General features: G+C 39.7%; 4 protein-coding genes, 2 long non-coding RNA genes and 4 pseudogenes across 19 annotated transcripts; 6 read left to right on the top strand and 4 right to left on the bottom strand.

Moving 5' to 3' along the window:
• Positions 1–3,652: 3,652 nt before the first annotated feature.
• On the bottom strand, positions 3,653–193,895 carry CUNH9orf85 (chromosome unknown C9orf85 homolog). 4 transcript variants are annotated; one of them, XR_008956832.1, is made up of 8 exons: positions 193,669–193,895; positions 159,857–159,963; positions 102,108–102,239; positions 99,849–100,018; positions 72,759–72,842; positions 69,041–69,225; positions 66,745–66,915; positions 3,653–6,910 (listed from the first exon to the last, which is right to left on the bottom strand). XR_008956832.1 is itself a non-coding variant. In XM_026519372.4 (4 exons), the coding sequence occupies exons 1-4, from the start codon at positions 193,768–193,770 to the stop codon at positions 134,702–134,704; spliced, it is 471 nt and encodes a 156-aa protein (XP_026375157.1). In that variant the 5' UTR covers positions 193,771–193,888; the 3' UTR covers positions 133,152–134,701. The 4 variants fall into 4 exon arrangements, 2 of the variants coding, with proteins under 2 accessions (XP_026375157.1, XP_026375158.1); XR_008956833.1 differs by lacking the exon at positions 72,759–72,842; XM_026519372.4 differs by lacking the exons at positions 3,653–6,910; positions 66,745–66,915; positions 69,041–69,225; ... (1 more) ...; positions 99,849–100,018; positions 102,108–102,239 and adding exons at positions 133,152–134,849; positions 135,369–135,482 and having other exon boundaries at positions 193,669–193,888.
• Positions 62,215–72,788, top strand: CUNH9orf57 (chromosome unknown C9orf57 homolog). Its single transcript, XM_057305552.1, has 4 exons — positions 62,215–65,134; positions 65,986–66,046; positions 69,153–69,275; positions 72,664–72,788. Exons 1-4 carry the CDS (start codon positions 64,967–64,969, stop codon positions 72,786–72,788), a joined length of 477 nt encoding a protein of 158 aa, XP_057161535.1. The 5' UTR covers positions 62,215–64,966.
• Positions 127,328–127,427, bottom strand: LOC113270257 (U6 spliceosomal RNA; annotated as a pseudogene).
• Positions 193,896–194,760: 865 nt separating the features above from the next.
• ABHD17B (abhydrolase domain containing 17B, depalmitoylase) lies at positions 194,761–242,531 on the top strand. Of its 2 annotated transcripts, none has more exons than XM_026519370.4 (5): positions 194,761–194,858; positions 232,549–233,018; positions 236,345–236,524; positions 239,190–239,397; positions 242,111–242,531. In XM_026519370.4, the coding sequence occupies exons 2-5, from the start codon at positions 232,552–232,554 to the stop codon at positions 242,267–242,269; spliced, it is 1,014 nt and encodes a 337-aa protein (XP_026375155.1). In that variant the 5' UTR covers positions 194,761–194,858; positions 232,549–232,551; the 3' UTR covers positions 242,270–242,531. The 2 variants fall into 2 exon arrangements, with proteins under 2 accessions (XP_026375155.1, XP_048074312.1); XM_048218355.2 differs by lacking the exon at positions 194,761–194,858 and adding an exon at positions 195,055–195,077.
• LOC130542345 (40S ribosomal protein S2-like) lies at positions 212,131–213,088 on the bottom strand (annotated as a pseudogene).
• Positions 242,532–244,976: 2,445 nt separating the features above from the next.
• LOC123002137 (uncharacterized) lies at positions 244,977–287,238 on the top strand. The gene is made up of 5 exons (XR_006411704.3): positions 244,977–246,646; positions 268,657–268,832; positions 277,918–280,325; positions 284,910–285,113; positions 285,752–287,238. It is a non-coding gene; the product is annotated as an uncharacterized LOC123002137 (long non-coding RNA).
• Positions 264,115–264,214, top strand: LOC113270256 (U6 spliceosomal RNA; annotated as a pseudogene).
• Positions 287,239–287,608: 370 nt separating the features above from the next.
• On the bottom strand, positions 287,609–288,019 carry LOC123002122 (glucosamine-6-phosphate isomerase 2-like; annotated as a pseudogene).
• An 895-nt stretch (positions 288,020–288,914) lies between these two features.
• LOC113270220 (uncharacterized) lies at positions 288,915–311,830 on the top strand. The gene is made up of 6 exons (XR_003321751.4): positions 288,915–289,153; positions 301,497–301,548; positions 303,624–303,716; positions 304,202–304,437; positions 307,115–307,291; positions 311,615–311,830. It is a non-coding gene; the product is annotated as an uncharacterized LOC113270220 (long non-coding RNA).
• Positions 311,831–318,081: 6,251 nt separating this feature from the next.
• On the top strand, positions 318,082–509,482 carry CEMIP2 (cell migration inducing hyaluronidase 2). Of its 10 annotated transcripts, none has more exons than XM_057305542.1 (25): positions 318,756–319,293; positions 336,013–336,355; positions 340,562–340,702; positions 341,299–341,860; positions 345,898–346,067; positions 350,515–350,703; positions 352,348–352,517; positions 354,042–354,251; positions 354,543–354,748; positions 354,893–354,962; positions 357,683–357,811; positions 360,299–360,387; positions 364,785–364,916; positions 366,203–366,238; positions 367,412–367,567; positions 369,942–370,119; positions 372,560–372,775; positions 376,205–376,413; positions 380,081–380,263; positions 382,534–382,753; positions 385,757–385,855; positions 390,040–390,194; positions 392,770–392,873; positions 443,574–443,704; positions 508,690–509,482. In XM_057305542.1, exons 2-25 carry the CDS (start codon positions 336,025–336,027, stop codon positions 508,699–508,701), a joined length of 4,098 nt encoding a protein of 1,365 aa, XP_057161525.1. In that variant the 5' UTR covers positions 318,756–319,293; positions 336,013–336,024; the 3' UTR covers positions 508,702–509,482. The 10 variants fall into 10 exon arrangements, with proteins under 10 accessions (XP_026375149.3, XP_057161525.1, XP_057161524.1 ...); XM_057305541.1 differs by lacking the exon at positions 508,690–509,482 and adding an exon at positions 456,891–462,493; XM_057305540.1 differs by lacking the exons at positions 443,574–443,704; positions 508,690–509,482 and adding exons at positions 319,604–319,705; positions 393,229–395,280.
• Positions 509,483–975,175: the final 465,693 nt, after the last annotated feature.

The raw sequence follows: 975,175 nt of genomic DNA, 5'->3' as shown, positions 1-975,175 counted from the left end.
AGTGAGAGCACAAGCAGGGGGAGCTGCAGGCAGAGGGAGAAGCAGGCTCCCCAACAAGCAAGGAGCCTGATATGAGACTCGATCCCAGGACTCCAGGATCATAACCCAAGCCAAAGGCAGATGCTTAACTGACTGAGCCACCCAGGCATCCCTCAGCCATAGGATCTTAAATGTCTAGCGATCTTTAAGCTACTAGAAACATCATGGAGGCTTAGAGAATGATGGAGCTGAAAATGATCTTAAAGTTCTAAAGGATCTTAGAGTTGACTCCAATCCCCCAAATAAAATCATTTCTTTCATATCAATCTTGGAAGATGGTCAGCTATCAATTCTCATGGGCAAAGAACTCAATTTTTTGAGTGACAGCCGTTTCTATAGCTAGTTTTAATATTCATAGTGTATATCATAGGGAGTTGATAGTTGCATTTCAAAATGTCACACAATTTGTCCTACTGTGACTTTCTTGAGCAAAAAGGAAGAAATCAGTTCTATCTCCCACATGACAGCCCTCCAGGATCTGAAAATGGTGGTGATTGTCCTAAGCCTTTTCTCCCTACCACATTCATCATTCCACTATTCCTCAAGGCAATTAAGAATCGTAAAGAGTGTATTAAAAAATACTGGATATGAGCAACTGGTGGGACATAAGATGTCTTTAGATGACGGTTTGTGAGATGATTTTAGCTATCTCACAGACAGTGCATGAAACAGCCTTGAATTATATATAATTATGGTGAGAAAATTACTTCTACTTGAATTTTTCAATCCTTAAGTCAAGGAGACCTTCTCAGTAAAAGGTTTAGTAACCTCAAAAATGTCCCTTTTTTAACAAAGAGAGAGGAGACTGCAGAGTTAGAACCTTCCACAGGCAACAGTAGCTAGCTAGAATCCAGCATTATTTTGTTTATAATGTATTTACGTTTATGGTTTCTTCTTGTTTATGGCAAGGGGTGCTGGTTTCTCTTTTATAGAATTGGCTGGTTTCTTTACAGTTTCAAAAAGTGAGACTTTTTTAAAAAATTAACTAAATTACAATACAGATTTACAAATTGGGCAAAATCAATACAGGCACCACACAGAGTATCTGAAGTTGAGGAAATAATGGCCGACGATGGTCATCGAAATGAACCGGTGAGTAGCCTGATCTTGATTCCACCACTTAAGCATCAGATGACCTTAGGTGAATTATTTAGCCCTTTGAACCTCAGTTTCCTCATATTAAAATGGGGATGTGATAATACCTATTTCATTGAGTTATTGTATTAATAGAGGGAATGCATGTTAAATGACTAGTAGCAAATAGATGCCTAATAAACGTTAATTTACTTCTCTACTCTTACCCATACCAGTTCATTTCCACCCACACGTTGTTCCCTTAAGTGGTTAGTGTCCTCTAAGAGCCGGATGTAGTAGTGCGGATATGAGCTTTGGAATTATATCAATCTGAGATCAAATCTCAGCTTCACTGCAAACAACCTTTTAAGCCTCTGAGCTTCAATTAGTGCACTTTTCTTTAAAGGGCTCCACGGATATTGTTGGTTTTGATGACACCTAGCACATTATCTGGTGCATACTAGGTCCTCAATAAATGTTGTCCCTCCTGCCTCTTATTGCCTGGTTAATCTCTCATTAAAAAGAAGATACCTGGAACTGTTGCAATGTTTTTGAAAAGTAAACTGATGCTGAAGACACTGAAACTTATCTTCCTTGATCTGAACAGAACACTTCCATTAATGCAGTCTAAGGTTACACCTGCACCACTAGCAGCCATATCATTTGATTTAGGTACACTGTACATTTAAATCTTTTCTGGGCTTTAATTGGTATTAATTATAATTGACTTCCTGAACCTAAATCCAAGGCTTTACATTATCTCTAATGATGATCATCTTGTTGGTTTTAATCCAATGTGTCAGTAATTTCTCAGCATCTTATGCCATTCACAGGTTTGTTATGTGCTAAGCAAATCAATGATCTAAGGGATTGTTAAGAGAGATGAGTAGGTCAGGGCTATGACAGAGCCCAATGGCTCACCTCTAGGACCTCATGCCAGCTTGACCTTGACCATTAGTCAATACATTTCAACACGGGGGCTTGATCAGTTCTGAATTCTCTATATTATACTGTCATTTACAGGGTATTTCTACAACTCTCCTTCAAAGATTTTATGAAACACTGCCTGATACCTTATTGAAATCAAGATATACCACATATTCTGTTATCACTTTTACTGCTTAAAAATGGATATAATGCTAAGTGAAATAAGTCAGGCCAAGAAAGAGACAAATGTCATATGATTTCACTCATATGTGTCATTTAAGAAACAAATCAAATGACCAAAGGGGAAAAAAGAGAGGGTGGGGGAGAGAGCCAAACCAAGAAACAGACTTAAGCACAGAGAACAAACTGATGGTTACCAGAGGGAGGTGGATGGGGGGATGGATGAAATTGGAGAAGGGGATTAAGAGTACACTTATCATGATGAGCACTAAGAAATGTACAGAATTTCTGAATCACTCTATTGTACACCTGAAACTAATGTAACACTGTATGTTAACTCTACTGGAATTAAAATTAAAACTTAAAAAAAAAGAATAATTTACATTTCCCAAGGCAGGGGAAAGGAATATCTTCCCCTCAATTTGTAAAAGTACTTTATTTCTATGAAAAACTATGATGGTAATCATTTATTTCAGTCACGTGGGCCTCTCGATAATGGCTTTTTAAATGTTCATCCAAACGTTACATGGCTCTTGATGAGGACAGGGACACTCCTCTACTCATCTTTCCATCCCCAGTACACAGCACACCTTCCTCACCGTAGGTGCCGTGAGGTGAAGACAGGAGAGCGAACTGATGAAGTTCCTGGGATTCGGAATTGAAGATGGATCTGAATCCCAGATGGGCCACTATGGTGGTACCGTTTTGTGCATGTGGTTTCATCTTAAATTTCACTTTCTCATGACAGAGATACAAATACTCTCGGTTTCACTATTAGAATTTCATGAAATAATAGACATATAATTCTTATCATAGTAGTTGGAATGAAGAAGGTGCTCAAATATTACTGCTATTTTTGTTATTTGATCCTGTGATTACTTGTGTTGATTGACATTAAAAACACGCAGTAAAAAGGGTTGGTCATGATGTCCAGGACTATACCTAAATGCTTTCTTGGATAAATATTTATTCAAAAGAAGATGTAAAAATGTGTCAATCTTTCCAATGAATAGCGAATTGTGGATGATGATGTAGAAGAAACAAAAGGACTAGAACAGGAGCTCTGTATTTAGCTGACGATTTCCTGAAATTGTAGAATTTTGTGTTTCCAAAGAAGTATCGCTCAACAGGAAAGTAACCAACAAGAAACCCAACTTACTGCAAATTACAGACTCACGCAATCTAGACCAACCAGCCTCTGTGCCAATACCAGAGTTGCCGCAAAGGAGTCTGGTCGACTGGGATGTCCTTGTTTCTGTTGCGGCAGCACCAGGATTGCTCCCAGGCAGAACTGTCAAGCAGAAGCTGCTCCGTTTCCTGATATGCCTCACAAATACTCGGTTCCGTGTACTTTTTTGTACCCAACTTCTTTCCCCATCGCTTGTGAGGCACAACTTCCGCACGCTCATAAACCCATAACAACAATCAAATACCTTCCTAGAGCATCATCTGCTTTATTGAGAGTCTTCAAAAATATAAAATTGGGTCTCACAATCAGCCGGGGAGGTGGGCAGGGCACGCATAGTGCTGTTAACCTTAAAAATAAAACTTCAGTTATTTTAATGGCTGTATTTGGGAACAGCAGAAAATTGCCATTCAGGACATGCAAGGTATGGCAAAACCATAGGCGAGTCTGGAGAACAAAGGAGAGGAAAGCCCTTTTATGGAGGACAGTGGGGTGGGGCTATTAACAACAGAAGGTCCAACCAAGTGAACTTGGAGCTCCAAGTATAGTGGCTTTTTATCGGCCAAGTTGTGATAGTCTCTCATTGGCTGGTCTACTGCCCGGTGAGGAGAATTCCTTCTTCCTCCTGAGGTAATCAAGTGTAGGCTTCCTCCTGTTGAGAACTTGCAGGGTGGGTCTCTTCCTGTTGGGACCTGCAAAGGGCCTTAGGGAGTGATAGGGTAGGAACCTCTTCCTGCTGGCCTCCCAGCTCCATTTCAAGTGAGGCTTCCTTTATTCGGTTTCACACTACTTTGCTCTTCAGATTAATGAACTGAGATGAACAAACATTAAATGCCACGTCCAAGATCACAACAGTGGTTCTCTAAGATCCTCAGAGTTTGGCAATTAGTCCAAGGCTCTTTCTAGTACCCTATTTGGTCTTTCATTTTAGCGAACTGTTTCAGCAAAAACTGGTGTGTATCCCTATTTGCTGAGGCCTTTCCCTTTCCTCTTCACATATTTTCTTTTTCACGGTCTTCCTGCTCCCTGTTATACCAATGGTATCCACTCTTGACAAAGAGTAAAGACAGAATCTGGTAGGTTCCTATGTAATAAATAAGAAACACAGGGAGAGTTTGATGTGTGGCCCAAAGGACCAGATTGCTAAATGGTGAGCAAAACCTAGTAACACATTCCTGAATGGGATTGGGGATTGGCTTCAGTCCTCACAGTACGACCCCCAGGCTTACATCTTGAACCTTGAACTAACGTGGCACTGCATTATATGGGGTGACTATTTTGGGCCCCATTCATAAACTATGGCAGTGACTGACTGATTGATAGAGTGATTATAGTGGAATTTCTAGCACTGTTTGGAAGACTATTTCTAGGAAGCCAGCTAGTGTAAGAAGAAATGAGGGACCTTTCCTAATTCTCTCCTTACATTGTAACCACAGTCAATGTCTATCATACCCGCTGGAAATCAGAATGATAGAAGGTCATACAGTTTAAAAATAAATGACCAGGGAATAATTGCCAGGTGGCCTAAAGTCACTTGGCTAATCTAAAAGCAAGCATTTTCAGCTCCACATTCCTAAATACAATGCTCATATACATAAGGGATGTCCAACTAGTATCCAAACTATACACCACTGCAGATTTTTAAAATAGAACAGAATTTGTGTAAAACAGCTGATGTGGGGGAACCTGCAAATCAATAGGTAATATCGATTGAGGCCAGAAAAATGAAAGCTCAGAGATTGCTTCCTAAGCAAAAATTACTTCTTGTTATCAGAGAATAGTTCTCCTGAAATTGATTATGAGACTTTTCTTGCTCTTGTTACACATTATCCTTGGAAATGATGGGCCTCATCTCATAGGTACAAATATCCAGGGCTACGCTGCCTAATGGGATCTCGTAAGTCAGAGCCACAAATCTGGACCATGAGGTCAGGTACAGGGATGTTGTTCTGGCTGGGGAAGGGGTGATGGGAGGTGAGGGAACTCCAGGAGCTATAATTACTTGGGTCCAGCAGAACCATCAATGGCCTGGCAGTCTCTTGGTGTGTCTGGACTGCTGGGTCCCTATGGGACATTCTTGGAGTACTATTCCTGACACCAATTTGCATCTTCTTTATTGATCTGGACATCTCCAGAATGATACAGCAATAATAAAAATAGACTGAGATTGCTGTCCATGTCATTTACCGTCAAACTGGGCAAGGAAGAACAGATGCCAAATACCTTCTTTCCTTTCTTCATTGTGTAACACTGTCATGGCGATTCCATCATTTCTACCTCACTTAATAGGGGTCATTGGTTTCTCCATGCTTCTAGGAGTCACCCTGCAACATGCTTACATCCTCTCTCAGGTCCTTGCAAGGGTATATTTACAACCTGTATCGTGGAAGCATGCTCCCATATTGGTAAATTCTCTTGTATCCAAATTTATCGTCCATCCACCTTTGTCAGGCACTATTGGAGTCCAGTCCCAGGCATATTGTCCCAGTTGGATGGTGTTGAAATTGGACTCAAGGAGGAATAGTTGTTTTCCTTCCTTAGCCATCCCAGCAGGTCCTTTGCAGAGTTATTTCATGACTTAACCCCAGTAATTGATCTGGTGCTCAGGAGGGGATATGATGGAGATCCTGAATAAGATACATAATGTCTTGCAGAGGAGAGGCCTCTGCACTAAATTCAAGCATGGTGTGCGTGTGTGTGTGTGTGTGTGTGTGTGTCTAGCCCTTAACAGAGAGGATGAGTGGGCCATGTGTCCATTTGTTCATGCTCAGAGGACTCAGGGTAATCTGGAGATTTAAAATTCTTAGAGGGACAGTAGCTCCTGTGTGGCTCAGTGGCCAGCTCTTGATTTTGGCTCAGATCATGATCTCAGGGTCGTGGGATCACCCAATGTCAGGCTCCATGTTTGGCGTGCATGAAGTCTACTTGTCCCTCTTCCTCCCTCTCTGCCCCTCCCCCACTCACACACAGCCCCCCCCCCCTTCTCTCAAATGAATAAATGAAATCTTAGATAAATAAATAAAATTCTTGAAGGGACATCAACACAGATGTACACATCCCTTGTGTCAGGGGTCCACTTGCCCAACCTTGGCATTGCAAACCTGCCTCAACTGTTCTTACAATAAAAGCCTGTCCTTGCTCCTCCTTTTGAACCCTTTCCCTCCTACTTTAAGAGACGAGAGCCTCTTTGTGTGTTTCCGGGGGGAGGGGGGGGGCTGGCTTTCTCACTCAGCCTTTAACTGCTGATTTATATCAGCTTTTTGCTACCTTTTTCCAGGGCATCAGTAAAGCCAGATAATTCACTGTCCTTATGATTACTGTTGCCCTCTTATTTCCACCTACCAGGGACAGCATCCTCACTGGCAGCCAGGAGATGACGGTCAGCTCCAAAAGCTCATCTCAGTGTTGTGTTCGTGGACCCATCTTGGTACCTACTGTCACGGGTTGGGATCACTGGATGCAGGTCCTGAGGAGGAGCTTAATGAGTGCTCTTGGGATTAACACCTGTGGAAGAAAACAGGCTTAGGCACAGGAAAAGGCTGAATTTCTATTACCCATGGGAGGTTTTGGTGCTGAGATGGTCCCTCGGGTCCGAGTTAAAGGTTAAGAGACCAGTTCTTTATTCCTCCCAGAATAATAAATCATTAGATGAAGGCTGTCCCAGAAGAGCCATGACCTGAGGTGATTCTACTCCCGACACAGCACAAGGCTGCCAGCTAAGTGCTATCTTCTAGGAGGCACTAGGAGAAGAAATCCTCCTTCTGAAGAGGAATCGGTGTGGCCCATCACAGCGTCCACCAAATACCCCGCACCTGATTTAATCACTACAAAAACATGTTGCAGCTTTTATAATTACTGTCCTGTTACTCATAAGGAAATTGAAGTACAGAAAGGTTAAATAGCTATTATCTCAACTGAAAACAAAGTTTTGGAGGCCATTCTAAATTTGAAACAATTAGTTGATTCTGCTGTTGTTAAAGGCAGGCACAGATGATACTTGAACAAATGAACGTGGCTGTGTGCCAATAAAACTTTATTTACAAAAACAGGTGGTGGCCTGGATTTGGCTCACAGACTACAGCGTTCTGATCCCTGGCTTAGAGGGTGCAACTACAGGGAGGCCTTGAAGAACTAGTGAGGTTTTTTAGAGTAACAGAGGAAGGACATTGTAGCAAAGGGGAATTGCATGGCGTGGTTAGGCACGGTAAGTAGGTAGCAAAACTACAGCACAGAGCTCATGAAGCATGGATGTGGTGGGATGGGGTGAGAGCATTAGGGCCATGGTTACAAGTGAGGATGAGAGGTGAGGATGGCAAATGAAAAAACTGGAAACCTCTGGGTGTTTGCCCATATTAAAGAACAAAAATTCAACTGAGTATATTTAAAGATCTAATTGACTTTATTCAACAATTCATGAATTGAGTAGCACCCCACCTAACAAACAAAAGGGTACTCCAAGGAGTTGTACAAAATGGCAGGTTTTTAAAGGCCGAAACTGGATGGGACAAGGAAGTTACTAGCAAAGGAAAAGATTGTTTCAGGCAAGGTCACTTCCTAGAGGATGTTATCATGCAGGTTACCTCTCTAGTACTGATGAGGAAAATTCCAGGCTCATTGGCTTAAAATTCCACTCATGGAAGAGGCTGAGACTGCACTTAGGTATTAAGTCTTGGTAGGGCTTAACGTAAGTGATGTATTTGGGGCCTGTGTTTCTTTTCAACATCCAGCTACTTTCATCTGTCTGCAACATTTCCCCCAAGTCCTTTGCCTAAGTAAACTCTACTGACCCTTCACAACTCAATTTAAGCAAGAACTATTTTCACAAGAAAGACTTCAAGAACCCACGCCTCAGCCTGAGGCTGGATTGAGTGCCTGCTTTGTTATTCCTATAACCCGTTAGGACCTTTTGTCATATAAAACCATACCTAATCATCTGCTCACATATCGTCTGTCTCACTATACCAGTGGTTTTCAAGTTCAGCTGTATATTTGGAAGTAAAGCTTGGGTATTCATATATTTTAAAAGCGCTCCCATGATTCTAAACTGCAACCAGGATGGAGAATAACTGCGCTGTGCTGTGAGTTCCTCCAGGACAAATATCTCCCCTAATTTGTCTTTTATCTCTAGCAAGTAGCATGTAGTAGATGCTCGATAATGATGAGTTAGGGAATAAAAGGAAGCTCAGGAATAAACTAAACTCCACAATAAGGAGTTTAGACTCCATGTGTGGGGGCAATTTCAAGCCTTCCTTGACCACTCCCACTAGAATTATATTCTATTTCCATATTATCACAGTGCCTTATACACCCTTGGATCAATGGATATAATATGCTGTACTGTAATTGCTTCACAGAAGGTCTCCTCTATTGGACTATGGCTTCTTGAAGGCAGGGACCATGTGCTATTCGTCTGTGTCCTCTGGGTTAGGCTCAGTGCTTATCTCAGCACAGGTGCTCAGTAAATGTAGAGCAAAACAAAATGAGACTGTCCCACTGTCAAAAGTTATCTGTTAACCAGAATCCCCAGGTCTTAGTCTCATTATCGTCCCATGGCTCTGCTTTCCCTTCACGTACTTGGTGATGAGGGTTTGTCCTTTACAAAGCTGATGTAGTTGAAGAAGTAGAACAAAATCTAACAAAAGCCTAGCAGGAGAGCTGCCAACCAATTCTAGAAGAATTGCGGAAGTGGAGACGTTTGTCATCATCCTCCCTGTACCTTATGACCTACCATTGGGATTCCTTTTAGGTCCACTTGCTCCTATCAATGTCTCAAAAAATTACCCCTTTCCACCTCCCTCTCTCTCAAACCAGAATTCCCTTTCCTTATTTGGTGCATATCAACTGGGTAATAGGAGAAAAATAAGCTGTACTTAATTGTGTAAAAAACTTTGGCCAAAGGTTAAGAAAGCCAAGTGTAGATTTTGCTTTGGCCTCTAACCAATTTCGTGTCTTCAGCTCTTGTAGGTCAAAGCTTCTTCTTATGTAAAGTTCTTAATCATCATTTTCTATAAATCAAGCATTAAACCTCATCAAAAAATTACTCATTTAAGTGCACTAAGCTATGACTATTAGGTAGATTTAAACTTCCTGAGAGTATCTATTTTTTAAAACAGCTCTTACCTATATAAGTAAGCCATCAAAGCTATAGCACTGAAAGATAGCTATATGGGATCTGCACCCCCCCACCCCACCCACTCCGGGGTTTTTTTTGTTTTGTTTTGTTTTGTTTTTTACTTACTTTATCATACCACCTCTATTCTCTCACTAGATAAATAAAAGAAAATTACTTGGCATCTTATTTCAGAAAAATGATCAGTTCCTAATATGAATGTAGGATTCAAATTAGGGCAATTCTGGGTCTATGTGCTATAGGGGTTGGTGTTTAACTGTCTTTCTCTTAGTGCCTGCTCAGTGAAGTGGACTGGGGGAGTTGTAGGGAGGGGAAATATTTCTAGCGTCAGAGGCCAGGGGAAATATTTCTAGTGTCATCCAATGTCATCTCCAAGGCAAGAAATTTCCGGGGGGAGGAACACCCTGGCTCAGGAATTTGCCTTTTCCCATCTTGGTAGCAAAAGTCCTGGTCCCAGGCTGACATAACTAGAATAGTCAACTTGTTCTGCTAGCTCTCCTGCCCTGTTCTTATGCTTACCAAGTAATGCTCGGAGGAACATTTAGCTTCTCACATCGACTTCACTAGCAGAGATTGTTTTTGTCAGTTAGATTTCTCATTGTCACTATTTAACTCCAGCATTTTGGGTTTTCCATGGAGTCTGTTGTGAGCTAAGTGAGCATTACTCTGTCTCCCCATATCTGGAAAGTTCTGGGACTCTAGCAATAGTTGGAGCTGTAAGACTGAAGGCCAGAATATGAGATGTGAAAAGTAGATTACAGCAGATGCCATGAGCCCTGAGTGGGTCCCAACCAGTAATTTTTCTTCCGTGATTCCCTAACTTCATCCTATGTGCCAATGGGTCCTAACTTGGTCTAGAAGCAAGGGGGTGGTGATTCATGCAGCCTGATGACTGTGGACACAGCTAGAGAATACCCAAGGGTCCGGAGGGAAAGTGAGAAAGGCAAGCTCAGTATGTCATAGCCAAAATGACAGGAAGGAAACAATCAGTGGAGACTGCAGACTTGCCTGGCTTATTCTCGGGCTTACTCATGGAGACAGGCTGTTGGCCCATCCTTTTAAAAGCTTGAATAATTTTTTTAATCAAAAGAAAGCTAAAATTGGTGTCATTTTATTTCATCTCTCATTGCCAGTCAAGAACATACTTCAGACACCCTAAGAGAAACTCCAATGAGACCTCACTCAATCTGAGGAGTGACTTTATATTGCTCTGATTGTATTGTTGTTCACTATTTTATTTTTATTACCACGTACTGCATTCTAAAAATAAGTTAGGTGCTAGGCAAAAAACCGAATCAGGCTCAAACCCAGCTTAAATTAAGATGCTGGCTGCCAGCCTGTCTCACAGGAATCCTATGAGGGTTTAGAGCTGGCTTGAAAACTGGTAAAGAACTAACTCCTACAGAGAGTTGTCAAAATTCTAATGCAAATAACCAATCCACTTTAATCATATCAACATTGTGTGTGTGTGCCTGTGTGTGTGTGCGTATAATATATATATTTCTATCTTCCATGGTTGTTGAAGATAACGGATATAAAATGCCCATGGCATGTTACATCCATATCATGGCAAGTACTCAAAAATGTTAGTAATTATTTTTAAATTATTATCATTATTACTATTACAATTAGAAAAGAAATTGCCGACGTAAAGCAGATTTTTCAGAAGAACGGTGAGAAAGCCCTCTAACACACTTCCACCCTACCACATTCCACCACTTCAGTATTTGACGCCCTTATTGAAGAGAACATAAAATAGTGAATGAGCACATTGGCTATTTGCCATTCACTTAGCTATAGAAATAGCTTTGTAAATACATCAAAAATAATATGGCAGTAATAGGCAGGGACAGAAGTAGCTATAAACCCTCATTTATTGTACCTATTCATTTCTATGCCGATTACATTCATTTCCTGATAATGAAATTATTTTCCACTTATCAAAAGTCCCTTTTCTGTGGGGATGTGGATAACTAATGACAAAAATCCAGTAAACCACTAAATGGGTAAATCTGGAAGTCAGTTGAAACCACCAAGTAAAATACTTGATGGAATTGAGCTAGGATTCAAAGTCCTCTCTAATATGTGGTTCATAGTCCCACCGAGATAAGAAAAAGAACAGACAAGCCAGAAGCAGAAGATAAACAGATACATAAAAACTGAATGGGGAAAACCATCTAACCTCTTTGGAGGAAATGACTTCATAGGTCATGAAGAGTTGAGAGTGCTAAGAACAGTAGAGCATACAAGGCACAGTCTCATACATCATTTCATTCGACCCTCACAATGACAATGTAGGTAGATTACCTGAGAGAATGTCCGAATTTCCAAGCCCTAGCCTGAAAGGAAAGAACAACTAGATCTGCAGATCTATTGTAGATTCTCCCAGGAAAGATTTGCTTTCATATCTTTCCTCTATTTTTCATTTTAGAAGAGATTTCTTTTCCCATCAATTAATTTAAATTTAATAACTAGTTTTGATTCAGCCTGGTTCAAATGCTTATTTTTTTAAAGGATAAAATTTTATTACACTCCAAGTTAAGCAGCCCATTAAATATAACAAGTGTCATGCCATTCAAAAAAGATATCAGGCTAAGTCAAACATAAAGAAATGGAAATTAAGAATGTGACAGATTTCCTAATGATTTTGAACCATGCAGATGGCCAGTTTGAATCTTTTGCTCAAAGAGAGACAAATACTCTCAGAAAAGATCAGTTAGGACAAACTTGAAATAGGGATAGAAAAACTAACCAGTTCTTCAGTATCCCTCTACGGTTCCTTGTAAACCTAATTCTTATCTTACTCTAACTGCACAAGCAGATGTGGTCAGACTTAAGGTTGAGATGCCATTTGCCTATCACTATGGGTCATACCCACCACTCAACATCTGGCAAGTTTGTGAATCACCAACATTTATTAGATAGCTCAGCATAGTGACCGGAGTACAGCAGATGCTCAAAAATGTTTGTTTTGGATAGATTGATTAATGGATAAACAAACTAGGTACAGGTTTAAAAAATACATTACATATTTATATTAAATTATAAACTTATACTATATTATATATATATATATATATATATATATAATTTTCCTCTAAGTAACCATTGAGATAGCATAGGGACAAAGAAGTTTCTATGGTCTAGGAAACACGAGAAGAGTCCATTCATTCTTAGAAGCCAGAGAAAGTTAAGTGCTCTGAATCCAAGACATTACCCTACCTTGAAATATGTCTCCCACCTTCACCCCAAGCAACCCTAATGTTCATAATTCTGCCATAACGTCCTACTGAATCTTCTTGTTTAATGTGTTGATAAACATCACTATCACTGTATCACTAATTTATTCTTTCAATATTTTGATAACAGTATGTCATATAATTGGTCTCCTTTGTAATTCTAAGTATTTTATTCAATGCTATAAAAATATTATTTTAAGAAAGAGTCTTAAAAAAGAGACTTCTGTAGGCTACCAAAAGAGTCTAGAAACCACTGCTTAAAAGGCAAGACCCTAATTTGCACCCCTCATTTCCACTCTCACCCAATTGGCAGAACTTTGCCACATGGTCACACCTCCCTACAAAGAACATAGATAAATGTAATCATTCGTGATGAGTCCTTTGAATCCTCTCTCTCAAATTATCCAGGATTGAAACATAAAATATCAGATAGCACTAAAAATAGTTTTCATTTGTTCTAAGAAAGGTCATGACTCTTTTATTATATTGATTTTATTATATTGGTTATCAAATGATTAAAACCCTGCTCATCAGTGGTTTCCAAATAAGACTGATTATCAAAATCAGTTGAGAGCTTTAAAATATACATATTCCTGGCTTCCATCCCCAGAGATTCTAATACAGTAAGTCTGGGGAGAAACCCACATACATATATTTTAAATTTTCTGCATTGATTCTGATGATCACCAGATTTGAGAAACACTCCTCGATTACTGTTGCCTGAGTACTAATCTGTCTGAATGCACCCAGTCCCTGTTAGCAAATAATTCATAATCACTCTGAGTGATACCATTAATGAATAGTAGTATGTGTAAAATTTTGTGAAAATTCACATCTTCTTTGCTTTTTTTTTAATTTCAATCATTCTTCCTCCCCGCTTCCTATTTCTCTCTCTCTCCTTTATAGTTTTTGCTCCATAACAAATAGGATCCTGGAACATTAAAATAAAGAACATAATCTCATTTTCTCATTTGATGAAGCAGCAGCTGGCCTGCATAATAATTATGAAAACGTGCAACAGTATAATAGCGTCTTTATTTCTATACATTTTTCATATTTGTATAATTTCTCTTAAAAAGAGAAAAAATATGTATGTGTGTGTTTGTGTGTGTGGTCAGTTAAGTACAGGTAAGGAAATGAAGGCCCAGAGAAATGAAAGCCCAGAGGTACTTGGTTTCAGGTGGTGATGCCAGAATTCAAGCCTAGGGGTCTGAGTCTAGATAGGATGCTCTCAACACGTCACTACTCCACTTTTGGGCCTGTGGAACATGCAAAGTCAGATGCAAATAGACAGGAGACATTCAGGTCTGAAGGTCAGGATAGAGACCTGGACTCCAGATAGAAATACAGGATTTATCAGCATTTATAGGTAAAGCCATGGGAGTGGATGAAATCCCCAGGATGGTATTTGTAATGAAAGTATTTGTATTTGTAATAGAAAGAATACAGATCTGAGGAATTTCAACACATAAGGGATAGAGAAAAAAGAAGAACTCACAACCCCAAAGACTGATTCAACGGGAGAAAAACAAGCAACATGGTTGTTTTATGAAAGTCCATGGAAGAAGAATGTTACAAGCAGAGAGTTGTCAACAGAGTCCAAAGCTACTACAAGTTAAGTTCTGAAGGGGACTCAGAAGATTCTTTGGCTTTAGAAACAAGAAGGTAATTGATAATGTTGCTTGGAGTGGCATCAGTGACGTCAGGCACATGCCAAGCTGTGTGTGGGTTGAGGAGTGAGAGGTGGAATTAGGGAATATAAGTCTTCCAGGAAGTTTGTCTATGATGAGATAGAAATTATGAACAAGCACAGAATAACAAAATGGTTAAGATACAATCTTGCAATCAGACAGAATTTGGTTTGAATCCCTACTCTGCCACCTACTTGTTGCATAATCTTAGCTGGTGCCTCACCTTCCTCATCTACACAATGGAAAACAACACTGACCTTAAAAAGAGGTTGAAAGAAGTACGTTAATAGATTGAACAGCCTTTAGCTCTGTGCCCTGTACAGACTAAATGCTTAGTAGATGGGAAGTGCCATTTTATTAATGCTCTTCATACACCATTCAAGAGGATATTGAAATGCCCATGCTTGAAGTCAGATGCTGAAGACACAGGAAAGGGGTCTACTTTATAGAGTACAATTTATGGGAAGGCCAGGGAAGATGAGATCCAAAGCACAGGTAGAGGAATTAACCACGAAAAGGAGAGCGGATGGGCAGGTGCTAGGATAGGTAAGTTTGTAGATTAAGCAGTGCCAAGTAGAGTCATTTTCTGTCTTGTGCCTTCTGTTTTTCTGAATGATGCAAGTGTTGAGGTCATGTGTGAAGGGGCAAGTGGTAGAAGCACAGGCTTGATAAAAGCAGAAAAAATTTAAATATCCACCATGGAGAACCTGGAGGTTGCTGATAAACATGGTGGACCGTATAAAACCTGTTAGAGAATTTGAATCATATCTTAGGGACGATGACTTTATGCTCAATACTATGTGCCTCAAATGTGACATGTTAAAAATGCCACATTTTATGTTCTCTGAATCACTTATTTCTCACCAACAATGATATGGACTGATGGAAAGCAAGAAAAGACACCATTACTTCTGAACAGCTGCTAATATCATTCAGTTGCATAAAGATGCCATTTTGCTTAGAGTTTAAAAAAAAAACAATACTGCAAATCTTTAAGAAAAGTATTGCTGTTGCTCATAATTATTGACATGACTCATCCATACTATTGATAAGTATGCTTTGTACTGCTCTTTAAATGGTACTGGCAAAGAGAGAGAAGCAGGCGAGCAGCTTTTTAAAACATTAAGTTGATGTTCTTGCATATGAAATATACGAGGTTGAAGCTTAACTTCAAATACAATAGATTAAATTTTGAGGGTCAGAACTAAAGGATATGATTCCACAATTTACACAGAAATTTGTGACTCTTTTTGGTAATCTTTAAAATATCATTTAAAAACATGTATCTTTGCTGGAGGAATTATAATGAGAAAACATCCCACAGTCTGTCACAAAAATACCAGTAATTGGTTCTTTATACTTTGTTTGGTTGATAAAGTGTATATATTTATCACACCACCATTACCAAAATAAAATAATGACATTTGATAAGGAATAATCAAATGGAGATTGTTTTTTCAAGTCACTCACTTGAACAAAAGAACCTTTATTCTTCTATTCCTTATTACAAAAGCAATACATGTTAAGTATAAAAAAACATTAAAAAGAATCAGCTGTATTCCCATCATAATGAAAATCACTGTTCACATTTTCTTGTATGTATTTCAAGCATTTTTTTCTAAGCATTTGCATGTATCTGCATTTTTAACAAAAGAGATTAGGCTATTTTGAAATTTTGTTTGGTTTGATAATATACATTTATGAATGTATTCAATGTTCTTAAGTAATCTTCAGCAATTTTTATAAGGATTTTACTTATTTATTTGAGAAAGAGCAAGCAAGAGAGAGTATGAGCAGGGGGAGGGGCAGAGTGAGCAAGAGAGAAGCAGACTCCCCACCGACCAGGGAGCCTGATGTGGAGCTGATCCCAGGACTCTGGGATCATGACCTAAGGAGAAGGCAGACGCTTAATCGCCTGAGCCACCCAGGTGCCCCCAGCAATTTTTTTATTAGCTGTTGTCATCGGAATGTGCTAACATTTAGAATACTAATCCCTTAGTGCTAAGCATCATTTCTCCACTTAACTTTTTTTTCTTGTCAATGCTACCAACTACAATAAAATAAACATGTTTATAGATAACTCTTGGTATATAACTATTATTTCTTACATATATATTCCTAGAGACTTCAATGCCAGGCTAAAAGCTATGCTTACTTTTTAAAACATCTGTTTATTAATGCAACAGATGTTTAATGACCATCAATAAATATTAGATACATATTTATTGAATTATTAAGTAGTAGTCTAAACAACAGGAATACTCAGTAGAACAAATATAGTTTCTGCACTCAATGACCCTAGAGTTTGGCGAAGACAGAAAGTAAACAATCCTTTGTCACATATTGTTAAAATGACAATCATAAAAAATGCAGCAAGTTACAATCCCACCATCAGTCTACGAGAACACCTATTTCCTTACATACGCAGCAACTTTTAATACTAAGCCTAAGGGGAAAAAAATGTCACTTTGATGAGCGACAATGTTTGTCATGCTAATTTGCATTTCTTTGATTACTAGTGAAGCTGAACATTTTTTAACATATTTATACTGCTCTGACATATTTGGGGGGGAAATGCTGCTTTAAATATCTGTGGAATTGTTTGGCTTTTCTAAAGTCTTATTTTCATTTTATAAAATTTCTACAGCTCCTTAGAAATAGAGTTGAAATAATCAATATTGTGATAACAACTTATATTTATGGGGTATGACTTTATAGAGCTCATTTTCTTTCTAACACCATAAGGAAGAATGAAGGAGGAATTTTTATATTGCACATACAAGTGCACAATTATCATAAATCATAAAAGTATTTGACGGTTCTAAAGAAAGGAATGAGGAATCAATTTCCCTTTTGACGCCTGGATTTATATCCTTAATATCTTTCTCCCACATGTACATTTTTGCCTCTATTTATTCAACCAGTATTTTGTTCAGTAGGAAGACTCCTAAAAGCAGTCTGTAACAGTGGATCATAATGATTGTTTTATTGACAACTACCCTCCCCTCCCCCTTCTTCTGTGTTTACTGAACAATTTTGTTCCGTTTTCTACTCCTGGGGGAAGGTAACCCTTAAACCAGCTCAGTGGTATATCCTAACCAATCACGATTACTCCATTCTATTTATGCAGTGAATGGTTTGGGTCTCAGTATGTGATACATTTTTAGCCAATGAGTTGAAGGAGAAATCTGCCGATAACCTCCAAGAAAGATTGCCTCCCCTTTACAAAAGATAAACAGAGAGACCATCTCTTCCCATATTGTCTAACACTGTCATGTCTGCTTATGACTATGACTGCCACCTTGTAACCAAAGCTACCCAAATGAGAATGGCCAGGCAGGAAAAACAGAAAGAATCTGGATCCCTGATGACATCACTGAGCCAATGAATAAATCCAGCCCTACACAGGAGCCTTTCTTCAGGACTTCTTCATTCGTGTCTTCATTGTTTAAGACGTTTCGTTTGAGTTTCCTGTTACTTGTTGTGCACAATATCCTGACTGATATACTTTGTCTTGAATTTACAAGGTAAACTTAGGGCTGTTAATTCACCTCTTTGAGTTCAGGGTCTTCATAGAGAGAGAGACAGAGAGAGACAGAGAGGCAGGGAGAGAGGGAGAAAGAGTTGTCCCATGTATCTCAAACCATTATTTTATAAAAGCAAAGTCATTTTTTAATATTCAAAACAGAGAAAAGACATGATCTCAGAAAAAAATCTTGGAAGTTAAATTAATTAAACCTTTAAAAAAAGAGTATTCTATCTTTATTTTCCTCATTTCTTTGTGGAGTGAAAAATTCCTCTAGATTCTGGTTGGGAAGTCATTTGATAAGATAAGTCAATATTCATAAACTAAATAACAGTATGAATAAATTTTTGGTTCTATGTAAGATAAGAGTTCTAAAAAATCAGAAATCGTGGAAAACAAGAAGGCTGGGGAACTTTATTAATAGAGATGAGAGGCCATTAGCCATGTGGTCAGTAGTTTTCAATTTCTGAAAAGAAAGGAATAGAGCATTCTAGGCAGTAAGCTGCATAAACAAAAGCCCAAGGCCAGGAATAATTATGGTGAATGAAGAGGCATGGGGAGCACTCCAGCCTGACTAGGATGGAGATTTCATTTAGGAAGATGGATCCTAAAGTTAGGACTTAACGGACCTTCAGGATTGTGTATGTCTTCTCAGAGGTCTTTGAGTTTTCAAAGACAATTTTTATATTTAATGTTTTCAATTCAGGGAGCATCTAAAACAATTGTGTAAGTGTATGTAGCTCATAAGCATGGCCCCTGAAACCTAGTCATCATTACAGGACCTACATCATTACAGGACCTACTCTGGTATTCATATTTATGACCTGGTTCATGTAAGAACTTCTGGTTCACTAAATATCCTGACTTTTTTTTTTTCATAATGAGGACTATTCTGCTATATATTTATGACCTGGTTCATGTAAGAACTTCTGGTTCACTAAATATCCTGACTTTTTTTTTTTCATAATGAGGACTATTCTGCTATATATTTCTTGTTTCCTTTTCCTTTTTTAACACTAGATTACACTTAGTAGCCTCTCTTGATTTGTATGTGGTCAGGTGACTAATTCTGGCCACTAGAATGTAGGCAGAAGTTATGTGTGGTATTTACTAGGTCAGGCCCATAGAAGAACCCACCCCACATCCCCTCCAGCACATACAGTCTTTGCTCTCTTTCCCCATCTGTCAGCTGAACAGAAAGGCCACCAAGGATAAAAGGCAGGTAGAGTCACAAAACGGAAGGAGTCGTGAAATGTGGAAGGCTGTCTGATCAGACTTTGACATGAGTGAGAAGTGAATTTTATTGGGGTCAGCCACTGAAAACTCAAGGCTTACATGTCATAAGAGCTAACGCTATCTTTAACTAGTACCCAAAATTTGAAAAGAGAAAAGTAGATGGAGAATTGAACCATCATATAGTACAGTGATAGTTTAGACTTGCCCAACCCCAGCATAATCTGCTTTCTGGGGTATAGGTTTGTAAAGCAGTTAACATAATGAGAAATTTTTAGCTTCACATTCCAGTGATAATCCAATTAGGTACTCTTTAATGTGGATTTCCAAAAAGGCAGAATGCTAACCTTATCTTCAAGTAAATAAGATAATTTACAGAGTTATAAATGACTCCATTAAAAGTGGCATCTGAACATTTCTCACTGCCTTGAATTAATACCATTCTGAAAATTACATTTATATGAACACCCCATTACTGCAGACTGATTACCTACTGTACTTACTAGATTTTTCTGGTATTTTTAAAACTAATCTGGGCAATTTAGTTTCAGCAAAACAAGCATCTTCTATCATGTTAATGTTACTAATTAAAATTTTATTGGCTTTTTAATTTGCTTGGTATTTAATTTGTAATGTAGTTTGACTTTATGCTTATATAACAAATATGGACATAAAAGGAACGTTTTGTACCTACTTAAGATTCTTATAATACAAATAATTTTTTATGCCAACATTGTGAATCCATGTGAGTTGTTTTTTCATAAAAGAGAGAGCTTCTTCACTTCACTCAAGTTTGAGAAACACTGGAATAGATCAACCCTTAATTCCCTCTTAGCAGTATTAACTGGGCATTAGAAACAAAGGGTCTGCAACTAAGCCTTTCTCAGCTTGAGCCCAGGTTCTGTTACTTACTAGCTATGTGGTGTCAGGCCAGTTGTTTAACCTCCCCAAACACTATAACTTAACTGAAAAGTCAGGATAATAATTATTGCCTCTTAGGAGTATGCTGCTGGTAAAGTATGGGCACATGATAAATAGTAGCTATTACTGTCATCTATTGAACATTTTCAAGCAGTTCAGCCTGGTAGAGTTGTGATTTACATTTGTACGAATTTCTGATTTTGCCAAATTTATATCACATTCAAGATCAACAACGTAGGAAAATTGCCTATATTTTTAAAATTTGTAGTATTATCTATTTAAGTACAAATTAGTGATCCTAACACCCAATAATGCATAGCCTCTACATATAAAAGCAGATTTAGGTGAATCTCGACTTAGAAGTACTTTAGACTGAATTAACTCGATTTCTTAGGTGAAATTTTTAAAAAATGTTCTTTCTAGTACATTAGACTATAATTCTGAGTTTTTATTAATTCAGTTGACCTCCCTCACAAGCAGCCTAAGCTTGTAAATCATGCAGATTGAGAAGTCTACATTCAAAAAGTCCTGTGTTTTGTGGGATGCTTAAGTAAGTTCTGTTGAATTGATATTCTTTTTTTTAATTTAAATTCAATTAATTAACATATAATGTATTATTAGTTTCAGAGGTACAGGTCTGTGATTCATCAGTCTTATATAATACCCAGTGCTCATTATATCACATGCCTTCCTTAATATCCATCATCCAGTTACCCCATCCCTCCACCCCCTTCCCCTCCAGCAACCCTCAGTTTGTTTCCTATGATTAAGGGTCTCTTATGGGGGATGCCTGGATGGCTCAGCCGATTAGGCGTCTGCCTTAGGCTCAGGTCATCACCCTGGCATCAGATCACCCTGGGATCGTGTCCCACACTGGGCTCCTTGCTTAGTGGGAAGTCTGCTTCTCCCTCTGCTTGCTGCTCCCCATGCTTGTGCTCTCACTCACTCTCTCTCTGACAAATAAATGAATAAAATCTTTTTTTTTTTAAAGGGATGACTTATGGTTTGTCTCCCTCTCTGGTTTTGTTTTGTTTTATTTTTTCCTCTCCTCCCCTTATGACCCTGTGTTTTGTTTCTTAAATTCCACACATCAGTGAGATCATATGATAATTGCTTTTCTGATTGACTTATTTCACTTAGCTTAATACCCTCTAGTTCCATCCATGTCACTGCAAATGGCAAGATTTCGATTTTTGATGACTGCATAATATTCCATTGTATATGTATATACCACAGCTTCTTTATCCATTCATCTGTCGATGGACATTTGGGCTCTTTCCACAGTTTGACGATTGTGGACGTTGCTGCTATAAATATTGGGGTGCAGGTGCCCCTTCAGATCACTACATTTGTATCTTTGGGGCAAATACCCAGTAATGCAATTGCTGGGTCATGGGGTAGGCTCTATTTTCAACTTTTTGAGGACCCTCCATACTGTTTTCCAGAGTGGCTGCACCAGTTTGCATTCCCACCAACAGTGTAGGAAGGTTCCCCTTTCTCCACATCCTCGCCAACATCTGTCATTTCCTGACTTGTTAATTTTAGCCATTCTCACTGGTGTGAGGTGGTAGCTCATTGTGGTGTTGATTTGTATTTCCCTGATGCCAAGTGATGTTGAGCATTTTTTCATGTGTCCGCTGACCATTTAGATGTCTTCTTTGGAGAAATATCTGTTCATGTCTTTTGCATATTTCTTGATTGGATTGTTTGTTCTTTGGGTGTTGAGTTTGATAAGTTCTTTATCGATTTTGGATACTAGCCCTTTATCTGATAAGACATTTGCAAATATCTTCTCCCATTCTGTCGGGTGTCTTTTGGTTTTGTCAACTGTTTTCTTTGCTGTGTAAAACCTTTTTATCTTGATGAAGTCCCAATAGTTCGTTTTTGCCTGTTTCCCTTGCCTTTGGAGACATGTCTGGCAAGAAGTTTCTGCAGCTGAGGTCACAGAGGTTGCTGCCTATGTTGTCCTCTAGGATTTTAATGGATTCCTGTCTCACATTTAGGTCTTTCATCATTTCAAGTCTATTTTTGTGTATGGTGTAAGGAAATGGTCCAGTTTCATTCTTCTGCATGTGGCTGTCCAATTTTCCCAACACCATTTGTTGAAGAGACTGTCTTTTTTCCATTGGATATTCTTTCCTGCTTTGTTGAAGATTAGTTGACCACAGATTGAGGGTCCATTTCTGGGTTCTCTGTTCTGTTCCACTGGCCTATGTGTCTGTTTCTGTGCCAGCACCATGCCGTCTTGATGATTACAGCTCTGTAATAGAGCTTGAAGTCTGGAATTGTGATGCCACCAGTTTTGGTCTTCTTTTTCAACACTGAGTTGATATTCTATTAATATGTGTCAAATCAATCCTTCTTAATCTGGGTTCTACAGAAAATAAATCCTACCATTATTGGACTGAAACTAATCAGAGACTTTTAGACACAGAGAATTGTCTTAGCTGGAACAGGCAATCCTTTAAAGGAGTTTCTGTAGATGGAGAGACATCAGGAGGCATTGAAAATAAAGAAAGTGCAAAAGAAAGGAACAAACTCTCCCCTAGAGTGGTGTGAAACCCCACAAGCTCTTGTCCATCTGGAACATTCAGGGACACAAGGCACTCTTTCTCAGCTAGAGAAATAATCATATATAATTTCTCATGGGCAGCATGAGTGTCCTGATGCTTAGTCCTCTTAGGGGCTCACAATGAAAAACCACTGGTATTAGTAAAAGGCCTCGTATCAGAAAAAGGTTATTAAGGTGTAGCAGGGGAGCACTTTACTTTAGAAAAGGGTGTTCAGAGCCATTAGAACACACAGAACTGAGAGACAAATCATAAGAGACTCTTAACTCTAGGAAACAAACTGAGGGTGGCTGGAGGGGAGGTGGGTGGGGGATGGGGTAACTGGGTGATGGACATTAAGGAGGGCACATGATGTAATGAGCACTGGGTATTATACGCAACTGATGAATCAATAAACTCTACCTATGAAACTAATAATATACTATACGTTAATTAAATTGATTTTAAATTAAAAAAAAAAACAAACTTGTTAACTGACGGCATTGAACTTCTCACAGAGACAATAAAGTGGAAGTCATGCTCTGCCACAACACATTTGGCCACTGTGGAAACCAGCCCTCAGGATTTCCAGCTCCCTGCATTTCACTCCATGGTGACCCCAGGCCAGACAAGGAAGATTTTTTGTATTATTTTGTGAATTTGTCAAAAGCAGGCAGCTTCCACTAGGTCTCAAGGATCACCAAATTAGTCAGGAACATCTGGTAAAGGTGTGTAATTGACAGGACGCTGGAGTGAGAGATGTATTGGTCTAATCCCAGCTCAGCAGCTACGAAGCTCCATGATGTTAGGTAAATTACTTAACCTCTCACTCAGCTTCAGTTTCCTCTCCCATAAAATGCAGATAAAAATGCCTATGTGGTCATTTTGATGGGGCAGGGGGATTAATTGCAATTACAAGAAAGAGCCAAAACATGGTCGGTACTCAGTAATTATTCATTTCTCTCCCTCCCGCTTTTCCTCCTCCTCCAAACTCTGTCTCTACTCTGTTTCTTTCTCCTTCCCATTCTCCATCCCTTTCTTTCTCAGTATCAAACTGGTATATTCAGGCTGATTCATGGATCAACTTTGGGGTCCCTACTGCATGCCAGACACCCTGCTAAGTGTGTGAGCAAAACAAAGTAAGGTCTAGTCAGGGAGGTTTTTGTGTAAATAAATGTAACGTGATTTTTACACGTTTACAAAAAAATGTAAACATGATTTATTGATATCCTAGTGCTGTATTAGAACTTAATAGGCAAATTTAAACTGTGTAATGTCTTCTTGACTGAAGGCTCAAAACTTGGATGTGAGTTTCTACCCTCCCTTAAAGACTAAGCTTCTTCTTCCTTCTTTGCTTTTCAAAATCCTGGCCCAGTGATGCAAAAATCTCAATTGTCTGAGAAGGAAAGTGCTCCAAAGTTTGAAGGAGAAGGGAGTGACTCAACTTTGGGAAGAGCTGAACTCCCCAAGACTGTAAGGAGAGAGAGAATGGTTCTACCAGTGGTGAGGACCTGCTTTCTACTCTCAACCAAAAGTGAATGTCTCCTTACTGAGGACATCCTTGAAAGGATGTCGCATCCTTGAAAGGACATCCTTGAAAGGACATCGCATCCTTGAAAGCCACAGCCATGTCCCAGGTACTGAACAGGACAGAGAGAAAGAGCGTGCTTAGAGCAAAAGAACTGTCTGCGTCTGAATGGACCAGAGCATCACAGGAACCACCACCATGGCCTTGTCCCACACTACAGATTGGGCGAGTTTGGGGTGTTTTCCTCCACAAGGAAGAGAAGAGGATGAAAGGTGAAAAACTAAGATACTGTATGTCATACATACCAATGCTGGTTGGGGAAGACTCTGGGAAGGGAAAGCCAAAATTAATTTTATTTTAAAAATTTAAGAAGTCTGATATTCTGCACCCAATGTTTATGAAACTACTCAAGCCATTCTCAAATAATCATTCTCTAATGTTTTACATGCTGTACTGATAGGAAGATCAAAGTATCGAACTGAACCCTATGAAATTGCCATTCAGCAATTTCCTTTGGTTCAATCTAATACTATGTTGCTTCGAGAAGGGCATGACCAAGGCAGAGATTGAAAACCGGTAGTCCACTCTATCTGGCTTTTCTTTTTGGTTTGAGCCTACAATATCTTGAAATATCAAAACTCTAAATACATAAAATTGGGAGATTTCCCATAAAATACTGATTCCTGGCTTCTCGGGAATAGTCAGAATATTTGGAAATGAGGGGCCCATGTTCCATCATGACAACAATGTGCTGAAGCTGAGTAGTGAATGCCCTTCTTTAACACATGTTCTCCAGTCTGCCAGTCTCCACAACTTCCTATCCTCTCCAAGATACTGAGGTCAAGCATCAATATCACTTTTTTCCCTTATACCTACCCTACACCTCATTCATTTACCTGACAACTACAGATAATTGCCCCTGTGACTCCTGGAGCCATCAAGGAAAGCTCATAAAATGGAGAAAACAAGGCAGACAAAGCGGGGAAGATGCTCCAGAAAGAGGGAATAGCACTGTAAAGCCACAAATGTGTGAGAATGCCTGTCATGGCAATGTTAAGCTGGGGTGCGTAACAAACAGGACCTGAGGACGGATGATGCTGGAGAGATAGGAGTCAAGACTGAAGAGTGCTGTTTGTGATACTAACGGGTTTACCCATGACACTTGATGGGAACTAGCAGAAATTCTTAGGCAGAAAAATTAAACTATCGTTTCTGGAATCTGGATTATCACTCAGTTGGCGGTGAGGCAGATGGATTAGTGCAGGGAGAGGCTGGAGGCATGGAGGCCAACCTAGAGACACTTGCCAAATTCTAGTTCTAAGGATAATAAGGATCTGGACTGCTGGGATTTTTCTTCATTTAAATAATACAGAGACCAGATATTCTACCCACTTCTATCCAGTGGAAGACTCTTAAAAATGAGGACATGATCGATGACTTTATTCCAGTAACAAACATGTGCTACAAGTGAGGAAATGGAGCAAATATTAAAACCGGGCTTAGGAATGTTGGAAAGCGTGTGGCAGATATGTTGGTTAACCACCCAATAGACATTCTCTCCTTTCTGGCTACCAATTTTGCTTAGGTTGCAAAGTGCTCAGCCTCATCAGATGAATTAAGACAGGCTTAAGCCAATTATAAAAATCCTCTCTTACAGAGATTGGTCCAGGGGTGTGCTCAAAATCTACTTCTAGGCATTGAAATATATGAAGTCAGCTCAGGTCTTCCTCTGCCTAAGGTTTTTCTCCTGCTAGGAAAAGTACATGTGGATAGAGTCTTTCATTTTCCAAAACCCTTTATTCTTGCTTTTGGTCATTGCTATGTGACAACATGATGCTTAGAGCACGTCGGGCTCCACGCTCAGTGGAGAATCTGCTTCTCTCCCTCTCCCTCTCCCTCTGTCCCTCCCCCTGCTCATGCTTTCTCTCTCTGTCTCTATCTCTAAAATAAATCTTTAAAAAAAGGGGGCACCTAGCTGGCTTAGTTGGTAGAGCATGTGACTCTTGTTCTCAGGGTCATGAGTTCAAGCCCCGTGTTGGAGGCAAAGCCCACTTTTATAAATAAATAAACAAACAAACAAACAAAATTGTAAAAATGAATGAAATATCTAAGCTGAGCATAACTTCCCCAAGCCCCCAACCCCAGAGATTTATTTGCATGTGTCAGTTAATATGCAGGACTTATCCCCTACCTCACCCTCAAACATATACACAAAAAGAAGGCAGGGAGGGTTTTCATGCTCATCCGGAATAGAGAAAAGAGTGATATGGAACAGAAGGATAAAAAGTGTCTGCTATCCACCCCAACTCTCAGGGACTATCTATAGAGAAGCAGGGGTTATGAGTGAAAGCTAAAGCATTATGACGAAAGACTTCAAGACACACTGCATACTAAGGCTCTAAGCACTAGCTGTCAAATTGCTACTTAGGAGAGGAGCAGGTCCCCAGTCTCTGCACAGCACAGGGTGACACCTGGCAGGAATCTCACGGTGCCTGTGGAAGCAGAAATGCCAGGAAGCAACATTCCCACTGAAGAGCCTGGCCCCAGCGGCTATGCTGAAGAACTGAAATACAGTGGCTAGTAGCAACGGACTTGAGTAATGAAACAAAATTGGGACATGTGTGGACTTATTCCTGAGTACAAGTGAGAATCTCATGAAACTGCCAAAGAACTGGAAACGAGCTCAGGTCCTGACATACGGCAGAGAGGGCTGTGAGGAAGCTAAATTCAGGCCTTACTAATGTTCTTCATCCATGCCCACTGGCTGGTGAGCTGGGAACATTCAGGTTACATTGCGATATTAAAATTAAAAAAAAAATGACTGCAGTTTCTCGTTCCTTCATTATTTAATTTACAGATAGCTTTTTTTCTGTTCCTTAATTTAAAACTCCCTTTCCACCCCCCGAAAACATATATTAATTAACCAAATTTTAGATCCTGAGAATCTCAATAGAATTTAATCTTTTCTTAGGGAAGGGAAATAGAAGTTTTTCATTCAAAAATACAGGACAGAGCAAATTTATTTAAGGAGGATGCTATGAAACACTCGGCTTCTTTATAGTCCAAGACTTTTATAATTCGTTGAATTGGAGATCCCTTTGAGAATTTGAGGACATTCCAGGCTTCTCTGCAGATAAGTCCCACTGGCATGAGTATATCCGAAGCCTATCCTTTCCCTCCAATCTTGGATGCCAAGGGAACCTAAGTTAAAAGCCTGCATCAGGTCTCAGCTTCTAGCACTTCTGTAGTTCCTGAGGCGGGGGGGGGGGGGGGGGGGGTTAGAATGTAATGCTGCTGAAACAAAGTCCATGAATTTGGTCTACCTGCTAGCCAGTTAGCATTATGGGAATCCCCAGTGCATCCCTGAACCTTGTCAAAATCCATCAAGGGTAGATGATTCAGTGCTGATGAATCATCTTTCCAAGTAGGTGTTCTTCCTGACACAGGTAATAATTTCATGCTCCATTTTGTCCAATGGAGAGCCTCACCTTCCAACACAACCGATCACCACTGTACTGAAGGGTTATAAAGACTGACACTTTGCACTCATAAAGAGTCCTAATAATAACTACCTAAATTAAAGGCACTTCATCGAACACTCTAGAAACATTATCCCTTTCCATCCTTATAGGAGAATGAGACTATGAATGATTATTCCCATTTTACAGATAAGAAAACTAAAGTTAAGTGTCATGACCAAGGTTACACAGATAATAAGTGGCAAAACACATAAATATCCCAGTTTCATGATTCTACACATTTGTGTCCTCCCCAAATTCATATATTGAAGTCCTAATTCCCAATGTGATGGTATCAGGAGGTAGGCCTTTGCGGGGTTAGTAGGTTTGGATGAAGTCATGAGGGTATAGCCCCCATGACAGGACTAGTGCCCTTATTAGAGGAAGAAGACCCACCAGAGCTTCTTCTCTCCACTGAGCAAGCATGTAGCAAGAAGGTGGCCGCCTGCAAGCCAGAAAGAGGGCCCTCACCAAAACCCAACCATGCTGGCACCCTGATGTTGGACTTCCTGCCCTCCAGAACTATGAGAAATAAATGTTTGCTGTTTAGAGCCACCCAGTGTGTGGTACGTTGTTATAGCAGCCTGAGCTGACCAAGACACCCAGCATGGCTGAGCCCATGCCTTTCACCTCTATGCTTTTTGCATTCCAACCAATATGAACGGTATACTTTGTAATCTTAGTCTCAAGTGTCAACCCCAAATTAAATGAGTTAGTAAAAGCTCAACATAAGCACTCCTAAATCTCCTGAGATAATCCCAGTTGAATACGACTGGCTTTTGAAAGACAATAAAATGTACTGGCATTGAAAAAAGAAAAAAAAAAGTCTTTTCACTTAATTGTTAAAACCCCCCAATCTATATCCTGCCCACATAATTCTCAACTAATAATAGCCTATTTCACTCAATGTCAGCAAAGAATACAAAATGCTGTAATCCACATGTGTGTTATTTTGCTGTACATGCCTGCAAACTATAATTAGCAGATATCTTCTTCAAACATCAAGTCAAACATTTTTGAGAGTTTTTTCTTGCTTCCAGAAAAATCAGGAGCAAACAGCTTAGAAAAATATTTTTGTTAAAAATAAATAAATAAAAGGGCAAGAAAAACAAACCCTGTTCTCTCTTCTATCACGATTTGACTTTGAATCTATCATCACATTTGCTAATTCTTTTGAAATCATGTCTGAAGTCGGTGTGACTTGAAGCACAGAATATACCCTACTTGTAATACGAATGTCAAAGAAAACACATCAAAGAAAATGACAGCCAGGGAAGAGAACTAAAAAGAGATTTTGAAATTGGATTTTAAGGTATCTTATTAAAGATCCTGGTGGTCTTGGCAAGAGTCATTTTGTTACTGATTAATGTGGGAACACACCTGCAGTGGCTTAAAACAGTGATGGCATCTCCATCCAACGGACTGCTCTGCAGTGGTTACATGGGTCAAGGTGCTAAGTTAGCAACACGTTGATGAGAAAAGCAAGTCACCCAACAATAAGAATAGTATGATTTCATATTTATGATAGTACAAATAGCAGTGTATAGAAATGTATGTAGGTATAGGTAGGTATGGCCTTATTTGTACATTTGTAAATGCATGAGAGAATTGTCTGAAATGGCACATCCCTGTGCCAGAGACTGACTTCAACCCCAGCAGTGCTAGAAGATTCCACGCAAGCTCAGATGCATGCTGATAATGTCCCACAGGAAGGGCATGACTGCGATCTTTCCATACTCTGCCTTAGGGACTTCTCAAGGGAGCCCACTGAGCCTTGCAAACAAGAGTCACTCAGAGGGACAAGGGAGTGAACACCCTTAGGAGCAATACTCAACCAATGGGGAATAAGAGGTAATGGATAAATGCCCCAGCCTACCCACTGCAGCCTTTGAATGGACAAGTTTGGGAGTCATTCTGTGTATTTTGTGTGGGGTTGGGGATAAAACATACATAACATAAATTTACTATTTTAACTGTTATTCAGTGTACAACTCTGTGGCCTTAAGTACATTCAACCTGTCATGCAACCATCACCACTAACCATTTCCAGAATGTTTTCATCATTCCTAATATAAACTTTGTATTCATAACCCCCAAGTCCCTATTCACCCCTCCCCTCGGTCCCTGGGAAACCTGATTCTTTCTTCTCTATAAATTAGCCCACTCTAGGTACCTTGTATGAGCAGACTCATGTAATATTTGTTCTTTTCTATCTGGCTTATTTCACTTAGCATAATGTTTTCAAAGGTCACCCATGTCATAGAAGAATTTCATTCCTTTTTTACATTTTGAACTTGAATAACTTTTGCCTCTTTTTTGAGATATAATTAACACATAATAGTGTATAAGCTTAAGGTGCACAATGTGTTGGATTGATACATTTATATATCACAATGTGACTACTACCATCGCATTAACAAGCCTTTCCATGACGTCACATAATTTTCATTTCTTTTTCATGGTGAGAACATTTAAGATGTGGTCTCTAACAACTCCAAAGCATCATATTCTATTACAGGTATAAGCTGCACTTCATCTATCCATTCATCTGTTGACAGACATTTATGCGGTTTCCACTTTCCAGCTAGTGTGAATAATGCTGCTATGAACAGGGTGTACAAATGTCTGAGTCCTTGCTTTCAATTCTTTTGGGTACATACCTACCAGTGAAATGCTAGTCATATGGTAATTCTAAGTTTAACTTTTTGAGGAGCCTCAGGATTGTGATAATGTGCCCATATACTGGCTCCTTCTTCCCTGCCTCTCTCTCCTGCTCCGTATGACCTTCTATGTTGTCATAAGCATGGTATGAAAGTGCACACATGAGTTCTGTCTTCCACAATGTCAGTTTTATTCAATCATAAAGCAAAGTTAAGGGACGCCTGGGTGGCTCAGTCAGTTAAGCATCTGCCTTTGGCTCAGGTCATGATCCCAGGGTCCTGGGATCGAGCCCCACATCGGGCTCCTTGCTCAGCAGGAAGCCTGTGTCTCCCTCTGCCTACTGCTCCCCCTGCTTGTGCTAAATCTCTCTCTCTCTCTCTGACAAATAAATAAATAAATAAAACCTTTAAAAAAATAAATAAAGCAAAGTTAAATTACAATTATAAAGCAAGTTCAGGATTCCAAACTTAATGACAATTACCATGTGATTAAACTTGGCTTCTTACACAGGACACAAAGCAGGACAGAAGACAAACCTCACAACAAACAAGATAACAGAAGGATGCAGGAAGTGAATGAACTCAACACGAGGTCAGTCTGGGGGCGCACAGTTGAGATAAGGCCGTGGTCCAGTCCAGGTCAGCCCTTAGCACTGACTGCTCCTGATGTTCAAACAGTGAAGGATCTCAGTTCTGTTTGGAGGTCAATCAGGCAGAGCCTTTGGCAGCAGTTGCCTTTTTTAAGTGGTCAGACATAGAGGGATCATGTCTGTAGAGTCTGACAGTTTGCTGCCCAAATCCTCCCCTCTTTAAGGGTATTTAATTGGTCTCAGGCCCCTACAGACCTGCTCTGGTTCTACTCAATATTAGTTCTGGGGTGTCAGGTGACATCGGTCCCGACGATATCTCCTAGCCGCAGTACCTTTAACTACTTGCGTCATTGCTGGACACAGTTCCCTGCTTGACATGAGAGACTCCATTTTGCTCTCTACACATATGGACACCTGCACCAAAGTCCTCGTCTTAGGCTCCACTTTTGGGGGAACCCAAACCAGGATAATACCTTCTCTAAGAATGGTTACACCTGGAATTAGGAGTAGAGAAAGGGAGACATTCACTTTTTAAGCTTTTGTGTCTGTGTTACTTTCATCTTTTTGAGTGTTTCATATCATGAATATGAATTCAGAGCTCAGAATTGTTCTCTTCTTCTGGGACATATATAAATGACTCCTTCTAAACAAAGCAAACCAGACTGATCATTCTTATGGCTTTGTGCCTGTAGAGCAAATGATAGAGCTTTAAAGATTAATTTTTTAAAAGCTCTTGACTTTTTTTTATGCTTCTGTTGTAGGAATTCTCTGCCTTTAGTGCCTGTGGTTCTTGGTCACACCACTACAAAGAATGAAGAGGTAGACCAGATGAAGAGTGGTCATTACACTTGAGCAAAGCAAAGCTTATTGAGCAAGAGTATAAAGCTCCCAGAGAGGGAGGGGGGCCCGGAGAGGGCTGCCCTTGGAGCTTCTCAGTTGAGGGGTTTTTATGAACTCTTTTGCAGAGCAATCTTAAGCAGGGTGTGTTGAGTCGTGCCAATCAGGGCTTTGGTCACATATCTGTCTACTTATTAGGTTAATGTCAATGTGCTGATGGTCTTTTTTTTTGCTGACATCTGTGGGCTTATGTCTTAACTGCCCCTTGCTCGTGGTACTGACAAATGTTTTGTGGTTAATTGCCTTATTATAGGGTGTTTTGTAAAAGTCACTTCTGCAAAGGCTGCAAAGCAGAATGTTAGTGTGATCCTATCTAAACTGCAAAATAGGATATTAGTGCTGTTTTATTCTAGCCGTCCTGACTGCATACTTTCTTGTTGGGGACACTGGCCCTGACTACCTAACTTTCCAACTCATTCCTAACACTTCTACACATAAGTTTTCTCTTTTTCAAATTTTTATTTAAATTCCAGTTAATTAACATACAGTGTAATATTAGTTTCAGGTGTAGAATTTAGTGTTCATCACTTACATACAACGCCCAGTGCTCATCACAAGTGTAAAGCTCTTAAATTCTTGATCTGAGATGAAGGTTTTGTGCTCAAGACTGCATCCCTGAGGACTCTGCCCTAACTCATCTCAAGATTTTAGGTATCAGTGTTCTCCCCTCCATACTTCCACCAAGCCTACAGTTTTTCCTCTTGTCCATCTTGACCCCTGTATTGTGCCCTCCTGGCTTCACTTCCTTTCCCATTTAGTAAGACTCCATGGGACTTTGTGTTACAACCCTTATATTTTTGTCATCCTTTCTTATTCCCTTGCTTCTATATTTCATTCATCCTCCAATTTCTAAACTGAATTAGTCCAAACATTTGCCTCCAGGATGCTGAGGACTGCTGGAGAAAATGATTTAATTTTCTTAATGATACAGGAATGGAGCTGTTACTGGTTATGGCATCCAGTCTCAGCAGACCCTCACCACTATTTAACAATGCTATACTGCACTGACCTATATTGATTTCCCACTCCGCATAGCTCTCCCCAACACCCACACCCACACTTCCACCAGATGTCTTTGATCCAATTTCAAAGATGATGGAAATTATTACTTGTTACACCTGTTTTTTAAATAATCTATATCTGAACATGTCTTTAGAGAGCTAAAATGTATAATGTATTTGCCAAGTGCCAGGTACTGCTCTAAATAATATGGTAGCTAACATTTACTGAGCATTTATTATGATGATGTATCACAGTAACTGACATCTACCAAGCACTCAGTAAATGTTGGCTATGGAAAGATGGGCCCAAAAGGTGGATGTTTATAGATGTGGTGTCAGAAAGTAAAGTGATCAGTCCTACTCCAGAGCACATTCACTTAATTTCTACCTCTCCCCTTATGACCTTTTAATAAACATTTTGGCCTATAATCCTTACAACATTACCAACTCTGTAAGTTCTTTTTTGCACTATACAAACAGATTCCAGATTTGGTTGTTGGCGGGGGTGGGGGTGGGGGTGCAAACAGGTAAAATAACTAGGAAGATTCTGAAAAAGATAAATGATAAAGGCAAATTAATGCTTATATTGTATATGAAATGACAGTATAAATCTACAAGTACTTGAAACAGTTTGGTAACAGTGCCTGAATACACAGATCAACAGAACAGAATGAAGAATCCAGAAATAGGCTGAGATACATATGGGAATTTAGAATATGATAAAGGTGGCATTTAAATTCAGTGCAGAAAAGATGGGTTATTCAATAAATAACAATAATACAATACAACTGGTTAACCATCTGGCAAAAGTAAAACTGGATTCCTTCCTTATTTCTTATAAGGAAACAAATCCTAGACAAAAAAGAATTAAACCTCAAAATATGAAATTATAAATGTACTAGAAGAAAATATGGGAGAATGTTTTTATAAGAGTAGCTAGTAGGCGCGACCTTACTAAGCAAGAAATGACATCTAGAAGGTATTAAAAAGCCTACTGATATATTTAAAACATACAAATTAAAACATGAAAAAAATACGATAAAGGAAGCTGAAAGTAACAAATGAGGGAAAAATACTTGCAGCACATTAGATAGAAATGAGGCTAATTTTCTTAATACCTAAAGAGATCAAATCAATGAAAAATTCACAATCTGATGGAAAAATTATCGGACTACATGAAGACAGTTCACAGAACAAAAAATACAAATGGCTTTTAAAACTAATGAAAAGATGAAAATAGTACATAAAATGACATGGCAATATGTTTCAGTTATGGGTGTGGAGGGGGCAGATTTATAGTACACTGTACAGGAAAATGCTAGGAAGTAGGCACTATCGTTAGGAGTGAGTTGGACAGTTAGATAGTCAGGGCCAGGGTCCCCAACAAGAAAGTATGCAGTCAGGACAGCTAGAATAAAACAGCACTAATATCCTATTTTGCAGCTTAAATAGGATCACACTAACATTCTACTTTGCAGCCTTTGCAGAAGTGACTTCTGCAAAATGTCCTAAAATAAGGCAATTAACCACAAAACATTTGTCAATATCACAGGCAAGGAGTAGTTAAGACATAAGTCCCCAGATGTCAGCAAAAAAAAGACCATCAGCACACTGACATTAACCTAATAAGTAGACAGATATGTGACCAAAGCCCTGATTGGCACGACTCAGCACGCCCTGATTGCCTAAGATAGTCCCACAAAAGAGCTCATAAAAACCCTCAAAATCAGAAACTCTGAGGGCAGCCCTCTCCGGGCCCCCCTCCCTCTCTGGAAGCTTTATACTCTTGCTCAATAAACTTTGCTTTGCTGCCCACCACTTTTCATCTGGTCTACCTCTTCATTCTTTGAAGTGGTGTGATCAAGAAAAACTGGAACTAAAGGCAGAGAAATCCTGCAACATTAACACATATTTTTTGAGGAAGTATGAGGCAATTTGATAATAACCATCCAAATTTAGATCCGGCAGTTCTAGGAATATATCCTACTGGTTTGTTGACACAAACTTAGAACGGCAGCCACTGCAGCATATTTACAGAAGAAACAGACCAAGATATAACTAAATGCCACCAGTAGGATTTTCCTTAGTGTATCACTTTCATGGGAAACTCTCCAGTCATTTAAAAGGGATAAAATAAACCTATAATGACAGATATGGAATGATCTCCTAAAACTATTTTATACAGAAACAAAAAATCATAAAACAAACAAACCAACCAGAAACAATGACATGTAATTTGTAGGCTTCTAGTTGTTTGAAAAAAAAAGAAGCAGGAGTGCGTATGCATGCATGTATATATGCTTATATAATTATATACAATATCTCGTAAAGGTTATACAAGAAACTAATAACAATGGTTGCCTGTAAAGAGATGGGCTCAAAACAATGGTTTGTCCTCCCATTATCTACTCTCCAGTTATTCCTTAGTAATAGAACCCCAGACTTTAGCTAGCTTCATGGCCAACTAAAATACAGATGAGGTGTCCTAGCCTTCTCTGCAAACAGGTGTGGCTCGATTACGGCCAACGTTGTGGCCATAAAAAGGGTTGTACTCTTCTCGCACTTCTTGCCAGCTAGACTATGGACCTGCTTCCTGGAACCAAAGCCACTACTTGGAGCATGAGCAAAAAGTTCCATTTTTGACAAGAGCACAGCAACAGAAAGGAATCAGGGTCCGTGAAAACGGTGGCCTCATCACACCAGCCTTGAACTGCTCCCCTCTGGACTTCTGTTTTTGTGGGAGAGAAATAAGTTTCTATCATGTTTGAACCACTGGTCTGTGAGGTTTTGTGTCATTCATAGCTGAAGCTAACCCTAACTGATTCAGGAGGTGGGGGTCCAGGTGACTCAGGAGCAGGAATGGAGGACTGACTCCTATTACTGAGTCCATTACAGGTTAGAAACATACCAGAGTATGGACAGTACCATGAAAAGTCTTTGTAAAGGATTCTATTTTCTCTTTTCTTGATCTCCTCTACACTTTGAATGGCTGTGGGAGCATCTTCATTCCTTAAGATGATCACAGTTTCAGGATATTTTATTTATTCCAAAAGCCTAAAAGCCCACATGATAGACCAAACAATTTCTTACTGAGTATTCTGGCTGTGAGAATCTATGAAAACAAGAGGTGGGTGTGCACGTGCACGCAGTACGCAAAGAAAGGAGAGAAGAATATTGCTTTAGCACACTTCAGTCTCAGTTGGATTCTTCCTCATTATAGATATTCTGAGGCTGAGGCTTTTTATACCATCATAAATTAAGTTGTTCGTTACTAGATCAATTCTTAGCTGGAGTCATTCCAATGCCGTGCTAGAAGAAGTAGCTATTTTATTTAATTTAGGATGTGCTGGCAAGACTGCCAAACATCAACAAGAATCCAGAAACATTCTCAAGCAGATGGAATGATACATAGCAACGATGTCAATCATGTCTCTGCTTTCAATTTTGATTTATGGATCTTGTATTAGGAGAGTCAAAGGAAAGAAGGTAAATTTGGGAACACCAACCAGGATGCTGGGTGATGTGGGAAATAAAGGCAGAAGAAAATGCACATAAAATTAATAGGTCCTTATAACCTGCAGCCTATTGACAAATACTTGAGGCAGGCAGAGAATAGCATTCCTCCAGGAAGCTCCTGTCTTAATGTTAATGCCTTGCTAAAGGGAAAAACAACCTTGGTTTGACAACAGCAAGGCCTCTGGGATCCTGTAAGTCTTCTCTAGCAAATGAAAATCCTTTTGAAACTTCCCTTTTCTTTACTCTCCCCAATGCCAAGGTATATAATCAGTTGGTCCTCACAATCTGGGGTAGCAGCTCTTTCTGTCCATGGGTCCTGTTCCAGTGCTTTAATAAAACCACCATTTTGCACCAAAGACGTCTCAAGAATTCTTTTTGGCCATCGGCTCTAGACCCCACCAACATTCCAAAACTACATCACTGGGGAACAGGATGTCCTCCACTTTTCCTGTGGGTTAGAATGAATTCCCTTCATACTTCTCATTATATACTATTGGTGTCCAATCCTCACTGAGCATCAGAATCATCCTGAGGCACTTTTTTAACATACAGATTCTCTGGGTACCTGGGTGGCTCAGTCCATTAAGCATCTGCTTTTTGATCATGATCTTGGGGGTCCTGGGATTGGGCCGTTTGTCAAGGAGTCTGCTTCTCCCTCTTCCTCTGCCCCTCCCCTCACCTTGTGCTCGCTCACTCACTCTGTCTCAAATAAATAAATAAAATATTTTTAAAAATAAAATAAAATATAGATTCTCAGACTCTATATATTCAAAATTCTGGTTCAGTAGATCTGTTTAAGCCTAAATTTCAATATTTTTAAAAAGTTGCTCTGTTGATTATGGCAGCTGAATCCTGGTTCTACTTTTACAAAGACCTGCCATAGAGCAAGTCAATATTTTTTAATGTTCCTCAAGTGCAAATTATCTTGTTAGACCCAGGGAGGTACACTATTGGTCGCGTGGCTACAGGCTACTATACTCTATATATCACTACTATCGTCTTTTCCACCAACTCAGTAACACTGGGCTCACATCACCTTCTTGCTTTGCTTTTTTTTTTTTTTCTAATTAATTACTACATTTGTCATCTGTCTAGTACACCCTTGGGACTTCCTCTACCTGTATTGTCTAAGAAGGCTTATTCAAAGTAAATGGAGGTGGTGGAATGCAGACAATAAATAGAAAAAGAAAAAAAAAGGACTTCTCATCAATTCAATAGCGTTATGGCTTCTAGCATGGGGTCATTGTTTTATATCAGTCCAACAAAATTCAAGAGATAACACCTATCCAACGCCCTAGGGATACTCTTGCTGACCTAGATGAAGGGTAAAGCTGCTCTGGAGGGCACCCCCACACATCCTCCATTGAAGCCTAGAGCTATAGTACATTTTATTCCAGAGATTTGCAAGGGGCAGTGCTTTGCAAGGCGTCCACCTGGGGAACCCAGTGAGGGGGCGTGGTCTATAAAGAATTTAAAACAATAATACAAATGATTAGAAGGCAGTTTGTCTTTTATTATTACCACCAGCTGGTGATTCTAAACAAAGCTGGTGATAAAACACTCCTCCCTGAAAAAGTCTTTTTGGAATCTAAGTCCTACAAAAATAATGGTTCTCCAAATGTGGTCTTGGGTCACCTGCATCAGAATCATCTGGGAACTTCATAGGAAATTCCTGGGGCCCACATCAGACCAATGAAATCACTTGGAAGCAATATTTGCTCACCCACATTTTTAATGAAGCTGTGTATTTGCATAATTGAAAGATCACCTTGTGATTCTTCAGATGGCTTGGGGATTCTGCCCTAGACACAAGAGAGGCAAATGTTTTAGGTATTTCCACTTACCAGGTATCCCATTAATCTCAATCTACCAGGTACTATATTATATAAATAATACATGCATGATGTGGGTCGAATTGAATTTATGTTCTCTAAAAGGATATGTTCAAGTTCTAACCCCCAGTCTCTGTGAATGTGACCTTACTTGGAAATAGGGCCTTTGCACATGTTACCAAGTTAAGATGAGATCATACTGGATTAGGGTGGGTCCTAACCAATTACTGGTGTCCTTAGAAGAAGAAAAATTGAACACAGACACAGGGGAGAAGGTGAGGAAGAGCAGAATATGTCACCCAACAATGCCTCATTAGCATAGGGATTATCTTGAGCAGGTTACTTTTAAGAAACAGAGACACAGGAAAAGCTCTGAAACCCAAGTGGAAGTTACTCTTTTCCAGGGGAAATTTACATTTATGAGGGAAATCTCCATTTGCACATGTGTATGGGTGTCTTCCTCTCTGTACTAAGAAGAGGAGGATGACCAAATCTCTAGAAACTCTTGAGTGGATAAGGTAAGAACTTAAATCTGCACAAGCATGAGACGGGGAAACTGAAGGACTCCATAAAAATCTGCTTTTTGCTCCTTTTCTGGCTTCCATTCTTGCTAGGACCTGCATCCCCACCCCACTTCACACATGCCTTGTAATGGAAATAGCATATGCCCTCCTTGTAAGGGACAAGGAGTTAATGATTTCTCTAGAATAGAGAACATCTAAGGAAGGCCTGGGTGAGAATGACCTGGGGAAGCTATCATATGTGTATTCCAGACTAATGGCACTAGACATCTTGATGCCAAGGCCCACTGGCTCCAAGGAATAACACCTGGGCTCTCCTTTGTTCTAACCACTTCCTGAATGCCTGAGGGGATGTGTATAACAAACCACCATCCTCAATAAAAACCCCCAGGCCCCAAACAAAGATGAGACTCATGGCTCCTTTCCTTTCTGAGTCTCCCAGATGCTCCATCTGTATCTGTTCTCTACTATCTTCAATAAACCCTGCTTTCACCTCCTGCTGGCTCACATTTGATTTCCAGCCTGAATGAAGCCAAGGACCCTCTTGGCTGGTCCTGCGGGACCCCCTTCTGGGTCCTCAGACCCTGCTGCCTGCACCAAAACCATACCCTTGTTTACTGCGCTTTTCCTGGTAACCTCCCATAACTAGCCTCACTCCCACCCTAAACATTTTTTGTCTTTAGTTAGGTATAGTATTTAAGGAGGTGGCTTGGACTATTTCTGGGATTTACTCAGTTTTCCTGAGTCTCTCCCATGTATACATGTTATTAAACTTCTGTTTGTTCTTCTGTTAATTGTCTTTTATTACAGATGTGTTTCTAGCCAAGAACCTATAAGGGTAGACGGAAAATTATTTTTCCTCCCTGACAAAGGCCATGTGCAGATGGAAGCACAGTTTGAGGTGATGCAGCTGCAAGTCAAAAAATGCCATGGATTGCTGACAACAACCAGAAACAAAGAGAAAGGCAAGGAAGGATCCCCCTCTAGAGCCTTCAGAAAGAGGATGGCCCTGCCAACACCTTGATTTCAGACTTCAAACCTCCAGAATGGGAAAAGAATAAATCTGTATTGTTTTAAACCACCCAGTTTGTAGTAATTTGTTACAGCAGGCCTAGAAAATGAATACTCATGTTAAATAAGAACTTTCAAAAGCCAGCAATAAATAATCTGTACTAAATGAATGATAAGAACACTACTGTGTTATGATACCTTGGGGGGCGTCTAATCATGTTCCTGAGGTCATACATACCAATTTGCTTCTAAACCAAAGACTCCAGCAGTATCTCTATTAGGCCGTAAAACAAATCCAGTAAAAAGCAGCAGAATGTGCCACCCCCATATATACCTCTTTGGCATAGAGATTATTTTGAGCTGATTATTTTGAGAAATTGCAGGCATGGTAGCTCTGAAAACAGAGTAGAAGTCACCCTTTTGTAAGGGAATTTACATTTATAAAGGAAATCTCCATTTGTGTTTCCATGGGTGTCTCCTTCCCTGTAGCAGGAAGAAAAGAATGACTAAATCATAAGAAATTCATCAATGTAGAAGGTACTTAAAATCTGCAGGACAAACCTTACCCTTGTTTACTATGCTTTTCCTGTTAACCTCCTATTACTGGCCTCCTCAGCCCACACATACATCTTTCTTTTGTCTTTAGCTAAAGAACCTATTTAAGGTGGTAGTCTGGGCCATCTTGGGGAGTTACTCAGTTTCCCTGGATATCTCCAATGTACACATGAGATATACAAACTAATAAAGCCGTGTGTTTGTTTTCTCTTGTTAATCTGTCTTTTCTTACAGGAGTCTCTCATCCAAGGACTCAGAAGCATACAGGGAAAATTTTTTTCTTCCCCTACACCAAGAAATGGTATATTTCATGTCACTTCTCCATAGAGAGTAATTTTTTTTTTTTTAAGAGGGAAGGAGGCAGGGTAGGAGGAAGGGAGAGAGAGAGAGACAATCTTAAGCAGGCTCCACATTCAGCATGCAGCCTGATGTGGGACTTGATCTCAGAACTCTGAGATCATGACCTGAGCCAAAATTAAAAGTTGGAGGCTTAACCAACTGAGCCACCTAGGTCCCCCTCCATAAAGATTATCTTTGTGATGAAGTTGATTATGGGGCTAATCCCCCCCACAGCAGCCTAATGATGATAATTTTTCAGCCTAGCCATTACTCTCAAAAGAAAAATTTTAGAAATCTGTTAACTAGGATGCAATAGGAAGTTACTTAAATCAGAGGGCTGAAAGCTAATCAGTAGAAGGGAGGAGAGGGACAGGGCAAAAGAAGGGAAGGAATGTAGTTGTTTTTTACAGTTCCAGTGAAAGAGATGCCCAGTTTGGTGTTTCACCTAATAGCCCCTTACAGGAGCCAGTTTGAGGCACAGTGAAGCTGAGAACCTGTGTAAAAGTCCCCTGAGTTGTCCTGAAGTTACCTTTACCTCATTATAATATTAAGATCTCCTCCTACAGGTGGGGTTTTCCATTTTTTTGAATGTATGCATTAGCATGTTGACATGCGAGGTATGCACAACTGAACCAAGATGACTAAGTAATAGAATATGCATAAGTCCCTTAATATATATGCAAGCTCCCTGCGTCCACCCTGTAATACACTGAAGAAAAGCTTCCTGTACTAACCCCATGGAGAGACAGTGCCTTGAGAGCTATCTCCCCATCTCCTTACTTGCTTCAAGTAATAAAAACTATTTGCTCAACTAAAAGGACTTGGGCTGATTTATTGACTGATGCACCCCAAGAAGTGAACCCTTTGCATTTGGTGAAAAACCCATTTTCTGATATACATTAAAAGAACAAATATTCAGATCTCTATACACTATTATAATATTAACTCCAGGATATATGTTGTATAATCTACAACAACAACAACAAAACACAAAACAATTATTTATCATTTCTCATGACTCTGTGGGACAGGGATTTGGGCAGGGCTCAGCCTGCGTAGTTCTTCTGTTCTGTTAAAAGATAAACCAAGGCATATTAAAATTTTTACGAGTTTGAGCAAAAACTGATTCAAAGTATGCAGCATCCAATCTAGTGGATAGAAGGGAGCTCCAAGGAGCTATACAAAATAAAGGCTTTTATAGGTAGAAGAGAGGAGGAACAAGGAAGTCATAGTAGGCAATAAAGCAGATTGGTTACTGCAAGGCTATTTTCCTTTAGGGGATGGCAGGGGTCTACCAGGCAGATTACCTGACTAGTGCTGATCAGGTGATTCCTGAATGTCTGGCTTCAGATTCCATTTCTTTCTTTTTTATTGTTGCTGTTTCAAGTTTTTATTTAAATTCTTAAATTAGTTAGTTAATTAACATAAGATTCCATTTCTGAGAGAACCAAAAGCTAAGTCTTGATTTGGTAACATAAAGCCTAGAATAAGCAACTTGATTTGGGCCTATTATCTTGTTTTTAACAGTTCCATGTGGGTTCCTGACTCAACTATACTCATCTATAGTTGAGCTGGATCCAAAGGTCAATAAATAATTATTATTTAATATATATAATTATCATATATTATATATAATTACATGTTTTTTAAATGATGAGATAAAATGCTTTTTAAATGGCTAGTCATAGGAAGAGGGAGAGAACATGGTAGAGAGGACAGCAATAGAAGACTTCTACAAATATATCTTATTTTGTGTGTTTGGCTTAAGAACTACCTAAATATTTTACAACAAAATTAAAACAAAAGTAAATAATAAAAGCAACCTCTGAATTTAAAAGTAATAGTAAACAAATGAACCTACCTACATTGTAGGTATTATAGTTGGTAGAATAATCAGAGAGAGAAATTACAACAAAGGATTTTAACACACAATAATTATATATCCTTTTTTTAAAAGATTTATTTATTTATTTTAGAGGGAGGAGGGACAGAGGGAGAAAGAGAATTCTCAAGCAGACTCCCCATTGAGCACAGAGTCCAACACGGGGCTCAATCCCAGAACCCTGAGATCATGACCTGAGCCAAAATCAAGAGTGGGATGCACAACTGAGGCACCCAGGCACCCCAATAATTGTATATTCTTAAGAAGGTACATTAGAGATACATTCTAAGGACAAGAAGAGCTGAGGGGGGAAAAACCAACCATTTTCAGTAATCTTATTGGAGGTGATAAGCGTCAGAATTCCTTTCTGAGATGACTGTGTGCATTGCATGGTAAAAAATAAAACGTCTAATTAGGCTGGTGTCATGGAGAACTGAAATCTGTGTGTGTGCCATGACCAGGAGATACAGGTATACATCTGATGAAGTTACATAAAAACCAAATTATAACTTAGAATTGATAGTAAAAGTATAAATTCATGATGTATTTTATCTTAACAACAACAAAAAACAAACATATTCCCTAACTCTAGCCACTGAAAAGGTAAAGAACCAATGACCAACCTGGTAGCAATGAGCACCCTAGTGTCCAGATTGTTATCTCTAAATATCATTTTTCTCTTAAAGCAAGAGAAACTCTTGGAAAAATGATTAATCCTCAGTCTAGAGCAAGAAATGTTAAAACAAACAAACAAACAAACAATGGAACATAATTATTCAAAATAGGAAGGAAGCTATTGAACACCACCAGGGTTGTGTCAAAAGTACCCAGGCATTGGGATGCCTGGGTGGCTCAGTCGATTGAGCATCTGCCTTTGGCTCAGGTCATGATTCCAGGGCCCTGGGATCAAGCCCTGGGTTGGGCTTCTTGCTTAGCAGGCAGTCTGCTTCTCCCTCTCCCTCTGACCCTCCCTCTGCTCATGCTTTCGCACACTCTCTCTCCTAAATGAATAAACAAAAATCTTTTTAAAAAAGTACTCCGGCATCAACTTAAATAAACTCTGCTGGTCTGAAATAGATCTGAGCATCAATGAGCATAATGATTCAATGGCCTGAAGTACTTTAATATGCTTAAAACCATGAATTGATAATTATGCTAAAACTAAACTAATTGGTCACCTTTGGAAATACCAGGGAAACATCATTATTTTGAAATCTGATAAATAAAGGGAAAGAATCAAGCCTCTCCTGCTCCTCCTATCATCTGTATTACAGGATAACCAAATAAATAGTTGATGAAGGTAAGTTTCTTATTGCAGAAGTATTCCAAAAAGTAAATGAAAAAGTAATAATAGAATTAGAGTATCACCATTTTGTAACCCCCAATGAATGTCACAAAACGAGAGACAGACACTAAGACATTATTTGCCTCATGATGGAAAAACACGCTACCTATGAAGTAGTGTTGAAAAAATTTTTAACGTGAAATAAGCTTCTAAATCTAACTGCTAATTTATAGGAAATACAGCAAAAAAAGGAATATTTTAAACTTAATATAGGGATACAATCCACAAAATCCAAACTACGGAAGCTATAAAATAAGCAACAACAAAAAAAGAGACAGATGTAGGAGGAACCTTTAGTTGAAAAGAGACTTTGAAAACCTATCAACCAATGGCAAACTATGGACCTTACTTGGATTACAATTCAAAAAAAAAAAAAAACTATTAAATTTTTTAAAATAGAGTAATCAGTTTGATGTGATGATATTGGTGAATTTTTGTAAATTTGTTTATATGTAATGATAAGGTATTGTGGGTATGTTAAAAAGGAGAGAGTCCTTATTTTCTGGAGATACAAACTGAACTATTTACAGATGTTCCAGACTTTAAAATAATCTCAATGAGCAGAGAGTTGAAGGAATTTGGACAAAAAGAGCTTGCCCGTGTATTAATAATTTTTGAAGCTATGTAATGAATACATAGGGCTTATTATACTATTTGCTCTACTTTTATATATGTTTGAAATTTTCTACAATAAAAAATTTTAAAACATCAATATTTATTAAGGAGTTAGATGAAAACCAATTGGTAGAATGACAGAATTCTATAAGCTCCTCTTTTTACTATAATCTTTTCCCTAAAGGATTAGCTTTTTGGTGAGTAGGTCTCACGCATCTTGGTATACTTGGGTCTTAACACAGTGACTGGCATAGAGTAGTCACTCATAAATGTTTACTGAATGGTAATAATCATTTCTAGCACCAGCATCAACACTCTTATTACTCTGGTCAAATTTGTTTAGTCACCTACAAGTTTAGAACGCTGCTGATTGTATTCAGAAGTGTTAGCCATGTAACAGGCCCTAGCAATCTTCCTGTAAGACTGGGTACACTTCACATTACATGTCACACCATCTAGATATTCCTGTACCCAAGTCCCCATAGTAGCACTTGTACCAAATTGCAGCCATGAACAGCCTTTTCTGCTCAAGTGTCCTATCTTGCACGTACCTCCCAGAAACAACCAAAATCTTGGCATTCTTCTTTTTGCTGAAATTTTGAGCCTTTAGCCAAATGATAAGCTTCTGGAAGTTTTGCTCCTAACTCACTGAATTTGAGCACTTGCCTAGTATACAGTGGTTAGGGACAGGTAAGAGGAAATCCAGCCAGAACCTGAAGAAAAAACTATATGGACAATAGAACCTAAATATAAAATGATAAGCTATGTATGTGTTTTTAGAATTTTAAAAGGAAGCTTTGATGTCACTATTAAACTCAGGCACACTTGTCAAAATTCCTTAGTCTACTATGATGCGTGTGTGCACTGGGATGCTGACAATCTAAATTTAGAAAAAGAAAATTGGCATATGGGAGGAATGATCTGAATTTCCACCCATCTGAAGGTAAATCTTACAAACAATAAATGGTTTACAGGGGGTGAAATAGAGACATTATAAAGGTAGCCACCTGTGTTTCTGAAAGGCCTTGACAGCAGCAACAGATGGGACTGCAGAATGCAATTGGACATTTAACTGATCTGGTGACTTGGATATTAAAAATATTGGAAGGCCAACCACTATGAAAAATATCTTGGCTTCCTCTTTCCAAGATACTCTTGGCCACTGAATTGATGTTCCTGTGGAAGACATCTGCTTGTAGGTGATGACTTAGAAATGGAATCAATATATGGCATAAATCTTCTGCCCCCAATTCCCTACTCTGCCAGCCATTACTAGTACACGTGGGTGTTGATTTGGTAGCTGTCCCAGATTTTCAGAACAACAGAGATGGCTTCCAGCTAAAAATGGTGACTTCAGGATACATTTAACTACCCTTTATTCCATCCAAGCTTTCTTTTGAAATAGTCTATAGATATTATAAACAAGAAACATAGCAATGCCGGTAACTAGAAATGAAGGCATCTTTGTTAAATATCATAAAGATGAGACCATGAAGAAAAGGCCTATCACTCCATGTTTCTTTGAAGTCTGGAAATTAAATGAAAAGAGACCTCAGCAAAATCTGACCATAACCTTCATTGCAGTAGCAAGGGCTAGAGGTAATTGTAAGCCATTGGTGACTTTGTAAGGGGCACATTTAAGTCAGCCCCCACCTCAAGGGAATGCACTGCATGCCAGAGCCACAAAGAGTGGGAATCTTGGGGTCCTTCCAAGTATCTGATACTGAACATGGACTGCCATGTTAGAAAAAGCACAAAGAGATTGCCATTGGTCTCTCTATGTATAAAGGCAACTCTGCTAGCAAAAGAATGGGCTGCAGTCCCAGCTAAGCACAGGTTTACTTGGTCTGAAACTTCAAATACCCATGATCTCTAAAAGAACTGAAACACCAACACTGGACCAACTCAGATCTCCTTCTCCTTATTTAGTGAATAAGGGAAAACAGGAAAAGAGAACAAGTCAAAAAAGGCACCAATCTGAGTGATATTCTGAGTAATGAGATTAAATTTTCATATGAAACTTTGGAAATTCTCTGATTAGTTGCAAAGGATTTTGCCTACTGCAGACCAGAGTAAGCAGTGACTGAACAGGAAAAGCTGACATTGAAAAAGACTGGAAAAAATAGAAAACCTGACTGTCAAGTTTCAAGCAAATCAGTGAATTAGGACCCAGACCCCAAGCAATCTTTCCAGAAGTTGGAAAAAAAATGATAAAAGAAATAAAAAGGGTAAAAGAAAAGATAAGAATTGTGGAGAATAAATCCAGGAGATCTAATATGTATATAATAAAAGTGACAAACTCAGTTTAAAAGATAGAAATGTAACATTAATATACTGGAGAATCTGAAAATATTTGATAAATTAACCTGGGGCTAGGTTATAAAAAGACAGACTAACTACTACAAACTACTACAAAGACTAAAAAAGAAAATATTTTTAAAAAGTAAAATACACAAAATTACCAGATTTGCAAAATTTATATGCAAAATTTATCAGATTTGATATAGGTTGTAATTTGAAAACCCTTTGTTGAATTCTGGTGATATATCTGAAATTCACAGAGGAAAACATGATTATAAATATACATATAAAATAAATATAAATTATAAAAATTTACTTCAAAGATGGGATAAACTTGAGTATTTAATTTTTACAAAAGAAATGTAAAAACAGGGGTGCCTGGGTGGCTCAGTCGTTAAGCATCTGCCTTCGGCCCAGGTCATGATCCTGGCATTCTGGAATCAAGCCCCACATCGGGCTCCCTGCTCACTGGAAAGCCTGCTTCTCCCTCTCCCACTCCCCCTGCTTGTGTTCCCTCTCTCACTGCCTCTCTCTCTGTCAAATAAATACATAAAATCTTAAAAAAAAAAAAGAGCTTCAGGGCATCTGGGCTCAAAAAAAGAAAAGAAACCTAAAAACAAGTAAGGCAACTTGCCCAAAGTTATACATCTTGTAAGAGGCAGAGCATGAATTCGAAATTTCACAGCATCTTAAAAAAAACATGTAAAGCTTCCCAATTTATATTAAGAGCTCCCATAATGTTGCTAGCAAACCTGACTGAAATAGCAAACACACACACACATACCATGTAGATTATTTCCTTTAAATAGATGGAAAAAGCAAAAATAAAATACCAGAAAATCAAAAGCATACTAAAAATAAAATAATATGATTTAACAGTGTTTATTTCAGTAATGCAAGGATTATTCACTTAGAAAATATATAGTATTGTATTAATATATCAAAGAAAAAATCGTATGATAACTTTGATAGATTTGATATATCAATCAAAGGTATTTTATATAAATCAACCTCATTTTCTGATAAAAACTCTTAGCTTAGAGTTAGACTCTAAGACATTTTCTTAATACAATTAAGATTTTTTTTTTTTCTCAAAAAAGCAGCCAGGACCATAGTTAAGCAAAACATATATGTACTTCCATTGAAGTATGGAATATTTAATATTGTCCTCAATAAGCAGTAAGACAAAAAAAAAGAGAGAGAGAGAGAGAGAGAAAAGAAAAGAAATGTGTTCCGGGGCACCTGGGTGGCACAGCGGTTGAGCGTCTGCCTTTGGCTCAGGGCGTGATCCTGGATCCCTGGGATCGAGCCCCACATCAGGCTCCTCTGCTATGAGCCTGCTTCTTCCTCTCCCACTCCCCCTGCTTGTGTTCCCTCTCTTGCTGGCTGTCTCTAACTCTGTCAAATAAATAAATAAAATCTTAAAAAAAAAAAAAAAAAGAAAGAAAAGAAATGTGTTCCAAAGGGATCATATATTCACAACTATTAAACCTGTACATTTTAATCCTCCCCACCTCCCACCTTAGCTCATGTTTCTTAGAGTCTTTCACCCTTGTGAGACAAAATTCAGGGCAGAAGACAGCTGCTAAATGAGTTTTGCTAAATTCCTGGGGCTCCCAATAAACATGTCAAGAATTAATTCCCATGAATAAGAGCATAGAGTCCCTCCCATAGACTACAGAAGATACTAATGATACCATTATGGCTTAACAATGGATCTTAAATCGGGTTAAGGATAATTGACAAAAGGGAAGAAAAAGTCCACATACTTTTTTTCTTCCTGGGTTTAGGTTGGAAGATGTAGAAGAAAGAGAGAAGAGCAAGATGTGGTCAGGTGGTGCTCAGGAGTTCACCTCTCCACACTTTGTCCATTTAAAGGGATGGAGTGATGTGAACAGAGGCAACCATGAGGAGCAAGGAGCTTGTTTCCTATCACCCTACTTGGGATTCGAAGAAGCAGCTGTGCAGAAGGATGTATACCAACATCTGACTGTCAGGTAAAACGGATTGATACAGAGCTTCTACGGTGTTTTATCAAATCTAAGTCACTTTCAAACCTAAGTAAGATGCTATTCAACCACAAGATACTTGAAAGATATAATCCAATTTCACAGATAACAGAACGTGAAAAAAAATCACGCACAAATTAGAATCAACAAAATATGAGCCTACCCCTAGGCTGTCATGTCTGGACATGTCTTAATCTCAGCAGCCTCTGCGCCTAAACCAGCACTTGGCATATAGTAGGTACTCAATAAGTGTTGAAGAAAAGGGGAGGGAGGAAGAAAGGGAGGGGGGAAGGAGGGAGGGAGGGAGGGAGGAAGGAAGGAGGGGTGGAAAGGAAGGAGGGAGGGAGGGAGGGAGACTTGACTTGTCCAGCATCGGAATACAGTCCTCAGAAATATACATTACCACCTTTCCTCTCTTTTTTTTAAATTCCAAATACTGTTTCATAGTCTCAAACACTTCTGCTCTTACCAGTTCAGACATAACACAAGTTCTTCCTCCAGGGCATCTTGCCCCATTGTCTTAAGTCATCTGAGATCCCACATCTATTCTCCTTACTTCCAATTTGGCCCTTTCTCCTGTCCAAAGCATGCCTCAAAACTTTTTTTTGCCTACACTATTCTAGAGGCCAATTATGAAAAAACAGAAGAAAACCTGACCTCAGGGAAGTCGTCTAAGAATAGACTGCACTTGGGCTGAGGCTTGAAGCATAAGGAGAATATACCACGTAGGTGAAGGCATAGCAGTCCCGCACGTGAACTCAGCATGCTATGTCAAGGACTCAGAACGCTAAAAACCTTTGATTGTCCAAAATCTACCTTTGCATATTTTTACATTATAATTTATGTTTCATGTCCATGAATGCACAATGTGTTTTCTTCTGATGGTTGGCAATAATTAAGCAAGATTTCTGAAATCAAGGTCTAGGTGATTGAAAAGGGGTATTTTTGACAGGTGATTCTCAAGTTATTTATAGCGGCAGCTGACTTGACCAACAGACTTACAAATATTCCCACTCCTGGAAAATGCCACAGTCTGTTTTTCCTCCTACTTTGCTGGCTTCTCCTTGGTTCCTTTAACTTGCAACATGTCCTCTTCCAGATTACTGAAATTTGAAGAAACCTGAGAATTCTTTCCCTAGCTCTCTTTTTTTCTTTATGGTTGATTTTTTATTTAACTTAAAAATTTTGAAAAACTGGATAAATTCAGAAGAATACATATAACATGTTTGCACGTTATGAAGCATAATAGTAAAATCAACAAGGACCAGCACTATGGTGGGGCAAGTGAGGCATTCTTTTGGGTGCAAAATTTAAGGGGCACCAAAAAACCCCTAATACTCAGGATAAATAATATTTTGATGCAATATTTTAAAAATCAAAATTAATGTGAAAGAAATCCATGGCAACCCAAATATGACAATTTTAGATAAAGACATGATTTGACCCTGTACAACACTGCCTCAGTGGGCTCACCGTAATCCCAGCCTTGGTTCCAATACACTTTTATTTTTAAAAACAGGTGGCTAGCCTGAGGGCTGTGGTTTGCCACTTTTCCTTTTAATATAGCATTAAAATGTTATTTACATTGATTACTGAGTTTTGGGGTACCCCTTAGATTTGTGCCTTTCATGGTCCTGCCCATTGCCCAACTAATGAAATGGAAAATGTCCTTCAGTTTTGCTTGTTTGTAGACGTTGTAAAACTAAAATGTAAACTTTATAAAACTTGAATTCATTAACCTAAGCCATGCTTTTTTCTTCACTTAATATTATGTCTCAGAGAGCCCTCCATGCTTATAAATTAGTCATATTTATGGTTTTCCAGCATTCAATCCTTTGGTTACATCTTTATTTGTCCATGTTCCTACTAACAGATGTGTGGGTTGTTTCTACTTACTTGTTATTATAAACTTTGCTTCTGTGATCATTCCTGTACATGTCTGCTATCCACAGTCTGGGCCCCAGAGTCTACTCCTGGGAAGAGAATTGCTAAGTCACAATGCTGCAGGTTTGCAGAACTCTGCAAGTTCTGGTAGCAGAGTCGAAGAATGAATCTTGCAGACACAAAAGGGTGAAGTGATAGTTTATTAAGTGAAAGTAAGAACAGAAAGAAAGCTTTCTAGAATGAGAGAGGTCCCTGGTCACCAAATGATGTTGTTTTGGAATGTTGGTGAGGTCCGGGGTCAACGGCCGAGAAAGAATTCTTGCGACGTCTTTGGTGATTTTATTAAGGCACGGGGACAGGACCAACGGGCAGAAAGAGCTGCACTGAGGTCATGAGGGGTAGCCCATTATATACTTTGAAGTTGGGAGAGGGTTAGGGATAGTGTAAGTCTCTAAGGAATTTTGGAAGCAAGGTTTCCAGGACCTTGAGGGGGCTGGCTATTGTTAGGAAAAGTCCATATATTACTGTCTAGTAAAACCTTAGTCATGAGTCCCTTCAGATGTATATCAATGTATCATATGTTTGGGGACGAATCTCAACATGTGTCTTGGGGTTTAGAGATAAAGGAAGCTTCCAAAGGAATTTCTATATGTTAAAGTAGACTTATAGGATCCTGGGGGTCGGCCTAAGATTGCCTTTTGCCCTTAGCAAAGTGTCAACATCCGGGCAGCTGGGTCCCCAGAGGAATGTCACTCTGTTTCAAGGACTTGTCAATGGGCTGTATTAAGGAAACGTAATAATTTTTCTTCTGTCTTTGTTTCCCACATCAACAGGGCGTATGTCAGTTGATATTTACTAGATAATGCCATATTATGATCCAAAATGCTTGTACCAACATCCAACTCCACCAACAAGAGTTTCTATTATTCCTCAGACCCAACAGAATAGAAGAACTTTTTACAACTTTTTAATCTTTTGCTAATCTAGAAGGTGTAAGTGATACCCCATTGGTGTTTTAACTTGTATTTCCATGATCAACAATGAGATTGAGCATGTTTTCATATACTCATTAAAGATTCATAGTTCCTCTTTCAGAATGCCTGCTCAATTTTGCCCACCTCTATATTAGAATAGAATCTAGTAGATATAATAATATATAGCAATAGAATACAATATATATGTGTATATATATGTTTTCTTGGTCCTTTAATTTTTTCAGAAATTCTGTATATACTCCAGCCATCAATCTTTTGTTTCATGAGTTCCAATGTCTTCTCTAAGTTTTCAACTTGTCTTTTTACTCTCTTTATAATAGCTTTTCACTTGCAAAAATTCTTAATTTTAATGTAGTCAAATGCATCAGTTTTATCTTTTATTATTAGTATATTTTGTTTCTTGTTTAAGAAATCATTTTCTGGGGGCGCCTGGGTGGCTCAGTCCATTAAGCATCTGCCTTCAGCTCAGGTCATGATCTCGGGGTCCTGGGATCGAGCCCCACATCAGGCTCCCTGCTCAGTGGGGAGTCTGCTTCTCCATCTCCCTCTGCAGCTCCCCCTGCTTGTGCTCTCTCTCTGTCACTCTCTTTCTCTTAAATAAATAAAAAAAATAATCTCAAAAAAAAAAAGTCATTTCCTGCTCTGTCATAATTTTCTTTATTTTCTTCAAATAGTGTTACAGTTTTGGCTTTCACATGTAGGCCTGGAATTGATATTTTGGATATCATGTGAGGTAGGGATCCGATTTCAGTTTTTTCAACATGGGTAACTTATTGCTCCAGGAGCATTTCCTAAAAAGACATTCTTTCCCCACCAATCTACAATGCCACATCTTCCATATATCAGGTTTGATATATGTTATAGGTTAATTTCTGTTTCATTGGTTAGTTTAATCTTTGTGTCAATGCCACATAGTCTTATTTAAGATAGTTTTCAAATAAATCTTGATATCTGGTTGGTCATATCTCATCTTCTTACCTACTTCTTGTTAAAGAGTATGCTGGCTATTCGTCCCTTTTAGGACCAACTTGTCAGATTCCCCTGAAAAACTCTTTGGGGATATAATTAGTATATATTGAATCAATCTGGCAAGATCAATTCGACATTATAACATTTGTCTTCACTAGTATGAACATGGTACATCCCTCCATGTATTTAATTCTTTACTATAATGGGATGAATGATGGCCCCTAAAGGATATGTTCATAACCCCTGGAACCTATGAATATGCCCTTATTTGGAAAAAGGGGTTTTGCAGATGTAATTAAGGATCTCGAGATGCTTTCCCCCGGGGCCGTCAATCTAATGGCAAGTGTCATAAGACACCGAAGAGAAGGCCATGTGAAGGTAGGGGCAGAAATTGGTGTTACGCAGCCACAAGCCAAGGAACACCTAAAGCTATCAGAAGCTTGAAGAGATAAGGTAGGATCACCCTTTAGAAACTACAGAGGGAGTGAGGCCCTGCCAGCATCTTGGTTTTACATTTCTGCCCTACAGAACTGTGAGAGAATAAATTTCTGTTGTTCTGAGCCACCAACTTTGTGGGAATTCATTATGGCAGTCATGGGAAACTAATGTAATTTTAATAAAGTTATAATTTCTTCACAATGATCTTCCTTGTTGTATTTATTCCCAAATTTCTTATTTTTATTGCTATTATAAATGGCATCTCTTAGAATTTATGTTTGTTTGTGGCTTACTGATGGTATTCAGGAAGGCAATTAATTTTTGGATGTTGATTTTGTTTCCAAAAACTTTGTTAAAATCTTTCTTTTTAATAAACATGTGTCAACATTTTTTTGTAAACTTGTACGCAAGCAGGAAAAATTTGTTCTTTGTAGGTCAATTAAAATATTTATTCCTGGTAGGGAAATTTTCTAGGAAAAAAAAAAAGAAAGGATTCGACACAGAAAGAAAGAACAGTCTGGTTGGAGGTCACTGGCAGTCATCTGAGAGTCAACTGCATGAGTCACTAGTTACCCAGGGCAAGTCTTCATTCTATTAAAATTGATCAGAAATGGACATAAGAACTTATTAGAAATGTTAACTCTTCCAAGAAGGAGGGTGTGAATTACAGCCTGCAAAGCACTGTGGCCCAGATCATTTTTCTTTTATGATGGCATCACCAAGCAGATCTGCCAGCTTCTACTCTCCCTCATCTCCAACTTGTTCTTAACCTGTAGCCTTAATTTTAAAGCACAATTCTAAATCTAATCATGCTACTCCTAAGTGCGAGTAAAAACCTCAGTGTTTTAGAAAGAAGCCAGAATCCTTAAATGGCCCATAAGGCCCTGTAGGGCTTAGCCCCTCTCTGTAAGTCTCACCTCTCATCACTCTTGCCCTAGTGCTCTGGGCTGCAACCACACTGGCTTTCTCTTAGCTTTTGAGAATCCAAGTGCTCCTTTGCCTGTCAAGTACTCCTTTTTTTTTTTTTAAGAGTTTTTATTCATTTATTTGAGAGAGAGAGCGCGCGCGCCCGCACACACGCACATGAATGGGGGAGGGGCTGAGGGAGAGGGAGAGGGAGAAGCAGACTCCCCGCTGAGCAGGGAGCCCAATGTCGGACTCAATCCCAGAACCCTGGGTTCATGACCTGAGCCGAAGGCAGATGCTTAACCAACTGAGCCACCCAGGTGCCCAACTTGTCAAGTACTTCTATAAACGATTTCCTCGACCTGAAATCCTCTTTCACCCACCTCTCTCCTGGCCAGCTTCTCCCATCTCTCATAGCTCAGCTTAAAGTCATTTCCTCAGAGTCATCCCTGATCCTTCCATATAAATAATAAATTAGAATTCCCCCCACCCCTTCCTTATTGTTCCTGTTAACTCTCAGTATCTCTCCCCGTCAGCACTCATGGATTTTTTTTCTACTGATTTCTTAAACTCACTTTTAAATTTATATTCACTGAAATTCATAAATATACAGTCTTGTAATCACTACTACAAATAAGATACAGAACAATTCGATTACCACAAACATTTCCTCATGCTATCTCTTTGTACCTTCAGTCTTTCCCCTTCCACTGAAACCCCAGCAATCACTGTAGTTTTGCCTTTACCAGAATGTCATTTAAATGTCATTTAAAAACAGTATGGTACTGGAATAAAAACAGACACATAGATCAGTGGGACAGACTAGAAGGCCCAGAAATGAACCCACACATATATGGTCAATTAATTTACAATAAAGGAGTCAAGAGTATACAATGGGAGTGGATAGTCTCTTCAAAATTAGACAGTCACACACACACACAAATGAAACTAGACCACTATCTTATACTATACACAAAAATTACCTCAAACTGAACTAAGGACTTGAATGTAAGACCTAAAGCCGTAAAACTCCTAGAAAAAAAAACATAGATGATAAACTCCTTGACACAGATCTTGGTGATGATTTTTAAAATCTGACAGCAAAAGCAAAACCAACAACAGCAAAAATAAACAAGCAGGGCGAAATCAAACTAAAAAGCTTCTGCACAGCAAAGGAAACAACCAACAAAATAAAAAGCCAACCTACTGAATAGATAAAATATTTGTAAACCAGTTATCTGTTACAGGGTTAATTTTCAAAACATAAAGAACTCATACAACTCAATAACAAAAAAACAAACAATATGATTTAAAAAGTGGGCAGAGAATCTGAATAGACATTTGTCCAAAGAAGACATACACATGGCCAACAGGTATATGAAACGATACTGTACATCATTAATCAATCAGGAAAATGCAAATCAAAACCATAATGAGATATTATTTTGCCCCTATCAGAATGGCTAGAATCAAAAAGACAAGAAATAAGTTTTAGGGAGGATATGGAGAAAAAAGATCCCTTGTGCACTGTTCATGGGAATATAAATTGGTGAGCCACTAAGGAAAACAGTATGGAAGTTTCTCAAAAAAATTAAAAATAGAACTACCATATGAACCATGAATTCTGCACCCGGGTATTTATCCAAAGAAAATGAAAATAACAACTAGAAAAGATATATGCACCCCCGTGTTCACTGCGGCATTATTTACAATAACCAAGATATGGAAACAACCTATGTGTCCATCGATGGATAAACGGTTAAAGAAATACATACTCAGCCATAAAATAAAAAGAATGAAATCTTGCCATTTGCAACAACGTGGATGTACCTCAAGGGCATTATGCTAAGTGAGATAAGTCAGAGAGAGAAAAACAAATTCCATTTGATCACTCTTACATGTGGAATCTAAAAATAAACAAATTAGTAAATAAATTACCAAGCTCATAGACACAGAGAACAGATTGGTGGTTCTCAGAGGAGGGGGTGGGCATGGGAGAAAGAGGTGCATAGTTTGTTTCGTTTTGTTTTTAAGTTTAAATAAATTGATGGGGCACCTGGGTGGCTCAGTGGATTAAGTATCTGACTCTCGATTTGGGCTCAGGTCATGATCTCAGGGTCCTGAGATCTAGCCTTGAGTCAAGCTCTGCGCACAGTGAGGAATCTGCTTGAGATTCTTTCTCTCTTCCTCTCCCTTTGCCCTTCCTCCCGCTCACTCTCTCTCTCTCAAGTAAATAAATAAATCTTTAAATAAATAAATAAGTTGAATATTTCTTAAGAAAACACACATATATACCATTTTATGAATAAAGTGGGGGCCTATGTAACCATCACTTAGGGAGGAAAAATTTCCTCATGCTATTTTTTCATAGTCAGTCCCTCCCCTCCCCCTCAATCCGTCAACCACTATAATTTTTTACCTTTTCCACAGGGTCATTTAAATGGTACCAAAGAATATGTAGCGTTATAGATATGATTTCTTATCATTCGGCATTATGCAGCTGAAATCCATTTATGTTGGGGCGCCTGGGGGGCTTAGCTGGTGAAGCGTCTGCCTTCGGCTCTGGTCATAATCCCAGGGCCCTGGGATTGAGTCCCAAGTCAGGCTCCCTGCTCAGTGGAGAGCCTGCTTGTCCTTCTCCCTCTGTCCCTCCCCCTGGCTCCTGCTCTCTCTCTCTCTCACTCTCTCTATCTCAAATAAATAAATAAATAAAATCTTAAAAAAAGAAAAAGAAATTCATTTACGTTGTTTGTGCATCAATAGTACATTGTTTTTTAATGTTGAGTAGGATTCCATTGTCTGGACGTACTGCAGTTTGTTACCATTCACCAATTGAAGGACATCTGGATTGGTTCCAGTGTGAAGCAATTATGAATAAAGTTGCTATAAACACTCATGTACAGATTTTTGTGTAAACACACATTTTCGTTTCTCTTGGGTAAATACGTAGGAGTGAGATTGCTGCGTCATATGGCAAGTGTATGTTTACTTTTATAAGCAACTGCCAAACCATTTTCCCAAGACACTGCCACTTTGCATTCCCACCAGCAAAGAATGAGAATTCCAGGTGTTCTGCATCCTTGCCAGTACTTGGTATTGTCAGGTTTCTTTTCCTTTTATTTTAGCCATTTTAATAGTGTATGCTGATATCCAATTATGACAGCAGTTTGCATTTTCCTAAAGACTAATGATGGTGAACATCTTTTCATGTGCTGATTTTCCATCTGCATATTTCCTTTGGGGAAATAACTATTCAAATCCTTTGCTTCTTTCCTTTTTTTTTTTTTTAATTGGGCTGTTTGTTTTCTTATTGAGTTTTGAGAGTTCTTTGTGTTTTCTGAATACAAGTCCATGTTCCGATATGTGATTTACAAATATTTTCTCCTAGTCTATGACTTTTCATTTTACTCTTGTAACCATCCGTTGCAGAACAAAGGTTTTTAGTTTTGAATAGGAAGAAATCAGAGAGGGAGACAAACCATGAGAGACTCCGGACTCCAGGAAACAAACTGAGGGTTACAGAAGGGAGGCAGGTGGGGGGAATGGGTAGCCTGGTGATGAGTATTAAGGAGGGCACATATTGTGATGAGCGCTGGGCGTTACATGCAACTAATGAATCTTTAAACATTACATCAAAAACTAATTATGTACTAAAGTCCATTTAAATTTATTGTGATTACCAACCTATTTGGATTTATTTTTCCATCTTATTTCAAGCTTTCATTTTTTTTCTACCCTTGTTTCTCCCTCTCCCCTCCACCTCTCTTGTCTCTGCCTCTGTCTCTATCTCTATCTCTGTCTCTGTCTCTCTTCCTCCACCTTTCTCCTTACATTTAAACTAACTGTAGATATTTTTCTCATTCCATTTTTTCCTTTAACTGGTTTGGAAGACATATACCTTACTTCTATTCTTGTAGTCACTAGACTATAAATGGACACTTAGTTTAACTAAATACAGTCTTTACTCACCTCACATAAATATAAAGCTTTTGAAATGCTTTAACTGCAATTACCTTGCTTCTTCATATGCAATCGTGACCATATATTTGAGCTCTATCTTAATTTTAATTTCATAACTTAAGCTTTATTCGTGTTTTATAACATCAATATTTGTTTATATATTCCTATAGGGTTTACCATAATCTTTACTCACTATTTTCTCTTGTGTCTCAAATCATTTTGGGGACCATTTTCCTTCTTCTTGAAGTAAATCTTATAGAAATTCATTTGGGCAAATTTCTTGTTTGGGGTGGTAAACTCCATTTTTTCTTTTACTGCAAGTTCTTTAATCTTCATTCTTGGAACACAGTTTTTCTGCATATACATTTTCGGTTGCTGGTTATTTTATCTCCACACATGAAAGACACTCCTCCGCATCTTCTGGATTCTACTGTTCAGAAGTCAAGTGTCAGTGTCACTGCCGTCCTTTGTTTATGAAATGTGGTTTCTTTTGCGCTACTTTTAACATCTCACTTCTGTAATAGAAATCTGAAAAATCATGACTTTCATGAAACTTATCAACCATCAACTTTTGAAAGTTGCTCTTCCCACATTCTCTTATCTCCTCTTGTAACTTTTTTATATCCTTTCTATCACTTAATCTGTCACATTTTTCATATCTTTGCATTTCTATGCAGAATTCTGTTGCTTCTTTATTTCATTGTTGTTTTATTTCTTTGTTGTTCTTTGTGTTACTTTGGATTTATTTTCTACTTCACCAATTCTTACTTATGCTTGAATCGTATGCCCTTTACACTATGTTTTAAATTTTATTTATTTCCCCATTTGGACAATAAGTTCTACGAGGTCAAATATTTTTTATTATTTTGTTCAGTGCAGTAAACCCAACTGCTAGAGGAATGCCTGTTACATAACAGGTGCTCAATAAACATTTGTTGATAAACTATTACATGTTATATTATTCTTGGATATTCAGTTTGCTTTTTTTTTCCAATCTATTTGCTCAATTTGGTTGTCTTTTATTTCTTTTGTCAGGTTTTATTTCTTCCTTTTATTTTGTTAAGCAGGATTAAAAACTCCTTGTATTCTGTATCTAATAATTCCAAATTTAAATATCTTGCAATTCTAGTTCTGCATATTATTTCTGCTAGCCCTTGTTCAAAATAGCTTGTTTCCTTATGTATTTTAAGTTTGCTTTAACTCTGTGGCAATTTTTGGAGGCCTGAAATGAACTAAGTCTTCCAAGGAGTATTTGTGTTGCTTTTGCTCTGTGCCTGAGGACACCAGAGTCTTCTTTAAACTATAATCTCTAGACGTGCCTGGCTGGCTCAATCCACGGAGTGAGTGACTCTTGATCTCAGGGCTGTGAGTTCAAGCCCCATGTTGGGTATAGATATTACTTAAAAATAAAATCCTTTAAAAAAATAAATAAACTACAATTCTTAACGTGTAGGTTTTAGGACGACAGAGATAATATAAATTCAGCCAAATCTATGAAAGAGATTCTTAAGAGGAGGCATTTCTTTTCTTTTACCCACTTCCAGTAATACCATAGCCAACATGCAGTCTGCTTCTGAGAGGTGAGCTTTCTTTTTCTGGCTCACTCTTTATCCAAGGACATAGCTCTTCCTATACCCTGGATCTGCATAAGGTGTTACAATATAAGTGGTAAATCTACATCCTGCACTGACCCAAGGCTCTGCCTCCAATATCCCTTATGCTCCATAGCTCTAAGCCACCCACATCCAATGGTTTTAATATATGCAAAGGATTGAGGGTTCACTTACTGTCTTGGTCTGCTCAGGCTGCCAGGACAAAATATCACAGATTAGGTTACTTAAACAATCTATTTTCCCACAATTGTGGAGGCTGGAAGCCTAAGATTAATATTGTAGTAAATTTGGTTTCTGGTAAAAACCCTCTCCCCCTGGATGGCCTCATTCTCACTGTGTCTTCATGTGGACTTTCCTCCAATAACTGGGCGCTGGGGCAGGTAAGGGGGAATGTGAGGTCTGGCGTCTTCTTCTAAAGACACTAATCCTATCAGATCAGGGTGCCACCCTTATAACCTCATTTAACCTCAAAGTTACCAACCTTATAACCTCACAGTTCATCAAAGGTCCCATGTCCAAATACAGCCACGCTGGGGGTTAGAGCTTGAACATATGAATTTGGGGGTGGTGAGGGATACAAATATTCAGTTCATAACATTTACCTCCAGGTTCTCCTTACCTCTTTATTCCTAACCTCAGAGGATTTCCAAGAGTTTCTTAAAGGGCTCATCTGATTATTTCAAAAGGACTTTTTTTTTATTATTGCTGAGTATTTTTAGATGTCACGTAGCAGACATGAGTTTTAGAATTTCTAGCTTTTCGTATTGCCAGAAAAAGACATCTCTTCTCTATGTATAATCTTGCAGTAGGCAATTCTATCCTATCTTATGTACATGCTTCAAATAACACATCAAATTTATATTTCCAGCTCGGAATCCTCTCCTGAGATTGAGACTCGTAGCCAGCTGCTACTTGACATCATTACTTGGAAGTTTACGGAATATTTAAAACATAACATATCCCAATCAGAACTCACAGTTTTTCTTTCAAATTTGCTCTTCCCCTCATTTTCCCATCTCAGTAAATATCACGATAACCACTGAATCGCTCAAGCCAAAAATCCTAGACATCGACCTTGATTCCTCATTTTCCCCTTCTTCCCACATGCAAGGCAAGAACAAGTCCTGTCTTCCCTATTTTAAACACAGGCCCTCAATCTGTCCACTTCTTTCCACCTCCTTTTTTACCACCTTTGTGCAAGCCAGCATCATGTCTCATCTGGCCACCTCTATCGCCTCCTAGGCAGGGACCCTGCTTCTATGTTCACGCTCCTACAACGAGGCTCCACAGAGCAACTGCAGTGATCCTCACCTCACATCTCAATAACTTGAAATTCTCCATTTGCTTTCCATTGCACTTACAAGAAAAGTCTTACTACCACTTTGCAAAGCTGTAAATGCTCCAGAGATTGTCCACCTCTCTGACCTGATCATCTACATCTTCCCTGAGCTCCCCACACTACACACCCTCCACTGTCTTTCTGTTTCTCAAGTATGCTTAGTTCACTCCCACCTCAAGGGTTTTATTCTTGCTGTTCCCTCTGAAAGAACACACTTTCCTATGATTTCAGTGTCAGCTCAAATGTCATCTCCTCAGAAAGATCATCTCTAACCACTGCTGAATACTTCCTCTGAATACACCATCAACCCATCTCTACTCTACTCTGCTCCCTAGAAAGCTGACCTTCGTGGAATAGATCAACCGGGCTTCCTTGATCTCTCTTTCCACCGGGTTGTTTTGTTTTTTTTTTTAAGATTTTATTTACTTATTTGACAGAGAGAGAGAGAACTCACGCACAAGCAGGGGGAGCGGCAGGCAGATGGAGAGGGAGAGCAGGCTCCCTGCAGAGCAGGGAGCCTGATGTGGGGCTCAACCCCAGGATCATGATCTGAGCCGAAGGCAGATGCTTAATCGACTGAGCCACCCAGGCGCCCCCACCTTTCTTCTTTTTAAGATTTATTTATTTATTTATTTAGAGAGAGGGAGAATGGTGGGGAGGGGTAGAGGGAGATGGAGAGAGAGAATCTCAAACAGACATCCCCTGAGTATGGAACTCAATGCAGGGCTCGATCTCACAACTCTGAGATCATGACCTGAGCCAAAATCAAGAGTCAGATGCTTAACCGACTGAGCCACCCAAGCACCCTGGCCAGTCACCTTTCCTAGAACATCTCAGAAATTTCCATCCTCAAGCTCTAAGACTTGAGCAGCCACACTCAGGGCCCCACTCCCCAAACTGCTTTCTTTGCTTACGCCAAAACCTATTTCCTATAGATATCAATTAGAAAGAATCTCAAAAACAAATTCTCATTAAATGAAAGAAGATACAGATAATGTATATCAAGGAAAATATCCTCATGATTTATACCTGAGAGGTTATATCTGTAAAAATATGTTTGAGGATTGACTAATAATGTCACCTTGATTCAAGGAATTAATTGCCTAATAGTGGACCATCAGAGCCAAAGACAATTTTGTCATCAAGATATGTGAGCAAAAGGAAAATATCCAGAAGGAATGGAAGAAAAAGTAGCATTAACTGAGAGCTTATTATAGTCTAGGCAAAGTGTTAGCTAAGCACTGGGGATTTGAAAATGAGTATGCCATACTATTGCTCTAAACTGGTATTACTTTTTTTTTTTTAGGATTTTACTTATTTATTTGACAGAGAGAGTGACAGAGAAGGCACAAGCAGGGGGAGCGGCAGGCAGAGGGAAAGGGAGAAGCAGGCTCCACACTGAGCAGGGAACCCAACGTGGGGCTCGAATCCCAGGACCCTGGGATCATGACCTGAGCCAAAGTCAGACGCTTAACTGACTGAGGCACCCAGGTGCCCCTGGTATTACTTTTTTAAAAAAAAATATGTCTTTGTCCCAATAGCTCCACTTCTATAAAATTATCCTAAAGATATATTCAAACTTGAACAAATACATAATGAGAAATATCTAAATGTGTAGGAATTATTAAATAAATTATACTAAGTCCAAATGGTTGAGTAACACAGAACCTTTAAAAATATATTCTTAAGATATATTTAGTGAAAAAATAAATATTCAAAATATGAAGTTAAGTTTTCTTTTTTAAAGCAGGCTACAAATCCATAGCTATGGTATGATACAAATTATGTGTTTGTATATATGCATGAGTACATGTGCTGATAGGATATATGCATTAATAAACATACTCATTTACATTTCCCCACGCTGTGACTAAAAGTGCATATTTCGGAATAACCTTTGTCAGTAATAATCTACTTTTTCATCTTTGCCAACTAGATATGCCAAGATATAATGTTATTTTAATTTAGATTTTTAGATAGTAATAAATATTTTGCAAATCTTTGATTCAGAATTAATGAGAATATGACAGAAAAATTACTAATGCTCTGCTGGTGGTAGGAAAACTGATAGTTACTTTCAGGGCCAATTTGAAAGTATCTATTAAAATGTTACCTGAAGACACCCTATGAGAAGCAATTCCACTTTTCAGGATCTGTCTCGGAGAAACAACTTACATAAATACCCAAGGATATATATACACACTGCAACAGTGTTTGTCAGAAAAAAACAAAAATATCCTATGACCTCATCAACCAGAGAAGGGGTAGACTATGGTTTATCACATGTTAAAAATATTATACAGCAATGAAAAATAATGAAGTAATTATAAAGATTGACAGAGACAGATTTTCAAAATATTTTTAAGTAAAATACAAGGGGAAAAATAATATACAGAGTATGATACTGTTTTTGTAAAAATGAAGCAAAAAGCAATGTTACACATATTTCAAGTTACAAGTGTATTATGACGATGCACAAAATAAAAAGGATAGTCAATAGAAAATGTGGCATACACACACACACACACACACACACACACAGGAATATTACTCAGCCATAAAAAAGAATGAAATCTTGCCATTTGCAATAATATGGATGAAGTTAGAGAGTATTATGCTAAGCAAATTAGGTCAGTCAGAGAAAGACAAATACCACATAATTTCATGCATATGTGGAATTTGAGAAACAAAACAAATGAACAAAGGGGAAAAAGAGAGAGAGGTAAACCAGGAAAACAGACTTAACTACAGAGAACAAACAGATGGTTACCACATGGGAGGTGGTTGAGGGACGGGTGAAATCGGTGATTTCACAAGGAGAGCACCTGTGATGAGAACCAGGTGTTGTGCAGAAGTGTTAAATCACTATATTGTACACCTGAAACTAATATAACACTGTATGTTTACTAACTGGAATTTAAATAGAAACTAAAAAAAAAAAAAAAAAGATATCCAACATAGTGATGATGTGGTTACATTTGAGGAAGACACTGGGTTTGGTGGGAACATGGTCAAAGAAGATTTTAATATTCTCAGTATTTTTGTTTCAAGAAGAATGTGTTACTTTGGAACTACATATTCATTTAGAAATAAACATTATTTTTAAAAATCAAATTGCTTCCTGAATACACCAAATTCTGCTATAAAGATTATATGGTATTTTTTTAAATCAAAACCAACTAGTTTATATAATGAAGAGATATACGCCCACCTAGCCAGGTATATCTAAACTAATTCATATGTAGTATAGTAAACAGAAATCTTTAGCCAAAATTACAGTTAATGAGCTTAAGTGTTGACTTAGTCTCATTAATTTCATGAGTAAGGAGCTTAAGTTCCATATACATCAGAGTGCACAAGTGAAAAAGTGTTTACTTGGACAATTTTTACTGTTTAAACTGTTTGGAACCTAGTGGATTAGGAACTTGCCTTGCTGGTTTCAGTTACAACGGACTGTTCATTGCATCGGAAATTTTACTTGTTGTTAACCTTTAAAGAAATTCAGACCTAGGAAAATTTTCAAAAACCTTCAAGAAGGCAGGTAGGTCATAAATAACTAAATTTTAGCCAATCTGATTATTTCTTTCCCTTAATTTTAATAAGTATTAACTACCATTAACTAACATATAATGCTTTACCTTATAAATGTGATCATTTGCAACAAAAGCATTAGTTTATGAGAAAGCATACATAAATATTTTCCTTTAGGCTAATAGTTAAAAGGATTTTTAACAGGATATCATCCTAGAAATATAATCTATCTCATTTCATTTTTTGGTTTTAAACAATTATACTTCAAGAAAGAAAGTAAAGGAGGAAATGGTATTTGGTAATAAAAAGACAGCTAAACTTAAAATACTCTAAAGCTAGGAGAAGTTTTATGGTGAATTTTTTATAAAAACAGGTACTTTTTTTTTTCCTCTTTCACAAACTAAATTTATTTATACTTTTTTTAATGATGTAAAAGAAACTTAGCCAGTTATTTCCCTCTTTATAATAGCTACCATAAATGTGTAACTTTATAACTTCCTCCCCAGGAAAAATTTAATGGTGGGATGTTTCTTTAATACCATTTTTTTTTTTTTTGTTAGAAATAGAAGAATGAGAAGGATTGTCTTCAGTGGTGTTTTTATCTTACTCTGCCTCTTGAGTGGTAAGTCATTAAGAAAACAAACCAAAAAGAGGGAAAATTATCTAAGAGATAGCAGAATTGCAGTATCAGTGGAGAAGGACCTTAAATAAGGTAATTAAGGTGCTTAAAGCGAGGCCTAAGGAAGCACTTTTGAACAAGTAGTACAAGCTAACATTTATTGAGCATTTACTATATGCCGGGAACTGATCTAAACATTACATTTGTATTAAATCATTGAACCCTCATGATAACCCTATGAGTTAAATCCTGTTATTTCCCATTTTACAGATGAGAAAACTGAGCTTCTAGATGGTGGCCCACTTGTTGCTATTGTTATCACTAAGCTGGAGCTAACCAGAAGAGTCTGGAAGCTCTTATAAATATAGCAAAGAGGGGCACCTGGGTAGCTCAGTTGGTTAAGTGCCCGACTCTTGATTTGGACTCAGGTCATGATCTCAGGGTTGTAAGATTGAGCCCCATGTCAGGCTCCACGCTCAGCAGCACAGAGCCTGCTTGTCCCTCTCCCTCTGTTCCTCCCTCCACTCATGGGCTCGCTCTCTCTCTCAATCTCTCTCAAATAAATAAAACCTTTAAAAAATATATGGCAAAGAAAATGAATTAATTAAATCAAATAAGCATAGACACAGGCCTTCTAGCACTTTTCCTGTTAAATGTGCTCTTCTCCACCATCTCCAGCATTCCTTCATTTATAAAAGAACCAATAAAGGTAACAATAGGGCACTTGCAATTCCTTTTTACAGAATTCCTAAGGCCCTTCATACGCCTCCAAACAGGCACGTTCAAGCACCATTATGGGAATTCTCCCTCTCAATGAAGTGCTAAGATGGTAATGAAGACAGTTGCTCTATGCTGAACCCAGGATTCTCTTAGAGTCACAACATTTAATAAACAAATGCAGAATTTGACTCAACAGGCTGGTGTGGGGCCCGAGTCTGCATTTCCAACAAGCTTCCAGGTGATGGAAGATACTATCGGTCTGGACACCACATTTCAGTAGGAAGAATCTAGAATGTATCCCAGAGATAAATAAAATTCTAATATTAAGACTTGGACACTACGAGTAGCAAAGACTGGGGTCACTAACTGAAATGCCTCAAGCATTTGGTCAGCTCATATCCTGGGGGGAAGCTAACAAGCAATGAAACAGGACGGGGGACAGCCAGTGCCCAGCTATACATAGTTGCTACCATGGAGAAACGAGAGCCCAGCAATTACCAAACCTTCTGATTCTTCAAGAGAAACCAGAAATCAGGTTTGTAGGAAAACTCCCCATTTCCTAATATTCACAACTAATTTATGAAAGCTCCGTACACGTTAAACAAACCAATGTGGCCCCTGGACCACCCGTTTGTGGCCTTTGCCTCCCACACCACCCTTATCACTGAGTACAGCACGCGACAGAGAGGGCACAGCTTAGGTCTCGGCTGCATTGTACCTGTTTCCACCAGCTTCTTGGAAAAACTGCTGAGACTAGCATATGAATAGGGGGAAAATCACACAAGAACATCCTCAGTGTCTTGAATATCATGTAAAAATGATTCAGGGAGGGGACTGCATTAATTTTGCTGGATATACACGGAAGATGTGAGGGTAGAAGAAGAAAACTCAGCATAAAGAGAAACCCTGAAGTAAGACTGCCCACGAAGTAAGGAGTGGTTATTTAAAAACTCACCATCTGAGGAGCCTGGGTGGCTCAGTGAGTTAAGCGTCTGACTCTTGGTTTCAGCTCAGGTCATGAGCCCAGGGGCCTGGGATTGAGCCCCACATCACGTGGGAGTCTGCTGATATTGTCTCTCTCTTCATCTCCCTCTGCCCCTCACACTCGTGCCGTCTCTCTCTCCCTCTAAAATAAATAATTAAAGTCTTTTAAAAAATTAAAATGAAAAGCTCACCAACATCATGATTTTATAATACATATTTAAGTCACCAGATATGATTTAGAATATATCTTTAAATAATTATATATATATAATGTATTGGATGTTTCCTGTTAATAAAGTCATAGAATAGCATACTTCAGAATTAATCATGTAAGGAAACTATTCATTTTACATATAGCCCAAAGCTTTAAATTTAGTTGTCAAACTGGAATATATCATGTTATATTAATGTTAATAAAACCAACAATAAATTTTCAGATAAAAAGACACTAGAAGAAAGGAAATGGGATCTGAGAACATATTTATAAATATTCAGGCAAATGAGCAGCTAGAGTCAACAAAAAAGCCTAAAAATTAAGGTATCATCTTCAGCTGTAAAGAATATCAGAGCCAAGGTTTTAGGAAGAAGCTCACGGATACTGGGGGTGGGATCAGGAGGAGGAAGGACCCTCTGAGAGGGAGGGAAAGAAGCTAGAGCAGATCTCCCCCAGGAACACAGTCCATGGGCTTCACACAAGGCAGAGAAAGAGCCCGTCCTACGAGCTCTCCACCTTGGAGGGGCCACTGGCACGAAAGGTCTGAGCCATGCAGTGGATCTCTAAGGGCAAGTGGTGAGACTGAGAAGCCCTAAATGCAGGAGGAAAACTACCTTGGGCACGTCTTAAAGAACTAAGCAGCCCTAGTATTCTGGGCAGGCAACGGACCCAGAATCTAGTAAGAATCAAAACATGCAGAAAGAAGAGGGCAAGATCAGGAGATTTGGGATATGAAAAAGGTAGGCAGCTCTAGGGACACGGTGTGTTTGCTTACAACAAGGGCTTCAGATTGCAACAGACCTTTTTAAACTCCTGTCTCTGCCACTTGCACAAGCTACATAAAATCCTGAGACTTAGTTTTCTTTTATGTGAAATATGAGCAACTATAATGCCTGCCTGGAAGGTTTCTTGTGAGAAGTAACTGAGCTAATGCATGTAAATTGCCGAGCAGAGTCCTTGGCATAAGCTTAGCTCTTAAAAACAAATATTTGTTGATGGATTGTTGATTATGGATTGAAAGTCTGTCACGCTCAGAGAGAAAACCAACATGAAATTTCCAGTGTCTTGAGAGGAGGCTGAACTTGTAAAGAATAGTCAACAGAGGTTAATTAGCCTCATCAGCCAGACTATTTTCTCTTAAAAGTGGTATTTTCTAACCCTGAATATGGCAGAGGGAGATGGAAAATACAATGTACAAAATGTCTAGTAGACTATTCTTTCGGGTTATCCATGAACAGTAGTGACACGGCAATGGTCTTCCTATGTTAAAAGATGGAAACTGTGAACAATGACACAGATTTGGTCTAAGATTCAGAAGAATCTTTGAACAATCTGAGATGTTTTTAATGGGGATGAGTCACTAGCCAAGGCTCCCTGCAGAAGTAACTATAAAGGAGATTTCTGAATTCAGTGGAACTGGTGGTTCCTGAACACTGGGCCACACCACATGCCCTTGGCTGTTTCTGCATATCTAAAACACACATTTCCGAGCCCCACCTCCTCCAGATTCCAACTCAGGTCTGTAGGGGCCGTGGGAATCTGTGTTTATTTTAACTGCTTATATAAATGGGATGCACAGTCAAATCTGGAAACCGATCTTCTAGATAATGGCTTCCAATCTTACCTATGTTGACTAAGTTTAAGAATCTCTGGGCTATTTCTGTGTAACCAAAATGAATAACATTTTAAGCCACTGCATTTGAGTGTTGAAGATAACCAATATGTAAACATTAATCAAGCAATAAATAGCCACAGAGAACCTACTAGATATGAAGTACAGCCTTAGACACTGAAGTGAAGGCCTAAGAGTGAATCGCTGAAATTAAATTTTCTGCCTAAATAACAGGTTTGATTTAATTAGGCACTGAGGAACTCAGTAAATTTTTACCAACTAAATTGTTTAGACGACCTGGACTCGTATCTAATTAGTATCTGTTCTAGGGGCTTCCAGTTCATGAATGTCGCATATGCTTTGACATTTCCCCAATTTTCAAAATAAAAATAATTTTAATTTATATGAGTTCTTTGAATTAATTTTTAAAACATTGCTTACCTTCATAAGTTGAAAATCGCTATTACTACTATTTTTTTTCTCTCTCTCTCTTTCTCTCTTGCTGGTCTCACTTCTATTTTCCCCTTATTTTTTTTTCTCCTGTGCTTTGGAGATGTTGAAGGTACGATTTGTAGATTATGCAACCTCTCAATGCCCTTCCATGGATGTCTTTTGGATTTTGGAACCTGCAGAACAAAACCTGGTCAGTATTGTATGAAACAGACTTATGCAAGAGGTAAGTCTTGACACTTAAAAAAAAAATTATTGAAAATGAGAATAGGAAAAATCCCTATATAAAAGCAAACATTCACTGAACATTTACTACTCGCCAAATGCTGTACTAAGGGCTTTACCTGGGTGACATTATACCAACAAAGCAATGATATGAGCTGTCACTATCCCCATTTTATTTTATTTTTTTGAAGATTTTATTTATTTTTTATTTATTTGAGAGAGAGAGAGCATGAGCGGGGAGGAGCAAAGGGTGAGGGACAAGCAGACTCCACTCTACTGACCACAGAGCCCAACGCGGGGCTCGATCTCATGACCCTGAGATCAGGACCTGAGCCAAAACCAGGAGTCAGATGCTCAACTGACTGAGCCACCCACATGCCCCAAGGATCTTGTCACTATCTCCATTTTAAAGATGAGAAATCTGAGGCATAGGAAGATTAAGAAATGTGCATGATGTTACATAGCCGGTAAGTGTCGGAGTCGGTATTCAAATGCACGTATTTTGATTCCAGAGCGATGGCTCCTAGTGAATGTATGTACTGCCTCACTGACACCGTGTCCAGGAAGCCAGCCTTGTCTGCATGGGTTAAAGAGTAATGCAAACATCCGAATGATGAAAACATTAGAAGAAAATACTGAAGAAGATATGTGAAGTCTGAAAGAGAGGAGACCTCTTAAATATCCAAAAGGCATAGGTTGTAAAGGAAATGACAGATAAATTTGAATACTTCGATATTTTAAAATTTATAAAATGAATGACAACCCCAAAATTTAAAAGATAAAAAATAAACTGGATGAAAATAGTTGAAATATAAGTAACAGAAGAAAATATATATGATACCTAACCAGAGTAAAGAAATTCCAAAAACAATTTTTAAAAAGACCCAACAATCAGGGGGGACCAAAAGGTTTGTTAAAGGAAATGTAGGGACAATTTTCAGAAGAAGAAATATAAACATAACCTAAAAATATAAAAATATAAAAAGCTGCTCAACCCATCAGTAAATATCAAAGAAATGCCAAATTACAGAAATAATATATTTTTTGACCCATCAGATGATAAAATTTACAAAAGCTTTATAATATCATGGGTTAGTGACAGTATGGGGAAATGAGAACTCTCGTACATTTCCGGTGACAATTTAGATTAGTTTAGTATTTCTTTTAAAGATTTATTTATTTATTTGAGAGAGAGCATGCACATGCCAACAAGGAAAGGGACAGGAGAGGGAGAGAGAGAATCCTCAAGCACACCCTCTGCTGAGCAGAGCCCAAAGTGGGACTCCATCTATGACCCATGAGCTGAGTTGAAGCCAAGAGTCAGACGCTCAACCGCCTGAGCATTTTTTTAGACAATTTGGGAATTTCCACTAAACTTGAAATGAACACAGCCTTCTACAAAGCAATTCTATTTCTCGGCATCGACTGCAGAGAAATATTGTACACGTGACATGAAAAGGCATGTTATGAAGGTTATCCCCGGAGTGTTATATTTAATGATAAAGTAAAGGAAATGACCTAAATGATTGTCGGTAGGAGAGTGTTATTTATTTGTTTGTTTATTTATTTTAAAGATTATTTATTTATTTATTTATTTGACAGAGACAGCGAGAGAGAGAACACAAGCAGGGGAAGTGGGAGAGGGAGAAGCAGGATCCCTGTCAAGCAGGGAGCCAGACATGGGGCTCGATCCCAGGACCCTGGGATCATGACCTGAGCCAAAGCAGACAGACGCTTAATGACTGAGCCACCCAGGTGCCCCAGTAGGAGAGTGTTATTTAAACTATGATGCATGTTCAGGCCACGGAATGCTATGCAATGCTTAGAATGAACTAGATCGCTTTGCTAACATGGGAATAATCTCTAAAACATTGTTGAGCAGAAGAAAAGTGTGTTGCCAAACAGTAGGCATGGCACACCAGTTATGAATAAAAACTTCCATGAAGCAAAACTCTACATTCCTCTATGGAACTTGAAGGAGAGAACAAAAGTTGGAGGAGATCAAAGTTAGTTGGGAGAGAAGAAGAGAATTGGGGGTCCCATGGGATGGGTTTTGATATTAAGAGGGTTATCTGCGTTTGTTCAGCCTGTCTAGCCTGAGTCCTCTCTCTAAGCCCTGCGTTCCCTCTGGCTCACACCTCTGCCAGTCAGAGTCCCTTCTTTGTGGAAAGGGAAAGGGGCCAAGGCCCCCTGCAGCCATGAGATGCTGGCTCTCAGTGATTGCTCTTCTCTTCCTAAACATGGACAGATTGTTACCAAGGCCGTTCAACTTCAAAACAAGTCCTACAGGACTCTGCACAGGAGGAAGGTCAGGGAGCTGATGTGTCAGAATATTGACAACAGGTCTTGGTACCTCAAGGACCCAGTCTGACTACAGTGTTGTGGGCAGAGCCATTTCCTAACCTGAAAATTTTGTTGTGAAACAAACAGAAATGGAACTTAACCCTTTTGATGGCTTTATGAATAGGGTTTCTCATCTTTGACGCTACTGACACTTTGGCAGGCTAATTCTTTATTATGCAGGGCTGTTTTACGTATCGTGGTATGTTTATCACATCGCTGGCCTCTACCCACTACACGTCAGTAATATCTTCCGAGTTGTAACCACAAAAATGTTTCTGGGCGTTATCTAATGTCCTGGGGGTAGGAGGCAAAACTGCCCCCCAGTTGAGGGACTACTGTTCTCCCAAGTTTCCAACCATCATACGCTTTGCTGCCTTTGGGGAACTGCTCCCCTGTGTTCTCCCTCCAGACAAGTGAAGCTGGGGATGCCAGGATTACAGGACAAGACTGTCGCCTATTTTGCACATGTGTGCATTTTTCACATTTTCTGCAGTGAGCGTTCATTCCTTCTGTAATGAGGGTGAAAATTAAGTGAGGTCAAGGACATGCGTCCATTTCTGAGAAGCACTTACACATCTAAACGATCCCTTCTGTGGATTCCGCTCTTTGAATAACTCATGACCTGGGTTAAGCTGAGGGATGAGAATGGGAACTTCCAAACAGCTAACGCTTCAGAAAGTCTCCCACAGCCAGTGGCAATTGCGTGGCTTTTATCATCTGAGTTTGAAAGCTATTTTGTTTTGAAATTTCAAAGCTTTTGTATTGCAATGTACCCATCTAGAATACACTTAGGTGGGAGTTCTTAAAGACAAATTATATCCTGATAAACCTAGAATTTTTGCTTTGTCTTTTTTTTTTAACCTGTTAGTTACTTGAAGCATCTGAAGCCTAGTAGGCTGGACCTCTCACTCTCTTATTTATTTATTTATTTATTTTTTTGACTAAGCTCTACGCCCAGTGTGGGGCTCAAACTCATAACCCCGAGAGAGACTCACATGCTCTATTGACTGAGCAAGCCTAACCCCTATCTCTTTTGTTCCCTTCAGGTGGAATTCAGTGGTATTCCATTTTGGGCTGCACAGAGACCCATGATGACTGCTTCAAGAAAAAGTCAACGTCTTCTGGAATGCGTGCTACTTACTGTTGCCATCGTCCCCTGTGTAATTTTTGAGTTGGTGGCCCATGTCCAAGTTGCTTGACGGATCAGCCAATCTCCAAGTCTGACCTGGACAAGACAACAGGCTACCATGAAGGGGCCCTCTGCAAAACCTCAGACCTTTGCAGGTCATGTGAGCTGTGGTCTGAAACCAACTCTGGTTTTCAAGGTGCCTCACTTCTTCCCCACCACCCCAAACTCCTCCCAGAAACATCCTTTTCAACCCCATGTCTCTCCTCTCCTCTTTCTGCTTAATTCCTCTTCTGGTGATTTCAAAGCTACCAAGGAGTAAAAATGTAATTCCCTGAGTCAAATTATGCACAATGTCTCTAGTTTACTAGTTTTCTTAAAGATTTCCACATTTCAAAATACAGTTACATATGAATCCTATCAAAAGATGCCAGGAGACCTGAAAGTTTCCAAAGCAAATTGCCTTGCTCTTTGCGGGGGGGGGGGGGGGGGGGTATTTATGACACAGAGAATTTATGACATATGACATAGAAAGATATTACTCGCGTGTGGTGGGTAGACGCCAGCAATGTGTTAAACATTTATGACATACATTTATTATTTAACAAATGCCACAGGAAAAATAAGCCACAAATAAGCAAACCAGACCTGTGAGAATTATGAACCCAAATGGCAAAGAGCTCAGGCAAGTGCGAGGGTTGGTGCTTATGGTCTCCCATCTGCATTAGGATTTGCCCAAATTCTGGATTTCCATCCCTTAACCACACCTAAGTGCTTTGGCTCATCCAACTTTGGCAGATGAAGCAATTTACTTTAAGCAGGGGAACAGGTCCGCATCCAGAAGGAATTTTAGAGGGTTCCGAATATACTTTGACCTGTGTGTTCAATTATTCTCATTCAGTGTTCTACTTAAGCAGCTGCCAGATTATTGTTTCACATTTTAAAGTTGTTTTTCTCTGTGTCTTCAGGATTTTGAGAAATCCAAATGGTAAATAATAAATCTCAACATAATCTACTTTTATTGTCTTTTTCTCAGAACCTAAAACAACATCTCACATACAGTGGGCCCTCAATACATGTTTTTTCTATAAACTCTGAAGAAAAACAGCATTAAAAAAAAAAAAAAAAGCCCAAGGAAACAAAACATTTCTCTCCACACTCATTTCCAAACTCACTTCAGCTATATTTCTTAGACCATATTTATGAACTTCCTAAGGAGAAAGTTTCTTCATCTTAAGATTTAAATCCATTTGCCGTTATTGTGTCACTTTTTGCATTAGCCACATTGTTAAACAGATCACTGAACTTCAATGGAGATACTTTCAATTTTCTTGTTTTTTAAACATAACATAATTTACCCAACTTCATGGGGAAACATGACAAGATCAGACAATCAGTGACTAACTCCATAGGGCTTCCCAAACTTAATTGGAAATCCCAGTGATGTAATGACTAGAGAACAAGCAAGCAGGTGCTACTGTTGACCTTGGCAAGTCATTTTGGTGTCTCTGCACCGCATTTTCTTCACATATGAAATGACGAGGATTGGTCACATCATCTCTCAGATCCCTTCAAGTCCTAATATTTTATGGCTTGACATGGGCACCTCTTTGCTGTTGTTAGATTAAAAATAAGAACTGGTGCTGAATATCTAGAAGATAGACCCTGGTTATATGATCAATGCTCTCCTAGCTCTATGTAATCCAGGAAAATTAAAGGGAGAAATCCAAGCCATCACAAGCAGTGACCATCACTGAAGCAGTTTACCACCTGCATGCCAACTTGACCCAAAAGTCAGCACAGAACAAAAACAATTTTCACATCCTTGATGTGGTATCCCGAATAATGCCCCCCCCCGAAGATGTCCATATTCTAATCCCTGAAAGCTGCGAATATGTTACTTTACATGGCAAAAAGGATTTTGCAGATGTGCGTAAAGATTTTGAGGGTAGGAGCTTTTCCTGGATCTACCTGGGTAGACCCAATGTAATCACAACAGTCTTTATAAGAGAGGGAAGCAGGAAGGTCAGAGAGGGATTTGAAGATGCTGGCTTTGAAGACAGAGAAAAGGGGTCACAAGCCAAGGAAAGTGGACAACCTCTAGAAATTGAAAAAATCAAGAAAGCAGATTCACCCCTAGAGTCTCCAGAAGGAACGAAGGCCTGCAGACACATTTTTAGACTTCTACCACCCATAATGGTAAGATAAATTGGCTTTAAAAAAATTAGATATAATTGACATATATTAATTTCAGGTGTGGAACATAATTACTTGATATTTGTATGTATTACAAAATGGTCACCACTGTAAGTTTAGTTAACATCCATCACTACACATAATTACAAAATATTTTTTTAAATTTTATTTATTTACTTGAGAGAGACAGCAAGCACTAGTGGGAGGAGGAGGGGGAGAGGGAGCAGGGAGCCAGATGTGGGGGTGGGGGGCGCTCCACGCAGGGCTCCACACCCTGAGCTGAAGGCAGACGCTTAACTGACTAAGCCACCCAGGCGCCCCATATTTGCTTTCTTTTAACATGATTTGTTATAGCAGTCATGGGAAACAAATACACTTGATCACACAAGACATGGTGTAGCATTTCCCCTCCCTTCAAGGTCAACACACCCAACACTTGGTTTACATGAATCTGATTTCAAGAGAGACATTTCAGTGTCCTATTATCTTCCTTTCATTCTAACAAATTTCTCAGTCATGATTTCCCTTAAAACACACAGATGGCCTATAGACATGCAATCACATCTTTTCAGTCTGCACCTCCCACTCAAGCGCCTATCCATTCAAGATTTCTTCAGCTAACAAGTTTATTCTTTGCCTACCCCTCTTATCAGTTTATAAGACACCACACCGAAGGGCCAATGGATCTGAAGACCTCCCTTGATCGTCTGAATACCAGGTTAGTTTTCTTGTTAATAACATTTTTTTCCCACAACTGAAATAGAAGCTTCAGTGGTTAATGCCCCTTAATTCATTTAAAAGAAAAGTCTTTGCCGTAGTGAAGAGAAGGGCCATATGCACCCCAATGTTCATAGCAGCAATGTCCACAATAGCTAAATCGTGGAAGGAGCCGAGATGCCCTTCAACAGATGACTGGATTAAGAAGTTGTGGTCCAGGGGCGCCTGGGTGGCACAGCGGTTAAGCGTCTGCCTTCGGCTCAGGGCGTGATCCCGGCATTATGGGATCGAGCCCCACATCAGGCTCCTCCGCTATGAGCCTGCTTCTTCCTCTCCCACTCCCCCTACTTGTGTTCCCTCTCTCGCTGGCTGTCTCTATCTCTGTCAAATAAATAAATAAAATCTTTAAAAAAAAAATAAAATAAGTTGTGGTCCATATATACAATGGAATATTACTCAGCTATCAGAAAGAACAAGTTCTCAACATTTGCTACAACATGGACGGCACTGGAGGAGATAATGCTAAGTGAAATAAGTCAAGCAGAGAAAGACAACTATCATATGATTTCTCTCATCTATGGAACATAAGAACTAGGAAGATCGGTAGGGGAAGAAAGGGATAAAGAAAGGGGGGGTAATCAGAAGGGGGAATGAAGCATGAGAGACTATGGACTATGAGAAACAAACTGAGGACCTCAGAGGGGAGGGGGGTGGGGGAATGGGATAGACCAGTGATGGGTAGTAAGGAGGGCACATATTGCATGGTGCACTGAGTGTTATACACAACTAATGAATCATCGAGCCTTACATCGGAAACCGGGGATGTACTGTATGGTGACTAACATAATATAATAAAAAAATCATTAAAATAAATAAATAAATAAATAAATAAATAAATAAAAGTCTTTGCAGTCAATAAACTGGGGACATAGGACTGATATGTCAGGGAAGAGACCAATGATTCCATTAGCAGAGGAGGGATGGGACATTTTTCGTGCTGATACTCAGTTACAAGGTTTTTGGAAGCTCCAGAGAGAACGTTTTATAAGGGAGATGCCCATTGCTATCCTCCCTAGTGGACCGATGAGGAGTCTGAGCCTCCGTAGCTCATAGGTGGCAGAGGGGGAACTTATGGTGTGACGTACCATGGATCTTCGTTCCATCACAAGTGCCAGTCTCTCAGAGAACCACAGTGGTAGGCAAGAAGCCAAGCCGCCATGATGGTGTAACTAGCTCTCTGGCACAGCTTCGTGTCTCTAAGACATGAGACTTGGGGGTCTGTGAAAGAAGCACAAGAGCAAAGAAATCGAAGGAATGGGACGGTTGATGACTGACCTCTGAGTGTCATAAGCGACTCTGAGTCTGACTAAAGACTTGGGACAGAAAGAAAAATTTAGATGATAATGGAGAAGTCTGGAGTCCTGAATGTTGTAAGCTAGGTAAACAGGTAGAAAGAAAACATCTCTTGTTTTAATTTTCTGAAGTAAAGGACTTTGTGTGCTAATAGTTTTCCGGCTAAAACAGCAGGCTGATATACACCACTGGAGACATGGGAAACACCCACATCCTTGGGGAGATGTAGGGCTATTGCCGCTTTGATTGTCCAGAAGAGTATGCATTCTCTCTCCCAGGCACTGACCCGTACTTCTGCAAGTCCTGCAAGGGAAGGCACTAGAGGTGGCTGTACCTGCTGGTGGACACATTTTTCCCATCTTGCGTATTTCACGGATCTTTGCAGATCACCATTCATAAGTAATGCCATAACATCTTTTGGCTGAACCTCAAATCCTAACACTCCCACTTAAGAGGGCAGATACAGAAAGGCAGGTCCATAATCTATCTTTCCCATAACTTTGTGGTGTGTGTATATTCTCTACCTTCTCGTGCCCACATAGACTGAATGAAGTTAATAGATCCTGCCATCAGAAATTATTGTGTAGAATGGCACTTCCAGGCAGAGCTGTAACTAACAATGTTGGTGCCAGGGCAAGCACAAAATATACCCTCAAATTAACTTTGTAATTCATGTCTTGGCTCACATATGGGTGTTATTGATAATACTTACCATCTGGTAACTTCCTATTTTAACTATTACTCTTGCTAACTAGGTGTTAAGCGTAGTGATACTCTGTGCATATGCTGTTGAATCAATTGCACAATCATTTTAAAAATTGGCATGCTGTAAATTTCAGAGCCCTGGAGCATAGCGGCCAGGTAGAGTTACAGCTCTGATTATGGAGAGGGAAGAGAGAGGAAGAAGTAGCAGTCAATGACGGTAGAAATTTGAAGCACAGAAGACTCGTTAACCTGATAAATACTGAGCGATTCTCACACGTCAGGTACAATGGAGGTGATGAGGATACAACTGTGAATAATTTAGATGTTTATGCAGTTACTTCCAGTGTGAGGGAAGAAATCATAAAAACTGGCATTTGTACTATAATATAGTAGGTCTGCAGTATTAATAATTGCAGGATGATATATGGAGTTCAAAAGAGAGGTATCTATCCCAATGATGGTCACAAAGGACTCTCAAGGGAAGTATGACTAAGCCAAAATCTGAAAGAGAGGGAATCAACCAGAAGAGCTAGTAGGCTGGAGGTTTCTGATCCTTGAGATCCAGGGTCCAGACTAACAGAGAACCTCCCCTGAAAAGCTTAAGGGGTAGATGAACAGCTTTTCATTTTAGGAAAGTCACAGTGGCTTCAGTTTAGAAAATAACTGGAACTCGAGGCTAGGAGAGCATTTAGGCTTTTGTAGCAAGCCAGGTGAGAGATGATGGTGGGCCTATAATAAGAAAGTGGCAGTAGGTATCCAAGAAAAGAAATATTTCTTGCAGTTACTAAGTGCAGGAACTTTTCCAGGTTCCAGAGATGTAGCAGTGAACAAGTTCCTGCTCTTGGAGATCTTAACTTATAGTGGATCTTATGTTGTAGTGGAACAGGCATTAAATAACCTAATATCTGATAACCTAATGTCAAGCAAATACCATGGAAATAAAGTTAGATGGATTAAGGTGATGGTGTGTGCTCTATTTTAGATAGGATGGGCAGAGCAAGGCATCTCCAAGCAGAGATATGAAAGGGATAGAGGATAATTCCTCTACAACAGGGAAGGTGAGCATTTACAGGGAGCCGGGACTCCAATGTTCTCCTCCGGATATATTAAGGTTGAGACACTGATTAGACACCCTGATGGAGACTATTAATGTGTCGTCAAATATGCAAGTCTGAAGCTCAAGGGTCAGGTCTAGCTGGAGAGAGAGAGGAATTTGGGATTCACCAGCAGAAATAGGCCATTAAATATCTTTGACCTGAATGAGACCATCTAAGGATGGGTGTAGGACTGAGCCCTGGGGCCCTGCAAAATTTAGAGGTAGAAGATAGGAGAAAGAATGTTCCAGTTTCCGCATTCGAGAGTCCACTTAATGGAGGCTGGAAGAGATGTTAAAAGAGCCCTTTCACTGAATCTGCCACAGTAACTAACGTGGTCTGTAGAAAAAGATAGTGGGAAGTAAGGCCAAGAAAGAGTCCAGCTTACTGATTTCAGTTGAATTTATCTATGAAAACGGCACTAGGCATTGGGGCATATGTGTTTGAAGCTCAAGAGGGAAATATGGGCTGGAGATAGATCCGTGCATCCGGCATCTAGGTCAAAAAATAAGGTCAGTGTAAGTGTGAGAAAGGAGAAGAGATCAGAGCAGAACTTTTAGAAAGACATTCATCAAATGTGGTTCAGCAGGAAATGAGAAGAAATCTGTAAAGGCTCAAGGGTAAGTTCAGGTTATTGCAGAAAAGGAACATATATTAGGACTTAGCAAATGAAAAGTGGCTAAGCTTCAACCCCGAGGCTAAGTTGAATGAAGTCTATGACCAGAGAACAGCAGAGGCTCTGAAGCTAAAAAAACAAAAAACCCCACCAAGGCTGTAAGTTTAGTTCTACTATTTACTAACTGCATGACTCTCAACCAGTTACCCAACTTTCTGAGCTTCACCTTATTTATAAAACAAGGTCAATAGCACCCACTTTACTAGCAGAGTATCTGATACATAACAGATGCTCGCTACCTTCTCCTCTCTTTCTCTCTGCCCTGAAAGTTTGCATCAAGGAGACAAAGCAGGATAAATAGCAATACTAAAAACGGGAATGTCTGGAGTGGGGTGCAGCTGTGGTGGTCAGAAAAGGGCACATCCAGAAGGTGGAACTCGCATGGACCTTTGGTGAAGGTGAGGCTCAGACGTGGGGTTCTCAAACTATCAGAGCCATTGGATCACTCAGGGCAGCTTGTTACAATGCAAGTTTTCAAGACCTGCCCTCAGGTAGTCTAGGTTGGGCATCGGGCCAGGTGATACTACCTTTTTTTCTTTTTTCTTCTTTTTAATTTAAATTTTAGGTAGTTAACATACAGTGCAATATTGGTTTCAGAAGTAGAATTCAGTGATCCATCACTTACAAACAACACCCAGTGCTCATCACAACAACTGCCCTTTTCAATGCCCATCACCCATCTAGCCCATCTCCCACCCACCTCCCTCCATTTACCCTCAGTTTATTCTCTATTGCTAACAGTCTCTTATGACGGAGCACCTGGGTGGCTCAGTCGGTTAAGCGTCTGATTCTGGGTTTCAGCTTAGGTCCTGATCTCAGGGTCATGAGATTGACCCCCAAGTCAGGCTCTGCACTCAGCACTGAATCTGCTTAAGACTCTCTCTCCCTCTGCCCCTCCCCAAGCACTCTCTCTTTCTAAAGTAAATAAATAAAATCTATATAATATGTATAGATTTCATCCTTTTTGATGGCTGAGTAATATTCATGTATATATTCATATATATGGCTGAGTAATATTCGTATTTATACGAATTTATATTTTGATGGCTGAGTAACATTCATATATATATATAATATTCATTATATATATATATACATGCCACATCTTCTTGATATATATATCAATATTCATGTATATATTCATGTATATATTCATATATATGACTGAGTATATATATATATTCATGTATATATATATATATTCATGTATATATTCATATATATGGCTGAGTATATATATATATACATGCCACATCTTCTTGATCCATTCATCAGTCGATGGATATTTGGGCTCTCTCCATGGTTTGCCTATTGTTGATAATGCTGCTATAAATATCGGGGTGCATGTACCCCTTCAAATCTGTATTTTTGTATCCTTTGGGTAAATACCTAGTAGTACAATTGTTGGATCATAGAGTAGTTCTATTTTTAACTTTTACTGTTCTCCAGAGTAACTGCACCAGTTTGCATTCCCACCAACAGTGCAAGATGGTTCCCCTTTCTCTGCCTCCTTGCCAATACCTGTGGTTTTTTGAGTTGTTAATTTTAGCCATTCTGACAGGTGTGAGGTGGTGTCTCATCATGGTTTTGATTTGCATTTCCCTGATGATGAGTGATGTTGAGTATCTTTTCATGTGTCTGTTAGCTATCTGAATGTCTTCCCTGGAAAATTGTTTATTCATGTCTTCTGCCCATTTCTTAACTCGATTATTTGGTGGGGGGGGGATTGTTGAGTTTGATAAGTTCTTTATAGATTTTGGATACTAACCCTTTATCAGATGTTGTTTGCAAATATCTTCACCCATTCTGTAGGTTGTCTTTTAGTTTTGTTCATTGTTTCCTGTGCTGTGCAGAAGCATTTTATCTTGATGAAGTCCCAATAGTTCATTTTTGCTTTTGTTTCCCTTGCCTCTGTCAATGTGTCTAGCAAGAAGTTGTTGCAGCTGAGGTCACAGAGGTTGCTGCCTGTGTTCTCCTCTAGGATTTTGATGGATTCCTGTCTTAGGTCTTTAATCCATTTTGAAATTATTTTTGTGTTTGGTATAAGAAAGTGGTCCGGTTTCTGTCTTCTGCATGTTGCTGTCCAGTTTTTCCAACACTGTTGAATAGACTGTCTTTTTTCCATTGGATGTTCTCAGGTGACACTATCTTGGATAAATGGAAGAGGGTACAGAGCATTCTGGGCTAGGGCAAAGGGATATACCTAGATTCATGATCTGTTTAATTTAAGTAGAGGGCTCATGTGGAAAATCACAGTGTGTAAAGGAGAACATCGAGTGCCCAGTAAGTGGATCTTGGAATTATGGGCAAGAATGAGAAAGAAGTGAGTTCACACAGCTTTGGTTTTAAAGATCTCTATTTAATTCCATGATGAGGAGGGATCACAGAAGAAGAAAAGGCCGTGGAAAAAAAGAGAGAAGCAAACAGATCCATGAAAGGGGAAATGCAAGACAAACACTGTAGAGAAAGGGAGGAGAGCAGTGGCTTGGGAAAAACACACTGCTACCAAAGAGCCACATGATCTTGGGCAAGGATTTAATGTCACATCCCTGCCTTCCACCATCTAGAAAAGACAGGACTGTTTTATAATCCCTGAGATTCTTATGAGCACCCATTTCCGATGGTTCCCAATTGGGGGTGGGGGTGGAGGAAAGCTATCCATGAACTTGGATGGGAAAAAATTATACCTTTGTTCCTTTATTTTCACTCACTGTAACTGAAATTTAGCATTTCCTTCTATAATTAATAAAACCAGCATGTCACAATAGTATTAGAAGTACCTATGACTGTTACAAAAATATTTATTTTTTATATCATATTTTTGCTATACAGACAAAATTTTTGTTGTGCAGGTTATCTCCAGATATCATTTATGTAATTAAAATTACAATAGTCATTATATTCAGCACTAGATCTTATCTAATACATTGATAAAGAAGCACATGTATTATCATTTGGATTTTTAATACTTCAATATTCTTTTGTAATCCTATATATTCTACTTTAAGCATTTGGAAAGAGTATTCTAAAAAAGGGTCTATTTGTATTATCTGTTGCTATGTAACAAATCACTGAAAACCTTTGCAGCTTAAAACAGTGGTCATTTTGGAGCACCTGGGTGGCACAGTCAATTAAGTGTCCAACTCTCGGTTTTGTCTCAGGTTGTGACTTCAGGGTCCTGAGATCAAGACCCCTGTCAGGCTCTGTGCTCAACGCAGAGTTTGCTTGGAGTTTCTCCCTCTCCCTCTGCCCCTTCCCCAACTCACATACAGAAGCATGCTCTCTCTCTCTCAAATAAATAATAAATCTTTTAAAAAACCAACAGTGGTCATTTTACTATTATCTCTTATGGTTCTGTCGCTGACAGTTCCTCTAAGCAATTCTTGCTTGGGGTTTCTCATGGAAACACAGACAGCAGCTGGGACTGGAACAATCCATTTACATGTTTACACCTAGGCTGGTAAGACTTGAACAGCTGGGGGCTAGGACAGGTGGGGCTCATCCAGAATCTCTACCTTTTTTTTTTTAATTTACATCTTTAAATTATATTTTATTTATTTTCATCATGATAAGTGTACTCTTTAATCCCTCCAGAATCTCCATCTTTAAGTGATATTTCCACGTGGTCTAACATGGCAACTTCAGAGTAGCCTGATTTTTTATATGTAGCTCGGAGTCCCAAGAGAGAAAGCTAGGCAGAAGCTGTTCCACCTGTTAATACTTATTTTCAAAGTCACATGGCACTTCACCTTACTCTATTAGTTCAGGCAGTCACAAAGACCCACCCAGGTTCTTGGGGAAAGTACATAGACTCCATCATTTGGTGGAGAAGAACTAAGCTTCTGGAAAAAAATAAGACCCAAGATAAGGTTAAGACCACTTTCATAAAATATAGTCTATCAAAGGATACACAAATTTTAGCAGCCTGTCAAATGGGTCCGTGGCATTTAAAAAAAGTGTTGGGGCACCGGGGTGGCTTGGTCAGTTGAGCATCAGACTCATGCTTTCTGCTCAGGTCATGATCTCAGGGCTGTGAGATCAAGCCCCAGGTCAGGCTCCATGCTCAGTGCGGTCTGCTTGAGATTCTTTCCTCTCCTTCTCCCTCCCCCGCCTTGCCAAGCTCTCTCTCGCTCTCAAATTAAAAAAAAAAAAAAAAGTGTTAATAATCCCCTTCTAGGGGCACCTGCGTGGCTCAGTCAGTTAAGCGACTGACTCTTGATCTCAGCTCAAGTCTTCATCTCAGGATTGTGAGTTCAACCCCACACTGGGCTCCACGATAGTCATGGAGCCTACTTAAATATAAATAAATAAATAAATAAATAAATAAATAAATAAATAAATAAATAAAATTTTAAAAAGAATCCCCTTCTAAAACCTCCTTACAACTGAAGTTCACCCACATTACATAAATCACCCTAAGATACTAATCGCTTCTTCTGGGTCTTGTCTGCTGATCACATCTGGTGATTCTCTGGCTCATTTCTTCATTTTCTGTGTTGATTTTGTTTCTTTGAAACTATTCCTTCCAATGACCCCCACCTCCAAAGTACAACACAAGCATGTGTGTGCACACATGCGTGTACACACACACACACACACACACATGCACGCAAAGGCACACACTCCTAGATTTCATTTTCCTGGCATAAATCCTTCATCAGAACCAAAATGAGCCTGCTTGAAAGTCACCAGAGAATCCTATTCTCTATATTTCTGAATTATATTTGCCTAAGCAAATGAACCTCCTTGATGAGAATGCTGTTAACGAACCCTTCAACCTTTGGCTCTCAAACCTGGGGAGAGACTCACCTGTAGCCCAGCCTCCATGCACCGTTAGTTTCCTAGCTGTGCTGCCCTGAGCGCCTCTGCCATCTGGTGGCCAACAGTGGTATAACTGCACCCTGTGGTCCAGCCCAAAGGCTTCCTGCAATGCTCTTTCCCAGATCCATCAAGCCAGGATGCCCTACATGTTCTCTCTTTAGTTCCCAGTGTCCCGCAGCAAGTTATGCAGAGACAACAGCCTTGAGTTATCAAAACATATGTGATATGTGTGGCCAGTTAATGAGCCAAAATCTACAACAGTGCCTGCAGGGGTGATCTGAAGTCCAACAGAAGGGGCCTAGTATAAAAAATTTAGGATGAAAAAGAAGGGACGAAAGGTAATTCTTGGGGCACAGTGAATTCAATTGGTCCAGTGGATTATGTAGCTCTGAAGTTCCAAAGACAAGTGAGAATCCTGTATGCATTGCTGAAGATCTAGCTGCACAACTGACCAGCTGTGGGCAAGTTACTTAACTTCTCTGATTCCTGGTGTCCTCAACAACAATGTGGTGATTATAATATTTACCCTGTACAGTTATTCTGGAAAGTAAATAAAATACCTTATGAGAAACACCGAGTCTAGTGACTAGCAGGCAGAAAGTGACCAGTCACTGCTTTAATTAATGTTACCATAGAGATGGTTCCAAATGTCAGAATCTTTTGTTAAGATGAGGCAAACTCGCAGCACACCCATGTGCTTATGGTAAGAAAGTGATGCTAGAAATTTAGAGGGGGGGTTAGATATGCAGGAAAACCTGAGGGAGAAGTTGGGACTGGGACTTTTTACTTATGGAGAAGCCATTTACAATCTTTTTTTAAAATAAAGGCTCTCCCACGAGAGATGATAATGGGTCACTGTCCCGCCTCATGTCCACTCACGGAAGAACCAGAGGGGATGAGGCCAAATGGTTTGTTAGTAATTATGCTTAAACCAGAAATACCTCAAAGAATTCTATGGACACTTTTTGTTTCTACTCTCAAAATAACTGTATTTTGCCTTAAACAGAATAAAGTCCCAGCTATAGACTGGCTTGATATGGTCTGAAGTGTCACCTACAAGGTGGAAGACGCCTGATGTAATCAACCTGCCACCAAGCACCTGGCTGATGTCGTTCAGGTATCATACCGCACTGAAGGTGCCGCATCATTCCGATGCTAACATGCTGGAAATTCAGCACTGGCAGTAGCCGGCAGCCAGCAGGTCAGCCTTGATGAGAGGCAGCTCATTCTTTGGGAAAATGCAGAGCCTCCATTCCTACCAGTATAGCCACTCCATGTTCAAGCAATGGGTGGCCAGGGAGAGATACTGGCTGATATTCACCGAGTGAGTCATTCTCTCCATCTGGTTATCGAGCATCGCCCTGGAGCAGATGCCCTCGTGTCCAATTCAACTGGTCTACCTTCATGTCTCCAATCTTCCAATATTGCCAGTTTCGTGTCCCTGACTAACTAACCAAGCCATCTGCCCCTGCCCAGAAACCTGTATGTATCCCTATCTCTGGACACTTCTCCCATACAAAGCAAAGAACCAAGTGTACCATTTGTATCTCTGTCCATTGGAAGGATTCCCCTCACTCTGTCCTTGAAGGTCAATACTGAATAACTATAATGTGACAACTGTCCATTTTCTTCTTCCTCCAATATAATGATCCAACCCACCCATGAACCAGACACATGAATCTTCCCCTTCTACCATTGGATCATCTGGAAGCTACTGTTGAAACATGTGCATGAATTGAGGAAAAGGCACTGATGCCACAAGGGTGACACCCTCTAGACCTGCTTGGGCCTCATCTTTATGAACCATTTTCCATCATACAATGGATTGTGGCAGCTCCTTATGACTCAGTGGTTATGACGATGTCCAGCTGGTGAGCAACCCTACTGTCATCATCACTAGGTATCATATGGTCAGGTGCTCAGTCTCTACAATGTCATGGTTGCCGTCATGGAACCTCTTTTCCTATGGTGAGTGGTTGCCTGCAACAGGAGGCATGATTATCTCTAGAACCCTGTCAGTCTGGGCTGTGACTCTCCTATTGGAGCTTGTCAGAGACTAAACAGTATCCCTTCCACATAGATGCTTCTAGCACCACTGGGTCTGCTGGATCATTCAGCACAAGCTTTGGGGCAGATTGCAGTATAACCCTAACCTACAGTAAAGTCCTTTCTTGCTCTGGTCTTTACTTAAAACTGGCTGTGTCCAAAATCCAAAGAGGCCAACAAGTACTGAGCTTCCTTCTTAGTGGTTGAAGGTACAAGGTGCTACAATTCAGTTTTCTATTTAAAGATGTCCCAGCATACCCCAGACAATTGGACCTCTAATAACTTTACCAATATGGCAGCCCCCTGAATCTTTTTCATTTTATCTTTCATCCTTTAGCACATAACTCTGATGAAAGCATCCACAGTGTTTGCTACTTTCTGTTCACCAGGTCAAATTAACATTATATTAGTGACATAATGGGCCAACATGTTATGTTATGCTATAAAATATCAAGATGGTCAAGGTCCATGGAGATTATTTTGTGTCAGCAATCAGGAGGGCTAATATAACCTGAGTCCAAGTCCGTAAATGTGCATCACTGTTGGTTCCACACTGTGAACACCTTGGATAACCTTTACTGACAAAATTAAAAAAAAAAAAAAAAGCATTCCCCAAGACCAAAGGCCATATACAAAGTGGCAGAACTGTAACAAAAAAGATGCCATATATATCAGAGCAGCTATAACTGGGGCTACCTTTGTTTAAGTTTATATAGCCCACCTTTATTGCAACAATCCATCTGGTTTTTGCAAGGGTTATGCAACTGAATTGAATAGGAATATAATGGGGAGCTCTTAACATTCTGCGCTTAGACTCTGTACTATATGAACAGGGCTCATATAGAAATCTCCCCAGTGTATACTTTTAATTGGAAAAGAACTGAAGGAATGCGTACTGTATATACTTGCTGGGGGTTGCAGAAGCCACCCTCCCCTTCAAATGATGGGCTTCGGGTATGAGAACTACTGAAATATGAAAACTGGGAGAGAGATCATTGATAGTGGAAACTAACATCTCTTTTGCTCATCAAGTCTTACTTTCTTTCTGGTCAGACAAATCAAGCATTCCCCAGTTGGTCACCCATTTGTCTCACCCCTGAAAACACTGCATTCTATTAACCATCACTGCAGATCCCTGCCTATCAGGACGCTCTGCCTGACACTCCTCTTGCTGCCCATTGTAACACTTACGTCTCCCTTACATCTGCTGCTTCAATGCTGCCACTGGCATCTGTTATTCTTACTGCTCCCGCTGACACTGGGAGGATTAATTTTGCAATGGCTCCTACTATTGTTAGTCCCAGCTACAAAGGCAATCACCACTGAGGTTTCAACGATTCTGGTGCCCTTCACTAGTGCAGTCCTCATCACTTTGATAAAATGAGTACCTCCTGAGCCCTCCTTGAGAAGCTAGTCAGCAGGTAGCTTCTCTGATCTTATGTAATAAATCTATTCCAGCATGCTCACTCTCTGAGCATAGTGACCCCTTCCTCCATATGCTTCCATATCATGATTAAGCTTCAAGGAGCCACCCAACAGCATCTTGAAACGAGCTGCATGTTTTTATGCCAGGACATTTAATCCCGAGTCATGGGAGAGTGTTCCAGAATCATTGCACTGACGCTAACCAGTTTTAAATTCTGCTCCTCCACCTCTTCACCCAACCCAATACTCTGAAAATCCAATCCTGCACAGGCTCCCTTGGTTCTGCACAGTACATACTAACCATGCTGTGCAATTATTTGGGTGACTAGCTATTTCTACCACAGCAGGTATTAAACCTCCCCTCTTGGGATTTGCTGAGACTTGACCCCAGTCATTGGTCTGGAGGCAATGAGCTGGACGGTGGGGATGAGAGTGTCAAATCTTGAGAACAAACATCGCCTTGCAACACAGTCTGCCTGAGAGAAGGGCTTTGCATGGCCTCCTTGCAAGGGAGGCTCTTCTCTCTCCCCTAGCAAGGACTGTTGCTTCTGCCAGCGAGGTGGGTTCAGAGGAATACAAGGAGGGACCCAAGGTCCTCAGACACATCCTTGCCAATTTCTTTACCCTGGGGCCCTGACTTTAGCATAGGGAATTGGTGGAACCTGTGCATTCTGGTGTTCTTTGCAGCCCAGCCACCTTATTATTAAATGGAAGGCCTGATTGTTAGCACAAGCTGCCCTAAAGAGAGACAAAACTCTCTTCATATGCTGCCAAGCAAGCCTTCTGGCTTTTACAGCTTCCCTTGAGGTAACAGTTGGCTGACCTGCATCTCTTCTTCTTTTCCCTCCAAGATTCCAAGGCAGACATCCAGCCAACTCCATTATCTTTAGAACTGCCATTGCCCCATACCACTCAGGTGCTGGGCCTCTGACCAACTCAGTACTTCCCCTTTCACTTATACCTCATCCCAACCCATATACCGAGAGCCCTAGAGATTGTGACGCTATAGCGTGCAATGGATTAAGGCCACCCCACTTACCACCAGCTATGCTGTCCGTAGGTAAGACATGTCAGGAAGCCCATTGTGATGGTCTGTCTTCTCGGGCCAGTTCTGGTACCACATGTCTTAGTTTAGATTTTCCCTAAAGCAGAACTGGACACTAGGACTTGGACTTGAGTGCAGGTTATTTGTGAGGTGATTCTGGGAAACAGGAGTGGCGGAAAGTGAATCAGGGACAGAAGAGAAGCCAACCTTAAGTGTGCATTGTCAAGGTCACTCCTATCTTGACTCCTGGTACCTCCTGGAAAGCAGAATTGTCCACCTGAAGGATGGAGGGCTGGAACATTTATTCCCTGGCTTCCATCCCGCATTGGTCAAGGACTACTTCTGAAGCCATTAACTCCCCTCACTTCCAGGCTATACTTGGCAGGGTTACCCTTGAATATCAATCAAAGTAATAATCTATAGAAATAATATAACCTCATGAATTCTGAGCCCTGTGGACACGAGTCTTTTCTTTAACCCATAAGACCTTCATGAGCACAGCTTGATAGATAATGTTCGTACAGTTTTGGGTTTTCATTAAAATCGACTTGTGGCAACAGTTTTACTACATGGATTCATTGTAATAGACCATCTTAAAGCTCTGTTTCATTTCTTTTCATAAGATTGGAAATCTCTAGAAAAACAGGCAGTAGAAACCTTTAAAAAAATTTTAACAAGATTAAATATAGATGCCAATTTAACTAACATTTCAGTAGGTCGGTTATGCCTGAAACTCATTGTCTAAAATGTTAATTATCTTGGCACTGAACTTTAGATTTCAAAAGGCTGTTTCTGCACAAATTTCATGGTTATTAAATGCTATAGTAGAGCTCCAACATGAACACAGAATAGTCGTTATAAATGGTCCCTTCACTATCAAACACATACAAACACATATGCGCACACAATTACACTTTGTAATATGTGTGGGAGAACCTGTCAGGAAATAATCATAAGAAATACTTAAGACTAAGGAGGAATATGAAAAAATATTCAGGGCAATAAGAGCAGAAGAATTTGAATAGATGCATGACCATGGAATTCTCTGGGCCAAAAACCAAAGTCACCACATGCCTGTCTCTTGGGAGATATGAAAGGCAACGAGTCAGATCATTGAGGAAACATGAAAAAAAAGTAACACTGACTAGCAGGTTTGTTGCCCTGGGTACAGAATGAGGTTCCCCTGAAAGTCATTTTATGCACCTGCCTCGTTCCCTGCTGGTTATCACTCTATCTAGCTCTTCCTCGTGGGAGAAGTTGTGGCTTTTAGGCTTTAAAGCCACATTCTTGGTTATCACTTCTGAGAGGGGTCTGCCCCATAAGTCCTATAACCCTCCTCTCAGCAAGATTCCAGGCAACTTTTTTTCAATGTGAGCATCTCAGTGGATTAATAACAAGAACACCTGAAACGCGGTTGACCTCAGGTTTGAGCACTGCACTTTCGGTTGGGAAAGGCCTGCTATTCGGTCCAGTTTAAGAGAGGGGTCCTCCTTGGAGATCCTAAGAGGCAGCAGAATGTAAAGCAAAGAGCATGGATTGAAGCCCCAGGCACATCTGGATTTGAGTCCCAGCTCACTGAACAACACTGGGGAGATTACATATGGTCTCTGAACTTCATTAACTATCAAAGAAGGAAGCTAAGAACGGCCATCTTCCAGGGCTGGGTCGTAAGTAATTTGTGCAGAGCTCTTATAGGTATTGTTCACTCAGTAAAGAGCAGCATGCTATGGTTGGAAAGTGTGGGCTCTTGAGTTCTTGCCACTTACTCGCTGTGTGATCCTGGGCAAATTATTAACCTCTTTATGCCTCAGTTCCTCATCTGTGACATGGGGATAATGACAATACCTTCCTCACTGGCTCGCGGTAAAGAGAAAAAGCATTACTGCTCTTAGTACACTGACCTCTTTCGATTCCTCAAACGTACCAGGCTTATTAGTATCTCAGGAACTTTGTCCCTGCCTTTCTCCGTGCCTGTAACTGGTGTGTGTGTGTGTGCGTGTGTGTGTGTGTGTGTGTGTGTGTGTAAGCATTTGGAGCAGTACTTGGCACACACTGAGTGTTCCATAAAATTGAGCTACTGCAATCAATGTCACTACTATTCTTTAATCCTATAGAACTCTGAAAATCCTGAGGTGAGGCTCTTCTGGAACTAGTTCCTCCATCTTCCAGAAATCTTTAACCTCTTCCAAAGCTGGCTGAACTTCTGCTGCATACACTAGTCCATTAGGAAATACATTCCCAGGGGCGCCTGGGTGGCTCAGTCGGTTGAACAGCTGACTCTTGGGTTTGGCTCAGATCACGATCTCAGGGTCATGAGATAAGAGCCCTGAGTCAGGCTTCTCGCTCCGGGAGGAGCGAGGAGAGAGGCTTCTCCCTCTCTCTCTGCCCCTCCCCCCACTCTCAAATAAATAAATAAAATCTCAGGGGGAAAAAAAGAAAAAAAGAAAGAAATACATTCCCAGGGGTCCCTGGCTGGCTCAGTCAGAAGAGCATGAGACTCTTGATCTCAGAGTCATGGGTTTGAGTCCCACACTGAGTGCAGAGCTTACCAAAAACATAAATAAACTTAAAAAGAAATACATTGTTCCTCAAAAAAATAAAAACAGAATTATCATATGATCCAGTAATTCCACTACTGGGTATTTAACCAAAGAATATGAAAACACTAATTCAGAAAGATATATGCAGGCCTATGTTTACTGCAGCATTTTTTACAATAGTCAAATTATGGAAGCAGCCCACGTGTCCATGGATAGATGAATGAATAAAGATGTGATATATGTGGGGCGCCTGGGTGGCACAGCGGTTAAGCGTCTGCCTTCGGCTCAGGGCGTGATCCCGGCGTTATGGGATCGAGCCCCACATCAGGCTCCTCCGCTATGAGCCTGCTTCTTCCTCTCCCACTCCCCCTGCTTGTGTTCCCTCTCTCGCTGGCTGTCTCTCTCTGTCAAATAAATAAATAAAATCTTAAAAAAAAAAAAAAAAAGATGTGATATATGTGTGTGTACACACACACACACACACACACACACATACACACAATGGAACAGTACTCGGCCATAATAAGGAATGAAATCTTGCCATTTGCAACAACATGGATAGATCTAGAGGGTATAATGCTACGTGAAATGAGTCAGTCAGACTAAGAGAAATACAATGATTTCATTCATATGTGGAATTTAAGAAACAAAGCAAACAGATAAAAGAGACAAACAACAAAACAGACTCTTAAATAGAGAACAACCTGATGGTTACCAGCGGGGTGGGGGAGATAAGCGATGGGGAGGAACAGCACACTTACCATGATGAGCACTGAGTAATGTACAGAACTGTTGAATCACTATGTTGTACACCTAAAACTAACACAACACTGTGTGTTAACTCTACTGGAATTTAAAAATTTTTAAAAGAAAGAAAGAAATACAACCCTCTAGGACGTGCCATTTCCCAATTCCTCTGTCGTGTACCTAGAATGCGCACAAAGAAACACCATACCCATACTCTCGTCCTGGCCATTGCTCCTACTTTGTACTCAGCTGGGGCCCAGAGGACAATGTTGGACTTGGGAGTTTGAAGAGCTAGGTGTCAGGCTCTGCTCAGTCTTTGCTTGGTGACTTTTGGATCCAACCTATAACTTTTCAGTATCTTCCTTTCTTTGTTTTTAAGTACCAATGACCTCACTATCTATTGAGAGAATTAAATGAGATAATATAATTTGTATATATGTAATACTGGGTCACTCACCTGTTTAATGGCTCTCCTTCACCTTTAGAACAAATCTAAACTCCTTAACATGGCCTTTACCTTCAGACCTCACCCCAATACTTCCCTTCCCCTCCCCCTGTTCTATGTACATTGGCCTCTTTCTATTCATTAAACACCACGTTTACTCATAGCTCTGCAACTTTGCCCTTGGGTTTTCCCCTGCCTGTAATGCTCTTCCTCCAGCCCTTTCAAAACTATTTGGTCTGTTTGCCTGTCTCTCAAATATCCCTCTGGGAGGCTTCCCTGTCCCGGCACCACCTGCCTAGTCTGAGTGGTGCTGTCCCCCGTTGCTACCACACCCTCCTCTTTTCTTTCCCTCATGGTACTTATCATCACCTGAAATTATTTTGTTCATTTACTCACTTAACACTCTTCTCAGAGAGCAGGAGCCATGTCTATTTGGCCGACAGCCCTTTCCCCAATGTCTACAGACAGCACTTGCCTATGGGAGATGCTCCTTAGATCTTTCTCCATACGTGGACGTGCTCCACAAAGGTGTAAGGACGCAGGTGTCCTGGGGTGTATGCCGCAGTGACTGGCTAGTGCTGCGGCCACAAGAGCAGAACAGCTCTGCACATCCCGGAGGAAGAATCACTTTAGACAAAAGCAAGTGAGCAGCATGGTGTGGGGAAGTCCTTTTGTGAAGAGGAGTGCTGTGAGCCCCCAAACAAGGCAGAGAGATCCTCACAGCACCCATAAAAAGGCAACAGTCACTGAGACGGAAGCCAGACCCAGGAGAGACCACAAGAAGGATGCCAAAGAAGAAGCAAAAAGGGTATCATCGTGAACTGGATTTGGAACTAGAATGGCAAGATGCCAGGAGGGCTGCTGTGGGAATGGTCAGCCACCGCAAAACATGTATTTTAGCAATGACCTTGTTAGGGCATAGTGATAAGAGAAAGCAGACTAACTTTGAGATGCCTTCATCATTGCTTTTTAATTGTATGTCCTTACTGAAGGAGTCACTCTCATGTGAGCCTCACTCCTCACTCTTGATGTCAGTGCTACAGACTGTGGGAATGGGATCCTGCCACTGTACATGGAGCCTTAGTGAGAATGTGGCTTGGTTCCTGCAAAATTACTCTGAAAGGGGGACAAAGTAGGGAAATGTCTGGTGGCACGTAGAACCCAGTCTCCTGTGCTTACCTTCCGGGCCACTCACAGTCGGGGTTTGGCTCCTGCATTTACAGTACCCATGCCCTGAAAGCTCGATCAAAGGTCAATTCCACTTAGTGGTTTGTGGGTGCTGGTCCCTCTACCAGTTTTCCTAGCCTTGGGGCCTTTCCCCTTCCTTCTTTTACCTAAAACAGACTCTTCCCAAACCTTCCCATAGCCTCTCCTGGTTATCCAGGGCCTGCTTGAATGTTATCTCCTCCCAAGAGGTTCTCCTGCTGGAAAGCAACTTCCCTGAGAGCAGGAATCTTGTCTGTCTTATTCACCTGCTATATCCTCTCACTCCTAGAACAATACCCGCCCCATATTAGATGCTCAATAAATATCAGTTGGCTCACTGAATGGCATAGGAGTTCAGGCTTTTTGTTGGTCTGTTTAAATTCACAATTCTCCATTACCAAGATCTCTAATACCTATATATTTTGTCAGTGATCTGTTTAGCTTCAAGTTTAAAGCAATGACTTTGGCGTTGACCAGATCTAGATTTTAATCTTGGCTTTGACATTTCTAGCTCTATGACCATGGGCAAATTATTTAACCCCCCTAAAGCCTCCATTATTTTACAGATACCAACACTTCCCTCATAGGCTAATTTAAGAATTAAATAATATACGTAAAAGGCTCAGTATAAGGCTTAGCACATGATAAGAAATCAATATAACCCATTAATAATGCAGATTGATGTTACTGTTATTATTGGTGCTGTTTTTATCCCATATGCACTTTGCTCAAGAACAGAGTGACTTAGGGAACTTGCCAGCTGTCAGGTCCGCTGATCAAGCACACATTCTATACGCAACAGTCCGCTCCACGTGTTTATTGAACAGCCACCACGACTGAATCTGAAGGGACAGGTGGGATTTGGAGAGGCTACAGGTGGACACGGGAGGGCATTTCACACTGAAAAGGACCGCATGGGGGAACTGACAAATAGAAGTTCGAGGACCAGCAACTAGTTCTACCAACTAGACTCTGAATTACACTCATCCGTTTACTCCTCTGGAAACCATTGTCCACCTGTTGTTAACCAGGCGCTGTGCTAAATGCTGGGGATAAAAAGGATTCGAACGCCTTCCCTGCCCTCAAGGAGCTCAGTCTAGAGAGGGGACTCGGTTACAAACTGACGCCTAGCGAGGGGCTGCTGTAGAAAGAGCTACCTGAGCGCAGAAGAAAGGAAACAAGACCTTTCCGGGTGGGGAAAAAGAGGGGGAAAAGCCGAGAGTGGAATGGGACCCGTTGCAGAGGCATGGCAGACCAGGCCAGGAGGGCTGTTTGAGGAGAAGCACTGAAGCTTTTTCTTAAGGCAGTGATATGAACACCAGAACTGGAAAAAGGAACTAGAACAGTAAATACTCTTTAAAATTCACCCATATTCACCCATCTTGAGAGCCTGGACTATTATGAAGAGAACAGTAATATCCCTTAATTAAATCAATCCAAAGCCTCCCAGACTGACCGTGGTAGAAGTCTCTTTGTGTGGGAAGAGACAGATGGGCTTGGAAACCCTGACTTTCTCCTCCTTCCCCCTGTGAATAGGGAAAGGATGGGAGTTTTGGTAGGGAAAGCATAGGGGCCCCAACTAGGCCCTGAGGGTGTCTGAGGTATGCAGATGCTGAGATAGAATGAAGACAGAGATCAGGAAAACTTAGGCCACCCTATCTCAATTACTAGGTTTAAAATGTTTTTCTAGTAATTACCTTGTAACCACAGAAAATAAACATAACCACAAAAAGGAATCAGGCCCCAAAGGCAAAGTTCACTATAAAGATTAACCAGGCCCAGCAATACATATCTATAGATCACAGATGTCACAGTAACAAAAACTCACACAATGTATGTCATGTCTAGTTCTAGGCCACTGACCTGACTACTGGCAAGTTTTCTGGTAAAGTCCTAATGAAAGGCCAGAGATGAAGAGCCCACACTGGCAACCCAGTCGGGACCCCTCTCACTCCTGAGAGCTTTTTCTGTATCCTTGCTTAATAACACTCTATCGCTTTGCTCACTCTCCTTTGCAAGATTTATTCTTCCACTTGGTGAGACAAGAACATCGCTCTCCTGCTTCACCTGGGTAGAGCTCCTTCTTCATGGCTGCTGTGACCACAGGGCCTCCAGAGGGCACTGTTCTCCTTCAGTTCTCAAGCAGAGCAGTGGTGCTCAACAGAAACCCAGCCTCAGAAGGGCCTGGAAGGCTAGACACATCACTGGGCTCCACCCCAACTTCCAGATCCAGTATGTCTGGGTGGGATCTAAGAATGTGCATTACTAATGAGTTCCCAGGTAGAGGCTAATGCTGCTGGTCCAGAAACCAACTTTGAGAACCACTGCTTACAAGCTTCTAAGACCCTCCTTTCTATCTTCAGAAGTAGGTAAAACGAGGCCAGAACATTACAAGGAGACTTTACTTAAGGCTCAGGAGGAAAACCAACAGTTAAACAACAACCCTCCCCCCCAAAAAAACCCAAAAAAACAGCAAGACACAACCATATAATATGGCTTATACTGTGTGGATCTGAGTTTTGAGAGCCTTCTATGTCCTGGTTTTCTGATTGAGAGCTGGCCTCTCTCCCCCAGCTTTCTTGAGGGCAGATGAATATCCCCTATAAAGAGAGTAAGACATTTTACCCCAAGGCTTTAGCAGGAATAAGACCAATGAGAACATAGGGGGTGCCTGGTGGCGCAGTCGTTAAGCGTCTGCCTTCCGCTCAGGGCGTGATCCCAGCTAGGAGCCTGCTTCTTCCTCTCCCACCCCCCCTGCTTGTGTTCCCTCTCTCGCTAGCTGTCTCTGTCAAATAAATGAAAATAAAATCTTTAAAAAAAAAAAAAAAGACCAATGAGAACATAACACAGAGCACAACACAAGAACCATATAATCTGAACAAGTGAAATACATATAAAACAGGAAATCTTTTATTTCCTTAACAGTGTCTTATTTATTTTATAGCCCCTTCCACTTTCTAGAACAAAGCTTTGTCCCTGGTGTGTGCCTAACACATGGCTGAAGTGAATGGAATTACGGCTTACAACGTCTCTTCATGCACAGAAACACAATCTACTTTGCCGATGTTACTCATTTGTTCTTACCCGGCTATATTTACCCAAAGAACTTTGAATCATGTATTATTTTTATCATTTATTGCCACAGCTTTCCACACAGCACACAGGCTCAATAAATGCAGGTCTATTCTTCTTTATCTCTGCACTATGTCTTCCCTGGATCATTATCTTAGAAACCCGTACTCATCTCATATCTATTTGTGTCATGGCTTGTTGTGACTTTGGGTTGTTTTTGAAGAAAAATATGCATAACTTTTTTTTCTTACAGCTAATCAATCACTAGCTACTCTTTGATGTCCTCTATGATCCTCTTGGGAACTAAAATTAAACTTCCCCACTTATGTTTCCCTTCTTGACAGAAAGAACAAAAGGGAGTTATAAAGAGCGTGAGAGCCAGAGCAAATGAGTGAGAGGAAGATGGAGAGACCAGGAGGGAGAGACACAGAGAGACAGAGACAGGCAAAGCGACTCTTCCGGAAGGATGAATCGCTCCTCCCACCAAGCTACGCACACACTCCCCACAACACCTCACAAGTCCTCAACCTGGAAGTACAAACCTCACCAGGCTGAGTCACCACCCGAACCCTAAATAAACTGCTTGACCTGGTTCTGAAGGGGATTACTTTCTGCCTTAGTCACTTACGGATTATTCCCTTGTGCTTGCAGTGGTGACCTGTCTTATCTACCCAAGGTGATTAATGGACTAAAGTCACTTTTCTGACACCAACTTCACGCAACTACATTTGTTTTGAAAAGACCAATCGGAGGCTGAATAAAGTAGAATATGGCCTCAGGATTCTCATCCAGATTCCAACAAATGGAAACTAGACCAGGCTAGGAAACAAAAACAAACAAAAAAACCTTAATAAATTAAAATGTGGCAGCTGTTGGCCAACCTCAGCCAAAAATAACCTTTTCTGACAGAATAACATCTTGGGGAATAAGTGTCATGCTTGCAGGTCTTATTGGGATGGAGGGATGGAAGAACACTTAGACTGATGACTCATGACTGAAGACAATCGGTTTATCACATTTGATCCCCATTAATGGTGCAGTGAGGAAAATGGATTTCACTTTACACACAGGGAAACTGAGGTTCAGATTCACCGATGATCTCACGATAAGAACCAGGAAGTAGAACCCAGTCCTCCTAACTCATAGTCTTGTGCTCTAATAAGTATGTATGGGCAGAGTGTCGGCCCTCAAAACTTAAGACAAAGAAATATCTGTTCCTAGTCAATACTATTAAAAACCTCCCACAAGGAGGGTGCCTGGCTGGCTCAGTCGATAGAGCACGCGACTCTTGATATCAGGGTTGTGAGTTCAAGCCCCATGCTGGGTGTAGAGATGACTTAAGAAATAAAATCTTTCGGGGCACCTGGGTGGCACAGCAGTTTAAGCGTCTGCCTTCGGCTCAGGGCATGATCCCAGAGTTATGGGATCGAGCCCCGCATCAGGCTCCTCCGCTATGAGCCTGCTTCTTCCTCTCCCACTCCCCCTGCTTGTGTTCCCTCTCTCGCTGGCTGTCTCTATCTCTGTCGAATAAATAAATAAAATCTTTAAAAAAAAAATAAATAAATAAAATCTTTGGAGCACCTGGGTGGCACAGCGGTTAAGCGTCTGCCTTTGGCTCAGGGCGTGATCCCGGTGTTATGAGATCGAGCCCCACATCAGGCTCCTCCACTATGAGCCTGCTTCTTCCTCTCCCACTCCCCCTGCTTGTGTTCCCTCTCTCGCTGGCTGTCTCTATCTCTGTCAAATAAATAAATAAAATCTTTAAAAAAAAAAAAAAAGAAATAAAATCTTTTTAAAAAAAATCTCCCACAAGGTTATGCCTAAATTTACATTCACCCACAGAAAACATAGTCATATTACAAAAAAGTCAAGGTTGGTTGAAAGATAATATGTGAAGTTGAAAGAAGGACAATCAAGAATTAGGTGCTTAGTTCAAAATACCAAAGAAAATCTTTTTTATTCTTTAATTTCCTCTCAAACTCCCTTCACAGAATGTGCTATTTGTTATGAATCAAGGGTAGACCGACATTTGTTGAAAGCTTCAAGCAGGAAAAATAGAAGCCCAAAACAAAGATACAGAAAAGGAATCCACAGAAAACAGGTATAATGTACAAAGCAGAATAATATACTTTTTAGATATTATCATTATTTTCAGCAAGACAAGAGAATATATTTCATCCATAAAAACTAAACAGGGTGCTATGAAAAAGGAATCAAAAAATTTTAAAGTTCTTGAAAAATCAGAGTTCTTAAAAATTCAATAGAAGGGCTGGACTCAAAATTAAGTAAATCTCCTGGAGTGTAGAACTATAAAAGATAAAGAGACAGAATAAGGGAGAAAAGACAAAAGACCAAGAGAAAAAAATCAAAAATACCTATCAAGTAACTCACAGCAGTCACAGAAAAAGTGAACAGATAAAACAAAAGGAATAAAATAATCAAAAAACTGATATCCAAAAAAAAAAAAAATACAGAACATAGTTTTCAGGTTGAAAGGGCTCACCTGATTTAAATAAATGAAAAGACCTCCAGCATATCGTAGTAAAATTTTGGAGGAACAACGTTAATTAAAGATTCTAACCATATTCAGAGAGGAAAAACAAAGGACGGGGAATCAAAAGGACACTGATTTCTCAACAGCTATAGTGAAAGGTATTAGGACAATTACTTAAAATGTTCAAGGAACTATGACTGCCAAATTTTATATCAAGTTACAAATCACGTGAGAGGGTAAAATAAAGGCACTTATAGACATGCAAGGGCTCCAAAACTTTACCTCACATGCCCCTCATTTAAGATGCCACTGTGGAGTGCACTTCATGAAGCAGAGGAGTTATAACAAAAATAATCACAACAGAGAAAGCAGCATGGGACACACAAAAGAGGGACCCTACCGAAGGAAGTCACACAATGAGTGTCAGGCTGGATACCATAACTCTGGAATGCAATACTCAACCACAACCATATACTCCGTAAAACTCTTCCTCCTTAGAGAAATGAAGACTAAGATTGCTTACCACGAGGGGCGCCTGGGTGGCTTAGTCGTTAAGCATCTGCCTTCGGCTCAGGGCATGATCCGGGCATTCTGGGATCAAGCCCCACATCAGGCTCCTCCGCTGGGAGCCTGCTTCTTCCTCTCCCACTCCCCCTGCTTGTGTGCCTTCTCTCGCTGGCTGTCTCTCTCTCTCTGTCAAATAAATAAATAAAATCTTTAAAAAAAAAAAAGATTGCTTACCATCAGAAGACTCCCTCACTAGGGAAACGTTAAAAGACATAAAAGACATTCTTAAAGATGGAAGATAATCACAAGAGACAGAAGTTAATAGGGGGAGGGATAAAGAAATTGGCTAACATGCTGGGGGGGGCATGCAACTCAGTTGGGGGGGCATGCAACTCTTGATCTAGGCATCCTGAGTTCAAGCCCCACGATGGGTCTAGGGATTACTTAAAAATATATTCTATTTCTCTCTCTCTATAAACACACACACACACACACACACACAAACATATATAATATACATATAAACATATAGAGACTGACTATATAAATCAGTAATAATGAAGTCTAATTTGAAGGCAAAACAAAAAAAGATAGAATTAAAACCCTGATAAAAATAGTATGTCAGGCAAAGTCCAAGGTCTTTGAATTTGGGAGAAAAGAGTAGAGATTTTTTTTTTTAAGATTTTATTTATTTACTTGTCAGAGAGAGACAGAGAGCACAAGCAGGGGGAGCAGCAGGCAGAGGGAGAAGCAGGCTCCCCGCTGAGCAGGGAGCCCGATATGGGACTTGATTCCAGGACCCTGGGATCATGACCTGAGCCGAAGGCAGACACTTCACTGACTCTACCCAAGAGCAGAGATACTAACTTAGATTTTGTTAAGTATGCATATTAAGATTTTAAGGGTTAAAAGGAAATAATTAAACCTTCATACTATCTCGAAGAAAGAACTGCAATTAAGAGTAACCAAACAGCCCTAACCAGAAAGAATATTAACTGGGTACTAAGTGATATTAGCAAATAACAGTTAATGTTCTTAAGTATGATAATGGTTTGGGGCGCCGGAGTGGCTCAGTCAGTTAAGCGTCCAACTCTTGATTTTGGCTCAGGTCATGATCTCAGGGTCCTAAGATGGAGCCCCACACCAGATTCCACGCTCAACACAGAATCTGCTTGTCCCTCTCTCTTTGCTCCTCCCTGTGCTCACACGTGCACTCTATCTCATTCTCTAAAATAAATAAATAAATTTTTAAAAATCTTTAAAAAAGAAGTATGATGATGGTTTTATGAATATGTAGAAATGTCCTTATTTTAAGAGCTCTCTATTAAATTAAAGTATAAATGTCATACTTTCTGCAATTTACTTTAAAATACATAAGAAAATATAAATATATGAAGCAATTATGGCAAAATATTAATATATGTTAAAAATAGGAGATAGGTATTCATTAAACCAGTGCTTCTCACACTTAATGTACAAATGAATCAACCAGAGATCTTGTTCAAATGCAGATTCTGATTCAGTAGGTCAGGGGTAGGGCCCTGCATTTCTAACAAGCTCTCAAGGGATGCCTGATGCTACTGGCTCATGAACCATATTTTGAGTAGTAAGATATTACAAAATTTTCTCTGCATATCTGACTGTTTGAAAAAATAATTAAGTCTACTCATTAAAGAAAAAGAAATGAGGGGTGCCTGGCTAGCTCAGTTGGTAGAGCATGCAATTCTTGATCTGGGGGTTGTGAGTTCAAGCCCCCACATTGAATGTGGAGATTACTTACGAATAAAGTATTTTTTAAAAAAAGAAAAGAAACGAAAAAGAAATGAGTATGTAAATTGCAAAACAAAAGAAAGTAAGTTTTATTAAAAATTGTTTTAAACTATTTTTTTAAAAAGTAAAGTTATTTATTAAAAATAAATTCAGAAATGGGACACTGGGTGGCTCAGTTGGTTAAGCATCTAACTCTTGATTTTGGCTCAGGTCATGATCTCAGGGTCATGAGATCAAGCTCCGCATTGGGCTCCTTGCTGGGTGTGGAGCCTCCTTAAGATTCTCTCTCTTCTTCTTCCTCTGCCCCCCCCCCCCATGCACGTTCTCTCTTGCTCTCACTCTCCCAAAAAAAAAGTTCAAAAAATAAAATCAGTAAATTCGGAAGAAAGCAATAATGGAAAAAAGAGGGAATATAGAAAAATCAGGATGAGAAAGCAAAGGAAAAGTTAGAAATAAAGTCGAATATATCAGAAGTCACAAAAAGATATAAATGAATCCAATTTACCAGTTAAAAAACTGAGATTGGGGTGCCTGTGTGACTCAGTCAGTTAAGTATCCGATCTTGATCTCAGCTCAGGTCTTGATCTCAGGGTCATGAGTTCAAGCCCTGCACTGGGCGCCATGCTGGGTGTGGAGCCTACCAAATAAATAAATAAATAAATAAATAAATAAATAAATAAATAAATAAAACAAAACGAAAAACTGAGATTGTCAGACTGAAAAATTCAAAAATCCAATCCTATCCTTTACAGAAGAGAAAAACCTAAGACATAAGAACATAGAAAACTGATAGCAATAAAATTGAAAACTAGATATATGGATATATGGGCAAACACAAACAAAAATAAAACCTGTTGTAGCTACAGTAATATCCAAAAAATAGAATTTAAGGCAAAAAAAGTTATTAGGTTACAGAAGTTACTAGGTTGATAAAATTTTGAAGCATTGAATTGTGGTATTCTCATAAAATGGAATACCCTGAAAGCAGTGAAAAGGAATGAAACCAGGAAAAACAGTAAGTTACATAGAGACGTGTACAATATTATACCATTTTTATATAGTATAAAACCAGGCAAAATGATAATATATATGTTATTCATAATATAATAATGTAATATATAATATAATATATTTATACTTATGTATTATATTATACACACGCATGCATACTCTATATGCACACATGTGTGTGTGTGCATGTGTGTATAATTTAAGGATGTGTCGACATAGGAAACAATTATAAAGAAGCATGAGGATGACAGAACATGAATTCAGAAAGTGGCTCCTTCTGGATTGGGGTGTACCCAGCAACATCAACGGTACTAGAAGCATTTCATGTGTTAAACCACTTTGTGTATATTGCTGTTCATTATATTTTTAACATTTCATAATATTTTTTTCCAAAGATGACATCCTGTCTGAAATCCCGTTATAACTGTAGAAAGGAATATTTTTAAAAGAACCAATTTCTAACAGCTCCCAAGATAAAAGAAAAGGGGATACAGATAGTCAGACTAAAAACACTGGGGGGACCCAGAGTAATGAGAGGAGAGAAACCACAGCCCAAAACACAGCAGGCCAAGAAAAGAGCAGTCCTCTCTAAAGAAACTCGAAACTCACAATCATGACTTAAAGTACAGCGCAGTTACTAACACCCAGAAAATTCTCCTAAGGCAACTGTTGACCGGCTGATTTAATCAGTCAATTATGGGATCCAGTTGCTGTGATCATCACAGAATAACTGGACCAAACTGACCCTTCTCCCTTCCTCCCCCATTCCCTGAGCCCCTCCTCCCCACACTAAGCAGTGGCCAGCAATGGTTTTTAAGCCCAGCAGAAAAACCCACTGCTTTCTAACCCAAAGATATGCAAAATACTGGCTAAATCAAGCTTAGAGACATATTTTGTTTTTCGGGGTTTTGTTTTTTGTTCTGTTTAAGATTTCATTTCTTTATTTGAGAGAGTGTGTGTGAGAGAGAGAGCACAAGCAGGGGGAGCTGCAGAGGGAGAGGGAGAGGCAGACCCCCGCTGAGCAGGGAGCAAGGTGGGCTTGATTCCAGGACCCTAGGAACATGACCTGAGCCGAAGGTAGAGGCTTAACTGACTGAGCCACCCACGTGCCCCTAGAGACACATTTTGTTTGAACTCCAGAGCACTGAACTTACAGAAAACTTCTAAATAAAAATCAAGGTTTTCAGCTTTTTGTAAAAAACAAAGAACATTAAGGACCAGGCATGCTGCACTCCTCAGTCCTGTGACATCTGCTGGGCCTGAGTTTATGCTCTTCAGGGTCTGAGTTTCGAATAGTTTTGGTTCTTAGCCCACCTGGCTCCTGCTAGCATTTTCAGTGTTTTCTTTTGTCCTACGCCCACATTTCCCAGATTTTCCTGACTGCCGAACAGGTTTCCCAGGCCTTCCCTTGGAGATTTTGATTTGATGGGTGTTATGGGTTGAACTGTGTTCCCCAACACCTCCACAAATTCCTATGTTGGAGTCCTAACCCCTAGTCCCCCAGGATGTGACTTTATTTGGAGATAGGGTCCCTATAGAGGTAACCAAGTTAAAATGAAGTGATTAGGGTGGGCCCTAACCCAATAACTAGTATCCTTATGCAAAGGGAAATTTGGATACAGACACATGCATGGAGGGGAGATGATGTGAAGACTCAGAACACAATCATCTACAAGCAAAGGAGAAAGGCCTGAAACACATCCTCCCCCTACAGCTCTCGGAAGGAACCAATCCTGCCAACACCTTGACTTTGGACTTCTAGATGCCAGAACTATGAGACAATGCATTTCTGTTTAAGCCACCCAATCGTGGTACTTGTCCTGAGAGCCCTACAAATTAATACAGCGGGTTTGGTACTGAGTCTGGAAATTCATATATTAAATGAATACAACAAACACAGCCACACATTGCAATTACGGGTGAAGCTTAAAAAGAACACTGATTCCTGGATCCCAACTCCAGAGATTCTGACCTAATTACTCTGCATTGGGGCATCAGCATCAGGGTTTGCTAAGTTTCCCTAGGTGCCGCAGTTGAGAACCATTAGTTAGGGAACACTGCTCTGTGATACCTGACTTAATATGAATATACCAGTCACATTCTATTTAACTTTTGTTTTTCATTTCTTAGTTTTCTCATCTGTAAATAATGTTGATTAGCTGCCATTTACTGCGGCCCTCTGATGTGCTAAACACTTTATCATTTACCTCATTTAACCAATAAACAGTCTATAAATTTGATCCCTGTTTACAGTTGAGCTAAATGATCCTGAGATTAAATGATCTAAAGTGGGGGCGCCTGGATAGCTCAGTCAGTTAAGTGTCCAACTCTTGATTTCAGCTCAGGTCATGATCTCAGGGTCGTGAGATTGAGCTCATGTTGGGCTCACGCTCAGTGGAGAGTCTGCTTGAGATTCTCTCTCTCCCCCTTCCTCTATTCCTCCCCACCCCACTCTGTTTCTAAAACAAATAAATAAATCTTTAAAAAGAATGATCTAAAGTGAACCCTTGGGGCACCTGGCTGGCTCAGTTAGGACAGCATGTGACTCTCAATCTTGAGGTCAAGAGTTTAAGTCCCATATTGGGTGTAGAAAGAAGAAGAAGAAAGGAAGGAAAGAAGGAAGGAAGGAAGGAAGGAAGGAAGGAAGGAAGGAAGGAAGGAAGGAAGGAAGGAAGGGAGGGAGGAAGGAAGGAAAAAGTAAAAACACAACTTGAAAAAAATTTAAAAATAAACCGATCCATTAGATTAAATTATCTGCTGATGGTCACACGGGCTCCTGAGGGGCAGTCTATGACCCAGTGTCTCTTTCCACTCTACTATTTAGCCTCCCAATAAAAGAGTTAAACGAAATGATCTCTAAGAATGCATCCAGTTCAAAAACTCTTTAATTTTAAGATTCTCGAAATTGTTTTACTAATACCTTTGTCGAAAGTGCCTGCAAGCCCCAGAACCTTCTAACTATAAATTAGTGAATAAATTGGATTCTCTCTTTTTTAATTTTAATTTAAAAAAATTTTTTTTTAGGATTTTATTTTTTAAGTTATCCCTACACTCAACGTGGAGCTCAAACTCAGAATTCCCAGATCAAGAGTCACATGTTCTACTGATTAAGCCAGCCAGACACCCCTCACTTTTTTCTTTTTAAGGCAGGAAATCATTAACAATTCACTTAAATCTATTTCAAAGATCATGAAAGGTGGGGTGCCAGAGTGGTTCGTTCAGTTAAGCATCTGACTCTTGATTTCAGCTCAGGTCATGGTCTCAGGGTTGTTAGATCAAGCCCCGTGTTGGGCTCCAGGTTGCCTGTGGAGCCTGTTTAGGATTCTCTCTCTCCCTCTGCTCCTCCCCTCACACTCGCTCTCACCTGCTCATGCTCTCTCTCTCTTAAAAAAACAAAAATCATGAAAAGTAAAACAATATTATAATATATAAAAGAGAGCCCTGGTCAGGTGAGATGACTAAGTGGAATCTCATGATGAGTTCCTCTTTTCCACATGTTTCATGAGACTCCATTTCCCCCACTGGCCTGAGATAAATTGCTTCCTGCCTCGTACACTGGTATTACCAAACTAATCTGCTTAAAGATGTTTTAAATTAAAACACGAATCATATGCCCTATCTTCCTCATAATTGCTACCATTCAGTTTCCAAAAGGATCATAGTACATCTTTGCTGGTGAGTTCATCCATTCACTTTATTTCTCATTTATTGAGGGCCCACCACACGCCAGACACCATGCCAGGGACCTGCGGTACCATGGGGAACTGGACTCCTGCCCTCATGGAGCCTACAGTAAGTGGGAGACTATGGTCAACGATTAAGTCAGTAAATGAGTGAATTACAGATTTTGAAGAATGCTAGAAAAAGAAAGAAAACAGGATGATGAATGTAGGGTTTGTGGGGAAGGACATTTGATAAGGCGGTCAGGGAAGACCTCTCTGAGGAAGGGATATTTAAGCCGAAACCTGAAGATGAAGAGGGGGCTGGGTAGGCAAAGAGCTAGAGCACCACGTCCTGTGCTGTCCCACGGCACGAGAGTCGTTAATACAAAGTTCCTAAAGTGGGGATGAGTTTAATGTGTTTGAGGGACAGCAAAGGCTGGTGTGGCTGAAACACCAGGAGTAAAGAGAGGGACCCTATCAGATGAGGTTGGGTTAACAACAGTAAGTAGGTTAAGTAGACAAGTCTTTCTTTGTCCCTTGTCAGACATCTACCCCATTTTCTCAAGTAGCCATCTGCCAGGAGGGCCAGACTGGGAGTTGTAAGATCGAGGCATCTGGGCCTTTGAGCTACCGGTGATCCTGACAGCCCCCCAGTTACAACCCATGGCTCTAGGAGACCACAAGCTCACAGAGACAACACTTTCCAGTATTTGGTTCTCCTATGGCCACTGTTTCTGAGCTCAAAAATATAATAATCTAATAAATCATTATACTATTTACAATGGGGATAAGCAATGAATGTTATTAGCACACCAACTTCTAGAGAAGATGAACCAAAAAATGGATACAACTACCAGGGGTTGGTTGTAAAACCTGCTTCTAAATTCCTTCTGGTTAAGTAGGCAGCTAGAAAACACTTGGCTGAATCATCCCTCTGGCTCACCTTTAAAATGCCCATGAAGACACAATTACAAAAAGACAGAAAGTCCCGACAGGACCTCAAAATAAAAACATCCATCATCAGGTAGGGCAGATCCCAATTTTCAGTAAATATCATGTGATTGAGAAACCATCCCTGGCTGGTTCAAGTTATGACCTCTGAAACTAAACTCCAGAGCCAAGAGAAGTAGAACAAAGACTCTACTGGAGATGGAGGGGTTGGCGGATATTAAAAATATTTAACAACCGGTAGCAAATGGTCACAGATCAATCAGCACAGGGGCCAGCGGCAAACCCCTGCTTTGTGTACAGGGGTATGAGCAGGAAGGAGGTAAATGTCAGACCAGCTTCCTCTATTCACACTTTCCCATCCACCATGGAGAGTCAGAGACCAACCAAGAGGTCACCCAAAACTATGGAACCTCTTCTGAGGCAGTTAGGGCCACTGCCACACCCCTAAACCCAACTATGACTCTCTCAATCTACATTCTCAATCTACAAATCCTAGAAATGCTACATGGCCAGTGATGATATCTGATGCTGCTTGCAAGCTCAAGAGAGCTCAGGAAGCAAGTGTTGCTCCCTAGGCATTGTAATTTTTCATGCTTCTGGTCAAAACAAAATAAAACAAACAAACAAACAAAAAAAATCACAAGCTGATTCAGATTATCCGGGAAAAAAATTCTCCGTAAGTTAAGGGATGAGGTATTGGGTCCAAAAGAAGAGCCAGCCAGGGCGCCTGCCTGGCTCAGTTGGTAGATCCTGAGACTCTTGATCTGGGGATTGTAAATTTGGGCGTAGAGATTTCTTTTTTTTTTTTTTAAAGATTTTATTTATTTATTTGACAGAGAGACAGCAAGAGAGAGAACACAAGCAGGGGGAGTGGGAGAGGGAGCCTGATGAGGGGCTTGATCCCAGGAACCTGGGATCATGACTTGAGCCGAAGGCAGACCCTTAACGGCTGAGCCACCCAGGCACCCCTGGAGGTAGAGATTTCTTAAAAATAAAATCTTTCGAGGCACCTGGGTGGCTCAGTCACTAAGCGTCTGCCTTTGGCTCGGGTCATGATCCCACGGTCCTGGGATCAAGCCCTGCATCACGGTCCCCACTCAGCAGGGAGTCTGCTTCTCCCTCTGCCTGCTGCTCCCTCTGCCTGGTGCTCCCCCTACTTGAGTTCTCTCTCTGTCAAGTAAATAAATAAAATCTTCAAAAATAAAATAAAATCTTTCTTAAAAATAAGATCTTTTATTATAAAACAAGAACAAAAAATAAAAAAGAGCCAACCTTAATCTAAGAGGACTGAACTTGACCACCTGAGAAATACATCTAGCTAAAGCTGAAACCAGACCCTGATGATGATCAGAGAGAAGTTCAAAGGCCCCCAAGTGTGGAGGAAAGATTGGAATCTGGAAATTAAGTTGGAACCATATCTTACACCTTACTCTAAGAAATTTCAAGCGGATCAAAGATTTAAATGTAAAATAAGAAGTTCTAAAAAGAAAACACATGGGAACTTTTTTATACCTTTGAAGCGAAGAAAACCTTACTAGCTATATTTAGTAGTCATTAAAAAAAATTGGCTAATTGGTAAACTTCACTACATTAAAAAAGCAAAGAAAAGCTTCTGCATGTGTGTGTGGTGGGTAGGGAGAGATTATAAGTAAAGTCAAAAAAACAAATGACACCGTCAACCATATTAGAAATAGATAAATGATAAATTACATCCTGAAAAAATCTTTACAATTAATATCACAGAAACAGAGCTAATCTCCCTAATATTTACAGAGCTCCTAGAAATCAAAAAAAAAAAAAAAAAGCCCACTAACACACAGGTTTAAAAAAAAAAGGCAAAGAATACAAACAAACTATTCATAGAAAAGGAAGTACAAAAGACTGTAAATTAATGAAGAGTTGTGTAACCTCACTCATACTGAAAGAATTGCAAATTAAAACTATCCTGAGATACTATTTTTTTTCCTCTATTAGGTTGGCAAAAATGCAAAAAAGTAACAGTAAGGCTATAGGAAGATGAACACTTAGATTGCTGGTAAGAGTTTAAATGGACACAACCCCAGGGGAGAGCTGCTTGTCACTATCAAGATTACTAATGCCAATTCCTTTCATCTAGCAATTCCATTTCTGGGCATTTATCCTGCACCTACAAGTACATACCTTTAAAATGACGTATGTATACAGAGCTATTCATTGTATTATTGTGACAGCAAAAGACTGGACCCAAACATCAATCACAGGAGACTATTATGATACATACAACTGCATATAATAGAATACTATGCAATTGCAAAGATCAATGGGGAATTATTCTTGAAGCCATTTGAAAATATCTCTAAGATAAACTGAGTGGGGGAGAAAGCATGATGCAGAACAATGTGTATTATATAATAATATATGATTACATATATGTTATGTATAATAATAATACAGTATCTCTTGTATATAAAAGGGAAAGGAACAAGAATCTACTACCTTTGTGGGCAAATAAAAAAGTTCTAGAAGAATGCCATGCTGGATATTCTTGATTTTGTTCCCCCACCTCTAATCTTCAACCTTCCCCCCAACTCTTGCCCAGCAGGCTGAATGTTACGCTTTAGAGATGCCCTGGGCTGGATTTGGCAAAAGGGAGGTAAAGCAGGAGAACGGAGGGCAGAAGAGTATGATGGATGCTATCTATTTTCCAGCCAAAGATACTGGTGGGCAGCACTTTGCTAAAATCCTTTCTAGTTCCAGTAACTGTTCCCTACTTTTGCACCTTGAGCCCTAGCAATCACATGTTTCCCCCACAACCTGCTTCTGCTAGTCCTGGCATGCCTGATCATTACTGGTTGGTCTTCCTTAACCATGCACAAAACTCTATACATAGTCCCTCCATCAGAACTTTCTCGGCTATCCCACTTGAGCTTGCCATCTATTTCGTGATGGATCCAAGACTGACACACATAATAAGCTGATGGATTTTAGAGATAAAATGGAGATTTTTTTTTTCATTGTACATTGCTTTATACTTTTTGGTTTCTGAAACATACGAATCAATTGCATATTTAAAATTTTTAACATATGCCGTTTTAAACTTTTATTTTCAAATAATTATAGATTCACAGCAACTTGCAAAAATAGTAGAAACAACGGAGTCAAGGTCTCCTGTAGCCTTCATCCAGTCTTCCCTAATAATTACATCTTATGTAACTATAGTATAATATAAGCAATAACAAAGTCAGGAAACGGACATTGGTACTATATAATGGCATAGTTCTTTTTTTAAAAAAGATTTATTTATCTGAGAGAGAGAGAGAACGCATGCGAGTGGGAGGGCAGAGGGACAGAGGGAGAGAATCTTTCAAGTACACTCCACACTGAGCGCAGAGCCCAAAGCAGGGCTCAGTCCCACGCCCCTGAGATCCATGACCTAAGCCAAAATCAAGTCGGCCACTCAACTGACTGAGCAACCCAGGTACCCCTACACTATACAATGGCACAGTTTTATGCCATTTTATCACGTGTGGATTCATGTAACCCTACTGTAATCAGGATACAAAGAGCGGAAACAGAGCAAGGGCAAAGAGATCAGCATAGACAGAACAGAAAGAATAAAGAAGGGGGAGAAGCAAGAGGATACTGAAATCAGGATACGAAGCTCTCCCTTATGCTACTCCTTCATCATCTCACCCACCATCTCCCCCCACAACATCCCTAACCCCTGATAGTCACTACTCTGTTTTCCATCTCTATAATTTTGTCATTTTAAGAATGTCATATCAATGGAATTGTATAACATGTGGCCTTTTAAGATTCACTTTTTTTCATTTAGCACAATGCCCCTGAGATCCATTAAGTTGTTGTACAAACAGTATGTTCCTTTTTTACTGTGGAGTAGTGTTTCATGGTATCAATGTACCACATGTTTATTTAATCATTCCCTTATCAAGGGACGTTTTGATTGTTTGCAGTTTGAGGCTATGACAAATAAAACTTCTAGGGACGTTTGTGTACAGAGTTTTGTGTGGACATGAATTTTCATTTCTCTGGGATAAATGCCCAGGTATATGATTATAACTCATACACTAAGTGCGTGTTTAGTACTTTAAGAAACTATTTTCCAGAGTGGGTATCATTTACCTTCCCACCAGCAATGTGTGAAAGATCCAGTTTCTCCTAAGCATTGCCAGCATTTAGTATTGTCACTACGTTTTATTTTAGCTGTTATAACAGATGCACGGTGGTATCCTACTGGGGTTTTCATTTGCATTTCCCTAATGGCTAATGATGTTGAACGTCCTTTCCTGTGCTTATTTGCCATCCAAATATCCTCTTCAGTGAAATGTCTCTCCGTGTCCTTTGCCCATTTTTTAAAAGATTTTATTTTTAAGTAATCTCTCCACCCAATGTGGGGCTTGAACTAACAACCCAGAGATCAAGAGTCACAGGCTCTACCGACTGAGCCAGCCAGGCATCCCCCCCTTTGCCCATTGTTTGAACACATACTTGTAAAAAGTTTATGGATTTACACTGGACATGCAAGTTTATTTTGTAAGCATGAAAGAAGTATAGGAGGGCTGTTTCATGACGTTGTAGCTGTTAAAATGCAGATGCAGGAGACAGAATGATGATGAAGCTAAGACAAATACTGAAGAAGTAATGTCAAGGGTGAACACAAAAGGGAGGAAGGAAGAGGGGAAAGATGAGGGGAATGAGGGGCCATGGAGAGAGGAAGAAAGGAAGAGCGGAAACAGAGCAAGGGCAAAGAGATCAGGATAGACACAACAGAAAGAATCAAGAAGGGGGAGAAGCAAGAGATATAGTTGCTTCTAAGTACACTCTAGGGTAGACAGCAACTCCAAGACAAATGGGCAAGGTTGTCCAAAAAGAAATTTTTGGGGGGAGCCTGGCTGGCTCAGTCAGAACAGGATGCAACTCTTGATCTTGGGGTCATGAGGTTAAGCTCCACATTGGCTGTAGGGATTACCTAAATAAATAAATAAAAAGTTGTTGGTATACAATTGAATTGTAACCTACAAAGTGATGAAGACTTCAACTCCCTTTAAACTAAATCTAAGCTGACTGCTAGTGGTGGGGTTGAAAGAGAACTGAGAGTCAAGGGATATAATCTTTAAGATTTTATTTGTTTGTTTGTTTGTTTGTTTATTTATTTATTTATTTATTTATTTATTTATGAGAGAGCGAGCAAAGGGAGGAGCAGAGGGAGGGGGAGAGAAACTCAAGCAGACTCGGCACTGAGCATGGAGCTCGACACAGCCCTTGATCTCATGACCCCGAGATCATGACCCAAGCTGACAACAAGAGTTGGTCACTCAACTGACTGAGCCACCCAGGCACCCCGGGATATGATGTGACAAAGCTCTGACAAGCTCTTTCACCTGTGTATTGGGAAATCGTCTGCCTCTCCTATCTCTTGGGGGCTATATCCTATAAAACACTAACTAGAAAATACTTTTGCACCTGAAAGATCTTACAAATAAAAACTGTTATTGCTAACATTATTACGATTTTGTGTTCTTCACATTACAGTTAAATTCAAATACTCTATAAATGGAACTGTAACGTACATAAGGCTGTAGGACCCCAGAGAACGAGGTGGGTTGAGGGACACAAGAGAGGCTCGAGTTAATGACCTGGGAGTCCATGAGGCAGTACTCCCTTCAGTGAAAGCCACCTCTCAACCTCTTTCTTCCTGTCACGGCAATGAGAGGAAGCCTGGGCTCATTCAGCAGTTGCCAGGATGGGAAATTCCCAAGGTGGTTTCTCATATTCAACTCTCTCTTGTCAATCCCAGTTAGACCGAAATTCAAAGGAACTCTCCTCTTCCCGAAGCCACCACCCTGATCAAAATCCTTATCAGTACATTCCGGAATTTCTGCATCAGCCTCTAACTCAGCAGAACATCAGTATTTCCCCTCAACTGCTCTTCCTGATCGCGCCATCTCAGTCAAGGACAAGGTTATCCTTTCGGTGTAAACTTTTCAGTTTCCAAACTTTGAGGTCATTCCTGAATCCTCCTACTCATATCCAGGACCACACTGTGACATCATGGGCCCCCAGGCACTTGGCCTTCGTAGGTCTCTTTCTCCATCAGAAAAAATAGATATAACTGTATTAAATATATACATATACTTTAAAACTGCATGATTACAAAGATATGTATGTAGTCCAACCTGGATTCACTTTATATATTCTTTTCTTTTCATTTTGAGATAAATTAAAACTAAAACGTTTTCGTGGACTCCTGAATGTATCATGGGTCCCAGGCACTGTGCCTAATGCGTAATGGCTAAGTCAGTCCTGCTATTCGCTAAGATCCCCAGTCTATGGGACGAAACCCTAACTTTCTGTTCTGGAGTTCAGGGCCTTCAAAAATCTGACTGCTCACCAGTCAGAGTCTTTTTGACTCTGCTTTCCCACACGAATGCTTTTGCTTGGTCAAGCTGGCTTGCCCACTCTTTCTTGAACATAGCTGTTCCTTTCACCATTGTTGGAGTTGCTTCTCTCCTTTTGCAATCTCCTTCCCCAAATCTTTACTTTGATTTATATCTGTCATAGGAGGCCCATTTAACTCTGGCTTGAGAGAGACACCATGGTATAGGCAGAAGAACATGAAGCAGATTTGGATGGCCTTAGGCTCCTTTTCCTCTCTGAACTCCAGTTTCCTTTCTTCTAGGGGCGTCTGGCTGGCTCCCCTCCCCTGCTCATCAGGGAGCCTGCTTCTCCCTCTCTTCCCCGCTCATGCTCTCTGTAACTCTTTCTGTCTCTCTCTCTCTCAAATAGATGAATAAAATCTTTAAAAATTAAAAAATTTAAAAAAAAAGGATAATATCACCTCTCTTTTAGGACTGACATGAGGCTTACATGAGAGGAAGTAAAAAACAAAAAACAGAAATCCCTATAAAGATACCTGGCACACAGCACCCTTCCTTCCTTTCCCTTCTCACTTCTTCCTAACTGTGCAAGCTTTCAGTGATCTGAAAGTCCTCTACCAGATGCTTAATCAAACCCAGCCAATCTTTCTTCCCGGATTGGGTTATAAGCAGAAATATACAAAAACAAATAAACTTCATTGAGCTGTAATAGGCATACTACAAACTGCATATATTTAAAATGTACAATTTGGCAGGGGCGCCTGGGTGGCGCAGTCGTTAAGTGTCTGCCTTTGGCTCAGGGTGTGATCCCGGCGTTCTGGGATCGAGCCCCACATCAGGCTCCTCCGCTGGGAGCCTGCTTCTTCCTCTCCCACTCCCTCTGCTTGTGTTCCCTCTCTCGCTGGCTGTCTCTGTCAAATAAATAAATAAAATCTTTAAAAAAAAATGTACAATTTGGTGAGTGTAGATTTATATACAAACCCATGAAACAATCACCATGATCAAGATAACAGGCATAGCCATCACCACCAGAACTTTCCTTGTGCTGCTTTGTGACTAGTCCTCCCAAACCTCCCAGGTCCCCTCCTGTTCCAGGCAATCACTGACCTGCTTTCTGTCACTGTAGATTAGTTTGCATTTTCTAAAAACTATATAAATGAAATCATACAGCATGTACATTTTTATGCCACTCCTTCCATTTTGAGATTCATCTGTATCATTACATGTATCAATAGTTCCTTCCTTTTTAATGCTGAGTAGTATTCAATTGCATGGGAATACCAGTTTGTCCTTACGCCTGTTGACAGACATTTTGGTTTTTTTCCCAGTGTTAGGCTCTTATAAATAAGGTCACCATGAACAACTGCGTGTGGACATACGCTTTCATTTCTCTTGTAAAGACTAGGAATGAAAAGATTGAGCCATAGAGTAAGTATACATTTACCTTTTCAAGAAATTGCCAACGTGTTTTCCAAAGTGGTTGTCCCATTTTACATTCCCACCAACATGCGTGAGCATTCTAGTACTCCTCATCGTTGCCAACACTTGGTATGGTTAGTCTTTCTAATTTTAGCCGTGCTAGTGGATGTTTAATAAATACATTATTTTAAAAGTTTATGGGTCAGTCATTTAGAACACAAAGGCAAGTGGATAGACAAGCTGAATTAGTGCTCATATTAGCTCTATGCCCTGATTTTTTTTTTTTTTAATAGAAATCCTAAGCCTGAGTCTCCTAAACCCTGAGCATCAACTTTTAGACTTCTGAAGCTAAGTACTGAACCCTCTAAGCTGCGACTCCCTCTAAGCCCTGGTCTGATCAATAGAAGTGAAAGAGAAAATGAGAGAAGGCTAAGCCATTTAATTACTTATTTACTATTGGTTTTTGGGGGTTTTTTTTTAGTTCTTTATGCTTATTTTTTAAATTTTTTTAAAGTTTTAATTTAATTCCAGTTAGTTAACATACAGTGTTATATTAGCTTCAGGTGTACAATATAGTAATTCAACACTTCCATACATCACCCTGTGCTCACATTGTTTTAATTATTTTTTTTCTTGTTTCATACAAATGTCCATATCAGAGGCTCGTGTTGGCTTTTGCTGTGGGCAGGTGGGGGTCTTGGCAGTGATGGAGGCCAAATGAAGGCAAGTCCATCCTGTTCACTTTACACCCAGTTCTGTCCCTGCCACTCTGGCCACTTTGTATGTAGGTAGGCTCACTGAGAAAGCATCAGAGTAACTGAAGAAAGAAATCAACTGGTATCCACAGGACAGGTTATCTTGTCAACTCATCTATTAAGAGCATCCTCTATGTCTGTTCTGAAACATCCCTTAACATACTTCTTCATTGCCTTCATGATACCAGTTTTCCTATATTGTTTTCCCAAAGTCCCCAACAAGCTGGACAACCTGTTTACTACTGTTTATGAATTACCTGAGATCTGAAGTCTCTTCTTTCACACAAAGTGACAACCAGATGTACTGTTCAAAGTTCTGCCCCTGGGAGGATTTCCTTCCCCCATGATCTTTCAGGGCCACCCTCGAATGAAGCTGTAAGCCAGAGGCTACAGATGCTAGCATATTAGACAGTACACTAGGCCCATATCAAGTGGACATCGAAATCTTCCCCTGAGGCCATGTATATGCAGTGAGGAAGAGCAGTGAAACAGGGGACCAGGCAAGGTGGGAGGCTGAGTCATCCACTTGGCAGTCCACTTGGCCCTTGGATCTGCATGGGACTGACTGCATAGATCTTATTTCCACTTATAGTGGAATGCTGCTGCACATACACGGTTTTATGGTTAGTGGAGGCTCCCATCCATGTTGGGTAGTTGGGTCACACACATATATGATGGCCCATGGTAAGGCTTTCAGGCTCTACCAAGCCACAGGAGCAAGCCAGAGCTGCTTTCAAACAGTAATAATTGCAGGTCATGTGTTTCCTACTGGGGATTGCCAGAGGTTCCATAAGACATTCTATTGGTCACAGATATACTGGGTGTCATTGGGTCTGCTGGGCTAAGGCTCGAATGGCAGGCAACTTGCACCACAGCCTGCACCTGCTTCAGAATGCTTTCTTGCTCTGGATCCTACTCAAAAGTATCAGCTTCACAGCTTACTAGGTAAATGGGTTGGAACATCATGCTCAAGTGTGGCATACACTGCTTCCAAAATCCAGAGAGCCAACCTACATTGTGCTTTTTGTAGTGGTGAGTGCAATGCAGCACCTTGTCTCTCACTTTAAAGAGACATGCCTCAGACTATTGCACTCGTCAAACCATCACACACGCAGCAGGCCCCTGAACTTTCATAGACTTTATCACTGACCTACAGGCATAAATGTGACTTACTAAGGCATGTAGGATACTTGCTACTTCCTGTTCCCCAGTTCCATCAATGCAGTGGATCAGACTGATGCTATTGACTCTCAGGTTGATCAAAGTCCCTTTGGACTGTTTTACAACAGACAGCAGCAGAGTTCACAAGGCCTAGAGGCAAATCAGTAAAGGTATGTTGTTGCCTTGCCTTGCAAAGGCAAACAGCTTCAAAATGCTTCTCATTGTTATTAATGATGAGGATGGGAAAAAAGCATTTGCCAGGTCAATAGCTATCAATGGATACATAGGCCTATACTGATTTGTTTTAGTAATGATTCCGCAGCCATGGTTATGATTGGCATTACCATCTGTTTAACTTTGCAATAATATATAAGCATCTCCACGATCCATCTGACACTTATACTAGCCAAAGCAGCAAGGGGAATGGGGATGTAACAGAATCGTACCACTGCAGCTTTTAAGTGTTTGATGGTGGCAACAACCTCTAGAATTCCTCCAGGCACAGGGAATTGCTTTTGGTTTACCATCTTGAAGGGGAGAGTTTTCGCTTGACTTTTTCTATAATAGTAACCACAGTGTCATCTGCTCTGTGACTATAGGAGATGTGCTCTTTTCCTCCAAAAGCTTCACCCAGGCTTTCTGATTATCCACTTAAGTTGGAAGCTCACAGTTTCATTTCTCCTTTATCCTTTGTACACACTCTGGGATTGTCAAAAGAAGCCAGGCGGCTCCATGATCTATATAATCATTATTACCACCGTAATGACTGAATGCCACAACTCCTTTATCTGTCCTCCTCCTCGGCTTCATCTCATGCCCACATGGTGATAATCTGAATAATCATTATGCTGCGATATACCAGGGATTATGTGTCCCATTTTCCACTGGCAAATAAGTCTATGCTCTTCAACCAGATGGGCAAACCAAACTCAGAATCCCATTCTAAATGTCTATTTTTGGGGGCCACTTGCGATAGCAATTTTTATGTCAGTCAAGATCCCAGAAAGAAAAAGATGACATGCTAAAATTGGATAGTTTAGGGGTGCCTAGCTGGCTCAGTCCACAGAGCACGTGACTCTTGATCTCGGGGTCAGGAGTTCAAGCCCCACATTGGGTGTAAAGTTTACTTATAAATAAATAAATAAATAAATAAATAAATAAATAAATAAATAAATAAATTTGGATAGTTTAAGGAGTGTTTTAAAAAAAGACTATTTAAGGGGCAGTTGGGTGGCTGGTTCAGTTGATTGGGTGTCTGCCTTAGCTCAGGTCATGATCCCAGATCCCTGGGATCAAGCCTCACATCAGGCTCCCTGCTCTCTCTCAAATAAATAAATAAAATCTTAAAATAAATAAATAATAAATAAAATAAAAAGAGACTGTTTACAAGGAACTGAGCAGGGTATAGGGAATCCACAAAGCATGGTATCCTAAGGCTAGAAAGAGCATGACATCATTATTACCTCTAGACTTTGAAGGAGTGTTAACAATGTCCTTCTGGAACTGGAAGAAAGAAAGGTCTGTATGCACAGAATCATCAGACTATCTTCTACTTACCCTCAGCCTGCCCATGGTGACCCCACGGGAAGGGAGGAGCCAGGGGGATAATCTGGACTCGTTTCAGGGATTCCCATTACATGACTCCAACTGGAAGCCAAAAGGCAAGGACACCCATGGATGTAACCCACACAGTCAGCCTCCCACGGCACGGAACGGGGCAGCAGGACGGAGAGTGAATCTAGAGGAACAAGCGGAAGATGTCCTATGGTTTTAAAAAACTAACTTATTTGTGTTTATGTTTGGTCCCCCCATGTAGACTGTAAACCTCTTGGGGCAAAGACTGCCTTATCCTTCCATGGATCCTCCCATAGCACTTGGGACAGTTTGGCATGACTGAATCAATGAAAGTACTTCAGTGTTCATAGCCATGCCAGAATATGCCCATAAACCAAGTTACAAAGCATGATTTTTAAAAAATTATGTGAAGGAAAAATCTGCCCTATGTATAGTACCCAATTCCAAAGTGACTGGTACACTGGGGAACAGAGCACAGCATTACAAAATGACTGGATCAGGTGAAACTCTGACAGCATTTAATATGCTCCCAGCTGAACAAAGATTTCAGCTCTCCTTGAATGATTTCATAGGTAGGCGTCAGCCAGTCCAGCCCCTGCTTTTGATTAGCATGGCTTCAGATGAAATCAGATCACCCAGCTTGTGGTTTTAAAGTAATAGCTGAGAAACAGATGGTAATTTCCCATCTATTATGCTAAGGTTCCCTTTCAATGGGTTTTTGTGCATTCTGCTCAGTGACTCTGATTTTCATTTCCCCAACACATTTTTCTTCCCTGAATGCCCTTCCAATATGCCTTGTTTTGACAGTCAATGGCTTAGTACAATTTGCAAGGATTTGTTTTTCTCTGCTATAGATTGATTCTTTTTATCTCACTTTGATTTGTTAGGAAGCATTTGACCTCCTATCAGTGACAGGAGAGGTGTAGAGGTCTTTTTCTGCAGATAATAAAGAAGAGGGAATTTTATTACATTGTATTACAGAATTTGAAGAGTAAGAAAGAAAGAGCAGAGGGTTGCCATAAGAAAATCAATCACCCAAGTGTATTGCTACAGAATGTGTGCCTGGACACATACCAATAGTCAAAACAAAGAAAGGTTTAAATATAGAAAGCATGTCACTACCTTCTCAACTTGGGGCCATACAGATTGTTATACACATTTTAACTTAATATCAACATGAAATGAAAGTGCTATGTTCATCTCTCATGACCATACTGAGTGATACTGGGCTAGAATGACAATTATTCCCCTTGAGGATTACACTTCAATTTTGTTAAGTCGTTATTATTGAGGAATAATATATATAAAATGCAATCTTAAGAGTACAGCTCAATATACATATATGTGCATATATGTACATAACCGTTAACAGATCAAAAAGTAGAACACTTCCAGCACTCTAAAAGGTTCCCTTCTGCTCACTTTTAGTCCTAGGATATCCACTAGGACTCCAAGGATATCCACTATTCTAACCTCTATCAACACAGATTAATTTTGCCTGCTTTTTTTTTTTTTCATTCAAATTGAACCACACGGTATTTGCATTTTGTGTCCAGTTTATTTTTTGCTCACCGCTGTGAGATTCAGCAGTATCGCTGTGCACATCACTAGATTATTTGCTTTCACAGCTGAGGAATATTCTATTGTATGTACACACCACAATTTATTTATTCATTTTATCACTGATGGGCATTTCATTCCTTTGAACAAAACTCAACAAACTGCAAATAAATATTTAACAAATTGTACTCAGATATAAATCACAGAATCACCTCTTCCCAGAAACTAAGAGATACACTTTCCTCCTCTGTGCATATCCAGAGGCAGATTTGAAAATGCCTTTCGTTCTCTACGATAGCAACACCTAGTGGCCTAAGAAGGCTACAGTTCTGGAAGTGTGCATTTAGATTTGGAAGCAGTGCCTTTTAGTTGTAATAGTCCCCAGATAGCATCTAGATGTCCATTAAAACCACATAACAGTGTCTGGGCCCCACTAGAAATCATTTAAATCAGAATCTTTGGAGGTGAGAGCCCAGGACTGGTAAGTTACAAGGCTGTCTGGGCGATTTTAATGTGCAGCCAGGGCTGAGAACTACCAATCTAGAACAGTTTTTGCTGAACATCGTAATTCCCTGGAGGGCTTGTTCAAACACAGATTGCTGGACCCCACCCCGAGTGCTTTTCAGTGTATCTGGGTGGTGCCCCAAAATTTGCATCTCTAACAAGTTCCCAGGTGATGCTGATGCCGCTGGTCCTGGGACCACATGATGAGAACCAATAATCTAGACCAACTCTGTTATTTCACACAAGAAGAAACGTCAGGCCGGGCATTTGAAGTAATTTGCTGGAGTCGTAGAGTCAGTTAGGGACAAAGTTATAATTAGAATGGAGCCTCACAGTCACTTTTCCTCTCATCTGATAGAGGTATAATTGGGTATCTCTGAATGTTACATCATCTGAAGCTATGTTAAAAGACAGGCTACTTCCCTCCAACAAAAAACAAAATAAGGAGACGTTTAAGGGGTGCGTGAGAGTACCTCTTTTCCATACACCTATTTGCAAGAACTAAGGCATTCCGAGGAAGTGAGCAGATCACATACTACAGAACCAGGACTTGAGAAGACCAGCAGGGATGGCAGAGTCAGCTTGAACTCTGACCCCTGATCGGGAAAGGATGCTTCTGTCCTCTCACTCCTCCCCTCCTTTAACTGCCCCCTAAAGGCTGAGCTGCTTCAACCCAGATGGGCCATGTGGTCACAAGTCACCCGGTCAGGAGTCAGGAGACCTCTTGGCCAACAGTTTGTCTCTCCCACATCTCTCTCAGAGCACAAGATTAATCCGTCTTGCTGTATTTCCCTATGGCTCCTAAATCTCCCCCATATTTGCCCCTTACAAAAGAATGTTTCCAAATATGGCTGGCTTGTCCCTGCCACACCTCAGGTTTAGACAGCTGTGTGCCTAAGGATCCGTAGTACCAAGCTGTCGAGAGGGGTGAGCCCATCCTCCCAGCTGTGCTAAACACACTGTAATGACACCATGCACCCACAGCTTGGACATTGGCCTGCTGAGCCATTTTGGACCACTTTTCTGGCTCCCCGAACTATCTCAACATGGCAGGAGAGCTTTGTCTAAGGCGCTAGAAGATCAGTATTTTGAATATACATCACAGGTGATTCTAATGTGACCCAGGTCTTATTGAGGAAACATTAATCTCAGTTGCTGTTGTTTTGGGGGGTGAGATTTAATGGCATTATACAGCAAGCTTCATTGTCTACACTTTTGGGCAGTGGAAAAAGTATTTTCAGCTCAAGAGTCAAACAGGAATGGGGATGACTGGATGGTTCAGTCGGTAAAGCATGCGACTCTTGATCTCAGGGTTGTGAGTTCGAGCCCCACATTGGGCATAGAGGTTACTTAAAATATAAATAAAATCTTAGAAGATTCAAGCAGGAACGAATTCATGCTACCAAATGAGGAGAAAAGAAATACATCAGCTAGACCCTACAGGTATAAGGCATTTGCATATAAGATATTTAAAAATGTGTTCTATAAAAAATAACTGATGCACACTCATTTTTGAATAAAAGCATAAGTAAAGATGTAAAGACTCTGATGTGGAGCAAACAGCAGCCAGTCCAGTGGTGGAAGAGAGCAACCTTAAAAAAAAACAACAAAACCACAAAGAGGATCTAGACTGAACCAAAATGATTCCTGCAACTGCAATGTTTATATCAGCATTTTCTTAGGGAAGAACCAGAGGCTGATACGAGAATCCACACTGGCCTTTATGTTTTGCTGCATCTACAAGTTTTCACTGCTGAAGGTGGATCCACTTATTTTTTTCTTTCCTTTGTGAGGTCCTTCATTGAACCAACCCCTTCAACCATGTTTACTTACACACATGCACACACACATGCTTACACTCACTGAAATCCCACTTTCACGTAATGATCACAAAAGCCATTTCCTCACATTCTCAGGGGATGCCGCTCCCCACCTCTCCCCAGTTGTTCGGGACACACCCACAGTATACCCACCGAAGAAGAAGAAATTCCTAACATAAAATTTCATACTATGTTACCTATTGAGGCAATGTGCTGGACTACATGCTCTCCACATGTCTTCCAAATCTAAAATTTTACTCCAACAACACTGTGTGCACAAGGTGGCTCTAAGACTTTCACAAATGATGCAGCACATAGCTGGGAGGGACTGCAGACAGTTTGCCAGGCTTCAGGACTCCAAACCTCCAAGGCTACCAGAGGGATTATGTCTGCACACTATTAATTACTTAATGTGAAGGCTATTTTTTAATTGAGATATATTTATCATATTACATATATATATATCAATAAAACAAGCCACAGACTGACAATAATATTTCCAAGTTATATCTAATAAAGGATTTATATATAAAAGATATACAAAGAAATCTTACAACTGAATGAAAAATAAGAAAACAACCCAATTTTTTTTAAGTAGACTCCACACCCAATGTGGGGCTTGAACTCACGACCTTGAGATCAAGAGTCACATGCTCTACTGACTGAGCCAGCTACGTGCTCCAACCCAATTTTTAAAATAGGCAAAATAGGGGTGCTTGGCTAGTTCAGTCAGTGGGGCATACGTCTCTTGATCTTGGGATCTTTGGGTTCAAGTCCCACACTGGGTATAGAGATTACTTTAAAAATAATGAAAAGTTAAAAAATTTAAAAAACAGGCAAAATATATGAATAAACATTTCACCAAAGACAATATACAACTGGCAGATAAGCACATGAAAAGACACTGAATCAGTATCATTAGTCATTAGGAACACACAAATTAAAACCACAGTAAAACTCGACACCTACTAGAATGGCAACAATCAAATGGATTGACAATTACACACGTTGATGAGGATGTGGAACCTCCCCCATGTGGGACCCTCTGCATGGATGGTAGGATTGCACAATGGGGTAGCTGCTTTGGAAAACAGTTTGGTAGTTCCCCAAAAATTAAACATAAATTTACTGTATGATCCAGAAAGCTCTCTCCTAGGTATGCAGGTACCCAAGAGAAATGAAAATATATGTTCACGCGAAGACACACAAATGCTCACAACAGAATTATTCATAACAGCTGTAAAGTAGAATCGAATGAGTAAACAAAATTAGTATGTCCATACAATGGGGTGCTATTCAACAAAAAAAGAAGAGACAGAGAGAATGATGAACTCCTGATACATGTTACAACGTGGATATATGTAAAAAATGTTATGTTAAATGAAAGAAGCCAGACTTAACGACTACCTATTTTATGATTTCACTTATATGGAAGGTTCATAACAGGCAATTTTATAGACACAGAAAGGAGATTAGTTGCCTGAGGCTGGGGGCGGGAATGGGGAATGACTAAAACTGACCATGACAGATCTTTTTGAGGTGATGGTAATGTACTGAAACTGGATTGTGGTGATAATTGCACAACGCTGTAAATTTACCAAAGCATAAATCTGACACTTAAAATGGGTGAATTTTATGGTATGTAAATTATACCTCAAAAAAGCATTTAAAAAGTACGGAGACAAAATTATCACCACGTAGAAAAAACTTCCATAGAATTTTACAGAATTTACAGCACAATGAGGCTGATCGTTTTATCAGTGCTTCCCAACCATTCCGAGGCCACGAATCCCTTTTTAACAGCCAAAAACAGTGACAGCCTTATATATTCTAATTGAACCTTTAGTATAAATCAAGGAAATACAAATTTCAAGGATACTGTGAACTCAGTAATTTCAAGAATGCCGTGAGTTTGCATTAACTGATCACATCCACTATATATAAAACTAGTAGACAGACACGCAAGACACGTTGTTATTCAGTCTACTGACGTGCTAAGTATACGTGTGGATTCATGGGCTTCATACGTAACGGTGGGATCAGCGGCCCCAGAGTTGAAACTCCCTCAAAATCTTTTGCCACCCAATGCAGCATTGAACAAAAAAAGCAAAAATCCATGGTGTGTGTAGCCCTCCCTGCAGTTGGTTTACGGCTGGGAAGAACACGACTGACTTTTGCACTATAGGCTTGACCCATGTGTGGGCAAAATGTACTTGACAAGTGGCTCACAGGAAAAGAGGAAGGTCGTATGACTGGAAAAATACAGAAAAGTTGACTGGTTGGATGCTTGTCCAAACAAATAAGGGAGCCATTTTGTGGATTCCTGTTTTGTCTCCAATCTATAACCCCCAGGGCCCATTTCCGTTCATCCAATGTGTCCCAACAGTTCTACAGTGCAAGCCCTGTATTAAACGATCGTGACCATGCAGAGACAGCACACCCCCATGCAGCTTCTCCTCTGGGATTTTCATTTTCTGTAGGATAGCCTCTCAGCTTTACCGACAGTGGCATGGCGGCATTAAGTACTTCTGGAACTACTGACTGAGGACTTCCCGTGTATAAATCAATCACTTCATAGGATCTGAGACGTACTGTTTTCATTGCCAAGAAATGGGTTCCAAAACAGTTTCCAAGTTATTTATAAGAAACACTTGTTTGTTTCAGTAAGTCTTGTTTTTGTCAGTGTCCACTGGCAGCCACTCATGCTGCACCTGCCTTGTTCAGCTGGAAGTCACAAGGGTTGAAAAGGCAAGAAAAGGAGAAACTTCTTTTTGAACAGTGTATAACTGTTCAGTTGCACTTCCAAATAGTATGTTCGGTATGCTTTTGGGTGACACATAGTAAATACACTATTCTTCCTGTGTTACCAGATGTTCTAGACACTCTGTGGGGTATTAATTCTATTTTTTTTCCCCGAATAACAATTGGACCTCTTGCTTTAGAGTACTTCACCAGGACACATACTGAGTATACCGTGTGAAAGTGTAAATAACATGGTTTAAAGGTCAGTTTATCTTGTGTTTCCTGACTGCGGACATGCTGTAATATCCTCTACTAAGGGACGTCACTTTCGTCCTTTAGGGGACCGTCTTTCCTAACCTCACCTGGTCCTGGCAGTTCCCTCAGAGCCAATTCATTTCCTATATTGGTCATTTAGGTCATTGTTCCCCATGTCACCATGATTTTTCAAGGAAAAAACTTTGTTACAGATTAAGGAAAATATTTTCCACAAATAAATTTGTAACTAGATTAAAGTAAAACGTGGAATAAATAAGGTCACACTCAATTACACAAAAACTTGCATTTGTAATGTAAACATGCAAATTTATAATTTAAATAAAAGTTCAGTGTCATAGAATATGCTTTTCTAATTAACTTTCTCCTCTTAATTCATTATGTAATTTGAAAATGGAAATTTTTTGATCATTTGATTTACTGAAGTTTCTGAGTTTTTCTGTGTGTGGTATTAATTACAGTTAGCATTATGCCATTACTCAGTTTTAACAAAGGAATGAAAGGCAGTTTGTAAAGTTGTTACTGTCAGAAATATTGTTTTCTGGGACACCTGGGTGGCTCAGTTGGTTAACCGTCTGCCTTCAGCTCAGGTCATGATTCCAGGGTCCTGGGATCGAGTCCCACATCAGGCTCCTTGCTCAGTGGGAAGCCTGCTTCTCCCTCTCCCCCCCACCTGCCGCTCCCCCTTGTTCTCTCTCACTGTCAAATAACTAAATAAAACCTTAAAAAAAAAAGGAATATTGTTTCTAAAGGTTGTTTATTGCACTCACATTTGTATATGTTGCCACTGAAGGGTCTATTCCTAACAAGTACTAAAAATAGCCAATAGCAGTTCTGACATTTCTTGTATAAATGCTTTTATTGGAGGGGTCTGCTTCTCCTCTTTCAGTGTTAAGAGAATTCTGTATCAAGGTTTTTTTTTTTCTAACCCAAGAATTTCCAGTTTACCTACTGCTCACCCCAACAGAGCCTCTTAGGATAATTTGAAAGAAAATCTCAAAACCAAGATTTATAATATTTATAAACATCATGAATGGAGCACCTACTATAGCCAAGAGCTTCATAGGTACTATACGTAACACTTGCAGAAATCTTACACTGTAGAAGTCACTATCCTCATTTTACAAACAGGTAAGGTATACAGAAGGTAACTTCACAAAAGTAAGGAAACTGGTCCAGAGTCACACAATGAGTAAGAGGCAGGGTTAGGATTTAAACATCCTTCTGCCTGGAGGTCACTCTACCTCCTGCTCTCCTGAAGTGAAGATTTATGTTGCTTTATTTCAAGGCATGGTTTGACAACAGTATGCTGTTAAATGCATTTAATTCAGAGTTATAGTTATTTTCAAATTCAGGTAACATTTACGTACAATAAACTAAACAAATCCTAAGTGTTCAATTTATATTTCTTTTTTTTTTTTTTTAAGATTTTATTTACTTATTTGAAAGAGAGTGAGCACGAGCAGGAAAAGGGGCAGAGGGAGAGGGAGAAGCAGGCTCCCCACCGAGCAGAGAGCCCGATGCGGGGCTCTATCCATGGACCCTGAGATAATGACCTGAGCCGAAGGCAGACGCTTAACCAACTGAGCCACCCAGAAGTCCCTGAATTTTATTTCTCTATACCCTAGTGTAATCATCACCTAGATCAAGATCAGGAGACTACTGCATTCCAGAAGGTTCTCTCACGCCCCTTCCTTGTCAACATCACACCCCCAAAAATCACTATCTTGATGTCTATCACAATGAATTAGTTTTGATTATTTTTGAACTTGTAAACAGAATCCTAAAATATGTAATCTCATTGTGTTTGGATTCTTTTGCTCATCATATCTGTGAGGTTCATCAATGGACAATATATACCTTTTAAAATGTTAATTCCAACTTAATGCTAATGTTGAGTTCAAATACTTTTTTTTTAAAATACCAATGCTTCACAAATTTGCACGTCATCCTTGTGCAAGGGTCATGTTAATCTTGTCTGTATCACTCCAATTTTATGTGCTGCCAAAACGAGCATGAGTTCAAAGACATTTAATTTAAAACAATGAAAAAACTTGGGGTGCCTGGCTGGCCTAGTCAGTAGAACATGTCACATTGATTTCGGGGTTGTAAATTCAAGCCCCACATTGGGTTTAGAGATTACTTAACACTAAAAAACAACAACAACAACAACAACAACTTAAAAAAACCACAAAAAATTTAATTTTAAGTAGTATTTAATAATAATTAAACATTTAATAATAAAATTTAATTTATATACTTCAAATTAATATTTTTAGAGGTTACAGAAACTTCTAAGCCAAATTTTGATAAAATATTATATCGCTGGGGTGGCTCAGTCAGTTAAACATCTGCCTTCAGCTCAGTTCATGATCCCAGGATCCTGGGATCAAGCCCCACATTGGGCTCCCTCCTCCTTCTCCCTCTCCCATTGCCCGCCGCTCCCCCTGCTTGTGCTCTCTCTCTTTCTCTATCAAATAAATAAATAAACAAAATATTTTTAAAAAGTTTATCTTTAAAAAAAATTATTGTATCACTTAGTCAACTTCTGAGTCAACAAACTTTTTTGAGAGTGAGCGCACAAGTGGGGGGAGGGGCAGAGGGAAAGGGAGAGAGAATCTCAAGCTCTCCACCGAGCACGAAGCCAGACTTGGGGCTTAATCTCACAGGCCTGAGATCACGACCTGAGCCAAAACCAAGAGTCAGACGCTTAACCGACTGAGCCACCCAAGCACTCCTTAAATCTTCCGTATTAGTACAAGTACCAACTATATACTTTATCATAATGCACATTTTTCCTTTGAAAGGAACCATTTTTAAGATTATAAAAATTTTTCATTTTTAAGATTATATAAAAATAAAAGGTGCAACTTCATGTGTAATTTTATGTAGTAATATCTCTTGAAAGCCTGGTACTTTAATTCCTTAAAAAAGTCTTATGTAAGAGATTTGGGAATGCATAATTATTTCCATCTGTATAATTATTGATGGAATTGTGGGACTCATTAATATAGAGCTGAGTATGTAATCCCATCATAGTCCCATGACTCCAAAAGGGTTGCCAGTAAAAACTGTGGAAAATGGTCTTGCAACATTCAATATTACACACAAATCGGAACATCATGAGTGACAAAATTCTACACCACAAGTTATATGGAGGGTATCTACAAACTTTGTATAATAAAAAAAATATGTAGCTTTAGAACAGGGCAATCATTCAGTATACAACTAATGTTACAGGGAAGGAAAAGACCCAGAAAGAGGGAAACAGGAAGTGATAAAGTTGTGTTCAAGGTAATGTTGTTACAAACTTCACTTAAGGGAAGAAAACATTTAGGAACATGGAATATGGGTAATTTTGCATATATGTGATTGAAATAATGCAGGCTTTGGAGCCATATAGACTTGGTTTGAATCTTAGGTTTATTACTTTTTTTTTAAAGATTATTTATTTATTTGACAGAGAGAGGTGAGAGAGCGCACAAGCAGGCAAAGTGGCAGGCAGAGAGAGAGGGAGAAGCAGGCTCCCCGCTGAGCAGGGAACCTGACATGGGGGGATCCCAGGACCCTGAGATCATGAGCTGAGCCAACGGCAGACACATAACCGACTGAGCCACCCAGGCGTCCCAGGTCTACTACTTATTATCTTTCTGTCTCTGGCAAGTTACTTAACCTCTGAGCTTAGTGCAGTCACCTGAAAACTGAAAAACAGTTACTCAGAACACTGTTGTTTATCTTACGTGATAAAAGAAAAACATTCGTACCAAGTACATGTGACAACTTTCTTTTTCTTCTAATAATTATTACTGTATTAAAAGATAATCATTGCCATTTACCTTCCCAATACAACTTACTGGATATATTCGGAACTGCTTGCAAACACCTATCTTCTATCCATTATGCAAGTAGGGCTCACGATAAAGTGACACGACCCGCTTAGAAAGATTACAGGTATTACGACTCAAATGTGTAAATGAACAGTCATGGAAGACAGTATTAAAAAAGCGATTTGAATTCAAGGGCATCAGCAATGAGCACTCTCCCCTGATGCCTGAGACCCAACGGTTCTTCAGAAAAAAAGCTCTGAACTGTCTAAAATAACGGAAGATGAAAGAAAGCATGGCAGAGGACTGACAGGCAGCAGAGTCCCAGAACAGTAATAGTACGGAAAATAGTGTGAGTTACTCTGTCAGCAACTCACATACTATTCTCATGCATACTAACCCTAATATGCAGAACGGGTTCTGGGTTCAGATGATTGTACAGGTTCAAAACCTAGACCTACTACTTCTCTGTTGTATGTCAAATTACTTAGCTTCATTTCTCATATGTTAACATGGATAATGATCGTTATCACTACACAGAGTCATGATGAACATTTGATGAGCTTCTCATGGAGAGGGTGTAGTTTTGAACAGTATCAGGATATATTCAGCACTTAATCAAGTGCCCCTTGCCCCCCAACACACCCGTTCTTGGTTCTCCTTCTGCTTCTCTGGTCATTCCTTACTCTCCAAAGCCGCACAAGCCCAGGGCACAACTCAAGAAGTCCTAGCAGAGAACAGCTGCTGAGAGGCTTAGAGCCAGGCAGAGATGTCAGAGGTCACACAGTGCTGGAGTCTGGCCTTAAGACCACAGGAAATACATGCCCAGGAATAAAGACAATATCTGAGGAGTAAGAGACAGGAATAAGGAACTCTAGAAATAAATGTGAAACTGCAACAGACACCCCAGCAAAGCCTAAACCCAAGTTCTGATAGGATGAAGTTGATGTGCAGTAATTTGTTTTTTAGAGGAACCCTCTATAATGTACCATTTACAATTTATAGCATATAATAAAAATTATTAGATGTGCAAAACAGGAGAAAGTGTCCAATAATCACGATAAAATAAGCAATAAAAGCAAACAAAAGTGAAAAAGGACTTCAAAATAACTGTGATAAATATGTCAAAGAGAAAAAGATGCACGAGATAGATAACATGGAATATTTCAACAGTTATAATCAATAAAAAAAAGAATCAAATGGACATTGGAGAACTGCAAAATCCAGTATCTGAAATCAGCAATTTATTAGCTGAGTTTAAAAGCACACTCAACACCTAATCCTATTTATCTAGAAGACAGAATTAATGAAGGCAAAGAAAGACCAATAGAAAACATACAAACTGGGACACCTGGCTGGCTCAGTCAGGAGAGTATGTGAGTCTTGATCTTGGGGTCATGAGTTCAATCCCCACATTGGGCATAGAGCTTACGTTAAAAAAAGTAAAACAGGGGCGCCTGGGTGGCTTAATCAGTTAAGTGTCCAACTCTTGATTTCAGCTCAGGTCATGATCTCAAGTTAGTGAGATTGAGCCCTGCATAGGGCTCTGCACTGGACATGGAGCCTGCTTAAGATTCTCTCTCCCTCTCCCTCTCCCTCTGCTCTTCCCAACCTCTAAAATAAGTAAAACAAAATTTTTAAAATTTTTAAAAATTAAAAAAACACACAAACTGAAGCCCATAAAGGGAAAACAAATGGAAAAAAGAAAGCAGAGCATGAGAAAGACAAGGGACACAGTTAAAAAAAAAAAAAAAAAATCTAACAGTATGTATGAAGTGCTAGAAGGAGAGGAGAAAAGCAGTTGTTGAAGAAACAATGGCCAGCAATTCTCCAAGTCTGTTTAAGGACAGTGACCAACAGATTTGAAGCACTCAGAAAACCTTAAGTCACAAACAAGAATATCATAGTCAAAACGGCTGAAAACCAAAGATAAAGAAGAAACCTCCTAAAAGCAAGTTTCACACGATCTGGCCATCCATTACCTCCCCTGATGTCTTAGGACTCTCCAATTTAATCGTCCCTTTCCTTCCTTGCTGTTCCTTGAACACATACGGCAAAATTTTACAATGGTTCCTCTGCCTGGAACATTCTTCCCCAATGTGTCTCTCTGCGCCCCTCACTTAAAAAATTATAGCCCATTCCTCACCCACTTGAATACCCTCATCCCTATGCCATCCAAGCCCTTAGACACCCAATCACCCAAACATTCCTTATTTTTTCCTATAGCACTTTACCTTTAATATAATTTACTTCTTATGTTCAATGCTTATTATCTGCCTCTACCCACTAAAAAGTTATCTCTGAAAGGATAAGGATCTTTGTTTTGCTCATTGTTGTACCCCACGTATCTTGAACAGTGAGTGCCCTTGCACACATAGGTGCTCAATGATTATTTGTTGAATGAATGAATGAATATTATTATTATATTGTTGTCATTATTATTCCAAGCCTTTGTAGTCACCAAATAAGTTCATGCCGTGTCCTCTAATACAGTTTTCCCTATTTACTTCTGGAACTGCTTTTGATATGTGATAGAATGGTATTGTAGTACAGGAGTTAAACAGCAGACTCTGGCACCAGATAGCATGGATCTGCAAGTAACAGAACTCCATATGTATATATATATATATACGTTCTGCATTCCCTAAACACATATATGGAATTTATATACATAAATTAAGTTAGGGTTAGGGTATTTATATATATATATAAATTAGGTTAAGGTTAGGGTAACCTAAATATAAATTTATATATATAAATATATATTTTATATATATTTATATATATATTATATATAGTATGTATTTTTTAGTACATTATATATTTTACATACAACTTGTAGAATGTAGGGAAACAACTAAATTGCTGTCTTCATTACTAATTATTAATTCATTACCAATTAATATATAATCAAATAGTAACAGTAATATCAATTGTATAGTGTTCTTATAGGTTCTAAGCACTTCACATATTAATGCATTTAATCCTTCTATCAACGTCATGGAAACCAAGGCACACAAAGATTAATTTGTACCAAGACACAGTTTGTAAGTGACATAGCAGGATTTAGATTCATGTTGAGTTCCAATGAAAAGGAATTTTTAGATTAGACAAAATAATTTCTTTAAAAAAATGAACTAAACATAATTAAATTTATGTCTGCTTAAAAAAAAGTTTCTTAGCACTAAAGACAGAAATACAGATATTAGGGTATGTCACTAGGTGATGCTCTTTGTTAAATTTCTCTCCTGAGAAGGTAATCTGAGGAGTTATGATTCATTCAGTTGGGAAAGTACTTGTACTAGGACTAATGATTTAGTTGGCTCTTTAACCACAACAGTTAACCTTGTCCAGAAAATAAGTCTATATGCAAAAAGGTAAGCCAAATTTATGGGAAACTTTCTGTAAGATTATAAGCTTAGAATATTGAGACTTCCCCAGCATGAACACAGTATCTCTCTCCATGTATTTTATATTTCTCCATTTATGTGTCCATTTTCCTTAATGTCTTGATAAGATTCTATATTTTTAAACAAAAAAAAAACTGATTAAAACCGGATAGAGGGTTTGAATAGACATTTTTCCAAAGACAACATACGGATGGCCAAGAGACACACAAAAAGATGCTGGACTTCACTAATCATCAGGAAAATGCAAATCAAAACCACAATAAGAAATCATCTCATACCTTGTCAGAATGGCTACTCTCAAAAAGACAAAGAAATAGCAAGTACTGGTGAGGATGTGGAGAAAAGGGAACCTGTCTGCCCTGTTCATGGGAATGTCAGTTGGTGCAACCACTATGAGAAACAGTATGGAGGTTCTTCAAAAAGTTAAAAGTAGAAATACTATATGATTCAGTAATTCCACCACTGGGTATTACCCAAAGAAAATAAAAACGCTAATTCGAAAAGATATATGCAGCCCTATGTTTATTGCAGCATTACTTACAGTAGTCAAGATATGGAAGCAATCTAAGTGTCCATCCATAGATGAATGGATAAAAAGACGTGGTACATATATGTGTGTGTGTGTATATATATATACACACATACAATACATATCGATTACAAAATTAATAAGACAAAGACATACATTGCACACTTACCAAACTGACAGAAATTTAAAGATCAAGTGTTAGAGAGGATACAGACCACTGGAACTCTTAATATATTGCTGTGGGGAAAGGAAACAACAACTCCTCTGTAAAGACAGCTTGGCGTTATACAGGAATCCTGCAGATGCATATGCATATAACTGGATGGCCTGTACCACTACTAGCTATGTATCTAATAGCAATGTGCACCAAGAAACAAGACGTGTGTACCAAGAAACACATGTAACAGTGCTCACAGCAGTATTCTTTACATGAGGAAAATTTTAAAATAACTCACACATCCCTCAACATTAGAGAGGATAAATGAATCGTGATATAAAGACAATGGAATAAAACACAATAATGTAATGTGAACAAATCGGAGCTCTTACAACTAACCATGCATCAATCTCACAAATAATGAAATAAAGAAGAGATACAAAATAACATGCATAGTATAAGTCTGCTCACACAAAGCTCAAAACCAACGTCTGTCACTTATTTGCAAATGGTTCAGCAAATAAAATATGTATTTATATCAATCTATTGAGTATAATGAAAACATAACAAATCACCTGTGAATCTAGATGAAGAATATACAAAGTTTCATTGTACTATTTTGCTGTTTTGTTTAGGTTTGAGATATTTCAAGATAAAAAGAAAAAAAAGGATTAAAAATCAGGCAAAGCTAATTTATATTGTTTAAAAGTAGTTTCTTCATCTGGATGACAGATGTATGACTTTTCTTTATAATTATATATTAATGTATTTTATACATTTTTTCTGTATGTATATTTTGCAAAAGAAGAAATGTAAAAAATGTGATCAGGTATGTAAAAATACTTTCAAGAAAAACTGCTACACACTTGTTAAACATTACTATAAAAAATAAATAACAAGCTTTTTGTAACAAGCAAGCTTATAAGTAAGGAGGCTTTGTTATGTGGGCCATTTACTTGAGCTAGATCTATAAAAAAGTACTTAATGAGGACCAATTTTTGAGGCTAGCACTGATTTTTCCGTGCAATAGTTCTTACACAACCAACAATTCTGAATCTTGTTTAGTTTGATATTAGTTGGTATACTCTTCCAAATAATTCCCATGAACTGCACTATGATACCCTAATACTCATTCTGGCAGGTATTCTAGCATATGCTACTTAAAAATTTATTATAAGAAAACTCTGGATGAAAGTTTTATAATTTTCCAAGTATCGTGCATAATTTATATTGTCCATGTGTAAACTCTGCCTGTTTTCTATAGCTTTTTGCTATTTTGCTCATTAGGATTTCACAGTATTTTTGTGTAAAACTCTCAAAAGTCAAAAGTCGTCCAGAATTTCATGTTTTCAAGATGACTTTTAATATATTAATCCACTTGATTGTCTTTTGTGTCGTCTAAATCAATATCAAAATCTAAGTCATCATCACTTTCTTCTTCATTTCTTCTGCAGCTTCTATGGTTGGAACGTAGATTACTTTCAGGAATTTCTGTCTTTTCTGGTTCCTTATTAAACCTGAAAATGAAAAAAAAGAACTTCTACTTATTTCTCAGGCTTTCGTTATTTAACTGTAGATTGAAAAGAACTTTATACTGTATTTCCTGATTAATAGGAGTCTAATAAAATAAGTATAGAGAAAAAGATCCTTGAAGACTAACTTCAGTCAAAATCCAACCAATAATAATACTGTTGTTAATAAAGTAGGCTCAAAGAAATTAATACATGATGTCCATTCAAGAAAAGTAGTTGCATAATGAGTAAATTCTTCTCTGATGAGTGACGAATGTGAACTTCATGGATAAATATTTTAATTTCCTAAAAATATAAAGTTTTATTTTTACTATAATGATAGAAAAATATAATGAATAATTAAGACATTTTCTTGTTAGGTGGAAAAAAAAAAAAAGAAGTCTAAATCAGTGTGATACACTGCACCTTAAGACTCTCAGAGCTACTGGATGTTTCCTCAAAAGAAAATTCACATATCGATTACTAAAAGACTAAATCCCAAACATTTAAAAAAAAAATACTCACGGAATAACAATGTCTTCTTTCTTTCCACATTTTGCACAAACTTCAAGTTCACAGGCACATGGTCTACATATTATGTGATAAGAATCCTTCACTGACTTTTGTAAACATTTAACACTAAAAGTGGGGGGGAAAAATCAAGCATTATTTTTTACTAATTGCATAAGATTTATCTGATGAAATAAAATAAACATAGGGCTGCTCTACTGACTGAGCCAGGCAGGCACCCCAGATTTATCTACTTTCTTAAAGCTTTTAAAAATGTCATTTGCAAATAGTGACAGTTTTACTTCTGCCTTTTCTATTTGGATGCCTTTTATTTCTTTTTCTTGCCTAATTACTCTGACTACGATTTTTAGTACTATGCTGAATCAAAGTGGCAAGAATGGGCATCCTCATCGTGTTCTTGATCTTAGAGGAAACGCTTCTGGCTTTTCATTGCTGAGTTCAATGTTAGCTGTGGGTTTGTCATATATGGCCTTTATTATGTTGAGGTATATTTCCTCTATACTCTGTTTGTTGAGAGTTTTTATCATAAACAGATGTTGAATTTTTTTGTCTAATGCTTTTTCTGCTTCTACTGAGAGCTGAATTGGCTTGCTAATATTTTGTTAAGGAATTTGCATCTATGTGCCTCAGGGATACAGGCCAGCAATTTTCTTTTCTTCTGGCATCCTTGTCTGTTTCAGTATCTGGGTAATGTTGGCCTCATAAAATGAGTTTGGAAGTGTTCCCTTCTTTTCCTTATTTTGGAATAGTTTGAGAAGAATTGGTATTAATTCTTTAAATGTTGGCAGAATTCACCCATGAAACTGTCTGGTCCTGGACTTCTGTTTTGGGAGAAGTTTTTAATTATTAATTCAATCTTACTAGTAATTAGTCTGTTTAGATTTTCTATTTCTTTAAGTTTCAGTCTTGGTAGGTTGTATGTTTCTAGGAAATTCTCCATTTCTCTAATTTGCTGGCATACATTTGTTCATATAGTCTCTTAGGATCCTTTGTATTTCTGTGGTATCAGTTGTAACTTCTCTTTTACTTCCAATTTTATTTATTTGACTCTTCTTTTATACTTCGTGAGTCTAATGTAAGATTTGTCAATTCTGTTTATCTTTTCAAAGAACAAATTCTTAATTTCACTGATCTTTTCTACTGTCTTTTTAGTTTCTATTTCATTTTTTTCCCCTGCACTGATCTTTATTATTTCCTTCCTTCTACTAAGTTTAGGTTTCACTTGTTCTTTTTCTTGTTCCTTGAGATGTAAAATTAGATTAAGATTTTTCTTTTTCTTGATGTAAGAATTTATTGCTATGAACTTTCCTCATAACTACTTCTGCATCTTTTAAGTTATGGTGGGGTCTATTTCCATTTTCAGTTGTCCCAAGGTTTGTTTTTCTTTTTTAATTTCTCTTTTGATTTCTTCTTTCGCCCACTGGTTGTTCAGTAGCATGTTGTCTACTTTCCACAAATCAGTGAGTTTTCCACTTTTGTACTTGTAATTTATTTCTACCTTTATAGCACTATGGTTGAAAAGATGCTTGATATGATTTCAGTCTTCTTAAGTTTTTAAAATTTGTTTTGTGGCCTAACATATGAACTATCCTGAAGAGTATTCCATGTGTAATTGAGAAGAAAATGTATTCTGTTGTTTTTGGATGGAATATTCTGTACATATTTGTATAATATTGTTAAAATGTCCACACTATCCAGAGTAATCTACAGATTCAATGCAATGCCCATCAAAATTCCAGTGACATTTCTCACAAAAACAGAACAATCCTAAAATCTATATGGAACCACAAAAGACCCCAAAGAGTCAAAGCAATTCTGAGAAAGAACAAAGCTGGAGGTGTCACACATCTTGATTTCAAACTATATTACAAAGCTGTAGTAATCAAAACAGTATGATATGGACATAAAAACAAATATATAGATCAATAGAACAGAACTGGTAGCCCCAAAATAAAAGCACATATATATGGTCAATTAATTTACAACAAAGGAGCCAAGAACAAACAATAGGGAAAGAACAGTCTCTTCAATAAATAGTGTTGGGAAAACTGGACAGCCACATGCAAAAGAATGAAACTGGACCCCTATCTTATACCATATACAAAATGTCACTCAAAATGGATTAAAGATTTGAATGTAAGACCTGAAATTATAAAATTCCTAGAAGAAAACATGGGCAATAAGCTCCTTGACAGAGGTCTTACCAATAATTTTTTGGATTTAAGACTAAAAGTAAAGCAGAAAAATTGAGTAAGTGGCACTACATCAAACTAAAAAGCTTCTGTATAGCAAAGGAAACTATCAACAAAATGAAAAGGTAACAGGAGAATATATTTACAAATCATATACAGTATATGAGAAGGGGTTAATATCCAAAATATAATGAACTCACACAACTCAACAGCCAAAACACAATCTGATTACAAATGGTAAAAGAATCTCAATAGATACTTTTCCAAAGAAGACATACAGATGGCCAATAGATATAAGAAAAAAATACACAACATCATTAATTACCAGGGAAATGCAAATCAAAGCCACAATGAGATATCCCCCCATACATGTTAGAATAGCTGTTATTAAAAGAAATAAGTGTTAGTATGGATGTGGAGAAAAGGGAACCCTTATGCATTGCTGGTGGTAATGTAAATTAGCGTAGCCACTATATAAAACAATATGAAGGTTTCCTTAAAAAACCGAAACTAGAAATGTCATATGATCTACTAACTCCACTTCTGGATATTTATCTTCAGAAAATAAAAACACTAACTTGGAAAGATACATGCACCCCCATATTAACTGCAGCATTATTTTCAATAGCCAAGAAATGGAAACAACCTACAGGCACCCGGCTGGCTGTCAGTAGAGCATGCAACTCTTGATCTTAGGATCATGAGTTTGAACCCCACATTGGGCACAGAGATTACTAAAAAAAAAAAAAAAAAAGAAAGAAAGAAACGGAAATAACCTATGATTCTATTGATGGATGAATGAATGAAGAAAATGTGGTAAAATATACAGTGGAATATTATTCAGACATAAAAAAGAAGGAAATCAAAAGGTACAAACGTCCAGTTACAAAATAAAGTCATGGGGAAGTAAAGTACAGCATGACAACTATAGTTAATATTAACTGTACTGCATATGTGAAAGTTGCCAAGAGAGCAAATCTTAAAAGTTCTCATCACAAGAAAAAACAAATTTTGTAACTATGTACGGTGACAGATGTTAACTAGACTTATTGTGGTGATCATTTTGCAATGTATACAAATATTGAATCATTATATTGTACAACTACAACTAATAAAATGTTATATGTCAATTATACCTGAATTTTAAAAAAATTTTAAACTTTTGTGTATCAAAGGACATTACTAATATAGGGGAAAAAAAAAGAAAACCTCACTGAATGGCAGAAAATATTTGCAAATACAGTAATAGATTTGTACCTAGACTACACAAAGAACTCTTGTAACTCAATAAAAATTCAAATAACTCCAAAATAAGCAAAGGATTTGAACAGACATTTTACCCAAAAAAAAGACATATAAATGGCCCATAAGCACATGAAAAGATGCTCAACATCACTAGACACCAGGGAAATGCAAATCAAAACTGCAATGACATACCACCTCACAGCACTAGAATGAACATTATAAAGAAGGACAATAACAAGCGTCAGTAAGAAAGAATGTGGAGAAGTTGGAGCCCTCATATTGCTGGTGGTAAGTAAAAAAGTATGGTCACTTTTGAAAACAATTTGGCAGGTTCTCAAAAGATTAGATATAGAGTTATCAAAAAACCCAGGAACCCCAATTCTTTGTCTCTACACACACACACACACACACACACACACACACACACACACACGTACACGAGAACTGAAAACATATATGCATATAAAAACTTGTCCATGAATGTTGACAGCAGCATTATTTGTTAATAGCCAAAAGAGTAAGATAATAGCCAAATGTCCAGCAGGTAATGAATGGATAAGATGTACAGCTCTACAATGGAGTATTTAGTAATAAAAAAGAATTAAGTACTGATAAATGTTACAACACACTTGAAAAAATTATGCTAAGTGAAAGAAGCCAGTGACAAAACACTGCATGTTACATGATTCTGCTTATGTGAAATGTCCAAAATACGTAAATCAATAGAAACAGAAAGCACAAGCGGGGTTGTTCAGGGGGAAATGGAGATTGACTACTAATGGGCATAGGGTTTCTTTCTGAGATGATGAAAATGTTAAATTGATTGTTGTGACAGTCACACAACTCTATGATGTACTAAAAACCACTGAATTATACAAGTCAAATGGATGAACTGTATACTATGTGAACTAAATCTTCATAAAGGTTTTTTAAAAAGTCAAACATAAATGGTAGAAGTAAGAAAAACCTGGAACAAAAGACACAAGATACCAGAAATCCATTTTTTTTTTATAATGATTTTTTATTATATTATGTTAGTCACCATACAGTACATCCCCGGTTTCCGATGTAAGGCTCGATGATTCATTAGTTGTGTATAACACCCAGTGCACCATGCAATACGTGCCCTCCTTACTACCCATCACCGGTCTATCCCATTCCCCCACCCCCCTCCCCTCTGAAGCCCTCAGTTTGTTTCTCATAGTCCATAGTCTCTCATGTTTCATTCCCCCTTCTGATTACCCCCCCCTTTCTTTATCCCTTTCTTCCCCTACTGATCATCCTAGTTCTTATGTTCCATAGATGAGAGAAATCATATGATAGTTGTCTTTCTCTGCTTGACTTATTTCACTTAGCATTATCTCCTCCAGTGCTGTCCATGTTGTAGCAAATGTTGAGAACTCGTTCTTTCTGATAGCTGAGTAATATTCCATTGTATATATGGACCACAACTTCTTAATCCAGTCATCTGTTGAAGGGCATCTCGGCTCCTTCCACGATTTAGCTATTGTGGACATTGCTGCTATGAACATTGGGGTGCATATGGCCCTTCTCTTCACTACGTCTGTATCTTTGGGGTAAATACCCAGTAGTGCAATGGCTGGATCATAGGGTAGCTCAATTTTTAACTTTTTAAGGGACCTCCACACTGTTTTCCAGAGTGGCTGTACCAACTTGCATTCCCACCAACAATGTAGGAGGGATCCCCTTTCTCCACATCCTCTCCAGCAATTGTTGTTTCTTGCCTTGTCTATTTTTGCCATTCTAACTGGCGTAAGGTGGTATCTCAGTGTGGTTTTGATTTGAATTTCCTTGATGGCTAATGATTTTGAACATTTTTTCATGTGTCTGTTAGCCATTTGTATGTCTTCATTGGAAAAGTGTCTATTCATATCTTCTGCCCATTTTTTGATTTGTTTATTTGTTTCTCGTGTATTGAGTTTGAGAAGTTCTTTGTAGATCTTGGATACCAGTCCTTTATCTGTAGTGTCATTTGCAAATATATTCTCCCATTCCGTGGGCTGCCTCTTAGTTTTTCTGACTGTTTCCTTGGCTGTGCAGAAACTTTTAATCTTGATGAAGTCCCATAAATTCATTTTATCTTTTGTTTCTCTTGCCTTTGGGGATGTGTCATGAAAAAGGTTGCTTTGGCCGATGTCGTAGAGGTTGTTGCCTATGTTCTCCTCTAGAATTTTGATAGATTCCTGTCTCACATTGAGGTCTTTCATCCATTTGGAGTTTATTTTTGTGTATGGTGTGAGATAGTGGTCAAGTTTCATTCTTTTGCATGTAGCTGTCCAATTTTCCCAGCACCATTTATTGAAGAGACTGTCTTTTTCCCACCGGATGTTTTTTCCTGCTTTATCAAATATTAGTTGCCCAAAGAGCCGAGGGTCCACAGAAATCCATTTTAAACATAAACTTACAGATAGTTAAAAGTAGGACAAGGAGGGGGCGCCTGGGTGGCACAGTAGTTAAGCATCTGCCTTCGGCTCAGGGCCTGATCCCAGCGTTCTGGGATCGAGCCCCACATCAGGCTCCTCCGCTGGGAGCCTGCTTCTTTCCTCTCCCACTCCCCCTGCTTGTGTTCCCTCTCTCACTGGCTGTCTCTATCTCTGTCAAATAAATAAATAAAATCTTTAAAAAAAAAAAAAAGTAGGACAAGGAAAAAAAAAAAGTAGGACAAGGAAAAAAAACCATGCAAACACTAACCAACAGAAGCTGCAGTCACTGTATTATTATCAAAATACACTTCAAAGAAAATTTCCAGGTATAAAAGTGGTTATTACACAACAATAAAGGGATCAATCTTCTAAAAACACACAATAATCCTAAATGTTTATGCACCTAACAACAGGGTGTTAAAATAAATGAGGCAAAACTGTTGATAAAAAGAGAATTAGAAAAACCCACAAGTACAGTTAGGGACTTCAACACTTCTCTCTCCATAACTGATTGTACAAAAAAGTCAGTAAAGATACAGAACACCTGGTTGATAGAATGCTATCAAATTTATAGAACACTCCACCCAACAAGAGCAATATATTCTCTTCAAGTACACATGAAGCATTCTCCAAGATAGACCAAATCCTGAGCCATAAAACCAATCTCAACAAATTAAAAAAAATATTTAAACCTGAAATTTGTTATTTTACTGCAATGAAATTAATTAGAAATCCATAAAACAGAAAAATATCTAGAAAATGCCCTAATATCTAGAAAATAAACAAAACACTCCTAAATAACCTACAGGTCAAAGAGGAAATCACAAGGGAATTTAGTAAATATTTTGACTGGGGGCACCTAGGTGGTTCAGTGGGTTGGGCCTCCAACCCTTGATTTTGGCTCAGGTCATGATGGCAGGGTCCTGGGCCCGCAATGGGCTCCCCAATCAGTGAGCAGTCTGGGTTTCCCTCTCCCTTTGCTCCTCCCCCATCCTCATGAACATGCACTCTCTCTAAGAAATAAATAAATGAATCTTAAAAAAAAAAAAAAAAAGAAAGAAAAGAAAAGACTTAAAAAATATTTTGACTGACCAACAATGAAAACACAGCATCAAAATTTATAGAACGGAGCTAAAAATGTTCCTGGGATATTTATATAATTAAATATTTATATTAAACAAGAAGAACTATCTAAACTTCTATTTTAAGAAAGCAAGGGGGGGAAAAGGAGTAAATTAAACTCAAAGCAAACAAAAGGAAGGAAGCAATATCAAAACTAAAATCAATGAAATTGAGGGTGTCTGGCTGGCTCAGTTGGTAGAGCATGTGACTCTTGATCTTGGGGTCATGAGTTTGAGCCCCACACGGGGGACAGAGTTTACTTAAAAAAAAAAAAATTAACAAGAGGTGCCTGGGTGGCTCAGTCAGTTAAGCATCTGCCTTCGGCTCAGGTCATGATCCCAGGGTCCTGTGATCGAGTCCCATGTGGGGCTCCCTGCTCAGTGGGGAGTCTGCTTCTCCCTCTCCCTCCGCCTGCTGCTCTGCCTGCAGCTCTGCCTACTTGTGCCCTCTCTCTCTCTCTCTCTGTGTCAAATAAATAAATAAAATCTTTAAAAAAAAATCAATGAAATTGGAAACAGAAAAATAGAGAAAATCAATAAAACCAAAAGCAGATTCTTTTAAAAAATTAATATAATTCAAACACAAAGCCGGATTGATGAAGATAAAAAAGAAAGGAGACAACTTACCAATATCAAGAATAAAAGAAGAGACAGCACTAGACAAATCCAACAGATATTAAAAGAATAATAAGGGAATTTTAGTAACAACTCTATGCCCATAAATCCAACAACATCGTTGAAATAAACACATTTCGGGGCACCTGCGTGGCTCAGTCAGTTAAGATCCGCCTTCAGCTCAGGTCATGATCCCAGGGTCCTGGGATTGAGCCCCTCGTCAGGCTCCCTGTTCAGTAGGGAGTCTGCTTCTTCCTCTCCCTCTGCCCTTCCAATCTCCCCTGCTCACACTCTCTTTCTTTCTCTCAAATAAATAAATACAGTCTTAAAAAAAAAAAAATGCCTGAAAAGGTATACTATCAAAACTTGCTTAAGAAGAAATAGATAAACTAAAAATTCCTCTACACATTAAAGAAAAATTTAGTCATACTTGAAAACTCCAACCCCAAAATGGCTTCACTAGTGAATTCTACCAAATAAGAAACAGTACTAATTAAAAAGAAAAAAAGGAAGAACGCTAATTTTACACAAATCATTCCAGAAAACAGAAAATAAAATAGAAAGGAACAGTTCCCAACTCATTTGATAAGACCCTCATAGGACAAAACAAAGACAAAATTACAGACTGGTATTTCTAATGAACATAGATGTAAAAATCTAGGACAAAATGTTAGCAGATGAAATTTAACAATATATAAAAAGGATATACATCACAACCAAGAAGGCTTTATCCAAGGTCATGCAAGGCTAATTCAAAATTAAAATAAATGAGGGATGCTTGGGTGGTTCAGTCAGTTAAGCATCTGCCTTTGACTCAGGTCATGAGCCCAGCGTCCTAGGATCGAGCACCATATCAGTCTCCTTGCTCAGCAGGGAGCCTGTTTCTCCCTCTGCCTGCTCTGCCTGCTACTCCCCCTGCTTGTGCTCTCTCTCTGATAAATGTATAAATAAAATCTTAAAAAAAAGTTAATCAATTAAAATAATTCACCAAATTGATGTTTTAAGGAAGAAAAACCATTTATTGATTTCATCAGATGCAGAAAAAGCATTTAACAAAATTTAACACCTATTCACATGATAAAAACTCTCAGCAAACTATAAAGAAACTCCCTCAACCTGATAAAAAGCACCTACAGAGAAACTACAGCTAATATACTTACTGATGAAAGAATGAATACCTTCCCCATAAGATCAAGAACAGGGCAAGAATATAGGCCCTCATCATTCCTTTTCAAAAAACCTAACAGCGGTCCTAGGCAGTACAATAAAGGCAAAAAAGAAATACAATAGCATACAGATTGGAAAGCAAGAAATAAAACTGTCTTTATTTTTTTTTTTAAATCATTGTCTATGTAGAAAATCCCAACGAATTTACAAAAACAGTATTAGAAATAAAAACTGAGGGGTACCTGGCTGGCTCTGTTCATAGAGCACACGACTCTCGATCTCGGGGGTTGTGAGTTCAAGCCCCACACTGGGTATAGAGGTTACTTAAAAATAAAATTTTAAAATAAATAAATAGGGACGCCTGGGTGGCTCAGTCAGTTGACTGTCTGCCTTCAGCTCAGGTCATGATCCCAGGACTCTGGAATGGAGTCCTGCATCAGGGTCCCTGCTCAGTGGGGAGCTTGCTTCTCCCTCTGCCTGCTTCTCCCCCTCCTTGTGCTTGCTCTCTCTCTCTCTGACAAATAAATAAATAATTCAACATTTAATTAATTAATTAAAAAGTGAGTTTATTGAAGTCATAGTATACACAGTCAGTAAACAAAAGTAAACTATATCTATGGTCTAGCAATGACCAATGTCTTTTTCTATAGAAACTGACAAACCAATTCTGAAAGTTATAAGAAAAAGCAAAAAAAGCTATAATAGTCAAAACAATTTTGAAGGAGAAAACAAGGCTGGAAGACTCATGATTGGTCTTGGTGAAAAGACAGACACATAAATCAATGGGATCGAATAGATTTCAGAAATAGATACATACATATATATCAATTGATTTTCAGCACAATGCAAAGTGAATTCAGTGGAGAAAAAACAGTTCTTTCGACAAATGATGCTGAAACAACTAGATATCCATAAAATTAACAGGAAATGGATCATAAGTCCAAATATAAAACCAAGAATTAAACAACATCTAAAAGAAAACACAGGAGAAAATATTTGTGACCCTAGGCCAGGCAAAGATTTCTTAGCTACAACAACAAAATCAAGAACAAAAATTCCTGATAAATCCTGATCTTCACCAAAATAAAAAATTATTCCACTTTGAAAGTATAGGGGACAAGGGCAGGCTGCCCCAAGATCGGCCACTTTGGCATAAACATTATGCTTAGTTAAAAGCAATCAAAACCCAGCAGATTCAGGAAAAGCCCTTTACTTCCCACATAATTGCTTGGTTATACCAGAAGACAGCTATTAACAGAGATACCACTTTACCTAGACATTCACCTACATAAAAGGGCAACCTGTGTTTTCTAAACATCTCCTCTCACCTTCCTGCTAATCCTCAGACTCCTACCCTTCTCCTTAACTCATATAAATCATGTTACCTATCTTTGGAATTTCTATGTCTCTGTGAATTCCCTGTATGTATGCTATTAAATTTGATTTTCTCCTGTTAATCTGTCTCATGTCAATTGGATTCTTAGTCCAGCTAGAGGAAATTCTCCCTCCCCAACAAAAGTCACTATTAAAAGAAAAAAAAAATATGTCAGAGGTTCACAGAAAATATTTGCAAAACAGATATCTGATAAAAGATTTGTACCCACAATATATATGGAACTTTCAAAACTCAGTAATAAGTAAACAAAGCAATTCAATAGAAACATGAGCTAAAATATATAAGGAAGACTTCACTAAAGAAGAAACAGATGCAAAATGAGCACATGAAAAGATGTTTAGTATCCCTGGTCATCAAACAAATCCAAATTAAAATTACAATGAGATAGAGCTACTCACTTATAGCTAAAACAGGACAAAACAGGGGCCCCTGGGTGGCTCCCTTGGTTAAGCATCTGACTTTGGCTCAGATCATGATGCCAGGCTCTACATCAGGCTCTGTGCTGAGCGGGGAGTCTGCTTTGCCCTCTCCCTCTGTCTCTGCCCCCTCTCCAGTTCGTGCTCTCCCTCTCTCTCAAATAAATAAATAAAATCTTTAAAAATAAATTAGTAAATAATGCAATAAAATAAAACAGGACAAAACAAACAAAACAAAAAATCCTAGTGTTGAGGATGCAGAACATCTGGAACTCTCATACTGCTGGTAAGAATGCAAACGGTATAGCCATTTTAGAAAACAGTTCGATACTTTCTTATAAACATATCCCTAACATACAACCCAGCAATCTCAGTGCTACACACTTACTCAAGAGAAATAAAAACCCTGTACACGAATATATATGGAAGCACAGATAAAGGTGGTACCCAAGCACCTAACAAATAAATCTTAAAAAAAAAAAAAAAAAAAAAAAAAAGAATGGGTTGCCTGGTAGCTCAGTCAGTTTAAGCATCTGCCTTTGGCCCAGGTTATGATCCCAGGGTCCTGGGATCGAGCCCCGCATTGGGTTCCTTGCTCAGCCAGGAGCCCAATTCTCCCTCTCCCTCTCCCCCCCGCTCATGTTCTCTCTCACTCTCGCTCTCAATCTCGCTCTCTCTCAAATAGATACATAAAATCTTTAAAAAAAAAGATTGATCTGTTTAATTTAGAGGGGACAGGGGAGAGGGAGAAAGAGTCTCAAGCAGACTCCATGCTGAGCTGACAGGTGCTCGATCTCATAACCCTTAGATCACGACCTGAGCCAAAATCAAGAGTCAGCTGCTCAACCAACTGTGCCACTCAGGTGCCCTGGTTGCTACATTCTCAAAGGGTCTCATAACTGCTTGTATATCTCACCAATATTTAATATAAAACAAATGATAAACACCACAGAAATCTTGCAAAAGTAGTTTTACAAGTAGAAATTCAAAGAAGACATCTATGGTCTAATATTCCCTGCACATCCCCTCCCTCTTGAGCACTAAGTGTATAACCACCAGCTTCATATAGTAAAAGTGCAGCTCTTTCTGCCCATGGGTCCTATTCCCGTGCTACCTAAATAAACCTATTAAGCCGTACCATACAACGTCTCGAGAAGTCTTTCTTGGCCATTGCATTCGATAATCCTGCAACAGGTGGAGTGACTACAAAGTTTTGGGGTAATGGAACTGTCCTATATCTTAATTGTGGTATTAGTCTCACAACTGTATTAATTTCTCAAAACTTATAAAACTGTTGTTAAAAACATGAAAGCAGGCCCAAAATGGAGTTACTTATGCTAAGCACCAAGACGTAGTTAGTTCACTTTCAGCTCTGCCAGAAATGGAATCCTATACCAGTCAATCAGGCATCTCCTGGTCAGCACTAGTTAGTTGATCTGCCTAACAGACCCCTGTCAGTCCCTAGAGGAAAGCTGGCTGAAGTAACCAACCAGCTTTTTGTCTAGTATAATTTCCTTGTTCCCACTTCCTTTTGCCTTTCCTTTTGCATACCTCCTTGGAGCTCCTTTCTGTCTGCTAGACTGTATGGACTGGTTCACAAAGCAAAGAATAAAGCTAGTAAGATCATTAAGATTTACTCAGTTGAATTTTGTTTTTTAATACTGTACAGTAAAAAGGATGAATTTTACTGCACATAAATCATATCTTCAAGAGACCTGACTGACAAAAATCTTAGAATTAAAAAAAAAAACTCAAAAAACTTCTCTGATATACAATTTAAGTGAAAATAATAATTAAAAATTTCTTATTAAATTATTTGGTATGTTTATATATTGGATTTCTAAAAAGTTTTACTTAATTACTCAGCAATAAAAAAAGCATTTAAAAAATGTATACCATTAGAACACACACAGAGAAAGTTCTAACAATCCATATAGATTAGGGGAAGCTTCAGGTTTTCTTTTGGTGTCAAATTTTTAAAAGTTTTAAAATAATTTTAAAGAAAGTCTGTCTTTGTTAGGTTCATCAAAGGCTTCAAGGAAATTAGAATGTTTTCATTTCTGTGAATGTGTTGTTTCATACCAGGGAATCCTGGGGTAAACCAATCCTTAAGTATTCAAATTCCTAATTCAGGGATAAAACTGTATTTACAGAACTGTTAATGGTAAAATTTACATGTAAAATAGGCTTAAAAATGGGATATCCTGTTTTGGAATTTGGAGTTAAAAGATCCCAGAGTCTACATTCTCTAGCCCACTGAGTTCCCAAAACAATGACTCTTAACACTGACTCCAACACCTGAAGCTTATTAAGATGTAGATATCTGGGTTACAGCCATTATTTACATACTTGAAATCTTGGGGATGGGTCCCAAGAATCTGTTAAACTCTTCAAGAAATTCTTATGCACATTACCACTTGAAACTCTTGACCAGATCAAAGTAATACTTCCTAGTTATGGGGGTTTTCCAGTGTTCCTACTGCTGGTTGAGACTGTAATGGCCAATTCAAAGAAGAGAAGGAATTCTAGTGCTGAAAGCAATTATACTCTTTTCAAATTTAAGTTCACTCTGAAAAACAGCCAGGTTTATTAGGCTAGCAGTTCAGTGAATATAAATATACCTATCTTTTAAGGAGACACACAGATTTTTAAAATGTTTCCTTTTTATAAATGTGAAATATGTTTGTGAAAATGTAATATAAATTTATACACTTATACTTAACAAGCTTCCAGTTTCCCTCGCACATAAGTAGGACCTTTGTGTGCCTTCTCTTTCAAATCTCTTAATTCAGGCTTTATGTCTTCACTGGGAGTAGAATGAAAGAAGGTCTGAAAGTAATTGAATTTCTGCATTTTTTTTTCACCTCAAGGCTCAAAAAATCTTGATCTCAAGAATGGAATGATTTAGATATTATTTTAATGATAAGAACACACCTTCCAAGTTGTCATAAAATTTGTGAAATATCTTGAAACACCTTTTAAAGTGGCTGAAAAGTATTTAATCACTCTTGAGTGATTTTTTCTTATAAAATACACAGTAAAGAAAAACTTTAAATTCACCTCAATATAAATTTTACCTATTTTCCCTTGAAATGGCTATATTTTTAATATTTTGAGTCCAACACTCAATGAACTTCAGAGATGTTAAAATAATCATGGTTTTGCCTTCTTTTTATTTCTCCATGAAATGTAATTCCCAAAAACAATCAAACAATCTTGACCATGCATAAACCACAACTAATCATTTCAGGGGAAACCATGGCCAAATAAAAACACAGGTCACTCCTATAAACCATGTTTACTGACAAAGGAGACAGTAGCACACTTCTTTAAAAATGATACCATATTTACTTCTTTATAATGAAAAACACAATAGGAAGAAAAAACTAATTAAAAGCTAAAATATGCTCACTACATATTTAAGGGTGAAAGTCAGGACAAAACTTGAAGTTTTCCATGGACCACTGTAAATACTAGTAAAGACTATTATCAAAATAGCACTGACACAGCAGACTGAGATTCTAGCACAGCTTTGACATGTTCTTCTCATATAACCTTTGAAAGTCACTTTCTTCGAGTCTCATTCTTCATAATGAGTACTGAAAGTGCTGGCCACTTAGCATGAACAAGGACAGGGGCACCAAACTGTACTAGTAATCACTGTATTTGTCACCTCCCAAAACTCAGTTTAAAAACTAAAAGAAAAACTCACAGACTTTCTAATGACATTGCTGTGATATTAACATGACTTTTATATTGTATAATAAAACATATCAACATTTAGAAGATCAGTATAACTCAGTGAACTAATATTTTCCAAGTGAGCAAATGTATGTTACAAAATCATGCATGGGTATGGGACACCAGTCTGGCTCATTGGGTAGAGCATGAAACTCTGGATAGGATTTCTACAATTACCTGGGAAAAGCTATTAAAATTTACTTTTACTCCTTTTAAAACTTTTTCCTTTTTCTTCTACTAGCCAGACACTAAAGAAATTTGTAAAAATGTATAACAATGTCACTTGTCTCACCAGTATTTTTGTTTCAAAAGTTACTTTTCACAAAAAGTTATTAATACTTAATGGGCATATGTTGCTTATATTCGTATTATTTATTACATAATTATTTTTAAAATGTCTGAGTTTTCATATGTAATACAATAAATATCAATAGATATAACCCATATAAATCCATGTAAGCCAAGCTTTCTCAGGTGCTCAGTAATTTTTAAGAGTTACGAAGGGATCCTGAAACAAAAGGTTTCAGAACCACTGATCTAGGCAATAAATACCAAGGGAAAAAGAACTGATCTTATATTTCTAGTACTTGCTACAAGTAAAAGGCAACTTCGCTGGCACTGTCTTAATTTCCTGGTTAAATTATTACACTTTAACCTTTACCATAATTCAGCTCCACTTGTAATACTCGTAATAGGCGATGACTAGGTGCTTTCGTAAACAATGAGCTATGGTACTCCACCCTTGTTGTAGAAATAATAGAAACTCAACATCTCATCGACAGACTTCCATAAAGTCACACTTCCTGCAGTGACTCTAAGTAATCTGCTAACACCGAAAGATTCTGAAACCATACTAAGGAATTATATCACATGCTACTTAGAAATTGCTTTTAAGGAAACAGTATCTCTAAAGTCCAAGAATTTTGAGTAGAAAAAGCTACAATTCACTTCCTTGTGTCCCTAAACGACGCGTTTAAAAATAAGTGGAGAGATTGTACTACCTCTTCTCACCACAGATTTGATTAGAACAATTCTTAAAAGCGTACAAAATATTCACCTCTGACCAAGAGTAATTTAGAAAAAGAGAGAAAATGAAAATTACTGCACTTTAGGGCAGGCAATTTTAAATTAAAGCTTGTATATCAATCAATATTAATGTCAAAATGTAGGTTTCATGTACAGGTGAACAACGGATGACAGTAATGAAAACTTTCCACTTTTACATTTAAATATTAAGGACCAAGTTTCTGGGCAAGAATAAAGCCAGGGTTTACAGTCACCACATACTTCAATATGACATGAAGAGCAACCTGTGAGCAAAACTCCACTCTAGGACATTTTAATACTCCTGGAATAAGGTTACACAACTCTCCTCCTATCACTGATTAACCATCAGAGTCTCAACCTATTATAAGAAATGCTGGGGTTGAAGAATATAACCAAAGAGGCCAAACTATATAGTTTATTATCACACACTGATAACATGGAGGGACTGATAACACTGTAGTATATAACAATGTTTACTTTTTTAAAGATGCTTATTATTTTAAGTAAACTCTACCCCAAGGTAGGACTTAAACTCACGACCCTAAAATTAGAGTTGCATGCTCTAAAGACTGAGCCAGCCAGGCACCCTTACTTTTTGTTTTGTTTTGTTTTTTTGAGGTGTTTTTTTTGGGGGGAGGACTTTAAGTAATCTCTATGACCACTGTGGGGCTCGAACTCACAACCCTGAGATCAAGTCACATTGCTATACCGATTGAGCCAGCCAGGCACCCCCGAACAAATGACAATCTATGTGGAACCCAAAGACAATATATATAGAGACACCTTGAGACGAACCACATTATCTATCAAAGGGAACATAGGATTCTTGTTCATTTTCCCTCCATCCCCTGGTGATTCACTCACAGGGCATCCTGCAAACATTGTTTTTTGTTTGTTTGTTTGTTTTTTAAGATTTTATTTATTTGACAGAGAGAGGGACAGCCAGCGAGAGAGGGAACACAGGCAGCGGGAGTGGGAGAGAAAGAAGCAGGCTCATAGCGGAGAAGCATGATGTGGGGCTCGATCCCAGAACACCAGGATCACACCCTGAGCCGAAGGCAGATGCTTAACGACTGAGCCACCCAGGCGCCCCCCTGCAAACATTGTTTACAGCACTCTTTTACCTTTAATTTCTATCTTTTCTAGATCTCTCTCTCCTGTTTTCATTTTATTAGTTCTCTGCAGTCTCCCCTTGGACCCTATGGGTCTCTTTCATCTTTTACTTATACCTGGCACTCCTCACAGTCTGCCCAAGAATTATTTGTGGGCCTATCTCTCCTAATAGATTGTAAACTCCTTGGTGTTGGACATTGATTGTGGTATCTTCTATAATATATAGCACAGTGTCTTGCATGTTGAAGATGCTGTTTGAAATAACTGCAGGGGCGCCTGGGTGGCACAGCGGTTAAGCGTCTGCCTTCAGCTCAGAGCGTGATCCCGGCATTATGGGATCGAGCCCCACATCAGGCTCCTCCACTATGAGCCTGCTTCTTCCTCTCCCACTCCCCCTGCTTGTGTTCCCTCTCTCGCTGGCTGTCTCTATCTCTGTCGAATAAATAAATAAAATCTTTAAAAAAAAAAAAAAGAAATAACTGCAAACACAGAATTTGAATTTGGCACATCAAATTCAATGTGGCAAATTCTATGTGACAGATACTTTCTACCCATGACAAGTATAGTCTCTTATAAAAGAAAAATATTGGGACACCTGGGTGGTTCAGTTGCTTAAGCGCCTGCCTTCAGCTCACACCTTGATCCTGGAGTGCCAGGATCAAGTCTTGTATCGGTCATCCTGCTCAGCGGGGAGTCTGCTTCTCCCTCTGACCTTCCCTCCCTTGTGCTCTTTCTCTCTCTCAAATACATAAATAAAATCTTTAAAAAAGGGGGGGGGATATTATTGAGTGAATAAGGTAAAAATTAAGATTAGTTGAAATAATAAGTATCTTTAAAGTAAAATTCATTAACAAACTGACTATTCCTTTAATCTGTGAAGTGTTTATTCAGTAACAAAGTAGGAAAAGTGGATTATGATGTCACTTTTTGATTTTTCATTTGTGCTGATTTCATGACTTTTGAGAGTATTATTAGTACTGGGGTGCCTGGGTGGCTCAGTCGGTTAAGTGTCTGCCTTCAGCTCAGGTCATGATCCCAGTGTCCGGGGATCAAGCCCCACATGGGGCTCCCTGCTCAGCGGGGAGCCTACTTCTCCTTCTCCAGCTCCCTGTGACTATGTTCCCTCTCTTGCTATTTCTGTTAAATAAACAAAATTAAAAAAAAAAAAAAAAAGAAGATTAGTTCTTATTTTAGCTTTAAGTTTGTTAATGTCTTTACTGACAGGGTATAATAATAGTTTTTACTTAGAATTACCTTGTTTGTGATTTATAAAACCTAATATTCAGTTAATTATTAATATAATGTTAAACTTAATTTCCATTTTAAGAGAAACAGTTAAATTACTCATGACTTAATAGTTATTTTGGATAATGGTTTTACTATTTTTTGTTGATGGCAAAAGTTATTTGAAATGTTTTTGAAAATATAATAGCTGGGCACCTGGGTGGCTCCATTGGTTAAGCATCTGCCTTTGGCTCAGGTCATGATCCCGGAGTCCTGGCCATCTAGCCTCACATTGGGCTCCCCAATGTGGAGACTGCTTCTCCCCCTTCCCTACCTCGTTTGTGCTCTCCCTCTCTCTTGCTCGCTCTCAAAAATAAACTTACCAAAAAAAAAAAAAAAAAGAAAGAAAGAAAATATAATTATGTTTTAATTTCTTGGTGATTCTCAATAACATCATTATTAAAATATCATAAATATTTAAAAATAAAAATAACTGGGGCGCCTGGGTGGCACAGCGGTTAGGCGTCTGCCTTCGGCTCAGGGTGTGATCCGGCGTTATGGGATCGAGCCCCACATCAGGCTCCTCCGCTATGAGCCTGTTTCTTCCTCTCCCGCTCCCCCTGCTTGTGTTCCCTCTCTCGCTGGCTGTCGAATACATAAATAAAATCTTTAAAAAATAAATAAATAAAATAACTGCAAACAAATGTTGATAAAGATATTGAGAGAGTGGAACCCTTGTGTACTGTTGGTGTGACTGGCAAAATGGTGCAATCACTATTAAAAAAGGTATGAAGATTCCTAAAATAATTAAAAACAAAACTACCATATGAGCCAGCAATCCCACTTCTGGGTATATATGCCAAAAAATTGAAAGCAGAGTCTTGAAGAGATATTTGCACAGCAATGCTCATAGCAGTATTCACAACAGCCAAGAGGTAGAAGCAACCTAAGTGTCCATCCACAGATGAGTGAAAACCAAAATGTAGTGTATGTGTCTGAGTGTATATATATTCAATGGAATATTATTCAGTCTTAAAAGGGAAGAGAATTCTGTAATATGCTATAACAATGAGCCTTGAGAACATTACACTAAGTGAAATAAGCCAGTCACAAAAGGACAAACACTGTTATGATTCCATTTATATGAAGTATTTAAAGTAGTCAAATTCAGGGGTACCTGGGTGACTCAGTCAGTTAAGCTTCCAAGTCTTGATCTCAGGGTCACGAGTTCAAGCCCCACACTGGAGCCTAGTGTGGAGCCTACTTTAAAAAAATAAAAATAAAGTAGCCAAATTCATAGCAACAGAAAGTAGAATGGTAGCTACCAGGAGCTGACAGAGTAGGGGGAGGGGAGTCACTGTTTAAGAGGCACAGAATTCAAACTTGCAAGATGACAATGTTTTGGAGATCTGTGCACAACAATGTGAATACACTTAACACTACTGAACTGTACACTTACAAATGGCTAAAATGGTAAATTGTATATAATTTGTTTTACACCATCACAAAAATATATAGATAATTTTTAAAGACAGGTGGCTCTATAAAAGATCATCTCGAGGGTCTTAGTTTGGCTAATTCGGTTAGAACAAAGTTTTGTAGTAAAGAAGGAGCAAGCGGATGGTTAGAGAGTCAAGCCAAATAGGGTGGCATGACCTGCTCAGGACCATCTCATCCTCCTCTATCTCATTTGCTCCCAGTCTGACTTTCTGTGTTCTCCCACAGTTTGGAGAACCTCATCCCCACTCCCACTCTCTCACACACTGTTGCAGACATACAAAGCAGAACTTCCCAGGAACAAAATTCCACTTAGCCTCCTGCTGCTGGAGACCCAACTCTTCCTGATAGGAGTCCTGGAAACTTTTATGTGAAATAAGCCTTTTTCACAATACTAGTTTATTCAAACTCTGGACCAAGGAATCTATTTGAGTAGAGGTGAGATAGAGAAGAATTTATTTAATTTAATTTAATTTAATTAAGTATGAAGAGGTAAGGGCTTCAGTGGGTTGATAAATTTTAGAAAGTGCTAAATACCTACATGTGAAAACCAGGTGTGGTGACTTCCATTTAAAAGCAAAGTGCTTTAGGCATTAAGCACCTACAATGTCCTGAAACTGTTAGAACAGACATCCATACAGCAATGCTGACTGCAAGACATGTGACACCAGTTCTTGCCCTCCTCACTTAAAATGTTTTTTAGAATGAAATCCACTTTTAAGAAATTATATTTTTAAAGTAATCTCTACACCCAACATGGGGCTCGAACTCACAACCAAGATCAAGAGTTGCATGCTTCACCGACGGAGCCCCAAATGAAATCTACTTTTAATCAACATTCTTCTTGCAGCATTTAAGGTCTAGGCTCCCTTTTCCCCAACCAGGGCAGCTCTGTTTGGGCCTGCTGTATTCAGTGGATCCCCGGGTAAGCTTTTGTTTTATTTAAGAATTCGGGCTCCTGGCTGGCTCATTCTGTACAGCATGCAACTCTTCATCTCCAGGTGGTCAGTTCCAACACCCCATGTTGGGCATAGAGCTTAATAAAAAAAAATAAAAAAAAAAAAAAAAAGAAGGAGAAGAAGAAGAAGAAAGGGAAGAAAGAAAAGAAAAAGAATTCTACAGCTGAGACTGAAAACCACTGGACTAAGATAGATGTCAAGTTTCAGTGGGACTTGGCCCTGTTAGTATCCATGTATTTTGTATACAGCAAGGTTTCTCAACCAAGACACTAGCAGCATGTTGGCTGGCTATGTCTTTGACATGAGGGCTGTCCTGTGCACGGTACGATGTTTCACAGCACCTGACCTTTACCCACTATATGCCAGTAGCATCCCTCTAAATGCCCTAGTCAAGACCATCAAAATTATCTCCAGACACTGCCAAATATCCCCTGGGAGGCAAAATTCTCCCCTCCCAGTTGAGAACTGCTAATGCAGAGGACGTATAGGTCCACTTCTAAGCTCAGACCCCAATTTGTTAGTGCTCTGTTGCTGTTTTATACCAGCTTCTCCTTTCTCTTCTACTACTATGGTGATGTTAAACATAAGCTAATACTATATTCTTGGTAAATTCTTTTTTACGAGTAGGAAGAGAAAAGAAGCAGTCTAGAGATTCTAAGACAAATATGGGTAATTGCTTATAACACTTCTAAATTCATAGTTGAAAAAGTTGCTTGGTTACTTGAAATACAAGGCCTAAGAAGTTTCTAGGTACTAGCTTAGACATTTCAATGCCTGAACGTAAAATCTATTTGTCTGGACATGTGTATTTAAAAAAAAAAAAATGGGATGCCTGCCTGGCTCACTTGGTAGAGCATGCAACTCTTGTTCCCAGGGTCTTAAGTTCAAGCCCCACGTTGGCATAGTGCGAGCTTACTTAATTAATTAATAAGCGGGGCTATATACGTGGTACTCATCAGTGGATAACTTTCATAAACAAGATGGGTGGCTATAAAAATTAATATAGCATCAGGCTCAGATAAAGGGACGAAAAAGACTTTTTGAATGAATAATACAACACTGAGAAATCATTGCAGGAGGAGGAAAACACGATTTTGGAATGGGATCAATTTGCATTTGAATCTTAACTCCATCTGCTTTACTTTCTGATCTTGGCTAAGATAATGTAATCCCGTCTGAGCCCAGAAAAAAGGAAAAAAAAAAAAAGCCCCCTTTATTCCTTGTCTTATATTGCTTGAGGAAGGGGATAATCTTTTAACCATCTGTATTTCCAGTATGGCTGGGAAATAATGTCGATAAAAGAATTTTAAGTAAAAAATGTGAGGACTCCATTCTTCTTTAAGAGCTATACAAATTATTTGACTTTTATTAAGACCTCTTGCTTTTCCAATAATTCAGCTCCATGCTCAAGGTTATTTACAGGATTTGTGAATGACTTTGGACTGACCAAGCATAGTAGTGAATGCTTTTAATTTATCTTTGGGTTTTTTTTTCAACAGTCAAAACCAGGGCCCTTTAAAATTGAGGTTTTATACAAAAAGATTTAGACTCATTCTGATCCACAATTCTTACATAGACAAGTCATCTTTAAGTCTAATAATGATTAGACCGTTTGGGTGTCCAGGAGATGTTAGTGGCACCAGAGCAGCCCTCCAACCAGGAATTAGCAGGTACTCATCTTCAGATCAAAAGACATAAGCCAAAATAAGCGGGAATCGGGCTACGGACTACCCTGCCCTCTGATTAAGTGGCCAGAGAAGAGCAGCTGTGAAAAGCTGAGCATTATCTTTATAAGCCTTTCACTATATTTCCATAGACTTGAAGATTTGAGTATTCAGTGATATTTAAAACTACCTAATATCAAAGGGTAGTACCAAGATCACATTGTTTACATAGCACTAATGCATGACCTCCCTTTTTATCCCCTTCCCTCTCAGGACCATGATCCCATCTCCCTCTAGCAAATGATAGTTTTCAGCTCTTCCAGCTTCAGTTAGGACATCTTTTCCAAAGAGTCTCTGGGAATGGTCCAGGGTTGTTTTCGGTAATTGGGAGAAAGTATCATAAAGAACATGATTTAAAAATCCTGTAGCGGGGCGCCTGGGTGGCACAGCGGTTAAGCGTCTGCCTTCGGTTCAGGGCGTGATCCCGGCGTTATGGGATCGAGCCCCACATCAGGCTCCTCTGCTATGAGCCTGCTTCTTCCTCTCCTACTCCCCCTGCTTGTGTTCCCTCTCTAGCTGGCTGTCTCTATCCTGTCGAATAAATAAATAAAAAATCTTTAAAAAAATAAAAAATAAAAAAAAATAAAAATCCTGTAGCATGTCACCTCCCTGAAAATGAATCATTTTCTCTGAATACAAACACGATACAATTTTTGCTTCCATGGTCAAAACAGACAACATGGAAGACTTTAGATGTCTAATTCTTTCTTGGGTCTAACATTTGGGATTAGATCTCAAGGGCAATGGAAATTTGCTAATCATCTGTGGTTTTTGATGATTTACAAGCCTAACAAATAAGATAAAAGAGCTTCAATTTTCCCAATTTCCAGAATATTACTTCATTCCAAAAGAAATGTCACCTATAAATAGCCCCTCCTCCTCTTACATTTTATGTTCTGTTGAACTTTTCCTTATGTACATCATTTGGCTACATAATCTGTGGCAAGAGACAGCTAGACAAGTAAAATAATACTCAACATTTTAATCAATGACTCAACAATTGAATCCAGGGTGCTGGAAAATTGATCTTTTCACAAAAGACACATCCAGTGTCAAAGAAAACTTCTCATATAAATCCTGACAAAGGACAAATTTAACTTCTAAGCAAGATTAGCTTGAGTAAAACATTCAAAATTTCTTAACAAGTTATGGTACCATCAGCATCTTTCATCAACACACTTAAATCCCTTACAGTGTTGGTGAGTATTAATATGCAGAGAATGCAACGTGGATACGGTGAGTTATACTTTCTACGACACTCTCGATCACGGATTGGAGTTTGAAAGCTAAGGCTTTCCAAAATGCCTAATGTGCCAAGTGCTCAGTGTAATTTGAAATTCATGATATTCTCGGCCAGGCAGGTGAGGTCCTCAGTAACATGCTCAGACCTTGGTTTAACTAGCAGTTTCTTGGACTCTCAGGAATAATCATTTGTTCTAGATTAGCCTGGGCTTCTCTATTTCTAAAGATCTTCCTTTAGGCTTGAATGTCTTGTTATCTGTCATTGGGAATTTATACAATATTACATTTCCTTCATTTTGCACTCATTCTGAGCTATTCTGTGGCTAACCTCATCTGTCTTAGGGTGATGTGGAACAGCAGCTCCTGAGGTCCTCTCAGCCTTCATCTTCTTGACCCACCTGAAGTTTCTCAAAGAGCACTGGGTCACTGTACTACCCAGGTAGTGGCAACATTATCATGACCTTTCCTGACTCCAAGGACTTCAATGACTCCAAGACAGGATAGAGTTGCCGACCTTTGAGTCTAGGTGTCCACATCCAACCATTCTTTTTTTTTTTAAGAGTTTTTTTTTTTTTTTTAATGTATTTATTTTGAGTCATTCCTACACCCAACATGGGGCTTGAACTCATGACTCCGAGATTGAGAGTCACATGCTCTTCTGACTGAGCAAGCCAGGAACCCAAAGTTATATCAAAATTTAGAGAGAAATCCCTTTTTTTAAAAAAGATATTTATTTTTTAAGAAGTCTCTGTACCCAACACGGGGCTCGAACTCACAACCTCAAGATCAAGAGTCTCATGATCCACCAACTGAGTCAGCTAGGTACCCCTAGAAAGCTACAAATAATATAATAGGCCTATAAACCAAAACTACATGGCTTATAGCACAGCCAGCTACAGAGAATACAGTAGAAAACACAATTAATTCATTCATGGAAATCTAGCCTTGGATAGTACCAACAGTTGCCAAACTTCCCTACTGCTAATTTGGGCCAGTGAGCATAAAACTCATCAGATTTGTTTAAAAGTATCTTCTTTTGGGAGGAAATGCTAAGGAACATTGCTCTCTTTTTCTCTCTCACTCATTCTCCCCACCCCACCCCCCAGCTCTCTATCTCTGACAAATAAATAAATAAAATCTTTAAAAAAAATGGGTGGGAAAGGATGAATCCATTTTATAGAAGGAATCAGCACGTTAGATCAAATTCTACATGGGAGAATGGGATTTTTCTCTCCATCTACGTTAGTATTCAGTGGGATACAATTTTGAGTATCGGGGAATGAAAGAATAAGCTATGATACATATATTATTGGTAAGATAATTAAGAAACATAACTCACCATTTTTTAGGCTTTGACAATGGTTTATATTTGCTGTATTTTACACGCCATTCAAGAACTTCTTTACAGCGCTGACAAACTCCATCATGAAGCTTTGCATTAATTTTCTTAAAAATAAACAGAAAAACAAAGTAAGAATTTCATCTGTGAGCCAGCATTGCAAACCCCAGGAAAAAGGCACATGAAAAATTTAAGTTTTTTTAAACAGTAACCTAAATTTAATCTGCATAACATTTTATGATACACTACGTATTTTTATGTGCATTACTCAAGTTGGTTCTTTACAAAGACAAAGATTCTTAAATAGGTGTAGCTCAGAATCATCCAGGAAATGTTTTAATCTCTTGGCAGGAGTATTTCAGAAAGCCCTCCCCATTGATTCTGATGTGTGCAAATGTTAAAACTCAAATTAGTACAGTCAGGATACGTGCGTTTTACTTACATAGGTTATAGCTCACTAATAATGTAATAATAAAGAAAACCTAATGCATATTTTAAGACTACTGTTTCCAACAATTCAAATCTTACCAATGAAGAAACGAGAAATTACACCAAGAAATTATAGTCCTAAATTATCAGTCTGTAGGGGAGAGCAGAGACCATGACACCGGAGAAAGGAGTGTCAGGGAGAAGTTGCTATAAGCACAAAAGTATTTAATTCTTCAATTTAATACTTTCATATTCTCATGTAAAGAAAAAACGTTTTGGAAAAGTTACCTTGCTAATCTGACTTCTTCAAAACAGAAAATAAATATGTGCATGGGAATACCTGCGGTGGGAAAAGGGCCATATTTATGGGGGGAAAATCACCCCATATTTACTATGATTTTCTTCTCAAAATGTGTTGGGAAATTAGGAGAATGAAAAAAATTTAAATGTGTCATGTGTTCTCCCCAATAGTTTTACATTCTATAACATATTCATGTGATTCAGGACCCAGACTATTTATTTTCACTATGTATGCTGAGAATTCTCCAACTTACTTTGGCTGTGGAAGCCTGGTCTTTGCCTATCGTTGGAATAATGAGTAAAGGGACATTTTATGTTTTCTTTGCTTCCTTTGTTTCCTTTTTTAATTTCTCAAGAGGAGAAAGAAAAGGATCACAAAAGATGCAGATTCTTTGGGAGGTTATCTGATGCTGAGTTAAAAGCACAATGTTTAAAGATCATTTGAAAAAAACCCGAAACTTTGGAAAAGTGCTTGATATTCTTTAAAGTTCTATACAAGAAGGTAAAATAATTTGACAAAACATTTACTCAAAGAGAAAATATTTCAAGGGTCTTTTCAAAAGCCACAAATTAAGCTGTGAATACATTATGTTTTATTTTACCTCTATGGTGAAAAACATATTCTGTTACTTAGTAATTGTGTATGGGTATTCCTTTCTCCCTGACCTAGACAGAGAGTCCCTGGAAAAATAAATTCTACGTGACACTATATTCCTTGTTTACTGCTAACTGTTGCCAGAAAGAAGGAAATCTGTGTCCAGTACCAAACTCCTCTTCTCATCAAACTTGATACATAATTATCCCACATAAGACTTGCTAAGAAATACCCAGAACTAAAATTCACACTTCATCATTTGTTCTCACTGCCCTCTGTTGCCTAGAATATCTTACAAAAAGCATTACTGGGGCACCTGAGTGGTTCAGTCGGCTAAGCACCTGCCTTCGGCTCAGGTCATGATTCCAAGGTGCTAGGATCGAGCCCCATGTCAGGCTCCCTGCTCAGGGAGCCTGCTTCTCCCTCTCCCTTTGCTGCTCCTCCTGCTTGTGCTCTCTCTCTCTCTCTTCCTCTCTGGCTCTCTCTCTCTCAAATAAATAAAATCTTTTAAAAAATTAAAATATACATAAAAAAACATTACTTATATTTTTCTAACTCTAACAGTAATGGAAACAAGCTAACAACTTGAACTATGATTATAATATGAACGTGATATCTTTCTTAATAGAATATTCTTAGAATGCAAAACATTTTGTTACTTGCAAATTTTATTATATATAACACACTGTGCTTGTTAACTAGGAAGCGTTATTTGGTTTCTTGTTTGTTTCTGTATCCAATTTCTGACCAGTTCATCTTGATTTACAAAGCTGCACATAGCTTGGAAACTGGTTTCTTCAGGGCGGATCGGACAATAGAACAAAACAGGTCTTTGTGGAAACTTGTCCTGTGAGTGATGTGTGAAACAGTATAAATGGAGATGTTGTAGAAAGTTCACATCACTAACAGGCACTACTACAAAACTGAACTTGATTTTCATGTGTTAAGAAATGAATAAGAATAAGAATGAAAATGAATGGTACTTTCACTTAAAGAGAGTTGTAAAAAGAACTTTGTCTTACTGTATTTTGGCAAACTAGAAACAGTGAATTCCAGAGATGTGAGCAATGAAAGCTAAATCCTAGTTCTAGGAATCATTCTGCCAGGAGCAAAGAAGATGGCAATCTTACCTTACTCACACCTATGTTTACAACTAACCCTGTTTTAGCAATTAATTTTAGCATATTCCTCCTGGGAGAAATCACAGGTTATTAAGGTTAAGATTTAAGCACATCCAAATATAAAATCAAAACTTAGTTTTATAAGTACAAAAGACTTTAAAGATCATTTTGTTTAAGAAGCTACTTTAAAGACCTTTAAAGGGAAAGAACTTCAGAGAAGGTTCCACTGAACTTAGGAATCGTAGCTAAAGAAGAAAACCTTATTTATAAATTGAACATTTTAAGTTAGAATAAACTTATGGTGTATCAAAAGACACTCTTACTTAATATATATGTAGACTCTTAGCCATCAATGATTCATACAACATATTTTATACTAAATGTTGTTATTCCTGCTGTAAACATTCTGTTGTCAGACAAGGCATCTTTTAAAATTTAATACAGCACTCTCAAGAAGAAATTAGATGAGGACTTTACCACCCAAGAGGCAAACTGCAAATATACTATCTGTATCAACAGTCCGATACTGAAAAATACTTTATAAAATATAAAGTATCCTGTAACAGAAAGAAAATACTATTACGGGGGAAAGGAATTTTAATACCACTCAAGAATAACTAATAATTTTTCATTAGGATTTTTCTATACATCATATTTCTTTCAGAAATGCTAATGCCAAACAATGGCATATTTTACTTCACTTCATTAATTGAAAAAAAAAAGAATTAAAAAACTAAATTAGAGTCAAGGAAAATGACAATTTTAACTGCTGCTGAAAATCCATTTCCAAGAAATGGAATTATTCTTCCCCCTGCATTACCCCTTCCTCCAAAATAAGGTTTTGGTGCTAATACAGCTACAATAGTATTACTCCAGAAAATAGGGTTTTTACATCCTTTTTATATTTAAAAGCATATATTTTTTAAATTCTCTATTAATATCCCCTTATTCTAAATATGGCTAGAAGACAAAGGATCTCTAGATTTGGGAATAAGAATTTATATGATTAATAATAATAACATTAAAAATCTGTCTTTTGTTTTGTGACTTTCAAATCATAAACTATTTTGTTTTAAATCCTTCTAATATGGCCAGAACATGATTGGGCATAAAATATCTTCAAAACCAATACAACCGGGACACCTGGATGGCTCGGTTGGTCGGTTAAGCATCTGCCTTTGGCTCAGGTCATGATCCCAGCGTCCTGGGATCAAGTCCCCTGTCTGACTCCCTGCTCAGCAAGGAGCCTGCTTCTCCCCCTGACTGCTGCTCCCCCTGCTTGTGCTCTCTCTCTCACTCTCTCTGACAAATAAACAAAATCTTTAAAAACAAAAACAAAATCAATCAATACAAAAACAAAACAAAAAATAGATGAGGGAATCATATTGAAGGGAAAATGAGGATAGGCAGGGAAAATGACGAAGGAGTCAGGATTGCAGCTGGGAAGTGCACTTGCTAGAAATGGACCACAAGTGAGATCCAAGCTTTCTAGCAGCCAGTAAAACATGAGCTCCACTCCCCTACCCGATTCAATGCCTGTAACATGCCCAAAATCCAGTTTCTTAGAAGTAGTACATCTATTCTGGTTACTGAAACCCAAGTCTGGTCTTTCCCAAAAAGGACCCCATATGATACAGTAAGCCATGGTCTCAACAACACCCTTAAAATACAAAGCATTTCACAGAGTTGTTTTCTACCAGGGTTCTCCAAGTATCTGGTGTTACATAATGTCAAACAGTGTGCTTAAGAGTTATTCTCAGGGGTACAATGTAGGTACAGATGCCTGATATTAATAGGATCTACAGGAATGCACCACATATAATAAGGTCATCATAAGTAGTATTTCTCTTAACAGAATTCTAAAAACATCCACCTCTATTATGAAAAACTTCAAACATGCAGAAAGAAGTTAAAATGATACTAATGCATAGCCATATACACATTATCTAGAGACAAGTGTTAACATTTTTTAATCTGTTTTCTATGTGTGTCTACACTTAGTTGCAGGCATCAGGACCCTATACCTCTTAATCATATATATCCTAGAAATACTTTCTCCTAATTAACCACACCACTGTTACACTTCAGAAAAAATGAAAAATAACTCTCTAATGTCATTGGATGTAGCCAGTCTACATTGAAATTTCCTAACCTGCTCCCTGCCCTCTGTATCAGTATTCAAGTACTGTTCCGCTGTTCTTTCTCTTCTGTTCTACAAGGATTTCCCTTTTTTTTTAAGAGACAGAAAGCAAGGGGGAGGGGCAGAGGGAGAGAGAGAATCTTAAGCAGGATTCACACCCAGCACAGAGGCCAATGACACAAGACTCGATCTCACGACCCTGAGATCATGACCTGAGCCAAAATCAAGAGCCAGAACACTTAACCGACTGAGCCACCCAGGCTCAGGATCATGAGAAAGAGCTGCGCATCCAGCTCTGTGCTCTGTGCTGAGTCTGCATGAGATTCTTTATCTCCTTCTCCCTCTACCCCTTCCCTGACTTGCACTAAATAAATAAATAAATAAATAAATAAATAGATAGATAGATAGATAGATAGATAGATAGATATCTTTAAAAAAAAAGTTACCAGCTGGGGGTGCCTGGATGGCTCAGTCGGAAGGACATGCCACTCTTGATCCGAGGGTCATGACTTGGAGCCCCACATTGAGTGTAAAGATTATAAACATAAACTCAAAAAAATAATTAAAAAAATAAGAATAAAATGGTACCAGCTGAAGTGGGTTTTGAGGTACAACGCATATACTATATACACATACAATAAAATTAGCCCATTTTAGATGTATAGTTGTATGAATCTTTTTTTTTTTTAAAGATTTTATTTATTTATTTGACAGAGAAAGACAGCCAGCGAGAGAGAGAACACAAGCAGGGGGAGTGGGAGAGGAAGAAGCAGGCTCTTAGTGGAGGAGCCTGATGTGGAGCTCAAACCCAGAACGCTGGGATCACGCCCTAGGCCGAAGGCAGTTGCTTAACCACTGTGCTACCCAGGCGCCCCTACTTGTATGAATCTGATAGCCAAAATATAGAATATTTTCATTACTCTAAAAAGTTCCCTCATGGCCCTTTGTTGTCAATCCCTCTTACCAGTCCCCAGGCAATGCTGATTTTTTAATCTCCTATAGTTTTGCCTTTTTCAGAATGTCATATAAATGGAATATGGATAAAGTATACAGCTATTGGCAGAGCTCATTCCTTTTCACTGGTGAATGATACTCCATTATACAGATGTGCTACAGTAACATTTATTCATTCACAATTTGAAGCACATTCTGAGTTGTTTCCAGTTTTGGGTAGTAATATTTGCACACAAGTTTGTGTGTGGACACTTTTCATTTCTCTTAGGTTAATACCTAAGAATGGTATTGTTGGATTTTGTAACAATTTTCTTTTTTTTTAAAAGATTTTATTTATTTATTTGAGAAAGAGCACGTTCCCACACAAGCAGAGGGAGGGGCAGAGGAAGAGGGAGAGAGAATTTCAAGCAGACTATGCACTAAGCATGGAGCCCAATGCAGGGCTTGACTTCATGACCCTAAGATCATGACCTGAGCTGAAGTCAAGAGTCAGAAGCTTAACCAAGCTGTCCCTATGACAATTTTTTACTTAACACTTTAAAAAAAAAAAAAAGATTTATTTATTTATTTGAGAGAGAGAGAACATGAGCACAAGCAAGGAGTGGAGCAGAGGGAGAGAATCTCAAGCAGACTCCCTACTGAGTATGGAGCCAGATGCAGAGCTCCATCCCACAAACCCAAGACCATGACCTGAGCCAAAACCAAGAACTGGACACTCAGTCCACCTAGCCACCCAGGCACCCCTCTGCTAAACTCTATAAGAAACTAACACTTTGGGGCACCTGGATGGCTCAGTTGTTAAGCGTCTTCCTTCGGCTCAGATCACGATCCCAGGGTCCTGGGATCTAGCCCTGCTGTGCAGGGAGCCCACTTCTCTCTCTCCCACTCCCTCTGCTTGTGTTCCCTCTCTTGCTGTCTGTCAAATAAATAAATAAAATCTTAAAAAAAAAGAAAAAGAAAAGAAACTAACACTTTTTTGGGGCACCTGGGTGGCTCAGTCGGTTTAGTGTCTGCTTTTGGCTCAGGTCATGATCCCAGGGTCCTGGGATCCAGCCGGCATCAGGCTCCCTGCTCAGCAGGGAACCTGCTTCTCTCTCTCCCTCTGCCCCTCCCCGTGCTTGTTGTGCTCTCTCTCTCTCAAATAAATAAATAAAATCTTAAAAAAAAAAAACTAACACTTTTTCAAAGTGGCTGTACCATTTTGCATTCCCACTAATCATGTATAAAGATCCAGTTTTTCCACATCATTTCTAGTGTTTGAAATTGTAAATATTTTTTATTTTAGCCATTAGAATCAGTGTATAGTATTATCTCATTATGGTTTTAATTTGCATTTCCCTTAATAATTAATAATGCTGAACATCTTTTCATGTGTTTACTTGCCATCATGTATTTTCCTAAGTGTCTGTTCAAATCTTTCGCCTATTGTTTTCAATTAGGTTGTTCATTTTCTAATTATTGAGATATGAGGGTTCTGTACATATTCTTGATAATGTGCTTTACAAATATATTCTCCCAATCTGTGCTTTTATTTTCATTATCTTAACAGTGTTTTTCTAATAGAAGAATTTTTTAATTTCAATGAAGAACAACTAATTTTTCCTTTATAGAAAGAAGTGTAGAGCTTACTCAAATATTTTTCTTTTATAGACCTTGCATTTTGTATCAAATCAAAGAAGTCTTTGAAGAATCATGAAGATTTTTACCTATATTTTTGACCTGAAGTTCAGTAATTTTAGGTTTTATATTAAATCTATGCTCCATTTTGAATTAATTTTTGTACATGGTGCAAAACACCAGCAGAGGTTCATTTTAAATTAAATATGGATGTCCACGTTCCAGTACCCCTGCATTGCATTTGTATCCTTGTCAAAAATTAAGTATGTGTGAATCCATTTCTGGACTCAATATTCTATCACGTTAATCTATGTGTCTACTCTTTCACCTGTTACCACCTTGTCTTGATTAGTATTGCTTTAGGCTCTTGAAATTAGTACTGTCCTCCAACTCTGTTCTTTTTCAAAATTGTTTTGACTATTCTAGTTCCTTTGCTTTTCCATAAACATTGTGGAATCAGTTTGTTGATTTCAACAAAAAAGCTATGATTGTGATTAGGGTTACACTGAAACTATGAATAACATGGGGGGAGAACTGACATCTCAACAACACTGAATCTTCCAAACAATGAACACTGCATTCCTGAGATAAGCCCCACCTGTCTGTGATATATCGTATTTATTGGTGAATACAATATGCTAATATTTAGTTGGAAATTTTATGTCCAAATTCAACGAGAGATTTTGGTCCACAGTTGTTTCGGGTTTTCTCTTACAACGCCTTTCTCTGGCATTGGTGTCTAACTCAATTGCTAGAGAATTCATGTGCAAGGGTAAAAGGACTTAAAATAGGAATACCTTACATATCCTAGAAGAATAGAATATTAAAAATTTTGTAGAATAAGCTCAAATCCGGGGTGTCCGGGTGGCTCAATCAGTTAAGCGTCTGCCTTCTGCCTTCAGCTTGGGTCATGATCTCAGGTCCTGGGCTTGGGCCCCACATTGGGCTCCCTGCTCAGCAGGGAGTCTGCTTCTCCCTCTCTGCCTGCCTGCAGCTTGCTCTGCTTGTTCTCTCTCCCTCTTTCTCCCTCTGCCAAATAAATAAAATCTTTAAAAAAAAAAAAAAGAGCTCCAATCCTATTTTTAAAGGTTTAAAAGAACATTTACATGTTTAAAAGTGTTTTTTGTCACGAACCTAGGAACGAAAATTACTGTAATTACATGGAACTGTCAAATAAATAAATATAATCTTAAAAAAATACTCCTGCTATAATCAACTGAATATCATATTTAGGCCACCACTAATATGTCATCCAGGATATTAATACTGAGTTCTACTGACTTCAAACTTTCAAACCTGCAAACTCTTTTTTTAGTGTGATAAAGAAGTAAACAGTTTACATTACTCTCAGAAATATTTTATTTGAATTAAGTCACTGAGTCTTTCCCTCAGTGTATTTTTATGTATTTTATTATTTCACAAAATGAGCTGGTCATTTAAGTAGCCTAGAAATACTTTTGAAGTACATCTGATAGTAAAACTGGTTTTACTGTCATTTAGGGAACAATATAAAACAAAAGTTACTTAGGCTTGCTTCTTTTTAGGAAATCATTTGTTCAATATAGCTAATTACAGATTAGCTGCCAACATTTACAATATTTCACAAAAAATTCAGAACAAGTCTCCTTTAAGTAAAAGAGTACCCTAGGGTTCGAAAATACTTGATATACATACACATACCAAATACATAAAAATTTGAGTTACCAATATTTGATTTTTTGCTATATAAAATTCTAATTAAAAGATACCTAAAGCATAGGGGAACCTGGATGGCTTAGTCAGAAGAGGGGGCAACTCTTGATCTTAGGATCATGAGTTTGAGCCCCATACTGGGTGTACAGATTACTAAAAAAAAGCAAATTAAAACACACACACACACACACACACACACACACTAAAAGAAAACCCCAAAACCAAAACAACAAAAAACAAAAGAAAAAGAAAGGAGAAAAAAACAAAAAACAGAGGCACTGGGTGGCTCAGTAGATTGAGTTTCTGACTCTTGATTTCAGCTCAGGTCATGATCTCAGGGTGGGGCTCCACGCTGGGCATGGAGTCCGCTTGGGATTCTCTCCCTCCCTCTGTCCCTCCCTCCCCTCATGCACACACATTTACACTCTCTCTCTCAAAAAACCAAACCAAAACCAAAACCAAACCAAACAAAAAGATATCTAAAGCATAAAGTGGGGTATATTTCTACCATAAGCTAAAGTAATTAATTTTCTTCCCCAAAGTCTACTCCATCTTCCTCCTATTCACTCTGTATTAATCATGTCCTTAAAGAATCAAAACCAAACTGAAAGAAGTGAAAATATACATGAGAAATACTCAAACTGGTCGTCTTACTCAATAAATTTACAACATAAACTTTTTATTGTCAAGAAATAATATTTGAGTCCCTCTCCCACTTTTTTTGTTACTGCTGGATCTCTAACGAGTGACATCTGTGAAAATAAACAATTGCATTTTCATCCAAACACTGAATATAAAATGAGCCTGAATCATCCCAAACAGAGGACTATTCTCTCAATAAGTGGGTAGAGCTATTGTCCGTTGGAATTATACAGAGAGGGCCTGTGTACAAACTACCCAAACTACCTACTGATATATTTCAGCAGCCAAGCAAACTACCCAGATTTTCACTGACAAACTTAATGCAAACAGACACTTAAGTGGAGTCACACCTGCCTACAGGCAGAAACATGCTGTTGCAATATCTTCTGGCAGTAGAGAAACCTATTTAAAAAAGCATTTTATCCCAAAGTGTATTTACTCATTTACTCTAAGAAAAATTAAAGTATAGTGCTCTGCATTTTAACAAGCAAATAGTTCTAAAAGATACTAAAAACCAAAACTGCATTGTTAAACTGATCAATCACATCTGCATTTTTTTTAAAGATTTTATTTACTTACTTGAGAGAGAGCACGAGCAGGGGGGAGGGGCAGAGGGAGAGGGAGAAGCAGACTCCCTACTGGGCAGGGAGCCCGATGAGGGACTTGATCCCAGGATCCTGAGATCATGACCTGTGCCAAAGGCAGATCCTTAACTTACTGAGCCACCCAGGCGCCCCTCAATCACAGCTTTAAAAAGGTGTAGGCAGTTGCAACAAAGAGTACTCTGTACGAAGATTTTTAATTCTGTCCATTTTATTCTAAAAGGCACAATTAGGGAGGATATGTTATGAATGTTAAAAAAATATTTTTATGGAAGGTCCCACAATGCAATGGTAAAAACAAATGATAAGTAGAACATTAGAAGGAATAATCTCCTGACAGCAAGAGAGATTCTGCCTTCTAATTAAAACATGGGCACTTAATATTTTAAGATAATGTGATGCCAATTATCTTTGAGCCATCTTCATTATTAAGTATGGGACACTTTTAGTAAATAAGTAACCCAAGAACAACATCTCTAAATAGAAATAAATAGCTTTACTATCAGAGGAGTTCTATGGGAAGTTTAAGTCTCTTCTTCCTCAAAATTTTGCCATAAATGATCAAAATGTCAATGGTTTTATCTAAAAATAATTTTTGTCTTTCCTGAAAAAAGACCTTACAAAGTAGGATCGTATCCCCAACTCCATCTGCTCCTTCTCAAGATCCTCTGCTGAGGCTTCTTCCTCTGCTTACCCCTTAAAAAAATCCATTCCCCAATATTTACTTAGTCATCCATTCGTGCATTCACTCACTCACTCATTCTGTCTGTCTCTTCAACCAAGGTGCCTGCTCAATGCTTCTTTCTTTTCACATTATGTATTTAATCTTGGTCACATGAATCTGTAACCACAGCCTCAACAAGGAACTCAATGAAGAATATAAATCAAAATTATCTCCCCAGTCCTACTGTCTCTCTGCAGGTCCTGATACATCAGACTGCGTGTTCGACATTCACTTTCCTCCTCATGCAAATCCTTGAAACATCTCAAATTCATGGACTAAACAGCAATCACTATTTTAGCAATAAAATCTCCTCTGTTCCAAACTTCGTCTTTAGAAGGTCTTCTTGTAGGCATAGGTACAAAAATCTCAGGTCACCCTTGACTTCTCGCTCTTTTACCAAAATGCCAATACTGACAAAATCATTTTTTCCACAATGTCCCCAACCATGTCTTCTACCTTCTATCCCCCCACTTCCTTATAGCATGTCCTTATTTCTGATCTGCATTACTAAGTAGCATCCCAAATGAAGATGGACTGGGGAGTGAGGAAGATAGAGAATGGGAGACCAAGCCATCAACACTTACATTTTAATGGACATCTCTCCATAACTCTCCTCTAGTCAGAAACCTACACTCTTTAAGGCACTCCTCAGACTGATATTCAGAACTGTCTGCAGTTTGATCCCTACTTTTCTTTCTTGTCCTATCTCCTGATTTTTCTCCCTGTGCAGCTAAGCACTCCTAAGTAAACCAATCTGGTAGTACAGAAACTGCAATGTGCCTCGTCCTGTCTTTGCTTTGCCCGCACTGTATCTCCTTTTGCTCAGTATTTGCATGCTAAAGTTTAATTTTTCATTCACATTCCAGCTCTGTTTTCCAAGCAATCACCCCAGATCCACTGTAGTGTTTTCCACCTCACTCAATTCAGAAGATGTACACACTTACAGTGACTGGGCCATATTAGATACTAGAGATGCAGGATTTAAAAAAGAGCGAGGTAAGGTAAGCAGGCAAATGAAGACAGTTTTGACACTGGGGAAATGGGTTTGGGATCATCCTCTACCTAACAAAGTCCAGTAGCCAGGGCAGACCTTGCAGAAGCATGAGAAAGCATATGGCCCTTCTGGGAAACTGCAAACAGGAACAGCTGAACAATAGGGTGTGATGAGAGGGAGAGGAATGAGCTAAACTGTAAGAGAAATTGCAGGCAGGCTACCTAAAGAATTTTGACTCTTAAATAGGGAAGGGACCTGATTGGATAGGATCCTAAGGCGTAATTAAAGGCAAGACTAGAGGGAAGTATGGAGATCAGTACGGAAGTTGCTACAGTAACCTAGAATTATATACTAAAACACTAAATTTGGCTGTGGTAGTGGGGATAGAGAGATGGACACAGGCTTGGGAGGCAATAAAGATACAGAAATGATCTGGATTCAGTAAAGAGAACAGATGACTACAAGAGAGTTGGAGCAAAGCCAAGACTCCAGGGGAAGAGTGACTTTTAAGTCAGTTCTCAAACTCCAGGGTACGTAAGACCCAACTGGAAAGCATAGTAAAAAATCATATTTCCAGGGGCGCCCAGCTGGCTCAGTCAGAAGAGCCTGTGGCTCTAGATCTCGGGGTTGTGAGTTTGAGCCCCACGTTGGGAGTAGAGATTACTAAAAATAAATAAACTTGAATAAATAATTATTTAAATTAAATTAAAAGCAAATCAGATTTCCAGGCCCCACTCCCTGAGATCGTGATTTTATAACTCAGGAGCTTCTGCTGCACAGATTATGCCTTGAGAACCTGTGGTTGAAGGATAGGGGAATACTCTGGAGCAAGAAGGAACTCAGACAGGGTGCGCTTCTGGAAAAACAACCCCTCCCACCTTCCCAAGGTAGACCTAAATGTGCAAACAGAGAGAGTATGATCCTTGGAAAGCTAGTCACATAGACTAGAGTATCAAATATGGGGGAAGGTAATTACCAGAATAGTCTCAGGTGTGGTTTGAGACCATGTACGTTGGAATCGCCTGTGAGGCTTGTTAAGAATGATGATTCCTGGGGCGCCTGGGTGGCACAGCGGTTAAGCGTCTGCCTTCGGCTCAGGGCGTGATCCCGGCGTTATGGGATCGAGCCCCACATCAGGCTCCTCCGCTATGAGCCTGCTTCTTCCTCTCCCACTTCCCCTGCTTGTGTTCCCTCCCCTCTCTCGCTGGCTGTCTCTATCTCTGTCAAATAAATAAATAAAATCTTAAAAAAAAAAAAAAAAGAATGATGATTCCTGGACTCAACCCAAGAACTACTGATAGAGAATTTCTGGCAACTGGGACTCTGCATCTTACACAAGCTTTCTGGATGACCCTTAAGCATGCCAAAGTTTAAGAACCACTGTCACAGGCAGACATTTCTAGAAAGAACAGTATATTCCCTACCTCACCTCTGCTACTGGAAGTACTACTACAAGGGAAGTGATATACTTTCCTTAGAAAGAAAGTTATGATTATTACAGTTGAAACGCCATTAGAGTCAGTAAGAAATGATGATGATAACAAATGACATTTATATAGTGTCTTCTGCTCAAAACTCCCTATTTACAGTAAAGTATATCACTTCCTCACAATTACGTTGGGGGATAAATAGTATTATTCCTACTTTATAGATGAAGAAGCAAACCCAGACAGGTTTAATAATCTACCTGCAATTGCACAGAATAATACAACCAGGACTCAAGACCAAGCCTCTGACTCCAAATACCATATTCTGCCCCAGTATTCCATACTGGCTCTTTTAGGAACTAAATCTCAGTCTGATTCCTACTTTCACCATTCAGAGTATCACTTCATTGGGAAGATGCACTCTGATTTCCAACCAAGTGAATGAAAGAAATATTTGAAACATAGCCTCCTTGTTTCCTAGAATAATGTGTCAAATATCTGAGTCACCACAATGACCTCAGAACTGACAGGAAAAGCTATGTTAGAGACATAAACCAGGAATCCAGAAGAGCTGTTATTTAAGAAGCTTCTCCAAAATTTTATATCAAAAGACATCACCCCAAAATGTAATTTAGCCTCGATTGTCACCCATGTAAAACATCCCTTAATTCAGACGTGGTTCACAATGATAGAGCACCATACAGAAACTGTTTTCTACCCCGACTTCCTCATAGTCAGGAAAAATAGAATTTATATCAGTTGTTTCTAAGCTTTATTCCTAGTCATGGAATTTAAGCCAAATCTAAACACGCTGAAAATTAGGAAATTATTTCTTCTTCTTTGTTTCCCTGTTTTTCTTTTCCAGTTTTATTGAGAAATAATTGACAAACATCACTGTGTAAGTTTAAGGCATAAGGCATGATGGTTTGGTTAACATATATTGTGAAATAATTACCACAGGAGGTTCCACTACTATCCATCTTCTCATTTAGATATAATAAAAAGAAGAAGAAAGGGGGAATCATCCCTAGTTTTAACCCTGCCTTAGTCATAGAATCAAATGGCAGACCAAATCTCAAATAGGGAATCTAAAATTAAAGACATGCTGGGAAATTAGGCTATTTCTAGATCAGTGATTCTCAACGTTCCCTTCTGCCTCTACTGTTCACATCCCCACGTTACTCTTATCATCAAATACAGGAAATGTCCTTTAAAAAAAAAACTAAGCAATCTCTACACCCAACATGGGGCTCAAACTCACGACCCTGAGATCAAGGGTCACATGCTCTTCCGACTGAGCCAGCCAGGTGCCCCAATACAGGAAATGTCTTTTTTTAAATAAAGATTTTATTTATTTATTTATTTGAGAGAGAACACACAAGCAAGGAGAAGGGGAGAGGGAAAAGAGACTCTGAATTGAGCAGGGAGCCTGACACAGGGCTCCATCCCAGGACCCTGGGATCCTGACCTGAGCTGAAGGCAGACACTTAACTGAGTGAGCCACCAAGGCGCCCCAGGAAATATCTTAATTAACAAGACTAATGAGTATTTGGGGAAGGACAGGGAAGAGAGATCCTGAGATACTGTCTCCCAACACAGAATGTCTCTATCAAAATTAAAGGAAGTAAAGTTTCTATCTTCCCAAGAGACCTTCTACTGTACTTAGCATTTAACTCTCTGCCTGGTTGTTTACAGTTCCTAGTCAATATTCTTTTGCTTATTCAAGTCCGTGAGTGATTTAACATGCAATGGACATGTCTGTACTTTGTTCAGGTGTCTGGACAAAAGCACACTTAGGTAAGTGTTATTTGTTTACACGGTTTATTATAAAACAGGTATTTTTGGTGTTCACTATAAAAATAATACCAAACTAATTTTTACACATAAGACTGCTATCGTAAATCTATAAACCGCATGTCTAATCCTTTATAAAAATTCTCTCTGCTGCTATTCTTAGAACATTCCTGTGGCTAGGGCAGGCATAATTATCTTCATTTTGCAGATGAGAAACCTGAGGCTCAGAGAATGAAGAGATTTGCTTGAGGTCACACAATTAATCAGAAGCAGCAGAGGCAGAACCCATAAAAAGATGCCTTTTTGTTTAGGGCATTCTACTAAAGTTACAAGTAGAAAGTGTTCCCCTACAGCTTTCAAGGTTTTCTAAATAGTAAAAGAAAAAAAAAATTGCAGAGTATACATTTCAATTTGTACTCTGTTTGGACTCAAATTCTAACACTGGTATCTTGTTTTGCAAAGAGGGCGAAACATGCCGGCTTATTTGTAAGGTAAGCTTGCAGTATTACACATTATTTGTTTAAAAAACACAAAATGAAATTCCAAAGTTAAGGAAAACTCATTTAGGAAAGAAAACATTATCTCTCCTAGGCAATGTTCTAAAAGAGGAGGATTTACTTTCTACCACGCTCCTCAGAGATTTTCAATGCACTAAGACCTACACAATAAGGATAACTAAGTGGTGAGCCAAATGGACTAACTATGTACAATTGGAATGCAAAAAGCCTATTCAAGCAGCAATTGTGTAGTGTCATGAGGCAACACACGTTTTTATAAGCACTCATTAAAAGTTAGTCACAATTTGAGATCTTGTCCAACCGGTATGGTATGCCCCAAGTTAGTGATCTTAAATGAGACAAAAATGACCGATCATTGTTTAACGTGTATTAAACAAAACAGGATGATATTCATTTCCTCTTAATAGCATATTTTAGGATTTTATGGATTAACTCTTTCAAGCACAATAACTGGTGATATCCACAAACCAAGTGATTTTACCTTTTAAAATAAATCTATATTGTAAATCATTTACTTGGGGGCAGATATATGAGGACAATTACCATATTGAAGCTAGTTAAGTTCTTCAAAGATAGTCACCTTGTTCTGGTCACACTAATATGTCATAACAATGACCAGTATATGCTGATAATTGATTCAGGAGCTAAGTCACTTAAGGAAAATACTAGGTTTGTGCCATGATTCATTCTGTTTAGAGCTCAGTATTCACTTATGATTTACCTAATTTGAGTGGAGAACATTTTCTCATTCTTAAAAGGAAAACAAAGATGTTTTTGATGACAAGAATATAAAAAGCTACAGGATAAAATTAAGGTATATCCTGAATGAAGGATGCAAATCACCTGTAACAAAACACTACTACATTTCTACAGATTTTTAAAAATCTCAGTTTGTCCTTTAATGCTTCTCATTTTCTTCTCACATCATCCCCGTGTAAAAGCAAGAAGGTGGTACTGTTATTTATTGTTATCCTAATGTACAGAGTCGATATAACTTACCTATGGTTATAGAGTGACTCAGTGGCCACACCAAGAGTCTGAAGAGTCTATGGTGCTGCCCTGACTCCAAGCTTAGGACTTCTTCCAACATGTCAAACTATAAAATGTGTCATGGATTAGAATTCAATACAGCATGCATTATGATTCTCTCTCTGCTGCCTATAGGAACAATCCAAAAAAGTATGAGCTTGTATGTACTCAGCACTATGCCAAGCATCTCAAGGATTCAGAAGATTTATGATGTACAGTCCCTTCCATACGATGCTTAAAATTCGGGTGCAGAGACAAAAATGATGGGCATGAAGTAAATCTCAAGAGTAAGCAATATTTGTTAGAGTTAAAATGGTGTTTAAAGTAAGAGATCAACTGGCTGGCATCTTCCAACTGAACTTCTGGAAAGACTAGGATTGACGGGGAGTCACTATAGATCCAGTGCTAACTGGTAGCCTTGCAGATTTAAAAACACTATTCTAGCCCCAACCCAATGAGACCAAGTGAGGGAGTCACGTATCTGCTACTTAAAACAAATCTGCAAAGGTGTCACAGAGTATTGCATTTTAGGTCTACAAAGACCATTTATCGGGGCGCCTGGGTGGCGCAGTCGTTAAGCCTCTGCCTTCAGCTCAGGGCGTCACCCCGGCGTTCTGGGATCGAGCCCCACATCAGGCTCCTCTGCTTCTTCCTCTCACACTCCCCCTGCTGTGCTCCCTCTCTAACTGGCTGTCTCTCTGTCAAATAAATAAATAAAATCTTTAAAAAAAAAAAGACCATTTATCTTAAGTAAGTTCTCAAAAGGTATCAGATTAAAAAAAAAAAAAAAAATCAGGGCACCTGGATGGCTCTGTTGGTCAAGCATCAGACTCATGATTTCGGCTCAGGTCGTGATCTGGGGATCGTAGGATCAGGCCCACAGAGGGCTCTCTGCACTTAGTGTGGAGTCTGATTGACCATCTCCGCACCCCCCCACCCCCACCACTTGTGCACGGACTCGCGCGTGCGCTCTCTCTCTCTCTCTCAAATAAATAAATAAGGTATCAGTTCAAAGTCTAAGGTCTTAATTTAAAGCAACAGTAACCCATCTTCCTTCTTTGTATTTCTACCACTCATGTATTAAATGTGCTTCAGTCACAAGCGGAAGCAGGAGAGACTATGTGCAGATATGCACCACAGGCCATTGGGTTTCAGCGTTTCCTGAAATGTGTATGACTTGATAATGGAATATTAAGTCAGCTAGAGAATAAGATGTTCAAATATCTGCTTCTACAGAGGGGAGAAATCTCATTTTATTTTTTTTAAGATTTTATTTTTTAAATAATCTCTACACTCAGCATGGGGCTTAGAACTCACAACCCAGGGGTGCCTGGGTGGCTCAGTCATTAAGCATCTGCCTTTGGCTCAGGGCAAGATCCTGGCGTTCTGGGATGGAGCCCCAGATCAGGCTCCTCCACTGGGAGCCTGCTTCTTCCTCTCCCATTCCCCCTGCTTGTGTTCCCTCTCTCGCTGGCTGTCTCTATCTCTGTCAAATGAATAAATAAAACCTCTAAAAAAAAAAAAAAAAAAAAAAAAAAAGAACTCACGACCCCGAGCTCAAGAGTCGCATGCTCTACCAGCTGAACTAGCCAGGTGTTCCCAAATCCCACATTTTCAATGCCAGATTATATGAAAAAATAACAGGCACTCAAGAGTTTACGACTTTGATAGGGATACCGGATTTTTCTTCTCGGGCTCCTCCACCTCCCCAAACAAGATAAGATCTTTATTTAGCTTGCTTTTATTCTTACTTCCCAGGTTTGTTTGAAATCGGCAATTCTGGTATAGATTTTGTCTTCTAGAAAACTTAACTCTTCCATTATGTGATTCACAAATGTAACAACAGCATTAACTTTCACCACCATCCAACCAATGGTTATTTAAGGTTAACTCAGTTTTACTGGGTTCTTAGTTCACCATTATTTCTCCTACCACATATCTTTTTATGTTCTGGAATACATCCTTAAGTACATATGTATGTTTTTGTGGGTTTTTTAAAAATTTATTTATTTATTTGAGAGAGAAGGAGAGAGCATGAGCAGGGAGGAGGAGCAGAGGGAGCAGCAGGCTCCCAGCTAACCAGGGAGCCGGGATGCAAGGCTCAATACCAGGACCCTGGGATCATGATCTGAGCCGAAGGCAGATGCTTAACCGACTGAGCCACCCAAGCGCCCCTATACCTATGTTTTTGACAAAATTTTACTCTGGATGATTCTTTAGTCCTAACAGCTGACTCAGAGCTTAACTTTATTACGAAATCTAAATTTAAAATACTTCCCTTACAGCATTTTGTAGATCTTGCCCTATTTTTTTTTTTTTTTACAAGTGGCAGATAAGAAATCTGATACCTACAAAATCATAGTTGCTTTATGGGTAACCTCTTTTTTCCCTCTCTCTAGAAGCTAGCAGGAATTTCTTTCTGTCACAGAGTTCAAAACTTTCACCAAGATATGTCTAGAACCCTTCTATCTGAAGGCTTAAGATTTTCTTCAAGTTTGAGAAATTTGTGGGGTTTTTCCCTTACTTTTTTATCATTCCTTCCTCACCCTCCTTGTCTTCCAGATTTCCTTTAGAAACATAGTGGCTTTCCTACCTCGATTTTCTGTATCACAAATTTCATCTCATATTTTTTATCACTTTGGTCTTTCAGACTAGGTTTAGGATGAATCCACTGGCTTGATCTCCCAAATCACTAAATTACTCTTTATCCCTGACACAGTGCTATTTACCCATCCTATTAAGATCACATTTCTGAAAACACAGTTGTAGTTTTTAAGAAATGTCATAAGTTTCTTTCTTTTTTAACAGCAGTCTTCGTTTTATGGATTTGAAAGTTTTGAATGCTTAAGGATGGATACCAATTACACTTTTTTAAAGTTCTCTTCTGTGTTTTACGTTACCTCTGTTAACTGGGCATGGGAAGTAGGGTTTCCAGTCGTGCATCACGTGGTTTTGATTTTCCTAAAAAGTTTAGTGCTTCTTAGTAGTCTGCTCATATATATAAATGAGGGCATAGCTCTGTACTGTACAATATGATAACCACTATCCATATCTAGCTATTTCAATTGAATTAAAATTAAATTAAAATTTGATTCCTTATTTGTACTGTCCACATTTCAATACTCAATATGTACATGTGACTAGTGGCTACCATATTGGAGAGCACTAATATAGCACATTTCCATCATCATAGAAAGTTCTTCCAACAGTGCTGGTATAGAATAACCAGTATCAGATATGGGATGGGTTACTAAAGCAGAATTGAAGATCGCTATTGCTCTGGAAATGAATTCAGGTATTAATTATATAATCCCTGGCTCTGGCTAACAGGATGAAAATTAACAGCTTGATAGCTTTTGCTTTAGTATGCACAAGAAGTATATTACTTCCACGTAAAATTGTTCCTTGTTAAGCTCTGGGACCAAAAATGATCAGGAATGTTGCTCTGTTTTGTGTTTCACAGCATCTCCCCATCTTAGAGAGCTTTCTTCTGATTTTATCTGGAGAATAAATGCTGGAGAAAGTCACCTGATGCAAAGGATTGGTACAGATCTTGTGAATTCTGATACTGGCATTATTCTAGTTTACTAAAATTCCTGACTTCAATCTGTATTGTATTGCAGATTAATAAATTGTTTGGTTGCATAAGTCTAACCCTATCTACTTTACATTTTAATTTTCCTTAATGTTCTTTTCTGCTTGAAAAGTTTTCTAAAACTATAGTTTTGTTTTATAGTTTTCTTCCATCATTTCACTGAAATTTGGGGGAAATGGAAAGATAAATGCATGTTTTCAGTCAGTCATTTTGAATTAGAGCCTTAGTAAAATTTGACTGAGTTTTCTAACTTGGTAGCAAAAATGCCTTAATAAAGGTGGCTCAGAGAATCACTAAGATTTGAGTTAACTACCACAGTAAACCAGGGAGTTTTTTAATTTAAGTGTGCTAGGAAACAGCTGTCTGTGGAAACACCCTATGAGAGTCAAAGGACTGCCCATGGTTCATTAAGAGTTTAAATTAAAGCAAAAGTATCACATATCACAAAAGTAACCATACTATTTTTTTACATGTATAGATAATAGATCACAACTTATTCCACAGGACTATTCTAACTCTATTAAAAACTAGATCTCGTGGAGTGCCTGGGTGGCCCAGTCAGTTAAGCAGATGGCTTCGGCTCAGGTCACAATCTCAGGGTCCCTCAGTGCTCAGCGGGGAGTCTGCTTGAGGACTCTCTCTCTCCCTCTCCCTTAGCCAATCCCCCTGCTCACACTCTCTCTCTCTCTGAAAAAAATAAATAAATCTTAAAAAACAACAACAACAACAACTAGACCTAGCATTATGTATAAGCATTCAAGTTTATGGGAAATACGATATCATATTACTCTAGCATCATGTCCTATAAGCATTCAAGTTTATGGGAAATATGATATCATATTACTCTAATGTCCTGTGATAAAGGTTAATGATGTAATACATTCACATATACAAGTATATGCCATGATGTCAAATATATTACTCAAACTGATGACTTCAGTGACATGAGTAATTTCAAAACAAACAAATCAGCCACCTGGTAAGACAGGGATGAGCATTTAATAATATATAAATCTTCACAGAACAACAAAGCATTTAAAATAATCACCAGCTTAGCTTAGTAGTTCACAGCCATGATGCTGTAAATGCCGTACAACACCAAATGCCCTTCAGAACCAGACCTGATTAATATAAAGGTACAACAGAATTCTGCTGATAAACCGTCACTGAAAATTATTACACATACATAACTCCATCACCTATAAGAAATACGTCCTTGTTAAGGAGACAAGACTCTGACAAAGCAAAAACAAATGAAAGTATGTCATACAATTTAGTTTCAAAAGGACAATGTGAATAATAAATTTTAGAATGTAAACACAACTATTCCAACTAGAAATGAACTTGATGAAATATCCAAGAAAATGTCTACCAGGAAGATCTAAAAATATCATTCAACCTCATGAATAAACAGATAAACTGGAAGAGAATTAGGATTGAGGTTGAAATAATCAGCTCCGAAGCTATGGAAAAGTTCAAATATACTCCTGCTATTCTGAGAAGCCAAAAATCCAACAGAGACCAAATTAATCATAGCTGGAAAACAAAATCACAACAATTTCTTTCAGGCCAAAAAAGTATTACATGAAGTTTTTATTGTATATTTAAAGAGTTGAGATGATCCGTCAGGATGCTACACCCACTAATACTATCTCTGAAAAGAGAGGATGGTCATTCAGGTTACCTATGGCCCTCTCTCCTTCGCTTCCAAAAGCTGTGACTTCAAAGTTATTTTAAAATATTTCACATGCATCAAGATAATGGTTAAATTTGAGGAGGAGAATAGTAATGACTAACTGAGACAAGTAGCATTCTCTTGATCTGTGTATTGGTTACACAACTATGTTCACTTTGTGAAAATTCACTGAACTCTATTAGTTCAGAGTTCTTGCACTTTTCTGTATGTATGTTATACTTTAACAGAAGTTTATTACGTAAAAATTCTCCATATTTGCCTTTTTCCGCTTTTTAAAGTAGCTACTAGTGTGAGATTCCTGAATGAAAGATTCATAACCCACTCATCTTTTTGCTGGTGCTTGGTACATAGTAGAGGTTTAATAAAGACAGGTAAATTGACACAAATCAATTAATTGTACAATGTCGATAAGAATTACTTGATTTCCACTCTTTCAACCCACATCACAGAACTACTTGCTATTGGTCCATGAGTTGTTAAAAAAATGCTTGAGTCCCTGTCCTCTGAGAGAAAGATGGTATTTGTATACATATGTGTGAGAGAAAGGCAAAGAAGCCAGGACATAAATGCTAATATCTAATACGACACGCACCATATGTGTGGTGAGGACAATAAATGCCATAGGGAAGGAGGGAGACATTCCAGTGGGATTAACCAGGAAGGGAATAACTGAAGGAGTAGCATGTGAGCATGATAAACATCTTAGTAAGATGAAGGAATGGACTAGCATTTACAGAATGCTTAACACTGCATGCCAGGTACCATGTGAGCATTTTCACAAACCTTACTCAATCTTTACAATACAGCTAAGCCCACTAAGACCCTGACAGACTGAACAATGTGTGTAAGATCACACAGTCAGTAAATAGCATAGAATGTGACCTAAACTTTTGACTCCAAGATCAATGTCTTTCTGCTACACCATGCTGCCACTGTCCTGAACAAGAGCTTGAGATTTTTGGCCAAAAATCCAAAAGCTCACACATGAAATCTGACAAAAACTGACAAGGAATTTTTTTCCTACCCAATGTACCCAAAATATTTTTATTCTTCAAAGTTACCTGACCAAAACCAAACCAAAACAGACCACATTTACTTACAAGAATGATGGTCTAAATTGACAGTACTGAAACTAATTCATAGCTTGAGATCAATCCATTCAGTTATTCTCTTTAGTAAAAAGATTTTAGTCAACCACAGGCTTCTAATTGATAGGCTTATCAATTTAAGAGACGCTTTCATTCTTATGCTTTTGCCACCACATAATGTAATATGTTCATTTTGGCAATATGCATAAATACCTGTTTATAATCTTGTTTTGGAAAAAGACCTTCACAGACTCATAGCCTCTTCTTGCCCTTCTCTCTTCATTTTAAGAGGACCTTTACTCATTCATTCAAACATTACTGAGGAGCCTTCAATGTGTCAGGAACTCTTCCCTCAATAATGACTAAGAGAACACTTGTTTTCCAAAGATTATTTAATGGAACAATAATTTTACCTGATCTTACTTTTGTTTTGTTTCCAGATTAAACTCCTTCAACTTCTTGACCCACAACCTACAAATTGATCAGTACTCATTCTCCCTTTCTGCTTTATTCCATTCTTCTATCTCATTCCATTTTAACTTTTCCTTGACCCTTCATCCCCAAGCTGTACTATCTCCCTGAGGATAATATTGTATAAATTATTTCCTTTCCCTCCCTTCCTTTATTTTATTTTTTTTTTAAGATTTTATTTACTTATTTGACAGAGATAGAGACAGCCAGCGAGAGAGGGAACACAAGCAGGGGGGAGTGGGAGAGGAAGGAGCAGGCTCCCAGCGGAGGAGCCTGATGTGGGGCTCCATCCCATAACGCCGGGATCACGCCCTGAGCCGAAGGCAGACGCTTAATGACTGCGCCACCCAGGCGCCCCTCCCTCCCTTCGTTTAGGAAGGAGTATAGTACTACCCTGTACTACCCTTGTCACAGCATTTAAGACATTGTTATAATTATTTATTTACTTCATTCAACCCACCAGCTACTTACTGAATACTTCCTATGTACCAACCCCTGATCTACCACTGGTCTAGGTATTGAGGATATAAAAATATATATTTTCCCTGGTGAAAATCATATTCCAGCGTGGACTATAAATAAGACAAACAAATAAATAAATAATATGCCAGAATGTAATGAAGTTATACAAATTAAAATAATTTAACAGTTCATAGTTTTGCTGATAAATTGAAACACAGCGGGGAAAAAATAAAGAATGTGAGAGAAGGTCAAAAATCAAGGATGAGGGGCGCCTGGGTGGCTCAGTCGTTAAGCGTCTGCCTCTGGCTCAGGGCGTGATCCCGGAGTCCTGGGATTGAGCCCCACATCAGGCTCCTCTGCTGGGAGCCTGCTTCTTCCTCTCCCACTCCCCCTGCCTGTGTTCCCTCTCTGGCTGGCTGTCTCTCTCTCTCAAATAAATAAATAAAATCTTTAAAAAAATAAAATGAAATAAAATTACCTCTTTAAAAAAATCAAGGATGATTCTTATATTTTTGGTGTGAGGAACTGGGTAAATGATGGAGCTGTTTACAGAGCTGGGGAATACTGGAGGAAAAGGTTTGAGAGAGAAAGACTGAGAGTTCTTTCTCTGCCATGTTAAACTTGAGATGCGTTTTTGATATTCAAGAATAGAGGTCAAGTAGGTAGCTAAATATATCACTCTGCAGCTCAGGACAGAGGCGGGCCTGGAGCTCCAGATGTGGAAGGTATCAGCATATAGATGGTATTTAATGCCATGGACTGAGCTGAATGAATAAATTATTTTAGAATTCAGATGAGTGTTCAAGAGGCAATGGTACTAAGTGATTGAGAAAGATGAGGACAGAGCATTATTAACCAAGGATTTGGCAATAAAGACATCAATGACTTGACAAGAGGGATTCTAGTGGAATGAGTACAAAAACTGTTTGGACAGGGATGAAAGCTATGGGATGTAAAGAAGTTGAGAACCAGGAGCTTTTCCATAGAGAGGAAGAAAGCAACAGGGTGAAGCTAGAAAAAAATATGGGTTCCACCTAAGGAGGGTTTTTTTTTTTTTTCTTAAATTGAAATAACCCATTGGAGACGGAAAGACTGATGATGCAGGACAACCTGGACAACAGAGGAGCCCTAAGCCTTTAAGTCCTTAGGTACACAATAGAGAGTAAGCCCCAGGGTGCAAGTGGAGGCCAAGTGGGAAGGACAAGTATTTCATCCACCGTCACAGGAAGGCAGAGTATATGGGTACAGATGCAGATGATGGTGGAATAATAGAAAACTGGTTTGAAGCAGGGGTTCCATCAGGCAAGTACCAAAGAGGGAAAGAAGGATAAGGCTGCTGAGGTATAGGCAAGAAGAAAAAGGTATATTGATAGAAAGGAACTCCGAGCTAGATAAGGAAGGGAAAAGGGACATGAGTGGGATGCAGTAAAAAGCAGAAAGGTTAATGGACAGGAGTACCTAAGGAAGTTAAAAAATATATTTGAGGCATAAGCAAACTAGGTAAGTAGATGGTGATCCATTTTTCTAAAAAGTTTGTAAATGGAGCAGTTACCAGCACTCAGAAAGTGTAAGGTTTGAACATGGGAGTAGGTTTCTAATGGGGGTGGGGAGAGGTCTAAAAGCTGAGAGATCAGATGTTGGATTATCCACGGGGATGTAGCAATCACTAGGTATGATGACAGGAACTGTGGAAAGGCAGTGAGCCAGGTACTGATGAGGAGGTATAACGAGGAGGCAATGACAGATCCAGAAAGGATAAGTCTGATGTTATCAAAAGAGGTGGGAGTTTTGAGCAAGAAAAAAAAAAGGGCTGAAGCAGCAAATGGGAGAAAGAGTTCTAAATGGGAGGTGGGGCTGGGGCTGCAAATGTGGGGTGAACAAATATCACTTAAGGACTACAAGGAAACAGAGTTCGGGGGAACAGTCAGGTAGGGCAAGAAAGTGAAAGCAACTGTGTTCAACACTATGTCTCTATTTGATTACAATAAACTATTGATTCCAGGAGGCCGACTGGAAGGGATGGAGGGGGGGCACTGAAAGGTTGGAAGACTGCGCCAGGTGAGGATATGCACAAGCCAAATGAGGATAAATTTCCCAGTAGTAACAGCTAACCTGGGAATCTCAGACTCTAAAAAATCAACCAAAACACCTTTCCGAAGCTTCATAAGAGTAGCTCAGGATCTTTCCAGTAAGTTTTCTTTCTGTTCAAATTAGCAACTGAAGAATCCTAATGATTCTTACCTTCATGTAGAGGGCCTTGCTCACCTCAGAGAAGTTCAGAAAAAGAGTGTTTATTTAATTCATTCAATACATTTAAGCGCTATTTGGCCTGGAGTGATAAGGAAAATCTCAGAAAGGAATCTCAGGCATGTTGGCTATTCCTTTATCCCCTTCTCATTTCATTTCTTCCTTTCACAAAAGTCAATAGTGAAAAAAAGGAGCAACCACAATTGAGAATGGAGTGAGCTGGCAATGGGGCTGTTCTGAGGACAAGCAGGATTCTCTGCACACCTGCCCGTAACCTCACAGTAACACTTGTGCAGGTGTGGAAAGAGTCCGACGGCTTAAAATAACAAATACCACAACAGCCTCTAACTGTTAGCCCTGAGGTTCTTTGTCCAACTGCACACCACTCCCTACTACAGTGTTTCTCTAAACAGAAAAACGACCCACTTCGGGGACAGTTAATATAAATTATGACTTTCTCTCTCTCAGATGAACTAATTTACCTGGATGAAGAATTTGAGAATACTTTTTCTAACGGTGTATATTTAACTTTATGAAGAAACAAGTGTTGACAATATAATGATAAAACTTCATAATCCAATGGTGAATACTATCCCCTAACACAATACATCAAATCAAGACAAATTAATTTCAGTTGTCATGTACATAAAATGAAATGTCTAAAATATATGATTGATGTAGAAAAAAGCCAATTATATTGTTATAGGCCTCATTTTAAGAAACATGCAGAATCACTTCATTGGCTTCGAGGGGAAGCACCATGGGAACGTAGATAATATGGAATATCCCAAGCATGTATAGAATTATTTTTGTGTGAAAGGGAAAGAAAATAAAAGGTAAATAAGAAGAAGACAACACTTCTAAATATTGAAAATACCACAAAGGAAAAGTAAAGAGTGTCATTAGCAGTACGACTTTTACTGAGTATGATTCTTACGTGTATCCTAATGCCCAGCACACCATAGACTGTCACCTTGTCAAATGAAAAAGCATGCTGAATTTAGTGATAAATCAACTGGGGGCAGGACTGATGTAACATAAATCCATTTAATAGACAGCATTGGTGAAATCTATCAAAGAACATTTCTCGATTTGGAAACAGATCAAAGGGAGTCCCAGGTAGCCTCTAGAGTCCCAGAGAAGGTTAGCTAGAAACTACAGTGGATTCTTTATCTGCCCAACTGCAGATTTGTTCAATGACTACCCACTTGTTTTACTCTTCGTTGTTGACACCAATTGATTGAGAAACAACATTTATTCCCATGACTAGCGCTTCATCACTCACAAGGAAATTACTCACACCAGGGATTATCTGAACCAATCTGAGACTGTTCCCTAAAGTGCAATAGCTCTGGGCTAGGGGAGATAGAACAAAGATCCCATACCACTTGATTCTAAGCTATCTGGACAAAGTGAGCTTTACCAATAGCAGGATATCCTTTTCCACAGCAAGGTCTTATTCATTATTTATTCATTTATTGATTATTTATTGATATACTAAATTACTATGATTCTATCCTGGAGTGAAACTAGGAAAAAATGAGACCCAGGCTCGGTAACCTTATGCACAAAATCCACTTTGTAATGCTCATCTGTACTTTTCTTACAGAAAAACAAACTCAAGTGTCATGACTAGTGTTTATATATAAAGGGAAAATGTTAAAATGCAATTATTAGAATTATTTTGACTTGGAGTTAGCTAAGATATTCAATATATTAGAAGGTCAACTTGTATGTTTTCTTTCTGGAAAAGTTAATAAAATTGTTTTCTTTTTTAAAAAGACTAATTACAAGTAGTATTCTATACCTTCCCCAAACAAAAAGCAAACAAACAAAAGTAAAATTTCATGACACTTGAGTGGTTAATCAGTTGTTTTGCTATAATACCTATTTTTATTTTAATTTTTTTCACTTTTTTTAAAAGATTTTACTTATTTGAGAGAGAGAGAGAGAGAAAGAGAGACAGTGACAGAGATAGCAAGAGGGAGCACAAGCGGGAAGGAGAGGGAGAAGCAGGCTCCTGCTGAGGAGGGAGCCTGACATGGGGCCTGGACCCTGGTATCATGACCTGAGCTGAAGGCAGATGCTTAACTAACTGAGCCACCCAGGCACCCCTATAATATCTATTTTTAATTGGGGTAAAATTTCCGTTGATGTCACTCACAGATTGTTGTTTCAAAGATTTATTTATTTACTTGAGAGAGAGAACATGAACGCAAATCATGTGGGAGGGACAGAGGGAATCTTTCTAGCAGACTCCGCATTGAGCACGGAACCTGATGCGGGACTCAATCTCACAACCCACGAGATCATGACCTAAACTGAAACCAAGAATCAGGCACTTAACTGAGCCACCCAGACATCCCTCAAGCACAGATTTTAACTCACAATTCAATGAGTTCTAATAAATGTATTCACTCTCGTGATCTTCATGTTTCCATCATTCCAGAAAGTATTCCTGAGCCTCTTCTACTCAATCCCCCCACCATCAAAGTCAACCACTGCTCTGATTTCTATAGACGGAAGAAATAACTGGTTCCTTTCCTTCCACACGATGTTTCTGAGATTAGTCTGCAATATGCACAATACATGCAAACAATGCATATATCAGTAGCTTATTTTTTTCTAATAGCAGAGTAGTATCCCATTGTATGATTGACACAATCTGCTTATCTATTCTCTGGTTGGTAGATATTTGAGTGTTTGTGGGGTTTTGGTTTGTTTGGTTTTTTTTCCAGTTTTTGGTTATTGTGAATAAAGTTGCTTGTAAACACAGAATCCTGTTCTGCTGTAAATGTAATTGTGTCACCTTAAACTTAAGACAGCTTTCTGCCTAACCGGAAGCTGAGGGATCTGAGTGTATAAGCATCACAGTAAGTGAGTGAAAGGAGCCCCACTTCTGCCACAGAGCCCTGGCTGAATAGATGGGACCCACTCCAACGAGCCCACATCTGTGATGTGTGACACTATAGGCAGCCACATCTTGTGAGGAGAGACTCTTTCTCTGGAACATTTCAAACAGGTAGTGTTTAAGGGCAGTGGTAATAAAGTGCATATCTGTTCTGACCCTAATGTGGTGTCATGCTGCTTCTATTACACACAAAAAAGCAGTATTAAAAAACAACATTGGAAAATAAATAAAACAAAGCAACACAGAGACACACAATCAACAACACTGGGGCACTTGGCTGGAGCATCTGACTCTTGATCTCAGAGTAGTGAGTTGGAGCCCCACACTGGGCATAGAGGTTACTTAAAAACAATAATAACTTCAACACACATACACAAAAAAGGGGTTTTGATTTACTTGTCCTTTGAGGTCTCCTAGCACAGACATCACCTAATCAATGGCTAACCATGCGCTAGTTATGTAACTTGGGTAGGTACATCATTTACCCTAAGTTCTAACTTCCCATTATTCAGAATAAGATAATTAAAGCATCTATCTTAGGTTCATTTTTTTAAAAGATTTTATTTATTTATTTGAGAGAGAGAGAAAGAACGGGAGCATGCCTGCATGAGCAGAAGCAAGGGGCAGGGGGAGGGAGGGAGAGAGGGGGAGGGCGGGCAAGAGAGAGAGAGAGAGAGAGAGAGAGAGAATCCCAGGCAGACTCTGTACCAAGTGCAGACCTGACACAGGGCTTAATCCCAAGACCCCGAAATCATGACCTGAACTGAAATCAAGAGTTGGATGCTCAACCGACTGTACCACCGCAGCGCCCCTTAGGGTCATTTTGAAGATCAAAATTAGATGATGTATATCAAGTATGCGTAGTGGCTAACACACTTAAGAATACAAATACTAGCTATTGCTAACAAAACTTTATTTCCAAAACGATTTAGAGATCATAGCCTCAATTTTTTTTTAAGATTTTATTATTTATTTGAGAGACAGAGAGAGCACAAACAGGGGGAGCAGCAGGCAGAGGGAGAAGCAGCCTCCCCGTTGAGCAAGGAGCCCAATGCAGGGCTCCATCCCAGGGCCCTGGGATCATGACCTGAGCTGAAGGCAGACACTTAACTGACTAAGCCACCCAGGCACCCCTAGCCTCAGATTTTCCTTTTCTTTTTCCATTTAATTTCCCCAAATGAGTGTGTTTCTCCCAAAATTAGTTCAAATTCAGTAGACATTATGTAAACCAAAGGGCTCCATAACCAATCAAGTTTTAGTTAAATAATTTTTTTTAACTGCAAAACTTCTCAATGTTGTATGCCAAAGTACACTATGAACCCTAAAAGTGAGACCCAGAATGTACTATTTTCAAAGTAACTAAACCATGAAACTGACTCCTGCCTTATCGAGAAGATATAATCCTGGGGCACTTTGGGAAATGCTAATAAAAACCACACTAACTACATATATAAAACAAATAGTATTCTTAAGAAAAAGGATCTATGGTCTTCCCATTTCATTTAGTTAAATGCTCTCCATCCTTTAGACCTCAGGGAAGTCTTCTTTAAGCCTCTAAACTTAAACAAGACTTCCTGCTAGGGCCACAGGACCTCGGGTTCCTGGGATTGAGTCCCACATCACACAGGGCTCCCTGCCCTTGGGAAGCCTGTTTCTTCCTCTCCCTCTACCTGCTGCTCCCCCTGCTTGTGCTTTCTTTCTCTTTCTGTTAAATGAATAAATGAAAAATCTAAAAAAAAAAAAAAAAAAAAAAAAGCTTCCTGTTTGATACTCTCAGGTTTCCTTAGACTCTTCCTTCATCGCCCTTACTGTGATTTCTATCAACATACTTGAAAAATTATTTGATTACTATTTTCATCTCGCCCACAAAACTATATTACACTCAACTCTATAACTCTAGCATCTAGCACAATATCTGGTGCCAGATAATAGATGTGGAACAGATATGTGAATCCAAGAATTTTACTGCAGCTTTGCCATAGCAAAAAACTGAAAACAATCCAAGCATTTACTAACAGGAAAGTAAGGTATTCTACATTTATATTATATTAGACAGCCATTAAAAAGAATGAGCTTAATCTTTGTATTCTGACATATCCACTTTAATTGAATGAGAAAGAAAAAAATGTACCTTATTACATGTATACTATATCATGCATAGACACCTAAAAACATGCAAATTGTTAACAAAAAAAATTGTGAACAGTTTAAGTACATTTGAAGAGGAATAGGACTGGGAAAAGGTACTTGCACTTTCATACTTTATACATTTCTCTATTTTCAATATTCTCCAAGAAGTATACAATTCTTTTTAATTAACTCCTTTGAGCAACTCCAAGTCTATATAAATTACCACATGCTTTAGGCTCAGCTCATATTTGTATGACTATTTCTCAAAGATATCTTTGTAATGATCCCTATAGCAATCTTGAGAGGTAAATAAGAGATAGTAGTAGCCCTGTATTGTAAATTAAAAACTAGAGGTAAACTGCCTAACATAACAAACAAAATAAACAACAGAACTGAGGCTAAAACGTGGATCATTTTTCTTAGTCCAGTGTTCTTTTCAATACACATCACTGCCTTTCCAGAAAAGGAAACATGGCAGTCTTGATACAAACAACACTTTAGAACCAAACGACTACAAGAGATTTAAACCTATTCCCATCTCAACACTGCGGACCAATGGCCATAGAGGCCTCTTTTAAACAACCCCAGTGAAACAGAGGTTACAAAATCCTACTGCATGCTTCTATTAGACAACTCCCTTATATTCAACTGAAATCTCTCCTAACTTTAACCTTTTGGTTCAAGTTTAGCCACTTGGCTACAGAATAAGCTTCTCTCTTCTTCTGGAATATATTCAAACATATGAAGACAGCTATCACCCGTGTCCTTTTGAGAATGGGTGCTTTACTTAGACAAACTTCCCAATAAAACATCTATCGTTACCCAACTGGTTAGCAGAAAAGGGAAACTATCATGCAGGACTCCTACAAACTCATGAGGTACAAACAGGCAATTGTCACTACAGTCCTTTTAGGAGAGTTAGAGAACCATGCACTCTCACCACTCCTTTGTTGGATGGCACTGAATCAAACAGTTTTCTGGTATAAAGCATAGGAATGAAGATGGGGTCAGATGTTTCTGACAAAATCTTGGCTTTAGATAGCTGCACATAACTGGTTCAAGAATTCACTATGAACAGAGCTAATTATTACTCCTCCATTAGAAAGATGAAGAATCAACCTAATCTTTCCTCAGCAAAATATTTCTTGCTGTTTTGGTCAGATTCTCCAATAACAAAACACCTGCTCATTCTACCAATGGACAAATGAGGCTTCCTCGCGATTTAAAAGAGGCAAAGAAATTGATGATAAAAGTTATAAAATGAAACTTAGTGACTGAATTTGAGACTTATGAAAAGATTTAAGAGGGTAATAACATGTTTGTTAGAGAACACCAAGAAAATGAACAATGAAAAGTACAAGTAGAAGTTCAAGAAGTCTTATACTTACGAGATAAATAAGCTACATTATAGCTAAATACTTATTAAAACTGCTTTTTACCATCTGATGAAAACGAATCAGAATTAAATGCTTGTGCAAAAGCTCAGAACAGAAATACAGGACAAGTCAGACATCTATTTGGAATAGCACAGCTTTTTATCCTGGTCTACCTATTAACGAGCACAAACTTGGGAAAGCCTTCCCAAATGCTGCTGCAGGTTTTCTTTCTGAACATGAACCTAAGTAAGGGAAAGGAGAGGTCCCCTGAGCACCCAATTGAAAATATCCCTCCTTACTCTTCCTCACTGAGCTATCTTGCACTTCATTAGAGTTTATCATAATTTGTAATTATATCTTTGTGCTTGCTTGTTGTCCAATGACCCAGAAGACTATTAGCTCCTTGAAGGCAGAGTCAACTCTTTTAACACTTCAAACACAGGAACATAGGGTTTATGTACATGGAGGGTGCTCATTAAACATCTGGAAGGTAAGTAAGTGAAGACAGAGAAAAAGAAAAGGAGATCACAGATTACCATAAACAGTTTACTTTGCTTTCTTACTCAACGTTGAGAAATTAATCACTTAATGGACACTTATTATGATCCAGACCAATGCGTACATTTAGTTTAGCCTCACAACAAAAATCTGAATTTTCACAGCAAAAGTCTGAATTTTTTTTTACAGGTCACAGAAACCCTACTAAAGAAGTAAATGACTTACAACCAGCAAAACGAGCATTTTTTTCCCCAAACCTAGCTTTTTTACATTTCCCAAATAATTTGACCCTCAAAACAATATTACAAAAGAGACAATTACGTTGGTGAGGACACTGGGGCTAAGAGGTCTTAATCCTTCACATCTTCCTACAAACCTACGGGCTTGTAGCTGCCACAAAGTAACAGTGGCTGCATAAACTTGGTGCAAACTTTGAGAGACATTCGTGCCATAATCCTCGTTTCCTACTGCAAATATGTGATACACGACTCAATTCTTCATTTGCATTCTAGGTTTGATGAGGGCCCCGTTCACTCTCTGTAATTGGTTAAGTGTTGACCGCCAAATATATTTATGAGGAGATAACACGTCCAGGTCAAAGAAAGGGCGTGGGAATATCATTTTAGAAAAGGTTGCACTGCAGCCAAAACTAACTCTGGGCTGCCGTCCACAATCGCTCACTCCCAACTTATTTCCTCTCTCCCCTGCACTGAACCATTCCTTCCTAGAGTCAGATTTGGTGCAACAGGCAGGTTCCTACCTTGGTCTGAACACTCTTATCAAACTTGTCATTTTTGAAGCTAAACGTATTCTGGTGCCTCTGAGGCCTGGAACGAGCCACGTTCCCTTTCTGGGAGCTCATCGTGGAAACCACAATCACCTCGCGCTGGTACAAGGAAGACGCGAGGAAGACCAAGACGCCAGGAACTACCCCCACGGAGTCTACGCTTGTGTCACTGACCCGGAAGGAACTTATCCAGCCTTTCCGCCCCCGCCCCCGTCAGCCCACGTGACTCATGGCGGAGGTCAAAGGACTCCCTCAGGTCTATCAAAACCCTCAAGGTTCTTCCACGCTGCTCTGTCTCCACCCATCCCCCTCCGCGCAACCTCTCTCGAACCCGGCGTCTAAATCCCGCTTCCTTCGAAGCGAGAATTCCCCCATTGGTCCGAACGTGGCAGTCCATCAAGGCGGAGAGGCGGGGAACCTTTGCTTTTATTGGTTCTTCTTTTCCGCAATCCCCGCCTCCTGCCGACCCAGCTCAGCCTCTCCTGGCGCCCGACTCCGTTAGGCGGCTTGTGATTGGTTGAAGTCCGGCTAAGCTGTGCTGCGTCCCTCCCCCGGCCCGCTCGCAGGCTGGAGCCCGGGTCAGCTTGGCATCTTCCTCCAGTCAGTGACCAACTCCTGCTTTAGCTTGGGTTCTGCTCGCCCCCTCGGGTCCCTTCCAGCCTTCCTCCCGCCACCAGAGCTAGCCCCGCGGTGGCAGGCTGAGGAGGAGCAAAGAAAGGAGGATTAAAGAGAAGAAAGACCTGGCTGGGTCTAGGTTGTGTCTGCAGTGCCAGAAAGGGAGGTGGTGGCGGCGGCGGCGGCTGCGACCACGGCCGCGCGGGACGTGAGGCCCGAGAGCAGCCGACGGCGGCGGCCGCTCCAGAGCCGCGCTCCGGGGCCGTTAGTCAGCAGAACGCGAGCCCGTGTGGAGAAGCAGGGCAGGCGCGAGGCGAGGCTCGAGAGCGCGAGCCGGCCCCCTCGGGCGCCGCCGTCCTTCCTCGTCCCGGCGCCGGGGGCTGCAGCCCTCGTCCCCCCTCCTCGGCCGCGCCCGCCCGCAGGCCGGGAGAGTCCGGCGGCGGCGGCGGCAGCAACGTGGGTCGCACCTTGTGGAGGACAGCGCGTTGGCAGAGGCTCTCTCCCGGCCCTTTCTTCCCGACACCTTGGCCGCGGCCCCTCAGGTGCAGGTGCGTGGAGCCGCGGCGGGCCGGGCTCGGGGAGGGGGCGCTAGGCCCGGAGCCGCAGCGCGGGAGGGACGAACCCGGGCCGGGAGGGGGGAGGGGAACGGGAGGCGTCTTTGTTGTTGGCGACCGGGATCCCTCTCGGCGGCGGCGAAAGGCGGGGAAGCCGCTTCGGATCAGGTCTCGTTTTGAGAGGCTTCTCTGGTGGTTCCATGAAGGGGAGAGGTAGGAGAGTCCCTGCGGTCCAAGAGGCTGCGGGAGTCTGGGGGCGGGAGAGAGACGGAAAGCCGGACTGGGAACGGTCTTAGGTCCTCCTTGCGGAGAAGGGTCTCGTTTCACTTGTTTGGCTTTTTCTCCCCATGGACAGAAAGATGGGGTCAGCTTCACATTTTCCTCCCTGGCTCCCTGTGAGGTTGGCGATGTCCGAAAGCTTTCTCCTGAATGTCCTCGTGTGTGCCAGCCTCGATCTGAAATCGAATCGGCCCCGTTGTCATGATTTGTGTTCCCGGCGGGCGATCTTAGGGTTCTTTCTCTCTGGGTGGCTTAACTTGAATCTTAACCTGTTTCGAACTTTCTTTTCGAACCCTAGATTGGGCTCCTCGGTAATTGCTTCTGCGTTAGAAAGCAAGAGGTTTTGTTTGGAATTTTTTTTAACTCTGAAACGAAAGTTCTGTCGAGTTTGAGTGTACCGTTGTGAAGGGCCGCCCCCTCCCTCCACAAAAGAAAAGTGGGTTTAACCCCGGCTTTTTGTTTAAAAAGAAAGTTCAGAGCTTTGATCCTTGGGGAGATTTCTGCCAGGGCCAGAGCAGTTCTGTTTTTTTAAAACGGTGCTTTGATACAAGTTTACGTGAGGTGATTTGATAAGCAAAAAGATGAATAACGGAATAGAGAGAGGGTGACCTTTAAATTTTGGCTGTTTATGGAAAGATGTTTTCTGTTTAATATATTTCGTAATATATATGCATATAATACTTCATCCGCAAGATGATTCTTTGATTTTTTTTTTTAAGGCTCCAATAAATAAGAATTTTGGAGATCTTGTGTCAGCATTTGGAATTGCCTAACGAGTCTTAGTAAAAAGTCAGGTACATGTTGTAATAGCGTGTATCCGTCTACATTAACAGGAAAACTTGAAATAAAATGAACTTTTTTCCATAGTTTGTCTCTTCATATGTTGATGGCATAAACTCACTTGTGTAATAAATCTAATATCTAATCATAACCAATATTTTAATAATCGTAATTACTAGTGTTCTTACTTGGGACTGCCCAACTCTTTCCTTGGTTAATTTTTTTTGTGAGAGTAGAGGTGGTTTAAAGAACAGGGGAGATAGCCATGTTTCAACTTATAAAAAAAAATAAAATCCCTGTTGTACACTAATTACTATATTATTTGAGTTCTGTGAGGAAATGAACAGCACTCTCACCCATATTTTGACCTCTCTTTTCTCCTACTCTAGTATTAATAAGGTTAATTGGGAAGGATAGGATTAGATTTTTAGCAGGCTAGGCAGTTTTAATTTTGTCCCTTGCTATGCAGGACTGTGGTTGGTAAGTGGCTTGTTTTGAGTATCTTTGCCCATTTTGAAATATGTATGAAATGATATCTGACAAAGAATTTCTATTTCCCGTGACAATTATCATAAAACATCATGGCAAAATAATGTTTTTGATAACTTAATGAACATAGAAGAACTAGGCAGTTAGTGTCTGTTCCAAGTTCTGTCCCTGAATTGGTCTACAGCTACATGCAACCTGAGTCAGTTTCTCCGTCTGTAATGTAGGGCCAATAAAATGTGCCACCTGCTCATTTCATAGAAAGGGCAGTGAGAACCAACAGTTAACTTTATGTGACATTGATTTAGTTTATTAATAAGAGTACTTTTCAGTGCAGTTCTCTTATTTTGGTATTATGAATTTCAATTCCTTGGTGAAGAATAAGCCTAAATAAATACAGTTATAATAGGGAGAATGCCTATCCTGTGTGCCATCATCTAAGAATTGATAACTCAGAATTACTTCCGTGTTAAGATTGGTGTACTATCCTTAGAATCAGTAATGATGAGAAAATAACGGAGTGACGAATTGGCTTGGTTGGTTGATTTACTGGTAGATTTAATTCTAGCATATCGAAGATTTTGTTCTTGATTCTCAGAAATTACTTCACATATATATTGCCCTATATTATGCCCCTCAAACCTAGCCTTGTGAGTTGGGGAGGAAAAGTGATGTTTTATGACATTTTACAGATAAAGCCCAGAGAAGTTAATTCTTTGAATTACCTAAAGCTACATAATTTGTAGGAAGCAGAACTGAGACTTGAACCTGGATTTTCTGACTTCTAGTCCTGAATCCTTTGCTTTGGAGCATTGTTTTCCAAACAACTGTTTGGACACAACAGTTTTTGCCAATTCAGATGAAATGAGAATACAGCAATCCCAAGTATTGGCAACATACAATATAATGAATATTCATGCACCAATTACTCAGCTGAAGAAATACAACTACAAAACAAAATGAAGCTTCCTTTGTACTTTGAAAACCCCTCTTAAATCCTACTTCCTCCCCCCCCAACCACTAACCGGAAATTAGAATGCATCTTTCCTAACCATTTGTTTATACTTAACACTATATAGTTTTTCTTTAATTATTTTAAGACTGTTTAAATATGTTTGTATCTGCAGCCTGCTTTCTAAACTCAGTTTGCCAAGATTATTTATGTTTATTCAGGTAATTCTAGTTTATTTTTACTGAGATAATGGTATGTGTTCCATTATGTGACTCTCAGATTCCTGTTGATCATTTTAGTTTTTTCCAATTGCTTATTAAACACTGTAGGTAGTATTCTTGTATATGTTTACTTAGGTATATGTGCAAAAGTTCCTCTAGGGCAGTGGTTCTTGAGCCTATATCCCATTTTTATAGATATATTTTATAACTTATCTGCCCTAAAATGAAAATCAAAATCAGCTTACATTCATTTGAAATTTAATGAACTTACAAACTTATTATAAAGTAATGCTTTTACTAAAATATAAGAATTTATAACAGTGTTGTGTATTTCATTGTGTAGATGCTCAGACCAAACCACACTCTAATCTTGCTATCAACTATTACAGTAGACTAGTAAAATCAGGATTCTGGGAGCTTGTTAGAAATCAGAACCTCAGGACCTACCCTACTGACTCATGCTGAATTGTAAGAAGAATCCCAGGTGATTTGTGTACACATTAAATAAAATCCAAGAAGCACTGCTGGAAAAAGCAGTAGTCAGATACTTTGCACCAATGTTTTTACTATCACCATGAATAGAGTAAGCTACTGATGCAAATTATTTTTTTTTTAAGAATTTATTTATTTATTAGAGAGTGTGCGCGCGCAAGTTTGGGGGGGATGCAGAAGGAGAAGGAGAAGCAGAATTTGTACTGAGGTGGGAGCCTGACTTGGGAATCCCAGGACCCTGAGATCATGACTTGAGCCAAAGGCAGACGCTTAACCCACTGAGCCACCCAGGCGCCCCTACTGATGCAAATTAAAACAAGTGTGTTGAATTGGCTGTTGAAATACCGATGGTGGCACTGTTGTTGATAAATGTATTTCTGAAATAATGAGCTGTTTCCAGTACAGTTTGGACAAATATAAAAATGTAGTCTTCTCTCTTTACACAGTGGTTGCATTCTTTAAAATCTTTATCAATATTAAAGCAATACAAATAGACTTTGTGTTAAGTCCTGTTTATAAATAATCTGACCTTATTTCCCCCGCCTCCTCCTCGTTCCCTTAAATGAGCAACCAGCAGAATATCCCAAAGTCACGAGACGGGGCAGCATTATTACCAGTATGCACCGGGTGCCTGGCATCCCTGGAAGCTGTTCAGTAGTGCCCCCATTTGTTAAACCAACTAAAAAGCCATCTTTGAGAAGATTGCCCTGGGATGTAAATCTAATGGTAGAGTACTAGAACAAAGGGTATGTATGAGCAGCTTCTTTAACTTTATTGGATAGCCACCAGTTTTCTCTCAAGTGTTTCTGCCAGTAATGGATGTTGGGATGTAGTAATGGATGAGGGGATGAGGGGATGAGGGGATCTATTTTCCCACCTTTCAAATACTTTATTAGACCTCTTGTGGTTTGCCATGCTGAGGAATATGTAAAGTGTGGTAACTCTTCAGAATTTTCATTTGCATGTCCCCAGTTAGCCCTGTAATTGAGAACACTTTATTTGGGGGGGGGGCATTCATGTTCCTTTTCTATGAATTGCTTTTTTTTTAAAAATGGGATTATCTTACTGATTGTAAATGCTTTTTATGTATTCTGGATAACTATGCTTGGTAGCCTCTACAAATATCTTCTTGTCTTTTTTTTTTTTTTTTTAAGATTTTATTTATTTATTTGACAGAGAGAGACAGCCAGCGATAAGAGGGAACACAAGCAGGGGGAGTGGGAGAGGAAGAGGCAGTCTCCCAACAGAGGAGCCCAATGTGGGGCTCAATCCAGGACTCCAGGATCACGCCCTGAGACGCTTAACGACTGAGCCACTCAGGCGCCCCTATCTTCTAGTCTTTAGCATGTCTTTTCTCTTTAAATATGGCATCTTTTTATGACTTAACGTTCTTAATTTTAAAGTCAAATATATATTTTTTCTTTTTTTCTTTTTTTTAAGTAATCTCTACCCTCAGGAGTTGAAAGCTCTACTGACCGAGCTAGCCAGGTGCTCCTAGTCATATGTATTTTTTGATTGTGCTTTTTCTTTGTAAAGGAGGTCTTTTTTTCCTGAGTTTGTACAGATTCTGATAAAACTTTTTAAGGTACTACTTTTTTATGTTTAGATATTAAATTCACATGGGACTATTTTTATATAATGAAGTATATGTGAATCTAAATTTATTAATAAAATCACTACCCTCCATAGTGAAATGATGTTTTTATGTTGCTGTGTTCTGATGGAATTAGTGATAGTAGATTGTATTTAGTTTTTAATATTCCTTTGTGGCAAAATGAAAATTTGGCAACTCTGTCATTCCAACTTTTTAGAATTTAACTGATTTTTGAAATTCCTAAGTTTTGGGAACCATTGCTTTAGGGTACTTTAATTCCCGTGCTTGTTCTGTGTCATAAATTCAGCCTCTAAAGCATCACTGAAAGTGAGCAGGCGCTACTGATCTTTCGTGTCACTTGGCATCCTTCACATTCAGTTTGTTTTACATGTGTCCTCATCACTTTTTATTCTGGCTACAGTTTTTTTAAATGGTTATTATGACCCTAATTTTTATTTTTTTTTATTTTTTTATTTTTTTTAGATTTTTTTTTAATTTATTTATTCGACAGAGATAGAGACAGCCAGCAAGAGAGGGAACACAAGCAGGGGGAGTGGGAGAGGAAGAAGCAGGCTCATAGCGGAGGAGCCTGATGTGGGGCTCGATCCCACAACGCCGGGATCACGCCCTGAGCCGAAGGCAGGCGCTTAGGCGCAGACGCTTAACTGCTGTGCTACCCAGGCGCCCCTATGACCCTGATTTTTAAACTAAATTTTAGACTAAATTAAAATATTACCTTGATGTTAATTTGTCTCAGAAATAGGTCCTGTTTTTGTTTCCCCTAGAAATAAAAATGAGAATGGTTACACAAGTTCTTTATGCATACAGTTAAAGGTGAAAAGTGGTTAAGGAAAATTGGGTCAGTATCTATTGTGTGTCAGATACTATTTTAGATTTTGGGGGGTACATCTGTAAACAATAAGCAAAGATCCCTAGCTTCCTAGGGCTCACCACCTAGCAGAGGACCACAGGCAGTATGCAAAATTTAAAAAATACCTAATATTTAGAAAGTGATTAATACTTCTAAAGAAAAAGTAGTGAAGGCTAGTAGGGGGTAATCAAAGGAGGCGGTTTGACCTAGCAAATAGTGTAGTTAGGGTAACTTCACTGAGAAGGGGAGAATGAGCATCGAAGACACTAGCCATGCAAGTATTAGCAAAATCTTGGAAGAGTTGACAGTATAGTCTTAAGTTAAACGTGTATCCCTGGCTGTCCCACTTAATAAGTTGTGTGAAGTTGGACAAATTAACTGAGTTAAACCTGAAGCTTTGATTTTCTCATGTATTAAAGGATGATAACCTAAGAAAAGTATTATTAAGATTAAAGGAGATAACAAGTGAAAACACCCACCTCCTACCCCCACCTAGTTCTCACATGGCACTCTGTATTTTCATAGCATTTATCACAGTGTAATTATCTGTGTCACCAGTTGATAAATTTTATCCTACCTCTTCTGAAATACTAATGAAAAGAACTAGTCAGGGTTATATTTTATTAACATATATTCATTTGTAAACTATCTTTAACCCTTTTTTTAATGTGAAAATCCTCTCAGATTTGTTGAGAAAGTGTTTTGTATTTAAGGTGTCTTTGTGCTAGAGCTTCAAAATGTATTACAGGCATTACCTCATTGATCACCACACCATCTTTGTGATGGAGGCAGTGGATATGTATCATCTTGCGCTTGGAATAAATTGAAGCTGCTAAATGGTATAAAGTGACACAGAAAGTCAAGGAGAGTTCGGATGAAATCTGATTACATTTGGTTGTATTTTTCCTTGTGCTCCTTTTTTCTTTTTTCTGCAATACTGCTAAAATTGACTCTTTAAAGTATAAAAGCAAAAACATGTAGCTTATGTAACATTGTTAGATTGTGTGGCCTTTGGAAAACCATTATAACAAAACAGTATTACAGTTACAAATTTATTTTCCATTTTCCCCCATGAAGCTTTGCATAGTATCTAAGGAGGTAGTATTAGAATTGGCAATAGAGTTAGAGGTCTTCACTTTTAAAAATACATACTACTAAAGAAATTCAAATGTTATGGTTGTCTTGGATTATTAAACATTTATTTTTAAGATGCAGTCGCATTAAAAGAATAGGATTAAGAAAATAAGTATGCTTAGTGTAGGTCAGGGTGAAGAAGAGAGAGGGTTGAAATAACCTCATTAACTTGGTGTAAGCAAAACTGCATTGTAACCTCAACAAACCCAAAGTAGAGCAAGAGTGCCTCCAGGAACAAAAACAGAAGACATTATCATTTTATCAATTGCAGTAAACTTGTTTGGCTTCTGAATTTAGATTGTTCTTAAATTTGTTTTTAAAATTAAGATCAGTTGAAATAATCCCTCTAATAAACTTTTCCCAAACATGCCATCCACTAACTGTGACCTAGATATTTTTTTACTTTCTAGCTTAGCCATCCCCAACCTCAAAAAAAAAAAATTCTTTGCACATCAGTTATTACCAAGAAAATAATGCCTTTCGGTAACTGGTTTTGGCAAACTTAGAACTGAAACACTACGGGTTAAATTTTGTTTGCAGCTTTTTAAAAGACCTTAACGACACTTGTATTAATAAAGATTGTAGGGCAGTAAAGTTAGTAAGAGTGAGGGGAACTTTTTACAATTATACATTAAGGACATTCAGATACAATCCTCTAGGGTAGTTGTTCTCAATTTTTTTTATTAGAATTCCTAAGACATTTTGCTTCGTGATTTGATACAAAAGAAATTTCATTGAAGAGATTAAATCTGTCAGCATGAGCATTCTTCAGAGGAGATTTTTTCCCCCCTAGAGAAAGAAGTAAAACTTAGAGGGCTTAAAAAACAGTAAACATTTATTGCTAGAGGAGGTGATTGAGTTGGGGGGGATTTAACCAGTGGAGAGGAACAGTATGCACAAAGGCATAGAGGGAAGAAAGAGTAGATCTCTCATTGAGGAATAGTATGTTCAGTAGAATGAATGAATAAGGAAGTGCTCAGAAATTAAAGGCTAGAGACTGGGAAGCAAAGAGGGTGAGGAGATCATCATGTATGACATACTAAAGTATTTAATTTATTCAGGAGGACTGTAAGGCCCATTGAAAGAGTTAAACAGGAAAGTGACATCACCTGGCTGCGGGGTAGAGTGTGGATTAGAAGAACAGAGATAGATATTATTGGTTTTATAATGTTAAATAAAAAGTGGTTGAGCCAAGATGTGGCTGAAGGAGTGGAGAGAGATAAATAGGAGACAGGCCTTGATTGAGAGGAATGAAGAGAGGAAAAGGGAGCTGAGAGGGAATACAGATGGAGATAGGGTCTGTAGCTTAGGGGAGAAGTCTGTGCTAGAAATTTTTTAGATTTAGGCCTCGTTAGTGTGTAAGAGGTAGTTAAAGCCATGGGTACAGGTGAGATAAGACTGGAAAACAAAAGACCAAAGTAGTAGTTAAACCCATGGGTTTGGGTGAGTTAAAAGAGGAAGACAAAAGGCCAATCTGTAAAAGTAATAACCTTTAAAGAGATCACCAGAAAAACCAAGATTGGAAGTTAGTTTCAAGAAGGAAAGGACAGGACAATGGTGTCTAATGCCACAAAGTGGTGGTGTAAATTGAAGACAGAGAAGTGCCCCATGCACTTTGAAAAAAAATATTTTTTTTTTAAGATTTTATTTATCAGTGCTCGAGAGAGCAGGCATGAGGGGGGGTTGAGGGGCAGAGGGAGAAGCAGACTCCCAGTGGAGTGGAGAGCCTGACCCAGGGCTTGATCCCAGGATTCTGGGATCATGACCTGAGCTAAAAGCAGATGTTTAACCAATTGGGCCACCCAGGTGCCCCTGCACATTGAAGTTTTAAGAGGTTATTGGTAATCTTAAATGGGTCAACAGTTTTATAGATACTAGAGCACAATTCATTTGGGACCTATTGTGGAAGAGTGGGAAGTAAGAATAAAAAGGTTGGATTCTGAAGGACACTCAGAGATGGTAATTAGACTCTAGATATAGATATACCCACTTTTTTTTTTAAAAGAGGAGAATCTTGAATATGTTTATAAACAGAAGATATGATCCAGGAGAGCAGGAGAGGCTGTGAGGATATGGGAAACAGGACAATTGATTAGGCAGGGTCTCTGAAGATACTAGAGGCATTGGAACAACCTAGAGTGTGTCGGAGGGATTGGTCATGAGGGAGTGAGATTTCAAAGGAGTGAAAAGGCAATCAGGAGTCAATGAATTGATTTCTAGGGTTCAGAAAGAGATCATCAAATACGTGCCTGCCTGTTCCAAGTAAAAGAACATCTTTTTCTGAATCTAGTATGCCAGGAATTTAGACGTTGCCTCATTTAATGTTCCTAGCAACTCCGCAAAGTTTACAGACACGAAAAATTGAAGCTCAGAGAAGTTAGTTGTCTAAAACCACGCAACTAGAAGGTAACTCAGCTGTGATTTTATTGCTTTTATGTCTAGTTCCAGAGCTTAGTACTATAACTTTATTTTTAAGGGCGAAATTCCCCAAAAGGAAAAACAGTAAGAGGCTTCTAATTTAAGTTTTGCCTGGTGAAATTACTTTAAAAAATTTTTTTAACGTATTGCCTATTACAATTTTTAAAATTTTTTACATGTTTTCTTTTTCACAAAAAAGTGTATTTTAACAAAAATAGAAAGGACATAATGTCCAAACAGAGGGCAAACCTTTGAAATCATTAAGCCCACTACTCTTGTCCGTAGCTTTTCTCATTTTCCCAGAGAATAACTTTATCAATGACCAGTACGAGTCCTCAAACCACCCTTTCCTGAAGACTATGAAAAGATAATTTTATACACAAAATATAGGACATTGTTATTTCAGTTGTTATAACTAAACATTTATGTTTAAAAAAAACCTAAATATTATATTTTCCTCCCTTGGTAGAAACTCTTTCATATTTTGTTTTGCCGCAAATTGATTTCTAAGGGTTCTCATTACCAAACTTACAAGAAGTTAATAAAATGACTGATAAATGGAAGCAACTCTGAGAAATATATAGCATTAATTCCTGAGCTATTTCCTTTTGTTCAACTTATTAGATACTTGTGGATTTTATTATGGTTTATTTTTTCAATTGCTGAAAGCCATTGTAAATCCAAATGTTTCTCTTATCTTATTTTTAAGTAATCTCTACACCCAATGTGGGGCATGAATTTACAACCCTAAGATAAAGAGTTGCATGCTCCACAGATCAAGCTAGCCAGATGTGTTTAGAAATAGGAAATCAAATTGCTCTAACATTATACCATTGCTTACTACCTTACCTTGTCCCTGTTTGGGAGTATTCTCCTGTGGCATAAACTTAACTTCCTTATAGAAATGTAAATATTGGGGGCGCCTGGGTGGCACAGCGGTTAAGTGTCTGCCGTTGGCTCAGGGCTTGATCCCGGCATTATGGGATCGAGCCTCACATCAGGCTCCTCCGCTATGAGCCTGCTTCTTCCTCTCCCACTCCCCCTGCTTGTGTTCCCTCTCTCTCTGGCTGTCTCTATCTCTGTCGAATAAATAAATAAAATCTTAAAAAAAAAAAAAAGAAATGTAAATATTGCCTAATCAGCTATAACAGCACATCTTTAATCAAAATGTGTAACTTCTTTTTTTTAAAGATTTTACTCATTTGCTAGAGGAAGAGAGAACAAGCAGGGGAGGGGCAGGCAGAGAGAGAGGGCCGGGCAGGCTCCCCACTGAGCAGGGAGCCCAGTGCAACTCAAGGCTCCATCCCAGGACCCTGAGATCATGACCTGAGCCCAATGCAGTAACCAACTGCGCCACCCAGGTGCCCCTGTGTGACTCATTTTTTAGGGTTCCTACCAAAGTGAAAAACAGAGCTAGGCTCCATGTTCTTTAAGTCTGAAGTTCCGCGTCTTACTTTGATGGTACTGGAAAGCAATGAGAGTAATACAGAAAAAAAAACCCAAAGTTCGGAGGCTTACAGCTGCCATTATTGCCAACATTCTCCTCCCCTAAGTCCTGAGGGTATGGAGATGGTTAGCAAGACATTTGCTGATACTCCCTGATGTTGATGCTAGCTGGAGAAGGGAAGAACTTCTTAGCATCTGAGTATCCCAGTCACTGGATAGTCTACTTTTTTTTTTTTTTTTAAGATTTTATTCATTTATTCGACAGAGATAGAGACAGCCAGCGAGAGAGGGAACACAAGCAGGGGGAGTGGGAGAGGAAGAAGCAGGCTCATAGCGGAGGAGCCTGATGTGAGGCTCAATCCCAGAACGCCGGGATCACGCCCCGAGCCAAAGGCAGATGCCCAACGACTGAGCCACCCAGGCGCCCCTGGATAGTCTACTTTTGAGTGAGGATCGGCTCCACCACCTGAGGTCTTAGCAGCTGCCATTGACTACCCTAACTAGATGGCAAGGCAAGTCACCTTCAGAGACAAATTTGATTCTTTTAAGGTGTGTTAGGGCATTTGATTGCTACCTTATCACCTAAAGACAGATGCTGCACCTGGTGACTACAGGAGCAAATCATTTATTTCAGATGCCTGAACCATTTTCATAGGGTCCTGGGTGCTGCACTCAGCTTGGGACTGCTTGAGTTCTCCCCCTCTGCCCTTCCTCCCTCCTCTCTTTTGCTCTTAATAAATAAATAAATCTTTAAATGCCTGAACCACTTTAAAATGAATGCTTCAAGATGTAAATCCTTCTCATTAGTACACATTTTATCCCAAAGGAAGCCCTCAAACATAAGAGAATGGTCAATTTTTGCCAGTAGGAAAAATTATCTCTTCAAAATAATTCATAAGTACTAGGCTCTTTAAAATGGCCTCCCAAATTAATCATTTGGGAAACATTTCAACTTTTTTTCTTTTTGGCTAACCATCAACTAACCCTTTAAATAAAGGATTTTCCAACCTTGTCAAAGGACACTCATGATGTAACTTGATAAATAAAAATACAGTATTATCGCTTTATAATCAGGAAATTGATTTGCTGTTTTGCGGTTAATGGGAATTAACCAGATAAAACATTTAATCAGTAATTTGTACATGTATACCGGGCTTATTGGTCTTTATTTAAGTACCTGTCAAGGATTTTAAATCTGTCAGAAGGTGTTTTTTTAATGCATAGAATGCAGAGTAAATAGAAATATAATTTGTTATATTCAACCTCAAAAGGTTGAAGCCATAAATTAAACATTAGTGTTTTGAATCCCAGTTCAAAACAACAAAACAAAATCTATTTTGATTATATTTAGCATTATCTCAGCTTATATTCTGTCAGTTCTTTAGGTATAACTGTAGGTTCTTATTTTCTTACTCTCATTTAGATTGTTATTAATCAGGTACTTCCTAGACAGTGCTAAGGAAAACACATGGTCAGTGACCACATAGTAAAGACTTAAGTATTTATCAAGTCCGCTCACAGGTGAATATGTGGCAAGGATCACAATTGTCAACTGTAAAGGAAAAGAGCTGGGAGCTGTAAAAAAGAATAACCTAATTTAGGGGTGCCTGGGTGGCTCAGTCGGTTAAGTGGTTAAGCGTCTGTCTTCAGCTGAGGTCATGGTCCTGGGATCAGCCCCCACGTGGGGCTCCGTGGGAGGCCTGCTTCCCCTCCTACTTCTCCCTCTCCCACTCTCCCTGCTTGTGCTCTCTTGCTTTCTCTCTCTCTCTCACTCTCTCAAATAAAGAAAATCTTAAAAAAAAAAAAAAAAAGAATAACCTAATTTAGATACGAGGTTCACGGATCTCTCTGAAAAGGGGGCATTTGAGATTGAAATAATGAGAAGTCAGGGAGTGTGCAAACCCTTCATGCTTTTAAGGAGATGGAAGATGGGGAGGGAGACTGTAGTCATAAATAATGAAAGGAGAGCATATCAAGATAAATTTGGAAAGGTAAGCAAAGGCCGGATCCTACAAGGCCTTTAAGGACTTGTGGAGAAGTTAGATTATTCTAAGTACAGAGGGAAGCTGTAGAGGAGTTCTTAAGCAGGTTATCACCTAGTAGGCTGTGTGGAACATATGAGTGGGAGAAATTCATACGTATTTTCCATTTGTTTGTTTATTCACACGTTTTTGAGTCCCTTCTGTTGTCTTAACTCTACATAACCCTGGTCAGTCCTTTCATTCGTAAAAGCTGGGAGCTACAATAAAAGCATAGAAAAGTAACTTAAGTAAATCAAGAGAATTGTATATGTTTTCATCTGTAATTAAGGATGATGGAAAGTAAATGACTTCTCAGTTGAACTCTTGTATTTATACTTTAAGATACGGAGGTCAATGTAAACTTCCTGCTATTTAATACTGTTTTGACTTGTATTAGTAATGCTCCCACAGATTTCCTTTTTTCTTTAGAAATGTCATATTTAGAAACTATTTTCAGGGGCACCTGGGTGGCTCAGTTGTTAAGTGTCTGCCTTCGGTTCAGGTCATGATCCCAGAGTCCTGGGATCGAGCCCCGCATCAGGCTCCCTGCTCAGCGGGAACCTGCTTCTCTCTCTCCCACTCCCCCTGCATGTGTTCCCTCTCTTGCTGTCTCTCTGTCAAATAAATAAAATCTTAAAAAAAAAAAAAAAAAACAACTATTTTTATATTTTTGGTGTTCTTAATAGAATGTACAGATTTCTCTTTCTGTAGGAGCAAGGAGAGGAAGAGAACTATATCTAGTTGTATAAAGAAAAATAATGTGAATGTAGGATATGATGCCGAAAAACATCCAGGCAGATAAAAAGGAGGATTCAGTATAATAAAATATTCTTGCTGGAAAAGCTCCAGCTCTTGTATTTCAGTCTTCTCACATTAAAATTGAGGCACTTAGGGGCATAAAAGTTCATTTTAAATAAAACGATAACTAGAAACATAGTACTATAAGGCGTTCCTTAGTAACCCAATTAATGGCATTTGGAAGGATGAAAGGACTATCCGTCTTAATGCTTGCTTTCTCCCTCCCAAACAAGTATTTATAACAGAGGTACACTATATGTATAGACTACCAAAAACTAGCCTATCAGGTTCTTCTCAAATCAGATAACAAAGATTTGCCCCACTATTTGTCCAAGCCACTGTTCCCCTTCTCTCCATCCCACTCATCTCCAGTTGCATTATTTGGCATGAAGATTCAGAAATGATGTTCTCTATCAGTTTTGAGTAAAAGACTTCACAGACCTAGTCTAGAAATTCTCTAAAAGAAAGCAAAAAAAAGTCTGTGACGTTCACTTTGTACTTGCCTTTTTAAGAGGAGAATATAAGGCAAAATTTTTGTTAACTCAAACATCCAATAAATCAAGATTATCTTTATTTTGCAGAGTAGAAAGTTACATATTACTGATGTAGAGAAACAATTACTTTTAAAGGTAGTCAGGTGTTGATATTTAACTGAAGGATGTGGTTTACACATTTTGCAATATGATAACCATTTGTTGATTTTCTACTTTCTTAATAGTGTGTTTGACCTACCTCCATGTAGTAGGTTGAAATATGCGCCTGTTTGAGGCTTGTTTTTAAAAATCTTAATTTGAAATCTAAAAATTTAAATAAATTCTTCATCAGTACAGTAGTTAACAAGTTACTGTGCTCTACTTAAGTCACCGGTACATAGGCTTTTATGCAGTTGCCTAAATGACCGTATCATTCTAACACATGCGTAAGAACTACAGTGGTTTCTGTACATTGTTGAACATTTATCTAATCCTTCCCTGTCCCAATTTTTTCCCTATCTTTCTACCATGCACCCTTTGCTTTAGTTCTTACTATTATACTTTTACCTGTATCATTGTCCCAGCCTAGAGAGTTTTCCCTCTGCTTTTGTAAGTCACATCCTAGTGTAAAGTTCTACGTCCACAAAGTTTTTTCTAATTATTGATATCTACTTTTGTCTGATTTCTGAAGCTTAAAATCTACCCCACATGATATAGCACTGAATTTTTATAAGATGAAAAGACCCTGTACAGCATTAATTTATTAATAATAAATTGTATATTCATTCATTATAATACATATAAAATATTGGCTACCAATTTTTTTTTAAAGATTTTATTTATTTATTTGACAGAGAGAGGGAACACAAGCAGGGGGAATGGGAGAGGGAGAAGTAGGCTTCTCGCTGAGCAGGGAGCCGGATGCGGGACTCGATCCCAGAAAGCTGGGATCACAACCTGAGCCAAAGGCAGACGTTTAACGACTGATACTGGCTGGCTACCAATTTACAAAAAGAGCACCTGAATTTAGAATTCAAAAAGACTTGAATGAACAAGAGACCAGTTACCTTATGTTTTCAAATGAGGAGACACTCAGCAGTTAAGTGATTTGTTCACAGTCTGGAAGAATTTAAACTGAGTCCTAATTTATTAAATATGTTGTTTTCTTTAATTTGGCATTTAAACCTTTTTTTTTTTTTTGAAATACTTATTCTAGTTTGTGTTATGTACTCCTTAAGAAAATGTGTGCAAAAGGTAAAACTTTCATGTTTGAAGAAACATTGACAAAATGATTATTTCTTGGGATAGGAAAGGTATTAAGCACAAGTGACAGTGACAACTGTGTTGTCTGCACATTTTCTAGGAGTAGTGGTAATTTCTTCACATTTTTACTTACTGCTGAGTATAGCTAAGGAAAAGCAACTTTGGCAAGCAGAGAAATGGAAGTGGTGGAGATGGCCAGACTGTTGGTAGACAAACTGAAGGCCATATTAGTAAGAATTGACTGACTTGTTACACAATCTGTAAAGAGAGGCAGTGATCTTGTTAAGGAATATAATACTTATATTGGGACTGCATAAGTTCCATATTCCCCCCATATCCCTATAAAAAGGCCCTGTGTATTATATATATGTGTGGAGGAATATACTCATATGCTGCTTATCATGCAGTTCTATGGTTCTGTTTTCCACATGGTTGATAAAGGTACCTTTTTCAAAATTATTTGTAGGAACGTTGAAATTGTACCCTGATCTACTCTGAAGCCATGTGGTTTGGTTTTGTTTCTTTCATGTTGAAACAGATTTATATCTGCCCCACTTCTCTCTACTGCTTTATTAAATAAGTGGTAGGGTAACACTGACTTAATTTAAATAACTGAAATCTCACTCCTTCACCAAGTAAACGTTCTTAAGAGGTTATATCTCAGAACTGGCCTAGTGGAAAAGCCTATTTTGAGAATTAACGTTTAATTCGTATATGCAGATTTGACCACTTCCATTTTCAGTCTATCCTATAAAGACAGCAGAATGTCGTAATAACGAGGAAGGCAATTGAAATTTCTTTTCTTTCAAAAAGGGAGTCTTTGAAGAAAATGTTAAAGTAGAAGGTAAAAGCTAAAGAAACCAAGGGAAAAGGTAACTGTCAGAGAAAGGAAAAGTTAGACTCCGGGGGCGCCTGGGTGGCTCAGTCAGTTAAGCATCTGCCTTTAGTTCAGGTCATAATCCCAGGGGTTTGGGATTGAGTCTTACATCCTGCTCTTTGCTCATCAGGGAGCCTGCTTCTCCCTCTCCCTGCCTGCTACTCCCCCTGCTTGTGCGTTCAGGCGCTCTGTCCCCATCTCTCTGACAGATAAATAAAATCTTCAAAAAGGTGGGAGGATGAAACCTGATACGTTGTTAAATTTAGACAGTAGTCAGTGTTTATACTTTTATATGTTATTCTGATTTTTAAAATACGTTTATTGTTGACATTTCTTTCTCACTTTTGTGACAAAAGGCTCATGATTTTATCCAGCTCTTGTACATTGTTATAGTCTTGGTTTTATGTCTTAAGTAATTTCTCGCTAGATGATTTCATATCTCATGTGTAACAAGTTTACAAGAAGTTACATGGAGCAGTTAAAGCCCTCTAAGGCAACTGTTAACTAATTTTATAACTTACTGGAGCTGCTGTTTATAGAGAGAAAGAGAGCTGCAGTTTTTCTTAGATTAATCTTTAGGTAAGAAGGGCAAATTAGGGGCGCCTGGGTGGCACAGCGGTTAAGCGTCTGCCTTCGGCTCAGGGCGTGATCCCGGCAATCTGGCATCGAGCCCCACATCAGGCTCCTCCACTATGAGCCTGCTTCTTCCTCTCCCACTCCCCCTGCTTTTGTTCCCTCTCTCGCTGGTTGTCTCTATCTCTGTCAAATAAATAAATAAAATCTTTAAAAAAAAAAAGGGCAAATCAATCTATTAGCATTAATTGGCACTTAAAATTATTTCTACTTATAAATTTATGTGTCTCTTAGGAAACACCTAAAAGTTTTCTTACTATTCCCTACTTCTTTGTGGAAGTCTACTAGTAGACAGTCCGAAGCCTTATTTTATTCTAAAATGTTTTCCATATAATCAGCCCCAGTGCTGCTGGAAGAGATACATACAACATTTCTAACCTAATTCAACTTCAGCTCAGAAAAGGCACCCATTTTGACCAACATGAAAAATGTATACATGGACTTGATCAGTTTTCTCTATTGTAGTTTTCGCTTTATTCTTGCCATTTGCCTTTTATTTTTGTTTTTTTTTAATAGGCTTTAATTCATTTATTTTTCTTCTATAAAACATGTGGTGGCCACAGCAGGAGCCTGAGTCCTTTATATGAAGACTCTGGTGTGGGTCATTACAAGATGGTCAGTGAATTCCTTTTTTTTTTTTTTACTTTTTTTTTTCTTTTTTTTAAGATTTTATCATTTGAGAGTTGCAGAAAGAGCCCAAGCAGGGGGAGAGGCAGAGGGAGAAGCAGACTCCCTGCTGAGCCAAGAGCCCAATGTAGGGCTCAGTCCCAGGACCTGGACATCATGACCTGAACTGAAGGCAGACACCCAACCATCTGAACCCCCCCAGGCACCCCAGTTAGTGAATTCCTGATAGGGAGACTTGGTGAATGCAGTCTGTTTCCAGAGTCAGGGTGAGCTAGCTGTAGGTCTTGGGAATGGCATCAAAAGTGGCCTTGGTGAAGTTGCCCATGGTGGCAGTGCAGTCCCTGGCTGAGGTGTAGCAGTCGTCCATACTGGCCACCATCAGTAGCTTCTTGGGCATAGGAGCTGAGGCAATGCCAGTACCCCTGGGGTCAGGTGAGGCACACCAGTGCAGAGCCTCAGCAGCCGGTCACCTTGCAAGGGACAGTGTGGGGTTTGCTGATCTTGTTACCCAAGTAGCCTTGCCACACAGGTCGATGGAAAGCTTGTCTGGAATCATGGCCCCATGATGGCAGTGGCGACCTCTTTGGACCACTGCACACCCAGACTGCTGTGTCCATAGTCCTCTCCGATGGCAACAAATGCCTTGAACCTGGTCCACTGGCCAACACAGATCTGCTTTTGTACCAGCATAGTCTTAAAAAACCATATCCTTGAGGGATGCCCTCAGGAAAAAATCGGTGATCTCAGATTCCTTGATGGGCAGGGGAGTAGAAGTAGATATCTTCCAGGACTTGATCTTCATGTCCTTCACTAGGCGGCCCAGCTTGGTGATGGGGACCCACTCCTTGTCCTTGGCCTTGCCTCTGCAAGCTCTGCAGTCTTGGCAGCTCGGACCACCGCTGCCACCCTAACCCCGGATGCTGCTGCAGAAACCACCATTGCAGCCCCCTGTTCCAGGGCCCTCCCACCGTTTGTTTTTTTTTTTTCGGAGAAGGATATTTGCCTTTTAAAAGGTGGGGAGAGAATGATAGTCTTTTGTCCTGAGGAAGGGGTTTGCATATGTCTTTTAGGAGAAGAGAAACATATATATTTCTTCAGTTGATATTAGTATTGTAATTTTAGTACCTTTTTATAGATCTTCTGTGAAAAGCTGGCAGCCTTACTCTAAAACTCTAGCATCTCATTATATTCACAGACTAAAATTCTAACGCTCTCCTTTTCCCAGTATCTGTAAATCTGGGGGATTTTTTAAAAAGATTTTATTTATATGAGAGACAGAGTGAGCAAGAGAACAGGGCCAGAGGGAGAAGCAGGTCCCCCTGCTGAGCAGGGAGCCCCAAGTGGGACCTGAGCCACCCAGGCGCCCCTGTAAATTTATTTTTTAGAAGTACAATGTCTTAACCAAGTTCTCTGGAACCTCCACCAGGTAGGTGACAGAACTAGGGATAGTCCTTAATGCACAGATAAAGGCTTATCCCCAAACCAAGAAGTCTGCTATTAGAATTGTAATCTGGTTTGTGTGCAGTACATTCTAAAGTACAGAGTAGTCTAGATCTGAGAATATTAACCATATAGAAGTGAATTTTGGGACAGAATTAGTGTTCACAGAATCAAAGTTATAGGTAGGTTAACATCCAGGTCGTTTTCTCTTGTGACAGAAAAAACTCAGTGCAACATTGGGTATAATCCATTTTTACCACAAATCAGATAGGTGCAGAAGGGATGAGTTCTTACAGCTTTTCAAATACCTGTACAAAAATTAAAATGCTGTAGTTTTTCTAGATTGGGTGCGTGGTAAGACTTGAGAAACATAAAATGAATATGTTACAGAAATCATAACTTGAGAACTTCCAGATTTTTGAGATTGTTTTCAGGTCACTTTGTTAGTAAATGTTTTGGATCCTTCTTCGAAAAACTTCGCATATAGTTTGAGGGGCCATAGGACCAAAGATATTCTTAATAGTGGTGGTATTTCAGGTAATTTTCAAGTTTGACTCCAAGCTGATAACACACTGATTTTGTATGGAATTGATTAAATAGTACCTAGCTCCGAACCTCCAGATAAGGGTTTGTCCAATGTCAGGTCTGAGATCAATATATCACAATATGTTAACCTGATACATTGCCATTTAGGGTAGAATAAGAAATAATAAGAAGCAATTTGTTAGGCGTTCAAATATTGACCAGGTGGTATAATAGAGGCTGAAGGACTTGATACAGTCTTCAGATTGCCCAGACTGCAAAAGTAATGTAGCACTTTTCTACCTACAGATCAGTATTGGCTTACAGCAAAAATACTTCAAGTTCCTAAAACAAAACTATGTATTTCAATTTTTCAAAAAATTTAAACATTAACCTGCAGTTCTCTAAACATAAAAAGTTTTAGACATTTTATATTTGTAGGACTCTGAATCATCACTAAAAAATTCAATTTCCACTGTACATATTATTAAAAGGTATCTTCTGAAAGTATGGAAATGTATATGAAGGGCCCAGCAACTCCTGTTTTCAAGAAGCTAGACTTCCTGGGCTTAAAAATGTTTCTTCTTTATTGTATAATTAACCAACTGAACTATTTTGTAAGTTACCAACTCTTTATTAACCCCAAGGAAGTTGTCTGTCATTATTATTTTGAACCTTACCATAGATACATCTTTCATTGCATATACTTAACATTCAAGTATGCCTAATTCTAGCAATGGCTGCCATACAGAAGTAACTCAGAAGCCCATGTTAGCTGAGCTTAAGTCTGTAAAACTAAACAAATCAAATAGTATTATCACAACTTTTCACATGGAAGAATCTAAAGTTGCAGGCTTGAAATTTTGATAAGTTATGAAAGCCAAGCTACTGTTTATTTACAAAAATACAATTCTATATAGCTAGGTCTTGCGAAGCCTTCATAAATATTAACCTTATTTGATCCTCATAACATCCCTGTAAAATAGAGCCATTATCATCCCCCTGGCCCAATTTACGGGAGAAGAAACAGAGACGTTTAAATTTCCCGAGATGACAAATACAGTAAAGGCAGGATTCATACTTAGCATTTTGGGTCCAGAGTTCATGGAGTTCATTGTGGAGTTAAATTAGTTTGGGAGATGGGACGCCTGGGTGGCTTAGTCAGTTAAATGTTGGACTTGATTTTAGCTCAGGTCATGATCTCAGGTCATGGGATTGTTGGGCTCCCCACCCAGCATGGGGCCAGCTTGGGATTCTCACTCCCCCCCCCCCATGCACACAAGGCTGTGTGCATGTGCACTCGTTGTCTCTCAATAAGTGTGTGAGAATGGAGAATGAGGTGTTTTGCTATGGTGTGAGTGTAGAGAGTATGATGAGAGTCCAGTGGAAGAAGAAAAAATAAGGATGAAAGGCTTCCCTTTTCATATACCAAAAAAAAAAAAAGCAAAAATTTTAAAAATGTAAGACTGGATGAAGAAAAGGTGAGATAGTTGTTCGGAATGAGGGAGTATGTATCTGAGGAAAGAAGAAGGAGGTGGTTTTGGCCACCAGATGGCAAAAAATAAGCAAAATCTGAACTGGTGTCTATATATTCACAGCTTTGCTGTTCGCTTGTGAAGCTGAAGTCATTTTTAAAAAGGCAAATTTTATTACATAGAAATGATGTATTTCAGTGGCTTCAAATGTGGAAAGATTGTAGGAAGTTCTTGGATATATGCTTCAATATTATCAATTTCTATTTTAAAAAGTTTGTCTGAAATGGACCACCAAACTGTTCTCAAAGGTGACATCGGTTTGAGGTAACACCTATACTACCAGTCCTTGGGGATTTGTCGTTTGGGTTATCTTTGATATGTTAATGAATGTAAGTGATATTCCCATGGGATGCTGATGACATGGCACTGAATCTAGAACTCAGTTTGGGAAGAACTGAAATCTTTTTGTGTGTTTGTATTCCTGAACACGATATTCCTATTTACATCTTTTTTAAAAGTTCTGTTTTCTAGTTCTTTGTTGATGTATAGAAATGCAGTATGTTTTTGTGTACTGACTTTGTACATGACATCTTTGTAAATTCTTATTCTTTATTGCTTTTTCTTCCTTTACTGCATGGGCCAGGATCCCAGCACACTGTCCATGACCATGTAAGCTCAAGGTCTTAATGGTGAAACAGTGACAGTATTCTTTTTTGAAGTATAATTTTTCCTACAGAATTTTCATAGATGTCCTTTAGAGATTAAGGAAATTTCCTTCTTCTACTAGTTTTCTAAGAGCCTTAATGGAATAAATTCCACAAAACCAACCTGGCATTCGTGGAACAATCCTAATTCGGTGATGATATAAAATATCTTCATGCATTGCTAGACTCACTTTGCTCATAGTTGCGTAGAATTTTTTCATTTACATTTATGATTGAGAATGACCTTTCATTGTCTGCTTTCATACTTCTTGCCAGATGTTTTCTTATATGTTAACCTCATATTATTTAGTTGGGGAGTATTGTCTTTGTACTAAAAAGAATAGTCATATTTACTTATAGTGAGTAATTAGATTTACTATCATTTTTTACCTAAAGATTTTTTTTATGCTCTCCATTGTCTCTTGCTATTCTTTCCCTCTGTTTTAACTCTTTTTAAAAATGCTTGTGGTCAGTTATACTTCCATAAAGCATTCTTTAAAAAGCAAAAACTTTTTTGTAGTAGCTGTCCTAATAAAATAAAAAATGAATGATACCTCACAAAACAATGCTGCCTACTGCACAGATACTGGTAACGTAATGAGGCATAATTAAGCAATGCCTGATCTATAGTAGACTTTGGAGTTTATAGATTTACCATTCCATGTCAACTACTAGAGGACAGGTGAAGATGTCTGTCCTTGCAGTGATGTGTAATGGGAATACTACCTATTTCAGAGGTAGTTGCTTTGAGAACAAAGTAAAATAAGCAAGACCTAACACATCCGAAATTCAGACTGAGAGGTTGTGGCAAAAAAGAGTTAAGAGCTGAGGTCCTGTCAGTCATTAGTAACAGAATTCTATCTCCAAGCCTTCAATGTGGAGTTGAATGATTTTCTTCTGAAAGCTTGGCAGGCTCCCTGGGGTATGTGCTAGCATGGAAATGGAGGTAGAATTGGTGTTAGTGGTACATAATCCACATGGAATTTGAGCCAGTTTGGAGCCCTTGGATATTATTCAGCCTTTAAAGGGAAGGAAATTCTAATACATGCTACAACATGATAAACTTGAAGATACTATACCGAGTGGAACAATCCAATCTCAAAAAGACAAATAATATATAATTCCACTTTTAGAGGTGCCTAAAGTAGCTAAATTCATAGAGACAAAAGTAGAATAGTGATTGCCAGAGGCTAGGGGAAGGAAGGAATGAGGAGTCATTGATATTTGAGTATAGAGTTCCAGGTGGGAAAGATGAAAGTTCCAGAGAAGACTGGTGGTGATGATTGCACAACAGTGTAAATGTACTAAATGCCACAGAATTATACACTTAAAGATGCTTAAAATGATAAACGTTATGTATTTTGCCACAGTTTTTAAAACTAAGCATTGTTTCCCTACAGTGGCCAGGAGATAAAAAGAAATCATTTTTTTAAGAGAATTTTTTTTAAGGTTTTATTTATTTATTTGAGAGACAGTGAGAGAGGGAACACAAGCAGGGGGAGTGGGAGAGGGAGAAGCATGCTTCCTACTGAACAGAGCAGGGAGCCCAATGCTGAGCTCAATTCCAGGACCCTGGGATCATGATCTGAGCCAAAGGCAGGTGCTTAACCAACTGAGCCACCCAGATGCCCCAGAAATCATTCATTTTGGAAAGTAGGGCTGTGAGAAACAGGAATCTCTCACCCCCTCACAAAACACCTGCACTCTCCTCCACTTTATTACCTGCCCCCCCATTACAACTTACTAACTATACCTTGCCTAATAAAAGTTAATGCGCTTGTTGAAGTGCTTTGTTTTTAGTGGGGGGGGGAGCTTTGAGAATCTCTGAAGATTTGCTTTTTTCTTTCTTTTTTTTTTTTTTTTAAGATTATTTATGTATTTATTTGACGAGACAGGCAGCGAGAGAGGGAACACAAGCAGGGGGAGTGGGAGAGGAAGAAGCAGGCTTCCAGCGGAGGAGCCTGATGTGGGGCTCCATCCCAGGACTCCAGGATCACGCCCTGAGCCGAAGCCAGACGCTTAACGACTGGGCCACCCAAGCACCCCTCTGAAGTTTTTCAAAGTATAAATTTCTTTATTCTTTTACATGCTGTAGAATATTGAGTGAATCAGAAGCCTATGAGAATTTAAAAGCATCTTAGTCATAAAGTTGCAGAACTAGAAGAAACCTTAATATCTAGTTCAAATTTCTAATTTTATAGAAAAGGAACATTATGTATAAAGAGACTGACTTTCCTAAAGTCACCAACTTTTTAGTAAACCTAGAAGCAAAAGCCAGGTCACATAATTCTTAGCTTAGTTGTTCTGACCTACCCTATACTCAGTGGAAGAATTTACTTGTTAGAAGTCCTAATTGCATTACTAGATCAAATAGTTAAAGCTGTACATGTTCTTGAGTATTTGTAAAGTATCTTCTGTTTCCACTGAACATGATAAACAAAAGACACTTCTTTGTGTCATAGACAGAGTTGGATGGTTGTGTATGTGAGAGTTGAGATTTGAGTCTGATTCTCAGAGACATAGTCTGTTTCCAGAAATCCTCTTTATTTTACTGGTAAATATGAACAGTCATTGAAGAAGCATTCCTATAACATGAAAATCCAAGGTGAACAGAGGAACAAACATCCAAAAAAAAAAAAACCACAGCTGGACAAAACAGCAAAAATTTGCCTTCGTTAGTATTCTAAGAGATTTGGGAGGATATTGTTCCCATGAAACTAAAACAGAGTCCAAGTGTTAAAAGTGATTCTAGGCATTCCTGGGTGTCTCAGTTGGTTAAGCGGCTGACTCTTGATTTTGGCTCAGGTCATGATCTCATGGTCGTGGGATTGAGCACCCCTTGTCGGTTCCATGCTCAGTGTGGAGTCAGCTTCAGATTTTTTCTCCTCCTACTCTCCCTCCCCATCTGTCCCTCCCCACTCACACACGTGCTTTCTCTCTCTCTAAATAAATAACATCTTTCAAAAATAAAAATAAAAGTGATTCTGCACTCTAGAACGCCAATGTAATGATCTGTAAGATAAAATACAAGAAATTTCCTAGAGCATAGAGCTGAAAGAGATGGGGAAAAGGAGAGAAGTTTATAGGTATAATGCATAATCTTAGAATTCGTGATGAAACAGAGAAGGTGGAGAGGAAATTTAAAAAGAAGAAAAAGAAAAATTCTCTGAGCTGAAGGAAGTCCTGGGGCTTTTGGTCAAAGGACCTGTTAAATACAAATAGAATAGATATAAAATAACACACATGTTGATTTCAGAGCCGAAGATAAAGGAAAATCTCATAAATTTTTTGTGGGAAAGAGATGGGAATCACTGCAAAAAACAGGTATTAGACATCACCATGGGATGGGATGCTAGAAGATGTGGGTGAATGATTTAAATTTTGAAGGAAATTTTAAAACCAACCTATAATTCCGAAGCATCCCTGGTTTGTCCTAGGTATGAAACCAAAATAAGAACTTCTTGAAAGTGTGTGTAAAAAGGTGGTTTACATCACAAAGTCCTGGAGAAGGAGGAAGGGCAAAAGTGCTTGGAGATAATATTCCAGCAAAATTAGACAAAGAAATCCCACCTTTAAAAGGTTAAAAGATGAAATTAAGAATCAACAAAGCTTTGTGATGAAACATTAAATCCTGGGTATGCAGACAACTGGGCTGTAAACCAGCCCGGAACATAATTGTTTTAGATTAAAACAGAGCTCACTGGGGTCTAAGAATGCCTTCAGAAATCAACGTGAATTCTGTTGCACAAATTCTAAGAATAAAAACTTAGAATGTGTTATATGAGATTTAAAAAGCTTGTGGGGGACGCCTGGGTGGCACAGCGGTTAAGCGTCTGCCTTCGGCTCAGGGCGTGATTCCGGCGTTCTGGGATCGAGCCCCACATCAGGCTCCTCCGCTATGAGCCTGCTTCTTCCTCTCCCACTCCCCCTGCTTGTGTTCCCTCTCTCGCTGGCTGTCTCTCTCTCTGTTGAATAAATGAATAGAATCTTTAAAAAAAAAAAAATTCTCTCTTTAAAAAAGAAAAAAAAAGCTTGTGGATTTTCTGAAAATTAAGAGACCCTAGAAAAATAAGTCACTTCAGAAGTCCAAATAAGAAGGAAGCTGAAATGAAAAATAAGGCTATTTTTGAGTAATTATCAGAGTGTAAGCACCTTTACAGTTGGAATTAAGTGACGTGAAATGACTACATATTCTCTGGGGTTTATCACACTGGATGACAGTGAATAATCCTGTAAATACTTTTGTTGTTACTCAGTTTTTAAAAATCAACCTAACGAGAAAACACAGGAAAATTTAGTAATTGTAAAACAGACTGCTGTAAAACTTAGGTATGTGATTACATGGGGAGCCAGTAGAAACTTTTTCAAGTTGATGGGACAAGAAATGAAGATTCAAGTATAATTAAAGTTATTAAAATAACCAATGAAAGCTAAAAATAACAAACCAGAATGAGCAGAGGAGGGAGAAAATAGGATAAATTCTCTGAATCTTTTATAATAAGGATACATTGTAATAAAAGATAAATATGAGTACAGTAGTAAACACCAAAACTAAAAACAAATGACCCAGAGTTGTAACTTCTGGATTTTAGTTCAGTTTGGGTTTGAGCTGGAATTAGGAGATTTCTTGTTTTATTGTTTTTATTGAATTCATACAAGCATGTGGTTTAAAAGCCAAATAATTCAGCAGTTTGTTAAGAAAATAGGCTGCCCCAGGTCCCAGTTCTGTCTTTCTGATCTATCTCTTCACAGGGGCAGTTCCCCTATTTTCGAAGGATTCTTTTTTTTTTTTTTTTTTTTAATGATTTTATTTATTTGTTTGAGAGAGAACATGCATGTCCAAGCAGGGGAAGTTCTGTCAGCTGGAGGGGGCAAGAAAGAATCCAAGCAAGACTCCACGCTGAACAAAGAGCCTGATACAGGGCTCAATCCCAGGACCCTGAAATCATGAGCTGAGCCTAAATAAAGATTCCGACACTTAACCAACTAAGCCACTCAGGTGCCCCTGAAGGATTCTTTTTGATGTTTACCTCTATCTTTTTTTTTTTTTTTTAAGATTTTATTTATTTATTTGATAGAGAACAGCCAGTGAGAGAGGGACCACAAGCAGGGGGAGTGGGAGAGGAAGAAGAAGGCTCCTAGCAGAGCAGGGAGCCCGATGCGGGGCTTGATCCCAGATCACGCCCTGGGCCTAACCGTCTAACAACTGAGCCACCCAGGTGTCCCTTGAATTTTTTTTTTTTTAATTTTTAAGAAATTCAAATTGAGATACCAGTAATGCGAGTTCTCTTTTTTGAAAAAGATTGTGTTCATCATTAGAGTCAGCAATAATCCTAAAACTTTCTGAAACTCATGACTACTTCATTTAGATCCTACTGTGCCATAGATGGGTATTATATGTTGTGGAATGCATTGAATAGGTGTTCATCTGAGAAGTTTCCCAGGAAAAGATTTTACTTCTTATAAATGGAGGAGAGAATAATGTGTATTCATGCAGTGTCTCTCCTGATGTACTATGGCAGCTTTTTTTTTTTTTTTAAGATTTTATTTATTTATTTGACAGAGAGAGAGACACAGCCAGCGAGAGACGGAACACAGGCAGTGGGAGTGGGAGAGGAAGAAGCAGGCTCCCAGCAGAGGAGCCTGATGTGGGGCTCAATCCCAGGACTCTGGGATCACGCCCTGAGCGAAAGGCAGACGCTTAATGACTGAGCCACCCAGGCACACCTATGGCAGCTTTTTTGTGATCTTTGAGGATAAGTATGTTTTGGAAAGTCTTTCAGGAGCAGTGCCAAAAAACTATGATTAAGGGAGGAAAACGTGTGCCTCTTCATGTTTTAGTTTATGCTCAGCAATGTAGACAGGTGTGACTTTGAAAGGTAAGCTATAATTCACTTCCCAGTCACCAAAAGTTTATAGGAGTCTGTAATATTGACATCAGTAAAAATCAACAGCCTGTCCTACTTAATCATGAGGAAGGCTTGATTTGCTTTTTATGGCTTTGCTTAAGTGTATCATAAGGACTGTAAGTGTTAATATAGATTTTATTTATTAGAGAAAGAGAGCAAGAGAGAGAGAACAAGCAGGGGAAGAGGGAGAAGCAGATTCCCTGATGAGCAGGGACCCCAACGTGGGGCCTGATCGCAGGATCCCGAGTCATGACCTGAGCTGAAGGCAGACCCTTAACCGACTGAGCCACCCAGGCACCCCTGTTTTTATGGTTTCTTATGGGTTGCTTGCAGCTCCAGCACATGGAGAACGTTTCAAGAATCTTTATCCATTTGACAGGTCAAAAGCATGCATTAAAATGTATAGTTGTCCTAATTGATTTGCTTTGCTCATTTTTAATCAAATGGATTTTACATTAGAATTGGGTTAAATGCAAAGAATACCAGAACACTAATTCAGAGGGATATGTGCACCCCAATGTTTATAGCAGCCTTATCTACAGTAGCCAAATTAAGGAAACAGCCCAAGTGTCTCTCAACTGATGAATGGATAAAGATGTATGTACAATGGAATACTACTCAGCCATGATAAAGAATGGAGTTAGAGAGTATAATACTAAGTGAAAAAGATGATTTCACTTATATGTGGAATTTAAGAAGCAAAACAAACGAGGAAAGGGGAAAAAAAGGAGAGGGGGGCAAACCAAGAAACAGATTCTTACTACAGGTAACAAACTGATAATTATGGGGGGATGTTGGTGATGGGTGAAATAGGTGATGGGGATTTAAGGAGAGTGTTGCAGTGAGCACCAGGTGTTACATGGAAGTGTTGAATCTCTGTTGTACACCTAAAACTAATAGTATACTATATGTTAACTGAAATTTTAATAAAAAGGGGTGCCTTGGTAGCTCAGTAAGTGTCCACCTCTTGATGCAGCTCATGTCATGATCTGAGAGTTGTGAGATCAAGCCCCACATCAGGTTCCACACTGGGTATGGAACCTGCTTAATATTCTGTCTCTCTCCCATCCCCCCTCCACCCCCATTAAGTGTTCTCTCTCTCTCTTAAAAACTAAAAAAGAGTTAAGTTAGATGTTGTAGTGTTTTTGTCAAAATACATTCTTCTAAAACCATATCGTGTAGGTAATCTCATGTGGTTCTGTGTCATTTGCAGTGTTGAGTAAGAAGATATATACAAATTGCCTATATATACCAGGAAGGAAAGAGCTCCAGCATTTAAAGCTAGTATGCATAGGAAGTATAAAAAGTCTTGTTCTGGATTGCCTAGGTTTGAAAGGTTCTAGTTCGGCACTGTCCAGTAGAACTTTCCACAGTGATGGAAATGTTCATTCTACACTATGCAGTTTGGTAGGCACTAGTCATATGTGGCTATTGTGGCTGAGGAACTGAATATTTAATTTTAATTAATTTAAATTTAAGTAACTGTATGTAAAGTCTCCTGTATTAGTGTAGTATTAAGAAACTGAGTGAAAACATGAATACAGAAATAGACATTGACCTATGTGAGGACTGCTGGTCCAAATTAGTTTGTTTGGCACAGCTTATAGGCTCTCCAACTTCCTCACTTCTGATCTTCTGATCCTTACTGCTGAACTTTTTTTTTTTTTTTAACTAAAAAATTAGGTTCATAACCAAACGCTAGGATTGAGACTTTTTTTGAACTTAAGACTTTTCCTTTTTATTCATCTTTTTTATTTAAATTCAGTTAATTAACATACATTATTTGTTTCAGGGGTACAGGTCTGTGACTCATCAGTTCATATATAATACACAGTGCTCATTACAACACATACCCTCTCCAATATCCATCACCCTATTACCTCATCCCCTCACCCCCCTCCCCTCCAGCAACCCTCAAGTTTATTTCCTAAGAGTTCCAATGCTAGGATTGAGACTTTTGATAACTCCGGTAGATGCTTGTCATCTTCACCTCAACTATTCTTGTGTGTCTACCCCAGCTCTTCCCATCAGTGGGAAAGGAATCTTTGACAGTGCTGGTAAGTTTTCCCTAGTTAGGAAACTCCTCTAAACTTTTTTTTTTTTTTTTAAGATTTTATTTATTTATTTGACAGAGAGGCAGCGAGAGAGGGAGAAGCAGGTTTCCCACTGAGCAGGGAGCGTGACGCAGGGCTCCATCCCAGAATGCTGGGATCATGACCTGAGCTGAAGGCAGATGCTTAACAACTGAGCCACCCAGGCACCCCTCCTCTAAACTTTTCTAAACTCACAGTTATTAAGGCATCTGTTCAATTTGCCAATAAAACCACGTTTCGTGGGTGTTTTGGGGTGACTCATTGGCCTAGTTACTCTCTCAGTATTTCTCGAATCTCGCTAATATTTTTTTTTTTAAGATTAATTTATTAGAGCCAAGCGGGAGCAGGGGGAGGAGGGGCAGAGGGGGAAGCAGATTCCCCACTGAGCAGGGAGCCCACATGAGGCTGGATCCCAGGACCCTGGGATACCACCCCAGCAGAAGGCAGATGCTTAACTGACTAAGCCACCCAGGTACCCCAAGAATCTTACTAGTATTTCAAAAGTATTTCAAAACTCTTACCTAAAAAAGTAACTGACATGATTGATTTTCAAAGAAAATAGTTTTGCCAAAATTTCTCTTTTCAGTTTGAAATATAAAAAATAGAGTACTTCAAATACATTTTTCCTCGGGGCGCCTGGGTGGTACAGTTGGTTAAGCGTGGACTCTTGGTTTCAGTTCAGGTCGTGATCTCAATTCCCGCTTCAGACTCCATGCTCAGTGCTGAGTTGGCTTGAGTTTCTCTCTCCCTCTGCCCTTCACCCCCATGCACATGCATGCTCTCTCTCTCTAAAATAATGAATCTTTAAAAATATGTTTTTTTCTTAAGGTTTTAAGTATCTGTTCCCATGTTAGCATAGCCCTTGTGGGGTGTCTTCAGAGTTGAGTTTTCTGAGCAGTGTCACCCCATCAAACCCTGTGATACCAGACGGTGAAGTGCCTTTGCTGCTGAGTGCTGTATATAATGGTCCAAAAGAAGAAGGAAATACAACCTACCCCCAAAAGAAAAAAGTTTTAACAAGCTACATTTCTGCATAAGGCATATACAAATAAGATAGAAAATGTGTTTTAAAAATACATTAAACACCTGGTTTCTAAATTACACTTATTTTGATTGTAAGTTATAATCTTACAATTAAGACCGTTTGGATGCTGTCTTAACTGAAAAAGGAGCATGCTGCCAGACTCCTTTAAAGCTGAATGAATGGGGGTGCCTGGGTGGCTTAGTCTGTTAAGTGTCTACCTTTGGCTCAGGTCATGATCTCGGTCCTAGGATGGGGTCCTAGGATGGAGCCCCACGTCGGGCTCCCTGCTCAGCAGGGGGCTGCCTCTCCTCCCTCTGTGCTAGCTTGCTCTCAAGTAAATAAATAATATCTTTTAAAAAAAAGGTGAATGAATATTCTGCTTCTTTGTATGCACTAAACTCTAATGTATATGGCTGTCTAAACAGCATAACAATCATGGTTTCACATGTAATTTTGGTAAATGCTGCTACAGATTACTCACTTGGTACCCTTAAAAAATATTGAAGTAAGTTTAATTTTCCTTACTTTGGTATTGATAACACCCCTAGGGCTACTGAGCTATTATATTATTGACCACCTTTGCATAGTACTGTTCTGGTGATTTCCTTTGGCTCAGTCTTTGGGGGATATGTTGCACTTATGGCTCTATTGAACAGAATTGACCTAACATCTAATCCCTCCCCCATCCCCCGCTTTTTCATATTTGAGTATCTTCTTTGCCATCACTTCTGCCTTAGTCTATTCTGATCTTTCCTACCTCCTGCTGTTAATAATTAAATGTCCACTTCGTTTGTCTGTTTCTGGTGTTAGCCAGGCTCTGCTGTAAATCTAATTTTTAAATTTCTTCTCTCTAAAAAAAATCAGGCCTTAATTTTTATAACCAAAGGTAAAATCAAAAGTGGGTTTGTTTGGGAGCACCTGGATGGCTCAGTCAGTCAAGCATCTGACTCTTGATTTTGTCTAGGTCATGATCTCAGGGTCATGGGATAGAGCCCCCATCGGGCTCCATGCTTAGCAGGGGAATCTACCTGAGATTCTTTCTCCCCCCTCTGCCCCTCTCCTCCCCCCCCCATAAATAAATAAATAAATAAATCTTATTAAAAAGTGGGTTTGTTCTTTTTTAATGGTGGCAAATGGACTGGTCTTTACATTTTGTGCAGATTTCTCATTTTCAATTATTTTTCATTTTTGAAGGCTCAGAGGTTTGTTTATTAAAAAAATAATTATCTCTAGGAGGTGTTGCTGTTACTCTGAATCATTGAGACTTCCAGAAATCTGATTGTTAAATAGATGTGCCTTCAACTAATTGGATGCAGTTGGAAATTTTCTAAGTGACATGATAAATCCTGACTTCCATAAAACAGAATATGTAATAATACTTTCCCAGATTCATCCATGGATGAAGCCAAATTCAAAGTAATTCATTTTCAACTTCGGAATGTAGTTCTTAACCTGACTCCTAGTATATCAAAATTGAGTGGTTTATTATATACCTACCTATGCTCTAAATTGGATAAGACTTTAAATCAGATCCTGTTTAGGATATAGTTGTCAAAATATCACTCAAAATGAAGAGGTAAGCATTTTTAAAATGTTTTCTCTAAAAAGTCTTAAGTACTAGTTCTGTTCATTACAACATCTCAAACTCTAAAAGGATCAGTTGTCCTTTTTAGATGGTGGTGATGTGCATCCATTTGCATTACCAAGAAGCTGTTACAAGGAGATCAGAGGGAAAATTTTTTTCACCAAACTGTTACTACATCAGGAATTGACAGGAGTCATTTCAATAATTTCTTCTGTCAAAAGAGAGGAAGGACATAACAGTAGGTCGTTCTATTTGGAGACATTTTTTAACCTTAGTCTTCCTGTTTTGCTGAGAGGGGACTCAGATGTTCATCTTTTTTTCCTTTGTCATTGAGCAGGAAAAAGTTATCAGGAGAAACAGGTTCTTTTTTTTTTTTTTTTTAAAGATTTTATTTATTTATTTGACAGAGATAGAGACAGCCAGCGAGAGAGGGAACACAAGCAGGGGGAGTGGGAGAGGAAGAAGCAGGCTCATAGCAGAAGAGCCTGATGTGGGGCTCGATCCCATAATGCCGGGATCACGCCCTGAGCCGAAGGCAGACGCTTAACCGCTGTGCCACCCAGGCGCCCCAGGAGAAACAGGTTCTTAAATTAATAAATTCATTACAATTTTAGGAAATTTTTCCTGCTATAAGTGAAGTAACTTTAAGAGTCTCCTGCCAAAAGGAAAACCTTAATTTTCACAATGGACCATCTGTTTAACATTCAGTTGACCTTTTATTTTGTGACGTGATTTTGAGAGGGTAAGATTTACTCTTCTGTAGATACTGTCCTATTCTGTGCTTCATAGCACACTGAATGATTTGGGTAACTTGCTATGTTTTTCCCACCTGCACCCCTCAACCCCAGATTAAGTTCATAGGTTTTTATTATACTGCTTGTATTTTGCTCCCATACAAAAAACCTTAAGTAATTATCACAAAACATTTTCTTTAAAAAAAATAGGATTTAGTAAACCTTTCTTCTCTCTTTGTGGAAGTCTCTCAGGTGCAGAGAATTGAGTTAATCTTAATAATTTACGAACTCATTCACTCAAAAATATTAGAAACCCTATAATGTGTCAGGTGTTCTGCTTGGCACGAAAGGCCCAGTGGTAAGCAACCAGATAACGATTTTTTAAAATTTTATTTTAAAGGTATGTTTATTTTAGAAGACGTGAAAGAGAATGAGCAGGGGGAGGGGCAGAGGGAAAGGAACAGACTCTCAAGCAGACTGCTGAGCACAGAGCCAGTGTCGAACTCTTGGTTTTTCACAACCCTGAGATCATGACCTGAGCCAAAACCAAGAGTCAGACACTTAACTGACTGAGCCACCAGGCACCCCAGCCAAATGTGATTTTTGCCCTATGGCACTCATAGTCTAGTTTGTGGCACATTGTCATCATCAGTCTATGAACATAAGCCCTACTCTTGTTTTATTTATTTATTTTTTCTTTCCTTCAACCTCTTTTCCTCTTCCCCCTCCACAAGCATCCGCTCAGATACTTAGTCTTTAAATATATAACATTTATATGTGTGGTTTTAATTTACATTAATGGTAGTATAGATCTCAATTTATTCCTTTTTCTCACCCAGTACTGTATTTTTAAGCTCTAGCCAGCAGACTGCATAATACTCCATTATCTGCATCCAAAACATTTACTTACTCATTTCCTGGTGATGAAATCTGTGTTGCTTCCTATACCCTGGTACAAATAATGCTGCAGTGATCAAGCACCCTTGTGACACAGTTCCTTAAGGATTTCTGCAAGTATTTCTTTGGAGTACTTACCAAGTGGAATGCTGGGTCATAGGTAGACAGAATGGCTTAAGCAGTTCACAGAAAGGTTTCTGTTTTCTCCTATTCTTACCAGTACTTCATATTACTCAGTTTTCTTTTATTTTTCTTAAAGCTTTAAAGTGGTATTTCTTGCATTTCTCTGATAGTTGGTGAGAGTGGCCTTTCTTAACATACTTGATAGCCTTTTTATCCTGTAAATTGCCTATTAATATTTTTTGCCCATTTGTTCTCCTGAGTTACCTTTATTTTTCTTGCTTTTGTAGAAGTTCTCATATTTAAGATATTAACTCTGATAATTTTAGATGAAAATCATTATTCCAAAAGCATTTTTCACTGAATAGAAATCTCTATTTGAAGGAAATTAAATCTGCCAGTATTTTAGCTCTCAGATTTTTTTTTTTTTTAAGTTTTATTAGTTTTGCCTTTTAGATCTGTTAATCCATCTGGAGTTTGTGTTCTGCATACATAATGAGAGGTAGGGCTCCAACTACTTTTTGCCTATGTAAATACGTGAATTTTTCCAGCATGTCCTAAAGAATTCACCCTTTTTTTTTTTTTACCACTTTAAGAAACCACCTTTGTCATATGAGATTTTCATTTCTACATAGGTCTGTTTATAAGCTCTGTATTCTGTTACAGTTAGGTCTGTTTCTGTGTCAGCACTAGTCTGTCTTTACTATTATTTTGGCTTTGTGTGTAGTCTCTCAATAACTGGGAGAGAAAACTCTCAGCTACCCTGCAAATACATACATACATTAGTTCTTTCTTTGCAAAATTATCTTAACTTTTCATAGACTTGGGGGGGGGGAGAGCGGGGTGAAGATGGTAAAAAGCTTTATTTTTTTTTAAGGATTTTATTGTCAAGTAATCTGTATACCCAATGTGACAGGGCTTGAATTTACAACCCTGAGATCAGGAGTTCCGTGTTATACCAACTGAACCAGCTAGGCACTGCAGTAAACAGCTTTTTAAGATGTAATTCTCAGGGCACATGGGTGGCTCAGTCGGTTAAGGGTCTGACAATCTTATTTTCAGGGTCTTGAGTTCAAGTCTTGCATTGGGCTCCATGCTGTGCACAGGGCCTACATTAAAAAATAAAGATGTCATTCACATACTATACAATCTGCTTACTTAAAATGTGCAGATCAGTGTTTTTTAATATATTAATAAAGTTCTGCAACCACTACTTAAAAAAATTTTTAGAGCATTTTCATTACCCCCAAAAGAAACCCCATACTCTAGCCATTGCTCTCCAACCCTCCCATTTTCCATAGCCCTAGACTTGGCTCTAATGATTTTTGTGACTGCCTTTCACTTGGTATAAGTTTTTCAAGATTCATCAGTCTTCTGTGGGTACTCTTTCCACAAAACAGTGGTTGCGAGTTCAGGCTTCAGAGTCATTCTGCCACACATATCAGTTCTGTCACTTAACCAAGCTCTGTGATCTCCCAGCAGAGGAGCTTGATGTGGGGCTCGATCCCATAACGCCAGGATCACGCTCTGAACCGAAGGCAGACGCTTAACCGCTGTGCCACCCAGGCACCCCAGCCAGATTTATTTTTAAGTTACTTTATTATCATATATGAAAGTCTTCATGTTCAAGAGGTAAATTATAGGAACAAACAGCTATGTACAGCTTCCTTATTATCAACCAAGCATTTAATAGACTCTTGAGGGTCAGCAGTTGCTGGTTGTAAGGTAATTGGAAGCAAGAAATAGCTGTAGACAGATTATTAAACAGATAGCATTGATAATACTGTACCTTATATCTCATCTTTTTTTTCTAGGTCATCTCCTTCTTATTGTAAACTGACCCTTTGAACTTTCTTTCCTGCCATCCTCTTCACTGGGCCTTCCTATATCTTCATGACCAGGATAATAAATTTGTAGCCACATCCTATAGTAGACATCACTAATTTATGACATGTTCTTTGCCTTCCAAGCCTTGCATATGCCCTTAGAATCCTCAGTACAATACTTCACGGAGCCAGAGTTACCACTAAAGGTGACACCTCATTGTCATTTCTGTTTTATCACACCCTTTTCCAACTAGACTATGACATTAACTTATTCATGATATATTTTTTTGAAGGTTGAAAAGGAATTAAGGTAGAATAGCAAGTAGAGGTGTTTATTAATATCCAAGATCCTGCCCTTCTCTTACCCTGAAAGCCTGTTATATCACTCCTATCTTTGTTTCTCTAGCTGGTGTTTCTCCTTCTTTCTACCTAATTAGTTTACACTGGGAAATTAGTACATGTCTGTTGAGCATATGGACTAGATTTTGGGAAATCAATATATTTGTATTGAGCATATTTATGAACAAGATTTTGATTCTGTAGTGAGTGAAAAGGGCATTTCTTTCTTTACAAATACTCTCACTTCTTGAGTCTCCTGAGGTGGTTTCTTCTCATATATAATTACATTTGGTATAATGGTATGATGTACATTTTTTTCCAGTCTTCCTGTTTAGATTTTTTTTGTAGAACATTAGGTGCCACCAAATCTCTAGAAAGTGTTTTGAATGCCTTCTTCCTGGACTAAGCAATCTGTCACCTACTGCTAAAAAGAGGAATTTGGGAAAGGACAAGATAAAAAGAAATGCTGGTGGGGCAAACAAGTATGACTGTATTTTTGTTCCTGACTTAATATCAACTAAGTACTTTAAAAATACTAATGAAAAAGACAGGAGAGTGGACCATCCTTAAGTGCGCCATCTGTATGGCCATTTCCTGTAGTGATGTCCTGACTACATCATTGTATTTGTTCTTCACAACCAGGCATTGACCTCATCTACTTAAGAAGACAATGAGGGTTACAAAGGTAAACAATTTGCTCGAGGAGAAACAGCTTGGAGTGGAATCCCAACTCTACCACTTACTAGCTGTCTGACTTCAAACCTTGTAACTCACTTCTTCCCATCCAACCATATAGGAAATTTTAGCAGATTTTATCTTTTTTTTTTTTTTTGGTAGCCTTTATATTGTAGTCTTTTTAATTTGGGCAATAATTACATACAGACATATATTTTATGTTTTATAGGTATTTGAGCCACTGGCACAATGACTAAAATGATAGGCTTCTGAGATAAATATTTGTTTTCTGAGCCTTTGAGGCAGTGTAGCCCAGGGATATAGGACAGTGGCTGAGCCTGTTGTCAAATCCTGGCTCCACTGCTGCCTCACACTGTGCACATTTCTTTTCTCAGATCAACCAGGGTTGTTTTGAGGATTAAATGTGGTAATACACGTAGAATACTAAATGTGGTAATACACATAGAATACCTAGCACAATGCCTGACAAATAGCAAGCACTTCATTTAATGAAAATGAGCAATGTATATGGTATCATTATATATTTACTATATCATGTTAAATACCTAGCTTCTCCACGACATTCTGAGAATTTCACTGACTTAACCCAGAAATTACTCACAACTCTAAAAATACTTCATACCTCCTATGCTGTTATCTGTGGAGCAATAACAAATATTACCTCTCCTCTTCATATTAGTTTTCATATTTGGATAAATATTATAATATATAATCACTGTTACTTGAAACATGATTTAATGGGTGTCTCCTGGTCAGGAATATTTGCCTCACCAGAGGACTTAAATTATTTCCGGAACGATGCCAAAAATCTGGGCAAAGGATACTTGAAATAATAGCAGTAGACACTGAATACCAGTAGAATTTACCAGTACCTTTGTTTTAACCTTCTGTTGTATGAAAATGCACAATCCATATTCAAAAATTAAAACATTTGCTATCTTCTTTTCTTTTTCAGAAGATGAATAATCTTTCATTTAGTGAGCTATGTTGCCTCTTCTGCTGTCCACCTTGCCCTGGGAAAATTGCTTCAAAATTAGCATTTTTGCCACCTGATCCTACTTACACATTGATGTGTGATGAAAGTGGAAGTCGCTGGACTTTACATCTGTCAGAACGAGCAGACTGGCAATATTCTTCTAGAGAAAAAGATGCTATTGAGTGTTTCATGACTAGAACCAGTAAAGGCAACAGAATTGCCTGCATGTTTGTGCGTTGTTCACCCAATGCCAAATATACTTTACTCTTCTCACATGGAAATGCTGTTGATCTCGGTCAGATGAGCAGCTTTTACATAGGACTGGGATCACGGATTAATTGTAATATATTCTCATATGATTATTCTGGATATGGCGCAAGTTCTGGGAAACCAACAGAGAAGAACCTCTATGCAGATATCGAAGCTGCTTGGCTTGCTCTTAGGACAAGGTAAATCATGACTGGGAATTATTTTACACATTTAATATGATGGTTAACTAAAATTTTCTTACATAAAAAAAGTAATTTTTATAACTCGTGTTTTAGAAGTACTAAGTAGAGGTCATATTTGCCAATATATACCTATTAAGAATTAAGCTCTTAGATTGTAATTTTAAATTTTTATAAAATAGCATGATTTTTAAGACAGATCTCATTTATGTCTGTTAGTGTGTGTGTGTGTGATTTTCTTTAAAATTTAAGCCAGTGACAAATAGTTGGTTTTATAAACCTGTGGAGTGTGATATAAAAATGTTTAATCAAAGTTGGAACATTTCAAGGGAATGAAAGATAACATGACTTAGCTAATCATTTACTTACTCTATCATTAAGGGTATAAGAGGCTGGGTTCTTTTTGTTAAAATCATAAGCCAGGGTTTGCATTATTTTATGTAAAAATCTTTTAGAAGTATGACTTACAGATATTTTATTGGAATTATTTTTAAAGTATTCGTTCTGTAAAAGTGAGATTCTTTGCTTTGCATTCTGGACTAATAAAATTTGGAGAGCTCTCACGCAGAAAAAAAAAAAAGGTAATTTTATTATAAATGATTTAAGCAAATTCTCTTACCATGTCAGTTATTCTTTGGTTATAACAGTACATTGAGAACTCGAAATTGCTTTCATCTTTCCTAGTCACCAATATTGAAGAATATTGCAGTTTTGTAGATTTCAGGGTTTTTTCCCATCAGATGGTTTTCATGTACAATAAATAAATATATCTTAGTTATTCCTCATATTATCCACTGATAAGCTGCCTGACTTCCAAAGTATTTTAGACTAAAGCTAAAGGATTTAAAGAAAATTCATCATTCCTAATTTAATGTTTAAATACTAATGGTTTCAGTTAGAACCTCCACAATTTTGTTAGTTGGCATAACTTTTTTTTAGAAAATACCTTTAGAAATGTTTACTCCTATAAGATAATATAATCAAACTATATTCGCATAGCCAAGTTTCATGTAAAGGGGATTCTTAAATCACCTGAAATGATGTGAAAATGTACCTGATGAGTTAGGAAAGATGGTAAGTAGTATAAGAAGTAGGTAATGAGTTGTGGGGGGGAGGGAATGGTAGAAATTTGTAAACTAAAACTGCCTTAAATGATGAGTCAAAATCTGCTCCAGGTATAATGATGTCAGTCCCCTCAGTCCTGCAAACAAAAATAAATGAGTTCCTACTTTCCAGACTCAGCCAATTGAATATAGTATAGTACCTGTTAGGAAAATATGATAATAAATATTTTTAATGGCAGATTTATTGAGATGCAGCTCACTCTTTTAAAGTATAACTTCAGTGGATTAGAACGGTTTTTAAGGGGCACCTGGGTGGCACAGCGGTTAAGCGTCTGCCTTCGGCTCAGGGCGTGATCCCGGCATTATGGGATCGAGCCCCACATCAGGCTCCTCCGCTATGAGCCTGCTTCTTCCTCTCCCACTCCCCCTGCTTGTGTTCCCTCTCTTGCTGGCTGTCTCTGTCTCTGTCAAGTAAATAGATAAAATCTTTAAAAAAAAAAAACAAAACAGTTTTTAAGGATGCTAAGGTATAGCAGATAGCCTTCATTATTAATGCTTCTCAATAACATGAAAAGATAACTTTATTTAGCCAAAACATACTAGTGTCCAATGTTCTAGGTGTATGTTAAAAAGAAAAAAAACGCTCTTGTAAAGTGGTTAACTTTTTCCTATTTTTTACCTTGTCTGATATCAGTTCAAAGGAAACATTATAAAATAATTCCTAGTCTTGATTTAATTCATCTTTTTAAACATAGTTGATGACCATACATACTTGATGAATGAGGAACAAGGGCAGAGTAGAAGAATTTCTAAATAGTATAACAGTCTTTGGGCTCATTATCTATGTGCTATAATGAAGAAGTCACTGGACTGGGAGTCAGGGTACCTGGGTTCTAATTATAGGCCTGCGGCTGACTTACTCTGACTTTGAACATCTGCTTCGTAAGCAGCTGAACTAGATTAGATGGTCTTTAAAGTCCTTTCTGAGTTGTACTATTCTGAAATTCTGTTATTGCTTTGAGTTCTCTGATGCTAAATTGGCAGCTGCTTCTACTCTGGAGCCTTGCCATTGCTAACATTAGCCTAAAACCCATAGTTGCCACCAACAGTGCTGCTATTCAGCTAACAGCAACCATACAGCCTCAAGAGTTAACGCTGATGCTGCAAATGTTCATTTTCATAACTTCAGTCAGGTCTTTGTAAAGAAAAAGGCTTTTCCAAGTTTACTTATAGAGTCAGTCTGGAGTAGATGGAGCCCAACCTCTGAGGCGTATCTAAATGCTTATGTAGGACTGATTGGAAGAAATTATGGGGAAGTATGTCATTACTTGGATAGTTCAAAGAGCCCTGGGACCCTGGAAAGGGCCAGAGGAAGCACATGGGGTTTGTCTTGCTATTTTTTCACGTTTAGATAGTTGGAAAGCTCCATTACCTTTTCAAAAGACCAGATGCTGTTGTGCAGATTGCCCTTAGCATCCAGAAGTGACTGCTCTCAGACTTCTAAAGTGGAAAAGCATATTTGATCTTATACCATAGACAAGTAATAGTGCTTGGAACGTAGATTATATCTGATACATTTGAGGCAATGAGTTGACCAGTTTAGATGTACAGCATTTTTAAACGGTATAAGGCAGTACTCGAGATTTTAGCATGAAGTTTGTTCATAATTGAGTCATAAGGCATTTGAAATTCTCTTTTATATGTTTGTTTTACCAATCATTAGTCTATAGTAAAGGCACCTTTCAAGAAAAATTGTAATTTGCTTTCAGCTAAATATTTTTTTATTCATTCCATACAGTAACCATATGTAGTAGCACTTTTCATCACTATGACCAACTTCAAAAAATAAAATGAGCCATTTTTGATGTCTAAACAAAGAACTTTAGTTATATTGAATGGAAAATAGACAGTTAATGTCTATTAAACATCAGTGTGTAAAATATTAGTGATGTGATATGTTAAGGATTTAGTCAACCATATGCCACATTGAATTGCATAAATGATTTAATGAAAAGTTTGAAATTTTAAAAGACCTCAGCAGTTATTTTCCAAAAGAGGAAACAGATGAAATAAGTTAAGAATGTAGATAATATTATAGCAGTAAATATCATAATGATGACTAAGAAACATATTTTAAATATAAGTTTGACATTGTCTCATTTTAAGTCATTCTATTATAAGATTAAGTCCTTAGAAAATGATTGCATATTTTATGCCAGTCCAACTCTCCCCCCTTTTTTTTTTTAATTTCTGAATTTGTAGATACGGCATTCGCCCTGAAAATGTGATTATATATGGCCAAAGTATAGGGACAGTACCATCTGTGGATCTTGCTGCTCGGTATGAGAGTGCTGCTGTTATTCTTCATTCTCCTTTGACTTCGGGAATGCGAGTTGCTTTTCCTGATACCAAGAAGACCTACTGTTTTGATGCATTCCCAAAGTAAGTATCAATATTCAAAATTGTTTAATTCAAAGAAACTTGAAGGGCATTTTTTTTCATCACTTAAGGTATTCATAATACAATTCATTCAGCCATGAACTTCTATTTCACATATATTACAGAAATTGTTGAAAATAAATTTTTGAAAAGGAGTGGTGGCAGGAGCCCAGTCAGGAGGCTGAAATATTTGAGCGATAATAATCCTGATGAAAAGAGCTGAGGGCCTTATACCCAGAGTGTGGCAGAGTGGCACTAATTAGTAGTATTAGAGATAAGAGAATGAATTCGAGAAATGAAATTGACAGAACTGTCAGAGTGAATAGAGGATGATAAACAAAAGAGCCTGAATGTAATTCCCAGGGTTCTAACTTGAGCTGTTAATGAATAATGGTACCTTTCAATGAGACAATACTAGACGAGAGGAAGAGTAAAGGGAAAATGAGACATGTGCATGAAAAGTAGTGAATGGCGTTTAATGATAGCTGATTTATAAAAGAAGTGAACTGCAAAAAAGTTCTGTCTTAAATTAACTTGAATAAATATTGCCACCACAAAGTCTGCAGACACAGTTTTATTCAAATTTGAAGGGAGGACTACTACTCCTCAAGACAAGATGAAAGTTCCTCTAGCTCCTCTTCATAATTGGAAAAAACTGCTGGCCCCTTTTTTTCAAAGGGAGAAGGCAAGAAGTGGGAAGCTGGCAAATTTCAGTCTGTCGTCTTTTCCCCAATTGGCAGCTATACAAAGAATTTTTTGTGAATGATAGATGAGCCAAAGGCCAGAGTCATCACTTGCTTTTTTATAAAACACGGGTCATTTCAAAAGCAAATTTTTTCATTATTAGCCAGTAAGGGATCACTTTTCTAGGGAAGCTGATGGTGAGAGCATATGATTAGGCTGTGGGGGGTTTTTTGTTTTTACATAAATTTGGGGTTTTTGTTTTAGATAATGGTATATTGGAAGATATGTGCATTATACTGCTTCTGTGAAAAATAAAAATGATAGAGGGAGTATTTGGGGAATGCTTTATCTCTGTCCAGCTCCCTCTTTCATTTCTGCTACACCAACAAAGAGAGTAACCGCAAACTGTTTGAAAGAGAATATAAATTTGTTATAATTCCTTTACTATTGAACATTTGATACCAAATAATATACCAAAGCATTTTTCCTTACCAAGTGCAGCCTTGAATTATTTCATAGATTTCCTTTTTCAAGATTGTATCCTCATTTTATAACACCTTTCTCTCTTTGGGAAGTTTTTTTTTTTTAAGCATTAAAATTTGTAAGGTCTCTTTGTATAGTTTATATCTCCTTCAAGTTGCCTTTTTTTTTTTTTTTAAAGATTTTATTTTATTTATTTGACAGAGATAGAGACAGCCAGCGAGAGAGGGAACACAAGCAGGGGGAGTGGGAGAGGAAGAAGCAGGCTCACAACGAAAGAGCCTGATGTGGGGCTCGATCCCAGAACGCCGGGATCACGCCCTGAGCTGAAGGCAGACGCTTAACCTCTGTGCCACCCAGGCGCCCCCTCAAGTTGCCTTTTTAAAATTGTTTTGATCTCTCTCTAATATTTAAAGTATTCTCTGATGTCTGATGATAATTCTTGGTTGTCTCTTCATACGTAAGAATGAGGAACTAAAGAGCTGATCTGAAGCAGGTGGTTGAGTCTTGCTGAGAGTGAGCTTCACTATACAGTGATCTGGTCAAATCAGTTACTTGGGGATCCCACACTGTGTCACTATTTCTGTCTTTTAAGGTGTATATAGTCTCCAACAAGGAGTCTTTCTAAAACTTCTCCCTGGAGGATTGAAGGCCTGGCTGCCAGCATTCTGGGAACCCAGTACAGAAAATGGGTTCATAGCAGCAGTGTGTGTGTTTACACATACATGTTTACTTCTTGCCTTAAACTGTGCCTCACAAGTCCCTGGTCCACAAAACCTTCAGTTTTGGGTAGAGTACAGCTACCAATCTACAAAAAGAAGGGGAAAACACCTGGAGAGGGACATATTTGTTAAACGGACTTCAAACAAATTCTATAGACTCCTGTCACCTGCCTTCATCGCCATGTCAGTTCCTAGCCTTCTGGATTATCCATGATATAAATTGGATTGTTTCTTTACTTTACCGTCTATTCCCTTAAAATTGGCTTTTCCCCCACACTGTTAATCTGTTATCCCACTCATTTATCTGCTTTCCAGCTCCAAAATTTTGTTTTATTATATTCTCCCTATTTTTGTGAGTTGATACCCCAAAACAAAAAACACTTTGCTGTCATTTTAGTAGATTAAGAGGGAGAAAAAAACAGGAGTGCCCAGAGGTATAAAGTTAGCACATACTTAAATAGTTCTTAGTTTCCTCCTCTCCTTCCACCCTACGTTTCTCTAAACATTGTAGAAAGGTGCATGCAGTAGGTTGCTGGTAACCATTGAAAGATTCCCTCAAAACAGAAGTGCATGAAGTTAGCTTCCTTGGGCAATCTTAAGATAAGAAGTATGTAAAGTGACTTTTAAATCTTACTTGAAATCCAAGAGGCATCCATTTTTTCTGGGTTGATTCAAAGACCGTTCTGGTATTTGAATGATCTGTTGGGATGTTGCAAGAAAACTTGTCATACGTTCCTTTTCATAGCTAATTCATTGACTTTCTCTCCCCTCTTTTCTTACAGCATTGACAAAATCTCTAAGATAACCTCTCCAGTATTAATAATTCATGGGACTGAAGATGAAGTCATTGACTTTTCACATGGCCTCGCACTGTTTGAGCGTTGCCAAAGACCTGTGGAGCCTCTGTGGGTTGAAGGGGCAGGTCACAATGATGTGGAACTTTATGGACAGTACCTTGAAAGGTTGAAACAGTTTGTGTCACAGGAACTGGTAAATTTGTAAAATATTCTGTAAATTTGCATACTGGGTTTTTTTTTTTTTCTTGCTGAACTGCACTCTTTGGTAAATAACATAAAACCTGAAGGTTTTGTTTGCAAATCATGTCAGTTGCCTTCATAAATGTACAGGTAATGATTTGTTAACAGACTTAATGAAGGTTTTTATTACCAGAACTAGAAACTGGAAATAACAGTATCATGCAGTCAGGCTGTGTAATTTATATTTTTTCTGTGAATTTTTTTTTAAACATCAAAATGAGTACTGTATGAAATTTTAATTCTATAAAATCAAATGCTGTAAAAGTATTGCCAAATGCTTTTGCATATCAGAAACAAATTTATAGATATTTTTAAAACATCTCAATGTACTAAATCTTATCCAGGTATACAAATGTAATATTCTTTCAATAAAAAGCTGTATATCTAAAATGATTCAAGTACTCATAGTAGAATAAACTGTATGAAAACGTGCAAGTTCACTAGAGATAGCCTAAACCCTGTTGTACAGGGATTGAGGTTTAAACAGTTACTTTATTGTAAAATGCATTGAATTTTCTGTATTTCCTGGTTATCATACATTTTCTCCTTGAAAAAAATGATGTAAGTCTTAATTTTTATGCCATCTATTAATTTACCAACTAGTTACCTTGTAAATGAGAAGTCATGATAGCACTGAATTTTAACTAGTTCTGATTTATAGGTTTGGTACTGTGAGGCAACTACTTAAAATTCTCATTTTTGTTACTTAAAAGGCATTTAGAGCTTTAAGAATGATTTTGTACGCAATGTTGTTTTAAATTTTGACTAATCTCATAGAATTGCAGTACTCTTCATTATAAGAAAATCTGAGAGTCCATTAGATGTTCTTCAAGACCACAAACAGGCTGGCTATTTGGTCATTTTTCACCTTGGCTATTTTTAATAGGATCTATTGTTTTAGATTACTATCTGAGAATTTCATGGATTCACTCCTGGATACAGGAGATAAGAGAACATTTAATTCATAACTTTTATATTAACCAATGTAGTAAAAAACAAAGCTCACACACAAAAACTAAGTTGCCTTTCCTTGAATGAATCCTGCCTGAATAAAACAACGAAAGAAAAATAAAAATAAAATTAACGGTATGTAGTCTAATTTGTAAATGAATGAATATTGAAATAATACACACTGTGGATATATTTTAAGGCCTTATGTAGTTTTAATTGTTCTGCTTGTTCTGTGGTTATGTCTAAGACTATAGTATATGATTCTCTTCAAAGTATATCAAGTATTGTGAATGCTTTGGTTCAGATGTGTCAAATTAACAGTAAAACAACAAATATACCACCCAGCTGTGCTTGTTTGCCTTCTTCCATGCTTCCCATCCCTTACCATAAAACTGAAAACATTTACCATTCACCTTTATAGAACATAGTTGTGTAGTTTTCTCAATTTTATCATCACTTCTTTTTTTGGAGAGGTTTCTTCTCAAGATTATTTTGGAGCCTGTACAATTCCTTTTTTTGTACAACCTATACCCCAGAGTTTAGCTATATGTTTTCTTTGATTACTTGTTAAATTTAAAATATTGATCATACTAATTCAGTATTCATTCATTCAACAAATATTTATTGAATGTCTAAATCATGTAATACTCTATGCCAGATAAAGGTAGACATTGACCATGTCTTCATAGACTTCACAGTGTAGTGTAACCAAGGACACAGACACCTTATTGCACAAGTATTACTATTTGGATAAGGGCTGAGGGAGATTTGTAGCTTATTATAACAGGTAAATGGTACTTCATGGAGGGGAACGTTGGGAGAAGGGCAAGGAAGAGTTTCACAAAGAAGTTAGATTTGATACGAACTTTGAAGGATGACTAAACCTCGTGGCCAAGGGAAATAATTGCTGGCTGAAGGGAATAGTATGTGGAAGCCTAGAGGAAGGACAGTGCTTTTGAAGCATAAAATGTCTGGCCAGAAGTCAAGGGGGAACAGATGGCATAAAGTTGAGGCTGGCAAATTATTTAGGGGCACAATCTTACCTGGTGTCATAGACCCTGATTATTATCCTAGATAAATAGAATGCCATCGATAGGAATATGAAATTGCATTTACTAAGAGTTTATAGATGAAAAAAAAACTGGATATTTTTAGTTTGCTAGAAATAACGTGAGCCTGTTATACTTGGCTGTAATTTTAGGGTGCAGAAAAATTCATCATGGGGTGATAATCTCATACAAAGGGCTAGTCAAACCACATTTGTAAATACTAATTTCATTTCAGGATACAGTGAAAGGATATTCACAAATTAGAGTAAATCCTGGGATGTTTTACCAAGTTGGAAAGAGTCCCACAAACTAAAACCCAAAGACCAACTGGAGAATTACGTAACTAAGGAATGATAGCTGTGTTCAAGTATTTGAGAGGCATGTGTTCAAGTATTTGAGAGGTATTTGACTCAGTACAACTAGGTGAAAGTTTCAAAATGGCAGGTTAGAGCTCAGTGTAAGAAAGAACCAAGCTGTTATTTGTCTATGACAGGGATTGCCTCCTTAGGGTTGAAGAGGATCTTATCACTGGGGAGAAGATGAATAACATCTAACACAGTGCTGTAGAAGAAGTTGCAGATTTAAATGTGAAGTTTGAACTAGATGGGCTATGTAATGACCCCTTTAAGATTTTATATTCCATTTAGATTTCTCCTACCTTTTCAGAGCATTGCCTGCCCTGCGGTATCCAGAAGACAGTATCATGTAGAAGAATTGGCAAGCAGATCTGGGTTCTCTTCTCACCTGACATCAATTAGATCTGTGGCCTTGCCAAGTCACTTTTCTGGACCAGTTTCCTCACTGGAAATGAAGAGATGGAACTGACGGACTGATACAATCCCTTATGTTTCTAATGTAGTGAAAATCTCAACCCCATTCATCTGTAACAACTCATATCAATTTTTAACCTGGGCTAGAGTAGCCTCAGGTAACTTGCTTGGATACTTGTCTTTTGTGCATCCCAACATGGTGTAATTTGGATGGTAGCCCTAACCCTGGGGAAGTGGTTGGCAGTGTACGTAGCTCCTGCCGTGTCTTCAAGTACGTAAAGCAGAATAAGAACTTCAATAAATTGGTTTATAATCTACATTTCCAGATTTTCTGCCTTACTCAAATTTACCACTTCTGTGTCCTACCTAAGAACGTATTGCAGTAGTTTTTCTTGGTGATTTCTATAAATATATAGGTATTGCTCACATTAAGAAAGCTTGAAAAGCGAAAATAAATTTTAAAAATTGCAAACTGACCTCAATTGTCCTTTAAATAGAATGTTCTTGGTGCATTTAGACATTCTATATGACAAAAATTTTTCATGAACAGGTATTATGGAAAGCCAGACAAACTCCTAAATCTTAAAAACTTTAGATATGAAATAGCTTGATCCCTTCATTTTACAGCTGAGGAAACAAACCCAAAAGTAACTTTGCCAAAATGGATAATACGATTGCCATTAATTGTACTGTACTTCTCTTCATCAAATTTATCTGGACAAATACACCAATGATCCTTTTGAATTATAATATGACATAAATGTATTTGCTCTCCAGTATTAATCATGATTTTATTTTTTAAATGGCTCTTAGGTTTCTCCTTACCGGCTAATTATTCATTGAATACTAAGTTGGTAGGTTGTGCCTTTCACATTTATCAAAACAATGATTTATGTATTTATTTTAACATTAATCCATTTTTACTAGGGTTGTCTTAAAACTATTGAAAATTAGATAGTCACATGAATAAACAGTCAAATGTTTAAGCAACACATTTACTACAAATATAATGCTGAGAATAAGCAATTACATTGAAAAAAGTATCAAAGCAGTTATTACTAAATGTGGGTGGGCTTTTAATTTTTTGCCTTAATTTTAAACAGGCATTATAGTTATTGTGGTAGCATGTTAAATTCTAATGGTGATGTACATGCCAAGTGTCCAGTAACCAAAAAAGGAGCTACACATAGAATACTTAGAATTGTGATTTGATAGGCAGGATGTGGAGAGAAGGCATTTGTCTACTACATCTCTTAAATAGGTTATGCATCTGACTGAGTAGTTGAATGAGTAATACCAAGGAAGGAAGCAAATACCTCAAGCCTGGGAATGACCCACTAGACATTAGTTTAAAAAAAAAAAAAACAGGAAGTAAAGCATAGTCTTTATAAATGTTAGTGAGCTAAAAGCTGCTAAACTGATTCTTTAATTAGAAACCGGATGGACTTGAAATTATTTTACTCCTATTTGTCTAGTAGGCCATGTACTAAATAGTCATAATACCATTTTAACACTTAAAAAAATGCTTTAATAGTACGATTTAAATGAAATTCTTATTCGAGAAATACATTAAAATTATACGGGGAAAATGCTGTTTTTTAACAATTTGTGATATTTTGTATCTGCTGATATAGTGCACGTTTCAGCTATTGTCCTAGGTTAATTTCAAAGTTGAGGGGTTTTTTTAATCCCCACAAAATTACTGCTTAAGGTAGTGTATTGCATTGAGGCAGTAAGAAGGGTAGTGGGTAGGTCTGTGGATATAGGAGTAGTTGAATTTAATTCTAAGATTTTATTTGACACAGTACCAGTAGGCAGAAGGGAGAAGGCAGCTCCCAGCTGAGCAGAGAGTCCCATGTGAGGCTCGGTCCCAGGACCCTGGGTTCATGACCTGAGCCGAAGGCAGGCGCTTAACTGCCTAAGCCACCCATGTTCCCCAAGGAGTATCTGAATTTTAAAATTTAAAATGTACTGCTCTGTTCCAAATTATTCAAAGTATGGTGGATTCATGGACTATAAATCAAGACTTCTAGTTAGCATTTACAATATAAATCTTACTCAGATGAAATATGTATTTAAATAATTTCAAATTGTGTAGGTATATTAATGTTTAAAGCTGGCAATGTCCAGAGGTCATCTAGATTGCTTCACCAAAGTTCAGAGATTTTGCTCCCCTTATCCCATACCAGCTCTTTGAAGTCTGGAAGTTTGGGTTCCAGGCCTTCTAAGTCTACCATGAGAAAACAGGTTGAGCAGGTAGGAAAGAGACCCAAGAAAGTAGCTTATATATCCCTGTATACATGTGATGCTATCAAAAATGATAAATTTCCTAAAGTATAGAATCCCAGTTGAAAAACAAAAATATAAATTGTTATACTTCTGTAAAATAAAATATAAATGCCTATGGAATAAAAGAGAATGATTATGTTGAGGTAATGGGTTTATAGATGAGTTTTTTTCTTTTTCTTAGACATCCTCCATGTTGCTATGTTATTTTTTTGTGATTAAAAAAGAAAAAAACTTGTTCTTATTTTCACTCTCAGAAATTGGCTCTTCTTTTTAAAGTCTGGGCTTCTGAAATCTGGATCCCAGGATGGACCACAGAAAAAGAACTCCAAATAAGTTTATAGCCTGGCTGGTGGAGCAGCAAATAAAAGCCAGTAAAGGATTCCTTTATTTGGATGATGGGGGGGGGGGTGTTTTTGTTTTTGTTTTTTTTATTTTTTAAAAGATTTTATTTATTTATTTGACAGAGACAGCCAGTGAGAGAGGGAACAGAAGCAGGCTTCCCAGCGGAGCAGGGAGCCCAATGTGGGGCTCAATCCCAGGACCCTGGGATCACACCCTGAGCTGAAGGCAGATGCTTAACGACTGAGCCACCCAGGCACCCCTGGATGATGAGTTTTTTGTGGGTTTTTTGGGAGGTTAGGTTATAATACCTAAAATGTTATTGAGTACCAAGTCTAATAAGTATTTTCTAGGCAATCCCAATGTATTACATCTGTTATTGTTACAAACCTAATAATGCATTGTTAACAATTATTACTTTACCATCTGTGCTCATTTCCTCAGCTTGTTACAGCTTTGTATTACACTTCTAAATATTGTAGGCCCAGTAATAGGTTACAGTTGACGCTTGAATAACACAAATATGAACTATAGAAGTCCATTTATATGCAGATATTTGCAATGCATACAGAATAGTACCATTAATTTTACTTAACAATTTTTTAAAATTTTATTAGAGCAAGAGAGCACAAGCAGGGGGAGCAGCAGAGGGAGAAGGGAACCCAATGTGGGGCTCGATCCCAGGACCCTGGGATTATTACCTGAGCTGAAGATGTTTAACCAGCTGAACCACCCAGGTGCCGATGACTACGATTTTCTTAATAACATTTTCATTTCTAGCTTGCTTTATTGTAAATATACAGTATATAATACATATAAAACATGTTAATCAACTGTTTATGTTATTTGGTAAGGCTCTGTAAAGTTTTGTGGGAGTCAAAAGTTATACATGGATGTTTGTGTAGCAGAATGGTACCCCAACCCCCATGTTGTATATGGGTCAACTGTATGTACGTATTTTATGAAATTGCTTTTTAACTCATTTAAGAAAAGAGAAAAAATTCGCATTTATATTTAACGGGGTTCTCTGGTCTTGTGGTACTGTCTGACATCATTTGCTTTCCATCTGAAGTACTTCCTAAAATATCTCTTGTTGAGTTGGCCTGACAACAAATTCTTTCAGTTTCTGTTTACCTGGGAAAGTCTTTATTTCACATTCATTTTTTAAAGATACCTTTGCTGGGTATCAGAGTCTTTGTTGACAGTATTCTTTTTGAGCACTTTGAATGTTTTCCCACTGCCTTCTGGCTTTCATTGTTCCTGCTGAGAAGTCAGCCATTCATCTGACTGGGCTTCATTGTAAGTGATACTTTTTCTCCAGCTTCTTCCAAGATATTTTCCTTGTCTTTGATTTTTAGCCTTTTTACTCTGATATGTCTATCTGTGGGTCTCTTCATTGGGGTTCCTGGGTGTGTAGGTTTTTGTTTTTGCCATTTTTCAAATATCGTCATCTTTCTCTCCCAGTTTTCTCAATTCAAGGGCTACAATGATTATAAATTTGGTCATCTGCTCTTAATTAGTGGGCCCCAGGCTGCATTGCTTTTCAGGTTCCAGTGTTTGCTTTCAAGTTTCCTCTGTTGGCCTTTCAGAGTGTTAACTGCCACCAGTTGCTTCTGTGAGCTTATTTCCTCTGCTCTAACTTGATATTTCTCTGTTTCTATTCAGATTATCTAGGAAACCAAATATAACTGAACTACTTTAAGTATGTCTAAATTAAGAGCAACATGGCTCCGCTTTTGAAGCTCTGAAAACCATGCTATGAGCTACAGTCTGACAGCGAAGACCGAGGCTACCCTACCTTGAGGTAAGCATTAGTCGCTGCCTGCCCAGGGGATTGGGTTCCATTTAGAAGATCTGGATTTCTAGGGCAGGCTGCTAGGAGCTTGCTTCTCTGGCAAATGTTATTGCTATTCTCTTCTATGACTCTTGTTTTTAAAAAGTTATGAATTTTCAAGAAACAGAACGACATTCCATTTCCAGTGTTGCCAATGTTGAAACAGTGACTTCTAAACGATTTAGCACCAATCTGAGAAACTTAAGAGGGAACATATGAAGTGGTAGTATGCACACTCAGCCTTGAGCTTAGCACTAATAACCGTCATTGACTAAGATGGTGAATTTGAAAGTACTCCTCTTTAAAGACATGAAGACAAAAGGTATGCAATTGCAAACACGAAGGAATATGGAATAGAATTCAGAGTGACGTTGAAAATGAAGGAACAGGCTAATCCATTTCAGAAAGAAGCAGGATAGGAGGAAACAAAGCAGTATGCTTCAAGACTAATAAATCCTTCCAAACAAATATCCACAATCAGGAGAAAGGTAGGGTAGACACAAATACAGCCCAAACATCCTGTCAGTTAAGGAGTACTTGACAATTCATGAGATACCTGGATCACTATCAAAAAATTTTTAAAAATTAAAAGACTGGGTTAATAATTTAAATATGAGTAAATACTGTGGAAATGTTTTTTAAATGCTAGAAATCGGCCATAATGGTGGGAGTATGATCAGGAGTTAGTCTTGACTTTTCAGCACTCATTAAGCCTTTGTTTTCATTGCATTTGGTTTCTTCATTTTTGTGCTCCTGAACTGAAGAGAAATAAGCAAAAAACATTGATTAAAATAATATAAAAGAGCACTTCGTAAGAAAGCCTAACAATAGCTAGTGGCTGCAGCAGCAGTCTTTCAGGGCCTTCCCATTGTTTCACAGAAAATACCGACTTGAAGCCCCATTCCAAAAAGATGGAATGAGACACAAGAGACACTGCACTGTGTACAGGCTCTTTTATTTCTACCAGTTCTAGATCTCTAAACAGTGTCCTACAGAGCACTGTAAAGAAAGAAGACCCCCAGAGACACATGCTTTCACATTGTAGATCTGCCCTCCAGGACACTATCTTTTACCTTTATCTATTAGGGCGAGAAACTGAAGGGCAGAGAATGTGTCTTTCCCTCTCTATATATTCTTTATCCTTACCTGTCACTGAAAGCTTCCTGACACTTAAATTAATATTAAGAGATGAAAATGTTCCAAAGGGGTAGGACTTTTCCTCATAATTCAGAGCTGTGACTTTATATTTTCCTTTTGTATCTTTAAATTATTAGAGAAAAAAACTAGCAAATTAACAGTGCAAGAGGGGTTGGAGGGTGGGTTAGCTCTTAAAATCTTAGACCTACTAATTAATGTCTGGGAGGCAGAGTTTTCATTTTCAGTTAAATGGTAATATTGAAAATATGCATTCTGTTGACATTAGAGGTTTACTATAATGATCAAATGATAATACTAAATGGGAATACTTTCAGTGCTCTAAAGAAATATAAAAATGTAAGGGGTTGTTTGTGTTGTAAGGGTGGATCTGCGTATAGAAATGAATGTCAATCCATGAATTACTGTTAGATCGTTTTTAGGGAATATTTATTCTTTATAATGTGCCAATATACTAGCAAATTTGCAGAGAACTTGAGTCCGTGCAACTCTGTGATAAATGCTGGCCCATTTCTTACACTGGCCATATTTATAGGACTGGTAGAATCTAAAGCAACCAAAAGTTCTATCTGACATGGCTTAAAATGTTGGTCAGGCTAGGAAGGCAACAACAGCTGGATGAACCATAGCAAATGAGAGCAAATGCACCTTTTGTCTTGTCCAACCCTGCTTTGCTCCCTTGACGCTTTGGCTCCAAATGTGTCCTATTGTCCCTAAACATACTGCCTTTGTGTTCTTAGTTTTGAGAGTTAAACTGGAAAGGCAGGAGGCAGGACAAACAAATAACACTGGGACAGCTGAAATGAAAATCTCATGGTTTCAGAAGAGATTTGGTCTGCAGTGTTAAATCGGAGTGCTCATTTTTACTAAAATTAAATTTTAAAATCCTGAATACATTTTTTCAATCACAGTGCTTCTCCACTGATAAAAGAATTATTTAAATTTAATTTCTTGGAGGTTTGATGTTTAACTTTTAAAACTTTTAAAACTACTAGCATGTTAATAAACAATAAGATTTCATCCTTTTTATCAAGGATTTTAAAATGTAAATCCTTTAATTTCATAATGTAATACAAGATTTGCCTTTATGATAAAACAAAAACATGGCCTGCAGGAAGCTATATCTTGACCAAGTTCTTGTCATAATCTGTTTTTTATTTTCTCATTATAATGTGTTGGGGGTTTTTTTGTTTTGTTTTTTTAAGATTTTGTTTATTTATTCAACAGAGATAGAGACAGCCAGGGAGAGAGGGAACACAAGCAGGGGGAGTGGGAGAGGAAGAAGCAGGCTCATAGCAGAAGAGCCTGATGTGGGGCTCGATCCCATAACTCCAGGATCACGCCCTGAGCCGAAGGCAGACGCTTAACCGCTGTGCCACCCAGGCGGCCCTCTCATTATAATGTTTTAAGAGCAGAGTCACTCCTTTGCTTTATCCAAGCATCAGTGGAAAAATCCTTACAAACAGCAATTCAACCCAGAAGAGAAAATCTCATTAAAAGGGTTGTCCATCATTTAGCCACCTTGAAACACAAGCTAGAAAATATAAAATCTGCCTCTGACTGTCCTAGGGTTCTCCCAGTACTCCCAGTGGTGGCTTCATTGAAATAAGCTCATCTTGCCAGACTTGGAGAAGGGGTGAGGAGGAACATGTTGGTTTAAATCACTTACTGAAAAAAATGTTCCTTCTTACATAATATGACCTAAAATGTGTATAAATGAACAAATTTAATTGACTTAAGTTTCATCTATACATGATTTGTCTTTTCTGATTATAACTAATATTAGCTTTGTTTATTTTTTAATTAAGTTCTAATATGCTATTTTAGGTCCTATAGTTCTGAGAAAAACGTTTTTTAGATTGGGGTCCAAAACCATTCTTCATTACTCCCACCTGTTAAATTTTCCTACTTCCCATGCCTGTCCCACCAAAAAATGTTCTACAAATTCCCAAAATAAGGAAAACTGGAACTTAGAATACAACTTGATATGAGAAAAGACGTACTTTTAAATTTATGATATCTCCTCATGGAGAAGAGAAAATGTACATCTTGCTTTTCCATCTGCACAATGCTGCTTACATCAAAGGACCATTTGATAATCCTGTGAGATGATATATGTGAAAGGGCTCTTAAAATTGTAATACCATATTTAATTCTAATTATTTTTTTTATTAGGAATATATGAGTATGATGACTGTGTATAAAATATTTCATTGATGCCTCCAATGAGGTGCTGTTGGTGTCTCACTTACACTCTTACCACTTCACACAGCCACGCCCAGCTACCACCTGCCAGCACTTGTATTCTTTCCTTGAAGGCTTTCTCTTGCTATCTGAGCCAACTTCGCTGTCCAACCAGATAGAAGCAAATAAACTACTTGCACTGAAATTGTTATCTTGGGGTCTACTTCTACTTCTGGGAATTCCTAAAAAGATACTGCCATTGCTTAAAACATTGTAACTCCTAGAGTCACTGAATCATGGAAGTTACCTACATACATGGCAGGAACTTTGGGAAAGTTAATACAGTGGATAGAGAGGGAACTTTGGAGCAAGAATTATCTAGATTTAGATTATCTTCTTAGCTGTGTGACTTTATGCAACACTTTCTAAACCTCCGTGTCCTCATCTATAAGTGGGGACTTGTCCAGCCTACTTTATGGGTCTTCACAAAGATCTAATTAGGTAATACATTTAAAATAATCTGATAGACAGACATTCACACAGAAATTATTGTTGTAATTATTAATTGAGGAAAGCTTCAAGGCAGCAGTTGAAATTGTGATACATGAAGAAAGAAAGCCTTTCAGGCCAGAAGCAGGTGGTTGGTTATGGGAGTAATGCTATTAGATCAGCTAGCTTTATTTTTTTTTTTTTTTGAGGATTTTATTTATTTATTTGAGAGAGAGAGCCTGCAAGAACACCAGTAGGGGGAGGGGCAGACTCCCCACTGAATAGGGAGCCTGGGGCTCAATCCCAGGACCCTGGGATCATGATCTGAGCTGAAGGCAGATGTTTAACTGACAGAGCCACCCCGGTGACCCTGATCATCTGGCTTTATGACAAAAAACTTGTTTACAAAACAGGGAAAACTAATGTCTAGTACTTTACAGATTATATAGTTTCTTCCTTGCCCAATCTGAAGAGTGGGGTTCTGTGTGATAGACCCTGGAAACCATGCTGCTGTAGAAGAGGTACAGAAGGAGAAAAGAGAGATCAGCCAGATTACACTAGAAATTGCCTAGAAGACAGAGGGACCAGAAAGGGAGGGAACCCCTGGAGAGCAATGTGATTTCCTGGCCTCTATGTTCTTACCACTGTTTCACCTCTCCATACAGGTCTGTGGTTTGGCAGTGGCTAAGCATGAAGGCCTTGTAGTGGCAGTCAGTCTTAATGGACCCTAACAGACTAGACAAGATTGATCCAGTGTTCTTATTGCACAATCTATGGAATTTCTTATGACCTTGCAAGGTTTCTGTGAATTCCTGGGAGATTATGCTCTTTAGTGGCCACCTTGGCTCTATATTCCTGTTTCTACGGAATTAATTCAGTTATGGATTGTCTTTCTTTTCCATGTACAAAGTCTCTGTTTTGTATCTTGATGACTCATAGATAGAATTCAACTTATTTCCTTGATTTACACACATACACACACACATACAATCCCATGGGGCAATTGTACATGTGTCAGTTTTTATTTAAGGTTTGGAGTGGTGGGGATTTAGAACTTAATAAAATTAATTCTGGATATTAGATACCCCTGTTTGTAAAAGGGCCCTTAGCCATTTTTCTGCCTGTGTTCAAACTGTGTCTCCTTTATTCTTGAATCATGCCCCCAAATTTCTAATCCTATCAAGGTGAAAATTTTAGCACTCTTTTACTGTCTTTTCCCCAAGGACCTCATGCCTCAGGTCTTACTTTCTACCCCACAGCAGTAGCTCCTGGTATGTTTTTTACAAACATAATTTTCCAAAACATGGCAGGCACCCCTCTGAACTCCCTGCAAGAGAATGTGCTGCAGGAGCATAGACCACAGGTAGCTTCCAACTGCCAAACCTTTGTCTCCACTGTGGCATTCATGTTGAGGCTGTTCTTCCCCAAGCTTCCCCCAGCCAGTGACTCCACAGGGTTAGCACACTGGTGTGGTCATTCTTGCCTGACGTGGGATTCCTCCATCTGAGTCCCTGGAACTTTACTCAGGGACCTGGCCAAGACTTTCTCAGAACTCTACTGCTTTATCCTGGAAATTCTTCCTCTAGTCTCCTCTTGTCATCATTAGATTTTCATCATAACCTGAAGATCCTCCTCGCCTACTCCTCCCTTCTCTGCTTTATCCTTCACATCTTTCTCCCCAGTAAGTCTATTGCACATACAATTCCATCTGCTTCTTGGAAGACCTGAACTGAAATACTCCGTAAGAAGAACCATGATGCCAGCACTTAAGAGCATCATTTTTAACTACTCTGCTACACAAGTATAATTATGGACTGTCTTTGCTGATAATATTGGATATTATGAATTATATCTATTTGTATATAACAGGTATACATTCCTCCATGACAACCAGATTAAACTTGGTTTAAGGCCCAATCACTAAAATCAAGTAACAGTCTCAGTCTTCAGAACCTACTTCTCGATCCTAAGCTAAATAAGGAAGTCCTGATTCTCAGTCTATGTTTGCGTCAGAAATCACTTCTTGGTCCATTCAAAGGCTAGGGGTTGTTCTAAAGCCTCGACTCTAGTAGTGCCCCATTATTAGGGCTGTTGGAGCCCTACAGACAAGGCACTTAGTGCCTGTTCCGTATAGACATCCCTACAATCTTCCCCATTTGCAACCCATAAACTGAGTCTTCTGAACTTTATAAATTATCCTGCAATTCTTCTCGCAGTGTTTAGGAATATATCCATCTTCTAAAATGGAATTATTCTCCTCTACTTTTGAAGTCCTCTTCCTTAATTTTCTCCCTTAATGAATCCTTTGAAAACAAAGATCTACATAGTTGACCTCAGTGATAAGCCCATCAGTGACACAAAGACTTGTTTATTCTTCTGGGACCAGAGGGTACTGGTGGATAACTTTTAGTCAAAGACTGATAGAACAAGACACCTAATTTACAAGAAGTTACTTTGCCCTGTCAAATTTTTAATAAATCAACCTGCTATATACATTTTCTCTGTTATATCTCCTTGATGGTGGACATTTGAGGGGGAAAAAAAAATCTGGTAGTATCATAGCTTTGAGTTCCATGAAGCCCCTCCTAGTACAAATCCCTTTCTCTAACAACCATTTGGTAGGTGTTTATTCTTAGCATTTTTTCCACAGTTGGGCAGAGGAAGAATTATTAAACAATAGAGACTATTACATCCAAAAGAGACCTTGGATATTGAGTAGTTCATTGCTTCCAACTTTACAGATAAACAAATGCTGATCCATAGTGGTCAGGTATTGGTCCAAGAACATACAGTCAACATTAAGGCAACAACTCAGTTTAAGTCTTCCTGGCCCAAAGGTGTGGAGAGGTAAGCAGAAAGGAAATAGAGTTACACAGAATTGGTTTTGTTTCTTACTCTCTAGGAAAATTTGGACACATTGCTTATGTAATTGGTGTCTTTTTTCCACCTTTAAACTGTGCATTCTAATAAATATCTTACAGAGCTGCTGGAAGGATACAGTAATATAAGAAATGTGATGACAGTGATGTGCTGGTAAATGCTTAACAATCAGCTCTTGGAATTGATGGAGGAACCATAAGTGGTGGCATTTGATCATTTTCGTGGTATAAATATTCCTCCTGTTGTCAATTTCAAGCTTCCAATGGTTTAAAAAATGGCTGGCAAGATTCCTAAAAACTTAACAATCGCCTCTCACAAGCGCGTACGAGCTGGCACAGACTGGCTCGAGCACACCACTGAATATAAAACACTTGGCATGGAGTAGATACTCAATAAATATTAGTTGCCCTCTCATCTTCACAAGGCACAGGTTCTTTTTACCATGCCATGTAACTATTGTTTTATGAACACTATCTCTTTGAACTTCCTAAGAAATGAGTTATTGTAATTATCTATGTAAATAAAATGAACTCTCCTGTGTGGAGATGCCTGTGTAACATCTCATAACTTTTGAGGATATATGGGAAATGCTCTAACAGTAGACAATGCGTAAAGGGCCCAGAATTCACCTTGCAGGATTCTTGTGACTTCCCAAAGAAATAGGTTAACATTGTACAGACCAGCTGAAACTGACATAAATTTAAAGCCCATAAAGTAGAAGAGAAATAGTGATTTTAAGTAAGAAGATTTCAAATAAAATGATTTCAGATAAGACGCCTTGAACTGTAATAGAGCTCTTTTTCACATGAATAACTAACTCTATATAGCATACTCCATGATGAGCAGAAGTGACACATTTATTTACTGTTTCTTAATGACTCCCCTGAACAATTCCAGATAGGCAGCTACCCTATTTGTTTGGTTGTTTCCTTTAAAGGTTCACTGTGGAATTCTATGTCTAGCCAAGAAGGAGTAACTGATATAGAATTATCCTCCCATTATAAACTAGAAAATTGGACAACATTTATGAAACAACTGTTTTCAGACATTGGGACCACAGTATATGTTCACGATTGTGATTTCTGAGATTAGAGAAATAATTTAAGTGAGCCCCACAATTTTCCTGGCTTTCTGCCTAGCAGTAGGGTTGCCAGGGAAAATACAAGATAATCTAGTTAAATTTGAATTTCAGATACATAATGAATAATTTTTTGTAGATCTATATATAAAAATGCAGTGTTGGATTTTTGCTAAATCCAGGAACCCTACTGGGAGCAATTTTTAAACTGCAGTAAAGGAAGAAGAAACTCAAATGGAGCATGCTAATTTCTATAGGATGAGGAAACAAATTCTAGTATGGTGAGGCTGGGGTGGCTGGAATTTGCAGGGCAGAATACTATAAGGGAACAAGCTGCATATGGAAAGAGCCCCAGAAATTTTTACAAGGGTCCTCCAAGTCCATTGGCTGAATTTTTCCCCATGTATGTATAGAGTGAAATTCCACAAAGCCAGGACAAAAAAAAAAAAAAAAGTGGTGAGGGGCACCTGGGTGGCTCAGTCGTTAAGCATCTGCCTTTAGCTCAGGTCATGATCCCAGGGTCCTGGGATACAGCCCCGCACCGGGCTCCCCGCTCCACAGGGAGCCTGCTTCTCCCTCTCCCACTCCCTCTGTTTATGTTCCCTCTGCCACTGTCTCTCTGTCAAATAAATAAAATCTTTAAAAAAAAAAAAAAAAAAGGACCAAAAACTCTTCACGCAGGACTTGAGGACATTTGAATTCCATCCATCTGGGTCACAGAGACTTCTTTGAACATTTGGGGTCATCAAAAGAGATCTGAGAAGGATCACACCTTAGTAGTAGGGCTAATTGGCCCTAGAATAAAGTCAACACTACAACTATGATAGCAAAGCTTTAAATCAAGTTTCAATAGAATCAAGGTGATCTGCAGATAAATGAACTGCTTACCAAAACTAATTTGAATGCTTTTTTTTTTTTAAGATTTTATTTATTTATTTGTCAGAGAGTGGGGGAGAGAGTGCTCACAAGCAGGGGGAACAGCAGGCAGAGGGAGAAGCAGGCTCCCTGATAAGCAAGGAGCCCAACTTGGGACTTGATCCCAGGACCCCGGGATCATGACCTGAGGCAAAGGCAGACACTTAACTGACTGAGCCATCCAGGTATCCCTAATTTAAATATATTTTTTTTAAAGAGAACAGCAAAATCTCAAAATTACTAGACACACCCCAAAAAAAGCAAATTCTATTCTATAACCTGGAGAAGAATTATAGATCAAAAATAACAGAAATGATGGAATTAGCTAACAAAGAATGTAAAACAGTTACTGTAAATATGTTCAAAGATTTAAAAGAAAACATAAAATGAGAAGAAAAAGCTATACAGATGAAATAGGCCATATGCTTTGCACTTGTAATGCCACTTGAGGCAGATATTGTGTACCATTAGGACATACCATCTAATAGCACATGAACGCAGGAAAAAATTGTCTGAATCATCATTTGCTACAATCATATGTAGAAAAAAGTGGGGGTAATCCAAAGAAGATTTAATTTCTCCTTAACTGTTCATACTCAGAGTATACAGGAAAATAATTAAATCTCCACTGTAAATCATCCAAGAAAATGCAGATCTGAAAGATAAGCTAGCACACCTGGTTGCCTCAGTCAGTAGAGCATGCAACTCTTGATCTCAGGGTCATGAGCTCCAGTCCCACGTTAGGTGTAGAAAGTACTAAAAAATAAATACATAGGGGCGCCTGGGTGGCAGCGGTTAAGCGTCTACCTTCGGCTCAGGGCGTGATCCCGGCGTTATGGGATCAAGCCCCACATCAGGCTCCCTGCTCCACTGGGAGCCTGCTTCTTCCTCTCCCACTCCCCCTGTTTGTGTTCCCTCTCTCGCTGGCTGTCTCTATCTCTGTCAAATAAATAAATAAAATCTTTTTTAAAAATAATAAATATTTAGAAATGAATAAAATCTTAATAAGCTTTCACCCTGAATCACTCCGTTTTAGAAATGGATAGAGGTGGCTGTAGAACCTAGCTTATAACACAATTGCAGAGGAAATGGAGCTTAGACAAATTATGTTGCAGATAGGCTATTAAATGTTTTCTTCTCTGCACTACATGCAAGTTAGTTGATGTGTTTTGCATTTGGAATGTTTAGCTATTTTAGATGCATGTTAAGGAGGATTCATTGCTGCTTTTTAATCAGAATAAACAGGGAAGAATATTTTTGTTGCTAAAGAACTTTTTAGCTTAGCTTCTCTATTATTCTTTATAGCTGTTTTCTTTCCACATTCTCCTTGAAATACATGAAAAACCATGTATTTCATATTTAACCTCTAATTTTGCCCCTTACCTCTCCCTTTCTTCCTTCTCTTCCCTCTCTTGCTTTTCATCTGAATCCCATTGAAAATTTTCTTTCCTAACCCAACAATAGATGGTTTTCCCATGCTGTTATATCATTCTAACTTGGATAATAAAAACAAACAGTAACCACCACGTAATCCATGCTTACCACCTCATGTTGAAAAGTGAAATCATTGGCGCGCCTGGGTGGCACAGCGGTTAGGCGTCTGCCTTCGGCTCAGGGCGTGATCCCAGCGTTATGGGATGGAGCCCCACATCAGGCTCCTCCGCTGTGAGCCTGCTTCTTCCTCTCCCACTCCCTCTGCTTGTGTTCCCTCTCTCGCTGGCTGTCTCTATCTCTGTTGAACAAATAATCAAAATCTTAAAAAAAAAAAAAAGTGAAATCATTTGTATCAAGAAATAACTGACGGGGGTACCTGCTGGCTCAGTTGGAAAAGCATGTGACTCTTGACCTCAGGGTCATGAGTTTGAGACCCACACTGGGTATAGAGATTCCTAAAAAAAAAATTAAAATAAAAATGTAAGTCAAATCATGTCACTCTTAAAAAAAAGAAAAGGACTGACTGACTTGTTGATATCATGAGGTTAAACAGGGTCCAGCCTGCTGTATTAGTAGGGGTGGGGCTAACCAGATTTTGTTTATTTAAATTAGCTGACTGAAATTTGTCTCTACCCCCACGTATATTTTAAGAAGCATATAGTAGGGGGCGCCTGGGTGGCACAGCGGTTAAAGCGTCTGCCTTCGGCTCAGGGCGTGATCCCGGCGTTCCAGGTTCGAGCCCCACGTCAGGCTCCTCCTCTGTGAGCCTGCTTCTTCCTCTCCCACTCCCCCTGCTTGTGTTCCCTCTCTCGCTGGCTGTCTCTATCTCTGTCAAATAAATAAATAAAAATCTTTAAAAAAAAAAAAAAAAAAGAAGCATATAGTAGGCACAGTGCTAAGAGAATACATTTTCTTCTATTGTCAAACTTTATATGACATTAGGTTATACCATATTTTTAATTCAAACATCATTAGCCATGCCCAAACCTTAGCATTTTTAGACACAAATTTAGAGAATGAAGGGATTCTAAAGAAGATGCCAAAAACATCAAATTCAAACTACCACAGACCGTAGCAGATTCAGGTCACGTTGTTTTGGAAAGGACTAAAGACTTTCGCAGATTAATCTCTTGTGAACAAGATGAGAAACCAACTGAACCCTTTCAATATACCCTGAGGATTACATCCTGTTCTTGCAATTCCTGTGATCAAATAAGGGCAAGGATGGGAAGAGGAAAACATCAGGGAAATGCTAAATGGAAAAATTCATTTGGATACAAGAAGAATGAAGAGAAAAGAAAGAAGAAATAGGCATTCTAAAGGATAGTTTTGATCCTTGGGGGAGAGGAGGATAACAAATTGATATGTTCTTGTTCAGAGAATTTCTAGTTTGGCCATTATGACTGGCTGGAGAAGGAAAGTGTGAGGTTTTACAACATATATACAAAGATTTGGATTTTTTAACTGTTCACCAGGCTTCTGGTTGAAAGTATTCAGCAGTATTCTGGATACTAAACAGGGTCACATAATAAGGAGTTTATTTCTATGGTTTGGGAGGAAAAAATTAAAGAACATTATCCAAAGAATCAGAATACCCAACCAAAGCTGTAATTCCCGAGAATATCAGACTAAAGCTGGTAATAGACTCAGTATGCCCATAAATACAACAAATGGCATGTTGTATTTGTGTTCGTAATTGCATGTCAAAGCATTTTTTTAAAGATTATTTATTTTTAGAAAGAGTGTGTACAAGCCAAGAGAGAGGGAGAGGGATAGAGTCTTTTTTTCTTTTTTAAGATTTTTATTTATTTACTTATTTGAGGGGGGCGGAACACGAGCCAGTGGAGAAGCAGAGGGAGAAGGAGACTCCCCACTGAACAGGGAGCCTGATGTGGGGCTCGATCCGGGACTCCAGGATCATGACTTGAGCCAAGTGCAGACACGTAACTGACTGAGCCACCCAGGCGCCCCTGGAGAGAGTCTTTAGCAGACTCTGCACTGAGCATGGAGCCCGACACAAGGCTCAATCCCATGACCCTGAGATCATGATCTGAGCTGAAATCAAGAGTCAGTCGCTTAACAAATTATACCACCCACGTGCCCCTGTCAAAGCATTTTTTTATGATAGCTGCTTTTAAATCCTTGCCAGATAATTCCAACATCTGTATAATCTTGGTATGATGTCTATTGATTGCCTCTTCTCATTTAAGTTGGAATTTTTCTGGTTGCTGATATAAGTGATTTTCAGTTGTATCTTGGACAATTTTTTTTTAACATTTATTTGTTTATTTTAGAGAGAGAGAGCATGAGTGGGAGGGCCAGAGGAAAAGGGAGAGAGAATCTCAAGCAGATTACATGCTCAGTGCAGAGCCCAACTTGGGACTTGATCTCACAACCCTGAGATCACAACCTGAGCCAAAACCAAGAGATCGTTGCTCAGTTAACTGCGTCACCCAGGCACCCTGTATCTTGGACATTTTTGCTACAATGTTATGAGATTCTGGATCATCTTCTGTTTTAGCAGGTGTCCTATGACACCACAGCACTGGAGGAAAGGTGGTGTGAAAGTTCAGGTTCCCCACTTGGCTTCCATTGAACCTTGAGATGGGAAGCAGAAGAGCATCTCATTGTTTTAGGGTGGAAGTGGGAGTTCAGGATCCCCACTAGGGCCTCTGCTGACACTGCAGGGGGCTGGGAAGTCTAGTTACTACTGGAATGTGGTAAAAGTCATAACCTCCCACTCAGCGCTCTTTGATACCACCTTGGCAGGGAGGGGTACCTCATTACCACTGGGTGGGGATGGAATTCCTGGCTTCCCTCATGGTCTTTACTGACAACCTGGGGCAGAGGTTGGGGTGATCTCATTATTACCAGGTGTGGATAAAAGTTCTGACTCGCCAGTCAGCTTTCTCAACACCACCCCGGGGGAGGGCGGAAAAGTGCTTTGATATAGTTGGACAAGGGCAAAAATCTAGGCTCTTTACTCACATTTTTTCCATGGTATTTGGCTGGAGTAGAGCAGTTATTGTCTGAAAGTTACCTGTTCTGCTAGGCTGCCCCTTTCCTCATCCTGTAGCTAGAGAGAGCTGACTTTTCTTGAGGCTTTTTTTTGGGGGTGGGGGGCGTCTGTGTCTGTCGGCTTCTCCAGCACCCAGTTTGGGCTATATGAGTCAGGAAGAAAACCCTTGTCACCATGCTTCTTGGGTCCTAAGATCTGTGGCAGGCCTGCCTCCTCTCTACCTTTTAGAACCTTTATAGTCAATATCCAGGCTTTAGGTGTACTTAGCCAGAGGAGTAGGGAGATGTGTGTCTACTCCATTTTGTCCAAACTGGAAACTCAATTTCAGATACCTGTGGTTCTGCTCTCATTGCAATGGTACCACAAGGCAGTTGTTCCACAAAGAAAAACGGACATTCAAGCTTATATGCTTTTTATTGCTAATACTCACCACCCCTAAGTTTCAATCCATTTAAGTGGATGTAAAGGGTTTTAGCTCCACACCTACACAACATAGCTTTCCCCCTCCAGTGTCCGTGCAGCAATGGGTAAGTAAGACAATTCTGGTGCCAGAAATCTAAATCCCAGGTGTTAGGTTATTTGCCTCGGGCTTGGGAAGTGAGGTCTACTAGCTGTGCTTCTTCAGAGAACATAACCTGCCAAGATCAGATCTCTGTTCTCTATCGTGGAGGCTTCTTCGGCTTTCATGCCATTTTAGAGCTTAATTGACTCTTTATCTCTTGCTGATAAATTCTGCATTGGGTTAAGAGAAGGAACCATCACTTTTATATATTTCAAGTGTAGTCTCTAAAAACCAACACAAGGACTTGAAGGCTTTAAATCCTTTCTGCTGGCACACATTTCAAATAGCAATTGGAGCTGCCCCTTAAGGGCCGTGTGTGCATTGCACAAAGGCACCCAACCAATGGGACAAAAAGAAGCTAAGATCCAGCCCAGGCTCTGCTTGCCAAATCATGTACCCACAGAGCCGCATCACCCAGAGGGGGTGCCTTTTTCAAATTTGCACAAAGACTCCCTATAAGCAATCAGCTGGGCTCTGAACCTAACAATAGCAGTATTGCAGCATCTCAAAAGAAATACTCTCTTGTATTCTATAAACTCATTATACTTGAATATTCAATTGATACTCATACATAATTTATGTCATCCCTTCAAAATAATTTATTTTCAGATTTCCAAGGCCATTAAAATGAGCTCTGATTCATCTGAGATGGAGCGCACTGCAAATTTTGGCCAAGGTCAAATTGGCTTTTTAAAAGGGTTTTCCGTCATTATCCCCCTGGGTCTGCACCTTCCCATCAGTAAGGGTTGTTAATTATCAGGTGCTGTGCAGATAAGCTAGGCTTCTTGATATGCACAATCCTCTGTCCCTTAGCTATGAACAAAACCTTCTCCTGCTGCCCTGTTGTATGACAGATCTGTATGTCCTTTCAGGCAATTCAAACTTCTTGCCGCCTTGGAATGGCCACATCACTGATTAAATCTGGATACTGAAGGTTACCACAGGTCACTAAGGAGTTGTGAGAAAAGGCCCATTATTTGTCTCTGTAGTCAGCAGGTGGCCACTTAGTGGATACATATCCACTCAGAATAAAAGCTTTAATTTCCTTGGATCAAATAAACTTTAAAAAATAAGTCATTGGTCCTAGTCTTACAATAAACCAAGTGGTGATTTAGGTGTAAACATTTGGCTCACATCAGGACAAATAACAAGAGAGCACCAAAGCAAACCCTAATTTCTTCCTTTTTTTTTTAATTGCAATATAATTACACTGTTATATTGGTTTCAGAAGTATAATATAGTGATCCAGCAATTCTGTACATTACTCAGTGTTTATCACAATAAGTATATTCTTAATTCCCTTTACCTATCTTACCCATCTCTCCCATCTCCCCTCTGGTGACCACTAGCTTGTTCTCTATATTTAGGAGTCTAGTTTTTTGTCTCTTTTTATCTTTGTTTTGTTTCTTAAATTCCACATAGGAGTGAAATCATATGGTGTTTGTTTTTCTCTGACTTATTTCATGTACCATTATACCCTCTAGATCCATCCATGTTGTTGCAAATGGCAAGATTTCTTTCTTTTTTATGGCTGAGTACTATTCCATTGTGTGCGCGCGCACGTGTGTGTGTGTGTGTGTGTGTGTGTGTGTGTACACTACATCAGTATATATACGCACACATATTACATCTTCTTTATCCATTCATCAATCAATGGATACTTGAACTGCTTCCGTAATTTGGCTATTGTAAATAATGCTGCAATAAACATGGGGTGCGTATGTCTTTTTGAATCAGTGGTTGCATATTCCTTGGATAAATACCCAGCAGTGGAATTAATTACTGGATCATAGGGTAGTTGTATTTTTTATTTTTTTGAGGAAACTTCATACTGTTTTCCACAGTGGCTGCACCAGTTTGCATTCTCACCAGCAGTGCAGTGCACGAGGGTTCTTTTTTCTCCACATCCTTGTCACTTGTTGTTTCTTGTGTTTTTTATTTTAGCTAGATGTGAGGTGATACCTCATTGTAGTTTTGATTTGTATTTCCCTGATGATGAGTGATGCTGAGCATCTTTGTCTGTTGGCCATCTGGATGTCTTTGGCAAAACATCCATCCAAGTTGTCTGCCAAATTTTCATCACATTGTGTGTGTGTGTGTGTGTGTGTGTGTATCGAGTTGTACAAGTTCTTTATATATTTTGGATATTAACCTCTTATCAGATATATCATTTGCAAATATCTTCTCCATTCAGTAGGTTTTCTTTTTGTTTTGTTGATTGTTTCCTTTGCTGTGCAGAAGCTTTTTTTCTTTGTTAAGTAATCTCCACACTCAACATGGGGGATTGAACTCATGACCCTGAGATTAAGAGTCGCATGCTCCACCAACTGAGCCAGCCAGGTACCCCTGTGCAATAGCTTCTTATTTTTTGTTTTTTTATACTGCTTTTTAAAAATTTTTACTTTAATTCCAGTATAGTTAATATACAGTGTTATATTAGTTTCAGGTGTACAATATGGTGATTCAACAGTTCTATACAACACCTGGTGCTCCTCACAAGTGCACACCTTAATCCCCATCACCTATTTCACTGGTCCCCCACCCACTTCCTCTCTGGTAACCATTGGTTTGATCCCAATAGTTAAGCGTGTTTCTTGGCTTGTCTCTCTCTTTGTTTTGTTTTCCTATGCTTGTTTGTTTTGTTTCTTAAATTCCACATATGAGTGAAATCATATGGTATTTGCCTTTCTCTGACTGACTCATTTCACTTAACATTATATTTTCTAGCTGCATCCATGTTGTTCCAAATGGGAAGCTTTTTATTTTGATGTAGTCCCAGTAGTTTATTCTTGCTTTTGTTTCCCTTGTTTTGGGAGACCTATCTAGAAAAATATTACTATGGCCAATGTCAGAAAAATTACTGCCTGTGCTCTCTTCTAAGAGTTCTGTGATTTCAGGGATCACATTTAGGTCTTTAATCCATTTTGAGTTTATTTTTGTGTAGCATGTAAGAAAGTGATCCAGTTTCATTCTTTTGCACGCATACTCGGGTTTCTTAATTACCTTTATTTCTTGGCTTCACTAAATATTAATATTTTGAAAAATAATTATATTTTCTCTCAACTCTCTTGCACCACAAGGTCCATGTCTACTAGATGAGGACTTTTAGCTAGCTAAAATATTCTTTTTTTTTTTTTTTAAGATTTTATTTATTTATTCTACAGAGATAGAGACAGCCAGCGAGAGAGGGAACACAAGCAGGGGGAGTGGGAGAGGAAGAAGCAGGCTCATAGCGGAGGAGCCTGATGTGGGGCTCGATCCCATAATGCCGGGATCATGCCCTGAGCCGAAGGCAGACGCTTAACCGCTGTGCCACCCAGGCGCCCCAACTAGCTAAAATATTCTAATTTGTATACACCCCAAACAAGTATAGCTTCAGTGAATAATGTCCTTTGAGTTCCATTTTTTTCTTTTAAACATTTACTATAATTTTCCTAATACATTTAAAACTTTTTCCTCCTTCATGTGGAAATTGATTTCCCATCTACTAAACTCTCCTTTTTCAAGAGTATTTATTTCTAGTAGCAAAGACAAGAATTCTGTAAATAGCCACACCCTTTTTCCAAAACATTATTATGCCACAAGGAAGACTTTTTGAAAATCCACTTAAAGAAAAATAAAATCAATTTTACAGAGTTGCTGTAAGTTTTAATAGTTAAGAGTGAGCAGAACAAATTCTAATTATCTTCCCATAATATGTCCCATTGTATAAAAGTAATGTGGTGCTCACTTTGGCCTCACATATGCTGAAATTGGAATGATACAGAGATTAGGATGGCCCCTGCACAAGAATGACAAATTTGTGAAGAGTGCCATATTTTTGTACCCTGTGAAATGTTTCACTCCAGCCTTCTTATTTCATGTTTATTCTAGGCTGAAAAAGACTTTGCCAAAACATTAAAGATCATTCTTTTCACTAAAGAAACAAAAAAGTATAATGTGTAACATTGTGGGAGAAGTGGGATTTTGAGAGATGCCTGGGTGGCTCAGTCGGTTGGGTGTCTACCTTCAGCTCAGGTCGTGATCCCAGGGTCCTGGGATCGAGTCCCACATTGGGCTCCCTGCTCAGTGGGGAGCCTGCTTCTCCCTCTGCCTGCCGCTCCCCCTACTTGTGCGCTCACTCACTCACTCTTTTGGACAAATAAATAAAATCTTAAAAAAAAAAAAAAAAGAATTGGTATTTTGAAAAATAGATTAGGGGTGCCTAGATGGCTCAGTTGGTTAAGTGACTCCTGATTCTGGGTCGTGTCATGATTGATCTCAGGGTCATTCCACGCTGAGCGTGGAACCTGCTTAAAATTCTCTCTTCCTGTCTGCCTCTGCCCCTCCCAACACCCCCGCCCCCCCGCTTATGCTCTCTCTCGCTAAAGAAAAAAAAATAAGATTAAATCATAGAACTTGGCTAATATGACTCTCTAAAATATTTATCATAAGTCTACATCTTGACATATGAATGGATTTCCACTACTAAAGTGTTTAGTTTTGAAGGGTTTGGTTTAGAAATACTCATCCAATATGAATGATTAAAACAAAACAAAGCTCATTAAAAGACCTGGATTCTGGTCCTCATTCTGTCATATGCTATGACATCGTAGCTAAGACACTTTCCCTGGGTCTTTGTTTCTACATCTGAAAAGTGAAGAATTAAATTAGATGCTCTGTTAATGGCTTATACTCCTATAACTCTATGTCAAATAGTTCTTGGACTATTCTTCAGAAGTCTCAAATTGTTAGAAGAACTAATCATTTCTGATTTACGGATGAAGAAACTGGGATTCAAATAACCTTAAACAACTTGCCCAAAGTCAGAAAACTAAACCATGGACTGGCAGATCCCTCACCCAGGTCTTTCTGATTCTAAAGGTCGTGCTTTTAGTTCTACCTCCAATGCAGTTTTCCCCTTTCAGAAGTCCCAGAGGAGAGGAACCTCTGGTTTCCATACTGTTAGCATGAAATCTATACCCAGTAGAAGAGCCTGCTTGGAGAAAGTACTGGGCTGCTTAAGCATTGGCCTCTATACCTGGTCCTTCAATTAGCTGAGACAGTGGTTCTTACACTGTGGTCCCTGGACCAGAAGCATCAAAAATGCCAAAAACTTGCCAAAAAATGTGAATTCTTGGGCCCCACCCTATACATCAAAGACTGAATCAGAAACTCTGGGAGTGGAACCCAGCAATCTGTGTTTTAGCATGCCCTCCCAGTGATTCTGTTGCACACTGCAGTTTGAGAACCACTGCACTAAGATGTGACCTTGGGAAATGCGTGCAAGAACTCAGCTCCAGCTGCTAGCTCTGAAATCCTAGGGTCCTCCTGTGACCCAGCTTCTGAATTAACGAGGGGATAGATCATATTCATACCCCTAATTTTAAGAACTGCTACCCAATAAAATGAAGGAGAAGGCAGATTAGGAAGATGAAGAGAACAGCCTTTCATATATCCCCCAATTAGCCAGAGTTGCCATTGTTGTTGTGAGGATGTATGGCAGTGATGCCTATGACATCCCAAATTAGAACAAGTTTTTTGGAGTCACTCTGAATGCAGCTAGCTCTTCGGGAATTTAAAAATGTATTAGGCAACTTGGAACTCGGCTCAAAGAAAGACAGAATCAATTAAAAATATGCATTGTGTTTCTTTAGCCCTGCTTTAAGTCATTCAGAAGACAGTTTCTGGGAATGGAGTCTAATCTGTTTTGCAAACTGCAACAAAGTAATATCTCACTTCCTAGGAGTTAAACCCCTCCCTCCAGGAGATGACATCCATTTTGGGATCCATTTCAACCAGAGATGACATAACCAGCGTTCCAGGTAGCTTCAGGAGCTCATGTTTCCCCAGCTTAGCAATGACTCAGCGAACGGCAAGGGAGTATGAATGGCCTTAAGGACCATACTGGCGCCAAGGGTCATATTTTCATTATTTATTAAACATTTTTCTGGCCCATCCCCTAAGTCCCTATAACTCTATTCTTATGTGGTGCACAATGTGGGTCAGAAATCTCTTCATTAGGCCTAATCCTGAGGTTAGAAAGATGCCATTTTTCACTTGTGCAATCGAAGCTACCCATCCATTATCAATGAATGAAAGTTGACTGAAGGAGTGCACAAGCTTAAACCTGGTTTGTAAAGAATGGTGATGGGGCTCCTGGGTGACTCAGTCGGTTGAGCGTCTGACTCTTGATTTCAGCTCAGGTCGTGATCTCAGAGTAATGAGACCGAACCCCACTGGGTTCTGTGCTGAGCATGCAGCCTACTTCAGGTTCTCTCTCTCCCTTTCCTTCTGTCCCTCCCCCGCTGCTCGCTCTCCCTCTCTCTCTCTTTCTGTAAAATAATAGACAAATAAATCTTTTTTTTTTTTAAAGAGCAGAACAACTGAAGGAACATGTGCTTTTTTTTTTTTTTTTAAGATTTTATTTATTTATTTGACAGAGAGAGAGATGGCCAGCTAGAAAGGGAACACAAGCAGGGGGAGTGGGAGAGGAAGAAGCAGGCTCCCAGCAGAGGAGCCTGATGTGGGGCTCCATCCCAGAACACCGGGATCACGCCCTGAGCTGAAGGCAGACACTTAACAACTGAGCCAACCAGGCGCCCCTAGACAGATAAATCTTTAAAAAAGAACGGTGATGATTGCACACCATCGTACACACACACCCTTACCTATTTGTCATGATGGGGAAGGAAGCGAACATGATCTGAGCACTATGTCCCGAGTGCTTTGTGCACATTTGTCTCATGGAATCCTCCCAGCAGCCCTGTAAGGCTGGAGTTGTTAGTACCATTTTGTAGGCAAGCAAGCTGAGGCTGAGATTCCTGAAATCGCAGGGCTGATACATGGCAGGGCCGGGAGTGGGACACAGCTCTTAATCTCCCACTTTCCTTGTTGACTGAAACTGGATTAAGTACATGGGCAAAACGCCTCCTCAGAACTGGGGCTCAGAGTACGGCCTTGAAACAAGTTGGTGTTCAAGAATCATAGACCCTGCCTTGAAATAACAAAGACAACTGATTTTGACAAATAAAGGGAGAAATAAGTAAACTCATACTTTTTTTCTTCTTTGGAGAGAGCAAGCATGTGGCGGGGGGGCAGCGGGGAGAGGGCAAAAGGAGAGGGAGAGATTTTTTTTTTTTTTTTGGAGAGAGAATCTTAAGCAGACTCCATACCCAGCACAGAGCCCTCCACAGGGCTCGATCTAATGACCCTCAGATCATGACCTGAGCCAAAACCAAGAGTCAGATGCTTAACTGACTGGTCAAGCCACCCAGGCGTCCCTAAACTCATACTTTTTGTTGATTTGTTCAATCAAATATTTTAGACATATAAAATCACCTATGGATATGTCACTCATATATCTTTAATGTGTATAAAATAGAGATGCCATAAAGACTATAATAAATAAACACTCATGTGTCTATAACCCAGTTCTATGTCTCATTTCTTCACTGTATCTTTGACCCACAAATAACCACTATCCTGAATTTTTTGTTTAGCTTTTCCTTGTCTTTCTTTATGGTTTTATTACGTGTCTTTGTATATGTATGTACAAAATACATCATTAACTTTGCTTTTAAACATTATATGTAAAGTATTATGCTGGAAGTATTCTTCTGCAATATGCTTTTTTATTTAACATGATGCCCCTGGATTTATCTATGTTGTCACATAGAGCTATAATTCATTCATTTTCTCTGCTGTATTGTGTCCCATCATATGAACATACTTGGAACTCGGCTCAAAGAAAGACAGAATCAATTAAAAATATGCATTCTGTTTCTTTAGCCCTGCTTTAAGTCAATCTACTGCCCATTCTGTCAGAGGACATGTGGATTGTTTCCAGTTTTTGATCATCACAGTGCTACCATGAACATTCTTGTGCATGTCTCTTGATTGCATCTATGTTTCTCTAGGTACATACTACCTAGAAGTAAATTGCTGAGTTTTAGGGTATGCACATGTTCACCTTCATAAGACAATGTCAAATTGTTTTCTGAAGAGTTTGGGCCTCTTTACACTGCTACAAGCAATAATTCAGCATTTGTATGTCCCAATATTTGGTATTGTCACACTTTTTCATTTCATTTGCTAGTTTGATGGGTGGAAAACGATAGCCTATAGGTTCAATTTGTAGTTTCTCCATAATTGATTTGGTTGAATATCTTTTCATAGTTTTATTGGCTTTTCTGATTTCCTCATCTATGAAATATATCCTTGGCTCACAAATCCTTTCTTTATCTTTACTTTCTCAACCCTCCTATATCCACGGTGTGGATAAGGAATTGCAGATACATGAGAAGTGGTGAAGCAAATGAGGAGGAATGGGGCCTAATGTGTGTCCCAAGAAGAGGAGACACCGTGTTTGAAAACCCAGAAGTCAATGAGAATGTGGTGTGTTCCAGAAACCAACTGAATCCCACACAACACAATGATGAAAGGCAAGCTTTGACTAAAGGTGAGAGAGTTTTGAAACTGAAGCACATTTCAAGACAGACCACCCTGTAGTAATTTCCATGTCAATATCCAGACACTGGTTATATGACTCTGGAATCCCTTAGCGACATAAGGATATAAAACAGTTGAGAGAGTGGAAATGCAGGAATGATTTGTGGAGGAATGCTCTGTGGAGATGTTTTTTTGGTGGGAGAACTGTTTCCTTCAACTCCTCCAAGGGGGAGGGTGGGTGCTACCCTTTCACCTCAGGATTGAAGAGAAGGACTTCAGTTAGACCAGGAGGAGAATTTGATATATCCTGAGGGACATGGTGTTCAGAGAACATGGTAGATGATGTCAAGTCATGCTTTAAAAAGTGCACAGGTGAAATGACTGTAGTTGTCCACAGTTACACACTAGGAGAGAGGCCAGAAGTGGGAACAGCTTGATTTCTACATTTGGTGTGGCATCTTTCCATAACACTGGCCAGGGAAAAAAAATTGAATCCTCACCTCACCTCTCTGTCCTTGCTTCAACCCCCTTTTGGAGTCAGAGATTGAGCAAAATGCAGGGGGTGGAGGAGGTTTGGAGTACTGTGTGGGAGAGAGAGCACCATGACTTAACCCCTTCCTCCACAAGCAGCAAGCCCACATGGGGCTCCAGCCTAGGGATGAGCACAATTTCATCTTAAATTGAATTTGGTATTTTCCGTGTTACATAGGACTAGATATTTTGAAATATTGAACTGAGAATGTGTGACACTGGAGGTGACCATAATATTTTGTATTACCCAGTAGGAAACCAAAAAGTCATCGCAACTGCTGGCAGTTTCATCCAAGCATGAAATAAGAGACAGGAAAGGTGAAAGGAACAGCGGGAGACAGATACTAAGTTGTTTCCTGATAAAGTTCTACCAGTTCTGATTTTCAAAATCAATGCAATTAGAGAGTGTCAAGAGAAGAGATTGTAGAGAAGGTGGCCAGATGAATGAGTCACATGGGGATTTGGGACTCAAGCCCTTGAAAGCCATTGAAGAGTTCTATGTAGGGGAATTTTGTGATCAAAATTGTGCTTTAAAAAAAAAAAGTCTCTTAGTTCAGGGTATATGATGATTTGAAGGGCATTAGAGGTAGGGGTTGCCCAGAGGAGGCCCTCATTGAGGTGAAATATGATAGTGGCTCGAGTCCAGATGAGTGGCAGTGAGGATAAAAGAAATGGAAGGTGTTGAGAAGTGATAAGCTTGCTAGTCCTTGATGGTGGAGCTGATGTGGGAAGTGAAGACTGGTTCCTACACTTCTGATTTGAACCACGAAGTAATCAGCAGAGTATGAGGGAATGAAGGGAATCCAGAGATGAGGAATTCTTTTGATCCCTTGCTATTCTTGGGAGATGCACAGGGTAGACTGTAGCATCTGTATCTTATGGCTGTGGTGACTCATGCTCAAGACAGCCAATTTGCTGAAGTCCACACAACTCATTTACATGCTGGGAGCTTTTACTTCAAATGACAACGCTTGAACTAATTCCCTTTGATTCCATTTAGAAACAAATGCCCAACCATAGGTGGAGTTAAGTGTATGTAATTTAAAGGAAGAGAGAGAGGCACCTGCCTGGCTCAGTCAGGAGACTGTGCAATTCTTGATCTCAGGGTAATGAGTTTATGCCCTACGTTGGGTCTAGAGATTATTTTTAAAAAAGAGAGAGAGAGAGACTTTAAAAAAAAATAAAGGAAGAGAGAAAGAAACTGGGTCGTGATATAGTCCTCAAGCTTAAAATATTTATACATACAGTAATTTCAGCAAAAGGTTATGCTTCTTGGAATCATGGAAACATACCATGAAACCCTTGATTTCAATACAGTGGAGAAAACTCTGAACTGGCCTAGGTAACCTTTTGCTTCTCTCTCAGCCATGGGATTCTTGCATTTTTTTTTTAGAGCACTATTTCTCAATCCTTAATGTGCATATGAATCACATGGGGCTCTCGTTAAAATGCCAATTCTGCTTCAGTAGCTTTGGGGTGGGGCTCAAGATTTTACATTTTTAACTGGCTCCCAGGGTATGCCCAAGCTGCTAGTCTGACTTTTGGAAAAGCAAGGTTTGAGATGAGCCCAGAACTACTCTGAGTAGTTGCGGACACCGAGAAAGATCAAAGGGAAAGGACCCAAAGGAATCCCAGAAATGTAATTATGTTGGGGATAAACAGCGTTACACCTTGCAAAATGGCAGGGCAGACAGATTTTCCCAGGCCTGTTTCCACTTTTCAAATTCCTTTCCGCATTCAGCGCCTTCCCTATGCAGTAGTCCCTTTCTGTGGATTAAGTAACTAATCCTTGTCTAGGGTCAGACTAGAAAGCGGTTTTTCCTGTTACCGTCCTGCATACTCTGCCTAGAACGCTCTGTTTGCAACTGCACTTTCAAGTTTCAAGACCCAAAAGAATAAAGTTTTAAATGTGGAACAACAGGCAAAACATGTTAAATACGTATGGGGCGCCTGGATGGCTCAGTTGGTTAAGCATCTGCCTTTGGCTCAGGTCATGATCCCAGGGACCTGCTAAGCGGGGAACCTGCTTCTCCCTCTCCCTCTGCTGTTCGCCCTGCTTATGCTCTCTTGCTCTGTCAAATAAATAAATAAAAATCTTTAAAAAAAATTAAATATCCAACATAGACAAATCCTGGAAAAGAGGAGAGACTCTGCCCATTCACGTGACTTTTCCTATAGGGAACATTTTATCCTGCTTCATTCCCTGTGCCTCCTTAAAATCAATCTTTAAGACATGCCAAATGTTAGAAAGGGAAGTATTTCTCTCCAAAGGTTATCTGTTGGCCTTTTTGCCTGTACTGTCCTCGGTCTGAAGTGATATGGGGTGTAGGGACTTTGAGCTCTCAGTGAGTTGAGGGATAAACATGTGGAGATGGATGGGACAGACAGAATTGTTCCGATTAACCTTGCTGAATTGAGAGCCAGCTGGAGATGTCAGACTCTGCTCTTGATTTTGCCATTTACATCCTCTGTGACCTTGGGCGAGGCCTTTCTCGTTTTCAGTTTCAGTTTTTTCACATGTAAAATGAAACAATGGGACAAAATGCTCTCTTTGTCTCTTTCTGGCTCTGAAAACTTTGTTTCTGAAATTTGTTTCAAGTGAACTTGAAAAGGGGGAAATTTTTAAGCTGCCAGTTTCTACAGTGACTGGTCATCAAAATTAAAATCCCTCTGGAGAGCTTTAAAACTAGATAGATAGATAGATAGATAGATAGATAGATAGATAGATAGATCGATCTCCTTCTACCCTGTTCTGATCACTTGCAGATGCAGCCTTGGAAACTATTTTCATGAAGTTCTCCAGGTAGATTCTGCCCATCAGATAAATTTGGGAATCAGTAAACCAAGCCACAAGGGGGCGCCTGGGAGATACCGATTGCCATCTCAGTTGTTTTAAAACCATTTTGAATATTAAAATAGAAATAAAATTGACTTGTCATTTCCATATCTAATTTTGCCTCATACAACTTGAAATAAATTTGTGGTTGAAAGTATCTTTTACTCTTTGGTATTCGGGGTTTAATTTTCTCATGCGTGAGCTAAAACTATGTAATATGTATTGTTAAATAACAAAAATTCAACAGAATAAGTTTGAAAAGTCTAATTGGCTTCATTAAATGATACAGGAATCAGGCAGTATCCTATCTAGCAAGTAGTATTTTCATAGAAGGAGGGTGGGGAAAGAAAGTTATTAGCAAAAGAAAAAGACTGTTGGGGGTAAGTTGGCTTTTCCTTAGGGAAAAAGCAAGGGGTCTTATGCAGATTATTTTTGAGATAGAGAGGGCCCTTGTGGCACTCATTGACGCTGACTCATTGGCTATAGTTAAGACCACATTTCTGGGGGAGGTTGAAACTTAGCTAAAGTTGACACTAAGCTAAGGAGGGGGTAGGATCTGAGGATTCCATTAGGAGGAAGGTGAGAGATGTTTGGAAAACAAAGGTTGCCCTATTATGTAGATAAGTGTCTTAGGTAAAGAGGAATCTCTTTTAATAGCTGTCTTCTTGGTGTAAGGGAGCAGTTGAGGGGGAAGTAAAGAGCTTTTCCTGAATCTGCCCGGTTTTGATTGCTTTTAACTCAAGATAATGTTCCTGCCAAAGTGACCCATCTTGGGGTGGTCTCCCCTTAGCCCCTATAATCTAAAGCTTTTAGAAGAATCCTTAGTATATAATCAGCATCTAATATATCTCAATGATTCATGTTGCTGTGTAACCATCATCATTCTCTTGTCTTGGCAGGACTTTTACCACTAAGTCCTAAATCCCAGGTTCCACCATGGTCTTCCCTGTTTCTCAGATACTACGTCCAACTGCTAATAGTTATTCCTCTCTTGAATCTACTCCCTCCTCCTCATCTCCATAGATGCATCCTTCATTTAATCACTCATTATTTTACTTCCAGACCCCCACAATGTCTTCCTGAAAGTCTCCCTCCCTCCCTGAGTGATTAGTTTTAAAACACAAATCCGATTATGTGGGCACCTGAGTGACTCAGTGGTTGGGTCCTGGGATTGAGCCCCATGTCAGGCTCCCTGCTCAGCAGGAAGCCTGCTTCTCCTTCTCACCCTCTCCCTGCTTGTGTTTCCTGTCTCTCGCTGTCTCTGTCAAATAAATAAAATCTTTAAAAAACAAAAAACAAAAAAAAAAAATAAATAAAATAAAATAAAATAAAAAACAAAAAACAAATCCGATCATGTTCTCCCACAAACAAAATCACATCAATGGCTGTATGCAATTTACTCTCAAAGGGTGCTAAAAAGTGTTATGTGTGTGTAAAGAGAGAATGAGAAAGCAAATGGGACAAAATATTAACGATAGATGAATCTGGGGGTGCCTCAGTGTCTCAGTTGGTTAAGCATATGTCTAACTTCAGCTCAGGTCACTGATCTCAGGGTCCTGGGATAGAGCCCTAAGGGTAGGCTCTGCCCTCAGCAGGAGTCTGCTTGTCCCTCTGCCCCTCCCGCAGCTCGTGCATGTGCATGCGCTCTCCCTCCCTCTCTCTCTCACAAATAAATAAGTAAAAAATCTTTTAAAAAAAGCAATAGACGAACCTGGATAAATGGCATGCCAGTTTTTTATGTACTCTTTTTTTCTATTGTTGGAACTTTTTGTAAATTTGAAATGATTTTCAAAACAAACAAAAAACTTCACTGGCTTACCTACTTCTTCAGACTCATCTACTATTTTTCCTCCTTGAAGTTTAAGCTTCAGCCATAATACATGATTGTAGTTCTTTACTTTTGCACTTGGGCGTTCACTAATTTGGAATGCTGTGGTCTTTACCACTTGTCTACCTGGAAAATTCCTATTTATATTTCAATACCCAGCATACAATCCCTCCTGTATGATGCCTATGTTTTTTTGACAGAATTAATCACTTGACTCCCTTGGGCTAAATGTGTTTCTCATTTTGACTCCTCTGCCTTTTTCTCACATAGTACAATTAGTCTGTTTCTTATACTAAACTCAGAAGATCTTGAAGAACAGAATCCCCCAAGTCTTACTCATTATTGCACCCTGGCACCTAAAATCCCAATTTCTGTCCTCTTGTACTCCTAGGTACATTTGTATTTGCCAGGCCATGGTTGTTCCTTACCTTTTGCTATTTGCAGTGGCCACAATGACACTGAATTTGCTGTGGCTTCCTGTTGTTCCCAGCTGAAGCTTGGTTCCTGGCTACTCTCCCCAATTTTTTTTTTTTTTTTAATTTTTTCCACATGTGGAGGAAGTGAGACATTACTAATGAGAAGTTGAAATCCAGTGGTCATCATTGCCTTATAGACTTCCTCCAACCCCAGAGAACTCCTTCTTACTCCATTTTTTCCCTAAGATTTTGTTTGTTTATTTATTTATTTGAGAAAGAGAGAGAGCATGCGTGGAGGTGGGAGGGACAGAGGGATAGGGGGAGCAGACTCCACACTAAGCAGGGAGCCTGATGTGGGGCTGATTCCCAGCACCCTGAGATCATGACCTGAGCCCACGGCAGATGCTTAACCAACTGAACCTTACCCAGGCACGGCCCCTTCCCTTATTCTGTGCTTTGGAACCAGTTACTTTACCTCCTAGAAGGCTTAGTTCCTTATTCTGTGTTTTGGAACCAGTTACTTTACCTCCTAGAAGGCTTAGTTCCTTATTCTGTGTTTTGGAACCAGTTACTTTACCTCCTAGAAGGCTTAGTTTTCTCATTTATAAAAAAAGACAGACTTTGGTTCAGTATCCTTTGTAAGAGATTTGGGTATGGGAGGAAAAATAATTTTTTCACTACTCTTCTAGGTTCTTGGCTGAGACTCTTGAAGAGGAGTAAATATGCCACCCTAAAATATGCCTCTTTGGCATGAGTGTTTTCTTCATCTGGGTATGCTTAAGAAACAGCAGATGCAAAATAAACTCTGAAAACAAGTAGAAGTTGCCCTTTTGTAAGGGACATTTACATTTATAAGAGACATCACCATTTGTGAGGGTGTCTCCCTCTGTACCAGAGAGAGGATGACTAAAATTCTGGAAACTTTCATTAATGGAGAAGACACCAGTTAAATCTGCATAACAACCCTACAACTTGTTTACCATGCTTTTCCTGGTAACCTCCCATAACTGGCTTCCTGCCTCCTACATATTTCTTTTGTCTTCAGCTGAAGATGATATTCAAGGTCGGAGGTGTGTGGTCTCAGCCAAGAACCTAGAAGGGTAGAGGGAAAATTACTTTTCCTCCCCAGTACCTCCTTGTAATATAAGAGAGATTAACAAAAGAAAAACAAAGGGAAGTATAATAACATATATACCTCTTGTATACATGCACAGACTAGGAAGACTGGGTAACTCCCTGAAAGGGCTCAAGCCACCACCTTAAAAACCATCATCAGCTAATGACAAAAGAAAGATGTTTGGGTAGGGCAGGGAAACTAATTATGGGAGATTACCAGGAAAAGCACAGTAAACAAAGGGTAAAGTTGTTATGTAGATTTAAGTCAGACCTTCTCCATTGATAAGTTTCTAGAGATTTGGATACTGTCTTCTCTTCCTGATACAGAGAGGGAGACACCCTTATAAATGGAGATGTTCCTTATAAATGTAAATGTCCCTCAGAAAAGAGGGACAATTTCTACTTCTATTATGTCTGCAGCTTCTCAAAACTAATCAGCCTAAAGTAATCTTTATGCCAAAGAGGTTTATTTTGAGGTAGCATATTCTGCACCCCTTCTGTTACATTTTATTTTCTCTTCCCTTTGCTTTGGCTTCCTGTTAACAAAGGTCATTTCATTTAATCCTTTGTGTTAATTTGTCAAAGTTCATCAAATGTTAATAGAAACTAACAAGTTATTTCTTGAGAGTTATTTAAGTAAAAGGCGATTATGCCCCACTGGTGGGTGTATATCTCTTTGGATTCTTGGTTTTCATTCTGTGGAGATTTTAGGGTAGGGCAGGCTTAGCACTGTGTATAGTAATAAATGACCCTTCTAAAAGTTCCAAGTTCTCATTGCTTGTTTTTACTACCATTTAAGGCCATATGTTTCGTGGCTAAAAACGAAGGGATCCCTTGATGAAGAAAAATTATTGGCAGTAAAATATACTCACTTTGAAATACCACTTTCAAAGAGCACATCAACTACCTTCATTTTGACCTCAGTCTGTACTTTCTAATTGATTATGTTCTTTCCAGCTTATCTCTTAACTTAAGCAAAAGACCTTGAGGGCAAAGCATCCCGTGATGGTAACCGAAACTACCTCCTCAAGCAACAAGGACTGCCCTGAGCCAGCAAGACCCTGCATGATTGACCCCAAGACAATGATCCACCTGACCTTTACTGCCCACCTGCACGTACCCACTGACCTTTGTCCCACATTTTCCTTATATAAACCTAGAAGTATTTTCAGCACTTTGGAGACTGTCTTTGAGATGCTAGTCCACTGTCTTCCTAGTATTGGCCTTACTGAAATAAATTCCTTTCTTGTTTCATCGCCACGTGTTTCTCTGCCTTTGGATTTTGTCAGCAGCAAGTGGCTGAACCCTATCTGTTTGGGCCCCCGGGTCCAGATGCTCTTGCACTCCTGGGCCTCAGCTGCAACGTGAGGGGTCTGAGTATTTTCTACAGTGATAAAATAGGTCACCTGCTTAAAATTTGCTCTTTGGAAACATAAGAAGTGTGAGTCTGGAATGAGTGCTTCATAGTAGCAGGGACCTGGTCTTTCTTATTCAATACTCCATTCCAGTGCCTCAGACAATGCCTGACCCTACTAGGAGCTCAACACATACTTGGTGAAGGAATAAATGAATGAGATTAATAAGCCTGTTTGAGGAAATGTCAGAGCTCTAAAAACCTAAATATATTAAAGCAAGTAAAAAAGGGAACCCTGAAAAGACAGGTTCTTTAAGTCCCCAAATTTGTCATCACGATACCACTTGGTACTTCTACTTGATCCCTAATGAAGATGTTCAGCTACACCTAGTCAAGGCCTTTCCATGATGGATATTCTCCACATGTTTCCGGAATTGAATGTTGTAACGGTACTTTTTGGTCCCTTCGCTTTCTGCTGTTTACTGCATGCTGCAGTTTTTTGAGCCTGGGGTTTTCTGGAGTAGTTTTTCCGTAACAAAGGACTCAGTTACTGACAGCTGTTCCCTTTATCATCTGCTCTTTATCAACATAGTACAGTTTCCTGTACCCATCAGTGACAGGGAAATGATACAGCAGACATTATTACATGTGAGCAACCCAAAGTTATCTTTTATTCATCTTCCGGGTCATATCCTCTTTCTTTATTCGTATTTTAAATGATTTGCAGTTTTGGGGTTTTTTTTTATAGAGATCATTTTATTTTCTTGTTGAGTTCCTGTTCATGTGCTTATCTCTGATATTCTGAAGACCTTGCCTTTTTTTTTTTTTTTTTTTTTTTTTGGCTCCCAGTCTGGGGAATTGACAAATGACAACATTTTGGGGCCATAGGGGAGAGACAGGCCGTAAGACGTACTGTATAGATGACCAAAATGTGATGTACTATACCTTCTCAGCATAAACTGGAAATTTAAAAAAAAGCTGCAAATAGAATTGCTTCCTTTGGGCTTAAAACAGATTGGCAGCAGCACAGATTTTGCTGTGGGTTGAAGTCATTTTCTACTTTGGCACTACTCAGTCCATGGGGAACGGTGGAGTCATGATTTAGCAGCAAGATTCTGGGAGCAAGCCAGCATCTACATCTGTTCTGAACTGTAAGTGGACTGGAAAAATGCTTGAAAAAAAGCCAGAGGAGGGAGGTGAAGGAGAACACGAAACCTTTAACCTCAAAAAGGCCACAAAAATGGCTTGATCAATTACAAGGAGATTGGATTTAGAGAGAAGTTTTAATGGAAATAAAATCTATACAACTCTTCTTGTCTTCATCCATTAAGTTCCTCTGTCTTGTGATACAAGAATCATAACACATAGTGATACAAGAAAATCTTATCAGGAAGGACTAAAGCATCACTTACCTTACATGGGCTGAGTCTTAACAATTGAAGCACACTGCCTTGGTAACACCTCTTAGACATTCAACACACTTTTTAGTGAATTGCATAATGGATTTCTTTTCTCCAAATGTGTGACCAAACCATCTTGTAGGAATTGGGGGGAGGTGTTGTTTTGTTTGTTGTTGTTGTTTGTTTTACATCAAGAGGTACTCCATCAATTGAATGTCATGAAGACTGTGAGTGAGCAAGAGTATGGCTAATACACTGGAAAGAATTTGGAAGCAGACTGGCCTGGGTTCAAATTTCAACTCCATCATCTCCTGGCTGTGTGACTTCAGGCAAGTTGCCCTCTGGCGCCCAGATTTTTCACCTTTAGAATAGTAAAATCTAATTCACTGGGTTGTCGTGAAGATTAGGGGAGTCCGTGGGCATGTGGAAAGCATGGGATAAATGTTAATTCGCTTTCTCTCAGTTCTCTACTAGTGCCCTTTCCTTCTGTCTCATTGCCTTGCACACATTTGCATATGCAGAGTCTTGATTTCCAGAGAAAATATTTGTCTGGTTGGTGTCAATGAACCAAACCTGGCTTGTCTAAAGTTGAAAGTATTTTTTCTAACTAGTCAAAAGTGGCTTAAAAAACCGAGAGAAAACAGGCTGCATGGCACATACACACAGAAAGGGAGATTCTAAGTTTACTTGAAGCAATCACGATGGATTTTGCAAAGACTCTGGGGCAGGGATCAAGTGGGCTAGTTAGCCAAAATTCCAGATTCTTTTTGGAAAGACTTTCTGAAATGGCAGTCAAATTTCAGTAAGAAGCAAATAGAAGACTCAAAATAATAGAAATCATAGAAATAATTTCCACATGATATAGAAATTTCCCCCCCCCCTCAGGAAAGCACAGTACATTTTCTAATTAATTATTAGCACATACAAAGAAAATAAAATAACTCTTAGTGGCCCAGGGCCCTATTCAAACTCTCTGAATCACAGTTGCTTTATGTAACTTGAAAGGATTGAAACGAAATTGATTCTTTCTAAGGTCCCTTTACAAATTCGAAGATTTTGTAAAAAGCAAACCCCCCCCCAAAAAAAACCCTAAGATTTTGTGCTTTGTTTTATATTAAAATGATTTCTACACTTTCTATATTAACAACAAATAATGATTTACTGAGAACTTAGTTGGCATGCTTCAGCTCATTTACTTCCTATAATTACCCTAGGAAGTAGGTACTATTATTCTTATTATTTTACAGGTAAGGAAGCCAAATTTAAGTAATTTTTCCAGTGTCATCCTGTTAGCAAAGAGGAGGTTCAGACTGAACTAGAACTCTCTGATTCTGTCTCAAGCTTTTAACCCAAACCTACATTGTTCCCCACTATATAGTAAACACATTGTTTCCTAACAATGAGCCAAGCAGCTTTATTGGCAATGGAAAAAATTCAATCTTGGTGCAAAACATTCTCTTAAATAAATGGTGTAGTGAATAATTATACATGTTGGAACTGAGAAATTTGTCAATGCTTTTGACTGTGAGTCCTGTGGGTAGGCAGTGTTTTTTTGTTGTTTTATTTTTCACCTTGGCTCCTGCTTGCTAAGTACATAGGCACTGAGTGAATTTGTAGTGAATGAAATGTATTTGATATAACTTCATTATAAATCATTATAAAGGTTCTGAAAGCTGGAAGCAACTTTATAGCTCATTTCATCTATCAACCCCCCCCCCAATCTATCCCACTATTTTCGAAGAAGAAGGAACTAAAATTTAGAGAGAGAGAAAGGGAGACATAAGCGGCACCCAGGACTCCAAATTCACAATCCAGAACTCCTTCCACTTCACTGTCCTGTGGAATTCTTTCTGATTCCTGACAGCGTGTTTGTATTTGTAACTGAACTAACATGAGTTCACTCTGGTAAGCGACAGAAAAGAGGCTACACCAAGTGGAGCTGTCACACAAAAAGAACTTTATTTGCAGAAGAGAAGGAGATCACAGGGAATAACTTCCAAAGCCAAGGCTCCCGGAGTGAGGGTGAGTGGATTTCTCCTATTTAGGGTTAAGATGAATGTTCAGAAAGGGGAATTTTGGCATTGCAGGTAAAGGCCAGAATAAGGTTGTGCAGGGGTACTTGGGACACATGGCTATACATGCATCCTATATTGTATTAACAAAGCTTGTGCTCCCCCTCCGTGGAGATTTTAGCATTACAATGAAGTAGAGGTAATTGTGGACACCCCATGGTCCATCCCTGCAGGTGTGAGTCAAGCTCACACTGCTGGCTGGAACTCTTCCTGTTGTTTGCCTCCAAAAGATAAGGTTCACATTCCTGTGGAAGAAGGGGGTCGGGGGATCAGTAGGAGTCTTGCTTGGGACAGTTTTTACCTCATTAACCCTGTGGGGGACAGTTTCATATTCATAGGGCTCTAAGCCCACCTCCTCACCAGTTGAGATGCCCAGGCCTCACTTTTTTGCACACCATCCACTTAGTTTCTCAGCCTTGAAGGGGCTGGGGGCATGGCAGGAAATGCCAGCTGGCATGGCACAGCACTCCCTTGAGAGAGGACTAATTTTGCCTGGCCTTGCAGAACTTGCTTGCCTTTTTTCAGCTGTGTCTGCACCAATATGGCTGAATTTACGGGAGCCAAGAGGATGTTTCACCATCTGCCTGTTAGTGGGGAATTGGCCTTTCTGCTCTTCCAACAGGGTTTTGGAAGGCGTGGTGGCTGGGGGCCAGCCCACTGAGGCGCTCCTCCTTGGATTGTGTGCTGCTGCAGGAGAGGAAACTGCTGAGCTCCAGAGCCAGCAGGACAAATGGTCTGCATGCATCTGCAACAGCAAGTGTGATCTGAACACAATTGCAGCACTGTTGCAAACTGTCTCCTACTAGTAATTCCCGTCATTATCCCATTTGGACAGTCCATTGAGAAAGGCCTGGATTAAAAAAAGAAAAGAATTTTTTTTTAAAGATTTTATTTTTAAGTAATCTCTGCACCCAACGGGGGGGGGGGGGGATTAAACTTAAAACCCTGAGATCAAGAGTCGCATGCTGTGCAGACTGAGTCAGCTAGGTGTCCCAGGATTTTTTTCTTAATTACAAAAGCACTACACGTTTATTGTAGAAAATTTAGAAAGTACACAAAAATATAGAGAAGAAAATAATGCCATGTATTCGATTACCATTCCAGGGGAATCATCAGGAAGTTTTTGTTATATACTCTTTACAGCTTTTAAAATATACGAATATGGATTCTACATGTATTTATATATGCTTTCTTTCTTAAAATATATAATAAACAATTTTATATACCACTAGACCTTATTTAACAATATTTTTAGCAGCTGCATTGTATTCCATCCTGGGCATATACCATATGCGTATGCCCCTATTGTTGGATATTTAAGCGTTCTTCAGCTTTTTGTTATTTGAAGTAATGAATGATAAACCTTCTTCTTGCCTAACTCGGGTTATTTTCATAAGCAAATCCTAAAAACAAAATTGGTGAATCGAAGTCATGACTAGTTTCTAGTTTAAAAGTTTTAATATCCACTGCCAAATTGCCTTTGAGCAAGGTTATAGCAAGTTACATTTCCACGAATGTAGACCACTGGCAAATTTCTCAGTGTCCTCGCTACTATGGAGAGTTTGCTTTTAAAATCTTTGATAATGTGATAAATGGAAAATGTGCTAAGTGAAAAATGTCTACCACTACACTTAAATGTAGGTGGTTGACCACTGCACATTTCCTTAATTAATTAATTTTTTCAAAGTTTATGTATTTATTTTTTTAGTAATCTCTACACCCAACATATGACTCGAACTCATGACCCTGAGATCAAGAGTCACATTCTCTTCCAACTGAGCAAAGCCAGGCACCCCACATTTCCTTAATTTAGACCAAGCTAAGGTTACAAAAGCTCATAGACTGTCAGGTTTGTTCCCAGATAAAGAGAATCATACTTGGGCTATTTTTGCATATACAATCTTTTCGTTTTCTTGTTAATCACACAAAAAGCCATGTTGCAATCTTAAATTCATTTTCTGTTTGCAGATGATAATACTCATCCCAGAGCAGATAACCCTTATATATGTTTGTTTTTTTTAAGAGAAAAAAGTGGTCATCTTGCCTTTTGCAGTTACAATACAGAATATTTCCAACAATTGTTTATTTCTGTGAGTATCTTAGGTATGCCACTGGGAAAGTCAAGATAAATTCTTCTCTGTAGCGATATTTCGATAAAAAGGAAATGTATTTTGTGTTTCTTAAAGTAGAGGTATTGTTGGAGTAGTTTTTTGTAACCTGCTAGGAAAGAAAATGTGAAACATTTTTGGTGGAATTACTTAAAAGATGCCAGTGAGAGAGGCACCTGGCTGGCTCAGTTGGTAGAGCATGCAACTCTTGATCTCAGGGTTGTAAGCTCGAGCCCCATGTTGGGTGTAGACATTACTTAAAAATAAAAATCTTAAAAAGAGATGATAGTGAGGAACATGGCATTCTGGTTGGTGGGATGGTTTCAACAACTAGGAGTGAGCATGGCTAGATTGTTCTACTAAATTGAGGTGCTCAAGAGAATGGCTTACTCATCCTTGTATTCCAGGAGCCTGTAGGTGAGCTGGAAAATGCATTCTAATCAGAATTTAGTATGTCTCAGGAAGGGTTGTACTTGATCTGAGAAGAAAACCCTCAGTGGTAAAGGAGAAAAAAAAAAGTTCTTTATGTTTTCTATCAAAGAAATGGAGATGATAAGATAAATCTCAATTTTTAAAAAGTTCTATAGTTGTGCTTTATTTTACATCCTTTAAAAAAAGATTTATTTATTTATTATTTTAGAGGCAGAGAGAAAGAGATCATGAGCAGGGGGGATGGCAGAGGGAGAGGGAAGGAGAGAATCTCAAGCCGACTTCAGGCTGAGCATTGAGCCTGATGCGGGGCTCAATCCCATGACCCTGAAATCACGACCTGAGCCAAAACCAAAAGCCAGACGCCTAACCAACTGTGCCACCCATGTGTCCCTGGTGTGTTCAATTTAAAATAAGCAAGTATAGAGGTGCGTTGCTGGCTCAGTCAGTAGAACATGTGACTCTTGACCTCAGGGTTGTGAGTTCAAGCCCCACTTTGGGCATAGAGGTTACTTTAAAATAAAATAAAATAAAATAAAATAAAATAAAGTACAGACAATTTAAATAAATAAACAAAGAAAGAAACAAATAAACAAGTGTAATATTACCTACCTATGGTTTTTCCAATATTTACAAAAATCACTTTTATAAAAATATATACACTATATTTCTTTCTTCTTTTTTTTTTTTTTAAGTTTTTATTAATTTATTTGCCACAGAGACAGCCAGCAAGAGAGGATACACAAGCAGGAGGAGTGGGAGAGGAAGAAGCAGGCTTCTAGCAGAGGAGGGAGCCCAATGTAGGGCTCGATCCCAGTACCCCGGGATCACGCCCTGAGCCGAAGGCAGATGCTTAACGACTGAGCCACCCAGGCACCCCATATTTCTGAAATGTTTATAGTTTATCATTTAGATTAAAATGTTTGCAATCAATAATATTTTAATATTGATCGTTTATTCTACATATAGGCAGAAAAATATTTTTTTTCTTTTTTTTTTTTAAAGATTTTATTTATTTATTTATTTATTTGACAGAGATAGAGACAGCCAGCGAGAGAGGGAACACAAGCAGGGGGAGTGGGAGAGGAAGAAGCAGGCCCATAGCATAGGAGCCTGATGTGGGGCTCGATCCCGTAACGCTGGGATCACGCCCTGAGCCGAAGGCAGACGCTTAACCGCTGTGCCACCCAGGCGCCCCAAAAAGTATTTCTATAATTGCAATGGGGGAAGAAAATCCTAAGAAAGATGATTTTATTTCTGTTTTAAGATTTTGGCTTTTCTTGGAAGGAAGACCTCAATATAATATGTATGTTAAAAACAAAAAAAACAAAACAAAACAAACAAAAAAATCCTCTAAGCTCAAAGTCAAAACTGAGCTCAAAGCAGTGTGCTGTAATGGACAAAGGAGGTCAGGGTGAGTGGATGTGGGTTCTGAACCCAGCTCTGTGACCAGTGGGAGAACTTTGGATAATTCAGTCCCCTCTCTTGGTGTCAGCCTTCTGATCTGTAAAATGTGGGATTTGGGCTTGTTGATACCTTCCAGGTCAAAGAGTTTGTGATTCTATTTGTGATTTTGAGAATGGGATTGGGCCTGATTCTGTCAAATTTGGCTGATGTCAAATCTAACAAAAGCAAATATCATTTCACAAAGTATCTCTTAGAAGAGGTAGTTTCTTTCTCTCCTATTCTTTCCCTTCTCATTTTTGACAGTATGATATTCCCACCACTTTTTATGTGGTGTACATAGAAATACAGACTTTAAAAAAAAAAAAAAAAGATTTTATTTATTTATTTGACAGAGAGCAAGACAGCCAGTGAGAGAGGGAACACAAGTAGGGGGAGTGGGAGAGGAAGAAGCAGGCTCCCAGCGGAGGAGCCTGATGGGGGCTCGATCCCAGAATGCTGGGATCACGCCCTGAGCTGAAGGCAGGTGCTTAAGGACTGAGCCACCCAGGTGCCCCAGAAATACAGACTTTCTTCTTCCTTTACTTTCCAAGGGATATCTTCGGTTGAGGGAGGAAATGGAAAAGATCTATCACTGAAGAAAGCTGAGTATACTACAGAGGCAGGCACGAGAAACCACCCAAGCAAAGACAAGAATGAGGAGCAAGAGAATTGAGAAGAAGGCTGGAATGGTGAATGTTTTTAAAAGGAGGATTGAAGAAATTAGAATGAACAGCTGACACTGGGGAGAAGGAAAGGTAAGGTGGGTGTTTGCTAAGGAAGATGTTTAGGATGATTTGCTTTGTGTCATGCGATGAAATTCCATGTTCTGCTGCCTTTTCAAGAGACCCAGGGGTAAGATCTGTGTTAACTCTTCATTGCTCTTTGGAGCAGGATTTGTCTTCCTTACAGATGTGACAATGTGATGTACCTGGACATGCCCTGATCCTGTTGTTTTCAGGTTCGATTTAAGAGCTAGAGAGAGCTACTTAAGCTGCAGGCATCATTCATAATGTTATTAAAAAACAGAAAAAGAGACCCTGTATTATGTATCAGTTTCTTCCCATATATTTTTCTTTAATATTTTGAACAATTCATCAGTATAGATTTTTCCCCCATATAAAATTCTGCCTTTGGAAAGCTGGGCATTTTTATCTTGAGACATTGCAGGTCTGCTTTTAGGAGAGTCTCAAGTAAATATTGAATCAAATATGCACAATTTTGCAAATTTCTGCAATAACGTCAGCCGTTGCTATCTGTTCTTTGCTAGATATGAAATTAGTTAGGTTTCTTTGAATTATGTTAACATTAAGTTTTTAAAAATATTAATATATATAAAAATGAATATTAATATAATATATATCAGCTTAATTTTTCACTTTTTTTTTTTTTAAAGTAATATCGACATCCAATGTGGGGCTTGAACTCACGAACCCAAGATCAAGTCGGATGCTTTACCACTGAACTGGCCAGACATCCCTGGAGTAAGATCTTTAAACATCCGATGTGTTAAAAGTATGAATCTATTCTTTCAAGCCAAATATTTGTATATGGAACTTGGTTCCCCCTCTTAATGCGTACAAAGTTACTCAGAAATTGGTATAACTGAGAATAGAAAAAGGTCTTCTGACTTCCAGGCTTGGTCTGATTTTTGTTGCAGTGGACTGTCTCAAACACAAAGAACCCTCCTCAATTCTTAACTCTTTGTCCATATTGCCAGCAATATGGACAACCTCTAAAAACAGTCTTTCAATCAGAATTGCACTCTGTGCTCCCAGCTGAATCAAGGCTGAACTCCGGCTTTCCTGGGGGCTGAAATGACTAGGGACATCATAAAAAAAGTTTGAAGCTGGGGCGCCTGGGTGTCTCAGTCCGTTAAGCTTCTGACTCTTGATTTGGTTCAGGTCATGACCGCAGGGTTGTGAGATCAAGTCCCACCTCAGTTTCACGCTGGGTATGGAGCCTGCTTAAGATTCTCTCTCTCCCTCTTCTTCTGCCCCTCTGGCCTCCTCTCTCCCTAAAAAAAAAAAAAAAAAAAAAAAAAAAAAAAAAAAGACTTTGAAGTTGCATGGAAGTGCTGTAGCAACCTACCCCCCAGCTTTGATCTCCACTCATACCCACGTTGGCTGGGTTATTCCTTCAGGGAAAAAAATTGAGAAGAGGTAGATGTACTTAAATTTTGGCTCGGTCTCTGCCCAATATGCACATGGTGCCCTCTAGCGGCAGAGTGGAGCATTTCCGAAAAGGAAATGGAGAATCCGCTTCTATAGCACACTAAGATTTTCCAGCTAGCTTTTTGTTTATATGAGATTTATTTGAGTTAAAGGTAGAAAATAATGTACTTTCATTTGTAATTTAAGATTCAAGTTGCTATGGCAATCTAAAATAGTTTACAGTGATTCCTTTTATATATACTCTGTCATATTATCCTTTTAGACTTTTTTATATATGAGGAATAAGGTTAATCATTTAGGATATTTAGCAATAATGATAAAATTCTCTTCAAAAGAATTTCCTTAGTGTACTATTGGTATGAAGCTCATAATAGCCAAGATGTTTATAGTAAGGGCCTGAACCTAACTCATTAAATAAAAATAAAAGCACATTTTGTGGGGGGGGTGCAAAAAAGGTGATTTTATTAAAGCATGGGGACAGGATCCTTGGGCAGAAAGCTGCTGCCAAAAGCACATTTCTTGAAGAAGGTGCAACAAAATATGCACTCTACATATTTTTCAAAAGACATAAACTGCACGTTTTGGCACTGTCTTCTCTTCAAATTCCTTTACCAACAGTATATAGCAGGACTTCTGATGTCCAGATGGCACTGTAAGAAGATGACTAAGGCAGTCGTGTGCAGAAGGCTTGTGTATAATGCAGATAAAATAGAAAGATATTTTTTGAAAATTAAAGTTTGCAATGAGGGCCACCTGGATGGCTCAGTCAGTTAAGTGTCTGCTTTCAGCTCAGGTCATGATCGCAGGGTCCGGGAATTGAGCCCCTGAGTCAGGCTCCCCACTCAGCAGGGAGTCTGCTTCTCCCTCTCCCTCTGCAGCTCCCCCTGCTCATGCTATCTCTCTCTCTGTGTATCTCTCTGTCCCAAATGAATTTTTAAAAAATTTTTAATGGTATTCTTAAAAATTCCCCATGTTCCATTATATTGCAAAACTGAAACTCATCTACTTCTTAGAAAAAGTATTTTGTTCATTCAAGCAGAATTTTGCTCCAATCTCCTTCAATTTCCTACTACCACACCCTATAGTGGACCTGTAAGTTTATTGTGCACATACATTAAACCTTTAAGTCGTTTACAGTAGTAACTCTTAGTTCTAAAGTAACATCTTCATCATGTACAAATGTAGTTCAGAGATGATGCTGGAAAGGTGACATGGTCCACACATGGATGACTTCTTCCATTGCTGCGTAGAGGGCAAATGACTTGTGTGGGCCTATTATGAGAATCATTACCTCCAACAAGTAGGTCTACTGTGCCAGCTTCTTTTATTTTCTTTTCAAATGCATCACATTCTGTTTGTAAATCTGGAGCATTCCCATCAAGGATATGAGCATTTTAGGATCTATGTCAATATGCTTTAAAAAGTTACTCCACACTGACTGAATGGTAGCTTTCAGGACAATTGATGGGAAATTCTACATATTCATCCATGTTAATTGTCTTCACGTGTTTAAAAGAGCGCTCTCCATTCTTGTGATGTTCTGTTGACAACTGTTGGGTTTTTTTGTTTGTTTGTTTGTTTGTTTTTAGAAGATACTAATGATGTATGTTAGTACACCTTCTAGACCAATTAACTCTTCTGATGCTGGGGCAGTAGGAACCCCTGATAACTTTTTCAGAGAAAAAAGTCACCTGACTTATCACACATTATTAAATACTCAACTGTGTTGATTTCATTCTTCCCCTTGGCAGGAGTTGTGAATGATCACTTACACACATCAGCTTCTGAACTTCCAATTATTAACAGAGTAACTTGGATGATGCTACAATTTTAGATACAGTTATTGCAGGGTTGGGGATCATAGCTGGCAAGAAAGAGTTCTTGAGACATTGTATGCTGCAACTTAGTAGGTTTATTTAAGTAACAGGAGGATAGAAAGAGCTACCGGAAGGAAGAAGGAGCTGCCCTTGCCCTGTGTGAAGCTGGGGGTGATACACTTAGTGGTCAAGGGCAAGGCGACGTGCAGGGAATATTAGATCATAAATGTCTTCTTCGAATTTCTACTTGTAAAACTACTTTTGCAAGATGTCTCTGGTGCTTATCATTCAGTTTTATTTTAAATATTGGTGAGATATACAGGCAGTCATGAGTCCCTTAAAAAATTTAGCAATCAGACATATTTGATCATCATGGGAACTATGCAGGCTATAGGTCAGCTTTCTGGGCTAAAGGTGAACATTTTTCTGCTTCTATCCCTCATCATAATGACCCCAAATCCTTTGCATACAAAAAAATAGATGCCACTTTCTATTTTTTAAAATTAAACTTCCATATTCTGTTCTTTTTAATCATGATGATTTTCTACTTCCTTTGTGCTGATGTAGACATGTATTGGCACGACAGCCAAAAATGATGAGTCATTTGACAGTGAACCAGATGTTCAGAGGTAATCTTCATGTCTTTATTAACAGAGACTGCATCCAAATAACCATACTCACTTTGTATGTTCCTTTCATGGTGTCATTGCCAACAGAGGCCTGAAAGTATCCCGCATCCAACCACCGAGGACGACTGTGTTTTGGGACAGGAAGAATCTGGCACAGGCAGCCTGACATCACAGTGCGGTACGAATTGCTTCCACCTTATTTTTATTTCCCATATATATTATGAAACACTTCCTTTAAAAAAAAAAAGGTGGCTCTCTTTGCCTATGCAAACTATTCTAATTCAAGGACCCAACCGCCACACATAGTATGGCCTAGAATACAAGTTCAGTTTCAAACACTTGAAAGTGGGGCAAGGGGGCCCCCTTTTCTCTCTAGGAGCACCCCTGCCAACCTTGCTACACCACTATATTGAATTTCCTCAAAGCAAGGGAAAACAAAAGCCTTTTATATTGCCATGTATTTTTAAACCAATAGCTTCTTTCGCATGGTTCCACTTATTGCGTAACTAAGAAGAAAAAAGACTATTCGTACCGAGAGGAAAATTCTTTTGAAAATGTTATTGCAAACCTTGTAGAATACAGCATATGATGAAAAAAAGTTTTCTTTTCAATGAAAAAAAAAAGCCAATTAAAAAACGGATTAAATCTTATCTAATAATTTTAGAATGTTCTACATGAATCTATGTAGTAAGTTCAGTGAAGTGAAAAATACCCTGCCGAATTGGAAAGATACCTTTATATTTTGTTCATGCTCTTTACAAAGGATGTGGCATCTTTGAAGACAGAACAGATAGAAAATCTAAGCATATGTTAAAAAAAGAAATCTTATGCAACTATGACCTTCACATGTGTTGAAATTTGATTTGCTCTGCTGTTATTAATGGGCTTAGGTAAATTCAAGCCCTTACAACATTTATGTATGTCACATGATAGAATATTCAAAGACAAAAATTAATCATATAAATAAAAGTAAAAAGCTCTCTGTCTTAATTTTCTTACTTAAAAAATCTTCTCGAAGCTAGAGTCACATTGTTAAAAATTGTAACCCTGAGTACAGAAATCTTGACCTTTGCCTGGTAACAATTCATGATACTTATTACAAGGAAACTGAGGCAAACCTTTTATTAGGTTGACAAATCAACCTGAAAAATATTGAGCAACCTCACTCATACTTGCTAATGGCATCTTTCAGAGAGATAAGCCAAAGTGGTTTATTATTCCTCTAGATAATATTTTTGAAGTGTCACTAAATTTTATAGCTTGATTCTTTCTATTTAGGTAAGGTCTAAAGGGACCTGTACTACTTCCAATCTCTATTTCCGTTTTTTAATAAATAAATGACCAGGCTTGTCATTTGAAACATAGGGTGAACTTCTAACTCTACAGTTTTAATTTTGTTTTACGTGTAGTGTTTCCTATTGAGGAACTTAGGAGAGAAGGCAATTAACAGGTTTAAAAAAAATTATGTTGAATGTAGTACTTTTCCAGAGTTTTTTCTTTGTTTTGTTTATAAGATTTTATTTATTTATTTGACACAGGGGGTGGGGGCGGGTAGAGAGCATACACAAGCCGGGGGAGCGGCAGCCAGAGGAAGAAGCAGACTGCCCGCTGAGCAGGGAACCCCAATCAGGGCTCAATCCCAGGACCCTGGGATCATGACCAGAGCAGAAGGCAGACGCTTAACTGACCGAGCCACCCAGGTGACCCTTGTTTTGTTTTTTTTTAAGTAAACCCTATACCCAACATGGGCTACAACTCATGAACCCAAAATCCAGCATCATGGTGCTCTACCAAATGAGCCAGCCAGTTGTCCCCTTTTCCAGAGATTTTATTTGCGATGGTCATTAAATTGCTGGATTATTGGGGAGTGTCACCTTCTAATTCAGTTCATGCAGCTCATTCTGGGAGGCAGGAAGCAGCACCTTTCTCTGAAAAGGTTGTATGAAGCCTCAGTCCAAAGCAGTAATTAGGTAATACCATAATATTGTTATGATGTGTGGCATTTTGTTACACGTTCCCACAATTGTTAATCCATTTGACTCTTCGATTTTTTTTTTTTTTAAGTCATCTCTACATCCTATGTGGGGCTCAAACTTATAACCTAAGCAAACTCTACTGCTATCAGCACTCCCCACTCCTCCCCAAACCCTACTACTGCTGGGCCCAAGTGGTGGCTTTCTGCGTCAAAAGGAAATGTAGGAAAGATAAGCCAGTCTAAGCTTAAGATGCTCACTGGATCTGGGCAGCTAGGTTACGGTTACAGCTTTACCTCGAAGGAATAAACCTTAGTCAAGTTTAAATATATTAGGACCATCTGTTGCACAATTCCCTCCTGTCATCCCATCACCTTAGCAACCCACATGCCAAATAAGCAGAAGTTTATCAGGAAAGATTACAAGAAAGTGCCAGCAAATGCAGCCTCCATTCCTAGTTACAAAATTATCTCCAGGTCTGCACTGGTGCTCACTTTCCTGCTGTCTTGGCATCTTGTGACATTCTGCTCTTGCTCACGAGCACTGGAAAATTCCCAGATGAATCCCATCACTCCCAACATTTGGCACCAAAGGTCCCATTTGGATCTTTCCATGACTTTTCCAATATCCAGCCCCCGTAGATAAGAATAATGCTAACATTACATAAATGCTACCGGTAAAAAAATAACGGACAGAGAGAGGAAGGGGAGAGAGAGAGATGTTTGTTCTAATAGATTGCATAGATGTCAAAAAAGATTGCTGATAATCATTAATGGCCCTTGTGATTATAGTGAGAAACATAAAATTAACTGAGTATTTTTTTAATGCCAGGCACTGTGCCAAGAGCTTTACATGCATTATATCATGAAATCCTTAGAGTCATTTCATGAAAAAACTGTTACTCTTATCCCCATTTTACAGATGAGAAAAAAGGAGATTCAGAAAGTCAGAGTAGTTAGCTCAAGCTCACTTCATTTGCAAATTGTGGAGCTGAAATTTTCACCAAGGCTAGAGTGGCATTTGGGTCGTAAAAGCATTGTTTAGGGAGACAAAGGAACGACAGATGGGCCAAGGGGTGATTGAAGTAACCACTGACTTCCTGTCTTAAGCCTAAACCTGATTCATTTATATAAAGCTTCTATGATTTGATAGGAAACGTGCGGCTGAGGTGAATCAGGAAAGGTCCCTCATTTTGTTAGGATTGGGCAGTTGATCAGAGTATTTGTTGTGCTGATATATAAATAACGACCCATAAGAGGATCCTTTTCTGCTTTGCAAATCAAATGCAAGGAGCTTGCAGAGCCAAAGGCCAGGGTTTACACTGCTACAAAGTAGTTTCTCTGCACTGCAGAAGTGGGTAAGAATAGATTGATTCATTATTATTTTTAGACAATGTTTTTATCTCTTTGTATTTGTGCTTTAGTACGGTAAAGGGGGGATAAGCGTCTTTCGTGGGTGGCCTCATTTTTGGGTTAAAAGGCTCAGAAATACACACGTTATTTCTTCATTTGTTTTGACCAATGGTATTGACTATATTCCCTATGCTGTACTCTTCATCTCTGTGACTTGTTTATTTTATAACTGGAAGTTTGTACCTCTTAATGCCTTTTCCCTAGTCACCCATGCCCTCATCCGCCTCCATGCCGGCAACCACCAGTTTGCTCTCTGTATTTGAGTCTGTTTTTCTTGTGTTCGTCCCATCCACCTACTTGAATGGTGAGGTGGGGGAGGAGAAGCGTTCTGTGGTGCTGTGATTAGGTCTCAGTCTCTTGATGAGTCTGTGCCTGTGGACTGTGAGCTTTCCAGCTGCTTCTCTTCTTTTCCTCCTCTCCTCAGGTGGGACAGGATGGCTAGACTGGGCTGGAGCTGGGGATTTCTTTTCTCCCATTTGGAAAGCTAGGCGGGGTTGGATATTTCCCTTTCCCCAACCTCTTGGGCTCTGATAAACCCCTGCAGGTTAGATTCTGGTCAAAGAGTTTCCCCTGAGGGGCGCCTGGGTGGCTCAGTCCTTAAGCGTCTGCCTTTAGCTCAGGGCGTGATCCTGGAGTCCTGGGATCCAGCCCCGCATCGGGCTCCCTGCTCAGCGGAAAGCCTGCTTCTTCCTCTCCCACTCCCCCTGCTTGTGTTCCCTCTCTCATTGGCTGTCTCTGCCTTTCTCTCAAATAAATAAATGAAATGTTAAAAAAAAAAAAAAAAAAAAAAAGAGTTTCCCCTGAGGGCAGACCTTGTTAACAAGGGAATGATCTGATATATTTTTATTTTTTTAGGTGTTTTTTTTTTTAAAGATTTATTTGAGAGAGAGAGAGCACGAGTGCAGGAAGGAGCAGAGAGAGAGGGACTCGATCTCACGAGCCTCATATCATGACCTGAGCCGAAATCAAGAGTTGGACACTCAACTGACTGAGCCACCCAGACGCCCCCTTTTAGGTTTTATTTTTAAGTAAGTCTCTGCACTGAAGGTAGGGCTCGAACCTACAACCCTGAGATCCAGAGTCGCGTGCTCTCCTGACTGAGCCAGCCAGGTGCCCTGATCTGATGTATTTCAGAATAATTCCTTATTCCACTCCCCCCCCACCCCGCCCAAGGGAGAAAGTTGTAGAGCTCCAGGACGTGAAACAAGAAGGATGGGGTCCTCCTGATAACTGAATTCCTGAAGTTTGTATCTCTTGGGCTTGTCCACACTGAGCCTCCAGTAGTTCACCAATGACAGTTCAGCTTTTCCTACCCTGACACTGGTTCCCATGGAGATTGCTGCTTTGGTAAATTCTCTGTATCTACCTGTCAGTCTCTCCAATTCGGGTTGGGGGGGCGGTGGTAGCAGTTTGCCCAGTGACTTCCCTTGTCTAAGGAATCAAAAAATAATTGTTGATTTTTCAGTTTATTCAGCTTTTTGCTTTTTGTTAGGATGGGGTGGTGACTTCTCAGCTTCTTAGATGTAGTCCTGGAAAGCAAAAGTCCTCACACATCTTTTAGAAATGAGAAATACCGAGACTAACACCTCTACCTTTTCTTCCTTCTGTCTGTAGACTGATAGCAGCTATAATTATCAGTGGAAGAATTTATTCATAGAAGATTGGCGTGTATGTAAGATAATCTCAAAATGAAACCTATTTTACGTATGTTAGATGCTATGATTTGAGACATTACAACGTAGTAGTAAACCGCATATACTGTGGTTCAGACACTGGCTTTGCCATATATGACCTGTATGGTCTTGAGCAAGATATCAGCCTATTTGAGTTTCTTTTCTTTTCTTTTTTTTTTTTGAAGATTTTATTTATTTATTTGACACAGACACACACAGAGAGTGCAAGCAGGGGAAGCAGCAGAGGGAGAGGGAGAAGCAAGCTCCCTGCTGAGCAGGGAGCCCGATGCAGGGCTCGATCCCAGGACCCTGGGATCACAACCTGAGCCAAAGGCAGATGCTTAACCAACTGAGCCACCCAGGCATCTTAAAAATATAATATAAATATTTTAAATAAATATGTAATATAAGTAGAATGGTTTGAAAAATATGAAATGTAAAAATGTAAAATATATTTTAAGAAGGTTAATAATGCCTGTATGCAGTAAAGGGTTAAAAGATGTAGCACAGGCAGACATAGCAGTCCTGAGATTGCCATCCTTTGAAAGTCCTGCTTGCAAGGTTCGCCCTTGGTTGGCAATCTGGATTTGGGAAGGGTTCCCACCGTTGTCTCATTAAGAGTTGCTTACTGGCACCTGGGTGGATCAGTCGTTAAGCATCTGCCTTCAGCTCAGGGTGTGATCCCAGGGTCCTGGGATCGAGCCCCACATCAGGCTCTTCGGCTGGGAGCCTGCTTCTTCCTCTTCTACTCCCCCTGCTTGTGTTCCCTCTCGCTGGCTGTCTCTCTCTCTGTCAAATAAATAAATAAAATCTTAAAAAACAAAACAAAACAAACAGAGTTGCTTACTGTGCTGAAATTGTGCAAGTGATATGGTTTATGCCAAACACCTGATTTCCTTCAGGGAGTCTGGAATCTAAGACATGCTAAGCACAGAATGCCTGTCTGAGCAGCCCCCCATAAAAATCTTGGGCACATAGTCTCCCAGTGAGCCTTCTCTGCTAGACAACATCTTACTTGCATTGTCCCAACTCATTACTGGAGAAATTACACATGTCCTGTGTGACTGTACCAGGAGAAGACTCTTGAAAGCTCATGGTTTTCTCTAAACTCCACCCTACACAACTTTTCCCAAAGCTGATTTGTCTTTATAGCTACTTACTGTTATAAATTATAGCCATGAATGTGACAATATGCTGAGTGTCATGTAAATCATTCCCTAGCAAATCATTAAGACTGGGAGTGGCCTTGTAGACCCCTCACACAACCTTACTTTGCTAGATTTTTCTAGTAAAAAATATGATTATACTTAGCATAATATTATAGTAATAAATAATAAACACTAATACATGGTAGCTAGAAGTATTATTTATCTCGTGAAAATCATATGGTGAATTTGAATCTTATGCTAAAGGACATGGAACAGGAAAATGGCACTAGCCAAGCTTGAACTTTTCTGAATACTTTCCAAAGTGGATTCCCCTAAAATAATCACAAGTAAGTACTAAGCTTTTATGTATAGTAGAAAATTGGGACGCTTAGGACACTGTATTACTACTGGGACCCTTCTGTTAGACTTGAGTCAATGAAAACTTTTTGAATTTCAGCCAGATAGATACTTGGATATCTTTTCTGAGTATGTGGTGGGGGGAAATGGAGCATTGTACCATTCTAAGCCTTTGAGAAAATAATTTGCCCTAACCACTTCCTCTGCTTAAAAAAAATGCAATGTATTAATAGCTAACAAGAACCCATTTGAGATCAAGACATGAGGACAACAGGATGTACTTTTTTGTTTTCAAGGTAGAACTCTCATGCCTGGCTGATCAACTAGAAAGTTAGATATTTGCATGCCTCAGGAAGAAAAGATCCTAGATGGTTTTAGGGTTGTGTTCTCTAGCTTTTATTTACCTGGGCTGGGTCCCTACATGCAAATTGAAGTATTTCTGCTGGGTCCTCCAGGTTTCAACCACCTTCACTGTCATGTTTATCAAAAATAGATGAAAACTTGAAGGCATATGTATTTTTTGGTTGCTGCTGCCATTCTTATACTTAGTGACGTGTAGGACTGCCAGGTTTCTGTGGGATCTTGTGCAGGAAAGCACTGTGTCTCAGGTCCAGGGCGATCCCTCAGGCCATGTGAGCCTGCAGACCCCACGGTGTTGCTCTCAATAGTAGGAAAATATGCTGTGTAGATTTTGTGGCAAGTGCCAGTGGGGGATCATGATTCAGGGCCTCGGGAATGGTGAGCAAGGTCATGCTATCTGCTGTAGAGAATCACATGCCTTTGAAAAATGACTCCTGCCATTCTGTAAAGCTCTGGTCAAGATAGAAGGCAGGCCTGTCAATTGGTTACCAAGTGATCATGCACTAAAACTTCTCATTATGAACTGGAGTGGATCAACCACGTCATAAATAAGGGGATCCTAGAAGCAATCCATCATAAAATGAAGGTGCTACATCCAGAATTGAGAAGAGGCAGGACCAGAGGGTACAAGTAAGCTGCATGAGCAAGATCCCAGATACCCTCTCTCCCCCGCCATGATCCCTCTACCAGTTACCCCAGTGACCCTCCAGAGCTCACACTCATGGCTGTACGGGCATTCTGCATGACCAACCAAAGAATGAAAAAAGTCAATTTTGTTTGGCAGATGGGTCCACCCTACATGTGAGTGCAAGCTAAAAATGAATGGTATCTTTTCTACAGCCTTCTCAGCAGCCTTAAAAGACAATGGCAAGGGAGAGTCCTCCCGGTGGATAGAGCTTTGAGTAGTGTACTTTGTGCGGGAGAGACGTAGCCTGAGGTTAGAATATATATGAAAACTCATGGGCAGTGGCAGATGGCCTGGCCAGTTGACCAGGGATCTGGAAGGAAAAAGGAGATTGGAAGGCTGCAGACAAGGAGGTCTGGCATAGGGGCATATGAATAGAAATACAGGAGTAGGCATGAAACCTCTCAAGTGTTAACATCTCTCAGAGAGCATCTACAGAAGAGGCAGTAAACAACCAAGTAGACAAAATGACCTGGTCAGTTGACTGATGGCCAGCCCCTGTCAATGGCTATCTCATTGCTAGCATGATAGACGCATGAATCAAGTGTCCATGGTAGCGGGGACAGAGACTATGCAGGGAACAAGCATTACTGATTTCCACTTACCAAGACTGCCACTGATGAATGTCCAGCTGCTAGCAACAGACCTTAGGGAAGACGTTGAGTATAATGGGTTCCTTTTATCCTGGAAGGCCCAGCAGTTTATTCTCAGGAATAGACACATCTCCTGAGCCTGGGTTTGCCTTTCTCTGCATTCTGAGCCTCAGCCAGAACCACTCCGTGAGGGCTTACGAAGTGTTTCATTCCCTGGTGTGGGATCCCATGTAACGTGGCATCAGTCCAGGGACTGGGGCTCACTTTACAGCACAGGAAATGTGGGAGTGGGTCTGCGATCACGGCCCTATCACACACCACGCCCCCAGAAGCTACCTTGCTGATTGAGGGAGTGTCGGAACAAGTCGTTGAAGGCACGGCTTGAGGACCAGCTCAGAGACACTACCTGGGGAGGATGGCCTGTGCTGGGATTCTCACTGGGACTTGCTGTGAACGCCACACTGTATCTTTGACACCATAGGGTCTGACGGAGTCCGTGGCCTCGTGGCAGGGTTGCTAGCACTGTAGTGTGGACTTGATGCAGACCTGTTTCCTGCTCCAGGCCTCACTCAAGGCTGGCAGCCTTTTGTGTCACCCAGTACATGGGTCAAAGCCTTACCTCTAGCTGTGTAATATGCTGCCTTTGAAACCTAAAAAGGCCCAGAGGGCACTGTGTTTCCTTCTTCACAGTAGAAGATACAAGATAAAATATCCCTTCAGATACAGATGCGGCAAGCCTCTCAGCCTCTGGAGCACGCGTCTTACCAAGGCCTCTGATGTTATCAGCACAGTGTTGCCAGAGTCATAGATTAACGGGATGTTCTGTGGGCTGTCGAGATGATCTAGATCTCTTTGGGCTGTATTGTGACAGAAGGAAGGAGAGCTAATATAACGCAGAGGGAAAGCCGTAAATGTATAGTGTTGTCTATTACATGTGAATTCAAGCTGTTTCTGGTCCTTTTCGGATTGGGATAGAAAAGAACACGTCTGCGGAATCAAAATCAACTTCCATTGTCCCAATCATTAAAATGGTTTACAATAATTTACATAGAAAAAAATTTCAGAGTACTTAAGAACAGTGATTGTTCTCTGAGATATTTACAGTTGGCCTATATGATATTGTACAAATGGTATACACTTTGGCACAAGTGTCATTGCTGGAGTATGGCTTTCTAGGGAAAGTGCTTCTTTGGCCAGAGAGGACAATACTATCTAGAAATTTAAGGGTTAGACACTTGGTAACCACATTCAAAGCTGAAGTAGAATGTGAACAGGAATACTTATAAAAGTGGTATAAAAATGATCAACTGTAGGGGTGTCTGGGTGGCTCAGTTGTTAAGCATCTGCCTTCAGCTCAGGTCATGATCCCAGGGTCTTGGGATTGAGCCCTGCATCAGGCTCCCTGCTTAGGGGGGAGTCTGCTTCTCCCCCTCCCTCTCCCTCTGCCCCTGCTCCTGCTCTTTCTCTCTCTGTCTCTTCTCTCACATGCTCTCTCTCCCTAATAAATTAATAAAATGTAAGAAAAAAAATCAAGATACAAGCTTGATCTATGGAAAGATTTTTTAAAATTCCTTATTTAAATTCAATTTAGTTAACATATATTGTATTATTAGTTTCAAGGGTGAAATTTAGTGATTCACCAGTTGCATACAACACCCAGTGCTTATTACATCAAGTGCCCTCCTTAATGCCCATCCCCCATTTAGCCCATCCCCCCACCCACCTCTCCTCCAAGCCTCAGTTTGTTCCCTAGAGTTCAGAGTCTCTTGTGGTTTGCCTCCCTCTCAATTTTCATCTTATTTTATTTTTCCTTCCTTTCTCCTATGTTCATCTGTTTTGTTTCTTAAATTCCACATGAGTGAAATCATATGGTATTTGTCTTTCTCTGACTGACTTATTTCGCTTAGCGTAATACCTCTAGTTCTATCCATGTTGTTGCAAATGGCAATATTTCATTCTTTTTGATGGCTTATGGAAAGACATCTTGACACTCTTCCAGACTGGAGGAAGAAAGAGACTTCAACTGTTATCTCGATTACCTTTTCAGAGTGGGGTATTATTGGTTTAGACCTCCAGGGTTGAGACTTGTCTCAGAAGTTAAGCTAGATTATCATTGGTGCTTACAACTGATGTTGCTGGGTACCCGTGTCCAACAGAAACACTGTGTCTAGGGATGTCTATTGACAGGTCTTCTATAATCTATGTGCCTGAGGCCATGTTAATCTCTACCTAAGATACTACATCTGGCCTGGCAGCTGTGATCAGACTACTACTCAGTTTGTCCTACCAGATTCATTCTGCAGGTGCCAGATTGGTGAATTAATGGAAATATGATGGAGACCAAATCCCTAAATCCTTTAGATGCTAGGATACAATTAACAAGGAGGTATGGGCCACATCTGCAGCCTCACACACCACCAAGCAACTTTCAGGTACCAGCAGGGTGTCCTACAATTCAAATCAATTCTGACGCTATCTACCTGGAAATAGTATCATATTCCACAGGTTAAAGGCTCAGTCCTACAAGACTGCCTACCACCTCCCCACATCAGATACCAATCACGAGTCAGCTTGTCACCTAGGCGTCAGACTGGCCAGCTAGATTGGAGGTTCCCAAGACCCTCCACTTAAGTTTGATTAATTTGCTAGAGGGGATCACAAAACTCAAAGAAACATTTTACTTACTAGATTACTGGTTTATTATAAAATAATATAACTTAGGAGCAGCTAGAGGCCAGAGATGCAGAGGGCAAGGTATGGGGCAAGGGAAGATGTGGAGCTTTCATGCTGTCTCTAGAGCAAGCCACTCTCCCTGAATCTCCATGTGTTCACCAACCTAGAAGGTCTCTGAACCCTGTCCTTTTGGGTATTCATGGAGGCTTCATTACATAGGAATGATTGATTAAATTACTGACCATTGGAGATTGATTCAACCTCCAACCCCTCTCCTTTCCCCAGAGATCGGGGGATGGATGGGGCTGAAAGTCCCAACCCTCTAGTCATATGGTTGGTTCCCCGGGTAACCAGTCCCCATCCTTAGGTTCCGTCTTAAAGATGCCTTATTAATACAACCAAAGACACTCTTGTCGCTCTCATCACTTAAGGAAATTCCAAGGGTTTTAGAAGCTCTGTGCAAGAAATTGGGACAAAGACCAAATATATATTATTATAAACCACAATATCACAGTTAACATTAGGTGGGAGACTGCTGTCTCATTTCCAGGGCCCATCAGCCAGATGTTGGTGACATTCTGGTAAAATGAACTGGTCTGAAGGATTCAGTTTGATCCAATAATTTTTATATCTCTGTTCTCTTTCCCTGGGCCACCAAAAATCACCAGTACCATGTGGAAAGGGAAAAATAAGCATTCTCTTGTTTCTTCTCTGCTCTCACCCTCCTTCTGCCTCTTTCCCACATAGCAGCTACAATGACCCATTATAAAATATGTCAGATCATGATACTGCCCTTCTGAAAGCCTCCTTCTGGTGGCTTCTCACAGCTCTTAGAAGACAATTCAAAGCCTCTCCTGTGGCTGCCAAGCCTTTACGTGGTTTGACACCAGCTTACCTCCTGGACTTAGCTCCACCATCTCCCCTGTTCACCTCCCTCCAACCGCAGTGGCCTCCTAGCTGTTTCTAACACATGGAGCACATTCCCTCTCCAGGGCTTTTGCATTTCCTGTTCTGTTTTCCTGGAAAACTCTTCCCCCAGATGCTTACATGGCTTGCTCCTTCACTCCATTCTGGCATCTGTTCAAGTGTCTTTTTCTCAGCCAAGCCTTCCCTAACTCTCCTCTGTCATAAAACCTTCCCATTGCTCTTTTTCTCTTTCCCCTATGGTATTTTTCTTTCTGGCACTTATTACATTGTGACATTATATCATATAATTGCTTGTTTACTTGTTTATTGTCTTCCTCCCCCACCTCAACAAGAAAGCACGTTCCACGTGGCAGGCTTTGTTTGTTCCTTGGTATGTCTCCAGCTCCTGGAACAAGGCCTGGCATACAGTGGAAACTCAATATAGATTTGTTTAATAAATAAATGCATGCTCAGTTGTCTTTCTTTTTCTTTGCGAGGAATCATGGACTCTTGTCGTTAATTCACTACTTGGAACTGTGGTGAATTATTTGTTTTGAAAGGCATTGTTTTAACTCAAAGTATTAACCAGAAAAATATACTAACTTCCATCCCTTTCCATTCTAATTTTAAGTGCCTGTTTGCTGCAGCTCCATTCAAGGTAGCAAGATCCCCTATGTCAAATAGAAATACCAGGGCTTGATCTCTAAAGCTTTTATGGTCTGTTCTGCCTGTCATTGCCAGGTCCAGTCCTCTCTTGCTGCAGTTTAACCTGGGAGTTCTTAACATGGACATGGTGAGTCTCAACGAAAGTAATGGGTGGGATTCAGGGACCTCAAGAATCTCCGGAAATAGAGCCAGAATTGGGTGTACATATTTCTGGATTATGCAGAAATCTCCTCCAGAGGTTAAGAATTCATCAAATAGTGGTGGTTATCACTCTTCCCCATGCTTTCATCCACCCCTTGTTGCTCTTTATAGGGCAGAGATTGGAGGAGTAGCAGAGGCTGAACTTCTCCCTTCTCTTCCTTAGAAGGGTGTAATAACCTGAGAAAAGTACAGTCACTGGGAAAGTTGACTATAAATACTAAAGAATGAAAACCTAGATCAATCTAGCTATTCAACTCTCTTCCCAGCTGCCTCCAGTTCTTTATGGAATGGTATGCCATGTACATTCACACATATTGAAGTCTGTTCGTCCATCCATCTGTTCATCCATCTTTCCATCCACCCATCCATCCGACTGTCCGTCCATCCATCTGCCCATTCATCCATCCACACATCTGTCCATCCACCCATCTGTCCATCTATCCATCCACCCATCCATTCACCTACCTGTCAGTCCATCCATCCATCCATCCATCCATCCATCCATCCATCCATCCATCCACCCATCCACCCATCCATCCAAAAAATTTCCCACAGCATGTCATTGTCAAATGAGTGAGACATACTCTGCTTTTTCTTCTTTTCTTTTCCTTTCCTTTTCTTTCTTTCTTTCTTTCTTTCTTTCTTTCTTTCTTTCTTTCTTTCTTTCTTTCTTTCTCTTTCTTTCTTCCTTCCTTCCTTCCTTCCTTCCTTCCTTCCTTCCTTCCTTCCTTCCTTCCTTCCTCCCTCCCTCCCTCTCTCTCTCTCTCTTTCTCTCTCTCCCTTCCTTCCTTCCTTCCTTCCTTCCTTCCTTCCTTCCTTCCTTCCTTCCTCCCTCCCTCCCTCCCTCCCTCCCTCCCTCCCTCCCTCTTTCTTTCTTTCTTTCTTTCTTTCTTTCTTTCTTTCTTTCTTTCTTTCTTTCTTTCTTTCCTGATCCCAGTGACATAATGCCACTTACAAATACACTGTTGGTATGTCTTTCTTCCATGTTATCTTTAGTGCAATTCTAATCTTGGATATTAAGAATAATGTCTCCAGCCAGTAATGATTCCATAGCATTGTTCCACATGCTTTGGGACATGGTTAATATTCACTGGTCAAAGTGGAAATGAAAAGAAGATACTTGTTTCTTCTTGGAATGAAAGTAACTTTATTTTTCCTGTTTAATGAAGTAATGATTGATATAAAATTCACACTTTACTAAAGATAAAATAGTCAATTGAAATCAATTCTAGTCTTGCCTGGAGGCCATCCATCACTAGTGATATTTTGGTATGTTTATTTTCATTTTTTTCAGTTCCCACACACACCTATATGCATTTAGTTAGAAAAGGGTGGATTATACTGAAGATGATATTTTGGAGTTTGCTTTGCCATTTCATATATAATGGGCATGTTTTATTAAATATACATTTGCGTTATTATTTTATGGCTATAGAGAGTTTCATATATTGACAAAAACAATTTTTAAAATCCTCATAATAAAAATTATTTTTAAAAATTTATTTTTATTATTTTTTAAAGTAGGCTGCACGCCAAACTTGGGGCTTGAACTCATGACCCTGACATCAGGCGTCACATCCTCTACTGACTGAGCCAGCCAGGCAACCCTCCCCCCCAAATTTTTAAAAATAACTTCTGAAAAATTTGCCTAATGAAAGAAAAACCCTCCCATTGATGGATATTGGGATCATTCCCTCCCCCCATTATTATAAACAGTATTGGGGAAACATCCTTGTAAAAATACCCATATACACTTGTCTGAATATTTCTGTAGGATATAGTCTGGGTTTTGGTGTTTTTTTTTTCTGTAAAATATCAGTTGCTTGGATAATCTCTAAGGTTACTTCTATCGCAGAATCCACATTGTGGAAGATATCTTAAGCTGTAGTTTGATTTTCTTATTTTTGTATAAACATACCTTACATGTCCCAGATAAAAAAAGATGTATGCAATTTTTTAAGGCTTTTGTTTGTTTGCTGTTTTTTGTTTTGTTTTTTAAAGTAGCCTTCATGCCCAACCTGGTGCTTGAACTCATGACCCTGAGATCAAGAGTCACATGCTCCACCAACTGAGCCAGCCGGGCACTCCTGTTTGGTATGTATGTATGTGTGTACGTATGTATTTAAAGATTTTATTTATTTACTTGAGAGAGAGAGAGAGCATGAGCAGGGGGAGAGGCAGAGGGAGGAAGAAGCACATTCTCTGCTGAGCAGGGAGCATGATGCTTGATCCCAGTCCCCTGGGATCATGACCTGAACTGAAGGCAGACACTTAACCAACTGAGCCACCCAGGTGCCCCTTTTTTAAAGTAAAAAAAAAATAATAATTAAAATAAAAGAAACCCAAATTTGTAGAGATCATTAGAGATTCCCTTAGTAGTATGTTTTATTGCTAAATTATTATAGTCACCAGTTAATCTTTTCACCTAGTTTAAACCTGATATTGTTGTAAATTTATTTAACTAATTTCATTCATCAGTGAGGCCTCTTTGTATCCTCTCTGGGAGAATAAAGTTCTTTATATATACTTTCAAGGTTTAACAGTTCAATTTTTCTTTTCTCCTGTAAATGTAATTCTAGGTCTTGAAGAAGAGAGGAGATGAATTGGTAAAATTCTTGGAATTATAAAGAGCGTTAGTAGGTTTTCTGCCTAAATTAAGGGAAATTATACACAACAACTGGACTATACTCTTCATTGTTCATGTCACGAAAGACAGAGGAAGGCTAACCAGCTGTTCTAGATTAAGACGAACTAAAGAGAGGCACCAGCCAAATGCAATACATGATAAAGGTTTGATCCTGAATTCTGGATTGGGGTAAGATACTGTAAAGGACATTGTTGGGCCCGTTGGCAAAGTTTGAATAGGGACTGTATATGCTAAAAATTCCTGAATTTAGTTGTGTTGTTATGTAAAAAAGTCCCCGTTCCCATGAGATACACGCTGAAGTATTTAGGGGTAAAAGGGAATGACTGCTGTTTATTTTCAAATGGTCCAGAAAAAATACATACAACTGTGTAGATAGAAAGAGAGTGGTGAGCAAACATGGCAACGTGTTAACAATTGATGCATCAGGGTGAAGGGTCCACAGGAGTCCTTATACCATTCTTGCAACTCCTGTAAGTTTGGATGGTTTCAAAATGAAACGCAAAAGGGAAAAAAAAATCCATCAGAGCACCATTTTCTTTTCTTTTAAGAGGAACTTTTTCACATTCTATGTATTAGGCTCCTGTTTGTAATCTGCAGGGTGTGATCAAAGACAATTATAGCTGTAAAATTTTAGTCAAATGTTAAGATGAAGTCTCTTCCTGCATTTACGTTTCACACCAAATTTTCTTTTTCTTTTTAAGTTTATTTATTTATTTAAGTAATCTCTACCCCTGATGTGGGGCTCGAACTTATGACCTTGAGATCAAGAGTCACTCACTCCTCCAACTGAGCCAGCCAGGTGTCCCACCCATCAAATTTTCTATACACTGAAAGGCAGTCAAGGAGAATGTCAAAATACAAAAAAAATTAAAAAGACAAAGACGCTTAACTGTAAAAGGAAGAATGAGTCACTGTTTTTCTCAGCAGTTTTTTTAACTTACTATGAAAAACTTAAACTTCAAGAAAAATAGAATAGTAAAATAAACACCTATATGTATATCCATAACCTAGAGTTAACAATTGTCAGCATATTGTCACATATGCTCTATTATTATTTTTTGCTAACATATTTCATTTATGTATTAGTTTTTTGCTAACATATTTTATTTTTTTAGATTTTATTTATGATTTGTCAGAGAGAGAGAGCACAAACAGGGGGAGTGGCAGGCAGAAGGAGAAGCAGGCTCCCTGATGAGCAAGGATTCCCTTGTGGGACTCAGTCCCAAAACCCTGGGATCATGACCTGAGCCCAAGGCAGACACTTAACCTACTGAGCCACCAGGGCGTCCCAGTAATATATTTTAAAGATGTCATGAGGAAGCTCTAAAAACAAGAATATTTTTCTTTATAAGTACAATACCATCATCATCCCTGCCAAGATTAACAATAATTCCTTAATGTTACCTAATGCCTAGTCTATATTCAAAATTTCGCATTTGATCCCAAATGTGCCTTTCATTGATTCATTCAAATCAGGATCCCATCAAGGACCATAGATTGCACTTAGTGTGTATTTTAAGTCTCTTTTCATCTAAAACTGACTTCTTCCTTTCTCTGGGTTGTAACTTTTTTCCTCTTGTGACCAGTAAATATAATGGAGGGGGGGGCGGGGAGATGATGAATAAGGAGTTTGAATAGTGCCGAGTCTTTATAGATTACATGGGCTCATCATACAGAAGTATTTAATTTAAAAACCAGGGATGATTTTATCTCTTGGAGACAAAGTGGGTACCGTTTTGAGTAGTTTACCATCTCCTTGAGCCTCACTGTTCTCATCTGTATAATGGGGATGATCACCCTTGTCCTGTCTCTTGCACAGGTGTGTTAGGAGGGTCAAACAAGACAGAGCGTGTGAAAGCATTCTCTTCACGAATACGCACGTGTCAGTCAGCACGGCTTTATTATTTTCTCCAGCAGACTGAGCTAGCATGAGACTTTAAATGCAGTTCAAGGCAGGGGAGACAAAGGAAGAAAAGTTCTGTTATGACCCGTTCATTCTCTGTTCCCCTTTCCCCTCAAAGTCCAAACCCCAAGCCTAAATCCACGGTAATAACCTTTAAAACCAAAGTTGGAACTCTGGGCGGTGGGTTCCCCGCTCCCCCTCTGAGCAGCTGCGGGGCAAGGAAGCGAGCGGCGGCGGGCGGAGCGCGGCTGGGGCAGCAGGGCGCTGCTGGCACAAACAGCCGGGCCCTCGGCCCTCGCACCCACGCCCTTTCCGCCCTCCGTGCGTCAGCGCCCCAGCTCCGCGCTGCTGACAGTGTTATTTCCTGTGGCAACCCAAGTGCAGAGGACGGGAGGGTGAGTGGCGGTGCTGTCGCACTGGTGACACCTAGGGTCTGGCTCCGGGAAACGCCTTCGCTTCGCTGCCTGGCCTTGACCTGCCAGCTGTTCTGTGGGTCTGAGCAGCCCCTGTCCGAGGGGCGCTGTTGGAACGTGGGACGCGCTGCGCCTGGGGTCGCCCCTCGTGCGGCCATCTACTGCTTCTCCTGTGAAACTGAGCTCTTCTGTCTGTCGTGGTCGAAGCCCTTTAGCTGTTCACACGAGACAGACTTTAGGGGCCATGGGATCTCTGTGCTGCAAGGGACATTGCATTATGTAAGTGTTGCTGTTTGCACGTAGCTGGGTAGCCTCTGCATAAGCACCTCCAGAGATGGAGAACTCCCCAGCTTATGAAGCAAGCCGTTGAACCGTTGGTCCGTTTCAGCTATCATAGGCAGCTCCTTATATTTTACCGACTGGGGGCAGTGCCAGAATATATCGGGTCCTGTGGGAGACGTTTTGCATCTAGTGTGTTCTATCTCTGTGGAATTATTTATCTCCAATTTTGTTGATTTACATGTGACAGAATTGAAGACCAGAGGATTTGGGAAGCTTGCCTAGAGTCAAACCGTGATTAAACGTTCCAGTCAGAATTTGAACTTGGTCCTCTCGGGCTCCAGTACCTTCAAAAATTGGAAGATAACTCATTTTTCCATGGAGACTTCAGTTTCTCACAGTGGTTGACACATCATAAATCCTCATGGTAGGAATTATCATTAATTTATATTACTACTTTATACGTTGCCATGCTCTTTTGAACCATCCGCTCCTTCTTTTTTTTGCCCTCTTGCCGTGGCGTGCCGCTTACAGCCTTTTTCCTTTGCTTGATTTTACCTGTTTAAAATGTCAGTAGAGTGGTCTTGCCTCTGGACACCTGTGTCCCACAGAAACAATGAGAAACATTTGACGAGGGTCCCCTTTGAAGTTACTTTCACCTATAGTACAGAAACTTTCAAAGCCAGAATTCAGTCCCTTAGTGGTTCTGAGAAGAACTTCTCTTACTGCATATTCTCTAGATGATGCTTCTTCCTGAAGACTCAGCATAATTGTATGTCAGTCATTTCTTGTAGCCCTCCATCAGGTGCTTCACGGTAGCCTCTTCGTACACATGTCAGGATGGAGTGCTTCTGAGGCCATCTGTGCCATTTTGGAAAGCTATTCATTCATTCATTCATTCAACAACTATTTATTGGGAGCTGAGAGCTGTTGCCAAGCACTGAGCTGGGAAATGGAGCTACACTGGAAAGTATAAACAGCAACTTCTTCATAAGGTTGAACCAAATTCTGCATCCCTTGATTTTTTACCTATTGATAGTGCTTCTGCCCCCTGAGCAACAGAACAACATTAATTTCTGGTCCTCATGATAACCCTTCCTATACTTGAAGATAGTTTCTGGTTGCCTGTGTAAGATTTTTTTTTCTACAAGCTTTCCTTGTAAAGATACTATTTTCTTTAATATTGGGAGGTGACCCAAAGGTGATGAAAAAAGTGGGTCTTATATACTTTCCTGAGCCTCAGTTTTGCTACTGTGAAATGAGGATAATTGTACACAACAGTGGTTGAAAATCTGAGAGACTGTGTTACTTGTCTGAAATACACTAAGTATATGTGTGTATTAGTGTATATTAACATTAAGGGGCGCCGCAGTGGCTCAGTCGGTTAAGCGTCTACCTTCCGCTCAGGTCATGATCTCAGGGTCCTGGGATTGAGCCCCACATCAGGCTCCCTGCTCAGCAGGGAGTCTGCTTCTCCCTCTCCCTCTGCCATTCCCCCTGCTTGTGCTCTCTCTTTCTGTCAAATAAATAAAATCTTAAAAAAAAATAACATTAAATAAATTTATTTTTATTTTTTAAAGATTTTTATTTATTTGAGAGAGAGAGAGAGCATGAGTGGGGGAGGAGCAGAGGGAGAAAGACAAGCAGACTCTGAATTGAGCACGGAGCCCGAGGCAGGACTGGATCCCACGACCCTGGGATCATGACTTGAGCTGAAATCCAGTCAGACATTTAACTGACTGAGCCACCCAGGTGCCCCAGTAACATTAAATAACTTTAACCGAATGCATATATGTACCAGGTGCTCTTCTAAATGCTTCACATTTTTCAACTCATATACTGTCATAATAACTCTGTAGGGGTGTGTACTAAGATTAGTCCCATTTTACAGATAAGGAAACGGAGACCCAGAGAGCTGAAGTAAGTCACCCAAAGGCACACGCAAGTAGGTGCTATTGCTGAGAGTTGATCTGAAACAGTGTGGCTCTAGGAGCCTTGCTTATTAAGTGTCTCTCATTGGTAGCCATTTTTGTATCAGTGAGACAGAGAGAGGAACAAGACTTGAACGGTTCAGAAGGTGAACAGGAGCTTACTGACTGAACTTAGAGCCCGATCTTTGACCTGTGGTATCACCTACTGCTTTAAATAATTTCCTACAGTTTGAAATTCAGTCTCTCAGGTTCACAGTCTGGCCTCAGAGGGGGCTTCCTCTCCTCTGACAGCAGTGCCCCCTCTCTTCAGCCCCCTCCTCCCACGTGCTGCTTCTCTCTGTCCCTCATTGTGTGGTTCTTGCCCGCAGATACTAGTTTTTTTTCCTCAGCACGTCCGTTGTTACTTTCTTACACTGGTTCAAGCTGTAGCTTACAAACGTTTTTTCATTTAAGTGCGGTTGTCTTGGTATAGTTTACTTTCTAGCTATTGACCACCCTACATCAGTCTGCTAAACTGGGAAATCATACGTTCAACTCAAATCACAAACAAAGGGGTAATTTCCTTAACCTATACAGAGCTTTTACAAATCAATGACAAGGACAACAGCCCAGTAGAAAAACAAGCAAAGGGTATGAATAGACAAGTCACAGAAGAGGAACTACAGATGACTCTCGTATATGTGATTATGATTAGACAAATACATGCCAAAGGGATGGTATTTTTTCCTATGGCAAAGATAGGTGCATATCTATATCTATGTCTGTATTTATATCTATTTATCTACATATGTGCTGATATATGCTGCTGGTGAGAGATATTCTCATGATTGATCTTGGGAAAATACACGGGCATAGCCTCTACGAAAGACTGACAATTATTTATCAAAGTCATAAATACATACACCTTTCATGTAGATCCACATTTCTCTGTCTCTCTTTTTTAAGATTTTATTTATTTATTTGACAGAGAGAGAGACAGCCAGTGAGAGAGGGAACACAAGCAGGGGGAGTGGGAGAGGAAGAAGCAGGGTCCCAGCCGAGGAGCCTGATGGGGGGCTCGATCCTAGGACTCTGAGATCATGCCCTGAGCCGAAGGCAGAGGCTTAACGACTGAGCCACCCAGGCGCCCCTATAATGTATTTTTCTTTTCAAATTTTTGTTCTCAGAGTTAACATCCTTTAGATCTTAACTACCACTGTCTTTGTATTCCCTGACCACATGATCTTAAATACCCCTTCCCCCACCTCAACCCCCAAAACTTGTGCAAATGCTTTTGAAGCCTCTGCTTACATCACTCCACCATTGTTGCATTGGCCAAAGCAAGTCACATGGCCAAGTCCAGAGCTAGTGTGGGAAGGGACCTCACAAGAGCATGGATACTGGGAGCATGGGTTATTGAGGGCCATCAATGTCTTCTGTCCCACTCATCATTCATAATTCTGTTTATGTCCTTTAGAGAATTTATCACAATCCGTATTATCATTTGCTTACTGGTTTACTTGTCAATTTCCTTTGATGAGAGAGAGGAACTCCTACAGAAGTGTATTGGCCGTATTGTCTTACCGCCAGAATCTGTCAGTGTTTGGCACATTGGCCAACAATAAATATTTGTTGAATAAATAACTGAGCTCTGAGTTTCCTAAGCTGTATTCAGCTCATTTACACAAGAAAACCTGTGTTGATGTGATCATGGAAAGGGCTGAAATTCCTCTCTCCATTTTTAAGCACTTATAGTACATTTTTATTTATTTGTTAATTTTTAGACTAATCTCTACACCCAGTGTGGGGCTTGAACTCATGACCCCACGTCCTCCACCAACTGAGCCATCCAGCATCCCCCCACCTTAGTAGTGCATTTTAACAGTTTTCTGAAAACAATGCCTCCATTTAAAGTTGCAGTAATTTCTTACATCCAAATGGAACATAAAATCAGATTTTTCTACTTTTGTCATTTCTCCATTGTACTCTCAGAAACTTGGGAAATATTTGATGACCTTTGTTAGTTTATAATATTTCAAGATGTAATCTTTTTACTGTGGCAACGTAAAATTTACCATTTTTAAGTGTCAGTTTCAATGGTATTAAACATATTCCTATTGTACAACCACCGCCGCCAGTCATCTTTGCAACTTTTTCATCTTCCCAAACTGAAACTCTGTATCTACTAAAGATGAACAATGCCGCTCTCCTCTAGCCCCTGGCAACCACCATTCTACTTTCTGTCCTTGTGAATTTGATTACTCTAGGCGCCTCATGTAAGTGGAATCATACGGTCTTTGTCCTTTGCCTCAAGTAATCTTGATTGTCTTTCAAAATAGTTTCATGTTCATTTCTTTATTTTTATTTTACTTTTATTTTTTAAAGATTTTATTTATTCATTTGAGAGAGAGAGAGACAGCCAGCGAGAGAGGGAACAAACACAAGCAGGGGGAGTGGGAGAGGAAGAAGCAGGCTCCCAGTGGAGGAGCCTGATGCAGGGCTCGATCCCAGAATGCTGGGATCAGGCCCTGAGCCGAAGGCAGATGCTTAACGACTGAGCCACCCAGGCGTCCCTCACATTCATTTCTTTAGAGAGGAAAGTAGACATATCGCAGAAGAGATTTGTAGAATTGCGGTAGACTGAGAGTAACTTCTAACAAGTTCTTCACTGCGGACTTTCAAATCATTGGTGACTTCAAGTTTCCTGAACAGCTGTTTTGTCATCCAGATGCCCCTGAGACTGTAGGGATCTATTTTTTTTTTTTTTTATTCTATGTTAGTTTTTAATTGTAACTATGGGAAATTCAGAGAGCTTTTTTTTTTTTTTTTTTTGCATGGAGCTTAATCTGGAGTCTGAACTCCTGACTTTGAGATCAAGACTTGAGCTGAGATCCAGAGCTGGACGCTTGACCATCTTGAGCCACTGAGGTGTCCCTGCAGGGACCTTTTATACAATATACTTTGGGGAATTTGACAGCTATGAATTTATGCAGGTAAGGTGCTCCTAATTTTGCTTCTCCTTTCTAATTCTGCTTCTTTGATGAATACACAGGATTCTTAATCTTTCAGGGTACAGTGGGCTTATGCTTCTTTGTTGGTAGCCTGGAAGGGAGGAACAGGAAGGAAGGGATAAAACCCAGGAGATAATGCATGACTTCGGGATGTCGGTATTATTTATTTATTTTATTAAAAAAACTTTTTAAAAAAAATTTTTATTTTTTAGTAGGCGGTATGCCCAACATGGGCCTTGAACTTACAACCCCTAAATCAAGAGTCACATGCTCCACACACTGAGCTGGCCAGGTGCCCCAGAATGTTGGTGTTATTTTAAATTATGTAGTTTATGCATAATCAACTTTCTCAATTCTTGTGCTAATTTGTTACTTAAAATCTCTCAGTACACATCCATTTGTGAATATAACAAAAAGATAATACATTTCTCATGTGTATTTCTTCAGTTTGCATTTATCATCTAATCCTCATACAGCAAACCTATAAGATAATGGTGAAAATACTGCATATACCTTAGACATGGTAAAAGAAAATCTTCATACAAAATACGTTATAGGAGCAGCTTTATTCTAGCTGAGTGACCTCAGACAACCTACTTCCCTTCTCAGGGACAGTGTCTTTGGTTGTGAAAGACATTCTAGGTGTTGGTTCACCACCAACAAAGCAAAACCACTTATATAGAGATAGTATATAACTTAAATTGATTTTGTGCATATTTTATATATATTGCATAGGAATCAGAATGGAATGTCACTTTTTAAGAGTAGAAGGCTGTGTTTTCAGATGAGAAAAAGACAAGAGGTTTCATTCCTACTTACCCAACAGATCTAGGAGGCTGATAAATAAATAAATATTTCTTCTCTCTCTGAAAAGACTGTGTCAGAGTTTTAGCTGTATCAGAATTGCTTACATCATACTTTAAAGCAAGGATCCAGAGAGTTTAACTGGAAACATACAGTCTTCACGACAAGCTGATGAAGTGTGAGAATGAGGTTGGTTGGATGCAAGGACATAAAGAAAGAAAAGATGGTTTTGTAGACACTCAGCTGGACCCCAGTGGAGAAAGGTCACACTAACATTCCGTAATGTTATTGCATTCGGTCAATGGGGGAAAATTCTTCTAAGACTTTTAATTAAGGTGAGGATGGCAAACAGCATATCAACACCTTCCTGGAGGAGCATTAGTCACCTGGAGAATCATTTCCACACCCAAACACCAAATATAGCCAGGAACAAGGATGAACAGAAAAACGAGATTTGAAAATGATGTGTTCAGACCCTTATAGAATGAAACACTGTTTGTAGGAATTAATTTCTAATAGCCTGGTGGTGGGGGGGGGGAAAGAGAGGGGAAGGGTGGCTGGTAGTCAAGGGAGGTTATGCCTGCAAAGGCTTTGGAGCTGGAGCGTAGGAAGCAAGGAGGGGCATTAAAACACTGACCGCTGAGGTGTACAAGTTCTTTCCAGGTCATGGTGTTTGATCCTCTCCCCTCTACTGAAGGGCTCTGTGGACTCCTTTGTCATCAATACTGCCCTAGACCCTTAGGATTTAAAAACAAATGAGGGTTGGGTGCCTGACTGGCTCGGTCAGAAGAGCATGCGATCTTGATCTCAGGGTGGTGAGTTCGAGTCCCACGTTGGGTGTAGAGATTACATACATAAATAAATAAATAAATTTATTTATTTATTTATTTATTTAAAAAATGAGGCTCCATCTTGAATCTGATTCTTCAGGTGTCCAGTCTGCCAGCTGCAAGGAAGCAGGCAGGATGGGGATGGCTGGGGATAAGAAGTACTTAACCATCACGACATGGTGCTGGTAGGGTGTAACAGATGTGTGTATAGAGCCATTGGAGCTGAGGGGAGGCCCTGACTGACCCTAGAATGTTCACAAAGAGGGTCACATTTGATCTAGTTTTCAGGAGGTAAAGGGACAGTGGTAAGTGTGGGAAGGGATGCGCCAGCCAGGAGAACTGGCATTTCAGAGAGATGGGGAAAGGATGTGTGTACAGAGCCAGAAAGGCTGAAAGAATAAGGCATGTTGGAGTGTGGCCATTGTTCCTCACCATTAAAAAGAAAGTTCCAGCTTCCTTTAGATCGTGTTCACTGTATGTTTTCATGGCCTTGACCTCCAGCCTGTATCTTAGAGCACTCAGTTTCCAATCCCCACCAAAAAAGTCATTGTGAGTGTAACCTGATATAAGATTCTAATTTAGCCAATCATGGAAGGCTAAAGAAGAGAGGGCCGGAGGCACTGAGTGCTTATGAAGTGTGTGGCTACGCCCTTTATAGCATTATCATAGTTAGCCCTCATAACAACTGCATGGACTAGGTACTATCATTCATTCATTTATTCATTCATTCATCCATTCAAAGTAAGCTCTATGCCAAATGTGGGCCTCGAACTTACAACTCCAAGATCAAGAGTCACATGCTCTATTCACTGAGCCAACCAGGTGCCCCTATTCCCGTTTTTTTAAAGGATTTTATTTATTTGAGGGAGAGAGTGTGAGCATGCAAGTGGGGGGAGCAGCAGAGGGGGAAGTAGTGGGAGAAGGAGACTCCCCACTGAGCAGGGAGCCCAGTGCGGGACTCAATCCCAGGACCCTGAGATCATGACCTGAGCTGAAGGCAGATGCTTAACTGACTGAGCAGGCCAGGTGCCCTGCCCCTATTTCCTTTTTTTTTTTTTTTTAAGATTTTATTTATTTATTCAACAGAGATAGAGACAGCCAGCGAGAGAGGGAACACAAGCAGGGGGAGTGGGAGAGGAAGAAGCAGGCTCATAGCGGAGAAGCCTGATGTGGGGCTCGATCCCATAACGCTGGGATCACGCCATGAGCCGAAGGCAGACGCTTAACCGCTGTGCCACCCAGGCGCCCCTCCTATTCCCATTTTTAAATGAAGACATAGGCACAGAGAGGCTGGGCATCTTGTCTGAAGTTATCCTGCAGGGATGGTTCTAACGCAGGCAGTGTGACGGAAGGGCCTCCACTCTTAGCCAAGGTGCTATTCTGCCTCAAGACTGTGAGCACTGCCACCACCAGGACAACAAACAACAAGGCATAATATGAGCATCTCACTTATCCTGGGGCTTTCCCTCCTCATCTGGAAAGGACAGAAAAACAGTGAGGGAGTAGGTGACTACCTACTTGTACTAGACTACCAGATCTGCCTTCAAGGGAGGACCAGTTCTGAGGGTTATTCATAGCCAGCCCTCTCCAGGACTGCCTAGGTCTGCCTGGGCTGCTGAGCTGCCTTTCCCAAGGTCATGCCACTTGCCAGGATGCACCACATCCAATGACCAGTTCAGGGGGCTATGTAAAGGTCCGGCGTCTAGGGGCAGTAATTCAGTAGGGCCATGCTGGCTCCTGTGCCTCCAGGGGAGGTTGGCTGAGCCCGTTGCTGGTTTCACATGGCAGCTCAACTTTTCCCTCTGTCCCATCCTGCTTCCTGTCCCTCCCTGCAAAGGTATTGACCTCATGGAGATTTTTTAATGAACACCTTGCCACTCTGTCTCAGAGCCTGCTTCCCTGGGAACCCAATCTGTAACAACATTAATTCCATTGACCAGAGAAGTCTGTGGCCTCTCACTTTGCGTCCAGTGTAACTTCCGTTCACATTACAGAACGTCCTCAGCTCACGTGGGTAAACCCACGATATGCTGAAAATATCATGTCAAAAATGCATTTAGGACACGTAACCTACCGAACATGATAGCTTAGCCTGGCTCAGCTTAAACGTGCTCAGAACACCCACATTACCCTACAGTTGGGCCAAATCATCTAACACAAAGCCTATTTTATAACGAAGTGTTGAATATCTCCTGTAATGTATTGAGTACTGTGCTGAAAGTGAAAAACAGAATGGTTGTCTGGGTACAGAATGGTTGTGAGTGTATCGGTTGTTGACCCCCGTGATCGCTGGGCTGACCGAGAGCTATGGGCTCCCTGTCTCTGCCAGGCATCACGAAACAGTCTCATACCACTTCTGGCTGGACCAGGAAAAGATCCAACTTTGAAATTTGAAGTATAGTTTCTACTGAATGCGTTTCACATTTGCACCATCATAAAGCTGAACAATTAAGTCAAACCATCGGAAGCTGGGGACTGTCTGTATTCTCAAAACCATCTACCTTATTTTAAGAACCTTTGATTTTTTTATGTTTCCTGATAAACACCCAAGAACATAAGTTTATAAAATTCTCAAAGGTCAGCCACACAAGGATTCAATGCCCCCTTCTGTGTTGATAAACTTTATTTTTTTATTAAAAAATTCTTTTTTAAGATTTTATTTTTAAGTAATCCTTACACCCAACATGGGGGTTGAACTTACAACCCTGAGATCAAGAGTCGCATACTCTACTGACTGAGCCAGCCAGGCACCCGCAAAAGGCTTTATTTAGAGCAGTTTTAGGTTCACAACAATAATGAGCAGAAGGTACGGCGTCTCCTACACCCCCTGCCCACCCCACCCTCCAGGCACAATATCCCCATATATCCATGTCCATTTCTTTTGATTTTGGCAATAGGTATAGGCTATGGAAGTAAGACCTCTTTAAACCCAAAACTTTGATTAAAATAGTTTATGTGAGTTTTTAATTGTTATTTTTAATGTTTGAATGGTTGGCAGACTTGGTTCCAATAGGCTCTTGCTATGGCAGGCTCTCTAGACTTTCTGAATCCTAGTGTCCTTGTGTCTGCAGTTGGAATAACAATTTTTGGGAGAATTAAACTAGATAACATATTCAAACTCCAAGCAAAGTGCCTGCAACTTAACAAAGATTCAGAAAATGGGCATTTTAATGCAAAGTTGGCACTGCGCAGGCCAGAGGATGTATGTGTTTTCCATGGCTCCTGTAACACATTACTGTAAACTTGGTGGCTTAAAACAGCAGAAATGTATTCTCTCATGCTCCTGGAGTCCGGAAGTCTGAAATCACCCAGTGGGCAGGACCCCCCTCCTTCTGGAGGCTCTAGGGTAGAATCCTTCCTTGCCCCTTCTGGCTTCTGGCAGCTGCTGCCACTCCGTTCCTGTGGCTGCCTCTGCTTGCGTGCTCACATTGTCTTCCGACTGCCTCCCTTTTGTACGGATACATGCGATGGCACTTAGGGCCCACCCTGATAACCCAGGATCATCTCCCCAACTCAGGATCTTTAATTTAATCCCATCTGCAAAGACCCTGTTTCCGTATAAAGCAACACTTCTGGGTTCTAGTGATTAGGATCACAGGGTGACACATTTCCTATCCTGTCTTTATAAGGCATGGTCCTAAACATTTCACCTTTGATCACTAAAATAGTCCATTGTCCCTTCCTGTTTGTCATTCAAAACCATCTGTCTTTTTCTTTTCTTTTTTAAAAAGATTTTATTTATTTATTTGAGAGCGAGAAGGAGCAGGTAGGAGAGGCAGAGGGAGAAGGAGAAGCAGACTGCCCTTGCTGGGGAAGCCCCACATGGGGCTCCATCCCAGGACCGGGAGATCAGGGCCCCAGCTGAAGGCACCTGCATCTGCCTCACTCCAAGAACCTTCCTCCCTCTCCCAGAGGGACAGTGGCTCCCCAAGTTGGGTAGTTTCATTAAATTCTCAGCACTGGACCATGTTGCTATTGTGCAGGCATCTTTCCAAGGTCTTAATTAATTCGGGGATGTAGCACCGTTTCTCAAATTTACATACTCCAGGCACCTGTGATTCAGTAGGTTGTGTGAAGTTTGGGAATCTGAATTTTTCAAAGCTCCCCAGGGGATTCTTATCATCAGCCAAGATTTGGAAATTTTTTGATTTCTACAAACTCCTGCACCAGACTCGTGGAAATAGGGAATTCCCTTTCCCGCCTGCTGGGTGTGTTATTGTTACATGACTAAGGTTTTATTAAAAGGCGGGGGAGGGGGAGGAAGAGCGCCCCTGAAAAATGAACACCCCTATCTGTACAGTATTCACTGAAAGAGTTCCCTTTCGGGACAACTTCCAATTCCGGTTTAAACAGAGGATGACGACTGCCTGGATTTGGCAGTCCTGCTGCTGTCACTAGCTGGGGACCTCGTGGGTCTGACTGATGAAGCCCCGGCCGCGCCCTCGGCGGGAGCCAAGGCTTTTCCTCGATGGGGGCAGGTCCAGCGAGGGGCGGGGTGGTGGCGGCTGGGCTACTCCAGCCTGGGTGCGGGAGTCGGTAGAGAGGTCCATAGGCATCGGGGTGGGCGGGCTTGCTCAGAGCCACCCCTGCAAGCGGCAGCCAGTCCAGAGTGACGCGGGCAGGGGGCGTGGGGAAACAAAGTTATATTTATTCTGGTTGGAGAGCCGGGTGCAGGGCCCGTTCTGCGCTGCCAGAGGAGCTGTCCCGAGTCCGAGAGCGGGCTGTTTCTTCGGAAAGGGCTGAGAACCCAGCGCCCACGGTTGGCCAGGTGGGGGCGGCCGTGGTGCGCTGGCCGGACGCACAGAACATTTTCGCGAGTTATGGAAGTCCCTTTGGGGATGGCTCGGCTCAGAGTCTGGCTCTGGCGGGAGCGGTGAAGGCGCAGTGTCCAGCTCAGCCGTAGGGTGTTGGGGCGCAGTCAGGCTCAGCCGGGAGGCGATGGGGGCGCAGTGTCTGGCTCAGCCAGAACAGGATGGGGGAGAGCAGGCTCCACCGGGGAGTGATGGGGGCTCATTGTCAGGCTCGGTCGGGAGTGATGGGGGCTCACTGTCAGGTTCGGCCGGGGGGTGAGGCAGGCTTATTGTCAGGCTCGGCCTCGAGGTGCTGGGGGCGCCGGCTCAGGTTCAGGCTGGCCGGGTAGGAGTTTGCAGCCGCAGCCGGGGGGACGCGGTTCCCTGGCTCCGCGGCGGGAGGCGCTGAGCGCTGGGGTCCGGAGCTCCAGCGGAGCCGGGCGGCGGGAGGAGCCCAGCGCGGTCACCGCCTCCTCCGGCCGCAGGCTCCTCCTCTACCCCCGCCTCCTCCGTCTCGTCCGCCCGCCCGCCCGCCCAATCGGCAGCCCTCGGCCCAGCAGAGCCGGGCGGCTTGTCTGGCCGGCGGAGGCTGAGCGCGACCGTAGCGAGCCGCGGCGCCCGCCGACCAGGGACAAGCGCGACTCCCGGGACCCCCACTCTGCCCCGCGCTGCCGCCTCCTGCCATCGTCGCGGGGACGCTGGGGCGCGCGCCGCCAGGGCTGAGGTTCTCTTCCTCCCGGAGGGGAAAGAGCGGAGAAAGCCGAGCGGCTGCTCCAGGAGCGAGCGAGCCGAGGCCCCTGCCCCCGAGGCTCGGGGCTGGAGGAGGAGGAGGCGGAGGCGGAGGGAAGTGCGCGTCATTCCCGGGAGGAGAGCGTTTCACCTCCAGGCAGAGGCTGCGGCTGCCAGTTGCATAAAAGCAGCGGCGGCCGCGGCGGCAGCGGCAGCGGCAGCAGGCGCGGGGCTCCAGGGGCTCTCTGGCCATGGAGAGCAGATCCGGACACGGGGACGCTAGGAGCTCGGCTCCGTCTCTTTGGACTGCGGTGTAGGCACCTGAAGTAGCCGACGCTAAGTGGGGGAGGGGAAGGTAAGCCGCGGAGGGGTTCCCCCCGCCCCGCCCCGCCTCCCCAGCTGCCAGCGGGGGCCAGTGCGAGGTCGCCGCCGGCGGCCCCGCGCACAGTCCCGGCTCCCGGCGGCCTGGCATTTAGGCATTTCTGCTGAAATGGAAAACATCCTCCCGCCCTCCCCCCGCGCTCCGCCGTTCCCGGTCTCTCTCCTCTCCGGATCCGGAGTAACCGGACTCCCCCGGAGTAAATCCTCTCCGTAAGAAAGGGTCTGGGGAACTGCGTCTTGATTTCTTTCTCTCCGTCTCTCTTTTCATTACGTTTACGGGGAAGGAAACAATGGACCTTTGAAAGTCGGTGTGAACAGCCTCAAACTTTCCGGAGAGTGTTGGGGTGGGGGGTGTAAACCCCACAGGAAGCCGACCACGGTGAAAGGTTGGTAGAATGTGCATTGCAGAGTCTCGGCGTCGGTGCGCGCGCGGATGCGTTTGGGGTGACCTTTGTCTACTATTCCCCTGGGTTGGTGAACCAACCCTTCAGACCTTACCCCGCTTTGTGTTGGTAAAAGTAAGGGGGGGGGGTTTAAAATGCTTGCAGCTTTCTTTACGGCTGGGGTAGTCTCAGCACTGGACCCCACTCCCAGCTTTACTTTGCAGAGTTGGGAGGTCTTGGCAAAGGAGGGGATCCCGTTCTGTGAGGATCCCGGAGTTAGTAGTTAATGCCAGTTGCTACATCCTTTGCAATAAAACCAAGGTCCCCATGTCCCTGGATGCTCTCTGCTGAGGGAGCGGAAACCACTCACTTAAATTCTCTGCCTAAGGTTAGGAAAACAGACTTCGATATACGTCTCCTTTCATCAGCAGTCGGGGTTAATGATGGAGTGCTTAATAATTTTAAGAACTTTAATTCCGCACAGGAGCCACTTATTGGCTTGTGTCCACTCTCCTGGTTTCAGTGTGACAATGTGATGGGTTGTTGCATAATTGCATGTGTTGAGGGTGTGCACGTGTTGTTTTTGGGAGCCCTTACCAGGACAAAATGAGAATTTAGAGGCAGTGGGATGGAGGGAGATTTCACCTGAGCTGAGGGAGGCCTCAGCCCTCTGGGCAGCCAGACCTACCTGTTGGAAGTGGCTCTGTGTTAAAAATGCATTTCAAGTATTTAGCCTTAGGGTTCTTTGGTGGGCAAAAAGGAGCTCTTAATCTTTGACCCTTGAAGGAAGCTTGCTATTTTCAGAACTGGTCTGGGCATCATGCTCTGGTTATATGCCTCTGATTAGCTATTCAAGGGCTCTTTTGGGTTTGCATTTCTTGGCAAAGCAGAAGAAAGTGCAGTGGGTACTTGTGCTTAGTAGACACTGGGTAGTACCTCCTGGTGTTGGGTCCTTTACCTTACAGTCACTCCCCTCACTTTCTGCGTACCTGCACTACAGGGTCAGAGTGTGTGGGGTGGAACTGGAAGTCTGCTCCTGGCTTTCAGTTATTCCACCTGATCCTGTTTTATCTGATGAATGTGTGTTTAAGCTCAGAAAATTAAGGTTAGAAGTGAATTTTGAGCCCTCACCTCCCTGTCTGCTTTAACAGCCTGTGCAGGAAGCCTAGGCGTGTGTGGACAGGGAGGTCCAATTAGTACATTCCTCCCTTGTGCTTGTTTAGGTTTTCTTGGTCACAGCGAATTTGTTTGAGTCCAGGCTCTTTTGTTGATCTAACCTGTAACCTACAGATTTTCCGAAGTCTCAGATTTCACAATAGGAAACCAGAATGGGACAACACCTCCTTCGTGTTCTAATGAACCTAGTCTAGCCTATTCCCAAGCTACCTTGGGAGTGGCGAGAAGACAGGCTTATAAAGGAAAGTAGTGGTGGGCCATTTCAGAAGTTGAAAGGCTACTAACCAGCTCTGCACCTCTGGGCCCGTTTCTGAATTTGAGAATGATGTGATGAGCCGCAATGCAGAAAGAGAACACTGAAATGATTATTATTATTATTACTTTTTAAAGATTTTATTTATTTGACAGAGCAAGAGAGAGAGCACACAAGCAGGGAGAGCTGCAGGCAGAGGGAGAGGGAGAAGCAGGCCACCCGCAGAGCAGGGAGCCTGATATGGGACTTGATCCCAGGATCCTGGGATCATGACCCGAGCCAGAGGCAGACTCCCAACCAACTGAGCCCCCCAGGCGCCCTGAAATGATTATTATTAAGTGCACAGTTTTATTTATTTTATTTTATTTTTTTTAAAGATTTTTTATTTATTTACTCGACAGAGATAGAGATAGCCAGTGAGACAGGGAACACAAGCAGGGGGATGGGAGAGGAAGAAGCAGGCTCCTAGTGGAGGAGCCTGATGTGGGGCTCGATCCCACAACGCAGGGATCACGCCGTGAGCCGAAGGCAGACGCTTAACCGCTATGCCACCCAGGCGCCCCTAAGTGCACAGTTTTAGATTCCCACGGGATACTGGCTGTAAATGTGTACTTTGTAAACTGCTATAAAATAGGATCTTGCATCATCCACCCACCCACCCACCATGCATTCAACTAACAATTCTTATTCACCTATCGAGTGTCAGGCACTTGGGAAGCAATCTGAATCCCCACCGTGTGCTTGTCGGTGGAGAGAGGGAGTTGGATGGAATGGTTCAAACTTGGAAGTCACAGGGAGCCAAGCTAATCTGTGCGGTGCCTTCCATCTATAAAGAAAGATGAGGCAGTCTCTGCTGTTGGAAGGAATGAGCCCAGGCTGGGGGAAAAGGAAATGAACAATTGGAGAAGGCCCGGTCAGTGTGTATGAGTGTTCGGAGCATGATGCATAGAAAGCTTTAAGAAGCCAGAGGAGGACCAGATTGGGAGTTGGCGGGGGCGGTGGGGAGGCATGGAAGCATTTTAGTGAAAAATAAAATTTTCTAAATCGGACAAAAATAATAGGGAGTGAACACGGGCGTCAGTGGTACCATTTTTGAAATGTAAAGATTGGAGTACTTGAAGTCAGAATGGAGTTTAAGACAAGGCTCTGACATTTGCTAACCGTTTGCTGCTGGCCGGATCCCCCAGTTCTTTACATGTTGTTTGTTCATCTGTAAAATTCGTTTAAGAATAATTTGTTGAATTCTTTGTGGATTAACTTTGATTTAACTTGCTGCGTATATAAGAAAGTACCATACAGGTTAGTGCTGTTTGGTATCAAAAGGTACTTCCAGAATATGTTCTTTTCAGAATTTTTTAAGCTCCAGATCATAACTTAGTCTAACTGGTCTCAGTGGCAGATTTCTGTTTTGTTGACCCTTTCCGGAGCGTTCTGAATCTCAGCTTGAGTGCAGTTTTTCAGATGGTTATGTTGGTTATTGTCATAGGGCATTCCTCAACGTGTCCAGGCCTCTTCCCATCACAGCCACAGGAAATCTTTTCATTGCGTTTGGGTTGTGAGCACTCATTAGAAGGATGGGCTGACTTGTACAGTACCTCAATTGAGAGGGGCTTGTCTGGGTCTGTCCTGAAACTGCCACGTTCTTCTACCCTCTCTCTCAATCACGCTAGCCCTTCTGCTCTCCTCTCCCCTCACAAGATGAATATGGAAAAGGGAAAAGGAAGGAAAAGCCATGCCGCTGCATTTTTGAGACCCTGGCAATGGCCCTGACTAGTTTTCTCCATTTGTAAAGAGGTACAATTTTCAAGGATGCTGTTAAAGGAAAAGGCTGTTCCCCCCGGAAGAACAGTTGCTATCTAGGTGAAACTTGAATCTACAAGCACTATTTGTTTTAATCTCCTTGCCTGATTCTCTGCTTGAAATGGACTTAAGCTCATCTGACATTTTAATAAATTGCCTTCGATAGAAATCCATACTCATATTTGAAACTAGCACGTTCAGTGTGATTTGGGGAGGAGGGGGGCAGTACGAATGTAAATCAGTTTTCAGGACATGTTGAATCTTAGCATGTAGTTTGAAAGGACTTTAAAAGTAATATTAAAATGAGGAAGTTGAGACCCAGAGAGGCTAACTAATTAGGTAAAGGTCATATAGTAAATTAATGGCTGAGCAGGGACAAGAACCCCTTTGTCCTTCCAGTCAGCATTTTTTCCCCCTCTAATATACTCTAATTTGTTCCTGTTTGGTTTTGTTAGCAATTTAGTTATTTTAATGTTTTAATGGGGAAATAATTTGCATTTGGGCTTAGAAACCCATTGCACCCAAGTTTAAAGCAGACACTCCACCTTTTGTGTCTGGGAGGATTTACACATGATATGATGTACACAGTGGGGTGATGTTACTTGTAAGAAATTTCTGGCAAATAAGGAACTAAGTGTAAAAATAATGTTAGCTTTACTTGCATTTTTCACGAATAGTACACAAATGTAAAATATTGTAGAAGTGCACATTTTTTAAAAACAAGTTCCTGGAAACATTATTCAGATTTGTGTTGTGAATCATAGGATACAAGTGTATTAGAAATATGTTGGCATGGTCTTTTGTTTTCCCTGTTCTTGCTTTGGGAAGCCATTAATGTTGGTTGTCAGGAACTATGTTCGGCAAATATTTTATTGCATTCCTAAGATGTGCAAGGCTCTGTGCTGGTTGCTGTGAGCAGTACCAAGATGAAGGAAGCATAGGGTCCTTATGAAAATGCCTCTTTAAAAAAAATGGCACAGCCTGGGATGCTGCATATCACTGAAAACACGGACTTGCTATCTCCCATCAAATCTGTCTTTTCATCGATTAGGCAAATCTGTCTTGAAATTGTTAGTATTAGTCTAACCTTGTAGGCAGATTTGGAACGTGACATTTATTTTCATTACCTGGCCACAAGTGATCAACCTTTGATATTTACTTTATCAGGGCTCCACTTTCGTTTGGACAATAAGTAAAAGATTGACAGCACTTGGACGCTTTATATTATGAAAAGTTTGCCTCAGAGAGCTGGTAGCAGTCTTAGCTTTAATATAGTTTTTAAAATGGTGTTAACACTGCATAGAAGTGTGATTGGAACTTTGTTGCCTGAAAGGATTGCAATTTAAGACGATCCATGTTAAGCCATGGAGAAAAGAATTGTCCTCATTGACTCTGAGTTTGATATAAATATCTTAAAACATTTGAATATCCACCACAAGCCAGATGTTTTGGTCCTATCTAATTATGAAGTCTCTCCGAGGAGTGAAATTATTATTGATTTGGGGGCTCCTGCCTAATTGTTGGCTCGCACTCGGATACTGCCGATCTTCTGTTCTTATAATGGTCCTCACTGATGGTGACTCACTTCCCTGAAGAATGAAGAGTTTTTTTCCGCATACAGTGAGGTTGGAAAATTAATTATTAACATTTTAGGGAGTGGAAAGATTAAGTTGAGCACAAGGACAAATGCCTGATTCCTGTTTCAGAAGGAATGAGAAAAATGAGTCTTTTTTTTTTTTTCTTATTGTGGTAAAAAAACATACTGGTTTTTACTACCACCAGTGTCACCTCTATAAAATCCACTTCGTGTGAGGATTTAAAAAATTCTGTTTCCTTAATGCTGGAGATGTGGCTTTAATCGTGCAGTGGGTACTTGATGACAGCCCTTCCCCAGCCACCCTAGGACTTGCTCAGATAGAAACAAAGTGCTAGTAATATTGAGAAGCTAGCAGTTTGGTAGCGAGTGGGCTGTGTAGAGAGATAGAGCTGAAAAGGCCAAATGGAAGATGAATCGTCTTTTCAACACGGTTAATGACGTCTTTCGATGAATATTAATAGCTGCTTTCCCGAGTGCTTGTGCTGGTTTAGACACTGCCTGTCCTCTCCCTATGGTCACGCTTCACAATGTATGGTCAGCTAGCTCATGGATAACTTTCCCCCGCTGCTGAGTTACTCTGTGGTCTGAGCTTGGCTAACTTCAAGTATTTCTTCTTGCTCCCTCTTTGTGCTTAAGGCCCTTGAGCTCATCATGCAGCCCCTGTTTACCTGTCCCACTGCTACTGGCGGTATTCTGTCCCTGCTCAGCTATGCAGAGGCCATGCACCCTCTAGTGCAGAGTAATTGCTCATTCGTTGGTCCTCCCTGCTGACTTTGCTGGACTTCGAGATGGGAGGAGGTGTAATATGGTCCCTTACAGAAACCTAGGTTTCAGACGCCCCAGGAGATCAGGCACTAGGACTGTTTTTATTTTGACCAGGGACGCATCTGCAGGTGATGCTGTGCCTGCCAGCCTTCCAGAGAATTCAAGAAACTTCTGTTGTTTTCCTCCCATACTGGTCATTGTTGGACAGTGTGTTGTCGTGTTAGGGGCTGAGTTCTGTGGTAACTTTTAGTTTCTACGTGCAAAGGAAGCTATCGGTCGTGGTCTGGTGGCGTGCATTTGGGTAAGTCAGTTTGCTAGGGGTTTTAAAAATGTAACTCCATTCCATTCATAGAGATCTAATAAACTCAGGCGATCACCTCTTCAGACCCACCAGCCCAGGGTCTTTACCCTGACATGCACTGTACTTACTTGTTAACTTGGGTCCTCTCCTGACCCCCCAACACTGAGCTCTGAGCTCCTTGAAGGTAGAGATTTGTTTGTTTGTTTGTTTGTACACCGTTGGGTCCCCATCATCTAGCAGAGTCTCTTAAGAGATGTTCCAGCCTAAATGTGTTCCCTGTCGGGCAGGCCTTTACTCTCAGTGGTGAGAATTGTATTTAAAATAGGCTATGTGTTGTAGGTAAAAGAAATGGTACATTTGGATTCCAGTCCCGGCCCTGCCATTAATAGAAACTTCGCTTTGATGCTGGATTGAGTGGCCCCAGATCACTTCAGTCGGAGCATCTCATTCTTCATTTGGAATATTTCCTAGTTTGGAAGGCATGTCCAAACCGCCTCGTTACCCGCTTTCTACTGTCATTGCGTTTTGGTGTCTGTATCTCAAGAGATCGTGGACTTTTGATGCGCCTCTGCTTCTTTATCAGGCAAATCTCTGTTGCCTTTTCTTTTTTTCCTACTTTCAATAATTTAACCAACGTTAACTTTCTTGGCTCTTTCTTCTTGAGAAGTATTTTCGGGCTTTGTCCCTGGCGCTCGGCAGAGAATGCAGCCCACAGGCGGGCTCTGCCCTTCGCTGTAACCTTAATTAAATCAGCCTCCCTCAGGTCAGACGCTGGCTTTGGTTCTTTCTTTCGAAGGCCAGCTGCAAGGCTGATGACACGCCTGCATCGGGCATTGTGTGCCTCTCTGGCAGCCATCCGTCACTGTCAGCAGGTTGGGAGCCTGTGTCCTCCCAGCCTGTGGGGAACAAGGGCGGAGGGGGATGGTCTAAGGAGCATTGGGAAGGAGGGGAGAAAGGAGGGCAGCTTTTCAATAGAGAGAATTAAGGAGAAAAAAGAAGCTGAGGAATAATAATTGGGAAAAGGAAATAGGAGTGAAGAGCAGAGGACTGGTAGGTAAAACGACCCACCCTCTCCTTTCTCCCGTTTTCCAAGTTGAAGATTGTTCTGCCTTCAATTTTGTTTATCCTTCAGTTCTTTCCTTCCACCCAAGGGTCTATCTACTTTGCTTTTTTGAAATTTATTTTTGACTGGGTCAGGAGTGTTCGAAATTCTTCATCGTCAGCCTTTCTCTCCTGTTGGTCTGTGGGTCTGTTTCCTTTTTACTTTTGCTTGTCTTTTGTTGCCCTTGGTAATGTTCTTCAGCCTTTTGCTCTGTCCGCCATCTTGGCTTTGGGGTCAAGCACTGCTTTTCAGGGAGATGCTTAACAGATTTGAAAAAGGCAGGATTAATGAGTATGTTTGGTGTCAGGAAAATCAGACATCTGTCTCCTGTCCCTTGCATAAATGAGAGGACTATAAGAATGAACTGAAAACATTTCTTAAAAGTCGCCTATATAACTTTAAGATGGGAAAGTGTTCACTTGGTTTACTTTGTGCACCAGATATCATGAATAAAGACTCTTTGTTCAGAGGAATCCATATTTAACAGGGGATTCCAACCTAATTTTCGAGGATATATCCACTTTAGTGAAATTGCAGCCGATTTGCTAATCTGAATTCCTTCACTGCAGACCCGTAAACTCAGCATTCATTTGTTCCTTGTTTTTTTCCACATAACCCAACTCTTAGTATTTTTAGTTAATTTTTGTTTTCCAGGGATTTATTATTTCCTGACTATGGTTTTCTGGCCAAGAGCTTAATAACAGTAGAGCTTAACAAAAAGTGAGTATCTCAGCAGGAAAAAAAACCCAATGTCTTCTGGCTTTAAATAATACTTATTCTGACTCAGATGCTTTGCGACAAAAAATAATTTTTAGTCAATTTAGTCTTTTTAGGAGATTATAGGTTTGAAAATTTCCTTGTCATTTCTCCCTATTATATTTTCACAGAGTTAGTATGTACTGGGAAAGTGGTTTCCTTCTGAGGCAAGAGGTACTGTGAACAATGATGCATGGGACTAGACTAGAAGTCTGGGTGTATTGGTGTTTATACGTAATAGTTGCTCAACTTTGGGGAGTATCATTCATCGTATGTGTCTAAATTGACCAAGTGGAAAAAGAAGGTAGGAGAATAAAAATGAAGATTTCTCAGCCTGTATCCTTTCCCTGCATAGGGAGAGGTTTTTAATGGAGGGTTGGTGCTTCCCCTCTGCCTCTTAACATTGGCCTGGGCACGATCAGCTTAGTAAAAGTAAACCAGAATGAATGTAAATAAACTAACCATGCCAAGTGTCGTATTTCTTGGAGACATGTCAGGCAACTGCAGGTGATAGTGACTCACCGTGGTTTGGAGAGTTGAAAAGAAGAGACAAAAGGCCTTCCTGTGCAAGGTAATGATGGAGAATAGGTTTGTCTGAGAGCACTGTTCTGTTTGGAGGTCTCAGGGCTTTGGATTCTTCAGGTGTGTGCTTGCACAAATCAAGCTGATCTCTGAATGGAACTGAACTTAATTTTCCTCCACCATCTGTCTGTTCTCTCCCAAAAAGCTATAAGTACAGACCTAGCATTTCTGTTGAATTCTGTTGCAAGGATTATTGTTTAAAAATTTATTTTATCCTATATGCTCTGGGAATAGGATATGCATTCAAAGATATTCCCCTAAACCATGTGTAGAAGGATGTTCCCCCAGAAACTTTTCAACCATTGTTTTTGTTTTTTTAAAGATTTTATTTATTTATTCAACAGAGACAGCCAGCGAGAGAGGGAACACAAGCAGGGGGAGTGGGAGAGGAAGAAGCAGGCTTCTAGCGGAGGAGCCTGATGTGGGGCTCGATCCCAGAACACTGGGATCACATCCTGAGCTGAAGGCAGACGCTTAACAACTAAGCCACCCAGGCGCCCCTCAACCACTGTTTTTGAAAAATCTTTATGATACGTATTTAAATACGTAATCTTCATGAAAATATTGATCGCACTTAAGTATTTATTTGACATTTTGAGAAACTAAAGGGCCAAAAAGTCGGTTTTTCTAAGCTTATTTCTTACAGAACAGCTTTATATGATTAAAGTGCTGAGCTCATTGTTAACCAACTATAGACATAATCTGAATCTACAACTACACCCTCCCCCAACACCCTATACTTGATTCCTTGATGTTATCTTTCTCCTAAAATTGGGAGATTGGAACTTGGAACCGTTCATTGGAAGTTCAAGGCCATTAGGAGCTGGTTAAAATTTTAATTAGGTCATAATTACTAATAATTACAAACATCTGTCATTTATTTTCAAGATAATTCACAAACACCTCTTGTTCCTGGCGTGCGTTACTTTTTGTTGTGACCGAGAGCATACCAGTGGGTGTGTGGTAAAGACCAACCAAGATCTTGATAAAAGGAAGTTTCCTCAGCCAGATTTTGGCCAGTTGTTCCGAAACTCGACTATAATTTGCAAAATCGACCTTTAGACTGGATACTGTTTCAAAAATTATGTGCTTGATCAAAGAAGAGTAAACTTGAGGTGATGCCAGCTTCTTGACTGTTCTGTAAGCCTGAATTTTCCATTCAAAAATAAGTTCGCATAGCAAGTGTAGGTAGGATTTAAAAGACTTTAAATGAGTTGAAAGTAGTGCATTTTCATTAGGTGTTCGATAGGATGGGGTCAGTACGCATGGCATGGCAGTGGGCTAGAAGAGCCCCTCTCCACTGGGTTGGAGAGGCTGCGTGGTTTGGGGGACTGAATATACAGCCTCAAGGGCAAGCGTCCTCAACCACTGTGTGAATAATAAGCATGTATAGTAGGCGGTTTGTCTTTGATGTTAGCATCTGGGCAGTAGAAAGAACGTGAAAACTCAGCCCTTTTAAAGAGCGCTTACTGGCTTTGAATTACCGCTGTGTCTGTATTGAGAAGATTTTCCCTTTGATCCCAACATTGTTTTCAAAGTAAGCTCTGTGCCCAATGTGGGGCTCGAACTCACGACCTGCTGATGAAGAGTTGCACACTCTACCGACTGAGCCAGCCAGGCGCCCCAGATGACAGCACTTATCGTCTGTCTGCATGATATGAAGTGGGGTGGAACACCTTCCTTTTTCCTATGTGCCTACTGCATTTCCTACTGTTTTGCTGCAAGTATTACAAAATATTGTGAAATGTTGAGCTTGTCTAGTTTGCCGCTTTTTATCTTTAGAATTCCTGTTTGCAGTTGGTAATAATATCTTTAGCCACCTGCTAGATTGCACGCTAGGATTGCATTTTGTAAAAATTAATGCTTTGGGTTTTTTGCTTGAAGTAGTAAATGTTCTTAGTTTTTCCCAAATCAGGGCAACAGATATAGGCAGATAAGACAAATTTCCCTGAGCCTCAAGGATGTTGAAGAAAGATTGAGTGGGAAATTCCAACCTGTGTGTGTGTGTGTGTGTGTGTGTGTGTGTGTGTGGTCTATAGAGGTAGGGTGTGATCTAAGTTCAACAAGCACCTAGTGAGGACCTACTGTGTGTTGTAAGGCCCTGTGAGAATACTGAGTTACGTAAGACTAGTCCCTGTACTCAAGAAGCTCATATTCAACTGCAGAGTTTGGATGGACAAGTCCACATGCGAACTGAAACATAAGGCAGAAAGCAAGATGATCCAACAAGAGTTTTATTTAAGAAATTTTTTTTTAGTAATCTCTACACTCAATGTGGGGCTTGAACTCATGACCCCAAGATCAAGAGTTAGAGGCTCTACCAACTGAGCCAGCCAGTACAGGAGCCCCCCAGTAAGAGTTTTAGATAGAGTGCAGGGAAGAACAGCCAAGGAACTTCTTGTAGAATCCTGAGATGACAGGGCTTCATGGATGGGATAGGATAGCATGGTGTTTGACAACTTTAAATGAGCATATCTCAGTTTTCTTAAAGTCATGCTCTTTTTTTATAGGCCCAAGAAACTCTCGCCAATCTGATCTCCTTTAACGTTATTGAAATTCCAAAATAAACTATTTTCTGTGATTACTCCTTTTCATTGAGTGCTCTCGCCAAATGCACAGACCCTTCCCATCTCGAGTTACTGTTTGAGGTTATACACTTTTTTAAAACAATATTTTATTTATTTATTTGACAGAGAGAGACAGCAAGAGAGGGAACACAAGCAAGGGAAGTATGAGAGGGAGAAGCTGGCTTCCCACCGAGCAGGCAGCCCGATGTGATGTGGGGCTCGATCCCAGGACCCTGGGATCATGACCTGAGCCGAAGGCAGCCGCTTAACGGCTGAGCCACCCAGGAGCCCCGAGATTATACACTCTTTTTATCCAACAGAAGAATTCTATTTAAAATAACAGCAAGCTTTAAAGGTGTTTTTTTTTTTTTGTGAGTTTTTTTTTAGACAAAAGTGGTAGGTTTTGAATGCTTTCCCTTTTTTAGCGTTTGCATTTATATCTTTCAAGTTGATATGGTTTCATATTCTTAGTAATTTCTTGTATTATGTACTTTAAATGTTTGCCTAAATTCCCTGGGAAGATCTTTAATGGCATGATATTTATTTATTTATATGATAGTATGAAGTATGACATATGATATTTTTTTACTTACTGTTTTACTTTTTAATTAATTAGTTGCTGCTAAGCCTTTCAGGTAAGCCTTTTTACCATCTGGTAAATACATATGAGATAATTCTTTCACATACCAAAATTATGCTTCAGAACCTTCATGGAGTGCATTTCCAAACTCAACACGAATGACTTGGTTTTCTCCCGTTTTGGATTATCTGTCTGTGTTTAGGGATTTAGCTTAGGCTGCAATAGCTGTTCAAATACATCATAAAATGCTAACATGTTCCTTCTGTAGAGTGCTGTGTTCTTACACTAGAAAGACAGCCCTCTTAAAAACGACATGTAATATGAGCAAATTATTAGTGTATTGAGTAAAAACACTGGTCTGTCATAAAAACTTTAAAATGACAGCTCATACTCACCTTGAAGTCTGGAAAGCCAGAGGGAACTCTTCATGCATTCTTCTGTTAGGTGCCTCTTTGTTCTCAGAACCCCAAACTCACACTAGCCCAGTGCTGTACATGTATTTTCTGTTTCCTGTGGTTTTCTTAATAGCATTTTCTTTTCTCTAGCTTCCTTTATTGTAAGAATACAGTGTATAATACATATAACATTTTATAAAGTGTGTGGTAACCAACCTTTATGTCATCCATAAGGCTTCTAGCCAATAGTAAGCCATTATTAGTTAAATTTTTGGAGAGTCAAAAGTTATACATGGATTTTTGACTGCTTGGGCAGGGGAGGCAGGGATCAGTGCCCCTAGCCACCCCCCAAATCAAGGGTCAACTGTATTTCCTTGGTCAGTTCCACTCTGCCTTCAAGCAAGTGATTAAAATTGAATTTAGGAATTTTTTTGGATGCTGCAAATCTTTTGTCTGTCCTCCCTGGTGCTTACCACGATTCTCTAGTGACCGCAGGAGCTCACAATTGAATGAGTGAAATGTCAGTTCTTCCTACAAATAATTTAAATCTATAACTAGCAATCATTATATTTTTAAGTAATTGATTCATAATACTGCTCCTAAACTCACAAATATCAAATGAAATTCTAAAGCAGTGTATTTGTATCTTGTATCTTTAAAAATCATGGTAAATTGAAAGAGAAATCTGCATAAAATGATTCTTTTAGTTGTAATGTTTTAAATGTTTATTTATTTATATAAGTAATGTCTACAGCCAACATGGGGCTTGAACTCACGACCCCGAGGTCAAGCATCACATGTTCTTCTGACTGAGCCAGCCAGACGTCCCTGGTTGTAGTTTTAAGGTAGTTTTCAACAGTGTGTTTACTTCTTAGGAAAAGAATGATTGTATTTGTTGCTTATGCATTTACACGTTTTCCAGTAAAGTGGAGCTTATGGGCTCCGAATATGAACATAAATATATTTAGTTTTGGGGCACCTGGGTGGCTCAGTTGGTAGAGCATGCAACTCTTGATCTCAGGGGTCATGAGTTCAAGCCCCATGTTGGGTGTGGAGTTTACTTAAAAAAAATAAAAATTAAAAAAATATATATATATATTTGGTTTTACAAAAGAATTATGGGCAAAACACAGCCACAGTTATTTTTCATTTATTGACCATTTTAGTTTGTGGCAGAGAGCATCTGAGTTTTCCATGTTAGGATATCATTTTGTCAATGTGAAGATACAAATTATTCCCAGTGGGTTGGTGGCTTCATTTAGCCTCTTACTGCCTGTTATTATATTGTGGGTACATCTGGAGACGCATCATCTCCCACAAAAGGGCCCTCCAGCCTGTTAAGTAATAACAACCTTTCTCACCCCGAAACAATGAAGTATCTGATGATTGCTGCCTCAAACAAAAGCTTCCCACTCCCTTTCAGAGCAGATTAGAGCCATGATTCCCCTCCCACCCTGGTGAGCCAGGCACTCAAGAATATCTAGTTTAGCCCTTTCTTTGTTAATAAAGGATCATAAAGGGGTCTTTGTTATACTCTCTCATTTGTTCCAGCAGGATGTCTCCATTATTTCGCTCTGCTGTTTGGCACATGCAGCAGTTTCTTCAATAGCACCTTGAATCGTGTTCTCTTCCCTTTGTCACGGAGCTTAAGCTTCTTCTAAATAATTACTTTTGTTCAGAAATCAAACCCCGCTAACCAAGTGTTTTTGACAGACACACTGACTCTGAGAATGTTCTTTGCCCCATGTAAAATCAGCATCAACTCCTGATTAGATTCCCTTTCTGTTCCCATTAATTTCCATGTCGTTTGGGCCCTGGGAATGCTTATTGATGGCTTTTCTAATGACCACATTTTGTGTTTCATGGATTTGCTGTGTTTTAGAGCAATTTGGGGGACCGTTATGATGCGGATCTTATTCATTGTTTTGGCAGAAGATGAGGGGATTAGTTACAACGGTACTGAATGAACAGGTGACTCTGAGATGCTCTAGTTATTAAGGAAGGGAAGTAATGGAAGTGGTTGAACATCGTGTTTCTGAAGCCACTGAACACATTTATCCATGGTCCTTGCAAAAAGAACTGATATAAGCATAGCATTTCTTTTTTTTTTTTTTTTTAAAGATTTTATTCATTCGACAGAGATAGAGACAGCCAGAGAGAGAGGGAACACAATCAGGGGGAGTGGGAGAGGAAGAAGCAGGCTCACAGCGGAAGAGCCTGATGTGGGGCTCGATCCCACAACGCTGGGATCACGCCCTGAGCCGAAGGCAGACGCTTAACCGCTGTGCCACCCAGGCGCCCCAAGCATAGCATTTCTTGCTTCCCTGCATTCTTTCTTTGACTCTGCAAAGTAACAGAATAGGGTTGCATTCATAACTTTACTCTTTCATTCAGAAACTTACAAGTGCTTACTATAAAGAATAAAAAGGGCCTGACCTTGTTTTATGTGTGTGTCAGCTTCTCTTGGGTAAGAATCATTTGTAGTGAACTTTTGCATGAGGAATTCGTAAAAATATTAATGTGCTGACTAATGAATATAATATTCATACTTAGCTCATTCTAGCTTGCAAATCAGAAAACTGATTTCTTTGACATTATTGCCTCATTTGCTTTGAAACACACATTAGTATAATGGTTAGTATATGGTTAGTATAATGGTTAAGAGCCTGAACTCTAGCGCCCTGGGTTTGAATCCTGGCTTCCCCATATACTAGCTAATGAACCTTTCTAGGCCTCAGTTTTTCTCATGTGTAAAATGGGGACCATGGGAGCTACTGAGATTTGTTGTATAAAATGTATTAGATGACTAATACACGTGAGAGGTTTAGAACAGTGCCTGGCAATAAGGACTCTGAGTTAGATTTTTAAAAAAAACTATTCTAACTATAATATTTGAATGCCTATTTTTAAACAAAATTTGAGGATTTAAGGAGATTGTTAAAAAACAGCATTCAGTTGAGTGAGTTGGAAGATCTAATTGGCTTTACTTAATGATCCATGAATCAGGCAGCATCTCACGTTAGCAGATAGAAAAGGGCTCCAAGGAGCTGTGCAAAATGAAAGGCTTTTTTAGGCAGAGGGGGCAGAAAAAGAAGTTTCTAGCAAAGAGTGGATTGTTTCAGGCGAGGTCACTTTCCTTTGGGGAAGGCAGGGGTCTGTCAGGCAGATTATTTTACTAGTGCTTACCAGGTAATTCCAGACTGGTTAAAGGTTACATTCCTGAGAGAGCCTGAGACCTCATTTAGGTTAAGTGTTAAGTCTCAGTTTGGTGACGTGGCCTTAGCACATTTTGGGCCTGTGGTCTCTTTTTCAACCAGAGAATGTAGACTTTAGGTTTTCTCACTAAATGAATTCATAATCTATGAATTAGTCCATAGTTAAAGGATAACACAGGTACAAATGCTTAAGTTGCTTCACTGAAAGATAAATCTAGTGGGGAAATCGAACACCTCGACATAACAGCTTGTCTATTGGAACAAGCCAACGTGGGGTCCTCGTAGGATGCATGGACTTTAACTTCAGTTTGAAGAGCTTAGAGTCATGATTCGCAAAAAGTGTGACCACTTCCTTCAGTGTCCCACCAGGTATGTGTTAAAGATGTAAAATCCGTGGCCCTCTTTGCACCAGTGGGGCTGGAATCCCTGGCGTAGAGAGCCCAGGAATCTACATTTTTAACAAATACCCTGGTGATTCTTAGGCACAATGAAAATTGAGAACAGTTGCGTTAGGAGAGTGGCTCTCAGCCAAGATGCTTGTTAGAATTACTTGGTGGCGGGGTCGGGGGAGCATTTAAAAGATGGAGATGCTTGGATCCTGACTTCATTGTTCGGGGTGTGGCATGGGGCACTCCTGTTAGCGGGTGATTCAGAGGTGTAGCCAGGGTCATTGACATTAGAAGACAGTTAGTGATTTTATCAGAGGTGTGCACTGACTCGGTATTTTCAGAGTCATTACAGTGGTTACCAGGGACTAGGGGGAGGGAGGAATGGGGAATTCTTGCCAGATGGCTACAGAGTTTCTGTTTGGGATGATGAAAATGTCCTGGAGATGGGTGGTGGTGACGACTGTGCAAAATCATGAAGGTACTGAATGCCACGGGACTGTGCGCTTTAAAAATGGTTAAAGTGGTGAGTTTTCTGCTATGTGATTTGATCACAATAAAACCACTTCACAAAGCCATTACAGGGGTGCCTGGGGAGCTCAGTCGGTTGGGCGGCCAGCTCTTGGTTTCGGGTCAGGTCATAATCTCAGGGTCCTGGAATCGAGCCCCATGTCAGGCTCTGCTCTCAGCAGGGAGTCTGCTTGAAGATTCTCTCCCTCTCCCTCCGTCCCTCCCCCTGCTAGCTCGTCTGTGCGCTCTCTCAAATAAATAAATCTTAAAAAAAAAGCATTATAACTCTCAGTGTTTCTGAACCTTGATTTTTTTCTTTTCGCAGTGACAGTGTATCATGCATGCCACTGATTCCAGGGGACACTCCCCTGCTTTCCTTCAGCCTCAGAATGGAAACAGCCATCGCTCATCCGGCTATGTTCCAGGGAAGGTTGTGCCCCTGCGGCCCCCTCCTCCTCCAAAGAGCCAAGCTTCAGCCAAATTGACCTCCATCAGACAGGAAGCCCGGGCCACCTTTGCTTTCTCGCCTGAAGAGCAGCAAGCCCAGAGAGAAAGCCGAAAGCAGAAGCGGCACAAAAATACTTTCATTTGCTTTGCTATCACTAGTTTCTCATTTTTTGTTGCACTCGCGGTCATTTTAGGGATCTCCTCAAAATACGCTCCAGATGGTAAGTGGCGCCTGTATGCACGTGTGGGCATGCACGCGTACAAAGCACATGGTCTAGGAGAAGGAGGGAAGGAAATAGTAGAATGGAACTAAAAAGGAAAACTTGTGTTAACTTGGCTCTAGCTAATTCATATATAATTAGAGAATAGGAGGCATAACTGCTTATTAAAGCAATTGTTAAAGGAATCCAGTGGAAATGATATAATCGAAGGATTGCTCTTCTTTCCACTTTGCTGCTTTGTCCCAGCTCTCAAGATGCTCTTGGAGCATTTCCTTTCAAAATGTTCATTTTAAGAGTCTACTGAATTCTTGTGGTAGCACAATTTTATCCTGGTAGATATGGTTTTCTGAGTGCCAACGTTTTTAGTGATAAAAGTTACTGAATTATAGGGGCACCTGGCTGGCTCAGGCCGTAGAGTGTATGTGACTTGATTTCATGATTGTGAGTTCGAGCCCCATGTTGGGTGTGGAGCCTACTTAAAATGAAAAGTGAAAAAATAATATATCTTAAAAAAATTACTAAATGTAGTGATAAAACTACATTTGATTTTTTTTTTGTAAAAATGAGTGAAAATACTAAGATTTGTGTTCTGTGGCTTGAAACTGACTGGGAGACTGAATTCTAAAAGAGAAGCTTCAAGTACTTTTGAGGAACAGTGTATATTCTCGAAGGAAAATATCCATTAGGAGCTTTAAGATCTGATACATTTCTCTAAAAATCACTCATTCCTTCATAGTTAAATATCATGTGGGCAGGTTTTCATTTCTGAAATGGCCTTTGCTTTTCAGATGGGTAATGGATCAATACTTAAAATGGTTTTGAAGAAATTCATTGTCAGTCAGCCTTAATCTAGTATCAACAAAGAATGGCCTCATGATAGAGTCCCATCCACCAGTCTGAAAACCCGAGGGCTCAGGGCTGTTGGAGGAGAAGTGGACCATAACACCCTGGGTTGGGCATCATTTTTGTCTGCAATTTTTTTTCCTTTCCTCTCTACGGCAGATTTTTGTCCAATTAGATGCCTCCTTAAATGGATAGAACATCTGAGAAGCATGTTATCCTTTGTAGGACTTACAGATACTATTTTATTTCGTTTCCATGGGTGCTTTAGGGGTTTTTATAGACTTTGAAGTTCTGGGGGAGATTGTGTCAGTGCTTCTAAGAGAACAGACCTGAAGTAAGAGAGATGTTCATATCAACGTCTTCGTTGACCAGGCCAGTAGACCACAGAAGGAATTGGTCACGTTGCTTTCTATTGGCTCTTCACACTGACTTCCTATCCCCTTTTCTCCCGCAAAATAACGAAGTTCACTGCAGTTGGTTCATTCTTCCCAAGTAATCTGCAGTAAAGAGATGTCAGATCTGGGGGGAGGATCAAAGCTGAAATCTGTGGCTTTAATTGATGTTTTCATTTTCCGTCTAAGACAGTGAATCACTGATGTGGTTCCTTTGAATCAACATTCTTTAGTTTCACATTTTGGCAGTTTAAGTGTAGAACTTCATTGGAAATATGTTGTATGCTGACATCCTTCAGGGTCAGCCTCACTGTGGTTATTGCTGTTACATAATCTTGATAATGAACCCGCAGCCTAGCCGTGGGCAGCCGGGAAGGCAGGGCTGCGGATCTGCTCGTCAGTGCTTTCTGCAGACCATGTATTTTCTCATTAAGTGTACTTTACTGGGAAGAAATAGAGTTTTTGGCGATGGTTCCTAGGGAAGCATGCTGTCCTGGGAAATAATTAAAAACAAGAGGAATTGGGGCACCTGGGTGGCTAGTCAATTAAGCGTCCGACTCTTGATTTTGGCTCAGGTCACGATCTCAGTGTTGTGAGATCGAGCCCTGCGTGGGGCTCTACACTGGGCATGGAGCTTGCTGAAGAGTCTCTGTCTTCCTCTCTAAAAAAACAAAACAGCAACAACAAAACAAAAACCAAGCGAAATTATATAACCATTCGGTAGGCACTACATGTCAAAAGACTGGATTTCCTTCTCAGTAGCTGGGCATATAGTGCTTGTTATATGGGGCATCCATTTGCTTGTGATATAACATCGTGGAGAATTCCTGCTCGCTGTTTTATGGAAAGAGAGGGAGGTTGAAGAGAAGCTGAAGAAATCCTTAGTATTAAGTCAGAACACATTCAAGAGATTTCTTTTTTTTTAAAATATATATATATATATATATATTTTTTTTTTTAAAGATTTTATTTATTTATTTGACAGAGACAGCCAGCGAGAGAGGAAACACAGCAGGGGGAGTGGGAGAGGAAGAAGCAGGCTCCCAGCAGAAGAGCCTGACGTGGGGCTCGATCCTACAACACCGGGATCACGCCCTGAGCTGAAGGCAGATGCTTAACGACTGAGCCACCCAGGCGCCCCTCAAGAGATTTCTTGTTTCTTCAATGGAAAGAAACATTTAAGGATTATTTCTAGTCTAATAGTGATGATCACTGACTTATCTGAATTACGTATCGGTGATTATGAAACTGCTTTGAGAAAAATTCTATGAGATAATTGCCAAGGACTTAACCAGTGAGGCTGATTTGAACTGCAGTAGTTACCATCACCTCAAAGAGAAAGTACGAGCCTAGGGCAACATGAGTGCTTAGAAGTGAGACGTTGGCATTAAGGGTTATGCAATTCAAAATGAGGAATCAGAATTTTCTTTCTATAAAAATTAATATCTTTGTGCTGCACTCAGCCTCTCCACTTTCCCTCCTGTGATTTCCCAACATGTACCTCCTACCTTCATATGATTCCCAAGCACACCTTGCCTATCCCTGCCTGGGCTGAGTTTCATCATGGGCTGCCCCTTGCTCTTCTAACTGAGCAAACAACAGACTTAGATAGCGAGGGGAACTTGCATCTCTCACCTTCATGCTCTTCTTCTTCTTTTTTTTTTTTTTTTGGAGAGGGGGCTGGGAGAAGGGCAGAGGGAGAGGGAGAGAGAGAATCTTAAGCAAGCTCTATGTCCAGCACGGAGCTCGACACAGGGCTTGATCTCATGACCCTGAGATTATGACCCGAGGCGAAATCAAGAGTCAGACACTTAAGCTACTGAGCCATCCAGGCGCCCCCATGCTCTTATTTAAGTACTATCTACCCTTTGAAGGGCCAGGTCTCGTGTCCTTCGGCTCTGTCGAAACTGCCTAGGTGCTCCAGCCTACCCTTCCTTTCTCTGAGCTCATTTGCGCATCACGCAACTACCACATTGTTCAGTGTTTCATTATTTCCTATCTGGTGGCTTTTCTCACAAGCTCTGCAGACTGTGAGTTCATTCTATGCTTTATAAATTTTATAGTATCTAGGACAAAATGAGCAAATGGATCCTCCATAAATACTTGGTCATGAGTTGATCAAAACCAGTGTCATTCCTGTCCCTTGCCCCCTAAATTCTAGCAGGTCTCATGCATTACATAGCTGTAGCAATGCAGAATACCTTCATGTTTCCTTCATCACCTACTCAAGGGGCAAATCCTAATTCTAGTAAAGGAATACCACACGTCCAGTAAACCTCATTTCTTAAGGGGGAACTTGCATATCTCTCAACTTGCTGAGTAATCTTGGATTTGGCTTCCCTGATCTGTAGTTTCCTCATCTCTGAAAAATGAGAAGTCATGCCTTTGGCCGTTTGCATCTTGCAGTTTCACTGGGAAAGCGTGCGTATCTGCACATAGCTGACATTTATCAGCTGCCGTCTGTGGAGTGATAGAGGTGCTTCTGTCGCCTACTTTATGATTCACATGCACAGGAAGGAACCTGGGAAGAGCTGACATACCTATTACTCAGCAGTTCCCATTTTTAATTTACTAGTATGTTGCGAATATATTTTTTTTTCTAAAACCTCTTCCTAGTGTGGGTCCAAAGACAGTTCACAGTTTTGCCTCTTGCTGTTAATTTATTTTCAGAGTAGATGATGCAGGGGGACTCCGTGTTTATCTCGTGGAGTTTGATCTGAACTAGGTGGTAGCAACTTAGTTTTGTAGAGCAAACTTTTTTATGCATTGAAGTAAAGTATTGGACATATCTGCTGTGTGGAATGGGATGGGATTTCCATCCTTAGGGCAGGAACTTAAAACAGGTCTGCCCATCACTTGCAGATTGCTGTAAATGATTATAGTACTTGGCTCTGGCTAAAGGCATTCTTGCATTTTGTTGCATTGATGGGATACCGATGTTGCTTTTTTTTTTTTTTTTTTTTTTTTATAGAGAATTGCCCAGATCAAAACCCACGTCTCAGGAACTGGGATCCAGGACAAGATTCTGCGAAGCAAGTTGTTATCAAGGAGGGAGATATGTTCCGTCTGACCTCAGATGCCACGGTGAATTCTATAGTCATTCAGGATGGAGGTAAGGAATGGTCCCTGCCTATGGGAGCTGCAAGGCTGCTTGTTCCTATGGGGGGAGCATTTGATGGTCTTTAAGTAGAAAACTATTCTTAGCCTTTAGAATGCGGTGTCGGTCCATCCATGGGGCATGAGGAGTTCCTAAGGTAGAACCATAGAATTCAAGAGCTAAAAGGCCCTTAGAAATCATTCAAGTCAAGACCTCTGAGTGATAGGGAAGGAAACAGTTCCAGAAGCTGATCTCTCATAGCTAAATCTTTGTTATAGCCACAGAGAGTGATGAGAGAATTAACATGGGTTAACATGTAAAAATGATTTGTAGGCTCTTAGATATTTTTCTAAAAATAATTTAGTCCTAAAATGAACGGATTGAAATTCATGCCCCGGGGCATTTCTAGCATGTTGAGACATGAACTGTCCATTTCTACCTTTACTATTTTGAAAACAGGCTTAATTTTCTAAGCAGACTCCTAATAATTTTCCCCCCAGTTCATTGCAGAAGAGTCTTTTCTTCCCCACCCCCACTAAGGTAAACTCTATTTCTTTATATCCCAGAGAGATGTTTCAGAAGGTGGCTGATACTAGTGTTGTTCCTTGCAGGATTGCTTGTATTTGGGGATGATAAAGATGGATCCAGAAATATTACTTTGAGGACTCGTTACATCCTGATCAAGGATGGTGGGGCGCTTCATATTGGAGCAGAAAAATGCCGCTATAAATCCAAAGCGACAATTGCCTTGTATGGCAAGTCAGATGAAGGTGAAAGTATGCCAACATTTGGCAAAAAATTTATTGGTGTGGAAGCTGGCGGGACACTGGAGATACACGGGGCACAGAAGGTCTCATGGACGTTGTTGGCGAGAACTCTGCATTCCTCGGGCTTGACCTTTGGGTCCTATGCCTTTGAAAAGGACTTTTCTAGGGGCCTCAACGTGAGAATCATTGACCAAGACACGGCCAAAATTTTGGAGAGTGCCAGGTTTGATACCCACGAATACCACAATGAGAGTAGACGGCTGCAGGAGTTTCTGAGAATACAGGATCCAGGCCGGATTGTTGCCATAGCCGTTGGAGACTCGGCAGCCAAGAGCCTCTTACAAGGAACCATACAAATGATCCAGGACCGGTTGGGAAGTAAGCTGATCCAAGGCCTGGGCTACAGGTGGGCTGACCTTTTACCTTACTTCCCAGCTACGTGTTGGAGTCTGTGTCTGTGTGACAGGAGAAGGGCCTGCAGAAGGGGACAGAACGCACCATAGCCTGGCTTCGGGGTGTCAGAATGGCCACTCTTGCCTTGAAACATGGGACGGGGGTGGGGGAGCAGGATGCTGGTTACAAAACGCTCTTGACTTGGCTCCGGTTTATGAAGCACTTTGGGAACCGGAGCGTCAGGCTTTGGAAAGTGAAGAAGAGAGATGTGCGGCTGGGAAACAGCCAGGCTGCTCCAGGGCAGTTTACTTCCCTCTTTCATTACCTTGGGCAGACCGTTTGAAACCCAGGCTACTTGATTCTGCACGCGGAGGTGTCAAAGTTGTCTAAAAAAACTGAGGGAGGGGCGCTGCCCCTTTCTTTTCCTTTTTTGGAGTCCTCTGCGTGCTGATTTGCATCTGCGTGTCTGATTGGTGCAGGTCTGAAAGCGAGCAGCTGCAGGGCTCGGAAGTTCGCGCGCACAGTAGGAGTCACTGCTGCTGCCCGGCGCGCCCGGCCCTCCTACGCTTGCTCACCAGGCTTTCCTCCTGCAGCCCTGAGGCTGGGGGAAGTAGCTGGCTGCACAAGTCATTCAGAAAAGAGAAGTTTCATTCTGCTGACTGTTCTTCCTAAAGCCAGGGAATGTCTGCTGTGAAAGGAAGAAGGTGTTAAAACTCACATGTTGAGAGGGTCTAGTTATTTTTTCCTTAGTTGGTGGATGGATCTAGTTATTATTTTCCTTCGATAGGTTGTTGGGATGGAAGGGTACCTGTGGAAATTCTAGAGAAAGTTAAGAAGACAAAGTTAATGAAGAAGAGTGTCAGGAATGTTCTTGAAATGCCTTTTCTTCACCCCGGGGATATCGAGGAGGTGTTGAGGGCTGGGTACCCCTAGGTGCTGAGATGACAGAACACGACCTCAGAGCCCTTGTTTAATCCAGTGAATAAACACTCCTAAGGAGGAGCGTACAGTGAGACCCTTGCTTCCAGGCTGGGATGGGAGTGCAAATAGAGGGAGCCCCCAAATTGGCCTGGGCCGTCTGTGGAGGCTTCCCAAAGGAGAGAAACCTGAGGGCACTTCAGGAGCATGCTCTGTAGGCAGTTGGAGAGGGAGGGCTTTCCAGATAGGGAATAGCAGGTGCCAGACCTCGGAGGTGCGTTCCTGAAAAATGAGGATTAAATAGAATAACCCACGCAGAAAAGTGCTAAAAACAAGAATGCAGGGTTTAATGACTTATCACAACGTGACACCTGGATAGCCACCATCCAGGTCAAGACAGAGATCATTGCCAGTGGCCCGAAAGCTCCTGTGCTGTCCCCTCTGTTTCACTGATCACTCCTTCTGCTCACTGAAGATAAGCGCTCACCAGCATTTGTGGAGAACATAAAAGTTCAGGTTTGCCTGTTTCTGGACTTTGTATCAATGGGAGCAGACAGTATATCCTATTTTGTATCTGGCTTCTTTGCTCAGCTCTGTGTTCACTGAGGGTTGTGTAGGTTGGTGGGTGTAGTGCTGGTTTGTTTTCATTGCTGTTCATTTTCTCTTGTACGGCTCTACCCCAGTGTATTCACTGCTGGACATCTCTTCTAGTTCGGACCTCTCTTACAAAAAGGGCTTCTCCAAATGTTCTTTCATCCATCTCTTAAAACCCATGTGTCCATAGTCTGTAATGTATCGACCTAGAAGTGGAAACATCTTTTCAAAGTTAGATACCTACTTCGTTTCATTATCCAGGATATGCCAGGAGGACAACTCTTGTCTCTTTACTCCATTGTTTTTCTGGGTTCGTGTGATCCTTGTTTGACTTTTTTGGGTTCCTTTCCTCCTGGTTTCTAAATTCCCTTTAAAATAGTGCTGCTGATTGGACAGGAATTTGAGTTGTGATCCTTTGCCAATGTTCCATTGCTTTGACGTTATCTCCAATGTACATAAACATATGCCTTTGAAGATACTGTTCTGGTGCAGTGAAATTTTCCTCAAGTGGAGGAGGGAAGTAGGAGTGTTTTGGAGATAATGTCAGGAGAATAGAACATTGTTCTATAGTTGCCGAGGCAGCTCTGGTAAATAAAGGAAGCCTCTGATATTTCTTCTCCTCTCCTCTCACATAGGAGATAATAAGTGGAGACATTTGGCATTTGATTCTTTGTGCTGTATCGAGGAATATAAATAGAGTTATAAAGCATAGTCAGCTGAAGAGTCGCTAATCCAGGCAGGGGCAGGTGTGGAATTTATAAGGATATAGGCATGCTTTGGTTAACTTGTATCTGTGAACATCCCGCCATCTGTCTGGCATAGATTACATTTGAGATATATATATGATCTCCCTCTGGAGTGGGAAATTGACATTTTTCTTTCCGGGTTTTAAACCAGGAATCTTAAGGCAAATTTTTTTTTGGCTTTTTGTCTTCGTTCTTTTTTTATTTTGGCCACAAGTTTGAGCAAGTCCCTGGGATGTTTATTACAGAAATAAAATGAAATTAAAGGGCATTTTCAAACACAGTTGCTTTCAACAAATAGATATAGGGCATGTAAAAATTTAAATCTGTTGGATAGTGATTATACAACTTTGATTTAAGGTTGTTAAGAAACCAGTAACCCAGTGGGTTTCAGCTTTGCACTCCTGAGATTTTTAAAAATCCCATGCCCAGGGCCCCCCTGGAAATTTTTACATAAGAATCTCCGAAGGGTAGGACCCACAGGTGTTTGATGTGCAGTCAGGGGTGATCACTGCTGCTCTAACCTCTGACCTCTAACTCAGTGTGGTCCCCAGACTAGTAGCATCAGCATCACCTGGGTGCTTATTAGACATGCACATACTCTGACCCCACCTCAAGCAATCTGAGGGTGGGGCCCAGCGATGTGACTGGACCAAAGTCTGAGAACCATTCTCTAACTCAGTGGTTCTCAAGTGTGACTGCACATTCAAATCATCTGGGGAACTTTGAAAACATACTAATGCCATGCCCCACCTGGGGAGATGATGGTGGCATCAGTCTGGGCTGGGTCTGAGTGTGGGTGGCTTCCTAAAGCTCCCCATGTTATTCTGTGATGCAGCCAGATTTGAGAACATTGCTGAGAGTTCAAAAGAGAGCAGGCAATTCTCATTTTATTTTTATTTATGTTTCTTTTCTTTCCTTTTAAAGTTTTTATTTAGATTTCCAGTTAGTTAGCATACAGCTTAATATTAGTTTCAGGTGTACAATATAGTGATTGAACACACCATGACAGGTGCACTCCTTAATCTCTATCACCTGTTTCATCCATTCCCGCACCCCCCCCCCACCCCCCGTCCACCTCCCCTCTGGTAACTGTCAGTTTGTTTGCTATAGTTAAGAGTCACTTATGGTTTTCTTCCCTCTCTCTCTCTCCCTCTCTTTTTTTCCCTTGCCCCATGTGCATCTGTTTTGTTTCCTAAATTCCACGTATGACTGAAACGATATGGTATTTGTCCTTCTCTGACTGACTTATTTCGCTTAGCATGATAAACTCTAGTTCCATCCACGTCTTCGAAAATGGCAAGAGTTCATTCTTTTTTATGACTGACTAATATTCCATTGTATGTATATACCATCTCTTCTTTATCCATTCATCAGTCGATGGACATCTGGGCTCTTTCCATATTTGGGCTATTGTAGATAATGCTGCTGTAAACATAGGGGTGCGTGCCTTACTCGTTTTAAAAGAAGGGAAATAAATAGGTTTGTGGCCAGAATGATAGGTGAATAATAGGGGTGTGTATGGTGGAAGGAAGACAGTGATTCATTTTAGTCCTAGCCATCGGTGTTTCACTTGTTACAGAGCTGGACAAACAAGGATTTAAAATCCAGATGCATTTCCTTCTGTGACGTCGGTTATTTCAGTCAAGGTTTGGACTTGTAGCCTCATGGCAAAAGAGATAGAGAGATTGATAAAAATGAAATTCAAGCATTAAGCAGCATCTGACATAACATCTGTGTCAAGGATCTGGGTTGGTACCATGACAAATAAGGCACATGCTCTTTTCCCTTCTAGGCAAGCGTGGGCTTTGGTTGGTGTCATCGATGGAGGAAGTACTTCTTGCAATGAATCCGTGAGAAACTATGAAAATCATAGCAGTGGAGGGAAGGCTCTTGCCCAAAGAGAATTTTATACTGTGGATGGTCAGAAGTTCGCCGTGACAGCTTATAGTGAATGGATTGAAGGTAAGCAAGTACGGTTTAAACTCCCCTAAGACATTGGTAAGTACTGTGAAAGGCTGTTTTTTTTAGGTGGTGGTGTATTCAGAAGACAGTCTGATTAGATTTCTCAGCTGGTTGAAGATGAAACCAATAGTTTCCCTGCTATAGTCGATCCCTTCGACTCAAAGGGTTCTTGCTGGATTGGACAATGCTCTGTTCTGGTTTGGTCACTCCCAACTGGACTTTGTTCTTGATTTTCGAGTCATAAAGTGTGGTTAACTATTAGAGATGGATTTGCTTCCTGGATTTGGTACCGTTTGAACCAATCTACATGTGATAGGAAGAGTTGCCTTCGGTTATGCTCTGTGACAGTGAGTATGCTTTTGTACTTTGGATCATCTCTTTATGTAGACATGGAGCAAATACTGCTTTTGCACACATGCCATACAAACAGACATCTCGTTTTCGTAGCAATTTCTCCTTGATGATCCAGCTAATGCGTTTATCTTCTAAACGAATCAGAAAACTCAGAAAAGTCCAAAGTAAAAATTAAACTCTAACCCTGTCATTCAGAGAGAATTGTTTTTGTGTAAATAATCTCGTCATTTTTATCTTAAATGTGTTTTCTCCCCTAGTGTTCATTTTGTTTTAACCTGTTTCTCTCGCTTTAAGTAACATTTTATACGGTTACCTTAGGTCTTTAACATTTTCTTACATAATTTTTATTCTCATTCACTTTTCAGAAGAACCATAATTTGTTCAAATAATGCCCAGTCCTGGGTTTAGGGCACCTCTGACTTGTTTCTTTAACGATGTTTACTCACCTCCTTCGCTGCCAGGTTTTTTGAAGCCAGATATGAATAGGCAGCCTCCTGTCTGTGCTTGCCCACTACCTTTTCTTTTGCAAGCAAAAATTATACCAAAATTATTGTGAAATGAGTAATCGAGCAGTGCCTTATTACCCAGAAAGGTTGATTTTAGGGCTCATACCTCGGTTTTGAGCGGCAGGGTGGCAGTATGTTTCCTAAGATGGAATTCTGGAAACAGCCCAGCTCTTTCACTTACTATATGATGGTGGGCATGTGACTTTACCTTCCTAACGCTCAGTTTCCTCATCTGAAAAATGGGCAGGATGAGAGAAACTACCACAGAGGGCTGCTTCGGGTAGCCAGGGGGAAGACTATGAAGTTTTTCGCACCACGTGCCTAGGAAGCCTTCGGTGTTAGCTATTTTAATGATGATCCAAACATGACTTGGGGTATAATGGTGTATTTTGTAGCATTGCAGTTAAAGAGAGAAAGTCTTTTGCTTTAAAATAAGCAGGTAAGTAGAGTTCCTCCTATGTCACAGAGACTTTCACATGTTGCTTCTAAGCAGCCTTCTGGTTTGGGCTGAGGAGACCATACCTACTATGGACGAGGAAGGTCAGCTTTCTGCCTCCAAGACCACTGCTTTCTACCCCATCATGGTTGCCTCTGGCAAAAGGCAAAGGCGGATGACAAGCATTTCTTTGCAAGAATTTGGTCCTGCACGAAGAGCTTAGTGGAAGTGCTTCCAGTAAGAGTTCATGCAGAGGATAATTACTGACAAACCTCAGGTCAACATTTCCTCTGTGGAAATTTTTGTTTTCATTTCCACATTACCAACGACTACTCATTTCTGGAAGAGGGTCGCTTCTAGCTATTGTAGGATACTGGGTCCCGAGTTCTCAATGACGCTTGCTTTCTGGAAGAGGTGGAAAATCTCTCCAGGAAGCAAGGAGGGTGAGCTTATTTCCTTTCATATTTCCAGTTCACTAGTGTTAATGGGAGGAAGTCTTAGGCAGGATTTTCTTCTGAAGCTAGGAAAAAGTGAGGACTTTGTGAATAACACAGATCTTCCCGGTCTAACCTTCTGCACTTCTTTTTAAACAGCAACAAATTCTGATGGTCTTTGAAGTTGAACCTGATGTATCTAGCCGTCCTCGTCTTTAAAAAGCAGTTTTTGAAAAATTATATGGAAAAAATTAATGTTTCTTAGTTCTTTTTTAGTTTTTTTTTTTTTTTTTTTTTTGGTAATATCTGAAAATTTGGGCAGCGATTTTTATTGCTGCTGAGGTTCTTGGTTATCTTTGTGCTTCTGATTCTTTTTTTTTTTTTTTAAGATTTTATTTATTCATTCGACAGAGAGAGAGACAGCCAGCGAGAGAGGGAACACAGGCAGGGGGAGTGGGAGAGGAAGAAGCAGGTTCCCAGCAGAGGAGCCTGATGTGGGGCTCGATCCCAGAATGCTGGGATCACGCCCTGAGCCAAAGGCAGACGCTTAACGACTGAGCCACCCAGGCGCCCCTGTGCTTCTGATTCTTGGGAGGGCAGAATAATGACCAAGTTAGGAAACTGGGCTCTGGAGTTCAATTAGTATTCAGTTGTGGGGTCTACCATTTTCCAGCTGTTCTTCAAACTCCCTGACTTCTGGTTTCTTCATCTCTAGTGCACATAGTGGTTTCTGTCTCTCCCAGTTGTTTTGATGAAAAGTTATTTATGTATTAAATTAATTAATTTTTAAAAAGATTTTATTTATTTATTTGAAAGAGAGCACAAGTGGAAGGCAGGGGGTGCAGAGGGAGAGGAAGAAGAAGACTCCCTGCTGAGCAGGGAGCCCGATGCGGGGCTCCATCCCAGGACTCTGGGATCATGACCTGAGCTGAAGGCAGATACTTAACCGACTGAGCCACCCAGGCACACCGAAAAGTTTATTTATTTATGCATGTGAAGTCCCAGCAACTATTGGTTGTTGTTATTAGAGTCATTATTATTAATGTTATTTAGACCAAATCCCATCATAGGCTTTAGTATCTGGATGCAAGAAATATATACAAAAGAGAGCTACTTTACTTTTTGGTCCTTTGTGAAAATAAACGCATAGTAGGTTGGCATCTCAAGGAACAGAATCCACGACTCACTCAGGTTAGGTTTTTTCAGGAGAGTTGGCTCAGGATTGTTGGGGTATCTGGAGCATTCCTTGTGCCTTGCCCGAATTTCCCTCTTTTTGTTTCCCTAACTTGAGTTAGTGTGTTTCTTCACTCCTGCCATTGGCCCTTTGTGTCGATCAATATCTTAAAGTCACCCCAGAATAGTGTAGCAGTTAATCAGAAGGATGGTCATGAGTATAGATACAAGGAAATAAATGCCTTTGAGATGCGGTGTTTTTCCTTCTTCAGCGATCTTATGAAGTGGCTTCTATTTATTGTGTATACAGTTGCATTGAGTCAGCTTTTGGCTTGTGACCGATTCTATCGCGGATGTTTTAGAAGCGGGAAATGTTTCTACACATGGTTGCACATAAAAGAGTAAGTGAAGGAGATGTTGGATCAACTTTTCAGTTTTTGTCTGCCCAGTTGGGAACCAACTTCTAGTTTCAAAAGAAGGCATTGGGAGAGATCAGTGATCAGTAGTCCCTGGGTCGCATAGACTGCAGAGTTGGCGTTATCACAGGGAAGGAATGGAGTTGGACAGGGACACTATCTTGTGGCTTCTGGGTGACATTGCAGATCATAGTGGGAGTGCTTATCCCTTCACCAGACATCTGTGAGTTTGCATGACGGAATAGAGGCGCAAATATACAGGTAGACCCACTCTGCTGCCTTCATGAATGTACCTTCCAGGGAAGTGAGCTATTCTCCCATTGGACGGGCATGAATAATACCAGAGGGAACGCTAGAATGAGAAGGATGTTGGGAAAGTCTTTAAAGATTTGCCTGATCTTGGGCCGCCTGGCTGGCTCAATTGGTAAAGCATGTGGCTCTTGACTTTAGGGTCGTGAGTTCAAGCCCCATGTTGGGGGAAGATTACTTAAATCAACTTAAAAAAAAAAAAAAAAAAGATTTGCCTGACCTTCATAAGATGGGGATAGTATTTTGGTTGGTGGATCAAGAGTGGAAGGACATTGTAGCTGAAGAATAAAGGATGAATAAAGGCCCAGAAATGAGAGATTGCCTAAGGCAAACTTTTATTCTTAAGATTACATAACGTGCTGATGTTCTGTCTCTCATCCTGTGTCCGGATCACACTGAAGCACTGAGCATTTATTACAGACCTGTTCCGTGTTTGGCAGCGTCTCCTTATGTAGGATAAGTTCTTACGACATTTTAGGACTGCTTGGAAGCAGTATTATAGTTTTAGCACTGAGTTGAAGTACAGCCAGAGGTTTGGGGATCGGGAGCCTTCTTCAGAATTATAAAAGAATAGTTGCTGGCGTGTGACGTTTCCTGTCCCATGTTAGGGGAACATGGGGCTCTCGACCCTGGAGGTCAGGGCTGTCCATGTTCATCTTTTTATCATCAGTATCTGCAGAATGACAGGCACATGGTTAGTGTTGGTAAAAATATACTGACTTCTGTGTATCTCAAATTTTGTGAGTCAGTGAGTTGGTTGATTTTAGGGGGGGAAAATGCCTACTAATGCATCATTTTTTTTCTTGCTTTTTGGTTTAGGTGTTTCTCTTTCAGGTTTCCGGGTGGAGGTTGTAGATGGAGTGAAGCTTCATCTGCTGGATGATGTTAGTAGTTGGAAACCTGGAGACCAGATCGTGGTTGCAAGCACAGACTATTCTATGTACCAAGCGGAAGAGTTCACTCTACTCCCCTGTCCTGAGTGCAACCGCTTCCAGGTCAAAGTCAAAGGTATCGGACTGCTCAGCATGCTTCTTGGCATTTGGTTCCTGCAGTATTCCCCGTCCCCCCACCCCACCCCAAAGCCAGGGCCCTCATCATCACCATCACCATCATCATCTGGATGTTGAAGATCTTAGCAGTGGGGTGCGTTGAACACTACATCCCAGAGGATGTGAGTAAGAGTAGTTAGTGAGCAGTAGTGTTGCTGTGAATGATACGTAACAGGCGAATCAGTGTTTTGTGCTATTTCTTTGTTTAAAAAAAAAAAAAAAGAGACATACTAGATGGATTGATTTTTTTTTTCAAGATCCTATCCAACTTCTTTCTTATTAATTTTCTGCTATCAAATAATAATAATCTCAATTATCAACTGATTCGTGTTTAAATAGAAGGCTTTCTTCTTAATTAAAAAATCTCATGATTTTTGAGTGCCTACTTCCTTGGCAAAAAAACGGATCTCACTAATATTTAAAATAGAACCAGAAAGGTATTTTCATAGACTACATTTTTTGTCCGAAGCTGGAATCGTATGTTTTTTGAGGGAAGGCAGGGTGCAGTGAGGTCCATACTGGAAGCTGTGTTTAGGAAGAGTGGCTGACATTTAGCAGGTACTTACCCTGAGCCAGGTAATAGGCAAAGCACATTTATATGTTGCCATTATGCATTTCATTTATTACATCATCCCCTTCCTTCTCTACTCAAGATTATATACATTTACGATATAAAACCAAGGAGTTTACAGTAACTATTTAATAAGCACACATTGGTGGGCAATTTAGAGCTTTGTAGTTTAAGGGAAAGAGGTTTTACTTTAAAAAAAAAATAGGACGATTGGCTCACTTGGCACTTTCTCTCTGTGTTTCATTCAGTGTTGTACTTTTCCTTCTTGATAATATAGAGCATAAGCAGAAAACCCAAAAAACTATGTTACCATCTGGCATTAATTTTGTTTGGAAATTCTCACTCTTGTTAACAAGTCTACATGATAATGAATCTCCCATGATCTCAACTGCTTGATTTATTTGTATTTTTCCTTCCTGAGGTTATGTAATAAAAACATCGGAGAAAAGCTCATTATTAAAGTGTTTCTAGACTTCCAAAAAGATGCAAATTTAAAAGAATGCATACAAATATTAAAATAAGAAGAAATAGGAAAGGAAATATGGTAATGTTTGTACTGTTAACATTTAAATGCATGTTACTTTAGCTTTGAAGTAAAAGCAAAAACAACGTGATACCCCGTTATCAACATCTACAAAAACATTCATTCTTCTGGATTCACCATGCCTTTGGTTCTTCATGTGCCCTCAGGGGATTAGAACAGGAGCATAAGGACAGGAACCTGAGAGAATGAGAGAGAGAGAGACGGGCGGGAGGGGGGGGCGATACTTAGGTAGATTCCAGAATATTGGTGCCATTCAGGAGAGGATTAAGCTCCCTGTCTGTGTGTGGTTTTGACATTGAGTGAATGGTTATAGAGTAAATATTTAAAATCCTTGCTTCCTTTTATTCTGTGATTCTGAGGTATTACGGAATGGAAGCAGACAATAAATTTTGATATCTTGGAGTTGCAGAATAAAGAGGACTGTCTTTTTGGTATGTTTCATATGTTCTTTTTTAAAGTATTTTTTGTCTCTCGCCCATGTCAATCAGAAGCCCCTCAGTTCCTGCACATGGGTGAGATCACTGATGGTGTAGACATGCGAGCAGAGGTCGGGATTCTCACCCGGAACATTGTAATCCGAGGAGAAATGGAAGACTCATGCTATGCTGGAAACCAGTGCCAATTCTTTGATTATGATACCTTTGGGGGACATGTCATGGTAGGCAAAGATTTAATGAGTTCCTCGGTTGTTAAATACACGTTTGCAAACACTGTCAAGTTTTTTTTTCTTAAAGATTTTTAAAAAATTTATTTATTAGAGAGAATGAACAGGGCAGGGAGGAGCAAAGAGAGAGGGAGAGGCAGACTCCCCACTGAGCAGGGAGCCCAACGTGGGGCTCGATCCTGGGATCAAAGCTGAGCCACCCAGGAGCCCCAAAACTTCCAAGTTTTCGAATGAGATCTATGTGATATTAAAAAGAAATCATATTTTAGTTTTCTCTTCAGTGACGGTGAAGAGATTTTGCATAATTAAAAGAGAAAGTTATATCTTCATTTGGTTGACCTCCACCTGTAGTTAAACCATTTTGTCTCAAGCATGCAGTCTCTGAAAGGATCAAATGAGTCTTTTTAAAACTTGATATTATGGGGGCGCCTGGGTGGCTCAGTCGTTAAGCATCTACCTTCAGCTCAGGGCGTGATCCCGGTGTTCTGGGATCGAGCCCCGCATCAGGCTCCTCCTCCGCTGGGAGCCTGCTTCTTCCTCTCCCACTCCCCTGCTGTGTTCCCTCTCTCGCTGGCTGTCTCTCTGTCACATAAATAAATAAAATCTTTAAAAAAAAAAAAACCACAACAAAAAACTTGATATTATGAAAGGGTAAGCAGTAGTGATATGCACATACAAAATATCTTTCTGTAAAAATATTTTTTGTATGCAGATTTTTCTTCTGTAAAAGTATTGAGCACTTGCCACATGGGAAGCCTTGCACTGCATTCTAATTGGACGTGATTGGACTTCTGGGCTGAGTTTTGGCTACATGTGTTTTAAAATCAGTTTTTTTTGCCCTTGAGTAGGTTTTGGCTGTTAGCAGCATTTCTGTTACACTGTGTTCTAAAATGTTGGTCTGTGTTATTCCTTTGTTTTTAGTATCATGATTAAAAACCCAGTGTTTAAAAATAGAGTGCTGAAATTGTGGATCACAGATAAATTTTTAAAAAGAACTGAAGTAAATAATATTATGTGCTAAAACATTGAGGGAAGATTTACAAATAACTATTTTTCGAACTGTGGTGGAGGTTATAGAAATGAAAGAACAAGACAAGACTGGAAATGACCAAAATATTTGAACAAACCAAAACACAGTACATATATAGAAATCATTTCTGTAGCTTTCCTGGTAACATTTCCTTTTATTCCTAATTAGAGGCTATTTCTTATGGCTCCTTGAAGTACTCACTTATGTTAAGAAGCATTTGCTGGGGCACCCGGCTGGTTCAGTCAGTAGAGCATGTGACTCCTGCTTTCGTGAGTTCGAGTCCCACCTTGGGCATAGAGATTACTTAGAAGAAGAAAAAAAGAAGCATTTGCTAAATTAGTAACTGGAGATCCAGGAAAGCAGGGTGCCAAAGAAAAGAAATACTTTAATATGCATTCTCCTTTAGACATTTTCTATTAGAACCATATTTTTTGCTACTTGAATATTCCAAAGTGTATCGGTTTGATTTCGGTTATCTCGTCCTCCAGATAAGGAAAAATTTCACTTCCGTCCATCTTTCTTACGTGGAATTGAAACACATGGGTCAGCAGCAGCTGGGGCGGTATCCTGTTCATTTTCACCTGTGTGGAGACGTGGATTACAAGGGGGGGTACAGACACGAGACATTTGTGGATGGCTTATCTATTCATCACAGCTTCTCCCGCTGCATCACTGTGCACGGGACCAACGGTCTGCTGGTACGTAGCCTGTCACTACGCTGACGCAGAGTTACTCTCCTTCATTGTCACAACCTCTCCATTTGATGTAAATGCTTGTAGCGCATGCCTTACTCTGTCCTCCTTTGACTGAAAATTCTGATGTTTTTCTCTGTTAAGAGATCGGTAACACCTGGCATTTGGGTTTGCCCCTTCAGTTAAGATGAAAACTTCCCTTTGCGTCTGTACTGAGCATGCTATATGGATAGCATTTGTCACTTAAACCCTGATCAACCATGTTACCAATGACATTACACATTTGTGTTTCTGCAGATTAAAGACACAATCGGATTTGACGCACTGGGTCATTGTTTCTTTTTGGAAGACGGTGTCGAGCAGAGAAATACTTTGTTCCACAATCTGGGCCTCCTCACCAAACCCGGCACCCTCCTCCCCACTGACAGAAATAACTCCATGTGCACCACCATGAGAGACAAGGTGTTTGGCACTTATGTCCCTGTGCCTGCCACGGACTGCATGTGAGTAACTGGTAGAGAGAGAGAGACTCATGAGTGATGCTCAAGGCCTTTGACTTTGGGGGAAGGTGTTCTGGGGGAAGTTTTTTAGTGGGCAGGATTTTTGCATGACTGATGTTTAAGTCACTTTTAAAAAATGCCTTGCAGGGCTGTTTCAACTTTCTGGATTGCTCATCCCAACAATAACCTGATTAGTAATGCAGCTGCAGGCTCGCAGGTAAGTAATAGCAAATGCTTTCAGTTGTTTGGTATTCACGTTTAGAAGTATTCCGGTTTATAGGGATGTGAGGTCATGTGTGACAATCCAGCTCGAGCACAGCGATGTTTTCTGAAACTGCTTATTTCATTGAAAGCAGGATATGGTTGAGATGGTTCTTTTGTTTCTTCTGCGTCATTCATGCCACTTGGTATTTATGAGTGTGGAAAGACAGATGCCAAATGGAGGAAGAGAGGTGGGGCCGATGTGTGGGGTTATCGGACCTGCAGAGTGCATTTTAGTGGACCATGTGCAATCTTTCTGGCTTCTTGTAGCTAAGTCACGCGTGGCCAAGTGCCTGATCATTTCAGTTTTCAGTTTTGATGAACAAAGAAAGCCTTAGCTTTTCTTTATGGGAATGGATTGTTCTGTAGAACATTATGACAGTGGTCACACTAGTCAAAGCATACTTCCTTTTGTTCACTGAAGGGCTCATACACACTCAGGGGCTTCATCTCCTTGGTGAAACAGCTAAACTCAGTGCCTTAAATTAACTGTGTGCCTTGAATTATTTCAGAGACATGTACACATACAAGAATAACTTAAGAGAATAAATGAACTATTTTTGGATGGCAGAAATGTCTCCTGGATAAACTTGGGAGAGATTTACATTTATAATTGAGTGTGATTTAAAACTGTTAATTTATAATGGAAGAGCGAATCTTGAAGACATTATACTATTATGATTATGTCTGTGCTGCAAAGCTTAGGACAGAAATATGAGCTTTGCAGCAACGCCTAACTATTCATATTTGTATATTTTGGCTATTAAAATGTTTAAAAGGAAAGAGGTACCTAGCATTATTTCCCAAGACTAAGTAAAAGAGTAGTGGAAGGGAGTATTTCTTCCACATAACTAGAATATGGGCATCACTGGGTGATGGTGGAATTCACTTCTGTGATTTTCCTTAAAAACATAAAATTCTTACTTAACCTGGACATCTAATCATTTCAGGTTTCCATCCTTTCATTTTTCATCAAATGTTTGTTGAGCCTCTATCAAGTTTGTACTGAGAGTTTCTAATTAGAAGATGAGTTTTGGGGCCAAGATGGCCTCGGGTTTGATACGCAGCCTTACCCTGGGATCATCTTCTGATCTGTGTTACATTTCAAATGAATAGTCAGAGCAGAGGTTCCTTTCAGCTTGTTTCAGAAGTCACGGGTTGAAGATGAAAGCAAATTGCAAATGGTTCATGAAAAAATGTAAGACGAGGTTGCCAGAAACCCTTCCTAGGGCTCATGTGAGACACGAAGAAAGAGGGTCTCTCGTTTTCCATCTTATGTTCGTTCTTCTTCCTTTTCATTCTGTGAGTTCTTTCTTTTCTTTCTAGAAAAACTGTTCCAGTAAAACTCATGTTTTGGCAAGGGTTTTCCTCCCAAAATAAATCAAACTCTTTCTTCTTGTACGTTTCCACTGCCTTTTACAAAGCTCCCTTTACCTGTTTTGACACCACAGTGTTTAACAGGAAACAGCTGCTACCCCCTTGATCCCCCCCCCACGACTCCATTGAGTCCTGGGAGGGTTTGCTCTACCCTCAGCTTTTAGGGCTGTGGTATGGGGCCTCCAGGTCTTCTGTGCTCTGTTTTGTGCCCCGAAGTGTAGAGGAGGCAAAGACATTTTTTCAGGGTAGTTTGTTTTAGGAAGACCCATCTCTAAGCCTTTATCGTGGAAAAATGTTAAATATTGCACTCATTTTGGTGGATATGGTATGTTTGCTTCCCACAATTCATCTCTCTGTGCTTCTAAAAAACTTTGTTACAATGAATGTGATACCTAATACATATATTTTAGTTCTCTATTTCCCATGAGACTGAATTCTTTGAGAATAGCCTTACCCTACACCTGGCACAGAGTGGTCACTAAACAAATGTTTGCCGCACGTGACTCTATAGCATAGTTTTGGACTTTATGTTAAAGTATGAACAACCTATTCAATCAAAGTTCTATCGCATGAACTTGTTCTTTGCATCAGGCTGGTTTTTAATTAAAATGTAAAATAAAACACTTGTTGTGGGGATTAAGACCACGAGTTTTGATTTTTATATCTCATTTTGAGTGTCAGACATTATGAAAACTGGTCTGCTACTCCTGTTAAGGTCAGTAATACTGAAAGTGAACAGACAGGATCCAGACTGAGACAGCATCCTGATTCATGCGTGTGGTGGTTTTTTCTCTTTGGCAAAAATCTGCCTCGGGACAGGAAGGGCAGTGGAGTTGTTTGAAAGAAGTCAGTGAGCTCTGCGTGTTGGCGGATGGTTGTTTAATGAGTATGACTCATCTATTGATCAGGTTTGGAGGTAAACAGAAAAACACTCATTGCTAAAAGGCCGTGCTGTCCTGGTCACATGGAAGGAAGGAAGGCTTGCTTGGTTCTCATTCTGCATAACTTTTGAAAGTAGATAATGTTGGGAGAAGTATATTTTGAAAATGAGTTTTGGTATCAGCAATTACTTCTATCCGGTACTGCAAGCAGAATTAAATTTGTTTTTTTAAAGCCTGATTATAATGGCTCTGAGCGCGCTGGATGAGTGCACAACTTTCCTCGTCAACTCTGAGCCCGAAACAATGAAAAATTAGTGTTGAAAAGATTCAGTTTGCTTACAAAGCACTTCGTTTAATGAGCGTGTATCCTAGAGTGGCTTCATAAAGTAAGGCTTTGATCTTGCCCTTTCAATGACAGGATGCTGGAATATGGTATTTATTCCACAAGGAACCTACAGGGGAATCCAGTGGATTGCAGCTCTTAGCAAAACCAGAACTCACTCCATTGGGAATATTTTATAACAACAGAGTCCATTCAAGTTTTAAGGTAGGTTCCTAGGTTTTAACAAAATCAGTTCATGTGATTTCCTGGGTGAAGGATGGAATGCTGAGAAATGCAAGTGAGAAATGTCAGTTTTCGGTAAAACTTGTCATCAGAAAAAGTAATTTGTGATTAAAGAAGCAGACCCATAACCCTTCCACATTCAGGATTATGTGCAATACCCCATTTATACACACACAGGTATAGCCATCCACACAACGCATGTGCATACAATCTGAATAATTATAATGATGGACTTGATCCCTGTGCCCTTGTCCCCTCCCTCATTCCTTCCTTCCCTCCCTCCCACCTTCTTTCCAATCGTTAATATCCTGTTTTAGGGATGTACACATTAGATAAGAAGCATACTTTCTCCTCTCAGTTCACAGTGTCAGTAGAGTCCTCTTGGGTGTTTAATACTAATTATGTAGTAAAATATTGTTTATGATATTTGACCTAACTTAAAATGATGCAGATCAAGTAAACAGAAGGCCACTTAGGAAGTCCAGTTTCCACGATATTTAGCTTTCATCCCCACCCTTGAGAGATAACTCTGTTTGCCTCATTTTGTGCTCACACGGCCCTTTGATATTTTCATTTCTGTGATACAGTGCCTACCCTGATGTGCTCCACATCAAAGTTCAATTAATACTTCCCATTTCTGGTACTGAGAGGATGCTTTAGAAACCTAAGTGTGCTATAATTTGAAGAGTGGAATCACTTGAAGACTTGAGAGAGCAAAAACACCTTAGTCAGAATTTTTTTTGTGTGTGAGCGGAGTAGCTGATTAAGGCGAATCATTGTTGAGAGTACCATTTCAAAGTGGAAATCCTCAAAATTTTCTAATTATAGTGGTATAAAAAAACATCTCATTCTAATTAATTTTTAATGCCCAATGCCATGAGGATGTGTAGAAATCTATTAATTATAAGAATATGAGTTCTAAATAATGAGTGGATGATTAGGTTTTAATTTGTTTAATTTGGGACTGACTATCCAGAATAATACTTTTATAGCCAAGGCAAACCCAACCCTGGGAGTCCTCTGAGAGTAACCTGTCATCTTTGAATCAGTCATAAATACAGCAACGCTGACCCTTCTGCTTCGGTTGCTTATGCTCCCCAAATCTGTATCTAGTACAGGTCAGTCATCGTCTGTCTGACCGCCAACCGAGTACCATTTGGATGGCTCAGGGACACATAAGTAAAATGTGTTCAGAATTAAAAATCCTTATTTTTATCCTCAGACCCATTCCCATATCTCTGTTCTACTAAGTGAAACCACTGGCCACCCAATTTCCCAAACTTAGAAACAAATGAATCTTTATCACTCCCTTTCCCTCACCTTGGACATTTTGTTAATTACTAAAGCTAATCGTGCCTCGTAAAGAAGTCTCACTCTATCCATTTTCCCCCGCTAACGACTGCCACAAATCTAGGTCATCTTATTTTTTCTTCTGGATTATCGAGGTCATGTCCTACCTTATCTCTTAGCGCTCTTTTTGTCCTTTATTTATTTATTTATTTATTTATTTATTTATACTTAACATAGAATATATTATTTGTTTCAGAGGTAGAATTTAGTGGTTCATCAGTTGCATATAACACCCAGTACTCATTGCATCAGGTGCCCTCCTTAATACCCATAACGCAGTTACCCCATCTTTATCCCTTTCTAATCCATTATCCGTCCTCTTGGCTAGAGCTTTTGTTCTTAACATGCAGTTAATTACATTGCCTTTATTAAAAGCCCCATTGAATTGACGCTGATGTATCAACTCTATGTTGTCTGCCATTTGCTTCTCTTTAGCATTCTTCCTTGCCTTTCCTCCTCCCTCCATCCATTTCCTGGGAGTCCATCTGAGACTTTCTTCTCAGGTGGGTCACGCTCTCCCTCATCTCCAGTCTTTTTGTACAAACGATTTCCTTGAGTCCTTTCCTCTGGGCTCTTCAGCTGCTTCCGACGCAGTCCCCGCCCTTCATCCCAACCCATTCTTTTGTGTGGTTATGTTCTCCCCAACCTGGTTCAGCTTTAGGAGGCCACTGCTTTGCGGGGACCTCCCCTGCGTCCCGTGTCTCCCACCTATGAGAAAGATCACAGTGGGTGCCTGTCTTCTGTGTTGCTAAAGCTCCGTCTACTTCCTTCATCATATGCTTCTCATACTGGGTTGTAATTGTTTATTGAATTGCACGTCTTCCTGCTAGCTTCTGTGTCAGCAACAGCAGAGACCATGGCTTTCTTGTTAATGTATCATGCTTGGTGCCTCCCATAAGGTAGGCACTAAATCAATATTTGTGGAATGACTGATTGAATAAAATTATATGAAGTAAAATATCCAGAAAAGTAATTGTTTTCATAAAACCTTTGCTGTTTGTTCCTTTCCCCTCGTTTTGGTGGATGTGAGAAGCTACAACTAATTTTCATGAATCCTCATATATACGTAGATCTAACTTAGGTTTCATACTCATTTCGGTCCATTATTATATTTTCCAGGCTGGCTTATTTATTGACAAAGGTGTCAAAACAACCAACGCCAGTGTGGCAGACCCAAGGGAGTACCTCTGTTTGGATAACAGTGCAAGGTAGAGCTCGTCCTTTGACCCTACACTCTGGCCATATCTTGCTAAAGCAAAACTTCCTGAGTTAAGCCATTGTGCTCTCTTCTCCACTAATACGTTTAAACTGAAGTTTTCAAGGTTTGCAGGAGGGTATTGGGAAAAACATTGTTTTCTGTTGTTCTACGTCCTGTGGTTGGTTGGTTGGTTTTAAAATCTTACTGAGATGCCAAAGAAATCAGTACTTTCTCCATTTTTTTCACAGTTGTAAATTGATGTTAGAGAGAGATGCAGAAGGAGAAAGAAAAAAGGAGAGAGAGATGTTGAAAACAGGCCTACATTTGGCCTGAAGTAGAACATGATTCATTGAAAAAACGAGCTAAGATGTTTTAGTGTCATTCCTGAAAACCAAGGCATGTAGAATTTATTGTTAGTGGTCAAAATGGAACGTTGCATTGAATGTATTTCACAGGGAAAGGTCTTGAACTTGATGAGCAAGCTAGTTTGGTTCAGTTGTCTGTAGTCACAGAGTCCCATCATCGCTGGGCTCTATGTTGCTCTCCTTTATAACCACAGAATGTGGTTGGAATAGGGAGAACATTTCAGCAAAATTCTCGTACATGCTAAATAAAAGCCAAAATCAATAACATGTCTCCAATGGAATTAAGAGTTTCTGGAAAAGAGATAGCAACTTAAAGTCCTATTCAGCAGAAACTGTGTGTGTGTTATTTTCCGATACTTCAAGTTGACTGACCAGCGTCCGGTTTTGAAAGGGTGCTAGATTTAAGAGACTCTGTTGATAGACATTTAAGAAAAAGATGCCAGGCCCTGTTGTTCACAAGGGAATAAGATAAGAGCCACACTGTAGGTCGGTGAGTGCATTTAAGTGCGAAGCAGGATTCTTGCAACACAGTAATAAAGCATGAGGTCAGGAGAAAACTGGGCAAAGTACAGTTAGTAAAATTACTCATCAGGATTCCTTAAAGGTCAAGTTGAGCCTGAAATATCTTCAGGCAACGATCAGATGGCATTTGAGAAGCCAAGAAACTATGGACATTATTTAAATAAAACACAAGTTGCCAGATACCTAACAGCTGAGTGAGATATGAAATGGGAAAAGAAGAGATAAACTTTAAAAAGAAAAAGGAGCATAGAGATGACAACCAACGATGAACCAAGAAGAGAATATTAACTGGCAAAACAAAGAAATCTTTGCTAGCAGGACACTGGTGCTTTTTAAGAGTTTATTTTAACTGGTAGAACTAATAGTGTGTACTTTGCTTAGTGTTAACAGAAAGGTCCTTAAACACACCACAGTTGACTCTACCCTGCCCTAAAAAATGATGTGTGTGTATGAGTGGATGGATGAGAATATATATTTCAGAGTTCATGAGAATTCTGAATTAATTAGAATTAATTAGACTTGCCAATGAAACAGTTTATCCATCATGGCCTGAGAAGTTCTTTACCGGGTATGTGTATATGATACTATGATGATGGTAGTTTTTTCTCTGCTCTTCATTATTTCTCTTGCCAGTTTCTAAATGCATACATATTAGGAATTAGACTCCATTTGGAAGTTGTTATTGAAAAGAACTGATTATAGAAGATGAGTAACAAGACATTTGGCAGCTGGTGTATACATTTAATTTTGTATAAACTAATGTGTAGACTAGGCCCACATGCATTCATGCAGTCCAGACATGAGTAAAAATGATAAAACTCTAACACAATGAGTAATAAGCCAGCCCATGAATTAAACATCAGGCTCATGGGATCCAGAAGGTATTTAGTCTGTTCAACAAAGGGGAAGTTGACTCAACAGTTAATCAGATGAGCCTTTCCTTGTGTCTTCAAGATGAGAAACGACAGGCATCCAAAGATGGGAAATTGTAACGCGGGAAAACTCTTGGTTTGAGATTGGGACATTTCATCCAATGGAACGAAAGAGCATGAAAACCAACTAGTATTTAAAGCGGAGGACAATTAAGGGAGGTTGGAAATCATGCTGAAAGCTCATGGATGAGGATGAGAAAAATTGGGAAAGTTAACTATCATCTACACATCAAGTGGGAAAGAGGTTGAAAATAAGGAGTATCCAAGCAAATGGTCAACAATTGATGTATATGGACAGGAATTTCAGAAGAGACAAGATGGCGGCAGCAATGTTGCATTAGGATACTTTTTTTTTTTTTTTTTTTTGGCCGGCTTTTAGAACATTGTATAGTTTTCTTTCCAGAACTCTTCCATCTGCCTGATATTATGTAATGACTGTGAAGCTGTCTGCCAGCATCCGCAATGCCAGAGGGTGGGTGACGGCTTAGAGTCAGAATTTTCACCCCTTAGCTCAGAGCTATTTAGTGTAAGGGTCATATACACAGTCAAAGGGCGGATATAACACTTGCCAGACTGGTCTCCTGTGGTCCATTGTCGCCAGTCCTTTCACCAAGTAGCAGCTAGTGACCAGTTAAAAAAAAAAGAAGGTGAAATCTAGTTGTATCACTCCCTGCTTCCCTGCTTCTGAAGATTTACCATCACGTCTGTCTGTCTGTCTGTCTGTTTATCCACCTGCTTTATTGAGGTATGATTACCATGTAACTGTGCATATTTAATGTATACAACTCGGGGAGTTGGAGATAGGTATACACCCATGAAACCATCACCACCATCAGGGTCATAGACACAGCCATCACCTCCCAAAGTTTTCCCCCACTTCCTTTATCATTTAAAAAATTTAGGAATATTTTTTATGTATCTGTGGTAAGAGTATTTACCCTAAGATCTACTCTCTTAGCAAATGTTAAGTGCACAATAGAGGATTATTAGCTATGGGCACCATGCTGTACGGTAGATCTCTAGACTTTATTTATTTTGCACAGGGGCACCTGGGTGGCTCAGTTGGTTGAGTCGACTCTTGATTTCAGCTCAGGGTCATGAGATCGAGCCCTGTGTGGGGGTCTCACTGAGCGTGGAACCTGTTTCAGATTCTTCCTCTCTCTCTCCCTCTGCCCCTTCTAGCCTAGGCACATGCACACATGTTCTCTCTCTCTCTCAAAAAAAATTGTAATTTATTTATCTTGCATAAGTAAAACTTGATACCCTTTGGCCATCACCTGCCTGTACCCTGCTCCCCCCAGGTCCTTACAGCCAGTATTCTGTGCTCTGTTTTTCCCACTGTATTTAGAATAAAGAACCACGTCCTTGCCTGGTACATGCTCGGCTCTCTATCCTCTGCCCCATGCTTTTTCTATTTTTCTATTTTTTTTTAAGATTTTACTTATTTATTAGAGAGAGAGAGAGAGAGAGTGAGCACAAGCAGGGGGAGCTACAGGCAGAAGGAGAAGCAAGACTCCCCACTGAGCAGGGAGCCTCATTCGGGGCTCAATCCCAGGACCCTGGGATCATGACCTGAGCCGAAGGCAGATGCTTAACCAACTGAGCCACCCAGGTGCCCCTGCCCCAAGCTTTTTACTCTCCAGCCAACTTGCTTGTTCTCTGAATGTACCAAGCTCAGCCATGACCAAGGACTTTGCACTTGCTGTTCTCTGGCTGCTTCTCCTATGGCAGCACCTACTGTGTGCCAGCAACCAAGGTAGTGGCATTTGAGCAAATGGTATTTCCTGATTGCATGTTTGAAAATCTCAAACTGCTGAATTGGTTTTCGGAAAGCTATCTAGTTTGTCCCCCCCTACCAAGCTTTGTAAGATTAAGATAGAAATGATCTTTAAAAAAAAAAAAAAAAAATAGGTGACCTTGTGGAATTATTAATTTGATCTGTTATAGGGGATGGTTTTGACACCAATTTTTGACCTTTTTATTAACTGTTTTAAAAGGAACAGAATAAAAGGTAAAATTCAGTCTCTGTAATGAATAAGTTAATTAAATACAATCTGTCTTAAATTTAGGCATGTTTAAGATCTTGTACTAGTTTTATCTCTGTATCTAAAACATTTCATCAGCACACAACTCAAATAATATTCTAGTTCACATATACGTATGTTGAAATACCTGACGAATTTATTCAGTATGTTTGTATTCGTATCGCATAGCTTAAGAATTTGTGAAAACATACCAGATTTCCTGGTCTTCGGGTTTTTTGTTGGTGGTGGTGGTGGTTTGTTTGTTTCGAAATGGTTTTAGTGCTTAGACTATTCTGCAGTGTCCCATTCTATAATATAAATTGATTTAAAAAAACAACTAAGAAGTTATGAAAGCAGTTCTCTGGAATCTTGTGTAAATAAATGTAAATTTTTTTTAATATCTGGAATACAAATAATGAATTTGTAAGTTGTGCCTCAAGGTTCTGTTTGTTTGTTTTGGTCAAATATAAATCCTGCCTTTTGACACTTAAGCTTACAATTGTAAATAGTTGGTTTCCAATACTTTTTTAAAAAGTTCTTTTTTTTTTTTTTTTAAACCCCAAGGTTTAGGCCTCATCAGGATGCAGACCCTGAAAAGCCACGCGTTGCTGCTTTAATTGACAGGCTCATTTCTTTTAAAAATAATGACAACGGAGCTTGGGTCAGAGGGGGAGACATTATCGTTCAGAATTCAGCGTAGGTATTCCCTGCAAAGTCATTATCTGATAATACCAATGTATGTATGAATTTATTTATTTATTTTTCAGTGTATTTATTTTTTAAGGCTATTAAAAAAGCCAGCGTACTAAAAGTACAGTGATAGTTTCTGGAATTCTACTATTATTATTATTTTTAAGTTTATTTTTGGTCATCTCTACATTCAACGTGGGGCTCGAACTCACAACTCTGAGATCAAGGGTTGCACACTCTTCTGCCTGAGCCAGCCAGGCGCCCCTGGAATCATATTATTATTACGAAGAGACAGGGTGAGCTCTGAGGAAGTGCGCTCGCGCTCACAGACTGCAAATGTTTGGAATCGTCTCATTCTGCTGCTTTTATTGGAACTGAACTTGTCTGGTGACATCAGAGTTTTTTGATGAGATTGAGCAGAAGCTGGGGATTTAACTTCATAGAACAAACATGGTCTATGTCAGAGAGCTAAATAAAGATTTTGAAACTACCTGGATCTTTTTCCTTTCCTTTTGGAAACTCAAAAGTTTTCCTGATGCTTCTCCACTGCCATTCAAAACAAAAGTTGTGAATTCCACCTTAATAAGTCTGTTGACTTCTGTCTTAACATGACTTGAGGCAGTAAGCGTCTCACTTTTTTCCCATTTGTATAATTTTAGGAGAAGTCTTGATGTACGTTGAGCTAAGAGTTGGTGTTCAAGAGTCTAGAAAAACATGTTTTTTCTGGCTGGCACAGATGTTAGCTCCTTGGCATTTTACCGTCACCTCTGACTTTCATCGTGCAAAAAAATGAATTCTGTATTACGTCTGTAGAAGTAGCTTGGGTATTAGTGTTGAAAATTTTGAGGAGGATACCAAGATCTAATTGTTTTCAAAAATAATTATTAAAGTAACAATTATAGTGCAGACTATAGGCTGCTGTACTCTGTGCCAGGCACTGTCCTAAAGGGTGGGATTAATTAGTATGTTTAATGCCCTTGAGTATCGGTGAGGAGGGTTATGTTACTGCTTCAACTTCTAGGTGGGCAAACTGAGGAAGAGTCAGGTTGAGTCCCTTGCCCAAGGTCACAGAGGGTCACGCAGCGGGAAATCGGCAAAGCCAAGATTTGAACTGGGCTCCTTCACTGTGGAGTCTGTGCTTTTGGCTATTGGGAATTGAAACGCTTTCTGTGGTCTTTGAGAGTAAACATTGGAACCTTCTGGGTTTCCTAAAACTTGAATACTGAGAGAAATTACCTCTTGTTACATGAGGTGGTAAATTAAATGTTCTTTTATTCTCTTTTCTCTTATAGATTTGCAGATAATGGAATAGGGCTGACCTTTGCCAGGTTTGTAGTCACTTTAAAAATACTTCCTTGATTATTTTAAAGCTGTAAGATAAAATAGCCCGGGGTTTTTTGTTTTTGTTTGATTGGACATAGGAATGTTTTATCATTATGTTAGCATTAAAAAAACACCCATTTCCCAATACCACTAGAGGGCCAAAAATAGATTTTTCTTAATTAATTGAATTTGTACCAAAGTTGGAGGTTAATATAGCTGGAATTCCATAGAAAGGTAGGCCCGTCAAATTTTTTGCTTAGAAGGAAACACTTGAGGGGTGCCTCAGTCAGTTGAGCGTCTGCGTTTGGCTCAGGTCATGATCCCAGGGTGCTGGGATGGTATCCCGGCATCAGGCTCCTTGCTCAGCGGGGAGCCTGCTTCTCCATCTCCGCCCCTCCCCCCTGCTTGTGCACGTCCTTGCTCTTTCTCTCTCTCTGTCAAATAAATAAATAAAATCTTCAAAAAAGAGAAAAGAAGAAGAAGAAAACACTTGAGAGGAAGGGAATAACAGTTGGGAACATATTAAATAACTTCTTTCTTAGATGCTGGTCTAACTTTGCAGTGATCTTTAAGACCTGAACTTTTTATGTGCCATATTTGTCTCCGGACAGCAGTTCTTTTGGCTGCTGTCTTAAACACGCTTGCCCTCGAACTGTTACATTCAGAGCAAGTTCATTCTCCCATGTGCAGTGCTGTTGCTCGAGACTAAACTAATCCTTTGTTGCTACTAAATGCAGTTTCATCTCTTTACTCTGCAAACCATGTATTGATTTCTATGAGGTACGGTTCACAGTTTAGAAGGACTTTTTGATGACTTGATAATCTGTATTTGAAAAAACTCCTGGCTGCTTTGAAAACTTTTAGCTTTTTCGGTATAGCTTGCCTTTTTTTTTTTTTTTTAAAGATTCAATTTATTTATTTATTAGAGAGCGAGAGAGAGTGAGAGAGCACAAGCAGAGGGAGCAGCAGGCAGAGGGAGAAGGAGAAACAGATTCCCCATTGAGCAGGGAGCCCGATGTGGGACTTGATCCCAGGACCGTGAGATCATGATCTGAGCCAAAGGCAGATGCCCATCCGACTGAGCCTCCCAGGTGTCCCCAGCTATCGCTTGCCTTTATCTGAGGGTCAGTTTCAATCTCCTGGAGAGGGGATGGTAATGGTTTTACTCCTTTTCACAGCGATGGAAGCTTTCCAAGTGATGAAGGTTCCAGCCAGGAAGTATCTGAGTCTCTCTTTGTTGGGGAGAGCAGGAATTACGGCTTCCAGGGAGGTCAGAACAAGTATATGGGCACTGGAGGAATAGACCAGAAGCCCCGGACCCTGCCTCGGAACAGGTAAGCATTGCTTAACAGCGGACTGTTATATTTGAACAAGAAATGAAAACCTAACCCTTATGCACATTTCTAATATTAATCCTGGATGGATTGGTTCCCACTGTGACACTTTTCCCACCTTACCTGATTACCTCTATTATTATTTTTGGTACTGTTGCTATTACAGTTGTATATATTATCTTCTGGAATTCTGGAGCATTTAACGGTCAAATGCTTTATAGATTTCGTTATCAATTGTTTAACGAAGGAAGCTATCTCAGTTTTCCATTCCTTGCATGAGGCCTTCTATAAGCTGCTGATTTTTTTGTTTTCTTATTTTCTTGAACCACAGAAAGTTGGCCAAACTGTAAACTATGACATGAGGTCACTTTTGCCTCAATTTGTGAGGTTGGTTTGCAGAAATAGCCACTGGAAAAAGGAAATAACCTATTGAAAAGAGTCCTAGAAAATAAGAGTGGGTAGATGGCAAGGCTGACTCAAACCTGAACCACAGCCATATCATTACCAGTGTTTCAGTTGTACGGAGGAGACTCTTGGCATGTTTTCTGTCAAAGTAATCACAGAGTCGTTAAAATTGTACTTATCCCCAGAAAGATTCTTCAGAGCTTTTAGGGAGCTATTAACTAATTAATCCATACCTTAGTTCTGAGACACAGTTTGGAATTGTCCTCATTTTCCTTGTGAGAAAAACAGAGGAAAAACTCCTGCTCTAAAGGTCTCGTGTTAGAGCTTCTGCCAGAATTCATCAAGCAGCTGTCCCCTTAAAAGTTGTGCACCGTATGTGGCCGTTGGGCTAGGATAGGTCGGGGGGGATGGGCCCAGCGGGCTGCTAGCTTGGAGGGCCGGAGCGGTGCCGGTTGGCCGAAGGGCTTTACTAGCTTCTGGCAAAGAGTGAGCTTGGTTCCGCTGCCCCTGTGCTTGTCTTTGGGAAATCTAGAATGCCATTATAAGCTACGCTCTGTGTAGCACTCCTGTTAGCCAGACTATTTGGAAGCCACTGGGAAAGAAACTTCATGGATTTTTAATAGCTAACATTTATTAAATGCTGACGACGTGTCAGGCCCTGTTCTAAATACTTTATTCTCCGCTTAATCCTTGCAAAGCCCAGTGAGGTAGGTACTGTCATTATCCTGCTTTATAAACGAGGACCTTACTGAAAGTGGAGGCTGTCACAGTCAGCTGTAGCTGTCTTTCTGATGTGTAACGAGAAATGGCTGTGTTGGTTGGCATATGGTGGCGGGATGATGGTGGCCAACTCCATTTTTGGTTTTTCTTTTTAATGTTAGCCTCTGGGTTGGTTTTTTTTTTTTTTTTTCCCTTTTCTTTCTCTGTTTTTTTGATTGAAGTACAGTTGACTTACAGTATTATGTTTCAGGTGTGCAAAATACCAACTCTACAGTCACATACATTACGTCCTCCAGTTTTATTTCAAAATGCCCCCTGCTTCTTTGCAAAGGAGGATTTTCCAAAACAAAGACTCCTCATTAGTCGATGGATCCAGTCTTTATATTACTATGTCTTGAAAACTTTTTCTATGTGAGAGAACCATTTTGGGATCCATCCTTAGAAATACATCAGAATGCATAGATTTTTTTTAACCAAGCTATTTCATTTCCTTGCTCGCAGTACGCTTCGACTGTAAAACACTGCCAAGTTGTAAACTAAAGTTGCTGTAGAAGTCCGCGGCAGTTCCATTACAGAATTTCACAGGGTTAGACACCTAAGGGATCCAGAATATTATGGGTTTTGTACCTTAATTATGATTAATGATCTATGATTAGTAGTTAAGGAGCTTGTGTTTGAACAGAAAGGAGGAAAATGAAGAAACCGAACTTCTCACTCCAGCCAGCCCCTTTGACGTAGTAAGCCTTGAGGATTTACACTTTTATACTTTTAACTGTATCATTTTATCTTATTACTGTCATTTAGTGGCTTGAGGGGAGGTTCTCTCCGTGAAAGCACAAGATTTGTCTTTTGTTCTCCTGCCAGAGATTTTGGAACCAAAACGAAAGTGTATGAGTTCCCAAATAAAAGGTCTTAACTGGGTTATTCAAGGCAGCAAAAGTCACGTCTTCAGAGAGGACTCCATTCTGTCCCAAACAGCGTGTCTCTCACCCCCCATCGGTCGTAGTACTGTGTCTCACTGTCCCCCACAACACTTACTATCTGAAATTATCCTTTCTTTTCCTGTTTGCCTCTGCCACTGCAGTATATGTTTCATTTGAGCAGCGATCTTATCTTGGTACCATTGGCTCCTAGAATTGTGCTTAGCGTGTCCGGGAGATCCAACAGTGTTTATAAAACAAATGTGTGCGTCAAGTGCGGGTACAGGGAGAGGCCCGTGTGCATTAAACAAAATCTTGTATCTCAACAGGACATTCCCTATTAGAGGCTTTCAGATTTATGACGGGCCCATTCATCTAACCAGGTGTACTTTCAAAAAATACGTGCCCACCCCGGATAGGTACACCAGCGCTATTGGCTTCCTCGTGAAGAATCCCTGGCAGATAACTCCCAGGAATAACATCTCCCTCGTGAAGTTTGGTCCACATGTAAGTATGTCCTTATGGGATCTGTGTGGTGACCATGGCAGGAGGAGGGGGGATAGCACATTCCCAAAGACAAAAACACAAAGTATTCGTACTGAGTCTTTATAACTGGGAGGACAAGTAGATGCAAGAAAGACTCCTCTCCATCCGTGCTGTCCCGTTGGGTTCAAGGTGAGAAAAGAAGTCCCACGTGACTTGAGGTATTTTTGACCTTCAAGTTACACCTCGGAAGGGACCATGACTTAAAGTGATGACATGGCGTGGGAGAGTTTCAGAGGAACAGCAGGACATAGGATTTGGGAGAGTTCATTTGTAATAATCTATGAAGAGAGTTGAGTTCTTCCTGGTATTTTACTTGTCTGGGGCTTATTCTTCTGGGGAACCAGAGGATAAAAGGATGGGAAAGAAGAGGAGTACTGGGCTTGTATAATAAGACAGATACAGGGGCGCTTGGGTGGCACAGCGGTTAAACGTCTGCCTTCGGCTCAGGGCGTGATCCCGGCGTTGTGGGATTGAGCCCCACATCAGGCTCCTCCACTGGGAGCCTGCTTCTTCCTCTCCCACTCCCCTGCTTGTGTTCCCTCTCTCGCTGGCTGTCTCTATCTCTGTCGAATAAATAAATAAAATCTTAAAAAAAAAAAATAAGACAGATACAGATATACACTGTTGGAAGATTTTTATGAAAACTGCAAAGAAGACTGAGAAATAATTGCTTTCAATACAGTGGCCCACAGAAATGGTTTTCTTAGTAGTTTCATCAGTGCTCTCTGGACCCTGAGCACATAGGACAGTCTGATGACGTACCTGACCCTCCGCCATCTTGCCTGTTCCAAGATGACCATGGTACAGGGAGGTTGAGTCTCAGGGGGTGTCGCTCACCGCTCCCACAGGCGGCTGCAACTGGGAAGTGGCTCATATTTCTCTCATTTATTCAGAGTCCACAGGCTGACTCTGCGGTTGCCTAGTTTAAAATAGAACATGGGATAGGACCAGAGTCTATATCTGGTTTTCTAGAATGAGGCATGAAATTGAAGCCCAGGTGCAAATTGGGATGCCAGCTTGGTTGGCTGGTTCTCTTTTAGGTCCTATGACTCCGGGGGAAGAGGGAGGGCTACACTAGGCAGATAGCTTCCCACATAAATAAATAGGGCGGTCCTTGGAGCAGCTTTCCAGGGTGGAGGTTGGGTGTTCACTTGCCTCCTACACAGACCTTCCCACACATGGAGTTCTAGTGACCGCTGACACAGTCGTTCTGAAAAACAGTTCATTGGGTGTTACATTGGCTGTGGGGTTCCCAAGTTCTAACATCCGTGCTGTTCAAGTGTAGTGGTCATCAGCCTGGGGGTCTGATGGTGCTGATGCCCTGGGAACGGTTTGTAAAGGCAGTTTTGTTCTCCCCGAACAGGTGGGAAATATGCCCTAAACGTTTCTTAAATTTAACCATAGAAGGTACAAGGGAAATGAAAAAAAAAAAAAAAAAAAAAGGCTACACCTAGGAATTTAGAGCCACTTGTCCCAGACATCACTGATTTTTCTTTGAGTTGCCTATCATTTAGATGTTGAGTTGATTTTACGACATCCGAGGGTGCTGAGTGCATGAAAGCATTGTAGAGGTGCATCTGCAAGGCATGCATAGCGTGAATAATTTACCACTAATAAGAAGCAGCTAAGGACTATAAACATGTCACCTGCAGCTTGCTTTGCAGCTCTGTACTATGTGTTTAATCAAAGCCTTAAATTAACTCTACCTGACATGAAAGTCACTGAGCTGGGTTTGGTCTATGTTGAGGAGAAGGTAACATACACTTTTCAGCAGATTCTAGTGAGTTCAGCAGTCACCCTGCATACCAAGACAACACTTGGAAGGTGTTTCAGTTTGCAACTATACTTGTTTTTTGGTGGTGATGGGGGGAGAGTCAAATGAACAAGCAACTAAAGCATTTGGAGTGAAATAAAAGGATGAATTAGCTCAGAAGATAGAATTTATAATAGATTTTTATTTAATTGAGGTATAATTTGCAGGCAGGGAAATGCACACACCTTAAGTGTAAAGTTTATAATTTTTAACAAATATGCATGACTGCATATTTCCCCTTCCCACAACTCTTCTGATTCTCTTATCAAGGTTAGTTTTGTCTGGAGAGCAGGTAATTATTTTTAAATGGGAGAAAAAGGAAAACACCAAATATGTTTTCAGCATTTGCTACTTGACCTCCATAAGGCTCTGTAACTTTCTTTCTTTTTTTTTTTTTTTGCCCAACCATGTCGTAATTATTTGAACACTTTGTTTGGGTGCCATCATTGATGACCATGAACTGTGACTCACAACTGCTCTAAGCTTAAACCAGTTGTAAGGGATATGCTGTGGGGTCCTCGCAGGGGACACCGGCCAGGGTGGTAGGAGCCTCCGTGTTGTGACGTCCTGGTTTTTCACTGCCGGCAGGTCTCTTTGAATGTCTTCTTTGGAAAGCCCGGCCCCTGGTTTGAAGATTGTGAGCTGGATGGTGATAAGAACTCCATATTCCACGACATCGATGGGTCTGTGACAGGATACAAGGATGCTTACGTGGGAAGAATTGACAACTACCTGATCCGCCACCCGAGCTGTGTGAACATTACCAAATGGAACGCGGTGGTCTGCAGCGGGAACTACGCCCAGGTAGGCCGTTGTGCAATCGATATGAGGCCTGACTCCGAACCAGCTCCTAACAGCATCGCTTCCGTGAGGAGGGCTCTCCTGCTCTCCAGCATGATTGATCCTTTCTAACCATGGTTTTTCTTTAGGATAAAAAGGAAAAAAAAAATTTATGAGGGATCATGGACTCCTACAATTTTATTTCAAGTTCTGCTCCAAGGCAATTAAACAAATGGAAAAGTGGGTCCCAGAGTGGTAGGACGATTTGTCCTTGGTTAAATATGTGGGATATAGTTGGGGGTGAGAACCCATATTTCCTAAGTCTTAGGCCTGGTTTTCTTGCCATGCTACCGCTGTGCCCACTGAGAAGGAGATTTATTCTTTGCTTTCGGGGTCATTCTCTGTACTAAATTAGAGAATTAGGCAGAGGGTTAAAGATGGGAGGGAGTTTTTCTGGCTTAATTTTAAAGGAATATTAGCTTCTTTGTTGTGGGATTTCTCATCCCCATAAGGAAAAAAAAATGTTATTCTTGCTTAAGTTCTGGGAAAGTCAAGGAAAAAATGGAGAATTAACTAGAGTAGAGAAGAAAAGAATGTGGTTTGAAATGTAATTTCTTTTTCCTTTCATCTTATCCTTAATCAGAAGTTAACCTAGGATGCTGTAGACATTCTAGAGTTAAAGCAAAAACCAAAGAGCTTTTAGCTCTTTTTTGTAGCTACAGTTTTAGCTAAATTTCATGGGTGTGTGTCTGTCTGAAAGTGGTGTGTGCTCGCCAGTGAAATAGAAAATTATTGGGACGCCTGGGTGGCGCAGTCGTTAAGTGTCTGCCTTCAGCTCAGGGCGTGATCCCGGCATTATGGGATCGAGCCCCACATCAGGCTCCTCCGCTAGGAGTCTGCTTCTTCCTCTCGCATTCCCCCTGCTTGTGTTCCCTCTCTCACTGGCTGTCTCTGTTAAATAAATAAATAAAATCTTTATAAAAAAAAATAGAGAATTATTATAGATGTTCCCGTCAACCCTTCGGATTTCAAATATATTTGAGACTGTCAACCTGATCCTCCTATCTTACAAAGCAGAGCAGTAATTCAATTTTTATTGGAGGATGAAGAAAGAAGTAAGTCATCTAATGCTTCCAAGGAGGTTCTGGGAATGGTAGGACCACAAGTCAGAAATTTTCTCCTGAGAATTTGGGATTTGGGCTGGGAGCCCAGATTTGCGGCCATTCGTTGTTACTTACATAACGTATAAGATGATATGTTTTTAGGCAAAAGGTAGAAACAAAATAAGACTATATGTTTTCAGGCAAAAGGTAGAAGCACCTGGATCTCAAGATAGAATAATAATTGGCTCTTTGTAAATATATTTTAGCTCTTTGCTAACCCAAGGGTTAAAGGGGCTGAGGAAGAAAGGTGGAAACATAAGGAGAACTAAAATTACTGGCGCGCCTGGGTGGCTCTGTCGGTTTAAGCGTCTGCCTTCGGCTCAAGTTACAATCCCAGGATCCTGGGATTGAGTCCCATCGGGCTCCCTGCTCAGCGGGGAGTCTGCTTCTCCCTCTGCCTCTGCTGCTCCCCCTGTTCGTGCGCTCTCTCTCTCTCAAATAAATAAATAAAATCTTAAAAAAAATAAAATAAAGTTACATGTGTCACTTCCTATTCTTCCTGGATTTGGAAGAAGGCAGGAGATGGATTGATTGATACGTATATGTATATTACATATAACCTATTACATATAATCTGTTTTTTATATTACAACCTAGTTTTAAAATTACATTATTATTTCGGGGCACCTGGGTGGCTCAGTCATTAAGCGTCTGCCTTCGGCTCAGGGCGTGATCCCAGCGTTATAGGATCGAGCCCCACATCAGACTCCTCTGCTATGAGCCTGCTTCTTCCTCTCCCACTCCCCCTGCTTGTGTTCCCTCTCTCACTGGCTGTCTCTCTCTCTGTCAAATAAATAAATAAAATCTTAAAAAAAAAATAAAATTACATTATTATTTCAACTTATATTTAATATTCTATATTGTGTATTTATATAACCTATATAGTAAATATGGGTTAAATAGAAATATATTTTTAAAATAAGTACAATATGTATGTGTAGTAACTATAATATATACTACAGACTAATTAAATATATTTAAATGACAACTGGTAGTCTCAAAATATATGTTTCCTATCTTTATTTTTAAATCTTTAAGTGATGTCTGTAAAGAAGAGTATTATTATATTGAAATAGTCAAACATGAATGAGACTTAAGGAGCTTTTCTGGCTCACAGGTTGTATACGTGAGGAATCAATATAGACAAAACTGTAGAAATGAGAGGAAGAAAAATAGAGAAGTATTGTGGATTAAATGCAGTCTTCTGCAAATGTTTTAATCCTTCTGGAGAATTCTGTTACAGGATAATGATTTGCTTTAGGGAATTGTTCCGAGGTTTGTTCTTTGGAAGATGCATTTGGAGAAGGTTTTGTTTTGGCACAGCAAGGGGCGCAAATGCCACTGGACTAAATTCAGGATTTTCAAATTCGTCTCTGTTTAATATATTTTTCCAGTTTTTGCAAAGTGCTTTATAGCTTTTTTTTTGAATGGATGAAAAATGACTTCTCGGGCTGATGTAGGTCATGGAAAACTGAAAGCCGAAACTGTAAGGTATTTCCATTTTCCATCTCTTATTTTAGAGGAAAGTCTTTCAGATTTGACTGGAGGGTATCAGTTTCACATTAATTTACAGATTCTTTGTATGTGTGTTCTTCAGGCTGAGGTATTTCTTTGACAAGCTATATAAGCCGCAAAGGTTTTATATTCTGATGAATAAGCTGGCCTGCGGCTGTGGAGGGGTGAGGAAGATCTTGGCTAGCAGGGTGCTTGGTCTGTTTTTACCATTTCAGTTTAAGTCGGCTGCGTTTTAAGTATAACTTAGGATGGAGTTGGCGGCTACTCATTTAGTCTGGCTCCGATCACAGAACCTCTGTTCTGGAAGGAGAGACACTGAACTTTGTGCTGGAAATGTTTGTTTTGCTTATCTAAGCTTTCGTTCCCTCCTTTTTAATTCTTCTAAAAAAATTTTTTTTTATTAAGTTTTTAATTTTTTAAAAAGATTTTTATGCAGGGAGCCCTAGTGGGACTCGATCCCAGGACCCCGAGATCATGACCTGAGCCAAAGGCAGACGCTTACTGACTCAGCCACCCAGGCGCCCCTTAAGTTTTTAATTTTCTTAATTCCAGTATAGTTAACCTAAAGTGTTCGATTAGTTTTAGATGTGTGATGTAGTGATTCAGCAATTCTACCCATGACTCAGTGCTCATCATGATAAGAGTACTCTTGAATCCCCAGTCCCTATTTCACCCCTCTCCCCCTGCCCCCCACTCCCCCCGCCCCCCGTAACCACGAGTGTGCTCTCTGTAGTTAAGAGTCTTCTCCCCTTTAATTCTTAATTGCTTGTTGAAGGTTTATGTGCAGACGTGGAGCGCTCAGAATCTGACGATGACCATCGCGCGAGACGAGTATCCCTCCTACCCTATGGTGCTCAGGGGCATTAACCAGAAGGCTGCCTTTCCTCAGTACCAGCCTGTGATCATGCTGGAGAAGGGCTACACCATCCACTGGAATGGACCGGCACCAAGAACTGCTTTTCTATACCTCATAAACTTCAACAGGTACGTTTCTGTTCCTGTTACATCACCCAGTGGAGCCAGTCGTAATTTCGTGGAGACAAATGATACCATATTGCTTTTGTAGCAAGTGGAGAATGCCAGTTTCACGTATTTTGTTCTTCTTGTGTGGAGGCTGTATATTTTTTGTTGATGGAATTAAGCCATTTCACAGATTAAATCCTGTCATTTTAAAAACATTTTTGTCTGGGGTCGAGGTATAGTGTGCAGAAAGCCACTTAACAAGAGCTTTTACTATAGTCTGCCGAGTGCTTTAATTCCCCGTAGCTGGGGTGGGACAAAGTTTTATCTGGCGTTCCAACTGAGCTCTTGGTTATCTAGAAAATGGAAAGATTTTTGAGGCCCAGTTCAGACCTGACAGAAGAGAGTGGTGTGATTGACAACTAATGTCAGCTCCAGGCAAGAGGGGGACGAAGTGGGCCATGATGCCAGGCGCTTAACCACCCCTGCCTGAAAGCTTCTTTCTGTCCCTTCTTGATTTCAGTTGTCTGTCCTGATAATATTACTTTCAATCAAAGGCTCTATTTTTACATTAATTTATTCAAGTGTTTTCTGTGTACCCGCTGATCTAAAGATGAACGAAAGTACTTGCCTCTTGGGAGCTTCTATTATCCAGCGGGAAGTTCTGTTATCCAGGTTGAAAAAATTTTAAGTAAGTCGACAAACCAATGCTATTTTTAGTGGACAGAGGATAGAGCAATAATGCTGCCTACAGGGGCGGGGCCAGGGTGCACAGAGGAAGTGGTACTAAGTGATCAGTCTTGTTATAAAAGCAATACCATTGAGAAAGGGCTGGTTCTGCTCAGGGACTGATGGAGTCAGGGTGATGGGAGCGTGGGGTGTGTCACGGGAAGTGACAGGTGACACTGGAAAGGAGGAATGGGACTGTTTTGAAAGGCAGAGGTAATCAATCTAGTTATGTGTGATGGTGAACCCAGGGGACTCCCTGAAACTGCTCAGATGGGTACTGGAAAAATTGAAATGGCTTATTTCCCTGGCTGGTCATAACACTCTGACTTGTCATAACTCTCTTAAAACACCCACTTGAAATGAAGAGAGGTGGGCCTAGAACATGTAGGAATTCAGCTGTAAGTAGGTCACTTCCAAGGATCTGTGAGTATTAGTGGATGCCCTTCTTCTGAGATGTTAGGGCCCCAGCACCTGCTCTAAACTGGACCATGACTGTTTTCCTCTAACACTTGCTGTTTCTCTGTGCCTTTGTTGGAGAACCTCACCCCTGCCTACTGAGTCAACCAAGGCAAAAAATCCCAGGGCTCATCATTGACTCTTCTTTCCTTCATCCCATCCCATCAGCGACCAAAGCCTGTTGGTCCTATCTCCTTAATGGTGTTCCAGTCTCTCCACTTCTTTCCACCCCTGCTGCTTGTGGCTGAGTTCAGGCCATCATCATCTCTTGCCTGGATCCTACATGATCTCCCCACCTCCAGTCCTTGGTTCACATTGTGTCCAGGGTGAGGTTTCTAAAAGCCAGTCTGGTATGACCAGTCCCAGGAGTAAGCTGCAGGGAAGGCAGTGAAAGGAACAGCAATGGTCAGAGAGGACCAAGGAGAAATGTCAGAGTGATCAGGAATCCGAAGACTTCTATCTGGAGGGGTATGAACTTGAGGTGAGAGATGACAACCAAATGGTATGCAAGGTTCTGTAAGGATCACACGTAACTTTTGAACAAATAGTGAGTGAATAAAAATCTTTTAAAGTGAAACGAGGCTGAACCAAGAAGTTTCAAGAATCTGCATGGGCTTTTGAAGTTCAGTCAGACTTTCCTTGCTTAGTAGCTCAAAGTTTGTAAAAATTACATCATGGGCAGAGGCAAGAGGAAGGGATGGACAATTTTTTCCCCGAATTTAATGTGATTATAGAGAGGTCACAGATTTTGTCATAGTGCCATTTCTACAAATAACACTTTAAAAATAATAAGGGGGCGCCTGGGTAGCGCAGTCGTTAAAGCGTCTGCCTTCGGCTCAGGGCGTGATCCCGGCGTACCGGGATCGAGTCCCACATCGGGCTCCTCCTGGGAGCCTGCTACTTCCTCTCCCACTCCCCCTGCTGTGTTCCCTCTCTCGCTGGCTGTCTCTCTGTCACATAAATAAATAAAATCTTTAAAAAAATAAAAAAAAATAAAAAAAAAAAATAAAAATAATAAAAGCTGTGCTTATTCATTAAACAAAACAAGGAAAATAAAGAAAAAAACATCAAGAAACTTGAAATAACCTATAATTCTTCTAATCAAAGTGAGGCATTAGAAACTTATTATTTCCCTCTTTCTCCACCCTCGTGTGTTTTCGGAGCATATAGATATACCAAAATTTATTTGACTCCTCTCTTCCTCTGTGAGCATGTACCTTGTTTTTCTTCTGCCAGCCCCTCTATACCCCCTCTTTGCTATTATAAATGGTACCTCATAGAGCATCTCTCCTGGTCTACGTTACTAATTATTCTTTAGAGGGATTACTGGTAAAACCTGAATGAATAATTTTAAGGCCTTGTTACCTATTATTTAAAAATTCTTTGGAAGAGTGGTGGTAATTGTAGAACCTTGTGAAAGTACTTAATGCCACTGAACCGCGGACTTAAAAAATGGATAAAAAGATAAATTTTTGGTTATGTGTATTTTATTTTATTTTATTTTTTTAGATTTTATTTATTTATTAGACAGAGATAGAGACAGCCAGTGAGAGAGGGAACACAAGCAGGGGGAGTGGGAGAGGAAGAAGCAGGCTCATAGCGGAGGAGCCTGACGTGGGGCTCGATCCCATAACGCCGGGATCACGCCCTGAGCCGAAGGCAGACGCCCAACCGCTGTGCCACCCAGGCGCCCCTGGTTATGTGTATTTTAACACAACTTACAAAATGCCGTCAAACAGCAAATGATTAAAAAAGGGGAAATATTTTTAATGGTTTCCAGGAAGTGTTGATTTTATATCTAGAGACAGGATATTACGTAAGAAAAAAAAAACCCCCAGCAATTTGGTAATACACATCGAAAGCTTTAAAAATACATATGCCTTTATATCCAGCAGTTTTACAACTAAGTATTTATCCTAATGCAATCATAAAACAAAAAAATATATTTATGAACCAAAAAATCTTTGGAGGGGCAACTGGCTGGCTAGTGGGTGGAGCGTGCGACTCCCGATCTCAGGGTTGTGAGTTTGAGCCCCACTTTGGGTGTAGAGATTACTTAAAAAAAGTAAGTAAGTAAAATTTTTAAAAAATTTTTGTAAAGGTTTTACCAGCGTACACTCCCACTGTCAGGCTATTAGCGTTTCATCCATTTTCATAGACCCCATTCCCAGCCATCTCACTTAATTTTATTATCCTCTTTCAGTGTCTAAGTACATTTTATCCAGCTTCTGTTCACATTCTCTGAAGTCCTGTCGAGACCAAGACATTTCTGTAAGCCAGACGATTGCTGTAAATATATTGATAAGAGAAGTTTGGGGAACCTACAGAGGTGGACGATTTGCTAGTATTTGGGGCACAGAGCCTCCATTGTTAGTGGCTCAATCAATACACATCAGACATTGAAGGAGGAGAAAAATCGTGGCTGAAATTTACATATGCTATAGTACTCAAAATATATATATAGGCTCAAGTGTGAATTCATTGTTTTATTGTCTCTCCTTTATAGGAATGACTGGATTCGAGTTGGCCTCTGCTATCCATCAAACACAAGTTTTCAGGTTACCTTTGGCTTTTTACAGCGCCATAATGGCTCATTATCCAAAATGGAAGACTATGAGCCTGTGCATTCCCTGGAAGAATTGCAGAGGAAGCAGTCGGAGAGGAAATTCTATTTTGACTCCAGCACGGGGTAATTGGGCGCAACCGTGAATGAGAATTATTGCTATTTTTCTTTAATGGTGAAATTACTAGTTCTTCAGCCTAACTAAGAATAGGTTGTGATGGGACGGCTGTTCAGAAAAGCAGCTGATGTGGGTAATTCTCTGCTCATCACTATTAGAGGTTTAGAGCAGTAGAATAACTCGTAATTACACTTGGCGGCAGGAATCAAATGAAGCTGTTTGCCATATACCTATTAAGGCAATTTTGAGAGAGAAATTACCCTTGTCAATAAAGAACCAGTAGGCCCAATTGAAAATTAAAATAATTTTTTTTTCTGTGACAACCCTTAAGATGATTATTAACATGGGATAGAGTTCATATTTCAGGGAAAGCTCCTTTTTTTCTTCCTTTAAGGTGATCTCTCAAGTTGACCTTGAGTTTAAAAAAACCACCAAAACCAAACCACTGTATAACCATGGCATATTTGCTTTCAACTTTCTCTAGGCTGCGTCTTTCCACTTTTTAATTCTAATCCTGTTCACCCGGGGTCCTGTTGGCTTTGTCTGCCTTTATCCAGTTACAGTCTCTCAGCCTTTGGGTTATGGTAGGCTCGATCTCCTGTACTCTTCCAGCAAGTAGCATGCTCCTTCAGTATCCATTCCTTAAGCTGACATTCCTATCACATGCCATCGTCTAGGTACTGTAAAGGTACTCATGTGAATAAGACCCATTTCTTCCGCAAATTCACAGTCCATTGAAGGATGTGGGCTTGTAAAGCAAGTCATTAGTGAGCTAGAGACTTAAATGCTGTAATTCCTATAGTGGGATATTCAGTGTGCCTTTCGAGGTCACCCGGAAGCTCAGCCTAGGGTGACCAGTGACATCCCAAGAGGGTGACACTGGAGTTAACTCCTGAGGAATGAGTTGGAGGAGATGGAAAAAGAGAGGGGTCAGGTGTCCCCAGGAGCAGTGTGGATAGGTGCATGAAGGCATGGAAGAACGTGGCATGGCATGTTTGGGGGGAAGACGAAAGTTCAGAATGGGGAGAAGGGGGCGTGAGGTTGGGGTTCAGTCAAGTGTCTTCTTAGTTTTTGAAGAGGATGCAGCTCATTTGCGCTCCAGGGCTCCTCCAGCAGCCCGTGTGACCAGCTGAAGTCTTTTCTGATCATAATTGTTGCTGATTTTCAGTTTCTAGTAAGACTTAAGACAACCTACTTAGATTTTTATTCTACAGATGACAGAACTTCCACATTCCCCATTGATTTCCCGCAAAAATAAATGGACACCCTAATTTGTGAGGATGGTCTGGGGATCACAAATGAATGATTAGCTGGGAAATATTTTTTTCCATTCCGGTATTTTTAGAATCCCTCAGCCTTCGAGGTTCTAATTCTTTTTAATTCTGTTCATTTTGATGATTATTAATTATGTCAGAAGGCAAGGCCTAATTAGGTCCCTTTCATTCCTTATGTATGTATGTTAAAAGTATGGATGTGAGGACAATGGCTGATTTTTACCTCATAACTGCAACTTTTCGTTGTTCACTGACTTCATATTAAGTATAAATTCATGATCTCTAGTAATCAATCACATTTGATCAAATGCTTTACAATCTTGACTTCCTTTGCTTCAGAAAGACTAGGTTTGCTGACAGATGTTGGACTGTTGCCTGGAAGTTACTTTTCCATTCATCTTGGCAGCAGGAGGATAATTCAGAGTGGGCGGGACTGTTCCTTTCCCTTGATTTTGGCCGAAGTACAGACAGAAGGACCTCAGGCCCATCTGCTCTTAGTAAACATCACAGGAATCGATGTGAGACCAGATCTTGGCCTTAGCCAAGCAAGTCACAGTTGCTATTTTTATTTATTTCAAGTTTATGCCTTAAACCAAAATGTTTCATAAACCAAAATTAAAAAAATAAAAGCATACTAATTTACGAAATCCTAAACTCAACACAAGTCTAAAATTTTCCAAGTAAGTTTTGAACCAAACCAAAGTCCATCCTCCCAAATTACCTATTGAACTAATTCACTCCAGAAATTAACTTTGATATGTTCCGGAATGACTGAATCGGGTTATCAAAATATTTTCTGAAAGTAGTGTTGCATTTGACATAGGGCCCTAGGAGGATAGAAAGAAGGAGAAACAACTTTATTAGATTTGTAATTTATTTTCTTTTAAGGAAAAGTTATTTTGTTAGAGGAATAGCCCTTTGGGCCATGAGCCAGTGTGAGGAATTTTTGTGAGTTTGTGAGACTCCGTTCTAACATCCCATGGATTGGTTTGTGTTCTGTTCAGGTTGCTGTTTTTGTATCTCAAAGCCAAAAGCCACAGGGATGGCCACAGTTACTGTTCATCTCAGGGATGTGAAAGAGTCAAGATCCAGGCAGCAACAGACTCAAAAGATACCAGTAACTGCATGGCCAAAGCGTATCCCCAGTATTACAAGAAGCCGTCGGCACTCAAGCGCATGCCCTCCATGCTCACCAGACTCTGTCAAGGCTGCGGGACCCGCCAGGTAAACAAGGAAGAAGAGTGGGCTGTGGGTAGGAAAGAAACAAAAGCAGTTTTGTTTTGTTTTCTTGTTTGTTTCTTTATTTTGCCAATAGGCACATTTTTCTTTGAAACATCTGTATTGCCAATTTATAAATATTGCATGAGTTCTCCTGAATTTTGGCCCATTCTAGAATGTGATAATCCTAAGAAGCAAATTAGCCCAAATTCATAATAGAAATATCTGACCCCTCTACCCTGGATGACTGTAGACTTTTTGGTCCTCATTTTCCTCCCCTCTCTCCCCCAGGTGTAATTCTGTTACAGTATTGCTATTGGATTTACACGTCAGTAATGTAGAAAAATATTTTGCTTTATTGAGGACTATAAAATTTCTCTTCCAGAAATGCAACTCATATATGGGGTGCCTGGGGTGGTTCAGTTGGTTAAGATCCTGGCTCTTGATTTTGTCTCAGATCATGATCTCAGGGTTGTGGGATCCAGTCCCACGTCAGTCTCCACACTTAGCATGGAGTCTGCTTGAGTTTCTCTCTCCCTTTGCCCCTCCCCACTAAAATAAATAAATAAATCTTTTAAAAAACGCAACTCATATGAAAATTGTTTCCCCCCCCCCTTTTTTAAGGTGGAAAGCTACCATTAATTTTGAAGCATGTACTGTTATATTTACCTGCAATTAAAAGTACAAACTAACTTTGGCTAGAAGTGAAATTCTTCTCCTGACATATTCTTCATTACAAGTTCTCCCTCTGGATCTTAAGAAAACATGGCAATGAAAGTAAATCCAAAATATGAGCTCAAATTGGGCATGGGGTTTTCAAAGAAGTCAGACCAACTCTGAGTGAAAAAGAAGTATAGAGTTAATATTGCTCTAATTAATATGTAACCTTTACACAGACAAATATGGGTTAAGTGAAACGGTACTCAAAGTGTGGTCCCAGACCAACTTCGTCAGCATCACCTGGGAACTTGTGAAATACTAGAATTCTTGGTCCCACTCCAGTCCTACTGAATCAAAAATGTTTCTCATTTGTTTTTGCCTTTTGGTGGTAGTAAGAGCAGGGAGAGGAACATGGATTTATTCCTCCTGTTATGATATATGAGTACTTTTTCAATGGCAACTCCTATCCACAGTTTCAATCTTTCATATCCCTGTGCCGCTTCTGTTCTCCACCTCAGCTAAAACCAGCCCACCAACCCACCCACCACCCAACCAATCAGCCAACCAACGCACCTACCAACCAACCAACCAGCCCACCAACCCACCTACCACCAACCAACCAGCCCACCAACCCACCTACCACCAACCAACCAGCCCACCAACCCACCTATTAACCAACAAACCAGCCTACCAACGAACCAACCATCCAAACACCCAGCAAACCCACCTACCAACCAACCAACCCACCTGTCAACCAACCAACCAGCCAACCAACCCACTTATCAACTAACCAGCCAGCCCACCAACCCACCTCCAGCCAACCAACCCACTTAACAACCAACCAACCAGCCAACCAACTCACCAACCAAGCCAACCATGTATATGAAGAAGTTTATATAGATCCTTGCCTGTCCCATGTAATATCTTGAGTGTTAAAGTAACATTTTATCTATTTTTTATTTTATTTTAATTTTTATATTCTGGGGAGAGGGAAAGAGGGAGAGAGAGAATCTTAAGCAGGCTCCATGCCCAGCGCAGAGCCTGTTGTGTGGGGCTCAGTCTCACAACCCTTGAGATCATGACCTGAGCCAAAATCAAGCGTCAGACGCTTAACTGACTTAGTCACCCAAGTGCCCCTAAAGTGATATTTTTAGATAATCTTTGTGGGGAAGTAAATTCTGCAGCCTAATTCTCAAGCTGAATTTGTTAAAGTCCTTCATTACAGGAAAGATGATATAATTTATTGTAACAACCGCAACATGATAATTTATAAAAATAATCATCATTGGAAATATTATAAGCGTATCTTTTTAAACGGTTCCATACGTTAATATTTATTAATGTCCTGGTTTTTTTGTGTGTACTTGAAACATTGATTAGAATTTATTTTTTAAAAAATGTATCGATTACTGACTTGGTGCATATGCAAAGTACTTGAAGCATTTGGAAACCTCACTTTTACTTGGAAATTTGAAGGAATGAGTTTGAGTATCAGAAACACACATACATGAGGAGTAAGTAGGAAAATTCACACAGATTTTTGACTGCAAACCTGAGCTTCTGAATGTGGAGTATCATGATTGTTTGCCCTTGGAATCAAGTTGTTGACATGCATTCATAAGGATAGATACTTTAAGTACTGAATTGTGGGAGAGTTAGGCCTGCTTTTGAATGAGAAGAAAGCCTTTGGGGAGGAGGTGCAAGGTGGGACTTGGAGGCTGGGAGTGATTTCATGGAGTAGAAAGAAACAGGGGAGGGCATTCTTGGGGAGGGAACAGCATCTGCAAAGGCAGAGTGGCGGGAAAGGAGATGAAGCACTTGTAGGAAATCAAGGTTGCTACGCTGTCTGCAGAAGGTGGTAGAACAGTGGGATTAGGAGCCTGGATATAGAGGCGTGGCTTGATTTATGGGACACGTTGCAAGTCAGGTAGAGGAAGTCAGTCTGGTGATGCACTGCCTGCTGAAAGGTTTTGAACAGTGTAATCCTTGTCACCTTTACTTCTCTTAGTTCTGGAGTGACTGAGTCCCAGTTTAAGATAACTGGTCTGAAAAGGACCTGAAAAGGACAAAGATGTAAGTGTAAAGCACATTTACTCAGTCCTTTGCAGAATTGATTTTCTGAACAAGATGACAATTATTCGAGACTGGGATTATTTCAGAAAATGAGGGACATACACTTCTTGTATTAAATCTGGATCAAAAGATGGAATTCCAGGCCATTCAATCTGTACAAAAAGTTCACAGGGGGGAAAATAAAACACCATTGGGTTTGATATAATTGAGTTGATTTTGAGGCCTTTTTGAAGGAAGATGTGGTTGATAGAAATACCGATCTTCCTCCCTGTTTAGGTGGTGTTTACTAGCGATCCTCATAAAAGCTACCTCCCTGTGCAATTCCAGTCACCCAGTAAAGCAGAGACTCAGCGTGGAGACCTGTCTATTATCACTGTAAGTACCATCTGGCACGTACCCTGCCTCAGTTTCCCACTTTCATGTTTTATCCCGGTGACATGAATTATCTCTGGCAACAGTTACTTGGTGGCAAGCAATATAATAGAGGCATAAATACCGCCTTAACATTTGTGTTTTTAAATAAGTTAAATGTATTAAGTCCTTTTTTCTCACTAGACTGTGTTTATTGATGACTTTGAGGTGAATGTTAAAATTGGTTCACAAAGTGCTAGTCCTCTGTTCTAGGCGGGTTTATGGAAGTATAGGCCTGAGCTTCCTTGTCAATGCATAGAATTTGGGTGAAGAGCCAAGCTAGCCAGTGGTAACCAGCTCTTGGCATGAGATCTGTCCAGAATCAGGTTGACCTGAGTGCCACCGTATAGGATCTCTTGAGGTGGCAGGTGGCAGGTGTCTAGCCATCTAATTGATATCTAGCCAGGGCTTGGTCCCAGTCTCATGTGGTCTCTTTATTTTTATTTTTTATTTTTTTAAAAGATTTTATTTATTTATTTGACAGAGAGCATAAGCAGGGGGAGTGGGAGAGGGAGAAGCAGGCTCCCCACTAAGCTGGACTCGATCCCAGGACACTGGGATCATGATCTGAGCCAAAGGTAGATGCTTAACTGACTGAGCCATCTAGGTGCCCCTATTTTTAATTTTCTTAAAAAGATTTTATTTATTTGCCAGAGAGAGAGAGCGAGAGAGAGTGAGCACACGCAGGGGGTGCAGCAGAGGCAGAGGGAGAAGCAGGCTTCCCACTGAGTGGGGAGCCTGATGTGGGGCTCGATCCCAGGAGCCTGGGATCATGACCTGAGCCAAAGGCAGACGCTTAACCGACTGAGCCACCCAGGGACCCTTCACATGGTCTCTTTAAAGAGCTCATTTTTTGTTGTTTGTTTGTTTTTTTATAATCAAAGTATAGCTGACATACAATATTATATTAGTTTCAGGCGTACCACATAGCAATTTGACATCTATGTACATTATGCAGTGCTCACCATGGTAAGTGTAGTTATCACCTGTCACCATACAAAGTTATTACAGTATTATTGACTCTGTTCCCTATGCTGTACTTTTCCTCCCTGTGACTTTATGTATTTTATAACTGGAAAAGTCTGTACCTTTTAATCCCCTACACCTGTATGACCCATCCTCCAACCATGGGAGCTCAGTTTTTTAAAGTGGTGGACAACACAATCACAAATCGACATGTATGTGGACAAAATTGCATCTTATTCTTTATTTCTTTCCAAATTTCTTTTGTTGTGTTAAAATATGCATAACATAAAATTCATCGTCTTAACCATTTTTAAGTGTATAGTTCAGTGGTGTGAAGTACATTCATATGGTATGCGAGCACCACCACCGTGCATCTCCAGGACTGAACTCTGAATTAAGAACTTTTCAATACGGGCACTTGGGCAGCTCAATCGTCAAGTGTCTGCCTTCGGCTCAGGGTATGATCCTGGGGTCTTGGGATCGAGCCCTGCATCGTGCTCCATGCTGTGCTGGGAGCCTGCTTCTTCCTCTCCCACTCCCCCTGTTTGTGTTGCCTCTCTCGCTGGCTGTCTCTCTTTTTGTCAAATGAATAAATAAACTTAAAAAAAAAAAACTTTTCAATAACTCTGAATTAAGAATATCCCTGCTTGGGGGGACAGGAGGGTGAAATGGGTGTTACTGGTCAACAGGCCATGTAGTTTCAGGTGAGTAAGATGGATAAGCTCCCCAGATCTGCTGTAAGACATTGTCCCTATAGTCAATAATTAGGTATCGTGCACTTAAAATTTGTGAAACGGATGGATCTCGTGACCTTACACACACAAAATTAAAAATAAATAAATAGAGACTATCCCAATTTAAATGTAGCTCAAAGATTTCCCAACTATGTATTTATGCCTATTGCCTTCCGTTAGCAACTGTTCATTGAGTAGTAGGTTCATGATGTAATTTTTTTTGGCATAAAATTTGTTGGCTCTGCATCTCCATGCAGTCGGCCGTGTGGAGAACCTGATCCCAGCCTTGTTGGCGTGGTCTGTGGTAGGCATCCGTTGCAGAAGGGAAGCAAGGGGGTGCTGAGTCGCTCTGCTCTACTAACTTCACTTAAACAATTCAAGAAGATATTGTTTTGCCCAAAAAAAATCTCAGGCAGGCTCTGCTCCAGGGTCCGAAGACACTTTTTTAACTCCGTTGCTGCACACTGGGTGTTCAGGACCCCAGAAAAGTCACACAACAAGCATTTGCCTGAGGAGTCCTTGCTAGGACATGGCGTTGCTTTAGTCTTTATGGAAAATTTGTGTTTTCTTTAAGTAATAGGTTTTAGGGGGTGCTTTTCAAGAGGACAGTTTAAGTGTATTGGGGATCATTATATATATTTTTCTCAAATTGTTTTAGTATTCAGATTTTTAAAAATAAGAGAATAATCACTTCCAGTCTTTCCAGATATAAAGTGGTACTTTAGGGGCGCCTGGGTGGCACAGCGGTTAAGCGTCTGCCTTCGGCTCAGGGCGTGATCCCAGCGTTGTGGGATCGAGCCCCACGTCAGGCTCCTCTGCTGTGAGCCTGCTTCTTCCTCTCCCACTCCCCCTGCTTGTGTTCCGTCTCTTGCTGGCTGTCTCTGTCTCTGTCAAATAAATAAATAAAATCTTTTAAAAAAATAAATAAATAAAAAAATAAAGTGGTACTTTACCTCAAGGATTTCCATAGTTGTTCTCTGGATTAGAGCAATATAAACATAGCCAAAAAGTCGTTTTGATTCCTGTGAGACCAGTAGCAATTAGAAATAAAATTTAGGTGTGCCTGGGTGGCTCAGTTGGTTGGGCATCTGACCTTAGCTGGGGTCATGATCTTGGGGTCCTGGGATCGAGTCCCATGTTGGGCTCTGTGTTCAGTGTGGAATCTGCTTGTCCTTCTGCCCTTCCCCCCTACTCGTTCTCTCTCTCAAATAAATAAAATCTTAAAAAAAAAAAATTTAAATGTAATTTCCCCAAACAAAAGCGAGTGTAGTGGTGATGGCATTTCTCCTTTGTTAGCTTTTAGCATAGTTTATAATTTTACACATTTTATTTTTTTCAAGGAAAACCTTTTTTTTTTTTTAAAGATTTTATTTATTTATTTGACAGAGACATAGCCAGCGAGAGAGGGAACCCAGGCAGGGGGAGTGGGAGAGGAAGAAGCAGGCTCCCAGTGGAGGAGCCCGATGCGGGGCTCGATCCCAGAACGCCCGGATCACACCCTGAGCCCAAGGCAGACACTTAACCACTGAGCCACCCAGGCGCCACAAACCTTTTTTTTAAGTTTGTATTTATTTATTTATTTAAATAATCTCTGTATTCAGTGCAGGGCTTAAACTCAGGACCCTGAGATCAAGAGCCATACGTTCCTCTGACTGAGCCAGCCAGGTGCCCCAATTTTATACATTTAAAATAGGAACAGCGGCTATGCCTTAAATTAGCATTCGATCATTGTTTTAATCCAATGAGTTTTTTTCCTTCTTTTTTGGCTAATGAATTAATGATATTTGGATGTGTCTGGAGTTCCTTTTTCTTGAAGAGGTCTCAAACCACTAATGTAATTTAGAGAGGACTACTGGAAATTTCAGCTCACAATAACTGTGAACAAAATATATTAATACCTTGTGGCTTAGCATCCTGGTGAAATGACCACTTTTCCATTTTGATTTTAAAGGAGAGCTGTGGATGGGACAAAGGAGATGAGGCCATCTGGCTCCTCTGATGTTCCAAACCTAAACTCTACTGGGAGGGTTTCTGTGTCGGGGAAGGTATAATGTTTTTCTCTGAACCAGTGTGACAGTAAGTGAGCTGTCGGAACTGTGGTACAGAGGCTGGGACCTGATCGCTGAGTGTGAGAGCTTTGATCCCAGTGAGAGAGTGGGGGGTAGGCATGAAGTCCTTACGCCTTCAGCGAGAGTCACGCTGCTCAGCAGAGTGTGGGCTGCTATGCCTTGCGGGGAGCATCCAATCCAACCAGTAAAGACCGATCAAGGGCACAGCCTAGGAGAACACTGGCAGGGTTTCAGGTGTTGGTGGAGAAAGTATCACTGGATTATGTGGTTTGAATCCTGGAAATAGAACTTGATTTATGGGTTTAGAAGACCGAGAAAGAGGAGTTATCCTGGAGATACGAAGGGCTGGTGACAGCAGAAGACGTTTCTCTGTTCACAGGTCAATGGCACCGACTTTACCATCCAAAACCCAGGTGTCCTCCTCCTCATTGTGGATGCCTGCAGCGTTCCCTTCCTGTTAGTGGAAAAAAAGATTTTCTCTCCTGCCGATGTCAGTCGCATGGAAGAGTATTTGAGAACAGGCATCCCTCCAAGGTAGGTGACGCTTGTTCTGTAACAGGGACAGGCCGTTGGAACAGCTGACACCTGGTTAACTCTGAGCTTTGGTTTGTCTTTCCACCCTTTAACTGTGTGGGCATTTAGGGCTGTTGAAATCCTCGTCTCAGATTGACACCCATGTGTTCTAAGCTGCATAGCATTGCACAGTGAAAGCCCGGATGTGAGCAGAGTTTGCAAATGGCGTGAAGGCTCTTAGAACGGGCATTGCTCAGTATTTTGGAACATTTCTATCCCATTTTTTAGTATTTGCTCAATTACTTTGCACCTAACTCACTTAGAAGGTTCATTTCCCGTTTAAAGCAATTTGATAGGCAATTTGACCTTTGGGGCCCTCTGTCGCACTGGTAAGCCCGCAGCAGCATTGTGCTGTGAGTTCACCACCTGGCTCACGTGGAAGTGACTGGAAAGGAGTCAACTGAGTTTTAAGTGGACACATACCTGGTCTCTTAAGAGCCCTGGCCTGATTGGTTTTGTTTTGTTGGGCTCTGAAGAAGCATGCACATGAGCAAAACCTTTCTTTCTAGGGACTGGTTAGTCCCTGCTTAGAGGCAAGGAGATGAATTCAGGCTCCTTTCTTCCTCCCTTGGCTGTGCCGCGGACGCTAATTTACATGCAGACCTTCACTTAGTGAAGCAACTGAGGGAAGGGCATAAGCTTCCTGGGGAGTAAGGTCCTGTCTGGTTTTTGAATGCATCTTTGGTCATCTGATGACTTACACTCTTTGCACATGACAGGAAGTCCCATAAAGTCATTGGATTATTTGAGTGTAATAGTCAGTGTGCAGGTCTAGCTCTGTCTTCTGCTTTAAGATACTTCTAGGGAGGGGCGCCTGGGTGGCGCAGTCCTTAAGCGTCTGCCTTCGGCTCAGGGCGTGATCCTAGCGTTCTGGGATCGAGCCCCACATCAGGCTCCTCCGCTAGGAGCCTGCTTCTTCCTCTCCCACTCCCCCTGCTTGTGTTCCCTCTCTCGCTGGCTGTCTCTCTCTGTCAAATAAATAAATAAAATCTTTAAAAAAAAAAAAAGATACTTCTAGGGAATTCCTTTCCAAGTCCTCAATTTTCTTTAAGGATTTAAAGATTTTTGCTAATGGTGAAAACACGTACTCAGTTCACCTAAACCAATCCAGGGCATACCGCTCACCATAAATTTTTAGGATAACACGGCAGTCCTGTAAGGTACCCTATAGATTTAAGAGTTAAAACCCAACTCGTTAAAAAGTCACTAGGTTGTTTCTGGAAAGGGGACTGAAGGAAGCTTTTAAGATGTGGGTAATGATCTGTTTCTTCATCTGGGCTGGTTGCATAAGTATGTTCAGTGTGCAGAAATTCAATGTGCTATGCACTTAGTGATACTTTTCTGTATGTATGTTGTATCTTTTTTTTTTCCCCTGAAGATTTTATTTATTTATTTATTTGAGAGAGGGAGAGAGAACATAAGCAGGGGGAGCTATAGAGGGAGAGGGAGAAGCAGATTCCTTGCTGAGCAGGGAGCCCAGCGTGGGGCTCAGTCCCAGGACCCTGGCATCATGACCTGAGCCAAAGGCAGATGCTTAACTGACTGAGCCACCCAGGTGCCCCTGTATGTTGTATCTTAACAAAGCGTTAACAAAGTGTTAAGAGGTTATGGAACAACTATTAGTGTCTTCTAGAGAACCAGGCACATGTTGGGGTGTTGGGGGTCCCTGGGGACCTGTAAATGATCTCATGGGACGAGCCTGAAGAGGGTCAGGCCTGTAGGGTTGCTGTGGTCGGACCTCCCTTCAGACTCTGAATGGTCACCCTTGCTTTAGAATGACATCAACATGCCAAGACCCGTATTAAGAAAATGAATACTAATGGATATATAACAGTTCAAGAAAAGGGTAGTAGAAGAATAAATGTGGGAGAATAATAAAATCTTTGTAAACAACTTAAAATAATACAAGGGGGCTTGTTTTATAACATTAAAATAAATCATGAGGCCATAGTAATTAAGCCCGCATAGCACTGGCAGAGGAGAGAGAGAGAGAGATCAGGAGAAGAGAAAATCCAGACAGATTTTAGTATATGTGTTGATATGCTGCATAATAAACATGGAATTTAAACCAAACCTTGGGGCGCGGATTTTATTTTATTTCATTTTAGAATTGGTGTTTATTCTTTTATTTTATAAGTAGATAATAGGACATGAATAGATAAATAGAGCATCTGAAACAAAACCAACCTCCCTTATTAATATATTCCATAAAAGAGATGAGTCCCAGTTCAGCTATTGGGTCAACAGACCTAAATGAACTTTGCTTTCCCAACACTTGGAGACACCTTGTAATAGCAACGTTAAGTCCTGGGTGGGTCCTGGGTGGGGCCGGGAAGCCTGAGCTTCTAACAGCAGGGACAGAACTTTTAACAGCAGGGACGAGAAAAGCATCTTGGTTTTTGTTTCTTTTTTTCCTGTGTGTTTTTAGTTCTGCTTTTATCTAGTATTTCTCTGCTGTATTCATCTCAGAAAGGTTCTCAACTAATACATGCTCATTTATTGAAATTCCCTCCAATTTTCTGACTTTTACATACAGGTCAATTGTTCTGTTGAGCACAAGAGGAGAAATAAAGCGTTTAAATATTTCTGATTCATTAGTACCTCTGGGATTAGCCAAACCAGCTCATCTTTATAACAAAGGTTTGTATTTGTATTGTTCCTTGACATTTTTGTGAGTCCAGCCACAGAAGCATTTTTTATGGTGGAATATAGCCCCCAGCCTGTCTTCATGAGCTTATTTTGCTGGAGTGGGTATCATTAAGATAATTTTTAAATAAGGAGACATTATTAGAGGAAGTGTTTGGGGATGTGGTTTGTTATTTGGGGCAAGAGGTGGGTGGTCAGAGTTCATTGAATGACGTAAAGAAGTGTAGCTTTTCTGTTTCATAGCTGTCTTTGTTTTGCTCACCTCTGACTCACCTCCCACATTGTCTTGCCTGGAACAAGTAGATGGACAAATTGCCCTTTCTTTTTTTTTTTTTTTTTTTTTTTAAAGGGAGTACCATATTTTTGGGATTCAGCGGAAACTTTAAACCATCTTGGGCTAAGCTGTTTACCAGTCCTGCTGGCCAGGGCCTCGGGCTGCTTGAACAATTCCTACCTTTGCAGCTGGAAGAATACGGTTGTCCCCAAGCCAGCGTTGTCCGCCGGAGAGATCTGGAGCTGTTAATGCAGACTGCAAAAGCACATTAGGGACTCACTGTAACTTAAGTGCTGGGGGAAGAAAAAATGTGAACTAACTTATTTAATTTATGGCATTTTAAAATGACATTTTAAAAATGACACTGTTAACCCAATGGAACCATTTTCCTGTTTGATACAGAGAGGGGACGAAAGAATTTGAAGTGATGGCTTGAATACCAGCAGGCACACCTGCTAGTTGTACAAAGTGTTGAAGAATTTATTTGTGTTTGTTAGGCTGGTATATTCGGAGAGCATTTCTCCTGTCCCTCCACGGCCACTCCGTGTGTCTTAGTGATTGTAAGCAGCTTCACCTTTTGTAGGACAGGATGCCAGGGGAGGGAGGTGGGGGCCTCTGAGGGTCAGCCCGAGTTCTGGAGCGGACCAGCTCTTGTAGCACCTTGGATACTTGAAATCTGATACCTGGTCGTGTCTTTGGCTTTGGGTCAGTAGTTGACTCGGGTGACTGGTGTGTTTGGTGCTGCCCAGGCCCTGGAGCCCTGGATCGGGGCGGCAGCCTTTGCAGATTATATAGGATACTCAATGACAGTCTTAAGTGGCAACTCAGGCCCAGCTCATGCCCTTTTTTGCCTGGGGCATGTGCTATTTTTATTCATTTGTACATTGATTCCTTCCAAGGGTTGAACTTTTCAACGGAAAGCATACTGGGACGAAAGGGCTTTAGGGATTTAACATCCCTCTAAACTTGCGCCTCTGGGCAAAAAATTTGATCTTCACCAAGGTCTGAAATTATTGGGACCGAATTTGCAGCTTTAATCCTTAGCCTCTTTTGACTGTATATTTGTGTTTAAAATGCAGAGCTGAGCTGACTATTTACATTTTTTTTAAAAAGAAGAAGGCCTTGTTTCTGAACTGTAAATGTGGGTCATTTCAACTGGCACAAAGGAAGTCTGTTCTTGGGGTTGCTCCTGTACCCGATTTCATTGTTGTTTTTGTGTGATTTTTTTCTTTTTAAGCTTTTCTGCTCAACATCCTGCCAGGAAAATTACAGAAAGCTTAATGATACCCCAAAATATTGTACTCGGGGAGAAAAAAGGGAGAGCCTTTGACAAGCCAGAATCATGGAGGGGGGACATTCAGAAACAATACTTTGTAGAGCCTTAGAGGAGTTGGTCCCTCTTAATTAAATTGTTAGAGCCAATTAAAAGAAAGAAAGTGCCGCGATGCCCGATTTCCCTTCCCCCTGGGTGCGTGAATGTCCTGCCGGAGAGAATTGTATGTAGCAGAAAGATTAGCTCCACCGCCAGGGATGACACCACACTGAGGGGAAAGAAGGATCGAAAAATGCCTTTGCCTTTTCCCAAACCTGCACTACATGGAGCGTATGAAGACATGGCCATGGCGAGAGGGTAGGAAGTGAGTTCAGGCTGACTTGGCAGTAAATACGGACAAATTCACTCTCCTCTACCAAGAGCAAAGGCCGAGGGTCTGTCCCTTTGTGTCCAGGAGAAACTGCAGAGCAGGTCTGAGACTTCTGTTACTTTACAAAACATGCTACCTCAAAATGCTACCGATAAACCATTCTAACTCTAAGTGCTCTTGCTAAGGGCATGTGTCTTAAAGTTGAGGGTTGTTGTCGTTGATGTTGTTTTTTCTTTTGTATATCGATGAGTGAGATCTTACCTATCAAATATATTATTGGATCATGGTTCCTGAAGGTGATTAAAGTTTGTGTGTGCGTGTGTGTTTTTTATGACTTAAATATCTTTTATGCGTGTTTTTTTAGAGTTTGGTTCTTTGAAGAATTGGAGAGGCGATGTAAGTTCTGAAGCACTCGGTTTTTCTGATTTGTATGCTAATTATCAGGGCCTAAGTTAAATAAAAATACGTGTGCATGTATTTTTTATATATGCGTGTGACTCAGTCAATCGATCAGTCATTTTTTTATTCCAGCTTCCAGCCGTGAAAAGCTCTTGGCAGAGATGAGGAAGGGAAATTGTCTGCCAAGTAGATTTGGAAACGCTAAGCTTCAGAAGGGCAGGGACCCCATTCTGCAGTGCAGACCTTCTCCCCCGAGCCTGTGCAATGGAATTGCCTGGGAGCTTTAAAAAATACTAAGCCCTGGGCCTCACCCCCGACCCCGACACTCAGATTTAATTGGGGTAGGATGCAGCCTGGGTATTGGAATTTTTTTAAAGCTCCCTGGGTGATTCCAGCACACAGCCAGGTTTAAAAACCACTGCACTAATATAATGGGTCCACTGTTTAACTCGAGTCCGTAATTTTTTGTGACTCAAACAAAATCACATTTATCTATTATTCTTATTTGCTGTTCCTATGTTCCAGAACCCTCAGCCCTAAACAGCACTTCACTATTGTCTTCTTTTAATAGAACTTTAAATACAGTTTTTAGTCCTTAATCGTCTCACATTGTTAAGTCGGTCAACTAAGCTTTTAAATACATTTCTGGCAATGGGGAGCCAGCGATCTGTTTTATTTCTGTGGGGAAAATAGATTCAATGGTGATTTATAAGTTCGTAAGCAGTTTCCATCAGGTGAGGCAGTTGGCGGGGCTCCAGAAATGTGGCCGTCCACATATCAGCCAGCTGATGAGAAACACAGGGCCTTCAGATGTCTCGGACGCGGGGTATAAGTCTCTGCTGTGAGGTTCCTGCCTCCGCAATTGAGCCCGTGTGCCACATAGGCTCTTTGGAAGCTGGAGGAGAGCTTGCAGGAAGATTGAAAGGCAGGTGCCTGGTCTCTTAGCAGCAGCTAAGCTGACATTCAGATGCAGGGCTGGCGAGGGGGCTTTTATGACCTCTGTTCTCCAGCTTCATCAGGAGAGAACACATCTCTTGCCATTAAGTGGATAACTTTGTTGTGAGGAGGGGCAGGCCATGAGGTGATAGACGCTTGAAGGCTTCAGATAACTAGGTGTTCATTCCCTGAGAGATGAGGTCATGTTTGGGTAAGTCCAGTGGAAAGCATTTTAATAAACAGGAATGCACTTAGTGAATTCAGGTGGGCTTCCCCTCCACCCCAGTTGGTCCTTGTAGGTAAGTACCCAGATCCCATCATGACCGTGTTTGTTGATTCTGTGATGCAGAGTTGGACCTTACCTTCCAGAATTCTTGTTTGGCTTTCAGATACTTAGGAAACCATATTTAATAACTTGAGAAATTCCCCTAAAGGTGAAGACTGTGAATGGGAGTAATTGGGTAACAGATTTGTATCATTACTGTTGTCTTAACTTGGTAATAACCCAGTCTGCTAGAAATGCTAGCAGATACTCTGGGCAGGAGCTGATTTGCAACCAAAGGTCAGAGAGGGAAAAATCAAGGAAAGGCATCCTCAGTCCCTTGTTCACAAATAATAAAATTCTATTCATATCTTGCTGGACCATTTGGGAGGCAGAGGGTTTTGTTTTATTTTTTACCCATTTGTCCTCAAAATAAGAGAGAAGCTGGGGGTGCCTGGGTGGCTCAGTCCGTTAAGCATCTGCCTTCAGCTCAGGTCATGATCTCAGGGTCCTGGAATCGATCTCCGTGTCAGGCTCCCTGCTCAGTGGGGACTCTGCTGCTCCCTCTGCCTCTGCTCATTCTCTCTCTCTCTCTCTCTCATAAATAAAATTTTAAAAAGAGAGAAACTGAAGAAGATGCTAATCAGGCCCTAGTGTTGTGGGGAAGGACATACACACACTTTGTTTTGTGTGATAAAATTAGAGAGTGACTGACTGAACTATGAAGATTTCTAAATGAAGAACTGCGCCCCACAGGGCATCCAAAAATATAAGCCATTAGGAAGCTGTGAAATGTTCCATCTGAAAATACATCAGAGAGTCAGAAAACAACCTCATAGATTCAGTTTTTCAATTTTCCTAAGATGGACAGTGTGATTAGTCTGGATATGAAAAGTCATCAAGTTCAAGTTCATCCTCAGAAGAGCTCAGACTGTACGACCACAGTTGGATTCCTTAGAGGTCAGCAAAGTGACATGGAGGACAGATTTGCCCCCTGACTGGTGTAGTACCAATTCTGAGTTAAGAATGGCTTTTACATCTTTAAAGGTAACACGTTGGAAAAAGTCAAAGAAGAGCATGATTTTGTGATGTGAAAATTAAAGTTCAGTGTTCATAAGTGAAGTCTTATTGGAAAACAGCCACACCTATTGGCTTATATGTGGACTAGTTCACGGGTCCCAATGGCAGACCTGAGTGGCTTGCTGGGTAGTCTACATGGCTTCCAAAGCTGAAAATGTTTACTGTGTTCCTTTACGAAGGATGTTTGCTGACCCTTGCTCTTGGTGAAGGGTCTACTGGTGTTCATTATCCTCTTCTCGGGGCTTTCATAAGGTTTGAGAATTTTTTAAGTAGAAAGTTACGGAAAAAACCAGCATCAGAATCACCTGAGGTGCTTGATGAAGGTGGAGAATCTCTAGCCCCAACTCAGACTGGAGAATGGGCATCTCCGGGGGTTGGAGCTGGGAATGTAATTTTATAACAAGCTCCCCAGGTGTTTCTTCTAAAGGAAAACCTGAGAACTTTTTTGAGAAGCCCATAAGGTGTAGTGAGCTCCTGTTACTTCTCCCTCTCCTTTCCTTCAGCACAGAGCACATGTGGACAAATCTGAATGTTGTGTTTTTTAACCCTGATCTCTGCAGTCTTTCCTAGAACTTTTTGTGTCAGATGCAAGGCAGATCCCATGTGCACAGCACAGTCTATAACTGTTCCTGGGGCAGAGGTTTGGAGCCTGTGATAAAAGCCTCTCTCCGTCATCTGAAATTCTCATTGTTAGAATTATTCGTTTGGCTTAGTATTCCCATGATGGAGTGCCAGCCATCCTTTGTTCTCCGCACGTTCTTCTTGTTAGTTTTAGGTTTAAAAGAAAATGTTTGTTCAGCCACAATCAAGCTGCACAGATTAACAAAAGCATAGTTTCTTTGCTTTGGGATGGAACTGTATCCACCCTGGTTATTTCACATTCTTGGAAGAGCTCATGACCAATTGCAGATTTTTTTTTTTTTAAAGATAGAGTGAATGACTTCATACAAGCAGTTTGATTTGTAAGTGAAAGCCTTTTAACATGTAAACTTTATGGAGGGGTGGGAGGCCATTGGATGGGCTTGGGGGATTATGAAATTGTTCTTTGCCGAGAGAGGCTGGGACACTCTGTGGGAGACTGTGGCAGGGCTCCCTTCTTCCACCTCCTCCCACCAGCCCATGTTGGTCTTAAACACCCAGTTCCTGAGAGTGGAAGGCTTAGATCAGCTAGATCTCAGGGGGCAAGGAACACTGTTAGTTCCCAATGTGGCAGGGAAGAAGAGGTTCTGGTCGGGGAGAGAGAACCCACCCAAAACCTGTTGCCTCCCAAAATGTGCACGTGAGCAGTCTTCTAAGGAAAATGGCTCTTGGGGAGTTGTTAGTGGATTTGAGACAGTTCATTGCCTTAGATACCATGGATATTCTGGTGACCAAGCTAGGTTTGATGCCCCTCAGGGGTCTTTACTAGCAGTGTTACTTCGAGTGGATTCCTACTCCTGATCTTCAGCTTTCTTGTCTGTAAAATGGGACTAACGATATTGGGGTAAAATTACAAAGGAGATTAAATGAGACAGCCATGGTTCCCAAACATGGTCCATCATCAACAGTAACAATGCCTGGGTGGTTTGTTTACAAAAAAAACAAAAACAAAAACAAACAGAAAAAAACGTAGACTTCCAGACACCTGTGAATTCTAATTTAGGAGTTTTTCCAGGGCTACGGATTAGGGAATCTCTATTGTTTAAAGCAAACTTTGGAGATAATGCCAGATTTGGGAACCCCTGGAAAGTCCCTGCGAAAGCCCGCGGCCTACTTCTAACACGCTTTCTGTACTGAGTTGTTTGTATCTAGAAAACAGGACTTTGGGCCCGGCAGTATGTGTTCAGTGACTTGGTTTGAGCGTCCTCATGATACCTGCATTTGTGCCCTTGGTTGTGCCAGCCCTCTGACTCAGCAAGCCAGCTGTGTACAGGCCAGCGCTACGCGACGTGGAAAGGCAGCTCTGAAGTGAGACCATGTGTCTGCACCCTGTTTCACAGCTGGTGTGTGCGGCTTTTGCTCTCCGTTCCTGGAAGGGAAAACTGCAGCTCAGCTAATAGTTTGTCTCTTCCAATCCCTCTTGCCCTAAACTCACATGGGCTAGAAACAACTCATTTCTAATTCTTGCTCTATCCTTCAGCCACCCACATTTTCACTTTTGTTCTTATCAAGCAGGAAAAATGCTAACATACGGTGAAATGGTTCAAAGCTGAGGTTGATACGACAAGCTGAAGTTGAGCGGAGGGATGGGAAAATGAGCACCTTTGGCAGCCAACTTTCCCATGTCTCTCTGCACCCCCATTTCTTCCTTGTCATGCTTCCTCCTGACTGCCCGGGGTCCACTGCTGTGGTCTGCTCAGACTGGGCAAGACCACATTCCCAGACCTCTTTGTACCTTTCACACCACTGCTTACATATTCCATGCCCAGCCCTCAGGATCCTGAGCCCTTGCTAAACGAGTTCGAAGTCAGATGAGTCCTCACGTCTAAAACTAGTTTCCTCTTAGGCAACGATGCCATTTTAGTATCAGCCCATAGTGCTTATAATGCTACAAGTAATGTGTTGCTGGAAGTTTCATGTACCTGATCTGAAGCAATTTTGCTCTCCTGCTTACTTCGCCTACAGATGAAGCTGAAGCTATCAAAGCCTAGGGGAAGTTACCAATCTGGAAAATCCAAAAACCAGATCATCAGTCCCTGGGTAATGGGGTCAATACCATGGACAAGATACCAGCATTTGTATTTGAATGGAATCCCTTCTGATCATCTTCAAGAAGGTGATGGATAATACTCTGATATTCCTACCCCTTAGCAATGTTCTCAGAACACAGGCTGGATGAGTAACCCTACCTGACTCTGAAACATATAATCTGTTTGGATTCCAGGCCCAGGGGCTTGGCCACAAGAAAGCGTATTTATGCCAGCATCTTCCTGGAAGCTGTGCTCTGTGAGCACTGGAAAAATCCCCTTTGTTTATAGTGTCTTGCATTTTTGTAAATGGCTTTATTTCAATAGCTGAAAGGAAGAGATTGGGTAATTATAGCTTTCCTTTCTTACAGCCTCATATTGAAAACATACGCCCGCAAGGTTAAATGAGGATCCAAGTGGATAGATGATACATAAACAAGATTAGAGATCATAAGGATTAGGAGTTTCCTGTGCACTTTGATCCAGAGGAAGAAGGTCAATTACAAATACAAAATTATTATTTTGGGGGTGAAGGCAGGGTGATTTTATTATATTGATTATATTTTCTGGCTCTTGTTTCCAATTCCTTGAAATGGGATAATTTTTAAATTTCAGTTGTGAATTTTAATGCGCTATTACCTAAAATAATGGGATTCAGAATCTATTGACAAGTATAATTACTGGATATTTTGGATAGTCAACTTTGAAATTATCAACTTAATACCTATATCCTTGCTATATATTTGAATTAACAGGAGAAGTTCTTTTCATTTTATTCGGTCCTTTATCTGTTTACAAAAGACAAATGATTAATATGAAGCATAAAGGTACCCAATGAAAGACTTAAAGAGTAGTAGTTGGAAATACAGAATGAGATGAAGAAAAATAACTTTGTGTGGTTTTTTTTAACTTTTTTTTTTAACTTTTTCCATTAAATATTTCTACACTTCAGTTAGCAGGTCAGAGCCAGTGGAGTCTTGTCACTAAATTTCTGAGTTTGCTATTTTATTTCATTTTTTACAAAAAAGCAATGAACTTTTAAAATAAATTTAAATTCAATTAGTTAACATATAATGTATTATTTGTTTCAGGGATACAGGCCTGTGATTCATCAGTCTTATATAATACCCAGTGCTCATTTTAAAGAAATCCTGCCCTCCTTGTTACTGTGTGTGTGTGTGTCTGTCTGTCTGTCTAATATGCCTGAGAGGTTATGCGTGATGTCATCACTAAAACCATGAATTTAAAGTCTTTATCACTTCAACCTTCACCTTGAATTGAGTTTTCAATGCTATCTCACTTTAATTTAGTTAAAAGTTCTCAACATGACAACCTTGAATTTAATTGAGTCTTCAACATTATGACTTTTATCGTATTGTGCACCGATGTATCATTTTAGTGTGTAAAAAAGTATGTATTGTGTTGTTTATTAACACAGATTCTTCACAATGTTTCATGCAATTTGAATTTGTGAATACTGCTTCTGTTTTGTTTAGCCTTAATACGCTTGGGTGTCTAACTTTGAGATAAGTGACATGAATTTTATATTAAGGATGTTTCTTTGAAACATAGATTTTCTTTTCTTTTTTTGTAATTATATAATTGAGGATTTGGGATGAGATCCACCACATGTCAAATACTTACATTTTAAAAACGAAATTTGGTTCCTACCCTGTTAAAGGACTTTGTCTTGGTGAGGGCTATACAGAGAATATTTTACTGGTATGTACAGTGTTAAACAAAAAAAAATGCTCAGGACTCCTGTGAAAGACGGTAAGGTAGACTTTATTCAAGGGGTATTACAATGGAGTTTTGTACCAGGAGAGTGGATGGAGCTCAATTCGGAATACAACAAGGACAAATGGACATTCATAGCCAAGGAGCAGGGTGGAGATTGGGTGATGGGAAATTAGTAAGAGGAAACACGAGTAGGGGGATTCCGGCCTTACAGGATTTTTGACAGGGTGATAAGATACCAAGGGTGGGGGATTTTCCCTAAACTGACACAGCAGGAATCCTGCTAAAACTGGATTAAATGGGCCAAAAGGTCCCAAGAACCCAAGGTCAGGGGCCTAGTCAGAAGAAGAATCCAGAGGAGCCTGACTCGTTCTGGTCAAGGAGAGCATCTTCATCAGAGGTAAGTAGAATCTTCCTTTGTGGTTGAAGTTAAGTCTACTGCTAATTACCATGGGGGAAGTTAGCTATTTAGATGTGCCTATCTGCTTGGTATGAGTTTCTACGCTTAGAGAGAAAGAACAGTTTAGCCTTTCTGATGAGACTTCTGTGAGGTTGCCTTGAAATGGGCTGTAACGGTGAATGTTAAGGTTTCAGGTACCACATGGAAAAAGAATGGTTATAAAGGACAGACATCACTGTTATGGAGTGTTATCTTCTGGGTTTTGTTCTTGATTGTTTTCCAAAGCCCAGAATTATCCGTTTAAAATGAGGTTTATGGGCTGTTTCCATCAGAACCGTGGAATTTACTGTTAAAACTGCAGATTCAGGGGTTCCATTTTAGGTGGATTGAGTTAGAATCTTTGGTTGAAACCCCCAAATCTGCATTTAAATAAGCAGCCTAAACAGTGGAATGAATCACAGCACCCAGAAATAGACTTCTAACAATGATGGCATTACAATCAGTGGGTAAGAGATAAACTACTCAATAAATAGAGTGAGAATAAATGGTTCTCCATGGAAAAAGATACAGTTGGATTCCTACCAAACACCGTGAAGAAAAACAAACTCCATATGAATTAAACATTTAAGTGTGAAAAGTAGAACTATAAAACTTTTAGAGAAAATACAGAAGAATATAATTTTGACATTGGAAGAGAGAAATAGATGTTAAATATATAAAAAACACAGGGGCATCTGGGTGGTGCAGTTGGTTAAGCATCCCACTCTTGGTTTTGGCTCAGGTGATCTCAGGGTCCTGAGACTGAGCCCCATGTGCGGCTCTGGGCTGAGTGCAGAGTCTGCTAAATTTTCCCTCTCCGTCTGAGCAGAGAACCCAATGAGGGACTCTATCCCAGGACCCCGAGATCATGACCTGAGTCTAAGGCAGACACTTAACCGACTGAGCCACCCAGGTGCTCCTAAATAAATAGATCTTAAAAAAATAAGAAAAAAAAAGAAATTGTTTACTAGATTACAATGTAATCATTTTGTATGACAGATATCTCAAGCAAAGCCAAGAGACACAGCATAAACTTGGATAAGGTATTTGTAACGAGTATAACTCAAAAACATATAAAGAACTTCTATAAATCATTAACATTAAAAATAAAAGCAAACCAAGGGAAAATGGGTGAGTGTTAATCATATCCAACTCAGAACAGGAAACCTGAGAAGCAAATACATATTTGAAGAAGATATTAGTGTTTATGGATAACGCAATTAAAAAGTGAGATATTGGGGTGCCTGGGTGGTGCAGTCGGTTAAGCAACTGACTCTTGGTTTCAGCTCAGGTTGTGATCTCAGGGTCATGAGATTTCGCCCCAACATTGGGCTCCAAACTCAGTGCAGGAGTCTTTTTAAGACTCTCTCTGCCCCTCCGCCCATATGCTCTCTCTGAAATAAAGAAATCTTTAAAAAAAAAAAAAAAAGATACTATTCAAAGGGTTTATGAATATGTAGAGGAAATGAAACTTTTGGATATATTGTTGGCTGGAAAGTGAGTAAAAACACTTTGGAGATCAAATTGGTAGTATCTAATAGCTTTGTATATAAGTTATCCTAATTATATATATATTCCTATGAGTTTCCTGTTCATATGTGCAAGGAAATATGTGGGGATATTTATGGCTGGGTCTATATGAGTAAAAAATTGGGACAGAACCTGGATGCTCATTATTGAGGGATCACATAAATACATTATAGTGTACTCATAAAGTGCACTAATATATTCCAGTTAAAATGAATGAATTATGTTTAAGTATCAATATAAATACATTTAGAAAGGGTAATACTGGTAGATGTTGGGGAGGAAGAATTTCCTCTTCCTTTCAAAGTCTTTCTAGCTGGACTAAGAATCAAATTGACATAAGACAGAGTGATAGGAGAAAAGTCAAAGTTAATAGCATATATATGGGAAATCCATACAGGCATGGAAATTCCAAAGATAGAATATTTTTCTTGTAAATACAGGCAATTTAAAGGATCCATCATCTGGCCATTGATGAGTAGGATCTATTAATAATGACTCAAACCAATATGGCTTAATGGCTTAACCAAAGATGCAGGAGGTGTCCAAAGAGGGCATAGCTGATGCAGCCCCATGATCCAAAAGTTCACTGTCAAAATTAGCCTACGAAAACAAAGATGTTTGTTGCACAGGTGGTAAGCATGGTGTAATGAAAACAGTGTCTCCAGCCTCCCCCCAGCGCATGAGATTTCTCTAGCCACAGACCTGCTAATCTGCGACGCTGGGCTGGCAGTACTGGAATGGGACTTTCCACACTACCAGGCAACAAAGATTGACATGACAAAGGTTCCTGTGGGTTGGAACATCTCATGACAAACACCCCTGAGAGCTGGCATGGCCAGACAGAAAGAGAGGGAGAGGGAGAGAGACTTGGATTCCTGGTCTGTTTGGCCTCCAAAGTGCACCTCAGTTAAGTGCACCCTCAGGATGGTAGAGACCAAAGAGAAGGTTCTCATTGGTCACAAAGCCAAGCTCTTAGGACATAGAACAAGACAAAAGGAAACTAATATGTACATTAACAGCATTAGCTGAGCTTTGGGTCTATTGGAGCCATATTAACACCTAAGAGGTATATGCCATGTATATGCCATGGGGTTGTTGGCTGTGTGTGGTTTTACAGTGTACCTCATTACACGGAAGTTTTCTTGAGGTTAGAGGTGACATAGTGTCAGGACTCTCACTACTTACCCTTCGTCTGACTCCACAAATATAGAGATGTCAGGAAGCTGCCAGGGCAAGAAATGTTAACTTGTGCTGCCTATTTGTCAGACTTCCCAAGGACCTCTCCACTGCAGCGGTGTCCGGGGCAAGCAATGTCCTCTGAGTTCAAGTATCCTGCCAACTAAGTCAATTGTTGGAGAGGAAGAATTTCCTCTTCTCTTCAAGGTCCTTCTAGCTGGACTAAGAATCAAACTGATGTGAGACAGATTAACAGGAGAAAATCAAATTTAATCACGTATGTATAGGGAATCCACAGACATGGAAATTCCAGACAGTGAGGCAACATGATGCTTCTGTGAGCTAAGGAGAGGGGTAGGGGTCTGAGGATGCAAAAGGGAGAAAGACCATTAACAAGAAGGTTAGAGAAGATGTTTGGAGTCAAAGGTTTCCCTATGACACGGTAAGTTTCTTGGGTAAAGGGGACTCTGTTATACAGCTTTCTTCCTGATGTAAGCGACAATTGAGGGGGGAGATAAACAGCTTTTCCAGCATCTGCTGGGTTTTGATTGCTTTTAACAGAAAAAAATGTTCCTGCCAAAGTGGCCCTACTTGTGGGTGGCCTGCCCTTGGCCCTTACATAGAGAAGGTACAAATAAATACAGAAGTATTGGTGACATGATATTTATGGTTGCAAACATATTGTTGAAGCTGCATGATCCAGTTTCCTTCTACTCTTGCTGACCTTAGAGATTCATTATTTTAGATTTAGATATCAGAATGTTGAGGTTAAAAACTCTTAAAACTCATCTCATCCAGGGGCGCCTGGGTGGCACAGTCGTTAAGCATCTGCCTTCGGCTCAGGGCGTGATCCCGGCGTTCTGGGATCGAGCCCCACGTCAGGCTCCTCTGCTGTGAGCCTGCTTCTTCCTCTCCCACTCCCCCTGCTTGTGTTCCCTCTCTCGCTGGCTGTCTTTGTGAAAGTAAATAACTAAAATCTTAAAAAAAGAAAAAAGAAAAAAGAACATTGAGCTTTAAAAAAAAAAATCATCTCATCCAATTTTTTCCTTTTTAAAAAAGATCTTTTTAAATGAACTTTTAATGTTAGAATAGTTTTAGATGGATAGAAAAATTGTGAAGATTGTACAGCACAAAGAGTTCCCATATATCCCCACACCTAGTTTTCCATATAATTAACATCTTACAGTAGTTGGTACGTTTGCTACAATTAATGAACCAAATAGAGTTTATGTTTTATTCAATCTATATTGGTTTTTAACTAATGTACTTTATCTGTTCTAGAATCCCATCTAAGATACTATGTGAATGTATTTGTCATGTCTCCTTGGGCTCCTCTCAGTTATAGCAGTTTCTCAGACTTTCCCTTTTTTGTTGTTTCTAATGACTTTGCCAGTTTTGAGTGTAGTAGTTAGGGAATTCGTAGACTGTCCTTCATTGGAATTGGCCTGATATTTTTCTCATAATTACATTGGAGAAGTCCACCACAGAAGTAAAGTACCGTTCTCATCAGATTGTATCAAGTATACATATTATTAACATGACTTATCATCTTTGATGTTAACCTTGATTCTCTGGCAGAGGTAGTGTTTGTCAGTTTCTCATCTGTAAAGTTACTCTGTTTTCTCCTCTTTCTAGGCTGTACTCTTTGGAAGGAAGTTGCTGTGTGCAGCCCATACCACTCTCCTTTTTTATTTTATTTTATTTAATTTTATTTATTTATTTTTAAAGATTTTATTTATTTACTTGACAGAGACAGAGACAGCCAGCGAGAGAGGGAACACAAGCAGAGGGAGTGGGAGAGGAAGAAGCAGGCTCATAGCGGAGGAGCCTGATGTGGGGCTCGATCCCAGAACGCCGGGATCACACCCTGAGCCGAAGGCAGACGCTTAACCGCTGTGCCACCCAGGCGCCCCAACCCACTCTCCTTTTTTAAAAAGAGAAATTGTTGGGGTGCCTGGGTGGCTCAGTAGCTTAAGTGTCTGACTTTGGGTCAGGTCATGATCCCAGGGCCCGGGATTGAGCCCCATGTTGAGCCCCATGTTGGGATCCCTGCTCAGTGAGGAACCTGCTTCTCCCTCTCCCTCAGTCCCTTCTCCCCTCATGCTTTCTCTGTTTCTTAAATAAATAAATAAATAAATAAATAAATAAATAAAATCTTTAAAAAAAGAGAGAAATTGTAGCTCAGAATGATAAAGCCATTTGCCCTAGGCCTTAGCATTAATCATACTTAGTTCAAGGTATGATTTGGGCCACAGTAAGAGGATTACTTAATGTATAGCAGTTTTTTTTTTTTTAATATTTTATTTATTTATTTGCCAGAGAGGGAGCACGCACAAGCAGGGGGAGCAGCAGGCAGTGGGAGAAGCAGACTCCCTGCTGAGCAGGGAGCCTGATGTGGGACTCAATCCCAGGACCCTGGGATCATAACCTGAGCCGAAGGCAGACACTTAACCGACTGAGCCACCCAGGCGTCCCTAGTAGTTTTTTTTAAAGCTAATTAATGTGATTCAATGAATTTTATTTTACTTTAATTTACATGTAAAATTAAGGTTAAGGCAGTGGATTTAGTACATACTAAATCTAGCTTCCCTAGCCCCCAACAACCCCTCTACTCAAAACATATAGAATTATTAGTAATGCATTTTTTTCAAATTCACCCCACCCCTGCACACACATAGCTGAACTCAAAATGAATAAAGGAAAATGTATACTTGTTGGAAACTAGGAAGCAACTAGTCCAAAGAGCGGGAGCAGAAGTTTCACTGGGACTAGAAACTTATACTGAAAGCCAGCCCCTAAATATTGCCATCCACACAGGAGAGTCGAGTCCTGAATCTTTGAAACATGGTCCAGAAGAGGACAAGAGGTGCATGCGCAGAGGTTTGTGTCTTCTTGGGCTCCTGGATTCCTTGGTTCTTGAAGATGGCCACTGTGGTTGGGGGGCAAGAGAAACCCTCCAAATGCTGGGTCCCACTCCAGGGTCCCAGATGCTCAGTTCTGACGGTGGTGCTGTAGACAGCAGATGGGCACATCTAAATAGCTAACTTCCCCCTTGGTAATTAGCAGTAGACAACTGCACCCACAAAGCAAGATTCTACCTACCACCGATGAAGATGCTCTCCTCGACCAAAATGAGGCAGGCTCCTCTGATTGCAGAGTGATGCTATGCGGTCCGAGAAGCAACGATGAATAAAGAGAGCAGTAAAACATGGAACATGGTTTTAAAAAGTACTTTTCATAACCTAACAAGTATAACAATATTTGTGTTTGGAAACAAGCTGGAAATAAAACACTTCATAATAACTTGGAAGTCATTGTTACCAGATTCAACTTGTCCGTGCATCTGATGAGCAGTAAGCCAATGTCCGAGACGCTGGTTTTGAAGCAAAGAGAGCTTTATTATCAGAAGGGCAGCCCAAAAGGAAGGCAAGGGATGATTCTCAAAGCTGTCTTGCCCTGTGGAGCCCAGGGGCAGCTTATATATGTTTGGGGAAGGAGGTGGATACCTGAGAGGAGACTGAGGGGTTTCTTGAAAACTTTAAGGGGGCGGGGCTTGAAACAACCTAGAGCTCTGTGTTCTTCTGGACCATGAGGCACCCTTCAGAACTGGTTCTATCAGGAACATTAGATAATTTCAAGACAAATGTTACCCTCCAGTCCCCATTAAGTTTGTACAATCGGTGCATAAACAGAGAGTAGAGGTAAAAAGGCCAAGTCAATGACTGTGCGTGAGGTTAAGGGGTGCATAAGTAGGGAACAAAACAGAACGTGGAGCTAAGTTAATAGCACAACTAAACAACTACAGTTCTGCTTATGCTTTCAAAACAGGTCCGGGAACCAAGTGTCCGGCCTCATCAGGATGCAGAGGAAGTTACTGTGTGCCAAGGTCCCGTCTTTTCCAATAGAGAATAGAGATACTGATTAACTTTGACTTTGTCAGCATATTGTAAGTGTAAGAATGTATGCTAAGCGTAAACAAAATGCGTAACTTCCAAACTGGAAAGTGAAAAGAAAGAAGCCGAAAAAATTGATCTATTTAATGAAAGCAGAAAGAAGAAAGACAATAAGAATGAAGAGCAAAAGTAAATAAATAAATAAATAAAATATAAAGATGGTAGAAATTAACCCAAATACATCAATAATTATAATACATAGATGCAGGTTATTCTCACTTCTCTTAATATTGAATACAAAAATCTCTCAGTTTGGGATTAAACAGTGAAATTCGTAAGAGGGTAGATCTTAAAAGTTCTCTTCCCAAGAAAAAAATGCGTAAGTATGTATGGTACTTGTTAACTAGACTTGTAGCGATCATTTTGCAGTAAATACAAATACCGAATCATTATGTTTTACACCTGGAACTAATATAAGGTTATATGGCAATTATACTTCAATTTAAAAAACATAATAATTATATGCTATTTATAGATATGCCTTAAAAGGATTTGGAGTGATCAAAATGAAAGGAGAGAAACTGATATACTAAGAAATTTGATGTAACAATATTAATATTGAAAAATGTTAACATTAAGAGAATTCTAATAGGGTATTAAGCAAGAAATTGTGTAGAGAAAAAGAAAGATAACACATAATAATAGGAGGTGCCATTGAGAGACAAAGAGGAGGGGGGTATCTGGCTGGCTCAGTGGGTAGAGCATACGACTCCTGCTCTTGGGGTCATGAGTTCAAACCCCACGTTGGAGGCAGAATTTACTTAAAAAAAAAGAGAGAGACAAAGAGGAATATCTCTCTTAGAGACTGATGGAAAAGGAGCCAAATCATGATGAATCATGAAAGTAGGAAATAGGCACTCTCTTGTTCTCTAATTCAAGATCCGTGGTTCAGTTTGCTTTATAATGGAGGCCACATATTTCCCCTGTATTTCCTAAGTACATATTTTCAGTTCTCCAAACCACCACATGTTTTCTCATCTCTGAGCTTCACACACCCTTTGCTCTCTACCCAGATCTCTCCCCCACGCCACAAGCGACACAAGCGTTTGAGCGCTGGGGCTGGGCCCTTTTCTCTATTGCAACACAGTGCTCGGCACACGATTTGCTTCTCGAGTGCTTAAATCAACGCAAAAATGAGATATGCAAGAAGGAAATGTGATCACAGATGGGGGGTTTAATTCGAGCTGAGGAGATGATTTCAGAGAGGAAGTGACCTTTAAGAAAAATCTTGGAGAAAGAATAAGGGAAAAGGTTGCTCCTGGTAAAGGGAAGGGGGTGAACAAATGCCCTGAGGCTACAGAGAAGCTGACTTGGCAGGGAATTTTGAGTAGTTAAATTTAGAGTATCTGGAGCATATGTGTGTGTGTGTGTGTGTGAACGAAGGAGGGAGAAATGAAGCTGAACACAAGAGTGGGGTCACTACATAGAGCCCGGGGGCCATGCTAAGGAGTGTACATTTTGCCCTGCAGGTGGGATGTATCCATGGAAGATGCTTAAACAGTACGACAATCATGGGAGCTGTTAGAGCTCTTTGCTGACTATTTCCAGTGTTTCCTACTTCAAAGCCTCTATCAGGATTGTACTTCTCTCCCTGCCTTGAAGTTAGGCATGGCCGCAGACCTTACAGTGACGAATGCTAATGAATGAATGTGACATGTGCCACTTTTGGGCAGAAACCCTAAGAGACGCTATCTGATTTGTCATTGAGCATTTTCCTGCCTGAGCTGCTATGGAAGCATGAGCCTTTGTCTCCGAGTGAGAATGACACTGAGAAGATCCTCAGCTCATTTGTCACAGACACAAATAAGACCTAAACCGTTGTTGTTTGGAGACACGGAGACATAGTGGTTGTTATTGTAGCATAACCGTGCCTGTTTGGGCTATTATAGGTTTTTTGTTTTGTTTTGTCTTGTTTTGTCTTGTCTTGTTTCAGATGTAACACTTGTTAGACTTGAAGCCAGGAGAAAAATTCGGAAACCATTTCCAATGGGCTATCGGCAGGAGAGAAGGTGAAGACTCGTCTGAGCCTGAGGATAAGGACTGCATTAATTTTACTCATTTATGGGTTTCTGGTACCTGGCTCCGTTCCTGAAATGAAAAAGGGGGTGTGGGATCATTGTTCTCATGCTTTCAAAAGGACGTGTAGTATTCCCCCAATGGATCTGTTCAAGTCTTAATCCCTGGTACTTGTGAATATGACCTTATTTGGAAGTTGGGTCTTTGCAGATGTAATAAAATTAAGGATCTTGGGATGAGATTACCCTAGATTTAGGATGGGCTCTAAATATGGTGACAGGTATCCTTCTAAGAGGAAGGGGAGGAAGACTTGGCAAAGATACAGGACAAAGGCCATGCGAAGCTGGGGACAGAGACTGGAGTCATGCGATCACAGGCCAAGGAATGCCAGGGATTGCCAGCAGCCATCACACAATAGAGAAGAGCTAAGAAATGCGTTCTCCCTGAGCCTCCAGAAGGTACCAACACTAATGACACCTTGATTTTGGACTCCTGGCCTCTAGAACCGGAGGGCTCCGGTACGGAGAAATAGCAAACGTTTGAATTCTGTTCGCAAAAGTATACGTTACAAAATTGCCGATAGCTTAGAGAAAAAGAGAGAAGGCTTTCCTTAAATCTGAAAAAACGAAACATTAAAGAACCACAGTGTTTCAACTTGAATGATATCCAGGTTTCCCCCGCCCCAGGCACATTATTAATTTGCTTCTTTACATCGGGGAGAGGATCTTCGACTAAGATGGAAATCAAACAGAAAGTCAGGGTGTCTCAGTCTGACAGAGTCCCTTTTCTAAGTCGGACCTAGTCTGACCCCTGACTCGGTACACTTTCCAAGTCGCACCCAGTCTGACCCAGGTAAGGTTTGTTTTCCAGGTCAGACTCGGTCCGACAGATGCCCGGGCCAGTTTCCTAGTCGGATCCAGACCCGGACTGGTTTCCAAGTCGGACCCAGGTCCGGACCGCTTTCGAAGTCGGACCCAGTCTGACTCGGGCCGGTCTCCACACTCAGTCCTGGAAGAAGAAATGCTCTGGGAGTCTGAAAGCGCCTCACAGAATCCGTGACGCTGGGATAGGAAGGCGACGGCCAGAGGCCTCCCCCCCCCCCCCCCCCCAGAACGCAGTGAGCCGAAGGGCTCAACAGGTGGGTGCGCCGGCTGGCTCGTTGCTTCCCGGGCACGTGGTGGCGGTGGGGGACGGGCGTCGTGAGGGGCCGGGTGGGGGGGTCTCTTCAGTTCCCGCTCCTGACATCAGGACTGTTAAAACATAAACTGAGGCACACGTACAATATTAAGAATGTATTTGAGCAAACAGTGAGTCAAATCCAGCAGCCCCGAGCTGCCTAGCCAGGAGCGCCCCACCCACAGCAGCTGCGGGGAGTTTCTTCTGGAGAAAAGGTGGAAGCAAAGTAAGGAAATTACTGATTGGCTACGACTTTTTTTTAAAAAAACATTTTATTTATCTATTTGACAGAGACAGAGACAGCCAGCGAGAGAGGGAACACAAGCAGGGGGAGTGGGAGAGGAAGAAGCAGGCTCATAGCGGAGGAGCCTGATGTGGGACTCGATCCCATAACGCCGGGATCACGCCCTGAGCCGAAGGCAGACGCTCAACCGCTGTGCCACCCAGGCGCCCCTGATTGGCTACGACTTTAAAACCTAGTTGGCTTGGTTGGTGTTTTGATTTTGCAACTTTGAGGCGGGGACAGATCGTCCTTCACTTCAGATGGGGTTCCGTCTCCACAAACCCTTTGTAAGTTGAAATATCTTAAGTTGAAAATGCCTGGAGTACATCTAACCTAAGGAACACCAGAGCTTCGCCTAGGCCTCCTTCAACGTGCGCAGAGCACATGAACGGAGAGCTGGGCGAATTCATCTAACACGAAGCCCATTTTATAACCAAGTTTTGAAGATCTTATATAATTTATTGAATACTGCCCTGAAAATGAAAACCGGAATGGCTGAGTGGGTACAGAACAGTTGTAAGCCTCTCCGTTATTTACCCTGGTGATTGTGGGGATGCCTGGGGGCCGTAGCTCGCTGCCCCTCCCTGCCCGGCTCAGAGGGTGGGCACTGCATCTTGCTAAGCTGGGAAAAGATCCAAATTCGAAATTCGAGGCACAGTTTCTACTGAAGATATGTCGCTTTGGCACCATCCTAAAGGAGAAAAATCTTAAACCATGGTAGGTCAGGGACGGTCTGTATAGGCTGAGATTTTGGTGAGTTTATTAGGTAAGCTGCTAGGGCATTAAAGCCACGTCAATGTATGGCTTCCTTATTTGCCTAAGGGAAGGCAGGGTTCTCTCTAAGTGCTGGTCAGGTGTTCCTTACTGTCTGTTACACATTCCCAAGCACAACCCTCTTCTCCATTCCCTGTCTCTGTATTCTCCTTCCCATAATCATACCTATTTCTTGTCATTTCATTTTGCTTTGCTTTGTTTTTGTCCCCTGTGGGGTCAAGCTGGGTTTGTTCTGTAGAAATCATGAAGGCCCGATTCCCCTTCTTTAGAGCTCTGGGGTGAGTTAAATCTACGGATGTTTACGAGTGGTGACAATCCCCGTTGGCGGATGTAGGCACAATACTTTTGTTTGGGAATGGCCTATACTGAATGATGCCAGTCCAAGGAGAATTTCAGGAATTTGCTTTCATGTCGATCATTCATTTAAACACATACAAGAATGGCCCCCACTTTCTTTAGCTTTTATAAGCCCTTAGGAGGCCCAAATTCTCTTGTGTAGTCTGAGAACAATTTTTTTTTTTTTTTTTGTTCTTTCATCTGGTGTGGCAGGGATGGGGGAGTGGAAGACAGTTGTTCAAAGGGAAGCTCTTTATTCATTCTGACTCTCAAATCTGTTTCGTAGGAAATTTTCCATAGGAATTCTAAAAAGAGAAACAAACGGCTTAGGCCGAGAGCAACATTTGCTGTGTGAAACATTCCAGTGGCTCTGTCTGTGGCCAGCGGGGCAGCCAAGCCTACGGAATTTCAAGGAACGCAGCACTTTTTAAAATCCGAGCCCTATGTCTGGCCACAATGCTAATTGTTTCACAACAGCCACTTGGTATATAGTGTTATGGGGACTTCAATGGTTTCTTTTGTCTAAAAGAGGCTAACTCCTAGTGCTTATTCAAAAAGGTTACAATTAGAAAGGATACAGGAACAGAGCTTGAGAAAGTAATCGTGGGCACCAATATCCCCTTTCATTGTAAGTTGCTTCCTCTTCCCTGCTTCTGTAGTTGGGAGATGCCAAATGCTTGAATCGTCCTGGAGTTCTCTTTTCCTAGGGAAGGACGTGGTGTAACTGGGGGCAGCAGTTATCTGAAGGCCATAGTCTAAACAGCTGACACGGGGAACAGGCGTGTAAATAGAGGCTGGTGGTGATTTGAACAAAGCCCAAGCATGTCTGAGGTTAGCTTGATTTCCCAGAATCAACAGAACCTGGAAAAGAACCAAGCTGTGGAGGCTTTGTTCAGAAAGTTTTGCAGGATAAAGGCTAGTCAGACTTCAATAAAGCTCTTCGTTCAGGATTTTGAAACAAAACATTGAAAAAGAACAGAGGGTACTTCTATCTTGCCTTCCCACTGGCCAAGTTTTGAGTTCTGCGAGACGACTAGTGAGTTGGAAGAGATGTGGTCAGTCTCTTTGAACAACCCAAGAATCTCTTCCACCCTGGAACGTAGAACCCCCTGGGCTTGGATTTATTTCCATCGCCTAAGGCAAAAGCTGATAAGCTATTGTTTTCCTGATGTTTTCAATATAAATTGAAGGCAATGTTAAGTTGACACAGAAAGTATAGGTGACCTAAAAATGCCATACTAGAGGTGTGGCCATCCACCTTCCATTTCTAGCTGCCTTCTCCAGCACGGCCGGCCACCCAAGGAACTTTGAGTCTCATGTCCTTTTCTGTGCAATGGTGGTACTAAAAATACCAATTTTATTTTATTTTTTAAAGATTTTATTGTTAGATCACGAGCGGGGGTGGAGGGGGGTAGGGTGGGCAGAGGGAGAGGGAGAAGCAGATTCCCTGCAGAGTAGGGAGCCCGACGTGGGGCTCGACGTGGGGCCCTGGGATTATGACCTGAGCCAAAGGCAGGTGCGTAACCGACTGAGCCACCCAGGCATCCCTAAAAATACTAGTTTTAAAACAAGTCAAGTGAAAAACTGCCTGTAAATGTAAACTATGATGTTCTTGTGACTTTGTGTGTGTCTGTGCCCGAAATCCTATGGTCTCCCCCAACACATATATTCATCTGTGCAGAGCAGAGCACACATAGTAGGCACTCAATTAGCATTTGTTGAATAAAAGATTTTTTTTTTTGGTCAAAGTATCGTCGTTATGCTCTATAACAGGAGCTGGCCAACTATAGCTCACAGGCCTCTTTTCCTAAATAAAGTTTTATTGGAACACAGCTACACCCAGTGTTGACTATGGTTGTTTTTTGGCTACCATAGCAGAGGTTAGTAGTTGTGACAGAGACCTCCTGGTCTGTAAAACCCCCATATTTACTAACTGGCCTTTTATGGAGAAAATTTGCTAACTGCTGCTCTCTCTCCAGACTTCTCTATTTTCCCATAAACCGTGGATCCATGAATGCTTCTAGAACCAATTGTGTTGAAGTCTGTTCCAGGGAGCACTCATTCTGTGAGCTGTTCCTTCCTGGTGTAGGAAGTTCGGAAAATAGAAATGAATAACGTACATGGTGAAGTTTGGCAGTTAAAAACAACTGTATAGTTTTGATTTGGTATTTTCAAGTTCATTTGACATTATTATTTATTGTTATTATTATTATTTTTAACCAATTACTGTTTTGTAGAAGGAAGCTGCCTCAGACACAGCTTAGAAATATGAATACCAGAATTCCTTTTGCATGCTAACTCCAGTAAATTGGAAGCAACTGCTCAATGCATTGCATTGAGAAGGGTCATGAGGTGCTGCCAAGGTACTGTGGGAGGAACATAGCAGCTGCTTACCTAGCTCAGCCATGGTATCTGTGCCAGCATCTGCCAGCACCTGTTTAGACCTTATTCAAACTATGTTACAGTGATGGTCTTTATGGTTTCTACATCTATCCCTGCTGCACATGAGGTGTGCCTTCAAAGATGCTCTTCTTGGGTGGCTTATGATCTGGTGGTGTGGAAATTTCACAAAGAGTTACAGGGAGAGTACTTCTCTTAATTGGTCATACAGATGCAAGCTTGATTACTATACATCATTCCGCTTCTGATATTCGCATTACACTTAGATGTCACACTTTTTGTAATTGTTCCACAGCTCTTCAGTATTCCGTTTGTTTGTCTGTTTTTTTCAGTCCTCATTCTTTTTGCATTTCACATTTTGAAGTTGCTGTTGACATTTGCACAAACCTAGAGGTTCTTTCCTCAGCTGTATCTGGTCTACAGACAAGCGCATTGAAGGCATTTTTCATTTCTGTTATGCTGGTTTTGATTGCTAGCATTTCTTTTTGATTCTTTTTTAGAATTTCCATCTCTCTGATTACCCATCTATTCTTGCCTGTTGTCAATTTTTTTCCATTAGAGCCCTGGGCATATTAATCACAGTGGTTTTAAATTCCCGGTCTCATAATAATAGACCTAATAATAGTTCTCATTCCTGGCATGTCTGAGTCTGGTTCTGATGTTTGTTCTGTCTCTTCAAACTGTTTTTTGCTTTAGCATGTTTTGTGCTTTTTTGTTAAAAGCCAGACATGGTGTACTGGTTAAAAAAAAACCCTCTAGTAAATAGACCTTTAGTAGTGTGGTGGTGTGGTGTGGGGGAGGAGAAAGTGTTTGATAGCCCTACAATTAGGTCTCAGCGTTCCAGAGCCAGTGCCTCTGCACTGTCAATTTCACACGTGCCTCTGCCTCCCCCACCCCTCCCAGTTAGGTGGGGTGGATGGGAGTGAGCTCTAGTTGGATAGCTCCCTTCCCAGAAATTGGTTAGGTTCTGATAAAAATCCCAGCAGGTCAGGCTCTCTTGAGAGCAGGTCTTGTTAAGAAAATTCTCTAGCATATTTCAAAATGGATCCTTTTCCCCTGCTGGAAGCATGAAAGGATTTTTCTCCAATAGTCACTGTCCACTTGTCAGCACTGAGCCTCCAGCAATTTGTCAGTTACATTTGAGGTTTCCTCCCCGGTATTGGTTTCATTGGAGGTTTCTGTTTTCCTAAGCTGTGATTCTCTGTATGTTCAGTTATTGATCTTCAGGTTATTTGGCTTTTAACTCATTGTTAGGCTGGAATGATAGTTTCCAAGCTCTTTACATGCCGATTGGTAACTGGAAGTCTACAGCATTCTGTATGCCTTCCTGGGTCCTAAAAACATAATAAAGCAGATTCCTTGTCAGACCTTGGGTATCAAGGAGATGTTATAAATTTATTTTTGGAAGCTCCATCTTTGCTCCAAACATGTAACAGTATAAAAAGAGAAAATGAAAGTAATACATACATTAACAAGAAAGAATAATATTTTCCCATACCAGAAACACAACAAAAAGAGCTATGGTTGCGTTTGGGGTTGGACCTGGCTGGGCTGTATGTCTGAAAGTAGATAGGAGCTTCTAGAAACTAGGGCTTGGAGTGAGGCTCCCCTAGTTAAGAAAGGAGACTGGAAAGCTCCTTAGCGTTGCTACATTATGAAACTTTGTGTCCAGGAAAGAAAGACACTGTACAAGTTCACAACCCCAAATGAGGCCGGCCTCAGACAGTGGCAGATCTTCATTATCTGCAGTACCATCAAGGGCATGCAGGGCCAGAGGAGATTACAAGTCCCCCACCAGAAGTGGGAGGCTGGCTGGAAGGCAAGGAAAGAGAGATTTCACCCAAGAGAACTTGGGGTGCAAATTCCAGAACATATGAAGAAATCTAGCCTATGACTGCCCACCATTGGAGACAAATTCACTTTAGGTACAATGAAAATAATAGAGAAATATGAAAAAGACTTTAAATATGTGTTTTTAGGATCCTTAGAGTGGTAAATGAAATAAGGACTTCCAGGGGCACCTGGGCGACTCAGTTGTTAAGCATCTGCTTTCGGCTCAGGGAGTGATCCCGGAGTCCTGGGATCAAGCCCCACATCAGGCTCCTCTGCTGGGAGCCTGCTTCTTCCTCTCCCACTCCCCCTGCTTGTGTTCCCTCTCTCGCTGGCTGTCTCTCTCTCTGTCAAATAAATAAAATCTTAAAAAAAAAAAAGAAAGAAAGAAGGGCTTCCATAAAAAGAGCAAGAATTAACCAAACAAAAATAAGCAGAAATGAAATGAAGAAGTATATGTGAAATAGAGCCACTTACGTATCTTGTGCATGAAAAATGTAGGCTGAAATAAGCACGCAGTAGGTTGCTTCAACGTTCTCCTGACACATATGAAGAAAAATACTGTGCTTTCAGTAATTGCATAAGAAATTCGCCAAGAAATGGGGCGCCTGGGTGGCTCAGTCAGTTAAGCTCTCTGCCTTCGGCTCAGGTCATGATCCCAGGATTGGGCTCCCTGCTCAGCGGGCAGTCTGCTTCTCCCTCTGCCACTCCTCCTGCTCATGCTCTTGCGCTCTGTCTCTCTTGCTCAAATAAATAAATAAATAAATATATAAAATCTTTTTAAAAAATGTTAAAAAAAAAAATTCTCCAAGAATGTAGTAGAGAGAGAGAAGAGGAAAAAATACATGGAGAAATAGGGGAAGGACATAGAAGATAGATCAAGAAGCTTACATCCAACAGGAAGTTCAGAAGAAAGGAAGGAGGGTGAGAAACAATATTCAGAGAGAGACTAAGGACTTTTCACATTTAAAGTCACAAACCCTCACATGTAAATGAACACAAAGGATAATGAAGAGGATAAATAGAAATAGATGCACATGGACACAGAATGGTAATATTGTGGAACTCGAAGCACGGAGAGAAAAGTCTTAAAAACCACAAGAGAGACAGAATGCCTGCTAATAAAAACCTGTTAGATGAACAACAGGCTTATTACCTGCTGATGCCAGGTTATAACAAAGTAACACTTTCAAGGTGCTGATAGCAAGTAAGTGCAAAAATTGAATTCGAAATCCAAATAAAGTATGACTCAAAAATAAGGACCATACAGTTTCAAAAAGCATTAGGAAAAATTGCTGCTTAACATTCTCAGTGAAATAGCTATTAACAGATATCTAAGAATTGGGGATTCAAAAAACCAGAAAATAATATGATATTATTTTATTTAACGATTGGAACTATTCACATACACACATGCACACGCACTCAAAATTCTACATAAGAATACCAAGGAAGCAGGAAAGGCAGAAATGGGAGTTGAGATTTTTCGATTGGGTAGGAAAAGAAGACTTTGGTTGTTTAGGAGATGGGTAGAGATGTTCAGTAATTCTCAAACTTTGGCGTACATTAAGAATCAATTGGTATACACGGGTTGTGGGCCCCACCTGGAGGTTCTGATTCGTTAGGTCTATGGTAGGACGTGAGAATTTACATTTCTAACAATTACCAGGTGATACTGATGCTACCGGTCTGGGATCCACACTTTGAGAGCCACTCCTCCAGACTGCAGTAGAAAAATATTGTAGCTAGCTCTGTAGGTCCAAAAACTGAGTAACCATGAAAAGCGTAGAAACAGCTTTAAAACCACAAAGGAGAAAAAAAAATATATAAAAATGTTGTAAGTACAACAGAAGGCAAGAAGGAAGAAAACATAATGAAGAAGAAAAGGAGAATAGTAAACACAAATGAAGACAGTGAAACTGAATCTATAGACTGGAAGACAGTTTCTGCAACACATCAAACTGAAAAGGAATTTGTATCTAGGATATATTAAGAACCCTTGTCAATCTTTAAAGAAAGGACAAAACCTTGAGAAAATTTGCAAATGATATGATTAGGCAAAAAAAGGAAACCAGCATGATCAGCAAGCCCAGGAAGGTGTTTTGTCTCATTAGCAACCAGAGACACAAGTTAAAACATGTGTTCTTACCCAACAGATCATGAAAACTTAAAAGCCTGATAATTCTAAATGTGAGCAGGGATGTGGAGAAACAAGACAGAAGTCTCCCATCTAGGTGGTGAGAGGATGCACTGGTACAATTCCTTTGTGAACAGTCTGATACTACCTCGTAAGGATATGGTGCTCATATCATATCCAACTAAAGATGCATATTCTCTGGGACCCAGCAGTTCTGCTTACTAGGATCCTATCAGAACTCTTGCATCTCTGCACACGGAGGTGTGGGCATGAATTCTCTTGTGGCATTGCTTGTGATAATGAAAAACTGGAAATAACCTAACTCTTTCACCAGCAAGTGGATAAAAATGTCAGATCTTCATAAAAGGGAATACTGCAAAGAATTAAATGAATTGGTACTATGTGGAGATAAATTCTACCTGTGGGTTCTTTAATGTTCTTTACTAGACAACGTTGTTGACCCCAGATACTTGGAACTAGCCTCAGCTAAAATTATCATTGAAACATGTAGTTTATAGTTTCAATGATAAATAAGAAATTTCCATGAAGTCCTTGACATGAGGGCTTTTGTGAACCCAAAACGCTGGGTTAGCCACTATTTGTTTAGATTACAAAGATAATGCAGAAAGTTAAAGAGTATTTCCATTCCAGTAACCAAGTTTGAAATTAATCTATGCTTCTTTTATATTTTCTTATCATGAAATTATCTCTAAGTCTATTTACTAAACAGAACAAAGAACTTTGCGTAATATGCAGAAGTTTGTTTAATAGTTCTTGTCCAAAGATGGTTAACTTGTGAACTTGAAACAATGTGTGTTTATTTTATGTTCGTCAAAGAATTTGTAATAGATAATTGTATTTTTCACTTAAATAAAGTATTCTGTTCTTGTTTCAATTAATAGAGCCAGTGTATTTTAAAAAGTTCATTAAAATTAAGAAAGCATAGGGGCACCTGGGTTGCTCAGTCAGTTAAGTGTCTTACTCTTGATTTTGGCTCAGGTCATGATCTGAGGGTCGTGGGATTGTGCCCTCCTCGCTCAGTGTGGAGTCTACTTGAGATTCTCTCTCTCCCTCTGCCTGTGGCTCTGCCCTTCCCTTCATGCTCTTGCTCTCTCTCTCAAAATAAATAAAATCTTTAAAAAAATTAAGAAAGCATAATTAAAACCTTGCTCTCTGCAAAAGTATTTTTTTGAAGTAAAATTAATTAGTGTTTCTAGCATTCACTTAAAACTATAATACTAAATCTAATTTTCCAGTTACATGTATTAATAAGGTAAGTCTCAAAAACAAAAAGAGTGAAAAAAGCAAATTGTTGAATATGGACCTGGAGGTGACACTTATTTAAACAATTTAAACATTCAAAACAGTACTGTATATATACAAGATGAATAAAAAATATGTAAAAATGTGTTCTTTCCTTCATAAATGTAATTCTTACAGACCAATGCCACACAGCGGTGTTCCTTCCCCATCCTCCCACCTCAGCTTTTGTTCATGCAGATGCTATGCAAACATATTGAACTCCTGTAGCAGGAGCCCTATAGGGGCAGTCGTGGGCTGCTAGCAGCAGCAAGCTGGCAGCATCTTTCACACCGCGCAGTAACCTTCTTGCACATTTCCAGTTAGCAGCTTCTTGTTTGTCTGCAACTACACACACCTTCCCCGGTCTCCTAACGCTCCCCAGCAGTGCCCCACCCTCAGCAGAGGATGCCACCTAGCATGTAATCAGAAAAAGAGAGGTCAGTAAGCATTCCCACTTGAGCTTCTCCTCCCCTGCTTACTGACACATGGATCTGAATCCAAATCCTTTATTCCCTTCATGCCCCTCTGTTTCTGTGAGAACAGTGGCCTTCCTTCTACATCTGTTCACTGACCCGTGTTCTGGATCTCCTCTCGTTTTACTTTCTCAGAGTATCAGTTTATCGGTGGCGCCTCCGACTCCCCTGTCTTTATTCTCTCTTTACGTGTTTTTATTTCCCTTTGGTCTACAATTATGCTTCACTATCTTCCAACTTAAAAAAAAGTCCTCCTTGATTTTCCATGACTTTCCCATTTCCATTATGCCTATTTATTCCTCCTTTAACAACACTGATTTCTGAAAACTTTTGTTGCTAAATGAAGAGCCATTAGGGTGAAAATCCGTTTCTGACCAGCTAATACATGCAGTGACATAACCCTTCACCATCAAATTCCTTAAAAGAGAAAGCTGCTAGTATGTTCTCCACTGTCTCCATCCACTCCCATGGTTGTTTGGTCTCTGCCTCTCTTAATTCACTAAGTTCTCTTGCCAAGAACATTGTCAGTTCACTGTGTGTGGGTAAGTACAGTGTTTTGACTTGGCTTCTTGGAAGTCATTCATAAAGCTGATTATTTCCACTTATTGAATGCCTTTCCTCCCTTGATTTCAATTTAGTTGAATGGACATTTATTGATGGGGTAGATAGGATGTACCAGAAACCAAACTAGGTGCCAGAGATATGGAGATGAGTAAGACTTGAACCCTGTTCTTGAGAGCTTTAAAGGCTGGAGATGGGGGGTATGGAGGAGACAGGGAAATTGTGCTTCAATAGAAGGGCATGGGCGCTGGGCTGTAACTCTGCTTATAAGCAAACAGAAAAAATAGGGTGGTGAGGTGGGGGGACACCAAGAGAAGGCTTTTCTGGAGAAGGTGGTACCTGAACTGAGTCTTGAAACTTGGGTATTAATATGGTTTCCAACTTTTCTTATTTCCTTTATATCTCTTTGGCTTTGTCTTTCCATGTCTCTTCTTTTTTGGTATTTATGTTCCTCAGGCTTGCTTCCTTGATTCTCTATTCTCTTCTCATTCTACTTATTCTTGACATGTGTCTCTGACCTTGATTGCCACTTATCCCCTCCTTAGATCTGTCTCTTGGACTCCAAACTAGATTTATTTCACCACCTCCCCCTCTCCCCCCAGCTTTGTTACAGAATCATTGATATATAACATTGTGTAAATTTAAGATACACAATGGAATGATTTGTGCACATACATATTGTAACATGTTTACCGCACCACTCTTTCTATCTGATCTGTATATTTTATGGGCAGTTCAACCTAAAATACCTAAAAATGGGTAACTATTTAATCCCTTACATCCACCTTCCTCCTGTGCTTCCTGTCAGCGAATGCCACTTTAATTTCTCTGTCTAGATGCCTAGGTCAAGCATTTAAGAATCAAGTTTGATCCTTCTGCCCCCCTTACTGCCCATGTCTATATGGATACTGAGAGTTATTGATTTGGCTACTTCATATCTCTTTAGCTCTCTAATTTTCTGCATTCCACTGCAATTGCCTTGGCTTAGACCGTCCTCATTTTCTGCCTGTTGTACTCACCTGCTAAGTAGTCTCTCTGTCTTCAGGCTTTCTCCCCTTTAAGTCTTTCCATATCCCTACCAAGCGACCTCTCCAAGAACAGATCTGGTCTCTTCATTCTCCTGATTAAGGTCCTTTGATCACTCCCCATTGCCATCAGGATGTTCCTGATTTCTAACAAAATCACACTGCATATGGTTCTCTGAGCATACCAGTCTCTGTTGTGGTTTTGTAATTATGCATATGCTGTTCCCTCTGTCTGGGACTTCCTTGTCCCCTTTCCTAGCTGACCATACCTCAGCCACTCAGTTGTCACTTCCAACTACCAAAGGCTTTCCTGTCTCTGTCTTTCCCAGTGTAGCTTACCCTGACCCACAGGCTCTGTAGCATCAGAAGTTTTGTATCTAGCATTTCTCACACCATACATTTATTGCTCCTTGGCTTGTTTGTATCTTCTGCTTAATCACTAGGGTCCTTGAGGCCAAGGACTGTGTTTTTGTCCTCTGTGGCCTCAGTTCCTAGAGTAGTGGCTGGCACAGAGGCATGAGACATGTACTCAACAGGTGTGTGTGTGAAGTGAATAAATGGATCTAGCCTCCTCTAAAAATTTCCCCATGGCTATCATCCTGGCCCTGGTTCCTTCTCAGTCTGCATTATAAAAATAAAGAAAAAGGGAAGTAATAGAAATAAGATAAAAAGATTTTTCAAAAAAATGTTGGACAAATGACTCTTGAATAAGTTTTTTATTTTTATAACAGTAAAAACTGACATCTTCAGCAAAACCACACAAAAAAATTCCTGTCAGACAAAATGGCATAAAGAATCAGAGAAGACTCTTTGGATAAATTAAAAAATAGCAACACAGGGAAACAAGTCCTGAGTAGTAAGTTTGAGGTTTACTTAAAGGCATATGTTTTAAGACAGTCATAGGTAATGCTTCACAAAGACTAGAAAGATATCTTTAATAATAAGCAGATGTACTTAACAATAATTCGAGCTAACATGTATGAGCTGCTAGACTGAATATTTCACATACATGATCTCAATTGGTGTTTACATGACACTGTGAAGTGTGTATAATTATGATGCCCAGGTTACTGATGAGAAAACTGTGGCCTTTGTCTGTATCCAAACCTAGTGCTTTCTGCCTTCCCATAAGGAGGTTTTTCCTCAGGGGGCAGAGCTCAGCTATCCAGGGAATGCATGGGCAGGGCTTTGTCTTCCAGGATAGAAACGTGCCTTGGCTGATGTGGCCCATGGCAACCTGGCTGCCTTTTGTGGATTGCCCTATTTAGGAGTCTTTGAGGAGAGGAATGCTCAGGGTCACATATAATAATGGACCAGAGGCTATGGAGGGAGGTAAAATTCTTGCTTAATCCCATCTACTATGGAAAACTTCCCTCTGAGGTCTCCAGGCCTGAGTGCTGAGAACCAGCTGCTTCTTCCAAATCAGGAAAAATGTAGCAGAACGAAGAGCCAGATTACCTGGGCAGAAGTCCCCACAGAGTCAGGACTAGAGCAGGAGGCCCACTTGTCACTCCTGGACACTCAGGTGGCTTAAACCGGACACATGTGTACGGGAGAAATAGGACCTGTTAGAAGGAAACGCACCTGCATACCTGAGTGATACCGAGACTAGGTGCACAAACCAGTCTTCAGTTATTTTGAGGCTCCCCCAAATCCCTGGTTCAGAGCTCAGCTCACAAGTAGATCCTCCACTGTATGTTCTTGATGATCTAGGAAGATTTTACAGACAACTCATTATCTGATTTAACCTTCACAAATTTCTCTCCGCTAGATGCCACTGATCCTCTTATAAAAATGAAAATATGGAGACTAAGACTAATGTGTTCAAAGCCATTCCAAAAATGAGGATTGCAGCTTGGTTCCCAGAGCAGCAGCCCTCATGGTCACAGGCTCAAAGGCTTGCCTCTTGCTGTCTTGTATTGGCCTACAGAGCCCACTGTTAACTATTCAGGACTTTTCAAGCTGGTTATTAGATTGTTCGTAGCTTGAAATCGCATGGTGTGAGCCGACCACAGAAATTTGTAAACCCTACCTGTCAGGGTGTCCCTCTATGTGCTGCAAGCCAGTTGCCAGAACTGGTTTAGTGGGTCTAACCTGTGAGTGCTCCCATGACTATCCCCAATCACAAGTGTTGCTATTAAGTGTGGGATCACAACCCACTTAACAGCAGCCTCCCTTCAAGCTTCCATGCACCTAAGACGTGGGACTGCTGTGATGTGCTCTTTCACAGGACTGGACTCCTGTGAGTAATTGATCCAGGGAGTAAACAGTAAAATTAGTGAGACACTTCTAAAGAGATGTTATTTTCCTTGCCTTTTATTTCTGTTGAAATACCATGAAACTTTGTCTGTCTTTGCAAGGTTGGTTGGTTGGTTGATTTTCTCCTTCCACTAGAATGTGAGTTCTCCGAGGGTGGAGACTGCATTTCTGCTGCTCCCGTGTTAGACAGTAGTGTGAAAGAGGATCAGAAAAATCTCTGTTCCTCAAACAAATACAGTAGAAACCAGCAATGAGTTCACCAGTAGCAAGCAAACAGGGAAATGGCTATAATCTCACTCTCTAACTGTGAGAACCTGGTAGCCGAAGAAAGAATTAGGAGAGTCTGTAGTCACGGTGCTTAGCATGGCTTCTCACCCACTTCCACCTTCCAGAAGCAGCACAAGGGGAAATAGGAGGTGAAGATTCTTTTTTTTTTTTTTTTTAATAAGAGAGGGAGAAGGGGGAGGGGCAGAGGAAGAGGGATAGAGAATCTTAAGCAGGCTCCACACCTAGCATGGAGCCCGACACGGGGCTCGATCTCACAACCTTAAGATCATGACCTGAGCTAAAATCAAGAGTCCGACATTCAACTGAGCCACTCATGTGCCCCAGTAGGTGAAAATTCTTATAAAATGTTTATAAATATTGCCAAATTTGTGGAGTAGCAGATGAAGGAAGTGAGTAGGCAGCATAGGAAGAAGTCTGGGCACCCTTGCCCCATGGGAATAGTTTTAGGGGAGATAGCACTCACAGGTAATGTGCATTTTATGATATTAAGGAAATTTCTGAAAAAATAGAACTTGTGTCTGCAAATTAAAGTTACCCAGAGCCCCAGCAGAGCTCTCCTCTTTTCCTTTGCGCCAGAGACTATGGGAAAATGAATCTAAAACAATAGTTACTCTTTAACCCATAACTCAGAGGAGAAAACAGTGCAGTGTCAAATGAGCTGCAAAGGTGTCAATGAGAACTGATTTGTATTCTATCTGAGCACAGAGAAGTTTGGTTAGAGCTGTCCCCCTTAAAGGTGGGTAAAAAAAAAAAGGCATGGTGCTAGATAGATTGAGAAGAAGGAAGGAAGGAAAAAGGGAAGTGGAAGAAAGGAAAAGAGAGTTGAAGGAAGAAAGGGGAAGGAGAAAATGAAGGGAGGACCAAAGGGGAAGGAAGGAAGGAAGGAAGGAAGGAAGGAAGGAAGGAAGGAAGGAAGGAGGGAAGGAAGAAGGATAGGCCCGAAGGAATAAGGAAATGAAAGGGAAAAAGGAAAGAAGGAAGGAAAGGGAAGGAGAGGGTGAAGAAGGGAAGGAGTGAGAACATAATAAGAATAAGACACAGATGAATAGTTCAGTCCATATTTCCATGGGTGCTTTGCATCTTTATGATGTATGAACAGGAATTCTTTTTAGAGGGGGGAGGGGCAGAAGGAGAGGGAGAATCTTAAGCAGGTTCCATGCTCATTGTGGAGCCCGATGAAGGGCTCAGTGTCACCGCCCTGAGATCATGACCCAAGCCGAATTCAAGAGTCCGTTGCATAACCCACTGAGCTACCCAGGCACCCCAGGCATTCTTTATTAGAACAGGAACATAAAAAATAAGGACTCAAGGACAGAATGGTAAAAAAACAACAGCATGAAATGCAGAAGATTTCAGAGCTAAGGGAACAAATTAAGGACCAAAACAACGTCATTACAAAACTTATGCATAAATTAGAGACAACAAAGAACAGTACACACAGCTGAAAATCAAATTACTTCCATAGAGAGAAAGCTGAAGATTTCAGAGTGCACCCAGAAGGAAAATGCAAGAGTTGAAAGCAATTAGAACAGAGTCTCACCACCACTGGGCTCCTGGCTCACTCTCAAGTCCAAATCCTACCAATTCTTCCACTTCACTGGGATTATCAGCCCAGTGACCTACCACGTTTCATAATTCATCAAGCTTTCTCGCCTCACTCCCACCGTATCCAGCTTAGATTTACTTAATGCATTCTTTGAAAGTAGGAGCAATACTTCTGTTGTTGTTTTATTTTATCTTTTTGGCAAATTCTCCCTGGAATGATAGCCTTTCTGGTATGGCTGGTGCTTGGTTTAAGGCAAGAGATACCCTCTATCAAAGGCTTTTATGCTATGGGCTGTCACTGCGGTCAACCCTGAGGAAATGAGGGTGTAAGTTCACTGCGTTGCCTCCCTCTCTTCTTTTATTATATTCACTTGCAAAACAAATAAAAACTAAAACAAAACTCTAAACAAAAACCCTACCATGATTAAATCCAACAATCTGCTGCTTTGAGCACCTGAATGAGGTTGGAGTAACTAATACAAATAGACTGGTCACAGTCCCACTTAAAATTTATGCCCATAATTATCAGAAGAGCATTTGACGCTTCCTGGCTTTCTTTGTGTGTTCTCCTTGCTCTCTAAATCTTCAAAATGATCTTTATATACTTTCCTCTCTCTCCTACAACCTTTAGTATCACTCTGTTCCTACACTCTCTTAGCTGATGGCTTCCCTTTACCTGATAAAAATATATGGTTGGTAATTTGGCTTCCTCCACCATAGATACTTGATTCTCATCCTTCCGGTGTCTTCAGCGGCAGAGTAGCCTCTCCTTCCTTCATGAATCACTTTCTTTTCTTGGCTTCTAGGACAACACCTACTTCTCCTTTCTCCCTAGCTCTTCCTTCTCAGTCTTCTTTATTGGATTCTCCTTTTCCCAACCTCCAGATGTGACTGTACCCAAAGGCTTAGTCCTGGGTCCACTTTTCTATCTACATTGGTGCCACGTTCAGTCCTCACATATGCTGTTTGTTTTGGGGTTAGAGAACTGGGCACAAATATTTCTTAAAGCTCAGATGATTTTGTTGCACAGTGAGGGTGGAAGACCACTGTCTACCCATGGTGATTTTCCTCCTGGTGTTAATTTTACTCATATGTTGGCCATTTCTAAATTTCTCTTTCCATTGAACTCTAGACTAGACATAGGTACCTCTTGTCTACTGGATTTCTGATAGATATCTGAAATGTGACACTCTGGACCCCTGTTCTCAATCCAACCTATTACTTCTCCAGCCTCGCCCATTTCAGTAAGCAGCACTAATTTTAACCCAGTTGCTCAAGTAGAACAAAACCAACCAACAAACCGATCAAACACACAGAGCATTAGAATTTGCCCTTGGTTCCATTTTTCTTCTTCCTCCACTGGTCATTCCATCTACTCGAGGAAGTTCCATCCATTTTATTTGCGATGTACATCCCAAAGACGTCACTCTCCATGTCTTCACTGTTACTACCCTAGTCCACATCATCATCTCTTGCCTGGATTACTAGTATTATCTCCTAGCTGGACTTTCTGCTCCTATTTTTTCATCCCACCTCTTCTTTCAATTCATCTTCTACGCATTAGTCAAATTGGTCTTCTAAAAATGTAAATCACTTCACATCCCTCTTCCGCCCTCTTGCTTATACCTTCTAAAGCTTTTACATTGCATTTTGAATTTCATCATCTGAAATTTTCTGTGTGAAATGACTTCTGACTATCTCTTACCTCATAGGCTCCTCTCCTACTCTCCCACTAAGCTGTAGCTACATTGACCTTCTTTCTGGTACTTAAAGAAGCCACACTTATTTTTGCCTTAGGCATTTTCTGTTCCTTCCATGTAGAAGGTTTCTCCTCTAAGGCCTTTTATTGATGGAGTCTTTTGAATTATTCAGGACTCAGCTTACATGTCACATCTAAAGAGACGCCTTTCTTTGCTAAAATAGCTTTTCCTCCTACTTATTCACCATGTATCCTTACATACGTAGCACTTACCACACACAGTCTGAGAAGTATCTGGTTTTGTTTTGCCTTGTTTATTTTCTTTCTCCCTCTTTAGAATGTAGGTTCTGCGAATGCAGGATCTTTTTTTTTTTTTTTTTTAAAGATTTTATTTATTTATTCGACAGAGATAGAGACAGCCAGCGAGAGAGGGAACATAGCAGGGGAGTGGGAGAGGAAGAGGCAGGCTCATAGCGGAGGAGCCTGATGTGGGGCTCGATCCCAGAACGGCCGGGATCACGCCCTGAGCGGAAGGCAGGCGCTCAACCGCTGTGCCACCCAGGCGCCCCTGCGAATGCAGGATCTTACCCATTTTTTTCATACTCATCTCCCCAGTGTCCAGATACCCCAAACATATGTATTGAATATACTCAGGAATGGAAAACCCATGGTAAAAATGATCAGTGTTCAGGGTTAGATACGTTTAAGTAGAAAGCCAGGACTGACTACTTGGAGGATTATAATTACAAAACAGATTTTAAGTATTAAAAATCTTGACAAAGTTAAAATAATAATATAACTTATGAAACTAAAAATGTGAATTACAAAAGGCAAATTTCCTTATTGTTCAGAGTAAGGAGTCGGTCTTAATTTCTTCTGTTAAATTCAAGAACAATTAAATTTTACATTAAAAAGATTGTATATAGAGTACAGTTTCATTTTACATTTTATACTCCCCACCCCCGCTACTTACTCATCTTCTTTTTGGATGAAAAAAAATGGTACAAAGAGAAAAAAGATGCTTATTTTGGGGTTGTGAGAGTACCAGTATTTTTTTTTTTTTTTTGCTTTCTTCTCTAATTTTCCCCCTATTACTTAAATTAAAAATAAATGATCATACATCAATGGAGTCATTGTGAAAAATAGTGAATGAGAGATGAAAAAGCACAATGAACATTTGTGGAGAACTTTACAAACTACAAGCTTACAAGCTACCTGTGAAGGACCGCACTGAAATAGGGATCGAACTAGAGAGATTTTTCTCTAGGATTTTGCTGGCTGGCTTCTTCTTTAAGAAGGGAGGTATTAGAATAAACCTGAATGCAGATTAAATGGACTCAGAAGCAAGAATGTGTGCATGTGGCGTCTTTGGGGAAGAGAGGCGATCTGTGGAGCGGGGGAGTCCCTTCCAGAGAAGAGCACAGTGAATGAGTTTCACAATCTATTTTGACCTAACCTTTGTTAGGAGATGGGTGATTTATCTACTGTAAAAGCGGGGGGGGACAGGAGAAGATGGGTGTGGGCAGATGCAGGAGGTTATGTTGATTTAGAATCAGTGGTGGGAAGTTGAGGGGTTTGATGGCTAATTCCTTGTATGACCTCTGTGAAGTTGGAGACAAGTCATTACTTGAGAATGCATGATGGATAGTGTAAGGAAATTGGAAACGGTATAAAAATAGTGGAAAACCTACTCCAAGAGAAAAACAGCAAGATTAATCGGCACTGCTGAGGGTTCAGGGCTGAGGTTGCTGATTTTAAATGTGAAGTGATAGCAATCTATTCAGTGGAGTGATTTTTCTCCAGCTTTGCTCGTCTGTTTGGGTGTAGGTAGGAGAATGTGGGCAGTTGAGTTCAGTCATGGTAGGTACTTTGAGAAAGAGGCCTAGGGAAGTTCAGGAGTTTACAGGAGGAGGAGGATTGTAATGGACTCCAAGATGATGAAGACAGAAGTGAAGAGACTCTCATGGATAAGGTGAAATTGGTTTGGCCTATGAGGTGAAAGATGTTGATGAGTTTGAAGGAATTTTGTTCCTGGGGCATTTGAGCTGTAGGTCTTCCTTTCACATACAGCAAAAATAGAGTAGCTGAAGCATTCATATTAAGGTCCTTGTCTTAGCTGCTCTGATGTAAAACTTTATGGTTTGGCACAAGCTACTTACTTGAGACTCTTTTTTTTTTTTTTTTTTTTTTTTTATCTGTAAATAAATGGGTTGAGAGGCAAGGGCCTCTTAAACTGAAGGGAGCACACAAAGTACCTGAGTATCATGTTTAAATACAGTTTCTGATTTAGTAGGTCTTAGGTAGGGTCTGAGGTTTTACATTTATAATAGGCAGCCATGTAATTTGATGCTGCTGGTCCAGGGATCACACTTTGAGTGCAAGGAACAGATAAAGTCTATAAGGCTTCAAAATTCTGATGATAAAATCTTGGACCTTGAAATATATTTCCCCCTCTTTCTTGTCTTCCATTTCTATGCTTTGCCAATTCATCTTGAAATCAAGTCTTTGGACACTTCTATAGTTTTCCCTTAACTGAGCAGGAAGTCAATAGAGAAAGATGCAAGCCCCGCAGAATGGCCAACGCCCAGCAACGGAAACGGAAGAGTTCTGATGACGTCTTACAGCTTGTGTCTGCCTGGGTGGGGGTAGGTGATACTGCCTTTTCCCAGGCATGGTGTGTCACATAGGAATGTACTATCATGCAGGAAATGGCTCCAATACAAACAGGGACGCCAGAGATCAGGCTTGAATGAGAGACTGATCACAGCAAATGGCACAGTACAGGCAGACACTTAGATCAATTTCCTTCCTTTGTTGTGTCAAAAGGCTTCACTGTGTCAGGCTTCCTTTCCTTAAAAAACATATGTTCCCAATCTCATATACAATACAAAGCTGACCATAAGTCCTCCTTTACTCCCCCAACTTTACGTTTCATTTCGTCTTAAAGCTAAGGACTACTGGAAGGTCAGCTGGTACCCACGTAGGGGAACCACCCTAAACTGTTCCCATATTGTGTATTTCCCATATGTAACCATCCCATTTCAAAAGGTCCCACCTACAGGGATGTGTTTCTCTGGACTGAACATGTTTTTTTTGCAGGCAATCAATTCACATTTCAATTATTAGAAAAATAACGAAGTGCTTTAACACTTGAATTGATGATTGAATATGATGTATTTGACCCAAAGGGAAAATTTGTTGTAAGGAGAAATAGATGAAGGAAAGGAGCATAACATTTTTGTAACAGCTGTAACTGTTTGAGGACAGATTTCTTTTAATGAGATGGGTGTTAGTGAACGTAGAAAATGCTGAGTATGAGTAATTGAGGGAAAAGTCAGAGTCAACGTTTCCTTTCCTTTCGGGATCTGTTTCAAAGGAGGAGGAAATCATTCTGAGAAGTACTTACTGGTTTATAGGGTGCAGGACACTGCCCACAGGCCAAGTTTACAAAAGAATTGAGAAAGACACATTCAGGATCTCAATGTCAGCTTCTAGCCTTTTGTCCTTTGGGGCACCCTGCCACCATTGAGACTGACAAAGGGGGCTGATGTTATCAAATGGCTCCTTTTTGCTTTCTGGAGCTGGATTGATGCCATATTTGAAGATGGCAAAACATAAAAAAGCAAGGGCCATTTTGCCTAAGGTCTGTCTGTTAGGTTTTCTTTAAATATCCTAATGCCATTCAAGAAATGTCTTGGAATATGTTTTACATTGTGCCTAAATCTAAGCCACTTTTATCTCCAGGAAGTGGTGGTGGGGTCTCACAAATGAAAGTAAGGGTGTTATTGGTAGCAGCCTTTTGCAGTGGGGCAGGCAATCCATGGAACTAGGAAAAGGACAGTCACAAAAGCCCATTTCCACAGGAAAAGAACACTGTGTGCAATAAACACAAATGAACTTGCTGCTGCCCCCTTCACCCCCATCCCGCCACCTTTTATCACACCTTCATACATACTGTTGAATCCACAGGCCATGGAATAAGGTAGATGACATCATTGAATAATTAGGTTGAAATAACATAAGAGGCCACTTTAATTATAAAGCCAGAGCTCATCAGTGCGTTGAAATGAGGAGAAAGGAATTGGAATAACCTCGCTTGAATTGCATTGTTACTATTTTGCAAAGCCAAAAAATTCCTAGGATTTTCACAATAGGCATTGTGGAGATTTTTTTTTTCAAAGGGGGTTTGTAGGGGTGTGTGTGAGTGGATTATAAAAGACTGCAAATTACTTTGAATAAAGAAGAATTTATATATTTTTTTAATGAAAAGGGTTTCTACTACGTGTAGCAAATTAAATTCCAGATGTTCATGGCTACAAAATCTCTACCAGATGTAGGAACTCATGGTGGCTAGGGATATTTATTGCAAGTAAGGCATTCAGCACCTGTTTCAAGAGACCTCCCCCTTACCTTTTCATGTGTGCTAGCATGTTAATTATCAGGAGTGACGAGATATTTAGCCTCCATAATTAAAGAGGCAAGGAACGTTTCTAAAATTTTAGAGTAAAATTAATTATTTTACTCTAAATGCCAGTTAAGTAAATAACTACAGTGGTTCTTCTGGGACATTTTTGAAAATTCATTAATCACACTGTTTCAAAATAGGGGATCCGTTTTGGGAAGTTAATTCAGAGTGGAAAAAAGGACTTCAGATCACATAATCCAGCCCAAAAGAAAGACACTGACTTTCAGCAGCCCCGATTGCTGCTTTAAGGTAACCCGTTTGCTAGAGAGTCCTTATTCTAGAGCCTCCCCGTGTATGATCCGCGGTGTTGCTACTGCCTTTCCGATTGCGTAAGAGCAAACCAGGGCTGTGTTCTCAGCACACTTCCATCAGCAGAGCTGGACCGCCCCAGGCTGCTGGAGGTGGGTCCTGAAGCGGGCCACTTCCCCCTCCGCAGTCACACAGCAATCTGAATGTCTGCGTGAGCTGCAGTCTGGGATGCATGTTAAAAATATGAGTTAATTAAGATCACTCTCTACTACTTCGGAGTGAAGGTTTCAGTCTTTACTAAATCGGTCACAAAGTAAGCCACATGTAATGGTCGTCATTGTCTTTGGGATTTGTCGCTTGCTATGGAGGTTGGAGCAAGAGGAGAGAAATGAGGCATTTTTTTGAAGCTCACACTGCCATACATTCCCTCACACACACATCCTCTCTTCCGATCTGCGGCCCCTTTAGATGGTAAAACAAATTACCTTTTTATGAACTTGTTTTGCCTCCTGAGGTCTGCCCTTATGAATTTAGCTGGGATTGATGTTTTCTGTTTTTTTTAATAGATCGATTTTTAGGTTCACAACAAAACTGAGCATAAAGTAGGAGAGTGCCCGTATATACATCATCCCTCCCCCTCCCCAGTGCTGCCCCCTCTACTGTCATCATCCCCCACCAAAGTGGTACACTTGTTACAATCACAAACCTGTGTTGACACACCATTATCACCCAAAGTCCGCAGCTGACAGTTCCCTCTTGCTGTTGTACTTTCTGTGGATTTGGACAAATGTATAATGCCATGTATCCACCAGAGTGGTTTCTGCCCTGTTCATTCCTCCCTTCTCACCCCTGGGAACCCCTGATCTTTTTCTGTCTCATGGTTTTACCTTTTTCAGAACATCATGCAGTTGGAATCATTGTGGTACATACACTGTTCAAGTTGGCTTCTTTCCTGTAGTCATATGTGGTTAAGTTTCATCCATGTCTTTCATGGCCGAATTTCTTTTCATCCACATAAAATGTTGGGATGGGAGAATGAAAACACATAGTAGCTTGCCAGGAAGTCGAGGCTCCAGTGATGAAGTCATTCTATGAAAAGGCCCTAGGCTAACCCACCTTGGATTTTGATAGCCCACCAGTCAACCTGGAAAGCTTTTATATGCTGGTTAGCCTAACGCTATTTTGCCATGTGATGTTCACATGCGTTTGCTGTCCCTTGGTGCTCCCTTATGCTCCCAAACCAATAAACATAAGAATCCAATGAGACTCAAAATGGATTATATTAGGTCAAGAGGATATTTATTCATTTCTACAAATTAAAAGGTATAGAGAGTGGTTTTTTTTTAAAAAATATAAACGAGACTAGAGTAGTTTGTCTTCTGATTCCAGCTTCCTGTTTCAGCAGAGGGCACTCCGACCTTACCTAGAGCCCAGTGTTTTTTCATTTGACCAGTTTGGGAAAGTAACTAGCTTATCAGATCCGTCCTTTGGTTTAACTGTCAGCAGTGAGAGTACTGTTGAAGTAGAACCACGTGCATCGAACTAGGGCCCAGCCCTACCCTGTGTGATCCTGAGGTCTTTCATTCATCTCTACCCTACAGCCCCTACTGTTCTGTTCTCTAGTGTAATCCATGCATTTACATGTCACCTTTCTGACTAGTCTGTCAACTCCTTGGGGCTGGTACCCACACATTTCATCCTAGCACAATGCCCGGCACAGACTACACACTCAACAAATGTCTATTGAATAAATAAATAAAAAAAAAAGAGTGGAGTCTGAGGGGACTGTAATGAATGCAGGATGTGCCTGTGTTTGATGTTTCTATAGAAGCTACTATTTGGCCTATGGATTCAGTAGTGTTCCTGGTTGAGGTCATATCCATGCTCCATATTGCTCTATGTCAAGAGGCAAAAATGGCATTGGCCTTAGACCCAGGGTGGAAGCACCCACTGTATCACCCCCTTCAGCATGGCATTATGTTTGATCCCCATAATGGTTTGGCCCCAGCAAATCATGTAGGTAAATCAATGCTAGTTCTCCTAGCAGAGTTTGGACTGACAAAAGCCCAAGACAAATCCAGCTTGTGAATGTGCATGTACCCTTCCCCGGTCATAAAATGTCCCCGTCTTCCCCTCTGAATCTCAAAATTTTAACCACACAGTCACCAGCTCAAATGCCACCTCTCACAGAGTTCTGTTTCAGGCTACCAGGAACCTTTCTGCCCGGTCTCCTATAGCAGTGAAAACTTTGAACAACCCTTGCAGCACTTAGCAAGTTCTCTCTTGCCTTATAATTTTTCATATGTATGTCTTATCTTCTAGAGCTTTATCTCCTGTAGGAAGGAACTTGACATTTTTTTGAGTGCCAACTGCATGTGTTATTTCATTTAATCCTGGCAACATTTCAGTGGCAAATAACCACCCTCAGCTTGCTGATGAACTGGAGCTCAGATAAGTGAGTTATCTTGACTGTTATCACCGGGCTAGCAAATGATGGAGCCAGATTTTAAGACCAGTTTGATGCCAAAGTCCACGTTCTTTCCATTACATTATGCTGCTTACAACCCCGAGAGAGCTGAGCCTTAACAAGTTGAGGGAGGTAGAGCCCCTTTTTACTTTGCCCTGTTTGTAGGCCTCCAAAAGCATTATGATTTTCTTATTTCACTGTCATGACAAACTGCTCACAGAAGAGAATCTGTAGACTGTCATTCATATTATTTATATGTTTAAATTTTAAAAATTGATATGTAATCTATATGAAGTAAAACACCGAAGTCTTAAAATGTGCAGCTTGGTGAGGCTTTTTTTTTTTTTTTTTTTTTTGCATATTGTGCAGGAAAGAGTTAGCCGAGAAGACTTGAATGCTATCCTTAAAAAGGCTTGCTTGCAAGGTTGCTAGGAATTTGAATTTTGAGAGGGTTTGTGTTGTTTTCTGGTAAGAGTGGCTCATTGTAGGGGTGCCTGGGTGGCTGTTGGAAGAGCATACGACTCTTGATCTCAGGGTTGTGAGTTTGAGTCTCACATTTGGTATAGGGATTGCTAATTAGTAAATAAAACGAATTTAAATTTTTTAAAAGAGTGGCTCATTGTGTATTTGTGGGAACAATATGGTTTATGCTGAAGATTTGCTTTTCTTCTGAGAGTTTGTAATTTGGTACATGCTAGGCAGAAGCTACCTCTGTGACTAGTTCCCAGTAAAAATCTTAGCACTAAGTCTTCAATGGGTTTCCCTCAGAGACAGCACTTCACACATACCACATTTATTGCTGTAGGAATTAACAGCATCCTGTGTGACTTCACTGGGACTCTTAGAGTCTTGCTTCTGGTTTACTCTGAACTTTGCCACATGTGCTTTTTCTCTTTGCTGATTTTACTTTGCATCCTTTTTTTTTTTTTTTGTAATACATTATAACCATGCTTGTGACTCTATACTGAGTCCTTTGAGGCCTCCTTGTAAACCATTGAACTTGGGAGTGGTCTTGCAGTCTCCTGACTCACATACACACACCTGTGTAACCATCAAACAGATCAATATATAGAAATTTCTATCATGCCAGAAAGTTTCCTCATGCTTCTTTCCAGTAAAAACCCTTACTTCCAAAAAGAGGTAACAATTAGTCCAACTTCTACTGCTGGAGATTGGTTTTGCCTGTTCTTGAATTTCAAATTAGTGGATCATAAGATAATTATATATATGCTTGTGCCTGATTTCTTCCACTCAAAGTAATGTTTTTTGAGATTAATAAAAAATATCCAATACAATATCCAGCCTCTTTAAATCTTATGGCAATTCATATCTATACACCACAATTTATACTTTCTTCTGTGGATGGACATTTGTGTTGTTTCCAGATTTTGGCTATTATAAATTATAGCTGTGATGAACATTCTTGTATAAATCTTTGTGAGAACATATGCATTCATTTCTCTTGGAAAATACATCTTGGAGCCAAATTGTTGGATCATAGGGCAGATGCATTTTTACCTGTATTAGAAACTGCAAAGCAGTTTTCTAAAGCAGCTGTATCACTTTACATTCCCATCACCAGTGTATAAGAGTTTGTCACCACATCCTTGCTAGTGCTTGGTATCATTAGTCTTTTTGATTTTAGCTGTTCTAGTGTGTGTGGGGGGTGAAGTCATATTTTGCTGTGGCTTAAATTTGACTTTCTGATGATTAGTGACACTGGGCATTTTTTCCACATTATTATTGGCCATTTGGATATCTTCTTTTGTGGTGGGATTTATGTTACATTTTGAAATGATTTAAAAATTTTTTTCATATTTTGTCCTTAGCTCTATCACCTCATTTCTGAGTTTTTTTTCATTCTGATTGATGATGATTTGTTGGTTTGTGGCCACCCACACTTTCCAGTCAATATATATTGGCAGGGTGCCTGGGTGGTGTAGTCCGCTGAGTGGCCAACTCTTGGTTTTGTCTCAGGTCTGATCTCAGGGTCATGATCTCAAGATCATACTCTATCATGAAAAAATCTCCATTAGTTCATTTGAAAAATATTAAGTTATAGTTTTCATCTGTTCTGTGGTCTTTTTTTCTGGTGAGCTTTCATTATCTACAGAGATATTTTCCTGTGCCTAGTTTTCTATTTTCTTATAAAAATGTATAAAATTCAACTGTAATTCCTTTCTGTTGCTCATTTTCACATGAGATTAGTTTTTCTCAACTTTTGGGGGGAAGGATGGGTCAGGATTGCTTGTCTAGCTTGATTGCTACAGAGTTCCTTCTTTCTGTTATTTTATTGTTTTTGTAAAAAAAAAATGGTGTCATAATTCTAGAGCTCTTCTGGTTTTATTCCTCATCCCCACTTTCTTTGGACCTTCTCTTTTGTTCCTCCTTTTCTTTGTCAAATTAGGTTATATCCCCGCAGTTTCTCCCTAGTGCTGAGCTTTGTCCTGGAATAGCACTTTGGCAAGTTCACTTCCATAGTTAAGTCCCAGATTAATCCAGCTTCTTAAAATCTTCCTGCCATCTCATTGCACTCACCTGTGAACAACCCTTCCAGTTCAGCTGTGGTCCTCAAATTGGCCACCCACACTTTCCAGTCAATATATATTGGCAGGGTGCCTGGGTGGTGTAGTCCGCTGAGTGGCCAACTCTTGGTTTTGTCTCAGGTCTGATCTCAGGGTCATGAGATCGAGCCCTGTGTTGGGCACCGTGCTCAGCAGGGAGTCTGCTTGAGATTCTCTCCCTCTGCCTCTGCTCTTCCCCACTGCCCTCTCTCTTTCTGTCTCTCAAATAGATAAAATATATATATACAGGCAATTCTGGGGTTAACTTGTTCTCAGATCTGCTAGATGCCCCCTTACTTCCCTTGGCTTCTACCTGTATAGATGCTAATAATACACGAGTCTTGGTGTGTTGTCCTCACTTACTCCAATTCTGGAAATAACTTATTACTTAATGTTATAGATACTGTATGTAGCTTGTTGGTTTGGCTCTGTTTTTATGGGGTGATTAGGGATATTAAAAAAGCTACATACTCTCACCACTATCTTCTCTTATTATATTTTGAATTTAAGCCAAGGTGGGTTTTTTTTTTCCTTCCCTTTAGTGTATTTATATTTTAGATGTTATCTTAAATTGTGGAACAGGAGAACACATCTCCAGTTAAAGAGCTCTCAGGGAACAGATAGCAAATTTTCAACCTCTTGAGATCATACCGTGGTAAATGGATGTCTACTGGGCCTTTGCATCAGACTCTTTTGAGAGAAGGGGCTTGAGAAGAATATATAATTCTATGTTTGGCTTTTCGCTTTTCTTTTTGAAAAACAATTCCCCTAGTTCCTTTACTTGTTTTCCTTCCCTTGATTTAAATTCCTGGGAGTATATTTCACCATTTTCTTATGTAAGGGGTGGCAAATGAAACTTCTTAAACTCTTTTCCTACTTCCCAAAGCAACTATAGACAAAGGTATGGATTTCAATCCAAACATACAATGGAACACATGGGACTGTTTGAATCTTTACGTAATGAAATTTCTCCATGGGATTCTTGCTTTCTTTCCTATCTCTTTAGGACTGCTCCTATACTGAATTTAGATAATGAGCCTTCTGGTTAGGGAAGTTTTTCCTTACTTGATGGTTAGTGACCAGTTTCAGAGTGCTGCAAATTGGGGTAACCGCATAATCCGATGGTTCTCTAACTTTGTCTACATAAGAATATCGTGGGATTTTTGGATTCCACAAACTGGAGATTCAGAAACAATATTGTAGGATAGGTCTAGGAATCGGCACACTATATACATCCCAGACGATGCTGATGCAGCTGGTTAGTCTAGGGATGTCAGTTCAAAAAACGTTAGTGTAAGCGAAAACTATTTTTAGAGACCAAATCAAAGCTAAGTTTGGTGACTATATTATCTAAAATAGGCAGTGAGCTTTCAGAAAATGCTCTGTGTGAACATTCACTCACTCATTCATTCATTGTTTTAGTTAACATGTTAAATGCTAACCGTGTGTCAGGGCCTGTGCTCATTCATTTTAAAACTAATAAGAGAAGGATCTAGACTTTATAGTTAACGTGAAAGAAACATGCAAAGGAATAATTCCAATGTAACGTTTAAAGGGTAAAAGTGTTGACGTTTGACATTCTCATGGGAGGTATCTGTGACTTTCCAAATTTGCCATATAATTCCTTCCTCAAAATATGTCTGTAATTAAGAATGAAGAGTGATAATTTTAGTGATACACAGAGTCCAGGCTATTATAATTTTTTTTCATTAAATGACCTCCAATTCTGTTCTACTTTTGTTCAATAAAATGATGATGGTTCCATGTCATGAACCTTCTGGTCTGTCAAGAGTATTAAATCTACAATTACCAAAGGTTATCTGAGATTAAAATATTGTGGAACAGTGCTTCTTAAATTCAAGCAAGCTTGTTAAAACCTGGATTCCCAGGCCCTACCCCCAGATAAAAGGATTCAATAGGTCAGAAGTGGGACCTGTGAATGCCCAGTTTCAGTAATCTCCCAAGTGATGCTATTGTTGCTCGTCTAAGGACTACATTTTGAATAGCGCGGTTTTCAAAGAGCTGTTGGTAGCTTCTTAAGAACTAGTACTTAATATCCCTAGATTGGGGAGTGACAGAGCATGATGAGGAAGAAGAGGCTCTTCACAAAGGACCTGGATATTGGAGATTCAGTAGGGGTTTGTAATGTGGGAGAGAGTGGATCACAGGTAAAGAGAAGATTTCCAGGCAGACGGCAAAGTAGGTTCAAAGACACAGGCACAAAACAGCACAATGTGTTCAGGGACCTGTCTATAGACAGATCTTTCTATAGTCCAAAAGCCCACAGTGACTTTGGAGACAGTGGGAAAAACTAAGCTCCTACTTGAGCAGCAGAGGAAATGAAGACAATGGTATGTGAGCTTCAAGGAAGCAAATTGTGCCAAGAGATAGCAGGATGCACGGGTGTATGATGTCCTTTTGAGATATTTCTGAGAAAAGGGTGGCTGGTTTGCTTCCAGGGATGAGTTAAGTAGAGTTCTGTCTGTGTTGCAGAGCTTCCTGTGTTTAGAGCTTCCATCCAAATTTCTAATTCTGTGATATTAAATATGCATTTAAAATTTGGGGGCATGAAGAGGAAAAATATACCTATTTCTATTTGATTAGGCTTGAAACATACAAATAAGTAGAAAGCCAGCTTCTGCCAGAGAGGGAGAAAAACTCTCCAAACATCTCTCTCACTTTCTTTTTTAAAAGATTTATGTATTTGAGAGAGAGAGAGAGAGAGCGAGAGAGAGCGAGCGCGCGCGCCCACATGCAAGTGGGGGGGAGGGGCAGAAGGAGAGAATCTTAAGCAGACTCCCCACTGAGCTGGGAGGTGGATGCAGGGCTCTATCTCATGACCCATGAGATCATGATCTAAGCCTAAATCACTAGTTGGACCCTTAACCAATTGAGCCACTCAGGCCCCCTCCAAAGATCTCTTAACTCTGAATATATGCATTTTTGGTTGCAAGTTCAACGTAGACTTTGACTTCTTGACTGTATTCATGGGCAAAGAATCTGCAATAATCCAGTTTCTCATTAGAAGGAGCTGCCAGACAATGTTGTATTCCAGGGCAGAAAAGAGGACTGCCCCTGGTCAACAGATGTAATAATTGGGCATGCTCATTAGTGGTATCTGGAGTTTACAGGAAAGAAAACACCACATGAGAAAGAACATTTCTAATTGTGGCCCCAAAGACGTTCACATTGCTGGGTCTTCATTTCTTTACCCAGGAGGACTGGCAAGCCTTTTGCAAGAGGAAATAATAAGACCAACCAAGCCAAACAGTTTCTGCATGTGTTGTTAAAGAGAAAAAGGCTATCCATTTTTACCACAGATTTTTCTGATGAAAGGTGAATTTTCTCCCCCAGCCTTCCCCTCACAGCTGCTGTGTAACTCTGGAGCCTGAAGTACTTCCACTCTAATAAAAATTTTCATCTTATCTCTCAGTAGCAACTAATAGCAGACCCTAGGCATATGTGAATAGCCTGGCACATTCTCTCTTCCTTCAGTTTTAACTGTCCAGATCCAGAGGTGGGGGAGCACTGCAGGCTCAGCTGCGCACAAAAACCAGGGGCTCTTTATTTGTGACTGATTGGCTTGGTAAATGGATTTGTCACAGAAATCTCTGAAAGGAAGTGACCCAAGTCTTTGGGCTTTTATGTGTTTATTTTATGCTGCTAAGAATTGGGTTTGACTTTGGTTTTTAAAGAAAGAGCCTTTATAGTTCATTCATTCAGTCATTTATTCATTTATGAACACGTATTGAATATCTGCCATGTGCCAACCACTCTACCAGGCACAGGGATGCTAGGGACAGTAAGACTTGGCTTTAGAACTTTCTAGTGGTAGAATTAGGTAAGTAAGCAACTTTTCCCATTATCTTGAGGTAGAAGGGGTATTTAAGTCTACCTGGGGAAGCTCCCCAAACAAGGAAAAATGTAATCTGACTCCTTGAAGAAGGAGCATTTGTCTTCCAGATAAAGGGTTGGTTGGGGTCTGGGACGCTGAGGAAGGCAGCAATAACAAATGCAAAATCATAGGAACTCTGCAGTCTGGAAAACTGGAGGGAATTTGGATTGGGTGTGGGGTGGGACAGATGCTGTTAGCGGTTGAACGTGGAGATCCAGGAGAGGCCACACGGTGACAGACTCAATACACAAATGGGAGGAAAATCCCTGGGATTTCTGGATCCAGGTTCTGGATCTGGGTGTGTGTTCTCTCTGTACCAAACACTTCATCTGTAGAATGGGATAATGGTTGTGCTTATTTCATAGCATTGTTGTAAATATAAAGTGAGGTAACACATGTCAAGGTTTTAGCCTGATTACTGGCAATTTTTTGTTCTCCATAAATTGCAGTAATTACAGTGACAGCAGAGATAGTAGTTGTTCTTGTTGCGTATGCCGATTATAATATTTCCGCAGTCTTTTCCATCGGGGCCTGTGAACAACTGTGGGTAAGTCAATTATCATTCCACTTGGGGTGGAATGGTAAGATACTGATTGAAGGAAGCGAGCGAGTTCTGGGTTCCCAGAGCTGAGAATGAACAAAACTTGATCAGGACAGTGAGGATGATGACGCATATCTGATAATGGATAAGTCTCCCAACTCTCCACCCTAAACTAGGCTCTGCTGAACTTGACACTGCTCCAATGGTGCTCTCTAGTGGCCCATAGGAAAAGAACATTTCCTATCAATAGGATCCAGATTGAATACAGTAGTACCCCACCCCCTTATCCGATGTTTTACTTTCCGCCCTTTCAGTTACCCAAGGTCAACTGCGACTGGAAGTGGACCATCCTTCTGACAAAATGCTACATCACAATGCCTACGTCATTCACCTCTCGTCATCTCATCACGTAGGCATTTTATCATCTCACATCATCGCAAGAAGGGTGAGTACTGTATAGTAAAATATTTTGAGAGAGACCACATTCACATAACTTTCATTACAGTGTATTGTTAGAATTGTTCTAATTTATTATTAGTGATTGTTGTTAATCTCTTATCATGCCTAATTTATAAATTAAACTTTATCACAAGTATGTGTGTATAAGAAAAAACAGTATATATAGGGTTTGGTACTCTGCATAGTTTCAGGCATGCACTAGGGGTTTTGGAACGCATCTTGTGTAGATAAGGTGGGGACTACTATAAATTATATGCAGACCATGGAATACTATGGAGCCATTTGAAAAGAATTAATTAGAGCAATCCCAGTAAACTTGGAGGAATTTCCATGAGGGTTTGAGGGAGAAAAGCAGGATACCGAAAAGCATAGTTGATGTGAGCTCCCTCTTATAAAATAACGACCAAAAAACTTGTCTCTTTAATGTTAGTTGTGTATGGATAAGTATATATACAGGATTAAATAGAATTATGTGAGCATAAATAATATATGAAAGGATATAGACTAGGTTGTAAAAGTGAATTCTCGTGGGGTGGGAGTAAGAGCTGATGTATGTAGAGGAAAGATAAGAGATTACAAAAGTCAAAGGTCCACATTTATACATTCATGTAAAATTGTTTTTAAATACATATATTCATAAATAAAAGTTCATTTGCAAGTAAAATAGTCCAGATGATGGAATTAATGAAAAAATATCCCATAAAAGTGAAACAGTATGGAAGATAATTTACTCATCTATTTATAATTTCTGATTTGTGACCTTTTTCTTTCTTGCAAAAGCCTAAAATGGCTACTTTTTAAAATTACGGTGTTGTAGAAGAATGGTAGGATCTGTTGAGCTGTTTCTAAACCCCTCCCAGTGCAAGTTTGTTTTCTGAAATCCTCAGCTTTGGTTTCTTACCACAAAAGTGTGAAAAAGTCTCAAACCTAACCCAGTATAGTGAGGTATTCTGGTATACCAGAAAACCCTGGTACTGTGTTTTCTTCCACTTAGCAGCCTTTACGTGTGATAAAGCTATGTTTGTGATTGTTTGCTTGTCTTGTAGTGACTTATTCTTCACTTTCATGTGAACGGCAATAAAAATCTATTTGAAGATGCCGATCGAAATATATAATAGCAATATGATAGATACCAGACTTGGATCTCAGTTCTGTCACTCACTATGTATGTGAACTTAGGCAAGCTATTCTATTTCTGCCCTTCAGCTTCCTTATTTGCAAAATGGGGACAAAAATAGGACATAACCTATAGGTTTGTTCTGAGGATTGAATGAGATAATTAAGGTAAAGTGTTTTGCGATCCTCCTGGTACATGGTATTAATTTATTTGTTCGTTTATTTGTTTATTCATTCAGGAACTGCTTCCTGAGTGCCTCTATGTGTCAGACTCTGTGCTGGGCACTGGGGATGGGAAGCGACAGATCTATGTAGCCTACACATTAGCAGACAAGACAGACGTATCTAATGGCCACACAGTGACTAGTTTTCAACTGGCAGAGCAGGGAGCTAGATGTGGGGCTCCATCGCAGGACCCCAGGATCATGACCCAAGCCAAAGACAGGTGCTTAACCAACTGAGCCACCCAAGCGCCCCTAAGAATGGCTTTTTAATAAATATCTGTTACCAGTTATTTCACCAAGCCCGCTCCTTGTTTTCTCATAATACCTATTTTGTGGGGACCGTGAAGATGAAATAATAGCCACTTTGTAGTGTTGTGTGGATTAAGTAAGAAAAAGCATTTGAAGCATACTACTTAAAGCATAGGAGATATACCATAAATGCTTCCCCCTCTAATATCTAGGCTTTGGCACTGAGAGGTTTAGTGTAAATTAATTATTATTAGCTATAAATGTAAATTAATGATTTCACGCACACATGTGTACCCACCCACACACGCACCAGCCATTGTGTGGTCATCTCGTGTACCCCTAGAGACCTGGTTTTGTTTGTGAAAGGTGAAGTTTTAAAACCCCGTGAAATCTGTGCCTTCCATTTTTGAGTCTTCGTTTTAAAGTTTTTGTGTTATAAGTTTCCCTAGCCAAGTCCCCAGAAGTTGGCTGGTATAGGGAAAAGAAAAGTGGTGTGACCTTTACCCGAATTCTCCGGACTTCAGGCAATAATCCTTTCTGTTCTGGGTATTGATGAGGCGCTCATTTCAGGTTGCTGCAGTTTCATGTGTGCCAATTCTGTGTTAGGCATTATATTAGTTTCTGGGTAATAAAATGTTATTAAAACAAGAATCCTTATTCAGAAGAGGAGAGATTCATATAATAACAACTGTAATTTTTAGGTTTCTTTTTTGGAGGGTAGTAAACCCACGGGGGATGCTCAGTTGACAACAGTGCAGCCTGGAGAAATCTCCAGTCCTGCCAAAAAGTCTTCTAGTGCATTTTCCCTCTAATGCTGCTTTCTGCTCTCCTCCAGTGGCGTTAGGGATCACACAGTAAAATCTCCACCATTTTAGTACTAAGAGAACCAAACACTCCTGCCAGTGTGCTTGTCTGAATATCTAATCTCCCTGAGGGCTGCTGTGTTTCTCTTTATTCATTTCTACTCTCAGGTCTTGAATGAATGTGTCTTTTTTGGTGGAACTCAGGTCACATGTATAGCCCCAGCTAAAACAGATTCTCAGAAGCGAAGTGTTAGCTTTCCACTCTCTACTGGACAGGAAAATATGGTAAAAGGGATTGGGATTAGACATTGAGTGAGTGGGTGCCTGGGTGGCTCAGCTGGTTAAGCGATTGCCTTCAGCTTGGGTCATGATCCCGGGGTCCTGGGATCGAGCCACATATCAGGCTCCCCGCTTAGTGGGAAGCCTGCTTCTCCCTCTCCCTCTGCCTGCTGCTCCCCTTGCTTGTGTTCTCTCTGTCAAATAAATAAATAAAATCTTTAAAAAAAAAAATTGAGTGAGCAAGTTTGTAATACCTTCCACAGTCTCCCTCTTTAGCTGGGACTACAAAGACTGATAATTAGACTTCAAAACAATAATGACAACAAAAACATTTTCCTGCAAAACAGAATGCAATGATTCCTTACCCTCTTCCCAAAGGGGAGAATCACAGTCTTACAGTTACCGCAAATATCTTGAATCACACTTTTATCCTTTAGTTTAGGATTTGGCAAACTACAGTTTTCAGGTTAAATCTAGCCCATCACTCATTTTGTTGTAAATAAAGTTTTTTGTTTCTGTTGTTTGTTTGTTTTTTTTTTTTTTTAGAAGATTTTCATTCTAAGTAATTCCTACACCCAGTGTGGGGCTCAAACTCAGAACCCTGAGATCAAGAGTCATGCACTCGACAGACTGAGCAAGCCAGGTGCCCTTGTTGTACATAAAGTTTTGTTGGAACATAGCCATACTCATTTTTTTAATGGATTGTCTGTGGCTGCTTTTCTCCCCCAATGGCGGAGTTCAGTAATTGCTATAGATACTGTATGACCAACAAAGTCTGAAATACTAAAATATCCACTAAAATTGGACCCTTTACAGTAAAAGTTTGCTGATCCCTATCCTAGCTGGTTATAACTCCATTGTGATATTCCATAACTAAATTTACATTAATCACCATGAATGCACCATATATGAAATAATAGGAGAAATTATCAGGTAGGATTCTTACTTTCTAGATCAATTATTTTGTCAGCTAAAGTTGTTCTTTCACCCTTAGGTGCTGAGATCTCTAAACAAGCTGAGTCCAAAGATGCCAGAATGGAAAACAAAAATTGTGTCAGGAGTTTATCAGGGGTAACACTGCCAAGTGCCATTCCAAATTCTGCCCCTTTGGTCCCTATTATGGGCTGAATTGTGACTTCCTCAAAAATTTGTACATTGAATCATAGTCCCCCATACCTGAGACTGTGACTGTATTTAGGAATAGGATCTTTATAGAGGAAATCAAGATAGATTGAGGTCATTAAGTTGGGTCATAGTCCAAATTGACTGGTGTCCTTATAAAAAGAGAAAATTCAGACACAGACACATATAGAAAAAAGATGAAATGAGGACACAGGGAGAAGAAGGGCATCTACAAGCCAACGAGAGAAATCCTCAAGGGTCTTAGTAGGAACCAACCCTACTGAGCCTTGATCTCAGACTTCCGCCTCCAGAACGGTGAGAAAATGAATTTTGGTTTTTGGTTGCTTAAGCCATGCAGTCTGTGGTACTTGATGATGGCAGCCTAAGAAAATAAATATAATCCTGGGCCTGTATATTTTGGCTGTGGAAGAAACAGCACAAATATTTACTTGTTTAGAGCAAACTTCGGAAGAGCAATCCAAACTCCCAGCTAATGTTACGACTCTTCAGTTGGCAGTTCCACTATTCAGTAGAGTCAACTGCTTTTGAGTGATGGAGAACATCACAAGGTCAGTGACTCCTGTAAGTGGTACCCATTGTTTTATTTATTTTGCTATAAAATTGAGTTCATTGATCAGAAGTGGTATTTTTAGTCTACTTTAATGGAGAGTCCCAGAGCGGTGATGTTGGCATAAGCATGGCCGGCATGGAAGGCAAACCCATATTCAGAATAAATGTCTATTCTAGAGAAGACAAAGTAGTTTCCCCACTCCACCAAGTGGATGGCTGATCTCCCAGAGGTGTGGTGCTAGCAGTTGGTTTCTGTGGCTGGAAGTTTGAATAGTCATCAGTGGTATTGGCCAGCTAGACCTTGATGCCATTATACCAGTGCATAACTTTATTCCTGCCACTATTGTTACTTGATAGATGAGGGGTCTGGATAAAGATGTCAGTTGACATACAGAGAATAAGTCGTGTTGTCTACATGATTACTGTTAAACACTCTAAGGAGGGCACTTTGGATGGGTATTAAATACAAATGTATTTATACTTGGTTTATTCTGAAAAGATCACACATATATTTCTTTCCAGATATCTTGTCATTAAACCCAAGTCCACCACCATTTGGACAAAACCAATAGCCTCTACCTTCTGTGAATTATTGTACATCTGAGACTTCAGTCATTTCTCCTCCATACATTTTCCTCCTGCCCTTCTTTAAGGCCACCCCTAACTAAGGCTGTAATTAGAAATTAGCCCATTTACAGCTGATGCCAGGATGCTGAACAAGACCATTTGTAAGTCCAGCTGATATTTTTTCCCCACTTTAATCAACTTTTTTTTTTAAAGATCTTATTTATTTATTTGACAGAGAGAGAGAGAGCACAAGCAGGGGGAGCAGCAGGCAGAGGGAGAAGCAGGGAGCCCCATGCAGGGCTCGATCCCAGGACCTTGGGATCATGACCTGAGGTGAAGGCAGACACTTAACAACTGAGCCACCCAGGTGCCCCACTTTAATCAACTTCTAAAAGGCAACTTCCCATCAGTTCATGTAAGTGGCAGTACAACAGAAATAGGCATATTAGGAATATGTATATAAAAATACATCCTCATGCAACTTGTGCTTTCGGGACCTACCCCAGACTGATGTAAAGTGTAACACTTCATTGATGACAAGGTGCTGCTGGGCACACTCAAGTTTATGCCTTGGTGGGTCAATAACCTGCATTTATCACATGTGTTTCAGATCTCATGGTTACTTTGTGTCCCACTGTCCATCTTCTCAGGACCTAGGACCAAGTCAGAAACTACTTTTTAGAAGGAAAATAGTGATTTGCTAAAAAGTGTGTGGTTATTTTCCAAATTCCAGATTGCTTACACTGTGATCATCCTTTTTTTTTTTTTTAAGATTTTATTTATTTATTTGACAGAGAGAGACAGCCAGCGAGAGAGGGAACACAAGCAGGGGGAGTGGGAGAGGAAGAAGCAGGCTCATAGCGGAGGAGCCTGATGTGGGGCTCGATCCCATAATGCCGGGATCACGCCCTGAGCCGAAGGCAGATGCTTAACGACTGCGCCACCCAGGCGCCCCTGTGATCATCCTTTTTAGACTTGCCACTATTGCCACATAACATCCTGATTTGTGACAGATACTTTAAACACCTTTGAGTTTGTTGGTTCATAAGGGCCAATTGGCAGAATTATTCGCCCTGTAACTAATTGGCTGAGAGCCTTCTCTCCCCTTTATTCAAAGCTGGCAACTTTACAAACTACTCAATGAGAGAGTAGGAGCAACATACCAAAATGAAGTATGTGTTACCCCCAATTGTCACAAAGCATTAGTCCCTCCAGAACTTTACTGAGATGGCAGATATCTGATTATTCGTGAAATTTATCTCTAACATTCTGCCAGGCATGTGTCTCATAATGGCGTCTAGTGTACCTGACTGTCTCTGTCTACAAGTTTCTGTCATCATGTCGTTCGAGTAGTGGGCCAGTATGATGTCCCATGGAATGGCGACACAAAGTCTCTACAGAGTAAATAATGGCACAGAACCAGAGGTCAGATAGTGCCCTCTGGCAAAAGAATGTAGGGCATCTGCTGACCCCACTGGATGAAAACAAACTGCTTCTGGGGTTCCATAATGGGACAGAAGCAAAGCATTTTTCAGATAAATAGTTGCAGATCACATGCCAAATGCTGGGTTGACTTGCTCCGGTAAATTGTTACAAATGAAAACAGCAGCAGCCATTGGAATTAACATCTGATTAAGTTTATGATAAGACACCTGTTATTTACCAAGAAACAGCTGTGTTTTACAGACGTCAAACAGGAAAGTTAAACAGATATAATGGTATTACCATCTTGCTCATGGATTCTCTCATAGATGTAGTATTTTTTAAGCCATTATTTTAGAAGTTGTCTTAGTTCAGGTTGCTATGACAGAATACCATAGACTAGATGGCTTAGACAACAGCCAATTTTTTCTCACAGTTCTGGAGGCTGGGAAGTCTAGGATCAAGGTGTTGACAGATTTGGTTCTTAGGGAAGGCCCTCTTCCTGGGTTGCAGATAGATGGTGGCCATCTTGCTGTGTGCTCATATGATCTCTTTGTTGTTCATGTTCATGGGAGGAGAGAGATCAAGCTCTCTTGCATCTTTTCATCTTCTAGGTACTAATCCTATGATGAGGGAGCCATTCTCATGGGCCCTACCTCCAAATACATCATATTGGAGGTTTAGGCTTCAACATATGAATTTTGGGGGATACACAGACATTTAGTTCATAACAGAAGTCTTTACTCAATGGTCATGAAACCAGTGGGGGATGGTTTATGTTAATTTCTAGGTATCTTCATTTCAATCATAAACTCAGGGTGCATGGAAATGACCACAGAGTGGATTTAAAGATCCTCTGAGACCACTGTGATATTCAATAGAAAAGTAGTTTATCGGGTGATTCACTTAGGCTCCCACTGTGGCAGTTAGTTGGCAGTGGTGTTCAGGGCCGCCAGAGATTAGTATTAGCTTCATTGAATCTCCAAGTGATATCAATATGTCCCTTTCCCCTAATAAATAGCCACAGTGAAGGTACCTTTGAGGGTAAAGAAGGTACCTTCTTTAAGAGGATCAACCTCCTCTTGATTCAAGAGGCCCTGGGGCTGCAAACTGACTCAAGTCTGAAATTGGTTCACAGAGCATAACTGTCCATTGTCAAACCTAGAGTTTTCTTTTATACAGATCATGACAATGAGTGTGCTGCCAATTTTCATCTAAGGCATTTCAAGGTTTATAAGCCACTGTAGAGATTTTTGCAGGTCAAATCATTCTCATTACTACTTACATCTTGCTATCCTCACAGTAACTACACTCACTTTGCTTCTTATAGTTAAATGATGTTACTTGGCCTGTGTTGCTCCAGGATCCCATTGAAATTAGGAAATTTATCTCAGCAGCAGTGTCTCCTATCTTCATTTCTGGCCTAGAGAAGATAACACTAGGACACTTTGAAAAACCCTGCTACTTTTTTTAGCAGAGGCCCCATCAGGCTGAGTGTTATTAATTAGTTGAGCAATCAGAGTTCCTGCCAACTATTCAAAACAGCATAGTGAATCCAGAATCTGCTAAGTGCACCTATATAAAAAAGATCGGCCTGATCTTAAATTGGTTTCCCCCCCCCTCAGCTCTGTTTATTACTCTCAGAGTCCATCCCCACAAATCTCCTTTAGGATTATGTTGGTATAAATTTATACCTTGAAATTGTATTGCTGTGTAAAGCCTTAACTTCTGAGTCTGTAATGGGCCTGAAACATGCTGGGATCTGACTTTTATATAGGTTTGGAGGTAATAAGGAGAGGACAGGTAAGAAGTAAAGAGAATTGACAATCCTTTTAAAGAAACATGGCAAGGTCTTCAAGTGGGACAGCAAAAGTCTTATCAGACAGGGTGGCAAAAGCTGCTTTTGCTGATAAGGGAGGTTCAGTGGAGTTAGAGAGGATGGGTAACTTGAAGCTTCCAAATCCCACAAATTTCCCTATTCCTATTCTTGAGGATCTACTCTTCCAAAATTAGTGCTCTAAATCTCATGTAGGACTCTAGGATGAGGCTGGAATTGAACTTACGTTATATTTTAACAACCCATAGGATCAGATCCTGCAAGTTCTCTTTGGCAGTATCTGCTCAGCAGTGGCAAGAGATAATGTCCACATTATGAAAGTCATGGTTCTCTGACTGTGACTTTGGCCAAGAATTTAAAATCCCAAACTTATTATTATTTTTTATTAAAACTCTCCAGCACAGTTTGAACTAGCTAGCTCGCGTCCCACATAACCATTGCATGCCCCATGTTGGTCAGCATAGCTTTTCATAGCAGTAACTTGGTCTGCCAAAACCCACTAGGAGCCCCTTTCCTTCAAGATGCATACTGGTAATTTGACACTGAATTTTATGGAAGTCCATTAGACAGTTAGTGCCCCAGCCTCTAATGCTAATCAGCATTAAGCAGCTTTACACCTAACCAGAATAAATAACTGTTATGGACTAAACGGTATTTGGAGGTGGGGTCTTTGGTATGCAATTAGGTTTAGATGAAGTCATGAAGGTGGAGTCCCCAGGATGGGATTAGTGTTTTTATAAGAAGAAGAAAAGAGACCAGAGCTCTTTCTCTGCCATGTGAGGATACCTCGAGAAGAAAGCCATCTGGAAGGCAGAAAGAGGGCCCTTACCAAGGAACCAGATCAGCTGGCACCTTGATCTGGACTTCCCAGCTTCGTAAGTGTGAGAGAATAAATTTCTGTTGTTTAAACACCCAGTCTTTGGTATTTTGTTATGGCAGCCTGAGCAGACTTATATAATTAACATTAAGTGACCATTTTCTTAAAGGGTCCATTTATGGCAAGCATTTCTGGTGCAAATTTCCATATGGTCCAGTATTATTAGTTGCAAATAACAGAATCTACTCTAAGTAGTTTAAACAGAAAGTGATTAAGTTTAGAGCATTAAGTAGCGTATCATGTTTCCAAGAGGGTCGGGGAGTTAAGTTTGGATACTATACAGTCAGACATGGTTTAGAGAAACTCTGATTTTCTGTTGCTATTACTTGCCACTTGACATCTATGATGTTAGTGGCCTGAGAGTAGAACCTTATTTGCAGTTGCCCCTGGAGATCCAGATGCTTCTTCTTGTGGGCAGATCTGATCTCCCTACCTCCCATTGTTTGGTTATGCATTACAAGTCTCTAAAAGGTATTTTTACAAGAGAATCTGGGTTATGTAGATATTAGCTTTCTAGTACATGAAGGCGTATACTAAAAGGAGCCTGAAGTGGGTGTTGAGTGCATTGATCCATGGTATCTACTGCCAGCTTCCATGGAATCTAATGAGAAATACTTGCAAAGATGTAAACAAAGGAGATTCTTGTTCTAGTCTGAATATTCAAAAAGACCTCTATTTTGGGAATCTAATTAGTGATGATGAGCTGGGTCTCTGTTGGGAAACAACCCATTATTCTAACTCCAGTTTAGGGGAGACATAAAAGTATCATCCTTTTATTTTAATGAGCTGCCCATTAGCACTATGTTATTGGACCTGGATGCCTCATTTGCTGACGAAAAGGATAAGCCATCTTTTGCAAGGATGCTTTTGGGAAAACTGGCCATGGGGAGGAAAACTAGGTTGAAACTTTAGCTCCTTTTTTCCTTTTTTAAGCGTTACTTACCATCCGGAGTCCAGCCTGTGTACCTTTCTCAGTTCTCTAAGATCCAGCTGGATGGTCCAGGGCTTTGTTTTTGCTTTCACAGCAAGGACGAGGTCATAGTGCAAGTTGACAGCCTGTAGCCCACTGTCTCCCTCTGTGGTCCTCCTGGATTTTGTTCTTCCAACGGCACGTCAGTTCCCTTTTAACCATCCTAACAGTGAAGTGTGGTTAGCAACGAATGCTGTTTTCTCATAATCTTTCATCTTCTGTGAAAAAGCCATTTGTCTTCTCAAATAATAAACTGCAGGGACACTTGTCTTCCCACATGCCATTTTCTCACCTTCTTAGGGTCTGAGTGTTAAAAAAGATCTACAACATTTCTACAAAAATACTATTAAAATGCATCTCTCAGAGCTCCGGTGTCTCTAATAGGAGCAATGTGGCCTTTGGCTAAGGGCAAGAGTTAAGGGGAGAATGGGTGTTTCGATGCCTGAAAGACTTTTCTTTTCTTTCTTTCTTTTTTTTTTTCTGGTAGGAAAAAGAAACATAAAAAAAAAAATACCCACTCAGGAACCTTGTTCAGGCAGTGAGGAGAAACTATGGACCATATTTTAATGAGACATGTATTCTGCCTAGGAGAGAATGTTTGGACAAAAAGCCATGAAGGGGGTGAGAATGACTAGGCTATTGCTTTGTTAAGAAATAGTAATGTATTCTTTTCTGGAAGAAATGATCTTTAGAAAGAGGAATCTTAGAACAGAGGTTTTTGAAGTACAATAGATTTGAATCCAAATCCTAACTATTCTACTTACTATCTAAGTAAGTTTGGGCTAGTTATCATCTCTTTGAAATATTCAAGTTTACACATCAATATAATGGGTATAAATATTAATAGCTATTAATAGTATTGTGAAGATTAAATGTAATATTGTATGGGGGTACCTGGCTGGCTCAGGCAGTAGAGCATGTGACTCTTGATCTCAGAGTTATGAGCTCGAGCCCCACGTTGGGGGTAGAGTTTACTTAATAAAAAAAATTTTTTTTAATGTAGTAATTATAAAATATTTTAATGCCTGGATATAGCCAGTAGCTATTATTAATATTGGTGATTTTATAAACATCTTGAACAATATAAGCTTGCATAGAAACTTTCAACTGGGAAGCTTCAAGACTATGTATGTGTGTGTACACACATACACACAAACTTTTTTTTGGTATATATGATTGATCTTTTAGTTTTCTTTGTAAATAAAAATAACAGATATTGAGTCTTTAGATGGCAGATAAAACTTGTTGTCTACACAATGTTTTTTCTTCCATTTTTCCTGACTGAGAAAGTCATAATGTGCCCTGCTAAAAAAACTCGAAGTCTTGCAGTTAGAAGTAGTTATGTGACACAGTTCTGACCAAGGAAAAGGAAGCAGAGGTTTGTAGGTGATTTCTGGAAAAGTCTTCCTTTCCTAATATTACTACCCTCTCTTTCTTCTTGTCACTTCCAGTGCCTCATTTTGATTGGAAGGTTGAGATGAGGCTAGAGTAGAGTTTCCATCTTGAGGCAACAAGGAGACCATAGGATCAGGGCCACTCACTGAGGTTGGCAGAGCAGAGAGAAAGAAAGGGGTAACTCGAGACAGCTGATGACGCTGAGGAGTTGCTTTCTTAGACCACCTCAATGTGAAATTTTTTGAGGGAAAAAATGAATTCTTATTTGGTAATCTCTGAAGTAGATCTTCTGTTTTGTGCAGCTGGAATTTATCCCTAACTGGTGATTCTTTCTGTTTGCTGATGGCATGCTAATTTGCTTTTCATGAATTATCTGATTGAGCCCTAACACTAGTGCTATCCTGTGACATACAAATATATCCCTCATTTAAGAGATGAGGAACTGTTAAGTGACTTGTCTGTGATCACAGAGCCAGTACATGGAATATCCAAGATTTAAAAAACCAAGGCAGTCAGACTTCAGAACCATTGTGTGTCTATTCATACCTTCATATCGTTCTATGATGGATTTCAGGCTCTTTCAAGAACTCCATAAAATAAAAGACATTAATATAAAAAACCCCAAAGTATTGCTGTACAAGAAATAATACATTTCACTAGGAGGCAAAAACCAAGGGGCAGTGACGGGGGGACAGAACACATAGTCACTCCAAGAAAGATCCACAAACTAATGTCTGAGCTTTCTGGTAGCTAAGGGAAGGTAGGATATATTTTTGTGTGAGAAGAAAAAACAAACCCATTCTTAATGGGAAACAAAGCTTTTCCATGGTAAGTTCTAAAAGCAATTGCTAACGTATGGTTTCAGGTGGGACAGAAACGTGATTAAGAGACCATGGTGGTTGTTTTTTTTGTTTGTTTGTTTTAAGATTTTTATTTGTTAGAGAGAGAAAGACTGAGAGGGAGAGAGCACGAGCAGGACAGAGGGAGAGGGACAAACAGACTGCCTGCTGAGCAGGGAACCCGACTTGGGGCTTGATCCCAGGACCCTGGGACCATGACCTGAGCTGAAGGTAGACGTGTAACTGACTGAGCCGCCCAGGTGTCCCAAGAGACCATGTCAAGACACAGATTCCTGGAAGCTGCCCTCAGAGATTCTTACTCAGTGGGTCTGTAGTAGGGATTGAGAATATGCATTTATTCCCTGCTTCTAGGTATTACTGATTCTGCTTGTCTGTGGACTGCATTTTGAGTGGCATAGCTACAGGACGCAGGTCACAAACTTATATACCCAGAGGCACCAGCCAAGTAATATAAAGGATCGAAGACAACAGGGAGGGGTTGCTGCTATAGCCAATCAGGAACTGAATGCTTCATTTTAAAGGGGTAGCTGCTTCTCAACAACAGCCAGTTGTTGCCTTGTGAAAATTCAGGCAAATATTGCTAGATCTTCACCATTTCAAGAGAAACCCAAATGTTTCAAGATATCCCAAATGTTATCAAGAGAAAGTTAACATGAATTGTCTATTTCTAAAAATACTGTCTAGCCAAATAATCCATTTCTCTCTCTCTCTGTCTCTCTTTCTTCTTCTCCTCCTCCTCCTCCTCCACCTCCTTCCCTTCCTCCTGCTCTTCTTCTTCCTTTTCCTCTTCTCCTCCTCCTCCCCCCTTCTTTTCCTCTTCCTCCTCCTCCTTCTTCTTCTTCTTCTTCTTCTTCTTCTTTTTTTTTTTTTTTTTTACATAGGCTCCACGTCCCGTGTGGAGGCCAGTATGAGTCTTGAACTCACAACCCTGAGATCAAGACCTGAGCTGAAATCAAGAATTGGATGCTTAACCAACTGGGCCAACTAGGTGCCCCTAAATACACCCATCTCTTAATAAATGGGCTGTAGGGGGTGAACATATCTTATGGCTTTTGTTGTAATTCCTCTGTATTATTGTGAGTTTTGTAAAATATTTTCTGCATGTTACTAATACACCCATTCATGGTTGAGGAATTCCTCCTGAGATAATGTGTGTTTATGGTTTTATTTATGTCAGTGACTTAAGGCCCCTTTCTGTTCCTAATGTGGAGGTTCTTATATAAGGGGTAGGCAGGTGGCCAGGCTGCAAAAACTCACTCCAGTACCTGAAAGCTGAGGTGTTTGCTTCCATTTCCTTGGAGATCAAGGATTAATGGGAAATAATTATAGGGGTCCAAATCTTACAGATGAAATTCTTCTAGTTTTTGGTCCGGATTCCCTGCAAATATGAGCTAGCAGATTTCACATAATCTTTTTTTCAAGGTAAATTTTTTTCTTCCATAAATGGACAGAAGATAAATCTCTTCAAAATTTGTAGAGTACTTTCTCTTTGTTGACTGGTGATATGCTGATATACTGTGATAACACCTTTATTGTTGCTTTGATAATTTCTTTTTGTTTTTGTTCTCTTTTTCTAGAACTGCTAATATTTAGATATTGACCTCTTAGACTGATCCTCTAAATGTTTGCTGTGTAGCTTTTATGTAGATACTCATTATAAGATAAAGGAAGTTCCCTTCTGTTCCCATTTTGCTAACAGCTTTTTTGTTTTAAGTCATAAATGGGTTTTTAATTTTATCAAGTGATATTTTTGCATCTATTAAGATTTTCATGATTTTCCTCTTGTTAATATGAAGGATTTCTTAGGTTGATTTTAGCACATTAAATCATCTCCACATTCCTAAAATAAACCTTATTTGATTAGGGTATATCATAATTTTTATGTATTTGTTAATTTGATTTTCTAAAATTTCTCTTTATAAGGAATTTTAGCCTAGAATTTTCTTTCTTATAATGTATTGTCAGATTGTGGAAGCAAGTTATCCTGGCTTTATCAAATGAGTTAGAAGTGTTTTTTCATATTTATTCTCTGGAATAAATAAGGAATATTAAATAATATTTTTATTTCCTCCTTAATTATTTGTAGGATCACTGATGAGGCCAGCTGAACCTACAGATTTCTTTGTAGAAAGATTCTTTTTTTCATTATTATTATCATCATTTTATTTAAATTCGATTTAGTTGACATGTAGTGTATTATTAGTTTCAGGGGTAGAATTAAGTGATTCATCAGTTGCATATAACACCCAGTGCTCATACATCAAGTGCCCTCCTTACTGCCCATCACCCAGTTACCCCATCACCTCACCCAGCAACCTTCAGTTTGTTCCCTATATAGTTAAGAGTCTCTGTGGCTTGCTTCCCTCTCTGTTTTTATCTTATTTTATTTTTCCTTCTCTTTCCCTATGTTTATCTGTTTTGTTTCTTAAATTCTACATAGGAGTGAAATCATATGGTATATTTCTTTCTCTGACTGACTTATTTCACTTAGCATAATACCCTCTAGTTCTATCCATGTTATTGCAAATAACAAGGTTTCATTCTTTTTGATGGCTGAGTAATATTCCTGTGTGTGTGTGTGTGTGTGTGTGTGTGTGTGTGTGTGTGTGTGTATACACATCTTCTTTATCTTTTCATCCATCGACGGACATCTGGGCTCTTTGCATATTTTGGCTATTGTGGACATTGCTGCCATAAACATTGGGGTGCATATGCCCCTTCGAATCATTACTTTTGTATTCTTTGGATAAATACCTAGTAGTGCAGTTGCTGGGTGGTAGGGTAGCTCTGTTTTAAACTTTTTGAGAAAGCTCCATACTGTTTTCCAGAGTGGCTGTACCATCTGTTGTTTCCTGAGTTGTTAATTTTAGCCATTCTGACTGGTGTGAGGTGGTATCTCATTGTGGTTTGTTTGTTTGTTTGTTTGTTTTTAAGATTTTATTTATTTGAGACAGAGACAGAATGAGAATGAGCAGAGGGTAGGGGCAGAGGGAGAGGGAGAAGCAGACTCCTTGCTGAGCAGGGAACCCGACACAAGGCTCGATCCCAGGACCCTGAGATCATGACCAGAGCTGAAGGCAGGTGCTTGACTGAATGAGCCACCCGGGCACCCCTCATGTGGTTTTGATTTGTATTTCCCTGATGCTGAATGACGTTGAGCATTTTTTCATATGTCTGTTAGCCATTTGTATGTCTTCTTCGGAGAAATGTCTGTTCATGTCTTCTGCCCATTTCTTGATCTATTTATTCTTTGGCTGTTGAGTTTGAGAAATTCTTTATAGATTTTGGATACTAGCCCTTTATCTGATATGTCATTTGCGAATATCTTCTATTCTATAGGTTGCCTTTTAGTTTTGTTGTTTCCTTTGCTATACAAAAGCTTTTTATCCTGATGAAGTCCCAGTAGTTCATTTTTGCTTTTGTTTCCCTTGCCTTTGGAGACGTGTCTAGCAAGAAGTTGCTGCAGCCAAGGTTAAAGAGGTTGTTGCCTGTGTTCTCCTCTAGGATTTTGATGAATTCCTGTTTCATATTTAGGTTTCTCATCCATTGTGAGTTTATTTTTGTGTATGGTGTAAGAAAGTGGTCTGGTTTCATTTTTCTGCATGTGGCTGTCCAGTTTTCCCAACACCATTTGTTGAAGAGACTCTCTTGTTTCCATTGGATATTCTTTTCTGCTTTGTCAAAGGTTGGTTTACCGTAGAGTTGAGTTCTCTATTTGTTCCATTGATCTGTGTGTCTGTTTTTGTGCTAGTACCATACTGTCTTAATGATTATAGCTTTGTAATATAGCTTGAAGTCTGGAATTGTGATGCCTCCACCTTTGGTTTTCTTTTTCAACATTCTTTTGGCTATTCAGGGTCTTTTCTGATTCCGTACAAATTTTAAGATTATTTGTTCTAGCTCTATGAAAAATGCTGATGGTATTTTTTTTTAATTTTCTTTATTTGTTTGACAGAGCAAGAGAGGGAGAGAGAGAGAGATCATTTTATCTTCTATACCACTGATCATCTGCTTTCTTCATCTCTGTTTTTATGGCCTGCACTTGGGACTGTATCTTGGTTATAGCACTTTTAATTTTGGCCTGACTAGATTTTAGTTCTTTTATCTCTACAGTAAGGGATCCTCTAGTGTCTTCTATGCTTTTTTCACATACAACTAGTATCCATATAATCATTGTTTTAAGTTCTAGTTCAGACATCTTACTTACATCTGTATTGATTAAATCTCTGGTTGTAAGTACTACCTCCTGTTCTTTCTTTTGGGATGAATTTCTCCATCTCATCATTTTGTCCAGACAAGAAAAGAAGAAAGAAAAACAAAACCAAAAACAATTATAACAAAAACAACTGCAAAAAAACCGAACAAACAAGCTATATCCTGGGTGTGTTTTGGTCAGCTTGTTAAAAGAAAGTAGATCCCAAAATAAGAAAGCAAGAAAAAATAAATAAAGTAAAATACAGTGAAAGGAAATAAAAAATATATATAAAGCATACATAAAAATTAAAAAAGAATAAAAAAGAATTGAAAGAATAAGAAAATAATAAAAAACTAAAGAATAAAAGTATAAAGGTTGCTAGATACTATTTTCCCCTAGAGCTGAAGCTTTGCAGCCCTCTATGATCAGTAACCTTGGTGGGAGGGAGTTCTTTGTGCTGATCTTCTGGGGGAGGGGCCTGTTGCACTGATTCTCAGGTGGACTTGCCCTAGTGGAAGTGCGCCTCCAGTGTGCAGGGTGGCAGGGCTTGGTGTAAGCGGCTCCAGATTCCACTAGGTGGTGCCGTTTTGCTCCCTGAAGGCTTTTGGCCCTGATGGGTGGGATTAATATGGCAGCACTCTGCTCTCTAGCCCCAGAGCTGGAAGTTTGTGCCCCCCACTCGTCAGTGAGTCTTCACAGAAGAGCAGTCAGTCACTCTTGTCTCCCTGGTTTCCGTCAGAACTCTGTGTTCACCCTGCCTGTGTCTGAGCATTTTTATCTTGGGCACACGACTGAGTTTTAAAACTCCAGATTTTAGGGACTCCCGGGGAGCGGACCTGCTCTATTCCTTCCCGGGAAGGGTCTTGCTGTGCTTCTGTCTTTTGCTCGGACCCGTCTGAGGAAAGCAGTCACACAACTGTGCAACGGTTTGCAGTTTATGGCAATACAGAGCAGAAAGCCAGCTTGTAGACTTGCTGTTCTCAGCTGGCTTCCAGGTGCCTATGCCTGAAAACCATGCTGTACTTAGGCACCAACCGATCTTCTCACAATCCAGGGGGTCCTCAGATCATGGTGTCATACATGGGATCCTGCCCTGCTTCACTGCCTGAGCACCTTTGCTCTTATTTTTCTAACTTTTGGAGATGTATTTTTAGGTCACTGATTTTTCAGCCTTTTCTAATAGACGCATTTAAGGTGCTACAGTTCTCTATATGGACTGCTTTAGAAGCAAATATGTTTTGGTATGTTATATTTTTTTGCTGTCATTCAGTTAAAATACTTCTAATTTCCGTTGTGATTTCCTCATTGGCCCACAGATTATTTAGAAATATATTGCTTAGTTTCCAAACATTTGTAGTTTTCTTGCTATCTTTTCATATTGATTAAATGATTAATCCAACTGTGGTCAGAGATCGTTCTCTATATGGCTTTAGTCATGTCAAAATTTGTTGAAATTGGCCTTATGACCCGGCATATAGTCATTTTTTGGTCTATGTTTCTATGTACAGGTGAAAAGAATAAATATATTACAGTTGGTAGCTGAGTGTTGCATAAATGTTAATTAGGCCAAGTTGGTTAATAGTGTTAAAATCTTCTACAATCTTATTGACTGTCTTATCTTCTTATTCTATTAATTACTGAGGATTGAAATCTCCAATTATAATTGTGGATTTGTCTGTTGCTCCTATTTCATCAATTTTTTTTGTTGTTGAATACAAATTAAAAATTTTTCTGTCTTTTTAAAAAATTTTTTATCCTCCTAGTTGACCCATTATTATTATGAAATGTCTCTGTTTATCTCTAGTAATTTTCTTACCTTAAAACTTACCTTATGTAATATTATTATAGCTAAGTGAGCTTTTATTAATTGACATTTGTGTGGTTTATATATTTCTATTATTTTGCTTTTTTGAAATATATGTTGCTTTTTCCCCCTCTCAGCTTTGTTGAGATATAACTGACATATAATATTGTGTAAGTTTAAGGTGTACAATATGATGATTTGGTATGTATATATTGCAAAATGTCATCATTTTACTTTTATTCATTTTATATCCTTATATTTAAAGGGTGTTAAGTAGCATGTAGTTAGGTCTTGGATTATATCCACCCTGAGAACTTTGACATTTAATTGAGGTATATTGTCCGTTTATACTTAATACAATTACTGATATACTTTAGTTTATGTCTACAATCTTATTATTAGTTTTTTATTTGTCCTACCTATTTTACATTTCATTGTCTCTCTTTTCTTGCATTTCCTTTGATTAAATATTTCTCATTATTCCATTTTCTCTCTAGTTGCTTGTTATTACTACGTTCCTCTGCTCTTCTTTTAATAGTTACCTAGAAATGACAATCTGTATCATTATTTGTTAGAGACTAATATCAATTATTACTTTTAATACATCCAATACAGTGCATGAAACTGGGAAGAGTTTTCATCTCTTACCTTCACCTACTGGTGTGCTAGTGCTGGCTTATATCAGCTCCTGAAGGTTGATTGATAAATTTTCAGAAATTTTGCAAACCAATTGGTAAAACATTGATGGTTTGCAATTGGCCATGGTGGGGACTATTTATATTACAGAATCTGAAATAGTCAGAGTAAAATATTTTGTGTTTTCTTGAGAACTTGTTTAACATCTACCACCACATTAGTGTCTCCATCCCCAGTTATGGTACTGTTTCCATATATTTTTCCATATATTTTAATCATATGTTTAATACTATATATTATTCTGCACAGTTAGTATTCATATATAAATGGAATGACTAGAATCATAGATCCATGACAAAACTTCCTGTGTATTTTAAAATCAGCATATTTTCCATAGCACAAAGAATTGAAGTACAATGAATAATTATCTAGCCAGTTGAATTGACATACATTGTGGGCAGAAGCTTTGTCTGATTTTGACTCCTTTTCATGTCAGCAACTTGAGGAATGTCAGTTGTCCTCTTAGGCATTCAGTCCAGTGCTTGCTGAATGAAAGACAAATTTAATAAACATATGATCCATAACCTATAGATAATAGAGATAACATTATCTTTGATGCAACTATTACTACTAATATAATAACATTAAGAAGGGAATCCCTTTTACTGTATACCTGAATACAGTGTGTGTTCAGTAAATATTTGTGGAATTGGTGAATGAATAATTCAAGCCATAAATGAGCACCTATCCTCACCAGCATAATCTTTTCTAAAACTGGGAGTATTCCTGTTTTATCTCGAAAAGTCTATTCATAGTTCAGGCTTTAGCCCTCTCTAGAAAGCCTTTCTTGACTTTTCTAAGCTCATGGTAGGTGTCCCTTTGTGCCTCCACACCATCCCAGACTTTCTAGTATGACACATTGTAATTGCTTGTTAATTATCTTTTTATTTTATTTTATTTTTTTAAAAAGATTTTATTTATTTATTTGAGAGAGAGAGTGTGCGCACGTAAGCAGAGGGAGGGAGAGGGACAAGCAGACTCTGTGCCGAGCATGGAGCCTGATGCAGGGCTCGATCCCACAACCCTGAGATAATGACCTGAGCTGAAATCAAAAGTTATATCCTCAACTGACTGAGCCATCCAGGCACCCCATGTAATTGCTTGTTTAATTATCAATCAATTCACCATTCTGCACATTTTGTAAAGGCAGGGATCATGGCTCTTTTGTTCTATAGTAGATGCTAAATACAATTAACTTGAACATACGAATTATAGATTTTCAATGGCAGGTGCTCGATCTCATTTGCCTGTTTTTACTTTGCAATGTAGGCATAGTACTACATTGCTATATGGTTTTCAGTTAATAGTTTTCATTTGCAATTCCCTCCCCATTAGAACGTACTCAGAAAAAAGAAACTGCTTTCGACATTAATTTTGCAGAAAACCTAGAAAACCAATCTTGGCTTAAACAGCCACACGATGATATTAGAAGTATTTTCTATTGTAGCTTTCCAGCTTTTGTTATTCTTTAACTACGTAGGTACTGAGCCCTTTTGGCATTTCCAAGAAAAAAAAGGGAAAATGTGGCCACAGAACACATCAATTAGAGGATTTCCAAACATTTAAGTGGTATTGGATGGTGATGTTTAGCAAAACTTGGGCAGCAGTGAACCAAATGTGATATCAGAATTAAAGTCCGGAGTTTTGACTCTCAGCTTCATGGTTGCTCAGCAGGCAGAAGGCCTTGGAAGCTGTTCGTTGTGCCCCCTGTAGTACCTTGGTCCACGTCACACCTAAGAAGGCAGAATCTAAGTTTTTAAATGCAGTCAGCATATTTCCACAAGCCTGGGCTCCATTGAACAATTGCTCTAACTGCAATAACAATTTTCCCTTTGTCTTGCCATTGTCAAAGCATATTGAGAAAGTTTAGAAACGAGGATTATGTATTTGGCACTATGCAAAATTTATAGAACTCCCTGGACATGGCCTTAGGCTCAGAACCAGTTGGCAACTGCAGTTGGTTGGAAGGTTAGTTATATTTGTAAAGGTTTTAGTTCTTAGAAAATCATACTCTGGGAATAATGAGTGGCCAAAAAAACCTCAAAAAACAAAACAAAACAAAAAAACCCAACACCACCCCCCAAGCCCAAAACCCCTGTCTAGCTTGGCTGGGATGAGGCTAGTCATGTCATCTGTCTTAAATTTGTGGGCAATGGAAAGACATTAAGCTCCATTTTTAATGATTATAGGTCATGATTTCCATAGCCTGACTGCATTTGGCAACATATTATTGTGTTATATGGCACATAGACAGTTTTGAAACCTAAACCACGAGATTTTCCTCCCCCTTATTTTTCTTTTTATTTGCTAATCATAGCTGCTTTGTCTAGAACTTCTTTTTTGCTGTTCTGTTAGGGAATCTTAAGCAGACTTTCCTTAGGGAGGTTTCTTCGGGTTGGTCACTGACCATATTCTTTCTACTTAACAGAGCACTTTTAATGACTAATTGAAACCAGTAGATGGTCTTTTGTCTAGTTTGGAGAACTGGTTCGTTTCTGGTGGCCAGAAGTAGCCAGGGCTTTGAAGCGAGATGGAGCCTGTGTTTACTATGAGGGAGGAAGGTTTGCTGCCAGATCAAGTTGGAAGAGTGCCTGCTCTAAGTCACATGCCACATTATTTATCTAGCTCCAACTTCTGTCATCTCTACTGGGCAAGTGATATTCTCCCCATCTCACACACATAATTGTGTGTGTTTATTTTTGTGTGTATGATATGGGGATACAACGGGAACCACGTATCTTTTTGATTTTCCAACAGTGTCTGATGCCTATTAAGTTCAGAAAAAAGGGGCGCCTGGGTGGCACAGCGGTTAAGCGTCTGCCTTCGGCTCAGGGTGTGATCCCGGCGTTATGGGATCGAGCCCCACATCAGGCTCCTCCGCTATGAGCCTGCTTCTTCCTCTCCCACTCCCCCTGCTTGTGTTCCCTCTCTCGCTGGCTGTCTCTATCTCTGTTGAATTAATAAATAAATAAAATCTAAAAAAAAAAAAGTTCAGAAAAAAGCTGAGGGGCAATTCAGGGTTACTTAAAGGAAGCAGAGTGAAAGTCCCTCTGTCTTAGGCATTCTCTTCGATCTGTGCACCATATAGGCTCCCACCTTCTCATCTCTGAGCCATCAGCCCCAAGAAAGAATGCCTGCACAAACCTGCATCCTTTACCTCCTTTCCCTTATTCTTTCTTGATCCACTCTGGAAGGGGCAGCCTCAGGATAGATTTCTACTGTTGGAAGGAGTGTCCTCTCTACACTCCAGTAGAACCTGTCTGAGGCCATTTGACAGAGGTCTTGATATTGGAGCCACAGGGTGACTTGCAACTATGGATTATTGAGAATGAAAACACATTGGCTTAATTCCTCCTCCTTGAAAATAATGTCCCATTACACGCATTTAAAAAATGGGGTCATAATGTTCATTCTTTTAACCTACTTCAAAATATATATCATGGACAGCTTTCTGTGCCCTCAAAAATAAGTCTACATTGTCATTCTTATTGATGCCATACTATTCTGCTGTAGTTTATTTGACCTTTTGTGGATATAGAAAATAAAAGATTTCATTAATAAAGCTCTTTTGTAATAGAGCTCATAGTAGATGCTATGATTTATTTGAGGCCAAAAAGTGCTACTCCTATACTTTGGCATATTCTTTTTTAAGATTTTAAAGAAATTCTAATTCTCTTAAGGTTTTCCAGAACATTCTAAGTAAACTTAATGCTCGTACCAGCTGTTAACAGTCAATTGCTGGTGAGGTTTAAGGTCCCATAGAGAAGATTACAATCTATTTCAGGAAAATTCCCTAACTTTCAAGATAAACTGATAAACAATTTTTAGATACCCAAATCTGGCTAAATTTGGGCCTAGGTCCTCTGGACAAATGTTGTGGGGCACCACCATTATTAATGTGATGTCAGAAACAAGCCTCTTGCCTTAAAATATTTTGGAAATAATTGAATACCCTGAGATCCCGTGTATAGTAACCTCATTATATTACCTTACATTTTTTATCCTGTGGTTATGGAATGCCATTGCTGTTGGCCTCATTTATACTAGGGTATGAATGAGTTTCAGAAGGCTTGTGGATTTTTTTTTTCCTCCCTTCTCTTCTTGAAAAAATGTGAGAGGAAAAGAGGATAAGCATATTGGATCCCTAATGTAGGAAAGTGGCCTGACAAGTGTGATGGGGTGGGTGGGTGGGGGTGGAGATTGGGGTCTGGGATAACTACAGGGCAGTTTGCCCCATCCTAATTTTGTCCATCACAATTTCTGATGGGGTCATAGATAAGAGCGTAAATTTAAGGCCTTACTGGCGGGAAGGGGGCAGTTCTCACATCCCATGGACAGATCTGTTAAAGAGCTTGAAGAACAAGACTGATTTCACAAAGTTGCATTGAGGAATGATGCTCTTCAGCATTCAGCAGATGGCAGGCAGTCCCTTTTATGCGATATATTGCAGTAGGCAAAGGAACCAACCATAGGCAAAAGAGCCTAAAGATGCTATGCAGGTACTAACTTACTGACAGTTGAGTGCCCCCTAGGGGATGGCCAGTGGAGAAGATGGTCTAGGTTCCTGAGTTCTGGCCCCTTTTCCATTTTTCCAGTCCTTGGGGCAATGCCTGATGCCACGTGGGGATAAAAGGAGCCTCCAGGCTCATAATCATTCATAACAGAGCAATGAGAGTTCCAGCTCTGTTTATGGCCAGCAGTTGTGAGAATTAAGGTGAGCGGCAGTACTTCGCCATTGATGAGGTGGTACAGGGATGTTAGCAGTCATTACAGCTGTGACCGTTCCCTGTAAGGCTGTCTGAGATCTTACTTGGGAGAGAATGTAATTCTATTCTCATAACAACCCTGAGAATAAGGGAAGAAACTATTTTAATTTTACAAAATGAAAACAGCTTTATTTTTTGTCCGATTGTGGAAATAATACCTATATAGAATATCTCCCCCCCCCCAAATAAGTACAACCAAGGAAAGGGAGTACATACTTAAAATTTTGACACATATCACCAAAGAGCCCTTTAAAAAGATTCAGTCAATCAATATACTTACCAGACATGTATGAGAGAAGCCTCCACTCTTACAAATGCTGGGTTTTGCCCATCTTTTTAATTATAGCCAATCTGTTGTTTTATTTATATTTCTTTGATTACTAATGAGGCTGAACATCTGTTCATATAGGTATTGGCCCCATTTTTATTGAATTACCTATTCATATCCTTTACCCATTTTTTTTTTGTTTGTTTCATACTGATTTGTAAGAATGTGATGCACTGCTCATATTTACCCTTTTCCTGGTGCATATGTTGCAGATGTTTTTCTCCAAGTGTCTTTTATTCTGCACTGAAATATTTTTGTTACTCAAAAAACTTTGTTTTATGTAAATATATTAATATTTAAATTTATAGTTTCTTGTTTTTTACCATGCATGGAAAGAATTTCCTCATTTAAAGATGTAAAATTAGGGGCGCCTGGGTGGTGCAGTCGTTAAGCGTCTGCCTTTGGCTCAGGGCGTGATCCCAGCGTTCTGGGATCGAGCCCCATATCAGGCTCCTCCGCTGGGAGCCTGCTTCTTCCTCTCCCACTCCCCCTGCTTGTGTTCCTTCTCTCGCTGGCTGTCTCTGTCAAATAAATAAATAAAATCTTAAAAAAAAAAAAAGATGTAAAATTATCTGGGGCATCTTGGTGGCTCGGTCAGTTAAGCATCTGCCTTCAGCTCAGGTCATGATCCCAGAGTCCTGGGAGTGAGCCCCGTGTCGGGCTCCCTCCTGCTCAGCAGGGGGTCTCCCTCTCCCTATGCCTGCTACTCCACCTGCTTGTGCTCTCTCAAGTAAAAAAATAAATAAATAAAATCTTTTTAAAAAAGATATAAAATTATTCACCTGTACTTTCTTTGAAAATAGGATTTATTGGGTGCCTTCATGTCTTTGTTTCATTGCATGTATAATTTCATTAAATTTGCACCAAAATCTTATGAGGTAAGAATTGTCATCCTCTCCATCTTACAAATAAAAACCTCGCAGGTCAGAAAAATGATTCACTCAGGGCCACCCAGCGGAGAAGCGGTAGATTGACCACTGGAGGTCTGATCTCTGGCTTTATAGAATATGAACTTTTCAACTACTTCATATTCCAGAGATGATCCTGCCTGCAGATATTTAATTTGAATAAATTCATAAGTTAAAAGAAAGCTATTACAAATACTTTCCCAGAAAAAAATGCCCAATTCTGAAAAGAATTACTTTAATAGCTTTATGCAGGCTGGATAATAAAAAGTAGGAATAATGGCTGAGAATGCCAAGAACTAGTTTATACAGTAAGATTTACTGATTTCTATAACTTGGCGAATGGAATATTTTGGTTATTCAAATATTCCAGTTAAAATAAAATGCAGGACAGTGTCCTCATGAGCTAATGGATAAACATTCTGAGATCCTTTCTGGGCAGAAATCATATTCTTCTTTAATAACCAGGAATAAATGAATGAATGTTACGTCTCCATCTACAATAGCCCCTGTCTAGGGGTGACATTTTATTTCTACCCTGTCTACACATTTATTGTGTTAATTTATTTTTACACCCAAGCCTTGGTTACATACCTATTCGCTTTCAATTCAAGTGCTGTTTGATACCATACTTAATTGTTTTCTTTGAATTCTTTGTCATGTTACACATTTGTGACCCATTTCTAGCCAAATCAAACCAGTGAGCTGTGAGATGTTCTGTAAATGAATTATCTAGGTTCTTGCTAAGATGAGAACTGTTGGCAAGTTTTTAAAAACTATCAAGTATGGTAAGATATTGGTGTGGAGATGGGTCTTTTATGTTGATACTTTGATCCTTTGGGTACTTTCAGAGAACTTGTACAGGAAATGAGATGTTTTAAAATTACATGGAAAAAGAGTTATTAACATTCTTTTGAACATTTCGTATCACAGAGAAAGTAGAGCTTTTTCTTGACTGGTAATTCAGGAGTGGAGGGTGATTCCCAAAATTTTAAAGCCAAGAAAAAAAAATCACATGGGGTAATAAGGCAATGGGAGACAGTTTTAACCATGATAACATGAGAAAGGGTTGCAGAATAATTTTAATTTGCTAAAGAAATGTGTGTGTAAGACACAATATCCAAGGAAGTTCTTTGTTTTTGTTTTCATTTGGGGTGGAGGTTGTGGTTAAAAAAATAATTTTATATACTTGATTTAATGACATAAAACGTAATTTATAAGTTATGACAAGGGAAGTTTGCAGGCTACTTATCCATCAAGTAAGTGGATACAGTGAAGGCAAGAGGATGTGAATCCAATCTTTGTTGTCTTCAAGGAATGTCTCTTGGACATCAAAAGTCTAGATAAATTCCTTTGAATAAGCAAAATTTGTTTTTGCTTGCTTCTTGTTAAAAACATGAAAGGGAGAGGGAGAGAGACTCTGACTACTGGGTAATAAGTTAATTTCTCTTGGGGGTGATCTGTCCTTGGTGGAGCGAGCTGGAAGATGATAACATGAATGATGTGTGGGTAGTGGTTCTGTTTACTAAGATGGGACAGAAGAAGGAAGGCTCAGGGGAAGTGGACTGGAGTTCGTGACAGGGGTCTGGACCGGGCATACAGATTTGGTAGTCATTTCTTGATTGATTTAGTCAACAAATATCTATGGCGTATCTACTAGGTGCCAGGCACGTTTGGGGGAGCAGTATTGGCTGTTCACTGTAGCTTTACCCCATAGATAATTGGACTAATTGGGGGAGTGCAGGGGAGCATGCTTTTTCTCTTCTCACTTCCCTCATTTACTCCCTGCTAAGGGAGAGAGAAAAGGTTCAGCAGTAGCTCAGAACTTGAAGTTAATGGACTGCATTTTACTGTGGGCAGAGCCGCTGTATTAATGGTGTTATTAATGGCATGCCTTCTTCTTTTTCTGCTCTCTGGATCCATGATGCTCGCAGTTAAGGACTTTCCCCTTGTGTGCAGAACAGCTATTCCCTTTTGCTGGTCTGCCCCCGTGGGTCAGACTGGGCTGCCAGGTGGCGACTGCAAAGCCGTATCAGCTCAGGGTGAAGCTTTGGAGTGAGCGTGCTCTGTCTGTGGCCGTCTCTCAGCTCCTCTGTGTTGGGGCTGGGGAAGCAGGCCTGTAATCTGTGTCCATGTGGGTAGATACGTAAGTGGATTTGGGGTTGCCTGTGCAGTGCTGGCCTTTATTGCTCACTTATTCCTGGCATAGCAGCGTCTCGGGGCTCAAGGCTGGGAAGCAGTGGGTCCCTTGAGCCTGAGCTGTGTTTCCCATTCCAGCTTTTGCTAGAGCTCTGCTCCGCCAATACCATTAATAAACAGCATGTTTTATTTGGCTTGTGATGTTTATTTGGCCAGTGCATGCTCTGTTGGCCAGGCCTTGAAGGGAAGGAGGAGAGAGGAGTAATTCAATTCAATTCAGCACAACTCTAAGGGCATTTGAATAACATGTAGGGTCCCCAAAGCCTTGATAATAATATACACAAGCCAGGAACAGTATGTAAAGTGAGAAAAGAGGGGAAAAGGTGACAGAATCCTAGGAAAAATGCCATAACATTCAAGGGGTAGGTATTATATTACAGAACTATAGTGACAGAAGAACTAGTGTAGGGAGTGAGATGGGTGTGGATAGTGACCTGTGGACACAGACACCAGGGGAGGTTTTCTATTCATCTTGTTTTCACTTTTTGTAGCTTGCTTTTTTTTTTTTTTTTCCCACCATAACAACGAGCGGTAGCTACTTTTATGGTAATAAAAAAAAACTTAGGGTTTCCTGGGTGGCACAGTCTGACTCTTGCTTGGTTTCAGCTCAGATGGTGATCTCAGGGTCATGAGGTCAAGTCCTGCATTGGGCTCCACACTCAACATGGGGTTGCTTGAGTTTCTCTCTCTCCCTCTGGCCCTCCCAGCCATGTTCTTTCTCTCTCTCTCTCAAATAAATAAATACGTACATACATACATAAATAGAATCTTTTTTTTTTTTTAAGATTTTATTTATTTATTTGACAGAGCGAGAGACAGCCAGAGAGAGAGGGAACACAAGCAGGGGGAGTGGGAGAGGAAGAAGCAGGCTCCCAGCGGAGGAGCCTGATATGGGGCTCGATCCCACCTGGGATCATGCCCTGAGCCAAAGGCAGACGCCTAACGACTGAGCCACCCAGGCGCCCCAATAAATAGAATCACTTTAAAAAAATAAAATGTTAGCTGATTCTAAATTACTGCTATCTCTCTATGGTCTCAAGGAAAGAGGAATCTTCCTTCCACCCGGGCTGCAATGAACAAACCCACTGTCTGAATGCAGGTGCACTAGTAGAGTACTTCTTTTGCAGATAACACATGGATGCAACAAATTGGGATTCTGAGAAAATTCATTTTGTGAGGAACCATCTGGGGACAATAAAATCTGAGGTCAGGAAGCATGCTCCACAGCTGGAGAAAGTGAGTGCAAAGGAAGAGGAGAAACCTGATCTAAGAATAAAGGAATTTGTCCATTCAACAAATACTCACCGTGCGCCTCTCATGCAGCAGATTCTGCGTGAGGTGGTGGGAATACAAGGGTGCACAGGATCAGTGTGATTTCTGCCGTCACTGACCTACCGTACTAGCGAGGATGCACCAGTCGGGAAGGGTTGAACAGCATGTAAACGCCGTGATGGGGGCGCCTGGGTGGCTCAGTTGTTAAGCGTCTGCCTTCGGCTCAGGGCATGATCCTGGGGTCCTGGGATCGAGCCCCACATCAGACTCCCCCCTCCACTAGGAGCCTGCTTCTTCCTCTCCCACTCCCCCTGCTTGTGTTCCCTCTCTCGCTGGCTGTCTCGCTCTCTGTCAAATAAATAAATAAAATCTTTAAAGAAAAAGAAAAAAAAAAAAAAGGAAACGCTCCTCCTATAAAAACAAAACAAAACAAAAACCAAAAAACGCCGTGATGCACCGTGGCTCCAGGAGCACCTGGAAACATCTGAAACAGACCGTGGGGAGAGGTGAAGCAGACAGTGGTGGTCAAGAAGAGCATAGAACTCTGCTGTGGACCTAACCCTTCCCTAGCTACATATCAGGAGGTTTCTCCCCAGACAAGGAATGGCATTTTCCCTGATAACTGCGTATGCAAGGTTGGGAAGCTTCTCCATGGATGCGCTGGTGTTTCCATGACTGATAAAGAAATGACGGTTCTGCTAATCAACAAAATACCTAAATATTATGAGTACTTGGCTCAGCATCCGAATATGCTTTTTAGTTTTGTTCCAGAAACCTCTTTCACTTTAGAAGCTGTCTGGTTTCCACACCTAAACCCAGCTGAAAAGCTAATTTATGAACAGAGGATGTCGGATGCCAAGACAGACAGGCCGTGCCATAGCAGCTGTAGCAGATTACAGCCTGTTAAGTTTGTAAAGACACATGTCACTGTGCTCTTCTGCTTCGAGGAAGCCATATGCTCTATTCTCAAATGTTTTGGGTCTGTGTTCCCCCAAGGTTTCAGCTCCATGGTGGTGTGTCTCGTTGACACGTAGGGAGCCAAGAACATCAGTGCTCTGTCTCCCAGGCTTAAAGAAAGGGCAAAATGCATGAGCAGGGGATTGGAACAAAGACCAGGATTAAAATGTGTAGGCCCAAGGTTTTACTCTCATTGCCATATGCCTCTGAGCCTATGATCTGCCTAAAATGTTAATCCAGTTTCTGGTAAGCTTTTCATTTGTTAAGTGTGGGGACTGGTGTGTGTAAAATGGCCAGGCTAGCTATATGAGAGGCTTGCCTCTGCTTTTGGGTTGAGAAATGCAGGGAGGTTTTTAAGAGAGCATGACAGTAGACCCTAACCACTCTGGGCCAGGTGGTGCGGGCAGGATGGACGCTCTGAGAAGACTATGGAATGGTAAGTTTGGGAGGATTTAACGAGAGAATTGTCATGAAGCACGCATACATACATATATATATATATATATATATATATATATATATATATATATATATATATATTATATATATATGTAATTTATAATAAGCATATAATAAGCACTTAAGTAAATGTTCTTCTTCTTTCTGGATATAATTTCTCTTCTCACCCAAGGCTTCAGATCGTACCAGCTCTTCTGCCAGCTTGTTTGGGGACATAGAACACACTTGCTGGAAACAGAACTGTGGTGACAGGCCACTTATTCTGCTTTGGCTTTCAGGGCAAGGGCGTAGTTTTCTCAAACCAAACGATGGTTCTGGGGCATCCTTGACCTTGAACAGAAGTACCTCCCAGGGTGGTTCAGGGCCCGCATCACATCTGGTTACCCAGTCAGTGCCTGAGGACAGATGATCAGAATGTTGGGTGCAAAAGAACAAGGTGCGGTGTGCCTGGGTGTCTCAGTTGGTTAAGCATCTGACTCTTGGTTTCGGCTCAGGTCATGATCTCATGAGTCGTGAGACTGAGCTGTCTGCGCTCAGTGGGGAGTCCACTTGAAGATTCTCTCCTGCTGCCCCTCCCCCTACTCGCGTGCGTGTGCACATGCGCCCACATGCATGCTCTCCCTTTCTCTCTCTCTCAAGTAAAAAAATCTTTAACAAAACAAAATGGCAAGGCTTTCAGTTATAACAGCATTCCCTCCCTTCCCTCTTTGCTTTCTCTTTCCCTTTCTCCTTCTCTCCCTCCTTTTCTCCCTCCTTCCTTTTATTCTTTTCCACCAGAAAAAGGAAGCAAAGCAGAAACAATTTAGGAGTAGGAAGATACCTGAATTAGAAATCTTAGTTCAGCCATGTACTAAAGCTAAGTACCAAATGTTGCTCCTCAAACTTCCTAGAAGCAAAGCAAAACTACTCCAGCATGCAGAATTTGAAAATAGGCTATCTTGGCAACTTGGAAATAAGACATTTGTGAATCATCCTAACCCTGGCTTGCCCTGTAGACTGCATTGTTTATGCAACCAGAGGCAAAAAGAGATAAGAAGAGTGTTGTTTCAGTTTTCATTCTCTTCATTGCTCGGTTTCTTCTTCACGTTGATGACTATTTGTAATTATATAAAATTGCCTGTTTACTGGTTTCTCTGATTAGACTATAAGCTTGTTGAGGGCAAGGACCATGCCTGTGTTGTTTACTATTGAATACCTATTGCCAAGCACAGGGACTTTTTTATAGTACGATTTTGGTGAACACATGAGTAAATGAATGATTTTAAAAAGGTGCAAACATAACATACACAGATGAGTAAATGAAGTCCAAAGGAGCCCACCAAGAATAAGATCAAGAATGAGATTAGCTTGTATGTTAAAATTTGAGATCTAAGATCAATAATGGCTTAGTAGCTTATAGTTTTGCATATCGATCTGCTTCCAATGGACCCAAGATATTGAAGAGTAAATAATTAGGAGGACGTTGCCAAATTATAGCTCTCCTGCATACATAACTTACAGAACTGAGTATCACATTTGTGTTGCCTTTCTGTCAGAATATTTATAGACAAGCCCCCTAGAATTTCTTCCCCTTAGGTGAGAAGACAGGAATGATCCTATGGATGAAAAAAGAAAGGGATGACTTGTCCAAATCCAAATGGTGAGTCAGTCACAGATCCGAGAAATGACTAATGAGCTATGGGAACCTCCCTGAGTCACTGAATTCTTCTGAGCCTCATCTGGCAGGTGGGTGTAATAATAGATGCCCTATCACTTGCCTCATAGGGTTTTTGAGAGGATTAAATCTCCTACTAGATGCAAAAGCCTTTACACATTACATAAACGTACGATAAGAAAGTGTCGTGTTTTGTTTTGCCTGCTAGCATGCAGTTCTCTATTACTTGAGGAAGCCTAAATTGCTGAATTAATAAACCTAAAAGAAATGGCTCGAACAAAAGAGAGATTTCTTTCCTTCCCATATAACAGTCTGGGCTGATTTTGGTGGTGGCAGTGGTGGGGGTCTGGCAGTGGGGTAGAGTCTTTCCACATAGTCGTTCAAGAACTTAAGCCTGACCAAGGCTCTGGCATTCTCAACACATGGCTCATGGTTGCTCTGGGCTATGCCATCTTCACTCATGGGAGTGACCGTGAGTTTAATGGCCCAGGCCTAGAAATTGTACTGATTGCCTTGTACTCATTGGAGAGGACTTTGTCACATGGCCACACCTAAGGGTACAAGAAGCTGGGAAATGCAGCACAGTTGGACAGCCTTCTGCCTTCTTCTACAGGAGGATGTGAGAGTGGATTTTGGTGGGTACCAGCAGTCTGTGCCCTGGATGGGGTCACATTCTCCCTTTATAGGATCTCACATTCTTTACAGTGGTCCAAGACACAAATACATTTTATGATTATTGGATTCATTTTGCCTCATAAGACAAGGGCAAGGGTCCCATCTCTTGTTCATCATGATCGCCATTACTTGACATAGTGCTAAAGTCATAATAGACCTTCGATCAAGATTCATTCCACGAGAAAGGATATATGAATGTATCAAAGACATTGGTTGATTCTAAAGAACCTCAAATGAGACTGTCTGCTTGTGTCCGGTGAGGTGTTAGAGCCTTGCGCTCATCAGGTATCTTTTGCAACTTTTGAAACACTTTGGGAAAGGGGTGTGGTAGGCAGAATTCTAAGATGACCTGCAATGACCCTCACCCTTGTATAATCTCCTCTCCTTGAGAGTGGCTGAAACCATTAAATATGATAATAATTAAGTTATGTTATTTGGCCCAGATGACTTTGAGAAAAGGAAATTATCCTGGGTGGACCTGTCCTACTCAGGTGAGCCCTTGAAAGGGACTGGGATCTCCTTGAACAGGTTGGAAGTGTGAGAGGTATTTGATGCAAGGGAGACTCCCTGTTGGTGGCTATGAAGATGGAGAGGCCACATGGCAAGAAATACAGATGGCTTCTAGGAGCTGAGAGTGGCCCCAACTGACAGCCAGTGAGATAATGAAGACCTCAGTCCTACAACCACAAAGAACCGAATTCGGTCAACAACCTCAATGAGCTTACTAGTAGATTTTCCCCCATGGCCTTCAGATGAGAACTCAGGCTGGTTGATACCTCAGTTTCTACCACAGAAGACCCTGAGCAGAGATCTCAACTGAGATGCCCTCAGACTTCTGGTCTTTAGAAACCATGAGCTAATGAATGGGTGCTGTTTTAAACCACTAACTTCGTGGTAATCTGTTAGGCAGTACTAGGAAGCTAATACAGGTTCATGTGTGCTTACTGGGATGGGGTAGAAGTTGGAGGATAGAGAATGATGTCTGCTCCCCTGAGGGCTTCATAGGTTTGGTGCCTGAAACTTAAGTAGGATAACTAACTGTTCTAGTTTGCCTGGGACCAAGGGTTCTCAAGTATGTGGGATTTTCAAAACTAACACCAGGACAGTCCTGAGAAACGAGGCAGTTGATCCCCCTATACACTGTCGGAGTTGCTTTGTGAAGAAGAGGTACAGTGAGCCGTGGTGGTTAGCTTTCTTCTGTTTAGCAGAGAGCAGGAATGCGATGCTTGCTTCAGCCCACAGTGGCTTGTTTTAGAACCACTGACACCGGTATGATCGTGGTGGAATCTGGAATAGAGGCTGTGATGAGGTCCAGCCCTCCAGAGACTGTAAGTAGCAGATTTAAGCGAGGAATCCCTGAGGGAAATTATATGAACGTCTACTGTAATCACGGGGGCATCTCCTGGGCCTTCTAGAATTAATCATCTATATCTCTGAAATGTATCCATAGCTCCTGCACAACGCAGATATGGCACGTGCCAGGGAGATCTGCATTCTCATCGTCAGTGTGACCTGACAACCACAGGCTCATGAAACGAAGGTGTACACGCATCCACTGTGCTGGGTGCTGGGCTAGCCGTTCTCAGATGTGCTAGGGTCACAGCGTCTTACGTGGTGGATACCGTAAGCCCCATTTGGATTATAAGCAATCTGAGGCTTAGTGAATTTACATAATTTGCGTAGGAATGCCACCTGGGGCTATTTTACATGTATGCTAAATCTCCAGGAGATACTAAAAACAGCTCTAAGAATCAGTACATATAACATCTTCAAAACTCTGGAAGGACTACTAGGAGAGCCCAGTGGTAATTTATCTTCTGTAGTTGCCTTTGTTTAGCTTAGGAGCTTGGAGCTCTGTGGGGAGATGTAAGGTATACATTGAGTTTGAAGGGCATCTACGTAGGTTTCGGTCAAGGACGACTTAACTCCAGTATCTGACCAGGAATGCCATTATTTTTTTATCATTATTTTATCATTTATTTGGGGGGAGGGCAGAGGGATAGAGAGAATTTTAAGCAGGCTCCACACTCACAACCCTGAGATCATGACCTGAGCCAAAATCAAAAGTCAGACGTTCAACTGACCGAGTCACCCAAGTGCCCCAGGAATGCCATTCTTTTAAAGGCATTTGGAGATGGATTGAGTGAATTAAGTAAAGAAACAAGCATTAGCACATATCGTTTTACCAGGTTACTTCATAAAACACAGAATATCTGACAAAAAATCAGAAAAACATCTTGTTTCCTCTGCATCTGCTTCTTATTTGTAGTGCCAGGGCTAATAGCAACCAGAAAAGGAGCATCCCTCCTCCTAGCTCTTGTTTGTGAAGAAAATAGATGAAGTTTCTCATTTGTCAACCAAGGGCCACTGTGTACATTCGGGCAGGCTGTGTACTGCACAAGAGTGCTTGGTATAACAGGCATCTTCTTCTGATTTGCAAAGAATAAATGCTCAGTGAGCTAGAAGCAGCCCTCCTAAGCCCATGTGGTTCCGTGCCTCTCTCTTTCCATATTCAGGCAGAGCAGAACTAGGCTCTGAAGCCGAACTAGGTCCAGCGTATGCTGGTAGCTGTTTTCTGTCTGTTGGGGAGGGAAGGGTGTGGGACAGATGAAAAGAACCCACCTAGCCCCAGAGGTTGGGAGTTATAATTTTCACGTCCTATTTCCAGTTAGTACATTAGAGAACATAATAAGGGGGTAAAAGGAAGATCTCCTTGTGCTACTGAGAGCTGGACCTGCCCCCAAATTTATGAAGGGCCCTGAATTTTTACCTAGAAGTACAAATGATAACTCTCTTCAGTTTCTTCTAACACAACTTGACTTTATTTTAAGTGCCTAGTGACTGGACACTTAGTCCATTTTTGCTAACTTCAGTTATGTCAGGTTTCAATTCAGACAATTCAGGTCTTGCCACCTCTTCCCTCCCCCACCTCCACCCCCATAAAATGAGAATTTATTTTCTCTCTTCTTTTCTCCTAGGGGCTTAAATCTCATGATGGTACTGCAGGGAGGGTGGGCAGTCCCTGTGATTGGCAGCTGTCTCTTTGCTAGGTAGAAGATTGAAGTCATCCCATGTGGACTTTGGTATTTCACATCTGTGCCCTTTGACCTTCAGCCCTGCCTTAGTGTCAGGGTCCTCAGGCTGCATTTGTTCCTGTCTGCAAGGAGCTGCCCAGTGGGCAAGCCTTTCTCAGCCACTTCCGCAGGCTCTTGGGAATACAGGAAGGTTTGAACTCTTCTCTCATACCACCCCAGGTGTGTGCAAGAGTCTGGAGGCCCCTCCTGGAAAGTAAGTTCAGGTCCTTTCTGCTTTCCAGGCCCCACCGCAGTGTGGAGTTTGCTGTCTCTCCCTTGAGATCTGTCCCAAGAGGGTGGGCACCTGGTGGGGACACTTTGCAGGGTCTGACTTTTTTCCTTTTTCTTTGCTCTTTTAATCAAATTTGGGCTGGAGAACTGGCTTTTAAGTTATCTATTATTAATAAGGTAAACTTTTCCTCTTGGTACTTAAAACTGAGATTTGAGACTCAGAAACATCTTTCTCACCTTATTACCTGTGCTGAGAATTTCCGAACTCTATGCGGAGACAGCTGAGACATGACTTTTCTCTGTTGTTCTCCTGTGGCCTGCCTTCCCTAAGACATAAGCCTGGAGGGCCTGAATGCATCTGAAAAGAGGGAGTAGAAAGCCCAGAGCAGTTAATACTGAAATATTCCTCCCTTACATTTGCTCGCATGAAATCAGGGATCTTGACTGAGGCTGGTTAAGAGTAGAGGGAGAGCAGGATATAGGTCATGTAAAGAGCTTGCTTGCTGACAACCCTAAGCCCAGGCAAATTGTCCTTGGCCTGAGGGTGAGTAGAGATAATTAACCCAAAAAGGTCTAGGAAGAAGCCTTGCAGAGCAAGAGAGAGGCAGTGGGCAGAGCCAGAGGAAGGGCAGAGGTTTGAAAACTTACCTACCATTGAGGTGCCTGGCTGGCTCAGTTGGTGGAGCATGTGACTCTTGATCTCAGGGTTGTGAGTTCAAGCCCCGCATTGGGCGTAGAAGTTACTTTAAAAAAAAGTATTAAAAAAAAAGAAAAGGAAAATCACCTATGGCAGCATCTGGAGAGAAAATGTTGTTGTCCTCAAAAGAGTGCATTGTGAACAAATTTAAAAAAGGAGAAGAAGGCCTGGCAGTGTTTGTCCCCTATTTAATGATACTTGAAGGAGGAGAAAATGCAGATGACCTTGGCTTAATTCTGTTCACTTAGGTATCATTTTCATCTCTCTTGGTGCCGCAGTTGAATCTCAGATGAACTGACACGTTTGGTCCTGCCTTCCCAGCCTCCAAGGTTTCCTCTGCTTCCAGATACTGATATGATTTTTTTTTTTTGAAAAAAAAATTTTTTTTTTTTTTTTTAAGTAGGCTCCATACCCAGCATAGAACCCAATATGGGGCTCAATCTCATGACCCTGAGATCAAAACCGGAGCTGAGATTAAGAGCCAGACACTTAACCGACTGGGCCACTCAGGCGCCCCCCCCAATATGATTTTTTAATCTCTTTGATTAACTATGTGGAGAATGCAGATACCTCCTAGACTTGATGGTCTATCAGCCTTAGATTTTGAAAATGAATTATGTTTTCATCTTTTTCTATTTCTTTTTTTTTTTTTTAAGATTTTATTTATTTATTCGACAGAGATAGGGACAGCCAGCGAGAGAGGGAACACAAGCAGGGGGAGTGGGAGAGGAAGAAGCAGGCTCATAGTGGAGGAGCCTGATGTGGGGCTTGATCCCATAACACCGGGATCACGCCCTGAGCCGAAGGCAGACGCTTAACCGCTGTGCCACCCAGGCGCCCCCATCTTTTTCTATTTCTGATGATATTTTGTTGAAAAATTTGGAGAGGCTACATTGGGGCCACCATCCTAAACTGGATATCCCATTGTAAGTTATTTTTAATAACATTTAATAATAATGCAAATAAATATTTTTATTTGGTAATTATTAGAGGGATTTAAGATATTGAAAAACCAATTAGTTGTTTATATGTGTAAGTCATTAACATTGGAGTCAAAGACAGCCTAAAAAAGTAACTTTTTTCAAAATAGTTAAAAGTGACAAAATGAGTATATATGAATACTGTGAGTCTGTGTAGGCTTTTTTTTTTTTTTTTTTTTTAAGATTTTATGTATTTATTTGAGAGAGAGCAGGAGAGAGGGAGAAGCAGGCTCCCTGATGAGCTGGGAGCCCAACCTGGGGCTCGATCCCAGGACCCTGAGATCATGACCTGAGCTGAAGGCAGACACTTCATCGACTGAGCCACCCAGGCACCCCTTTATAGGGTTTCTATTGCACAACTCAGGGGATGAATGATGCCCTTGGAGTTGATGAATTCAACAGCTCAGGGTAAAATCAACCACTAAATCTACCCTTTAGTAGAATAAAATAAAAATAAAAATATTTAAAACTGGAAATTCCTGTCACATACTGAGATCTAAAACCATATCTGATAAAAAAAAAAGACATTAAAGAGGTGGCAAATGATTTTCCTTTTATGTAACTGATGATGGACAGTGGCTGCCTGAGGAACTGTGTTAAGAAGGATTCTGAAGCCCCGTCTAAACCTAGAGGGAAATGGGTCAGGATCAATCATTCATGGTTGTCATAGGCACTGAGAGAGAAGTAACTATCAAGACCTGTGTCAAGATTTTGCTCTCCTTAGTATAAGAGAAAAACATGAGTAAAGAAAAAGAAACTAGCATAAGCAATATGTAAAACTAAATGCATTAGTTTCAAAAAGTCCAAAGATGTCTTTTCCCAAATAATGTGTATGTACAAAGTCCTGTGCTGTGAGCTCTGGGGAGAAAAGCTGTTCAGTGAAGCTGAGATCCCTTCAGATCCTTGGACATCCATCCGTCAAGCTTGAATGCCAAACGCTTTTACTTTTATTTAGGCAGAAGAATTTGACAGTCCTTACACAGTGATCTTACTGAGCATTTTGTAATGTATCAAATTTAGGGGACTTCACAATGACGAAAAGGAATTCCTTTAGTGTGTTCATTTTAACAATGTTTTTCTGCTGTATTTGTTCCATGATTGCATTTGTTTCCTTGGGCTTCCATACCACAAGGTGGATGGTTACACAACAGAAATTTATTTTCCTCAAAGTTCTGGAGGCTAGAAGTTGAAGAGGAAGATGCTAGCAAGGTTGGTTTCTGGGGAAGCCTTTCTCGGAGGGCTGTAGATGACCCTTTTCCAGCTGTGTCCCCACATGGCCTTTCCCCTGTATGTACACACACACCCCTCTGGTGTCTCATCCTCTTCTTGTAAGGACACCAGTTTCATCCAGTTAGGGCTCCACCCTTATGACCTCATTAAATTTAATTACCTTCTTAAAGGCCCTATCCTAACTACAGTCACATGGCCTGTGAGGGCTTCCGCATATGAATTTTGGAGGAACTCAGTTCAGTCCCTATGAACAATCCTGTGCCTTCCGTTGCACCCTGTCTCCTGGAGGGGCAGGCATGCTCACCCCGCTGCAAGGCGAGGAGGATGGAATCAGCCCTGGGATAAGGATACAGGAAGTGCTGAGGGAGATAAGAGGGAGAGGTTGCCATTAGCAACAACCACAGCCTTCTGAGAGTTAACTATTTCCTTATCTCTTAGCTGCTTGTTTCTCCCTAAACTTCAATCACATCTGCCTCCATGGGGTTTTCAAACTGTGCTCTGCATGCCCTGTTGTAGTGATTCCTTAAATGTGCGATTCAGATTTCATTTAAAAATACATTTCAAGTATTAAAACTGTAATAAAATAACATGCAAACAAGCTTCAAGAAATAACTCATGTGTGTTATTACCAAACTTTCACACATTACGAATCACTTACACACCAACTTAGGGTGCCAGTTTATCTTGATTTCCTGTAGGCTTTGGAATAAAACCTCTGCTGTTGCATCTTTATTGAGGAATATCTTGAGATCATAGGACAAGCTGTAAGAAACAGTTCATCTGTGTGAAGAAACAAAAAAAAATGCAAATAAAATGAGCATTGAGGTGAATGTATAATTCAATTTAAATCATGATTTCTGGGTGCCAGGATGGCTCGGTCGGTGAAGCATCTGCTTTTGGCTCAGGTCATGATCCCAGGGTCCTGGGATCGAGCCCCACATTGGGCTCCCTACTCAGCAGGGAGTCTGCTTTCCCCTCTGCCTGCTGCTCCCCCTGCTTGTGCGCTCATTCTCTCTTTCAAATAAATAAATAAAATCTTTTAAAAAATCATGATTTCTGCTTTCTTTAATAAAACAAATTTACTGACTTAAAACTGTTGCATATATAAACTTATAAATTACATTTATGCTAACGAATGGATGTTAATAAATAATGACTTTATACTCATTTAGTGTAAGATTTCATGTGAAGGTAAGGTTGCCGCTAAAGCAAGTTTGAAAACCATTGCTCTATTTGTCTATATGTCTTCTATGCTGCCTGTGCCATTAAACTACTAAAAATTGCAGGAGCCTATCATATGATGTAAACCGAACAGGTAAAATCAGGCACATGGAAGTCTAGGTGGATAAACATACATGTCATTTATGTGCCCTCGAGTTGTTGGTTTTCTAGCCTGGCAGTGAGCAGTCATTCATTATAAATCATTAGAATTTTAATTTAAAAAATTAGTGTAAGGAGTGGAGTTGGGGGGGCATTAATATGAGTATTTGGTATTAAGATGAGAGCAGCCCGGTAGGAAACTTCCTAATGGAAATGTCACTGATAGTAATTACGTCTTTCCAGTCAAGCAGCTCTTTGATTTTTCTCCAGCATTAGGGGACCAGGCAGTCTGACAGATCCAGTGGAACGAGAAGGGTGATTTTAGAAAGCTAGAGAATCTGGAAGGCTGGCTAGGGAATTTGGAGACAGCAATGTGGTTTGCTATTTGCACCATCTGAGAAGTGTGTTGGGTCATGCTTTTTCATTGCTGGGGAGAAACTCGATGGGGGTGTGGGATACTGAGAAGTGGAGCCAAAGAGCGAGAATTTCAGGACCCGAAGATCCGTGCTGATGGGCAGTGAGTGGGGTGGGCAGGAGAACCAGCCAAGGTGATGGGAGTGCTTGGAGGTGGCCGCTCTTGCACTCCTCCCACAAGGGGTGTCTCGCTCTCAGAGGGCCCATGGGTGGTGTGCTGGTGACCCTGGGAGGAGTTTTAGGATGACTTTAGCCTCATTGTTCTTGTAGGCAGCATGTGAGATGTTTATCATTACTCAAACCTTGTGAAATCTATTAAACCGAATGTACGAAAAGCTCTAGCTAGGGTCTCTGAACCAAAGTAGCTTCTTTTAGCCTTTTTTTTTTTTTTAATTAGTTCTTGGAATCCTTAAGCCAAGTACCAGCAACATTTTACTTCCAAAGAAAATGCTTACAAGTTGAAGGGTGAAATTTCTGATGATTACACAGCTTCTTGCCAATGGATAAGTATGTGTGTCTTCCATTCCTTAGTTTTCCATACGATTATCCCCTGTGTTTCTATCATTTCCTCCCTCATAGAAACAGCTTTGTAACCTCAAAATGAAGAGAATGAATGAGAACCCTGGTCCTGGTTTTTTTTCCCCTTCTTTCTTTAATGATTAAAACTTTCTTTATTAAGAACATTAAAGGAAACATGTCAGAGGGCTTAAATTATCTATATTCGAGTGTGACAAATTAATAATAAGATTGCGTTCTTCTGTCTGGCTCTGGATTGTCTCATTTCTCTGAGAATATGTAACACACCCAGAGAAACACATATTGATATGACAGCGTGCAAATACAGCAGCTATGCTTACAGATATCCATGGTGAAATTAGACAAATACTTTCAGTATCTAAATTTTTGTTTCTCAAGAAAGGAAATACTGCAGAGACCTCTCTGCAAAGCTATGCTGACTGTCTGTATTAACTGGCCGATATAATGTGCAGGGTATTTTTTGGTTGATTTCCTAGCAATCAGAGATAACGTGACAATTCACAGTATTTGATTTTTGTGGGTTGGTAATGGTTCAAACGCATGGGAGTAATTCAAAACTTTGCTTTTGTGGGTTCAATAAGTCCATCTCCACTTAGAAATGAAATGCTAGATTTTTTTTTTAAAAGCAAGTAAATAATGCATGGTGTGATGGGATGAGGAGAGTATTGCTAAAATTCACATCAAAAAGCATCCTCTATCATACCGCTCAGTTCTCAGAGCTGCTCCATTAGTGCCCCTTTAACATGTAATATTTTCCAATTAAATGTGTTGGTAAGAATTATTCATTTTAATAATTAAAGAGCTTCCCCAGCTCCCTGAAGAGCGTTACCATGGAGGCCCAGCTCCACTGCTGGGAATAATCACAGCATGCTAATGTAAGGAGAGGGTGACAGTTGAATGCTAGTGTTGCCATTGGGTGAAACTAACTTGGGGCTCATTTCAATGGCTGGGCCCCGGGACACCCGTGAAGTGACCTTTTGCTGTAGCAGGCTGTGATATGGCTTGGTTTTGCGGCTATAATGGAGTGTTAAATTTATCAGTTATTATGTATTTAGACTATGCCTTGAGACTCTAGGATGATTTGAGAAGGCTTTTTGACTGCCTTTAATACTACTTAACTATTACACAGAGATTTCCCCCAAAGTAAGAGTTTTGTGATGCCTTGAAATAAGGGCTGCCTTGAAATGCTGCAAACAAAAATTTCTTTCATTTTAATTAAAAAGAAATATAGGGCCTTGGGGCTTTTTGGAGAGGCTCATGTAAAAGCAAACTTTGAGAAGGGTTCATAACTAAATGCAACAGAAATCCTCAGTCTCTTGGCAGCAGCTATAATAAATCTGGGTCTGTGGGCCGGTAGTGAGACGCTGCCTTCTTGGGTATAAACTGCTGGTAAATGTAATCCCGGCTGATAGTATTAGGGGATTGATAGTTCCCAAACACTTGAATTCCTAGTATAAGAAAGTTATGTAGTATGTAAAGCCAAAAACCCCATCCCATTACTGAAAATAATGATGAGAATCATGGAAACCGCTACTGCTATGAATCATCATTCTAGTAGGTGGCTCAGTCGGTTAAGCGGCTGTTTCCGGCTCAGGTCGTGATCTCAGGGTCCTGGGATGGAGCCCCATGTTGGGCTTCCAGCTCAGTGGGGAGTCTGTTTCTCCCTCTGCCCCTTCCCTGCCCCCCGCCGCTTGTGTTGTCTCTCTCTCTCAAATAAATACATAAAATCTTAAAAAAAAAACCACCCATCATCCTAATAAAAAACTCATGCTTACAGAGTATTGACCCTGGAACTCTATTCTAAGTACATTACATAAGCAGACTCATTTAACTATCATCTGCAAAGATCAGATTCTATATTCTGATAACTTGCTAGAGACATCAATGGTGATAAGTATGTCTACAAATATTAGCACTACCCCTATAATGATAATGCTTTGTGACTATTTCGTACGACACAGCTTTCAAACCACTCTTATGTTTTTTCAGTTGATTCTTACAACAAGCCATTGAGGTAAATAGAGCTACTTTTATGTTAATCATACAGAGAGATGATGGGATTTTCTGAAAATTTAGCAGCTAATCTTGGATTCACAGAATTTTCAAATTGGAGTTATTCTATAGATTTTTATCAGTGAGAAAACTGATGGAGCTTTGTGCTCTGCTCAAGCTTTAGGTCTTGTCATTGTCATTCTTATGAATTTCCCATGACATCGGTGTCTTTGCCTTGATTATCAGAATTTGGAATGATCATTCCTTAGCTTGCCTTGACAAGAGGCGGCTTTGCTTAAGGCCATTCAGGAGCACTCCCAAGAACAGGAACAGAAGCAAAGTGGTTTCTATAAAGGGTTCTCATGGTTTCCCAACGTGGTTAACCTGAGAAATGAAAAAAATGAAAAATGACCAAAAAGGATCAGAAGGCAGAGGGGGATCGCAGATTACCTTTCTGGTTTCTGTACCCCCTCCCCGGGACAGGAGGAAACCGAGTACTTTTCTGGTTTCTCGGGCAATGAGTGGACTGTGGTGCCGTCCCCCCCAGGATCCCAAGCTGCAGTCAGCCGTCTAAGGGTGGCTTGCTCAGATTGGTGTGTCTGCATTTGGGAGTAGTCATGATGGAGTTGGGAAGTGTCGAGGGATGGCCAGAAACCTGGGCTATTGGAGCCGGCTGTCTACGTTCCTCCCAGGGTGGATCCGATTGTCCATCTGTCAGCAGGCCTCACCACCATCTTCTCTGATCCAGGGCCTATCCTGACAGATGGTTCTTATGCAATGTTATAGCTGTTTTCCTTTTTGAGGGGAGCTCTCTCAGCCCTTAAATTACAGTTAACATTGTAGCTAAATCTTTATCTGTTCTCTTTGGGCAGTATATAGACGTGACCTAGTGATTTTTGTATGCACTGGGTAGTATCACTAACTTGCTGATTCCTAAGTTTCAATACAACAGTCATGCACATAATGCTTGTAGGACCCTTGAACTAAAGGCAGAGTCCCCACTCTCCATTGTGAGAAGAAAGGGAGAGAGAGTCCCCTCTTGGTTTGTCCCCTAAGTCCCTTTGGGTCCCAGTCGTCCTGTTTCACATGTCCCCCGATTATTATGATCTGCTATTTATCTGGCTGACTTAACCAGGAGACATTTGGTTGCAAGGAATAAAACTCTTTTTTTAGGAAAGGGAGGGATTCATTTCAAGGATACAACAGGGAATTTCGAGGTAATCCACAGGTGGGAAATGAAGTCTGGCCTGTGTTTATGGGACTGGGACTTGGAAATAGGGTGCAGATTGCCTCTCGCTTTCTTTGACTTTTATTTTTCCAAAGCTTCATTGTATTTGGTGTCTGCTTTTCTTGGTGATCTGTGGACTGTCTTCTGCTCTCACACGGCTTATCGTGACTGCCTCCAACAGCAGCTTCACATCTCAGATTTCCTCTATCTTGTGGTCTCAAGCTGGCAGCCAACTGACCTGGACTCTGTGTATCAGTTCCTCTTCTCTGTTGTAAACAACAGAAACCACTGTGGCTAATTGAAGCAGGAAAGGAACTTACTGGAGGATATTATATAGCACACAGAATTGTTTGGAAGGGCTGGGGAATGGGCAGGAAACAGAAGACTCCACAGCCAGAACCACAGCAGAATGTGCCACAGAACTGGTCCCGTGGGAAGTCCATGGCTGCTGAACACTAGACCCTACTCATCCTTGGCCCCCTGATGCTGGAGGCTCTTGCATTCTGCTGGTGCTGCTCTCACGGCTGCTCATCCTGTTCCTTCTGAAATCAGATTCACTAGTGTCCCTGTATCTGAGCATCACTAGCTTCCACTTCAAAGTCCAGTCTGACTGGTCCAGCCTAGGCCATGTGCCAGTTCCTTGCCTTTAAAGGAGGTCGGGAAAGCCAGTGTCAGGTGCTTCTAGGCTCTGTAGTGGAAAGAGGGCTCTTCCTCCCACCGTGTCTCATAAGGTGGGAAATTTCTCAAACCTAAGAAGGGGATTTAGGTTCTGGGCAGCCCCCCCAAACCAAAGCCAAATGGTCACTGCACTCAGTGTTCCTGTTCCTCACATCTGAATGGATAAACAGTCTCTTTTGAGTACAATATCCTTCCCTAGACCAATGGCCTATGACCAATGAAGCAAGAAGCCTTTATACGGAGAGCTGCACTTTCCAAAACCGTGGCTGAGTATGTTCTTCCCTAAGAAGCAGGGGTGTGTGGGAAATCATGGCTACCTCTGTTTCTCATAATGGTTCATGATTAATATCTTGAGGTGACTTATAATATTACTCACTAATTTTCAATCAGTTGCATTAATATGTTCATATGGTTTTTAGCTTCCCTAGAATAGAAATGGTTACTTTGGGGCATTTGGTAGCCATGTAGACCCAGATCTCTTCTAGAAAGTCCAGTTTCTTTTTCTGCTAAGATAATGGACAAATTCAAGCCTACTCCTTGGCTGGAAATTTGGAATTGTCGCTTCTAATATTCACCAGATTGTGTCTAATGATAAACGACCCTTTGGGGCTTTGGTGAAGGTCTGACAGGTATTATCTTTGACAACACCTGCCTAGGTACCTCTCAGAGATAGGATAAGTGTGAAAATGGAAAAATGCTTTGGGAAGATAAAATACCACTAAATAATAGTTTATTATAATTACTTTTGTTCACTCAAAAAATACATATTGAGTGCCTTTTGTATGCTAGGCACTGTGTCAAACTTTATTAAAGTTAATTTTCCTTAAATGGGCAGAGAACCCGAGTAGATATTTTTCCAAAGAAAACATACAGATGGCCAACAGACACATGAAAAGATGCTTAACATCACTAATTCAAGGAAATGCAAATCAAAACCATAATGGGATAGCATCTTATACCTGTCAGAAAGGCTAAAATAAAAAAGACAAGAAATAACACATGTTGGTGAGGATGTAGACAAAAAGGAACACTTGTGCATAGCTGGTAACAGTATAAACTGATATGGCTACTGTGGAAAATAGTATGGAGGTTGCTAAAAAAGTTAAAAATAGAAATATCATATAATTCAATAATTCTACTATTGGGTATTTAGCCAAAGAAAACAAAAACACTAATTGGAAAAGATACATGCACTCATATGTTTATTGCAGCATTATTTATAACAGCCAAGGTATGGAAGCAAACTAAGTGTCCATTGATAGATGAATGGCTGAGGACGATGTGGAGACACACACACACACACACACACACACACACACACACACACACACACAGAGGAATATTACATAGCCATAAAAAGGATGAGGTAATGCCATTTGTGACAACATTGAAGGACCTAGAGGGTATTATGCTAAGTGAAATAAGTCAGAGTGAGAAAGACAAATACCATATGATTTCACTCATATATGGAGTCTAAAAAACCAAGTGACTAAACAGACAAAAAGCAGAATCAGACCTATAAGTACAGAGAACAGTTGATAGCTGCCAGAGGGGAGGGAGTTGGGGATGAGCAAAATAGGTGAAGGGGAGTGGGAGATACAGATTTCTGGTTATGGAATGAATAAACCCTGGGAATAAAAGGCACAGCATAAGGAATATAGTCAAAGATATTGTAAAAGTGTTGCACGGTGACAGGTAGTTATACTTGTGGTGAGCATATTATAATGTATAGAGAAGTTGAATCACTATGTTGTACACTTGAAACTAATATAACATTGTGTGTCAACTCTACTCAAATTTTAAAAAATTAATTTTCTTAGTGATGCTCATGGTAAATTGAAATAAAAGAAATCTCTTTCAACTATAGCCAAATAAATAACCAGTCAGAGCCATATATAGCTTTTCATCTCTATATTTTAATAATTTGGATATTTGGGATTCAGATGTGGGGAGGCTGGATATCTGGCTCAATATTACAGTCCCTCCTCAAGAGAGTTTAACATTTTTTTTGTTTAATAAAGAATTCTGAAACTCTTTCTGGAATCTTTGTTTGGGGGCCCGAATTTTAAGAAGTACAACTGGGTATTTGTTTCGAAGGAGGTAAATGGTGCCAGGAGCAGCAATTATCATTAATATTTACTGTTATTTGAGCTTTACAGGAGAGAAAAAGAAAGCTCATGGAAAATACCAAAGTTGCTAAGTAATAAAAGGAGTCTATAGGAAGCAAAGCACAACCAAGAATGAATATTACATGAAAACTCCATCATATTGAGGGGGCAAGAGTAGTAGAAAGATTTCCTTGATTATAAACAGTCAGGTTTTAAAAGTATGAGGCTGTTATATTAAATTTGGTAAAAATATTTAGGCTTTAGAAGGAAAATGTGGATATTGAAACAGGGGCAAATATTAAAAGACCACCAGTGATTTATTCCATTGTCAACTTATTTTACTAATCCACCTTATGATTCACATCCATGTCTAATCTCTTGTTTTGAAGGTCTGTCAAGTCCCATAAAGCTGTGGTAGTTGTATTTCCAAAGTAATGACACAGTTATGTCATAAAACAGAGTGGTGGGGCACCTGGGTGACTCAATCGGTAAGCGTCTGCCTTCGGCTCAGGTCACGATCTCAGGGTCCTGGGATCGAGCCCCTCATTGGGCCCTTTGATTAGTGGGGAGTCTGCTTCTGCCTTTCCCTCTCCCTCTATGCTCTCTCTCTCTCAAATAAATAAATAAAATCTTAAACCCCCCCCAAAACCCAGGTGGTGGGGCAGTTCTCTTTGACAACATGGTTGTATGTGAGATGTAGCAAAATAAACCGGCTCTTTGATAACATTTTAAAAAAGAAGAAACATGATAACATGTGAAATAGTAATTTGTATACCCAGTATGATTAAGACAAATCACTATAAAATAATCTCCTTAGGCTTGGGGGGGGGGCTGAGTTTTCTTTCAAGGGCAATAGACACAGAGCAGCAGGTGTGACTGTAACTTAGACCCATGTACTATGGAGCAGTCCAGGGGAATAAGAATCCCTGGCACCCGCTCCGCTCCTATTCAACAAAAATATGGGTGGGTAAAACTCTCATTATGTTAAAGCAAACTTACTATCCATCTGCATTCTTTAAAGTAAGAGGAGGCCAACTTTTTATCAAGGGCCAGAGAGCGAATATTTTTGGCTATGTTAGTACTACAGTGTCTTGTCACAATCACTCAACTCCGCTGTCAGAGCATGATAGCATCCATAGGCAATATGTGAGTAAGTGACGCTGCGCTCCTGTAAAATTTATTTATGGGCATTGTAATTTGAATTTCATACAACATCAAGTGTCATGAAACATTCTTCTTCTTTTGATTTTTTTCCAGCCATTAAAAAATGAAAAACTTGGGGCACCTGGGTGGCTCAGTCGTTAAGCGTCTGCCTTCAGCTCAGGGCATGATCCCCGTGTTCTGGGATCGAGTCCCACATTGGGCTCCTCCGCTGGAAGCCTGCTCCTTCCTCTCCCACTCCCCCTGCTTGTGTTCCCTCTCTCACTGGCTGTCTCTCTCTGTCAAATAAATAAATAAAATCTTAAAAAAAAAAAAAAGAAAAACTTTATTCCCAGGTTTGTGTGCCATACAGAAACAGGTGGCGGGCCAAATTTGGCCAGTGGGCTATAATTTACCAGCCCTGTTCTAAAATGTACTAGCGTTTTCTTTTTCTCAAAGCTTCCAAACTAAATAGGATTAAATGCATTTTCAGGAGGCTCAACACATGTCCTATTGTGTCACAACTTTGTTTTAAAATATTGTGGTCTCGCCTTTCATTCCCCCTTCCCCATCCAGGTGTTGATATCTTCCAATTAATAACGTCAAGAATGTGAAATGTAGGTAAGACTGGTCAGGAATTATAGATTTGGTATTTAACTACTCTCTTCCACATTATTTAATTCATCTTTTCTTTCCCCAGCTTCACGGCATAATTCCTAATCCCCTGCCCTTCACTTTTCCCTTCAAATCTAATTTGTATGTGACATATATAATCTTCTTTAGAAAAGATATTTGCTGTGACTCAAACAATCCCTCCATTCGCTCTTGGTTTCTTTCTTTTTGAAATGAGAGAACATACATCTTAGTCCGGATGAATAAGAGAAAAAAAAAGTAAATGGAGTTGAACATCAGCCAAAATACAGGCTTTGCATAAGATGCCCGACTAATTTCCCTCAGCTTTGTCCGCTCTATTAATTTTCTGCCAGTTGCTTATTTTCTCCCAAATCTTACACATCCTCTGCATGCAAAAGCAATACCAGTGAAAGCTCGTATTTGAGCCAGAGAAGCAGGAAAAACTTGGCCATTCTTACTATTATAATAAAAAAGCATTTCTTAATTCAATTTAACTAATAATAAGGGTGTGAGCATGTGTTTTTCTGTAGACAGCACTGTGCAGAATGGGGGATGCTAAAAGCTCATGTAGTAGAGTAGATACCCGCAGGGAACTTGCAATTAAAGAATGTACTTAATATATTTAAATAAAAATACAGAAGAAGAAATATGCCAGCCCAAGTTGGCCAAGAGGGTAGCAGCATTGGAAAACAAAAATATTCTGTGTGGCTTCTTTACCTTCCTTCTTCCGGCGCTGTGCCTTTGAGGAAGTTTTAGTCCCTCTGCTGTTCTTCGTAGGCTCTTGGGTGGCAAGAGCATTTCTCACGCATGATCTCGGTTGTAATTCCATCTTTATGTCATGACGGTTTGGTGTTCCACCTTGTTGAGCGCATGTTAGATCACAGCACAGAAGATTTCTGTGAGTCTGAGTTCCCCAGTGGACAGTGCCCCACACCTGAGGGTGCCTGGCTGTCTGTCCTCTGTTGTTTCTAGCTGGGCACCCTGAATGACATGTTCTTGGTCTGGAGGAAATGTCTTTTGTCCATTTTTGTTATCTCTGCTGCAATGCACTACCATCTCCTGGCAAAGTTTCTTATCAGGTAGAGAACAGAGCTCTAACATTTAATTTCATGTTAATTGCAGTCCCATTCTCTACCTCCAGACTCAGGAACTCATCCTTAAAGACTATGTTGTGAATAATTTGAGGGGCAGACACCAAAATACAATCATCTCTACCATAAGAACCCAATAATCTTGAACCAAATGTATGCATCTCAGGTCTTTCTTCTCTTAACACAGATGTCTTCCCCTAAACTTTCTCAGCCACTTATTCGTCTAGATCCCAGGCCAGGCAAATCCCATAAGCCTTACTAAAATGCTCCATGGCCACACACAGCTTAGATTTTCCATTCTGGGGTTTCCACAAACAAAGATAATTAATAGCCAGAGTAAGTCACACAAATGAAGTTGTAGATAAGTGTTTGGAGAGAATAAAGATTGTGTTTGAGCTGGAGTTGTCAGAGGAAAAGTCTATTAGGAGCTAAAATTTAATTTTGAAAGAACAAAAATTCAAAAGAAATCAGTGGGAAAGGCATTCCTTGTATGTTGCTAGTCAGTGCTTTTTGGGGCCACATGTCAGAGTCCATACTTTGCCCTGTAGCATGTTTCAGTTATATCTGCACAAGATATGAGCGGATTTGTGTGCAAGAAAGGCTTTATGGAAGAGATGGGATTTCAGAAGTTTCTGATCACTTCCCTGAAGGCTTAAGAGGCTCTGACCAATATTAATTCACAAGATTTGTAGGATAAAGTTTCTTGGAATACCACCAAGATGAAACCCTGGGTAAAATAGTTTATTTTTTTGCATTTGCTTTAACAGCTTTTCCCTTGAATAGTTTTTTTTTAATTTCTAAGAGGTTGATTTTTGACTGAAAAGGGACATTCGTTTCTGTGGTAAACCACTGAAAATGATAAAAAAAAATAGCATAGCTAGTTAAATTCTCTGGTTATGGTTTTCATGGTTGTGTTTGTATTGAGCCAAAGACAGTGTTGAGAGAATGATTAAATGTGGCACAGGAGAATTACTAGGATTGAAAACCATAAGTTGATTGTAAAGTTGTAATAGCTCTTAAGAGTGCCCGACTCAAATTCTCCTTTCTTTTTATGGATTATTGTTTAATGGTACAGGGTACTCATGACACACAGTTTCTAGGGCTGATAGACCCAGTCACGGTAGACTGGTGTCTTGTATGATCTTTGCATCATTCTCCCTTTTCCCTCTACACTAGCATTTTCACCACAAATGAGGTCAAGGACGAGGAATATTTGTTATCAAATCCTTCAAAAGTTTAGTCATGGAAAAAGCTAAGGGGAGGTTTGAAATGAAATCTGGCAATAGGTCTATGAATTTCTTTTGTTCGAGTCATCCAAGAGAAGCAGTAGAGAATTGTTGAAAGACTCCAAGGTTTGGAGTCACAGTGCTGGTTTTGTAAGCCCAGCTTGGCCACTTAGTGACTACAGAGCTGAATCAAATGTTTCTGGAGGGCAGGGACTTTGTTTTTTTCTTTCTTGTAAACGCTAAACACCTAGAACAATGTCTAGCACATAGTAGGTGCTTATTTAAGTTTGTTAAAATATGAATTAATGAATGTTAAGGTGAAAGTGACTTGTACATAGAAGGTGCCTATATTAGTCAAGTTCTGTAGAGAGAAAGAAAAATATTTATTTTAAGGAATTGGCTAATAGGATTATGGAGGTCAGCAAACACAAAATTTGCAGTATAGGCCAGCAGGCTGGAGACCCAGGAAATAGCCAATATTGTAGTTTAAATCTGAAGGCTATAAGCTGGCAGAATTCCCTTTGGCTTAAGGGAAGTCAGTCTTTTACTCCATTTAAGCCTTCAACTGGTTGTATGAGGCCCACCTCCAGTATGGAAGGCAATCTGCTTTGCTCAAAGTCAGCTGATTTAAATGTAAATCTCATCCAAAAATACCCTCACAGAAACATTTAGAATAGTATTTGACCAAATATCTGAGCACTGTGGCTCATCCAAGCTGACACATAAAATTAACCATCTTAGTGTCTAATACATCTGGATTCACACATTCATCTTATATCTCTACTAGGCAGTGGATTATTATAGAATCGTCTATTATCAGAGCATAAATCCAGACTCAAGTTGTCATCAGTGATCAATTTTTTTTTGTAGAAGAAGATAGAGAAACAAAAATAAAGCATTTCTTTATTGATGTATGAATGTCTTATTCTTACAGATTTTTTCCTTAGCAGTGGAAATGTACACTTGGACTATATTTGGGGGCTTTGCTTGCTGTCTTACCATAAGTAAATTTCTTTTTTCTATCATCTCTGGAACCACCTTCATCTTCTCAATACTTCCAGCTTTTAATAGGGTACTGATCATGGAAGATGTGATCATTGGCACTGCTGGAGTTGGAAATACGAGCTTTGCTTCTTGTGTTGCCATTTATGTTCCCTTTAGTGTCTTTTGGCTGCAAGAAGCAGAGGCCTACTTGAATTTATTCATGTGAAAGCGTATTATAAGGACTCAGGAAGACGTCATAGGACTCTAAGGGCACGTGGCTTCAGCCAATTTGCAGGGGTACTGGAAAATGTTAAAGAATAGAAGTTACCCTCTCAATTTCTCAAGCATTACCTGGCACTTTAGTTTCCTAGGGATACTGTAACAAAGTATGACAAATATAGTGGCTTTAAAAAAACCAGGGTTTTATCTTCTTAAATTCTGGAGACTAGAAGTCTGAAATCAAAGTGTTGGCAGAGCCATTCTTCCTCTGAAGGATTTAGGAGAGGATTTTTTTTTTTCCCCATCTCTAGCTTCTGTTGGCAAACGTTGGTGCTCCTTGGCTTGTGGCAGCAGAGCTCCAATCCCTGCCTCTGCCTTTGTATGGCCTTCTTCTCTATGTTTCTATGTGTATTTAACTTTACCTTTTTTTTTTTTAAGATTCTATTTATTTATTTGAGAGAGAGAGCGAGAGAGAGTATGAGCAAGGTGAGGGGCAGAGGGAGAAGCAGACTTTACCTCTTCTTATAAGAATACCAGGTGTTGGATTAGGACTCATCCTACTCCACGATGATTTCACCGTAACCGGATTACTTCTATAAAGACCCTATTTCCAAATAAGGTCACATTGGGAGGTACTAGAGGTCAGGATTTGATCACAGCTTGTGGGGGTACACCATTTAACCTACAACATTTGGTATCTCATCCTTGGTCAGAGTGAGTCTTATATACCCTCAATGAATGAGTAGCCCCTAAAACTGCACTAACAAGCAAGATATATTTTAAAAAGATTTTATTTATTTATTTGAGAGAGAGAGAGAGAGCTGTGAGTGAGGGGAAGAGCATGGGGGAGGGAGCGGGACAAGCAGACTCCACACTGAGCATGGAGCCCAAAGTGGGGCTCAGTCCCAGGACCCGAAGATCATGACCTGAGCTGAAAACCTAGAGTTGGACGTTCAACTGACTGAGACACCCAGGTGCCCCAACCAGCAAGATATATTTTAGAAATAGACAAGATCATTCTAAAATTTATATGGAAAGACGAACTAAAATAGCAAAAAAGTTTTGAAAAATAAGAAGAAAGTGGGGATAATCATTCTATTTTATGGCAAGACGTATTGTAAAACCATGGTAATCAAGATTGTGTGGTATGGGCAGAGGGATAGAGTCATAGAGCAATGGAAAGAAACAGAGAACTCAGAAATATACCCAAATAAATATGCCCAACTGATTTTTGACAAGTAAATGTTGCGTTAGCAGGCATAAAAACAACATTAATTTTGTTGTACGTCTCCATCAGAACTGTTGGCTGACCCAGGTGCATTGCTAGGGAGCAGTAATAGTTTGAAAGGAATCTTTTTTTCTGAGCAGTAGGTTTCAGGAGTGGGCTTGAAATAGTCAGTAAACTGTGTTGTAAATGCATGTGCTGTCTTGTTATCCATGCTTTGTTTTTTCCTTTGTAGGGCACAGGCAGAGTAGATTTAGCACAATTCTTAAGGGCCCTAGAATTTTCAGAATGGTAAAGGAGCATTGGCTTCAGCTTAAAGTCATCAGCTGCGTTAATCCTTAACAAGAGTCTGCCTGTCCTTCGAAGCTTTGAAGCCAGGCATTGACTTCTCCTCTCTAGCTGTGAAAGTCCACGATGGCATCATCTTCCAAGGGAAGGCTCTTTCAGCCACACAGAAGAGCTGTTGTTTAGTGTGGCCGCCTTCATTAATGATCTCAGCTGGATCTCCCTCGTCACTTGCTGCAGCTCCTACATCAGCCCTTGCTGCTTCACCTTGCACTTTCATGCTATGGGGATAGCTTCTTTCCTTAAACCTCATGAACCAACCCCTGCTAGCTTCAGACTCTTCTTCTGCAGCTTCCCCATTGGTCCCAGCCTTCACAGAATTGAAGAGAACTAAGGTCTTGCTCTGGATTAGGCTTTGGCTTAAGACAATGTTTGCTTTATCAAGACCACCAACACTTTCTCCATGCAGTAAGGCTGTTTTGCTTTCTTATCATTCATGTGTTCACTGAAGTAGCACTTTTAATTTCCTTCCAGAACTTCCCTTTTCTTTTCTTTTCTTTTCTTTTCTTTTCTTTTCTTTTTTCTCCTTCTTTCCTCCCCTCCCCTCCCTTCCTCTCCCCTCCCTTCCTCTCCCTCTCCCTCTCCCCTCTCCCCTCTCCCCTCTCCCCTCTCCCCTCTCCCCTCTCCCCTCTCCCCTCTCCCCTCTCCCCTCTCCCCTCTTCTTCTTGGCTATTTGCTGCAAGAGGCATAGCTTTCAGCATGTCCTGGCTTTCGATATGCTTTTCTCACTGAACTTAATCATTTCTAGCTTTTGTTTTAAAGTGAGAAACACATGACTCTTCCTTTCACTTGAATGCTGAGAGGCCATTGGTAGGTTACTAATTGGCTTAATTTCAATATTGTTGGGTCTCAGGGAATAGGAAGGCATGAAGAGAGGGAGAAAGTTGGGGAAACGACTGGTCAGTGGAACAGTCAGAACACACACACATTTGTCAGTTAAGTTTGCTGTGTTATGGGGGTGTGGTTGGTGGTGCCCCCAAACAGTTACAATAGTAACACTAAAAATCATTGATCACATATCATCATAACAAATGTAATCATAATGAAAAAGTTGGAAATATTGTGAGAATTATCAAAATGTGACACAGAGTGAGCAAATGCTGTTGGAAAAATGGTGCTGATAGACTTGCTTGATTCAGGGTTGCCACAAAATTTCCACTTGCTAAAAATGCACTATCTGTGATGTGCAGTAAAGCAGAGCTCAGTAGACCCAGGGATGCCCAGAGGCACGTGGGTGGCGCAGTCGGTTGAGCGTCTTACTCTTGGTTTCAGCTCAGGTCATGATCTCCCGCTTGTGGGCTTGAGCTTTGCATTGGGCTCTGCACTCAGTGCGCAGTCGGCTTCAGATTCCTTCTTCCTCTCTCCTGCCCCCTGCCTCTTCCCTCTCGCGTGTGCTCTCTTCCTAAAATGAATAAGGAGGAATTTTGACATCTTCATGATCCCATAGCTGATTTTATGTTTCTAAAGCGCGAGAGATACGGATGTCTTATTTTATTTACAAGTCTAGCTTATGGCCATAGCAGGGAGGACATGCTTCCTCAGCCCAATATTTCCCCCTTTTCAGAAGGATCACATTAGAAGAGATACTTGATGGTGCCAAATACAATGTATTTAAAAATGGCCGTAACTTATGGATTTGATTTTTTTTTCTTATCACATGTGGGACCTGTGTCGTGCTGACTATAACACTATTGTGTAGGTGGTGTGATTTGGTTATTATCTACTTATAACTAATGAGTTGGATGCACATCATTGTTACTTCAAAGAGGATCTTAAAATTATGCATTTGCAACTCATAAACTTTAACTCTTAATTATCAGTGATAATGGAGATGATCAAAAGTGTGATAATATCTAATTATTGGGCAATATAATCATATATATATAAATCATATATATTTATATATATTTATATTGGAAAATAGTTTTATCACACAACTGTTTTTAGCTACGAGGGTTAAACAGTGTGTATTCTTTAATTAAGTCTTAACGTTTCTTTGAGGTGATTATTATATGATCATTATTTTACCAACATGGAAACTGTGGCTAAGAGAAGTTCAGTAACTTGCTGAAGGATGGACATATAAAACTTGGGGTAATGCAGGGGCACCTGGTTGGTTCAGTCGGTAGAGTGTGTAACTCTTGATCTTTGAGTCATGAGTTCAAGCCCCATGTAAGGCCTGGAGCCTACCAAAAAAAAAAAAAAAAAAAAAAAAAAAACCGAACAAACAAACCCAAAACACAAAAACACAAAACCCTGGTGTCATGAAAATTAGCATCCCAGTTGGTGTGACTCCCAAGACCTTGTTTATATAGAACGTGGCCATGTGACGTGAAAATTCACAGTATTATTTTCAACTGGGGGTAATACGAATTTTAGAAGTGCGATTTTTCATTTCCTTATCCTCCTTTTCTGCTGAACTTTTAGCCTTGTTTCTGAGACTGATAAAAAGAGTCAACTTACAGCAATTCTAGCCTCTTCTAACTTTCCGGCCTTTAGCTTCCCTGGGGCTGAGTGGTAATTGCTTTTACATACCACATCTTATTGTCTTGCTTTGCTTGAGACAACAGAGTTTATAAGCACAACAGTTTTACAGTCATTTAAGTACAGGTAATCTTCTCTTTGCCTTCCAAATATTGGAAAAACTTGGGTTTTTCTTAAAATTAGTGTCTTGGAAATTCACAGCTTTCAACCCTGTTGCATTAAACAGAATGGTGCTCCCAATTTATGTCCTCTGTTTCATTTATTATATGTAGAATACATAAGGATGACATAAAGAATATGCAAGCCAAGATATTTTTTGTCCCTAGTAAGAAGCTTTGGGATAAACACACATATTATACACTACCCTTGAGTTTCATTCATTTATTCCCAACATACGATTCTCCCTTAAAGACATCATGAGCCCTATAGTTGGAAAACACATGTTAGATGTGAGTGATACCTCAGATATGCAAGACACTATTTATTTGCTAACTTCATTTTTTGTTTATTTGAGAGCATGCAGGAAGAGTGACCCAGGTGTTTCCCCATTATCCCTGGGAGCCAGCCTGGGATGGACACATGGCCAAATAGACTGAGTATGCTAATGTTTACCTTTGGGGAATGAATGTAGCCCAAATTATTTCAATGTCTTTGGTGCTTACAAAAGAGGTGAAAAAGATCTCATGAACAAGCAACATAAACTAATACACCTTTGCTGAGCTGTTGCTGCTAGCCGTGGGGTTTCTAGTGTTGGGGGTGATTCCGAGTCCAAGGTACACGAATAACACCAGAAGTCACTCTTGGTGAAAAAAGAGCAAAAATAAAGGTGTAAGAAGAGCTCATTTTCCCAAAGTTTGAATCATGTTCATCTTTTCACCAGAAGCTGTTTTGCCCCTAGCTTATTTCATTCTGAGGTTGCTCAGCATTTGAACATATCAGAGCATCACTTTGCATTCTATGTGGTTCACCGAGCAGGTATTTTTTAATGTAAAGCGGGAACTGGTAGAAGATTCTTTGCTACAGAGATTTGCTCACAGATATCCTGCATCTGAAGATATTCTCAAGCCCCTGGCTGTGTTCATTGTCCTTAAAAATCACTACCACAACCACCACCTGCTCATCAGAATCCTTCAGTTCTGTCTGCCCTCCTCAAACACACAGTTTCAAACATATGGTTAGGTTCTAATGCAAAAATTATATCAATGCATTGAATGCTGCTGTAACTTTTGGGACAAAGCATCATTTTTTTTTCAGTCTGCCTTTCCTGGGAATTGGGATTTCCAAACAAGCTACTTTACAAAAGGAAATTATTTAAAAACAAGCAGAAGTTTAAGTACTCTGTAAAAGGAAGGAAAAATTGAGGCAAGTTTCTAAATGTGGCCCCTGCATGTGTAATGCAATATTCTGGCTTGTAATTAGAATTCCCCAGGAACGGAAGCACACAGGTTGGACGCCTGAGAAAATGATCAGGAATGATCATGGGCAGATGAATGATCCACAGAAATGTTTCAGAAAGCAGTACATTAATGTGCAGTCCCAGAGACCCCAAGAAAACTCCCAGACAGAAGGATTTTTGAAGAGGAGATAAATGTCCCTCCATACGTTTTTAGATAAAGAATATGAAGAAAACAAAACCTTTTTCCTTTTTTGCTTCAAATCGATGTGAAACCTGCTCAATTGAAAGTACTGGTCTAGAAAATAAAGGAATTAGAGATGACACTGAGATGTAATTTTCCCATGCAGCTCTTCAGAATTCAGAATCAACACAGTGGAATGTCAGCTATTGTTTATAACCGGACATGGCTGTGACGGTCTATAAATAATAGATGCTCGTTTGTCTTCTATCCAAGAGCCTGGGATGCTGGAATGACATTAAAAACGTTGCCTCTTTCTCCCTGGCAGTGATTTGAGGACTTTTCTGACCAATCAAGGTGGAAATCAGCATTCCTCCCGCGAAGCACTATGTTCATGCTATTGGCTACAAGAAAACAAGCTATATCGGTTGTGTTCTGATTTCTTTGGAGGTTTCACCGACATTCTCAAATGAGAATAAGATCAAATAAGTAGGGGTATTATTTACCAGCTATATTATTCCTACACCTCAGAGTATGTAATCATGTGTAAGTATCAGCCAGGCTCCAAATAGAAGGTACTCTGAGTTGGAAACAGAGAAGATGTAGTGCCACATTGGAAAGGGGTCTAACTTTAGGTGGCTCAAGTGCCATTTATGAGGAGGGAACATCTGCTCTGGGGCCGTCTTTTGACCCCTGGCTCCCACTGCAGCGAGTGCAGCTTGCCCTGCCTGTCCATGGGCGTCTCATTTGGTACCTGCCAGGCTACTGGGCATTAGCTGGCACCTTTGATGATGTCTAGGTACTGCCTCGCCTGTGATTTGAGGGTCTTGCAGTTTGCATCTCTCTTATCTCAAACTTGGGTCTCTTCTGATTCATATCTTGGCCTTTAGAAAGCCCGAGAAACTTCAGCTGCCTTCTCTGCACCGCCTGAGACTGTGTAAGTCCCTCAGGCTCCCATGGGTCCACCTATAAGTTCTATTTTGATCACTTAAGCACCATGTCCCTACTCTGCGAGGCTCCCTTGAGGCAGCTTACACTCTTTCCAGGATATTCCCTGGAAAGGCAGGCTCAGCTGACTTTCCCTATTATTCTGCCAACCCTCCTTGGGGGTCCTATTATTCTACTTTCTACAACCAAGGCCCAGAGAAATAGGGTGTTGGAAACTGTCTCAGTGACCCACGTAACATGTTTAACCTGTTCTTGCGTGCTCCAAATCCTTCCCTTTCTTCTCAACTTTATGACTTAATTTTGTAAACTCTGAGCTCCGTGTCTAAATTTGGTCTTTCTTGCGGTTCAAAAATATAACCCTCTTTCACCTTAGTGCCTAGATCTGACTAATCTTAATGCACTTTGGCTTTTGGAGGACTATTTTTCCTCTGGGTGTAAAACGATGTTTTATTTGAAACTCAAAACCAGACAATGACTTCTTTGTTATAGGAGGTATCAGCCCTCCTTTTATCCAGGGAACTTAGCTGTGTGTTCAGGGCTCAGCTTTACTTACTGGTGGAAAGTACAACGACAAGTTCAAAGAAGATAGGTGGGTGAGGAAATTTAATATCAAAAAAATTCTCCTACTACTTTTGTAGTTATAACTTATATTGCATTTATGCAAGAAATTTATATAAATCTTTATAGTTTTCAAAATGCTTTCATGTATGTCATCTTGAAGCACTGTAGAATAAAGGTTAAAAACCCAGACCTTGGACCTGGGCTTTGATTATGGTTCAGCCACTCAAGAACAATATGTTGTTGGATGAGCTAATTTAATTTTCTTCATCTGTAAAATAAAGACAAAGGGCATAGTAACAGTATCATCGTAAGGCTTTCAGCATTAAAGAAGACTTCATCTGTGTAAAGAACTTAGTATAAAGCCTGATACACATTATTTATAGTTGGCATGACTTCTATTCCAAGAAATTGAAGAGTATAAATAAGGACCACACTATGGTTCTTAACATTGGTATTAATCTCTTTGGACCTTACTTCTGTCAGGTTTGTTCAACCTCCAGTCTTAGTCATGGATTCCATTTCTTTGTCTAAAGCTGGGTGAAGAAAATGGAGGTCCTTAATTGCCAAAATATTTTGGCAGTTCATGTGTGCTATGTGTATGGTCATTCCCCATGGCCCTGTGCTACTGCTAGGTGAGGCAGGGCTTCGGGACTTTGTCAACTCATGCTGGGAACCTGGGAGCCCCAGCCCAGCTTCACTACTCAGGTGGCATAGAATGGTTCCAGCGCTCGGTCAGCCTGCAGCCCTGCAGATGTCTCTGTGTCTTCTCTTTTTCACCCAGTGGCACTCCTTTTCTTCTGTCCTCCTCTGGGACAACCTAACATAATGTCAAGGAGTTCACATTTTAGGAACAAAAAGTGAAAGGGAGATTGATGTCAAAGCATTTCTACTTCCGGGAGGTACCTCCTATGTTTAAGCAAAGGCATGCTGCAGGAAAAAGAAAGCATAAATTAATATCCCAATAAATTATCCTGATATGCATTGAATTCCTGGAAGCAGTTATTATAGGTATTCCATGATATGATGGAAGGATAAAGAATTTTGAGTGACACTTTGATCACTTAACCTAAATCTAGTGAAGGAATTTTAGGAATAAATATTTGATAATATTGAAAATGAGGATAAGATATCAGACTTAATTTCTATCAAGCTCATAGAAAGAAGAAAAATGAATCAGTCCAATATTTAAATGATTTTAGGAATTTGTACTAGTAATTGGAATGCACTTAGAAATCTGTAACTAGTTGTCTGTGATGATTAAAGATGGAAATGCGAATATATATGCAAACACAAATTTGCAAGAAATCCTAGATTATATATAAAAGAGGGAAAGAAATTCACAAAGAAGACTGAAAACTCAGACGTATAAAAAAAAATATTGATATATTTGTTAAAAGTTAAAAATCACTGGGGCGCCTGGGTGGCTCAGTTGTTAAGCGTCTGCCTTCGGCTCTGGTTATGATCCCAGCGTTCTGGGATCGAGCCCCGCATCGGGCTCCCTGCTCAGTGGGAAGTCTGCTTCTCCCTCTCCCATTCCCCCTGCTTATGTTCCCTCTCTTGCTGCCTCTCTCTCTGTCAAATAAATAAATAAAATCTTAAAAAAAAAGTTAAAAATCACTATGGTATCTGATACCATAATCAAAGTCAAAGATAAATGATGAATTTGGAAAAAGTATTGGTAATACAAAAGACAAAGGGATTATATGCGTAATCATACACAGAACACTTAAAACTTGAAAAAGACAGGCCAGTAGAAAAATGAAAAAGTTCCTTCAATAAACACAGAAGAGTTGATGTGATGTATCGTTCGCCAGTGCTGGGCTGACAAAATTGCACAAACAAATGTAAAGTCCTGTCTTGGGGGACAAACACATATAAGCATCCATCCATCCATCGGCGATAGGATTTGTGACATTCTTCTGGAAAGAGACATGGCAATTAAAATAAAAAAATAAAAATAAAATAAAATTAAAATAAAAAATATAGATACCTGTGGACTTAGCAATTACACTGATAGAAATGTACTCCATGGAAATAAAAAGTCAGCTACAAAAGGAAACATATACAAGAATATTTATTGCCATGTTGTTCATAATAGTTAAATTATGGCAAACTCACAGCATGGAAAGGTATGCGTCTATTAAAAGGAATGAACTAGAGCTATATTAGTCATCTCGGAAGGATTTCCATAAAATATTGTTGACTAAGCAAACAAAGAAATGTGTGCAATATAATCTAATTCTTATAAAACAATAATAACTCTCCCATATAAGTGACTGAATGTATGTGTGTGTATGTGACTAGAGAGATACACTGTTGATTTTAACATGAGTTACCTGGAGGAGTAGTGATGGGGTGGAGCTAAAGGAAAGATGTTGGATGGGAAGCAAGGAAAAAAAACATCCAGACTAAAAAGCAGATGTACAATCCCCAAATAAAAATACACACATACATACACACGCACACACAGAAATTAGGGGGAAAAAAGGAAAATAAATTTAGTTCTTTATGAATGGCCCATAATCTGTCAAGTTTCAATTTACAGAATAATATATATAGTATACTATCTTTGTTAAAACAAGTAAATAATCTCATATATATGCATACATGTTTCTGTATATGTGTGTATATTCACGCACACACATTGTGCAAGGGAAAAGCACACACTAGACTTAATATTGCACACTTTAGGAGGTGGGAATGCAGCAAGGATTGCATCTTTATTTCTTTCCTTATGCATTGTTTGACTTTTTATACTTAACTTCAATGAATTTTGAATTTTAAATAATAATGCCTAACATATGTATGACTTCCAGATCCTATAAATCTGTTGACTCAATCAAGTAATGCGCCAGCCAGCCCTGGCCTGTGGTCAACATTATCTAAGCCAAACTCTGATCTTATCCCGAAGTAAAATTTATTTTCCTATGCTAAATGATTGCTAAGATGCCATTTCCCCATGCATCTTCTCACCTACTTCTCATAAGTAGCCCGAGAAGGTATTATTATCCCCATATGTATGTATATATGGAAGAAGGAGTCAGAGGCCTCAGTGACTTGACAAATGTCACAGAGGACCTAAATCCAGATCTCAAATTCTATTTTTTCCCCTTTCAGTTATATCACAAATGCTGCTAAGGAAGTGCTCTCCTAGTTCCTTCCAAAAATCCAACACTTGCCCAAGTCCTGGCAATAGATGGATATTCATGCCACATAGTGAAATTCTCCCCCCTAGTTGTCAAGAGATCATTTACTTTTTCCAATCTCTGATGCCGTATTTTTCCCCCCTCCTTGGCTAAATTCTGTCTATTTGTCAAATCATTTGGATACCTTCCAAATGTATGGCATCAAAAGCAGACTCAGCCCTATTAGCTGCCTTCTGTTTCAAGTAGAATAGCCTGGTTCTTAAGAAAGTACACGATCAAGGGTTTCACAGCCTGAGTGCTAAAGAAATAAGATGAACAGCACTAATAAAAAAGGCCTCATAGCCTCAGGCTACTACAGTGAAAGAAACAGAAAAATAACCAAAATAGAAGGTTGATATGGGCTGAATGTTTGTGTCCTCCCCAAATTCATAGATTGAAGCCCTAACCCCCAGTGTGATGGTATTTGGAGGTGGGGCCTTTGGGAGGTAATTAGAGCTAGATGAGGTCGTGCGAGTGGGGCCCTCATGAAGGAATAAATGCCCTTCTACAAAGAGGAAGATACACGCATGCTCTCTCCCTCTACCAGAGAGAACACAGCTGGAAGGCTGTGTGCAAAAGACAGGAAAAGTGCCCTCACCAGATACTAATCTGTTGGCACCGTAATCTTGGACTTCCCAGCCTCCAGAACTGTGAGAAATAAACGTTTGTTTAAGCCACCCGCTCTGTGGTATTTTGTTGGAGTAGCCCAAATAGACGAAGAAAAGGTGTAACTAGTGACTAGAAATCACTGATACAACCAGTCTTTTCACATTTGCTATTAGGCAATGTAGGACTGTTGCACATACGTGTGTGTGTGCTTTTATTTCTTAAATCATAAATCACACTTGTGAAAGGCAGGATTCTAAGGTGACCCCCGATGAGTCACAGCCTGTGTATAATCCCCTTCCCTTGAATGTAGGCAAGGGAAGTCAATAGTGTGTAGCAAAGGGGATGGGATAGTTAGTCATGTGATTGCATTGTATGCCATAAGACTGTGTTAGCAGACCGGAGAGGGATTCTCCTGCTGGCCTAGAGAGTGAGTCAGCTGCCGTGTTGTAAAAGAACCACGTGTGGGTACTGTGGGTGGCCTCTGGGAGCTGCGAGTGTTCCCACCTGACAGCCAGCAAAGAAACCCAGGGACTCCAGTCCTACAACCCCAAGGGACTGAATGAACCCCAACAACTGCATGAACTTGGAAGAAGACCCTGAGCTCCAGAAATGAATGCGGGCTGAGTGACATCTTGGCTGCTGCTTTGTGAGACCCCCTAGTAGAGGATCCAGCTACACAGTGCCTGGACTTCTGACCCATGGAAACTATGAGTTAAGAAACGTGTTTTGTTTTAAGCCACTAAGTTTGTGGTAATCTGTTAGGCGCCAATAGAAAATGAATACGATACGTAACAAGTACAAACCATGATGTCATGAAAACACAGCTCTGGAACATAGGAGACTTGGCTTCATTCCTCATGTTCCAATGACCTTGCTATGGGGGCATCAAGCAAGTCGCATAACCTTTGGGAGCTTCGGGGTCCTGCTCTGTGAAATGGGGACCTCTTCAAGATGTCTTTAGGGTCTTGTTGCTAACACCTCCTGGCTAGTGTTGACATTAATTACTACAGGATTTTTAGCCACATCAAATATCCTATAAAATGCATGTTATTATCATATATTTTAATCTGGTTCACTCTTTTATTGTCATTGTCACTCTCCCCTTGCCCCTGAGTCTATTAAATTAGCATGCTCAGATTTTTTTTTGCTTTTTTAAAATTTAAATTCAATTAGCCAACATACAGTACATCATTAGTTTCAGATGTAGTGTTCAATAATTCATCAGTTGCATATAACACCCAGTGCTCATCACATCACGTGCTTAGATTTTTATTTAAGAACTCAGAAAGAGGTTTAAGGCCTAGTTCAGAAAGGTGTTTAAGAGAAATTGTATGAAGGTCATTATTACCTTTGAGAAATTTCATTGTAAAATTGAGAAGTAAGACATAGCTAAGTTCAAAAAAAAAAAAAAAAAAAAAAAGGAAATGGGGATTTTACCTTCCAAAACATTTTCAGGAATGTGAAAGATCGGTCAGATATAATTTGTGTCTCTATTTCTGGAGCATTGCATAATGTGGGAAAACAGAGCAAATCCTCAGCATCTCTGGGGAGAATGGTGCACATTCCCCAGGTGAGACTCTTGCATCAGAAGGCAGCACCTTCCCATCACCATCAGGATGCTGGTGGTTCAGTAGGTTCGTCTTAATGGTGTGCACTTGCTCATGCATAAAAGAGAGAAGCGAACAACAGTGGAACCACCAACTGTTTTATTGTACTTTGTCACTATCATGAAGCATCATAGTTCGTATTTAGTCTAAGTAATGAGGCTTGGAGAGGCAAAGCCCCATGCTGCACAGGGTAAGTGGTATATTCCCTCCTGATCCCACAAGGCACTGCAAACAAAGGCGATTTCTGCTATAAATAGGACATGGGTCAGGAAATGCTTCATGCAAGTATTAATAATCGATGTCCTACACAGACAGCGTAAGGTGAGGGCTGGGGTAATTATCATCTAGTTGGGAAAACGAAGAAATGACTTCCTTTGCTCCAGGTGGCAGTTGGTGTGACCAGATGAAGGAATTCTTTATTAATTTAGTTTTCCCTCTGCATTGACTTAGCTCTGCAGTTGACCCAGGAGTACTGGAGCTTCCTCTGGGAAGGCAGCCCCTTGGAGCGGGGGAGCTAGCCATCATTTGCAAACTCACCACGAGACTGGAAGCAAAGCTAGAAGACGGAGCTGCCAAAGCCAATAGCTGCAACCAACCTGGGGCAGGCTTCACTGCCTGGGCTCTCCCATCGCCCTGGGAGAAAGGCCCCGCCCCCTCAGTCCTCCTCGACGGGCGCGCGCCGGGCTGCTGCTCTCCCCGCACCTGTCGCACCTCCCGGCTTTGGCAGAATGAAATGAAGAGACAGCTGGAATCATTATAGTTCCTGTGTTTGAAGGTTGCCCAAATGAAAAACAAACAAACAAATCTGGTGAGTTTCATGTTTCTTTTAAGTGTTCAGAAATGCAGCTGCTAAGTGGTGTAGGAGATCAAAGGAGCCTTTTAAATTCAGGACACCAAAGTGTTCTTCCTGGCTTGATCCTTGGTGGAGATTTGTTAGAAAACTTTAGAAGGGAGTTGCAGAAGAGGATGAGGTCTATTAAACTTGTCTGAATTGTGAAAAGTTCTTTATAAAGCTCATTAAGTGTCTTCATTGCACTCTCTGTGGAGACGGGGATAGTGTAGGGAGCCCCTGGGTTGTTATTTCAGGTGGTGAGTCAAGTGTATAGTTGAAAAACATTTATTTAATAGAGTGATAAGGTAATATGATTGATTGTCTATGAATTGGCAGTTTCTTAGGAACAAAGGTATATTCTGAAACATCCAGTAATTCCAGTATTTGGAATGAAATGAAGTTTAATCTTAGCCCCCAAGTTTGAAGTTGTGTCTTAAAATATAAAGAGATTATGTAGGTAAAATAACCGGTATATTATTTTCAATGTACATTGCATTATATAAATAGCTTAGACTACAAATAACTGGGGCCAGCAAAAATGTGTATTTGTTGTTTTCTATCAGTACCTCAGCAGTTATTAATTTTCTTAGCAGTAGGAGAATGTGAAATTACTTGGTCATTGTGGATTACAATGGAAAAAGTGAATGACAGTATTTGAATATTCAAGGTTTCTGAACATTAAAAAATCTTATATTTTTCAGTTATAGTTTCTAGTTTGTCCAGAATTGATTAAATGCATGGTTTGTGAATGGTTTTTACTTTAAAGTCACTTTTCTTTAATTTGACGTGCTTTAAATGACTTCTTGATCATGTTTCCCTTCTGTTTAGCAGCAGAAAATTTAAAAATATGCTATAAGGGTAGAACTAACATTGCTAATGTGTCTTATAATACAGTTTAGTTATTGTTGTTGACAGTGTTTGTACGTGTGATAAGATCTCTTTTGGTTATTCTGAGATTTTTTTCCTATTTGTTATCGAAACTAAATGAGTTGCTTTCGGCTAAGTTTTTTTCCCCCCTCTGGCTAGAATAATATATCTAAAAAAATTAATTTTCACCTGGAATTGTTTTAATCCACAAATTTCATTGAGAACTCTAATACCTAGTTATTTTGGTCAAGTTTGAATCTTATGTTGACAGTTTTAAGGGGCTTGCCGAGGAGGGGGCGGGGAAGAGAAAAGGGATGTGAAGAGGCTCCTGAATTAAATAATGTATAAAGGTTAAACATCAAACACTCATGACTGATATCATCATAATTCTAAATCACAGCTGACCACAGATATTGATCTCTTCCTCCAATAAATCCTCACCTCCTCGATGTATTTTTTGTTCTATTGACCTGATTTTCATTTTCTTAGCCTCTGGAATGTAGCTCCATGAAAGGTAGGTTTGAGGTAGGTTTTCATTTTGGAGACATGCTGGAATTTGGAGTTGGAATTGGAATTCCAGTGAGGTCCTGGGTGGGGCACGTTCTCAAGGTGGTCTTGTCAAGGTATGAGCTATAGTGTTGGTTGGTTCTCTAACGAAAGGCAAGTGACTATGTGTGCATCTAACTGCAAGAGAAACTCTGGTTTTTAAAGGACGTGTGCAGAATTTCTGGAAATGAAACTTGAAGAACAGTTGAAAGTCATTCAACAAAAATTTTTATTTGTTTGCCCCCCCCCCCCCATTTGAGGATTAACTCACAGCCATTTTACTTTGGTAATTGGAATATGGTTTGCGTGGTTGGAAAGGAGCTGTGCTTGTCTTCTGTCTTCTGTGTGAAATGCCCCCAGTTTTTCTTATTGGGTGCCTTAATGGTATAGGTTTAGGCTTTCCTCTCCTAATTTACATTTAAAAAATAAAGTCATTCAATTTCAAAGATAGAGTTTAGTATTTGTAGATTAATTTTATTAGAAATTTGACTGGAATATGTGTTTCACAAGGTCCATGGGAGTTGAAAAATTCATCAAGGTAGTTGCTTCTTAATTTGTAGTAAAATACATGACGCTTTGAGAACAAATATTTTAAACATGGTACATGTTCATTGTAGATAGATCATAAGATATAGAAAAGTACAAAAACAGTTTTAAAAACCACTCAGTCTCAGAGTGAGAGAACTATTAAATATGGTGCATTTATCAGTATAAAGTATGCATATTTTTTAGAAAGTGGAATCATACATTTCCCATAAAATGTTAATTATTTTCAATTACTCTTGACTATTTTTAAGTAGATATATAATATTTTTTTGCACAAAATTCAGTTTCTGTTATTAAACTTGCATAATTATCTATTCCTCTTTTGATTTTTTTATTCTTTGGATATATCAATATGAATGTGGAACAGAAGAATTGCAGTCCTAATGGTAGAGCATTTACTCTGTACTTATTACCTAAATCCTGAATAGCTTCATCTTTAAAATTTAAAATTTGTAATGATAAACTCATTGTTGTTAAACATGGATGATTAAGTATCTACATAATATTCTATGAAATGGATAAATCATAATTCTTTAAAATATTACCTTGCTGACATTTAAAATTTCTTTTTAGAGTAAGAGGGAACAATAAGATTTGCTTGGTACAATTCATTTTGTATATTGAAAGCACAGGCTTTTCCTTATTCCTCAAATGTGGATGTTTTCACTTCTTCACAATGGAATACTTCATTATGGGCATGGGTAAAGGAAGTTCTTTATTTCTACACCTTCATTTTAATTTTAAGCATTGCAAACACCAGTTATTATAACTAATATTGGCTGAGTGGGTTCTATAAAGATTCATTTAAAAAAGACTTAATAGGCCATTAATATATCAAGGGAGCACCTTGTAAAGAGTCTCCCTTACAAATCATTTAGAGTACTCTTCTCTCTGATGGGTACCATTACACTTGTATATTTGCAAGCAAATAGAATATTGGCTTTATTAAAATTCTCAAGGTACTTTTGATACTACTACCTCTAATATAACAATAGTAGTGTTAGCTGAAGTCTGTGGTTTTAGGTGGCTTATAAAATCAGTAGGGGGTGATAGATTTTGAAAAACTAATTATCAGTCACTAGCTTAAAATAGCATTTGGCTAGCAGTTCCTACTTAATAGTTCCCCACTTTACATGAAAATCCTTAGGAAGACATTCTGGAAGATGAATTCATAATACTTCCAAAGACCAATACTGATAGTCAACCTGTTGCTAGTATCTGGGAGAAATTTCACCGGACTAAAAAATATCAGGGGCTCAAGCTTCAATTTGACCAGAAAAATGGGAAGAAATCCACTTTATGCCTTTTTTGTATGTGTTTGCCTTCTAATTCACAACCTCACCGTCTATACCAAACAGGCAACTGAGTTTCTGTTCCCTTATTGGGTGCTGCTTTTGAGGAAGCCACGCCAAAGTGCTCTGTGTTTCTGCTAGATATTAGCATTTCTCTTTCTAAAACTCTTCGAGATGGCAGACCATGTCAACAGCTGTGGAGAGAGGATAGCGGATTACCAGTGTTGATGACGCCATGCACCCCTAGGTAAATCTCTGCAGGTGGGTGGAGAGCATGGGAGAAGCCTAAGAGCAATGCACGTGGACTTGGGGGTTCTCATGTACTCCATCTCTTCAGGCAGGGCTCCCCAAGCAGGGCTGTGCAGTTTGTACTCTGCCCAAGTGAACAGGGCACATGGAGACTGCCTTAAAAAGGAACAGTGCCTTTTTAAAGTGTGTGTGTGTGGGGGGGGCATGTGCGCACTTCACACAAAGTCCTTGCATGGGCTAGGGTTGCGTTGTCTTTAGAGCATCAGAAACCCAGACTGTGTAGGTAGGAAAAATACTCAGCAAGGCCAGTAGAAGCATGGTGTAAATACTGCTAGACCATGGAAATTGGGATGGGAGCTGTGCAAATCAGTCTACCTGCTAGCAGCAGAGATCTGAGAAGGTGATGTGAATGGTGCCCAGTGGACCATGACTGAGGCCGAGGGAAATTCTCAAGACCTCTTTTCTGTGTTGGTAAACAGCTGGTTGAACTCTTTTGTATTGAGATTGAGTGCAATTCTGTTAGATAAGAGGTGGCATTGAAAAATACTACAGGGAGGATAATCTGGCTGTCCTCTATCTGGTGAGATTATGGGGTTATGAGTGATTATTAAGTAACTGCATAATATTTTAATAATCGGAAAATGGAGGTCATCCTTAAGAAGAGAAAATCTGCTGAAGGTTTCATACTCATTGATACTTTAACAATAGAATTGAGATCTTTCTTGCCTCTTTTTAAATTTGCTTTTTTCTTAATTAGTGAAGGTATCTAAGAAGATATCAATGGTTCTATTTTCCTTTTGGACTGATGGTCCAGTGATGGTCACCTTTTTGTTTATTACACCAGGTTGGTTAGGTATGGTGGTAAGAAGAGGAAGATTGCTTAGTCACCCAGATTTTCTTCCTTCCTGGAGTAGTGACACCACAAGCCACACCTGAAACAACTCTTTTAATCTCAAAAATTTCCCTCCTCATTCTGGTTAGAGAATGTCAGTGTACTGGGCAACCCAAGGTTATGTGATCTGGTGGGGCCAGATCCGATTAATGTTTTTAATTGTGATTTCAAGATGTAACACACCCACGGAGATTTGTTCCAGATGGATGCAGTACAAAATGAAAAATAAAATAAAACCCCCTCCAAGCACAATATTGTTCTGAATACTTCTTTGAGGCATCAGCAGGTTTTAAATCATTGGAAGACGGACTGAAGGCATTCTCTTCATCATTATGCCTTTCTAAGTTATTTGAAATGAGTTTTAGTTTTAAAGGCTTTTCTCTGTAGCACTGTTTTCTACCTGTCATTGGTGACCTCACCTATTGTATTAAAAAGAAGTAACCAAGGAAGGTATATAAGTCATAATGTGGATGATTATGACTTTTAACAGTATTTTATTTGACTACCCAGTATTTTCTCTTAGTGCCTCAAAAGTTCTGGATGTGTTTGTGTGTGTCTTTGCATCCTTTACAAGGTCAAAGACAATACCAAAACTTTGTTTAGAAAATAATAAATTAAATGTTAAAGGTAGATGAGCAAACCATTACATAAAAACTAATGAAACAAATATATTTGACTGTTTTCTGTATAAATACACATTATTGAGATATTTTAAAATATCAAATAAGACAGTTGAATTATGTAGTAATTTCTGAGAGCTATTAGATTCTTGTTACGTATCCTATAAAGTAGAAATAAATAATTGAGGTGGCTCTTAGAGTCTGGAAGCAAAACTTGCAAAAGGGGAGGACATTTTCAAGAGTAAATTAATTTGGATTTAGGTCAGTAAAGATCTCACAGACATTGGGTTTGCAAACTGATGAGTTTCATCTTGGTGCTCTTGGTTTAATAACTAGTTCTTATAACTGACTACTAAGAAAATATCTTTGCATATTAAGATGCTACTTCATGTCTAATGCAATTTTAGTTTGTTGTTGTTGGGAATGCTCAAGATCTAGCCCCAGGGCATTTCAATTGTGTAAACACAATTAAAAACCTAGCATGGTTACTTGTCTTTGATCTTGTAATCATTTGCCCTTTCTCTTTGGATTTGGGTAGCCTTAGAAAAATGAAAACTTCCTTAAACTCTCTCTTACAATATAGAGGAAAAAAGGAATGCATCATAATCGGGGGCATTAGGTGCTTGAGAAATAAAACTCTGTTTAGGAAATCTGTTCCGTGTTAAATCACCATCCAGAATGTAATTATGGGGCTGAGTATGACCCAGGAGGTGTGGATTTTGTCCCGTGTGATCAGATCATGGGGAAAATTTGCACACATGCATACAAGATGAAAACTTAAGAAAGTTACAAAAGAACATGTTTAAAATAGGCACACCTCAGACAGTTTAAAACAGGCCTCTGCATGGCTACCTTAAGCTCCACTTTTAGGTAAATCCATGAAGCAGTTAGCCATGAAATTCTTCCTACTGGAGATTCCATAATCTCTAAAACAAAAGAAATAAACCTATTTCAAATGTTTAGGCTATGGTCACTACCACTGAGGCTTTATTCCCAGATTTCCTTTTGTTTTTTTGTTTTTGTTTTTTAAAGATTTTATTTACTTATTTGAGAGAGGGAAACAGACAGCATGAGCAGGGGGGAGGGGCAAAAGGAGAGGGAGAAGCAGACTTATCGCTGAGCAGGGAGCCTGACCCACATGGGACTTGATCCCAGGACCCTGGGATCATGACCTACGCTGAAGGCAGATGTGTAACCGACTGAGCCACCCAGGTGCCCCTGTGCTCAGATTTCTATATGAAGTTAAAATCACATAAACGTAACAAAGAGCACAAGCATCTTTGGTTAAATACTATAACTGTTTGAACTAGTAGGAGTAGTTGCCTTCATTTTTAAAAGCTAATCCCATTAAAAGAATGATTTGTTGATAGTGTCCTGGATTAAGTGGGCCAGCTAGGGATCTTTGTGATCTGGGTGCTGTCCTACAATTGTTTTGAGAGCAAATTGACTCCCTATATGCCCAGGCATCAGGTGTTCTCTTTCTTTACCTCCAAGTTCCTGAGCTTCTCTTTGAAAGCAAAATTTTCATCTGTGTAGCTATCCATAGAACAGATCCTTGAAAGTGAGGATGTTTCAGGAAGCTTAATAGAATAGGAACTGTTTTAAGTTGTTCTTTCGATCTGAATATAGTTGCTAAAATAACAATGCTGTTTGGTTTTAGTACAGGAAAACAAAACATATGCCAAGGATATCGTTTTCTTTTCAATAAGCCTCCAAAGGACTGGAGAAAACTTCCTGACTTGCATGGTTGAAAGGATTTGACTTGTGTAGACCTCAGGTTATGTATAGATGTGAGTTGGAAATTTGGGAGCAGGGGTTGGGGGGAAATGCCCAATTATTCTCTCATTCCCTGTATTCTTTGTCGGTTGATTCAATTTTTCTTGGCTTCTTAGGGCACAGTAGATGTGTGCTAAATCCACTGGCAAAATCTTTCTCTGTACAATAGCCCCCCCCTTACTTGCTTTCCCTGTGTCAGTTACCAGGGGTCATTTGCAGCCCAGAAGCAGATGATCCTCCTTCTGACTGTCAGAAGGTCAACAGTAGCCTAACCTATGTCACAGCGCCTCCATAGTTCACTTCACTTCATCTTATCACATGGGCATTTTATCATCTCACATCATCCCAGGAAGGGTGAGTACGGTACATAAGATATTTTGAGAGAGAGAGGCCACATTCACGTAACCTTTATTATAGTATATTGTTATCGCTGTTGTGTTTTATTATTAGTTGTTAATCTCTTACTGTGCCTAATTTATAAATTAAACCTTATCATGGGTATGTATGTATAGGAAAAGGCATAGTATATACAAGGCTCAAGGCTGGCCACAGTACATGCAGGGCTCAGTACTGCCCAGGAATCCACTGGGGGTCTTGGCACAGTTCCTGGGCGGTTAAGGCAGGGGGGAAACTGTAAACAATGAAAGACCTTGCCAGTTCTAAATTGACAATTTGGCAAATATGGAAATCAGTATTGTTGTGGAGAGGCAAAAATTTCACGGGCAGAATGTTTTCTGGGCACCATTTAATTTGGTGGCATTGGAAGGGAAAATCTCTTTGAGATGATTAATTTTCAGCCCAAACTGTTGAATGGGTGTTCCTTACTCAGCCTATGGCTGCTGTTCTCTTCAAGCCAGGCTTCATTGCTCACCTTTCATCAGTTGTGACTTTACCTTTCACACAATTTATGCCAAATAGAAAAGTTAAGATTGAATGTGGAGTTGGAACATCTTTTCACTGTTTTTTTTTTTTTTAAGGTGGCTATTTTGGTTTGTGAGTTATGTAGATTTCTTCCTGCTCAAATCTCATTTTGCAGCTTTTCTCTCTGTATTTATCAAAGTGGGAGCAAAAGGATAATGGCCAGAGGTGGGGCCCTAAGATCTGCCTCTTCAACAGGCATCTCTAGGTCAGCTTTGGGAGTCATTGCCTCATGTGCTGAGAAGTTACCCCTCTGCGATGACGTACACCTCCGTCTCACTCCCCACACCCCATCCAGTAGCTCTTTTTTTTTCCCCCGTTGGCATTTTGACAAAGGGTTTCATGGGGAAGAAATTAGCCTGGATGGCTAAGACTGGATCGTCTAGAAGTTTAGTTTTTCCAGGGCACCAGACGTTAGTGCAGGGCTGACATGTAGCATGATTGGTCTAATAATTATACGTCGTGAGTGTAGGTATAACCGTGATGGAGGGAATTTCCTGAGTAATAAAAATAAGAGGTCAGTACTTCAACATTATTGTCAGTTGCTGTCATCACTGCCATCATTAGCAATGGCAGTTCAAAACACTGTGCTTTTGAAGTTGAGCTAAGAGGTCTAAATGGTTTCCAGGCTGTGGGGAAGATCTTGACCTAGAGCTGTTGGCTTATAGCAAAGAAATATTGCTATGTAAATGAGCCAGTGCTAAAATCTAATAGTATAAAAGCCAGTCATTTGTACCTATATTGATGTTTTTTTAAGGAAATTTTAGCTCTTCACAAACCAAAGGAATAATTGAATCTAGAGATACCCCTAAGTAAACATAACACACACCATCTTGGTATGCTACTTAAAACAGAACGAGATAAAAAACAGCTAGGAGGAGAGGATTATGCTATTAATATCTGCTAATTTTAGACTTTTAAAATACATAAATTTATGAATAAATGAACTACATGGACTAAGCCAGATATATATAGAGAAACAAGTGACTTATGAGGGAAATAGTATTTAGTTGTGTTCTAGGAGAGCAGACTGTTGTGATTCTGGGGTTCCTAAAATCAAGTTACTCCCAACCGTTAGTAGCCCCACAATTACAATGTGGTATAACAAATACCACTTTAGACACGCAGATGTTAGAAGGTAGGCAGTGTTCTAAACTTTGCTTGGGGAGTTTCTGGAAATTTATTCAGAACAGATGACCCTAGAGGTCCTTACAGGTACTATGTGCTCAAGAAGTGTTTGCCTCTTATATCGTTATTGTTGATCTTCAGGACAACTGGCCTGGGAATCAGGTTATTTTTCCGATTATTTTTTTCACTGGGTTTAGTTTGACGTTAGTCTGTGGCTTTGGATACTGTGGTTTGCTCTCTTTCTTCCTGTCTGTAAATACTATAGAAGGAGCAGTAAGACCAATTTGGCGTTTGATAGAACCCTTCTTAATAATGCTGTTCAAGATGCATTTAAGTTTTAGAAATTCAAATAGCTCTGAAAATGATGTTGAGTCGCAGATTTTGCATCTGGGAAAAGATGTCATGGAAGTAGATGTATTATACTTAAAGGATAGTTTGCGTTTGTTTTTAAGTTGAAAAGACGGTGGGTGTGGCTGCTAACAGTACTGTGTGTCTTTCTATTCAGGAAAGCTGGTGGTATCAAAGGGGCTGGTTGGTTGGGTTCTCTATTTCCCTCAAAGTCATTTCTTCTTCAAGAGCTAGAAAAGAAATGAAGAAAACACAGAATTCACAAGCAGGGGAAAGTTAAGTAAGGCCTTGCATTTTAAGTAAGTAACCTGGGTGAGGCGCTTTGATTTTTAAATGCTAATTAAAGAGGAACCTGGCTAAGAATGAGAAGCAGTTTGAGGCCAACTGGATATTAAACCACACGGAAACTTTGGGATGAATCTCCTGGAGGAGCATTTCCCTACAAGCTAAGAAAAGTTTGGAACACTGACTTTTAAAATGATGCTCATTTAATGAGAACTTCTGTTTTAATTTGCCAAACTTAAATTTTGCAAGTAGAAAAACCTATCTTTTAAAAATTTATTTTTAATAAATTGTTTATTCAATTATAATTAACAGAAGTCTAATATTAGTTTCAGGTGTACAATATAATGATCCAGCAATTCTGTACATTACTCAGTGCTCATCACAATAAGTGTGCTCCTAATCCCCTTCACCTATTTCATCCACACGCCCCCACCTCCTCTCTGGTAACCATCTGTTTGTTCTCCATACTTAAGAATCTGTTTTTTTATTTGTCATCTTCTCTCTTTGTTCATTTATTTTGTTTCTTAAATTCCTTGTATGAGTGAAATCGTATGGTGTGGTGTCTAAATGTGGTGTTGATCAGGCAGAAGCTGGTGGCGAGGGCAGTGAAAAGAATTCACCTGAGGAAGAACAAAGGAGATAGAAGTTGACTGAATACACTGCAAGGGAGCAGCAGGCAGGACAGCAAAGGAGAGACTGTCTGCAAGGAAGCAGTGGGTGGGGGCTGTTATTAAAGGGGGACGGTGGGGAGGTATGAGGACCTATAGAACTTCCCTTTTTTGGTAACTGTGCCTGGTTTTAAGTAGTCCCTTGGTCAGTTAGGGCCTATGGATGGTATTTTGAGGTGATTTCCTAATTTTTTTTTCTTTTAAGATTTTATTTATTCATTTGACAGAGAGAGACACAGCCAGCAAGAGAGGGAACACAAGCAGGGGGAGTGGGAGAGGAAGAAGCAGGCTTCCCTCTGAGCAGGGAGCCCGATGCAGGGCTTGATCCCAGGACTCTGGGATCACGCCCTGAGCCCAAGGCAGATGCTTAACAACTGAGCCACCCAGGTGCCTCTTGAGGTGATTTCCTGATGGGCCTGTCTATTCAGCCAGGGGGCTGCTGTGGGCCATTTCTACATTCCATCACTCAAGCCTGTTTGCCTAAAAGCAGCCTCTTCGTGTGGTGTTTGTCTTTTTCTGATTCATATTTCCCTTAGCATTGTACCTTCCAGATCCATGTTCATGCAAATGGCAAGGTCTCATTCCTTTTTTATGGCCAAGTAATATTCCACTACACATACACACACAAACACACACACACACCCACTTCTTTATCCATTCATCAATGGATGGACACTTGGGTTGCTTCCATAGTTTGGCTATTGTAAATAATCCTGCAATAAACATAGGGTTGCATATATCTTTTCAAATTAGTGTTTTTGTTTTCTTTGAGTAAATACCCAGCAGGATCATATGGTAATTCTATTTTTAATTTTTTGAGGAATGTCTATACTGTTTCCAACAGTGGCTGCACCAGCTTACATTCCCACCAACAGAATATGAGGTTCCTTTTTCTCCACATGCTCACCAGGACTTGTTATTACATCTGTCTTTTCATGAGGAAGATCTGAGTAGAGTCATCCACATTTGCGGTAGGGCACTCATCATGTGACTTGAATTATATGATGGCGGCAGCCTTGCCACCTAGTGGTGGTATATTAAAATTGCAAGTTTAATTTCAGTTCAGTTCAGTTAGGAACGTCTAAAAAATATTAATACTAAACAGCGCAATAGAGAAGTGATGGGAAATATCATCTTAGTTTTTTCTTAAAAGATACCATAGGAAGCATATGGTTAAGATTATGGAAATCCCTGGAAAGCAGAAGCTGGAAAAGAGTCCTTTAATTGGCAAAATCTCCTTCACTGATGGGATCTTTCTTATTAAAGGTAGAGCACTGAATACTAAGAAAAAATTAAGTATCTTTTTTGAAAGGTAAGTGAGTAGAACACAGTCAAAGCATTGCATGTGACATTTATCAAGCTTCAGAGGGAAAAAAAAAGAGATTGTCAATCCCTTGTCTGTCACTCATTGGGACAATACTTTCTAAATTTATTAAGTCAATGATATGCAGCCCACAGAACTATAAGGGCAAGCTGATGTTTTTAAGGGGAAAAAAAAGGAAGAAGAAGTCTAATATTATAGCAAGAAATAAGTAAACCTGCAGTTGCTCTTTATGTTTCATTGCTTGGCCTTTGTGGCTGTTACTACTTTTCGTGACCTTTTCCCATCTACATTCTTTTTAGCATTAAGAATCAATCTCTAATCAGCCAGACATACCATCAGAATTGATAGTTAATATCACTTTGGTATTATGCTTATAGAAACAGTTTCCCATAATTGACTTCAGGACAGTGAAAGCAAAAGCAAACATATATCCTTTTAAATGTGTTTCTTTGCATAAATCTTTGGGTATTTTAGCTATCAAGCCATAAAAGCACACGATTCTATTCTTTTTTTTTATTCACCTCATTACGAGAATTTCCTTATGGAAAAACTGACAACACTTGGTGAATAGAGTGCTGCCACTCAAGCATTTTACAGAAAAATCTCTTTTGAAAGGTGAGCGACCAGATGTCACCCTGGACTTCTGACATATGATTGGTGATTTCTTGGGAGTGAGAAGGTGTACTGATCTAGTTTTGTGTCTTTCTTGTTTGTGTTTTGGATACAGACCATCTGTCCCCCCATTTCCACGATTTGGCCTCCTCGTAGGAAAGGCACACCCGGCAAGGTGCTGCCTAGCTATGCTGCAAGGCTGGCTTCCCGACTTGTTCAGGTGGCCAAGAACCCGGACACTGTGCAGTTCTTTGAACTCAATCACACATTATCTCAAACTGGGTTTTCTGATGAACAAGTGGTAGTAGCAATCAGAAGTTGAAGAAAACTCACAAGAGAACCGTTGTTCTGAAACCATTTGAACCATGGTTTGAAAAATATTATGCTAAGGTCAGTGTGCCTCCACCCTGGATGTATATTAGAATCACTTAAGCAGTTTTTAAAAATCACTTTAATATCTGGGATCTGCTCCAGATGGGTTTATTGAGAATTCTGAGGCATTTTGCTCAGACAGTTATAGCTTTAAAAAATTTCCCAGGTGATTCCAAATGCAGCCCAGGGCTGTGGGCAAGGCCTTGGATAGATATTGAGGGAGATCCAACTGCGACCTTGGCTGTGATAGACGGGGCAGCTGTTACTGTTGCTCACGCAGTGTGTTCTGCTTGACTGTACCAACAACTCCAGCCAGTCAGCTACTGCAGCCTACCAAGGATAGATATATTCAGCGTCTCTATCACATAGGCCAATCCTGCCAAGATACGTCTGTTCTTCTGCCTCCTGTTGGCCCCTCATGTGCATTAATTCCTTCAATACCTGGTTAAAATTCACTTGTCCTTAGGATAGGGAGTATTGCCTGGTGGACAGAGCATAAGCAGTGAGTCAGACAAACTTGGTTAAAATCTAACTCCAACATTTATATATGGATAGTTTCTGAGATTTTCTTTTTCTTTTTTGGTTAAGATTTATTTATTTATTTTAGAGAGAGAGCTTGAGCAGGGGTGTGGCAGAGGGAGAAGGAGAAAAATCTTCAAGCAGACTCCCTACTGAGCACAGAGCCAGGCACGGGGCTCGATCCCAAGACCCTGAGATCATGACCTGAGCTGAAATCAAGAGTCAGACGTTTAACCAACTGAGCCACCCAGGCGCCCCTGAGTTTTGTTTCTTCAGCTATACACTACAGATTAAGACTGCGTCAGTCACCATATGTCAGTAGCACCTGCTGCTTCCTGCTGTTATTGTTCCTGCCCTAGATCTGCACCTCCCTTCTGTATGACTGTAATGAGCATCAGTTATTATGGTTATATTGTGAATGTGTTTGCTTCATGACTTTGTGGTCTGGGACTATAGCTAGATTTCACATATTTGCACATACTTTTGTCAGGGATTCTACCTTCTACTTCTTGGTTATCATGGTCTCCTTTTCATTGCCCCAACCCCAATCTTAAAAATATCCCAGTTTTTATACAGCCTTCTGTATGGTAGTTATGTTCTAAATGTTGATGACAGAGTGTCTTTTCCTGATCTTAAAATGCCATAGACTTCCTAATGTAGACATTGAAAACAATGCCCTAGAATCGAGTCTTGCATAGTTCAAGTAATAAACTATGTAGAGTTACATTATAAGTATTTTGAAATATGATGTTTTGAAATATTTGTTCAGTCCCAAGGAGAATCACCACTTTAAACTAATACGGAGGCATAATGGCATTTTCATGTAAAATACATTTTTTCATTAATAACCAGAGGCTGTATAATTATATAAGTACATGCACAAAATCAGAGAGTCTGCCAAGAATTATCAGCAGACTATTTTCATTTATGATTTCTTTCTAATGTAAAATCAGTTACTGTGGCCTTTTTTCTTTGAGCTCAAATATAGCTTTGATTATATCTAGGGACTGTGCCTTGTGGTCCTGCAAGCTTTCACACTGTGATGCTAAGAGCAGATGGAAAAAGGTGCTGTAATATTGCAATGTAGTCTTGCAAATAGGTGTGAAGAATCAGTCTTCTAAAATTTCATAGTCTTTGTCTTCGGTGGCTGCACCTGTGTAGTTGTTGCAAACAGTTTTATAATGTAACTAACATTCCTTTTTTTTTTTTTTAGTTTATTTTTATTTCTCTTATGCTTCAGGTCTGGTTTTGTAATGATTTATTTAAGTTCCAGCCTATGGAAGTGGGACAGACAGGAAGGTTGCAGTGTGTGTGCAAGTTGTGTTGACTTGTAGGGTCATGGAAGACTGTTCTGGATCTGAAGTTGCTTTTCTGTCATCACCATCTCTTCTAAGGGGCCATTTTGCTCTGTGGCAAACATGAAGAAACTCCAAATCAGATATTCTAACTTGGGCTTGAACTTCCCAGTGTTTCTTTCCTGCCTACCTCCATTTCAGCATAGGCACTTGGGGATGCCGAATGTTCTCTCCACACACAAGAGACTCAAGCTCTGGCAGTGTGTGCTGGTGAGGAGCCTTGGTCTCTAGGGAGGGGGATTCTTGTGGATTTTGGCAGTGGACTCTGCCTAGAAGCAGTTGAAAAACAAGTATGTAGGGAATGCCTACTTAGCCTTTATAGATAGCATTATTGAGTGGGTGGTATTTGGGTCTTGAATGACCCTCATAGCCTTGGATTCTGGCCGAAGACTTTGGGAATTATTTCATCTTAGGAATGACAACAGAGTGCTTTCCAAGTGATTCTAAATAAATAATTGACCTTGGCGTTTGCTTAGGTTGTCTATAATTTTAGGCCCTGTGTAGAAAAATGTCAGAGCAAAAGTTCTGGTCAGGTAAAATGGCGTTCCAAGACAGCTGTCTTCATACTGGGGTTCACACACACTGGGAGTGCATTAAGACTTTCCAGACTCTTAACATTTGTAAGGACTTTTTACTGACATTAACGCACCTGAGATTTGCCATTCCTCCCCCCCACCACCACAATTGCTCTTTCTTGGGCTACCATATAATTTGTCATTCAAACTAGAACACTTTTGAGATTAAACAGGGGCACTATTAATAATTATACCAAGGCAAGAAGTGTTGGGATTATTTTGGACAAAACTGTATTGTGTTGTCCCCTTACCCTTCTCCCATTTTACAAAAGGAATGCAAATCTCTTCCTCCTCTTGATTCTAACTGTGGTGAATGACCCTAAGTTTGTAAACCTGGACACCAAATAAACAGACAAGTGAGAATGCATGACTCCACAGGGAATAACTAGGAATACCAACCAAGTCAGAGAAAGTTTCATTAGGGATGGCACTGTATATCATTTATGCAATGAAGTCATGGTGAGTTCCTATGACTTCTCTCTCCCTTGTTATCTTAGAATTCACAAGTTATCATAGGCATGTGTAGTAACACACTCATTTAAAATGAAAATGAAACCTGGATTTTCTAGAATGGGACATAAATCTGATTTGGCTGATGGGCTTGGACCCCCATTACCTATTAGGTGATGTAACAGATATTTTCCTTAAATCAAAGGAGCTAAATCTTTAGCTCTAAGGTTTTGCGGAAAAAAAACCAACAACAACACACAAAACATTAAGCCCATAAGCATTTCACTGTGTGCCATGGGTTACACATATAGCAACTATTAAACATTTTTAAACTACTAACCATTTTTAAGCGATAACTTAAAAATACAAGTAGTCACATAGTTTTTCATGATTCTATTAATAAAAACTTTTGAAGACCATTTGAAGCATTTGCATTGAAGCATTCATGATGTTTACTGTCCTGGTCTCCTGTGTCACAGCCACTGGTCAGCCACAGAGGGTGCCACGTATTTCCAAATGTCACTTTCCCCCACCCCTGTGGACCACTCTGGGCCCAGTAACTCCTCAGTAAATGAAGCCCATGCTAGAGAAGGTATCTGAAAGGAAGACTCCACCATCTTGTCTGGCTGGCCTGGACACTTTGTTTGTGATTGGTTCTGTCAGGGTCCAAGTATACTTATCTCTGGGAAAATTGCTAAGGCCAATTTATTTCAAAACATACACGCTCTTCCCTTCTTTTTTCCTATTTAGCAACCATGAGGTAAATTTCTGCTCAGAGAATACCAGAATTACACCCTAGCCATTGTCATCAATCTAATTAGATCCTTTTTTCTGAGATTAGCCAATTTTTCCTGGTACCTAGCAGATAGCTGTTCTGTGCCTTATTTTGTTCTTTATCTTAATACAATGACAGAGATGAAACCAAAAGGAAGGTGATTGAAATTTTCTTGAGGAAATTGGACTTCGGTCTTATTGGTCAGTGCACAGAGAAATAAAATCAGGTTTACATGGGAAAATATATTGATGGGAATGACGTCCACACTCTTCTTTGTAATGTCCTAACTCCAATTTACTAAAACTCAACTGGAAAATAAAAGTTTTCGGAGTATGAAGATAAGGAAACAAAAAAGCAGATTTGGGAAAAGGGCCTGATGCTTTGGAACAGGAGACAGTATGGGGGACAGGTGGCTTGCTCACTGTTCAAAGGGGCTATTGTAAACACTTGTAATCATGTAACTACGGATGAAGGCAAACTTGTTGGTGGGCAGCTAGGAATTCCCATCCTAATTCTTAGTTTACATCTGGATGGTTCTGAAACAGCCCTTCATCTCTGAACAGAGTAGCAAAACTAATGTATCTTTGGTACTTGACAGGCAGAGCTACAAAAAGTGGCTTATATTTTTGTGGATTCTTGTAAGAAAATGGCAGCCTCTCATGTATTATTCTGTTTGACTTTGACAAGAGTAGCGCACCGCATGCGGACATGGCATTCAGGCTGAAGCCACAGCGCTCAGAGCGTTCTTGCTGGGTCGGAAGATTTATAAAAAGCATCTTCCGGGTTGCACTTTGATTCTGGCATAAACTTTACTCCTATCAGCAAATTAGCCTGTGAAACAGTTAGTTGATTCATGCCTAATTAAAGAATGTCTCTGTATCCATGATGAAAACAATTAAATGAGTAATTTACAAAATTATTTTTTAACATTTGACAGAGCTAATTATACCGACACTGCCGCTGTAGGTAACCCAAAACCAACTGCATTGTAATTATGTACTCTCCCCACTGGCGCAGGTTGAACTGATGGCTTCAGGCTTTCAAAGATGAGTTTCCTTCTTCTGCTCCCAAACTAGTGATTTTTCACAAAAGTCCATCCAAACTTCTAAAATAGTATATCATTAGAAAGCCAACGACAATAAATTCATGTTCGAGAACGCAAATTGCCACAATTCTGCATGCTACCGAGGTGAAGGATTGGGTGTAAATAATGTAATTTGATGGACATAGATGAGTCCACAGGTGAAAAAGATGGGTTGGCACATTAGATATTAATATTTGTGTAGGATTTCTCTTGTTTGTTGATTTTCACCAAACAACAACAACTACTTCTTCTTCTTTTATTTTTTTTTTGCTAGTGATTTACCACTTAATAGTTATGATGATGTTTTATTTCTCATGGAAGTCCTTACTTAATAAACTGAAATGTTAGTCCAATACATGACAGAGGGGTAGTTACCTAAAATTGTTATAACCATGAGTCTTGTTCCAGTTTTTCTTCCTCTTTCTGCTGCCACGGAGTAGATTCAGACTCTTATTTCATGGTTGGATTATTGTAATAACACATTAAGCAGTCTTGCATCCCTCCCATTCACTTCATTCTGCTGATTTAGATGAATCTCCTTAAAAAAATGTTCTTATAAAAAGATATTTATTTGTTAGAGAGAGGGAGAGAATGCATGCGAGTGGGGGGAGGAGCAGAGGGAGAGAATCTTAAGGCAGACTCCCTGCTGAGTGTGGAGTCTGACTTGGGGTTCTATCCCATGACCCATAAGATTGTGACCTGAGCTGAAACCAAAAGTCACACGCTCAATGGACTGAGCCACCCAGGTGCCCCTGACTTAGTTTAATCTTTGAGTGCTTACTTCATCATTTACACCCCTTCAATGGCTCAATGGCTCATGCAAGCAATAGTTGATATGTAAAGTACTTAGCCTGCCAATCAAAAGTAGCTACCATTCATTCAGGATTTACCAGATACTAGGGACTATGAAGATTCAGTGTCTTAATTAATCCTCACAATAACCCTGTGAAGTAGATACCATTGCCCCCCTTTTATAGAGAAGGAAAGAGAAGCTCAGAGAATTTGAGTAGTATTCTCAAGGTCATACAACTCATAAGGGGTGGAGCTGGAATTTGAAGGCGATTAATCTGATTTGAAAAACTGTGAGTTTAACTGCTAGGCTAGACTTCCTCCAAAGGGACTCCAAAATCTGACTCTAATTTACCCTTTCGCCTTAATGCCAATTACTTCCCCACATTTAATATCATTCTTTCATTCTAAAATATTTAGTAAGCATCTACCATGTGCCACAGACTGGTAGGAAAGGGTTGGTCCCAGCCCTCCCCTTGCTTATGGTCTTACATTGATATGATGTCTGTGCTCCAGGCAATCTGGTCAAATCACTGTTCTCTTATATAACTCAATGTACTTTCCCTCCCCAGTGGCATTTCTGCTCATTCTTTGAGGACTATCTCAGGTCTTTCCCCTGCATGATGTCTTTCTAAACCACTCAAATCTATGGTGATTTCTCCCTCTCTGAAGTTATAGTTAACACTCATTCTCCAAGTTCAAACACTAGCTCTGTCAGCAATTAGCTGTGTGATCTTGGGAAAGTTATTTAACTTTTCTGCACCTTAGTTTCCTCATCCATGAAATGGAAATAATAGTAGTATCTATCCCATAGTGTTATTGGTAGTATAAAATAAACTTACTTATGTAAAGCACTGAGAACAGCACCTGGCATATATTAAGTACTGGGTTAGCTAATAATATTACTATATTATTAGTCTATGGTTCATTCTAAAGAACCATGTGACATTTCTGGTATACAGTATTACATGCTTCTTGTATTATTATTTTAAAACTGTTATAGATTTCTTTTTATATATATGACACTTACCAGAGGTTTTTTTTTTCCCCCCTGCTTTAATTTTGTTCTGATGGTTTATAAGAAAATTTACCATTTGAAGAAACTTACTTTAGCATTATTCTTATTTCTAACAGGGTCATAATTAATTAATTGGACTAAAATTTTATTACTTTAAAGAATGTTCTTTAATCCAGGCTTTTAGTTAATTCTAAATGATCTGCTTTTATGGTTTCCCTTAGGTCTAATTGTTTTACCTGATGTCTCTTTTCTTTTTTCTTCAAATTTTAATTTACATTCTTGTTAGTTAACATATAGTGTAATGTTGGTTTCAGGAGTACAATTTAGTGATTCATCACTTACATTTGACACCCAGTGCTCAACACGACAATGCCCTCCTTAGTACCCATCACCCATCTAGCCCATCCCCCACCCCCTCTCTCCATCGACAACAGGGTCATATTTTACAAGTCCAGTGTGCTCTCTGTTGTGTAACAGAACCTCCAACACTGTCCTATTTTAATGGGGCTCCAAATATTGTGTTACTATTGTGATTTAGCCTCATTCTCTTTGTGTTCATATATTTTACTCAGCAGTATAAATGAATGCAACTTTTTGTGATTCCATATTTACTTCCATATAATAAATTTATCTTAAAAATGAAGACCAATGAAGAATATGTTAGTAAAATCTTTTGCACCCGAGTCTGTTAATTATTACTAAAGTCTGGGTCCTGAAGCTGTGATTATAGTTTGGAGCTCTTATCTTAACTCATCTACTTCAGACAGCAGCCACAAAAATAATCTAATCAGGAAAATTACCCCTTTTGGGTGAAACAAATACTTGAAAAATGTTGAAAGGTAGGAGAAAATGTGTGCACAGTAGCAATAAAAATACTGGAGGAACATTTTGTTTAAGGAGAAAAATCAGTTCTTATCTTTTCCTAATGAAATCTAGGTGCCTGGGATAAACTCTGACCATGGAGATCTTCATGTTCTAAGAAAACGTAAATTCTTGGAGAGACTGGGAACTTCCTTCCTAAAAATCTTTTTATTTTTCCATCCACAAGAGAGTTTTGGACACAGATATATTGTTGACGAAAGGATACCCTTAACTGAAGGAAGAAAAGTAGGCATCAGGATTTATGCATAGAGGAGAGGGAGCTATTAGGAGGGCCATTCTGGGCCAGACACCTGGCTAGATGTTTGTATGTTATTTTATTAGAGAATATTTGATAGATTTTTTTTTTCTGATGGCAGCTAACAAGAACTCAAAACAGCTTAAAGCGAAAATAAAATGTGTTGTTATTCTGTTAGTGAGAAATCCAAGATTAAGGCACAACTAGATGCTCTGCTTTCCTTTGTGTTGGCTTAATGTTCAAGAAGACTCTTTCCATGGAGAGGCAAAGGTGGCTGGCCACTCACTGGCTGATCTAGTCTAGGCTAACATTATTCTTTATGCTTGGAATTTCTGCAAAATCTAGTGGGGGAACTCTGATCAGCCTTAAACCTGTATCCTGTGCCCATCCTTGAACAACTTTGCTTAGAGGGATGAGGTGATCTGATTGGCCAGTCTGGGTCATGTGTTCATCCTCATGCAGGTAGAAGCAAGGCTCTGTGAGGTTGAGGAAGAGCAGCTTCCAACATGGGAAAATGATAATGAATATCCGTACGAATAAAAGCACTAAGCATCTCCTGGGCTAATATGAATGGGTATGACAGACATTGATAAAATAAACCACGAGAAAAGCCTTAATGCCCTTCTTAATGGTTTGTCCTTAAATCCATGAGGTCTAGGAGGTTGAGCACACTCAGGACACGTTCGTAACTGCAGTTTCACTTTAGGCTCTAGAGGGTAGACCTAATCTTCACCTTAGGAGGGTGAAGGTCCCGCCTGCTGAGAGCCCAGCATGTGTAATTCACCAGCACTGTCTCCAGGCGTTCTTGCTCTTGCTGTCACTGCACACGTAGGTACAAGTTCCCCATTCGTTGGGTTCTTGCTATGACTGTTTCTTGTTGAGTTCACTATGTCTGACTCCTTGTCCTGTCCCCCAGGGTGGCACCACCTGTACCTTTATGATCAACTTCTTTTTACTCCCCTTCTTCAGTTACTGAGAACTCCAGTTTCTGTTCTGTCATTCTTTGACCAAAGCCCTGCTTATTACCCCAGCTCTGCCAGGAACTGAGTTTTCTTTCTTACAGACTCCTTACCACAGAATTAGGTCCAACATAGGTTTCCTGGTCCCTCTTCCCTGTGTTTCTGCCCATCTCACTGTAAGAATATCTTCCATTATCTTGTCCTTTGGGTTCAACTATTTACTTATCCATTTATACTTTTATCCACTAGTTATACTTTTTTTCCTCAATAGATATTATTTCAGGTCTATTAGGTACTTAGTTTGGAGTTAGGGCTGGAGAAAAGAAGATGAATGGTTCCTACCCTCAATATTTTGAGTTCAGAGAGAAAAGGGTGCCTAATAATCTCCAAATTATTAGAGAGCACTAAGGGTACATATATAAAGGGCAGGCCTGAAAAGAAAAAGGTCAGGAAGGCTTACCTGTGAATGTGGTCCTTGAATGAGTAGTGGTTAGCTGGGTCAAGGGATACCAGCTGCCCAAGTAAGGGGAACAGAATCTGTAAAGGCTCAGAGTCATTAGAGGGTGGAACCAGCTCAGTATGGTGTCCCACATGGGCTGTGTATGGGAGAGCATTAGTAGATGAGGAAAGTAGGTGGAATGACAAGGTCACTGAGGAACTTCTGAGTCATAGAAATGTGTTTGATCACTTTCTTAAAAAAGCTGTCTCCTGCTTTTCCCTATCAAACAGACCCCTTTTACATTTATCTAATTGGAGGATTTGGGTGAGTGGCAGTTAAATTCTGCCTGTCTTCCTTCTGTGTGACAAATATGCAGGCATCAATTCACCATAGCATTTGGATTTCTGACTGCATGGCTGTCCTTAAAACACCTATCCTGGGTCCCATTTCTTGAGGTCCAGACAGCTGAGGCCTTCCCTCTTTCACCATAGAGCTCTGAAAATTAGCCCTGGGCTGATAGTAGAGATGGTGGAGTAGACATCCTCCTTTTGGAGTGATCTGATATTGTAGAAGGGTACACCTCACAAAAAATACTCTCAATCCCAGAGTCTGAGATCATGATTAGAATTATTTCTTAAGGATCTTCTAGGATGAATGTGAATGTCTATTTTCAAAGCAACAGGAGAGATAACATCCTAGCTTACTGACACATTAGAAGGGCTTTGTCTATCCGATTCCATGTGAGTTTTTATGATGTTTAAGGGAATGAGATCAGGAAAGAGGAACATGGGGTGCTTCTCAAGTTTGTTAGCCTTCATCACCACTAACCTTTTGAAGGGGCTCTTGAGCCTGTAGAATTTTGATGGTCTTCAGGTATCCAGTAAACAGGTATAGGGTTCTGCAGTAATGTTAGCCTCAGTCGTGTATTTATTACAGCAAACATAATTTAGAAGGACAGAAATACTGGTTATAAGGCATGAAGGAGAGGAAGGTTTAGCCATAGAACCTGAAAGACAAGCTAGATATGTATTCAGAAGTTAAAAGTAGTTCTTGGCCAAAAGAAAATTTTACAGCTCCTGGGAAGGCTGGGCTAGACTATCCTCTAGACCATACTAGAAGTGAGCCAATGACATTTAAAATTTACAACAGGAAGCAATTCCACATTTTCACTTGTCTTCATAAATGCCTTTATTGCAAGGAGTAGGGGAGGGAGGTGGGATAGGGAGGAGTAGCAAGTCATCCTCCCTTCCGAAAGCGCTACACAATTCTGTGGCGATGTGGCTGTTCCTTGGTTCTGAGTACATTTCCTTCTAAATTCATGGCAGTGATTTGGCCTGACCTTCTCTTTGCTTTAGAGAGGCCCCATTTACAAAAGGCAAAGTCATCTTATCTATAAATACAAATAGTTCTATATAAAGAGAAGTGAAATTTTAGGTATGTACATTTTTATGGGCACCAGACCATATCCCATGCTCTAAGCCTATGTCTCCTCCCACCTTTACACACCTGTAAGGTCAGCATGACTCCCTCCTGTCACATTAGAGCAAGGCCTAGACTGGGGCTGGTTTTCTTCTAGGACACTATTAACAGAAGAGAAGCTGTTTAATTATTTGTTATTTTAAAATGAAATTAAAATTTGTTTATATTGAAGTACAGTCGACATACATGTTACATTAGTTTCAGGTGTACGGCAGTGATTCGACAAGTCTATACGTTATGTTCTGCTCACTGCAAGTGTACCTGCCATCTGTCTCCATATAATGCTGTTATAATACCATTGACTCTATTCTCTGTGCTGTACCTTTCATCTCTGTGACTTATTCATTCCATCACTGGAAGCCTGTGTCTCCCACTCCCCTTCAGCCATTTTGCCCACCCCTACCTTCCCTCCTCTCTGGCAACCACCACTTTGTTCCCTGTATTTGTTGTTTTCTACCTATTTTTGTTTGTTCATTTGTTTTGTTTTTTAGATTCCATATATACGTGAAATCATATGGTATTTGGCTTTCCATCTGACTGATTTCATTTAGTATAATACCATCTAGATTTATCCATGTTGTTGTAAGCAGCAAGAGCTCAGTCTTTTTTAGGACTGTGTAATATTACGCACACACACACATGCACACATACACACCCATCTTTTTTATCCATTCATCTATTGATGGACACTTAGGTTGGAGAACCATTATTTAAAACAAGCATATGTGAAGTATGCCTCTTATTTCTTTGTTTGTTAACTCATTGCAGTTGCTCTATACTTAGGGTGAATTGAGTTCTGTAGAGCTGAACCTACCTCATATATTCTCCTTCAAATGGCTCCAGGGCTGAGCTCTCCTTTCAGAGTTATGCTTTTGGGTAAAGAACTGGTCTCATGAAAATATGTTAAAATAAAGCTATAGAGCTGTAGCATTTAAGAGCAGGAACATAAGGATGGTGTAAGGATGATAAGTGCACGGCACGTATGCTGCTCGTCCCCTACTCCTGACCCATGGCAGACATTGCAAATCAAGCACAACGCTCTTTTCCACTAAATCTCAATAGGGTCTTGAAATCCTTGCCCATCCATGCCCCAGCAGGCATTACCAATCAGTTAGGATTGGTACTTGGAATAAAATCAATTTGCTCTCAGTGTTTGGGTTGAGTAGTTTATAAAATTGGCATAGCAGAGAGCCATCATCAAATAGTGGGTCGTTAGAGCATTTATTTTTTGGTAAATGGAGGGAAGTGAGGAAAGAGAATGTGTCCTGACTGTAGATGAGTGGAATGTTACAGAAAAATTGAATACTACAAGAATGAGTATTGAAACAGAGACAGACTTCACAATTTGTCACTAAACTACTTCTGCTCAGGTGCCTTGCATTTCTCTATGCTCTAATAACAATAGGAGAGCTGAGAGGTTACACAAAAACATTAATTAAAAATATCCACCCCATTAGTTTCCACCGTTCCATAGCACTTTTAGGCTCTAGGGAAGGTCTCTGCTGGGTAGAACGCTGGCATGAAAAAAATCACATCAAAACCCTGTTAGGATCTGAATTTCTTTCTTTCTTTCTTTCTTTCTTTTTTTTTTTTTTTTTAAGATTTTTAAAATTTGTTTATTTGACAGAGATAGAGACAGCCAGCGAGAGAGGGAACGCAGGGGGAGTGGGAGAGGAAGAAGCAGGCTCACTGCGGAGGAGCCTGATGTGGGGCTCGATCCCATAAGGCTGGGATCACACCCTGAGCCGAAGGCAGACGCTTAATGACTGCACCACCCAGGCACCCCGGATCTGAATTTCTAAAATTACTTATTGACTGGAAAATTTTTCTTTTCTGATCTTCTCTGACCACTGTTCTTCAGGGACATTTCTAATATATTTTAAAGGAAATTACTTCCCGTTTTCACCGTCTTGATCAGAACTTCCAAATGGATAAGCTCATTTTATCCAACGAAAGGTTCTTTGGAGTAGAATCTGTTTTCAGTTCCTCTCTTGAGTAAGGTGTGACATACAAAGATACAGTATATCTTGCTAAACTTAAAAGGCCCTCTCTGGGGGCACCTGGGTGGCTCAGTCTGTTAAGCATGTGCCTTTGGCTCAGGTTATGATCCCAGAGTCCTGGGATCCAGCAGGCTTCCAGCTCCCTGCTCAGCAAGGAGTCTGCCGCCCCCCACCTCCTACTGCCCCTCCCCCTGCTTGTGCTCTCTCCCTCTCCCTCTCTCTCTCTCTTTCTCAAATAAATAAATAAATAAAATCTTAAAAAAAATAAATAAAAGGTCCTCTCCATCACCTGTGTACAGATATATTTCCAGGTGGACAACACTTTAGGAAGCTGGACTTTGGGCAACTACATTTAGGAGAAATTAATCAATGTTCCCTGAGTGTCAAATAGTTTTATTGAGGAGCTATTCCAAAAGGAAGGTCTTGGAGTCCAACCCAAACACGTTAATGATTGGGAACTGTGGTTTTAGAGAATGTTTGGATTGCTTTTTGGTTTGTTGTGCAATAGTTAGACATTAAAAAAAAAAAAAAACAACTCTGTATAGTGAAGCTCATCTATATAATTCTTCTGAGTTTTTTTTTCCTGTGCTGTTATTGTTCATGTCTGTGGCCCTGCCAGAAAGAACATGGGCTTCAAATTAATTTTTCCTACACATTCCATTTTGTATGTGTTCTGTCTTTATTTTTGGTGGTTGTGAGGTCACCAATTTTGTTTTCCCTTTGGTATCCAATATTCTTGGACAATTCTCTGTGGCCTCAGAGAGACTCAGAGGGAGCAGATGTTGTGTAAACCGTATCCCCCGCATATTTTCCTACTTATATTTTCCTTTTGAAAGAAAAAACAGAGGATAGCTTTCTGTGTAGGGAACCTTTTTCTGTCTGGGTTTTTTTTTTTTTTTTTTTTTTTTTTTTAATGCCCAGAGACTCTTTATTAAGCCTATCCTACTTCTATTGTGGGAGAGAATGCTCCTTTTTGAATGGTATGACCAGTAAACTGTTCTAGCTGCTCAGAGTGGTTGATAAAGGACATTTTGTAAAGATACCCATCACTCTGGGTAGCAGCTATAAGCCACTGGTTTGCTTATTTTTAATCCCCTTATGTAGAGACCTTTTAAAAACACATATTAAGTTTCAGCAAAGGTCATCAAGTCCGGGAGCATATGTTAAAAATTTCAGCAATGACTTACCACCGTACGTGGTTGATAAACACGATTTTAGTATCTGTGAACTTTAATATCTGGATATTATATCCATGGGCCTGTTCCAACTTGCCAAGTCAAACCAGAAATCCACGTCACGGCTTTCATCCTTTTTCTCCGGGTAAATTTTGTGCCCCCCTCCCCTGCAAATGTTTGAAATAAGCTGAATAAACAGAACACAGTAGGTAACCTGGGGAGTGTTCTAATCAGAAATATTTTCACTCATGGGGTAAGGCTTTATATAACCCACCAGGAGCTGTGATTTGAACCACCCATTGCAAGCAATAAAGCACTGAAATAAGGACATATTTTTATCAGATCTCTAGATCTATATTTATTTTTTTCTCAGCTGCTCATGTAAAACTTCATTGTGAACTGTGCAGATGCATAACTCTGCCTGTCTATTGGGCAGTGCATTCAAATGTCAACTTCTATTCCCTGTTAATCTTTTCCATTGTGTTTTTTCTTCTTTCTTCCAAGTGTCAGAAGAGAATATAAAAACACAAGTGCTCTGAAGAGACAAATGCAAAATAAAATCTACCCTTGTGCATTGCACATTCAATATTGGATAGCTGACTTCCAGCACATACTGGAGTCCAGTGTCTTCTAAAAAATTTGGTCCTATGGCATCAGCACAGTGAGACATGAAAAAGATTCTCTTTATTTAGCTTTTTCTAAAGCAGATTTTGGCATAAACTGCATCTCTCCAAAAGTTGTATAATGCATATGTGTAACATGTATATACAGTTTAGATTAATAATAAAGCGAACAGCTGTGTGTTCACCAACCAGCTTAAGAAATTATCAGTTCCTTTTCAGCCCTTTGTGTGTTCCTTTCTGTTACCCTTCCCATCTGTCTACCCAGAGATCACTTCTATCCTGAAGTTGTTCCCATCTCCTGCTTTTCTTTAAAGCTTTACTGTGCTTTACTTTGCATGTTTCTGTAAGACATTTTAGAGGAGGTGGAATGTTAACATTATGCTTGTAGTATCCATCCATGTTAGTGTGGGTAGCTCTAGTTGATTTATTTTCACTACCACATAGTATTCCATTGTATGAAAAAAAAAAACACAACCCTCCACTGTTCAGTCTTTCTTCTTTCAAGGGACATTTTGAGTTGATCTTCTTTTTTTCTTATTGCAAGTAACATTGCTAGAGAGATTCTTGGTCCATGTTGCCTGTAGTTATGGGTAAGAATTTCTCTAAGATGCATATCTAGGAGTGAAATTACTGAGTCATAGAGTATGGGCATCTTCAACTTTACTTGGCATTGCTATCCTGCATTTGGTTTTTATTCAATCTTTTAAAAATGTATGTATGAAAGAAATCAGATTTTGAATACAATTCCAATATGATGCTAATCTCTTCCTTTTTTCCCCATATGCTTAAACAATGGTCCCTGGCTTACAGTTATAAGCCATAAATCTGCATGAAGCTGCTGTTGGTAGCTTTGTTGTATTTTTCTTTCCTGCCCACTCTGATTGTGTGCAGTTAGTCTAGACAAGGCTCCTTCCATTGCTTAGTGTAATACCATGGTTCCTTTTTTCACCTGCTTCCAAGGTGTTTCCAATCGGTAAGGGGATAAATAATTTTTCTCCTCAGTTGTAACTGTGGTGGTCATAGACTGTTTCATCTGAAACAAACTCCAACACCCTTCTGGGAATGATGTTTCCTTTTCTTTTTAAGAATTTTTAATTCATTTTTTGTTGTAAAATACACTTAATATAAAATTTACCTCTTAAGCACTTTTAAGAGTTAAGTTCAGTAGTTTAAGTACATTCATGTTGTTGTGCAACCAATCTCCAGAACTCTTTTCATATTGCATAGCTGAAACTTTGTACCCATTAAACAATTCCCCTTGCCCCTGTCCTTCCAGTCCCTGGAAACCACCATTCTGCTTTCTGTCTTTATGAATTTGACTACTCTATATACCTCATATAAATGGAATCATACAGTATTTGTCTTTTCTTGGCCGACCTAATTTCACCTAGCATAATGTCCACTAGGCCCATTGATGTTGCAGGATGTGTCAGAACCTTTATAAGATTGAATAATATTCCATTGCGAGTATTGACCACATTCTATTTATCTATTCATCCATCAGTGGACACTTAGGTTGCTTCCACTGTTTGGTATTGTCAGTAATGCTGCTATGAACATATGTGTACAACTATTACTTAATTCTTTTGGGTATATACCCAGAAGTGGGATTGCTGGCATACTTTCTCTTCTTTAAGAGGACTACTCCTATTCCTATTCCAACCATGAGACAGTCCGTACAGCATTTATTTTCCTGTCCTTTCCACAGTCATGTGAGCTAATAAATTCCTCTTTTACCTTAATCAATTTGAGTAGGACTTCTGTTTATTACAGCAAGTGTCCAGACTAATGCAGTGTTATAGTTAATCCATCTTATGCAGTAGGCCAGTTCTTTCTTATATTGGCCAAGAGTCGATATTGATTCCTATAATTCTGTTGTAATGAGAGAAGAACAAATACAAAGATATGAGACAGAATAGTGCTGCCCTACATTCCTTACTGAAATTGGCAGGAGGGAAGAATGAAAATGAAACTGATAAGGATTAAAACTAAGAAGGTAATGAGACAGTAATGAGCCATCAGAAGAGATTTGGGTTCATCTCAAATGTTTGATGAGGAGGCTGTAAATCTAGGAAATATGACTAATAGATTTCTGGGATTATAGAATGCAGAACAACAAAATTTTCAGTGCTGGGGGTAAAATTTTCTGGGAGGGCATATTTATCTTAAATCCTAAGAGTGGGTATAACTCTACTTCCAAATGGCTTTGATCTTTCCCAAAGTTTGGAAGCTGAGAATAAAAGAAAGGGCTCTAGCTTAGCTAGTCTGGAAGACAGACATTTATATATAGCCTTAACTATTTCCTGGTTATAAAAAACAGAAATCCTTTCCAATGAAATTAAGTTTAAAAAAAAAAAAGAAGTAGAAAAAAAGGAAATTTCCTGGAAGGAAACCCTAGTGGCTAAGAATTCAAGGACAAGACGTACAAACTGTGGCCTCATGGAAGACTAGGGACTCAAATGAGAATGCCCAGGGAGTGAAAGCATTTATTTTCTTGCTGTCTTTTTTTCTCTTTGGAACTTCTCTTCTCTTTCTGTCGGCGTTTCTGCTTTATCCTTCTCTGTTTCTTTTTATAGTCTGGCTTTCTCTGCTTGCTCATTGTATTTCATGCCTTGAACATAGCCACCTCAGCTCTAACTACATGTCTTCACACATCCAGCACTCAAATTTCAGAGAATGAGAATTTGAGTGGCCTATATTGGGTCCCATCCTCCCCCCACCCAGCCCTAGTCCAACTGGCAGTGCTCAGAGAAGCTTACTGTCAATTCAGCATAGAACAGGCTAGCTGATGACCTGAGAGGAAGATACGGGCACATTCTCTAGCAATGAAGTGGGCAAAAGAGAGGACATGATTGACTTACATATGTGTTAACGTGGACCAAGTTGGGCACCGTATATAATGCTCCAGACTTAGTTGATACAGCATGTAGACTGAGCCATCAAATTCCTCAGAGTTCTGTCCTCCACTTTCTCTGATGCCAGTGGTCTAGTTGTAGTTTTTATACTTGCAGAACCTTCACCATGTGTATTGTTACTGCCCAGAGAATACATATGGCTAACTTCCATGTTAGTGGTAAGGGCATGTGGTCTGGAGCCAGAAGACTGGAAGAGAATTAGCTACTGTGAGTTGAATGAGATTTGAAAAAAAGTTATGAAAGTTGAATGAGATATTGGGAGTAAAACTGATTTGTAACCTACAAAGCAGTTCCAAAGGCAGAGTAATGAGGACTGTGGTTCTCAACCCCAATGTAGATATCCTGGAATGTTATTATAATTTGTGAGAGGTAAATGATTTGGTGCCAGTAATTTATTACTAATCATGAAGATCTAATGTTTATGAAACCTTTTTAAAAATGAAGAGTATATTCAAAGTTACGTGTGTTACAGTATCACTGTCACTTATTTGAATTTGAACATGTTTCTTAGTGGAAACAGAAGGAGTGGGTTTTGGGATAGCATGGTGAGAATTGCCTATAACTTTGACCTCACTTCTGGGAGTGTGTGCAAACGTGTGCTTCATCTGCCATGGGAATCGTGGCAGAATAAGGTTGAGCAACTGGGAAACCATTAGGCTATAAGCTGCATGAGGTAGGACCCATGTTGTCTTATTCACTATTGTATGCTCAGCAATAGCAAAGTTCCTGCCACGGAGTTTCTCAGGAAATATTTAAATGACCAGAAGCTGACTTCCTAAGGGACTACAAATAGTTTTGCTCGTGCTGTAGATACCAGAATTTCATTATTGTACCAAGTAGAGAGGAATATGTCTTCTCTTCACCTTCATTTAGGGAAAAAAAAATATATGATGCTCAGGGTATTTGTGGTTGATTTAAGGTATTAGTCACAGTTGCTAAGTTGTTCCTTTGAGGTTCTAGAGGGAGTCATGAACAGAGAGACATTTATTTACTATAGAACATCTAATTATGAGGCATTTCCGAATGTGTACATCCTAAACCATGAGGGATTTGTTGGTGTATTAAAGAAAATAATTGATTGAAAAAATATAATATCTTAGTATAGAAGGTGGGTCTGCGGAACAGAAATTTAAAAGGGTGCTTGCTCCCTTGTTTTGAAAGAAAATGAAACTAAATAAAATCTTTATCCCATTAAAGAGTCTGGATGGGGGAGAAATTTGAATGAGTTATAAAAGATGGTGGTGGTCAACCAAGGGATTGGGAAATGAGATAAAGAGCTAAAATTGACAACTTTGGTTTTGAAATATTATTATTATTATTTTTTAAGTTGGTAACGAGTCGTAAAGTGATTTCCTATGGTCTTGGCAGAGTGGGTGTTGGGGAGAGAACAGTTGCTCCTTTGAGGGGGCTTGTTGGGTGCTTGCCTCCTGCAGTTGGATTTTTCTATGTAAGAAAGCCATCTGCTTCATTAAACTTTCCAAGATCAGGCACTATCTACAGGGAGTTCCACAATGTCTTAAAACTGAGAACTGCTGCAGAGTTTTAAGTTGCTGCCAGAAAACCAGATGTTAACCAGATTGTCAAGTTTTTTTTTTTTTTTTTCCTTCGAGAACCAAAGGTTTCAAGTAAGGCTGAATAAATGCAAATGTTGGACAATCGTTATGGTTAGAATTTGGAGCCAACATTGATCTCCTTTGGCCTCTATTCATGAAGCCCCTCTAAAGTCAGTCAAAGAGAACTCTGTTTATGGTTTTTTTTTTTTTTATAGGAGCATTTGGGGGAGAAATTCTGGCCTTCCACATTCCCTAATGTACATTCCTTACTGAAAAATTACACAATGCTAAATGCTGGGGAATTCAATAGATATTCCCCGTGCTGCTTCCTTAATCCAACATGCATTTTTCCACATTTTGGATGGGTATTCATTTCTGATTATACCCTGTAGACTGCCTGCTGATCTCAAAAAGACTGAGTGGAGAAAAAATATGCAATGGAAACTGACAATGAAAACTGCTCCTTTCTACATCCCCTAAGAGCTGACATTAGAATATCTGAATTATTTGAACTGGGGCTCTCGGTAGAGATTTGCAGGCAGAAAATAGGTATGTCCTTTTTAGAAAGAAGTGCTGAGGGAAGCTGTGTAGTCACATGCTCTGGAGGTAGGAGGACCTCCATTTTTTTTTTTTTTTTTTAAGATTTTATTTATTTATTCGACAGAGAGAGAGACAGCCAGCGAGAGAGGGAACACAAGCAGGGGGAGTGGGAGAGGAAGAAGCAGGTTCATAGCAGAAGAGCCTGATGTGGGGCTCGATCCCATAATGCCGGGATCACGCCCTGAGCCGAAGGCAGACGCTTAACCACTGTGCCACCCAGGCGCCCCTGGAAGACCTCCATTTTTGTTTTGACAAGTGCTAATTTATTTCCTGGGATTAGCAGGATCAGAGGTTCTCCCTGCACCTACCAACCAAAGCAACGTTTATGTTTCAGGGATCCAAACTCTTACATTTCCTGTTCTTAACGTCTTTTTAAATTAAATGAAATCAAAACACTAAGCAGGTGAACAACAACAAAATGAAACAACAATCCTTCCTTGCCTCTAATTGGCTTTAATATTTTAAAAATAGAATAAGTTTTAGGTGAAATCCTTCTATCATTAACTATTATCCTCCCGTTTGATGAGACTAAAACAAGAAAAAAACATAGTGTTGTTTACATTTACTATTTTTTTTTAAATCTAACATGGCTTTTAATTTAATTTAATTTTAACTGAAATTGGCCATGTTTGAGCTTAACATGAATGCCTAGCTACTAATGTGTAGGAAAACCTGCATTTTAACAGTATTAGGAAAATCAAAATAGACTGAATTGTTGGCATGACAGATGTGAAGGTGTTCCACAAGTGTACCCAAATGGACCGATCCTTCTTTTTGGCCCACAGATGGATCCTCTTCTCATTGCGAACAAGAAGGCAGGATTTTTCCTCTGTGATAAAGGCATGGTTTTGCTGTCATAATTTGCTATCATGTCTTCAAAATGTCTCACCTTTGCTCATTTTCCTTGAGGACCATGAGAGAGAGTTGTATAAAACGGACTCTTCCATTGCTAAGGAAAGAATGACCTACATTTCCTACTGCTTTACTTTTACAGGTAGAATTTTTTCACGAAGACTCATTTCCTAATTTGGGAAGATGCAAACTGTTATGTCCATATCACCTCTCAGGATTCTGTAGGTCTCTCCATAGCGGTTTCTGTGATCACTTAACGATATTTCACATCTTTCTATTTTGAGCCGGTATTATCCAGTTGAATCAATGCAGCTTTCTGAAGGATTAGTTAGTGGCCGCTACAGGAGCAATGTCCTGTCCCTTGTAATAACAACAGCTTAAAGTTGCTGGCATCTAATTGTTTACTCACCACTGGCAAGCAGGACGCTCATTGTCCTGGCTGCTCTGCTCTTTTTCCAGTGGTATTTCCTTCTCTCCAAGTAGCAATGTATTATCCTGTTATTCCCTAGAAACCCTTGGGTTCCTGCTACTCTAGGAGCAGCCGCTACACACAGAATAGCTTTCTTATCAAATGAGCCATGGATTTTAAAACTGCCAATGCAACATGAATTAACATGAAGTTTCACTTGAAAAATGAGAATATCTTTCAAAGAATATGTTTTTTAAACCAAAAAGCAGTCATATCTTCAAAAAAAAACCCATCAATCATTGTAATCCCTTTCTAAGAACTCTCTTCACTCCTAGGATCAGCAAATAATATGTCCCAGATTTTCTTTACAAATCCAAGTAGTCTGCCTTTTAGGTTTGCAAATATGAGAGAGACGTCTTGGCTGTTTGCCTGGGTTCTGTAGCTCCAATACTACCAAACGGAGTTTGAATCAGTTTTAGACCAATGCTGATATGAAGAGAGTAGAAGGCCCTGCAGAGATGTCAGTAATACCCACAGCTAAATATAACCCCGGACCATTCTAGGCTAGAATTCAATTGTGAGCTCCTTTTTTTTTGCCAGGGACCATGCCTTTTGCTTTTTTTCTCTCTTTCTGATTCTGCCCATCCAGAGCTGACTGTGTAGTAGGTGCTCGATTAATACTCTGAACAATTATGAGTCATTTTTTCTCCCAGTTCAAAAAGAATGCTCATTAAACAATTTTAAGAAAATGTAGGAAGAAGAAAAAAATTACTCAAGACTTCACAAGCCAAATATCAGCACAGTTGGTTTAGTAAATGTGTTGTTTGAAGTAATTTGAAATAAGGCTTCTTATTGACTGTGCTGGTGCCCAACTGTCAGGTCATTAGCCCCACCCACTCTTTCTCACTCCCTGTAAACCTAAAAATAGTTCTTAAAATACCCTTCTATCTGAAAAATTCCCATCTGCCACACCCACGACCACAGCTGGCTGAGTGAGACATCACATTCCTTCTAGTTTGCTCCTATGGTTAGGTTTAAGGGAACTCCAAAATCTGTATACAGAAAATGATATATAGAGTCCGTTTATCCGTCCATCCAGCTACCCACCCATTCACTTAATTCCACAAATATGTGGTTAGTGCTCACTATGAACAAGGTCACTATTATTATATTCTGAGACCACAATGGTGAACAAATAGACCAGATCTCTTTTATCCTAGAGCATAAAATATGGTGGGAGAGAAAGGAAATAGACCAGTAAGCAAGGAAGTGAGTAAACATAGAATTCTTAGAAAATCAGAAAGCCAAAAGGAACAGGAAAGTAGACCAGATGTAGTTGCTTTTGATTTCTTATTTGGCTAAGTGCTTGCCTCACTTAGTTTTTTTGTTTTTGTTTTTTTTCTTTGAACATCAGTGCAGCTATTCAATGGACATGCCAAGAAACCATAAACTGTACAAAGGTTGTTTGAGTCAGAGTTCTTGCAGTAGAAGACCTAGCAAGGTATGCAAACCAAAAACCAAAAAAGAGACAAAGAAGACAAGCTGTATTAAATTGTTAGAGTGTAAGTCACGATAACTCACTCGGAAGATTGGATGTGTTATGGTGCCTGCTGTGTTTTGCAGACAAAGAGTGATGCAGGTATCTTAGTGCAGATGCTGACTGTGCTGTTCCTCTGGACAGTTAGAACTTTGGAGTGTTCTGGATCCTCTTCCTCTCTGCACTGCTGCTTCATTGTGCTACCCAGTAGTAGGGACTTCTTCAAATATTATTGCAAGAGGAGATTGTTGATAGGGAGATGTTGACTGAAAAATACTTGTATCCTGGAAGGTAGGGGTGGGGGGTTGAGAGTGATACTGCATTAATTGTCATTTTATTTCCTTGCTAAAGTCACAGTTAATATATGTTGTGCTGTAGTTGCAAAGGCTCTCACTTTGGTATAAACTGGATACTCATTTCTCTCTCCTCTGTCCACTTTTCATACCTCTTTTTTTTTTTTTTTGGAGTAGTTTCTTTATGATTTCCTATTTTTAATTTTCCCGGCTTTGTTGAAATGTAATTGAGATAACGTTGTATAAGTTTAAAGGTTTACAGTGAGGTCACTTTTTAAAAAGATTTTAATTATTTATTTTAGAGAGAGAGAGAGAACATAAGCAGGGAGGAGGGGGACAAGGAGAGGGAGAAGCAGACTCCCCACTGACAGGGAGCCCGACATGGCACTCAGTCCCAAAACCCTGGGATCATGAGCTGAGCCGAAGGCAGACGCTTGACTAACTGAGCCTCCCAGGTGCCCCGACAATGAGATGATTTGATATATGTATGTATTGTGAAATAATTACCACAATAAAGTTACTTCGCAAATCCATTGCTTACATAGTTACTATTTTCTGTTAATTTTGGGGGGCATAGAACATTTAAAATTTGCTATATTAGCAGATTTCAAGTATATAAAACAGTATTGTTAACTAGAGTCACTATGTTGTATGTTACAGCCTCAGAACTTTTTCATCTTTTAATTGCAAGTTTGACCCTTTGACCAACCTTCAGTGATTTTTCCCTACACCCCAGCCCCTGGCAACCACCAATCTCCTCTCAGTTTCTATCAGTTCATTGTTTTATGTTTTTTTTTTTTTTCTAGATTCTCTATATAAATGAGATCATACTATATATATATATGTTTTTTTTGTGGGGGGGGTCTGGCTTATTTCACTTAGTATAATACCCTCAACGTCCGTCCATGTTGCTGCAAATTACAGATTTCCTTATTTTTATGGCTGAATAATATTCCATTATACATATAAACCCCGAATTTTCTTTATCATTCATCTGTCAGTGGACACTTAATTGCTTTTGTGTCTTGGCTATTGTAAACAATGTTGCAATAAACACAGGGGTCCAGACAGCTCTTCAAGGTAGTGGTTTCATTTCCTTTGAAGATGTAAAGTACCCAGAAGTGGGATTGCTGGATCATATAGTTCTATTTTTAATTTTTTGAGGAATCTCCATACTGTTTTCCATATACCAATTTGCATTCCCATCAATAGTCCACAAGGCTTCCCTTTTGGCCATATCCTTGCCAGCACTAATTATCTCTTGTCTCTTTGCTGTTTGATAATAGCTGTTTTAACAGGTGTGAAGTGATAGCTCCTTGTGGTTTTAATTTGTATTTCCTGATAATTAGTGGTGTTGAGCACCTTTTCATGTTTTCATGTATCTGTTGGCCATTTGTATATCTTCTCTGATAAAATATCTATTCAGGTCTTTTGCCCATTTTTAAATCAAATTATTTGTTTTTGCTTTTGAGTTGTATGAATTTCTAGTTTTAATTTTTTCCTGTCCATTTTATTGAGATATAATTGACATACAACATTGTATAAGCTGTACAGCATAATGACTCAACTTACATATATTGTGAAATGATTACCACAGTAAGTTTAGTTAATATCCATCATCTTATATAGATCCAAAAAGAAAAAGTTTTTTTCTTTGTGATGAGAACTCTTGGTATTTACTCTCTTAAGAACTTTCAAATCTACTATACAGCAGTGTTAATTATAGTCATCATGTTGTACATTACATCCCTGGTACTTATTGATCTTGATAACTGAAGTTTGTACCTTTTGACCACCTTCACTCACCCCCGACCCCACCTCTGGTGACCACGGGTCTAATCTGTTTTCTATGAATTTGGGTGTTTTTTAAAATTTATTTATTTTTTATTTTTATTTCACGTATGAGTGAGATCATACAGCATTCGTCTTTCTCTAACTTCTTTCACTTGGCATAATGCCCTGAAGTTCTATCCATATTGTCACAAATGGCAGACTTTCCTTCCTTTTTTATGGCTGAATAATATTCCTGTGTGTGTGTGTGTGTGTGTGTGTGTGTGTGTGTGTGTGCGCGCGTGTGTGTGTATCACAACTTCTTTATCCATTTATCTGTTGATGGACACTTGGGTTGTTTCCATGTACTGGCTGTTGTAGATCATACTGCTGTGAGCATGGGGGTGCAGATACCTTTTTGACATAATGTTTTCATTTCTGTTGAATATGTTCCCAGAAGTGGAATTGCTGAATCATATGCTAGTTCTACTTTTAATTTTCTGGGGAACCGCCATACTGTTTTTCATAGTGGCTGTACCAATTTATGATTTCACCAGCAGTGCACAACAGTTCCCTTTTCTATGAGTTTTTTAGGTATCTTGGATATTAAGTCATCATCAGATATATGATTTGCAAATAAGTTTTCCCGTTCTTTAGGCTGTCTCTTCATTTTGTTGAATTGCAGAAGCTTTTGAGTTTGATGTAATTCCACAGGTTATTTTTCATTTTGTTGCTTGTGCTTTTGGTGTTACAGCCAAAATACTATTACCAAGACCAATGTCCAAGAGCTTTTTCCCTATGTTTTCTTCTAGGAGTTTTATGGTTTCTGGCCTTATAATCTTGCATTTTGAGTTAATTTTTGTGAGGGATGTAAAGTAGTGGTCCAGTTTCATTCTTTTGCATGTGAATATCCACAATTCCCATCATCATTAATTGAAAAGACTATCTTTTCTTGGACCCCTTGTCAAATGTTAGTTGACTGTGTATGTGTGGGTTTATTTCTGGGCTCCCAATTCTGTTCTGTTGATCTATGTGTTTGTTTTTATGCCAGTACCATATTGTTTTAATTCGTATAGCTTCATAATACAGTTTGAAATCAGGATGTGTGATGCCTCTGGCTTTGTTCTTCTTTTTCAGGATTGCTTTGGCTATTCAGAGTCTTTTGTGGTTCCATACAAATTTGAGGGTTGTTATTTCTGTTTCTGTGAAAAATGCACTTGTAATTTTTGATAGGCATTGCATTGACTCTAAGGATGGTTTTGGAGAGTATGAACATTTTAACATTATTAATTATTTCAATCCACAAACACGGGGTATTTTTCCATGTATTTGTGTCTTCAGTCTCTTTCATCAATGTCACAGTTTTCAGTTTATGCATCTTTCACCTCTTGGTTAAATTTATTCTTATGTATTCTTATTTTTATTCTATTGTGAATAGGATTATTTCCTTTCTCTTTCGCTCTCTCTCTTTCTTTTCTTTTTTCCCTCTCTTTCTTTCTTTCTTTCTTTCTTTCTTTCTTTCTTTCTTTCTTTCTTTCTTTCTTTCAAGATTTTATTTATTTATTTGACAGAGAGAGACAGCGAGAGAGGGAACACAAGCAAGGGGAATGGAGAGGGAGAAGCAGGCTTCCTGCCAAGCAGGGAGCCTGAGGCGGGGCTCGATCCCAGGACCCTGGGATCATGACCTGAGCCAAAGGCAGACGCTTAACGGCTGAGCCACCCAAGTGCCCCTGTTTTATTTCTTTTTTAGATAGTTTATTGTTAGTATATAGAAATGCTAGTTATTTTTGTATGTTGATTTTGTATTCTACAATTTGAATTCATTTATTAATTCTAACAATTGTTTTTAGTGGAGTCTTTAGGGTTTTTATATATAAAATCACATCATCTGCAAACAGACAATTTTAATTCTTCCTTCTGATTTGGATGCCTTTTATTTCCTTTCTTGCCTGATTGTTCTGAGTAGGATTTCCAGTACTGTGTTGAATAGGAATGGTAAAAGTGGCACCCTTATCTTGTTCTTGATCTTAAGGGAAAATTTTATAGCCTTTTACCATTGTGTATGATGTTAGCCGTGAGCTTGTCATATATGGTCTTTATTATATTGAGATATATTCCTTCTATAACCAATTTATTGAGAGTTTTTATTATGAAAGTATGTTGAATTTTGTCAAATGCTTTTTCTCCATCTATTGAGATGATTATATGATTTTTATCTTTCATTCTGTTACTGTGATATATTGCATGTATTGATTTGTGTATGTTAAACCAACCTTGCATTCAGGGATGAATCCCACTTGATCATGGTATGTGATTCTTTAAATATACTGTTGAATTTGGTTTGATAGTATTTTATTGAGAATTTTTGCATTTGTATTCATCAGGAATATTGGCTTATATTTTCTTTTCTTGTACTGTCCTTCTCTGGCTTTGGTATTAGGGTAATGCTGGCCTTGTAAAATGAGTTTGGGAGTGTTCCCTTCAGTTTTTTGGAAGTGTTTGAGAAGGATTGGTATTCTTTAAGTGTTTGGTAGAATTCACCAATGAAACCATCTGGTCCTGGGCTTTTCTCTGTTGGGAGGTTTTTGATACTGATTGAGTTGCCTTACTTGTTATTGATCTGTTTGGATTTTCTGTTTTTTCAAGATTCAGTCTTGATAATTAATATCTTTCTAGGAATTTACCTATTTCTTCTAAATTGCCTAATTTGTTGTTACATAATTGTTTGTAGTATTCTCTTATGATCTTTTGTATTTGTGTGGTATCAGTCATAATGTCTTCTCTTTCATTTATAATTTTTTTGATTTGGGTCCTCTCTTTGTTTTCCTTGGTTAGTCTAGTTAAAGACTTGTCAGTTTTGTTTATCTTTTCAGAGAATCAACTCTTAGTTTTGTTAATCTTTTCTATTGTTTTCCTATTCTCTATTCCATACATTTCTGCTCTAATCTTTATTATTTCCTTCCTTTTGCTAACTTTGTGCTTAGTTCGTTCATTTTTTTTTTTTTAGTTCCTTGAGGTGTAATGTCAGGTTGTTTACTTGAATCTACCTTTCTTTCCTCTTTCTTTCTCTTTCTTTCTTACTTTCTTCTTTCATATGTCTATATGCCTATAAACTTTCCTATTAGAATTGTTTTTACCGCATCTCATAAATTTTAGTATGCTGTGTTCCCATTTTTGTTTTTTTCTCAAGATATTTTTTCAAGATATGTTTTTAATTTCCCTTTTGATTTCTTCTTTAATTATTGGTTATTCAGGAGTATGTTGTTTGATTTCCATGTCTTAGTGGATTTTCCAGCTTTTTTCCCTCTTATCGATTGCTAGTTTCATACCATTGTCATCAGAACAGATACTTGATACAATTTCTATTTCCTTGAATTTGTTGATACTTGTTTTGTGGCCTAAGATTTCATCTATCTTAGAAAATATTCCATGTGTACTTGAGAAGAACGTATGTTCTGCTGTTGCATGGAATGTTCTTTATGTGTTCGTTAGGTCTATTTGGTATCGTGTTGTTCAGATCTGCTGTTTTCTTAATGATTCTCTATTGGATGATGTCTCCATTGTTGAGAGTGAGGTATTAAAGTCCTTAAGTATTATTGTATTGCTGTTTATTTTTCCTTTTAGTAGTTAATATTTGCTTTATATATTTAGGTGCTCTGATGTTGAGTGCATATATATTTAGCATTGTTATTTCTTCTTGATGAATTGTCTACTTTATCATTATATTATGACCTTTTTTTCTCTTGTGGCCATTTTCAGCTCGATGTCTATTTTTTTCTGATAAAATTATGGCTATCTCTGCTTTCTTTTGGTTATCATTTTCTTGGAATATAATTTTTCATCCCTTTGCTCTCAGCCTATATATGTCCTTAAAGCTAGAGTGAGTCTCTTTTAGGCAGCAAAGCATTGGATTTTTTTTCTTTTTTTTCTTTTTTTAAATTATTTTATTTTATTTTATTTTAAAGATTTTATTTATTTATTCGACAGAGATAGAGACAGCCAGCGAGAGAGGGAACACAAGCAGGGGGAGTGGGAGAGAAAGAAGCAGGTTCATAGCAGAAGAGCCTGATGTGGGGCTCGATCCCATAACGCCGGGATCACGCCCTGAGCCGAAGGCAGACGCTTAACCGCTGTGCCACCCAGGCGCCCCTCTTTTTTTTAAAGATTTTATTTATTTACTTGACAGAGAGAGACAGCCAGCGAGAGAGGGAACACAAGTGGGGGGGCGAGTGGGAGAGGAAGAAGCAGGCTCCCAGTGAAGCAGGGAGCTCAATGTGGGGCTTGATCCCAGGGCTCTGGGATCACACCCTGAGCTGAAGGCAGGCACTTAACGACTGAGCCACCCAGGCACCCCTGGATTTTTTTTTCTTCTATGCAACCATTCTCTTTTGATTAGAAAATTTAATTGATTTACACTTAAAATAATTATTGATAAATAAGGACTTTCTATTTTATTCATTGTTTTCTGTTTTATAGATCCTTTGTTTCTTATTTCTTCTCTTGCTGTCTTCCTTTGTGATTTGAGACTTTGTATCAGTGTGCTTTGACTTCTTTATCATAATCTTTTGTGTATCTACTATAGATTTTTCTTCTGTGGTTACCATGAGGTTTACATGAAATATGTTATAGTTATAACATACTGTCTTAAGCTGATAACAACTTAACTCTGAGAACATACAGAAGTTTTATTTTTTTACTCTCCCCCCTCACATTTTAGGTTATTGTCATAGTTTCCCTTTTGTTTATATTGTGCATCCAATAAATAATGTAGTTATAATTGTTTTCAATGTTTTTTTCATTTTTAAACTAGAGGTGTAAGTGATTACTCACCACCATTATAACATTGCAGAATGTGACTTTACTATATATTTACTTTACTCGTTGGTTTTACACCTTCATGTGTTTTTATGATATCGATTATCATCTTTTCATTTCAGTTTGAAGATTGCCCTTTAGCATTTCTTTTTTTTTTTTTTTTAAAGATTTTATTTATTTATTCGACAGGATAGAGACAGCCAGCGAGAGAGGGAACACAAGCAGGGGGAGTGGGAGAGGAAGAAGCAGGCTCATAGCGGAGGAGCCTGATGTGGGCTCGATCCCATAATGCCGGGATCATGCCCTGAGCCGAAGGCAGACGCTTAACCGCTGTGCCTCCCAGGCGCCCCTAGCATTTCTTTTAAGGCTGGTCTAGTGGTAATGAATTTTGTCAGGTTTTATTTAAGAATATCTTTCTCTCTCTTTCATATCTGAAGGACAGCCTTTTCCAGGTACAGCATTCTTGGTTGAATATTCTCAGTCTCCTCTTCCAGACTTTGTAGGTTCGCTGTAGAAGGGAAGGACCTTCACTGGTCAGCCCAGTTTAGCATACTGGATGGGTCAGTTCATAGTGTTCACGGGCAGGCAGAGCTTTATCAGGATCTCCAGTTGGGCACGGGTACTACCCATGCTCAGAGGCTGGTGGAGGTTGCTGCCAGCTGGGCTCTGCAGTTGGATGGCTCTATTGGCTGGGTTCCATGTTCAAGTAGGGCTACTGGTGGGCTCCTAGTCAGGTGGGGCTACTGGCTGTGTTCTGTGGTTAGATGGGGCTACTAACTGGGCTCTTTAGTCACCTCTGGTCAGACAGGGTTGCAAGCTATGTTCCCCTGCAGGGTGGTGCCACTGGTTGGATTCTGCAACTTGGCAAGGCTGAAGGCTGAACTCTGCAATTGTCGCTGGTTGAGTGGAGCGTCAGGCTCATCCAGTTGGTACTGCTGGCTGGACTTCATGTTCAGGCAGGGCCACAGGCTGGGTTTCTCAGTTGAACGGGCCTCAGGCTGTGTTCTGTGATCAGGTAGGGCCACAGGCTGGGCTTCATGATTGGGTAGGCTGTTGACTGTGCTCTTCTTTTGGGCAAGGTTGCTGACTAGGTTCTCTGGTCAGTTGGGGCCTCCAATTGTGCCCTGCAGTTGGAGGTGCTAGAGACTGTGCTCTGCAGTCAGTTTAGGGCAGTGTTTGGGCTCCCTGGTTGAGGGCGGCTGCAGACTATGCTGGAGGTTGACTGGCTGGCTTCCCTGCCTGGGTGAGGCCACAGGCTGTATTCAGCAGTGAGGCAGGTCCTAAGCTGGGCACTGCTGCTATGTGGGGTTGTAGCCTGGGCTCAGTAGCTGGGCAGTGTTGTAGGCTGGGCTCTACCTCTGCTCAGGGCCACTGTTCAGGCTGACTGATTATGTGGAGCCTGAAGCTATGCTAAACAGTCCGGCAGGGCTACTGGCTTGGCTCCCTGTCTGGGTGGGCCATAGGATGTGCTCAGTGTCTGCTTGTGTCTGTGGCCAGGCTTCCCTGAGGAGTAGTACTGGAGGCCATGAGCCACAGTTGAATTTGTAAATTTGTCCCCTGGCATGAGTGGGGTCAAAGAGTGATCTCCACAGCTGGTATAGCTCATTGGCTGGGACTCCAAGTCGGGCAGAACTGTTGTCTGAGCTAGCCTGATGGGGTCACTGGCTCAGCTCTGCAAGTTGGCAGAGCACTGGCTGGGATCTCTGCTTTGGCACTGCTGCAGACTGCCATGATCTGAGCACTGTTCCATAAGCCATGCCTTCCTTCTCTGTATCTGATCACCTGTGGTTGAGCTCTGCAGAGTCTTCCAGTGAACCCCACAGGGTGAGTCCTGAGCAGGCCTCCTGGAAAGCATCCTGCAATGCTGGGGAACCTGCTTGTCGACCCCGAGTTCCCTTTCCTCGCTGGAGAGACCATAGGCCAAGGGGTAGAGTGTGTGGGGGGCGGCCCTCTCATTGTGGCTCTGTGCTTGTCTGGCGCAGGGGCAATGCTGTCAAAGTGAAGCTAACCCTCTTACTCTTCTAATGCAGACCTCCTTCTATGTGGTTCAGGGGGATGGTTCAGGCTCACCCCCAGGTTCTGACATTTTCACAGTGGTGTTATCTGTGAATAGTTGCTAGTTGATCTTCTGAGGGAGGCTGAAGTCAGGAATAACCTGTGTCTCCATCTTGACCTCACTCCTCTTCTCATGATTTTCTAATTTCCAGAGTTTTTCTTTGGTCCTTATCCATGTACACGAAGGAGAAAATAGAGCTATGCTGTGCATTTCAAGACAATCAATATCTTGACATAATGTGAACACGGAATTATTTACTCATTTCTATGGGCTTTAGATCATGACCTGAAAGGATCTGAAAGCAGAATAGCTTTACTTTGCTTACACTGTGTGTGATTAAGGGCATTTCTAACAAGGGGTAGCAGTTTTCAAATGACTTGAGTCAAAAGTCATGGAGACTGCTTGGTCTGAATCTCAGTACGTCTACTTGTTAACAGTGTGAGTATGGGCATGTTAAGCTTCTGTGGACTTCAGTGTGCTCATCCAGAAGATGGGGGAAATTCCTACCACGGTTTTGTTAAGGGCATCCAGTAAAATACTTTGTGTAGAGTTTGATGCCCAAGACCTGGCATTTAGTAGACATTCAGTCAATGTAAGCACTCTCGTTCATTATGGATGTTAGCAAGAAACTGTGCATTTTTCAGTGTCCAGAAGCTAAGAATTTGAAAGACCCACCTTTAAAGAACAGTAGTTCTTTAAAAAAAAAATGTTATGTAAGTCTTAAAAATTTTTAACTTATACTTTAAAACCATTCAGATACATGAATCATACGATCAATGGAAATGCAATAATAGTGTGGTAATGGCAATAAACATAAGAAAAACAAAAATAATGATTGTAGCTAAAATTGACTGGAAGCTTATTTTGTGCACAGGGAACACTTTCTTATTTAATTTTTGTAAAACATTTGTGCTTTTATTATTCCCATTTTATGGATGTGGATACTGAGGCATAGAGATTAAATTAATTCCTAAAGTTCATGTAATTAGTAAGTAGAAGATCAGGGCTGGAAACTTCTCTGTCTTGATCCCAAAATGAAAATTTCTGTGTCATAATCCGAAGCCCAGGGTGTTCTATGACCAGTATCATTTTTAGGCCTACGTAAATGGGCCCTTACGCTGCATCCCACACTTAAAAGGATCTATTCTGACCTTTGTGTGGCTGTGTCCTCTCCCAAGAGGTAAAAGCCTGAGGAGCCCAGAGGACATGTTGACCTACACATAGCCTGTGTCCCCTTCTATACCACAATCTGGGTGCACAGGGCCTTGGAATTCTCTGCACTTAAAGGTCTCAGTCAGCTTCCCATACTTGCTTAGACCTATCCCAGAGTGTCCACCTGAGCATGGACCATTCGTGGAGTACCCCAAGTGTAGCGTGAGAGGGAGTGTTCATAGCTGGACATGTGGGGCACCTTGGGGTGTGGGAATGAAATCGGGAGTGATGAGGGAAGTGATAAGGTTGCATAAACACAGACAGGGTGCAGCCTGGCTTTCTTGGGATTGGCTGTTATATTCTGCCCTAGAACTTGATGGAGTTGAAGCACCTTAAATCTGAATCTGGTCTTTCTGGTCAGAGCAAAGGCATTGTTCTCAAGGCAGAAGATAACAACAATTTTATTTGACAGTTTATTATCTTGATTTATAATTTTAATATATTTATATTATATAAAATTTATATATTATAAATTTAATATATTTAATATATTTAGCTTTTAAGCTTTAAACCATCCCCCCCTTTCCCCCCTAATTTTAATGTCTGGGTTATTTGGAGATCTGTCACCAGTGATTACTTTTTTCGCTTGAATGTGGGCCACATTTTTCAGATTTTTGATAAAACTAGTAATTACGGATTGTATCCAGCACTTTGCAATTATATATTGTAGAGACTCTACATTCTGTTATATTTCATTGCAGTTTTCCCCCACATATTATTCCAGTGGACAATTAAATGGACTGAACTCAGACTTTGAATTCACATTCCCTGTGTAGACAGAAGCTAAAAATCTCAGGACCATTTTATTAGCCTTAGCTGCTTGGAGTCTGCCCCACTTATGAATACTTTATAGGTCAACCAGAGATTTGGGCAGAATTTTTATACCTAATTTGGGGCTATCGCTCTTCTGGTTCTCTTCTTCCTGGGACTTCTTTCTTCACTTTCCAGTGGCTGTGGTTACCCTGAACTCTATCCTCTTTATCAGGCCAGTAAAATTGCAGGTTTCTGTCAGTTTGGTAGTGGAAGGGATCCACCTTTAGACTAAAGGCTTTAAAAATCAGGAAATTCAGTGCTGTTCCTGTCTTACAACTGTCTGCCCCCTTCCACTGCCCCAGAATCTACCTTTTTTGGGTCACATGTAAACATAAGTAATGAGTTCTTTACTAGTGTATTTCTGTTGTCGATTATTTTAGTATATCCTTTTTATTCCTTGGGCATGAATATTGCTCATTTTCAGACAAGCAGAGAGAATTTCATTCTATTTAAAATTTTCAGTCAAGAGAAAAGATAATATACCATCAAGCCTTGTCTTCTTGGGTTGATGTATTTTTTTCCCTGTGCTTAATTACAAAATGATTGATTGCTACCAAAGTATCTATCTTTGGACATTTCAAGTATATATCTTACTGATAGTGAGTGGGTCAAAGTCATAGGCAATGTGTATATTATTTAAAGAAGAAATCTGCTTTTCATGAAAATAAGTGTCTGTTTGTTGAAGGCAAAACTGCATTGCCCATTTTCCCACTTTGTCCAACAACAGCATTGACCCTACTTGCCTCACTACTTAAATCCACTGAAAAATGTAGTAGCAATATTAATTTCAGGTTATAGCTCTTCCATGATCAAGTTTAGCAGTTGCTTTTTAAGCTAGAGCAAGTTCTTTTGGAGCAGTCTAAGTAGTTGAGACAAAATATACTAAAGACCAGTAACAGAGATTCAATATCCAAGGATCTTGCTAATAAAACATAATCCAAAGAGAAATAAAAACTAAAAAAGATTATTTTTTTCATTCACTTGTGCTACTTCTGAATCTCTTAAGAAGGGCACACATTTGAATAGAAGATGTCTGAACACTTGTAAAAACGCTGGGTATTTTTCATTTCAAAGAGAGGTTTCAAATGCATACGATCCTTTATACCAAAATATATCCATATGAATAATTAATAAAAGGAATTCAACTCTGAGGGCATTACTGCTGGTTTATAATCAGCCCATAAGTCAGGGCAGATGACTTTTCTGCACTGGAGTCAGAGGTGGTAAATATTTCAGGGAATATGACTAAATAGGTTTTAACATCACCTGTGTCTAAGTCAATTTGCTGTACTTCCTATAATCAAGGTGGTGGTTCAGAACAACCAAAGAAAAGGCATTTTGTAAAAATAAGCTACTTTTGTTGTGAGCGCTAATATTTGTCTCCTTTTTCTGCCCCCAAATATATTTTATTCATTAATGCAATTCCTATATATAGCAATTTCTCTGTAATAGCCATGGTTAGAAAATAAGATGCTCTGACAATAAATGTCTTGAGTAGTGGAAAATGTTATGTTTGGCCCTTCTTTGATGATTCCTAAAATAATTCAGTATCTTATTATACTTTGTAGCCATTATAGTTACATCATTCTTTTACTTACATGCTGATTCATGTATTAATTCCTCTAATACTCATTTATTGAATGTTTTCAGTGTGTAAAATGCCATGTTATGCATATGAATAGAAATGCTGTTAAGTACAGTGTTATTTAATTGAATAATGTCAAATTAATCATTATACTTTGAATAAGTTGTGTTTCCCAGATTATGTTTTTCCCATATCTCAATATACAGTCCAGAAGAAACTGAGGAATAAGAGAATTATTAACTGTCAGAAATCTGGTAGAAGCTGAAACATAAATAGAGCTAACGAAATTTGAAGACATAAGCCACGTTTCCTTTTGCTTTTTAATCATGTTTTTTTCACAAGATGGAAAGCCAAAACGAGATAAACAGTGACCACTAGTGGGATGCCTGCGTGTCTCAGTTGGTTAAGCATCAACTCTGGATTTTGGCTCTGGTCATGATCTCATGTGTCGTGAGATGAGCCCCCAGTCGGGCTCCCTGCTCAGCGGGGAATCTGCTTAAGATTCTCCCCCTGCCTTCTCCCTTCCCCGGTGCTCACAGTCTCTCTCTTTAAAATAAATAAATAGGGGCGCCTGGGTGGCACAGCGGTTAAGCGTCTGCCTTCGGCTCAGGGCGTGATCCCGGCGTTGTGGGATCGAGCCCCACATCAGGCTCCTCTGCTGTGAGCCTGCTTCTTCCTCTCCCACTCCCCCTGCTTGTGTTCCCTCTCTCGCTGGCTGTCTCTATCTCTGTTGAATAAATAAATAAAAAAAAATCTTAAAAAAAAAAAAATAAATAAAATAAATAAATAAATCTAACAAACAAACAAAAAACAATGAAATGAGCACTGTCTCCTGGAGAAATTTGCTGCTGTCCTATAAGATTTGGCATGTCCAGTCTTGACGCCTCTATCTCTGATGGAAGGGTGTTTATCTCAAATTATGCTCCTTTTGGGAAATACCCTTCACTCCACCTATTCCTTTCCTTTCTCATTCCTTTTTTTTTTTTAACCCCTTAATTTGTGAGTCAGAGACCTAGCATGAAACATACAGAAGGCTCAAACTGAGTAATTAAAGAACCTTTAATAAAAGGAAAAGGTGTGGCTAGGGTTTAAGGAAACCAGTAGGTGTCTTTACCCTCCCTAGGACTGAAGGGGCGATGGGAGAGAGGAATTACCTGTTACGTAGACAAAGTAGCTATATAAAGAGGGCCTCCTGACAGAAGCTGTGACCTCCAGGAGAAGAACACAGGCAACCTGTGACAACCTGGCAGGAAGAGACCCAGGGAAGAAATTCCCTGGCCTCACTCTCTACTATTTTTTCTGGTACTTCCAGCTAGACAAATTCTTCCAGCAGTCAGAGGCAAGGAAGTCTTCAAGGGCTAAGAGTAAGTAAGAAAGTGTGGAAAATAATCAGCAGACACAGCATTGGATGTTGTCAACTCAGTATCCCTGCCACTTTCTTCTAGATGTGAGGAGCCATGTTTCCCAGAAACCCTGTCACCATTTGGTTCATATTAAGGGTCTGCCAAGGAAAGCCACTCGTGGGAGATTAGAAGAGGAAGGAAGAAGGGGGGGATTTATTTTTCTTCAGTGGCGGTGGACAGATGTGTGCCTGAACAAGTGTTTCTAAGCAGCCTCTAGGCAAGTCCTTGAGTACCACCCACTTCATGCTGAAGGCTGAGCTAGTTGGTCGGAGAGAAGTCTGGGAGATTCATAACCACTTTCCAACAAACGGATCATAGGTTGAGCTCATGGGTGGCAGTTTTTCTAATCCTTGTTCTCTTAATGCTTCCTGTGACCTTGTATGTCTCTACCTACAAATTTGGGAAATGTACAGTGACTGCAGTTTTCCTGACTGAATCCTGATTGATCCCCAGTACAGTCCCTGTTTGCTGAGGTGCCTGAAATTCCCACTTCATTTGAAGAGGGAATCTTCGGATAAATGGTCAGGTTGGCACTGATACTAGGCCACGACTGTGAGCCTTAGGAATGGTGGGACGGTAGGAGGCCCTGGGAGTACATAAGGGTGAAGAAAGGGAAGAATGTCTTCAAGAAAGGAAATAGAATCATGCAGTGCTCTGGAGTTCCCTGGGGTATCCCTGAAGACGAATCCATCTGTAACAATGGAGTTGGGTGGTGTGATGGGTACCTAGTAGATAAGTGTCTAATTTGGTTTTGTAAACAATAGTCTGCTATTTCAAGCATACTGTTATTATAATTGTCAGGACTATTAACCTCTTCAGAACATGACATGTGTCTCTTTTGCATACAATTTAGCTCATGAAGATGCCATCTGGTATAGCTTTAATCACAGCCTAAACCAGTGGTATTTAACTTTGGCTATCTATTAGAATTAACTGAGGAGCTTAAAAATATCCCAGATTCCCAGGACTCAGCTCAGCTCAGTTAAATCAGAATCTCCAGTTACCAGTTTTTTTTTTTTGAAGCTCCACAGGTAATTATGAGGGAAACCACATTGAGAAGTGGTTCTAGAGCCTTGCTACCCAAACGCTGATCCACAAATAGCAGATGGACATCCATCCATCCATCTATCCATCCACTCCCCTACCTTGATAGCAGCATGGGCAGCCTCACCCTAGGCCTACTGAATCAGAATCTGTATTTTTAACAAGGTCCCCAGGTGACTTTTGTGTCCTTTTAAAGACCAAGATGCACTAGTCTTGGCCCTTCTAAGCAAATAACATTTACCTTTGTTCCATCATACCTTCCCATCAGCACTTGCCTTTTAAAAAAATAGCTTTTTCGGGGGTATAATTGACATGTAGTAAGATTTACAAGTAAGATTTAGAGTGTATAATTTGGTGAACTTTGACATATGCATACAACTGTGGAATCATCATCACAATCAAGACAGTGAAAGTATCCATCATCCCCAAAAGTTTCATCCTGTTATTTGTGATACCTTCTTCCCACTCCTCTTCTCAGTCATTTCCCCACCCCCATCCCTATGCAACCAGGGATCCACTTTCTGTCACTGTAGATGAGTGCATTTTCTAGAACTTTTTATGCATACAGTCATATTGTATGGACTTTTCTTTGGCCCGGCTTCTTTAACCCAGCAGGATTGTCTTGAGATTCATCTGTGTTGTCGTATGTATCAGTGGTCATTCTTCTTCATTTCTGAGGAGCGTTCTACTTCACGAAGTAACATGATTTGTTTATTCATTCATCTGCTGATGGACATTTGGGTTGTTTTCAGTTTTTGGTTTTTACAAATAAGCTGCCAGGACTTTAATGTACAAGTCTGTGTGTGGACAAGTATTTTCATTTTTCTTGGGTAAATACCTAGTAGTGGAATGGTTAGGTTATACGGTAGATGTATATTTCACTTTTTGTAAAAATACTTTTCAGAACAATTCTCTAAGGTAGGTATTATTGTTGATCTCATTTTGCAGTTGAAGGGGGAAAAAAAGGCCCAGAGGGTTTAAGTGATTATATAGCCTATTGTGAGATATTTTCCCCACTCTTCATAGTGATACCTCAGTGATGACAAAAATTCATATGTTCTTTGTTATTTACATTATAATCATTATTACAGTTTGGGACTCACAGCTGGCATCTCAGCCAGATATGACTCAAGCCCTTTGGTCCAGGAGGATCCTTATATATTCAGCAAGCTCCCATTCTCTCTGGTCGTTATGTATATATTGTGAATTAACAGATGATGCTGGTTGAGTCCAAATCCCACTATGGCCTTGAATCAGGTCAAAGCCCATATCCATATACTACTTCTCGAGCTAACAATGTTCTATATTCGTAGTGTATTTATGAAGAATGTAGACATTCCCTAACTCTTGCTTTTGTCTAGCATGTAACTCATATCTTAGCACAAAGATTTTATTCAACCTTTAATTACTAATAATTACCTTCTGAACAGTTTTACCCAACCTTACATGCCCACTTCACTTAAGTTATTTGCTTAGTCCATAAAAGAACTCCGCCTCATGGTATTTTGAATCCTACTAATTTAGTCAGTTTGTGATATTTTCTTAGATACATAAAACAGAATATATATGAAATGCATGTAGGTTGTAAAGTGTAATGAACGTTCACAAAACTACCACAAACCTAGCAGCTAGAACCTTAACAATCCTATTGCATTTCTGAGTTTCTGTCTCCTGCCTGCCCCCACCAGAGGTAAATAGTGTTTAGAAGTTTGTGTTTATTATTATCTTGCTCTTAAAATGTATAATTTTACTTAACGTATATTCTTCCTACACATTATATCATTTAGCTTAACTGCTTATGAGCTTTAAAAAAATGGCATCAGGTAATAATTATCTGAAAATTGCTTTTCTCATTCAAGAGTGTATCTCTTGGGGCTCCTGGGTGGCACAGTCGTTAAGCCTCTGCCTTCGGCTCAGGGCGTGATCCTGACATTCTGGGATCAAGCCCCACATCAGGCTCCTCCACTGGGAGCCTGCTTCTTCCTCTCCCACTCCCCCTCCTTGTGTTCCCTCTCTCGCTGCCTGTCTCTCTCTCTGTCAAACAAATAAATAAAATCTTAAAAAAAAAAAAAGAAAAAGAGTGTATCTCTAAGGTTTGACCACGTTACTGTGCATTGCTTTTCATTTATATTCTGTTCCTCTAGAATGTTCCTTTTATGACAGTCAATGCTGCTGTCATATTCTTATGCAGGTTTACTGTTGCACTGTGTAAGAGGTTCTCTTAAGAGATGCGTTTTGGAGTCCAATTGATATATGAATGCTCAACTTTACAAGATTGTTGCCAATATGTTTTCCAAAGGGGTGTAACCTGCTTACATTCCCACCAGCGGTGTGCAAGAGTTGTCTTTACTGAATCTTTAGCAACAGCTGATGTTGCCAGTTTGGTGGCTAGAAAATTGAATCTCACTGTGATCTTACTTTGTATTGCTCTGGGTACAAATAAATTTGGACAATATTTTATATTTTTAATCACTGTGTTCCCTCTTGTGAGAAGTTTCAGATCAAATCCTGGACATATTTAAAGTTTTGAATTGTCTTTTTTTATTGGTTTCTTGGAGTTCTTTGTCTTGATATTAATTCTTTGTTATATGTATGCACTACGAATACTTTTTCCCCACTGTGGTTTGTGTCCCCCTCCCTTTCTTGATAGGTTTTGAAATAGAAGTTCTTATTTTTTAGTGTAGTTGAATTTTTCAACACTTTCCCTTATGGGTACTGTTTCTTGCTTCATGTTAAATTTTTTTCTACCTACAGTAATAAAGATATTGCATATATTTTACTTTTCTATTGTCCTCAATATACTGGCAATTGGTTTTTGTGAATGGTGTGAGGTAGGCCTCAATTTCAGTTTTTTTGCCTTATGGATAACCAATTGTCTAAGCACCATATGTTTTAAATTTCCATATACTTGTAGATCTATTTCTGGAATTTCTGTTTTCTTTATTTTGTCCCTTTTTGTATTATTCTTTCTTGCTTTTAAAAATTATTTGAGGTTTTTATTTGCTTGCTAGCTTTTCCTATTTAATTTTTTCTCTTACTGGCTTGGAAGTTATATATTTTGCTTCTATTCTTTTTGTGATAACTTCTAAAATTTTAATGTCCATTTAACTTGACAAAATCTATAGTTACTATTTAATCATTTTCCTAAATATTGCAAGAATGTCGGAGACTTCACTGTCACCAGGATTATTATCCAGTATTTTAATTCTGTTCTTTAAAAAAAATAAACAGTCTTGTTAGAAGCAAGTATTCTATGCCAGCCATGTTTATTTAAACATAACTACATACTTTCCAATTTCTTTACTCACTATTCTTCCTTTCATCTCAAACTTTCCTTCTGGGGGTGATATGCTTCCTTCCTGAAGTTTCTTTGGTGAACATCTGTTGACTGTAAATGCTTAATTTTTTTTCTTTTGTTCATCTATTTAAGAATGGTATTTTGGGGTTATAGAATTCTAGGTCAGCTGTTACCTAATATTAGCACACTGGGTTAGTTTTACTGATTTCTGGCTTCCATCCTGGCTGTTGGGAAGTCTGATGTTAGGCAAGTTATCATACTTCATAAAAGATTTCTGTATCAGTCAGCCATTGCTGCATAACAAGCCTGAAACCTAAAAGCTTTCATCTATTCTCATGTGGGTGAGTTGGCTGGGAGTCAGATGATGTAGTGTAATTGCTTCCAGCTGTAGGTCTGGCTGAACTTGGCTTTTCACTGTGTGTTGGGCTCATGTCAGCTCCATTTTTCATTCTTCTGGGGCCCAAATATTAGTTATTATTATAATAATTCTTGGTGAGACCAACTTGTACACTGAATCTTCTAGAATGGGACTGCCAGGTACATGGGTTGGTTTAGTAGAGTGGTGAATAGAAACTGCACAAGTAGGGACAGAGAAGGACAGAAGAGCACAGATTTTTTTTTTTTTTTTTTTTACACAACTAGGATACCTGTAACAACCACTGCAATTATTTCTTACCATCTAGTCTGTGAAGAGGATGACATGTTCAGTTAAGGAGTCTTAGCAAAATTGAGGGGCAGCTGATTCCATGTAACACATCAAATTATCTGGACAATATCGCATTCCATTGTGCTGCTTGAGAAAAACTTGAAAACAACCTGAAAAGCTTATAAAGGATACTCATAAACTCTAATCTGCCAGTTTACTTAAGGTTTGACTTTCAACAGACTGATTGTCTAGCAGTAGGAAAATAAGTTTAGTATAGTAGGTTACAATGAATATTGTGGCAGAATGTACAAGGCACAGACCCAAATGACTTTGCATGGGATCATCAAATTTGGTGATAAGAGAGTAGAAATAAAGTAATGATTGGCAGGTAAGAGCATTGTATGATTTTTAAGTGATAATGACGTTCTTACTCTGAGATATTTCCATTAGCTACAGATACTTTAAATGTCATTAGGTAAAATCAGCCTTTGACTGAAATAACATTTCATTCTTTAGTGTTGTGGCTCTGGCAGCAAATAAACATTTTTCTCACTCATATTACCTAAATGCCAGATGAAAATGAAAACATAATTTATATAAATATTCAGATCTTGGTAGGGTGTCCTAGTCTATTAATTCTAATTTCAGAAATGCACTGTCCTTACAAAACAGGTAAGATAAAACCACTTGGTTTGCATATAATAGTACCAAACCATCACCATCAGTGGAACTAATTTAATGTGGCATCATGCAAATGAAACATAGGCATGGTTCCCTAGGGTGAATTGCCTTCAGAGATGGGCAGAACATCGGCAGATGATTCATACCTGCCAACCATGGAAAGGATGATACTCTGGCCAGGGACATTGCTATCTCTTTAATTTTTTGCTAAATGGACAGATGCTTTTCACTGACAGGTTAAAAAATGAGTCATTTCAATTTCATAAATTGGTGAAACATTCAACTGACCCTTGCATTCTTATTAATATCATAACACTAGTCGGAATACAGAATTTGTAGAAGCCAGAGTTCCAGTTACACTCATATCACTTATTTTCCTACTGCTAGACCATCAGTCTGTTGAAAGTCAAACCTTAAGTAAACTGGCAGATTAGAGTTTATGAGTATCCTTTATAAGCTTTTCAGGTTGTTTTCAAGTTTTTCTCAAGCAGCACAATGGAATGCGATATTGTCCGGATAATTTGATGTGTTACATGGAATCAGCTGCCCCCCAATTTTGCTAAGACTCCTTAACTGAACATGTCATCCTCTTCACAGACTAGATGGTAAGAAATAATTGCAGTGGTTGTTACAGGTATCCTAGTTGTAAATGTAAACTCATGTGATATTTTGCTGGTAAAGCAGTGTAAGACTTGACCAATCCTCCAAGTTCAAATTCAGGTCCCTAAAACTAATGTTGCTTTAACTTCTGTCTACAGCGTGCTACAAAGTAGAGAAAGAGGTGTTTTCCTTGTATCATGGTTTCTGTAACTTGAATAATAGGTTTATTCAGGGATGCTTATTAAAACGTTAGATTCCTGGGTGCCACCCCAAAGCTTCTGATTCAGTTTATCTTGGATTAGACTGAAAATCAGTATTTTTAGTAAATACCACAGGGATTCTTTTGAAAGTGGTTATGAGCTCATGTTTTGGTGTACACGTTTCTGGACCTTTGTGATAAGCAGTAGAACTGTCTCGGGGAGATAAGAGGTGGTGTATCTTAATATCTTGGTATCTACATGTATCCCCCATCACTTCTTCCACTTTATTACACAAAAGACTTGAAACAGAAGTGGCTTAAGACAAATGTAGATTTAAAAATAACATTAAGAAACAATAAGACAAGGAAGATTTAAAAACACAATTGCAGTAAGAAACTAAGATTGAGAGATTCAGGCTATAAAATCTCAACTATTTGCTATAATTAAGCTAACAACTTGGTTTAAAATCTCCAGGCAACCAAGACAATAGGAAGATATAGTCTGTTCTACAGTGAATTTGTTACCAAAAATGAGGGGAAAATGCCTGTGCTTTACCAGAACTTGCCCTGGCATTTCCTTGGCATAGAAGGGCTGGTATGGGTGATAGCCTCCTTGGCTTTCTTCATTGGTAGGAAGAGATGTTCCAAGTCTCTACTTCACTGTTAATTCCCTATTCATGGAAGATGAGGTATGTGTTAGTGTAGGAGGCATTCTTCTGGTCCACAGTGCCCAGATCTTCTCTTTATTTCCTTTGGAAACTGGAGGTCCGTACCCAAGGTATTTTCCTCTAACCCTCATGCCTGTATCCTCCCATCACTGGTAGCAGTTACTAACACCAGTCTACTCTTCTGCCATGGAACTGTGTTATTCCAGCTATCAGAGTCCTGCACATGTGCTACCTTCTCCAGGAGGCCCTCCAGCCAGATGATGGTTGTTCCCCATTCCATTCAAGAAAGAATGTAGTATGGAGTCTGTGCAGTTGAAAAGATGATATGAGCCAGAATCATAACATCTTGGCCACCAGTCTCAGATTCCACTCAGTTTTTAGGTCTGGAAGGGAAGAATAAAGCTGACATAGGCTCCTGACTGTTTCTTGCTCCTGAATTTAGCAGAATGAGAGGAAATCTTAAAAGTTGCTTTAGATCTGGTCTGGGAAGACAGTTCTCATTTTGGAACCATTGGTAATCTTATGTGGAGGTGAAATGAGTAGTTTTCTAGATGTATAATTTGTGGGGTTAGAAGCCCCACACTAAAAAAAGTATCTCCCCAAGTAATAAGTAATTTGGGCTTGAAATTCCACCATTACCAATTCATTCCTTTGTTTTGAACTTTCAGCTCTGTGTGGTTCCAACTAAAATATACAGGATGATTCAGTGTGAGTACATTCATCAGCTTACCCTTGTTTACACCAGAAGGACCAGGATTAATTGAGAACCTTGATATCCTAGGGGAAGGAGTCACTTTCAGAGGGAACGTAGTTATAGAAGGGTGGCAGGAATTAATGATATTTATGTATCTCATAATTTTATCCAGGGCTTTTTTTTGCCTCCCACACTTGGGTGAAATAAAATGAAATTATTTTCTCTGTGATGTGCTATGTTATCTGCTCTTATTAGTATAAGAGAAGAAATCTAGAAACAAAGGAAAACCTTTAATACTAGGAATGGTTGCTTTTAATAAAATTCACACGTGGTGCAGCTATATTTAAAAGGGGCCAGAGGCGATCATAATTAACAACTGAATCATGAGAAGGAGTATGCAGGCTGTACAGTGGATCCTGAGGAGAACCTTGAATGATCCCCCTCCCCCAGACCCTGACATTACTTGTGCATAGCAAAGCCTGATTCCACTGGGAGAAGTCACAGATCTGAGGTGGATTTTATCCAGAACACCAGGGAGGGGACATGGTCAGGGGGATTCCTAGTCACTAGTCCCTATTTAATATGGCAGAGTTTGTGTTAAGACTCCTGGCAGTCCCAGTATTTAATATTCTGGAAAAGTCTGGACAAAATAGAAATGTTATTCCATTTGAAAATGGGCCATGGCCTCTTTGTTTCATGAAGTACATCTTAAGAGAACAGTAAGGTGTAATTGTCATTGCACATGGAAATAAGTCAAGCTTTCTCAAGATTAACCAAGAGAATGGTCCAAACTGTAGAAGGAAATTGTCCAGTGAAGTGACTGGTTTTGAGAACATTTCAATTACACACCAAAAAGGAAAATTACATTAGCTTTTCATGGAGAGGAAATGGGAGGAACTTGTTTCTTTTTGCCTGTTTTAAAAAAAGATTTATTTAGATATTTTAGAGAGGAGGATGTGGATGGGAGAGAGAATCTCAAGCAGACTCCCCACTGAGTGTGGAGCCTGATGCGGGGCTTGATCTGACGACCCTGAGATCACAACCTGAGCCTAAACCGAGAGTTGGATGCTTAACCAACTGTGCCATCCAGGTGTCCCTGTCTTGTTTTAGTTTTTAAAATATATACCACTGGTATATTTTTAAAAGCTATTTTGAAAGTATCTGGAAAATCTTTGTTTTACACAAACATCTTTAAACCCTATTTGTAAGCTAAAGTCCAGTTTTTCTTTATGAATTACAAAATGTATATTCTATTATTATTTGATCAATTCCATTATTATTTCAATCTTCATCGATTTTTTTCTTTTTAATATCAATAGATGGCATAGCATTACAATATATACCCGTAGACAATGATACCCATGGACGAAATGGAGTAAGTAAAAATTAGATTCTTTAGTTCCCTCCTCAGACATGGTGGAACCCACAATGTAGTCTGAACCAAATTGATTGTAACCACTCTGTCACATGTTCTTAGACCTCCGCATTCACTACTCTATGGCCCTCTAATCCTAATGGGTAGTGTTGCTGCAGAGAATAGGGTCATAGCAATGAGGGGCAAGCTTGGAGAAGAGGAATAAAAGAAGGACTGAGACTCTATTAACAGTTCTGAGGTGGGATTTGGGAAGGGTTCTATTGCCATTGGAATAAGATCTTTGTTGGTAATTCATAGCCCTCAGGCTTTAAGGTGGGGATTACTTGTCTCTCATTTTTGAGGATTTTCTTTGAGTAGGGAAAAAATTGTTAGATCTTTCATATTGCCCCTTCGTCAACCAACAAAGCTGGCTTTAGATATTTTCTTCTAGTGGCTCATAGATTTGGAGAGAAGAATTGGTTCAAAGTGATTCTAGAATATAATCTTTGCTTAGAAGTTAGACTCACAGCCAGCAGCGAATGGATGTTACAGATAAAAGGGAATGCAATTAATAAGAGGTGAGAAGTAGATAGTTATCTAGGAGATCATTCTCCTTCCATGTACAGCTGTATGGGTTCCTCTTTTCTTAGAAATGCAGTGGATCATGTGTTGGGGTACCTAGGTGGCTCAGTTGGTTGAGCGTCGGACTTCTGCTTTCAGCTCAGGTCATGATCTTAGGGTGGTGAGATCAAGCCCCACTTCAGGCTCTGTGCTCAGCGGGGAGCCTGCTTGAGATTCTCACTCTCCCTCTGCCCCTTCCCCCCTCCCCTCTCTCAAATCTTAAAAAAAAAAAAAAGAAAGAAAAAGAAATGCAGTGGATTATGTGAAGTGCCAGCAACAGGGACACAAATATGGAATCGTGAAAATATTATGCCATCCAAATGAATAGCCTTTGTCAAGTACACATTATTAATATTGAAGCTGTCTTTCTTGTAGCATAAAAGACACTTAGTTTCTTGAAAAGACAAACCCATTCCTGGAGGAAATCAGTAAATAAACGAATAAAAACTGTAGAACATTACAAGCTGGGAGGGTTCTTAGAGAGTATCTGTCCAGCTGCCTTCTGTAGCTGTGGAACCACACTTAGAAAAGTTAGTGACTTGCTCAAGTTTGCAGAGCCCGAAGCAGGACTAGAGGGTTAGACTAGGATGTGGGGTTCCTGATTCCTAATCAAAACTTCCCCCCATCATTTCTCTACATCCTCTGCCCAGAGCAGTGGTTCTCAGAGGCAGGGCTGCTTTCTAGGTGTTCGTTTTGGCAAATCTTGAGATATTTTTGGTGGTCATAGTTGGGTTCTTGGCAGGTGGCTGTACCTGGCAACCAGTGGGTAGAAGCTAGAGGTGATCTTGAACATCATACATTGCACAAGAAAGTCTCCACCAGAGAGAATGGTCGACCCAAATGCCAGCAGTGTTGAGGTTTGGAAAGCCTGCTTTTCACCGATAATAACAAATCTCAGTGTCCTGCATTAAGCAAACAGAAAATAGGAAAATCTAGACTTAAAGACAAACAAATACTTTATAAGGGACTTACCAAAGTATTTTATTAATTGATAATATATTGTAATGTCAAAATCTTAAATAAGTTTTAGTCAACAACATAAAGACAAATGTCAGAGTCATATGTATTTCAGAAAAGCCTCACATCCATGCATGAACGAAGCATGAGACAAGTAAAAAGGAAACAGTAATACTGTTATTTCTATACTTTCTACAGAATATAGAACGATCTCTCATGCATTTTCTCACTATTAGAGTCTTAGAACAACCAACTGAAGAAAGAAAGGGAAGCATTCCTATAAAATATGAACACTGAAGTTCAAAGAGCTCAAAAGATTGACTCCTGTCATCCTCAAGAATGTCAGCTCTGTAACTTTGGAACTAAAATGTTTATTGTTTAATTTTTCTCTCAGTCTGGGTTTCTGTTCTTTTCCAGAAGATTTCAAAAGAAATAGCATCCCCAAGTGAGTATTTCAGTGACATGACACTTGGTATTAATAGGGTATCTCTGGTGGGTTCTAGATTTTGCTGTATTGTTTTAAATCCACAAGATAATTATTTCTCCCGTTTTAAGGAATTGGTAATTTAAAACTTCTTAATTTTGATCTTCTTAATATAGGCATGTTTATAACATGCAAATGCTATAGAGTATATGTTGTATACCACTTCATACACCAGGAACAAAAACAAAGTCAGAAGATTTTTATGGGGATGTACTTTAAATTGTTTGATTTGGCTTTCTTTCTTTCTTTTTTTTTTTGATTTGGCTTTCTGAAGCCAAATTCTGAGTGTCTTTCCTATAGGCTGGAAGGTAAAACAATTCATTCTTAAGCTTTTTTTCTCTTTTTTATTTTTTAATCTGTCCCATGGCAGAATGAAGGCGTCTTTATTCTCTACTTTTTCCCTCTCAACTCTGTTTCCATTTTGTACCCAACACCAAAGGTCAGGACATTCTTTGAAAGTAACATTCTCCTCAATGTTCTAGGGAAGAAGACATTCATACCTGGCTGGTCCTTGGCGTCTCATGGCTCAGGAGGCAGGAGTTGGGTTTGGTCTGTGTTTGCTCTCTAGAATGTTTTGAGCTCTCTACATCATTTTATGCTTGCGTCTACTCTTAAGAAGGCTGGCCATGGAAAGGCACTGCAGCAGGGGCTGGGGGCTTAAGAGAAAGCGAGGGCTCTGAGCAGCCATCTCTGGCAGCTCCATGGGTGGGTATAAAGCAGGGCAGAACAGTTAGAAGTGCAAGAAAAAATATCCAACTCTTTCAAGATATTGTCCTGGGAGGCTTCTATCCATAGTAACACATTTGGCTGCCAGGGTTCCACTTGCTCATCATTTCATTCATATATTCTTAATTCATCCATTTAGGTATTCATTTAATCAAACATTTATCACTGATTGTGGATGATTCCCAGCCCCGCATTCTCAGGAAACTAGCTGCCCAGTAGTCTTGGGAAAGACTCTCCTGTACATGAATTTACTCATGACGTGAATTCTCCAAAGAGTAGAAGGTAGGGCTATGCTATTACTTTTAGCACTTGTGGAAAGTATTGAATCGGGACATCTTAGGGTTGCATCCTCACATGTATACACACAGAGAGAGAATCCATAGAGACCGATGGAAGCATGACTTCCTTGCCATACACACACATTGTTATGTGTGGAGAGGAGTATGATTGAGGTACTGAAGCTGACTTTATAGTCAGGCATGAAACTTACTCTTGTCCTTTAGAGTTATATTTTTGCACAGAAATATGCTGCAAAGGCAGGAAGGGTCATAATCTGAGACAGAGTCAAAAATGTTAGACAGGGTTTCCTGGGTGGCTCATTAGGTTAAGCGTCTGACTCTTAGTTTTGGCTCAGGTTATGATCTCAGGGTTGTAAGAGCAAGCCCCATGTCAGGCTCCATGCTCGGCAGGGAGTCTGCTTGAAATTCTCCGTCCTCCTCTGCTCCCCATCCCCACTGTCTCTCTAAAATAAACAAATGTATCTTTTAAAAAGAATGTTGGACAAAATGATACATCTAGTAATTCCAGAGGTGGATGGAGTCAATGCATATTTGAGAACCAAGGGTAATATTTTGTGGAATTAATATTTTTACAAGCTATTTTGAAAATGACATATAGATGATATTTTTATCTCTGTATGTTATGGGTAAAAATAAGGAAATACATATAAAGGAGTGAAAAAGCTTGTGTCCATACTCTCTCAATCCTCTATCCTATTGAAGAAATAAATATCAGTCTTTTCTTCAGCAAAAGTGACTTGTTTATCATAACATAAGATGGATCAGAAAACATTAATACCTGGGAGAAGTAGCTAAAGAAATAAATGCAAAGAACTTGAGAAAAAGATTTATTTTTGTGAGTTTTGCAGACTGTAATATTAGATCTGGGCAGATATAGGGTGGTGTGGTGTTTGTAGCTTCAGATCCTTCCAACAGAGCCATCTTTGTATTTATTAAGCGTGTGGAATGTGGGGTGGGACAATAAAACCCCAAATTCATCACAGCAAGGCTCAACGGGGGAAAAATACATGTGTAAGAAGCATCAGGAGAAGTCCATTTAGCAACAGGAAGCTAATTGCTTCATTTTTATTCCACAGCAAAATCAAGTCCAGGTGGCTGGCAGGCAGCCCACACGTGAAGATGTTTCTTAGAGTTCCTAAGTCATGGGCCATGGATACTGTCAGATGAAGTTGGAAGGCTGAAACAGCCATCTGGTGGCCGGTCATATTGTTGAACTCTGTGGCCTCGGCTCCATCACAGAGCTTTCTAGGTAGATCACCTCCTGGTGATCTGCACATCTTTTATCAAGAATCAATAGAGCCACTAATGCTAGCCAGACAGGTAAGGTACACACACCTCATTAACTCACGTAAGGTTGATACAACATTCTTTGCAAAAGTGGGACTCATCAAGCAGTGTTTCTGCTTGCATGCATCAAAATCACCGGGAAAGCTTGTCGAAACACAGAGAACTGGGTCTCATCCCAGCCAGAGTTTCTGATCTGGTTTAGGTCTGGGGTGGGGTCTGAGACTCTGCTTTTCTAGCAAGTTCCCAGGTGATGCTGCTGATCTGGTCTCCTATCATCCAGGGAGCCGCCGATTATATTAGGTATAAATAAAAAAAGAATAGAGCTGCATTACATTATACTTTTTTGTTTTCACGTTTGACCTAAAATTTCTGAGTTTTTATTTCTGATAAAATTATAAGGCAGGGTTGTGTGTATTAACCTTTTTCATATAGATTCCTCTTGATCATTACTTCTAGGTGATACACCTATCCCTACCCTGTTACCCGGAGAAGTGCAAACAAATTAATGTTCTTATTTGGAGTGGCTCATTACTTGGTCAGAAAACAAACTCACATCCAGTGTGGGCTGACCTGACCTACAGGCTGGCTTATCAAAAAATATCAAATCTAGTGCTTTCACACTAACAAGCATTTAATAAGAAGTAAGTTTTCTTTCTTTTCTTTCTTTCTTTCTTTTTTTTTTTTTGCCTCCTCCCCACCCAGGGAACTATATTGACCTAACACCTGGTATTCTATTGTCATCACCATTTTCCAGGTATTGCAGTGATAGAAAAGTAGAGAGCAGAGGTAGGCTGCCGAGAGATGCAGGAGTTAGAAGTGGTGCTTTACCATGTATCTGGAAATGCACGTTATCTCATTTTTAGTAAAAATGATAAAGACAGGCTCTTCACATACAATTTCAGTCTGATTGACTAAAATAAAAGTCAGGTGTATCAAAAGAAAGAAAAACTTTCTTGTAACATCAACCTTGAAAAAGAGGAAGATGTAATTCATCGGCATAGACAAAAAGGAGACTTGCTGGGTTAGCAGATGCAATGTCTTTTCCAGTCTGGCGATTTAATGAAAATCTCGCGAATGGCCATGCCAATTTCCTTCCTCCCTTCCATTTTCTTCTCTTTCCTTTCCTTCCTATTATTTGCTAGATTTTGATTTGGTTTTAGCATGTGCGAACAATATTCAAGATTGTAGGGGAAGAAGATTCTGTCCACAAGGAAATGCAGGTTGCCTGTTTTTCAGTGTTTAAATCCACTTGTGCTCAAACTATAATAATTTCACCCAGGTCCTTAATATACATTTGTAAGATTATAGATTCCTTTGAGGAGTGAGAGAGTTGCCTTCTACTCTCCATCGTGTTTTGCTTGCCCTGGAAATTCCCTCATCTCATCCTGGGTGCCTCTCCAGCAGCTTCTGTCCTTTAATGTGGTTTCCTGATATCTCTTAGTGGGTTGAAATATGTGTAGCTTACAGTAGATGAGGCTGGGTGTTCAGCACTCAAGGGAACTGGGCGTTCAGGATGAGGATCATGTACTCTTTTAGCTGTTGAACCTCGGCACATGCCCCAAAGGCAGGCAGTGTGCCAGAGATCTGCCAATGGAAGCAGTTCCTACATCCATACAGCTGTGGCTAATACTAAGTTATGTTGGCTCATTGAGTGGTTTAATGTATAGTTACCAAGTCAAATGATTTCCATTGTGGGCATGTTTGTTGATCATTTCATTGATCTGGAAGTCCCAAAAAGCAGAACATGGTCATAGTTTCGGTGAGTCTGTCTTTGGGGCATGCTGAGACCTTGTCAGCACTGATGTTGGGGGAGGGAAGGAACTGGTGAGTAAGCAGGACTGGGGGACATGCTTTGGCTCCTGGCTGTAGCATTGACTAGTGGGAAATAGCAGAAGTACAGTATACGGAGAAACATAATTTGTCATTGTTACAAAAAAGTGACACCTGAGGAGTTAGGACCAGCTCCAGCACCTACTGCCCCGTATGAACCCAGTCAGCCCAAATTCCCAAAGGCAACATTGGAACATTGATAATACACAAATTATAGGGTAGTTGTAAGGGTGAAGTGATAAACGTCAAGTGTTTAGCCCAATGCCCTCAATAAATATTAGATTGAAGGATTGTCTATCTTTTTATCCATGTCTTGAAATGCAAGCCACATGTAAGCTTCCTTACGTGTTCAAGTGATCCAGTCCCCCACTGCAGAGATTCTCAAGGCATGGTCCTCAGTGATATTTCCCTTATCATGGGCATTTTACTGAAAATGCAAATCTCAAGCTCTACGCAAACGTACTAGGTCAGAAACTTTGAGATTGGGCCCGGCAATCTGTGTTTTCATAAGCCCTCCAGCAGATCCTGATGCACATGCGAGTTTAGAACCACTGCTCTAGGAGGACACAGTAGTGTCAGCAAAAAGGTGATGCTCAAAGCTGGTGAGTGATAGCACTGTGGCTCAGGGGTTTGGCAAATGGAACAGGGGCTTCCAGCCATCAGCTGGAGGTACTGGGGATGGGGTCCAACCTTCCAGGAAAGGAGGCTGAGACAAAAGATAAGCAGGATGGTGGGCTCTGTTCTATCCTTCTCTTCCCCATTCCAGCCAAGCCAACAGACACTGGGGACAGCGTTCTTGTCCTTTGGGGGAATAGGAATGCTAATCAACAGAGTCCCATTATACATCAGGGCAAGGTAAGCAGAGGGTAAGGGAGGCCTGCAATTCTGTAAGCAAGTAGGTAATCAGGATCCACTTCCTGGAAGAGCCAAACTTGTCCCCAGTCGGGTTCGAAAAAGGCTCTGGAATTAGGTTGGAACTGATGTTGAAGATAAAAAGTCTTCATTCTGCCGGTTGAACAGAGCTTGGCAAGGCAGGGATGCTGGTTATATTCACAGGGACTTTTTGGCAACGTGTAATCAGCCTCAGTGCAAACCACCTCTGATCTTCTACTTTGTAGGCCTGTTGCTCTATGCTCCTGGCTGACAGATTCACAGGCATCGTGGAAAAATACTCTTTGTGTTAGCATTTTCTTTTTCAGGCTGGCGACAAGCTGTGGCCATGCTCTCTGTATCTGGTGGCAGCCGCGTGAAGCCCCTGGGATTGCCCGCTTATCTACACACTGTGTCTGAGGGCCCTGGGCTGGAAATCAGAAAGGCGTGTTTGTGTGGATGGCCAGGCTTGGCTATAGGTGATGCTTTCCACAGTGTTCCTTGTAGAAGCCTCAGGGGGGAAATCATAGGATGGTATAACCGGGAGGACCTCTGAGAAACCATTTAGCTTTGCCTCCTGTGGAGAGCTCAGGACAGAGAAAATAAGAAAAAAGGAAAAGAAAAGAAAAGAGAAGAATCCTGATTCTCTTCCCTCTTGCTGACATGTTGTCTATTTCAGTGCTTCTTCCCGGTCTTAGCAGATAGAAGTTAGGGTCAGACAGCCAGTTGGGTTGTTGTTTTTTTCCTGCCCCCTGCCATTTGAGCACCCACAGTATGGTACTCAACAGCTTGGAAATTTTAGTCCTGATCTATAAGATATAGATTGAAATTCAGCCTCACAACTAGGATTATAAACAAAATCAAGTTGAATTGATGAGTCAAATTGTTATTAAATAGAAATTATTATTGTTTTTAAATAGTGTCACATTGTTATTAAACAGAAATTAAACCTTCAGAATGTGAATGAGTTCGACAAGTATTTATTAAGTTCCCATTAGGGTGGTTCTCAGATAACAAGTAGAAGAATCATCTGAAAGACTTATTTAAAATGGTCACAGGGGCACCTGGGTGGCTCAGTCTGTTAGGTGTCTGACTTTGGCTCATGTCATGGTTCCAGGGTCCTGGGATCGAGTCCCTTATCAGGCTCCCACTCAGTGGGGAATCTGCTTCTCCCTCTGCCCCTTCCCCTTTTCGTGCTCTCCCTCTCTCTCTCTCTCCCTCTCTCAAATAAATAAATAAAAATCTTTAAAAATAAATAAATAAATAAATAAATAAATAAATAAATAAATAAAAAAAATGGCCCCAGGACCCCACACTCTGAATTTCTAATCCATTAGATTAGGAATGAGGCCCAGAAATCCGTATTTTTAACTATTGTTCCAAGGTCATGCTCTTGCTAGTGCTCTGCAGAGCAAATGCCAAGTAGCATTGTTTGGGGAAAAGGACAAATATTTTGTGAGCAGTAACTATGATCTGGTTCTAGACTATAAGCTTCCTGCCAGCAGGAATTCTGAGATTTTCATTTCCCACCAAATTGTTCAGTGTCATGGCTTTAAATACCTTTTATTTGCCCCAAACTGCAAATCTGTATCTTCAGCCCATATGACAACTCCTGACCGTAGATTGATATACCCACCCAGCACCCTCACACAGATGTCTAGGAGACATCTCAGAGTGGACATGTTGAAACTGAGCTTCTAATTTTCCCCACACCTACATCGACATCTCAGATGACGGCAAACACATCCCTCCAACTGTTCATATGGGCTTTAGGGCCGTCTTTGACTCCTTCCTTCCACTTACACCCCTCATATAGTCCGTTAGAAATCCTGTTACTTCTGTCTTTAAATTATATCCAGAATTGGGCTACCACCTATTTTGTCACCCTGATTCCACACACTCTAATTTCTCTTGAGTTATAGTCAGTTGTCTCTTAAGTGATCTTCATGCTTTCACACCTGCCCCTACAGTCTGTTGTCAATGTTGTAGCCCCAGAGATCCTGTTAAAACATAAATCAGGCGATTGGACTCCTTGGTTTAATACTTCTCGTGTCTCCCCATTTTATTAGGAGTAAAAGTCAAAGTACTTACAAAGGACTGCAAAACCCTATAAGAAGCGACTTCTTGTTGACTCTCTGACCTCGTGTCTTACTACTCTCCTTCTTGCTAATTTCACCACATCCAATGATATTCTGGCTCTTCCTGCCATAAACTTGGAATGATTGCATGTAGGTCTTTATATTGGCTGTTCACTTTGCCTGGAACACTATTTTCCCCCATGTACCCACATAGCTCACTCCCTCACCTTCTTCGTGTTTGAGTCTTTACTCAAATTTATCTTTATTACCTTCTCAGTAAGGTGTGTCTTGGCTGCCTTATTTAATATTGTATGACCCCACCTCCCATCCACTCCAGGTGTTTCTGAACTTCTCCCCTCCTCCCCTTGTGCTTTTTTTTCCTATAGCATTCATCATCATCTAACATACTGTGCAATTTACCGATTTATTGTGTTTATTGTCTCTTTCCCCCCTAGAATGTAAGCTTCACGGGTGTGGAGATCTTTGTCCATTTGGTTAACTGATGCATCCCAAACACCAAGAACAGTGCCTGCTACAAGGTAGAGGCTCCATTAACATTTATTGAATAAATTAATGCTCAACCATAGTAAATTCTCAATATTTATTGAATGCATTTCACATCATTTAACTTATAGCAGCTCTTTTATTCCCATTTTATACATGGGAAAGCCGAGGTTGACAGATATTAAGTAACATGATCAAGAACAAACATCCAGATTTGCCTGATTCTGAAACCCCTTTGCTTTCTGTTCTCTCATTACCTATACAACGTCTCAGATTGTATAGGTATACACATACACACATACACAACTAACTACACTACAAGGCAGATTGTGGCATATATTATCGGAAATGGATGAAGTGTCATAGGAGAGAGAGTAAGACACTGCCTGTAATGATAAGAGATTGAATTTTTACAAGAAGGAAATAATAATCCATGAACATTTGAATAGTCCTTAGTTACTGAATAATGGGTAGGATTTAATAGGTAGAGATGGTAAGAACTAGCATTTCAGCACGAGCAAAGGAAATAAGCAGGAAAGTGAAGATTAGGTGTGGGGAACGTGATATTTTCTAGAAACAGTATATGAGGTGGCATAAAGGTAATAGCCTGAGTAAATCTGTTGGATCTTTCTCTGAATCTATAGAAAGCTTTTGTTAATGAGAAAGCTGTACTTTGGGAGAGCCATTCTGATAGACGTGTATTCACTTATGTAACATTTTATCAAGTGTCTGCTCAGTGTTTGATGAAGGGGTTGAAGTGGACAGAGATAAGGAGGATGCCTCAGTTCTTTACAGCTTGTAATATGGTTGAGATGGAAGCTAATTAAGTGAATACAATCCAATACAAGGGAGAATGTCGTGATATGGGAAAATATGAAAGATTTACTAAAGGAAGTTACATTTTAACTGAAGCTTGAGTGCTGTGTAGGCATTACCAGAGTAAATAGGAGGGTGAAAAGCATTGCAGGCAAAGGAATGACATGTAGGGAGAACAAGAAGTGACCAGTACCTTTCACTGAGCCCTCCAGCACCCTGAAGAAAGCTCAGAGTAGCTGGGGTATAGAATGACAAAGAGGGGGGAGTAGAAAGAAACGATGCTGGAGGAGTGGGCAGATGTCAGTCATGAAGCACTTTATAGGTATGCGAAGAGTTTAAACTTCATCATAAAGGTAAAGGGATGTCATTATGGGTTTTAAGCAGGGAATTTTTTTGGGGGGGTTGCAGTAATCAGGGATATTTTATTTTTTTCTTTCAAGATTTTATTTCTTTCAAGATTTATTTATGTATTTATGTATTTATTATTTATGTATTTTAGAGACAGAGCGTGTGCGGTGGCCGGGGTGGGGGGGGGGCAGAGGGAGAGAGAGAATCCCAAGCAGTCTCCACACTCAGCGTGAGCCAATGCTGGGCCTGACACACAGCCGGGCTAGGGGCTTAGTCTCACTATCCTGAGAACACCATCTGAGCCGAAATCGGCGATCAACTGACTGAGTTACCCAGGTGCCTCATTTCAGGATTTTCTTTAAATTCAAGTTAGTTAACATATAGTGTAGTATTGGCTTCAGGGGTATTTAGTGATTCATCACTTGCATATAACACCCAGAAGCAGGGACATTTTATGATCAGATTTACATCTTAGAAGCTTTACTCCTGCTTCAGTGAGCAGAGTGGGTTGGAAGGGACTAAAAATGGAAATGGAGGAGATCTGCTCAGAGGCTGCTGTAATAATCCAGTCAGGTGGGGATGGGTTGAAGTGTATGCATGAGATTGTCAGGATTTGGGGATTGATAGGATGTATGAAATAGAGAAAAGGGAGGGGTCAAAGATGACTTTCAGGTTTCTCAGTTGTGCATATGGGTCATGGTAGAGCCAGTTACTGAAACATGACTGGGTAGAACGTTGCATGTATGTGGACACATACACCCACAGGTGAGGGTGTGTGTGTGTAGGAATAATCAGCTATTATCATAGACCAGATACGACACTGAGAAATGGTAACAATAGAATGGAAATGAGGCAACTGATCTTTCATCAAATTCATAAACATTTTAAGGTTATTGGTAAGAATCCAGGTACTTTTGGAAAGTGATGATGGCACAATTTTTCATAACCCATTTGTAGTTTTCTAGATCATTCCTTGGTACCCTGTAGGCACACTGAGTTTTCAGTCAGTGCTTCATTTATTTAGTCAATGCTTACAGAGGAAGAAGATTTTAAATCATTTTAAAGGATCAAAATTTGTTATTAAAAAATCTTTAAAAATATCCATGATTATCACTTTATCATTCATATCTCTGATGTAAAGAATGAGTTCACTTGGAGCGCCTAGGTGCCTCAGTGGTGAAGCATCTGCCTTTGGCCCAGGGCCTGATCCCAGGGTCCTGGGATCGAGCCCCACATTGGGCTCCCTGCTCCGCTGGGAACCTGCTTCTTCCTCTCCCACTCCCCCTGCTTGTGTTCCCTCTCTCACTGGCTGTTTCTCTCTCTGTCAAATAAATAAATAAAGTCTTAAAAAAAAAAAAAAAGGAATGAGTTCACTCTTTAAACAAAGTGTTAATTTATTAAGTACAGTGTAAAAGGAGCTGCTACCTAACATGAGAATTCTTTTTTAAGAAACACAGCAATTTGGGATTGTTAAAGTGTAAATGCTTAAAAAGTAAATAGTGGCAATGAAAAGCCACACACAGCCCATCTACATGAAGGAGGGGTGCAACTTCAACTTAGCTTGATTCTTCAGGGAGTGATTGTCTTCAAACACTTAGTTGAAGTCACATGTAATATTCATCCAAGTGGCTTATTGCATTTGCAGATAAAGCCCAGCTGTGGCGTTGCAAACATTATTCTTTTAAAATGGTAAACTTACACATCACTTTTGAAAGCACCGGTATAGAAAATGAGCCTTCAAAAGATCTATTCAGGGCAGTAATCAATAAAGTGGCAAGCCTCACTGAGTTAAGAATGATGGGCAGCCAGTGAGCAGAGGCTACCTCTGCACATTCTGATGGAGATCAGTATAGCGAGAAAAGATCCAGCTTATGGGAAAATCAGCCTTTTCAATAAATGCGCTTGGTGGGATACTTTTCCCTTCTACCATTTGGAGTAAGCAGATGGGCTATGTTTTTCATATAATTCTCAGGAATGTGGTCTGCTTTTATTATATACCTCCCTCTTCTCAGAAAAATAGAGTTCCAACCCTCTAATCAGGTGCTGTGCTAAGTGTTGGGGATACAAGATACAGGTTCTGGCTTTAAGAAGCTTACAGCCTGGCAGCGGGTGCCTTCTTTTCACGCCATTCCTGGTGATTGAGCAAATAACATGTCCACCTCCTTACAGAAGGTATTCAACAGATAAGTGAAATAGTAAACAAGAAATAATTTATAACCCATACTGTTCGACTTTACCTCCCTAATTCCCTGTAGAGACCCTGGCACTTGGGAGGTCAGTTTTTTATGCCCAAGGGAATACTTTAGGTAAGAAATGTTTTATGGATAGTTATTGCAGAATCCTTAGATTTGCCAAAATAGAATCTTCTCTATAACCATTGCTATTACTTCACTGAACCTCTAATATCAAAATTATTCCTTGCTAATTTATTAGGTAGAAAGGAACACATTTCTTACCTAGCTTAATAAAAATTCCCAAAATGGGATATACACAGCTGCACAGAAGACAATTTCCACATTTAGCCACAGATGGAGGAGGACAACCAGCAAGTGTGTCACAGTGGCTTGAGGGGCCTTCAGTTTATCTTATCACTGTCATCTTCTCTCCAACTGTGCCTTCTTCTTTGGGTCTCCAGTGCCATGCACTTTTCAAAATTTGCTCTCAGGAAAGCATCTATAACTGTGAAGAAAATCTTGCAAAATACATAATTCTCTAGGTGGCTCTGAAATTTTAAGGTCTCATTCTCATTGTGAAAAAATACTTTGTAACTTCATAAAGATTTTATATCTTTTAGGGTTCAGGTGGCAGTCATGAGAGGAAGGGTAGGAGATCCTTCTCAATATCCCTGTAATCAGACCACACAAGCACTGTCTTTGGTATCTGCAAGAGTGGGTTGCTTTGAATAAACTTTCATAATAAATTAACTTATTCATTCATTCCTGCAACAGTTGAATAGTTAATAAGACTTATCAAGTTCTTGGGGTTTGTGAGGCAAGGTGGAGTTATGAAGTGACAGAAATTATGATTCAGAAGTAAAAGGTATATAGGGGTGCCTGGGTGGCTCAGTTGTTAAGCGTCTGCCTTCGGCTCAGGGCATGATCCCACCGTTCTGGGAGCCTGTTTCTTCCTCTCCCACTCCCCCTGCTTGTGTTCCCTCTCTCGCTGGCTGTCTCTCTCTCTGTCAAATAAATAAATAAAATCTTAAAAAAAAAAAAAGAAGTAAAATGTATATAGTAAGTAAAAAGGGAATAATGAGGTCAGTAGATGAGAGAGATGAGTGGAGTAGACTCAGCGAAACATAGACACTACCAGGGAGAATACCTGGTCTCTAATGCCTTGAAAGGACTGAGATGTGGGCCATACCTGACCCTCATGCATTTAGAAAAGCATATTGGAAAATATTTTAAAATTCTAAGTGGAGTAAAAGTGAGAAGAAGTTAGGAATCAAGGAGATGTCCATATACTTTCCTTCTCTTATGATACCTTTTCCCCTCTAACTTCAACTCCACCTCCTCTCATGGCCACTTCCCTTCTTGACATCCTTTCAATCTTGGCCTATCTGCAAGCTACTTAATTTGTTTCCCATTTCCAGAAGACAAATCCCATGAGAGTAGGTTGGGCCCAGCTCATCTGTTCACAGTGGTTGGCTATATTGATGTCAAGAGCCTATATTCTGGTCTAATCGATCATCCATCAGTGGCTGCCTGAAGCTGGGGCGATGGGTAAGGCTGTTTCCTCCAGAAGAGATTTGGGACTCTGTAGGCATGAAGACTGAAAATTCTAGAACATCAATGAATTATTAGAATATAAAAAGAGCTGACTTCTTTGAGTATTTGCCATAGGCTGCATACTGCTTCATACATCTTAAATTTATTTAACCTTGATAACAATCATTTGAAGCAGGTAGCGTCATTATACTCACTTAATGAGGAAACTGAGGCACAGATTTATTCAGTAACTTGCCCAAGCTGATTCAGAGAATGAAGGGCAGAGTTGAGATTTGAACTCAAGCAGCCTGGCTCCCAAACCTGTATTGTACTGTCTAGGTTTTAAATTCCATTTTCTCATTTTACTATGAGGTGTATGTTTCTAGGCCAGTAGTATAACTTCTTTAAACTCCAGTTTTTCCATCCATCCAGTGAAGATAATACCTGACTACATACCACACGTTGTCAGGATTAAGTAAGAATGTATTTGAAAAATTCTTTTTGAACTGTAGAGCAAGGTATTAAAATTTGAAACAACAATATTATCTGTAATGATAAGAATAATAAAACTGCAGAGAAGTTTTGTTGAGTAGTTAACTTCTGGTAACTCCTTAAAAACTTCATGTCCTTTGCCCTCAAGTTCCATTATAAAATAGCTATAGTAGTTTGTTACACTTTAACATGACAAGCTTTGGGGGATTTTTTTTTTTCTCGAGGCAGATCAGATTACTGCTGTATCATCCAAGAAATTATGATATTATTGAAAAGGGGCAAATGTCCAGGATCTACATCTATTTTTCTCTTCTTTCTCCTCCCACCCATGATTATTTGTAGGATAGATAAATTTGTAACATGTTTTAAAAGCTTCAGATGAAAGGTGTTATAGGCAATTTAATAACAGTATGCTGTTACATTGTTTATTTCCTTGAGATTTTCTATAACAAATTGCACAATAGATCTTCTTTTGACTTACTACTTATCTCTTAGTTATATGTTTTATTTTACCACGCTCAGATTTGCATAACATACATCTAAATAAAGCTCTAAAAAAGAAATCATTTCTTAATTTTTTCTCATCTATGAGCCTTTCTTTTAACACAGTTCTGCAGAACAAGTAGAAACACCAGTGTGTTTAAAAGGGAATAATTAGAAGTGGAGACTTTTTTTTTTCCCTTCTAGGTTTTTCTGTCGAAGGAGCAAGCACATTAAATGCCAAAATAGCAATAGCCCCAAGAACATATTAGCTTGCTATGGGATACTTAAAGCTCCATGGTAACAATTATTTGCAGAATTCACAAAATATACTTTTGGAATTAAAAGATGCTTATCTCATTTTAGGAAAAATAACATGCCTAGATGAAGGCAAATGGGGGAAGATTTAAACCAGAGTATTTTTTTTTTTTTTGAGAACTGACTTTATCCATAATTAATCCTTTCCTGTGGATATACTTATGTGTTTTTGCATTCCCTTTTTTATATTTCTCATCTTCTTTTACACTGAAAAAGGGTAGGCTTGTGCTTGCAGTCTGCTGGGGATAGTGTATGGTTATGAGGTTGGGAAGATATTACATTTCACCTCATAAAGTTGATTATGTCCTCAGAGTATGCATAAAAATGAATTTTCCTTTATTTGTTTGCTCTTGGAGAAAGATCCTCAAATAAACTACTTGTCTACCTTTTAAGTAGGTTGACAACCATATCCTTCTCCTATTTTTCATAGTGTTCTTCCTGTGTCTTTACCTCTGGGGCAACAACCTGTATTCATAAACACAAAGACAAGAGTTGGGGATAGTCACCTATAAACATGGTGTTCAAGATCAGAGAGTCAGCTATTACTGAGCAGTCCTGGAAGAAATTATTACAGACAAAAATAAAAGGGATCCTTCGGAGTAGAAGAGTTTAGAAAATGTGAAATGAATATTATCATCAGTTTCTCCTGGTCAGAGAAGCAAGGAAAGCAATAGACACAGAAAAAACATTTGACAAAATCAGTTCTCTTTTGTGATTAAAACCACTGAACAAACTAGGAATAGATGGGAACTTCCTTAACATGATATAGGACATCTATGAAAAAACGCCTACAACTAGGATCATATTCAATGGTCAATGACTGGATTCCTTTCCCTTAAGATCAGGAAAAATTTAAGGATGTCAGCTCCCACCACTACTATTTAACATTGTGCTAGACGTTCTACCAGGGAAATAAAGCAAGAAGTGAAACAAAAGTCATCCAGATTGGAAGGGAACAGTACAACTATCTCTATTTGCAGATGACATGATCTCATATGTAAAAATTCTAAAGAACCCAATTAAAAAATTACTAGAACTGGTAAATACATTAAGCATGGTTACAGGCTGCAAAATCAATATACAGAATCAGTTGTATTTCTGTGCACTAGCAATAAACAATCAAACAATGAAATTAAGAAAATTCCATTTAAAATAGCACAAAAAGAATAAAATACTTAGAAACATTTGGCTAAGGACATTCAAAACTTGTATACTAAAAAATATAAAACATTGTTGAAAGAAATTAAAGAAGATTCCAAATAAATGGAAAGAAATCTCACAATCACATATTGGTAGTCTTATTAGAATATTATTAGGATAACAGTATTCTTTAAATTGATTTACCAACTTGATGCAATCAGTATACACCAGAATCCCAAAGGCTTCATTTTTCAGAAATGGAAAAGCTGATTGTAAAATTTATATGAATTTATATGGAAATGCAATTCAAGATCATGACGAGATATCACTTTGCTCCCACTAAGATGGCTATGATAAAGAAGATAGTAAGTGTTGGCACAGATGTAGAGAGTTTGAGACCTTGATACATTGCTGGTATAAATGTAAATTGGTAAACCATCTTTCAGTTCCTCAAAATGTTAGACAGAGTTACTATGTGACCCAGAAACTCCACTGCAAGTATATACCCAAGAGAAATAAAAACCTATATGCATACAAAAACTTGAAAGAAATGTTCCTAGCAGCTTTACTCATCCAAGATAAAAAATGGTAACAAACCAAATGTCCATCAGCTGATGAATGGATAAATAAGTTGTGGTATATCCATACAACAGAATATTATTTGGCCATAAAAAGAAGTGAAGTGTTCGTATATGCTATAGTAGGGATGAACCTTCTAAAGGTTCATTATGCTAAATGAAAGAAGCCAGGCACAAAAAACCATATATTGCATGAATCTTTTTATATGAAATGTGCAGAAAAAACAATCTGTAGAAACAAAAAGTAGATTAATGGTTGCCTGGGCTGGGGGGCAGGGAAGTAGTATGGGGAGTGATTGCTAATGGTTTTGTTTGGAGGTGATGAAATCATTCTAAAGTTAGATTGTGGCGATACTTGCAAATTCATAGTGAGAATGTTAAAAATCATTGATTTAACACTTTAAATTGGTGAATTTTATGGTGACGTGAATTACATCTCAGTAAAGCTGTTTTTTTTTTTTAAGTTGAACTAACCCCAAACAAGATAAACGCAGAGAAATCCATGTCAAGACACATCATAATTAAACTTTAGAAAACTAATGGCCAAAAAAAAAAAAAAATCTTGAAAGCTGTGGGAGAGAAACAACAGTGTTGAAATGACAACTCAAATGGCATTAGATTGCCTTCCAAAACTACGGAGGCCAGAAGGACTGGCACAGCTTTATGAAGTGCTGAAAGAAAAGAATTATCAACCCTGAATTTTATATCATACAAAATTTGCTGTCAGGAATGAAGAGGACATAAAGGCACTATGAGACAAAGGAAAACAAAAAGGATTTTAGCAGCAGACCTATCTTAAAATAATAGCTTTTAAAGAGGTTTCCGACAAAGAATGTCTTGGAGCATCAGGAAGGAAGAATGAACAATGGAAAGAGCCAAAATATGGTTAAATACAATGGATTTTCCTTTTCTCCTTGAGTTTTCTGAATTATGTTCTCAGCAAAAAGTAAAACATTGTTTGATGTGCATCTCAAAGTATGTAGAGGAAATATTTAAAACAATGGTATTATAACTAGAGGAGGGTAAAGGGACTTAAAGGAAGCTAAGTAGAGTTTTGGACTAGTTCTGTATCCTGATTCCTGTGGTGGTTACAGGACTCTACATGGTAGTAAAATGGCATAGCATGATACACATATATTTTATTGATGGGGATTTCCTGACTCCAGTACTGTATTTTAGTTACATAAGTTGTAACCGTTAGAGGAAACTGGGTGAAAGTTACATGGGACCACTCTGTATTATATTTGAAACCCTGTAAGTCTACAGTTCTTTATTTTATTTATTTATTTATTTATTTATTTATTTATTTATTTATTTAATTAATTTGAATTACTTTTCATCTTTTTTTTTATTATGTTAGTCACCATACAGTTCTTTAAAAATAAAGTTTAAAAGAGTAATGATGACCCAATGACTAGAGTAACACCTATGGTGTATGTGTGTGTGTTTGTGTATGGTGTGTGTGTGTGTGTGTGTGTGTGTGTGTGTGTGTGAAAAATAGAGGAAGATGGGGTGAGAGGGGGGAGGGAGAGATTGAACTATATTAAATAGAAAGATGCTGAATGGAAGATGGGCAGATATTAAAAGCAAATCTCACCAGTTTCGCAGCCTGGCTTATGGTAGTCCTCATATTTCCCATATAGTATATACTCTTCCCACAACTCATTTCTTATTTTTATCTCAGTGTCTTCTGAGAATTCATAAGCATTAACTTCTGAAGCCATTGTTGTTATATGGTAAATCTAAGCAATTACTTGGATCCTGTTCTACCTAAGGGCTGCCCCTTCATCCATCCTCCCCCAAAGCCAGGGTGCACCCTTTAGTCTTATGACTTTGTTTCCCACTGAAGTGTCTCTTTGATGTCTACTGGCATCCTTCATGATTTTATCTATTAAAAGACTTTAAAAAATAAACATGTGATGGGGTGCCTGGGTGCCTCAGTCCGTTAAGCGTCTGCCTTCGGCTCGGGTCATGATCGCGGAGTCCCGCGTGAGACTTACTACTCAGTGGACAGTCTGCTTCTCCCTCTGCCCATCACCCCACTGTCATGCTCTCTCTCTCTCAAATAAATAAAATCTTAAAAAAATATCATGTGTTTACTAAATGTAACCTATGTGCAAAGTTGAGTAAGTTTGGAGATTAGAAGATTAAATGGAATATTTGAGAAAATAAAGGAATAGAAGGTATTGTGCCATATATTTTAAAACTTTATTTGTAGCAGTTTTAAACCGTTATAAGAGATTACACCAGAAATATAAAATACAATAACCTTACCAAACAGAGAAGCTAATTATAGTTAAATCAGACAGAAGGTGGGATCTCTTGCTGAGAAAAAGGAAAAATAAAAGCAATGATTAAGATAGTGGGAAGAATTGAAACAAAAAACAAACCCACTTATAAATAAGCAACGCTTTCCTCACAAAAATGTTGATAAAAAGTTCAAGTTAATTTTTATTCCCATTGAGGAAGGTAGGATATATGAGAAACATAATAACCTATAAATTTTATTATATTCAATAAATATCCACCTGTTAAAATGAATGACAGATGCTTCCTAGAGATCTGCACCTTTGAGCAAAGTGACAGATTGATACATTTGACAGGGAGCAAGTAGGCATGATGGTGAAAAAATAGTTTCATAGATTTGCATGGCATTACTTTTTTGTAAGGAGATAAAACTGGGATGTAGATGGGAATGGAACATCATAATCAGATCTATCAAGAACTCCATGAACATGTCCAAGAAGTACCTCGTACCTGTTCCAAGCTCAGAAAGATAGCTTGTGAAAAGAGCTGCACGTGTTTATATATTCATTTGTCAAAGACAAGCAAAGAGTATTTACAGCTCGATTTTGGAACTTAACCTAATTGGCATACAAGCAGTTTTTGTTTTACTACACCTTTATCTAGCAGAATGTAATGATCTGTTTTGGGATTATCAGGCACAGATGGTAGTACAATTCAGGGGCCCTGGCATTTGCTAGAGAGAGAAAGAACTAAAGTCCATGATGCCGCACATTCACCCTTCCCCTCTGCTTTGATATCAGAGTGCTGGAAAAAAAAATCCAGCTCAACCAGATTTCAAAAATGAAAAGAAGTAAAAAACCGATGATGCGTATCTCACCACATCGGCTGGCTTGTGGTGGAGGCAAGGAGATTGTCAGTTGAAGGTATAACGAGAGCCCTCAGTTATTTTAGAAAATAATCACGGGTGGGTAGAGCTGCCACCTCCCCACCAACTGCCTCTGTGACTCAGGGCCACTCCATCAGCCCTGGGGAACAGGGACGGGGGTGGCTGGGCCACAGACCTTATGTAGTATTCAGTTGTTTGCTGGAAAGTTCGGCAAAAATCCGGCTGGTGGGAAGTATCTCCTGAAGCACTAAAATGTTTGATGGCATCATCGTGGATTAGGCCAGAACGTCAGATAAAGTAGTAGAACCTGGGGCAAATGAATATATCATCATCTTTATCATTCATAGTCTCCAGCACCGTCACCGCCATCGGACTCGAGATCAGAAATCAAGAACTGGGTGACTTTTCTCCATTAAAGACTGAATACATTGTCAGTTCCTGCCACAGAGCTGTTTAAATATGATTATTTATGTCTTTTAATACTATTTGCCTCCCCAATCTATCTTACATGGCTATTGGGAGGATCTAAAATTGATTCTATAAGTAAAAAAGGGAAACAGTATATAAGTGCCAAGCATTGTTTTAAAACGTATATTTGTCATTTTTTCTCCAATTTGTTTAAAAATAATTATCACTATCCATGATGGCCTTTTTTAGTACAATGAGTAGCTCAAGTTTTGAGGTACAAAAAAATCACCCATGACTTTTCCATTCTTCACTTAATGTAAAAAGATTATTTATTTTTTTTTAAAGATTTTATTTATTTATGTGACAGACAGCCAGCGAGAGACGGAACACAGCAGGGGGAGTGGGAGAGGAAGAAGCAGGCTCCCAGCAGAGGAGCCCGATGTGGGACTCGATCCCGGAACGCCGGGATCACGCCCTGAGCCAAAGGCAGATGCTTAATGACTGCGCCACCCAGGCGCCCCAAAAAGATTATTTTTATTAAAATAAAACTTGAGAGTTAGTGCTATATATTGATACATTAAGAATAAAAATTTTAAAGCCATTTTTAATCAGAGAACCCTCCCTTCTCTTTCCAAAAGGAATAATAAGCTCAATGTTTATTTTCTTTTTTTTCTAAAGATTTTATTTATTTACTTGAGACAGTGAGCAAGAGAGAGAGAGCACAAGTGGGGGGGAGGGGCAGAGGCAGAGGGAGAAGCAGACTCCCCGCTGAGCAGGGACCCCGCTGTGGGGCTCAATCCCAGGACCCTGGGATCATGACCTGAGCTGAAGGCAGACGCCTAACCAACTGAGCCACCCAGGTGCCCCTCAATGTTTATTTTCAAGTTTAGCTGCATGCCTTATATATTGAATATATATATACATATATATGTCAAGGTTGGCATCAACAAATTCACTATTATTGAGGAACACTATTATGCTAAAAAAATAAAACATTTCATGATGTATAGGTTAAATAGTTTAGATAGAAGGTGACAAGAATTTTTATTTTTATGTATTTATTTATTTTAGTCGGGGGAGGGGCTGAGGGAGAGGGAAAAAGAGAATCTTAAGTAGGTTCCACACCTAGCATGGAGCCCAACGTGGGGCTTGATCTCACAACGCTGTGATCATGAACTGAACTGAAATCAAGAGTTGACTCAGCCACCCAGGCACCCCAACAAGAATTTTTAAAGCACTTTTTATTTTGAAATAATTACAGATTCTCAGGAAGTTGCAAAGAATGTACAAGGAAGTCCCTTGTAGCCTTTTCCCAGCCTCCCACTGTTAACATCTTACACAATTATAGTGCAATATCAGAACCAAGAAATTGACCTTAGTACAACCCATAGAGCTTATTCAAATTTGACATGTGACACATGAACTCATACACACGTGTGAGTATGTATGTAGCTCTGTGCAAGTTTATCATGCATATAGCCTTGCACGACCACCGCTATCCTCAAAGTGTTCAACTGCTCCATGACAAGACTCTTGGGATAAGAACTTTAATCATAGATTTTATGTGGTTTGACACTATACAAATATTTATAGAGAAATAAGTGTATAATATACATAAAAACTGATATGCACAGTAGAAAACATTATTTCCCCAGTTTCTTTCTTGAAAATTTGTGTATGTTGAATGGTCAGAAGGAAGTACGTGTGCATGTGTTTGTGTGCACGGATATCGACAGAGAGTGGTAGTCTGTAGAGCCCTTCTGTCTGTACAGGGCAACGGCAGCAGACATAATAAGAATAAAAGCAAATCATACATGAATTCCAACTTAAAAAAAGATAAAATGGGATTATTTGTGGGGAGGAGAAGGATCCTGAAGCTTTGCCTATTCCCTCTTCCCCTAACCTCTTTTGCACTTACAAACAGTCTTAAAACATTAAAGAACTTTCCAGCTGATATTTCGGGATGTACTTTTTCTATTCTTCTCTTGCAGCAGCATCTCAGAGCACTGCTCCGTATACCCTCCTATCTCAGCAATTTAGTGAAAAGCTCTTTTGGGGGCAAAAGAATTTTTTTCTGTGATACTAATTTGTGTTTTACTTTTGTTTCCATTTCAAGAAGGAACCTGACTTTTGATATTTCTTTTTCTTGGGGGAATTTTGGAGTGCCTATAGCAGGAGCTGCTTGAAGTCAAAGGCTGCTTCCCTTTGTTGAGAGAGCCAAAGCTCGTTGAAGAGAAGGTGCTGGGTCTCTCAAAGCGGGAGGGAAGTTGTGAATGCTCTGGAGGGCAGCAGGAGGAGAAGAAGAGAGAATAGAGGGAACAGGAGTTATGGGCATGGGGTTCTGGAACAATGGGGACCTGAACATCAAATTGTGGCAGAGCCCCAGGAAGGTGGTGAGCATACAACGAAAGGAATTCATGAAGAAGTAAGAAAGACGTAGTCTCAGACCTTTAAGCCTTGACTAAGAGTACGGGCTTGGAAGGGAAGCAGCTTCAAGGGATCTGATCTCTCTTTGATTTTAGTACGATCCAAGGAGGTGAAGCTAGTCCTAATAGATTTTCCAGTGAGGTGGCTGTTAATTAAAGAAGAACAGAGAAAAATGCTCTTTCTTGTATACTAGAGTGTATGGATTGAGAGTCACACTTGCCTTCAGGTTTACTGATACCTTTCTCTTCCACCCCCACCTCCTCAGGTTATGTTAAGGCAGAAATCTAGAATTCCTCTAGAGCCTCAGTACCTGAAAGAGTTCCTTGCACACAGTAGGGACTCCAGACCTCTTTGCTGAATGCAGACTGAACTGGAGTTCATGCTGAACGGAGACCATATCTCTTTGCTGAATGAAGACCACACTGAGGAAAATGAAAATTATTTGTAGTCACTTTTGAGTGTTATGTTTTCATGATTGAGTCAAATTTTCATCAGACTCTTGCTTTAGAAGGAGACTTCTGAATCCCCCAAAGCCACTGGACAGAAAGACTTGGAATTCCAAGAAAGTAAGGCATATCTCAGTGGGAGCTCCAGTTTCATAGTGAAATAATTCTTAGCTCTTTCCGACGATGTGTCAGCCTGGTCCCACTCGGAGAGTTTCTACTGTAGACTCTTTTCCAATGGGGTTAAAATTCCTGTAGGTGATGGTGCTATAGTGATGACCAATGTATATTTCCTAATCTCTATGACATATGCTTCTTGAATATTTTTTATATACTTCCTACATACCACTTTGAAACAATGTGAAGCACGCAATCATTACATAGAAAAGGAATGGGAGCTAATGGCTTAGAGTGAGATCTCTGGGATCAGGCTGCTTGGGGTTTGAAGCCTTGATTTATGACTAAGGCAAGTTAATGACCTCTCAGGCCTCAGTTTCCTCTTCTGCAATATGGGGATAATAATTGTATCTACATCACAGGGCTGTTGTGAGGCTTCAATGAGCTAATGTGGTAACACTTGGAGCAGTATCTGGCATATAATAATAACTCTTCTATTATAATTAGCTTCATTTAACATTACTTATAGATCATAGTCATTAAAAGGTTGAGAGTACTTCCTAATCTACAGTAAGTCTTCAATAAAGACTGGTTATTATTTGTTATATGTTTCATTGACAGGAGGTATTTCCTCTGGCTAGAAATATGTTTAAAAACAGTTTTCGCTTGGACAAGGTTAGCTTTATTGGAGGAAGTCACAGAAAGGTTATTTTTTTGCATTGTCCTTTGGTTTACATGATGCTTCTCCTGTGTTCAGTGTAGCATAGCATAAACCCATCCTTTGTAGGCTAAGATATTAAAGTAAAATCATGGATAAACAAAATAAGCTCAGTTCAGAAATCTCTGCTGAACAAAATAAGAAAGTGCTTTGGAATACTAAAATTTAACAGAATTTTGCATAAAGCTTAGCAAAGATAACCTTTCTCCAAAGAGTGGGGTTTTAGTATTGAAACTACAAAGGGGATGATTTGATAACCTCAGGAGATTGGAACATTTGTATTTTAATGATGTCAGTGTGATTCCATTCCCCTCTTCCCTGAAGCAGGTAGACCTTGGGTCCTTCCAGTGAGGAATAGAATATTTGTTTTCCTATATTCACATATGCATTAACAGGGCATCGCTCAGGATCTCTGTGTTGTGACCTGCAAGCCTGAGCTGGAGCCTTACAAAAGTGACAGAGGGACTGATTTTGCTCAGTCGACTCTTGAATTTACTATGCACAACATTGCAATAGCTTTCTTGGGCTTAAGCCATTCTCTGTCAACAATTTATTCCCCTCAAAGTTAAACAGAGAGGAGTTTTAAATCCTTTTTTCTGATAGAAGCTCAAAATGCAGGTTATTTAAACTCCTACCTAAATCCACCAACTTCTTAAACCCTTACATGTTACTGTTTCTCTGCCTTGCTGCATTGTTGAAATTACGGGACAAACATTGTCATGATTTTTCTTATGTCTTCTAAATTTTGTCATAGCTCCTTGATGTTCTGGATTTCTGTGGTTACTTTTCTAAAGAGGTCTAACTGCCTTTCCATTTACTTAATGGTGTGTATGTGTGTGTGTGTTTGGTGTAGCTCCAATCTGTTATTTTTTTTCACTTTATTTTTGCAGCTACAGTGTTATGATACAAGCAGTATTGCAAAACCCCTTTGTGGAAGCAGGGTGCAGAAAGTGGTTTCGTGACTATCAAGTTATTGTGGTTTCTACTGTATTGTGACTAATTAACTAAGAGAAAGATTCTCTAGTTCTTATGTATTCTGATTCTTTGAATTTTTTTTCAGGCCACACATGCAAAAAAGCAAATACATTTCTTTTTTCTTTTCTTTCTTTCTTTTTTTTTTTTTTAAGATTTTATTTATTTATTTGAGAGAGTGAGAGAGGGAGAGTACAAGCCAGGGGAGGGGCAGAGGCAAAGGGAGAAGCAGACTCCCTGGGCTCGATCCCAGGGTCCTGGGATCATGACTTGAGCTGAAGGCAGACACTTAACTGACTGAGCCACCCAGGCACCCCAGCAAATACATTTCTTGCTAAAAATAAAGGAAATCTATTTAAGGGGAAAGAGTTGGCTTGTTTATGAAATAGAAAGGAATAATGCCAATAAAATTATTGAGTTAATTCCAAACATTTATATAAACTGAAAATAGTACACCTGTAGTAAGTAAGTTATTATAAACTTGGGAAATAATAGGTATCATTTAGCCACTTTATGCATTCTAGGCAAGGTTTTCTGTGCTTTATAATTACTACAATATTCCTGCTAGATAGGTGTTATTGGGTCCATATTTTACCATGTGGTACACCAAGGCACTGTGGGTCAGATAAATGGAAGATATTTGCCTCAAATCACATAGCAAGTGAGGGCTGCAGGTTGAACCCAGATCTGTCTGATCCTCAAATCTTGTACTTTTGACTTAATTTTATTTTTTGTGGCATACAGTATTTTTTTTTTCTTTTCAAAGACAGGACCTGATATAAAGGTAGAACTCTTCTTGGCCTCTTTTGAGTCCAAGATTTAGCTGCAAGTAAAAGCATGTTCTTGAAAAAACATGTGGTAGTCAAGGGAAAGATCACCTAGGAAGCTTTTGTCATTTCTGAAAGGTAAGCTTGTAAAGGAAGACTTGGTCTGCTGCAGTGCCAGATTTCTTAGTGCTAATCTTATGGTAGGAGTGTTTTCCTCAGAAACTTCCTGAATTTAAGAGAGGATATAAATACATAATTGTCATCAGGCATTGTCCTAATATATATATTTTTTACAAATGCCAAAACTACCCTCCGTTATCTTTTGCAGGTAGGAGAAAAAGCTTTATAATTCCAGGCATTGTGTTTAGGAGAGAGGAAGTAATGAGTACCATATGGCATGTCTACTGTGAGAAGAAGTGGTACACTCTTTTCTCATCCAGAGAACAGCATTGGGTACCAAACCAGGATCCATGCCATGGGACCATGGAGCAAGGAATACTCAGGGAAGAACTTGCCAGGCTCCTCCAATTCGTCCACATGCATAACCTTCAAGTTACCACCTTCTCCAAAGACAGGGCAAAACCTGGGGCATCCCCAGGTGTGAGAGACTAGGCAGCAAGGAGGTCAAAGAAAGCAGAATGTAAGAGTCTTATGAGTTCTTAGGCCGGTCCAGAGAGAGCCCTGAGGTGATGGGTCTATTCTAGTGAAATCTTAGAATACACCTTGAAAAATCAAGAATTCTTGCAGCTTATTTGGCTCTGGCTTCCCCATGGACTGTTCTAATCTGTTCGCAAATCACATTGTTTGTCTTGAAACATAATAAGCCTTCAGGAGAGGAGAGGTGGGTTGAGAGTGGGTGGGGTGTTATGTCTGAGACACCATCCTTAATCAAACTTTCGAATGCTATGTGTCGTGTAGTCATGTATTGCCCACTTTTGGGGCTGGAATACACGCACATGCGCACACACACACACACACACACGCACACACACACCTCCACGTAATTCTTTCAAACAGAAAAGAATCTTTCCTTTGTTGAGATCACTGTTTCTGTTTCTAAAATTCTATATAAAGGTTCAGCTGTAAACTCCTATAGCCAGGAGATATCCTAGGGTAAAGGGAATTAAATACATTTGGAAAAAAAAATTGATTGGCTTTTCAAAGGGAGATTACAAGAAAGCCAAAGACTCTAGTTTTGGGGCTAATTACAAATATTACAAATAGAAAAAGAAATCCCTTTCTCTCTCTCTCTCTCTCTCTGTTACACACACACACACACACACACACACGCACACACACACAGAGGTTATAATAAACTAAAATAGGAATAGACTGGGTGGCTTAAATACTTTTCTTTTTCTCTCCAAGGTAATAAACATTGTGCCTGAGTTATCTGCTCATTAAGTCGCTGAAAAATGCACCACCAGTTAGTATAAAGTCCTTTGTAAACAGTGAAAGTCTCAAAGGTGCCTCCACACTTAGAAATAATCATTTACTCTGTCAAATTAATAAGAAATTGATGGAGGGCAGATGCTTCTGAGAAAAATAAGTAAATATTTGATGGCTAGTGTGACAAATAGAATTAACACTCTGTGTACCTATCTTTTTAAAAAGATAAGCAGAAGCATAAGATATGGGTTCAGAATATTTTTAATTTTGAGTTATTTCATTTCAAAAATGGGTAAGACCCATTTATGACAAGGAAGAGTGAAGTGTTCCTTGTGTTCCCTCTCTTGCTGGCTATCTCTCTGTCAAATAAATAAATAAAATCTTTAAAAAATAAATAAAATAAAATAAAGTTGCAGCATTGAAATTAATCTCCAGTCTGCCTGACCTCTTCACAATCACATCCTATAATGACAAGGAAGAGTGAAGACAGGAGCCCAAAGTAAGAATCAGATTCAGAGAGTCTTTCATACATAAAACATGCACTGAGCCAAACATTTGGATGCCTAATTAAATAAGTTCAGGCCAATGATGAATCCTTCTGACATTTAGGAAGAATTTAGAATGCTTTAAGGTTAAACCTCAGACACCTAGGCCCTAGGGCCTTGAGTAAAAAGGAACAGTAAAATATGATGGGCTTTCTCATGTTTTCATAGGATGTTGATATGGAGATAACTCTTTAGGAAATGTAGAATGCATTATCTGTTCTGGGTCCACTTGGCTTAATGTAAAATATTAGAAGAATCCCCAGCTCTCATGGGTCTTCTTATAATTTCTGTCTCAGCGACACCTGTAGGCTTCTGTGGTGAGAATCTTCCAAGTTGGCCGAGCTGGATGAATTCCACACAGCCGACTGGGTATGAGAATGAGCTCCCAGGGGCAGAAGACCACCACCACTGCTCCTGTCCCACATTCTTTTGTGCAAAGCCAGTGGGTACCTCGTAGTATATGGGCACATTCCTTTGTCATTCTCCGGAGATGATCTCTCAAAACAAATCATTTAGACAGCATTCTTTAGCCTGGGGCCATGGACTTCATGAAATTGTGCGCAAATGTATGGGGGGTACACATAATTCAACTTCTCTTCTGGGTAGATGACCTATAACCTCCCAGAGATTTTTGAACTATTACCTGATCTCCCTCCTCAGCCACCCCCAGCTTAAAAACACCTACTTGATGTTTTTATTTGGTGTTTTTTGAAGTCAATCACAATGATTGAGATGGTTTTTTTGTGGTGATTCTGTTGTCTGATAAGTAGCCACTCGCCATATGTGATTATCGGACACTTGAAATGTAGCTAATCTAAATTGAGTTATGCTGTAAATGTAAATGCACACTGGGTTTCAAAGACTTAGTAGAAAATATAATGTAAAATATCTCAGTATTAATTTCATATTGAGTACATGTTATAATAGTAACAACAATATAATAGTAACAGTAAGCTTATGGCCACCAGAAGGCACATATCTGTAGAGGGAGGAAAGGCAGCTAAGAATGTGCCAGATATCAAGTAAAGTTCTTTACTCATATTAACTGACTGTATTCTCACAACTCCCCTGTGAGAAAGATAATATTGGCTAAGAGAATCCCCGAGAAACTAGAGAGCCTCATAACCATTCCCCCAACTCTAATTCCTGAACCAACAATGACAATCCATTATTTTAATAGCAACAGTTATGTTTTTTAAAATTCAAACTAAATTAGTAGTATAATGGTTGAATGTACTAAAAATAAAGTGTAATGGTGAGTCCCTAGGCTCAAGAGTCAGATACACAGAATTGGAATCAGAATTCTGTCAGTTATTACCTGTGTGTCCTGGGAAAGTTGCTTAGATTCTCTAAACCACGGTTTTTAATCTTCAGTATAGATGAAAGGATGAACTGAGAGAAGTATGTGCTCAGTAGTGCTTTGCAATGGACCTGATTATGTAGAAAATAATAAATATTTGTTATTATTTATAGTCTGTGATTGTGAAGAGGTCAGGCAGACTGGAGATTAATCTCAATGCTGCAACTTTATTTTATTTTATTTTATTTTTTAAAGATTTTATTTATTTATTTGACAGAGAGATAGCCAGCAAGAGAGGGAACACAGGCAGGGGGAGTGGGAGAGGAAGAAGCAGGCTCCTAGCAGAGAAGCCTGATGTGGGGCTCGATCCCACGCTGGGATCACGCCCTGAGCCGAAGGCAGACGCTTAATGACTGAGCCACCCAGGCGCCCCTCAGTGCTGCAACTTTAAAGTTGAGTAATTGGGGTCATGTTATTACCTTGTGTGAGTCTCTCTTTTTCTCATCTGAAAAAATGGGAATATTTCTTACTTCATAGAGTGTCGGAGATCAGTGATCTCATTTGAGACACTTAGAGCATGGCACAAAGGAATCAGTCCCATGTCAGGTGGTTATGATAATTATTCCCTCCCTCTGTCTGCTTTCTTGCATATAATGACATAATAATAAAGTACATGGGCTCTGGAGCCAAATTCCTGGGGTTGAATTCTAGGGTCTGCTGCTGTCTCGCTATATAGTCTTAAACAATTTCTTTAGCCTCTTTTGTCTCAATTTCCTCATCTGTAAAATGGGGTCGTGTGAGAATTAAATGAATTAATCCTTGGAGATAGACGATGCCTGACACATAGTGAATGCTTAATAAATGTTAACCATTTTAATACTACTGTTACTAGTTTTTAGTTTCTCATGTTCTATTCCTACATTCATACTTTTACTGTCTTTCCTTTTCTTTTGTATTCTTTTCAGCATATTCCTTGGACCTCCAGGAACACTTATGAATACCATATGAATAAATTGGTGACACTCAGAACTAAGGTTACTGCCACCATCTTGATCAGTGTGTTTACTTTACACCATAAAAAATGTTTGGAAAGAATGTGATCATGGCAGACACATAGTTTTTTGTTACCCATTATCTTCAGGTTAAGTTTCATCACAGACACTGTCAAAAAGTTAAGATTCTGAGAACACTTTTTATTTATTTTTTTATTTTTTTAATTTTTTTTAAGATTTTATTTATTTATTCGACAGAGATAGAGACAGCCAGCGAGAGAGGGAACACAGCAGGGGGAGTGGGAGAGGAAGAAGCAGGCTCATAGTGGAGGAGCCTGACGTGGGGCTCGATCCCGTAACGCTAGGATCACACCCTGAGCTGAAGGCAGACGCCTAACCTCTGTGCCACCCAGGCGCCCCCTGAGAACACTTTTTAAACATCACAGATATTTGTAACATTTGAAACCCAGCTGGCCAGGGCATATCACTGTTGCAGAGCTGGTTAGACAGAAACATCCAGCCACCTTGCAAAGTTGTTCACACAGGTGAGTCGTGTGTAGCATCCAACAGGATCTTTATCAATGAATAGGACCACTTCATGGTTTGACATGGCTCCATGTTAGGTCTGGTTGGAAGATACTGGTAGAAATAAGAAGTAAAACTGATTAACTAAAATCACCAAACATTGAGGCATCGTGTTGGTAGGAATCCTAAAAACCACTTAATTTTCACCTTTAGATAAAGTAAACATTTATCTATAAAGCTTTCAAAAAAAGAAGGGTGTAAAAGGAGTATGGCTTTCCCATTTGCCTTTCTCATTTTGTTTAAGTTTTTATTTTAACCAGCTTGGCATTGCTTTACGTCCTCTTGTGCTTTCAACATCCTAAAGACTTTTGTTTCTGTGACACCAATCTGGTCATACAACTTTGCTAAACTTTTTTACTGTCATACATCATGTATTTCAGCCAATCAGGTCAGCTTTCTTTTCTAATTTGCATAACTACATAATCCGGCACAAGGGATTTCCTTTAAAATTCAGTTTAATACAAACCATCTTCTATTTTTTTATTTTTTATTTTTTAAAGATGTATTTATTTGAAAGAGAGAGAGAGAGACAGAGGGAGAGTCAGAGGGAGAGGAAGAGAGAAACTCAAGCAGACTCCACTCTGAGCGGGGAGCCCTATCTCACGACCCTGAGATAATACATGAGCCAACACCACAGTCAGATGCCTAGCTGACTGTGCCACCCAGGTGTCCCTACAAAGCATCTTTTAATCTGAAGAATCCTAGTAGGCATTGGAATCTCTGCTGAACGTCTCAAGACCCCATTCAGCAGTCAAAGTTAATTTTAGTGGAATCCGTCCTGTTAATGACAATAGCTTGTCTCATTTTTAGTGTATTGTTGGCTTTGCTTCTTTTGTAGAAGTCAAAGGAGACACATGAAACACTTGAGGCTTTAGGTTAGTTCATTGAGTCTCTACCTTCAGACTTTCTAAGCTCCAGTAATGATTTTGCATGAGGAAAGGAATTTTGAAAGTACATCAAAGTTGAAAAGGTAACTAAGCTGTTACTTCTTGTTTAACTAATTGCTTTCACTTCATTCACCTTTGTACTTTGGAGGGGAAAATGTACAAATTTGTTTTGTTTTGAGTAGTGAAAAATGCTTAATAGGACTCTAATATGCTCAGATTCAAAATCACATTTCTTTTACTGTAAGTCAACAGATGATATTGTTATTACATAATTAGGGAGATACTACTATGTGATGTTAACTTTTAAACTAACAAGGTGTCCATGCCACTTATATGATTTTGCTGATCTATTAAATCTAAACTCTACCATTTTTAAGAGCTACAAACCAAAATTTACTTACATAATCCTTAGATAAATAATTTATCTCATGTTAGATTTTCAAATGATTTTAAAAATATTGGACAGATTCTGAGTATATCACTCAGGTATTTGTTGTCACTATGACAGATTTGGTTATAGCAGTATTAGATATTATTATGTATGTGGGAAGTTGTTATATGTACTAATGCAATATTTCATTTATTAAGTACTAATTGAATGATATGCCCATTAATGTATTAAAGTATAACAAGCTTGTTTATGCCAGATCTAAATAACAAATAAATGTCTATAACCCAGAAAAAAAAAAAAAAACCAAAATCACATTTCTTTTCCACCATGGATAGAAATTGTGACTCTAAGAAATGGGGGAATTTTGCACAGTCACTTCTGTGTCCCCCTTTCACTTTGTTTTGTAACGGACCAGGTGTTAATGTTTGTACTTTTGCACAAAAGGACAAAATTGCACAAAATTGTTCAAATGGACAGTTTAAAAGTTAGTTTCATAAGGCCGTTTAATGCACTTATATTTAGGAAACTAAGCATGTCTACGTGATAGCTCTAACCTGTTTTGGACACTGCTGAATATTTTTCTTGACCTGCATGGTACTTTGAGAAATTCATACCTTCTTAAAAATAAAAAAGAAGAAAAAGTAACTTTCCCCTAATGATTAGGCCCTTCCTCTAAAACTGTGCATTCCTTTTTAAGATGATCTTTGATGTTTTCCTGCCATTTATGCTGGACGAACAGAAATAATTGGATTTTAGCACAAATGATTGCCTTCTGTTTTACTGTTGTAACCCAGGAGCAGGTAGGAAACAATAATTTACCTTTAGAAACGCCAAGGCACTGGACTGTGCCTTTCTCCTTGACACAGCTGGGTTATATGTCCTTCACTACCAATATCGCAGAGTTCTTGTACACAGATAAAAATCCTGACCTCAGAAAGGTGTATAATGAGAGACAGATTTTAAGGATTACTGATCGTAGAAGGAGTGCATTTTTAAAGAAGCAAAACTAACGAAATTGTAAAGGTAGAAGTCCAGGCATCTATGACGCCAGAAAAGGAGTTTGAGGAAAAATGTAGCCTTTCTAAATGGGCACAACCAAATTCTTTGTTCCTTCTAGGGATCGCTGGATCTTTTACCAGGTGAAAAGTCAGTTAAGCTTAAACATCATTTTTTTTTTTTTTTGAGGCTCTTTTTAACATTGAAAAAAACTGATCTACTTGGAATTTCTCTTTTTTTAAAATTTAAATTCAATTAGCCAACATATAGTACATCGTTAGTTTTTGATGTAGTGTTGTGGTTCATTAATTGTGTATAACACCCAGTTCTCATCACATCACATGTCCTCCTTAAGGCCCATCACCGGGTTACCCCATCCCCCACCCACCTCCCCTCCAGCAACCCTCTGTTTGTTTCCCAGAGTCAGGAGTCTCTGATGGTTTGGCTCCCTCTCTGATTTCTTACCATTCAGTTTTCCCTCCCTTCCCCTGTGGTCCTCTGCACTATTTCTTATATTCCACATATGAGTGAAGCCACATGGTAGTTGTCTCTCACCACTTGACTTATTCGCATAATCCCCTCCAGTTCCATCTATGCCGATGTACATGGTGGGTATTCATCCTTTCTGATGGCTGAGTGATATTCCATTGTATGTATGAACCACATTTTCTTTATCCTGTTTGAACTTTAACAGATTATATTTATTTACTATTTTTTGGTATAAGGATAAAGTCTTTTCTTTGAAATGTTACTACTAATTGAACCCCTGAGTTACCTTTTTACATAAACTACATCCAGCATGTCGAATCTAATTATCAGTTTTATTTCTTTAAAATAGAGACAGATCTTAATGGTAATGGCAGAGCAATCAGGGGGAAGCCAACTTCTATGTTTTTTTCTACTTTGTTCTTTTTTAAAAACAGCTGTCTTGTCCACACCGTGTTATTGCTGTTACATCACCCACAGTTTTGCATGTAATAGTGGTTCTTTCACTCTCACTGCTGAATAGTATTCCATTGTCTTAATATACCATAATTTATGTAACTGTTTTGCTCACTTTCACAAATAGTGCTGCTATGAATATTCTTGCAGTATTTTATTTTATTTTAAGATTTTATGTATTTACTTGAGAGAGAGAGAGAGCCTGAGAGAGAGAGAGAGCACGAGCAGGGGGTAGGGGCAGAGGGAGAGGGAGAAGCCAGCTCCCCACCGAGCAGAGAGTCAGACATGGGACTTGATCCCAGGACCCTGGAATCATGACCTGAACCAAAGGCAGACGCTTAACCGACTGAGCCACCCAGACGCCCTGAACCTTCATAATTCTTATACCATTTAGTTTAGTCATTATCTCTCAATCTTGAAATAAAATTTCAGAAAACTATCTATGTATAGATTCAGAAAGAGGGAAAACTTTCATATGCATATGCATTTATGCAAATGCATCAATGAAAAATAAAGAGGATTTATACTACACATTCCTACGAATCATAATAGTGTTTAAAGTGTAGGAAGTCTGGATAATTGGAGGATTTTGTTTGTTCTATAGTCTATGGAAAAATTAATAGGAAGGAAGGAAGGGGGAGGTGGAAGGAGGAGGAGTAGAGGAGGAGGGAAGGCGGGAGAGAGAGAGAGAGGAAGGAAACAGCAGATCTGTAGCTAGGTTCTCTGACCTGCACTGGCCTTTGCAGAGAGGACGTGATGGGGTGGGTAACCAAGAAGGCTTGTCAGAAGGTATTTCAGAGAAGATACGCGATTGTTTTTCATTAAGAAGGAGGATAATTTTTCAGGAAGCTATCACCCAGAGAATTTCATCCACATAGATGGCCAATTTGCATAAACCAGTATAACCCTACTGCTCCTCTTCTTGATTAATAGTCGTGGGCTTTGGGCGATTTTTTGCTCAAGTTACAGGAATAATTGTTTCAACTCTCACGGTTGTTTGGCTTTGTGTGAGACTCAGCCCTCGTGTCTACTGAAGGGAATCTAATCATGACTAAATGCAGATACTACATCCTGTCTCCAGCTTCGTAGGCATTGACTAAACCTACTTCTCTGTAAGTCTAATCACAGTGGCTATGCTTTTAGTGAATTCGCAAAACAGCTGGCCCCAAATTCATTTAATAGTCACATTTAAAAATCTTAGCATGCAAGAGTGCCAATTCAGACTGCTTCCCCGTGTGTGTAAGGCCATGTAAGAAGGAATTAGACATTGTTTGGCTTAAGAGAAGAGATGTTGTAGGGGAGTCGTAAAGGCCATCTTCAAATACCCGAGGACTATCACTTGGAAAAGCACATATGTTAAATTACTGTGGCTCCAGAGTTTAAAATAAAGGTGGAGGCATGGATTTCAGCTTAGTTTATTAGGATGGGCTTCCTAATGCTTAAAATCATTTAATAAGGGGGCGCCTGGGTAGCGCAGTCGTTAAGCGTCTGCCTTCGGCTCAGGGCGTGATCCTGGCGTTCCGGGATCGAGTCCCACATCAGGCTCCTGGGCTGGGAGCCTGCTTCTTCCTCTCCCTCTCCCCTGCTGTGTTCCCTCTCTCGCTGGCTGTCTGTCACATAAATAAATAAAATCTTAAAAAAAAAAAATCATTTAATAAGGAAATGTCCTGCTTATGAGAAAGAAGATATCTAACGCTGGAGTCCGAATGTGTAGGCAAAGGGTGAATGACAGCTTGTTGAGTTTCTAAGGTCAGACCTATAAGCATGTAACTCACTGTTCAACTCTATGATTCAGTATAACATGTTATACTGAAGCCAAGATACCATCCATTATCAACATCCTGATTTGAGAGTGTTTAAAATGTGAAAAATTGGAAGTGTTTAAATTGATGAAATATAGTTGATACTATCTTATTTTGCAAGGAGAGGTTTTGGAACAAACACGGCTTTATAATTTTCATCACTTTCTCTGTTTACCCTCCCCTCTTGCATTTTGCTTGATCGTGTTAGTCTCTGGGTATGCATGTGGGTTTCCAGGTCCTGGAATAACCAAAGGAAAATAAATATCCTATTAACTCTTTTGCAATGAAGTTCGTAACCATGTGACTTTGAGCAAATGGGTTTTGAAGAGAGTTTCTTTGATTATACACTCAACACACGTGACAGGCTTGTAGGATCATGTAAGGTTCATAGAGTGTGTAGGGCTAATGAAAGACTGTTGGCATTTGATATTTTCTTGAGAATTTTTTTGAATACTATTTAAAGCTCACTTTTCAGAACATTTCACTATATTATGTTTGGATTGATTCGTACATAAAGATTTATATATTTGCATTTTTATCTTATGTAGAATATTTATTATATAACAATATAAGTAATTTTTGCCTTAATCTTGTCCTAATATGTACATTCTTTAATGCATAGAAACTATGGAGGAAAAAAAAAAAGGTTTATGGCATACTTCCCAAAAGCCTTTTTTTTTGTATTTACACTCACCTTTGCAATTGCAATGACTCTTCCAGAAAAGTTAAGTTGCTCTGGAAATGGCTTCTAGCCTCGATTCCAGAATTTCAGTGCTGGTGATTTTATTTTATTTATTTTAAAAAAATATTTTATTTATTTACTTGAGAAAGAGAGAGAGATTGAGAGAGATTGAGAGAGAGTGCACACAAAGGGAGAGGGAGAAGCAGATTTCCCGCTGAGCAGGGAGCCCAATATGGAGCTTGATTCCAGGACCCCGGGATCGTGACCTGAGCTGAAGGCAGATGAGTAACTGACTGAGCCACCCAGGCGCCCCTTAAACGTGTTCTTAGCTTTGATGCTGCTATTCTTTGCTAACTTGTAAGAAAAATGATAGACTTTCAATGTAGTTTTCCAGTTCCTAGTTATTAGAAAATTTGGGAAAAGACAAACGAACATGAGAAGAGGGAAGGTCAATATTTTGCTTGTCTGTAATGACATCTAATTTAGCCTCTTGTACAGTTCCCAGATTTTTTTTTGTACTTGTCAAGTGCAAAAATGGAATGCAGTCATCTTCAAACAAGGCTTTAAAACACAGCTTTAAGATAACAGCAACACAAAACTCATTTTTAGAACAAACAGGTAAAAAAAATTACACATACAATCAATACTCATTGAATTTTTCTAAATATATCTAAAAAACTCAACAGGGGCTCTGAATACTCATGGAAGTCCTGGTGCCGTCATTCATGTCAGATATTCTTGACAGCAGTGTTATTTCCCCTTTAATGGGCTGATGTGGGTGAATCCGGGTCTTGTGGTTCCATGAAATGAGTGTTCTTGGATTATGTGCCTTGATACATCTGTGAAAGCCCCTTAGGTCCTTTGCAGGGCTTTTATCATTATATTGAAAGAATGAACTTTCAAGGCATCCAGGTTAGCACAAGGCTTTTAATCTCCTAGGGAGTTTTCACTTATATTCCCCTTTGTTGACAACTAAAGGAAAAGGCAAACATCTACTTTAAGTCCTAATTTGCTGACTTTTTTCCTACTCCCTAATTGGGATTTAGGTCTCATACCTGTCTAATTTGTAAACTATGCATAATCATTTTGATTCATTTTTGTGAGGGGGAGAAAGTCTGGACTGAATTATTGTATTTCCAGGAAATGTCACTAATAGTTTCAAATCCATGAGCTTAGATAGGGAACAAGGAAAGGCAAAATGGAGCCTGTGGTTTTTTCATTAAATGGCATTGTGTGTTGCAAACATTGTTTAAAGCCTCATTTTGTTTAATATGGGTGTGTGATTTCTGGACACAGAGTTGGTTAAAAGGTTGTTTAAAAAGGTAGAAAGCGTTCCCTGTGAGTCCCTTTGCTTAAAGTGACAGGATTAATATTAATGTAGCACTACACACAGATGTACAGCTGTGGGATTTTAGAGCTCTGTATTCCATTCATGAAAACTAGTCAATTCCAAAACCTCTGCTTAATCAGACTGACCACTGACAACTCAGATTATGATTTTCACAACTGGCACCACAACACAAATTTTCCTACAGCATTTCTCACCTTCTCCCCTGCCCTCTTAATCCCTTTCTGCCTTATCCTCCTGGAAGGACCTGGCCTTATTCAAATGGGAGAGAGAATGCTCCATTTCAGAAAGAAATGAAAATACGTCTATTGCCATTGCAACAGATAAGCAACCAGATAGCTCTTTCAACCAGGAGGGATTTTAGGCCTTCTTCCCTTTAATCAGGAGTAAGGTCATTGTTTCAGCTTTTGTAAATTTGTGACACCCCTTTTGGCCCTCTCTCATCTGATCAAGGAAATTCCTGATCACGAGGACAGCTTGGTCTGGTAAAATAACTGACACAAAACTGATGAGAGACTGCTGGATTTCCTTCTAATGAGCAGAAGGCAGATGGATGAACCAAGGATGAGGAGGTGTCAAAGAATTTTCAACACACAGGAGATCACACATCATCTTCACTGCATTAACTGCTGCATCATCATCCTGGCCTCGAGAGTGTGAGGGTAAACTGAATAACCCACTGCTACCCCGGAGAGAAAAACGAATTGATTCAAGAAGCATCCACCCTGTCTTCCCCTCCAAAGACTCTTCTCTTCCCTGTCCCTATGGTGCAGGTTGTTGAAGACCCTTGATTGCAGTTAGAGCAGCAAGAATCAACTGGAGAGATTTAAAATATCCTGATTCCGAGGCCACGCCAGGCCAATTAAATTAGACTCTGAAGAATATCAGCATTAAAAAAAAAAAAAGATTAAGTACCTCCAGTGTGCAGCCAAGTTTCAGAACCAGTGGGCTAATCCGAGCAAGCGTGAAAAGGAATTAGTGTGGCATCTGACAAGGAGATGAAGCTCTACTCCCCCCCAAGGACACTTAGGAGACAGTTGTTGCTGCAAAGAGACAGGGAAGAAAGAGAAAAGGAAGGAAGACAAAGTTGCATGCTTCCTGTCTTTCTCCAAGTCTACTGGAGTCTCCCAGTGTGGGAACCTAGGCTTGCACCTGCAGTTCAGGGTGGGGTGTGGTTGGTCCCCAAGGCCTAGGGGACTGGACTGGGCGGGGTGGGGTGACTGGAGGCAGCTATCCAGCGACACATCAATAGCTCTAGGCGTGGGCCGTGTGCCCCCCAGAGAAGGCGGCGCCTGCGGGGTGGAGAGCAATTTGGGGGCGCAAAAGGAAGCTGGCTCGGGCGCAGGTGGCGCTCGCAGCCCCAGCCGACAGTTCAGCCAATCGCGGGCGCAAGCGCAGCCTGGTGGCGGCGGCGGTAACGGAGCGCAGGGTTCTGGCAGGAGCCAGCGGAGGCAAAGGCGGCGCCAACAGAGAGCAGCGCGCAAGCTGGAGTGAGACTCGGCGGCGAGAGGAGGGAGTGAGAGCTCGGCTCCCGGGTGTTGCCTGGCAGAGCGCGGCGAACTTAGCATGGGGAAGAAGTGGAGGGATGCGGCGGAGGTGGAGCGGGGCTGCTCCGACCGCGACGACAGCGCGGAGAGCCGCAGGCGCAGCCGGAGCGCCAGCCGGGGCAGGTTTGCCGAGTCGTGGAAAAGGTTAAGTTCCAAGCAGGGATCCACCAAGCGCTCGGGACTCCCATCGCAGCAGACGCCGGTGAGTGGCCCGGGGAGAACCCCTAGGTCTCTTCCTCCCTCCGCCCCGCGCCTCGAGCCCTTTCCATGGTGCTGAACTTGCCTCCTTAGGGGCTCGAGCCTGGGAACTTGTGGAGTCTCTTCTAATCAAAGTGTTGGGGGCTGTGAGGAGGGGCAAGAAGCAACGACTTCCCTTTCTTCAGCGAGGGGAGGGTCTCCTGACGTCTGTGGGGTCTTTGCGAAAAATGGAGAAAATGTTGGAGAGGCGAGGGGTTCACTGTCAGATCGTTAGAGTTTTGCAATTAACAGAGCTTGCGAGATGTTGCCGAGTGTATTGTTGTGACTCCTGTAGGTCCCGAGGGTCTGTCTGTGCAGCATGTTCGAAGGTACTCGGCATCCGCTGAATGAGGGCGGAATAGGAAGGGCATGCCATTTTTTACTCTCTTAACACTTGCTCTTTTTCATCCCACACCCCCACTATGTTAATGGGTGCGTTTAATTGTTTGCAGAATGTTATTTGCATGCAGAGAATAGCAAGAATATCCCAGGTGCTTCTAATCCTACTGTTAACATACACAGCGTTCAGAAAGCAGTTTTCCCATGCGTCAGCTCCTCTTCAATGTCTTTGTGCGATAAAAGCACTCAAGTGAAATTAATATAGGCATCGTATGTGTGTAGAGAAGTACAGTTGTTAAAAACTTTAGCTGCATATGCATTTTTAGTATTTAAATATTACCAGTTTTCCTTTAGCCTAGAGGGGAAGAACTCTGTTCCAGAAGAGAGTGCACAGCCCTCCTGTTGCTCCTAGGGAACAAGGGTACTTCAACTTAGACGTCATTAAGAACATCCCCGTGTGTGCGCACTGCTGTGTGTACCTATGCTTTACATTCAGAGGAGTTGACAGCAGATATTGTATCGTATAGAAGAGAAACTAAATAAAAATTTTAAAAGGGTGGTACAAAAGCATTGTATCTCATGGCATGAATGATGGTACCCTCTTTTGTTTTCGAGAGATCATCACTAAAGGATAAAAATTAATCTGTAAAACCAGGCTGTTTAAAACATTACTTTTGGTCTGTTTATTTTGTTTGCTTGTTCACAAAAACTGGCAGAGAATGTTATTAAATTTGAAATTTTTTTTCCGAATATTTAGTGTTGTGGGTAAGTTTTTTTTTTTTTTTTTTGGTCCAAAGATGGATATAGTGCACTTAAAATGCAATTAATTTTATTTCAGGCATTTCGATACCATTTTTAAATAAAGGTAAATTTAATATTTTAAAAAGGAGAATATTATTTTGAAGATAGGAATTGATGACTTCTGGTTTTCATCAATTATGTGAACTAAGAATTTAATCCCCCTTTTAACAGAAAGTATTATTCTAAAAAACTTCTTATACTGCTTCTTTGATTCTATTCAACAGGTGTGTGCAGAGTTTCAGGAACATATAAAATCTTCATATAACCATAGGTTAGGCTCAATAACTTACAGGTCTGTTACTTAGAATAAAAATATGAGGGAGAGAGGACATAATAGGGTACCATGACAACAGAAGACATCTGGAAAAGTGTGTCCTCCTGTTTACTAAGGGCGATGATGGTGCTATATTTCTCTGTAGTACTTGTTAACTAAAACATTAGTAATTCAGTTAAAAACCAGTTATGGCAAAAGCCTGTGCTTATTCTCACATTGCATGACCTGTTTGATATCGATTTTGTTCTAAAAATCTAGTAAGTGCTCCTAGTCATGATTTGAATTATCAGAATTTTTTAAACAAGGATAATGAGGTTTTGTAAATTTTAGAGCTGGGATGGTGGTTTTAATTGATTCCATTAGTTGTTAACAAAGGCTTTCTACTTCATCTGTAAGTGAGACACCCAACTTACTTATGCAAACAAGAGGGAGGAAATAATAAGGCTTGCAGCAGACATGATGATAAAAGTTTTTAATCTTCAAGGTAAGATTTTTTTTCTGCCTCTTAAGGTGTGCTGGTGCTATTTTCAACTTTCATTGTATTTTATGTAAAAAAAATAGCTTTAATTACAGAGACTAAAGGAAGTGATTAAAGCAGTTAATATGATTATTGCTGCTTTTTATTTATTCTCTGAATAAATAAGATATTCTGTGATGTGACTCTAGATCTTATTCATTTTGTGTTGTACTCAGAAATATTGTGGGATCATCATGATAAAAATTGTAGGAGAATTTTTTTCTTTCTTTGAAGACAAAGTAGATAAATGTGGGAAAATGTAGTTAATAATAAAACATAGGAACACACTTAGATCCTTCTTTCTTCTTTCTTTTGAGAATGTAAAATGATTATATAGTTGTTTTATTGATGTGGCCTTTGTTCTCTCTTTTCTGCTATAGTTAGAGTCTTGAAATCACTTCCAGTTAAAGTTATTCCCAGGGAACGATGACAGTCCATGACTCTGTCCCCAGTGGGAATGATTACATTAGTTTTCATTTTCACTAACAACAAAGCATGCATCCATCATAGATAATGGGGGCGATTTTCTTCAGCAAGGAGAGGGCTGCCATATTCTTGATTATGCAGAAATACTTCTATGATCTGCGTCATGGTGTTTTTATGTGTGAAGGGTAGGGGAGGTCTGTTTGAATCAACCTTGGTAATTAGATTTCCTATCTACTTATCACTAGATATGTTGGGGTTTTCTCAGAGCTAGCTTAGAGATTGGGCTGGCCCTATGATTTTGATGCCAGTATTAGAAATCAAAAAGTCATATTTCTGGCAATGTACTTATTACTCAGAAGATGGTCTACTGATGTTCTTCATGGACTATGGCAGGCCCAGGACAGGACAGCATTGCCATCCTTGCCCAGCTCCCTGGGGCCTGCTTCTATTCTAGCACCATGCAGAAGCAGCACTACTCTGTGTAATAGTGAGAGGAAGGGGCAGCTGTTCTGAGTCCTTATAGTGGTACTTAAAGGTCATGTTTTCAAGTTCTGGGCCACAAGAGTGGATGTGTCTAACACATCAATCCTTGTTGATTTGAAAAGATTTTTTTCCCAAGCAAACCTTCTTCTTTCCCCTTATTTTTAGGCTTCGTGGTTGAAAATGCAGTTTAATTCAGTAATCTATAATTCTCAAATTATACCCCAAATCATAAAATTCTGATAAAGTGAAGTAGGATTTAATCATACTCATTCCTTGAAATTTGTTCCTCTCTGACCGTGGGTCATTGATTATTTTTTAAATCTAAAAACAGTGGAGTGTTTTTTTTGTAAACTAGTAAAGGAATTTGATATCAATTGTATAGTTATATTAATATAAAAGTTATATATTTGCATTGTGGATATGAAATTAGGTTTCTGTACATTAATATTTTATATAATGCCACTGTTAAATTGGTCAGTAGACATAAAAGGATTTTAAAACTTCTTTGCCTCTATTCGATACTATCTGGATTTCATATTTCTCTTTGAAGTGTTGTTCTTATTATTCCTATTATTTGTTTTAATTCTGTCCACACAAAAATACATGTGAAATCTGTTGAAAGGTGATTCAGCAAGTGCTGTCTGGTGTTACAAATATCACATGTTCACCTCAGCCTATAGTATTTTTAATTTTGAAAGGTGATTTCCTCATCTAGTCCCACAACTATTTCAGGGCTTGTTTTCAAATAGATGCGGATTTCATTTAATCTCCAAGTAAGCTCTGTGTAAAAGGAAAAAAGAAAAGAAAAGAAAAAAGAAAAGGAAAGGAAAGAAAAGAAAAGAAAAGAAAAGAAAGAGTTCTGAGGGAGTAAAATGATGGAGTTGTAATTAGAGTTGTTTTTCAACCTTAGATGGCATGCTTGCTTCCACTAATGCTATAATTACCCTTATCAGCAGGTGCCAACCGCAGAACATCATGCCTTGTGCAGACAAGTGGGCAGCTGAGAGTGTATAGAAACAGCAGCGCTGCAAAGTAGACGAGTCCTGCACAGCTGCGTACCAAATTCAGTCTTCCCACAGCTGTTTGAGATGCCATGTGGGCAGGGAGGATTCCAGGAACAAATCTGCTTCCGTTTCTGAGGCTGACTTGTCCCTTCTGGGCCTAGCAAGTGACTTCCGGTTATTCCTGCCAAAAGCTGGGTTCTTCAAGATCTTATAGTAAATGAGGAAAAGCTGAGTCGAAGGCAGGGCTAAAGTCAGGAAAACCCATCTCCCAACCAGTCGCCCATTTGCAGACGATGTGGACAGTAGATCGTGTGGTGGCTGTGGTTGTGGTAGAAGCAGCAGCAAGTTGGTGAAAAGAATCCTCACTCCTGTTTCAGTGTTCTGATATGCGATTGCAGTGTCATTAAACCCTTAATGGTTTGTTCTTGTTACACAAAGGGCTTTCCTGGTGAAAGCAGAATGAATCCCCTGCCGGGCTAGTCCATTACTGAGTAAACCATTTCTTGACAGGTTGATTTTTGTCTGCTTTTTATTCACTGTGTTAAAAAAAATTTTTTTAAAAAGGGACAATGTTGTATTACTCAGGAGTACACATGTATTTTCTTGTTATTGTGAATTTTTTATGGGAAAAAATTTCTGATAATTGTTTATTTTGTTTAAGCATTTCTGAAATGTTATCTTTTTTTCTAGTAATTAACAACTAAGAAGCTTGTTCTCATTGATCACAGTGAATAGTGAAATAAATTTAGTTTCATCTTTAATTTGAGGACTACAAATATATTAGGTGGCCAGTGAGTAATTCAAATATTTTAAGTTTTGAGGACGAATATATCCTTGTATGGTGATGGTTAAATGTGTTTTCAATTATTCCAAAACATATTAGAACAGTTCCTCCTGCCATTATTTATTGAGATCTTGAAAAACAATTGAATCATTAAAAATCATTTATAAATAGTAGCAACACATTATATTCATTTGGCTCGACCAGCTGTGATGGTCTGTGCATTGGCTTTACTTTTTCTTTGATTTGCAAAGCCCAAAGAGGACTGGTGGAGCAAAAATGCAAGGATGATAGGGAACAGTATCAAAACAAACTTTTATTCATCTAGCATTCATTGAGTACCTAGGAAGTGTTAGGCACCATGGTACTGGACAACTTTCCTAATAGAACTGATGGCATCATACAAGACAGGGATCTGCAAAGCAACTAGACAGAGATACACACGGTCTAGCTTTATGGTCAGAATACAGTGGAGCAAAGGTTAAAGTAGTGATTGCCTGTTAAGAGATGGTGATGAGAAATTTAGATAAGAAGCTTCCTCCACTTGATGCCTGATTCTCAAAAGATGAGGAAGAGAAAGAATTGTGTGGATTTGGCAGTTTGGAAAGAGGGCAATGAAATCTTTCTCAGTCATTTCAACGGACTCATGAGTATCACATAATTTATCATGCATTGCCCTGACTTCAGCTAGAATGTAGGCTCCACAAAGGTAGGGATCTTTGTTTGGTTCACTGATTTATCCAGATGCCTTCAACAGTGCCTGGTGTATAGCAAGCCCTCAAATATTTGTTCAATGAATGAATTGACCAATTAATAAATACATTAATAGACGTAGTATTTTCTCATTAATATGAGGTAGACTTTAAGTTCTTGGCTATGAAAGCAAAGAGAAATAGAGGCAGAAGAATTCTGCTTTCCTTTTTCTTGCTTGGCAAGATGAGAGAGATTTGAACATGTTTATTTGTTGGAGGAAGAACCTATTAAAGGGTTTAAACAAGTAGTGAAACTAATCCACAGCCTTGGAGGAGTTGGGATTTGTTTTAAGGGAGAGTTGAAGACCGTTTTCTTTTTTTTTTTTTTTGCTTGTTTTCAATCTCAGCTCTGACCTCTCTTTGTCTTAGAAACTTGCCTTGTGGACACTGGATCTAACTGCTAATTCTTTTGCAGGTTTTACTTAGTACATAGTTAGTCTATAACGTTGGTAAATTAATTCACAAGTTTTACAGAGAGTATGTATTTTATGAAAACTTTTGTTAATAATTCAGAGATTGCTGAAATATAACTTTGTATTTCCCTTTGACCTCTCTGAATGCCTCAAGGAATGTGGGAAAATTCTCAGATTTCAAAAAGGTCAAATCACTACTTTAGCTTTTCTGAAGATAGTTATCTAAGTGCAGAGTTGACACATCAACTGCCAATCCGTGCATTCAGTGTCATGAGATTGCATATTCATTACAAATACCTCTCTAGAATCCCAGAACTTCAACCACAACATAGTCACACAAAAGGGAGTACATTCATGCTAATAACCAACTAGGTTTTTCTCCTCCCTATTGGTTGATTTTTCTAGGACTTCCTTGGGAATGAACCTTACAACAGTGAAATTAGGAGGAAGGGCTGTATGATAAGCGTTCCTAGGAGGCACAGTTTGAATGGAAGTCATCTCTGCTTTGGGAGTTGTATGGAAAATCCAAATTGATCTTGAGAATAATATGGTGCTTTGGAATCAACCAGATCTAGATTGGAATCTTGGCTCTGTCAGTTATTAGCTCTGTGGCCTCAGGTGAATTATATTTCTATGTCTCTTTTCTCCTGAATTTTATCAGGAGAATTCCTTCTTCTGTTCCCACTGTCGGATTCACTCAAGTCTTTGTCTTCTTTTTATATAAAGAAAAATTATCTATTTATTTTTATTTAAAATTTAAATTGTCTGAAAATAGAAAACAAAAAGAAAAATCATAGAAAATATTATGAAAAGAATCCTCATACTCATAATGCATATTAAACCAAGGTTAATAATTTGGCATATTTTCTTCATATCTTTTTGAAAGAAGTATAATGTTATAGGCACAGTTAAAATACTCCCCTACCATTCTCTTGATTTCTTCTCCAAAGGTCAGAAATACTCTGAACCTGAGGTTCATTCTTCTCATATAGTTTTTTAGATAGCTCTAGTATATATTTATGTACTCATAAAAATGTGTAAATAGTATGGTTCTGTGTGCTTAAAAATTTTACATGAATTGTGAGACGTATTCTTTTGCAATTTGCTTTTGACCCAACATTATATTTTTGGAGATATATGGTTATAGGTAAATGTTGCATATTATTTTAGTATGTGTTTGTACCACAAGTAATTTATTCATTTCTCTACCATCACAAATTTAGTTTCTTTTCTTTTTCTTTTTTGTGATTACAAACAATATTCAGTTAACATCTTTGTATTTGTCTCTGTTTCTTGCAAATATTTTTTGACAAGATAAAAATTCAGGAACTGACCTTGCTTTTTGGAAGACATAAGGACCGGGGCTTCCTTTGTAGTTATTTTGCACCAGAGAAAGGTCAGGCTTGTCTAGATCCTAACCTCTGGACAGAGTCAAAATTTGCAAGGGGCTGAAGGGTAGTGGTGCTGGCCTTCTGCTTTGAGATTATATTGGCATTCAGATCAGATGCACTTGATTTTAAGTCTGTCTCAGGTCATTAACTGATTTTACAACTTAATCTCTCTGTGTCTCTGCGCCTTCATCATAAAATGAGGATGGTAATCCCTGTTTCCAGGATGAATTGTGAAAGTTAAATGTATTGTGTAGCTAGTACAGTGTCTGGCAAGAGATACTTGCTAAATGGAAACAGTTACCTAACTCCTGGTATTAACTAGAGGTGTTACAACAAATACCAAAAGCAAAGTTGCCTTTGCTTGACAGCGAAGTGTTGTTTGTGGTCTTCAGTTCTTCTGGAATTAGAATGTTGGTTACAGATGTGATAGAAGGCTAATGATTGTATTGGGCTTCTGGTTTTGAAAGTATTTTAGAAAATAAAATCAGCTTGTTTTCTCCAAGATGTTTGTTTTCCACAGTAGGTCCTGGTCATTGAAATGTCTGTTACTCTATGTTTTTACTGACATTTTTAGAGATAAAATATGAAATTTCTCCCATTTAGAAAAATTTGGTTTTGGTATTTTTATCATTGGGGTCTGTATCATTGGGTTTTGAAATAAATTATGATTACCAAATTATTCTCTTCATGAACCTCAAGACCTTTGGGAAAGGATTTTTTAAAAATCCTTTTATTAAGGAAAATTCAACCATGTACAATATGAGAGGGAACAGTATAACAACCACAAATACCCATAATCCAGCTTCAACAATTACCAAATCATGACAGTTTTGTTTCATTTGTACCTCTGTTTTCTATTTCTTCCCTCCCCACTAGAATATTTGCAGGCAAATCCCAGATCTCATATTTCTTCTAAAAAATATATGGAAGGTAAGGATTCCTTATTAAAACAAAACTATAACACTTATAAAATTTAAACAAATTAATAATTTCCGAATACCCACATATATTAAGATCACATTTCCTTAATGATCTCATAATTCTCTTTTTTACCCACAGTTTGTTTGAATCAGAATACAATTGTAATTGGTGCATTACAATCATTTGGTTTTTCGTCTGTAAGTTCCTCTTCCTGATCTCCTTTCTTTTTCTTGCCAAAAAGCATTTGTCAGATAAATTTATTCATCCTGTAGAGTTTCCCACATTCTATAGTCTGCTAAATACATCCCAATTGTGCCATCTTACATGTTCCTCTGTCCTTTGTATTTCCTATGAATTGACAGTTTGACCAGGAGCCTAGATCAGTTTTGATTTTTTCCACAAGGATACTTCATAGGTATTCTATTTCCTCTCATTTTAGGTATTAGCTATCATTGGTGACCATCACCTAGAGTAGGGGTTGGCCAATTTTTTATGCGAGGGCCAAAGAATAAATATTTCAGGTTTTGAGAACCATAAAGTCTCTTACAGCTACTCACCTCTCCTGTTACCATATAAAAGCAGCCATTGACATTGTGTAAGTAAATGGGCATGGCTGTGTTCCAATACCACTTTATTTATAAAACACTGAAATTGGAATTTCATGTAATTATTTGTGCCATGAATATTATGCTTTTGATTTTCTTAATCACTTGAAAATGAAAAAAAAAATAGTTCTTAGCTCACAGGCTAAGAAAAGGGGCAATGGACTGGATTAGGCCCTTGACTAGATTTAATGGATTCCTGGCTAAGATCCATTGCTTCATGAGGGCAGTGCAAAATGGTGATATTACAAGTCTGTCTTTCCCTTTTCATTTCATAGCTCAAATATTTTTATAAATAGGAACCCCCATCATCAACTAATCACTAATTCTGAGTTATAGTTCATAGAGTGAAGTCAAGATAAATGCTTGAGAGAGATAGTTTTTTTAAAAGTTGAACCAATAATACTAGGAACTATGTATTGGCATTGATCTGTAGGTTTACTGTCAGGCCTCAGACTTTAATTGGGTCATTGTGTTCAGTTAACTATGAGAAAATATTTGGTCTATGTATCATGGAGGCCAATTAAACTCTCATTAAGAAATAGAATGTGTAAAAATATATTGTCAAGTTATTTTTGTATTAAAATTTTTGCTTTCAGCTCTAAAAAGAAAGTCCTGGGCATTGTGTTAGGTTTCTGCTGCTGCCATAAAGATTACCACAAATTTAGTGGCTCACAGGAATATGAATTTATTATTATACAGTTCTGTAGTTGAGAAGTCTGACATGGGTTTCACTAGACAAAATCAAGGTGTCAGCTGTGTTCATTTCTGATTTCTAAGGGGAGAGTGCATTTACTTGCCTTTTCTAGCTTCTAGAAGATACCCCAATTCCTTGGCTCCTGCCCTGTCTTTTTTCTTTGCAGTCAGTACAGTTATCTCATTGATCCTACTTCTATCATTACATTGCTTTCTTTGACCCTCTCTGTCTTTGACTTTTTAAGGACTTAAATGATTACATTGGACCCGTCTGGATAATCCAGAACAATCTCTTTACTTTAAGGTTAGGTAATTAACAAACTTAATTCCATCTGCAACATTAATTCCTCTTTGCCATGTAAAGTAACATATTCATAGGTTCTGGGGATTAGGATGTGGACCTCCTTGGGAGGCCATTATTTTGCCTGTCACAGGTATCAAGATGTTGGTTATTTGGTTTGTTAAATCTTTCCTGGACAAAATTGCAAAATGGTGGTGGAAGACCCTGAAGGTGCCTTTAAGTTTGTGATAAATGCTCATCTCTTTGGAATGAGGTTCTGTGGGCAAAAGAAGAACAGAGATGAAGATTCACTGTATTCTTTTTTTCCCTCACCCCCAGCTTTATGAGCTATAATTAACAAATAAAAATTATATATATCTAAGGTGTACACCATGATGTTTTGATGTAGTAAACCTTGTGAAACGATTATAACAGTCAAGCTAATTAACATATCCATCACCTCACATAGTCACCGCTTTTTTGTTTGTGTGGTGAGAACAGTTGATACCTACTCTCTTAGCAAATTTCAAAAATACCATAGAGTACTGTTAACTATTGTCACCATGCTGCACATTCGATCTCCAGAATTAATTCATCCTGCATAAGCAAAACTTATATTCTTTTGCTTTCTGAGTATTGAGTTTATAATAATGACTGCAGACGTGGAAATTACCTTTCCTACCAGTGGATATTCAGTAGATTTGGGAATACGAATGATTTGTTTTGACATACATTTTAATGAGCACCCACTCTGTATAAAACCTCAAATGCTACAGGAGAAAGAAATGTGAATAAAACTTCTGGAAGACTTATGATGGTGGGAGGGATGAAATTATAATTTGGTATATAACATGATATAAGCATATTGAGTATATAGTTAGCAATGACAAGTAAATGTTATAACAATTATTCATATAAGTAAACTAAGATTGCCTTAATTGTATTTATTAGTCTGCTAAAAAGCTTGGTTAGACTGGTCAAATCAGTGAGGAAATTGACTAATTGGACCAATAAACAAACAAATGATGGCATTTTCAGTTTCTGATTCATTGAATTGAAGCTTCCCAGGTAAAATAATTTGGGGGATATTCTTATTTAATATTTTCTATATAGATGGGGACAACAGCAATTTTTTACTAATTTATAAGTGTTTTATTGATTTTTTTCTTCTTAATGAATGAAAATAACCCTATACTTAAAAGTTTGAATCACAACCACTTTTTAAATAGGGCTCTTACTGTTTTTTTTTTCCTGTTATTTGAAGATGTCTGATTTTTCATATAAGTGCTTGTCTCCTGTACTCAGTAGACAATCATTATAACAATGGATAATTATTACAAATTACTGTTAATAGGCAAGAAAGAAGGGTGAATAATTAGCACCAAGCAAGGACACAGCAATAGAGAATGTCTTCAAATGCTAAGGTTAAATAAGGTGAGAAGTTGAGTCTTTCTTTTTAAGATCATGCCTTTTTCTTTTTTCTTTCTTTTTTTAAAAAATATATTGGACATATAACATTTTGTAAGTTTAAGGGGTATAATGTGTTAATATGATGCATTTATGTATTATAATATCCCTATAAAACAAAACAAATTTTGATGTGGAAAACACAATTACTGGAAACACAACTGAAGATCAGTTATATTGAAGGAAATATTACATCTTTAAAACAATACTTTTATGATAATTTTCTAGAGCACTAGACAGTGATTGCCTGAGTCATACCAAATTGGACAGTGAACAATTAAACTATAACACTTCGGGGAAGCAGCAAGCAGGTTGTTTTCTCAGGAACATTTGTCGCAGAGGATAGAAGACATTCGATGGTGAAATTGGGAAATTTCCAGGGTGCACTGAGGCCTCTAAATTGAGAGAGCAGAGAGCTAGGGAGTGAGAGTAACTCAGGCCCGGAAGCTGCTATCTTCCTGTCAAACATGGGGTGGGGGGAAAATCATTCTGACTATAGCATTTATAGCTGGTATTCTTGGGTTAAGTCTCTATAGCAGTCATTTGTACATCTGGGGAATGTTTTGAGCTTGACATTCTAGCACATGTTCAGAATTAGGGAACAATAAACAGATACATTTGTAGATATACAACGGAGGGAGACTCTGTTGGGTATCGAAAGCTCAGAAATTCTGCAATCGATTACTAGTGGCTGCAAAAAAGTACCAGGGAAGCAAGGAACAGGAACTAAAGAAAGCTGAAGACTAGGTCTACAGCAAGGCAAAAGGGCCGAGATAAAGAGAAAAGATCTGGATCTTGACTCAAGATAGAGACATTTTCCTTTGTCATTCCTGACTAAGGAATGTGGTTATAGCGGTGTGGTATGTTGTTGGTATTATTATTATTGTTATTATACTATAGTTGTTACAACTTGTATAGGTAATCAAGAATAAGGTCATTGGTGTGTAAACTCTATTCATTTAATTTTGTTGTTGTTGTCTTTATAAAGTCTGTCAAAACAGAAGTCCTTCAGGAATTATAGAAGAATAGTAGCAGAAATGGGCCTGATGGACATCTGTTGTCAACAACAGATGCCCAGAGCAAGTGCCCACTTCAGAGTACTATTCCCATTCCTTTGACTTTATATCACAAAGCTGTCTCCATGTAAAGACACATTTTTGAACACAACAATCTACTTTAAAATTGCTTTCCTCAATGCTAACTAGCTGGAATTTAAATAAAAACTCGGAAAGAAAAAAAAATTGCTTTCCTTTGTTCTGAGTTATTGGCAGCCATTTTGTGGGAAATAAATATGCGTTTTTAAGCATTTAAAATTATTAGTTGCCCCAGCACTAAATGAAATTAGTTTTCTTTAAAAGATAAACAATAATGATTCAAATTACCAGAGCCTTGGACAAAGTGGGAATGATTTGGGTTATAGCTACAAAAAGAGCTCATTGTTTAAGAGGTGCACCAAGGTATTGGATGTAACTATAGAATGCACTGGAAACAGTAACTAAAACAAGAGCTTAATTCATGTTGTGAAGACCACAGACTCCGAATTAACAGACTATGAGAAACGAATGCAGAAGGAACCCGTGGTAAATAATGGCTAAGCCCTACTTTTGTCTCATTACCCGTTAAGTACAGTTGAGGGAGGGAAACGTGTGTGTGTGTGTGTGTGACCATACCGTGCCTTGTGTGACTGGTGCCTTTGGGTCCACCGATGGAGACAGACAGGTAGGCTGGTGTGATAACATCACGGTCCTGTATTGATCTCAGCAGTGAGGTAATTCACAGGATATTGTATTACTGCATAGTTGGTGAAACATACACTTTGAAAAACCTTTGGAAGGCTGGGCATTATTTCTTCTTCCTAGGGAAAATGTCTGATTATCAAACATAACCTTAGATGTGATAGGAGTGTAATCTAGTCCTTTGGTTTAGGATCTCCTTCAGGTTAGGAATTGCGTTTTGTTCATCAGTGTGGTCCCAGATCTTGCTCGGTGCCAGGCATGTTATGGAGACTCAGTACGTGGGTGTGGAGCCAGGGAAACAGCCTAGTGAAAGAGCTCTAGACTTAGGTGTTTCATATCCTGGACAGAAAAAGGATGAAGAAGGAGAGGAAAGCAAGCAACATTTTGGTGTTTTTTTTAATACCGGGCACTTACAATGATCTCTTATGCAATCTTCGTGACATCTCTTTGAGGTAGGTTTTATGCAGATGCCCAAAGCACAGATGAAGAAATGAAATTTCAGCGAAGTTAGTTTTAACCAGGGTAGATGCAACCAGTCTTTAATTTTTTTCAATACTTTGCTGTCTTGTGAGTTAAGAGATAAGATAATTAAAAGAGCATAAACAAAGTTTATGTACTTCTTTTCCCTCACCAAAGTGATTTGTGGGGGTCATTTAAATGTCACTGTGAGGGGTGGGTTAGTCAGTTGAGTGTTTGCTTTCAGTTCCAGGGTCCTGGGATTGCGCCCCGCATCAGGGAGCCTGTTTCTCCCTCTGCCTCTCTCTGTCTCTTGTGAATAAATAAATAAAATCTTTAAAAATAAATAAAGGTCACTATAGATGGTGAAACTAAGTCAGGGCAGTAGGGAATAATGAAAGCAATTAAACAATATTGTTAGCAGCCCTGCAAACAAGCCTAGTTCCAGGAATAAACTATTGAGTGGAAAAAGAAAAACAGGTAATTTATTTTTGATGCTACTTCTCTCACTGTGGTTGGGTGAGAATAGGGCAATATGTTTGTATTCACATAATTGTAAGACTATTTCCTTTATTATTTTTAATGTGTTGAGTTTTTTAGTTATCCTTTCAAATTTTAAACAAGCTGGTTATTTAATTAGGAGATGCCAATCAAAACTAGATCTAGAAAACTTAAATCTGTGTGCAACTTGAGCGTAGGGTCCTTGTTAAATAGCCTTTGTGTGTGTGAGTTGTGTGCACATGTGTGATTTACCGTTAGAAAAAATGTGACAAGTAAGAGCCGGATACAAGCTCTTACTGAGAGTTTAATTCGAGAGAGTAATTGCCTAGGTGTGTCTTGGGGTCAGAACAAAGTTGGGTCAACAAGCTGAGTCTTCAGCATCTTCAGTTATATCAAGGGGGAACCAGTGTCCATAACAATGACCCTCAGCCAAGATGTTGTACTCAGACATAAGAGAAAGATGGATTTCTCTTCCGTCTCTCCCACTTACTAAGGCAAAGAAGTGCATTAAGCTCAGGAAGAGAGATGTTCAGTAACAATGGGTGAATGAAAATGCGTTGATGATTGACTAGAAAAATCATTTAATTAAAACATCTCTTTTCACAAGCCCTCTTAATCTTACTCTGTGTACACGTAGGAAGTATATGCCCATATTTTCATAAGTGAGTATATTTAAAATCTTATTAGGACATGCTGACTTTTGCTGGAAACCTAAATAATGACTGTAACATTGAAGAGTTTCCATTTGTTCTTCTCAGGTCTCAGGGACACTGAGGGTCTCAAGGAATATAAGAGAAGCAAAATGTGCTGACCCTCTTCATTTGTTATCATGAGAAAAGAGAGGAAATGAACATTTGCTGTATGCTCAGCATCTTGTTACTTTTTTATATTTATAAAGGTTTTAAATTTTATACACGTTATCTCATTCAGTCCACACAACAACCTGATGAGGTAAGCGTCATTTCCATTTTACCAAATTCCAGCTCTCCCGGAGCTTATATGCTGCTGAGGGCTGACAGAAGAGACACAAACGAGCAAATAAATATATGTAATAAATTGTCTCATGGTTATAAAGACTGTGGAGAAAAACAAAGCAAGATGGGAGGGTAGAGAAGGAGGAGGGGCTTTATTTTAGCTGCTGGGAAAGCCTTTCTGGTTGGTGCTATCAGACAGATGTCAGAATGGAGTAGGGAGAAAGCCCTGGAGATACCTGGGGAGGAATGTTCCAGGCAGAGAGAACAAGCACAGGTGTGCTGAAACAGGAGTGTTTGAGGAACAAGAAGGCCAGAGACACTGGAGCAAAGGGAGCTGGGAGGAGAGATGAGGGAGATAAACATTCGAACCCGGGACCATCTGCCTCTAACCCTATGTCTACAATGTTCCATTTACACCGTGAAATGGGAGACATGGAACAACTAGAGGAAGTTTAACAAGGAAGTTAAAAACAAATGTAGGCCTTATAGGAGAGATGTTAAGTATTGTAGAAAATCAGGAGTGGGACAGCAGAATGCTTTGTTGAGGGCAGGATGACATGGGCTCACTTGGTCTTAGGATCTAGGAGAAAAGTCAATGTGGATTTGCAAATTCAACTGGAAAAAGCCGTGATGTGGGAATGTTAACAATTACACGTATTGAACTTTATGTGCCAGAAGCTGCCCGTTGAGGCTTCTGTATATTGAATGATTTGTTCCTTATAATAACCTCATTGTACCCATTTTACAGATGAGGAAACTAAGACACAGAGATATTAAGGAATTTGCTCAATGCCCTGGGGTTGAGGTTTGAAATCAGGCTGCCTGGCACTATATTCTGCACTCTTTAAAAATGGAGGGAATAGAAGAAAATGTGGGGCAATTTTTCTTTTATTCTTTTTTTGTCCTCACCCATCACTTTCCTGAAATATGGAGTAGAGGTTGACAGATGAGCTCTTAGGAGGAAAAATTTACTCTGATCCCTTTGAAGAATATAAAAGAAAATTTGGGAGGAAAGAATTGGGAGGACAGTGAAGATACATATTTAGTCAAAGTACTTTCTCATTTTTCTCATTCTAGTTTCCCTCTGGCCAGGGTGAAAATGTGATTAACCAGAGAGGTACAGTACAGTGCTCATAGTGGGACCTCATTAAAGGTCCTCATCCCTTATTAAATCTGCTTTGAAATGTTCTTTATATTAAACTAAGAAGCCAATTACTAAAACGTGGGACAATTTGATGATTATAATGTGTTCCATGGATGCTACAGGGTTAAAAGAGGTCACGAGAGAGTATCTGTTTGTGTGTTTTGTGTTTTTCACTAAGCAAGACTTTTAGGCTGGCTTCAGTGGTGGTTTGGCTGCTGAAATATGCCAGAAGCATCAGAAGAAGTAGTTTCAGATAAATTTGTCAAGGTCTGTAGAGATACATCAGTGAGATAAACGAACAAATCAACCACCACCTACCCATGAATTCTGCAAGTAAAACTGTTCATCAGAACATATAACTGATTTGAAACAGAAACGGCATTAGAGAAACTTTCCCAAAGCTGCTGGCCATCTGAACACCTGGGTATGTGTTAAAAAAGACAGATTACTGGACTAGCTACAGCATGCCAGTGGACACTCTATCTCTGTGCAAGGCTGGGAAAACTGTAACTTGAAAAGATCCCCAGGTGATTTAGATGATTTTTGGAATGATTACTTTAATAACTTTTACCTGTGATGGTGGTTTTTTGACATTAGCATATATTGGAATCACCTGGAGGGCTTGTTAAACTCACGCTCCGGTGGGCCCCACCTTCCAGGCCCCTGGTCTTCCGGTCCTCCCACCAATCCTTTCTTCCCGTGGGCCCCGCCCTCCCGTTTTTCTAAATAAATAGCCCTGAGGCATGGTTCAAAAATTTGCTTTTCAAGCAAGGTCTTCCCTGTCGGAGCTGTTGCGGCTGTAGGCAACGCACTTTGAGGACCTCTGGCTTCCAAGGATTATCAGAGTAAGACACAGGAGGCTGCAGGACAGGTAAGCGACATCACTTTCATTAATGGCATATGGAAAATTCCATGGTCCGGGATAGAATCATGGGTTGCTTAAGAAAAATAATGTAGTGAGTAAGGCGACGTTTTTGCTCTAAGGTATATCTAATCAGTTTTGTTGTTTGTGGTTTTAGTGAGTTTGTGAGTAATGGGCTACCCAGAAAGCCTCTGACTGGGTTCTAGATTAAGAATTTTGAAAACAATTTAGTTTTAGGGGATTAGAAAGAGTCAAGGTGGGAAGGAAATAGTTTATTCAAGAATGAGCTCAGACTTAATGGCAGACATATAAAAAGGAGATAAGCAGACATTTCTCGAGACAGAAAAAGAAACCGTGAATTACCTCTGGGATTAGGTCTGGAAATTTCTTTTCCTTAAAACTACTAAATGCCTTACAGCTGTGAATACAGTGGTGAATCACTCCGTTTACTTAAATCCAAATTCTGCTGTGTAAGAAATGCCAAGCTACTAGGAATAAATTGAGGAAGCTCTTCATAACAAAACCTGTGGTAGAATCAAGAATGGCTGGGTAATTTGTGGGGCCTAGCGCAAAATGAAAATGCCCCTGTTCAGAAACTTAAGATTTCAAGACGGCAGTTCCATCGCATTAAAAAAGCATGGGCCCTGTGTGGCTAAATAGGTCTCTGGCCCGTGAAGCCAGCTCTGGGTTACTCAAAGGGATTCGAAAGATCTGGAGTTGGAATCATATTTGAATTCTGACCCTGACGCTCTGTGTCATCGTGAGCTCCTCAGTTTCTGCATATGTGGTAACTAATCCTTCCTTTGAAAATTGAGGAAAAATAATACATGAAATTCTCTGTGGTAGTGCATGGCATAGGGTAGACAGCAAGTAAAAAAAAAAAAAACAAAAACCAGAAAACCTGAAAACAAAAAAAACAGTTGGACTGGAGAGTTGACTGATTTCCCCAGGGCAGTTGGGTCATTTCTCACCGCCTTATAAAGCTAAGTTAAAGAGATGTTTGTTGATTGCTTATAAAGTTCTGTGCAGTGACCTAGGTGCTGGGCTCATCCCGGTCCTTGTGTAGGTCACAGTCTAGTGGGAGATGCCGCCAATAGACAGGTTGTTGGAAACATCTAATGAAACACAAAATGCAGGGAGAGAGAATCACTGGCATGAAGTGTATAATTTGGGAGGAAGGCCAAGAAAAGTCTCCCGGAAAAGGTGACTTTTAAGTTGCTACAAATCTCAGGTGGAGGAAAGTCCAGTTTAGGGAACAGCATTCTAGGTAGAGAGGGCCGGCTCTTAAGCAGGAAGGACCTTGATGTGTTTGAGGGGCTAAAAGAAGGCCGGTAGCCTGCAGTCAGAGAATGGGGTATAGAGTGTTAGGAGATGAAATTGGGGGGAACCTGGGGCCAGATACGTAGCCCCTCGTGGGGTTAAGGAAAGAAGTTTGGGTTTTATTCTAAGCATGATGGGAGACCATTCTGAGCGGGGAAATGATGTGAGGGGGTAGATTTTGCTAAATCTGGTTCTGGATGGTTTATAAATAGTTCAGAGGGACAAAGGAGGAAGTGAGAGACAGTTGTGGGAAAACAGGGTAAGAAATGATCTGGGGCGCCTGGGTGGTTCAGTCAGTTAAGCAACTGCCTTCAACTCAGGTCATGATCTCAGGATCCTGGGATTCAGCCCCGAGTCAGCCTCCCTGCTCACCAGGGAGCCTGCTTTTCCCTCTCCCGCTCCTCTGGCGTGCGCGCTCTCTCTCTCTCAAATCTTAAAAAAAAAAAAATTCTCATGGCCTGGACCAGGTCAGTGGTATGGCAATGGGAAGAAAGGGACTTTCTACTGTGTTTTGGTGGTAGAAGCAATTGGGTCTGCAGCTGGGACTCATGAATGTAATGGGAGACCAGTGAATCAAGAATGGATCCCAGGTTTCTGGCTTGGGCAATTAGCTGGGTGGTAATAGTCACAGAAATCATGAAGACGCGGAGGCAGTCAGGCTTTGGAGGAAAGTCAGAAGTCCGGTTTTGGAACATGCAGATTTTGAGACGGTATCAGGTTGAATATGTGACGAGTCCAGTGGAGAGGTCAGAGTTAAGAGATCCCTGAGATGTTACCAGTTTGTAGATGGTATTAAATTCCTGGGAATGAAGGTTGTAATTAAGATGGCCGTGCATAAAGCCAGAAGGGGGCTTAGGAGAAGCCCCTGTGGATTTATTTAGAAGTGCTATTGAGGGAGACAGAAAGAAATAGAGACGCACACAGGTAATTATGCCCCAGCGGCCTGGAAAGGAGGTTCCTTCAGGAGGCAAGTCACCGAGAGGGTTGACTGGCAAGAAAAATTAGGACACTTAATATCCTACTGCATTCAGCAGTTTAGATTCCTGGTGTGTTTGCTAAGAGGTGTTTCATTGCAGGAACAGGGACCAAAGCCAGATGGAGTGGGCTGAGCAGTGAGGTGAGGTGGTGGAGATGGTGTGTGTACTTGGTATTCTGAGAAGTTGAACATACAAGGGCAGAAAAGCGGCATGGACCCCTGGAGGGCATATGCAGTCAAGGTGCTTCTTTGCGTCTTTGAAGATGAATAGTATTGCAGCGTGTTTATGTCCTGATGGGAATGTTCCCGCACCGAGGGAGGGGATGATCATGGAGGGGGAGGGACACTCGTAAAACAGTTGTAGAGCCCACTGGAGGGGTGTTAAGCAGTGCAAAAGGATGGATTCTGAGAAGAGGATGCCGGGGTAAACCTGTCCCTGGCCATAATACTGGAAGTAACTCTGCCCTCCCTGCCTTATGGCACTGCTTATATTTGCATTATTTAACCTGTCTTCGATGCTTTGTTTCTCTCCTTGGCTTACCTGAGGGGAAGAGAACATGAAGTACCATCTGTAAGAGTTTACTGCAATGTTGTAGAGGATAAAACATGAATTTGAACCGGGATCTTAAGACTTCATAGATGGTTTGCCATAAGGTACAAAATATCTGTTCCCTGAATGGTATAAACACACAAATGCAAATCAAGACTTAGGGCTGCTGACTCGGAATATAAAACAGTGGAGAAATTTCATTTCACAGAACACTGTGTATGGAATGATCTGTAAGCAACCTCATGACCTTCTAAAGTTGATGATAGTATATAAGACCTCCTTAAGAACTCAGGTGACTTCAACTCTGGGTGGAAGGCAAAAGGCACACCTGGAAAGTTGAACTATCCAGCTGTGCTCACTGCTGTAGGGAGCAGTCAGGGTTTGGAAGCTTAGCCAGTCTGATTTCATTCAGCCCCTTTTGTCAACTTGTCCCCAACGAGGTGGAAACATGACTGGATTTGGAGGAAAAGCAGATGAAGGAAGTAGGTTATGGGAAGCCGTGGTTGATACCTGAATAATTCTAGCCTTGTTAAGAAAATTGCACTCTTCTGGGTTATGAAATTGGGGGCTGAGGCTAAGATGTAGGAAGAAATAAACTGTCAGATCCAGCAGAGAAACATTAAGTGGATTAGGTGAAACTGTTCGCTCTCTAGAATATGAATATTCTGGATCATCCTTCTAGGTTTCTTCAGGGTGTGAAGTTTCATGGTCCCACATTGTGGTCCCCATAATGTATGTTGTCTTTATCTAGAAAAACAAAATGTTTCCTATCCACAGAACTTCAGTAAGGAGCATAAATACTGAGCGAAAATAAACTTAACCTGGGTTCATGGTGCCAGGCCTTACTTCTGGAAGTCTATTCTGTAGAGAATGGTGACCATAAATTCAGGAAACCAAGGGAGGGTTTGCATCTCCTGGATTCCAGTCACATTCCCAGATAGTCTCAAAAGGATAACTCTTAAACAAAAATGGCAAATTTGGATCAGTTCTTAAAGGGTAGTTCATAAAAAATTGTTATTTGAGGATTTTTTTTTTCTGGCCATTTTGAATCTTTGCTGTTTAGGTCTAATGTTTTTAGAGTTACCTGTTGAAGCAAAACTGCTACAGACCTGAGAAGTGAATGTAATGCTCATGAAAGCAAGTTGCTCACAGCAGGGAAATGGAGGTCTACTCCAGGTCCTTGCTTTGGTGAACAAGCGATGGCAGACCGAAACAAAAGTGCTAGAAACTGAACAAGATTGAAGAATCTGCTGTATTGGGGCTCATCATGGAATGCTTTTGAGTTGACTGGGTCGAGATTTAGCAGGTTTGGCATCATAAATAGTGCATCTTAATGTGGTAATATGCCTGGGGGAGCACTTCAAAGGTCCCCAATCTTACTGGGGATGTGTGGTGAGCTGATAAAGGTTTAAAAATTCTTAAATCTCCACTGAACACACAGGTATCTGAGTTGCTCAGCTCAACAGTTGTCTCGAAGGTTTAGAGATACTGGGAAATAGCTATCCGTGTGTCTTAATTATCAGCTGAATAATTTCCAAAAGCTTACTGTTCTAAGAAACCAAGCATAGCGATATGACATGGGTTCAGCCAAATATGTCTCATTTAGAGTCCTTTTTTAATTTCCGTGATGATGGAAATGTTTTTAGCTCCTTTAGAAGTCTTTGGAGGTATACTAGAAAAAGCTGACAGATCCTGTTGTCTGTGCAGTGTGTAAGGGTGATTTTCAAACTCTGGTGAAACCCTAGGTTTTCATAAAGTGTCTATTGGGAATCCTGGGGAAACTGGGCCTGTGGTCAAGGAGTTCAACCCTTTGCCACTAGGTTAGTAGTGAATAGAGCTTGAGGGATCTCAAAGGCAGAAGGGTTCCCTGAATCAAGAGGGTGGAAAAGCATTGCCCTCAATAATACATTACTCATAATAATCCATGCTCTCAATAATACGTGGCATTGCTTGCCATGTCTGCTTATAATTACATCGATGATCTGTCCCATTGTCCTTCTGCATCTACCCTAGGATTTTTCACGTTTTCCTTTATGTTAGAATAGTCCTGGTTCCTTCATAAGTTGGTGGTTATGTTATCCTAGCTCTGTGATACTTGATACATTTATTCAGAGTATGTGTTTTACACATTTGCTCCACACATACTGAAAGAAGGGAGAAATTTATATAAAATGAACTTGGTTGCAAGTAGGAGGCTCTGAGAGAGGGTAGGTGGTCCATAGAGAAAGCGTCTCCGTGTTTTCCTTTGATCTCCTTTCATCTCTTCTTTGCCTGTACTCTCCTTCCCAGGCTTTGCCTCCACACCACCCGCCCCGTGATGTCTCCCATCCCTACTGTTCTCTTCTCATAAAGAGTAATGGGAGTGAAAGAGAGCAGCTAATGTTTATGAAGATTTTCAATATGGAAACAATGAGAATTTTTATTTAAAACCACCTGTAGAGCATCTTACAGGTCAAATATATAACCAATTGGTTTGTGATTGGTTGACTAATAACCCTCATGGTTTGATAGAATAGTTCTCGATTTCATTGAACAGCTGAAGCTTTAATGTCCAGAATGTCAGAATTATACCCAATATACAGATCTGAACTCTTTATCTAGGAGCATAGTTGTCCTTATGACTTAATAGACCAGAAATCATTAGTTGAACTTTTATTATGGGAAGGAGATAAGCCAAGCTCTACTTATATTGGAACTTTTTAAGAGTGTATTTGAATTTTTTTTTGTTGGTAAAACGGTAACGAATCTATATTTTATATCTTTATATAGTTCAATGGCATTAACTATATTTACCTTATACCAGAACTTTTAGGGAAACCGTTTGTGTCCTGTATTTCTGGTTACAAACTTTTGTGAGTGTTTTCTCTTTTGCTATTAATTATAAGAATCTAAGCACATTAAGGTTCATAGCCAGAAGAAATTAACTGACTTGATACCTGACTTTTTTTTTCCTTTCTCCAATTTGCTCAGAAATTCTCTGAGAACTGAATTCCTCAGACCAAGAGAAGCCAACCAATTTGCAAACAAAAACACCACTAGAAAATAGTGTATTCTATATATCTTAATTTCTCTATCTTTAAACCTTGAACAGTCATTTGATTTCTGGGTCCTTGGGTGGGGAAATGCTCTTTAATAGAAGTCAGAACAAAGATCCACATCTTACTATCATTATGATTAAATTCTATAAGGCCTTTATTAGTCCTGAAAGTTATTCTGGAAGAAAAATTGCCCTAGGAAGTAGAGGGTGTGTGAGGATGAGCGAAACCCATAAAGCAAAACCCAACATTATACGTTTTATGAGTGCTTTTCAGTTTTATTTTCCTTAGGTTTGCATCTACTGCATGTTTTCAAAGACTTCCTTTCTGTTAATATCCTTGCCATGAAATGTTAATATTTTCTAGGTGCCTTAGTGCTTTTAAAGCACTTACGCACGTGTATTGCATTGTTAGAGCCTTTCAGGAATTCCTTTCAATAGGGGAGTAGGGTCCATTCTCTGAGTTTTATTGGTTGAGAGCTTTAACTTCTGAGTTCATTAGTTCCTGACCGCTCTGGACCTTTTCTCCTTTCCCAACACATGAATACCCTAGATGCAATCGCCTTGGGTGGTAGTGAGGGGCCCACCGACACCTGGTCATCAGGGCAGGTGTGAGACCTAAAGCATAGGTAAAGGCTCCCTTTTTGGAAGGTGAGCGAACATGCTGGAGGCCACATTCCCTGCCCTCCACAGAGCATGCCTTGATGAAGCTGTATCTGCGGAGAATTGCTGGGCTTCTGACTTCCTCAGTCTAGAATTGCCTCACTTCTTGTTTTTTTTACATGATGGCAAACCTCCTGGCAGTATTTCATTTAAAAAAATTTTTATTTTTAAGGCGCGCACACACACCCACACACCCACACACCCACACACCCACACACCCACACACCCACACGTGTGTGGGGGAGGGGCAGAGGGAGAAGAGAATCCCAAGCCAACTCCCCAATGAATGTAGAGCCTGGCTCCTGGCTGGATCCCAGGACTCTGGCATCATGACCTGAGCCTAAGGCAGATGCTTAACTGACTACACTACCCAGGTGCTCCCTATACTGGCTTCTTGTAGGTTCTTCATGTACTAACTTAAATGAGGACATGGAGGTCTTAAGATTATGTGATAATACTTTGGAATACCAACATTCGGTCACCATTTGGGTGTCCATGGGACAGGCACTGTGTAAGAGTGTGGGTATATATCTTCCAACAAGATGTATAGTCCAGACTCCCCAAGAGGTTTGAACAGGGACCTCACAAAGGAAGATCTATAAAGGGCCAGTGCTCAAAATTAGGGAAATAGAAATCAAAACCACAGTGAGGTACAGATAACAAATGGAGTGGGTAAATTTCAGATGGACAATACCCAGTGTTGTCAGGGAGGTAGAGCAATTGAAATTCCCATATGTTGTGAGAACATAAACTGGTATAAACACTTCTGAGCACTTTAGAAAACAGCTTGACCATTTCTCGTAAAATTAAACACTTACAATATATCCCTCGTATTCCCCCATGAAAACATATCCCCACACAAAGACATCCTACGAATATTCACAGAAAATATTTATTGTAAGAGCCCCAAACTGGCTAAATGTCCATTAATAGGTGAATGGATCAAGTGTAGTGTATCCATGTAATGGAATACTCAACAGTAAAAGGATGAATGGATACATAGAGCTGTATGGTGAAGTCCTAAAGATGTTGAATGAAAAATCAGGCAACTACACATCGTATGGTCCTATGTATACGAAATTACAGGTAAAACCAGTCTAGAGTGACACATCAGGGACTGCCTAGGGATGGGGGTAAATGTTCCATGATCTGGGAAAAGGGCACAATAAAACCTTTTGGTGTGAGAAATACTGTGTGTCTTAGGGAGGCAGTTTCACAGGTGTATAGTCATGTTAAAACTCTTTTAAACACTTAAACAGGATGCATTTTATTGTATTATACTTCAATATCATTGACAAAAATACAGGTGGGTACTGTCCTTAAAAGACTTTAGAGAATGCATGAGCAGGAGGGGCAGAGAGAAGGGGAGAGAGCATCTCAAGCGGACTCTGTGCGCAGAGCACCACAGGGGCTGAAACCAGGAGCTGGTTGCTTAACGAACTGCGCCACCCAGCTGCCCCTAAAATACCTTTTATAAGGCATATTTGAAATATTTTAATTACAATGGAAATATAAGGCACTTAAAGAGTATAGTTCTTTGAGAATCTTAAATAAAAATTACCATCTATCAAAAATGATACAGGATGGGAAAATTATCCAAGGAAATGTATATATTGGTGATAAACAGTATTTTAACCATGGAACAACAGTTAGATAAGCCATTATCTTTAATTAGCTTGTGCTATTTGGGGGAAAATGTTAAAATAGCAAAAAAAAAAAAATAGGTGGTAAGAAATTGCTAACCAACCTAAACTATCAAATATAAAAATAATTCTTATTCCCAGGTGCTACTATTTTTAAGTATAACAGTGTTATATTTGTTTTAGGTGTATAATATAGTGATTTGACAGTTGTATACATTACTCAGTGCTCATCACTGTAAGTGTATTCTTACTCCCCATCACCTGTTTCACCCATCCCCCACCCACCTCCCTTCTGGTAACCACTAGTATGTCATCTGTGTTTGAGTCTTTTTTTTTTTTTTCTTTCTTAAATTTCACATCTGAGTGAAATCGTACAGTATTTGTCTTCCTCTGACTTCACGCGGCATAATACTGTCTAGGTCCATCTATGTTGTTGCAAATGGTAAGATTAAATGATCATAATTTCTAAATCTTTGTATATATTTATTTCTCCTAAAACTTATAAAAACCACATTACTGTGTTTAACTTATAATACCTGCTTTAAATTTTATTGATTTACTGGTTTAAATTATTGACATTGAAATCCCTAACAGTTCTTTGATTCTTCAGGAAAAATGCATAGGTCCTTTTTTTTCTCTTTTTTTTCCCCCCTTTGTGAAATAAAAGCATATGAAGAACTCATTTATTGGGAAGGGCAGTTTTCGGCCTTACTGTCAACTAATGGAAAGTAATACCTTAACAAAAGTCCTTGGGATATTATAACTGGATTATTAAAAAATGTTTTTCTCTCAAGGCCTCAGGCAATAGAAATTCAATATTTTTCTATCATCCATTTGTTTAATGCAATTTCAGAGTAAGTTGTTTGAAAACAATCTTCCCGATTTCTTCAAATTTTTCACTCTTCTGCTTCTTAGTTTTTAGGCTTAGGAAAATCCTGGGACCATAAATAGAAGCTGTTAGAGATGAGGACCTCTGTTTCTCAGCCACTGGGGAGGGGGTACAGGAAACTCTCCCAGTAAGGCAGCAACAGAAGGGAGGTGAAGCACTTTCTAAGCTGGAATCCATTTCAGTATTAAAAGTTTAATGGCCATGCAAACAGCTGAGGTTTATGATTGCTTAAAGTCTGCTTTTTTTTTTCTCCCACTTATGAGAGTGTGAGCTGCGATGGTGTGTGTGTGTGTGTGTGTGTGTGTGCACGCATGTGTGTGCGTGCAGAAAGAGAGTGAGCATCCCAATTAGGCTCCATACCCAGCACAGTCTTCTCCAATCACAACCTCAGCCAAAATCAGGAGTTGGAGACTTAACTGACTGAGCCACCCAGGCACCCCTGTTTGCCATTTTTTTTTTTTAATAGCTCTGAAACTTACTTGAGGGTCTACCTCCTTAAAGCATATTTCAGTATCACCCTTCCGTTCATAATTCATGAAAAAGATTTTCTTAGGTTTTTAACAGATAAAGATGAACAGAAAAATGTGTTTATGTATTTGAAGAATAATGGACAACAATGCTATATTGACACAATCATGAGCATTTTCGTTACCTGTGGCTAACAACCATAAACTTGATAGTTGCAGACAACAGAAATTTATTCACTCATTGTTGTGGAGGTTGTCAGAAACCTCAAATTAGTATTACTAGTTGAAATCAAGGGGTCACAGGACCACACTCCCTGCAGAGGCTTGAGAAGATTATCTCTTCTTGGCTTTTGGAGCTTGTGGTGGTTATAGACATTCCTTGGCTCATAGCCACATCAGTCTCTACTTCCATGGTCCTGTTGCCTTCTCTTCTGTCAGATGGGCTTCTGCCCCTCCTCTATGGTCAGTGATTTCATTTAGGACCCACCCAAATAATCCAGGATAACCTTCCCATCTCAAGATCTTTAACTCCCATCACCTCTACAAAGACCCTTTCCCCAAATAAAGTACTAATACAGGTTCCAGAAATAGGACCTCCTATCGCTGGGTGCCACTATGCAGACTACTACAAAGACTTTTTTTTTAAACCAAAAAAACCCTTACTATTCTAATTACATTGCTCTTTTCCCTGTCACTTCAAAGCACATATGGTCTTTCCTACACATCGTATAGCTTAAGTATATTTATTTACTCAGACTGAGTATTTCTGTTGTCTAAGATACTGTCTGTTGTCATTCATAATCAGAAGAAAAATCTTGGGTTTTCTCTGCTTCATGAGTCAGTGTTTTGTCTTTAGCAGGATAGTAAAACTTTGAGCAGAAGACCTATGTGCAAATTATGGCATATATCCTACAGCCGAGAATTGCCCTGACAGTACCAACTTAACATTTTTAGTCCTGGTGTGAACCACTTATCTGTTGAATATTAAATTTTTGATTTAGAAAATGATTGCCATATATAGATCATCTGGCAGACTAAGCCTTCTAGAAGTATTGGTTCAGAAAATAAGGGCATCTTAATTTTTTTTTCAAGCTTGTCTAGTATATCCCCTTTCTGTTTTCCTTTTGAAAGAGAGTTAAAAAGTAATCAATGAAGAAACTGTTCAGAGAGTGGGGATATCAAGTCTGTTTCACAACAGCCTATTAGGATGATGAACTGATTCTTGTAATAGGGCATTGATGTAGGAAAAAACAATCCATCCTATTAAAATTTCATTTCCATGGTCTTACTTAGATGCTGGCATCTGACCTCAAATGGTATCATAATTTTTTGATCTCACTATCTTTTAGCTTTGTAGACCACAGAACGTGCAGCCTGTTTGAGAGATTGGAGCTACCCTATGCATCGTGAAGAAATAACAGTTGAAATACAATGGGACAAATGTACCTTTTAATTGTGTTATGTAAAAATTATGTTTCAGTTTAGCCTTGTGAATATTACAAAGCAGAGGGTTATTCTTATGCTTTTAATTCAAGTTAACATGCAGTGTTACATTAGTTCCAGGTGTACAATATAGTAATTCAGCAGTTACATACTTCCCCCTGTGCTCATCACACAAGCGCACTCCTTAATTTCCATCACACAGAGGGTTATTCTTAGAAGCCGTTTTTAGACAAGTGTCCACAGATGGATGTGGAGCACAAAAGAATGTGAGAAGTGAGGAGACTATACGACCCAGGGAGGAGGTGAACACTAGAGCCCAGTAAGCACTATTCGTCCACTAACGAATACAAAGATTAGAGTACTGATGGACTTGGTAAGGGTTTATTTTGGGGGCCTGACCCCATGCATACAAACCATGACTAATTTTATGACCTTGAGAAAGTTATCTATAGTGTTATCTGATATCTAGCATGTTACCTATAAAATAGTTTATATTATTTCAAAAGTTGAGGGTTAAATTAGATATATTGTACAAAACCCTGAGGACTGGCACATACTCCCTGTTCAATAATCTGGGTTATTTTCTCGTTCTGAACTAGATGTTAAACCGTATATGGAGAAAATAACCAGCTTGGTGGAGTTGAAGCCACCACCTCACCCCGCCTCTGATCCAAATTAATACATAGTCCATACTCCATGCACATGCCTAAACTGGTTTTTCTCCTTCAGAGGGGATCAGAACTTCTTTAAAACCCCACACTGGGGGCGCCTGGGTGGCACAGCGGTTAAGCGCCTGCCTTCGGCTCAGGGCGTGATTCTGGCGTTATGGGATCGAGCCCCACGTCAGGCTCTTCTGCTATGAGCCTGCTTCTTCCTCTCCCACTCCCCCTGCTTGTGTTCCCTCTCTCGCCGGCTGTCTCTATCTCTGTCAAATAAATAAATAAAATCTTTAAAAAAAAAAAAAAAAAAACAACCCCACACTGGCCCTCAAATCCCCTATATCGGACCTAATCATCACTACAAACCCGCATCCCTACAGTCTGAGTTCTGACTCTAGACCATTGTTTGAGTTCAGTCCTTGATCCCTCCAGTAACATGATCATTTCCATTTTCCAAGAGAACTCAATACCCCAAAATAAGATCCCCCTAAGCCAATGGGAACTACTTGTTCTAGTTAATAAAGGCAGTGATTGAGATGACCTGATTGTAACAAAGGTGGTAAAACATCATCTTTGGGTTGGGTTGATTTCAGGGTCCTCTAAATCTCTAAAGACCCTTTGGCCCCATTGATCTTCCCCCACCTCCTACTCCATGGACAGAATTTCCATTTGGTCTATTAAAAAAAAAAAGTATGTGTTGAATTTTTCTTTTGATAAACTGCTATAAATAGCTTCCTTATTTAGGAAGGCTGGTCTTGGCTCAATACTGAGCTTGACAAAGTTTAACTTTCAAATGGCTTCTTCCCTTGGAGATCTCTCCTTACCAGTATTTCTCACTGTCCTCTTGTTTCTTGAGGAAAATCTTGGCCAACTTTTCACGTTTATTTCTCTTTTCTCTAGAAGTATCTCTAAGATTATATGGTTTTCCTTTTTACATTGCTCTACATTCATTTCTTGATTGATTTACTCAACAGATATTAAGCATTCCCTGTATCCCAGGCATTGTCCTAGGCACTAGGGATACTAGTAAACAAAAACAGGGTTGGAACATCTCAAAAAGGGAGCTATTCACCAACTTCTTATTGTCTTCATAAATAAAGCCTTCCATCATTGAATTTAAGGTTATCTCTTTCTTGTTCTTACTCTGTTACTTTGAATGTTCCTGTACTTACATGTGAGGCAATGAAGAATAGGTACCAAGATGTTTTCTTAGCCTTTGGTGTCCTTTAAAAATGTTTTCATCTTGAGTATGTATTAGTTGTCATCTGCCAACTATTTATAACTGTTCTTTGAAGTAGCCCTGGTACAGGGAATAAAGACGGTGGTTTTTTTTTGTTTTGTTTTTTTGTTTTTTTTAAACAGCACTGCAAAAGCCATTAGGAAGAGAAGAAATTTATAAAATGACATTTTTTTTTGTTAAAAAGCAATTATTAGATTTCAATATGTAAGCAAATTTTCTAACAGAACTTGAGTTTATGGTGGTTAGAATGGTTTGTTTACTTTTGTCTTCTGTGCCTAACGGTAAAAGACCCCTATTCATTCATACAACATTAACAAAAAGAAAAAAATCTGTGTGGCTGAAGTTTAGGGATAAGATCTTCACATGTAAAAGAAAACCTAGATATCTATCAGTATTGAAATACCTTTGGGAATTGGAAGGATGTGGCAGCTAGTTTGTCTTTACCTAATCTAAACCTGGTGTCTAATGATCATTTTTGCCTTGTTCTAAATTCCTGGAACTTAGCACATGAGAAAAGATTCTGTTTCTTCTTGACATTTGTATATCCCATTGGGCACAGGACAGGGCCATACATGTATTAGATAAGGAAGTGCTAAATTCTGCTAAACTCAGAATGAAGTTGTTTTTATATGAATGAAGAACCTGTGAAGGCAATCAGACAAGGAATAATTATCACTTAATTTACTAGTCCACAAATTATTGGCAATAGTATCGAGTAAGAGATATGCAAGGTGTCGAAGATGTGAAGTCAAATGAGACTGAATCCCTAATTTAGAGAGAACCACAGCTTAGGTGTGACACATGCATTTTGATAACAGTACAAAGTAGAAACACCAACATGTAGATCTACAGAAAGGACTGTGAGAACTGGAGGGGTCCATGGACCAATTCTGCTTGAGTAAGTTAGAGGAGGACCTTAAAGTATGGCAGATACTCAGTCTAGGTCTAGAGTGTTTTAGGTGTCAAACAACACTAGGGTTGATGAGCCTGGTTTGTGGGGAAGTGGCAGAAATTGAGGCAGGGAGGTTGGCCTGTGGGTTTTGAAGTCCAGGCTAAATCCTCCATGGAACAGGGAGGACGTAAGAGGACTAGTGTCCTCCTCTTAAGATTCCATCAGCTAGTTCTGAGAATGGGCTGGAAGAGAGAAAAAGATTTGATGAAGCAAAAACAGAAGGTGATAGCACCAGTCTAGTCAAGAGATGACTGGGGTCTACCTGACCCGAGGCACGAGGAGGAGAGCTGTAAGATGGTGTTAGGTAAATTTGAAGGAAATTGGGGAATAATTAAATTGTGGGGAAAGGGAGAGATGAGTAAGACAAAGTTACCTGGAATAATTTCAAATCCTAAAAAGATTCCCATGTTATACTGTTAAGCGGAAATGAATCTGAGTAAGGTTAATAGTTGCTAAATTCACTTCCTAATGAAAATCTATTAATGCAACAATTATGAAACACCTGTTTATTTTTCTTATGTGTTAGATACTGGTTTCTCTTTTAAAATTCAATGATAACAGGCTTTATTGAACTGCTTTGTGTTAGGTGAGGTGCTGAGAACTTAGATGTTTTTAATCATCCTCGATTGCCTTGGGATGTATGTATTCTAGCCCTCATTTTCTGGATAATAACAAGGCTCTGAATAACTAGCATCTTGTGTACCTTCCTGAACTTGTGGAGGTTTCATTAGTAGAACAAAAGTTAAAATTTTAATTCTAAAATGCTGCTCTTTTCACTAGCTTGCTCAGCCTCCCTATGTCAGAATTTCATATACCTGTGTGTTCAGGATTTTGAAAGGGGGAAATATTGCTGATTGGACATTAGGAAGCCTTGACTTGTTGACATGTTCTAAATTGCTTTAAGTCTTATTCCTTTAATTCTTATATCCATGTTTCCTTAAGAAAATCCTCATGTTCTTTATATTGAGGTGGCCTGTGGGGTTCCATAGGTCCTACCTGCCTTTTTTTTTTTTTTTTTCTGTTTTTGAGCATAGTTGACACACAGTGTAACATTAGTTTCAGGTGTACAGCATAGTGATTTGACAAGTTTCTGCATTATGCTGTGCTCACTGCAAGTGTAGCTACCATCTGTCACCATACAATGCTATTATAATACCATGGACTATATACCTTATGTTGTGCCTTTTATTCCCGTGACTTATTCCATAACTGGAAGCCTGTATCTCGCACTCCCCTGCACCCATTTTGCCCATCTCCCACTCCCTCCCATCTGGCAACCATCAGTTCCCTATATTTATAGGTTTGATCCTGCTTTGTTCTTCTTTTTTTTTTTTTTTTTTAGATTTTTCTTGAGAGTGGAATCATGATATTTGTCTTAGTCTGACTTATTTCACTTAGCATAATACCCTCTATGTTGATCCATGTTGTTGCAAATGGCAAGAGCCCATTTTTTATGGCTGAATAATATTCCATTGTATATGTATTACCTCTTATCTATATGCAATTGATGGACACTTAGGTTGCTTCCATATCTTAGCTATTGCAAATAATGCTGCAATAAATGAAGGGGTGCATATCTTTTCAAGTCTGGGTTTTCATTTTCTTGGGTAAATACCCAATGGTGAAATTACTGGATCATATGGTATTTCTATTTTTATTTTTTCTATAATAGAAATTTTGTTTTCTTTCTTTCCTTTTTTTTTTTTTTTAAATAAAGATTTTATTTATTTGACACAGCAAGAGAGCACAAGCAGGGGGAGCAGCAGAGGGAGAGGGAGAAGCAGACTCTCCACTGACAAGGGAGCCTGATGTGGGGCTTGATCCCAGGACCTGAGATCATGACCTGAGCTGGAGGTAGATGTTTAACCGACTGAGCCACCAAGGTGTCCCTGGTATTTCTATTTTTAATTTGGAGGCACTCCATACTGTTTTCCACAGTGGCTGCACCAACTTCCATTGCCACCAACAGTGTAGGAAGGGCTCCTCTTTCTCTACATTCTTGCCAACACTTATTTCTGATTTTAGCTATTCTAACAGGTGTGAGGTGATATTGTTTTGATTTGTTTTTCTGATTAATAAGGTTGAACATCTTTTCATGTGACTATTGGTCAGTTGTATGTCTTTGGAAAAATGTCTGTTCAGATCCTTTGCCTGTTTTTTAATCGGATTGGTGTGTTTTTTGGGGGGTGGAGTTGAAGATCTTTAAATATTTTGGATATTAATCTCTTCTCACATATATTATTTGCAAATATCTTTCCCCTTCAGTAGCTTATCTTGTTGATGGTTTCCTTAGTTGGACAAAAGCTTTTAATTTGAAGTCCCAATAGTTTATTTTTGCTTTTGTTTCCTTTGCCTTAGGAGACATATGTAGAAAACTGTTGCTATTACCTATGTTAAAAACTACTCCTTGTGCTCTCTTCTAGGATTTTCGTGGTTTCAGGTCCCACGTTAGGGTCTCTAATCCATTTTGAGTATATTTTTGTGTATAGTGTTAAAAGGTGGTCCAGTTTTATTCCTTTACATGTAGCTGTCTGGTTTTCAGAGCACTGTTTATTGTAGAGCTGGTCTTTTCCCCATTTTATATTCTTGTCTGTTTTGTCATAGATCAATTGACCATATACACGTGGGTTTATTTCTGGGATGTCTGTTCTGTTCTATTGATGTATGTGTCTATTTTTGTGCCAGTGCCATACTGTTTAGATTACTACAGCTTTGTTAAGATTGCTTTGACTACTCGGGGCCTTTTGTGGTTCCACACAAATTATAGTATTCTGGTTTTGTGAAAAATGCTTTTGGCATTTTGATGTAGATTGCATCGAGTTTGTAGATTGCTTTTGTTAGTATGGACTGTCTAACGGTATTCTTCCGATCTGTGAGCATGGAATATCTTTGCATTGGTTTGTGTCCTCAATTTCTTCAGTATTTTAGTTTTCTGAGTGCAGGTCTTTCACCTCTTGAATTTATTCCTAGGTATTTTATTGTTTTTGGTGCAATTGTTAATGTTTTTCTAAATTTATCTTCTTCATTAGTATAGAGAAATGCTACAAATTTCTGTGTATATTGTATCCTGCAACTTTACTGAATTCATTACTAGTTGTTATTATTTTTTTTTTTTAAAGATTTTATTTATTTATTTGACAGAGATAGAGACAGCCAGCGAGAGAGGGAACACAAGCAGGGGGAGTGGGAGAGGAAGAAGCAGGCTCATAGCAGAAGAGCCTGATGTGGGGCTCGATCCCATAACGCCGGGATCACGCCCTGAGCTGAAGGCAGACGCTTAACCGCTGTGCCACCCAGGTGCCCCCATTACTAGTTGTTATTGGTGGAATCTTTAGGATTTTCTTTGTATCCTGTCACCTGCAAATAGTGAACGTTTAGGCTTCTTCACCAGTGTGGTTGCCTCTTGGTCTTACCTTTCTTGACAGTATCTCCCGAAGACTTAGTGGTGATAACTACTTTTTATTTGCCTTACAAATGGAATAGAGCTTAAGAGTCACACTGCCTGGGTTCGAACTGCTTCCCTGCCACTCATTAGCTATATGTTCTCACTATGATTCTTTGCATCTGCTTGCTTAGTTAACAAATGAAGGTCAGTCTTCCTTCATGTGACTGTTACAAAGAGTAAATGAGCTACTGACTGTGAAAGTTTGTAGTACCTGGCGTAAAGCGAATATTAAAAAATGGTAGTCATTATGGACATGTATTTTTTTTTTTTCCAACTACCTAACCATGAAGTGCTTTCTGATTCGGTCCGTGGTTATCCCTCTAGCCATATTCTTTCTCACTCCCCAGATACACTCTGGGCTCTAGCCACTCTAAGCCACACGCACTTCCAGAAATAACCATTATTTTTGTTATTTTGCCGTCTTTGCTCATACTTCCCTACTTGGAGTGGCCAAACTCTATCTCCAGAACTTTCATCTCCCCTTTCTCTAGAACATGAGTTGGCGAAGTTATTTTGCAAAGGGCCCAGTAGTAACTATCTTAGGCTTCGAGGTCCGTGTAGCACACCTGGCACTTCGCCATTGTACCGTGAAAGCAGTCATAGACAGTAGAGGAATACTCGTGCCTGTGCTCCAATGAACATTTTTTTTTTTTTAAACAAAGATGTAGAGCTGCATTTGACCTGCAAGCATATAATTTGCCAACACCTTTTCTAGAAAATTCTCTTTACAGCTCCCAGTCTGAGGTGGGAGGTGGGTGCCCTTCTTGGTGAGCCTTTAGCTATTCACTACCTGTAACTAAGCACTCTCTGAACCTGGGAAATTCTCGGTCTCTCTCTCCCTCCCTCCCTCCCTCCCTCCCTTACCCATTAGACTGAGAACTTTGAGAGCATGGATTGCATCTTCAACTTTTTACACCCTTTCCAAGGGTAGAGAAGGCTCATTAATTTTGAGTGAATGGATGGATTCATCAACAGGATGCTGTGCATTAGCTTTGTGATTCAATTACTCTTTAAAAAATTGGGTTTCAACAGGTAAGATTAGTGGAAGGTTCAAATTGAGGCCAAAGCAAGGTGGATCCTTGTTAGGAAAGGTATGGTGTTCTCTGCATAAAACACCCCTTCATGTTTGCTTTAAAATAAGTAATTTCCCAAAAAACAGTGGAAGCCAATGAAATGAAACAAATATAAACTGTTCCTTTGTTTCTTAGAATCGGATGATTCAGTTAAGTGAATTTTAAATAAGTTTAAATTCAGTGATACAGGGAAAGGTAATTGGGAAGGGGATATTGATTGTATACTTTGGAAATAACTGTTAGATTGAAATAATACTATAGACCTTTGCTACATCTTCACCATACCTGAGTACGGAGGGATAGGGATTATCAAAATTACTAAGAACAATCGATCTGGAAGAGATGACAAACCAGGTAATAGAAGATTATCCAATTTAAGACCTTGTGTCTTCAATTTCAGGATATTCTGTGTACTTCTTGTTGAAGACTAAAACAGCAAGATTTTATAGCATCTTTTCATATTTTCATTAAATTGCCTTGCCACATAAAAATGAATCTGATCTAAAATAGCTTTGGATTTAAATTTAAATTTTGGCATATGTAAGCAGCAAAGTGCCAAGCTATGTAGACTTGCTGTTGATTCTAATTTGTCATAAGTAATTGATGACCTTTTGTTTGAATGTTTACTTCTGTCTCCATTTCAACTTTGCTGACTGGAAGTTGGCAGAAACTACTCTGATACGTAGGCCAGCCATCGCTTCACTACGTACACAATGATCATTTATGGTGTGCTTTTTTAGAATGGTCTTTCTTCTAGTAACCCATGAGAATGGGTGGATAATAACTTTTGGAATTTCAATTTTTTGCCTCTGCCTAAGGCTCTTCAGGTAGATAAGTCATTTATTTGAAAAAAAAAAAAAATTCCTCCATCATTCAGTTGTCTGTGGTCAGATTGTAGTCTGAGCTTTATTTTGACAGAGCCGAAGGAATCGGTGTCATTTCCTTCGAAATGGCAAGCAGGTGCTTTGCTTCCTCTCCGTTCTCTTGCCACAACTGGAGTTCAACTCTTCAGCACCTCTGCTTCCTAGGTGGTGATCCATTCTCTGCTCTCCAACTCCCCTGGGTGTTCATTCTGCTCTCAGAATATCATTACTCCAGAATATTCAGTGAACCCTTGCTGTGTACATCAAGAGCAAGCTCTTCAACTTGGCTTTTTAGGCTTCTAACATCGAGCTCTAACCTGTCCATCCAACCCTTGATTCCTTCCCCCCCCAACCCTTGACCTAACTTAAAACACTATTTTCATATCTTGGCTCTTGCGAATAATACTGCAGTGAACTTGAGAGCGCAGAGATCTTAACTTCTAGAGATAGACTAGAATGGCAGCTAGTGGTTGGGAAAAGGAGAAATTAGGGTATAAAGTTACACAAGAGGCATGGGTTCTGGAAGTCTAATGTCACCATGAGCACAGTGATAATAGATAAGAGGACTGAATACTGTATTGTATACTTGATTTGCTGAGACGTAGATCTTAAATCTTTACACACACATGCTGGTAACTATGTAGAAGTGATAAGTTATTTAGCTTGATAGCTTTTCACAATGTATGTACATATCAAAACATCAAGTTGTATACCTTAAATGCATACAATTATTATATGTCCAAGATCTCTCAAAGTTAAAAACGTTTCCCAACAGATGAATTTACTGTCCCCTGGGACTGCAAAAACCATGTCCTCCATCTGCATGCCCTTTAATCAGTAGTCTGCTCCTGTGAATCCTGAATGACCTCTGAGAACCTTTAACTACCTCAGCCTACCCTGATCTGATCCTGTTCTCCTCTTCCTCCTATCCCATGTCCACTTCTTTGAGTTAAATGGAACTAAATCTCTTGAAAGCAGAAGTTGCTGGCTACGTTATTGGTTCTTTTTTTTTTTTTTTTAAAGATTTTATTTATTTATTCGACGGAGATAGAGACAGCCAGCGAGAGAGGGAACACAAGCAGGGGGAGTGGGAGAGGAAGAAGCAGGCTCATAGCGGAGGAGCCTGATGTGGGGCTCGATCCTATAACGCCAGGATCACGCCCTGAGCCGAAGGCAGATGCTTAACCGCTGTGCTACCCAGGCGCCCCTGCGTTATTGGTTCTTAATGTGCGTTTGATTTTACTAATGAAAATTAGAAACCTTTTCTTTTGAATGTATTTTTATAAACTTTCCATGTCCTAAAACCTCTGGAAAATATAGGAGTAAAATTAGCGTTCTTTTTTTTTTTTTTTTTTCTTAAAGATCTACTTATTTTAGAGTGAGAGTGTGAGGGGGCGGGGGCAGATGGAGAGAGAATCTCAAGGAGACTCCCTGCTGAGTATGAAGCCTAAAGTGGGGCTCAATCTCACAACCTGGAAAGATCCAGACCTGAGCTGAAATCAAGAGTCAGACACTTAACCAACTGAGCCACCCAGGCATCCCCTAATCTATTTTCTAATTATCTAAAGATAACTGTTCTCATTTTATAGATTCCTTGCTGTCTTTTTAAATATATATTTAATATACAACTATAATCACTGACTGGATGAAATCCAGTTTTCTATCTAGTTATTTCTACTTAGACTCTAAGCTCCATGAAATAGTTACTCTGCTCCTAGTATCATGAAAATTCTGCATGTGCTGAGCATTGACAAGTTCAATCCATGGTGATTATTTCTACATTAGTCTTCAAAGTCATGACTGTTAAGGGCTTCATTACCTTCCGTCTTTGAATTCTATGTTATTTAAAACATCTCCCTGCTACGTTATTTTAAACATCCTCCTATTTCTGTACATTTAGGTTGTTACCACATTTCCCTCTATAAAATTGCTATGAAGCTTCGTGAACAAATATTTCTTTATATATTTTTAAAAGTATTGATTTAGAAGCAAATAATATGGCCAAAGTTCTTCTATTTAAAGGCAGATTGTGGATACTGTTAATGCCCTTACTATCAATTTTGAGAGATTTTTCTTTGTTTAATGGGTAAAAGAAGCTTAAGGTTTGCATCATAATTCATGAAATTAAATATTTCCTAATGTTTGTGGGTTATTAATTGCCTTTTCACTCTGTGGCCTTCATTTTAGGAGGAACATTTCTTTGCATTTATCACTTTCCACTTCTCCAGTGACTTACAGACGTGAAGTGCATACAGCACCTCATTTATCCATTATAACAACCTTATGGGATAAATTGGGCTGTGTAGGAATCTTATTTAATATGAAACTTAAACTGCTTGCTCAGGGTAATGGGCTAAGAAAGATGCAGCTGGGACCTGAACTTGGCTTTTCCCCTCCATTCTACTTAGCCTAAAGGAAACCTTTTCAGAGGAGAGATCTTTGAACTTGTAAGACGGAAATGAAAACTACCTGAGAACCAAGTATAATTAAATGTATGTCCTGTGAAGCAGCAGGGTCTATGCCGGCATTTGACACCTGTAAAGCACTTAATATGATTGCAGAGTAAATGAGTGGATGGTCTGTTTTAGATACACTGGATAAAATTGCTGGGAGGGTGCCTGTTATGATTGAAAATCCCAACAATCGGGCTGGGAGTCTGGCTGGGTGAAGAATCCCTTCTGTTTATCAGGCAATGTTCAGATCTACGTTTGAAAGCCATTTTGTCAACTTAAAGTATTTAGAATATGGGCTCAATGAGGCTTGATGGACTCAATATTTAGAATATAGAATACAGATGTTTTTTGTTTTGTTTTTCTTTGGGTAATAGTGGAACCACTGGATCATATGGTATTTCTCTCTTTAATTTTTTGAGGAACCTCCATACTGTTTTCCACACCGGCTGTGCGAATTTCCATTCCCACCAACAATACACGAGGGTTCCTTTATCTCCACATCCTCGTCAACACTTGTAATTTTTGATTTTTAGCAGTTCTAACAGGTATGGTATCTCATTTTGGCTTTGGTTTACATTTCCCTGATTAGTGATGTTGAACATATTTTCATGTGTTTATTGGCTGGCTGTATGTCTCAGAAAAATGTCTATTGAGGTTCCCTGAGGGGCCCTCTGACCTTTAAATACTCTATTCCATTGCAACAAACCTATTGCTTTAAATGAAAATGAAATTACTGTTTCTATAAATTGTGATTATAGTGTGTAAGACCAAACTGTCACTCTCTGGACTTTTAAACATTAAATAAAAACGTTAAAAAATGCTTTCATAATATATATATGTAGGTGATCTATAACCATGTATACATCAAGAATATTTAAAACACTAGTTCATGAACTTGAATATAGAGAATGGATAGCTGCTGAATCCTGTGATTACATTTTAAATATCAGGAGCCAGGGCAGAAAACAACTTAAAAAATCATTTGTCATTTGATTGCTTGAATCCTTTTATGGCCTTAGTGGTTGCCCATTGATCACGGAATTAAGACCAAATTGCCCAAACTCTTTTTCAAAGTAGTCCTATTTTTTTTTAACTTCTATTATCGCTTTTCTCCATTTTAGCTTTTCTAAGTCCTTTTCCTGAATATTTCCTTCACCCTTTTTTTTTTTTTTCGTTCCTACTCCGAATTCATACCCAACAGAAATTGTTCTCATGACTTCAGATTATAAATTCCTAGGCATTTACATGAATTCTGTAATTCCATGTCTGCCACTAAACCTTCACTTAACTAGTTACAGGGCATCCCACCGTACCTTTTTCAAAGAGTGTAATTTTTTGTCAGCATCTTTTGCTTCTTTCTCCATCACCATCACGCTAAGTCCTGTAAAATTCTTTTTCTACACATAGTAAAATTTTGCTTGTTTTATTTATTTATTTTTGTTGGGAAACCACTAAAAAATAAACTTAGGTTAGGTTTTAATTGGTATGAAGTTTTCCCAGCATATGAACCTAATAAGTGGTTTTTCAAAAAATTTAAATTCAAGTTAGTTAACATAGTGTATTATTAGTTTCAGGGTAGAGTTTACTGATTCATCAGTTATATATAGCACCAAGTGCTCATTATATCACGTGCCCTCCTTAATACCCTTCAGCCAGTTACCCCATCTCCCCACCCACTTTTCCTCTAGCAACCCTGTTTGTTACCTATATTTAAGAGTCTCTTATGATTTGCCTCTGTATTTCTATTTTCCTTCCCTTCCCCCTAAGTTCTTTTTAATTTCTTAAATTCCACATATGAGAGAAATCATATGGTAGTTGTCTTTCTCTGTCTCATATTCTTAGCATAATACTCCATAGTTCCATCCACGTTGTTGCCAATGGCAAGGTTTCATTCTTTTTGATGGCTGAGCTCAAAGGATCAAATATTCCACTGTTTGAGTGTGTGTGTGTGTGTGTGTGTGTGTGTGTGTGTGTACACACCATATCTTCTTTATCCATTCATCCGTTGATGGACATCTGGGCTCTTTCCATAGTTTGGGTAATGTGGACATGGCTGCTTTAAACATTGGGGTACATGTGCCCCTTTGAATGACTTTTTTTTTTTTTAAAGATTTTTTATTTATTTATGTGACAGAGACAGACAGCCAGCGAGAGAGGGAACACAGCAGGGGGAGTGGGAGAGGAAGAAGCAGGCTCCCAGCGGAGGAGCCCGATGTGGGACTCGATCCCGGAACACCGGGATCACGCCCTGAGCCGAAGGCAGACGCCTAACGACTGCGCCACCCAGGCGTCCCTGAATGACTATTTTTATATCCTGTGCATAAATACCTAATAGTGCAATTGCTGGGTCATAGGACAGCTCCATTCTTAATTTTTTGAGGAACCTCCATACTGTTCTCCAGAGTGGCTGCACCAATTAGCATTTCCACTAGCAGTGTAAGAGGGTTCTTCTTCCTTTCCATCCTTGCCAACATCTGTTGTTTCCTGAGTTGTTAATTTTAGCCATTCTGACAGGTGTGAGGTGGTAGCTCATTGTGGTTTTGATTCGTATTTCCCTGATGATGAGTGCTGAGCATTTTTTTTTCATTTGTCTATTGGCCCTTTGTAGGTCCTCTTTGGTAATAAGTGCTTTTGATCATGATAAAGAATGAACTAGAGTTTTAAGAACTTAGCTAAGATGACTCATAATCAAAATGTTGAAGTAAGCTTTCATTAATTTGCTAGCAACTAGAAAAATCAGAAAGGGGACTATATTGAATGTTCCACTTTGGAACCAGTATTGCATGAGCACAGTGCTGCTGCTACCGTCAGCTAAGTTAAGGTTAACTCTTCAGCGCAGCTTGTATTTGAGTTTTTTGTTTTGTTTTTGTTCTGTTTTGTTATACGACTCTACCTAGAAAGTCTAAAGCCATTACAGTATCTGACCTTTTCCTGTACTATCTATCCTGGCTTGTTCAGAGGCATTTTCCTAGATGATTGTACTCAAAATTTTCCTGGAGGACCAGGACTTTGAGAGCTAATAATTCTATTGAGGAAAGCAAAACATTTATATAGGAAGCTCTTAAATCCTCCTCTAGGAAACTGTATAATTCAGCACCATACGAGTACAGGAGAGGGAAATAGAAGGGATGCAATGAGGTGCTTGGGGAAGGCTTTCTAGAATAGATGGATTTGGACTTGAGGCTTGCAGAAGAAGAAAGGGTGGCAAGAACACAGGCCAAAAAGGCTCTGTCTTTGTCAATATAGATGCTATAGGCATTTTGGCAGTACAGCTTTTTATTACAAGGGGACTGCTCTTGTGGTAGGCTGTTTAGCATCCCTGGCCCTTGTGTTCTAAATGACAGTAGTAACCCCTGGTTACAGTCATCACCACAATACCCCACATAGGTCCAAAACATTAGCTGGGGTGCCCTACTGCCCTTGGTTGGGAACCACTGCTGGAACATGGCATGCCTGCTCTGGATGGTCCTGATGTTGGCATTCCCAGGTACAGCATTTATGATGCCAAGGAGGTGGAGGTTTACTGACAATTTTAGAAGCTGTAGACTTGTATACTTCTAAAGGACAGGTTTGATTTTTCTCTTCAGATTATTTCTAAATTAGAGATTCCATTACCTGGGAGGAACCTTATTATGGGTTGGAGGGGGAGAAAAATCTGTACTGTGAGATAAGCATATCGTATGTAATCAAAAAGCCTGGGATATGAGGGCAACATGGGCACCAACAAAACATTTTCTCAAATTGGTGGGTATCCAGAAAAATCTGAGAGTGGGTCGTTTTTGGCTGTCTACTATACCCATATAGGCAAAATATCTTTACGTTTAATCTTGGAAGTCTGAGGTCTCCATGTATCTTTATAAATTACATATAAACATAAACATTAAACATAATACTGAAACAATACATGCTATAACAATTTGGAGAACACAAAACATCTTGAAAAACTAAAATTTATCTTTGAGTGAGATTGTGTGCCCGAGTGAGCGGGGGAGGGGGAGCAGAGGGAAAGAGAGAATCTTAAGCAGGCTCCCTGCTCAGCTCAGAGACTGACATGGAGCTTGATCTCAGGACCCTGAGATCCTAACCAGAGCTGAAATCAAGAGTCGGACATTTGGGGCGCCTGGGTAGCGCAGTCGTTAAGCGTCTGCCTTCGGCTCAGGGCGTGATCCCTGCGTTCCGGATCGAGTCCCACATCGGGCTCCTCTGCTGGGAGCCTTCTTCTTCCTCTCCCACTCCCCTGCTGTGTTCCCTCTCTCGCTGGCTGTCTCTCTGTCAAATAAATAAAATCTTAAAAAAAAAAAAAAAAGTCAGACACTTAACCAACTGAGCCATCCAGGTGCCCCTAAAATTTAGATCCTTGACGAGGGACTTTTTTTTTTTCCCCTAAAATACATTTTCTATGGTTGAAATTCTATAACATCTACAAATTAGTTTCCTGCATTAATTCCTTTAATGTATGTAAAATACTTTCATAACTTTGTCTTTATAAGGATATCTACTTAGCAATAAAAGGATAGTGTAATATGAATGGTTGAGTCAATTGTATATATATTTTTTCTATTCTGTGAGACTTACCAGGATTTAGTTAACATGGTAAGTAGGTATCATTGATTTTATCTTTCAGCAATGGTTCCTAATTTCTTATATCCCAAATCTCTGAGGATCAAAGGAAATCAGTGGATCTCCCTTCAGAAAAAGGCATATATGCGCATACAGAAAATTTATAGATCACCTAAAGACTATTTAAGGATCTCTTGAAAGAATATAGACCTTGGATTACGAACTTTTTTTTTTTTCCCCAGCATAAGTGGTTTCAAATGTGGGAAAAGACAGACTTCTCGATATAATGCTTTTCTGACCCTTGGTCTCAGTGGTACTGAATGTGCTGTGCGTTGTACTTTTGCCAACTGTTCTGTACTTTGCGGCCATCTAGAGTTTATTCCAGGCATTGTAGCAGAACTTAAATACTGATGGAACTGGCTATGTGGAGTTAGAGGGGTATGTTGTATTCATTTAATGCTGCCCCCCACCCCCAACAAACACCCCTGAGTAGCTCTTGGCAACATTTCTTTTTGGTTCTTGTCCTGTTACTGTCCCCTCTGTTTTCTTTTTAACCTAAGCCAGGTTCTGGGACGTGAGAATGAAAATACATAGTTTTCTCAATACTTGTCATAATATAGAATAAATTACTTCATTTAATATTCAGAGAAACACACAGAAAGAGGTGTTCTCTCTCAAACTTAATTCTATGCTTCCTCTTGGTGGTTCTATTGCCATAGAAACCTGAACAGATCTAAAGTCAACTTCTCTCACTCTCTTTGCCTGAATCAGTTTCTTCTTGTCTTACTTTCTACATTATTTTAATCCCCTCACACTAAACTTCCCAGTCATCTTTGATCTCTTTGTCTCCCTGGCCATTTAGAACCATGATGTCCTACTTCTTGACCTAGACATCTGGTCTTTTTTCTGTATTATTCTATGTTTCTACCAAATAACTTTCCAAAACATTATTTTGGTCCCATTAGACATGTACATTAAAACATTTAATGGTTCCCCCATTTCCTAGAGGGTAAAGTGCTTTCAGTGGAATAATGATTCAATTTCCAGGTCTTCAGTGCCATTTTTCTGTGATGTATAGGGTACAAGTGTGATTTAGATGTACTTTCTCAAACTCTGCCTAGTAGAAAAACCAAGATACGCATGGCTAACTATGTGGATAGAAGGTTCTGCAGGTCTTGAGAGATGAGAGATGAATGGTTCTAGTGAACTTGAAGAAAGTGGCGATAGGTTTGTTAAACCTAGATCCCAAACATGAATGGGAAATGGACAAAGCGAAAAAATGAAGCAACAGGCTTTGAAATTGGACTAATAGAAATAAAGACTGATACCAAGCCCCCACACATCTAGGAAAATTCAAGCTGTCCAGTTTAAACTTGCTAGTCTTAACGTTGATGGCCTTTCCGACCTTGGCCGACCTCCCTTCTGGGCTTATCTCCTCCTCCTTCTGCGCACCCTTTGTGCTAACAAACTGGCCTCTGCTTTTTTATATGGCAAGTGCCTTGATTGTTCTTCTCCTTGCCTCTGCCTTTTATGGTCTTTTAATAAGCTCGCTTAATTTTCTAACTAGAGTTCACAGACCACCCGTCTCAAAACCTTCACTTCTGAGATGTGTTTTGTTTAGTAAGTACAGTGTTTGTTTTTAAAGTGAACTTGAATGTCTGAATGCAAGGCACGCACACTTTATCTAGTTTACCACAGTGCCCCTGATGGCTGTTGTCCTACTCTTTTAAATGGCTTTTCTTTTTAGTTCCTCCCAGGCCCTCATCAGCATTTGAATTTGCCATCCCTCCAAGCCCCCATCACATTCTGCTGGATTTTCAAGGTTTTCCCTAAGTCCCTCTAGCCCCTGGAGATGTCTTTAAATTATGTTCTTTCTCTGAGCTTACTGTTTTATGCCCTTCAGTTGGAAATTATGTACTGCTTTAAAATACTTGGATTTAAAGATTAAGTTTGCTTAAATGCTTAACAGTTTATACCTTGTCCCTTCAAGCTGAAGGAGTTAGAAGTGTTTTATAATTTTTTCATGCCCATGAGAATGCCATACGTTCAGCATGAATGAAACAAATACTAGATTGAACTGCATGAAATTATTTTTGCTGATTCATATGGTTGAATATTAACAATTTCAAATGGTTTAACACATCAATCAAACTTGATTTTTTTTATTTGCAAATTTATGAAACTTCCTAAAATGGATTTTTAGTATGAGTAAAAGTCTGTTTCACATTATCCATGTGGAAAAATTCCAATAACATGTAATAACATTTGACTATTACATTTAAAATTAGATTTTAAAAAGAAACTTTAATCTGAATACATGAACAATAATTATTAATCTATATTTAAAAAGGAAACATTTTTGAGGAAATATTTCACGAGAATCATTTTATATATTTTACTAACATTTCTTCTAAGAAACGAGATTAATGGAGATAATTATACTTGCTGAGTCTTACTATGGAATCCGTTGTTCAGAACCAGAAGTCAAGTTCAGATAAGTTTGTTTTTAGCTTTCATTTTCTTTCTGTAAAATAGACAATGACCTCCTTCTCACAGGTTTGTTAGGAAGATCAAATAGCTATCAAGAGGCCTGAGATGGTACCTAGTATGTAATAGGTGCTCATGTCGGTTTCCTTCTCTTTGATGTTCAGGCAGGGATGGTTTTAATTTATAATCCTCTAGGGTATAGGGAATGTTTGCTTTTTTTCAAACTCTACTGACTTGGGTTGCCTAATATCTCTGGCCTTGTGTTCAACATCTTTACCTCTTTGGTCTGCTATTGTTCCCTTTGTTCCAGCCAACAACGTCTCGTTGTCTTTCAATCTTTGCTTGAACTGCAATCTTCCCTATACTCGTGGGGACCCATCTCCCAGTTGCCTGGGCTTCTTTCTCCCTGGTAGCACTTCCCATAATTGCTTTGAAAAAGCAGTCATGTACTTAATATTTAATATCTCTTCCTTCTCTAGGTGTAAAATTGCAATTTCATTCATTGTCTCTACAGGGCCAAGCATGATACCTAGTCCATAGCAGTGTGCTTGATATTTGCAGAATTAACAACTGACAAATCTACTTAGCCTAGACCTAGAGTGGCACATGCACAACCAGGATGGATGAAGTCTGTTAGGTGGCCTCGTTAGGGTCACTTTTCAGCTATAAGATGGGCCCAAAGGAGGGGACTACTGGCCCTTATTTATGGAGCTGGTAGAAAGGAGAATCTTGTCTTTAGCCAAACCAAGGATGTGGGCTTTATGTTTAGAATTGGCAGAACTTAGAGATTTGCAAGTGACTGAAGCTAAAATTTGGAGAACTCCTAGAAATAGACCTATTGTTCAGGTCATAAGAACCCAGATCAATTGTTTACTCAGATGATGGAAGTTATTTAAACTTCCAGCGTGTATGTGCATAATGAACTTGACAAAGGACATTCAGTACTCCTTTCTTCCTCTTCTCTCCCCTGTGTTTTCCTTTCTTCACTTAAATGGGCTTATAATGATTTCACCTCCTGTTTTATTGTAAGTGCCACTGAGATCTATCCATCTATCTTTTAAAAGGAGAACGTAGGTGAATATGTGTGCATAGGTCTTCTCTTACCAATACTGTTTTGTTGAAAATAATTTCCTAGGTGGGTTATTTGAATGTTACACGGGGATAAGATTATCTTGTATCCCATTATATTTGGTTCTTTTCTCCTTTTTCACTCAAAGAAGCTGTTTGGCTGTAATTCTTGAAGCAGGATCTGCTATTTTTCAAGTGGCCAAACCTATGCATGGTAGTTCATAGTCCTCAGAATTCTCATCTTGATTTCTCTGGAAAAATAAACTCTCTTCTTTGGGCTCTGGACTGCGAATACACGTTTCTTCAAACTGTGAGAGTACCCTTTCCTGGTGTGCTGGACCCACGTAAAGAAAACTGGAGACAAAAATTCTTTTGTTCTTGAGTTTCAAATGCGTTTGCTCTGAAGCTAACGTGCCCCTTGCTTGGTCTATGTAGAGCTGTTAGAGAATCGAGAGGCTACTGAAATGTGTGTGTAGGGCCCTAATTTACTATGTCAACTACTCTTAGGCTGAAGTAGGTAGACCTGACAAGAGCATACTGAATTTCTGCTTCAGCATCATATGATTTGCATGTCCCTTAAAGGGCTTTTTACACTGTCCCCGGCTTTCCTGCGTGCATCTCACGTGACGGGGCCAAGATAGTACAGCAGATGCCTTGCATGTACTCCGAGACTTTAGCTCTGAACTTTTGTGGGGAGGAATTCGTGGCAAGTTTTTCTCCCTTTTTCAATTTTTAAGTCGTCTTTGTAGTTGTAATTTCTCTCAGAATTAGCCAGATTTTGTGCTTTTTTTTTTTTTTGAAAAATATAATGATCTTTAACTTTATGGCCTTAAACTTTATATGCCTGTGTATGTTTGTGTGAGACTAGAAGAAGTCAGGAAGGACAAACCTAAAGGCAAGGTTTTTTCCCTGCTGGATCTTCTCCTGGAACTGGTGGTGTGTGGTGTATCCCCCCACCACCCCAACCCGCATCTGGCTACATAAGATGGATGCTGCCTGAATCTTCTGGACAGTGGCACAGAACTCTGACTAATGAGCCTTGATTATTGTGGTTTCTTTGAAGACAGGAAAAGAACCCTTCAACTTCCTAGAACCGGAGCTATCTGCAGAATACTATTTGGCAGGCAATAGAAAAGTTACTGGAGAAGAGGCAAGTATGTATTTTAATGTGGAAATATATTCACAATATATGATGGAGTAGAAAAGTGTGACACATCATAGGGTCTAAAGTAGGATCTTTTATCCAAAGAGAGGAGTTCTGTGTATATGCATCTGTGAGCTTGTATCTGTGCATATTTTTCTGAGAATGCATTCTGGTGCTACTATGAATTTTACAGTAAAAGTAGTGCTAAATTTTGAGTGCTTATTACATGTCAGGCATTGCTAATGCCTTATTGAAATGATTTTACTTCTCATGTAATATGCATATTTTAGTAAGTAATACTAAAACAATAAAAGTGTTTTAAAGGATGTTGCCTTCTTTCCCCATCCTGCCAACTGAAAGTGAAGTGTATAGATATGAAACATTTGAAAAATTATGGCATTGATATTCCTCATAAAGATTGGAAGTCTTTATTTCCTTTAGTTAAACCTCTTCATAGACTTGATAACATGGATGTGAAATACCATGGTTCTTGACTTAGAATCCTCAATGCTATCTTTTTTTTTTTTTAAATCACTTCAGGTCGTCTGTGGATGTGCCAACACTAGATTTTTCTGAGCGAGAACCCACAAATAATCTGATGCTATCGAATTAGAGATCAGGTTCTCCTTTCCAATTTTGGGACCATGAGGATAGAGAATTCAGAAACCATCATGTTTGGTCATTGGTAGCTTTTGGTATCTGGTGGTCTTCAGTGATTCCCGACGCTGTTGTGGAAGTGGATTAAGTGGCTCACTCTACAGAATGGGGGAAGATGTTGCCCTCTTTATAGATGCAACCTAGGTTTTGAAACACCGAGTGCAGTTTTCTTCTTACAGGCTCTTTAAATCATTGATCTATTTCTATTCCCTTTCTTTGCCAAGAGAATTTGCCTCAACTTCGTGGCCCACGACCTCGGGGTTCCTGGGTGAAATTTGAAACTGGCCCTCTTACATGGAAGGTAGGGAGAGAGACCAAAGGAAGCAGACCACTGCAGATGGGCAGGTAGGGGTGGACTTACTAAGCAACAGAGCTTATGTGCAAGCCTTGTCATGGGCACCGCTACAAGATGAGTTGATGTTAGCACCTGCCTGCCAGAATCTTAAGGCTTTTTATAAAGCCCCTAAGTGGTTTGGTCACATGTTCAGCCCAAATGGTCTCAACAAACTCTTAGTCTCAAGGCTGTGTCCTTGAAAAACTGCTAGCATGCATATAGTAAGTAGAATATACATTTCAAGGACAGGGGAGAAAGGGGTAAGGAGCCTTGGATTGCTTGGGGCCAGCTTACTGGCCAACTGGCTGTTAAATCCTCTTGATGACCAACTGTAACACAACTCTTTCTGACATGTTCGGTAACTTGAATGAGTGCAGGAATTAGTTGAATGTCCTCCCTGGGGAGAAGTTGCATACAAGTACATTTTCCAATATTCTGATTATTGCTCTGCTGTAGCTTTCCATGCCAATGGAGAAGAACATGCTTTTACTAGAAAAGTAAACGTTTGTGCTTCGTGTATATGTCTCAGTCAAATCATCTGGTAAACTAAGAATCAGGCTGATACTATGCAACATTATTTTCCTCAGAAATTTGATCATTTCCTAGGCTTTTGAAGACTCATTAAAGTCATTGCTCTAAACATTTTGAGTACCTATCCATAGCTTAAACTTACAAGTCAAGTATAGTGTTCTAGTATCTTATAATGAACACTACTATGTAGTCTTAATTTTTTAGAAATTACCATCAATAATAGCATGAAAATTCCGGTTATATATACATTCCCCCAATATTGACTCCCTGCTGTGTCTGTACCTTGATCTTGCACAGCTACTACAAAGCCAAAATTTCCAGATTTATTTTCATTAATTCTGCTCCCTCAATCCCTCTAAATGTATCTTCTTGTAGTTTTTTTTTTTTTTTTTTTAAACACATTCTTAGAGCGTGTACACACACAGTATTGGGGGAAGGGGCAAAGGGAGAGAATCTTCAAGCAGACTTCCCACCGAGCGCAGACCCCTTGTGCAGGGTGTGATCTCATGACCCATGAGATCATTACCCAAGGTGAAACCAAGAGGTGGGTGCTTAACCAACTGCGCCACTCAGGCGCTCTGTTTTCTGCTTCTTATTCCAGGGATTTGCCCACCGAACTTTCCCCTTTCTCCAACCAAGAAATCTGTCATTCTTAGTTCCGTTCTTTATCTTGTAACTTCCACACCCAACCACTCACAATTTCTGACTGACTTAATGCCTGACTATTCTAAGGATCACATTTTCTAGTGTGACTGATGTTTTTATTTTAGATAGGGACTAGTCTTGTCCTTGGAATGAGTGCCATAGTCTGGTTGTAATGCAGAGGGGGATGGCAGGGATTGTGGTAAGCCGGCTAGTAATCATGTGGAAGTACAGACCTGATGTTTTCAGATATCCCAGTGTCTTTTTTTTTTTTTTTGAAGGGGGGAGGGAGAGGGCAGGATGTAGGGGCAGAGGGAGCGGGAGCAGAAGACTCCCCGCTGAGCAGGGAGCCCCACGTGGGACTCGATCCCAGAACCCTGGGATTATGACTTGAGCCGAAGGCAGACACTTAACCGACTGAGCCACCCAGGCGCCCCCATATATTCCAGTGTCTTAAGAGAAGCTGGGAATCTGAATATGGGTCTGCTCCTGATTTTTAAATGGAAGCCTATAATTCAAATAAAGAATATGTCAGGTCAGTTGAATTCTAGAAATCTAATTGACCCTGTGGGTTGCCAGGTTTAGATCTATGCATATAGATCATGTTGGCTCCCATGTTTCATATACAGTTTTCCTACAGTTATTAAATAGCTCATTTTTCAGAAATTGGTTTTCTAGATTGATAGGCTGAGAATACTGAAGAGGCAAATGTGTAATCATGTCCCCATTGAGTTATCTTAGGAGATTCCCCATCTTATTTTTTGATTACCTTTTTGCTGAAAGGGATTGACTCTAACGTCTATTACGTTAAGTACGTTTCTATTACTTGAGATTTTTATTAACTTAGGAATTAATGCATTTTATGACATTAGAAATCTCTTTAGAATTTTGAGCTGCTGAATTATTTTAAGGCTCACCTGGGATTCTATTAAAATTATTACTAACATGGTGTTCATGTAATATTTGACTGAAATAAATTGTTACATTTAGGTACAGGATACCAAGAGTTGTTTGTTTTTCTTTCTGGTCTAGCCAGAAAGCCTTAAGACTGCTAAAGGTTAGGAAAATCATAGCTGAAATTGCAGTGGTATCTATGGGAGCGTCGAGGAATAGAAAGGCTAGTGACTGGCAGTTTCCATGGCAACAACGGAATTTTCGGGGCTAGAAAGATGTGTAGGTTACACCATCAAATGTGCCAGATATTGGTCTCCATGACGACAGCAATGTGAATGGGGAAATGTATGCTCATGAGATTTTTGTCTTAGAAGCCTATTGGATTAATTTAGATGAAAATGCTTGCCAAATCAATATTTTTCCTATCTTTTAAAAATAGTCAAAGTAAGGGATCCCATTTATTCCCATATTTTTTGAGAACGTAACACAATTATTTGTGTTAAGAGGGGTTATTGACTTACAGATAACTCCTTTGGCAGCATGTCTAAAATGAAGCACCCAAAGAATGGAGATTTTTTTTCAAATTTACTTTTAAATTTCAACATTTATTTCAGGGTGCCCCGCCTCCAAATGTGAAATAAGTAGAGTTATTTAAACTTTGTAATGTTCTTGAACATAAATAAACCACCAGAATGCATAATGTATTAAAGCTTTATTGCTGTTGCATCTAAAAGATAGGATTTATTACATGGTCATAGAATAGAAGAATCCTCAAAACTAATTACTACTCAGGTTCCTCCCATGCTTCAATTTGTAACAGCTTTTGGTGAAATTTCCTTGTTGCTGTGTTTTGAAATCTCTAACAGGAGAACTAGGGAGATGGACCATGCCTTTTAGTGTATTGTGTGTATAATTAAGGACGCATATTCAGAGTGTTAGTAAGAGATCGGTTCAGCCCTAGAAACAAATGCTGGCCTTATGCCTAAGGTTTAAAACACTTCATGAACACATTTTGTTTTCGTTTCATGGGCAGATGCTTGTATAATCATTTTTTGAGATCTGCTTGGTAAGATTAATCTGTTTGTGTTAGTGGAGAAATGTAAAACTTGCAAAACTGTAAATGGGGTTTTGGGAAAAGTGAAGAAGGGATGGTATCCTCAGGGCTGGTACTGGCTTGGAGCAGTTAGACTAAATGGGGCAAGAGGAAGGAGATAATCCCAGAACCTGGGAAGAATGGCTGTCGGGGAGAGTCACTTGATGGGAGCCGCTGCCTTTGGTAGAGGGACACAGCTGACTGACTTGGAACAGCTTAACAGAGCAGGAGGTGGGGGAGTAAATAACTCCCGACTACTCTCTCCACCCCTCTCAAGTTACTGTTGGCGTCGCCCACTGGCTGAACCCAACAGAAGTGAGAAGACAAAGACCTAAGTAGGCAACAGTCCCTCAAGGTCCATCTACCAGGGCACACAAAAGGGGAATGGATGGAAGATGGATCTGGTGGGCCAGACACAAGCTCTCCAGCATCACAAGTAATGACACATTTTTCAAAGAATGAAAAATATTTCGATCTAAAAATAACCTATGCATACATGTATATATACATATGTGTATGTATTAGTGTGGGTAAATATGGATGTAAATGTTGATGTAAAAGGTTAGAAATCTTGTTATACTCCATAAAAACATTGAATAATGTAGAATATTGACTTGTCATTTTTGTTTAATGAGTTCCACTCATTTTTAATCACTTATCCAGTATCCATATACAGTATGCAATATTGTTTGGGGGTTATACAAAGTGAGCTGAATAATGCAGTCCTCTTTTCTAAAGTTCAGTATCACAGACCTGAAAAGGATGATCAGATACTATTTTAATACTTAGTCTTAGCTTTCAGACAAGACATTATAAACTAGGTGGATGAGTAAAATTCATATACTCCTGAGTAAAGGTAGAAAAAGGAAGTATAAAACATGGCCTTTAAAGAGCTGGTCATCTAATTGAGAAGAATTTGTTTGAGACACTGGAAGACATAAGCAATATGTGGTGATGAACTGCAGAAACTATGGCTTTATAGATAAGAGTTTTATAGATGTTGGGAGGTTCGTTGTTCTCAAGATTACCAAACAAGAAGAATCAAAATATCCCTGATTCATCTGTAGTTTTTTTTTTGTTGTTGTTTTCTTGCTAGGTCTACACAAGGCAAGCATTTTCTATTCTCTGTCCTATAGCCTTGTGTGTAAATCTCTTATTCTTACTGCTTAAATTCAGTTGTAAATACCGCTGTACTTAGCAAACATGAATTCAAATCTTGGTTTTATCCATTTCTAGTAGTAGGATTTTTGATTAACATATCGGTGCCTGTTTGTGAAATGTGAATTTAGGAAAAAAAAAAAAAAAAGAAAAGAAAAATGGAAAGGCTTTTTACCTGCAGCTAGCACACTGTAAATCCTATGAATGAAGTAGTCCTGTCCTTCTATTTATCAGTAAAACAGTCATTTGTTTTTTTTTGTTTTGTTTTTGTTTTAAGATTCTATTTATTTAGAGTGTGAGTGGGCAGAGGGAGAGAGAATCCCAAGCTGACTCCACGCTGAGTGTGGAGCCTGACACGGGGCCCAATCCCATGATTCTGAGATCATCACCTGAGCCAAAATCAAGAGTCAGATGCCCAACGAGCTAAGCCACCCAGGTGTGCCTCAGTTGGGTTTTTTATGGAGTGTTAAAAAAGGAACCATTTCTAAAGTTTAGTTAGGATTCTCATTGACTTTTTTCTAGTCCATGGGTCATTTCCCCTAGGTAAAACAAGTACTTTCAAGGACTCCATTGGATAACTGAATCCTTAGACTGGCTCCACGAGGTATCCAATCTTAGCTTCTCATCAACTTGTAGAAAGATTTCCTGTTCCAAGTCTACAGGAAATATGAATTTGTTTCCTTAAATTCATGGACTGATGTGGCAATTATGCACACATGAACAATAAGAAAGGTGGACATTTGTTCATGTTCACACTTGTTGATGCTTATGTCTGGTGGAAGATAAACCTAAGTCTCTATTAGAGCACAGGACAAAACCACTTTTTTTTTTTTTTAAAAAGATTTATTTTTTAAATGGGAAAATATCTTTTATTTTTATTTATTTTTTAATTATTATGTAAGTCACCATACAGTACATCATTAGTTTTTGATGTAGTGTTCCATGATTCATCGTTTGCATATAACACTCAGTGCTTCATGCAATATGTGCCCTCCTTAATACCCATCACCGGGCTAGCCCATCCCCCACCCCTTGCCCCTCTGAAACTCTCAGTTTGTTTCCTAGAGTCCATAGTCCATAGTCTCTCGTGGTTCATTCCCTAGAGTCCATAGTCTCTCGTGGTTCATTCCCTTGAGTCCATAGTCTCTCGTGGTTCATTCCCTAGAGTCCATAGTCTCTCGTGGTTCATTCCCTCTTCTGTTTACTTCTGTTTACATTCCCCCTTCATTATTCCCTTCCTTCTACCGAGCTCTCTTCTATTCCTTATGTTCCACAAATGAGCGAAACCATATGATAATTGTCTTTCTCTGCTTGACTTATTTCACTTAGCATAATCTCCTCCAGTCCCGTCCATGTTGCTGCAAATGTTGGGTAATTGTTCTTTCTGATGGCTGAGTAATATTCCATTGTATATATGGACCACATCTTCTTAATCCAGTCATCTGTTGAAGGGCACCTCGGCTCCTTCCACTGTTTGGCTATTGTGGACAATGCTGCTATGAATACTGGGGTGCATATGGCCCTTCTTTTCACTGTGTCTGTATCTTTGGGGTAAATACCCAGTAGTGCAATTGCTGGGTCATAGGGTAGCTCTATTTTTAATCTTTTGAGAGACCTCCACACTGTTTTCCAAAGTGGTCACCACCACTTCTAACACCAATAAGGTGTTAGGCAGTTGAGTGCTTATCTGTGTCAGGCATAGCACTAAGACTTTACATACGCGATTTTACTTGAATGGGAACCTGTAACTCATAGGTATTCTCATTTTATGGCTGAATAAACTGAAGTTTTGAGAAATCACATTGCTCGTACAAAGCCATGCAGCTAATAAATACCAGGGATGGGATTCAAGATAAAGTTGAACACTGAAGCCATGACCTTAACCAGTACCACAATTTCACATACTTTAACTGTGTTAAATGGCATGCATTTACTCATTCCCCCAGCCTCAGTGGGAATCACGATAGATTGTGATCGTTAACTTCTGTCTTCTTTGAGTTTGTCAGCACTGTGAGGTCAGATCCAAGCAGAAAGAAGATGCTCCAAAACTGTAGAATCGCTCCACATTGACTGAACCCAGGTCCTTCTCCAAGTGTTGAGGACAAATAAGACTGATTCTTTTCTCTGAATACTAAGCCCTGCCCAAATACTAGAGAAAACTGTAGCATAATGAATTGTATAGGCTCTGAAATACATACATGCCTTCACATCTTAAGATTACTCAATGAACAAGAAAATTAACTTCTCTGAGCCTCAATTTCCTTACCTGTAAACTGTGGTCAGTAGTGGCTACATCATTATGTTAGCATTGCTGTGCTGCCCAATATACACGACCCAATATGTGGTCGCTAATAATAATACTTGAGTGCCATCTGTTTTTCTATCCAGCAACAGATCTTTTTTTCAACTTTGAACTTGGCAGTTCCCTAGAATCCCATTTAATAACTGCGTGAGCATACACACAGGGCAATCCCAGTCAGTGAAATGACCAGGTTCTGGCTTTCTCATACTTGGGAGACTCTTAGTTTCCACTACTCTGTGGTCTCCAGGGATGTGCTCACCTGCCCTCTTCTACCTTTGGTTTTCATTATATTCACCATACATATGGGAACATTGTCTCTGTTCCCCCATCTGAATGTTATTGGCTCCTTAAGACTTAATTCGATCTTGATTGTCTTAAGTCTTCCCTATTTTCTAGTATTTATTGATGTATGAGTGTTCTAAGCCTAACCACATAATACAGTCTTCTTTTTTATGCTGAGGTTGTCTGATAGCATTCCATATCCATGAGGCTTAAGGGTAGTGGTTATGCCTTATATTCCTGTATAGTATTAGATATTGGCTATACTGGTTTCTAAGTTTTCTGCTGATGAAGTTTCTTTCTCTGGGAAGCGTGTGTTAGAGAGGTTGATCCATGATCCAGCCCCGTGGACTTCAGTTGGTTACTGTTGCGCCAGAAGCAAGATAACCTGCCTCCCTCCTTAAAAAATGACTGACGAAAGATGAAACCAAGTTTAAGCTTTCCTTAATTGTGATATTAAGAGCTGGGCTTCCTCCTCTAATTTGTAATAGTACAAAATTACAAACATGCAAAATTTCTCATAACCTTGGGCATGATCTAAAGTATTTACAGATGGGGGGCATCTGGATGGCTTAGTTGTTGGAGTCTTGGTTTTGGCTTGGATCATGATCTTGGGGGTTCTGGGATTGAGCCCCGTGTCTGGCTCTATGCTCAGCAGGGAGTCTGCTAGGAATGCTCTTTTTCCCAAATAAATCTTTAAGGTATTCATGGAGAATTTCATGTGTGTGTTCCCTCATGTGCCATGTACATATGTTGGGATTATCTCTTGGGACTAAAACAGCCCATGACTTACTGTATCAAGCTCAAAGAACATCAGTGACGTTTTGGCAGAAAGAAGAATTTCCCTAGGCAAAGAACCAAGACACATTGAGGGAAAACTGGGTCCCTTCTAATACAAGGAATGTTGGGTGTTAATATCTTAAATCAAGACTTCTTGAATCTACCTATATTAGTCAATTGGCTGTGTTGAAGGATTGTGAAAGCAGTGAAAACTAGTGCTTTCACAAACCTAAGCAATCTCTGCAGAACCTCGTTCTACAAAAACTGATAATATTTAGTATTGTTCCAAATAATGCTCTTAAGTAATTTATATCTGCATAAGACTTGCATGACAGAATGCATCTTCATTGTTCAAGTATCATAAAGATTAAGCATATTTTTTTTGTTTTGTTTTGTTTTTGAGACATGTGAGTGGTTGGGAGGAGGAGAGGGAGAGAGAGATATCAAGCAGACTCTGCACTGAGTGCGGAGCCCAATGCCAGGCTCAATCTCAGGACCCTGGGATCATGACCTGAGCTGAAATCGAGTCTGACCCTTAACCAGCTGAGCCATTCAGGTGCCCCTAAGCATGTATATCTTCTATATAGGCTACTTGATGTTTTGTTTGTCTAAAGTTGAAAAATGATTTAAGTATTGTCTACAAACAAACATGGTCTTATTTCCAATCAAGGTAGTTGTAAATTTGTGATGCAATATCCTACCTAAAATGGAGCTTAAAAAATAAAGCATCACTGATTTTTAGCACTTAAAAATTGTGCTTTTAATGTTTATGTCTTCAAGCTTATGGTACATAGCAATTGCAGTTTAACTATTGTTAGGATTTTAAGAAGTTACATCTAAACTGTACCACTGTGTTTGAGATGGTTGTATACATTACATAGTACTCCATAATACATGATACTATAATGGTATATAATAAAAAGGCTGGTCATGCTTAGATCCTGACCAAGGGAGTTAATCTTTTTTTAAAGATTTTATTTATTTGATAGAACCAGAAAGCACAAGCAGAGGGAGTAGCAAAGGGAGAAGGAGAAGCAGGTTCCCCACTGAACAGGGAGCCTGATGCGGGGCTTGATTCCAGGATCCTGGGATCATGACCTGAGCCAAAGGCAGTTGCTTAACCAACTGAGCCACCCAGGTGCCCTGGGAGTTAATTTTTTAAATTAAACCTCGTTTGTTAAAAAGTTTTCCTTTAGATAATTGAAGATGTATACTCAAGGGCATTATTATAGTTATATTCTAACGTCCTGATAATTTGGGGGATGTTTCCATGTTGTCACTATTCAGAGTTTCCAAAGGGCAACAATGGGAAGCATCTCAGTATGAAAATACAAAGGAGAATTAAGTTGGAGTCTTGTAGCCTTAGAACTTGGTATGGGGTGTGTGATTTATGTAGTCAGTGTTTGTTGACTGAAGAGCATTGGTTTGTCAGAACCAGGAAAATGATGGTCCAGGCAGATTTTCAGTACCTTGGAATGGCTCGAACTATAGAGTTATCAGATGAGGAATACTACAGGTCATGATGCTATGAACATTTTTGCTCAGTGGTTTTCTGAAGTATTTGTACCAATTTACAGAGTGGTTGTACCAGCAGTGTGCCTAAGTTCTAGTTGTTCTGCTTTGTTACCAACACCTGGGATGTTCCGTTTTTTTCTATTTTAGCCATTTTGGTGTATGTATAGTGGTATCTCACTGTGTTAATTTGCATCACCTTGCTGATGAATGAAAGTAAGTCCTTTTTGGGATGTTTATTGACAATTGGCATATTTTCTTTTTTTGAAGTTCCTTGTTGCAAATCTTTTCTTCTATAGGTTAATCTTTTTATTTGAATTATTTATGTGTTCTGGATAATATTTAGCACATGTGTGGCAAATATGTTCTCCCACTCTGTAGCTTGTTGATTTTTTGAATGTCACTTGACAGTCCAAATGTCTGTCAAGAAAGGAATGGATAATTAGTCATACAGTTGATACAAAAGAACAATGAGAAAAAAGGACTACAGCTACATGGACAACATAGATGAATTTCACAAACCTAATGTTCAGTGAAATAAGCCAGGTACCATACAGTATATGATGAGTCCATTTCACAAACAGGTGAAAGTAATTGGCGGGCGAGACTAGTCATGTCCTCTTTTTATATCTAGGCTGTTCATGTAGGTGTTGAATACATTGGTGTGTTAACTTAGTAAAGAGACATGGAGTTACACCCTTAGAATTTGTGTTTTTCTGTATATTTTTCTATATATTCTATTTTTCTATATATTCTACTTCAATAAAAACTTCAAGGTAGACTAAACACACTTATAAGGATAATGTATCAAAGTCAGAAATGATCTTACAGAGGAAGCAATTAATAGGCATGATTTATTGCAGATCTCCCTTATGCTAAGTTTGTTCTGATCAAAATTTTGGCCATTGAATATAAGTAATGGAGCCAACAATTATCTCCTATTAAGCTTAAACTTAATTGGTTTAAAGAAACTTAGACCATTCATATGATCCCTTTATCTTATAAAATGACTTAAATGTTCATCTTTGGATGGTGGTTAGTAACGCTCCATCTCTGAGGTTAAAAGTTAATTTCTTAGGTTTTTAATGCTCACATGCCCTGGATTTATTTTATTCAATTACCAAAATATCTTTGGTTAATAGGAATTGAAGAAATGGCTAGCTAAATATTTTATCCATATCAGACAGTATAGCATGGTGAAAAATTAAAAGTGACTTGGCATCTCCAAAAAGTGGTTTAAACTCTTCTCTACCATTTTTCAGTTGTTTGCATTGTGTAAATTCCTTAATTTTTGAACCATCTTTTAGTTCACCAAGAAATACTCTCATGGCATATAGTAGCTATTCAATTTTTTTGAGCCTTTCAAAATTTAAAGGCTAAGAGAATTTCAAGTACAGTGAGAAATTTTTATAAATTGCATAGAAAATGGAAAACACTCTTAAATTTAATGTATTGAGCAGAAATCTAAATATCTTTTAATCCATGCTTCACTGTGCCTTTGTGAGTAGAAACACAGAATTTTCTAGTTTTGTTTTCCTCTTATGTTAAATATGAATAGAATTGAATGTAAATCATACCACCTATTTGACTAGACTCTGAAAGTGCATTTAATTTGGAGAAAAGGAGTTATTTTCATGGTCAAGATGATGATAAAACAGCCAGCAATTAGTGGGCTCTTACTATGTGACAGGCACTGTTTTATTACACATTTCACTATTTAATCCTAACAACTTGGTTAAAATAGAGCATTACATTCCTATTACACTGAGTAGGAAAGAGAAAGGTTAAGACCTCCTTTTAAACATGCTACAAATATAGAGCTCTTGGAAAATTACTTGTTATGTAGCCTTTTACTGATAATTATGAAATGCAGTGTTGTAGATTTCAAATCTATTTAAGGGGTTTTCTGTAAATCACTTGCAGGGGAAAATTGTTCAGAGTTGAGAGTTGGCTTTAAAGTTCTTAAAGCTCTGTTGTAGTGTTCTCATCTCCCTTAGTCATAAATGAAAATAATGAAATGTAAAAGCTATTTTTTCCCAGACGTCTAGGTTAATTCAGAATTTGGAGTATGACCTCTATACCTTTTCCACCCAATATTGAAATTATGATCTGTGATCTTCAGGGGGAAAAGACTGTAGTCTTATCAGGAAGTATCTAGGTATGTAACTTTTTTTTGAAAGAAATGGTTTATTGCAGCATTCTGTACAGGAAAGGTATACAAATTAATAAGCTCAGAAATTGAATATTTACAAACACACCTGTCTAACCATAACCTCAATCCAGAAATGGACTACCACCAGCAAGTCAGATATCCCCTTGCAGATCCTCCCAAGCCCTAGGACCCTAGATACAGCGTGAGTAGACTGTCCATCTTAGTTCAGCTTTATAAGTGGATTAAAAAAAAAAAAGTCCTTTTATCTCTCTGTGCAAGTATGTTGGCATAAATTTCATAATCTTACTATTTTTAAATAGAGGAGTATCCCTTTTGATCAGTATTACTAAGAATTTATTGGTCTGGGGTGCCTGGGTGGCTCAGTCATTTAGTGTCTGCCTTCAGCTCAGATCATGATCCCAGGGTCCTGGGATCAGGTTCCCATGCTTCTCCCTCTCCCTCTCCCCCTGCTTGTGTTCCCTCTCTCTCCCTCTGTCAAAAAAATAAAACCTTAAAAAAAAAAAAAAAGAATTTAATGGTCTTTTCAGGAAAAAAAAACCATTTCATTATTTCTTTGTGTGTCCCCCCCATTTCATTTATTTCTGCTCTTATTTTCACTATTACTTTTTTGGGGGGTTTGATTTGTGGGTTCTTTTGTTTTTTGGTTAGGTTCTTAAGATGGATAGTTAAGTCCTTTTAGCTATTACTGACCTTAGCTTTTACAATATGTGTATTTAAGACTCTATTCCCCCTGGGCATGTTTATTTTTTTCCCTATGTATTTTGGTATGTCGTTATTACCAGTTCATCCATTTCAAAATTTCCGCTGTGATTTCCTTTTTGATTTATGTGTCTTGGGAGTTTTGTTCTTTATCTTTTTTTTTCTCCCCCCCTAAGGATCTTATTTATTTGTCAGAACACAGTGGAGAGAGAGAAGCAGACTCCCTGCTGAGCAGAGAGCCTGCTGTGGGGCTTGATCCCAGGACCCTGAGATCATGACCTGAGCTGAAGGCAGATGCTTAACCGACTGGGCCACCCAGGTGCCCCTGTTTGTCCTATATCTTATTTTCATATATTTTATGTGAAATTGGGTGGATTCAGAGTCTATTACAAGTTGCCCGACTTGTTTAGTATTTATCTAGTTGTTATGGAACATACAGAAAACACATCCTTTTCTTGAATCAGAGTCAACACATTGTTACCTAAGCTTAGGTGTGATAGTAAACGTTGCACAACAGTAATCACTAAAACCATTATGTGCAGTTATATTAAGGCTAGAGATAACTGCATAACAAAAGTACTATAAATAGTACTTGTTAAGCAGTGCATATTCTGATTTTTGAAAATGTTACTACTCATACACATAAAATAAGGGAAGATTAAGCTCATTTTAGCTGAATAGTGATATTTGGAGCTCTGATTAGGGTCCTAATTAAATACACTTTGTAGAAGACCAGAAAACCTTCGTTCAATGCTTTGAGCTTTAAAAAAACATAAAATTAATATGTAATATGAAAATTGTTGATTAAATGTTATTAAAAATTGCTGGTTAAAAATTTGGTTAAATTTTATTGAGTAAACTTTTGGCCCAAGAAAACAAAAGTATTGAATGCTCAGTTTTAGGAGCTATAATGGTAACTGGTGAGTCATGTTCTTTCTACATACCAAAGAAGGGTATAACAAGTTAAGAGGCAGTAGAAATTAATATGGTGTTTTAGCATTTAGATAGTAAGAAAAAATGTTTTAGAGTAATCACAGGTAACTAAAAATTTTACCTCAAAATCTGGTATCTTCTATTTTCACATAAGCTCACAATGTCTACAATGAAGATTAACTCCATTGTTAGGCAGAAAAATCAGAGGATATCTTCAACAGGGTGAAGTGGTGAGATTTTAAAAATGGGTATGTGGGTATTCCTAAAACATGCATGTAGTGTGTTTGTAGTTTCTGGTGAGGAATTTGTGAATTTTCTGGAGCAATACTCTAGGTGTATGAGATAATAAAGTGAGGTGTCTTTTTTTTTTAAAGTTTGAGTAAATGAAATTCCTTTATTTAAAAAAACTGTGATGTTTATTTGTATTACAGTAGCAAACTGTCTTTAAAACTTATAATTACATTTTTTCCTCTTAGCTTGAAGTTTCAAGTGCAACTTTTTTGCAAATTATTAAAGGGACTTAATGATTTGTCTATGCAAGCTGTACTATAAACCCATTTGGGTTTTTGGGTGGGTTGAGGGGTGGGGACGATTCCCAAAAAAATTAGTTTCTCCTAGCTTTCACTGAAGCCTTCTATTCTAAGTAAAATGGCTTTGGACCTAGCCTGTATGAAGCCGCAGGTGACTTATTGACCCTCATACTGTGCTGCTTTTTCCAAAGCAGGTCTTCGGTGTGACCAGCAAATATGACTGTTTTGTTGTGTTATGGTTCCTGATGATGAAATGGCTTCAGTTAGTTGAACTAGTAATTCTTAAATTTCTTTTAGCTCAATTTCCTCTTTAAAGTTAAGAAATTGATTTAAAAAAATTATGTGACTCCCTTATTTTACTTATGCAAAGGACAGTGGCTTATTGGTCAACGCTACCTAAGTCTACAAATAGGGAATTTAAAACCTTTAGAGGAGGATATGTTTATAGACCTTTGTCTATAGATTTATTATTCTCTGGCTACCACTAGATGATCTTAGTGACTACTGCTAAGGAGCATTACTGACATAGCCAGTTAACTTGAAAACTTAACAGATTAGCTAGCAAATTGAGCTATTGACTGGATTTTCCTTTCAAAGGGAAAATGAAAAGGAGAAGAGGAATAGAAAAAAGAGAAAGTGAGCTAGTTAAACAAGAATGTGGTTTGAAGTACACAGGGCCACATGTGTATTTGGTGGCGGCTCTTACTATATGCTTACTAAAGGTGCAGACTGTGTCTGCTGTATGCAATGTAAATACACTAAGTGATTTGATGAATGCTGCTAAGTAGGAAACTCCAGGACACACAGATGTGCTTAAGGCATATTGAGAGTTATAAGAGCTCCTATGATCTGTGTCTCTAAACTTCATTGGAACAAATCCTGGCATAAATAATAGTAAGTGAATTCATGTACTTGTGAATTACCCTGGAGTAGCCGTGGGTCTCCAATCATAAAAATTTCTCTACTGCCTTTGCTTCTGTCTCCGCCGCCCCCCCCCCCCCGCCCCGACTCCATTTGTGGACTTTGAGGGGCTCTGCTTAGATCCTCTCATTTTATTGCAGGTCTCTTCATTCACTTAACAAACATATTTCAGAGCATGTCACTATAAGCTAGCCGTTTTGCTCTCTCTTAGGCAAACATGATTGAATAAGATAGGCATGGTCCCTGCTCTCAGGGGGCTTTCCATCTACTGGGAAAGATGCAGTTCCACTCCTTGGGTATGTGTGCATGCAAACACACACACACACACACACACACACACTCACTCACTCTCTCTCTTTCTCCCCCTCTCTCTCCCTTCCTCCCTCTCTCCTCCCCCCTTCCAGTGGTGGAACTTTTTTGCCTATAGGCTTTGGGATAAAAGTTTCTTTGCTGTTACTAAGATTCATATGGGAATTCAGGCGTGGAGTTGGACCAGCTGCCTGAGAATTTCCCAGTCACTCCATTTGTTAGTGAAAATTTCAGGGTAGCATTAGCTCCCATGAGCTAATGGACACATTCTGCAGCTGTCAAGCAAGTAATCAGAGGGTTGAAATGAGCTTCTACAATTGTACTCCCAATCAAAGGGAATAGCGCTGCTGGGAGTCTCATCACATTTTACCAAAGAAGTTTATTTTAAGGTCACTGTGGCTCATCTAAAATCTTGGGACTGTCTTAAATGGTTGCAGATCTGCGTCCAGTTACGGATTCGTCTTCAGTCAGTGAACCTAACATAGATATCTACTTAGGAAGACCATATAACAGCAAGTTGAAAGACCGGCTGTTTAAGACCTCTGAAGTAGGAGAAAAATATCAGGAGTTAGGGGGATGGCAAAAAAGCTACCTCCAGGGGCTCCTGGGTGGCACAGCGGTTAAGCGTCTGCCTTCGGCTCAGGGCGTGATCCCGGCGTTCTGGGATCGAGCCCCACATCAGGCTCCTCCGCTATGAGCCTGCTTCTTCCTCTCCCACTCCCCCTGCTGTGTTCCCTCTCTCGCTGGCTGTCTCTCTCTGTCAAATAAATAAATAAAATCTTAAAAAAAAAAAAAAAAAAAAAAAAAACTACCTCCAACCACCCTAAGAGAAAGCGAACTAGGGCCTGTTCGCTGCATACATTCCCCAGAGAGGTGACCATTTCCCCATGGCGCTTCTGCCAGTAACGTAGCAGTATGGGGAAATTGCTAATTCCTCCGGCCTCGTTCTCTTGTTCAGAGTTCTTTTGTTTTCATCCTCTTCTTTGGTGGTGTTGGCAGCTCTTGACCTGGGTTAGATCTTTCTGGCTGAGAAAACAGGCTGGGAGAAAGTGGGGACGCTGTACCAGAGCCCAGGCCTTGTTTTTCCTCCTGCCACTGTTTTCAAGAACATGATTTTGTTCCTAATCAAGAGAATTCAAGAAGTTCACAATGTTAACTTTTTACTGTGTAAACTGCAGGCATCTTGGTGAACTTCAGCAAATCTCCATGGCCTGATCTTCAAATTGGAGATAATAATAAAATCTCCCTCAGGGAGTTCTCCTGAGGATTTCACGGCTTTATTTCCGGCATCTGGGACAGAGGCACACACTCCAAGCGGGTCAGCTGTTAAAACGCAAGACTTGGCGAAATGCTTTCCTGTACATGGTCACTTTGGATTGTTTATATACCGCCTTTTCAAATTGTGCTCTTAGCCTGGGGTAAAACATTTCTAATAGCACCAGATTTTTCAAGCTATTGTTTTAAGGAAGAAAATTTGATTCAGGCATTACATTGAATGCTTTTCTTAGAATCATTTTGTTTTGTTGATCATCTTGTTTGAACAACAGAGTCTTAAAAATCTAAAAGAAATTCCTTATTAATTCTATTCATCATAGACAAGTTAATGCCCTCTGTCTGCCTGGAGCTTTCAAACCATCAATTAAATAGGCTTATTTGCCTTGAAGTCTTCAACTTCATTCTATTGGTGGAATTTCATCTATAAGAAATCCACTTGAATTTGTAATGACCTTTAAAAATTTGAATATGCAGATTCATCACTGCCAATTATTTCTATTAGAGAGTAATCTGCATTGAAATTACTGAATTCATTTTTTTTTTGATCTCTCACATAATAAAAACATGCTTAAAACCTCTAAATCGCAGGAGAGATTCTTAAGACCCACTACCCTATGGAATAAATCATAAGAATGCTCTCTTGGGGGAGATATTTTAAGAGAGCACTGAAGTGTGTCCTTAAAATATAAAAACCATCACAGTGGCTTTGTAAGGTCAAGTCCTAAGCAAGTGGGTCAAGTGGACAGCCTTGGGTGTGGTTTTCCCTTTTCCCATACCGCCTCAGCCTTTTTTGATGCATATGCCATGAGCCCCCAAGATGCCTGCAGGGCTGCAGAGAGCCTCATGTGGTCCTTCGCTTAGGTCAGTGTATGTCCCAAGCCCTACGTGCCTCCCTATTCCCCTCCCTGGAGCTGTCCCAAGGTGTTATTCCTTTAAGCTCTAACTCCATTTCTCCTGTTTTCCAAGGATACTTCAGGAGGAGAAAGCTGCCCATGGGAAAGTGCCTGTGGGTGCTCTTGTACAAGTAATAATACTTCAGGGTCTTATAACTTGGGCCTTAGTAATACAGAAGAACTCAAGTTTTTGTATGTATCAACTTCTGTGGGAGTGCTTTCAAGGTATACTAAGCATATAATGTACTAGGTCCTTTTATCGTCGTAAAGTTTATTAATCTCTGAAATTCTTTGGACAGCCTTTACCTCCTTTTATTGATGATTTAGCTCAAGTGTAACCTCTAAAAGGCCTTCCTGTCTAACGTGGCTCCCATCCCTGTCCATCTTTGTCCCCTTTTTCTATTCCATTTTTTTCCCCCACATCGTTTATCACTAACATGATAGCCAATACTTATTCCTATATTTGCTTATATTCAGACACATCTACTAGAGTGGTAACCTCATGAGAGTATGTCCTTTGTTTTGTTTGCCACTGTATCCCCCATAACTAGAACAATGGGCATTACATACTGAGTGAGGGTGAGCATTACACCCAATTCCACAGTTGAGGAAGCTGGAATCAGAACAATTAATGAGCTTCAAGTCTCACAGTAGAGTGGTGGAAGTGAGTCAGAATCCAGACTCGTTTGGCTCAAAATCCTTCGTCTTTTATTGCATCACGGTGCAACTTCCCCATCTGCAATATAACAAGGAGGGATCCTAATTAAATGGCAGACAACATGAGCTCTTAGACCATTATTCTTGGCTGAGTCACACCCTTCAGAATTCCTAAAAATCATAATCCATAGGTTATCTATTCTGTGTCACTGGCTGAGTTAATGTTTATGTCTGGGGAATTTTTAGAATCTAAGAAGGAGATTTCTTAGGGGCCCTGGGTGGTGGCTCAGCCCCTGTTGAGTGTCCTAGTCTTGTTTTTGGCTCCCTCCTGGGTTCCATGCCCAGCAGGGATCTGCTAGGGATTGTCTCTCTCCTTCTCCCTAAGCACCCCACCCCCACCCCTACTCACACGCCTTCTCTAAAATCTTTAGAAAAAAAAATCTGAGTGATATATTAAATGAAGTGAAAAGGAGCAGAGGAGGGAAAGGGGTCTTTGCCTTTTGTCTACATTGTCTGTTGTCTACAATGACCTTAAGGACAAAGGAGCTCTGCCACTCTTAAGTCCCTGATGAGTAAGCTTATTTCCTTCTGTAGCTTGTTTCTTTTTTTTTATATTTGGTTTGTTTTGTTTTTCCTTTCTGCCCTGGTGTCCTTAATAGCAGGCCTTTTTGTCTGTAGGTCTGCATTGTTAAGGTAAGTAAATTCTAATGAGAAACAAGATTGTATCTTATTTCCTTTCTGAAAAATAGATTCTCTTCCCCCAGGCGGATGCTTATGAACATTCCTGTGATTATTCAGTTAAAAAGAAAAGGGATGTATTTCTGTGTCTGAGTAAATCTTTCGTGATTCACAGTTCATGGTTTCCTTAATTGTCGGCTTCTCTGTCGTCACTCTCCGTGCCCTGGGTCAGAAACTTCAGTCACCCAGGATGATAAAAGACCTTTTATTTAATGAGACCCACTACTCTGAAGCTGCAGGTTTAAATACTCTTTTATTGTCTCAGCCATGGGATCCTTACCACCTCCTCTCTCCTAGGATTTGTGAAGATTTAAAAGTCCCTTCCTTCTCCCAGTTTAGCTCTGAACCTCACATTAAACTTTAAGAGGATTTATGATCCTTTATAGTCATTTGGAATAACCAGTTGGGTTCCACGATAAGCAAACAAATTAGCCAACCTTCCCCTAATGACCATCCCTTTCTCCCTGATGCTGCTGATGGCAGATGTGTTAACGTAATCTACACACACACACACACACACACACACACACACACACACGTTTTGCACCAACCAATTAGTGGTTGAAAATGTCCTGAAGAAATCCCATTTATTTAGGCACAGACAAATGATGGCTGCGTGTGTCTCCTATTATCTTTGAATGTTGGTCTCCTGTAAATGAAAGGTTCAAGAATTAGTCTTCAACCCTGTTTTGGAATTGATAGATCCTAATAAGGGTGAATAGACATAATAAAGCTGCCCCAGGAATGACCATTCTCTCTTTGTATATGGGGGTCTAACACTTTATTTTTTATGGTCCTACTCCTTAGAGCAGTCTCTTCATACTATTGTGAGACAGTCCTACATCTTTTCTCCAGTTTTAACATTCCCCCCCCCGCCCCCGGTTGCTGTTAAGAAACAGCTTCCAAAGTCCAAATGAACTCAAATACCGAAAGTGTAGCAAATTTTGTCCACATATATCATAAATACTTGGGTGCATTTATTGTGTGCTGGGCCTGGGGACACAACAGGCTCTAAAATGTGTTCAGGATCTACCCTCACAGGGGCGCCTGGGTGGCTCGGTCTTTAAGCGTCTGCCTTCAGCTCAGGGCGTGATCCCAGGGTTCTGGGATCGAGCCCCACATTGGGCTCTGTGCTCCACTGGGAGCCTGCTTCTTCCTCTCCCACTCCCTCTGCTTGTGTTCCCTCTCTCGCTGGCTGTCTCTCTGTCAAATAAATAAAATCTTAAAAAAAAAAAAAAAGTCTACCCTCACAGAATTTAGGCCAGTGGGGTGGCAGATTCAGTTAGCACTGAAGTCTAGCAGGGTGTGTTTGGGTAGTGCACAGGAGATAGCGAGAGAGGAGTGGGGGCCTCCTGTTGCAGAAGTAAGGAAGAATTCCCAGAGGAAGTGTGATGTAAGCAGAGATCTGATGGATGAGAAGGAGTGAGTGTAGACATTTTACAAAGCACACTTGTACCTTGTGCTTCCCAGCTTCCAGTTCTGGCAAATGTATTTTCTGTAGATGACTAGGGACAGAAGGGTTGTTTCAAACAACTACTAACAAAGTTGAAAATACTAAGATCTAGAACTACACCATATGTGGCAGCCTAGTACTCAATGGTGATTAATAATTAGAATAATGATTACAGTAATAGCCCCCTGACAGTGATTTCAGGGTCCATTAAGATAATACAAAGCACATACTACATGGTTAGAGCAAGAGCTCAATGAAAATCTTATATTTAAGAGTAGTAATTATAATCTCTCAATTTGGTTTGGAACATAAAAGCACAATTTCAAGTGCATTGGTAGGTAGACCACTTATTTGTCTAGTATAAGCAAGACTTAAAACAAAATTACTAAGTCCATGATCACCCTTGGAAATGGTAGAATGATCTTACTGACCTGGGAATAATAGCACGTATCCTCTTATTTTAGCAGAGTGTTTCTCTTAATATACTCCTAACTCTCCGGTGGTAACTGGGGATCCAGCAGAGCCCACTTACAGAAATTTTGCCATGTGAAAATTTGATTGGAATGGTCCCCCTGGAGTAGTACAGGTGGTAAAACAAATAAAATGAACGGTTCTGATTTGTCAACCTGAGCGTTAGCAAGCCTTCTTGTTGCCATAGTATTGCCCAGAAGATGATGTTGCTTGTTTAGTTTGTTTGCTTATTTCAGATGAAAGGATTACTGTTAGCTCTTAAGCAATCTCAATGAAAAGCCAGTATGCTTGCCCAAATCCATGCCTGCTAATCTTAATTCCTAATATGGTTATTTTATCTCTACAAGTTCTAGAATAAATCTCCTGCCTTCATGAACTAGTTATAATGTGTGTTCCCAAGTCACTCAGCTTTAGTGTAGGCATAGGTACTGTTTAATTTGAAACTTGATATCTAATTCATTATGTTAGGAAAGGTATTTAATTCCAAGTTAAAAAAATTGTTATCTATTATGTTCAGAAGGTTTACCTATAGTCCCAGAGACCGGCAATGATGTTAAAAATAAAGTATCCTTGTGAATCTTGATTGGTTGAAAACTCGAACTTCAACTCTTAGATTTTCAGAGTGGGTGAGCACGTGGTACCCTTGTTGAAATTTCCTTTACTAGCCAAGAGTAACAACGTACTGTCCTTCAGGGCTACCACAGGGGAAAAATAGTCAAGAAGGTGGAGTTTCCCTTTGACACAGTCATAACTTCAGGTACCACAACAGTCCTTGTGGTTCTGAAGAAAGCTCCGAGGCCAGCCTCCTGGACTTCCTATTTACTGGACCTTCCGCTCGCCAAGGTCAATATCCTTTGCTCTGAGCTGACTGTTAATGGCTCCAAGTGCATCCCCACACCAGGGAAATTAGTTGTGTAATTATTCCCACATAAGGAAACCTTAAGAAACTTGTGCAGTGGAAGATGTTCAGATCCTGTGAACCATGGGGGAATAGAAGTATCCTTAGTCACCCATATATACTTGTGGTGGCCTGACTGGGGTGGGGGGAGGCATGGTTAATGCAACAGAGAGCACTAGCCGGGAGTCAGCAGCCTGACTGCCCACTCCAGTGGCATTAGCTGTGGTGTGATGGTCTTAAAGCACATCACCCTCAAGCTGAGCCTTGGGTCTCTTACCTATAAAATGAGGAGACTTCAGTTTGAACATTCTGTGATTCTACAATCTCTTTCATCTTTTTGCACACTTGCTTCTCTTGGACTGCAGGTAAAAAAAAAAAAATGGCAGGGTTTTATTTTTCAAATACTTGAAACTAATCAGGGAAAAATGACTAGTCCTCCAACTGTAGTAAATCTGGTTTAATGCCATCTTTTTGGCAGAAGTTGTAGTGGAGACTTCTAGATTTTCTCAAAGAATTTCATAGGGAAGAATTCATTAGGCACTAGAAATCCATTTTTTTTTTACATGCCAGAAATCTCTCCATTGCTGTGGTAGTGCCATGGGGATACAACCAATAAATACACAATGTGGGGAAAACACTGATCTCTAGATACAAACACAGATGTAAGAGTGGAAACCTTGTTCTCTCTTCCAGCCAGCTGGCCCTACCTGACTCCTTCAGATGTAAAACTCTTGTGGCTATTACTGTGTCACAGTTTTGGTTATGGTCAGCCGCAAGGACTCCCATGAACCAATCCCTGCTGCCCTCAATACTTCTGCCTCAGGGAGGTGGCATTTTTGGAGACATTTTTCCAGTGCCTTTGCTTCATCTGTCCCTACCTTGTCCCTTTCCTTTTCCTGGAGATCTCTGAGCATGAAGCTTATTATAACAAGGTCTCTAAAGACCTCAGAGGGACATTGTCCTGCCCTAGCCGTTAGTCCTTGGAAATACAAAGCCTGTTTCAAAGTTAGATGGTAGTTAAGATTTGTTAATGTCCAATTTTTAACTTTGGAATTTCTAATATACACAAAGCGGGGGGGAAAAAACGAATAAACCCCCCACATGTCTATAATCTAGATTCCACAATTTTCAACATTTTGGCAGTCTTCTAGATGATTCTTCTAGAGCATTTTTCTGTTAATGCCACTGTTCACAGAAAGGATGATATTTGAAATTAGAAATTGTTGTAGATTATAGAAATTCCTGATGTACAGGAAACTACAAATAAACTCTTCTCTAATTCCAAAGAGGGAATGCTATATAATCAGAGACTGTCTCCAGGGGTTAGTATATGATACTATCTCACTTAGGGATCCCCTACTAGAATGTAACCTTGTGAGAGCATCTTTTTAAAAAGTGGGTTCATGTGCGCCTGGGTGGCTCAGCTGGTTAAGCAGCTGCCTTTGGCTCAGGTCATGATACCAGGGTCCTGGGATCTAGTCCCACATCGAGCTCCCAGCTTCTCCTTCCTCTGCCTGCAGCTCTGCCTGCTTGTGCACTTGCTCTCGCTCTCTGTCAAATAAATCAAAAAACTTAATATTTGGTCTGTGGTTATCTACTTAAGGATTAGAAAAAGGTTTAGAAATTTAGAAATCTAGAAATTGAGTTCTTGTTACCTTTTAACACCCAACTGTAATATCTAATCCAACACCTTATGGTAGAATATCTGACTTTCACTGGAATCCACTTTAAAATAACATCCTTCTGAAACTCTTAACATTTTCACTGTTCATTTATCTTTGTACTCAGAAATATTAACAAAATTATCGTATTTGTCATACTATTCTATCTGTTCATTGATGACCAAGATAGTAGAGACTTCTCAAAAATAATTATGTATGGTTGAGTGATTCCTGATTGAGATCAGGACACTTACCACGATCTCCTAGTGCTTTCTAAAATCCAATAGAAACTTAGAGATTAAATAATTATCTGATCTCACAGCTGGAAAGTAAAGATTAGGACAAATGTGATGTAGGAATGAAAATGATGAAAATAATTATTTTAGCTATGTGCCAGCCATTTTTCCATCTGGGTTGTTCATTCTTTAATGTTGAATCTTAAGTGTCAAGTCCTATTCTAGGTGCTAGAATGTAGCAATAAGCAGAGCCCTAAATTCCTGCTCTAATGTATCTTACATTGTAGATCATCCTACTAAGATCTATGTAGCAACTGTATGGATAGCCACCCTTAACTCCATTTTATGGTTGGGGAAATTGAATCAGTGGAGATTGAAGTATCTGAAACCCAAGATCCTACAGGTGGGATGTGAACACAGGGTCTGGTTTCAGAAACCCGATCACGAGCATCGTGCTGTACTGTGTCTATATTGAACCCCAAAGCCTTTATCTGTCACCCCTCTGCCATGCAGCCCCTCTAGTTGTGCATCTCTTCCTGAAGTTCTTAGCTTTGTCCATGAAAATGAAACCATGAATGGCAAAACATAGATCCATACGATGTAGCCTATTTCTAGGGAACTGCTGTTGGAGGCAAGAGACGTAGTTTTATCCTCACACTCATTTAGGCATTGGGATGTGAGTTAAAATCCTCAATTGTGACTGATTTTTCTGATGGCCATACAGACTGGTGGCTCGTCTCAAAATTTGAGCCCCTTTGTTCCTCAGGATCATTTTTAGAGTAGCCTTGCTAATATGCTCTAAGATGGCCCATGTAAAATTGGATTTACAGGGAAGAAAAATGGGTTTTTAAAAAAATCAACCACATTTTAAGCAGCCTAATTATTTCAAAAGAATAGCTTTTTTTTTTAATGGTGGAAAACAGGAAATAGGAAAAAACCCCAAAACAAAACCATCTATTTCTTGTACTGTCTGATCAAGACTTGATCTGAAAATAAGATCGGTAGTAATCAGCCACAGAAATGAATTAAAGCAGCCAGAAATTGACAACATGGGAATTGAAAAAGTTGCTTTTAACAACAGAAGCATTCTCTGTAAATGTTCCATTGAAAATAAGCCAAATGATGAACTGTTGGAGCTGAAAAGATAACACAAATGTATTCATAATCCAAAGTCAGGTTTGTTTCCCTTTTAAAGGCTTTATACAGAGTGTTTTCCTTCTTAGTGAGAGCTATTAAATAGGGGTGTTAAGGATATTAGGTTGGGTCTTGAAGACCCTAAATTGCAAAGGTATCTATGAAAGAACCCATCTGTGGAAATAACTATGAAGAGTTCTGAACTGGATTGAGGCCCGTAAGACATTAGAGGCATTTCTGTTACGAGGGAAATGAAGGGTAGTGCTTGATTAAAGTTAGCATTCATAACTTACCTTGGCACTTTGGCCTGGGAATTAAATACTACCTGCATGTCCCTTCTATTAGCTCGAGTCCTGGAAATAACAAGGTTTTCTGCTTAATGTGAAGATCCAGGGACATCTTAAAATCTGGGTGGAAATATGTGCCCCAGAAGAAAGTTAAAAAAAAAAAAAAGGCAAAAAAAAAAAAAAAAACCAGGCATAATAACAGGTTAACCATAATATTTGCCATTAGCAAACTAAAATGTATGCAGTGGGTTTCAAATTATTTATGTTTTGGAACTATAGGTATTTATTTGGACCTATCTGAATTTTCTGTCAAGGTTTCAGTGACTTCTGCTGAATTTTTTTCTTTGTGGATATAGTCAGAAAAACATCGATACAGATCATAAATACTGTACCAAAAACAAGCATGTTTGCCCTTTACTAACCATTATTTGTGTCTTAACCAAATGGATTGTGTAAATTCTAATGGCCATTGCCTCATATGCAGGTTGTAAGCCTCTTGTACATACTGATTGCTCTCCCCTAATTCTTACTCTAGGTGGAACAGGATAATTTCTATAATCCACCCCTGACTTTGGTTCTTAACATTTAGATAAACGACATCTAGCCTTGGTTTCAAGGCTCAACGAGGCGTAGCATCAAAACAAGTATGACCAAATTCTTGAATTTGGCCATTAGAGTTAATTGAGTTTATTTTGAGATGTAAATGTCCTCCATCTTTAGAAAGTTTAAAAGGCCTTGAGGTGTGATTGCTGCTGGCAAAAAATCTGGAAATTAGAGTCTGTGCCTGTTCATCCCTTCAACAAAGCATGTTTGTATTGCAAGCCCTGATAATCCTCGAATTCATGCAATTTCCGTAAAGCTTAATCTATAAATTTTTCTGTTAATGATTTAAGCTTTATGGGTCTATCTGAAAAAAATTTTTTGATCCTGAGGTTACACATCCATTCTCCTACATATTCTTCTAGTAATTTTCATGATTTTTTTTTCTCCCTTCTACATTTATGTCTTTGGTCTATTTTGGACTTAACTTTTGAATATGCTATGTGGTAGGAATCTAATTTTATGTTCTTCCATATAGAGAGCTAATTTTCCCAGCATTATTTGCTAAATAATTCATTTTCAAATTGACATATACTAAGTTTTCATGTAAATACTGTGTTTCTGTATTTTTTTAAATTAGATTTCCTCATTCTACTTATGGTTTCAGAACTGTGCTGTTGTGAACTCTATGGATTTATAATAGGACTCAACATATGACAGGGATAGTCTCCCCTTTTTGTTCTTACTCGAAAAATTATCTCTATTAAACTTCTTCCATGGGGGAAAAATAATTCACATGTCATTTTTTTATGTACTTCCCTATGATGAGCTACTTGGGAGAAGAGAGCTGTCCCATCTCAACATTAAAATTTGTGCTGACCTCCACTTTTACCTTACCTCGTTTTCTGCTCACTTTTGATTTTTCTGGCTACCCCCTATTTTCTGTTCTTACTGGTATCTTTCTATTTAGGGTTTGAAATTTGAAGTACCTTGTGATTAGAGGGGTGGTAAAACGTTGTGAAGTCTTTAGGCTCAAGGTCCATTTAGTCTGAAGAGAACGGAAAGCTTGAGCAAACAGGTAGGCTTTGCAGCCTTCGATTTTTGGAAATTACCTTTTGAACCCACGATCAGTAATGTAGACATATTCAGTTTGTTTAGTATTGGTGATGGACCGTGTCCATTTAGCCGTAGATCTTGCTTGACCCTGTCTGACAAATAATACACACTTTCTAAAAGCTTGTCTAAGGCTTAACGGTGTGATTTTTTTTTTTTTGAAAGTGGTGTACAAGTAACAGATTAATATAAGGATTGAGTCCAAAACCTTGGTTTCATCAAACCCTCCCAATGAGTGAGTTGTGCACAGATAACCTCCAAGAGGAGAAGGAAAACAAACATGGGGAATGATAGCGCTTGGTAAACAAGTAAGTTGATGTGGTATTTACTGAACTGCTAGGCTAGTTGGCCAAAAGTGAGATTTGAATGTGAGCCTTATTGATTTTTTTTTTTTTTTTTTTTAAGATTTTGAGGGAGAGAGCATGAGGGAGCACAGTGAGGGAGGGGCACCAAGGGAGAGCCTGATGTGGGGCTCCATCCCAAGACTTTGGCATCATGACCTGGGCTGAACGCAGATGCCCAACTGACTGAGCCACCCAGGCACCCTGCTTTATTCAATTTAATTGAAGATAAAATGCCCTTTAATTTGTAGTCAGTAATTAGGTTCAGTTGGGGGAACTCTTATATTCTTTTAAAATACAATAAATATTTCACGTGCACTGTGCTGTTGACTTGTTTTTGCACTTTATCTTACTCCCCAAGGCCCTTCTTGCATTAAGATCTGGGACAAAAACGTAGAATGAGTGACCTAGCCCATTTTGATGAACTGAAATTTGTTTGCAACGTGCAGTATTATCTCTCCTATGCTTTCCAGGTGCTCTTGGAATCCCTTTCCTTCATCACAGATTCATGGTAAAAGCTTTAGAACTGAATAGCTTTGACTCTGGGTCTCTCTGTATAATTAAAAAATGTGTTTCTTTTGAGGATGGCAGATTACTCGAGTGTGAAGCAGCTAGGCCTGCTTTGAACTTAGTCCCAGTGAACTGAGGGCATGATTTGTATTTCAGAGAAGGACAGTTAATTTTGCTGTGGGACATGACTGACAGCGTTCCCAATTCCAGGAAAACATCTGACACATGCATGCTGTTCTTAGACTGGACCAGAAAATGTTGGTGGACACAAGTTCATGTCAAAGCAACGGGAAAGGAGTGCTATCTGTGTGTGTGATAGAGTTTGGCCGTGGATTTCCGTACAATAAAACGCATCTGCTTATCCTTGTTTTCAGGACTTCTGAGCTGGGGTTCATCAACTGACAGGTGTCACTACTTGAGCTATTGGCACTTAAAGAATATGAACATGGTTTTGTGGAACTATTAACACTTTAGGTTGAAGATAAAGGATACGAAATTGTATCTTTACATGTGCCATTTGCTTCCTAACAATATTGGTATTGCTATGAGAAGTGAAGCTTACCATGTTAGAAAAAGAATGAAAGAAATCTGTTGCAACTGTGTGATGTGTTCATTTTTAAAACCACCCCTCCCCACCCCAGCAAACCTAATAATGTGGTAGCTCTAAATGCAGGTGTTTGCTGGAGGGTAGGTTCTCTCTGTTCATACACATCCTGCTGTCCCCTTTCCAGTTTCTTTTCATGGGTGCCCTCACACCATCGAGAGCTGCTCTGGGAGAATTTTTCGTCCCCATTTGGACCCTTTGTGTCCTGGTTCCTGCTCTCCCACTAGCCTCCCAGCTCAGACTGGGGTACAGAAGAACGTGAGAAAGATTCAGAACTAAATACATATAGTGAGCAGAACATGGTTGAAGTCTCTGGGTTGTGTGTTACCAAGTCGAAAAGTTACATTCTTAATAGCCATTGCTAGTCTCGAGAACATACTGTGTGCCAGACCCTGACTCAGTTGGATCCTGTGGACTATCTCCTCATCTTCTGAAAGCATCCTAATGAAATCATCCCCGTGTTAGAGTTGTGAAACCGGAGGCCCAACTAAAGGAGGGAAGGAGCTGGGCTGTGAATTTAAGCATTCTGTCCTAATCATTTGCCTGTTCTACCATCTTAGAGACATTAACCTCTGAATTTCTGTGGCCACAGACCTCACACAGAGTTCAATGTACATGATATTCTGGGCCATAGTAAGTGTAGCTGTTCCCATTGGCTGAATGGATAATCACTTCCTTGGCATAATTTCAAGTGTGGCAGAGGGACCCACCTGCTGGTTATTGCCTGAAATTTTATGATTAGGCTTCAATGTGTTTTCGTTCCTGGAGGAAATCCCTAATCGGCCACTACCTGGCAGATTTGTTCTTCCTGAAGTGTGCTTTTTCTAAGCGGCATAATTTAGATTATTTGGATGTTATTATAAGATTTTTTTCTATCTATTAAAAATCTTAATTATTTTCCAGTGTATTATGCCCTTTGAAGGGATGAAAGTTAAAGCCCCTGGAAAAACCGGGATCGACGGTATTAAGCTGTGGTGAAAATACCCCAATGATCACTAGTTTGCAATAACAGAGATGGTGTTGTCGCTCATGCTATGTGTCCATGTCCATTGTAGGTTATTAGAGACGCTAGCCAGAGGGAAAGAATCGGAGGGTCTCACATGAATTATTTTTGTTTGTAATGTATGTACTTCCCCTTATAGCTTATTGGAGAGAAATAGTCACAGAACTTCAGATAGCCACAAGGGGACTGTGAATTTGTCTGGGCAGCCGTAGGAAACTAATACAAACTGAGTGGCTTAAGACAACAAAGTTATTCTCACGGATCCGGGCTGGAAACCCCAAATCCAGCTGGTAGGATTGGCTTCCGCTGGAGGCCTCTGTAAGACTGTTGCCTGCCCGCCTCTGCTGGCTTCTGGTGGTCATCTACCATCCTTGGCATGTCTTGGTTTATAGAAACATCACTGTAGTCGCTGCCTCTGTCTTCACATGGGGTTCTTGGCGTATGGGTCCGTCCATGTCTGTGTCAGGATTTCTGTCTTATAAGGAGACCAGTCATTGGATTAGTCCCCATCTTAATCTGGTAGGACTTCAATTTAATTAAGTCTGCAAAAACCCTTTTTACAAATAAAATCACATTCACAGGAACTAGGGATTAGGATTTGAACCCATCGTTTTTTGGGGGGGGGGGGTCAATCCAGCTCACAACAGGGACTGTGAAGCACAATTGGACCATGAAGTTGGTAAGGAAGAGATGTGGAAACAGATGGTAAAGAGCACTGACGATGGCTATGTTGCCCTTTGACAATGGAAACGGAGACCCTTCTTTGCAGAAGTTGCTAAGAGTTTAAGAAAGGTTAGCAGCTGAAAGAACTAAGGCTTGATTATGAACATAAACCAAATAGTCTGACCTATAAAAGAGTGTTTGAATAACAGCTACTATTTGGGAAAGTAGCCTCAAGGATATTAATAATCTCAATAATTTGAGACCTTTGCATATCTTATCTCTGCCACCTCATGGAAGGAAGTGAATCAGCTTTTGTGACCATAAGGATGGAAATACAAACCAAGTCCTTTTACCTAACTGGAGCATTCTTTATAGGATATGAAATATTCTCTTGCTGTTGATGGGGACGGAGGATAACCTAAAAATAAGACCTTTGGGTGCTAGGGTGTCTCAGGTTGAGGATTTACTACAAAGAACGTAATTGGGTTACAAACGATGTTTTTTGTTTGTGTATGTGTGCGTGTGCGCGTGCGTGAATAAATTGATGGAAAAGTGCAGGATTAATTGAAAAGTTGACAAACTGTATCTCTGGTTAATTATTACTTGGGTGTCTTTTAAAACTGCTTTGTGTTTAAATTTTGTAGGTTAAGGGTGAATTCTATTTGGATAGATAAGCTGTGGGAAATGCATGCTTAATGTCTCTGGGGTTAAGCAGGCCCCACCAGAAGCTTGTTTAAAGTATACATGAGTCAGATCCATGGGATTTGGGTCAAGAGTCTAATGTAAAGGATGATCCAGGATCCAAAGATGAAAGTAGTAGCAGCATCCCAAGAATCCTGTGTACCTAACTAGTACGTAGGTAGTTGGGGTGTCGGGGGTGCTTGGGATCTGCCAAAATAGTCACTGGGGGGGGGGAGCATCTGAAAACAACTTTTCCCTAAGTGCCGTCTCTTATTACAGGATGAATCTACTTGTAGCTGGACCCTTCTCTGTGGCTTTTTGCTGCTTGACTGTGTCTCTCTCCATTGTCTGTCTCTCACAGTTTGGAGGGGCTAGGGGTTAGGGGTGATGAGACCATTCATGCATCAGAATCTCTATCAACATAAAGGGACAAAATATTTCAGGAGTAAAGAGGGTGGAGAATGTGGAAATGAGCGAGAAGGGCTACAGCTGTGGTGTATGACGATTGGTGTAAATAGAAGGAAGTCAGCGGTCAATCAAAATGAGAGGCCATAAATGGAGTAGAAAGTCCCTGAGACAGAAGAGCTGGGTTCTAGGCCAAGCTTTGTCACCAACCACTTATGGCTTAGGCAGATCACTCCTCTTCTTTGTAATCAAAACAGACCTTCCATAAGCTCCTTTCTAGCTAGAAAACAGGGTTAAGAACATTTGCAACTTTCTGTTCATAAATATATGTGGTCAGTGGTTCATGGAGAATAAGTTGTCGACATTAGGGGGAAGGTTTTATTTCATAAAACTGCCAAGTGTTCATAAGAGGGTTATCTCAGGTTTGGTATCAGAGCTGTATGCCAGGAACATAAAAAAAAAAAAGTACACTAAATATTTGAGTATAATCGTAAGTCTTTATTGACACTTCCGTTCTCTGTGCATTTAATTTTCATACAGTCCTAGAGGGGGAAAAATCACAGAAGGTTAAAATAATTGCCCAAAGTAACACAACTAATGGAACGCGGCCTGATTGTTGAGTCTTTGCTCCTAACCCCTGCATCATATTGTTTCCTTGGATAAATGCATAGATCTCAGGTGGAGAGTAAAGCCAGGGCTCTATAATGGCCTGAGACCTCGCTTACATCTATGCGTTCACTCATTTACTCAGCACTGACTTTGCACTTACTGAGTGCCAGGCATTGTTCCAGATGCTAAGGATAGAGTTGTGATCAGAAGTCCAGTTCCTGCCTTGAGTGTCCTCAGTGGAGTAGAAGAACCTAGGGAGTTCAGCTCCACTTAGACAGAAATGCTGATTAAGGACCAGGTAGTTAAGAGCATGTGTGTAGGAAGGTCAACCTAGAAGAAAGAACACTCAAACTATAACGTGAAGCCTGAATACCAGGTGAAAGGAGAAGGAGGTGGGTGAAGAGTGTTCCTAGTGAAAAAAAAAACAGTGTGAAGAATCCAGAGCTCGCTCTTCAACTTTGGACTGGTGATGACCTGGCTGCTTCAGCATCACTTGAGATTCCGACTTGGTAAGTGTGGCTTGGGGGCTGGGCATTTATAGTGCAGACAGAGTGGTGTGAATACCAGACTGGTTTGTGAGACCTGAAATTTGGGTTGTTTTCACTCCAGGAGTCCCACATGCAGGCGGGGTGGGTGTGAGGCCCCAGCTGGAGAACTCGAATCATTTCGGAAGAAGGCAGGAAGAGAGCCTGGTTGGATATGAAAGATGACCATTTCCGAGGGAGATTCCTGCTTGGGTGGACTTGACTGGTGTCTGAGACAGACAGGCTGTATTTTCTGAGGGGCAATCAGGGAGAGGCTGGGGCCAGCCGGGGACATAAGTTGAAGGAGATGCTGAAGTGACATGGTGGGACCCGTTTCCTTCTCATTAAACTATGTTTTGGGGAATATCTAATTCTCAAGGACTTGGGGCAGAGATATAGCATGGGATGAATTCACTTTGTGTGTCTTTGTGCCTTCTTTGTGAAGCACTGGTAAGTGAGTTAGTAATGCAATGGCGTTTGTAGACATTTTTTATTAACTTCTTAGGCCAATTGCTGTGGTGGCATATGCCCTTTCTATCCATAAATAACCATAAAAGAATAGGAACAGGATCATTTTTTTCATAGTGTCACTGACATGTCTGTGCTGTTTCCTAGAGAAAAAAATTGCTGTTTAAGGTAGTGGTAAAAATTTCTGAAGTTACACAGTATTTGAGTTACTTTCAGAGTACTCATGGGAGAAATTCTTGTTTTTAAAAAAATTTGTTAAATATTGTCTTGTGTTACAGAACTTTCCTAATACATAAAAAGTAAAAAAAATGATGAGCATCTATATATAAACACTATTAACTTAAAAACTGTTCCCAACTCCGTTTCCTTCTCCCTACTTTTTAATCACCTCCCCACCACCCATAAGACTTCTTACAGGAACTTGGTGTTGTATTTCCATTGCTTTTCAATTTAATTGTTTTTAAATATCCAACTGTTTTAGGGTTATACACCTACATAGAAAATAACATTTAGAGCATTTAAAAAAACTTGGGTATATCCTGAAAACACTTAGTAATTTGGACATTTTAAAACATTATTTAAATCCTAGTTTCCTGTACGTATCTTTTTTTGCCCAATTTATATTTTGCCCAATTTATATTTTGAAGATCACTGTTGATATCTCTGTATCATTACTTCATTCATTTTCATTGCTTTATAGTATTTCACTGTAGAAAAAGACCATGATTGATTTATTCATTCTCCTATCGATAGACATTAAATTGGAAACCATCTAAATGTCAAGGTCTTTGATGAATCATAACCATAATTTAAGTTATTCAGTTTTTGCCATTTATAGCTGCCCCCTTCCATTTTCAGGGATCCTCTAAGTTATACAACCATTATTTCTGAAAGAAAATGAAAGAGATAGCATTTCAATAACAAAATTTTGCTGTGTGAATCCAGTTAGAGCTTGAAAAATGTGTGCCTAAGCTTACAATTGGAACTAATGATGACTTTCTAAATGGAGAGTAGTTGGTTGACCAGAATCAAGCTGCAGCTCTGGTTTTATTCCATAATCCAGTACTTTATGGTTCCAGTGAGTTTATTAAAGGGGCCAAATGAATTGGTAGCTATTCGCAGGAAAATATTTTCATATTCCTTTCTTTAGGAGGGCTCAGCAGGTTTGCCTTCAAAAGAATGACTTATTATAAGAAAAGGTCACCCAATCAGATCATGTCACACTATTGGCCTTTTCAGTGTTGGATTCTGAATTTTAAAAAAGCCCTTGTTTTTAGCCGTTCCTAATTTCCAGAGAGTCATAAAAATATTTTTTTTCATGAGCTTGGAGGTAGATGTCAGTATGGCCTAATCATAGGGGTGTAAGTGGAACTAGGATACTCTCCCCCAAATGCCTCCCACACCCTTTATCATTGATGTTTCCAATGTTTTCACCAGAAGACACATTCTTTCTGCTGTATGACTAAAAATAATGCTTATTAAATTTGAGTGACACAAAGCTTGGAAAATGACACAGAAGCTAGATGACAGAGCCGGTAATTGAATACACTTGAAGGAGAAATCCAAGACAACAAAATAAAATTGAACTCTAGAATGAATGGAAAAATTAAAATAATCAATGAAAAGGCAGTAGATTTGGTCAAGTATATTTGGCAAATTTCCATGTGGGAAAAACATGTCGGGATTTTGGATTATGCTAGTGTTCTGTGAGTCCACAGTTCAATTATGTGGTAAAAAGGAATACGTAAACTGACGGCTGCATTAATAGAAGTGTAATTCCACAGCCAAGGGGGATAATGGCCCATTCTACTCAGGGACTGGTCAACCATAGCTGCAGACTTGTCTGCAGTTCCAGGGCACGAATTTTCATGGGCACATTGATAAACTAGAAGTCTGGAACCTGACCAGAGGAGTGCAGGGTTTGGAAATAGTGCCATTGAAGAATTTCTGTGAAAGTTTCTTCATAATTGCCTATAGTTCTAGTGTTGTGATCTGCCAATTGACACAATACATTGGACAGATGGAAGCCCTGCAAATTGTGACTTTTTCTCTTCATATAATACAGAAACTACTCATGAATAGATTTCATCATGACTACTCCAGACAGGACAAATCATAAATAGGAAGATGGAAAAAAGGGATCAATTTAATATATTCCCTAATCTGTTGGTAGATACAGAGTAATTATCAGTTTGTGGAGGAAAATCACAATTTAGCACATATATGCTTTGTGTGTGTGTGCGTGTCTGTGTGCACGCGCGCGCGTATGCTTTGAAGAGAAAAGTGGAAAAACCCTTAAGTCAGAGTACATAATTTTTCAGCTTCCAAGCAGGTTTTGAGGTTTTTCTATAGGACTACAATATAAATACTATTGGGAGGGGTAATGGACTCCAGGTTCACAGACTACCACTCCTCTCTGTGATGAAGAGTGGAGTAGAAGATTGGACAGTCTATTCAAGGAGGAGATGAACGTGTCCTCCCTATGTAGCAAAGGGAAGAAAAATCATGGAGGGGTAAAGATTCCACAGCGTGGGTGAATTGCTTTAGAGGCTCCCTTACAAACATGTTTTAGGAACAAAATTAGTCAAAGGAAAAGACATTGAAATCATTGTTGATTGTAATTATGCTTAAATGTACATATAAAAGGGTATTTGTTAAATTTAAAAAGAATTTGGGAGCAGACTTTAAAAAATCACGATACTAGTGAAGTAGAATGTCTTGGGATTTTATTTTTTTTTAATTTTTTTTTGACCTTGAGCAATTTATTTATTTATTTATTTTTTTATTAATAATGATTTTTTATTATATTATGTTAGTCACCATACAGTACATCCCCGGTTTTCGATGTAAGGCTCGATGATTCATTAGTTGTGTATAACACCCAGTGCACCATGCAATATGTGCCCTCCTTACTACCCATCACCGGTCTATCCCATTCCCCCACCCCCGTCCCCTCTGTAGCCCTCAGTTTGTTTCTCATAGTCCATAGTCTCTCATGTTTCATTCCCCCTTCTGATTACCCCCCCTTTCTTTATCCCTTTCTTCCCCTACTGATCATCCTAGTTCTTATGTTCCATAGATGAGAGAAATCATATGATAGTTGTCTTTCTCTGCTTGACTTATTTCACTAAGCATTATCTCCTCCAGTGCCGTCCATGTTGTAGCAAATGTTGAGAACTCATTCTTTCTGATTGCTGAGTAATATTCCATTGTATATATGGACCACAACTTCTTAATCCAGTCATCTGTTGCAGGTCATCTCGGCTCCTTCCACGATTTAGCTATTGTGGACATTGCTGCTATGAACATTGGGGTGCATATGGCCCTTCTCTTCACTACGTCTGTATCTTTGGGGTAAACACCCAGTAGTGCAATGGCTGGATCATAGGGTAGCTCAATTTTTAACTTTTTAAGGGACCTCCACACGGTTTTCCAGAGTGGCTGTACCAACTTGCATTCCCACCAACAATGTAGGAGGGATCCCCTTTCTCCACATCCTCTCCAACAATTGTTGTCTCTTGCCTTGTCTATTTTTGCCATTCTAACTGGCGTAAGGTGGTATCTCAGTGTGGTTTTGATTTGAATTTCCTTGATGGCTAATGATTTTGAACATTTTTTCATGTGTCTGTTAGCCATTTGTATGTCTTCATTGGAAAAGTGTCTGTTCATATCTTCTGCCCATTTTTTGATTTGTTTATTTGTTTCTCGTGTATTGAGTTTGAGAAGTTCTTTGTAGATCTTGGATACCAGTCCTTTATCTGTAGTGTCATTTGCAAATATATTCTCCCATTCCGTGGGCTGCCTCTTAGTTTTTCTGACTGTTTCCTTGGATGTGCAGAAACTTTTAATCTTGATGAAGTCCCATAAATTCATTTTATCTTTTGTTTCTCTTGCCTTTGGGGATGTGTCATGAAAAAGGTTGCTTTGGCTGATGTCGTAGAGGTTGCTGCCTATGTTCTCCTCTAGAATTTTGATGGATTCTTGTCTCACATCGAGGTCTTTCATCCATTTGGAGTTTATTTTTGTGTATGGTGTGAGATAGTGGTCAAGTTTCATTCTTTTGCATGTAGCTGTCCAATTTTCCCAGCACCATTTATTGAAGAGACTGTCTTTTTCCCACCGGATGTTTTTTCCTGCTTTATCAAATATTAGTTGCCCAAAGAGCTGAGGGTCCATTTCTGGGCTCTCTATTCTGTTCCATTGGTCTATGTGTCTGTTTTTGTGCCAGTACCATGCTGTCTTTGTGATCACAGCTTTGTAGTACAGCTCGAAATCCGGCATTGTGATGCCCCCAGCTTTGTTTTTCCTTTTCAACAGTTCCTTGGAGATTCGGGGTTTTTATGTCTTGGGATTTTAAAAAACCTAATGTGGGGCTCCTGGGTGGCTCAGTTGGTTAAGGGTCTCACTCCTGATCTCAGTTCTGGTCTTGATCTCAGAGTTGTGAGTTCAAGCCCTGTGTTGGGCTCCATGCTGCGCATGGAGCCTCCTTAAAACACCACCACCACCACCAGAACCTAAGGTCAGTTTCCAATTAGGGAGACCATTTATAGAACACTATGCTGAGGTCTCCTTAGCGGAATTTGTCTGAATTGGTTTTCTGGAATGTAAACTGCTAATTCCCACTGTTAAACTTTGGTGATGCCTGGGGAGATGTACATTTCTGTTAAGGTTTATGGTAGGGGTTTCATCTTCTCTACCGGATAACCTCTGATCGACCGAGCCTTCCAAAGAGTACAAGGTCTTGATATTGAACACCTGTAGCTTTATAATTTTCCTCAAGTCAAATACTGGTGTAGATTTTATTTTGATTCTTGGATATTAGGATATTAGACTGTTTCAGAGCCATCATGATACTGATAAAAGATGCATTTCTATATTATTAGTTTCTGCTCTGGAGTCCTGTTGGAGCAGGCAATCTTGAAAGCAATGAAGGCCTTTTCTGGCTGTAATATAAAGTCAGTTGATATTCTCACAAGTATAATGTACCTGAAGGCTGGGAAGGTGGGGTTTAAAAAATAGAATGCTTACTTGTGATCTCATATATCGGCTAACCTAACTGATCTTCAATACCTTTTTAAAGGAAATGGCACAAAAGAGAAACATAAAATTTATCATTTGTTCTGATTACTGACAAGGAGTTCAAAGCCCCCCCCCCCCCAAAGGACTTTCTCCTTATTTTTGCCCTAATGGTATGAGGGATTTAAGAGTTAAACACACTGCAGTGAGCCAGGGTGGTGGTAATTCAAATGAATGTTTGTGGTGATTCAGAGATTACCCGGAAAAGGGTTTGCAGCTTATTAACAAATGATTGCTACACTTCATCAAGTCTTTGTATTCATTAGGCGAATTGGTCTGTTACTTGTGATTGAATATCTTAGGGCAGCAAAATTCTCTACTGCTTTCTTTGGGGTAGTTGATGCTGTACTAAGCACTTTCACCAACAGCATAGTTCACTTAATCCTCGAAATAATCAAAGAAATTTTGTCATTTTTGCAGAGCAACTTTTTCAAATTCTTCAGTTAATATGGTATCACTTTGACCAGTTGGGAGTTGATAGCGTAATTTTGAACACTTTCCAAAACTACAACTTTTTTCTCCCTCCCCCATGTTTTATATATTTGATGTCACATTTACATTTTTATGCACCCCTTACTGTAGTTTTTAAATTTTACTGTTGGTGTCTTCTAGCATTTGTACCTGCTGTATAAGTGATCCACTGCACTTACTACATATTTACCTTTTTCAGTGAGACTTTTTACTTTCATATTAGTTGCTGTTAATTAGTGACAAATCTTTTCAGTTGAGAGAAGTCCCTTTTGACATTTCTTATGGGGCCAATTTAGTGGTAATAAATCCCTTTGTTTTTTTGCCTGTCTGGAAAGCTCTTAATCTCTAGTTCTGGGATACCTTACCTGGTTGGACGTGCTTTTCTTTCAGCACTTTGAACATGTGGTGCCACACTCCTGTGACTTGTAGAGTTTCTGCTGAAAAATCTGGATAGCCTTATGGGATTTCCTCTTGTGTAAGTTCTTCTCTTGCTGCTTGTAATTCACTGTATCTTGAACTTCTGTCGTTGTAATGATGACATGCGTTGGGTTCATCTCATGTGGAATTGTATGTTTCCTTGACCTGGATGCCTGTTTGCTTTTCCAGGTTAGGGAAGTTTGCAGTCCTAATGTCTTCAAAAAAGTTTTGTGGCCCTGTCTTCTTCTGGGACTGTTATAATGTAAATGCTGGTCTGCTTGATGTTCCAGAGGCTCCTCAAGTTACCTTTTCTTTCTTTCTGTTGTTTTGTCTGTGCAAATTCTATTTTTTGTCTCCCATCTTGCTGATCAGATTTTCTGCTTCATCTAGTCTGCTGTTGAACCCCTCTACTGTACTTTTCAGTTCACTTCTCACTTCTGTTAGGAACTTAGTTTTGTTTTTTGTTTTTTTTGTTTTTAAATCTCTTTGAGGGTTTCACGGTGTTCATCAGTTCTTCTCCAAAGTGTGAACATTTTTACGACCACTACTTCTTTGTGCTCATTTATTTTGAGTATAGTTGACAGTGTTACATTAGTTTCAGGTGTACAACTTGGTGATTTGGTAAGTTTCTACATGATGCTAGGTTCACAAGTATAGCTACCATCTGTCCTATTATATCGCTATTTCAGTATCGTTGACTGTATGCCTTATGTTGTTGTTCTTATTCTTATGAATTACTCATTCCATCACTAGAGGCCTGTATCTCCCTCTCCCCTTCACCCATTTGTCCAACGATTCACCTCTTTCCCTTCTGGCAACCATTAGTTCTCTGTATTAATACTTCTGATTCTTTTTGTTTTCTTTCTTTGATTCCATTTATGAGTAGAGTCATATGATATTTGTCTTTCTTGGTCTGAATTATTAGTATGATATCCTCTAGGTCCATCCATGTTGTCACAAATGGCACAATCTCCTCCTTTTTTAAATGGCTGTAAAATTTTCCATTATACATACAATTTTCCATATCCATTTATCTATTGGTGGACGCTTAGGTTTCTTCCATGTCTTGGCTATTGTAAATAATGCTGCAATAAACACAGGGGTGCATGTATTGCTTTGAGTTAGTGTTTTCATTTTCCCAGGGTAGATACCTAATAGTGGAATCATTGCATCATATGGCAATTCTATGGGGTTTCCTCTCATGTAAGTCCTTTTAACTTTTTGAGGAACGTTGATACTGTTTCCACAGTGGCTGGACCAATTAACATTCCAACCAGCAGTGCATGAGGGTTCCTTTTTCTCTACATCCTCACCAGCACTTGTGTCTTGTCTTGATTTTAGCCATTCTAACTGTTGTGACATGATACTGTGGTTTTGATTTGCATTTCCCTGATGATTAGTGATGTTGATCATCTTTTTGTGTCTGTTGGCCATCTGTATGTTACTGGAAAAATATCTATTCAGATCCTCTGCCCATTTTTAATCAGATTGAGGGGGTTTTTGGCTACTAATTTATATAATTTTGTACTAATATATCATTTGCAAATATCTTCTCCCATTCAGTAGGCTTTTTGTTTTGATGGTTTCCTTTACTGTGCAAAAGCTTTATTTTGATGTAGTAACAATAGTTTATTTTTGCCTTTGTTTTCCCATAAGAGACATATCTAGAAAGGTGATGCTGTGGTTGAGGTCAGAAATTACTGTGTTCTATTCTAGGGTTTTTGATTTCAGGCCTCACATTTAGGTCTGTCATTCATTTTGAGTTTATTTTTGTGTATGGTGTTAAAAAGTAGTCCGACTATAGGTAACTTTCCAGTTTTCCCGGCACCATTTGTTGAAGAGACTGCCTTTTTCCCATTGCATATTCTTGACTCCTTTGCTCTAGATTAATTGGCCGTATAAATGTGGGTTTATTTATGGAGTCTCTATTCTGTTCATTGATTGATGTATCGGTTTTTGTGCCAATACCATACTGTTTTGACTACTACAGCTTTTAGTATATCTTGAAATCTAGAATTTTTTTTAAACATTTTATTTGACAAAGAAAGCATGAGTGTGGAGAGAGGCAGAGGGAGAAGCAGACTCCCCACTGAGCAGGGACCCCCAATCCTGGGATCATGACCCGAGCTGAAGGCAGACGCTTAACCGACTGAGTCACCGAGTGCCCCAAAATCTAGAATTTTGATGCCTTCAGCTTCATTCTTTTTCCTCAGGACTGCTTTGGCTCTTCCAGGTGTTCTGTGGTTCCATACAAATATTAGTATTTGTTCTAGTTTTGTGAAAAATGGTGTTGATATTTTAATAGGGATTGCATTGGATCTGTAGATGGCTTTGTGTAATATAGATATTTTAACATAATTAATTCTCTCAATCTGTGAACACAGATTGTCTTTCCATTTGTGTCACCTTCAGTTTCTTTCATCAGTGTTTTATGGTTTCCAAAGTTCAGGTCTTTCACCTCCTTGGTCAAGTTCATTTCTAAATATTTTCTTTATGGTGAAATTGAAAAGTGTCCCTAAAAATATCTCTTTGAAACTTTGTTAATGTACAGAAATGGTGCCGATCTCTGAGTGTTAACTATATATCTTGCCACTTGGCTGCATTGGTTTATTCTAGCTTTTTGGTGGAGTCTTTAGGGTTTTCTATGTATAGCATTGTGTCATCAGCAAATAGTGACAATTTAACTTCTTTACCAATATAGATGCCTCTTATTTCTTTTCCTTGTTTTATTGCTGTGGCTAGGACTTCAAGTACTATGTTGAATAAAAGTGGCAAGAGTGGACATTCTGGTCTTGTTTCTGATCTTACAGGGATAGCTCTGTTTTTCATCACTGAGGATGATGTTAGTTGTGGATTTTTCATACATGGCCTTTATTGTGTTGAGGTATGTTTCCTCTATCCCTATTTTATTGAGAGTTTTTATTAGGAATGGATATATTTGTGAGTATCCAACCACACTTGTATCCCAGGAATAAATCCCACCTGATCATGGCAAGTGATCTTTTTAATGTACTGTTGGATTTGGTTTGCTAATATTCTGAGGATTTTTGCATCTATATATGTCAAGGATGTTAGTCTATAGTTCTCTTTTTTAGTGGTGTCTTTGTCTGGTTTTGGTGTCAGGGTAATGCTGGTCTCATAGAAAGTATTTGGAAGCTTTCCTTCTCTTTTTTTGACTAGTTTGAGGAAATAGATATCAAGTGTTCTTTAAATGTCTTGTAGAATTCACCTGTGAATCCATCTGGTCCTGGACTTTTATTTTTTGGGAGGGTTTTGATTATCAATAAAATGTAGTTATTTGCAACTGGTCTATTGTGATTTTCTATTTCTTCCTGGTTCAGTTTTAGAAGATTGTAGGTTGCCAGGAATTTATCCATTTCTTCTCAGTTGTTGAGTTTATTTGCTTATTTTTTATAATATTAGAAGTGTATTTCTGTAGTGTTAGTTGTTACTTGCCCTTTCATTTCTGATGTTGTTTATTTTGGTACTTTCAAAGAACCAGCTCTTGGTTTCATTATTTTTGTTTTTGTCTCTACATAATTTATTTCTGCTCTGATCTTTATTTCCTTTCTTTGACTCACCTTGGGTTTTGTTCTTTTTTTTCTAGTTCCTTTAGGTGTAAGGTTAGTTTGAGGTTTTTGTTAAGGTAGGCCTGCATTGCTCTATCTTTTCCTTTTAAAACTGCTTTCTCAGTGTCCCAGAGAATTTAGACTGTTCCTTCCATTTTCATTTGTCTCCATGTATTTTTATTTCTTTGATTGGTTCATTGACCCTGTGGTTGTTTAGTATCATGCTGTTTGGTCTCTAGGTGTTGGTGCTTTTTTCCCCCATGTTTTTTTCTTGTGGTTTGTAGTTTCATAGTGTTATAGTCAGAAAAGATGCATGGCATTGTTTCAGTCATCTTAAGCCATAAAATAAGCCTCAATAAATTTAATATGTGATCTCTTCTGAAGAATGTTCCATGTGCCCTTAAAGAATGTGTATTCTGTTTTTGGATGGAATGTTCTGAATGTTATGTCCATCTGGTCCATTGTGTCCTTCAAAGATTGTTGCCTTACTGATAACTCTGTCTGGATGATCTATCTATTGATCTGAGTGGAGTGTTAAAGTCCCCTATTGTATTAACATTAATTTCTCTCTTTATGTTCATTAATATTTGCTTTATGTATTTGGGTGATCCAGTGTTGGGTGTGTAGATATTTACAATGTGATATCCTCTGGTTGGAGTAATCATTCTAGCATTATGTAATGCCCTTCATTGTCTCTCATTACAGTCTTTGTTTTAAAGTCTATCTTGTGTAGGTATTGCTACTCTAGCTTTTTTTTCTTCTTCTTCTTCCACTTTCATTTGCATGGTGAATGTTTTCCCATCCCTTCACTTTCAGTTTGAATGCATCTTTAGATCTAAGGTGAGTCTCTTGTAGGCAGCATATAGATAAGTTTTGTTTTTGTTTTGTTTTTATTTTTTTAATCTGTTCTGCCACTCTGCCTTTTAATTGGAGCATTTAGGCCATTTACACTTAAAGTAATTATTGATAGGTATATAGTTGCTTTTTAAGAATTCATTTTCTGGTTTTTGTAGTTTTTTTCTTTTTTGCTTTCTTTGTGATGAGAATCCATTGGGTTTATTTGGCTTTCTCTTTAATTTTCTTTTGTGTATCTATCATAGATTTTGGGTGTATAGTTACCATTAGGTTCATATATAACATCCTAAGTAAATAACAATCCATATTAATTTGGTTATTTGAGTTCAAATATGTTCTAAAAAGAAAAAATAAATATTTCTTATTCCCCTTCTTTCCTCTTGACTCCCTTCTCCACATTTTATGTTTATGTTGTCATATGTTACATCTTTTTGTTCATGGTTTTCTTATGTCTAACTATGGCCATTTCTTTTTCACTTAAGTCCTCTTAACATTTCTTGTAAGGCTAGTTTAGTGGTGATAAACTCCTTTTTACCTTCTCTTTGTCTGGAAAATGCTTTATCATTGAGATTTGAAGGAGAGATAAGAATATTCTTGGTTGTAGGGTTTTTGTTTTTGTTTTGTTTTGTTTTTCTTTCTACACTTTGAATATATCCTGCCCTTCTCTTCTGGCTTGAAAAGTTTGTGCTGAGAAATCAGCTGATAGCCTTATGGGTTTTCCCTCATAAGTAACTTTTTTTGTTTCTCTCTTGCTGCTTTTAAGATTCTATATTTTTCTTTAACCTTTGACATTTTAATTATTTTGTGCTATGGTGTGGACCTCCTTGGATTCATCTTGTTTGGAACTCTGCTTCTTGGACTTGGATATCTACTCCCTTCCTAAGGTTAGGGAAGTTTTGTTATTACTCAATGAAGTTTTCTACACCTTCTTCTGGAACACCTCTAGTGGGAAGGTGTGCTTGATGTTTTCCAAGATGTCTCTTAATTTATCCTGATCTTAAAAAATTCTTTACTCTTTTTGCTGTTCAGCTTGCTTCACATTACCCTGTCTTCCAGATTGCTGATACATTCTTCTGCATCCGGTAATCTGTTGATTCCCTCTAGTGTTTTTTCAGTTCTATTGAACTCTGGTTGGTTTTTTTCAATATTTTAGTATTATCTATTTACTGAAGGTCTGAGTTCTTTTTTTTTTTTTTTTTTTTAAGATTTTATTTATTTATTCGACAGAGATAGAGACAGCCAGCGAGAGAGGGAACACAAGCAGGGGGAATGGGAGAGGAAGAAGCAGGCTCATAGTGGAGGAGCCCGATGTGGGGCTCGATCCCGGAACGCCGGGATCACGCCCTGAGCTGAAGGCAGACGCTTAACCGCTGTGCCACCCAGGCGCCCCCTGAGTTCTTTTTTTGAGCCTAGTGATGATCTTCATGATAGTTACTTTAAATTCTTTATTAGGCATATTATGTCTGTTTCATGTGGTTCTGTTTCTGAAGTTTTTTTTCCTTACTCTTTTGGAACATTTTTTTTGGGGGGTGGGTCTTCCCATTTTGCTTGACTTTGTGTGTTTATGGATTAGGCAAAGGGCTACTTACCTAAACTTGAAATAGTGGTCTTGTGATGGTATCCCCTATGTTCACTGTGTGTGCTTGGTGACCTGCTGGCTGGCTGGAGCTATGGCTTTCCGTGCTAGTTTTTCCTTTAAGCTGTAGCTTTTTAGTGGAAGAATGAAGAAAGTATAAGAAAGGGGGGGAAGAAAGCAAGAGAAAAATTTTAAAAGTAAAAACAATAAAAGTAAAAATTAAAAACAAAAATAAGAAAAACAAACCCTCACAAAACCACGGCTTGTTTTCTGTGCCCCAGCATCACAGGGAAGCTGGTGTGGGCTTGAGGACCCTGAGATGCTGAGGTTGTAAGTTCCCTGTGAGGACCAGACCTACCAGTTAGGGAGTCAAGACTCATTCATTATGGTGTTGGGACCCTTCAATAATGGCATCCAACCTTGCCCCTTATGGCATCCAGACTCTGCTTTTAAGGTGGGGTCTGAGCTTTTTAAGGGGGATGGGGAGAGCATTCCCATAGCCCTTGGTCCTTTTAAATCCTGGCCTCCTTTCTATGCTCTGGCATGACTAGGGCTGGAGTGGACCTGGGGACCTTGAACTTCTGAAATAGCCAGCTTGCTGAGATGACCAGACTCACCTACTATGGTGTGTGGGTCCTGCTCCAGTCTAGGCTTTTAAGATGGGGTATGCATGTAGACTGTGGTGTTCTCCAGTCCCTCTGACCTGGAGAGCTTTCCTGCAGCTCTTATACCATTTGGCAGAATTCTAGTGTTGACTCTTTTATATGTTAGTTACTTTCTTAAGCTCTAGTGTTTGTTTTCTTTCTCTCTCTCTCTCTCTCTTTCTTTCTCTTTCTTTCTCCTTTCTCTCTCTCTCTCTTTCTCTCTTTCTCTCTCTTTCTCTTTCTCTCTCTCTTTCTCTCTCTCTCTCTCTCTCTCTCTTTCCTTCATCAAGGGCAGAGGGATTGATTTTCAGTCCCTTAGTACTACCCTTCCCACTCCCATCTGCGGTGTTGGGAATGGGGGTTCCCCATTTTACTGTGTTTTGGTGTCTCTTGCTGTTCTATCTTTCGTTTAGTCATTTCTCATTTCTTCAGGAGGAATTGTTCTATTTGGTGTGTTCCATGGAAGAGGTGAATTCAGAGTCTTCCTAAGACACCAATTTAAACTAGAACCACCTGATGATTACTTTGAACTCTTTATCAGGTAGATGGCTGATCTTCATTTCATTAATGTCTTTTTCTGATGTCTTCTTCATGTGGATGGTATTCATCTGTCTCCTCATTCTGCTGGACTCTGTGTTTCTCTGTGTTAGGCACATCGGCTCCTTGAAGGCGTGGCCTTGTGTACAACATGCTATGTGAAGACCAGAAATGTAGTCCCTTATGACCACTAGATCTGTGCTCAAGGGTGTCCTCTGTGTGCCCATCTGCAATATGGTCCAGGCCCTTTTCAAATTGGCATTTTTGTGCTGAGTTCTTGGGGAGTGTGTCTGTGCATAAATCCTTTAAGAGAATGTCTTCCTTTCCCTACAGATCTGTGGTTTTCCTGGACATAATCTCCATTGGTTTTCAAAGCCCAGCATTTAGAGTTTCTCTTTCATGCTGGATCTAAGGGTTGGGGTGCCTAATGTGACATACAAATCCTCACTCAGTGTAAAGTTCAGTATTTTTGAGTAAGATCCATCCCAATTGTGAATCATTGCACATGGGTTTTTTGTTTGTCTTCTGAGAGGATGTCTATACCTCTCCTCTGTCAGAATGTTGTCCTTTGTTATAGAGGCTCTGTTCATCCAGTTTTCTGGTCTTTTCCATCTGTGCTTTTTTTCCTTTCCATATTTGAATCTTTCTTCCATGTGAATGTCCTAGCTCCCAATAATACCCACAAATTTATTTATTGTTAAATACAATATGCATAAAATCCAGAATTGCTGCCCAATGCCCTTGTGAAAAAGAACCTACTAAAAAAAGTTCAAAATTTGTTTGAATCCTTTCCCCACACCTATACTGAAGGTATATATAGTGAAAATACTGTGTTAAAAAGCTACTTGGACTATTTCTTTCCTCTTCAGTAGTTTTTTTTTTTTTTAATAAAATGTGATACATTCCTTTGCATTCAGTTCTGAGATTTTCCTTATTCTTGATTTAATTTTATATTCTATATCTATAGGACATATGCTTACAGAAGTCAAAATCATACAAAAAAATAATGCCCTATACCTTCTCTTGCACTAACCCTAACTCTAAGCCTCTATAGGAAATATGTTATTCTCTGCTTTATTCTTGTTTTGCAAAAATCGATAGATAGATCTTCTTTTATTTTTCTTATGCAAAAGATAGAATGCCATAGCTACTTATCTTAATTTTTTTTTTTTTTTAGGGACTTAGAAATACGCATTTAAAAACTTCATGTGTTTTCATAGCTTGATGGCTCATTTATCACTAAATATTTCATTACGTGAATTTTAAAAATTTACCTATTAAAAGAGAACTTGTTTCCAATTCATAGTAATTGAATATTGTTATGAATGTTAATATGTAGGTTTTTATATGGACATAGAATTCAACTCCTTTGATTAAAAATACCTGGGATTGCATTGCTGGATTGTATAAGCCTATCTTTAGCTTTGTAAGAAATTTTGTAAGAACGTTTTTGCATTTCCATCAGCAATGGGAGTAGTTCCACATCCTGCAAAAGTTGAAAAATTATTATTCACTCGACTTTTTTCCCTAAACATGTCTTGGAACCCATTACATATCAATTCGTGGAGCTTATTCTTTTTTACAGCCACATAGCACTCAATTGTGTGGATATATCACAGCTGATTCCACTAGTCTTCTAAATTTGGTGTTATTAGTTTCCGGTGCTTCTGTAGTGATAAATGCTGCAATGAATAACCTTGTGCACTTGTGTTTTCATATTTTTGGAGGTGTAGCTTCAAGATAAACTGCTCGAGGTGGGATTTCTGAAGGGAAGAGGAAAAGGATAAGTGCTTTTCTTTAGATATCACCAGTTTCCTCCTTAAATTTGGGCCCACTTTCCATTATAGCTAGCAATATTTGAGTGTGCCTGTTTCCCTGCAGCCTTGCCAACATATCTGATGGATGAGAAGTAGTGTTGTAGCATAGTGTTAATTTACATTTCTCTTGTGAGTAAAGTTGTTTATCTTTTCATATGCTTAAGGTCATTTTTTTTTAAAGATTTTATTTATTTATTTGACAGAGAGAGACAGCCAGCGAGAGAGGGAACATAGGCAGGGGGAGTGGGAGAGGAAGAAGCAGGCTCTTAGCGGAGGAGCCCGATGTGAGACTCGAACCCAGAACTCTGGGATCACGCCCTGAGCCGAAGGCAGATGCTTAACCACTGCGCTACCCAGGCGCCCCAAGGTCATTTTTTTTTAAAGATTTTATTTTTATTTATGAGAGAGAGCGTGTGTGTGCATGCACACTCGAGCGCGAGTGAGGGGAGGGGCAGAGGGAGAAGGACATTCCCTTCTGAGCAGAGAGCCCAATGTGGGGCTTGATCCTAGGACCCTGAGATCATGACCTGAGCTGAAGGCAGACACTTAACCCACTGAGCCACCCAGGTGCCCCCTTAAGGTCTATTCTTAAGCTATTTTTGGTCAATTGTTTCTGCCTTTCCTCATCTTACCCACCCCTCCCCCTTTCTGGAAGTTCTTTATGCTCTAGAAAGATTACCTGTGATTCTTGCTAGAAACATTCTTTCCAGTTTGTCATTTGCCTTTGCTTATGGTAGGTCTTTTAATAAAGAAGAGATGAAGAGTAGAACATTTTCATGTACGCTTGTCTCAGCTTCTCCTTAAGTTAACCTCTACATATCCACAGAAGATTCTGCAACACTAAGAAATTAACATTGGTGCATACTATGAATTACAATACAGATTTTATTTGAATTTTACTAGTTTTTTTCACTAGTGTCCTTTTTCTCTTCCAGGATCCAGTCTGGGACCCCACATTGCATTTAGTTGTCTTGTCTCCTTAGTCTTCTCTAGTCTTTGACAATTCATCCATCTTTCCTTGTCTTTCACAACCTGGGCAGTTTTGAAAGGTATTGCCACTGATTTTGTGGCATGTTTCTCAATTGGGGCTTATCTCATGTTTTTAAGTGAACAGTTAGAAGTTGTACATTTTTGGGGAAGACCACAGAATTGGTGTGTCCTTTTGTATGTCCTATAAAGGGGTATGTGAGGGCAGTACATCATGTTACCATTGATGTTAACTTTGGTCATAATTAAACTGGTGTCTGTCACGTTTCTCTGCTGTAAAGTCACTATTTTCCTGTTGTAATGTTTGGGGATGATACTTTGAGATGATATGAATATCTTGTTTCTGCTTAAAATCTGTCCAATAATTTTAGTATATATCAATGGATTTATTACTGGGGTGTCCGTGTCCCAGTGGTCACTGTTTTTTTTTTTTTTTTAAAGACCTTATTTATTTGACAGACAGCCAGCAAGAGAGGGAACACAAGCAGGGGGAGTGGGAGAGGAGGAAGCAGGGTCCTGGCAGAGCAGGGAGCCCGATGCGGGGCTTGATCCCAGGACCGCGGGGCTTGATCCCAGGACCGCGGGGCTTGATCCCAGGACCGCGGGGCTTGATCCCAGGACCGCGGGGCTTGATCCCAGGACCGCCGGACCATGCCCTGAGCAGGCAGGAGCTTAACGACTGAGCCACCCAGGCACGCCCCAGTGGTCACTTTTTACCCTCCTTCCTTCTAGATATTTTGGGAGTCTTTCTGTGGGAAAAGAGTTGTCCCTTTCCCCCAGCTTATTAAGTTATTTATATAATCGATAGGGATATATTTCTGAAAATATTTATTTTAATGCCTTTAATTTTTAAAATGTGCATTAACTTAATAACATTATTTTGATGTTTAATTTATTTTAACATTTATTTTCATTGCAACTTTGTACTGGGGGAGGACTTTCACATTGGCTTTTGTGCCCTTTGACATAAACCTGTTTTCTGGTTTGCATTTTAGTACTTTGTCATCACAAGATGCTCAGATGCTAACGGCTTCTCTGCACTTGTTTTTTTTTTTCTCTCCTTTTAGTTTGGAATCTTGTAGGAGGAGCCCTATTTCCTTTCATTGGAAAATGCAGTTATAAACCAAAATTTTGTTAGATATGCTTCTTGCTACTGAGGGAGATCTGCCTTTATTCCCTTGCCATGGACAGAGCTAAGAGACCTACGTGTGTATATTAACCCATGAAATCACACACATGTTTAGATCACAAAACCTTGAGTCTGTATTGAAACTGATATCTGTATTTACTATCCCACATCCTGTATTTATTCTAGCTTTGGGCCTTCCTTTCTCTGTCACTTCTTCCCCTGACCATGATGAACTTGGTTCTCATTACCTATGATGTATTTACATTTTTTTTTTGAGCCTTACCATACATAGAGTATCAGAAGTGCTAAACCATACCCCTCCTAAGGGAAACATATTTATTAATTTGAGTACAGATTTGTTTTTGTCTTTAATGTTACAGTATTTAGTTAAAATACCATTTTCAAAGTTACTTGGGTCAGTTTTGTTTCCCAGTTTCTTCCGTGTGGTTATAAAATTTTATTTGGATACACTTAGATTGCTTGTCACAGTCTGACTTCCATCTTTCCCTATGACCTGTTTTAATTTACGTGCAGAAAAATTTCTCTGTGGTGTTCAGTTCTAGGAGTCTATCAGATGCGTAGTAGGGCCATGTATTCACATCACCGCTTAAAGAAGAACAATTCCATTACTTCCCACTCCTCAATCCCTCTTCTTGCCCCTTTATAGTCACCCCTTCTACCCAACACTCAAACCTCTGGCAACCACTGATGTGCTGTCTAACCCTGGAAGCTTTTGCTTTTTCCAGAGTATCCTACAAACAAAATCACAAAATACTCATTTGGATCTAGCTTCTTTCATTTAAAAATTTTTGAAACTTCATCTATGTTACTATGCGAATCAATAGTTGATTACTTTATATCGCTGAGTAGTGTACCATTATGTGTCTATGCCACAGTGTATCTGTTTATTGGCTGAAGGACACCTGTGTTCATAGTTTTTAGTGACTTTGAATATAGCAACTATAAATCTCATGTACAGATATTTGTGTGGCTGTACATTTGCTTTTTTCTTGTATAAAACCTAGGGGTCCTATTGCTATGTTATAAGGTAGGTGTCCACATAAGAAAATGTTTTGCAAAGAGGCCATACTATTTTGCATTCCCAACATCAGAATTCTGGTTGTTACACATCTTTACCAGCACTTGATATTGCCTTTTTTTCCCCATTGTAATTGAGGTGTAGTATCTGCTGTGTACCCATTTTCAAAAATTGCCTGATTTGCTTAAAATTCGAGAGCTCTTTGTGTATTCTGGATATATACTCTTTATCAGAAATGTGATTTGGTAAGACTTTGCTTCTAGTATTAGGCAGTCTCTTCATTCTCTTAATATGGTTTTTTTCCCCCCACATAATTATTTGTATATTGTCAAGGTTCAAAATCCACAATTTTATTGAACATGGATTTTAAGCCCTTGGTAGAGAGTGTTCTACATTTGGGTTATAGAGGACCTTGTTTTTTTCCCCTTGAAGTATTGACAGAATAAAAAAAAAATGTAGATCTCATGCATTTAGAGTTTTAGTACGTGATATGAGGAATGGAGCCACTGGATTGCCTGTGTTACCTTTTCCAAATGGCTGTACAATTGTCCCAACACTATTTGAGTGTGTTGCCTCAGATTTGAGATGCCACTTGTATAATATGCTAAATTTCCAGAAGTTGGATCTATTTCAGGGCTTTCTATTCTACTTCATTGGTTTTTTTTGGTGTACTCATGCACCAGCAGCCATACTGCTTTAATTTTGGAGGCTTTGCAGTATGTTCAAAAAATCAGGTAGAGCTAGATTTTCACTGTTTTCTTTGAGTTCCTTTTCACTGTTCCCCCAATTATCTATGTATACCTATTTTTTCCGTATGGATTGCATCAATCTCTCTAGCTCCAAGAAGAGATTCTTAGGGCAATTACATTAAATTTACATATTTGAGGGAACATGCATCTTGATAATAAAACTTTAAAAGCAATAAAAAGGAATATTGTCCATTTACACAAGCTCTGTTTATATAATTTGAGGCTGTTCTTATGATTCATAAAGGTTTTGAAGTTAATTGGCTATGTTTATTTGAGTATTTCTCTTGTTGCTATCATTAATCGAGTTTTCTTCCACTTTTACTTTCTAGCTTCTTACTGTATAAAGAATACTGATTTTTTTTTTTTTTTGCAAGCTGTGCATCTGCTTGTCTAATTCTTGGAGTTTTATTATTGATTCTCTAGGTGTTTCTTGATCTAGTATCATGTTACCTGCAAATACCGATGGCTTTATTTATCAAGTCTGATTGTGTTAATACCTTCAATACAATGTTAAATAGTATTGGGAGATGGTGGGTATCAGCATCTTTACCTTGTTTTTGACCTTAATAGCAGTGTTTATACTCTCTATCCATCAAGTGAGATGACGGACACTGAGGTATAGGGGCGTTTTTTTTTTTTTTTTTTTTTTTTTAGAGTTAGGGAGGAAGGAAGGGCAGAGGGAGAGGGACAGAGAATCTTAAGCGGGCTCCATGCTTAGCACAGAGGCCAATGTGGGGCTCAATCGCATGATCCTGAGATCATGACCTGAGCTGAAATCAAGAGTTGAATGCTTAACTGACTGAGCTACCCAGGTGCTCCACCATTCCTGTTGATAATGGGTTTTATTAGATGTAGCTGTTGAGTTTTGCTAAAGACTTTCACAATCAAATATTATATTTCAGGTATTGCTTTTTCTTTAGCTCTAGAATTTCCATTGGTTACTTCTACAGTTTTCATATCTGTGTTGAAATTCATCTTTATTTTTTTTTAATTCCTCTTTATTCTTAAATTTATCTCGTAGTTTCACATTGATCATAGGTTCTTTGTTTTAATTCTTTTGTGCTAATTTTAAAATTTGTCTTGGGGTGCCTGGGTGGCACAGCGGTTAAGCGTCTGCCTTCAGCTCAGGGTGTGATCCCGGCGTTATGGGATCGAGCCCCGCGTCAGGCTCCTCCACTATGAGCCTGCTTCTTCTTCTCCCACTCCCCCTGCTTGTGTTCCCTTTCTCGCTGGCTGTCTCTATCTCTGTCAAATAAATAAATAAAATCTTTAAAAAAAAAAAAATTTGCCTTGACAGTGGACCTGTTTCTGTCAATTTTTCTTCTATGACCATGACTCATATTTTCATGTTTGTCTGTGAATACACTGGGAATTCTGTGGGACACACTGAGGACACTTCGGATTCTATCATGTCTCTCATAAGAGTGTTGAATGTTTATTGGGCACTTAAATTACTGGCAGATCACCTTGATCTTCTGGAGGCTTGGTTTTAGGTTTTGTTGGAGTGGTTCTATATCAGGTTTGCCATTAAGCTAAGGAACATTCTTCGTTGGAATGTTTTATATGTATTCATATATATATATACACACACACACACACATACATACACACACATATATATAAATATAATTTAACTCAAACGGAAAGCTTCACTGGAATGATCAAGGTGTATACCATGCTCCTGAAGTAATGTGTGGGGCAGCTGCTGAAGTCTCTAGTCTGCTCTTTCAGCTTTCTAGATAATTTTCCCCTGGGTTTTGTGGAGTCTTGACTTGAACATGTGCAGTTAGGAGGTATCAAAACATTTTGTGATAATTTTTTGCAGATTTTGGGACTCCCTACTTTGTGGCTCCCTTCCTCCAAGGAGTTTCTCCTTTGATTTGTAGTTTTTCTGCTTGTCTGATTTTTCAGTCCATTAAGATTAACAATTTCCTTGTTTTTTTCTAGCCCTTGCTCTGGAAAGAATAGACAAGCTCTCAGAAAAATGGCTGTAGATGTGGCTCTCATTCAATGTCATTTCCATCTTTCAAGGGATGGATTATTTGTAGTTCTGTCTACTTTTGATCATTCTGTAACCGAAAGTACACACCTTCAAAACATTTAAAAATACTTTGCCTAGAATTTATTGGCAGGATACAGCACAGTTTGATACAGAAGACTGTGCCATTACCTTGATTCAGAAATCTGACATGAGAAATGAGTTTGATTCTTTTCTTGGTATTTTCAAAGCCAGATTTTTAGAAAATACATGGTAGTATTCTTAAGAGTGTGGTACTGAGCAAATAGTTAAAAAAAAAATTTTTTTTTTTGCTTTTATAAATTGATTGTAGGTTAGAAGTACAACCATCTTGAATATTTTCTCCTGGACTAATTCTCACTGACCCCATGATGAGTTTCCTGACTTTAGTAAACCTGTCTGCTGTGTTTATGTACAGAATCTAAAGTCAAAGAGTACTGTATTTTCCTACTTCTAGCAGGGTGAAAGATACTTAGCATTGAAGCCCAAAACTTGTTTCTAAATGATAGATTCTAATAGCTTCTGCTTGATATATTCCTCATGCTTATAAAATTAAGTTGAAGACTTGGAAAATATATATGATAAAATTTGTAAGAGAAAAACTCATGAAAAAGTTATTTGCTTATTCTTTTAAATAACCCAGTTTATTGGTCCTACAGGCATAATATCACACTAACATAGTATTTCTTTCTCCTACTTTAAATGGAAAAAAAATGGTGAATTTAACTTTGGCAGCTGTCTTCAGAATTGTTTCATATCAGCTATGAGGAGATATTTTCATATGCAACTTTATCAAGTTATTAAGTGGTGTGAGTCATACTGGGAAGATTATAAAGGTATGTTCTATTTTAAGTGCTCCATATATGAGAATTTACTAGTTTAAGAATGGCTACTCACTTCATGAAGTATTATTTTCTTAATAATCACTTTGTATAAGTCATCTGATAAATTGAAATAAAATGTAATCTAAAAGTATTTGATTTGCCAGACTTCTCCCTAGGGTGTCAGGAGAGAATCTAGGTTTACTGCAGTCTATGATAACTAATCTATGTGAGATAGCAAATCTTGCTGAGGAGGAGAGCTGACCTTAGGTCCTCCGTGAGCCAAGATCATGTCTCGTGTCTGCAAAATTATTAATACTTTCAGGTCATTAAATTGATTGCAGTTGCTTTTATCTGTAACTTCAGGTTATCTGCTATCTCCTCCCTAATACCTCCTTGCTTATTTCATTCCATTATGGCAGTTACAAATTCAGTGGTAATTGCATTTTGTAATGCGGGGCAAAATTCTATCTCATCATCAATGACTGATATTTTATCCAATGAGATTTTCTTCAAAGAGCTCTATATCGGCATAGGTGTGTGGTATAAGTACATAATGGGTGAATCGTTGGAAAGAAAAAGATGAACAGAGGAAAATAACATCACAATTAGCATGCTAGTTGGTGAGGGCTTGAACCAGTATCATTCTTGGGGAGAGCTAAGATACTTCGGTTAGATACTCTTTCATGTTATTTTTTTAAAAATCAGATTTGATAACAGAATGAAACTATGGTCAAGTAGTGCAGGGGGAGGAGACTTGCAGAGAAAGGATGGTGAAATAAGGAAAGCTAAGAGAAACAATTGGAGATAAAGGTTTGTAGCTTAGGGATGTGGACAGGGGTAGAAATGTGTATTTGGGATTCATTCTCATTGAAGTGATAGATGAAATGTTGAGTAAGACAAGATTAGCCATCATCTGAAATAGAGCAGATGAGGTTATGGTAATTCTCTGGCACAAATTCATAGAAACACTTTTGTCTTAAAATATTTTAGTATGACTTGTATCCCTGAGTACATTTCTGTATTAGAAATCAGCCTCTTTTTCCTAGCAGTTAGCAAGTCATGAATATTAACTGTAGTATAGGTTTTCAAGTTTAAAAAAGAGAAAATAATCCCTTGGGTTTATTTGGCTGCTTCCTCATTACCATTTGGTAGAAACACATGAGCAAAATATTAAGCAGACTTAATATTAAAGCTTTGATTGATTCGAGGTCTCTTCCTGCTGAATTGCTCACTTACGATTTTTTTTCCTCTAACTTTATTACTGATTTTCATACCTATTTGCAACAGAAACATCTTTCAGTATACCAGCTCTGTTATCAGGTTCAACTTTATAACAAGAAGAAATATTTTTTAGTGTATTTTACTGTAGAGGACTTCTTTCTCATTCTGCATATTTTTTGATGTGTGTTCACTTTTGATAGTCTCTGGCATTTTCCCTGTTAGTGTATCAGTGAGAAACTAGAAATTTCTAACCCCTTTTATCCTTAAGATGTGGCCACATATTTATCTACTCATAGAATTGGTTTTCAGCTTTAAAAAGCGGAGAGATTTCATGCATGAATCTGGATTTCCAGCTGCTTTAGAAAAATGAGAATTTGATAGTCTTAATTAGCTATCGACTGCTTAAAACAATATTCGCGATCCCAATTTCTATGGGTCAGGAATCCAGGTGCAGCCTAACTAGGTCCTCTGGTTCAACATCTCTCACAAAGCTGCACTTTAGGTGTCCTCTGGGATTACTGCGATTTGAGTAATTGAGTGGGAGAGGATCATCCAGACTCACTGTCAAGGATTCACTTCCTTAGGGGAGGTTGGTTAAAAGCCACCCCATTTGGTTCCTGTTCACATGGGCCTCTCCAGAAGGCAGCTCATAGTATGGCATTTTATTTTATCAGAACAAAGGTGAAAGCCAATAAGAATCTAGCAAGACCCAAGTCAGAATCTTCTATAAACTAATCTTGGAAATGCTATTCTGACACTTTGGCTGTGTTGTTGTTTTTCCATTGTAAATAAGTTACTAGGTCTGGTCCCTGCTCCAAGAGAGGGGATTATCCGAGGGTGTTAAGTGCCCTTGGGAGTCACTGTAGCAGCATCTGGAGCTCACTGTTCCGTTGCTCAGCAGCCATGTGTTTGTTCGCCTGAGCTGTGACTGGCTCCCTGTGAGTAGGTCGTGAACTCTCTGGTCCACAGCCGACCTTGTCCAGTCCCCTTGACCTGTTTATGTTCCCTGCTGGGACTCCAGGTGCAGCTCAGTTTGTGATCCCTGCTTCATGTCATCCCTACGATTTCTTTTGTAGAAATATTTGTTCCATAGTAGTAAATCGTTCCCTTTCTCTGTCCTGTGGAGATGGTATGACCACATGGAGTCATGGGAATAGAATTGAACAAGATTTACTATAGAGGAGTTAAATTATTCCACTTGATTTTTCAGAAGTTCTTTAGGACTTCTCCAAATATTGATTCAGCTTTATTGACATATCCATTTTAATGATTTAAAAATGGAGAAGACTTACTAGAATGAGTTCTATAAAAGTTGCCACACTTAAAAACCAGCAAAACTTAATTTTTTCCCCCCAGGTAGAACTTCAACTTTGAGCACACATCTTAAATTCTTCTAAATTTGCTATTAATTAGGAGCTTGTGGCACTCACTGGTCTTTTTAAAACATTTCTATAAAATTCTACATGAATGCTTGGTGGTATAAAACAAATTCATGAAATTGTCCAATGAAAATGAAACCTATGAATACATTGAAGGAGAATTAACACTATAACTTTGCCATGATTTCACATTTTTTGACCTATCAGAACAGAATGTATCCTCAGTTGATTGACTTTATAATTAAATTTTTATGTGAACTTAAAATAATAAAATACTATTTTCAGCTTAAAATCAAAATTTGTATCTTTTTTAATACTCCAAGATTGGAATATGCATAGTATAGTTGTCAAGGTGAAGAGATTGTCAGTTACCCGGCTATGTTATTTGACAGCTCTATTCAATTAGCCAGAATTTTCTATTTCCTGACCACACCATGTCCGTTTATCTTAAACACTACACAGTAACCCATGTAAATATTTAGTATATTTACCATGATTTTCACTATTTTAAACATGTAATTTAAATAGTAAATATAAAGGATGCTTAGTATGTACTGAGCTTCTGGGGTTCCTCTTGTGAGGTTTTCCCATCCCCCACCCCCACTGTGTACAATTTAGTAGAGAATTGTAGCATGGTGCAGTAACAATATTAGCAAATCAAACATGAGTTAGCCATATTTGTTATAAACCTACAGTATAGCCTAAATCAACGTGAAGGATACTCACTATGAGGCAAAATAAACATATGGCTAGTTTGCTACTTGAACATTAGTAAAACGTTTCAGTATCTTAGACAAACATTTGGAGAGCTCATAGTGTAACCTTTTTGAGTTTCTGTTATATAACAAAATTTTGCAAGTCCATCTGAAATTTTACCTAATCCAGAAATGTTTTGATTGGATTATAATGAACACTGGTTTAGGATTATTTTCAAAATCTTCCAAACAATTAATGTTATGTAAAATCAAGTCACTTAAAACTGTACATACTCTCTGAGTTCTAATTTTAATTTTGTAGATGAAAAATGAACATCCCAGGAGTTGAACTAAATTGCCCAAGGTCTCCTAGCCATTTAAAGATAAGGACTTGTCCGGCTTTAAGAAAAGTGGACACTTGATCTAGGCCAGGTTTCCACCTCTGTTAGCTCCTGCCACACCTGAGGCTGTAGGGACCCTACAAGGAAAGACTCTGGTTCCTCACTGATGTTTGTAGGCTTTGCTTCCTTCAACTGCTTGTTTCTTTCTCCCTATCGTCTGGTACCTTTTTGCATATTATCCTGACTCCAACAGGACTCATTCAGGACAGATACTAAGGCCTCAAAGGCTACATACCATATCCCTGCAGACCGTACCATTTGCCAAGACTCCACATGAATGTCGTCCTTCAGCAGTGTGCAGTGCTCAGAATGCACAGGCTCCCAGTGGTATCCTCCTTCAGCCTGTGTGGATGGATCAGCTGTTGGGATCATGTTCTTTCCTTTTACACCTCCCCCATCACATCCTTTCCTCTATGCAACCTTTAGCATATGTCTTAGCAGTAGCCTTTGAGATACCTGTCACCTTTGTTGCTACTTCTCTCAGATGGAGAAATGAGAGATGTATTCAGTGCTCTACTATACCATACAAAGGATTTCCTTAGCATTAGAAAAAATAGGCAATAATAAACTCTAACCTTTCAGGCATTTTGTGATCATTAGTATAATACCTGGCAAGTGGTTGGCATTCAATAAATATTCAATATCTTTTTAGTGCAACTGATTAGCATAAGATACTCCATTTTGGCAAGGACACTTATGTATGAATTGATACAATGATGAAGTTTTGCTCTCATGAAAGTAGTCCCACACCAAATTGAAAACCTTTTGTTAGCCTGAGTTACTGTATGTTCTCAAAAGCAATTAAACTACATAACATAAAAAAAATTCTGCAATTTCATTTTCCGCAAATTCAGACTGCAAGTATGGCTCTCGTTAGCCAATGTGAGTGCGCTGTTTCTGTGTGGGATGGGACAAACGTGAGCATTGCCTGCGTGAAGGGGGCCCCAGGACTGTGCATTAAGGATGTTTAAGTGCTGCATTGGGAAGTAGGCTTTAGCTCCTACCAGGCTGTGGTTTCTTAAGGGTTGGCGCTCTCCTATTGTCTTTCTAAATTTGGGTCCTTTTTTGCTCACTCATTTTTTTTCTGATCTGCCAGCTCACATCCCGTAATTGCTTCAAATTGAAACTCAGAACATGGTGCTTCCAAGAAACTTCTATATTTGTTGGTACAAATGTCTGCGAGTACTTATGTTTGAGTTATTGGATGCTCAGCACACACCAGGTGCTCAGGAATATTCCTTTAATAGAGTTAAGGAATCATTAAAAAAAAAAGTGGGTTTTTGTTTTTTTTGCCTTGTCGGGTGACTGTTCATTGTCCCCACCTCCAAATTCTGGAGTCCTGCATGTTCCTTTTTCTCTCAGGAAAAAAATGCAGGAAGAATGTACGGGAAGACTGCTGTGGAAATGAGATAAATGGTTTTATGTAAGACATCTAAGATGTATATTGATTTGTCTTCGTGGATGCATATTATTTTGATTACCCATGGCATTGATTTTCAACACCTCTTTTAAACTCTTGCCCCCTTTTACCCAATTTCAATTTTATTCAGATCTCCAATTTCTGAAACCTGTGGCGATTCTATAGCGGAAGCCTCATCTTCTTGGCTTCTTTGACCCCTTTGCTACATCCCCAAGGCTCAGCTCAGCTTCTGTGGCTTTGGAACACTCTATACTCTTCTTGACCAATTGAAATATTGAAGAATCACCACATAATTAAAACTATATTGTCTACTGTATGCTCGGAATCACATTAGCAAGTGTAATTGTACAAAATACATTTGCTGGAGTTCAGGGTTGTCCGTGTGTGAGTGTGGAAGGTGTTAGCCTCCAGGGCATGGTGATAGGGATGCTTTTCTTTGTATGACAACAGTGATGGTGCCAGTTAAAATACACATGAGATGTGTTGATGTAATGCAATACAGGATACATAGTAAAAATCAACTGACTAATCCTTTGTATTTTGAAAGCAGCTTCATATACTGAGCATAGATATGAATTTATCATAACAAGCCACAGTGTTACAATGTGTATTGTATGCATTGGAAAGATGAGGAACACTAAGACCTTAAGTGACTTGTCTTAATGGGCTAGGGATAGATTCTGGCAGGGGAAATCAGTATATCAGATTGCTTTCCACTGAGGCTTTCTTCAGAATTGGGAGACAAAGTAAAAACAACAACAACAAAACCACACACAAAAAAACAAACACTTTTGTGAGATGCTGGAATACTTTAATTTAAACAATAGTTTTTCAATCTGTCACAATGATCCATGCTTCTCCAGTATTAGCTGAGAATTTAACACTGATTGCTTGAACATGGGTACTTGACATATAAAAGTTTTTCGTTTTTAAAGGAATCTCTCAAATGCCTCTGGATTTGAACCCTTCATTATTCGATCCCATTCTGATGCAGTAGCAATCACGAAGGAATGTAGACACGCTCACATGAGATCTAGTGGCAGTCACCTAGAGGGTATAGTGATGGGCAGCCTTTAGATTCTTGTGGTTCATCAGTTCCTGGGTATTAGTAAATGAGCTCAAAACATTGCCCCCTTGGCTCAACATCTCAGCTCCCCCCCCACTTCATTCGTGTGTTGAGCTTCTGGTCATTGTACCCCATGTTTTGATGGGTAGGGAGAAGGTGGGAGAGAATCAGGATGAAAGACGAAGCATCCTAGTAGGACACCCTGGTGACAAAGGTGGGACAGGTTGAGCTCCTAGGGAATGGAGCAAAGATGAAAGAGAAACTAGAGAATACAGACAGGAGACTGGGGACTGTGGCTTCTTTATGCTGGTCACTTGGGTATTTTTTTTTTCCCTCAGGAAAGCAGATCTTTTCTTTGGCTAATGCCATCTGTACTCAGGCCCACCCTTTGATTCCAGAGGCTCATCATTTCCTGAAGGAGTTCAGCCCAGCAGTGCCGTGGAGCAGCTTCAAGGCACAGCATCAGGGCAGGAGAGCTGGTTACATGCAGGGCTGCATTCCTGTTGTGCTGCTTAATGTTAACTACCACACATAGCTGACAGAGTAATTCCCCTTACGTCCTTTCTGGAAGTAGGCAAGTAGAATGATTAATACATTACAACGTTTTTAAAACATTGACAGAACTCAGAAAAGTGCTAGTAGGTACAGATTGTTTCAGAAGCAAAGCCAACTTCTGAAGGGAATTCGGACGTGGTTGGAGAGATAAAAGAAGGGTTGGAAGAACCTAAGAATAGTGGATTTTGTTCCAGATACAATGTATGGAACACTGGCTCATTCTTTGTATCATTGCATCTTTCTTTTGGTTTGAAAGCCAGTAGGTGACTCCACCCGGCCAGTTCTGAGATATAACCTCTTAAGAACGTTTATTTAGTGTTAGAATGTTGGTGTTTATTTGGTGTTAAGAACGTTGTGGTGTTAATCTTGTATTTCATATTTATCTGATGAGTTTTGTCTGAACTGCAGTTAGTGTGACTCCTTTTGCAGATAAAATACTTCTGTATCCCCCGAGAGCCCCTGTGTCTCTGCTGGAAGGGTGCATTAGCTGGGGGAGGCAGAGTGCATGGTGTGGCTGGTCAGCCTGCTCCAGCATGCTAGGTTCTTAGGCACCTCAGATGGTTGTCCATTGCTCTCCATGGCTCACCTCCTTTCAATGATCTTTCAGCCCTTATGACATCCGAACAAAATCCTAACTTGACATCAAATCTTCAGCATCTAATAAAAGCTAAACGTTCAGTCTCAATACCATAAAGAAGCAGAGGCCAAGGTCCAAGGAAAGTAGAAAAGCAATGTTAACTCCAAACAGCAGGTCCTAACAGCCAGTTTAAGTGTTGGGAACTCAGACCTTTAACTGGGGAGAATCTTCTGCAGGAGTCAAGGCTCTGTACATAGCATGAGTAGCCTATGTACCCTCACCTAGAGACACAGTCCCGATGTTGTCATGCCAGGTGAATTCCTAACCAGTGTGTTTTGTACTTGGAGTGAGTACTCCAGAGAACCAGGGCTTGGGAGTCATACTAGGCACACTGGCCCTGTTCTTTTTTTATCTTCTGGGTCAGAGAAGGTCATGAGAGGGGACCCTTCTCCATTACCATGGCTCAGAGTTCCTGAGACTATGAAGGTATTTATAGGCCTGAGGAAGCTACAGCTGTCTCCAGTGTCTCCTGTTCATCTTCCCTGTTTAGAAGAGGATCCTTGGGCTGCTTTGAAGGCCAATCAGGAAGGCTTAATGACATTATCAACCATGGTAAAGATCACATAAAAGTACCAATCATCTACTTTTAATTCACACCTGAAAAGTTTGAGTTGGATTTTTTTTTTTTTTTGAGTTCTTTACTCACTCAACCGATGCTTACAGCATACTCAGGTTGAACCAAGTAAGTTGTTGGGTACTGTGCATGCAAAGATGAATGAAATATGTATTCTCTGCCAACTAAGAGATGGAGATAAAGAATTACAATACAAAGAACCCCTGATAAGCATTGCTAACCTGCTAGGCACTTGGGAAAGCCTTAGTTTCTTTATCTGTAAAATGGAAACATTCTATGAAATGGATTCTTGGCTCTTCAGATTTGAAGTTCCATGATTCCTACTGACCTATCATCAACAAATATCATGGTTCTTGGGGATATATTTTATTAAGATAACACTATTTTGTCGAGTCACAACAATCTTTTTAAAAAATATTTTAAGATTTTATATTTATTCAGGAGTGAGAGAGAGCATGAGCGGGGTGAGGGGTAGAGGGGAAAGCAGACTCCCTGGTGAACAAGGAGCCCGATGCGGGACTCGATCCCAGGACTCCAGGATTATGACCTGAGCTGAAGGCAGATGCTTAACCAACTGAGCCACCCAGGTGCACCTTGCCCAACAATCTTAAGGGAGGGTGCTCAATGTTTGTATTTTAAGGCTTTTAAAACCTAAGCGAAACAATGAATGAGAATATGGCCAGCATCTTTGAGAAGAAAGAAGGGAAGTTCTGGTTTGTTGTCTTGGTTATTGCTCTGATTCTTGCCCTCGACCTAAGCAATTCTTTCATTCACCAAGGAACTTATTTACATACTATGTGAAAGGCAGTTCTTTAAAATGTGTCTTTTCTGGGGTGCCTCGGTGGCTCAGTCAGTTACACGTCTGACTCTTGAGTTTGGCTTAGGTCGTGATCTCAGGGTCATGAAATCGAGCACTGTGTCAAGCTCTGTGCTCAGTGGGGAGTCTGTTTGAGATTCTCTCTCTCTCTGTCCCCCCAACACTTGTTCCTGCTCTCTCTCCCTGTCTCAAAATAAATGAATAAACTCTTACAAAAAAGGTCTTTTCCTTTTTCTCACCTATAGGCAAAACTGGATTTGAAGTTACATGATGATTCCTTTGATTCTTAGTTTTATAACATAAAGTCTCTGTGACCCTAGACTTGATAGCCTCAATTTTATCACCTTTGAAATGGGGGAATGCTTAACCTCACCAGGGTGGTTGTGAGGGTTCAACAAACATGTACATGAAAAAAAGGTCACAGATATGCCAGATGCCCACAAAGATAATGTGTGGTGCTTGATGACCTGTCAGCACCTTTTTAATTTAATTTTATTTTTTATACATTGGCTCTAAATGTGGAAATTGGCTTCTGTTGACATTAGTCTTTTTTCACAGACATGTAAAAGCTTGTTTTAATAGTTTGGGCTAAAGAAGGGTCTATCTTTTTGATTTCAGTTACAGAAAACCCTGATAATTGTGTACCAATTATTCAGGAGACATATGATTTCTAATTGTTACATTTATGTATTTTTTATTTCCCAATTTTCGAATGATTTCCATATATAACAACTCCATTAAATTTACAAAGTAACAATAAATCTAGAGAAAAAAAGTCCTACTGGTGAGCACATGGACACTCTAAAGTGTCAAATGAATTCCATAAGGAAGAGAAAACTTACAATGTTACGCATGACAGAGAACACTGGAAATAAAGGGCATCGTGATTCAAGTTAGGTCTGTACCACTGTTTTTTAGTCAAGACAGCTTTGGTTGTGACAGAGCCCACTCAGACTATCCTAAGCAAAGGGATTTATTTTAAGTCTCCAGTAGCCAACTGAATTGTCCTACAAGATCAGGAAGTACAGTTTCGGCAGACTTCATGGGGATCAGAACTGGAAAACTAGGTATGAGTTCCCTTTCTCTCTCCTAGGCTGCATGGTTCCCTTCATATTATGTTCTCTAGTCTTAGTATGTCAACTTAGTTTTGTTTTCTTAACTAGTTTCTTTGGCTTGCTTATATTGGATATGGCTTAGAAAAATCCTTTCTTCATCCATCAGACCATAGCACGGGCTTCCATTTCTAAAGTCTACATCCAACTGACCCCAGTCTGTGTGTCTTGGTTCACATTCTCAAGACCATCTCCTGGGTTGTAGGTTTAGGGTCAAATATATATGTCTAATCCATTTAGCAGTCTTGGGTGGGGAGGGGTGCAGACCGTGAACCGTGTTTGGTAAAGCGCTTCCTAGTTTGCTAAGCTTAGATAACATTCATGTGAATTTTGTCATGTTGAAAACAGACAGTGATACTTTCTTCAACATATACTGTGAAGATTGAATAGAGCAACATATGTGATACTGTTAGGTAAGTGTCAAGAGTTCTTGTAGCAAGAAAGAACTATTGGGGTTAGTGGTTACTGAGTAAGTTGAGGTGTTGGCAGCTAGTATTCCTGAGACTATGGCTATTCTACTTTGAATTCACTCCAACTCATTTTCAGGACTTGAGCCTGAATGGTGCTGGAAGACAGGCTAATGAGAGGTGTCCCTGAAGAATAGACCGCACTGTGTTTAAACGCCTGGAATGTGAAAACAGGATGAATTAGTTTGAACTGGATAGGAGGAAAAAAAAAGAGCTGTCTGTATTCTAAAATGTTGAAATATTAAATATACCAGCTGATTTTGACATTTAGAATGGATCTTTTTTTTTCCCCGAAGATTTTATTTATTTATTTGACAGAGAGAGACAGCCAGCAAGAGAGGGAACACAAGCAGGGGGAGTGGGAGAGGAAGAAGCAGGCTCATAGCAGAGCAGGGAGCCTGATGCGGGGCTCAATCCCAGAACGCTAGGATCACGCCCTGAGCTGAAGGCAGACGCTTAACGACTGTGCCACCCAGGCGCCCCTAGAATGGATCATCTTTTATTACAAAGGGCAAAAAAGATTTAGAAATAGTGCAAAAAGGTGAATAAAAATGGCTTTTTTGTTGGCAAATATTTTAATAGCTGAACTATTGCATTTAACTTGAAATAACCACTTATTTTTATCAAGTCCATGTATTTATTGTTTACCTTAAACTGAAGTTTTACTTTGGAAATGATGGGATCTAGGGAGAACTGCTTAACCATGCAACTGAAATTGAAAATATACCCAAACTTAGAGATCAGCTGAGATCAGCAAAAAACAAAAACAAAAACAAAACCCCACACAAGATTAGCTAGCTGGTGTGGTGCTTTTACATGAAATCCTGGGCTACACGTCTGTACAATGTAAGTTTATTTCTTTAACAGTCTCTACTGACCCCATAAAATAGAAGTTGGAAAAAGGTGACTCATCCTTGCTCCCAAAATGTTCATGAGATAGGACTTGACATTTTCCTTGTAGCCCCCTCACTGGCACAGAACAGGATGGCATAGTGTAACTCTGGTATGACCTGGGGCAGTATGACTGGCTGCGATGTCATTTCATGGATGATATATCAGTTTGGATAGCTAGTTACACATGCAGATCCTTAATGAATTCTTGTTTAAGAGAATTTACTGTAATCCTACAAGAAATATTTCAAATAACAATATGTTTATCTGGACAATGATGTTATCCTCTAATTGGATTCTCTGGGTGCTTTGTTCACATGTGAATTAGCCATGCAAAATTTCCCTGTCAACATTCATTTAACACGCCAGTAGGGTCTCTCTTGACCTCTGAGATGGCTTATGGCCAAATGAATCACAAACTGATTTTAATGATCTAAAATATTGAAGGAACATAAAATGGAATCTCAGACTTGATTAAGTATGATGGCATACCATTATTCCTCACCATTGCACAAAAAAGCAATCCAAGTTGTCTATTTAACCAAAATTTATTCCATAAAAGCTTTAAGTCAAAGCTCCTGCCCAAACCCATAGGCTACTTCACCTATAACTTTTTATTGAAATGTAATTGTTTGACTTCTGTTGACTTTCCATCAAGTTTTTATGCACCTCTTAATCTCTCTTCTCCCTCACCTCACTTTTTTCCTTCTGTGATAACTTCTGGTCACATGCTTTTAAACTTTTTCTCATAAATTGGTCACATCTCCTCAAGCAGATTATGAGCACCTTGAGAGTAGCGAAGGGCCACTTGTAAGTCTGTATGTGCTAGAAGTTGCTTCCCAAATAAATGTGCATGGACAAGCTGCTCAGTAAAGCTTTTCTGAAAAAAACTTGTCTCTTTACAGATGATAGCCCCAGCTCAGACCCCACAGCAGCTCATAGACACATTTAATCTCCCTTGTCTAGTAGACAATATTTACCGGGAAGGTCTTTTCATGGTAACTATTATCATTTAGTCTATGAAACATGTATGCAATACACTTTACATCTCACTCAGCAAATGTGCAAAATTTTAGCTGTTTATTTTTGTGTTTTTGGTGTCTTATGACATTCTAAAAATGGGAAGCCTCATATGAATGCCTCATAAGACAAAAGTGGCATGTGTATTCACAATTTTATGTTACTAGTTTTTCTATTTGTATTTCAACTAGTTAAATGAGAGCAGTATAATCTTTTGCTTGAGAATGATCATTTTGTATTTCTAAGTGAAGATAGTCTAGTTTCAAAGTGGTTGGTATAGTCTAGGCAAGAGATAAGATGTCAGGGTCTAGTTTAGTGGCTTTGGGGTTGGGGAAAAGTGAATATATTCGATAGAGATTTAATAGGTAGACTAAAAGATGTAGGTGATTATATTTCAGAGGTTGAGTAAGAGGGGATTGTTTGTATTTTGAAAGATCCTCTGGCTGCGTTGCAGAGAATGAGTAAGAGAGGTTGGGAAGGTATGGGATAACTCGCTGGGGAGTTATTGCAGCTGTCTGTGATGACAACTTGGATTAGGACAAAATCAGTGGAAATGGAGAAAAGCAGACCAATTTGAGAGAAAGATTATGTTTAGAAAGTACAGACCACAAGAACTGATGATGGCTTAAATATGGGAGGGGGGATGAGGGTGAAGGAAATGTCAAAGATGGCTCCTACGCGTGAGTAGCTGGATGAATCACTCACGGAGACAGGGAATTACGGAAGAGAATCTTGATTGGGGAGAAGATTAAAAGTTTATTCTTGGCATGTTGATTTTGAGAGGGCTTTGGAACATTCAACAGGATTTTTCAAGTAGCTGAGTGGCTCTGGAGCTCTAGAGTTCTGAGGGAAAGTCTGGGATGGAGGGGTGAATCATCATGTATAGGTGGCAGCTAAAGGCATGGGAGTGGATGAGGTTGTCAGAGCAGGAAGTGAGGGGTGAAGAGGGCTGACTGCTGAGCTGAGAGAAGTTACAGCATTTATACAGTAAGTCGAGGAAGTTAAACCTGCACTGGAGCCAGGGGGACTAGCCAGAGTTAGGTTCTACTGGTAGGAATGATGAAAAGACCAGTGATGAAGAGTATGAAAGACAATGTCAAGAGAATTATTTTTCTCTCCTCTCTGATGAACTCTGGTATTCTCTTATTTCTACACAAATCTGTGTTGCTCTCATCTAGTTGTGGAGACTCTTCTGATAAGCAGAATTTTTTCGTGAGCAATTGCTCAGTGTGTGGACCATAGGAAATACTAATACTGCAAGCAGATTTGCAGCCTCAGAATTACAGGAAATATAATTCTAGGATTAGCTTTCCTATATATCCTGCTGCTATTCTTAATGGACTTTTCACACTTGAGGGAGGATTAAGAGAATCTTCTCTTGTAGGATGGCTGTGGCCCAGAAGACACCTGCCCCCCGCCCCCGGTCCCTATCCTTCTGAAGCTTTCCTGGAAGTTGTTTCAACTGATCCATGATCATGTTTTAATTAGAGTAATACAAATCTTATAAGCACACAAAAGAAGTCCTCTCATATTAGGATGTTTGTAATACCTCTTTCAGATGTCTCAGGGGGAACAATGGTGGCATGGGAAAATTTGTGTTCCTCCCCTGCTTAAAATTTCCCCAGCCTGACTGACCCCTAAGGGCCATCTGCTTGTTGCCAAAGTACTGAAATAATCTGAGACTGAGGTTAACATTTTTTAAGTAGTAATATTAATCTATATTATGTTGTAACGTGCATGTAGTATTTGGGTGTGGAGATGATTGAGTCCCAGCTCTTGATTTACCCACTGAGTTCATTACATGGGCCACAACAACAAATGTGAGACATAGTACTCACCGATGAGAAATGGAAAGCAATTCAGTGGTTGTTGGGCGTACCTGGAGAGGATTACCACGGGGCAGGGGGAAACTTTAAGAGGTAACATTCATTATTTTGATTGTAGTGATGGTTTCAAATGTCAAAACTAAACACATTATATACTTTAAATACGTAAAGCTTATTTTACTTCCATTAGGTCAAATTAAAAAAAAAAATCTAAAACAAAGAGTCAATGGTATTGTAGTGATGTATGGTGACAGATGGTAGCTGCACTTGGGGTGAGCACGACATAACATGACATAAAAAGTGAGTCAAAAAATCCATTTTAATGTTACTTCTAACTCTGACTTCATGAGTGTTTAGATGTGAGGGAACTGAAGGTAAAGGACAATGTATCTTAGAAAAGTTACGTCTGTTCCGCATTAAAGCTAGTTGGTAATGATGACTGATGGCTGGTTCCCAACGACCACCACTCTAACAGACCATCTTTTCCTTCTGAGAAACTAAGCTCATGCGGAAGATGCTCTCCAATAGTAACATGTTGGTTGAAAGAGAGATGTAGATGTGAACAGTTACTAAAAAAATAAATGTTACCATTCAGATGTTCTTGAATTACATGCAGTAGAACCTCGTCTTTAAGGTAGAGCTGTGAGAGTCCTGTCCAAACTTAGAACAAGTCAGAATTTCAGATTTTTAAAGATGTCATTCTAGTTATCAAAAATGGTATACTAATGGAACATGATTACATTTGGAGTTAAGTTTCTATTACGTAATATCTTTTTAAAACATCTCATTTGACTACTTTTTCATAACTTGGATTTCAATAATGAGCAAACATATTTTTGAGTTAGCACAAAATCTGTGTTAGTAGACCTCACGGACAACACTTCAGCATTTCTCAATCTATTTTAAAAGTCGAAACCCAACATTCTGCCTACAGTTTTTTCTGGATGTATTTAAACAATACCTTTTTGTATTTCAAGCATTTGGTCATAGATGGGCCAAACTTAACATAATCAATGCTATTTTTGCTAACTTTGGAATACTTAAAAACAAAAGTACTTCATTAAGTACAAGAATGAGAATAGCAGTTTAAAAAGGTTAATATAGTTAAAATTACAGGGTTTTTCATGAGAGACTCTCGACTTGGAGAAACAGACTGAGGGCTGCTGGAGGGGAGGTGGGTAGGGGAATGGGGTAGCTGGGTGATGGGCATTATAGAGGGCCCATGATGTGATGAGCTCTGGGTTTTATATGCAACCAATGAATCATCGAACACTACATCAGAAGCTAATGATGTACTGTATATTGGCTAATTGAATATAAAATAAAATGGCATTTCCCCCCCCCCATATTTTAAGTAATTTATTTTCTTGGCCCTATAGAAAACGCAAAAATTGTTTTTTTTTTTTTTTGTTTTTTTTTTTTTTTAAAGATTTTATTCATTCATTTGACAGAGATAGAGACAGCCAGCGAGAGAGGGAACACAAGCAGGAGGAGTGGGAGAGGAAGAAGCAGGCTCATAGCGGAGGAGCCTGATGTGGGGCTCGATCCCAGAACGCCGGGATCACGCCCTGAGCCAAAGGCAGACGCTTAACCGCTATGCCACCCAGGCGCCCCGCAAAAATTGTTTTTATCTGTCCTCACCTCTTCAGAAAACATGGTTATCATTCTGGCCAAAGTATTATTTCTACTGCAAAGAACTGATCTCTTATTCATTCATGTTTTGCGGTTTTCATCTTGGCTTTCACGTGTGTGCCACAGTGAAAACCTATGACAGGTCAGAATATATCTGGGTCAGAGAGAGTAAGTACATCCTTGACATCTGCGGGAGAAGTAAAATAGAATGACAGAAACCAGGGGCTCCAGGATGGCTCAGTTGGTTAAGCATTGGACTCTTGATTTTGGCTCAGGTCATGATCTGAGGGTTGTGAGATTAGCCCTGGGCATGGAGCCTGCTTAAGATTCTCTTGCTTTCCCTCCCTTCCTCTCCCTTTGCCTTTCTGCCACTCTGCCTTGTGTCTCCCTCCCTTTCTTTAAAAAAAAAAAAAAAAAGGCACAGGGACTATGGCTCATGTAGGACCTCAAAATCTTTCATGCCTCGAAAAGTTTAGGATTCAATATGTACAAATTGTCTTAATAGACAAATCTGAAAAGCACAGCAGTTGCTTGGCCCACAAGATTTTTTTTCCTTTAAAATGTGACTTATTCTTGTGGGTTGTATTAGTTTTCTATTGCTGTGATAACAAAGTCCCACAACTTTAGTGGCTTAAAACAATAAAAATGTAATCTCTTCAGCTTCTGTAGGTCAGTCTGATGTGGGCCTCACGGGGCTAAAATCAGTGTCAGTAAGGAGGTATTCCCTTCTGGAGGTTCTGGGGGAGAGAAATCCTTTTCCTTGCCCTTCCTGGCTTCTAAAGGTCCGCCCTGCATTGCTATGGGCCATGCCCCTCCTTCCTGTCTCCAAAGACAGCAAGGCTGCAGCTCTCTGTGCTGTTTCTCTGGCCCTTAACTCAGCCAGAAAGGTTCTTTTAAGGACTCAGGTGATGAGGTTGGATTCACCTGCTTAATTCTGGATAATTCTTTCTCAGGGTACTCAGCCTTGATCACATCTGCAGAGTCTACTCTGTAATGGACAGTAACCCAGTCACAGCTTCCAAGGATTAGGATCCAGACCTCTTTGGGGGGCCATTGTGCCTACCGTATGGTTGAAATAAAAGAGGAGGAACTAAAACAAGGGCAGAAGGAGACCGAATTAATGGGCATGTTTTGGAGAGTGTCAGTTGGGGTGGCTTTCAATAGAAAAATCCACAGGTGAAAAAATAAGAGGTAGCTATTAGGATAACGCTTTTAATTTACCAGTTGCCGCACTTTGCACAGAATGATCCTCTTTGTTCATTCAGTATTTAAACTAACCACATTCATAGGCCCATCGGTCAGTTGTTTCTCAGTCTGGGTGGCAGAGGCAGCTCCACTTAGGTACTTAAAATTCTATGGCAAACATTTCTGCGCATTAAACTATTAAAGTAAAATAGAACTAGATTCATACAATTATTAAACTTTGAGTTTCTTGTTTAGGGCCTATGTAGGATCCATAGGAGAATGATAAGAACTATAGACCAAATAAACTAGGGACCAGATATTTTCTTAGAAGATGTTTCCTATTTAAACAGATAAGACTATGATATGTGAATGTCAGAAGGACAGGGTTTAGTTCTCGCTTTTAAATTGGCAAAATAAAAAATTCCAATCTTCATGAAACTAAGTTGATAAGGAAAGGCAGATTACATTTTAAAAATCTTTTTTAAACATTGCTGGATAATAGCCTGTTTTAGTTAATTAAATGCCTCTAATTTCTTACAGAATCCTTTTAAACTGTATTTTCCTTAAATTGATTTTAATAAATGAGCTGGATAGAATATTCAAGTGACTCTAATAGCTGCAAGCATAGCTGGATTTGATTCTTAAAATTAATTGTAGCTTGAAATTGAAAGCGGAAGTGGCAAGATGAGTGACAGGTAAGGAAAGCAGAGATCCAGACAGAATGGGAAGATAATTTTGCATGATTTAGGAAAGTCTTCCACTTCAGATGTATAGAATTTGAAAAATGACTGTCCCCTAACACCAGTCTTCATAAAAGCAGTAACTGGTTTTACATAAAAATAGACCAAACCGTTTTATTGCATAACTCAGCTGTTTCTAAAAGTTCACTTGTGATTATAAATGAACACCGTGTTTATGTGTATAATTCTTCTACTTCCTGGAACAGGTTGGACAACCTAGAAAGAATCCAGGGTCTTACTGATCTCACTCTTCCCTGAGTCAAGAGGAGCCAAAGGAAGGCTTGAGGGAAGCAGAGGTGGTCTAGGACAGGGCAGGAAGTGAATGCTTAGGAAGCACCTACCCCGTGTCAGGTACATTGCGTGCCTCACACACACTGCCACAGCTCTTTGAGTTATCATCCAGTAGAGAAAAATTGAGACTTAGAGCCCCGAAGAACATGTGCAAGGTCAAATGTACCCTAAGCACCATGGCCTGACTGGACTCACACAGACTTGGCTCCAAAGCTCCGTTCTTGCCATTGCCTCCATGCCGCCTCCTGAACCTTGAGACCCATTTTTCTGGCTTCTCTCTTCAAATAGAGGACACTGTGTGCAGAAAGGAAAAAGCAGGTTGCATCACTCAAAACCTCGGACCTTGACCAATCCACAGGATCCCTCAGAGAATCCCAGGGCCCCCAAATCAGAAAAGTCTTCAAATCCCAAAGGCTTTCTTGTTCTTCTGGTTGATGCATTCACCCCAACCTGAGGCCTCACTCTGCAGGTGTGGGAACAGATGGACTAGGACATTGGCCATGCTCGCTGTGTGGTGACGGGGCCTGGTTGTACGCATCTTAGCAACCCGCGTGAGATTCTTTGAGGACACTTGCCTCTTTGTCTGTTTCTCCCCTCCTTAGACTCAAAAGAGGTTCTTAGGGTAGACTAGAAGGGCAAAATAACTGTTATTAATTCTAAAAGAACTTCAATAACGTGGACTGTAGCTGAAACCAGAGAATAAAAAATAAATTACACATAGGCTACTAAAAGGGACAAAAACCTCCCACTAATGAGGATATTTCTATAACAGTGATCCAGATATACTTGACATTTTTTGTGCTAAGGAATAATATAGTGATGTTCATGGCCTATCTATCACAGGTATATTTGAATTATCTTTAAGACCAACAAGGTATTGAGAAAAGCACCTGCAAGGGATGCTTAAAGCGGAGGCAGGCTTTCCTGTGAAAAGGTGTTCGTTGCAAAATCCTATTGCCTGGCAACAGGAAAATGTTTAAATAAAGAACAAGATGGGAAGTTAGGGATATGATATTTTTTTTAATTATGAAGATCCATAAAAATTCTAAACAAAATGGCTGAAATGTTAGCAGTGGTTGCCGGGGGAGTTCTCGTTTATTGCTGATACTTTTTTCTGCTTCATTATATTCTTGCACTATGTACAACCAGAAAAACAAATCCCGTTCTATGATGAAAAGGAAAAGCAGAAGCTTGTGAGTATTTTCAGTGACAAGGGAGGAAACAAAAGATCCTGCTGGCCAGATGGGACTTATCATTGTTGCAGGTTAATTGATCCAGTGATCCTTCTGTTTAGAGGAAAGCCAGTAGAAATAAGGTAGTGACTGGGCAGCTAAATATCAGGTTATCTTAGCAACAGGAAAAAATAATTAGATAACCCAAGTCTCTCACCTTTGCTAAATGAAGAAAAGGCACCTCAGGAATCCCATAAGGCAGGTGTTATACGTACCACAATGTTTTTACTTGTGGAAACAATCCTATATTAATCATATAATCGTTAAGTGCAGTATGAATCTTAATGCATTTGCTCTGTTCTCCTTTTTAAACATCCTTTGATTTCCTGTCTAAAGAAGCAGTTTATTTAGAAATTAAAAACCGGCTATCAAGTATCGGCTCATCCTTTTAAAGCTATAAAAGTCCTAGATGTGGGTATTCATATCAGTAAGCAGTAACTTAGATTATATAAAATCATAAAGATATTACTTGAGAAGTTTTTAGTGTTTCATTTCTTTTAACTGCTTTTCAAAGAGCAGTTTGAGGGTTATAGCAAAGTTGAACAGAAAGTGGCCGTATTTCTATAACCCTCCTGCCCCTGGACATGCTCATCGCCCCCACCCTGGTCGACATCCGCGCACGTCCCATGTTTGTTAAAAATCGATGAACCTGTGCTGACACAGCATTATTACTCCAAGTCCAGAATCTACATTTCGGTTCACTCTTGGTGGTGGTACATTCTAATAGGTTTGGACATATCGATAATGATACGTATCCACCCTTTGAACGTCCTGCAGAACCGTTTGCCTCCCAATCCTCTGTGCTCCACCTGGTCGTGTTTCTCTCACTAACCCCTGGCAGCTGCTGTTTTTCATTTTTTTTTTTTTTCCTTACCATCTACACAGTTTCGCCTTCTCCATAATGTCCTGTAGTTGGAATCAAACAGTATGTAGTCTTTTCAGATTGGCTTCCTTCACTTAGTCGTATGCATGTAAGATTCCTCCATATCTTTTCATGGCCTAATAGCTTCTTTCTTCTGTGCTGAGTAATATTACATTGTCTGGATGCCCATGGTTTACTCCTTCACTTACTGAAGGTCATCTTGGTTTCTGCCAAGTGTTAGCCACTACGAATGAAGCTGCTCTAAGAGCATGTACATTTTTGTGCAGATGGAAGTTTTCAGCTCCTTGGGGTAAGACCAAGGAGCACAATTGCTGGATTGTATGGTAGGAGTATATTTGATTTGACAAGAAATTGAAGAATTGCCTTCCAAAGTAGCTATATAATTTAACATTTTTACCAACAGTGAACGAGAGTTCCTATTGTCCCGCACCCTAATCAACACTTGGTATTGTCTGGGTCTGAGATTTCAGCTATTTTAATGGGCGTACATGTATAATGCAGAGCATCTTATCATATACTTGTTATTGATCGATCTCCTTTGATAAGGTGCTGTTCAGATCTTTGGCTCATTTTTAATTGGGTTTTCTCGTTGAATTTTAAGAGTTCTCTGTATATTTGGATGCTAGTCCTTCATTAGATGGGTCTTTTACACATCTTTTCTCCCAGTCTGCAGCTTGTCTTCTCATTCTCTTGACAGTGTATTTGCCTTAACAGAAACTTACAATTTTAATGAAGCCCAGCTAATCAATGACTTCTTCCATAGATCATGCCTTTGGTGGTGTATCTAAAGGTCATCACCATACTCAGGGTCCTCTAGATTCTGTTCTATGTTACTTGCTATCCTACTTCTGAAATTACCTCCAGGTCTATAATTGGTGTTAATTTTTATGTAAGCTATAACGTCTGTGTCCACTTTCATTGCATGTGGATGCCCAGTTGTTCCAGCACCATTTCTTTTTTTTTTTTTTTTATGTTAGTCACCATACAGTACATCCCCGGTTTTCGATGTAAGGCTCGATGATTCATTAGTTGTGTATAACACCCAGTGCACCATGCAATATGTGCCCTCCTTACTACCCATCACCGGCCTATCCCATTCCCCCACCCCTCTCCCCTCTGTAGTCCTCAGTTTGTTTCTCATAGTCCATAGTCTCTCATGTTTCATTCCCCCTTCTGTTTCCCCCCTTTCTTTATCCCTTTCTTCCCCTACTGATCATTCTAGTTCTTATGCTCCATAGATGAGAGAAATCATATGATAGTTGTCTTTCTCTGCTTGACTTATTTCACTTAGCATTATCTCCTCCAGTGCCGTCCATGTTGCAGCAAATGTTGAGAACTCGTTCTTTCTGATAGCTGAGTAATATTCCATTGTATATATGGACCACAACTTCTTAATCCAGTCATCTGTTGAAGGGCATCTCAGCTCCTTCCACGATTTAGCTATTGTGGACAATGCTGCTATGAACATTGGGGTGCATATTGCCCTTCTCTTCACTACATCTGTGTCTTTGGGGTAAACACCCAGTAGTGCAATGGCTGGATCATAGGGTAGCTCAATTTTTAACTTTTTAAGGGACCTCCACACGGTTTTCCAGAGTGGCTGCACCAACCTGCATTCCCACCAACAATGTAGGAGGGATCCCCTTTCTCCACATCCTCTCCAACAATTGTTGTTTCTTGCCTTGTCTATTTTTGCCATTCTAACTGGCGTAAGGTGGTATCTCAGTGTGGTTTTGATTTGAGTTTCCTTGATGGCTAATGATTTTGAACATTTTTTCATGCCAGCACCATTTCTTGAAAAGCCATCTTTTCTCCATTGCATTGCTTTTTCTCTTGTCAAATATCCACTAACTATTTATGCAACATTGAGTTCCCTATTCTGTTTTGTTGATCTTTTTGTTCTTTTACCAACACCACACTGTCTAGAAGAGATAATACTTCTGCAACTAATAAGAGGTAGAGGTCTTGCTCCCTTCTATTCTAATAAATATGATACATTCTCTACAAAATAATTGTGTTCTTGTAGACCATGTTTCTCTGATGTTGAAATTAGATCTAATACCTCAGAGCTCACATAGTTTTGAAAAAGATGAATTTACCAAAAAATAGACTTACTGGCAATTTGGCTTCACTATATTTGTGCACAAGTTTTAAGCTATTTTTCCAAGAATGGATATGGAATAAAATACTAGAATGATACAAGGGTGTGTGTGTGTGTGTGTGTGTGTGTGTGTGTGTTAAAGTCACTGCCCAAAAAAGCATGTGATGAAAAAGAGCTAAGAAAAGAAGTGTGTGGGGCACCTGGGTGGCACAGTCGTTAAGCGTCTGCCTTCGGCTCAGGGCGTGATCCCGGCGTTATGGGATCGAGCCCCACATCAGGCTTCCCCGCTGGGAGTCTGCTTCTTCCTCTCCCACTCCCCCTGCTTGTGTTCCCTCTCTCGCTAGCTGTCTCTCTCTGTCAAATAAATAAATAAAATCTTAAAAAAAAAAAAAAAGAAAAGAAAAGAGAAGTGTGACATTATGGCTTTCATTCACCACAATTCTAGAATAATCTTTGTAATTTTTAGTAGGAAGTTCTATTTTAAGGATAAAATTCAGTTGAGGAACAGATCGGAAAATTAAATCAATATCCGATTTGAAACTGTTACTTTATCACTTGATGAGTTCTGGTGTAAAGATAAATACGTTAAGCTATTTCAGGTTGGGTCTTGGTACCCAGATTCTGGTAAAGACTATTATTTAGGATATTGTTCTATGCTTGAAACCTCAGAGCATACCTATTCAGCTGGCAGTGAAACAGCCTAAAAGATTGATTCATATTAGCTAAAGTCACAAGAGACTGATCTATAGGTCTTAATGCCCGCTCATTAATTTACAGTGGAAGTTGCATTTAGTACAATAACTGGATTAGTTAACTGGAAAAGACACTCCCTTTGGGTTAGTAGATGTACTCTGGTGGCCAAATTACAGTAAAGAAACTTGTTTGGAGGTGATGAAATTAGAGTAATGGGAATTGAATATTAACAGATATTTCTTTCCAGCTAGGAGAGCCTGATAATTTACTCTTTGTCCCCCACCTTTGATTTTTCTATTATAATAACCAGAGACATTGCCCAGATCTCCCCTTAACTGTTTTTACCCTACCATTCCTTTCTTCAGCTTAAGGTTATTGTAACATACTGTCACTAAATTGTCCTTTATGAAATGTTGCTTTCTATTTCTAAGATAATGGTATATTTCAGGTTTGTTTTACTTTACTATGGGTTCATTTTGCTGACTTTCAGTTTATTTAGAGAAAGATCTCAATCTGAAAATAATAACATAAGGTAGGTGATGATGAATTCCAGTTAGGTATTCTTACCTCACTTAATTTCAGAGATTGCCATGCTTGACCTAGGGTTCTGTCCTATTCTGTGGGCTTGCTGGTTCTTTCCCTGTAACATATTGAATGATAGGCTACCTATGTTCTGAATTTGAGATTTTATTTTGATGGCTTACAAATATCAGTAGTTCAGCATTTTTGCTACCCACCTCAGTATGTGTTATACTCCTTTATGAAAGGTAAATTCTTTGCTGAAGTTTTGTTCTCCACTGCAGATTTCTTTCACAAACCCCATAAATGTGCTGAAGGACAACATAAATCCTTCATTCAATTTCAAACCCCACAAATGTCTTTTTAAAAATAAAATAGATATGGCTGACTTTGGAGCAACTCAGGGGTTAGGGATGCTGACCCTCTGCACAGTCAAAAAAATTCTTTAACTTCTGACGACCCCAAAACTTGCAATAGGCTACTGTTGACTGGAAGGCCTGCTGATGACATTACAGTCAATAGCACACATTTTGTATGTTACATGTATAACATACTGTATTCTTACTATAAAGGTAGAGAAAAGAAAATGGTAAGAAAACCAAAAAGAGAAAACACATTTGGGGTGCTTGGGTGGTGCAGTTGGTTAAGCGTCCAACTCTTGGTTTTGGCTCAGGTAGTGATCTCAGGGTCCTGAGAGCAAGTCCTGCATTGGGCTCTGCACTCAGTGTGGGGTCTGCTTGGGATTCTCTCTCTCCCTCTGCCCCTCCTCCTCATGCTTCCTCTCTCTCTCTCTCTCTCTCTCTCTCTCAAATCTTTTTTAAAAAAGAAAGAAAACATTTATAGTACTGTACTATACTTATTTCTTAAAAAATCCATTTATAAGTGGATCTTTGCAGTTCAAACCCATGTTGTTCAAGGGCCAACTGTATGCAGCCGGCTGACAGAATCTTGTTTGTGGTCATTTTTGTCCATTCTGCCATGATGTGTTCATAAAAATGAGTGTGTGTTTCTGTTGTGAATTAACATGTCAACATACAGCTTGTGCAAAGTATGTCATGGTAAGAAACTGGAATCGATGGATTCAGTATTCATGTGGTTCCCTGGGCGTGTTATTCAAGTGCACATTATCTCAGAATTCCAGCAAAATGTAAGATCAAGATAAGTAACTAGAGGTCCAGCATTGGAAATAGGCAGTTGTGCTGGATTTGGGAAGCATACTTTATTTCTGAGTGATAGAATGATGGCTGGGATAATGCACATAGGTCTACTAAGCAAAAGGAATTCACTCACCTTTAACAGTCTCTATCGAGACATGTTCACTGTGTTAGCATTAAAAAATGTAACTGTGGCATTAGTATTTTTCTGGAGAAAATAAGAAATGTTTACTATATTACTTTAAACCTGTTTGTAGTAAGAACATCTATGAAGCAAATGGAAATTCCGCCATGACTACAACCTGACAGTAGAATCTTGAGGAAACTCACCTCAAAGCCTAGGGTGCTAAATCAGTAGCATTGCTATAGGCAAATGGGCACTAGACAAGATTATCAGATGGGAGTTCTTTCTGAAAAGGAAGAAAACAATCTGGAGAAGTCACACACTTCAGTGGACATTAAAAGATTGAAAGTGACTTTCAGATAGTGGTGTTTATTTGTCTCACACCCAGTCCTGTTTCTTCACGTGGCTCCTAGCATGCCTTGGAATATGTAGCAGCAGCTTGGAACATGGGCCAGACAAGGGCAAGTTCCTACTCAGTGGAAAACTGATAGCTGATTAAAGTCCCAGTGAATCTTCTGTTACGATGTCCTTCAAGGAGGAATATGGCGTTAATTCCAATGCTAGCTTTCTGTGCATTAGAATTGGCTTCATGATATACTGTTACTACAGATGGGGAGTCCTTTTTCACCTGAAGCACCATTGGTTTATATTTCTTTCCAGGAAAGTTTACTTGGGTTTTCTGCTTCTGTGGTTTCATGATCTGTCTTTGAGCTTCAATTACAGAGCACAGCAGTGCTGTTTATGTCAAAGCCCCCCATTACTTTGTTTGCTGAAGTGTAAAATAATTTTCATTCTGAGGCAGACCAAGTCCTACCTAATTTCCACTGGCCCTGGAAGAGAAAATGATGAGCTCCTTTAAGGTTGTTAAATACTACTTTTAGGACAGGCATTTTAATGAAGTGATAACTAATCATTAAGTAGTTATGACAACTACATTCTGCCTGAATTGCTAGGAAGACCAGATAAATGCAGTAATCACAAATCGATGTTTAAATTAGATGTGTAAACAACCTTATTAATCTTCCTGTCAGCTCTCCTGGATTCCTGCTGAGAAAATCTCAACTAAACCTCTATACTTAGGCAGTGACAATGTGTGAAAACAAGTAATTGTTTTTAAAGAAATATTTCTTAATTAAATTTTCACATAGATTACAAGTAGAATTTATTTTTAATGATTTGGGGCAGGGCAGGGATGTTAGAATATATTTGAAACTTACGTAAACCTTAAGCATTTACTTACTGAAATGATTATAGGTCAGATGTAAATATTTTCAAGGGGTAATCACATAAAATGTATAACACTCTAAGCCTGAAACATATCTGTTGCCACTTTTGGAGACCTAAAAATCTATAATAGAAATGTTAGACAATACCATAAAAGAATAAGCCTACTCAGATAACTCAGATTTATCCTAGAATTTATTCAGCAGTAGTAAGTTCACTAATGCAAGAGACCAAAACTGCCAGCCAGTGGAAACTAATAGGGTTATGTTAGTAGATGGGGAAAAGAGTATTTAATAAATATTAACACAAATTCATATGAACCTCTCAAAATATACTTTCTTGACATAGTTAACATGTATTCCAAAGTAATGTGTTTCTGTCTAGCTAAAAACAATTCTATTTATATAAAATGAAAATGTTCGTCATGAATATTTTAGCATGAGACTATTAATGTTTTGGATGGTTTGACAAATGCAATAGAATATAGACCCTACAATATCAGTATTAGAATAACCAGGAAAACTCATATACAATTAAAAATTACTTAATAAAAGTCTTCAGTAACGTAGATGAATAAAAGTACACAAAATCCCTCAGAGTACTCAGAGATGATAATGAAGAAAATCAACTCCTAAAAAAATAGCAGATATGTATGAAATAGCTAAGAATCTACAGAGAGGATGTGCATTTCTTAGGACACTTTACTGAGATAATAAAAAGCAAAGGGAGGAAACAGACAATACTTTTAGTGGAAAAACTAAAGTTTTTAAATATGTCAGTGCATCCAAAACTGACCTTTAAAATGATACTGTTATAAAAGATGAAATGTGAGTTCTTGGAAAATTGGTAATGACTGATTAAATCTAATTATAATGCACATTCTCCCCTTAATCCAGCCCCCTCCCCCAGGCCTCCCAAAAAGGAAAGATGGACTGTATAAATAGTTGAGAATAAATGGTTGTCAGATTGGGGGGAAGATTTAGTTGGATGTACTTTTTATACCATTTACTATGATAATTTCCAAAGAAATTACAATATGTAAATAGGTAAAATTGAGTATAGCTCTTAGAAGAAGAAAAGTCTAGATTTAAAAGTGCTAGGAGAAATCTAAAAAATTTATATAAATATTTTTCAGAAGATAGGCAGCCCCCCAACACCCGAAATTAGGTAATTACGTACAATACTTGAACAACATTAAGAGCAAGTAAAGATATTCAAAGGACAAGATACATACATTAATATATAAACTTATTTATATGTACTTATATAAATATTAACATATTTAAGTATGTAATGTTGAAAGCATTTGGTTAACTAGATAAAAGGCCAAGTCTAATATAAAAATCAGAAAAGAGGAACAATATTGCAAAAGAAACATGAAAATAGAGAAAGATCAAAGCACCAGTTAGGAAAAAAATTAAAAAGGAAAAAGAAAAGCAAGAAAGGAGAACATGGTTTCTCTTGGTAAGGTTGCCAATAAACCAGCCATCACACGTATTGCTGCAGTCAGCCACATAAAACTAACTTTGAAGATGGTCAGTATTCACAAAACTTGTTCACAGCCTTTGACCCAGTAATCTCACTCTGGCATTGCAGACTGATCCCAATGAAGGTCAAGATAGCATCACTGGGCTTAAAGACACGCAAAATCTTTAGCATAGCAGCATTTATTCTTGTAAAAAAATTGGAAGCAAACTAAATCGTGAATAATATATGCAGGCTCAGGTAAAGTGTTCTCTAGTCCTGTCAAAGGAATATTTTACAGGCAGTAACTGATACTATAAGGAGAGTATGGAAATACCCTTGAACAGATACTTCAAGGTTTTAAAACTATACATTTAGAAATACAGATTTGTAGATATATTAGAATAGTGAAATTGCATATAATTGATTTTTTAAAGTAAGAATAAACGGAGATATAAAGGAACACTATATTGACTATGTCTATCACGTAACACAATATGAAACAGGGAAATTAAAAAACAAAACATCCACAGGGATGTTCCTCATTCAATTCTGGCAGGAATGCTGTGCTGTGGGGTGCCAATCACAATCATCGCTGCATGGCTAGCAAGAACTCATATAAGCGAGGAGGGATGGTTCAGCATATTCTAGAAAAGTTAACAAATCTACAGGGATTTCCTGTTCAGTCCAGAATGTAGACTGCAGGATTATGTTTTGGTCTCAGTAGCCAAAATGTTTCTTTTCCACCTTTTAAACTATAACCAACCAAATAAGCTTATGGTAATAATTAACAAATAGCAAAGCAAGGCCATTTCCCATCTGCATTTTTGCTTGAGAGACTGTGCTCTTAAAACAATGGTGTATAAGAACGACAGCCAAACATCTTTGTATTCATGTCCACCATCAAACACTACAGGGGGATTAAACCACCAGCTTGAAATGCAGACCGGAAAAACATAGTGTACACAAGTCACCTTTCTTACATGTCCTCTTTGCAATTAGAGAAAATTGGGGGGGGGGAACCCAAAAAAACCGTGATCAGGAATAAGCCATGATTGCAAAAAGAAATTTCCAAAAGAAATTGGGTACGTAAGGTAAAGGCTGGTTCTAAGAAGATACAGCTGCGAAGAACAGGCCCTGGGACCTAGGGGGAGAAAGCAGGGTAGCACTAGCTCTTTAAAACTTGGAATCTGAAGGGCACCTGGGTGGCTCAGTTGGTTAAGCATCTGCCTTCAGCTCTGGTCATGATCCCAGGGTCCTGGGATCGAGTCCCATGTGGGGCTCCTTGTTCAGTGGGGAGTCTGCTTCTCCCTCTCCCTCTGCGTGCAGCTCCCCCTGCTTGTTCTCTCTCTTTCTCTGTCAAATAAATAAATAAAATCTTAAACAAAACAAACTTGGAATCTGAGAACTCACATTGTACGTCTTCCTCCTGTATTGTGTAGAATGATTCTCAACCCTGACTTGAGTGAGCAGCGTCTCTGAGTGCTTAAAAATTCCTGACATCCAGGCCATAGCAGAGAACAATTAAAATAGGATCTTTGGGGTTGGATCTGAGGCAGGAGTATTGGAAAATCTCCCCAAGAGTTTACTTACATTCAGCCACTGTTGAAAACCAGTGCCTTAAGTAAATATCTGTGGTCTAAGAGTTATTTCATAGAATGAACGTTGCAAATAAAAATACCTGTGGGGTCCCGATAGGTAGTGAAATCAAAGAAGCTGGCCAGGGTGGGTTTGGTTTTTTTTTCCCCATGATAGTGTCTTCAGTGACATTTCTTTTCAAAGCGAACACTGTTTACATAGTCCACATGTTAGGAATCGTTTGTACTTGGACCAAAAAAATTTTTTCTTTGTAAAACACATGGCCATTTGGGGCTATGTTTTGTTTGCCCAGTTTTGATAGAGACTTGGCACAAGAAATAACTTGACTTTCTACTTAATGTATGAAAATGTAGCGCTAGGGTGATAATAAAGGACAGTTACCATTTGTAGGCCACAGTAACCCCAGCTGCTCTTCAACCCCGGCCTATGGTCACCACGCGGGAAGCCAGACCCTGTCCTTGTCACAGTTTTGGATATTTCAGATGAAGACAGATTTAGATTGGCAAGTGAAGTCAGTCAGTATTTAAACACCAACAATTAGATTTTTAAAAGACTCTGCATCCACCTGACAAGCCAAAGAACACATCCATGGGCTTTTTCTGCTCACAGATTAAACCTGGCTGGTATAGTGGCCATTCGTGTTCTTTAAGGTCAATTGATTGAGGCCCCATGATCACTTGACTCTTACTCTGTCATTTGAGAAGGAATCAGTCATTGGCTATAAAAAAAAAAAAAAAAGGCTGGGGATTCAGTTAGAAAAAATATTTGGTCTCAAAAATAAGGTTAAGGTGTGAGAGTTAAGGCCCATGATCAGAGTTTGAGTATTGGCCATAGATTTGGTAATGAGTGACCTTTGTTTGAGAGTAACACTAAACCCTCTCTTACCCGGGGCGGGGCAGGTTCCATAGACCCTGGCAGGGCTTGTAAGATTAGATCAAAGATGGGAACAAATGAACCAATGTCCATTGAGTCTGAGTCCTTGGAACAGATCTTTACATTGACCCCCACATGGCTTGTTGATATGGAAACCATGTCTGCCTCTTGTTGGCTTCATGATGTAAACAGCTCCCTTAATTTTCCATACATCACGCCAAGTGGCTTTTTAGGAAGAATTTGGGAAGAAAAATATGTTCTCCTTTGGGTGGCTAGACGAAAGAGCGAACATTACATCTAGAGAGCTGTGGTCCTTAAACTTCAGGGGCCATCAGACTCACCTGGAGAATTTGCTGCAACACAGCTTGCTGGGCCCACCCGCAGAGCTTCTGATGAGTAGGGGTGAAATGGGACCTGAGAGTTGTCATTTCTAACAAATTCTCAGGTGATGCTGATGTTCTTGCATTGGGCATTGCATTTCGGATCCTTGGGCCTTGGATCTGTAATTCTCGTTTTCCCGCCAACCTGTTTTTGTACGCTTTGTCTCTGAGTTAGTGGGATGTGGCGCTCTTGCAGCGTATTTGTTTCAGTGCTTTGTAGAATAAAATAAGACATGAATGCCAAATAAAAGTTATAATGTATTTCATAGAGCTAGCACTGCTGTTTGCATTCTATTAACTGACAATTTTAGGAGCCACTTGTGATCCTTTTCGGGAAAGCTTTCATGGCGATCAGTGGAGGCTGTCACTCCTGCCAACGTGCCAGGAAATGTGTTGACAGTTGAACCCAGAGCCTGTACCTCATCGTACAAACACACGGGCTTGGATGATCTGGTTGAAAGTTGGGTTTCTCTTTTCTTTGTCTTCATATATGTAATGTTATTTTCAAAGATAGTTAAATCATTCTGGAAGAGGTTCGTGATTGCCTTGTTATTCTGATGTTCCTGACTCCAGCTGCCATTTCTCAGGCATGGTCCCAGTAAGTGAACTCTCTGGAGGTCAGAATTACTCAGAGGGAAGTCATTAGCATATTCAATTCAGCCAGATATTTTTTCTGTGTTTTCTGGGAGGAATACTATGTATTAATATCATTTGAAACAAATCTTAACAGGCCAGCGGTTCTCAGCTCTGGGTGTGAGTAGAAAATCATAGGCATCTTTGGGGTGGGAGGCCAAAGGCCTGGGTCCCACCCCAGACTAACTGAAACTAATGCTCCAGGTGGAGCCCGGTGTTTTATTTTCACATCTTCCTGAATCAGTGGTTCTCAAACTTTGGCCCAGGTCAGAATCACCAGGAGAGCTTTTTGGGGATTGCTATATCCCACCCCTAGAGATTGATCGAGTAGGTTGTGTTGGGAGCCCCCCAAATTTGCATTTATAACAAGTTCTCATGTGATGTGGATGTTGCTGGTTCTAGGACCGTAGTTGGAAGACCACTGTGCTCAATGGTGACCACGTCCAACTCCAGATAGCCTGACTGCTGTGGGCAGAGGTTGCCTTTTCTGAGCTTGGCTGTTGCTGCTTCACTAATCCCGGCTTGCCTGCAGGCTACGTAAGCCTTAAATCCACCAGGAACCCTTCTTTGTAGACTAGAGTATTTTGGGGAGTTGCAGTTTTAGTTATCTTGGAGTCCTTTAAACTATATGGCAACTTAATCTTGTACAAACAAAACAATATTTGTATCAAAACTTGTCACTCTAGCCACTTCTGACTATGTCCATCGGCTTCAAAGAGCTCTGTCTTTGCTAACATTTTTCACTACGTTTTTCCTATGATTTTATTTGCCAGACCCTTAGATTGTAGGAAAATAGGAACCACAGCATCAGCAGGCCTAAAATAAATTACATCTATGTGGGCAGTTTTCTGCGTTATACTCCCCTAGCATGATAAATGCAGTCTTCATTTTATGAGACTTGCCATTCCTGGAAAGGTTATTTTTACCAAAGTGTCTAAAGATCATTCTCTGGCTCAATGAATCTTAGGAGTTTCCAAATCTTGGCTCTCGGCTTTCTTCTCTGGCAGCATTCTGTGTATATTTTAATCATAATTAAAACTTTTAAAATGCATACGTACGTTGGTTTCCTCACTCCGCGCCTGCCCGTGCGTCTCTTGCTAGTGTAAAGAGAAGAGCAGCAAGACCTTCACAGACAAATTGGTATTCTTACTAGCTCAGTTAGGTGAGGGCTAATTACTTGATCCTCCCAACTTCCATTTTCTTACCTGTAAAATGTTAGAATGATTCTTGTCTCACAAAAATATTCTAAGGGTTAAATGAGATGAGGCCAAGTCCCCAGAATAGTACCTGTTATAAAGTTCCCTAGACGTGGGGGCTATTTTTTGTGGTGACAATGGTGTCTCAGAGGCTCTTGGAATCCTGTATGTGGGGAAAAGATGTCCTAATCAAAGCTAGAGATTGACCAAGGCACAGAACCAAACCAAATGCCACTCTACCACAGAACTCTATTTGATCTGCACACGGATTCACTACATGTCTACGTTACTTGGGTACTTCTTGACATACTGCCTCAAGACAGAACATTGCGCATTGCAGGCCAGATCCCTGTTCTTAAAAAAAAAAAAACAAAAAAACAAAACAAAACAAAACAAAAAAAACAAAACACACACAAAAACAAAAAAAACCTTTTGCAAATGTAACTGCTGACCTAATTTTTAGTCTACGTTTCTTATTTACACAGAGGCATGATGTGTCTGTTAGGTGCTACTTTCAGTGTGGAGTCTTGGGAGTCGTTCGTTTAAGCTTAATTAAAAGTGGAACTTGATTTCATGAAAGGATTCCCTTCACAATAAAGGCTAGGTTGGGTTTCTTTGAAGTTCTGTAAATCTTAGTTCTAATTATCATGGGGCCGATGCCCCGCTTACATCAGTCCTTGTACTGATAACTTCTCTTGCTGTACAGAAAAGGGCTTTTGGAACTTTACCCTCCTTTGAATGCGGTGGGCACACAGAGCAGGCGTCTGCCAGGTTTTCAAAGCCGGCGCTCATTTGGAAGAAATAAAGTCCAGGTGAAAAACCACCAAAACCTTACCTGGAGAACTCTGATCGCTCTAATGTTGGTGTGTTCATTTAACAAGTCTACAACGTGACTGTAAAGCTAAAACGATCCTGTAACTATGGAGCTGCGTAGGCAACTTACTCAACGTAGGGGAAGCACCATTGCATCAATTTTGTGTGCAGTTCCTTCATGTTAGGAATTTTCTACACGGGTCCTCAGGATGTGTGTGTCCCAGTGTTCACAGGAGTGTTCATATGTGTGTTTTCTCTAGAGGTATGAGAGGAGGGTTTTTGTTTATAATTCACAGAAACAAACCTTGAATCAATGCAATATAATGAACATAACACATAGTTTTATTTTCCTTAAGTATTTATGTTAAAACCCCATTTAAAAATAACATAAAAACCTCTATATTCTACCTTGTCTCTTGGGGTCTTGATAATAGAATTTTATTTTCTGTACCGTTTTATATTTTAATAAGCTAGTGAAACAAACTAGCTCTTAGATTTAATTTTGCCTAGCTCTAGGTAAGAGATGAGTTTTCTCAGAGTTGACCATGCCTTTCCTCTTCTCCTCGGAGACCTATCTCTGCTCAGTAATGAGCTAAAGACCTAACAGTCAAGTGCCAAAAAATGCACGGGATTATGACTACCGGCGTGAGGATGGTCCCCTCATCCGCTCTGATTTCTTGCCAGCTCTTTTCTTCTGTCTTGAGATTTTTGAGTATTTTTGCTTCTGTTCTGCCAGTGTTCAAAGTTGGCATCTAGAAAAATATTGTAGTCTGTTAGAATTTGCACTATAAGATTCAGATATACAGAAACCTGACTTTGTCCCTCCCTGCAATTGTGCTCAATTTTGTCCTAAGCTTCCATTTCTGTTGGAAAAATAAACTTTATTTTCTTTTTCTTTTTTTTAAGATTTTATTTGACAGAGCACAAGCAGGGGGAATGACAGGGGAAGATGCAGGGCTCAATTCCAGGACCCTGAGATCATGAGCTGAAGGCAGACTCTTTAACTGACTGAGCCACCCAGGTGCCCCCAAAATAATTCATTTTCTTTATACAATTGAGAGTCTTTATATAAGGCAACAAGTCCAGAATCGCTTTCTACTGCCCTCCTTCCCTTTCCTTTTCTTGGGAAAAGGGATGGTGAGGTGGGATGGGGTACAGTACATGGGGTGTGCTCTGATCTCCCTCTGGCCCAGGTAGGTGAGGACAGTCAATTTACTCAACCTCTGCTCCTGTCTCTGGATTCTGTAATAGCTTCCGGCCTCGAAGTTCAGGAACGCTGTACACATCATCGTTCAATTCCACTGTGGCCACCAGATAGTCTCCCAGAGCCCCACATGTGAGCTACCAAATGGACATCTTCTACTTTCAGGTTTCCGTTCAGTCTCTCTGGAGTTTCTCTGTGATATGGGCAGTACCTTAATGCTAGACTTCTCGCTGTATGATCTCTTCAATCCGCAGTACAGTTGTAAAGGGCTTTCCTAAAAACCTTCTTTGATACTTGGCAAAAATAAACTATGGAAACTATACTATATCACAATAAAAAGCTTTTGCACCGTGAAGGAAACTCTCAACCAACTGAAATACTGAGTGGGAGGTACTTGCAAATGGTGCATTTGGTAAGGGGTTAATATCCAAAGTACGTAAAGAACTTCCTCAATATAATCTGATAAAAAATGGGCCAAGGACCTGAATTAACATTTTTCCAAAGAAGACTTAGAGATGGCCACAAGACATATAATTAGTGATGTTGAGCATCTTTTCATCAGGGAAATACAAGTCAAAACCACAATGAGCTGATCTCACACCAGTCAGAATGGCAAGTGTGAAAGAGAAGAAATAAGTGTTGGTGAGGTTATGGGAAAAAAGGAATGCTTGTACACTGTTAGTGGGAATGTAAGTTGATCAAACCATTGTGAAAGGATGTGGTGTACACACACAGGGATATTACTCTGTTATACAAAAGAATGAGATCTTCATTTGCCGTGACGGATGGACCTAGAGAGTATTACAGTAAGTGAAATCAGAAAGACAAAAACCATAAGATTTTATTTATCTGTGGAATGTAAAAACAAAAAACAAAAAACCATAAATAGAACAGTCTGGTTCTAGTTTGGGGACGGGTTGGAAGAATGCAAAATAGATGAAGGTGATTAAGAGCTACAGGCTTCCACCTATAAGTCACGGGGATGAAAAGTACAGCATGGGGAACATAGGATTGTAATAACATTCTGTGGCGACAGATGGGGACTACACTTACTATGGTAACATTGTGTGTAAGGTACAGAATTATCGAATAATTGTGTGCACCTGAAACTGATACAGGATTGTAGGTCACGTGTACCTCAATAAAAAGTATTACGTGTTCTGCAGTTGACATTGATCATCTCTCTGCTGGGTTGTCCACTTGGACTCATTGGGCCTCCTACATCCAACCCGTCAACACCTGGCTCTTACAAATAAAAGCTTCTGTTCTCACAAGTGTTGTCTCGGAAATGGACATTAAGAACCTACTTTGGAATTCAAAAGTAGGGTATTTCTCTCTTCTGGATTTTGCCTTTCTTTTGAACCAAAGAAATCTCCACTTCAGGTTGCATGGACTAGGGTTAAGGAGAAGTAAGGTAATAAAATGCAGAATCCCCTGATACTGTTATTTCGGGTTAGCTTCTGTGTTGCAAATCTTGCATAATAGTTCTGTCTGGTAGTGTTCCAGAGACAATTGTGGTGGTGTTTGGACTTTGATATCAAATAGCCCCACTTACTCGAGTGATCTGCTGGCCCTTCAATGTAACCATAAGAGTAGGTAATGAGAATGCAAAAAATATTTGCTAGTATTTGTTAAACTTATATGATCCCAGACCTATTAAAACCTATCTGCAGTGACTTTTATTCTGTCTGATTTAAGTAACTACAGTTTTTTAACTGTGTGGATTTTTAAAACTACAGTTACATAGGAAACAATTTAAAAACCCGCGTAGGAGTTGATCTGCGACACTAAATGTACATCTTTTTTGTTTTGTTTTATAGAGATATTCGGAGTTTGCTCTGTTATTCCCAAAGCTATGGCAATTACTTCTAGTGGTTCGGAAAAAAGGGGGGAGGCATAAACACAAAAGCTATTTCAATAAGGTTCATCCAACGCACAATTTGTAGGGAGAATAATTGATCAAATTTTCTAACTATTGAGAAAACCCCTTGAGGGCAAATCCATGTTTCCACAGAAACATAAAGGGAATTAATATTTATGAAGTATGTACTGTAGGCCAGGCACTACACTAATAGCTTGTATGTATGTGTCCTTATTAGGTAGGAAATTCTTACAGTAATAAAACAACTGGCATGTGGCCGAATTGGAATTTAAAAACTGGCAAGAAGCAACAATTGCTGGAGAGGATGTGGAGAAAGGGGATCCCTCCTACATTGTTGGTGGGAATGCAAGTTGGTACAGCCACTCTGGAAAACAGTGTGGAGGTCCCTTAAAAAGTTAAAAATTGAGCTACCTTATGACCCAGCCATTGCACTACTGGGTATTTACCCCAAAGATACAGATGTAGTGAAGGGGAGAGCCATATGCACCCCAATGTTCATAGCAGCATTGTCCACAATAGCTAAATCATGGAAGGAACCGAGAAGCCCTTCAATGGATGACTGGATTAAGAAATTGTGGTCCCTATATACAATGGAATATTACTCAGCTATCAGAAAGAACGAGTTCTCAACATTTGCAGCAACATGGACGGCACCGGAGGAGATAATGTTAAGTGAAATAAATCAAGCCGAGAAAGACAATTATATGATTTCTCTCATCTATGGAACATAAGAACTAGGAAGATCGGTAGGGGAAGAAAGGGATAAAGAAAGGGGGGGGTAATCAGAAGGGGGAATGAAGCATGAGAGACTATGGACTCTGAGAAACAAACTGAGGGCTTCAGAGGGGAGGGTGGTGGGGGAATGGGATAGGCTGGTGATGGGTAGTAAGGAGGGCACGTATTGCATGGTGCACTGAGTGTTATATGCAACTAATGAATCATCGAACTTTACATCAAAAACCAGGGATGTACTGTATGGTGACTAACACAATAAAAAAACATTAAAAAAAAAAAAACTCACTCTCCCTATTCCCCTTGCCAAACACAGAAATTGTCGTCTTATAATCTCTTTCCATCATATGCGCAGCAGGTGATTGGCCAAGAACTATAAGCATTCTTCTCTATTGACTCAGTATGTGACTATAAAATTCAGTGTAAATGATCTGGAGAACAATTGAGCGCCATAGTCTGGCACAAATTCGGTTACTCTTGGGAGGCGGGAATAACAGTAACTGACATAGAAAGCCTCAGTTCTCCCTCCTGAGAATTATTTTAGAAATAGAAAGATTTCTCATGTTGTCTTCTCTATAACATGAAAAAATACTAATTCAGGTCCCCTAAACATTACATGGGTGCCCGTGGCAGGGTGCTGCACCCCTGGCTCGGAAAGTAAACATGAAGAAGACCCGATCTCTTAGGGGCGCCTGGGTGGCTCAGTCGGCTAAGCGTCTGCCTTCAGCTTAGGTCATGATCTCAGGGCCCTGGGATCAAGCCCTGTGTCTTGGGCTCCTGGCTTAGCTGGGAGTCTACCCCTCCCCACTGGTGCCCCCTTGCATGGGCTTGTTCTTTCTCTCTCAAATAAGTAAAATTTTAAGAAGAAAAAAAAAAAGAAAAAAACCATCTCTTAACATGAAATCAGATGTCCACACTAAACTAAAACGTTTTTGGCACACGCTGCTGTGAGACAGTTCTCTGAAGACAGGTATGCTGTTTTTTCCTATATTTCTTCTTGTGTTTTAAAATATTGTATAGGTAGGGATACTCATTTGGTGATGGCATGAAAGCATGGTAAAATGGAGCCTCTGCTGAGTAGTGTGGAATCTAGTACATACTAGCCTTCAAATATGTATTAGTCATATTAAATTGATTTCAAGGTGCCATTTAAGGCTTGATCGAGGGCCCAAATCAGATCCTGAGAACATGATTGAGTAGCAGGTATCATTCTAAGCTCTGAATTCCCACATACCTTTTGGGGGAGCATCATTGGCTTGAGATTCTCTTTTTTCCACTCATAAGAAGAAAAAAAATGGTCTTTGAATTATGTCATCTAGGAATTAATTACAGAATTTGGAAAACTGTCAGGGCTTTTCTTAATAAACTTTTATATTTTAAAGACTGAGTTAAAAACTCTAAATGAGGAAGTTTGAGAAAATTCCTGATTTAGAATTCTATTTAAAACTTTATTTTTATTTAAATTCAATTAGCCCACATATAGTACATCATTAGTTTCAGATGTAGTGTTTAGTGATTCATTAGTTGTGTGTAACACCCAGCGCTCATCACATCACGTGCCCTCCTTAATGCCCATGCCCCAGTTACCCCAGTCCCCCCCCACCTCCTTTTCCACAACCCCTGTTTCCTGCAGTCCAGAATCTCTCATGATTTGGCTCCTTCTCTGATTTCTTACCATTCAGTTTTCCCTCCCTTCGCCTACAATCCTCCACACTATTTCTTGTATCAACTTTATATCAATATCCTTTAAGGACAAACACATGAGCCAAAGCCTTCCCATATTCGTCATTCAGGTAGTCGTTTCAGTTTAACTGTACCTAGCTGGAAGGGTCGCTTGTCTTAAGTTGTGGTTAAGTGGGTAAGACTTACACCCTCACTCTTCATTTGGACAAAACAGAATCATTAGGAATGCAATAAGGAGACCTTGTGTGAACTCAGAAATGCACATACTTTACAATTGAATGGAGGAAGAATCCAATTAAATAATTTGCTAGCCCATTAATAGACATTCTGGTTCTGGGTTTCCATGACCGTGCATTAAAACCTGCTTCCAGCTTCATGCATTTGGAAAGTGTGTTGTGACCACCTGTGAGAATGTTAAGTTTCATAAAGTTAATGTGTAAGATACCGTTCCTTTGGTTGACTTATGATTAATAATATTTCACTGTTAGAGTTCCTTTTATCTTTAAGAGCCATGAAATGAAGGACATTTATCAGTGATATCCTGCTTCTGTATAGCTTCAAGCACAGGGAGGGATAATTTTCAATTAGAAATTCCATTTCCTCTCTATGTATGGGAAATAGCACATGGAGGCTGATGGGACAGCTGCCTCGCTAATTTTGTTAGACTTTCCTAGAAAGACTCCTACCAAATCTCTCCCATATAAATGAGCCTTTCTTGTGAATTTTTATCCTGTTTTCTCTCAGTCACATTGTAGTCCAATATATCCATTTAAATTTTGATGATCTCTGCCCCCATGCCTAGAGTTCTTTAAATCGTTATATTTTCACAAATTTCCTTTTCTTTTTCCTTTTCCTTTTAGTTTTTTTTTCCATTTCTGTGTTTATAAATATGTGCAAAACCATTTGAGGGATGGCTTGCCATCTGTGCCACCCAGTGGAAAATACCAGGTTTGTTTTACAGCTGTAACAGCTTCCTGCATGGAAGGTGAGTGGTCTTTGATTTTTCTGAGAACCGAGGAGCAAATTTCAGACTAAAACTGGGAGTTCAGTGGTGATGCTGTTGGCAAATTGGGGTAGTTTCTTCAGCCCCCTAATCTGTCTGCTTCCCTCCCTCCCTCCCGCATGCTTTTTTCCCCCTCTCTCCTGTGTCCTACCCCCTCATTTTTTATTCTTCTTCCCTGCTTTTTCTTCCCTTCCCCCTTTTATATTTTCTGTGCTTTTTAAACTTTCATTTTCATATAATTTTAGATTTATAGATGAGTTGTAAAGATATTATCACTTCCAGATGCCATTCATCTAGCTTCCCCCAAAGTTAATATTTTATATAACTATGGTATATTTATCAAAACTCTTGTATTTCTTATGTACCTGTAAATTTAGTGTTACATAAATGTTAACTGACGATGAGAGATGACGTTCTTGGTTTGCTTTTGTCCCTAACTCATTGTGAGAACTTGAAACCCCTTCGCCTTAACAATTGTCAAATTCTTTCTTAAGGGTTGATGGGGCTGGTGACCTGTTATTTCGACACCTGTTAAGCACCCCATTCAATAGGAATGGTTTATATCAATGAAAGTATTGCATATTACACAAGGATACAATTAAATAACCTGAGCCCACTCAGGGGGCTCTCCTCTCTTATTTCCTCTCCTACTTACTGTTACGTATACTCTGAGAGTGTGTTTTGAGTGACCTTTTTCCTAAAATCGTTCTTCACCGTAATGATGTCATTCAAGAGTCTGTTAGCAGAGCTCTACATTGGTTTGATAATGCCCAGAATGTACTCCTGGGATGCTGAAGCCATTTCTGAACTATTCCTTGTCTACAGTCTTCGCACCTCCATCCTTTCTCCAGTCAGCTGTCAAGGTGATGTTTCTAGAATGTACATGTGGATCATGTCGTTCTCCTGTTTCACATCTTTTTTAGGATTCCTCACTGATGAGAGCTGTGGTTCCCAAACTGTGTGTGCCAAGGTGCCCCAGGCACTGCAGTGAACTCATGTAGGCACCATGGGGTATTTTAAATGTGTAGGTGATACAGAGCATGTTGAATGTGCTCAGTACCAGTTTTGAGGTAGTTTTGTTTCTGCATTAGATTGGCTACATTCCTTTCGATGAGGTCCTATTTTACAAAGCTGGGTTTTCAGTGGCTGCTGTAGTTAAAAGCAAGTATCTCACGAAAAACAACATAAAACAAAGGTGGCCCTGTCCACTCTGACTTTAAAGTCTGAAGATACACGGTACCCAACCAAGCATATCCCATTTCTAAATAATGTGGCTGCTTAAGGATGAAATAAAAATGGCACTTTGACTTTTGATTGATGTATATTTTTCGAATGGTTACTAAGTTTTTAGGACACAAATGTTAATTTTTTTTTTTAACAAAGAGAACTTCTATGTCTTTTGACCTAGAGTTTCATGGGAAAGAAAATTGAATGTGTCAAAGCTTGTGCATCTCTGGTCTTCAGTATAAAACTCAAACTCCATGGGGAGGTTGGCATGCATTGTCTTTGGTAATCCATTTTTCTCATCTCAAAAATGAGGGACTCTTAACATTCGTGTAAAATTTCTAAGGTTTCAATGTCCTTCTCTGTAAGATTGGGTTAATATTAGTACCTAATAGGCATTAAGAGAGTTGCTGAAAAGAAATTAGCAGGTACTGGCACTTAGCATACTAATGGTACATGGCAAGTATTCAATCAAATTTTGGTGATTAAATACATGGTTTTTTGCTCGTAAAATTGACATCTGAATCAAAACACATCCTGCTTAGAATCTGAGAACACCAGTAGTCTTAAGAGTCTTACTGTTTGTTGGGCTGCCTGGGTGGCTCAGTCAGTTGAGCGTCTACCTCTTGGTCTCAGGGTTGTTGGGCCCCATAGTAGGTGTGGAATCTTTTTAGAAGAAAAGTCCTAGTGTTGACTCACTTAAGGTATTTCAGCTGGTTAGTGGCGATGTGGAAGCTCAAAGGAAGACCCTTTTGGGTCTTAGCAGCCTTTCCTTTTCTCTGCAAGCAAGTCAGTGATTTTCATCATTCAGAAGGTGTGCATTTGGAAGTACTTGTCTTGAGTAGAATTTTTTGGGGGGTTCAAGGAGGATTTTAATTTAAATCCATAGTGTTTTTATTCCTTTGGGCAAATATTTATCTTGTATTACATTTGTGGAAGTGGGAGGAATACAATACTGAGTTGTTTGCCTTTCCTAGGTAAGTAGGACAATGTGGGCTCTAATTTGAATTGGTTCTTGTTCCCATCTTGCTTTTATGATTCTGTGTCCTCTTTTCCATAAAAGGGAGGGTTCTATAAAAATACTTAAATTTATTCTACAGGTGAAAGCACATTTGCCTAGTGACGTAAGTTCTCTGAAGGAGGCCTGTTTTGAGCTAGAGACAAGTGGAGATACACTGTAGATGTGACATTAGAAGGTCTTGCCCGTGTCGCTACCTGCAGTCTGGTCCTGGGCCCTGGCCAAGTAGTGATGGGGCATCTGCGTAGGCTCTGAATTCCAAATATTGAGAAAAACAGGTCTAAAAATAGGAGTAAGTGATGTCTAAGGGTTAGTCAAGGACCGTTATTAAGCATACTGCTACTGAACTAATTTAAAACGGGGAACCCGATCTCTTCATCTGTGCAAGAATACCAGAACACTTGATTGGATTATTTCTAATTTCCTTTCTTGTTCCATGACAATTGGGGGGATGAAATTTTACCATCAGCAGGACCGTAAACTCCTACCCCTGGGGCTTATCTTGGTGCATGAGCTTTCTGATCTGTTGGATTGATCCAGCTGGATCTGTGGATGCTTCCTGATGTCATGCACAACAAGCAAGCAACAAAAACAAACTCTAAGGATTTGCAGATGCAGTAAGGTCAGCATGTAATACATCCTCTGTTCCCCTTAGAGATTCATAATCTACATTCAAGACACAAGGTATGCTTCAGTAAAGGTAGATTTATTTGACTAGGGTTCCTAAAGGAAGTTTATTTTGGTGAAACAGTTCATTCACATAACATGGACTGAATACTCAGGAGTATATATCAATTGCAACTGTAAATGTTTTAATGTTATGTTTCAAAAAAAAAAAAAAAAAGACCAGAGGAGTTAGTAGCCTTCTCTTTGAGTCTACTGAACTATACCATTCAGCTGTAATTATACGTAGGGGTCCATTGCATTCTGGGTGTGCTAAGTAAACCATGAAATTGAGTGGTCAGGTGGTGCAGAGTAAAGATAATGGAAGCACACTGTCTGGATTCGAGATTCAAACCCTGCTCTTGCCACTTACCCTGGAGACCTGATGCAGGTTTACAAACCAGTGCTTTGTTTTCTATTAATGAAACAGACATGATACCATCTACATCTTTGGGTTCAGATCAGGACCAAGAACTGGTACATATCAGTTCTCAAAAATGTTGGTGCTACTATGACGATAATGATGAGGGAGAGGAGGAGGAGAAGGAAGGAGGAGGATTACTGAAGGAAGCTACAGATTTCTGTTCTGGAGATACGGAGAAGGAATGGGAAGTTTCTCATCCCGTGTTCATGCATTGTTCATTTTCCGCTCCTTAAACCTTCCCTCCACAGTGTTTTCTGTCTTAGTAAATGGCATTACCCTTCAGCCAATAGTTCGGACCCCAAACTTAGGAGGCCAGTTACTTTCTCCTCTACCTTCAAAATCTATCTCAAAACTAGTTCTTTAGAGATAGTTACTGCTATCATTCCTCTGCAAGCCATCACTGTCTCTTACCTGGGATTCTGCAATAACCATCTAGTGATTTGTGGTCCACCATAGTCCTTTCATCAGTAGCAACTAGAGTGCTAATTTAAAACCCTACATCAGGGGTTGCCTGGGTGGCTCAATTGGCTAGGCAGAGCTGACTCTTGGTTTTAGCTCAGGTCCTGATCTCCCGGTGATCAAACCCTATGTCAGGCTCCCTACTCAGCGGGGTGGGTGGAGTCTGCTTCCCTTCCCTCTCTGCCTCCCCCCACTCATTCTCTCTCTCTCTGAAATAAATCTTAAAAAATAAAAATATAAAAAACAAAAAACTACATCAGATTATTGCCTGGGACCCCAGGGCGTTAGAATAAAATCTAAACACCTAACCATGATCTTCACCATCCCTCCCTCCCTCCCTAATTTCATTTGCTTCATTCCCAGTGCTTTTGTCTTCCTAACCGGACATGCAAAGCTTGTTCTTCCCTTGGTCTTTTGTATTTGATGCTTCTTTTGCTGGCAATATTCCTTCCCCAGATCTTTACAAGCCTGGTTTCTTCATTTTATTCTGAGGCACATGTGACCTCAGAAACACAATTCTGCATCACCCTAGGTGTGTAGCCTCCAACACGTTCTGTCTGAACGTGAGGTTTGTGTCCATCTTCCCATCCTCCTCCTGGAATTCAAAGCTGCATAGGTGTAGGGACCATGCAGGGCTTATTCACTGGTATAGACTATTGCTGTTTTGCTATGTGTTTAATAACCAAATGCAGTTTTGCTTAACAGCCTGATAGTACCCACCTCACAGGCTTGTTTGAAGGTTACAAGAGAATTTATGCATAAAGCACACAAGTTCAGTGCTTAGTATGTGGAAGATGCTGAGTATCTGTCCTTAGCATTTTGGAGTATTTCTACGCCACTGCCACATTTTCCCATTGTTAACAGCTCAGAGGTCCCCCATAAGAGGCTCAAGAGATTCTTCTAAAATCCGGAGGGTGCAAAGAAGCAGAGTCAGGATTGTAGGCTGGATCTTAGGGCCTTTGGTCCAAGGATTTTTCTCACTAGAACACCCAAGTTCTGTGGGGTACAATAACCAGCATTTAAGTTTTTGGAGACAATAGATATATTTTTGTATCTCATACAAATAAATGATAATCCCTTTTAAAAAAGGAAACCACAACAGATTGTGAGCCCATGATAGTTAATTCGCTATCCTATGATCATTTAAAATCTTTTTTTATAGCTAATCTATTTTTTATTCCATTTATTTTAAGATTGACCGTTTGGTGTGAGTGCCCATTCTATCATATTCCACTCAACTTCAACTCTCTAATATTTAAAATTTTTATTCCCCAAATTTGAAAGTACTGACCATCATTATCTGACTTTCCATGTTTAACTCCCATTCTAACCCCCATTCTAACCTGCATTTCATGTTACTTGCAGAATGAATTAGGAAGACTCTTATTCAGTTACCTATATTACTGACGCAGTTGTACATACAGAAAAGTATTATGAAACAGCATATGTACAAAAGTGTGCGCAACAGGAGTATAGCTCCAGTTTAAAGAAAGACCATGAAATGAACATCTCCATTTTCCCTCTCTAGGTTATACAAATAGAGCGTGTTCAGTACCATTGATACCCCTTGTGTACTCCCCTCCACTTACAGAGGGATTGCATTGAATTTAGTAATATTCCCTTGCTTTTCTTGATATCCCCAAGCAACATAAGTTTATTTTCGCCTATTTGTGTTCATTTCATACAAATGGGATCATATGGTACATATTTGGTGATGTGCATTTTCACTCTAGGTTCTGTGTTTGAGATTCATCCCTGCTGATGAATAAAACTGTGATGTAGTCACGCTCACTTCAGTACTGAATTCCATTGTGCGAATAAGGCACAATTTACTTCATCTTGCTGATGGATATTTGAATTGTTGACAGGTTTTTGCTCTTAGGAAGAGTGTTGCTGTGGATAATTGCTTAGGACTGCTAGAACACATGTGCAAGAGGTTTTCTTGTTTGTTTGTTTTAAGGTTTGTACCTGGAATCGGTATTACTCTGTCCTAGAATATTCTTTTTTTTAGTTTTTTTTTTATTTTAAGATTTTATTTATTTATTCGACAGGATAGAGACAGCCAGCTAGAGAGGGAACACAAGCAGGGGGAGTGGGAGAGGAAGAAGCAGGCTCATAGCAGAGGAGCCTGATGTGGGGCTCGATCCCATAACGCCGGGATCATGCCCTGAGCTGAAGGCAGACGCTTAACCGCTGTGCCACCCAGGCGCCCCCTTTGTCCTAGAATATTCTTAAATCGAACGCTACTGTGCTATACCTACTTGTTTTCCAAAGTGATTATATCAATTTACATTTCCCTCCTGTTGGACATGAAAATTCATGAAGCTTTCTATCTTTCTGAACACGTGTCAAGAAGATTGTCAGGTTTTTCACGTTTTGCCCATCTGCAGGTGTGAAATGGTATCTCCTTAAGAGTTTGATTTGCATTTCCTTGCTTACTAAAGAAACTGAGACTCTTTCATACACTTACTTGGCATTCCCATTTTCTCTTCTAGGAATTGTTCATGTTTGTTTTCTCTTGGATTGTGGGTATTGCTTACTGATTTAGAGAAGCTCCTCTTACATATTCTGTATACTGTTACGTCTGTCGTATATGTACAACAAATGTCTTATCCCACTTTTTGGATTGCCATGTCACGGTTTCCCTTTATAAACAGAATTTTTGCAGTTAGCGTAATTGAATTTGTCAGTATTTTCCTTTTTGAATTGGTATGTAAAACATTCTCTGTTTTGATGCCATGTCTTTGATGCCAAAGACAATCTCCTACATTTTTTGAAAAACCCTTAATGTTAGTTAAGTCCTTAAGTGGATTTTTTTTTTTGTATATTCCAAGGAAGTAATCAATTTTGTATTGTTCTGGGTATGGATGTAATTATTCTAGCATAACTTATTGAAAAATGTATCCATTGCCCACAGATGTGCATTACTTGGTCCGTGCTATATCCAGTCTTCATATATACACAGGTCTTTTGCTGAGCATTGACTGTCCTGTTTGATTGACCTGTTTGTTCCTGAGACAGTATCATAGTTTTAAAATTGTGTTAGCTTTATAATAAATCTTAATAACTGATAGGACAATTTCATCATCTTCTTGATCCTCTTACTCATACGCGAAAATGTTTAGAATTAATCTCTCAAGTCCCATAAAACATCATATTGGAATTGCATTGAAAATATAGGTCAATTTGGGAGAGGGGGCCAATAACTTTATAACATGAGGTATTTTTATCCACGGACATAGTATGTCCCTCCATTTATTTAGCTATTTTTCAATTAAAAAAATATGTAGCTTCTAGATAAAGGATTTGCCCATATTTATATTAGAATTATTCTCAGGAACCTTTTTATTTATATACAATATATTTTAAAATTGAATTTTTAAGTTCTATTGAAAACCAATTTACTTTTATTAACGTAGTAATTTGGGAATGCTTATCTTCCTGTACATACAGTGTCATCCATGAGCGATGAAAATTTTATTTCTTCATTTACAAATCATGTGTATGTTTTCTTTTTTCTTGACTTAGTGCACGAATTCCAACATCAAAGGTAATGTTGAATAGAAGTGATACTGGACATGTTTGCTGTAAGTTAAAAGGAAACGATTTCACTATTTTGGCATTGAAAAAGATGTTCACTCTGTTTTTGTAGATAGCCATTTTAAGATAAGGTTCTTTGATTCCTAGTTTTAAAAAAAAAATGAGTAGGAAAAATAATTATTAGAACTTTCGATGAATTTTAGAGAGTGCTTTTACCAAATAAATTGATATGAGTATATAGGTTTTCTTCCTTTGAACTATTAATATGCTGAGTTACAGTTTTGATTTCCAGTATTCAATGAACTTTATTTTCTTGAGATTAAAACCAGTGTGGTCATAATATATTTTGATATATTTTGTATGCATTGCTGTATTAGGCATGCTATTCTATATCTATATATATCTAGATAGATAGATAGATAGATAAATAATATCCAAAGGCAATTCCTCTGCTAAGATTTTTGCCTTTGGAATCTATTATGATTAGTAATAACATATTACTCTAGGTTGGTTCAGGTAGTTTTTGGCTAATAGATCTTTTACTGCCATTTTCTTGTAATTTTTGTGTGTGTTTGTAAACAGCACATATTTGGATTTAATCTTTTTTGAATAAATCTGATTGATTTATATTGGGTATTTCTAATATTTGTCTTCATTTCTAACATTTTTGTGTTTTCTATTCTTTAATTTGCTTGCCTTTTTTCCCCAGAATTTTTCCTCATTCCATTTTCTACGAGTATAGATTTTATATGTGCTATGTGCATTCTTTTAGGCCCAATATATTTTTAAAAAGTATATTTAATTTAGCAAATCTAATGTTCATGCATATTTTCTAATCCTCCCAAATAATGTAAGGATTTTAGAATGACTTTACTTGTATTATTTTTTTCCTGATCTGTATAATACTGCTGGATTTTAGCTATATCTTGGTTCTTTTAACTCTACAAATAAGGCATGTATTGTTTTTGTTCTATACAGTTTTACTCCTATGTTTGCAAATTTCCCTTGTCAATTTCTTGAATCTTACATACTCCTTTTGAGATCATTTTCTTTTTTCTGACATACATCCTTTAGAAGGGCCTTTAAAATGTCTATTGATTCTAAACTCTTTCTATTGATCTGAAAATATCTTTATTCTACATTTGTTCTACTGAACGTAAAATTCTTGGTTGACTTTTTCTCTCCCTATTTCGAAAGTACTATCCCAACTACTGGATTCCACTCTTGCTGTAAAAAACAAAACAACCCAACTCATTGAACGTAAGTGAAAATGAAAATCCTTTCATTTGTGTTTCTGCCATTTTAATGATCTTTTTCTTGTTTTCGGTGCTCTGAAATTTCACCATGACAGATTTAAGTAGGGACTTATCTTTATTTATTTGTAGGCTATCTTGAACTTTTTAAATGTGCATTATCAGTGTATTAGAAATACAAAGTCAGTATCTCTTCACGTACTGCCTCTGCTCCCTTTTGTCTTTCCGCTCCTCTGCAAATTTTGACTACATCTGTGCTGTACTTTCTCATGTCCGTTCTCTTTTAAGTTTTGCCTCTCAGTGCTACATTACAATAATTTCTTCAGATCTAGTTAAGTTCACACATTTTTCTTCATATGTAACTAATCTGTTAAATTCATTAAGGTTGTGATTTTTATTAGACGTTTTCTCTCTAGAAGTTTATTGCTTTCTTTTTTGCAACTTTGTGGTCGCTTTTTGGTCTCTTTCCCTTTTATATACTTTGAGGATCATCTTCTATTTATTCATTGAAAGCATTTATAGATATTAAATATTTGTGGGTTTTCCAGGGCTAATCCCACAATTTGCATTTTCTGCTGATTCTAGCCTGCTGTTTGCTTACCTGTTGTGTGAATTTTTTTTCGTGTGAGCTTATGTTCCTTGGAACTTTATCTGTAGAAATTCTTTTAGGCTTTGTTTCGCGGTGTTTCTCCAGAGAGGATTTGGGTTTACTTTGTACATCGTGCTAAAGACACTACCCACCCATCTTTAAATGTGTACACGAGTGATTATTGAGCCACTTAGGTTGTACAGATCGTGTTCTCCCAAAACACAACTGGACCTGGGGTTAGAAATTCTGTCTCAGGGAGAAGGTTTCTGACCGTCCCTGTCTCGAGTGAAGAGCAAGAGGGCATCAGTTCCAATGTCACTTTCTGCAGGAGATCTTTCCAACTCAGACACTGGAGGGATTCCAGCTCCATGTATGCAGGTCTGTCTGACTTTCCACCGACTTGGCCGTAAGCTTTTTTTTCTCCTAGTTTCTGCTCATGCAACCTTGAATAAAAACCAGAATCTGGGTAGCTGTGGATGGGCCAGTACTCCTGGAGTAAACACTGACTTCCGTGATGTTTTACCCCTTCAGATTCATTCCTTATTGCCGTTTCTGTCTTACAAAAATTTTCTTTATTTCTCCACCATCTCAGTCCTGCATTAAAATTATCTTTTTAATCCATCATTTTTAGTTCTGTGTTGCAGAGTGTGTGTGTGTGTGTGTGTGTGTGTGTGTGTGTGTTTAATACTAGTCTGTCATACTATTGGAAGCCATATGTACATAGAGAACTTTCTGTTCTGTGTAGATGAGCCTTATTTTTGGCTGTGGATATGTATACGTATGTCTGTATATATGTGCATTTATGTGTAGATAGATACAAATACATGAAACAATTTACTGTTATGGATAAATAGTATCAGTAAACTTTAATTCGGTAATAATGAAACAATTTTGGCTCTACATACAGAAGATAGCACATACTATAGACTGCATTATGGACTTAGAACTTGTTCCTGTGCCAGCTTGTCTTCTCCAGTCTTTAAGGTATCTCTGTTTAATGGTATAACTAAGATTTAGAGCAAGGAATACTAAGGGGAAGAAAAAATGCTTCACTTGAAGGAAGCAGCACATGTTATGGAATTTCCATCCAGCCAACAAAGAATAAACCCCTTTAATAATAAACCTTGTAGGATTGGACTCAGTCACAGAGAAGAGACTGGCATAGATGTTCTGTCTTGCAGGAGGCTGAAGTGCAGGACTATCAGAATCTGTCTTGGGCAGTACTTGAAAATGGGCAAGTGGCTGAAGATTTCTCAGAAATATGACCTTGCCTATTGTACCTGCTTCTAGAGGTCAAATCCCAGCTCTTACTACATATGTGACATTGGGTCCCTTGCTTAACTACCCTTCTCTCCTCTATTAAGTGGGAGTGGGTTTAATGAAAATAATAAACATCTTTGTGTCATATAGCTGTTGTAGGAAATAAGAGCTTATTCGGTTGGGTACATAGTGCATGGCTAAAAGAGAGCATTAATGGGCCAGATCTTATTTTTTCTCTGTAAATGACTCCACATTCCATGATTCTGTAATTTTAGCAGTTTTGTGTCTCAAAGTCCAGAAGTGGAATTTTGAAGACCTTTTTCTCTACACCCCCCCCAATCGAGAAACCTACACTTGTCCTACTCCTACTTTTCTGAAGTTGCTGAGCATTCATAAAATGTCTATTACCAGAAGCACATATGCATTTTTGTACCCAGATGGTTTGCTCTATCCTCTCCATTAGGGAGAGCAGGTGCGCCAACCCTGCAGTGACTGCCAGTATAAAAATCTCTCTGCAGCCACCGTAGCCCTTTGGTATATATTCCAAGATTCTGGACACTCAGTAAGGAAAAGCAAGTCATTGTTTCTTCCCTGAACACCTATATATAATTATCCCTCTTGGTATTTATGCAATACACCCAGGCATTATTTTCCTTACACTCTGTATTTCTCAAATGAGATGTAAATTCCCAGAAGATGGTTTTCCTGATACACTTTTCTTTGGTTGATTATTTAATATAAAGCCTTTGAGAATAATCTTATCCCTCACTCATTCATTTCACAAGTATACAGTGAATACCAAAGAGGGGGGGAAAACCCACTTAAAAGTTCTAGGCTTTAGGGTTATGCATATCAGTGCACAAGGAATGGGAAGGACCTCTTTGGCTAGGACAGTCAGAAAAGGCCTTTAGAAGAGGTAGTCTTTGAGCTTGAAACAATGAAGCAAAGCCAGGCGTGTTCCAGACGTGAGATAAACAGTACTACGGCAGGGGAAAGAGGTGGGCTTTTTGAAAACCAGAAAGAAGGCCAGTGTAGCTGGAGCATAACAAACAAGGTGTAGAGCACAACTAGATGAAATCTGAGAAGCAGACCAGGGCTACATCATTTGACGTGTCATTTCTATTATCAGTATTCCAGGGGGGGATTGAATAGAATTTACTGTGTCGATTCTATTTCATTTTATCTTTTCCCCTGTGAACTTGTTGATGTTCCTTTGCTCAAGCTATTGGTGCCAGTAAATGTCTTCTGCTGGCCCAGCCTTCCATATGCATTGTAACTCCTTTGGGCTTAAGTGACCAAGAAAGCTTGGTTTGATTAGTGAGATAGTAAAGAATAAATGCATTCACGGGCTAGATTCTCTTGGAAGAGATTTTCCCTCTCCATGGAAGACAGATTCTGCAAAGTGAGCTTTGTACATGAAGGGCAGATCACAGCAAGATTCTGGCTGCTTGCAATAAACAGATTGGAAATCTGAATAAATTACATGCCCTCCCTTGGCTCAGCTTAATTTGAATTACTGTTGTCTAATGTGAGTTTCCTGAACTGTTAATCATGATTTATCAAGTTGATTGGAAAGTTCTAAAACTCCTATTTCTGATCTGACGACAGATCTGATGACAGAGTTTTGGTGGTTGCCACACTCTGCTGCCTTCTGTGGGGAGCTCATGAAAGGACATTCTTAGGAACTTAGGGGACAGTATTTAAACTTTCTCATTACCTTCTTCTGTGAAGCCCTTGATGTTGTGGCTCCCGGGTCCCTGGAAATGTTACTCTTCTGAAACCAGGCTTTTTGCATGGGAGGAAGTAGGCATTGGAACAGATAAGGACTTGGAGGAAAATTACAACCAAATGCGAATGATTTCGTGCTGTGGCACTGTAAATCTTTTTGCTTCTGTAAAATGAATCTATTACTCTTTTGAAATTACAGGGCATAATAGGTTAATTTTTGCACCTGCAGAGTGATTGTCAAAGGAGGTCTATGTGGCAGTACTCTGTAAGGCTTGAGTTTGAAATTTGGTGCAAACCCCAGCTGGGAAGTTAGGCCACAGAAACCACAGGAGCAAGCTAACTGTGTGCAGAAGCTGGTGGGGGTGGCACTCGTTCTCAGCAAAGAAAGCCTCGTGTGATGTCTGAGCACTTGAGTGGCTTGGACCAAACAGCTTCGGCATTATTTGATTTTGACCAAGTAGCCCTGGGATGAAATGGCCTTTCATTCAACTTTGTTAAACAGAAGGGCATGCTGGGCCTCGCTTCCCTCCGAGTTTGCCAAGTACAGGGTTGGCAGCTGTGGGGCAGAGCAGGACATTTCTGCCATATAAGTCTCTTGATGGAAGCACTCTGAGCTAATAGGCAGCTTTTCAGTTCTGAGAGTTTCCCTGTTTGCTCAGTGTTGCCCTTGCTTGTCTGGATGCACAAAAAGTAACAGAGGGAGTAAGAGCCGTGGAGGCTGTCTTTACATTATGTAGCTAGGGCCCTCTAGTGGACAATGATAAGTATGCAGGTAAATTGAACAGCAAGTCTGGAAAAGCTGAATTATTTCTAATTCTCAGGTAAATGATACATACCCAGGCAGGATTAGGTATGGGTCGAGTGGGGCTGAAAGCTTATACAGTTGAGAGTCCCCTTTTTAAAAAATAATGCAAAATATTTGAAGTCTTACCAAATATGCAAACGTGTAAACACAACTAGGTTTCGTCTTCTGTCCTACTTAAGGTAGATCCGCCTCTGGATTTACTGATTCTGTGTTTGCTGATTTTAAATAGAAATTAAGAATAATGTGTGGGAAATAAAGCTTTTTAGTTTATTAGAATGTTGTCCAAAATAACTTTTAGATACATGTTAAGTGCAATACAAAATCCAGACTTAATTCATAGTTCTTTCGTAGTAACCAATCTAGCTTGTACAGCATTTCCTAGAGTGAATATTCTTTGATTGATTTCCCAGCTGAGTTCAGAAATGTACGCGCCAAGCAATTCAGAGTGCATTAGTCTTTAACCTACAAAAATCGTAATTGAATATGGTAAAGTACAGAGCTAGGCACATTTCCTGAATAACTTTGCCCTCATTAACTAAAGAGTATTTTAGTGGTCAGTAGGTTCAGTTTTCCTTATTTATTGGTAGTAACTACAGAAAAACGTGAGTCTTAAGATTAGAAATTTTGGAGTTCACAAATCGGCCTACTGATCAGCTAAGTGGGAGGCAGAACCTGCCAAGTGGAACGGTGAGATTGATTCAGTCTTGAAGTGCAAAAGCATTACCTCAAAGATACTCTCCTCTCAAAACTAGGGCATAAGAAGTCGATACCTGAAACAACACAAGAACTCCATCTTTAACTGTTGCCTCATGTGAAAGGAGATAGTTTCGTGTTTTTCTGCTCACTTACAAGCTTTTTTATGAGAATGAAGAGTTGGAAGTACAGTTAAATATAAGTCGTAGGATTTTCTGTACCAAAAACACTCCAAAATAATGTATAGATAAGCTTCCTCTTTCAGGTAGTTGAATTTGTAGGTAGAGTTTTTCTCATAAAAACGTGTTTATCCTCAGAAATGTGCCATCTTGCCATTCAAAAGAATCCTACGCTAATACAATGGCATAGAGTTTATCAGAATCAGATTTGTAGAGAAAAAAAAAAAACCCAAAAGACAACTTTTAAGGCCGCCTCGTTTGGTCCCAACTGATATGGACACTTTTTTGTGTACTTCACATAGAAGGATGGCTGATTTTAAAGAAAATGTTACGTTGAACTTGAGCTCCACGAACACTGAGCCAAGCTACATGACCTATTACAAACACCTGACAGTTAGCCTGAGTCACTAGCTATTTTTAGAAAAAAAAAATTGATTTTATTTTTGCAAGGATAAATTATTTCAATTTAAAATCTAAGGTTATAGCTAGCTTTTTTGTTCGGTTTTTATAGCGTATTGGTTACTGGTACGTGTATCATTACAGCACTTCCTCTTCTCCTGGATTATTTTCCTTTATCGTTACAACAACGCACTGAGGCTGGTGCTGCCGATGAGAAAACTAAGGGCCCCAAGGTTAAGGAAATGTGCCAGGCGTCTCCAGGGTCAGCTCGGTGGCAAGTGGCAGACTAGGGCTCCTACCCAGGCCCTATCAGAAGGCCTCGATGGGGAAGGGACAGATGAATGTGTTAAACGAGGAGGAATAGACATAGGGCTATAAATCCTACACATCAGAAGATAATGTGGGCACACAGGTGTGGGTGGATCGGAAGGCAGGTTCAGCTTGCAACGTGAACTTTCTGAGTAGCGGTAATAGTGAAAAGTGTGGCAGTAGATACAGTTTCTAAGAGAAAAGTTGTGGTTAAAAGAGGAGTGGTCAGAATGTAGAGGCTTGGAGAACACTGGCAAAGAAGATTCCCTGGACATGAGACTGAGTGAGGCCCGTGGTGTGGGGGAGCTACCATCTGGCAGTGCCCCAGGTGGATGGGGTAGACATTCCTACAACGTGAGGGTAGCTAGCCGTGCTGACAGTACACACAGGTGCGCACGGGTACACGCAGCCTCCTTAGCTGTGAACGCTGCATAGTGACCCAAGGGCATCTGGTCACATCAGCCACAGTCAAAGTCTGATGGTGTCCTTCACAGAGGATAGCAGGTGGGGCTGTAATATTCCTCAAGTAAGAACATGAATCCGATGACTTTAGCTTCTCCTGCTGGTGAACAAGAAAGAGCACGCTGTTAATTTTGAGTTTGAATTCCTATACAGATGGTGCTAACAGATGTTTCCGAACAACACACTTCTAAAAAAAGTCACAACTCTCCTTGAAGTTCTGAACAGAAATGCAGAGAGAATTGGTAGCGCTTTGGCATACCTCTTGTTTTTTAAAAACCGGACTACACTCTCAACCACCTGGGGGGAGGGGACCTCTGGATGGTGAGAGTCCCTTCTAGATGGACCTTCCTGTTGTTGTTGAGCATGTCCCTGTACAAAACAATGTGACTGCTTCCTGTCCTTTTCAGGACTTCAACAAGGAAGAACAAGATAGCTCAGGACTCAAACAAATTCTAAAACAATAGGAAAAGCCACGGGGCCAGTTTAGGGGACTACAGTGAAATGGAGAGAACATCACATGACCATTATAAAATGTTTTCCTAAGCCCCTACCAGCAGAACTCATTCAGTCATTAAATACTGAGTGTGTTCTGCATACCAGGTACTAGATATGGGGAGACAGCATTGGGCAGAACACTGTTCTGTGGAAATATATTACAGAAAACAAAATAAGTAAACAAAGTGGAGAGCGTGTTAGGTGTAGATGAATTGAGGAGGTAGGTGGCCAAACATTGCCTGACGCCGTAAGTATCTCAGGGTGCTTATGTATTCTTAGTAATAGTCATTCAAACTGTGTCTCTGTCACTGTTGAAGTTCACCTCTCCCTTGTCCCTTGTGCCCTGAATCGTTGCTGCCTTCTTGGCCTCTTCCCTGAGGTGGGTTAATCTTGCGAGGTTGCAACCAGCCAGGGTAGGTCTTTAGCAAGTTGGTAGACCTCTCAACTTCACTTTCAGGTCCTGTTTTGTCTGTGGCAGTGCCCTCTTCTCCAGTGTATTCATGGTCATTTCCACCAATATTGATTATTCTGTGGCAGGCACTGTGCAGGTGCTGGGCGCATAGAGGTGGTTAAGACCGGCATGCCCCTTGCCTGATGGAGCTTCCCATCTTGAAAAGGAGGAAGGGACAAAAGCACCCAACACCCCTTAAGTGAATCTGTTGAGTGCTATGAAGGAAGCAAACAGGATGTAGAAGTAGAGAATAATGGAAATTACTTGAGTGATGATACGCCATGAATTCCTCCTTGGAAATGCATCATTTAAGCTGAGTTCAGAGGAAAAGCTGATTTCTTCCTTTACTTGACATATTTGTGTATGTGAGTATTTGCATGAGGGGAGGGTTGCTTTTGAAGCCTCTACACAGCATGTGCAGAGACTTGAGCCCAGGGGAACAGACTCTGGCCCCTTGAAGGATCTGCACAAAGGCGTTTGTGACATTGAGTTTCAGTTGGAATACTAAGAGGCCTGAATCTGTTTTTTAAAGCAGGCCGCATATTAAAATCTTAAGGGATTGCATTATTATTTTTCTCCCGACACATCAACTCTCTCAAACCAGGGAGCTGTTTCCACCTGTGCTAAGTGTTGGTACATTTGACAAAGTACGTATCAGCATTGCTCCCCAGATGACCTGTCCCCGTCTACACGGAGTCTCACTGCCTAGACTCCCTTCTCCAGAGGTTGCTCTCCGAGCTGCCTTGGGGGACCCATACTTGCGAGTGTGCCCACGCTGTTGTACTTGGGACACAATAGAGCCCCTATTCGTCCCTTCATGTCATCCCAGACTCCTCGGCGACTTGACCCTGTTCTGAGATCCTTGCCACAAACGCACATGCTCGAGGGGGAAAAAAAGATACGATTTCCATTTTTTTTGTTTATCTAAATAAAACATTTTTTCTTTTAAATCCAGATTCACTCTCTCTTTTAAAAATACTTTAGTTTTCAAAAGTGCCAGATGGACAGATACCTAACTACACCCTCTATTGTCTTGGTGAACGTCCGTGAGCCAACATACCTTTGAGCTCTGTTGTATAACTCTCCATATTTGGGTTTTTTTTTTTTCTTCATAGTATATTTTTTACCCTGTGGGTATCACTCCAGCTGTTGATACTTTCGCAGGAAGGGGTTGCCCTCCTCTGCCTGTGTGAACATTTTGGGCTTAGTAGCTGGGCCAAAGGAAATATTTGCAGTAAAGTCCGCTCTGTTAAAGAAATTAAGTTATTTCCTTTCATTTCCACTACAGGGTACTCTTCAGCAATTTCACTGGAAGAAAAAAAATTAGCCTAAATGGTCTTTGCGTATTGTTGCTGTGAGTGTGTGTGTGTGTGTGTGTGTAAGCATGAGCGCCTAAGCAGGATGAGTTTGGTGAAGAGCTTGAGAAATGCAGTCTTTTTCAATCTGATGACCAAAAAATAGTATCTTATTATTATTTAACTCTCATTTCTCTGATGATCATTGAGATGGACGATGTCTGACCACACTTGTTAGCCGTGGGCATTTCCCTCGTCTCTGGCTGGGCTTGTCACTTACCTGTTTTCCTCCTTGAGACTTGACTTTCCTTATTGATAGGAAAGCTTTCTATGTATGTTGCATAGAGATATACTAATAAGTATTCAGTATCCCTCTGTCACATGTTTCTAGGTTCTTATTTCTGGTCAGATCTGTCTGTTCCTTTTTATCAGGTTGAGCCTTATGCTGTTGCTGTTTGTGTCCATCAAACATGGAAAAGAAAAATCGGCAGTTACATAGGGTTCAACCTGGTTTGTGCTCTTGAGGTCAGAATTAAAGAGTTGGTACTGACCCCCAGATGAAAGAAAGCTTCATTTGCACTTTATTTGGCCTGTGTGTGTCTTTAGTAACCTGTACTTGTTCTCTGGCTTAAGAATTGTGTTTCTTTGAAAAGAAGCACTTTATTTCTCCTTAGAGCACTAAAATGACTCAATCATGTTCTGGTGTTAACTGATGGGGTACCTGCTGCTTCTGTTCTGGTTATAATACAGTGCTGGTCATACCCTTCCCTAACTCCTAGATTGAGCTCGGGATCACCCCTGGGGGAGAGCCTTGGTTCAGTGCTGCTGTGCTGGGCTCCGGTGGGACATGGTAGGTACTTCTCCCATGGCATTTACTGTCTCTGCTGGGATCGCTAATTTTGGCACCTCCAAGCTGTAACCAAATTTTGTTTACATCCAGGTCCTAGGATCCAGGATCCAGGTTGCCTCACGATAAACTCCCAGCCAGTGTTCCTTTTATCTGAGTTGAACTAATTGAGCAAGAGTTTCGCGTGAATCGAGGAATAGTGGCTATTTTTACAACTTAGTGCTTATGTGACATACACGTGAGCAGCCTCCCCAGCTCAGCGCCAATGAGAATAGCGGAAACACCAGAACGAAATGTGCTTAATTGCATTGCATTATTAGCTTACGCTCTCATTAGATCTTTTCTCCCCCACCTTTTCATTCATTTTCCTTCTTATATTTTTAAAATAACCTCCTGCCTGTCATTTCTGGTTTCTGACTTAGTCTCTGCTTGCTCTTTTCCTGAAAGCCGTCTTGAGAGTACAGTGTTTCTTTCATGTGTATGTGTGTTAAACTGCGATGAAGTGTTTGCCTGTTCAAATATTTAACTCATCATTGTATTTAAATATAGGTTGGATGGTTGTTGACAGAACACGTCCGTAAAGGAGTCCTCTCGTTATTTTCAGCCTCTACCATAGACATTTTCTATCTGGGCAGACGCTCTGCATTTTACCAGATACCGTGAACCTTAGAATTTCCCACCTTCTATTCTTTCTTGTCCACATATTTTCTGAATCAGTGTTAAAAATCACCAAATCCAGGGGCGACTGGGTGGCACAGTGGTTAAGCGTCTGCCTTCAGCTCGGGGCGTGATCCCGGCGTTCTGGGATCGAGCCCCACATCAGGCTCTTTCGTTGTGAGCCTGCTTCTTCCTCTCCCACTCCCCCTGCTTGTGTTCCCTCTCTCGCTGGCTGTCTCTATCTCTGTCAAATAAATAAATAAAATCTTTAACAAAAAAAAAAAAAAAAATCACCAAATCCAGTCCTGCTTCTTCTGTTTATCACATTGATTTTTCCAAAACTTTATACTTATGCATGTTATGTTTTACAGGAACTATAAATAGTTCATAAGCGTTTCTCATCTTTAAAAAAAAAAAAAAACAAAATACACACAGATTTTTCTGGTGGAATATAGACTGCATGCAGAAAAGCACAGGGAAACCTGAGCAGCTCAAGAACAATAAAGAAATCTATATCTGTACGTACTTCACCCCATGCAAGAAGTGTATTTACTGTTTCCATTTTATTGTCTTGTTTTCCTAGGTAGCCCTTCAGAGGGGGCCCCTTATCCTGAATATTATTAATTATTCCCTTGCTTTTCTTAACTTTTTAAAAACAACCTTTGTAAGAATGTCTAAATACTATATTGTTCAGATTTGTCTGTTTTTGTAATTTCTGTAATTACGTAAAAGCATATATGGATTTCTCTGGCAATTCGATTTTATTGTTTAATATATTTTTGAGGCTTCACCGGTATGATAAATACAACCTTAAGTTCAGACTTGGCCATGGTATTAGAGTATTCAGGGGAGGGAGTGATCACAACTTAGTTTCCTTTGGAGGTACACATAGAGGTTTTCCAGTTTTATTGCTATTACAAGTAGCATAATGGTAAATATTCTTACACCTCTTTCCTGGGGGCACATGTGCAGGACTTTCTTCCCAGGATAAATATCTAGTAATGAAATACCTGCATCACAGACTAGGCACTTGTGTGGCTTCCCTACATGAGTTACCAAAGCAGTATCCATTTCCATACCTCTTTCCAGTGAATGAGAAACCTCTTTGTTGTATGTTCATGTCAGTACTTAGTATCTTGCTACATTTACAGTTTTGCCGACCTTGTGGGTGTGAATTGTATCTCATTACGATTTCAGTGTATGCTTCCTTGATCATTGGAAGAGTTAATGTTTTTCAGTATGTTTTGGGGTCATCTGTTTTTTTCTCTTTTATGAAATTCATGTTTATTTTTCAGTAGTGTTTGACTTTGCCTTACTCAGAGTTCTTTATATATATACTGCACAGTAACCCTTGATTGGTGTCGTGTCTTCTCTAAATTTGTAGCTTATATTTTTACTCCACGATGGCTTTTGAGGATAGAAGTTCTCATTTTTTAGGTAATTGCATTTACCAGTTTTACTTCCCATAATTTGCCTGTTCTGTGCCTTCAGTAATTCTACCCTCCCAAGATAAAATTGCTTAAATTCCTTCTAAAATCTTGTCTTCCACATTTAAGTGCTCAGTTCATCAGGGCTTGATTTATATGTATGGCTGAAAAAGGAGTTTTTCCCAAATAGGTAGTCAATTGCCCCAGTACGGTTTATTTTAAAATGTTCATCTTTTCTCCCCTGATCTGCATTATAACCTCCATCATCTGCTGTGACTGTCTAGTCCTCATTCTATTTCTGGGCCCTCGGTTTTTTTAAGTTGCTATATTTGTCCCTGTTCCAATACCTGGCTGTCTTTGTGAACATGGCTTTATAATAGTGTAGTATCTATTGGTCAGGTCCCATGAAAACATTCCTCTTCCTCATTAGATTATTGGTAATTATGGGAACTTTGAAATTCCCTATATATTTTAGAAACAGTTTGTCAAGCATCATGTATAAAATACACATGCACAGATGGAATTTTGATTAGAATTTATAGATCAGTCTGTGATCAAATAACATTTTTGCAGTATTGAGTATTCCAGTTCATTCATGTTTCCATTTATTATTTTAATCCCTAAAATATTTAAATCGTATTTTAATAAAGTATAATTTCACCAGAGTCTGCATACAGTTTTTATACTATTATAAATGGTATCTTTTTTTTTTGTTTTCATTTTCTAAATTTTGTTGCAGAGGAAGAGAAATTCACATGTCTTGTGCACAGATTTTTATGACTAGTCTTGCTAATTTTGTAAAGAGTCATAATAACTTACTGGCAGATAATTTTTTTATCGTTTACAAACATAATCCTATCATGATGAACAAAGAACTTTTTTCCCTCAATCCTCACACCTTTATTTTTTCCTTGCTTACTGTGTTGGCTAGGAACTCCAAAACAATGATGAATAGAAGCGGGAGAGAGCAGGCACCTTAGCCTTTCTTTGCAAACTCAAAGGAGATACTTTCAGTATTTCAACATGGGCTTCCCCTGTCTGCATTACGTCTTAACATGTAAGCCCCTAAGGACTGAGATAAATCCCTGAGGACAAAAGAAAGGATGCCAACTTAAGGTTTACTTTAGTATTAGAAATGTTTACTTTAAGTTTGCATCAGGGAAAAACAGTTTCTGGATACCTGGGTTTGTGGACAAAGGTACATGCCCGCTATATAGTGAATAAATTGAAGAAAATGATATGTCTCCCAGTACAGAAAACATAGTCCATTTCCTGAGAGCATTTTCTGGCTCTTTCAGTGGCCAATCTTTGTAAAACGTCTCCCTGTTAGAGAGCAAGACAGCGGCTGACAGATTTACCTAGCAGTCTTAGTAGTGCTTCCTGGAGGAGCAAAAGGTGGCGGGGTGCTTACAGGGCCCCTTAAATGCTCCCTTACGTGTGGGAAAGACCTAGTGCTCTTTCACCTTATGGGGTGGGATGTGGAAGTGATGGGGAGATGGGACAATAGTACTATCCAGCTGTCTTATTCTAAAGGCTTACTCAATAAAATCCCTCTGTTCTATCCCAAGTAAAAACAGAACTCTCAATGCTGGTCTTTACACAAAGAAGGCTTTCTCTAAAGTAGGCATGTGTCTTTTGAAATCCACTTGGAGACTTACAAAGTCAAATTCAAGGCATAATAAATCCAGGAACCCTCTTTCTGGCACCACTCTGCGACCGTGAAAGTGGGGCTGAGCCCCTGGGAGCAGCCTGGTGTGCAGGTGAGCCGGAGGATGGGGCAGATGTTGAGCTCACAGCTGGAGAGGAGGGGGGAATGCATGTTACACAGAAACTATTGCTAACAGATGAAGAAATGCGTGGATTTTTCTCCACAGATGTAGGTTATTCTTAAATACTTGCTCAGAGGCAAGGAGTGGCAGACTGTGTGTTGTCAGGAACTGGAATGGAGAGGCAAGATATCTCGGGGGAGAGTCTTGGAGAAGTGTGTGTTGGATGTAACTGGAATATTGTGAAGGTCCTACCATGTAGTTCCAGGTGGGCTACAAGGCATGTTTCATTATGCCCAGCAGATGTGTCTAAGGCGCAGCAAGCTGGGCTTTTGTGCCAAGAACAAGCATTAGAAAGATGCTGAAAAGTGAAATGACTTTTACAGTTGCATTATCTCCCCCAGTTATGGGCACAACGTGCTTAATTGGCACTTTAGGGAATAGACTCATAGCAAACAGTGTAAAGCACCCAGAATCACATAAAGCCTTCCTTTTGATGTTCTGTCCTCACTGACATCCTTAATGACAACCCTAATGGGGAAATACAGGGCATGATGCTACCTTATCGAGTTACCACTTACTGATACCAGCTTTCCCTGACAGTGCGAACTCCCTGTTCCTGTGCCAAAAGATGAAAGAAATAAGACAAGACAGCAAGATTGGTGGTGAGAGGTTGGGTCCAGCAAACAGTGTCCTATTTCTTGTCAGTACCACGTGTAGCAATTTCAGCTTGGCTCTAGTCATCCCTGTTGAAGACTGTGTAGATGGAATTGGACATACTTCTGATGGCAAAGGGGGACATAGAAGAAGCCACAATTTGATGTCTTCCTTTAACTTGAGAATTCTGGTCCTATAGAATTGTTTTAAAGAATCAAACATGCTTCAATACAATTTCTTTAATTTCATGTACATTCTTAGATTCTGGCTCCTGGTTCACTTACTAGAATCGTACAGTTGAGCTTTTCACATAGAGCACAATTATGAATACATAACATGATCATGTGAAATGATAAAATATATAAAAATTTACAAAGAACTTTTTTTAAAGATTTTATTTGACAGAACGAGAGAGAGAGAGAGAGAGAGATAGTAAGCACAACTACAAGTAGGCAGATTGGCAGGCAGAGGGAGAAGCAGACTCCCTGCTGAGCAGGGAGCCTGACATGGGGCTTGATCCCAGGACCCTGAGATCATGACCTGAGCTGAAGGCAGATGCTTAACTGAGCCACCCGGGTGCCCAAAGTATTTTTTTTTTTTTTAAGATTTTTTTTGGTCAGAGAGCGTGAGTGATTGCGCACAAGCCCGGGGTGGGGGGCAGGGAGAGGAAGATGAAGGCTCCAGGATCCTGGAATCATGACCTGAGCTGAAGGCAGACACTTAACCGACTGAGTCACCACGGACATGTGGGGGGTATAGTGGATACATCCATGTTTAAGCTTCATAGATTACAAACCTGAGTCTGTTTCATCTTTGTTAACTCTCAAGTCACTTAAATACTTAGGAAATGAGCAGATCCATGGATGAGTGAAAAAATAAGTGAGCTAATATGTAAGTACAGAAACACGTAACATGAATTTTTCTAGCAAATGTGGTTAGTACATACTGGCTTATTTGGGCTGTGTGCAGGGTATTGCCAAATAGACTTTCACTTATTTTATACCCTTCACAGAAATATACAAATTTATGGGTTTTCTTGACTTGGCAAAAACTAATTTTGCTTAGATTCTAGCTATGTGAAAGTGTAATCACCTTTTAAAAGTGTTGGTTTCTTTCTGTGCCACTTCTGTTTTCTTGATATCTTAATGATTGAAAATGAAAAAAAAATTTTTTTAGGGAAACCCCAAACACTTGCCTTACAAGCAGGCATTGTGTGACTAGGATGTGCACTCATTTCAGTTTTCCACCTGCAGGGTTCATTTCTAGGATGCCTTTGAAGCACAGCTCTTCTGAGGTTTGATTTAAGAGGTATTCCCCCTGTTACCCAAAATTAGGTCTCAGACTCTCCATCTGGCACAGAAGTCTGGAGTAAGTAGTACCAATCTTCTTCTTATGAAAGGGAGGACAGGAGCCACCAGTTTGGCCCCCAGGAAGGAGAATGAATAGATCTTGATCCTTTTTATTTCCCACCACAGCCCTGCACACCCCTTTCCTTCATGTCTTTCAATTAGGAAGTTGTACCTCCAGGAATGCGTTGCAAATATGTGAGGATGTGTGCAGGTATAATGTTGCCTCCTCATTGAGAGCTAGGATTAAACACTTTGTGCAGCTGTGGCTTTGTTCAAATGGCAGGACCTCAGCCAGAGGGGCTGCAAGAGCTTTCTGAACTGAAGCCAAGAAACAGATCTGGCTTTCCCCACTGAATCTTTAGAAGAAACCACATGGAAATACATACTAGGCGTGTGGATATGTATGCTGGGTGTGTAGAGATCCTTTATCCCATTTTCGGTCATGGAATGGAATATGTGGTATACCTACTATCTGCTTGTGAAGTCTTAAGCCACGTACCTATGTTGAAACTTGCAGTTTTATTTAACGGAAGTAGTAGTTGGCTATAGAGCAGTTTTCCCTTCCTTGGCTCTTAAAACTGCTTTGGACAATTCACATGTGTATCTTTTTAGGTGGTCTGAAGGAAGCCAGATTACATATAATTGCTTTTCCATCTCATTTATGATACTTCTTTTCTCCCCAGTGATCATCTCTTCTACCTTAACTCTGAACTTCTAATATTTTTACCAGTTCTTTCTAATATATATATATATATATATATTTCTGCATCATGTTCATTTCTACTAGATATTCATATTCTCTGCCCTAAAATCTTCCCTAAATACTGGTTATCACCCAAAAAGCAAACAACACAACACTATCCTTTCTGCATTTGAGAACATGAAGTTTTGCCTGAGGGATACCTGAGACCCCTGGTTCCTCCTCCTTGCTGTGTACAAAATACTTCCTGACTCCTGTACAGAATCTGAGGCTGGTGAGAGCCACACTGGTTGGGAGAGGGATCCAATTAGGCAACCTCATGTATGCCGTGGAGAATAAGTGAAGTCAAATTTTCAGAGTATTAAGTTATTTTTCCAACAGGTATTTATTAAGCATCTACTCTAGCTAACCCAGTTCTGGACATAAATATTGATGAATTAAGCAAAGTTTCTGATTTCAAAAAGCTTACATCCCAGCGGAGGGAAAAAGCAATAACAACAACAAAAGAACGAAATTAACGAGGTATGCGTAAGTACAAGGACTAAGAGAACATTAAATAATTCTATACTATGTGACAGGCTTAGGGTTTTCTTAGTTTGGGTGTCAGGGGAGACCAGTATGAGAATGTGTAAGAGTTACTGCTTTGTAACAAATGACCCCAAACCTAACAGCTTAAAACATTTTTTTTTCGGTCACATGATTTTTGTCACACGGGATTTCGTTAATGACATAGGTAGTTCTGTCTCAGAGTCTCTTAGGAGATTACAGGTTCCGAAAGCTTGGCTAGAGAATCGACTCTCATGGCTGTTGAAAGGACATTTTAGTTGGCTTCCAGGTAGATATTTCCCTAAGGGCTGTGTAAATGTCCTCATGACATGTTGACTGGATTCCCCCCAAACGAAGGATCCAGGAGCACAAGGCAGAGCAGCAACACATTTTCTTAACCTTGGAAGTCACATGACATCCCTTCCATTCTCTTCTGTTGGCCACACATACTACAGCTGCTGTAATGTGGGAGGGGGCTCCTGGAGGGGTATGAATACCAGGAGCGGGAGTCTTGATGGGGCATCCTGGATAGCTGAAGGGATAGTTGAACTGAGGACAGAATAATGTGGGACAGTCTGTTAGGTGAATACTTGAGTGTGTAGGGCATTGTAATTGGGGGGAACCAACGACCCTGAGGCAAGGAAACCCTTGGGTTTTCAAGGAATAGACAGGAAGCTATGTTGAACACGAAGGAGAGTCCTATGGGATGAGTCCAATAAGCAAGGGCCAGAAGACATCGGACCTTACTGGGGTTTGGAATATATTTCGAGTGTGGGGAGAAACTGAGGCTTTTGAGCAGAGGAGTAGCAAAAACCGCATGACTCTATGGGGGAACAAAAGTATAATCCTAACAACCGAATTGGACCTGAAAAATTGTAAATGCTAAAGAGAACGAGTTAGACTAAGAAGATTAACTTTTACCCTTGATGGTCATATTGTGCAAACTCCTATAGAGATGTGCAAATATTTATTCTGTTGAGCAGAACAAAAGTGATCCAGGGATTTAAACATAAAATGTCAACTTCTGTATAGCAGCTCTGACCTTCTGCTCTGTCTTCATAAAAGAGGCTCTCCTTTTGATCCTGACCACTTACAGGAACCAAAATCCACAGGGAGTTTCAGGCAAGAATATACCTAGGAGGTATTTTCTAAACATTTCAAGGACCAAGTTGCTTTTCTGCTCAAGCAGTTGATGTTGCTCCTGTTATTTGCCAGATAGAATGTTGTTCACTCCAATTTTTCCAGTTCCTTTCATGCTGTTAAAAGGCAGGTTTTAACTCATTTTTAGAAAACTCAGTTCAGACATGAAAGAATAGCTTTTCTTTTGACCCATGTTTCAACCCTCCAGCTCACTGGCCAGTGGTGGGTCTTGCCCCTTCATAAGGTGGTTCCAACCTCCAGAGAAAATGCAGCCTTTTATTTCAAATGAGATTATTCTGCTCTGCTGCTCTGTGCAGGTGCTGAGATTCCGGCCATGGTTCACTGACTTCGGAGGAGGAATGTTTTGAGTTTTATTCTTAAATGCCTGCCATGCTCCTGCCATGCCCCCTGAAATACTTCAACGGTAATAGAATGTAGCACACTAAATCGTTCATAGTCTCTGGTCCCAATCATGTATGCAAAATCAACCTTTTCTCCAGGTCTAATGGTTTTGATGTGGTGTTCATATCTCTTCTTTTTACACAAGAAAAGGAATACTTGAGCTTTTTAGAGCCTTGCATATAACATACTGGCTCTTTAGATACGTGTTTACTAAACTGAGTGTCTTTATAATTCAAAGTATTTTTACTAGTAAGAATGTACCTACATAATAGAATTAAAAAATGTTTTGGTTGGCCCTCCGCCTGTGCCCACACCCTGAACCTGATGGTATTATTCACCATCTCACCAATAAGTATACCATGTAATTTCTTATCTTCACTGGTTTACACATGTGGTTTGCTTTTGCCTGAAATGTCCTCCAGCCTTATTTTTTTCAAATCTCATGCAAATAACCCTTCTACTGAGAAGCCTTCTCCGATCTCTGTGGACAAATATAATTCCTATTCCACCATAAACCCATGCTAGGACGTTGAGGTCTCCATTTAAGAGCATTTAGTTGAAAGCACCGTAACTGTTCAATGACACAACCTGATTCATAGTCTTTGATATGTCATAGACTCAATAAATGTTGTTGATGTTGGCCAGTCAGCTCAAAACCATCTTAAATAATCAATGTAAAGTATTGCAGTGTTTCCCAGCAAATTTGCTTCCCATGTCGTTTGGTCATCAAAACTTTGTAACAGCTTCAAGAACAGGAACAACTTCCGGTTGACTGATTTCAAGGGATTTTAAATATACTGAGCTAGAAAGTCATCTCTGTCCTGTCCATACACCCTGGAAGCTATGGTAGCAACAATCAGGAAGATCTGAGGTTTGATTGACTTATGCTATGATTGTTCTCATTTATCACCCACTGGGAATATTACCAAAAATGATAGAAGTTTGTCTTCTCTCATGTCCAATTACATTATGTGGCAGCAAACAAATGCCTATTTGCATCTCTGGGCATTCTAAAAAATAAATACAATTAATAATCACACCAAGAGAGTGAGTGAGCCTTGGCATTTGAAATGAGGTGTGGGCTGTGGAGTTTAAGGTCATCTGAGCAGGGAGGGCAGAGGTGATGAATCATCTGAGTCCATGGGACTTCAAAATCTCTCTGTGGCCAGGGGGAGTACTAGGCAGGAGCTGTAGTATAGAGTTCTTGAGGAAATTATCCATTTATTTATTCGTGCATTCCTTTACTCCCCAGCCATCTGTTGGGCACTCTCTATGGGCAGCCACCATCCTGGGTATTGGAGGTACGGTGATGAATGAAACAGAGTCAGATCTTGCCCTCATGGTGCTTCCAATCTAGAACGGAAGACAGATGTGATTACATGAATAATTTGTTTACTGTATTTTTGATAAGTGCCATAAAGTAATACTCTAGGGCATAAGAGCTTATCACAGTGGGTGGGAATGTGGGGGTTCTTAAGAGGCTTTTCTGAGGAAGTGACATTTAAATTTAGTTTTAAAGGAAAAGATTAGTTAAGCAAGGAGGATGGGACCTGGAGAGGAGGAGGAGGAGGGGCAGGACTGGTAGGACAGGGGGTAAAGGAGGTCAGCTGGTCCCAGTTGATGAAATAGGTCCTAGGACACTTGATGAATCCACCATGAATGACTATCAGAGTCAACTTTTTTTTTTTTTTTTAGGTTAAATCATGTGGAATTTTAAAATTAACTTTTGTTATTTGGCAGGACTTCTTTTTAGGGGGGAGGAGAAGGATATGATATTCAAAGGAATAAAATTGTGTTTTCTACCGAAAACCTAGAATACACTAAAACTGTACTCAAGCTTCCGTGCTCATTTTGCCACTTAAGGTGAGAATTAGAAAGGGGAGAAGGGGGAGAGAAGGGGATGGCCAGAAGGAATTAATGGGGGGCAAAGGCACAGGAAGAGAAAAGAGAAAAAAAACATAGAGTGATGCACTGTATGTACCAAATACTAAAAAGAAATGGTTTTGTCCTTTCTTGCTAGAACATCAAGGTTCAGACTGCTGTATTTCATCATTCCCTCATGGTAGAAAAATTACGAGATTAGTCCATATTTATTGCCCCTGAACTTTATTTTGACACTTTTTGGGGACATCTTTAAATAAATGATTCTCCAGGTTTCAGTACCCAGAAGCCTATAAACGTGGGTGCTGGGTGAATTAAAGGCAAGAGCCCAGACAAGCTTCAGGTCACTACTACTGTGCGTGGAAATCCAAAGGGGTGAACTAGAATGTGAAAATAGTAAGGAACTAGCAGAAACATCTTAGCTTTCTTGTTTGGGCTGCAGTAGGCTTCACGAGAGAGAGAATAGTCTTGGGTGAAAGGAGATTACAGTGTGAGGGTAGAACTACATCCACAGGAAGTAGTCCCATAAGCCAGCCAATTGTTGGGTATTAGAAAGGAAAATGAATACACCAAAGATGTTCATGTTATTACTATCAAGGGGAATTGTCCATCGTGCTTGAGACTTGTAACAGACGTATGAAGGGTCCTACGCTACTTATCATGCAGTGAAAACAGTAAAAAGAGGCTTGAGCATCTTTTGAAAACAGATGCTTGAAAACAAACGATGTGGGTAGAGAGGCGCTGGGAAATAAAGTTAGTGAAACTGGAATCAAGGATGAACTTTGCTCAACTTGATGTGTGTACTGCACTGACACAATAAAGCGATCGCCGTTTGGCACGTGCATTCACTTACACATCCCCACTTTATAGTTTCCTACTTTATAGTTCCATCTTTTATCCAAGGGAGTCTCTTCTAAAGGATGCGGGAGAAAACAAATTTGATAATCTACACAAACAATTTAAATGACTGTCAGTTGGGGCACCTGGGTGGCTCAGTTGGTTGAGCGACCGACTCTTGATTTCGGCTCAGGTCGTGATCTCAGGGTCTTGGGATTGAGCCTTGCATCAGGCTCCCTGCTCAGTGGGGAGTCTGCTTGTCCCTCTCCTCCCCCCATGTGTGCTTGCTTGCGCTCACTGTCTCTCAAATAAGTAAATAAATCTTTATGAATTACTGTCAGAAAGATAAGCCAGGGATTCTGTGGGACTGCTATTGGACATCTGTAATTATGCCCAAAGACGATTTAAAACTACAAAATGATAATTTGATTATTTTGAAGATGTGTGATATATTTTGTAAGTGATATGAGCTATGATATATGATATGAGCAACTTTCACTTATTTTCTTTGTGTTACAAAACTCCAATTCATTTTCCCCTTAATCCATTTTACAGTATTGAAAATCCCACACTTGGATTTAAGAGCACGGAGTGGGTGTTTTGTACTCATAAAAATACCTTTCTCTGCTGTCATCCAAATTTAAGTGTATTTCTTTGTTAAGACACCTTGTGGTAAGATGTACACGTTCTTTTCTCCAACATTAATGAGAAGTGATACACCCACATGGAAACATGCTTCTAAGGCTTTTTAAAAATAATTTGGCATTAAGTAGATTTCCAAAATATACTTTATCCTAGAAATACTCTGCTTTGGGATACAGAGGATGGAAGATGGAATACTTTTATAATGTGAGGAAAAAGGAAGGCAGACATGAAGCTTATGGAAAGCAGATAGGTACCATGGATTTCTGTGAAGATCTGAAGTTCACTTCACTGGATTCTTACTCAGGTTCTGTTCAAGGGCAGTCTTGAGTAAGTCAACCAAACTTTCCTTGCCTGTTTCCTCAGCTGCAAGATGCCCAGCTTGTAGGGGTGTAGAGCTCATAGGGGTGACTGTGTGTAAAGCTCATAGACCTTACATGTGCTAAAGGCTTGTCTGTTACGTTCTGCTGAGAGGAGGTGATTCCTATGCTGATTTGGGGACTTTCCTTTGGGTCACTTTCTGTGGTTACCGAAACATCATCCACTTTTGTTTCCTGGATGTATCAGGCAGTAGAGAAGATAGAGGAATTCAACTCCAGTATTGTCAATATTCTCTCCAGCTTCTAGAGGAAGCACACCATTCCACAGTGTGGTTTTCTTCCTCAGCTCATGGCCCTTTTCTTTGTCACTTTTCCTTTCTTTTGTACTTCAGAATCTTTTTTTTTTTTAAGATTTAACTTATTTATTGGACAGAGAGAGACACAGCTAGAGAGCAAACACGAGCAGGGGGAGTGGGAGAGGGAGAAGCAGGCTTCCTGCTGAGCAGGGAGCCCGATGCGGGGCTTGATCCCAGGACCCTGGGATCATGACCTGAGCCGAAGGCAGATGCTTAATGACTGAGCTACCCAGGCGCCCCTGTACTTCAGAATCTTAATTGGTCCAAGGTGATGGCATTAATAGTGTGGGATAGACCAAGAGGTAGGGGTTAGTCCAAATGAGAACTGGGGAGAGGGTTGTATATTTGCAATCTGGGGTGGTTCTTTGCTTGGCTGGTTCTGTGGCCCTTGTACACATTCAGGTACACCTTCTGTGGTTCTGGACCCACACAGTGGTTCTGGATCCCCTGTGATTCTGCCTAAATCAACAGCTAGCCTTGCTTCTCAGGGGAGAACAATCTAAGTGCTATCTAGAGAAGGTGAATAAGCCAAGATCACTTAGCCTAAGGAATGTGTCATTGCCAGCGTAGACCGTGTTAACTGACCATTCTTTTTTTTTTTTTTTTTAATAATGATTTTTTATTATATTATGTTAGTCACCATACAGTACATCCCCGGTTTTCGATATAAGGCTCGATGATTCATTAGTTGTGTATAACACCCAGTGCACCATGCAATATGTGCCCTCCTTACTACCCATCACCGGTCTATCCCATTCCCCCACCCCCCTCCCCTCTGTAGCCCTCAGTTTGTTTCTCATAGTCCATAGTCTCTCATGTTTCATTCCCCCTTCTGATTACCCCCCCTTTCTTTATCCCTTTCTTCCCCTACTGATCATTCTAGTTCTTATGTTCCATAGATGAGAGAAATCATATGATAGTTGTCTTTCTCTGCTTGACTTATTTCACTAAGCATTATCTCCTCCAGTGCCGTCCATGTTGTAGCAAATGTTGAGAACTCATTCTTTCTGATTGCTGAGTAATATTCCATTGTATATATGGACCACAACTTCTTAATCCAGTCATCTGTTGCAGGGCATCTCGGCTCCTTCCACGATTTAGCTATTGTGGACATTGCTGCTATGAACATTGGGGTGCATATGGCCCTTCTCTTCACTACGTCTGTATCTTTGGGGTAAACACCCAGTAGTGCAATGGCTGGATCATAGGGTAGCTCAATTTTTAACTTTTTAAGGGACCTCCACACGGTTTTCCAGAGTGGCTGTACCAACTTGCATTCCCACCAACAATGTAGGAGGGATCCCCTTTCTCCACATCCTCTCCAACAATTGTTGTCTCTTGCCTTGTCTATTTTTGCCATTCTAACTGGCGTAAGGTGGTATCTCAGTGTGGTTTTGATTTGAATTTCCTTGATGGCTAATGATTTTGAACATTTTTTCATGTGTCTGTTAGCCATTTGTATGTCTTCATTGGAAAAGTGTCTGTTCATATCTTCTGCCCATTGTTTGATTTGTTTATTTGTTTCTCGTGTATTGAGTTTGAGAAGTTCTTTGTAGATCTTGGATACCAGTCCTTTATCTGTAGTGTCATTTGCAAATATCTTCTCCCATTCCGTGGGCTGCCTCTTAGTTTTTCTGACTGTTTCCTTGGATGTGCAGAAACTTTTAATCTTGATGAAGTCCCATAAATTCATTTTATCTTTTGTTTCTCTTGCCTTTGGGGATGTGTCATGAAAAAGGTTGCTTTGGCTGATGTCGTAGAGGTTGCTGCCTATGTTCTCCTCTAGAATTTTGATGGATTCCTGTCTCACATCGAGGTCTTTCATCCATTTGGAGTTTATTTTTGTGTATGGTGTGAGATAGTGGTCAAGTTTCATTCTTTTGCATGTAGCTGTCCAATTTTCCCAGCACCATTTATTGAAGAGACTGTCTTTTTCCCACCGGATGTTTTTTCCTGCTTTATCAAATATTAGTTGCCCAAAGAGCTGAGGGTCCATTTCTGGGCTCTCTATTCTGTTCCATTGGTCTATGTGTCTGTTTTTGTGCCAGTACCATGCTGTCTTTGTGATCACAGCTTTGTAATACAGCTCGAAATCCGGCATTGTGATGCCCCCAGCTTTGTTTTTCCTTTTCAACAGTTCCTTGGAGATTCGGGGCCTTTTCTGGTTCCATACAAATTTAAGGACTGTTTGTTCCAGTTCTTTGAAAAACGTTCTCGGTATTTTGATCGGGATAGCATTGGAAGTGTAGATTGCTCTGGGTAGCATGGACATTTTAACTATGTTAATTCTTCCGATCCATGAGCATAGAATATCTTTCCATCTTTTTATGTCTTCCTCAATGTCTTTTAAGAGTGATTTATAGTTTCTAGAATAAAGGTCCTTTACGTCTCTGGTTAAGTTAATTCCAAGGTAACGTATGGTTTTTGGTGCTATTGTAAATGGGATGGATTCCCTGATTTCTCTTTCTTCGTTCTCGTTATTCGTGTACAGAAATGCAACTGATTTCTGAGCATTGATTTTGTATCCCGCCACGTTACTGAATTGCTCTATAACTTCTAATAGTTTGGGAGTGGCTTCTTTTGGGTTTTCCATATAGAGTATCATGTCGTCTGCGAAGAGAGACATTTTGACTTCTTCTTTGCCGATTTGAATACCTTTGATCCCTTTTTGTTGTCTGATTGCTGTTGCAAGGACTTCTAGTACTATGTTGAATAATAGTGGCGAGAGTGGGCATCCTTGTCGTGTTCCTGATCTTAAGGGAAAGGCTTCCAGCTTTTCCCCATTGAGAATAATATTTGCAGTAGGCTTTTCATAGATGGCTTTTATGAGATTGAGAAATGTACCTTCTATTCCTACACTCTGAAGGGTTTTAATCAGGAAAGGATGCTGTATTTTGTCAAATGCTTTTTCGGCATCGATTGAGAGGATCATATGGTTCTTGAGTCTTTTCTTGTTGATATGATGTATCACGCTGATTGATTTGCGAATATTGAACCACGCTTGCATCCCAGGTATGAATCCCACTTGATCGTGGTGGATAATCCTTTTAATGAACTGTTGGATTCTATTAGCAAGTATCTTGTTGAGGATTTTGGCGTCCATATTCATTAGGGAAATCGGTCTGTAATTCTCCTTTTTGAGGGGGTCTTTGCCTGGTTTGGGGATCAAGGTAATATTGGCCTCATAGAATGAGTTTGGTAGCTTTCCTTCTGTTTCTATTTTTTGAAATAGCTTTAGGAGAATAGGTATTATTTCTTCTTTGAATGTTTGGTAGAATTCCCCAGGAAAACCGTCCGGGCCTGGAGTTTTGTTATTTGGAAGGTTGTTTATCACTGACTCAATTTCTTCATAATTAATTGGCCTGTTTAAGAAATCAATTTCTTCCTTTTTCAATCTTGGTAGTTTATAGGTTTCCAGGAAGGATTCCATCTCTTCCAGATTGCTTAGTTTATTGGCATATAGCTGTTGATAAAAATTTCTAATAATCCTTCCAATTTCAATGGTGTTCGTCGTGACCTCTCCTTTTTCATTCATAATTTTAATAATCTGGGTCCTTTCTCTTTTCTTTTGGATAAGTCTTGCCAGTGGTCTGTCAATTTTATTGATTCTCTCCAAGAACCAGCTTCTAGTCCTGTTGATCTGCTCTACTGTACTTCTGGTTTCTGCTTGATTGATTTCAGCTTTAATTTTGGTCAACTGCTTCCTTGTGCGTGGATTAGGCCTGTCCCTCTGTTGCTGTTCCAGCTTCTTGAGGTGAGAATATAAAAACTGCATTTTAGATTTTTCTATTCTTTTGAGTGAGGCTTGGATGGCTATGTATTTCCCCCTTAGGACTGCCTTTGCAGTATCCCATAGGTTTTGGACAGTTGTATTTTCATTCTCATTGGTCTCCATAAATTGTTTAATTTGATTTTTGATTTCCTGGTTTATCAAGTCATTCCTGAGCAGGATGGTTCTTAGTCTCCAAGTGTTTGAGTTTCTTCCAAATTTTTCCTTGTGGTTGAGTTCCAATTTCAGAGCGTTGTGGTCTGAGAATATGCAGGGGATAATTTCAATCTTTTGGTATCGGCTGAGACCTGTTTTGTGTCCCAGAACATGGTCTATTCTTGAAAATGTTCCATGGGCATTAGAATAGAATGAGTATTCTTTGGTTCTGGGGTGTAGTGTTCTATATATATCTATGAGGTCCAACTCGTCGAGTATGGCATTCAAAGCCTTTGATTCTTTGCTTAGTTTTTGCCAGGGTGTTCTGTCTATTTCTGAGAGTGGAGTGTTGAGGTCCCCTACTATTAATGTATTTTTATCTATATGTCTCTTTATTCTGGTTAAGAGTTGGCTTGTGTATCTTGCTGCTCCCCTGTTGGGGGCATATATATTTATAATTGTCATATCCACTTGTTGAATACTTCCTTTAAGAATAATATAGTGCCCTTCTGCATCTCTAACTATAGTCTGTAGTTTAAAATCCAATTTATCTGATATGAGAATTGCTACCCCAGCTTTCTTTTGAGGTCCATTTGCGTGAAAGATGGTACTCCATCCCCTTACTCTCAGTCTGAATGCATCTTTGGGTTCGAAATGAGTCTCTTGTAGACAGCAAATGGATGGGTCATTTCTTTTTATCCAATCTGCAACCCTGTGGCGTTTGAAGCAAGAATTTAAACCATTAATGTTCAGGCTGAGTACTGAGAGATATGCTTTTAATTCTGCCATGTTGTCAGTAAAGTCTTTGTTTGTATTGGCTGTGACTTTCTGTTTTGTATCACTCTTGGGGCCTTTTTACTTTTATAGAACCCCCCGTAATACCTCCTGTAGGGCTGGTTTCGTGGTTACGAAATTGGCTAGTGACTGTCGATTCTGAAATGTCTTTATTTCTCCATCAATTCTGAATGACAGCCTTGCTGGATAAAGGATCCTTGGCTGCATGTTTTTCTCTGAAAGAGCTTTAAAAATGCTCCCCCAACCCTTTCTCTCATTCCAGGTCTGTGTAGACAGGTCTGATATAATTCTGATGCCTTTGCCTTGGTACGTGAGAAATTTCTTTGCCCTGGCCGCTTTCAATACTGTATCCTTGGATCTCATATTTGCGAAATGCACTATGACGTGACGTGGTGTAGGTCTGTCATGGTTGAGCTTGGGAGGGGTCCTCTCTGCCTCTTGGACACGAATTTTTGTTTCCCTTGCTAGATTAGGGAAGTTTTCAGCTACAATTTGTTCAAATATCTCTTCTAGACCTCTGTTTTTCTCCACCCCCTCGGGGATGCCGATGATTCTAACATTGGATCGTTTCGTTGAGTCAGTAATCTCATGTAGCCAACATTCGTGGGCGTGGATTTTTTTAAGACCATCTTCTATTTTTATTTTTTCCTCTATTAACCCATCCTCCAATTCACTAACCCTTTCCTCCGCTTCCGTGACCCTGGCCGTCAGAGCCTCTAGTTTTGCCTGCATTTGGCTCATAGAATTTTTAATTTCTGTCAAATTCGCTCTCATTTCCGTCCTTAGGGATTGTATATTCTCAGTAATATTTTCCTGAATACTTTTTTCAAGTCTACTCATTATCTTGACCATTGTTACTCTGAATTCCATTTCTGATAATTTGGTTACATCCATATCCGTTACTTCTGTGGCAGAGGCCACAGACTCACTGTCTTTTCTTTGTTGGGGGGGGGCTTCTCCTTCTTGTCATTCTGATGAAGAGAGGTTGCGGGGTTTCCAGAGCCCAAAATTATTGACTGGGTCCCAGGCCGTGCCCCTTGTTTTATAGGGATCTTAGAGATGTGGGCTTCTTCTTTAAAGATTTTATTTATTTACTTATCTGAGAGAGGGAGACAGACAGTCAGCAAGAACGAAACAGAAGCAGGGGAGTGAGAGAGGAAGAAGCAGGCTCCCAGCGGAGGAGCCCGATGAGGGACTCCTTTCCGGAACGCTGGGATCACGCCCTAAGCCGAAGACAGGCGCCCAACGACGGCGCCACCCAGGCGCCTCCGGTTGTGGGCTTCTTGATTTTTCAGCCTGCCTTCTGTGTTCTGGGGGAGGGGCCTGCCGCGCCCATACTCAGGCAACCCTGTTTGGTTAGAGTCTCCGTGTCCCCTGCGAGGGAGGATGGGGATGGGCACTCTCTGAGCCGGTATTTCCAGGCTTTTGTTCTCTGGCGGCTTTCCCTGGCGGCCGGCTATGCCTCTTCTGAGGGTCAGAGCAGCAGAGGCTGCATTGTCGCAGAACAGAGGGATTGCGGCCCGTTCTCCACTGATGTTCTGGCCACTTTAACTCTATTACTGTTGGTGCTGCTCAACCCTGCAGCGTCCCGGGATGTGCGCCCCACACCCTGCGTCCCTGCCCTCACTTCCAGGGCCGGCGCGTCTCTGTCCTTTGTGTTTCTAATGCCGCCAGCCACTGGCCCGCGCGTCTCTGTCCTTTGTGTTTCTAATGCCGCCAGCCACCAGCCGCCCCGTGCGCTCCCGGGTCTCCCGGTCTCAGTCTATGCCTGGTGAGCACACCTCGATTCCGGAGTTTCGTGAGAAGCCTGGTGGCGCGCGCACCCGGTTCAGGGTCTCAGTCTGCTGTTTCGCGGGTGCCGACCGCGAGTCCGCCCGCTCCCCCGTGCAGGTGGCCCGCCAGCCGCCAGCCGCCCCGTGCGTGCTCCGGGAGTTCCCGGTCTCAGTCTGGATCCCGTGAGCGCACCGGGATTCCGGTGTTCCGGGAGATGCCTGGTGGCGCACGCGTTCACGGCTCACCGGTCTCAGTCTGCTCTCTCGCGGGTGCCCTCTGTGAGTCCGCCCGCTCCCCCTGCAGGTGGCTGCCGCTTCCCGGAGCCCAAACGCGGCGGCTCCCTCCCCCTTCCGTTTATCTTCCGATATCCGTGCACGGTTTACAGCTCCCCTCTTCGTACCTCAATACTCAGCGCTGGAGATGTTCATTTGTAGAGATCCAGATGCATCATCCTGCGTCTCAGGCTGATTCCGTGGTTATTTAGGCTGGTCTGGTACCTATCCAGCTCGACTCAGGGGACCGGCTGAAAAAGAGGTCCCCTGCTCCTCCGCCATCTTAACTCCCCCCCCCCCCCCTTAACTGACCATTCTGTGGAGATCCGTGATGAGCTCTATGAACGATGGCTGGAAGAACTGAAAGATGAAAGATACTGTTAAGGGCCCAGAAATCTTCACTGATTTACCTTTTTCAGGGTCTTGAAATTAATTTCAAGCAAAATAGTCTTTTGACTGTACTATCAGTCACCTGCTCATTCTTGAAACTTGATTTCAGGGGCATCTGGGTGGCTCAGTCAGTTAAGTGTCTGCCTTTAACTCAGGTCATGATCCCAGGGTCCTGGGATAGAGCCCTGTGTGGGGCTCCTTGCTCAGTGCGGGAGTCTGTTTCTCCCTCTCCTTCTGTGTGCTCTCTCTCTCTCTCTCTCTGTAAAATTAAAAAAAAAAAAACTCTTAAAAAATAAACTTGATTTTATAGAATAACCCAAAAGAAGGGGAAAAACACGTGTACACATTTGGTCATTGTAACTTTAAGAAAAAATTTAGTTGTGAGTGAAATAAATGCAGATCAATGGAAGGAAGTTACGTTACAATGTCAAGGACGTGAAAGAAGATGTAGCCATTAAAAATGAGAACTATACTGTAATAAGTAAAATCAAGATAAGTTTTAGAAGAGAAAGAATTAATGGTAGTTATTGTAAATTGTGCGGTTATCTTGATTTTAGTTTTTTCCAATTTTCCTTAAGGCCGTTGACGTACTTACTAATGTAGTGTTCAGATAAAATTGAGGTGGTCAGGTATTCAACTTTGACTGTTATCTTCCTCCAGAAATTAAATTTATCAATCCATCTTAATTCCCTGAAAAGCAAGTAGTCTATAATTTTTAAGAGGACAATTTTCAGAGTGCTGAGACCAGGGAAATTTCTTTATGCCTTGGGATTTCAGATTGCTTAAATGTAATAGACTCTGTTGATGTTGGGAAGACTGTGATTGATGCACGTAAAGTAATTGTCACAGTATGTGGTGTTCAGCACTCATACAGGAAGATCTTAATGTGTTGGTATGTTTTGAAGGATTGACATATTAATGATAAAAACATTGCTTCAGGTGATAGAAATTAAAAATGAAAATCCTAGAAGGTGACTACCGCCTTAATATTCTAAGTCATTTATTTTTGAGCGGGAAAACAAGAGGTAAGAGGAAACTTATTCTCAATGGGCAAAATCCAGATGATGGATAGATTGTCCTCCTTATAATAAATAGACTCCATGGGGCATGAGCTTGAAAGGTCACTTCTGGGCAAATGCAAATAAGGTACAGCTGGGGTTCGAGAGCTCAGACTCTGGAGCCAGCCTGCCTGTGTTCAGGTGCTAGCTTTGGTGCATGAACTTGGGCACCCTACTAAATTTCAGTTTCCCGACCTATAAAGTGGGGTTAATAACCGCACCCATTTCCTACTGTTACCGTAGCAGTTAAACGAGTCACTGTGTGCGAAGAGCTGAGAGTGCTGCAATGGTACGTTAATAGTTGTGATGTAATATAGCTAGAAAATGTGACTACGAGGACTTAGGCTCTATCACATTTTTGTTGTCATAATTTTAATCATCCACTTTTGATTTAATGAGCATACAACTTGTTGATAAAATAACATTTTGGAAACGTAAGTCCTGATGCTTTTAAATGGTGAAATCTTCAGATGTAGTTCTCGAGGTATAAATACTTAGGAAATGAGTGTAACTAAATCATCCTATGGAGCCATTAACACATAGTGACCAAATTGCCCTTCCCCCAGTTTGAGGTAGTTAATAACAAAATCACTTTATTCTCAGGAAGTGATCAGACCACTGAATGAAAATTAAAACCATTTATTTAGTTACCAGGATATTAGCTATAATGGAGGAGACTTGACTGACAAATGACATTATCAGAAGAGCCTCCAGCACTCTGCTGGTCTCAGCTTAAAAAAATCAGTATGCATGCAATTATACACTTAATACAAGGAGACATTGAACTGTGATTACAGGCTTTTTTTTTTTTTTTAAGATGTTATTTATTTGGGGGAGAGAGAGAGCACAGGCAGAGGGAGAAGTAGGCTCCCCGCTGAGTGGAGAGCCCGATGTGGGGCTCGCTCTCAGGACCCTCAGACCATGACCTGTGCTGAAGGCAGACACTTAACTGACTGAGCCGCCCAAGCATCCCTGTGATTACAGGTTTTTTGAAAGTGTTTCCCTTATGACTCCTATAAATATACATCTTCTCTTGCTGCGCATAAACTCAGTTTATTTGCTTATAGATACAAATATGTAAAGAAAATATGTTTTAACTATCTTGATCATATTATATGGGGAAAATATTTTACATGTAATACTGTAGTCCTCACAATCCGTTTTGATTGAACAGCCATGGAATCCATGGCCTGTAGCTCTTCATTGCACCAGCTCTGAAATAATTATTTTGCTCCCAACCTGCCTTGCATCCTATTTCCCTCCTCTGTCAGGTGATGCCCCATCTAAGTTGCCCTGTTTGACAATTTGGGGTCCATCATCATCTCCTTCTTTCTTATATGGTGCCCCCACTACCCCCCCTTTCCAGACAGTTTCCATGGTTTCTAAAGTCTTTCCTCTAAAGATACTTTATGTAAGAGCTCATCTCTTTTGTTGTCTGGTTATTCGAAGGCCTTGTCACCTTCACCTGTACTATTATAGCGCTTTCCTACCTGTTTCTCCTTCTAATCCATCTGCTAGAACACTTGAGAAGATGGCCTCAAAGCAGTTCTTCTAAAATGCAAATCTAATTACATTAGCAGACATTTCCCCGTATTGCTCTGCAAGCACTCGTTCTGCAGAATGTTAAAAATGTTACATTAGGGAAATTCTGGGTTAATTCATGTTAAACAGGATTCTTTGTTGTAAGACTTAACAGGGCTTTTGGGATTTACACATCATGGTTATCTAAAAGGCTGTTACAACATACAATCTCTCCTAAAAGTTACCACAATCTTCATTTTTTTTTTTAATTTTTTTTTTGTAAGTCCACCAAAAGAGGAGCTGGTGTTTTCTGGAATACACTATAAAATATGAATTTATTTGCCTCTTGAAACCCTCACAATTCACAATGACATGTAAGATGTGGCAGAAATTCCTTAACATGCTTTCTAAGAGCCTGTATGGTCAGTCCCCTGCCTCACCTCAGCTCTACACCCTACATTTGTTCTTACACAACTGCTCTTCTGGCCCTAACTCTGCATCTAGATCCAACATCATATATATTGTCATGTGTGTTTTGCACAATCTGCTCTCTTGACCTGAAATGTTTCCCCCTACCTTATGCTTGATGAACTCCTCTGTCCTTCAAGATGGGGTGCAAATAACACCTCCTTTGTAAAACTTTCCCTGACCCTCCCAAGCAGTGGATCTCTTTCTCCAGTACACCCCCGTGACACTGGTGTCTCTTGCAGTTCTCATTCCACTTTGTACAGATACTTTACTTTTAATATAGACCCCCTTCTGTGCCCAACTGGGAATTCCTTAATAGTTCTCTTTAATCTTGTGTCCTGGCACATAGTTGTGGTCATCAAGAAAAGGAATTGTGGTACTGTTGGTGAATTGATACCCTGTTTTCAGAAGAGAGAGAGCTACAGTGCCATTAAGTTAGGACTGTAACGAAATCACAGAGGCAAGACTGTGTTTACTAATTAATAGACTGTAACTTCAGACATGAAATCGTTATCAGCAGGAATGGCATCTGAATTTCAACTTCGTTGTCTACTAAAAAAGATGGCCTCAAATCAAATGATAAGCATTTGTAACTTTGAAGGGTACTTCCTACCTTCTCTCTTTTCTGCTTTCGTGGTTACCTTATCTCTGAATAAAAGAGAAAAGGAACAGAATGGCCTTCAGAGGGGCTGAGATCATTATTGAATATGTCACATCTTAGATCTTGGAAGGAGATCAAAGGAGAAACAATAAATAGGTTTTTTTTTTTTCCTTTTGATTTAACCACTCACTCTTGGTTGGCTGTAGATCATTCATTTTTGAAAAGATAATTGTGGCAACACCTGTCTATAAGAAGCAAACAGCAGGGTCAGCTCTGTCCCAGGAGGAAGGATATTCAGAGAATGAATTTACGCAGGGCAATAACATGATAGGTTTTACAGTTAAGAGGCTTGTAGAACCTATATTATTGCACATAAGAAAATAATACCGGAACAGGATAAAAGACTTTTCCAAGGTCACAAGAATCAAACATACACTTTGTAGGTTGCAAAGATGTTTTTACCCATGTGTAAAGATCATCAGGCAAAATAATACTGTCAAGCTTTTCTTTTCTCTTCAATTTCTGTGTTGCATATGTCTTTTAATTTATTTGTACATGTTTCATGTCAGGAGTTCTTTTTGGCGGAGAGCTACATGGACAGGGTATCCAGGACTGGGTTAGGAAGAGATGGGTAGTGGTTGTAGACTCAGGCCGGGTGGGTGGATGCTTGGGCAGCCAAAGGGTGTCATGGTGGGTTCTTCTAAAGCCTTCTTTAATTTTCATTTATTTTTGTTGCCTACTTCAGGAGACCCGACATTGACCAACCAGTTGGGATTTTCTTCAAAGTGAGCATTTAAAAAAACAGTTAAAAAAACAACAGAACACTTCACCATTTACAGGAGCCAGATATTTTAGCTATGCAGCCATGGGAAGTCAGACCTCAACAGAGATGGCCAGAGTAGTGGCTTCTGGTTGTGTTTGCTCCGAACAGGCCCTGCAAGGGATTGATGGTAACTGTGGGGACTTTAATTCTGTGTGTGTGTGGACTCCGGTGGGCTGGCTAAAGGAAGGACACAGTTCCACAGCCATAGAAACCAGCATAAGCAAACACTGGATGTGGCTTTGCTGGAATGAGGGTGATCTATGAAAGAGGTAGGTTGATCTTTTAATGATATTGTGGAAACTTGAGTGAACCTTGCCTGAATGAGAGGTAAGGAGGGTGAGTTCCTCATTTCTCCTTGCTCTTACCTCCTCCGCACTTGAAAGGCTGCATGAGATTTGATCTTACCAGTGTCGGTAAAAATTAAAATCAGATCAGTAGAAAGTATTCAGTAAGAGGTTATTGTGCACATAAGAAGAGTTCACAAACTGGGAGCTTTCAAACCCAAAACCGGTACGAAGCTCTGAGCAATGATGTTACAAGATGGCTTATAAGATGAAAATGAGGAAATCGTGTAACCTTGGCAATGATTGATTATTACAATGGGGGTTGCCAGGAGGAAGGAGATTGGTTAAGAGTGATTATCTTAAACCATTTTAGGAAGATGTCTTAGGTTTGTGATTGCCTTCTGTGATTGTCAGAGGCTGTTTAGAAGGAAAAAACCTGAGTTTTACTTATGATCATGCAATCAGCTAGATTTAGGTTTGCTTACGTGATGTACATGGTTTTGCCTATGCAGGGAATGCTCAGGTTCGGTCGCCCGCTTGTATTTTACTTCAGCACATATACACACGAAGGCTTTACAAACCATCCGAAGATCTACAGGGCCAGGATGCTGAAATGTTGCTGCATTCAACCTCTTCAGAATACTTTGGATAAAACCAAAACAATTTCTAGTAGGATAAACTGGGGCTGGTGTTCCATCTTAATACGTGTGAAGCGTAAGTGAAATCTTAATCTAAAGGTGTGGATGTGCCTCCCTTGGCACTCATGTTCTGGAGCATATGATGCCTTGCTGTGTCGATGGCTGCCCTGTGCGTGCATGGCGTTGAGCAACATTAGTGGCCTCCATCAGCTAAATGACAGTAGCAAAGCCCAGCTCTCAGCTGTGGCACTACAGATGTCTCCAGATACTGGCATATGTCCCCGGGAGGCCTAGATTGCCCATGATTGAGAATTCCCTGAAAGGCAATGTGTGGTTTCTCACAGTGAAGTAAAAACTTGTCTTTGGGGCAGGAAATCTTTCAACCAGTGCTGATAGTCCTTTTTCATAATTCGTCATGAGTTGAGCATCTTACAATGAATCGGATGCTGGGGATACAAAGACAAATAAGAAACTAGCCATTGTAAACTTACATTTTAATAAGGAAGACAGGTGTATGAAATAAACTATCACTCTGTAGAGTTGGAGTGTGGTTCTCTAGAGGTAAGTCCCTGGTGCTGCGGGAGCCCACAGGCTGCAGAATCAAATTTGGAGTGAAGAGCTCAGGGGAGTTGTGTAATGGAAGGGATTCCTGCACTATTTCAGACTTGTTTCTCCACTGTTAGATCCGCACCCTAGAAGACAAGGCCCTGCATGGCTCCATAGATACAGGAAAGTCATTAATTTTAGTTACCAAAAATTCCCAATAAAAACTGCACAATGTTATGCTGAAAGAAGTTGGTCCTGCTGAGTGATTTTTTCACATTATTCTGTGTTGATGAGGGAAGACCCCGAGACAGAGGTCATTAGCATTAAAATTTTTCATCATTTTCAGAAATAGGAGAAAAGCAAAGTCATTGTCTGGTAAACAGGTGTCCTGGCTTTAAAGAAAATGAACAGAACCTAGAATATCACTTAAATGCCCAAGAAAAACTATTTCATCATGCTAATATGCTGTATTCCCCTTTTCTGAAGAGCTGAAAAGCAGATTTTATAAAGAATCATGCATTCTACCTCAATTGGCCATAATTAGAAAACTTAAATGCCAGATAAATTAGCTTGGATCTAATTTTCCTTTAGGGAGGTGAAGATTCTAACTTGAAGACTTAAAATTCTGTGGTACAACGAATTAGTATCATACTTCAATTTTTATTTAAATATTTACAATGAAGTTGCCAAATACAAAGGGGAGTATTCTGAGATTGCAGGGGGGAAAAAAAAGACACTTTCTTTTTAAGGATTTAGAGTCTTGGAGGAAAGATGAATGCAGAATACCTGTTAATTCCCCGTGGAGGTAAGATGAGCGCTGTGAAGGGAGAGTTCAGAGGAGAAGGTGAATTAAAACTCGTGAAGGAGGCAACATGAGTGTCACCTGTTCTTACTTCTTGAGTGCCAGAATATGTATCAGGAACATAGGCAGGTCGAAAAGTGCTGTCTACTAGCATTCATGAAGCTGCTCGGAAGCTGTGATGTGGTTTCAAGAGATTGTTAAGAAATTCACTTTTCTTTTTAGAAACAAAAGTAGAAGGAAACTTTCTTTTGAAATGTGAAAATTCCATCCCTTCCGACCATCCATCCACCTGCCCATGGCAGTTGTCCTGATCTTTTGAAAACAAATTGAATTGTTATTCCTGTGATTGAATCCCTTCCTGGACTTTCCACTGCTCATGGACTGAGTCTGACTCCTTCCGAGGACCTAGGAGAAGCTGCAATGACCTCAAGTCCTAGGGCTGTGCACCTGTTCATCAGCCCTTCAGCCTTTGCCCATCTCTGGATCCTGGCGTATGCACCTGCAAATCTCTGCTCTTTGCTCTTCCCTCCTGTCCTTGCTTCTACTGGCTCCTTTTCATGTTTCACATCACTCAAATGTCACTTACTGGGAAAGGTCCCCATTACACACACTATTCACTTCCTCCTCTGTGTTTCAAAGCATTTCTTGAGAGTAGGAATCCTTGTCTGTTTTTTTAAAACTAATATATCCCTGAACACAGCTTAAGAAAAATGTATTCTTTTTTTTTTTTTTTAAGTTTTTATTTATTTATTTGACAGAGATTGAGACAGCCAGCGAGAGAGGGAACACAAGCAGGGGGAGTAGGAGAGGAAGAAGCAGGCTCATAGCGGAGGAGCCTGATGTGGGGCTCGATCCCATAACGCTGGAATCACGCCCTGAGCCGAAGGCAGACGCTCAACTGCTGTGCCACCCAGGCACCCCAAGAAAAAAGTATTCTTAATACATACATTTTGAGTGAATCAACAAACACATCTCTACAAATGTTCATGACCTACACTAGATTATAATCTTTATGAGGGCAGGGTTATATCTATTTCACTCACTGTTACAGATTGTTGATTTTTTTAAAGGTGGAAATGAATCAATTAATTGATCTATGAAGTCTATTTCAGGTAGAAAGCCAAAAACCAAATGGAAAGCAAAAACAAAACTATGATCCTACGTAGGCTGCCAAGGGGTTTGGAAAGGAAGAATAAAAATCTGATGAGCTAACTAAACCTATAGCTTCAAAGTTAAATAGAGTTGTAAATATCTACTCAATTTGAATTTATCATGGAAAATGCACTAAAAATCATTAAGCCAGATGGAATGGTTTTACACATCATTCCCCCTCTCCCATAGAGTTGAGACTGATATTCTATCAGTTATTAATATTTCTTAGAAATCTGTCATTACTGTAAATTGCACGATAAAGGTCATCAACAGGGTTTCCTTTGGTAATGGTAATAGAGAATTGTCAAGCCTTAAATTATGTATCACATGAAAGATCGAAATTCACATTGTGTAGTTTTATCAGTCTAAAATGATTTCCAGTATTGGCCACCAGATGGCAATGTCTGGGAAAACCATTTCCCTCTTGAGGAAGAATTCTATCTTCAGCCACTTGATGGCATCTCTCCATTGTTTTCAAAAACTCTTGACTTAAAACCGCTGCATTGACCTCCTCCTGCAGTTCTTCCCTCTCACACGTTCCCACCTGCAATACCGGTCATGTGGAAGGGTTCCTAAAGAGCAGGTCTTTAAGAGGCTTCTTTAAAGAACATTCACTGTGAAAATTTCTCATTCTCCTCGTTAAAATTGTACTTTAAAGAAGTTTTTCTTCTATTTTAAAGAAAATGGAAAGCAAAGGATTTTTTTAAAAAAATTATCAAAATTATATATATAATGGACACAATGTGTGTGTACGTGAGTGTGTGATGTTTTGGTTTACTTATTAGCTTGCACAATAATACCATGTTGTTGAACTATTATACCATGATTCCATACAGGTAACTTTAAGCTGTACTCTTCATAGTAAGACAGAACATTTAAACCTCTGTTGCTTGTTAAAAACTCCTGTGGGTTTTGTTTTGTTTTGTTAGCATTTAGGGTAAAATGTACAGCCATGTCAAAGCTCCGATGTATTGTTGACTTTGGTTTTATAGTATTTGCAGGCAAATTGAACCTTTCGAATGTATATGTTGTTTCTTAAGGACTGGTAACTTTTTCTCTGAATTTGGATATTTCCTCATTAACTTATTTGATTTGGTCTTATAAGAGAAATTTTGTTTGGCATTTTATAAAATGAAGCTTTGTGGGAATCCTGCTTTGAGGGGGACACTGGCCCAGAGCATTTTAAAGATGCTCCAGATGAGTTTGGCTATTAACGGTTTGCAAATGAAATGAAGCAGTTTATGCAAACGCTATTTCTAAGTCACAGTATATGCTACACAAAACATGGTTTTCATTGCCTACTGTTTAAAAGCAAATCATGGGCATCTTAAAGCTCATTAGAGATTATCTGCTTTGAAATAAATTTGATTTCATATTCATCCTTTATGAAGATTTTTATTTCTGTATCCTCAAATGGCTTTCTTTGTACTATAAAGCTCTCTTCTTTCCACAATACACAGAATTTAGATTTCTGACCTTGAGGGCTCTTAGAAAATGTTGGTGTTCATGGGGAGCTATGTAAGTGTATAAACAATAATTGACATACATTATGACACTTACACCAGTGCTCTGAGTGCATTGGCTGAAGGGGACAATCAGTCAGACAGTGAAAGAAATTAGTAATTAGATGAGAATAGGGATTTTACTCTCCCCCCCCCCTTTAAATCAGTTAAGAAGGAATTTGCTCCAAGTAACAACAACAACAAAAAACCCAAAACTCAACTAATGTGAAATATAAGATGAATGTTCTATCTCCTATGAAAAGGAGGACTGAGGTATGAGGTTTTCCTGGGTTGGTTAATACAGAGCCTAAGAGATACCCTGTCTTTCCCTTATACCATTCCCAGCTTGTGTCAGCTCTGTCTTGTGGCTTGTCCCCCCCACCTATTCCCCCCAGGGTCACAAGATGATTGTGTATTTCCACAAGTCACATTCAAACACCAGGATGTCCAGAGGCGGGGGGAGAGACAATATCTAACCATACTCAGAGGTCTGTAGCCAACTCCCTTGGGTCACATTGGCCAGAATTAGTTGAATACTCCATTCTAAACCAATCTGTGGCAAAGCAATTGGATTTCCATGCTTTCTCAGACTAGTTAGTTAGCTCCCGAGTCCCATAGTGGAGGGGAGAATTTTGCAATGGAAAGCACCCAAGAAGCATTGAAAGGGTTTTGGGTAAACAATCCATAATCCCCGATGCCCTTTCTCTCAGTCGTTGGAAGTGTAGGAGAGCTTGAACAAATTTGGTTATCAGGTAAGACTGAGAGTTTGCTTAAAATCACAGTGTTTTAATGTTCTTACATCATGGACCTTTTGGGAATGATAGTCCCATCAGCCTTTGAGATTTGGCTGCCAAGTGAGTGAAGCTGGTCTCCTCTTTTGTTCCCTCACATATTTCCCTATTATACCTAATTTGAAACCTTGACTCTAGCTGGTACTATAGTATTTATTATAGAGATTTGGGGTTCTGGGCCTCCTTGTTTTAAACCCTCGTTCATAATTGGCTACATGTCCTATTTCTGCCATGAATGGTAGTTCTAGGCCATCGTTACCGACTAGGTGGGAGAAAGGAATCTGTTCCGTCAGCTCATCTCCACAGGAGCTGTTCCTCACTCTGAGCTCATGGCCTTGTATCTCTGAGAAAATGTCGGTCAGTTCATATGAGTCCCATCAAATGATACTCCCTTTGTCATCTCAGAGGCTCCCCTTCTCTCCCATATTTGAGTGTAGAATACTTCTCTCTTCCAGTAACATTCTCTCTGCCAGTGTTTCTTTTTCTTCCTTCTGACTCTTGGAGACTTGTCGTCCCAGTCCTTCTCCATGTCACCCAGGCAGGACATTTTTGGATTTGACTTTGACTCTTCCCCTGACCCCCGCATGCAATGAGTTGCCAATTTCTACTGACTCTGACTCTCAGGTATCACTGCCATCCCTTCCTACTGCCCCTGTTGTCTCTTGCTGACGTAGCTTTAGATTTTTGGAGCTCGGTAGATATGTTCCTGGAATCTGGTTGTGCAATAGTCTGGCATTTGAAGTAGAGTTTCTATTTTGCTATATATTTTTTTAGCTTTATTAAGTATTCTGAGAGGTAACCTTTTGGTAATCTATATTTGCTTTGCAGTACACGAGAATTACAGGGTGTACGTAAAACCTAAAGAGGCTAAAATGGTAGCAAGTAACTACCAAGTACCACGAGAGCACTAATTAAAGTGTCTTAGCACTAAATCTTCCTGATATTAGGGTAGATAAATTAGAACTGTGTGAATTTACAGAGGCCAATTTTGAGATGGCAAAATAAATCCTATTATTATTCACACTCTGAAAGTAGCTTGATAAAATTGTAGGCGAGTGTCAGTTTTGTGAAACTAGTTATTTGTATAAATGGCTATTAAATAGAGCCAATTCAATTCTGGGTGCTTTTCGTTAAAAGCATTGTTGACTTTTCTTTCTTATAGTTAAAATCCCAATCCATTATATATCATGGCCCAGATTAAAGGGCTTGGTGAAACAAGTCGTTTCCAGAAGCCTGTGTTGAAAAGTGGGAAGGGGAAGCCCCTTAAGTAATTCCATTTAGTTTGTATACAATGCTCTGTTGACTTTCTGCTTTTGTTCTCATTGATCTCATCCATTCACAAATCCAAAATGTGATCAGTCTCGTTTGCAAACTTGATGAAAAACGTGACTTTTCTAATTGTATTCCAAAATATAAATACTTAGGAAAAAAATCGACAAACCCTAGAGAAGAACATAAAACATTCTTGTAAAGACGGTTAGAGTATTAGAATGGTCACTGAATTACTAGTCTGCCTATCAGCGGATCCAGTAAAGGGTCCATTATGCAACACAATAAGGATTCACATGCAGCAGTCCATTTCCCAACCTTTAACCAAGTTCCATTAGCTAATTTAAAAAGTTTCAAAAACAATATTTAAAACCCTTGGCCATATTCCAGTCTCTTCTTTCTCAATGGATGACCTCAGGCTTCTGCCTCACTGAGAAAATGCAAGACCTTCTTTATTAACTTCATCAAATATCCTAACTACTTCTCTTCTGTAAATTGCTCGTCCATTCCTCCCCTAACTGGGGCAGTTCAGACTCTTTTCCAGTGTAAACTCCAGCCCTGTGTATTGATAACTTCTGTTGCTGTTCCCTGAACCATTGGCCACTATCCTTTTAGTTGTCCAGGCTAGACCCTTTCCCGTCATCACCTGCCCCCTCCAGGGGGCTGTCATCAAGTTATTGCTTATTGCTGTTCATTTACCTTCTCCATGATTCTGTCCAGTTCTTTGCATTTCCACCACTACTGCCCTGATTAAAATTTCCCTTATCTGCACATCCTTTGCACTACTAATATATTCTCCTTACAAATTCCTTCAGTTGTGTTCCTAAAACAGGTGGATTTACGTGATTCCTTGCTTGGAAACATTCATTCAGTGCCTTCTGTGACCTAAAGATAAAATTCAGATGCCTTTGGATTTCATTTAGAATCTTCCTCGGTCTGGCACAGACCATTTTTCCAAACTCTTCTCACCAAGTATTCTGTGATCTACCCACTTTGGACTTGCCAGTGACATGGCAGTCACTGTGATTGTCATGTCTGTGCTCCTGTTGTTTTGTCAACTCAGAAGGGCTTCCCCACCGACCTGTTCAAGTTCTACTTGGCTTTCAGGATTCACTTTGAATGCCATCTGGATTTTCCTAGAATCCTTCTCTTGATTCTTCAGTCAGAATTAACCAAACATTTTCTTTATTCCTAAATCTAAATTCCATATAGGGCTGCCATATCACTTTACTTACCCTGCTTTTTACTGTATCTAGTGGCTAATCTGCATTATCCCCATTGGATGATACACCTTTTAAAGATGGTAACTATATCCTATTTATCTTTGTAGCCGATTCCATTTCCCCAAGCACTTAGTCGAGTGTTCTACACAGAGCAGGAGCTCAACTACACTTGCTGAAATAAAATGACCTATGCTCAAATAGTCTGGTTTATGTTTTGATGTGATCTTCATAATTTTATGGAATTTACAAGGTACAGCACAGTGCTCAACATTCTCGTGTTCAATGCACTGGTTTGCCTCAAGTGGATTTTTGATGTGTCTAAACATGGATCCTCTTAGCATTCAAGGCAGCATGACAGGTCTTGGGGTGGCTTGAATGATTTACCTCCAGTTGGCATTACAAATATCATTTTATATGTTGACTAGGACATCAACAAGGTTGTCAGAGTGGTCAAAAGCACGAGTCTTGCAGAGTGGCTGCAAAAGAGATCAGACTCTGCTGCTCACTTTTTGGAGATGCAAACTTTTGAGTCTTTGATTTTTAGAGTCCGGTTAAAGGGGCTTCTGCTTTGAAAAGCTCTGCTCTGGCCATGCCTGTCTTCACAAGGTGAAGTGTTTATGCTCCTAAGGGGATGTACTTCCCTGGAGCCTGTATCTCTCTTTCTAGAACAAGCTTTGGATTCCTGAGACCTTCTGCCCAGACATCCTTGTACCCAACTTCAGGACCTTGCCAGGCCTCTTCGCTCAGCCTGTCTTGGTGTGGCCACTCCACGGGAACAAAGTGTTCTCCAGGGATAGCTGTTTGGTGGGGTGTGGACCGAGCTCAGGCATGTGGGCTGGGATTTCCACAGACCATGCATGTGATGTCTCTCACAGGGTGGGACACAGCCAGGGAGAGAGATAAGGGGAGTAGACTGGCGGGTGGGGGTCCAGAATGATCTGTTTCTATGTCTCTGTGTCTCTGTTGTGGAATCTGGGGAATTCAAGTCTGATTGTACATGTTTTTATGAAAGTGTATTGCCAAGATAAGGTTAGAGAGCATATTTAATGGTTTCTTAGCGTGTTCATAACTTTTGAGAATTGAGACTCAGAATGTGTGGGTCTCCATTTGTCTTCTTCCCTAAGTCTTGCATCTCTTACAGGCTATAAAATTGCGACCATTAGCACTTTTTTCCCTTACAGGCTGATAGTATAGATCAGTTATGATCATGTAATCACAGCACAGTGTCTGGTTCTTAGAAAATGATGAGTTAATAGAAGCTCCCAGGAGTAGTAATATGTATTCCTCCATTCATTTGTTAAAAATATCTTTCCCAAGTATGTACAATGGATCCAGCACAATTTTACATGAAAGCAGACACGATTCCTGCCCTCATGAAGTTTACATCTATCAGAGAGTTAGACAGTTGAGACTTAAACAGAAAAGTTACAAGTTATGCCAAAGGCGATAAGAGTGGTAAAATGATATTCCAGAAAGTGAGTGATAGGGTGTCTCCATGAAGGGTAGAGCATGAGAGCTCCAGGTAGTGGGAACAACAGGTGCAAAGGCTCTGGGGCAAGAAGGAGGGCAAAGGAAGCCGGTGCACAGTGGGCAGTGGCTCCCACTGCAGTCTAGCTACCCGGAAGTGGTGTGAAATCAATAAGCAAGGGGAAGATGGTGTTTAATAGGATAAGTAGCTTGCATTTTACTTTGAGCTAATGGGCACTCATTGGAGGCATTTAAGCAGAGGGGGTGAGAGGATCTAATTCACACTTTGAAAAGCTCCATCAGGTTGCAGTATGGAGAGTGGATGATGAGAGGTAATTCAGGCAATAATGGTTGATAAAAGGGCAAGAGGAGAGGTAGAAAAATCAGTGAGAAGGCTGTTATGGAAGGCTGAGGCAAGGGGTGCTTGTTGTAATGATAGCAGTGGCCATAGGAATAGGAGCAGTACTAATGATCATTGTAAAAATGACATCAATATTAGCGTCAGTAATAGCACTGGGTATAGTAGTGATAACTATACGGAATTTGTCAGGTTCTGAATTGAATACCATAGAAAGCAAGTTTTAGATAGCCAACTTAAATTGAATCCTTGTTGCAAAATCTAAAATCCTTCCCTGGCATGTTCTGTTAACAAAAGTCAAGCATAAATAAATAGGTCATTTTCCCCACTCAACCAAGTAGGGACCTGCACTTTTCAGAGCGGTGATCTGTGCTTATAGAGGGTGTTTGGCTGCAGGGAACCACACATTTCCATAGCTAACTGCTAACAGAATCAGCCTCTTAGAGCTGAAAGTTGTCTTTTGGATTATGTGGTCATTTGGAGAGAAGAAACTGCATCTGAGGGCTTAGTGACCTAAGCTGGAGGTGCCTTGGTTTCTTTGTGGCTGCTAGTCTGGATTGGAGCCGTGCACCTTGTGCCGTTGAAGGAAAATGGAAGTTTATGCGTAAAATATTGCCTTCCACGTCTGTTTGCTACAAAAAAGTTACTTAAAGCTCTTGAGAGGCAGCGATTTCCCAAGGTGGCCCATACGCAAATGTGAGAGATGTTTTTGTCCTCAAGTTTCCTTCCCAAAGCAATAAGGTACTTCCCCTTATCTGTGGGTTCACTTTTCATGATTTTAGTTACCCGCTGTCAACAGTGGTCTGGAAACCAGTGATCCCCCTGCCCAGACAGACTACCGTCAGAAGGTCATTAGTAACGTTAACGCTGTGTCACAGTGCTCACATCGTTCACCTCCCTTCATTTCATTGCATAGGCACTTTATCATCTCACATTATCATAAGGGTGAGTGCAATAAAATAGGGAGAGACAGGATTTACATAACTTATTACAGTATATTATAATTCTATTTTACTGTTAATCTCTTACTGTGTCTAATTTATCAATTAACTGTTTTCATAGGCATGTATGTATAGGAAAAATTATACGTAGGGCTTGGTACTATCCTCGGTTTCAGGCATCTATTGGGGGTCCTAAAATGTATCCCCTGTGGATGAAGGGAGTTACTGTGCTCTATCTTAGTTCTTCTGCTGCTGTGTGTCCACTGGAGAAATGAGCATTGCTATTGGGCATCTGATGAAAGGAATGTCCTGAATAAAGTCACATGAGAGATTTTTACCCAACAATACGTAGAATCAACTCTCATCAACAACCATCAATATCAAGCACAAAGTCCCAAGTCTTTCTCTTCAGCCTTTAATTTTTTTTTTAATGTAAAGATTTTTAAAATTTATTTGACAGAGAGAGACACAGTGAGAGAGGGAACACAAGCAGGGGGAGTGGGAGAGGGAAAAGCAGACTTCCTGCTGAGCAGGGAGTGTGATGCAGGGCTCTATCCCAGGATCCTGGGATCATGACCTGAGCCAAAGGCTGATGCTTAACGACTGAGCCACCCAGGCGCCCCTTCAGCCTTTAATTTAAAGTGAGTGTGCATATATCACCTTTATTTCCAAGATTTCTGTTGTTTTGCATGATGAGTTTAGATTTCATAGCGTGTCAAATCCATAGACTTATGAAGTGTTGCTATGTTACATAATAGAGTTCCAATATATTCTATAAAAAACAGTATTAGACGAACCCAGATTTCAATCCAGAATTATTTTTGAAGTGTTGAAGCAACTGAATTGTTGGCTAGCTGCGGTTATGGAGGCCACCAAAGCTGTAGAGAAAGGAGCTACAAAGAGCATGAATGGGAAGAACTCCACTAGCTTTGCCATCTTACCCCTGGAGATGTTAGTGTTAAAGGTGTGAAATGAGAACTGGCTAAATGTGTGTTTACCTGAGGTTCAAGGTCTCCTGCAAGGACTTTGCATTTAGGTGGAGTGATATTCTGCTGTTAACTTTATACCCTACAAAGAAGTGGTAATTTGGAGGTATTGTCCTCCACTTGCATTTCTCCTGGAAGCCAAGTAACTCAGCCTTTTAAAAGCCTTTTGTCTTTGGAAAGAAAAATAGTTGAAAAAGGACACAATGTTCAGAAAAGTTCTAATGATCAACTCATAAAGCACAATCCACATTATAGGGAATTTTCAACATAAAAAAATGGGTATTCTAGAAGCCAAAACAGTTCAATTAAAATTTTATTCCTGGCATGACCTAGATACCACCCTATGAATCCTTTTTTGCAGGCTAATCCTGCAATGGGTAGTCTACAGACTTCTGTTTCATTGTGCTTTCCCCCAGAATGTTGTTGTTTTTCTCTCTCTTTCTTGTTTTTCCTCTTTTCCCAATTACTTGAAACACTACAATTGTTTTTGTGTAAGTCTTAAACACAGAAATTGTTTTCAAATTTCTGTCTTTGCTTCAACAAGAAAAGATACATTTGTTGTTGTTGTTTAATGCTGGGTATTTAATGCAAACATTTAAAGCTGTATTGACACTTGCATAAATTGTGTTAGAATCACTGTGGACTTGGATATAGGATGTTAAACTAATAAGGAAGGCCAGATGGTGGTAATAATGTGTCCCATTGGCCGATAGTCATGGCTAGATTTACAGTGTGTTTATTCTTTTGCTCACTGAAGACAACTCATGTGTTTGCTCACCAGGGAGAAAAAGATGAATATGATAGAATCCTGTCCTCCCAGAAGTAGTAATCTGGCCAATCTGTTTTGTCATTTTGAAGATTATAACAATAACTTAAAATTTCCCTTAAAAATCAAAATAATGACTCAGTGTCCTAGAAAATTACATTTAAATTTACAAAACAAAATTTTGATAAAGAATCTGAAACAGGTGCTAAAAGTAGTACATGTAGGATGTAGGGCTCATTGGTACCAGTGGGAGAGAAACTTTACATTTATGTAATGAATTTCAAGATGCACTAAATTATTCCCCTAAGCTATATTTAGATGCTACAAAGTTCTCTTCAGTTAATCCTGACAAAAGAATGAAACCTTTCAAGCGAATAAATTCTTAGGTAGCAAATGTGAATAAATTCAACAGGCTGCTCTAATTAATTCCATTTTCTAAATACAATGAAATCCCTCTTCTAGTAAAGATCTAAATAAGCAAAGCAGCTTTTGAAAACTCCCAATTCATGAGTCTCTGTCATGGTGATATAATAGTTTCAATGCATAACTTTTATTTTTGGTATACTCAAGGACTTGGAGTTGATAAATTGCATGAAAATATATTTTCCTCATCCCTATTTAAGTAGGAAGAATAAAAGGTCATCAAAAAATTACTCATTCTAAGAAATGCATGGTATATTACCACACTAAGGAATGAGTGAGTATATTACATTTCCTCTTAAATTATATTCTGAATTTGTATCAAAGGAAGTAGGCAAATTTTTCCTCTAACTGATGTAATCCCTGCTTGGATTCATAACTTTTGATGTAGAAAGGAGATTTTTGTTTTGTTTTGTTTTGTTTTGTTTTTTGCTACTTTTTAGTGACATTTAACTTTCTTCAAATTACTCATTTGATGATTTTTGAATGACAAATTCATGGATCAATGTGGTTATATATTTTCCTATGGAACATCAGATTATAGTGAATGTAGCTTGATATTTTAGCAATTCAGAAGTATGCTGAAGATACTTGAATTGCAAGAGATGTGCATTTTGAAATGTTTATCTGTGAGAAATTTTTCAAAACATACCAATAATTGTAGTAAACCTGTTTCATTCTGTCATAGGAAATGCTATCCATAAAAATGTATTAATGTTGCTAAATTTTACTGCATAAAATGTTAAAAATTCCACATTGTATTTGTATCACTAAGTTTTTATAAATTTTTTCTTCAAGGGAAGGAGGCAGGGAAGGCCATCCCAAGAAGAGAGGTACATTTGATCCAAAACAATAATAAACACTTTTGGAATAGTCCAGTCTGTGACCTTTTGTACCACTTTGTATTGTGGTGACCACAGGTAGAGTTGGTAAAGGGCCATATCAAAGAGGATATTGATACCTCTTAGAATGATGGTTGGCAGTTTTTCAAAAAGTGTTCTTCAAAAGTCATATCAATACTCTTGAGATCTACAAGAGAGAGAGAGAAAGCCCAAATATCCTTCCACATTGAAGAGTAGATGGTAGTTGGTGTGATGTGATTTTTGAGAAGAGCTGAGAAGATCTCCATTTTCCTTTTTTTTTTTTTAAATCTCCAATTTTCTAAGTTTTCTTGATAACTTTCACATAGGCTCATTGCTTAAAGTTCTACTGAGGAGAGATACATGGAGTTTGTAAGTAAATGGCCCCTGTAGACCCAATTTTATCTTCCTAGTACCTTCATTTTATCCTAAGTCCACACATACTGGAGCACTGGGGCCCTGAGGAGAACGGAAACCTGAGAGAGACTGGAGGAAGTGGCTAAAATTAACTGAGGGCTCTGCACAAAAAAGATGGACAGAGAGCCTCATTTCACTTTGAACATCTTTCCCATGGTGGAGTTGAAAATTTACATCATTGTGTAATATTTGGATAGGAACAGACGATTGCCATTCACTTGAGTTAGGGAATGATACGTGGAGAAGGAAACCAGGCTCACTCACCAAAATATCAGGCATCATCTTTGGTTGCAGTCATTGTTCATGATCCATGTGTGATAGAATAAAAGTAGATTTACTGAGGAGAAAATGGGTACCCCAATAATTAAATGCTACTACTGCTTTTTTTCTTCATTCAGCTGCATTGTGGGAATGCAGAGATGGTACTTTGAAAAACATGTACCTGCTAATCCTTCATTGCAGTGAGCTATTAGAAATTTGATAGGTATAAAATTTGATAGGTACTTGACAGGTATTCCAAGGGGGAATATGAAAAATCTGCCAATCACTTTTTGAGAGTCTTCTAATCTTTTGCTCGGGAGATTCATGTTTATGTTGACCATGGAGTCAAAATTACCAAAAAAATTTTAAATCTTATCAGGAATGCCTAAAGATTTTAAAATGGAATTCATCTTCCGGACCACCTATTAAATAGAAATGTAAAATGTGGGCTTTCTACTGCTGTCCACACTCTGTCCCCCTAGCAACCTTGTAAGAAAATAAAGGCAGTGTTCGAAACAATGTGCCTAGATAAGAAAAAAAGACTATTGAAAATGTCAAAAGGGAAATATTTCTAAAGGATAGGATCTAGAAAAATGTTGAAATCCTATTGGACATGCTCTAGAACTATGCTGATATTATCAGCACCTCATTCAGATAAAAATAACATTTGATTCAAGAGTATACTAACAAGGCTGAACAGAGTGAATTATATTTTGTCAAAACCACACAGCATAATACTACCCATTCTTTGCACAACTCAGAATCCAACTACTTCAACATTTAGCAGCTTTTTTAAAAAAAATTTTATTTATTTGGGGGAGAGGAAAGTGGGTGGGAGGAGCAGAGGGAGAGGGAGAAGCAGGCTCCCCGGTGAGCAGGGAGCCCAAAGCGGGGCTTGATCCCGGGACCCTGGGATCATGACCTGAGCCAAAGGCAGATGCTTAACTGACTGAACCACCCAGCACCTCTTCAACAACTTCTATATATGGATTTTATTTAATTTCTTGCTCAAAACATATGAAAATAAGTTGTACATAAACCTTGATGTAGTGAGAAACAAACTGACCTATGGTGAACAATTTTTGAGCATCCTAGTTAGATAACTGTTATGTAAGACACATATTCTGCTTCTGTCCTGACGGTACTAAATATTTGTGACTAGGGTGTCTTGTATGTGGAGAGGTCAAATTATGAAAGTCATAGTTAAGTGAATGATACCTGCCTTTATTTTAACAGATGTTAGCAGAGTGCTGCATTTTTTTAGTCTGAGGTGTGTATTGTCTGACCCTTTATAACCTGAAATGTAATGATTTAATTCATCCCTAGATGAGTCTCTGGCGATGTGGGAACAGCAATCAGGGAGAAATGAATAATAAATAACAACCTTGTGATTCTTAACTGAAATCAGATTATTTACTTACAAACTGCTATTCCTAAACTTGTCCAGCTACCTTGTATATCCATTTATAAACGGGGGGGGGGGGGGAGTGGAAGGGAGAGGATGAGGAGAAGTAAATGATAGGGTTTTAGAATCAAAGGAAACAATACACATTGGACAGTCACTTCTTGATGTATAGAGGAAGAAACTAATGTCCAGAGAATTCAAATGCCCTTACCACACTCCACATGTAGTTGTGACTCTGACACTAGAAATTAGGTCCTCACAATCCCAACTAAGGGACATACAATACACAACAAATTCAAGAATGGAGACAGATAACTTCTGTGTCTCTGGAAATTTTTTGTAGGTTATGCCTATTAACCTATCTTAATGAAGCCTTAGACCATAGAGAATTGCTGAGCCATTTTAACTTTTGTCACACCATGATATGTAAAAATTATTTTACAGGCCCACAGTTTGATTTTCAGGTAAGAAATTAATATATAGGGGCACCTGGGTGGCACAGCGGTTAAGCGTCTGCCTTCGGCTCAGGACGTGATCCCGGCGTTATGGGATCAAGCCCCACATCAGGCTCCTCCGCTATGAGCCTGCTTCTTCCTCTCCCACTCTGCCTGCTTGTGTTCCCTCTCTCGCTGGCTGTCTCTATCTCTGTCAAATAAATAAATAAAATCTTTAAAAAAAAAAAAGAAATTAATATATAATAAGAAAGGAAGTCATGAAGCATTTTGCAAGCCTGGTCTTTGGTGTATGTAATGTCAGAGTAAAGAATTACTTTCTACCTTTATGGTTGAGTTTTGGATAATGTAGAAACCATATGCATCACCAGAGAGCTCTTTGCAAATACAGGTACTTGAGTTTTTGAGAATTTCTGAGAAGCCTATCCAGATTGGCAGCCACTGGTGTGTTTGATTGTTCAGCATCACATAATATGTAAACCTCTGTCACATGTCTAAGGAAAACAAACATTTACTTGGAATTTCCCATGTGATTAAAGTGATTTGCTGAAATTGAAGGGGAAAAATACCCTATTAATGACCAGAAACCCTGGAAGATGTAGATCATACAACATAGATACTATCTTCATCTTTTTCTGGTTCATCTACTAGTCTGGTTGCCCAAACTAACCTAATTGTTAGTTATTTATTAATTTCTTCAACAAATAAACATATGGCTTGTCTAATACATACTATGTACTAGGCTCTGGGGATACATAGTGAACAAGGTAAATAAAGCTCCAGTGATCGTGGATCTCACTGGCTAGTGTGAGCGATAATAAAGAAGTAGAAATAGACCATTTCAAGTAGTGGTCTGTTCTATGATTAAAAAAAAAAAAATCAGAGTGAAAGTTTGGAGGCTAACTGGGGAGGAGGGAAGAAGAGTAAAAAGAGTGAGTGGTCAGCGAAAGTCTCTTTGAAAAGGAGCCATCTGAGCAGAGTCCCGAATGAGTGAGTAAACAAGCCATGCAACAATATAGCAGAACATTCCACAGAGAATAGCATGGGCAAAAGTCCTGCATGGCAATGAGCCTGTCCTATTACAGGAGCAAGGAGGAGGGAGCGGAATGAACAGGCAAGATGGGAAGGAATTAGGTTGAGAGGTAGTCAGGGGCCAGATCAGATGAGGGAGAGCTCAGTTCGTAGGACATTTGCAGTCCCCATCTTCTCAGAGCTTTCTCCTGAATGCCCTTGACTTACACATAAATAGATACGAAATAGTTACCTGTTCATTATTTAAGCAGTTTCTGAGTATGCACTTTGAATACTTGATTTTACAAGTCCAAGGACAAAGGATCTCTGCTCTGAAGAAGCGTAACAGGGTGTTAGGGACGGAACTGTAGGCCACTAGAATGTATACGTTGAAGCCTAACCTTAGTACCTCAGAATGTGACTGTATTTGGGGACTGGTCTTGAAAGAGGTAGCTCAGGTCAAATGAAATCATTAGGCTGGGACCTAATCTGATATGACCAGTGTCTTAATAAAAGATTAGGACACAGACACAGAAGACTATGTGAACACAAAGGGAGAAGATTGCCATCTACAAACCAAGGAGAGAGAGGTCTAAGGAAAAACTCACCCCATTGACACCTCGATCTCAAGTTTCTAGCCTGTGAAACTTGAGGAAATAAACTTCAATTGGAGCCATCTGGTCTGTGGATCTTTGTTACGGAAGTCATAGCCAACAGATGGATCTGGAGTCATCAGGATTTTATAGTTGAGGTAATCAGCCTTCAAGATGGTGGCCCCCAGTGATCCCTGCCTCCTGGCATTCTTAGCCTTGTGTGGTTCCCTCACACAAAATAGAATTGATTCAGGTAACCCACAGAAAATAATGGTGACTTCCAAGGCCTGGTCATAAATGATACTTTGGCTTCCATCTTGCTTTCAGTTGAGTCATGCACTGTGGGAAAAGCCAGATGCCATGTTAGAAGGACACACAGCCCTATAAGAGGTTCACAGGGCAAGGAACCGAGGCATTCTGACAACAGCTAGGCACATTAGGAAGGAACCCTAAAAGCACACACTGCAGCGTTGGCTGACATCTCAGGATGACATCTCATGAGAGATCTTGAGCCAGAACCACCCAACCAAGCTGCTCCCCAATTCCAGACCCATAGAGCTTGTTGAATAATAACCGTATATTGTTGTTGGGAACTGCTCAGTCTGGGGTAATTTGTTACATAGCAATAGATAAGTAATGTCATAAAGAGAAAGGCACTCTGCAAGATAACCACATTCCTTGTGAATCTGAAAGTAGGTCAGTGGAATCTCATTCAGTCTGAATTAAAGGAAAAGATTTTGGAGCTTCACTGCAAAGGGAAAACCCAAGCTTAGAATGACGTTCAAAAGGCCTAACTGAATTTTTGGCAAGGGTCTTTGAAATGTGGGCTTCTTAAAAGTGCTGAAAGAGTTTCTAATGCTAATAAAAACATCTACAATTTATTTAGCTATAATTTTAAACACATGTTCACATGTATTGAATTTAGTCTGGAAGATGGCAATTCTTTCTGCAGTTTCTTAGAGTTTGCATAGTTTTCTACAGTTATCAGGTCTGTTCCCCATGAAATGATAAATAAGATTTTTTTTTGTTTTTATGGCAGAGATGATGCCTCTGCAAAGTAGAATGAAATCCTCTGATTTTAACCTGTCTTTTGACTTTGCATAGACTACTTAAACCAAGAAATGCGCAGTTGAAGGTATGTGCACATAAAGTGGATATGTTGACTGCAATGTGGGTATTTGGTACAGAAGCTCTACCTTAATGATCAAATTGTAATTTGAAGATGAATGAGATGTCTGTTTTATAAAAAGAAATGAACCAGAGTCTTTGATAAAGTTAGTATGGATTTGTTCTCCTTTTGAATTTTAAAAGGGAAATATAGTTTATCTTCTTTGTCTTTTTACTAGGTTCATTAATTCAATAGTCTTAAGCTATTTTCACTAAGAATAGTGTGGGCTGTTGGACAGTAAAGCAGGATAGAAAAATGAAGGATAGAAAAAAAGCAGGCCTTTTCCTGGCTACGTGTGGCACTTGGAAGGGCCCTCCTGGGTAGAGGCTGAGGATGGAGAGTATATCCCAGCCCTCTCATGGAAGGAAGGTACTCTCCACCTCCCCTGCACACAACGGGGTGATAATGGGGACTAGGGGGTTAGCCCACCAAAGCAAAAGAGCAAAGACAACACAACGAGGGAGAAGCAGCACAGACTTAAGCATGGGGCAGGAAGGGAGACAGGCACAACTTAAAAGGATAAGTACCTGGATACTAATCCAATTGAAGATATGCGTCAGGGAGAGGATGGGGTAAGGGAAATGAACAGACAGTATTCTTGGAGCAAATGCATGGGAGGCAGGTTGGTAGAACATTGGTAGCTGGAACGTTGGAGTTAGACGTTTGGTTCAACTTCTGGTCCCACTATTTACTGATCAATAGTGTGATCCTGGAAGGTGGTTATGATGGTACGACAAGTTACCTACGACAGGCCAGACTGCCACGTAGGGATGCAAACAGTGCTGGTTCCGGTTCATTTCCAGGTGGGAGGCTCAGATTCCCTGTTTGTCTTTCCTTTTCCTCCTTGGACTCTGCCCTGTTTGGTAACGGGACTTAATTGAACCTTCTGTTTTCAAAGGCTAGCTTCATTTTTTAATTTGGAAAAGATGGTAGCTTGTAGCTAGCAGGCATTTTTTAAAGTTTCCACAGGAACACACTGCTTTTGGGATACTTTACTTGAAAGGACTAATAAAATGAGACATGGAAATCTGATTTTTGAAATTATTTTTCAAATGTAAGCATAGTCATATAATGTTTGTGTATGAGTTTCCTGTTGCTGTTATCACAAATGACCACCAACTTAATGGCCTTACAAAGCACATACTGATGCTCTTGCAGTTCTGGAGGCCAAAATCCTAAAATGGGTTGTCAGGGTCATGTTCCTTCTGGAAGCTCTAGAGGAGAATCTGTTCCCTTGCTTCTTCTAGCTTCTAGCAGCTGCCTGCATTTCTCAGCTCACAAGTCTCCTTTCTGTCTTCAAACCCAGCAGTGTAGCACCTTCCGTCCCTGTCTGTCTGTCTGTCTGTCTCTTTCCATTAGCACATCTCTCTCCAGTCCTCCTGCTTTTACAAGGCCTGTTGTGAAAATTCAGGTGAATCTACCCATCTCCAGATCCCTAACTTCATCACGTCAGCAAAGTTCCTTTTGCCCTGTACACTAACATATTTACAGGTTCTGGGATAAGGGCGTGGACGTCTTTGGTGGTCCACTCTTCAGCCTCCCACAGCCTACTGACTAATGGCAGTGAGACGGAGGAAATTCTCTTACTCACTTCTTTGTGTTTTATTCAGGCCCATTGACTAAAATGTGGATTTCATCTAGAAACACCACCACAGACACACCTAAGAGTAATGCGTGACCACATGCCTGGGCACCCAATGGGCCAGGCAAGTTGAAACATAACATACCCGTCAAATTCTGAGTAGAATTCATATCCTATCACAATATAGCTAAATGAATCCTCACCATATAGGAATATAGTTCTTTACTGTCCTGATCTAAACACGTCCACACTGCAGGTGTCGACTAGCTTGTCATATTCCATGACAGAACTTTATTCCCCATGCCAGAGTTGGGGAAATTGAGCTAGATGATACTGGTCAAATTGTGGCTCAGAAACCTAGTAAAACTGGAAAGTTATAAACCTATTTTCTCTCTATTTCACTATAAATACTTCCTGTGATATGAACAATTTGAAGTTTATCTTGCAAATGTAAAAGACAACCCAAACATCAAAAGAGAAATGCGTGCTTTGGAGCAAGGCTGGAGAAATGGCAGGCCTGCATTTGCAATCCTTCGGTCTTCAAAGCTGGGCAGTAGCCCTAGGTTGTCCTCTGTTTCTGTCTGGTTTTGGATCTCGCTGTCTTGAAAGCTATGCACATCAGGGCCCTTATCTGCTCAGAGTAAGAATATGAGCAGTCCCGACCAAGGCTACTTGGGGAATGCAGGGTTTGGGGCGGAAATCGGCCAAGTTGGCCTTTGAGTACCTTTTTATTAGCTCGCTTTGTTAACATTGCCTGTGTTAATGATTGGAAAGCATATCTGTGGGTGCCTGGAGAAGATCTTACTGCCTGTCCGCCCCCCTCCCCCATAAAGCAAACTAACAAAAGAATGAAGAAACACTTTCTGTTAATAGAACTATTCTTGGTGTTTGTCAATGAAACTTCATTTCTTCAAGTTTCAGATTCTGATCCTTATCCTTAAGTATCCTGAGGAGATCGACATTTTTATCAGCCACTGAAAACTGGTTTATTACTCTATTTTTAGCGACTCATGCAGACAATAATTCTTTATCTATTTAGCAACAGCCTATGGCTTAGTTTCAGCTTTAATATATTTGAAGCCCCAGCTAAGTGCCAAGTACCATGGTAAATGCCAGGATCACATACAAACATGATTCTAACATGGTTTTTGCCTTGGAAAAGCTAATGCTTCTGTAAGGGTATATAACAAATGTAAGAATTATTTCAGGTCTCAGTGGTAGGGAGAGTGACATTTAATTAAATTCCAGCTGTGCATACACACTTGCTCATTGTGGCTCTGGGTGGCTTCGTCTTCTGGGGCTGTCATTTCCCTCCGCCCTTCTCCCTCACGCATGCTCTAACTTTCCTGCTTTTTATCTTAGCTGATTTATGTTCTGTGATTTGTCTCCCTGAGGCCCCAGAGTGACCCATTGCCTGACTGGGGTCCCAGAGGCTGTGTGCGTGTATGTGTGTATGTGTATCAGTGACCTGGCCAAAGCCTGACCACATAGCCACTTCTGTCCTCAGGACCTTTATTTTTAAAAGATTTTATTTATTTGAGAGAGCAAGACAGCACATTGGGGGGGGGGCAGAGGAAGAAGGAGAATCTCAAGCAGACTCCCCACAGATGGTGGAACCTGATGTGGGGCTTGATCCCAGGACCCTGAGATCACAGCCTGAGCCCAAACCAGGAGTTGGAAGCTTAATCAACTGTGCCAACCAGGTGCTCCTGTCCTCAGGACCTTTAGACCAGTATTGCAGTATGTCACCAACAGCTACTGAGCCCTGGAAATGTGGCTAGTCCAAACTGATGTGTGCTAAAAGTACAAAACCCAAGGGGATTTCCAAGACTTTGTATGGGGAAAAAGAAAAATCATTAATTTGTAATGCTTTTAAATATTTTGGATTAATGACAATATTAAAACAATTCCTTTTTAAAATAGCTACCAGAAAATTTAAGATTATGTAATTTATGTAATACACATATTAGATAAGATTTAAAAATTAAAAGCACATTATACTTCTCTTATAGAGTCCTGCTTTAAGGCAGAGGTCAACAACTTTTCCAGTAAATGGATGCATAGTGAATGCTTTTGAGCTTTGGTCATAGACTATATGTGATGAATGAATGTGGCTGTATTCATGAGCTGTACAGGACAAGGGCAGGCCAGATTTGGCCAGTGAGCCAGAGTTGATGGACAGTTGATCTAGACTTTAAGCGATAGGCAACTGTTTCCTCCAAGGATGTTGACTTGGTTTGGTTTTTGGACCTCTGCCTCTACTTGAGACATTTTCATTAACAAATGCACACATCTCTCTGTGATTCCAACAATGCTCTACGCTTGACCATTCTCACATTGTACAACTGTCTTGAAGAAAAGGCCCCCACAACAGAGTCATAACTGCAACTAATTGGCATACAAGACAGAATATGATAAAGGTTAAAGCAAAGTGCTTTGATACAGAAGGTTGTGCTGTGGGCATGAGGTGGTGCCAATAAGCTTCTTCCTTGAGAGCACTTTTTGACTGAAGGGTAGTTCTATATCTTTGCATGAATACCCTGTCAGACACACATGTTTTCTCATTTACTCTTACGAACCTGTGAAGTGTTCCTAACTCCATCTTATAAAGAGACGGTGACTTAAGCTAAGTAACAAGATCAAAGCAATATCATTGATAAAGGCAGAACTGGGACTGGTACTGGAGCCTGAGACCAGAGCCCATATTGCTTTTTTGCTAAGTTGTATGACTTCCCATGAAGGTCCCCAGGATGTCTGAAGGTGTAAGTTGAAATCTCAGAACAGGGCATAAACTAAGAAAATATCATTTGGGCTTTGAGGTGGCTAATAAATTAAAGGCTATTCAGAATGTGTGGTCTGGGATCGGTTTTTCTTCATTAACTTACCTGTTTAGGTTAGTTGGTAAACTGAGCTCAAAAGAATCAGACTTTGAGAAGTTAAACATTACATGTAAGTATTAAGCACAGTGGCTGAAGAAGGGAGTAACACCTACTAACTGTTCTGTTTCCCCAGCTCCGGATAGCCTAACATCCCATAGTCTAGATATTGCCTTGGCGCAGGGTGGCTGGTTTCATGTGTGGGATTAGTAATTCCTCTTAGGTCACGGTTGACTCTTTTGAGTCAGGTTATTTAAAAAACAATATAAAAGAGGCTTTTAAATAGGGGGCTTCATGTGTACTTTTTATTATGTCGTCCACCAGGCATAACTATATATAGTAATGATTTCTAAAACAATGGGGACCCCATATCAATTTCTTTCTAACCAGTGAAACCTCTTGGCTTGACGGTTTTAAAGGTTTTATTGAGGGGGAGGATGGAAGGGAATATAGTCCATTCTGAGATTATGATAAAAATCAATCCTAGAAAAATGTAGGTTTGAGTGTACACATGCAGTTGTGTATACACTGTCAGGGTGTAAAGATCTTTGAAGGCTACCCATAGACTGTGTTCATAAACTCCTGATGCATGTTCATTGTCCCACATTTTCTGTTGATGCTTTGATCTAATCTCTGTTGGGAAATCTGCCTAAATTCACCTAAGATTCTGTGGTTCCCATCTTCCCAGACTAACATTGTTCACACTACATTAGTATCTAAGACACGATGTCTGTGATTCTAGAAAAATCTATATGGTATCTTGCAGCACATGCTTATGTCTTGTATTGAGAAATGTGGACGAAAGTTCAGTGTATGAGTATGTAGTTTTTAGTTATCCTGAGATAGTAGCAAATGGAAAAAGTTTTCTTTCTCTGAATTCAGGACAATTTTATTGGTTTCTTGGATGGCGGATACTCCTTCCTGTCAATGATCTAAATATTTTAAGAATGATGAAGCTGGTTAAACTTAGCCCTTAAAAACTTAAGGTGTACATTTAAATATACAGAGCTAGCTATAAAGAGTATCAGGAATTTGTCTACTTTTTGAGAAGTAGAGAATACATAGATGTGGGCTTTTTTTGTGCATCAAGGTAGTGATGTTATATGGATGCTCATAATATTTTGGAAATTGCTGAAAGAAAAGCAATAGAGAACCAGGCAAAAAAGCAAAAAACAAAATCACAAAAAAACTATAACAAGCTTTTCGTAAGCTTGGTTAGTCTAAATAAATCCACTGCAACGAAATAAAACGCAGCCTTTTCTTACTAGAAAATTTGGAGCACAATCCTAATATGGCCATGAAACCACCAGTCAATACGTTTCTCATTGTGTGTTAGACTTGGTTAAATGATCATTCACTACATAAAAGTCTCCTTGGCTTGGCACACAGTCTCCCAGGCTTCTGTGCTCCGGTAGCATTTTGAACTGGTGGTAGAGCCCTTGGAATATGGGCCTGCCTTTCCCAGTTGACTATAACATTGTCCTCATGCATCTTTCCGTCCCTGACTCTAAGCACAGTGACTTGTGTATAGGAGGGATATCAGATGAATGAGTAAATGGATAAATGTCTATAATAAAGGCAAAAAGAGATCAGTCCCATCAGATAGCTAGAGGAAGGACTTCGCTGTCTCTGATGGAAAACTAAAATTCACTCTTGGTGATAATCCATGGCAGATATCATAGATGAAGTCCTATAGTATAACTTAGTGATTATTGCTGGGTGCAGATCCTGTTGCTACTACTCACTAGCTTTGTGACCTTGGGCAAGTTACTTAACCATTCTGTGCTTGAATTTAGTCATCTGAAAAAGGTGATAAAAGTGTATTTATACTTTGTGTTGGTTATGTTACTTTAATTAAATGAGTCAGTATTTGCAGTGCCTACCATGTAAGAAATCCTACATAAGACGTAGTTGTACTGATGTTGTTGTAATCATTGAGTCTGTATATTTGGGGTGAAGAGGAATGAACGAGACAAATCACATGCCCTGGTCCACTTCCCAAAATTCCATGTGCAGGACACGCTGGGATCATGTGGACAGGAAGAGTTACAGCAAGAACCAGACTGACATTAAGTTAAAATACAAATAACCACACATCCCTTTTATTTTGCCTTTAATCAAATTTTGCTATTGTCAAATGGTAAAAATCAGTTAAGCAAAGCCATCTTCTTCTTACTGGAAAAAAATTATTTATAAACAATTCCAACAGCCTGTGATTCCAGTGAATTGATTTGCAGTTTGGCAAGGAGATGTTTGGATGGAAGTAGTGGTTCCTTCTTTTCCAGGTCCCAGTCCCGCCAGGGTAATGAGCTGGGTGGCAGACAAGGCCTCTGAATTCTTCCAGACGTCCAGGCTGCTGTCAAGTAGAGTCCCAGCAGGAGGGCCCTGGAGGGGACACTGTGGCCAGGATGCACTATTGCATAAAGCTTTAAGACCATGACTCCAAGTTTGCTAGTTTGGTTCCCAGGGAGACTGTCTGGCTTTCTCTGAAGCAGAATGAGCTGGCAAAACAAACAAACTAAAAAAACAAAAAACAAAAAACAACAACAACATTGGATTTAATCAGAGATAGTTTTCAATCCAGACTTCAATACCTTGCATGCATTAATAAGCCTTTAGATGTCAAAAGGTTTCCATTTGTCTTACCCTGGTATTTTATTAAATTACATGAATCGATACATTTTTATTGTGCACCCTGTAAGGATGAAATGCTAAATACCTGGACATAAATTCTGGCTTCACAGGGAAGTGATGAAGGTAGCTGAGCAGAAGACTATACTGCCTAACCCTTAGCTTGATCCCAGAGGACAAACCTGAAACATCTCTTGCTTCCCTCTCCACATCCCACACACATGTATACCTTCTTTGCTACATATGTGACCACTTACTTCGTTACACAGTCTAGTGAAAGTTCTAAGAGAGGGCCCCTGAATATGTATGAACAAGGCTCATTTCAGTAGGGTATTTTCATTAGATATTTTGATGAAGTAAATTTGGGGGGGGGGGTCAGTGTGGAAGTACTTGTTCTTTCCCAACGGACAAGCCTAGAAAATTGATATTCAGTTCAATGCTACAAATATGTATTGAACACTTATTATGTGCCAAGTGTTATTAACATACAGAAGTGAGGATAGAGATTCATCCCTTTTTAAAAGAAATTTACAGGGAGTAAAGACCTAAATATGCCAGGTAGTGTACTGGGTTCAAGGAAAACGTGTTCTTTGCTTAGCTTTTCACTTTTTACTCAGCCTTACAGAATAAATAACAAATGAGCTACCTTTCTCTCCCTATACAGGTGTCTTAAAAATCTTTATGGACCTGTGTACCAAAATGTAAACACAAAGCCCCAGCCTTCTGCCAAAGTAAAGAGCCACATTTTATTATTTTATGTAGATTAAAACATAACTGCATTAGCCCTTTTAGGTAATGACAGTGTGAAAGTGACTTATAATCTGATTCCTTTACCCCTCACCAAGAACTAGGCAGACATAAGAGACACATAAGCATACATATCTCTGAATCTATTTTAATCTGTTAGATAGGTATCTGTGAGATCAATTCATTTTAAGAGGTGTGCCCATGAGTAGAAAAATTTGTAGGAATTCTCATTTAATACAATCACATCTGTTTAAAAAAAACAACCCAGAATTTTTATAGGCCCCCTTTGTTGGAAACAAACTTCTGTCAGCCATTGTATACTTCAGTTATGATCAAGGTCTAGTTTGCCTTTAAGCTTTCAGCTTTCATGTTAAACATATGCTGGACCCTTTTGTGCAAATCTCTGCTGGCTCTGGCCTATTAGCTTTTGCTCCACGTTTAGCTCTAACCTGTGCCTCTAATCTTTAGTCCTCTGGGCTTCCTGGTGGTAAACCTCTCCATCTGGTATGAGTAACCTTTTGTGGGTTTCCCTGCCGCTTAGTGATACTGGCTTCCTCTTTTACACTGAGATGTCTGTTCATCCTGGCATTAAAAATTAAAAAAAAAAAAAGCCATGGAAAACTGTCAAAAAGTAAACAAGCAAGTACCTTATACAATTAAAACTACCATTAAAACCACCAGCAAAGAAAAATCTGTAATTCCTTCTCAAGGTGAAACTGGGTACTCTAGAGATTTCATTCAATTTTACTTTATATTTAAGTAAATCTCCCTTCCAAATTTGCCAGTTTCTTAATAATAGCCTTAATTTGCACTCCCAAGGATGTCAAGAAAAGTTAGTGCACCCACTGGTAGTGGTCCAAGAATGCATTTATTTAAGAGAGGTTCAATATGTTTTAAAAGTCTGAGTGCTTCTGGAAGGAATCCGTTAAGCTGAAAAATAAGAGAAGTTAGGATCTGTGGAATTATAGAATTCCCTCATATCAAACTTGTGATCTTGCTCAAAAGTGAATTGCAAAGCAGAGCCTCCCCATTCCCCCAGTCTCACTTAACTTCTCCAGCTTTCACAGATGAGACTCTAGGAAATGCCTGTTGCAGTCATAGGAACGTAACTGTTTTTACCGTTGGTTATTTGCTTGCTGTACTATGAGTTCATGTTCAGCATCTCCTCCATATGCAAGCCATTTTCAGTGTCTTCATAGAGTAAATCAGGTGTTTTTTTTTTTTTTTTAAGGTGCTTTCCAGAGAAAATGCGGGTAGACATATTCAGGGATATTGATACTTAACAAATACTTTATGAGCCACAACTTTTAGTTGGGTGTTCCCGTTAAGTGTGAATAAGTCATTTTTCCTATCCTCACAGAGCTTACAGTTATAAAGGTTTCTTTTCTGAGCAAGAATGGACAGATAGATAATAAAGTCTGCTACAAAGTAAAAAAAAAAATGATTTATGACAACTGTGAAGAGGCCTTGGGGTACAGGATGACAGAACAATTCACCTGGGAATGTGGAAGGACTCCAGAAAGGCAATCAAGGAGGAAAGACTATTTCTTTTGACCTGGCAACTGCTCTTGCAAGATGAAGATGGGAAAGGGCATTTCAGGCAGAGGCGTCGATAGAAGCAGGGATGTGGAATGCTCAGGGCTCAGCTCAGTCCTTAGCCCATGGATCTGGGATGTGGAGTGTGTGATACCTGTCCGTTGGTACCTGGAAGGGAGGTTTGGTGGTATACCAGTAGTTTGGGTTTCATCCTGCCAGTAACAGGGAGCCCTCAAAAGTTTGAGAAGTGACATGATACAACAAAAACTTGAGAATGACGAATGGAGCCACTGTGTAGGAAAGATCAGATATTTTGATAGCTAAGGCTAGAGGGTCTAGAGCAGTGGGCATTTGGGTTGTTTCTGCTTTTTTGCTGTATGGACATTTGTGCACAAGTTTTCGTGGGGTTGGATGTTTTCATTATTCTTAGGTAGATATGCAAGAGTGGAGTTGCTGGATTCTGTGATAAGTATCTATTTAACTTTTTAAGAAACTTCCCAACTATTTTCCTAATAATTTTTTGAAATGCCTGGGAATTCTGATGTATCTGATATATTAAGCTCTGATTCAGGTTCCATTCTTAAAACTCTTGGTCCTTTCCAACAAAACTTGCTTCCCAGTTCTCTCTGTCTGCTCATGCTGGGGATGCTGGCAGCCTGCCTGAAACCTTCTTGGTAAAAGTTGAGTGAGTTGGAGGCATTTTCTCTGACCAAAACTATTATGTAATTACTTGGTTTTTTTTGTATCTTTTAAGAAACTATGAGTTTTGAGATATAGTTCGGGGAATGAATAGCATATCCCAAGTAAGTTTTTTTTTTTTTTTAACTTGGAGGCAGAAAATGAAGCATTTGATGAAAAGATCAAAAAGATCACAACACAAAAAGCTTTGCACTTAAGTTTTCAAAGGAAGTATAAATCTACACCGGGCTCTGCCATGGCAAACAGGTTGTGTGTGTGTGTGTGTGTGTGTGTGTGTGCGCGCGCGCGCGCGCGTGTGTGTGTGTGTGTGTATTGTGTCAGAAAAATAGATACTCTTGACTTAGACACAGTGAATGGATGGGATCATTTCTTTATAAAAGAAGTACTTATACACTTAATGGAAATGAGGGACTATGTCTTAGACTTTTGGTCAGAATTTTTAAAATGGGGGATTTTTATAATATCTCTTGAAAGTACCTCCCCTCCCGTAGCCTTAAGAATTAATGTTAAAGGAGGGCATGTATTGCATGGTGCACTGGGTGTTATACACAAGTAATGAATCATGGAACTTTACATCAAAAGCTAGGGGTGTACTGTATGGCGACTAACATAATATAATAAAAAATATTATTAAAAAAAGTCAGGAAAAAAAAAGAATTAATGTTTTTCAGGGCATCTGGGTGGTTCAGTCAGTTAAGCACCTGCCTTCGGCCCAGGTCATGATCCCAGGGCCCTAGGACTGAGTCCCACATCTGGCTCCTTGCTCAGCAGGGAGCCTGCTTCTCCCTCTCCCTGCCACTCCCCCTGCTTGAGCACATGCTCTCGCTCTTTCTCTCTCTGACAAATAAGTAAATAAAATCTTTAAAAAAGAGAAGGCATAGGGAGATTAATTTTAAAAAATTAACGTTTTCCATTTGGTGTTATATCCCTTCCTTAAAAGAGTGAACTCAAGAAGATAAGTTTTGTGACTCATGATACCACTCTAAAACATCCTTAAAAATTCTTTATTCTCAGATCAAAGAGAACAAACCAAGGAAAGAATAAAAGCAAGTATCCAGTTCACGGGCTTGCAAACTTTTTCTGTCAGTGGGGTAGCTAGGACGTATTTTAGGATCTGTGCACCGTTCACGTGGTCTCTGTCACAGCTGCACACCTGTGTCAGAAATGTCCATGAGTATGCACGACTCTGTTCCATTAAAACTTTATTGATGGATGCTGACATTTATATTTCATGGAATTTTCATGTGTCAGGAAATGTTCTTTGAATTCTTTTCAAACACTTTAGAGTATAAAAACTGTTACTCGTGGGCTACACAAAAACAGACAGTGGGCTGCTTTAGCCTGTGGGCGGTAGTTTGCACCCCTACCACGAAGAGTTCCCTCTGTCAGCAGGTGCTCTTTCCTTTCCTGAATTTTGCCAAGCTCACTGATATTGTTTGTACACCTACCATATCTGGCAGATGTAAGGGAACAAATAACACAGGCTCTACTACTTGATATTTTTCTGTTTGGAAATATGTTGGAAAGTTTTTCTCTTACCCAATAATAGATTTTATATTCATGTTAGAGAAGACAATAAGTTCTCCAAGGATCCTCTCCTCTCTCACTCTCTACTTTAAAGCCCCTTTCCTTGGTTACATGTTTTAATTCATAAAATTACTCTTGGAACTGCCTTCCTCACTGAGAGTTTAAAATTACAAAATAAATTTTGCTTATGGGAATGCAAACATTCACTTCCTAATGTTTATAGAGAAATTACAAGCTTATTTCTTAAAAACAAGCAGTTAGGGTTGCCTGGGTGGGTCAGTCAGTTGAGCATCCAACTCTTGGTTTCGGCTCAGGTCATGATCTCTGTACTCAGTGTGGAGTCTGCTTGGGATTCTGTCTCCGTCTCCGTCTGTCCTCATTCCCTCCCACCACATGTGTGTACTCTCTCAAATAAGTAAATAAATCTTACAAAAAAAAAAAAGTTAGTCTTAACAATCATGATGTAGACTACACTTGATCTCAGCCAAAAGGCCAAGAAGCCATATGATGCAGAATCAAAAAGGGACATTGATTTGCTAATTATTCTTTTCCACTCCAATATCCTCCAGAATTCAGTTTCTGGCAAGAGTGTGCGATTGAAGTTTCATGATGTATGTTGTGTATGGAAGAGCAAAGATGTCTCTATATTAACCAAAATTCTTCACAAGTAAATAGTTTCATGTACCACTACTAAAAGTCTTGAGATTTGCATTTTAGGTTTACTAGGGTTCCCAGATACAACAAACTCGACTATAATTTTTAAATCACAGAAGCTTATTTTTATGTTTATATTTTCCTGGCCATTTCGGATTTTTACCTTGAAAAGTGGGACAATAAAAGGGAGAATTACAGTGTCTCCTTAGCAGATATCACAAATATCTGGAGATATTTTGACCCTGAGATCTGTTCTTGTGTTAGTACATAATTGTGATTAGATAAGTTAAAATGGTTCATGTTAACTTCTTGTGTCAGCCTTGGTGACATTAATATAAATAGGATACTTTCATTTCAATTGACTTCAAAGACTGATATTCTTGATTCTTCCTTGGAACCTGACCTCACAGTCCATGTTAATTAATGCAAACCAAATTAGGCCTTCCCAGAACAATTTGAACTATTTATTCCTAACACTACCACCCCCCTCACCACCAAATGTTCGCCTATCTTCCACTACAGGAATATTTTCAACTGACTTTTATTCCAGTTTTGGGGGTAAAGGATAAAAATCAAAGTGTTTCTTTCAATGTTTCAAAAGCTTTTTGATACTTAAATTATTGAGAGTGTGTGTGTGTGAATGTTCTGTTCAAAATGAAAACTTAAAACAGCAATGACAGGTTGTATGCCTCCCTCTCCCTTTACCCTCGCAGTATTTTTGCACCTTTTTTTTTTTTTAGCCGATCTTTTTGCACCATTACTCAGTGGGCAGTTCTAGCTAAGGTGAATGTCAATTACTGTTTAGATAGGCGTGCCAGATAAAAATAATTGGCTTAAAATCTGCTTGGGTCCTGTCTGCCCTGTTGTTTTAGCAAAACACCTGCACAAAGTTAATTCTCTTTTTAGGATCTTTTCTTCTTGCTTTTCAGGGCTAGACAGGGAAGAACAAATTGTAAATCATTCTGGCCCTTCATGATTTTGCCAACTGCCCTCCTTCCTCCTCACCCCTGTGATACAAGACGCCTCACTCCCTTAGTCAAGTGTGGACTTATGACAGGCAGGCTTTGAAAGGAAACAGTCCCATCAAAGAGCGGACCATTGTAATTTTGGAGCTTAAAGGAAGCAAAAGAAAAGTTTAGTTAAGCTGTACTGGGGAACTGTTGGGAAAAAAAAGCTCGACATATGTCAGCTCTTTATATTCTTTTACATTGATTTTTCAAAAGGGTAGTAAAGATCTGTTCAAAGCATTAAAAAAGACCAAGTGGTTTTATATGGCATATTTTAAAATACTTTAAGTTCATTCTCATTTTTGAACAATAACTGATTCAGAGAGTTTCTGTGATTAGAGAGATTCTGTCCATTACTGTATGGAAACTTTATAGTACCACCCTAGAAAGTGCCAAATTTCCCATTGGTGAAGAATTAACCAAATGATGTACAGTATCTATTACAAAATATATGTTGAATACCTCACATTTATCTCTCCTGTCAAAAATCACTTTAGGAAATGCGGCCAATTTGACTTAATTGGGCACGCTGTTGAAGAAACTCAGTATGTATTTTTTTCATTTAAAAAGGTGAAATATATAAGAAACATAGTATTTGTCCCAGAAATCAGGTCAGTAATTGCTAGTAGAATGTTTGGTATTTTTATAGTGTCTTAATCCATTTCTTTAAGAAAAAGCAATTTTATTAGAAACTGGCTGTTTGTTCCACGAAGTTTTAAGGAAAAACATATTCTTTTTTTTTTTTTTTGAAGATTTTTATTTATTTATTTGACAGAGAGAGAGACAGCCAGAGAGAGAGGGAACACAAGCAGGGGGAGTGGGAGAGGAAGAAGCAGGCTCCCAGTGGAGGAGCCTGATGCGGGGCTCGATCCCAGAACGCTGGGATCACGCCCTGAGCCGAAGGCAGACACTTAACCGCTGTGCCACCCAGGCGCCCCAGGAAAAACATATTCTTATTCAAGCTCAGTCTTACTCAGCTTGGAAAGAAAGATGAACACTTTATTTTATACTGGTAGCTACCTTTTAGTCTTCCTGTTCAGTTTCTGTACCCACTTCAGTTGCTGAAAAGAGGACCATCCCAGGAAGGCTGTGTGGGTAGTTTTGGGTTCATGAATTATTCCTTGAGGTAAGTTAGAGAACCCATTTAGTGCATTATAAATCATTTTTGTCCTGCAAAAGCATTTTACGGACCTCTGTATTTTCTTTACTTGGTAAGCTTTCTCTTTATCCCAGCTATCTACTATCCCTCATTATAAAACTCCATTTTCCTTTCAAATTCCTAAGGAATGTTCATAGAATGGAAGCCAATGCTTCATTTGCCTATTTTCATCCCCTGAGGTGACTCTTTCACACTTGCATTTTTCCTCAAATCGTAGTGTACAAACACAGGGATTTCTGTCCTTTTGCGTAGAAACTACCAACAGACAATTCATCTTGCTCATTCTGATGACAGTCTTAGGAGGGAGACATTTATTAATTGGTGTGAATGAATCACTTTTACTACACAAAATGTAAATTTGGGAAGGATGAGTAATTAATTCTTGTGCTAATATCTTTCTGACTACATAGTATAATGGTTCAACGTGTATCAGTGTATTTTTTTTTTTTTCAGGAAAGCGCACGATTAGTAAATACAGCTTTTATTTTGTCTGTGTTTTCAGACAATCCCTAATGTGTTTTAACACTTCATGGATCATTGCATGTAATTTTATTTAAAAAGTGTTTGCCCAATACATGTGGCATGGGCACAATTCCATTTCCTTTTTACCCCTTCTGTCCAGACCCACTCTTGAACACTCTCCACCCTACTAAGAAAAAGAAGCACAGCTAGGCATGGACAGTTCCAAAATGCAAGCAAATTCAGTGTAGAACACGTTAAGTTCATTTTTACCTCAATGAGGAGCTTTTTTTTTTTTTAAGTTTGGAAAGACGTGTGTATTTTCGCAGAAGCAGTCTTTTTCCTTCATTTACACTCACATCTTTGAAATGGGATTACTACGATTCTATTGCTATATGTGGCACTGAATTAGCATTTAAGATGATGATGGTTGATGATGACTGATACTTGGAGAAAGCTCTTTAAAGTGCTCCAGGCACTGTCCAAGGTACCAGAGGTATATGAACTCACGTAACCCTCACAACAATCCTTAGGGGTAGTAACAACTATAATTGCTGTTCTATAAATGAAGAACTGGACACACAGAGGTCAAGCAACATGCTCAAGGCACATAGTTAGGCTAGTCAATAGCAGAGCTGGGGTTTCAACTCAGACAATCTGTCTCCAGGGTAATTCTGCCTATTGTCGTTAATACTCAGTTTTACTCAGCTCTTATTGAGCCTTCAAGACCTAATTTGAGCTATATAAACAAATGAACAGCTAAAATTTACAAATAGACTGGAATTTATGTCTTGCATTTTGATAGAAAATGAAGCCTAGTGGATTTGGCTACAAGTTAAGGAGATCTGTTAGAAGGGAAAGGGGGTCACAATCCTGCTGGTAATGCATGACCAGCTAACCATAATGGTCATGATGAGGGTATTTTCCAGATTTGCAGATAAGGGAGAAGGAAACCAAGACAGGTTAATACATGTGCCCAGCATGACCTCATAAGTGGTGCACCCGACATTGGGAATAGCTCTGTCCTGCTCCAAAGCTTCTCTGTTTCTCTAGAGAGTGTGTATGAGTCGGTGTCACCCAGAGAAGCAGCACCAGTTATACCCATATGCTGTCCAAGCAAAACATTTCTGCAGACCAACCTGCAGGCTACCGATTTGCAACCTGGCTTTCAGTATTCGACACTGATTTCATACAGTCGGTGCATTGGGCATACCACAGTATGAGTTGCCAATGTGGGAATGTCTCTTTTACCAAAAAATGCATTATTCAGTATTTACTATCCTTGCTTGGAGAACTTCTTTCTAATACCTACCATGTATCAGACACAATTTTAAGGTATTTACATAAATTTAATCCCTGTAATCTATGAAGTTAACTGTATCATTCGGTTCATCTTATTAATGAGGGTACAAACAAGTAAGGGGCCTTGTAGGGCGTATGGTTAGCATTCAGAACTCACCCAAGCATTCTAGCTGATGATTCTTATTCAAGTGTGACAGCAGAAAATGTTGGTTCGCATACTGACACACAATCACCGGTTGTCCAACTGAGTACCTGGGCCCATTAGTCTTCTCCATGAGGCTGGTATATATAGCCTACTCTATACCTGTAAAGATGCTCAGAGCAAGCACAAGGCAAAAGTTGGAAAGTATTAAGAATAGCAACTTGAAATCTCTCTGAAGTCCATGCTGGAGAAATCGGTAACAAGATTCTGTTGAAACAGTCATCAACTGAATCCTCTTTTGAAGTGCACACAGAGACCTAACTTAGAATGTGTTCTGCTTCATAGCAAAGAGTGCTGTGCAGTTGTACCTGTGTGCATAAAGAATGGCTTAGTTTCCTGTGCATATATTAGTTTTCTTTGGAAATGCATAGAAGTTTTGTAAGTATTGCTAAATAAAATTTAAGGAAAGAGAAAAACTCTTAACCTGATATTTATTTGATGTAGCAGGAATTTAATTGGTAGGTGTCAATTAGGAAACCAGACACAGGAAATGGTTGTAGCTGAAGTTAGTGTGGGGGTGACAGCATCACAATAGGTCAATATATGGGGACAAAGGAGAGGATGTGATAAAACACACATGACATTTATTAGAAAATGTAGACTCTCAAACTCCGTCCGTGACTGTCGGGTAGAAATGCAAATACTAAATATGCACATAAACCAGGACCAAAGGGTGACATAAATTTTAAAATATGCCACTGGGGATGGGAGAATGGGTGATTTTTTTCCCCTTCTTTTGGTTATCTTGCTACCATCTGAAATAAAGTATTTATTTATTTATTTATTTATTTATTTATTTATTTTAAAGATTTTATTTATTTATTTGACAGAGATAGAGACAGCCAACGAGAGAGAGAACACAAGCAGGGGGAGTGGGAGAGGAAGAAGCAGGCTCATAGCGGAGGAGCCTGACGTGGGGCTCGATCCCACAACACCGGGATCACACCCTGTGCTGAAGGCAGACGCTTAACTGCTGTGCCACCCAGGCGCCCCTGAAATAAAGTATTTAAAAACAAAGAAAGAGAAAAGACCAAGTGGTGAAATCAAATAAATTAACCACAAATAGAAGAAATAAGAACAGAACACTATTTTGTGGTAGTTAAAAAAATAAGTATATATCTGTTAAAATATTGTTGAATGTGATGGCTGGTGTCTATTCTAAACCACTTCTTATTAGTGAAATGATAGAAAGGGGTATCACTGTTTCTTTGTGCCACACGCATGCCTTCAGTCCTTAATGCACTACTTACTTAGAAATTCATTCAAGGCGATTGACCTAAAGTCAACTTCAGGCTATACACACAGACGCACCTGTTGTAAATTCCTTTAAAGGAATTTCCATTCATTTATTAGCATCCTTAAGCTTGGACCTTAAATTGCCAAATTGCTGTCAGAGAGGAAAACTTGATGCATGATTCCGCGCCCCCCCCCCCCGAAGCCTAGATTTGGAAGAAGAGAACATTAAAAATGCTATAAAAAGGAGAGAAGCACAGTGATACTTTTGGATTTCTTGTTCAATAATATGTGCTTTTGCTATATTTACATAAAGATTTAAGACACTGCCTTCCTTAAGCTTAGAAATAAAGGTTACCACATATGAGATACATTTTTCTTTTTCTTTCTTGATTCCACTCCTCAAAAGGCAGGGCAAAAAAAGTAACAAGTCTATTAGAATGTTAGGTTCATTTCTATGTAAGGGAGTAAAGCAGCCAAAGGGAACCTTCTCATCGGCTCTCCAGATAATAAGGAAGGAAAGGTAATGAGCCTCATAGGTATTATGTTACCCTGAGGCAGGGGCTCCCAGCGTGGCTGAATTCACACTTCACTTCTGATCTTTGATGATGTGGTGGGGTCAGAAAATGGTTCAATTTAAGGAAATAAATAAAATGATCCACAACAGTAGAGACAAACCTTATATCGGAAAGAGACCATTTCCAAATTGTCAAAACAACAGTGCTCCCAAAGAATTTTCAATCTCACAGTGTTACAGGCAAGTATAATATAGTCCATCATAGAAAATGCCTGTATCAACCGTACGTGGGGGGCAGACATTCAGGCAGGTGGTATATTCAATTTAAGAATGAATGAGATCATGTGAATAAAAATAAGTGAAAAACAGGAGCAACAAATATATAAATGTTACAAGGAACTAGGGCATCAGTAGTGATTTTCTAGTATAAACCACGAATTATAGAGACATGGAAGGGAGCTGGAAAGGCCAGTGGTGGAGAGCATTACGGGAGAATATGAACTGGAAAACGGTGTTGAAGATAGAGTGGGTGGGCTTTGTCAGTATGGCCAAAAAAAGCAAGTGAACATGCAGAGCCCACAGGATCCTGTTTTATTTATTCAACAGAAGTTTTTTGAGTGACTGTTGTATACTGAGCACGACACTGGCCACTGAGGATAGAGATAAGGGTTGAAGTCAGAAATTACAGACCTGTTCAATAGAAAGCTTTAGGTTTGGGACGCCTGGGTGGCTCAGTTGGTTGAGCGTCTGGCTCTGGGTTTCAGCTCAGGTCTGATCTCAGCGTTGTGAGATCGAGCCCCATGTGGGGCTCCCATGCTCAGCGTGGAGTCTGCTTGAGATCCTCGCTCCCCTGCTTGTGCATGCACGGGCACACTCTCTCAAATAAATGAAATAAATCTTTAAAAAATATACCTTTAGGTTTAAGAGGGTTGGGAATGAATATGCAAATTATAGCTACATTATTTTCTAGCTGTGTGGCCTTAGAAGAGTTACATTATCATTTTAGGTTTAGATTCCCTCAACTCTAATCCAAGACGTGATGCCTCCCTGGCAGGGCTATTGTAAGGACTAAATGAGTAAATAGACCTCCGCTATTAAACATGGTGCCTGATGTATACATAGTAAGAGCTTAGAAAACGAGAGTTGCTTTTCCCTGATGGGGGCTTATATTTAGTGCAACAGGAGATTTCATCAGGGTGCTTAGGTGGGAGACTGTGAATGGCTTTCAGGGACATTGGGCATATTCTTTCTCCAGGTCCTACAAAGCCCCACAGGTTTCTGCCCATGGTAGTATCATGATCATAGTGCTGGTGTAATGTGGACTGGAGCAGAGGAGTAAGGTAGCCAGTTGGTTTGCTTCCAAAGCTTGACATCCTGGAATAAGTGACGTTGTGGTTCTCTGTACTTACGTCCTATTTCATAAGGAAATGCGTGTCATCAATTTGTCATCAATTTATGGAATTTATGACATCTCCAGGAGTTTATGAAGTGTCTGTACAAAATTAAACATTTCCTTTATCCTACCCTTCAATATCCTACCCATCCCTCCTCATAGAGTGGCCTCAGATGCCTGGGAGACTTGCATGTTTTCAGGTACTTGATAAGTTATCAAATGTGAAAAGATGGTTGTCTTTGAGGTAATTGCTCTAAGTCTCTGTGGCGAAAACTTGAGCATGGTACTTGGATATGAAAGGGAATGCCTTAATTGGCGAAGATCTAGAAAGGGCTGGCATTCACTGAGCAGATAATAATTGAATGCTTCGTCCTGAGGCATTTGTGCAGGTCCCCAGGGGCAGAATGGACTGAGCTGCTTTGTTCAGCATGTTAGATACTGTGCATCCCAGCTCGGGCATTTCAGGACCATCGATACCCTGCCTGTGCATTTGCTACTGCTCCTGCTTTTCATACTAAACTGTTGACACAGTGAAGCCCATAGACTTGTAACACAAAGTCAAGGCCAAAGGCAAGGTATTTGGTTTGCTCTTTCAAATCCTTACATCTCTGACAGCCATTGGGGAAATCAACTGGTAACTTAAAATGTATAAAAATGACACAAAAATCCATTGAAAGGGTGGAAAGCCAAACCTCTGGTGGCTTTGCAAAGTCTTTTGGAGTTACATGGGCTGCAGGTGAATTTTTATGGGAACAGTGTGTATGAATGGAAAAAGCTGTATATGTTCTATGTAAAGTCTTGGATGTAAAAGACTTAAAAAGTACATCACAGGTATATGTTCTCAAGAGACCTAGAATCTCTATGAAGGAGGAGAGAGAAGCAGATAAACCATGATATATGTGGCAAGAGCTAACTTGAGACATACGCAGAGTGTTGAAGGAAGAGGGAGGGAGGAAGAAGGGCAAAGGGATGGAAGAGACATTTGACTTGGGCCTTGCAGGATGCATAGGAGTTTGCTCCGTGAGGGGTAGAAAGGACAAAGTATTTTTAGGCAGCAGGGGCAGCTTGGTCACAAGTACAGAGACCTGAATAAGTGGGGGCTATTAGGGAGTTGTGGAGGTTGGAAGTGAGTATAATGGAACTGAAACAAGAAAGCAGGGAAAGTTCCAGAATAATCTTTCCTGTCAATAAATCATCCACACACCAGGTTGAGGGTTTGTGTGTGTGCATTGGTACCCTACATACACATACGTAATTTTAAAACAACAGACACTCAGGTGGACCCAAATTAAATTTACATTGCTATTGTGATCGACTTACATGGCGGGAACAACAGGTTTTCATATGAACTAATGTACAGTAATCCTCCACTTGAAAATAGAGCTTTTTCTCTCTTGAGGGAAGGATAAGACCTGAGATAACCGTAAGCTTTTATGTCTCTTGTCTCAGGACTGCTTCCTTTCATGATACCTAGCTTATACTGGAGATGGAAACTTTGGCAGGGAAAGAGGAAGGTGAATTTTACTATGCAGCACATCAAGGGGAGTATGTTAGCCTTACAGTTTTTAACCAAATGGACCATAAATGCTGTTTGGAGAAGAGGCTTCCACTCCGCATCTGAAACAAGAAGCCGAATATGTTGCTTAGGAAGTGAAGGGAAGCTGTGTTTCTAAAGTACAGGGAACCGAGTTAACAGAGGGGCTTGGAAAGCGTTTCAAGAGGTGGAGTTTGGACTGGCTGACCTTTATCCCAGAAACCTGCGACACCAGAGACGCTGCTGCTGATGCAGTGACTTTCAGAAGCATCTTTACTGAAGTAGTGTTGGCACAGATGGATTTAAAACCAGTTCGGGGATTACGTGTTTAAGGCTTGGGGATGAGAACAATCTGTGTCTTCATTTCTCGAATTGGTAAAATTGGTCCCTCTTTTTTCCCCCTTTAACGGACACATGCAGAAAATGCACAGTAATATAAAAACACCAATTTTACACATTTTCTGTGTGCCAAGCATTGTGCTTATTACTTGAAATACATCATGTAATCGGTTTATACATCAGTTTTAAGAGATGAGTCTTTGTTATAATCTGCATTTTACAGAAGAAAAAAAACAAAGCAGCGATGCCAAGTAACTTGTTCATTGGCACAGAGCTAGTGCGTGGATGTTTGGATTTATATGCAGGTGAGAAAGCATGGTGGCTTCTGCGTCCTGGTTGGAATGCCCAGGGCTACCTGGGGGGGCGTGCTGGGAGGTCTGCCTAGAGCAGAGCTGCGAGTGTGTGAGGGACCTGTGCTTTCTCTGCAGCTCCTAGGCTGTTCTAAACCCTGTCTCCCAGGGCTCATCCAACTACAATTCAGTGTTTCTACGCTGCAGCATCGTAATCATCAATATTACATGGCAGCATCAAAAGATCATCTGGAAGATTAAACAAGAAGGGAAAAATACATAATTGTTTATACACACTGTGATTTCAGTGATAAAAACTGATCTGGGGACACGGTCAGCTTATGCATGTCAACTCTATGAATGGGCACTGCTGTCATGTGGATGTGAGGCTTTTAATTAAAAATTTCCCTTTTCCTAATCAGATTGGGAAAAATTAAGATGTTGATGATAATGGGGTTCAGCAAGGATGTCAGGGAGCGTGCACTCTCACACAGTGCTGCCAGGAACGTAAACTGGTCTGACCTTTGACATTTCCCACTAAAATTAAAACTGTGCAAAGTGTTTAGCCCTTCTGCTAGAAACTTATGCAGATTTATTTATGCCCAAAGAAAGGCAGGCACGAGGATGTTTATTACAGTTTATAATAGGAAAAAATGGAAATAGCCTAAATGTTCAGGAAGACAAGTGTTAAATAGTGAATTATGATAGAGAAATATAATTGGATATTGGTTAACTTAAAATGAACAAATACATATCTACATCTTGTGACATGAAAAGACAAGGTAGATTCACAGAGAAGAGTACTGCAAAGTAATGTAAGAAGTATGTTCTTTTTGTGGCATAAAAAGTATATGCCTATGTATAATCATAGATTCTTGGACAATGTTGAAATAATAAAATTAGGAGTCCTAAGCTTTGGGTAAGGGAGAAGCAAGAAGGGGAGCTTTTAAATTTATTTTGTTCAGCATTCTTTATTCTTAGTATTCTTTTGAGTTTTTCATTTCATAAACATGTATTTTAATAAAAATGAACCTTAGGTTTAAAAAAAAATCACTTGATTTTGTTACAGTTATCTCTGAGGTGATGATTCTGTGTTTTCCAGTTTCATGACTCCCAGTCTCCCTGCCCTAGTTTCCCCAAAATTTCTTGGAATGAGTGGTGCCGTGTGCGTATGCCTGGTTAGGATGACCAAGAGAGCACATCCTTCCTCCATATCCTCCATTCTTCCAGCTTGTCGGCCTTTGCTTAGAGTGCTGAGACCCTAGGAGGACGTGGTGGTAAATGAGGCGAGCACGATGTTGGCTTTGTGAGCAGGAATTTCCTGGAGGAAACTGTAAACTATGTGTCGAAAGATGATTCAGTTGGAGCAAACTATGTAGAAACAAAGATGATGGTGCCGGCATACAACCTCTTGAATGTAAATGGACTAATTAGAAATGAGGGAATATTTAACCTAGAGTGAACTGAAGTTTAACTTTATCTGATCTATGAGGAAATTTGCCAAGCGCAATAGTACTGTGATAAAGGTAGCCCAAAGCTTGTTTAATCTGCTCCATAGAGCTCCTATTAAAGATTTCGTGAGCTAATTATTGGTGTGCAAATAGGCCAGTAGTCATAAATCAGGCTTATCTTTTAATTAAAACTGGCCCAGAATTTTGTGTGTTCACCCGATAAAGTATTAGGCCCTGTTATAGATGATTTCTAAAAAGAGTTCTTAACTGATAGGGGAAAATATGTTTATGAGATACGTTTAAACCCCCTTGTTAGTCTCGGATTTGCTCATAGATGCAGTTGAGGCATAATGAGATGGTTAGGCTCCTGCTAGCTCTCCTTCAGGTACACAGTACCCATCTGACCACAAGACGTGTGAGAACAGCTGGAAGGGTCTATAGACATTCAAATCGTTTCTTTAAGGAGCTAAGTAGAATCATTACTAGCAAATTCTGCTGCTAATAGATTCCTAATTAGGAATATTACAAATCCTTGTAAAATTCTAACAGATTTTGTTCCTAATCTTGGTCTGGGCTGACCACAGCTTGTCATGATTCATTGGTGAACTTCTTCAGACACAGTCCATCGCGGGACATAAATCAGTTGCCTTTCAGACGATAATTTACAAACTAAATATGTTGGAGATAAAAAGTTTAAGTAACTTAGAGCTAGAACTTACCCTTAAAAATGCATATAGTCTAGGGGCACCTGGGTGGCTCAGTGGTTAAGCATCTGCCTTCGGCTCAGGGTGTGATCCTGGCGTTCTGTGATCGAGCCCCTCATCAGGCTCCTCTGCTGGGAGCCTGCTTCTTCCTCTCCCACTCCCCCTGCTTGTGTTCCTTCTCTCTCTCTGGCTGTATCTCTCTCTGTGTCAAATAAGTAGAATCTTTAAATAAAAATAAAAAATAAAAACGCGTATAGTCTAAGAGCAGAGCGGGTATGAATTTAAGGAGAAATAGAGGCTTGGTGGCCTTAATAATGAGTACTTAGATTTTTCTAAGTTGATAGTGTACAAATAACTGAAGTTTATTGGTTAGCTAATCTCTTCAATGTTGTTAATAAAGTCCATAATCTGAGAACTAAAATATTTACTTAGAATGATTGTTCTACAAATGTGTGATGATGATGCTTTTTACGTCACAAGCTCCAGTCTCTGCAAAGTGCTCTTGGATACTCAAAGTGGTTAGTGAGCCCAGGGAAGAATTCCCTTATCTCTGAGAGCCTCAGTGTCTTGATCTGTAAAACACTTAGACTAGTAGTACCTCATAGCAAGCTTATGCAGTGAGACCATGTATAAAACATGGAGCACAGAGCTTGGCATGGAACAGATGCTTAACTGTGGGGTTTCGAGCAGTGCCTCCCTAGGATTTGTGCAGGGCAGAAGATGGCTCCATGAGAAGCTTTGTCCAAAGTCTGTCCTCCTCAGTGTCTGAGGAAGAAGAGCTCGGTCTGTATCCGTGACTACGTTTATATTCCACCTGACCCAAAGGGCCAATCCAGAAATAAAGAAGGTTTCTCTACTTTGGAAACAGACTTTGTTGTTTCTGTTTTGTTGGGAGGTTTTTTGGTCACTCTAGGTGAAAATGCAGATATCTGTGAAATTTCTGCAGGTTGAAATCTTTGCTTTTGATCCAGGGACAATATTAGACTTTGCAGTGGTGAATAGCAGGGAGAAAGGGTGAACATGAAGCAGCTAGGGTCATGCTAAGTCTGTACCCGGGGTTGCTCTGAATTGATGGCTTTCATAATGTCTCCTCTCTCCTTTCGTGTATCAGTTGCACACGGGAATTTATTACCATAGTTTGTAGATTCCCACAGCAACTTTTCTATCCCAAAGACTTCCCTGTAGTTGACCCAAGAGTGCTATCTTGGAAAAGTTGCTTGGTTTCTCTGAATATGCACTTTGCTCATCAAGCATGTACTTGTGTGTCTGCTGGTTAAGACCAACAAATCTTAGTCCAGTCATCCTGTGTCTTGAATTTACTTTTCAACTTTGTGTGTGTTGACAGCCTATTTCTTAATTACCCCCCCTTTTTTTATAAGAATGAATCAAACCTCTTCAACAATGAGAAAGAGTACTTACATGCAAAATCTTTGGGAGTAAGCAACATATGGAGTTCAGTTTGGATAAGCAAGCAAAAGTTTGTCAGATCCTTGCCTGAGAGTAGGGTCAGAGACAGAAGTGAGCATGAGGAGAAATAATAAGTCAACAAGACAGAAGAAAAGGCAAAGGTTGAAATTGCTTAATGAGAAGTTTTGCCTTCTTCATGATTTTGCCCAAGGCTAGTTCTAGGTTAATGCCTCACAACAAGAATATTGTCTGCCTGCTCAATGCAAACACAAAATCTGCCCAAATGGCACCCTGGCAGAAAACAGTTATGGAATGAATTGAGGATGAGCAGATGTCAAGAGAGGCCCAGACCGCATTGATTTTTTTTCAGGGCTTCGGTAATTTTAAAAAGGGAAAAAAATGCCAAGCCAGTTCACAAGAGCTGTAATATCATTTAAATGATTACAATCAACAAGTAAACACTTCTTTTCATTTCTTTCATCAGTGTAAATTTGAGACCCTAAGAGAGATCAGTGGGCCAGTTGGACCTCTTGAAGCCCCCATCTCAGGTCCTGGCATGGATTGATACCAGTAGTTATCCTTTGATTTATTCCCATGCAGGATGGGATCAATTATTCTTGAGTAATAGCAATAGCTCTTTGCAGGTGGTATGCTTGACTTCTCTAACATCCACATACTGGTGACATCTGGAAGAGAATCTCCACAAACTCCTTCTGGAGTGTTAAATTAAAAAGTCAGCTACCCACCTAGCTAAAAACCTGTCCTGAACGTGGCTGAACCAGTGGTAGGAATTGACATTTCCTGACGAGGGTGTGAGAGAAGATGGGGCAGAGCTATAATACCATTGCTCACTATTTGTCAGTGAATGAATGAATTCCTGCTCAGTTATCTATACTGTGTTCAGTGGTGGGCATATGAGTAAGGCCTTAAAGCCATAAACTGTATTCTCTTCTTCTGTTCCCCATGGGGGAAACATACTAACAGTTTTTCATTCAAATGCCCCCTCATAGGTTAAACTGGGATAGGCATACTCGTTAAAGAATAGAGGACACGGAGAAAATTAGACCACTTACATCATTCATGTGGTTAGTATGTTCAGTAAGCCGTGTTACCAGCTACCATGACATGTTGGAAGTTCCATATGGGAAGATTTTCCTAGCCACGTCTATTTGGATGTGAAAGTGTTCTAAAAAAATCATACTTAAATTGTAGAATTAGCATGAAATTAATAAGCAAGGCTTAGAAAACAATAGGTTTGAATGTAGTTAGGAAAAACCTTTCTGCAATATAACTGTGCTTGACAAGGGCTGTTTCCAGAGACGTTTGTTAAGAGAAGGAGCTGATAATTGTAATAAGACAGGAAATGGAAGAGTCGAAGAGCGAAGGCGCTTTGAAAGGGACCGGTGGTAAAGAGGCAGAACCGCCTCCAGCGTCACGCCGAGGAGGACTTCAAGAGCAAGATCTGATCCGAGCAAAGTGTTTTCCTTCTCTGTTCTTCTACTTTAACTCTCCTTAGTGTGGCACAGGATGAACAGGTGGTGCTGAGTACCAGAAACTACAGCAAACGTTGTCACCTCAACCTTGCAGGGTACGTCCACTGTGCTGATCTGACTGGGACACGTTACTAAGTTCTGGATCACAAACATTTGTTTGATTTTAGGTCTCACCCTCATAGTGAATGATGGGTAGTCAAAGTACATGCATCTAGATACCAGAACCCGTATTTACTGCCTTGCCTGTAGATATAGTCTGTCTGTATTAACCAGACAGGTGTCTTTCTTATGCCACTTGGCAAATGTGTTATTTCATTCCCTTCCTTGATGTGCTTTTAAATTTTGCAACAGTGAGTACTTTTGGGCATATAAGTAAGCCATTATGCTATTTTGTGTTTTATGATGTTTAACACCATCAAATAAGATCTTAAAGTGCAAAAAAAAATATTTTTATGACAGATAGGCTCATGTATGTTTTTGCTAGATGTACCTCAAGTTAGGACTATTTTCTTCATTGAGGTCCTACTTGTCACATTAAAAAAAAAGAGTAATTATCAGATTTTACTTGGCCATATCAAATTACTTGATGACTCAGAGGAAGCCAGATTCCTTTTGTGGCCTCAGAACCCTGGAAGGCGGCTCTTCCTCCGTGGCTGTCATTTGAGGAGAGGAATTCAGTGGGGCAGGAAGTGTGCGTCTCACGTGAGGCGGCCTGGTGGGTCCACAATATTCCTCTCACACACACATCCACACCAATGATTGTTCCTTTTCCTAATAATCTCTGCTATGACTTTGACTTAAGAAACATCTTTGAAAATACTATGTACTTGGTACTAGTTTTAGGAGAGAGAAATATTTATTCAACGCATACTTCCAAGTGCCTATTGTATGCTTGTGTGGGTCTGGCAAAATACGGTTCATTTACGTTTTTTTAAAAAAGCTGAGAATGACCTGAAAAAATATTCTGGGGCATGCATCATGCAGAGGCCATTGTTCTGATCATTCATTGTGCTTTTAAAAAATGGTCTGTGGCGCTTGTCCTACATGCGGATTCCCAGGCTCCCACTGATTCTGATTCTGTATTTATGGAGTTGCTTTGGAATTTGTTTTTACAAACCCGCCAGGTGATTATGATGCAGGTAATATAGGAAACACAAAGGGGATAATCTTTTTTTGTTTTAGTTTTTTTTATTATTATTATGTTAGTCACCATACAGTACATCATTAGTTTTTGATGTAGTGTTCCATGATTCATTGTGTGTATAACACCCAGTGCTCATTATAACACGTGCCCTCCTTAATACCCATCGCCGGGCTACCCCATCCCTCCTCCCCCCTCCCCTCTGAAACCCTCAGTTTGTTTCCTGGAGTGCATAGTCTCTCATGGTTCATCTCCCTCTCTGATTCCCCCCGCCCCTTCATTTTTCCCTTCCTTCTCCTAATCCTCCATGCTGTTCTGAAGGGGATAATCTTAAGCCTGTGCTTTACACTACAGGAGATGATCTTAAAAGTATTTGGGGCCAGAGGTTTGCACAAAAGTAATATCGAAGGTAACTCGCCAGGTAGTTGAGGTACAGCAGTCCCATGTGAGTGAGTGTATAGCTGAGAAAGGATAAAGAAGGGAAAAAGACCTCCTGTTGCTAAAGGACATGGTGAAGTTGACATCATTAGTGTAAGTTTTAAAGAGAAAAACTGATCCGTAGAAATGCAATGTATTTACCTCAGAGGATTTAAACAAGAGAGGGATAGTAAAATACATCATTGTATTTCACACAGTGTCTGATCATAAGCTGTTGAGTGCGTGCCATGTAGTCCTCTCATCATTCTGTTATTATGTAAGCTATGCATTTCCTTTTCACTGATTTATTTTTAATACAGTTGACCTGAGGGCCAGGTTTATCATCCTGTTTGAAGAACGAGGTTTTCTCTAAATCAAGAGAAAATAGCGGTTTCTGACTCCCTTCTTCTTCTTAAAACAGGTATTTTGATTAAAACAGAAGTTCGATTTAAAAAAAAAAAAAGGCTTACATACTTTTCCTAATAGAGTTCAAAGCAGTAGAAGGCTGTGATAATACAGGATCAGTTTCCACACAATTTCAAAGAGAACCTTGGAGAGTCTGAATGGTGAATGACGGGCGTCGTTCCTTTGTTCTCTGGAAGATCACACATTTTTCTTGCTCTGTAAAGAAGGAGTATTAAAAAGAGGCAGTGTTTAAAAAAAAAAAAGTCAGAGTTAAATTAATGTTAATAGAAATGAATCTAACTTCAGAAGCATCCGGGTCCTCGAGTAAGGGCAGTCTTGTCAACGTCCTGTGCTCACATTACCATGATTAAAATAAAAATGATGGAGCCTTCACGAACACTTTGCTTTTATTCTAGCAACTTAATTCTCACAGAACTGAAAGGCCAAACCGTTAAATAGTACTTTTATTCTATAATTAGAAAATTCAATATGCCAGAGTTTTGGGAGGGAGGTGATGTGGGGACTCTTGACAATTGCTATTCGTTATTTATTTACTCTTAACCTCTTAATTGTGGGATTTAGGGCATTTTGACTGGGATCACATTGTTCAAACTTGCTTTATATATGAGAGAAATGCCTTATCTTGCATGCTTTTCATTTTGGTAAAAATTTTCAGAATTTCTTAGGCAAGAGAGAGAGAGCCTTTGGCCTTAGGACATCGTCCACAGATCCCCAGAGCAAACACACTGCTAGTTTCTTGGGGGAACTATAGAGCCACACTGCCTCCTCCTCTTCTATCCAGTAGGGCATGTTTTCAGAAATTAATTTGACCTTAGAGTGTCTGTTATGGATTCCCATGTGAGGTACTGCAACTCACATTTCTCACTAAGCACAGAACTTACAAGTATAGGCTTCTTTCTAGAAATGGGGTCAGGCCGTGACCCACACCTTAGGGAATTATGTCCAGGTTAAATTCCTCTTCAGATGAACTGAATTTCACATACATAAGGAATGATGTCCCTTGCTAAGAAAGGTGGATGGCAAGGATCTCCCCTTTATTGTGTCCTATAAAATCTATTACATTCTTCTGAGAGAGAGATTATTTCCAACATGGTAGTTCCAACAAAGCAATTTCCTGCAATGAACACCAGCATCCCAGACACATTAATGCCATATGGTGAGTCCTGCTGCTATTGTCAGGTGAACCACTAAAATTTACTTTCTATTTTGGGACACGGATTTGATTAGGAAGTCTGATTATGAGTTTAAAATTTTGTTTACATAAGGTGTTTGTGAAAAAATAGTCCCTAATGGAAAATTCCCCAAATGGGAATAGAGGTTGGTTATGTTTCATTGGTACGACAAGTAAAGTGCTTCTAGATCACAGCGGATCACAGCTATCCTCAGCTAAGTCCGTGTTCTGCCCTTCAGAAAAAGCATAGTCTGGTTTCTTATGGCCTTGCCTGGCTTAGGACCATTTTGTTTTAACAGTTTCAGTATTTACTAAGTAGATTGCATTTTTTAAAGTGATTGTTCAGAATTATCTAAACTGATTAAATTCACCAAAAAATAGCAAATTCCTCATTTTGTTCAGGTTATACGAATTTGGACTTGAGTTCTAATAAAGCAAAGTCAAGAACGTACAACAGGAATGTGGGGAGACTGCTTATACTTGGATGTAGTGGAAGCTTTACTGTTTTGCTGGACAAATGGATGTCTGGTGACTGTTATTTCTCTTGAGGATCACAGATGGTGCTGCCTCTTGCCTTTTCTTGTCCCCTCCCGCCTTTTTAATTTGAATATAGTTGACACACAGTTACTTAGTTTCAGCTGTACAACATAGTGATTGCACAATTTCTACATTATGCTGTGCATAATGTGTGCACCACAAGCATAGCTACTATCTGTCTCCATGCAAGCCTATTACAATACCATTGACTCAATGCCCATATCTCCCACTCCCCTTCACCCATTTTGCTGCCCCTTTTAACAATCGGCTCTTCTGATCAAGGCTTTCCTGCTCAGTCTGACTAGACCAGCTCAGTATCCCCCATTGGAGCAGAGCTAACTTTTTATCCTACACGGGGTTGCCAATTCCTTGAAAGCAGGCGAAATGCTGGGATAAAAGATGTGAGGAAAATCAAGTTGGATACCTCGTGGAAATTCCCCTTTACTGAGTTCATCATTCTAATGCATGAAGTTTTATTTAATAAAAGTTGAATCTGTGCTCTTAAAAATGTTTTTGAACAGAAGTTAAAAAGTTAATTTTTAGAATCTAGGTTCTTTGGCAGCTGGAGTGTCACAGAGGGAATAAAATGGATTAATTACCTTGACTTCATAGAAGTAAATCCTCTGAAGTAAGACAAGTGTCCCTTGCCTGTCAGGGCTTCAGAGCGAAGAAAGCAGACATTTGTAACAGCAGATTGGAACAGCAAGGAGAAAGGACTGATGATTCTGATAGTGTTGTGGGTGCTGTAACATTTGAGACTTCTATTTTGTTGGAAAATATTCTTAGAAAATGGAATGAATATAAAGTTGCTATTTTCTCTTCATCCATAGTATCTTCTCATAATTTGCCCATTCTTGAGTGATTCCTTCAAATCCTATCTTCTAAATACCAGTACCATAAAGATAATATTCTAAAAGAAATACCAGTAAAATGAAGATAATATCCTAAAAGAAATACAGCCTTAGATGTTTCCGCAATAGAAAATGCATTATGTCTTTTAAAAAATAATTGTTTGCAAATCTATGTCATAGATTTATTGAATCTTAGAAGTCTTAGATACGGACACGTCTGCACTCTTGTTTGACAGGGGCCTTACTGAGTAATAATAAATAGTGATTAATTTGAACAAAAATAAAACTGCCTGTGATCTTAGAGTGAAATTGTATTTTGTTTTTACTCTCCGTTTCATTTTATTTTTCCAGCTTTATGGAGGTCTAATTGACTTATAACACTGTGCAATTTCAAGGTATACAGCAATGTTGATTTGATACATGTGTATGTTGCAAAATGATTACCGTGGTAGCATAAACTACCACCTCCATCCCATCATGTAGTTACCCTTTCTTTTGCCCTCCTTTCCTTTTATTTATTTATTTTTTAAGTAGGCTCCATGCCCACCGTGGACCCCAACACAGGGCTTGAGCTCGCCAACCTGAGATCAACTGAGATCAGCAAACTGAGCCACCAGGTGCCCCAATCCCTCCTTTCATTTTAAATTGCCTTGATGTGTATGTACCCTCTATTCAGATGTTGTTCTATTAAACTATGAGAAACATGTTTCTACTACCTAAAACAAAACTTATTGAATTTATGTACCCACTTCTGTAGGATGCTCCATTCCATTGTATTTGAAGTTGTAAATATGGATAACGTGCATAAGAATTCCTCCCTGAAGTGTAGTCTTGGCAATTCAAATGCAGGGGTACCTTGTAAGTCATACATTACCCGTGGCTACATCTGCCATTGTGTCGGTTTATTGCATTCTTTGTTTAGTGTGGCTGTGTGATAAAAATCTTGTCTGGAGGAAAATAAATTCCCGAAAGTACCAAGCTGAATAAGGCTTACATTCCTACCGAGATTAAGATCAGGTCTTACTTGACTATAAAACATCCTATGTTAGCAAAAGGCAGGTTCATTAGAACCATTTTTGTTTTAAACTATCCTTCCTATTGTGGTGCAAAACTACAGTCCTCCTGTAGCCTTAGGAAAATAAGGCAAACAAAGTGAAAACCTCATAAAAGTCAGTGTAGGATATAACCCTTTATGATGCTTCCACAGAACTAAAAACTAAGCATCTGTGTGCTAGTCTCAAAGTCAGAGGAAGAAAGAGGCAAAAATCTAAATACTCCATGAAGGTTGCCGTGTGGGTCGAATGACTTTGGGGACATTTAGAATAGTAGTTGGATCTTCCTGAAATTGAGTATTTGGGTGTAGGGGAAAGCTAGGTTTTTCCTAATGCATGAATGATAGGAAGCGTGTCTCTGTGTGTGTGCAAACTTGGGTACTCCGTGTGTTTGAGAAGTATGTCTCGTGGCATGCTCTGAAATCACTGATTGCTTGTCGTACCTTCCTGTTCATGTCCTTTACCATTTGCAGATTGTGATTTCGATGTCAGAAGCCAATCAGATTCCTCCCTCACCTGGCTTTATGCCTTCTGTGATGGCACAGTCCTTCACCAGCAGCCCAGCACTGAATACAGCGAGCCCTGCATTGTCTCCCAGATCTCTCTCCAATCCTCAGTCTCTCACACTGCCCGCCTGCCACCACGGGGACACATCCTCACCCCCGCCTGTCGGCCACACCGACCTCACTGGCTGCCTTCCCACTCATCATCCACCTCCCTGTCTGTGGCCTCCAATCTTCATTATATTGGAGATTGATTTTCCCCACCCACAGTTCCTTTGCCCTGTGATCTGCCTCCTCACTTCCCATATGCACTGGTAACACTTGCAACAGTCTCAGCTCCTGTTCTCTGCTCTTTGGCTCCTCAGCTGCTAGGCTCACTAGGGGAGAAGCCTAGAAACCCACCTGCCAAGCCTCTGACAGGTTCACACAAATTGAGTTTGGTTGTTAAAGTAGCCCCACTGGCCGATTTAGTGCTCTCTTGTGCAACCCTAAGCTAATCTCCCAGAGGCTACATGTGACCTCCTTTCTCATCTCTGATGACGAGTCCTGCCTTCCCTCACTTCCACATGGATGGCAGAGATAGTTTCACTCTGGCGGGAGCTGTTCTGCCTCTTGGGTCATGTTCACCTCTGCCTGTCACTTCCTTCTCCTCGGTACTCTTCTCCCCAGCCCTCAGGTCCCAGAACTAGACTGCTTCAAGGCCCTTCAGGCTTTCCTCTGCTCCCGAGAGCCCCGGCTCCTCCTCTGCTACCTGTACAAGGAGTAACTCTCACTGTCTGAAAATAAAACAACCAGACAGCTTGTGCATGGCCCGGCTGTCCTCTCTGACTCCCCTGCTGCCTGTCCTCTGTCCCTGCGAGAACGTGTGGTCCTTACCTGAGGGCCGTATCCTCAGCAGCAGCAGCAGCAGCTTTTTATGGCCCTGGCCTCCAGCTGCTAACTTTGCTGAACCCGTGTTCTGTCTGCCAGTCCTGCTCTGATTCTCCCTCTCTTACCTGGTGGCTTCTTTTTCACCCTTCAGACTCAAACAAGGAACGTTGTGAAAAAGTTTATCCTTGATAGTTTTCCCTGCTGGGTTTTTGCCCAGTATCCCCCAATTTCAACCATCAACTGCATTTTCATTTCAACTGTATTTTCATGATGCCCCAAAATACACCTCCCCACAAATCTCTCTCCAAGATTACAACTCCATTTTCAGAGACCTGCTGGACATGGCAACTCAATTTTCCTACGATGTTTTCCATTTTAGCTTGTCTACAATTTAATCAGCTACATTTACCAAGACCTTTCTCCTTGGGCATCCCTTCCCCAGATGCCTTTTCATTTCCAAATTTATTTTATTTAAATTTTTGAGGAAGAAATATAACATAGTAAAAACATACTCTTTGGGTTTGCTGCTAAAACAATCACATGCACAGTTAACACTAGTACAGATTTGGAAATATTTTCCTTCAGAGAAAGTACATTGTATTGCAGATGATGATTGAGATCGGGTTTATCTGGGAGTGCAGTGAATGTGGAATGACTTTATTTTTAGCAATTTATAATACAAAGCAATGCCCAGATCTTGTCAGTTATTTGCTAATCAAACTTGTCTTTGTACAAGTAAAAGCTCACAAGTAAGAATAGTAATTTCAAGAAATAAATTGGTCTTCCTAGGTAATACATCTCAAAACAAATTAAAAGTTGACTCAGGCTGTCCCACAGCCCTTTCAATATCATTCGTACCTTAGATGAAGGTAGGAATAAATGTTTGGATGATGTGTGACATGCTTGTCTCCAAAGGTTCTTTACTGGCAGGTAGTGATCTGTCTCCCTGCAGCCCCTCCCCGCCCCGTGGAGTTTTCCATAAAGAAGCCAGACACCTCCATCAATACCCAGCTATGGCTCGCTCTTCGCCCAGAGGCAGGGGCGCCCTTGCCAACTACATTTTTAGGAAGAGCATTATTGCAAGTACAACTTGTTTCTTCACTACCAAATAGAAGACTTAGAAGGTAAATAAACTGCCTTTTCATATATGTTCTGTAGGGCAGGAAAAAGTTTCCCTTTATCCTCTTAGGGTCCCTGGCTGCTTCTGAAAATTAAACTGGCAAAGACAGTCAACAGGAGAAAAGCTTACAAATGGACTTAAGTTTTCTGTGACATGGAAACCCTCACCAGGAAATGGACACCTGAAGAAATAGTTAAACCTAAGTATTTTTAATGGTAGTTGTGACGAAAGAGTGTGTGGTCATGTGGTATAATAGGCCAAAGGGTATGAGGTAAGCGTGGTACCTCACATGAGGATTTCATGACCTGTTTCAGGGAGAAGTTATGTGGGAATGCCTCAGTGACCTTCCTGCTTCTGCTGTTTTCTCAAACTCCTTCAGCTCAAAGTATTCAATATGCTAAGTTCTCGTATCTTAGGATAGCATGTCCTGAACTCCCTAAATTCAAAGTATACTTCTTGTATCATTTGATTCTCTAGTTGTCCATATTATTCTGTAATTAGAAAAAGTTATTTATAATGCTTTACTAAGGAAAATGGGTGTTCAGAACAGGAAATTTTTTCTTAACTGCTGTGTGTGTACAGAAGTTTGGAGATTCTGGGGCAATGGTCAATGCATGAGAAAGAGGTAGAAGTATTGAAGGCATAGAAGAAAGATCAGGGCAAATGGTAAATATACTGCCCCAGTATATTCCCAGAAAATGGGAAGCCCCAGTAGGAGGCTGGGTGAAGGGACCCGAGGAAAAGGCACATGTCCGGTCGGGATTCATGAAGTGTGCTTGGAGAAAGGTACAATGCCCTCTCCAAGTATACTCAAGAAAGTCTACTTTGCTCGCTAATCTTTTTCAGTGTGGGTGGATCGTTGCTGGGAAATGTGAAGGGTCCTACACACTGATGGCACTCGTAAAGACTGCATGGTGGTGGTCGCACATGATGGTGGTACAATTCACAGATCTTAAAGCAGTCTGTGATGCTGTGGTGTCCTATTCCTATGCATCATCAGTATGTATTCGTGGCCCAGGTTCCTGCTCCAGACACTGTGGAAAAGGCAGAGTTACGAGAGGAGACGCGCAAAGTCTAGTACGAAGAGAGAACAGAACATCAGAAAGGCAAGTAGGGCATCATTGACAAGTCGGTGGCCCAGTCAGCAGGCATTCCAACGAGGGAGACATTATGGTTGAAGAAGAAAAAAAAAAGTCCTACTAGCTATATCTTTCCTTCTCATATCCATGTGGCTTTTCCAGGTTATGGTGTTTTGCTCATGCCCCTGTTTATTTCACTAGTTACAAAATGCCTTTGGCCTTCAGATATCTCTTGACCATGTGTGGTATCCTTGCTATACTTGACTCCATCTTTAATTTTGAGTTTCCTTAGGCTGCATCCTGAATCAGTCCATTCCAGTTCAATGAGAAGAAATCTATTCAGATGTTCTATTTGGAGAATTCCTTTATGCACATCATGTTCAGTAAATCTGGGCTACAATGAGAAAGCTTTGATTGTTTCTGTCTGAGGCCTCCCAATTAAATATATGACTCACTATTTGGTGGCAAATGTCCTTTAAGCATGGCAATGATGAAATTATCAAGGATGTTTAAAAGCTTTGGTTTTTCAAGTTCCTCTATAGGAATGAGATCTTTCCTATTTTCTCCTTCTCTCGCCCAACCAAATTTTGTATGGCTAAATTCTACTTTTTAATTCAGTCTAGGAGCTTTTAAGATTTAGTCCAGGAGGGATTTCCTCCAAAAAGCCTTCTGTGGCACTACACTGGTCTCAGGTAGTGACACTGCCACATCACACAGTTCCAGAGAACACCATTTACTTCCACTCTATGTGAATGGCACCTCCTGGATTTGTGCAGTTCACAGCTTGAGCAGCAGTATATATCAGCCTTGGGTACTTGTTCCAGAGAACCCAGTGTTTTCCTCCATTATAGTACTGCTTCTATTTATGTTTCTGTCCCCTAACACATGTATTTTTAGAGACAGAAACTGTGACTTAATTCTTGGCCCATCATAAGTACAGAATAAAGGCTTATTTTATTAATGAAAAAGAAATGAAGCTGAATAGAAGAACCACTTTGTAAAATTCGTACTTGAAGATGAAAGATCTAGGCTTAACTCAGAGTATTGCTACACATCCTGACTCAGGCTTAGTGGTCCAGACTTTCTCCCCAACTTTGACTCTTGATCCAAAATACTGGAGTTTCCATTTCTTCAGCCTTGTATGCTTGTGATCCTCTCGGCAACCTGCCTCTTTAACTTTGCATTCTCTCTCTGCTGTAACCTGGTATATTGGCCATTATTGCCTTATCTCTCAACCCATTAACTTTATAGAAAGATTAGTAGGGGAACCTCTTCAAAAGTCCACCACCTTGAATTTCTCCTCAGGGTCTTTCCCCTCTTACTCCGTTGTGCGTCTCTCACCACTCTCTTCCACAGCTGCCACCAAAAATTAGAAATTCAGCAATATAGATTGAATTTGGATTTTTCTATCACTGTGTGTTTCTCTTCCCTGCCTTCCATCCCAATGGGGGAAAATCATAGTTTTAATAAACTCAGTGTGGAATGAAATCTGTTTGTTTCACTGAAACTAAATCACTGAACAGAGCACTTGCCTCTGAATAGTTTTTCTCCTAGCTGTAGATTTCAGTTGGCTTTCCGGACCCATCCTTGATCTGTATGCTTGGCCCCATTCTGCCTGTCATGTGTCTATTGCATATAAACAACATTCCACCTACATACTCTTACTTTCCAAGGCTGCATTTCCCGATCTCCTCTGACACGGAATAAATTTTGGGGGTCTTTTTTCCAGCCATTGGTGAACATGAAGAGCAAGCCTTCCAAACTGGAGGCTTGAAGGTCACATTGGACCTACAGATCTGTTTTATTTGGACAGCACACTACTTGGAAAAATTATTTTTCAGTCAACGTATGAAAATTGGAAAGTTGAACATAAAAATTAAGCATTCCCGGTTTTCTTTAAAAAAATCCAACCGATGATCCGCTTTTACAACATGGGAAAACTTAAGCAAGGACTTAGTACGAATCTTCATTTGTACGGATATCCGCTTCCCACAGGCCACAGTCCCTGCCATCTGTATTTTTTCTTGGATGTGGAGGCCCAGGGCACGCTACCGTTCATTCATCTCTGCTCTTACATTGCATGCTCTTGTGGTGGGAACATATTGCCTTGTATCCATGGCTTGGTCAATTATAGGAAAATGAAAGATGTCTGAAAAGTGCAGCTTATTTCAAGCAAAAACTAGAAGCAAGCTTATTTCTTGGTGTCATTGGAGCACATTCTTATATATACCAAACACAAACCAAAACCTGGAACTCTAACCAGGCATCTTCACTCCTTCAAGATACTTGCTTCTTGGAGGCGTGGAAGTTTGTGATCATTGAAAAATGAAAAGAATGATTTTACTGTTAAAATTTTACCACCATCCCAGGAAGTAACTCATTGCCGGTGGCACAGGATAATCCATGGGGGAAGAAGGTGAGCGTAATAATGGTAAACTCAGCCTCCCTGCCACTCTGCATATTCACACAATACTCACTGCTCCCTTGCCCTCGCCACCCAAGTGGAATGGAATGGTGGCCTGGACTGAGAGAGGGAAGATAGTATGAATTCTGTCCTCATTTCCCCTCCAATACTAAGAAGTACAAATGAGTGAAAAATAGACCACAAAGAGAGACAGCAGATGAGTAGCATTTTCAGAGTCAATGTAGTCTGTATGCCACTGGGAAGCCGAAGTGTCTGGTGGCCTCAAAGCCAGGCGAATAATACCACTAAGGAGAGTACAGTGATGGGTGGTAGTTTTTAATTTGGTTTGCTTGCTCATTAAAGGAACATTTTTGGCAATCCATTTTTGTATTCTTTGCAAAATGATAATAACAGTTTTTCCTCTAGATGAAATATGTCATAGTGCACTTATTTTCAGCTTCAGCAAAAACAATTCCTTAGCAGTCTATTTGTCATGGTATTATACTGCTGCTGGTAAGATAACTGTGTACCTAATAAAAACGATTGTTTTATTTCTTCTGTTCTCCCACATCCTGCCCTCCACTTACCCTTTCTAATTTCCCAATTTTTTCTTCTGCGTAATGCGACTAGAATGCTGCTTGATTTTTTTTTTTAAATTGTGTTGTCATGATTCCCTCTATAATTGGTTTATTGGGAAAGTTGGATAAATCTCTCATAGCACAGCAGGGAAAACATTAAAAAAAAAACCAAATTGTGCAAGGGGTGACATTACTGGGGAGTCTTAATTGGAACTTCAGCCATGAGCCTATGGTTCTCAGGATTCCAAAAACTGCTAATTAGGTTCTAAATTAATCTTTGCATGCAATAGAGATTTGTTGAATTTAGGAATGCATTGTCACTATGTGGAAAAGCGATATCTATAAAGATTGCAAAATGAAATATGTCATGAGAGAAAGAATTGTGTTTGTTTTCCTTTTTTTTGGTGGGGTCACGGTGCAGGAGATGGTTGTGTGGTTGGTTTTATGGACAAAGTTAGGTATTACTCTGGTTACTTCACTCTTGTGTTTTTCAAGTCTTCTAGTTTAAAATTTGGGGATACCAGAGGACAGTGATAGTGAACTTTATTTTATCTTATTTTTATTACAATTTAAGGAAAAATTTTTTAAGAACAAGTGCATGCATGAGTGGAGAGAGAGGCAGAGGCAGAGGGAGAGAGAGAATCTTAGGCAGGCTCCATGCTCAGTGCAGAGCCCAACACAGGGCTCTATCTCATGACCCTGAGATCATGACCTGAGCCAAAATCAAGAGTTGGATGCTTGGGGCACCTGGGTGGCTCAGCCGTTAAGCATCTGCCTTTGGCTCAGGTCATGATCCCAGGGTGCTGGGTTCCAGCCCCACATCGGGCTCCCTGCTCGGTGGGAAGCCTGCTTCTGCCTCTCACGCTACCCTTGCTTGTGTTCCCTCTCTCGTTGTCTCTGTCTGTCAAATAAATTAGTTAAAAAAAAAAAAAAAGAGTTGGTTGCTTAACTGACCGAGCCATCCGGGTGCCCCGACAGTGAATTTTAAATAAAAGATATCTCTATACATACCCAGTGATCTTAAGGAAACCTATATGATGGAAATTAATAGGGAAATTATCTAAAGTAGGTTGAGCTGAAATGAAGACATTTTTTTCAGAATTATCTGGTTGTTGTTCCACAGCCAACCTCTGACAACTAACTAGCCCAAGTAATGTCTTAATCTTGAATTCTAATACATTACATATTTAAATTGATTAAAAATTTTGAAATTCTAGCTATAACAAATTTGTGGGGTTTTTTCTTTCTCTCTCTCTCTCTCTCTCTTTTTTTTTTTTTTTTTTTTTGGTAATTCTTTATCTGTGAACCAGTTAGTCTCTAAGATCTAGAGACCAACTCTACTAATACTTGCTAGGTATGAGAATGGAATAGTAAATGGAGTTTTTGAAAACCCTTCTGCCATTTACCTCATTTTTCTGACAAAATGATAAGAAATTGGAATGGTATTGACAGTACCTGGGATATTTCCAGGTCATTTGATTTGCTATAATGTCTGTAATCAGTTCCCAGTGAATGATTCCAAGTCCTTCGTATGAGGTTTCAGTCTGTACAAACCATTATTTTACTTTGTCACTCTCTTAGTCAACTTCCAGATATTTTATGCTTAATGATATGGCTCAATTTACTTCCATATCATCAAAGATAGACTGAAGTTTGACTTTTTAGCCTCTACATTGATGACCTGCCAGTCCTTTTAATTTTTCTTTTCAGAACACTTTCAAAAGAATACGCCAACACAAAAACATTATTTTTTATTTCCTTAGTCACGGCTTTCAACCTATTGCGTTGAATTTCCTTCTGGTCCATTTTAACCAGATGCCGTAACTTTCTGGTCACTTTGGGTCATTATAATTAATCTAATCCTGTTGAAACTCCAATGTCATATCTGATTCGGAGTTCTCTTCTCTTTGTCCAGGCTTGGGCTATGATCTTGGACACTTGCACTTTGCAGAGTAGGAGGGTGTGGTTTCTAGATCATCACTCTCTTTTCCTTTTCGAAAGAGGAGGGAGAGGAATATTGCAAGCAGAGCTTATTGTAACCAGGCTGTTCTAGTTCTTTCTGGTCCTATTTATGCTCTGAGGGAATGGTTTCTGTAGGTGCTTTGCATTTGTGGGGGAAAGTCATTGGGGGTAGTGAGGGCTTTGTTCATCCTCCTGTTGCTCACAACTACTGGAGAGAAAAACAGCTAGAATCCCCTGTGTCTTTCCAGGAGACCATGTTTCTAATTCCTTCTTGTGGAGGGTACTTCCTCATTTGTCTCTGCATTCCTCTGCCCTCCTTTTTCCTTCCTGTGGGGCCACATGAATCACAGGAGTTCTCTTTGGTTCCCACTGATGGCCTCTGGGACTCTTAAGGGGCCTGTCCCCCTTTCTTCTTCATGAATATAATGGGCTTCATCCTTTTCAGACTTGCCGACAATAGGCTGCTCTGAAGGGTTTTCTACCTTCAGTTCCAGCCCAGAAATGCGTACCAGGTTTACCCCACATTCCAGGTGACAGGTGTTAACCTCACCTAAGAACTTCGTCACTGTGCTCAGTTCTAGCTCAGCAATCAACCTGCCAGTTTCCCTGACAAACTGCTGTTCAGTGAGTCTCCTCCTCCCCGGAAATGCTTGGCTCTAGAAACTGTTCTTGGCTGTTACAGTTGGGACAGGGATGAGTAACATCTTACCACAAAGCGTGCACACCCGTGGAATCCAAGGCTGCTCTTCAGGCTCTTCTGCGGACTGGGGAATAGAGGGCTTGGCGAATGGGGAACACACCTGGCACGTGGCACGTTCCCACACTTCTTGCAGTGTGTGCAGTCCCACTTAATGTGCAGTTAGAATGTTTGTGTGCGTTTGTGTACATGTGTGATCGTTTCTCTCTCTTCCATGAATTTTTAAGCTACTTCAAGACAGAAATCAAGTCTTATGAGGGTAGTTTGTAGGGATGAAAAAAGTAACCATAGAAATAACAAGAACAAGGACACCTGGGTGGCATAGTCGGTTGAACGTCCCACTCCTGGTCTCGGCTCAGGTCATAATCTCAGGGTCGTGGGATCAGTTCTGCGTGGAGTCTGCTTGAGACTCTCTCTCTCTACCGCCCCCCCCCCCCGCCATGGTGTGCGCTCTCTCTCAAATCTTTTTAAAAAATAACCAGAACAATAGTAGCGAACACTTAAATGGTACTTACTGCAGGTCTGTCCCTGTCCTGAAAGCATTATATGTATTAATGCATTTAATCCTCGTGAACCTTATGAGGTCATTATTGCTGCAATGTTGGCTTGTGAAACTAGGTACAGAGTAGTTAAGTAACTTGCCTGAGGTCACACAGTTGATAAGTGGTAAAGCTGGGGTTGGAACCCAGGCAGCCTTCTGAGGCTCATCTATACTGATTGTTCTTGTCATAACCATATGGCACCACTGTGAACAGGTGTTGTTGGTAAAGCTAATTAGACACGAGGATAATTTGCTCAGTCTGGTATGTGAGGGAATATATTAAATTTTAATTTTGGTGGATTATTTTGTTTAAAAAAATCAGATTATTACTACCTATGCATGCAACTTCATAACTTATTTTTGAACTCAGTTAATAGGAAACTTTATGGATTTAAATGTAAGCAAAAAGATGACTCATGAAAGAATTGAGAATATTAAAGCAATTCCTTCCAAACAGTCAAAGCAATTATTTAGTTTGTGTCCCAGAATGTATTAGATGTTCAAAAACAAAAAGTTCAAAACATATGGTTATCTAGCCTCAGATGCTATCTAGCACTTCTGGTTTTGTTGATAGGAAAATAAACTTCAGAACAGTGTGATTCACTGTTCGCACTTGGCATCTTCTTAAAATTACTGGTGATCCTTTCCTGGCTTTAAACAGATACTTTTTGGACCTTACCTCTCCCTCCCCTTTTCACTTACCACCCCCCCCATCTCCGCCTCTGGCTCATCTGCGCCCACCCGTTTCTCCTTTAGTTCATCCACAGCACCAGCTGGGATGCACGCTGCCTCTGCTCTCATCCAGCTGTGGGTCTCTTGCCGCTACCCCTTCCTTGGCCAGCTCCCTTCAGCTCTAACAGTGGGTATCTGGGACAAATTGAAATCCCTTGACAATGCGATTATAGAGGGAGAAAATAAAGAAAATTGGTCAATTAAAACATGCATAATTTTTTTCACGAGCTCTTACCCCTTCCCCAGCTAATATTAATTTCTATAAAACATTTAAAATTATTAAAGCAACAAGTAAATTTGATGAACTAGTTGGTTGGTGAATGGGCTTTCGGAAGACAGTGGCCATTCAGCCAGTTGATGAAATGGTGAACTACCTCTTGGGATATTGGCCCTGAGGCTGTCCTGGTTTCTGCCTTCCTGGTTGTTGAGCTCATTCTGTGATGCCATAAGCTCTCCCAGCATGCTTTGTGCTTCAGCTGGTTCTGGTTGGCATCTGTGACTTGATGGAAAGAGTCTTGACTGACACTTCCAAACCGTAGTTCAACTAGTCCTTTGAGCAGTTGTTTTGGGAGTGGCAGAAGCAGAAAACTCTAGGTCAGCTGGCATTCCTGTTTTCAGACTTTCTGTGATCACATATGGCCTGTGTACCTGTCTTGCTGATAATATAAACCTGGACTTTTTAGTGTGTGTCTTCTAGATAAACATCAGTGGGGTTAGGGTTACTACTTAGCTTAAGGATGGATTTTTGACTCTCTAATGAAATTTCTCTGCCCACAGTGACCACTGACCTCCATATGGCCAAATTGAGTAGCTGTATTTCTTTCATTGTATTTCTCAGTAATCTTACTGCTTTCTTACCACGTTGACAATTCTCTACTACTTAAAATCTCTTTGGTTTTCAGAATCCTGCTTTTCAGGATTTATGGCCTCTTTTCCCGATGTTACCTCTGCCACCTTGACAAATCTGTCTTCAGCCACTTACTCCTTTTTATAGTGTCTTTCTCTGGGGCTGAGCCTTTGACCTTCTGGGTTCTTCCTTTACATCTGTAAATGTAATTCTCCATGTCTTTGATACCAATGGATGCATCTATATTGAACATCCCCAAAATTGTATCTCTTGTTTTGGCCTCTCCTGATCTCCAGATGCCTATACAACTGTCTAATTGTTACCTCGATTTGCTTATTTCACAAGCAGTTCAAACTTGTCATCATCCTTCTCCAAATTGTGCTCTCTGACATTTCCTATCTGGTAAATGGTATCACTGTTACCCACAACACGAAGGCTTCTTAGTCAACCTTGTTGACTGTTGTAAATCCCATTCAGCTACAACATCCTACTGATTCCACCTCCCAAGTCAACATCAACCACTGTCTCCCCACCCCCTTTCACTTCCTTATCCCCACTGCTCCTGTGTAGTGCAGGTCTGCCTCTCTTCCCCACATCACCAGAACTGTTCCTCAAAAATCATTTTCTTTCTGATCTCCTCTCCCTCCAGTCGACCCTTAAAGGAGCTGCTCTGATTGTGTCACTCTGGGTAAAAGTTGTCATTAGAGACCATTCCTTTTCGAACAAAGTGTCCTCTAATTATTGTCAACATAAGGCCCTTATAACCTGGCCCCTGCTTAGCTGTCTAACATTTATCCTTTCCTGCATGTATCAATTTTTCCAGAAAGAGCAAACATTTTCTAAATGTGCCATGCATATTCGTAAGGCCTGTTTGTAAGACCTACATAAAGCATCACCTTCCCAAAGAAACTTTCTCTGACCCTTCCCCCTCTCACCTGACATAGATGCTCCTCCTTTGGCTATAGGAAGGCCATACATACACCTTTCTACCTTAGTACTTAGCATACCCTTCTGGAATAGTCTGTTGGCTTTTCTCTTACACTAAAGAGTTTGGTTCAACTATTAATTTTATGTCCCCAAAACCTAGCCCAGTACACAGTCAGTAAGCAGTAAATGTTTATTGAATGGATGATTAATATACAAATGAATGAAATAGAAAATGAAGATACCAGCAGAATTTTTCTACATTAAAAAAATTCAAATGATTTCTCTGAACAATTCCGTTTATGTGATTTCATTTCTATCTTCAAATTCTATTCTGCATATTTGGAGAGTAGTTACATTCTTGCTAATTAAGTGTTTCCATTAATACTGTGTAAAGCTATTTATGCTATATAAAGTATGCCCATTTTATTGAATAAGAATATAATAAAATACATGATACAAAAAATTGTAGTCTAAATGATTCAGTCTACAGTGTTTTCCTGTCCTTTGTCCATTGTCATAACTGTCTGTTATTGTATGGTAGATAAGAGAAGTGTAGGTTACCAGAAAGTCAGAAGTATTTATATTTTATTATGAACTAATCTTACTCTAATCCCCAAAGCAGCTATTTCCTTTGAATAAGGTTGCTTTAAAAGATCTTCTGGCATCTGCATATACTCCGTAATTTGAATATAGCAAGGCTTTAAGTGTTTCACTCATCTCTGTGCAATGTTTTAAGTTACTAAACATCTCCTTTTAAATTTTTTATTTAAATTCAAGTTAGTTAACATATCGTGTATTATTAGTTTCAGGGGTAGAATTTAGTGATTCATCACTTGCATATAACACCCACTGCTCATTACATCATGTGCCCTACTTAGTGCCCATCACCCAATTACCCCATCCCCCCACCTCTCCTCCCCTCCAGCAACCCTCAGTTTGTTTCCTATAATTAAGAGTCTCTTATGGTTTGCCTCCTTCTCTGCTTTTATCTCATTTTATTGTTCCTTCCCTTCCTCTATGTTCATCTGTATTGTTTCTTAAATTCCACATATGAGTGAAATCATATGGTATTTGTCTTTCTCTGCCTGACTTTTTCGCTTAGCATAATACCCTCTAGTTAGTTCCATCCATATTGTTGCAAATGGCAACAAATTGACAATCTGATAGAGTCCTCTCAGAGAATGCACATACTCATTTACTCACAGATGTTAACAATAGGTTCAGGGGGTCATAGGTCTCTAAAGGCATTTCATTGACCCTCTAGGATCCATGGAGCTTTGGTAGGTTAGCTCTGAAATCAGGTTTGGTTATTTCTGGAGTGAAAGATGTTGTGTTGTGTTGGGACAGGGTAGAAGATGAGGCCAAACCAGAGATAACCAGAAAATGGAAGAGGGCTTAGATTCTGTGAAAGCAGTTGGAACTTACTCCTAATGAAACATTAAAATTTTTTAAATATTTTTTTTATTATGTTAGTCACCATACAGTACATTCCTGGTTTTTGATGTAAAGTTCGATGATTCATTAGTTGCGTATAAACACCCAGTGCACCATGCAGTACGTGCCCTCCTTACTACCCATCACCAGTCTATCCCATTCTTCCCCCTCCCTCTCCTCTGAAGCCCTCAGTTTGTTTCTCAGAGTTCATAGTCTCTCATGCTTCATTCCCCCTTCTGATTACTCCCCCTTTCTTTATCCCTTTCTTCTCCTACCGATCTTCCTAGTTCTTATGTTCCATAGATGAGAGAAACCATATGATAATTGTCTTCCTCTGCTTGACTTATTTCACTTAGCATTATCTCCTCCAGTGCCGTCCATGTTGCAGCAAATGGTGAGAAATTGTTCTTTTTGATAGCTGAATAATATTCCATTGTATATATGGACCACATCTTCTTAATCCAGTCATCTGTTGAAGGGCATCTCGGCTCCTTCCATGATTTAACTATTGTGGACAGAGCTGCTATGAACATTGGGGTGCATATGGCCCTTCTCTTCACTACGTCTGTATCTATGGGGTAATTACCCAGTAGTGCAATGGCTGGGTCATAGGGTAGCTCAATTTTTAACTTTTGAAGGGACTTCCACACTGTTTTCTAGAGTGGTTGTACCAACTTGCATTCCCACCAACAATGTAGGAGGGATCCCCTTTCTCCACATCCTCTCCAACAATTGTTGTTTCTTGCCTTGTCAATTTTTGCCATTCTAACTGGTGTAAGGTGGTATCCTAGTGTGATTTTGATTTGAATTTCCCTGATGGCTAATGATTTTGAACACTTTTTCATGTGTCTGTTAGCCATTTGTATGTCTTCATTGGAAAAGTGTCTGTTCATATCTTCTGCCCATTTTATGATTTGTTTGTTTCTCGCATATTGAATTTGAGAAGTTCTTTGTAGATCTTGGATACCAGTCTTTTATCTGTAGCATCATTTGCAAATATATTCTCCCATTCCGTGGGCTGCCTCTTGGTTTTTTTGACTGTTTCCTTGGCTGTGCAGAAGCTTTTTATCTTGATGAAGTCCCACAAGTTCATTTTATCTTTTGTTTCTCTTGCCTTTGGAGATGTGTCATGAAAAAGGTTGCTGTGGCCGATGTCATAGAGGTTGCTGCCTATGTTCTCCTCTAGGATTTTGATGGATTCCTATCTCACATCGAGGTCTTTCATCCATTTGGAGTTTATCTTTGTGTATGGTGTGAGAGAGTGGTCAAGTTTCATTCTTTTGCATGAAGCTGTCCAATTTTCCCAGCACCATTTATTGAAGAGACTGTCTTTTTTCCACTGGATGTTTTTTCCTGCTTTGTCAAATATTAGTTGCCCAAAGAGCCAAGGGTCCATTTCTGGGTTCTCTTTTCTGTTCCATTGGTCTATGTGTCTGTTTTTTGAAACATTAAAATTAAATTGAAACATATTTACACAACCAAGACCAGTAAGTCAGAAAGCAAACTTTTCATTTATTATGATGGGGGATGAGTGATACAATTTTACCTAAGTTTGAGAGGGAATACTGTATTTCCAGAATTGCCTCATTGCTCAACAAGTTGTCATAAGTAGGAAACCTCATATTTCGTCAGACTGAATGGATTTGCATTGAGTTGGGAGTAGTTAAGTACCATTGTCTACAAAGCCTAACATTTACTGTCTACTAGTTTGTCTAGTAACAATACACAACCACAAAGTTATGGCCAGTCCAATTTCATATGTATAATTAAGTGTCTTTAAAGTGTCAGGCACTGCACTAGGCTCTAGAGGAATAATAGATGATTTTTAAAAGACTATACCTTCTTGGACAGCTTGAAAGGGAGACACAATTGTGATAAATACTTGAAGTTATGGGAATGAAGAAAAGAGGCTTTAATATTCCCTAGAGGAATGTGGGGAGACTTTATGGAGGAGACAGAACTTGAGCAGGCTTAGAAGATAATTGGATTTTGACCAATGAAAGTGAAGTGAGGAAACCATTTTAATTACAAATGTGTTCCAAGCAAAAACATGGACATTAGAGCAAAACGAATAGTCAGTAGTCTTCTTGTGTTGGGGCAGAAGTGACATGATGCAAGGTAGGGAAATGTCCTTATATAGAAGAATGTGCTTTGCATTCAATGGGTGTTGAATACTTACAATGTGCAAGTGGAGAGAAATAAATGATAAGCAATAATCAGAAGGATTATAAAGGATTTTAGAGTGTGATTATGTGCTACCAAAAAAAAGGAAAAAAAAAAAAGCAGGGTAAGGGGGATTGTTGCGCCTTGCAGGCTGCAAGTTAACATGTTAAATTGGGTAGTCCAAGCATAATTCCTTGAAAAAGGCAACTTGAGCAAAGACTTGAAGGGAATTAGGGAGAGAATCATTCAGAAATCTTAGGGGAGAATGTTCCAGCAACAGTGATGAGACAAAACTGTGCCTGGTGTGTTTAAGAAATGACATGGATGTCTGTTTCACTGGAGCTAAGTACAGAGGAGAGCAGTAGAAGAAGCTGAGAAGTAAAGTGGTGTGTGGTGTGGGTGGGATGGGTCCTGTAGAGTCTGATAGAAGATTTATGGTATTTCTTGTTCCCTCTGCCAACTTCCCCCAAAATCTCTGTAGTTCTATGGTTCTGGGATCTCAACGAAAACATTGCTTTCCCCTGAAAGGGATGTGATGATTCATCTATTCATATCACAGAGGAAAGGAATCAACTTAGTTTCTATTGTATTTAAAATTTTAGACTCAGCTGCTTAGATCTCTGAAATGGAGATGATTTTACTAGATTTCAAATAGAAAAGAGGTAATATTTCAGATTGTTATGTGTTCCCTGTGATGGAGACATACCTGTGTTGCGTTAGACACCGCAGGTGTGAGTTATTTTCCTGGGAAGGGTTTTTACACCAAGGATATTCAAAAGAAATTTATTTGAAAGAAAGAGGGCTGTTACAAAATAACATTTTAAAAACAAAGGGTGGGGAGAAAAAAAATACATTTGTAGTTCTTATGCATGTTAAGAATTTTTTTAACATACGTGTGTTTTCCTTGATCAAACAAGGAAGTATGCATTTCGATATATTTGATTCCACATATTGATAGTTGAATTCCCTCTTCTACCTGACACAGATGGTCTAGTCAAGCCTCGTGTTTTCCATCTATCTACAGTAAGGGTGTAGAAAACATGTTTGTGTGTGCCTGAGTGTGTTAATGGCCTTGTATGGCTCATGTGTTCACTACTGTGTGCACTATACTTTATTTCTTATCCTCACAATGACTCTATAAAAGAGATACTTTTATTCAAATTCTAAAGAAGAGTTACCTGAAGCTTGCAGAGATTAAAACATTTTGTTCAAGCTGCACAGCTAATATGTTGTTGTGCTGTCGTTTTCGTGTTGCTTTGACCCCCACGTTCTTTGTATTTGCACATGATTAAGCTGTCATCTTCTTTTTAACTCTCTTTCAACCGTATGTAACTAGAGTCTTGTAGAGGGAATAAATTGTTAATAGGTTGATAGCTACTGTGTGTTCATCTTGACGTGATATAGCATCCTAGACTGCGGAAGGTAGTAAGTGGGTGAAAGTCCTGTATTCAAATCCTACCTTTGCCCCTCATGAATGGTATGACTCTGGTCAAGTTACTGTACAATTTTGAGCTTGCTTTTCCTGATCTATAAATTGAGCATAATCACATGCACACTCCAGAGTTTTTGACAGAATTGAATAAGGATATATTTTAGACTGAGTAAGCTTGGAGTTTTTGTTAGTTGAATATAATAGGACTTTTTCTTTGTGTGGTTGGCAAAGCATGTTTCTATATCAAGTATTAATAGTCTACTCTGTGTCACACTTAAAGATTATTATAATATAGCTCAAGGTATGATATGATAATTAGGTTGGAAGAAGAAAAGTTTATCACCGGTCTTGAATGGCAAGTTGTATTAACCTCATTTAACCCAGTCAAGTGTTCTGTAGCGCCAAATGCAGAAATTTTTTGACAATCTGCCTTCATGGTTTTTGCATAATTTAATTATCCCAGTTTCAACAATCTGTGTGCTCTTCGGCTTACATTGTCCCTTACTGAACTACTTGATTCCTCTGATTCACAAAAGAAGAATAAAAGTGTATTTTAACCTTATTAATTTTATTACTTACCATCTGCACTCAAATATAAAGTGTCAGTTAAATGTTAGGCCATCACAAATCTGTAGTTTTTGCTTCCTTGTAGTACTTAAACACAATAATAATGCAGCAAAGCATCTTTAGACCAAGAGAGTGACTAATTACTGAACTTGATCAGAGTTGTAAGTTTCTGCAAAAAATATGTATCAATGAAAAATTAGAATGGCTTTGCTTTGACTTGAAGTTTTTCATTGATATCCTTGTTGTATTTAATATTACTTAGTGTAATTGGTGTGATTTCATCCTGTTCATACTGTGAAAGAGGCAAGAGTTAAAGAAATGATGATATCTGTATCTTCAGATGATTGTAGGACAGAAAATCATAGAGATTAACATCTTTTGAAATTGATAGCTATAGCCTTTGAATCTTCCTGGAATAAAGAGTAATACTTAGAGGGACACCTGGGTGGCTCAGTCAGTGAAGCATCCAGCTCTTGATTTCAGCTCAGGTCATGAGATGGAGCACCCCATCAGGCTCTGTGCTTAATGGGGGGCTCTGCTTGAGGTTCTCTCTCTCCCTCTCCACTCATTCACATGCACACTCACACATACTTTTTCTCAAATAAATAAATCTCTAAAAAAGTAATACTTTTAAAGATGTTTTGGTAGCATTATAGAGACATTCATGATAATTTGTATCATATATATATATATATATATACACACACACACATACACATACACACACACACATATATATATATAGACGTGATACTGATACACGTATAGTGGTGATACTTTGCCACTTGTTTAGGCAAAAATATTTTTTGCCTTCAGAGCTGTAACATTTGTTAGCTCAGCAAACCAAAATGTTCCCTTAACATTGTGTAGGTGTTATGTTTTTTGTTGATAATGTACTGCTTTTCATCTTCTATTAATGTTTGGAAAATAAACCTAGAGTCTAAGAAAGTCACTAAGTATTCAGTGTGGATTATAACAGTCAGGGAAGCCCTCACTCACCCATGTGTGGGAAGAAGGCAGAAGTGGAGATTTAAATATTTGATCAAGTCTACTTTATGGAAATTATAGTGGACTTTGACATTCTTAGACACAATTTCATGGGCACCTTTGTGTAACAAGGCTTATAATTTAAGCGCTTTTGAGTGATTTGGTCTTGGAGAATGGTCATCATGAAGATGCCCATTATCACATCAAGCTATAATCATTTTTCTTTCCAAAGCAATTTGTAATGCATTCACAAGTGACATTGAGCATTCTTTCATAAAAGTCTGCAAATTTTCAAGAGGGTAAAAGTTGTCCCTATCCCATATTAAAAATAAATGTACAAGTCTCCTAAGGATCCTGAAGAATGCTTATAGCAAGTTTTGGTGGTGAGTAGTTTAGAAATAGAACTACATTTTTGTCTTACTCATAATTTGAAGGCATTTAACAAAATAATTATATGGTATTACGTGGGTAGTAACCTAATCACAATTAGTTCTTCCCATTTAAAGCATTAAAAGTGAATCTTGAGAACAAGAAATTATATTTGTTTTTTTAAGTAGACAAAGAGACTAGGCTAGTCAATTAATAAAAATAATGGTTGGTACTATAACTTACAACGTACTTGGTGCAGTGATAAGTGCTGTACATACCTCAGCTGGTGAACAGTCATGTAGACACTCACAATTTGTATAGAGAAATAAACACTTAAAGAATTCAGTGACTTGCCCAATTCTCTACAGCTGATGAGAGTATTCATTCCTGATGAGAGGAATGATCTGACTCGAGGACTCACATTCTCAGCACACAGAGTGGCCTTTCTCAAACTCCCAATGTACCTGAACTAACAGAAGTCCACCTAAGGTTCACCATTAGAGGGAAGGACTCCAAAACACAGTGTGGTTTCTAGAATATGGCATTTTCCAGATTAATTTAGAATGATGGCTTCCAGTTCTCCTTATGTATTAGAATTATCTGGGGAATTTTAAAATATCCTGAGATTCTGATCCACTTGATCTTGGGTGGGGCCTGGGCACCGGTATTATTAATTGCTCTGTAATCAATGTTCATGTATAGCCACTTATATGTGCATTTATTTAGAGCAAACTCTGTCTTCTAGGACAACAGAATTCAGTGGAAATGCTTCAGGTTTTTTTCAGGCTTAATTCTTAATACATGTGAACTACTAAATAGTTATAATAAAAAACACATTCAGATGTATGAGGCACAAAAGTTTAATCCCAGAATGAGCCAAGCTCACTTGACCCTTAGGGTCTTTGCAGTTGGCCTACGGTACTGAGACGCGTTGCCTGGGTGGTTTCCTCTCTTGATTACGGTTTCCACGCTAACGTTCCTTCAGAGAGACTAGACTGCCTGTGAATGTTCCCAAAATAACTCCCCCCGAATTGCTTATCATATTTAAAATTTTTTTTCTTTAAACACTCTTAATTTTCCGAAATACTATTTTTACTTGTTTGTTGTTGGTGTCCTTGCAAAAATGTGAAAGAGATCTTGTCTGTCTCTTTAAAATGGGTGTATCCCTCGCACAGGGAGTGGAGTTTGGCACCTGGTAAGTATTCAGTACATGCCTCTTGAATGAATGAATGAACAACAAAAATTTAGGACAGATTTTTGGTTAGTTCATCTGTCCTAACTTTGAACACAAATTCTATGGATCATTTTCTAGATAATTGGAAAGAGAACACAGCTGGTGCACAAATAGAGGTATTCTGTATTCAGTTTAAAATTAAGGTTATTTGATAAGGCCCTTGTCATAGCTGGGATGGTGACTCATTTGAAGATAATACTGTATCTGGAAAATATTATGTTTTCCAGTAAACTAATCTCTTTAGCATGTAGCAAGGCCAAGTTTTTAGACTACCCAGCAAAAAAACAAAGAAAAAAAACAAGATAATGCTTTTTGGATGAGTTCCTATCATAGTAACAGTAGATATAATTTGTAGTTTATACCAGCTTGAAGGGAATCTTGGGTGTTGAATTCTAAACAATATCATTCTTTCCTTTGGTGACAATGATTTCCAATGTGGGCACAATATTCTTTGGAGAAAATAAAACTGGGAAAAATTGGGAAATATTCCTTCCTCCCCTTCCCCCCCAATTCCTTTTTTCCCCAAGAGATAGGAAGTTGGACAGTACGGAGTAATGAAAAGTATCTCATAGCAGAGGGTCTTAGCCTTTATCTGCTTATTCCTGATGGCAGTTTCTACAAACTGCCCAAGCCAGGTACCGATTCCTAGAATAATAGAAAGTTTACATCTTAAGTAAAAATGGCTTGATGATGATTGTGGGGTGGGCAAGCTTCCTTCCCCTAGATTATTGTGAAGGAAGGGAAGAACAGTTGGGTTTCATTCTATGCAAATAGAAGTTCGTTGGCTTGCAAAATGACAGTGGACTAGGGGCATCTTAAAATGTAGAGAAACCTTACATATCATTTAGTTCCGTCACTTCATTTTACAGCAAAGCAAGTGAGGCCCAGAAAGAAGGAACTTGGGACCCCTGGCTTCCCTTGGTGATGGCAGTGTAGCATGTGCTGTGCTTTCCTAGCTAATGCACTGGATGGCTCGCTGTGTATCCTGTGTTTATTACAGAAGAATCATTTTGCTTCATACTTAAAAATACTGAAAATACATGTTTTAAAAATGAGGGTGTATGTATATTGTAAGTGCAAAATGTCCCTGGATAAGAGATCTAACGCGTATGCAGGTGTTTGAAGTGACAGTTTGAAACTGGGTTTTCTGCAGGCATACCTACAATAGAATTACATTTATTTGGAGAACTCCAGGATTATAAACTATGAAGTTTTGTGCTGCTTAAGAGTTGAGGTTTGCTATTGCATCTCCCTGCAGGTTCACTCTCAGGGTGCCAAATAAATCTCCTGATGTTGTAAAATCGGCCTCATAGAAAGATGGCTGGATATACCTCATATACACAACGTCAAAGGAGTTTGTGGGGAAATACCCAAAGTTAGGGTATGTGCCGGGAACCAAGGTTGCTGAATTACAAGAAAAATGAAGGTGCTCCTTGTACTTGGTGGGTCCCATTTGGCAGTAGAGAACTCCTTTTCCTTCTGGGAGGAAGTGAAAAAGTGGGGACTTTCAGAGTCCAGTCACCCAGAGTGCAAGTCTGAGTTTACTGCGTTAAGTCAGGGCCCTGTGGCAAGTGACAGGACATCCCTGACCTTCCTTTGGGTCAGCTGCAAAATTACCTTAAGATAAAAGTATCATAGTATCAGCAGGCGTGTGTCCCAAAGCACCAATGTTAAGGGCGTACTAGCACTGTAAAAAAAAAAAAATTTAATGCCATTTACAGTGGTGTAACATTTACATATCGATAGCATATGCATTGAGCTTAGCACCTGGTTAGCAAGAAAGAGTAATTAAAAAAGGAAGCTGCTATGTGACAAGCATCATTACTAATCCCTACAATCATCTAGACACATGACCAAGGTGATCTAATGCTATCACTTTTGGGCTCAGTGTTGCCAATGAGTGTTCCGACGATGCCAGCCTCATGGGCGTTACAAAGATTCCAGCAAAATGCTGCTATGACTGTGTAAATGGTAGGCATTGGTCATTATGACAATTTGGGGCTCCTTCTCAGTTCTCTAGATTTAACATGATGCTGACTACTTGATCGACCTGCTATTGTCTACCAGCCTTTCTGCAGAGTAAGGCCACTGTTTGATTCTTTGTGTCTACGAAGCCCTGTGCCTGATATGGAATAGGTCCTAATCTTTTTTCTTCTTTTTTTTTTTTAAAGATTTTATTTACTTATTAAAGAGAGAGAGCATGGTGGGGCGGGGAGGGGCAGAGGGAGAGGAAGAGGGAGAAGCAGGCTCCCAACTGAGCAGGGAGCCTGACATGGAGCTCAATGCCAGGATCTTGGGATCATAACCTGAGCCAAAGGCACATGCTTAACTTAGCCACTCAGGTCCCCCTGGAATAAGTCCTAATCTTTAAAGAGATGAAATGAATGTACACCATCATCTAAAAGTTACCTGATTGAAGAGCTTGTGATCATTCTGAGAGTTCAAATCTCTAACCTTAATAGGATCATGAGCTAATAAAGGAGTATTGAGTCCTGATTCTACTCACTAGTGTGGCTTCAACCTTCTTGGGCAGTAATAGGCAAGGAAGAGCCAGTGATGGCCACACCGATAATAGGACAGCCTATGTGTGTATATTATCTCTTACTGGCTTTTCTTTCTGTATTCCAGTTCACTTGAAATATGATGGCTTGAAATTCATAAATGAAAAAAAAATTCTCGTTCATTTATATGATTTTTATTGGACATTAATGATCCAGTTGAATGGAAAATAAAGTTTATTTTTTGGTTGGAGCTGTATTTGCTCTTCCATTTAACAAGTTCCTTGAAGTAGGAACCTGTCAGTAATGATGATTTACTCACTTAAGTATAATAATAACGATAAAGGAATTTGTCAGGTCCTTAAGTCCTTAGAAGCAAAGTGCAAGGCAGTCAACATGCAGCACCTTTCTGGAGAAGAAACAACATACATCCTCTAAAGTGACTTAGTTTCTAGTGGTGGCCTTGACTTGAAAAATGAATCCTCTAGATACTCATGCAGTAAATTTCAGGATCATTTCTCTCACAGTTTATAACAGAGCAAGTTGAAGGTGATAGAATTCTTATCAACAAGGAGTTTACAGTTTTCTATGTGATTAAGGACATGCACTTCTGGTTATTTATAACATGCATCGAGATTTTAAACACTCTCATGATCATAAAATCAGCTATGACATAGAAATTGATTGAACAACAAGCCATAGTTCTTACACCTCTAGATATATCCTAGTATGGTTTTTATAATGTACATTTTTCACTTGTCAATGGCAGATACTGAAGTAGAAAACTTACAACCTTCACGTGAGAGCTTGGCAAATGTTTCTGCAGTAACGGAAATAGGTATTACTCCCTGTTAGCCACCTTGCTGTTTCACTTGGAGCTCCTTCCATATTTGTATATAGGATTGCCTTATTCTTTGTAAGGGCTTCCAAATATCCTTTTATTTGAATTTACACAATGTAGGTAACCATTCTTCCATGGATGGAAATTTCTGTTGTTCACAAACTTTTGCCATTATAAATGATGATGTAAAGAATATTGGTGTGTGTTCCATTGAGCTAATGGGTTAGTACTGTGCAGAAAGAATTCCTAGGTAAAACTGCTAGGCCCTAGGGTCTGTAATATTAAAAAAAAATTTTTAAAGATTTATTTCAGACAGAGCACACTTGTGGGGGGGGGGGTGGGTAGAGGAAGACAGGGAGAGAGAATCTCCAGCGGACTCCCTGCTGAGCGTGGTGCCCCTTGGTGGGAGGGCCCCATCCCAAGACCTGAGCCGAAACCAAGAGTCAGATGCTAAACATACTGAGCTACCCAGGTGCCCCCGATTTTTAAGTTTTTGACAAGGATGCCCAAATTGTCCTTTATAGAAGATTTGTTATTTATACTCCCACCAGGAGTGTGAGAAGATACATAATTTGTCACTATGTATATCAAGCTTTTAGGTCTTTGCCAATTTGATAGATGAAAAATACTACCTGTATACTTTTAATTTACACACATTTTGTTACAAATAAGAGTATTTGAGGTTTTATCTATTTCATTTGCTTTGAATGCTCCCTGTCTTGTCTGTCCATGTTATCTTGGAGAGTTGGTCTTTTTCAGATTTGTTGAAAATCTTCCCATGTTGGGAAAAAATGCCCTTTTTGATAGGATTTGCAAATATTTTCCTCATTTGTCATTTATCTTGAGGCATTTTTGTGATATGTTTTACTTATGCAAGAATTTTTTTTTTTACCAATATTAATCTTTGATTATTTGTCCCTGCAAACAGACACACACACATGCATCCACACACAGGCACTCTCTTATTTGTTTCTAGTGGTTTTATCTAGAATTTATTTGATATGAGCTAGATATTTATCTTTAGTTTTTCCCAGATGGCTTCCAAATTATCTCAATACATTCCAGTCTCATTTCCCTGCTGGTTCAACATGCCACTTACATCTTAGCCTAAAGTCCCAAGTGTATCTATTTGGATTTTTGTCTACACTCCATTCATTGATCTATGTCTTTATGCAACAGGACCACAATATTTTAATAGCAGAAGACTTCTATGACTTATAATAAAACTTATAATTTATAAGTTTTCACTCTATCTCCTCTTCATCAGAATTCTTTTCTAAAAATTTCCCTTTTGTATGCATTTATTTTTGCATAGGAAAATTAAATAGCGTGGTGTAGGTCTAAACAAATAGGTTGTAGCTGTATTTAAGGTGTCTGTTACCGGTTTTCTGAAGTGCTATTGGTTAGTGGTTTTTTGGGAGATTGTTTTATTGGGCTTTGGCATCCATATTATACTGGTATCATTTTAAGTAACTTCGGGGATTTTTTTTTTTCCCTTTCTCTCTGCTTTGGAACTATTTCAATGGTACTGGAGGTATTGGAGGATACAGTATTGGAGCTGTTTACTCCTTACAGTTTTTTTTCACCTGGGAGTTACCTGAGACTGGTACTTTTTCAAAGGTGTAAGGTCGTGCCTGGGTGTGATGGGGGGAGGAGGAATTACTGTCCTAGCGTTTCCTCAATTTTATTTTCACCAACTGGTATATTAATAGATTCTGTCATTCTACGTCAGTGTTTTTTATACTTTATTTTTTAGAGCAGTTTTCTGTTTACAACAAAATTGAGAGGAAGGTGTAGAGATTCCCCATATAATGCTCTGCCCCCACACTATAGCCTCCCTCATTATCAACATCACTCACCAGAATGGTAACTTTTTTTTCTTTTTTTAAACCAAGGAGGAACCTACATGGATGCATCATAATCATCCAGAGTCCCTAGCTCACCTTAGGGTTCACTCTTTGTGCTCTATATTTGTTGGGTTTGGACAGATGTACAATGACATGTATCCATCATTATAATATCATAAAAAGTATTTTCACTGCCCTAAAAATCCTCAGTGTGCTGCTTACTTGTCTCTTCCCTGCTCTAGCTCGGTTTTTGCAGATTTCATTTTCCTAGCGAACCATACGTTTTGTACAGATTTTCAAGTTCATTTTCAAATTGCTGAGAAAAGTAGCAGTCTCTTATTTCTTTTAACTTCCTCAGTTCTAGAGATTATTTCCTTTCACCTTGTGGAGGCATGTGCTGCCCATTTTTTTTCTTGGTTGTGTTTATTGCTTACCTATTCGATTGTATTTTTTAAGAAAAGGATCTCTTGTGTTTTTAAATTGATTTTTCAACAGTTCTATATTCTAATTATCTGCTTTTCCTTTTTCTTTACCATTTCTCTTTGCATTGTTTACTCATTTTGCTGCTCTTTTTTGACTTTCTTGTGTAAGATTGGATAAATCTTCTAGTAATTTCATTTTTCATCATTCTACAAGTATTTAAGACTGTACATTTTCTCCTTAATCTGGCTTTAGCTATTTTTTAAACATTTTTAAAAGAATTTTTATTGTGTGTATTTTCTAAGTATTCTGTAATTTTATCTTTATTTCCTCAACTCATGTGTGTATTCTATTGTATTTTGAGGAGATTTATTGAGGTTTTTTTTATGTGGCCTACAACCTGATTTTTTGTGACTATTACATCATTACTTCAAACGGAGTTACTGTCTTGGTTTGTGGGTTACAGAAATCTGTATCAATTACCTTATTAATCTTGCTCTTTAGGCCTAAAATGCCTTGTTATTTGTACTCTGCTTTTTTGTGAGCTGGGAAAAAAAAGTTAAATCCTCTATGTTTGATATGATTCTGTCTATGTCTCCTGTGTTTCCTGTAGTGTTTGCTTTATGAATTTTAGTGCTAAACTGTTTTATTCACAGATGTCATAACTGTTAAATCTTCCACAGGTTTCATTCTTAATCATCACAGAATGCCTTCTTTGTTTTTGTTCAATGTTGATGGCCTTGAATTGACCTGTTTGGTATTAATTCTTGGCATTTTATTTACCTTCCCTGGAAAACCTTTGCTTCATCCTTTTATTCTCAACCACCCCTAATCCCCTTATTTTAAGTGTATCTCTTACATGCATATTTACTACATGTAGTTGTTCTGCTTTCAAGAGTATCATTCTTTCAACGGATAAGGATATTCTTTTTATAATTAGAAGACCAATTTGGCCTAATTCTGTCATTACTTTTTGTGCTGTGGGTGCTCCTATTTATTTAGACAAGATGTATCGGCTCTCCTGCTCTATATATGTGGTGTTTAAATTACTAAACTTCCACTTCTTCTCACTTGCTTTCCCTCCTGTCTTTCCTGTCACAATTTAAGGTGATTATATTTTAATTAATACTAATACTTTTGTTTATATCTTTGAATATGCCTCTATTTCTGTTACTTAATATATCAGCTGTATATGGTAACTTTTGAATCCCCAGTTATGAAAAGACCGTCAGTATATAATCCAATACCGTCTCTTTCTCATTAAGGTTCTGGTAGTTACGTTATTTCTACATTTTACAATTCAGTTACCATAATGGCCACAGGTTTGATTTTTTTTTTTCTTTATACTAGGATTAAATGGCTTCAGAAGCAACTGCTATTGCTTTCCTTACTCCATTTTTCTCTTCTTCAGCTGGAATATATCCTTAGACTTCAAGAAATTTCAAGCTATTTCAAGAAAGCTATCTTGGAACAATATTTTCTGAGTTCTTGTATGTTGAAAAATACTTTTCTTTGGACTCCATACTTAAACAATTGCTTAGCTGGGTATAAAATTCTTGGTTCGGGCTTTTTCTAAGATCTTCTCAGGCATCACTTCACCATGTGCTCATTGTATATTTTGCTTTGGAGAATTCTGTAAATAGTTGACAGAAGAACAACAGAGGAGATTTTTAAAAATCATGAAAATCTAAATGAAGCCCCCAAAAGTAAAGCCTTTCAAAACAACATCCCATACCACTTCAGTTGTATCTGAAAACATTATTGCAGCATATCACATAATAATGATGTACGTTATAATGTCTCAGGGTGTTAAGAAGAATGTAAATTACTTTCAATGTTAATTATAAAAATTCAGGCAAATGTATAATTTGTTTTGGAAGTATTCTAGTAATTAAAGAGATCTAATTTTTTTTTTATCATTATCTGGTAATTTTAGCTGATGAAAAAATTTGGTTCTGTGTAATTTATCTCCTAAGGATTCAAACAATATGTGGTACTTACACCTACAACAATTTTTCCAAAATGGGAGAACAAGTATGTCATAATCACTTGGGAAGATTTTTAAACTTCAGACAATTCTGTTCTACCAGTTCCTATCATCCCCATTTGAGAATCAGTAATTAAGTCCCAAATGAAACCTGTTAGTGAGAGGACGGAGGGGACATTGTCGACTAGCTTTTTCAAAGCAGGCTTCTTGATGAGGTGATTCTTGGGCTGGAGAGATTTTTGTCAAGGTAGAGAGGAGAGGGGGAATATTCTAGATTGCTGGAAAATATTGGTCAGAAATTGCCATATAGCGAGCGCCTCTTGTGAGGCCCCTGCTTATCTTGTTTCTGCTGCTTCAGCAGGTCTGATTTAGGAGTTGAGTACCTGCCTTTGTCCAGAGGCAGCATTTTCTATCTGCAAGAACTTGAATCAGCAAAGGTTGGCAGCAAACAGTTATTTTTTCAGGCTGCTTTGTGATTAGCACACTTGAAATAGGCTGAATTCCAAAATGCAATTTTAACCTGATTTCCATTCGGAGTGGAGATTAGTTTAAAAAATCACTGAGTACACAATCCAGATCTCTTGAGGGTTTCTGTCAAGTATGGGCATAGGATTTCAGAGAAGCTCTGGGAAAGAGTTCTCTTATGAGACAGAACCGTTGACGTTGGTTTCCATTAACCTTTTCCAGCCAGTCCAAATTTTATTGCCCTGGGTGTGGGGGGTGGTATTGGTGGGAATGTTTAATGATAGGCATGTTTATTTTGTTTTAATACTAAAGAGAAATGGTTATCTGAACTCTGGCCAGTTATAGTTTAGATACTTCCTCTATGAAATTTCTGTTCTAAAGGTTCCAAGTTCTATTTTTAACACATAACAATTTTAAAACAGGCACAAATTAACCCATGCCTTTCAGTACACTGTGAAACCTCCCAGTAATTTCTAGACTTTTCTATTTTCTAGGACACAGAAGTATGTTACTTTTTTTTTTTTTTTAGATTTTTTAAAAATTTATTTGAGAGAGACAGAGAGGGAGAGCACAAAGGGAGACTAAGAGGGAGAAGCGGACTCCCTGCTGAGCAGGGAGCCCAAGGTGGGATTTAATCCCAGGACCCTGAGATCATGACCTGAGCCCAAGGCAGACGCTTAACTGAGCCACCCAGGCGCTCAGTATGTTACATATTTTTATTCTTTTATTCAACAGACATTTGCTGAATACTGTGAATTGGGGAAACAAAGGTGTAGAGGAGCACTGAGAGTCAATGGGAACGGTAGTCTACAGAGACTCCATGGGAACTTTGCAAAGTACCCAGAACTAAATAGGAGCTCTGGTGTGTTTGGCATTTCCTGGCCTCAGGGCTTCTTAAGCATCCAACTTCCATTTCCCACATTCTGTGGACTCCCTGTGCACAGCACTTATAGGTCAGGTCTGTGGCGCAGCCTTCTGTCTACCTTTTTCCCTCTAACGAGTGCTCACCCAACACCAGAGAAGGTAACTGTTTTCATTCTAGATGCAGTTTATGACATGTTTATAAGCCTGGTATTTGCAGGCAGAGGGATTAGGTTCAAATCACACCTCTGAGCCTTATTAACTATGAGAGATTAGGCTTTTAATCGGATCTGTAAGACGAGAATGATGTGAAGGGTCCTTACGAAGACTAAACGTGATAGTGTACGTGAAGGACTTAGCCAAGTGCCTAGCACGTAATAATTGTCAATAATTATGTGTATATGGTATATATTCCTCTCATAATTATTGTGTTTAATAAATTGTGAATTCCTTAAAGGCAGGAAGAAAGTTCATTACATTTTTCTATTTGAGAATTAGCGACAGTGCCGTGCCTGAGACAGTAATGTAACAAATGTTTGTTCAATGAGGGAATATTAATAAATTATGTAAGGCTACCAGCTGCTGAGATCTTCAGGAGATAGCGTGTTCTTTCAGGATTCTGAGGACATGGGTATTGTCTCATTTCCTACCACCAACAGTGCCATCTAGGGCACATAGAAGTCAGGTGCTGAGTTTGAGAGACCTGGAGTTGGATGTTCAGTGTATCATTGTGTAGAAATATAAAAGAAAAAAATTCAAATAGTATTAATAGGAAAATGAATAGACACGATGATGCATTGACCTCGATGAAGCTATTTCATAGCATTTACAGCAGATGGACCAGCGTCCGCTGACAGTTGATGGAGCTCTACAACATATTGATAAGCAAGTGGAGCAAGATGCAAAAACCAAAACCATACATAAAAGGATTCAATTATTTAGAACCATGTGCAAGGTAACTGTCTGTTCATTTACCCACACTCATAGATCTATTCTTTTCATACCGATACCTCTAGAAGAGGCTCTGATTCCTTCATACATCTATCCGTTGGCCCCACTCCCCATCTTCTCTTTGTAAACATGAAGAAAAAGTAGTTCTGAGGATACAAACTCAACTGATAAAAATGGGTATGGTGGAGGATTGGGATGGGCAAGGGAAACTTATGGTTGATCTGTAACATCGTAATACTTTGCAGGGAGAATTCTTTAAGAAATTTCCTGTTTGTGTACTCAACATTACATAAGAAAGCCATGGAGCTATTTTCTTGTGGAAGATGTTGTATCCTGTCTGTGGGTTGCAGGTGACAAAAACCGTATTCAAACTGGCTTGAGCAAAAAAGGAACATTTGGCCCCCAGACTGGCAAGTCCAAATTGGTGTTACTGGTTTTGGACAGACTAGATCCAGGGGCTCAAGAAGTGTTACTGGGTTTCTTTCTATCTCATGGTTCTGCTTGCCTCTACTTCACTTCATTCTCGGGTGCAATTTCTGTTACAGTGTATAAATACAAGGGAACATTACTCAGGCATAAAAAAATAAGGAAACCCGGCAATATGTGACAACATGGGCAAACTTTGAAGACCTTCTATGCGAAGGAAACTAATGTGGAAGGACAAATACTGTACAATACCTCGTTAGGTATATGAGGTATCTAAAATAGTCAAACTCCTAGAATCAGAGAGTAGAATGGTGGGTGCCAGGGGCTAGGGGACAGGAGAAATGGGGAGAAGTTGGTCAAAGGTTGTCAACTTTCAGGTATGAGATAATATTGCATTACCTTGATTGGGGTATTAGTAATGGTGTCATGGATAATGGTAACATGGCTACTTTCCTAGGTCCAAAACCATCCAACTGTACACATTAAATATGTGTAGTTCATCACATGTCAATTACACCTCAGCTTCCGTTTTAACAGAAAAAGAAGATGAATAAGTTTTGGGGATCTAATGTACAGCATGGTGGCCATACTTAATGCTTTTTTGTAACTTTGCAGTTGCTGAGAAACTAGATCTCTTTTTTTTAGTAGAGTTGATAAGAAGGTACATCTTTAAAAAAACACACACATTTTATTTACTTGAGAGAGAAGAACTGGGGGGAGGCGTAGAGGAAGAGGGAGCAGCAGACTGCCCAGTGAGCAGGGAGCCTGATGTGAGGCTCAATTTCAGGACCCTGGGATCATGACCTGAGCCAAAGGCTGATGCTTAACTGACTGAGCCACCCAAGCATCCCAAAAAATTTAAAAAGAATTAAATGGTTTTATTACAAATGGGCTAATTTCACAGCAGCAAATACAAAAAGACAAGAAGTGTTTATTCATGTTGTCTGCAAGTGGAGAATTGATCTGAACAGCAGACATGCCTGAAACAGTAAATAGCACCTACCTCAGTATCAGAGTACATCAGATTGACCTCCGTATGTCTGCATAAAGAGCCATGCTATTAGGCAGACTTTTTCTTCTTCAGAATTTTTGCTAGACTTGATGCACTGAGAAATATAATCTGGCATCAGGGGAGGAATTAAAATGTTTAATTTTATACTTCAGCATCCCCTTAATTTTCATGTTTTATTCCAATTTATAAGAGTTTCCTTTTTAAAAAGAGATGTTTAAATACTATTGGAAAACTTTAATCTGAAATTTAAATTATATATATATACATATATGAGAGAGAATCTTCAGCAGGCTTCATGCCCAGGATGGGACCTGATGCAGGGCTTGATCTCACAACCCTGAGATCCTGACCTGAGCTGAAATCAAGAGTCAGACACTTAACTGACTGAGCCACCGAGGTGCCCCTAAATTCCATATTTTAAGACCTATTTCTTTCAATGTTTCTTTTTCTGTACATCACAATAGCAGTATGCTTTTCTTTTCCATTATACAAAAGAAAAATTAGTATTCTACATGACAATATAGACTTTGCAATGCCTGTTTTATCCATTCTTCGTATCATCGATATTTTCTTTCCCAGGAATTCAGTTTTCCTGCAGGGCGCCTCCAGAATTTGTCACCGTTGACTAGGGTTTTCATTGTGCTCTGAGTAAACACAATGGTGTGGTATTGGCTGCTTTCTCACGGACTGAATATTCCAGAATCCATTCTTAAAGTCTCATTTCTAAAGGAGATCACACCTCTTACTGGAAAAAGAAAAGAGTTAGCAGACGCCCTTGCCTGGATACATTGACTCTTGCTTCAGTGGCAGTTTTCCTCTCGCGTGTATCAGCTCCAGGGAAGTGACTCTAGCAGCCTTCCAAATGGAGTTCCATCTGCTAGCTTAGGTAGCATGCATATTTTCTCTTATGTTCCTATCCTTCTGACTTCAGGACAGTCTGAAGGATATGTGACCCCTTGCCTCTTGCTCTTCACTACAATTATGATAATAAATAATCTACTAAGAATAATCAAACATTTCATAATCTGTGATTCGCCGTGAAGTTTTTTGTTGGACTATTTGCTGGTGGATATTTATGGAAACAAATCATTTTATCTTATTACAACATTTTAAATAATTTATATACTTCTGGTGGCACAGCTATTTGAAACTCAAAAATATAAACCTGAGTTGTCATGGATACATACATGCAGAAGCTTACTTCATCAATTTATTACAAACTATTTTTAGCATGTAATGTAGTTTAACCAAAAATACTGCTCTTTGATTGGGGTTCATTTTCTTTTTCACTAGGTTTATTTTATTAAGCATATTGTTCCTTAATTGTTTTTCATTTTTTTTCCTGAAGTCTTTTTTTTTTTTTTTTTTTTGCCAAAAGGCACCGTTTAAACTGTGTCAAAAGGACTGATCAGCAGTCTGGGTTGACTTTTGCTGTTTTTCCTTTCTCCTGCTAATGTGTCAAATAGAGTTTATGTATAACCCTCAGAATAATGCTTATTATAATGCGTTGGACCAACCCACTAGGGAACTCATAGAAATCTAATTGACCCAGAGGGGAAAAAAAGTGAAACCTTAGCTTCCCCTTAAAAAAAAAAAAAAAATGTCCCCAAATCTCACTGTGTGCTCTGCCTATTTCAGGGTACTGTAACAATCATTAAGAAGGGACTAGAAGCAAAAAAAAAACTAAACTCACTGAAACCCAAGAAAGGAGGAGACAGAAAATGCATGGAGGGCTAGATGGGACCAGGTCCGGGTCACAGTGCCCTTGAGCAGAGTGTGTTGGATGGAAGGATTTGGGAAAGGTGGTTTTGCTGTGTGTGTGTGTGTGTGTGTGTGTGTGTGTGTGTGTGTGTGTTTAATAGGACAAGATTGGGTAGAACTAAAATTAAGTAATCAGATGAGTCTTTTTAAGGTAATTTCCTTGGATAAAATATACTGCTGCTAGGTGCATAGACTCAAACCTGGGTAATAAATTGAAAAAGAAATGAAATTTAGAACTCTCTTAATCATTTTTTGTACTTCTTCTTTCCCATGGGGATGGCATAAAGTAAGGGATATTTTGTTGAACATAGAGAAGACATGCATTTCAGAACTGACCAACATGAAAAGAAATAAAGTTGTTTAGAATATGCTTTTAAAATGCAGTTCTATTAACCAATGTAATGGCTAATGGGACAAAGTTCTAATAGTGGAAAAATACACAATTGCTTTGAAGACTGTGTACTATTTATATAAAGTAACAGAATCTGACAGTGCATGAAAAACTCATCTTCACATAAGCAGAAGAGACAACTCTAATATAAATTGCTAGACAAGCTGCTTTTTATAAGTTATCAGTGGAAAGTAAATCTGGGGATGTTACCTTTGTTAAAGTGACTGTGCTCAAAATAGCTTGGTTGGTGGTTTTTGATGATCTGGTTTTAATAGTAAAATGTAAATATTGGATCTGATAGGTTAAATTATATCTATTACATAGTTATATATTATATAATTAATAATATCAATATGTTATATATAATTATATAATTATACTTATAATTAAATAGTAACAATTATTTATGTATATATAACATATAGAATCCTGGAAACGTCCTACGCACTACAGTGCTTTAAACATACTAGGTAGACATCCAATATATGCTTGTTGGAGCTGCCACTGCTGAATGAACTTTAAACTTCTTGGCCCACCACGTTTTTGATGTTATGCATTTGATAGCAACATTAAAATATCAGTATAAACCACTCAACTATTTAGATGTCTAAGTAGCTTAAGAACTGCGGACAGGTATAGCTATTTGGCGCAAGCAGCTGTAGTAACTTCTGTATGGTCTGTTTCGATGGTTTGGCGAAGGGTAAATTTATACAGAAGAACCACAGGTTTATCCAACAGCATCAATCAAATAGATGGAGGTGGGCTACAAGGTAGAGAACTTGAAGTTTAACAGGGAGATAGGTGCATGATGTGACCATTTCTGTAATGAAAACAGGTGGTACAGCACAGCTCGGGAGTCAGGGAAGCTGTTCACAGATGATGTGACATTTGAACTAGTCCAGAGGATGGTCTTCCTGGTAGGTACTGGGAAAGGGGCGGTGACCGTGGTGCAGCCACCCGTCAGGGTACCGCCCGTATGACCCACATCCCTTCAGCGTACTTCAGTGCATACCGGCCCAACTTAAAACTCCTCCCATCTGCATTTCTGCTTGCAAACGTCCTTCAGCAGCTGGAGCCCCGTGTGTGGCAGGATGGTTGTGACAGCACAACACCCTCCCCTCTCAGTAGCCCTCATCCAATGACTGACAGGAGTTGGTATACAAATTCCATGGTTCCTTCAGCCTTCAGATGGGATCAGTCTGGGGAGCGAGTTCTGTGTGTCTCAAAGCATAGAAGCTCCAGGTGCTCATTGTGGTGACTAGTAACATCCTCATTGTCTTTCCCTGACCAGCCTCAATTCCTACTTTCCTTCTGTCGGCTGGGGTAGCCACCAAACAAACTGCTTGCACTCACATTCTAGTTGCAGGATTTGTTTGGGGGAAGAGCCCAACCTCAGACATTTCAGAACCAGGTGCAGAGGCATTTTGGAGATAATGCCCTGTCAAGAAATGACCCAACTCAAGCGCCCCCCTGCCTTGAAAAACAGGAGACAGGAGGTCCAGAGAGCCTGGGCCTATTCCAGAGTCACAAACACAAGAGAGGGTATGCTACCCCCTGGACTCCAAATTTAGTGGTTTTGACTTGAGCATCATCAACATTGAAAATATTTAAACATAACAGAAGTAAAGATGGAGATAGAAACATTTTAGTTGCGACAAAACCCTTTCTGTTCAGTTTTGAAGACATTCAGATATATACTTGTTTTTTCGATGACCTCCTGCATAGACAAGGAGCTTGGTGATATTACAGGCCAAGTGAATAGAATTCCAGGAACAGTCAAAACACAAGGTGTTTAGTAACACGGTATTATAGTTCTATGGTGGAAGAAACCTCATTTCATGGGAAATCAACAGGCCATTCCCAAGTAATTGGGATTTTGCAAACACAGCAACTATCCGAATTACAAACATGACCGAAAGTGGAATGTAAAACATGTCATCAACCTATGAAATGTAATAAATTTATTGTAAGTGGTAGTAATACTATTAATTCCATTGTTTGAGGCCTCGGAGATACACTTCAAACGTTGTCATGTTTTGCTACAGATCCAGACAGTCAGATGCACATGTAACCTCATTAACTCAGGATATTCTAGGTTTGTGTTTGAAAAGCCCCATAACTTAATAAATAATGAATGGCGAAAAAGCGTAACTTAAAACAAAAATACGAATTAAGAAAGATATACTTTGAAATTATCAGTTAAAAAAAAAGGAATCAGAAGTCAAAGGACAGAGTTATAGCCATCATCAAATTAAAAACTAAATGTTCACTTCTTGCAATCTTTTTGAACATTAAAATCCATTTTATAATGTGAATTTCAGTATTTTTTTGTATTAAGTGTTCAAAATGTTTGTAAGTTGTACCAGGATATCAGAATCTCACTCAAGTGGATGCTATTTAGAAACATCTCTGAAGTCAGGTGCATTTGATAATACTTTAATCCTTTAAGAACATGCCAACGGTCTAGCCATCTTAGTTTTTTATGGAAATTTTAATTTTACATGTAAAGTTAAATGTATCATACTTGATTTTGGTTCTTGTAAATATAAAAAGATGAAACTAGGATGTACATAATTTTAATATTTTAACATGAATGAACACAGGACAAGTGAATTGGACATCAAGGGTTTTATCTGCCTACTTTTGAGGATAAAGACTAATTAAATTTGAATGATGTAGTCCACCCCAGGCACATAGCCTGTGAACCCCTCAGATATCCCCAGACAGAGCCAGGGGCTTTATTCCTCTGCTAAAATCATAGCTTGTTTGTTTATATTGTGCTCATCACTGTGATATATTTATGCAGGATATTAATAGTATTTTCCTCTATAAGTACACGTATGACTCAACTGTTAGGCACTAGTCCCGTTTATCTTTACCCTTGCTACTTATATCTCAAGGCCGGGCACATAGAAGCTCAGCACATGTTTGGGTGCGTGGATGGATGGATGAAATGTTAATTTAGGGCAATCATTGAGGAAAGATATATGCCTCTTGGCTTGAAAGGTACCATGACATTAAAATCTTTCCAGACATTATTCTAGGATGGAATAAAGGACCAAATGTGGCAAGATGTCAGGCTGCTGTGTTAAGGAAGTGGGGGAGAGAAGAAGGTTGAATTGAAACAAATTAAGAGAATAAAGAAAGCAAGCAAAGTAAACTCTACTTTCAAATACCGCACCATTTCATTTGTAAATGGAATGCAGTGTAGACCAGATACTTAAAACACTGTGGACAAAGTGCTTGGGTTGCAACCAGGTCTCTGCCACTTCCTGCCTGTGTGGCTTGGAGGAGGTTAGCTTTTCTCTCCTTCAGTCTCTTCATCCATAATTTGCTCCCTAGGGCTGTTTATACTGAAGCATCAAGCTGCAAGTAATAGAAACCCTGTTAAATAATAAAGGGATCTACTTATCTTGTGCAACTAGAAATCTTGGCGATAACAGATTCTCGGTGAGCCCAACAGCTCAGGACGCGAGGCCACTGGGTTACCACGTCTGCCTGCATTTTGGCCTCTCACTCAGGGTTTCAGGATGATTGCTGCGGCCCCAGCCATCCCCTCCTCAAATGACAGCATCCTCAAGGTAGGGAATAAGCGGAGGGAACAGTAAGTGGCTTGGCGAGGCGGCGGCCAGACAACTGGGTGCCTTTCTCATTTTTCAGAAAAGGAAGTCTTTCCCCCAAGCCCCACATTCTTTCTTTCCCTTTTTGACCAGAACTGATGGGAAGGGAGGCTTAGAAAACAAGCATCTGATTCTTAGTTTTTCTAGCAGAAGGACAAGTAAGAAAGAGGTTGTGAATGGCAGTTGGGGCGCCAGCCAAGAGGATATGTTGCTGTTGTCACAGGATTGTTACTGCTTCACACCATGCCTGGCACAGATTTGATATATATTTTTTAAGAGAGAGAGAGACCACACAAGTGGGAGGGGGGAGAGGAAGAGACAGAATTTCAACCAGAGTCCACAATGAGCGTGGAACCCAAGGTGGGGCTCAGTCCCAGAACCCTGAGATCATGACCTGAGCCAAAACTAACCAGCCAGAGGCTTACCGGCCACCCAGGTGCCCCCACCCAGGATATCATATCCTTAATACTCAGTATTACTCTTATCACTGTGACTTGGACTGCACTTACGAGAAATATTCCAATGTAACTTAAGATTTTCCATGGCAAAACAGGCTACTTCTTACCACTTAAATTTTTTTATAAATTATTTACAAACTCAGACACTATTATAGTCATTTACGTATTATTTCTATTCCTGCCTTGTCTTGAATCCCAACCCCACTCTGTTTTTGTGAAGATTCCCAGCCAAGAGAAGGAGTTGTCATACCTGTTTTCAGGACTGAAATATAAACAGTGGTTTTTCTAAAATATCAATTAAGATGAGTGGAAGTTTTTCTTTTAATTATTTTTGATGTATCCTCAGGAATTAAAGTGAATTTTCAGAGCTTCACAACTTATAAAATTTTCATGGCAGAAAATCTCTTGGGATAGTATCTTGCCACACAGCCATTTCTGTGTGGTCTATTCAGCCAATGGGGAAAATTCTAATATGCTATTGTCATCAATTTAATCTTGGAGGACATCCCTTGTTTCAGTTACAACATGAGTTGTGCTGAGAGCAGGCAGCATTTGGGGAAGATAAAATAGCATGGATTCAGGGAATTAAGTAAGAACACCAAAGAGGTAAACAAATAAAATGCAAATCTGCAAAGGAGAGAAAAAAGCTTGAAAGTAATAACATCTATGAGAGACCCTTTGAACATACTAATCACAAGACTTTCTGTTATACAAGTTATATGCTAGTGTAACTTGCCAAGTCAGGAGACTTTAGGAGCAGTATTGTTCATGTTTGTAACTGAAAAAACAAATCACATTACAAAAATAATTTTTAAAAATATTTTAATTATTTGAGAGAGAAAGAAACGCGCACAGGTGCGAGTTGGGGGATGGGTGGGGGGGGGGGAGAGAGAGAATCTTGAGCAGACTCCCTGCTGAGCATAAAGCCCAAGGTGGGGTTTGATCTCAGGACCCAAGATCAGAACCTGAGGTAAAACAGAGTCGGCTGTTCAATCGGTTGAGCCGTCCAGGTGCCCCTAAAAATCAATTTTTATGTTGCAGCAAGCAGAAATGTACATGACTTTGAAGTGTATGTCATTAATATACTGAAGGAATCAGAGGGCGAATTAGAGAAAAGAGAGATTCTCACCAGAGAAATCTGATGAATTCCACCTAATAAATAGTTGAAATATTGGGGAAAATGGGGCTATAACCCAGACCTATTATTGTTTACTTATTATAATATGTTTCATTTTTTTAGAAGAGCTTTATTGAGATATAATTTACATGTAATAAAATTCATCAATTTGTGTGTTTTTTTTTTAAAGATTTTATTTATTTATTTGACATGACAGAGACAGCCAGCAAGAGAGGGAACACAAGCAGGGGGAGTGGGAGAGGAAGAAGCAGGCTCCCAGCGGAGGAGCCTGACGTGGGGCTCGATCCCAGAATGCTGGGATCACGCCCTGAGCCGAAGGCAGACGCTTAACAACTGTGCCACCCAGGCGCCCCAAAATTCATCAATTTGAAGTATACAATTCACTGTTGGTTCTGTAATTTTTAAGTAAACAAAGAATGGACAAAAAATGCTGATTTTGAATTAGAAACTCACATGAATACTGAAAAACTATTTGGATAACATTTTTTTCATTTAAAACCTGAATGCAAATTAAAAATAATATTTACGCACTGCTTTGGTGTTTATGCCCTGAGTTTGAGCTTCCTTAGTATTTGTGCAGAATCCACCAGGAAACAGAAAAGCACCAGATGCCTGGGAGCAAATGAAAACACAGAGGAAAGGCTGGGTAGAGAAAGAAGTTAAGGAGATCAGGTGCGTGAGTTTGAGGACTAAGGTTTCGTTGGCATGTTTCCTTTCTGTTTTTTCTTGATTCCTAATACAGTAGTCTCTCCCCCAGCCCCCCGCCCCCTTATCCACGATTTTGCTTTTTGAGGTTTCAGTTACTGTGGCTTGTGGTCAGCTGCTGTCTGGAAGCAGATAATCCTCCTTCCAACATAGTGTCAGAAGGTCAACAGTAGTCTAATGGGATGTCACAATGCCTACGTCATCCCTTCGCTTCCTCTCATCACGTAGGCATTTTGTCATCTCACATCATCTCAAGAAGGGTGTGTAGAGTACATAAGAGATTCTGAGAGAGACCACATTCACACAGTGTTTATTATAGTGTATTTATAACTGTTCTATTTTATTAGTGTTAATCTCTGGCTAATTTATAAATTAAATTTTATCATAAGTGTATATGTATAGGACCAAACATGGTAGATGGGATTCAGTCCTGTCCACAGTTTCAGGCATGCGAAGGGGGTCTTGGAACATATCTCCCACAGATAAGGGGTGGGGGGACTAGTTTCTCTTTCCAAAGCTCCATTGTCTATTTCTACTTGCAAAAGTTACTTAAACATGTATTTAAACTACTTAAATAATAGAAAAACGTTACTTTCCTAAAAGTAATAGTTGAAAAGTATCATCTAAGCCTGAAGCTTCCTTTTGGACATTTTTCAGAACTCTTGAATCTTTTGCGTATGAGACTTTCAGTGACCTATCAAAATCAGGAGCTGGTGAGGATTACAGCTCAAAGTCATGTGCTATTCCATGTGGAAAATTAAAGAGAAATAAGGGAAGAGCCATCTTTTTTCAAGAAGAAAAAAGATTAAAATAATTGGAACTGCTCAGCCATCTTACCTAAGTTTATTGACACCTGCCAAATACATTGTCTATAATCCCACTAATGAATCTTCAAAACTCCGTTATTATTTCTTCATGTTAGTTATGTTCAGACAAGCTTGTCTTAAGTATTTACTGAAGTATTTAAGGTAATCTGTTCATTTGATATTTATCAGATGATGAGATTTTTATTTGATGTTCTTGGTATAGGGGAGAAGCTACCTCAAACATAATAGATATTTGTTTTCGTCTTAAGCCATGAAAATGGTAACCCTTAATCTTTATTTCTTTGAAGTAATATCCTTTTCTTGTCTCTGTTGTGTGAATTTCAGTACTTTTGTATTAGTTTTCAAGAATAGTAGTCACAACATAAATAACTTTGGATTATTAAGCATATGCTTGGAGCATTATGTTGGTCTCAACTCTAAGAAAAATTTCACCTTTGAGTCTAGAGGTTAAAGAAAAATTTGGTGTCAACCACAACAAAAGTGAATTACTATTTGTTTTCCTTCCTCTAGTCATCCCCCACCATGATCCATTGTCTACACAGATAGGAGAGTCATTTTCTGAAGTGCAAACCTGATCACACTTACTCCCAGGCTTCAGAACCTCAAGACTGCCCCCACCCCAACCCCTTTAATTATACAGTTCAAGCATCTTAGTTGAAACCATCACTGTCTACCCCCAGCCTTTTCTTTTGCCGTACAAAACTACTTCCTGTCTTCAAAAGTATCATGGGCCCTCTTCCTTCCTTGCCTTTACCAGGGCTGTTCTGACTATCTAGACTTCCTTTCTCTAGCTAAATTGTCAAAAATTTTGGGCTCCCAGTAGTAGCTTAGAAATTACATGTCTTCCTGTGCTCCATACTGTGAGACCACCCGCAGGTACTCCCTCTCGTATACTCCTTTTAGCATTTAGTGCACCTCCTGATCTAGACCTGGATCAAGGAGCAAAGCTAGGAGCACCTACCTGGTCTTTTGTATAATGGACATTTTAATGTCATTAGGCATACCGTAATACTATTGGAAGTGTCCTAAAGAGGAGGATGATATATTTATTAGAACTTCTCTCAAGGAGAATAAGGTATAGGGTTGGGAAGTCCTGATTGAAAAGTCAGTAGGGTTGAAGAGTAAAAATTCCCAGGAAATAGTTTCCAATCCTAGCTCCAAACTACCTTCTCTGGTGGATGAGTCTGGGTACCTGGGACCCTTCTGTTTTACCAGATGGGAGTGTCCATATTTGGTGTCAGAGGTGAGTGACATAGGGCAGTAGAGGAAAGCCTGGGCCTCTGGATCTTTAATTATTCCCCACATGACTCAGCCACCTCCAAAGTAAGATTGAAAGGGTTAACCCTTCTTGAGCCAGTAGCTAAAGAATTTGTGTTTTTAGTTTGTCTAGGAGGCTCTCTGTCCAGTCTTGGCTTTTTGTCTGGCATTTACTATGCTGTGTGAACTTCTTGTTTTCTCAAGTAATGTGCTTATGTGTTCTGTCATTATGTGGACTATATTTTAATCTCTTTTATCCTCAGAAATTGGCATAGTGCTGGACGCATAACAGAGATTCAGAAGGAGTTAGTTGGACTAACCAATCTGTCCAATTAGTACAGTCAGTGTTAATTAAATCACTTTTAAATGTTGTCTTCATAAATGTGCAAAAATCTTAAATTCATAATCAGTTCATGAGTATGGCATCAAATAAATTCTAGGCCTAGAGAAATACGTTTATGTAATTCCTCAGCAAACAATATTTGTCTTGTATATTAATAGCCTTTGACACATGACTCTATTTCACTCAGAGAAAAATAAAGCACATCTAAAATTTGCTAATATTTTTTTTTTTTTTGCCTGAAGATAACCATATGCTGAGGTATATCTGGTCCAGATGTTTCACAGCATAAACTCCTGAAGGATGCAAAAATTTATATCTGTGATTCCATTCCATGTGGCTGTAGAGATGAATTTAGCCTCTTAGGCTGTCCTGTTATAGGTAAATATTAGGCAGTGGTAAATATTAGGTAAATATCTATGGTAAATATTAGGCAATAGTCACTTTTTATTCTTAGTAGATAATTCCACAGGTGCTTTATTTGTACTACCCTGAAAATGGATGGAAACAATCTAGGAATGCATACATCTTAAAATCTGAAATGTTAGCTCTGGAAAGAACTCACCAGAACATCAACATCACTCTTACTTTATACCATCATCCTGAGGCCCAGAGAGAAGTGAGGTGCCCTGGCAAAGTTCACAGTGCTACTTAGTGGTACACAGGGAGAAGAATCCAGCTGCCTTGGTGTCCATACTACTCTCATTCTGTATTATCATGTCTCCATGGCTTCTGCTTAGTATCCTTCTCTGTTGCCCTACCCCCTCAGTAACCTGGAGATAACAGATGGCAGGATTTGTGTAAAGAGGGGATACCAGGGAGGGTGAACGGTGGCTGAGAATTTGCTGTCCAGTGTATGGACAAACTGACAACAGAAGATGACCTTCTGAGTCCAAAAATAAGTTTTGGCTCCAGACGAATGCTTGAGGAGTCACTAGTGTCATTCAAGGATGCTGAAGATTCTCACAATAATTCCAGAATGTTGGGGTTTAGGTAAGTATGCTCTTAGAAGGTATATTTATAATGTGTTACTTTTGTTGACTTATTCTTTGTCTGTTTGCTTCTTGCCCGTCTTTACTGCTGTGAGGGTTTAGTGTGTTTTCAGATTGGATTTTCCCCCAACTGGTTTGGGGCCAGGTTGACAGCTCTAAGAAGCAGAAGTTCTCTATTTTCTGGCTTCCAGTCCAGGGCGCTTAGTTCAAGGTATTGGCTCTGATCTTCCAAGTCTCTAGTGGCTTAGATTCCTTCATTCAGTGGCTGGCCAGTAAGATAGCATTCAATTCACTCGTTGCTGCTTCCGTATATTTTGTGGTAGAGATCACTGCCACGTTCAATGTTGCAGGATTGCCTCTATCAGAGACTAAGATGACCGAGATTCCAAGGCAGTTGGATTCTTTACTCTATGGAGAGAGTGTTTGTGAGAAAGAAGAAGCCCTTAATAATATTTGAAAATATGAAGCAACAGGCCTCACTCAGAACAGATTGTAGATGGTATCATGAAACAGAAGATCCCTGTATTCACAGTTGCTGTTTAAGGAATTATATCACACCATTTGGATGGGACTATAATAAAAAGATTAATAGAGGATTGCAGTTTGGTTAAGTATCAGCAAGGAAATTTTAGTCAAAATATTTAAAATATAATGAAAGGGAGAGAAATGGAGATAGGCACACACATGCACACGCTTTCATAGGTAGTAGGCAAACTAATAAGGTCATGAGGAAGGAGAACAGAACAAAGATGGTGTTGATAGCTCTAACTGACCACGGAACAGCTATGAGAATATATAAGTGGGTGTTGATCTGAGCGTGAGTCGGCAACGGCCTTCCTTTAGCATACCATCTATAGTGGGAGCTACAAAGGAAATGATGGCTGGATTAGAATGTATAAATGTTAAAAATTTCTTCTAACAAAACAGACAAATGGAAAATTGTAAAAATACTAGCAACTCCTACAAGTATGAATTAATAGGGGCTCCTGCCTTCGGCTCAGGGCGTGATCCCGGCGTTCTGGGATCGAGCCCCACATCAGGCTCCTCTGCTATGAGCCTGCTTCTTCCTCTCCCACTCCCCCTGCTTGTGTTCCCTCTCTCGCTGGCTGTCTCTATCTCTGTCGAATAAATAAATAAAATCTTAAAAAAAAAAAAAGTATGAATTAATACCCTTAGTGTAAAAGAGTGGTTATGAATTTATAAGAAAAATAAAATGCTAATACAAGAAGAAGCAGTTTACTAGAAGAATTACAAATGGCCACAGGAAAAATGGAGCTTTATAAGTTACCAAATCAGTGCATGATGTTTCTTTTTCTGTGATCAACTTGGCCAAAAGTTAATTAAAATTAACGATATGACTAGTTTTGTCAATGATTTAGTAATAGGGACTATTTTTTATCTATTGCTGAGGGGCATGTAAAATGGTACATTTCTGGATAGCAATTTAAAAGTACCTATCAAAAGCCTGACAAAATACTCATGACTTATGAGCCAATTATCCTTCATCTTAAGTTGTATCTTAAGGAAATAATCAGAGATGTGCACAAAAATGTATGATCACATATATTCAGAATAGCATTATTTATAACAATAAAAATGGAAGCAGGCTGATTATCTTGCAGTAAATAACACATAAAATCACATTTAATCAGAAGATTCAATAACTTGGAGACTATTTCATGATGTCATAATCTGATTAAGCTATAGGTAAAGCATGATTCCTAAAACACCTGGAATTTCCAATAATCAATGTTTTTTATGAGTAATGGTATTAAAGGTAATTTTTATTTCTTTATACTTGTATGACTTTTTAAAATTTTCTATATTAAAGTTATTTCACAGTCAGAAAAAAAAACAGTAAATGTTTTCCCCAGCTTTTTCAGGTACAGAAAATTTTACAAATTTTACTGTACAGGTTGATAAATTGCAGCAATTACATACAGTTGAGTAACTGCCATTGCTTTCAAGATAGAAAACATTTCCATCACCCTTAAAAGTTCCTCATGTTCCTCTGCAGTCAGTTCCATCCCCCCAAATAATTCCTGACAACCACCGCTCTGCTTTCTGTCACTGTTGTTCTGTCTTCTCTAGAACTTCAGTATGATTTTAAGACTGATCCATGCTGCTGTATATACTGTATTTTGTTCTAAAAAATATATTCTGCAAGAATATTCATTGTGTGGCTCATTCCAAAAAATAACCCTGGGATGAAGAGGCAAGCCATGGGCATAATGAGAAGAACAATATTACCAACCAATTAGACCTTAGATAAGTCATTACATTTTCTGATTCTTAGTTTGCTCATCTGTAAAGTGAGATTAATGGTAACACCTTCCTTACCTATGCTTCAGCATCGTTATGGGTAACAAATCAGAATACACTTGTTAAACTACTTTGTGAGGCGTGAGCATTAGTTCCTGGTGTTATTGTCATTATGAGTCTAATTAAGATTGTGGATGTGTAAGTCGGTCTTCCAAGCCTTGAAAAGATTTGTCTTCGCGATTTCTGACATTAGGGTTAAGCCCTTAATGAATTGCCATCATGGAGATTGTTGAGAAATGGGCCAGATGTTTGAGAACACAAAGTTACCACAAAGGGTAATTAATAGAATTCTCTAGCATGAGTTATATTCAGATCCAAGTTCTGATATCCAGACTTTTTTTCCCCCTCTTTTACTTTCTTTTCCAAATCCCTCTGTGTTGAGAGCATCATCTCTACTAGTAGGTTAGAATCTCAGAACATCCTCCTTTTGTGACTCTTTAGTTATCTAATAAGCAATTCTTAGACTTTTCAAGGCAATGGAGTTAAGATTTGGGGGAAGAAAAAGGCACTGAAAAACCAGTAAGTGTTCAAACCAGTTTGCAGGTAAGCACTAGACACTAAGAAGTAGCTTTAAATGACTTGAAAGAAAGGATACAACGAACAGTCTGGGTCATTCATGCCTTGTTTATTTATTCATTATTCATTCAACCCACCAAATTTTGGTTGAGTTTCCGTCATGTTCTCGATGTTCGGTAGACCTGAGATACAGTTGATAATTGCCTTAATAGAAATTACATTCACGTAGGAGATGAAGACCAAAAATAAATAAACCAACCAATTAAATAGCTGCAAATTCTGATAAGTAAAAAGAATTTAAAGAAGAGCTACAACGGAGATGCCCGAACTCCATAGGGAGAATTGGATGATTTTTTTTTGCAAGAGTGACTTGATAGGTTTTAATTCTGGATGTTTTCATAAAACAGAACTGATCATTCTCGCCTCTATTGCCAGCAGTTTACTTGCAAAGAGTTTAATTAAAATGCAAGGAAAAATACATTAAAGCTTTACTTACCTGCTCTTTCCCAAAACAATAATTTATCAAGATTTTCCCTTTGGGATAATGTGAGGTACTATAGAACGCTGTAGTCTTCCCTCTATTAGTCTGTCCACTTTCTTATTGGGGAAGGCTCCCTGCCTGGGGTTCCCAGTGCAGTGAGCCAGATACCCTATGCCAGCACATGTGTCCTTTAGGCTCCTGTGGGTGGTTTTGGCTGGATTTAAAATAGTAGCAGTCAGAATCTGATTTATTAGCCAATTGGGGGGCTATTTTACATCAAATTCTTTGTCACCTTCATTTTCTAACATAGCTCCAGGTCAGTAATAGAGTTTTGATAATATTTTTTTTTCTCCCCAGATGTTTTGCATATATCATGCAAGGGTCACGTAACCTTGAAGAATCATCCTAATTTTGTTTATATGGTTACACAGATACCTTTGGTATTTACTTACCATGATAGTTATCAGGTTTTCTGGCCAAGTACATCTTCTGTGTTAATGCAACCTCCTATTGCCCTAATAAATATTTGAGAATATGGTCTTTCAGTCATGAAGAATGATCGTTGTGGTTTTATAAGATATCTAATTAAAGTATCTGAAACTAAGTTGCCTTAAAAATAGATGCTGTTTTCATTGATATATTCTAAGGCGGTATATATTACATCAAGAGTTTATATTTGAATTAAAACCATGGCTCTGAAACTTACTGTGTGAACTTGGGCAAGTATTTAAACTCTCTGACTCGCCGTTTCCTCATCTAGAAAATGCAGGTGGGTATAAAAGTAGGATAGTAGTGAGAATTAAATGAGTTTGTATGTATAAAGAATTTAACTTGTACTTGCAAGAATCATGTGAGTCTTTCAGGAGCGTTCATTTTTCTACTTAATAAATACCCTGTCCTAGGCATTTGTGTTATGTATTGGCATACTAAATGAGGAAGGATAAATCTTTGTCTCAGCGAGACGCATGAGCTTCTGGCCCAGCCCAGGCTGCCCCTGCCAGATGGAAGTGGAGAGTAGGGGAGTGTCGAAACCCAGAGCCATGGGGAGACCCTTGGTACTTCTGTGCTCTGCAGGATTTTGATGTTAAGGTTAGATCCATTGAGTTGCTTTTCCTCTTTTTGGATTATATTAGTGATCAAATGCTACCTTGCTTTTGGAAAGCCACAGGAAACTTGTGTAAGTCTTTGTTGTTCTTCTTTTTTAATTTTAATTGGCAGCAGCACCTGGTTGTGGATAAGGGAGCAGATTTTAGAATCAGATGCACACAGAGTACAAAATCATAGACTTGGATTCAAGTCCATTTACCAGCCATGTGACCTGCAAGTTTGTTAACCTCTTTGAGTCTGTGGTTCCCTGAGAGTATTACCTCATCTATTACCCATACTAGGAATCATAATGCTGCAAAAGTTGTCTGCAAACAAAATAGCTTTGTTGTAAGAACTAAGAGAGCTGTGCCTTTAGAAGGCTTAGCACATTTCAGCACATGGTATAAGCTCACAGTTACTAATCATCATCTTAACATTGTTATAATTAGCCATTATGTTTCTTTTAAGATAAAGATTCATAAAGGTTATTGGAATTGCCCAGTGATGTAACATGGATTCAAGCCCAGTTCTTCCTGATTTCAAAATCCATGTTGTTTGCATAGATGTCATGCCTCCTCATGAGAGAAATGAAACAAAAACTGGACCAACCTCTCTGAAAAACTGAAGTCATGTAATTCCTGCCACTACTATCAGTAAGAAGAAAAATGAAAGGCTCACGGTTGTTAAAAATGATATTGGAGTAAACATCAACAGTCATACATTTTATGGAAGGATGATCAAAGTAGATGGCAAGTACGGTTTCCATTAGCTTTCTTCATTGATATTCTCTACCGTGCAGAGCTACCACTCTGAGGATTTTCCAAATCCCAGCATGTCTGTTTCCCAGGTGAGCAGACCTTACGGTTCAACCCAGGGCGAGCCATTTGTGTCAGAAGCCCAGATGCGGAAAGGGGTGTGTGGCTGGGGCAGGCTCTCGGTTCTCATGGGTGGGAGTCGGATGGTATCTGAGAAAGGTGTATGTGAGGCTTGAGCTTGAGCTTCTGTCTTGAGCATTCATTGACCGAAAGATCTGACTTAAACTGCTGTCCCATGAGCAATGAAATGCTGAGCTTCCCTCCAATTCACACGATTTATTCAAATAGTAATTGGAGACTCAAGGCTTAAAATCCCTTTTCCAAAAGGTACTCATTCATGAGTTCTTTACCAAGTTGGTCAGATTCTTGGTTTCATAATGGAAAATTAGCTAAAATATCTATATTCTGTATGTGTATATATATTTGTGTGCACATGAGCGTGTGTGTGTGAGAGACAGTGCGAAGTCTAGGCTTACAGTAGAGAACATCTACACTAAGGAATAGCATTGCAGATATTAGAAGAAGGCATATATTAAGTGGTTTAGAAATGCATCTCTCAAATTCTCATATTTTTAACAAGCCTCTATGGACTCATTAAAATTTCAGAATCATACAAAAAATTATCCCCTTTGTAAATGGAAGTTTTAGATTTTCAGAGCTTGAATGAGGATGTATTTTAGCTTTTGGCCTTTGACTATTTGTTATACATTGTGTGTGTGTGTGTGTGTGTGTGTGTGTGTGTGTGTGCACGCGCGTGTGTAGGGTTTCTATTTTTGGTGAGACAGAAGCTGCTTATACGTCTTAGGGTTTTTCAAAGGGAAACATTTTTATATGAAAGTTTTGTACTCTGTTAATGGAATATATGATCCCCTCATCTGCAGAGAAGAGCGCCATAAGCAAAGCCCCTCGTGCTTCTCGTCTCGTGTTCTTTGCAGCTTATCTTCTTCCTGGAGGAAGCAAAGGAGGGCTTGGAGATGTTGTGTTTTGCTTTGCTTTTCCTAGAGCAGTAGCTTGGGGAAAGACAGTACATAGGACTTTATTTTTTTTATTTTTTTTAAAAAAGATTTTATTTATTTATTTGACAGAGTGACAGCCAGGGAGAGAGGGAACACAAGCAGGGGGAGTGGGAGAGGAAGAAGCAGGCTCCCAGTGGAGGAGCCCGATGCGGGGCTCGATCCCAGGGATCTGGGATCATGCCCTGAGCCGAAGGCAGACGCTTAACGACTGAGCCACCCAGGCACCACCACATAGGACTTTATATTGGTAGCTTCACTTGCTAATATTTTTTGAACTTTCACTGTCTACCAGTTTCTCTTTAAGGACTCTCTACATACTACCTAATTAACTTTGCCATATTCCTCTGACATAGGGAGTATAATAATCCCCAGTTTGCAGGTGAAGAAACTAAAGCACGGTGAGGTTAAGAAACTTCTCCAAGCTACATGTGCGTGGTAAAGGGCGTTCAAATCCAGGCCATTGGATGTATGGCTTGGGCTCTTAAGCACTATGCCAGTGGTGTCAATGAAAGAAATAACGATCATCATCATAACCATAATTCCATTTAAAAGACATGTTTACTCTGTAAGTGTTGTGCTAATTGTTTCTTATCTAAACAAAGCCCTCCTAGGGGAAACTATCGTAGCCGCCATTTTACCACATGAAAACCAAGGCTGAGTGGTTGAGTAACAGGCCCAGGGCCTGACAGCTAGTGAGAGGGGGGACTTGAGTTTGAAATGAGTCTGTCTGACATCAAGGTGGGCAGGGAAAGATACGGAGGACGAAGCACAGACGGTTCAGTCTCTACCCATGTCTTGATACAAACATGGGCTTCTCCTTAGCCAGGGCTTACCACAACATCCCTGATGAGTTGGGGTCCAAAAAAGTAAATGACACACAACATTTCAGGCGTTGGATAGCACCGAGGCCACTTTGCAACCGAAGTTCTGTTTGGCATACTCACTTCGGAGGTTGGGGGAAGAGTAAGTGTGTGTGTGTGTGTGTGTGTGTGTGTGTGTGTGTGTATCCGCTGTTACTTAAAGCTCTCAAAAGGACCTTTATGAGAAGTAATTGAAGGCATTTAAGAGGATTAGATACCACGATATTGAAAGTACTTTTATAATGTAATATAGACGATCACCCTGAGAGGGTTTCTCCATGACTGCACTCCATCATGTGAAGGAGTACATGTCAGAGATGTCCAGTGTGGAGAGGAGGCTCAGGGAGGGGAGCTTGTTGTCTGTCTGTACATTTGGAGAGCCATTCTCTTGAAGAGAGACTTGCCTCGGAAGTTACAGGGGGGACTTTCTGTCAGAGCTGTCCAGCCACGGAGTGGCCTCCTCAGAGCCTCCCCGCGCCCCATCACTGCAGGTATCCGTGCAGAGGTGGACAGCAGGCAGGGAAGTGGGGAGAGGTCTGGCACTGGGGGAAACAGAAAAGGAAACTTTTCTGATTCTAAGATCTTGTCATTTTACACAAAATAAATGCCATCGGAGCTATGAATGCAAGTCATTTATTGTAATAGATTTGAATGTACTTTAGAATCTATTACCTATAAAAGATGCCAAGAGGAAAAATACCTTTGGTAGAAGAAAGAAATTATTTCATCGATTGGAAGAAGATATATTTGGAAGTAAGTTTAAGGATTCTTGAGTATCAATGAAATCTATAAAGAGATTTGCTATTTTGGAAAATATTGTAGAAGCATCTAGAAATTCCTAACAATATTATAGCTGTATTTGAGTGTAGTGAAAGGGAAGAAATGGGAAAAACATGGTTATTTTAATAAGGATGTTAAATTGTCAGAGTTCGCAACATGAATGATTTTCTGATAAAAATGGTGAACTATCACATGCAAGAAAGCTAATAACTGAGGCCAATCACAAAGCCAGCAGGAAGTTAATATCGAGGTTACAGAATATTGTGGCAAATGGAGTTACCTACAAAGGCTTGACCATTGGGCTTCTTCCTGCTGTTTCTCTTGGACACTTGCATGTCACTTTTCTACACTTACGTATGTGACATGCACTGTTAGAGCTTGAAAATAGCTCTTCAATTAACGTCCAGATATCTGTGAATTTCAGTGTTCTATTGTGAAAAATTACATTGGAGCTTTTTTTGAGTGTTGGGTATAGGCAGCTTTGGAACACTGAACTACCTGGACACTGTGTTCTTTCCTTTCTGTTGTCTTAGGTTTTCGTGGGTCAGCCTCTTTTGTACTAAAGGGTGTAAAGGAAGACAGTGTGCAAAGTGGTACCTTGAGGGTGCCGTGTTTTTCCTTTTCTTTCTTTTCTCTCTCTCTCTCTCTTTTTTTTTTTTTTTTTTTTTTTTAAGAGAAGGAACTTGGTTTTCAAAAGAAAGAGATGCAGAATGTCTATACTGCGGCTCATTGTCAGCCATGAGATAGCTCAAATCTTACCATGATTCTTAAATATAGCGTCATTTACATAGGAAATAAAATGCAAAGATGATCACTGGGAAGTGGGCTTATGTAGCATGAAAGAGAATTAGTTTGTGCGAAGGCAGACTGCAGACTGCAGAGGTTTGCTGTGTTGGCTTTGCTGTTTGTTAGGGTCCTGAAAGCTGATGTGGTCGCGTCAGATGTTTAAGCCTGCTAGAACTTCTTCTGTACATTTGTAAACATCCACGTTCATAAAACTGGTAAACAAGCATTTTGGATTATTTCTGAGACGCTAACATCCAGGGCCAGACTTGCTCCTCTCAGCTCTTCTCTCATTAGACTTCTCTCTCCAACCCAGGAGAAGATATCATTCCATGTGAAAATTTCATTTCTTGAAGGGGGCGGGGTCCTGAAAACCCCGGCTTGAGACGTTTTGATAGCAGACAATTCTGGCACAAACGACTCCAGTGATAGAAGAAAACCCTCTCTCGCACTGCCTTCCCTTTGATCTATACCTCTCTTGCAGTGTAGCCTCCAAAGCAGTTCTCCAGAGGTTCTGTGCTTCTCTCTAATTGCTATTAGAGCTGAGAGTCCTCCTCCTTTGCTGTTCTGCAGGGTTCCTAACTATTCTCTTTGACTCAAGTTATTTGCTAAAAATTAAAGGGGCTAGGAGGATCAAAGGCTATGTGCTTTCAGAATGAGGCTGGCATTTTTCTGGGGGTCCTTTAACAGTTTGGAACAGTGAGGGGGCAGGGGGAGAAGCAACTGCATGTTTCAGCATTTTCTTGGGGCAGACTTTTTACAACTACAGGGGAACCACCACGTGGCATTTAATAGCTCAGAGAGCCTGGAGCCTTGGAGCTTCACAAAAGGCAACACTTCTAGTTGGCTGAGTACCACCCTGCAGTATAGCATGAGGAAATCCTGACTGACCTCATAGGCTCCCACCTTTCTCTTACCCCATTTATTAAACTCACAGTAACTCATAGGAAACATTCAGATTTAATCTGTCTTGCTCAGCTTCATGATCTGGTCCTAGCAGTGCACACTCTGGTGCATACTTAATGGAAATGATCAGTGGGCCTCTCCTTCCTTAGAAGCTTCCTTAGAAGGTGGGTCATGGTGGAAGGGACTTAGTCGGTGCTGGGCACCGTTCTGAGTGCTTGGCTAATAGTAACTCATTCAGTCCTCACAATAACCTTAGGTGTGTGGTTTCATTTTATCTCCGTTGACAGATGAAGACTCTAAAGCATGGAGCAGGTGAATAGATTGCCCAAGACCAGGGTCAGAATTAGAATTGGAACCATGCAGCCCGATTCTAGAATTCGTGTTGCTTATGACTGCGTCAACGTCACACCAAAGAAATGCTCCGAAAGAAATGTGGAGCATTTCTTCTTCAAGGGCTTTTTAGCTCAGCTAGTATACAGTTGAATCACCAGAAAACTGAGGCACCGGCTTTATTGCTGGATCCCCTTAATTGTGAAAGAAAGATGGAAGAGGACACTTGTCTTTGTAGTCTAATAGACTGGTTTCAATCTAAATTCTGGTTTTACTAGTTAGGTGTTTTAGGCCTGTTACTAAGTTCTCAAGTCCTCAGTTGCTGAATCTTTGAAGTGGGGATATGACCATAGCATCTACTTGATAGGGCGCTGTGGACAGGAGCTTTGGTAATACATTCAGAGTGCCGACCACAATGCACGTGAGCTGTTAGTATTTTGAAGCTATCGCTAACCCTTTGTGGAAATAGAATGGTGACAGAAAATGAACCAACTGTGTGGGGGAATCTATTAAAGTAATATTGTTGAGTGGAAGATACTCAGACGCTGAATTTCTACAAGGCAAGTCAATGGTCTACCACTGGATTCCACCAATAGAGGAGATTTTCTGCAAGTGCCCTTAGCTTCCTAACGCAGGACCGTCGTGGGGGAAATAGCGTTGTGATGCAGTGTGTCAGGTATCTGTTACACTCCAAGGAGGATTCAGTTGTCCCCAAATCTGAATTACAGCAGGGTCCCAACGTGTCACATCTGCTGTCCCCTCTGCTGATTCCGCTTCAGAATGCATAAGCTGTGGAGCTAGGATTTACTAATCTCCTTGAGGTCATTAGAAATGGAAAATCAGTGTAATCATGGGGAGGGACTTAGGAAAAATCAGGAAGATGGCAATGCTGTGAGGATGTGGGGATTCTCCTGGGCAGCCAAGGGTCAACTGCACCCACCTAGGTCTAATGCCCGGTGGGGGGCGGGGGGGGTGGGAGTTCACACTCAGTTATGACATGAACTTCCTCTTCCCAACACTGAGAACTTCACCACTTTCAGTAAAATTATCCAATTTCTAGCTTCAGACGGAAAGTTCTCCTTTATTCTCTCTTTCGCCACAGGAGCCAGAATCACACTAACTCAGCCATGCTCTCTCTCTCTCTCACTCTTAAAGCCATCCTTAGAAAATGGTGGGGGTGGGTCTCCCCACTTGAGGAAACTCGATCTTTTATAGGAAGCATCCTGTTTGGCACCTTGAGGGTTAAATTTTTGTTGCAGAGAAAGAGTATCAAGTGGCTTTCCAGGAAGATATAAGCCCCAGTTTAGAAACTGCCATTTCTAAAAGGTAACCCCAACATACATTAGTTTGCCCTGCTTTCTATGAAAGGACTAACTTGCCGCTGCCCGTGGCTGTGTGTTAGTTCGCTTCTCTCTGTCAGCCTGCCTATCCATCATCTATATAACATATATATCAGGGCAAGGACCTTCCTCACAGTTCATAAAAATCCTGCAACACGACCGAGCTCCCTTTTACTATAGATCCATTTTACAACAGCTATCAATTTATCATGTCATATAAACCAAAAGGCAAGTGTTTATCTTATCATTTGGAGGCATCCCTTCTCCCTCTGTGTCCTAGCCCCTCCCCTTGTGCCAGTTTCCAGCCCCTCAAAGATGCTTTGTGCAAGAAAGTGCAAGTTCCTCGTTCTGGCTTTATTGATTTTTCCCTCTTGCTCTCCTCCTGGCTCCCCCCCAAAGCAAGCGAGCAGAGCAAATGGCCCGGGTTCTCCCCCAACGCCTGACTTGCGTTCGCTGGGAGGAGAGCCGGAGAGGGAGCGCGCATTCGGAGCAGGCTGCTCTGACTGCGACCACAGGCTGGTTCGTGCAGGCTGTCCTTCTCCTTCAAAACCGTGCATCCCCTCCCCGAAGCAGCAGGCAGTGTGCCTCCATTCAGCCACATTTGGTATGCATGAGCACGGCTGCAGGGAGAGGGGAGGTGGCTTTCTTAAGAAGGTTCAGTGGCTCAGGCAACGCCACTTGACTAGTCTCCCAAGTTCCGGGAAGCCTCTGCCCTGATGGAATTTGCAGGTGTGGAGATGACCATGGGATGCCAAGGCCGTGGGGGAGAGTTTATTTTCTAGGTATTGCTCAGGTTTGCAGTTTTTGGTTTTCCTGGTGGAATTTGGAAGGGGTCATGAATCAAACTGATGCTCCTCGTCCCCTAAACTGGACCATCCGGAAGCTGTGCCACGCAGCCTTTCTCCCATCTGTCAGACTTCTTAAGGTACTGTAACTTGCTGCTTTGAATGGCTCTAATTGTGCTTTTCAGGTCTGAATACCCAACTTCGCACTTGGGCTAGGACACACCTTTCGGGGAGCACAAACGCTTATGGTGCTGGCTCCTTTTCCCAAGGCTGGAGAGAGGATCTCAGCGGTCCATCACCCCCCATGGTGTCAGGGTGGAGAGATGGTCTGAGCCACAATTGAGAATGAGATTATGGTGGCAGAGAATGGGCTGCCTGAGTGCTCCCCCCCCCCCCCCCCGCCAAGCCCCCCGCCCAGAACATCCCTAAAATAGAATTAATTAACTTCTTTGGGAGGGTGGGAACTGTAGTGGGAGTGAAATCTCTTACTCCTGGATGTTTGGCTCTTCGGGTTTTTTTCCCCCTCCCTGGGGAAGCCCTTCGACCCACTTTCCCTTTAAATGGAACCTGAGAGAACAAAGGATTCTCCTCACTATTTTAAAAGCCCTGTGTCCTTAGGTGGTCGCTCAGGTAAAGACAAAGAACGAATCTCATCAGATTTGTGACTTCTTTGGTGTCCTTGTTTTTAGAAAGCCATGATAATTTTAGTCTCCTAAGTGAAGCCAGTAGTGGGAAAGTGTTGTTAAATATATATTGAATGTATGCCTTGAGCTCCCGCTCTGAGTTACACAAAAGAATGGTACTACACCTGAGCTTAGAATTGTCACCTTGTGTTGGCAGCACTCCTCTTTCTAGAAGCAAATACGGTAAAGATACTAAAAAAGTCCACACAACTCCATAATAATTCACCTTCATCATCTGCCTTAGAGGGAAGAAAATACAAATAAAATTTAAAAGGTGCAAAAAACAAGTATTTTTCCCTAGAAAAGAGAATGTGCTAACACTTATTTGGGGGGAAAAGTACGTATCTCTGGATGTCCCACACCCATGTAAAGTTAAAAAGGCAAAGCAGAGTTCTTTATTCTCTTTTCCGTATTGATATGATACTGTGATTTAATGACCACTGGATATTGAGCCTAATTGACCACAGTGGAGGATTAAAGAATTAGTCCTGAATAAATGACACTTGCAGCATTTCTTTCTTTCTCTTTCTTTCTTTCTTTCTTTCTTTCTTTCTTTCTTTCTTTCTTTCTTTCTTTCTTTCTTTCTCTTTCTTTTTTTCTTTCTCTTTTTCTTTCTCTTTTTTGGCTGAGGCTGTGTTTTGGTTGGGTCAAGTTTGATGTGGACAATTAGTTCTGTGCAGCTAAGTGGCTCCTCGCAAGAGAGAATTACCCACCATCTGAGTTTTCCTTATCCTGTTCAACAAAAACCCCATGTTAACTTTGACAAAGGCTGCCCCATGTCCTGTTCAAACCCCCATCATGTTGTTGTCATGGCGATGGTTTGCTTCCCTACGAGAGTATTGAGGAGGAAAAGCCAATTTGGGAATACGGAGTGGGAGAGAAGTGTCCTTGGATGTCAGTGCTTTCACTGTCTTGGAACAACATGTGTGATAGGGCAGGAGAAAGAATGAGGCCAGGGAACAAAACAAATGAATGTAAATTTTCCTCCAGAATCACTATTGAATCAAGGGTCCGGGGCAAAGAATGTCTTGGCAAATCTACCGAGGACTGAGAAAACTGACTCTAGCAATTGGATGTGCAGTGAGAAACATTTTTCACTTAAAGTCATTCATTGGCCCTACCCCCCAAATAATGCTTTTTAACTTACATAATGACCTTCTTAACAGGTATGTGCATGGCACTCTCAATATATTATTCATTAATACTCTAGGTTTTTTTTTTTTTAATGGAAAACGTTATTCATCATTTCCTGGTCACAAAACCAGCAGAGAAGTATCTATTTGAAGTAGATGACTTATTTTGAGAACATCTGTCATCTTTTTTAATGGAAACTACTGTTCATGCTCTGTATCATCAGGCATTGTCAATATTACACCAATACTGTGATTTGTATACAGTTTACTCCTACCAGGCTTTTTTTTTTTTTTTTTAACATGGTGCTTTATAACAATTCATCTACTAAAGTGTACTGATGAGTATCCTTCCAATTCTCTCAATACATGAAAGACAGGATGGTTATTACTAGAGAAGTTCCTTTCCAAATGACCTCTGTGTTTTTGAAAGATCATACCTATCCTAGGAAACTTCAGATAGTGAACATATTTCAACCTCTTTAAAAAAGTGATACCAGATTCTTTCAGCAATACTTATATAAAAGTAGCTTTCCTTTCTTTTTATCAGTTTTACATCACCAACATTCTGGATATGAATATTGTATAATCCGCCCCCCCCCCCCGGATTGCTGCTATCATACTTGCTTTGCTAGTCCCTATGTATTCTTGCCCTGCTTTTATATTTCAAGTAAATTGGAAGTTCCTGAGTAATCGTTTGCATCTTTTGGTCTGTGTTCTTCCTGGTTTAGTTTATAAATTAAATATTTAATAACTGTGATTCTTACTGTTCTTTCCTATTTCTCTCCCTCCCTTCCCAGTCTCCTATTCTCCCTCTCCCACACTATCACCACCATGGTAATTTAGTGCTTGGGTTCTCTGGGCAACCTGGAGTCTATTGAAATCATAAGCTAACAAACCCAATTCTCCTACTCAACAGGTAATTTTTGGTCCCCTTCTAAGCATTTTTCTGATGTAATATGTTTTTCCCAGTGCTCTGACTTGTTAGTGACGCAGTAGAGGGTGTGATGGTATGGTCAGATTTAGCTAAACTCTGGTCACTCACCATTTCTCACAAACTGGCCTCAAGATGCTTTCCCTCCCTGCCCTCTCCTTGAGGATGTGTGTTTCTTTGCTAACTTACTTGGGCACCATGTTAATATTTAGAGATGGCGTTATAATCCTATTTTCTCTGTTTCCTATTTCCTCATAGAAACAGGATCCTAAGGAATTAGAAGGGGAAGGCTGGCATCTGAAGCATAAATTAAACTCAATGAATGAATGTTGGAATATACTCATTATTCCTTCTGAAAACATCTCATTTGTTGCTTTGTCCATCTCAGAGCAAATTTTGAACATGCCAACCAACTCACATTTTGAATTTGAGATTGCATTTGGAAATAACATTTGAAAATGAATTTTTGGACAGGCTCATGATGATGATAGCCAAAAGACAGAGGCTGTTTTCAAACGGATACATTTCAAATGGGACCCTGTCCAAACTATTTCTCTTCATTTGTCCTTTGCTTCATTCTTATGTGTTTTAAGATTTCATCTTACTAATCACAAGAAGTCAAGTTTATTTCAGTGACAGAATGTTCTTAGCATATTTCATATTCATTATTAGGTCTGCCTCTGCCATTGTTTTATTTGGGAGATTTTATTTTGGTAACTTACGATGAATTTGAAGATTAATTTCAGTGCAGAGAGCTTTGTATTGAAGTCTCAGTGGACTTAATAAAGAGAAGACTTCTGAAAATGGGTTACAGTAGAGGAAAGGGAAGCTTTGTACTTGAAACAGATTTTGGATACAAACATTTAAGCCAGTTTGTCCATGAAGACCAAGACCTATCATTTTAGGATTTTCAAAGTTTTGTACTGAGGAGGAGTCTGATTTTGTACTTGGAGCAATGTCAAAATAGATTAAGAAATTATATTCTGGAGAGTTAGATCTAGACACTGGATCCTAATTCCGTTGTGTTCCTAACCACCTGTGTGACCTTGGGTAAGTTACTTAACCTCTCTGTAACTTGGTGTCCTCCTCTTTAAAATGAAAAAGTTAGGTCTTCGGATCCAGTGCTAAGATTCCATGTAGTAAAGGCTACCATGCTCTGTGGGTATGAAAGAACATAATCTCTTGAGGCTAAAAATAGTTTAACTGGATTGGATATTCAAATAGAAAAGGACTAGAACATTCAGCAGCATTTAAAATCATAGAGGAAGGCCTTAGCTGCTACGCTATTTGACGATTATCCTGAAAACTATGGAGTACCATCAAGGGGAATGCAACAGGGAGGTGACTTCCAGATTCAGGTGTTAAATAGATTGCTCCAGCTGTACTGTCTAGAATGGGTAGAAGATGGTAGGATCGAAATCTTAGAGGTAAAATTGGAGGCCCAGAGAATTGATGAGGATGTGGGCTAAGGCAGTAGGAATGGAGGTAAAATAAGCATGGCTTTGTTAACTTGATAAATTGTGGTGCAGGGAAGAACTTAGGCTAACTTCGGAGTTTGATCTTTGTGGCTAGTTGGATGGAGGTCCCACTGCCTGAGAACAAAAAGGTATTGAGAATAAAGGACAGAACTTCTGATTTCTGTTTGTTGAGTTAGAGAGGGTATGTCAGTTATTCTAGAGGGATTGAGGGAAAAATAATAATTCCATGTCATTGATGAGTATGAGCCCCATTGAATACTTGATCACAGAACTCTTTGAAGTAAATAATATACGATCAGGAATATCTCTTCTAATTTTTTTTAGATTGTATGCATAGTAAACTCCCAATTTTTTGGAATCTGGTCAAAAAGCTAACTTTTCTTTCTTTTCTCCTCTCTTTCATATTTTTATCCAAAGGATTAATGAAAAGAGAACTGGGTCACAAAAGGGAAATAACTGAGTAGTGATCAAGGTAGGCTACAAGATGAACATAAATTCTGCTCAGTTACTAAGGTTTTCTACTTCTAGAATTCCTTGTAATGGTAACCAGTGTCCATTATACTGTCCCTGAAGCATAGTGAGATCGTCATGACAAGATGAATTGAGTCTCTCTTCTACAGTTGATGCCAGGCATTCCGGAAATTGACTTCCTTTTGATGGTCTTGAACTTGTAGGAAACAATTAAATTGAGATTCATTTAATGTGTGTTTTAAATTTAAGAAATCCAAAGTCTCCTTTTCCCATCTGAAATCCTGCATTTTTATATGGCACATAGAGGAATATCAGTAAACCAAAATTTTTTCCTTGGCCAGGACGAGGGACTCTTGAGCTGCCTGCTAGTGAGTAGCAGTTAAGTTTCCACCACAGAAGAGAAAACACACACCTGTTCTATCTAGACATGTCAGTGAACCGTGGCAAGGTCAGGGAATGTCTTAGGGCCCAATTCCACTAAGTCCCCTAAAGATGAGATGAAGAATAAACTGCTTTTAGGCCAACACAGTGTATTGTCAGGAAAAATGTTAAGGGCTACTAATAAGGAAACTTCCATCTTTTCATCTCAGCAAGACAGCCTCAGATTTCCTTTAAGAAAATAAGAAAAAGAAGAGAAAAAAAGAAAAGAAAATGTGCTCAAGCTGAAACCCGGGAAAGAGAGAATCTGTCCGGTGTGTTTCAGATGGTGGCTTGATTCAGGCTGCTGAGCGGTCACCATGTGACTTGCCTTTTTGTGAAATGTTCCTCGGGCAGCCTGACGGAAATTCCTGAGGCAACAAGAAACCCTCCCGTCTCTCTGGAGAGCTCTGTCTTCTGGTGCCCTCTATTATGGAAAAAAAGACTGAAAGCGTGTGGTCGCTGGGCAAAGGGGGAGGATGTGGCTGGGAGAGTGAGTCCAGGGCCACCTGGCTCCGGGATGACTTGTTGAGTCCCAGTAATACGGGGCCAAGGTCTCTCTCAAGGGAGAGGGTTCTGCCTTCCTTGTAGATAGGATTTCCGGCAGCTAAAGAGAACACTGCCTCTCCAGCAGGAGGTTTTCATCCTCCCCTCCCTCATCTTGGTGCTGTAACCTCAACTGGCTCCAAGCTCATCTGCAGACAACTAGATCGTATCCTTTCTTCCTCTCTATTAGGGACGTGAAAAGGAGTTTTAACAGGTCTGGCTGACCAAAAAAAAAAAGTATTCAGTAAATGTTTATTGAAAAATAAATAAACAACGCAAGTATGTGAAATCCTGAAAATGTTTAGGAATCACCTGGGGAGCTAGTGAGCAGAGCAAATAGCCAAGCCTATCCCCAGGGGTGCTTATTCAATAGGTAGGTGGTGGGCCCCAGGAATTTGCATTTTAACGACCTCTTCAGTGATTCTGATGTGAACAGCTCTTAGAAGGACCACATGTAGAGAAAAGCTGACATAAATTCAGCTGAGCTGGAGGGAAATTACATTAAATGCCCTTTCTTATGCTGGCATCTGGGCAGAACAGATTTTGTGATAGTAAACAGAACAAAAGGTTTTAAGTAGTTCTCAGGTTTTCAAAATTTAATCATGAGCGGTCATTTACAGATAAAGAAGTAATTGAGTTCAGCTGCCTTGTTTTGATTTGTAGATGACAAAATAATCTGGAGGAGTGGTTGTCCCTATTTCTCTGCTTGGTTTATTTATTTATTATTGTCACGAGTTGTTTTCAGTCATGTGACATACAACTTCAGGTGTTTCTATTCTATTGAATTCACCTGGAGATTTGTGAACCAGAGCTCCCAAAGACGGTGTATATGGTAAAAATTCTGCAATATCGTGTCTATACCCCCTTCATCCTTCACCTGTGCCCTTGGAATTGCAGAGGTCACTCAAGTGCATGTTCCTTTGATTCCCATGGAATGTGGTTTTACCAAGTGAGCTGTGTGGCCTGCTTACTTGGGGGCCAAGGCCGAAACAGCCATAGCCAATGCCTACAATGGTAGAGTTGCTCCCCACTACCCCTGGTCACTCTACCCTACAGCCTTCAAAAACTAACCAAGGAAGAGATTCTGGACCAGAACTGGGAGGGGAGGAAGAGAACATTCCGGACTTTCATTTGGAAAAACACATTCAAAATTAAAATTAATTGTGTACGTAAAATTTTTTAAAAACGATGCCTAATATTAATTATTAAATAAGGAAAGCTGAGCTGAACAAAATTTTCTTGGCTCTTGAGTATATGAGAAAGATAGAGTAGTATAACTGCTGTGGTGGGGTGGGGACAGGCATAACAAAATTTCCAGGAGAGGGATATTGAGTTTTTATGTTTATCACACATAATTTATTTTTAAAAGCATTTAGAAATTCACCAACCAGTGGCTGCTCTGTACTTCCATTTTCAGAGGCACGTGCATAGGAATTGCAGTTTCGGGATAGCATTGATAACTTTTACTTCTTCTCCAAATAATTAAAGATATTTCAAGAGTGGATGGGCAGATAAATAGGTGGGAAGGAAGGATTGAATCTATAAATCTATTAGCAGCATCTTTTATATTAAATTGCCTTGGAGGAAGAAGTATCCACCACATGAACCTTTGAAGTGTTCTCAAAGTGTGGTCCAAGACTCCCTGTTACAGAATCAATTTCTTGGGATTCCACCCAAACCTACTAAGATAAACCCCTGGGAGGACCTTGAGAATCTGCATTTTAACAAGCAATACAGGTGAACCGTAGGCATTGTAATATTTGGAGACTATGTCTTCTGGAATGTGACACTTAAGTAAAGAGACATTAGCTCATTAAAATTATGCCTCTGGCATGACCACACCTTGGTATTTGATTTTTATTGTTAAAAATTGAGTACAAAATCTCTCTCTATATGTAGGCCCATGATGTCTCTATATCTTAAAAGTTCCCGTGCTCACAGAGCATTGGATGACTTTCATAATTGTTTCTTAAGGGATCATGCAGGGAGCTAGTTTAGGTGTTAGAAATGGATAGTAGATAAGTGGTATCCTGTATTAAAAGAAAACATGGGGGGTGCCTCGGTGGTTCAGTGGGTTAAGTGTCTGACTGTTGATTTTGGCTCAGGTCATGATCTCAGGGTTCTAGGATAGAGCCTGGCTTCGGGCTCTGCACTCAGTGGGGAGTCTGCTTGAGATTCTTTCTCTCTCTCCCTCTTCCTCTGCACCCCCCCCCATTGCTCTCTCTCTAAAATAAATATTTTTTTAAAAATCATGGCATATCAAACCTCTTTCTTGTTCATGTAAAGAAATGATGTACTTACATGGTTTGGAGGCAGAAAAACTCTGCAGCAAAGACAGCACTAAGTCTAACATTTGCCCTGTTGTTCTGCCATTGCTGAATTAATCAAGCTCCCTCACATCTGCTGCTTCTCCATACTTTCTCCCATTTACTAGTATCTCCCATTCACCAAGTTGTCTGAACTGGAAAACCTGGGCTTATGCCTTTTACTTTATTGGCTCTCATCCCTTCCATAATCAGCCAATTAGTTCTGCCAGGTTTCCTCATAAATATGTCTCTGCTCCACTCCTTCTGTCTATTCATAGTTCCCAAGATCAGTTTCTTATTCTTGGATCCAAAATACTATAGTTGTCTGCTTCAGATTGATCCTTCTCACAGTCACCAGAATGGTCCACTTAAAATGCAAGTAAAAGTAGGGTGGGGCCATATTTGACATTCTTCAGTGGTTCCCTTTCTCCTGTAGACTAAAATCTAACCTCCTAGGTATGGTATATAACATCCTCAGTGGTCAGTCCTTTGCCTACTTCTTTACCTTTATATTTTGTCTTTCCTTCCTCAAACATTGAAATTCGTTATAGCTGGGCTTTTTGCATAAGCTGTTTCCACTGCCTGGGAAATCTGAGTCACACCTACTAGCTAAGTCCTGCCCATATTTTAACACTGAACAGGTGAGTTGGATGAATTTAGGAAAAATTTCCCTGAATCTCCAAAAGCAGATTAGGCTCTCCTTGTATGCATGTCCATAAAAATCAGTGGGTATTTCTATCTTTGCTTTTAGCATGTTGTAATATTCTTTTGCCTCATGGGAATCCTAGTTTAGACAATTTGGTATGTGCATTTGGCAAAGAGCTTAGAATATTTTGAGTGCTAGATGAATTACCCTTGACTAGGTAAATGTCCAAATAGATAGCTGTGCTCTTGATGCAGTTCTCTGAAGTTATTACGCAAAAGAACCAAGTGCTATTACAGGGTCTTGGCATTTTTGTCTAATTAAAGAAAACTTTGAGCTTGAGTTGATACAGTTCATATGTTCCCCAAATTGGATGATTAGTTAAGGAATTGAACCAATAATTAATACTCGGTAAAAGTGACGCAGGATAAAATTACATACTCAAGAAAGGAACTGTAAATAGCACCAGTACATGCTTTGAAAATACTTGCTGAAAGAGAAAGTGAGAGATTGTAATTACCTCATCTATTGATTATGTCAGACAAAGGGCTTTCCTTAATTTAATGATCTAAGAGACTTTAACATACTACCTTTAATAATGTTGTTGGATGGGTTACACTGAATTAGAGAAAGTACTATTAGAAGAAACACTACATAGTTGTCTTGCTGGGCCATTCTTTATTTTTTTTTATTTTTATTTTTTGAGAGAGAGGGCACATGAGAGAGTGTGATCGAGGGGAGAGGGGCAAAGGGAGAGAATCTTAAGCAGACTCCACTCCCAACACAGAGCCCAATGTAGGCCTCTATATCATGACCCTGAGATCATGACCTGAACTGAAATCAAGAGTCAGATACTTGACTGACTGAGGCACCTAGATGCCCCTTGCTTTCTTTAAATGTGCCTTTGCAAGTGTCTAGAGATAACTATGTAGGTATAATCCTATTGAAATATCTTGACATTTCCATTTAAAGTAAATGTGACTTAGAATTTGTTTTTCTGTTAGCATTAGGTTATCTTACTGTATCAGCTATTACGGATAGAAGTCAGATAGAAGCCTTAGTTTATCAGGTTCCTACTGGGAAAAAATAGGTCAAAGTCAAAGTAAGTTTCTTAGGAAAGATACCAGAGTCATTAGAAAAATTATCCTAGTACTGGTTGGTTAAGATCAATAAAAGAAGTAGCTGGAAAAAAGGTAAATTATATATATGTGTGTATATGTGTGTGTGTGTGTGTATATATGTGTGTGTGTGTATATATGTGTGTGTGTATATATATGTGTGTGTATATATGTGTGTGTATGTGTGTATACACATACATATATGTGCATTTGGCAAAGAGCTTAGAATATTTCAAGTGCACAAAATATATACATATATATACACACATACATAATTTAACATATATATATTTTATATATTTATTTCTTGCTTCATCTCTGTGCTTATCCATCTATTTGCTGGGAGAAAGAAATGAATAAAAATATTTAAAAGAATGAACTATTATACAGGCATCCATAAAACAAGTTTGCTCTATAGTACCAGTTCAGGAATGGATGATGGCTTGACATTTAAGCTCTGGAGATTTAATTTGTAATTGTTGAGTGCTTTGGGCTAGCCCAGTGATTTCCCTTTAAAACAGGGTTCCCCACCTGTGGCACCACTGACATTTTGGCCTGGATAAATCTTCATTGTGAAGGTTGTCTGTCCTGTGCATTGTAGGATATTTAGCAAGTTGTTTGGATTTATTGACTAGGTTCCGGGAGTACCTTCCTCCCATATCCCATTGTGACAACCAAACATGACTCCATACATTGCCAAATATCCTTCAGGGGACAAAATCACCCCCAGTTGAGAACCAGGGCTTTAAACGTAACCTCTTGAAGATGAATATTTTAAGAGCTGGGTAGGTAATTGATTTCACCAATACCCAGTAGAGACCTTCTGGTGATGTGAAGGGGATGCTTTAACTTTAGACACACTCTCTTTTTTATAAAAAACTGAAATTCAGCTTACATTTGGGAAATTAACTGGTCAATTTCTATTCACTAAACATAGACTAAGGAACTATTTTCTCAATCTTATTGTCAATCATCTCTTGTAAGAAAATTCAATGTGTCTAATTTGTCTGCAAGTGTTTGAATGTTCCATATATTATTGCTTTGTAATTTAAAAGCAGAGCATATTTTCATTTGATTGATGTATCAAGTGAAATATTGAATTTTTATCATCATTTTGTTCTACAATAACTTCTACTTAGAACTATTTAAGAATAATAAGATAGAAAATCCATTTCAACGAACACATGAAAGTATTTTATTTCAAGGTGAGTTTTTTGTATGAAGTTAGTTCATGTGAGCAATCAAAGATTTTAAGATATATCCAATAATTAGCACAGGGAAGCTATACAATTTAAAGATGAGTAGCATGACCTATAGCTATGTTGTGCACCTGAAACTAATATAACCTGGTGTGTCAGCTATATTCAAATGAAATTAATGCCATAAAAAAAGAAAAGTTTATACTTATGACAGCTAATGACAGCTAATTTTTCAGACATTAAATTCAGCGTGATCAAAAATGGACATAAAACCTGGATTTTTGAATCTGCATTAAATAATATGCTAGCGAAGTTTTTGAGAATAAGTAGTTTAATCTTTCAGTGCTTTCATTTTCTCATCTATAAAATAACAAGATTGGGTTAGATCATGGTTGGCAAACTTTTTCTATAAAAGGCCACATTGTAAATGGCTTTGTAGGTCATACAGTCTCTGTCACAGCTATTCAACTCTGTCATTGTAGCTTGAGAAAGCCGCCATACACAGTACGTAAATAAGTGTAGGTATGTTCCAATACAACTTATTGGGAACACTGTGCAATGGTCTGAATGTTCATTTGGCGAAAATTCATAAGTTGCAATCCTAATCCCCAGAGGTGGTGATGTTAGTAGGTGAGGACTTTGGGAAGTTTTTAAGTCTTGAAGGTGAAACCTTATGAATAGGATTACTGACTTGTCAAAGAAGCTCACTAGCCTCTTCCATCATGTGAGGACACAAGAAGTCTCTGACCTAAAAGAGGGCCTTCACCTGACCATGCTGGCACCCTGATCTTGAACTTGCTTCTAGAGCTGTGAACAATACGTTTCTGTGTTTTATAAGCTGCTTGGTCTGTGGTATTTTGTTACAGCAGCTTGAGCAGACTAAGACAGACTGATAGTTGAATTTCATATATTTCCCACATGTCATAAAATGTTATTATTTTCAACCATTTTTAAATGTCAAAGTGTTCCTAGCTCACCGGCTGTATACAGAGGGCAGGCGGTACTTGGCCTATGGGCTGCAGTTTGCCAACCATGCAATGATTGTGAAGGTCCCGTACAGCTCTAACATTCTTGGATTAAGTAGGAATGAGAGAAAGTCATTGCATGTCCTTAGTTATTTTAAAACTATCTTAATATCTGAAAGAGCTGAGAGTAAATGGTTCATTAATTATAAGAATGTAATACTTATTGGGGAGTGGTGTGTGGTGGGCTTGCTGCCTCATGATGTAGCTCACATTTAGCAAATGTTTGCAGGGGGTACTTCTTTTCTATTGCTCTGAGAAAAAGGAATGTTCCAGTCCTACAAAAGATGTCATTTTTCATGAACTTTATTGAAATGCACAGAGACAGAAAGTGAAATGATTTTAAAATGTAACATTTGTAAAGTTCTTTTCAATTTGCAGAGTTCCTTTACATCAAATGAACTCAACTTCATAGCAACCACGCAAAGCAAGTATAGTAAACAATTACTCTCCTTTTTAGCTGGAAAAAAAAAAAAAATAGCCCAGGTAGGTTAAGCCACATACTAGTGGGCTTTTCTGATTCTAAATTCAGATTTCCGTCCTTTGCACTCCTCTGCATCTTATATCTGCCCTCCATTACTCTCTTCATCTGAGGCCCAATTAGACCATCGAGTTTTCTTATGTACTGGTTATACAAACAAATACATCATTTAAGTACTTGACAACAAAAAAATTACATGGCATAGCCTCAGAATGATCACTGACAAGAAACAAAACTTCTTAGCTTTCTTAGTTGTGAGTTAAATAAAAATACTGCTTTCTGTTTGTTCGGAAATCAGTGTGTTTGGTTTGGGCATACACTATAGTTGGTGTTCAGTAAATCTGAGTCCCTTTTCAATCTAATAAAACAGAAATGGTACAATGCAGATGAACAGAATTCAAGGTGTCTTTGTAGTAATTTGGACTTAGGGAATACATATTATTTATGTGCAACTAATTACAATTTATAGCTATTGCACATTGTGTTAGTAAGGGTTCTCCAGAGAAACAGAGCCAACAGGGTGTGTATGTGTGTGCATAAGTATGTATATCTATATCTATATATGAGGGGGAGGGAGGGAGACTAATCTGATTTTAAGGAACTGACTCACATGACTATGGAGTCTCAGCAAGTCCAAAACCTGATGGCGGAGACTGGCAAACTGGAGACTCAGGAGAGACTTGCATTTTGAGTCCAAAGGCTGTGTGCTGTAGATCCAGGAATAACCAGTGTCGCAGATGAAGTCCAAAGGCAGTTTTCGGGAGAATTCCTTCTTCCTTGAGGGGAGGTCAACCTTTGTTGTATTCGGGCCTTCAGCTGGTTAGATGAAGCCCACTTACATTACGAAGGCCAATATGCTTTTCTAAAAGATCACTGATTGAAGTTAAATATCATCCAAAACACTTTCACAAAAATATCCAGAATAACATTGAACCATATATCTAGGCACCGTGGCCCAGACAAGTTGATAAAAATTAACCATCGTGTAAGTCATTGTTACGGTTACAGTAAAATTGCTGTTTTAGATGTAGTTTGCTTGCAAGTAACAGAAATCCACTCACACTAACTTAAATAAATGTTTTTCTCTAAGGCTAATCTCTAGGATATCCAGCAACTGGAACGGAAGTAAAACCATATAACACAGGGACCTGGGCTTCTGTGTTATGGGGCCTTAGAGTTTCATTTTGGCTTCTCTTGCACATCTACTCTATACTTGTATTCTTCTTTGTAGACCAGCTTTTTCTATTACTCCATATTTTACTGAGACTTGCCATAGTGTTCTGTACTATATGATCTTACAATTGGATTTCTTATATCTCACCAGTTTGTCTCTCTCACTGTCCTATGGATTCTCTCTGACTCGGGTTTGGACAGATATCCACCCTTGCCAACATAGCTACAGGTCGGGAAATTGAATCACCAGATAAATATATGGCCACCTAGAGCCATTCTTCTGGTAGGTGATGTGGGCCAGAACAGGTTCTCTTTAACATGGATGTGGGCACAGTGCTTCACTAATTCAATTAGCATGGATCCCCTAGATACATAATAGCTTAATGATTCTGGAAGCCACCCAGGCCTAAAAGATACTGCAATTCATCTAAAACTAAGATTTCACTCTGAGGTGAAATCCTCACTTGAGGATAACCAATTAGTCTGCAGCGTTTGCTAATATATAACAGGAGGAGATGGACTCTCAACTATAGAGCCTGATTTTAGAGTGCCGTAAACGGTGTTTCTGGGGAAGAGGCTTAATGAACCTGGAAAAATGGTAAGGTCTCCTCCACTTTAAGAATACATTGAAATCCAGAAGAGATGCTTCTAGAGTCCCAATGCAAGATGGCATGATGGGCTCCCATGTCCCTTCAGATGTCTCCTTGAGTTCTCCCTTGTTCGTGGTTTCATGACTGCTGAAAGGTTGTATGGAACGTTTCATGGGCTTTGTCAACTCTTCTGGCTTAATAAAATGGTGCCATCCCAAATCTATAACCCAGACAAAAGAAAGCAGAATAACACATTGTTTAGAAGTAGCAATAGGATGGTAAACTGAATATGAGTGAAGTTTTTGGATTTTTTAAAATTAACTGCATTTAAAGGAATTCAGTATAAATACAAAATTAGCTTTTCTTGCCCATTTATTCATGTTTAACATGAATATTCTACAGTCATCTATTTATTCTACAGTCATCTATTGCTTTGTGTCTAACTACCAAAGGTGTTAGAAATTCAAGGATGAAAAGATACTAGGCCCCGATCAAAAGGAGCTAATCATGGAGTTAGAGAGATAAGCAAATTGGAAATGACCCTAGGGCTCGATAGATGTTTTCGTAGTGATGAGCCTAGAGAAGGGGCACCAAATAGAGTCAGGGAGTTAGTAGTATGAAGCATTGAAAGGGATGCCTAGGAGAAGTTGGAATAGAAAGAATATTCCAGGTAAGTAGAGTGGCATCTACAAAGGCGAGTAGGCATCCTAGGGAGTCTAGCCATGGAGGGAAGCTGCAGCGCGAAGTGTGAAGGGAATGCCAGGACAAGACGTGGGCCTCCTTCAGGTGGCAGGTGCGGGGTACGCTCCGATGCACAGCTCGTACTCAACAGTCTGCACAGTTGAGGCTGCTCAAGTTAAAATGCAATGCCACCACCTCCTCACCCCCTACCTCAAAGAACTCTGTAGGTAGCACCACTGTCACCAGCTGAGCAAACACACAGGCGAGCCCAGATTCGTTAGTCATTAAATGAAGAATGGTCCAGCAGCCGCAGGATGCTTTCTTGAGAGTTACACTGTAGCAGGGACCCTTGCTTTGCTTTCCTTTTTTTTTTTTTTTTCCTAGTTTTTGGTTTTTGTTCTTGGTGCCCATGACAAACTCATTTTCCATATTCAGACCTTTGCAAACTGCCCTATTACAGACAAGTGTTTCATTCTGTTGAATACATGCTATTTATTTTTAAGAATTTTTTTTTTTAAGTGTTCTGTATGGCCAACATGGGGCTCGAACTCCTGACCCGAGATCAAGAGTCGCGTGCTCTTCTAACTGAGCCAGCCAGGCGCCCCCTGTTTTACACATTTTAAAATGTCTTCATCCCGAGTGATAGAATGGCCTTACGAGAATTCTAGTAAATAGCAGCTATGGCACAGAACACTTTCTCTTGTTCTGGACGGCTATGAAATATTAGGCAAAGGGAACAGTGAGCTTACTTTGCCGTTGTTAATAGCGCTGTATCACTGAGGAGGAGGAGTGAGTATGCATTCGCGTGTGTCCTTACGCAACAAACAAATGAACTTGAGACTCAAGGCTGTTTTCATTTAAACTGACTTCTCCGGCATGGTTGTGTTTCACCATCCTGCGAACATTTCTAATAGGTGAACCACTCAAACGAACTTGCTCAAATTGAGGTAAACTCACATACGGTAAAATTAATGAGTTTTAACTATAAGCTCAGTAATTTTTTATAAAGGAAATCACTTATGTAACCACCACCCATATCAAGACACATCCATTTACATTACCCTCAAAAGTTCCCTGGTGACTTTCCCAGTTAAGACCACCGCAACTACCACCCAAGGGAACCCCTGGCAGGCTTTTCTCATTCTATTAGTCATCTTGCCTGATGAAGAACTTCTGAACAGGTGGAATCAGACCGTATGCATTCTCGTGTCTGGGTTTTTCCAGTCTACGTGATCTTTCTGAGAGCCATCCGTTTCATTTCATCGGTCATTTTGTGTAATAGCACATTGTATGAAGATAGCAAAACTGATTTGTCCTCTTTCCTGTTTATGGACATTTGGCTTATTTCTCATCTTGAGTTCCTACAAATAACGGTGCTATGAACATTCTTGTGAACATATGCACTCGTGTGTCTCGTGTATATGGTAGGAATGCGATTGCTGGCTTATAGGGTAGGCGTATGCTTGCCTTTAGTAGAAACTCTGTTTTTTCAGAGTGGTCATACTGTTCTATGCTCCTTTTAACACAGCGTATCAGAGTTTCAACTGCTGCATTTTCTCACCAAAATCAGCATTGTCTTAATTTTTAAAATTTTAGCCCTTTTGATGGGTGTATAGTTTTATCTTAATATAATTTTCATTTTCCTGATAACTACGATACTAAATTTCACATACAGTATTTTTAAAAACTATAATAAGAAGAAAAAACACATGAATAAAGTTAAAAGGGGAAGAAAATGAACTTTGATCCAGCTATCATGGCTGGAAACCAAGACACGTAATTATACCATGTCATTTAATCTTTAATAATGAGGTATTAGGTCCAGTTTTCTGATGAATTTGTGATAGACGTTACTTTGCAATGTAGTTGGGAGAAATAAATGAGTTATACACATTCATAGACATTATGGTTTTTATGTAAAGAACTGAGAATAGTATCTGCCACATGAGAAACACTCTGGGTTTTTGCTGTTTGGAAATATAATACTATAAATTTTAAAGATTTATTTATTTGAGAGAGAAACACATCGTGAGTGGGGGTGAGGGGAGGGGCAGAGACAGAGGGAGCGGCAGTTTCCCTGCTGAGCAGCGAGCTGACCTGGGGCTCAATCCCAGGATGCCAGGACCATGACTTGAGCCAAAGGCAGACACTTAACCCCCTGAGCCACCCAGGCGCTCCTACTATAAATCTTAAATAAAAACAAATTAGCTTTGTGGCTTGGGAAGATGAGGTTGTGACAGGCTATGGATTTAATCCAGCTGAAGTTAACAGGAAATTTTATGAAATGTTGGCTGTACCACTAGGGATGTGTCCATATTAGTGGTAATGGGCATCCTTGAAGAGTTGCCGAATGGGTCTGATTGTTCTCAGCTATAGTTGCTCCATGGACCTTGGTTTAGGTGGAGAGCGTCCACATTGCAGAAAGGGAACATAGCCTGTTGTTAATTGAGCGATGAATTCACTGACTCCACCAGACTTCTCAGATGCATTCTATGCATAAGATATACTGAGTGCTGGTAATACACACTTGTACAGTGAGTATGGTTAGCCTTCATAGAGCTGAAAAGAAGAAAAGGCTCTCTCTCTGGGTATATTCTATCACCCCAACCTCACGTGTAGTTCCTTAATTAATTATACTTGGATCATCTAGGGTGGTCTTTTCAAGGCTTGCTGGCTTCCAGACTCTGTAGTTAGATCTTTGTGTTTGGGGCATGGGGTAGTTTGTTTTGTTTGTGTTTGTGGGTTTTTTTTTTTTATGTCCCTTGTAATTAAATTTCAAAGATCACAATGATGCATATTTCTGTGTCAGTATTTCATATATATATTTTTTTCAACTCTGGCTCCTGAAATCTCAGACCTTATTTGGAAGACTTCTCAAATACATAGTCTTTCTTTGATTTCAGCAGGTAGATAGATTAGTTTTCATAGGATTCTCAAGTAATAAGAAGATACTTGTCACTTTATTCTAAGATTCCTATTCCACTGTTTCTTTTGAATTCTGTTTATAATAAAACTTAATAGGAGCATTTACCTTGGTTACAATCAGGATTCAATGGAAAAAAGTAGTAAAAGTATTTGAGAAAACTTCAAATTCAGTGTGTGATTTACTAGGGATAAGTATTTTTAAATGACCAAAGTTGTTATCTTTTTTACTTATTCATGTAAGTACGTATTTACTGGCCCTCTTATTTAATTTAATTTAATTTTATTTTTTAAAAGATTTTATTTATTTGACAGAGAGAGAGAGAGAGAGCCAGAGAGAAAGGGAACACAAGCAGGGGGAGTGGGAGAGGAAGAAGCAGGCTCCCAGCAGAGGAGCCTGATGGGGGGCTCGGTCCCAGGACCCCAGGATCACGTCCTGAGCCGAAGACAGACGCTTAACGACTGAGCCACCCAGGCGCCCCAGGCCCTCTTATTTTAAAGAGGATTTGAGTTCTGTGACTAATTGTTAAAAATTTTTTATTCTAGAATTTTATTGAAATATTGTTAAGGGGGAAAATATGAAAATATGTACTAGTTAATCAGAAAGGGGCAGAGTGAAGTATATGTTTTGGACTTAGAACTAGAAATCAATTTAATTCAATAAATATTTTTGAGCATTTCCTATCTTCTAAGCTCCATGCTGAGCATTAGCAATACTGAGATGAAAATGTCTTAATTTATACATTCTGGGATCTGACCAACTAATGGGAAAATGGACATAAGTAATTAATCATAATGCTTTCTAATAAAAGATACCATAAGAATATTCCAGATAGATAAGAAGAATGTAAAAATTACGAATTTTGCCCAAGGAAAAAAGACATCGTAAAATGGGTTATACGAATTGTAAGAGATGATTAGGGAAGGAGGGAACGAACATTGCAGATGGAAAAATGAGTATGTGTAAAAGCATCATGGTGTGAATGGGCATGCCATGTTGGGTGCTTTGAAGTTGATCGGTAGCTGAGTCAAGTAGGCTTGAGGGGAATGTAAGCAATGTGAGAGGAGCTGGGACAGGAAGTGAGAAGGGCCTCATGCGCCATGCTCTGTAATTTGGATTTTACATCTGAAGTTGTTTCTAAAATGTTCTTAGAGGAGATTGTATTTGACAAATGATTACAGAAACCTGTGTGGCAGAATCTGAACTAGGCACTAAGAATACAAATGAATAAAAATTCACTCCCATCTCTCAGAAATCTTGGGATGGACCAACATAGTAACAATGGCAGTTGATTCAAGGATGTGTGGCTCTTTGTACTTCATGGGAAGGGAAATGGAAAAATATGTTTTCTTTACCGGTAAAGGAATACATTCCACTCACTACCACGATGAAAATCTTCATGTTGTGAACCAAACACTTAATGTGTCTGTAATGTCATTTCTGATTTTGCTTTGGTGTGGAAGAGATGATTGAAATGTATTTGAAAAGAACAATTCGTGCTAAAACTCTTCTTTCACAGACCTGGTGTTTAAAACACATCCCTCTAAATAGGAAAGCTGGAGCAGAATCTTGATCTAATTGCTTCTTCCAAACAGCCCAGAAAACTGTTGGACTTTGCAGGCCCTTACCAATTTTGTTATCAATAATACAAAAGATGGATACTTAAATGTAGCTTCCTCACAAGGGAAATGCTGCCACAAGAGCCAATGACCTAAATTGTCTTTGAGCATCAAACTTTCTAAAGTGAAGAGAACACATCTGCCCTTTGAATATTAAACTAGTCACTAAACTGGGTCAGAAGGCCCACAAAGAGTGCATTTACAGCACTCTCCCCTCTTCCTTTCAGGAAGAGATGTCTTGGGTGTTCATTACCTTGAAGAAATTCATACAAATGAATGCAAATTGCTTCCGATGGAAGATGTTTTTTGCAGTATTCATCTTTGACAACATAGCCCTGTGCCAATTTTTTTATTTCCTTGACTGAGTTTGCACGAGTTCCCTGGAAACTACTCATCCTACCTTACCTATGTTCCCACTTTCGTCTTCTGTGTCTGTCCTCAATTACACAAACACACACAAGCCAGCCCTCCCTTCAGTCATTAGAAACATTGAGCAGTTGGTTGAGACTACTGCAGGTTTTGTTGCTTTAGCTTCCTTGAAATGAGGAAGTCAGTGAGAGCTGAGAAAAGACCCTTGGCATGAGTGATTTGGAGGATCAAGGGTGACTCAATGAGGAGCTATGCTAGGGTGCTCAAGGAACAAAAACACAACCATCTCAAGAGCAGAGATCGTAACACCTACACTGAAGTCATAGATGCTTGTATGTTTCCTGAATGGATGAGTCCATGGAGTGAGCAGAGGTAGAGGCAATGGGTATACTCTAAGCCGTGGAGGAGAGGACATAGAGAAGGTGGGCTTCAGATGGAAACATGGCCCCAGGTGAAAGGTATATTTAGCTTTTAGACGCGTAAGGGAAAGCAAAAAGAGAAAAGGGGATTTAAACTTGAAGCATGATTTAAGAAGACAAGAGGAGTCAGAATCAGAGGCAGAGTTTTTCTTGGAGAGGAGAGATCTAATAGTGGGCACATAATATTTGTTGAATATGCGAATGTGTGAGGAATGACACTTCATCTTCTAAGACAGAAGGAAGATGGGTTAAAAGTACAATGGTTTTGATGGAGAAAGAAAGGAGTTTGGAGAATCATGCTTTAGTCCTCCAAGGTAATTGTAGTAAAGATTTAGGAAATGATGGCTGTGTGCCAGGTAGCATATTGTGTACTTTACATATGTTGTCTCATTTAATCCTTACCGTACACCTGCAAGGCGGGGGGGGGGGGTAGGGTTAGTGTTGTGGTCATTTATAATGAGGGGAACTAGGCCCAGAGAACAATTGGAACTAAGCTAGGATTTGAACTTCGAGACTATGCCTCCAGAGGCCATCACTTTCTGATGGTAAGGGAATAAGACTGGGAACTTGAACATCCCTCTAATTTTCCAATGCTTTCTTCAGTGTTTATGTGTCTCTTGCTTTGTGGATTATGTATTCACTAAAGGTAAAAACATTGCCTTGGTGTCTCTGATTCTCTCTCAGTGGCTAACAGAGTGCCTGGCTCAATGTAGTCATTCAAATATTTGTTAACAGATTTTTTAATCAAAGGGATTAAAGTTGGGGAGATGAAAATTAAGAATTGAAAGTCAGAGATAATTTTTCTAAAACATGATGAAAGAGAAACATAGCAGTCCCTTGAAGTGTGGCCAGTGAGATCTGAGGTCCTCCTAGGGTAGCTAAAACTTCTAAAATAAAGGCATATGTAACTTCTTCCAGGGTTAAAAATATGGGAGAGACTACAGCCTACCGTCCAGCACATAACAGGGTCACTATCCATCCACAAGGATGCAGAATGCCATATGCATTATATATGCCCAAATCTCATCTCAAGTCCCTGGAAAGTTTGGGCAAACCAATTTCTATAAACCTCCATTTCCTTGTCTGAAAAGGAAATAATACCTCCTTCGGTTGTTACAAAGATCAAATAAGGTAACACACTTAAAGCACTTAAGGCCTTATACACAGTTAATGGTCAGTCAATATTAGCTCTTATTTGATGCTGAATGAATGAAAGGGAGCTTGGGGTGCTAACACAAATGTAGCATGGATCAGGTGGAGGCCACGTTGCATCTTCTGTCGTGGCATGAGGATAGCTGGCACAGGGGGCTTGCCCCAGGCATTTGAGGAAAGACTGCATCTACGGGTGCAGTCACATGTGAGCTTGGATCATTAAAAAGGCCCTCCACTGGCGAGGAGGGGGGTGCAATATGCAGCCTTGTGCCCACCCTGTGCATTTCAGGAGATGGGGATTATTAGAGTGGGGAGATGGGGAGCTCTTTTGCTCTAGAGTACCTGAGATGTTGGAAGCATGAGGTAACATTGCTTTGGATTTGGTGTCCTGGTTGTGATGCCTGCGGACTGGGAATGACGCACTCCCCCCTCACCTGAACAGCCCAGCTTGGCACCGCCAGCAGCACCAGGCTCATAGCTCTGGAAGAGAAGGAAGTAGGGATGCCTAGGCAGGCAGGGGTATCACTTCCTCAATGATGGCGGCATCACTTGTGATGTTTCACTGGCCACTGACATCTCCAGGGGGCTCAAAGACCTCTTTGGAAAAGACTTGAGAAGAACTAGCAATCCTTTGGTTGACGTTAGAGGTAGAGAACTACGCTACAATTATCCACCCATTTCCAACTTCCAGGCCAGTGTGGTTGAGGAAACTGGAATTACATGGAATTCTAGAGCTGAGAACAACGTACCAGCTCATCTGGTCCAACTGTAGCCCTTAGCCTGTGGTCCAGAAAGTCTGAGTGATGTTCCTAAGATCACCTGTAATAAGAATCTGTTTAACAAAGTTTGGGGAACAGGGGAGCATCTGCCAGCACATTTGCCCATGAGCAGCCAGCATTGTGAAAAGCGTGGCTGGCTTGAAGAAGGTGTCAAGGGGGTTGCATTAAACTAGAAAAACACCAGCATGAGCAGCCAGGCAGCACGGCTTGGTTTGTTTCCCCACACATATCTGCTCCTTTCTTTCTGTCTCAGGGTCGCTAGCTCACTGATGATGTGAAAGCAGACGTCCTTAACTCCAACACACTAAATCAATTAACGTTTGGGTACTGCTAGGTTCACACTGAGAAGCGCTGACTTCTTTATTTTTAGTTGTTGCTTTCATGACTTTTGGGGTTGGGGTTGTGTTAGTCAAGCGAGGACAGCTAACATGATCCACGGTCCTGGTACAGGGGTTAATCGGAGGTAAGTAAACCTATGACACACGTTCCAATGTTGACTACTTAGCCTTCGTTACGCAGTGCAACTCCTGGCGAAGCATGCCTCCGAGAGGCCATGCTGGGATTGGCTGAGTTTTTGCGTCCTGTTTCCTTCCTCTTTATAGCAGGATCCTCACGAGAGTCCTGGATGGTTTTAGGAGCTTTCCTATCTGAATCTTTGCCTTCCTTTTCCTACACCTCTAACTGCATACCATCTGTGATACTTGGCAGCTGCTAGCTACATTCAGAGTACCCCTTGGCCCCAACATCTATCAGAAATATTTCATCTGTTGGCAGTGTCTTTCAAAACTGTAATTGCTTATTTTGTCACCTATGATATTGGGATAATCATTTCCCTTCTATGTGGCACTGTTGGGCACTTGGACTTCTGTTCACAGCTATTTTTAGGCCCTAAAATGTAGAGACATATGAGCTTGAATAATGGGAAATGTGTTTTTCCTTTGGGGTATATATTTGGTTTCAGGAGAAAATCAGTGGTACCAATAAGAATAAGGAGAACACAGGGTTGAAATTGTCAGAAAGTTCACCATGGTGAGTTTTAAGCTCAGAAGAGTTTAGAAGAACCCAGGAACTTGGGGCGCCTGGGTGGCACAGTCGTTAAGTGTCTGCCTTCGGCTCAGGGCGTGATCCCAGCGTTCTGGGATCGAGCCTCACATCAGGCTCCTCCACTGGGAGCCTGCTTCTTTCTCTCCCACTCCCCCTGCTTGTGTTCCCTCTCTCGCTGGCTGTCTCTATCTCTGTCAAATAAATAAATAAAATCTTAAAAAAAAAAAAACCCAGGAACTAAAAAATATGTATTTACATATAAATATCTTTTGTAAGCATAAATTAAGTGTAAATACTATATAGGCATGAATGTTAAATATACCCTACCTTAAACTACGTAGATATGCACGTACGTATGTGAGAGAGAGAGAGTGTGTGTGTGTGTGTGTGTATACATAAAATGTTGGCCAGGGGGCACCTGGGTGGCTCAGTCGGTTAAGCACCTGCCTTTGGCTCAGATCATGATCCCAGCGTTCTGGGATCGAGCCCCTCAGCGGGAAGCCTCCTTCTTTCTGCCACTCCCCCTGCTTGTGCTCTGTCAAATAAATACAATCTTAAAAAAATAAAATGTTGGCCACTTATATATGTATATGTATCTGAAAGCGTTCATATTACTAAATGACAAAATTACAGACAATTTTACATTTTCTATGTATTTTGAGTGTTTTAAAAGTTTTTCAGTGAGCATGGAGCCTTTTTATAAAAAGGAACAAACATAAATGAGTCTTTTTGACGATAAACCATAAAAGCTGCCAGAGTCAGGAAGAACACAGAAATTGCCAAATTGCTCTGGCCAAATAGGTCACAGGAATTGGTTTGTCCCTCCCTCCTCCTCCTGAAGCACGAGCTACTTTGAGCCCCAGTTACGTATGTGAGCAATGAAGTGAGTGGTAGTGTATCATCAAGCAGATCAGTCTGGCACCTGCTCTGGGGACACGAGTCTGACTGTGTTTGAATTCTGCATCCCTATTTTCTTCCCATTAGTCCCACATGTTGTCTTCCACTTGCTCCCAAAATTTGCAGAAACCTAAAATCAGACCACCGGCTGATCGGAAAGTTAACATTTAATGATGAAGGATTGTTTGTTTACAGGTGATGTTTACAGCACTCCGGGTATGTAAGCCCTGCCGGTGTTGTGGTAGCTTCTCGTATCTTCTTTATGGTGTTGTTACATGGAGTGCGTGCACACACACAGGATGGGGGTTCCAGTGATCTGCGGGGATCCTGGGGCTTACCACCTGCGGGGTCCCATTCTCACTCTGTCGCCTCTGGAAGAGTTCCGTATCGCCCTGAGGCACTGCAGGATGCACTTTGTGTTTTGCTTCGTCTGAGGTTTCGTGACTTGGGTTCTTCTAATGATTTTCAATTAGAAATTCAACCATGGACATGATTCTCTTTGTCCTTCGGATCCTAGCAGAGAAGCTCCAGTGGTTTTTAGTAATAAAGAGAAAAGCAAGTAGGCACAAAAATCAGTTGCAGAAAGAAGCTACCACCCTCTGCGCTGTCTTGATTCTGGACAGAAGCATAACATGTATAACATTTTTTTTGAATTTCCGTTTTTTTCTGACCACTGATCTATTTTTAGATGGGAGCAACTGACCTTACGGTTTAGAAACATAAACTTCACTTAAAATCAAAATTGGTCCTCCAGAGGCATGAAAGCTAATATTGGAAAGTTATCTTGCTTGAATAAATGCCTTTCTTTAACTCTTAACTGGATAAAGCCATGGTGGTTCCCGGGAAAGAAAACCACAGGCCTGCTTTGATTCTTCTGACTGATCTGATAATGGGGAGAGGAGAATTGTAATTCCTTGAGGAGTTATTCTGATGAAAATCTCAAGTGTCCACTCCATATCACTGGTAGGTATTCAGTGAGCAATGGAAATAACCTCATACTACTAGTAGAAAATAAGCTTAGGTAGAAAATTCTCAATTCTCTCAGGTCTTCTACCTGTTTTAGTTTGTGGTTAGGGACTCATAAGAAACAGTTGAAAAGCTAATTAAGGGCTCTCCCTTCGTGCCCCATGGTATCCCCCCCCACCATTCCATGTTCTTTCATGAGAGAAGAAAAAGCGTGGAATCTGAAAAGTGGTTCTAGCTTCTGTGCATGGCAGTGGAGTCAGTTGGACCCCTTCTCTATTCATTTAATAAGCAGATCTTTTGATAATGAAAACAGGAGAGTTTTTGTTCACATACATTTTAACAGGCAAATGTAATCAGAAACTCAGTCCAAGAAGCACAAAAGGGAAATAGTAATATGTTCTTTGAGCCCTACTCCAGATAAAAACCAAGGCATTTCCTGGGGCTTGGATTACAGTCCATATTGTAGATAGTTATCTATGGGGATGGTACAGTTCCTTTTAGGAATACAAAGTAGTTGTTTTGGATGGAGTGTGCAGAGAGGAACTTCAGACCTTCCTAGGACTATATGTACGTCCCAAACTGGAGAGCTGTGTGGTCATTCTTTTCCTGGCCCTGTACTGTAAACCCTGACTGTATCCAGTGCGACCAGTGTCCTTTTGCTAAGTTGAATGTCTGTATTTGGAGGATGGATTTTTTTTTTTATTCTTCAGTGATATAAGTGGTTAAACCAGAAGCAAATTTGATTTTTAGAATGTGCTTTTATGTTATGTAATGTACCACAGAAAAATTATGGTGTGACACGCACTGTGCTTACTGTCTTTCATACATTTATCTCGTTGATCTTCCCAGCAGCCCTGTGACTGACATAAGATCACCCTTTGTACATACAACGTAGAGCGTTAGATGGGACTCTGCTAGTAGGTGGTGGTAAATGGTAGCTGACGTTTGATCTTGCTCTGTGCCCTTAACTACTAATTGATTTCTTCCTCCTGTGTTCATCTTACTCTGCTCTCCTCCTCCATGGAACAATAGGGATTCTCTAAAACAATAAAGCACAGCACATAAAAGATGGAAGAAGAGGAGCAGTCAAGCTAATATAATGAGAATACACAGGCTTCAAAGAAGTTTCAATTTTTTAATCCTGAACGTCTGGCGGAGATTCTTTCTACCAGAAGAAGTACCTTGTCTTTTCATTCTTGCATTGCTAGCCCCTGGCACAGTGCTTGGCAAATGGAAGCAACCAAATAATTTTAAATAAATTCATATTTATGTTATACCATCCATAAATGTATCCCAATGTTTAATATGAAAGATACATTATAATAAAAACCAAAGACCAGAGGACATTGATTTTCTCAATACAAATGAATGCTGCCGTATTGGTCTTAAAGATTCAGAAATTTAGAATCAGAGCAGAAAAAAATGAAATACTTACTTTGTCTGTGTTACTCTTAAGTCACTATTACAGTCAATATAGTATTGCAGCTATAGAAACACCACTGACATTATTTGTGGATATCTGATTTCCAAATCAGACCCTGAAATTTCAAAGTGAGTGTGTTTTATAGCTTATAAAATATTAAGAAGGGAAAGCACAAAAATCTATACTTGGTAAGTGAAGAAGTTAGTCTTACTGCATTAGGGAAACATATTTGTGAGAAATCACATTTAAATTTCAATAAATCCACGTCTCCTCGTGTTTATCATGAAGAGAGATAGCAGTGTTGTTTTATTGTCTGTCATTTAGAAGCCTTGCTCAGGTGGCTCCACCGCACAACTCCAGGGGGCACTGTTCCCATCGTAGTGAATCCGTGTGAACGGCAGCCTGGCCTAAGAGGTGCTCCAGTTTCGTAAACATCAGTAGCCCTGCCTTTCCTTCTTTTCAGCTAGATTGTTGAGTCCAAAGCAATGATTTCTATTTGCAAAAAGAACAATTTATCCAGGGAATTTTTTTTCCATATTCCTATGACAATTCATTTTATTATTGCATTTATTGAGTACCTCTGTCAGATTTTGGGCTAGAACCTTGCAGATGAGTAAGACATGATCTCTAAAAGAGATTTACCATCTGTCAGAATGAAAAACACTAAACTGATGTGACAGTATCTACAAGCAGATATGATTGATCTAGTGGTATAGATAGATGCATAGACGTGTAGATGTATAGAGATATAAATAATGCATGCTCATGCTTGGATAGCTAGAAACCACGGTTATTACGATACTTTAAATTGGGGGCGTGCACACACAATTCTTTACCCCTCATATTCACTCTGACCACAGTAGCTAAGACTCCTTATTTCCATGGGTTTTCTGATACCAGAAGATGCTCAGAAACTGGCCTTTTATAGGGTTTTTATATTCTTGATTTTCTTTAGTGATACACAGAACTAGTGATTTCACTTGGATCAGCTTTGCCTTTTTGTGAGCGGGAAATGACAAAAATGCAATCCCAACCAACTGGAAGCACAAAGTGCTTGATCGGGTCCTCTAACTGTAAGCTCCAGGACTTAGTTGTTCAGTTTCAAGTAGATTATGTTGCTAGCATTTGGTTTCTCTCCTTCCATCTTTTTATTATGTTGTTTCTGGGTTACTTCTGTCCTCTGCCTGGTCTCCTCTTGAGGCTCAGAATGACTGTAGCAGGCCTGGATTTGCATAGTTGCTTCACAGGCTCTGATGGGGTCCTGCGGCAAATTCAAACCAGCCATTGTTGCAAGGGGGGTGTCGTGCTCTGAGCAGCTTAGGCCAACTTTACACCTTCCAAGTCTGAACTGGGATAGCTCCACCAGCCGAAGAATGGAGGCCAAAACTGAGAGAAAAGGGATGGTACCTCAGAAGTTTAACTTGCCATTACCAGAAGTGGGGTGAGACGAATTCTGGAAGCAGAAACAGTAGATGTCAATTACAGAAGCCATAAAAAGAAATTTGACCTTCTTTATTCTTTACCAGAATCAACTCAATTTTCATAATAAAAGCTATCACCATGCCAAAGAAGGAGATGTTCTGTCTGCAAGGGAATGGCAAGTGTAGTGTTTTCCAGCTTTGAGGTTTCAAGGAGTTCTTCACTGAGCCAGAATCAAAAGATAGGCTCAGTAGCCATTAAACAAAAATTAATTTAGAAGGTAGAAAATGGAGTAATTTTTTTATGACCTATTACAAGAAAAAAAGGGTAGGGGCGTGTTTGAAAATTTCCTGATAGAGCTAGAAATCAAGAATCTGAAAGTTTTATTGGAGCTTTTACAATCATTACGTATGAATGTGCTACTAATACCATCTAACGTTTTTTAGGTACTTGCGACATGTCTGGCGTTATACTGAATACTGTTAATCCTCACATAAACCTCAAAGTAAACCCATGGTAAACCCCACGAAAGTAGCTACCTGTCATCCTCATTTTGCAAATGCGGACACTGAGGATTGTCCAAGTTAAATCATTTTCCAGGATCCCAGAATGAGTGAGTAATACAGCCTGCCTTAACCTTTGCTAGGTTTGAAAGACAGTGATTGAAGCTGTGCCCTCAGCTTCTCCCATCCACGGAAACAATCCACAGTAGGGGATGTATTGGTTCATCAGGGCGCGTGGAAGGGCAGTGTCACAGCCTGGGAAGCATATTGTAGGGGAGACCTTCAGAGACACAAGGGCGTGGTGTGGAGAATGGATGCTGATGAGTCTGAAAATTGGCCAATGAGTAGGTTTCTATCAAGGAAAGGTTTCTATCAAGTAGGTTTCTATCTATCATGATGGCTTCTCCTATGTCTTAGTTAGGCTGTTGTAACCATAGCCTGGGTGCTTTACACAATAAACATTTATTTCTCACAGTTCTAGAGGCTTGAAGTCTGAGATCAGGGTAGCAGCAGTGTTCTGGTGAGGGCCCTCTTCCTGGTGCCCAGATGGCAGTCCGCTTACATGCCTCACGTGGCAGAGGGAGGAAGCAGGCCCTGTTGTGTGTCTTCATGTAACGGCACTAATCCCCTCAGGTGGGCTCCACGCTCATGGCCTCATGACCTCCCAAAGGCCCCATCTCTAAATACCATCACCTTGAAATTAGGATTTTGACGTATGAATTTGGGGCGGGGGGGACACAAACATTCAGTCCATAGCATCCTACTTGGGAGAACCAGCTCATAGGTAGAGAATTATACTTACCCTGCTTGGAATGGTTGCTGGATGTTTCAGGGAGGCAGTTTACAGCTAAGCAAAGACGTTAGCAATTACCCTTTGGCATATACTATCCCTTCTGTCTAGAATGCTCCTTCACCCTTTACATATCTAAATACAACCTGTCCTTGAAAGCTCAAAATGCCATTTATTCTATGAGGCCTTGCTTGATTCCTTTCACCACTGCTGTCAGTAAGGTATCTTCTTCCAGTAACTCTGAGTGCACTAAGACTCTGCTATTGCTAAGACAATCACCCCTCCTGCCTTGTGCTGTCCTTTCCTAATGTCGAGTTCTTCTCTCTGAGCCTAGCCCATAAGCTCTCTGAGGACAAGCGCTTTCCTAGCCTTGTCCATGAACCCTTTGGGAGTCCTCCATTAGCCTTGCACACAGTAGATGCGTAGGGCAGCTGGCCGGTGAGACACAGGGCTCCTGTCCCTGGTCATCTGCAACAGAGAACTGAGGAGCATAGTTACAGTGGTAAATTACTACATTAAGCAGATGGTACCTTATGCGACTTCAAAGACCCCACTTCATTCTGTGATATTTATGGCATTATTTTATGCCTACTCTGTATTTCTCTCACAGCATTGTTCAAACATCACTTTATGCATCTGAGGAAAAAAAAATCCTTAATGAGTTTCTGGCAATGAAGTACCTGGATGTCTCTACTTAGATAGAAATAGTTTCAGGTGATACAAAGGAAGATGCAGACGATACATAGAGTCTGTTACTATTTCTTATCTATTCCTAAGGAGATGATCTGTTTAAGTTATATGGAGATTGAAATGCTATGTAAAGGGGCGCCTGGGTGGCTCAGTCGTTAAGCGTCTGCCTTCAGCTCAGGGCGTGATTCTAGGTCCCTGGGATCGAGCCCCGCCTCGGGCTCCCTGCTCCACTGGGAGCCTGCTTCTTCCTCTCCCACTCCCCCTGCTTGTGTTCCCTCTCTCACTAGCTGTCTCTCTCTCTCTGTCAAATAAATAAAATCTTAAAAAAAAAAAAGAAATGCTATGTAAAGAAAAATATGTATAGTATGTATGTATTCTTGCACATATGCTCTTTTTTTAAAAAGATTTTATTTATTTATTTGAGAGAGAAGAATAGAGATCATGGGTCAGGGGGCAGAGGGAGAGGGAGAAGCAGACTCCCCACTGAGCAGTGAGCCTGATGTGGGGCTTGATCCCAGGACCCTGAGATCATGACCCGAGCCAAAGGCAGATGCTTAACTGACTGAGCCACGCAGGCACCCCTGGCACGTATGCTCTTATATACCATGTTCAGAGTTAAAAAACACTTCTGCAAAACTAATTTTATAGATATATAGAAACTATACATGCATATAAGCTAATGTTCATATATATAGCAGAATATACATAGCCAGATATACATACACTATATATGTGTGTGTGTGTATCGTTTTTCAGAGACAGAATTTACTAGAGAAAGAGGAGAGCAGTGTCTCAGAAGCTGTGTCCTTCCCCATCCAGTTTCTATTACCCTTCTTCCCACTCTCTTTCCACCCCTTTACTTTTGGATTTTATCATCTGGTCTCAATGCACAAGTGCAGATAGCAAGTTTGGCTTGAGTGACTTCTAAAATCAAAAGAGCATGGCTAATCTTTCAAAGAGAGGAACAGTGGGTAAAATGGTGTTACAGAATTTTAGAGCCGGAAATGAAATCCCCAAAATCCACCTGCTAATTATGTTACCTTAGATGAATTAAGAATGAGGAAACCTCATTCTGCCTTTGAAATTCTGCTGCTAATATCCAGAAATGTTAGTTGGCTCTTCAGTTAGCACAAACAATTTTGGACTTTCTAAAATTAAGTGCTAGTAGTCAGCTTGAATCTAGAACCAGAGGGAGAGAAACACCGTTGATCTATTTGGAAACATTCGGATAACCAAGTAACTATAGCTTAGTTTGTATAATAAACTATTATTAGATTCTATATATAGATTATCTTGGCTTCCAAAGATATTTTATGTCAATCTTTAAAATATTATTTAGTACATCTTCGGATGCGTCAGACCCATTCAGAATTCTCTACATTTTTGTTCCCACTTCATAGACTATAGCTCCTCCCTTGCTGTCTGGAGCAGTCCCACTCAATCTCCAGAATCTGCTTGAACAGCTTCCATCCTGCAAATCCATTTTCTCTTTTTTGGTATAACCAAGTGTCCTGTCCTCTTCCTAATTTGGGTTCCCACATGCCTCCCTCTACCAGTGCTTGTCTTCTCTTCCACAACAGGTTATGGAGTCACTGGAACCTGACAGGTATGACTGTATCTCATTATTGACAGGAGCTCACCCACCGTTTCCGGTCTGATTTCTATTTCCATCACCGAGCCCAATATGAAGCACAATGGAGATACACAGTAAACACTTGATTAAAAAAATGAATAACAGTATAAGAGTTAAAGCAGATGGACTGCCATAGACCCAGTTTCTTCGTGTCACCATATGAATCCAAAGAACATCATGTTCACATTTTTTGAGCTTTTTAAATATTTGCGCTTCTAGTGCTTATTTGCTTTGTATGCATGCAGATTGTAATTTTCAAAATATAATTACACCATGTCCTCACCCTGAAGTCATTTATTAGTTATAAGTGTTTTCCTAGTCTTTATACCCAGTAGAATTGGCCTGAACGTTCAACAGCCTATGTTTAAAATCTACTTTGCTGATTAAAAAAGAAATGAGCTTGCACTCGCTTGCTTGCTCTCCCCAAAAGCTTATTAATCCATGTACACTTACTTTACTAAAGAATGTATTCAGTCATGCAGTGAGGTGCAAATGGATGGAGGCCCCACCATGGGCCATTTATTGCTGGCTCCTATGGGAGAACAGAGACAAGGGAAATAGGCTCCCTCCGGAGGCCGAAGGGTGATCATAGAACAGATAAAACTGCAAATAATGTTTTTATAAAAGGAGCACTGACATCCATGCTCAGTTATTATTGTGAACAAAGGAACTGGTAGAACAAGGGAGGAAAAAATTAATTCCTATGGGTGGGATGTAAAAAGGCCTCCCAGAGCAAAGGGCATTCGAATCAAGCTTTGAAGTATACGGCGTAAGCATTGCCCAGTATAAGCAGGATAGAGAAGGGAACTTTCAAAATGAAGACGTGTTTTGGTCATAAGGCTGAAAACAGCAAGGTTAAAAGCTATTTTTTAGCACAGATGGGATGTAGGAGTGGTGACGGGATATGAGATAAGGCTGCAAAACCAGATTTGGATCAGACATTCTTGGTGAGAGGTGAGGATCTTGGTTTAATTTCCCAGGCAGGTAATGAAGGTTTTTGAGGCAAGGAAAAGAAGAAATAAGCCAAGGTGTTCAAAAGTTTTCAAGAAGCAGACATCAGAGTTAATGGCCAGTGAATTGATAAGTAGGAGGAAATTTGGTTATTTCATAAGGAAAGGAAATGTTCAGACATAACTCTCCTTCCAATAAAGGCTGGGAATATGGAAAAGCGTGTGAGGTGCATAGGATGTAAATTTAAAGGAGGCATTCATTCTGCAAATGCCTAAAATGGTACCTCACTCACCTTAACCTAGCCCAGGCCCCGCCTAAAATATTTAGTATCACTGTGATAGACATTTGTAGCATTTCCTATCTCTCTTCCTGCAAACTCTCATGGTGGTCAACTGGATTCTCTGCTGCTGGGCCAACATTTTCGATTTCTGTAAGGGGAAAGGAGGGCTAACTCACCCAGAAATGTAGCACTGCAATGAGATCTTTCAGTCAACCAGGCCAACTAGAAAAAGGAGACCTTAGTCTCCCTGAGGCTGAAGCTCTCACTTCTTACCCTGACAGGAAATGCATAATGACCCTTGGCTCTTCATCACTTTGACCTAGGTTAGCTTTTTGGTCTCAGGTAGAGAAAGGACATCTCTGATGGGTGATGAGCACCTAACTCTGAGATTGAGTTTGTCAGTGGTCTGTTATGATAATCCAGACTTACTACTCATATTTGAGGTTGTGGAGAAGGAGAGAAAAAAAAAATTAGAATCTCTTCTTTGTAAAACCAAGAAGTAGGTGTTCTAGAATACTTGCTCATTCACTGACAAGATCCCTTCATGTTGTTACTAATTCATTATTGAGTGCCTTCGTGAAGCCATCTACAACCACACATCCTTAGATCAGTTTATTCTATAAATACACTGTGCAGCCATTGTTACAGTTAGCCTACACTCGCTATGTCTAGCCAATCAAGAATGTCTACTAAACTACAGTCGGTCAGCCTGTTTGTCACCCATGAGAAATAAAGGAGTTATTCAGGAAGCACCTGTCACAACATTAGCACATTGTAGGCCTTCAGTCAAATACTGGTTTGCTTTCTCCTTCTTTCAAAAATCTTTTTCCCTTATAGAATTGCTTTCTTTCACATAGACTGGGTCCATATCACTGTACTTCAAGATTCCCCTGCTAAGGTAATTGCATTCTTTGGACATCCTATGCCAGACGACTGACTGGTTTTACTACATGTCTTACCTCCACTTCAAAGGAAAAGTTGGTTAAAAATTACATATATCTGTGTGTGTGTGTGTATATATATATATGTATGTATATATGTGTATATATGTATATATGTGTATATATGTATATATGTATATATATACACAGAGATATACTGAAAATATATATATATATATATATATATAAAGAATGTATGTTGTATATGCCAGTTGGTGTACATACACTGTGCTGGCATGGTGTATACAGTATTGATATATTGGGGTGTGTGCGTAAATATATATATACACATACCCCCTTCAGCGTATGGGTCTAGTAATTTCAAAAACAACAAATAATGTGTAGAGTAATAGTCATTAAGAATAAGGGCTACAGGGGCACTTGGGTGACTCAGTCGGTTAAGCATCTGCCTTAAGCTCAGGTCATGATCTCGAAGTCCCAGGATCGAACCTTGCGTTGGGCTCCCTGCTCAGTGGGGAGTCTGTTTCTCCCTCTGCCCCTCACCCTGCTCTTGCTCTCTCTCTCTCTCTCTTTCTCAAATAAATAAAATCTTTTTTAAAAAAGGGCTATATTTACTCATTTATACTTTCTCATCCATTGAAAACAATGCAGTGTGCAGTCAGAGTTGTGCTGTTTACAATTTCAGAGTATGTGGCTCTTAAGATTAGTTCACCCAATAAAATGTAGAGGCAAGGTGGATGATGGGAAAGTACATGAGCTTTCATTCAGTATGGCTTGGGTTTCAATTTCCCATCTACTAGCCTTGTGACCTTGATCAGGGTGCTTGCCTTTCTGAACATTTGCTTCAGATATTAAATTGTTTCTCTGTGATGCTGTATTAGATGAGATGATGTACATAAGTCATCCAGCAGAGTTCCTGATCCATGGTACGCACTCAATAAATGGTAGCTATTATTACCAGCCTGACATTGATTACAATTTTATGAAATTATTTCCAACTCATACAATCACTCAGCCACTTCATTCCCTGTATATTTCAAGGGATTTGCTTGGAATTCAGACTCCTACCTCTTTTAAGTGTTCATTAGATTCTGTGAAATGCATTACCTGTCATAGTGTATCATCTAAATGAAGGCTATTCTTCAGAACACACACATAGAGATATTTGAAAATCTTCCCTATTCAGGACAAACTGGAAATTTCCACATGAAATTTCCATATAAAGACTTTTTCAATTGTCTTCCTCGATGTTATTGGCCCTATTCCTGCCTTTTTAATTCCTTCCTGCTATTCTAAAGTCTCTTACAATAGAAGTAAAATTTAGCACCTTGTGTTTTTATGTGACTTTTCTTGTCTCTATCCCTATAGAGGTATTCCAGTAAAACCACTATCAGTGGTTACATTATTAACCTTTCAGCTTCTTTTTCCTTGACGTGGGCCATTGTAATTTCAGTAACAAATGGTTCCCTCTCCCCTGATTTGACAGGGGATCAGGCCTGTAAGATCGCATAATCCACTAACCATAGAGTCGTAGACCATTAGAGCGGGAAGGCATTGTACAGAGTATTTCCAGCTCCCTTTGTCTTTATACACAGGATGAAAGGGAAGTTCTGAGAAGTTAAGCCACCTTGTGAGCTATCATTTAATAGTGTCTGTGACTTAGGTCTTGAAACCAAACATAAATTTCCTTTACCCAGAATGAAGTGATAATACAACTAACTTACCTTACAGCCATCCTCTCTCTGTTCCTTATGTGAGTAGGAATCATGTGAGAAGGCAGTAATGAGTAAACTTTTTTTTTAAAGGATTTTATTAATTTATTTGACAGAGAGACAGCCAGTGAGAGAGGGAACACAAGCAGGGGGAGTGGGAGAGGAAGAAGCAGGCTCCTAGCAGAGCAGGGAACCCAGTGTGGGGCTCGATCCCGGGAACTGAAGGCAGACGCTTAATGACTGAGCCACCCAGGAGCCCTAGTAATGAGTAAACTTATACAGCTGTGTTAATAAGATGACATTCCAAAAGAAAAAGGAAATAAGGTGATATTCCATCAATGTCAGGAAAATTGGCATCATTTGAACAGTTTCCTAACTTTTATTTTTGACATCAGCTATTTATTTGGCCCTCTTTTAGGAATGAGTGCTCGTAATTAAATCCAAAGTACCCAAATGATCAGTAAATGCCAAGGGAATTACCCTTCGTACATTTGATATATTTCCATGATCCTTGAGGTTGGTGCTGGGGTTAGCTGATAGTGTACAACTGTTAATTGAACACACAGTTACCTAATCGGTATTTTAGGAACCCTATTACATGTAAATATTCACAGCTAGGTGGATGCACTTTTTCTGCATTCTTCCCAACAGGATTTATTTTAAAACATAAGCTGAGGTTCCATCCGTACAGGGACGTAAGGTTCTGCTTGTAGTAAAATAAGAGATTGATGGATAGGCAGATGCGGCTTTTATCTTATTCAGAGTCATCCTAAATTGTAAATCAGTGTGTCAGTGTAGCTAAGGAAAGAGCACACTTTCATTAGAACTGCTTAATACCAAATCGGACTTGTGAGATTGGAAAACCACCCGTAACTGTTTAAGAAATACCTTACAAAGGAGACAGTTAAACTAAGTCTCTTATTTCTAAGTGGTCCCCTGTGTGTGTGCACGTGTGTGTGTTTTCAAATAACAGCATAAAGCATTTTCATCTAGATATTATACCAAAGACCCTTTTTGATGAAAGCTCTTATATTAAGCTCACAGTTGCCGCCTTAGCAATGCCATACAAATTTTCAGTATACTTAACCTTTGTCTTGGCACCTTACAAATCTTTCCCTGATGACCCTGAGTCCCTCAAAAACTTTTGTTCTTTGAATCTTTATTTTTTAAAGATTTTATTTATTTGATAGAGAAAATGAGGGGGGAGGGGCAGAGGGAGGGGAGAAGCCGACTCCCCACTGAGCAGGGAGCCCTATCTCAGGTCACTGGGATCATGACCTGAGCCAAAGGCAGGCGATTAATGGACCGAGCCACCCAGGCACCTTTCTTTGAACCTTTATAACATTGATTAAAGCACTTTTATGCGCTGGGCACTATTCTAAGCATTTAATCTTCTAACAGTTACTAAAGGGAGCTGCTCTTATTAGACTATTTTAAAAGATGAGAACACTGTTTAAAACAAAGAGGACAGCTTGTCCAAAAGCATGCAACTAGTGAGGGATGAGGGAGGAATGCAACCTAGGGACACTCTTCTTCGAGAGCCCACCTTCCTAATTGCTTCCATAGATCACCCTGAATGTTTGCTACTATTGTTCTCTGTGATTATATCTTTCCAGGTAGTTTTTTTTTTTTTAAGATTTTATTTATTTATTTTAGAGAGAGAGTGAGCAAGAGAGAGAGCACTCGCACAAGCAAGGGGGAGCAGCAGAGACAGAGGGAGAGGCAGACTCCCCACTGAGCAGGGAGCCTGATGTGGGGCTCGATCCCAGGACCCTGGGATCATGACCCTAGCTGAAGGCAGATGCTTAACCGGTTGAGCCACCTAGGTGCCCTTCCAGGTAGTTTTTGAAATACGTTATAGGCATTGTTCTCCTTTATACCCTTGAAGGCACAGTAAATTTGGGTTTGCTAAAAACCAGTTCAGCTTCATGCCCGGAAAGCTGAGGGTAGAGTTCGTGGCCTGGACCTGCTGAGGACAGACCTGGAAGGGATTGTCCTGCCTCCAACAAACCTGGCATCTCCATCCTCTCCCCTCAACTTCTGCTCTCTGGTCTTCCCTCTTCAGGAAATGATTGACCCCACAGTGTGCATGTAGAAGGAGTTTAGGATTAGCCATCCTTGTGGAAGGAGGAACTTTAGGGACTTGCATGCCAGCTACAGGATTTGCTAGGCCTAGTGCAAAAAAAAAATGTGGGCCCCTTATTCAAAACACAGGCAAAAGTTTATTCCTTTCTTCTGCGGTCTCTCTTTCACCTGGTCATGGTGATTTTTATTTGCTAATTCATGTTGCTCTCCCTCAGCCATGGGGATACTCACTGGGTGAATGCACTGAGGACCCCTGAAGGAGAGAGAGGGAAGGGGGTCATTGCTGGGTGGGGCTGGGATCGGGGATGACCAAGAATCTGTCCCAAGTAGCAGTGAGAGATGGGACTGCAACTTAGTCTAGGCTCCAAAGCCCCAGAGAATCCTCCCTTGTCCCATCGGACCTCACAGAATATACAAAATCAAAATAAAATTCCTAAGAATTTCAAGATAGCAACTGCGGAGTATTAAACCCCAGTGGCAGGTCCCCCTCTGAGTAGGGGGCCTGAGCAACTACACTGCTTGCAGGTCTATGAAGCTGACTCTTAATACGTAATTATCTATTTTGGCTTCGCAGTCAGAGCTGATGAAAAGTATGGCTGAAGCTACCTCTTGCTCCCGCCACTATTGGGGTGATGGCATCCTTTGAGGTGGTGGTGGCTGTCTCATCCCAGTGACTAGATTGCAAATCGTAGAGGGTAGAGTATCTTCTATGTCCTTAGAAACACTCCTGTGGTAAGCAGAGAACCACAAGAGTCCATTTCAGGGTGGACCAGCCTTCCCAATCCGATGGAGGAGGATGTGTACCATGATGACAGTGTCTTTGGGGCCAATGGAACTATTGAGACAACCAGCTGGAGAGGGAGCAGCTGGGTGCAATTTGCATAACCGAGCACTACATTCCATTGGGAAGACTCGTGTGCATTTTTAATAAAGAACGATTTACTTTCCAGCTCATCTCCAAATGGTACAGGTCTGAACGTGTGAAAAGAAAGGGACTTTCCAAAGTATTTCTATGCACTCAGACACTTGAGCAAAGAGAAGGAAGAGGCCTAGAGAGGTGACTTGACTTACTAAGGTTACACGCCCCCTGTGATCCAATTTTCCTTTGGCCTGGTTTTTATTACATATAGCACACCTTTCCCTGATACTTGGTACAAGTTCCTTGGGACAGAAGCCAACCCCAGGGAACAGTGCAGAAATCCTCTCATATATTTAATGATTAGGGGATGATGATTAGGAGAAGATAGTTTTTGGTAATCCCTTTAACATTGCCAGCTCTTATGTAATAAAACGTTATACCTACGTATACACATGTAGGTCTAAATACTTTAAAACTTTCCAATGATGGTGGTTTCTTTTTTTTTTTATTTTTTTTATTTTATTATTTTTTTTTATTAATAATGATTTTTTATTATATTATGTTAGTCGCCATACAGTACATCCCCGGTTTTCGATGTAAGGCTCGATGATTCATTAGCTGTGTATAACACCCAGTGCACCATGCAATACGTGCCCTCCTTCTACCCATCACCGGTCTATCCCATTCCCCCACCCCCTCCCCTCTGTAGCCCTCAGTTTGTTTCTCATAGTCCATAGTCTCTCATGTTTCATTCCCGCTTCTGATTACCCCCCGTTTCTTTATCCCTTTCTTCCCCTACTGATCATTCTAGTTCTTATGTTCCATAGATGAGAGAAATCATATGATAGTTGTCTTTCTCTGCTTGACTTATTTCACTAAGCATTATCTCTTCCAGTGCCGTCCATGTTGTAGCAAATGTTGAGAACTCGTTCTTTCTGATTGCTGAGTAATATTCCATTGTATATATGGACCACAACTTCTTAATCCAGTCATCTGTTGCAGGGCATCTCGGCTCCTTCCACGATTTAGCTATTGTGGACATTGCTGCTATGAACATTGGGGTGCATATGGCCCTTCTCTTCACTACGTCTGTATCTTTGGGGTAAACACCCAGTAGCGCAATGGCTGGATCATAGGGTAGCTCAATTTTTAACTTTTTAAGGGACCTCCACACTGTTTTCCAGAGTGGCTGTACCAACTTGCATTCCCACCAACAATGTAGGAGGGATCCCCTTTCTCCACATCCTCTCCAACAATTGTTGTTTCTTGCCTTGTCTATTTTTGCCATTCTAACTGGCGTAAGGTGGTATCTCAGTGTGGTTTTGATTTGAATTTCCTTGATGGCTAATGATTTTGAACATTTTTTCATGTGTCTGTTAGCCATTTGTATGTCTTCATTGGAAAAGTGTCTGTTCATATCTTCTGCCCATTTTTTGATTTGTTTATTTGTTTCTCGTGTATTGAGTTTGAGAAGTTCTTTGTAGATCTTGGATACCAGTCCTTTATCTGTAGTGTCATTTGCAAATATATTCTCCCATTCCGTGGGCTGCCTCTTAGTTTTTCTGACTGTTTCCTTGGCTGTGCAGAAACTTTTAATCTTGATGAAGTCCCATAAATTCATTTTATCTTTTGTTTCTCTTGCCTTTGGGGATGTATCATGAAAAAGGTTGCTTTGGCCGATGTCGTAGAGGTTGCTGCCTATGTTCTCCTCTAGAATTTTGATGGATTCCTGTCTCACATCGAGGTCTTTCATCCATTTGGAGTTTATTTTTGTGTATGGTGTGAGATAGTGGTCAAGTTTCATTCTTTTGCATGTAGCTGTCCAATTTTCCCAGCACCATTTATTGAAGAGACTGTCTTTTAAAGCAGGAAAAAACATCCGGTGGGAAAAAGACAGTCTCTTCAATGATGGTGGTTTCTGTTTTAAAAAATTAGTAATAATGCAGGCCATGGCAAAACTTTTTTAAAGAGTACAAGACAGCATTCAATGAAAAATATTATGATGTTTCATCACCAATAATAAATTGTAAATTCTCCTTCCCAAGATGCAGTTACTGTTAAAATATTCTTGCTTTATCTTTCTAGAAATTTGCTATGTATAAATGAAAGTGTGTGTTTATGCACATGAGAAGAAACTTTACATAGTATCCTGGATCTTTCTTTTTTTTTTTGCCTAAAATTATATCTAGGAGACCATTACGTATCAGTACAAATAGATCTGTCTCACTTTTTAGCATCTACATATATTTCCATTTCAAAGATGTTCCTTAATTTGTGTAACAAGTCATCTAAAGAAGATGATTCCTAGATTTTTGCATTACAAACAACAGTGTAAAAAAAAAATCTCATTAGTATGTTTTTGCCCACATGCTCACATAAATGTATAAGATGATTTTCTGGAGGTGGAGTTACTGGCTCAAAACATACATGCATTTAAAACTTTTGATAAGGGTTTCTACACTGTAAGGAGCTTGTGTTACTGGCTAGCATTGGAAAAACTGATGGAATAGGGGGAAAAAAAGACAAATATGAAACCCAAACAGGTGACTATGAATTGATTTAAAATGTTACAACATACTAAAAGCATATATATATAATACATATTTATTTATTTATTTATTTATTTTTGAAGATTTTATTTATTTGAGAGAGAGAACACGCACACGCACAAGCGGGGGGGAGGAGTAGAGAGAGAATCAGTGTCCCCACCAAGTGGGAGCCCAACATGGGACTTGATCCCAGGACTCTGGGATCATGACCTGAGCTGAAGGCAGACACTTAACTGACTGAGCCACCCAGGTGCCCAAGGAGATGGTTATTTAAAATGAAATCTAAAAACAATGTGTTTAGTCCAGAGTGTGTGCTGAGCAATGCTAGGTGGATGGGGAGGAGCCAGAGGGCATGGGGGGGAAGGTGTAACAAGTGAGTATGGCTGCAGGCTTATCTTACCTTTCCGAGATCTCCGGTCCACTTGTGCAAGTGGGTGATACAGGAGTGCAGGTGAGAAATTTTAAGATAGGGATGGTGCTGATGGGGAGGGCACTAATGTTCACAGGACGCGTTTGTACCTCAAATATTTTTCTGCTTCAGCCTATAGGGTTTATCAACAATTCAGGACAAACTGATTGAAATACAGGCTATTCCCTGTTTAACCATGGGTTGAATTCCAAACTCCAAAATTTGGTTAAGTCCACTGGAACTCGGAATACCTTTCCTCACAGAAACCTTGGCATAAATTGTCTCAATTCCTAAACCGTCATACAACAGTATATCTTGACGCACAATGTAGCAGAAAAATTGTACATCTGTGATTAAAGAAGGCAACAATATTGTAAAAATAGGTAATTCCGCAAAAGATAAAAACAACCAATTTAAATCGGTAGCTTACCATTACTTGGAGACCACCAGGTGTTGGTAGAGGAAGGAGAAAAGATCTTTGGAGATTCTGAAGGGTGATCGTTGCTTCTCTGGAAACTTTAAGGGGCTTTAGGAGTTAACCAATCTATGCTGATTTTTCCTTTTTCGTCTTTGCCTTTTTTTGTGACTCATGGAAATGGATCAGAGGGAGAGGTTTTCATGAGGTGAAAGGAGTTGCAATAAAGAGTAGAAAGAAGAACGAAAGGGGTGTCCTGCAGTGGAATGAGGCCTGTATGATGAAGAGCCAGGTGATAAAGCCAGCATCAGACATTGTGCAGACTGCCCAGCGGCTCCCGATGTTTCCCAGACCCCTGGGCTGGCCTCTGCAAGGAGGGTGGGCTTTGGCACTGCATGCTTTACACCAGTGGTTCTCAAACCTGGGAGAACGTCAGTGTCCCCTGGAAATGTTGGAAATGCAGATTCCTGGTGAAGTGGGAGAACTAGGATCTCCTCCCACAGAGTCAAAGAATCAATCTCGTGGACAAAGAAGAGTGAGTAAAGCGATAAGAGTTTTATGAAGTGAGGATACAGAAAAAGCCCTCAGGAGTGGGAGGGGTCCCCAGGGAACTTAAATCTTTTAACATCTCTATTGATAGCACAATTGAGTAAGGGCTAGTGATAACACCCTCAATGGCTTACATTCTTTTTAGAGTCCGGTAATTCTTGGTTGGTCACAAGTAGCTGTTACAACAAGACCCCACCTCTGACACCTACGACAGGATGGTCTGATTTGTTTCCTGATCTCTGGTTTCTTTTCATCTATGCATTTTTGGAATTTTGTGAGCCTGATCCCATGCCCTCCTACCTATCTCCCCCTATCCAGCCCCGCCTGTCCCTTACTCACTGGTACCCAGTAGTGGAGGTTTGATTGAGGATATTCAAAGGCAGAGCCCAGGAATTGGTGTTTTCCTGCCCATAAGGTCTATGGGTGATTCTGATACACAGCCAGGATCACCACAGGGTTGGACGACACAGCCTTGGGTGATAGGGAGAGAAGACAATGGACACCTGTTGATGGTGTAAGAAACCTTTGTTCAGACCAAGTGTCTGTAATGGATAGAATGCTTGTTTGAATCTCCAGAGAGTGCCATCTCTTTTTGAAAAAGTGCAGGTTGTAAATCCTCTGTTCCTGGGCTCAGGATAATAAATAAGGTAGATCCCTGCTGTCTGAGATTATATTCTGGTTTTTGCTCTATTCAGTGATCCCAATGAGTGATTTTCAGTCGCACGGTACCAAATGCCCGGGCTCCATTCTCAGTTGAATCCCATTGGTTTCAGGATGGGGCTCAAACACTGACATTTTTTAAAAAAATTTTTTTTGTTTATTTTTATTATTATGCTATGTTAGTCCCCATACAGTACATCATTAGTTTTTGATGTAGTGCTTCATGATTCATTGTTTGCGTATAACACCCGGTGCTCCATGCAGTACAAACACTGACACATTTTTAAGGCTCTCCAGGCAGAAGTGTTGGGAACCTTGTCAGGATTTACATGAGTTTGAGGAGGCAACAGTAACGTCTCTCCAGCTCTTCTTTCCCAGCTTAGCTCCCTTCCCCTCCTTGATTTCCAGTGGAGGAAAAGATACTGGTGTTATCGGACATTTTTGCAACAGGGAGAGTGAGCGTGTTGTTCACTGTCCTAGCAGTGGAGGAGGCTAAGAGCAGCAGAACAGAGATCTTCAGTGACTCCAAAAGGCTCTTGCTTGTGTGTGTAGGAGCCCTACCTTTCCCAGGTGATGGTTGCTGCAGAGAACCCTACACCCTGTCCAGGAATCTGAGAGCAGATAAAGCTTTTCTCCTCTTTCCCAGGATGGCTGCTGGACCCAGCAGCAAATTCGCCCATTGTTTTTATCATGAGTCAGTGCTGTGCTGGTGAATGCTTAACAACCAGCTCTGGGAAAAGGCTGAATCCCGCATTGGTAGCCTTTGCTAATTTCGTGGTGTAAAGACTCTCTGGTGGCTGATTTCACACTGATGGCAGTTGAACACCTGGCTTGCAAGTTTCCAGAAACCTGGATAAGCAGCTCTCCTGAGTCAGTGTGAACCAATTTCAACACACCACTAGATGAATCCTTCCCTGACCACATTCCAGTCCTGTGTAAAATTTTGGTAGTTTCTTTTGCATAAATATACAGTTGGCACTTTATTGTATATAAGTGATACCGATGCTGGCAGGATGGGTCCAAGGACCCAGAAGGGGTCCTGCAGGACCAGCCAAGAGGGTCCCTTGGCTGCGCTCAGGACAGAACTCAGACGTGAGCCAGCAGCAGGTGAAAGCAGTTTATTGAAGGTACAGAGAGCACAGGTACTGATGGAGTGTCTGGGAGACTCAGAAAGGAAAGAAGGGAGTCTCATCTTTGTTCGGAGTCTGGGGTTTGTATTGAGAATTATGGTCTGGTGTACATGTCCCCTCAGGCATCGAAGAACCTGTTAGAACAAAGATGAGGGCCCAGGTGTTATTCCTTGGAGCCAGGGGGCCTTGGTGTTAAGCTGTCTAGCACAGTGCTCTGGAATATGCATATGAGAGCTTCATTCTCACCTGGTCCTTCCTTAGATGTCATTTACCCTAAAAAAAAATCATTAACTCCTTGTCCCTTACAAGGAGGACATACACGATTTGCAAATGTTCTGAGGCATGTGTAAAGTGGGGTGCCTTCTTAGCAAGAATGGAAGCAGGAAAAGGAGCAAAAAGCAGATTTTTATGGAGTCCTTTGGCTTCCCTATCTCAGTATTTCAATTACACAATAAAACAAAAACCAAAATGAAGGATTGAGGTTAAAGTTTCATTCCTTTCACCTTGACTGGTAATTTTTGTTGATTTTCATCTGTGTCCCGTTTAGTTTTCCGTTATAGAGACAACTTACCTAGTTGCTAGTTAATATGTACTCTTAAGAATCTCCATTGACTTGAACATCACAAATAAAAATAGTATACAATATTTCTATTCTGAGAGATCCAGTTATAAAACTTAGGCCAAAAGAATTACAGTTTTCCTTAAAGCACAAAAATTATTTTAGTTACACCTATGACTTATGGTTTACTTATGAGACACAAGTCGCTTACTGGATGGCTTTTTGAAGCATTAGCTGGGCTCATCACATGGAAGTCTTGTGGACTTTTAAAGATAAAACAGATGTATATTTAAATTAAATCTATCAAATGGTATGTGAGAGGGGGTGGTTTCTTTCTAAGCATTTCTTATCCAAATCTCTATGGGAACAAGCTTGCACAGGGAAAGCAAAGATGACCATATCATGCAAATATTCACAAATGAGTTGACCATTTATAAAATTAGCCCCCATTCAAACGACCCTCCCACTTGATGTCTTGTCTGTTTAAACACTGACGAAAATGTAATGAAAACTGATTAAGTGAAGTTAAAAATCCTTTCGTATGTGGAATTTTACTGATGGCAGTGTTGGGGAATGGCCTGAATCTTCTGCAAAGCCACAAAACAGATGATAATCTGATTGAGTTAGCTGAGTCAAGAATTGAAGAAATCTGAGGATGAATAGGATAGGCTCTTCAGAAGTGAATTATTCAAATATCAAAACATTGAGAGAAACCTTTGCAAAAATTGGTATTTTTTACCAAAATGGCTTTCCTAATCTATGTGTTAGTACATGATATGTACTATGACATATCACGCAAATTTGTTAGGAAAGTTAGCTACGTTCCCATCCACTGAAAACAAAACAAAACAGAAACAGTGAGGCATGTATCCTTAGAAACAATAGGCTCATTCTAAGAATCAGCACATCAATGGAATTAAAACTTAATTTTTTGACATAAAATTTCATTTTTCCTGGATCAAGTCCCATTCCAACTTTTTGCCCCCACTATTATAACAAAATGTGTTTTCCTGCCTTGAATAGGGTCATTTCCAGTTAGCCTTTCCTTGGTAATGGTTAGTCTTAAATCACCACAGTGATGTCCTTCTCAATTCTATCCAGAACTTGGCAAGTCTCTGCTTTTTTTTAGTAATAATGACAACAGTAATAACTGTTGAGAATCTGTGTACTGTTCTGGGACTATGTGACAGACACATTATGTGTCTTAGAATACGTGTCTTCTCTTTTGATGTGTCTGAGAACAAGTATCCTAGAACATAGTGTGTCTTAAAGTAAGTGTGTCCTGTTTTAATCCTTAAAACTCTGTGAGGGAGAAAGTTACATTGTTACCATTTTAGATATGAAGCCCCCGGAGCAGGAGGATGGTAAGTCACTTGCTGAGAAGGGGAATCTGATGCTGGAGCTTGCTGCCAGTGTTTACCAGTGACATCACGGGGTCGAGAAGCACCAAAACTATCAGCTACTGAAAATCCAATGGTGAAGTGACCAAAAGCCATATTCATTACTACTTTAAAACACGCAAAAAAATTTATATGAGCAGCAGTCAATAAATATCCATGCCAGGAAATTCCTCCAAAATGGCTCATTCACATACCAGTTAGAGTAAAAGCTGCAAGAGTCAGCTGCGCAGATTGCTTACCTCATGCCTAGAAAAATACTGTGTAATATTTAGACAATAATCGAAGAGCTAACCATATACAACTTACCTGTTCTGATAGCTACTAAAATAGAATTAATTGCAGGCTGTTGAATTATATTGTTAACTGTAATCATGATGCTACTGGCCTCTCTGTTTGATGGAGAAAAAACTATTTTTGTAGATTTTAGAGTTACTCATGTAAAAGCCCTGATTTAATACAATCAAAAGATGCATTTTTACAGAGAAGGAAAATAGGTCTAGCAAAGAAAGTTTAAATTAGAACAGTTTTATATGATAGATGCATATTCTTTTCCTTCGACTAGTGATTTTCCAGCTTTCTAATAGCTACTTGGGGAAATAACATCAAGATAATCATAAATGTCTTTGTATCACTAGAAAATTAAGCATTACTTTCTCAGCATTATCTCAGCAATATTTTTTCTGGGTCTTAAAAAACTGAATAACATTTAATTCCTGCATATCATGGAGTTCCTGCTGTGTATAAGCTACTGGTTTGAAGAGCAAAACACTATGCTTTTCATATAGTATGGTTCTTCTTCAAAACTAGTAGTCTTCCCTCTTCCATATAGTGAAAACCACACCCTAAATCCTGTTTTCCTTTTTTCCTCAACCTCCCAAGAAGTTGATACGTAGGATTTTGGCCCAAATTCAGGATCTTGCACTAAGCTTACATTTTCGGCTATTTGGTCTCAACTCTCTGCCACCCTCCATCCTCATCCTTTTTACTTGGCTCTCCCTGTTTGGTCTTTTTTTTCCTAGTTTTATTTTCTCTGGTTTCTGTACCTAATACTGTGTATAGTTTTAGTTTTTGTAACTTCTCATGAGACCTTGAAGAGACAGTATCAGTGCATGGGCTGGAGTAAGACTGCCTGTGTCTTGATCTTGGCTCTGCCACTCAGCAAACTGTGTGATCTTGGGCAATGGGTGAATCCAGCTATCAATTGTTCTCCTCATCTGCAGAATGGGGTAATAATGGTACCTGTTTCCAAGGGTTAATGTGAAGATTAAATGAATTAATATATGTTAACTGCCTTAGAAGGAAGTCTGACACATGGTAAGTTCTTAATAAGTATTAGCTATTGAAGAGATCGATGGACAGACGTAGTCTGGGGGGAGGACAACTGGGCAAATACTTGGTAAAATGCTTTGTAGAAATAATGGTAAATTTAGCTACCTTAACTTAAAAAAAAATTAACGGATGATCTGAAAGCAAAATATGGTCCTGATACTCACCAACCATAGTAGCAAATAGAGAAATCTTGAGTGATGTAATAGTTGTCATAAATGAAGGCATTCCATAAACTGCTGGAAACTAGACCTGAAATGTTAGGGTTTCCCTCTATAAAGAAATCAGATAGGCATGTATTCTGTGATACTATTTTCACTCAGTTTCTCTCTGAAATTATGCTTTAAAGTCTGAGCCTAGTAATCTGAGGATTATTACCTAATTAAGAGATTAGCCTTACCTAATCAAGAGTTCCAGTACTAAAAACATTCAAATTCCATTTCTTACTCTTCCTTCTTACCTCCTTTTTTTTTTTCTTTCCTGGCACTAAGATGTCTGTGATATCCCTCAAAGGAATAGAAGAGAGATAAATACACCTGACATTTATTGATTTCCTCAGTATGAATGAGGTCCGCTGCTAGAAGCTCTAAGCCACATCCTTTGCAACAGGCAGGTGTCTGTATCTTCACTTACACTATAGGTTCAGAGGAGTTATATGAATCTCCCAACATCTTTCATTTTAAGTAAGTGGCAGAGTTGGAATCAAACCCTGGTCATCATGGCACTAAAGCCCATTCTCTTATCAATAAGCCCTGTTTTGCCTCTCTCATTCCTGCAGCACAGAATCTATGGATAAAGCTGTAGCTATAATGCACTAATTTGTTCTTGCTTAATTAGGAAGCTATAAACAATGGATATAGAGTCTGAGTTACCATTCCCTATAGTTAACTTTTGAAGAGAGGTTTCCCTGGGTTGTTTAATATTACTCATTTCATTTTCATCATCATATTCCTGTGGGTTCAACTTTCTAATAATTTCTCTCCTTTTACTTGATTACCGAAAGCTAAGCTCATTTCCTAAAATGCTCCCCTATATCAAGCCATCTTTATTAGTTAAGGCATGAGGTATATTTCTCTTCCATGTAATACTTCAAGACTAGCAAACAGCTTTGCCATCCTCAAAACATGGCTTTGAATGTTACCTCTTTCCAAGGAAGGGAGAAACAGGTAGTCCAAAGCAAGGAGATGGCCCAGAAATGGCACGTGTTACTGCTACTCCCGTCTTATTGGTCCAAACTCACTCATACAGCAAAACTAGCTACAAAACTGGTGAACCTTCTAACCAGGCAGGTGCAGGGATGCAGTTCTCCTGCTGAAAGGAAAACATACTGGGGCACAATCCAGGGGGTCTCTGACTCCTCCCCAAGTAAAGAACCTTCATGAGTCCCACTGTCTCACCTACTGAAGCTGATCTAGATTCCACTGCTCTCTCTGAGGTCCTACTTTGCCCACTCAATTTTTTCTCTGGACACTCACCAGCATAGAGTTACATCACTTTTAGAGCTGAAAAGAAATCTTTTAAAGCAACAGTTATGGTCTTGGTATATATAAAAGTCTGATCAGCTGAATTTGAAAAATCTCCAGCCCTTCTCCAGGATCGGGGAAAATGAAATTTCTGTTCATTCTAACTATAGAGACAAAGACTTATATTTGTGTTACAAAGAGGCAATAACTAGACTGCAAAGATAATTCCAGATTTGCATATCTCTTCTTATCCTCTCTCCCTTTGCAAACGTCAGCATTTTTCTAAAGTGAATATGTTGTTGTTGGCAGGGACCATTCGGCAACTCGAGTTGTGCAAATGTTGTCCTTCTAAAATATCTTGCTCTGGTTTTTTGTTGTTTTGATTTTTTTTTTTAAAGAAAATACATCTGATAAGAAATGTAGCCCAAGAGAATCTAGGGAACAAAGCTTACAGAAATTGTAGTGGGTTTGTTCCATAAGCTCGTTGGTGCGGAGGCAAAAGCAAAGTGAAGACCTGTTTGTGCTTTTCCCCCAGTCTTCTCTGTTTCAGTCAGCGGTGGAGAGCTTTGTAGCTGAGCCTCTTGTAGCACCATGCATCATTCATGACCTGATGGGGTAGACAGTGCCTAACAATCGATGCAGAAATCCCACTGCGCAAATAAGCTTACCTGTAGGTTACAGACCTCCCCTGTTTTGTTTTCTGCCGATCTAGGACATTTCCCCCTCCCATTTCAGGAACAAATAACTAATACATTTTAATAATAGCTCCTCATCCAGCTATGTCCCCCCTTAATTTGCAAGTTGATTTGGGTGATGAGAGTTTTGGCAACAGAGCGAAATAGAATAATGTCGTGGTCAACACCCATTAAAGTCTAAATTAAACAGAAGAATGATAACTTGGCATATTAAATTGCTAGACTGGTGGCTTTAAATCCACTTTTCTTTGATTAGAATGAATTTATATTACAGGAAGAGACTAAAGGGCATGCTTTTAAAGAAATTAATTTGAGATCCTCCTGTTCCTATCTACCTGTCTATTTCTACCCTGTGACCCCGATGCTAACCATTTTTATTACTTTCTTTATACACTCAATGTATAAAGGCACATACGTATTCCCCTGCCTTTCTTATGTGAAAGAGCATTTAAGTCCTATATATCCTTCTCTGTCCTTTGCGTTTCTCACATAAGACATCTTAGAGATCTTTTGATACAAGTATATAAACTGTTTCCTCATTTTTATGGGGCTGCCTGCTTTTCTCCTGTGTGGTTGCATCAGAGTTTATTTAATTAGTCTAAGGGGAATTATGTACTCAGCTGCTCTAATATCCTCAAATACTCTTAAGGTAGGCACTGTTAGCCTGGTAACCAAAGCTTTGGGAGCTTTCTTGTGCTTCTGTGGTGATCTCTGTCTCTCACGGTCTGAGAGCTGGATTCCTATTCGACCACCCCGTGAAAGCAGTCATATCGGTTCTTAAATACTGGGTATTCTTAAGAAAATCTTCCTCTGTATGCTCACAGATAAATTTTTCTATGCCAGAGGTTCTCAACTTCAACATACAGAAGAATCCATTGATGCCTTTGATAATGCAGATTCCCAGGCTCTGCTCTCATAAGTTTTCGCCAGCACGTCTGGGGTGAGCTGCTGGGACACATCTGTTAAGGGAGCCCAACTCTAGCATGGCCATTCATGCAGAATGGTACCTAGATGTCCTGCTTGGCAATCTTCATTTTGAGCCTATACCCCAGATGATCTGGGGCAGTGACCCCTGCACCACACTTGAGCACATAAATGTCGATAGTCTCTAGAGGCGCATGTGATTTGTGGAGGGCGTCATGCTGGTAGTCACAGCATTCCCAGATCCCACTGCCATCTGGTTCCATGGTAGTGCTTTGGGCCAGGCCTTGTTCTCCAGGGCACTTTGCACCCTGGCTGTGCACAGGCTGCCTTAGGCTCCAGTGGGTGCAGCAAAGCATAAGGCTGAATATCTCTTGTGCCTTTGGGATTGAGAAAGACCACAGTTCTCTGTAGCAAATTAGCATATAAATAAGGTGTTAGATTCCCAGATCCTGAGTGCACCAGGAATTGAAAGTATGTGCCAGAGATTTAATTAGGAAACTCTTACAATCTCCAATAAGGCAGAAAACAGAAAAATCTTCAGTGAGGAAGAGTTGCTTCCTGAATTTACCTTTCACCTTTTTCTTGTTTCCATAATAGTCAGGTCAGAAATCATAAGAATGGGACTGTTTTTACAAAACGGACCACCACAGAATGTCAGAGCTTCAGGACCCATCAAAGATCATATAATGTAAGGATGTTTCATCTGAGTTCCCTAGAAGAGACCCTTGATCTTCCAGGGGTCAGTGGACATCCTGAAGTCATTAACAGAATGCTGTGTCAAAGGAGTTTCTGATCTCCTCACAATGATTCAGATCCACCAATGTAGCCTAGCACCTTCCTTTTCCCAGTGATGAAGCAAGGATCCAAAGGATTGCAGTGACTTATGAAGGTCACATAATTATTTGCAGCAGGGATGGGCCTGGAATATGGGAATCTTAATATGTGGTCATTGATGTCTCCAAGACTTTGAAAATCATCGGTAAAGGTGGCCCCCAGTATGAGCCCTTGACAGTAAATAAACGTGCCATTACCAAGTCCCACGGCCTTTATGATTGAAAGTGTGAGTTGACCACTTACTTGGTGCTAGTAACTGTCCTAAGTACTTTACATTTTAACTCAGTTGGTTCTCATTATCATACCATAAAGTAAGTGGCATTATTAGTGTCATTATTACTGTTGTTGCCCTCTCCATTTTATTTATGAGGAAAATGAAGTACACAGAAATTAATTCATTTGCTGGTATCCCAGCTCCAGCAGTTTGGCCCCCAAAGCCCATGCTCTTCATTATTACATTAGGGCCATTTCTTTCTGGGAAATGGTGATTAATGCCACTTCGAGAGTAACGACCAAAGCTTTACCTATCCACGTTTTTATGAAACATAATAGAATCTTGGCTCTGTGCCTGCTAACTTCTGCACTTGAGAATAAGCCCTAAAATGAAGAAACACTGCTGAGATGTTTTCAGTGATAAAAGACTAGATGGTTATGTACTCAGATGTCAGCAGTGATTGTCTCTTGATCCTCCAGTACATGCAATTTTATTTTTGCTTGGCACTGATCTGGATTCCAAATGTTCTACAAAGGACATCTGCTACTTTGATAGTCAAAAAGAAAATATTATTTTAAAAATACTATACACGGTATAAGCAACCCAGAGATTCATTGTCTTATTTTTGTCTCAAACCATTGAAAGGCTTCCTTGACTTCTACAGATGTTTACTGTCAGGTTTTGGGCTTCAGGGGTAGATTCTTGTCTGTCTTCAGAGTCCTCTTGTACTGCAGGGATTTCAAGGGCTGACGGAACAGCTTGAACGCCTTCTTGGGTTGAAATACGGCACCATAGCACCAACCCCTAAAATCACTGAAGGAGAAAGACCTTCTCCAGATTTTACCGGTACAACATGATGAATGGGCGGATTGCAGGAGTTAGCTTTGGGGTACAGCGAGGTGAACAAAGACTGGATACTGTGGACGGATCAGATGAAAGGGGAACAGGGACCAGGAGGGATCGGCAGGGGGGAAAATGTTCAGATGGACCACACAAGAAAGAGTGATCTAAACAATAAATTATGTTCATCCATAATTTCCCACTTTGGGGGGGGGGGAGTAATTTCCTATGCAACAGCCTTCATTGCTAGTCAGTAGTAATTCCTCAGTGTGTGTCTGTAATGCCAAAACTAGGAGTTGTTAATTCAACAACAGCCCGAAATGTGACCCTGCTCTGCGTATCAGGCCGTCTGGGGCCCTCTCTGTTCCTTGCTGTCACAAAACAGTATTAGCATAACTTAAAGACTGCACCCCATCTGCCAAGACCCCATTTACAAAACAGTTTCAGAACCCATTATTTATGACCGGGAAGGCCTGTGTCATTCAGTTTGTTGCAATTTCAAGTCTCGCGTTCATGGGCAATTTCTTGGAAAGTCTGCATGGAATTCATCTCTTAGGATTGCGTTTCTTGGTATGAAAATAAGACCATATGTTAGTTTCTCACGCAACCTAACATTTCTCAAGAGTCAAGCTCTGCCTTGGGCAGGTTTTCCAATATTTTAATAATAGAGGCTACAAAGTCAAGTCTTGCTTAGATATTGCTGTCATCAGGATATAAAATATTTCACTTGAATGAATTTTTTTTTCCCAGAAGATAAGAGTTTTCTAACTCAAAGGTGTCACGGTGTACTGTCTCTAACTTTAAACACGTGGGTAGGAACAATTCTCAAATGCGTGATCCATTTCTGTCCCTTTTGAAACAAAGCCCTGTACTTTGGGGTGGCTGGGGAGGGACGTCACCATTGTACACACAACTGATTATTTTTTAAAAGAATTGATGAGTATGTAGTAGTTTTTCTGCGCTTAAATTCCAGCCTCCTGTCCAGGGTCAGTTTGTGTGTCTGCACTCTTCCTTAATAGTCCACTTCCAAGTATCCTTCCTTACTCTTCCCAGCATGATAGTCACAGACATGTTCTAAGAATTTTGGCTCTTTTGCTCAATCTTCTGAGTTCCAGGATTACTTTAGGTAGTTGAGACCATAAGGTGAATGCTTTTTAGGTAAGTGAATTTTTTCCTATGGGCATCAATAGATACTTTAAATGGTTTTTTTTTCTGTTTTTTTTTTTTAATAAATTTACTTAATGATATGCCCTCAAAGTATTCAGAACATGTTAGTGGCCCCATTGTTGAGAAATGTAGGATGAACAGCTGAGTCACAGACTTTGGTGAATGCGATTTGACCATATTACTTAGCCACTTGGAAGGAGCACAGGTGGTTTCTAAAATCTCCCAGTTTTCCGAGCTCTCATTCAGTCATTCATTCATTCACTCCCTCTTCAAAGTGGTATTTAAGAAGGGTGAATTTTGTACTTATATGCAGAATGATTTCAAAGCTACAGAGGCTGAAGAGGGAATGGGGCTTCAAGGAAATATAATGCTCAAAGAACTTTAAACCGTTAGAGGCATTTTCAATTAAGTGAGCATGAAAAAAATCACCCTTACTTGACATTCCTCCTTGAACATGTTTTCTCTATCCATTAGCTTTGAGAATCTTCAGTGACTATTACCTTTTCCAATAAAAATCAGTTTTATAGCTTGGTTCATTACAGGGATTTGGACAAGTGACATCCACAAAATATTCTTCAAGATCTATATATAAATGGCTGAGAAGCCCTATCACCTAACAACGGGAAAGCATGTTATCAATAAGCAACTCATACTGGTCATTGGCCTCTAATTCTCTTTGTTTAAAACTAGATTTCCTAGATTTTTTTCTCAAAATATCTTCTATATCTAATATGCCTGCATATTCTAGTTTTTGAACAATTACAATATGTCATGCCCTACCCCCAGGCACTCGAAACAGTCCCAGCTTGTAAAAGTTTATGGGTTAGAAAAGAGTAACAATAGGGGCGCCTGGCTGGCTCATTTGGTTAAGTGGTAGGTATCTGCCTTCGGCTCAGGTCATGATCTCAGGGTCCTAGGATCGAGAACCACATCGGACTCCCTGCTCAGTGGGGAGTCTGCTTCTCCCTCTCCTCCCCCTGCCTGTGCTCTCTTGCTTTCTCTGTCAAATAAATAAATAAAAATTTTTTAAAAGGATAACAAATAATTATCATTATTTTGTTGCAATTATGGTAAAGATTATGAATTAGAAGTGCAGCCCATTATAGGAGTATAGTATTAAACCCAACTTTTTAAAGCTTCTTTTATGGGGGCTCCCTATCATAAGAGTTTCCACTGCTCATTGGTTATTTCCTCATTTGGCTTATCATGTCTATGTCTTCTTTCCTTTTTTCATGTTTTCAACCCAGTTTGAGCTTTTCTCATTTCCGTAGACATGCTTTCCAGCTCTCTCCAATCCAGGACTTTCCAGATCTTTATTTCAATGACTTAGGACCTCTTCCACACATGTCTCCTATTTTGTCCTTTTTTTTAATGCCACATCCCCAAATTAAGCATCCACAAATGTCACCTTTGGTCTCCTGTTGCTTGCACGTGGAAAGTCAACGGCCCTGAGATCATGACCTGAGACAAAATCAAGATTCAGATGCTTAACCGACTGAGGCATCTAGGCACTGCTGCATTATTTCTTTAAACACGCTCTCCCCTCAGCCACTCTAGTCTACTCATTGTCTCCAGAGTGTGCAGTTATGTACATAACCAACTCCATCACAAATGCTTTCCTACGTCAAAGCACTGAATCCACCAATCCTCATATTTCAGCTTTGACTCTTTCTGGAAAGACTTCAGCATCCACAAAGGGTTCCTTCCTTTCTAAGTTCATACTATCAGTCTGCATTTGGTATTTAACAACATTATCTTTTCTATTGTTTTATTGTATTGAAACATATGATTACATATCTAGGGCTGACAGTGTCTAGATATCAAGGACTATGTCACCTTCAGGACACAGCGCATGCTTTGCATGAAGCGGCACCAGGTAAATATTTATTGATTTCATAAAAGAATTCTGACTGTACTCAGCAAAGGTGACGACATTTTATTGATCTGCGTCAGTGCGAATCTCCATAGGAACCAGGCTCCCCAGAGGTATCAGATTTAAAAGCTTTAGGACTCTCCCAAGTGGCAGTTTATGGGAGGAAAGTAAGTGCTATGATAGGAATGTGAACCTGCTTCGAGAATGTGGCCAGAATGGCTGGATTCCAGAGATAGAAGAGCAGTAGTGTTGTTTGATTGTTTACTTTAGAAAGTAAGATTTGTCTTCCATGCCAGTTCTTATCTCATCAATATTTTATTGCTATTTTTTTTTTTCTGGGAATGTAAGAGTAAGTATATTGAATTTTCATTTACTCAAACAAAAGTATTTAGTAAGCAAAATCAACAGCTTTAAGCATTGTTCCCTTGACTATAGTGAAGTTGGCTTATATTTTATAAAATTTGCTTTTGTTCGGTTTCTAGTATGTTTATATTGCTAGATCTTGCAATTAGCAGAATGTAAAGTGCAAAGAAATGACTAATTTTCCTTGGTCTTGAATAAGAAGTTGAAAGCATTAAAAAGAAAAAAAGACACTATTAAGACCGTAACAGTGGCTAGCTAACATATAAAGATATAAAACTGAAATGCCCTAAAGACCACCTTATTAGACTCCTTGGTACATCCTGCATTTTAATAAAGGGCAGATAGATTAAAGCTATAGAGCATTACAAAATTGGCTTTCTGAGCTTCCGATGGTAAGATGGCGTGTTCCTGGCAAATTCAGGGCTGTGGGTTTGGGGATTGCAGGGGGTTGTTTAATATTTATTATGAATCTTCCCTGAAAGTTGGTGTTTGTCTTTAAATTTTCATTTCACAGCTGTGGATCACTGCAGACATTTCTAGACCTTAAAGTAGTGAAGTAGCTACAGAAGCTGGAGTTCCCCAGAAGCAAGGAGACCATTTCAGCCTACCTCAGTACGCTCTTGTGCAGTCAGAGGGGATCTTCGGATTCCATGGCCACTGTGGGGGAGTCAGCAAGGTCACACCCTGTGCCAGGGGTTCCCAAGACCAACCTCCCCCCATGCTGGTGATTCACTAGCAACACTCACAGAACTCATACACTTGTGCTCACGGCTAAGATTTATTACAAAGAAAGGACACAAAGGCAACTCAGCCATAGGACAAAGATGCGTGGGAGAAAGTCTGTAAGAGACCAAGTTCAAGCTTCCTGAGCCCTCCATGTAGAGTCACACAGGGTGTGCTGATCTCTCTGTCAGAGGTGTGACAATATGTATGAAATGGTGTTTGCCAGGAAGGCTCATTAGGCACTCAGTGCTCGGGATTTTCTTAGGGGTTGGTCATGTAGGCAGCTTTCTGCCTACCAATTCCAGACACCCGAAAGAAATCAGGTGCTCAGCAAAAGCCATATTGTTTCCACCAACAGTTTAGACACACTGAACCACTCTTATCGGTTGTGGGAATGCTGGGAGACTTCTTAATGTCCAAGTTTCCTGATGACAGCCAAGGGACCCACCTTGCAGAGAGGACTTCCTAGGGATGGCAATCTCCATTCTGCTCTGTTGACTTTTTCTACGCACCGCCCAAGCCTCAGACACAGCTGCACTTGAGGGCTATGACTGGGTTGTCCAAAGCCACCAAGTTCTCTCTCTCCTTATTCATTTAAAACAATTTCATGTTCTGCATAGCCATGCATGAAGTGGTCTCTGTCACCTTTCCAGCCACATCTCATGCCCTTGACTTTTGTTGTTGTTGTTAATTAAAAAGTCAGCCACACCGGTCGTCTTTGAGTTCTCCCAGTGGTCTGACTGGTTTTCTGTTTCAGGGCCTTGCTCTGCACTGCCCCCTGGCTAACATGTGCTTACTTTTGTGCCCACCCTGACTCCCCCTTATTGAGGGTCTTCCCTGACCCTGTAGATAGGAAGAGGATCCATTTGTTGCTCATTCTCAGAGGATGCATTTCTTCCCCTTCTCAGCATTGATGACCATTGTAATTAAATACTTAACACGTTTTAATTTACTATTTGCCTTCCCCGTTAGATGTAAGTTTCTCAGTGGGATCTAGGCCATGTCTGTGTTGTTTGTAGCTGTGTTTCTAGATAACTAGTACCTGTAGCCAACTGGTTATTTGCTCAATGAAAGAATACATTTCTTTCCGTTTCACTGCTTTGGCAAATAAGGCATGACTGTATCGCAGAGAAATTCACTTCACCATATTGGACTGAAGGCAGCTGAACGTATAATTAGGATGCACGTGCTAAGGGTTGAAAAGACAATGGCCTGTGGCTCACCCGTGCGATTTTGACTCCTGCTGTCACAGGGAAGCTCAGTATTTCCACGTAGGGAAGGCTTGAGAGTCAGGGGGGCCTCGCTTTGAAACCTGGTGCTTCTCTACTTGGTGGATGACTTTGGACCAGTTATTGGATTTTCAAGAGCCTTATTTTTCCTGTCTTTAAAGTGAGGATATGCTAAGGCCACCTTAGGACTTGGAAGGATGATGTGGTGAAATCAAATGTATGAACCCCTGAGCACAGTGCTTGACACCCATAGGAAGCACTTGGTAGCCTGCCATGCTGAATCCGAGCTTTGAGGTCACACTTTTTCCTCTCGCCTCATTAAGGTGTCCTTTTTCTAATTTTCTTCCATATATCACAGTTCTGTTGGAAATCCCATCCCTTGGGAGCTGACACAGCTCAAAAGGGATCTGTTGATCCCAAATCTACCTGCTGTTACCTCTAACCTTACTTAGGGCCAAATTCTGGTTTCTGGGGCAACAGAGAACAAGTCTGATCCCTCATCCACATTTCAGCCTTTTAAATGTATGAAGACAGCTGTCCGATCCTCCTCCTTGCAGAAATAGTATCTCTAAGTGCTATCAGCCACTCCTCACAGACTGGCGTTTCCAGGCCCCCCTGCTTTGCAGACCCCTTGCAGTCTTGGCTGTCTTTCTGCACACATGCTCCAGATGGGCCGCGGATCCTCAGAGTTCTCCAGAGAAGCAGAACCCAGGGATAGATGTTGTTTTTTGTTTTTTTTTGTTTTTTTTAATTTTTTTATTTTAAGAAATTGGTTCGTGGTATTATCTGGGCTGCCAAGTCCAAAATCTGTAGAGCAGGCCCTGGCAGGCTGGGAACCCAGGCAGGAGTTGATGGTGCCTCTTGAGGCAGCGTTTTTTCTTCCTGGGAAACACGTTTTTGCTCTTCAGGCCTTCACTTGATTGGAGGAGCGCCCCCCCCCCCCGCATTATTGATGGTAAACTCTGCAAGTCAACAGATTGTAGGTGTTCCCCACATCGACAAAATACCTTCCCAGCCACACCTGAGTTACTGTTGGATGAAATAACTGGCTGCTCTTGGCGAGCCAAGCGGCCATAAAATTAACTTTCACAGGCAGTATGCTTAAAGCGTGATGCCAAAACATTTGCTCTGACTAGGGTCCAACGCAGGGAGAATGTTAGCTCCCTTGATCCGGAAACCACGTGTAGTGTTAATGTGGTCTAAGATTTTATTAACTTTTTAAAAATAGACCACACTTGTTTGCACCGACTGTATATACTCCCCTTGCAAGCAGGGGACCTGGACCCCATTAGAGAAGCCCCTGGTCCTGGTGGGGGAGTGCCTGACAGCACAGGAAAACCCCAGATCAGAGGGAGGGTAGGGAAAGGGAGGAACTCCACCCAGGAGCCTGGAGGGAGGGAAGGAGGCACTTCTCTTTGAGACACTCCTACTTTGTTTTCAATAGCCTTTAACATGCCCATCCCCCAACTCTGGTCCAGCCCTTCTGTTCACAAGTCCCTTCCTGCCACCCAAAGCCACTAGCAGTATAGTTAATAATGACTTAGAGTGTTGTTTTTCCTGCAGGTTACTTATAATCTAATACACGGCTCTTGAAATTTCCCACACAGGGCATAGAAATGTATTTATTACAGCACAACTTCAGACTTCAAAGACAGGAGGAGAGGGAGATATTTTGGGAAATGGGCACAAGATTCAGCAGGTGAACCAACTGTATCCTACTTTCCTGAAATCTGTTCACTCTCCCTGACCTCTCCAAGAACTGCTTATGCTTGATTGGCCTATAAAGCCAGTCGCTCTACAACTAGGTGACTGTGCTCTGTCTGTGCCTGGTTTGGCTTCCTGATTCCCCTATCGTTGATATTGATTCCCATATCAGTATCGACAGGCACTGTGGAGGTAAATAATTGACAGCAGAAGACAACAGTGGAGCCGATTACTCCAAAAAATAGTATAAGTCAGGGAGCCTGGGTGGCACAGTTGGTTAAGCCTCCGACTCTTGATCTCAGCTAAGGTCTTGATCTCAGGATCATGAGTTCAAGCCCCGCTTTGGGCTCCACACTGGGCATGGAGCCTAGTTAAAAAATAAAAAAGTTAAGTCTGCAATACCCATCAGGCAAAGCTCTAGATTTTAAAATACTGCCAGATACTTGCTTAAAACATATGGCTAGCAGCTTCTGGGAAAACATCAAGACTTATGCTGGGCCCTGCCCTGGGTTCCTTCTGTTCATAAGTAGTATCAGTTTGTAATGCAGTGTTTCAGAGAGTATGAGATCTATACCAGGGGTGACAAAGGACAATTTTAGATTCTACATGGATGTTCATATTTTATTCAACTCATGAGCTTGTTTTAGTGTGTATTCATATAAAATGTACTGTTGTATTCATTTTAATGAATATTTAAGGAGTATAGCTATTGCATTAAGCTATAAAAAAACATAGTTATTGCATATTGCTTAAAACAACATTAAGGTAAAACTTTGAAGAAAAATGCTAAATACATAATAGTACGGACAGTAGGCAGATATGCTCAGCACTGTGGCAGTGACATGGGAATGGCCACAATTAGAAAACACATGCCCAATGAGAAAAAGCTGGGTTTTACTGTTAGGACTTTGTTCAGATTTCACCTCCTTTATAGCCTCTTTAAAGTCTTATATTTCTCATCCGTAAAATGGAAGTGATCATACTTAACCTTTAGGACAGGTTTGAGGATTCGTGCTAATAATACACAGTGCTGGCCACATCATAGACACTCCATAAATAGAAATTATTGCCTTTAGTATGTTATATCTGTTAGAAAAAAAAATGGCACACCTCTCAGAAAGATGGGAACCAAGGTAGAGATCCAGCAGCAAGACATAGAGACAGAAAATGCATTAAATCCAGGAGGCTGCATCAGTATAACTAAATAGTAGTTGAGCTGAGCCTGTCGGGAGCACTTTGCTGTCTGGCTAGCTTCATACACAAAAGCAGAAGGGGGAAGACAACCATCAGGCCGAGGCGAGTCTCCACTCTGTGCAAGAGGAGACTCAATGGAGCAAAAAGAATCATGAAAGATTCTCAGCAGAAGGTGCAGAGGGAAAGGTCTAACAGCCCCCCGTCCTTCAGAAGAGGGAAGAAAGTGGCACAGACCCCCTGGTCAGGTGCAGAAGCACCCAGAGGGGCATGGAATTCCAGGTCTCTGTAAAGGGCCTCATGAACTCATCACTTGGGTGTCTGGAAACTTAAAATGACAGTAACACTGCAGACCGAATCTTCGGTCCCCTTCCTCTGTTTTTTGAAACCTAAAATGCCTCCAGAGCATTTCTTCTTACCATTTTACCCATCTCAGTCAATATACTGATATGATTTTCCTCACAAGGGAGCCCAGGTTCTGGAGTGTGGATGACTCTAAGAATGCTGTAAGTTTGCTCGGGCTTCTGTAACAAAGTACCACAGATGGAGTGGCTTAAACAACAGACATTTCTTGTCTCCTTTTCTGGAGGATAGAAGTCTGAGGTCAAGGTGTTGGCAGGGTTGGTTTCTTCAGAGGCCTCTTTCCTTGCTTGTAGATGGCCTTCTTATCCCCATGTCTTCACATGGTCTTCCTTCTGTGCCTGTCTCTGTCTGAATTTCTTCTTCTTGTCAAGACAGCGGTCATATTGAATTAGGGCCTTCCCTCATGACCTCATTTTACCTTAATTATCTCTATAAGACCCTACCTCCAAATGTTGTCGCATTCTGTGGTACTAAGTGTTAGGACTTCAGCATGTGAATTCGGAGAGAGAGAACTCCATCCAAACACATGCCCATTAACTGCTCCTGGAAAGGAATAATTCACAGTGTGACCCCACTGACTAGACCACAAGCTTCATCTTCATCTCCATGAAGAGTGCCTAATTATCTGTATCTTTGCAGTGCATCCTAAGGATTAGAGTCAAGTAATCATCCTATTCTGAAGTTTTGAATCTAATAACTAATAAAATTAGATTTCCTTTGAATATATGAAAAGATTGCAAGAGGCAGCACACTGTGATTGGTGTTTGCATTCACAGCTAGTGAGTACTTTGTAAACACTGGAACATAATATGTTCTTCCTCAGTTCTGGTCCTAATTTTCTAGTCTCCAAAAATTTCACCCCCAACATAAGTTCTTTTACTACTCCTTTGAACTTGATTTGAATTGTGGCTTTGACAATAGCTACTTGAGTGGCCTTGGACAAGTTTGCTTATATGGGTCTCAGTCCATTCCTCTGTAAAATGGGGGTAATTTCCTGATAGGGAAACTAAGGAACTAAGAGGAGATGGTCTTCTGAAGTGTTTTATACAGTGCCCAGCATACAGCAGGCACTCAATGCATGATAGGTAAAGCTATAAGGGTTATTTCTATATACGGTATATGGGAAAAGGAGTGAATTCTTGGATGTTGGGTTGAGAAGAGGTTGAGAAAGTGGTGCTCTCCTTCAACTCTTGTTCTCTGTCAGGAACAGAAACTGTTCTGGGTTACTTCCAAATCACTCATTCCGATCGACATTCGTTTGTGAACTCAGGACACGCTCACCTTGAGCTGTAGCGTCCGCCGGTACATGTGATACTGTCAGAAATTGGTGTGAAGATCTGAACTCTTATGACTTCCATCTACATCATCGATTTCTTTAAGAGAGCCAGCAGTGAGGCTGGGGGCTCTATATTGTATCAGGCCAATAGTGCAAAGCTGTAGGTCATACTGCCTGGACATGTGTGCATTTGAATTCTCCCACTGAAGCTGCCCTTTTGGAAAAATTTTTCATGTGGATGTAAGAAAGGATGTGTATAGAACATTATTTGGCCACTCACAAATCCTGCATATATAAACACATGCTGAAAAATAGGAAATTGGAAACCTTGTCTTTCCCCTCTTGATTCGATTGCTCATCCCGAATTGTCTCCTTTTCTAGGTGCTATATTTTAAATCTTGCAGACACCTCTAATTTTCTCTCTTTTATTCTCTATCACTAGTGGTGTCTAATTATCCTTAGACCGCCTCTTTGTTATTTTCTGTATCTTTTGCACTGACTTTACTGTAAGTTCCCACTAACTCTTGCCAGGATTATTATTTTTATAACTAGTCTCCTTGACTTTATTCTCTGTGCTCTCCAATCCATCCACTTGCCTGATTAAGTTTCTTCAAATGTAACTCTGTTCAACCCACCACCTGAAATAGGGAATTTTTAGTCAGCAGGCTCCCTCCCATATAGTTGAAGCACGAGCTAATCAGCGTAACTAAACAATGCCTCATCTCCTCACTTAGGTTTCAAATGAATTGGAATCTCCAAATGTATTCTCAACTCACTGCTTAAACTACAAATGTAGCTAATGTTTATTGCGTGCTTCCTAGCTGCCAAGCCTTGTGTGTCATGCTGTATAAGCACTGTTTTTTTAAAAATCATCACAATAACTCTTTTTTTAAATTTTTTTTATTATATTATGTTAGTCACCATACAGTACATCCCTGGTTTTTGATGTAAAGTTCGATGATTCATTAGTTGCGTATAACACCCAGTGCACCATGCAATACGTGCCCTCCTTACTACCCATCACCAGCCTATCCCATTCCCCTACCCCCCTCCCCTCTGAAGCCCTCAGTTTGCTTCTCAGAGTCCATAGTCTCTCATGCTTCATTCCCCCTTCTGATTACCCCCCATTTCTTTATCCCTTTCTTCCCCTACCGATCTTCCTAGTTCTTATGTTCCATAGATGAGAGAAACCATATGATAATTGTCTTTCTCTGCTTGACTTATTTCACTTAGCATTATCTCCTCCAGTGCTGTCCATGTTGCAGCAAATGTTGAGAAATCGTTCTTTTTGATAGCTGAGTAATACTCCATTGTATATATGGACCACAACTTCTTAATCCAGTCATATGTTGTTGGGCATCTCGGCTCCTTCCACGATTTAGCTATTGTGGACAAAGCTGCTATGAACATTGGGGTGCATATGGCCCTTCTCTTCACTACGTCTGTATCTTTGGGGTAAATACCCAGTAGTGCAATGGCTGGATCATAGGGTATCTCAATTTTTAACTTTTTAGGGGACCTCCACACTGTTTTCCAGAGCGGCTGTACCAACTTGCATTCCCACCAACAATGTAGGAGGGATCCCCTTTCTCCACATCCTCTCCAACAATTGTTGTTTCTTGCCTTGTCTATTTTTGCCATTCTAACTGCTGTAAGGTGGTATCCTAGTGTGGTTTTGATTTGAATTTCCCTGATGGCTAATGATTTTGAACACTTTTTCATGTGTCTGTTAGCCATTTGTACGTCCTCATTGGAAAAGTGTCTGTTCATATCTTCTGCCCATTTTATGATTTGTTTATTTGTTTCTCGTGTATTGAGTTTGAGAAGTTCTTTGTAGATCTTGGATACCAGTCTTTTATCTGTAGTATCATTTGCAAATATATTCTCCCATTCTGTGGGCTGCCTCTTAGTTTTTTTGACTGTTTCCTTGGCTGTGCAGAAGCTTTTTATCTTGATGAAGTCCCACAAGTTCATTTTATCTTTTGTTTCTCTTGTCTTTGGAGATGTGTCATGAAAAAGGTTGCTGTGGCCGATGTCGTAGAGATTGCTGCCTATGTTCTCTTCTAGGATTTTGATGGATTCCTGTCTCACATCGAGGTCTTTCATCCATTTGGAGTTTATCTTTGTGTATGGTGTGAGAGAGTGGTCAAGTTTCATTCTTTTGCATGAAGCTGTCCAATTTTCCCAGCACCATTTCATCACAATAACTCTTTAAGAACTCATTAGAAGATACTATTATTATCCTCATTTTATAGAATGGAGGTGGGGGCTGAGGAGGTTAAGGGGCTTTCCCAAGGTCACGCAACTAGCAGTGGTGGAGGTGGGTTCACTTGACTCTAAAGCCATCCTCCTGCCCCAGTCCCTGCTGCTTGGAATCTACCAGTGAGACCTTTGAGCATCTCCAGTAGTAAGATTGTGAGCTACTTTATTACTGGGACCATGGAGATATCAATGGAATATATTCTTTCATTACTCATAAGATCTACCATAGTGTTAGCCTCAGAGGAGACACTCAATGAATGTTGGATGAGTGAATGGATAGAATGGATGATTTCAGAGAAAGCATAACATGAAAGTAAAAGGCAATGTGGTACTTAGTGCCACTGTATGGACTTACACCAACCATGAGCCAAATTAAATTCCATTTTATCTCATAACTACCTCAGTCTGCCTCAAGGGCAGAATAAACTAATTCTCTGAACTTGATGAGTTGGTACTATGAAAGAACATTGCTGGTGTGTGCCTCCTACAAGAGGGAATAGAGTTTCATAGCGGGCATCCTGAATAACCAAAGATCTAGAACACTGAGCGTGGGACACATCTCAAGCCAGTTCATAAAGCAGGCTGCTGCCCCTCCTGAGAACCGTTCTGTTCACTTAGCCTCCATACAACTGACTGTGTTGTCTTGGTCAAGCCCCTTCACCTTTTTTGACCAAGTTCCTCATCTCTGATGTAAAGAGGCTGCTAGAGATAGTAACAGCCAGCAGGGGCCCAGGGGTCAGCATGCTAAAGGCATACATATGTCGACGGTGGATCCAGAGCTAGTATTGGGCCAGAGCTAGGATTAAAGCCCGCTAAGTGAATTTGAAGGTTTTAATTCCATCACCTTCAGGCCTCTTCCAGCTCTAGAATTCAGTGATTCTACAAATTCTCTTTGACTCTGAAGCTCTTGAGTTGGCTGGAAGCTCTCACACGCCACTGCCTAAAGTTCCTTTACCCCATTTTGTGAGGTTTGGCCAATATTCTATATTGTATACGTCCTTATGTAGCTTAGTCTGGCTCACGTCTGCTAGGAGCCTCCTGCCTGGGAAGTGTAAGGACGCAGAATGGACACTAGAAAGAAGCCTCAGTTGCCAAGTCCTCATCCCTGAGAAGCAATGCGATATTTAAACAGAAATTTTAAAACGTTTTCAAATTGTCAGAAGACCTCGCTAATCTCTGGTGGAGCTGAAAAGTAACACACATTTGTCAAAATTGGGCTGTGGAATTATGAATGGCGTCTGTACCTCTTGTCTCATCCTGTGTTTCACACACAGTAAGCAAGTTGGCACTCTTCCTCTGCCACCGTAACCTTGAGAAGGGACCTTCCATTCTCAAGGCTGCAAACTCTGCGTGTGTATGTAGCAATAAATCTCTTCACTTCTGGGACACGTCTTCTCCAAAATCTCTGTGATGTAGGAAGCGCCGAAATGAATGTGATGGGAGAGGAGATGGGCTGCTCTGTAGACGTGAGGATCATTAGGCAGAATGCGTTAGTGGGAGAGACCCAGCCTTGCCCAGACATCTGTAGAGGTCAGTGTGGCTCAGACTTCCATCCACTTTTCTTCGGCAGGGAGTTGAAATAAATGATCCTGAAGTCCCTTCAGGTTGTTGATGGCAAGATTCTAAACATCTGCTGCTAGGCTGACAACTTCCTCCTCTCTCTGCTCATTTTTTATTTCTCTATAGCATGATTCTGTGAAAGAGGCACATTGGTTTGCTGATTATAAAATTTCATGTGCATCATTGGTGCCAAGAGAGTTACTGAAACCACTTTGGGTAGGTGTAAATGTTTTGTTGTTTTGTTTTTTGTAATTATGTGTCTTTTTTTTTTTCTTTTGCCATGAAAATAGAGCTGCTGATGGTCATTTCAGTCAAAAAGAGAAGTAATTGTCTCACGTGGACTTCTCGGAAGTTTGTTTTATCTGGTAAAGTGAGTTGTGTTTTGCTTGTGTACTGAAGAAAGCATATGATGGTACCTTGGCCATTTGCAGAGAACTCCTAGATACTTGGAATTATAGGGTTGTCTAGATAGTTACATGGTTTTTGGTTCAGCTAGTGAATAGAAGTAGAAGAAAGCTCTTTGTATGACTGTCATGGTTAAGAATTACTGTAAAGTATTTGCGATGAGCGTTAGTTATTTTCTGATTTCAGTAGGTGGAGTAAAGCTCATGAAATACGGAGCACTCATGTCCCCACTCCCACTTGCACACTCCTTAGACATGACTAATCGAACACGGCACTTCTTCCTACTGGTGTGGGTCAAGACCTCAGAATCCTTTCTCAACACAGCAATTCAGGAAGCTACTACTGGCTCCTAAGAATTATTACCCCAAATCCAGTTGGTATTCCAAGATTCATCCCTGCGGGCATCCAGGAAATAGATCTGGGTTCTAAGTACAGTGCATTTAATTTTGGATTAATGAGCTCATACCTCTTTACTGTAGCTTAATTGTAACTTCATATTAAACATCTACTTGGATGAGACTATGTATCCTTGATCTGCTCTTTACTAGCTGTGTGACTGTGGTCAAGTTTTGGGGTTTGTTTTTTGTTCTTAAAGATTTTGTTCATTCTAGAGAGGGAGAGGGAAAGAGAATCTCAAGCAGAATCCACTTAGCGTGGAGCCCAACCTGGGACTCAGTCTCATGATCCCGAGATCATGACCTGAGCCAAACCAAGAGGCAGACACTCAACAGACTAAGCCACCCAGGTGCCCCTGGCCAAGTTTTTTAAAACTTATTTCATTTCCCTGCTATGAAGTGGGAATAATAAGTACAACAAACATATTAACATGTTTCTTTAACATGAAGCTACATTGTGCCCTAAATTTTCACTCTTCCCACGACACAGAACCAACTGCCAATGACATGACGGCATTGAACTGCTGTTATACTTCCTCTTTCACCTTGCCCAGCTTTCTTCTCCTTCTGACGTGGTTATTCCAATGTCAGGCATAGATTTGATTAAGAGATGTCGTACAGAAGCAGGTAGGGCATGCTAGACTTGAACACTAATGGGGATGAAATTAAATGATAATTAGGTTTTTCCTCCTATCTCCTAGATAATGATGATGGAAATAAACACCCAAATTGTGTGTTCTGTGATAATCCATGGTGACAGAAAAAATAAACAAATAACATATCAGCCTCAATACTTAGGGCATATTTGCAATGCAGAATATGACTATGCAGACTGCCATTTCCCTCTGTCTCCTCTCAGTGGGCGAGTCCCCTACGTGTGTGAGGCAGTGTGCTGTGGGGGAGGGCCACTGCCCTTGGGACCAGAATACCTGTGCTCTTGTGTCAGCTCCAGGACTGACTACGCAGGTCCGTGGTTGACCTCAACAAGCCTCAGCTTCCTAATCTTCAAAATGGAGGGGAATGGTAACGTCGACCTCACAACAATGTTGAAGCAAGACCGTGCATGTGATTTAGTGCATGTAGTAGACTGCCAAGCACTCAAACATTTTTAGTCTTAGAAGCTCAAAGATCTGCCAAATAAATGCAAACCAATTAATTTGCTTAGCCCATCAACTCAGCAGATTTTTTTTATAGTATAATACCTTGTTCAAAGAAAATCTTACTATGGCAAGCTAATAATTAAAACAGATAAAAAAAGAAGCTGCCCAGATTGAAGGAGAGTTCCAAAGCCCAGCCCAGTAATACCCCCACCATACTGAAACCCCCTAAGGACCAGTAGAGAGTTTGCAGAGCGCTGGCCAGATCTAAATCTTGTTTGATAGATAAAGATACTAAAGCCTATGGATGTGAGAGACTCGTTTGTCATGAAATGAAATCCATCATTCGTTATTGCTGTTTAATCAAAACACCAGTTCTTTCCCCATCCCATCTTATCAGTGCCCTCATTGAGTTATACATTCATCTGAAACCCTCCCTCTTCTATGAAGACCAATTTTGAGTTAGTATTAGTTCATTCATTATGGCGGCCGACCTGTGTTCTGTTGGCATGGGCCCATTTGCAAGCGCAGACGAGTAAAAAAAAAAAAAGTCTGAACAATCCGTGTACATCAGAGGTGTATACACTAGGGTAAAACAGAAGTGTGTTTTTAGAAAGTGACACTTCTGGTCAACAAGTAGTATGTTAGGATAGGACTTTTTTTGTGGTAAAATATACCTGGTATCAAATAAGACATAATTTTTCTTATTGAATTATACAATAATAATTACATTTTGATAAACCAAGATATGTCTTTTGTTTTCTATGTGTCCTTTTTTCCTTTCCATTACTGTGGGTTTCCTGTTTTTCCTGTCTGACATGGCAGGAACCTCAGGACACATCTGAAAAATGCTTCCTTTTCCGTAAGCAATATTGTACCTTATCGCTGCCCTTTTAAAGGTACAAATTGTACTTTATTTCTATTTATTTTTAAAATTCTCTGTTACCAAGGTGTGTTTTGTGAGACCTTCATGAGTCTCACAAAAAATAATTGATACAGCTCATTCATATGTATAAATTTTAGTTGAGAGCTTCTTAGGTCCAAAGGACCATGCTCCACGCCTGCAAAACAATGATGAAAAAGTCATGATCTCCACAGAACAACCTCCTGTCTGCGTTGTTTCCTATTATGCGTGTGGTGCTGAGGGGGGACTTTGTAGAATACAATTAATAAGGCTCTTGAGCACCTTTTGTGTTCCAAGCCATGTTGTTATTCCACTTTGCGTTATTTTATTTAAGTCTCAAAATAACCTGGAGGGTTTTTTGTTTGTTTGGGTTTTGTGGGTGTTTTTTTTTGGGGGGGGGGGTTCTGGCAAGAGCACTTAACATGAGATCCACCCTTAACAAACTTTTAACTATACAGTACATTGTATTGCTGATTATTGGCACAGTGTTGTGTAGAAGATTTGAAGAGAGTTATTATTAACCCCAGGGTCACAAACAAGGGAACCGAGTCTCAGAGAGTGAGGTAACTTTCCAGACTCAGAAGTGGAAAGTGAAGGAAATGAGACTTTAATCTATGCCACTGGGACTCTAGAACTTTTGTTTTTTTCCATCACACCTCAGCACCTACTATGCCTTCAAAGAGTGTAGTCCAGCAGAGCCAATGCGATATACCCGTAATGACCAGGTAAGGTGTCAGTCTCCCTAAGAACCTTCTTGTTGGGCCATTTTTTCCCTTCCTCTCCCAAACATTGGCAACACATATGCTCTGTTATTGGCATGGGCTCTTCGGAGCCACCCTTTCCCCCTTCCTCTCATGAACCAAATAGGAGGTGGTTAATTTGGTTTCTGGTTTAATTATAAAATGGTGTTCTAGGGACTAAAACCTACCTTTCAGATCTGGATGATGTCAGAGCATTATTAGGTAGTTTTCTCATATGCTGAAAGATGGCCATGGCTCCGAGCGTTTTGACTGCCGTGCCCATCCCTGGGTGCAAGACAGGAGCTGTGTGTCCAGAGATGATCGAGCCACTAGGACAGGTCAGAATAGCCTTGGGGTGGGAGGACTCAGAGTGTGCTTCAGAATAAAAAAAGATAAGTGAGCTGGAGTCACTTGCTATTTTCTTTAATTTAAATTTTAGTTAATGAACAGTGCAATACTGGTTTCTGGAATAAGAGAGCAGTCACCTATAATGCCCATGACACATGAACAAGGATGGTGCTGAAAATGTTAGTGCAGCATAGATACGGTAAAGAAAGCAAGGCTCCTCAGGCTGCTTTGGAGGCTCATTTGTCCTATTTCCCTGGAAGTGAAAGATTGTGGTGAAGCTATTTCCTAAGATGGCATTTTAAGAACGTGAGTTTGGAGGGAATGAATAATTTCCATATGCTTTCATCTCATAATGGCGAATGCAGGCAAGAATGGAGCCAGAGCTCAGGCTCCTGATGAAAAATCGTGTGTCCTTTTTACATTAGCAATGAGCGATTTCCAGTCCCTTCAGTGATTTAATATCCCCATGGATATCCATCTTGACATTCCTCTCACATCAGCATCAAAGAGAGTTTTGCTCTCTGAGGCAGTCTCAAAAATTGGACACTGCTTTTCAGTCACCTGCAGCTTCTGTGCACGAGGTTGACTGTCTGCAACTGTTTACATCCTTTTCAGGACAAGGCTTAGCTTCTAAACACAAGTAAAACACAGTATTCAAATCACAGAACCAAATGAGGCACGTGAAACAAGGCTGTCCCCCTGGGCTGGAGCGATAAAGTGCCCAGCGAGGAAACAGAAACAAGTAGGTATTCTCCTGATTTATATGGTAGATGAGAACCACAGGATTGTTGCTGAAAGCACACGCTGCCCAGCATGCCTGCTGGAGAAGGCTTGGGTACTTTGTAAAAGGCCGTGAGTGAAGTACTCCCAAAGACACGAGGATTTGAGGCCAGTTTCCTTGCCCCTAAGTGAAGGCCAACCTCTTGAGTAGTTATTTATTTCTTTGGCATAAAATGACATAAGTAATTCAATAACTAAATGCTCTAAAAAGTTAAAAGATAGTCTTAGCTATCCTTTCATTTAAAAAACACATCAAGCACCCATTGTGAGTAGAACATCGATCTAAGCTGTATGTGGGATGGGGTGATGAAAATACTACTCTTCTTTTTTTTTTTAACTGTCAATATCATCTTTGATTAAATATCAATTAGAGTTGAATAATGATATGAGTAGAGTAGAAAAGATGTAATCATTCATTTCTTCAACAAAGACTTTTTAAGCACCTACCATATCAGGCACAATATAAAGCATTGGTATATCATTGGTGAATGAGAGAGTCAAATTCTCTGCCCTTAACATGCTTTTGTTCTAGAAGGATGCAACCAGTAGGTTTGCATTTTGAAGGCAATGATTTTCTATGGTGATTGCATATGTATAAACTTGCAGTTGTGTATTTCTGACTGTGAGGTAGGTGGAACCATTGCTAGCCTTCCCTGATCGTGAAGGAAGGACTTCTTGTGTGTGCTGAACCAACAAACTAGGTTGCATCTTCTCCAGATACTTTTCAAGTGAAATAATCAAATAAGCAGTGTTTATCTTATCTGGAGGATAATCCAGGTTACAGCAGTCTGGGACAGTTTCCTTTCTACAGAACCTTTCAGTCCCTGAACAATATCAACCCATCAGTTGACTTCTTTTTAACCCTATTTGTGCCATGCCTAAATTCTTAATGAAGGATCTTGATTCTGAGACATTCAAGTAAAATATTTCATAAGAATTTCAGGAAAAAGAATTATTAAAATTTTCTTACCTGATGATCAGTTCAGACTAGAGCATTTGAATGTATGGAAGAAAACCAACAAAAGCTGGTTTAATATAAAGAAAAAGGTCCATGGATGATCAAAGAATATAACCTATTTATGTATCTACATAATCAATATATGGTAATTCCTACTAATCCAATTATCTTGTTTCCAAGTTGCCAGGAAGATATCCGTATATGGGATTAATTTGGGACCCTCTCCATCTAGTGGGAAAAATTTTATTTATTTTACACACACACACACACACACACACACACACACACACACACTCTTCTTTCCCTAAAGGAACAGTCCTGAGGAATTCAGCCTCAAAAACATTGCAAATGCAGCTTGTATTTTGCATGCAAGATACTACGAGGGGCAATTCTTAAGGATTACAAGGGTAAGATTATTTTGACATATGGAAGGAACTCGTGCGGTATTTGGTGCTTATTATTTTAAATTATTATTTTGAACATTTCTTAAGTAAATGTAATGGCAAAAAAAATAATGGACCACAACTATGAAATATCAAAGTCCAGATGGAATATTTATTTCATTCTAATCAGTTTCTTATCCTGTGCCCACATGCAAATATCTATTTATTATATATGTTGCTTTAGCAACACTTTGAAGTTGTGGTAAATCCATTTTAAATTATAAGGGCCTGAGAGTTGTGTGTGTAGTTAATTTTCTCTTTTCTACCTTCCTGGGATTGTTAAGAAGATCTCTCCAGAAAAAAAGTGTCTCACAAAGTGAGAATAGAAAAGAGGGGTGGGTGGTTGGTGGTTGGTGTTTGGTGGTAGGGGATAGAGCTGGAAACAGGCAACAAATAACTGATAGTCTGGGCAATCCTCTTGGGGGAGAGGGCTGTGAAACAGATAATATTTTGGATGCTTAAAAGAGAAGTGCCCCCTGTCTTGCCATTTTACAGGCTAGCTAATTTATTTTTTTCAATTTCTAAGGTCCTGAATATTAAAATTGCCTTTAGTTTCTTATTTAAAACTCACAGTGTTCCCCAGCATGAGTTCGTCAGCAATGCTATTCCTACATGATGCTCTGTGATAAAAGAGTGTTGTGCTTATAGAAGTGTAGGAAAAACCTGGCGCTGCAGACCATTCTGGAAAGTCACACATTAGTAAGTGGAAAGACCAGGCAAGAGCCCTGTTTATTTTTGTTTGTCAGATTTCCCCCAGTTATTTGATTATAGAACTCCTGATTTTATGGATTATTAGCTATTCATTTTCCTCAAAACTCAGCACACAAATATTTATTAAGCATCTTTCCCATGACAAATTGTGCACTAGTTACTAAAGTGAGGAAGAAAACCTTAAAGACCAGCTCAGTATATGTCTTCAAGGAGGTTACAATCTAGCCAAGAAGAGAAGGCATTGTATGTGTTATTATAGTAACCTGCAGGTGTGTCACCTGCCATGAGAGAGGTATAAAGGAGGTGAAAATAGGGAAAAGGTAATGTCCAGTTAGGGGACACCTAAGAAGGAGACATGGAAGAGAATTGAGATGATATTACACGTTGGGTGAGAGCGTTAAAAGGTACGGTTACAGAAATACAAAAACAGTAAGCCTAGAGACTCTTCCGTGGAGAGGCCCCCAGTTTGGCTGGACAATAACAAGGAGTGGTTGGAACTAAGCCTGGAAGGAAAGTTAGGAGTCATATAACAATGCCATGTGTCAAGATAATGAGTGAGGATTTTATGTGGAAGGCAGTGGCAGATACCATAGAATCATTGAATGTCTTTATAATGATACGTTATGGAGAAATAATTATCTTAGTAGCATTGAGAAAATTAACTTAGTAGCAATTACCAGGGAAAAAAACTCACATGAAAGAAGACTAGAAGCTTGGACTACTGGGAAGGTGGTGGAAATGCCAATGTGGCAGAAAGAAGGTACAGAGGCTCAACAAGACTTGGCGAATCATCAGTCATGGAGTGAATTAAAACCATGCATGAGTCTCAGTCTCTGTTCTTGCCTGAGAGCTGGGAGAGAACTAGGGTTGCAGAAGAGCAGCTGCTTTGGGGGTGGTGAGGACAGGGTGTTTGGGTTTCCATGTCTTGCTTTTAAGAGGCCATGGAACATGGGGATGGCATTTCCTTGCAAGCATTTTGAAACACAAACTTGAAGACTAATACAAAAGCTTGGATTAAAAAAAGAACAATTCTAAAACTCTTGTAATTAAATAAATACTTGAGGTCATCGAGATGGCTCAGATCCTCATGAGAGAATGTAGAAAGTGAAAGGAGGGGAGATTTAACTGGACAGAATGCCAGATAATGGAGAAAAAAGAGTCAATGAAAGAGATCAAGGAATGATGGGAGGTGAAGAGAGTTGGGGTAGTACAAAACCACAGGAAACAAAGGAGGAGAAAATCTCAAGCAGTGATGTGAAATGTGGACAGAGTGTGATGCTTACAGAGGTAAAGAAGGATCCAATCTGAGGAAAGACCAGTAGATTTGGTGAATCAGAAGTTATTACTGAACTTCACAAGTGTGGTTTCCAACAGGGCGGTGGTTCTGACTGTCATATGCATTCAGTCCCATTGTTACAACACAGATTGCTGCTCAGTTCTCCTCCCTAACCACCTCCCGCCAGAGATCTTGATTTTGTGGATCTGCGGTGAGGCCAGACGATTTCCACAGCTAACAGATTTCTCGCTGATGTTGGTATTGCTACTGCAAGGGACCATACTTTGAGAACCACTGTAATAGAGTGATGGAAGATTGTAACAGGTGTAAGAGGATAAGGGAATAAATGATAGTTCAGATGTTTATGCAGCAAACAGAGGCAAGATCAAAATAGTTGCTTATGAAAAGAAGATGGGGAAAAGGCTGTACTTCCAGGGACTAATCTTCCCTCCCATAGCACCCAGCACTGCAACTTACGTGTATTAAGTACTCAGAAACTATTTCTGCGTTGGAAATAGCCAATGGCCATTTCTTTCTCCTTGCTCTGATAGGTAAGACTCCATAAAGGTAGCCTTCAATATAGTCACTCATCTCTTCTAAACTCCTTCATCTCTTCTCCCCAGAAACTGCCCCCATATTCCATCTTCTATCCAAAATATACCAGTTGTGTGACAATCACCCCCATCAAAGTTGGGCTGTAGCAAGGTTTGAGGCTCTCAGCAGAGAGTTAGCTATTAAAGGATCTGGGGATTGTGTCAGACACCAGTTTAGTCTGAAAAATGCAGCAGTGTGCGCCTTCTTACAGTTACGTGCTAAAGCTCGAGATCTGTTTTGCAAAGATATCAAAATTTCTCTTTCTTATAAAACTGCAAGAAGTTGGCAGACAGTGTCTCCTTTCCACCAAATGCAGTCATGCTCGTGTGTAATCCTGGGCAACACAAATTAATGCAACTCTTGCAGTTTAGAAAAGTCATTTCAAAGTCTATATAGTGGTTTTCTTTATGACACTTTGATTTTATTACGTATAATTTAACACACCGTGGTGCTTCCTGATGTACTGCTTATGGCCCTTTCATTTTTCCCAACTGCCAGATATGTAATGCTTATTTAAATTAAATTTTTCCTCTCTCATTCAAAACCCTTTAAGGGCTCTGCTCTTTGCAAAATTGACCCTTACCTGGGTAAGAGGAGGATGAAGAGTTACACAAATGTAATCAAAGGCTGTCAGAAGGCTGGCGTTTCTATTAGTGGTTACAACTCAGCTTCAGGACATCTAAAGGTCAGTTAGTTTACATGTAAATATTAGCTTGGATACAAGAAATTGGAGGAATGAAAATTCAAGGAGAACTACGAAGGAATACTGTAAGAAGAAAGAAGACCATATGGGAGGCCGAGTGTGCCCTGCCAGTAATCATCGGATATTTATTGAATACCTACCATGGGCTTAACACATGAAGGAGCCTGAAGTATAAGGCACATCCCATTCTTCAAGCAAATATTATCTATTTGAGTGTCAAGACAAAATTACATAAAATAGCAACACTTTTTGGAAAGGAGCTGTCGAATGGCATGACATTAAGTAGGGGATGCTGCATAGTTGCATGCACATTGAAGGACAGCAACACAAAATAGCACAGTAGAAGCTAAGTCACTTTCATTTAATGCGGTCTGTCCTCGGTGTATTTGATCATCCTATTCTCCCCCCTCCTTTTTTTTTTTTTCAAATAACCTCCTTGGTATTCTAAGGTACCTACTTTAGGAAATAAGTAAGGAAAGGACAAAGCCAGACAACTAAAAAATTGTCTTTTGATCTGTTTCCTGAGCTCTAAAATTGCAATAATAATGGCTACCCCATAGAAAATATAGGGATTATATTCTGTGTGTGTGTGTGTGTGTGTGTGTGTGTGTGTGTGTCCGTGCGCACACACGCATGCAGTTATGGATCATCTTTACCCTTAACTACTTCAATATATTTCCACCAAATGAAGATGTTCTCTTTCATAACAGGAGTGTAATGATCTAATTCAGGAAATAGGGACAAATACAATATAACCTAATCTACATACCTTATTCGAATTTTGCCAGATGTTTCCTTCTCTCCTTCCCTTGTCTGTCATGACCTTGACAGTTTTGAAGACTACCAGCCAGTTATTTTGGCGACTGTCTGAATATCTGAAACAGTACTATCGCCTAATTCAGGTTACGTGTTTTTGCCACAGAAGTATCATTGTGTTCTTTCCATCACATCTGGAGGCGCTGGGTGTCTCTTTCTCATTGCTGGTCCTAATTTTCATCACTGGATTAGAGTGGTACCGACTAGGTTTCTCCTGTTCACTGCGTCACTTTGCAACCATGTAAAAATACCCTGTTACTAAATACATTAGCTTTAGTATCCACTGGTGATTCTTTCTCACTCAGTTATTACCATGATGGTTCCCAAATGGTGGCTTCTAAAATTCCCCACCAAGAGCAAGGTTTAAAGACTGTCTATTCAGGGAGATGCTACTCTTTGTGAATGACTCCAGTTTACAAAATGCCACCCTGAAATCAAAATGTTTTATAGAAAGCTTGGAAAAACCTCTCTAAGCCCCAGCTGTGACTCTCAATGCCGAGGGGCTGGCCCTGCTGAGAAGGTATGGGGAACACTACCAGGCTGATGAACAGCTAAGCATTTCAAAGCTTCTGTTAGAGTGAAAACTTTGTTCAGTAACGTTCATCTTTAAAATAAACAGAGAAATAATATGTGCTTTGGGATAAACTGTTTTTGTGAAGAACTCCAGCTCTGGCCACCAGGATGTGCTTCTGCTTAAAGACATGAAGCATTTTGTCTTTTGCTTTTACTCAAGCAATAAACTTGTTTGTATATCACTGAAAGCAGACGGAGAAGCCTTAAACCCCTTGTCTGAAACAGGCACAGGCTTTCTCTTCCCTACGCAGGGGTGCCTGCTCTCTTTTCTCCTTCCTTGAAAATGAGGGCAAAAAAAATGAATTCTCATAACCTCTACGAGATGGATTGGACAAAGAAAAAAGTTTGGCCACTTTTTTTATTACCGTTAAAATCAAATTATCAAGTATTAGCAGTTCAAATATTGCACTTTGAAATAGGACCTTCATATGCCCCGA

The sequence above is a fragment of the Ursus arctos genome, unplaced genomic scaffold (assembly GCF_023065955.2).
Source record: "Ursus arctos isolate Adak ecotype North America unplaced genomic scaffold, UrsArc2.0 scaffold_33, whole genome shotgun sequence".
Lineage (NCBI taxonomy): Eukaryota > Metazoa > Chordata > Mammalia > Carnivora > Ursidae > Ursus > Ursus arctos.
Note: the sequence above shows the minus strand (reverse complement) of the source record. Positions and strands in the feature narration are given on the sequence as shown.

Bases quoted from the DNA above. Each gene is read 5' to 3' on its own strand.
- CUNH9orf57 (XM_057305552.1), top strand. From the start codon at position 64,967: ATGGTGGGATGTTTCTTTAATACCATTTTTTTTTTTTTTGTTAGAAAT. The intron at 65,135-65,985 runs GTATCAGTGGAG...TTGACTCAACAG, and splicing joins TAAGAGATAGCAGAATTGCA to GCTGGTGTGGGGCCCGAGTC. The intron at 69,276-72,663 runs GTAAGTCTTGAC...TGTTCCCTTCAG, and splicing joins GAAACAGACTTATGCAAGAG to GTGGAATTCAGTGGTATTCC.
- ABHD17B (XM_026519370.4), top strand. From the start codon at position 232,552: ATGAATAATCTTTCATTTAGTGAGCTATGTTGCCTCTTCTGCTGTCCA. The intron at 236,525-239,189 runs GTAAGTATCAAT...CTTTTCTTACAG, and splicing joins TGTTTTGATGCATTCCCAAA to CATTGACAAAATCTCTAAGA. The intron at 239,398-242,110 runs GTAAATTTGTAA...CTACCTTTTCAG, and splicing joins AGTTTGTGTCACAGGAACTG to AGCATTGCCTGCCCTGCGGT.
- CEMIP2 (XM_026519364.4), top strand. From the start codon at position 336,025: ATGCATGCCACTGATTCCAGGGGACACTCCCCTGCTTTCCTTCAGCCT. The intron at 354,749-354,892 runs GTGAGTAACTGG...AATGCCTTGCAG, and splicing joins GTGCCTGCCACGGACTGCAT to GGCTGTTTCAACTTTCTGGA. The intron at 357,812-360,298 runs GTAGGTTCCTAG...TATATTTTCCAG, and splicing joins GAGTCCATTCAAGTTTTAAG to GCTGGCTTATTTATTGACAA.
- CUNH9orf85 (XM_026519372.4), bottom strand. From the start codon at position 193,770: ATGAGCTCCCAGAAAGGGAACGTGGCTCGTTCCAGGCCTCAGAGGCAC. The intron at 159,964-193,668 runs GTAGGAACCTGC...TTTATTTTTAAG, and splicing joins ATAAGAGTGTTCAGACCAAG to AAAATTAATGCAAAGCTTCA. The intron at 135,483-159,856 runs GTGAGTTATGTT...CCCCACTTTTAG, and splicing joins TTGTCAAAGCCTAAAAAATG to TGTTAAATGTTTACAAAAGT.